Genomic DNA, 1,104,850 nt, shown 5'->3' with positions numbered 1-1,104,850 from the left:
TTGGTGGGAAGGATTTTCATATGACTCTCGTAATTACTGGGAATTTCATAGAAATCGGTTCAGATTTAGATATAGCTCTCATGTATATATATATCGCCCGATTTTCACTCCTAGAACCATTGCAATCGCATTTATTAACCAATTTTCCCAAAACTTTGTAGAACGTGTTGCTCGACGACTTCCACATTATCTGAGAAGTTTGCTCGAAATCGGTTCAGAATTAGATATAGCCCCTATATATATATGTTTGTCAGATTTTGGGCAATTTCCAATAATGTAGTCATTTGCCAACCGTAGTTATTACAGTTTGAACACATTTGCTCACCGAGGTCGATCAAAATTGGTTCAGAACTGGATATAGCTTCCACATTGTACTTATAGGGTAAGTGTAGGGTATTATACAGTCGGCACCGCCCTACTTTTGCCCTTCCCTACTGGTTTTCAGAAAGCTTTCATAAGTTCATTGTTTTTGACTTGTATTCATTCAACAACAGCAACTAATGCTGTTGCTTTACATCCATTCACAGCTTTTGATGATTGCTTCTTGACTTACTTTGTTTGTAATACCGTTACATGTCAAGCAACCGAAATATATGAAACCATTCAAACTATTCGCCAAGTATTCATTGCCTTTTTAGGGAAATACGAAATAAAACAATAGGAAAATATGAAGTAAAAACCAATATTTTAGGGCTAAATATTTTTACTTGAAAACAATTAAAATCGCACCGTGCCTTATCTTGTATACACTCGACCATGGATCGGATTTTTCCAGTTCTATGCTTGCTGTCTCTTTACAGGCAAACAAAGGATAATGCATAAAAATTATTTTGCTATTGGAGCTATATAGGTTATAAACCGATTCGGGCCGTACTTGGATTAGATATTACAGACCATAATAGGTGCCTTTGTGCAAAATTTTAATTAACTCGGATAATAATTGCGCCCTATAGGGACTTAAGAGGTAAATTCAGGAGATCGGTTTATATGGGAGCCATATCAGGTTTCAGACCGATTCGAAGCATACTTTGTACGTATGTTAGAGGTCGTAGAAAAAGTCGCTGTGCAAAACTTCAGCCAAATCGGATAAGAAATACGCCCTCTAGAAGCTTAAGAAATAAAATCGGGAGATCGGTTTATATGGGAGCTATATCAGGTTATGGGCCGATTCAGACCATATTTGGCACATACGTATCATAAAATCATAAAAAGTCATTGTTCAAATTTTCAGCCAAATCGAATTAAAATTGTGTCCTCTATAGGCTCAAAAAGTATAATCGGGAGATGGGTTTATATGGAAGCTATATTAGGTTTTAGACCGATTTGACCCATACTTAGCACATTTGTTGACTGCCATAGAAAATTTCAGTCAAATCATATAAGAATTGCGCTCTCCACATAGAGGCCCAAGAAGTATAATCGGGCGATCGGTTTATATCCGATCTTTATCTAAATATGTACCGACATGACCCATTTGCAATTCCAGCTGACCTAGGGGCCTTCCTTTACTCCTTCTAAAGTTACCGCACTTTCCACAGACAGACAGACGGGCAGACGTATGGATAGAACATGGATAGATCGACTTAAATGGTCATAATGATCAAGATATACATACTTCACAGGTTCGTAGACTTATATTTCGATTGTGCTTCAAACGGAAAACCGTTATTAGTATAACCCCATCCTATGGAGGAGGGTATACAAATATAAATAGTGATATATTTTTCATATTTTTTATTTGAGATAAAAACTCAAACAATTAAATAAAATATTCACATAAAAGCATTGAATGTTACCATCATCCATTAGGTATTGAGAACACTCACACCATTCGCTATATTTTCATTGCTTTTCCGAGTGATAGGTGAGATTACCTGAAGACGTGCAATGCAATGCAGAATTTTTGGCACTTTCCTCCATTATGAATTGTGCTTTTATTGTTGCTGTTGACGTTGTTGCTTTGAAATTATATGTGATGAAGGCAATGTGTAATATTTTGGTGAATAGATTCATACGCAGTAAAAAACGGCATTCAACACGTTCTCTGGCACCAACCATTTAAAATAATTTTGGTATTAAATTTATTGACTCTTGGCGCGTATGTTTACTATTCGATAATAATGCCCACAGTCATACGCCACCTTGGTCACTTATCACTATTCATAGAGATGGGCATCTACCTAAAAAGTACCCAATAACTTCCCACACATTGGTCATTAATCGAGAATTTACCGGGTAAATACCCTATGTGTGGAAATTTATGTGGTATATTAAAACGTTGGAAGTAATAAGTATTTATCGGTCATGTATAGTCGAAATAACCGATGTGTGGAAATTTATGTGGTATATTAAAACATTAGATAGAACCTCTTCAAATATTTCACCTTAAATTTTTGGACAATCTGGGGTTATTATTGGTTGCCCAAAAAGTAATTGCGGATTTTTTAAAAGAAAGTAAAGTAATAAAACTTAGAATGAACTTTAATCAAATATACTTTTTTATACTTTTTTCCTAAAGCAAGCTAAAAGTAACAGCTGATAACTGACAGAAGAAAGAATGCAATTACACAGTCACAAGCTGTGAAAAAATTTGTCAACGCCGACTATATGAAAAATCCGCAATTACTTTTTGGGCAACCCAATATTTATGTTTCTTATTTGTGTTTGTTGGTTTGTTTTTCTCCCTATAATTATGTGAATTACCTTCCGTTAGTTATCACATTTTGCAATTTACATGTAGTAACCATTATCAGTCACTAGTTCATGTCAGTGTGTCAGAATAGCATGGAAAAATTAGTCATTAATTTTTTGAGGTGTTTAGAACTCATGCGGAGCAGATGTGCTTGATTAGTGAATAATTTAGCAGACATTATTGGAGTTATCTAAACCACGAGTTGTGTGTTGTGTGGAAAAAAATCGTATACGAAAACATATCAATAGATATCTGCTCGATTACACACCTCTTTGGTTATATAAACAGGTGTTTTATGGATTATTGTCAAATGGTTTAAATTTATACAAGAAAATTAAAAATGGAGGCATTGCCAAATAAGGCTTGCTGAATTTTTTTGAATGAATATGACAAATATGAGTAATTCAATATTCATTCATTGGTAATTTTCATTGGAAACAAAGTTTACCACCTCATTCCACCACTCATCGCAACCAAGAATACGATTTCCAAATACTTATTGTATTGACTTCACCTTAAGACACGTATTCGTCAAATATAAATACATTCAAATTAATAATGATAAAAAAAAGATTTTAGAGTTTGTTTTTTTGCAAAAAAAAAATTACTTTATTTTGTAGCCGGCCAGATTGTTAACCAAAATATCTCCTGTTAAGTTATCATTTCGAAGCTCTGTAGTAAGATGTTACTGCGAGGGAAGCAAAAAAATAAAATTGCCACAGGAAAAATTTTTCTTGCCCTGATATCGCAACTGTACAAATTCTCTTAACCAAAAGCGGCTGACAGTTGAACCTAACTTCATGCAATGTATGTATGAAGTCAGAAATTGGCTTTAGTGATGAAGATGGCTTTTTATTTATATTTATATTTTTATACCCAACACCACCACTGGTCTACAGCCTATTATAACTTAGTGAATTGGTTTGTAACACCCAGAAGGAAGAGAGATAGACCCATTGATAAACATACCGATCGGCTCAGACTCACTTTCGGATTCGATTTAGCTGTGTCCGTCCGTCTGTGTCTCTGTCCGTCAAACTACAGGAAGCAATTTTCATTCGATTGTCTTCAAATTTAACACATACATACATACTTTTTTTGCGTAGAGACGAAGCATATTTAAATTGGAAAGCAATAAAATTTGGCAGAAAGGATTTTCTCTGGACTCTCGAAGTAATTGGTGAATTTCATAGAAATCGGTTCATAATGAGATATATATGCCATATATGTATATCGACCGACTTTTACTTCTAGAGCCACTGCAAGAGCATTTATTTGCCAATCTTCGATTTCCTCGACGACTGCTACAATATTTAAGATATTTGGTTGAAATCGGTTCAGATTTAGTTATAGCTCCCATATATATATATATTCGTCCGATTTTAAGAAATATTGTAATAAAGAACTTATTTGTAAACCGATTCTATCGAAATTTGGCAGGAAGGATTATTTTATGGCTCTTACTCTGTTCAGATTTAGATATAACTGCCATATATGTATATCGCCCGATTTTTACTTCTAGAGCCACTGCAAGCACATTTATTGACCAATATTGCCAAAAAATTTTACAATGCTTTCCTTGACAACTTCTACAATAAATGAGAAGTTTTGTCGAAAATGGTTCAAATTTGATACGGATAGTTTAATAACACAGTTGAAAACATCCGCCGTGGTACATCAAAATTGGTTTACAATTAGATATATTTCCCACGTTGTACATATAGGGTAGGTATAGAATATTAAACAGTCGGCACAGCTCGACATTTTTCCTTATTCCTTTTTTTAATAATTTTGAAGCAGATTTATATTTTGAAGTCCCAGAAAGAAGTTTTTTGAATGCAAACACTGTGGTACACGCAAACCGGGAAGACCAAAAGCCCGATGGGAAGATCAAGTGGTGGGAGACACCTCGAAACTTGGGTGTCAGAGAACAAATGGTGGAACAAATGTTCTGTCATAGCCAATTAAAATAAGTAAGTAAGCAAAGTCCCAGATTTTTAAACATTCATAACTCAGCGAATAAAATTGAAAATATATTTGGACTCAGTGACTAAATTTGTTTTCACCCCAAGAAAATAATAAGCGTATTTAATATTTTTCCTTTTTTATATGTTGTTTTCCAAACCCCAACCGGGTGGGATTCCTATTTTCTACAGAATATCATAATAGTATAGACATATAATTTGTGCTTGTGTGATGAAGAATATGTTCCCATATAGGAACGTGCTCTAGCTCAGCTCATGCAGAAATTCTCAGTGAGGAAGTTGCTTGGTTTGGGGCATTTTTTTTCTGTAAAGAACCTGCTGGAGGGGAGAAGCTGTTTGCTGACTGCTTCAATTATTCTGCCCTTTATTACAATTGGAATTTTATTAAAAATTTCATAGATTGTGTACATTTGTCTGGAAGCAAACATAGGCTATATAATTTTTAGATATCGGGAGGAGGCGGACCCTCCCCCTAACCCCAAAAATGCCACCCATACCCGAAAGTGGTACGATGGGCACAATAACGGTATCAAATGAAAAGTATTGGAGACCGGAAAACGAATATGGTATTAAAATTTGGGTCCAAGTACCCTCCTTGGGGAAAATTTTTTAAAGACCATGCATGTGATAGTACCTCGCAAATGTCGCCAACATTAAGTGGGGATAAGCACTGATTTGTCTGATGTTCTCGCCAGGATTCGAACGCGCTCAGTGTCATAGGCTACAATGGCACGAATTCGAATTCACTTCGCCCTGAATGCGGAATTCAGGATGAAGTGTCCCCACCCTAAAAAGATATTAGGGAGTTAAAGAAGGCGCAGCGGAGCGGGCCCGGTTCGGCTAGTATAACAATAAAATATGACCAACAGTAAACTGTTCAGTGTGAACATAGGGCATCAATAAGCTCTCTTTACCGCGCTCTATCGTTGGCCAAAGCCTTAGCTTCATTCCACAATATATGGGTTGATTCCAACTCTCTCTTCGTACAGCGGATCCATGTGCTGTTCGGGAGTCCCCTCCCTCGCTGTACTTGCGTGTTCCAGTCTTTCTCGCTATATCATCGCGCGGTTGGTGTAGGATATGACCCAACCAAGTCCATTTTCTCTTCCAGATTTCTACATCGACGGGGAAAATGTTTGTTCTTATATGCAATTCTTTATTTGAAATGCGGGTTGGCCCGAAAATTGGAAGTTTTATCGTAGGCAGCGATTTATCAAAACTTGGAATTTACGGGTAGTCGCATGATCAAGCTCCAAGTTGTTTCGCCATATAATAAAATACATTTTACACTACCGTTGAAGATCCTGACATTTGTATTATGTGCGATGTTACTGCATTTCCAAACTTTGTTGAGTTTAAGAAAGGTGCTTCTAGCCTTGTTGATACCTACGTATGTCTGCCTTTATTCCTCCGTCCTTTGCTTGCTGCCAAGATAGGAGAAATTGTCAACGTCTTCAATGATATGGTCGTTTATAGTGAACGGTGTCAATTTTGATGTTCCTATCGTCATCAATTTCGTCTTTGCGTTGTTTATCTTTAGGCCTACTTTGGCAGTATTTGCATTCATTATTTCCAACTTCGCCTTTATGTGCTCAAAGCTATGCGCAAAGAGGCATATGTCATCCGCGTAGTCGATGTCTCCAAGGAAGTCGTTTATCCCCCAGCGTATGCCATAGGCTGCCTCAGCATTAGCTACTTCTAAAACGGAGTCTAATAAAGTTAAAAACAGCGTAGGCGATAGGATGCATCCCTGCTTCACTCCTTCATCGAACCCGAAAGGTCGGCTCTCTTTTTCATTGGAACGCACTGAAACTCCAGCATTCCTTATTCATTAGCGTGCCCCACATTGAACTTCGCGAAACTGTGTCAAAAGCACACTGGAAGTCGATGAATAAAAGGTAAAGGAGTGTTTTAAGTTCTGCAGACTGTTCATTGATTATGCGCAGGGAGTAAATGTGCTCAGCACCAGAACGTCCTGACCGAAAACCTGCCTGTTCTTTCCTCAAAATGCTGTGAAGTGCAGGCGAAATATGCTGAAGAAGAAGACTTGCCATCACTTTATTGCGTTTAGCAATGTGATCCTCCTCCAGTTCATACACTGGGCGAGGGCACCCTTCTTGGGACTGTGACCATGATTCCCTTTTCTCATTCCGTTGTGACAGTGTTTGTATCCAAGGCCTCTACAACGTGCATTAAAATATTTTTACCTTCGAATGTTATAAAAAAAGCAAAAATTTATGTATTCCGAAAAGGAAAATTTAATGGTGGTTATGTGATTTGCTTGACAGTAAACTTTCATTTTATTCATTGTGTATTATATCATAGAGATTGGTTTGTTATCAAAATTTGTTTAAATATAGGTGTACATGGAAACAAGCTTCAAATCAAACATTTTAATTGATTCGAAAGATTACGAATTCATTTGTGATGGCCATTTGACAACAAATGAACAATTATTTGCAATAATACAATCCCAGTACACATTTTCCAAAATTTGCCATAGCGTTTCTATATATAAGCGTTTTTTGTATCCATTATTCTAGAATGGGGGCAACTGGCCATATCGAGTACTTTTCAGGAAGTCCAATCGAAGGATTCGTTCAGGTAGCGTTTGGAAGTGTAGGTACTTTCGACATAGAGATTAGCTAGATCGACTTCGGCTCCGGAAATGAAATTTCTACTCGACTCCGGGCATTTAAAATGCTACGTTTTTTATACCCATCACTATTGGATGGGGGCATAATGGAGGTATTACAAACGTCATTCCATTTATAACACCGCCAACTTTTGTAAAATTTAATGGATTCTGAAATTTAGATTACTTCCACACATTTAAGTCAATAAGAAATGTTCACACAAAAAAGGTGGTCGTTTGAGATGGTAACACTTCGTGCCAGCCACCCTGTATAATTTGGACATTGCTGCCACATTGGCCGATCTCACTATTTATGGTCTTAGCCCCATAAAATCAGCATTTGCCAACCGATTTCGCTGAAATTTGGTACAATGTGTTTAATTACACACCTACGTGAGCTGTTATATAAGATTCTGGTCTAATAATGAAAATGCAAATATTTATCATAACAAGTAAAAGCGTGCTAAGTTCGGCAGGGCCGAATCTTATATACCCTCCGCCATGGAAAGCATTTGTCGAGTTCTTTTCCCGGCATCTCTTCTTACGCAAAAAAGGATATAAGAAAATATTTGCTCTGCTATTAGAGCGATATCAAGATATGGTCCGGTTTGTACCACAACTAAATTATATGTTGGAGACCTGTGCAAAATGTCAGCCAATTCGAATAAGAATTGCGCCCTTTGGGAGCTCAAGAAGTAAAATAGAGAGATCGATTTATATGGGAGCTGTATCGGGCTATAGACCGATTCAGACCATAATAAACACGTATGTTGATGGTCATGAGAGGATCCGTCGTACAAAATTGCATGCATATCGGATAATAATTGCGACCTCTAGAGGCTCCAGAAGTCAAGACCCAAGATCGGTTTATATGACAGCTATATCAGGTTCTGAACCGATTTGAACCATACTTGGCACAGTTGTGGGATATCATAACAAAACACGTCGTGCAAAATTTCATTCAAATCGGATAAGAATTGCGCACTCTAGAGGCTCAAGGCGTCAAGACCCAAGATCGGTTTATATGTCAGCTATATCAAAACATGGACCGATATGGCTCATTTACAATACCAACCGACCTACACTTATAAGAAGTATTTGTGCAAAATTTCAAGCGGCTCGCTTTATTCCTTCAGAAGTAAGCGTGCTTTCGACAGACAGACGGACGGGCGGATGGTCAGATGGACGGACATGGCTAGATCGACATAAAATGTCGCGACGATCAAGAATATATATACTTTATGGGGTCTCAGACGAATATTTCGAGTAGTTTCAAACAGAATGGTAGAGGGTATAAAAATGGTTTCATTGTTTTTCAAAGTTTTTTCCAGCATAATTTAGTTTTGTCTCGCCAAAAAGGCAATGGTTTGAGCCGATGTGTGAGAGCTCGCATTGTCATGGTGACTAATAATTCGTCTTCTCTTGTTGGTTTTTCGAATTTCTTAGCAGATTTCTGGCAAAACAAACTGTTATTTACCACTTAGAATTGACCATCCTACATTGCTCATGCGGAACAATCGCCACACGACCAATTTTGCCGAAGAAACAGGCAACCATTTGCTCCGAAGTGCTTATTCCATGAACAACATTCGTTGGATTTGGCTCGTCTTCGATTCGTTCCCTGTGACGTTATTATAAACGTCTTTAGAAGCTCCGCTTATTTTTCAACATTTCTTTGCAGCAATTGACACGAGCCTTTTTTAAGCGATTGTCAAATTGTGCGATATCCAACGAGAACAAGTCTTTTTACGACCAGATGTTCATGCAATATCGAATGAATGGCCGTGTCTCTAAACTATAAGTCTAACATTTTTGTGGGAAGCATTTTTAAAATCGATGGAATGTTAAACATAATTTAGGTTCTTTGAAAATTTCGTAGGCGCACGTGACAACGTTGATTTTTGCCACCTGTTTCCTCTGTCCGCGCCATAGTGCGAGTTAATTCCTTGTTTTTGCCAAATTAATTTTTTCAAATCATTGTAAACAACACAAATGATGGTCGTACGTCAAAACCTTCTGAGTACGATTAAGTTAGAAAATGTAAAACTTTCCAAAGGAAATGTCAGATTGCACCTGGCAACAATTAGTATGGCCTGGGCCTGCAACTTATATAACAGCCCTCATACACATTATTCTCGAATATGGTGCAGATCGGACCCATTTATTTCCTAACTCCGCTGAAATTTGCAGCTGCGAGTTGTGTTAGAACCCGTAACATATGTGCCGAGTTTGGAACTGATCAGACCATATTTTGTTATAGGTTCATAAATTGTGCATTTTTCATCTGATTTTGGCGAAATGTAGTTGTTATATATATCTGGTTGAACTTTGTATATACATTAATACAAAGTTCAGCCAGATCGAACTTAACTCCTTTTTATATCCTCCATCATGAGATAGGGGTATACTAATTTCGTCATTCTGTTTGTAACTCCTCAAAGTATTGGTCTGAGACCAAACGAAGTCGATATAGTGAAGTCTTTCCGTTCGTCTATCTGTCTGTCGAAAGCAAGCTAACTTTAGGCGATAAGTTATGAAATTTTGCAAAAACACTTTCAATTAGACAAGTTCGGTTGCGATTGCAAATGGGCCAAATCAGTCCATGTTTAGAAATAGATCCCCTATAAACCGATCACCCGATATAACTTCTTGAGCCTCTAGAAGACGCAATTAATATTCAATTTAGTTGAAATATCTCATTGAAAAAATGTAATAAATGAATTTTGTAAAATGGAAGTTGTAGAGCAAGGGAAAGGTTTTCTTTCTCTTTAAAATCCATGTGTATATGGTCTAACTTGGATACTAACAATATTAGCTGAGAAAAAATGCCAAATTGTGAATTATTTATATTTTTGGATAAAATTCCCATTAAGTTCCAACAACTAGCACAGCTTCACACAGCGACCGTATATACGTTGTTTGAGATCCACGGGTCTCTAGAAAACGAAAATGTTGTAATTGGCTGCAGCCTTTTGCAGCTGCATGTGTAGTATTTGATATAGTGACATAACCTCAATGTGAGAACTAACTTTAGTAATTATTTTAAAACGTTGCAAATGTTATAAATTGTTTTTGTTTCATGGAGTACTCAATAATCTTTTCGTTTTATATACATTCTATAATAATACGATATATTTCATTTCGAGATGTTGATGTTTTTTGGTTCGCTGTAGGTGGAGTTTAACTAATTCGTACTTTATACTTTTTTTTGTAACATTCTGGGATTTTTATATCCGCTTTCATTCCAGATGTATGAAGTTAATGAGTCAGTCAATGACCTCTTTTACATTTATAAAACTCATTTCTAAAATAGGGTCGAATCTGATATTTGCATTTTACTTCTGACCAAATTTACTTACTATCTTCCATTTCTTTTTGAATTGGGACTTTAGTACTAAAAGTTATATTCAGGTCCTAATATCAATTTTTTTTCCGCTAACAACATTTCAATGCAAAATTTAAATCTGTTGCCTGAAAAGCGAAAACAAATAGTACTTTTTGGTACCAAATTGTACTTTTTTGTGTCAAATAGTAGTTTTTGATACCAAATGTCTTGAGTTTATACAAAATCAAGCATTTGGACAAGAAAATGATAATTTCATACCTTTGTAGTACAAATGCGTACAAATCAACATCCTTCTGCCCCTCTCATCCGTTTCAACCTTAATGCAAAGTTTCAAAATTCTTGGTTTAACCGTTTTGTCTAGACATTGTCTATTAGTCCGATCATGCCCAAATTTTAATATTTTTTTTACCTTTGTGCCAATGACCCTTACCAATAAATTTTAAATCAATAGTTCAACTAAAACTATTTTTGGGTATACTAATTTCATTAATTCGTTTGTAACACATCGAAATATTGAACTGAGAGCAAACAAAGTATATATATTCTTTATCGCCTTTGCATTCTAAGTCGATTTAGCTATTTCCGTCCGTCTGTCGTTTATAGTTTGTTCCCACTCCTCTTCCCATTAGCGTAGGTCGATTGGGATTGTAAATGGGCCATATCGGCATTGGCGTAGCCGAGAAGCTTCATAATTTATTGGAGGCTTTTCCATAAGCCTGACATTCTTATAATATACACTCTGGCATAATTCTAAAAGCTCTCACCATATTTACAGTTTCTAAGTAAAACTTTTCCGACCAAAAAAATTGTGAAGATAACCAATGAAATCCCAACCTAGCCGACCAAAATTGAAATAAAACTCAATTCACTCAATATTCTTATATAAAAAAAAAACACCTAATAAATTTACACAACTATGGTTTTATTAATGTAAATAGACAGATACAAATGTATATATGGAAGCTATATCAAAATTATGACAGAGTTCTTCTAATTTCGCTTCTAGGTCTCAAAGCCACCTGTTCAAATTTTTAAGATAATTCGATTGAACATGCGATCAGTACCTTGTTTTCAAAAGTACATGGACGCCGAAATTTGGCACAATGAGTTTGGCTAAGACCTTCGATATTCGTGCCGACTACGATATAGATCGGACTTTATCTTAATGTAATAGCGAGGATATTGACCAATCTCCATACATAAATTCTTAGGTCATAAAAGCAGCTTTTTTAATGCCCGATTTCGAAGAGATTAAACTATGCTTGTTGCTTCGACATCCGCACCGAGTATGGTTTAGATCCGGCCATTTTAAAGTATAGATTACATACAAACCGATGTCCCGATTGAAGGTCTTTCACCCATAAATGGCATATTTATTAACCGATTTTGCTGCAATTAAGTACGGCGAGTTGCGAAAATTAGTCTCCTCTAAATTCTTCCTGAATATGGTGCAGATTTGAATATAGCTGCCATATACACATGTGGACAAAAAAATAGGCGGAAATTTTTTTTTTAATTTTTTTTCCCGATTATCCGATTTTTTTCCGACATTTTGAGCAGTGAATTGTGACGAGTTTTGTCAAAATCTGACAATTTTTCGATATGCACTGGTGGCCAAACCATTTGCAATGTCCGTCTGTCAAAAAGTTTGGAGATTGAAATTTTGCACAGATACTTTAGATTGATCTAGGTCGTTGGAGATTGCAAATGGGGCGATTAGACTTCTTGAGCCCCTGAAAGCCGCAATTTTTGTTCAAGTTGGCTAAAAATTTGCGCATAGTGTTCTGTTACGACTTCCAACAACTGTGTCATGTACGGTTCAAATCGGTCTATAACATGTATATATGGGATCTACATCAGGTAATAGACCGATTTAGACCGTACTTGGCACAGTGTTATATCGGAGCTATATCCAAATCTGAACCGATATGACACATTTGCAATCGCAAACGACCTACATTAATAGTAAGTGTCTGTGCGAAATTTCATGCTGCTAGCTTTATGAGTTTGACCGCTGTCCTGATTTCGACAGACGGACGGACGGACATGGCCAAATCAACTCAAAATGTCGAGACGATCAAAAAATATATACTTATGGGGTTTTAGATAAATATTTCAAGGTGTGACAAACGGAATGACTAGAGGCCTGTGTAGAGTATACTACAAGAGATATCACCATACATCAAGCTTCTTTTGAAAAGTTTTGCAAGCGCTATCAAACAAGGAAACAAATTTAACAAGTAAAAAGACGTTAAATTCGGCCGGGCCGAACTTTGGATACCCACCACCTCGGGTATATATGTAAAACACCTTTCGTCATAAACCTGTGAAAAATGCATAATTTATGCCCCCATAGCCGCTTTATCGAAATATGGTCCTATTTGGACCACATTTGACACGGATATTGAGTGGCCTAATAAGTACACGTAATAGTTCAATTTTGTAGGACAAAATATTGGTCATTTTGGTAGCCATATCCAAATATAGACCGATCTGAACCATATACGACACTGATGTCGAAAAGCCTAATATAAATCACTGTGTCAAATTTCAGTGAAATCGGATTATGAATGCGCCTTTTATGGGGCCAAAACTTTAAATCGAGATATCGGTCTACATGGCAGCTATATCCAAATCAGGACCGATTTGGGCCAAGTTGCAGAGAAATTTCGAAGAGACTAACACAACTCACTGTCTCAAATTTCAGCGTTATCGGATAATAAATGCGTCATTTATGGCCCCAAAACCTAAAACCGAGAGATAGGTCTATATGGCAGCTATATCCAAATCTGAACCGATCAGGGCTAAATTGAAGAAAGACGTCGCAGGGTCCAAGACAACTTACTGTCTTAAATTTCAGCGGTATCGGACAATAAATGCGCCTTTTATAGCCTCAAAAACTAAAACCGAGAGATTGATCTATATGGCAGCAATATCCAAATCTCGACCGATCTGGGCCAAATTGACGAAGAATGTCGAAGGGCCTAACACAACTCACCGTCCCTAATTTCAGCAAAATTGGATAATAAATGTGGCTTTTATGGGCCTAAGACCCTAAATCGGAGGATCGGTCTATATGGCTGCTATATCCAAATCTGGACCGATCCAGGCCAAATTGAAGAAGGATGTCAATGGGCATAACGCAACTCACTGTCCCAAATTTCAGCAAAATCGGATAATAAATGTGGCTTTTATGGGCCTAAGACCCTAAATCGGAGGATCGGTCTATATGGCAGCTATATCCAAATCTAGGCCAAATTGAAGAAGGATTCAAAGGGCCTAACAAAACTCACTGTCCCAAATTTCAGCAAAATCGGATAATAAATGTGGTTTTTATGGGCCTAAGACCCTAAATCGGAGGATCGGTTTATATGGCAGCTATATCCAAATCTGAACCGATCTGGGTCAAATTGATAAATGATGTTGAAGGGCCTAACGCAACTCACTGTCTCAAATTTCAGCACATTCCGATTATAAATGTGGCTTTAATGGGCCTAAGACCCTAAATCGCCCGATCGGTCTATATGGGGGCTATATCAAGATATAATCCGATATAGCCCATCTTCGAACTTAACCTGCTTATGGACAAAAAAAGAATTTAGGGTCTTATCCTAAAAAAACGGATTTGTTGCCCGATTTCGCTGAAACTGTAACTTGTATAAGAGTTCACGGGACCTGAATCAAATATGATCCAGACCAGCCCCCATTTGCATATTATATTGGATTTGATAGTGGAGTTGTTATAAAAGAGAAAGGTTATTTTATCTATGGTGGTGGGTATCCACGTTTTTACAAGTTTTTAGTTTTTTTTAATTTTTGGTTGGGCTGTAGCACCCTCCAGAGAAAATGTCTAGCTATGCCAATCCATATCGGTCCATGTTTTTATATAGCTGCCACATAACCCGATCTCGGATCTTGATTTCTTGAGTTTCTAGAGGGCGCAATTGTGCATAATGACTTCTGCTATGGGCTCCAACATTCAAACCAAGTATGTTTCGAATTGGTTTATAGCCTGATATAGCTCCTATAGCATAGCAATTCTTATCCATTATCCTTTGTTAGCCTATAAAGACATTCCAGGCAAAGAATTTGACAAATGCGATCCATGGTTGGTGGTATATTAGATTTGACCCGGTCGTACTTAGCATGCTTTTACTTTGCTTTACAACCATAGCAGATTTTTTTATGTTTTGGGCGTGATATTGACGTGATACTCATTCAGGCGTCATAGGTATCATGCTAACCTATGCTGTTTAGCGTCATACACTCAGTCGTTTTGTGATAGCTGATACAAAGAAGTGCATGTTAAATCAGCAAATGCTGAATGCGATAAATGGTGTTTCAAGGTAGAAACAATTTTTCTTTCCAAGAAGACCTCTGTTGGTTCGCATTTTATCGCAAAATTGAATACATATTTAATAGATTACAATCAGTTTTTAATTTATAAACATTTTCTATCACACCTGTATGTTATTTTTGTATGACATAACTAAAAATTTGAGCAAAAACTGATTTTTTAACGCGTAAAAATTTTTAAAGTTGTAAGAAAGTTGGTTAAATCATATATTTGTGAAAACAATTTAACTTCGGGTTGCTTTCATTCGACTAACAGCAAAAACAGCAGCTTTCTTGATGTTTTGTCTGAAAAAAAACATGTGCTATTTTGAAAATTGATTTTCATTTGTTAGTTTCGTTTGTATCACACGACATGTAAATGTGGCATGTCATAATACAACTTCATGCCGTGTAATAGAGAATTTAGCAGCACTGATTGCTTTGAGATTGATTGCAATGTTTGACATGTGACTTACGTTAGACTTTTCGACATCCGTGTCCTATATGGTTCAGATCGGTCGATTTTTGGATATAGCTGCCAAAAAAGCCAATATTGAACAGTGGCTTGCATTTATTAGACAATTCAATGTCCGTGCCAAATTTAGTCCAAATCGGACTATATTTGGATATAGCTGCTATGGGTGCATAAATAATGCATTTTTCACCGGATTATGACGCAAGGTAGTTTACATATATACCCGAGATGGTAGATATCCAAAGTTTGTCCCGGCCGAACATAATGCCCTTTTAGTCGTTTTTTTTATCTATGCATGATATTTAATCTTTTAAAATAATAGTGCCTTTTAAACTATTTGCTTTAATGGTGTGCTGTTCATCTTGTCTGGATGGCGCTTGACATTTGAAAGGGATATACTTACTTACTTATATGATGATATTGGGTTTCTATGCATCAAGACGAAATATAGCCAGATTGTCATTTAACCGGATTCGGAGATAGAAAGATTTGGAACTGATAAGGGAGACATCGAGTTTGCATGTAGATACTGAACATGGTTATTTCGGTGACTTCAACTTACCCCAAAAATTTTCTTTTTCGAGTTTACTTTTCAGTATTTAGAGCGCACAATAAACCGTTTACTGGCGTAGGTGTATGACCATAGTGGCATCGGCGGATTAATATCCGCACCTTCTCTTTAACCTAACCTACCCCAAATATCGTAGATCTCGAAAGAGAACGCTATGAGCTATGTGCCTCAACAGTTTTGTCTATTGGTGTAGATACATGTTTGGAGAACATTTTTAATCAGTGCTTGTTTCAGATGAATAGCCTTCGTAAAGTAAGGGGGTATGATTTAGAACCTGGTGGTTGCCTCGATCGTGGATGCTTCTTTATGTAGATGTTTGCCATTTGCAAACCCGAGGATGGATACCATCCGACATTGATTGTTTTAGTTCAGTTGCAGAGAGCTTTGGCAAAAGTTTTTCCAGTAAGATACACGGGATTTAGATTTTATTTTGGCACTATCAACATTGATCTGTTGCGATCGACTTTATCCGGTATTAGCTTGGTCTCTGATTTTGCGAATTTCGTATTTTTATAATGTTCTGAAAGATGCTTTCACAAATTCTGTTAGGCCTAATTCTGAAAGGGGTTCGTAGTGGTCTTCTGGGGCGTATCTGGGACGTTTGCAAAATGTTGTAATTACACCTGTTAAGAATTTTAAGAAATGTAATACTCAATTGAATTATTCCAATTATTCGAGAGTGAGGGCTTATCACAATACTGAGAACACGAGGTGTTATGACGATTATCTTGTCAGTATGAGGTGTTGTCTTTACGATAATCCCAGTAGCTTTTATACGTTTGTGAATTCTTAGAGCAAGGTTCGGGAGTTCCATAGTTGAATGAATCTTGATTCAGGCCCCTGTAGCGAAAAAGTTAGCATGTCCATCTATGAAGCTGAACGCCTGGTTTCAAATCCTGGCGTGAACATCAGAAAAAATTTTCAGCGGTGGTTATCCCTCCTAATGCTGGTGAAATTTATGAGGAACTATGCCATTTGAAAAATTGGTATGGCAGCCATGTAAAAACTTCTCCCCCAAGAGGTTTCGCACTGCGGCACGCCGTTCGGACAAGGCTATAAAAGAGGAATAGGACTAGGAGGCCCCTTATCATTGAGCTTAAACTTGAATCGGACAGCACTCATTGATATGTGAGATGTTTGCCCCTGTTGCTTAATGGAATGTTCATGGGCAAATTTGCATTTGCATGAAGGCCCATGAGTTAAAGGTCAAGTTTTATAATTCCTTTGTATTAAAATGGAAGCAGATGTATTATTGAGAATTATAAAGTTTTGCGAAATTAAGTGCAATCCCAAAGCTGTTTGAACTGCTGGTTTCTCGAGGGATATACGATTTTGTCAGACCAATTGTGTCACCCTACCAACACGGCTTTGTGTTTGCTATGTATATGATGGCTTGTCAAAACTGCTACTAAATCCCAGTGTTTCAAAATTCAAAGAAATCGGATGACAAATATAGACTTTGCAATAATAAAAACGGGACATCATTTTATATCGGAGCTGAAAACAGACTTAACCTGTCTATGGGTCAAAAATGTAACAGTACGAAGTTTCAACTCTATTTCTTTGTTTTTGGAAACAGTAGCGAGGTTACAATAGACAGATCTGACTGACTGTGTGCTTAAAATAAAGCATTTTTACTGCACAAAAAACAATTCGTGCCATCAACTGCCTCAATATGTTACAGATTCGTTCAGTAGTAGTGTATACTTCAAAAGACGGGATTTTATGATAGTTTTCCCCAATTGTTGATTTGCTGCAGAAATTCGTGATACTGCCGACTACCAAACAAGCCTTTAGCCGACCCGAAATTTACACAACTTTTAGATTTGGTTCAAATTTTTACTTACGGCGACAATTCTGTGTTCTCTCCTTCTCAATTTGTAAACATTTACTTTACTTTTATATTTAAGTACTTTCTTCAATGTTTTGTCAGTGTTTGCGATATATGTTCACCGTTCAACTCTTTTCGCGAATCTTAAACATTTCATGCTTTCTTACCAAGATTTTGTTGTCTTCAATGCGTCGGTAAGTTCTGTAAAACCTGCGACATGGAAAATATTTATGGCCTTTTTACGCAAATGGCACGCAAAATTGCGCCGACGCAATCGGTATCTCATCGTCGACGTCCCAAATGTACCGTTAGCAATCGTGTTTGTCAAAGATATGCCGGTGACATGCCGTTTACATTTAGAACTGTCACTCTGAACCTTGATCGCCACCTTGTCGTCCAACGAAGACGTCATACGATCCGCTTAATAAGCTGCTACAATTACTTCATGACCACGCATGTGGGAAACTCGTTTATGAGGTTGCCGGCGCAATAACGCCGCTGCGAGGAATTCGATTTTAATACAAATTCACATTCCTTTAGTAAATGTTCTCATTAAATTTCGAATTTCTCACGTAATTCAATGTAGTCGCCGTCGGACATCCGCTCATTGCCTGCTCTGAGCAAGGGGAGGCGTTACTGCCCAGCACTTGTTTGTTTACATTTGGCATAATGCTGCTCTCGTTGTTTTTGCTTTTTTCGAACTCAATGAACCCAGACGCTCACTACGCTTATCACGTGCTTAATTCGGAGGAAAAAGACATGGAATCGCTAAATTAGAAGCAAACAATTTTAATTAGATTTTGTGGAAAATGTTTATGTTCACGTTAATGACCATTTCGCCGGAATGTGTTTTTGATATACTTTGTTATTTCATTTATATCATAAAACATTTTTTCCTAGTATGCTGAATTTTTAACTATACTTATGGAACAGAAGAATCCTAGTATGTGTTACAAGGTTTTTTCAAAAATCAATATACAAACATTTCAAGTTGAACAAAGGCAAACACCACTTAAGCGTCTTAAATTGTCATTGGGCCCCAGAATGTAAAGGATAGTTCCAGGATAAAGAGAGTAATTTGGAAATAATAGGATACCTGGATGTTGATGTACGAGTAAATGCAATGCAAATTTTGCCCATGAACATTCCGCAAAGTAACAGGGGCGAACTTCTCACATATCAATGAGTGCAGTCCGATTCAAGTTTAAGCTCAACGATAAGGGGCCTCCTTTTTATAGCCGAGTCCGAACAGCGTGCCGCAGTGCGACACCTCCTTGGAGAGAAGTTTTACATGGCATAGTATCTCACAAATGTTGCCAGCATTAGGAGGGGAAAACCACTGCTGAAAATTTTTTTCCTGATGGTCTTGCCAGGATTTGAACCCAGGCGTTCAGCGTCATAGGCGGATATGCTAACCTTTGGCGCTATGTGAAAATTATTGGGTTGCCCAAAAAGTAATTGCGGATTTTTTAAAAGAAAGTAAATGCATTTTTAATAAAGCTTAGAATGAACTTTAATCAAATATACTTTTTTACACTTTTTTTCTAAAGCAAGCTAAAAGTAACAGCTGATAACTGACAGAAGAAAGAATGCAATTACAGAGTCACAAGCTGTGAAAAAATGTGTCAACGCCGACTATATGAAAAATCAATTACTTTTTGGTCAAAGCAATTACTTTTTGGGCAACCCAATACAATTTGTCCACAAATTCCCTCATAGTAATCAGTGCTGCTAAATTATCTATTACGCGGCATGTAGTTGTATTATGACATATAAAATTTCAGCGAAATTGGATAATAAATGCGCCTTTCATGGGGCCAAGACCTTAAATTAAGAGATCGGTCTATATGGCAGCTACGTCCGTTATGGCGCGCATCCAAACTGCGTCAACCCGAAAGGCTTCGGGTTAACCAAGTTTATGGACGGCAGTCCTCTGGCCTTTACCGCCAAATCGTCTGCCCTTTCATTTCCCCTTACTCCGTTATGGCGCGCATCCAAACGATGCGGATTTTGCCATCCTCAGTTAAGGCGTAAATCTCCTTCTTACACTGCAAGACTGTTCGTGACCTTACCGTCCCGGTTGTTATTGCCCTTATGGCAATTTTACTGTCGGTAAAGATGTTCAGACTCGACGTCCTAGCCCCACTTAACACATTCCGTGATTGCCTGGATCTCCACCTGCAGGACCGTATTATGGTCAGGCAGTCCAAAACAGATCTCACTCCCTGGGTTCTCAATGTAAATCCCCAGGCTAACTCTGTCCTCTGGTTTTGATCCATCCATGTAACATGACCTTCCCGTGTGGCAATACTAGGGTTCCGTCAATCCAATACTGTGCCGATGGCAGCAGTGCCTCGCACTCGACTTGAAGGTTCATCTCAGGTATCCGATCGGAAACCTCTTCCCTTCCTTCCAGGTTTCCTATCGTCGCCTCGATTTTACTGCGATGGTATGAGCTGCTCCCATCATCAATCCATTCTCCCACCGCCTTTAGTCTCATAGCTGCAGTGGCTGCCTCACACCTAATTTGTATGTCAATGGGTCGGATATCTAGAATAGTCTCCAGTGCCCTAGTGGGCGTGGTCCTCATCGCTCCGCCTATGCCAAGGCAACATGTTCTCTGAACCTGTTGTAGAACATGTTGTTTTGGCATGGGCGGAGGGATGAGGACCACGCCCACTAGGGCACTGGAGACTATTCTGGATATCCGACCCATTGACATTCAAATCAAGTGTTATTTTGTCTGTCAAAATAATGTATTATATTCAATGCTAAAATTCATTGAGAATTAACTGTTTTACATACAAATTTTGTAGTTTGTTCTTTCTTAGTGTTATTTTTCCCTCCCATCTATTGCACCTGTGCAATTGGTGGATTTGCTCAACATGTAACATATGTATAAAAGAAAGTGGTGATAAAATTCCTTCTTCTTCTTCTTCTTCTTTTTTACCTTTGTTTTAAAAAATATGGAGTTTTAGGTCTTTCACTGCTTGGTACAGTAACGTCAGACAAAATAACAAGTAAAAGCGTGCCAAGTTCGGCAGGGCCGAATCTTATATACCCTCAACCATGCATCGCATATGTCGAGTTCTTTTCCCGGCATCTCTTCTTAGGCAAAGAAGGATATAAGAGAGATTTGCTCTGCTATTAGAGCGATATCAATATATGGTCCGGTTTGGACCACAATTAAATTATATATTGGAGACCTGGGTAAAATGTCAGCCAATTCGAATAAGAATTACGCCCTTTGGGGGCTCAAGAAGTAAAATAGAGAGATCGATTTATATGGGAGCTGTATCGGGCTATAGGCCGATTCAGACCATAATAAACACGTATGTTGATGGTCATGAGAGAATCCGTCGTACTTCAGGCAAATCGGATAATAATTGCGATCTCTAGAGGCTAAAGAAGTCAAGATCCCAGATCTGTTTATATGGCAGCTATATAAGGTTATGAACCATATTTGGCACAGTTGTTGGATATCATAACAAAATACTACGTACAAAATTTCAGTCAAATCGGATAAGAATTGCGCCCTCTAGATGCTGAAGAATCAAGACCCAAGACCCAAGATCGGTTTATATGGCAGCTATATCAAAACATGTACCGATATGGCCCATTTACAATACCAACCGACCTACACTAATAAGAAGTATTTGTGCAAAATTTCAAGCGGCTAGCTTTACTCCTTCGGAAGTTAGCATGCTTTCGACAGACAGACGGACTGACGGACGGACGGACGGACGGACAGACGGACGGACATGGCTAGATCGACATAAAAAGTCGCGACAATTAAGAATATATATACTTTATGGGGTCTTAGACGAATATTTCGAGTAGTTACAAACAGAATGACGAAATTAGTATACCCCCATCATATGGTGGAGGGTATAAAAACTCATGCAATTATCATATTTCTTATCACTCTCTTTTACTGTCGCGACGTTTGTACTTGTCATTGTTTACAAATTTTGTGATTTATTCAAAGACAAAAATATCTGACACTTATATAACCACTATTCATTTGCTGCTTCTCGTCGAGCATCAGCCTGTTCAGTATTTTGGTGGACTTTAAACGTTTTTAGTTCATGTCTCAAATCTATGGCTCGCAAAACTTCATACAATAAAGTCTATTGTTTGTTATAAATGGGTTCTAAAAGCAAGCAGCAGCAGTTTTTCGCACAGCTGATCGTTGGTGTTGTGCCTTCTTCTCTGGGGTAGTAGTTAGGGTTTTATGGTAAACCAGGGCCATGCCCATGCAGAGGTCTCACTCTTTAGGCGCCAGACAAAGATAAGAGAGGGGGTTTTTTACTGAATCGAATACGAAACTGGTAATTTCTGATGAAATTGGTTTGGAAGTCGTGTCTATGCAGGGGGTTTAATCGTTTTATGAAATCAGATAAGACAAAGAGATAACACAGTGCTTGCTTTAATGCCCCTTGATAAGAGAGGGGTAGAAAGAAGAAGTTTAAAGAGAAATGTTTTAAAATACGAACAATAAATTGCTAATGAATGAATGAAAAGTAAACACGTATGTACATAGAAATTGCTCGGTGTGTCAAATTTAAAGGTTTTTTGTTTTAAACTAGGATGAGAAAAGTTTGTCTATGCTGCAGTAACAAACATGCATTTGGTTGACAGAGATCTACCCTTAGCTCAAGAAATTAAATGCGATGCTACCCGGCATTAACCCGAATCTTAGGTAAATACTGGGAACATACCTGTTTTATGGGGAAGGTTCTGTGGGGGAGGTGAAACCGAATACTCTGAAAGACCAAGGAAATAGAAAAGGGACTCCCCTAAACGCAAATGACCCCCATACAAATTAGGAACCATGAATTGCGAATCTGCGCCTGGAATTTCAGAACTCTATAGAGCGGTGCAGCTACCCGGTATTAACGGTATTAACTGGGAACATACCTGTTTTGTGGTGGAGGTTATGTGGGGGAGGTGAAACCGAATACTCTGAAAGACCAAGGAAGTAGGAAAGGGACTCCCCTAAACGCAGATGACCCCCATACGAATTAGGAACCATGAATTGTGAATCTGCGCCTGGAATTTCAGAACTCTACAGAGCGGTGCAGTATATAAACTTGCGGATGCATTCCAAAACTGCAAGGTCGATCGCATAGAGAGAACATGGGAACGCTGCCTCGCACATGACATTCGAATAGTGCAAGGAGACTTTAATGCTAACATAGGAAGGGAGAATATCTTTAGCACAACGGTTGTAAAATTTAGTCTCCACCAGAAAAGTCCGATAACGGGTTGAGACTAATAGACTTTCTAAAAAAACATGGTAATAGGTAGCAACAGATTTCAACACCGTGCTATTTATTTGATTCCGAACGTTCTGACATTGTGCGGAAGCTGGACGTCGAAAAGCTGCAAACGTAACAGGTGAAAACGGCATAATCTACCCGACTGAACCAATTGCATGGTGAAGGCATTTCTTGTTCCGATGATATAATGACGCAATGGATATTCATTGCCCATTCCATTAATCGAAATCAGTACTTGGTTAGCAAACAATTCTCTTAACAAAACCTTGGTAGGACCAAGAGAGTAGAAAAGTTAATGAAGACACGCATGCGGCAAACCGAGCAAAACTACAAGCAGTAGCAAATTGCCAGGCGAAGGGGTGGTATCGGGGGAAACGAAGAGGGGTGAGGAGAGAGAAGAACAGAGGAGATGGGAGAGGACGTGAGTTTGATCGAATTGAGATGTTCAGGAGTCAGAATGAAGTCCGGAAATTCTACTAGTGTACCAAAACGATAGATTAGGTACAGACACATTCCTCAGGAAGAAACAAGGAAATGTGGGATAAGACACAGATAGTGTTTGTAGGATATGGTGACCGCAGAACCAATTTCCGATGATGGTGTTAATGTATACCGCCTACACTGATAGAAAAAAGACATTGTCAAATAATGCACCAATGTAGTCATTATCATACACATACGTTGTTGGCAAATATTGTTAACAAGTGTAGACGATTTTGTGAACACGTGTTGTTGTTTCATGCGCCGATGGTTGATAACATCAACCCTACAAAGATGTTTATGTATACCAGTGATGCGCACACGAACACAATTGAAAAGAACAAACTTTGTTTGTGCGAGTACCATCAAACATCAACTAAATGAAAAAGCTTTGAAGGTAGAGGTAGACGAACGAAGCCACACGCAGTTGTTTAGACTGCCCGTGAGCTTCTAATCGTTTTCCCATGCCCGCGAGCATAGACATTTATATGCGGACGTGAATGCTGCCCATCTATGATGTACACCAATCCTAAGTTCAAATGACTCTTAAAACATTTGTTTAAACAGCACAATCTTGCCTTCATATTGCAAATGCAAATTTGCCCATGAACATTCCATTAAAGAACAGGGCCAAACTTCTCACATATCAATTAGTGCTGTCCGATTTAAGTTCTTTTAAGCTAAATGATAAGGGGCCTCTTTTTTATAGACGAGTCCGAACAGGGTTCTGCAGTGCGACACCTCTTTGTGGAGAAGTTTTTACATGGCTGCCATACCAAATGGTACAGTACCTCCCAAATATCGCCAGGATTAGGAGGGAATAACCACCGCTGAAAATGTTCACGATGTTCTCGTCAGGATTCAAACCGCTCAGCGCTCAGCGTCATAGGTGGACATGCTAAGATTTCGGCATCTTTCTTAGGAAAAATAGCTTCAGATACCTTATTAACATTTGGATTTTTTTTAAGGATACTCTCCTTTCCTAATTTCTGTCAACAAATTTACATTCGAGTTTAAATGATGTGAATTTTCTGGCCACTTTATGTCACATTTTGGGTTGTCCGCAAACCACACTTTTCTTTTTGGTTAGTGTGATTGGGAAAACTATCCTGTTGGAAGACCCAAACCAGCGGCATTTCACAGAAAGTATATGGTAGCACAATTTCTTCAAGCATGATGACATGCTGGGTTGCATCCATGATATTTTTTATCCAATATATTGGTCCAATATCTTGGTATAAAAAACCCCCATACTTTTCAGTTTTTGTTATATAATGCATTTTTTTGTTTATGATGTCTTTTGAACTAGCATCACGTGCCGTTTTCACCAGATAGCAAAAATTTGATCTCATCAGTACAAATTAATTTCTGTCATTTTTCATGGAGCAACTCTACATGAGCTTTAGCAAATTCAATATTCTAGCTATGTGTTTAGCGGAAAGAAGGGGCAACTCTCTTAGACTATACACATTGAAATTGTTGCTCCGCAATAAACGGCGTATAATTTCCACACTTTCTGGTATATTAAAAACTTTCCTTAGTTTCCACACTTTCTGGTATATTAAAAACTTTCCTTAGTTCTCCGGTTAGCATAATGATCTCTCTTCGGATTTTCGAACCAAACGATCCTTTACCAGAAGAATGACAGTTAGTTTTCAGCGACATGATTTCATTTTAAACTTGAACGTAATAGCATTGATAATGATTTTGCTTGCAACAGTCAATTAATTTCCTTATATGCGAATAAGATTTTTCATCAATACCAGGATTTTGATCTATACATTGGTTTTCATCCGTGAGGTGCTTTTCTTGTCCCATTGTAATGTAAAATGGAGATCATTTTATTTGAGTTTAACGGTATCATAACATTTTCCAATTTGTCTATGTATTCAATAAAAATAACGGGATTTTGGAGAGAAACGTCATGTGGTGCTATTATTTTGATTGCGGTAATATTGGTTCCAACATTAAAAATCGATAAGAATATATAAACAAATGTAATATGATGGACAAATTCAAACGGTTTCAAAAGATAATTATCCATCTTCCCTATAATACTGAACGCAATAAGAAATATTTTAATATGTATATTATACATAAGTATGCAATAACCCTAATGGTGCTATTATTTTGACCGGGACTGTATGTATGTGCAATTGGCTGGGTTATGTTGACCAAATGAATGAGGAAGTATCAGCTAAGAAATCTTTTGAAAATAGACTCGATGCTAAACACGGAGGGAGAATACCAAAACGCCGATGGAAAGAACAAGTGGAGAATGACATCTCGAAATTGGATAATGAGGGCAGAACACGGAGTTATTCCTCAGTAGCGACAGCCAGACCGATGGTGGGAATCACACTCTCGTCATTCGCACTGGAAGTCAGAGCACGCTACCAACTCACCTACCGAAGCTTCCAATAAGTTGTGTGAACTGAACATTCTATATTGTGCTGTGCCTAGAGCAAATTCGAAAATCGTGATTCTATTACAAATATAATGAAGAAGAAAACATCTAGTTTGTGTTTTTCAAAATTGGTTATTTCTCATTAGATGTTCCTGAGTAAATTATGACAATATGTTGTTTTTTATACCCTCCACCCATAGGATGGGGGGTATACTAATTTCGTCATTCTGTTTGTAACTATTCGAAATATTCGTCTGAGACCCCATGAAGTATATATATTCTTGATCGTCGCGACATTTTATGTCGATCTAGCCATGTCCGTCCGTCCGTCTGTCTGTCGAAAGCACGCTAACTACCGAAGGAGTAAAGCTAGCCGCTTGAAACTTTGCACAAATACTTCTTATTAGTGTAGGTCGGTTGGTATTGTATATGTGCCATATCGGTCCATGTTTTGATATAGCTGCCATATAAACCGATCTTGGGTCTTGACTTCTTGAGCCTCTTGAGGACGCAATTCTCGTCCGATTTGACTAAAATTTTGCTAGTGATGTTTTGGTACCACTTCCAACAACATTGCAACATTGCATGAAGTGTTTTGTTATGACTTCCAATAACTGTGCTAAGTATGGCTCTAATCGGTACATAACCTGATATAGCTGCCATATAAACCGATCTGGGATCTCGACTTCTTGAGCCCCTACAAGGCGCAATTCTTATCCGAATGAACTAAAATATTACACAATGACTTCTGCAATGTTCAGAATTCATTTATGGTACGAATCGGACTATAACTCGATCTACAATAGCTCCAATAGCATAACACTTCTTATTCAATATTCTTTGTTTGCCTTAAAAGAGATACTGCGCATAGAACTCGACAAATGCGATCCATGGTGGAGGGTATATAAGATTCGGCCCGGCCGAACTTAGCACGCTTTTACTTGTTTTTTCATAAACGTGCTAAATTTTCAGCATTTTTTTTGCTTAGATGTATCGTTGTGCTGTCACAAAGATGCCGCATATATTCTAAAAATGCGACGAGCACACTTCTGCCGGCGATTAACTTCTGTAAACGTGATATTTTAGCAAATTTTATAAATTTGATTTTGAATGGGAATTTTTGTTTTGCCAGTCTATGCCATGTAATTTGTATAGCAATGTATTTGGGGTCGCTGACATTTCCATCTGACATTCGCATTACAATTAAAAATAGATAATCGATATTTTTTTACATTTACGAGCATTTTCACAAAACAAACATTGCCGTTATTACCAACACATCTTGTCAGCTTGTCAGCCATTAGCATTCTTTGCTTTGTTATTAAAAAGGTTTCAACTCAAAGCGAGCCTTGCTTTGATGTTCCTTTGTGTAATGCAACCGAGTAAGAGGTAGAGCAAAATTGAGTTCATGTGAAGTGTAAGCGTAAGGAAAATTTCGAAATAATTCAAAATGTAGAACAAAAGAAAGTATTGACGTATGCATCTTAAAAAAAAATAAAGTCGCAAAATATTTAAATATAAAAGCTGTGGAATTTTTAAACACGAAGGCATGCATATGGGTTTTTATATCGAACCTTTGATCTCTTTTGATATTCAAAACATCCTCACGTGTTAAGATATGAAAAACGTGCTAAGATAACTAGTGTGAAAGTTTACCTGATGGCCATTGTAAGCAAAGCCGTTATCAATAAATCGATATGAAGAAGTATGTACGAGTATGTAGAAGATATGAATGTCAAGGTGGAGTGTTGCAATCTTATATTGCACTATGAAACATATACATAAAGTTGTCACCTTCCGTCGTTTGAGAGAAATGGGCGGTTTTTATACCCTCCACCATAGGATGGGGGTATACTAATTTCGTCATTCTGTTTGTAACTCCTCGAAATATTCGTCTAAGACCCATGAACTAGCCATGTCCGTCCGTCCGTCCGTCTGTCTGTCGAAAGCACGCTAACTTTCGAATGAGTAAAGCTAGCCGCTTGAAATTTTCCACAAATACTCCAACCGACCCACACTAATAGTGTGGGTCGGTTGGGCTGGTAAATGGACCAAATCGGTTCATGTTTTGATATAGCTGCCATATTAACCGATCTGGGGTCTTGACTTCTTGAGTCTCTACAGGAAGCAATTCCTATCCGATTTGGCTGAAATTTTGCATGAGGTGTTTTATTATGACTTCCAACACCTATGCCGCGTATGATTCAAATCGGTGCATAACCTGATATATCTGCCATATAAACCGATCTGGGGTCTTGACTTCTTGAGCCACTAGTGGACGCAATTATTATCCGATTTGGCTGAAATTTTGCATGAGGTGTTTTGTTATAACTTTTAATAACTGTGCTAAGAATAGTTAAAATTGGTCCATAACCTGATATAGTTGCCATATAAACCGATTTGGGGTCTTGACTTCTTGAGCCACTAGTGGACGCAATTATTATCCGATTTGGCTGAAATTTTGCATGAGGTGTTTTGTTATAACTTTTAATAACTGTGCTAAGAATAGTTAAAATTGGTCCATAACCTGATATATCTGCCATATAAACCGATCTGGGGTCTTGACTTCTTGAGCCTCTAGAGGGCGCAATTATTATCCGATTTGGCTGAAAATTTTGCATGAGGTGTTTTGTTATGACTTTCAACAACTATGCTGAGAATAGTTCAGATTGGTCTATAACTTGATATAGCTGCCATATAAACCGATCTGGGACCTTGACTTCTTGAGCCACTAGATGGCGCAATTATTACCCGATTTAGCTGAAATTTTGTACAAAGGTTTCTCTCATGACCTTTAACATACGTGTCGAAACGAAAGCTCCCCTATAAACCGATCTCTCTATTTTACTTCTTCAGCCTCTAAAGTGCGCAATTGTTACTAGATTTGGCTGAAACTTTACACAATGACTTCTACTATGGTCTCCAATATTCAGTTCAATTATGGTCCGAAATGAACCATAACTTGTTCATTATTCTTTGTTTGCCTAAAACTGTGCAAAGAACTCGACAGATTCGATCCATGGTGGAGGGTATATAAGATAAGGCCCGACCGAACTTAGCACGCTTGTACATGTTTAAATAAATATTTTTACTTTTTTTTAGAAAATGCCAAAAAAGAATGGCTTTTAGCCCAGCATGTGTACTTTCACTTTTTTATAAAGATAGCTGCCAAGATCTGCCAAAAAAAATTTTTTCAAAGGTTTTTAATATATTAAAAATGGCTTTATATTAGTTTTTGCCTTACAAAATTTATTTTGAATTTTTTTTTTTTTTTTGAAAATAATAACGTGGTTTAAATATCCCTAAGGAAAATAGAACAGGTCCTACACCAGTCACGGGATAGGTCCTCTGGTGATAGGGACCGGTCCCAGTTCTCATCCCCTTACGTGGAAAAAACCCATCACTTTTATAAGGGTTTGTCGCTCGAGGTGACGATTTGCCACCATTCTAACACCGTAGGATAGGTCCTGCTACAGTTCGAAAAGAATGAGTAAATTTTGCAAGTATTTTTAAGGGAGGTTAAGATATTAAGAATCATAAGTTATAACAATTGAAACTTTTCATTCCCTGTAGGATATGTTCTGTGAAACGTAACTAATTCTCCGGTATAGGACCGGTATATTTTGGGCAGTTGACTACAAAATTCCCGTAGGGATAGTTCCCCTAGTTTGAAAGTTTTGCATAGCTCCCATACACATTGGTTCATAATTTTTTGGGTATAAACCGAATAGTCATACCACAATTTTTCCGGATTTGTCTAGATGTCTGTTTTTTAACTCGTTAAAATATGTTCTTAAAAATTTGACATGTCAGGTAATATTTTGGTATGATCCTTTTATTTCGTCACTTAAATTAACAACTCGTTTAAATCAGAGAAAACGTTTAGCTCTCCCATCACAAGTACATGAGTTCCATAGGGACCGATCCGCCGATTTAAGGTCTTAGGCCCATAAAAGCCACATTTGTTATCCGATTTTGTTGAAATTTGGGACAGCGAGTTGTGTAAGGCGCTTCGATATTTTTCTGCGATTTGGCCCAGATTGATCCAGATTTGGATATAGCTGCCATTTAGGTTTTGGGCCAATAAAAGGCGGATTTATTGTCCGATGCCGCCGAAATTAGGGACAGTGAGTTAAGTTAAGCCCTTTCGATATCCTTCTTCAATTTGGCCCAGATCGGTTCAGATTTGGATATAGCTGCCATATAGACCGATCTCTCGATTTAAATTTTTGGGCCCATAAGAGGCGCATTTATTATTAATTGTGCTGTTCCCTAAAAATTTGTAAATTCGAAATCTACCATGTTCGTCTCTCTCTCGTCGGTGGTGCTTAAGTAAGCATGTCCGCCTATCGTGCTCAAACGCCCGGGTTCAAATCCTGCCGGCGAGAACACTTTAGGAAACATTTTTCACAGGTGGCAACGTTTGTGTGTATTTCTGACAAGTACAACTTCTCAACAAAGAGGTGTCACTTTTCAGTGACAAGCCGTTTGGTCTCGACATGAAACAAGAGGTCCCCTTATCATTAAGCTTAAATTTGAATCGGGCAGGACTCAATTGATAATGTGAGAAGTTAATTTACCCTCTAATTTGTTCCATAATGGGATGTTTGGGAAACACCAAACCATCCCACTGTCTGTTGCATTAAATAGTTGAAATGTTGTCTTACTTCATAGATTTGACACAAGCAGTGGACGATAAAAGTCTACCTTCGACCCAATTTCAGCCATCTGGCGAATCGCTGGATATAATGGAAATTTGTTATGACTTTTTAAACCTACAACCGATAAATAAAAAAAAAAATAAATTTTAAATTTAAATGCATCCTTAATTTTTCTTATATGATGCAGAATTAGATATATGCCGACATTTAAGGTCATACGAGGGTTGCCTTTTATATTTGGGGATTGGACAACCCTTGAGTTGCAATCTGTCAACTGACAGCTCTATCGCAAAGCTCGACATTTTTGAGGTTATGCGTACTCAGAACGTTTTAACAAGCGAGCGCTATTTGTGTTGTTTACCGTAACTTAAGAGATTCATCTCGTCCAAAAATTAAAATTAAATTGTGAACATTTTCGTGCGATTATTTTTTACAACTTTCGATGTGGTTAATCAACAACAGTGCATCGATGAACTTAATTAAAATTTTTGGCGATGAAGCTCCATCAAGGACCGGTGTTTATCGATGGTATGATGAATTCAACCGAGGTCGTAGTTTACTTCAAGACGAATTTCGTGAAGGTCGTCCAAAATCACTTGTTGTTCCAAAAACCATTGATGCTTTGCGCCAACTGATATTGCAAGATCGTCATGTGACCTATCGTGAGAATGAGACAACCTTAGGCATTAGTGGGACCAGCATACTTTTAATATTGAATGAACATTTGACCGTCAAAAAATTTGTACGCGTTGGATCCTATACAATTTGTCAATCGCTCAAAAAAATGCTCATGTCGATTGGTCGAAAGAAATGCTCCAAAAATATGAAATATCTGCATTTTTGAGCATTCGAAACATCGATTTGACGAGACATCCGCCGCATAGTCCTGACTTGGCAATGAATGATTTCTTTTTATTCTCGTATGTAAACAATAAAATGAGAGGTCAACGTTTTGCGACGGTCGATGCATTTAGAATGCATATTTTGGAGATACCACAATCAAAGTGGCAAAAGTTATTGGGTTGCCCAAAAAGTAATTGTCGGTAATATAGCAGTAATATAGTCGGCGTTGAAAAATTTTTTCAACGGCTTGTGACTCTGTAATTGCATTCTTTCTTCTGTCAGTTATCAGCTGGTACTTTTAGCTTGCTTTAGAAAAAAAGTGCGCGAAATTTTGTTTACATTTGTTTGTTTGGCGTCAATTTTAATATGGGTACCACATGTATTGAAAGAAATTCATTTAACAAACCGAATCAACGCTTGTGATATGCACCTTAAACGCAATGAATTCGATCCGTTTTTAAAACGAATCATAACTGGAGATGAAAAATGGATTGTTTACAACAACGTTAGTCGAAGACGATCATGGTCCAAGCATGGTGAACCAGCTCAAACCACTTCAAAGGCTGATATCCACCAAAAGAAGGTTATGCTGTCTGTTTGGTGGGATTGGAAGGGTGTGGTATATTTTGAGCTGCTCCCAAGGAACCAAACGATTATTTCGGGTGTTTACTGTCAACAATTGGACAAATTGAATACAGCCATCAAGGAGAAGCGTCCAGAATTGGTTAATCGTAAAGGTGTCATATTCCACCAGGACAACGCTAGACCGCACAAATCTTTGGTCACTCGTCAAAAACTGAGTGAGCTTGGCTGGGAACTTCTGATGCATCCACCATATAGCCCTGACTTTGCACCATCAGACTACCATTTATTTCGATCTTTGCAGAACTCCTTAAATGGTAAAACTTTCGGCAATGATGAGGCTATAAAATCGCACTTGGTTCAGTTTTTTGCAGATAAAGGCCAGAAGTTCTATGAGCAAGGAATACTAAATTTGCCAGGAAGATGGCAAAAGGTTATCGAACAAAATGGCAATTATATATTTGATTAAAGTTCATTCTAAGTTTTATTAAAAATGCATTTACTTTCTTTTAAAAAATCCGCAATTACTTTTTAGGCAACCCAATATTTGACAATTGGTTCAAAAGTGTATAGATCTTAAGGGGAATATGTTGAAAAACATTAAAGCGATTTTCGATTATTAATATTTGTTTTTGTGTTTTCTAATCCCGAAATATAAAAGGCATCCCTTGTACGTAGATTTTTGTCTCCCACTGTATCATTGTGCTTCACTACTTTTTAATCACATTGTGCATCAAGTCTCAGGGTTTCTTCAGCTTAGAATCGTAAACCCATGAAAGGTGAACATTTTTTGGGGGAATATGTTACTTTGGATCTCATGATGCGAAATTGTTGCTCCATTGAACAATATATGTCTGACATAGTTAAGGATCCAATACAAATATCTTTGGCCTAAATGATTTGCATTTAATTTTGGATCAAATGCGCTTAAATTTGCATTTAGCTTCTTTAAATATAGATTCTTTGCATTGATCAGATTAGACTTAGCCCGAATTGATGGTGGCAGTGGAAGTGAGCAACAAGAAGTATTTTATGGCAAATCTCTGTTCAAACCAAGTTAATTGAACCTGAATGGAGATGTTTCAACAATTCGTGATATGATAATCAAGACAATAATTTTTCCATCAACGAATTTACCTGGCTTCGCGGCATACTCCTCCTCCTAAAGGGGCATCGCAATGTGGTATGAGAGTATGTGATAATAAGTTAACTGTCATTTTACAAGGTTCGTAAAATCTGTTGTGAAAAATTCTGGTTTGCTGACATTACAGCACAGGTAACCTGGACTTTTTATTTTATTGAAAATCATCTTTATTTACTAAGCATTGGGGAAAATCCCAAATCGGTTTTGATCGAATAAATAAGTCTCCTAAATTCATCTACTTTCTGAATAAATAATATGATCACGCAGAGATAAGCATGCCCGTCTATGGGTTCGAAACCTGCCAATTATAAAAGAAAACATTTTCAGCGCCAGACAGACATCCATATGAATCTCATATATAACCAGTAAGGAAAGGCAAAAGTCGGGCGGTGCCAACTTTATAATATCCAACACCCACCCTAGAAATACAAAAGTAGGATAATATCTAATTCTGAACCAATATTGATGGACCTCGGCGGATGTATTCAGATAGGTTATTAAAATTACTGTATCAAATGTCGAGCAAAGAAAATATGTTCCAAACGTAATAACTACGGTTCACAAATGACTGGATGTGGGAGCTACATATAAATCTAAACCGATTTCGACCAAACCTAATGGATATTGTGGAATTCGTCGAGGAAAGCGTTGTACAAAATTTTGCCAAGATTGGTCAATAAATGCGCTTGCAGTGGGTCGAGGAGTGATAACGATTTTATTGCTGTATTACTGCAAATCGGACGAACATATAGATGGGAGCTATATCCAAATCTGAACCGATTTCTATAAAATTCACCAGTGAAATTGAGGGTCTTAAGAAAATCCTTCCTACCCAATTTCAAGAGAATCGGTCAACAAATGACCATTTTATTGCTGTATTACTGCAAATCGGACGAAGATATATATGGGAGCTATATCCAAATCTGAACCGATTTCTATAAAATTCACCAGCAATATTGAGAGTCATAAGGAAACCCTTCTTGCCAAATTTCGAGAGAATCGGTTAACAAATGACTATTTTATTGCATTATTTCAGCAAATCGGACAAACACATATATGGAAGCTATATCCGAATCCGAACCGATTTTTTCCAATTTCAATAGGCTTCGTCTCTAGGCCGAAAAAGATGCCCATACCAAATTTGAAGACGATCGGATGAAAATTGCGACCTTTAGTTTGTATACAAATTAACATGGACAGACGGACAGACAGACGGACATAGCTAAATCAAATAAGAAAGTGAAACATATCTGACATCCAATTGTCGGACCAAGTGTTATGGGGACCACCCCACCCCCAAAACACCCCTAAATCGGACATATTTACTTATCATGGCAATTTGGGACTCAAATGAGAGGTATTTACGAGTAGAATACGAATTTGATTTCCAAATGTGGGACCAAGTTTCTGGAGATGCACCCCTTCCCCTAAACACCCCCCAAACATGACTTATTTACTGACCATGGGAATATGGGGCTAAAATAAAAGCTATTTGAGTAAAATACGAATCTGATATCCAAATGTGGGACCAAGTGTTTGGGGGCCACCCCTTCTCAAGAGCATGTCTCAAAGAGGTCAAATTTACGACCATATCAATATGGGGCTCAAATAAGAGGTCTTTGGGAGTTAAGCACGAATCTGATATCAATATTCGGGAAAAATTTTCTATGGGGCCACCCCACACCCATTACCCCACACAAATAGGAAGTATTTGCTGACCATTGTAATATGGGGCTCAAATAAGAGATATTTTAGAGTAGGACACGAATCTGATATATATTTTCAAGGCCGAGTCACTGAGTGGCCGGTCATGTTTGCCGACTATGGAAATATGGGGCTCAAATGAAAAGTATTTGGGAGTAGGCCACGAATCAGATATCAACATTCGGGACCAACTGTCCATGGGACATCCCAACACCTTACAAGCCCCCAAATAGGACGTAATTTCTCACCAAGACAATTCGGGTTTTCAAGACAGTGGAACTCGATATTGATAGTTTTCGGGGCCCATACCCCAAACCGGACATATTAGGTGACTTTTGCAATAAGGGGCTTAAATAAAAGGTTTTTGAGATTAGAAAACGAATTTGATATCTAATTTCGAGGCCAATGCCTATATGGCGTTCAACTTAACGATATATAGATACATGAGACTAGAACACGTAGCTGATATCTTTTCAGGGCTTAGCGTTTGGGGGGAGCATCCCTCTCCCCAAAACACCCCTAAATCGGGCATATTTACCCACCATGTCAATATAAGGGACATATGAAATTGATACCCACTTTCGGGACCAAAATAAACCACAAACAGCAATTATTTACTCACTATCGCAATATGGGTCTCAAATAAAGGTATTTGGAAGTTGAATATGAAAATCCAACTGTGGGACCATGTATTTGGGGCAGCGCTTTTTCCCCAAAAAAACACTAAAAGGTAAACATTTGCCGACCATGCCATTATGTAGCTCAAATGAAAGGTATTTGAGATTGGAAATTTGATAACTAATTTTGGGGCCAAGTGTTTGGGGAACGCCTCATCCTATATACTCTACTCAAACCAATGGCAATATGGGGATAAATAAATGGTAGTTGAGACAAGAGCACGATGATGATACTTTTCAGGGCCAAGTGTCTAGGGGACCACCTCAAACCCGTAACCACTCCTAAATCGGACATTATCAGAATATCAGGCGGAATTAAAGTCTTTTTAGAATGGCATTGAACCCTCCGAGCGAATTCGTGGTCCAATAAAGATCATATGGAATTCAGATAAAGGCACTTATATTGTTGTATTGTTAGCCCAGCGATATGCATATAATTTCGCAGCATGGCATTTCACTAAAAGCTCTTTTTTTGTGGAAAATAAATGTTCAAAGGATAATTTTGTGCCATATAAAGTAAAAGAAGGCGCTGCGGAGCGGGCTTGGTTCAGGTAGTATTACATATTTATAGAGAGGGCACCGGTTGGACACGGCTTCAAAAATTAGGTATCGTGTCATTGAGCTTGAGCTCATAAAACTTGAATTGGACAGCTTTCATTAACATGATAGAAGTATCCCCGCTGTTCCTCAATGGAATGTACTTGGGCAAATTTAAAGAGTGCGCCTTGGCAAAATATCAAACGTTAGCAATTTATCAAATGGTTTGACTAACCACCGTCACATTTCATTTCACCTATTTGTTGTGTTGACTAAACATATTCGGTGTAGCAATACGTATAAGTTGTCGAGATGCGCATCCAAGCCAACACACATTGGGTATTTATAGGGAATAGCATCAAATACCCAATAATATCAATAATACCACTGCATGCTGTAGAGTGTGCAGTTGCAGGGGCATGGTTGGTTGGTTAGAGGCGGGTGATGCTTTTATGAATGAATATTCTTAGTTGAGCACTTGTACTTGTTTCGCTGCAAGTTTGTGTGAATGTGAACACCCATTTATTGTGTAATTTATTTTATTTGTACAGCTTTTGAGTCCCCCTTGCCGATGCGATCCCCCAGATCGACCACTGATCTTTGTACTAGGTTCGAAAGCAAAAACAAAAGTGATGGCGTCGGAATTTCCCTGAAAACGGCATTTCATAGTCGCGTGCTGGCCTGTGCCGGGGAGTTTTTTCCTCTGCGTATTGTTAAGCGGACGATATGCTTCGATTCTTTGAAATTGAAATCTCAATAAAGCGTCATTGCGCCTCCCATTTGTTTGTTATGATTTAAATTAAAAAAAGGCGTTTATTAGTTAGCAGCGTCCTTATCTCTTGCCTTCGTGTTAAGTGCTGGACGCCAGTCTACTCCACAAAGAAACCAGAAAAAACATCCAACAACTTTTAAAGAAAACAAAAAAGAGACGACAATGCAATGGAATAAAACTGCAAAATGACTTTGTAACACTTATCACGCGGCTTCACTTTACGTGTAATTCCGCGTTGGAAAATTTGCAAAAGTTGACTTTTTTAATAAGTACTGGCGCTGTGTAGTTCTAGCCGGTATCATGATTTCACACTACTCATAATCAGGCGGCCAGACAGTCGGTAAGTCAGTCAGTCAGTCCGTTAAACTTTGCTAGATAACCTAGATTTGCAATGAATGACTGCTTCGTGTAATAGCCATGTGAGTGGAGCATTCAATGGATATCACCCATCATATGGCTGGCCCATTGTTACAATTTTCACTTACAACAGACAGACAAGTGTGAAAGGTTGGTTGTTGGTTTTTTTTTTTTTTAAGTCACAGCTTATTAGTATAGCGTTTATAGCGTTCATATATTCCATTTGGATGAAGGGGGGATTTAAAAATTCTCGTTTGCTTTACATATTTCTTTTAAGGGGAATTCCCTCTTCCGAACACTTAAAAGTAAATGTACTAAACATTTTTTTTTTTGAAATTTATTCAAATAGTGTGATGAACTACACAACCTTAATTGTTTGGCCAAAATCCACTATGATGGGATGAGGGTAAGGTTTTGTATATCCCGTCTTTTTAAAATCCCGGGAAAACTGGAATAACGTTGTTCTCGTTTCCCGGCTTCCCGGGAATTCCCTGGAGTTTTTGTTCTTATTTTCCATAAACACAAAAAAATAAATGGAAGTGAAAAATATTCTAATTTACTTATAAGTGAAAGGTTTTGACCTTAACTCAAATTAACGTAAAGGTTAAGCAGAAAACAGTTCCCATTTCAATGTGCTGCTCAATTTTACAGCCTATACCGACTATAGGCTTAACTGAACTACAAGAAATGTAGGACGTATAATGAAAGAATATTCATAATTGAAGTTGATAATCAATTCTCAGATTTTTTGCTGGCGTCTGGAGTTTGGTTTTGAGTTCACAAGGCTATAACCTCCTTTGGAATATGGGAGTATACTCACTTCATTTCTCTGTTAGTAACATCCGACTTTTGAAACAACACTATATTTCGAATGAATAAAAATATTCGTTCCAAATTTTGCACAAATATTACTTACTAGCTGGGCAGGGCTCACTCCGCTGCGTTTCTTTCACTCCCTTAATTTATTTGAGACCTATACTGGTGCGCTTAGGAAATAAGTCCTGTTTGGGGTGCTGGTACGGCCTTTCAGATATTTTGCCTCAATGTGGATATCATATTGGTGATCTACTCCTAAATACCTTTCATTTGAACCTTATATTGCTATGGTCAGTAAATATGTCCGGTATGGGGGAATTTTTGGGGTTAGGGTCCCATATTCTCATTGTTGGTCTATATCTCCATTTGTCGGGCTTTGGAGGTGGGGCGGCCCCCCTTAATATCCCACCCTAAATAAGGATTCCAAATTACTGTTTTTTTTTTTGTTATTATAAACAAACCAAATTTCGCTTTTATCGCCCCACCCATCTCCGAGATCTGGCGTTTTTGAAAATAGGGTAAGGGGAGGGTCCGCCCATTAAAGTTTGGATGTTAGATCTACTTCATTTATTCTGATATCCACTTTTCTCCGAAAGTGGATATCAGACTCATACTCTACTCCCAAAAATTCCAGTTGAGCTACATATTTCTATAGTCGGTATATATGTGTGGTTCAGGGGGAATTTATGAGATAAGGCATTCCTGAAACACTTGGCCATAAAACAGATATAAGATTAAGCCCGTAGTCAACTCCCTTTTATTTGGTACCCATTTTTTATCGTTGAACATCCATGTCCCAAGTGTGGGGGACCCCCGAACACTGAGGGGAAATTTGTGTACCAAGTTCGTACTCTACTCTTAAATACCTCTCATTTAATACTCATATTGTCCCAATCGGTCATCATGTCCGTTCGGGTTGGTTTTGGGATGGGCGTCACCACAGGTTATTTGATCCCCAAAATTTGATACAAAATTTCGCTTAAAGCGGTGCACCCATCTCCGTGATCTGCCGTTTATGAAAATGGTGGTTAGGGGCAGGGCCCAGCCCCTCCTTCGGATATTAAACAAGTAAAAGCATGCTAAGTTCGGCGTGGCCGAATCTTGGCAGCCCATCACTATGGATTCTGCTAAAAATTTAAACAAAATAAATTTTGCTGAAGGGCATAATTTTATTCTACCTACCAAACTACTGTCAAACCAACAAAAATTTAAGCTTCTTCGAACCGAACAAGGATAGTCGAGCGACCGGTTTATAGGGGAGCTATATCAGGTTCTATACTGATTTGGACCGTACTTGGCACAGTTGTTGGAAGTCGTAACAGAACACCGCATGCAAAACTTCAGTCAAATCGGAAAAAATTGGGGCTTGTAAGGACTCAAGAAATCAAATCGGGAGATCGGTTTATATGGATGCTATATCATGTTGTTGACCGATTTGGATCGTACTTGACACAGTTGTTGGGAGTCATAACAGAACACCATGTGAAACATTTCAGCCAAATCGGGAAATTGCGGCTCGTAAGGGCTCAAGAAGTCACATCGCGATATAATATGAAAATATTCATATTATGTCCGCCTTTTTCAAAATTTTATTTTTCCATATCGGATCATATTTTCTATGCACGTATTCTCGTATATCAATCTATTGTCAGATCTGCACCACATTTGGAAGGGATGGGTGGTGATCTACCAAATCTCACTGTGCCAAATTTCTGCGAAATCAGATTAAAATTCTCAATTTATTGCCTAAAGACTTTAAGTCGGAAGATCGGTCTATATAACGGCTATATATAACAATATTCAGATTTAATGAGATCAGAATGTCATTTTTACATACAAATAATAAGAAATTATCAAAAATGGTTGCAAAGTGATATCAATTACCAAAATATCTGGAAATTATAAATACCCAAAAAAGGTATTTTCTGGGTAAATACCCAATAAATGCATTCGTAATTTACCCGGTTGAAAAAAAAAAAATAGACCGAAATAATAAATTATTAAAGTTTTAGAACCTAAATTAATATATTTTATATATGAATAATCAGAATATACTAATAAATTTATTACATTTATACTGGTGATGCTCATCGTTCTGTTTCTTTGTATCATTTTGACAGTTCAAGTTTTATTGGCAAGAAATATGTCAAAAATAGCCATGAAGTCGTTCGCACATATTTTTGGTGAATGCAATTTTTACAGGTATTCTTATTTTTGGTGGTATTAACAAAAGCAAGCAAATTAAATTTTACCCGTCGGCAGCTTTAATCCGATTACAAATATAAAAGTTATATGCCATGTCAAAAAAAAACTAAATAACACAAAGGAATATTCACTCAGAGTAGTGATGCGATTTGCTTAAGTGCTGGAAAAATACAAATTGTGATTAATTGACACCATTCGTTGACCGGCGTACTTCGGACGTAAATAGAAACTTATTGTTTAGTTTTTAATCCTCTAAAGTAAATTTAGGAAGCATTTTTGAAATTCAGGTGCAACTATTTTACATAAAAAATTTGATCTACAGATGAAAGAAAGCCCAAATGCGGTGTCGTAAGCTTTGAATTCAATGGTTGTGCTTAAATTACTCAATTAAATATATTAGTAGGTAAAATTTGTTCATGATGAAGATCAGAAAATCGAGTTTGTGTATCTCATCCAAGCAAAAAATTTCATTACATCGTTCTATAGGCATCGCTCTTTATTTATTTGAATGCAATCATGTCCTAAAGGCATGCCTTAAGGCACATGAATAAAACATCTTAAAATTCCCTTTAGAAAGTTTATATATAAACATTCAGCAGCTGTGCTTAATATGATCCAGGTTAACCAACAACCTTATATAGTTCCTATATATTGTAGTATATTCCGAACTTCCCATTTGGTTGCATAAGCAGCTTGAGTAAATAATTCTTATCCGATAATTCTTATCCGGTATTGACCTAAAGACAACCTTCTGAGCTGGCTTCTCGAGAAGTATGGTCAAAATGAGTATAAACTCTCCTAAGTGGACATGTATTACTTTCGGCCAATATGGATCTGAAATAAATTGTATTTTGGAGTAAAGCTCAAGTCGCACATCCAAATTTGTAGCCAACTTTCTAGAAGCCTTCCTTACTCAACTATTCGGTATAGATGTACCAATGCAAATTTGCCCAAGAACATTTCGTTAAGTAACAACGGAGATCTTTCCCTAGAATCAACAAGTGCTATCGGATTCATGTTTAACTCAATGATAAGAATCCATCTTTTTTGGCCGCGTCCGACAACATATGGCTGAATTCTTTACCAATGTAGCTAGCGTTAATAAGAGGATAACCACCGCTGAAATTTTCTCTGATGTTCTAGCCAAGTTTTGAACAGAAGCGTTCAGCATAGTAGGAGAACATGCAAACATACCTCTGCGTCACATTGACCTACTGATTTTTCGATTAAGCCATTTAGATCTGCTTGCAATTACTACACTATTTGATATGACTCCACATAAATCAACAACTGGATTCGACTACTTAAGCTCACATAATATCAGTTCACACGAGTACATGCATATAATGTTCAGTTCATAGAATGTTGAGACGCACAGTGGCGTCTTTTCGTTTTTTTGTAACTTCACATGCTGCTTTGAAAAAATAAGTGGATCGGTAGAAAGTATTATTTAGGTCCTCATTTTGCCTCAACCATGATGCTTTAAACGTATTCTGTGATCTTTATTTTTTCAATATCATCAATTCAATAGTCAATATCATCTTTGTACCAATAAAATAGAGACAGTTTAAGATATTTAAAATAGTTCCTAATCTTTTAACGATTTGATTTTAGGAGATTTTCAAAAAAATCTTCTAGAAGTATTTTCATCGTTTGAGTTTCCGTATCCGTACTTGGGGAAGACCACTTTTAGTCCACTTTGTTTAAAAAAATCATGCTGTGTTTGCTTCTTTCTGATATTTTCCTTATCCTTTGTTGATGTATTTTCATCGAAGCTTTCTTACTTTTGTGGTAGGGAATATGCCAATTTTAGCAAGAACTCCATGCACCGTATCCCCGCATGCAAAGGTGACATTCGATATTCGAAGTTTCCATGTTTGTAGAATAGTTCAAATTACCGAAGTTCTTCTGAATCTTTTTTTACAAATTGGACATGGCAATGTTTAGGTTGTACCTGTCAGTTCGTTTACGACTTTTCCGTCAACCATGCTCAGATGGAACTCGTAGCTCATTTTCAGGAAGACTCTATAGCAGCCGTTTTGAAGTATGGTCCATAAGATCCTGCGGACTGGTTTTTGCAGAGACTTCCGTAAATTCCGTATGCAGTGGTCGTGAATCCAATTTGGCTTGCGTAATATGCCTACGTGTGGATAAAATGTCAACCCCGTGATTTTGTAGTCTGTAATCTAACTTTTTGTTTGTATATTTGATAGACAGCTCTTTAGATAATTGCGGCGTGGTCAATTTATTGGTCCCATCCCCATACTCGATTGTGGTCTTCCTTTTGCTTTTCCGGTTGATGTAGTGGTTATCTCTTCTACCAATGTATCCAAGATGGTGTCCTCCTTAAGCCAGTCCTGATAGTTAGCGTTGAATCTTTCACTGTTTCGATTAGATTGATCCATTTTCTGTTTATTTTTATATAATGCAGCTTCGGCAAACATATTTTGCGCGGTTGACTTTTTAAACAGGTCAGCAGTCCTATTTTTGCCGGAGCGGGAGTGGAGTGGGAGCGAAATTTTTTGAAACCCGCCCCGCTTCGACAAAATAAAAATCTTTAAAATACTAATTTTTTGTTTTGGTTTAGAAACTTGTTATTTTGGCGAATTTATATTATTAGACAATAAATTTGTACCAATTTGAAAATGTTTAATCTTAAAGTCAAAACAAGTGAAAACGAGCAAAGTGCGGTAAGGCCGAATCTTGTATACCACAAAGATTGTATATCCACCATTGATTGCATTTGTCAAGATCTTTTTATAGGCAAAAACTAAAAAGGATCAAACAACAAATTCCAGGGATTTTTATACCCACCACCATAGGAAAAAAGGTATATTCATTTAGTCATTCCGTTTGCAAGACATCGAAATACCATGTTTATATAATCTACAAACTATATATAATCTGGATCGTTGTTAAGTCTAAGAGATTTTACGATATCTGTGTGTTTGTCTGTTTTAATCCCTCTACAGCCTTCAAAAATTTAGATATTAAGCTTAAGTTTGGCACAGATTCGTAGTTTGATTTAAGTTCTTGAACGAATAAAATCTGATTATATTTCGATATACCTGCCATATAGACGGATCTTCCGGTGTAGGATTTTAAGCCCATAAAAGCCGCATTTCCTTGAAAATATAAACCTCGACTTGTACTAAGGCCCCGATATCTGAACCGAAAATGGTCCATATCGGGTCATAATTATATAGCTGCTATATAGACCGACCTACCGATTTAATGGCGCGTTTATCATGCGATTTTGTTGAAATTTAGAACAATGACATCCTGTCGACATCGCAAAGAGTTTGGTCCAGATCGAACTTTATTTAGATATAGCTGCCATATAGACCGATCTACCGATTAAGGGCTTTCAACTCATAAAAGTCGAAATTTTTAACAGTGAGTTACACTAGGCCTCTCTTTTTCCGACCTGAACATAGTCCAGATCGGAAAATATTTAGATATAGCTATCTTTTGGACCGATTAGGGTTTTAAGCCCATAAAAGACACTTGCACTAGCTATCCTATTGTCCGAACTAAACATAGTCTAGATAGGACTAAATTTCGATACAGCTGCCACATAGATCGATCAACCGATTTAGGGTCATAAGCCCACAAAAAGCCGTATTTTCCTATTTCGATGAAATTTACAGCCGTGGGTTGGACTAGATTGCCCGTTGTCCGAACCACATTTTGTCCAGATCGGACCATACTTTGATATAGATATGGAACATGTAGTTGCAAAGATCACCCGATGTCGAGTGATCTATTTTTATAGGAGCAATAGACACGGATTCAGACCATACTTGGCATGGATGTTGGAGGTAATAGAAATTCTTATGCAAATTTTCTGTTAAATCAAAGAATAATTGCGCTCTCTAGACGATCACCAAGTAAAATCGGGAGGTCGGATTATGCGGGAGTTGGTAGTCGTGGGAGAAATTATGCAAAATTTCATCCGAATCGGATATGAATTGCGCCCTCTAGGGACTGTAGAAGTACAATCGGGAGATCGGTTTATATGAGGGCTATAAACGGTTATGGACAGATTGAGACTATACCTCACAAAAATGTTGAAGGTCATAAAAGAAACCGGGCGCATATGTATAAGAAGAAAGTTTAAAAATAAATAGTCAATTTAAATGTAACGGAGCGGGAGACGGAGCGGAGCGTGGAGTGAAACGAAAAAAGTTACCCGCTCCAGATCCCTGATTCAGGCCATACTTGATTTAGATGTTAGAGACCATAGTAGAAATCATTGTGCAAATCTGAAAAGTATTGAGCCGCATAGGGGCTCATATATGTAAAATCGGGAGATTGGTTTATATGGGAGTTAAATCAGGTTATGGAACGATTAGGACGATATTTAACACGTACCGTAAAAAAATCACGAAATTTTTTCCATATAAAATTTAATTGAATCAATATTTTTTTATGCCCTCCACCATAGGATGGGGTATACTAATTTTGTCATTCTGTTTATAACTCCTCGAAATATTCGCCCAAGACCCCATAAAGTATATGTATTCTTGATCGTCATGACATTTTAAGTCGAACTAGCCAAGTCCGTCCGTCCGTCCGTCCGTCCATCTGTCTGTCGAAAGCACGTTAGCATTCGAAGGAGTGAAGCTAGCCGCTTGAAATTTTGCACAAATACTTCTTGTTAGTGTAGGTCGGTTGGGATTGTAAATGGGCTATATCGATCCACGTTTTGATATAGCTGCCATATAAACCGATCTGCGATCTTGACTTCTTGAGCCGCTAGAGGGCACAATTCTTATCTGATTTAGCTGAAATTTTGCATGAGGTGTTTATTATGACTTCCAACAACTGTGCTGAGTATGGTTGAAATCAGTCCATAACATGATATAGCTGTCATATAAACCTATCTGGGGTTTTGATTTCCTATCCGATTTGGCTGAAATTTCGCACGACATGTTTTGTTATGACTTCTAAAAACTGTGTTAAGGATAGTTCAAATCAGTCCATAACCTGATATAGCTGCCATATAAACCGATCTGTGGTTTGGAATTCTTGAGCCACTAGAGAACGCAATTTTTATACGATTTGGCTGAAATTTTGCATGAGGTGTTTTGTTATGACTTTCAACAACTGTGCTAAGAATAGTTCAAATCGATCCATAACTTGATATAGTTGGCATATAGACCGATCTGGGGTCTTGACTTCTTGAGCCTCTACAGGGAGCAATTCCTATCCGATTTGGCTGAAATTTTGCACGACGTGTTTTGTTAAGACTTTCAACAACTGTATTAAAATGGTTCAAATCGGTCCATAACCTGATATAGCTGCCATATAAATCGATCTGCGGTCTTGACTTCTAAGCCACTAGAGGTCGCAATTATTATCCGATTTAGCTGAAATTTTGCATGAAATGTTCTGGTTTCTCGGCACGGGATAATGATGAGTATCTCACTATTTGGAACTTTCAGCTCAAACCTATGTGGTGTTTTTCGTTATCACGTAAAGCTTAGCTGGGAGATACCAGAAGCGTCCACAGGTTGCGGATAGTGGAATGCTCCATACGGAGTAGCTGAAACTGCCGTCGCTGATAATCAGCAGTATCAAGTGGAGAGTCTTAATGAGAAGCCGGGTAGCACCGCCTCTTGCTTAAATACCGAATGCCTATGATGCTACATACGACAAGGCGAGATATTGGCGCCTTTAAATAACCAAAGGCCATCATGATCGCGCGGCTATCGGTCGTATAGACTGGAACGAGCTTGACGAGGATGGCCACATTCACATGCAAATGTGGCTACAACAATAACAAAAACATCGGTCGTGATTGAATTTTTTGTTATTTTCATTCGATTAATTTTTTAATTGAATCTGAACTTCTTTTTCGATTGCGATTGTTACTGAAATTTTTTTCATTTTCAATCAAAAAGTTAAGTTAGTTAGTTTTTTTAATTGAATCCTAAAAAATGTTATATATTGGGTTGCCCAAAAAGTAATTGCGGATTTTTTAAAAGTTTTTAGTAAAACTTAGAATGAACTTTAATCAAAAATCCTTTTTACACTTTTTTTTCTAAAGCAAGCTAAAAGTAACAGCTGATAACTGACAGAAGCAAGAATGCAATTACAGAGTCACAAGCTGTGAAAAAGTTTGTCAACGCCGACTATATGAAAAACCCGAAATTACTTTTTGGACATAAATGTGTTTGAATTTTTTTATCTTTTTTAACTAAACAACAACAATTATAAAATAAATTGAAAATTTCAAAAACTTCAATCATTTTTTTAGCTGCCTCAATTAAAAATATATGTGGAAATTTCAAAAATTTTCAGTAACTTTTTTAATCGAGTATGCAATTTTTCTTTTGTTAACTGAATATTTTTTCAATCACCTTTTTCAAAAATTGTGATTGATATTATCATTTTCATGATTGAAGCAAATTCAATTAAAGAATTAATTGGATCAATTAATTAAGTTATTAAAACCGAATTTTCTGTGTATTTAAGGTCATAGTCGTTGTACAAAATTTCAGCCAACTCAGATAAGAATTGCACCCTCCAGAGGCTCAAGAAATATAATCGGTTTATATGGAAACTATATCCGGTTAGGAATTTCAACCAAATTGGAAAAGAATTGAGCCCCCTAGAGGCTCAAACAGACAAGACCCGGTATCGTTTTGTATGGCAGCTATATCGAAACATGGAACGATATAGCCTATTTACAATCTCAACTTCCCTACACAAAAAATAAGTATTCATACGCATTTCAAGCTCATAGCTTCGGAAACCCGTCATTGGTGGAAACCCTGATAGAAACAAAAAATATATATAAACTTATTTTTTGGGGAGTGAATCGTAGAAAATGGGGTTTTCACGGAAACTATACCTTGCATGAAAACGGCAAATTAAATTTGTGATGTTAAACTATTTGAACTGATTTCACCATTACTTTGCTTTGAATAGGAAGGGCATTTTGGAACTTTAAAAAATCGCATTTAATTGGGACCTCGTCTTCCTTGTCACTTTTAACACTTTTCATAACTGGTCGATTCTGCAATTTTTTTTTATTCTGGAGAGAAAACTGGCTTATTACGCTTCGGTTTTGAACATTCTCGTGATTTTGACGCTTTGTATATGCGTGTTCGATGGAATGCAAATTCAAATGTGGTCAACGAAATGACGTTTGTTGTTAATAAATTTATTAAACATTTTGGAACTATATTGATCATTCTTGACTTCCTTTCACATTGAACTCTATCTAAAATAAAACTAAATTAGCCATCAATGCTGACTTCACTTTTCGGATACAATTTTAAGAAAGCCAGCAGTTCAACGTCATGCCAATTAGGTAATTAATGTTGTGGCCGAGATGCGATTCATCCAAGAGAACTGCATGCAAAGTTACCTTGTGATGGCATTAAGTCAATATGAAACTGGCATTTGTAGCACATATAAATGTACATAAATGCATTGACAAACATTGTGCTAATCAATGTGCAATTCGATGACAATTTGTTAATCGTCCCAAGTAATTATCTCAACTAATTAAAATATTTGCTTATGTTCTTAGTTACAGCTTACAACGTAACCATCTGTATTTGCCAAAAGTGCGAAATACGTAAATTGCAAAAATGTGAAAATTTTGTTGGTGGAAAAATCTAACTATTAAATGGAAATTTTTTGACTACGAAACCCTACTACTGATCCAATAGAATCAGGCGGGTTCAAGGGCAGAGCAAGGGCCACACCGAACCAGTGTTAATATTTTGAACAAACTCAAAAAAGTTTTCTACTGCGCTGTTATCAAATAGATTCAATCGAATGCCAGAAAGTGCTATGGAGACAGGCTACGCTCGTACAAAATTTGAATTGGTTTATTTTCTAATAAGTGTACAAACCTTAAAAGAAAACCAATTTCAATGACCAGTTTCATATGTCATGGGGCCGCCCTACCTATAACGTAATGTTAGATTAAAAAGAGTGTTCGGATACTAATCCACCCAATGCCACTACGGACATACGCTTAAGCTAGTAATCGACTTGTTGCGCGCTCTAAATATTAAAAAGTAACCTCGTTAATCAGGAATTCCGTGCGACTTACAAAACTCTAATTGTTGTCCATACCACGCCCCTAAGTTGTTTCATGTCTGGACTTGTGTCCCCAGCTAAGTGCCGGTGTCTGTTAGCCGCGAAAGACTGACGCTTCAACGTCTTGACATATTCCCCACATGCTATCTCCTACCACATCGACTTTGCATTATTGAGCTCGTAGTCCTATGTATCCCGTTGTGATGTACTGACCTCCTTCTTACTTATTTTCAGTAATAGCCACGTCTTCTCACGAATCGAATCACCCCATAGGATTTTTGTCATTCTATTCCACCGTTTCGCATTCGTCGCCCACCCCCTTAACTCGGACTGCGTCGCCTGAAAAGCTTCGGGTAAACCAAGTTTATTGACAGCACTTATCTGGCCTTCACTGCTTAAACGTCAGCTCTTTCATTCGTCCTTACTCAGTTATGGCCCCATACACTAGTGGTGTCAATCTTGCCATCTTCATAGAAGGCACCTATCTCCCTCTTACATTCCAAAACTGTCCGTGACCTTGCCGTCTTGGTTGTTATAGTTCACAATCGACGTTCCCCCCTTAACACCATCTCACCTCACGCATTCCGTGATTATCCAGATCTCCGCCTGCATATTATGGTCAGGCAATCTGTATCAGATCTCCGTCTCTAAATACTTAATGTAGATTCTCAGGCCCACTTTGTTATCTAGCTTTGACCCATACGTGTAGCATGAGCATCCAGATGGCAATATCAGAGATCCATTAATCTAAGACAGTGCCGCTGGAAGCAGTGCCACGCACTCGACCTTAATTGTTGTCTCTGGTAACCGACCGGAAACTCCTTCCATTCATTCCATGTTCACCTCGGTCATACCACGATGGTATGATCTGCTCCTATTCTCTATCAATTCATCCTTCATCTTAAGTCTCTAGCCGCTGTGACTACCTCACACTTTATGTCCATGGGTCGGATATCTAGAATGATCTCCAGTATCCTAGTGGGCGTTTTCCTCATCGCCCACGTTTCGTTGCAGTTTTTCTCCATCGCAGACTAACAAACTACTGAGGCGTAAGTGAGTATTGGTCTTAATTCCCTCCTGTACAGCCAGTATACTATTCTCGAATTCAGGCCCCATATCGAGCCTATGGTCTGCCTACATAGTGCCCCACATCTGTTAGCCTTATCGGTACGCTCCTGAATGTGACACTTCCGATTCAGTATCCTGTCCAGGATCTCTCCTAAGTATTTGACCTTGCCAGATATCGACATCGTTCTATTGAGAAAACGTGGCGCGTCAAATTGTCCCACCCTCGCCTTCCTTGTGAACAGACAGACTTCAATTTTCTGTGGGTTAATATTGAGACCCCTAGGTCTAGCCCAAGACCAAGATCCTTTCGGCATTTTTGCGTAGCTGCTTCGAATCTTATCTCTTGGAAGAATTATAACATCGTCTGCGTAGCAAATGGGTTCAAATCCCTCCTCAGTCAGCATCCGTAATAGGTTATTTATGGTGGTCATCGATAGCAGTGGCGATTAAATGCCACTTTCTCACTAATATTTTTGTCATGGTATCCACAATTGACCCACATGGTTCCTAGCATATGGTTCATCCAGTCTCCAAGGATCCGGTCCACCCGGTATTTGTATGGAGATTGGATCAGTGTGTCGGTCCGCATTTTGTTGAAAGCCCCTCAATGTCAATGAATACCGCCAATGTGTACTTCTTGGCATCGAAGGATTCTACTATTTTATGCACAACCTCGTGCAGTGCCCTGTTTCCACCGACCTTCCCTTGACATAGGCATGATGTTTGTATTTGAGCAGTTCACTGGATGTCCTCTTTATCATGGTATCTACAATACGTTCTATACGAAAAGAAAGAACATAAGGCTTATAGGTCTGTAGGCCTTTGGTGTCGCACAACTTGCTTTACCGGGCTTGGGTATAAATACCACCCTTACCTGCTCCCAGGTCTTCGGAGTATATGCAAGTCCTAGGCATGCTTTGAAAATAGTGGCCAGATGAGGCGCCAGATAGTCTGCCGGAAATATTCCATCAGGCCCGGGTGACTTAAATGGTTGGATGTTCTTTAAGGCTTCCTTTCCCATAAATTCTGTAATGATAAGCCTTCGATCAACCTCATTATTCCAAGATTCCGGTGTCGCCGTGAGTCCCATCGTATCCTGTGTAAAATGCATTTTCATCAAAAGCCTGAATATGTTCTTCGTTGTCTCTACTTTCATTCCCATTTTTTTGAAAGAAATTTTTTCATCTTGGTGGCGTCAATAACGTTTCCCACCTGTTTGGAAAAGCTTCCAAAAGGTGTATGATACAACATCCTCATAAACTTCCGCTTTTTTACTCTGTTAAAAAGTTTGCTGACCTCTTTCCCAGTATTGCGAATCTCTCCGGTCATCCACGGATTTTCTTGGGCTTATTTTCGTTTTCGAAGAGGACAACTGTCTACTAAAGATTCCACTATTGCAGTTTTAATTCTGTTGACGTTGTTGTCAATGTCTTCTATGCTTGGGCATTCAAAATTTTCTTGCCCAAGTCTACTTCTGAGCAGTCTTCGAAATTTTGTCCAGTTGGTTTCGGATTCGGCTCTGGTCGAGCTATTCTAAACTTAATATAGCGAAAGTCCGAGAAGGCGTGCTCCATGGAGACCCTCCAATCCTGAGCATATTGTGATATCTAAAACCTCCTCCCTATTCCTTTTAACAAAGGTAGCAGTGTTACCAATAATAAGTGTTATTTGGTCGTTAGCATTCAAAAATTTTGTGGGCTTGGAACCGCCTATTAATGTTGGTACTACCCCACGAAATGTGATAAGAGTACGCATCGCGCCCTATTAGTACCTCATTTCCAGTCTGCCTTTCTCAGCAGCAGCTCCAACGTGGGTAACGATGTCGGTGGCGGTGTCTCGATGCGACGATGACAACTCTGGGGAAAATATATGATTCAAATTTTTATTACGAATAACGCAAGTTTTCGGCCGAGTACCAGTGTTAGTATGGAATAATTGGTAGTTGATATGGTTCAGTCCAGAAACTTTGTGCTGGGTCGTCCATGGAATTTGAAGACAATATGAATCTAGCACATATTGATTTTCTCCATCAGAGATCGTGATGCCGTCTCGCTCCGGTGGAGGTTTATCAGGTTGACCTCAATCACTGGTGATGGTCTCATCGTCTGCTCTTTGTTCGTTAGGCTGAATTGAGTTTTCTGTCTCTGCACTGGTTGATGTCTTAATATGAGGATCTTTGCCTATCCTAGCATTTCGAATCTTGAGAAAGTCGGTGATGGTTCCACCATCGTGACCCTTTTCTTTAGGCTGTATGTCTCTTGCCACTGCACTGCTTCATGTCTTAATATGAGGATCTTTGCCTATCCTAGTCGTCGCAAGATTGCTTTTAGTATTAGCCAATTTTATAATCCGTTGATGAAGACCGTCGCCTGTGTTAGCTGGGGGATGTCCATCTTTCTCACCAGGTCGAGCTTTGCACCCTGCCACGGAGTGTGGATACTTCCAACATGCTTTTTGACGATACCCTTTATTCAAGTTTAGTATTGTAGCGATAGGTCTATATGCACGTTTTTTGCGTGGTCTATAAGAGGGATGACTATTAATCTTGTATAGCAAATTCGTATTCTTTGCCCAAATACTTTTCAGCTCCCTGACTTCGAAACTCCCGCCCCTAGATCATGACCCTCAAATTTTTTCACAATGTAATTATTTGCCAAGTATTTTGTTATGGATAGAGATGGGCGATGGGTAAATACCCCAAAGGTATTTACCCGGTAAATTGGGTAAATACCTGGGTATTTACCCAAAAGCTGGGTTTTTATAATTTTGCTGATATCTTGGGTATAAAAAAATTTTCCTAAAAATGTTTGATGATTTCGTAATCATTATTTATAAACCTGATCTTCTGAACTCATAAAATCGGATTTTAGTTATATATAGCCGCTATACATACCGGTCTCCAGACTTAAAGTCTTGAGGCAATAAATTGGTAATTTTTCATCCGATTTAGATGAAAGTTGGCACAGTGAGTTCTGGTAGACCTCTTCCCATTTCTGTGAAGTGTGGTTCAGATCGGACTATATTCGAATATAGTTGCCTTTAGACCGACCGCCCGATCTCCCGATATATGGTATTGAGGACATAAAAGATCAATTTTTTACCCGAATTCGATGAAATTTGAAATTCGAAATCGGATGAAAAATTACCAATTTATTGCCTCAAGACTTTAAATCTGGAGATGGACTTTAAGCCTGGAGATCGGTCTATATAGTGGTTATGTATAACAAAAATCCGATTTTATGAGATCAGAAAATCAGGTTTATATAATTATACGAAATAATCAAAAATTGTTTGGAAAATATTTTTATGTTCAAGATATCGGCAAAATTATAAATACCCAAATAAATAACCAAAAAAGGTATTTTTGGGTATTTAAACGGAAGAAACCCATCTCAAGTTATGGAACATAAGAGACCAAGGTGGCGTATGATTATGGGCAAATTTAGAGAATATTACCATACGCACCAATGATCAATAATAAGTAAGAAAGAAATTACTTTTAAACGCTGGTGCTGTAATAGAGGTTTTCGCCAAATCATGGATGTTTCGGCTTCCCTTTTTCCACTGCACCATAACAGTAGACCTATACTAATTTCTGACATACAATATGAGGAACCATAAAATATAGGTAATTTTTGGTTCTTAGCTATATCTTAAAAACGAAAGCTGTTGGAGAAAAACTGTTTCCGGATATGGAAATAGTGTACAAATTTGAGATAGAAAACCAAAAATAGTGGAAACAGTCAGTTTTATTTCATTTTCTCATACAGTTATACCTCACTAATGACTAGTTAGCGCAATTCTATGCAAAACTATTGAAAATTAAGTTTTCTTAAACTAATGCTCAAATCTCACCAATCTTTTTGGGCACCTCAACTTGTGAAATTACAGCTTTTGACCTATTACTACTACTTAATTTCCCATGAACATTCCATTAAGGAACAGGGGATACTTCTCTCATATCAACGAGCGCAATCCGATTAAAGTTTATGCTCAATGTTGAGGGGCATATATTTTAATGATGAGTCCGAAAGGCATGCCGCAAGCGACATCACTTAGTGATGCTTTAAGATGGAAGGATACCTCTTAAATGTTGCCAACATTAGTAAGGGGATAATCACCGCTTTAAGTTTTTCCGATTTTCACAATGGGATTGGAGCTCAGGCGTTCGGCGCCATAAGCGGACACACTAACAACGGTGACCTCTTAACTTATGACCAAAAGATATTTATTAAACCGTTTCCGACAGTAAAATAATTAATATAAGGAGCCTACATTTATCTGGTGATGAGTTGTAATATGATTCTTACAATCCACACTAAATACGAACTACATATGTACATGTTTTGCTTTAATCACAATTTTAGATGATTTTAAGTCCATAGTCCTATTCATAACCCATATATGTGCTATGAAGGCCAAATATGATTGCTGATGTGATATATACTCCGTTTAAAGTTATTGCTAGACAGTTTAGAGCACAGAAGTAAACAAGTAAGAGCGTGCTAAGTTCGGCCGGCCCGAATCTTATATACCCTCCACCAAGGATCGCATTTGTCGAGTTCTATGCGCAGTATCTCCTTTAAGGCAAACAAAGAATATTGAATAAGAAGTGTTATGCTATTGGAGCTAGATCAAGTTATAGTCCGATTCGGACCATAAATAAATTCTGAACATTGCAGAAGTCATTGTGTAATATTTTAGATCATTCGGATAAGAATTGCGCATTGTAGGGGCTCAAGAAAATCGGGAGATAGGTTTATATGGAAGCTGTATCAAGCTATTGATCGATTCAGACCATATTAGACACGTATGTTGAAAGTCGTCAGAGAAGCCGTTGTACAAAATTTCTGCCAAATCGGATGAGAGGATCTAGAGGCTCAACAAGTCGAGATCCCAGATCGGTTTATATGGCAGCTATATCAGGTTATGTACCGATTAGCGCCATACTTAGCACAGTTATTGGAAGTCATAACAGAACACCTCATGCAAAATGTCAGCCAAATCAGATGAGAATTGCGCGCTCTATTGGCTCGGGAAGTCAAGATCCAAGATCGGTTTATATGACAGCTATACCAGATTATAAACCGATTTGAATCATTCTTAACACAGTTGAATCATTCAAAACACTTGGTGTTTTGGTATCACTTCCAAAATCGGACGGGAGTTACGCCCCGACGGGAGTTGCGCCATCTAAAAGCTCAAGAAGTCAAGACCCAAGATCGGTTTATATGGCAGCTATATCAAAACATGGACGATTTGAACCATACATTGCGCTTCTTGAAAGTGATACCAAAACACCACGTGCAAAATTTCAGTAAAATCGGACGAGAATTGCGCCCTCTATAGGCTTAAGAAGTCAAGACCCAAGATCGGTTTATATGGCAGCTATATCAAAACATGGACCGATTTGGCCAATTTACAACCAAACTAATAAAAAGTATTTGTGAAATATTTTAAGCGGCTGGCTTTACTCTTTCGAAAGTTAGCGTGCTTTCGACAGACAGACGGACGGACATTGCTAGGTCGACTTGAAATGACATGATGATCAAGAGAATATATACTTTGTGGGGTCTCAGACGCATATTTCGAGGTGTTACAAACAGAATGACGAAATTGGTATACCCCCATCCTATGGAGGATGGTATAAAAAGGCATTAAGTTTGGCCGGGCCACACTTTGGATATCCACCACCTAGGGTATGTGTATGTATGTATACAACCTTTCCCCATAATCCGGTGAAACATGCATTATTTATGCACCCATAGCAGCTATACCGTAATAGGGTCCGATTTGGACCGAATTCGGCACGGACATTGAGTTGACTAATAAATACAAGTCACTGTTCAATTTCGGTTCAATATTGGTCTTTTTGGCATCTATATCCAAATATAGACCAATCTGAACCATATACGATGTGGATGTCAAAAAGCCTAACATATGTTACTGTGTCAAATTCGATAAAAAATGTGCCTTTTATGGGACCAAGACCTGTAATCAAGAGATCGATCTATATGACAGCTACATGCAAATCTGGACTGACCTGAGCCGTCTTCAACTTGCTGTCCCAAATTTCAGCGAAATCGGACAAAAATGCGCCTTTTATGGGTCCAAGATCATTAAACGAATGATCGGACTTTATGACAGCTATATGCTAATCTGGACCAAATTAAAGTAGGAAGTCGAGTTACACAACTCAGTGTCTAAAATTTCATCAGAATCAGATAATAAATGTGGCTTTTATGTCCTAAGACCTTAATTCAGTAAATCCGTCTATATGGGGACTATATCAAGATATAGCCCGACATAGCCCAACTTCGAACTTAGCCTAAAAAGGAATCTGTGCAAAATTTCAGCTCAGCATCTCTACTTAAAGACTGGAGCGTGATTTCAGCAGACAGACGGACGGACATGTCTAGATCGTCTTAAATTAAAGAATATACATACTTTATAGGGTCGGAAATGGATATTTCGATGTGATGCAAACGGATTGACAAAATGAATATACCCCCATCCTTCGGTGGTGGATATAACAAGTAAAAACGTGCTAAGTTCGGCCGGGCCGAATCTTATATACCCTCCACCATGGATCGCATTTGTCGAGTTCTTTCCTGGCATCTCTTCTTAGGCAAAAAAGGATATAAGAAAAGAGTTGCTCTGCTATTAAAACGATATCAAGATATGGTCCGGTTCGGACCACAATTAAATTATATGTTGGAGACCTGTGTAAAATTTCAGCCAATTCGTATAAGAATTGCGTTCATTGGGGCTCACGAAGTAAAATAGAGAGAACGATTTATATGGGATCTGTATCGGGCTATAGAACGATTCAGACCATTATAAACACGTTTGTTGATGGTCATGAGAGGATCCGTCGTACAAAATTTCTGGCATATGGGATAATAATTGCGACCTCTAGGGGTCAAGAAGTCAAGATCCCAGATCGGTTTATATGGCAGCTATATCAGGTTATGAACCGATTTGAACCTTATTTGACACAGTTGTTGAAAGTAAAAATAAAATACGTCATGCAAAATTTCAGCCAAATCGGATAGGAATTGCGCCATCTAAAAGCTCAAGAAGTCAAATCCCCAGATCAGTTTATATGACAGCTATATCAGGTTATGGACCGATTTCAACCATACTTGGCACAGTTGTTGGATATTATAACGAAATACTTCGTGCAAAATTTCATTATAATCGGATAAGAATTGCGTACTCTAGAGGCTCAAGAAGTCAAGACCCAAGATCGGTTTATATGGCAGCTATATCAGGTTATGGGCCGATTTGAATCATACTTGGCACAGTTGTTGGATATCATAACAAAACACGTCGTGCACAATTTTATTCTGATCGGATAAGAATTGTGCACGCTAGAGGCTCAAGAAGTCAAGACCCAAGATCGGTTTATATGGCAGCTATATCAGGTTATGGACCGATTTGAACTATACTTGGCGCAGTTGTTGGATATCATAACAAAACACGTCGTGCAAAAATTCATTCCAATCGGATAAGAATTGCGCACTCTAGAGGCTCAAGAAGTCAAGACCCAAGATCGGTTTATATGGCAGCTATATCAGGTTATAGACCGATTTGAACCATACTTGGCACAGTTGTTGGATATAATAACAAAACACGACGTGCAAAATTTCATTCTGATCGGGTAAGAATTGCGCACGCTAGAGGCTCAAGAAGTCAAGACCCAAGATCGGTTTATATGGCAGCTATATCAGGTTATGGACCGATTTGAACTATACTTGGCGCAGTTGTTGGATATCATAACAAAACACGTCGTGCAAAAATTCATTCCAATCGGATAAGAATTGCGCACTCTAGAGGCTCAAGAAGTCAAGACCCAAGATCGGTTTATATGGCAGCTATATCAAAACATGGACCGATATGGCCCATTTACAATACCAACCGACCTACACTAATAAGAAGTATTTGTGCAAAATTTCAAGCGGCTAGCTTTACTCCTTCGGAAGTTAGCGTGCTTTCGACAGACAGACGGACGGACGGACGGACGGACGGACGGACGGACAGACGGACGGACATGGCTAGATCGACATAAAATTTCACGACGATCAAGAATATATATACTTTATGGGGTCTCAGATGAATATTTCGAGTAGTTACAAACAGAATGACGAAATTAGTATACCCCCCATCTTATGGTGGAGGGTATAAAAACAGGTAATGCAGTCAGCCCACATTAGGGCGTTCAGAATGGGTCCCATAAAATTATGCAACTGTTGAATTCCGGGACTCTGAGAGATTTTCGCTAAAAAATTTCACTTTTTTACTTGCACCATTGAATTATCGTTTACTCTGAATCAGGTGCTGGCAATGCTCTTTCGGATACGTACTTTGCCAAACGATATTTGACGTAGTTTGAAATTTGGTATGTCCCGCATATCGAAATCATTTCCCCTGAAGGAGCAGTAAGTGAAGTGCGGTGAGCGGAAGAGTCAGTTGTTTGTTTGCTTGCGGTTGAGTAAAGATAACGTGTATTGGGCACTGCCCAAAATAAAGAAATGTGAGTTTCATTCAAACCGCACGTGTTTTATAAGAGAACTATGTATGTATTATTAACGTAAGAATTCATAAAAGTTGAGATGAAATAAATTTGGTTTTCGTTTTTTTTTGTCAAAAATCATAACATTGTTTTTGTAACTTTTATTTACAAAAATAGTTTATTTGAATTGAGGTAGGTTCTCTGGATTTTGTATAACCCTCTTCTTATACTAGCTCTAAATGTATATATTATGCATACAAGTTGCTATGATTTGATATCTACATGATAAGCTGTATCGGCATTCCCGCGAATGCCAATAAAACTTTAGTTATCTTATTCTTGTTAAAAATAAATTTGGGTCTGGCTAACGACAACCAAACTTATACCCTTGAAGTTTTTAGTGAATTTATTTTTGGGAACCAAAAAGAGCAAAATCATATTAAAAGTCCAAATTGCAAGTAAAAGCGGTTTTGCGTAACAATTTTGGGAAACGTTCCTTTGAAATATGAAAACAAATGAAGTTCAAAGCAAACTAGCTCCAAAAAGAAATCTTTAAAGTTGTGCCGTGTAATGAATTATTCAAATATATTGGAGCAGCAGACAATAATCAGAAAGCAACAGAATTTTCAGCATTTATCCTGCAAAAATACAGCTCTGATAGTAGGAAAATTACCTACGAACTGTCAGCTGACTTTGTTCCAACCATCTGAATTCATTCAACGAGTGTACATTTATTCCTTGTACGAACGAAGTGTGATGGGAACAGACAAATAGTAAAGTTTGTTTGTTCATTTTCCATGCTAAGCAAATATACTTTCACTTAAGTACGCTGTGGAAATCTAGACCCCAGAAATTAATTGAATTAATATGCGCTGTAGAAAAAAACTGCTTATAAACGATAAGGGCATGAATGATACCTTTTTTTAGCTTTCGTCAAAACACTTACAATAAAAGAGATGTCCCTCTAGACATAAAGGACCAATTGATTGCTAAGACCACCACTTTTTATGACAAATCTCTCCGTTAAGAGAACTAAATAAATAAACAAATTTACTCTGAGAGCTTAATTCTTTTCACTTCAACCCTTTTGAAATGAAAACTCTTGACAAATAAAGAAGGTGGCCATAGCTGATGTTAGTGACCCCATACCGATAAAATAGAAGTGTCAATTGAAAACATAAGCCGTCCTTGTGTGTAATTGTATTGCAATGCCAATACTAATAAAGAGTATATTCATACTCTTGGTCGTAGTAAAATTCCAGGACAATCTAGCCATATCAGTCAGTCAGTTTGTTGTAATGATGCTATACACAGAAAAAATTGAAAACTAGGTTCAATTAAGAAATTTGTACATTCAAATTTGTATATTCAAATTTGTACATTTAAAACATTTGCTGAAATCGGTCCAATAAAGGAATTTGTATTATTGATAAGGTTAGGTTAAAATGAGGGTGCAGATATTAATACGCCCCATGCCTCTATGGACATACGAGGTAAAGTAGCCTCTAAAAAGGAAATTTTAAGTTAGGAATTCCGTTCTACTTACAAAATCCTTAATTGTTTTCAATTCCACTCCCCTAAGTTGGTTCATGTCTGATATTGTCTCTCCACCTAAGTGCCGGTATCTGTTGGACGCGAAAGCCGGACAATGACAAAGGAAATGCTCCAACGTCTCATCATTTTCCCCGCATGCCCTACACATACTATCACTTACCGCACCGATTTTACATAAGTGAGCTCGTAGTCCGTAGTATCCCGTTATGATACCAATAGCTATACTGACCTCCTTTTTGCTTCCTTTCAGTAATAGCCTCGTCTTCTCACGATCTGAATCCCCCCATAGGATTTTCGCCATTCTACCGACCGTTTCGCTGTTCCACAATGTTGCATGCGCATTCGTCGCCCACTCCCTTAACTCGGACTGCGTCGACCCGAAAAGCTTCGGGTTAACCAAGTTTATTGACGGCAGTCCTCTGGCCTTCACCGCCAAATCGTCTGCCCTTTAATTTTCCCTTACTCCGTTATGGCCCGGCACCCAAACGATGCGGATTTTCCCATCCTCAGAAAAGGCGTTAATCTCCTTCTTGCACTGCAAGACTGTTCGTGACCTTACCGTCCTGGTTGTTATTGCCCTTATGACAATTTTACTGTCGGTAAAGATGTTCAGACTCGACGTCCTCGCGTTAGCACCACACCACATTACACATTCCGTGATCGCCCGGATCTCCATCTGCAGGACCGTATTATGGTCAGGCAGTCCAGAACAGATCTCAGTCCTTGGGTTCTCAATGCAAACCCCCAGGCCCACTTTGTCCCCTAGCTTTGATCCATCCGTGTAACATGATTTTCCATATGGCAATACTAGGGTTAGGTGTATGCCCATAGTGGTATGGGGCGGATTAATACCTGCACCCTCTTTTAAACTTAACCTAACCTAAAGGTCTTAAGCCCATAATTGGCGCATTTATTACCAGATTTCGCTGAAATTTAAAACAGTCAGGTGCCTTCAGACTTCCTACATTCGACCTAAGTATGGTCCGAACTGTCCCCCATTCGACAAAACCAAAACTTACTGTTTCAAATTTCATCGAAATCGGGTAAAAAGTTGCACATTTTATGTCCTTAATACCCTATATCGAGAGATCGGTCTATATGGCAGCTATATCCATATATTGACCGATCTGCACCACAAAATGGTAAGTGAGTTTAGTGAGGTGTTACAAAATAATCGGGGGAATAAGTATAACCTCATTTTAGAATGTAGGGTGCAATTACCGACCTTTCTCAACTATCTGTTAATGAGCTAAAAACATTTGGTACACTTTGATGTATGAGCTCAAAGCCCTCTGGCCCCATGCCCTTTGTTGGCAGAGTAAATGTTTACACTTTAAGGTCAACGTCATTGCTTTGTTTTTGGAGGGTAGCCATGTTTATTATGGCGGTATATTTCGAACAAAAGAATTATTGAGCGATTGATTGGTGTGACCCTTGTTTGTTGTTGTTGTGGGGGGGAATTTAAAAAATTTAATTGTTTTGTTGTTTTCTTCATATACCCAGTACCCAGTGTGTTTATGCAAATAAAAAGACGAAGTAAATTTGGTTGTTTTCATTTTTTATTTACATGTATTTTTTTCTTTAAGGATGATAATGGTTTGTTTTTTTTTTTCTTTTTTTTTAAACAAAAAGGTATTAACAAATTGATTGCCTACGAAAAGCTAACATAACAAATACTTTTTCTTTGTGTAAACAAAAATTATTCTCAATGCGTAAAATCTATTTGCTTCTAACAAATTAATAAAATAATAACAATTTTTTGCTTTTGCGTTTTCTTGCTTTCTTCTTTCTTCTCCACTGAGTGCGAAAATGCGCTTTTTCAATAACATAATTTTCTACTGATTTGTTGCTATTTTTTTGTTTTTTTTTTTTTTTTTGTTTCCATTTCGTATAGGTAGGTAATTTAGCTTAATAACAAAATGTTCTCAGCTTAGATTTAATTAAAATTAAATGTGATTTTCTATTAAGCCTATGACAGCTGCCGGGCCAGCTTACTTCTCTTCTCCGCTTCGCTTTCCGCTGCTGCTGCTGGGGAGACCCATTGATTATTAAAACGAGTCTTTTTTCTTAGCTCGTGATGATGAAATTGTTGTTATAAATCTAATATTTGTTTTCACTATAAATATTGTAATCTAAAGCTGCTTGCAGTTACTGCCTGCTTTCAGACTGTTCCTGGAGAATGTAGACAACCTTGCTGCTGTTGATGTTGCTGCAGTGCGTTGTCTGTTGTTGTTGACGGCATGATGGCTGCTACTCCAGTTTTTTGTTGTATTTCAAAAGTGTTGTCGATATTTTAGTTTTAATGAACACCATAAACGTCGGATTGATCGCCAGTACGCAGATCGTTTTGTACAGTCGTCAAATGGGTCCAAACGTTTTCAGCGCTCACTTGGTTTAATACCTTACTCAAGTAGTGTAGAGGGTACATCCCCCCACTATAAGGGGAGAAATTTCCAAATTGCGTGTGCGGGGGTAGTTCACACATTGGGTAGTTGAATCACTGGATTTTCGCTGGCATCCCAATGGGCTTCACAGAAGTCCACCAGCAATGATTCGGGCTTATTTAAAGTTTCTTCAGTTTGATCGCCAGTCCAGGTCTTTTGTACCAAGCAGCAGGATTCCACATTGGTCTTGCCCAGAATGCGGCTGAGTTTTATGGGGCAATCGACTTTGATCACATAGATGTCGTTCTCATAGCAGAACGCCTCCAGCAAGACTTCATGCATGTGTGTGGCCGAATCGCCGGCTTGTGGCACTGCCATCAAGCAGAAGAGGGAACCTTCGGTGGCCTTTGAGAGCACCTTGATGGCGGCGCTTAGGCCCACAATGACACGGGACTCTGTCTGGGCCTTCATGAGGGCACTCTTAATGGTGCGTCCGATTTTAGAGTAATCCATTGCAATATCCATGGGATTGGTGGGAGTTTGTTGCTGTTGTTGATGATGATAGGATTGAATCTGCATAGCTTCCACAACCATTTTGTTATCTTGGGTGCAAATTATGTGTTGCTCTTCCGTATTAATTTTTGTTGAATTAGCTTCGAGTGTTGATACACTGATAGACACTTTTGGTTTAATTGTTGTAGGTGGTTTTATCTTGCTCTTATTTGCGGCTGTATAGTCTCTGTTGTTTTTTTGCTTTGATTCTTATCTGAGCGCTTTGTTTTTTGTTTCAGTTCTTGTATTGTTATGAAATTCTTTTCGCGCAATTTTTTTTTATTCACTTAGATTTGACCGTTTTTAATGAACGCCTTTGCTTTCCGCTGTTGTTTCAATTTTGATTTGTAATTTCACAATGAATGCCATTCGTTGAAGAGCGCCTGCTTTTATACCCACAGCTCTCTTAGCTCGAACGACTTCCACGGAATTTCACAAGAAATACATGAAGATACGAGGAATGCCCCCATTCTCAGTTAGGCTCTCTTGTACTCTTGCTCTTTTGAATGGAGAGACAATCTCTTATGCTTTGCCCCCTGTCTCTCACAGAGATGTATGGATGTTATGCATGGGCAAACAATATTGGGGGAATTTATTTTCTCTCGCCGGCTATGGGTTTAGCGGTTGGTTGGACGGGCATTTCCATAGAATTCCCCCAACATGGTTAGCCTAAACCATCCAACAGTTTCATAAAAGGTGTGTGAAACAAGGGGGATGAGTGGGCAAGGTAAACGTGGTTTGGTTTGGCGTGAGAAAAATCAACAGCAAACACGAATGTGCTTGGTGGGTAAAAACCCAACTCATTGCCCCACAATCGCTTGCAAGTCGTGTGTGCGTGTGTGTGTCTGGTTTTTTCTCTTTTTTTTTTGCTGGTTACAAAAAAAACTGAAATTTATTCAAAATTTTTTTCTTTAAGAATTTATGGGATTTTGGATTCTTCCCGAGGTGCTGGTAAAGTCCAATTATGAGGATTACTTTTTAGATTTAGATGTGTGTGTATATTAATGGAGCATCCCAAGGGGAATTATTTTTCCATTATTGCGAAATATTCCAGTTATTGCTTTCACGTGATTTTATGCATAGCTAATTTCTTTGATTTTTATTGAAAAGATTTTTTCATCGTTTTGTGGGCTCGTCCAAAGATACAAATCAATTAACCTCTGTTCTCTTAAATATTTTAACCGCCCCTTCGTCTCTCTCATTTACGGGGTATTTTGTTATTTAACGAATGTGGTTATACTCAGTTGTCTCTATCTGCTCAGATAACACCGTTTGAATATTCATTCATTCATTCGACTTCAGTCTCAGAAGAAGAAGAGTGTGAGAGGGGTAAAACGTTATGGACTTTGGAGATTCTTCAAGCATTGTATTGTATTGTATTGTATTGTACGCTGGTCATCCAATAAAGAAAATGATGAGCAGTGCATTGAATGCAAGGTCAGTGAAGTACGATGTACATATGGTTATGTATGTATGTAGGTATCTGCATTTACATACACCGTGTTGGGGCTTTGACCAAGTGTGAAGTATGGTATACCCCTTTCTTTACCGGGATATTAATCTTTGCTCTTTGAGCCAATCTACTAACAATCAGATAGGTTATGCCAACGTTTGCTTATCAATTAACAATGATAACGAAAAGAGCCAAGTTATTTGACCTATTGCGGTAATCGGAAACCTGAAGCTATAGAGTTTTTTTGTTCTATGCTTAATTTTATGGTTGCACAGCTTACGATCAAATGTTAATGGGAAGACATTCTAAAATTTCTTGGTGTTTTTGTAACTCTTTTTCAAAAAGTATTCTTGACTTTTGCGTATACTTAAAGTAATTTTCTAAACACTTTTTCACTCTAATTGAAGCACCACCAACACAAGGGTTTTGAATGCTTCACCGGCTACCATCTGGCGTCGAAAAATGTTGACTTTGCCGTTTTTCGCTAAAGTGGGAAAATAAGAAGTCATTTATTGCCAAATTAGAGCTGTAATGTGGATGACTCATCCGTACAATATGATGTGGTTAAGCGTAAATAAAACAACTCCATGTAGTTTGTCTCCATGTCTGAAGACCGTTCGAAACAAAAAAAAGTGAAAAAAGATGTGTAAGTACATTTGTTTTTATACCCACCACCATAGGATGGGGGTATACTAATCTAGTCATTCCGTTTGTAACACCTAGAAATATTGATCTTGATCGTCTCGAAATTCTGATTCGAACTGGCCATGTCCGTCCGTCCGTCTGTCGAAATCACGATAGTGGTAGAAAGCGTAAAGCTAGCCGCTTGAAATTATGCACAGATACTTTATATTGATGTAGGTCATTAGGGATTGAAAGTGGGCCATATCGGTTCAGATTTGGATATAGCTCCCATATAAACTGATCTCCCAATTTGACTTCTTGAGCCCATGGAAGACACAATTTGTTTCCGATTTGGCTGTTGTGTTATGACTCCCAGCAACAGTGCTAAGTATTGTTCAAATCGACCAAGAACATGATATAGCTCCTATATAAACCGATCTCCCGATTTGACTTGCCTAACAAGCCACGATTTTTTTCCGATTTGGCTGCAATTTTGCATAAAGTGTTCTGTTATGATTCTCAACAACTGCGCCAAGTACGGTTCAATTCGGTTTGTAACTAGATATAGCTCCCACATTTAGCAGAATCCATGGTGGTGGGTTCCCAAGATTTGGCCCGGCCGAACTTAGCACGCTTTTACGTGTTTTTTTTTACACACACAAAGGCAAACGTTAAAAATCGACTCAGATTTAGATAAATTTAAGTCCCATTGGAGTAGCTATAGCTGCCATATAAAACGATTTTGGATTTGACTTCTTGGCCCTCAAGAGGGCGCTACTCCTATCTGATTTGGCTACAATTTTGCGCAAGAATCATCAGATTTGACTTTTTGAGCCTCTAGAACGCGCGGTTTGGCTGAAATATTGCACACAAAGTTTTTTTGTGGCTTCCAACAGCCGTGCCAAGTATGATTCAAATAGGGGATTAACATTATATGGCTTCCATATAAATAAATTTATATTCTTATCCAATTATTTTGTTGAACTTATGCACATTGACTTCTCCTGTGACCTCTAATACACGTCTCCAAGTATGGGCTGAATTCGTCAATAATCTGATATACCTCCTATATAAATCGATCTTCCGTTTGCACTTCCTGAATCTGTCCATAACCTGATAAAGCTCCAATAGCATAGAAATTGCTATCCATTGTTTGCCTATAAAGAGATACCGGGCAAGGAACTCGATAAATACGATCTATGGTGGGGGTATATAAGATTCGGCCCGGCCGAACTTAGCACGCTTTTACTTGTTTTAACTAATTTACACTTATTTTCGTTTAGCTTTACTACACAATAAACAAATTATATTCCACTTCGAAATTTTGATTTTAAAGTGAAAAGTAATGAGGAAAATCTCTTAAGAATATGTGGCCGATATAAATTATTGCATGTTACTCACGAAGCAACGTTTCAAGATTTTAGTGATTGAAAAGCTGCAAAGTTTAAATTAGGGAATTTTAAATTGTTAAATGTTTCGGTTTGTTCATTTCGTGCACCAAGCCTTATGAATATCATTCAGTTAAATAACTCTTTAAATATTGTGTGTACACAAAAAAAATAATAATCGGTATTAATCACGAAACTTATCGATTCAATAAGTTTTTTAATTGAAATTGTTTGAGTATTATAAGGGATTCAGAAAAAACTTGTCAGTCCAGCATAGTTTGCACCTCCACTGTTGTGCAATAAAGAAACTAATTTGGAAGCTTTAAGATTAGAAATATGACATTAAAATCGAGAAAAGCAGACGCGTGAAATAACTATGGGGCCAATATATTGTTGAATAACTATTATTTGCAATATTGTTACCAATTTACTTTACCTACACTTATGACCTATATCGAAACTTTGTGTTTAGTAATCTAGACTTATTTTGGCTTTGAATTTCATTAAAAAACATTTTGAATTTCATTAAAAACGCGCTTACGCAAATTTCTAGATAGTGTCATCAAAATTAATGATCTATAGCGATCAGCTGTGACGAACATTTCTATTGAAACTCATTTATGTGACTTCCAACCAGTTTTTGACATTCCACTCAGAAGCTAATCAATGGACTTTTTAAAATAAAATTTATGGGTTATTCCCCAGCTCTGAAAAAAATCAATTCACGTGAGTTTTAGCTAAAAATATCTGCTGAATTGAGTAATATTTATTTAAAAGCAAGTTGGAACATGCTCAGTTTGGTCGGGCCTTATCTTTTTAATTATCATCATGGATTCTTCATATAAACGTACATAAATGAACTCTGTTTTATTGTGGATTATTTTGATGAAATCTCCATTCATCTCCAAATCCATTCAATAACTTAGTTCAAAGGACGGGTTTACATGGGGAATATATCTATTTATGCTAGTATCAGAATCGTATTTAAGCTTCTAGGGCTTCTAGAAGTAAAATCGAGGCACCGGTTGGTAAGATGGATATATCATGAAACTATCGAGATCGTGTTTCAGGTGGATATTAAATGACTTGTGTGTAGGACAGGAAATTCAACTTCAAATCCAACATTTTGGAAAGGGCAAGAAAGGCAACTCTTGGCCTATACACCCGCAAGAGAGCCATTGGTAAAAGTTGGGGTTTTAGATGTCGTGAGACTAGGAAATACCCTACACATCTCAGGGATACTGGAATCTGTGGGTATGCCTCTAGCGACATGTAAACTACGTTTTCAGGACCAGGCTCGAAGGACAACGAATGATAGATGGTCACAAAGAGGGGGCTGTGAACATTCCTAAACTATGTGGCCTAATCTAGACTTGATTGATAGGTCACTGGCTAATCCGAAAACATGCTGACAGACTGAAGGTTGCCAGCAACGACTTTTTCAGAAGCTGTGAGGACATCGAAGAAGAAGAGAATATAGAACAACTTCTGTGTGTGTGTCCCTCACTAGCAGTCAGATGGAGTTCCACTTTAGGTTCTCATTTCTTTGAGAACCTGTCTGAGTTAGCGGATGTGAATATTCGCAAGTTATTGGGCTTTTTAAAGCGATCTGGATGGTTCAACGGTAGGAACTAGAAGGCATCTTCCTTCTTCTGTTCCTGTGGTATCACAATGGACGAAAACGTCTAAGTGAGTCTGATGGCAGACTGCCACTTAAACCTAACCTAACCATGCCATGCACCAATGGTATCATTATCATACAAAGGATTCGTTGAAAATATAGTCAGCATGCGGGGTTGATTTTGTGAACGAGCGTTATTGCTTCATGCACCGACCCTTATGAATATCATTCTTTCAAAATGTGTGTATGCCAACCATAAGTTTAAATGACTCTAAAAACATTGTTTGTACATAGGCGTTGGGTGCAATTATGAATGGATAAAACACAAGTTCGATTCATAGCAGCACACAAAAACTTTTTGCCATCATCAAGCAAATCTGTTCACTGCTCGTTGACAGAATGTGAACACCTGTGGACGTTTCGTTCATAAAACTGTTATCGATTTATGAACATTTGTGGTTGATCAGCTAAAATCTGTGTGTTTATTCATTTTTATGAACCAATGTGGCCACTTTGTCAACGCCTGAATGTGAAAACTTCTCCCCAAATAGGTGTCGCACTGCGGTACGCCTTTCTGACTGGGCTATAAAGGGTGGAGCCTTATCATTGAGCTTAAACTTAAATCGGACAGCACTCGAGAGAATTTTGCCCCTGTTCTTTAATGGAGTGTTAATGGGCAAATTTGCATTTTATTGCTGACAAGACACCAAATGCATTTGCTTCTAAAATTATTGAAAAAGAAATTGATGAAGTTCAACCGAAGTAGTGTGATTGCGTTATATTGGTCTGAAAAATCACAAACTGCTATTGTTGGCAAATTCAAACACCTCAAAGTGAACAAAATGTTTGGTAGCGTTGCGAAATGCCATGATGGTAAACCAAAAAAAAAAAACAACAACAACCCCTGAAATGGTTCAAATGGCCAAAGATTTAAATATATATCGTGAAAGTATATTGAAAAACAATCTCAAGCTAAAGCATTACAATTTCCTAAGCAAGAAAAGTTTGACTTGAAAGAGCAAAGGAGTTTCTGCGCTTGCACGAACGTGGTGAATTTCCGAACATCGTGTTCTCTGACTAGAAAAATTTCCCAATCGTGCAATAAGTATACTCCTAAAATGATGGTGATTGCTTAACCGAATGTAGGAAAGAGAAGTTGAGCCTACGAACGGCCACCCGAAGTTATCTTTACCAGCTTAAAAATCAAAAGATGGTATGGGCGGCAGTGACTGGCGATAATTGCTCTCCCTCCAATCATTTTCATCAAGCCTAGCGTCAAAGAAACTGCTACTTATTATGGGAAAAACGTTATTGAGCCGTGGGCACGCAAACATTTAGGTCTTAGAGCATTGACGTACTAACAATACTCGACTCCGTCACATAAAGTATGTGTAATCCAAGAATGGATAAAAAATCATGTTCCGCACTTCATTTCGTCTATACAGTGGCAGTCCAATTTCCCAATGCCAATCTCATGGACTTGAGAGACATTTAAGAGAGTAAGTTAAGACCTATAAACTATGGTTTGCGCTGAAGAAAGCCATTGCACATGAATGAGCCAAAATACAGGCAGATTTCATTCGCGAGTTTATAACCCATTTTCACCGATTCAGAGCAATAGTCAAGACGAGGTGTGGTCATATCCAGCAAAAGTGAATGGATTTTGAAATTAAGATTGCTTCCACACATTTTTGTAATTAGAATCAATAAAAAATAGTTTCACTCATAAAAAAAGTAATCGTTTGAATTGGTAACACTTCGTGTCAGTTACCTTATATTCTACGCACCAAATTTCAAACAAAAGTGAGAGTCCTATGGGCTCAAGAATTAAAATCAAACGATTGGTTTATGTGAGAGTTTTATTTTAAATATTAATACGTAAGACAAACATTATTCAGTATTGGAATCTTCAACGACCGACATCAAAAGGAGGCATCGGCGTAAAAACGGCTCTCTTTTTCCATTGGCTATCGTGAATTCAAAGACGGACGGACATGGCTATAACGACTTACATAGATTGTGAAAATGGTTAAGAGTTTCAAGGTGTTACAACGGGAATGACTAGATTAGTCTGTGGAGGTGGATTCAAATTTTGAATCGGTTATTTTGTTTTTATGAAAGTGCTTGGCAAGTGCGTTCATACTCAACAATTCTCTACTAATACCTTCCCTTTGAGTTGCCATGTTGTCATGAATTTTAATCATGATCTATTCCACAATTGTATGTATTCTACTCTCAAATTTCATCCATATCGGAGCCATAGAGACCTGATTGTTCCATATATCTGCTTAGTCGATTTCAGATCGGGGTGGCTGACACCATTCATATTAATGGCAAATATTTTAAGCTTAATTTTTTTAGGTGTATCTATTTTCTTTTGAATATAGTTAATGTTATAATTTAATTTTTGTTGCAATTTAGATGTAAGTCGACATTGCTTATAACTATTCTTGGTATATTAAAACATATGTTATTTGATAAAGCTTGCAGTTTAAAATAGGATAGTCAACAGCATGTATGTCAAGCCTCGTATCAAGAAGGAAAAACAGGCATAACTTTTGATATGAATATTTTTAGTTTACACATTTTATTTCTCTTTCGAGACGAGCTTAATGATCGGATTTTTTCCGGTGGAGAGTAAAGTCAAAAGATACCACAACACCAACCATAGTATGATTTCGTTTCTTGGTTAAGGAATCTCATCGGATATATTTAGGTGTGAAGGCTTCAAGGACCGTTCCTTGGTAGGCTGTACTTATATCGAATTCCTTGGGAGAAAGCTAGATAGATTTTAGATTTTCTGTCCATGCAACTTCCATGACTCCCATAGTAAACACATGTTTCTGTGTCCAGGTTCGAGTCCCGGTCGGACTTCACCGAATGTTATTATACCCACCACCGTAGGATAGGGGATATATTCATTTAGTCATTCCGTTTGCAACATATCGAAATATCAATTTCCGACCCTACAAAGTATATATATTTCGAATCGCTGAAATTTGAAACAGTGAGTTGTTTTGGGCCTCCCGACATTTGACCCAAATATGGTTTATATCAGACTATATTTATATATAGCTGCCATATATACCGATCTGCAGGTAAAGGGTATGAAGCCCATAAAAGCTTTATTTATTACCCGAATTCGCTGACATTTGAAACAGAGGGTTATATTAAGCTTTCTGATATCCGACCTAAATATGGATAAAATCGGACTATATTTAGGTATAGCTGTCATATAGACCGATCTCCAGATAAAGGGTCTAAAGCCCATAAAAGCTTTATTTTTTAACCGATTTCGCTGAAATTTGAAGCATTAAGTAGTTTTGCGCATCCTAACATAGGACCCAAATATCGTTCAGATCGGACTATATTTAGATATAGCTGCCATATAAATAGATTAATCTCCTAATTAGGGGCTTAGGCCCATAAAAGCATTATTTTTTGACCGATTTCGCTGAAATTTGAAACAGTGGGTAGTTTTACGCCTTCTAACATTGAACCCAAATATGCTTCAAATTAAACTATATTAAGATATTTAGGTGTAATATAGACCGATCTGCCCATAAAAGCTTTATTTATTACCCGATCTCGCTAAAATTTGAAACAGTGGGTAGTCTTAGTTCTCTCGACATCCGTCCCAAATATGTTTCGGATCGGACTATATTTAGATATAGCTGCCATACAGACCGATATCCCGATATAGGGTCTGAAGCGAAAAAAAAGCTTTATTTTTTATCTGATTTCGCTGAAATTTGAAACGGGAAGTAGTTTTAGGCCTTCCGCCACCCGCTTCCGACCCAAATATGGTAAAGATCGAACTGTATTTAGATATAGCTGTCATATAGACCGATGTACCGATTAAGGGTCTGAAGGTCATAAAAGCTGTATTAATTACCCGATTTTGTTGAAATTTGAAATACAAAATTTAACAGTGACTTATATTTATTAGCACACTCAATATCCGTGTCGAATTTGGGTGCATAAGTTGTCCAATTTTCACCGGATTGTGCCGAAAGGGATTTGGATACCCACACCCGAAGTTGTGGGTATCCAAAGTTCGGCCCGGCCGAACTTAATGCCTTTTTACTTGTTTTTCAAGTTTTTTTGCCTGTTAAGGCGAAGATCAATCTTAGTTCATAATTCTCATTTTCTCTTTCGAGAAGTGGTTATTGGTCGAAGATTTTATTGCAATGAAAAAATTAAGCCAGAAGATAACACAACACCAACCATTACATGACGCGTTTCGATTCTTGGATTCTAGGCTAGGCTCCTCGACATTCGTACTGAGTGCGGTCAAGGTCGAATTATATTTGGATATAGTTGCCATAGAGACTAATTTCCCGATTTAGGGCCTTGGGCCCATAAAAGGAACTTTTATAACCCGATTTCGCTGAAATTTGGCGCAAGGATCCATGTTATGCTTTCCAATATCCGTTTCCTATATGGTTTCGATCGGTCTATATTTGGATATAGCTGCCATATATGCCGATCTTGCGATTTAAGGTCTTGGGCCTATAAATGAAAAGTGACACCGTGAGATATGTTAGGCCCTACGACATCCGCATTCAATACGGCTCCCATCCATATAGAGCGATCTCCCGTTTTAATACCTTGGGTCTGTAAAATGCGCACCTATTATCCGATTTCGCTGAAATTTGGCATGGTGACCTATGTTTTCGACATCCGAGTCCTATGTGGTTCACAACGGTCTATATTTTGATATATATTGACCAATATTCTGTTTCAACAACTTGAACAGTGAATTGTATTCATTAGACCACTCGACGTCCGTACCAAGTTTGGTTCAAATTGAACCATATTTCAATATAGCTGCAATGGGTTCATGAATGATGCATTTTTATCCGGATTATGATGAAAGGTGGTTAACATATATACCCGAAGTGGTGGATATTAAAAGTTAGGGCCGGCCGAACTTAATGCCTTTTTTTACTTGTTAGTTTTGTTTTGGCAAATATTAGGGTAAAGTTCAAGATTTTGCATAGCTGAAAGGACCCAAGGCTTAATTTGCCATGTTCATACGAATACACCCGCCAATTTTATAAACGCACAAAGTAAAATTCACCTGAAAACATTATTGTCATTTTTTTTTGTAAAAATATCCCTTCAACATATGCAAAATCATATCGATATGCTTTGACAAGATAAGTTAACAAGATACATTTTGCTCTTAAACACACTTGTTTTCGTGGGAATCAGCGTTGTCATCATAATATTTTTCTCGCCATTATTTTGATCATTTGCAGGCGTAGTACCATTTCAAACAAATACATCCCCAAGGAAAACAACAATTTATCCTAAAATCTTTGGAGATCTGCCAATTGGATGACAATTTCGCCGAACTGATGGCAGCCACCGCATCTACTCAAGAAAACTCAGTGACGTTTTTGCGAATGAGAACGTGAATGATGTCCCATTTACGAGACCACAACAAGTGGATATATTCATGTGTATATTCTTTATGGTACAATGGTCATGGACATTGTAGTCAGTCTACCAAGAAACGATAAAAACTATTTTGACGTCAGCATTAAATGTTGTATGATGGTCAAACATTCATAAACGCGTACAATTTAGAACGCTTATGATGTAGTTCTGCGCGTAGTCTACTCCTGGATCTTTGTATAAACATATGTACTATATGTGTATGTATTTGCTATACTACGTAACAACATCCATTCAATCACATTTAGGTACATACACATAGATGCAGATATTTATGTTCTACAAGCAATGGATATTCTATGATGTTCTGGAACTGTTGAGTGGGCGGATTGGCAATGCTTGCCAATTTGGATCTCTACCACGCAACGATTCACACAAATAGTATGACGTGAAAATACTCTACATAAGTCTGCACAGAGAAAAAAAACACAAATGATTCTGTAGGAGATTATCAATGAATTTGAATCTCCATGGGGTATCTTGAGGTTTGTTCTATGTACACATTAGTATAAATCATATATATATACAATACATAAAAATTGCGTGTACTAAATCGGTAAAAAGCCGCTATACCAATATGACGTTGTATGTATTTATACTGAAATTATTCATTGAGATAAAAACGGCGGCTACTTGTTGCTGGAGGGTGGTATGAAAATTCAGTTGTATTTCTAAGAAATTATTTGGTCAATTTTTATACCCACCACCGAAGGATGGGGGTATATTCATTTTGTCATTCCGTTTGCAACACAACGAAATATCCATTTTCGACCCTATAAAGTATATATATTCTTGATCAGGGTAAAAATCTAAGACGATCTATCCATGTCCATCTGTCTATCGGCTGAAATCACACTACAGTCTTTAAAAATAGAGATATTGAGCTGAAATTTTTCACAGATTTCTTTTTGTCTATAAGCAGGTTAAGTACGAAGATGGGCTATATCGGACTATATCTAGATAAACCCCTCAATATAGGCCGATCCGACGATTTAGGTTCTTAAAGCCACATTTATTATCCGATTTTGCTGAAATTTGGGACAGTGAGTTGTGTTAGGGCCTTCGACACCCTTCTTCAATTTGGCCCCGATCGTTCCAGATTTGAATATAGATACCATATAAACCGATTAGCCGATTTAGGGTCGTAGTCTCACAAAAGCCAAATTTTTTATCCGATTTTGCTGAAATTTTATACAGTGGGTTGTATTAGGCCACTCGACATCTTTCTTTAATTTGGTGCAGGTCGGTTCAGATTTGGATATAGCTGCCATGTAGACCTATCCGCCGATTTAAGGTCTTGCGCCCATAAAAGGCGCATTAATTGTCCGATGTCGCCGAAATTCGAGACAGTGAGTTGTGTTAGGACCTTCGTCATCTTTCTTCAATTTAGCCCAGATTTGAATTGAACAATAACTTGTACTTATTAGTATTTGGTCCAAATCGGAACATATAGCTGCTATGAGGGATAAGGTATACATTTTTCATCGAATTTTGACGAAAGGTGGTTTACATATTTACCCGAGGTGGTGAGAATTTAAACCTTGGTGATCTAGTGAATGAGCGATACCAAGTAACGGGTGTGAGTGGCAGTAACTGGACAAAATCTAGGCCATTCTTAGTCCCCCTCCCTTTTTTCTCCTTTGTTGACAGTGACCTCCCCTCAGCGTCGTCTGAGGTATCGGCCTTTAATAGCCGATTAAGATAAACGGAAAATAACATGTACCGCGAAATTTACATTTTGGTTTCAATAAATTATAAAAGCGTTGGATAAAGCGCTGTTATAGTAGCCGGTCCATGTAAAAAATACCTAGCAAAATTCCAACTTTGCCCATGAACATTCCATTAAGAAACAGCGAGGATCTCATATCAATGAGCGCTGTCCGATTCAAATATAAGCTCGATTTATTGCCGTGTTCGAACGGCTTGTCGCAAAGCGACATCACTTTATAGAGAAATGTTGCCAGCACAAGGAGTAGAAACCACCGCTGATATTTTTTTCTAACGTGCCGAGATTTGAACCAGAGTCCAGCGTCGGAGGCAGACATGCTAACCTGAGCTACTGTGGGAATAGAGAAGAATGAGAAGAACGACGGAAGTTAGACGTCAAAAAGCTGCAAACGCAACAGATGGCAACAGCATATTTCCTCGACTGACCCAAATGGTTGATTAAGGTTTTTCCAATAGGAACTTGATAACTTCGAATTTATTTTGTGAACGAACTCTTCTCACAAAATAAATTTCGTCAATAAGCAAAATATGCGTTATTGGTTAGGTGAAAATCCACACGCTCTTCTCGAATCACCACCTCATCCACAAAAATAACAATTGTTACGTTACCGTGAATGGACAACGCTACTGCAACATGCTCTCTGCTTATATTTTTGGCCTGAATTGGAAGATATGGACTTGTACGACATGTGCTTTCAGCAGGATGTGCAAACCCACCACACAATACTTCTTACCATATCGATTGGCCGCCTCGTTCGTGCGATTTGACGCCTCTTGAATATTTTTTTTTCGGGTTAGTCAAGTCATTGGTTTATGCCAACAATCCGAAGGTGTTCGAAGAACTCAGAGCCCATATTGAAAAAGAAATAGCTTACATCTCGGCTGAAATGTGTGGCCGAGTCATCGAAAATTGGGCCCAACGTATTGACAACTTCAAACGAGCCCGCAGTGGCTATTATGAACGAGGTGGCGTTCCATTCATAAATGTTTTGATTGTATTTCAAGCCGATAATAACGGTTTTGAAATATCTCAAATGGTGTGCGTTTTTATACCAACTACCATAGGATGGGGGTATAGTAATCTAGTCATTCCATTTGTAACACCTCGAAATATTCGCCTAAGACCCCATAAAGTATATATATTCTTAATCGACTCGACATTTTTAGTCGATCTAGACATGTCCGTCCGTCTGTCGAAATCACAATAGCGGTCGAACGCGTTGAACTAGCTGCTTGAAATTTTGCACGGGTTCTTAAAATTTTTGTCCGATTTGGCTCCAATTTTGCAGAAAGCGTTCTGACTTTCAATAGCTGTGCTAAGCACGGTAAGGTATTTAAACCGATCTCCCAATATGACTTCTTGAGTCCTTAAAAGTTGCAATTTATGTCCGATTTGGCTGAAGTTTTGCATGTAGTATTCTGTTATGACTTCTAACAACTGTGCCAAGTACGGTCCAAATCAGTCTATAACCTGATATAGTTCCCCTATAAACCGGTCTCTAGATTATCCTTGTTCGGTTTGTAGAAGCTTTAATTTTTGCTGCTTTGACAGAAGTTTGGTATGTAGAATAAAATGATGCCCTTAAACTAAATTTATTTTGTAGGCCATGCGGGGAAGATGCTGAGACGATGGAGCATTTCCTTTGTCATTGCCTGGCTTTCGTGTCTAGCAGATACCGGCATTTAGGTGGGGACACAATACCAGACATGAACCAACTTAGGGGAGTGGTATTGAAAACAATTAAGGATTTTGTTAGTAGCACTGAATTTCTATATTAAAATTTTCCTTTTTAAGAGGTTACTTTATAGTTTTTAGAGCGCAAAATAAGCCGGTTACTGGCTTAGGTGTATGTCCATAGTGGCATGGGGCGTATTAATATCTGCACCCTCTTCTCAAACATACCTAACCTAACCTAAATTTATTTTGTACACATTTTAAGCAGAATCCACCACTTCTCAAAATTCGGCCCGGCCGAACTTGGCATGCTTTTACTATTTTTTTTAGAGTTTATTTAAAACCCCGATAAAAGCACTCCTTGTCCCGATCAAATGCACTTTTTACTCCATCGAAGAAGGCGCCAAATCCATACCCAAAGCCTGCCGCAGGTAATCCATGGCACGACCCGGAGTGCCAAAATGCTACTGTAGCCAAGAATCCAGCATAAATGCGGTCTGGCTAGAAGAACGCATACGCGATGATTGTAACCTCTACATACTTTGCCCCGTACACAAGAAAGGAGACAATGCAACTAACCAATATTACAACAACAACAACAACGTCAGAAGAACAAGTCTATGATCAATCGCATACAAAATACTCTCGAGCGTACTGTGTGAAAGATAACAACTAAAAGCTTGTTAAATTCGGCTATGCCGAATCTTACATACCCTCCACCATGATCGCATTTGTCAAGTTCTTTGGAGGGGTTCTTTTTATACGTAGAAACTAAAAAAGGATAATGTGAGGTAACAACAAGAAATCCCCATGGATTTTTTTGTATGCTTGAACAAGAATTGCGCTCTCTAGAGGCTCAAGAAGTGTATTCAGGAGATGGGTTTATATGGGAGCTACACCAGGTTTTGGAGCGATCGAAACCATACTCGGCACATGTAATAAGGTTCATAGGAAAAGAAGTCGTGAAAATGTTCAGCCCAATCGAATAAGAATTGCACTCTTGCAGAATTGCAAGGCCCAAGAAGCATAATCTTGAAATCGGCTCCCATTGGGAGCTTTATCTAAAAAAGAACCAATTAGGCCCATTTGCAATCCCAACCGACCTACATTAAGAAAAAGTACTTTTACTCCTTAGAAAGTTAACGTGCTTTCGACAGACGGACGATCGAACTGACATGGCTAGATCGACTTAAAATGTCATGACGATCAAGTATTTACGAATATTACGAGGTTTAACAAAAGGAATGATGAGATTAGTATACCCCATCCTATGGTGGAGGGTATAAAAATCTCAAGTCAATGAGATAATTGGGCCCTATCAATGAAGTTTCAGACTTAGTAGGTCCACCATAGCGCAAAGGTTAGCATGAGTATGACGCTCAACGCCTGGGATCGACCATCAGAAAATATTTTTAAGCGATAGTTTCCCCCTCCTAATGGTAGCAACATTTGTGAGGTACTATTCCATATAAAACTTCTCACCAAAGAGGTGTCGCACTGCGCCACGCCGTTCGGTTATAGAACGGAGGCCCCTTATCATTGAACTTAAACTTGAATCGAACTGCACCCATTGATATGTGAGAAGTTTGCCCCGGTTCCTTAGTGGAATGTTCATGAGCAAAATTTGCATTTGCAAGTCCACCATAGACCAAATATTTACTCAGCGCCAAATGCTAAAAGAAGACCCAAGAGAATCAAAGGAGGAAGGGAGTTTCAAGCCATATCAGAGCTTGGTATTCTTTGCAAAATTAATACTCTGCGGAATACCCTGCCACACGTTCACCAATAAAAAAAACGGACTGGGAGAAAGCTTAACGTGGGATCTCTTTAATATGAGATGCAGGTGTGCGAATAGACAGGACACTCTAATGTACATGTATGATACGCCATTGTTATTGGAAAAATCGGCGCTTCTTCCAATATCAATAGATCGCATTAATAATTTTCCCAAACTAAATATTAACTGCGCATTACACAAAATGCGCTCTTTTTTGCCTCTTCAATTAAAGTGGCACTTCATTCTAATGAGGAATTTCACAGGTTATTGCCAAAATAACCAGTCAATACTGGCGTCCGTCTTCGAAACCTGCTTGATCTTGACCAAGAAAGTAAACCGTAATCCGGCCAAGAGTACTTATAGACGTGATAATTAAATGCGCCCAAAAAGGTGCAAAGAGGAAGAATAAGCCTCCATGCTGGAGCTAGAAAGGCAGCACGTGCGGTTTTCGCACCTGCTGCATACATAACTCAACTCAAGCTTGTCAGTCAACAATCATTTCAGCTACATGTGAAATGGCAATTAAACAAAATTCCCCGAATTAAAATATGGTTTCAATGTCTTTATTGTATTTCATATTAAAATGCAAATGCTGTTGCAATATGATACTAAAGTAGGTGTCTTTAAACTCTGGGAAAACGTAGGTCAGCAATTATGGCTTGCAATAGGCTGAGAACACGCATGGGCTTACTCACGTATGTTAAATGTTGCGCACAGTGTTCGTAAAACCACTTAGCTATTGTATATTAAGGCAAAATGTTGAGGCCAGACAACGTACGTATCTACCTTCTATCTATTGTACGAGTATAAAAAACACCTACCCAAAACGGACATGTTTTCCGATTGGGACAATATGGGTATCAAACAAAAAGGTATTTAAGAGTAGAGTACGAATTTGATATAACAATTCGACCTCATGAGTCGGTAGAATACGAAATATATGTAAACATTTAGGGTCAAGTCTCAGGGGGCCGCCTCACCCCAAAAATCACTTCCAAACGGACATTCCCAGGCGGGTCATCCCACCCCAAAATTATGCACCAAATGGATATGTACACCGAATGGGACGAGGTGGGACTCAAACGAAAGGTATATGAGAGTAGAATACGAAAATTATATAAAAATATGGGTCAATTCCCGAGGAGGCGCTTCAGCCCAAAAATTTATGCTCCAAATGGACATGTATACCAAACGTGACAATATGGGATTCTAATGAAAATTATTTGAGAGTGAAATACGAATATATTGGGTTGCCCAAAAAGTAATTGCGGATTTTTTAAAAGAAAGTAAATGCATTTTTAGTAAAACTTAAAATGAACTTTAATCAAATATACTTTTTTACACTTTTTTTCTAAAGCAAGCCAAAAGTAACAGCTGATAACTGACAGAAGAAAGAATGCAATTACAGAGTCACAAGCTGTAAAAAAAATTTGTCAACGCCGACCATATGAAAAATCCGCAATTACTTTTTTGGCAACCCAATACATAATTTTTTAAATTTTGGCTCATGTCAAAAGCTAGTCTCTTAGCCCACGCTCTTCGAGTTAAAAGCGTGGGCTAAGAACGCACATGTAACGCTGTGGTACAGCGAAACGGTCGGTAGGACGACGAAAATCCTATGAGGAGATCCGGATTGTAAGAAGACAAGGCTTTTACTGAAAGAAAGGAAGCAGGCGGTCAGTTAATCTTTAGGTACCATAACGGTACACGTAGGACTGCGAGCTCACTTATGCAGAATCAGTGCGGCAAGTGATAGCATGTGTAGGGCATACGGGGAAGATGATGAGACATTGGACCATTTCCTATGTCATTGGCCGGCCTTTCGCGGCTAACAGATACCGGCACTTAGATGGGAACACAAAACCAGACAACCAGAATTTTGGTAAGTGGTAAAAAAATTAAGCAGCACGGAATTTCTGACTTAAATTTTCTTTTTATAAATTGCTTTTTAGTATGGGCGGATTAATAGCCGCACCCACTTTTCAACCTAACCTAACCAAGATTTCCCCACTATTCCTGATAGATCCGATTGGAACTACGATGTCCCTGATAAAAGAAATAACATATACTTCTATATGGAAGCGGAGATCCTTGCAATTAAAAAAATCATCATATATAATGTCATAGCAACGATTGGCAAAAATATTTTCTCAAACCGCCAGGCAGCAATTAAATCCATGGAGAACGTATTTCCCAATTCAAAAATCTCCCTCAACTATCGTAGATCTCTCAACGAGGTGGCTGGGAATTGTATAGAGGATGAGTTTGCGAGATTGGGAACTACCTTATGTCTCTAGCGACATGCAAGCTAATTCTTTAGAATCATGCCCGAAAGGCAAAAAATGAAAGATGGTCACAAATTGGGGCTTGAAGGGGTCCTAGTCATTGTGTCCGTAATAACAGGTCATTGTCTGATCGGAAACATGCAGAAGCTGTGAGGACTATACTCGTAGAACATCTGCTGTGTTTATGTATCTCGCACTGGCAGTCAGAAGGAGTTCCACTTTAGGTTCTCATTTCTTTCAGAACTTGTCTGATATAACGGATGTGAACATTCGCAAGTTTTTGGGCTTTTAAAAGCGATCTGGATGGAGTTGAGAGTTTGGTTGTCATTGAAACAACATCTTTCAACAATAAAATTGTTGTCCGAATCGGACTATAACTTGATATAGCTCCAATAGCATAACAGTTTTCATTCAATGTTCTATGCTTGCCTAAAAAGAGATATCGCGCATAGAACTTGACAAATGTGATCTTTGGTGGAGGGTATATAAGATTCGGCCCGACCGAACTTAGCACGCTCTGACATGTTTTGAAGCAAACAAACTTGATAATTTCATACAGTAGTTCCCCCGTAACGTATGAAAGAATTTAAAAGTATATTATTATCATTGCAATTTTTCAAATAGGTAGTCGCGGAAAACATGTGTTTTCCACTGTGAACAACGAACATAGAACCAGCCATATGGTTGAAATAGGTCCATAGCATTATATAGCTCCCAAGGCGAAATTATTATCCGATTTGACTGAAATTTTGCCTAGAGTTAGGATCAACTTCCAAAATACACTCTTAGTGTGGTCTTATTCTTTTCATAATTTTATATAGCTTCAATATAAACCGATTGATCGATTTGACTTCTTGACCCTCTAGAGGGCGCAAATAATATCCGATTTGGCTTGAATGTTGAACGTTGTATTTTTATGTCTTCTAACAGCCACAACAGGTACGATTCATAACTTGATAGAGCTTTTATATAAAAAAAAGTCGTTCAAAGGATCTACCATATGCGATCTTTGGTGGAGATTATATAAGATTCGGCCTAGTCAACCTTAACGCCATTTTACATGTTTTTGTTTTATAAATTTGAGTGTGTAAAGTATTTTTTTTTTGTTTGTTTCTCTTTTGAGACGAGTTCAATGATCGGAGATTGCAAATGGAAAACGAAAGCCAAAGATAGCAACATACACCAAAAACTATGGGACACGTTTCGTCTTTGGTTAGAAGACTTTTCAAACATATTAGGTGTGATGGCTTCAAGGGCCGTGCGTTGGTATGTTTGTATTTGAATCGTATTAATTGCGAAAACACATCTATGATACAATTACCACATTAACCACGCTTGCTGTTGCTCCGTGTGCCCAGGTTTGAAGCCTGGCCGGGCTCTGCCGAATTTTTTCATTTTTCAAGGTTTTTTTTGCCTGTTAGGGCGAAGATTGAATCGTATTTTATTTTTAATTTTTAAGTTTAAGTACAGAACTAAATACTGCTTCGAAAAAACACAAAATGTAAATATAAAATCTATTTTGTACACTTCATTCTGGAGCTCATAGCATATTGAAAGCCTATGGTTTCACTTTAGTTTCTGTTACTTTTTGAACATTTCATATGAATAGTTATCTGAATTGTAATGTAGGGATTTCAACTCAATTATTAAGTCTAGATTTGTGTTAATTGTACTCAAACTGGAATATATTTCCTTACATTTCGAAAGAGAAAATTTACCAATTCCCATAAATTGCAAAGCTAATAATAGACTTCTCCATTCTATAGCAACAGAAATGAATGTTTTCATCAAAATTGTGCCATGATAACAAGCAAAAAATTAATGTTACCACTTTATCTGTTCCCTTAGCATGTCAGTCAATATCTTAGTGTCAGTTTTGATAGCATATAAAAGCAAAAGTCTGCGATTGATTGAAATTATTGTTGTAATTGTTGAAAAATTAATGGACAATCCAGGAAGTCGGCTGTTTTGAGCACTGTTCTGCTGTAATTTTTAACGATTTACGGAATTTGTCTGACGAATATGATATCGGATATGTATTTTTTGTATGCAGCTTTAATTACGGAGGCCACCGTAGCGCAGAGGCCAGTATGTCCGCTTATGACGCTGAACGTATGGGTTCGAATCGTGGCAGGAATATCAGAGAAAATTTTAAGCGGTGGTTATCCTCTCCTAATGGGACATTTGTGAGGTACTTTGCCATGTAAAAACTTCTCTCCAAAGAGGTGTCACTTTGCGGCAAGCCGTTCGGACTCTGCTATAAAAAGGAGGTCCCCTATCATTGAGCTTCAAATTGAATTGGACAGCATTCATTGATATATGAGTAGTTTGATCTGTTCCCTAATGGAATGTTCATGGACAAATTTGCATTTACTATATGTTCGATGCGGTTTTCGGTTGTTATAAAACATTTAATTATACTTTAATTTTTATCAAAAACTTTATTCGAAGCACTGTGCAGCATGTTGTTTAGTTCTTTCTAAGAAAATGGAAAAATGCATTTTCACGTTTATAGAAAGTGATAACCATAAAATTTTAAATAAATTTAGTGAAACCATTGTCCAACAAAAATAGCCTCAAAGTTCACTGAACAGCCATTTGTAATTGTTTACCATTGCAACTGGATATAATTAAAACTTTCATTACGAGTGTGTGTGTGTGTGTGTGTGTGTGTATTTATGTTTGAAAGGGGATTGACCAATGTGTTTTTGTAGTTCAACTACTATTTTTAATATCCATGAATAATACAACAGTCACAGAATATCACTGACCTTCCTGCAAAATCCACTTTTGACAAAGAGAATTTGGCGTGATCATGTTTTGTTTCGTTAAGGAATTGGCCATTCAAAAGTTCACTTACCCCTTTCCATGGGCGAATGAGCATATACATATTGCAAATCATTCACAATTTGGAGGTTTCGTGACAGCCATCATTCATCTGTTGAAGAAAATTTGCATTGCTTTCCAATAATGACATAAAGAGTAGGGTGGGTAAATTTTGGCGGTTGTCAAAATCGTAAATACGGTAATTTCTATGAAGTTTTGGCCAGGAGACCAAGGATCTAAAATTAAAAGTCGAGCTTAAGGCGATGGGAGAATGGATAGACAATATTAGCAAGTCACACCATTGCATTATAATCGAGGCGAAGGTAGGAAACCTGGAAGGAATCGAAAAGGTTTCCGATCGGATACATGAGGCGACACTTAAGGTCTAGTGTGAGGCACTGCTGCCAGAGGCACAGTTTTGTATTGGCGCGACTGTTTTTTTACCATCCGAAAGTTCATTCTACATGGATGGTTGAAAACTAGGGGACAGAGTGAGTCTGTGGGTCTACATTGAGAACCCAGGGACTGAGATCTGTTTCTGACCGTCTGGCCATAATACGGCCCTGCAGGCGGAGATCCGGAATTTCGTGGCGGCGCAGTACACCGTGGAACAGCGAAACAGTCGGTAGGACGACGAAAATCTTATGGGGAGATCCAGATCATGAGAATACGAGGCTATTACAGAAAGGATGTATAGTAAGAAGGTGATCAGTATAGTTTTCGGCATTGTAATGGGACACAGGACAATGAGCACACTTATGCAGAAGAGGTGTGGCAAATGATAGCATGTGAGGAAAATGATCAGACTTTGGAGCATTTTTCATGTCACTGCCCGGCTTTCGCGGATAACAGACACCGGCATTTTTATGGGCATAAGCGCAAATAGACCTATGGGCTAAGGACCCCCAGTTTTCGCACCGCTTCCAGAATATTGAAAATTTCATTGTTTTCGATAAAATTTGCTAATTTTATTGGTGTTCGAAGCGATCTAGAGCCCCCATTTCCATCATGACTTATTGTCAAATGTTAATAAAAGTATTATGTGTTTCACTGTTTCAAAAATTAATCGCGAAAAATTTGACTTTCAACGCTAAATGGCAAACAAATGCTACTTTGGATTAAATAAGCAGTTTAGAAACAAGGCCACCTCTCGACAGTCGAAGATTACACTATACAAGATACTGATACTAACCGTGTTGTTATATGGTTTTGAGATATGGGTACTTGTGAAAGCAGATGAGGCAGTGCTTGGAGTATTTAAGGGAAAGATTCTTCGTAAAATATATGGACCAGTTTGCGTTAAGGGAAAATATAGGCGTCGTATGACCCACGAGCTGTATTACGACGATAGTATAGTTACACGTATCAGAATAAAACGGCTTCGTTGGCTACGTCATGTTGACAGAATGCATGAAGAAGCTCCAGCAAAGAAGTCTTTGGGAGGCAAACACGGTGGTACGCGAAAATCGGGAATACCAAAAGCCCGTTGGAAAGATCAAGTGTTGGGAGACACCTCGAAACATGGTGTTAGAGATTTTAGAAGGAGCGCAGTAGATCGAGACGGATCAAATGTTCTGCCATAGCCAATTAAAGTAAGTAAGTAAAGTAAATGCGAACATAGTACCAACGAGAATAACGTGTATGTCGTAGCCAAACTGATCATGAAGGTTTGGTCAAGGTTTGCCGCAAGAAGAGTTTCTTCGTCCTTTTCGTCCCTGTGGAAGACCTCTCATTTCTCCACGACCTCCGTTTTGCTTGCCTTAGATTTTCTTCATGCTCCCCATAATTTTAAGGAGACCGCCGTTTTTGTGAACTGGGGAATATCTCTCTTCCCCACCAAGTCGAGCATTGAGCCCTCCCAGCCAGCGTGGACTCATCCAATGGGTTTCCAATATGAGAGTTAATTCAATTTGAGAAATTCACAAATTTTTCAGTTTATTTACCACCTACTATCAAGAATTCTGATAAAAGTTGTCACAAATAAGTTCAGTTATAAACTGTGGATTGTTTTCAGAAAAGCTTATCAGCATGTAAGGCTCATCTGCAGTTTTTTTATGTGGGGCTATATGGATTTGTACTTATGAACCTATGATGTGGGTGCCCAAGTAATCAGATCTTCGTTCTGGTTTACGTTACAGTTTTGATCAGAATATTCGATACACGATGGTGCAGGGTAAATAAGATTCGACCCGACCGTATTTAAAGAAATGTAACTGTTACTTTGTTACTTTGTTACTTTTTCGATTATTTTTCTTTCAGTTTTGTTATTTTGTTTATTTATTTCTTAATTGCTTTTTGTGTGAATGTGTGCAACCACCAAAATTGTAAATGTTTCGAACAGAAGAAAATTTTTCTTCGTAATGTTGTCTTCCCACCTGGCGCAAAAATGGCAATGGTCCAATTTTGACCATATTGTCATATGGTCAAAATTCACATCGAGAGGTTTGCCAATTCACGTGAAAAAACAAGTGTTCTTCGAAATGCTTTAAGGAAAATTTATTTCCCAATAATTTTGAAATAAATTACACTTCAAAAAATTCTATAGAGAATCGTTATTCACTTTGACCGTTCTGGGTTAGTAACATTTGTATCAAGGGAAAATAAACACAAATACCCATTTGCACATGATATAGAGCAAATGGTGTCATTTATACCACTGTTTTTAGATCCTTTACGATTTAGTTGGGAGTCCAGCCCATCAAACTGCATATTAAGAAACTCGCTGAGAAGATACTTTTTAGATTATCGTAGCTAAATTTATACACGGGATGTAGTCGCTCCATACTTGTGTCCTAAATAGAAATATCGTGGTCGGTGCCAAATATATAATACCCCAAACCTACCCTATAAGTGGAAATTAGGAGCTATATTTAATTCTCAGTCGATGGTGAAGGACCTTGGCAGAGGTTTTCAAATAAGTAATAAACCAATACGTATCAAATTTCGAGCAAATATGTTCAGGTTAGGTTAGGTTGAAAACAGGGTGAAAATATTAATCTGTCCCATGCCACTGTATACATACACCTAAGTAATGGGCTTGTCGTGCGCTCTAAATCTATGTTAGGAATTCCGTGCTACCTACAAAATCTTAATTGTTTTCCAAGCGAGTCCCCAAGGTTGGTTCATGTCTGGTAAAGTATAGACGCGAAAGCCGGGCAATGACAAAGGAAATGATCCAACGGCTCATCATCTTCCCCGCATGCCCTTCACATGCTATCACTTGCCGCACCGATTTCACATAAGTGAGCTCATAGTCCTATGTGTCCCGTTATGATACCAATAGCTATACTGACCTCCTTCTTAATTCCTTTCGGTAAAAGCCTCGACTTCTCACGATCTGGATCCCCCCATAGGATTTTCGCCGTCCTACCGACCGTTTCGCTGTTCCACTGTGTTGCATGCGCATTCGTCGCCCACGTCGCTTACGGCGTAAAATCGCACAACCGAAGCGGCCAATCGACTGGATCATTTCGTGAGAGAATACGTTCTCCAAACTTGGTGTCCAGTAAATTGATTTTGGCATTCGCTCTGTGGCTTGTGATGTCGTCCTATTGGAACCACATGTCCTCTAAGTTCATATCATCCAATTGGGTCCAAAAATATTATATTATTATTATACGGTAGCGATTCCCTTTTACAGTAACGTGCCGGTCATTATCATCACAGAAGAAGTATGGGCCAAGGACGCCGCCAGCCCATTAACCGCACCAAACCATAATTTTTTCGGCATGCAATGATGACTCATGAAGTACATGTGGATTTTGTTTGTTGAGGAGGCCATTCAGCCAGAAATGACTCTCATCCCTAAAGATGATTTTTCTATGAAAACAATGAGGCCACTGACTTCGAATTTCGATAGTAAATTTTAATGATTTCGACTCATTGTTGGCTCTTATATCTTTCCATCATGAAATGGCAAACCTTACTGAAGTGAAATGTAAAAAGAGCGGCAAAAAAATGACGTCATTTGCTGTCCCTATCGGTCTACTTTTGATATTAAGAATTTGGTTACAGACGCAAAATAACTTTACAAATAGGAGCATCTTTAAATGTTTAGTTTTTTAGGTTAGATACTAAGCTACTAAGTTTAAAACAAATAAAAACGTGCTAAGTTCGTTCGTGACTCATCTTGGGAACCCACCACCATGGATTGCGATAAAACTGTACCCTTATTAACTGAGTTTCTATTTGAATTATTTTGTAGTAGTCAAATTGGATATTGATTGAGGCTTCGATGGTCTCAAGAAGTCATATCCGGATATCGGTACTTAGGGGGGCCTTTATCACCATATTGACCGATTTGGTTAAAACTGACGTTGTAAATCATTAGATAGGTTTTAGAGTCAAATTTCAACCAAATCAGGTGACAATTTAGACTTCTAGGGGATCAAGAAGTCAACACCTGGGATTGGTTTATATGGGGGCTATATCTTCTAATGGACTGATTTGGATCATACTTGGTATGGGTGCTGGAAGTCATAACACAAGTCATTTTTCCACATTTCACTCCAATCTGATGACAATTGAAGCTTCTAGGGGCTCAAGAATTCAAATTGGGGATCGTTTTATTTGGGGGCTATATCTGCTTATGCAGCGATTCAGATCATACGTTGTATGGATGCTGGAAGTCGTAACTCAAGTCTTTGTTCCAAAGTTCAGCCATATCGGGTGAAAATAGAGGCTCCTAGGGGCTTAAGAATTCCAATAGGGGGATCGGATTAAATGGGGGCTATATGCAAATCTTAACCGATATGACCCAACGACAGACGGTTAATTCGACGGACGGACGGACGGATATGACTAGATCCACTCTAAATGTTGAGACGATCCAGAATATATATATATTATGGGGTCGCAGATCAATATTTCATGGTGTTGTAAACGGAATGGCTAGATTAGTATTCCCCCATCCGTTGGTGGTGGGTATAAAAAATTGTATTCAAAAAATCATTAATATTTTGTCTTTAGAAAAAATGTATCAAGATTTTTTCTCAAAAAAAAAATGTCAATGAATATTTGTCCTTAAAGAAAATTCATAGAAGTTTTGTTTTTATCGAAAATTTTATTGAAATTTTGTTTTTAGTTTTTTTTTTTTTGTTGAAACTTGGTTATTATAAAAAAATTTTATTTTTATTTTAATTTAAAAAAATTAAAAAAAGAAACAATTTATAATATTACCTTAAAATTTGGTATTTGGAGCAAATGCCAATAAAAGTTTGAATTTAAAATAATATTTCATTGAAATTTTGTTTTTAGAAAAAATTTCATCGAAATTTTGTTTCCAAAAACCATTAAATTGAAATTTTGTCTTTAGAAAAAGTTTCATTGAAATTTTGTTTTTCAGACTGGTACTAAGTTTGGTTTTCGCTATGTTTTTTGCCAATTACTATTTATACCCGCTACAATAGGATGGGGGTAAACTAATTTCATCATTTCATTTGGAACACCTTGAAAAATGCGTCTGTGACCCAATAAAGTATAAATATTCTTGATCGTCATGACATTTTAAGTCGATCTAGCCATGTCCGTCCGTCTGTCGAAAGCTCGCTAACTTTTGAAGGAGTAAAGCTAGTCGCTTGCAAAATTTGCATAAATACTTTTTATTAGCGTAGGTCGGTTGGCATTGCAAATGCGCCATATCGGTGCATGTTTTGATATAGCTGCCATATAAACGGATATTGGGTCTTGAATTCTTTAGCCCCTAGAGGGCACATTCGTATCCGATTTGACTGTAATTTTTCACTGTTCTAAGTATGGTTCAAATCGATTCATCACCTGATAAAGCTGTCATATAAATCGATCTCCCGATTAGAATTCTTGAGTTTCCAGAGAGTGCAATTCGTATCCGATTTGACTGAAATTTTGCATATGTCGTTTTGGTATGATGTGCAACAACTGTACAAAGAATGTTCTAAATGTTGATAACCTGATATAGCTGTCATATAAAATGATCTACCAATTTGAAATTCTGAGCCACCGGAGGGAGCAATTTTAACTTGATTTTTCTGAAATTTTGGAGGTGGTATTTTTCTATAACTTCTAACAGCCATGATAAGTACGGTCCATATCAGTCAATAACTTGATGTGACTCAAATAGATATTTAAAAAGTCATTCAAAGAACTTGACAAATGCCATCCATGGTGGAGGGTGTATAAGATTTGTCCCGGCCGAACTTTACTTGTTTTAGATAATAAATTTTAAAGCAAAAATACTCCCTGTTTTCTTTCAGTAGAAAATTTCCTCATTACTTATGGTAAAATTTGAATAAAATTGATTTTTTCCCTTGTCATTTGTATTGAGCTTCAAAAAGTAATCGCGATAAACATTGTTTTCAACAGTGAACTTAGTAACAGCCTTTGGAAATTTTTTTTTTTTGAAATTTTGTTTTAAGAAAAACTTTGATTAAGAAAAATTTGAAAATATCTTTAGAAACATTTTATTGAAATTTTGAACATTTAACTGAAATTTTAGTTAAAAGAGTTTTAATTTGGTCTTTAAAAAAGATTTCATAGATATATTATTTAAAAAAAAAATTAAAAAATAAAAAAAATTAAAAATTTGCCTGAAGAGAAAATTTTATTGAAATTTTGTCACACAGGAAAAAAAAAAGTAATTTTTTTAGAGAAAACTTTACTTTGTAGTTTTTATTTCAAAGGGTCAAAAGGATATGGGGAGATTAGCCATACATTGGAAATTCGACTCCGAATCCGTAGTCGAGTCAAAATTAAAACAATAATTTCTATACAGAATTCATTCAATAAAAAATTCTTAAAATTGTCACGCTACTAATCCAAACAATTTAATTTCATTTAAATATTATAAGCGTTCTTTCTATTTCCCAATGAATCCGATTCTATTTGCCTATTTTATAGGTCATTAATGCCCGTTATTCTGAAATGAAACTTACGCATTCGAATGACTGACTGACACACACTTTTGCCCGCGAATTAGCGAATTTTCTTGGTAGACAAAAAATATCTCATCTCCATTCTTCTCCCATAACGGCTGTCATCCATTGCTTCTCCAAAATTAACTTATTCATTTTATGGTGAATCTCGGACAGTCTTCTTGTGTTGCTTTTCTACTTAAATATTTTTTTTGTCATCACTTGGCCAAGATGCTGCCAATTTGGCTTGTGTCCAATATCTGTCCACATAACAAATGTAAGTCTGTCAATTAAGGCGATGATGTGACAGATTCACGTGAAACAAGTGTTTAGTGGAACTGAAAATTTTTGAGAAACGTTTCTTCGGTTTATTTACATGCAAATATGCTAGAGGCCATGCGACGAAATGTTTTTATATGATTCTTAAGCCTAAGTACCTCGAAAACATCGTCTAAATAAATCTTTTTAATCGAATTTTTTCTTTGGGTGTAAAGGATTGAAAAAACATCTTGTTTCAAGACCTAAGTGTCCTAAAAAATGATAAATATTGCATCTCCGATCATTGAGTTCGTCTCGAAAGAGAAACACAAAAATACATGCATTGGGAAAAGTACAGCTAATAGACAGGGTTGTCGATCGTTGTTAATGTCGTAATTGTATCATATATGCGTTTTCGCTATTAATACGATTCAAATACAACACACCAACGCATGGCCCTTGAAGCCATCACACCTAATATGGTTGAAAAGTCTTCTAACCAAAGACGAAACACGTCCCATAGTGGTTGGTGTGTGTTGCTATCTTTGGCTTTCCATTTGCATCTCCGACCATTGAGCTCGTCTCGAAGGAGAAACAAACAAGAATTGTAAAATGTAATGATCTTCGCCCTATGAGAATGAGAAATATCCTGGCCACACCAGGGGAGTTAGGGTAAAAGAAGTCCAATTGATGTTTTGGTTTTAAGGAAATCTGCATTCCTTTTTTGTAAAATTGAAGAATTTTATTTGGACCAAGACATGGGAAGACATAACAGAACAAAATTTTAGCCAAATCGGTGAAATTTGAACAATTCTGATGCTCAAAAAGTCAAATCGGTAGGCGGTTTATTTAAGAGCCATATCAGCTTATGGAGTAAGTATTTATGTGAATAAAATGTCAAGTACCTAGCTTTAAGAAATAGAAATTTTGCATGCTTTCAGAGGACAAATGGACCAAAATTTGATTAACCCTACAAAAGTGCTCCGATTTTGATGAAATTGCTTAAGACATATTGGATTCGCATATTTTGACATGTAGACATCCTGTAGTGGCACAGGGTGTCAAAAATATAAAATTTTTAGCATCGTTTACATAACCAATCTTCGCCAAATTCGGTACAGACTATTATCCTAAGTCTCTTAACGTAGCCATTGATTTTGTAGAAATCGATTTAGATTTAGATATAATATACTATATACTCCCGATTTTCACTTTAAAAGCCATAGCAAGCGGATAAACCAACAAATATTCCCGAAATATTGCAGAATGTTTTTTTTGCACCTACCACTATGTGTGCTGAATTTGGTAGAAATTGGTTAAAGCTGTCATACAAATTTCACAAATGGATCCATAACACGCAAGTTTATGAAGCGACATAAAAGCTTTTTGCATCTCTAACAACACCTTTTTGGGGCGGACCCTCCCCCTTACCCTGGTGGTGCGATTTAGGCGAAATTTAGTGTGCACTCATGTAGTACCCTAAAAATAAAAATTTGGTTTCCAAATTTCGGATGGGGTACCTAGGGGGCCCGCCAAACCCTAAAACCTACCAAACATATATATAGACCAATCACGACAATATGGGACTCAAATGAAAGGTATTTAGGATACCTAGGAGGACCACCCCAATACACCTAAATCGGACATATTTACCGACCATCTCAATATGGGACTCAAATGAAAGGTATTTGCGAGTAGATTACGAATCTGATATCCAAATGTGGGACCACGTTTCTGGGGTCCACCCCTTCCCCAAACTGGACTTATTTACTGACCATGGGAATATGGGGCTTAAATAAAAGGTATTTGAATGTAGAATACGAATCTGACATCCAAATATGGGACCAAGTGTTTGGGGGGCCGCCTCTCACCAAAAACATCCCCCAAAGGGGACAAATTTGAGACCATAGCAATATGAAAGGTCTTTGGGAATAAAGCACGAATCTGATATCAATATTCGGGAAAAGTGTCTATGGGGCACCCAAACCCCACAACACCACCCAAATAGGAAGTATTGTATTTGCTGACTATTGCAATATGAAGCTCAAATAAGAGGGTTTTAGAGTAGAACACGAATCCGATATATATTTTCAAGGCCAACTCACTGAGTGGCCGCCCATCCCCCAAAACACCAACCACGCCGGTCATGTTTGCCGACTATGGAAATATGGGGTTCAAATGATAGGTATTTCGGAATAGACCACGTATCTCATATCAACATTCGGGACCAACTGTCTAGGGTACGTCTCACCACCATTACAACTCAAAAATAGGATGTATTTGCTCACCACGACAACTTGGGTCTTGAAGAGAGTGGAACTAAATATTTATAGTTTTTAGGGTCAATACCCCAAATCGGACATATTTGCTGACTTTTGCAATAAGGAGTTTAAATGAGATTAGAAAACGAATTTGATATCCAATTTTGAGGCCAATGGCAATATGTGGTTCAAATAAATGATATATAAATATAAGAGAATAGAGCACGTTGCTGATATATTTTCCGGGCTTGGGGATTTTCCAATCCCCAAAACACCCCAAAATCGGGCATATTTACCGACCATATCAATGTGGAGCTTCAATAAAAGGTATTGGGGGTAGAGCAAAAATTGATACCCACTTTCGGAACCAATTTTCTGGGGGTCTACCCTTTCCCCAAAATACCAAATAGCATGGTATTTCACTAAAAGCTCTTTAATTGTCGAAAATAAATATTCCAAGGAAACTTTTTTGTCTTTTACGTCCATGGCGTGATGGTAAGATATGGTTTAAATGTCTTAAAATGTCAAGATAATCAAGAAAAGTTATACTTTTTTGCATTCAGGGCTGGGGAGTTGAGCGATTCTTACTCTACCTCGACTCCAGGAAGATTGCTCGATTTCGAATCGGAAATTGACTCCGAAAATTTTATTTTTTAAATTGTTTTAATATTAAGACTTAAAAAATTGTTTTTATTTCTTAAGCCAATATGTTTTTATAACAAAACAAAAACATATTTTCTTAATATTTTATGACAATTTAGCCAATAAAAGTGGATTTTAATCACTTTGACATAAAATCGCGCCTGTTTCAAAAGTAGTAGGCTAATCGCCATCAAGTTATTATACCCTACACCACTACTGTAGTACAGGTTATAATAGCATAGTGCATTTGTTTGCAACACCTAGAAGGAAGAGAGATAGACCGATCGGTATACCGATCGATTCAGAATCACTTTCTGATTCAATTTAGCTATGTCCGTCTGTCTGTCCATGTTAATTTGTGTACAAACTACAGGTCGCAGTTTTCATCCGATCGTCTTCAAATTTGATACAGGCTTGTTTTTCGGCCTAGAGACGAAGCCTACTAAAATCGGAAAAATCGGTTCAGATTTAGATATAGCTCCCATATTTATGTTCGTCCTATTTGCAGTAATTGTGCAATAAAATGGTCATTTGTCAACCGATTCTCTTGAAATTTGGCAAGATGACTCTTGACATTACTGGTGAATTTCGAAGAAATCGGTTCAGCCCTTATTTATATCTATCGCCCGATTTTCACTCGTAGAGCTACTGGAAGCTCATTTATTGACCAATCTTCCCAAAACTTTGTACAACGCTTTCCTTGACGATTTTTACAATATGTATAAAGTTTACTCAAAATCGGTTCAGATTTAGATATAGCTCCTACATATATGTTTGTCCGATTTGCAGTAATAATGCAACAAAATGGTCATTTGTATACCGATTCTTTCGAAATTTAGCAGGAAGGATTTTTTTATGACTCTCGACATTACTAGGGAATTTTATAGAAATCGGTTCAGATTTAGATATAGCTCTTTTATCTTTATATCGTCCGATTTTCACTCGTAGAGCCACTGCAAGCTCATTTACTAACCAATCTTCACAAAACATTGTACAACTCTTTCTGCGACGACTTCCATAATATCTGTGAAGTTTGCATGAAATCGGTTCTATGGTGACTGCAAGCTCATTTATTGACCAATCTTCCCAAAATTTTGTACAGCGCTCTCCTCGATGACTACCACAATATCTAAGAAGTTTGCTCGAAATCAGTTCAGATTTAGATATAGCTGCCTTATATGTATTTCGTCCGATTTTCACTTCTAGGATCACTGCAAGCGAATTATTGGCCAATATCGCCAAAATTGTGCTCTTTTCTCAATGCCTACCACAATATCTAAGAAGTTTGGTCAAAATTAGTTAAAATTTAGATATAAATTCTAAGGTGTAGGGTATTTTAAAGTCGGCACCGCCCGACTTTTGCCTTTCCTTACGGGTTTTTAATATAGAATCTATCAAATGCAACAAGAATCTAAAACGATTTCTGGAAATCTTCCTCCAAAGAATTTTGAGAATTTTTTTATGGTTTGAGCTATAAAAAAATAATTTTTTGATGGTTTGAGCTATAAAAAATTACCGACTTTCGACAAGCCAATTTTCCCCCAAAACCTGACCTTAGTTTTATTAGTCCGCTTTACGCTAATTAAAATTTAATAAGAATAACTTTCTGATTCGATTAAACTATGACCGTCTGTTAGTCTGTCTGTTTGTCCGTCTATCGGTCGGTCTCTCTGTCCATGTTGATTTGGTAAGGTTGAAAAGAGGATGGGGATATTAATCCACCCATGTCACTGTGGACATACACCTAAATACTAGAAAAGTAAACTCGAAAAAGGAAATCTAAGTTAGCAATCCTGTGCTACTTACAATATCCTTAATTGATTTCCATGTCAGGCCGCTAAGTTGGTAAATTGTGTACCCACCTAAGTGACGGTATCTGTAAGCCGCAAAAGCCGGGCAATGGTATATGAAATGCTCCACTGCTAACTAGTGTACAAATTAATGTCAGGCATCTATTTTTGCCCAGAGAAGAAGCCTATTGAAGTAGGGAGACACCAGTTCAGGGGCCGAATTACCACATACGTGATCGAGTGCGCTTTCGTATCAAATGAAATTTAGCTCGTATTTAATGGGTGTTATGTCACCTGTATATTAATTTGTATGTCCACATTTTATATATAATGCTTTACTCGTTTCTCGTTTACTCGTTCACGAACGTAGAATAGCATTTCAAGTGCCTCGATATTCTGCGTTCATTTTATAATCTCTGACTCCAAGTTTCAAGGTGTCTCCCACCACTTGATCTTTCCATCGGGCTTTTGTTCGTCCCGGTTTGCGTGCAGCACCGTGTTTGCCTTCAAAACTTTTTTGATGGAGCTTCTTCATCCTTCTGGCAACATGAGCTAGCCAACGCAGCCGTTGTATTTTGATATGCGTAACTATGCTATCGTCGTCATACAGCCCGTGGTTCATACAACGCCTATATTCTCTTAAATCCAAATTTGAATAAAATACTCTACTATAAAAATATCAACATTTTATTTTTTTATTCCAAAAAAATGTGTAGAATATGTCTTTTTTTTGATTAAGATTCCGTTGCAGGATATTGTCCGGATTCAGACCATTGTTTAATTTAAAGAATAGTATAGCAAAAAACATTTAAAAGTCAGCAAAAATTTTTTTTTTGTGATATATGCCAAACGACTGATGTCGATTTTCGCCTTTAACAACCAGAAAAAACATAAATTTATTTCGGTGAGTTGCAAACGGAATGGTGAAAAGTATACAAATCAAAAAAGGCGTCTCACAATTCAATTTGCAACCCTTTACTTTTCGCTTAATCTAGTCTATTCGTTTATTATTCATTTACTTATTTCGATACGTTGAATACGTTTTTAAATTGTTTCCTTGTAACGGGCAAGCTTTTGAAAGCTTTCCCAATACTCACAATCTTCATACAGCATGAAAGAAACTTGCGTTTGCAAATCATAACCAGAAATATGTACAAAAGATAAACAAATAGAATAGTTATAGATGGCGCTTTTAATATTGGTTTTTGCAACATTAATAGCGTTTGTACCTTGATTACAAGAATATATGGACAGACAGACAGATGGACATATATAAATCGATTCTAAGCCGATCGATTTAATTAACTCTTTTTAGCGTTGCTAACAAATGCACAGAATTATATTGTAATAACCTGTACCACAGTGGTGGTCTAGGGTATAAATAGGTTTTTTATGGGCTCAAGACATCTACTTAAATTTGGGAGCTAGATCTACATATTTGTGTCAAATTAAAATTATATATATATGTATGTGTATTGAAGCCCACCGTGGCGCAGAGGTTATCATGTTCGCCTATGACGCCTGGGTGAACATCAGAAAATTTTTCAGCGATACTTTACTAATGCTAGCTACATTTATAAGGTATTCTGCCATGTTAAAACTTCTCTATTAAGGAAGGAGGTCCCTTATCATTGAACTTAAAATTTTAATCGGACTGCACTCATTGATATGAGAAAAGTGTCCCCTGTTCCTCAATGGAATGTTCATGGGAAATTTAGTAGTATATGTATGTTAAAATTTTACCTAAATTTGTCGGTATGTTCTTTCAGTAACTACACAGAAAAATATTAAATCGGTGATCAGGATATTAATTGAATTTTTTAATTGAAACTGTTTCAATCACGAAAACGATAATATCATTAACATTTTTTAAAAAAGATGATGAAAAAAGAAATAAAAAAATCGCATATTCAATTATAATAAAATCATCGAAAATTTTTGAAATTTCCAACTAATATTTTAATTGATTCAATTAAAAAATTATTTAAACATTTTAAATTATCAATTAATGTTTTAATTAATCCAATTAAAAAAATGATTGAAATTTCAGATATATCCAATTAATTTTGTTAATTGATGATTGAATCGAGTGACAAAAAAAAGTTTGTGGTCTAGGCCTTTGTTGTTTAATTAAAAGAGATAACATTTTCAATCGCTCAATCCAATTAATAAGATCATTGAACCAATGAAATTTTTAATTGAAGTTTTAAAAGTTTCAATCAGTATCGCAACTGAAAAAAGTTCAGAATTAATTAAACGAAAGGTTAAATCAATTCATATTTAATTAGAAATGACAAAAATTTTAATCAAAATCTTCATTGAAAAAAATTAAAATTCAAATAGAAATGATTGTATAAATAAATTTTTTTATTCGAAAATTGCTTAAATATCAATCACTACCGTGATTGAAAAAACGGATTTAATTAAAAATTGGTTGATTCAATTAATTTTTTAGTTGAAGAAATTTTTGTGATTTTTTTTTCTATGTACCGAAAATCATAGGTATGTTAACAATCAACAAGTAAAAAGGCGTAAGTTCGGCCGAACTTTGGATATCCACCACCTCGGGTATATATGACAACCACCTTTCGTCAAAATTCGGTGAAAATGCATACCTAATGCCCCATGGCAGCTATATCGAAATATGTTCCGATTTGGACCAAATACTAATCAGTACAAGTCATTGTTCAATTGTGTATAGCAAAATATTGGTCTTTTTAGTAGCTTTATCTAAAAATAAACCGATTTGAACCATATACGACACGGATGTCGAAAAGCCTAACACTCGGATTATGCATGCGCCTTTTATGGGGCCAAGACTTTAAATCGAGATATTGGCCTATATGGCAGTTTTATCCAAATCTGGACCGATTTGGGCCAAGTTGCATTAAAATGTCGAAGAGCCTAACACAACTCACTGTCCCAAATTTCGGCGAAATCGGATAATAAATGTTGCTTTTATGGGCCTAAGACACTAAATCGGCGGATCGGTCTATATGGGGGCCATATCAAGATACAGTCCAATATAGCCCATCTTCGAACTTAACCTGCTTATGGACAAAAAAAGAATCTGTCCAAAGTTTGAAAATGACAAGAACACAGCCAGAGGCCACAATTTGCTAATTTCAATAGAAAACATCTTGCAAATATATTCTTAATCTAATAATCGTCTATATTATTACATTTTATTGATTTGTAAGAAAATGTTACCTGCTGCTAATTATTTATTAAAGCTGAATTCGCAAAATTCTTGCGATTATCGAAAAGGCCTGATGGTGAAAAAGCTCTTGATTTTTTTTTGATGAGTATGACACTGTTATAATGCTAAAGTCGAATACTGTTGTCTGCGAGCTTTTAAAATAACATGACAAAATATATCGTTCTATCGGCTGCTTAGTGCTTTCAAAAGTTTTCAATAAAAGAGGCAACAGGGATGATAAATGAGGTTGGTAAAATGGTATTAAAAACAAATTAAATGTACTAAAGTACTTTTTGTAGCCAAAATATGCCAATTTTTTACTCCACACTATCATAACATCATCTAACTAAAACATAGGCAGTTCAAATTCTACGTGGATGAGCGCCGTCTTTTCAAGTTTTTAGTTTAATGATAAAGTACCTTCTCGTTATAGCCGAGTCTGAACTCGAGATAGCTTCCATGTAGACCGATCTGCTAATTTTACCTCTTAAAGGTGCATATTGTAATAGATTGCTTTTAAACTAGGGATAATGACGCATCGGTCTTTTCTATATCGTTTCCAAATATGGTGCCATTGATCTACATTTCGACGTAGATTTCATGTAGACCGAAAAGATTTTAGCTCTTGGAGGTATATTTTTTCATACGATTTTAATATATTTTAGTTATGAGTAACATTAGCTACTCCTACTGATATTCTAAGAACTTTTAATCTAGGCTCACATTTGGATATAGCCGTCATAAACACCAAATTCTTAATATGCATTATATGTCCACGAAGGGCTCATTTATTCAATTTTGGTGTATATGCTGAGTATGGTTCACAGAAGTTCAAACCAACTCCCTAATTTTGTGTCAGTAAAAGGTTCATAATGTCAAGGCGTAAGATTTCTATACAAAAGAGGAAATACTTTAGGACTAATGCCTATTTTGAGGGTGGCCTTTTATATTTCGGGATTAGAGAACACAAAAACTTATTTTAATCGTCGAAAAACAAATTTTTGTTTTCAAGGCATTTCCCATAAAGATCTATAGACTTTCGAATGAATTTGAACAAATTGTCGAAGCACTTTTGCCTCTATGATTGAGGTATTTCCAAAATATGCATCCCGAACGCATCAACCGCATCTTCAGGTGTCGAAAAACGTTGACCGCTCACTATATTTTTTAGGTACAGGGGTAAGGAGAAGTCATTAGGTGCCAAGTCAGGACTATTCGGCGGATGACTTATCAAATCGATGTTTTGAGTGCTCAGAAATGAAATTGTTTCGTATTTATTGAGCATTTCTTTCGACCAATTGACACGAGCCTTTTTTTGAGCGATTGACAACGCGAACAAATATTTTTGACGGTCAAATGTTCATGCAATAATGAATGTTTGTTCACGATCTTGCAATATTAGTTGGTTGGTACTTGGTACTTTCATTGTTCAAAAAGTATCAAAAAAGTACCAAAGTATCAACATTATCATCCCTGGCCTGCAAACGAAGCACGTAAAACAATAAAGACTGGGAAATGCTCTCCCACTTTGTTATTTATATTGGGTCAATTAACATAGGTATACTTCTATTACATACATTCAGTAGATATCTGAGAAAAGGTTCTATAGTACTTTGTTCGAGTTTCAAAGTAGAAATCATAGTAAGACATAGATCTTGTTCCACTGAATGAAAACATCATGATTTTTGTTTCAAAGAACTTTATAAAAAAAATAGAGCATTGGAAAAATTTAGATTTTCATTGTGAAACCCATAGTTCAGCACTAAATCGTGGTAGGTGCGCAAATCAAGCCTTAAAATATAGTGGTTATCACCTAGGCTAAGCATAAATCTCTACTTTCGAGAAATGGACGGATAGATGTCTCTAAATGACTTTAGAAAAACAATGTACTTGTAAATACATCGAGCCCTAATCATCCCAAACGATTGTGTTTGGACACATCAATCCTTTACTTAAATTCTACATCAATAAAGTAATACTTTATAATTGTTTATTGGGTACAATTTTGGTGTTTCCATTGTCTTCTCACTAAAAGCCTTCTTCGGCGCATTTTAACTTTAGTCCCGTTTTTGCGGTTGCGAATCGATGTAGGTATTTTACTGTATCTAAGATTTAACAACAAGACAAATTTGGTATGGGCCCCATTCTATTGTGAAGGGTATAGAAACGAAAGCTTTTAAAAAAAGAGCGAAACTTGTACTCTAATGTCTTTAAGCTCTTTAAAAAAAACATGTGGTTGCATAGAGAAAAAAAAAAACACTAAAAGATTTCATTTGTTTACAGCTGTTTTGGTAAACTGATGACGAAGAGTTGCCATATACACCAACACATGACCATTTAAGTAATTATTCAATTGAATCAGAACAATTTGTAATTCTAATCGCTTAAGCACTCTTACCTTAAAAGTGAAAGGTTATTTATGTCAGACAATGCAATGTGTTTCGAACATAGTAACGACGCTTGATATTGTTTCTAATCACATGAATGAGAAATTTTGCAACACCAAGCTGTCAATGAACAATATATTGTCTCATCTCTAATCAGTAATGTACACGACTCAGGGGACAACATTATCGCCCGCGCCCCCTAGATTGGAATGTTTATGAGAGTGACATGAATCAAAACACAAATTGATTTAAATGCATTTCTATTTAATACATTGTCTGTTTACAAAAACAAATGATAATACAAAAAAGATTATTTTATTCTACTATATAATTTCGAAATCGGAACTAAAGTTTAATTTTTCTTCAAGGTACAACCAAAGAAATATTCGTGTATCCTGTTTTTTTTAACCAACCATCAGATACATAGATGTGCTATATGAAAAAATTTATTTTTTACTGAATAAAAATAAAACAAACTGAATGCAATATCGACCAACTCAAATTTTGATTCCAAACGTAATCTTATCGCCATCAAACGACATCGTCGTGAGAATCAACCCCGTTTTTCATTATTAAAACAAGGTCGTATGTTATGAATGATATAAAGCGTATAATATCGTTTGGTATTGAAATAATAGCCACAGGTATTGACAGTGTACTCCTTTTTATACCCTCCACCATAGGATGTGGGGTATACTAATTTCGTCAATCCGTTTGCAACACCTCGAAATAGGCGTCTTATCCTATTTGGCTGAACATTTGCACGTGGTGATTTGGTATCACTTCCAACAACTAAGTACGGTTTAAATCGGTCCATAACCTGATATAGCTGTCATAAAAACTGATGTGGGATCTTGAATTCTTGAGCCACTAGAGGGCGCAATTCCTTGCCGATTTGGCTGAAATTTTTCATGAAGTAGTTTATTATGACTTGCTAAATCTGTGCTAAGTATGGTCTAAATCGGTCGATAACCTGATATAGCTGCCATATATTTATACCGATCTTGGATCTTGACTTCTTGAGTCAATAGAGGGCGCAATTTTCATCCGATTTTGCTGAAATTTTGCATGAACTTGTTTGTTATTACTTCCAACATCTGTGCCAAGTATGGTTAAAATCGGTCCATAAACTGATATAGCTGCCATATAAACCGATCTGGGATCTTGACTTCTTAAGCCTCTAAAGACCGCATTTCTTACGGCTACGGCTTCTCCCATGACCTTCAACATACATGTCCAGTATGGTCTTAAACGATCTATAGCCTGATACAGCTCCCATATGAACCGATTTCCCGATTATGCTTCTTGAGCCTCTACAAGGCGCAATTCTTATACGAATGGACTGAAATATTACCCAATGATTACTATGTTCTTCAACATTCAGTTCACTTATGGTCCGAATCGGACTATTTCTTGATATATCTCCAATAGCACAACAATTCTTATCCATTATTCTTTGTATGCCTAAGAAGAGCTACCGCGCAAAGAACTCGACAAATGCGATCCATGGTGAAGGGTACATAAGATTCGGCCCAGCCGGATTTAGCACGCTCTTTCTTGTTTATTAGTATAATGGTTAAAATTCCAGATGTGACAAATACGATGGCTTTTTTAAAACTTTATAAATTTATAAATTTTGAAAAATGTTTGAAACGGTGTGTTATATTATTAATGTGTTATATTACTAACTATTGTAATTCGTTAAAAAAAAATTATCATTTTAAATATTTATTTTCGACAATTTAAGAAAAATCTGTTAGTAAAAACAGCAAAAATGTTTGGTGAAACAGCAAAAAGTCTGCAGAAAATGGGACAGCAGTAATTTGTTGCTAAAACAGTTAACATTTTTTGTTTTCATATTTAAAAAAAGCTCACAAATGTCGTAAATATTTCAAAACATTTTATATTCAATCTTGTTTTTCAATTTTACAAGAATAAAATTCAAAATTTTGTACAATTTGTTAATTTTTGATCGAATAACAATAAAAAACAGCAGACAAAATAACTACTACTATTATCATTACGCTTAAAAAAAAAATAACGCCTAAAATAAGCAATTTTTTTTTTATTATTATATAGTAAATGTCTCAATTCTTGTTTAGAAGTTCGAAAATTCTGAATGAATTTATTCAAATTTTTAATTTAATATCAGCAGACAGTGTTTGCTGATTTCAGCAGACAAATTTTTTTGGGTGTGGTATTTGTATGTCACTTGACTTGGACAATATCAAGATAAATGCATGATGTGAATCTCATATAATCTTAATTGGTCTATAAATTCGCTTAGAGGGTTTAAATTTGGATGTCAGATGTACTCCATTCTTAAAAGACTATATTAGCGCCCGATATTCTCATAGGGATTTTGGGATCATGAAGGGCCTAAGGTGGTGGTTGGTCGGCTTAAGGAGTGGTGTGGACCCCAAGAAATATGGTGCCGAATGTGGGTATCAATTTCGTGCTCTACTCCCAAATATCTTTCATTTGAGCCCTATAGTGTCATAGTCGGTAAATATGTATGTCCGATTTAGGGGTGTTTTGGGGGTGGGGTTGTCCTCCACACTCTTGGTCTCATAATTGGATATCAAATTTTTCTTTTCTCAAATACCTTTCATTTGAGCCCCATATTGCCATGGTCGGTAAACTCTTTGGGCCGTGTGTTGTGGGCGGTTCCCAAATACATGGTCCCACATTTGGATATGATATTCGTATTCTACTCCCAAATACCATTTAGTTGAGCACCATATTGCCATCGCCAGTAATTAAATCTTGTTTGAGGGGGTGTTTTGCGGAAGGGGTGGACATTTTGTGCTCTACTCCCCAATACCTTTCATTTGGGGGTATTTTGTGAAGTGGGTTGGTCTCCCAAACATCTAGTGCTGAAAAATATCGGCACCGTGCGGTTCTTTCAAATATCATTTATATGAACCCCGTACTGGCATTGGTTTTAAGCGGGCTAAATACTTGACCCGAAAATTGGATATCAAAGGGTGTTTCAAGGGAGTGGGCGGCCACAGAGTGACTTGGTCCTGAAAATATAAATCAGAATGGTGTTCTACTCTAAAATAACTTTTATTTGAGCCACATATTGCAATGGTCACAAAATACGTCCTATTTGTAGGTTGTTATGGGTGTGGGGTGACCTCCCAAACAGTTTTGGATGTCAGATTTGTATTCTACTCTTTAATCCCTTTTATTGGATATGGTCAATATATATATATATATATATATATATATATATATATATCCAATTTAGGGGTGTTTTGGGAGCTGGGGAATTACTTGGTCCCACAATTGCATATCAGATTCGTATTCTACTCTTATATATATATATATATATATATATATATATATATATATATATATATATATATATATATATATTTGGTGAGTTTTTGGGAGTGGACGGCTCCCCTAGGCACTCTACCCGAAATTTGGATATCGCATTTTTGTTTTTAGGTTACTATAACAGGGCACCAAAAATTTTACCTCAAACGCATCTCCGCGATTTGGCGTTTCGGAAAATTATGGTATATATGCTTCAAAGAGTGTAGTGGCCACCTCCGATTGTTGCATATTTCGTCGCAATCGGGTAGCTAATGTAGCATTTTGAGCTCGAGATCTTACATCTTGGCTCAGTGCTTAGTTGTTAAACCTAAAACAACAAAAATGTTATAAAAGACAACAGACAATAAAATTTTATTCATTGTAAATGTAGATATGTGGGTACATGGTATATCTCATGGAAGTAGCATTCAACTATGTATAATTAAATATTTATATGTTAGAAAAAATACAACAAAATATTTAATATTTTTTTTCACACTGATATATTGTCACATTTATAAGAATAGATTTCTAAGCTAATATTTTAGTAGCAAACATCCTTTTTTATACTTACCACCATACGATGGGGGTATACTAATCTAGACATTCCTTTTGTAACACCTCGAAATATTGATCTAGGTCCCCATAAAGTATATATATTCTTGATGGTCTCGAAATTCTGATTGGAACTGGCCATGCCCGTCTGTCCGTCTGTCGAAATGACGATAGCGGCAGAACGCGTGGAGCTAGCCGCTTTATGCACAGATACTTTATATTGATGTAGGTCGTTGTGAATTGCTAATGGGCCACATCGGTTCTGATTTGGATAAGGTTCCCATATAAACCTATCTCCCGATTTGACTTCTTGAGCCCCTGGAGGCCGCAATTTTCAGGTTTGATTTGGCTAAAAATTTGCACATAGTGTTCTGTTATGACTCCCAACAACGAAGTCAAGTACGGTTTAAATCGGTCAATAACCTGATATAGATCCCATATAATCCGATCTCCCGATTTGATTTCTTGAGCCCCTGAAAGCCGCAATTTTTATCCGATTTGATTGAAATTTTGTACATGGTGATCTGTTATGACTTCCAACAACTATGCAAAGTACGTTCCAAATCGATCAAAGATTTGACATAGCTCCCATATAAACCGATCTCTCGATTTTACAATACTTCTCGAGCCCCTGGAAGCCTCAATTTTCATCCGATTTGGCTGAAATTTTGCACATAGTATTCTGTTATGACTCACAACAATTTCGCCAAGGTCCAATTCTGTCTATAACTAGATGTAGCTCCCATATTTAAGCAGAATCCATGATGTTGGGTTCTCAAGATTGGGCCCGGCCGAACTTAGCACGCTTTTACTTGTTTTAAAATACTTCATTTAACTCCCTTTTTTTGTTTTGATCAATACGGGGGTTATGTGCCCAATATATATCTTATTATTGGATTCTAATAGGAAACTATGAATGGGAAGGGGAAAAAGGGAGTATTTACCAACTTTTTGTTTTTGTATTGCATAATAGGTGTTGGCTTCTTCAAATGTTCTTACTGTGGAAATTCTTTTGTGCGGCATAGTATATCCAAATATTACCATATCTGGACCACGTCTGGCAAATATATGAAGGGTATAATAAAAGCACTGTACTAAATTTCAGAGAAACCGAATAAAAAATGCGCCTCTTATTGCTTACGACCAGAAATCCGGTGATTGGTCTATATGACAATTATATCCAAACATGGTCCGATCCGGACCATAGTCGCAGCAGCTTTTTGTCCTCATTAACTTGAATCGGGCGATCGGTCTTTATAGCAAGTATTACAAAGTCAGTCTTATACATTAAGAATAACAACTAACAATAATTGTTAGATCATTTCCTATGTCAATGCCAGGCTAACAGACCCCGGCACTTCAATGGGGACACAATACCAGACTTGAACCGACTTTAGGGGGTGATATGCAGAACAATTGGAGTTAATAGTGGCATGGGACGGATTAATATGTGCACCCACTTTTTAACCTAACTTAACCAGCACAATGTTTAAAATTTCCAACATATCAGTGAAATCATTAAATACGTAGCTTTGGGTTAGGACTTCTAATAACTGTGCCAAAAATGGTTCAAATCGACTCATAACCTGATATAGCTGCCATAAAAACCGATCTGAAATCTTGACTTCTTGAACCTCCAGAGGGCATAATTATTATCCAATATGGCTGAAATTTTGTACAACGGCTTCTCCCATGACCTTCAACATACATGTCAAATATGATCCGAATCGGTCTTTAGTCTGATATAGCTCCCATCTCTCTATATTATTATTTTTTGAGCCCCTAACGGGCGAATTGGCTGAAATTTAACACAATGACTTCTGCTACGGTCTTCAACATTAAATTCAATTATGGTCCAAATCGGACCATAAGTTAATATTGCTCCAATATTATACCAATTATTTTTTTTTGTCCTTTTTTTTGCCTTAAAATACAATATATACCGGGAAAAGAACTCGACAAATGTGATCTATGGTGGAGGGTATATAAGATTCGGCCCGGCCGAACTTAGCACGCTTTTACTTGTTTTTTTTTTTTTTTTTTTTTTGTCTAGCCAAACAACTTTGTGTCTGTATATGATGACAAATGTTTGACTCACGCTCACTTATTTTCGCATTACATATGCGAAAATATAATATTCATCAACACAATATAATTTTGATCAATGCACAACTTATACTATTAAATAACCATTTAATTCGTACAACTAAAGACATGGCATGCAATTAACACCTTGTTTAAAAAGTTTTTTCGATCAAATTTAGATTTATATTTTTTCTGTGTATCTACACTTTGGTATTTACCCAATTTACCGGGCATATACATTTTGTGTCTACATTTTCAAGTCGAATGCGTGTTATTATTTTTTAAATTTTCATTTGTGTAAGCGTACCTATAAATGACCCATATTTCAGTGAAAAACATGGCAACTCTTTATATCTTTGTACATAATAAATTTGGCATACAACTGCCACAAGTGTTTTCGAAGACAATGAAGTTCACACAAAACTACGTAATGAGCCAATGAATAATGACATTCTTTTTTTCGAGTTTAGGTATATTTTTCCACTCACCTAAGAGCTAGCAGAAAGGCCAAAATAAGTAAAACAGCAAGTCAGACAATTCGTAAGAAAAGGTAACAAAATGAAATCACAACAGAAACAAACAAAAAACGAAAAGCAAAGCATCCCGACACGAGAAACACTGATACGCACCACGGTGCCAGATTTTTTTTTAGAGAGATCCCCAAAATTCCCCCATAAATCCCCAATTAAAATGGATTTTCTCCTAATAAAGTCTCCAAAAGAAAAAGATTTACTGATTAATGATTTTTTTAAAAAGAATTATGTTTTATGCCCACAACCAAAAGATTGGAGATGTCAAATTGTTAGAAGTCGCAACAAAACACTACATGCATTTCAGCCCAATCAGATAAAAATTTCCGCTTCTAGGGACTCAGAAACCAAGTCGAAAGACGACTTAAAATGGCCCAACATTTCAAGGAGATAGGCTCAATCGTTCCACCAGACGGACGAGGGAACGGATCAAGAATATATATACTTTATAGGGTCGCAGGTAAATACTTCGATGTGTAACAAACGGCATGATATATTGGATGTCGCGCCCTTAGCGAACCTTGAATGGTTGGAAACATTTCCAGCTTTGGTACGATGGTCTCAAGCCTATATCTCCTGAAGGACTAAGACCTATCTATATCATAATCATGTCAAAGTTCCCATCGCGGGAGATGCGTTTCTGCAGTATACACCAGCGTAGGTGAATATGCTTTCTATTAAATCACTAAACTAAACACAAGAAAAATGTTTATACTCAAAAAAATTATGGTGATGGAATTTCTTTTAGAAAATCCCCAATTTTTACTTTTTTCCCACAAAAAATTCCGGTACCCCAAATGAGAAAAATTTTTCACCGATCACGAAAAAAATACTCTGTTTGGGGAAATTTTCCCTAATCTGACAACGTTGATACACACACTCATTCTCTTTCTCTCTCTCTCTGTACAGCAGATACACTGTCAAGCAAACCGGGAACTAAAGCACTCGGCAATTTGAACAGAAACAGAGGGCCGCTTTTGTTAGTTGTGACTGAGAGGTGGTTGTGTTATCATATGTGGCGCGCGCAAAGCTTTACGTTCGTGTCGGGGGAGGGAAATCGGAAATAAACTCTGCTTTTTCAGCAGTTTTCATTCAACAAATGTGCTGGCACTACAGTACACAAATAATTGTGAGAAAATATTTTTCTTCGAGTGTCGTTAAAATCGAATTGTCACAAAAATTAAAACTCGAACACTCGATAGACGGAATTGAGATTATCGATTAAACAAGAACCGCACAACGCACATAACTATATCCGGCCGCCTTCGCTTGTTCGTTTTCACATACACATTTAAACTCTTGGGAAAGTTTGAAATCGTTTCTAGTGTGAGTGCTAAACCGCGACGTGCTTTATATTATAAGTAAATGCAAATCGCTGCAGCAGTTACTGCAAATTTTTATAAAAACTCAAAACGGCATTTTCACAGCATCCTCGTCAGAATGGACTACTTGCAGAGTCTGTACAATCGTATCATGGGCCTTAGTAGCCAGGAGTATGGTTCCTTCAGCTCCAATGACTCGCTGTAAGTTTTGGTTGCAAATATGCCCCAACATCATTTTTGCGTTGGCAAAGCTTTACGCAGCAAATGATGTAATAACAGCACAGCAAAGCAACAAAAGAATCTTTTTTCGGCTTTTGTTTTTTAAATGTTTTTTTTTTGTTTGTTTTGCCTTTCCTTTGTGCGTTTTCCGTTTTTATTTCATTGTGCGTCTGTAACCTTTTTTTAGACCACGCAAAGTTGTTGCCTTTGGTAATGTGCTGCTTGACCAGACAGCCCACTTGGCGGATACACAGCTATTGGAGCGATACAAACTGTCTCTGAATGCCAGAGGTGAATTGGATGTTGCGACCTTAACAAAGGTAACAGATGAGGCTACACTAGACAAGTAAGTGATAATGTGCCCTGAAGTTGCCTTACACGAGTCCAGTAGGATTTACTTCGGTTCTTTGCAGTGATAGTCGTGATCCCCATTTGGGCGGCTCAGCTTTAAACACCGTACGTATTCTCAAACGTTTGGGCACAGAACCAATGTTTTTTGGAGCTGTCGGTGAGGATAAACATTCCGAAACAGTAGAAGACTTGCTGAAGAGAGATGGCGTGGAATGCATGTAAGTAACCAAACCCCCTAAAAGTTTATTGTCGAACTTTAAATAATATTGAATTATATAAAAATGAAAGTGTTGTGCTTTGAATGTTTGTTTGTTTGTATGTTACCTATAAACTCAAAAGAGGCTGAACCGATTTTAATTAAATGTTCACAGATGGTAGAGCTTAACGGCCCAATGGATAAAGTGTAGCTCATTTTTTAATTTCCGAAGGGGGAGCAGACCCTCTACCTTACTATAATTTTCAAAAATGCTAGATCTCGGAGCTGGGTGGACCAATTTAAGCGAAATTTCGTTTGCACGCTTATAGTAATCCAAAAAGAGGAAATTGGTATACAACTTTGGGGTAAAATAATCTGGGGGAACACCCCACCCCAAAACCCACCCAAAGGGACATGTTTACCAATAAGGACAATATGGGTACCAAATGAAAGGTATTAAAAAGTAAAGTACGAGCTTTAGGAAACAATTTGACTCCAAGTTTCGGGGAACCTATTTCACCACCAACAAACGCCCTATTATGACATGTTTTCCGAATGGAGCAATATGCAATAAACTCAAACTTATTTAAAATACCTTTGTTTTTTACCCACGACCATAGGATGGGGGTATACTAATTTCGACATTCCGTTTGAAACATCTAGGAATATTCGTCTAAGACCACATAAAGTATATATATTCTTGGTCGTCATGACATTTTATGTCGATCTACTCTTGTCCGTCCGTCTGCCTGTCGTAAATATGCTTACTTTCGAAGGAGTAAAGCTAGGCACTCGAAATTTTGCACAAATACTTATTAGTGTATGTCAGTTGGGATTGTTAATGGGCCATATGGGCCCATATTTTGATATTGCTGCCATATAAACCGATCTTGGATCTTAACTTCTTGAGCCACTAGAGGGCTCAATTCTTATCCGATTTGGCTGACATTTTGCGTGAGGTGTTTCCTTTTGACTTTCAATAACTTCGCTTATGGTTCAAATCGGTCTATAACCTGATACAGCTAGCATATAAACTGATCTGGGATCTTGACTTCTTGAGCCTCTATTACATCCGATTTGTCTGAAATTTTGCAAAAAGTGTTTTGTTTTGTCAATAAAAAAATATGCCAAGAACGGTCTAAATCGGTTCATAACCTGTTATAGCTCCCATATAAACCGATCTCCCTTTTATAATTTTTAAGCCTCTAGAGGACGCAATTATTATCCGATTTGGCTGAAATTTTGTACAACTCCTTCTCTCATGACCTGCAACATACGCATCAAATATGGTTTGAATCGTTCATAGGCTGATACCGCTTCCATATAAACCTGATCTCCTGATTTTACTTCTTCAGCTCCTAAAGGGAGCAATTTTTATCCGAATTGGCTGAAGTTTTACACAACGACTTCTATTATGGTCTTCAACATTCTTTTCATTTGTGGTCCGCATCGGACCATAACTTGATATGGCTCCAATAGCATTGTAATTTTTATACCCTCCACCATAGGATGGGGGCATACTAATTTCGTCATTATGTTTGTAACTCCTCGAAATATTCGTCTCAGACCCCATGAAGTATATATATTCTTGATCGTCATGACATTTTATGTCGATCTAGCCATGTCCGTCCGTCTGTCTGTCGAAAGCACGCTGACTTTCTTATGGGTGTAGGTCGGTTGGGATTGTAAATGGGGCATATCGGTCCATATCTTGATATAGCTGCCATATAAACCGATCTTGGTCTTGACTTCTTGAGCCAATAGTGGGCGTAATTGTAGTTCGATTTGACCGAAATTTGGCACAATGTGTATTGGTATCACTTCCAACATCTGTGCTAAGTATGGTTGAAATCGGCTCATAACCTGATATAGCTGTCATATAAACCGATCTGGGAAGACCCCAGAAGTTAAGACAACTTCTTGAGCCTCTAGAACGCGCAATTCTTATCCGATTTGGCTGACATTTTGCACGAGATGTTTTGTTATGATTTTCAACAACTGTGCCAAGTATGGATAAAATCGGTGCATAACCTGATATAGCTGTCATATAATCCGATCTGGGGTTTTGACTTCTTAAGCCTTTAGAGAGCGCAAATCCTCTCCGATTTCGCTGAAATTTTGCATGACGTGTTTCGTTATGACTTTCAATAACTGTGCGATTTATGGTTCAAATCGATTCATAACCTGATATAGCTGCCATATAAACCGATCTGGGATCTTGACTTCTTGGGCCTGTATAGGGCGCAATTATTATCTGATTTGGTTGAAATTTGTACAACATGACCTTTAACATACGTGTCAAATATAGTCTGAATCAGTCTATAGCCTAATACAGCTCCCCTATAAAACGATCTCCCTATTTTACTTTTTGAGCCCCTGAAGGGCGCAATTCGATTTGGCTGAAATTTTACACAATGACTTCTACTATGGTCTCCAACATTCATTTCATTGTGGTCCGAATCTGACCATAACTTAATATAGCTCCAATAGCATAGCAATTATTTTCTTTTATCTCTTCCTTTACTTTGTTTGCCTAAAAAGAGACACCGGGAAAAGAACTCGACAAATGCGATCCATGGTGGCTTTTACTTGTTATCCATTATTCTTTGTTTGACTAAAAAGAGATACCAGGCAAATAACTTCACAAATGCGATCCATGGTGGAGGGTATATAAGAACTTAGCACGACTTTACATATTTGTCCTAAGAATAAATTGAAAGATGGGCTATAGATATTAATGTACATAATTTCTTTTTAGGCCGATCTTCAAATTTAATTTCATATTTTCATTTGCTTTCTATGCAATGTTATGCACTATAGCTGGATCGAAGTATTTCTTAGGTTAGGTTAGGTAAGAGTGGCAGTCCTTTATAGACTCACTTAGACAATTTGAAGACCATTGTGATACCACAGTAGCGATGGACCAAGGCTTCTGGCGGGAATCGAATCCACGACCCCTGCACTGGTAATCCAAGCACGCTACCAACTCGGCTACCGGGGCGCCAAGTATTTTTAATATTATAATAATTTTTTCTTATGTGATTGATTAAGATGACAAGAATGTGTGGGAGAGATCCAAATTTCTGAATTCATGTAGTTAGTCGGTCGAATTGTAAGGCTTTAACCATGTCCTTTGGCAACGCTACCAGTATCAGTTAAACGATTTATGGTGCGAAACACAAACATCTTTTTCAATTTGAGTTGTATGATTGTGCCAACTATAGCCGAAGATGTTCAGATTTTTCAGTCAAATATAACACAATCTCACATTACGCTGGAACTCCGTCACGAATAACTTTCTTTTTTGGAAAAAGGATATGATTTTGGTTGCTTGTAAGCAATATAATGCAAATTCAAATTTTGCCCATGAACATTCCACTAAGTGCAGTCCGATTCAAGTTTAAGCTTAATGATAAGGGATTCCTTTTCATAGCCGAGTCCGAACGGCGTGCCGCAGTGTGACACCTCTTTGGAGAGAAGTTTTCAATGTTGCCAGCATTAGGAAGGAAAAACCACCGCTGAAAGTTTTTTCTGATACGGTGGCCTCCTAAACAATATAATAAGCTGTCATAACAAAAAATATGATCTAGCTGTCATTTTTGGTTTCATAGATATAGCACCGTGAACTTGGTTACACTTCGTGTCAGCTACCTTTTAGAGGAACAAAGCTGCCATATAAACTGAATTCTCTGTTCAATTTATCTGTACACAATTATTTCGATAATCAAGCTGTAAAAATCTGGATAATCTCTGAATGATGTTATGTTGTTCATATTTTTTATAGCTAAGTTTCCAATTATTACTCTGACAGCGACTGTATTAGTAAAAATATGCTTAAACCATTTGCTTCCATTTCTATCTTAAACCATATTGCAGGTTTAAATGCCAAACCATATCGCAGCAAATGGAATGGAAAGAAAGATATTTAAGACATTGTCAACTGACAATAAAATTGTCAGTTGTGTGACACACAGTTGGACATTCTTAACGGATTTCGCATTTCTTTTGTTTCGGATATGAGCATCAGCAAATATTTTCATAGGTGTGATATCATTTCAAAGTAGACGTAGCGTAAATTCTAGCAAATTAGCAATTGTTTATATAAGTACGAGTAGTACATTGTTTTGGGCTTGAATTAAGAGATAAAAATTTTCCTAATGAGTTGATAAAAATTAGTCATACACAAACATTTCAATCATACCAACTAAAGTGCAAATTTTTGACGTATGGTGAGGTATTATAAGCTAGAATTCCTCAACTTTGGTTTTAGTCCAAAAAACTTGAAAAGAGTTTTAGATAAGCATTTGTTCGAAATTAAGTAGAAGAATATAAATCAACCAACTCATAAAAAGTGAAGTTGCGATGTCCTCTAATATAAAATGTTATTAAAATGATAAGGAACTTTTTTTATAGCCAAGTCCGAACGGCGTGTCGGAGGCAACACCTCTTTGTGGAGAAGTTTTGTTATGGCTTCCATGCCATTTTCATGTCCATATATCTCACAAATTTCGCCAGCATTAGTTATCCCCTACTACAACTGCCGAAAATGTTTCTGAATTTCTTGGTGGAATTCGAGTTAAGGCGCATCATATGCGTACACGTCAAAATAAGCACTTGATTCGCTTCTTCGAAGATAATCCTTGTTACATCCACCATCATAGGATGGGCGGAATAATTTAGTCATTCCGTTTATAATACATCGAAATATTGATCTACATCCGCATAAAGTAAGTTGTTGTTGTAGTAGGCTCTTATGGGAGAGCAAGCTCGTTCCGGTCCATAGAACCGATCGCCGCTGAAACTTGGTGGCCATTGGTTATTTAAAGACGCCAATAACTCGCCTTGTCATATCGAGCATCATAGGCACTCAGTATTTTAGCAAAAGGCGGTGCCGCCCGGCCTCTCACTGAGACTCTCCACTCGATATCCTGATTGTCTGCGGTCGCAATTGCACTTACTCCGTATACAGAGCATTCCACTATCTGCAACCTGTGGACGCGCCCGGTAGCTGTAAGTAGAGCTTCTCGTGATGACGATGAACGCCATAAAAAACTGAATTAAAGAGTTCGTACAAAATGTTTCCAAAAAAGCTATTGACACTTCATCCGAAAGATGCACAGAAACATGTGTATACCATGGGAGTCTTTAGTTGCATTGACAAAAAATCTATCAATACAACATCCGAGCACATGCTTTGGAAAAGGAACAGCTGGCAGGCAGGGTGACGAAATTGGTTAGTGTCGTATTTATTCCCTACACCACCACTGTGGTACAGGGTATTATAGATTTGTGCATTTGTTTCTAACGCCAAGAAGGAGAAGAGCTAGACCCACCGATAAGTATAAAGATCGGCTTAGAATCACTTCCTGATTCGATTTCACTATGTCCGTCCGTCTGTCTGTTTGTCTGTCCATGTGTTGTTGTAATCAAGGTACAGTCCCATTTTTTGTCAGATTATCACAAAATTTTGCATAAGTCTCTGCAAGGACGAACACTATTGATTTTGAAAAGAAATCGGTTCAGGTTTAGATATAGCTCCCATATATATTTTCCATCCGATGTGCCCTTTAAAAGCTGTAGAATCCACAATTTTGGTCCTGTTTTAAGACTGTAGAAGGCATAATTTGGGTCTGATCTTTTCCAAATTTGACATGAAGTCCTTTTTTTGACGTCCTAGTATGTGTGCAAAATTTTATTAGAATCGGATCAGATTTATATATAGCTCCCATAAATATCTTTCATCCAATATGCCCTTTTAAAACTGTAGTAGCCACAATTTTGGTCCCATACTTGCAGAATTTTGCAGGAGATGTTTTATTTGACGTCGCACTACATGCAAAAAGTTTTATCAAAATCGAACCAGATTTAGGTAAAGTTCACATATATACTTTTTGTGCGTTTCGACTTTTTAGGCTGTAGAAGCCACAATTTTCGTACCATCGCAAGAAAATCGTAGAAGGTTCTATTCGATATTTCAATAGGTTTGCAAAATTAAGGTCGGACTTAATTTGGATATAAGTGCTATATATTAAAAGTATTACGTAGACTCGTTTTATCATAAAGGCGTATTCGCAATGAATTCGATATAACGTACGGATCTTGAAATAGAAAGTATCCGATAAGAAAATATTATGAGGAAATATTATGGTTGGTGTTGTAGTACCTTCGAGCTTTAATTTTCCATCGCAAAAATATTCTTTGATCATTAAGCTCGTCTCCCAAGAGAAATAAACAATTAAGAGCGTGCTAAGTTCGGCCGGGACGAACCTAGGGAACTCGACAACATGAATTTGCAAATATATGGGAGCTATATCCGGTTATAGACCGATTTTGATTCTAAATCGGACGAACATGTATAGGAGAGCTATATCCGAATCTAAACCGAATTCAGAAAGATAAACAGACAGACAGAAGGACGGACAGATAGAAGGACGGTCATAGCTTAATCGAATCAGAAAATATGCTTATTAATAGGTCTTTCTCTGTGTGTCCGCACTAGCAGTTAGAAGGAGTTCCACTTTAGGTTCTCATTTCTTTGAGTACCTGTCTGATTTAACGGATGTGAACATTCACAAGTTACTGGGCTTTTTAAAGCGATCTGAATGGTTCAACGGTAGGAACCAGAAGGCATCTTCCTTCTTCTGTTCCTATGGTATCACAATGGACGAAAACGTCTATAGCTGCCATATAAACCGATCGGGATCTTGACTTCTTGAGCCGCTAGTGGGCACAATTCTTATCCGATTTGGCATGAGATATTTTATTATGACTTCCAACAACTGTACTGAGTTTGGTTGAAATCGGTCCATAACCCGATATAGCTGATATATAAACCGATCTGGGGTCTTGACTTCTTGAGCCACTAGAGGGCGCAATTATCATCCGAGTTGACTGAAATTTTGTACAACGTCTTCTCTCATGACCTTTAACATACGTGTCGAATATGGCATGAATCGGTTTGTAGCCTAATACAGCTCCCCTATAAACCGATCTCGCTATTTTACTTCTTCAGCCCCTAAAGTGCGCAACTCTTACTATTGGGTTGCCCAAAAAGTAATTGCGGATTGTTTTAAAAGAGAGTAAATGCATTATTAATAAAACTTAGAATGAACTTTAATCAAATATCCTTTTTTTACACTTTTTTTCTAAAGCAAGCTAAAAGTAACAGCTGATAACTGACAGAAGAAAGAATGCAATTACAGAGTCACAAGCTGTGAGAAAATTTGTCAAAGCCGACTATATAAAAAATCCGCAATTACTTTTTGGGCAACCAATAGATTTTCTACTATGGTCTCCAATATTCAGTTCAATTATGGTCCGAAATGAACCATAACTTGATATTGTTCCAATAACATAGCAGTTCTTTTCTTTATCCTTTGTTTGCCAAAAAAGAGCTCGACAAATGCGATCCATGGTGGATGGTATATAAGATTTGGCCCGGCCGAACTTAGCACGCTTTTTCTTGTTATCATCTAGCCATTTCCGTCCGTCTGACGAAATCACCATAGCCGTCGAACGAATAAAGATATCCACAGATACTTCTTATTGGTGTAGTTCGTTGGGGATAGAAAGTGTGCCATATCGGTTCAGATTTGAATGGGAGTTATACGACTTGACTTCTTAGGCCCCTAAAAACCACATGGTCAATTCATAGTAGTCATTTAATTGAATTCTTTTAAAAAAAACTTTGCTGATATTAAGGGAACTGTCTTTGTGCCGGATTGTAATTTGAAAAAAAAACTTGGATGACAGATAATCCCAATCAAGTCGTTATTGTTTTTCCAATAAATTTCCACATTTCCACATTATGTAAATATAGCCGCGGAACAAAGTGTTTTTACATGTAGCTGGGCTACCCCCAGATTTAAGATTTATAATCTGCCCTATCACGTTTACAAATATTGAGGGAAACTTATCTGTTTGATGTGGGTGTTTGGATACTTGAATGAAATTGTTATGGTAGCTGACTTGTGAAACAAAGAAAATTAACTGACATCTGTCGCGCAAGCACACTACGTTAAGAATATGTAGAGATAGCTCCGATAAGCTGCCATATAGTTTTAAATTACTACCCGATTAAAAATGCAGGTGAAAAAACCTTTATCTTGATAGAACCGATTGATAATATGTAGAAGTAACGTAGATTCTATACAAAAAGGGTTCCAAACTAGAAAACCAGGGGGCTTTGGGGTGTACTACGAAGAACTAGAGCTGGTCATATCGAGAAGGTTATCCGACCACTGTAGTGTGTATTGAGCGTAGATCCTTGCAATTAAAAAAGAAGTGGAATGGCTAAGAAATAATATCATGCCGACGATTGGCATAAATATCTTCTCAGACAGCCAGACAGTCATTGAATCGCTGGGAAATGTATTTCTGAACTCAAAACCGCGCTCGAAAGCCGCAGATCTCTGAAAATTCACTTGTTTTATGTGTTGGGTCACAAAGATGTCCCAGGGAAACTGAAATCTGTGGGTATGTCTCTAGCGACATGTAAGCTAGGTCTCAGAATTTGTTGAGTTAAGTAGGTCTGTCAGTAGGTCAACGGCTGCGTTGGTTAGGTCATGTTGTCAGAATGGATGAAGAAGCTCCAGCAAAGAAGTCTTTTGAAGGCAAACACGGTGGTACACGCAAACCGGGAAGACCAAAAACCCGATGGAAAGATCAAGTTGTGGGAGACACCTCGAAACTAGGTGTCAGAGATTTTAGAATGAGCGCAGAAGATCAAGGCGCTTGGAACGCTATTCTACGTTCGGCTAGTGGAACAAATATTCTGTCATAGCCAATTAAAGTAAGTAAGTAAGTCTGTAGGTTTTCGGGAGGAGATCAATTTCTTCAGATGCAATAGGTGGCGTTCGTCGTTCTCCAAGGACCAGATTCACCGCATCTGCTAACGTGCCTGCATGAATGTAGTCTTGATCCGCTTGATATGCCGCATGATCTAGAGATTTTCTTTTGTAGCTCTGAATCTGTGGCTCTGGATCCACCTTATGGCTTCTGGTAGGGACCATCCATGATAATTTGGATGGTCCCTGCGATAACAGTCCAGAAGGTATTGCTTAGACAGCATATAGTTGTGTCTTTGCATGGTTAGTATCTTTGTCTTCTAGGGGAGGTGGTCCACGTGAGAACTGAGAAGACAGCCCGTCGCAGTTCGAAGAGCGACATTCTGATAGATATGTATATTCTATTATTCCATAGTATGTCACATAGCTGACGATACTACATAACTTGCCACAGACCGGTTTCTTTGTCAACTGTTGATACCGTGATCGTAGATTAAACATTGCTGAAGATGTCACTCCGCTTTGGGTAGCACCCTGTTTCACTCTACGGGGTTTCGAGTTCTCATCTCTAAATTCCACAAACGACTGGTCACCACACAGATTATTCGTGTCCCAGCATTTCAGGCCTGGCTGGAAGAACGTGTTGGTGATGTCCTTAAGTAGTTTGTGTCGAATGCGTTCGATAATCCAGAGCCACGAGGATCGTGCTATAACATGGCCTGGGCTGATTGAAGTCACGGCAAATGTGTGCGGTGATGGCATGCAAAACAGTTTTTGTGCTATGCAGTCTTTGAAATTAATGCTGATGCTTGGTGAATGGAGTAGTTCCTCAGGCATCTTTGCTATCGGTGAGTGAAGGGAGATCGGTCTGTACGACTTCCATTTGCTGGGATCCTTTTTAAACATTAATAACGGGATCACTCTGCCCATTCCATAGACATCGGGTACTATAAGAGTGTTCAATAACATTGTAGCCACATTTGCATGTAGAGGTGGGGATCTTATGAGTGAGCAAGCTCGTAGGACCGATCGCAGCGGAAACGTTATGGCAAATGTCATTTAAAAGTGGCAATAACACGCCTTGTCATATGGAGCATTATAGGCACTCAGTATTTAAGCAAGAGCTGGTGCCGCCCGACCTCTCATTGAGACTCTCCACTTGATACCTCCAATTGTCCGCTGCAGTTGCAGCTACACCGTTTAGATTATTCCACTATGCGCAACCTGTGGACGCGCCCAGTACCTCACTACTAAGCTTCTCGTGATAACGAAGAACACCACACAGATTAGAGCACAAAGTTCCACCCTGTGTGGTGCTCATAGTTTACCTGTGCCGGGCTCAAACACAGGTTGAGAATTTGTGATGGCTGTCTATCGGCTGGAATACCACGGATACGACGTATAGCCTTTCTCCTAGCCTTATAACCTAAGGTAAATTGTGTTCCAGCCTCATATTCCGCTTATGTACGTTGACTACACTGCTCATTTCCAGATTCAGCTCGCTGATTCTGGGTCTAATGGGGTCAGTGCAATGTATCGCATCACTCTCGTCTGCGAGTACCACTGCCTACGTTGAGCAATTGGGCGTTATTTAGTGCGGGTTGTGAACACTCGAAGATTATGAGGACCTATTAAGACTTGAAGAGGTCTACAGTTTTGCGGTCGCGGGCTGACTCCCAGTTTTTGTCCCCATCATGAAAGGCTATTGTCTGATCAGAAAAAATACTGGCAGACTGAAGGTTCCAAGTAACGACTTCTGCAAGAACTGTGAGGACGTCGAGGAAGAAGGGTCTATAGAACATCTACTGTGTGTGTTTGCCGTTTTAACAGGCAGAAGAAGTTCCACTTAAAGTTTTCATTTCTTTGAGAACTTATCTGATATGACTTCCAACAATTGAGCTAAGTATGGTTCAAATCGGTTCATAATATGATTTAGCTGTCATATAAACCGATCTCCCGATTAAACTAAATTTGCTCTAGAGGGCTCAATTATTATCTGATTTGGCTTAAATTTTGCACATATCGTTTTGGTATGACTTCCAACTACTTCCAAGTATGGTCTAAATCGTTTGATAACCTGGTATAGCTGTCATATAAACTGATCACTCAATTTGAGTTTCTGACCCTCCGGAGGTGGCAATTCTTATCCGATTTGGCTGACATTTTGGAGGTGGTGTTTTACTATGACTTCTAGTCATGACAAGTACGGCCCATATCGATCAATAACTTGATATAACTCATATATATTTGAAAAAGACATTCAAAGAACTTGACAAATACAATCCATGGTGGAGGGTATATAAGATTCGGCCCGGTCAAACTGAGCACGCTTTTACTTGTTTTGGTTAAGGGGAATTGGACAGTCATCTATGAAGTAAAATAAGAATCAATCAGCGATCAAAATTTGAAACAGATTATCATGTCTGTTAGTAAATAGGAAATTAAGTTTAACAAGTAAAAACGTGCTAAGTTCGGCCAGCCGAATCTCTTTTCCCGTCATCTCTTCTTAGGCGAAAAAAAGGATAAAAGAAAAGATATGCTCTGCTATTAGAGCGATATCATGAAAGGGTCCGGTTTGGACCACAATTAAATTATATGTTGGAGACCTGTGTAAAATGTCAGCCAATTCGAATAAAAATTGCGTCCTTTGGGGGCCCAAGAAGTAAAATAGAGAGATGCATTTATATGGGAGCTGCGTCAGGCTATAGACCGATTCAGACTATAACAAACACGTATGTGGATGGTCATGAGAGGATCCGTCGTACAAAATTTCAGGCAAATCGGATAATAATTGCGACCTCAAGAGGCTCAAGAAGTCAAGTCCCCAGATCGGTTTATATGGCAGCTATATCAGGTTATTGACCGATTTGAACCATACTTAGCACAGTTGTTGGAAATCATAGCGAAATACATCGTGCCAAATTTCATTTTAATCGGATAAGAATTGAGCCCTCTAGAGGCTCAAGAAGTTAAGATTTAATATCGGTTTATATGGCACCTATATCAGGTTATTGACCGATTTAAACCATACTTAGCACAGTTGTTGGAAATCTAGCGAAACACATCGTCCAAATTTCATTTTAATCGGATAAGAATTGTGCCCTTTATAGGCTCAAGAAATCAAGACCGAAGATCGGTTTATTTGGCAACTATATCAGGTTATGAACCGATTTGAACCATACTTGACACAGTTGTTGGATGTCATAACAAAAACGTCGTGCGAAGTTTCATTCCAATCGCATAAGAATTGAGCCCTCTAGAGACTCAAGAAATCGAGACCCAAGTTCGGTTTATATGGCAGCTATATCAAAACATGGACCGATATGGTCCATTTGCAATCCCAACCGACCTACACTACTAAGAAGAATTTGTGACAAATTTCAAGCGGCTAGCTTTACTCCTTCGAATGCTAGCGTGCTTTCGACAGACGGACGGACGGACATGGCTAGATCGATATAAAATGTCACGACGATCAAGAATTTATTTACTTTATGGGGTCTCAGACGAATATTTCGAGTAGTTACAAACAGAATGACGAAATTAGTATACCCCCAGCCTATGGTGGAGGTTATACAAACAGCATCTTTTGTTGTTCTTTGGCTTGTTTTCATTGCTAAAACCCTACGAATAAGGAAAAATCTTAAATTTTGAGAAAATTTGTTTTCAGTGTACCACACCATCCCCACGTATAATTTATGCAATAAAATTTACATGGCTTATCAGTTGATGCATGAAGTAACAACAAGCTTCATGGCTTTATTGTTTTGCACTCTGAAGGTGAAAAAGAATAAAAATTAAATGCCGACAAACAACCCACAGCCGAGCATCAACAACAATAACTACTCAACAAACTATTTACTCATAATTGTAGAAATTATAAGAAATAGGTTTACTTTAAGTATATCGTTCTGGTTTTAATACCCTCCACCGTAGGATGGGGGTACACTAATTTCGTCATTCCGTTTGTAACACCTCGAAATATTGATCTAAGACCCCATTAAGTATATATATTCCTGATCGTCATGACATTTTAAGTCGACCTTAGTCCGTCTGTCGAAGGAGTAAAGCTAGCCGCTTGAAATTTTGCACAAATACTTCTTATAAGTGTAGGTCGGTTGGGATTGGTCCATATCGGATCATGTTTTGATATAGCTGCCATATAAACCGATCTTAGATCTTGACTTCTTGAGCCTCTAGAGGGCGCAATTCTTATCCTATTGGGCTAAAATTTTGCATAAAGTGTTTTGTTGTGATTTCCAACAACTGCGCTATTTAGGGTTTAAATCGGTTCATAACCTGATATAGCTGTCATATAAACCGATCTGGGGTCTTGACTTCTTGAGCCTCTAGAGAACGCAATTCTTATTCGATTTGGCTGAATTTTTAAACAACGGCTTCTTCTATGTCCTTCAACATAAGTGTCAGATATGGTCTGAATCGGTCTACAGCTCCTATTAAAACCGACCTCCCAAATTTACTTCTTGAGTACCTAGAGGACTAAGTTCTTATTCGATTTGGCTGAAATTTTTCACAATGACTTCTACTAAGGTCTCCAATATTTAATTCAATTATGGTCGGAATCGCACCATAACTTGATATAGCTCCAATAGCATAGCAATTCTTTTCTTTTATCCTTTGTTTGCCTAAAAACAGATACCGGGAAAAGAACTCGACAAATGCGATCCATGGTGGAGGGTAAATAGGATTCGGTCCGACCGAACTTAGCACGCTTTTACTAGTTATACCCTCCACCATATAAGTCGATCTAGCCATGTCGGTCCGCCTGTCCGTCCATTCGTCTGTCTGTCGAAAGCACTCTAACTTTCGTAGGTGTAAAGCTAGGTGCTTGAAATTTTGCACAAGTACTTTCTATTAGTGTAGGTCAGTTGGGATTGTAAATGGGCCAAATTGGTTCATGTTTTGATATAGCTGCCATATAAACCGATTTAGGATCTTGACTTCTTGAGCCTCTAAAGGGGGCAATTCTTGTCCGATTTGGCTGTAATTGTGCACGGGGTGTTTTGGTATCACTTCCAAGAACTGTGCCAAGTATGGTTCAAATCGGTTCATAACCTGATATAGCTGCTATATAAACCGATTTGGGGTCTTGACTTCTTCAGCTTATAGAGGGCGCATTTCTTATCCGATTTGCACAAGGTATTCTTTTATGACTTCCAAAAACTGTGCGAAGTATGGTTTAAATCGGTTAATCACCTGATATAGCTGTTTTATAAACCGATCATGGGTCTTGACTTCTTCAGCTTTAAGAGGGTGCAATTCTCATCAGATTTGGCAGAAATTTTGTACAACGACTTCTCCCATGACCCTTAACATACGTGTCCAATATGGTCTGATACAGCTCCCATATAAACCAATCTCCCGATTTTGTTGCTTGAGCCCCTACAAGGCGCAATTCTTAACCAAATGGACTGATATATAACACAATGACTTCTACAATGTTCAGTATTCAATTCATTTATGGTCCGAATCGGACTATAACTTGATATAGCTCCAATACCATAACAGTTCTTATTCATTATTCTTTGTAAGGAAGTCGGCAAACGCTTTTCATGGTGTAGGGTACATAAGGTTCGGCCCGGCCGAACTTAGCACGCTCTTACTTGTTTATTATAATCACGACAATGACTTTAATTTTCTACTTAACTGATTTCTCTGTTTGTGTTTATTTTTTCTTTCTAACCCGCACATGAAACCTGCTCTTGACCTTTCATAGTAACTACAGACTACAAAAGGTGCCCGATACACCCACAGGCCGTTGCATTTGCCTAGTACACAAAGATGAATCGGCGTTATATGCCAACATTGGAGCATCATCGAAATTCTCAGAAGACTTTTTGAGACAAATTGAACAGGAGGAGAAGGCGTTCTTCTTGCGCAATGCCGGCAACAAACAGATCTTTTACATCGAGGGCTTCTTTGTGCCCCATCGCGAGGAGGTGCTCACATATGTGGTGCGTAACTACATACGCGGTCGCCGGCGGCTGGCCTTGAATCTCAGTGCAACATATATCGTGAAGAAGAACTACCATCACATTCTCTATCTGGCCAGCAATGCCTTTTTCCTATTTGGCAATAATGATGAATTCGAGACATTCCGTGAATGTTGGGGTGCCAAGAGTATCGACGACATGGCCGTGGAGCTTTTGAAACAGAGCGAGACGCCCAAAATCCTAGTGATGACCCATGGTGGCAAGGGTGTGACGTTGATAACAAATTACCAAGACGAACTGTCGCCACCGGCTGAGGTGACCTTTGAGAATTTCAATGTACCTCGCGTCAATAACATAGTCGATACCACTGGCTGTGGAGATGCTTTTGTGGCTGCTTTCCTTCATGCCTGGCTGGAGAAACGTTCTTTGAGTGAGTGTGTGCGGGTCGCCAGTGATGTTGCTGCCAAAGTGGCCACTCAAGTAGGCTGTAATTTGCCCTGAAATTAAGGCTGTTCATCATGTTGAATGTATACGCGATTCCTGAAGAATTCTTTAAACTATTTTAATTTATTTTTATTATTTTAAAACTATTGCATTCTGCCTTGAAACACACACACAAACTCATGCTTATACTCGTATTATGCATCGTCCCTTGGCGATTCTTATTATTAATCTCAGAGCAATGTTCATTGTTTTAATTTTTTACATGGTTTTATTCGAGCCCAGTAGCAATTATATAAATTTAAAAATAAAAAAAGTTCTTTATATTTTATGAAGAAATTAAAAATTTGTTTAAAATTGGGCACACCACTTTTCAATTGAAATGGTTCCGGCAGTAAGTAATGGAAGCGTATCAATGGAGGCATATCAAAATACAATTGCCATGACTGGGTCATGCTGTCAGTATAATCTTACATGTCCAGCTAAAAGCTGATTTGAATATGAATCTCAAAACACCGAATCAAACACCAATTAGGGAAAGACATTTTTAAACATACTGCCAGGAGGCTATCAAAGAACGCTTGTTCCACCAGCCTAACGTGGAATACATTTAAATGTGCCTCGATATTCTGCACATCTTCTTCAATTTCTAAACCTTATATCGAGATGTTCTTTTCCAATTGGTCTTTCCATCGGAGATTTGGTTGTTGTTGTAGCCACATTTGCATGTGGAGGTAGCGATCCTCGTCCAGCTCATATCGATGAGTAAACTTGTCCCGGTCTGTAGAACCGATCACCGCGGAAAGATGATGGCTATTGATTATTTAAAGGCGCCAATAACTCGCCAGCCGGTGCCGCTCGGCCTCACACTGAGACTCTCAGCATAATATCGATGATAGTCCGCGCACTCAGTATTTAACCAAGAGTCTGTGCCGCTCGGCCTCACACTAAGACTCTCCGCTCAATATCGCGACTGTAATTGAAGCTACTTCGTATACGGAGCATACCACTATCCGTTACCTGTGGACCCACCCGATAGCTCGCAGCTAAGCTTCTCATGACTGCGATGGTCGGACCTCAAGATTCCACCTTGTGTGGCGCTCACAGCTATCCCGGGTTCAGGCAGCAAGTGGAACACGAAGTAAATGGAAGCTTATCAAAATGCGATTGCCTTGGCTAGGTCATGCTGTCAGTGGTAATAGACATGTCCAGTTAAAAACTCATTTGAATATGAACCTGAAAACATCGAAAACAAAAATACCAAGTGGGGAAAGACATTTTTAAATTACTTACTTAGTTAGCAATCACAGAAAGTTTGTTTCTCTAGCCAAACTTGGAATAGATTTCAATGTGCCTCGACTTTCTGCGCACCTTCTTCGTTTTCTGAACCTAACTTCTACACTTGGTCGATCCATCAGAGTTTTGGTCTTCCCCTTATCCGTCTGCCAGGGGATTTATTTTCAAAGGACTTATTACCTGAGGCATCTTCATTCATTTCACTCAATACATTTCGAAATTAGGTGCTTGAAATTCGAGAGGATCAAGGCTCTTGGGAATATTTTCTCAGTTCGGCTAGAACATCCAACGGTTATTTTGATGATATGTTTGAAATAAATGCATGGTGGACATTCGAAAATAATTAAACCAACGTTTATTACTAAGTTTTTCTACGCTGACGATGTTATATTACTTCTATGCGGAAGAGATCCAAATCAGCTATGCAGAAAGGCCAAAAGTATCTTGAAGATGATATACGTATGGGCTATCCTAGGGGCCTTAATGTTAACCCAGAGAAGGCTGAAATCGGTCTGGATCAATATGGCGCAACACGTTTTCTCAACAGAATCGGTATCTGACAACCTCAAATAATTAAGAGTGATCTTGGAGGCCACCGTAGCGCAGAGGTTTGCATGTCCACCTATGACGCTGAACGCCTGGATTCGAATCCTTGCGAGACCATCGGAAAAAATTTTCAGCGGTGGTTTTCCCCTCCTAATGCTGGCAACATTTGTGAGGTACTATGCCATGTAAAAGATCTCTCCAAAGAGGTATCGCACTGCGGCACGCCGTTCGGACTCGGCTATAAAAAGAAGGCCCCTTATCATTGAGCCTAAACTTGAATCGGACTACACTCATTGATATGTGAGAAGTTTGCCCCTGTTCCTTACTGGAATGTTGATGTGAAAATTTGCATTTGATCTTGGACAGGAAACTGAACTAGAAGTGTCACATGCGGGAGCGCATCGAAAAGGTGCACAGATGTTGGACACTACGTGGATAGGCCGTAGGCTCCAAATGGAGCCTGATTCCGATGATAATCTACTGGTTCATCAGGAACATGATTAGACCAGAACTTACTTACGCCTCAGTAGTTTGGTCAACTGCGATGTAGAAAAAGTGCAACATAAGGATGATACAACAGATTCAAAGATCATGTTGTCTTAGCATAGGCGGGGATATGAGGGCGACGCCCACTAGATATATTTTAAATATCCAACCCATATACATACCTATTAAGTGTGAGGCAGCCACCACGGCTATGAGACTTAAGGCGACGGGAGAATGGATAGATAATAGGAGTAGGTCCACCAATGCGGCTTAATCGAGGCGTCGATAGGAAACCTGGAAGGAATGGAAGAGGTTTCAAATACCTAAGATCACACGAGGTCGAGTGCATTGGCATTGCGGCACAGTTTTGGATTGGCGGAACTCTGGTTTTGCCATATGGAATATCATGCTACACAGATGGATCAAAGCTAGAGAACAGAGTGGGTCTGAGGGTCGACATTGAAAACCCAGGGACAGAGATCTGTTTCCAACTACATGACCATAGTACGGTCCCATATTAACCAAGACGGTAACGTCACAAACGGTTTTAGAGTGTAAGAAAGAGATTAATGCCTTCTCTGTGGCAGGGGACGAACGCGTAACAGTTGGTAGGATGACAAAAATTCTATCGGGGAGATCCGAATTGTGATAAGACGAGGTTTTTACTGAAAGGAAGCAAGAAGGAGGTCAGTATAGCATTTGGTATTCTAATGAGGCATAAGACTAGGTTAGTTTAGGACAGGTTGAAAAGAGGGTGCGGATATTAATCAGCCCTATGCCACTATGGACATATACCTAAGCCAGCAAGTGTGCGCTCTAACTACAAAAAGTAATCTCAAAAAAGAAAATCGAAGTCAGGAATTCCTTGTTACAAAATCCTTAATTGTTTTTCATACCACGCCCCTAAGTTGGCTCAAGTCTGGTATTGCGTCCCCATCTAATAACAGATATCTGTTAGCTGCGGAAGCGGGGCAATGGCATAGGAAATGTTCCAAAAACTCATAGCATCCTCATCACATGCTATCACTTGCAGCATAAGTGAGCTCGTAGTCCTACATGTCCGGTTATGATACCGAAATATATACTGACCGCCTGCTTACTTCCTTTTAGCAATAGCGTCGTCTTCTCACAATCTGCATTACCCCACTGGATTTTCGCCGTTTCGCACCGTGTTAAATGCGTGTTCGTAGTCCACGCCCTTAACTCGGACTGCGTTAACCCGAAAGGCTTCGGTTTTATTGACGGCAGTCAACTGGCCATCGCTGCCAATTCGTCTGCTTTTTCACTCTCCATGATTCCGCTATGGCTCAGCTCCCAAACGATGCGGATCATGCCATCCTCAGAGAAGCCGTTAATCTCCTTCTAACACTTCAATATAGTTCGTGACCTTACCGTTCTGGTTGTTAATACGCTGATGGCGAATCGCAAACATCTTCCATTTCTTTCAGATTTCCTATAGTTGCCTCGATTATACCGCAATGGTATGACCTGCTCCTATCCTCTATCCATTCTTCCATCGCCTTAAGTCTTATAGCTGCAGTGGCTACCTGACACTTAATCTGTATGTCTATGGGTCGGATATCTAGAAAAGATTCCAGTGCCCTAGTGGGCGTGGTCTTCATCGCTGCGCCTATGTCAAGATATGTTCTTTGAACCTGTTGTGTGGTCCTAATTATTGAGGCGTAATTAAATATTGGTCTAATCACGCTCGAGCCTACGGCTTTATTGGTACGCTCCTGAATGTGACACTTCCAATTCTGTTTCCTATTCAAGACCACTCCTAAGTATTTGACCTTGTCAGATGTCGAAATCGTTCTATTGGTCCCAGAGATGGCCTGTCAGAAACAGTGACGTATATGACATACATTTCCGACGTATATTACATACGTCGAAAACGTGGTAAACCTAGCCAAAAAACTAGGTTTCTGCCAGAAAAAAAAAAATTCGAACGAAAATATGTCGAATTTTTGATCTGATTAACTAAAAATTTTGGCATAAGTAATTTTTTCCTCCTGGAGACGAACAATATTGAAATTGGAAAAAATCGGTTCAGAATTAGAAAAAGCTACCGTAGGTTTACACGATTTTTACCAATATTGCAATAATGTGGTCATTTGTTAACCGATCTTCACGAATTGTGGCACACGCAAAATCCCTCGCTAAATCCCTCTGGCTGTTGCGAGTTATTGGGTGGTTGCAACATTTTTATTTATTAATTATTTCTTATCCTTTTGCAAAATTATTTGTTTCTCCCGCTTTAATTTGCTTTTGACAACTTGACATTATTGCGAAATTTTTTTACATATAAACTCTTCTATATACAACAAATAAGTGACATAATATTTGTTAAAAATCAAACTATTACACTGAGTTATTAAGGTTTATGACGTTTGCGACTTTTTCTACGTTTTATACAAGTATACGACGTTTTCGACTTTTACAACTTTTTGACAGTCGGAAACCTAAAAAATCGTCTTACGGACCATCTCTGATTGGTCCATTTTCGTCTTCCTCGTGAACAGCAGATTTCAGTCTTCTTCGGATTAACATTGGGACCTCTAGATCTAGCCCAGTCGTATGCTATGTGCAAGACTTTTTCGACCTTCTGCATAGCTTTTTCGGATCCTTACCCTTTAGAAGTCTTAAAACATCGTCTGCGTAGCAGACGGGTTCAAATCCCTCCTCAATCAGAATCCGTAAAAGGTTATTTATGGTGGTCACCCATAGGAGTGGCGATAAATTGCTGCACTGTGGCGTGCCCCGTGCCACCTTCTCCCTTATACATGCGCCATGAGACTCACAATTTATCCATCTATTCTTTAGCATGTGGTAAATCCAGTTTCTAGGACCCGGTCCACCCGGTAGTGGTCTAAGGATTGGATCAGTGTGTTGGTCCGCACATTGTTAAAAGCCCCCTCGATGTCAATGCATACCGCCAATGTGTACATTTAGGCATGGAAGAATTCTTTAATTTTTTGCACAATCTCGTGCAGGGCAGCCTTCACCGATCTTCCCCTGACATAGGCGTGCTCTTTGTCCTTGACCATTTCGCTAGATGTCGTACTCTTTATCATGGTATTCACGATACGTTCCATGGTTTTGAGTAGAAAGGACATAAAGGCTTATAGGTATCTAGGCCTTTTGTGTCGCATAACTTGCTTTTCCGGGATTGGGTACAAATACCATCCTTGCCTCTGCCAGGCTTTCGGAGTACATGCACGCTGTGAATGTGCTATTTTTCGCAGTAACGGTACAGCAAATGATAGCATCATACGTCGCGGTTAACAGACACCGGCTGTTAGTTGTGGATACAATACCAAACATGAACCACCTTAAGGGCGGGATATGGAGAACAATTAAGACTTTTGTAGCACTCAAAAAATTCGAGACTTAAATTTTGTTAAGGTTCGTACAACACGCCGATTTCTAGCGTAGGTTAATAAGTATCACACCTAATTGTACAATAAGTATTTTTACATGGTACATTGCAAGCCTAAAGAACTAGTTTCTAATCTAATAGGTGTCACTTATGGAGCCTATGAAATATTAAACGGAGAACTGTCGAACAGATGGCAGTAACAATAAACAAAAATTAATTTGTGGACTTTAGAATTTTCGATATAAATTTTTTTTTACATACACAGTACGTATGTTAAAAAACGTAAATAAAAAAAATTGCATGATTGAAAATTCAAACTTTGATATGGTACGATAGAGCACTTTTAAATTTGACATTAACTAACGTAAAGAAATTTTTGTTGAACAATGGTTTTAGTTTCGACGAACAATTTAAAAATGAAACTGAAACATTAGTATTTTCAGTTTGGAATGATTGTTGTTATGATATAAATTAATATTCTGATTTTTTACTTCTCATTTTCATTTGAAATATAAGGGTTGGCATACTATTCTGCTTACGGAATAGCCGCTGAAGTTTTTAGTTGTTCCGCGAGCGGAATTTGACAGCAATCAAATGTTTTTTTTTCCATAACGAAACACGTTTCTTTATCTGCACTTATTGTTTTCACTATTTTATATATTTATATTTTATATATTTTTTCTCAAATGAATAATGAAAAACGAACCATTGAAACCAATAAAAAACAAAAATGATACCGGCAAGAGCTTCAAGTGTTGCCATTTTAATGGCTTTTTGCCATTTTCCTCACTATAAACCTACTTTCAGACATTGTTTCGCCGACGATTTTTTATATGAAGTTTGACAGCTTGAAAAGCTAAACAGCTAAAGTGATAGTATCCATGCTATCGATATTTTTGTTATTAGAAACATCAAAAGTTGCTATTATCGATAGTTTGCCAACGCGACTTGTACTTGACATTTATGGATTTATGTCCTCCATTGAACTAAAATGACATACTGCAGCGCCATCTATATGTTATTTTATACATTTATTCCAATCGACATGGAGTAATACTTCCATCTATGTTTCGATGATGCACATTGCTTCCGTGCTTTACATATAGATGTCGTACGACAAATACGTCTAAAAGTTTTCATAGCCTCCAGCCCGATTATTAAGAAATTGAGAAAAAAATGTATTATATACAGTGCTTTATGTTCTCAAGCAATTAGTATCAAAAATTTGCCCATGAACATCCCATTAAGGAACATTGGGAATACTTTTTCTCTAATATAAATGAGTGCTGCCTTTTTATTGCAAATTCCGAACGGTATGCGGCAGTGCCACACTTCTTTGGAGAGAAATTTTTACATGGTTTCTGATGACGCCAGCGGTAAGGCTGAAACTATATTCGCTTTTCGCTATATTTTTGCCGATCTGTTTTTTTTGATAATAGATTTTAAAGCATTACTTATGGTAAAATTTTAATAAAATGTTTATTTTATCATTGTTATTTGTGCAGTGTTTCAAAAAAGGAATCGTTAAAAATGGGTTTCCAACGGTGATAACGAACATTGTACCAGCCATTTGGAGGGGAAACCCTCAGATCAAAGTTTTAAGCTCAATGACAAGGGACTGCTTTTTATTGCCGATTTATAGCAATGTATTCATAGTTATAAATCGGCAATAAAAAGCTCCCAAATAAACCAATCTCCCGATATTATCTCTTAAGCCTATAGAGCGCACAATTCGTATCCGATTCGGCTGAAATTTCGTACAACCTAACTTATGACCTCCAATAACCATAGTAAAGGTCTGCACAAGCATTATTGTAAGAATGTGACAGCATGCCATTGTCCATCGAACATCGAACTCTTCTTTGGTTTTACTTAATTTTTCATACTTATCTTCTAATTTTATATTTTTTTTGGCACAGAACATGTTTTTCAACAATATGGACATGTGACGCTTGCACCTTTGTTTTCACCAATACCATTACAATGACCATGCATCAGATGTTCCACGTAAACGGGCCATTACCCAGTTATCCAGCCAGTAATCAGATGACACGATCATCTAGTTCAGTAGTTAACTTTAAAAGTCAAAATGATCGTACTTCTTGATTGCGAGGAAGAATTTGTGCCACTTAAAAATTCACATGCCACTGATAGATTCGCAAGCCAAGTAGTAGAATTCAGTAGTGTTATAACGAAAACCGTTTAGTTAAAAAGCGATAACAGAAAATTTAACTAATTTGGTTTTCAGTAGCCTCTTTTAACGATAATCGACATCGTTAAAATCACCTGTTTTCGCTAACGAAACAAAATTCGTTAACTAAACGACAGACAATTATTTTGTGCTTACTTTAACGAAATACACGAAGATAATTATTTGAGATGGCTTTAATAACAATAAACGCGCCTTTTATGGGCCCAAAACGTAACATCGAGAGATCGGTCTAAAATGGCAGCTATATCCAAATCTGGAGCAAATTGAAGAAGGATATCGAAGGGCCTAACACAACTCACTGTCCCAAATTTCGGCGACATTGGACAATAAATGCGCCTTTTATGGCCCCAAAACCTAAAACCAAGAGATCGGGTTTTATGACAGCTATATCCAAATCTGGACCGATCTGTGCCATATTGTAGAAGTATGTGAAGTGGCTTAAGCTTAACTCACTGTCTCAAATTTCAGTGACATCGGACAATAAACGCGCCAATCCTTAAATCCAGAAATCGGTCTGTATGGCAGCTATATCCATATCTGGACCGATCTGGGCCAAATTGGAGAAGGATGTCGAAGGGCCTAACACAACTCCCTGTCCAAAATTTCAGCAAAATCGGAGAATATATGTGTGGCTTTTATGGGCCTAAGACCCTAAATCGGGGGATCGGTCTATATGGCGGCTGTATCCAAATCTGGACCGATACGGGCCAAATTAACGGAGGATGCGAAGGGCCTAACGCAACTCACTGTCCCAAATTTCAGCAAAATCAAAAAAAAAAAAAAATATATGGCAGCTATAACCAAATCCGGGCCGATCTGGGACAAATTAAAGAAGAATGTCGAAGGCCCTAACACAAGTCACTGTCCCAAACTTCAGCAAAATCGGATAATAAATCTATCTTTTATGGGCCTAAGACTTAAAATCGAAGGATCAGTCTATATGGCAGCTATATTCAAATCTGGACCGATCTGGGCCAAATTGAAGAAGGACGCCGAAGAGCCTAACACAACTCAGTCTCTTTCAAATTTCAGTGACATCGGACAATAAATACGCCTTTTATGGCCCCAAAACCTAAAACTGAGAGATCGGTCTATATGAAAGCTATAACCAAAATCTGCACCGATCTGTGCCATATTGCAGAAGTATGTGAAGTGGCTTAACTTAACTCACTCTCCCAAATTTCGGCGACATCGGACAATAAATGCGCCTTTTATGGGCCCAAAACCTTACATCGAGATGTCGGTCTATATGGCAACTACAATATATCCAAATCTGAACTGATCTGAGCCAAATTGAAGAAAAATGTTGAAGAGCCTAACACAACTCAGTCTCTATCAAATTTCAGTGACATCGGACAATAAATACGCCTTTTATGGCCCCAAAACCTAAAACTGAGAGATCGGTCTATATGACAGCTATATCCAAAATCTGAACCGATCTGTGCCATATTGCAGAAGTATGTGAAGTGGCTTAACTTAACTTACTGTCCCAAATTTCGGCGACATCGGACAATAAATGCGCCTTTTATGGGCCCAAAACCTTACATCGAGAAGTCGGTCTATATGGCAACTATTGAACTGATTATCTGAACTAATTTGATTTATACCCGCCTCCTTTGGTGGTGGGTATAAAAAATAAATTAAATTAATATATATTAAGACCAATTACGAGAATATTCGAATCAAATGAAAGGTATTTAAGATTAGAAAACTTTTCTGATGTACAATTGTCGGACCAAGTGTTTGGGGGCGCACTGTACCCAAACAGGAAAAATTTACGACCATAGCACATAGACCCATAGGGTCTTAAATGATAGGTCTTTGGGAGTAAAGCACGAATCCGAAATCAATATGCGGAAAAAAGTGTCTATGGGGCCACCCCACCCCCACCACCAACCAAATAGGACATACTTGCTGACAATTGCAATTTTGGGCTCAAATAAGAGGTATTTTAGAGTAGAACACAAATGTGATATTTATTTCAGGGTCAAGACACTAAGTAGCCTTCCAATCCCCCAAACCGGTTTTTAGCGCCCATACCCTGAGCAATAAAGATTATATAGAATTCAGATAGAGGCATTTCTATTGTTATACTCTTAGCCAAGCGATATACATTTACTATTTTCGTAGCATGGCATAAAATATATGTTCAAATGATAACTTTGTTCCATATAAAGTAAAAGACGGCTTAGCGGAGCTGGCCCTGTCCAGCTAGTAGTAAATAAAATTGCAATATGTTTAATGTTAAATGAGAAACTGAAGAGAAGAGCTTCATAAGATTTGATAATACAAGAGAAAACTAGGGTTCTTACCAAACTTACAAATTGTCTGAAATTTTATTGAGAATAATCTTAAGTGAAGATATTTAGGTCTTTAGCATTAGGTGAACACCAGAACGCTATCTGGGTAAAGCATACTCGCATAAAGAGTTACAATGAAAAGAGGCATATTATTTATTTACAAAGAAGTAAAACAACCGCAAAGTAATATCAACAACTCTTAAACCGCAAACGGCGAAAATGGGTTCTGTATAGAATGAAAAACGGGGCTCCAGATCGAAAGAAATACAACGTTTGAATCAGTTCATATCGGTACGTCGAGCAAATATTTTGCTCTCAATAAATAAGTAAAAATAGAAAAATTTTAAAAAATAAAAAAAAAAAATAAAAAAATTGGACGTGTTTCATATACAGCATAACATTAAACAAAAAGTCTGTCGAATTAAGCGTTGAAGTACGTAGTCGTTTATATAATTTGAATATTTTTAATAATCTTGTTTACTAAAAATAAATTCTGAGAAATGCCTCATCAATCTTAGTAGCAAGAGGCGGAAAGAATATAAATAATTCAAACATGAATCAATTCTAGTAGAGTGCATCATCATTTTGTGAGTGTTATATAAAAAACTTTCACTCCCATTACAAATGGGTCTCCTCCACTTGATTCCATCGTTGATCTATCGTATTTGCATAAATCATCCATGGTTTTAAAATCTTCAGCGCGCTTTCCGTGTCTGTTACGAGATTACAATTTTACTTAGGTTATACAGAAGGAAGTTCATAAACCAAATCCATCACTCTGATGTTTTATTCTTTGGTAAATCTTAAAGGTATAAGAGTACCATACCTCCATACATCAAAGAGTCGTTTGGAACTAAAATATACCTTGTAATGGATGCTTCCCGACTGTATAACCATGTGGTCTTTGGCGCATACTCTAAAGACCTAGGACTGAGCAAGTCGACAAGGTTAGCAGATCAGTATTGTGTATCAATGCTATTATGTATGGAACTCGATTTCATCTGCATAGCCACTACGAGCACGCCTGCAGAAGTCCAGACGCTGAACTAAATTTTCAACGGTTTTCAAGCAAAAAAATCCACCGATACTGCTGCAATTTCGCGTTCAATATTCGTACAAAGTTCATCAATCGTCGCAGGCTTGTTGGCGTAGACTCGATGTGGCCCCACAGGAAATAGTCTAACGGCGTCAAATCGCATGACCGGGGCGGCCAACCGACTGAACCATTTCGTGAGATAACACGTTCTCCATATTTGGTTTCCAATAAATTGATTGTGTCATTCGTTGTGTGGCTTGTGGCGCCGTCTTGTATAACCACTTGTTCCATATCATCCAATTGGGACCAAAAATATTGTGTTATCATTGAATGGTAGCGATTCCCAATCTTAAAAACCTGCGGGTCTTGATTATAATGGAAGAAGTACGGCCCAATGACGCCTCCGGCCCATATACCGCACCAAACCGTAATTTTTTCCGGATGCAATGATGACCCATGGATTGCTGTCTGACCAATAACACATATTTTGCTCATTGACGAAGCCATTCAGCCAGAAATGAACCTCATCGCTGAACATGATGGTTTTCAATGAAAACGATGAAGCCAGTGACTCCGAATTTTGGTAGTAAATTTTAATAATATGGCCTCGTTGTTGGCTCCTATATGTTTCCATCATAAAATGCTAACTTTAAGGCCTAAACAGAATGAGAGCGTTGAGGAGCGTCGAGTTATAAAATTTAACTCTGTTAACAAATATCAAAAAAGCAAAAATGTTAACGTTAACGACTAAAAACACTACTTCACGTGTGACAGCATAGAATAACGCTCGTTTTCAAAAGAGCGGAAATGGTCGTTTGCTGTTCCTATCGGTTACTTTTGTAGCGTCCCTACTTAATAACCCTTTATATACAGTGTGCGTCAGGGAAACTTACTTATTTGAAAGGTAAATAAACAAAAGTACTTCAGCTATTGTTTTAGTTCTTTATTTGAGAATACAATATCCCAGTTTTTTCATGTCTTAAAATGACATCGGGTGAATGGCTACTTCCCTTGCGCACACACTGATTAAGGCCACTTTTGAATTTCGGGTCCACTCTGTGCAGCACATCGGGGAGAACGCATAACTGACTCACTCAATCTTTCATTAACTTCTGGAGTTTTGATGGCTCGTTGAAGTCCATTTCTGAGTTTCCACACTCCCGGAATGAGTTAACCCACGACTGAATCCAATTAAAGCCAGGAACGAGTATATGAGGAGGAATTTCAAAGCGAGAGCGGAAGGCACGTTGCTTAGCAACAAGTGCGCGACCGTTAGAAAATATCTCTTGAAGACCCGCTGCTCCCTAGACCAGAGCATCATGACAACTGACTGGAGAGAGAAACAAACTTTAAGACTTTCCCACTGTAGTTCAAAATCGAAAAGGGTACCAAATGGCTAGCGGTGTTACTTTGCAGGTTTAAATGCGTATTTATATGCCAATACAAAACTGCAAACACGTTCTCCTTCATTTACGCCACGTTTACGAAATCATTACCCTCAACAGCCCTAAATGTGAAATTTTATGTGAGACGTGAGAAATATTATGAGCCGTCTATATATTCCCTATTTCAAGACATTTGTGCAAATCTGTTTTACATGCTATGGAACCAAAATTACCATATTGTGTATTATTAACCAACCACCATGGTTGGGGTGTATTAATTATACCCACCACCGAAGGATGGGGGTAAATTCATTTTGTCATTTCGTTTGCAACACATCGAAATATCCATTTCCAAATTTATAAAGTATATATATTCTTGATCGTCGTAAAAATCTAATACGATCTAACCACGTCAGTCCGTTATATTGAGCAGAAACTTTGCACAGACTTGTTTTGTATCCAAAGGCAGGTTAAGTTCGAAGATGGGCAATATCGGACTATATATTGATATAGACCCCATAAAGTCTTAGGCCCATTAAAGCCACATTTACTAGCCGATTTCGGTGAAATTTGAGACAGTGAGTTGTTGTAGACCTCTCGACATCCTTGTTCAATACGGTCCAGATTTGGATATAGACCGATCTCTAGACTTAAGGTCCTGAACCCATAAAAGGCGCATTTACAGTCCGATTTCGCTGAAATTTGGGACAGCAAGCTATTCAACATCCTTGCCTAATTTGGCACAGTTCGGTCTCGATTTAAGGTCTTGGGCCCATAATAGGCGCACTTGTTGTCCGATTTCGCTGAAATTTGGGACAGCAAGCTATTCGACATCTTGTGTTACAGGCACTTTCGTAGTCCCTGCCTTTAAGTCGGACCTCGTCGACCCGAAAGTCTTCGTAGTAACCAAGTTTATTGACGGCAGTCCTCTTGCCTTCACTGCCAAATCGTCTGCTCTTTCATTACCTCTTACCCTCTAAGGCATTGGATCGTGTCTTCTTCAGAGGCTTATAGGGTGTAGGCCTTTGGTGTCGCATAGCTTAATTTTTCGGGCTTGGGTATAAATATCACCCTCGGCTACTGCCAGGCGGATTATTTGCAAGTGCTAGGCACGCTCTAAAAAAAGGGCCAAATGGGGCGCCATATAGTCGACCTCCTTCTAACTTAAATGGTTGGCTTCCTTTACCATGACGTCTACTAACGGTATTATTACCGCTATCGACGTGTTCGTAGAATAGCTTACAGGAGGTACGTTCTGCCGTTTTGATAATCTTGTTATATTCCTTAAGCCGTGCTCTGTTATAAAGTCAGCGGAATTTGTCCCAATGTTGCGAATCTCCCCGGTCATCCAGGGTTTTTCTCGGGCTGATTAAAGCTCAGACATTACTGCCATACAGGAAGTGCGATGGCTCGGGAAGCGCTCCGCAGGAACACAGAATGGTGACGTCCTTGTCTACAGGTTTACTCCGGTGGATGAGAGGCTAGGCACAATCCGTATAAAGGCTAAATTCTTCAACATCAATTATATTTACACCCATGTCCCGACGGAAGACAAGGACGACCAGACCAGGGATATTTTTTACGAGCGCCTAGAAAGATAATATGACCGCTGTGCCGCCAATGATATTAAAATCGTTCTGGAAGACTTTAATGCGAAAATAGGGAAGGTATATATCTTCGGCCCAACAGTTACAAAATTTTATCAAATTAATATGGTAGTTAGCAGTACCCGATTCCAACATCGAAGGATTAACATGACCACATGGCTGTCACCCGATTAAAACACGAAAAATCAAATAGATCATGTTGTGATAAACGGAAGGCACTGAACCAGCGTGTAAGACGTACGATCGATCCATGGGCCAAACATCGATTCGGATCATTACCTTGTTGCAGCAAAGGTTCGCACCCGTCTTAGTGTGGTGAGAAACGTACAATCTGACACTGCACGAAAGCCGGACATTGAAAACTGCAAACACAATAGATAGCAACGGCATACTTCACTAGACTGACCCAACTGCTTGATGGAAGCACTACTTCTCCCGATGATATAACATCGCAGTGACAATTCATTGCCGACTCTATGGAAATGGCGCGAAGTCCATACTTGGGTACAGGAAGCCTTCCCCAAAGAATCCATGATATGACCAAGAGTGTTGAAATGCTACTGAAACCAAGAATGCGGCATACAGAGCGACCCTGCAATCAGTAGCATCGTGCCAGATGAAGGAGAGGTATTGGGAGAAAAGTAGGGAGGAGAAAAGTGTATTTCGCCGAAAGGAAATGAAAATGCATGAGTTTGAGCGAATTAAGATGTACAGGAGTCAGAATGAAGCCCGGATACTATACCAAAGAATTAAACATCAAACTGATGGCTTTGGTGTAGGTACATCCTCCTGCAGAGACAAAGAAGGAAATCTGGTAACTGACACAGATAGCATGCTGAGGATATGGAAATAACATTTTACCCAACTGCTAGTGTCCGGCGATGGCGGCGAAGTGAATACCGCAGAACCAATCCCTGATGATGGTATATAATGTTTACCTCCTAGTCAGAATGAGGGCACAATCTGGCTAGAAGAATGCATACCCGATGATTAGAAACTCAGCATACCATGTCGCGTACACAAGAAAGGAGACAGGACGGAATGTGCCAACTACTGGGGAATAAGTCTCCTCCCCATTGCATACAAGATACTCTCGAGCGTACTGTGGAAATATTACAATCTAAAGTCAAGGAGGTTATTGGGCTGTAGACCAGATATTCGCACTACCCCAAATCCTGGAAAAGACCCGAGAAGGACAAATCAACACCTACCATCTCTTTGTTGATAACAAAGCCGCATTCGTTAGCCCTATACGTTCGAAGGTATTTCAAACCATGTCTGAGTTTGGTGGCCTTGGGGAACCACAAGTTTGAGATAGTCAGTACATTTATCTATCTCGGCACCGCCGTAACCGAAACGAACGACACTTGTTTTTAAATAAAGCGAATAAAGTATGGCTAACAGATGCTACTTTGGATTAAATAGACAGTTTAGAAACAAGGCCACCTCTCAACAGACGAAGATCATACTATACAAGACACTGATACTGCCCTTGTTGTTATATGGTTCAGAGGTATGGGTGAAATCAGATGAGGTAATGCTTGGATTATTTGAGAAAAAGATTCTTTGCAAAAAGTATGGACCAGCTTTCGTTAATGGAGAATATAGGCGTTGTATGAATCACGAGCTGTATGACGATAGCATAGTTACACGTATCAAAATACAGCGGTTGCGTTGGCTAGTTCATGTTGTCAGAATCAGAAGCTCCAGCAAAAAGTCTTTTCAAGGCAATTACGGTGGTACACGCAAACTGAGACGATCCGATGCAAAGATCATGTGGTGGGGAACACCTCGATACTTGGTGTCATAGATTATAGAAGGAGAGCAGAAGATTGAGGCCCTTGGAACGCTATTCTACCATCGCCTATTGGGGCAAATGTTCTGTCATAGCCAAATAAAGTAAAGAATGTAAAATAGGTGATTAAAGCGCGTATCGAAAAACCCCGCTATTGCAGTCGTAATCCAGTTGACATTGTCGTCATTGTTGTCAATGTAAGTTGCACAGGTAACATGTGGTTACCATGGAAGCAATATAGTCGTGTGGAAAACAAGTCCATCAATACAAATGCAAAGACATGCGTTGAAAAGATCATCTGGTGTGAAAGGTGTCAAACTTGGTTTACCTACTTACATCGTAAAGACGTTTTCGCGGTATATTCGATGTAAGTACGACCTACCAATGCATGGCCCTTGAAACCTCCATACCTAATGGGCTAAATTTGTCCCACAGTGGTAGGTGTGTTGTGATCTCTGGATTGCAAAGGAAATCTTCGATTAATAAGCTCTTCTCGAAAAATATTTGAACGATAATTTTAGTTTATATTGAACCACATTTGGATATAGCTGCCTTATAGACCAATCTGCCGGGTCTAACTAACTAACTGCCTAACTGCCGCTTGTATTGCCCGAATTCGCTGAATTGGTGAGTTGAACTAGAGTACGCAATACATCAAGCGAATATGATCCAGAAAGAACGCTATTAAGATATACCTGCCATATTTATATGCCGATTTCCCGATTTAGAGCCTTAGGATCATAAAAGTTGTATTTATTGCATGATTTCGCTGAAATTCGCAACAAAGAGTCTCATTAGAACGCTCGAGATCTACACCGAATATGGTCTATATGGGACCATATTAAAATATAGCTACCATATAGACCGATCTTTCTATCTTAGGGTTTTAAGCCTATAAAATACTAGGGGTTTAAGTCCGTAAGAAGCCCACTCAGTATTTGGTACTGTTAGTTTTATTAAACCTCTCGAAACCCATACAGAGTATGGTTGAGATCGAATAATATTTGGTATAGCTGCCATATATCCCGATATTCCGATTTAAGGCCATGGGCTCAAAATCGTCTCTTGTACTACTCAATATTAACAAATTCAGAGTAATATATAAGTAGTTTTGGTCGCCTCAACATTCTTACACGATATAGACCGATTCACCGGAAAACCTTATCTATTGGATAAAATGCTTACCTTGGTAGTTGGTATTCAATGTTCGGCATGACTTAATTTTATTACAGTACATTTATTAATTTTTTGTATTATTTATTTTGAAGGTACCCTATTTCAAATGAGTTTTTCATGTTCCAGCTTGTCATGTATGAAAACAAACGAAATTTCTGCCATGTAAGTACTACCTTCTCATTAGGGTGGCATGTTCATTCATTTACAATGCATTTTCCACGCTAGAAAAGTATTAGCCTTTGGCAATATGCTGATAAATTACTCGGCCACGTTAGAAGATCCAAAAGTGTTGGACCGTCATAGATTAAGTCTTAACACAAGAGTGGAGATGAACATGGACCGATTCAGCGAAGTAACGTCCGATTTAAATATAAACGAGTAAGTAATTTTTTATGCGAAATAATAAGTCACTAAACCAATTTTTTGAACCTTGAGCAGTTAATTTTTCACAGGTTCTGCAAAAATCTATATGCACTTAGAACGATTTTCTAATCAGACACACAGAAAAACTAAGAATCTCATTTCGGTTAAGAAATGTGTACATTTAAATGAAAGATTCACTCAACTCGGGTCTATATATAACATTTTAATTCAAGCGCGTTGGCAACTCTGTAAACCAAATTATTTGAAAATTGTTCTTTAATTTGAATAAGATTTTATTTTTTTTATGGAATAATCTAATTGATCGTGGACACCGTCTCTGTGAGGATAATGTAGAAGTTATTTATACATAACCTGATAAGGCTCTCATATAAACCGAAATCCCGATTTGATATCTTGAGCCCCCAGAAGCCGCAATTTTTACACGATTGGGCTGAAATTTTGTAAATTGTATTTTGGTACGACTTCCAACTTAGATCTTCCGATACAAAGGTAACATCTATTACCTCTTGTCTGTTACTGGTAATAAAGGTTGGTTTATTCCCTTTATTAAAAGTCGCCAGATTGCAACTTATATTATACTAGCTGACCCGGGCCCGCTCCGCTGCGCCTTCTTTTACTTTATATGGAACAAAAGTTTCCTTGGAATATTTATTTTCGAAGATCTTTTAGTGAAATACCATGCTAACTTGACTAAGAGTTTAACAATATAAGTGCCTTTATCTGAATCCCATATGATCTTTAATGATCTACGAATTTAAGTTTGGATGCAAGGTGTACTCCATTCTTAAAATACTTCATTTCAGCCCGATATTCCCATGATTTCTGATTTAGTGGTGTTTTCGGGGGAGAGGTGGTCCCCCAGATACTTGCCCTGAAAAAATATCAGCATCATGCTCTTCTCTCAAATACCATTTATTTAAACCCCATATTGCCATTGGCTTAAGAGGAGTATACAGGATGAAGCGTCCCCCAAACACATGGACACAAAACAGGTTATCAAATTCGTTTTCTAATCTCAAATACCTTTCATTTGAGCCACATATTGGCATGGTCGAAATTTTTTTTGCTTTGAGGGTGATTTGGGAAAGAGGTGATGCCCTAAATACATGGTCCTACATTTGGATATCAAATTCGTATTCTACTCCCAAATACCTTTATTTGAGCCCCATTTTGTAATGGTCACTAAAAAATTGCTGCTTGTGGGGTATTTTGGGAAAGGGGTAGACCCCCAGATAATTGGTCACGAAAATGGGTGTTAATTCTTGGTCTATACCTCCAATACCTTTCATTTAAGCTCCACATTGACATGGTCGTTAAATATCGCCGATTTAGGGGTGTTTTGGGGATTGGGGTAATCCCCCAAAAAACACTAAGCCCGGAAAATATATCAGCAACGTGCTCTATTCTCATATATCTAAATATCATTTATTTGAACCCCATATTGCCATTGCCCTCAAAATTGGATATCAAATTCTTTTTCTAATCTCACTTAAACTCCTTATTGCAAAAGTCAGCAAATATGTCCGGTTTGGGGTATTGGCCCTAAAAATTATGAATATTTAGTTCCACTCTCTTTAAGACCCAAATTGTCTTGGTGAGCAAATACGTCCTATTTGGGGGTTGTTATGGTGGTGGGACGTCCGCTAGACAGTTGGCACCTAATGTTGATATCATATACGTGGTCTACTACCACGTACCTTTAATTTGAGTCCCATATTTCCATAGTTGGCAAAAATGACGGGCTTGGGGGGTGTTTTTGGGGATGCGCGGACACTCAGTGAGTTGGCCTTCAAAATATATATCGGATCCACTTTAAAAACCCTCTTATTGCAATAGTCAGAAAATACTTACTATTTGGGTGGTGTTCTGGGGGTGGCGTGGCCCCGTAGACACTATTCCCGAATATTGATATCAAAGTCGTGCTTTACTCGCAAATACCTTTCATTTGAGCCCCATATTGCTTTGGTCGTAAATTTGTCCCCTTTGGGGGATGTTTTTTGTGAGAGGCGGCCCCCCAAACACTTGGTCCCATATTTGGATATCAGATTTGAATTCTACACACAAATACCTTTTATTTAAGCTCCATATTCCCATGGTCAGTAAATAAGTCCAGTTTGGGGAGTGTTTTGGACAAGGGGTGGACCCCTAGAAACGTGGTCCCACATTTGGATATGAGATTCGTATTCTACTAGCAAATACCTTTCATTTGAGTCCCATATTGCCATGGTTGGTAAATATGTCCCATTTAGGGGTGTTTTGGGGCTTGGGGTGGTCCCCCTAGAATTTGGTCCGACAATTGGATATCAGATACGTTTTCTGATCCCAAATACCTTTCATTTGGGTCCCATATTGTCGTAATTGGTCAAAATATATGTTTGGTAGGTTTTAGGGTAAGGAAGTAGGTACCCCATCCGAAATTTGGATACCAATTTTTTATTTTTGGGGTACTATATGAGAGCACACAAAATCTCGCTTAAATCGCACCACCCATCTCCGGATGTGGCGTTTCTGAAAATTTGGGTTAGGAGGAGGGTCCGCCCCCCCCTTGAGATATCAAAAAATTTAGTACCCTATTTTCACCACGGGGTCATTATGCACCATCTGTGAAAATTTCAAGAAAATCGGTTCAGTCGTTTCTGAGTCTATAAGGAACACACGAACATACAAACAAACAAACAAACACAAATTGATTTATATATATATATATATATATATATATATATATATATATATATATATATATATATATATATATATATATATATATATATATATATATATATATATATTGTCTTGTCTTGCCGATATCGGCACTTCCCCATACCTGGTGATGTGCATTAGCATCACTTCCTATAATGAAGCTCTTTTTCCCTGCAGAAACAGCTTTAACCAGCAACTTGAGGCATGAAGGTCACATCTCTGAATCCTGTGTCATATATAAGAAAGTCATCCAGTAATGAGACTCATTTATTTCATGGCTGGCTACTACTGAATCTTCAGTGCTAAGCGACGGAAGAAGAAAACTAAGAGGACTACTCTTTGCAAGAATACATGCTTTGTGTCTACCATTCCCCGTACCCTTGAGTGGTTTAAATACAGGAATTCTTAGTCCACACACCATTCCTCCAGACACCCATGGCTCAAATCCTCTTGCCATCAGAAGGATCTTTAGTGCCGGCGAAGCTGCCTTACACTGGTAGAGATTTATCTGCAGAAACCGGACCAAAGACTGGATTCAGAATTTCCAACATTTGCGGTAGCCTCGTCTTTTGAGTCCGCTAGAAGATCATACTCACAAGATTTGTTTGATCTTGTCATGATTGCTTTCAACATCTAGGGGTAGTTAAAACAGCAGTGGAAAACAATATTTCTCAGGCTACGGAACACTTACGGTGTGGACGATGCCTTCTTAGACGCTTCACTAGCTGCTATGTTGAAGTACCTTTTGAGTTTTGTCCTTCTCCGCTGGCGCACACCTTGAGCCCAATCCAACCGGATAACCCAACCACATAGGGCTTGTCGGGTCCCGTTTCGACGCCTTTCTCTTCAGTTTTTATTGTGGCAGGGGGACTACATCCAGACTTTAGAGATGTGGTCGATAGTTCTTCAGACAATTGTTCCGCAAAAACTGCTGAGTTGTTTCCTCATTACCCCACCGCTTTTATAGACCTTCAACTTGTTAAATCCGTAGGACATCCCTGGAAGGAAGGGAAGAGGTTTCCGATCGGATAACTGAGATGAACCTTGAAGGCGAGTGCGAGGCACTGCTGCCATCGGCACAGTCAGTCTTGGATTGACGGAACCCTAGTATTGCCATCTGGAAGATCATGTTATACGGATGGATCAAAGCAAAAGGACAGAATGGGCCTGGGAGTCTACATTGAGAACCCAGGGACTGAGATCTGTTTTAGACTGCCTGACCATAATTCGGTCCTGCAGGCGGAAATCCGAGCGATCACGGAATGCGTGAAGTGGTGTGGTGCTAACGCCATAAATTGCCATAAAGGCAATAACAACCAGGACGGTAAGGTCACGAACAGTCTTGCAGTGTAGGAAGGAGATTAACGTCTTCTCTGAGGATGGCAAAATCCGCTTCGTCTGGGTTCCGGGCCATAACGGAGAAAGGGAAACAGACACGGATCATTAACAGCCTAATGGATAACACTAGCCTTGAGTGACTTAAACGTTCGCTCCACTTAACGGTTTAAACAAGAATTCAAAATCAGTGTTTAGTTTGATATAGCTTACATAAAAACCGATCTACGGAGTTGACATCCTGAGACCTAGCAAATCGCAACTGTAATTCGATTTGGCTGAAATTTTGTACGCAGTGTTCTGTTACGACTTCCAACTGCCTAGCCATATACGGTACAAATCGGTCTATAACCTGATGCAGCTTCTATATAAACATGCCTCCGGAGTAGACATCATGAGCCCCTGGAAATCACAGTTGTCCGATTGGGCTGAAATTTTGCACGTGGTGTTTTGTTATGACTTCCAACCTCCATGATCTAAAACCAAATAAGCCGATCTCCCAATTAGCCTTCACCGGCCCGGAAGAATTAATTACTGCCTGGTTTGACAGAAATGTACCAAATTTCTGTACTTTTAACTAATTGCATTTTGTGTAAACTTGTAACTGAATACATGGTGGTGGGTTCTCAAGATTCGGCTCGGCCTCACTTGGCAGGTTTTTTACTTGTTCGTTCACATCCTGATTTTATGTGCTTCTCGTGACTAGAATCAATACCCAGCGAGATCATCAAAAAAATTTGAGCTAGGGTTGTCATCTCTAGTGTTGGTGACATTTGTGAGGTAATTACCTTAGATGGCCAGCCGTGTAAATTTCTGTGTTTTACACCGTTTGGCCTCTGCAACAAAAAGGAGATCTTTGTCATTGAGCTTAAACTTGTATGACACCACTCATTCATATGAGAAAAGTAACTAACCCTGTTTCTTAATGGAATGTTATTGGACAAGTTTGCATTGGTACACGCTTTCAATATTAAATTTTTCACAGTAAATTAGTTTATTTAAAAATTATTATTACTTAAATTATCATATATTATGGAGCGATAAATCAATAAATACCACTATTCCGTTATTCGATGTTCTTGTTATTATACCCACCACCGAAGGATGGGGGTATATTCATTTTGTCATTCCGTTTGCAACACATCGAAATATCCATTTCCGATCCTATAAAGTATATATATTCTTGATCGGCGTAAAAATCTAAGACGATCTAGACATGTCCGTCCGTCTCTCCGTCTGTCTGTTGAAATCACGCTACAGTCTTCAAAAATAGAGATATTGAGCTGAAACTTTGCACAGATTCTTTTTTTTTGTCCATAAGCAGGTTAAGTTCGAAGATGGGCTATATCGGACTATATCTTCATATAGCCCCCATATAGACCGATCCGCCGATTTTGGGTTTTAGACCAGTAAAAGCCACATTTATTATCCGATTTTGCTGAAATTGGGAACAGTGAGTTGTGTTAGGCCCTTCGACATCTATCGTCAATTTGGCTCAGATCGGTTCAGAATTGGATATAGCTGCGATATAGACCGATCCTCCGATTAAGGGTCTAAGGCCCATAAAAGCGGCATTTATTATCCGATTTTGGTGAAATCTGGGTCAGTGAGTTGTGTTAGGCTCTTCAAAATTCTTCTGCAATTTCACTCAGATCGGTCCAGATTTGGATATAGCTACCATATGGACCGATCTCTCGATTTAATGTTTTGGGCCCATAAAAGGCGAAATTTTTGTCCGATGTTGCCGAAATTTTGGGACGGAGAGTTAAGTTAAGCCCCTTGACATACTTCTGCATTTTGGCACAGATCGATAAAAATTTGCATATAGCTGCCATATAGACCGATATCTCAACCTAAAGGCTTGGCCCCAAAAAAGGCGCATATATAATCCGATTTAACTGAAATTTGAAACATTGAATTATATTAGGCTTTTCGACATCCGTTTCGTATATGGTTCAGATCGATTTATTTAGATACTTAAAAGACCAATATTTTGTTATACACAATTGAACGATGGCTTGTTCTTATTAGTATATGGTCCAAATCGGATCATATTTCGATATAATTGCTATGGGACATAAGGTATGCAATTTTCACCGGATTTTTATGAAAGGCGGTTTACATATATAACCGAGGTGGTGGGTATCCAAAGTTCGGCCCGGCCGAACTTAACGCCTTTTTACTTGTTTTTTTATTTTTTTAATTAATGATCAATTATATAACTTTTTTTCTATAGTGGTCTTAAAGTTGAACTTGGTGGATCAGCTCTGAATACTACACAGTGCCTCAAGCAGTTGGGTACAGAAACTCTCTTTTTTAGCGCCTGTGGCGATGATCAAGAGTCAAAAATCATCAGCGAACTTATGAAGAAAAATGACATGGATCGCAGGTATTTCAAAGACAGTTTGAAAAACTTTTGCTATATGCTTCAATATTTTGTTTCAGTCATTTCAGAGTGGAGACCGTAACGAATGCTCCCACAGGGAAACGCATATCCTTGTGTCACAATGACGCTCGAGCTCTGTACACAAGCAATGGGGCATCGGCGCAATTCTCAGTAAACTTCTTGCGATTCGTTTTAAATGACGAGGATAACTCTGTCTTGAGGCCAGAAAATCGAGTGCAAATATTTTATATTGAAGGATACTTTATTCCGAATCGTGAACCTGTCACCACTTACATTGTGCGAAATTACATAAAAGGGCGGCGTTATTTAGCCCTTAATTTTTGTTCTGAACAAACGGTACGCCAGAACTTTGATCACTTGCTGTTCATGGTTAGCAGTGCTCACTTGGTATTCGGAACTGAAACGGAGTTTGAGGCATTTTGCCAATGTTGGGGAGCATCTAACATAAGGGAGTTGGCCGAAGGTCTGGTCAAGAAGAAAGAGTCTCCCATCATATTTGTCATAAACAAAGGCTGCGAGGGTGTGGAATTGATAAGCAACTATTTTCGAGAAGGCTGTGCCCCCGGCCCATTGACTTTTCAATCATTCCGCATGCCCTATAGCGAGGAGGCTGAAGATTTGAAAGGGACAGGCGATGTGTTTGTCGCCGGTTTCTTGCATGCCTGGTTGCAGAAACGTGAACTGAGTCAATGTGTTCGAATTGGTTGCTTTTATGCCATTAACGGCGTTAAATCGGCATCGAAAAGAAATGTGAATACATTATAAGCTATAAAATCTAAAATGTCTGAATTAGGCTGAATAACAAGAAATTAAAATAATGCCAAAATAAACTAACTCCGAAAATGTTTGTAACCAAATTTTGCAATAGTTGTTATGCATATTCAAGGAAAGATTCTAAATTAAATAGTCACATATAATAAATATAAATATTCTCACTGCAAATAATCGCATTTTAGATGGAACTTTTTGAGAAGTACAGTGGAGTGCAGAAATGAATATATGTTTCAATATCCGTATGTGTTTAGCCAATTAAATATTAACCATTGGGCAAAATCTAATTATATTTTTATTATACCCACCACCGAAGGATGGGGTATATTCATTTTGTCATTCCGTTTGCAACACATCGAAATATCCATTTCCGACCCTATAAAGTATAAATATTCTTGATCAGCGTAAAAATCTAAGACAATCTAGAACTGTCCGTCTGTCTGTTGAAATCACGCTACAGTCTTCAAAAATAGAGATATTGAGCTGAAACTTTGCACAGATTCTTTTTTTTTGTCCATAAGCAGGTTAAGTTCGAAGATGGGCTATATCGGACTATATCTTCATATAGCCCCCATATAGACCGATCCGCCGATTTTGGGTTTTAGACCAGTAAAAGCCACATTTATTATCCGATTTTGCTGAAATTGGGAACAGTGAGTTGTGTTAGGCCCTTCGACATCTATCGTCAATTTGGCTCAGATCGGTTCAGAATTGGATATAGCTGCGATATAGACCGATCCTCCGATTAAGGGTCTAAGGCCCATAAAAGCGGCATTTATTATCCGATTTTGGTGAAATCTGGGTCAGTGAGTTGTGTTAGGCTCTTCAAAATTCTTCTGCAATTTCACTCAGATCGGTCCAGATTTGGATATAGCTACCATATGGACCGATCTCTCGATTTAATGTTTTGGGCCCATAAAAGGCGAAATTTTTGTCCGATGTTGCCGAAATTTTGGGACGGAGAGTTAAGTTAAGCCCCTTGACATACTTCTGCATTTTGGCACAGATCGATAAAAATTTGCATATAGCTGCCATATAGACCGATATCTCAACCTAAAGGCTTGGCCCCAAAAAAGGCGCATATATAATCCGATTTAACTGAAATTTGAAACATTGAATTATATTAGGCTTTTCGACATCCGTTTCGTATATGGTTCAGATCGATTTATTTAGATACTTAAAAGACCAATATTTTGTTATACACAATTGAACGATGGCTTGTTCTTATTAGTATATGGTCCAAATCGGATCATATTTCGATATAATTGCTATGGGACATAAGGTATGCAATTTTCACCGGATTTTGATGAAAGGCGGTTTACATATATAACCGAGGTGGTGGGTATCCAAAGTTCGGCCCGGCCGAACTTAACGCCTTTTTACTTGTTTTTTTATTTTTTTAATTAATGATCAATTATATAACTTTTTTTTCTATAGTGGTCTTAAAGTTGAACTTGGTGGATCAGCTCTGAATACTACACAGTGCCTCAAGCAGTTGGGTACAGAAACTCTCTTTTTTAGCGCCTGTGGCGATGATCAAGAGTCAAAAATCATCAGCGAACTTATGAAGAAAAATGACATGGATCGCAGGTATTTCAAAGACAGTTTGAAAAACTTTTGCTATATGCTTCAATATTTTGTTTCAGTCATTTCAGAGTGGAGACCGTAACGAATGCTCCCACAGGGAAACGCATATCCTTGTGTCACAATGACGCTCGAGCTCTGTACACAAGCAATGGGGCATCGGCGCAATTCTCAGTAAACTTCTTGCGATTCGTTTTAAATGACGAGGATAACTCTGTCTTGAGGCCAGAAAATAGAGTGCAAATATTTTATATTGAAGGATACTTTATTCCGAATCGTGAACCTGTCACCACTTACATTGTGCGAAATTACATAAAAGGGCGGCGTTATTTAGCCCTTAATTTTTGTTCTGAACAAACGGTACGCCAGAACTTTGATCACTTGCTGTTCATGGTTAGCAGTGCTCACTTGGTATTCGGAACTGAAACGGAGTTTGAGGCATTTTGCCAATGTTGGGGAGCATCTAACATAAGGGAGTTGGCCGAAGGTCTGGTCAAGAAGAAAGAGTCTCCCATCATATTTGTCATAAACAAAGGCTGCGAGGGTGTGGAATTGATAAGCAACTATTTTCGAGAAGGCTGTGCCCCCGGCCCATTGACTTTTCAATCATTCCGCATGCCCTATAGCGAGGAGGCTGAAGATTTGAAAGGGACAGGCGATGTGTTTGTCGCCGGTTTCTTGCATGCCTGGTTGCAGAAACGTGAACTGAGCCAATGTGTTCGAATTGGTTGCTTTTATGCCATTAATGGCGTTAAATCGGCATCGAAAAGAAATGTGAATACATTATAAGCTATAAAATCTAAAATGTCTGAATTAGGCTGAATAACAAGAAATTAAAATAATGCCAAAATAAACTAACTCCGAAAATGTTTGTAACCAAATTTTGCAATAGTTGTTATGCATATTCAAGGAAAGATTCTAAATTAAATAGTCACATATATTAAATATAAATATTCTCACTGCAAATAATCGCATTTTAGATGGAACTTTTTGAGAAGTACAGTGGAGTGCAGAAATGAATATATGTTTCAATATCCGTATGTGTTTAGCCAATTAAATATTAACCATTGGGCAAAATCTAATTATATTTTTATTATACCCACCACCGAAGGATGGGGTATATTCATTTTGTCATTCCGTTTGCAACACATCGAAATATCCATTTCCGACCCTATAAAGTATAAATATTCTTGATCAGCGTAAAAATCTAAGACAATCTAGAACTGTCCGTCTGTCTGTTGAAATCACGCTACAGTCCTTAAAAATTGAGATATTGAGCTGAAACTTTGCACAGATTCCTTCTTTGTCCATTAGCAGGTTATTTGGCTCAGATTGGTTCAAATTTGGATATAGCTGCCATATAGACCGATCCTCAGATTTAGGGTCTTAGGCCCATAAAAGCCACATTTATTATCCAATTTTACTGAAATTTGGGACAGTGAATTGTGTTAGGCCCTTCGACATCCTCTTCAATTTGGCTCAGATCGGTTCAGATTAGGATATAGCTGCCATATAGACCGATCCTCAGATTTAGGGTCTTAGGCCTATAAAAGCCACATTTATTGTCCGATTTTGCTGAAATTTAGGACAGGGAGTTGTGTTAGGCCTTTCGACATCCTTCGTCAATTTGGTTCAGATCGGTTCAGATTTGGATATAGCTGTCATATAGACAGATCCTCCGATTTAAAGTTTTGAGCCCATAAAAGCCACATTAATTATCCGATTTTGCTGAAATTTGGGAAAGTAAGTTGTGTTAAACCCTTCGAAATCCTTCGCCAATTTGCCTCAGATCTGTCCAGATTTGGATATAGCTGCCATATAGACCGATCTCGGTTTTAGGTGTTGGGGCCTATAAAAGGCGCATTTATTGTCCGATGTCGCTGAAATTTGAGACAGTGATTTGCTTTAGGCTCTTCGACGTCCTTCTTTAATTTGGCGCAGATCGGTCCAGATTTGGATATAGCTGCCATGTAGGCCGATATCTCGATTTAAATTCTTGGCCCTATAAAGGGCGCGTTTATAATCCGATTTCACTGAAATTTGACACAGTGACTTATGTTAGGCTTTTCGGCATCCGTGTCGTATATAGTTCAGATCGGTTTATTTTTAGATATAGCTACTAAAAAGACCAATATTTTGTTATACACCATTGAACAATGACTTGTACTTGTTAGTATTTGGTCCAAATCGGAACATATTTCGATATAACTGCTATGGGACATAAGGTATGCAATTTTCATCGGATTTTGATGAAAGGTGGTTTACATATATAACCGAGGTGGTGGGTATCCAAAGTTCGGCCCTGCCGAACTTAACGCTTTTTTACTTATTTTTTTTGTTTTTTTTGATATTTTCTCCGAGTTTGGAAAACAATAACTACTTATTAATAAATGAAAAGAAAGCAGCCTGAAAAAATTATTTAAGTAAAAATGCCGCATGTACTCATTTTAGGACGTTTGGTATAATTTTTGAAAATCGTTTTTTATACTTCATTCAGTAAACATTATTTTTTAATGAGTTTCCATTGTAAGATATTGTCTGGCTTTAGACCATTGTTTAATGCTTTCTATCCAAAGAATAGCATAGCAAAATGTATTTAAAAGTCAGCAAAAGTTTGGCGTTGGTGGAAGCATTTGACTGGCTATCCATATTGCGATTTTAGTATCTACGAAGAAATATCATCAGCTGATGATGTCAAATGGATCATGATGCTCTACAAACCATCCCAACTAGAGTAGGTAGTTAAGTACACATCTGAATTTAAAGAGGGATCTTAAAGACGATTTGATTCACAAGCGCTATAGAAAACAAGTAAAATCTTACTTCCCTTATTCAAATCCAACTTATCCAACAATGCAACAAACACAAAAATCTTTTGCAAAACTTTTCTGCTTTTTTAACGATTTGTAAATGTGTAATCACATGTCCTTCATCAATTCCTGAGTTATAATAATTATTTAATTCTTCAGCTTAATTGTTGCCTATTAGCCAAAAAACCTAAAGTGGATTTTTTCGTATATTTCAAACGAACGATTCGCAATTTTACAAAAGATTTTTGGCAGGACCTCCCTTTAATAGCCGAGTCCATATGGCGTGCCGCAGTGCGACACCTATTTGGGGAGAAGTTTTTACATGGCTTCTATGCATGGTATATGTCGCTAGCATGATTCGTATGCAGGCGTTCAACGTCATTGGTGGACATAATAAATTCTGCGCTACTTTGGCCTTCCTTTTTCATTTAAAAGATCTCAGTAATTTTTTTCGATCATGTTTAATTGGAGAAAATTACAAATAGATTTTGGTTAATGGTTGATTTTTGATTTACTAAACAAGTGCGGATATTGAAACATGTACACATTTCTGCTCGCCACTGTATATATAAAAGTCATTACATGTTCTTGAGATAATAAATATTATTTTTGATATCGGAAGAGGGAAGACATCATACCAATTTGAGTTAAATTGCATCTTATAAACTTATAACGTCGAAGAGGCGCTGATGTCGAAGAGCCTAACACAACACACATTACCAAATTTCAGTGAAATCGGTTAATAAGCGCTGCTTTTATGGCCCCAAGAACTGAAATCGGAAGATTTTAGTTCTTGGTTCTTTAGTTCTTGTCCTCTTTAGCTAGAGGACAGCATGAGTATGGGAGTCTACATTGAGGACCCAAGGACTGAGATCTATTCTCGACTGCCTAATCATAATACGGTACAGGCGGAGATCCGACGGGGTCAGCATAGGTTTCGGTATCATAGCGGGACACATAGGTCTATGAGCAAAGTAGGTGCGGAAAGTGATAGCATGTGAAGGGCAACAGTGGAAGATGTGTCTGTTCGCCACGGCTTTCGTGGCTAACGGACACTTATAGTTATAACCACTTATAGGTGGGAACATAATACCAGAATTGAACCAACTTAGGTATGGAAAACAATTAGGAATTTTGTAAGTAGAAAGGAATTCCTGGCTTAGTTTTTCGTTGTCGATGTTACACATTATTTATTTATTAAGCTTATCGAGGGCCCTAACACAATTTATTGTGCTAAATTGCATCGAAATCGGTTAATAAATGCACCTTTTGTGGACCTTAAACCTTAAATCGGAATACATTGCAGCCATATCCAAATCTGAACCAAACTGGACCGTATTGAACAGGAATGTCGAGTGACCTAAGACAACTCACTATCACAGTACCAGTTGACAAAATAGGTAACTACCAAAACCATTAACTTTTTATACCCTCCACCATAGGATGGGGATAAACTAATTTCGTCATTCTGTTTATAACTTCTCGAAATATTCGTCTAAGACCACATAAAGTGTATATGTTCTTGATCATCATGACATTTTAAGTCAATCTAGCCATATCCGTCCGTCTGACTGTCGGAAGCGCGCTAACTTTAGAAGGAGTGAAGCTAGTCGCTTGAAATTTTGCAAAAACATTTCTTGATAGTGTAAATGGGCCATATCTGTCCATGTTTTGATATAGCTGTCATATGAATCGATCTGGGCTCTTGACTTCTTGAACCACTAGATGGGCGTAATTATTATCCGATTCAGCTGAAATTTTGCATGAGGTGTTTTATTATGAGTTCCAACAGCTGGGCTAAGTATGGTTCAAATCGGTCCATAACCTGATATTGCTGTCATATAAACCGATCTGGGGTCTTGACTTCTTGAGCCACTAGAGGGCGCAATTATTATCCGATTTGGCTGAAATTCCAAAATACGTGCCTTCAACATACGTGTCGAATATGGTCTGAATCGGTTTATAGCCTAATACAGCTCCCATATAAACCAATCTCTTCTTCAGCCCCTAAAGGACGCAATTCTTACTAGATTTTACACAATGACTTCTACTATGGTCTCCAATATTCAAATCAATTATAGCCCGAAATTAACCATAATTTGATATAGTTGCAATAACATAGCAATTCTTTTCTTTTATCCTTTTTTTGGCTTAAAGAGATACCGGGAAAAGAGCTCGACAAATGCGATCCATGGTGGAGGGTATATAAGATTCGGCCCGGCCGAACTTAGCACGCTTTTACTTGCTGGCACAAGATTCATTCGCCAAATCTTCGAAATCAGCTGTTTTTATAACCACCATCTAGTTATTCTTTTTGTAACACATCGAAATATTGATCTGGGATTCATAACAATCTATATTCATGATTGTCTTGACATTCTAGTGTAGCCATTTCCTTGTGTGGAAAAGGCGATATAACCTGATATAATCCTTTTTTGATCCTCTAGAAACCGCGACTTTGTGACTTCCAACATCCATGGTAAGTATTGTGCAAATCAGTATATAATCTGATATAGCTCTCATGTGAACCCATCTCCCGATCAGCCTTTCAGAATCAGAAATTTGTACGTAAAGTAAAATTACGCCTTTCAACTTTGTTACGTTTGTGTGAATTTTTAGCAGAATCCATGGTGGTGGGTTTCTAAGATACGGCCCCGCTAAACTTATCACGATTTAACTTGTTATTTAAAGGTAAACAATTTTAAATCAGATATTGTCAGTATATACAAACAAAAAACAGTGAAAAAACCATATAACCTTTGGTTGTGTGGCTTGTCGGCTATATGTCTTCAACGATTTAACTGGGTTATGCACCCTTCGTTTAAGACGACTCGACGACGCGGCCTGCTGAGTATTTATGTAGGTTACAGTGTGCATGTATGCATACACTGTTTACTGTAATTAGCAGGCTTCACTGAGAGTCCTCAAGTGAACCTTAGCACCCAGCAAAACGAATGATTTGATAAGTGGAGCGATTGCTCTCGTATTATTCACATATTTCCATTGAATAACTTAAAATGTATGAGGCTAATTAATAAGAACATGTTTATAATTGTTCTCTTAATTAGTTCAACCTATTATGAAAATATCTTGAAATGATTTCATATGGTCCAAATAAAAGGTTGCTTTTTACTAAGATGCTTTAAGCAGAAATTTTCTCCTTTAGTATAAATCAATGATGAATTGCCACATGAGCTTTGGAATGTTTTGCAATCAATAGCGTAACTTATCCGAATTTAAGACGCTTCCAAATGCTGCAAAGGTAAACAATTGCTATAACATAAGTACTCTACAAGCATTGGGGCTTGTGTACACTAACATCCCGAGGCAGCAGTGATTAGGGATTACAGCATAGCCTCATGAGGTATCTGAGTGGGGTTTGTAGACGTGGGTTTTCCCATGGAGTGCATGAAGTATTGTTTGTCCTCCTTAGCAAATACGAAATGTCAAAGAGGGGTGGAAATAAGAGGATTAAATCCTAATTGATTGATATTCTACAATAGAGTGTTCTTTAAAATGTAATAAGGAAAATATTTTTTTTTTGGTATAGATAATAGCACAGATGATTGAAGTTTGAAAAAGTAAGTTATAATAGTTCCTCCAAAGTTAATGGAGAAAATGGAAGGCACCTTGTTTGATTTACGCGAGTTCTAACAAGTACTATCAATTTTTAATCACAGTATCAATATGTAATCACATTTGGATTACATATTGATACTCTACTATCAGAGACGTTGAATTTTGTGTACCACATTGCTCCAGCCGATTTAAATGTTATTTTGCGGCATTTTTGGGGGTTAGGAACCCCAAGGCTCGACGTTCCAAATAATAAAATCAAATTCAGACACTAGCTTATTCGGCATATGTCCATTTGGTTGAGTTTTTGGGTTTGTCGTTCTCCCAAGTTGCTTGACTTCAATTTTTATACCGTCCATCATAGGATGGGGGTATACTAATCTAATCATTCAGTTTCTAACACCTCGAAATATTCGTCTAAGACCCCATAAAGTATATATATTCTTGATCACCTCGACGTTCTGAATCGCCATGTCCGTCCGCTCGTCTGTCGAAATTACGATAGAGGTCGAACGCATAAAGCTAGCCGCTTAACATTTACTTGCACATATAAAGGGTGATTTTTTTGAGGTTAGGATTTTCATGCATTAGTATTTGACAGATCACGTGGGATTTCAGACATGGTGTCAAAGAGAAAGATGCTCAGTATGCTTTGACATTTCATCATGAATAGACTTACTAACGAGCAACGCTTGCAAATCATTTTCAGTGAATGGGCCCTAGAAAAGTTGGCAGAAAATCCGCTTTTTTATCGACAAATTTTGTTCAGCGATGAGGCTCATTTGTGGTTGAATGGCTACGTAAATAAGCAAAATTGCCGCATTTGGAGTGAAGAGCAACCAGAAGCCGTTCAAGAACTGCCCATGCATCCCGAAAAATGCACTGTTTGGTGTGGTTTGTACGCTGGTGGAATCATTGGACCGTATTTTTTCAAAGATGCTGTTGGACGCAACGTTACGGTGAATGAACACATTTCGAACCGAACACTGATTTTGGTAATAAAATTCAATGATTTGCAAGCGTTGCTCGTTAGTAAGTCTATTCATGATGAAATGTCAAAGCATACTGAGCATCTTTCTCTTTGACACCATGTCTGAAATCCCACGTGATCTGTCAAATACTAATGCATGAAAATCCTAACCTCAAAAAAATCACCCTTTACTTAATATTGATGTCGGTCGTCAAGGATTGCAAATGAGCCACATTGGTTCAGATTTAGATATAGCTCCCATATAAACCGATCTTCCGACTTGACTTCTTGTATGAAGTACGGTCCAAATCGGTCTATATCCTGATATATCCTCTATATAAACCGATCACCCGACTCGACATCTTGAGCCTCTACAAGCAGCAATTTTTGTCCGATTTGCCTGAAATGCGGTGTTCTGCTACGACTTCCAACAACTGTCGAAAATACGGTCCAAATCAATCTATAACCTGATATGTTCTCATGTAAACCGGTCTCTCGATCATTCTTGTTCCATTTCTAGAAGCATTAATGTTTGGTGGTTTCACAGAAGTTTTGTATGTAGAATAAAATTATACTCTTCAACTACAATAAATTTATTTTGTATAAAGGTTTAGCAGAATCCATGGTGGTGGGTTCCCCAGATTCGGCCCGGCCGAACTTAGCATGCTTTTGCTTGTTGTTTCTAACAAACACCTGTTTGTTATACCCTCCACCATAGGATGGGGGTATACTAATTTCGTCATTCTGTTTGTAACTACTAGAAATATTCGTCTGAGATCCCATAAAGTATATATATTCTTGATCGTCGTGACATTTTATGTCAATCTAGCCATGTCCGTCCGTCTGTCTGCCAAAGGGACGCCAACTTTCGAAGGAGTAAAGCTATTGGCTTGAAATTTTGCACAAATATTTTTATTAGTGTAGGTCGGTTGGGATTGGTAATGGACCATATCGGTCCATGTTTTGATATACAGCGGTCAAAAAAAGTATTCATCATTCAATGTTTTTCTTTTAATAAGTCTACAAAAGACAATTGGAATAAAAACATATTAAACTAATGATGCAGTAGTGCTTGTGTGATATATATGTACACAATTTCATTGTTTTTAAAGAAAAAAATAGTATTTATTGGAACAAAAAGGGCCATTTTACAGCTGAACACAAAAAATTAAACAAAAAAAGTATTCATCATTGCAAAAAAACAAAAAAATAAATAACATAATTTAAAAAAATTAATACTTTGTTATTCGACCACCGTGTCTTATAACTTCTTTTAAACGGTTTGACATCGATTGGACTAATTTAGCGGTTATATTTTGGTCTATATTAGTCCATTCCTCCATTATCACCTATTGCATTTGACTCTTGCTCGAAAAATTGCGCGTTCTCAATTTGCGTTCGAGATGTTCCTTAAGATGTTCAATTGGGTTCAAGTCGGGACTTTGAGGAGGAGTTTTAATGACTTTGGGGCAGTCATACAGCATCCACATCTTGGTATTTAAAGCAGAATGTTTGGGGTCATTATCTTGATAATAATGAAAGTTATTACCAAGCCCAAGTTTTACAGCACTATCTTTTAAATTCCTCTTTAAAATGTCAATGTAATACTTATGATCCATTACTCCATTAATAATTTCAAGATTTCCCGCTCCTGAAGCCGCCATACACCCCCAAACCATTAAACCACCTCCACCATGTTTTACAGTAGCAACTGTGTTTCGTTCTTCAAGCTCTGTATTTGGTTTTCTGTACACTATGACCTTTCCATCGCACCCAAAAAGATTAAACTTGCTCTCGTCTGCAAAAATGACTGTTTTCCAAAATGATTCGGGCTGTTTTACATACATTTTTGCGAAGTTTAGCCTTTTCACTCGGTTTATTTTATTTATAAAGGGCTTCTTACGTGCAGTTCTTCCTCTGTAACTATGCCTTTTGAGTGTATTTCGAATTGTTTGTGTAGTAACTTCCTTCCCTAAATATTCCATAGTGTTTTTACGAAGAATGGTCGCATTTGTCTTCGGAGTTTTCTGAACTTGCCGCACTAGCCAACGCACATCTCCAACTGAAAGTGCTTTTGGTCGACCAGATCTTGGTTTATTGTCAACAGTTTTCGTTTCTGTCCACTTTCTGATGATGGATTGTATAGTAGATCGTGGTCTATTTAATATTTCACTGATAGTTTTTTGAGTTAAACCATTCCTGTGGTGTTTTATTATCAAAACTTTTACCTCATCAGAAACCTCGTTTTGCTTACGACCCATTTTGACAAAAACTATATTTTCAATGAAATTAAATATTTGCTGTCAAGGGCAAAGCCTCCTTTACTAAATAAAACATAAAAGGGGGATTCCCAAATAATATTTGAATTTGACTTTGATGATAGCACATCAATGATGAATACTTTTTTTTGTTCTGTTTTTGGTGTTATTATATAAAATTGCATTTTTTGCGCTAATTAAATTTATTTTTTTAATTTATTTTAAAACATATTACGAAAAATAAACTATTGCATAAAACTGCATTATTTGTTTACTTTAAATTTTCTTCAATTACCCAAAATAAGTGAATTTATTATCAATTTTGCTAATGATGAATACTTTTTTTGACCGCTGTAGCTGCCATATAAACCGATCTTGGGTCTCTAGAGGGCGCAATTCTGATCCGATTTGACTGAAATTTTGCACGTCGTGTTTTGCTTTCACTTCTAACAACTGCGCTAAGTATGGTCTAAATCGGTCCATGTTTTGATATAGCTGCCATATAAACCGATCTTGGGTCTTGACTTCTTGAGCCTCTAGAGTGCGCAATTCTTATCCGATTGAAATTCAATTTTGCATGACGTGTTTTGTTATGATTTCAAACAACTATGCCAAGAATGGTTCAAATCGGTTTATAACCTGATATTGCTGCCATATTAACCGATTTTGGGTCTTCATTTTTTGAGCCCCTAGAGTACGCAATTCTTATCCGATTAGAATGAAATTTTGCACGTGTTTTGTTATGATATCCAAAAACTGTGCTAAGTATGGTTCAAATCGGTCAATAACCTGATATAACTGTCAGATAAACCGATCTTGGGTCTTGACTTCTTGAGGGCGCAATTCTTATCCGATTTGAATGAATTTTTGCACGAAGTATTTTGTTATGATATCAAACAACTGTGCCAAGTATGGTTCAAATCGGTTCATAACCTGATATAGCTGCCATACAAATCGAACTGGGATCTTGACTTCTTGAGCCTCTAGAGGTTGCAATTATTATCCGATTTGTCTTAAATTTTGTACGACGTATACTCTCATGACCATCAACATACGTGTTTATTATGGTCTTAATCGGTTTATAGCCTGATACAGCTCCCATATAAATCGTTCTCTCTATTTTACTTCTTGAGCCCCCAAAGATGCTCATAAAAGTAATTATTGGTTGAATAAACGCATCATATTTTGTTGCTAATATTTTGACTTTTTTTGCACTAATCGAAAAATACTGAACCATATGCGACACGGATGTCGAAAAGCCTAACACAACGAACTGTCCCAAATCTCGGCGAAATCGGACAATAATTGGGCCTTTTATGGGGCCAAAACCTTAAATCGAGAGATCGGTCTATATGGTACCTATATTCAAATCTGCACCTATCTGGGCCAAATTGAAGAAGGACATCGAAGAGCCTAACGCAACTCACTGTCTCAAATTTCGACAAAATCAGACAATAAATGCGCCTTTAATGGCCCCAAAACTTTAAATCGAGAGATCGGTCTATATGGCACCTATATTCAAATCTGCACCGATCTGGGCCAAATTGACAAAGGACATCGAAGAACCTAACGCAACTCACTGTCTCAAATTTCGACAAAATCGGACAATAAATGCGCCTTTTATGGCCCCAAAACTTAAAAACAAGAGATCGGTCTATATGCCAGCTATATACAAATCTGAACCGATCTGGGCCAAATTGACGAAGGACGTCGAAGAGCCTACGCAACTCACTGTCTCAAATTTCGACAAAATCGGACAATAAATGCGCCTTCTATGGCCCCAAAACCTAAAACTGAGAGATCGGTCCATATGGCAGCTCTATCCATATCTGGGCCAAATTGACGAAGGATGTCGAAGGGCTTAACACAATCACTGTCCAAAATTTCAGCAAAATCGGATAATAAATGTGGTTTTTATGGGCCTAAGACCCTAAATCGGAGGATCGGTGTATATGGCAGCTATATTCAAATTTGGACCAATCTGGGCCAAACCAACGAAGGGTGTCGAGGGGCCTAACACAACTCACTGTCCCAAATTTCAGCAAAATCGGATAATAAATGTAGCTTTTATTGGCCTAAGACCCTAAATCGGCGCATCGGTCTATATGGGGGCTATATCAAGATATAGTCCGATATAGCCGATCTTCGAACTTAACCTGCTTATGGACAAAAAAAAGAATCTGTGCAAAGTTTTATAAGCTCAATATCTCTATTTTTAAAGACTGTAGCGGGATTTCAACAGACAGACGGACGGATATGTCTAGATCGTCTTAGATTTTCACGCTGATCAAGAATATATATACTTTATAGGGTCGGAAATGGATATTTTTCTTAGCTATTTTTAATATATTTTTTTTCAATAAAATAATTTTCAAAATTGTTTTTATAATGAAAATTACTGTCCAAATTCAACGTCATAAAATTTTATTTTTCAACATTTTATTTCTTTAGAAAATTAAGTGAAATTTTATTTTTATTGTTTATTTGTTTTATATATATATGTATATATATATATATATATATATATATATATATATATATATATATATATATATATATCTCAATGAAATGATGTGCGACCTTTTTCTCAATATATCTTTGATTAGATATGAAAAATTCTCGTAACGAGTTCTGCTTATATCATACTCGTACTAACAAACATAATAAGGTAAAAATTTTAAATATTGGTTCAATAATATATTTGCCATATGTTAGTGATAGATGATACATACGGGTTTAGCGACTCACCACAATGTCGTTTAAATGAATGCAAATATTGACGTTTACATTTACAAATGTCAGTTTTGCCACACAGTCTGACATCGCAGATGCGTGGGATTAATAAAAAGGATATACTCGTACATGTAGAGGTACCACATCTTCATGCATACACAAACAAGTGAACATTATTCAAATGGTCATTATCAGGAGTTGATCTAGGTTGTGGGCGGTAGCCGCATTTTCCAGACAAATACACAAAAATTCCTTTGTTGGCCGTTTTGTATGCAGATATACGAGTTTACACACACGAATACACACACTCATGCGCCTGCATATCTGCTGCATAAATGCATGTGTGTATAACAGTGCTAAATCAAAAGTTCCTTTGGCGATGGGATACCGGCCATTGTCTACATCACTTCAACAAAGGGGAGTACGCCATTCCCCTGTTGCTATCGATTAAATCACGTACAACGTTAAATCTGCTGTTAATTACATGATATTAATTTTCCACAATGCTTGTAGTCTCCGAGAATGCTAACTTTTAATCCTTGGGGTGCCGAAGGAATAGCACATCCTGTACCCGAAATAAGAAGAATGGTTAAAACCAACAACTGTGGCATATGCACTCAGAAAAATAACTTTGCTGATATAAGCCAGCATTGTCTGCTGACTTTTTATCAAAATTTGTTTACTTTTTGCAAAAATAAGTTCATCATTTTTATACCCACCGCCATAGTTGTTCCGTTTGCAGCATCTCGAAATATTGATCGAACACGATGGCCTCCAGTCGTAAGAGAACACTATATGCAAAATTTCAGCTCAATGGGATTGCGGATTTTTGGAACTCAAGAATTCAGGTCGAAGGACCACTTGCAATCCCCAACGACCTACATCAAATAGAAGTTACTGTGCAAGAAGCAGGCGGACGGACATGGCTAGATCGATCAAGAGCATATATACCATTATGCATATACCATTATGCTTATACCATTATGCGGTCGTTGTCTGCTTTGCTAAGCAGACAACGACTGTTGAAGACGTTCGCATAACTATAAAGTTTTTGTTTGTGTTTTGTTTCTCATTTAGGTAAATCATATCTTGAAAATGCAGAAATATCGATGCATAAATAATAAAGAAAAGAGAAAAACCTGAAAGACCTCGAGCTTAAATTAAAAACAACAACATTGAATAAATAAGGTCGAGTTAAAAATAATCAAGATATGATTTAAGAAGCAATTTTTTCTGCTGTCATTTAATTTTGAAATTGTAGAAAATTAAAAAAAATTTACGCTTTGTTCCTTTAAAATTAGGAAAGAACTATAATAAACAGTGTTTTAAAATATTTATGAAGTTTTTGGTCTACAATAAGCTTATTTCAATATGAAAATAGCAAAAAATAATTGCTGCTTTGGCAAAAAATTACTGCTCTGATTCAGCAAATTTTTTGCTATTACAGCAAACAGTTTTGCTGTTTTTACCAACAAATTTCTCTAGGTGCGATTTTAAGACTTACTACATTTGTTTGTAGTTGAAGAGAGATCACCGATGTGTATGGAACCAATTACTGATCTCAATTTATATCTAAATATCTTGAAGTTTGACACAGGCTTTTCGATAAACGTAGGCTTGGTTAGGTTAGGTTTAAATGGCAGTCTGCCATCAGACTCACTCATTCGTTTTCGTCCATTGTGATACCACAGGAACAGAAGAAGGAAGATGCCTTCTAGTTGCTACCGTTGAACCATCCACATCGCTTTCAAAAGCCCAATAACTTGCGAATGTTCACATCCGCTAAATCAGACAGGGTCTCAAAGAAATGGGAAGTGGAACTCTTTCTGACTGCTGATGAGGGTCACACACACAGAAGGTGTTCTATAGTATCTTCTTATTCGATGTATTCACGGCTTCTGCAAAAGTCGTTGCTGGCAACCTTCAGTCTGTCAGCATGTTTTCCGATTAGACAGTGACCTGTCATGACGGACACAATTACTGAGACGTCTGTTCTAGCCAATGACAGCAAAGCAGTAGACCTCTTCAATTCTATATTGGGCCACATTGTTTTGGAATGCTCACAGTCCCCTCTTTGTGACCATCTATCATTCGTTGTCCTTCGGGCCTGGTCCTGAAGACTTAGCTTACAGGTCGCTAAAAGCATACCCCCAGATTCCAGTATCCCTGGAGTCTAGTTCCTAGTCTCGCTAGCTCGTCCGCTGTACAATTCCCTGCGATATCTCTGTGGCTCAGCACCCAAAACAGGCGTTAAGAGAACTGCGACAATCAAAGGCTGTTCTTCTGTACGTTCTCCTGGGATTTAATGGCTGCCTGACTGTCTGAGAAGATATTTATCCCAATCGTCGTAATTAAATTATATCTTAGCCATTCCACCACTTCCTTAATCACAAGGATCTCTGCTTGATACACACTGCAGTGGTCGGGTTACCTTTTTCATATGACCAGTTCTAGATCTTAAGAGTGGACTCCAAAGCCCACCTGGTCGTTTAGTTTGGTACCATCCGTATAGAAGTCTATGTAACTTCTGTTACCAGGGATATCGTAGTTCCAATCGGTTCTGTCAGGTAGGCTTGAGAAATTGGAAAAATTTAACAAAATCATAATTAAATTTTTTTCTAATATTATTCCAAATTATTGTAATGTGCACATGTTGAACAGATCTTGAAATTTGACGCATTAAATTGTTTATAACTCTTAACTTTACTGGTAAATTTAATAAAAAAAAAACTGTTTACTTTTATGTATGCTCCCCGTAAATAGCACTCCCGACTTTAAATTTTTTTCAACTGCATTTGTCATAAAAATTTTCGCAATGTTTTGTCCAAAAATAATATATATATCATATGGTAGGTTTACCAACTCTGTCTCAATATATCTATATGTTGCTACCTCAATGGAGTCATTCGTTATCAATTGCAAGCACAAAATGATGGTGTTTGCTTTTAAGAATTCATGAATTTGCCGTTTATGGTTAGAGTTTCAGGACTCCTTTCATTCAAGGGAATGCTGTGACTAAAGCAGCATTTATTCGAGTGGTCAATAAAGGAAGTAATTAATGTCATCATGCGGTTTATTGGTTTTCAATGAACGTTTGACATTTCACAAAGAGACATTAGCTTAATGTGAATTGTAAACAAAAAATTGTCATGTTAAGTTATAGGATCGAAATATGGACAAACTATATCCTTAAAAACTGGTTAAATAGGGGTTTTTTTTTTAAATGCACAGGCTTATTATAGTAACCACTGAAAATAATCATCATGACATATACCCTGGGGTCATGATGATTATTTTCACGTTTTCTAAAAAATTAATTAAATTTTTATAACCGATTCTATGGAATGAAGCAAGAGGTGTTATCTGGGGCAGACTCAAATGTCTCAACATTTCGAGCCATGATGAAATATTAATTCTTTCAAGCGACTGCCGTGTTTGGCCTTTCAGCACCACATACTGTCGTACCATCTCATTTCGGGTATTGGCATACATGTCTGTTTCGATATAGTTGCCATATAGAACGATTGCTAGACTTCTTGTGATAATTAAAAATCTATTTTTTCTTATCGATGCCAATGAAATTTGCTCACAGAAAAACACCTCCCAAAAAGCCTTGCACAACCGAGAAGATAAAGAAAATGGAGAAAGTTGGGAACCACAACTTTGAGATAGACAGTAACTTTATCTAACTCGGCACCGCCGTAACCGTAACGAATGACACCAGTTTTGAGATAAAGCGAAGAATAATACTGGCAAACAAATGCTACTTTGGACTAAGAAAGCAGTTTAAAAACAAGGCCACCTCTCGACAGACGAAGATTACACTATACAAGACACTTATACTTCCCGTGCTGTTATATGGCTCTGAAGCATGGGTACTTGTACAAGCAGATGAGGTAGTGCTGGGAGTATTTGAGAGAAAGATACTTCTTAATATATATGGACCAGTTTGCGTTAACGGAGAATATAGGCGACGTATGAACCACGAGCTGTATGAGCTGTATGACGACGATAGCATAGTCACACGCGTCAAAATACAACGGCTGCATTGGCTAGGTCATGTTGTCAGAATAGATGAAGAAGCTCCAGCAAAAAAGTCTTTTGAAGGCAAACACGGTGGTACACGCAAACCGGGAAGACCAAAAGCGCGGTGGAAAGATCAAGTTGTGGGAGACACCTCGAAACTTGGTGTCAGAGATTTTAGAATGAGAACAGAAGATCGAGGAGCTTGGAGCGAATGTTCTATCATAGCCAATCAAAGTAAGTAGTAAGTAAGCCAATGAAATTTTTTATAATAAGTCCTACTTATTGTACTTTTCGACATCTAAACCAAATAAGGGTTAAAATGGTCCTAAATTTGAAAAGGCAATAGTATAGATTGTTTTGTCAATTTAATACCTATCACCAGGAATTAATTTTTATACCCACCACCGAAGATGGGGGTATGTTCATTTCGTCATTCCGTTTACAACACATCGAAATATCCATTTCCGACCCTATAAAGTATATATATTCTTGATCAGTGTAAAAATCTACGACGATCTAGCCATGCCCGTCCTTCTGTCTGTTGAAATCACGCTACAGTCTTTAAAAATAGAGATATTGAGCAGAAATTATGCACAGATTCTTTTTTTGTCCATAAGCTGGTTAAGTTGGAAGATGAGCTATATGGGACTATATCTTGATATAGCCCCAATATATATCGATCCGCTAATTTAAGGCCATTGGCCTATTAATGCCACAGTTATTGTCCGATTTTGCTGAAACTTGGGACAGTGAGTTGTGTTTGGTCAACGGATATCCTTCTTCAATTTGGCCCAGATCGATAAAGATTTGGATACAACTGCCATATAGACCGATCTCTTGATTTAGGGATTTGGGCCCATAAAAGACGCATTTATTGTCCGATTTCGCCAAAATGTGGGACAGTGAGTTGTGTTCGGCCCTTCAATATTCTTTTTCAATTTGGCTCAGATCGGTCGAGATTTGGATATAGCTGCCATATAGACCAATCTCTCGTTATTGGGTTTTGGGCCCATAAAAGGCGCTTTTTGTACCCTCCACTATAGGATGGGGGTATACTCATTTCGTCATTCTGTTTGTAACACCTCGAAATATGCGTCTGAAACCCCATAAACTATATATATTCTTGATCGTCATTTCATTCAAAGTCGATCTAGCCATGTCCGTCCGTCTGTTTGTGGAAAGCACGCTAATTTTCGCAGGAGTAAAGCTAGCCTCTTGAAAATTTTCACAAATACTTTTTATTAGTGTAGGTCGGTTGAGATCCATGTTTGATATAGCTACCATATAAACCGATCTTGGATCGTGATTTCTTGAGCCTCTAGAGGGCACACTTCCCGCCCGATTTGACTGAATTTTGCACGTGGTGTTTTGGTATCACTTCCAACAACTGTGTTAAGTATGATCCAAATCGGTCTATAATCTAGTATAGCAGTCATATAAACCGATCTGGGATCTTGACTTCTTGAGCCTCTAGAGGGCGAAATTCTCATCCGATTTGGCACAAATTTTGTACAACGGCTTCTTTCATAACGTTCATCATACGTGTCTAATATGGTCTGAATTGATCAATAGCTTGATACAGCTTCCATATAAACCAATCTCCCGATTTTGCTTCTTGAGCACCTATAAGGCGCAATTCTTATCCGAATGAACTTAAATATTACACAATGACTTCTTCAATGTCCAGCATTCATGTATGGTCCGAATCGGACTTTAACTTGATATAGCTCCAATAGCATAACAGTTCTTATTCAATATTCTTTGTTTGCCTAAAAAGAAATACCGTGCGTAGAACTCGACAAATGCGATCCATGGTGAAGGGTATATAAATTTCTGCCCGCCCGAACTTAGCACGCTCTTACTTGTTTCACATTTTTTGACTACCAAACTGTATAATTTTTAATCGAATAATAAGATGTGGACACTTGACGCAGTAAAATTGTTGTAAATTTTGTCACAAATCGAAATCATGCAATAAAAATTAAAATCGAACCCCAAATGCCTTCGCAAATTTCCAAATTCGAAGCAGATCTCGGTCAAAATTGCACAAAAATGGTTAAAGTCGAATATTTTCGAACCCAGTGTAGATATTGTAGACCTTATGTGGACTTTTTTGTAGAGATTTGGAAAATCAGACCATAAATGAAGATTTGGCAGCCCGAACAATTTTTCGAAATACTGAGCTGACCAACTTTAGGGGCTTGACAAAAAGCGACCGGACAACCTAGGGCCTTGAAATTGCACACAATCTCGTTAACATCTCAGTTCTAACCATTTTTAATTTCGCAGCTGTTGTTTTCAGCGTTTTTATATCCTCCACCAGAGGATGTGGGTGTACTAATTTCGTCATTCCGTTTATAACACATCGAAATATTATTTGTTATAAACGAACCGATTTTCTTGAAATATTCGCAAATGGTGCATAATGATCCCGTGGTGAAAATAGGGTACTACATTTTTTGATATCCGAAAGGGGGCGGATCCTCCCCCTTACCCTAATTTTTGAGAAACGAAAGATCTCGGAGATGGGTGGTGCGATTTAAGCGAAATTTTGTGTGCTCTCATATAGAACCCTAAAAATAAAAATTTGGTATCCAAATTTCGGATTGGGTACCTAAAGAGATGCCCCACCCTAAAACCTACCAAACATATATTAGACCAATCACGACAATATGGGACTAAAATGAAAGGTATTTAGGATAAGAAAACGTATCTGATATCCAATTGTCGGACCAAGTGTTAGGGGGACCACCCCAACCCCAAAAAACCCCTAAATCGGACATATTTACCGACCATGGCAATATGGGACTCAAATGAAAGGTATTTGCGAGTAGAATACGAATCTGATATCCAAATGTGGGAGCACGTTTCTGGGGGTCCACCCCTTCCCCAAAATACCCCCCAAATAGAACTTATTTATTGACCATGGGAATATTGGGCTTAAATAAAAGTTATTTGAGTGTATAATTAGAATCTGATATCCAAATATGCGACCAAGTGTTTGGGGGGCCGCCTCTCCCCAAAAACATCCCCCAAAGGGGACAAATTTACGACCAAAGCCATATGGGGCTCAAATGAAAGGTCTTTGGGAGTAAAGCACGAATTTGATATCAATATTAGGGAAAAGTGTCTACAGGGCCACCCCACCTCCACAACACCACCCAAATAGTAAGTATTTGCTGACTTTCGCAATATGAGGCTCAAATAAGAGGGTTTTTAGAGTTGAATACGAATCCGATATATATTTTCAAGGCCAACTCACTGAGTGGCCACCCATCCCCCAAAACACCCCCAAGCCGGTCATGTTTGCCGACTATGGAAATATGGGGCTCAAATTACAGGTATTTGGGAGTAGACAACGTATCTGATATCAAAATTAGGGACCAACTGTCTAGGGGTCGTCCCACTACCATAACAACCCCCAAATAGGACGTATTTGCTCACCAACACAATTTGGGTCTTAAAGAAAATGGAACTAAATATTTATAGTTTTTAGGGCCAATACCCCAAACTGGACATATTTGCTGACTTTTGCAATAAGGAGTTTAAATAAGATTTGAAAACGAATTTGATATCCAATTTTGAGGCCAATGGCAAAATGGGGTTCAAATAAATGATATATAGATATATGAGAATAGAGCACGTTGCTGATATATTTTCCGGGCTTAGTGTTTGGGGGACCACCCCAATCCCCAAAACACCCCTAAATTGGCCATATTTATCGACCATGTCAAATGGTCGACAAGTATGGGGTAGAGCAAGAATCGATACCCACTTTCGTGACCAATTTTCTGGGGGTCAACCCCTTTCCAAAAATACCCCACAAGCAGCAATTTTTAGTGTCCATCGCAAAATGGGGCTCAAATAAAGGTATTTGGGAGTAGAATATGAATTTGATATCCAAATTTAGGACCATGTATTTAGGGCATCACCCCTTCCCCAAAACACCCTCCAAAGAGTAAAAATTATCCGACCATGCCAATATGTGGCTCACATGAAAGGTATTTGAGATTAGAAAACGAATTTCATAATCTATTTTGGGCCATGTGTTTGGGGGACGCCTCATCGTGTAAACTCCCTTAAACCAATGGCAAGATGGGGTTTAAATAAATGGTTTTTGAAAGAAGAGCATGATGCTGATATTTTTTCAGGGCCAAGTGCCTGGGGGACCACCTCATCCCCGAAAACACCCCTAAATCAGATATCATGAGAGTAGCGGGCTGAAATAAAGTATTTTAAGAATGGAGTACACCTTACATCCAAACTAAAATTCGTATACCAATAAAGATCATATGGGATTCGGACAAAGGCACTTATATTGTTAAATTGTTAGTCAAGCGATATACTATATTCGTAGCATTGTATTTCACTAAAAGCTCTTTTATTGTCGAAAATAAATATTCCAAGGAAATTTTTGTTCCATATAAAGTAAAGGAAGGCGCAGCGGAGCGGGCCCGGGTCAGCTAGTAATTGTATAGAAGCTAGCCGATCCATCCATTGATATACATTCAGTGGTGATTATAAACATTCACTGAGACACATTTACATTTGTATTTTATTTTTTCTTTTAATATCCCCTTCATAATTAAGCAGCAGCAATTTTCAGCAAACAACAGACTATTCAGCAGTACGTCTGCTGTTCTGAAATTGCAGAACTACTGCAGTATTCTGATGCGATTTGTCTGAAATTTAGTATGACTTTTGCTACAACCTTTAAAATGTGTGCCAAATATGTTCTGTATCGGTTTATAATCTGATATAGCTCCCATATAAATCGATTTCCCGATATTACTTCTTGAGCCCCCATAGGGCGCAATACTTATCCGATTTGGAGAAAATTTGCACAATGACTTCTACTATGGCCTCAAACGTCCAAACTAAGTATTGCCCGAATCGGTCCATAACTTGATGTAGTTCCAATAGCTTGGCAATTTTAATCCCTTATCCTTTGTTTGTCTATAAAGAGATGCTGGCATTTTTAGAGGAGGATATAGGCTTTCATAATCACTGAACTATTGTAGATTGTGCTATATCTTATACAGGGTGAGATAAAGAATGTCAACATTGACCACAAGCACTATGGAGAGTAACTCTCCCTCTTTCAATTTGAAGAGTCTGATTTTTCTCTTTTATTGGTTTCTTACTATGTGTGAGAGTTGGTGGTGCATTTGTTACTTTAGGAAGCGAAAATAGCAATACAGCGGAGAATTTTGAAACAACACTATAATTTGATTGAGTTGATTATTTAAAACATAATAAATTTCGGTTCACAATCTATGTAAAACATTTAGGAGTATATTAAAAAAAAATTGATTCCAAATAAATTTTACTTGTTATAATTAAGGCCGTAAATATTTGTAATCTTTACGAGTATTATATTTGCAATAAATCTTAATTTTCCTTATGCTTTTTGAACTTATTTAATTTTCACCCAATTTTTTACCAAAATGAATTTTTTTCGACTGCGGTGCTTTTTTTCATTTAATATAACACTTTTTTTATATTTTAAAATTGTAAACTATTTTAACAATTATGTTTCCCTTAGGGCGATTTTCCAAGTTTTTTCATTCAAATAAAACATTTGTTTTATTGGCATATGGCATCCCTACTGGGGTTTATCTTCCTCCCTTCTGATGCTAAGTTTCTCCATCTCTCGCTTATCACGTCACCAACAACAAATGGTAGGTTTTAGTACATCGACACTTAATTTTTTTTTTTGGTAAAATTGATAGTTTCCATTCCGATCGACTTTCGCCAGCTGGTCTTTTAAAAATACTAGCTGGACAGGGCCCGAACCGCTGCGCCTTCTTTCACTCTCTTATTTCATCTGAGTCCTATACGGTCACGTCAGGAAATAAATCCTGTTTGGGGGTGCTGGTATGGCTTTTCAGATATTTCGCACTAATTGGATATTATATTGGTGCTCTTCTTCCGGAAACCTTTCATTGGAGCCTTATATTCCTATGGTCGATAAATAAGTCCGGTATGGGGGTGTTTTTGAGGGTGAGGCTGATACCCATATATCAGACTCGTGCTCTGGTCTCAAATACCTTTCATTTGAGACCCATATTGCCATTATTGGTTTATATTCCATTTGGCTGACTTTGGAGATGGGGCGACCCCCTAGATATCCCACCCTAAATAAGGATACAAATATCTGTATTTATGTTATTATAAACAAACTAAATTTCGCTTAAATCGCTCCATCTCAAAGATCTAGCGTTTTTAAAAATCGGATAGGGGAGAGTCCGCCCATTAAAGTTTGGATGTTAGATCTACTTAATTTTTTTGAATTTGGTGGTGAGATTCATACTCCACTCCCAAAAACTACATTTGAGCTACATATTGCTATAGTCGGTATATATGTGTTGTTTTAGGGGGAAATTGTAAGCTGAGGTGTCCCTAAAACATATGCCCATAAAACAGATACAGATTTGAGCCCCTTTTTGCCATAATCCATAAATATGTCCAGTTTATGGGGTAAGCAGCCCTGAAAATATCAGCATCGTGCTCTACTCTCAAATTTCTTTTATTTCAGCCCCAATTAGGGAAAGTTAAAGGGGTGACACGACTCCCAAACATTTGGCCCAAAAAATTCGTTTTCTACAATCAAATACCTATTATTTATCACCATAGGCAATTATAACTGTTTGAAGGGAGTTTAGAGACAGACCCTGAAGTAATATCAGCATCGTGCTAGATCATGACTTTGTTTGAGACCCATAATGTCAAGCATTTTGACGTTGGCTATCAAGATATTTAGGGCTACGGGTCTCGTTCAGATTCAAACTAATTAATATTTTTGTATTGGTTATCTGCATTCAAAATCATATTTTAAAGCGACCACTTGGGATACCACATTTTTAAAGATCAACAGATCCTCCTGTGTCCATCCCAATTTGAGAATAAACATTGTACTCTACTTTCAAATACTTCTTATTTCTGTCCAATTCTATCCTGATCGGCCTTCATATAATATTTTAAATTCCTTTTTTTTTTTGGGTAGGATAGGGGGAGGGGGATTGCCCTCTGACACGTCCTTTCATTTGAGTACAATATATTATCGGTCATCCTACATTACAGTTGTATTTATTGGGAGTCGGTCTCCCCGGCACGAAGAAACAAAAGATAATTTATTCGAGTCTTTTATTGCCTCGATCTACTTGTCCTGCGGAACGGCAGGACGTGACCCAGATGCTTGAGTCCTTATACCAACATTAGATTTGAAACCTTTCTTTTAATTGACATATTATCTCGATCGAACCTCATGTCCTATTGTAGGGTATTTAGCGGGTGGGCCGGTCGCAGACTCTGTCTGTATTCAACTCCCAAAAATCTTTTATTCGATACCCATTTTGTGACGTTGGACATTTACGCCGATTTTGGGGTTGGGAAGGTCCCGTAGACACCTTGGACCAAATTCTTATAACATATTTGTACTCTAAATATCTTTCGTTTGATACCCATATTGTCCCAAACGGTAAATAGATCCTGTTGAAGAGTTTTGAGGAGTGGTGAGGCGCCTCAGACACCAAGGAATAAATATTTATATCAGCATTGGACTCTACCTTTAAATAGCTTTCATTTGATTTCCATATTATTCCGATCAGAAAAATTTGTCCTGCTGTGGGTGAAGAGGGCCCTCAGACACCAAAAATAAATTTTTGTGTCAGATTTGTATTCTACTTTTCAATACCTTTTATTGATACCCATATTGCCCAAAGCGATTAAGTGTCCTGTTAGGTGGTGTTTTTGGGAGTGAGGCACCCCCCTACAGGTAGGGTTACATTTTAATGCCTATCATTTGATCCCCATATTGCCACAAAGCGGTGAAAGTGTCCAATTTGGGCTTTTTTGGAGGTAGGGGACCCCCCGAAAATTAATAGTGAAATTTGTACTTTGTTAAATACCTTTCATTTGATACCCATATTATCCCATTCGGTAAACATGTCCGTTCGGGTGGGTTTTGGGATGGGACGTGCCCCCAGGTTATTTGACCCCAGAATTTCATACCTATTTTGTGTTTTTGGGGTACCATAAGGTGGCATACAAAATTTTGCTTAAATCGGTTTACCCGTCTCCAAGGTCTGGCGTTTTTGAAAATTGGGGTAAGGGGGTAATTGGGGTAACTCTACCATCTGTGAAAATTTCATGAAAATCGGTTCAGCCGTTTTTGAGTCTGTACGGAACAGACAAACATACAAACAAGCAAATAAACAAACAAAGCGCAACAATTTCATTTGTATATAATAGATATATGTATGCATTTTCCCAATTATAAAAACATAAATAAAAAAACTTCTAATTTATCTATACGCACTTAGAATTAATATTTTTGTGGTGAAACTAATTTTTTAACGAAAATACAAAACTGAAATAAACTTTTCATTCAAATATCAACTACAATTTTTTAATCACTTAAATGAATAATCCACTGAATAAACAAAATTACCGCTGTCAAAAATATCGGAAGAACGGTTACGTAATTTTTAATAGCACTTTAAAAATTGAATGTCGGTAAATCGGGTAACATTTTTCAACAAACTCGTGTCCTGCTTTCCTACTAATACGCCAGAACTGCTATAAACAAATCACTAAATTTATGTATTCACGAGTGTTTATGTTTCGTCAACACTCGTTTTTTAACACCGCGCATTCATGCTTTGCTGACTGGTTAAACATCGCAACGCATCGCCACCAGTACTAGAAGTGTGTGTTGCTGTTGCATTTGTATTTAAGTAAAAGAATGCATGGTGTTTGAGATTTTACTAGCTGCCACCGACATTTGTAACACCGGAGTACTAAAAAAAGCCACCGTTTACAGTTCTCTGATATAAAACGCCAAGCCCACTTCGTTCTCAAGCTTTGATCCATCCGTGTATCATCTACTTCCAAATGGCGATATCAGAGCTCCGTCAATCCAGGAATGTGTCATTGGCAGCAGCCTATGGTGGACTATCCATGAATTAGGCCCCATTATGAGCTTACGGCCCGTCTACATTGTGCCCAACATCTGTTAGCCTTCTTGGTACGCTCCTGAATGTGATATTTCCAAATCAGTTTCCTGTCCCAGCGAGGAACTGTTCTTCCTCGTGAACAGTTTTCTCAGGGTTCTCTGGGCTTCTGTAGTAACGCCGCAAATATTCGATCAGGTCCGGGTGACTTAAATGCTTGGAAGCTCCTCCAGGCTTCCTTCCCTTACTATAAATTCTGTTATGATAAGCCTTGGATCAACATGCGTGGGTCCCATCGTAACCTTTGAAAAATGCGTTTTCCTCAAAAGCCACAACATGTTCTTAGTTGTCTCTGCTCTCACTCCCATGTCGTCTACTAACGTTTCAGTTTGGACATGCGTTTTTGGGAGAAACTTTTTCCTCTTGGGGGCGTAATTAACGATATCGATCTGATCGCAGAAAACCTTCTAGGATGTGCGTTTTGCCGTTCTGATCATCTTGTTGTATTCCTCGAGGCATGTGTAATTCCACGCTTTTTTACGATGTGCTCTGTTATAAAGTCTGCGGACCTCTTTCCGAATGTTCACTTAGTTAAAATACATAGTGGTGTGTGGTATAGAATTCCATGTCTGCTTTAAGCTACCGTTTACAAAAAAAAAATGCTTGATTCAATCGTTTGAGCAAAAACTAAAGACTTTTTAATAAATAATAACAAGGTATTATTTCCAGACAATGTGGTAAACATTAAATATTTGAAGTATGTACTTTTTGTGTTTGTTTGTTCCCACATCGAGTTCGAACAAAAACGTGTGCCCAACACCAGAAATGATGGATGAGAGGAAACCATCGAGTTTTCTCCTCCGACCACAGTTGTCAGTGTCGGCAAAAATATTTTGTGTTGTAGTTTCCTGCCAATGTGCGGTCGTCGTCCTAGACCAAGCAGGACATATGGACAAACAAATACCGAAAATGAGTATTTGCAGCATCAGCAAATATTATCAATACTCACACCATCGACGATTGTGCAAAGCACGACAAACAAACAGACAAATGGTCAAATGGACATTAATGCCACTTACGGATGCGTTATGCCGCAAAAAAGCACAAAGGCAGACAAACAAGAGTCACACACTGGGCTCAGGACATTCATGCGACTTCGCACTCCCCCTCTAACCCAACGACAATAAATGACATGGCAAAGCACCCTCGCATCCATATGCAGATAGGAACAGAACTTATGAGCGCCATAGAATGGAACCGGTGTGTTTACATGGAACAGCTTAAAATAATATTTTGTGCAAACATTGGCAAAAACAAACCTCCTGCTGCCGGGCAAAGGGTGCCGGCAGGAAAATAAAAACAATCGCCCCAATGAAATGAAAAATTCGCAAAATGCAAAAAAAGCCGAACCGAAGCCATGTGAACGGTAGTAGATGACCACCATAAGAGGCGAATGCTGCATGTGGCGTTTAGTTTTGGTTTCAAAAATGAAATTGAAATGAAAGCAAATAACGTCAGTTCCAGATGACAGGACGTGTATGTTTTGTGGACCTTCCATCCGGTCTAAGTAACAAAAAAACAAGCCAACAACGTACAATAAATCATTCCTTTACTTCCGGACAACATTTATGTTAGAAATATCCTATGTGCTAAGGGGACATTTTATTTCATTCATTTGGGAGCGAATAATTTTGAATTTACGATCACTATTCATTATATGTGAAATGGAATCTGCAAAAACCTTTACATATGACAAAGTATTCAACAAAATCAAGTATTACTAATTGCCGAGGAATATCTTTTACGTACTCTTTAGTTGAATTCTATATATACAATAGTAGTGTTAATAAACACGAATCAATACTCCCACATATAACAACAAGTTAAAAGGCTTTAAGTTCGGTCGGGCAAAACTTTGGATACGCACCACCTCGGGTATATATGTAAACCACCTTCCGTCATAATCCGGTGAAAAATGCATAATTTATACACCCATGAAACTATATCAAATATGGTCCGATTTGGACCATATGTATGGTCATTAAGAGGTCTAATAAATACAAGTCACTGTTCAATTTTGTTGAACATCATATTGGTCTTTTTGGCAGCTATATCCAAATACAGACTGTACTGAATCGTATAGAACACGGATGTCGAAAAGTCTAATATAAGTCATTGTGTTAAATTTCAGCGAAATCTGATAATAAATGCGCCTTTTATGCGGCCAAGACTTTAAATCGAGTGATCGGTCTATATCCAAATCTGGCCCAAATCAAAAAAGGATGTCGAAGGACCTAACACGTCTCACTGTCCCAAATTGCAGCAAAATCGGAAAATTAATGCTTCTTTTACGGCCCCAATACTTTTAATCGAGAAATCGGTCTATAGGGGAGCTATACCCAAATCTGGATCGAGGCCTTAACACAACTTACTGTCCCAAATTTCAGCAAAATCTGACAATGAATGTGGCCTTAATGGGCCTAAAACCTTAAATCGGCGGAGCAGTCTATATGGCGACAATATCAAGACAAAGGGTCTGAAGCCCATAAAAGAATTGTTTCTAATCCGATTTCGCTGAAATTTGAGACAGTAAGTGGTTTTAGGCCTCCCGACATCGGACATTAATATGGTTTAGATCGGACTTTATTTCGCTACAGCTGCCATAGAAACCGATCTCCCGATAAAGGTTCTAAAGCCCATAAAAGCGTTATTTTTTATCCGATTTCGCTGAAATTTGAGTAAGTAAGTAGTTTTAGGCCTCCCGATATCGGACTTGAATATGGTTCAGTTCGGACTATATTTACAAATAGCTGTCATATGGAGCGATCTGCCGATCCGATGTCGAAAGTACGCTATCTTTCGAAGGAGTAAAGCTAGGCACTTAAAATTTTGCATAAATACTTTTTATTAGTGTAGGTCGGTTGGGATTGTAAATGGGCCAAATCAGTCCATGGTTTGATATAGCTGCCATATAAACTGATCTTGGGTCTTGACTTCTTGAGCCTCTAGGGTGCGCACTTTTCGATCGATTTGACTGAAATTGTGCGTGGTGTTTTGGTATTACTTTCAATAACTATGCTAAGTATGGTACAAAACAGTTGGGTCTTGACTTCTTGAGCCACTAGAGGGCGCAAGTCTCATCCAATTAGGCTGAATTTTTAATGGAGATGTTTTGCTATGACTTCCAACAACTGTGCTAAGTATGGCTCAAATCGTTGCATAACCTGATATAGCTGCCATATAAACCGATCTCCCGATTTTGTTTCATGAGCTCCTAAAAGGCGCAATTCTTATCTGAATGAACTGAAATATTACACAATGACTTCCAATACCATAACAGTTATCATACATTATTCTTTGTTTACCTAAAAAGAGATACCGCGCAAAGAACTCGACAAATGCGATCCATGGTGGAGGGTATATAAGATTCGGCTCGGCCGAACTTATCACGCTCTTACTTGTTTATGCTGAGTTTCTTTTCTGGCCAAGCACCCCAAAAGCATGGGGTGTGCGGGTTCACACATGTATACATACCTCCATGCCTCGAGCCGCTTGTTCCAAGATTCGATGCTCGACTACTGCTCTACTATCCTCAACCTGTGGTCGCGCCTAGTAGCCGAAATCGTCCTCACAATGAATACTAAACAAGTTGGCCTGTGTCGGCCGGGAAAATAATGTAAAAAATTATAAAGTTTATTTAGAAAAATTGTATATTCTATTAACTTTTAAGTTTTAAAGTTAGTATGGAATATACAAGTTTTGAGATACTTAACATACAATACTAATTGAGCTTACAACAACATTTATACATACACATTTTCCCATGAAGAATTCATTAAGGAACAGGGGATACTTCTCTCATATGAATGAGTGCAGGCCTATTCAAGTTGAAGTTCAATGAAATGGGGCCTCCATTTTTATACCGAAGAATTCATTAAGGAACAGGGGATACTTCTCTCATATGAATGAGTGCAGGCCTTAGCGACACAACTTGTTAGAGAAGTTATACAAATGTTGCAACCATTTATTAGGGAATAACTACCGCTGAAAAAATATTTTCTGATGTTCACCCCGGATTTGAACCCAGGCGTTCGCCATCATAGACATGTTTACCTCTGCTTCACGGTGGCCTCTTGAATCTAAATTTTGCCAAAAGAAGAAAATGTTTGTTGGCTTAGCAAAAAATTACTGCTGCACCATTTTCAGCAGAATTTTCTGGGCTTTTGGTTGGCGTAATTATTATCCAATTTCGTTATAGACGACTGTGTTGCGACATATACTTTGTGAGGACGCATATTGATATTTCGCGGTGTTACAAACGGAATGACTACACTCAGAGAAAATTGTTAGTAAAAAACAACATTGTTTGATGTCACAACAAAAATTCTGCTGAAAATGGTGCAGCAGTAATTTTTTGCAATGCCAGCAAACATTTTCTACTGCTGGAAAAATGTTGATTAAGGAGGCCTCCATGAAGCAGAGGTAAATATGTCTTTGATGCCGAACGCCCGGGTTCAAATCCAGGGTAAACATCAGAAAATATTTTTGCTTTCAACATTTGTTAAACTTCCATATCTGATGAAGGATATATGTGCCAACTATGTTTAAATCTGGATCGATTTTTTCCAAAAAAATTGCGTTTGTCCTTGGATCATAAAGTAACTTTTTTAAATGGCATTTAAAATTGAAAAATTCCTAATAGTTTCTTCGAATTGTTTAACAATTTTAATTTAAATTCACCATTCCATGTATGCTGATATCAACTTATTTTTGTGGGTTTAGATTAGTACACTCCCATCCTATGGTGGTGGATATTACGGCGAGCCAATGTTTTCATGGACAAAGCGATTATCAATATCGTAGGCACTGACCGATTGTTAGAAAACTTAACGAAGCGACCATTGGTCTTAAACCAAAATATTGGTTGTTGTTGTAGCAATTTGTTGTGTTCAATCTTTGGTCTACTTGATTCTGTTGAGTGTCAAGACCCAGGAACTCTGCGACTAAGATGGGGTGCGTCCACAGGGATCTGGGTCTGAGTCGAGTGGGTCTGGTTGGGCAGTTAAACAGGTGACGTGTATCTTGCGGTCCCTGGTTACAATCGGGACATACATCGTGCACGTCAGCATCCATCCTTGCTCTATTGGAGTTGAGGCGGGTGCATCTGCTGGAACGTAATTGAGCCAGAACTATTCTGATTTGGCGGGGGAGGTCAATTTCTTCAGGTGCAATGTGAGGCGGTCGTTCTCCAAGGACTACATTCACACGGTAGCCATTTATCGCATCTGCTACTGTGTCTGCATGAATGTTGGTTGATATGCCGCTTGATCTAGAGGTTCTCTCTTGTAGCGCTGAATCTCACATTCTAGATCATGTAGATCTACCTTAAGGTTCCTGGCCGGGGGAGATCTATCCACAAGATGGTGATTTGGATGGATGGATAACAGCCCAAATGGTATTGATTAGACACCATATAGTTATGTCTTCGCACTGGTAGGATTTTTGTCTCCTGATAGAGGAGTCAAATGTGACGCCAAGTATTTAATGGTTGGAATCATTTCTCCATCGGCCATCACAGTCAGCTCAGTATTCACCTCACGAATATTTGTAGCGAACAATGTGGCTGAGGATTTGGTGGCAGATATCTTCAGATTTCTTGCAGAGAAATATGAGGCAACTTCGTGAGGTAGTTGTTCAATCTATCGCAGATGTCAACAATGGGTAGGGGGCCTGATGCCATTATAATACAATCGTCTGTATATGATACGATCTCTATGCCGTCTGGAGGGGGTGGCGACGACCATACAGATAATTCACGACCCAGCGTTTCAGGCCTTGCTGGAGCGACGTTTTGGAGATGTCCTCAAATAATTTGGCATAGCTGACAGTGTCGAATGCCATCGATAGGTCCAGTGCCACAATGACCATCCTATCACATGGCCTGGGCTGATTGCAGCCACGGAAAATGTGTGCGGTGATGGCAGGCAAAGCAGTTATTGTGCTATGCAGTCTTCGAAATCCATGTTGATGCTCGGCGAATAGAAATTCTCCTACGAGGCTCGGGAGGAGTAATGCCTCAAGCGTCTTTGTTACTGGTGAGAGAAGGGAGATCGATCTTACTACTCCCCCAAACTCGGTTCCTTACCAGGCTTCAGTAGCGGGATCACTCTGCCCAGTTTCCAGACATCGGGAGCTATAAGAATGTTCAAAGACAGGTTGAGGACAGTAGTAAGGTACTCAACTCCAGGTGAATTCAGATTCTTCAATATCAATGTAGAGATTCCGTCGGGGCCCAACGCCTTTGATGATTTGGCGCCATGGATGACATTCGTAACTTCGCCCACGGTAAATTATGGTGGCTGTCCATCGGCTAGGAGACTACGAATACGGCGAATGGCTCTCCTCCTTGCCCTGTCACTTTCGGGATGCACAATAAATTGGCGGTTGAACAACCTGGCGCATTTCTTCGGATCAGTCACGGTTACTTTCCCAAAAGAGACTGAGGTCCTGTCATTCTGTCTACCGGGTTTCGAGAGTGACTTAACAATTACATTGCTCTAAGTGTTCCAGCCACAAATTTTGCTTATTTTCGTTGACTTCCCACTTTATTTCCCAGATTCACTGCCACTGCCTGTGCCGGAAAATTGGGCCGCACTTGGGGTATTCGACCGGCTGGTAAATGAGCGCAGAAGATCGAGGCGCTTGGAACGCTATTCTATGTTCGGCTAGTGGAACAAATATTCTGTCATAGCCAATTAAAATAAAGTAAGTATAATTGACCCAACTGACTTTTATTTCTAGGGTTGCCCAAAAAGTAATTGCGGATTTTTTAAAAGAAAGCAAATGCATTTTTAATAAAACTTAGAATGAACTTTAATCAAATATATAATTGCCATTTTGTTCGATAACCTTTTGCCATCTTCCTGGCAAATTTAGTATTCCACGCTCATAGATCATCTGGCCTTTATCTGCAAAAACTGAACCAAGTGCGATTTTATAGCCTCATCATTGCCGAAAGTTTTACCATTTAAGGAGTTCTGCAAAGATCGAAATAAATGGTAGTCTAATGGTGCAGGGTCAGGGCTATATGGTGGATGCATCAAAAGTTCCCAGCCAAGCTAACTCAGTTTTTGGCGAGTGACCAAAGATGTGTGCGGTCTAGCGTGTCCTGGTGGAATATGACACCTTTACGATTGACCAATTCTGGTCTCTTCTCCTTGATAGCTGTATTCAATTTGTCCAATTGTTGACAGTAAACATCCGAATTAATCGTTTGGTTCCTTGGAAGCAGCTCAAAATATACCACACCCTTCCAATCCCACCAAACATTCTTTTGGTGGATATCAGCCTTTGAAGTGGTTTCAGCTGGTTCACCATGCTTGGACCATGATCGTTTTCGACTAACGTTGTTGTAAACAATCCATTTTTCATCTCGTTTTAAAAACGGATCGAAGTCATTGCGTTTAAGTTGCATATCACAAGCGTTGATTCGGTTTGTTAAACCGAATCAACGAATAAACATGTGGTACCCAAATATCAAGCTTTTTCACCAGTCCAAGACTTTTTATGTGATAATGAACGGTTGATTTTAGTATATTTAACTTCTCTCCTATCTCACGCTCAGTTACATGACGATCCAATTCGATTAATGCTTTGATTTGGTCATCATCAACTTCATTTGGCCGACTTGAAAAATCAGCAATTACTTTTTGGGCAACCCTGACCTGTCATGACGTACACAATGATTGATACGTCTATTTTAACCAATGACAGCAAAGAAGTATACCTCTTCAAGTCTAGATGAGGCCTCATAGTTTTGGAATACTCACAGCCACCTCTTTGTGACCATCCATCATTCGTTGTCCTACGGGCCTGGTCCTGAAAACTTAGATTACATGTTGCTAGAGGCATACCCATAGATTCCAGTGTCCCTGAAGTGTGTAAGGTAGTTCCTAGTCTCGCAAGCTCGTCTGCCTCAGAATTCCCTGGATATCTCTGTGGCCCGGCACCCAAAACAGGTGAATTTTGAACTGTCCAGCCATCTCGTTGAGAGATCTGCGACAGTCCAGGGCGGTTTTTGTGATCAGAAATACGTTCTCCAGGGATTTAATGGCTGCCTCACTATCTGGTGAGGTGATATTTATGCCAATCGTCGTAATGACATTATATCTTAGCCATTCCACCACTTCCTTAATTGCAAGGATCTCTGCTTGATACACACTGCAGTGGTCGGGTAACCTGTTCGATATGACCATTTCTAGATCTTTAGAGTACACCCCAAAGCCGACCTGGTCTTTTAGTTTGGAATCATCCGTATAGAAGTCTATGTAACTTCTGTTACCAGGGATATCGTAGTTCCAATTGGCTCCTCATTAAAAATGGTCAAAATTAATTTTTTGAAATATTAAACAATTATAGTTGCTTTATGTTGTCAGTTTGTTTGCATAAAATTTTACAAACAATAACCTGTTGATATCATAGAACTATTTAGTCTGAGAGCAAAAAAGAACGCAAATAAAACTAGTAAAAAGGCGTTAAGTTCGGCCGAGCCGAACTTTGGATACCCACCACCTCGGTTAATACGTTAACCACCTTTCATCAAAATCCGGTGAAAATTGCATACCTTATGTCCCATAGCAGGTATATCGAAATATGATCCGATTTGGACGAAATACTAATAAGTACAAGTCATTGTTCAATTGTGTATAGCAAAATATTGGTCTTTTTAGTAGCTATATTTAAAAATAATTCGATCTGAACCATATACGACATGGAAGTCGAAAAGTCACTGTGTCACATTTCAGTTAAATCGGATTACAAATGCGCCTTTTTTGGCGCCAAGACTTTAAATCGAGATATCGGTCTATATGGCAACTATATGCAATCTTGATCGATCTAGACCAAATTGCAGAAATATATGGAGGGGCTTAACTTAACTCTCTGTCCCAATTTTCAGCAACATCGGACAATAAATGTGCCTTCTATGGGCCCAAAACATTAAATCGAGAGATCGGTTTACATGGCACCTATATCCAAATCTGGACAGATCTGAGAGAAATTGAAGAACGATGTCGAAGAGCCTAACACAACTCACTGTCCCAAATTGCGGCGACATTGGACAATAAATAATCTATTTATGACCCCAAAATCTAAAACCGGGAGATCGGTCTATATGGCAGCTATATGCAAATCTGGACCGATCTGTGCCATATTGCAGAAGTATGTCAAGGCGCTTAACTTAATGCACTGTCCCAAATTTCAGCGAGATCGAAAAATAAATGGGGATTTTATGGGCCCAAAACCTTAAATTGAGGTATCGGTCTATAAGGCAGCTATATCCAAATCTGATTCGATCATGGCTAAATTGAAGAAGGATGTCGAAGGGCATAAAGCAACTCACATTCCCTATCGGATAATAAACGTGGCTTTTATGGGCCTAAGACCCTAAATAGGAGGACCTGTCTATATGGCAGCTATATCCAAATTTGGACCAATCTAGGCCAAATTGACGAAGGATGTCGAAGGGCCTAACACAACTCACTGTCTCAAATTTCAGCAATATCGGATAATAATGTGGCTTTTATGGGCCTAAGACCCGAAACCGGAGGATCGGTCTATATGGCAGCTATATCAAGATATAATCCGATATAGCCCATCTTCGAACGTAACCTATTTATGGACAAAAAAAGAATCTGTGCAAAATTTCAGCTCAATATCTCTATTTTTAAAGACTGTAGCGTGATTTCAATAGACAGACGGACAGACGGACGGACATGTCTAGATCGTCTTAGATTTTTACGCTGATTAAGAATATATATACTTAATAGGGTCGGAGATGGATATTTCGATGTGTTGCAAACGGAATGACAAAATGAATATACCCCCATCCTTCGGTGGTGGGTATAAAACTCATCAAAATACTGAAGCTGATTTGCCGAAACTTTCACTATAAAACTAAGATATTGGCAAAGAGAATCACACTTTGAAACATTAGGATCGGCCTATAAATAGTGTACTGGCAATCAGTACAAAATTCAGTGCCGATTTTATGACCAAATGTCACCGCCGAGGGGTTAGTTCCTGTACCCAATACCGACCACAGTTTTCAAAAAAAAAAACAAGTAAGAGCGTGCTAAGTTCGGCCGGGCCGAATCTTATATACCCTCCACCATGGATCGCATTTGTCGAGTTCTTTTCCCGGCATCTCTTCTTAGGCAAAAAAGGATATAAGGATATAAGGATAATAGACAGACGGACAGACGGACGGACATGTCTAGATCGTCTTAGATTTTTACGCTGATTAAGAATATATATACTTAATAGGGTCGGAGATGGATATTTCGATGTGTTGCAAACGGAATGACAAAATGAATATACCCCCATCCTTCGGTGGTGGGTATAAAACTCATCAAAATACTGAAGCTGATTTGCCGAAACTTTCACTATAAAACTAAGATATTGGCAAAGAGAATCACACTTTGAAACATTAGGATCGGCCTATAAATAGTGTACTGGCAATCAGTACAAAATTCAGTGCCGATTTTATGACCAAATGTCACCGCCGAGGGGTTAGTTCCTGTACCCAATACCGACCACAGTTTTCAAAAAAAAAAAAACAAGTAAGAGCGTGCTAAGTTCGGCCGGGCCGAATCTTATATACCCTCCACCATGGATCGCATTTGTCGAGTTCTTTTCCCGGCATCTCTTCTTAGGCAAAAAAGGATATAAGAAAAGATTTGCTCTGCTATTAGAGCGATATCAAGATATGGTCCGGTGTGGACCACAATTAAATTATATGTTGGAGACCTGTGTAAAATGTCAGCCAATTCGAATAAGTATTGCGCCCTTTGGGGGCTCAAGAAGTAAAATAGAGAGATCGATTTATATGGGAGCTGTATCGGTCTATAGAGCGATTCAGACCATAATAAACACTTACGTTGATGGTCATGAGAGGATCCGTCGTACAAAATTTCAGGCAAATCGGATAATAATTGCGACCTCTAGAGGCTCAAGATGTCAAGATCCCAGATCGGTTAATGTGGCAGCTATATCAGGTTATGAACTGATTTGAACCTTATTTGACACAGTTGTTGAAAGTGAGAATAAAATATGTCATGCAAAATTTCAGCCAAATCGGATAGGAATTGCGACCTCTAGAAGCTGAAGAATTCAAGTCCCCAGATCTGTTTATATGACAGCTATATCAGGTTATTGACCGATTTGAACCATACTTTGCGCAGTTGTTGGATATCATAACAAAATACTTCGTGCAAAAATTCATTCAAAACGGATAAGAATTGCGCCCTCTAGAGGCTCAAGAAGTTAAAACCCTAGATTGGTTTATATGACTGCTATATCAGGTTGTGGTCCGATTTGAACCATACTTGACATAGTTGCTGGGTATCATAGCAAAACACGTCGTGCAAAATTTTATTTCAATCGGATAACAATTGCGCACTCTAGAGGCTCAAGAAGTCAAGACCCAAGATCGGTTTATATGGCAGCTATATCAGGTTATGGTCTGATTCGAACCATACTTGCCACAGTTGTAGGGTATCATAACGAAACACGTCGTGCAAAATTTCATTCCAATCGGAAAAGAATTGCGCACTCAAGAGGCTCAAGAAGTCAAGACCAAGGATTGGTTTATATGGCAGCTATATCAAAACATGGACCGATGTGGCCCATTTACAATCCCAACCGACCTACACTAATAAGAAGTATTTGTGCAAAAGTTCAAGCGGCTAGCTTCACTCCTTCGGAAGTTAGCGTGCTTTCGACAGACAGACGGACGGACATGGCTAGATCGACATAAAATGTCGCGACGATCAAGAATATATATACTTTATGGGGTCTCAGACGAATATTTCGAGTAGTTACAAACAGAATGACGAAATTAGTATACCCCCCCATCCTATGGTGGAGGGTATAAAAAGAGGTATCTTTTCCAATTTCACAGTAACGGAGGATTTTTGGCAAATTTTCGATTTTGAAAAAAAAAAAATGAGGGGTGGGCCTCCTGGCTACGTCCCTCGTTCCCATATAAACCGATTGCTCGATTTGACTTCTTGAGCTTCTGGAAAGGGCAAATAGTATCCTATTTGGCTGAAGTTTTAAAATTCGTATTTTGTGATGTATGGTGCAGGGTATATAGGATTCGGTCCGGCCGAACTTAACGCGTTTTCACATATTTTTTCTTAATTTTTGATCGAATGATTTCCAGGGATATATATTCAAGTTTGAGTTGCAGTTTTACTAAAATTGAAAATCAATTAAGCCATATTATCGTATACATATACATACATCCTCTTAACTATGGGCCTTAATTCAAATGTATAGAACCAATATAGAGCCCTTGGCTGAAAATGATTTGCATATTCATACGTTCAGCGTGTGGAGGGACAGACCGTCATCAAGTGTTACTCAAACCAGTAATTCGGTAAAATAGTGCAACATTCAATTAGGGAAATTGCCACTTGCACTAATTGGCCATTTCGTGGTATTACGACACTCATACCGCAAATCATTCGATTTTAAATTATTTTCAATTCTCACACAAACTGCCAGTGATGATTGTTGGGAGGGGATCAATTAGCGTTGGCCGTGGTTGACATCCTCGTCGTTGGCCCAATGGCACTAGAGGCTATTTAAGTGGCGGAATTTTGTCAAGGCAGACACTTGTCATTGTGCTGTTGATTGCCCATTTCGTGTAAAACTTCAAATTTGGCTGTTTCCGTTTCCGCAGTGGTTAATAGCAAAACTTTAAGCACTCTTTTGATTGCAGAGTCGATTGATTCGTTTGTTTGTCTTGTCTTGTAAGCCCCATACTCCACGATGCTCAGGGACAATCCTATGCTGTCGATAAATGTTAAGTTGTGGCAATACTTGGCAGTTGTATTCCCGGGTCGTGGTAACATTTGGCGCCTGTACGCTTTCGTGCTGCCCGTCTGTGTCATGAACGCCATGCAATTTGTGTATTTGTTTCGCATGTGGGGCGACCTGGCACCCTTCATTCTGAACACATTCTTTGCGGCGGCTATATTTGATGCTCTTCTGCGTACGTGCCTTGTCATTCTCAATCGGGATAAATTCGAGGCCTTGATGTTGGAATTGGCCTTGCTTTACAATGAAATCGAAGTGAGTACGAATGCCCAAGAAACGGGAGCACGTGCACTTCTAGTCAATCAATTGAAGGAACAGGGAAATTGCCAAAATATTTACATATTTTTAATGTTTCTCTTTTATTGTTTCTCTGCCCGGCTGGCGGGTTCGATAGCAAAGCAATGATGTCTATGCCAAGCGCAAATTGAAGGAGGCAACGGCAGCTGCCAGGAAGGTATCAATTTTCAATTTAACAGCTTCCTTTTGCGATATCGTTGGAGCTCTGATATATCCTTTGTTGTGCGAGGGAAGAGGTATGTTGTCCTGAAGCTTCCGCCCATTCTTTGCAGTGTTTTGCTGTTATCAATTACAAATAATGATATTTACATGCTAGTGTGTGTGTGTGTTTTTTTTTATTATTTGAGTATGGTTTATTGTTTCGTTTTCTTGTGCAGTGCATCCTTTTGGAGTTGCCTTGCCGGGCGTGGATATGACCGCCTCACCAATCTATGAGATATTCTATGTGTTGCAGTTTTCCACGCCTTTGGCCCTTACCATTATGTATATGCCATTTGTGAGCCTCTTTGCTTCGTTCGCCATGTTTGGAAAGACTGCCCTGATGATACTACAGCACAGACTTCAAAATATATGGCTTGAGGAGGGAGACGAAAACAAATTTGCAGCCTTAAGGCGTTGCATCAAATACTATGATCGATTGACGCGGTAAGAAAGAAAGCATGTAGTGGTACAGGTTAGTGATATCAAGTAAAAGCGTGCTAAGTTCGGCCTGGTCGAATTTTATATACCCTCCACCATGGATCGCATTTGTCGAGCTCTTGCCACGGTATCTCTTTTAAGGCAAACAAAGGATAAAAGAAAATAATTGCAATGTTATTGGAACAATATCAAGTTATGGTTCAATTCCGACCGTAATTGAACTGAATATTGGAGACCATAGTAGAAGTCATTGCGTAAAATTTCAGCCAAATCTAGTAAGAATTGCGCACTTTAGGGGCTGAAGAAGTAAAATAGGGATATCGGTTTATAAGGGAGCTGCATTAGGCTATAAACCGATTCATACCATTTTCGACACGTATGTTAAAGGTCATGAGAGAAGCTGTTGTTCAAAATTTCTGCTAAATTGGATTCTAATAGCGCCCTCTAGTGGCTCAAGAAGTCAAGAGCCCAGATCGGTTTATATGGCAGCTATATCAGGTTATGGACCGATTTGAACTATTCTTAGCACAGTTGTTGAAAGTCATAACAGAAAATTGGGTCACTTTCTTTCATTTCAGTGTATTTATTCAGTGTATGCAAAATGAAACCATTTATTTAAATCAGTACCACTTTGACCACGAGCTTGAAGTTTCAAACAAAATTATCTGGTCTAGGTTGCATTTTTGGCTTGTAGAACATTGGGTAGGTTTTGGTCGCGTTTGGTAGGATTTTTCTTAAACTATGGTAGTAAACAATTTTCTTGAGTGGCAACACTGCTTGTGACACTTATATATGAGGTATTTACATTAATTAATTAGCCATGGAGGCCACCGTGGCTCAGAAGTTAGCATGTCCGTCTATGACACCAAGCGTCTTGGTTCAAATTCCTGCGCGAACATCAGGAAAACTTGTTATGCTGTCAACATTTGTGAGGTATCCTGCCGTGTTAAAACTACTCTACCAAGTGGTGTGGCTGTGCGGCACGCAGTTCGGACTCGCACAAAACCGCAGGCACCTTATCATTGAGATTAAGTATTGAGCATAGTGCACTCATTGATATGAAAGAAATATGCCCTGTCGCTAAATGGAATGTTCATAGGAAATTTAGTAGTTTAGTAATCAGCCATGTAAGCTTCGCTACTTAAGTGGTGTCGCAAGCCGTTCGGAGCGGCCAACAAAAATGGAGACTTTAAACTTGTATTGGACGGAACTAATTGATAGGAGAGAAGTATGCCCGCTGCACCTTAAAGGAAAGCTCATAGGCAAATTTGTAATTAGCGGGCCCGCTCCGCTGCGCCTTCTTTTACTTTATATGGAACAAAAGTTTCCTCGGAATATTTATTTTCGACAATTAAAGAGCTTTTGGTGAAATACCATGCTACGAAAATAGCTTGACTAACAATTCGCTTGACTAACAATTGTCGCTTGACTAACAATTCAATTGTCGCTTGACAACAATTGACTAACAATTCAATTGTCGCTAACAATTGTCGCTTGACTAACAATTCAACAATACAAGTGCCTTTGTCCGAATCCCATATGATCTTTATTGGTCTACGAATTTAAGTTTGGATGTAAGGTGTACTCCATTCTTAAAATAATTTATTTCAGCCCGTTACTCTCATGATATTTGATTTAGGGGTGTTTTCGGTGGTGAGGTGGTCTCCCAGGCACTTGGCCCTGAAAAAATATCAGCATCGTGCTCTTCTTTCAAAAACCTTGATTTAAACCCCATATTGTCATTGGTTTAGGGGAGTTTTCACGATGAGGCATCCCCCAAACACATGGCCCAAAATTGGTTATCATATTCGTTTTCTAATCTTAAATACCACATATTGGCATGATCAAAAATTGTTTACCCTTTGCGGGGTGTTCTGGGGAAAGGGTGATACCCTAAACACATGGTCCTAATTTTGGATGTCAAATTCGTATTCTACTCCCAAATACTTTTATTTGAGCCCCATTTTGCGATGGTCGCTAAAAAATTGCTGCTTGTGGGGTATTTTGGGAAAGAGGTTGACCCCCAGAAAATTGGTCCCGAAGGTGGGTAACAATTCTTGCTCTACCCCCCCAATACCTTTCATTTAATCTCCACATTGACATGGTCGGTAAATATGGCCGATTTAGGGTCGCTTTGGGGATTGGGGTGGTCCCCCAAACACTAAGCCCGGAAAATATATCAGCAACGTGGTCTATTCTCATATATCTATATATCATTTATTTGAACCCCATATTTTGGGAAAGGAGGTGACCCCCAGAAAATTGGTCCCGAAAGTGGGTATCAATTCTTGCTCTACCCCCCAATACCTTTCATTTAAGCTCCACATTGACATGGTCGGTATATATGGCCGATTTAGGGGTGTTTTGGGGATTGGGGTGGTCGCCCAAACACTAAGCCCGGAAAATATATCAGCAACATGCTGTATTCTCATATATCAATATATCATTTATTTGAACCCCATATTGCCATTGCCCTCAAAATTGGATATCAAATTCGTTTTTTAATCTCATTTAAATTCCTTATTGCAAAAGTCAGCAAATATGTCCGGTTTGGGTTATTGACCCTAAAAACTATAAATATTTAGATCCACTCTCTTTACGACCCAAATTGTGTTGGTGAGCAAATACGTCCTATTTGGGGGTTGTTATGGTGGCAAACGTGGTATGGTGGCAAACGTGACCGACTTGGGGGGTGTTTTGAGGGATGAGCGGCCACTCAGTGAGTTGGCCTTGAAAATATATATCGGATTCGTGTTCCACTCTAAATATTGATATCAGATTCGTGATTTGCTCCCAAAGACCTTTCATTTGAGCCCCATGTGGCTATGGTCGTAAATGTGTTCCCTTTGGGGGAGGTTTTTGGGGAGAGGCGGCCCCCAAACACTTGGTCTCATATTTGGATATTAGATTCTAATTCTACACTCAAATACCTTTTATTTAAGAACCATATTCCCATGGTCAGTAGATAAGTCCTGTTTGGGGGGTGGTTTGGGGAAGAGGTGGACCCCCAGAAACGTGGTCTCTCATTTGGATATCAGATTCGTATTCTACTCGCAAATACCTTTCATTTGAGTCCCATATTGCCATGGTCGGTAAATATGTCCGATTTAGGGGTGTTTTGGGGGTTGGGGTGCTCCCCCTAGCACTTGGTCCGACAATTGGATGTCAGAAACGTTTTCTTATCCTAAATACCTTTCATTTGAGTCCCATATTGTCGTGATTGATCTAAATATATGTTTGGAAGGTTTTAGGGTGGGGCGGCCCCCCTAGGCACCCCATCCGAAATTTGGAAACCAAATTTTTATTTTTAGGGTACTATATGAGAGCACACAAAATTTCGCTTAAATCGCACTACCCATCTCCGAGATCTGGCGTTTCTGAAAATTAGGGCAAGGGGGAGGGTCCGCCCCCCATCAGATATCAAAAAATGTAGTACCCTATTTTCACCACGGGATCATTATACACCATCTGTGAAAATGTCAAGAAAATCGGTTCAGCCGTTTCTGAGTCTATAAGGAACACACAAACATACAAACAAACAAATCTACAAACAAACACAATTTGATTTTTATATATAAGATTCACTCATAATAGTGTTTTTTTGACATGGGATAACTGTGGAACTCTGAGCTCCGACTTGTGTGGTGTCTATCGCTATCACGGGAAGCTTAGCTGAAAGCTATCGGGCGCGTCCACAGGTTGCGGATAGTGGAAAGCTTCGATTTTATGCGGAGTAGCTGAAAATACGGCCGCAGGCGGTCAGCGATATCGAGAGGAGAGTCTCAGTGAGGAGTCAGGTGGCACTGGGTCTTAATTAAATACTGAGTGACAATGATACTCCAGATGACAAGGGGAGTTATTGGCGCCTTCAAATAACCAATGACCAACATCAGCATCTGTTCCCTGGTTAAGAGCGGCTGAAGGCAAGTTTTGGATCTTGGAGCAAGCGGCTCGCGACAACGAGGGAAACATGTGCAATGCCACAAAAGCCATGTGGTTGGGGCGCTGGGCCAGTAACCCACCCCCGAAAACTTTATGAAACACTCTGAGAAACAAAGGAATAGTAAAAACGGACCCCCTACATTGACCACCCACGCAAACGAAAAAGCAGACCATGATTTGAGGATCTGCACCTGGAATATCCGCCTTCTCTATAGCGAAGGTGCGGTATACGCGCTGGCGGATGTATTGGAGAAATACAAGGCAGATATTACCGCCTTACAGGAAGTGCGATTGATCGGGAATGGCGTCAAAACAACATCAAACGGTGACGTACTATATTATATCTGCCATAATATGAGAGATGAATTTGGCTGTGGATTTGCGGTTAGTCGGAAACTGAAACACCTTGTCTCAAGCTGTACTCCGGTGGATAAGAGGGCTAGCCAGAATCCCCATAAAAGCCGAATTCTTCAATACCAGCTTTCTTTGTGCCCATGCCCCGACGGAAAACAATGACAAGCAGACCCGAGATATTTTCTACGAGCGACTAGAGAGAAAATGTGACCGCTGACCCGCAAATGATATTAAATTCGATCTGGGAGATTTTAATTCGAAGATAGGGAAGGAAGACATCTTTGGTTCACGAGATAACGTCCGATTATGGGTTGAGGCTAAAAGATTTCGCCGTGGCAAAAAACATGGTAGTAAGCAGCACCAGTTTTCAACATAAAAATATTCACAAACCCACATAGCTGTCACCCAATCAACACACGAGGAACCATATTGATCACATTTTGTTAGATGGAAAGCATTCATCCAACATGTTAGCGTGTGGAGCGAATATAGATTCGGATCATTACTTTGTTGCAGCAAAGGTTCGCACCCGACTTAGTATGGCGAGAACCATACGATCTGACACTGCACGGAAGCTGGATATTGAAAAGCTGCACACGCAACAGATGGCAACGGCATACTCCACTCGACCGACCCAACTGTTTGATAAAAGCACTCCTCCTTTCGATGATATAATGGCGCAGTGGCAATGCATTGCCGACTTCATGGAAAATGCCACGAAATCCGTTCATGGGTACAGGAAGCCTCCTCCAAGAAACCCATGATACGGCCAAGTATGTCGAGCTGCTACTGAAGCCAATAATGCGGCATATAGAGCAATCCTGCAATCAGTAGCAACGCGCCAGAAGAAGGAAAGGTATCGGGGAAAAATGAGAGAGGAGAAACGTCTATTACGTGCAATAAAAAAGGAAATGAAAAGACATGAGTGTGAGCGAATTTAGATGTAAAGGAGTCAGAATGAAGTCCGTAAATTCTACCAAAGAATTAAACATCAAACCGATAGCTTTGGTGCAGGCACGTCCTCCTGCAGAGACAAAGAAGGAAATTTGGTAACTGACAGAGAAAGCATTCTGAGGATATGAAAAGAACATTTTGCCCAACTGCTAGTGTCCGACGATGGCACCGAAGAGGATACGGCAGAATCCATGATGTTGGTATAGAATGTTTACCTCCTAGTCAGAATGAGGTCCATGTAGCAGTGACCTGACTAAAGAACAACAAGGCAGCAGGAGCCGACGGGTTACCAGCTGAACTATTTAAGACCAGAGGCGATACGCTGATAAGGCATATGCATCAACTTATCTGAGCAATCTGGCTAAAAGAACGCATACCCGATGATTGGAACCTCAGCATACTATGTCCCGTACACAAGAAAGGAGACAAGACGGAATGTGCCAACTACAGAGGAACAAGCTCAATGATAGGGGACCTCCCTTTTATAGCCGAGTCCGAACGGCGTGAGATTATACGAGACGCATATTTTAACAGATATGGCACACTTATCACAAGAGAACATATGCTACACGCCAATGCTGACGACATCGACATCATAGGTCGGTCAACGGAAGTAGTAACTGCAACCTTTGAAAGAATTGAAAGAGAATCAGTGAAAATGGGTCTGGCAGTAAATGGAGATGAAACGAAATGGATTGTATCAATTTGCAAAACGCCTTGTACAACCGATCAGATAAAGAAAATGGTAAAATTTGGGAACTACAACTTTGAGATAGTCAGCAACTTTATCTAGCTCGGTACCGCCGTAACCGAAACGTTACGGCGTCAGTTTTGAAATAAAACGACGAATATGGATGGTACAACGGCAGGAACTAGAAGGCATCATCCTTTTTTTGTGCCTGAGGTATCACAATGGACGAAAACGTCGAAGTGAGTGTCATGGCAGACTGCCACTTGAACCTAACCTAACCTTGCGTTAATGGAGAATATTGGCGTCGTATGAACCACGAACTGTATAAGCTGTTTGACGGCGATAGCATAGTTACACGTATCAAAATACAATGGCTGCGTTGGCTACGTCATGTTGTCAGAATGGATGGAGAAGCCCCTGCAAAAAAGTCTTTTGAAGGCAAACACGGTGGTACACACAAACCGGGACGACGAAAAGCCCGATGGAAAGATTAAGTGGTGGGAGACACCTTGAAACCTGATGCCAGGGAATATAAAATAAGCGCAGAAGGTCGAGGCATAGTTACACGTATCAAAATACAATGGCTGCGTTGGCTACGTCATGTTGTCAGAATGGATGGAGAAGCCCCTGCAAAAAAGTCTTTTGAAGGCAAACACGGAGGTACACACAAACCGGGACGACGAAAAGCCCGATGGAAAGATTAAGTGGTGGGAGACACCTTGAAACCTGATGCCAGGGAATATAAAATAAGCGCAGAAGGTCGAGGCGCTTGGAACGCTATTCTGAGTTCGGCTTGTGGAACAAATTTTCTGTCAGTGCTTAATTTATCGCGGTACTTTCCTTAATGTATTTATGTTTTCTTTATTTTGTCAAAAGAGTATATTTTCCACAATTTTTATCAAACCCATCACCGAAAGATGGGGGTATATTCATTTTGTCATTCCGTTGGCAACACATCGAAATATCAATTTTCGACCCTATAAAGTATATATATTCTTGATCAGCGTAAAAATCTGAGACGATATAGCCATGTCCTTCCGTCTGTCTGTAGAAAACACGCTACAGTCTTTAAAAATTGAGATATTGAGCTGCAACTTTGCACACTCTTTTTTTGTCCATAAGCAGGTTATGTTCGAAGATGGGCTATATCGGACTATATCTTGACATAGCTCCCATATAGACCGATCCGCAGATTTAGGGTCTTAAGCCCATAAAAGCCACATTTAATATATTAATATATTTATATTATTATATTAATATATTAATATATTTAATATATTAATATATTGCTGAAATTTGGGACATGAGTTGTGTTAGACCAGTCGATATGTTTATTAAATTTGGCGTAGATCGGTCCAGATTTGGATAGCTGCCATATACACTCATCTCTCGATGTAAAGTCTTGCGCCCATAAAAAGCGCATTTATTGTCCGATTTTTCTAAAATTTGGGACGGTGTGTTATGTTAGTCCCTTCGAAATTTTTTCTTCAATTTCGCGCTGATCGGTCCACATTTGGATAAAGCTAATAATAGACCGATCTTATGATTTAAGGTCTTGCGCCCATAAAAGTCGCATTCATTGTCCAATTTCGCCGAAAGTTGGGACAGTGAGTTGTGTTAAGCTCTTCAACATTCTTCAGATTTGGATATAGCTGCCATATAGACCGATTTCTCGATATAAGGTTTTGGGTCCATAAAGGGCGCATTAATTGTCCGATTTCGCCGATATTTGGGACAGTAATTTATGTTAGGCCCTTCAATATCCGTCTTCAATTTGGCCCAGACCGGTCCAGATTTTGATATAGCTACCATATAGACCGATCTCTCGATTTAAGGTTTTGGGCCCATTAAAGTCACATTTATTGTCGGATTTCTACGAAATTTGGGACAGTGAATTGTGTTAGGCGCTTCGTCAGCCCTCTTCAATTTGGCCTAGATCGATTCAGATTTGGATATAACTGTCATATAAACCGATCTCTCGATGTAAAGTCTTGGCTCCATAAATGACACATTTATAATCCGATTTCGCTGAAATTTGACACAGTGACTTGTGTTAAGCCTTTCGACATCGGTGTCGTATGTGGTTTAGATCGGTGTATATTTGGATATGACTACCAAAAAGACCTATATTTTGTTCTTCAATATTAAAAAATGACTTGTACTTAATAGACCACTCAATATCCGTGTCGAATTTGGTCCAAATCGGACCATATTTCGATAAAGCTGCTATGGGCTCATAAATTATGCATTTTTCACCAGATGTTGACGGAAGGTGGTTCATATATATATACGAGGTGTTGGGCATCCAAAGTTCGGCCCGCCCGAACTTAACGCCTTTTTACTTGTTTGTTTTATATTATGTCCGCTTTTCGGTATTTTATTTCATACCGATTGTGATGATATTGCTCTGCAAAAATATTTGAACAAGAATTGAAATCAATTTTAATTTTCCAAAATCAAATTGATTGGGTCTTATAAGTTGAATGAGTCAATATTTATTACTAGAGCTATAGTTTTGTCTTTTTGAGGAATCTAAATTGGCAATTATCGTCCAAATTATTAAATTTTGAAAGTTTGTTTTCAAAGTATTCTGGTTTTAAGAGATTGTTCCATATTACCTAATTTATTTATGTTTATGCATCATATTGATACAACGTTTTTAAAGACCCCCAGGCCCTTCCTGGATTCACTTTAAGTTAAGTCTTGATGACAATTGTATATTCTTTACCCAAAGGCTTTTCACTTTAGCCTCATACTGTCCCGACTCGTCTGCATGGAGATGAGGCGTCCTCCCTCCGTAACACTTCATTCTGTGAAACACTTCTTAATTCTGCGAAACTTTCAGGAAAATCGATTCAGATAGACAAACATACTCAAAAACGCAACAAACTTCAACATTTTTCCTTTTAGGTATAGGAAGAAGATGTGTCTCCAGTGCGGGGATATTAAGGATATCTGGCTTTCTTTTGCATTGCCATACATTTCAATAATTTGTTTTATATTGTTAAACATTGGCATGTGAAGTACATATGTCTAGTTGGCACTAATCCTTTTTATTATTAATTACAGCTATGTCTACAACTTCAATTCAATGGTAACGTACATTGTGTGTGTTGAATTTCTGCTGTTTGGAGCCATCATATGCTCACTTTTATTTTGCATGAATATTGTAAGTTCATTCTTTTATTGTATTTCACCCAATTATGACGAAATTATAATTATTAGAATTATTTCGGTCTTATGAAAATATTTAGTCCCAACTATATAAACGTATGACATGAGTAAAATGTTCCTTGCTATGGAGTTAGGATATAGAAACGTTATTTAGCCACATACTGAAAAATCAGAAGTTACAGCAATTAGCAAATTATGAATTGCATATATATCGCACATAGATTTATGTTACCCCCTTTTATGACTGCAGGGGCAAATTTTTTAATCAAGTGAGAAAGTTTTGTACTGTTGTTCTATAGTTTGCTTTTTTTCTAGATATTGTAGTAAAACGTATTATCTGGAGTCTCGAATTATATGGGGATAAAATTTCAGCCAAATCGGACAAAGAACAGGTTTATAGGGCCTCAAAAGGGTTTATATTGGGAATATATTTATATTAATTTATAAACCTCTCTGAATGGGAACTGGTGTGTGTATGGAAAGGCATAAAAGTACCTCACAAAATTTCGGCCAAATTGGACAAAAATTGAGGCTACTTGAGGCTTAAGACGTCAATTCCCCAAATTCAAAAAGCAATTAGACCTTAAATTTTCAATCCTTTACAGAAGTAGTCCCTTGTGTAAACAGAAGAAAGGCGGATTTGGATAAATTTTGGCACACATTCTGCTCGTCTGTCTCCTCTAGACCATAAAGGGTAGAGTAACTGCGGAGGACATAGGCATAATGTTCAAGCGGAAGTCCCTGGACGACTCGCTTGCGTCAGCATGTCCTAGAGCCAAACCAAGGGCAACATCTAGTTTCTCTAAGGAAGGGTTGCAGGAGGCGAAAATCCCAAGGGCTACGCGATTGGGACGCCTAAAAGGCTAAGCCACCGTACCAAAAAGGTTAGCATATCCACCTATGACGCTGAAGAATCCTGCGAAAACGGTGGTTGTCCCCTCGTGGTGGTTGCTGGCGACAATTTTAAGGAACTATGCCATGCATAGAATCCATATAAAAACTTCTCCCAAAAGAGGTGTTACACTGCCGGAAACTCTCCAACGGAAAACTTGACGAGAGAAGAGATTGTCAGAGGTAACTTTCATTCCGAAAGCAGGTCAATCTTACCACACGAAGGCGAAAGATTTTCGTCCTATTAGTCTGTCATCCTTTATGCTGAAGACTGTTGAGAGGTTGATAGAAACATATCTTAGGGCAAAGATCCCTGGAGATCGCCTGATGCATATAAAATAGTAAGGAATAAAAGTTGTCTTTATAGTGGGTTCTCTCGCTGTCAAGGAATATACAATGGTAGCATTTCCTGACACTGAAGATGCTTTCAATAATGTGAAATGTGAAGTCAATCATGAATGAGCTGGAGTTTCTAGGCATCAACAGAAGAAAGTTTACTTAGTAAAAGATGCATTTCGGCAGGCTTCATATCTGCAGATCTACAAAAATGGGTCAGCAGAGGAATACCTCAAGGGGGTGTACTGTTCTTCTCTACTTTTGAAAATAGCCATTAACAATATGTTATTGTCTTGGGAGGAAGGAGGTGTAAAAGTGGTCGAGTATGCAGATGACGTGGCTATTGTGGTTTGGGGAAAGTTTCCCAGCACTTTTAGAGATATACTTCTGGAAGCTCTATGTACGTCAGCAAAGTGGGCTACTGAAAGTCGTCTAGGCGTCAACAGCAGATAAAAGTTACCTATCGTATTCTGAGGAGGGAATGCGTTTCCATTTACCGAAAGCACAAAATACCTGGGTATTTCGCTGGACAGGAAATTGAACTGCATATCATACATTTTGGAAAGAGCAATAAAGATTTTCCTATATACCTGTTAGAGAGCCATTGGTAAAAGTTGAAAGCTTAAATTGCGTGTCATGCACTGGGCATATACTGCAGTTTTTCAACCTATAATACTTTATGACGTTGTAATCTGGTGGACGGCGCATCAAAAGTGAACTTACTATTTAATACTCAGCCCGATTCAAAGAATGGATTGTGCATAGACAAATTGCTGCGACCACTGCTTTGAGGCTAAAGGAGGTTTCTCTCTAGTCATGCGGTGGCTACGGATACTGTGTTGTTCTTGATAAAATGACAGATGTTCCAGGCAGTGTGGATTACATGCTATCTGAGCAGCTTTATGATAAAAAATACTGCACCACGGTTCCTAATAGAACCGATTGGAACTATAATATTCCTTTCAATATAAGTTACATAGGGTTTGATACGCAGGGTTCAAACTAGAAGACCAGGTGGAATTTGGAGTGTACTCTGAAGAATGTTACCCGACCACTGCAGTGTGTATCAAGCGGATATTCTCGCAATTAAAGAAGTGGTGGAATGATCGAGATAAAATGTCATGAAAAAATGTCATGAATAAATCTCTGGGAACATAATTCTGGATTCAAAGTCAAAAGGAAATCCAATTAAGGTTGTCATTACGTTGAGAACTTGTCCGATTTGGCGGATGTGAAAATTAGCATGATGTTGGGGTTTTAAAGCAATCTAGATGGTTCAACGTTAGCAACTAGAAGGTTTTTTCCTTCTCCTGTTCCTGTGGCATCATAATGGCCGAAAGCGTCTAATGACCGTTTTCTCATTCTCCGGTTACAAAATATTGTATTGATTTAAGGGAATTTGGTTTTCTGAGTATATGCCTCACGACAAACCTTTACCGACAGATGGTGAGATATTTATCGTCCCGATAAATGCAGCTGTTTTTGTTTACCAATTGCTGCATAATATTCGGTGTGTTCGTCTTCTTATGCAGTAACAATTTTCAAATAAAAATTTGCAGGAGAGTAAAAAAAATCTTCTGGGGAAAAAAACCTCCAGCAGAAATTTGAAACCTCACATTTACAAAATTCTCTGGATGTTTTTCGCTCCCACTCTCTCTCTCTCTCTCTCTTAATGGAAAACGAGCGACTTTCCGTAAAAATTTGTGATGGCAGACTGCCATTTAAACCTAACTTAACCTAACCTTGTCAGAATGCGAACGGAAGTAAAAGGTTGTTTCAAAAAAAAAAAAAAAATTAAATTTTCCACCTTAAAATGACAGGCCATTTTTGGCATTTAGCAATAAATATAATCCTGGTTTTCAATATTGCCCGGATGACTATAAAGAAATGTGACCAACAAAGTTAAAAACATAAATCGTGAAAATGAAAAGGGGCTTTAAGCAAAAATCGTCAAGCGTCAAAAGGCAAAATTTTGGCCAAAAATTTTTCAAATTGATATAAAATAGTCACTTTTGGCAGCCCTGTATCGACAGCAAAATACATATAAAAAACAGGACTAATGTTTAAGACTATTTAATACCAACAAAATACTAACCTATGAACACTAACTAATTTTATAATAGCACATACAATAAAACATGATAAATGGTCACATGGTCACATATTGATATTCTTAAATCTATTCGATGTCTCCTTAAGGAATTACATTCATCTGTTGCAGATTGAAACATTTACACAAATCATATCGATAATCATGTACATATTGACAATGATGTACGTCTTGTTTACGTATTATTGGCATGCCAATGAAATGCTAATGGAGGTAAGTCCTTGTATGACCACATTTCCAAAGGGTGAATTAAATATTTATTAATCGATTTTCTTTCATACTTTCTTTGCCATTACATAGAGCGTGAAAGTATCTGAAGCTGCTTATGCCATTCCTTGGTATTATGGCAATCATGAGTTCCGCAAAACCCTGCTCTTGTTTATAATCAGGACACAGAAGCCTTTGCAGGTAATACCGTTGCCAGCATCGAACCCTTTGTTGTTGGCCAAGAGTAAGTAAATAAGTACTGAGCCTCATAAATAATGAATTATGTTCCAGATTATGGTCGGCAATGTCTATCCCATGACTTTGGCCACATTCCAGTCGTTGCTGAACACCTCGTACACCTACTTTACGATGCTGCGGGGTCTATACAACCAATAAAGTTTAACGCCACTCGTTCATGGCCAGCTGGAGGAAAATAAACGATTTGAAAATTGCACACTCCAGAAGCACCAGCAAATGTAGAAGTCACACTTTCACCATTAACAGGAGTGCGACTTGCAGCACAGCATCAGTATCGGAGACTGCAGCGCCAGCGCCCTATTCCTTCGTTGAGACAAAAAGCTAAAATTGCACAGAGTGAAGAAAACTAATCACAGAGTAACAGAATTCATTAGCTTGAAACAATGAATTAGAGGTTAAGATTGCATGCAGGGAAAGAACGAGAGGGACATGGGAGCTCATTCAGCGAATATGTACTTTCTAAATAGCACTATGAGAATTTTATGAAAGACCCATAAACATTTATCAAAATACATTCAAATTGTTTTTTATTTTCAAACATCAAGCAGGTAAGTCTCTCCACTTTCGCAGTCACTATCATTTGCTGCAATGGATACCATCAATGCCTGGAGATTTGCCAGTCTCCTCTACAAATTACACTTTGATTATGACGGCCACTTAAAGAAATTATGATTCTCAACTTTAGTGTGAAATTAAAAATGCATTAAGAAAGGCTAAGATTTTGTGGAGTTTTTTTCACAATCTGAAAATATGCAAGAGGTAACCGAAGGAAATTATTCGGTACACATTTTTCATGGCATAATAGTTCTATTTGGCGATGTAGGCAAATAAAAGTCCATAAAAAGAATCTCGAGCAAAATATCAAATATCCTTAGGCTATCATATCATCGCGAAAGGTTTATATACTACACTACGCAATTTGCATTTTATGACTAATGACAGTTAATCTCCAAAAACGGACAACAACGGAAATAAAAGATAACAAGTAAAAGCGTGCTAAATTCGGAAGGGTAACTTGAAGCCACGCAGTGGCCATTTTAAACAAATTACAATGAATTACTTATATGAAAGCTGTATAAAGTTATGAACCGATTTAGACTATGCCTGTTGGAAGTCAAAACATAATACTAAATGCAAAGTTTCACCCAAATCGGATAATAATTACGCCCACTAGAGGCTCATGAAATCAAGATTGCGCCCACTAGAGGCTCAAGAAATTGTGCCTCTAGAGAGCCCAATTTTTATCCGGTTTGCCCGAAATTTTTACATGAAGTGTTTTGTTTTCAACAACTATGCTATATATGGTCTAAATCAGCTCATAACCTGATATAGCTTCCTTATAACCCGATCGTCAGATTTGTCTTTTTGAGCCTCATAAAGGCGTGATTACCACCCTATTTCTGTTATGATTTCCAACGACCCTGCCAAGTATGTTATAAATAGGTCCATAACCAGATATATACATATACACCGATCGGCCAATTTGTTTTCTTGAGCTTTTAAAAGGCATAATTTTTATCTGATTTAACTAACTTCCCAAATACACGCTGGCAAATGCAAATTTTGCTCATGAACATTCCACATATTAATGAGTGCTGTCCGATTCAAGTTTAACCTCAATTATAAGGGGCCTCCCTTTTATAGCCGAGTCCGAACGGCATGCAGCAGTGCGACACCTTTTTGGAGAGAAGTTTTACATGACATAGTACCTCACAAATAATGCCAGCATTAGGAGGGGAAAACCACCGCTGAAATTTTTTTTCTGATGGTCTCGCCAGGATTCGAAACCAAGCGTTGAGCGTCATAGGCGGACATGCTAGCCTCTGCGTTACGGTGGCCTCGCTTAGTATGGTCTAAATCGATTCATAACTTACTATAGCTCCGATATAAGCCGGTCGCTCGATTTGGCTGAAGTTTTGAAACTGGATTTTTTTTATAACTTATATTGACCATGATAATTACGGTCCACAACTTGATAGAGCTCTTATACACGGAAGAAATCGATAAAAAAATATCAATTAAAAAATTAATTGATTAAATAATTTTTTAATTAATTATGAATTTTTGTCAATTGCTGTCTTGACTAAAAATTCTGCTATTTAGTGAAACAATTAATCATCAATAAAAATTAATTAAATCATAAATTTTTTTAATTGAGTCGAAAAATGTTTGGATTACAAATTGATATTAGACCCTATACCCTTCCTTTTATAATATCTGTAATGTAGCCCGATTTCAAAATTTAAAAATTTTCAATAATTGAATAATTGAATTAATTACTTCTTTCTAAACGGTGATTGATACTATCATTTTCGTGACTGAAGCTGTTTCAATAAAAAGATTAATTAGCTCAATTAATTTCGTGATTAAAATCGATTTGTTTTCTGTGTATATTTGAAAAGTCATTTAAAGAACCATTCTTATGCGACCCATGGTGGAGGCTATATAAGATTCAGCAATTCGTAAAGTTGCCGGATGGTGCTGTGATCCTTCTACTCCTGCAGTAGGACGTTCGGTAGGAAGCGTGGAGTTACCCGAGGACTATTTTTCAGGTGTACATCACCATTATAAGACCAATGTTGGAGTATGGAGCGCTGGTGTGGTATGTTGGGTAGGTTTTGATAGTGTTGTGATCCACAACGCAGGCGTACCACACCTTGCAAGCGGGCCTGGAACAATTCTTGATATGCAACCTATTATGGTCTATATTGGTAATGCCGCCAAGGTTGCGGTTAGTTTGGTCCTCCTGAAAGAGGTCTGCTACGACTATAGCTCTATTCAGGGTATTATGGATGCAGAATGTTGACTGGTCTCAGACCACCATGCACCATCAACTTTTCTAAAAAGGATCCTAAGGTTCCCCTTTGGGGAAGAAAGGATTGACAGCCGGATGCTGAGTTTGAGGATGATGAGACCCCTGTCTTCACTAATGGCAACAAGTTGAAGTCAGGGACGGGATTGACAATCTTCTCTGAAGCACTCGACTGTCGGACGACCTTTTGGCATTTCAGTCCAAATAGAAGTCCGTGAAAGGGGTTGCTTCCTTAGAAGCTCTGGTTATATATAGGCCTCAAAGTGAACTCACCTTGTGGCTACCTTTCAAAATAAATCTAAACCTAAGTTCAAATCAGACTCATCAAATCTTCTAACCGATGGTCAAGAAAATGAGATTGAAATCTTTTTGTCATCCACGTTTTAAGTTGGAATCTGAAGAATTTGTTGACGCTTCATTGGTCGAAACATTTTCTTTCCTGACTTACCAATTTTTTTTAGGGCACGACATAAATGTCAACTGAATGTTGGTCGCCAAAAGAGATTTCTTTGAATCGGTTCTATCGGATTCTAAATAAGGGCTTTTAGAGTAATCTGGCCAGCTACTATGCCCCGAGCCTAATAAACGGTGTTCTTCTCCTTCCTGGACAATTAATAAAAGAATATGTGTATCTCGAAAATTTGAATTTTACAGGAGAGTGAAAAAATAAATAAAATACCATACAAAACGTTTTGTGCATCAATTTAAAGAAATGTGTACAGCTGATAGCATAAATTAGTCTTTGAAAATTGAAATTAGAGTATTTTAGTTAAATTATGTTTTTTTTTTGTGAAACTGACATTGAATTAAAAAAATTTGTCAAAAGCACTCTTGAAGAAAAAAACAGAGGCATATATTGAAAAAAACTCCTTTTTGTCTAAAGGACTTTTTTAAATCTTTTGAAAAACGGGCAGCCAATTTCATGAATGGATCTTCCTTTGTCCTATGCAGTTTCAAGAAAAGTGGAGATAAACCAGAAATGGTAGATAGACCCTGGCAAGAAAGATACATTTATTAAAAATTTTCTTATGTCGATTTAAGTTGTTTTGTCAAATGTCCTCAGATATATATTTATGAGCCGATTTCTATGAACGGTTTGGTCATAAGAGAATCCTTTATTCTGTTGATAATTGCCAACATTATTGCAGTTTTCGTCGAAATTGGACCAACACATATATGAGCGCTATATCTAACTCTTAACCGATTTCTTCCAATATAAAGAAAAAATCGTTTCTAGGCGAAATTTCAAGTGAATCAAGATTAAGAATGCGGCCTATACCTTGTATACTGAATCGGTCGGTATACTTAGCAATCCATCCCTCTCTTCGAATTCTCTTAGTTTTAATGCCAAGGGTAATAATATTGGTGTACGGTATAAAAGTCTGCTAAATATTTTTTCAGCGTATAAAAAATGCGCATGAGCCTTAGAACATCATAGATTATAGATTGATGCTTTTACGTGATATTAATTGCAATTTCTATAAGTAGTTTTAGCACCAGCAACTTCAGCGAAAGGCTAATAAATCACTATTTTCCTACATCGAATCTATGCCGATAACCGTTTTTTTGTAAAATAGTCGACTCGTTTGCAAATTTATAAGTTCTGGTTTGTTAAAAAACTGACTAATGTTTTGCAGTTGTTGCCAATTATGTAAATTTATTTTACGAAAAAAATATTCTAATCAAATTCTTTATTATAAATTTGCCAACCCTAAGATATAGTAAACGCATGTGGTTCAGGATGAAATGGGTGAAACTTTAACTGGTGAGGTGAAAGTTTATTGTGAACTTTGTGACATAGTGGAAAATTGTACACCCTTTCTTATAAATGATAATTTTTATACCCACCACCGAAGGATGGGGGTATATTCATTTTGTCATTCCGTTTGCAACACATCGAAATATCCATTTCCGGCCCTATAAAGTATATATATTCTTGATCAGCGTAAAAATCTAAGACGATCTAGACATGTTCGTCCGTCTGTCCGTCTGTCTGTTGAAATCACGCTACAGTCTTTAAAAATAGAGATATTGAGCTGAAACTTTGCACAGATTCTTTTTTTGTCCATTAGCAGGTTAAGTCCGAAGATGGGCTATATCGGACTATATCATGAAATAAGGTCCCCTATAGACCGATCGGCCGATTTAGGGTCTTAGGCCCATAAATGCCACATTTATTATCTGATTTTGCTGAAATTTGGGACAGTGAGTTGTGGTAGGCCCTTCGACAACCTTCGTCAATTTAGCCCAGATCGGTTCAGATTTGGATATAGCTGCCATATAGAGCGATCCTCGGATTGAGGGTCTTAGGCCCATAAATGCCACATTTATTATCCGATTTTGCTGAAATTTGGGACAGTGAGTTGTGGTTGGGCCTTCGACAAACTTCGTCAATTTAGACCAGATCGGTCCAGATTTGGATATAGCTGCCATATAGAGCGATCCTCCGATTGAGGGTCTTAGGCCCATAAAAGCCACATTTATTATCCGATTTTGCTGAAATTTGGGACAGTGAGTTGTATTTAGCCCCTAGACATCCTTCGTTAATTTGGCCCAGATCGGTGCAGATTTGGATATAGCTACCGTATAGACCTATTCTCCGATTTAGGGTCTTAGGCCCATAAAAACCACATTTGTTATCCGATTTTGCTGAAATTTAAGACAGGGAGTTGTGTTAGGCTCTTCGACATCCTTCGTCAATTTGGCTCTGATCGGATCAGATTTGGCTATAGCTGTCATGTAGACCGATCTCTCGATTTAAGGTTTTGGGCCCACAAAAGGCGCATTTATCGTCCGATGTTGCCGAAATTTGGGACAGTGAGTCAAGTTAAGTCCCGCGACATACTTCTGCAATATGGCACATAGTGGTCCATAGTTGGATATAGCTGCCATATAGACCGATCTCCCGATTTAAGGTTTTGGGCCCATAAAAGGCGCATTTATTGTCCGATGTCGCCGAAATTTGAGACAGTGAGTCAAGTTAAGCCCCTCGACATACTTCTGTGATATGAACAGAGCGGTCCATATTTGGATATAGCTGCCATATAAACCGATCTCTTGATTTAATGTTTTGGGGCCATAAAAGCCGCATTTATTGTCCGAGTTCGCCAAAAATTTGGGACAGTGAGTTGTGTTAGGCTCTTCGAAATTTTTCTGAAACTTGACCCAAATCGGTCTATATTTGGATATAGCTGCCATATAGACCGATTTTAAGTTTTGGCTCCATAAAAGGCGCATTTTTGACATCCGTGTCGTATATTGTTCCGATCGGTTTATTTTTAGATATAGTTACTTAAAAGACCAATATTTTTTATACACAATTGAACAATGACTTTTAATTATAAATATTCGGAACTTATTTTGATATAGCTGCTATTGGGATAAGGTATGCATTTTTCAGCGGATTTTAACGAACTGTGGTTTACATATATACCCGAGGTGGTGGGTATCCAAAGTTCTGCCCGGCCGAACTTAACGCCTTTTTACTTGTTATTTTTTTCATTAAGGATTATTTAATTGATTTTGGATCTTATGACCGTTGGGCGTTATGACAGGTCGCCAATATTTCGATGTGTCACAAACAGAAAGACGAAATTAGTTTACCCCATTCTATGGTGGAGGTTATAAAAATGTGACGACTATAATGCGAAAACGATTCGCAAAGTGATACTGCGTACTATTCTAAGTGGTACTGCATACTATTCTAAGTGGTACTTCGTTCACGAAATGGATACCCATCAACTCTGCTGTTTGACTCTTAGTGGGATTTCGCTATAAATTAATAGGCATATTATACTTATGGCTTATCCGAGTGAGACAGACTTATTTAAGGTAATTTTAAAATAAAATGTACCTTTTACGCATTGCTCATAGGAAAGATCATACAAAGGTATAATATTAGAATTTCTCTAGTATTTATATGCAATAAATATTATTATTTATAAGTAGTCTGTGCAATACAATTCAATTGTTATAATACGGCTATTGTTGGCTATCTTCCTTGAGGTCATGGTTTAAAAAATCTACCAACATCACATTATTATTCAAAAGAACTTTGAAAAAGATTACTCACAATAGAAAAGAACTCTAGCCATCATCTCGGTACCATTTCTTTGTTTGCATATATGTATTTGCAAAAATATTCAATATTCAATGAGAAGTGTACGAGTACACTTTCACAAACAATACCGAAAGTAAGAATCACAATGTTTGGGCGCGCCGAACTTAAGATACCCACCACAATAGATATCTTATATATAAAAATCAATTGTTTGTTTGTATGTTTGTGTGTTCCTCATAGACTCAGAAACGGGTTAACCGATTTTCTTGAAATTTTCACAGATGGTGCATAATGATCCCGTGGTGAAAATAGGGTACTAAATTTTTTGAGATTCTGAAGGGGGGGCGGACCCTCCCCCTTACCCTAATTTTCAGAAACGCCAGATCTCGGAGATGAGTGGTGCGATTTAAGCGAAATTTTGTGTGCCCTTATATTGTACCCTAGAAATAAAAATTTGGTATCCAAATTTCGGATGGGGTACCTAGGGGGGCCGCCCCACCCTAAAACCTACCAAACATATATTTAGACCAATCACGACAATATGGGACTCAAATGAAAGGTATTTAGGATAAGAAAACGTATCTGATATCCATTTTTCGAACCAAGTGCTAGGGGGACCACCCCAAGCCCCAAAACACTCCTAAATCGGACATATATACCGACCATGGCAATATGGGACTTAAATGAAAGGTATTTGCGAGTAGAATACGAATCTGATATCCAAATGTGGGACCACGTTTCTGGGGGTCCACTCCTTCCCCAAAACACCCCCCAAACAGGACTTATTTACTGACCATGGGAATATTGGGCTTAAATAAAAGGTATTTGAGTGTAGAATACGAATCAGATATCCAAATATGAGACCAGGTGTTTGGGGGGCCGCCTCTCCCCAAAAATCTCCCCCAAAGGGGACACATTTACGACCATAGCCACATGGGGCTCAAATGAAAGGTCTTTGGGAGTAAAGCACAAATCTGATATCAATATTCGGGAAAACTGTCTATGGGGCCAACTCACCCCCACAACACCACCCAAATAGTAAGTATTTTCTGACTTTTGGAATATGAGGCTCAAATAAGACAGTTTTAGAGTGGAACACGAATCCGATATATATTTTCAAGGCCAACTCACTGGGTGGCCGCCCATCCCCCAAAACACCTCCCAAGCCGGTCACGTTTGCTGACTATGGAAATATGGGGCTCAAATTAAAAGCATTTGGGAGTAGACCACGTATCTGATATCAACATTAGGGACCAACTGTCTAGGGGACGTCCCACCACCATAACAACCCCCAAATAGGACGTATTGGCTCACCAAGACAATTTGGGTTGTAAAGAGAGTGGAACTAAATATGTATAGTTTTTAGGGCCAATACCCCAAACCGGACATATTTGCTGACTTTTGCAATAAGGAGTTTAAATGAGATTTGAAAACGAATTTGATATCCAATTTTGAGGACAACGGCAATATGGGGTTCAAATAAATGATATTTAGATATATGAGAATAAAGCACGTTGCTGATATATTTTCCGGGCTTAGTTTTTGGGCGACCACCCCAATCCCCAAAACACCCCTAAATCGGCCATATTTACCGACCATGTCAATGTGGAGCTTAAATGAAAGGTATTGGAAAGTAGAGCAAGAATTGATACCCACTTTCGGGACCAATTTTCTGGGGGTCAACCCCTTTCCCAAAATACCACACAAGCAGCAAGTTTTTAGAGACCATCGCAAAATGGAGCTCAAATAAAGGTATTTGGGAGTAGACTACGAATTTGATATCCAAATGTAGGACGATGTATTTAGGGAATCACCCCTTCCCCAAAACACCCCGCAAAGGGTAACAAATTTTCGACCATGCCAATATGTGGTATTTAAGATTAGAAAACGAATTTTATAAACTATTTTGGGCCATGTGTTTGCTAAAGCCATAATTGTTTATGTATTGGAGGGCATTAATGTACTTATGTAATAAAGTTATATATATTAAAAATAAGACAAAACGTGCAAAATTTCGGGATTGTAGAGGCTCAAGAATTTTTATGAGGTAATAACGTATTGTGTTGTTTGTGTTGGCAGGTATTAGTGTACTTTACATACCAAAAAAATGAGCTACCGTAGCTCAAAGCTCAGAGCTTTGACTCTAAACGCTGGCAACAATGTCAGAAAACAAGTAAAAAAGTGCTAAGTTCGGCCGGATCGACTCTAGGAAATCCACCACTATGGATACTACTAAAATCAACCAAAAAACTAATCGGAAGATCGGTGTACATGGGAGCTATATCAAGTTTAATACTGATTTGGACAACAATATCACCAAATGGGAGAACAACAACTTCGGTTTACACGGGCTCTAGATCTCAAATCGGGAAATCGGTTTATATGGGAACTATATCAAGTGAAATACCGATTTGGACCATACACCACGGATTTGGAAGTTAAGAAATAACACTACATGCTAAATTTTAACCAAATCATATAATAATTACGGCTTCTAGGGTTTACGAAGGGGTCCACAATTTTCAGATTTATGCCACCAAGTTCCGGTTTACGAAATCGCAAAATATATTATTTAGCCGTAAAATCGGTCCCTACTACCTAAAACTGGAGAAAAATACCTTCCTTTACTTCCCTTTGACATATAAACTGCATCCTCTGCGGTAATGTTGATCAAAATATATTTATTGTTGAGTTTGTGCTTGTGTTTACATACATACATACATTTTCGTACAAGTAAATGTGTGGGTATATGTATGTATAACGTTGTGTGTTTTTGATTCGCTTTCTTGTAATTCTGTAACAAAAATGTAAGCTTTGATGCTAAAAATGGAAAGAGGGCCTGAATACACAAATGCTTTGGGGTATGTTCTTGTATCATTGTGGACTTTATTTGGTTGGGAGTGGGATTGATTGTTTGTTCATCATAATGCAAAATATTTGTAATATTCTTAAATATTTCAAATGTCATTGATTGCTTATGACGGGGGTATGACTATTTTCCTTTACTTTAGTTATTGATATACAAGGTTCGTTGAAAATGAAAGGGAATTTTGAATAGTAGTGTCAGTCTCTTGCTGGCATTTTTTAGTCTGCATATTCAGGCAGTAGTATAAGTAGATATTTATTGGAATAAGGTAGAAAACATGGATATACATAAATTCGCAGGATAACTTCGGGGAACTTAAAATTTAATGAATTTTTTAATGAAATTTTTATTTGCAGCTTTACACTCAGAAAAATGGTGCGCATAAAATAAAGTAAAACACTTATTCTAAATATATTAGCAAATTTTAATCTTATTTGGTTAAATTTTGATTAAAAAAAGAAAAAATGCAAATTGTTAGTAAGTTTTAATAAACTGGGAAGTCATTTTACTTAACCAAGTTTCTTCTCAACAAGTCTCAACAAATAATCCTATAGCAAGCAACATTTGTATTTACACAAAATATAAACACGTTAAGTTATGTTGAGTTCAACGCTTCCTATAAACCTATATTCTTCAATTTGAATAAATAGTTTACGAATTTCTCAAAATTGAGTATAATTGATAAAATTTAATTCAATTACAAGTTTTCGCTTACAATTTTATTTAAAATAAACTTAGGTGGACAGATTTTGTGACAGAGATGATTAAATACATTCTTCTCAGCGATAGAAAACATAGCTTTAATACAACTATAAAGCGGCTTTTAAAACTCCCCCTTACCCTAATTCAGAAACGCCGGATCTCGAATATGGGTGGTGCAATTTAAATGAAATTTTGTGTGCCCTCCATTAGTAACCTAAAAACACACGACTGTATAATACCCTACACCTACCCTATAAGTACAATGTGGGAGCTATTACCAATTCTGAACCAATTTTGATGGACCTCGGCGATCAAATATATGTCAAACAGTAATAACTACGGTTGACAAATGACAACATTTTTGCAAATGATCCAAAATCTGACGAACATATATATGGGAGCTATATCTAATTCTGAACCGATTTCAAGCAAACTTCTCAGATAATGAGGTAGTCGTCGGGGAAAGCGTGGGAAGATTGGTCAAATAATGCGCTTGCAGCGGCTCTTGGGGTGAAAATCTGGTGATATACATATATGCTATATCTAAATCTAAGCCTATTTCTATGAAATTTGCCAGTAATATCGAGAGTCATAAGAAAATCCTTCCTGCCGAATGTCGAGATAATCGGTTAACAAAAGACCATTTTATTGCAATATTACTGCAAATTGGACGAACATATATATGGGAGCTATATCTAAAACTGAACCGATTTCGAGCAAACTTCTAAGATACTGTCACAGTCGTCGAAGAAAGTGCTGTACAAAGTTTTGGAAGATTAGTCAATAAATGCGCTTGCTGTGGCTCTAGGAGTAAAAATCGGGCGAGAGCTGTATCTAAATCTGAACCGATTTCCATGAAATTCACCAGTAATGTGAAGAGAAAATCCTTCCTAACAAATTTCAAAAGAATCGGTTAACAAATGACAATGTAATTGCATTATTACTGTAAATCGGACGAATATATACATGGGAGCTATATCCAAATCTGAACCGATTTCTATGAAATTGACCAGTTATGTCAGGAGTCATAAGAAAATCCTTCCTACCAAATTCGAAAATCGGTTAACAAATGACCATTTTATTGCAGTATTACTGCAAATCGAACGAACATATATATGAGACTATATTCAAATCTGAACCAATTTTTTCCAAATTCAAAAGGCTTCGTCCCTAGTCCGAAAAACATGCCCACACCAAATTTGAAGACGATCGGATGAAAATTGCGACCTGTACTTTGTACACAAATTAACATGGTCAGACGGACAGACAGACAGACGGACATAGCTATACTTATCAATGGATCTATCTCTCTTCCTTTTGGGTGTTACAAACTAATTCACTAAGTTATAATACCCTGTACCACAGTAGTGGTGTAGGGTATAAAAATTGGTATCCAAATTTCAGATCGGGTACCTAAGGGGCCCGCCCCACCCCCCAAATCTATCACGCCAATATGGGACTCGAATGAAATGTATTTAAGATAAGAAAACGTAACTGATATCAAATCTGTAGGATTAAGTGTGTGGGGACCAACCCAACCCCGAAAACACCCCAAAATCGGACATAGTTACTGACCATAGCAATATGGGGCTAAAATGAGATGTATTTGAGTGTTGAATATAAATGTAATATACAAGTGTTTGTGGGTTTGCGGGTTTCCCCAAAAACACCCCAAAGATGAAAAATTTGCGACTATAGCAATATGGGACTGAAATGAAAGGTCTTGGGGAGTAGAGCACGAATCTGATATCAATTTTCGGGAAAGTGTTTATGGAGCCACCTCACTCCCATAACATCACTCCAATAGGACGTATTTGCTGACCATGGCAATATGGGGCTCAAATAAGAGGTATTTTAGAGTAGAACCCGAATCTGATATATATTTTCAGGGACAAGCCATGGAGTGGCCGCCCCATCCCCAAAACCGGACTATGGAAATATGAGGCTCAAATGAAAGGTATTTGGGAATAGACCATGAATCTTATATCGACATTCGGGACCAACTGTCTAGGAGACGTCCCACCCCCATTATAACCCCCAAACAGGACGCATTTGCTCACCATGACAATTTGGGTCTTAAAGAGAGTGGAGATCGATATTGTTAGTTTATAGGGCCCATACCCCAAATCGGACATATTTACCGGCTTTTGCAATAAAGGGTTTAAATGAAAGCTATTTGAGATAAGAAATCGAATTTGATATCCAATTTCTAAGCCTATGGCAATGTGTGGCTCAAATAAATGATATTTGAGAGATTTGCACTATGCTGATAATTTCCAGGGCTAAGGGCTTGGTAGTCTCAAATGAAATGTATTGGGGAGTAGAGCGCGAAATTGATTTTCACGAAATTGATACACACTTTTCTAGGGGTCAAACCCCTCCCCAAAATTACAAATTTACCGACCACGACAATATGTGGCTTAAATGAAAGGTCTTTTAGGATTAGAAAACGAATTTCATAACCAATTGTTGGGGCCAAGTGTTTGGAGACGTCTTATCCCATAAAATCCCCTTAAACCAATGGTAATATGGGGTTTACGTAAATGGTATTTAAAAGTAGAGCACGATGATAATATTTTTTCAGGGTTAAGTGTATGGGGAACTACCCCATCCCCCAAAACACTCCTAAATCTGACATATATATTTACCGATCATTGCAATATAAGGTTCACATTAATGGTATTTGGGAGTAGAGCACGAAATTGATACCCATTTTCGGTGACCATGTTTTTGGGTTCCACAGTACATTCTAAACCCATCAACCATCACCCTGGGCGCCTTCCCCCTCCCAAAATGCACATGAGAATATCGGGCTCAAATAAAGTCTTTTAAAATAGAATTTGGTTCCATATAAAGTAAAAGACTGCGCAGCGGAGCGGGTCCGGGTCAGCTAGTCATATATATATTAACTTACTTTACTTTAATTGGATATGACAAAATATTTCTTCCACTAGCCGAACGTAGAATAGTGTTCCAAGTGCCTCGATCTTCTGCGCTCATTCTAAAATCTCTGACTCCAAGTTTCGAGGTGTCTCCCACAACTTGATCTTTCCATCGGGTTTTTGGTCACATAGGAGTATGCAAATAAGAATTTGTATCATTAATAAACCTTTAATGGTTTCTTAAGCATTTTACTTAGGGTTTCTAATATGGATCTATTGTCCTATAAAATGTGAAGTCAAATGTATCTATGGATCTATTGTCCTATAAAATTTGAAATCAAATGTCTTGTGTTATACCCTTAGTTTTTAAGCCGGTGATGATTGCATGACTGACAAGGTTAGGTTAGGTTAGGTTGAAAAGAGGGTGCAGATATTAATCCGCCCCATGTCGCTGTAGACATACACCTAAGCCAGTAATAGGCTCGTTGTGCGCTCTAAAAACTATAAAGTAACCTCTAAAAAGAAAATTTAAAGTTAGGAATTTCGTGCTACTTACAAAATCCTTAATTGTTCTCAATACCACTCCCCTAAGTTGGTTCATGTCTGGTATTGTGTCTCCACCTAAGTGCTGGTATCTGTTAGTCGCGAAAGCCGGGCAATGTCAAAGGAAAGGTCCCAACGTCTCATCATTTTCCCCGCATACCCTACACATACTATCACTTGCCGCACCGATTTTCCATAAGTGAGCTCGTATTCCTATGTGTCCCGTTATGATAACAATAGCTATACTGACCTCCTTTTAGCTTCCTTTGAGTAATAGCCTCGTCTTCTCACGATCTGGTTCCCCCCATAGAATTTTCGCCGTCCTACCGACCGTTTCGCTGTTCCACAATGTTGCATGCGCATTCGTCGCCCAATCCCTTAACTCGGACTCCGTCGACCCGAAAGGCTTCGGCTTAACCAAGTTTATTGGCGGCAGTTCTCTGGCGCCAATAAACGGTTTGGCGGTGAAGCCAAATCGTTTGCCCTCTCATTTCCCCTTACACCGATATGGCCCGGCAACCAAACGATGCGGGTTTTGCCATCCTCAGAGAAGGCGTTAATCTCTTTCTTACACTGCAAGACTGTTCGTGATCTCACCGTCCTGGTTGTTATTGACCTCATGGCAATTTTACTGTTTGTAAAGAGGTTCACACTCGACGTCCTCGCGTTAGCACCACACCACTTCACGCATTCCGTGATTGCCCGGGTCTCCGCCTTCAAGACCGTATTATGGCCAGGCAGTCTAAAACAGATCTCAGTTTTAGACTGCCAATGTAAACCATCAGGCCCACTCTGTCCTCTAGCTTTGATCCATCCGTGTTGTTACATAATCTTCCAGATTGCAATACTAGGGTTCCGTCAATCCAAGACTGTGTCGATGGCAGCAGTGCCTCGCACTCGACTTCAAGGTTCATCTCTGGTATCCGATCGGAAACCTCTTCCCTTTCTTCCAGGTTTTCTATCGTCGCCTCGATTATACCGCGATGGTATGAGCTGCTCCCATACTCAATCCATTCTCCCATCGCTGTAAGTCTCATAGCCGCAGTGGGTGCCTCACACTGTAGAGCCAGTGGACTATCCTAATATTCAGGCCCCATTTCGAGCCTACGGCCCGTCTTCATAGTGCCCAACATCTGTGAGCCTTCTCAGTACGCTCCTAAATTTGACACTTCCAATTCAGTTTCCTGTCCAAGATCACACCTAGGTATTTGACCTTGTCAGATATTGAAATCTTCTTATTGAGGAATCGTGGTGCGTAAAATTGGCCTCTTCCTCGTGAACAGGCATATTTCAGTCTTCTCTGGGTTAACATTGAAACCTCTGGGTCTAGCCCAGTCATATGCCATATGCAAGACTCTTTCGGCCCTTTTGCATAGCTCGTTCGGATGTTTACCCAATAATTGTAAGGGAACCCTCGTTGCAAAACACGAGAAATCTAGATTTGCGACGAGATTTCGGATAGATTTGCGAAACGGGTAAACATGGTATATTTCTAACGGAAATGCAAATTTTGCCCATGAATATTCCACTAAGAAACGGGGGCAAACTTCTCACATATCAATGAGTGCAGTCCGATTCAAGTTTAAGCTCCATGATAAGGGGCCTCCTTTTTATAACCGAGTCCGAACGGGGTGCCGCAGTGCCACACCTCTTTGGAGAAAAGTTTTACATGGCATAGTACCTCACAAATGTTGCCAGCATTAGGAGGGGAAAACCACCGCTGAAAATTTTTTCTGATGGTCTCGCCAGATTCGAACCCAGGGGTTCAGCGTCATAGGCGGATATGCTATCCTCTATGCTTCGGTGGCCTCTACCGTAATTTATGACTACTACTAGTCATAAAGTATCAACAGATACTGCATTAACTAATAATGGACAAAACAAAGCAGAATTAAACTGTTTCGCATATCTGGAACACATTCTCAACATTGCAACTTAATACCGATTTTATAATTCTTATCTGAAATCAACGCTTGTGTCTGATCTAGAAATGTTGCTAGTTGTCGAAGGGTTGAAAGAAAGTTTAAAATTTTTTTTTACATATATATCCAATGAGGAACTACGGAATGTCGCAAACCAATATTTTGAAGTGTTACAAATGGAATGCCTAGATTAGTATAGCCCAATTCTATGGTAGTGGGTATGCAAATTTAATGATGGGAGATCTCTATTTTACTCACGAGATTGTAAAGCATGCCGCTTTTTAAAAATAAACCTTACGTGGTTGAGGGCCTCAAAAATATCGCCTACATAATTGAGAAAAATCATTTGAAAATCTTTTTCGACAGAATTCAAACACATGGATTCAGCGCCATAGACGGAAAGATATATTAACCTTTATGTCACCAAGAGCTCTTAAACGAGCATTAGACTAGGTTAGGTTTATGTGACAGTCTGCCATCACACTCACTTAGAAGTTTTCGTCTATTGTGATACCACAGAAACAGAAGAAGGAACCATCCAGATCGCTTTAAAAAGCCCAATAAAATATGTACCAAAATTATTAACCACCAAAGTATGAAAACTATTCAAAATGGAAGTATAAATTTAAACAAATAAATCTAAGCCCCCATAAGGTGTCTCTTATGACCATTAAATAAGCAGACGTTTAAACTGTTGTGTGCCACAGTAAATGTTATGGCGCCCCTTGCCAGCGCTTTTTAAAGTACTTTGATGTGGCAAGAGATGAGTGGTGGCACAAGTGCCCCAGGATTTAAAGCAACACTTCGTGAAGTTTATATTGGTGTTGCCGTTCTTTCAGCTTCATATTTCCAAACGACTATTAAACCCCCATATATAAACCCCAGCACAGTGGGAAATAAAGCAAACATTAAATGTAAAGATGCAGAAATTAAATTAACATTCACATACTAAAATTGAAAATGAAATTTGTGTTAAAAGATTATTTATTTTCGTCCATTTTGATACCATAGAACCAGGAGAGGAAGATGCCTTCTAGTTCCTACGGTTGACACTTTTGATTGCATTTATAGTTTAATTTTTGGGTCAACATCCATAGTTATAAAACTATCGGTAAAATTGATTTTTTTACATATACAGCTTCCATTTTGTACAACGTTTTCCTCGACGACTGCTACAATATCTACAGAGTTTGGTTGATATCGGTTTACATATATATATTCACAGATATAGCTCCCATATATATGTTCGTACGATTTTGAGAAATATTGAAATAATGAGCTCATTTGTTAACCGATTCTTTAAAAATTTTGGCAGGTAGGATTTTTTTATGACTCTTAATATTGTTGTTGAATATCATAGAAATCGATTCAGATTTAGATATGGCTGCCATATATGTATATCGCAGGAATTTCACTTCTAGAGCGCATTTTTTGACTAATCTAATATCCAAATGTGGGACAACGATTCTGGGGGTCCACCCCCTTCCCCAAAATAGACCCAAACAGAACTTATTTACTGACCATGGAAATATGGAGCTTAAATAAAAGGTATTTGAGCGTAGAATTCGAATCTGATATCCAAATATGGGACCAAGTGTTTGGGGGCCACTTCTCCCCCAAAGGGGACAAATGTACGACCATAGCACTATGAGGCTCAAATGAAAGGTATTTGGGAGTAAAGCACGAATCTGATATCAATATTCGGGAAAAGTGTCTATGGGGCCACGCCACCCCCACAATACCACCCAAATAGGATGTATTTGCTGACAATTGCAATATGAGGCTCAAATAAGAGGGTTTTTAGAGTAGAACACGAATCCGATATATATTTTCGAGGCCAATTCACTGAGTGGCCTCCCATCCCCCAAAACACACCCCAAGTCGATCATGTTTGCCGACTATGGAAACATGTGGCACAAATTAAAGGTATTTGACAGTAGAAATGAGTTTGAAAAAGAATTTGATAACCTATTTTGGGCCATGTGTTTGGGGGACGCCCCATCCTGTAAACTCCCCCTCAAAACCAATGGCAATATGGGGTTGAAATAAATGGTATTTGAAAGAAGAGCACGATGCTGATATGTTTTCAGCGCCAAGTGTCTGGGGGACCACCTCACCCCCGAAAACACCCTCAAATCAGATATCATGAGAGTATCGGGCTGAAATGAAGTATTTTAATAATGGAGTACACCTTACAAATGGAGTACACCTAGACCAATAAAGATCATATGGGATTCAGATAAAGGCACTTATATTGTTATTTTCGTTGCATGGTATTTCACAAAAAGCTCTCTAATTGTCGAAAATAAATATTCCAAGGAAAATTTTGTTCCATATAAAGTAAAAGAAGGAGCAGCGGAGCGGGCCCGGGTCAGTTAGTGGTTTTATAAAACAAGCAATAAGATTATAAAAGGGCGGCCCCATAAGTAGCCGACCTGTGGCAACCTTCATGTGGTTTACGCGTCAAGATGCCACAGTGTTTAGTTCTTCGTTCTATAGAAGCATTCAAAAGTAAACAATTTTAGTGATTTTTTTAATACGGGAACAAACTGGTATGCAATACAATGATTTCATTGAAAATGTCTCAGTTCAATACATGTATTATACATATTTGGAAAGATATTTCAGAGGACTTCAGAAAAATTGCGCAGAAATATTTCCGAACATGAATAATATATTTGGGGTAAAATCGAAAAAAAAATAAAATTTATTTTTTTTTATTGCATGTAACTTGAGAAGCTATGAAATCGGAAAGCATAAGAATATTACCATGATTTTTCACAGTTTATTGATAAAATAGTGTTTTAAATAATAAATTATAATAATAAGAAGTGTACCAATATGTTATAAAAAGTGTTCCAAATGGCCATAATAATGTACGAACTTCGCTATAATGAGCCTTTTTAGTAAATAAACCGTTTATTTTAGATTTTGAAGCGAATAAATACTCGTAGAATTTTGCAACCTTTCTAACGATATAAAAGTCCCGATTTGACATGCTCGATGTGATTGAGTTTCTAGCCGCATGGATCAGCCTCTGGACGCACAAGGGGCTCAAAATGTTGTGTATTTATTGAAAAACACCTCAACAACGACTATATTAAGTTTCATGTTCATATCTTAACTCGTTCAAAAGTTCCATAATTATTTCCAAGATTTTTCGACCTGGCAAAACTGTGCGACGACTGAAATTTCGTGAGTTAACTGAGGACAGATATTTCAAAAAATGCTGTGCATCCCATATTGACAGAAAACTTGATGATGAGAAAGCTGTGCGCAAGATGGGTACCGCATTTGCTCTCAATACAAGAACGAGTAAGGAAAGGCAAAAGTATATAATACACTACACCACCTTGTCTATGTACTTCTTTATTAAATAGAACTTATATCCAAATCCAGGCAGATTTTAATTTTGGATACATATTGAAATATCGAATAGAACTTTGTGAGATTCTTTTACGATAGACACAAATTGTGGATTCCTATAGCCATAAAGGACCATACCGCATTGATGATATACATTGGAGCAATATCTTAATCTGTGCTGATTTGATGACATTTTGCGCACATACTGAGATGTCAAACAGAACATCTCACGCCGAGTATTGTTGAGATAAGACCAAAATTTTGGCTTCAAAAGTCCATATCGAATGAAATATATATGTATATGGTGCTATATCTATATCAGGACCGATTTTAACGAAATGAATTAATGTGAATTGTGCACGTATTGGGTCGTTAGATAAAAAATTTCTTGTTAAGATCGGAATTGTGGCTTCTACAGTTTTAAAAAAGCCATATCGTATCAAAGACATATATGGAAGCTTTATCTGGACCGATTTTGACGAAATTTTGCACACTTATAAGGCCGCCAAATAAAACACCTCATGCTAAATTTTGTAAATAACAAAATAAAATCGTGGTTTCTATGACCTTGAAAGGCCATATCGGATGAAGGATATATATGGGTACTATATCTAAATCAGAATCTGTAGCGTACGTCCTTCCGCGAAAGAAGTGACATGTGCAAAATTTCATGATAAATTCTACCTGTAACTATGTCACAATAATACTTGGAGAGACAGACAGACGGACATAGCGAAATCGGGAAATCAGGAAGCGATTCTAAGCCGATAGGTATACTTATCGATGGGTCTAGCTCTTCTCCTTCTTAGCGTTGCAAAGAAATGCACAATGTTGTAATACCTTGTACCACAGTGGTGGTGTAGGGTATAAAAACAGCGGCGTTCACAAATCCACTTTATCTAAATTTGAAATGATTTCTTCCAATTTAAAAAAAAAACTTCCTGTCTAAGCCGAACGAGTTGGCTGTGTCAAATTTTGGGTAAATCCAACAAAAATTTAATCTGTTGTTTGCACATGAATTAATATGGACAGACGGACAGTTAGACAGACAGAGGGATAGAGCTAAATCGAATCATGGAGTAATTTTGAGTCGATCGGTATACTTATAAATGGGTCCACCACTTCCACTTTTGGGTGTTACAAACAAATGCTTAGTTAGTATACCGACTACTTATGGTAGTCGGGTCGCTAAGAGTCACCTCTTCCATTATAGCCGGACTTGCTTACACATATGACGCGGTAGAGGAGTCTTGAAATTTATATAGTCCATGAAATTTTAAATTAGTGATTTATTTCCTAAGATTGTCGATTGTAATAGGGATAGTCTCTTTTAAAATGAATTTCATTCGATTTTAAATTCAAATTGCTGAATGTATTAAGAAACTAGCGATTGCCACGAATATTCCATTAAGGAACAGGGGCTTACTTCTCACATATCAATAAGTGTTATCCGATTCAAGTCTATGCTCAATGATAAGGGGGCCATATTTCTAAAGCCGATTCGTCACATCTTAGGGTAGAAGTTTTTGACAATAAATAACATTTGAAAATTATCAACATGCACACTTAATGGAATGTTTTTACCTCTCGTTCCGGTTGGCTATATAAAAATTACATACATTATCCAATTAAATCTGTTTGTGGACTAGCATCATAAATTAAAGTAGCTTTAAGTAGATTATGAACAGTTTTTGAATTCTAATTAAATATAATAATTGGTTTTAAAATATTCAATAATGTACTCAGTAATAGTACATGTACAAGTGGTGGTTATTCATTAACTTGAACATTGCGCAACATTCGGCCGAAATATGTTGGTGTTTGTCCACTGTGATTTGCTGCTGTTTACTCTTTAGATATTGGAGTTACTAAAGCATAAAATCAGTGCCAAACATTTTTTGAGGGGCCGCTAAATATTTGAAACGACAACGACTGCTAGTAAAAAACGAACGCTAGTAAAATGGAAACGCTTACACTCACACATTCTTACTTACCTTTGCCCACAAATTCTCCTTCCCAAATTCGCTTTCACTGTAACGAGCATTGACTTTTCCCATAGCTACACCATAGACCTCGACTGTGAAATGGAAATGAAAAGTCCTTTCCATTCGAGAGTATCTGTGCGCTTTAATCTGTGTCTGTGGCTCCAAACTGTGGCTGGGGCTATGTGTGTGTTGGGTGAAAGGAAGTTGGAATTTTTTTGCCTATCCCTGTATTTGCTTGTTAGCCAACGACTCCGAGTGGATAGAAAAGCGGTCGTCGGTGTGTACCTTTAGGGCAGGAAGACATAGAGACATACGTTTCATTTCATTTTATACGAGAACCACTAAAAAGGAAGTTAAATATAAATGAACGAGGTGGTATTGGTGGAACACTTTTTATTCGCCTCTCTTGGATGATGTGGGGCCACAAGGTGAGGTGGTGAGTATGTGTTTGTGTCCTGCTTGAAGCACACGTAGACCCAAACGATATGTATAATCATCATATCACCAAAGCATATCAGTTTATGTTCTGTGAATTGGTGAATTCGTTTTGTGAGTGTGTGTGTGTGTGTTTGCATGCCCGTGTGTGCACGGAATCGTTCTCCTTTTGATACTGCCAGACACGGAAGCATTCCTGGCATGGCACAAGAGTTGTAAAATTTCGTAAACAGGAATTTTACATTTTCATATGATAAGAATCTTTGATTAAACGTTTTAGTCTTATTTTATTTTTCCTTATTCCTCCCGGCGTTTGGGACGACCCATGTTTGTGGATAGACAGATTTAAGAGTGGAAAGCATTACAGGAAATTAATCTTAAACAATTATTTGCCTGTGCCTGCTGTCTCAATTAAGATCCTCCTCCAACAGTTTAAATGCAAATATGGAAATTTTAACGAGTAACAGATACAATTAAAAATGGCTTCATTTCATTACAGCATTTGAGTAAATTGTATTAATTTTGACTACAAACTCATGTATTTCATGTCTTGGAAATGCAACGACTAGTTGCGGTTGTGGAAGACTTTCGTTATTTATTTTAAGGGATTTTGGCAGTATTTTTTCCTGGCCAGTATCAAAAAAATTCATTGGGGAGTTTAAATTATCGTAGACATTTTATGTAGGGTCACAAACTTCGAACTTTGGACATTTTTTGAGACATGACGGATTTTGACCACGAGTTACTTTCCATTAGCGTGGAAACATGCCAAGTTAATCCCACTGCCTAAGAATTCTAAGGAATATAGATCAATTGAGACTTTTTGTTACTTGTCAAAGGTCTTTGAGAAATTGTTGTATTTGCAAATGTCGTCTTTTGTCAACGAGAACTCTTTGTTATATGTGAGACAGTCCGGGTTTCGACCTAACCACAGCTGCGTAACTGCCTTGGCAGAGGTCACTGAGAGGATCAGGGTCAATTTGGAGAATGACAAGGTAAATTTCCTTGTTCTTCTTGACCATTCTAAGGCATTTTACACTATGGATCATTCCTTGTTATGTGCTAAGATGAGACATCTTTACAATTTTTCTTCTACGTCCGTTCGTCTTATTTTGTCGTACCTATCACACCGCACTCAGTCCGTCAGTTATAAGTCTTCTGTATCGTCACCTCTGCTTGTTTTAAAAGGTGTTCCTCAGGGATCATGTCTGGGTCCTCTTCTCTTTTCATTGTACAGTAACGACTTGGCTAGTCAATTGTCTTATTGTGAGGTACATATGTACGCTGACGATGTACAAATATATATCGGCAATCCGAGGGATGAGATTGCTGAAAACATACGTCTGCTTAATCATGATCTGTCAAGAGTCAGCACGTGGGCGAAAGCCAATGGCCTGTGTCTCAACCCTGTAAAGTCCAAGTGTGTTGTTATCAGAAACAGGCTGTCTCGTTTTTCATGTGATGTCGGTATATTCATTAACGACTCTAGATTGGAAATCGTTTCGCTTATTTTCCTGCATAAACTGATCTACACGCAAGCACAATATCTGTATGGATTTATTGATTTCGCCAAATCTATAAGAGATAAAAAAATCATTCCCAAAATTTATCGGAGGCTTGTTTCTGAATGGCATATGTTCATATTCGCTGTACGTCTCTGGAACTCACTTCCTAACGATCTGCAATTACTCAATAACTCGGCAATATTTAAAACCAGGCTTTGGAAACATTTTACTGCATTAAGTTGGTGACTCATTTATTTATTTATTTTTATTCTTATATACTAACCTAAATTTCTTTTTTTTCGGATCAACTAAGTCTATTGCTTCCTCTTCAATTGATAAATTCATTTTTGTTTTTATACCCACCACCGAAGGATGAGGCTAGGTATTCATTCATTCATTCATTTTGTCATTCCGTTTGCAACGCATCGAAATATCCATTTCCGACCCTATGAAGTATATATATTCTGGATCAGCGTAAAAATCTAAGACGATATAGACATGTCCGTCTGTTGAAATCACGCTACAGTCTTTAAAAATAGAGATATTGAGCTGAAATTTGCACAGATTCTTTTTTTGTCCATAAGCAGGTTAAGTTCGAAGATGGGCTATATCGGACTATATCTTGATATAGCCCCCATATAGACCGATCCACCAATTTAGGGTCTTAGGCCCACAAAAGCCACATTAATTATCTGATTTTGCTGAAATTTGGGAAAGTGAGTTGTGTTAGGCCCTTCGACTTCCTTCGTTTATTTGGCCCAGATCGGTTCAGATTTGGATATAGCTGCCATATAGACCGATCCTCCGATTTATGGTGTTAGGCCCATAAAAGCCACATTTATTGAAATTCGGGACAGTGAATTGTGTTAGGCCTTTTGACATACTTCTTCAATATGGCTCATATCGGTTCAGATTTGGATATAGCTGCCATATAGACCGATTTTTTGATTTATGGTTTTGGGCCCATAAAATGCTCATTTATAGTCCGATGTTGCCGAAATGTGGGACAGTGAGTTGCGTTAAGCCCCTTGACACACAGATCGGTCCAGATGTGGATATAGCTGCCATATAAACCGATATCTAGGTTTTAGGTTTTGGTGCCATAAAAGACGCATTTATTGAGACAGTGAGTTTGGTTATGCTCTTCGACGTCCTTCTTCAATTTGGCCCAGATCGGTCCAGATTTGAACATAACTGCCATATAGACCGATCTCTCGATTAAAGGTTTTGGGCCCATAAAAGAGGCATTTATTGTCCGATTTCGCCGAAATTTTGGATAGTGCTTTGTGTTAGGCTCTTTGACATTTTTATGCAACTTATCCCAAATCGGTCCAGATTTGGATATAGCTGCCATGTAGACCGATATCTCGATTTAAAATCTTGACCCCCTAAAAGGCGCATTTATAATCCGATTTCACTGAAATTTGACACAGTGACTTATGTTAGACTTTTCGACATCCGTGTCGTATAGAGTTCAGATCGGTTTATTTTTAGATATAGCTAGTGTACTTAATAGTATTTGGTCTAAATCGGAACATATTTTGATATAACTGATATGGGACATAAGGTATGAAATTTTCACCGATTTTTGATGAAAGGTGGTTAAATATATACCCGAGGTGGTGGGTATCCAAAGTTCGGCTCGGCCAAACTTAACGCCTTTTTATTTGTTTTCTTTTAAATTCAAATCTACAAAGCCACAAATGTTACTTTTTTTTCGTTAGTAAGTTATTCATTCTAAATCTGTGATGTATTGTATAGCTATAGATTCTTAGTTTAAAGTGTTTACTATATACAATTGTTGGAGATATTACCAGTGCTTTAATTATAATAATTTTATATTCTTGTTCTGCGGATGTAAATAAATAAATTACAAATTAAAAAAAAAAAACAGAACGGGAAATGCCTAAAAGATGAACTGTATTCAGAAGAATATGTATGGAACCACCATGATATTTGCTAAGAAATATGAAGTTAGCGTGGTACACAAACTGAGAAAAAAAACAAGTAAAAGCGTGCTAAGTTCAGCCGGGTAGAATCTTATATACCCTCCACCATGGATCGCATTTGTCGAGCTCTTTCCACGGTATCTCTTTTTAGGCAAACAAAAGTAAAAGAAACGAATTGCTATGTTATTGGAACAATATCAAGTTGTGGCTTGATATTGATATTCCAACTGACCTTCACTAATAAAAAATTTTTGTGCAAAATTTCAAGCGGCTAGCTTTACTCCTTCAAAAGTTAGCGTGCTTTCGACAGACAGACGGACGGATGGACATGGCTAGATCGACTTAGATAAGTTATGTCAGGTTTTATTGGCAAACTCTTTTAGACATTTTAGGCCATCCAAACCAAAAGAACGAGTTCAAGTTTCTGAAGCTGTGCCAGCCAATTCACCTTAAATGCCAAACAACTTGAGAATGTTCACATCCGCACAACAGATGTTTAATAGTCTTCTTTTCCCCAATATTGTTATCCGATATGGCTTTCAATAACCGTGCCTGATTTGGCAAGAACTTGGTACGTAAAATACACATACTAAATGCTTTCAACTAAGATGATTTATAGAAATTTTTTGCAGAATCTACTGTGGTGAGCTCCCAAGATTCTTAGTACATTTTAATTTGTTTCTACTGATACTGTAACCGTTGAGTGGAGCGAACGTGCTTTATTTTCGCTCCTGGAAGAAAAAAATTTCCGAATCTCGGAATATGTACCTATTACAAAAACTTTTAAAGCCTTTCAGGGGTAGGCTCAAAATGGACTCAAAGGACCCAACTATAGGTGTGAGTGCCTTGGCACTTGTAGTCGAGGGTAAAGCTCCAAGCGCATATCTAGTCGTCCGGCTTACAAACGTGGAAGAGGCGGATAAGCCAGAACGATGCACCGTTCGTCCCCAGCCTATATGTAAAGGTTGTGTTTCCGACAGAGACAGTGTCAATGAAACAGTTATCGCAGCCGAATCGAGAGATGAGGACAGCAGAATGACGGCAGAGGTGAGCGTTGGCTCTGATACGCTTACAAGAAGACCGAGAAACAAATCCGGGCACGACGAAGGAGACAGAGGATTATGAACCAAAAGCGCAATCAGGCGAAATCGCATAATGCTGAAACGAATAGAACTGACATTCCAAGCACTTCGACGGAAGCTGGGAAGAGAATCAGATCTCCCGAAGAGCATAACTGTAGTAAGACTCTGAAGAAAAAAAAGAGATCCCGGCTTTTAAGTGCTTCGGGAAGACCAGGGCATCCCTCCCGAAATGGAAACTCCAGACATTTCCCTGCGGAGGGAGACACAGTCGGAACAGGAACGAAGCAAGCGCGCACGGCCCCTGAGATTTCTTGGAGGACTGTGACTTCCAAAAGGATGCCACAGCCATGACGGAAGGGGAAGATTGTCGCTGAAAAAGGTAAGGAGCCGCTCTCTTACGCCAGTGACGCAAGGTAACACAACAGAGGCGAGATGACTTATGTAGTCATCGATATCGGCAGTGCATGCAGTAACATTCCATTAGATCATCGGTCCCAAGTGAAGTTTCTGGTAAACGAACGGGTTTTCGATCATTTGTTGAACTCTGAAGGGGGTCCCTCCATACGGACTATGAACTGCGAGTATAGAGGGGACATCCTTAGGCAACATTTTGCGTCAGCGGAATGTATTGATACCGTCAAAAAGATCGTTGGTAGTATCCACACTCCTTGGGGCACAAAGCTCGGCCTTGTGAGAAAGATCGACACCCCCAGCTCACAAGGGCTACGGTCTTCATCAAGGATGAGGAGGGCGAATTCGCTACGGAACGCTTGATGGAAGTCTAAAAGAAGCAAATCCAAGAATTGGCCGTGGAGAAATGGGAGGAGGAAGGAACTCTCCTTGTCGTTGGTATTGATCAAGTCTCCGTGACAAGTTTGGCTAAGACTTAAGGCATGGCGTACTACGGTCCAAGGTCGTCGTTTTCATGATTGGGAATATTAGGATAGGCAAATATTCTCATATTGAGCCATCAGGCGGTGCAGTGGCAGGACACTCAATACCGCCTTATGAACAGGGGGCCGACGACGAGACAATCACCGACTTTTCCAATAATGGAAGGCTAGAATAAGCAAAGATCGTAATATTGAACAGCTCAACGAACAGGGAACCAACGATGAGAACATTACCCACTCCCAAGAAGCTTATTTACTCAAAATTTGGCACAATAGGATAGGCAAAGATCTTCATACTGGAACATGAGGCAGTGCAGAGTCAGAACATTACCCACTCCCAAGAAGATTATTTACTCAAAATTTGGCACACTAGGATAGGCAAAGATCCTCGTACTGGAACCTGAGGCAGTGCAGAGTCAGAAAACTCAATACAGCCTAACGAACAGGGACTGCGAACAGGTCAGAAGCATTCATGACGCCGCCAAGGTGACAAAGTTTGTTTCAAAAACCCATGTCCAAACTGAAGATGAAGGTGGGCTAATTTGACGAACCATGTTTCCTGAATGGAACGATTTCTACAATATAATATTTAGGAGTGATCTTGAACAGAAAATGTGACATTCAGGAGCGTACTGAGGTCACTATGTAGAATGGTCGTAGGCTCGATATGAGGCCTGAATCCGAGGATAGTCCACTGGCTCTGCAGGAGCGTGATTAGACCAATACTTACTTACGCCTCATTAGTTTGGTGGACAGCGATGGAGAAAAAGTGCAACGTTAGGATTATACAACAGGTTCAGAGCACATGTTGATTTGGCATAGGCGTTGTTGTTGTTTGGGCACTGAATATTATTCTAGACATTCAACCCATAGACATTTATATTAAGTGTGAGGCAGCAACTGCGGCTATAAAACTTAAGCCGATGGTGGAATGGATAGAGGATAAGAGCAGGTCATTCCATCGCGCTATAATAGAGGCGAGGATAGGAAATGAAGATGTGACCGATCGGATACCTGAGACGGCATTTGAGGTCGATTGCGAACACTGCCTACTGCGGCACTGTCTTGGTTTGATTGAACTCTGGTATTGTTATCAGCAAGTTCATGCTACGCAAATGGATCACAGCTAGAGGACAAAGTGGGTTTGGGTGTGTACAAGGGACTAAAGTCTGTTTTTGGGGGACTGAGATCTGTTTTCTGTCGGCCCTGTGGGCTGACATCCGGTATATCACGGAATGCGTGAGGTGGTATTGTGTTAACGCAAGGACGTCGAGTGTGAACATCTTTATGGAAAGTAACCTGGCCATCAGGGTATTAATAACCAGGAATGTAAGGTCACTAACATTGTTGGAGTGTAAGAAGGAGATAAATTCCTTGTCTGAGGAGGACACGATCCTCCTCGCTAGGGTGTCAAAGCATAGCGGAGTAAGGTAGAATGAAAGTGCAGACGATTTGGAAGTGAAGGTCAGAGGACTGCCATTAATAATCTTGGTTAAGCCGATGTCTTTCGGGACAACTCGTCCGAGCAAAAGGTGTTGTCGACGAACTCGCACGTACCATTATCGATCAGCGAAACGGCAAACTTCTCTAAAATGGCTCATTTTACAGAAGTATGCACCTCATTTTGGTCATTTGGCCGCTAAAGATATCCCAGACATTTACGTGCATGTAGTTGGCAAGCAATATAAAATTTGACATGGCCGAGGTGACCAAGTTTTAGCCCCATGGATCAGCTCCTGGAACCACTAGGGTCCCGAAATTTTCCATACTTATTGGGAAGCACCTGAGCATTGAAAGGTTTCCTACCATATTCACAAAAAGTTATGGAGGGTTTGTAAAATACTAATAGGCATTTGCACCAAAAACAGTATTCGCAAGCCTTTAATAGCCTATTAGGTATATAAAAAAAGCTTTGTTCAATGAGCATAAGTTATTGGTGTCTCAGACCTTTTTTATCCAAATAATAATCTCACTTAGACTTTTGAAAATGATCTCCTAAGGATATGCAAAAAACTGTATTTTATTCCACTTTACAAATTTTATTAAAAATTTAAAAAAGTTGACGAAAACAATTTCTTTATGCGTCTACGTCATATAAACGAAAGTATTTGGAGCGGACGCGTGTACATATTTTGAAAGTCCCAAATAGTCAAAAGGAAAAATAAACATTTTTTAATTGGTGTCTCCCATTTTTTAAGCACTAGCACTAAAAAGGCATGATGTTACCAAAGCAAAGTAAAGAATGGCACTTTAGTTATTCAGTTGCTATTGTTTTTTATACCCTACACCAATACTGTGGTACAGGGTATTATAATTTAATGAATTTGTTTGTAACACCCAAAAGGAAGGGAGATAGACCCATTGATAAGCATACCGCTCGACTCAGATTCACTTTCTGATTCAGTTAAGCTATGTCCGTCTGTGTGTCTGTCCGCCAGTCTGTCTGTCTGCCTATCCGTCTGTCCATGTTAGGTTAGGTTGAAAAGAGGGTGCAGATATTAATCCGTCCCATGGACTATGGACTTACACCTAAGCCAGTAATCGGCTTGTTGTGCGCTCTAAAAACTGTAAAGTAACCTCTAAAAAGAAAATTTTAAGTTAGGAATTCTGCGCTACTTACAAAATCATTAATTGTTTTCAACGCCACTCCCTAAGATGGTTCATGTTTGATATTGTGTCTCCACCTTAAAACCGGTATCTGTTGGACGCAAATGCCGGGCAATGACAAAGTAAATGCTCCAACGTCTCATTATCTTCCCCGCATGCCCTACAGATGCTATCACTTGCCGCACCGATTTTACATAAGTGAGCTCGTAGTCCTAAGTGTCCCGTATATCTACCGACCGTTTCGTTGCTCCACAATGTTGCATGCGTATTCGTCGCCCACTCCCTTAACTCGGACTGCGTCGACCCGAAAGGCTTCGGTTTAAATAAGTTACTTGATGGCAAACCTCTGGCCTTCACCGCCAAATCGTCTGCCCTTTCATTCCCCTTTACTCCGTTATGGCCCGGCAACCAAACGATGCGGATTGTGCCGTCCTCAGAGAAGGCGTTAATCTCCTTTTTACACTGCAAGACTGTTCGTGGCCTTACCGTCCTGGTTGTTATGGCCCATAGGGCAGTTTTACTATCGGTAAAGATGTTGACACTCGACGTCCTCGCGTTAACACCACACCACTTCACGCATTCCGTGATCGCCCGGATCTCCGCCTGCAGGACCGTATTATGGCCAGGCAGTCTAAAACAGATCTCAGTCCCTGGGTCGTCAATGTAAACCCTCAGGCCCACTCTGTCCTCTAGCTTTGATCCATCCGTGTTGTTACATGATCTTCCAGATTGCAATACTAGGGTTCCCTCATTCCAAGACTATGCCGATGGCAGCAGTGCCTCGCATTCGACTTCAAGGTTCATCTCATATATCCGATCGGATAACTCTTCCCTTCCTTCCAGGTTTCCTATCATCGCCTGGATTATACCGCGATGGTATAAGCTGCTCCCATCCTCAATCCATTCTCCCATCGTCTTAAATCTCATAGACGAAGTGGGTGCCTCACACTTAATCTGTATGTCAATGGGTCGGATATCTAGTCTCCAGTGCCGTAGAGGACACCGTCCTAATCGCTCCGCCTATGCCAATACAACATATTTTCTGAACCTGTTGTAAGGCCCTTATGATGCACGTTCTCTCCATAGCAGTCCACCAAACTACTGAGGCGTAAGTAAGTATTAGTCTAATAACGCTCCTGTAGAGCCAGTGGACTATCCTCGGATTCAGGCCCCATTTCAAGCCTACGGCCTACTACTTAGTGCCTAACATCGGTAAGCCTTCTCAGTACGCTCCTGAATGTGACACTTCCAATTCAGTTTCCTGTCCAAGATTACACCTAAGTGTTTGACCTTGTCAGATATCGAAATCGTCTTATTGAGGAAACGTGGTGCGTTAAATTGGCCCACCTTTGTCTTCCTCGTTAACAGGCATATTTCAGTCCTTTCTGGGTTAACATTAAGACCTCTTTCGGCCCTTCTGAATAGCTCGTTCGGATCCTTACCTCTTAGAAGTATTGTAACATCGTCTGCGTAGTAGACGGGTTCAAATCCCTCCTCAGTTAGCAACCGTAATAGGTCATTTATTGTGGTCACCCATAGGAGTGGCGATAAAATGCCCGCTGTGGCGTGCCCTGTTCCACCTTTCCCTTATATTTATGCCATGGGACACACAATTTATCCACCTGTTCCTTAGCATATGGAACTGGTCTAAGGATTGAATCAGAGTGTCGTTCCTCACATTGTTAAAAGCCCCCTCGATATCAATGCATACCGCCAGTGTGAACGTTTTTGGCATCGAAGAATTCTTTCATTTTTTGCACAACCTCGTGCAGGGCAGTCTCCACCGACTTTCCCTTGACATAGGCATGCTGTTTGTATTTGAGGAGTTCGCTGGATGCCCTACTCTTTATCATGGTGTCCACAATACGTTCTATGGTTTTTAGTAGAAAAGACGTAAGACTTATGGGTTTGTAGGCCTTTGGTGTCGCATAACTTGCCTCGCCGGGCTTGGGTATAAACATCACCCTTGCCTCCTGCCAGGCTTTCGGAGTATATGCAAGCCCTGACACGCTGTGAAAATTTTGGCCAGATGAGGCGCCAGATAGTCTGCCTCTTTCTGCGGTAACCCCGGAAATATTCCATCAGGTCCGGGTGACTTAAATGGTTTGAAGATCCTCAAGGATTCCTTCACCATAAATTCCGTAATTATAAACCTTCGGTCAACGTCATTATTCCAAGATTCCGGTGTCTCCGTGAGTCCCGTCGTAGTCTCTGCTATCAAACCCATGTCGTCTACTAAAGTTTCAGTTTGGACATGGGTTTTTAAGAGAGCCGTGTGTAATACACATCCCAATAAACTTCAGCATTTTAACGACGTGCTTTGTTAAAAAGTCTGCGGACCTCTTTCCCAATATTGCGAATCTCCCCGATAATACAGGGTTTTCCTTGGGCTGATTTCCTTTCCCGAAGAGGACAACTATCTTCGAAGGATCGCACCAGTGCAGTCGTAATCCAGTTGACATCCTCGTCAATCTCTTCTATGCTTGGACAATATAAATTATCTTGCCCAAGTCTTCTTCTGAGTAGCCTTCCGAAATTTTTTAGTTGGTTTCAACTTATTCGGGAAGCTTATCGGATTCGGCTTTTAGGTCGTTAGTATTCGAGAATTCTGCCAGGGCTTGGCCCCGGTTATTAGTGTTCGTACTACCCCTCGAAATATGGTGAGAGTTCGCATCACACCCTATTAGTACCTCGTTTCCTGTCTGTTTTGCTTTCTTCACCAGCCGTTGCAGCTCCGACGTGGGTGGCGGTGTCGGAGAGTCGAAAGGCAGATAAAGTGATGCCAGGATTGCTTCACCGTCTCCCTGTTTCACCACTGTTGCATCCGACGATGACAACACTGGGGAAAAATATATAATTAAAATTTTTATGACACATAACGCAGGTCCTCGGCCGATTACCAGTGTTAGCATAGAATAATTAGTAGTTGACATTGTTCTGTCCAGAAATTTTGTTACGCGTCGTCCATGGCTCCTGAATTAAGGCAATATGAATCTTGCCCTTGCTGATTTTCTCCATCAAAACGTGTGTAGAAGTCTCGCTCCGGTGGAGGTTTATCTGGATTACGTTATTCATTGGTCCTGCAGTAAATGGGCATCTTGGGAGTAGGTGATGATCTCATCGTCTGCTTCCTGTTCTTTAGAATGCATTGACTTTCCTGTCACTACACTGCCTGATGTCATCGTTTTAGGTTCTTGGCCTACTCTAGTCTTTCGACTTTTTATAAAGTCGGTAATGGTTCCATCGTCGGGTCCCTGTTTGTTAAGCTGTATTGGGTTTCCATTCCCTGTACTGCCTGATGTTTTAATACAAGGATTTTTGCCTATCTTATCTTAGCCTTCCAAAGCTTAAATAAATGGGCTTCTTGGGAGTAGGGGATGGTACTATCTTCGACTCCCTGTTCGTTGGGTTGCATTGAGTCTCCTGTCGCTGCGCTGCCTAATGTTTCAATATTAGGATCTTTACCTAAGTCGGTGATGGGGCCGTCGTCGGGTTCCTGTTTGTTAGGCTGTGTTGAGTCTCTCGCCACTGCACTGCCTGATATTTTAGTATTAGGATCATTGCCTCTCCTAGTCCTTCCAATATTAAGAGATGGCGTGATTGTCTCGTTGTCGGCCTCCTGTTTGTTGGGCGGTGTTGAGTCACCTGCCACTGCATAGCCTGATGTCGCAGAATGAAAATTTCTGCCTATCCTAGACTTCCCAATCTTGAAAAAGACAGCTTTGCTCCCGTAGTGCGCCATGCTTTTAGTCTTAGCCAAACTTGTCGCGGAGACTTGATCAATGCCAACCACAAAGAGAGTTCCTTCCTCCTTCTCCTACCTGTGGAAGACCTCCCACTTCTCTGCGACCAAACCTTAGCTTTTCTTGCCCAAGAATCCCAACATGCGTTCCGTCGCAAATTTACTGCCCCATCCCTTGATGAAGACCTTCGCCTGTGTGAGCTGGGGGATATCCATCATTCTCACCAGGTCGAGCTTTGCGCCCTCCTAGGGAGCGTAAATACCTCTCTCCATATTAATTTGTGTACAAAATACAGGTCGCAGTTTTCGACTTAGAAACGAAACCCAATGGAATTGGAAAACAATCGGTTCAGATTTAGTTATAGCTTCCCTTCCATATATATATTCGTCCGGTTTGCTATTATAATGCAATAAAATGGTCATTTATTATCCGATTCTCTCGAAATTTGGCAGGAAGCATTTTCAAATGACACTATTATAATGCAATAAAATGGTCATTTATTATCCGATTCTCTCGAAATTTGGCAGGAAGCATTTTCAAATGACACTCTGGTGAATTTCATAGAAATCTGTTCAGATTTAGATAAAGATCTCATATATATATTGCCCGATTTTCACTCCTGGAGCCACAGCAAGCGCATTTATTGAAAAATTTTCCCAAAACTTTGTACAACGCTTTCCTCAACGAATTCCACTATATCTTTAAAGTTTGCTTGAAATCGGTTCAGATTTAGATATAGTTCCCATGTATATATTTGTCCGATTTTGCGAAATATTCCAATAAAGTGCTCTAAAGTGCTCTCGACAATAATGGTGAATTTAATAGAAATCGGTTCAGATTTAGTTATAGCTCCCATATATATATATATATATATATATATATAATATATATATATATATATATATATATATATATATATATATATATATATATATATATCCATCATTCTCACCAGGTCGAGCTTTGCGCCCTCCTAGGGAGCGTAAATACCTCTCTCCATATTAATTTGTGTACAAAATACAGGTCGCAGTTTTCGACTTAGAAACGAAACCCAATGGAATTGGAAAACAATCGGTTCAGATTTAGTTATAGCTTCCATATATATATTCGTCCGGTTTGCTATTATAATGCAATAAAATGGTCATTTATTATCCGATTCTCTCGAAATTTGGCAGGAAGCATTTTCAAATGACACTATTATAATGCAATAAAATGGTCATTTATTATCCGATTCTCTCGAAATTTGGCAGGAAGCATTTTCAAATGCCACTCTGGTGAATTTCATAGAAATCTGTTCAGATTTAGATAAAGATCTCATATATATATTGCCCGATTTTCACTCCTGGAGCCACAGCAAGCGCATTTATTGAAAAATTTTCCCAAAACTTTGTACAACGCTTTCCTCAACGATTTCCACTATATCTTTAAAGTTTGCTTGAAATCGGTTCAGATTTAGATATAGGTACCATGTATATATTTGTCCGATTTTGCGAAATATTCCAATAAAGTGCTCTAAAGTGCTCTCGACAATAGTGGTGAATTTAATAGAAATCGGTTCAGATTTAGTTATAGCTCCCATATATATATATATATATATATATAAATATATATATATATATATATATATATATATATATATATATATATATATATATATATATATATATATATATATATATATATATATATATATATATATATATATATATATATATATATATATATATATATATATATATATATATATATATATATATATATATATATATATATATATATATATATATATATATATATATATATATATATATATATATATATATATATATATATATATATATATATATATATATATATATATATATATATATATATATATATATATATATATATATATATATATATATATATATATATATATATATGGGAGCTATAACTAAATCTGAACCGATTTCTATTAAATTCACCACTATTGTCGAGAGCACTTTAGAGCACTTTATTGGAATATTTCGCAAAATCGGACAAATATATACATGGGAACTATATCTAAATCTGAACCGATTTCAAGCAAACTTTAAAGATATAGTGGAAATCGTTGAGGAAAGCGTTGTACAAAGTTTTGGGAAAATTTTTCAATAAATGCGCTTGCTGTGGCTCCAGGAGTGAAAATCGGGCAATATATATATGAGATCTTTATCTAAATCTGAACAGATTTCTATGAAATTCACCAGAGTGTCATTTGAAAATGCTTCCTGCCAAATTTCGAGAGAATCGGATAATAAATGACCATTTTATTGCATTATAATAGTGTCATTTGAAAATGCTTCCTGCCAAATTTCGAGAGAATCGGATAATAAATGACCATTTTATTGCATTATAATAGCAAACCGGACGAATATATATATGGAAGCTATAACTAAATCTGAACCGATTGTTTTCCAATTCCATTGGGTTTCGTTTCTAAGTCGAAAACTGCGACCTGTATTTTGTACACAAATTAATATGGAGAGAGGTATTTACGCTCCCTAGGAGGGCGCAAAGCTCGACCTGGTGAGAATGATGGATATCCCCCAGCTCACACAGGCGAAGGTCTTCATCAAGGGATGGGGCAGTAAATTTGCGACGGAACGCATGTTGGGATTCTTGGGCAAGAAAAGCTAAGGTTTGGTCGCAGAGAAGTGGGAGGTCTTCCACAGGTAGGAGAAGGAGGAAGGAACTCTCTTTGTGGTTGGCATTGATCAAGTCTCCGCGACAAGTTTGGCTAAGACTAAAAGCATGGCGCACTACGGGAGCAAAGCTGTCTTTTTCAAGATTGGGAAGTCTAGGATAGGCAGAAATTTTCATTCTGCGACATCAGGCTATGCAGTGGCAGGTGACTCAACACCGCCCAACAAACAGGAGGCCGACAACGAGACAATCACGCCATCTCTTAATATTGGAAGGACTAGGAGAAGCAATGATCCTAATACTAAAATATCAGGCAGTGCAGTGGCGAGAGACTCAACACAGCCTAACAAACAGGAACCCGACGACGGCCCCATCACCGACTTAGGTAAAGATCCTAATATTGAAACATTAGGCAGCGCAGCGACAGGAGACTCAATGCAACCCAACGAACAGGGAGTCGAAGATAGTACCATCCCCTACTCCCAAGAAGCCCATTTATTTAAGCTTTGGAAGGCTAAGATAAGATAGGCAAAAATCCTTGTATTAAAACATCAGGCAGTACAGGGAATGGAAACCCAATACAGCTTAACAAATAGGGACCCGACGATGGAACCATTACCGACTTTATAAAAAGTCGAAAGACTAGAGTAGGCCAAGAACCTAAAACGATGACATCTGGCAGTGTAGTGACAGGAAAGTCAATGCATTCTAAAGAACAGGAAGCAGACGATGAGATCATCACCTACTCCCAAGATGCCCATTTACTGCAGGACCAATGAATAACGTAATCCAGATAAACCTCCACCGGAGCGAGACTTCTACACACGTTTTGATGGAGAAAATCAGCAAGGGCAAGATTCATATTGCCTTAATTCAGGAGCCATGGACGACGCGTAACAAAATTTCTGGACAGAACAATGTCAACTACTAATTATTCTATGCTAACACTGGTAATCGGCCGAGGACCTGCGTTATGTGTCATAAAAATTTTAATTATATATTTTTCCCCAGTGTTGTCATCGTCGGATGCAACAGTGGTGAAACAGGGAGACGGTGAAGCAATCCTGGCATCACTTTATCTGCCTTTCGACTCTCCGACACCGCCACCCACGTCGGAGCTGCAACGGCTGGTGAAGAAAGCAAAACAGACAGGAAACGAGGTACTAATAGGGTGTGATGCGAACTCTCACCATATTTCGAGGGGTAGTACGAACACTAATAACCGGGGCCAAGCCCTGGCAGAATTCTCGAATACTAACGACCTAAAAGCCGAATCCGATAAGCTTCCCGAATAAGTTGAAAACCAACTAAAAAATTTCGGAAGGCTACTCAGAAGAAGACTTGGGCAAGATAATTTATATTGTCCAAGCATAGAAGAGATTGACGAGGATGTCAACTGGATTACGACTGCACTGGTGCGATCCTTCGAAGATAGTTGTCCTCTTCGGGAAAGGAAATCAGCCCAAGGAAAACCCTGTATTATCGGGGAGATTCGCAATATTGGGAAAGAGGTCCGCAGACTTTTTAACAAAGCACGTCGTTAAAATGCTGAAGTTTATTGGGATGTGTATTACACACACCTCTCTTAAAAACCCATGTCCAAACTGAAACTTTAGTAGACGACATGGGTTTGATAGCAGAGACTACGACGGGACTCACGGAGACACCGGAATCTTGGAATAATGACGTTGACCGAAGGTTTATAATTACGGAATTTATGGTGAAGGAATCCTTGAGGATCTTCAAACCATTTAAGTCACCCGGACCTGATGGAATATTTCCGGGGTTACCGCAGAAAGAGGCAGACGATTTCCACAGAAAGAGGCATATATATATATATATATATATCGCTCCCATATATATGTTCGTCAGATTTGGACTAATATTGCACTAAAGTGCCGATTCTCCTAAAATTTGGCAGGAAGGATTTTCTTATGTCTTTTAATATGACTTGGGAATTTCATAGAAATCGGTTCAGATTTATGTATAGCTGCCATATATTTATTTCGCCCGATTTTCACTTCTAGTGTCACTGCAAACGCATTTTTGGCCAATATTGCCAAAATCGGGCACAGCACTTTCTTTGATACCCACCACAATACCTAAGAAGTTTGGTGAAAATCGGTTCAGATTTGATGTGGCTCCCATATATATGTTCGCCAGATTTTGGCTAATTTGCAATAATATTGTCATTTGTCCACCGTATTTATTATAGTTTGAACATATTTGCTCGAAATTTTATACGGACTGTTTCATAACCCATCGAGAACATCCGTCGAGGTCCATCAAAATTTGTTCAGAATTAGATACAGCTCTCACTTTGTAAAGGGTGATTTTTTTGAGGTTAGGATTTTCATGCATTAGTATTTGACAGATCACGTGGGATTTCAGACATGGTGTCAAAGAGAAAGATGCTCAGTATGCTTTGACATTTCATAATGAATAGACTTACTAACGAGCAACGCTTGCAAATCATTGAATTTTATTACCAAAATCAGTGTTCGGTTCGAAATGTGTTCATTCACCGTAACGTTGCGTCCAACAGCATCTTTGAAAAAATACGGTCCAATGATTCCACCAGCGTACAAACCACACCAAACAGTGCATTTTTCGGGATGCATGGGCAGTTCTTGAACGGCTTCTGGTTGCTCTTCACTCCAAATGCGGCAATTTTGCTTATTTACGTAGCCATTCAACCAGAAATGAGCCTCATCGCTGAACAAAATTTGTCGATAAAAAGCGGATTTTCTGCCAACTTTTCTAGGGCCCATTCACTGAAAATGATTTGCAAGCGTTGCTCGTTAGTAAGTCTATTCATGATGAAATGTCAAAGCATACTGAGCATCTTTCTCTTTGACACCATGTCTGAAATCCTACGTGATCTGTCAAATACTAATGCATGAAAATCCTAACCTCAAAAAAATCACCCTTTACCTATAGTGCAGGTGTAGGATACCGACTTTTACCTTTCCTTGCTGGTTTTTGAATGCGAAATGCTATAAGAGGTTTATCGTACAATAATGGTTTAATAACTATTGTGGACTTTAATGCTTCATTAGAATTTTTTTGTGAATACGGCTGTTCGTGTATATATCTCTATCCATTCAAAAGTTACAGAATTATTTTCAAGATTTTTCGTTTTGGCACACTGTGCAAGAGTCTGAAAAGAAGAAGAAACTTTCGATGATGCATTGAGGCCAATATACTTTGCCGCTGTAAAGAACATGAAACTTAGCAGTACCAGATTCCAACCCCGAAGGATTCACATGGTTGTCACCCGATCCAAACATAGTTACTCTATGATGTTATAAATTTGTTGTCACAAATATGGGTTGCCCAAAAAGTAATTGCGGATTTTTCATATAGTCGGCGTTAACAAATTTTTTCACAGCTTGTGACTCTGTAATTGCATTCTTTCTTCTGTCAGTTATCAGCTTTTACTTTTAGCTTGCTTTAGAAAAAAAGTGTAAAAAAGTATATTTGATTAAAGTTCATTCTAAGTTTTATTAAAAATGCATTTACTTTCTTTTAAAAAATCCGCAATTACTTTTTGGGCAACCCAATGCTTTCAGATATTCAAGACATTCATTGTTATACAACAAAATAAAGTTTATGAACGTTAAAACGAAAAGCCATGACGTTTAAAAGGATTAGGATTTGTAATGTTTATTTTTGCCCTCTTCACTCTGGAAAATATTTGAAATATTTTACGATTGCATGTAAAGCTGTTCGGTAATTCCATTCTAAATAAAGATGGAAATTTCCAACTTTTTTCATCGCATAAAATATTTATGTCGCTTTTATTTACTCTCGTTTGGCATTCGCATATTTTACGACTCTGCAAATGATTCGGCACTGCAGGATTCCCTCACTTCAAGTGGTAAAAGGTGAAAATTTCAAAATGGGAATATGAAAAGTTTGTCAGCTTCAAAAAGGCAGGTAAATCTCTGGTCGTGTGTCCTTCTGCCGATGAAAATGTATGGCGGCAAACGAAATGCAAACTGTCAGAGTGACTGTGTCTGTGTCTGTTTGTCTGCGATAATGATGCAAAAAAGATAAATGTTTTTGTAATAAAATTATGCACATACATTTGCCCCAGGATGCCGGTGCTCTCTCACTTGTCGCTGTGAATCTGGGGTACTTTTTGTGTATTTTCGTGTGTGAGTGTTTGGGCGTTTCGGTCTGCCAGGCTGTCTGTCTATTCGAACTTTTATTTGAGTTTGTATATAAATAAAAAAAAAAAAATACTTTCGCTCTACCACCTTTTGCTGTTGATGTGTATGTTTGTGGGGTTTTATAATCTCCCAAGGATGGATTCAGTTTAAATTCCCTCATAATACAATGTGTGCGGCTGCTTTGATGGGGGAAATCTTTTTTGATTGTACGTTCCCTTGTCTTCTTACGATAAAAGTATGTTTTATGACATGTGGCCCATAAAAATTCACAAGGAATATATCATCATCTTAATGGCTTAGATGTGATTTGGGAAATTTTATTTGCAAATCATTTAGGCGTAAATTTCCAAACAGCCTTACTTGTTGATTTGATTTAGTCCCGGCCGTTGTGCCATACGGAAATAAAGTTTAAATATTTAAAGATTGACGAGAATATTGTGGCGGAATTTTATAGCAAGAATTTATTGGATAGATAGAAAGGTAGCTATCTAAAAATAAATCACTCTCATCAACTTTTTCATTTGAATGACTGAATAGCAGGCAATAAAATATGATGGTATCCATTTCAATATAAACGTTATGATCTGTTATTATCTATAGTCATAAAATATGCCACACATAGTGCTGCAACTGAAAGATACGAAAATATTGGTAGAGGGTTAGTTACTAGAACCTTTTGAGAAAAACATTAATTAATATAAGAAATCGGAGTCAAACCATTTCTCGGTACTCGGTTACGAGCGAAAGTATTCTTTCAAAACTTTAGGCATGGGCTTTAGGTAAAAATTTAACTTTTCCAACAAACCAGTTGGCACCATCATCTATTTCAGCAGCTAAGTCTCTAATATTAGGTTAGGTAATAGGTCTCTAATATTAGGTTAGGTAGGGTTTTAGTGGCAGTCTGCCATTAGACTCACTTAGACATGTTAGTCCATTATGATACCACAGGAACAGGACAAGGAATATGCCTTCTAGTTTCGTACGTCGAACCAAACATATCGCTTTAAACAGCCCAACTACTTGCGAATGTTCATATCCACTAAATCAGCCTAGTTCTCAAAGAAATGAGAATTGAAAGTGGAACTCCTTCTGGCTGCTAATGCGGTACACACACACATCATATGTTGTGTAATCTATTCTTCCTCGACGTCCTCACAGCATCGACAAAAGTCGTTGCTGGCAATCTTCAATCTGTCATGACGGACACAATGACTGAGACGTTCATTTTAACCAGCGACAGGAAGCGGTAGACCTATTAACCTAATCTATTGTCACCATCTATCAACCGTTGCCTTTCGGTCCTTATCCTGTCGACTTAGCTTAGATGTCGCAAGAAGCATACCCATAGATTACAGTTCCCGAATGATGTGTAAGGTAGTTCCTAACCTCGCAAGCTCGTCAGCTCTACAATTCCCTGGGATATCTCCGGCCCGGCATTCAGAACAGGTGAATTTTGAAACATCTCGTTGAGAGATCTGCGATAATCGAGATCGGTTTTTTTGTTCAGAAATACGTTCTCCAGGGATTTAATGGCTGTCTGGCTGTCTAAGAAGATATTTATGCCAATCGTCGTAATGACATTAAATCTTAGCCATTCCACCATTTCCCTAATTGCAACGATCTCTGCTTGATAAAAACTGAAGTGGTCGGGTATCCTCTTCGATATGACCAGTTCTAGATCTTTAGAGTACACTCCAAAGCCCACCTGGTCGATTAGTTTGGAACCATCCGCATAGAAGTCTATGTAACTTTTATTACCAGGGATATCGTAGTTCCAATTGGTTCCAACAGGAATAATGGTACATTACTTTTTATCAAAAAGGGGCTCAGGTAGGATGTAATCAACACTGCCTGGAACATCGAAAATTGTATCAAATATAACACAGTGTTCGTCAATGAGAAAGGCTCGCTGTAATTTTCTAGCTACAATGTGATGCACAAACAAGCCATCTTTTGGATCCGGTTAAGTATTAAACAGTAGGTGGACTTTTGAAGTGCCGTCCACCAGATCACAACACCATATAGCATAATAGGTGTGACAACTGCAGTATATTCAGTAGTCAGATGAATGTACCATTATAATTTCTCGACAGCATGTAGCCGACTAGATCGTAAAAGGCTGTTTCAGTGGATTTGCCTTTACATATGCTTGACAGATTCTTCCTTAGTCTAGAGGCCTTAGACGTATCCTCCACGGAGCAGCAGAATTCTACCCAGGATTTGTTCTAGAACTTTCTCAGCCTGCCCCTATATTTTCTTAGCTCAGCCTTATAGATGTCCCAATCGTATGGTGCTCTTGTGGCTTTTGCTCTGTTGAAGAGTGTTCTGCAGTCCTTCCTTACACCAACCAGCTCTGGGGTCCACCATGGCTGTCGCTGTTTGCCCTTTGGCTTGGCACTAAGGCATGCTGACACAAGCCAGTCATTCAGGGCCTTCGTGATCCACTTGAAGACTATGTCTATATCCTCCGTAGTTTCCACTTCTTTTCTGGTGTAGAATGGATAGTGGTGCAGAATTTGTGCCGAAAATTTTCCCAATCCGCCTTTCTTCTGTTTAGCCAAGGCTGTTCTGTTCTCCAAGGCTGAAACTAATACAACGATGTGCCATATATATGGAAGCCAGCCAGCAAAGAGACTTGTTTATTTCAAGGCTGGCTACTTCTAAAATTTCAGTGCTTAGCGACGGAAGAAGAAAAACATTTAGACTACTCCTGCAATGAACACAGGCTCTGTGTCTCTCTTTTCCCGTACCCTTCAGTAGTTTAAATCCCGGAGTTCGTAGTAATTCCTGGATAAGAACCACGTCAAACTTTTAGAGCCGCCGAAGCGGAGAGATTTATCTGTAGAAATCGGATCATGGTCAGGATTCAGAACTTCCACCACTGTTGTGTTTCGTCTTCTGATTCCACCAGGAGTTCACCCTCACATGATTCGTTAGATCTGTGGAACCACTCTCCCCTAGGACACTGGATACTTGGGGTGTGGACGATTCCTCCTTAGATGCTTCACTAGCTGCTGCTGTCGAAGTATTTTCTAAGTTCCGTGCTTCGCCGCTGACGCACACCTTGAGCCCAGTCCAGCTGAGTGACCTACAGACACAGGGTTTGTCGGGTCCCGATTCAATGCCATCCTCTCCTGTCTTGATTGTGGCAGGGGATTTTCAGTATCATGCAATCCACCAGACTTTAGCGATGTTGTCGATAGTTCCTCAGGCAAGTGTTCAGCAAGAACTGCTGAGTCGTTTCCTGATTCCCCAACCTCACCGCTTCCATAAACCTCACCGCTTCCGAGACAGCCGGAGTTTCGTACGAATACTGCATGTCTCCGGTACTATCAGCCTCATCCAATCTATCATTCTTCCAGACGCTGGTTGAAAGATTGGGATCACATTCCCTTAGTCTTCCAAGTATTGCTTCAGGATCTGAGGGAATCCTTGGTATCCAAGCACGTGCCTTTGGTCAAGGAGGATTATCTTCCTTCTTGACTTAATCTAGTGCTGCACCTGACCAGATCTCACCAATATTTTTTAGCGCACAACGATACATTTCTATTGAGCGTTTATCCCAGAAAACAATAAGTCTATATCGGGCCCGATACCAGCCTGCATTGTCACAAACTGGAGGAGACCTAGGAAATTCCGCAAGGACATCGGAGTATACTCATGACAGTCCATTGACTAACTCGCTCCAATTATTCTTAGGTTTGCAGTCCTGGTCTTCTCCCTTGTCGGCAACTGCCATCACCAAACTGTCCCTAGCGACGTTAGCAAAGGTTCTTGGACCCACCTTACCATTGCTCGCCCTAGTTCTTTTAGGCATGGGATGCCTTCCAGGTGACCGCTGCCTTTTGTCTGGCAGCGGTGCAGTTTCCGAATCTAGACGTGTAGTCTTTGGGGTAGCCAGACAATATATTATTGTCTCTGGAAGAAAAAGGCGTAAAAGTGGTCGCGTATGCTGATGACATGGCAATTGCGATTAGGGGAAAGTTTTCCAGCACTCTAAGAGATATATACTTCAGGAAGCTCTACATGCAACAACGAAGAGGGCTACCCAAAGGGGTCTAGGTGTAAATCCGTGCTAGACAGAAGTAGTTATTTTCAGTAGGAGATACAAGTTACCTACAGTGGCACCGGTCTCCTTGGCAGGAGAGAATGTTCCATTTACAGAAAGCGCAAAATTCCTGGGTGTTTTGCTGGACAGGAAATTGAACTTCAATTCCAACATTTTGGAAATGGCAAGTAAGGCAACTCTTGCCTTGTACACCTGCAAGAGAGCCATTGGCAAAAGTGGGGGGTTAAGACCGCGTGTCATTCATTGGTTATATACTTGTCAGACCAATAATGCTACATGGTGTTTTTATCTGGTGGACGGCGCTTCAAAAGTGCACCCACTGTATAATACTCAACCGGAACTAAAGAATGGCTTGTTTGTGCATCACAGTCGCACTGAGGACGTCACCATCTAATGCCCTGAATTAAATGCTATATCCAATGCCTCTGGCATTGTGGTTAGACAAATTGCAGCGACCGCTACCGAGGGTTAAGGGAGCTTCCTCATTGGTTATGTGGCGTCTACGGACACTGTGTAATCCTTGATATAATATCCGATGTTCCAGGCAGTGTGAATTACACCCTACCTGAGCCGCTTTTTGGTAAAAGGTATTGTACCACTATTCCTGATGGAACCGATAGGAACTACGATATCCCTGGTAACAGAAGTTATATAAACTTCTATACGGATGGTTCCAAACTAAACGACCAGGTGGGCTTTGGATCTAGAACAGGTAGCATCGAAAAGGTTACCCGACCACTGCAGTGTGTATCAAGCGGATATCGTTGCAAATAAGGAAATTATGGAATGGCTAAGATATAATATCAGTACGACGATTGGTATTAACATCTTCTCAGACAGCCATTAAATTCCTGGAGAACCTATTTCTGAACACATAAACTGCAGTACATTTCAAAATTCACCTGTTCTGAGTGCCGGGCCACAGAGATATCCCCGGGAATTGTAAAGCGGACGAGCTTGCGAGACTAGGAACTACCCTACACATTACAGAGATACTGAAATTTGTGGGTATGCCTCTAGCGACTAGTAAGCTTAGTTTTCAGGACCAGGCCCGAAGGACAGGTCACTGTCTAATCTGAAAACATGCTGATAGACTAAAATTTGTCAGCAACGACTTTTGCAGAAGCTCTGAGAACATCGAAGAAGAAGAAACTATCGAACACCTTTGGTGTGTGTTCCGCACTCGCTGCCAGAAGGATTTCCACTTGAGGTTCTCATTTCTTTGAGAACCTGTCTGATTTAGCGAATGTGAACATTCGCAAGTTGTTGGGCCTTTAAAAATGGTTCAACAGTAGGAACTGGAAAGCATCTTCCTTCTTCTGTTCCTGTGGTATCACAATGGACGAAGACGTCTAAGTGAGTCTGATGGCAGTCTGCCACTTAAGCCTAACCATTCATAGAAATATAATTACCTTAAGTATTACCTGTGGCTTATAAATAGTGACTTGATCATCAGCTCGAGAATAAATTAGAATGCCACTGGAAAACTACTTACAATTCATAGAATCAACATTCGAATTTCAAAAAGGAAAGAAAAATCAATCACATAAATTCAGCAAATGATGTTTGCTGTCATTAGCAGATTTTTTCTATGAGTGTAGGCCACAAATACTCCGTAAAAATTTTGTGATTTGTCCACACTCGTTTTTGTCAACATATTTGTTAATTTTCCGCTTCAAATTTTTTCCTTTACTTGATTCTCTATTTCAATTCCTAATTGTCTTCCCAATGGTTGGTTTGCGACTTCAAAACCATCTCCATCATCAACAGTATCATCTGTATCATCGCCATCAACATCAGCGGCTGTAAAAATAATGCAAAAAGCACCAGTTCGAATGGAAGAAGAGACTCATACTATTTAGCGAAGCAGCATCATCGTTGTTTTCAGTCTGTGGTATGTTGCCTTTTCTGTAATTATCTGCTTATTATGTTCGTTCGTATCTATGTTTGACGACGACAAATGCTGTATTCTCTTCCAAAGGATGTTTATTTATTTATGCTCGTTTTGGGTCTTCATGTTTGCATTATTTTCTGCCAGCCATTGGGGCTTCGCTCATCTCTTTGGACAATTTCTACATTGGTGTGGGTGCTTTATAACGATATAGTTGTCATTTGAGGTCTGCAGTTAAGCAGCTTAAGTTTCGCAATCGCGTTTCCGTTCCTCCATACTCTTGTAGCTGCAAAACACAGAGCAAAAACACGAAGCGTGCATAGAACGGTCAGTACATTATACACACCGACGCACACAAAACGGAAGTAATTTTAGTTGTTTTTAATGAGTATTTTAATGTTGGAGCGGAGCTTATTTTTTCAAGTTTCTAATTAGTTTCATTTCAATTGCCACTAAGTTTTTTTTTTTTTTTTTTTTTTTTTTTTTTTTTTATTTTTATTTTAATTGCAACTAGCTTTCAATAAGAAGCTAACAAGCAATTTTTTTCAAATTTAACATAATTATCATTGAAAATATGTAAATTTTATATAATCTATCTGAAAATTTATTTTACATTGGAAACAAAAAGAAAATAAATAAGTTTAAAGCTCATGATATTAAGAGATCATAGGGTTTAGTTCTATTCAGTCTACGTCTGGTACTTGGATCATTGAGATTAATGGCTTCTGGATTTACATGAAGGCGTAATCTGGCATCATGTTTCGTTGCTGCAATTGATATTTCCTCTGACACTGTGTTCATGCGGAGGTCTCTATGGAGATCACTGTTGCGAACATACCAAGGGGCGTTAACTATGCTCCTTAGTACTTTATTTTGAAAATTTTGAATCATGTAGATATATTTCTTATGCGTGCAACCCCATAGTTGGATGCCATATAGCCATATTGGTTTTAATTGTTGATTATATAAAAGTAATTTGTTTTGAATGGAAAGTTCAGATTTCCTGCCCATAAGATATTTGAGTTTTGACCATTTAATATTAAGTTCTTCGATTTTCTTCTTGACATGCGCTTTCCAGCGTAATTTCGAATCCAGGGTCATACCAAGATATTTCGCATTGTCCGAATAAGGGATACTGACTCCATTTATATGCACGGGGATGTTCCTGGTAGCTTTATTTGTAAAGTTTACATGAACCGACTTCGAATGGTTCAACTTTATTTGCCAAACAGAGGCCCAACGATTTATTTCATTAAGAGCTTGTTGCAATTTAGTGATTGCTTGCTCCTCTGTATCTGCCACAGCAAGTATAGCAGTATCATCCGCAAAAGTTGCAATGACTGAGTTTGGTGGTTCTGGCAAATCGCTAGTGTATAAAAGATATAGGACGGGACCTAGGATACTTCCTTGAGGCACACCTGTACCAATTTTCTTCATGTCTGAGTAGGAGTCATCCTGTTTAATTCTGAAGAATCTATCCGATAAGAATGATTTTAGAAATTCAACATATATTTCAGGCAACATCCTGCTTAATTTCCTTATAAGCCCGACATGGCATACTTTGTCAAAAGCCTGCGACACATCTAAGAATACAGCAGAACATATTTTTTTATCCTCAAAGCTTTGTTCAATAGTATTAGTTATGCGGTGTATCTGGTCAATAGTTGAATGGGAATTTCTAAAACCAAATTGATGGTCTGGTATGAGATTTTTTTCTGCAATAATGGGGTTTAAACGACTCAAAAACAGTTTTTCTAGCAGTTTGGATAACATTGGTAGTAGAGATATTGGTCTATATGAGGTTACCTCTGTTGTAGGTTTACCTGGTTTAGGTATCATACGGATTTCTGCAATTTTCCAAAAAGTTGGCATTCTTCTTAACTTGAAGCAGGAATTAAATAATTGGGTTATTTTAATGATGCAATTATATGTAAGATTTCTTAGTATTTCAGTATTTATTAAGTCGAAACCTGGACATTTCTTTAGCTGCATACGGCCTATTTCTGCATATACCTCACCAACTGTAACATTCTCGATGCTTTGTTCGAAATTTCCTATACCTTCATTACCATTAGTTGGAACTTCATTGTTATTGGAGAAAACGTTCTCCATGTGTTCTGAAAATATTTGCGCCTTTTCCATATTCGTTTTGGCCCATGATGAGTCATCTTTTCTTATTGGATAATTTCTTGGTACAGGCCTCTTAACTCCTTTTGTTGCTTTCCAAAGTGAATAGTGAATTGCCACTAAGTAGAAACACTTCAATGTTCATAGTTTTTCAGTAGGCACATGACTGTAGATGTACTAATCTGAGAAACAAGGCCATCTAAATTATGTTTTTAACTAGTATACCCCCGGTCCGCCATACCCGGAGGCCACCGTAGCTCTGAGGTTAGCATGGCCGCCTAATGGTGGCAACACTTGTCTGAAACTATGCCATTTGAAACCAGTAAGGAAGGGCAAAAGTCGGGCGGTGCAGACTGTATAATATCCTACACCTACCCTATAAGTACAATGTGGGAGCTATATCCAATTCTGAAGCAATTATGATCGACCTCGGCGAGCAAATATGTTCAAACTGAAATAACTACGGATGACCTATGACAACATTACTGGAAATTGGACAAACACATATATATATATATATATATATATATATATAGGAGCTTTATCTAATTCTGAACCGATTTCGTGCAAACTTCTCAGATAATGTGGAAGTCGTCGAGCAAGGCGTTGTACAAAGTTTTGGGAAAATTGGTTAATAAATGCAATTGCAATGGTTCTAGGAGTGAAGATCGGGCGATATATATAAATGAGAGCTATATCTAAATCTGAACCGATTTCTATGATATTCACCAGTAATGTCGAGAATCATAAGAAAATTCGTCCCGCCAAATTTCGAGGGAATGGGTAACAAGTGACCATTTTATTGCATTATTACTGCAAATGCACATATATATGACGAACATATATATGGGAGCTATATCTAAATCTGAAGCGATTTCCAGCAAATTTCTCATATATTGTGGTAGTCGTTGAGGAAGGCGTTGTACAAGATTTTGAAAAGATTGGTCAATAAATGCGCTTGCAATGGCTCTAGGAGTGAAAATCGGGCTATATATATAAGAGCTATATAAATCTGAACCGATTTCTATGAAATTTATCAGTAATGTCGAGGGTCACAAAAAAATCCCTTCTGTCAAGTTTCGAGAGAATCGGTTAACAAATGACCATTTTATTGCATTATTTTTGCATATCGGACGAACATATATATGGGAGCTATGTCCAAATCTGAACCGATTTCAAGCATACTTTTTAGATATTGTGGTAGTCGTCGAGGAAGGTGTTGTACAAAAATTTGGGAAGATTGGTCAATAAATGCGCTTGCAATGGCTCTACGAGTGAAAATCGGGCTACATACAATATATATCACCGCTAAATCTAAATATGAACCGATTTCTATCAAATTCACCAATAATGTCGATAGCCATAAGGAAATCCTTCCTACCATATTTCGAGAGAATCGGTTAACAAATGACCTTTTTATTGCATTATTACTGCAAATCGGACGAACATATATATGGGAGCTATATCCAAATCTGAACCGATTTTTTCCATTTTCAATAGGTTTCGTCTCTAGGGCGAAAAAGATGCCTGTACCAAATTTGAAGACCATCGAAAGAAAATTGCGACCTGTTGTCTGTACACAAATTAACATGGTCAGACAGACGGACATAGCTAAATCGAATCAGAAAGTGATTCTGGATCGTTCGGTATACTTATCAATTGGTCTATCTCTCTTCCTTTTGGGTGTTACAAACTAATTCACTAAGTTATAATACGCTGTACCACAGTAGTGGACTCGGACTCGGCTATCATTGAGCTTAAACTAGAATCGGACAGCATTCATTGATATGTTAGAAGTTGCACCTGTTCCTTAATGGAATATTTATGGGCAAATTTGCATTTTCCCCCGGGACCGCTTCGCTACAACCCTCATATAACCACTATGGTCGGATTTAAAAATGTTAGCTCCATCTTTATAAAAATTACTCTTTTGTTACAGTTTTGATATTTTTAGTTAATGTACAAATTTAAGACAAATTTTCTAGTACCTCAATAGATTCTTGTTTGAACCTTTGAGTGGAGCGGACGTATTTTTAGTTTGCTCCGCAAGAATTTTCTGTATCTTGTAATAGCTAGTTATTTACGGAGAAATTTTTAAGTCACTCAATGACAGCTACGATAGTTTTATACATTAGGCGGTGGATGATCTGCGTCTGTTTCCAGTGGAGCAGCAGATCTATCGCCCCTGTGTAGGCTTAGAATGGACTCCAAAGAGTCCAACAACAGCTGCGGTAGTGGTATCAGGCCGTAGCATGTTGTCTGCTACTGAAACCTCAACTGGTGAAGCGGCTGCTCCAGGCTCCACTAGCCGACAGACGACTAGTCAGCAGGGGCTTTTGACGAAGACACCTGGTTCGAGTCTAAAGGACAAACTTATTTTATCTTCGCGTACCTTTAATTTGCTTAGGCCATCGGTCTTCTCTGGCCAACCAACACACTCTTTATGAGGTTGGAATAATAAGAGGCGCATCGCTCTCGGGTTTATTGATAGGCTTGGTACGAGTTATCGTAAGACTCTCACCGATAAGGAGACAGATTCCCTTAATTGGGTTCGGAGATTCACTGAACGGCCTGCACCAAAGGCTTCACGGCTAGAATCGGAAGCGGCAACGCAGCCAGCCAAAAAGCTGCGGTCACCTGCGGGACACCTCATGTCCAAAAGAACTAAGGCGAACCATAGTAATATGGGTCCACGGTCCTTTGCTAATGTCGCTAAGGACAGCTTGGTGATGGTAGTTGTCGACAAGGGAGAAAAACAGGACTGAATATCTCGGATCAATTGGAGTGGGACAGTCAATGGACTGTCATCTATAAACTCCGATGTCCTTGCGGAATTACCTGGGCCTTCTCCTGTTTGCGACGATGCAGGTTGGTATCGTGGCCGATACAAGCTAATTGACTTCAGGGATTTCAATTGAGATGTATCGTTGCGCCCTAAATCACACGCTAGGATACTAAGGTATTCCTCAGATCCTAAGTCCATGCATGCGAGATTAAATGACTGCAATCCCAATCTTTCAACCACAGACTGGAAGATTTGTAGATTGGATGAGGCTGATGGCGACCGGAGACATGCAGTATTCGTACTAAACTCCAGCTGTATCGCAGACATCTACTGATGGAATTTTGTGCTACGCATTCAACATGTTGAAGCTGTAGGTCTATAGAAGCGATGGGGTTGGGAAATCAGGAGATGACAGTGTAGTTGCTGCTGAACACTTTTTTGTGGAACTATCGACCACATATCTAAAGTCTGGAGGTTTGCAGGAGACTGGAATTCCTCCTGCCACGATCAGAACAGGAGAGGAGGGCATCGAAACGAGACCCGACAAGCCTTGGTTAGGTGGATCATCCGGTTGGATTGGTCTTAAGGTGTGCGCCAGCGTGGAAGGACAGAACTCAAATATACTTTGACAGCAGCAGATAGTGAAGCATCTAAGGAGGAATCTGTCCTAATTAAGAGTGGTTGCACTGCTTTATCCACTGCCCCTGGATGCGTCCGGAAATTCTTCATGCCAAGATCGAACGAATCTTATGAGAGTGAACTCCTGATGGACTCCGAAGACTAGGCTAACGGAACAGTGGTAGAAATTCTGAATTCTGACTATGGACCTGTTTCTGCAGTTAAATCTCCACCATTGTGAGGCCGCTTTGGCCGCACTAAAGGTCGTTCTGACGGCAAGAAAATTTGACGTGTTTCTTATTCAGGAGCCATGGATGTGTGGAGGAATGGTTCGTGGACTAAGCATTCCTGTACTTAAACCACACAAGGTTACGGGGAATGGAAGATACAGAGCCTGTATTTTTGCAAAAAGTGTCTAAATGTTTTTCTTCTTCCGTCGCTAAGCACTGAAGATTCAGTCGTCGCCAGCCTTAAAACCTTTTTGTTCTCGAGACCTATTACGGTGAAATATATTCAGAGGTCAGAGAATGCATGGACAATGACTAGTGAGGAAACACTAGAGCTACTCGTTGACAAACACTTCCCGGGAAACTATCCAACAAACAACGTGGGTCTAGAAGAGAATTTCAATGGAATCTGTAGATCTAAAAAGATGGGTCAGTAGAGGAACGCCTAAAGGGGTGTACTTTCTTCTCCATTTTTGGAATATAGCCATTAACAATAGATTAAAGTCTCTGGAAGGAAAAGGTGTATAAATGATCGCGTGTACCAATGAGTTGGCTATTGTGGCTAGGGGTAAATTTCACAACACTCTAAGAGATATACTTTAGGAAGCTCTATGTGGGAAAGTGAAATGGGCTACGGAATGTGGTCTGGGTGTAAATATAAGACAGAAATAGTTTTTTTTAGTAGGAGATACAAGTTACCTACTGTGGCACCTGTCTCCTTGGGAAGAGAGAATGTTGCATTTATAGTATAGGACCTGGGTGTTTTACTGGACATGAAATTGAACTCCAACATTTTGGAAATGACAAGAAAGGGAACTCTTGCCTTATACACATGCACGTTATGCACTGGGTATATTCTGCAGTTGTCAGGCCTATAATTATGGCGTGGTGGTCTGATGGTCGGTGCTTCAAAAGTCCACCTACTGTCCAATATTCAGCCTGGTCCAAGGGATAGCTTGTTTGTGCATCACAGCTACAGTTAGGACGACACCATCTAATGCACAAAATTTAGTTCTGCATCTACTGTCTCGGGACATTGTGGATAGACAAATTGCTGCGACCAATGCTGTGAGGCTCAGAGAGCCATTTCTTTGGTCAATGTCCAATGTTCCAAACAGTGTGAATTACACATTGCCTAAGCGGCTAATTGATAAAAAGTACTGTACCACCAATCTTGATAGAATCGATTGGAAATACAATAGCCTTGATAATAGAAAGTAAGTATACTTCCATACGGATGGTTCCAAACTTGACGACCAGTTGGGCTTTGTGATTTGCTCTGAAGAACTAGGACTGGTGGAATCGAGAAGAAGCTGAGATCCTTGCAAATAAAGAAGTTATGGAATGGCTTATATATAATGTCTTAACGACTTGTGAGACTATGAACACATTCCTAGCGAACCGGAATCAATCTAAAACCCGTAAGGAAAGGCAAATTCGGGCGGTGCCGACTATATAAAACTCTACACCACCTAGTGCATGTAGTACTTTTTATATGTAGAACTTATCTCGAAATCTAGTCAGACTTTAATCTGGATACCAATTGAAATAGCATTTTAGAACCTTGTAAGATTTTCCTACCATAGGACAAAATATTTGGATTACCACATCTTTAAAAGGCCATATCGGATAAAATATTATTTGCGTGTTATATCGAAATCTGTGCCAATTTTAATGACACATACTGGGACATGAAATAGAACATCTCACGCCCTATATTGTAGATATGTGACCAAAATTGGGGATTTTACTGTCTTAAAAGTCCATATCGGATGAAATATGCACATTGGAGCTAAATCTAAATTAGGACTGATTTTAATGAAATTTTGCGCACATTGGAACGTCAATTTAAACGTCTCATGCAAAATCGGACGAAAATTGTGGATTCTACAGCCTTAAAAGGCCATATCAGATGAACGATATATATGGGAGCTATATCTAAATCCGAACCGATTTTTATGAAATTTTGCACACATATGAAGACGTGGTTTCTACAGCCTTAAAAGACCAAATCGAATAAATGATATATTGTATATGGGAGCTATATCGAAATCTGAACCGATTTTTATGAAATTTTGCACATACATTGAGACTTCATAAAAACGACTCCACGCCAAATTTGATGAAGATCGTCTGGCTTCAACAGCCTTAATAGTTCACATCGGATGAAAGATATATATGTGAGCTATATCTTAATCTCAACCGATTTTGAGGAAATTCCAGATATGTTAAGACCAGTAACAAAATAATCCTTGCCAAATTTTGTGCAGATCGGTTGAAAATTGTAGTTATTACGGCCATTTAAGTGCAGCTCGGGCGATACATATATATGGGACCTATAAATCTGGACCGATTTTTATGAAATTTTGTACACATATGGAGACGTCAAATAAAACACTCCATGCCAAATTTTGTAAAGATCGGTAAAAAATTGGGGCTTCTCCAGCCTTAAACGGCCATATCGGATGAAAGATATATATGGGAGCTGTATCTAAATCTGAACCGATTTTTATGAAATTTTGCAATCATATGTAGACCTCAAATAAAATACCCAATGCCATATTTTGTAAAGATCGGAAGAAAATTGTGGCTTCTACAGCCTTAAAAAGCCATATCGGATGAAAGATATGTATGGGAGCTATATCTAAATCTGAACCGATCAAAATCAATAGCGTTTGCCCTTGGGCCAAAAAAGTGACATGTGCAAAATTTCGTGAGTATCACACAACAAATACGACCTGCACTTCGATTAGAAGAATACATGGACTCACAGACGGACAGACTGGCATGGCTAAATCGAATCAGAAAGTGATTCTGAGTCGATCGGTATACTTATCAATGGTCTAGATCTTCTCCTTCTTAGCGTTGCAAACAAATGCACAAATATATAATACCCTGTACCACAGTAGTAGTGTAGGGTATACAAAATTGAAGAGGTCTATCGCTTTGCCCCAACTTTAGATCTCATTTCTTTGAGAACTTGTCTGGTTAAGCGTATATGAACAATAGATGTGTACCTGAGGGGTTTTTCACTGGATGATGATTTTTTAAGAGCTATAGGAAAGTTTTTCAAAGATTATTTCATGCACATGTTGACCGTGACTGCGCCTCGAATGATCCATAAGCTTAGTCCAATTTTGACATACACAATAAATAACTAAAGGCGTTAAATCGCATGATCTAGACGACCAATTGACCGGTCCCGAACGTGAAATAAAATGTTCACCGAACACGCCATTGTTACGCGTGCCGTGTGACATGTGGTACCGTCTTGTTGAAACTACTTGTTATGCAAGTCAATCTCTTGCATTTGGGCAAAAAAAATTGGATACCATCTCACGGTAGCGCTCACCATTCACAGTTACGTTACGATTCACATCATCTTTGAAGAAGCACGATCCAAAGATGCCACCAGCCTATAAGCCACACCAATCTGTGACTTTTTCTGAATGCATTGGTAGCTCTTGCAATGCTTCTAGCTGATATTTACTCCACAACGACAATTCTGCTTCTTTACGTACTCATTGAGCGAAAAATTAGAAAAAATTAGCAAAACTAAGCGCGCGATGAACTTTCTTAACAGAGAACGCATTTTGATAATAAAATTCAATAATTTGTAAGCGTTGTTCCTTTGTAAGACCATTCATGATAAAATTAAAGACCAAACGGAAGATGTTTGACAGTGAAACGAAACGCTCGTGAGCTGTTTAAACCAGTGCTGCCAAAAGATAATAGCTAGAAAATTCCCTTTAGAAAACAATAAGTGCAGATAAAAACGTGTTTTGGTAAGGAAACAAAAACATTTGATTGCTGTCATATTTCGCTCGTGAAACAATTAATTAATTAAACGTGATTTTTAAATGAGTCGTAATATCTTGTGGTTCGTGATTTTCTCGTGAGTCGTAATCGGCGTAGTGAATCGTGATTCAAGCTCACGCACGAAGAATTTTAAGTCAATCAGACTTACGTACGATCACGCGATTAGAATTGGATCTCACTCACGAATAACGTGATCCACACGTTACACGACTATTCACGAGTTACGTGCACACCTCTAATGCGAACATTCGTTGTTGGACTTTATAAGCGATCTGGATGGTTCAACGTTAAGGACTATAAGGCATATTCCTTCTGTTACTGTGATATCACGAATGGACGAAAACATCTAAGTGAGTCTGGTGGCAGACTGTCACATAAACAAAACCTATACATTGTGCTCGGCCGATACGGGAAGACTATGAGCACCACACATGCTGGAACTTTGAGCTCCGACTTGTGTGGTGCCAATCGTTATCACGGGAAGCTTAGCTAAAAGCCACCGGACGCGTCCACAGGTTGCGGATGGTGGAAAGCTCCGTTTTTATGCGGAGTAGCTGCAAATGCGGCAGTGGGCAGTCAGCGATTTGCTGACTCCTCTCAGTGAGGAGTCAGGTGGCACTGGCTCTTAATTAAATACTGAGTGCCAATGATACTCGAGATGACAAGGCGAGTTATTGGCGCCTTTAATAACCAATGGCCTTTAAATAACCAATCAGCGTCTGTTTCCAGGTTGGGGGCGGCTGGCGGCGAGCGTCGGATCTTGGAGCAAGCGGCTCGCCACAACGAGGGATACATGCAATCCCACAAAACCCATGCAGTTGGGGCGCTGGGCCAGTAACCCGCACCCGGAAAACATAGAACTACTATGAAAAACAAAGGAATAGTAAAAAATACATTGTGCTCATGTACTTCATGCCAGGACCTTAAATCTTCAATTGGTTTCCTTAGATGTTGCACTTCATCTATCTATGGACATTGTATCAGCATGGGTTAACGATATCCGGTTGTTATAATATTTCGTATTTTGCATTTTGGGATCATAACAGAAAAAATTGAGGATATGCGTTTCATAATCTGCTCCTTTAGAGAAGAATCAAATATAATTGTATAAGTGATTGTTTTGTTTTAATTGAAACAACGGCAGTAGTCTACATTAATTAATTAAAAAATAATAACAATATTCTATAGACCAACTCTCAGATGCACACGAATAGCCACTTCAGCATGAACGCGTACTTAACAGGATTTATGGGAAAACTCATTAAAATAATTTATGTAAAATGATTAAAAGCCACAAATGAAAATCTATTTAAAACGGATGTCACTGGAGCTTACACGCACAAACAAACAAACGCTTTCTCGCATATGCTCACACTTGGCCACACCACAGTATGGGATTCCTGTGTTGCCAGCGCTATTTTAATTTCCGCAGTTTGCTAAACCGCACTCAGACAACGTTTACAAATACATACATGCGACTACTTGCAAGTGGGCGGGATTTTAGGGTAGTTTTGTGGCATTCGCTCACCTTTTGATGGTACCATTAATAAAGTCAAGGTAGCATCAGTGCATATGAATTCAATTATTTCAACACAACCCTTTTCGGCGTCATCACCTTTTCAAGGAGGAATTCGCAACAATGGAAACATCGAACTCTGAGTACCGCCCCTTATGTACATGAGAAGCTAATGTTGCGATTTTCAACGAGTTGTGTTAAAACAGTTAGTGAATATGAAGCATTAATTTCGCGCGGCTCCGAATCCATGGATGGTAAGGTGCAAAATTTCTGATTTGTTTCAGATGCCAGAAATCAAAATGAACAAGCAAATCGTGCTAAGTTCGGCCGGGAATAATCTTTTATACCCTCCACCATGGAACGCATTTGTCAAGATCTTGGAATGATTTTTTCAAATATATATGCGAGTTTGTCCCCGTTCCTTAATGGAATGTTCATGGGCAAAACTTGCATTTGCATATCAAGTTATTGACCGATAGGGACCGTACTTGTCATGGCTCTTAGAAGTCATAGAAAAACACCACCTCCAAAATTTTAGTCAAATCAAATAATAATTGCGCCCTCCAGAGGCTCAGAAAGTCAAATATGGAAATCGGTCTATATAGCAGCTATATCAGGTTATCATCAGATTTGGACCATACTTGGAACAGTTTTTGGCAGTCATACCAAAACGACATATCAATATTTCAACCAAATTGGATTAGAATTGTTCTAGGAGCCCAAGAAGCCAGGTTTGGCCCATTTACAATCCCAACCAACATACACTGATAGGAAGTATGTGTGCAAAACTAGGCACTTAGCTTTACTCCTTCGAAAGTTAGCGTGCTTTCCACAGATGGACAGACCGACGGACATAGCTGGATCGACTTAATATGTCATGACGATCAAGCATATCTATACTTAATGGGGTCTTAGACGCATATTTCGTGGTGTTAAAAACGGAAAGACGAAATTGATATACCTCCTGTGGTGGAACGTATTGTTTACAATCAAACCTTTTTAGGTATGCGAATGAGAATTTCACCGTATAGACCCTGAAGACGGTTACTGTGGTACGTATATAAATATAACTAAGATATATCTGAATGCCAGTCATTATTCTTGCAACGGGAAAACTTATGTCACAGTAGAAAGAGGTGCTGGACAGAGCTCTTGGATGTACGACTTCCTGGGATAAAAAGTGTGGATTGAGCGTAAGAGTCAGGAAGATGGAGTTGGTATTGTTCATACGAAGAACGAGAATTCCCGCGTTAAGGCTTCTCTCTCTGCATGGTACTGGAGCAGTCAGGATTAGCCAAATTCCTTGGGGTGGTTCTGAACAGAAAGTTGAACTACATTCATAGAAAAAAGTTTGCTGAAAATAATAAACACTGTCTGCTGAATATTAGTACAATAGTTAATTTTGCTGCTATTGTAGCAGTAGTGCTGCTTAACTGTGAGCGAGCTCAGCCACATTTCGAAATGTATTCCAATGGATGGATCAGGTAGCTTCTTTACAGTCATATTCCACTAAAAAAAATTGTAAAGAAATCAAAACTAGTAACAGGCAAATATAAACAAGTAAAATTGTGCAAAGTTCGGCCGGGCCGAATCTTATATACCCTCCACCATGGATCGCATTTTTCGAGTTCTTTTCCCGGCATCTCTTCTTGGGCAAAAAAGATACAAGAAAAGATTTGCTCTGCTATTAGAGCGATATCACGATATGTCCGGTTCGGACCACAATTAAATTATTTGTTGGAAACCTGTGTAAAATGTCAGCCAATTCGAATAATTATTGCGCCCTTTGGGGGCTCAAGAAGCAAAATTGAGAGATCGATTTATATGGGGGTTGTATCAAGCTATAGACCGATTCAGACCATAATAAACACATATGTTGATGGTCATGAGAGGATCCGTCGTACAAAATTTCAGGCAAATCGGATAATAATTGCGACCTCTAGAGGCTCAAGAAATCGAGATCCAAGATCGGTTTATATGGCAGATATATCAGGTTATGTACCGATTTGAATCTTATTTGGCACTGTTGTTGGATATCATAACAAAATACTCCGTGCAAAATATTGACCGATAGGGACGGTACTTGTAATGGAAGTCATAGAAAAACACCACCTCCAAAATTTTAGGCAAATTGAATAATAATTGCGCCCGCCAGAGGCTCAGAAAGTCAAATTGGGAAATCGTTTTATATAGCAGATATATCAGGTTATCAATCGATTTAGACCATACTTGGAAAGTTTTTGGCAGTCATACCAAAACGACATCAAAATGTCAACCAAATCGGATAAGAATTGCGCCCTCTAGAGGCTCAAGAAAGGAGCTATATCAAAACATGGACCGATATGGCTCATTTGCAATCTCAACCGACCTCCACTTATAAGAAGTATTTGTGCAAAATTTCAAGCGGCTAGCTTTACTGCTTCGAAAGTTAGCGTGCTTTCGACAGACACACGGATGGACAAGGCTAGATCGACATAAAATGTCACGACGATCAAGAATATATATACTTTATGGGGTCTAAGACGAATATTTCGAGTAGTTACAAACAGAATGACGAAATTAGTATACCTCCATCCTATGGTGGAGGGTATAAAAAAAAGCCGTGTGGCCCATAGATTCATATCTGATGCCATGATTACCACCGCGACTAGGTGCTTGGAGGTATTGCTGGGTGTACAGCCCATCGATCTATACATTAGGGAACAGGCGGAGAGCTGCCGTCGAGACATACTCGTATATTAGATAACGACATGGTGGACCGTCGGACGGATATCCAAGTTAAAAAGGTTATATTTGATAAAATATTGGTGATTAATGCGCCTACTATGGAATAGTGGCAGAAATGAATGATTAGGTACGCTAACATAAATTTATTTACAGCGAAAGTCAGGCGTCACTTAAGGCTATGACTGGTATGGCCTCCAGATCAAAGGTATTGTACCGAAATAGAGATAGTCTACTAGGCTACTAGAGAGCCATTACTTGTCTCAGTGCTTGGTACCAGGGCATAAGCACATAACAGGAAACGAGAAAGCAGATATGCTAGCGGGGCAAGGGGCGAAATTGCCAATTGTGTCGGTAACAGATATCCACCTCTCTCGGGAATCTTCTATATGCTTGAGTTGCGATATGAGGAGAGATGGCCAAATCGCTGGAATGACTCGGTTGGCTGTGAGCAGACTACAACGCTTTGGGATGAACGATCGCAACGTAATGCTTGCGAACTATTGTTTTCGCTGAAGATGCATCTGAGCGGTATAATAGGTATCATTACAGGACACAAAAAGTTGAGTACACATTTAACCCGCATAAGTATGAGAATTGATGATATACATGTGTCATTGGAGTCATAGCACTAGCGTTCCGGAAGATAGCTTTCACTTCCTCTGACATTGCCCAGCTTTATGCCGTAGTAGAAATAGGATGCTTAGATCTTTCTTCTTTCAGGAACTAGAGGAGCAAAGAGGGGTAAGTCCCGTCAGACTCAAGGACTTCATAATGTCGTCCAAACGGTATGAGAAGGTGCGTTGACGATCAGTTTTAAGTATAGGAGATGAAATTCAATGTAAATTCTGCAGCTGAAGGAGAGAGAAGATTGAGGAGTCACAATGGGCTACATAGGGCCTCAACGGATATCAAGACAATGTTTTGTTATTATCCTCTCCAACCTAGTCTATGTCATATACATATGTTCTTAACGTTTTTATACAAGCAATACGCAACTCACTATGCATAAAAAATATGGAAAGAAAGATTTTTATGGCAAGGATTTTATTCGCTGGCTCGAATGACTTCCACTATGATCTCCAACATTCAATTTAGTTATGGTCCGAATTGGAAACTTGATATAGCTTCAATATTATAACAATTCTTTTCTTTGATCTTTTGTTTTGCCTAAAAAGAGATATCGGGAAGAGAACTCGACAAATTCGATCTATGGTGGAGGGTATATAAGATTCGGCCCGGCCGAACTTATTTGTTGAAAATCAATGTGTCTCGTCTGTCATTCTATATACATAAGCATATTTAAGTAATTTATTTGTGGTTTTCTAGTAGCATTAACAAGTAAGAGCGTGCTAAGTTCGGCCGGGCCGAATCTTATATACCCTCCACCATGGATCCCATTTGTCGAGTTCTTTGAGCGGTGTGTCTTTTTACGCAAACAAAGAATAATGAATGATAACTTTTATGTTATTGGAGCTATATCAAGTCATAGTCCGATTCGGACCATTAATGAATTGAATGTTGAACATTGTAGAAGTCATTGTGTAATATTTCAGTTCATTGGGATAACAATTGCGCCTTGTAGGGACTCAAGAAGCAAAATCGGGAGATCGATTTATATGGGAGCTGTGTCAAGCTATACATCGATACATACCATATTGAATACGTATGTTGAAGGTCATGGGAGAAGCCGTTGTACAAAATTTCTGCCAAATCGAATAAGAATTGCGCCCTCCAGCTGCTCAAGAAGTCAAGATTCAAGATCGATTTATATGGCAGCTATACCAGGTTATGAACCGATTTCTATCATACATAGCACAGTGATACCAAAAACACCACGAATAAAATTACAGCCAAATCGGAAGAGAATTGCGCCCCCTAAAAGCTTAAGTAGATTGGTTATTGGCTATGAACCGATTTGAACCATACTTAGCCCAGTTGTTGGAAGTGATACCAAAACACCATGTGCAAAATTTGAGTCAAATCGGATGAGAATTCCGCCCCCTAGAGGCTCAAGAAGTCAAGTTCCAAGATCGGTTTATATTGCAGCTCTATCAAAACATTAACCGATTTGAACCGTACTTAGCACAGCACAGTTCTTGGAAGTCATAACAAAATACTTCATGCAAAATTTAAGCCAAATCTGAAAAGAATTGCGCCCTCTAGCGACTCCAGAAGTCAGGATCCAAGATCGGTATATAGGGCAGCTATATAAAAACATGGACCGATATGGCCCATTTACTATCCCTACCGACCTACACTAATAAGAAGAATTCTTACAAAATTTCAAGCGGATTGTTTTACTTCTTTGAAAGTTTGCGTGCTTTCGACAGGCAGATGGGCGGACGTACGGACGGACATGGCTACATTGACTTAAAATGACGATCAATAATATATATACTTTATGGGGTCTCAGAGGAATATTTCGAAGAATTACAAACAGAATGACGAAATTAGTATACCCCCATCCTATAGTGGAGGGTATAAACAGCACTAGCAACCATTGCTCTTTGCAGCAGATGAATATCCAAAATAGCAGATAAATATCCATTTCAGAAAAGTTTTATTTAAATTATGTTAAGTTACATCAACTAATTGTTATATTTGTTTTGTTATACACACCACCGAAGGATGGGGGTATATTCATTTTGTCATTCCGTTTGCAACACATCGAAATATCCATTTCCGACCTTATAAAGTATATATATTCTTGATCAGCGTAAACGTCTAAGACGATCTAGACATGTCTGTCCGTCTGTCTGTTGAAATCACGCTACAGTGTTTAAAAATAGAGATATTGAGCTGAAACTTTGCACAGACTCTTTTTTTGTCCATAAGCAGGTTAAGTTCGAAGATGGGCAATATCGGACTATATCTTCATATAGCCCCTTATATAGACCGATCCGCCGGTTTAGGGTCTTAGGCCCATAAAAACCACATTTATAATCCGATTTCACTGAAATTTGGGACAGTGAGTTGTGTTAGGCCCTTCGATATCCTTCGTTAATTTGGCCCAGATTCGTTCAGATTTGGATATAGCTCCCATATAGACAGATCCGCCGATTTAGGTTTTTAGGCCCATAAAAGCCACATTTATTATCCGATTTTGCTGAAATTTGGGACAGTGAGTTATGTTAGGCCATACAATATCCTTCGTTGATTTGGCCGAGATTTGGATATAGCTTCCATACCGACCGATCTCTCGGTTTTAGGTTTTGGGGCCATAATAGGCGCATTTATTGCCCGATTTTGCCGAAATTTGAGATAGTGAGATGCGTTAGGCTCTTCGACGTCCTTCGTCAATTTGGCCCAGATCGGTGCAGATTTGAATATATATATATAGACCGATCTCTCGATTTAAGGTTTTGGCCCCATAAAAGGCGCATTTATAGGTCGATTTCACCGAGATTTGGGACAGTTCGTTGTGTTAGGCTCTTCGACATCCGTGTCGCATATTGTTCATCGGTTTATTTTTAGTTATAGCTTCTAGAAAGACGAATATTTTGTTATACACAATTGAACAATGACTTGTACCGGTTAGTATCTGGTCCAAATGGGAACATATGCAATATACACCGGATTTTGATGAAAGGTGGTTTACATATATACCTGAGGTGGTGGGTATCCAGAGTTCGGCCCGGCCGAACTTACGCCTTGTTACTTGTTTTCATTTTAGAAATTCTATGTCCCGTTTGGTATATACAAGTCCTTATTTTAGGTATATATATATATATATATATATATATATATATTATGGACTTGTATATACCAAACGGGACAAAGAGAGCTTAAGGGCCAACTCATGGCCCTGTTTTTTGAGGGCTAAGGAATGATTCTCGCTACAACAGAATATACATTCATTGGAAGGAGGCGACTAGTGTGACAAAGTGCCGAATTTGGTTAGTGCTGTATTCATTTCGTAGGGACATTTCGCAATGACTTCGATATAAGCACAATCATCCAATTTAGAGCCTTTGAAGCCATCACACCAAAAAGGTTTCTGATGATGGCCTCCTTTTGAAGTTGGTTATATATAATTTTTGGCACTTATGTTTTGTAATGGCCATCTAAGTTAGTAGCAAATTTCATTAGCATGTGGCTTGTGCAGTCTTTAAGGGCCCGGTTAACCTTGTTCTAATGATTATATCAGTGTAGCGTCTTCACATTGTAAAAATCCCGTTCGTTGTTAATACAGTGAACATTTAGGGATGGAAAAATTCTCCTATTTTGTGGACGCCAGGTAGTAGTAATAACACCTCAAACATTGTCAATTGCAATAGTATGAACAATTTTGTCAACCTAACTTAATATAATTTAACACAAGGGATTTTTCCTTTGACTCTGAATATAACTGGTAAACTGGCGAACACCTCTTGATTCATTCTGGACTTCCGAAAGGGTCTAGGGCGGATTTCTAGTCGGCGAGACTTCTTTTTGTCTCTACGCTGGCTTTTTAGTTTTTCTTTATTTTTTTTAACGATTTTCGTGTCTTTCTTCTCTCCGATTTTATTATTTCTAGAGCGAACACAATGGACTAGAGGTCCCCGAGTAAATCGCAGTTGCCAGATGCGTCTCCTTTAACCCAATCAAGCCGTTTTCGTCCATAGTGGTACCACAACTAAAGTTCTCAAACGTTTACTGGAAGTTTCTTGTATGACTAACATATTTGCCCTAAGTCGGATTATATAGCTTCGATATAAATGAACAGTCTGATATTCATTAGAATGAAGAAAATGGACTTATATGTCGATATAGCCTCTGATATAGCTTAAAATGATATGCAAACCTCCTATCCCATCGGATATTTTGATTGAGTTCTACTGATAGAACATAGCTTCGATTTCTGATGAAATTTTCATTCGTTTCTGCAATAGATGCAGCTAAGGTTCTCGTAGATTATTTTCTTCTCAATATTTTACATTCTACCCCAGCATCTGCTACTTCCCGATACTTGACCCGTTCAAGCAGCCATCCCAAACTATTCGGATTAAATGTAACTCGTTTGGAGACAACTACATATCTCAACTTTGTTCGTTGAAGGGAACAACAATGGACTCTTTGTGTATCCTTGTTAATTTTATGCAAAACTCATGCAATTTATTCTGGTCGTTTTGTGTGCAACTTTGCTTCAAATTCCATTGGCAAGGGAGCGATTTTTATTGTTGTCGTTTTTCTTGTTAATTCCCTCGTTTTCATTTACGATATTTTCCACTTTTGTGCCCCTGTTCGATGGTGTTCGTGTGGTTGACGCCACATTTACATTTCCGACTAATTTGCATATTTCTCTTGCAGCGTTCATATCGTGCCACTAACAGCCTTTGGCTACTTGTGCTACTACCAATTTAATCGAGGAACCCAAACAATACACCAAACATCTACCCACACATACGCCTGATACAATGAGTCCGCCTTTGTAAAGGTGCCAGGACACCAACAACCAACCAAGTAGGTAGGTGAGACCAAAGAATGCCTGAAGGATACTAAAAGTAATTTATGAACTTTATTTAATGGATGACGTAGAACTTGCCAATTCTTTTCTGCTCTCTTTCTTTGCAGTCGCCTTCGCGCTGTAGGAGAACTAAGGAAAACCTTTTGATTTGATTTTTTGCTTGCGATTTCTTTGGAAATCTTTGGTGAAAAACAAAACTTTGCCAGTTCAATTTAAGTTAAACGGAGTGCGGAAAAAATTGACCATAAAAACCAAAAGCCTACCGGAAGTAACTGCAAACGTGCCCCGCTCCGGATGGAGCATAAAAACTCAGGGCAATATTCAAATGTCGCTTAGCTGCTGTTTTTATTGTCTCTCCCAAAGCAAGTGTTTGCCAGCTACCACATGCTAATTTATGGAAGTTTGTTAACTATTCCCCTTTTGTTGTGGAGTCCTGACGGCTCCTATCTCTTTAAATCATTGGGGTTTGGGGGTCTTTTCAATTATGTTCGCACTGGGGGTTCGTTTCTCATCTAAGTCTTCATTGCACATAGAACGTTGGGAGGACTCTACGATGCCGCTGTCATCGAGAACATCATTGTTCTGCTGCCTATTAACTTGGCGGGCTGAAGGAGAATCGTGTAGCCGAGGCATGAATATTGTTGAAATAAATTTTGTTTATAGTGATCTTCCACTTGACACCTCATAATAGAATATAAAGTATACGCCACTTAAGCCCAACAACATTAACAGCAACAGCCACCAAGCAAACACTTGAAGGTCCTGTTAACACTAACTAGGCAAACACACTGTCAGTGTCTGTCCTCGATGTGGCACAGGTGGTGGCTTCTGCTTTTTGCCTGCCTCTTTAATTGTTTGTTTGCCCTTTGCCTCAGATTTGCAGGCTGCTACGTGTCTGTGCCTATGTGTCTTCATTACATTACGCTCTCAATGGGTTTGGTTGGTTGCTTCTGCTTTGGTATGTGGCGGACTGGACGGACATAAGGCTAGACACACAAACATATTGCTAGACTTTATGACATTATCCTGGATTCCTACAGAGAACTCATCATCATCATCACGTCTACTGGTGTCGCTGTTCTCCTTTGCCTTTGAATGGTAATGAATTCCTTTGAGGACAAAGGCGGAAGGTTGCAGTAAGGTGAGTTTTATAATTAAAAATTTTAAACAAAAGTCATTGATACGAGTGGTTGCCAAGGCTATTGGCATTTTCATGCCCTTTGCAGTCTCAAACAGAATATTCCTCTAACATGATTTGTCAGTTGCTATGGTTAGACAGTATGAACTTGGTTTAGAATGCAATTATAGGCATTGCATGTGCGGCATTGCTAAAATTCAACAACAAATTCCAAAATTTCAAGTTGAGCCCAACTGAAATTTATTTTCAATATCAAAGCCATTTTTAGATCGCAAAATTTGATATAGTCAGGTCAAAGGTTACATGAAAGCTGACACCATGCATTGCCAATTCAAACGACCACATTTTTTTTTGTGTCAATGATGAGTCGAAATATGCGTCTGAGACCCCATAAAATATATATATTCTTGATCGTCAAGTCTTTTTAAGTCGATCTAGCCATGTCCGTCCTATCTATCTGTCGAAAGCACGTTAACTTTCAAAGGAATAAAGGTAGCCGCTTGAAGTTTTGCACAAATACTTTTTATTAGTGTAGGTCGGTTGGGATTGTAAATGGACGAAATCGGTCCATGTTTTGATATAACTGCCATATAAACCGATCTTGGGTGTTGACTTCTTGAGCCTCTAGAGGGCGCAATTCTCATCCGATTTAACTGAAATTTTGCTAGTAGTGTTTTGATATAGCTGCCATATAAACCTATCTTGGGTCTTGACTTCTTGAGCCTCTAGAGGGCGCAATTCTTGTCCGATTTGACTGAAATTTTGCACGTGGAATTAATGTAGAGGGCGCAATTCTCATCCGATTTGGCACAAATTTTGTACAATGGCTTCTCTCATGACCTTCAATATACGTGTCTTATATGGTCTGAATCGATCTATAGCTTGATACAGCTCCCATATAAACCGATCTCCCGATTTTGCTTCTTGAGCCCCTACAAAGCACAATTCTTCTACAATGTTCAGTATTTATTTATGGTCCGAATCGGACTATAACTTGATATAGCTCCAATAGCACAACAGTTCTTATTCAGCATTCTTTGTTTGCCTAAAAAGAGATACTGCGCATAGAATTCGACAAATGCGATCCATGGTGGAGGGTATACAAGATTCGGCCCGGCCGAATTTAGCACGCTCTTACTTGTTATTGATTCAAATGACAAAAATGTGTGGAAGTAATCTAAACTTCATTATCCATTCGCTTTGGTCGATATGACCACCTCTTGTCCTGACTATTGGCTCTGAATCGGTCAAAAATCGGGTAGCCGGTATATTGGCCCAATGTATGGCTTTCCATACAATGGATTTCTTCAGCGTATCCACACTGGCATATTTCTTTTATAGTCCTTACCTAACTCTCTAAAATGGCTCAAATAGAAAAGTTCATTGGATTTACATCTAGTGAATTAGACAGCCGCTGAGTGAATCAAATGAAGTGCGCAACATGATTTTTTAGCCATTCTTGGTTTACATGGGCCATTTCCAGTTTGACAGATATATCAGTGTGAACTTAGTAACAACTCGTATCAGCTACCCTGTAGTTATGGCGATAGATCCACTAATTTGGTAAACAGGTACGATTTTATGGTAAGAGCTTTAAAATTCCTGGTTATATGTGGTAATACGGGGTGCGTCTGAAAAACTAACATATATGTGAGGTCAATAAAACAAAAGTATTTCTGTTGTTTTAATTTTTTTATACCCACCACCGGAGGATTGGTGTATATTCATTCAGTCATTCCTTTTGCAACACATCGAAATATCAATTTCCGACCCTACAAAGTATATATATTTCGGATCTTCATAAAATAAGACGATCTACCGATGTCCGTGTGTCTGTTCGTCTATCCGTCTGTCCGTCTATCCGTCTATCCATCAATCCGTCTGTCCGTCCGTCTGTTGTAATCACTCTACAGCCATCAAAAATTGAGATATTGAGCTGGAATTTTTTGATGCACTCAGGTTAAGTTCTTGAACGGGCCGAATCGGACCATAATTGGATATAGCTGCTATATAGACTGATCTGCCGATAAAGGGTCTAATACATCTGACCCAAATATGGTTCAGATCGGACTATATTTAGATATAGCTGCCGTATAGACCGATCTCCCGACTTGAAGCCCATAAAAGCTTTATTTTTTCACCAATTTCGCTGAAATTTGAAACGGTGAGTTGTTTTGAGCCTCCCAATATCCGAGCTTACTATGGTTGATATCGGATTATATTGTATTTACATATAGCTGCCATATAGACCGATCTGCCGATAGAGGGCCTGATGCCCATAAAAGCTTTATTTTTTATCCGATTTCGCTGAAATTTGAAACAGTGGGTAGTTTTGGGTCTCCCGAAATCCGTCCGAAATATAATTCGGATCGCTGAAATTTGAAGCAGTGGGTAGTTTTGGGTCTCCCGAAATCCGTCCGAAATATAATTCGGATCGGACTATATTTAGATATAGCTGCCATAGAGACCGATCTCCTGATAAAGAGTATGAAGCCCATAAAAGCTTTATTTTTTATCCGATATCGCTTAAATTTGAAACAGTAAATAGTTTTAGGCCACCCGCCATCTGACCCTAATATGGTTAAGATCGGACTGTGTTTAGGTAGACCGATATGCCCATTAAGGGTCTGAAGTTTATAAAAGCTTTATTTATAACCCGATTTTGTTGAAATTTTAAATACAATTTTCAACAGTGACCACTTAATGTCCGAGCCGGATTTGGGTGCATAAGTTATCCAGTTTTCACCAGATTGTGACGAAAGGGGGTTTAAATATATACCCGAGGTGGTGAGTATTCAAAGTTCGGCCCGGCCGCACTTAATGCATTTTTACTTGATTTATTTGAGAATACAGTTTCCCATTTTTTTTCCCGCAGTCTTGAAAATGACATCGGTTAAATGGCGACCCCCATTGCACATACACTGATTAAGTCGATTTTTATAAAATTCGTGTCCACTCTTAACAGCATAAATTGGCATACCTAGGAATTTTTCCTGGGGGTGCTACAGCCAAACTAAACCAAGTAAATAGGCATAAAGTTCAGCCAGGCTGAACTTTGGATACCCACCAGAGAACGGTTTAAATGCAACTTTCATTGGCTATGAATCCATTCCCAAAAATAATACATATTGTCGTCATCCCACATCATCCTCAAACAGGTAAAAGCGTGCTAACTTCGGCCGGGCCGAATCTTGGGAACCCACCACCAGGAATTCTGCAAATAACTTAGTTGAAGCGCATAATTTTATTCTACATACCAAACTTCTGTAAAACCAGCAAAAATTAAATCTTCTACGATCCGAAAAAGGATGATCGAAAGACTTCTTTACATGGGAGCTATAACAGGTTATAGACCGATTTGGCTCAGAAAGTCAAATAACCTTAAATCGAGAGATCGGTCTATATGGCAGCTAAATCCAAATACGTAGCGATCTGGGCCAAACAAAACAAGTATGTCGAGGGATTTAACATAACTTACTGTACCAAATTTTAGCGAAATCGGACAGTAAATGCTCCTTTTATGGGCCCAAGACCCAAAATTAGTATATAGGGCAGCTATACCGAAACCAGAATCGATCTGGGCCGTATTGAACAAGGATGAACACGACTTACCGTCCCAAATTTCAGCGAAATCGGATAATAAATGTGGCTTTTATGGGCCTAAGATCTTGACTCGGCAGATCGGTCTACATGAGGGCTGTATCAAGATATAGTCCAATATAGCCCATCTTCGAACCTAACTTGAAAAAAAGAATCTGTGCAAATTTTTAGCTCAATATCTCTATTTTAAAGGCTGTAGCGTGGTTTCAACATACAGACAGGACGGACATGGCTAGATCGCCTAAGATTCTTACGACGATCAAGAATGTATATACTTTATAGGGTCGGGAATGGATATATCATTGTGTTGCAAACGGAATGACAAAATGAATATACCCCCGTCCGTCGATGGAGGGTTTAAAAAAATGCAAATTTTGCACATGAATATTCCACTAAGGAACAGGGGTTAACTTCTTCCATATTAATGAGTGCAGTCCGATTGATGTTTAAGCTCAATGATAAGGAGCCTACTTTTTATAGCCGAGTCCGAACGGTGTGCCGCAGAGCGACACCTCTTTGGAGAGATGTTTTACATGGCATATTACCTCACAAATGTTGAGGGGAAAATCACCGCTGAGATTTTTTTCTGATGGTCTCGCCAGGATTCGAACCCAGACGTTCAGTCACATAGGCGGACATGCTAACCTCTGGGCTACGGTGGCCTCCAAAAAAACAACAGTAAAAATTTAAAACAAGTAGTTAAATCCCTGTACGAGATGAGTATGAGAATGAAAAGCCAGGCGGCACCGACTGAAATACTCAGTGCTTGTGATATTTGATGTGATAAGGCTAGTTGTCGGCGCCTTTAAATTACCAATGGCCCTAATGCTCCCGTGGCGTTCGGTCCAATGGACTGGAACGGGGAGGATATTTAGAGGTTTAACATAGCACAGTGTACTTAATTTCAACAAAATCGGATGCAAATTCCGTATTTATGGGTGAAAGGCCTTCAATCGGGAAATCGATCTTTATATGGTTTATACCTAAAATGGTCCGCTTAACACAGCTAACTGTGTTAAATTTCAGTGAAATCGAGAAATAAATGCGGCTTTTCTGGGTCTGAGACCTTAAATCAGGAGATCAATGTAAATAGGGGCTACATTAAGACAAATACCGATTTGGTTCATATTCGGCACGGATAATTGGGATCTTAACACAAATTATTGTCTGGGCTTAGGTCTTAAATTAGAAGATCGGTCTTTGTGGGTCTATATTAAGATAGAGTCCGATTTGGGCCATATACGGCACAGATGTCGGGGATCTAACACAAATCATTGTGCCCAATTCCAACGAAATCGGGTAATAAATAGATCTTTTACGAGCCTATGGCGCTAAATCTGGAGATCGGCTTATATGGGGGCTATATCAGGATATAGTTCGATGAAGCCAGAGTTGTACTTAATCTGCCTATGCACAGAAAAATAATAGGTGCAAAGTTCCAGCTCAATATCTTAATTTTTAAAGACTGTAGCGTGCTTTCAGTAGATAGACGGGGGGTCATGGATAGATCGTCCTACGAAGATATTTACGACGACCAAGAATATTCATTAGATTGTCCCATATATTTCGCTTTTGATCCCAATATACAAAATTTTGGCTATCGGTTAACTATAATCCGTTGACATAACGCGTCATGTTTGGATATCAATGAAAGGGGTGAGCTGCTTATAAAATATTGTATATGTTGGAATCTGGAGATTTGTAATAAAGGAAATAAACCGCCCTTTATTACCTGGTACAGGTAAAAGAATCTATGGACAATATCAAGTGAGGAAATACTAGAACTACTCGTTGATACACTTTTCCGGGATATTCTCCAATGGACAACGAGGCGCCAGAAGAGGTTGTCACTAATATGCTTTCATCGGAGGTTGTTGGGGAAATTGTGTCTGAGTCGAAAATCCTTTGCGCGATGAGACGTTTCGACTCCTTATAGTCACCAGGCCCTGTTGATGTACCACCGGTTGAATTACAAGCAGTATCCGAAAGATTGTCTCCTTGGCTTAGGGATATATAGCCTGCGGGTATCAGCATGTTGTACATACGACATGGTATGGGATGGAGAATTAAAGGTCTTTTGCATTCTGAAGTTGAGAAACCTTACGAAGCATCGCGACGCGAAGGCAAAAGATTTTAGTTCTTTTAATCTGTCATCCTTTATCCTGAAGACTCTTGAGAGGTTGATGGAAACATATCTTAGGTGAAAGATCCCTGGAGATCGCCTGTCGCCCTAAAATTATGCATATCGTTAGGGCAAGACCACTAAAACCGCCCTTCACGACCTTGTTGCCTACATGAAGCCACTATGTTCTCCAAATGCATACATATTGGAACCAATATCCACATTCACCATGTCAAGTTTCGTGTAGATATCTTTATCTGTGGAAATGTTATGGAAATATTCCAAAGATTTTTTGATTGTGGGACATGTCGTCCAAACAATTCTTGAAACATGTAATTTTTTTAATTTTTTGCCTCTAAACGAAAATGGGGCAAGTAAGTGCAGCTAAACCCTTTGAATTAAATTAGGGGCCAATCAAAAAGCGTATTTCGAAAATACGGCGAGGGTATATATTTCTTATTTAACATATCAATATATATATCAATAGTGAAAAATGGGTATTTCGTAAATTTTTTACCTAGAGCTCAAAGAAATCCTTATTATTTGTTGTACCCTCCAACGTAGGATGGGGGTGTACTAATTTCGTCAATCTGCTTTGTATGGATGAGAAAAAAGTGAAAAATCGTATAGCAACATTGTAAACTACATACAATTCTAAGAAGTTTCTCCGAAGAGTACATGTATCCAACAAACAAGTAATAGCGTGCTAAGTTCGGCCGGGCCGAATCTTATATACCCTCCACAATGGATTACATTTGTCAAGTTCTTTTCCTGGTATCCCATTTTAGACAAACAAAGTATAAAAGAAATGAATTGCTATGCCATTGTAGCTATATCAAGTTATGGTCCCATTCAAATCATAATTGAATTTTGGAGGCCATAGTAGAAATGTGTGTAAAATTTTAGCCAATTCGGATAAGAATTACGTCCTTTAAGGACTTAAGAAGTAAAATCGGGAGATCGGTTTATAGTGGAGCTGTATCATGCTATAGACCGATTCAGATTAAATTTAACACATATGTTGAAAGTCATGGCAGCAGTCGTTGCACAAAATTTCGGCCAAATCTGGTAATAATTGCGCCCTCTAGTGACTCAAGAAGTCAAGATCTCATATCGGATATTAAAAGCAATAGCACAACACGTGATGCAAAATTTCAGCCAGGTCGGATAATAATTGCGCCCTTTAGTGGCTCAAGAAGTCAAGCTTCAAGATCGGTTTATATGGTTAAGCACCGATTTCAACCATACTCTGCACAGTTTTTGGAAATCATAAAAGAACACCTCGTGCAAAATTTCAGACAAATATGATAAGTATTGTGCCCACTAGTAGCTCAAGAAATCAAGATCCATGAGCGGTTTATATGACAGCTTTATGGACCGATATAGCCTATTTACAATCCCAACCGACCTACACTAATCAGGAGTATTTGTGCGAAATTTCAAGCAACTAGCTTTACTCCTTCGAAAGTGAGAGTGCTTTCGACTAGATCGACTTAAAATTTCACGACGATCCAGAATATATATTCTTTATGGGGCTTAGAGGAATATTTCGAGCAGTTACAAAAAAAAATGTCGAAATTAGTATACCCCCATTCTTTGGCGGAGGGTATAAAAAAAAATCATAATCCGCGCCTCTCGACTTCAAAATGTATTTCCTGTTATTTCGCTATTTGATATTCTTGTATCCAAGGTACAGGTCGCATTTGTAGTTCGATAATCGTAAGCTGAACTCGATGCTACACTCTTATTTCCCCTACCTACGCTACCAATCGTAACCCTATGTTGATACAGCGAAACATCGTTACCTATATTTCGTCATTCTGTGTTGGTACTTGTGTTGGAAGAAATCAAGATCCAAGATCGGTTTATATGACAGCTATATCAGCTTATGGACCGATATAGCCCATTAACAATCCCAACCGACCTACACTAAAAAAAGTATTTGTGCGAAATTTCAAGCGGCTAACTTTACTCCTTCGAAAGTGAGCGGGATTTCGACAGACAGACGGACATGACTAGATCGACTTACAATTATACGACGATTAAGAATATATATTCTTTATGGGGTCTTTGACGAATATTTCGAGGAGTTACAAACAGAAAGACGGAATTAGTATACCCCCATCCTTTGGTGGATGGTATAAAAGAATCGTAATCCGAGCCTCTCGACTTAAAAATGTATTTCCTGTTCTTTCGATATTTGATATACTTGTGGTCAAGGTACGATGCTACACATCTTCGTTTTTATATTTTACTAGCGGACCCGGGCCCGCTTCGCTGCGCCTTCATTTACTTTATATGGAACAAAAGTTTCCTTGGAATATTTATTTTCGACAATTAAAGATCTTTTAGTGAAATACCATGCTATGAAAATAGTATGTCGCTTGACTAACAGTTTAAAAATATAAGTGTCTTTATGTGAATCCCATATGATCTTTATTGGTCTTCGAATTCAAGTTGGGATGAAAGGTGTGCTCCATTCTTAAAATACTTCATTTCAGCCTGATATTTTTATGATGTCTGATTTAGTGGTGTTCGCGAGGGAGAGGTGGTCCCCTAGATTCTTGGACCTGAAAAAATATCAGTATCATGCTCTTGTCTCAAATACCATTTATTTAAACCCCATATTGCCATTGGCTGAAAGAGATTTTACAGGATGAGGCGTCCCCCAAACACATGGCCCCAAAATAGGTTATTAATATCGTTTTCTAATCTCAAATACCTTTCATTTGAGCCACATATTGGCATGGTCGAAATTTTTTCCCTTTAGGGGTGTTTTGGAGAACGGGTGATGCCCTAAATACATGATCCTGCATTTGGATATCAAATTTGTATTCTACTCCCAAATACCTTTATTTGAGTCCAATATTGCAATGGTCAGTAAAAACTCCTTATTGCAAAAGTCAGCAAATATGTCCGGTTTGGGGTATTGGCCCTAATAACTATGAATATTTAGTTCCACTCTCTTTAAGACCCAAATTGCCGTGGTGAGCAAATACGTTCTATTTGGGGGTTGTTATGGTGGTGGGGTGTCCCCTAGACAGTTGGCCCCTAATGTTGATATCAGATACGGGGTCTACTCCCACATACCTTTAATTTGAGCCCCATATTTCTATAGTCGGCAAACATGACCGCCTTGGGGGGTGTTTTGGGGGATGGGCGGCCTCTCAGTGAGTTGGCCTTGAAAATATATATCGGATTCGTGTTCCACTTTAAAAACCCTCTTATTTAAGCCTCATACTGCAATAGTCCGAAAATACATACTTTTTGGGTGGTGTTGTGGGGGTGGGTTGGTCCCATAGAGACTTTTCCAGAATATTGATATCAAATTCGTGCTTTACTGGCAAAGACCTTTCATTTGAGTCCCATATTGTTATGGTCTAAAATTTGTCGCCTTTGGTGAGAGGCGGCCCCCAAACATTTGGTCCCATATTTGGATATCAGATTCGTATTCTGCATTCAAATACCTTTTATTTAAGCCCCATATTCCCATGGTGACTAAATAAGTCCTGTTTGGGGGGTGTTTTGGGAAAGGGGTGGACTCCCGGAAACGTGATCCCACATTTGGATATCAGATTCGTATTCTACTCGAAAATACCTTTCATTTGAGTCCTATATTGCCATGGTCGGTAAATATGTCCGATTTAGGGGTGTTTTAGGGCATGGGGTGGTCCCCCTAGCACTTGATCCGGCAATTGGATATCAGATACGTTTTCTTATCCTAAATACCTTTCATTTGAGTCCCATATTGTCGTGATTGGTCTAAATATATGTTTGGTAGGTTTTAGGGTGGGGCAGCTCCCCTAGGTACCCCATCCGAAATTTGGATAACAAATTTTTATTTTTAGGGTACTATATGAGAGCACACAAGCACAATTTCGCTTAAATCACATCACCCATCTCCGAGATCTGGTGTATCTGAAAAATAGGGTAAAGGGGAGGGTCCGCCCCCCCTTCGGATATCAAAAAATTTAGTGCCCTATTTTCACCATGGGGTCAATATGTACCATCTGTGAAAATTTCAAGAAAATTGGTTCAGCCGTTTCTGAGTCTATAAGGAACACACAAACCTACAAACAAACACAAATTGATTTTTATATATAAGATTTCCCCTATCAACGCTTCTAATTGTAACCGTAAGTTGAGACTGCGAAACCTCGTCAGCTTTATTTTGTCATTCTGTTTTGGTACTTATGAAAAAATTCGAATTTCAACACCCCATTTCTTTTTGCTGATGAATTGATTTTCATCGGGAACAAACTTAAAGGTTGATCTATATCGCCTGTCTTCATGCCTTGTGCACTTGCGTTGTCTCAATATATGTTGAAAAAATATTATTGCAGGATTCCAACATGACTTTCTATCTGCACGGTATAGTAGGCCCTCCATGTTCGCCATTAGTAGTCCCAATTGAGGCCTTTTCTAGAAAGCCTTCGTTACCGCGCACTGAGTTCTCGCATCAGGTCATCAAGTTCACCTTTATACTTCGACTTCGATCCGTATATTTATAATGGCAGGGAGGCGTTTTCTCGCTAGCATGAGTAGCTCAGTCTTTTGCATTGCTGGCAGTAGCCCTTGTAATTCCAAGCAGTATATGGTTCTGATCTTGATCTGCAGTACTTGCTATTATAACAGCGGCATTGTTGTCTTATATCCTTGGCAATGTGTTTCTAAGTGTCCTCAGTATCCCATCGTAGCTGGCGTTCCAGACGATATTTTCGCAGGAAAACTAGGTGTTTTGCCCAAATAAACTTTTTGTATGTATGTAAAAATTGGTTTTCAATTAACTTCAAATGTAAAAGGGCTGGTCTGTTTAAAGCTGGCTGGTCTGATCACCTTGTTAGCCTTAAGGAATATACATAAGTAATTCAAACTTTTATAGCTTTCTTCATTTATTTGAAGTAAAAATAATAAAAATCGTAATTAAAACCGTTTACATTTGAAAGGTGATAGTCTACCTTTCTACTATAATCACAATGCAATCTCTAACTACTGACTAAAATAATATTGTTTTTTAATTATCCACTGTTCCTGTCGTCAACATTTCTACCATCATTATTCTTTCATTTTAAGCTCCTTTCTATCTATCAGGCTTTGTCGACAAAGAGCGTTAATCCTTTATAAAAAGTCAGTCAAAATATACGTTTCACCGAACGATATGCAGCATCCTATACGAACACCGCCAACCATTACCATTACAAGGATTGCTATAATTAAGTTCCCATTTCCATCGTTGGTTGAACGAAAAGGCTGCAAATTTGAAATAAAAGCACAAGTTAAGTACCCAATACAAAGTAAGCTTGGCAATAAAAGAAGTTTATTCGCCACAGGTAAAACAAGTTCATTACGAAGCCAACAACCATGGCGACAATGTCAACAGTTCAAGGTAGACGAAAATTGGGCTGCCCCCATGGCGGACAGGACTGCTTCATCAATTTATCATCATCAAATGGTATGAGAATGTTTTGGAACAATTCTACAAAAACTCATTTGTGTAATTTACTGCGTTGGAATATCATAGATTAGGATATTGAAGAATGTGCTGCAAATGTAAATGACTGCCTTTAAGGAAGGCGTACCCGACTACATCATACCCTAAACGGAAATGGAACGGTTAAGCACTAAATAATCGTTGTATAAGTGATATCGCAATATTCATGAAATCGCAATATTTAGGACGATTGTGATGTATGCTTTTCATTTCTAGTACTCTTTCTAGTGCTACTTCAATTAGTTTCTATATGAAACGAGCTTCATTGGATGGATGTTAAAATACGGCGCATATTAAGAATGAGTGAAAATCTTGATGCAAGAGAAAATGAACAATCAGATGTAAACTGTGATATAAAACAGGCAACCAAAACCAACCATTTCTGTGTACAGATTTTAAGGATTTATAGAAAATTTTTATCGTAAAACTTAAACGGATATCATTTCACTTGCTATGAATAATTTAAACAAATCGGATCAGTTGTTTTACCTCAATGTCGAGGCCATTGGTGAAGGTAGTGGTACAATATAAAATGCTTGCCTTTATGGCATCACACAGTGATTTAAAACCAAAGGAGCATAGAAGTATGGTCCTACATATGGGTTGTTTTTATATGTTTATATTTTTTTGGTTTTTAAGAAATCTTCCACTGAAAGTAGATAATGAAGGATGAGTTAAAATAGAATACATGTGCATCAGTTAAAATTGTGAAATACTTTTAGCCTCTCCTTTAAAAAGTTCTTAAGAACTCCTTTAAAATGGGAAAGCAAATTTGTCCATGGACATTCCATTGAGGAACGTTAGCAAACTTCTCACATATCGATGGGTACAGTTCGATTCAAGTTTAAGCTCAATGATAAGGAAAATCGCATTTATCGCCAAGTCTGAACGGCTTGCCACAAAGCTACACCACATAGTAGAGAAGTCTCTACATTCGTTGGCCCTTTTCCATGGAAATTTGTTAGTAAAACCATCAAAAACAGTTTGCTGTAACCGCAGAAAGTCAGTAATTTTTTGTAAAACAGCAAATGTTAAAAAATTAAAATGTTAAAAAAAGCTCAAAAATATCATAAATATCTCAAAAACATTTATATTGCTCTTATCTTTCAATTTTGCAAGCATAAAAGGTAAAATTTGTTCCAATTTTGTACACTATGGAAATTTTTGATCGAATTTAAATAAAAGCAAACAAAATAACTACTACTTTTGTATATATAGAGGTTTAAATTCCTTCCACCATAGGATGGGTGTATAATTATTTCGTCATTCTCTTTGTAATTTCTCGAAATATTCGTCTAAGACCCCATAAAGTATATATATATATATATATATATATATATATATATATATATATATATTCGATCCATGGTGGATGTTAAACAAAAATTGGTATTTTTTTATTATAGCAAATGCTTCAGTTTTTGTTTAGGAGCTAAACAATTTTTATGGATTTATCGAAAAGTTTAGCATTTTTAATTTATTATCACCAGACAGTTTTTGCTGATATCAGCAGATTAATTTTTCTGGGTGTACGGAAAATACCACACAAGTGTTTGCTAGGATCGGATGACCACCGCAAAAAAAAAATTTTTTTTGGGGTTCTCACTGGTACATGAACCAATGCCTCAGTGTCATGGGCGGTCTTGCTAACCTCTGGGCTACGGTGGCTCATTGTTGTATCTAGTACTAGCTGACCCGGGCCCGCTCCGCTGCGCCTTCTTTTACTTTATATGGAACAAAAGTTTCCTTGGAATATTTATTTTCGACAATTAAAGAGCTTTTAGTGAAATACCATTCTACGAAAATAGTATATCGCTTGACTAACAATTCAACAATATAAGTGCCATTGTGCGAATCCCATATGATCTTTATTAGTCTACGAATTTAAGTTTGGATGTAAGGTGTACTCCATTCTTAAAATACTTTAAATCAGATATCTAATTTAGGGGTGTTTTCAAGGGTGAGGTGGTCCCCCAGGCACTTGGCCGTGAAAAAATATCAGCATCGTGCTCTTCTTTCAAAAACCATTTATTTAAACCCCATTTTGCCATTGGCTTAGGCGAGTTTAAACGATGAGGCGTCCCCCAAACACATGGCCCAAAATAGGTAATCAAATTTGTTTTCTAATCTTAAATACCACATATTGGCATGGTGGAAAATTTACAAATAAATAAGTCCTGTTTGGGGGGTGTATTCTACTGGCAAATACCTTTCATTTGAGTCCCATATTGCCATGATCGGTAAATATGTCCGATTTAGGGGTGTTTTGGGAGTTGGGTGGTGTTGTGGGGGTGGATTTGCCCCATAGACACTTTTCCCGAATATTGATATCAAATTCGTTCTTTACTCCCAAAGACCTTTCATTAGAGCCCCATATTGCTATGGTCGTAAATTTGTCCCCTTTGGGGGATGTTTTTGGTGAGAGGCGGCCCCCCAAACACTTGGTCCCATATTTGGATATCAGATTCGTATTCTACACTTAAATACCTTTTATTTAAGCCCCATATTCCCATGATCAGTAAATAAGTCCTGTTTGGGGGGCGTTTTGGGAAAGGGGTGGACCCCCAAAAACGTGGTCCCACATTTGGATATCAGATTCGTATTCTACTGGCAAATACCTTTCATTTGAGTCCCATATTGCCATGGACGGTAAATATGTCCGATTTAGGTGTGTTTTGGGCTTGGGGTGGTCCCCCTAACACTTGGTCCGACAATTGGATATCAGATACGTTTTCTTATCCTAAATACCTTTCATTTGAGTCCCATATTGTCGTGATTGGTCTAAATATAAGATTGGTAAGTTTTAGGGTGGGGCATCCCCCCTAGGTACCCCATCCGAAATTTTAATACCAAATTTTTATTTTTAGGGTGCTATGTGAGAGCACACAAAATTTCGCATAAATCGCACCACCCATCTCCGAGATCTGGCGATTCTGAAAATTGGGGTAAGGGGGAGGGTCCGCCCCCCTTTCAGATATCAAAAAATGAAGTACCCTATTTTCACCATGGGGTCATTATGCATCATCTGTGAACATTTCAAGAAAATTGATCCAGTCGTTTCTGAGTCTATAAGGAACACCCAAACAAACAAACAAACCTACAAACAAACACAAATTGATTTTTATATATAAGATTTTGATTCTGCTCAGTTGTACTAGTTATTTTCAAAAAAAAAAAAAAAAATAATAATAATATTAATAAATTAGTGTATTTTCCCATTGTAGCGAAATTGAATGCCTTTCAATCACTGTGTTCTAGACTAAATTTCTGTCTCGAGTTTTACTGTCTACTTTGGATTGTGGATGCGGATTAAAACGTATTTGCATATTTTAATTATTTAGATTGTGTTAAGGACCAGAGAGCTGATAATGAACGAGTAGCTGAATAACTTTCCTAACTTTCATTTGTTGCCGGATGCCTGACCGCCAGTGCTGCTTCCTCATTCCCGCCATTGACAAGGCTAGTCTTTCTTTCATTTTTATACCGCCGTGAGAGTGGGTAAACTTTTTGTTGTCGTTTTTTCCAAAGCACGTAATTAAAAACAGGTGCATAGCTACCATTTTCTATTCAATTCTCTCTAAGAAAAATTTATAATACCAAAACCATAGGATACGGGGTATATTCATTTAGTCATTCCGTTTGATCCAATTACGGCCCTGCAAAGTATATATATTTTGGATCGGATAAAATTCTAAGGCGATTTAAGGATGTCCGTGTGACTGTGTGCCTTTAAAAGTTGAGATATTGAGCTGAAATTTGGCACAGATTCGTCTTTTTGCTGCATGTAGGTTAAGTTCTTGAGCGGTCCAAACCGGACCATATTTGGATATAGCTGCCATATAGACCGATCTGCCGATGTAGGGTCTGTAACCCATAAAATCTGATAGAGTGATTTTATAACAGCTATGGGACAGTTTTTCAATAAAAAACACGTAAAATTCAGAAAAATGCATGAAATCTTTATTTGAATCGATAGTACGGTCCATACAGTTTAATTATTTCATGCAAATGTTGACCGTGACTTCGCCGCAAATGGTCCATCCGCTTAGTCCAATTTTGGCATACTCTTTCCAACATTTCTCACGAATAAATGCATCAATGTTGTTCACCATAGATCCAGCTTTACCATAGCCTCACAAAAAATTGTATAAAGGCGTTAAATCGCACGATCTAGGCGGCCAATTGAACTGTCCCGAACATGAAATAAAATGTCATTGTTACGCGTGCTGTGTGGCATGTGGTTCCGTCATATTGAAACCGCATCTCATGCAAGTCAAGCTCTTGCAAAAAAAGTTGTATATCTTCTAACAATAGCTCTCGCCATTCACAGTGACGTTACGATTCTCCTCATCTTTGAAGAAGTACAGTCCCATGGTGCCACCAGCTCATAAACCGCACCAAACTGTCACTACTTCTGGATGCATTTGTAGCTCTTGCAATTCTTTTGGCTGATATTCAATCCAAAATCAACAATTCTGCTCGTCTGCTATGCAGACGATGTTATAAGGGTAAGGATCCGAACCAGCTATGTATTAGGGCCGAAAGTGTCTTGCATATAGCATATGACTAACGGGGAAGACGAAGTTGGGCAAATTTAACGCATCACGTTTTCTCAATGAAACGATTTCGATGTCAACGTCAAATACTTAGGAGTGATCTTGGATAGGAAACTTAATTGGAAGTGTCACATTGAGGAGCGTACTGAGAAGGCTCACAGATGTTGGGCACTATGTAGACGGGCAGTAGGCTCCAAGTGGGGCCTGAATCGTAGGATAGTCCACTGGGTGTACAGAAGCGTAATTAGACCAGTACTTACTTACGCCTTAGTAGTTTGGTGGACTGCTATGGTGAAAAAGTGAAACGTTTGGACCATACAACAAGCTCAAAGCACATGTTGTCCTGGCATAGGACAACATGTCCCGACCTATGCCAGGTGTCCTGGTGACTATTCTAGATATCCGACCCATTGACATACATACTAAATATGAGGCAGCCATTGCGGCTATGAGACTTAAGGTGTTGGGAGAATGAATTGAAGATGGGAGTAGCACATGCCATCGCGGTATAATCGAGGCGACGAGAGGGAACCTGTATGGAATGGAAGAGGTTTTCGATCGGATACCTGTGATGAACCTTGAGGTCGAGTGCGACGCACTGCTGCCATCGGCACAGTATTGGATTGACGGAACCCTACTATTGCCATCTGGAAGATTATGTTACACGGAGGGATCAAAGCTAGAGGGCAGAGTGTGGCTGGGGGTTTGCATTGAGAACCCAGGGACTGAGATCTGTTTTAGACTGCCTGACCATAATACGGTCCTGCAGGCGGAGATCCGGGCGATCACGGAATGCGTGAAGTGGTGTGATGCTAATGCGAGGACGTCGAGTGTGAACATCTTTACCGATAGTAAAATTGTCATAAGGCCAATAACAACCATGACGGTAAGGTCACGAACAGTCTTGCAGTGTAAGATGGAGATTAGCGCCTTCTCTGAGGATGGCAAAATCCGCATATTTGGGTGCCGGGCCATAACGGAGTAAGGGGGAATGAAATGACGGACGATTTGGCATTGAAAGCCAGAGAACTGCCGTCGATAATCTTGGTTAACCCAAAGCACTTCGGATCGACGCAGTCCGATTTAAGGGCGTGGGCGACGAATGCGCATCCAACACTGTGGATCAGCGAAACGATCGGTAGGACGTCGAAAATCCTATTGGGGGGTCCAGATCGTAAGTAGACGAGGCTATTACTGAAAGGAAGTAAGAAGGAGGTCAGTATAGTTCTCGGTATTATAACGGGACACTACGAGTTCACTTATGTAAAATCGGTGTGGCAAGTGATAGCATGTGTAGGGCATGCGGAGAAGATGATGAGACGATGGAGCATTTCCTATGTTATTGCTCGGTTTTCGCGTCTAACAGATACCGGCACTTAGGTGGCGACACTATACCAGACATGAACCATCTTAGGGGAGTGTCATGGAAAATAATTAAGGATTTTGTAAGTAGCACGGAATTCCTAACTTAGATTTTCTTTGTCGAGATTACTTTTTTAGTATTTAGAGCCCACAACAAGCCGATTACTGGCTTAGGTCTTACAAAATGGGCAGGCAAATTTTATTGAAATATTTCAGGCAGCTGAGGCAACTTTAAAGTCTCTTTTTCCTCATTATTGATGTTTCTAGGCCAAATTTAGCCTACTACGTCTTCATTAGAATATTATGCTGACTAAGCTTATATGTTGCTAGAAGTATACACGCATATTACAGTTCCCAGTCTCCCGAGCTAGTTTTATCCACAATTTCCGGAAAAATCTCTGTGGCCTGACACCAAGAATAGGTGAATTTTGAACCACCACGTTAAGAGGTTTACGATAGACGAGGGCGGTTTTAGAATTCCGAAATGCGTTTACCAGACATTAAAAAATGTGCTGGTTGTATGACAAGATATTTATGCAAATCGTCGTTATGACATTATATCTAAACCATTCCACGACATCTTTAATTGCAAGCATCTCCGCATGATATACACTACACAGATCGGGTAACGTTCACGAAATGTCCTTTCGCAGTTCTCCAGAGTACAACCCAAAGGCCGTATGGTTGTTTAGCCTATTACCAGGAATATTTTAGTTCCAATCCCTTCTATCCGGACTAGTGGTCCATAACTTTTTAACGTCCTGTAATGGGTTGAGGCTGATAGATTTCGCCTCGACCAAAAACATGGTAGTTATTAGCACCAGATTTCAACATTAAAAATATTCACAAATCCACATGTCTGTCGCTACATCAAAACACGAGGAATCAAATTGATCACGTTGTGATATTGTAGATGAAACGCATTCATCCAGCGTGTACGATCGATCCGTGGAGCGAATATTGATTTGGATCAATACCTTGTTGCAGCAAAGTTTCGCACCCGTTTGAACATGGCGAGGAAAGTACGATTTGACACTGCACGGAAACTGGACATTGAAAAGCTGCACACGCAACAGATGGCAACGGCATACTCCACTCGACTGACCCAACTGCTTGATGAGAGGACTACATGTTCCGATGATATAATGACGCAGTGGCAAACTATCCATGGAAAATGCCGCGAAATACGTACTTGGGTACCGGAAAGCTCCTTCAAGAAGACAATGGTGCGACCAAGAGTGTCGAGATGCTACTGAAGCCTAGAATGCGGCATAGAGGGCAACGCTGCAATCAGTAGCAAGGCGCCAGATGAGGGAGAGGTATCGGGAGAAAAGGAGAGAACGTCTATTCCGCAGAAAGAAAAAGAAAAAGGAAATGGAGAGACGTGAGTGTAAGCGAATTGAGATGTACAGGAGTCAGAGTGAAGTTTGGAAATTCTACCAAAGAATTAAACATCAAACTGATGGCTTTGGTGCAGGTACATCCTCCTGCAGAGACAAAGAAGGAAATCTGGTAACTAAACATATAACATAACAAAATCCGCATATTTGGGTGCCGGGCCATAACGGAGTAAGGGGGAATGAAATGACGGACGATTTGGCATTGAAAGCCAGAGAACTGCCGTCGATAATCTTGGTTAACCCAAAGCACTTCGGATCGACGCAGTCCGATTTAAGGGCGTGGGCGACGACCGCGCATCCAACACTGTGGATCAGCGAAACGATCGGTAGGACGTCGAAAATCCTATTGGGGGGTCCAGATCGTAAGTAGACGAGGCTATTACTGAAAGGAAGTAAGAAGGAGGTCAGTATAGTTCTCGGTATTATAACGGGACACTACGAGTTCACTTATGTAAAATCGGTGTGGCAAGTGATAGCATGTGTAGGGCATGCGGAGAAGATGATGAGACGATGGAGCATTTCCTATGTTATTGCTCGGTTTTCGCGTCTAACAGATACCGGCACTTAGGTGGCGACACTATACCAGACATGAACCATCTTAGGGGAGTGTCATGGAAAATAATTAAGGATTTTGTAAGTAGCACGGAATTCCTAACTTAGATTTTCTTTGTCGAGATTACTTTTTTAGTATTTAGAGCCCACAACAAGCCGATTACTGGCTTAGGTCTTACAAAATGGGCAGGCAAATTTTATTGAAATATTTCAGGCAGCTGAGGCAACTTTAAAGTCTCTTTTTCCTCATTATTGATGTTTCTAGGCCAAATTTAGCCTACTACGTCTTCATTAGAATATTATGCTGACTAAGCTTATATGTTGCTAGAAGTATACACGCATATTACAGTTCCCAGTCTCCCGAGCTAGTTTTATCCACAATTTCCGGAAAAATCTCTGTGGCCTGACACCAAGAATAGGTGAATTTTGAACCACCACATTAAGAGGTTTACGATAGACGAGGGCGGTTTTAGAATTCCGAAATGCGTTTACCAGACATTAAAAAATGTGCTGGTTGTATGACAAGATATTTATGCAAATCGTCGTTATGACATTATATCTAAACCATTCCACGACATCTTTAATTGCAAGCATCTCCGCATGATATACACTACACAGATCGGGTAACGTTCACGAAATGTCCTTTCGCAGTTCTCCAGAGTACAACCCAAAGGCCGTATGGTTGTTTAGCCTATTACCAGGAATATTTTAGTTCCAATCCCTTCTATCCGGACTAGTGGTCCATAACTTTTTAACGTCCTGTAATGGGTTGAGGCTGATAGATTTCGCCTCGACCAAAAACATGGTAGTTATTAGCACCAGATTTCAACATTAAAAATATTCACAAATCCACATGTCTGTCGCTACATCAAAACACGAGGAATCAAATTGATCACGTTGTGATATTGTAGATGAAACGCATTCATCCAGCGTGTACGATCGATCCGTGGAGCGAATATTGATTTGGATCAATACCTTGTTGCAGCAAAGTTTCGCACCCGTTTGAACATGGCGAGGAAAGTACGATTTGACACTGCACGGAAACTGGACATTGAAAAGCTGCACACGCAACAGATGGCAACGGCATACTCCACTCGACTGACCCAACTGCTTGATGAGAGGACTACATGTTCCGATGATATAATGACGCAGTGGCAAACTATCCATGGAAAATGCCGCGAAATACGTACTTGGGTACCGGAAAGCTCCTTCAAGAAACCAATGGTGCGACCAAGAGTGTCGAGATGCTACTGAAGCCTAGAATGCGGCATAGAGGGCAACGCTGCAATCAGTAGCAAGGCGCCAGATGAGGGAGAGGTATCGGGAGAAAAGGAGAGAACGTCTATTCCGCAGAAAGAAAAAGAAAAAGGAAATGGAGAGACGTGAGTGTAAGCGAATTGAGATGTACAGGAGTCAGAGTGAAGTTTGGAAATTCTACCAAAGAATTAAACATCAAACTGATGGCTTTGGTGCAGGTACATCCTCCTGCAGAGACAAAGAAGGAAATCTGGTAACTAAACATATAACATGCTGAGGATACGAAAAGAACATTTTACCCAACTGCTAGTGTCCGACGTTGGCGGCGAAGAGGATACCACAGAACCTATCCGTGATGATGGTATAGAATGTTTACCCCCTAGTCAGAATGAGTTTAAATAGCAGTGACCCGATTGAAGAACAAAAAGACAGCAGGGCCAACGTGCTACCCGCTGAATTATTCAAGACCGGAGGCGACACGCTGATAAAGTGTATGTATCAGCTTTTCTGTGCAATCTGGATAAAAGAACGCATACCCGATGATTGGAAACTCAGCACACTATGTCCCGTTCACAAGAAAGGAGACAAGACGGAATGTGTCAACTACAGAGGAATAAGTCTCCTCCATATCGTACACAATATATTCTCGAGCGTATTGCGTGACAGATTTAAACCTAAAATCAATGAGAAAATTGGGTCCTATCAATGCGGCTTTAGACCAGGTTAAACCATCCTAAACCAGATATTTACACTGCGCCTAATCCTGGAAAAGACCCGAGATGGACAAATCAACACTTACCATCTCTTCGTTGACTACAAATCCGCTTTCGAAACCCCTTTATGTTCAACGGTATTTCAAGCCATGTCTGAGTTTGGTATCCCTTCGAAATTAATAAGACTCTGCAGGATGACACTTGCTGATATGCGTTCCTCAGTAAGAATAGAAAAGAATCTCTCCGAACCATTCAATACCAAACGAGGTTTCAGACAAGGAGACAGCCTATCGTGTGATCTCTTTAATATCCTGTTGGAGAAGATTATACGAGATGCAAATGTGAATAGATATGGCACAGTAATCACAAGAGAACACATGCTACTCGCCTATGCCGACGACATCGATATCATAGGTCGGTCACCGGAAGTAGTAACTGCAGCCTTTGAAAGAACTGAAAGAGAGTCAGTGAAAATGGGTCTGGCAGTAAATGGAGATAAGACGAAATGGATGGTTTCAACTCCCAAAACGCCATTTACAACCGATCAGATTAAGAAAATGGAGAAAGTTTGAAACCACAACTTTGAAATAGTCGGCAGCACCGTCGTAACCGAAAAGAATCGCATCAGTTTTGAGGTAAACGGAGAATAATACTGGCAAACAGATGCTACTTTGGATTGAGTAGGCAGTTTAGAAACAAGGCCACTTCTGGACAGACAAAGATTACACTATACATGGACACAGATACTACCCGTGTTGATATATGGTTCTGAGGCATGGTACTTTTGAAATCAGATGAGGCAGTTCTTGGAGTATTTAAGACAGAGAGACTCTTCTCATAATATATGGACCAGTTTGCGTTAATGGAGAATATAGCCGTCGTGTGAACCACGTATCAAATAACAACGGCTGCATTGGATAGGTCATGTTGTCAAAATAGATGAAGAAGCTCCCGCAAACCGGGACGACCAAAAGCCCGATGGAGAGATTAAATGGTAGGAGATACCTCGCAATTTGGTTTCAGAGATTATCAAATGAGTTCAGAAGATCGAGGAGCTTGGAACGCTATTTACGTTCGGCTGGTGGAACAAATGTTCTGTCATAGCCAATTAAAGTAAAGCAGGTACTACGCCTTGGCCGGGCACCTAAATGATGCGGATCGTGCCATCCTCATAGAAGGCATTATTCTCCTTCTTACACTCCAATACTGTTCGTTACCTTACCGTCCTGCTTTTTATTGCTCTGGTGGCCAGTTTACTGTCCGTAAAGATGTTTGAACTGGACGTCCTCGCGTTAACACCACACCACCTCACACAATCCGTGATCGTAAGGATATCCCTCTGCAAGACCGTGTTATGATCAGGCAGTCTAAAACAGTTCTCAGTCTCTGGGTTCTCAATGTAGACCCCCAGGCCCACTCTGTCATCCAGCTTTGATCCATCGGTATAGCATGATTTTCCAGATGACAACATCAAGGTTCCGTCAATCCAAAACTGTGGCGCTGGCAGAATTGCCTCGCACTCAAGTGTCGTTTCAAGTGTTTGATCTTTCATTTCTTCCAGGTATCCTATCGTCGCCTCGATTATACCGCTATGGTATGACCTACTCCTATCCTCTATCCATTCTCCCATCGCCTATAGTATCACAGCCGCAATGGCTTTCTCACACTTAATCTATATGTCAATGGGTCGAATAAATAGAATAGTCTCCAGTGACCTAATGGCCGTTGTCCTTATCGATCCGCCTATGTCAAGACAACATGTTCTTAGAACCTTGTGTATAAGCCTTACATTGAAGTTTTTCTTTTTTGGTGCGACAAATTGACTCACCTTCGTCTTCCTCGCGAACAGGCAGATTTCAGTCGTCTCTGGGTCAACATAAAGACCCCTAGGTCTGACCCAGTCGAATGCCATCTGCAAGACCGCTTAAAAGTATTATTTCACCTCACCAGCCGTTGCAGCTCCGACGTGGGTGGCTGTGTCGGAGAGTCGAAAGGCAGATAAAAAGGCATCATGAATTATGCCCTAACTGATTTTCTGCATCAGAGCGTGTGTAGCCTTATCTGGATGACCTCAATCATTGATACTCCATTAAATGGGTGATGGTCTTATCGTCCGCTCTCTGCTCATTAGGCTGCATTGAATTTCCTGTCACTGCACAGCCTGATGTTTCAGTATTAGGTTATTTTCCTATCCTAGTCTTTCGAATCTTTATTAAGTCGGCAATGGTTCCATCATCGGGTTCCTGTCCATTAGGCTCTATTGAAATTCCCGTCCCTGTTCTGCCTGATGTTTCAATATTAGAATTTTTGCCTATCTTTTTCTTCACAATCTTGAGTAAATGGGCTTCTTGGGAGTAAGTGGTAGTCCCATCGTCGGCTCCCTGTTCGTTAGGCTGCATTGAGATTCCTGTCGCTGCTCTGCCTGGCGTTTCAATTTTAGAATCTTTACCTATCCTAGTCTACCGAATATTGAGAAAGTTGGTAATGGTTCCATCATCGGGTCCCTGTTCGTTAGGCTGCATTGAGTCTCTCGTCCCTACACTGCCTGATTTTTTAATATTAGAATCTTTGCTTATCCCAATTTTCTAAATATTGAGACAATCGGTGATGGTCTTGTCGTTGGCCCCTTGTTCGTTCGTTGTCTCAATATGAGGATCATTGCCTATCCTAGTCTTCACAATCTTGAAAAATTCAGCCTTACCCCCGTGGTACGCCATGCCTTCAGTCTAAGTCCAATTCGTCACGGAGACTTTGTCAATGCCCACCACAAGGAGAGTTCTTTCCTTCTTTTTTTCCCTGCCTTGGTCTTCCGAGGTACTTGAAAGCGGGGAGCTCTTTTTCTTCTTCAGCGTTTGAGCAGTGTTATGCTCTTCGGGAGATCTGTTCCTGTTTCCAGCTTCTGTAGATGTGCCTGAAATGTCAGTTCTATCTTCTCAGTCCCCTTTCGATCTTCTTGCGAGCTTAGGAAAGCCCTCGCTCGCTTCTGCTATGTTCCCGCTGTCCTCTTCTCTTGGTTCGGCATCGATGACAGTTTCATTGGTACTGTTGAATCTAAATCGAAAACATCACCTTTACTTAAAGGTGTTGTTTCCTCATATGTTACTCTGACCACTGGCTGTGCACTTAAAGCATTACTCTTTACTACAGGTGCCAAGGTACTCACACTTGTAAGGAGGCGAACAGCATGCTGCGGTCATATGCTACCATGGTAGCTGTATTTTTTTTTTTTTTGCGTAACAGGTAATACCTATTCAGAGATATTTTTCTCTGAGGTGCGAAATGAAAACACGTCCGCACTGCCCCACGGTTACATCTATCTCTAAGAGTGCCGGAAATATACCTTTAACCGCAATATGCACATCCATCTCACAGGAATATACATATCACATGGTCATATAAGCAGAGTATAACTCCGTAAGCCAAGTCAGTTTGTCATTTTATGGGTAGAAATCGACAGTTTTTTCGTCCAAAAGGATACATCCACTCCGACACAATATCCCTTTTAACCCACGACTGTCGCATATCAGTAGCAATTACTCCTGGGACCACTGTATACGGAAGAGAGCTTATCATGAAATGTGTATCCGGTAGTAGTACTATCACTCGACTTTTTCCAAACATTATCTGACTTTTGAATATGCCCCACCGTTATAGGGCTGGGATCTTCCGTAGTCCAGATGCCTCAGATGTAGCCTCCACCGAGCTGTAGAACTCCACTCAGGATTTGTTCTGTGCCATTTTCAGTTCGTCCTTGTTGTTCAGTCGTCTGGTGCCCTTATGGCTTCCGCCCTATTGAAGAGAGAGTTTTCTGCAACCCTTACTTAGACCAACTAGTTCTGGAGTCCATCAATGCGGTCGCTGTTTACCTTTTGGGTTGGTTCTATTCATTCAGGGCGTTTGTTTCCACTTTCTTTTCAGGTCTAAAAGGGATAACCGCGCAGAATGTGTAGCGAAACTTTTTCCACTCCGCCCTTCTTCTGTTTAGCTGAGGGACCACTTCTACAGTATTTCTCCAAGGCTTGAGCTAATAAAACTAAGATCAGAGAAGCTACGGCCATCCAACACTTAATTTCACTGTGCCTCTGAAACATTAACGATAACACTTATATATTAGAAAAGTCTAGTATGATTAGTGAATTAAGGGATAGTATAAAAGTTGCTTACCCAAGATTCCACGTCTGGAGCACAGGTCATTGCCACGCAAAAAGGTTAGGCAGTTCATATGCTGAATCCTGAAAAATCCGCATCTAAGGTAATTTCCTTAGATTTAATAAATGTAGGGAAAGGCATTTTTCCCATGTCCCATACGGATGGAGGGTCCTTCAAAGCATTAGAGCCCTTTATTGAAATTTGTATAACATTTCTGGTTGACGAACCACCTCCTTTTTCGTACCCATTCCATGCCATCCATTAAGGTTTGTACTATGCAAACAGAACATCTAAGTGTCCATAAAGCATAAGTCATTTTTAATGTATTTGTGCAGACAGACATTAATTAAAACCTTGTGTATGCAAATGTCAGTGTTGCGACATGTAAAAGAGCATGCAAATATATGCACAAATATCAATCGTATTTGCTATTTTATAAATAAAACATGCAATGCAAATAAACTTTATTGTCATTTAATAACAAAAATAATCATAAAACTCAAACCCAATGCCTCCTCCCGCCCCAAACAATTCCTCCTAACGAAGTTCCACGGTTAACCTTTAAAGAGAGTACAAAATATGCAGAGGGTATTTGTTAGTCTCGGGACGATTTAATGCCGTACAATGCGAAAGGACATGGAAGGAAAATGCCAATGTCCTGGCATTCACGCAGGTCATTGCTGTATTCCAAAGTTGCATCCGGTTGCACTGGTGGTGGTAATGGTTCGACGATAAGAACGTGCAGAGGAAATTCGAATATAAATTTTATTTTTATCTGATGATTTGTTTGTAAGTTTGTCGATTCGAACAGGGTACGAGTACTTTGTATGATTCCATTGATATTACATTTGGACTTTGTAAATGGCTTTATGATGTGGTATTGGCTCTGTGTGTGCGTAAGCTCCCTCCGGTGAACAGAGAACAATTTTGTATGTTTTTCGGTACGTGGGTGGATTAAGCTTCTCTCAAATATACAAACGCACACACCTACACACATTTATATATGTATGTACGTATATAGGAATAGGGATGACGATTTCCATTTAAGAACTTTTTTTTCCAATGATTTGTTGAAAAGAAAAAGAAAGGGAGATGTTTCCCTTTCTTATTGAAATGATACCGTTGTTCAAGTTAGGGTGATAGCTAGGGTTTTTTTTCCCGGTCTATTACATATGTCGGGAAATCGGGATATATTTTTCAATTCAGGGATTTCCTGGAAATTTCCGCTCCTTAACAATGGCTAATCATATCGACTTAAGAGTGCATGTCATAATAAATTTTCAACAGAGTAAGAAATGTCAAGCAATCCCAATCGTCAAAGTTAGTGGCGTAGTAGAAATAGGAAAAGCAGTTCTTCGATTTGCGATTCGTAAACCCCAACAGTCGGATCTGTCATATGGTCTTTCCAAAACGCATTCCCCTAGAATGGGGTTAAACCGTTTGTAGTATCCCGAAATATTGGTTTGAGCATATATATTCTTGGTCAGCTTGACTTATCATGAAAGCTATGCTCTTGAAATTTCGCACAAATACTTTTTTGATGTAGAGTTAGAATAAGTTAGTTTAAAGGGCCTGTCTTAAAGTCGTTAATCAGACACACATAGACAACTTTTCTCTTATTTGATAATATTGTGACGAAATATCAAAACCTCTGGTAGTGCGCTACCAACTCAGTTACTGGGGTGTTTCTCTCTTTGTAAGTCGAAGGAAAATAATGGGCGGATAAATCGATTTTACATTCTGAGAACCTAAAAGCCTCAATTTTAACCGACTGGCTATTCTTAAAGATCGGTTTATATAGCAGCTATGTTAAAACATGGACCGATATGGCGCAATCCTAATCGACCTACATTAGAAAGAAGCATTTGTGCGAAATTTTAAGCGAAGGATCTTTATTCCTTCGAAATCTAGCGTGCATTCAACAGACGGACGGACATGGCTAAATCGACTTAGAATGTGAAGACGATCAAGACTATATATACATTGATGGGTCTCAGATCAATATATCAATGTGTTACAAATGGAACGACGATATTAGTATATGGTGGAGGGTATAAAAGCCACATTAGCTGTTAACAAAACTGTTGTTATACCCTACACCGTCTCTGTGGTACAGGGTATTATAACTTTGTGCATTTGTTCGCAACGCTAAGAAGGAGAAGAGCTAGACCCACTGATAAGCATATCGATCGGCTTAGAATTACTTCCAGATTCCGTCTGTCCGCTGTTCGTCAGTGTGTCTGTCTGTCTGTCCATGTATTTTTGTGATCAAGATATAGGTTGCATTTGTTGTCCGATTGTCATGAAATTTTGCACAAGTCTCTTCTTTGGTCCAAGGACGAACACTATTGATTTTGAAAAAAATCGGATCAGATTTAGATATATCTCCCATATTTATATGGATTTCACCCGATATGGCCTTCGAAGGCAGTAGTTGGTAAATTTTGCATGAGATGTTTCATTTTACGCCCCAAAACGTGTGCGAAGTCTCATAAAAATCTTTCATTCTATATGGGGCTTCAAGGCTGTAGTAGCCACAATTTTTGTCTGATCTTTACAAAATTTGACACGATAAGCTTTTTTTACATCCAAATACGTATGAACAATTTTATAAAAATCGGTTCAGATTTAGATATAGCTCCCATATATATATAATCCAATATGGCCTTTCAAGGCTGTAGTAGCCACAATGTTGGTCCGATCTTCACAAAACTTAGAACCATATGTTCTGTTTGACGTCCCAATACGTGTAGGAAATTTCATAGAAATTGGTTCAGATTTAGATATAGCTCCTATATACATATTTCAGCCGATATGACCTTTTACAGCTGTTGAAGCTACAATTTTGGTCCTATCTTAACAAAATTTGGCGTGAGATTTTTTTCTGACTTAAATATATGTGCAAAATTTGATTAAAATCGGTTCAAATTTAAATATAGCTTCCATATATATCCTTCGTCCGATATGACCTTTTACCAATTTACCTTGTTGAGTTTTATTTGAAGTCCTAGACATGTGCTTAATTTCATCAAACTCGGTCCAGAATTAGATATAGCTCCCATATATATCTTTCATCCGATATAAGGCTATAATAGCCACAATTTAGGTCCTATCGTAAGAGAATCTTCTAAGATTCTATTCAATATATAAATAGGGATGCAAAATTAAAGTCTGACTAGATTTCAACATAGATTCCATGTATTGAAAGAAATACGTAGGCTCGATTGTGTAGGGAATTATATAGTGGTCTTCGCCCTACTTAAGCCTTTCCCTACTGGGATTTCCTTAACAATGGTTGTGCCAATTGGTTTTAAAAGAGTTATTTTTCCCAGGGATAGGTGGATTGATTTGTGTGAATTTTGTTTGTACTTTAATAATATCGAAGGCCATCGTAGCGCACAGGTTAGCATGTCCACATATGACGCTGAACGCCTGGGTTCGAATCCTGGCTAGAACATCAGAAAACATTTTCAGAGGTGGTTATCCCTTCTCCCAGCTATAAAAAGGAAGACCCATATCATTGCGCTTAAACTTGAATCGGACAGCACTCATTGATATGCAAGAAGCTTTCTCCTGTTCCTTAATGGCGTGTTCATGGGCAATTTTTTTCCTTAATAGTAACACAAAAAACAATAGGGTAGTCAACAAACGTAAATGGAATAAGCGTCTGGAACTTGAATCGCTTACATACTTTAATTGGCTATGACAGAATATTTGTTCCACTAGCCGAACGTTGAATAGCGTTCCAAGCGCCTCGATCTTTTGCGCTCATTCTAAAATCTCTGACACCAAGTTTCGAGGTGTCTCCCACAACTTGATCTTTCCATCGGGCTTTTGGTCTTCCCGGTTTGCGTGTACCACCGTGTTTGCCTTCAAAAGACTTCTTTGCTGGAGCTTCTTCATCCATTCTGACAACATGACCTAGCCAACGCAGCCGTTGTATTTTGAAGTGTGTAACTATGCTATCGTCGTCATACAGCTCGTGGTTCATACGTCGCCTATATTCTCCGTTAACGCAAACTGGTCCATATATTTTACGAAGAATCTTTCTTTCAAATACTCCAAGCACTGCCTTATCTGCTTTCACAAGTACCAATGCTTCAGAACCATATAACAGCACGGGTAGTATCAGTGTCTTGTATACTGTAATCTTCGTCTGTGGCCTTGTTTCTAAACTGCTTACTTAGTCCAAAGTAGCATTTGTTTGCCAGTATTATTCTTCGCTTAATCTCAAAACTGGTGTCATTCGTTTCGGTTACGGCGGTGCCGAGGTAGATAAAGTTACTTGACTGTCTCAAAGTTGTGGTTCTCAACTTTCTCCATTTTCTTTATCTGCTCAGTTGTGCAAGGTTTTTTGGGAGTTGAAACCATCAATTTCGTCTTATCTCCATTTACTGCCAGACCCATTTTCACTGACTCTCTTTCGATTCTTTCAAATTCAGCAGTTACTACTTCCGGTGACCGACCTATGATGTCGAAGTCGTCGGCATAGGCGAGTAGCATGTATTCTCTTGTGATTAGTGTGCCATATCTATTTACATCTGCATCGCGTATAATCTTCTCCAGCAGAATATTAAAGAGATCACACGGTAGGCTGTCTCCTTGTCTGAAACCTCGTTTGGTATTAAATGGTTCGGAGAGATTACTGAGGAACGCGTATCAGCAAGTGTCGTCCTGCAGAGTCTTATTAATTTTGCAGGGATACTCACTTGAAGTTAAGACTCACTTGAAGTTATGTAACTTAGGTACCGATTTAGGCAAGCTGCGAAGTAACTCTCCCTCACTTTCGAAAACATAACTGTGATTGACCCGAAGGTGTGCGTCAGGTTGTTCAACTGTCGATTTGTTGAGAATCCCGATAGGGATAAATTTCGGACGAGGGCTAATCGGTTTATCCAAACCAGAGTTGAGGAGTCGGAGTCCGAGGCGAGCAATTTTGCCTGGAGTCGGTGTCGACAAAATAAACTCGACTCCGACTCCGGAGTGAAAATGCATTCCATTGAATTATTTATAAATAAATTGAATAAAATATAGAAAGACTTCGGGCTTGAATAGCAAACAGCAAAATTAAAAATAAAACAGTCAACATTTCAGGGAAGTTTTCCTTAGAGAAAATTTAATCAATATGTTTTTTTTATAGAAAACTAGCTGACCCGGGCCCGCTCCGCTGCGCCTTTTTTTTAGTTTACATGGAACAAAAGTTTCCTTGGAATATTTATTTTCGACAATTAAAGAGCTTTTAGTGAAATACCATGCTACGAAAATAGTATATCGCTTGGCTAAAAAGTTAAACAATATAAGTGCCTCTATCTGAATTCCATATGATCTTTATTGGTCTACGAATTTAAGTTTGGATGTAAGGTGTACTCCATTCTTAAAATACTTTATTTCAGCCCGATATGCTCAAGTTGTCTGAATTAGGGGTGTTTTCGGGGGTGAGGTTGTCCCCAAGATACTTGGTTCTGAAAAAATATCAGCATCGCGGTCTTCTCTCAAATACCATTTATTAAACCCCATATTGCCATTGGTTTTGAGGGAGAGGATGAGGCGTACCCCAAACACATGACCCCAAAATACGTTATCAAATTCGTTTTCAAATATCAAATACCTTTCATTTGAGCCACATATTGGCATGGTCGACAAATTTTTACCCTTTGGGGTGTGTTTTGGGGAAGGGGCGATGCCCTAAATATATGGTCCTTCATTTGGATATCAAATTCGTATTCTACTCCCAAATAACTTTATTTGAGCCCCATATTGCGATGGTCACTAAAAAATTGCTGCTTGTGGGTCCCAAAAATTGGTCCCGAAAGTGGATTTCAATTCTTGCTCTACCCCCCAATACCATTCATTTAAACTCCTCATTGACATTGTCGGAAAATATGCCCGATTTAGGGGTGTTTTGTGGATTGGGATGGTTCCCAAACACTAAGCCCGGAAAATATGTCAGCAACGTGCTCTATTCTCATATATCTATATATCATTTATTTGAACCCCATATTGCCATTGCCCTCAAAATTGGATATCAAATTCGTTTTCTAATCTCATTTAAACTTATTATTGCAAAAGTCAGCAAATATTTCCGGTTTGGGGTATTGGCCCTAAAAACTATAAATATTTAGCTCCACTCTTTTTAGGACCCTAATTGTGTTGGTGAGAAAATATGTCCTACTTGGGGGTTGTTATGGTGGTGGGACGTCCGCTAGACAGTTGGCCCTTAATGATGATATCAGATACGGGGTCTACTCCCACATACCTTTAATTTGATCCCCATATATCCATAGTCGGCAAAAATTACCGGCTTGGTGGGTGGTTTGGGGGATGGGCGGACACTCAGTGAGTTGGCCTTGAAAGTATATATCGGATTCGTGTTCCACTTTAAAACCCCTCTTATTTGAGCCTCATACTGCAATAGTCAGAAAATACTTACTATTTGGGTGGTGTTGTGGGGGTGGCCAAATAGCCACTTTTCCTAAATATTGATATCAGATTAGTGCTTTACTCCCAAAGACCTTTCATTTGAGCCCCATATTGCTTTGGTCGTAAATTTGTCCCTTTTGGAGCATGGTTTTGGGGAGAGGCGGCCCGTTAAACACTTGGACCCATATTGGGATATTAGATTCGAATTCTACACTAAAACACCTTTTATTTAAACCCAATATTCCCATGGTCAGTAAATAAGTCCTGTTTGGGGGGTGATTTGGGGAAGGGGGCCCCCAGAAACGTGGTCCCACATTTGTATATAGATTCGTATTCTACTCGCAAATACCTTTCATTTGTGTCCCATATTGCCATAGTTGGTAAATATGTCCGATGTAGGGGTGTTTTGGTCGTTTGGGGTGGTCCCCCTAACACTTGGTCCGACAATTGGATACCAGATAAGTTTTCTAACCTTAATTACCTTTCATTTGAGTCCCATATTGTCGTGATTGGGGTAAGTATATGTTTGGTAAGTTTTAGGGTCAGGCGGCCGCCGGGGTCCCCATGCGAAATTTGGATACCAAATTTTTATTTTTAGGGTACTATATGAGAGCACACATAATTTCGTTTAAATCGCACCACTCATCTCCGAGATCTGCCGTTTCTGAAAATAAGGGTAAAGGGGAGGGTCCGCCCCCCCTTCAGATATCAAAAAATGTAGTACCCTATTTTCACCACGGTGTCATTATGCACCATCTGTGAAAACTTCAAGAAAATGGGTTCAGCCGTTTCTGAGTCTATAAGGAACACACAAACATACAAACAAACAACAATATAAGAAGATGTGTTGTAGATAAAGAAATTTTCAATAACTTTTTCACAAAAATGTCATTAAAATTCAACAAAAATAAAAAGTGTAATTAAAATTTTATCAAAAAAAATTTATTGGAATTTTGTGCTTAGAAAAACTTTCCTTTAAATTTTGTCTTAACCACTTGTCAATAAAATTTTGTCTTCAGAAAAAAGTCTCATCTCAATAAAATTTTGTGTTTAGAAAATTTGTTTTTAAAAGAGACTTAATTAAAAAATTCTTTAGAAAAAATTACATCACATTTTTTTTTTAAATAATCAATGAAATTTTACATTTAAAAAAATATCACTAACATTTAATGTTTTAGAAAAAAATATCATTAAAATTTTAAGCTTTAGAAAAAATGTCTTGAAATTTCGTCTTAAAACATTGCAAAGAAGTTTTTTTTTTGCAAAAATTTTATTAAAATGTTGTCCCTTTGTTGAATTTCGATCCTTACATATTTTAGGAGTCACAGCGGAAATAATTGTGCAAAATTAGAAGTGAAAATCAGCGACACAAATAAGTGGGAGCTAATCTGAATCGATTTCTAAGAAATTCAATAGTGATCCGAAGCGTCATAAGAGAAACCTTTGTGACTAATTTCGCGAGAAACGGAAGACAAATAACTATATTATTGCAGTATTAGTTCAAATCGAACGAACATATATATTAAAGCTATATCCAAATCTGAGACGAACTAATACTGAATCTGCAGTATTAGTTCGTCTCTAGACCAAAAAATATACCTGAACAAATTTTTACACAAATTAACTTGGACAAAAAGACAGACAGGCTAAATCAAATCAGAAAGTCATTCTGAGTCAATCGGTATCTATAGGTCTATCTCTCATTCTTGTACCACAGCAGTGGTATGGTATAACAAGTAGAAGAGTGCTAAGTTCGGCTGGGCCTAATCTTATGTACCCTCCACCATGAATCGCATTTGTCGAGTTCTTTTCCCGGTATCTCTTTTTAGGCAAACAAAGGATAAAAGAAATTAATTACTATACTATTGGCGCTACATCAAGTAATGGTCCCATTCGGACCATAATTGAATTGAATATTGGAGACCATAGTAGAACCCATTGTGTAAAATTTCAGCCAATTCGAAAAAGAATTGCGCACTTAAGAGGCTCAAGAAGAAAAATATGGGACGTGTATCAGGCTATAGACCGATTCAGACCATATTTGACACGTATATTGAAGGTCATAGGGGAAGCCGTTGTACCAATTTCAATCCAATCAGATAATACTTCCGCCCTCTAGAGGCTTAAGAAGTCAAGATCCCAGATTGGTTTATATGACTGCTATATCAGGTTATAGACCGATTTGAACCATATTTGGCAAAGTTTAAGGAAGACATAACCAAACACGTCATGCAACATTTCATCCAAATTGGATATTAACTACGCCCTCTAGAGGCTCAAGAAGTCAACACCCAAGATCGGTTTATATGACAGCTATATAAGGTTACGGACCGATTTCAACCAAACTTAGCACATTTATTGGAAAACATAACGGAACACCTCATGCCAAAGTGGGTCAAGAAGTCAAGGCACAAGATCGGTTTATATGGCAGCTATACCGGCCCTATAGGACGGCCCTGGCTAGATCGACTAAAAATTTTGTTTGTTTCTCTTTCGAGACGAGCTCAATGATCGGAGATGCAAATGGAAAAAGAAATCCAAAGATAGCAACACACACCAACCACTATGGGACGCGTTTCGTCTTTAGTTAGAAGATTTTTCAACCATATTGGTTGTGATGACTTCAAGGGCCGTGCGTTGGAATGTTGCATTTGAATCGTTTTAATAGCGATTATCACATTAACCACTCTCGAGAACCCTACCTATTAGCTGTACTTTTTCCCAATGCATGTATTTTTGTGTAACGACAGACATTCTTTCTGTGGCAAATTACACTACTTCCGTACTACACATGATGATTTGTGCATCTGTTGGAAGTTGCAAAAATCATCAACTTTATTGTATGTGTTTGGAAAAAATTTCATTGAAATTCTGTCTCTGAGTGTAGGTGGTTAAATTTTGGATTTTTTTAATGAAAATTTCACTTTTTTGTTTAAAAATTTTAAAAACTTGTATCCGTTTCTGGAATAAGACCAGTTTTCGAACAATTAATATGATCATCATCTGAAGATCATGGCATCAGGCTCTCTACCCATTGTTTATTAAACGCTGCAAGAGATTTTAAAATATCTGCCACCAAATTTTCAGCCACATTTTTTACTACAAACACTGATGAGGTGAATAATGATTTGAATGTGAAAGTCGACGGAGTAACGATTCCGACCATCAAGTGTCCCAAAATACTTGGTGTCACATTTGACTGCTCTTACATATCCTTCTTACATGCCACTGCAATTTACCATAAGGTCAGAAATAGGGACAAAGTCCTCAAGTAGCTTGCCGTCAGCACTTGGAGTGCTGACAAAGAAACCTTGTTGACCACGTACAAACCAATTTACCGGTCTGCGGTATGTTATGTAGAGCCAGTATGATCTCGTCCGCTGTGTAAAACGCAGTGGAATAATTCTCAGATCTGTTAGAATGCCGCTCCTCAATTTTCACGTGCACCTCCATCAGCAGAAAAAGATTCTACCTATGCAGAAACGTAACTACATGCAGGGATCATTCAAATGATCAACTTGTGGATAGGTACCAACCGCCCAGAAGCCTTAAGGTGGATCTACATAATCTAGAGCAAGAGGTTCAGCGCTACAAGAGAAATTTAACCAACAGTCAAGTAGACATGGTAGAAGATGCGGTGAATAGCTATCGGGTGAATGTGGTCATTGGAGAACGACTGCACCTGAAAAAATTTACCTTTTCAGGCAAACCAGAGAAGTACTGGCTCAATGACGATCCGGCAGACGCAGTCGTCTCAACTCCCACGGAGCAAGGATTGATATAGAAGTGCAGGAGGTGTGTCCCAATGTGACCTGGGACCACATGATACAGGTCACCTGTTAAACTGCCCAGCCATACCCACTCGACTCAGACCTAAATCCCTCTGTATGCACCCCACCTTACAAGCAGAGTTCCTAGATCAGAATATTCAACAGAACCAAGCAGACGAAAGATAGAACACAACGTACTGCTACAACAACAAAAAACAAATCAGATATTTAAATTTAGATTCTTAACCTAAGATCCCATACTAAAATCACCCAAACGTCCAGAGAGAACAGTTTGTATTCCAGCAGAAGTTGCTTACTAAAAATCAAAATATGGCAAGTATGAGATCAATAGAACTTCATAGATGGTCCAGTTGAGGGACATCTCAAGAAGGTTTACTGTTTCCATTACATTTGAATATAGCCAGGACCAATTAACGCAGTGATTTGTAATGAATGAATCGCCATGCTGTATGCCAAACACTTGGACATTGACACCTCTATATCATAAAGGCACCAAATATCTCTACAACAAAACCAAGCCGGAAAAGGATATGGTTTGCAATAAAATTTGAAATACGTACGAGTAGCCATGCAACTTTTGTACATCATGTCGTCCTTTTGCCATAATTTCTTCTGTGTACAGGGCTATCAAATGAAATTGATGTCGTTTCTTTTGTAAAATTGTGCAAAATGAAAATTCCACAAAAATGCAAAATATTCTGTTATAGAATCCTTTGTGAATGCATACAGTTGGGCTGATTGCAGTCGCTTTGTGCAGGGCTGTCTTATCGATGCCAGACTAGGAGTTGTCTTATCACGATGGCATCTGCCATGTTGTTTTTATTCTTAGTTATGTAATAAACAGCATTCCGAACGTTCGTTTGGTCCATCTTCACTTGATGCACCCGTCTGATGTGTGGTCCTCCTACTTGCAACAGCCTGATCTAGCATTCGCTTGCACCACTATTTCGTCAAAAATGGTCCAGCATTTTTATCGTGCTTACGCTGTTGATGCATTTCATTTATGCAAAGTCGGCATAGGTTCAGGTTGGCACTGTCATCTATCACTTCCATTGCTCCAATGAATTTATATGGGTTTGCCTTGGGCTTGCCGGCCGGCAAAAGGCAAATCCTTTGTGCCGATGCCTTCGCTTTGAGACAACGTCATTGGCTGCAGGCTTCTAGTCATTGTCGATAGTATGATTAAAGCAACAAATTTAACAAGGCTATAATTACACTGCCGTAGATTTTTATAAAAACATGAAATGAATAATTTCATATATGTATGTACAGATATAGTGATTTGAATATGCAAACGAATACCACAAAGGTCGGGGAAAGATGCCATTCGTAAGCTCAAGAGTTTGCCACTATAAGACTGAGCTAAGAAAATACAAGGGAGAGCTGAAAAAGGCTCAGAACAAATCCTGGGTGGAGTTCAGAAAGCAGGAAACCTAAACCCACAAAGGCGAAAGATTTTCGTCCTATTAGACTATCATCCTTTATGCAGGCGACTCTAGAAAGGCTCATAAAAACCTATATAAGAGCAAAGATCACTGGAGATCGCCTGCCTCGGAAAGAGCATGTGTATATTTAGTAAGGGCTTGTTCACTGAAATATCCTTAAACTAAAACAACGGAAGTTTCTCTCGCTGTGAAGGAATTATTGTACAATGGTAGCACTTCTTGACAATATATATATATACTTTCAATAATGTAAAACCGACATCAATTATGATAAGCTAAAGTTTTTAGACACTAACACTACCGTATCCGACCCATACACATACGGATTAATTGTGAGTCAGCCATTGCGGCTATGAGACTTAAGGAGATGGGAGAATGGAAAGAGGATAGGAGCAGGTCGTACCATAGCGGTATAATCGAGGTGACGATAGGAAACTGGAAGTAATGGAAGAGGTTTCCAATCGGATACTTGAGACGACACTTGAGGTCGAGTGCGAGGCACTGCTGCCAGCGGCACAGTCTTAGATTGACGAAACCTTAGTATTGCCATCTGGAAGATCATGTTACACGGATAGATCAAAGCTAAAGGACAGAGTGGGCCTGGGGGTCCACATTGAGAACCCAGGGACTGAGATCTGTTTTAGACTGCCTCACCATTATACGGTATTTCAGAAGGAGATCCGGGCGATCACGGAATACATGAGGTGGTGTGTTGTTAACGCGAGGATTTCGAGTATTAACATCATTACGGACAGTAAACAGGCCATAAGGGCAATAACAACCAGGACGTTAAGATCACAAACAGTGTTGGAGTGTAAGAAGGAGATTAACGCCTTTTCTGGGGGTGGCACAATTCGCATCGTTTGAGTGCCGGGCCATATCGGAGCAAATGGGATTTAGAAATCAGATGATTTGGCAGTGAAGTTCAAAGAACTGCCGTCAATAATCTTGGGTAACCGGAAGCCTTTCGGGTCAACGCAGGCCGAGTTAAGAGCGTGGACGACGAATGCGCATGCAACCCCGTGGAACAGCGAAACAATTGGTAGGACGGCGAAAATCCTTTCGGGTTATCCGGGTCGTGAAAAGACGAGGCTATTACTGAAAGGAAGTAAGAAGTAAGTAAGAAAGTATCATAATGGTACGCATAGGACTACGAGCTCACTTATGTAAAATCGGTGCGTCAAGTAATACTTAGAGTGCACAACAAGCCGACTACTGGCTTAGGTGTATGTCTATAGTGGCATGGGGCGGATATCCGCACCCTCTTTCAACCTTACCTAACCAAATACCACCGTAAGAAATTTTATTAATAACATACTTGTTGAAAGATGCATTACGGCTGGTTTGGGATCAGTAAACCTAAAAAGATGAGTCAACAAGGTGTACTGTCGTCTCTATTTAGAAATGTAGCCATTAAAAATGTATTTTTGTCTCTGGAAGAAAGAGATGTACAGGTGGTCGCTTTTGCTAATGCCATGGCTATTGCTGTTAGGGGACAATTTCCCAGCACTCTTTGAGATATACTTCAGGAAGTTCTATGTGCGACAGCGATGTGGGCTACTGAAAGTGGTCAAGGATAATTCTGACCAAGTCGGAAGTAGTTATCTTTAGCAGAAGATACAAGTTGTACAGAGTGGAACCTGTCTCCTTGGCAGGAGAGAATTTTCCATTTACTGAAAACTTAAAATACTTGCTGGTGTTTTGCTGGATAGGAAATTTAACTGCATATCCAACATATTGGAAAGGGCAAGAAAGGCAACTCTTGCCTAATACACTTACGTTGGGGGATTTAACCGTGGTCATGAACAGGGTATATACCGCACTTGTCAGACTTCTAATGCTTTATGGTGTTGTAGTCTTGTGATAGTGCTTCAAAAGTCCACCCAAATCAAGAGAAATTAGTCTGCTGATTTCATTGTCTGATGATAATTTAAGAAAATATAAATAAATATAGTGGTAATTTTAGGAGTATATTTTTTGTTTAAAAGCAAAAATACGATTGTATTAGTTATTTTGTCTGCTTTTTTAAGAACGTTGAAGAAAACTGCAAGTTGTAGAAAATTTAAACAAAAATTGTCCACTATATGCCCTGAAATTATAAGAAAATATTAAAAATACAAATTTCTCTAAGTATCTATGAATTTTTTTGGTCATTTCTAACTTTTATCTATCTGAAAACACCAGAAAATGTTTGCAGAAAAAAATTATTGCTGTCCCATTTTCAGCAGACTTTCTTTTGTTACAGCCCACATTTTTGCTATTTTTACTAATAAATTGCTCAAAGTATACTGTTCAATACTCAGCCGCATTCCAAGGATGGATTGTTCGTGCATCACAGCCGCACTGAGAACGACGAAGTGGTTGAGATATTATGTCATAATGATGAATGGGACAAATATCTTCTCAGACAGCTGGAAACCACTGAATATCTGGGGAACATATTTCTAAATTTAAAAATTGCCGTCCACTGTTGCAGATCTCTTAACCAGTTGTCTATACCGTTCAAAATTCACCTGTTCTGAGTGCAGGGTCACAGAGACATAGCTGTGAATTGGAGAGCAGATGAGCTTGTGAGAGTAGGAACTTCCTTACACATACCAGGAGAACTGGTATATGTGGCTGTGTCTCTAGCGACAAGTAAGATAAGTCTTCAGGATCAGGCCCGAAGGGCAATGAATGGCAGATGGTAACAAAGTGTGGGTTGTTAACATTCCAAAATTATATGGCCTAATGTAGGCGAAGAGGTCATCTGCCTTGCTGTAGCTGGCTAGAAGAGACGTCTCGGTCATAGTCATGACAGGTCACTCACTGATTGATTGGAAAACATACTGGCGGTGGAACTTATGTTAAGACGTCGAGGAAGAAGAGATTAAGGAACACCTGCTGTGTTTGAGTCCCGCACTGGCAATTAGAAGGAGTTCCACTTCAGGTTTTCAATTCTATGAGATCTTGACTGATTTAGTGGATGTGAACAGATCGCTACCGATTCAACGGTAGGTACTAGAATGCATCTTCTTTCTCCTGTTCCGGTGGTATCACAATGGACGAAAACACTAAAACGTCCATATGAGTATAATGGCAGACTGACTGACTGCCATCACAAAGCTGTTAGTTTTTACACCTCCCACCATAGGATAGGGGTATACTAATTTCGTTATTATATAAATATAACTCATCGAAATATTGATATGAGAGCCAACAAAGTATATATATTCTTGATCGTCCTAACTTATGATTTAGCCTTGTCTGTCGGAAGCACGCTAACTTTCGAAGGGGTGGTAAAGTTAGGCCTTTGAAAATTTGCGCAAATACTTCTGATTAGTGGATCGCTTAGGTCTATGTTCCCATGTTGCCATGTGAACAAGGCTGCCGGGTTGGCTGAAATTTTGCACGCGGAATCTTGCTAAGACTTCTAACAACTGTACCGGGTATGTTCCATATATTAAGTTGCCCTAACAGTAATTGCGGATTTTTCATATAGTCGGCGTTGATAAATTTTTTCAACGGCTTGTGACTCGGTAATTGCATTCTTTCTTCTGTCAGTTATCAGCTGTTACTTTTATATATATATTTTGGTATATTTTGAGCTGCTTCCAAGGAACCAAACGATTAATTCGGATGTTTACTGTCAACAATTGGACAAATTGAATACAGCCATCAAGGAGAATTGGTCAATCGTAAAGGTGTCATATTCCATCAGGACAACGCTAGACCGCACACATCTTTGGTCACTCGCCAAAAACTGAGTGAGTTTTTATAGCCCTGACTTTGCACCATCAGACTACCATTTATTTCGATCTTTGCAGAACTCCCTAAATGGTAAAACTTTCGGCAATGATGAGGCTATAAAATCGCACTATGTTCAGTTTTTTGCAGATAAAGGCCAGAAGTTCTATGAGCGTGGAATACTAAATTTGCCAGGAAGATGGCAAAAGATTATCGAACAAAATGGCAATTATATATTTGATTAAAGTTCATTCTAAGCTTTATTAAAAATGCATTTACTTTCTTTTAAAAAATCCGCAATTACTTTTTGGGCAACCCAATAGTTCCATTACCTGATATAGCTGCTATATAGACAGATCTTTGAATTTGACATCTTGAGCCTTTAGTGGACGTAATTATTATATGATTTGTTAACATTTTCAACGATGCATAACTTCATATGGCTCTTTTGTATTTGAACAAGAAACAAGTAAAAGCGTTCAGCCGTGTCGAATATGTGGAACCCACAACAATTAATTCTGCAAAAAGTTTGCAAAAAGGATTTGGACCGTACGTGACAAGATTGTTTTAAGTTGTAACAGATAAAAATTGAGGCTTTCAGATCGGTGTATATAGGAGCTATCTCAGGTTATAAACCGACTTGGGCCGTACGTGTCGCGATTGTCATAACAGAATCCCACATGCAAAATCTCAGCGCAATCGTATAGGTAAGGTTAGGCTAGGTTTAAAAGAGGGTGCAGTTATTAATCCGCCCCATGATACTATGGACATACAGCTAAGCCTGTAATCGGCTTTGTGCGTTCCAAAGAATAAACAGTAAGAAAAAGAAACTTTTAAGTAAGGAATTCGGCGGTCTTACAAAATCTTTAATTGTTTTCCATACCACTCCCTTAAGTTGGTTCATGTCCGGTATTATATCCCCACCTAAGGACCTGTGTCTTTTAGACGCGAAAGCCGGTTAATGATATGGGAAATGCTCTAACGTCTCATCGTCTTCCCCACAGGTCATACACATGCTATTACTTGCCGCCTTAATTTTCTATAAGTCAGCTCGTAGTCCATGTGCCCCATTATGATACCAAAAGCTATACTGACCTCCTTCTTATTTTCTTTCAGTAGGTTAGGTTAGGTTGAAAAGAGGTTGCAGATATTAATCCACCCCATGCAACTATGGACATACACCTAAGCCAGTAATCGGCTTTTTGTGCGCCCTTAAAACTTTAAAGTAACTTTTAAAAAGAAAATGTGCTACTTGCAAAATCATTAATTGTTTTCAATACCACTCCCCTAAGTTGGTTCATATCGGGTATTGTGCCCCCCCTAAGTGCCGGTATCTGTTAGACGCGAAAGCCGGGCAATGACAAAGAAAATGCTCGAACGTCACATCATCTTCTCCGCATGCCCTACGCATGCTATCACTTGCCGCACCGTTTTTTCATTAGTGAGCTCGTAGTCCCATGTGTCCCGTTATGATACCAATAGCTGTACCGACCTCCTTCTTTTTTCCTTTCAGTAATAGCCTCGTCTACTCACGATCTGGATTCCCCCATAGGATTTTCGACGTCCTACCGACCGTTTCGCTGTTCCGCAATGTTGCATGCGCATTCGTCGCCCACTCCCTTAACTCGGACTGCGTCGACCCCAAAAGGCTTCGGGTTAACCAAGTTTATTGAGAGCAGTCCTCTGGCCTTCACTGCCAAATCGTCTGCCCTTTCATTTCCCCTTACTCCGTTATGGCCCGTCTCCCAAACGATGCGAGAAAGCGTTAATCACCTTCTTACAATACAAGACTGTTCCTGATCTTACGTCTTGCCCTTAAGACAATTTTACTGTCCGTGAAGATGTTCACACTCGACGTCCTCGCTTAGCACCACACCACTTCCTTCCAGTAATAGCCTCGTCCTCTCACGATTAGGATCATCCCGGGATTTTCACCGTCCTACCGACTGTTTCTATTTTCTACAGTGTAGAATGTCTTAAGTGCGGCTGTGCCGAACTTTGGATACCCATCACCAGGGATATATACATAATCTGATTTGATTATAACTGTTCTACCATATCGATTATTATTATTTCCAAATATGGGTTGGTCTGGATTAATTTTTGATTCAGGTGCAGATAACTCTAATAAAAGTCATAGTTTCAGCCAGATAAATCCGATTTTTTATACCCTCCACCATAGGATGGGGGTATACTAATTTCATCATTCTGTTATAATTCCTCGAAATATTCGTCTAAAACCCCATAAAATATATATATTCTTGATTGTCATGATATTTTAAGTCGATCTAGCCATGTCCGTCCGTCCTTCCGTCTGTCTGTCGAAAGCACGCTAACTTTCGAAGTAGTAAAGCTTGAAATTTTGCACAAATACTTCTTATAAGTGTAGATCGGTTGGGATTGTAAATGGGCTACATCGGTCCACGTTTTGATATAGCTACCATATAAAGCGATCTGGGATCTTGACTTCTTGAGCCTCTAGAGGGCACAATTTTTATCCGATTTGGCTGAAATTTTGCATGAGGTGTTTTATTATGACTTTCAACAACTTAACTGAGTATAGTTCAAATCGGTTTATAACCTGATATAGCTATCATGTAAACCTATCTGGAGTCTTGACTTTTTGAGCGTCTAGAGTGCGCAATTCCTGATTCGTCAATCTGATTTGGCTGTAATTTTGCACTTGGTGTTTTGTTAATGAATATTCTGGGGACTAACTTCCCCAGTTACATCAAAGCGACATAGACAGATCCGCCAGTGCTCCTAACATCACACACCAATTATAGGCAATTCGACTTTCCCGACTGAAGAACTTAGAATTCTCAATTAGTCGGGAAAGTGAGTTTATTTATCTTATCCCTGGTTCAATTTCAAACCACTTGGTTAATCTTCTAGTCTTATTGAACAACTCTAGATCATACTGTACAAAGTCTTATAAGATTGTTTCCTTTATAAAAACCACGTCTCAAGGCTTTGAAATCACAAATGAAATGAGGAAGAGTTTTGTCGCGAAGCATGGCCTAACCACTACTGCCCCATGTTCGTTATCCCCGTTAACAACGACACCATACGGCCTTAAAAGAAATCAAAACAAATTCAATCGGAATACATCAATCAATAATTCAAAGCTCATAATCGGCAGAATAATAGACAATGCCTACAGCTGATAACACTTTTCACCCATCGAATGTTATTAACCCTGTATGGATGTTTTTAATAGTGGTCGAACGTTAAGTTCAAATACTTCATTACTCCTCTGCTGTATAAAGTGTCCACAATCAAAAGGAAACAAGTAATAGCGTGTTAAGTTCGGACGGGCCGAATATCCATGGATTCTGAAAAAAATGTATGCAAAATAAATTTACTTAAAGGACATAGTTTTATTCTACATACCAAACTTCAGTCAAACCAGCAAAACTTAAAGCTTCTAGGAACCGAACAAGGATGATCGAGAGACCGCTTTACATAGGAGCTATATCAGGTTATAGACTGACTTGAATCTTATTTGGCACAATTGTTGGAAGTCGTAACGGAACACTACATCCGAAATTTCAGCCAAATCGGACAAAAATTGAGGCTTGCCATAACTCAAGAAATCAAATCGGGAAATCGGTTTAGATGGGAGCTATATCAGGATACAGACGGATTTGGACTCTACTAACCCAAGTTATTGAAAGTCATAACAAAACATTACATGTGACATATAAGGGCTCAAGAAGTCTAATCGGGGGATCGGTTTATATGGGACCTATATTAGGTTATAGACCAATTTAGACCGTACTTTGAACATATGTTGGAAGTCATAACAGAACACAACATGAAAAATTTCAGCCAACTCGGACTAAAATTGCGGCCTCCAGGGGCTCTAGAAGTCATATTGGGAGATCGGTTTATATGGGAGCTACATCTAAATCTAAAACGATATAGCCCATTTGCAATCCCCAAGGATCTACATTAATGTTAAGTATCTGTGCAAAATTTCAAGCGGCTAGCTCTCCGCGTTGGACCGTTATCGTGGTTTAGACAGACAGACGGATGGACATGGCTGAAGTGACTCAGAATGTCGAGACAATCAAGAATATATATACTTTATGTGGTCCTAGATCAATATTTCGAGGTGGAATGACTAGATTAGTATACCCCCATTCCATGGTGGTGGGTATAAAAAGATGGGAATCAAACAACAAGAACTCTGTGGTCATATATTTCTAACTTTATTTCTACAGTAGGTGTGGACTTGATTCTTGGACTTGGCATGCTAAAAAAATTTCCTCATTTCCAATTTTTTTTCCCCTGTTAGGGCGAAAATCATTAAATTTTGCAATATTTGTTTTTTTATCTTTTCAGACGAGCACAACGATCGGAAATTTTTCTTTGCAATTGGAAAAGGAAAGCCAGAGATCGCAACACGAATTCCGGCCGGGCTCTGCCGAATTTTTTCACTTTCATTGGCAAACAAAAATCATCGTTCGTTGAGCTCGTCTCGGTCGTAAGAGAGTTACGGACCGATTTGGACCGTACTTTACGCAGTTGTTGGAAGTCTTACCAGAATGCAAATGCAAATTTTGGTCATGTACATTCCACTAAGGAACAGGGGCAAACTACTCACATGCTAATGAGTGCAGTCTGATTCAAGTTTAAGCTCAATGATAAGGAGCCTCCTTTTTATAGCCGAGTCCGACACTTCTTTGGAGAGAAGTTCTACATGGCATAGTACCTCACAAATGTAGCCAGCATTAGGAGAGGAAAACCACCGCTGAAAATTTTTTCTGATGGTCTCGTTAGGATTCGAACCCAGGTCTTTTCGCCTCTTCCTATTATAGGAAAAGGGAAGTGCGACACCTCTTTGGAGAGAAGTTCTACATGGCATAGTACATCACAAATATAGCCAGCATTAGGAGCATTTTCTGATTGTCTCGCCAAGATTCGAACCCATGCGTTCAGCGCCATGCTAACCTCTGCGCTATAATAACAGAACACCACATGCAAAATTTCAGCCCGATCGAACAAAAATTGCACCATCCAGGAGGTCGTGAAATCAAATCGGGAGATCGGTATATATGGAATCTATATTAAAATCTGGACCAATATGGCCCATTTGCAATCTCCGATGATGTACATCAATACCAGAAGAGCTAGCCGCTGTGCAAAATTTCAAGCGGCTAGCTGTACGCGTTCTACCGCTATCGTCATTTCGACAGATGGACGGACGTTCATGGCCAGATCGACTCTGAATGTCGAGACGATCAAGAATATATATACTTTATGGAATCCTACATCAATATTTTGAGGATGGAATCACTAGATTAGTATACCCCCATCCTATGGTGGTGGGTATAAAAATTCGGCAGAGATCGACCGGAATTCGGACCTGGGCTCACGGAGAAACAGCGAAAACCATTGTCTAGTATTGTCTACTTTCAAGGGATGCACAGAATCATGTGTATACCATGGGAGTAGTGTAATTTGTGTAGACAAAAAATCTGCCATCACACAACAACACATGCCTTGAGAGAAGTACAGCTTATAGACAGGGTTGTCTAGCATAATTAATGTCGTATTTATATGCGTTTTCGCAATAAATTTGTTACAACATACCAACGTAAGGCCCTTGAAGCCTTCACACCTAACATGGCTGATGAATAATTCTAAACCAAATTACGAAACGCGTCCCATATTGGTTGGAGTGCGTTGCGATCTCTGGGTTTTCTTTCCATCTATCAATCTCCCATAATTGAGATCGTCTCGAATGGGAAACAAACAAAAATTTATAAAACATATATATAGAACTTACCCGATACCCCCTACGTTCTTAATATCGTGTTCATACTAACCCCGTTAATTCAATACATTTACGAGTACTTACTATGAGTCATGTCCCTTTGTCATACTGACTATATTATTATCATTATTTTTTTTCACATTAGCCCCTGATTTATTCCATTTGGGAAGATAAGGAGGAATGCCAATAAATTGGTTTTATGCCTTTGGTTAAGCATCCCAAACAGTGCAGTTATTTTTTACGCTGGTTAACCATAATTGTAAAGTACGTAGTCGCATACACCGGTTGTGAAAAGGGGATTGCTGGTAATCGTGGCTAGAACTGCAGTTTAATTGATTTCATAGATGGTATCGTTCTATGTTCGATAGATGTAATTATAGTCGGAAACTCACCCGTAATTGACAGTTAATAATAAAGGAGTCAAGATGCAAAGTTGAAAAAATTTTATTAGTACCAATAATTGTTATTCTACCCTTTGATTTCAGAAATTTATAACATAAAATTATTTAAAACAATTTTATTATTGTTTTTACATTGTGGAATAATGTTAATGTTTTATTAATATGCATAAGCGGAATGTTATACGATTTTTTATTTTAAATAGAGAGTAACCTACTATTAACAAAATATGTTTAGTAAAATCTAAAACAAGTAAAAGCGTGCCACCATGGATCGCATTAGTCAAGTGCTTTGAATTACTTTTTCAAATATATATGAGTTATATCAATTTATTGACCGATATGAACCATAACTGTCATGCCATAAAAGTCATAGAAAAATATCACCTCCAAAACTTCAAGCATTGAATAATACTTGCGTCCTCAAGAGGCTCGGAAAATAAATTGGGAGATCGGTTTATATGGCAGCTATATTAGGATATGGACTGATTTAGATCATACTCAACACAGTTGTTAGAAGTCATATCAAAACGATATGTGCAAAATTTCAGTCAAATCAGATAAGAATTGCGCCCTCCAGAAGCTTAAGAAGTCTAATCGGGATATCGGTTTATATGGCAGCTATATCAAGATATGTATTGATTTAGACCATACTTGACACAATTTTTGGAAGACATAACAAAACACCTCATGCATAATTTCAGCTAAACCGGTTGAGAACTGCGCGCTCTGTTGGCTCAAAAAGTCAAGATCCAAGATCGGTTTATATGGCAGCTATATTAGGATATGGACTGATTTAGACCATACTTGAAACAGTTTTTGGAAGTCATACCAAAACGATATATGCAAAATTTGAGCCAAATCAGATAAGAATTGCGGTCTCTAGAAGCTCAAGACCCAAGATCGGTTAATATGGCAGCTATATCAAAACATGGACCGATATGGCCCATTTACAATCCCAATCGACCTATACTAAAAATAAGTATTTATGCAAGATTTCAAGCTCCTAGCTTTACTCCCTCAAAGGTTAGCGTGATTTCGACGACGACGGACGTATAAACGGATGGACGTAGCTAGATCAATTTAAAATGTCATGACGATCAAGAATATATATACTTTATGGGGTTTAAGACGAAATTCGATGTGTTACAAACGGAATGACGAAATTAGTATACCCTATAGTGGGGGGTATAAAAAACAATTAAAAGGGTGCTAAGTACGGCCGCGCCGAATATTGATAACTCACCACCATGGATTCTGCTAAAAATTTATGCAAAACAGATTAAGTTGAAGGGCATAATTTCTATCAATCAAATTCTATCAAACCAGTAAAAATTAAAGCTCCTAGGAACCAAACAAGGATGATCGAGAGACCGCTTTACATGGAAGCTATATCAGGTTATAGACTGATTTCAACCATATTTGTCACAGTTGTTGAAAGTCATAACAAAAGACTACGTGCAAAATTTCAGCCAAATTGGACACAAATTGCGGCTTGTAAGTGCTCAAGAAATCAAATCGGGGGATCGGTTTTATGGGAGCTATATCAGGTTAAAAACCGATTTAGAACTTACTTTACACAGTTCTTGGAAGTCAAAACAGAACTCTATATGCTAATTTTCAGCTAAATCGGACAAAAAATGAGGCTTTTCAGTTCTCAAGAAGTCAAATCGGATGATCGTTTTATATAGAAGCTATATCAGGTTATAGACCGAAGTGGACCGCAGTTGGCATAGTTATTGAAAGTTATAACGGAACACTACATTTCAGCCAAATCGGACAAAAATTGCGGCTCCCATGGGCTAAAGAATCAAATCGGGGGATCGGTTTATATGAGAGCTAAATCTAAATGTTAATTATATCGGCTCATTTGCAATATCCAACGATCTACATCAATATTAAGTATCTGTGCAAAATTTCAAGCGGCTAGATTTACGCGTTCGACCGCTATCGTGATTTTGACATACTGAAGGACGGACATGGCTTGATCGACTCAGAAAGTTTAAACGATTAAGAATATTTATACATTATGGGGTCTTAGACGAATATTTCGAGGTGTTACAAACTGAATGACAAGATTAGTAGACCCCCATCCTATGGTAGTGGGGGTATAATTTTGTATAATTCAAAGGAATAAGTATTATTTTACGAAGTTTCTTGAAGTTTTAGCAAACGTGTTTTTTTATACCCACTACCCCCATAGGATAGGGGGTATATTCATTCATTCCGTTTGCATCGAAACATAAATTTCTTACCCTAAAAAGTATATATATTTCGGATCGTCGTAAAGTTTTAAGACGATGTCCGTGTGTCTCTCCCTCCGTCCGTTCGTCTGTTGAAATCACAGCCTTCAAAAATTGAGATATTGAGCTGAAATACGTCTTTTTGATACACTGGTTAAGTTCTTGAACGGGCCAAATCGGACCATACTTGGATAAAGCTGCTATATAGACCGATCTGCCGATAAAGGGTCTGAAGCCCATAAATGCTATATTTTTTATCCGATTAAGCTGAATTTTGAAACAGTGAGTAGCTTTAGGCCTCCCGAAGTCTGACCCAAATTTGGTTCAGATCGGACTATATCTAGATATAGCTGACATATAGACAGATCTGCCGATAAGAGGTCTGAAGCCAATAAAAGCATTATTTAATACCCGGTTACGCTGAAATTTGAAACAGTGAGTAGATTTGGGCCTCCCGACGTCTGACCCAAATTTGGTTCAGATCGGACTATACTTAGATAAAGCTGCCATATAGACTGCTCTGCCTGAATCCCATAAAAACTTTATTATACCCTCCACCATAAGATGGGGGGTATACTAATTTCGTCACTCTGTTTGTAACTACTCGAAATATTGGTCTGAGACCCCATAAAGTATATATATTCTTGATCGTCGTGACATTTTATGTCGATCTAGCCATGTCCGTCCGTCTGTCCGTCCGTCCGTCTGTCTGTCGAAAGCACGCTAACTTCCGAAGGAGTAAAGCTAGCCGCTTGAAATTTTGCACAAATACTTCTTATTAGTGTAGGTCGGTTGGTATTGTAAATGGGCCATATCGGTCCATGTTTTGATATAGCTGTCATATAAACCGATCTTAGGTCTTGACTTCTTGAGCCTCTAGAGGGCGCAATTCTTATCCGATTTGAATGAATTTTGGCACAACGTGTTTTGTTATGATATCCAACAACTGTGCCAAGTATTGTTTACATTGGTTAATAACCTGATATAGCTGTCAAATAAACCGATCTTGGGTCTTGACTTCTTGAGCCTCTAGAGGGCGCAATTCTTATCCGATTTGAATGAATTTTGGCACGATGTGTTTGTCATGATACGCAACATCTGTGCCAAGAATGGTTCAAATCGGTCTATAACCTGATTTAAACCGATCTTGGGTCTTGACTTCTTGAGCCTCTAAAGGGCGCAATTCTCATCCGATTTGAATGAATTTTGGCACAACGTGTTTTGTTATGATATCCAACAACTGTGCCAAGTATTGTTCACATTGGTTAATAACCTAATATAGCTGTCAAATAAACCGATCTTGGGTCTTGACTTCTTGAGCCTCTAGAGGGCGCAATTCTTTTCCGATTTGCCTGAAATTTTGTACGACGGATTCTCTCATGACCCTCAACATACGTATTTATTATGGTCTGAATCGGTCTATAGCCCGATACAGCTCCCGTATAAATCGATCTCTCTATTTTACTTCTTGAGCCCCCAAAGGGCGCAATTCTTATTCGAATTGGCTGACATTTTACACAGGTCTCCAACATATAATTTAATTGTGGTCCGAACCGGACCATATCTAGATATCGCTCTAATAGCAGAGCAAATCTTTTCTTATATCCTGTTTTGCCTAAGAAGAGATGCCGGGAAAAGAACTCGACAAATGCGATCCATGGTGGAGGGTATATAAGATTCGGCCCGGCCGAACTTAGCACGCTTTTACTTGTTTTATTATTTATTTTGAGCCTCCCGCCACCCTTTAGGTCGGACTACATTTAGATATATTGTAATTGCCATACAGACCGTTCCACCGGTTAAGGATCTGAGCCCATAAAAGCTGCATTTATTGCCTGATTAAGCCTCCCGGCATCCAACTTGAATATGTTTCAGATCGTATTATATTTAGTTATAGCTATCATATAGGCCGATATGAGGATTAAGGGTCTGAAGCCCCATAAAAGCTTTAATTATTACCCGATTTCACTAAAATGGTAATCAGTGAGTTGGTTTATGCCTCTCGCCATCTAATCCAGATATTGTAATGATCGGACGATATTTAGATATAGCTGTCATATAAATCGATATGACAATTAAGGGTCGGAAGCCCATAAAAGCTGCATTTATTACCCGATTTCGTTGAAATTTGAAATAGTGATTTATTTTAAGCCTCCCGACATCCGATCCAAATATGAATCCGATCAGACTATACAGATATAGCTGTCATATAGAACGAACTTCTAATCCCATAAAAAGCGAATTTCTTGTCTGATTTTGCTGAAACTGTTACTTGCATATGAATTCTCGGGACCTGAATAAAATATGATCGAGACCAGCCCCTACTTATATTTAACAATGGATATAGTAGTAGAGTTATAATAAAAAAGGATAATTATTATATCCTTGGTGGTGGGTATCCAATGTTCGGCCCGTCCTTGTTTTATTTATTTTAGATAAACCATATTCACCACTTGCATCCAGGATATTTTAGACTTCACGCCTTCATTAGTTTTAATTAAACCTCTATCTATTTTAATAAAAACTTTTGACTTCATCTAAGCAGCCTTCAAAGTTTATTCACTCAATTTACCAGTTTAATGAGCAGTCATAAATTAGTCACACTCACACACTTATTCAAAGAAAAGAAATTTTTCTTGTTAATTATTTCTATCCTTCGCCCCCCTCATAAGGGGCTGTTTCAATGAAACGTCCAAAATAATTATTAGTGCTATTAACACGAACTAAACTAACAGTGAATGGGCATATAAAAGTTTATGTGGAATATGTGCGAATGTCCTCTATTATTGGAGTTGTAATGCATCATAAAAAGGAATCAACCCCAACGCCTGTCACAAAATACCGTTGGATATCAACAGCATAACGAGATACTGAGATGTGATATTGGCCAATATTAATACAGGCCACCACCTTAAGAATACGAATGAGTTTTATAATACGAATGCCCTACACTTCATGGCAGATAATGACAATGTGCTCATACTTGCCACATAAAATATTTGTTCAGAATTGTTCAAAGATCGATTTGGGATGACTTTTTAGCTATTATCTTTTTCGCCACACTGGTTGAAACAGCTCACGCATGTTTCGAGTTTTGTTTCACTGTCAAACATCTTCAGTTTGGTCTATAATTTAACCATGAATCGTCTTACAAACGAACAATGCTTGCAAATTATTGAATTTTATTATCAAAATGCGTGCTACGTTAAGAAAGTTCATCGCACGCTTTTTGTCGATCAACGACGAAGCTCATTTTGGGCTCAATGGGTACTTAAATAAACAGAATTATCGATTTTGGAGTAGAGATCAACCAGATCCATTGCAAAAGCTAGCGATGCATCCAGAAAAAGTCACAGTTTGGTGCGGTTTATGGGCTGGTGGCATCATTGGACCGTACTTCTTCAAAGATGATCCGAATCGAACTGTAACAGTGAATGGTGAGCGCTTTCGTCAGATGATGTCCAACGTTTTTTTAGCGAAAAATGCAAGAGCTGGACTTGCATAACATGTGGCTTCTACAAGACTGTACCATATGTCACACAGCACGCGTACCAATGGACTTATTCAGAGGCGAGCTCGGTGAACATTTTATTTCAGGTTTGGGACCGGTCAATTGGCCGCCTTTAGACTAATTTTTGTGGGGGTATGTTAAAGCTCATGTCTATACAGACAAGCCGGCTCCAATTGACGCATTGGAAGACAACCTTGAATCATTTATTCGTGAGATACCGGCCGAAATGTTGAAAAGAGTATGCCAAAATTAAACTAAGCGGATGGACCATTTGAGGCGCACCCACGGTTAACATTTGCATCAAATAATCTATAACCATACTATAGATTTAAAAAAAGATTTCATGCTTTTTTCTGCATTTTATGTGTATTTTCTTTTTGAAAAACTTTCCTATAGCTCTTAAAAAATCAACCATTACATAAATTCAATTTCAACTAATATCCCGATTTGACTTCATAATCATCTGATTTGAATGCTTTTTTGCATGCACCTACCCAGATATGGTCAAAACGGCCCAAGTCAAAATAGGACTTTGTCTTGTTATGGCTGTCATATAAATTTATCCTTCTTAACCGACTCGGTTTATACCGACAGTTTGGTCGGAATCGGTCCATTACTTTATAAAGCTTTCGAAAAGACGATTTTCCGATTTGAATTCATACGAATTTCCACCTGCAATTTCATCCGTGATAAAAAAAAATTTATGTTGTTTTTTGTTTACCTCCGATACCCTTTTTGACTTCTTGAGGCTCTGAGAAATTTTATCATGACCATATATGATTCGATTTGGCGTGCTTTTTATACCCTCCAACATAGGATGGGGGTATACTAATTTCGTCATTCTGTTTGTAACTCCTCGAAATATTCTTCTCAGACCTCATCTTCTTCTTATATATAAAAAAAAACAATTTATGTTTGTTTGTTTGTGTATTCCTTATAGACTCAGAAACGGCTGAACCGTTTTTTTTTTTTTTTTTTTGAAATTTTCACCCCGTGGTGAAAATAGGGTACTACATTTTTTGATATCTGAAGGGGGGTGCGGACCCTCCCCCTTACCTTAATTTTCAGAAACGACAGATCTCGGAGATGGTGGGTGCGATTTAAGCGAAATTTTGTGAGCTCTCATGTAGCACACCAAAAATAAAAATTTAGTATCCAAATTTCGGATGGGGTACCCAGGGGGGCCGCCCCACCCTAAAACCTACCAAACATACATTTAGACCAATCACGACAATATGGGACTCAAAAGGAAGGTATTTAGGATCACAAAACGTATCTGATATCCAATTGTCGGACCAAGTGCTAGGGGGACCACCCCAAGCCCCATAACACCCCTAAATCGGACATATTTACCGACCATGGCAATATGGGACTCAAATGAAAGGTATTTGCGAGTAGAATACGAATCTGATATCCAAATGTGGGACCACGTTTCTGGGGGTCCACCCCTTTCCCAAAACACCCCCAAACAGGACTTATTTACTGACCATGGGAACATGGGGCTTAAATAAAAGGTATTTAAGTGTAAAATTCGAATGTGATATCCAAATATGGGACCAAGTGTTTGGGGGGCATCCACTCCCTAAAAATATTCACAAGTTTACGACCATGGGAATATGGGGCTTAAATGAAAGGTCCTTCGGAGTAAAGCACGAATCTGATATCAATATTCGGGAAAAGTGTATATGGGGCCACCCCACCCCCACAACACTACCACTAATCCGATATATATTTTCAAGGCCAACTCACTGAGTGGCCGCCCATCCCCGAAAACACCCACCAAGCCGGTCATGTTTGCTGACTATGGAAATATGGGCCTCATATAAAAGGTATTTGGGAGTAGACCACGTATCTGATATCAACATTAGGGGCCAACTGTCTAGGGGACGTCCCACTACCATAACAACCCCCAAGTAGGACATATTTGCACCAAAACAATTTGGGTCTTAAAGAGAGTGGAACTAAATATTCATAGTTTTTAGGGCCAATACCCCAAACCGGACATATTTGTTGACTTTTGCAATAAGGAGTTTAAATGAGATTAGAAAACGAATTTGATATCCAATTTTGAGGGCAATGGCAAATGGGTTCAAATAAATGATATATAGATATATGCTGACTTTTGCAATAAGGAGTTTAAATGAGATTAGAAAACGAATTTGATATCCAATTTTGAAGGCAATGGCAATATGGGGTTCAAATAAACGTTGCTGATATATTTTCCGGGCTTTGTGTTTAGGGCACCACCTCAATCCCCAAAACACCCCTAAATCGGGCATATTTACCAACCATGTCAATGTGGAGCTTTAATGAAAGATATTGGGGGGTAGAGCAAAAAATTTTTTACAACAGCAATTTTTTACTGGCCATCGCAATATGGAGCTCAAATAAAAGTATTTGGGAGTAGAATACGAATTTGATATCCAAATGTAGGACTATGTATTATGGGCATCACCCCTTCCCCAAAACACCCCCCAAAGGGTAAAAATTTTCCGACCATCCCAATATGTGGCTCAAATGAAAGGTATTTGAGATTAGAAAACGAATTTGATAACATGTATTTTGGTCATGTTGGGGGGACGCCTCATCCTGTAAACTCCCCCTACAAACCATTGCAATATGGGATTTAATTAAATGGTATCTGAAAGAGAGCACGATGCTGATATTTTTTCAGCGCCAAGTGTCTGGGGGACCACCTCACCTCCGCAAACACCCCTAAATCAGATATCAAGAAAATATCGGGCTGAGATAAAGTATTTTAAGAATGGAGTACACTCTACACCCAAACTTAAATTCGTAGACCAATAAAGATCATATGGGATTCAGATAAAGGCACTTATATTGCTAAACTGTTAGTCAAGCGATATACTATTTTCGCAGCATGGTATTTCACTAAAAGCTCTTTTATTGTCGAAAATAAATATTTCAAGTAAAATTTTGTTCCATATAAAGTAAAAAAGGCGCAGCGGAGCGGGCCCGGGTCAGCTTATAAAGTATATAAATTCTTTATCGTCATGACATTTTATGTCGATCTAGCCATGTCCGTCAGTCTGTCTGTCGAAGTATGTTAACTCTCGAAGGAGTAAAGCTGGCCGCTTAAAATTTTGCACAAATACTTCTTTTAGGTGTAGGTCGGTTGGGATTGTAAATGGGCCATATTGGTCCATGTTTTGATATAGCTGCCATGTAAACCGGTCTTGTATCTTGAATTCTTGAGCCACTACATTGCGCAAGTTTTATCCGATTTAGCTTATTTTACATGAGGTGTTTTGTTATGATTTCCTACAACTGTGCCAAGTATGGGTAAAATCGGTGCATAACCTAATATAGCTGTCATATAAACCGATCTGGTGTCTTGACTTCTTGAGCCTTTAGAGGGCGCAAATCCTAACCAATTTCGCTGGAATTTTGCATGACGTGTATCGTTATGACTTTTAAGAGCTGTACCATGTATGGTTCAAATCGGTGCATAACCTGATATAGCTGCCATATAAACCGATTTGGGAACTTGATTTTATGAGCCTCTATTATCTGATGTGGGCAAAATTTTGTACAACGACTTCTCGCGTGACCTTCAACATACGTGTCAAATATGGTCTGAACCGGTCTATAACCTAATACAACTCCCCTATAAAAAGATATGCCTATTTTACTTTTTGAGTCCCTAAAGGGCTCTTCCTTTGTTTGCCTTAAAAGAGACACCGGGAAAAAACCTCGAAAAATGCGATCTATGGTGCAGGGTATATAAGATTCGGCCCGACCGAACTTATCACGCTTTCATTTGTTATTTTTGTTTGATTATAAATGTTCTTTTGTGGTTCAGTAGATGGGAACATAAGTCGGCCAAGATCTGTTTTGCCCTGGCTTTCCTCATTTCTATTATAGCCAAAATGAGGAGCAAAAACAGTTACAACCACAGCACATAAGCACATTTAGAAAATTTAATATTTCCTCGCAACTTTAGCACATTTTTACGAGATTCATTTGTGGGTGCGCAACCACATTAAGACGATAACATTGGGCTTGCTTCGTAAATTGTTTTAACCACAACATGGCCAGAATATAAAGCATCCTTAAATAGCTTAAAACGAACTCATATTGAAGTTTTGTGTGTTTATGTGAGGGTTTTTTTTTCCATTAACAGGAGGAGGGGGTACATCATGCAGTAGGTTTTGCTTCAATTCATTTCAAGGCGTCAACTGACAATTTAATATCGAAGTTCAAGCTAGCCAAATAGTATGAATAGAAAATGTCTTTAATGGTGGATTTCGATGGGCTGGATAATCCAATGGCCATTTAAGCCACGGCGACATTTGTGAGGTACAACTAGGGCGATTTTTTAGAGCTTTAGGAAAGTTTTTCGAAAAAACGCACAAAATTCAGAAGAATGCATTAACTATTTATTTAAATCAATGGTACGGTCCATTCAGTTTAATGTTTGAAGATTATTTCATGCAAATGTTAACCGAGACTGCGCCTCAAATGTTCCATCCGCTCAGTTCAGTTTTGGCATACTCTTTCCAACATTACGGCCGGTATCTCACTAATAAATGCTTCAGTGTTGTATTCCAATGCATCAATTGAAACGGGCTTGCCTGTATAGACATGAGCTTTAACATAACCCCACAAAAAATAGTCTAAAGGCGTTAAATCACACAACCCAGACGGCCAAACGTAAAATAAAATGGTCAGCGAACTTCCCTCTTAATAAGTCCATTGTTACGCGTACTGTGTGGCATGTGGCATCGTCTTGTTGAAACCACATTTTAGACAAGTCAATCTCTTCCATTTTGAACAAAAAAAAGTTGGATATCATCTCACGATAGCGCTCACCATTCACAGTTACGTTACGATTCACATCATCTTGAAGAATTATGGTTCAATGGTACCACCAGCCCATAAATCCCATCAAACTGTGTCTTTTTATACCCTCCACCATAGGATGGGGGAATACTAATTTCGTCATTCTGTTTGTAACCACTCGAAATATTCGTCTGAGACCCCATTAGGTATATATATTCTTGATCGTCGCGACATTTTATGTCGATCTAGCCATGTCCGTGCGTCTTTCCGTCCGTCCGTCCGTCTGTCTGTCGACAGCACGCTAACTTCCGAATGATTAAAGCTAGCCGCTTGAAATTTTGCACAAATACTTCTTATTAGTGTAGGTCGGTTGGTATTGTAAATGGGCCATATCGGTCCATGTTTTGATATAGCTGCCATATAAAACGATCTTGAATCTTGACTTCTTGAGCCTCCGACGTGTTTTGTTATGATATCCAACAACTGTGCCAAGTGTGGTTCAAATCGGTCCATAACCTGATATAGCTGTCATATAAACAGATCTGGGGACTTGACTTCTTGAGCTTCTAGAGAGCGCAATTCCTATCCGATTTGGCTGAAATTTTGCATGACGTATCTTATTCTTGCTTTCAACAACTGTGTCAAATAAGGTTCCAATCGGTTCATAACCTGATATAGCTGCCATATAATCCGATCTGGGATCTTGACTTCTTGAGCCTCTAGATTTTGCCTGAAATTTTGTACCACGGATCCTCTCATGACCATTAAGATACGTGTTTATTATGGTCTGAATCGGTCTATAGCACGATACAGCTCCCAAATAAATCGATCTCTCTATTTTACTTCTTGAGCCCCCCAAGGGCGCAATTCTTATTCGAATTGGCTGACATTTTACACAGGTCTCTAACATATAATTAAATTGTGGTCCAAACCGGACCATATCTTGATATCGCTCTAATAGCATAGCAAATTTTTTCTTATATCCTTTTTTGCCTAAAAAGAGATGCCGAAAAAAGAACTCGAAAAATACGATCCATGGTGGAGGGTATATAAGATTCGGCCCGCCCGAACTTAGCACGCTCTTACTTGTTTTAATTAAAAATTCCCTAAATTTCAATTGTGATCGTAATGGGGAAAATCCGGATTCAATTAAAGAACTTATTGATACAATTAATTTTTTAATCGAAAACATTTTTATTTTCAATTAAATTTTTAATTAAAAAAAATTTTCGTAATAATTTTTTCTGTGTATATTTGCATAATTTTTTTTTATATTTATAAATATTCCAATCACTGCCCACGAAATTTGGCCCATATCACTGTTCGACAACTCTTATATTTACTTCAACATTTGGTTCAGATCGGTTCAGATTTAGGTAGTCTTACTTGCCAAAAGAGAACCTCCTAATTATTAAATGATTCAGTTTTAGACGCCATTTGACTTGACATTGAGCTATATACATAAGTTTAATAAAGAAAAATATTTCGATTATAATTGTTTTATTGGCTATAAATATCCGTTCCGAAAAATTTCTAGCAATTTCGATACTTAAAGAAGGGAATATTTTATTTGTTTGTTCATATTTTTTGCAAATTAAATTTTTAGTTTTTGTCAAATTTAAAGTAAATACAAGTACATATGTATTGCAGAACATCTAGATATTAACATGCCATTGGCAAGGAGTTGCTAAAAATACCAAAGGCTTATTCTCCTGGCCATGATAATGAAACTAAGCACCTTTTGGCCAACCACAATAAATGCCAGCTAAAGCCGAAATAATCGTTAAAGTTATTTGCCTGTTTGGTCAATGCAACTACACCCTGAATTGCCTGTCCATGGTGATAATGGTGGTGATGATGGCCATTGTGTCGTATCCGAGCTCTTTATGACCTTCCCCACCAACCGTAGACACCAGCCTATTTAGGAGTACATTGCAAGCAAAGAACAAAGAAGTCAAAGTGCCCGTTGTTTAGGCCCAAGACTGGTTGTGGCCATAGAATTTTTATGGAGAAGATTTCCGTTCGTTTCATATCTGTGAAAAGGACATAAGTATATGCTGCAATACGTGCACAACATTGGCTGGGTGGCAGCCTAAGGATTCCTGCACAACCAGTGCTGTATGGTCAAGTGAAAGTTTGCTGTTTTCGGCGTTTGTGTGTGAGTTTAGCTGGACCAGATAGTGAGAGTGAGTGAGTTTATTTATTGCACTACGAACGCTGTTCTTCCCTTTGTGTCCTGTGTGCAAGCGGTTAGCTGCTGACCAAGACCTGATGGCCATTCACTATCGCTTTATGGTCATTCACAATTGGGGTCGTATTTTATTATGAATTTATGGTATCAAAGGCTTTGTGGCTCTTGGTTTTTGGCTTACATGTGTTGCTGCTGTTTAGTTCATGTCATAAATACTATGGCATCATTCTGAAGTTATAGAATTTAATCTAAGAACAAAATACGTTACCAAAAGATGTGAAACATGTAGCAAATGTTGCACCGAGTCGTAAAATGAAGTAATAAGTTAATTACGACTGGGCTGATGCTATGACTTTTTTAATTAATGCCATATTATTTGAGTTTGTGGGGTTGGCCACTTTATTACAATTGCTTATTATTAATACTCCGAAATTGCGCTTGTTCGATAATTTATATATGTTAACAGGGGTAAGTTAAAGTATTTTTCGAAAAGGGAAGAAATGGCTCATTTGTAGTCACATCATATCTAAAAGTATGAATACAATGGGATTCGTTGACTCACCAATGCCATCGTAGCTTATTTAGCTATAGCAGCAACACAATTTCTCTGTCTCACTGTTTAACACAACTTTTTTTGATGTTTTTGTTCCCCAGAAGGTAGGACGGTTACCTATGACCTAGGATCTATGTCAAAAACTGTTTTGTTCGTATTTCTTATGACTAGGGATCGGAATTCTATGCTAATTCATATTAATTGTCTAAATATAAATGCAATAATATGTGTTTACAAACAAAGGGCTGTAGATTAAAATGCCACTGCTTTGTTTCCGTAAATTTATTTCGTCATTCCGTTTGATCACTTTAAAATATCAATTTCATACCACTAACAGACGTCACACAGTGGTCCAATCGCTGAAAAAAGTAGAAATATGATCAAAACTTTTGATCTGTTAATCTGAGAGGCATAAAATGTTCTAGACATATTTAGAGGATGACGTATGCTTTCAGGAAAATGTGATACAGAATGCCAAAGTTGATCGACTGAACTGATTTGCGTGATTTAAGACTCTGAAATTTAAAAATCCTAGATCGATTTATATGGCAGCTATACCAGGTTATTTGCCGATTTGAGGCATACTAAGCGTAGTTGTTGGTAATCATAACAAAACACCTCATGCAAATTTCAGCCAAATCGGATGAGAATTGCACCCTCCAGCTGCTCAAGAAGATATGATCCAAGATCGGTTTATATGGCAGCTATATCAGGTTATTTACCGATATAGACCATGCTTAGCACAGTTGTTGGAATTAATACCAAAACACCGCGTGCAAAACTTCAGTCAAATCGGATGAGAATTGCGCCCTCTAGAGGCTCAAGAAATCAAAACCCAAGATCGGTTTATATGGCAGCTATACCACATTATGTACCGATTTGCGCCATTCCAAGCACAGTTATTGGAAGTCATAACAAAACACCTCGTGCAAAATTATAGCCAAATCGAAGCGTAGTTGTTGGTAATCATAACAAAACACCTCATGCAAATTTCAGCCAAATCGGATGAGAATTGCACCCTCCAGCTGCTCAAGAAGATATGATCCAAGATCGGTTTATATGGCAGCTATATCAGGTTATGAACCGATTTAGACCATGTTTAGCACAGTTGTTGGAAGTAATACCAAAACACCGCGTGCAAAACTTCAGTCAAATCGGATGAGAATTGCGCCCTCTAGAGGCTCAAAAAGTCAAAACACAAGATCGGTTTATATGGCAGCTATACCACATTATGTACTGATTTGCGCCATTCCAAGCACAGTTGTTGGAAGTCTTAACAAAACACCTCGTGCAAAATTATAGCTAAATCGAAAAAGAATTGCGTCCTCTAAAAGCTGAAGAATCACAACCCATGATCGGTTTATATGGCAGCCATATTAGGTTATGAACCGATTTGAACCATATTTGGCAAAGTTGTTGGACGTGATACTAAAACAGCGTGTGCAAAATTTCAGTCAAGTCGGACGAGAATTGCGTACTCTAGAGGCTCAAGAAGTCAAAACCTAAGATCGGTTTATATGGCAGGTATATGAAAACGTGGACCAATTTGGCCCATTTACTATCCCAACCGACCTACACTAATAAAATGTATTTGTGCAAAATATTAAGCGCCTAGCTTTACTCCTTCGAAAGTTAGCGTGCTTTCGACAAGCAGACGGACGGACGGACAGCACACGGACATGGCTAGGTCGACTTAGAGTGTCATGGCGACCAAGAATACATATACTTTGTGGGGTTTTAGACGCACGTTTCGAGGTGTTACAAACAGAATGACGAAATTAGTATACCCCCATCCTATGGTGGAGGGTATAAAAACAAGCTTAATTAACCATGCCATCGGGTACCATTAACGGAATATGTACAGTTAAACATGAAACTTTTTCTAGGTTTTTCAGTGAATTCCTATTATTTTTATACCCTCCACCATAAGATGGGGGGTATACTAATTTCGTCATTCTGTTTGTAACTACTCGAAATATTCGTCTGAGACCCCATAAAGTATATATTTTCTTGATCGTTGCGACATTTTATGTCGATCTAGCCATGTCCGTCCGTCTGTCCGTCCGTCCGTCCGTCCGTCTGTCTGTCGAAAGCACGCTAACTTCCGAAGGAGTAAAGCTAGCCGCTTGAAATTTTGCACAGGTACTTCTTATTAGTGTAGGTCGGTTGGTATTGTAAATGGGCAACATCGGTCCATGTTTTGATATAGCTGCCATATAAACCGATCTTGGGTCTTGACTTCTTGAGCCTCTAGAGTGCGCAATTCTTATCCGATTGGAATGAAATTTAGCACGACGTGTTTTGTTATGATATCCAACTACTGTGCCAAGTATGGTTCAAATCGGTCCATAACCTGATATAGCTGCCATATAAACCGATCTTGGGTCTTGACTTCTTGAGCCTCTAGCGTGCGCAATTCTTACCCAATCAGATTGAAATTTTGCACGACGTGTTTTGTTATGATACCCAACAACTGTGCCAAGTATGGTTTAAATCGGCCCATAACCTGATTTAGCTGCCATATAAACCGATCTTGGGTCTTGACTTCTTGAGCCTCTAGCGTGCGCAATTCTTATCCGATCAGATTAAAATTTTGTACGACGTGTTTCGTTATGATATCCAAGAACTGTGTCAAGTATGGTTCAAATCGGTCCATAACCTGATATAGCTGCCATATAAATCGATCTTGGGTCTTGACTTCTTGAGCCTCTAGAGTGCGCAATTCTTATCCGATCAGAATGAAATTTTGCACGACGTGTTTTGTTATGATACCCAACAACTGTGCCAAGTATGGTTCAAATCGGCCCATAACCTGATATAGCTGCCATATAAACCGATCTTGGGTCTTGACTTCTTGAGCCTCTAGATGGCACAATTCTTATCCGATTTTAATGAATTTTTGTACGTAGTATTTTGCTTTGATACCCAACAACTGTGCCAAGTATGGTTTAAATCGGTCCATAACCTGATATAGCTGTCATATAAACCGATCTGGGATCTTGACTTCTTGAGCCTCTAGAGGTCGCAATTATTATCCGATTTGCCTGAAATTTTGTACGACGGATTCTCTCATGACCATCAACATACGTGTTTACTATGGTCTAAATCGGTCTATAGCCCGATACAGCTCCCATATAAATCGATCTCTCTATTTTAACTTCTTGAGCCCCCAAAGGGCGCAATTCTTATTCGAATTGGCTGTCATTTTACACAGGTCTCCAACATATAATTTAATGGTGGTCTAAACCGGATCATATCTTGATATCGCTCTAACAGCGGAGCAAATCTTTTCTTATATCATTTTTTGCCTAAGAAGAGATGTCGGGAAAAGAACTCGACAATTGCGCTCCATGGTGGAGGGTATATAAGATTCGGCCCGGCCGAACTTAGCACGCTTTTTTTATATCCTTTTTTGCCTAAGAAGAGATGCTGGGAAAAGAACTCGACAAATACGATCTATGGTGGAGGGTATATAAGATTCGGGCCGGCCGAACTTAGCATGCTTTTACTTGTTTTTTTTAACTACGCACTAAAAATTACACACAAATTTGATGTATATACAAATTGTCTCAATATTATAAACGGTTTGAAAATGACATAGTTTTCAATATAAAAAATGTTTATTCTTTAAAATAAATATAAAAACACCTCGTTTATTTAAGGTCAATACGACGATTTTTATACCCACCACCGAAGGATGGGGGTATATTCATTTTGTCATTCCGTTTGCAACACATCGAAATATCCATTTCCGACCCTATAAAGTATATATATTCTTGATCAACGTAAAAATCTAAGACGATATAGCCATGTCCGTCCGTCTGTCTGTTGAAATCACGCTACAGTCTTTAAAAATAGAAATATTGAGCTGAAATTTTGCACAGATTCTTTTTTTGTCCATAAGCAGGTTAAGTTCGAAGATGGGCTATATCGGACTATATCTTGATATAGCCCCCATATAGACCGATCAGCCGATTTAGGGTCTTAGGCCCATATAAGCCACATTTATTATCCGATTTTGTTGAAATTTGGGACAGTGAGTTGTGTTAGGCCCTTCGACATCCTTTGTCAATTTGGCTCAGATCGGTCCAGATTTGGATATAGCTGCCATATAGACTGATCCTCCGATTTAGGGTCTAAGGCCCATAAAAGCCACATTTATTATCCGATTTTGATGAAATTCGGAGCAGTGAATTGTGTAAGGCCCATCGACATCCTTCGTTAATTTGGCTCAGATCGGTCCAGATTTGGATATAGCTGCCATATAGATCGATCCTCCGATTTATGGTGTAAGGCCCATAATAGCCACATTCATTATACGATTTTGCTGAAATTTGGGACAGTGAGATGTGTTAGGCCCTTTGACATATTTCTTCAATTTGGTCCAGATCGGTTCAAATTTGGATACAGCTGCCATATGGACCGATTTTTTGATTTATGGTTTTGGGCCCATAAAATGCTCATTTATTGCCCGATGTCCCCGAAATTTGGAACAGTGAGTTAAGTTAAGCTCTTTGACATACTTCTGCAATATCGCACAGATCGGTCCAGATTTGGATATAGCTGCCATATAGACCGATATCTAGGTTTTAGGTTTTGGGGCCATAAAAGACGCATTTATTGTCCGATGTCGCTGAAATTTGAGACAGTGAGTTTGGTTAGGCTCTTCGACGCCCTTCTTCAATTTTGCCCAGATCAGTCCAGATTTGAATATAGCTGCCATATAGACCGATCTCTGGATTTAAGGTTTAGGGCCCATAAAAGAGGCATTTATTGTCCGATTTCGCCGAAATTTGGGACAGTGCTTAGTGTTAGGCTCTTCGACATGTTTATGCAACTTGGCCCAAACGGTCCAGATTTGGATATAGCTGCCATGTAGACCGATATCTCGATTTAAAGTTTGGCCCCATAAAAGGCGCATTTATAATCCGATTTCACTGAAATTTGACACAGTGACTTATGTTCGGCTTTTCGACATCCGTGTCGTATATAGTTCAGATCGGTATGAGGTATATGAGTATAAGGTATGAAATTTTCACCGAAATTTGATGAAAGGTGGTTAACATATATGCGCGAGGTGGTGGGTATCCAAAGTTCGGCCCGGCCGAACTTAACGCCTTTTTACTTGTTCTTACTAAATTTAAAAAGTTTCAATCTCGAAAAATCTTCCGCAGTGGGTTTTCTGGTTTTTATTACTTTAAATTAAAGGCTGAAATGTTCCCATCAATTTAATCCTTGTCTCGCCAAATACTAAAAAAAATAAATTTCATGTAGGACTATATCCCTTATGTCCCATTTCGAACATAAATTGCATATGGATAAGACAAGTTAAAACGTGCTTAGTTCGGCCGGTCGAATATTGGAACGTACCACAATGGGTTCTGTTCTACTTACCAATTCTACCAAATTAGCCAAAATTTTAAATTATAAACCGATCTAGACTAAACTTGACATGTGGAAGTCAAGAGAGCGCAACAAGCCGATTGCTGCCTTAGGTGTATGTCCATAGTGGCATGGGGCGCATTAATATCTGCACCCTCTTTTCAACCTTATCTAACCGATTGGAAGACAAAACCTTGCAAAACACTACTTGGAAAATTTCAGTCAAATCGGATAACAATTGCGGTTTCGAGGGGCTCAAAAATCAAATTTTGAGATCGGCTTATATGGGACCTTATCCAAATCTAAACCAATATGATCCCTACTCGACTGACTCAATTGGTTGATGAAAGCATTCCTGTCGCGACGATGTAAAGAGGCGCAGAGGCAACCCATTGCCGATGCCATAGGAAATGACACGAAATCCGTATTTGGGTACCAGAAGCCTTCCCCGAAACCAAGAATGAGGCATACCCTGAAATCATTAGCAGCACGCCAGTTGAAGGAGAGGTATCAGCAGAGAGGAGAATCGTTTATTACGCGTAAAGAAGAAGAGTACACCGCAGAATCAATCCCTGATAATGGTAAAGAATGCTTACCTCCTAGTCAGAACGAGCTCCAAGTAGCAGTGACCCGATTGAAGAACAATAAGGCAGCAGGAGCCATTGAACTATTTAAGACCGGAGGCGACACGCTGATAAGACGTATGCATCAGTTTGCCTGCGCACTCTGGCGAGAAGAACGCATACCCGATATTTGGAACCTCCCGTACACAAGAAAGGAAACAAGACGGAATGTGTCAAATACAGAGGAAAAGTCTCCTCCCCATCGCATACAAGATACTCTCGAGCGTACTGTGTGAAACATTAAAATCTAAAATCGATGACATAATAGGGCCCTATAAAGGCGGCTTTAGACCTGATAAATCCACCCTGGATCAGATATTCGCACTGCGCCCAATCCTGGAAAAGACCCAAGAAGGACAAATCAACACCAACCATCTCTTTGTCGTCTACAAAGCCGCCTTTGATACTCCTTTACGTTCAAAGGTATTTCAAGCCATGTCTGAATTTGGTATCCCTGCAAAACTGATAAGACTCTGCAGGATGACACTTGCTGATACGCGTTCCACAGTAAGAATAGGAAAGAATCTCTCCGAACCATTTAATACCAAACAAGGTTTCAGACTAGGAGACCCTATCGTGTGATCCCTTTAATATCCTGTTGGAGAAGATTATACGTGATACAGATGTGAATAGATATGGCACATAAATCACAAGAGAACACATGCTACTCGTCTATGCCGACGACATCGATATCATAGGTCGGTCACCGGAAGTAGTAACTGTAGCCTTTGAAAGAATCGAAAGAGAGTCAGTGAAAATGGGTCTGTTAGTAAATGGAGATAAGACGAAATGGATGGTTTCAACTCCCAAAAAGCCTTGCACAACCGAGCAGACAAAGAAAATGGAGAAAGTTGGGAACCAAAACTTTGAGACAGTCAGTAACTTTATCTAATTCGGCACCGCCGTAACCGAAACGAATGACACTAGTTTTGAGATTAAACGAAGATTAATACTGGCAAACAGATGCTACTGGACTAAGTAAGCAGTTTAGAAACAAGGCCACCTCTCAACAGACAAAGATTACACTATACCAGACACTGATACTACCCGTGCTGTTATATGGTTCTGAAGCATGGGTACTTGTGAAAGCAGATAAGGCAGTGCTTGGAGTATTTGAAAGAAAGATTCTTCGTAAAATATATGGACCAGTTTGCGTTAACGGAGAATATAGGCGACGTATGAACCACGAGCTGTATGACGACGATAGCATAGTTACACACTTCAAAATACAACGGCTGCGTTGGCTAGGTCATGTTGTCAGAACGGATGAAGAAGTTCCAGCAAAGAAGTCTTTTGAAGGCAAACACGGTGGTACACGCAAACCGGGAAGACCAAAAGCCCGATGGAAAGATCAAATGGTGGGAGATACCTCGATAAGCTGATCTCAGTTGGTAATTCAAACTATTTCAGAGTATAATTGTATTTATTTCGATGTTATGATACACAATTATATTAAAAGCCTTCAATTTTCGCACAACCTCATTATGGTTTTGTATTATTATCTGTTGTCTTCGTTATGCTATAAATAAAACAAACAAGTAAAAGCGTGCTATGTTCGGCCGGGACAAATCTTTTATACCACTGATCGCATTTGTCGAGTTCTTTCCCGGTACCTCTTTTTAGATAATCAACGGATAAAAGAAAATAATTGCTTTGCTAATTGAATTGAATGTTGGAAACTACAGTAGAAGTATATGTGTAAAATTTCAGCCAAATGGAATAAGAGTTGGACCTATTATTGGCTCAAGTAGTAAAACAGGGAGAGCGGTTTACAGGGGAGCTGTATCAGGCTAAATACCGATTCAGACCGTATTTGACACGTATGATGGAGGTCATGGGAGAAGCCGTTGTACAAAATTTCAGCCAAATCGGATAATAATTAGGCCTTCTTGAGGCTCAAGAAGTCCAGCTTCAAGATCGGTTTATATGGCAGCTATATCAGGTTATGGACCGATTTAAACCATACTTGGCGCAGTTATTGGAAATCATAACGAAACACGTCACGCAAAATTTCAGCCAAATCGGATATGAATTACGCCCTCTAGAGGATCAAGAAGTAAAGATTTGAGCCATAATCGGCACAGTTATTGGAATTTGTAACAAAACAGCTCATGCAAAATTTCAGCCAAATCGGATAAGAACTGCGTCCTCTAGTGGCTTAAGAAGTCAAGATCCCAGATCGGTTTATATGGCAGCTATATCAAAACATGGACCGATATAGCCCATTTACAATCCCAACCAACCTACTCTAATAAGAAGTATTTGTTCATAATTTCAAGCGGATAGCTTTACTCCTTAGAAAGTTAGCGTGCTTTCGACAGACAGACGGACGGACATGGATAGATCGACTTAAAATGTCATGACGATCGAGAATACATATACTTTATGGGGTCTTACACGAATATTTCGAGTAGTTACAAACAGAATGACGAAATTAGTATACCGCCATCCTATGGTGGAGGGTATAAAAATGGTTGTTGTTGTTTTTTTGATGGATATGTCTTTATCGCTTAAGTGTTACCAATCAATGTATGTGCCTTAAAAATTCTTGTTTTTGTACCTAGCAGCCATTTGTGTGTTGCTCTAATGATTTTTGTCATACCAGCGTTTTATACCGAAACTTTAAAAATTTTCACTTTCCGAGGTAACCATCCGCACTCGTCCGAGCTGCTAAGAATACTGGCTGCTCTTTGCTCAGTCAAAGCAAAAAGGAAAAAATGTTATGTGTGAGAATGTGTCTATACCAATGAAGAGCATACAATTGCCATTATTTGCTAGCATATGGGTCTGCTTGGGACTATTTTCTTTTGGACGAAAAAAGTAATGTGCAATAGAGTAAGTATTTTTGCCAACCATTGGTCTATACGTTCACATACTCACCCTTTCTCTCTAGTTGGAGCATCACAAGAGAATAATTATTGATCCAGTATACGAATAATCGTTTGCGGCTATGAAAACAATTTTACAACTAAAGAGGTTTTGGTTTTACAACAAAAGGGAGGTCCTTTTACCGTATATGAAGCTGGTAAAGGGTTAACAATAAATATAGTTAGTTACATTCAATAATACTACTATTATAGCTAACGTTACATATTTGAAGCGAAACGCTACAAGATAAAATTAAAAGCCAAACTTCGTGATAAAAGTATTATATTTGTCGTTAAAATTTCTCAAACGTTTTATTTTTTTACCTGTACTGAATAGGCGACTTACTTGGGAGCTTCACATAAAGAACAAGTTCAACCAACTTAAATTTAAAACAAGAAAACTCAACTGGCTCATTGGACCAAAATCAAAGCTTAATCTAAGCAATAAACTCCGACTATCCAAAGCACTCTCAGGCTAAATTGGACTTGTGGAGTACAGTTGTGAGGCACTGCCAGCAACTCAAACGGCGATATTATCTTCATAATTTGTAATCGATTGCTTGAAACGTTCTGTGTGATTGCAGAGCAGGGTTTAAACCGATAATTCTTCGCAAGGGAATTCTTAGATACATTGTTGAGAATACTTTGATTCTGAATCCATGTAAATCCAACTCGAATGAAGTGATAAATAAATGCAGATGTTCTTTGTTATTAAAATTTCTTTTATTTATACTTCTATTTAGGTTAGTACTTAAAGTTATATTCAATAATTTATGTAAACTTTGTTTAAAAATATGCATATTTTTTGGAGTTAAACATTCTAAAATATTCTTCTTTAATATCTACGGTATAATAAGAAAGTGTTGGTGTAGGTATTTGGGATATATCATTTTGTCAGTTTTGTTCGATCATAGATTAGAGTTAATACAAATGGTAAAATTAATACACGACTTTTATAAATATACAAAAAAATATCTTAGGTAATACTATTATAATGTTTTCTTATACTTCAAAGATTTATATAATTAATATGTATTGCTTTGCTTTGCTATGAATATGTTGGATATGAACAGATGCGTAAACTACAATAGCTATGTATTTGTATAGTATATGTGTAGGATTTATTATCATTGTATGGAGGATACATTTAGGAGCTTACTTTGTGTGCAAGGGAAAGTAAATAGTTACATACTTGATAGTAGTAGATACTTATGTAATTATATAAAGATTGTACTTTTCGCTTTGTATTTACTTTTTCATAGTTTCATGTACAAACATGGCATTGTTTGTGGAAATGTGTATTTACAATTTTATATTACTAACAAAAGGAAATGTTAAATTAGCAGTTCATTGCCTAGAAGTGCTTAACAAGTCCTTGACATATTGAAAACTTTGAAAGTATTTTGAATAATACTTCTCGTTGATGAAAGTGCCTACGACTAAAACATATACATATATTACATCCTTCTGGAAGAAAGTTATGTAACATCAATACATATGGTTGGTTTGACGTCAATCGTGTGAAAAAATTAAATGCGATTCTGAACTAGTTAAAAGAACAAGATTATGGTTATATCAACAGATCCTAGTCCCTAGAATCTACTTCGAGAACCCAGGGTGAGAGATCAGTTTCCGACTGCCTGACCATAATACAGCCAGAGATCCGGGCGATCACGGTATGCGTGAGGCGGTATGGTGTTAAGGCAAGGACGTCGAGTGTGAACTTCTTTACGGACTGTAAACTGGCCATCGGGGCAAAAACAACCAGGACTGTAAGTTCATAAACAGTCTTGGAGTATAAGAAAGAAAGGAGTATAACGGCTTCTCTTAAGATGGCACGATCCGCATTATTTAGATGCTGGACCAAGTAAGGTGGAATGAAGAAACAGATGATTAGGCAGTGAAGGCCAGAGGACTGCCGGCACTTAGTTTATCCAAAGCCATTGAGGTCTACGCAGTCTGAGTTAAGGGCGTGGGCAATAAATGTACTGCGGCAAAGCGATACTGTCGGTAGGATGACGAAAATACTATGGGGAAACCCGGATCGTGAGAAGACTAGGCTATTACTGTAGGGAAGTGAAAGTAGGTATGTATAGCTTTCGGTATCATAACGCGACAAATAGGACTACGAGCTCACTTATGCTGAATATGTGTGGCAAGTGATAGCATGTGTGGTGAAGATGATGAGGCGTTGGAGCATTTCCTACGTCATTGCCCGACTTTCGCGGCAAACAAACACCGGGACTTAGGTAGGGACACAATTCCAGACATGAACCGGCTTAGGGGTGGTATGGGAAACAATTAAGAATGTTGTTATTAGCTCGGAATTTCTGAATTAGAATTTCTTTCTCAATGTGACGTTTAAGTACTTAGAGCTTACAACAAGCCGAATACATGCCAAATCTATACATCATATCCCCTTGAGAAATGATTTTGTGTCAGGTAAGCTTTAATCCCTTTTACATGTACGAAAATATGTCCATCTTTGAATTTAACCTGACTATGAACAGTAATATATTAGGGTAAAAACTGATTTGAACTATAGTTAACATAGTTTTTGGAAGTCGTAACAGAAGACTATATCCAAAATTTTAGCCAAATTGGGCAAAAAAAAAAGCGGCTTCCAGGGGCTCAAGACATGGTTAGAGATCGATTTCGACCGTACTTGGCACGATTGTTCGAAGTCACAACAGAACACTACATTCAAAATCCTAGCCAAATTAGACAAAAGTTGCGACTTTCAGTGGCTCAAGTTTTCAAGTTCGGCTAATATCGGAGCTGTTTCTGGTTGTAAACCGATTTCAACCGTAGACCGGAAGTCGTAACGGAGAACTTCGTGCAAAATTTTATCCAAATCGGACAAAATTTGCGGCTTTCAGTGGCTTCGGACGTGAAATAGGGAGATATGTTTATATGGAAGCTATATCAGGTTATAGAACGATTTGAGCGGCTCTTGGCACAAATGTTTGAAGTCGTAACAGAACTCTTAGAACACAATTCCAGTCAAGTCGGAACAATTGCGGCTGGTAGGTGTTCAAGAAGTCAAGTCTAAGGACCACTATATATGTGAGCTGTATCCAAATCTATACCGATATGGCCCTTTTGCAATCTCCAACGATCTTTGTCAATAAGAAATATCTGGGAAAAATTTCAAGCGGATATCTTCATTCATTCGTTTGAATGCTATCGTGATTTCGTCAAATGGACATAAGAAGATCAACTTAGAATGTCAATATGATCAAGAATATACATCATCCTCTATGGGGTCGCAGATCGAGGTATTACAAACGGAATGACTAGATTAGTATACCCCATCCTATGGTCGTAGGTATAATGAAATTAGATCGTCTGGTTCGCATTATTATCTACATGTGTCTACTGTCAACTCATATCACTAAGAGCAAAATTTAACATAATGAACTGGACGATGGGTTCAACAAGCCACTAAAACTACCGAAATATTTTGCCATAAAAAGTATGTGATTTGATGGCGTTAGATTGTTCTTTGTCAACACGCGTTGTACCTCAACAACAGGAACCTAGACCCTTCTTCTAACCCGAATTTTGAGATCTAAGTGATGGATGCATCCTCAATTCCCCCAAATGGAATATGTAACACGATGAGGATAATGTGAGTGTAACATTAGACCGTTCCATCTTATAAGGGCAAACTTTTTCGTGATGATTGGATAAAAAATGCGATCTCTTTCTTAGTTACAAATCATAAAAGGACGGTCTAAAGTCGAGCGAAGCCGACCTTTTGATAACCTACACCACATTGGGTATACAGATTAAGTAGTCGAAACTTAAATTTGCTTAAATTTGAAGAAATTTGTAGAATGGTTATGGAAAAAATCATAGTGCAAAATATTTAGAAGATCGGTTGATAAATGCGTTAGCAATGGCGGTAAAAGTGATAATCGGGAGATAAATTTACATGGGAGCTATACCTAAATCTGAATAGGTTTCTGAGAAATTTACCAGGGATCAGAAAAGTCATAAGAGAAACCTTAGTGACAAATTTTGAGAATATTGGTTACAAAAAATAGCCAAGTTATTGCAATATTAGTTAAAATCGGACGAAAATATATATGCGAACTATATTTAAAGCTTAACAGATTTCAACCAAAATCGGCATACGTAGTTAATATCATAGAAAAATACATTAATCAAATTTAGAGAAAAATCTGGCTATATTTGAATATGAACCGATTTCAATAAAATTCATCAGCAATGTCGGGAACCCTTTGTGCCAAATTTTATATAAATCGGTTAACAAAATACCACGTTATTGCAATACTAGTCCAAATTGGACGAATATATATACGAGATCTATATCCAATTCTGAACCGATTTGGACCAAAATTCGCATGTTATGTTGTGGTCGGAGAAAAAATCGTAGTGCAAAGTTTTGAGATGATCGATAGATAGCGATAGATATATATGAGACCGATTTCTATCAACCTCACCTGTAATGTCGAGATTCATAAGAGACTCCCTTATGCCAAATTTCGTCATAATCGGTTAAGAAATGACGATGCCATTGCAGTATTTGTTCAAATCGGACAAACATATTATATATGGGAGGTATATTCCAATCTGAACCGATTTTTTTCAACTTCATTAGGTTTTGTTTTTAGGCCAAAAAGATGCCCGTTCCAAATTTGAAGACGATAGGATGAAAATTGCGAACTGTACTTTGTACAACACATTAACATGGAAAGACTAAATCGAAACAGAAAACAATTCTGAGTCGATCGGTGTAGTTATCAATGGGTCTAGCTCCTTTCTTCTGGGTGTAACAAACAAGTTTACTAAGTTGTAAGCCATGTACCACAGCAGTAGCGTAAGGTATAAAAAGGACAGACGGTCTATAAGCACAGAAAGGAGTCCAACTACACATTTTATCAGAGCCACAGATGTGGTGCAGGGTACAGTTTGCGATTTTGCGATAAATTCCATACAAAAGTATACTTAGTTTACCAATTTAATGCTAGGATCTAAGATACTCAACTGGATTCCTAAGAAAGCACTAGATCCAAAATTGGACGTCCTGGGGGCACGGGTTATCGTTAAACGATCACCATAATGTTTCGTTTTTGACTTATTGCGATCGTCTCGACTTAGAATGTCGAGACGGTCAATATTTCGAGGTGTTACAAACGGAATGACTAGATTAGTATACCCCCATCCTATGGTGGTTATAAAAATCTTATATATAAAATTCAATTTGTGTTTGTTTGTGTGTTCCGTATAGACTCAAAAACGGCTGAACATAGATGGCGTATGTTGGTCTGGAAGGAAACATAGGCTTTATATTTTTTGATATCGGGAGGGGGCGAACCCTCCCCCTTACCGCAAAAATAAAAGTGGACCAAACGGGACAATATGGGATTCAAATAAAAGATATTCAAGAGTAGAGTACGAATTTCATAATAAAAGTTGGGTTCAAGTACCTGGGGGGTCGCCCCAGCCCCAAAACCCCTTAAAAGAGTTTTTTTTAACTATCATGACAATGTGGGATTCAAATGAAAGACATTCGGGAATAGATTACAAATATGGTCAGGAAGTAGGAACACAACCCAAAATCAAAAGTGGACCGATCGGAACAATATAGGTATCAAATGAAAGGTACTGGAGAGTGAAATGTAAATATGCTATTAAAATTTGAGTCTAAGTACAAATCGGGCCGCCCCAACCTCAAAACTCAAACAGACATATTGGACGTACATTTCAATATGGGGCTCAAATGAAAGGTATTCTGGTTTATTGGTAGATTTTTAATCTGGCATACAAAATCAGATCGAAGTTAAGGGGGTTACGCCACCCCTCAAAGACGCCATTAGACACATTATGACTATATGGTACTTGGCTGAACCAATTTTCTTAAAATTTTCATAGATTGTGTACGTTTGTCTGGAAGGAAACATACCCCAAAAACGCCACCCATTTCCGAAAGTGGGCCGATGGGCACAATAAGGGTATCTATAAAATTTGGCACTGTAAGCATCTAACATAAGGTTACTTAAAAACTTTGTATCGATTTGTTTTTGGTAGCATAGATATATTAAATAAATCGGTTTGGGAAGGACACATTGTCTTAATTTTTTTTTTTTGAAAAAGTAAGAACTGTCAGATGGAATACGACTTTAAGTTCTCATTTCTTTGAGAATCTGTCTGATTTAGCGCAAGTTATTGGGCTTTTTAAAGCGATCTGGATGGTTCAACCGTAGGAAATAGAAGGCATCTTCCTTCTTCCATTCCTGTGGTGTCACAATGGACAAAAACGTCTTAGTGAATCTGATGGCAAACTGCCACTTAAACCTAACCTCAGTACGGGCAAAAATCGGACAAAGCTGACTTCTAAGCATTCTACATCAAGGTTATAAAGGGTGATTTTTTTGAGGTTAGGATTTTCATGCATTAGTATTTGACAGATCACGTGGGATTTCAGACATGGTGTCAAAGAGAAAAATGCTCAGTATGCTTTGACATTTCATCATGAATAGACTTACTAACGAGCAACGCTTGCAAATCATTGAATTTTATTACCAAAATCAGTGTTCGGTTCGAAATGTGTTCATTCACCGTAACGTTGCGTCCAACAGCATCTTTGAAAAAATACGGTCCAATGATTCCACCAGCGTACAAACCACACCAAACAGTGCATTTTTCGGGATGCATGGGCAGTTCTTGAACGGCTTCTGGTTGCTCTTCACTCCAAATGCGGCAATTTTGCTTATTTACGTAGCCATTCAACCAGAAATGAGCCTCATCGCTGAACGGTGAATGAACACATTTCGAACCGAACACTGATTTTGGTAATAAAATTCAATGATTTGCAAGCGTTGCTCGTTAGTAAGTCTATTCATGATGAAATGTCAAAGCATACTGAGCATTTTTCTCTTTGACACCATGTCTGAAATCCCACGTGATCTGTCAAATACTAATGCATGAAAATCCTAACCTCAAAAAAATCACCCTTTATAAGGCAAATTTAAAAAAAAGTGAGTGGAAGAGAATTCAATGGTATATAAGTTTGAGTAGATATTTTCATGAAATGACTGGTATTTTAATGAATATGATATCAGATTTTGAAAATGACCACGAACGTAGCTCATAACAAAAACAAAATTGCAGAGAGTTAAAAAAAGATTTTACTCATAAATTTCTTTGTGTACAAAAATTCCATTAAAGTCGTATGGACAAACGAAATAGTCTCTTGTAATCACTAGAGTAGGCCAAACTTAGTAAAAACCAAATTTGGCCTTAGGCAATGATTAAAATATGCCAATACATATTAGTTTATAGCTTTGCACGCACAGTGACCACTTAATGATGGCCAAGTTGGCCAAATCACCAGTCTGCTTGTCTGATAATTTCTGTTATAAATAATTTGAAAAAGCACAGAGCGAAGAAAGCAACAACAACGCATTTAAAGATAAGCTAAAAAAAGAAACGAATTGACGCCAAAACCAGAGGACCTTAATTAATATGTTGCTGCGTCTAACAGCATAAATTATGGTGGCAGCCGCAACATGAACAATGGCAGTGGCAATAATGATGTTGTTGTGGCTGCCATAGACGAAATTCGAGGCTGCTGCTGCGATTGAGCAGACCAGTTTTAAGTGCTCGCCCATGCGCACGTATGTGCTTGTAAATCACGAAATGAGGCAGTTTTTGTCCTTATCATTGGCATCGGATGGCTTGCGCTTGCGATCGTATGCCAAGGCGTCATTTGGCACATAGCTGACGCGCACACCGCCATAATGACGTCGCTGTGGAAGTTGGTACATCATATAATCTTCCGAACTGGAAGAACTGGACGAGCAGGTCGAACAAACGCTGGACGCATCGTCCGATTCATCATCGCGTTGAGCAGCAGACATGGCTATTTGCGATGAATGATGATGTCGAGTGGGATCTAAAGTTGCTGTCTGCAACAAAGATGGTGGTCCTTGGTACGATGACGACAATGGTTGGGCGGTGGTGTATGTGTCGGCACGAGTTGTTGAGTTGGAACGATGTCCGCTGCCGGAGCGATGAGATTTTCTCCTACGGCGCCTGCGTGAAGAGTGGCCTCCGTGGCTGCCACCATGGCGATGTGTCTCGGTGGCATTGCTGCCGCTGTCATTCGTACGGTTTGTACCCGCACCATTGCCCGAATAGCTGCGAGATCTGGGTAAGGTGTCCGTGGATGCGGGAATACCCTCGAAACGTACACCCTTCGCCTTTTTACTCTCCCCACCACCACCTCCACTCATGGGTGAAGAGGAGGAAGCTCCACTTAGTATGGATACGGGGTGTATGGGAGGGTTTGTTCCTGATTGCCCGGACTGATGGGAGACAATGGAACGTTCACCCGCTGAAGCAGTTGGAGAGCCCATAAGTTCGGGTGGCAGAGCTGTGGAGGCCACCGATAGGTTTGGTGTCGGCAAATCGGGCACTTCCGAAGGTGGAGCAGAGCTCATGCCGTGCGGCTGGCTATGTTGCATTGGCTGCAGAGGCTGAGAATATTCGGGTCCATGCATTGAGCCTCCATATTGCTGACTCATTGTGCCCATGGATGGCTGAGGTAATGGTGGATTCGTTTGTATCGATAACTCGGGCATACTAGAAGTCTTGGTATTCTCAATTTCAGATATCTGATGCAATTGCCTTTGGAGATTATAGCTATTGGCCCCCGTCAGTATGGGTTTGGTGGGCCAAGTCGAATCCAGGTTCAGTGTCATTTCGTTAAAATTATATGGCCCATCGCGTTTGAGCTCCATTGGTTTCGGCATCATATGGGTGAACTCTCCAGGTGACGTCAGCGGTGACATGTTCTGTGATGACGACGAATTGATGCCCCCCGAAAAGTCGGTAAAATCGCCTGCGGTGTGCTCCATGTCTTTCACCACTCCTGCATCGGAATCGGATGTTGGATAACTTTGTTTAGCACCATCCGAAGAGGTCGAGATTGCCACCAACCCTACATTAGACCCCCCTCCACCTCCTACAATATTCACACTGCTGCTGTTGGAAATGCCCGCCGCTATTTGCTGGCTCTGCAGCTGGTACATGGCATTGTTGAAGTTTTGCTGATGCTGCTGCTGTTGCAATGGTGACATTGGCGGCGAACTTGAGGCATGACTTGACGGTATACGCGTCTGAGGTCTTACTCTCTGTGTGGGTGGGGTGGGTGTGGTGTACATACCAGTGCCCGAGCTGTCCGATGGTGTGGGAGGCTCACCTTTGCTGCAGGCTATCGAACAGTAGATGGAACCTCTTCGGGGCAAAAATGCACGTCCCAGCAGTGTACAACGGCATGTGTTGCACGAGAAGCATTCGTCGGTTGCATGCCAATGTTGGCCGTCATGACTCATTTGTCCTTGATCTACACCAATGGCTTCACCGCAAAAATCACAGTACTCGGCAAACATGGCATCGAAGCACAGCAGACAATACGGTTTGCCCTCACGCATAATGTACCTTTGTCCGCCCAATTGTTTGTCGCACTCCTGGCAGGCGAAATGATTCATATGCCAGGCACGTCCTTCTGCTTCGGTGCACTCATCAGCCAGGATAATCTGCAACGAAAGAAAAAGGAGACAATTTTTTATTACTTTGTTACTACTATTTTTAAAAATTCTTCAATAAGTTGCTCTTTTAGGGAGCAGTGCGGGCGGACGACACATGGATGGCAACTATCGATGCCTTTGTAAAAACTGCTGTAAAGCAGTTGCAAAACTTTATCATCACTGCTGGCCATGGAAACACGGTTTCGATTTAAATGGCAAAGAAGATTCAGGAAGAAAGTTTTAAAATTTTCCCAGAAAATTTGACATTAGGGATGTTAAAATATATTATTTTTGATTGAGCCGAACTTTGTGGAATAAACACTTCATAGTCTTGGAAGAAATGTAACACACAGTTTTAGAAAATAATACGTGACAATATGATCTTCGTCCATGCATTCCTATTGACGAGGAACTCGGGCTGTGTGTAAGTCGAGAACTAACGGTCTCAAACTGTTACATTGGGCGTTAAACAGGGATATAAAAAAGCTTAGTATCATAAATACATACTAGACGTTGTTTTGATACTAAACGGGACTAATAAAATATGTGAGGTCAATACAATAAAAGGACGCTTAGTATTAATTTTTATATACACCACCATAGCATGCGGGGTATTCTAATCTAGTCATTCCGTTTTAAATACATGGAACTGTTGATCTGCGATCCCATAAGCTGTATGTATTCTTGATCGACTCGATATTCTGAGTCGACCTAGCCATGTCTGTCCAACCGTCTGTCGAAATCACGTAGTACTGATTCTTCTTATTGATGTAGATCGTTGGGGATTGCATATGGCTATTTTGGTTCAGAGCTCTAACAAACCAGTACTGTTAACTGATTGGGATGAAATTTACACGTTATAGACATAACATGATATAGCTTTAATATAAACTTATCTCCTGATTTTTCGTCTTTAGCCCTGGAAGGCGCAATTTTTGTCCGATTTAGCTAAAAATTTGCACCTAATGTTCTGTTACGACTTCCAACAACTGTGTCAAGCAACCAATAACCTGATATATCTCCCATTTAAACCGATCGCTCGATTATCCATGTTTGGGTCGTAGAAGCCTAAAATTTTGCCTGGTTTGGCAAAATTTGGTATATAGAGTAAAATTGTGTCTTTCAGCTACAATTATTTTTGAGAATGTTCTTCTGCAAGAAGTCACTTTAACACGGCTAGATCGACTCAGAATATCAAGACGACTTTGGGTCGCAGATAGATATTTTAAGATGATACAGCTTGGATAGTTTGTTTGTTTTCCAATTTTGGGATGAAAATTTCATGTAGGTCGGCTGACATAGTAAATAGGACAATTAGGTCCATGTTTAGATAAAGGTCCCATATAAACCGATCTCCCAACTATACTTCTTTAGCCTCTAGGAGGCACAATTCTTATCCGATTTGGCTAAAATCGGCGATGATTTCTGCTTTGCGCTGCGATTTCTACTCCCCTAATATCTATACCAAGTATGGCCCAAATCGGTACATAACCTGATGTAGGTCTCATATAAACCGAACACTTGATTTAACATTTTGAGACATCCAGACATATCCAAAAACATAAAAAACATGTGGATTTTTTTCTACGATTTCCCATAATATCTGTCTATAAAGAAAAAGAAAATGCCAAGAACTTGACAAATGCGATCCATGGTGGATGGTATATAGATTCGGCCTAGCCAAACTTGATACGCCTTTAATTAATGTATTTTATACCTTACTAGCTGGCCCGGTGTACTTCGCTACACCCCTCGTATTCAACTCTCAAATACCTTTCATTACAATCGGATATTGTCTCACCTAATTTTAATTTGGAATTAAAAATATGGGGTACCCTATATTCATCGGGAGGCCAACTCTACCATCTTTGAAAATTTCATAAAAATCGGTTCAGCCATTTTTATACCCACCACCGAGGGATGGGGGTATATTCATTTTGTCATTCCGTTTGCAACACATCGATATATCCATTTCCGACCCTATAAAGTACAATAGATATATTCTTGACCAGCGTAAAAATCTAAGACGATATAACCATGTCCGTCCGTCTGTCGTTGAAATCACGCAAGTGAGTTAAGTTAGGCCCCTCGATATCTTCCCGCAACATGGCACAAATCGGTCCAGATTTGGATATAGCTATCATATAGACCGATCGCTCGATTTAAAGTCTTGGTCCCATAAAAGGCGCATTTATTGTCCGATTTCGCAGAAGTTTGGGACAGTGAGTTGTGTTAGTACCTTCGACATCCTTCTTCAATTTAGCTCAGAGCGGATCCGATTTGGATATAGCTCCCATATAGACCGATCTCTCGATTTAAGGTCTTGGGCCCATAAAAAGCGCATTTATTGTCCGATTTCGCAGAAGTTTGGGACAGTGAGTTGTGTTAGGCTCTTCGATATTTTTGTGCAACTTGGCCCAAATCGATCCAGATTTGAATATAGCTGCCAAATAGACCGATATCTCGATTTAAAGTCTTGGCCCCATAAAAGGCGCATTTATAATCCGATTTCACTAAAATTCGACACAGTGACTTATTGCTTTTCGACATCCGTGTGGTATATGGTTCAGATCGGTTTATTTTTAGATATAGCTGCTAAAAGGATCAATATTTTGTTATTCACAATTGAAGTATGACTTGTATTTTTAGTATTTGGTCCACATCGGAACATATTTCGATATAGATTGCTGGATAGTGGTCGAAAATTTCTACAAAAGTCTACTTGAAGTCTACAATATCTAGTCTTGTTTTGGAGAATATTCAAATTTTATTTTTTTCCAATTTGACCAAGACCTACTTTGAATTTTTCAATTTACGAAGATACGAAAGTATTTCATTGATTAATCTCTATTCGAAAAACTTGCTGAAATACATTAATTTTTTTGGAAAGAGCTCATATTGTCGATGCGGTTCAAATGAAATTTAAATAAAATATGTCGACTTAAACGGGTGCTATGTGTACTTCAAAATAGGTAATTTCTTATTAAAAATTGGAAAACCTCCTAGAGTTCTCAAATTCCAAAGCCCAAATTGTCCCCTAAACCCCGTTCAAATTTTTTTTCCACATAACAATGTTTGTGGGCTCCACAACAAATTTACTACAACACGCCGATTTTGAAATCCTCTTTGTCCAAAAGGGGCACAATTTTTTTTGGAGGGTTTTAAGGACATTTTTGTCTGCAAAACCCAGAAACCCAATTATTGAAATATCTCTTTTCGTTTGTTTTTTCTTTAATTTTTATATAATTTTTTATAGGGTTCACCACCACCGTATAGGGTATCATAAGTTAGTGCGTTTTTTTGTAACATCCAGAAAGATAGACCCATTGATAAGTATACCGATCGACTGAGAATCACTTTCTGATTCGATTAAACTATATCCGTCTGTCCATTTGTCCATGTTAATTTGTGTACAAACTACAGGTTCAAATTTCCATCGGGTCGTCTTCAAATTTGGCACATACGTTTTTTGTGGCGTAGAGACAAAGCCTATTGAAATTAGAGAAGATCACTTCAAATTTGGATATAGCTCCCATATAGTTCTTCTTTATGTCCCAAACAAGTAAAAAGTTTGGCCCGGCCGAACTCAACGGCGGGGCCAAACTTTGGATACCCAACACCTCGGGTATATATATAAACCACCTTTCGTCAAAATCCGATGAAAAATGCATAATTTATGCTCCCATAGCAGCATATGCTATGGGAGCATAATTGTTCAGCTATATCCAAATCTAAACCGACCTAGGCCAAACTGAAGACTACTTATACAACACCCTGTCCCAAATTTCGGCGACTTTTATGGGTCCAAAACCGGTCTATATGTCAGCTATATCCAAATCTGAACCGATCTAGGCCAAATTGAAGAGGGTTATCGAAGGGCTTAACACAACTCCATGTCCCAAATTTAGGCAAAATCGGATAATAAATGCGCTTTTTATGGGTCTACAAGTTTAAATCGAGAGATCGGTTTATATGGCAGCTATATCCAAATCTGAACCGATCTGGGCTAAATTGCAAAAAAAAATGTCGAGGGACCTAACTTAACTCACTGTCCCAAATTTTGTCGACATCGGACAATAAATGCGCCTTTTATGAGCCCAAAACCTTAAATCGAGAGATCGGTCTATATGGCAGATATATCCAAATCTGGACCGATCTGAGCCAAATTGAAAAAAGACGTCAGGGGGTCTAACACAACTCACTGTCCCAATTTTTCGCAAAATCGGTGTCCTAAATTTCGGCAAAATCGGATAATAAAGAATCTTTGGAAAATCTTCAGCTCAATATCTTTATTTTTAAAGACTGTAGCGTGATTTCAACAGTCAGACGGAAGGACATGGTTAGATCGTTTTAGATTTTTAAGCTGATCAATAATATATTTATTGTATAAGGTCGGAAATGGATATTTTGTTACGCTTGTTACTTTTTGGTATATGATTTTCGAAAAAAAAAGAAAAAGCTGTACAAAAGGAAATGTCTACAAAATGCGGCCAGAATTAGAAAAGTCGTTTAAAAATATTTGAGGGTTCCTGGCAGGATTTGAACCCAAGTGTTCAGTGTCATAGATGCAAATTAAATTATGCAAAATAATGGTTGCGAACTTTACCTATTAATGGAATAAACAAGTAAGAGCGTGCTTAGTTCGGCCGGGCCAAATCTTATATACCCTCCACCATGGATCGCATTTGCCGAGTTCTTTGTGCGGTATCTCTTTTAAGGCAAACTAAGAATAATGAATAAGAACTGTTATGCTATTGGGCCTGTCTTAAGTAATAGTCCGATTCGGTCCATAAATTAATTGAATGCTGAACATTTTGGAAGTCATTGTGTAATATTTCAGTCCATTCAGATAAGAATTGCGCCTTGTAGGGGCTCAAGAAGCAAAATCGAGAGATCGGTTTATATGAGAGCTGTATCAAGCTATAGATCGATTCAGATCATATTGGAAACGTATGTTAAAGGTCATAGGTGAAGTCGTTGTATAAAAATCCTCCCAAATTGGATAATAATTGGGCCCTCTAGAGGCTCAAGAAGTCAAAACCCCAGATTGGTTTATATGACAGCTATACCAGTTTATGCACGAATTTGCGCCATACTAAGCAAAGTTGCTGGAAGTCATAACAAAACACTTCATGCAAATTTTCAGCCAAATCGGATAAGAATTGCGCCCTCCAGCTGCTCAAGAAGTCAAGAACCCAGATAGGTTTATATGGCAGCTATACCAGGTTATGAACCGATTTCAATCATACTTAGCGCAGTTGGTAGAAGTGATACCAAAACGTCACGTGCAAAATTACAACCAAATCGGATAAGAATTGCGCCCTCTAAAAGCTGAAGAAGTCAAACGCCCAGATCGGTTTATATGGCAGCTATATCAGGTTATGAACCGATTTGAACCATACTTAGCACAGTTGTTGGAAGTGATTACAAAGCACTACGTGCAAAATTTCAGTCAAATCGGATAAAGAATTGCGCCCTCTAGAGGCTCAAGAAGTCAAGACCCAAGATCGGTTTATATGGCAGCTATATCAAAACATGAACGGATTTGGTCCATTTACCATCCCAACCGCCCTATATTAATAAATAGTGTATGTTCATAATTTCAAGCGCCTAGCTTTACTCCTTCGAACGTTAGCGTGCTTTCGACAGACAGACTGACGGACATGGCTAGATCAACTTAAAATGACATGGCGATCAAAAATATTTATTTCATGGTGTCTTAGACGCATATATCGAGGTGTTAGAAACAGAATGACGAAATTAGTATACCCCATATAACAAAAGTTTATAGCAAATTAACTTTAGCTCGCTTCAAAGTTAAACTAGTTTTCGATGATCATGAACAAATGTTACATTTGGGATTTTATACAATAGCCTCTATATGAAGGGTACCCCATTGTATTACATAGTCAATATTCGATTTGTGAAAATAGTGTGATTTGAAATCGTCTACAGTTTAATGTTCAAATGTGTTTCTGTCTGGCACCAGGTTGTTCACCTGAAACTTTCACAGACACACCTTGCTTTCGAATTCTAATTTAGTTTACATCAAGACGATATTAATAAATCATAAAATTTAGTTGTTGCTTTTTTTCTGCGCTTAATATAAAACTAGACTCACATCCACTTTCAATTATACTACAGATGACAAACTTTTCGCGGACACTTTGGAATTAATGTCAATGAAACTTACCTCATCACAGGCAGAGCAGCGAGGTTTCAAAGTTTCTGCATGATGTCGTCCGCAGTAGAGACGTCCATCCCGATGAAAGTAGATAAGATCGACGAGTAATTCACGGCACACACAACAAATGAAGCAACCCGGATGCCAGGACGCATTTGGACCCAGGCGAGAGGCGAAGACAGCAATGTCACCGGTAGAAATTAAATCATCGCACTGAAATGAGATTTTGAGAGTAGATATTGAATTAGTAAATCATAAAGCACACTCTGTTAGACATAATGGAGTTAAAAGTTATCATTACTTTTGCAACTTTTGGCTAAGTAACAAAAAAAAAAATGTAATGCAAAATTTAAAAAAGAAGGTCGACAAGTCAGAATAACAATGAAAAAAAAGGAGAAAAAGTTCGTTAAAACACACTTGACAATTTTGTGGAAAACTTTTAGCATTTGACCTCCTTCACCGACAACACTTCCAACAAGCATATCATCCGACTGCCTGCTCCTCAGTAACCGTTTTTCTGCACACCGTCTTAGCAATACACCTAACTCGAGTGAAGATAAACTTCGGCGTGGATTGCATTCACAGTTAGCCATTGTTGACTTGTCTACCATGCACTCTCACTACCAGGCACAACAATCTTTCAATTACCCTCCAGTTAGCCCGGGTCAAGTCATGTCTTGAGGTGTTTTTCGTAACTAACAAAGTCAAGTTTAGTTAAGTTTGTTGGCTTCCCTGGCAGGTTGGCTTCTTGTGTCGGATTTTGCCACATTCCTAACGATGTTCTTCTCGTGGATGGCCACTTGAAGTTTGTAGGTGGCCATGTTACAATTCGTTCAAACACATGTCATGGCACACTTGTAACTATTCGCTGACAGTTGTGACTTAAGATGTTCACAACAGGGCTCTTTGGTTGGTAGTTTGGCTGAATACTTTGCCAAATAAGCTAATGGACTGACAAAGGAGGTTAACATTGTTATCTAACACCCATGTCATTAGCTTTAAAATTGTTTGCAATTGCATTGCGTTGCATTTTGCAGACTTCGATGGGGTATTGAAGTGAAGAAGAACATATCCCAAATTCCTACAGAATTGTTAAAAGAAAACAAATAAAACAAAGTTCGGTCGGAACGTATCTTTAATACCCTCCACCATGGATCGCATATATTTCTTTATAGACAAACTGACTGGAAAGGACCCGCTACATTCCGCTTTCCGTCACTCTCTTATTTTATCTGAGCCCTATACTGCCACGGTCAGGAAAAGTCCTGTTTGGGGGTGCTGGTGGTAAAAAAAAAACTGAATTTTGCTTAAATCGCCCCACCCATTTCCGAGATTTGGCGTTTTTGATAATAGGGTAAGGGGAGGGTCCGCCCATTAAAGTTTGGATATTAGATCTACTTCATTCTCTTGGATTTGGTGGTGGATTGGAGCAGCCAAACTATTTGCCTCAAAAGTGGATATCAGATTCATACTCCATTTCCAAAAACCACATTGGAGCTACATATTGCCATAGTCGGTGTATATGTATGTTTAAGAGGAGTTTATGAGGTGAGACGTCCGTGAAATACTTCGCCATGAAACAGATACAGGTTTAAACCCCTTTTCCCACAATCCACAAATATGTTCAGTTTGAGGGTGTATGCGAGGTGGGGCAGCAACCCACGAACTTAGCCCTGAAAAAATATCGGCATCGTGCTCAACTCTTAAATTTCTTTAATTTGAGCCCAAATTGCCATTGGTTTAGGGGAAGTCTATGGTGTGACACGAACCCCAAACATTTGGCCTCAAAATTGGATATCAAATTCGTTTTCTACTATCAAATACCTATTATTTATCGCCATAGTAGGCAAGGGAGGTTTGAAGCAAGTTTAGAGGCTTACTCTAAAGTAATACCAGCATCGTGTCTCCATTGTAATTTGAGGGTAAAAAGTGTACTCTTCTACCAAAGACGTTTAATTGCTGTCCTATTCGATACTGATCGGCCATCATATATTATTCTAATTTCCCTTTTTTGGGGTAGGATAGGGGGATGGGTTTGCCCTCTGGCACGCCCTTTCATTTGAGCACAGTATATTCTCGGTCATCCTACATGACAGTTTGGCGTTGCATTTAATTGGAGGAGAGGGTCGGTCCCCCCGACGCTAAGAACCAAACGACAATTACTATCCTGCGGAACGGTAGAACGTGACCCAGATACTTGAATCGTTATACCAACATTAGATTCGAAATATACTATCACAGACCTTTCTTTAAATTGACATATTATCCCGATCAAACTACACGTCCTATTGAAGGGTATTTATTGGATGGGCCGGTCCCAGACTCTGTCCTAATTGTGCATACCAGATTCGTAGTCAACTCCCAAAGACCTTCCATTCGATACCCATTTGTGACGTTGGACATTAATGCCCGTTTTGGGGGTTTTTGGGGCGGCGGAGGCTCCGTAGACACCTTGGACCAAATTCTTATAACAGATGTGTACCCAGTTTCCAAATATCTTTCGTTGGATTCCCATATTGTCCCAAACGGTAAATATGTTCTGTTGAGGGGTTTTAGGGGATTAGGAGGCCCCACAGACACCAAGGAATACATTTTTATATCAGCATTGAACTCTACCTTTAAATAGCTTTCATTTGATATCCATTTTGTCCCAATCGGTAAATTTGTCCTGCTGGGGTGTTTTGGGGGGTCGGGAGGGCCCTCAGACACCAAAAAATAATTTGTTGTCTACTTTTAAATACCATTCATTTAATACCCATATTGCTCAAAGCGGTTAAAGTGTCCTGTTGGGTGGTGTATTTGAGGGTAGGGGGCTCTCCGACACTTAGATTAACATTTTAAAGTCAAGTTCATACTCTACTCTTAAATACATTTCATTTGATACCCATATTGGCCAAAGAGGTGAAAGCGACCTCTTGGCGTTATTTTGCGGGTGAGGGACCCCTCGCCGAAAATTAAGATTGAAATTTGTACCCCAAATTCGTACTCTTAAATACTTTTCATTTGATACCCATATTGTCAAAATCGGTACACATGTCCGTTCGGTTGGGTTTTGGGATGGAGCGTCCCCAATCGGTTAGAAATTCGTCATTGCCACTTGCCTTATAATTTTAAAAGCTCAACAACTTTTATATGCTTTGCTGTAAGGCCCGAAATCTGTATAAGAATTTATAGCTATCTGCGTAAATATTCTATATATCAATAGCTTAAAATGAAGATATTTATGTCATGGATTACTTTTATTCTCACGTATAATATGGAAAATTATGGATTTTAATATCTGAAGGGTCATGTTGTCGTTTGGGTCATTTTTCTCTGTCTGCATTTGCATGCCATGGAACAACTGTACACATTGCCAACCTACAACTATCTTAACGGGTTCTTGTGCTACTTTGGTTGACTAGGAAATTAACCTTTTTCCACCCACCGTGTAATAAGAAAATTAAAAAAGTAATTTCGTCTTGTAGTGAAGCGGTGGAAAAGTAGGAATGACATACCAAGAGAATGGTGAAGAAAAGCTGAAGTGAAATTAAATCTTAAATCGATAAATACTTACCCCGTCACAGGGACGTGCACTCATCAGCGGCCTGACATTACCACGTCCAAGTGCATCACGTTTACGTTGTGTTGAGAACAGGCGAAGTTCTTTTCGTTCCTCATCCGTCAGCGAGTGACAGTAACGAACCTGAAATGACAATCACCAAAGAAGACAATGAAATAACACAACAAAAACCAGTACAAAAATGATAATGAAAATTTAAGTTAAAACAAAAAGCTTAAGATCCACTTAAGTCGTAATGAATGTGAGTTAATAAACTATAACATCGACTGGACTGAATTGTAATAACCATCAACCATAGAAAGCATTTGTCAATTTGTGCGATATACGAGTACATACATAACAAGTAAGAGCGTGGTTAGTTCGGCCGGGCCGAATCTATTCGCGGTATCTCTTTTTAGGCAAACAAAGAATAATGAATAAAAACTGCTATAGTATTGGAACTATATCAAGTTATAGTCCTATTCGAACTATAAATGAATTTAATGCTGAATATTGTTGAAGTCATTGTGTAATATTTCAGTCCATTCGGATAAGAATTGCGCTTTGTAGGGGCTCAAGAAGTCAAAGCGGGAGATCGGTTAATATGGGAGCTGTATCAAGCTATAGATCGATTCCGACTATATTGGACACGTATGTTGAAGTTCATGGGAGAAGTCGTTGTACAAAATTTCTGCCAAATCGGACGGTCCATGACATGATATAGCTGCCATATAAACCGATCTTGAATCTTGACTGCTTGAGCCACTAGAGGTCGCAAATCTTATCCGATTTGGCTGAAATTTTGTTTTGTTTTGTCTCGCAACAACTGTGCCAAGTACGGTCTCAATCGGTTCATAACCTGATATAACTCCAATGTACTTTTTAGCCTCTAGAGGGCGCAATTCTTCTTCAATTTGGCTAAAATGTTGTACAACGGCTTCAACATACATGTCAAATATGGTCTGAATCGGTCTATAACTGATATTAACTGATCTCCCGCAATTCTTATCCGAACTGACTAAAATTTTACACAATGACTTCTAGTATGGTCTTCAAAATTCAATTCGATTAAGGTTCGAATCAAACTATAATTAGATATAGCTCCAATGGCATAGCAGTTTGTATCCATTATCCTTTGTTTGCCTTAAAAGAGATACCGGGCAAAGAACTCGGGACAAATGCGATCCATGGTGGATGGTATATAGGATTCGGTCTTACTATTTATACCCTCCACCATAGGATGGGGATATACTAATTTTGTCGTTCATTTTGTAACACCTCGTAATATTGGTGTAAGACCCCATAAAGTATATATATTTTTGATCGCCATGACATTTTAAGTTGATCTAGCCCTGTACGTCCGTCCGTCCGTCTTTCAAAAGCACGCTAACTTTCAAAGGAGAAAAGCTAGGCGCTTAACATTTTGCACAAATACTTCTTATAAACGTAGGTAGGTTGGAATTGTAAAAATGTCATATCGGTTCATGTTTTGATATAGATGTCATATAAACCGATTTGGATTTTGATTTCTAGAGCCACTAGAGGGCTCAATTCTCATCGAATTTCGCTGAAATTTTGCACGACGAGGTTTGTTATGACTTCCAACAACTGTGCTAAATAAATATCAAATCGGTCTATAACCTGAAATACCTGACATATAAACCCATCTTGGATTTTGACTTTTTGAGCAACTAGAGGGCTCAATTCTTATCCGATTTGGCAAGAAGTATTTTGGTTTGACCGTCAACAAGGGCGCCAAGTATGGCCCAAATCGGTTCATAACCTAATATAGCTGTCATATAAACCAATTTTGGATCTTGACTTCTTGAACCACTAGGGAGCGCAATTCTTTTATAACGGCATCTCCTATGACCTTCAACGTATGTGTCCAATATGGTCTGAATAGATCTATAGCCTGTTACAGCTCCCATATAAACCGATCTTCCGATTATGCTTCTTGAGCCCCTACATGGCGTAATTCTTATCCGAATGGGTTGAAATATTATACAAGGCCTTCTACTTTGCCCTTCAACATTTAGTACATTTATGGTCCGAACCGGACTATAAATAGATATAGCTCCAATAGCATAACAATTATCATCCATTATAATTTGCTTGCTTAAAAAGAGATACCGTGGATAGAACTCGACAAATGCGATCCATGGTGAAGGGTACATACGATTCGGCCCGGCTGATATTTGTACGCTCTTACTTGTTTTATTTATCAATGGGCTTTAGGGACTCAAGAAGTTGAGTCGAACCAACGTATGAGAAGTCATCGTCTATAATTTCAGCCAAATGGGATAAAAATAACTCCATCTAGGGAATCAAAGGAGCAAATGGGAAGAACGGCTTATATACAGCTATATCTGTGTGACATTTGGCGTGAGTGTTTAAAAGGCGTTAATCGGGAAAAAATAAGGGTTTTAGGGGTTCCAGAAATCAAATCGAGGGATCGGTAAAATGGAGCTCCATTTATATAGACATGAGTATATGCAGTACATATCACATATCAAATTTCAGTCCAGTGCGATAATTCAGACTTCTGGGCCTGAATAAGTCAAATTGAAAAGAAATTTTATATAGGAGCTATGCGTATCCAAATATAAACTGACTTGGCTAATTTTAATCTCCAACGGCCCACACCAATAAGATAAGACTGGGGACAATCGGCTAGCTTTATTCATTCTTACGCTATTGTTACAGAGGCACAAACGGCCCGTCTTTTACGATCGTGGTTATTTGTAAAGCTTACCTTAGGTTGAAAAGAGGGTGCGAATACTAATCCGCCCCATACAACTATGGACATACACCTCAGCCAATGATAGGAAATTCTCCAACGTCTCATCATCTCCCCCCACATGCTATCACTTGTCGCACCGATTTTGCATAAGTGAGCCCGTAGTCCTATGTATCCCGTTATAATACCGAAAGCTATACTGACCTCCTTCTTACTTCGTGTCAGTAATAGCCTCGTCTGCTTACGGTGTGGACCTCCCTATAAAATTTGCGTCGTCATACCGACCGTTTGGCACAGTATTACATGCCCATCCCACTAACTCGGATTGCATTGGGTTAACCCACGGCAGTTCTCTGGCCTTCACTGTCAATTCGTCTGCTCTTTCATTTTCCCTTACTCCGCTAAGGCCTGGCACCTAAACGATGCGGATCGCGCCATTACCAGAGAAGGCGTTAATCTCCTTCTTACACTTCGAGACTGCTTGTGACCATACCGTCCTGGTTGTCTTTGCCCTGATGGCCAGTTTACTGTCCATAAAGATGTTAAAACTCGACGTCCTCGCGTTAACATCACACCACCTCACGCATTTCGTGATTGCCTGGATCTCCGCCTACAGGACCGTATTATGGTCAGGCAGTCCAGGCTCACTCTGTCCTCTAGCTTTGATCCATCTGTATAGCATGATCTTCCAGATGGCCATACCAGAGTTCGGTAAATCCAAGACTGTGACGCTGACAGCAATGGCTCATACCTCGACCTTAAGCTCATAGCCACAGTGGCTGACTAACACTTAAACTGTTTGCCTATGGGTCGGATATGTAGAATAGTTGCCATTGCCTCAGTGGGCGTGGTCCTCATCGCTACGCCAATGCAAAGACAACATGTTCTCTGAACCTGCTGTATTATCCTTACTCTACTCTTTCATCGCAGTCCACCAAACTAATGAGGCGTTAGTAAGTATTGGTCTAATCATGCTCCTGTAGAGCCAGTGGACTATCCTCGTGTTGGCATCGAAGGATTCTTCTATTTTAAGCACAACCTCGTTATGTTTGTATTTGAATCTCCTACCCTTTATCATAGTATAAACAACACATTCCATGGTTTTGAGTAGGAGCATTTAGTGTCGCATAACTTGCCTTGCTGGGCTTGGGTATAAATACCACCCTTGCTTTCGCAATATATGCAAATGCAGATGGGGCGCCAGATAGTCGTCCTCCTACTGTAGTAATGCCGGAAATGTTCCATCAGGTTCGGGTAATTTAAATCGTTGAAAACTCCTTAAGGCTACTTTTGCCATAAATTCTCTAATGATAATCCTTCCATCAACCTTCTTATTCCAAGATTCCGGTGTCACTTCCCACTTTACGCTTCCCAATATTGTCGTCAATCGCTTCTATGCTTGGACAATTTAAATTATGGTGCCCAAATCTTCTTCTGAGTAGTCATCCGAAAGGTGGTGAGAGTTCACACCGCACCCTATTTCATGTCTGTTCATCAGCTGTTGCAGCTTGGTGAGAATTCGTATCGGACCTATTAGTATCTCATTTCCTGTTTGTTTTGCTTTCCTAACCATTCGTTGCAGCTCCGACGTGGGTGATGGTGTCGCAGAGTCGAAGGCAGATAAAGTGATGCCAGGTAAGCTCCACCGTCTCCCTGCCTAATCACTGTTGCATCCGACGTTGACAATTCTGCGGAAATATATAATTTAAATATTTATGCCTAATAAGGCATAGAATAATTGGTAGTTATTAGATGCTAGGTTAGATTAGGTAAGAGGGGCAGTCCGTTACAGACTCACTTAGACAATTTATGGTCCATTGTGATACCACAGTAGCGACAGACCAAGGCTTCTGGTGGGAATCGGACCCACGACCCTTGCACTGGTAATCCAAGTACGCTACCAACTCGGCTACCAGGGCGCCCTATTAGATGCTACCATTGTAAAGATTTGCCATTAGCCAGCTGCACGCTGAGGTGTCGCTCAGCTGCATGCTGTATTGGATTTTCTGCAACTTATCAGCGACTATTTTCATTTTAGTAAGTATTTTCAATCAGACACCCATTCACTGAGTTTCTCTGATTTGCCACCGCATTTAACCATTTTCAACAGAATTCGGCAGATTAGATTATCTTTACCTAAATAAAATAAAAATTTTCTATCTGACTGCTCCACAAGGAAATGTTCAAAGTCTTCAGCACTATATCCCGATAAGAGCTAAACTCCCAAATACATTATTTATCTCAGCAATATTCAATGTGTTGGGAATAAAATATGGCCATTTTAACTCGTCTTCAATGGTATTAATAACAAGCACCAGAAGCTCACTGCAGATGTGCTTGTGGCCAGTAAATGATATGAGGCTTTGGCGTTAGATGTTGTGCCAATAATGCATTTGTTGTTGTTCTGCATGATGTTACTTTGAAGATGAGTTTTGGTTGCGAAATTGGTGGAAGTTAAAGGAGAACCATCTAAACGGTAGCCATCACACCACATGGGCATGTTGCTCGTTTTGGCCACATAGCCTATCTATCACGAGGTTAGATTTAAACATGTCCGAAACCATATGAGTTGTATGCAAATTTTGATCAAGCAACCGTAGGCCAAGAGTAGAGACAGAGTGTGGCAGACAAACAGGAGCATCACTTGTGAAAGCAATACAGCTTGAATTCCAGCAATTGCATCTTTTGGATCCAACACTGTGTGTTCCTCAGAGCATTTGGATTCGTTCGTTCGCAAAGCAAATCCTATGATTTGTTTGGGCGACATCTCTTTGGGTTTTAGTCCTCGCGTCTTTTCTGCAGGTAAAAGTGGAGAGTATGTGCGAAGTCTGTTTCGGAGCTCACAACTGCTGCTATGTTGTGAAATTTTAGACATTTTACACTTACCGAATGGTTTTCTCAATTTCTTTATTTCATTATTATGAGTATCGATATCGCTCTTTCTGCTGCTCTGTGTTACAGTGAAAGGAAAAGTGTACAAATATTTTAAATACTTTTACTCCAATAATCCTAGATAGTAATGAGTCATAAGTTATCACTATATTTCGTTAATCCTTCAGATGTTTTTATTTCTCAAAATATACATGCAATAACGCGATTTTATGGGTCGTTTTTATTAAGAGAGAAATCTAATAGGATACATGTTAGTTCTATTCGCACCTCAAAAGCGATCCACAAAAAACAATAACTTTTCATACCTACCACCATTACATGGGGGTATACTTATCTAGTCATTCCACCTCGAAATATTGATCTATAACTCCATAAAGCATATATATTCTTAATAGTATCGATATTCTGAGTCATGTCCATCTGCCCGTCCGTCGAAATCGATAGTGGTCGAACGCGTAAAACTAGCCGCTTGAAATTTTGCACAGATACTTAATATTGGTGTAGGTTGTTGGGGATTGCAAATTGGCCATATCGATTCGGATATAGCTCCCATAGAAACTGATCTCCCGATTTGACTTCTTGAGCCCCTGGAAGCTGTAACTTATGTTCGATTTGGCTGAAATTTTGCACATAGTGTTCTGTAATGACGTCCAATAACTGTGCCAAGTACGGTCCATCGGCCGAAAACCTCATATAGCACCCATAAAGCACCCGATTTGACTTCTTGAGCCCCTACAAGCCGCAATTTTTGTACGATTTGGCTAAAATTGTGCTCATAGTGTTCTGTTATGACTTTTAACAACTGTGTAGAGTACGGTCCAAATTGTTCAAGAACCTGATACAGCTCCCATATAAACCGATCTCAGAATTTGACTTCTTGAGAAATTTTTCATATAGTGTTGTGTTATGACTGTCAACAACTGTGACAAGTACGCCCCAAATCGGTCTATAACCAGATATAGCTCCCATATTTTAGCAGAATCCATGGTGGTGGGTTCCCAAGATTCGGCCCGGCCGCATTTATCGCGATTTTACTTGTTTACTCTAAACATATCCAGAAGTAGCTACTCTTCCTTTAGAAATGTCATTGTTATTGCTCAATAATTAACTAACTTAAACTTAACCACTCACTGTCCGTGCCGAAATTGAGTGCATAAGTTGTCCAATTTTCCCAGGATTGTGACGAAAGGCGTTTTACATATATACCAGAGGTGGTGGGTATCCAAAGTTCGGCCAGGCCGAACTTAATCCCTTTTTATTTGTTTGTACATTGTACATTGTCTTATTCTATGATTTTAATTATGTGTGCGGATTTTGGATAACATCTATTAAGATTTAGATTTGACTATTTGTTAACCAATCCTCACAAAATATGGCTCTAAGATTTCTCTTATGACTCTTTTGATCACTTGTAGATTTCATAAAAATCTGTTCAGATTTAAATATAGCTCCCATATATATGTATCTCCCAATTTTCGATTGATTTCCTCTATGACTTCCACAATATGTCCCGATTTTGGTCGAAATTGTACATTTCTAATTTATGCTAATTTTAGTTTCGACACTTAGCCTGTCGACTTCCCCCGACTTAAGCCCGTCCATACTTGTTTGCATTTGATATGGTCCTTCGACTTGACTTTTTAGCCCCCGAAAGTCGCAATTGTTATTTGATTTTGCACGTAGTGCTAGTAGTGTTACGACCAAATCGATCTATAACCTAAGTAAGTTGCCATATTAGCCCATATCCCGATGTTACGTCAAAAGCCCCTGGAAAAGAAAAAGTTGCCGACTTTTCAACTTCAAGAACAGTCTGATATGATTGCAGATGAATAACAAATATAAACGTGTTATGTTCCGTCGGGCTGAATCTTAAGAACCCACCACCATAGTTTATACTAAAGATTTACTCAAATGAACTTAGTTGAAGGCCAAATGTGTACCAAACTTCTGCCAAATCAGCACTTGGCACTTGGCACAGTTGTTGCACAGCGTAAAAACATTTCAACCAAATCGAATAATACGAGTAATTGCAGGTTTCAGGAACTTAAGATGTCTAATCGGTTTATATGTTATAAAAAAACACTAGACACTACCCAAATCAAAATAACTTGCTACCCCCAAAATACCTACATCAATGAGAAGTATATGTGCTAAATTTGAAGCGGGTATCTTTATTCGTTCGACTGCTATCGTGCTATCGTGACGGACATGGCTAGACTGACATAGAATGTCAAGATAAACAAGAGTATATATACTTTATATCTCGATGACTTACAATCGAAATGACTAGATTAGTATATACCTATCCTATGCTAGTGCATATACAAAGCGCAAGGAAAAAAGTTTTTAAATCTTAGACAAGCTTGTCCTGATGTTAGTGTAATGCACTGTGCTCGAATCGATTTTTGTGTTACATCAGTTTACGTTTATATTTTGTGCTGTAACGACTCTCGGTAGAACTTTTATACGTTTCCGGAATGAAGTAAAAATCTCTGCTCAATGTTGTTGTTGTAAATGGCAATGGAATTGATAGTGTTGGCATTGTTTCTGCTGCTGCTGTTGGTAGACCCAAAAGCACCATCATGTGTCATTATTGGACATTGAATGCAGAGACTTGCATATCGTTGTGATGTTTATGTTGCCATCTGAGTTCGCTTGAGCTCGACTTGGGCTAGTTTTAACCATTTCGGTTTTGTTCTGGTTTTGCTTGTTAACAACATGGCAATTCCAATCAGTAAAGTTATCTGATATGGGAAATTTTGAATTTATTTTAACGTCTGCCTTTTCGTTTCACTCTAAACTTTAACTTGTTTTGTGACTCGACTAAGCACCCCATACAAAAGTAGGGTTACACAAAATATAAAATGCTCGTTAGTTGTGGGAAAATTCATTAGTTGAAATGTAAGTTGTTGGTCAACAAAAAAAAAAGAACATGGAGGGTTTAAACTTTATGTTATAACGTTGCCAGATTCTGCATTTGTTTCAAAATTCAAGTTAAGTTTATATACTGCTGCTCGCAGTCTAGGTTAAGAGACATACTATATTAAGTTGTATGGAATTCGTATAAATATGAGGAATGTTTGATTTGCCGAGAGCTATTAGTCTAAATCTCATTAATATCACACCAATGTCATTATGGAATACGTTTCGTAGCGCACGTTGCCTGTACCTTTCACAGGGTTTTCTTCTCAAATTAGGATATAGCTGTGTCATGTGAACATATGTATCACTCGATATAACTTAAAAGGCCTTTGTAGCTACAATTTTAATCGGCCTCACGAAGTTTGGAGCGATTGATGTTTTATTTATCTGCACATCTCTGACTTATTTGAAGCAAATTATTTCAGATTTCGATATATCTCCCATTTTACTGTTATCACTACATATTTTATTACCCATCTGAAGACCTCTGCCGAAATTCAAAGTCGGTTTGAGTTTAGATAAAGTTTTTTTGTGTGCGCATCGTACAATTTACTCGTATAGTGTAGGTATAGAATATTTAATAGTCTTCATCGCCTGAATATGCTGCCCTCACTTCTTTGTTCCTTAAAGGTTTGTTCCTCAAAAGTTATAGTTCTTCATTCTCGCTTTCCGTCTTATAGGTATTTCCATTTATTAGCTCGAATTCTTTTGATAGGGTGGCAAAGGGCGTTACCACCTCAAAAACCGTTTTGCACCTCGAAAACCCTTTTGCACTGCAAAACTGGTTTGCGGCTTGCGTATCTAGTTCGAAAATAAAACAGGGCTATAGATCTATACTCCAGTTTCATTAAGATGTGGCAACACGCAAACTTCTGAGAACATAATGGGCACTGTCTGGTTATCATTCGCATTTGCTGCATCAATTTGGCCCTCTTCTATAATAGGTGGGTGTTACGATTACGAATTTAGCAAAGGCAATTCAAGGCTTTAGCTATGACTACTTGTAGCTGGCAGTGTCTACAACAAATTGGAACGAGCTAATCTGCATTTTTATTGTCAAATGATCAACTCGACTTACCGCTCCAAAGTGTTACTTGTGTGTTGTCCATTCGGTTAACAACAATGAGGATATATATCATAACTCTACAATGACTGAATTGATGTGTAAACGGAAAAATACCTTCTTACAATTTGCATTAATTTGCTACTATACTTACTTCGTTATCGTGCGGCGGAAGTTGATGGAGCAACTGGCGCACTCGATATTGTTCTCCAGGACTGTTGACATATGGCACTTTATCATCAGAAATCTGCGAGAAGTACAAACGCACCTGTAACAAAAATAAAAATTTTTGTCATTTATTCAGTGAAAACATTAAATATGTTAAGTTTCACTAGGAGAGTAGGGTAAAATCAGAAAACATAATAAATTTAGGAATACTTTTCATTATTTCTTAAAATAATATTATTTTAGCTGAGTAAATTATTGATGGTTTTTATACCTACCACCGAAGTATGGGGGTATATTCATTTTGTCATTCCATTTGCAACACATGGAAATATTCAATTCCGATACTATAAAGTATATATATTCTTGATCACTGGTAGATTTCATAAAAATTTGTTCAGATTTAGATATTGGAAATTTTGCCCATGAACATTCCACTAAGGAACAGGGGCGAACTTCTCACCCTTCAATGAGTGCAGTCCGATTCAAGTCAAGCTCAATGATAAGAGGCCTCCTTTTTATAGCCGAGTCCGAACGACGTTCCGCAGTGCGACACCTCTTTGGACAGAAGTTTTACATGGCATATTTACCTCATAAATGTTGCCAGCATTAGGAGGGGAAAGCCACCGCTGAAATTTTTTTTTTGATGGTCTCGCCAGGATTCGAACCCAGGCGTTCAGCATCATAGACGGACATGCTAACCTATACGCTGCGCTCCCATACATATATACTCCCACAATATGTCCCGATTTTGGTCGAAATTCTACATTTCTAATTTAAGCAAATTTTAGTTTCGACATACCCTATATGGAGTTGGGTTTCGAAAGGTCGACTTGACTTTTTAACCCCCGATAGCCACAATTGCTATTCAATCTTGTAATAGGTCTAATATATACCGATCTAGCGATTTAACGTCTTAGGCCCACTATTGGCACAATGTGTTGCTTTAGGCTCCTCGTCATTCCTACAAAGTATGGTCAAGATCGGTCTATATTTAGATATAGCTGCCATATAAAGGGATCTCCCGATTTAAGGTCTTTAGCCCATGAAAGGCGCATTTACTGTACGATTTCGCTGAAATTTGGCACAGTGAACTACGTTAGGCTTTTCGATATCCGTACATTATTTGTTTCAGATCGGACTATATTTGGAAATAACAGCCATATATACCGATCTCCTGATTTAAGGTCTTTGACCAATAAAATAAGCAATTACTATCCGATTTCGCTGAAATTTGGCACAGTGACCTATGTTAGGCTTTTCGATATCCGTACACAATATGGTTCACATCGGACTATATTTGGATATAACAGCCATATATACCAATCACCTGATTTAAGGTCTTCGACCCATAAAAAGCGCATTTATTATTCAATTCTGAAATTTGGCACAATGTGTTTCGTTTAGCTCCCAACATTCGTACCGAGTATGGCCAATATTGGAATATAGCTATTGTACATATAAACCAATCTCCCGATTAAAGGTATTGGGCCTATGAAAGGCGCATCTATTGGGTTGCCCAAAAAGTAATTGCGGATTTTTCATATAGTCGGCGTTGACAAATTTTTTCACAGCTTGTGACTCTGTAATTGCATTCTTTCTTCTGTCAGTTATCAGCTGTTACTTTTAGCTTGCTTTAGAAAAAAAGTGTAAAAAAAGTATATTTGATTAAAGTTCATTCTAAGTTTTATTAAAAATGAATTTACTTTATTTTAAAAAATCCGCAATTACTTTTTGGGCAACCCAATATTATCCGATTGCGTTGAAATTTGGCACTGTGGCCTATGTTAGGCTTTCCGAGCAGCCATATGAAGTTTAATCCAAATCATACCCTATTTCGATATAGCTGCAATAGGTAGGTTAGGTTAGGTCTGTCATCAGACTCACTTAGACATTTTCGTCCATGCCTTCTAGTTCCTACCGTTAAACCATCCAGATCGCTTCAAAAAGCCCAACAACAAGCGAATGTTCACACCCGCTTAATCAGACAGGTCATAAAAGGAATGAGAACCTAAAGTGGAATTCCTTCTGACTGCTAATGCAGTACACACACACACAGAAGGTGTTCTATAATCTCTTCTTCTTCGATGTTCTCACAGCTTCTGCAAAAGTCGTTGCAGGCGCTTTCTGTAAATGGAACATTCTCTCTACCCAAGGAGACAGGTTCTACTGTAGGCAACGTGTATCTCCTGCGGAAAAGATCTACTTCTGTCAGGGATTTATACTTAGACCACTTTCGGTAGAGCTTCCTGAAGCATATCTCTAGAGTTTTGGGAAACTTTCCCCTGATTGCAATTGCCAAGTCATCATCATACGCTTTTACACCTTTTTCCTCCAGAGACAATAATATATTATTATTATTATTTATTATTATCAACCCTTTTTATTAGATCCACAAGCCAGCTGCAATGCATTTTTTAGTAAGTAAGTTTTTAATAAACATTCTTACGGTAGAGTTGATGCCTAGAAACTCCAATTACTTCATGATTGGTGTCGGTTTTATATTATTGAAAGTAAATTTAATGTCAAGAAATGCTACAATTGTATATTCCTTGACAGCGAGAGAACCCGCTATATAGCCGACTAGATCGTGAAGGGCTGTTTCGGTAGATTTGTCATTACTATATGCATGCTGCTGCCGCGACAGGCGATCTTCAGGGATCTTTGCCCTAAGATATGTTTCTATCAACCTCTCAAGAGTCGTCAGCAGAAATTATGACAGACTAATAGGACGAAAATCTTTCGCCTTCGTGTGGTAGGGATTTCCTGCCTTCGGAATGAAAATGACCTCCGTGTCTCTCCATCCCACTGATATAAATGACATTCTGATACATGCAGAGAAGTGGAAACTTCTTATAGCCCAAAGTATTCGTCTCAGACACAATTTCCCAAATAACTTCCGACGAATGCATACCAGTGACAACCTCTTCTGGTGCCACGTTTTCCGTTGGAGAATTTCCCTACAAATGTGCATCAACGAGTAGTTCTAGTGTTTCCTCACTAGACATTGTCCATACATTCTCTGACTTCTAAATATACGTCAGATGTATCCTCCACAGAGCTGCAGAATTCTACCCAGGATTTGTTGTGAGCCTTTCTAAGCTCGTCCTTATATTTTCTTAGCTCAACCTTATAGATGTCCCAATCGTATAGTGCTCTTGTGGCTTTTGCTCTGTTGAAGAGTTTTCTGCTGTCCTTCGTTATAACAAACAGCTATGGGGATCACCATTGCGGTCGCTTTTTGCCGCTTGGCTTGGCACTAGGGCATGCTGACACAAGCGAATCATTCAGGGCCTTCGTGATCCGCTTGACCACTATGTCTATATCCTCCGTAGTTTCCACTTCCTTTTCTGGTCTAGAACGGATGGAATTGCAGAATTTGTGCCGGCATTTATCCCAATACACCTTTTTTCTGTTTAGCCGAGGAACCATTACTTCAGTATTTTCTCCAAGCCCTAAACTAATATAAAGATAATCAGAGAAGCTGTGGTCATCCAACACTTCCCAGTCGCATATTCATCCACTTATATCTTCCGATACAAAGGTAATATCTAGTACCTCCTGCTTGTTCCTGGTAGTAAAGGTCGGTTTATCCCCTTTATTACAAATCGCCAGATTGCAACTTATAATATATTCAATAAGCATCTCACCCCTTTCGTTGACATCCGAACTTCCTCATAACTGGAGATGTGCATTAGCATCACTTCCTACAATGAGGCTTTTCTTCCCTAAAGAAACGGCTTCAACCAGCGATTTAAGGTTTGAGGGTGGCATCTCTGAATCGTGTGCCATATATGGGGAAGCCAGCCAGTAATGGGACTTGTTTATTTCAAGGTTGGCTACTACTAAATCTTCAGTTCTTAGCGACGGAAGAAGAAAAACATTAAGACTACTCTTTGCAAGAATTCTCCCATTCCCCGTACCCTTGATTAGTTTTAATCCTGGAATTCTTAGTCCACGAATCACTCCTCCACCTCGTTTCTGAATAAGAACCACATCAAATCCCTCTGCTATCAGGAGGCCCTTAGTGCCGCCGAAGCGTATTCGTTAAGAGTACAGAAAAAATTATGATGGTCGGTGGGTGTCTCAATGATTCAAATTTCTGGAAAAAGTGCGTAAGTTCTGTTGTTGTAGCAGTGTGTTGTACATTGACTTTAACCGTGTTGATTATAACTGTCACTCGTACAGTGACAAGGGATATCTACCAAATGTCGAAAATTCTGGGTAGGAAATAAACCGCGCTATATGGCAGCTGCATACAAATATGGTAAGTTCTGGTCCATACTCAGATGTTGAGGGGTCCATGCAACTCACTGTAACGGCGAAAGTGTGTAGTAAGAGCGTATTTTTGCGCTCAATCGGAAGATCGCCTTATCAAAACTCAACATGGTTGTTCATTGAAACCAGGACAAAAAAATACTTTATCAACTCAAGATATCTTATAGGGAGATCGGTATAAAGGGTCCTATATCATGATATATTCGTATACCATCTTTGAACTTTAGGCTGTAAAGTGATTTCAACAAACAGACAGTCGGACATGTCCAGATCGTCTATGAATAATGACCATCTAGTACTTTGTGGCATCAAAAGTGTATAATTAGATGTATGTTAAATGGAATGCCAAAATGGCCAACACTTTGTTGGTAGGCATGAAAACATATTTGTACTATTTTTTAGCACGATTTTTCTTAAATTTTGGAAAGAAATAATTTTCTTGAGTAAACATTTACCATAATTTCGCTTTTTTCTGTCTCATTCCACCATGCGACAGTCATTCAAACCTTATCCACTGTTCAACTCAAAATATATGTAAGCTTTGATAATTCACAAAAGTATATATTTTTGAAACAGATATCAGTACGACAGGTTGACAATTACTGTCTTCATTTAAAAGTAATTTTCGACATCAAGTAGTAGTTTCAGTTTTCTTTTAAAAACTGAATGGTGTTAAAAGTTGACCTATTCGAGCTAAGCCTAGAAGGTCGCTCGCAAATGCTTGACGCAATATTAGTACAAGGAATTTTATATTTAGTTCTATCTTTTTTCTAACGGATATAAGGCAACAACTCAATTACTTTAATAAATTCGAGACCAGTTCATCTTTGGAGACTGACCTCACTAGCTTTCGCCACAGGCAATGGCACTCCATCCCAATGCGTCAATCATTTTAACTTTTGACAATCCAAACCAATCAATTCAATTAAGCCCTTGGCAATCTTTTCACTTTTAACATATAAAATATTTAAACTGCATTTCGTTTGCTGGACATTCTTTGATGTCCAATTGACATTCCATTTTATACGTTGACAGGACGTGCTGACATGCAAACAATTTAAATTGAAGACAAATTTGTACTTAAATTTTAAATGGAAAGGGTACATACGCTAAACTAACCCCCAAGAATGTTAAAAATTGACACCTTTTGTGGATAGCTCGGAGCAGCCAAATGATCAGTATGTTGTCGGAGAGTGTATATAACTCAGTGCATAGTTTTACGAAACGTATAGGGTTCGAATAAGAAACAATAAAGAATACGCGGGTGATTGCGTTATTAAATTTAACATGTATTTTACACTGGAAACCACCAGTATTGAACCATAAATGTCAAAAGCTTTTGAAATTTCCTTTTCAGCCTGAATCTGTGGTTGTGATTTATATCCCAATATCAGGGAGTGTGGAGGTGCATTCCCAATCCAGTTTCAGGCAGGTTCGGTCTGTGAATTGATATATGTACATAGATTCGGTAATGTGAATGTGCGATTTCCAATACCCTTATTGGTCAAATCTATTTTAAGCATATAAAGAAAGATAAAAGACGGATGGTGCCGACTATATAATTTAGAATATGAAGACCGGTGGAAAATTATAGATAATATGACATTATAAATGCAACTCGTGGAGCTTTGTGGGAATTTGTAACGATATAAATATATGAATTCATTAGAAATTTCGAGAGTCATCAGACTCTTGACCAGTCACAATCTCATGAGGATTGGTTGACAAATAATCAGTGTGATGTACTATGAGAATTGGTTGATGAATGATCAGTGTGATGTACCCCTCTTCTTTTGCTCAAGCGGAAAATTCGCCAAATGACCAGTTTTGCCTAAGACACGAACCATTTTTAGAGCGATTGTCAAATTGTGCGGAATCCAACGAGAACAAACCTTTTTTACGGCAAGGTGTTCATGCCATACGGATGTATGCTGCGGCATGAAATGTCCAAAGATGCCTCCATCTCATGGTATGTCACATAACGATCTCGAATTACAAGGCACGCACTGCATCAATGTTCTCTGGTACAAAGGCCGTTTTTGGACGACCTTCCCGGAATTTGACTTTGAGCGAGCGTCGACCAAGACTGGTTCATCAAAACAGTTTTTCACAGTGCTATAGGATTGTGTTTCATCACCATACAAACATTGCATTTCATCAATGCAGTCCATGCCGTGATAGCCCACGTCGAAAGTTGTGCAAAATAGTCACAAGAAAATATTCACGAGTTAATTCCATTTTTTTGTCAAATTAATTTTTCAAGTCACTGTAAACCACACAAATGATGGTAAAATGTGAAAATGATCTGAGTACGATTATGTTAGAAAATTTCAAACTTTCTAATGGAAATGTCGGATTAGATCTGGCAACACTTAATGTTGCTTAGCCCAAAAACATATGGAGCAAACGGTCGGATAGATGGACAATCTGGGCAATTGTGCGTTGGAAACGAGCCATTTTGCTTCATATCTAAACTTAGCCCACACTGAAATAAAAGTTGGCTCAAAATTTAGACTAAAAATCAATACTTTAAATAAAGATGCTATATTAAAATTTAATTTCTTATTTACTAACGTAGATGACCATCCGTTTCAAGTTTTGACTGTTGATTGATTCCTATTTTAGTTCATAGATAACTTTCCTATTATTATTTTTTTGAAAATTTCTTTTTATAAACAGCATCTTAACCTGATAAAACTAAACATTTGAAGACGCTGCTATTTGTAAGGCTATTTTTCGTCTTTAACTACAGTTCACTGTTGTCTTGTCCCAAGGTCAATTCCCTAACTTTAAATTAAATTTTGACTTTAGTTTTTTAATAACAACAAGCAAATTTAAGGATTAATTAATCTACCATCTTCTTATATATAACAAGTAAAAGCGTGCAAAGTTCGGCCGGGCCGAATCTTATATACCCTCCACCATGGAGCGCATTTGTCGAGTTCTTTTCCCGGCATCTCTTCTTAGGCAAAAAATGATATAAGAAAAGATTTGCTCTGCTATTAGAGCGATATCAACATATGATCCGGTTTAGACCACAATTGAATTATTTGTTGGAGACCTGTGTTAAATGTCAGCCAATTCGAATAAGAATTGCGTCCTTTGGGGGCTCAAGAAGTAAAATAGAGAGATCGATTTATATGGGAGCTGTATCGGGCTATAGACCGATTCAGACCATAATAAACACGTATGTTGATGGCCATGAGAGGATCCGTCGTACAAAATTTCAGGAAAATCGGATAATAATTGCGACCTCTAGAGGCTCAAGAAGTCAAGACCCAAGATCGGTTTATATGGCAGCTATATCAAAACATGGACCGATATGGCCTATTTACAATACCAACCGACCTACACTAATAAAAAGTATTTGTGCAAAATTTTAAGCGGCTAGCTTTACTCCTTCGGAAGTTAGCGTGCTTTCGACAAACAGACGGACGGACGGACAGACGGACGGACATGGCTAGATCGACATAAAATGTCACGACGATCAAGAATATATATACTTTATGGGGTCTCAGACGAATATTTCAAGTAGTTACAAACAGAATGACGAAATTAGTATACCCCCCATCCTATGGTGGAGGGTATAAAAATCAATTTGTGTTTATTTGCCAGTTTGTTTGTGTGTTCCTTATAGACTCAAAAACGGCTGAACCGATTTTCTTGAAATTTTCATATATGGTGCATAATGATCGCGTGGTGAAAATAGGGTACTGCATTTTTTGATATCTGAAGGGGGAGCGGACCCTCCCCCTTACCCTAATTTTCAGAAATGCCAGATCTCAGAGATGGGTGGTGCGATTTAAGCGAAATTTTGTGTGCTCTCTTATAGTAACCTAAAAAAAAATTTAATATCCAAATTTCGGATGGGCTACCGAGAGGGGCTTCCCCACCCTAAAACCTACCAAACATATATTTAGACCAATCACGACAAAACTCAAATGAAAGGTATTTAAGAGTAGAAAATGTATATAATATCCAATTGTCGGACTAAGTGTTTGGGGGACCACCTCAAACCCCAAAACACCCCCAAATGGGACATATTTACCCACCATGGAAAAATAGGACTCAAATGAAAGGTATTTACGAGTAGAATACGAATTTGATATCCAAATGTGGGACCAAGTTTCTGGGCGTTCACCCCTTCCCCAAACATGACTTATGTACTGACCATGGTAATATAGGGCTTAAATAAAAGCTATTTGAGTGTAAAATACGAATCTGATATCCAAATATGGGACCAAGTGTTTGGGGGCCGCCTCTCCTCAGTAATATGCCACAAAGAGGACAAATTTATGACCATATCTATATGGGAGACAAATGAAAGGTCTTTGGGAGTTAAGCACGAATCTGATATCAATATTCGGGAAAAAGTTTCTACGGGGCCACCCCACCCCCATAACACCACACAAATAGGAAGTATTTGCTGACCATTGCACTATGTGGCTCAAATGAGAGTTATTTTAGAGTAGGACACGAATCTGATATATATTTTCAAGGCCGAGTAACTGAGTGGCGCCCTATACCCCAAAACGGTCATGTTTGCCGACCATGGAAATATGGGACTCAAATCAAAAGTATTTGGGAGTAGACCACGAATCAGATATGTCTATTCGGGACCAACTGTCTGGGACGTAATTGCTCACAAAGACAAGGTATTGAGGATAGTGGAACTCGATATTGATAGTTTTTGGGGTTCATACCCCAAACCAAACATATTTGGTGACTTTTGCAATAAGGGGCTTAAATGAAAGTATTTGAGATTAGAAAACGAATTTGATATCTAATTTCAAGGCCAATGCCAATATGGGGTACAAATAAATGATATGTAGATACATGAGACTAGGGCACGTAGCTGATATATTTTCTGGGCTTAGTGTTTGGGGGACCACACCTCTCCCCAAAACACCCCTAAATCGGGCATATTTACCGACCTTGTCAATGTGGGGCTCCTATGAAATTGATACCCACTTTCGGGACCAATTTTCTGGGGGTCTACCCCTTTCCCAAAATAGACCACAAACAGCAGGTTTTTACTCACCATCGCAATATGGGGTTCAAATAAAGGTATTTGGGAGTTGAATACGAAAATCCAACTGTGGGACCTTGGGGCATCGCTCTTTGCCCAAAAAACCTCCAAATGGTAAACATTTGCCGACCATGCCATTATGTGTGCGGAATGAAAGGCATTTGAGATTGGAAAACTAATTTGATAACCAATTTTGTTGCCAAGTGTTTAGGGACGCTTCGTTCTATATAAACCAATCAAACCAATGTCAATATGGGGTTTAAACAAATGGTATTTGAGACAAGAGAGCGATGCTGATATTTTTTCAGTGCCAAGTGTCTAGAGGACCACCTCACCCCTGTAACCACTCCTAAATCGCCCATGCGTTCAGCGAGATATGCAAATATTCGGACCTCTGCCCTACAGGGACCTTTGCTCAGCTAAACCTTGAATTGGATTGCCCCTTTTGATGTGGTAGAAGTATCCCCTAATATTTCTTTATAGAATGTTGGTGGGTAAATTTACAAAGTTTACTTATGCTCTCCAACACACATATATATTAGCCAAGTGATTGCTTCAGAATAACCAGAAATTAACTAAATTCAATAATATACCTAAAATTCGTCATGTAATTTTTTGAAACTTGGAAAGATGCAACTCGGACCCTTTGAAATATGGAATATGTATCTATCTGAAAGGATTTCTTTTAAAACCGAGCCTTCATTAAACAAAACATTTCAGTCGAAATGCGGAATGGAGGCCACCGCAGGTTCACTTATGACGCCAAACGCCTGGGTTTAAATACCGGCACCCTTACCCTGGTGAAATTTGTAAGGTATCCACCCAGCCATGTAAATACTCTTCTAACTCTACATAAAAAAGTAGTCCCATATTATTGAGCTAAAGTAGGATTGAACTTGAGTAGGACTGTTCTCTTTGACATGGAAGAAGTATGCCTTGTTCCTTAAAAGAATGTTCATGAGAAAATATGTATGTATTGTCCTTTAGTGTTCAGCATTAGTCAAGCTTATACGTTTCGATCCATAGATATAAATGATAATGGTATATCTAACATATGAAATTCAATTTGCGTTTGTATGTTTGTTCCGTATAGACTCAAAAACGGCTGAATCGATTACCCTGTGTAGGTTGGAAGGAAACATATGCTATATAATTTTTTGATATCGGGAGGGGGGCGGACCCTCCCCCTTACCCCAAAAGTACTACCCAAAAATAAATGTGGACCGATCGGGACAACATGGGATTTAAATGAAAGGTATTCAAGAGTAGACTACAAATTTCATAATAAAAGTTGGGTCTTAGTACCTGAAGGGCCGCCCCAGCCCCAAAACCCCTTAAAATAGGTTTTTTTGACGATCGTGACAATATGGGACTCGAATGAAAGGTATTCGGGAGTAGATTTCGATTATGGTCAGGAAGTAGGAATAGGCTTAATGATTTACTGATAACGGAAGGGGGCGAACCCTCCACCGTTACCCCAAAAACACCACACAAAATCAAAAGTGGTCCGATAAGGACAATGCGGGTATCAAATGAAAAGTATGCGAGAGTAGATAACGAATCTGGCATACAAATTCATATTGAAGTATAGGGGGTCACCCCACCCCCACATAAGCGCCCAAAATGGGCACATTAGCCAATCACGGATATATGGGACTTGGTTTGTTGTTTCGTATAGACTGAAAAACGGCAGAACCGATTTTCTCGAAATTTTTGAATTTTGTGTATATTGGTCTGGAAAGAAACAGGCTATATTTGGCCAAGGCTTATGCCAAAAACACAACCCAAAATCAAAAGTGGACCGATCGGGACAATAAAGGTATCAAATAAAAGGTATTGGAGAATAGAATACGAATATGTTATTAAAATTTAAGTCTAAGAACCCATCGGACCGCCCCATCCCCAAAACTCCACCAAACAGACATATTGGACGTTCATTTCAATATGGGGACCAAATGAAAGGTATTGGGAGTAGATTTCGAATCTGATCGAAGTATAGGCGGTCACGCCACCCCTCAAAAACGCTATTAGACACATTTTGACTACATGATATTTGGCTGAACCGATTTTCTTAAAATTTTCATAAATTGTGTACGTTTGTCTGGAGGAGGCGAGAGAGAACATTATCCTAAGGAAGAACATAACCACCAGGAACCGATAAGGGGCAAATACTCACACATCAATGAGTGCTTTCCAATTCAAGTTTAAACTTAACGACATGGGACCTTTTTTTATAGCCGAGTTCGAACGGCGTCCCCCAGAGCGACTCCTCTTTGGGGAAAATTTTTTAAATGACCATGCGTGGCATTTTTCCTCGCAAATGCCGCCAACAATAATAGGGCGACACCGCTTTGTCCGATGTTCTCGCCAGGAATCGAACGCGTTCAGAGTCATAGGCTACAATAGCACCAATTCGATATCCGCATTCAAGGCCAAGTGTCCCCACCCTAAAAAGATATTAAAGGGTTAAAGAAGGCTCAGCGGAGCGGGCACGGTTCGGCTTGTTTTAAATAAACAACAATTATTAGTTTATGGTCACTTCCAAAGTAACATTGACATCAGGTTAATCCCCTAATCATGTACTTGTAAATATTTCCCTCGTCAAAATTTAGGAGCATTCTAACTTGTATCCACTATTTTTGGTTACAATTTTTACGCAAAAAATCAATTATATAGATGATCATAAAAAAAACATTTTTATTTTGTATGAAACTCAAAAGCGTTTGCGATGATGGTCTCTGAAATGATTCATTTAAATTTTATTAAATATTTCTGTCCTTTGTGTTGTGTAAAATTAAAAAACAAAAAGGTTTTGGGAAATGTATAAGCGAGCCCTCTTAGGGTTTCAAATAGAAAAACATTGGACAAGGGAGATCCTAAACCATGTTTTACGAGCGTATATCAAACGAATTTGAGTGACATGATGGTGGCAATAAAAGCATGGAAAAACAATGTTGAATCAATCCTAGTTGGAAATGCACGCCAGACAGAGGATATAAAACATAAAGCAAAAAACAATCCACGGCCAGAAAAAAAGAGTTAAAAAACAATAACAAAAACCAAGATTGCAGAAGATTTATTTTGCAGCATTGGACAATTCACGGCAATAATTTATGCCACAATCATTTTTGTTTTGGGTGGTTTGACTGAAACCGAGACGCAAGGACGTACTTTATATGCCAGCCATTTATCGCAAGCCAAAACTCAGCCAGCCATGTTAACTGAACTCCACTAACACACACTCGCAATGACATTGAATGGAGAAGTCCATAGCATTTGATGTTCCCCAGCATGGGCGTGCGTGTGAGCGTAATCTCTTAAAAATAGAAATAAATAAATAACAAAAAACGTTCTTTTCTCGCAGTCCACTTTGTGTTGTGGATACAAATCCTGTAATTGATATTATGATATTTTATTGGTTGTTCCAGTGAATTTATTCTCTTTGAGCCATTCTCCTCATATCATCATGCACTGCAGGAATGTGGTCCACTAAAATGTTCGTATCAAAATCACCTGAATGGTGGTCATTTGTCAAGCATTGGTGATGATGAAAGGATATGTAAAGCCGGATATTAATTTTTTTTTGGTTTGTTTTCAGTTTATTTTTAATTAAAGTTTTAAATTTGCGTATTAGTTCAGCGAAATTGAATAATGATATTCGGCATATAATAATCAATAAACACATACTCTGCATGGACAGATTGTTTATGTGGTGAATGATATTAAAAATGAAAGGTGGAATGTAAGCAGATTTGTATTATATTCTCTCTGCATGTTGAGATATACATATGTATTTATATATAAATTACTACAAAGAATTGCAAGACTGAAAAATATTTGCCCTCACTTCGAGTGAAGCGTGTCGAATTTAATTTAAAGATGCCTAATTGTTGAAAAAAAAAATAATTCCGTTGCATACGAGCAATTGTGAATGATCGCTGTCAATTGGTTAATATCAGCTGAGCCGAGCATTAACAAGTAAAAGCGTGCTAAGTTCGGCCAGGCCGAGTCTTATATACCCTCCACCATGGATCGCATTTGCCGAGTTCTTTTCCCGGCATCTCTTCTTAGGCAAAAATGGATATAAGAAAAGATTTGCTCTGCTATTGAGCGATATGGTCCGGTTTGGACCACAATTAAATTATATGTTGCAGACCTGTGTAAAATGTCAGCCAATTCGAATAAGAATTGCGCCCTTTGGGGGCTCAAGAAGTAAAATAGAGAGATCGATTTATATAGGAGCTGTATCGGGCTATATACCAAATCAGACCATAATAAACACGTATGTTGATGGTCATGAGAGGATCCGTCGCACAAAATTTTAGGCAAATCGGATATTAAATGCGACCTCTAGAGGCTCAAGAAGTCAAGATCCCAGATCGGTTTATATGGCAGCTATATCAGTTTATAAACCGATTTCAACCATATTTGGCACAGTTGTTGGATATCATAACAAAATACTTCGTGCAAAAATTCATTTAAATCGGATTTAGAATTGCGCCCTCTAGAACCTCAAGAAGTCAAGACCCAAGATCGGTTTATATGACAGCTATATCAGGTTATTGACCGATTTGAACCATACTTAGCACAGTTGTTGGATATCATAACAAAACACGCCTTGCAAAATTTCATTCTAATAGGAAAAGAATTGCGCACTTTAGAGGCTCAAGAATTCAAGACCCAAGATCGGTTTATATGGCAGCTATATCAGGTTATGGACCGATTTGAACCATCCTTGGCATAGTTGTTGGATATTATAACAAAACACGTCGTGCAAAATTTCATTCCAATGGGATAAGAATTGCGCATTCTAGAGGCTCAAGAAGTCAATACCCAAGATCGGTTTATTTGGCAGCTATATCAAAACATGGACCGATATGGCCCATTAACAATCCCAACCGACCTACGCTAATAAGAAGTATTTGTGCAAAATTTCAAGCGGCTAGCTTTACTCCTTCGGAAGTAAGAGTGCTTTCGACAGACAGACGGATGGACGGACATAGCTAGATCGACATAAAATGTCGCGACGATCAAGAATATATATTCTTTATGGGGTCTCAGACGAATATTTCTAGTAGTTACAAACAGAATGACGAAATTAGTATACCCCCAATCCTATGGTGGAGGGTATAAAAATAGGGTCGCTTAGGAAAATGGTCCAAAGTTATTCAGTAAATGTCGGTCGAATTTTGGAGGGGTTACTTTGGTTCATATTTAGATACACAAGGTATTTTTTTTATTTAAAGTATTCTTTATTTGCAATCTATTTACAAAGAAATAATAAGCAAAGTTTTATGAATTTATAACAATGACAGAAATATTAAGTTCTATTGAACTTAAAACAAAGATATATTATTCTTTTAACAGAATAAACTCATTTTAGTTTATAATAATATGATAGTTTACATCATTAACTTAAGATATGAGAATAACAAAAATTTAATTATTTTCTAAATGGGAGATCAAGAATATGCAGTCTTTTAAGTCTTTTAGTTTCATCGCTATCATCTAAAAGTGTTATAGCTAATACATTTGGATGGTTGCTGAGTCTACTTAGGTAATTTGTACTGTATTTTCTGATTTCTTCATGTACTGTTGGAATATTAAGATCCTTATGTATATTTAAATTTGTCATAAACCAGGGTGCGTTAACAAGTGATCTAAGTGTTTTTGATTGATATTTCTGCAAGATTTCAATATTTGAATTACTTGCTGTTCCCCAAAGCTGTATTCCAAAGGTCCAGATTGGCTTTAAAATCGTTTTGTAGATCAAAATCTTGTTTTCTAAACTGAGTTTTGAATTCGGTCCAAGCAACCAATATAGTCTTTTAGTTTTTATATTCAACTGTTTCCTTTTGGCTTTTATATGTGTTTGCCAATTTAGGCGTCTATCTATATGTATGCCTAAATACTTGACGCTGTTCGCAGTGGGTATAGCAACACCATTTAGCAGTAGATTAGGACAATCTCCCATCCTTAGGCTATAAGTTACATGAGTAGATTTTTCGGCATTAACTTTTATGTTCCATTTTGTCAACCAATTTTGGATTTCGTAAAGTTCCCTTTGCACTATGTCCGAAGCTTCTGTACGCGATTTACTCGATGCTAAAATAGCAGTGTCATCGGCGTATGTGGCAATTGTTACATGATTGCTAGATGGCATATCAGATGTAAATATTGTGTATAATATTGGCCCCAACACGCTACCTTGTGGTACACCAGACCTTATTGCACCAAAGACGGAATCTTCGTCGTTAATGTTAACATAAAATTTCCTCTCTTGGAGGTATGATTTTAGAAGTAAGTAAAATGGGGCCGGGAGCAATTGTTTCAGCTTATATAAAAGGCCATCATGCCATACACGATCAAATGCCTGTTTTACATCTAAGAAAACTGCAGAGCAATATTCTTTGTTTTCTAGAGTTTCTCTTACTTTTTTAATGATCCTGTGGCATTGTTCAGGAGTGCCATGACTTTGTCGAAATCCGAATTGATGTTCCGGTAGTATTCTAACTGATTCAACTATCGGTTGGAGCCTTGTTTGAAATAACTTTTCAAATAGCTTCGACAGTATAGGCAACAAGCTTATAGGTCGGTATGAGCTTACCTCGTTTTCGGGTTTGTTGGGCTTCAAAATCATTATTATTTTTGCGTATTTCCATTGGGTAGGGAAATATGATAGTCGCAATATTGCATTAAATAATATAGTTATGTAAATTATAGCTCTTTTAGGGAGAGATTTTAATGTTTTTCCATCAATATTGTCGTATCCAGGTGACTTTTTGCGGTTAAGCTTCTTTATCTCATTCTCGACTTCTTTAGAACGAAAAGGCTTTATTGGTTTATACATCTGGCATGCAATATCTAGATACTCGGTGATTGCATCACTGTCAGAACTGGAACAAAAAGAGAAGGGCGTAAAAGTTTCTTCCAAAAAATGTTTAAATGCTTCCGCTTTACTCTTATCCGTTCTACACCAGGTTCCAGACCAATTTTTGATTGGTACGTTCCTCTTTTGTGGTCTTTTAAGGTATTTTGTGGCTACCCACAAATTATGGTCATTGTCACCAGCTGGGTGCAGCTTGCTTAAATAATTTCCCACGGATTCATTCTTTGCATCCTTAATACACCGGTTCAGGTTTCTAACAGAACGATTAAATGTAGTTTTATGGAAAGGTATTCTAGACTTCTGCCATCTTCTTCTCAAACGCCTTTTTTGTCTTATGAGATTTCTTATTTCAGTGGAAATTTTCAGATTAGAAACAAAAGTTGTATGCTCAGGTGTAGCCCTGAATGCAGCCTCGTGTATTAGCCTATTAAATGATTCTATTGACTGGTCTATTTCTTCACCATTCCTTATTTGGGTATTAAGATATAAGTTGGTTTCAATCCATGATTGAAACACCTCGATATCCGAGCTGTTGGTTAACAATTTCGAGTTTTTACTCCTCAATGAAGGTAACGTTTTATAGTTGGCAATGAGTGGGCTGTGATCCGAACTTAGGTCATCAGAACTTTTAATATCAAAAGATGTGCCAGAAATGCCATTATAAACGACAAAGTCGAGTAGATCCGGGGTCTTTCTCGGATCGCTTGGCCAGTATGTTGGGGCTCCAGTTGACAAAGTTGAATAGTTGTTCTTAACAACACACTTATACAGTTCCTTGCCCTTAGGATTAGTCAAACGAGAACCCCACCACGGGTGTTTGGCATTGTAATCTCCTCCGACTATAAATCTGTTGCCCAACTTTCTAAAAAACTTTTCAAAATCTTCGCATTTCAAGCTGAACCGTGGAGGAAAATATATGGCGTATATTTCCACGTCGATGTTGTTGCATTTAATTTTTACACCTGCAGCCTGAAGAAATTTTTCGTGAAGTGGTTCAGAAATTTCGTATTTAATACTACTCCGAATCAAAATGGCAGCACCTCCATGGGCCTTGTCATCTGGGTGATTAGAGCCTATTAGGTCATATCCACGCACTCGAAAAAAGGATCTACTCGTTAAATGAGTTTCAGAAATTAAAAAAATGTCAACATGGTTTAGTTTCAGAAATAATTCGATTTCGTTTAAATGATTGGTAACGCCGTTGGCGTTCCATATGGATATGATTAGATCTAATTGCATAATTTATTCATGATCATTGACATCATGTTGATGAGGGTATTTGTCAACTCAATTTGTTTGTTAAGCATGGCTTCAATCTTTTGCAATAGATTATTTGGACTTGGTTCCACCCCTCTGGTTACCTCTGAGTAGGACATATTTGGCAAATTATTTTGGTTTCGAAAATCATATTGATGGCTGCGAGCGTCAAAGTTTGGTTGCGAACTCCCTTTTTTCTTCACTGCATTCGTTTTTTTTCTCAGCATATTTTGATATACGAGACATCCCTTATAGTTGGCTGTATGGGTTTGTAAACAGTTTACACACCTTGGGGGAACTTCATGAGTTTTAGTACATTCAGTTGTTGAATGACCTAACCCACATTTCACACATCTGAAAGACTTTTTGCAATAAGACTTAGTGTGGCCGAATTCCTGGCAGCGAAAACATTGCACTATGTCGTCAAAATGCTTTGGGGGTTCAATCTGAATTATCGCATTATCAAATGATTTTAAATTATAAATCTCATGGTTATTTGGACTGGGATCCAAATCTACAAAAAACATTGGTAGCGGTAATTTCGTTTGACGGCTGATAATGTTCCTGACACTGCGCACCTGGTGTCCTAAAGAAAGCAACATAGCTTTGATATCAGAGGTCGAAGTTGAATGATGTAGACCCTTGATTACAACTTTATAAGCCCTTTCATTTTTAAGTTGGTACGTATGGAATGCTTTTTTAGAACTTTCCAAAAATTTTATAATTTTTCGATACGAATCTTACTTATTTTAATTATAAAAACAAAAGTACTTCAGATATTATTTTAAATTCATTTGTATTTGAAACTAGCTGAACCGAGCCCGCTCCGCTGCGGCTTCTTTTACTTTATATGGAACAAAATTATCCTTTAAATATTTATTTTCGACAATTAATCAGCTTACCGTTACTACGAAAATAATATATGTATATCACAAAAGCATAACAATATAAATGCCTTTATCTGAATCCCATATGATCTTTTCTGGTCTATAAATTCGTGGGGCGGTCCCCCAAACACTTAGCCCTGAAAATATATCAGCATCGTGCTCTACTCTCAAATATCATTTATTTGAACCCCATATTGCCATTGGCCTCAAAATCGGATATCAAATACGTTTTCTAATCTCAAATACCTTTCATTTAAACCACTTATTGCAAAACTCAGCATATATGTCCGATTTAGGGTATGGGCCCTAAAAACTATCAATGTCGAGATCCAATCCCTTTAAGACCCAAAATTGTCATGGTGAGCAAATACGTCCTATTTGGACGTTGTTATGGGGGTGGGACGTCCCCTAGGCATTTGGTCCCGAATGTTGATATCAGATTCGTGGTCTACTCCCAAATACCTTTCATTTGAGCCCCACATTTCCATAGTTGGCAAACATGACCGGTTCGGGGAGTGTTTTGGGGGATGGGGCGGCCGTTCAATAACTTGGCCCTAAAAATATATATCAGATTCGTGATACTTTTTATTACAGACCCATATTGGAATGGTCAGCAAATACGTCCTATATGGGTGGTGTTATGGGGGTGGGGTGGCCCCATATACACTTTTCCCCGAATATTGATATCAGATTCGTACTTAACTCCCACAGTCCTGTCATTTGAGCCGCATATTGCCAGGATCAGTAAATAAGTCCTGTTTGGGGAGTGTTTTGGGGAAGGGGTGCACCCCAGAAACTTGGTCCCACATTTGGATATCAAATTCGTATTCTACTCACAAATACCTCTCTTGTGAGTCCCATATTGCCAAGGTCGGTAAATATGTCCGATTTAGGGGTGTTTTGGGGGTGGGGTGGTCTCCCAAACACTTAGTCCGATAATTGGATAGCAGATACGTTTTCTACTCTTAAATACCTTTCATATGAGCCCCCTATACATATATTTGGTAGGTTTTGGGGGTAGGGTTGCCACCCTTAGGTACCCATCCGAAATTTGGATACCAAATTTGTATTTTTCGGCTACTTTACGAGAGCACACACAATTTCGCTTAAATCGCACCACCTATCAACGAGATCTGACTTTTCTGAAAATTAGGGTTAGGGGTAGGGTCCGCCCCCCTACAGATATTAAAAAATGTAGTACCCTGTTTTCATCTGTGAAAATTTCAAGAAAATCGGTTCAGCTGTTTTTGAGTCTATAAGGAACACACAAACAAACACAAATTGATTTTTATATATACGATTAGCTTGCCCGGTGTTCTTTACTACACACACCCGAGGCCTTTCGGGTCTATGAAGCCCGAATTAAGGACGTGGGCAGAATGCGCATGTTACCCTGTGGAACAGCGAAAAGGTTAGTAGGACGGCCCATGGGGAGACGCAGATCGTGAGAAGACGAGGCTATTACTGAAAAGAAGTTAGAAGGAGGTCAATATAGCTCTCGGTATCATAACGGCACACATAGGACTAAGAGCTCAATTATGTACAATCGGTGCGGCAAGTGATAGCATGTGTGGGGCATGCGGAGTAGATAATGAGACGTTGGAGCATTTCAATTGTCATTGCTTTCGCGTCTAACATACACCGACACTTAGGTGGGGACTAAATACCAGACATGAACCTACTTAGGGGCGTGACATGGAAAACAGTTAAGTCTTTTGTAAGTAGCACGGAATTCCTAACATAGGTTTTCTTTTTCGAGGTCCATAATAGCATGGGGCAGATTAATATCCGCACCCGCTTTTCAACCTAACCTAACCTACCCTCAATTAACTTTCATTTGAATGCTCTATTATCCCGTTTGTTATACTCGTCTATTTGGGGCATAATTTTTGGGTGGTGCGACTCCCAGTGAATTGACTCAAAATTTTTATGTAATTTTTGTATTCTACTCTTAAATACCTTTGAGCTACATGTCCATTTGGAACATAATTGTAGGGTGGAGCGATCCGCCTGGGAATAGATACCAATATCTTTATATAAGTTTCTTATTCTACTCTCAAGTGCCTTTCGTTTGAATGCCATATTGTCCCAATCATCATACATGTCCATTTGAGGGTGATTTTTGGGGTGGGGCAGCCCCTCTGGGACTAGACCCCAAATATATAAGTTTCCTAGTCTACTTCCAAATATCTTTCACTTGGTTCTCATATTGACCCAATTAGTAAACTCGTATTTTTGGGCGGTTTTGGGTGGGTGGGGCCCTACGACACGTAAGGTCCAATTGTTATATCAAATTCGTACTCTATTCTTAAATATTTTTCATTTGATATCCATTTTGTCCCAATCGGCACACACCTTTTGGATGGGGTTTGACGTAGGGCGTCCCCCACGGTGTTTTGACCCCAAATTTTAATACCAATTCTGTGTTTTTTTAGTTTAAATTTAAATCGATGAACCCATCTCCACCTTCAGTGAAAATTTCATGAAAATCTGTTCAGCCGTTTTTGAGTCTATACGGAACAGACAGACAAACAATCAAGGCTCAACAATTTCATTTTTATACTCTCCACCATAGGATGGTGGTATACTAATTTCGTCATTCCGTTTGTAACACATCAAAAAACTTATTTGTGAGCCAACAAATTATATATATTTTTGATCGTCCGACCGTCTGTCGAAAGCACGCTAACTTTCGAAGGAATTAAGCTAGGCGCTTGAAATTTTGCACGAATGCTTCCGTTAATTGTGAGTCGGTTGGGATATTTAATGCACCCTTTTAATTTTTTTATTCTTCAGCCACGAGTTTTCATGTGTGGGTTATTTTTGTATTCAGTGGTGTATGCGTACATATATTTGGCTCATTTGCACTTCGGTCCGGAAAACATCTGTGTGAAAGAGAACACCACATCATCTTGCTTTTTGTAGAAACAGATGCATACCGTTTATGCTATTACAGAACAATTTTAATTAGTGCAATTAAAAATTTGTTAAACATACGTCTTTTTTACCAATCGCATGTTGTGATTCAATCCATAATAGAATTTCAATGTAAAATAATGTTGAAAGAAAATAATCACTTTTTTAAAATGTTATCATTCTTCAATACCATGATTGGTAAAAGTTAGGTCAATATTTTTTCTGTGCATAAACCATGGATGGCAAATAACCCCATAAAAAGAAATCGTACGGACTCAAATCTAGAGAGAGTGCCGGCCATTGGCAATCGCATCTAAGGGTTGGTATTCTATTCTGCTTTCGAAATAGTCGCGAAATAGTCAAATTCCGCTAGCGGAATTTGACAGTTATGTTTTGTTTTTATTTTCATACCAAAAGATGCTTTTTATCTGCACTTATGATTTTATTATTTTTTTCGCAAATAAATAAAATAACAACAGTTAAAGCGTGCTAAGTTCGGTCGGGCCGAATCTTATATACCCTCCACCATGAATTGCATTTGTCGAGTTCTTTTCCCGGCACCTCTTCTTAGGCAAAAAATGATATAAGAAAAGATTTGCTCTGCTTTTTCATTTTCCCTTACTCCGCTATGGCCCGGCAAATACGAATAATGCGGTAATGATTGTTATTGCCCTAATGGCCAGTTTACTGTTCGCAAATATGTTCACACTCTACGTCCTTGTGTGGGCACCATACCAAATCATGCATTCCATGTTAGCCCAGATCTCCGCCTGCAGGACCATATTATGGTCAGACAGTCGAAAACAGATCTCAGTCTATGTGTTCTCAATGTAGACCCCCACGCCCGCTCTGTCCTCTGGCTTTGATCCATCAGTATCAAAATTCCTTCAATTCAAGTCTGTGCCGCTGGCAACAGTGCCTTACACTCAATCTCAAGTGTCGTCTCTGGTATCCGATCGGAAAACTCTTCCGTTCCGCCCATTTTGACTATCACCACCTCGACTGTGCCGTTTTTTACGTTTCGGTCATTCGGTCATTTCTTGGGCTGATTTTCGGACAACTATCTTCGAAAGACTACATTATTGCAGTCGTTATCCTATTGACATTTCTTCAATGTCTTTTATTCTTGGAGAATTAAAATAATCTTGCCCAAGTCTTCCTCTGAGTAGTCTTCTGAATTTTTTCGAGTTGGTTTTCAACTTATGACGCGAAGCTTATCAGATGCGGAGCTGGCCGAGCTATTCTAAACCTAATGTAGCGATGGTCCGAGAAGAATTGCTAGATGGAGACCCTCAAATCCTGAACCTCATCGATTATATTTTTCCGAACATATTGTCACATCTAAAACCTCATCCCAAATACTATTAACAAAGGTAGCGGTGTTACTAAAATTAAATATTACAAGGTCGTTAGTTTTCAAGAATTCTGTTAGTGCTTGGCCCCGCTTATTAATGTTGGTACTACCCCACGAAATGTGTTGAGAGTTCGCATCGCACCTTATTTCCTGTCTATTTTGCCTTCTTCATCAGCCGTTGCAGCTCCGACGTGGTTGGTGGTGTAGGAAAGTCGAAAGGCAGATAAAGTGATGTCAGGCATGCTCCACCGCCTGCCTGTCTCATCACTGTTGCATACGAAGTTGACAGCTCTGGGGAAAATATAAAATTTTAATTTTTACGACAAATAGCGCACGTCCACGGCCGAATTCCAGTGTTGGCATAGAATAATTGGTAGTTGAAATGGTTCAGTCCAGAAACTTCGTTCTGGGTCGTCCATGGCTCCTAAATTAAAACAATATGAATATTGCAATTGCCGATTTTCCGCTGTGTAGCCATATCTCTCTGGTGGAGGTTTATCTGGATAACCTCAATCATTGGTCCCCCAGTAAATGGGTTTCTTGGGAGTGGGTGATGGTTTCATTGTCGGCTCCCTTTTCGTTAGGCTGTTTTGAGTTTCCTGTCAATGCACTGATGTGGCTGCCAGTGGTTGCTTTACAGTTAATCTATATGTCTAATTTTCGGACATCTATTTAGAATAGTCACCAGTTCCCTAGTGGGCGTAGTTCTTATCGCCCCTCCTATGCCAAGACAACATGTTCTCTAAAACTTTGGACTGTCCTCGGATTCAGGCCCATTTCGAACCTACGGCCACTCTACACACATTGATAAGCAAACTGATCGATTCAGAATCATTTTCGGATTCGATTTACTTATGTCTATCTGTCCATGTTAATTTGTGTACAAAGTACAGATTGCAATTTTCGTCCGATCGTCTTCAAATTTAATATGGCGAACTAAGGCGATAGCCAGCGATGTACTCCGACGACCTTAGGGAAAGGATCATCAAAGAATGGAAATGGGATACAACAAGTCATTGTCGAATAGGTCATTCGACTGAATTTGGCTCAAGGCTAGCGCACAGAAGAATCAAAGGGGAAACTCAGATGGTAGCTTCACAACTGGGGAAGAATCTAAGGAGGAATCGAATCGTGTGGTGGCACTACTTTGACAATCGCTAAGTGTTTAAATCGCGTGTATTGCACTGCTGTATACTGCAGTTGTCGGACCCATAATGCTATATGGTGTGGTGGTAAAGCTGATGGCAGTTCAAAAATCCACCTACTTTCAAGACTGAACAGCACTGTACCAGTGCAGACGACATCATGCGGAAGATTAAAGACTAAACGGCGGTAAAGACCGGGGTGTATTCTAATGAACTCGAACTGGGCATATCGAGAAGATAACCCAATCACAACAATGTGTATCAAGCGGAGATGAAGTGGTGGAGTGGCTAGGATATAAAGCCTTTACGATGGTTGGCATTCATATCTTCTCATACAGGCAATGTAATCTGTGAATATTCTTAAGCCGCATTAAAGCTAGTTCTTCGAGAAGCGTAGTCGATCCTAATGTCGTTGGTTAAAAAAAAAATTGTCTTAGACTGGACTCCAACATAGAAATGTCAACCAATTAAATTTTATTCCGAACCAGCTTTGGAATAGCAATGAAAAATATGACTGCACTCTAATGAACAACCACACACTATCAGATATGAATGAGTTGGGAGAAAGCCTTCTGGCTGTGTTATGAATGAAGGAGACACCTTACTTGATTAGCTACAACATTTGCTATTTGAATTATTTCTTGAAAGCATTTCGTTATCAATTACTTGTTTCAGGTGGGTAATCAATGGTGCAAAAATAGGAATTAACTAACGTATGACGGCGAACATTTTTCCTATTTACTTTAAGCAATGCACCTGTCGAGTATGCGGTTCTAATTTCAAACATGTTTTGCTAAATGCTCCCGTTTTCAGCGCATTATAGACAGACCAATTATTGATATCGTCGAAGACCATTAAAGACTTCTCATGATGGACAAATGAATAATAATTGATTTGGCCAATTGTATAGAGATTTAAACAATGGAGTGTTAAATAGAAAGAGGTCAGATTATTGGTGTCAGGTCAGCAGCAATTACCACACGGAGTGAAATCTGTGTACACTGCTGACAGGCAACTTACCTGATCTGGTCTTAGTCCCGGTGGTACCCAGGTGTATTCCTCTAGAGCACATCCACTATCATCGTCTGAATGGGATTGCCGTTGAATATCCAAATGTTGGCCAACCATAAAGGGAGCATGAACAGCACCCGATGGATGATGCAATAAGGAGGGCGGCGATGGCGATGATATGGCCGGGGATAGCTGATGGTTCTGTTGGTGGTGAGGATGCTGTGGTTGTTGCTGTTGGTGTTGGTGTTGAGGAGGATGCTTCAGCGATGATGAAGAATACTTGGAGATTGATGAGGATGCTGATGCCGCAGGTGAGTATTGCGATTGCTGCTGGTTATGGGGCGATGATGTTGATGGCTGCTGAATTTGTTGATGGTGTGGCTGTAGATGGGGCGGCAGATACTGATGGTGGTGATGATGAGGATGTAGCTGGTGTGGTGGCAAATGAGGTGGCTGTTGTAGCTGCTGCTGTTGTAGGAATTGACGTTGCATGGGCAGCGGAGATGTTGGCAAGCCGGTAGGATTATACAAAGCACCAGCAGATGAACTACTGGGCATTGGCCCTGACGCAGCTTTGGAAGCTGCTCCTCCCGCCGCTGATTGCGATGACGTTGTTGCCACATTGCTGTGCCCTAGATGCCGCAAACTTCCCAGTGGTGGCAAAGGAGGTGGCGGTGTATTTGAACTTGCCGACGTTGAGCCGCCAGCATTCAATGCCGAACTTGGCGAAAAGTGACGCGGTAATGTTGGTATTTTTTGCAAATACGACACCTGTGTCAGCGGCGTTCGACTGATTGGCCTGCAAAGAAGAGACGAAATAAAACAAAACGAAATTACAAAAAAATTCCAACTAAGATTAATGAAGGTCAGATATGAGCATTTTGATTGAGTGCATTAACAATAACTCTCCTATGATGTGCGAGTAAGGCATGAGATACAAACTTCAGCAACTACATATTTCTTTTTCAGACCATAGCAAATTGAAAGTTAATTAAATTGTAATCGATTTCATTTATTCTTGTCTACAGTCTTTATCAACCACAAGGAGATAAAATCCAATATTCTACGGGTTGACTGCTTAATATTGAAATGGTTGGCTTTAGTAGAAAAAGGGGTTTGCTTATCTTCAAGAAAAATATTGCAAAATGGTAATTGAGATTCCAAGAAGATGGATTTACCCTCAACAAGATCAATATTGTCACAATGAAAAATTAGACTTCTTACTATTAGTGGAAGGAAGAGTTATGTTTTTTCCATAATTTCGCTAATCGGGCTCGAACAACCCGGTTCTTCCCAGCAAAAAGGTGTTTTGCATATTCTATTACAAATAGAAGCATCAACAATATGAATATGAATTTGAAATCACACAAAATCAATTGAAAATGCATTTTGATACTCAGAACCATGGATATATGTATATTCTCTTATCAAAACTGCTTCAAAATTGGAATTCCAGACATTAGTTGGGGATATCGATCTATATACAGCTGCATCCGAATATGCAATACCTGGCAAAGAAATCTTTGGTCCCTGCTGTTCCAAATTTCGTCCATTTGGGAAGTTAATAATAAAACTCCAAGCAAAACGTTTCAGATAAATCCGATAAAACAGGCAGATTTTATGAACCCATGCTCTTAAACCGGAAGATCAGCCCATATGACAGCTATATCCAAACATGGTCCGATAAAGATCATATTCACAGTCACAGCTGGTCAAGAATTCGATTAAAATCGATGCTTTAATTAATCGAAATCGGGAAAACCCCCACCTTTTGTTTTAGCTATACTCAACAAGAAAGAGCGTGCTAAGTTCGGCTGGGCCGAATCTTATACATCCTCCACCATGGATTGCATTTGTCGAGTTCATTGCGCGGTATCTCTCTTTAAGGAAACAAAGAATAATGGATAATAGTTATGCTATTGGAGCTATATCAAGTTATGGTTCGATTCGGACCATAAATGAATTGAATGTTGAAGACCATAGTATACGTCATTGGATAATATTTCAGTCTATTTGGATGAAAATTGCGCCATGTAGCTGCTCAAGAAGCATAATGGGGAGATCGGTTTATATGGGAGCCGTAGCAGGCTATACACCATATTGTACACGCTTGTTGTAGGTCATGGGTGAAGCCCTTGTACAGAATTTCAGCCAAATCGGATAAGAATTGCGCCCTCTAAAAGCTTAAGAAGTCAAGATCCCAGATAAGTTTATATGGCGGTTATTGTAGGTTATTTATATATTTGAACCTTACTTAGCACAGTTGTTGGAAGTTATAACAAACCACGTCATGCAAAATTTCAGCCAAATCGGATACGAATTGAGCACTCTAGAGTCTCAAGAAGTCAAGACCACAGGTCGTTTTATATGACAGCTATATCAGGTTACGGACTGATTTTAAACACACTTGTTGTTGAAAAACACAGTTGTTGAAAACCATAACAAAACACCTCATGCGAAATTTCAGCCAAATCGGCTCAAGTGGCTCAAGAAGTCAAGATCCAAGATCAGTTTATATGGCAGTTATATCAAAACATGGACCGATATTACCTATTTACAATCCCAAATGACCTACACTAATAAGAAGTATTTGTGCAAAATTTTGAGCGCATAGCTTTACCCCTTCGAAAGTTTGCGTAATTTCGACAGACGAACAGATGGACATGGCTTGATCGACTAAAAATGTCATGACGATCAAGAATAATTCACGGAATGACGAAATTAGTATGCTCACATCTTATGGTGGAGGGTATAAAAATCGTTGCAGGCACACACTGTGGCATATACCACTCCGATGGAAAGATAATGTAAGAAAAAAAATAGGTGTCAGAAATTGCAGAAGCTTATTAATATAAAAAGTAAAGTAATATTCAAATTTGAGGCCACCGTAGCCAAAGGTTAGCAAGTCCGCCAATGATGCTGAACGCTTGGATTCGAATACTAGCGATTGGCCATCCCCCCTAATGCTTCGATGGCTATCCCCTCCTAATGCTGGTGACACTTGTGGGGTACTATGCCATGTAAAATATTAAATATTTTTTTAATCTTTACATTAACAATCTTTATCTTGTTATCAATTATGAAACGTTAAAGGGTTTCATAATCGAAATCACGAAAGGAGGTGCAAAAGAGTCCAGAGCAACAGCTTTACATCTTATGTGGCTCACTATCAATTAGTGCCATATATCAATATATCATAAGTGGGCATTCTAGAGGCCACCGTAGCGCAGAGGTTATCTTGGTTTGAATAGAAGAATACAAAAGGCGGCATTTGTGAGGTACTATGCCATTTGAAAAAAATAACATAGCAGCCGTGTAAAAACTTCTCCCCAAAGAGGTGTCGCGTTCGCCGTTCGGACTCGGCTATAAAAAGAAGGCTCCTTATCGTTGATCTTTAACTTGTATCGCACAGCACTCATTGATTTGTGAGAAGTTTGCCCCTATTCCCTATTGGAATGTTTATGGGCAAATTTGCATTTTTGCACTCTAGATAAGAAATTTACGTGAACATAAATTATTGCGTAATTAAAAGAGCCGCAACATTTTCCGAAATTTAAACATCTATCCATACAATTTTCTTTGATATCTTTTTCGGTAACATAAAACGAGTTGAAGTTCATTTTATTGAGTATGTAAATGCCCACAGGAATTTGATCAATGGTTAGAAATGTGGGCGCTGTGTAAAAATAAAAATCTAACTTGAATTCCACAAACACACGCACGCATCTATGTTTGTAATCACATCCAGACACAGATGTGAAAAATGTAAGGCGGAGCGAATAAAAAATGCTGAAATTCCCCTTTTTGCCTGACAAATCTCACAAGATTTAAAGAGACGATAAGGTTAAGTTAGGTTATAATGGCGGTATGACACTGATTCACTTAAGCTATGTTCAAACTGGGCAATTATCTGACGCAAATATGTTTCACCAGGTTGATCAAACATTCGGAAATCATATTAATCCATGTGTTCTAGAATAGAATATTGAGAAAAAAACATGAAGTAGAAAACAGCTTAGTTTTTAATATGAAATAAAAAACATCTAAAAAGGATAAAGTGGTCCATCTAAGACTATTCCAAATTGCATTAAAATAGAATAGAAAATATAACTTCTGTTCTGTTTAGAGTTAAACTTGGAGGAGGTCGATATGGGAGCTATATCAAGATACAGTGCAAAATATCCCATCTTTGAATTTCACCTGCCTATGGACGAAAAAGTGTATTTTTCAAGTTTCAGCACGATTGCTTAATTTTTGAGGACGATAGCGTAACTTTAACTGGCAGACAGACGGATGGATGGAAATGGATAGGTCCTCTCATTGTGATATGTGAGTTGATTGTGAATTGGAGGAGAAACAATCGCAAATGCCATGCCATTGTCTCTTAAGGTTGGTACTATGTTCGCTTATCGTTAGCGGAATTTTATTTTAAACAAGTAAAAGCGTGCTATGTTCGGCCACGACGAATCTTATGTACCATCAACCATCAATAGTATTAGAGCTATATCAATTTATGAACCGATGCGGGCCATAGTTTCGCGTACTTTATTGGCTCAAGAAGTCAAGACCCCAGATCGGTTTATGTGGCAGCTATATCAAGTTATGGACCGATTTCAACTGTACTCAGCACAGTTGTTGGAAGTCATAATAAACTACCTCATGCAAAATTTCAGCCAAATCGGATAAGAATTGTGCCCTCTAGTGGCTCAAGAAGTCAAGATCCCATATCGGATTATATGGCAGCTATATCAAAACGTGGGCCGATATAGCCCATTTACAATCCCAACTGACCTACCCTAATAAGAAGTATTTGTTCAAAATTTCAAGCGACTAGCTTTACTCCTTCAAAAGTTAGCGTGCTCTCGACAAACGGACGGACAGACGGACGGACCAATGACGACCAAGAATATATATACTTTAAGTGGTCTTAGACGAATATTTCTAGGAGTTACAAACAGAATGACGAAATTAGTATACCCCCACTTTATGGTGGAGGGTATACAAATTTTAGCCTCATTCGTTAGAACGCTATCGTGATTTCGGATATCTGTAGAACGAACAGACGAATATGGTTAGACTGACTTGAAATGTGCAGACGATTGGGAGAATATACACTTTGTAAGGTCACAGATAAATATTTTGAGCTGTTTCAAACGATATTGCGACTTCGGAGTCGGAGTCGAGCAATTTTCCTGGAGTCGGAGTCGAATCAAAATTGTTCTACTCCACAGCCCTGGTTAGTATACCCCATCCAATGGTGGGTGATATAAAAAGAAAATCATAAATAAAAAATTTTCACAAGAATTGTAGATTTTTAATTAAGGAAATAAGTCTTAAAACACTGGAATCGCTACAACAAAAGTTTGCCATAAAGTGCACCGAAAAGTGAAAACAGTACCAGCCTTTACCCAAAAAAAAAACAACTGTAAACCTTGCTCATATAAGGAAAGTGCTCATTAGAGTTCCCATTTTGGCACTTTTCATAAAATATTCTTTCAACTCCAATATTCTGACATTTGGTGCATTGTGATACCATCCTATCGTAGGAAAACTCAAAATCTTTACTTGGAACCTTTAGCCTATTAGAATGATTTGCAATCATGACGGACACGATGAGTACCACTTCAGTTCTAGCAAATGCAGCAAATCGACAAACCTCTTCAAGTTTTGATTGAGCCACAAGATCATAGATTGTTTTCAGCCTCCAGTTTGGACCAACTGTTATTCGCTACGCTTCAGGTCTTCTCGAAGAATAAGCTTGTATATCGCTATAGGGATACTCACAGATCTATGTTTCCCTTGAAAACTTGTAGCCCCTTGTCTTGCAAATTGGTTTGCTCTGCAATTCCCTGGATCTGATATACGGCACCCAGAACAGGCGAATTTTGAAATTCCTAAATGACTTGGCTAGACCGACTCAGAAGGTGGTTCCGGTCGATCGGTTATATGAAACGAACGTTTTCTTTCAGAAATACAATTTTGAGACATTTTGCTTCACAAGAATGTATTCAAAAGGCAATTCGAATCAGAATTTTTTTGTCCCTCCTTCTGTAATATGTACTTCCGAAAAAAGTATTACAGGGTTTGAAAGGGTTTTCATCTTGCCGCCACTTACAAAAATATTAATTCAAATATTGAATGCTCATCTTATTTTCCAGAGTAAATGTTGGTCTTTTGTCTCATGCTGGGCGATGTTTTTTGCATAGAAACATGCAACCATTATGGGGTCCACCTTAATGCAATTGCAGCCGAAGTGTAAAACATCAAATGTTGGTTACATTGTTGCAATGCTGTCAATATCGTTACAAAAGCAATAGCAAATTTCGTATGCTCATGTGGACAACTGCTCCGTTCTGGTCTAGTCCATCCTGTCTATAATCATAATCAATGGGATGGGATTTTGTTCATTGTCTGTCCGTTTGTCTCCATGTAACATATATGGAGGGAGGTATTTGTGGAGTATTTGGTGATTGGTCATGAGCTAGCTGTGCATGTCGGTTTCGTTTTGCTTTTATTGCCCCATTTTGTTGGCTTGCACAAACAAAGGCGGCGTAATTTTCGAATTTCTAGTTCGCCAAACATTTTGATGTGTCAATATTGTTACAGGCGGTTTCGCTTGTGGTTGAAAAAACAATTAAATGTGGAATTTAGCTTTTTTCACGGCTCGGAATATACAGCACAGCACTGAAAACAACCAACAATGTCCGTGAAATCACAACAGGAATTCAAAAATGCAATGACCACAAATTGAAATTTAACCATTTTAATTGGTTGCAAACTCTGCAGGTGTGGAATGCCATCCGGATTCGTTTTAATAGTATCAGGATAAACTAAATTAGTCGAAATTTAATTTTTCTCAATTGGAAGTGGTTTTTAATTTTTTTTTTTCGGGCCAAAGTTGATATCCCCTTTTTTGGCGTAAGATCGTGGTATGGCTATTGGATTTTGTAAAACTTTTTTTTGGCCTTTTTTCAAAATTTGTTGCATCCTTTCACAGTTAAACCTCGATTATCGGCTTCGCTTGGGACCGAGCTTAGCACGGAAAATCGAAGTTACTAGAGTCTTTTTCAGAAATTTCATTATTTATGCATTTTTAATAATACCATACATAGTTTCTATGATTTGAAAATCTTAATGTACCATTTATAAATATCAGAACATTTACACGCAAAAAAAAAATAGTTCGCCAAGTAAACTTCATTTGTTAAAAACGTTGGACTTTGTTTGCGATGAATCTAAGAATCTAAGTTCGGATGTAAGGTGTACTCCATTCTTAAATTACTTTATTTCAGGCCAATACTCCCATGATATCTGATCGGGGGCAGGTGGTTCCCCAGGTCTTTCAAAACCCGTTTATTTAAACCCCATATTGCCATTGGTTTTGGGGAGTTTACACGATGAGGCGTCCCCAAAACACATGGCCCAAAATTATTCATCAAATCCGTTTTCCAATCTTAAATACCATATATTGGCATGGTCGAAAAAAGTTCACCCTTTGCGGGGGTGTTTTGGGGAAGGGGTGATGCCCTAAATACATGGTCCTAAATTTGGATATCAAATTCGTATTCTACTCCCAAATACCCTATTTGAGCCCCATTTTGCGATGGTCACTAAAAAATAGCTGCTTGTGGGGTATTTTGGGAAAGGGGTAGACCCCCAGAAAATTGGTCCTGAAAGAGGGTATCAATTCTACCCCCCAATACCTTTCATTTAATGTCCATATTGTAAATATGACCGATTTAGGTGTGTTTTGAGGATATATATATATATATATATATATATATATATATATATATATATATATATATATATATATATATATATATATATGAAGAATTTTGTATCCAAATTTGAGGCCAATGCCAATATGGGGTTCAATTATATATATATATATATATATATATATATATATATATATATATATATATATATATATATATATATGAGAACCCCATATTGGCATTGGCCTCAAATTTGGATACAAAATTCTTTTTCAAATCTCATTTAAACTCCTTATTGCAAAAGTCAGCAAATTGTTTTGGTGAGCAAATACGTTCTATTTTGGAGTTGCTATGGTGGTGGGACGACCCCTAGACAGATGGTTCCTAAGTTTGATATTAGATACGTGGTCTACTCCAAAATACCTTTAATTTGAGCCCCATATTTCCATAGTCGGCAAACATGACGGCAACTCAGTGAGTTGGCCTTGAAAATATATATCGGATTCGTGTTCCACTCTAAAAACCCTCTTATTTGAGCCTCATATTGCAAAAGTCAGCAAATACTTACTATTTGGGTGGTGTTGTGGGGGTGGGGTGGCCCCATAAACACCTGGCCCCATAGACACTTTTCCAGAATATTGATATCAGATTTGTGCTTTACTTCCAAACACCTTTCATTTGAGCCCCATGTGGCTATGGTCGTAAATGTGTCCCTTTTGGGGGAGGTTTTTGGGGAGAGGCGGCCCCCCAAATACTTGGTCTCATAGTTGGATATCAGATTCTAATTTTACACTCAAATACCTTTTATTTAAGCCCCATATACCCATGGTCAGTAAATAAGTCCTGTTTGGGGGGTGCTTTGTGGAAGGGGTGGAACCCCAGAAACGTGGTCCCACATTTGGACCTCAAATTTGTATTCTACTCGCAAATACCTTTCATTTGTGTCCCATATTGCCATCGTCGGTAAATATGGCCAATTTAGGGGTGTTTTGGGGGTTGGGGTGGTCCCCCTAGCACTTGGTCCGACAATTGGATATCAGGTACGTCTTTTTATCCTGAATACCTTTCATTTGAGTCCCATATTGTCGTGATTGGTCTAAATATATGATTGGTAGGTTTTAAGGTGGGGCAGTCCCCCTAGGTACCCCATCCGAAATTTGGATACCAAATTTTTCTTTTTAGGGTACTATATAAGAGCACACAAACTTTCGCTTAAATCGCACCACCCATCTCCGAGATCTTGCGTTCCTGAAAATTAGAGTAAGAGGAAGGGTCCGCCCCCTACAGATATCAAAAAATATAATACCCTATTTTCACCACGGGATCATTAAGCACCATCTATGAAAATTTCAAGAAAATCGGTTCAGCCGTTTCTGAGTCTATATGGAACACACAAACATACAAACAAACAAACACAAATTGATTTTTATATATAAGGTACATGTTTTTTGAAGTTTCAACTAGTTTTTACATATTAATTTAACGTCATCTGTTTTATACCCTCCACCATAAGATGGGGGGTATACTAATTTCGTCATTCTGTCTGTAACTACTCGAAATATTCGTCTGAGACCCCATAAAGTATATATATTCTTGATCGTCGCGACATTTTATGTCGATCTAGCTATGTCCGTCCGTCTGTCTGTCGAAAGCACGTTAAGTTCCGAAGGAGTAAAGCTAGCCTCTTGAAATTTTTGCACAAATACTTCTTATTAGTGTAGGTCGGTTGGTATTGTAAACGGTTCAAATCGGTCCAAGTTTTGATATAGCTGCCATATAAACCGATATTGGGTCTTGACTTCTTGAGCCTCTACAATGCGCAATTCTTATCCGATTGGAATGAAATTTTGCACGACGTGTTTTGTTATGATATCCAACAACTGTGTATGGTTCAAATCGGTCCATAACCTGATATAGCTGCCATATAAACCGATCTTGGGTCTTGATTTCTTGAGTCTCTAGAGGTCGCAATTATTATCCGATTTGCCTGAAATTATGTACTACGGATCCTCTCCTGACCATCAACATACGTGTTTATTATGATCTGAATCGGTCTATAGCCCGCTACAGCTCCCATATAAATCAATCTCTCTATTTTACTTCTTGAGCCCCCAAAGGGCGCAATTCTTATTCGAATTGGCTGACATTTTACACAGGTCTCCAACATGTAATAATATAATAATAGCAGAGCAAATCATTTCTTATATCCTTTTTTGCCTAAGAAGAGATGCCGGGAGAAGAACTCGGCAAATGCGATCCATGGTGGAGGGTATGTAAGATTCGGCCCGGCCGAACTTAGCACGCTTTTCCTTGTTTGTTTTAATATTCACTTCCAGAGGCATGTTTGAAAATTGTTTCCTTCTTTTTTTATTTTTTCTCGTAAAGTTTGTTTGCCTACATTTATGTGTTATTTAATCAGTTATAATTTTTCCTGAATTGAAAGAACTACACGTGCTCTTCTTGCCTCTTTTATTTTTGGACTCAAAATAAAAAGGGGGAATCCCACGATTTTACATAAAACAACTAAAAGCGTGCTAAGTTCGGCCGAATCTTATATGCCCTCCACCATGTATCGCATTTGTTGAGTTCTTTTCCCGGTATCTCTTTTTAGGCAAACAAAGGATAAAACAAAAAAAAAAATTCTATGCTATTGGAGCTATATCAAGCTATGGTCCGATTGGGACCATAATTAAATTTAATGTTGGAAACCATAGTAGAAGTCATTGTGTATAATTTCACCCCAATCGAATAAGATTTACGTCCTTTAGGGGCTCAATAAGTAAAATAAGGAGATCGGTTTATAGGGGAGCTGATAACAGGCCGTAAACCGATTCAGTCAAATTAGATAATAATTGCGCCCTCTAGAGGCTCAAGAAGTCACGATCCCAGATCGGTTTATATGGTAGCTATATTAGATTATGGACCGATTTGAACCATGTTTGGCACAGTTGTTGAAAGTCATTGCGAAACACGTCTTGTAAAATTTTATTCCAATCGGATAAGAATTGGGTCCTCTAGAGGCTCAAGAAGTCAAAACCCAAGATCGGTTTACATGGCAGCTATATCAAAACATGAATATAAATAAATATTTACTTCTTTATTTTAAATGGAAATTATCCAAAGTACTATGCAAAAGACATCCCTGATGAAGGGTACATAAGATTCGGCCTAGCAAAACTTAACGTACTTTTACTTGTTTTTATACCCACCACCAAAGGATTAAGGTATATTAATCTGGTCATTCCGTTTGTAACACCTCGAAATATATAGTCTCGATACTCTGAGTCCATCTAGATGTTCTCTTACGACTTCCAACAACTGTGCTAAGTACGTTCCAACTCTATCTATAACCTGATATGGCTCCCACATAATCCAATCTTCCGAATTGACTTCTTGAGCCCCTGGAAGACGCAATTTTTGTCCGATTTGGTTAAAATTTTGCTTGTAGTGTTCTGTTATGACTTTCAACAACTGTACTAAGTACAGTCCAAAACCGGTCTCTCGATTATGATTGTTCGGTTCCTACAAGCTTTAATTTTGCTGGTTTGACTAAAGTTTGGTATGTAAAAAAAAGTATGCCCTTCAACTAAATTTAGATTGCATAAATTTTTAGCAGATTTCATGGTGGTGGGTTCCCAAGATTCGGCCCGGCCAAACTCAATACCTTTTTACTTGTTTTAAATTTTGTGTGCACATTCTATGTAAATATTTCCCCTCCAAGTAAGGCGCATATAAATTTATAATTGCCGTAAATTTTCCATTTACTTATTGACAAAAAAGAAGGAAAGCTTTAAGCACGTGCAAAAAGCCTCTCGAAAAATAGTTTCGTTTATATTGCCCAAAATCTGGAATAAACATTGCCCAGCAGGCTGGCTATTGCCGTTGGTTGGAAGAAAACAAAAAAAAAAAATTATAGACACCACAAAATGCAAAGTTCGATCGTTTGGTATAGACAAGAGTAAAACTACAGGAATTCGCACAGTTAGGGGCAGTCAAATAGCATTCTGACTGTGCTTCCAATAGTATGGCCGTCTAGTTGGCTGGTGGGTAGGCTGTCTCATGATATTGCTTAACTGTCAAAATTCATTGAACTTGCAGCTCCCCTTCGCGCTCTTCATACTCCAGATGGTCTTTATTGGCTAGATTCAACCCAAACTTCAAGCATTCGCAGCAAACTCCAACTAAGCCATGAAATTCGTGTAAATATTTTCATTTTATTTTGATTGTTTGCCGGTTGGATCGGTTGGCTGGCTGGCCAGTCAGAGAACTCTGAACGGATTAGAATAGAAATCGGAAAACGAGTGTAGGAGGTGTTGCATTTCACAGTTGCTCCCACAGTCCACCGGAGACGTTTCCAACTCTTTTAGCTAAGTAATTGTGTCAGACAATTTGACTGTCTCCTAAAGTGTATCTTGGCTCCATTGACTAGTTTTTTTTTTTTTTTGGTATATGTAAATTGTAAGTAAGTCTACATTTGTTGCTGCTTTGGCCACTGCTAACATGCCGGTTACCGGCATATGAAGGCCAAATTGGGGTCCAAAAATGTCCAGTGGTGTGTTGTTATTTATTTTATGGTGTTATTTATTTTATGCTAAATTATATTACAGTTATTTGTTTTGTCCGAGTAAATTATATTGCTTTCGAGGTAATTCTTTGCTTGTATGCCTCCATTTGAAAGCGTTCACATGCGATTGAAGTTGAAGTGAAAATCACACCAAGGGATGCAGTATGAGAATTTGAAGAAGGACAGGTATACTGTTTGTTGCTGCTTAATGATAATACAAATCGAACGGAGATCAAAGTTGTTAGGGGTAATCAAAATATTTCAGTGAAATATTTTGAATAGTCATATAATTCATTTCATCATTTTACCCAAAAAAAAAAAACTTTTTTTAAATTATTTTCGACCAATTTAAACAGGATAGCACGCCGTATAGTCCATGTTTGAAGGAAACTTTGGGCTCTAAACCTCACAACACATGTTTCGAAGAAGCTTCCAGGCTATCCACATATACTATTATATAATAGCACAGCGACAAAATAACCCGTGAAAAATAGGTTGGACAATTTCAACTTCGGCTTTGTGGCTGGGCATACAGGGCCATGGCAAGATATTGACTTGATATTTGGTATAGATCCGCTTTTCTACTGTACACAGGTTCAGTTCTTTAATAGGCAAAATTGGACTATATGTATTTGAATGTAGCTGTCATATAGACCGATCTGCCGATTAAGGGTCTTAAGTCCATTAAAGAAGCATTCATTATCCAATGTCACTGAAATTTAAAACAGTGAGTTATATAAAGACTCCCGATATCCGTCCCGCATATAGTCCAGATCGGACTATATTTACATATAGCTGCCATATTGACCTATCTGCCATACTTGGGTCTTAAGCCCATAAATGCCGCATTTATTACAAGATTTGTCTGAAATTTTGAACAGTGAATTATTTTAAGCTTTCCATCGTCCGGCCATCCGATCCGAATATGGTTCAGATCGAACCATATCTATATGTAGATGCCATATAGATCGATCTGCTAACTAAGGGTCGTAAGCCCATTAAAGCAGTATTTATTATCCGATTTCTCCGAAATTTTAAACAATGAGTTGTATTAAAACCCCCGACATCTGTCCCGCATATGGTCCTGATCGGGCCAGGTAATACAGGAAATAGCTGTCATTTAGACCGATCTGCAGATTTAAGATTTTTGGCCCAAAAGCGCATTTATTAATCAATTTGGCTGAAACTTGGAACAGTGAGATTCCTTGACATGTATGCCAAATATAGAGTAGATCGGACCATATTTAAACATAGCTGCCACCAATATCCTGATATTGGGTCTTATAGGCATAACAGGCGAATTTATTACCCGATTTCTTTGAAATTAAGAACAGTAAGTTCTAGAAAGGGTCCCGATAGCCAAACCGAATATGGTCTAGATGGTACCATGTTTTGATATAGCTACCATATAGACCGATCTGCTGATTAAGGATCTTAAGCCCCTAAAAGAGTATTTATTATACGATTTCTCTGAAATTTGGCACAGTGAGTTGTACTAAAACTCCTGACATCTGTTCCGAATCTGGACCAAATCGGGCCATATTTAGATAAAGCTGGCATATTATCCGATCTGTAGATTAATGGTTTTTATGGTTTTAGACTTCAAGAGCCCCATAAACTACCCAACTTCGATGAAATTTGAAACATTGAGTTTCACAGAGCCATCCGATGTCCGAACCAAATATGAGCAAGGTCGGACTATATTGGGATATAGCCAATTTGCCAATTTAGGGTCTGACGCCCTTAACAAGCGCATTTATTACCCGATATTGGTTTAATTTAGAACAGTGAGTTGCTTCTCGGCAGCTAAACCAAATTGATCCATGTTTGGATATGACTCTAGATATAGTGGAATTATAATAAAATATGATAACCAATTTATCCATGGTGGTGGGTATCCAAAGTCCCGTCGGGCCGAACATAATACGTTTTTACTTGTTTCTTTTAACTTAGCCGTATAGAAGTCCCAGTCCTGCAGCAACCTGTGTTAAGGCAGACAGTTCTGTGGACCTCTATGGCGGTCGTTGTTTGCATTTGGTTTGGCTCGTGTTTGTAATCCGCTTATGATCCACTATAAATATCCTTCCCTCCTTCATTCCATATTTTTCTCAGATCTAAATGGGATAGCAGAGATAGAATGAATACCGAAACTTACCTCAATTTGCCTTCCTATGGATTAGTGGAGGGTCCAATTCTTCATTATTTTTCTATGGCTGATTCCACTGTTACGATGATCAGAGAAGCTGGGGCTAACCGAAGCATTCCAGCCACATATTCTTCCGCTGATATTTTTGGCTTTAAAGGAAAAATTACTTGTTCTTGGATACAAAGGTCGACCTATTTTCATTACAACTTATCTTTAGATTGCAAGAATAGTTCACTCCTCTGTAGCTCTGAAGTTAGCATATCCGCCTATAACGCTGAACGTCTATATTCGAATCCTGGCGAGAACATCAGAAAAATTTACAGCAGTGGTTATCCCCTCTTAATTCTGGTGACATTTGTGAGGTACAATGCCATGTTTTTATGGCCTAGGTGTCGCCCTGCAGCACGGCGTTCGGAATCGGCTATGAAAAGAAGATCCCTTATCATCGAGCTTAAAATTTGATACGGACAGCACTCATAGATATGTGAAAAGTTTACCCCCGGTTTCTTAATGGAATGTTCGCAAATTTGCATTAAGCTCACTCCCCTTATTAACATCTAAACATTCCCATATCTGGTGACATGAATTAGCATCCCTTCATCACAATAATGTTCTTCTTACCTGCAGAAGCAGCTTCTACCAACAACTAAACGGAAACCAGCCACTGTGATTTTTTTTTTTTTAATTTATGGCTACTAAAGGTCGATTTTTAGCTATTGTTTTTCTGGCATCACTGTTTTAAACAGCTCACGCACGTTTTTTGCTTTGTTTCATTGTCAAACATCATCAGTTTGGTTTATAATTTAACCATAAATCTTCTTACAAACGAAATCAAAATGAGTGATCTGTTAAGAAAGTTCATCCAGCGTTTCTTCCATTTTATGGTCACTTTCAGTTTTGGCTCAATGGGTACGTAAATAAGCAGAATTGTCGATTTTGAAGTGAAGATCAGCCAGAAACAAGAGCAAGAGCTACCAATGCATCCAGAAAAAGTCACAGTTTAGTGCGGTTTATGGGCTGGTGACATCATTGGACCGTACTTCTTCAAAGATTATGCGAAACGTAACGTAACGTGAGCGCTACAGTGAGTAGGCTCACCATTCATATCCAACATTTTTTTTGCTCAAAACGCAAGAGCTTGACTTGCATGACATGTTGTTTCAACAAGACGGTGCCACATGCCACACAGCACGCGTAACCATGGACTTATTGAGAGGCGAGTTCGGTGAACGTTTGATTTCACGTTCGAAACTGGTCAATTGGCCACCTAGATCGTGCGATTTAACGCCTTTGGACTATTTTTGTGGGGCTATGTTAAAGCTCATGTCTATACAGACAGGCTCGCTGACATTGACATTTCGCATTAGAAGACCACATTGAATCATTTAATCGTGGCCAGCCGAAATGTTGGAAAGAGTATGCCAAAATTGGACTTACCGGATAAACCATTTAAGGCGAAGTCACGGTCAACATTTCCATGAAATGATTTTCAAACATTAAAGTATATGGGCCTTACCATCGATTCAAGTAAAGATTTCATGCATTTTTCTCAGTTTAATGTGTTTTTTTTTAAACTTTCTTATAGCTCTTAAAAATTTACCCTATATATTCAGTGCTTTGCGACAGATAAATATACACATTTAGAGTACTCTTTGCAAGAATTCAGGGTTTAGCTCACATTCCCAGCATAACTAAATTTTGGAATTATTAGTTTACGAATAACGCCATCATTTACCTATGGTTTCTACATGAGATCAACGGCAACGAACATTTTCAGTGTGGACTATATCTCCTTAGAAGCTTACCCAACTGCTGCTGCCGATGTACCTTCTGAATTCCCTTGTTTAGCGCAAACCTTGAGTCTAATCTAAGCCATGACTTATTCACAAAGGAATTGTCTTCACCTCCTCCTTTATAGAAAGTATGGACGTTTCCCGTTTCCATCAACCCAGCTTAAGCGATGGTGATTAAAGATCCTCAGACAAGTCTTCTGCAACAACTGATGAGTTGTCTTATGAGTCATCAACTACGATGCTTCTAGGACACAACTCTTCAAGACTTGATTACGCTTTCAAGGTAGCCGAAGTTTAGTTCGAATACAGAAAGTCGTCGGTTCCTATCAGTATTATTCAATATAGTCTATGGTTGAAAGAAGTTGATTGCAGATGGTTCATCTGCCAAGTATGGATCCAGGATTTGAAGCGAAGATCCCGAGATCTGAGCACTGTCGCAAAAAACCGACACTGTCAAAATTATGTTTTATTGTCAATAAGAGTCGTCTATCATTAGATATAAATTTCCGCTAAGTAAAAAACATTTCACTTTTCTCATTAGGGGTAACTAGTTAATGATTTCAATAGTTTTTATTTTTTAAAGAATTTTATTTTTAAAACAATTCTTCTCATATCATTTCGTAGCACGTCCTTACAAAAAATAAATAAAATGAAAAGATGTATCAGCGTTTGTGATGGCACAATTAACAATAATTCAAAGAAGTACAACACCTTAAGATTCGGCTATGTTTAAAGAAAGAAAGTTATAGTACGGAATAAGCACAATCTTCCTTCAGTGTAGTTTAAGTTACTAACTTAAACACATGCAGGCATATCCCTGCAAACATTTGAAAGTGCATTTATTTCACCCTCTTTGAATTATAACTTTTTATGTACGTCTGTATGATAGTTTGTAGAGATTTCATGATTTAAAACACCAATAATTGGTTCTACTACGAGCATTTCATTTGTAAGAAATTTATGTTATTTGAGAAAGTTTAATTTCTCTCTCAATTTTCTCAATTCAATTAAGAATCCTACTTCGAGCTGAATTAGCACATCCTGGAGCATTAATTGGAGATGATCAAATTTATAATGTTATTGCTACTGCACATGCGTTTGTTATAATTTACTTTATAGTTATACCAATTATAATTTGAGGATTCGGAAATTGATTAGTTCCTTTAATACTTGGAGTCATTGCTGTACAAAAAAATATAATAATGGACCTAAAATCGACTCTTTCCATCACTGCTGGTCTTGAATCTTGATTGGCGTTAGCAATGACAGATTGAAGTCTAGATCCAAGATATGACTGTACGAGACAACACGCATCAGTACCAAAATTTAGAAAGTTCACTAGCTTAAAACGGAGTCTACCTTGGTCAACTGTGTCACATGCCTTCAAACAATACTTAACACGAAATATCCCTCTTGTTCTTAGTAGCCCTTTAATCGTCAGAAGATTTTTGCAAACCTGTCAAGCAACTGTGCTTGGCCCTGAAACCTGAATTTTACTGAAATCCACTTTCAGGTTACGGCCGACAGACATTCGGTAATCATTTTTATGTGTTTTCATGGGTCAAAAAAAAACAGCTGACACGTTCCTCCACATTAACGGTATATTTACGATAGCATCGCCAGACCTTTAGTTTTTTGTAATCAAGTAAGGCTATGTAGCACAGATTGACAGCATACGCCTCGCAATTATAAAGTTGGCTCTTCAAATTCCAATCGAGGAGAATCATTGCAAAAAAATCTTCGACAATTAATATCGACTTGAAAAATAAATAAATTGAAATAAAAATAGTTTTCGCCCTAGCAGTAAAAAAAAAAAAAAAGATTTTTTCTTTTTATGGCGCTAGTAAACAATTTTGGAGAGGAGAGTCTCAGTGAGGAGTCAGGTGGCACTGGCTCTTAATTAAATACTGAGTTCCAATGATACTCGGCGAGTTATTGACGCCTTAAAATAACCAATGGCCAACATCAGCGTCTGATACCAGGTTAGGGGCGGCTGGAGACGAGCGTCGGATCTTGAAGCAAGCGGCTCGCCACAACGAGGGTTACATGTGCAATCCCACAAAACCCGTCACTACAACACCAAACGGTGACGAACTATACTATAGCTGCCATAACACGAGACATGAATTTGGCTGTGGATTTGTGGTCAGTCGGAGACTGAAAAACCTTGTCTCCAGCTTTACTCCGGTGGTTGAGAGGCTAGCCGCAATCCGCATAAAAGCCAAATTCTTCAACATCAGCCTTATTTGTGCCCATACCCCGACGGAAGGCAAAGACGAGCAGACCAAGTATATTTTTTTCGAACGCCTAGAGACAGAATATGATCGCTGCCCCGCCCATGATATTAAATCGTTCTGGAAGATTTTAATGCAAAGATAGGGAAGGAAGACATTTTTGGTCTAAAAGTCGGAAAGTTTAGCCTTCACGAGATAACGTCTAGTAATGGGTTGAGGCTAATTGTTTTCGCCGCGGCAAAAAACATGGCAGTTAGTAGGACCAGAGAAAAATATTCACAAAGCCGCATGGCTATCACCCGATCAAAACACGAATAACCAAATTGATCCCATTGTGATAGATGGAAGGCATTCATCCAGCGTGTTAGATGTACGATCGATCCGTGGAGCGAATATAGATTTGGATCATTACCTTGTTGCAGCAAAGGTTCGCACCCGTTTGAACATGGCGAGGAAAGTACGAAACTGCAAACACAACAGATGGTAACAGCATATTGCACTTGACGGACCCAACTGCTTGATGAAAGCACTCCTTGTTCCGATGATATAATGGCGCAGTGGGAAATTATTGCCCACTCCATTGAAAATGTCGCGAAATCCGTACTTAGGCACAGGATGCCTCCTCCAAGAAACCCTTGGTACGACCAAGAGTGTCGAGATGCTACTAAAGCCAAGAATGCGGCAAGAGCAACCCTGCAATCAGTAGCAACGTGCCAGATGAAAAAGGGGTATCGGGAAACAAAGAGGAGGAGCAACATCTATTCCGCAGAAAGAAAACGGGCATGGAAAGGCGTGAGTGTGAGCGAATTGAGATGTACAGGAGTCAGAATGAAGTCCGGAATTTCTACCAAAGAATTAAACTTCAAATTGATGGCTTTGGTGCAGGCACATCCTCCTGCAGAGACAAAGAAGGAAATCTGGTAACTGAGACAGATAACATGCCAAGGATGTGGAAAGAACACTTTACCCAACTGCTAGTGTCTGACGTTGGCGGCGAGGAGGATACCGCAGAACCATTCCCTGATGTTGGTATAGAAAATTTACCTCCTAGTCAGAATGAGGTCCAAGTAGCAGTGACCCGACTAAAGAACAACAAGGCAGCAGGAGCCGACGATTTACCCGCTGTACTGTTCAAGACCGGAGGCGACACGCTGATAAGGCATATGCATCAGCTTATCTGCAAAATCTGGCTAGAAGAACGCATACCCGTTGATTGGAACGTCAGCATACTATGTCCCGTACACAAGAAAGGAGCCAAGATGGAATGTATCAACTACAGAGGAATAAGTCTCCTCCCCATTGCATACAAGATACTTTCGTACTTGCGTACTGTGTGAAAGATTAAAACCTAAAGTCAATGAGATAATTGGTCCATATCAAAGCGGCTTGGGTCCTGGTAAATCCACTCTAGACCAGATATTCACACTGCGCCAAATCCTGGAAAAGACCCGAGAAGGACAAATCAACACCTGCCATCTCTTTGTTGACGACAAAGCCGCCTTCGATACTCCTTTACGTTCAAAGGTATTTCGAGCCATGTCTGAGTTTGGTATCCCTTCAAAATGAATAAGACTCTTCAGGATGACACTTGCTGATACGCGTTCCTCCGTAAGAACAGGAAAGAATCGAAAGGGAGTCAGTGAAAATGGGTCTGGCAGTAAATGGAGATAAGACGAAATGGATGGTTTCAACTCCCAAAAAGCCTTGCACAACCGAGCAGATAAAGAAAATGGAGAAAGTTGGGAAGCACAACTTTGAGACAGTCAGTAACTTTATCTACCTCGGCACCGCCATAACCAAATCGAATGACACCAGTTTTGAGATTAAGCGAAGAATAATACTGGCAAACAAATGCTAGTTTGGACTAAGTAAGCAGTTTAGAAACAAGGCCACCTCTCGACAGACGAAGATTACAGTATACAAGACACTGTTACACGCATCAAAATACAACGGCTGCGTTGGCTAGGTCATGCTGTCACAATGGATGAAGAAGCTCCAGCAAAGAAGTCTTTTGAAAGTGGTGGGAGGCACCTCGGAACTTGGTTCAGAGATTTTTTAATGAGCGCAGAAGATCGAGGCGCTTGAAACGCTATTCTTCGTTCGGCTATTAGAACAAGTATTCTGCCATAGCCAATTAAAGTAAGTAAACAATTTTTAAACTTTTCTTATGGTGATTTCGATTGTGAAAAAAAGTGCAGCATTTTTTCGACATGTTGCACTGAGATCGAAATTTTGTGTTCGATTCTCCAAAAAAGTGTAACCCCACCACCGGGTAAATGTTCGTTTGCAATGGTGTTGCCCACTGAAAGTGAAAAAATGCTGCATTTTCTACACCGTGGCTAGGCTAGGATGGAGAATGCCGCACTTTAAATCAGCTGCTATCATCTCATGTGCATGCCACCGTTCAAGCAAATTTTGGTTGAAAAGAAGAAGAAGAAAACAATTTGTAGAATGTTTGGCAAAGTATTAAAAAGAAATACATAAAAAAAGGAAAAAGTAATCGCGTTTTATTTAGCTAACGGCATATTAGATGCATTGCTACATTTTACAGCATTATTTGGTTGAAATTACAATATACGGGCATATTAACATGTTCGATTGAAAATGTAAAAAGTGTAAAACTATGAGAGGGATAAGGCAGCATTCCCAAAATGTTGTCCCGTATAAGTGCAACATTAGTGTAACATTTTTTTTCAGAATCGAAATCACCATTAGTCTCTCGTGGGAATATATCGCCAAGTGGCACATTTCCTTCCGTGTGAGAATACTAATTAGACTAAAAAGCGATATCGCCTGCGTTTGTTTCCCAATCTTCTTTGTATGCCAATTTAGTGACTCGTGCGATAGAAAATGTTTGCAGGGATCCTGTAAAACAACTCGTATGTCTCTACCAAGGTGTGAGCACATTTATGTGGCAACTACAATGTCTAGTTGCAGTTGATGTATGAAATTTTCGCCAAGTGGCACATTTCCTTCCGTGTGAGAATACTAATTAGACTAAAAAGCGATATCGCCTGCGTTTGTTTCCCAATCTTCTTTGTATGCCAATTTAGTGACTCGTGCGATAGAAAATGTTTGCAGGGATCCTGTAAAACAACTCGTATGTCTCTACCAAGGTGTGAGCACATTTATGTGGCAACTACAATGTCTAGTTGCAGTTGATGTATGAAATTTTATTGTTTTACAACTATAAACTAAAGAGAGGATGATAACATATTGTGACGTTATTTTCATTGTTGTCTCTCATCCGTTAGTCCTATCTTACTTATTCCCACTTTGGGAATTTTTTATTAAAATCCAGGGACTCTGTGTTTGTACGAACGGCAATGATTGTCATAAACGATTTTTGAATTGACAATAAAAGAAACATGTTGGACACAGAGCTGAAGTAAAGTTGCAAAACAGACATAAACTTTATTGCGAACATATCTTTGTTGTCGTAGGATACACATCTATCTACCCATGTACCCACCTATGACGGAAAAAAAAACAACACCTACTTTGTCGGGCATATAGCGCTACATTTATTTGTTTGTTTTACTTTGTGTAATAGTTCACTATGAGGCACAGTGTTAAAGGGAGACGCACACAGTTTTTTCTGAATTCATATTTATTTATTGGACAAAGGCTTTGAAAACATTACGCCACCTTGGCGCATAGCTAAGCATACCCGCCAATAACGCTTAACGCCTGCGTTCTAATCCTGGTGATTATCCCCTCCTAGTTCTGACGATATTTGTGAGCTATTAGGTTAGGTTCGTTTCAAGTGGCAGTCTGCCATCAGACTCACGTTTTCGTCCATTCTGATACCACAGGAACAGAAGAAGGAAGATGGTTTCTAGTTCCTACCGTTGAACCATCCAGATCGCTTCAAAAAGCTTGCGAATGTTCACACCCGCCAAATCAGACAGGTTCCCAAAGAAATGAGAATCTAAAGTGGAACTCCTTCTAACTGCTAGTACGATACACACACAGAAGGTGTTCTAAAGTCTCTTCTACTTGGATGTCCCTACAGCTTCTGCAAAAGTCGTTGCTGGCAACCTACAGTATGTCAGCATGTTTCCGATTAAACAGTGACCTGTCGTGACGGACACAATGACTGAGACGTAGATCTCTTCAAGTCAAGATGAGGCCACATAGTTTTGGAATGCTCACAGCCCCCTCTTTGTGGCCATCTATCATTCGTTGCCCTTCGGGCCTGGTCCTGAAAACTTAGTTTATATGTCGCTAGCGGCATATCCACAGATTCCAGTATCCCTGGAATGTGTAAGGTAGTTCCTAGTCTCGCAATCTCGTCCGCTTTACAATTACCTGGGTGAATTTTCAATTGTTCAGCCATCTCGTTGAGAGATCTGCGACACTAGAGGGAGGTTTTCGTGTTCAGAAATACGTTCTCCAAGGATTTAATGACTGCCAGGCTGTCTGAGAAGATATTTGACAATGGCATTATATCTTAGCCATTCCACCACTTCCTCAATTACAAGGATCTCTGCTTGATACACAATTCAGTGGTCGGGTAACCTCTTCGATATGACCAGTTCTAGATCTTTAGAGTAAACCCAAATAATTTGGAACCATCCGTAGTCTATGTAACTTCTGTTACCAGGGATATCGTAGTTCCAATCGGTTCTATCAGGAATAGTGGTATAGTACTTTCTATCAAAAAGCGGCTCAGGTAGGGTGTAATCCACACTGCCTGAAAAATCGGATATTGTATCATGGATAGCACAGTGCCCGTAGCTGCCACATAACCAATAATATTAAGAGATATAAGGATTAATCTCACGGGAGTGGTAGCTGAAATTTGGGTAGCCACAATGTCCAGAGGCATAAGATGTAGCAATAAATTCAGTGCATCAAATGGGGTAGTCCTCAGTGCGGCTATAATGCACAAACAAGCCATCCTTTGGATCCAGTTAAGTATTGAGAAGTAGGTGGATTTTTGAATCGTCGTCCATCAGACCACAACACCATATAGCATTATAGGGCTGACAACTGCAGTATATACCCAATGGGCTAAGTCCCCAACTTTTGCCAATGGCTCTCTTGTGAGCTATTAAGCCATGCACAAATTTTTCGCAACGAGGTGATACGCTCTATGAAAAAGTCCCTTAAAAAAGAGCTTAAATAATAGTACTTAGATCTTACAGAAATCATTGGTATGTCAGAAGTTTGTGTCCTATTCCCAAGTGGAATGTCCGTCGGAAAATTTAAGTTTTGTTTGAAAACATTGAGTCCACATTTATCGGAAATAAAATTAAATTTAATGTTTGGACCGATACCGAAAGTCATGACTACTAAAAACCCGGTACTTTATTGGGCTAGAGAGCAGACTTTGACGATTTTTTAAATGTACAAGTGTTAATTTACAAAATCAATGAATTAATAAGTACGTTAGATTGGCCGGGTCCAATGTTATATGAACTCAACCGTGAAATATTATTGTCAAATTCACCGGAAAATATTTAGCTTAAGAACAAACTTTCCTCTACTCCACAAGCATAAATTTAGCTACCGACATAGCCACTGTGACCACACACATTGCAAATTCTCTTTGAAAAATTCAATTGAAAAGTTTGTGCAAAAAAGGAAACATTTGTGTTTTCCCTCAAAGAAAGAAAAACAGATTAAATTTGTTGGCTCTGTGGAAAGCAAATATCGAAAACATTTCAATTTGACACAACTCTGACAACTTTATTGCTTTCGAAATCGATGAAATTCGAATGATGTTGTACTTATTTGACAAAATTCTCATGCATGCGGAACGTGGCCAAAGTGGTCCATTTTAAGGGGAGTTGTAAGAAAATTTGAAGACTGAAGCTGTATGACTATGAAGAAGGATTTTGACTAATGAAGGACGCTAAAGCTGATAATGATGATAATGCAAGACAAAACAGGAGCAGGAAGAGACTGGAACAATTAGAATACCTGAGGCAACAGATTACTGGCGCAAGTAAAATACTAGAGTAAACATAATACTGGAACAAACGGTAATCCTAATCACGCGTTAAATAGATGTTGAGGGATCCGGAAACTTGTAAACGATAACTAGATGCAGAAGAAACCAGAAACCAAAACAATACCAGTCGGCTGCAAGTTTAATATAGGTGACTAGCCGAACCGGGCCCGCTCCGCTGCGCCTTCTTTAACCATCTAATATCTTTTTATGGTGGGGACACTTCGCCCTGAATGCGAATATCGAATTCGTGTCATTGTAGCCTATGACGCTGATTGGGTTCGAATACTGGCGAGAATATCGGACAAAGCGGTGTCGCCCTATTAATGTTGGCGACATTTGCGAAGAACAATGCCACGCACGGTCATTTAAAAATTTTCCCCAAAGAGGTGTTGCTCTGCGGGACGTCGTTCGGACTATAAAAAAGGTCCCTTATCCTTGAGTTTAAACTTGAATTGGAAAGCACTCATTGATGTGTGAGAATTTGCCCCTTTTCGGTTCGTGGTGGTTATGTTCATCCTTAGGATAATGTCCTCTCTCGCCTCCACCCAATATCTAAAACTTATATAGTCTATGTTTCCTTACAGACAAACGTACACAATTTATGAAAATTTTAAGAAAATCGATTCAGCCAAGTATCATATAGTCATAATGGTTCGATCTGATTTTGTATGCCAGATTCGAAATCTGGAGGAGTTTTGGAACTAAGACTCAAATCTTAATACCATATTCGTATTCTACTCTCCAATGCCTTTCATATGATGGTTTTATTGTCCCGATCGGTTCACTTTTGGCTTTGTGTTGTGTTTCTGGCATAAGGGGGAGGGTCTGTTCCTTTCCGATACCGACAAATGTAGCCTATGTTTCCTTCCTGACCAACCTACACAATATGCGAAAATTTCGAGAAAATCGGTTCTGCCGTTTTTCAGTCTATAAGAAACTAACAATCCGAGTCCCATATATCCATGATTGGCTAATATGCCCATTTTGGGCGTTTTTGTGGGGGTGGGGTGACCCCCTTTACTTCGACATGAATTTGTATGCCAGATTCGTTATCTACTCTCGCATACTTTTCATTTCATACCCATATTATCCTTATTGCACTGCGGCACACCGTTCGGACTCGGCTTTAAAAAGGAAGCCCCATATCATTAAGCTTAAAACTTGAATCGGACTGTAGTCATTGATATGTGAGAAGGCTGCCCCTGTTCCTTAGTGGAATGTTCATGGGCAAAATTTGCATTTGCAGTAATTATATTCTACACTGCTACAGGGTATTATAACTTAGTGTATTCGATCGTTACACTCAAAAGGAAGAACGATAGATAGACCAATTTATAAATATGCAGATTGACTTAGAATCTCTGATTCGGTATAGATGTGTCTGTTTGTTCATGTTAATTTGTGTATAAAGTAAAAGGATCAATTTTATTAATATTTCATCTTGAAATGAAACATATTGAAATTAGAAGAAATCAATTTGGATTATGTTATAGAACCATACCCAATCGCCAATTATTAGCTAATATTGCAATAACTCGATGATTTTCAAACCGATACCCACGAAATTTGGCACAAAATTTCAATTATTCGGATTACTGGTGAATTTCGTAGAAATCGGTTCAAATATATATAGCTCCCATATATATTTCCCAATTTTCAAAATTCACGACCTTCCGAACGCAGCGATGTCATCTACGACTCCCATAATATGTTCAGATTTTGGCCGAACTTCTTTATTTTTAATTTGTCTTGCCGCATGTATTACCGCTGTATATATAAACACAAAAGCATGGTCATCTTTGATGAAATAAAATTATAGTTTGCTTTTGTGTCGTTAGCTAAAACCATATTTCCACTAGAGCCCAAATCCTCTTCATTTGAGATAATCTCCAAAACCCGTTTCCATTACGATTAATGCGGTGACATTTTTGGCAGCGATTTTATTGTGATTCGCATTTTCTATTGAGTTCAGGGTATACATTGCGGTCAGCAATTAAGTTTGTGAAACGATTTTATTAAATTACAACTAAATTTTATAATTTAAACAAGTAAAAGCGTGCTAAGTTCGGCCGGGCCGAATCTTATATACCCTCCACCATGGATCGCATTTGTCGAGTTCTTTTCCCGGCATTTCTTTTTAGGCAAAAAAGGATATAAGAAAAGAGTTGCTCTGCTATTAAAACGATATCAAGATATGGTCCGGTTCGGACCATTGGGGCTCACAAAGTAAAATAGAGAGAACGATTTATCGGCTATAGACCGATTCAGACCATAATAAACACGTTTGTTGATGGTCATGAGAGGATCCATCGTACAAAATTTCAGGCATATCGGATAATAATTGCGACCTCTAGGGGTCAAGAAGTCAAGATCCCAGATCGGTTTATATGGCAGCTATATCAGGTTATGAACCGATTTGAACCTTATTTCACACAGTTGTTGAAAGTAAAAATAAAATACGTCATGCAAAATTTTAGCCAAATCGGATAGGAATTGCGCCCTCTAGAAGCTCAAGAAGTCAAATTCCCAGATCTGTTTATATGACAGCTATATCAGGTTATGGGCCGATTTAAACTATACTTGGTATAGTTGTTGTGTATCATAACAAAACACGTCGTGCAAAATTTCATTCCAATCGGATAAGAATTGCGCACTCTAGAGGCTCAAGAAGTCAAGACCCAAGATCGGTTTATATGGCAGCTATATCAGGTTATAAACCGATTTGAACCATACTTGTCACAGGTGTTGGATATCATAACAAAACACGTCGTGCAAAATTTCATTCTGATCGGACAAGAATTGCGCACGCTAGAGGCTCAAGAAGTCAAGACCCAAGATCGGTTTATATGGCAGCTATATCAGATTATGGACCGATTTGAACTATACTTGGCACAGTTGTTGGATATCATAGCAAAACACGTCGTGCAGAATTTCATTCCGATCGGATAAGAATTGCGCACTCTAGAGGCTCAAGAAGTCAAGACCCAAGATCGGTTTATATGGCAGCTATATCAAAACATGGACCGATATGGCCCATTTACAATACCAACTGACCTACACTAATAAAAAGTATTTGTGCAAAAATTCAAGAGGCTAGCTTAACTCCTTCGGAAGTTAGCGTGCTTTCGACAGACAGACGGACGGACATGGCTAGATCGGCATAAAATGTCGCGACGATCAAGAATATATATACTTTATGTGGTCTCAGACGAATATTTCGAGTAGTTACAAACAGAATGACGAAATTAGTATACCCCCCATCTTATGGTGGAGGGTATAAAATGAAATTGCCACATGTTAACTAACAGTGCTGCCCAAAAATCCCAATAATAACCAGTATTCAATGCAAATGGAGTCTTGCATTTGAAATTGGAAGGAGATTTGCTGCGAATCTCCTCAAATAAGTAGATTTGCTCACATTGAAAATGTATGGGAACCTTCGTTGCAAAACACGAGATTTCCGAAATCTGGTCGCAAATCTAGATTTGCTCCAAGTGTAAACATGGTTTAATATTGAAAGGAGAAAATAGTATATATTTTAAACAGTAGCAATGTGGATGAATGCGTAGAGCATCTGCTTTGAAAACGGAAGACTCTTGGTTCAACTCCTATTCTATCCTGATCGGCCTTCATATATTATTTTTAGATCCTTTTTTGGATAGGATGGTGGTGGGGGATTGCCCTCTGACACATTCATTCATTTGAGTACAATATATTCTCGTCGTCCTACATGACAGTTTAGTGTTGTTTTTATTGGGAGGAGGGTGTCTGTACCCACAACGACCCAATGGACTATTTATTTGAACCCGTTATTGTTGCGATATACATGTCCTATTGAACGTCAGGACGGCTGGACGTGATCCAGATTCTTGAATCCTCTACTGACATAGACCTTTCTTTTAATTCACATATTATCCCATTCGAAATACAAGTCCTATTGAAGGGTATTTAGTGGGTGGACCGATCGCATACTCTGTCCCAAATGTGTGTACTAGATTCGTAGTCAACTCCTAAAGTCCTTTCATTTGATACACATTTTGTGACGTTAGACATTCATGCCCGTTTAAGAGGTTTTTATGGTTGGGGAGGCCCCGTAGATACCTAGGACTAAATTCTTATAACCGATGTGTACTCAACTTCTATACACCATTCAATTGATGTCCATATTATCCCAATCGGTGAATTCGCCCTGCTGGGGAGTTTTAGGGGACGGGGAGACGCCTCACATACCTAGGAATAATTTTTTATATCGGATTCTTACTCTGCTTTTAAATTCCTTTCATTTGATATCCATATTATTGTAATTGGTAAATATGCCCTGCTGGGGGGTTTTGAGGAGTGGGAAGGCCCCTTAGACACCAGGGAATAAATTTTTATGTCAGATTGGTACTCTACTTTTAAATACCATGTCCGTTCAGGTGGGTTTTGGGATGGGACGTCCCACCAGGTTATTTGACCCCAACATTTTATACCAATTTCTTGATTTTGGGGTACCATAAGGTGACATACAAAATTTCGCTTAATTCGGTGCACCTATCTCCGAGATCTGGCGTTTTAGAATTCGGGCATGAATTATTTTTATGATGTTTTCATCTCTGGCTAAACACACTACACGATCCGATTAATTTTGAATTCTAAGCAATATTCTAAAACATTTTTTTATCCAAGCATTCACCTTTGAGGACGAATAAGACATGTGTCCCATATTTTTTTTTTTATAGAAGAAGCAACATTTTTACCTTTTTGGCTATACTTTCCTGAGGACTACTTTAAGAACGAATACGCAAAAAATCTAAACTTTATCGATCGATATCTTAACCTTTCGAGGACGAAGAATTATCCTCAAAAGGTTAAGATATCTCGATTCGGAAGGCATTCAATAAAAATCAAAATTCCATTAAGCAGATGCTTTTAATATCGGCTAAAAGTTCAAACATCCCTTCACACGTTACAACATTTTAACTTGAAATCAGCAAATAGTGTTTTCTGATTACAGCAAACTTATTTTTTGTGTGTATATCATAGTACGAAACTATTCAACTCGTTTACAATAACGAATAGCATACATCAATAAGAAATATATGTGGCAAATTTAATTCTAGTATTTTTTTGACAAATGGAGAGATATGGCTAGATACATTTCGAGTGGAGAACGTAGCTTTTCTAATTACGCAACTCCTAATTCAATGTTCGAAAGACTATTAATGTTGACATTGTTATGACTTCTAATATTTAACCAATTAATGTTGCCAAAGTCAATAATTGGCTCAGAATGCATTTAGTTAGATGCCCACTCGACAAACTAAATATTTGGAATCCAACACCCCAAAGGCAGCAACAAACGTCTTGTTATTTAACACAAAGGGGAGTTTGCGAAATGACAACAATGTCGGTGACAGAAAAGCAGAGTGGATTTCATCCTTTTTTCTTGTGACTTCTAATGTTCCTCTTTTCGTCTTGTTAACAGAAGATTGTAAAAGAATTCATTTGAATGTTGCACGTTCTTCGGCGATAGGACCGAGATACTTCTTTTATAGACGTTTCTGTGGTCATTTCTCTGAACATAGATAAACCCATGTGATATGCCCCCGTACGTGACGGTAGGCCATGTAGCCATGGCCAGTAACTGCCGGTAGCTGCTATTACGACTAACCCAATATTAGTTGCCGTTGTTTACATCTTTGTAACGGCACAAAGGGAAGTTAAATAAAATGCTTCAAGTTTGAAAATTGTACAATATGGAGAATATCATAGCTGTCTATAATGAAATAAATATGAGGGTTTCCACCAGAAATCGTTAAAAAATTGCTATTGATGTTATAAAATGTTGTGAATTTAAGAAAGTCAAATTATTCCTTTTCAAATTTAAATTGATTATATAAATGAGATGGAAAGCTGGTATAGGAGGTTATAGCTTAGTGCGTTTATTTTTAAAAAATGAAAGGAGAAGATCTAGAATCATTGATATGCACTTTAAATGCATAGGTCTGCTCAGGTAATTCCAAACTATAAATTTTCTTAATATTGGGCCATACAATAAGTGGTATTCTTCCGCTTTCAAGCGGTTAAATATGCGTACTTTAACTAGGATAAAAACGCACACTATCATAGATGTATATCTGTATCAAACACATCTAAAAATGTTCTTTAGTCGGGTTACTGCTACGTCCACCTTATTCCTTCAAGACGGTTTGCATTCTATAACATCGTCAGGTGTTAAGCGGTATTCTCATAGCCGACACTATCATATATGAGCAACTGGGAAAAGCACACTATATGTTAGCAGATCTCCTTTTTCATCTCTGCAGGAGGATGTGACAGTACAAAAACCACTGGTTTTATGTTAAACTAGCGGTCCCGGTGCAAAATTGATCAACTCCCAACTCAAATTTTCTTTTTCGAGGTTACTTTTTTTTTAGTATTTATAGCGCACAACAACCCAATTATTGGCTTAGGGGCATGTCCATAGTGGCATGGGGCGGATTAACATCTGCACCCTCTTTTCTACCTAACCTAACCTATAACATAAAAATTAACATTAATTTTCTTAATATTTTATGAGTTCTTAGTAAAGAAAATTGGATATTAATGACTTTGGCATAAAACCACAACTGCTGTCAAAAGAAGTAGGCCTTTTATTTACTAGTAGCAGAGATGAAATGAATTTTTCATCTATAAAAAATTGACGAAATTTGACCGACTGACAAATTATTTAAACTAGTTTCATTCATCTACTTAACGCCAATCGAAATTTTATTAGGATACCTCTTTCCTATCTCGAGTTAGTATTTTTCTAAAACAGCACTATTCTTATGCAATTTCTCTCCCATTCGTCGTTAATGAGGTCAGTCTGCCCATATTCATCCCTCCGTTCAACTAATAGCCGAATTCACGATGGCGTTCGAACGAATGAGGCTAACTACATGAAATTTTTCGTAGATTCTTCTTATTGATTTAGGTAGTTGGCTTTTGCAAATGGGTCATTTGATCCAAATTGATTCGTACTTCGTTTCTGAGAATGGATTTTCAAACTGTTCAAAGATTGAATAATCATGTTTGGATTCAATTAAGGTTAGCTTAGGTTAGGTTGAAAAGAGGGTGCGGATATTAATCCGCCCCATGCAACTATGGTCATACACCTAAGTCAGTAATCGGCTTGTTGTGCACTTCTGAGTTAGAAATTTCGTGCTACTTACAAAATCATTAATTCTTCTCTATACCACTCCCCCAATTTGCTTCATGTCTGTTATTGTGTTTCCACCTAAGTACCGGTGTCTGTTAGTCGCGAAAGTCAGGCAATGGGCGTTAATCTACTTCTTACACTGCAAGACTGTTCTTGACATTACTGTCCTGGTTGTTATTGCACTGATGGCCATTTCACTGTCCGTAAAGATGTTCACACTCGAGTACTCCCGTTAGTACCACACCACCTCACGCATTCCGCGATCGCCCGAATCTCCCCCTGCAAGACCATATTATGGTCAGACGGTCTAAAACAGATCTCAGTCTATGGGTTCTCAATGTAGGACCCCCAGGACCACTCTGTCCTCTAGCTTTTATCCATCCGTGTAACATGATCTTCCCAATTTGGTTCATGTCTGTTATTGTGTCCCCACCTAAGTACCGGTGTCTTTTAGTCGCGAAAGTCAGGCAATGGGCGTTAATCTACTTCTTACACTGCAAGACTGTTCTTGACATTACTGTCCTGGTTGTTATTGCCCTGATGGCCATTTCACTGTCCGTAAAGATGTTCACACTCGACGTCCTCCAGTTAGTACCACACCACCTCACGCATTACGCGATCGTCCGAATCTCCGCCTGCAAGACCATATTATGGTCAGACGGTCTAAAACAGATCTCAGTCTATGGGTTCTCAATGTAGGACCCCCAGCACCACTCTGTCCTCTAGCTTTGATCCATCCGTGTAACATGATCTTCCAGATGACAATACTAGGGTTACGTAAGTCCATGACTGTGCCGCTGGCAGCAGCGTCTCGCACTCGACCGCAAGTGTCGTCTCAGATATCCGATCGGACACCTCTTCTTGATTATACTGCGATGGTATAAGATGCTCGCATCCTCAATCCATTCTCCCGTTGCCTTAAGTCTAATTACCGCAGTGGCTGCCACACATTTAATCTGTACGCCAATAGGTCTAATGTCTAGAATAGTCCGAAGTGCCCTAGTGGGCGTGGTCCTCATCGTTCCGCCTATGCCAAGACAACATGTTATCTGAACCTATTGTATTATCCTAATGTTGCACTTCGTCTCCATACCAGTCCATCAAACTACTGAGGCATAAGTAAGTATTGGTCTAATCACTCTCCTGTCCTTGGATTCTGGTTGCATTTCGAGGCTATGGTCCGTCTACATAGTGCCAAACATCTGTGAGCCTTCTCGGTACGCTCCTGAATGTGGTACTTCAATTAAGTTTCCTCAGTTTCAGATACCGAATTCGTTTTATTGCGGAAACGTGGTGCGTTAAATTGGACCACCTTCGCCTTTCTCGTGAGTGAACAGGCATATTTCAGATTTCTCTGGGTTAACATTGAGACCCCTGGGTCTAGCCAAGTCATATGCCATTTCCAATACCCTTTCGGCCCTTCTGCATAGCTGGTTCGGATCCTTACCCCTAAGATGTGTTATAACTTCGTCTTCGCGTAGCAGACGGGTTCAAGTCCCTCCTCAGACAACATCTGTAATAGGTTATTTATGGTGGTCACCCAAAGGAGTGGCGATCAAATGCCCGCCTGTGGCGTGCTTTGTGCCACTTTCTCCCTTATATTTATATCTTGGGACCCGCAATTTATCCACCTGTTCCTAAGCATATGGATAATCCAGTCTTTAAGGACCCGGTACTGGTCCAAGGATTGGATCAATGTGTCGGTTCGCACATTGTTAAACGACACATTGATACAATCTTTAGACCAGTACCTAGTGGGCCGGGTCCTTAGAGACTGGAAAAACTAATTCAATTTATTATGTCCATTTATCTATCCGTTCGTCTATCTGTCTGTCGATTTGTTTTGAAATTGGAAGATATCGATTCAGATTTGGATATAGCTCTCAGATATGTATATGTTCATCCGAAAGAAATCGGTTCAGATTTAGATACAGCTTACTTGTATGTCGCCCGATTTTTACTTCTACAGTCTATGTAAGAGCACTTATTAACCGACCTTCTCAAAATTTTACACAACTAATTTCTCTATGACTCCGTCTGCCTGGCCCTTAGTGTAGGTCAGTTGGGATTGTAAATGGGCCATAGCTGTCATATAAACCGATATTGGTTATTGATTTCTTGAACCTCTATAGGCGCAATTCTTATGCGATTTGCCGAAAATCTTATATAAAATGTTTGGCTCTGACTTCCAACAACTGTACCAAGTATTGTCCAAATAGGTTAACAATCTGATATAGCTCCGCTATAAACCGATTTCCAGTTTATACTTCTTGAGCCTCTAGAAGGCGTAATTCTTCTCCGATTTTGTTGAAAATTTGTACAGTCGTTTCTCCTATGAACTCCAGATTATAGCTTGAATCGATCCGAACCCGGATATAGCTCCCATATACGCCAACTTCCCGATTTTTTTTTTTGACCCCAATTGAGCGAAATTTTAATGTATTTAGTCCGTTATGTTTACGAATTTACTATTTGTAAGGCTTTTGATGTCACGGAGTGACCCACATGATTGGCTTATGATAAAACGAGCACATTTGCCAGTTAACGTGGCATGTGCATAATTTGCGTGCAACAATGAAATAATGTCTTTGTACGTGTTGTTATGGAAACAATTTGCTTTGAAAATTGAATTGAATCTTCACACCTCGATCTATGTAGGGGAACGGACTAACAACAACCGTACCACTGAGGCGCAAATTGCTCAACAACTTCAGACAAAGGTGGAAAATAGCAGAGCAAAAGAAACAATGCCCACAACAAAGCATCGATCCAATGCCCACACAAACCTGAGTGACCACACCAAGCTAATGCGGATGTAGATGAATATTGTCATCATCTCACGAGTGGCTGTGTCCGCAAAAAAATAAAAAAACAGCCCATTCAAAGCTGCTCTAGACCATAACGCATAGCCGTAAACATTCGCATACGCAAATAACACTTTGTATTGTGGTCCCGCTTTTGTTGGACAAGTGTTCTTTGTAACGCCTGAATTTAATGGTACTGGGTAAGCTAGAATGTATTGCTAGTGTGCGTATGAATGTCTATTGGCTTTTGTTTAGCCAAATGTTTATTCATGCGCTGCTGATCATCGTCTGCCTTATTATTTAACACTTTGAAAAATTCCTTTTTATCTTCATCAGACACTGAAGATATCTTCGCTGTTTCTTTGTAGTCACATCACAAAGATGATATTACATTCATATGTACATCTAAGAAACGTTTTTCTGCGAATATAATAGCAGGGGACTTAACGTCATGTCAGGGTTTGGATGCGATCAAATATATAAGGGTTCGAAATCTGATGAGAACATTACAAACATTTTTCATGAGCAACTTTTACCATATAGAGTATCTGAAACGAAGTATTACCAAGATTGCATTGGTATATCTATCAAATGAAAGAGCAACGGAGTTGCGGCTCCTGCACGAATGTGGTGATTTTCCGAACATCTTGTTCTCTGTTGAAAAAATTTTTCGAAATTGAGGAAACTCCCAAAATTATCGTGTTTACTTTACCGAGATCACGTACGAGAATTTGAGACTACGAACAGCGAACCGAAGAATTCTGCGCCTCAAGTGGTTGTGGGCAGCTATGGTCGCCTTTCCATCGAGCCTGGCGTCAAAGTAAATGCGACTTTTTTTTGGGAAAACATCTTTGGAGCCATGGTCACGAAAATAGATCATGTTGAGATAGATGGAAGGCATTAGAACAGCGTGTTAGATGTACGATCGATCCGAGGGGATAACATCAATTCGATCATAACCTTGTTGTTGCAAATGTTCGCACCCGTCTTAGTGTGTCGAAAAACGTACGATCTGACACTGCAAGGGAGCTGCATATCGGAAAGCTGCAGACACAACAGGTGGCAATGGCATTCTCCACGCGGATGATCCATTTGCTTGAAGAAAGCATTGCCTGTCCCGATAGTATAGCAGCGCAATGCAAACCATTGCCCACTCCACTCATACCCATTGAATGACCAGTAGTGTGAAAGAGCTACAGAAGTGAAGAATGCGGCATACGCGGCACAGTCAGTAGCAACGCGTCAGTTGAAGGGGCGGTATCGAAAGAAAAGGAGAGAGGAGAAACATCTCTTCCGCAAAATAGAATATGGATATGGAAAGACATGAGTGTGAGCGAATCGAAATGTTTAGGAGCCAGAATGAAGTCCGAAAATTTTACCAAAGAATTTAGCATCAAACCGATGGTTTGGAACATGAAGAAGAAGAATTCTGGTAACTGATACAGATAGTGTGCTTAGATATGGAAAGAACATTTTACCCAGCTGCTAGTGTCAAACGTTAGCGGGGAAAAAGATACCGCGGAAGCAATACCTGTTGATGGTATAAAATGTTTCCCTCCCAGTCAAAATAAGGTCCAAGTAGCAGTGACTCGACTGAAGAAGAACAAAGCAGCAGGAGCCAATGGGTTACCGCTGAACTGGGGAACGGGAAAGGGTACAAAAGAGTATATGCCAACTACACAGCAATAAGTTTATATCCGGCCAGAAAATATTATGCGAGATGCAGGTGTGGGTCCGTCACAGGAAAAAAAACAATAGCAGCCTTTGAAATTATCGAAAGAGAATCAACGAACGTGTGTCTCGCAGTTAACGGAGATAAGACCCTGTACACCCGAGCAGATAGAAAAAATGGAGAAAGTCGAGAACTACAATTTTGAGATAGTCAGCAACTTTATCTACCAATGTACCACCGTGAAAGAGACAAATGACATCAGTTATGAAATAAAACGAAGGATAACAAACAAACAAATAGTTCAGGTGCAAAGCTACCTCTCGACAGACGAAAATCAAACAATACAAGACACTGATACTATCCGCGCTGTTGTATAGCTCCGAAGCATGGGTACTTGCAAAAGCAGATGAGTGTTTGAGAGAAAGATCCATCGTAAAACATATAGACCAGTTTGCATTAATGGAGGATATTGGTGTTAAATGAACCACGATAGCACACAGACAAAAAAATTGAAAAACAACAACTTTGGTTGAAAAAACAACTACGGAAGTTGTTAATTTTCCTGCAACAATTTATTTTGAATCTCAACAACCCAAAGTACAAATTTGTTGTTGAAAGTCACTCTTTGCAAACCAACATATAACAACAACAACAATATATCCATAAGCATGACAAAAAACCATCTATCTACCTGACCTGACCTTCGGGTGGTGGCATTTTTATTTTCTTTGTTCGGGTAGCGCTTTGCCCAGTTCGTTTTACAGCAGCTTTTGGGTTTTTCTCTGTCACTCTCTCTACTATTACCCTTAAAAATGTTAATAATTTTGGTGCCGCAGAGTATTGAACTCATGATCTCATGTTTGGCAGTCTTGCACGCATCCTATAGCCTACCGACATCATCTTCTTTACGATGAAATAAATCAATAAGTACTGTTGCACAGTAATAAGTATCTCAATTAATTAAATTAAAAAAAGGTAAAAGCCATTTTACGAAATTCATATTTCTTATGCCGAATTTTATAAAATAAATTTAATGAACAAAAAAACAAAAACAATTTTTTGACCGATCGGGGGATTCGAACCTGTGTTTGCAAGTCATGCACGGCATGGGAATTTTGTGTTCTACATTGTAGTACGCCTATTTTTACAACTACCTCAACTAAAGAATTTGTTGAAAGTCAACAAAATTTCAATAATTTTGTGTGTAAAGCCTCTTGTAGAGACTTACTTACGTACTTCAACAAATAATGTATTCAATGCTAAAATTTGTTGAGAATTTTAAGTTTCACATACAAATTTGGTAGTTGGTTTTTTCTAAGAGATATTTTTTTCTGTGCATGGTTAAACGCTTCAAAATACCACTGTTTCGTCAATCCAGCCGGCAGCCGGTTGTACATAACGGATTGACAAATTCCGATGGTGTGTCCAAACGGAGAAAGATATCTCGAAACATAGTATCAGAGATTATAGAAGGAGCGTTTGAGATCGAGGCGCTTGGAAATCTATTCTGCGTTCGGCTAGAGGAAAAATTGTTTTGTAATGGGAAACTTAAGTAAAGTTAAGAAAGATAAACAAAGGATAAAAGAAAATAATTGCTTTGCTAATTGAATTGAATCTTGGAGACCACAGTAGAAGTATATGTGTAAAATTTCAGCCGAATCGAATAAGAATTGGGCCTTTTAGGGGCTCAAGAAGTAAAATAGGAGATCGATTTATAGGGGAGCTGCATTAGGCAAAAGACCGATTCAGACCATATTTAACACATACGTTTGAGGTCATGGAAGAAGCCATTGCACAAAATTTCAGCCAATCGGATAATAATTAGGCCTTCTTGAGGCTCAAGAAGTCAAAATCCCAGATCGGTTTACATGGCAGCTATATCAGGTTATCAATCTATCATATCAGGTTACCTATCAAATCGGATAGGAATTGCACCCTCCAGAGGCTCAAGAAGTCAAGACCCCAGATCGGTTTATATGACAGCTATATCAGGTTATGGACCGATTTGAACCATACTCAACACAGTTGTTGGAAATCATAACAAAACACCTCATGCAAAATTTCAAGGAGACAAGATCCCAGATCGGTTAATATGGCAGCTTTATCAAAACATGGACCCATATGGCCCATTTACAATCCCAACCTACACTAAAAAGAAGTATTTCTGCAAAATTTCAAGCGGATAGCTTTACTCCTTCGAGTGTTAGCGTGCTTTCGACAGACAGACGGACGGACAGACGAACGGCCATGGCTAGATCGACTTAAAATTTCATGACGATCAAGAATATATATACTTTATAGGATCTTAGACGAAAATTTCGTGGTGTTACAAACAGAATGACGAAATTAGTATAGCCCCCATCCTATGGTGGAGGGTGTAAAAAAATAGGCACTGTCACATAAAGCACGCGCAAGTTTAGAATGCCTAAAAAATCATGGTCCGCTCTTTAGTTCGTCCATACTGTGCCCGTCCAATTTGCCAAATGTGTCGCCGTTGGACTTTTCCATTCGGGCCATTTTAGAGAGCAAGGTAAAGGTCTACATTGACTGGTTTTGCTAATGTCGTTTTGAAAAACATCTCAACCGTTCACACTAATTGCGATGTTTTGGAAATTGCACTTTTCACACTTCATCATAAATGTTATAGTGCATTATTATTTATATTTAGTTGTTCTTGCTTTCTCTTAAAAATATTTGTTTATTTTATAATGTTAATACCCTTTACTATATTTGTCATTCTGTATGTAACTCCTCGAAATATTCGTCCCAGACCCCATAAAGTATATATATACTTGATCGTCATGACATTTTATGTCGATCTAGCCATGTCCGTCCGTCTGTCTGTCGAAAGCACGCCAACTTTCGAAGGAGTAAAGCTAGCCGCTTGAAATTTTGCACAAATACTTCTAATAAGTGTAGGTCGGATGGGATTGAAAATGGTCCATATCGGTCCATGTTTTGATATAGCTGCCATATAAACCGATTTTTCCGATTTGGCTGAAATTTAGCATGCGTTCTTTTTTTTATGATCTTCAACAACTGTGCTAAGTATGGTTCAAATCGGCTCTTAACCTGATATAGCTGCCATATGATGATGTAGCTGTCATATAAACCGATCTGAGGTCTCGACTTATTGACCCTTTAAAGGGCGCAAATCCAATCCTAAAATTTTGCACGACGTGTTTCGTTATGACTTTCAACAACTGTGCAAAGTACGGTTCAAATCGGTCCATAACCTGATATAGCAGCCATGTAAACCGGTATGGGATCTTGACTTCTTGAGACTCTAAAGGGCGCAATTATTATCTGATTTTGGGTACAACGGCTTCTCCCATGACCTTCAACATTCGTGTCAAATACGGTCTGAATCGGTCTATAATCTAATACAGCTCCCTTGTAAAACGATCTTCCGATTTAACTTTTTGAGCCCCTTAAAGGCGAAATCCTTATTCGATTTGGCTGAAATTCTTCACAATGACTTCTACTGTGGTCTCCAAAATTCATTCCATTATGGTTCGAACCGCACCATAACTTGATATAGCTCCAATAGTATAGCAATTCTTTTCTTTTATCCCTTCCTTTCCTTTGTTTGCCTAAAAAGAGACACCGGGAAAAGAACTCGACAAATGCGATCCATGCTGGAGGGTATATAAGATTCGGCCCGGCCGAACTTAACACACTTTTACTTTATTTTTTTTTGGAAAAAGTTCAATTATTTTTTGTTGACATTATTCAGAACTGTGTTTATTAAGCACAATTTAGCCATTTATTTGGACTGACATGCTTGGAAAGACTCGTTTATGTGGGAAATGAATCGTTTTGCCCCAACAAATTGTAGAGGAAAATCGAGTCGTTTTCAGAGCATTTTAAAGGGAAAACGAGTCGTTTGCTCAAAACAGCTTCGGTCTGAACATAGTATAAGGACTAAACAACTAAAAAGACATTAAGTTCGGCGGGGCCGATATTGGTTACCCTCCACATGGTAGGGTGGTTTCGTCATAGTCCGGTAAAAAATTTATCATATAAACCCACGGTATATATGACAATTATGAGCTCCATATCAAAGCATTCAAAATGTGCTTGTCTTTGCGAATATCTTAGTTTTATAGTGAAAGTTTCGGCGAATCAGCTTCAGTGTTTTGATGAAATATTTTCTTTTGCTCTTAAACTAGTTTTTAACATTAAGCAACTGTAATTGTTAAAAATTTAAAAAAAACAAATTTCGACAAATTTATACAAAGAACCATCTACATTCTGTTTAAATGTTGTCGCTAATTTCTTTTTCGAACTTAATTAAAATCGTTCTTAATTTATTGGAGATGAAATAGGAGAAGATGGTAGAACAGGAGAAGAGATTTCTACGTTATTGCCATTGAAAACTTTTTTCTTTCTTTGTATACTAATTGATATCAAATGACCTAGCGAAAAACGTAAGTGTAATATTAACTTGCTTTGATAGATAAAAATCTGCTGACTAATACTATTTTAGTACATTTTCTCACTTGAGGTGGGTATTAAGTTCGTGTTTCACAGTGGAAATGAATAGTTTTTACGATAACTTTTTGTAGATAAACGATTTTGAAGCAAAAAGACTTTCTGATTTCATTTATTAGGGCATTCCCATTATTTATGATAAAATTTTAATAGAAGTGTTATGTTATCAGTGATATTTTTATTGTTTTTCAAAAAAGTAATCGTGAAAAATCTGGTATTTCACTGTGAAACACGAACTTAATACCCACCTTTTTGTAAATATGCAATTTGACTCGCCGAATTTCTTTAAAGACTTTCGTACATAACACATAAAGAAATCATTATTCGTAAAATCTTTTCATTGTAAAAAGATTTTCGTGGAAGAAAATCAAAAAGTATATTTTAAAATGTTTTAAATTATATTTCACTGTGCTCAAACCTACGGTCAAAGCCAACAGAATCAAAAAACTACTACTAGAATTTTCGTTCCTACATGACTATGGGCTCCATATCAATTGCCTTAAATACTGTATTGTGAATTTAGGAATTCCAAGTAAGAAATGACAATGTTTTATTTGAAATAATTATTTTAAAATGTAAATTAATCTGAGTGATCGTTTCGTTGTTTTGAAATTGTCCTCAAATAATTTATAATTAAATTACTAATTATTCATTGGAAAAGTTTTTCAGACTAACAAGCATAATATTTCATTTAAAGACATTTTTTAAGTAATTTTTTCTACAGATAAAAAATCTATTAAAATAATAAAACGAGGATTAAGAGAAAAATTCATATAGAATTATGTCTTAAAAAATTTTCTGTTAAATGTTTGTCATTCGGAGCAATTCGTATAAAAAAAAATTGGCAAGAAAACTTAAAGAAACTTTTAACAACCTTTCGTTTGAAACAATCACAAAAATTTTTTCTTTTGAAAAAATTGCATTACGATTAGGACTTAAAAAAATACCCAAAAATTGAGCTGACTTAGAAAAATGCTAGCCCGAATTAGGAAAGAGTTATTATAATGAAATTTGGATTGGCGTAAAGTGGACGACTGAAACCAGTTACAACAATTTTTCCCTTCATGTTTTGGGAGAGAATTGGCTTGTCGAAAGTCGGCAATATTTTTTATCCCAAAAATCAAACGAAAAAATTTCCCAACATTCTTAGGAGTGAGATTTCTAGAATCCGTTTTAGTGTCTTGTTGCGGTTTCTATATTAAACAATTAAATTTATGGCAAAAATCCTACTTTTTTGGCAGCAGGTGCGATTTTATGCCAAAATCATTAAATCCAGCTTTCTTCGCTAAAAAGGGTTATTTTTTCCAAAAATTTTTAAAATTCAAAGTATTTAAAAAAAATTGCTACGTCATTATAAACCCTCTAAATTATGAATATATAAAATTTCATCTAAATCGGGCAACGGAATCGAGGGTCAGACGTAATGGGTAAAAATTTTCTCTTTAAAAATATTTATTGAAATTTGTCTTAGAAATTTTTTTTTATGAAAATATTGTTTCGGACAGATAACCATAATAAAAAGTCTTTACATATGTTTATGCAAAATGTAGTTTCGCAAAATGCACATTTTTATTGAAATTTGGCTTTAAAAATTAGTCTCGAGGTTCGCTGAAATTTAGTCCGTAAAAAAATTCATTAGAATTTAATCTTTAGAAAATTTTTTTTTTTTAGAAAAAATTTTACTAAAATGTCTTTAAAAAATATTTCGGAGGTGTCCGGCCCCTGCTAAAGTTTTGTTATTAGAATGTTACGTTGAAATTTCGTCTTTAGAAACATTTAATTAAAGTTTTGTTTTTTTTTTTAAATGTCATTACAATTTTGTCCTTAAGAAAAATAATTTTAAGGCGTCCCTGGCCTCAGCAAAATATATGAAATTTATTATAAATATGAAATTTTTTAATTTTAAAAAATATTACTAACATTTTCTGTTAAGAATAATTTTTTTCTTCAGACAAAATCATTTTGAGTGGGCATGGGCCCGAGCACCCGCCCTCCCCACTAAATCCGAACCGATTTCGAGAAAACTTCTCCAACATTGTGGTAGTCGACGAGGAAAGTGTTGTGCAAAATTTTTGCAAGATTGGTCAATAAATGCGCTTGCAGTGGCTCTAGAAGGGAAAATCAGTCGATATAAATATATGGCAGCTATATTTATATCTGAACCGATTTCTATGAAATTCACCAGTAATGTTGAAAATCATAAGAAAATCCCTCCTACCAAATTACAAAGGAATCGATTAACAAATGGGCACTTTATTATGAGTGAAGATCGGGCGATATACATATATGACAGCTATATCTAAATTTTTTTTCTTTCTATGAAATCAATGAATTTCTATGAAATTCACCAGTAATGTCGAGAGTCATAAGAAAATCCTTGCTGCCAAATTTCGAGAGAATCGATTAACAAATGATCACTGTATTGGTATATTTTTCAAAATCGGATGAACATATATATGGAAGCTATATCTAAATCCGAATCGATTTCAAGCGAAATTGTCATGTATTGTGATAGTCGACGTGGAACACATTGTGCAAAATTTTGCGCTAGCTGTGATTCTAGCAGTTAAAATCAGGCAATATATATATGAGAGCTATATCTAAATCTGAACCGATTTCCATGAAGTTCACCAGTAATGTCGAGCGTCAAGAGAAAATTCGTCCTGGAAAATTTCGAGAGAATCGATTAAAATATTTCCATTTTATTGCATTATTACTGCAAATCGGACGAACATATATATGCGAGCTATATCCAAATCTAAACCGACGGATGATTGCTCACTTTCAATGTTAGGGATTGTTTAACTTTAAGATCCGATGTAGATTTTGAATAATTTTCACGAGTTGCTCGATTTGTATCTTTCCATCAAAACAAAATCCATCATACAAAATTGCAGCCAAATCGGATAATAATTGTTTTCTTTAGAAGCTCAAGAAGTCAAGATCTGTACCGAATTGAACCATATTTAACACAGTTGTTAAAAGTCATAACAAAACACATCATCCACATTTTCAGCCAGATCGGTTTATATGGCTTATACCGGGTTATGGGCCGACTTGAACCGTACTTAGCACAGTTGTTGGAAGTCATTCAAAATTTCAGCCAAATCCGATAACAATTGCGTCCTCTAGAGTCTCAAGAAGTTGAAATCCAAGATCGGTTTGTATATCAGGTTATGGACCGATTTCAATCATACTTAGCACAGTTGTTGGAAGTCAGAACGAAACACGTCGTGCAAAATTTCAGCCAAATCCGATAAGAATCGGTTTATATGACAGCTATATCAGGTTATGGTCCGATTTCAACCATACTTAGCACGTACTTAGAATTGCGCCCTATAGTGGCTCAAGAAGTCAAGATCCAAGATCGGTTTATATGGCAGTTATGTCAAAACATGGACCGATATGGTCCATTTACAATCTCAACCGACCTACACTAATAAGAAGTATTTGTGCATAATTTCAAGCGGATAGCTTTACTCCTTCGAAAGTTTGCGTACTTTCGACATACAGACGGACGGACAGACATGGCTAGATCGACTTAAAACATCATGACGATCAATAATATATGTACTTTATGAGGTCTTAGACGAATATTTCAAGGAGGTACGAATAGGATGATGAAATTAGTATACCTCCATTTAAGTTTTTATTGAATATATATTAGAAGAAGTCAAAGACATTACATTGGGCTTCCACCCTTCGAATATCGCGTTTAAATTGAGTTGGAGCAATTTAAAAGAAAGACAGTTTTGTGACGATTTTCGAAAATGTTTGACGATTTTTACTGTTTTTTTTTCTCAACATTGACGATATATTGCGAAAAAAAAGCCTGGCAGCATTGCCTAGAAGGGGCATTTATTATCTGATTTTACTGAAACTGTGCACATTATAACAAATAAGGTCAGAATAGTAACTTAATCTAAAAAACTCCCAAATAATCGTATCACTCGAATTGATTTTTTAAGCTCCAATGTAATGAAATTAATGTGTTATTAGCTGAAATTTGGCAGGATCCATCCATGGTGAGGGTATATGAGATTGGAACTAGCCGAACTTAACGCGCTTTCACTTTTTTCTTAATCGGTTCTGCTTTGGGGCTACAAAAAGATGTTCACTCCACTAAGTGTTCATTGTACGTCAACATCTACTATACAGTGAAGCGTGTCTTAAGATATTAGAATCTTCTACTTTGGATGGTAGATTGTCACCAGTTCGGAATTGGGAACAACCCAGATTTCCTAGTGTAAATTTATATGGCAGAACTGAATTGGGACACATTTGATCGTCAAACTTGAATGTAGAAATTTCGGAAAAGGAGCAAGAAAGTTGAAGATAGGGAAACTATTAGTAAAACTCCTGTGTAAATGGTAAAGTGATTAAAATAACAAATGTAGTTTTAAAATTCCACTTTGGATTGGTTTTTAACGAGATGAACTAGAAGGCATACCGCAAAATCTCATTTTTGTGATATCACTATGGTCCAAAATGTCCAAAGGAGTTTGATTGTGGATTTGCATTACATAGTAATGACCAATTAGATAGTTAATGAAGGATTTAAACATAATCGTACAATTTGATGTTACATGTTTTTTTTGCACTTTACGCAAAATATATATCTTTTGACTTCTCAAAAATGTTAATTTTATATTTTGGATTTGGTTTAACCTTCGTACAACAAATATTGCCTTCAAATGAACGGAGAGAAGGCAAAACGACGATAAAGAGCTTAAAACTATGAACATAGTAAAGAAGCGTTATGAAAAACCCCATCTTCGTACGTCTTCACAACAGTTAAATTGGATTTTAACAATGAGTTAACCAATCAACCCAACTTAGCCATCAATCTCAAACTAACAACCGCAGCTTACCCATGGCTATTAACATTGAAACGAAGTTTATAATTTTTCTGAAATATTGCCTTAAACTAGTTTTAAGCATGCTTTGTTCAGCACACTGTAAGCAAATCTATCAAAATATAATTATACGGAAAAGAGGCGAAGATGTGTCGAGTGGCCCTGAGGCCAAGTTGGGATATATTTTCAGATACATGTCAATCCATTGCCAAGACCAAAAAATAATTCCGAACTCTGATTCTTATAAATAAAACCGTTTTACTGATCACAGGTACAATTGCTTGAATGATTCTCTACGCATGCGTGCCGGCATATTCACGTACATAAATCGTTTTTAATCTGTATTTAAAGTGTTCTCAGCACTTGTGCAGCATTTTCTTTGTTGTGTTCGCTTTTCTAAGCCATCCCCATTTAAGCGAGTCTTTGGCCGGCCTTTATTGCCACCGCCGCTGCCGCCATCTGTCAGGCAATTGTAAAAGAGCCTAGGGTAGGACTTTGAAGTGGTCCCAACATACTTTTTTATGTTTTCATGTACGTGGTAATATGTCAACATTGCCAGTTGACAATTTGACATTTCCAACTTGAAATTCCTAAAACGTTTTGTTTATAATTTATTTGAATAAGCTCTTTGTCCTCCATTACAAAGAAGAGCTTTGCTCCAAGGTATCGGGGAGATTACATCATGCTCTATCGTGGGGTAAGTCAAGTGGTGGCACTATCTCCCATGATTCATGGTTCGTTTTTGGACCAATGGAATGCTTTCCCATCACAATGTGGAAATTAAAGGATTTATGGATGGTTCTGTAATGTTGGTTAAGCCTCTACGCTATACGGGTCACTTCGAGCCAACACATCCCTCCATTGATTGTAAGGCTTCAAACCAGAAACCTTTACTAATTAAAATTTCCTATGTTGGCCATTCTCAATAACCCAAAGTAAAAAGAAGAGAGGCAAAACTCATTTTCTTGAGACGAGGACAGGCATATTTTTACGCCACTAACAAATTGCAAACATTTAAAAATTATTACAAAAAAAGATGGGTGAGTCAGGGAAGCAGCTGCCGCAACCCTACCTAAGCGAACCAACTTAAGCTTAGGGCAGGCACTTAAATGCGATGTTATTTGTCTTGTCTGTGGCTTTTAGATGCAGGCTGGATCCATACATGCATGCATACAGCCGCACTTCCATCAACACATTGACAAGTGGTAATGCTTATGCTAATGACGACTTATGACGGCAGACGACAAATTAAAGGTTCCCTAATGTCCAGCCACAAACATAAACAGGGGACATGGACGGAGCATCGAAAAGTGCATGCAGAACACATTGTGATAGAATCTGAAATTGCACAGTGATATGGAATTTAGAAACAAGGAATTTGATAACTCTGGAATCTAGACTCCTGACCTAACTCGGCGATTTTTGTTTTGTTTTTTTAGATGTGCATATTTGGAAAATTTGCCATATGTGTTGGTATATTAATGAGATTTTTTTGAGCTCATCATGTGTATAATTTGGATTGGTTTAATTAGAATATTCAAATCAGTCGACATTTGTGCCCCACTCGGTTCAGATTTGGATATAGCGCCCTTATATATGTTCGTTGGATTTGGACTAAAATTGCAATTATATTGCCATTTGTAAACCGATTCTCATGAAATTTTGCAGGAGGGATTCTCTTTATAAGTCTTGATATTATTCGTGATTTTCATAGAAATCGGTTCAGATTTAGATATAGCTGCCGTATACATGTTCGTCCGATTTGGACTAGTAATGCAATAATTTGGTCATTTGTTAACCGATTCAAACGAAATTGGCTCAAGGAATTCCATTATGACTCCCGGTATTGCTTTTGAATTTAATAGAAATCGCTTCAGATTTAGATGCAGCGCCCATATATATTTTCGTCCGATTTTGAATAATACTCAATAATTTAGTGATTTGTTAACCCATCTTCACAAAATTTTACAAGAAGGTTTCTCTTATAACTCTTCTGACGACCGATGTAAGTTTGGATGTGGATGTACAAAATTCGTAAAATACTTTATTTCAGCCCGATATTCTCATGATATCTGATTTAGGGGTGTTTTCGGGGGTGCGGTGACCCTGAAAAATATCAGCATCGTGCTCTTCTCTCAAATGCCATTTATTTAAACCCCATATTGCCATTGGTTTTGAGGGGAGTTTACAGGATGAGGCGCCCCAAACACATGGCCCCAAAATTGGTTATCAAATTTGTTTTCTAATTTCAAATACCTTTAATTTGAGTCCCATATTGCCATGGTCGGTAAATATGTCCGATATAGGGGTGTTTAGGGGGTTGGGGTGGTCCTCCTAGTACTTGGTTCGACAATTGGATATCAGATACGTTTTCTTATCCTAAATACCTTTCATTTGATTTCCATATTGTCGTGATAGGTCTAAATATATGTTTGGTAGGTTTTAGGGTGGGGCGGCTCCCTAGGTACCCAATCCGAAATTTGGATACCAAATTTATAAAGTTCTATTTTCAGGGTACTATATGAGAGCACACATAATTTCGCTTAAATCGCACCACTCATCTCCGAGATCTAGCGTTTCTGAAAATTAGGGTAAGGGGTAGGGTCCGCCCCCCTTCAGATATCAAAAAATGTAGTAACCTATTTTCACCACGGGATCATTAAGCACCATCTGTGAAAATTTCAAGAAAATCGGTTCAGCCGTTTCTGAGTCTATAAGGAACACACAAACATACAAACAAACACAAATTGATTTTTATATATAGGATACTGCTGAGTAGATTTTTGCAAAAAGCCCTCCAGTTAGTTAAACATGAAGTCGATTGGTCCCACTGTACGCTAAAGTTTTGGGACAGGGTAGTTATTTTCCCATAATGTATTTTTCCGCAATATAATGTTAGATAATTGTTTCGGGAGCCAGCATTGTTCATGGTGGTACCGTTATTTCTCATTATACTTCAAATGTAATCCGAGAGTATAAATCTGGGTATCTTCTACATCAGTTTCCAACATCAACACATAGTTTGGTGTGAAACTTTGTACTCGTAAAATCCAAAAAATATCTCTGCAGTGTATTAATTTCTTCAAAATAAGAGGATGCCAAAACTTGAGCAGCATACGTTTGAATGGATCTACCAACAACTAACTCAAAAAACAATTTTTTGTTCTTTGTTAAGTATAAACAGATGCCCTTAAACAACTAAAATAATTAATTAAAAAACAACTAAAATCATTAATTCAATTACAAAATTGTTAAGCATCAACTCTTTCCACATTCAAATAAAGTTGTTGAATTTTTCTTGCAGTCATTATTTTCGGTGTAGGCTACCCATTCAACCAATATTTTCCTTTTACTCACAGTTTCTGCAGAAACCTTTAGTGAGATTTCTATTCTATGCCTGCGTTAAGACAAGTGCTCTTTTTGAAATCAGAAACACGTTCTCCAGTGATATAATGATTGCCAGGGTGCCTGAGAAGATATTACTTAGTCCTCCAGTTGAGTCATGTGTTTAGAAGCGTCTACATATCTTCTATTAACAGGGATGTTGTAGCTCCTTTCAGTTCAATAAGGTATAGTTATACAATACTTGTTATCAAATAGATAACACTAATGCTTGATTAAAGACAAAGCTGGCATATCCTAACGGACCTACTGCGAAATACTCTTGTGGAGCATATTAAAAACACATCGTTTACAGCATATATTGCTTAACTTATTAAATTGAAGACATGTTTTCACTATTGAGAAGTAACCAGCCATATTTAGTGGGGAAAAAAACATTCTATTTTTTTATTTCAAAAACATACTAATTTTTTATATGACTATCCCACTGTTAGCTTTAAAACGTGAAAGAAATAAAAGAAGATGAATAAAATGCAATGACCTTGGAAAATATTCAACGCAAGTGTTCCCTTAAAAATGCTTCAGAAGGTGAGTGCAACCAACATTGGCTTTGGAACATGTGGATTTGGTTTCTAAGAATTGCAGCTATGGCTTGAAGAGGTAACAGGTCTCTGTGGCTTCAAAACATACAAATGCAACCGTCAATACTGGTCATATGTCATAAACGTTCAAGTATTTGTGTACTTCTGAACACTTGTTGTGGCCATGACCATGTGAATATTAATTCACGTATAAATAGAAGAAACAACTGGTAAAGCGCTTTACGTGTATGCACATTCGTATTGAAAAAAAAGAAGAATACGCTAATAATAATTCATACTTTGTGCATTATCATCTTCAGATACCACTCTAACGCTTGGGTCATTTGATTTTTATATTTTGTACTTAGCGTTTAATAAGCGCTTGAACAGTTTTCTTTTTGTTTAATTTCAAAAGACATAAGCCAAAATGTCACTTTAAATTCCAAACTTAGTGATGATCTTGATTGGCTTAATGTTCATAATTTGGTTTCATCAAAACCGTACAATCACAAACTAAATTAATTTGCGAATAGGTCTAAAACCTGATACAGCTCCCATCTAAACCGATCTCTCGATCGGCATTAGTGTTTCGTTACGACTTGCAACAATCGTACCAAGTATGGCTGGTTTAAAATTCTGATTTCTGCCTGATTTGTTAGAAATTTGGTATCTAGACATTTTTGGCAGAATCCATGGTGGTGGGTTCCCAAGATTCTGCTCGGCCGAACTTAACACGGTTTTAAATTTTATACCCACCACCGAAGGATGGGGGTATAATCATTTTATCATTCCGTTTGCAACACATCGAAATATCCATTTCCGACCTTTTAAAGTGTATCTACTGTTGATCGTCGTAAAAATCGAAAACGATAGCCATGTCCATCTGTCTGACTGTCTGTCCGACAGACGCACTGTGTCTGTCTGTTGAAATTACGCTACAGTCATTAAAAATAGATATATTGAGCTGAAACTTTGTCCATAGGCAGATTAAGTTTGAAAATGGATTTCCGAGCGATCACGGAATCGACTGTCTGACCGTATTATGGTCAGACAGTCGAAAAGAGATCTCATTAACTGGGTACTCAATGTAGACCCCCCAGGCTCACTCTGTCCCCCAGCTTTGAACCATGGGTGTAACATGATCTTCCAGACGGCAATACTAGGGTTCCGTCAGTCCAAGACTGTGCCGCTGGCAGCGGTGCCTTGCACTCGACCTCAAGTTTCGTCTCAGATATATGATCGGAAACCTCTTCGCTTGTTTTCAGGTTTCCTATTGTCGCCTCGATTATGTCGCGATGATATATATTTGGATATAGCCGATTTCTCCCGATTTAAAGCATGGGTAATCACTCACACGTCTAATTTTTTATATGAGAAAACAAACAGTTTGCAAACGACTTGTGTGATTAGTTCAAATTTTTTGAAAATGACAGCGAGACGCTTTCATATTTCTCAGTGCACAGCGAGTTATATCTCATATCTCACTGTAGCAACGAAGAATTCGATATATAAATACTGTCAAACACTGAATTGTGGTTGTTTTTCAAAATTATCTACTCAACAGCAACTTGTTCGGTTTACTCTATCTTCAGTGTCTCGCTCTACAGTAGTCTTGAAATACAACATCATGTAGGTTCAGCATTCATGAGTTCAGTAAAAACAGTCATCAATGAATGGTTTTGTGTAGGCTTTTGATTCGTGTTCTATATCGTTCAAATCGGTCTATATTTCGATATACCTGTCATATACATATACCGATCTCCCGATTTAAATTCTTAGGCCCATAAAAGGTGAATTTTTTAACCGATGAATGTCGTACAATGAATTGTGTTAGACCTTAACCTAACCTAACCTTCTTGAAAACGGTACGGATCGGACTATAATTACTAAATATAGGTGCTATGGGATCATAAATGATGAATTTTTCACTGTATCATGATGAAAGATTTTTAATATGTATATCCGAGTAGGTGGGTATCCAAAGTTCGACCAGGCTAAACTTAATGCCGTTTTATTAGTTTTAAATTTAAGTTTTTTCCAATTTTTCAGTATTCGCATTCGGTTCACAAATTGAGGATATTTGAAATATGACGTTTTCCCTTGTCTTAACTTACATATAAACAGGGCACAAACTTTAAACCGGTGTTCTACATTTATCGAATATTGTGGAACTCAGTATAATATACTGATCTAGTTTTGAGCAAAATCGGGCAACAAATGCGGCTGTTATTAGTAAAATACCCTCAATCGACAGATTAGTCTATATGGCAGCTATATCTAAATATGGTCGAAGTGGACCATATTCGAGTTGGGAAATGGGGATATAAAGCAACTCACTGTTCTGAGTTTCAGTCGATTCGGGCAATAAATGAAGCTTTTATAAATATATCAAAATAATATGAAAATATGATGGTGGTGAATAATTCAACGAAATCTGCAAGTTTTGTCTGTTGAAAATGGAAAAGCATATATGAATGTTGTTTTAGCGAACATAGGACCGTTGTTTTAACAAATATTTCAGTTTGCTACTTTAACTTACAAAATCTACTGTTCAACTGCAAAATCTGCAAAACTATTGGCACATATTACCGCTGAACTGACAAACTATAGTTGCTGCATTAGCAAACGAATTTGCCTCGTTTGAGACGATACATTGAATGTTGCTGAACTGCTGTTTGCTGAACCATATTTATTATGAATATATTTATAGTTATTTTTACTTAAAGACTCGGCTGCCAAAAATAGGTCTGTTAAATTGAGAAAAACTTGATTCGATCACACCTCATTAATATGAGTGAAGTCTCCCTGTTCGAGGGCAGATTTCCAAAATCATTTTCAAATATAATGCATCACTTAGAGATATGCCACCGAATTAGTGATGAGCATTTGGCAGTTTGCTTATAGACACTTTCTTTAATAATGTTGTCATTTCATCTACTGTTCATTTATTTAAATGTTTTTTTTTCATGATTTCGATTGAATCGAAACAAATCGACCAAGTATACGCATAATATAGAATAACTTTGAAATATCAATAATAAACATTTTCAAGATTTACCAGAGAGCATGAATAAATATCTTCTAGATTGGTGTGTAAGTAACAATTTTCTAAATTGATTATTTTGTTTAATTCCGAATGTTATTCTGCACCCTAACGTCTTCCAATCTTTTGTTAAAGTTCCTGGAGATACGAGAACCTCTGTGGAAGAGCATGAATCGTCTTCGGATTATGATGTAAAGCTAAGGAACAAAACAAGATTACAATGCAATTTAATATGCATATCAGTTGCCACAAAACATAATTTACAATCAATCGACACCGTCCTTGTCTAAACTACGGAGGAGGAGAGGGGCTGGAATGCCGCACTACTGTGCAATTGGTTTTATGCTTCCTGTAAACAACTCATCCATAACTGAGAAAGATATTAACGGTGGCTAAGGATAATGCAGGATGGTGTAATGGAATTCGAAACTTATCAAAATGCTTCCTCGTTCGATTGCACATAGTACCGCCGCAAAGGTTGAGCACTGAATATGCCGGTCGCTTTCCACAGCATGTGCCCATATAGAAATGAAGACAAATGTTAACATAAATGCGTAATGCCATAGCATCGCCATGGCCCATTCACTCTATGAGTCTGTCCTGCTTTGGTTGACGTGGAAACTGGTACTATTTCAATCTTTTTGGAGTCGTTTTGTTTTATTTTCTTTATTTCTCTTGATGCCAGGTTTTATCTTACCTAGCCGACTCTTAGCAGGCGGGGCTGTGGCAGAAGGTGGTTTACTTGTATGTGGTCGGTTCAGATATCGGCCAGCTTGAAATTGTTGAATAATAAATAAGAGTACGTGAAATGAAAATGGAAAGTTAAATTTATGACTTTGTCGAAGATGATGTTGCTGCAAACCGAAGCCATATACACCAACAGCGCCATTGCCGATATAAGCTAGCTCGACAAGGAGTATCTGTGTGTGAATTTCTTCGCATGTTAACTTCGTAGCGAAGGGAGGTGGAAACTATCTTGGAAATACACACGTCCGCTCTATGGCATAGAAATAAAAAAGAAACTTCAAAACTGAAGACATCAACACACAAATAAAATTAGTCATAAAGATTAAACATAACGCAGGACTACATTAAAACAAGTAAAAAGGTATTAAGTTTGGCCGGCCCGAACTTTGGATACCTACCACCGCGGATATATATATTAACCACCTTTCGTCGAATACGCCATATTAGATATATCCAGATATAGTCCGATCTCCACCATATTCAGGAAGGCTATGCAAAGGACTAACACAACTCATTGCACCAAGGACTTAAATCAGGAGATGCGTATACATATGTATCTGAAAGCTTTACCCAAATAAAGACCGATCGGAACCATATTGAAAATGAATGTCGAAGAGCCTAACACAGTCCAGTGTGTCAAATTTCAGCGAAACCGAATAATAAATGTGTTTTATTTTCCCAAGAACTTAAATCGTGAGATCGGTATATAGAGCAGCTGTATAAAAAAACGATCCTAACCAAACTCGGTACGAATGTCGAAGGGCCTAACAGAACTTATTGTGCTGAATTTCAGAGAAATCGGTTAATAAATTCACCTTTTAAAGGCCTAAAACCTTAAATCGGAAGATCGGTATGTTAAACCGGGATATCGAGGGGCCTAATACAACTCGCTATACCAAATTACAGCGAATTCGGCCAAATAATACGGCTGTTTATGGGCCCAAGACCTTAATTGAGAGATCGGTCTTTATGACAGCTATTTCCAAATCTAGACCAATCTATGCCAAATAAAACAAGGATGTTGAGGAGCTTACATAACTTACTGTCCCCAATTTTAATGAAATCGGACAATATACGCGCTTTTCATGGGCCCAATACCTTAAATCGAGAGATCGGTCTATATGAGTCGTTTTCATTCCCAAGGCGAGGAAATCGGGACACTCCCAAGGACTTTAGGCCGATCAGTTTGCCTTGAAGACACTAGATAGACTGTTGGATGCGTACATCAGGGATATTCTTGACCCATCGTTAGCAAGCGGGTGCAAGCATGCCTACACCAAGAATCGTTCAGTTGATAGACGACTTCTCTTGGGCGGTTATTGGGTTATCCCGCTCTTTTAGCTTTTGATTATCAATGGGATTCTCTGGTCCTTCGAGGAGAAGAGAGTGAAAGTGGTCGACGCCGTCATTTTGGCGGTCGCTTCTTCTCTACTTTCACGGATATCCATCGGCACACGCACAGAGGAAGCTGTCGAGATGGGCGAGAGCCAATGGTGGGCAGGAGTTGGGAATTAGCCCAAGTACGGTACACTGGATATAAAATGCTGTGGGGTCGATCCTCACCTATGGCGTTTTTTTGAATTTCGGGCATTCATTGGTTCTGCGGAAGGCCGCTGGCGTTGGGCGACTTCGTGACTTCCCGGGGATGGAGGTTTGGTCTGGGGCGTTCTGCCATTCTTTCTACTATGACGAATGTGCTGACTCGGCATGGGCTGGCATTTTGGGCTGCAAGCTTGTTACAAAAGCTGTTCCTTTTCCATTGCATGGTTTCTTCACATGATACGACGGGACTCACGGAGGCACTGGAATCTGGGAATAATGAGATTGATCGAAGGCTTATCATTACATAATTAATGGTAAAGGAAGTCTTGAGGAGCTTCAAACCATTTAAGTCACCCGGCCTGATGGAATATTTCCCGAGTTACTACAGAAGAAGGTGAACTATCTGGCGCCCCAACAGGCCTGGAGGCAGTTATGTGGCACTAAAGGCCTACAGGCCTATACGCTTTACCTTCATTATTCTCAGCACAATGGAATGCATTGTTGATACCACGATAAAGAGCAGGACATCCAGCGAACTACTCAAATACAAACAGCATGCCTATGTCAAGGGAGATCGGTGAAGACTGCCCTGCACGATATTGTGCATACAATAGAAGAATCCTTCGATGCCAAGACGTACAAACTGGCGATATGCATTGACATCGAGGGGGCTTTTAACAATGTGCCGATCGAGAAGGCTTACGGATATTGGTTAATGGTAAAGGAAGTCTTGAGGAGCTTCAAACCATTTAAGTCACCCGGCCTGATGGAATATTTCCCGAGTTACTACAGAAGAAGGTGAACTATCTGGCGCCCCAACAGGCCTGGAGGCAGTTATGTGGCACTAAAGGCCTACAGGCCTATACGCTTTACCTTCATTATTCTCAGCACAATGGAATGCATTGTTTATACCACGATAAAGAGCAGGACATCCAGCGAACTACTCAAATACAAACAGCATGCCTATGTCAAGGGAGATCGGTGAAGACTGCCCTGCACGATATTGTGCATACAATAGAAGAATCCTTCGATGCCAAGACGTACAAACTGGCGATATGCATTGACATCGAGGGGGCTTTTAACAATGTGCCGATCGAGAAGGCTTACAGATATTGGGCACTATGTAGACGGGCCGTAGGCTCGAAATAGAGCCTGAATCCGAGGATAGTTCACTGGCTCTACAGGAGCGTGATTAGACCAATACTAAGTTATACCTCAGTAGTTTAATGGACTGCGATGAAGAAAAACTGCAACGTAAGGATAATACAATAGGTTCAGAGAACATGTTGTCTAGGCTTAGGCGGAGCAATGAGGACGACGCCCACTAGAGCGCTGGATAGCCATTGCGGCTATGAGACTCAATGCGATGGGAGAATGAATAGAGGCGACGTTCGGAAACCTGGAAGGAATGGAAGAGGTTTCCGATCGGATACCTGAGACGACACTTGAGGTCGAGTGCGAAGCATTGTTGCTAGCGGCACAGTCTTGGACTAACGGAACCCTAGCATTAGCATCTGGAAGATCATGTTACACGGATTGATCACAGCTAGAGGACGGAGTGCGCCTGGGGGTCTACATTGAGAACCCAGGGACTGACTCTTTTAGACTGCCTCACCATAATTCGGTCATGCAGGCGGAAGTCCGGCAATCACGGAATGCGTGAGGTGGTGTTGTGCTAAGACGAGGACGTCGAGTGTGAACATTTTTACGAACAGTCATTTGGCCATAACAACCAGGACGGTGATGTCACAAACGGTCTTGAAGCGTAAGATAGAGATTAACACCTTCTCTGAGAATGGCACGATCTGCATCGTTTGAGTGGCAGACCACAGCGGAGTAAAAGGGAATGAAAAAGCAGCAAAGACCAGAGGACTGCAGTCAACAAACTTGGTTAACTCGAAGCCTTTCGGGACAACAAGGTCCGAGTCAGAGCGTGGGCGCGCATGGAACACTGTGGAATAGAGAAACGGTCAGCAGGACTACGAAAATCCTATGGGGAGATCCGGATTGTGAGAAAACAAGGCTATTACTGAAAGGAAGCAAGCAGGAGGTCAGTAAAGCTTTCGGTATCCTAACAGGACACATAGAACTACCAGCTCACTTATGCAAAATCGGTGCGGCAAGTGATAGCATGTGTACGACATGCGGGTGAGGTGATGTGACGTTGGAGCATTTCCTATGTCATTGCTCGGCTTTCGCAGCTTACAGACACCGGTACTAAGATGGTGACAAAATACCAGACATAAATCTGCTAAGGGCGTGGTATGGAAGGACTCTCGAGATTCTTGTTCAATACGGCTCGGATCGGTACAGATTTGAATATAGGTGAAATATAGACCGATCTCTAGATTTAAGGTCTATAGACCCTAATAGGCGCATTTGTTGTCCGATTTTGCTGACATTTTTTTTGCTTAGACCCTTCGACATCCCTGTTGAATACGGCCTAGATCGGTACAGATTTGGATATAGCTGCTATATATGCCGATCTCCCGATGTAAGTTCTTGGGATCGTAAAACTACGGTTGTTTGTTCGTTCCCATGTTTCTCTACTCGCCCTGGCCGGGCGAGTACATACCAAATTCCGGAATGTTAAGGCTGAATGGGAAACCCAACTCGCTCATCTAAATGTATACTCCGTGGTCGGAGAAAACCCGCCTCCATGATTGTCTCACCCTCATCAAGACAGTAATCATTATGGGGAATTCGCATGTACGCGGACACATTGCCTATCTTACATTAACAGTTTATAACTCCCGTAGTATTACTCAATGACCTCTTAACTATGGTAGGCCAGAGTCTTCTGGCAGTTCGGCATTCATTTACAGATTACCACTTCGTGACAACTTCCACACTGGTCATCCTCTCTACTATTTTCAGGAAGCGATCCTCGTCAAGCTTCATAAGCGAGCAAGCTCCTTCTGGTTTATAGGACCGATTCCCGGGCGAACGTCATGGTCATTGGCTGTTTAAGGGCTCGACTTGTCATAACGAGTAGCACTCAATGTTTAAGTAAGAGCCGGTGCCGACCGGTCTCACTGAGACTCTCCATTCGATATCGTTGATTGTACGCGATTGCAATTGCAGCTATTCCGTATGCGAAGTATACCACCATTCGCAACCTGTGGACGATAGCTCCCAGCTGAGCTTCTCGTGATGACGATGAACATCACACAAATCGGAGCTCATAGTTTCAATCCCTGCGGTGCTTATGGCCATCCCGGCACAACCACTACGTTCGCTTGTTCAACAAATGGCACGTGTGAAAGACCGATGAATCGTTCGTTCGCTCTGATCATATCCCTGAACACCATGGTGTCAGGTATTGCGGAAAATGAGAAGACAAAAGACTTAACCCCAAGAAGCATCAATTTTTAACCGATTGGGCTGAAGTGAAGAAGGTAAGGTTTAAAAAATGGTGCGGATATTAATCAGCCTATGACAGTATGGAATCCTCCGTCAGGGTTCGAATCCTGTTGAGAACATCAAAAAATTTTTGGCGATGGTCATCCCCAAATAATGTTGACGACATTTGTGAGTTACTGTACCATTTGGTAGGGCAGCCATGTAAAAACTAGTCCACGAAGATGTGTCGCACTGCGGCACCCCATTCGGACTCGGCTATAAAAAGGAGGCCTCCTATAATTGAAACATAAATCTGACAGCACTCATTGATAAATGAAATTTTCATGGGCAAATTTGCAAAGTGACCTCGAGAAATCCAGGCCAGGAACTCCGTGCTACTAACAAAATTCCTAATCGTTTTCCATACCAAGCCCCTAAGTTAGTTCTAGTCTGGTGTTATGTCCCCACCTAAGTGCCGATGTCTGTTAGCACTCACTCTAACTATGACTCCAAAATTGGTTCATAGAAATATATTCCCATGATAAATTTTGGGCAAGTCCTAAAAGGAATAAAACCCTAAAGTGGAGTTCTAGCCAAGTTTAGATTGGGCCATATAATCGTGCAGCGATTACAGCTACCAATCCGTTACCAAAAGCATCCGGTGCTCCTTGGGCCTTATCGCGAAGAATTAACAAGTGGTGTCATCACAAAATTACCTCAATCTTCACCAAGTGCTATGTAAGGATGTGCATGTAGACTTACCTGGAAAGATAGGATAATAAAATACTTCAATTAATACAATTTATTAAGATTTAGTTGCTGGCACAAATTAAATAAACGAAAGATTAAAGATTACAAACATGTGGCATGTAGCAGGCGGATTGCGCCGTAGCTGATTAAATCTTTGACGGGCATTTATTTTTATTGAATATAGCCAATGTTAACTATGATAAACAAATGCCTAGAACATTACGTTGTTAGTATGCACATTAGAAATTCAGGAAAACCAGCATTAAGCTAGCTGTTCAATAAATTTATTAACCCCAGCAAACAACTGCGATGCCAACATAATAAAATCACTATTTAAAGTCAATTCTTTAGATCTCGACAAAACCAAGCGGTCAAGCGTTTGCTAGGAAGAGACGCAACTTGCATTGAGCCATAACGAAATCCGCAACGACAGACAACGAAGACATCATGTCTTTAGAGCTGGTAACCACCAACTGGAAGCATTACCTGGTTTTCTATTTTCCACTCCTCGCTATTGAGGCCTCACAGAGTCCATTAACACTTCGGACACCTTAAGAGGCGTTAAGTGTACAAGATTTTCACATGTTTTGGTTAATGCATCGCTAAATCGACATGGTCTTTGCCAGCTTTTGGCTGATTTAATGCAACGCATTAAGCCAACTGCACTATGATTCGCTAATACATTCATACTGCCAATGTGCCTATGAAGTGAGTGATGAAAAAAAGCCAAACGTTTCTCAATACCCGAGTCATGTCAAAGAAAGCTGTCTATCAAAATGCACCTATCTAAAGATCTGCATCATTGGCCACAAGGATAGCAGAACCAGTTGGAATTTCGTGAAAATATTTGCAAGCAATTAAACAAAAATACGATTTAATTACGAATGATTTTATAAGTCAATTAATTAACGAATCCATAGATGTTCAATACTTTTATGGCATTTGGATAAAATGCCTGTAAAGAAGAAGTTGACGTTTTTCAGGAAGAGTGAAAACAATACCACCCAGTTGCAACTGCCTGCCATAAATTACTTATGAAATACATTTAGCTCAAAATAGAAAAAGACATGGAAATAATGAGATATATACAAAAAGAAAACAAAAGCCTTAAGACATAAAACTGGATAAAAAAAAAAAACAAGTAAAAGTGTGCTTAGTTCGACAGGGCCGCATATTTTATACCCACCACCATGAATCGCAGTTGTCAGACAGACGGCTGAATCGACTCAGAATGCCAAGACGATCGAGAATATATATACACATTGTTGGGTCTGATATCAATATTTCGATGTGCTGCAATAGGTGTACCTCCATCCTAAGGTGGAGGTTATAAGAAATAAACGGGAAAAATAAGATAAACGGGCACAATATGCTTATTTTTTTCATTTAATTCCATGAAATGTAAAAGGGTGGAGAGAACTAATGTATCTCTGTGCGACATACGGTTCACTTAGACTTACCAATCGACAAGTGACACCCTAATTTGGTCTCATACTAAAGTTCGCCAAAAATGGAATATTGGAATTTGACTTTGTCAAACTAGTAGCCCTTTATATATGTTATACAAAGCACAGTAGGATGTGGTATAGTATTCTAGTCATTTCGATTGGTATACCTTTAAACATTCATGTGTGTCTCTGAAAAGAATATAAATATCGGATCTGATCGGCTCTAAAGACTTAATATGAGAACTACGTTTATGATCTCCAATACTTTCAACAAGTATGGTTCAGATATATATCGATCGCCCGATCATCGAATATGGCTCAGATGTATACAGATCCCCGTGCCGTACACTTATACCCCTATAAGCCTATTCTCATTCAAGCCGAATTAAAATCTTGGTGTGGATGGTAATTTGTAAATTATGTATATTTTTAACTGAATACATGTTGGTGGGCTCCCAAGGTTCGACCTGGCCAAACCTTAGCGCCTGTTCTTGTTTTAATTTGTAAATATATAACTAGGAATATTTAAGCAAGTTTTAAATTAAGCAGAACTTTTTTCATAGTAGGGACCTGTTCTGCTTTATTAGAAATAGATTACAAGTCCTGACGAAAACTTATTAAAGAAATAAAGACACGCGTCTGCCAATGGTTGTGATATCCATACAATTCATAAAAACAATCTCTTCTACCTAACTCACATTCTCGTGGTCATTAAAGCTCGACTAACGCAAGAAAGAAGAAATCATCCATGGCCAACGATAGGGGCGTATGTGTATGTCATCAAATCTTTGCAGCGTTTCCAATTAAGACAAATTTAAAATGGATGGATATGTGTCTTTGATGAAAACATCTAATGTGGCACAAATTGTATTCGGCAGCGTTGCCACTAAAAAAATGATCCGACCAACATTTTTCAAAAAAACATACCAAATACCCTCCCACCAACCAAAACTGTAAACTAAATCAAAATACACGCAATCTTCTTGTAACATCTTTAACAAAATATAATATTTAAATAATAGAAGAAAGTCAAATCGGGAAATCAGCCTATGTCACATATATCCGAATATGATCAGACTATACTATACACTGGTATCGATATGTCTAATAAAACTCTATATTCCATTCCAGCGAAATCGGGTAAAAATCCACCTTCTAAAGGCTTATGAATTTAAATCGAGAGATTAGTTATATGCCATATATGTATAGGCAAATATGATCCGATCTTGACCATGTATCAAGGTGTTCTAATACAACTCATGTATCAAATATCAACAAAATCGGGTAAAAGTGTTCCTTCTTAGGGTTCAACCTCAAATCAGAAGATCGGTTTATATGACATCTATATTAAATATAGTCCGGTATTGACCATATTCTGTACATCTGGAAGCCTATCACAACTCATTATCCAAAATTACAATAAAACCCTTAATCGGCAAATCAGTTTATATCAAAATATGTTCCAATATATGTACGTTTTGGGCATCAGGGACCATACTGCAACACGTTGATGTAAATTTCAACGTAATCGAATAATAAATGCAAATCCCTTATAATGACTAAACTATACCCCTTAACCTATGGTGGTGGGTATAAAAATACAATTTCACCAAAAACCTACCAGGATCGAAATGGGCCGCCCATTCGATCAAATCATCCATCAATTAGTTCAAAACGGCAACGCTGATTCTCAGCCATATTTCCCACACAAACAACTCACGCAAATGTTTTCCGGAGGACTAAAATAACATGGATACTTATTCTTGTAGTATATCATATAATTATTTATTGAGAATCTTATGTCGCGGAAGCTTTAACAACTCGTATTCTAACAACAAAGTGCAACATATCACATACTATGAATGAGCGATTCTTCGTTTCTATTGTATAACATGGCTCATTGGCGATCACCGGGTTTTTGCAATTACCTGTTCTGGCCAGACATAACATTAAATTTATTTAAAATGGGTGAAGAAAATATGAGGTAGACTACAAAACAGTAGCAATAAAACAAGAGGTAATAAACAATAATAACATGCAGTTCCCTAACTATGCCAAAGGCAAATTCCTTTGCATGACGGACCCAACAGTAGTATAAAAACAATTCAAATCAAACCAAGAGTAGGTTTGTCTGCACAACATGTATGTGTTGCAAAGCGAATTATTAGGTCCACTACAATGGTACGGCGGTAAATAAGTTTTGTTATTCCCTTTACAACACTTCGTTGTATATATATTCGATAACGCACATACTTTCAACAGCTGAAATTTGGTACAGATTTTTTCCATATAGATCAATCCCCTGATTTAAAACCTTGACTACACAGAAGTCGTATTTTTCCTCCAATGTTGATGGGTTGAAAAGTTGAGCTGTATTAGCATCTCCTACATCTGGGAGAAGAACAATGCACATCGGTCTACAATTCCCGTAAAGGCGCTATATACCAATTTGAATTCCTAAGGGCTTTAAGCTTGGCTTTGGTAACTCTATTAATACATTGCCGGTTTGCTGTAAAGAAGTGGATTTTATTTATTTTTTGTTTTTTTATTTATTCAATATCTTCACAACAGGAAAATAATTTTGTGGCTACGGTGCAGGCTAATTTTATCTTACAAAATATCCCGTTAAGAAAAAAATAAATTAATAATTATGAATAAATTAAAACAATTATTACAACAATTTTTTAAAACATAAAAGCAATTTTGTGAAAATTGATTGTAGAACAATAACATTTTATATTAAACAAGTAAAAGCGTGCTAAGTTCGGCCGGGCCGAATCTTACATACCCTCCACCATGGATCGCATTTGTCGAGTTATTTTCCCGACATCTCTTCTTAGGCAAAAAAGGATATAAGAAAAGATTTGCTCTGCTATTAGAGCCATGTCAAGATATGGTCCGGTTTGGACCACAATTATATTACATGTTGGAGAACTGTGTAAAATGTCAGCCAATTCGAATAAGAATTGTGCCCTTTGGGGGCTCAAGAAGAAAAATAGAGAGATCGATTTATATGGGAGCTGTATCGGGCTATAGACCGATTCAGACCATAATAAATGTTGATGGTCATGAAAGGATCCGTCGCACAAAATTTCAGGCAAATCGGATAATAATTGCGACCTCTAGAGGCTCAAGAAGTCAAGATCTCAGATCGGTTTATATGGCGGTTTATATGAACCGATTTGAACCTTATTTGACATAGCTGTTGAAAGTAAGAATAAAATACGTCATGCAAAATTTCAACCAAATCGGATAGGAATTGCGCCCTCTAGAAGCTCAAGAAGTCAAGACCCCAGATCTGTCTATATGCCACCTATATCATGTTATGAACCGATTTGAACCATACTTGGCACAGTTGTTGGATATCATAATAAAACACGTCGTGCAAAAATTCGTTCAAATCGGATAAGAATTGCGCCCTCTAGAGGCTCAAGAAGTCAAGATCCCAGATCGGTTTATATGGCAGCTATATCAGGTTATGAACCGATTTGAAGCAGACTTGGCACAGTAGTTGGGTATCATAACAAAACACGTCGTGCAAAATTTCATTCCAATCGGATAAGAATTGCGCACTCTAGAGGCTCAAGAAGTCAAGACCCAAGATCGGTTTATATGACAGCTATATCAAAACATGGACCGATATGGCCCATTTACAATTCCAACCGACCTACACTAATAAGAAGTATTTGTGCAAAATTTCAAGCGGCTAGCTTTACTCCTTCGGAAGGTAGCGTGCTTTCGACAGACAGACGGACGGACGGATGGACGGACGGACAGACGGACGGACATGGCTAGATCGACATAAAATGTCGCGACGATGAAGAATATATATACTTTATGGGGTCTCAGACGAATATTTCGAGTAGTTACAAACAGAATGACGAAATTAGTATACCCCCCATCCTATTGTGGAGGGTATAAAAATAAAATAAAAGCGCTTTAATATATAAAATACATTTTAAAAGTAAGAGCGTGCTAAGTGTGGCCCGACCGAATCTTATATACCCTCCTCCATGGATCGCATTTGTCGAGTTCTATGCGCGGTATCTCTTTTTAGGCAAACAAAGAATAATGAATAAGAACTGTTATGCTATTGGAGCTATGTCAATTTATTGTCTGATTCGGACCATAAATGACTTGAATGCTGAACATTGCAGAAGTCATTGTCAAGTCATAATATTTCAGTCCATTCGGATAAGAATTGCGCCTTGTAGGGGCTCAAGAAGCAAGGTTTATATGGGAGCTGTATCTATTGATCGATTCACACCATATTGAACATGTATGTTAAAAGTCATGAAGAAGCCGTTGTACAAAATTTCTGCCAAATCGGATGACAGTTTCGCCCTCTAGAGGCTCAAGAATTCAAGATCCCAGATCGGTTTATATGGCAGCTATATCAGGTTATGTAATGATTTTCGCCATACTTAGCACAGTCATTGGAAATCGTAACAAAACACCTCATGCAAAATTTCAGCCAAATCGGATGACAATTGCGCGCTCTATTGGCTCAAGAAGTCAAAATCCAAGATCGGTTTAAATGACAGCTATACCAGATTATGAACCGATTTGAATCATACTTAGCACAGATGTTGGAAGTGGTACCAAATCACCACGTGCAAAATTTCAGTCAAATCGGACGTGAATTGCGCCCTCTAGAGGCTCAAGAAGTCAAGACCCAAGATCGGTTTATATCGCAACTATATCAAAACATGGACCAATTTGGCCCATTTTCATTTCACATTTCAGCTTTAAATTCTCTAGCGACAAAACTTCAGCCAGGGCCAAAATAATTTTTTTAAGGACAGCATTTAAATTAAATTTTTTAATATTGTCATAAAATTTTGCACATATCACTTCTTTGGGCCAAGGATGAACGCTGTTGATTTTCGGATCAGATTTAGATAAGGCACCCACATACATCTTTCATTCGAAATGGCCTTTTAAGGCTGTAGAAGCCACAGTTTTAAGGTTGTAGAAGCCACAGATCATAAACCGCCATTAGGCGGTTTATGATTTGTGCCTGTTTCCAGTGGAGTGGCAGATCTAGAGCTCGGGAGTAGGTTTGAATGAACTCCAAAAACCGAGAAGCTGGGGTGGTGGTATCAGACCGTAGCATGTTGTCTGCTACTGAAACCTCAATCGGTGAAGCGACTGCTCCAGGCTTCACTAGCCGACAGACGACTGGTCAGCATGAGCTTTTGAGGAAGACACCTGGTTCGAGATTTAAGGACAAGGCTGAGCCTAATATATCCTCGCATGCCTATAATTTGCCAAGGCCATCGGCTTTCCCCGGCAAACCAACACGCTCTTTAAGAGGTTGGAATAGTAAAAAGCGCATCGCTCTCAGGTTTATTGAAAGGCTTGGTGCGCATGATCCCAAGACTCTCACTTTAAGGGAGAGAGACTCCATAAATTGAGCTCAGGTATTCATTGCACAGGCTTCCCCAATGATTACGCGTCTAGATTCGGAAACTGCACCGTAGTCATCCAAAAGGCTGAGGTCACCTGAAGGGCATCCCATGCCTAAAAGAACTAGGGCAAACAATAGTAAGTTGGGTTCAAGAATCTCTGCTTATGTTGCTAGGGACAGTTTGGTGTAGACAAGGGAGAAGAACAGAGGTACATACCTAGCAATAATTGGACTGAGTTAGTATACTCTGATGTTCTTGCGGAATTTCCTGGGTCTCCTCCAGTTTGTGACAATGCAGGCTGTTATCGGGGCCGATACAGACAAATTGCCTTCGGGGATCAATGCTCAATATATCGTTGTGCGCTAAATAAGATTGGTGTGATATGGCCAACTGCAGCACTAGATTTAGTCAAGAGGGAAAAAATTCCTTCTCGACCAATCGTGCATGCTTGGATACAAGGATTCCCTTATATTTTGAATCGATACTTGGAAGACTAAGGGATTGTAATCCCAACCTTTCAACCACCGACTGGAAGATTGGTAGATTGAATGAGGCTGATGGTGAGCGGAGACATGCAGTATTCGTATTAAACTCCGGCTGTCTCGCAGCCCTCAACAAGTCTGAAGGGGTTTTTTCCTACGGATTCAACAAGTTGAAACTGAAGGTCTATAGAAGCGGTGGGGTTGGGGAATCATGAGACGACTCAGCAGTTGTTGCTGAACACTTGCCTGAGAAACAATCGACCACATCGTTTAAGCCTGGCAGATTGCTGGAGACTAAAAACCCCTCGCCACAATCGGGACAGGAGGGGATGTCATCGAAACGGGACCCGACAAGCCCTGTGAGGGTGGGTCACCCAGTTGGACTGTCTCAAGATGTGCGCCAGCGGGGAAGCACGTAATTCAAAATGTACTTCAACAGCAATAGCAAGTGACGCATCTAAGGAGGAATCGTCCACACGGCAAGTGTCCGGTGTCCTGATAAAGAGTGGCTCCGCAGCTTTTTCAACTGCCCCTGGATGCTTATGGAAGCTCATCATGACAAGATCTAACGAATCTTGTGAGGATTAACTCCTGGCGGAATCAGAAGACGAGACTAACACAATAGTGGTGTGGAAGTTCTGAATCCTGACTATGATCCGGTTTCCGCAGAGAATTCACCACCACTGTAAAGCCGCTTTGGCGGCTGGAGGTTCTTATCCAGGAACCATGGGTGTGTGAAGGAATAGTTCGTGTACCAAGAATTCCGCGATTTAAACTACTTAAGGGTACGGGAATTCTTGCAAATAGTAGACCAAATGTTTTTTTCTTCCGTCGCTAAGCACTGAAGATTCAGTAGTAGCCGGCCTTGAAATAAACAAGTCTCATTACTGGCTGATTGCCTCGCTTGTGTCAGCATGTCCCAATGCCAACCCAAGAGGCAAACAGCGACCGCCATGGTGTACCCCAGAGCTGGTTGGTCTGAGGAAGGACTGCAGAAAATTGTTCAACAGAGCGAAAGCCACAAGAGCACCACACGATTGGGACATCTATAAAGCGAGCTGCAGCTCCGTGGAGGATACATCTGAGGTCTCTAGGCTAAGGAAGATTTCTCGAGACCTATTAAGGTGGAGTATATTCAGAAGTCAGAGAATGTATGGACAATGTCTTGTGAGGAAACACTAGAATTACTCGTTGATACATCTTTCCCAGGAAATTCTCCAACGGATAAATTGCCACCAGAAGAGGTTGTCAACGGTATGCATTCTTCGAGACATTGGGCGATAAGAAATGTCGAGTCCTTTAAGTCGCCAGACTCTGATGATGTTCCACCGGTTAAATTACAAGCTGTGTCTGATAGACTGGTTCCCTGGCTTAGGGAGGTATACTCTACTTGTATCAGAATGTCATACATACTTTTGGGATGGAGGGAGAAAAAGGCAATATTCATTCCGAAAGCAGGAAAACCATACCACATACTTTGGAATATTGCCATTAACAATATATTATTGTCAATGAAAAAAAAAGGTGTAAAAGTGGCCCCGTATGCTGATGACATGGCTATTGCAGTTAAGGAAAGTTTCCGAGCGCTCTAAGAGACATACTTTAGGAAGCTCTACGTGCAAAAGCGAAGTGGGCTACCGAAAGGGGTCTAGGATAAAATCTATGCAAGACAAAAGTAGTTCTTTTCAGCAGGAGATACAAGTTACCTACAGTGGCACCTGTCTCATTGTGAGGACAGAATGTTCCATTTTCAGAAAGCGCAAAATACCTGGGTGTTTTGTTGGAGTGGAAATTGAACTTAAAATCCAACATTTTGGAAAGGGCATGAAAGGCAACTCTTGCCTTGTACACCTGCAAGAGAGCCATTGGCAAATGTTGGGACTTTAAACCGCGCGTCATGCACTGGGTATATACTGCAGTTTCCAGACCTTTAATGCTATATGGTGTTGTGGTTTGGTGGACTGCTCTTCAAAAGTCCACCCACTGTTCAATAGTCAACCGGATCCAAAGGGTGGCTTGTTTGTGCATCTCAGCCGCACTGACGACGACACCATCTGATGCACTGAATTTAATGATATATCTAATGCATTTGGACGTTGTGGCTAGACAAATTGCAGCAACCAATGCTGTGAGGCTAAGGGAGCTTTCCTTTTTGTCATGTGGATGCAACCGAGACTGCGTTATCGTTGATACAATATTCGATGTTTCAGGCAGTTTGGATTACACCCTGCCTGACCCGCTTTTTGATAAAAAGTACTGTACCACCATTCCTGATAGAAACGATTGCAACTGCGATAACCTCGGTAAAAGAAGTTACATCGACTTCTATACGGATGGTTCCAAACTAAACGGCCAGGTGGGCTTTGGAAAAAGTTACTCGACCACTGCAGTATCAGACGGAGTGGTATAATCTCATAACGACGTTTGGCCTAAATATCTCAGACAGCCAGGCAGCTATGAAATCCCTGGAGAAAGTATTTCTGAACACAAAAACCGCCCTCGACTGTCGCAAATCTCTCAATGAGATGGCTGAACAGTTCAAAATTCACCTGTTCTAGGTGCCGGGCCACAGAGATATTCCAGGGAAGTCAACGAGCTTGAGAGACTAGGAACTACTCTACACATTGCAGGGAAATTGGAATCAGCGAGTATGCCTCTATCGACATGTAAGCTAAGTCTTCAGGATCAATCTCGAAGGGCAAAGAACGATAGTAATCACAAAGGAGTAGTTGCAAGCATTCCAAAATTATGTGGCCTTATCAGACGTGAAAAGGTCTACCGCTTTGCTGTCACTGGTGAGAACAGACGTCTCCGTCATTGTGTCCGTTATGACAGGACATGCTGACAGACTGAAGGTTGCTAGTAACGAGTTTTGCAGAGGATATGAGGACATCGCATCGGAGAAAAATAGACTACAGAACACCTTCTGTGTGTATGTCCCGCACTGGCAGTCAGATGGAGTTCCACTTTAGGTTCTCATTTCTTTGAGGACGTGTCTGATCTGGCATATGTGAACGTTCGCATGTTTTTCGACCTTTTAAAGCGATCTGTATGGTTCAACGGTAGGAACTAGAAGGCATCTTCTTTCTTCAGTTCCTGTGGTATCACAATGGAGGAAAATGTGTAAGTGAGTCTGGTGGCAGACTGGCACTTAAGTCTAACCTAACCATCAGATACGTTCTTTTAAGGCTGTACCGACCACAATTTTGGTCCGATCTTTACAAAATTTAGCATGAAAAAAATGGGGAGGCTACGTATAAAAGAATACATTTTGTTTTTTGGGACAGTCTTATGTACTTGCTTCCTTTGCTTTCCTTTACAAAATTTCCAATTCATACTCGTAAATGTTCTCTCATCCAGTTTTATTTTTTGTCAATTCAATTAAAATAAGCCTTATACATTTCCATAGTCATGGTTTCCTTGGGGAATTAAATTTTTGAGTTGCAGATCGTGTGAAAGCTAAGATTTCACATGAGATAGAAGAAAGTTCAAACGCAGCAAGATGACTTATCTAAACGCTACAACTTTACCATTTAAGATTCTAATCTGTCGAAGCTGATATGTGCAAAGTGGTTCTGGTTTACACAAATATGCACATGGATGTGCTGAAAATGTATGTCACGAAACCCAATGCAACTTTTGTGGCCTGCGTTGGACAGAATTATCATTCATTCCATGATCATTTGAAGTCATTCGTTTAAGATCTTTTAATTAATTTGCAAAACAGAAAATGTTAACAAGCCATTACAATTCTTTGAGTGATGTTTGCGGCGTTTAACAACATTGGTCAGCAACTGTGATTTCTTTCCAACCAATCGAATGTGCGGATAGGAAAGAGACGCTGTGGACGGACACACCTCACAGAACCAGACTAGCAACTACAAATAGAGTTATTAACGAATATTATTCCGAAATCATTTCGCAACAAAAAAGAAACCAAGAAAATGAGAAGAACCAACGCTGACAGGAACAACTGTAATCCTCTTGTGCAACATATCTCATAAATGGGCAGAAAGGTAAGAATTCCAGCAACAACGATAGCAATGCTGAACAGGAATCCATCCAAGATAAACAAAAACAAGTAAAAGGCCTTAAGTTCGACCAGGACGAATCTTATACACACTCCACCATGGATCGCATGTGACAAGTTCTTTCAATGACCTTTTCAAATATAAGAGTTCAAGTAATAGACCGATATGGACCGTATTGTCATGACTTTTAGAAGTCATAACAAATGACCACCTTCACAATTTCAAGCAAATCGAGTAATAATTGCGCCTTCCATAGGCTCAGCAAGTAAAATTGGAAAATCGGTTTATATAGCAGCTATATTTGGTTACGAACCGATTCACATCATAATTGGCACAGTTATTGAAAGTCAAAACAAAACGCTACGTACTTTCTCAAATACTAATTGCAGCCAAATCGTATAAGAATTGTGTCCTCTAGAAGCCCAAAAACCAAATCGGGGTATCGGTTTATATGGCAGCTACATCAAAACATGGGAAGGCCATGCATGTCCGCCTATGACGCTGATCGTCTGGGTACGAATCCTGGCGAGACCATCAGAAAAATGTTCAGCGGTGGTTTTCCACTCCTAATGCTGGAAACATTTGTGAGGTACTATGCCATGTAAAACTTCTCTCCAAACAGGTGTCGCACTGCGGCACGCCGTTCCGACTCGGCTATAAAAAGGTGGCCCCTTATATTTGAGCTTAACCTTGAATCGGAATGCACTCATTGATATGTGATAAGTTTGCCCCTGTTCCTTAGTGGAATGTTCATGGGCAAAATTTACATTTACATCAAAACATGGACCGATTTGACCCATTTACAATCCCAACTGAACTACACTTACATATAAGATGTATACATACAGACGGACGGACGGACATGGCTAGATCGACCTAAAATGTCATGGCGGCCAAAAATACATATACTTTATGGGGTCTTAGACGAATGTTTCGAGGTGTAACAAACGGAATGATGACATTAGTATACCCCCATACTGTGGTGAAGGGTATACAAAATTTCGCAGTTATGAAAAAGGCCTATCACTGTGAGCATCGCCATCAACATCCAATGTAGCAATGGCCAGTAGCCCATAGCGATTGCATAACTTCTGTTCTAATTGCTTTTGACCATTTCCAGTCGCTGTTTTAACACAACACTCGAGATACGTACCTGCTGCCGGTCCCATTGCTATAGTAATCTTTTACAAGACCTACCCATATGGACGGTCAATGGCCCCTTGAAACCGTTGCCAACTTGCCTACTTCAAGAGTGGTTTTTCCAAGATTATTTATAATTGTTCAGAAGACAAAAGTGCTACTAGTGGCATGTCAACACGTTCGACTGCAATTAAAGCAAAATAGATAAACTATTCGCTATGAAACATTTGAATATTCTAACAACTGCACAGCAGTTTCATATTTTAACGAGATATATGGACAATTTTGAAATGGATTTTAAAACTTTCCATAGGGGATGGGAGATGTATACAAACAGAATTTTCTTTGCAATTAAAATCAAAGCTATGTCAATTTAAGGACATGCATTTCAATTCAAGGAAGTATGTTATTATACCCTCCATTATAGGAGGGTGGGTATTTTAATTTTTATACCCTCCACCATAATATGGTGAGCATACTAATTTCGTTATTCCATTTGTAACACGTCGAAATATTGATCTTAGATCCAACAAAGTACATATAAATATTTATGATCGTTTTGAAATTGGAGGTCGATTTGGTCCGGTCCGTCCATCTATCCGTCTATGGAAATCAGGCCAACTTTCGATGGAATAATAGGCGCTTAAAATTGTGCACCAATACTTCCTATTAGTGCGAGTCGGTTGAGATTGTAAATATAGTAGCCATATAATCCGATCCTGGATCTAAACTACTTGAAGCTTCCACAATGCGCAATTCTTATCCGATTTGGCTGACATTTTGCACTAGGTACTTTATATTATAGATGAAGTGTTTTGGTTTGACCATCAAAAACTGTGTCAAGTATGGCCCAAATCGGCTTATTACCTGATATAGCTCCCACATAAACCGATCTCGGATCGTCACTTCTTGAGCCGGGATAGGGCGGAATTATTAACCGATATGGCTGAAGGGTTTGATTTTAATTTTCAACATATGTGCCAAGCATGGTCTAAATCGGTTTACAACCTGATATAACTCTCATATAAACCGATCACCCGATTTTATTTCTTTATTGGCTTAGAGAGGCTTTCAGCCACATGTCGTATATACCTGTGGGATATAACAATATGCATTATATAATGTCATAACGACGACTGGCGTAGATATCTGCTCTGAAAGCCGTTTAATTCCTGGATAACGTATTTCTCAATTCAAATGCCGCCCTCGACTGAAGTAGATCTCTCAACGAGATGGCTGAACCGTTCAAAATTCCACTGAGATAACCCAGGGATTGTAAAGCGAACGAGTTTGTGAGACTTGGAACAACTTCACAAACTCCAGTGGAACTGGAATATGTGGATATGCCTCTAGCGACTTGCAAGCTAAGTCTTCAGGATCAGGCTCGAAGGGTAACGAATAATAGTAGTTACAAAGGAGGGGTCTGCGAACATTCCAAAATTATGTGGCCTAATCTAGGCTTGAATAGGTCTACCGCATTGCTGTTACTGGCTAGAACAGACGTCTCAGTCATTGTGTCCATCATGACAGGATGGAGGATTGCCAGTAACGACTTTTGTTGAAGCTGTGAGGACGTCGAGAAAGAAGAGACTATAGAACATCTGCTATGTGTGTGTCCCGCACTAGCAGCAGCAGTTGTTTGGGTTTTAAAAGCGATCTGGATGGTTCAACGGAAGGAACTTGAAGGCATTTTCCATCTCATGTACCTGTGGTATCACAATGGGCGAAATGTTTAAGTGAGTCTGATGGCAGACTATATACATCTGCATAAGTCCAAAAACATGAAAAAATTCCCACACGGAAGAGAATTTTTTTTTTATTTGCCGAAATATATCTAAGGCAAAGACCCCTGAAGATCTTCAATTTGTGTGGACCAAAGAAAAACACCAAGTGGATATCGAAATCTACGAGGAATACTTAGGTATTTTGGCGAAGAAACTATAGGTCTGAAATCAAAATCGAGGTCATAGTTTTGAACGACAAAATCCGTCCAAAACTTATTCATCGTCTACGCCCAGATGCAACTGCTGAGGGATCTTTGGCTGTCTATTCGTGATTTCATTTCGTATTGTTTATCCCTTTGTCCTTTTGTTTTGATCAAGGTGGAGGGCGCATTTGTTATCCAATCATCACGAAATTTAACATATGTTGCGTTTTAAACTAAAGGAAAACGCTGTGAATTCTAATTGGTGCAGATTTAGATGTAGCTCCAACAAATATATACATATCGCCCGATTTACACATATAAGGACGTAGTGAGCACAATATTCAACCGTTTTGCACGAAATTTGGTATGAGATGCAAATTGGTTAAGATTTGGATATAGCTCTCTTGTAAAGATAGACCTGACGGAGGGACTTTGTCGTTAAAAATCGGAAGCTCTATTTTTATTTTAGACTCATGGTTTCTTAAGAAAATTTTCTTCTGATTCAATTTTTTCAGTTGTCTTGTTGCTTTGTTAATCAAAAATTTTAACCATACTAATGCATTTATACGTGAAAGCAGAGAAATATTCTTTGTTTACTTCATGGACCAGTTTATATTGATGGATAATATAGTCGTTATATGAACTGTATGACGACTTTAGCATAGTTAAATGTATCACAATACAATAGTTGCGTTGGCAAGGACAACTTTGCAAAATGAATGGCGATGAATGATGAGATATATGAACTCCGATTGAAAGATTAAGTGGTGAAATACATCTCGAAACTTGGTGTCAGAGATCAAAGTCCACCTACAGTTCAATACTCAACAGGATCCTGGCTTGCTTGTGCGTTAAAATCGCACTGAGGACAGTATCATCTGGTGCACTGAATTTAATGTTACACCTAATTCCACTAAACATTGTGGCTTGCTGCGGAGCTGCTGAGAGGTTATTCGAGCTTTTTTATATCCTCCACCATAGGACGGGGGGAAACTAATTTCTTCATTCCGTTTGTAACACATCGAAATATTGATCTTAGACCCAACAAAGTATATATACTCCTGAACGTCTTGACATTCGTAGTCGATTTAGCCATGTCCATCCGTCCTTTTGTCGTTGGATTGTAAATGGGCCAAATCGGTCCATGTTTTGATATAGCTACCTTATAAACCGATATTGATATATGATGAGACGTGGCGGCATTTCCTATGTGATTGCCCAGTTTTCACGACCAACAGCCTCTGGTACACCAGTACTACCAGACTTAAACCAACTTAGGGGCGTGTAATGGAAAATCATTAAGGATTTTGTAAGTAGCACGGAATTCCTAACTTCGATTTTTTTTTTTTTTTGAAGGTTACTTTTTTAGTATTTAGAGCGCACAACACGTCCCTCACTGATATGAAAAAGGACTTCCACTTTAGGTTCTTATTCTTTGAGGACCTGTCTGAAAGGCATGAACTAGAAATAATTCGCTTTCTCCTATGGTAACACAATGGACGGAAAAGTCTAATTTATTCGTTACAGACTGTCACTATAACTATGTTTGGTATAAGTGGCAGCCCGCCTCTCCATCTGTCGAAATCACTTTAGGGTTGAACAAATTAATCTATTCGCTTGAAAGTTTGAATACACGCAAAAAAATTAATCATTTGACATAAAGGAAATTTTCGTCAAGTAAACTTCTTTCCCGAAAAACGTTGGACTTTGTTTACGATAACAGAATATATTTTTTGCGATAACTTTTTGCAAGAATTTGTGAAAAATATAATTTTTTTTTACCTTGACACTAACTTTCATTTTTGATACATAGAACATGTTATTCGCCGTTTCAACTAGTTTTTCTTTATTTATAAATTAATTTAACGGAAAATGTTTCAAATGGATTGTGCATATTGAAATGAATGCCAAGTTCAATTAAATGTTGTAAAATAATTCAAACTCAAAATTTTACGCGTTATTAGCAGATATCAGTTTGTTTGAATTTATTTCGATGTTATATTAAAACCCTTCCATTTTCGCTGTATTCGTTAAGCTATAAATAAAACAAAAATAGTTGTTGTTGTTTTCGCACATTTAAATACCTACTGGAATTAATTTCTTTATCGCGTAAATGTTACCAAACAATGTATGTGCCTAAAAAATTCTTGTTGTATTTTCTTGTACCTGGAAGCCATTTGTGTTTTTCACCAATGATTTTTGTCATTGGACAAATAGTCACTTTTCGAGTTTATCATTCGCACTCGTCCTCTGGGTCTGCTTGGGATTATTTTCTTGTGTAAGTACAAAGTAAAGAGCAATAGAGTGAGTATTTTTGCCAACCACTGGTCTATATGCTCATGTACTCACTTTTTCTCTCAGCAGGAGAGACACCAAAGAATAATTATTGGTCCAGCACACTAATAATCGTTTGCGGCTATCGAAGTACTTTAGCTGTTAAAGAGATGGTTGGTTCTACAATAAAAAGAAGTTGGTTTTACAACAAAGGGAAGGTTTTTTAACCGTAGACGCTTTGATAAAGGGCTTACAAAGTAAGTTGCGTTCAATAATACTACGCTATGGCTAACGTTTGATATGTTGAAGCGAAACGTTACACGGTTACAATAAAAGCAAAACTAGGTGATAAAAGTATTTTGTTTGTCGTAAAAATTTAGCAAACTTTTTATTTTTTAGTGTGTAGATACTTCTAATTGACGTATGTCATTGGGAATTTCAAATGGGCCATAGAGGTTCAAAATTTAGAAATAGCTCTCATTTATTATCGTAAGAGCCCCTAGAAGCCTGTACTTTGATCCGATCTAGTTGAAATTTGACATGTGATATATTTGTATGCCTTTATACGGAGATAAAATGCTCACAAATGTCCCCAGTAAGAAAGGGCAAAACCATTAAACTAAGAATCGTTTTCCATTGTTCGTGACATGAGTTGAACTGAGGCGTTCAGCTTCATAACTTAATTGCCACGGTGCACCATCGCTGTAGTCTTCAGTCGTTTATAAAATTCATTAAAAAAATAGATTTTAATTTCAGTTATGAATTTAAGGTTGGCAGAACGAAAAAATTATACAAAAGAGTATACATTAAGAAATGTCATCGATAAATGTTGTATGGAAGCCATCAAAATAACAACAGTCCGAAAGATGAATGATTGTAGGGTGTGGCGGACGTAAAATAAACAACTGAGCATGAGTGTTTAAATAGGTTTAAAGGAAGCTGCCATTGGCGAGTATGCACGGGCTAAAGTCGAGAAAATTCGACCGTTTGATACCCTATGTTTTAGTCAATATATGCTCAAGGTATTCAGGCTACGGCTACGATTGGCTGATAAATCCGCTTGCTATGACCCTTAAATGAAGAAAGTCATGTAGGGAATCCTATGTGCCAAATTTTAATATTAGTAAAACATGGAAATGGAAATTAGTGGATAATGGGAGCTTTTCCTAAATCTGAACCGACTCAACAAGCCCTATACATTAAAAGTCCGCTATGACAAAGTTTAAAATAATCCAAGAAAATGTGTACATTGTAAATAAAAATACATGGAAAGATAGACGAAGGGTCAGTTAGAAATATTTAAATCGAATAAGGAAGTAATTCTATGTCAACGGGTTAAGATAATATTGGGTCATCCCAGCATCCAACCCTGATACCCTACAGCACATTGAGTATGCAAGCTATGTCGTCGAAATTGAAATGGGTTTAAATTTGGAATGAAGAACTCAGACCAAAATCCGAACATATTATGGGAGTCATAGAGGAAATCGGTGTGCACAATTTTGAGAAGATCAGTTGATAAATGCGCCTGCAACGGCCATAAAAGTGAAAATTGGGGGATACCTATATGTGAGAGCTATATCTAAATCAGAGCCGATTACTATGAAACTTAACAGCTATCTTACCGACATTTTGTGAGGATGGGTTAACAAATCACCCAGTTATTGCAGTTTTAGTTAAAATCGGACGAAGGTGTATCTAAATCTGAACCGAAATTAAAAAAAATACTTGTGCTTAATTTGAACACGATGGAAATTGCGGACATAGCTTAATCGTATCGGAAAGCTGCATACTTATGAACAGGTCTATCTTTCCTACTTTGGGTGTTACCAATTAAGGCACTAAGTTAAAATACCTTGTACCACAGCAGTGGTGTAGGGAATGAAAAAGATACATACAAACACTGTAACTCATCAGCTTCGCTTTGAAATGTAAATGCCAACATAGTCAATGAAGCCCATTTAACCTGGTTTGTTTAATTTGTTTCCATAGCAGATTTCATATCAAATTGACAGCTACCACAACATATTGAAATTACAATCAACCGCCACCAGCGACACCGACACCTACGCGAATGCCCATGTCATACATCGTGGGTAAGATTTGAGTCTTGTCACTGTCATTTTGCTTGTTTATCACATGTAATAGAAAGCTCAGATTGAAAATCAGTCACAATTCAGTATATTCGGAAGATGCTTATTGTGGGCTTACACGTGTCTTCGTCCGCGACTCCCCCTTGTGGTCACAATGAGTACTTGCTGAGGCAAACTCTGGATTATTTGTCTAATGTTGGCTGTAGCTGATTGTTGAGTGGCAGCCGCAAGTCAGGGCCTCAGGGATGTACGAGAAGTGCTTTGCGGATTATGATGAATGAATGGTGGTTAGGTTAAGTGTTCACAACCGTTGGATTCAAGATGATTTAGATTCGTGTGAAGTTTCTTACTTAAGTCTTTTATTTCATTTGACAATTGATACACAAAAATCGCTTCGAATTCATATTATCGGATCGATCGATCGTTTTGAGTATCTCAAACACATGAGGAACATGTTTTTTTTCCTATGTATACATACAACTGTTTTGGGCTCTGAGTGTGTTTGTTATGATAGTAATCTGTGAATGTAATTCATAAACATTTTCATTTTCTGCATGTGCTCTCAATTTCGGCTATTACATATTGATATTCACATGTGTGAGGTGAGGCTTAAAGGTGATTGTTAGATGAATGAACCCTATTTCTTGTCCCATACACAAAATGATAAAATATTGACAACCATTTTTGCATGTTGGATGCATAAAATCTGTTCTATTTTACATAAATTCCATTATGTTGTGTATGCAAATGATATGTGGCGGCTATAATGTTTTAAGTAGTTGCCATAAATTATGCTAATGTAAAGGGTGGAACGTGTTTTCCACTAGATTCCGTAACATGCCATAAAGTTGCATAGTTACAGCAAGTTTTTGCAATTCTTCACAAATTCCTTGTACTTCTTTTCAGCTATAATATAAAATGGCAGCTTTTATCTTGTTTTCTTTTTTTGAATGAAGGAAAGTTTAACAGTCTAGACCAGCTATTTGAATGTTTTCATTTATTCAAATTTTTCTCAAAAGAAGTCGATTTGAGGACGACAGAGGGGCATCTAAACTACAAATTCTGCTGGACAATTAAAGGGTTATTTGTTGTTTGTCAATTTGACCTTATTAACGACAATTTATGTTCATATTTGAGATTCTACAAGCATCTCAACACTGAAAATAGTGCTCAAAGTATGTGTATGTTAGGCAACCGGGGCTCAAATAAGGGATCATGGGAGTAGAGAATATAATATCCAGTTAAGGACAAATATTTCAGATTGGAGTATAGCTTGAGCGGGATAATATGGAACCCAAAAGAAACTTCTTAGAGTATAAAATACGTATCTGTTCTTATTATATTATATGAAACCAAGAGAAAGGGCCAAGGGCCAATGCCCAAAAAAACCCACCATGCCCGTTTATGTATGCAGATGAAAGGTCTATGGAAATATGCGAAGCTGGTATCCAAATTTGGACAAGCAAGGCGGAGTCGTACCCCAAAAAGATATATGGGTCTTAAGGTGTATCAGAGAAGGACCCTTGGCCTGATCGCCTGGGCAACAGATTCGAAATATTGAATGGACAATATTTCTTCAAAAAGTAATTTCAAGTATCAATAGATATTTTAAGCATATAGCTTTGTTGGTTTTGACAAAATGACAATGTCAAGGTGGCTACGTGTACTTCAAGGATAACGGCTTTATAAGAACAGAAAAAAATACATTAAGGTGTTCAGTTGGCAACCCATTTAATAGGGCGTGACTTTAAAAGTTTTATAGATAGATTAGTTTGTTACACAAATATACTCAACGGAAATTGTTGTTCAATATAAAGAATAGCTCTAGTGTCCCCAATACAAATATAATATAATGAATTTTTTTGCAATGAAAAAGGCTGGGATAACAGATTCAGGGCAATACATTGGTAGGTCGCACTTATATCAAATATACCGCGAAAACGTATCTGCGATGTAAGCACGATATTATCCAAGTTTGACACGTTTCACGTTACCTGTTCATCTAAGCCGCATGGCCCATTTACAAACCCAACCGACCTACTATAATAGGAATTATTTGTGCAAATAAGAGCGTGCTTATGACAGACTGACGGACTAAAAATTTTCTGGGGATGCTTAGCCCACCCCTCAGAAGCCTTTGGTAGCCTTTTATAAAAATGGCCGCTTAAAAAAAAATAAATATCTTCTTGCCAGAATAAAACATTTACACAAATGGATAATTGTGCCCAAATTTCAATTATCTTGTTTACATTAAATGTAGCATAAAGTGCTTAAATATGTTTCTGGAAAACCCCTCATCATAAATGGAAATGTAGACATTTCAAGCAGTCGGCTTGCTATTTAAAATTGTCACCGTTTTGCTTTGCGGAAAGTGTTTGCTCTCTTTGCTTTGGAAAGTCTCATGACATTCTCAATATGTATTCCAAAGAACATGAAATGAGATTTTTTTTCATACCTTCATGTTCTTCATTCTCGATCTTTTTCCCCGGAAGATCATTGTGCAATGTAATAGGGCGAATACTATCTCTGACAAACCGCAAATTCCAAGTGATGAGTATCCAACGATGGTTAAGTGTAAGCATTCATCAAAAACTCAAGTACTTTTTTTCAACAAAAAATTAGTGGGCAAGAAAAAATGTTCATCACTGTTTAGGTGTAATATTAACCACAATGTGTCTTTAGTTACGTTAGAGGAGCAACAGTTCGGAAATTGTAACCTACTGATACTCTTTGTTGCATAATGCAATAGTATTCTCCACCATACTATGAGTGTCACTCTGTTTTAATACATTTCTTCGATAGTTTGCTGACTTCTAAAAGAATAAATTCTGAAGATGTAATATAAATTTTTATACCCTCCACCATAGGATGGGGGTATACTAATTTCGTCATTCCTTTTGTAACTCTTCGAAATATTGATCTGAGACCTGAGAAAGTATATACATATATTCTTGATCGTCTTGACATTCTTAATCGATTTAGCCATGTCCGTCCATCTGTTGAAAGGACTATCAAAAGTAAAAAAGTGAGCACTATCAAAAAGTAAAGCTAGGCGCTTGAAATTTTGCACAAATACTTCTAATTAGTGCAGGTAGGTTGTTAATGCGCCAAATCAGTCCATGTTTTGGTGTAGCTACCATATAAACTGTTCTCGGATCTTGACTTCTTTAAATGTGTACCCTGAAATTTTGCATGTAGCGATTTGTTATGACTCCAACAACTGTGATAAGTATGGTTCAAATCGGTTCATAATCTGATATAGCTGCCATAGAAACCAATCTCGGTTCTGAAATTTTGCGCGAAGTGTTTTGTTATGACTTTCAACAACTCTGCCAAGTATGGTCTTAATCGGTTCATAAGCTAATATAGCTGCCATATAAGCCGACATGGGACCTTGACTTCTTGAGCCTCTAGAGTGCGCAATTATTATCGGAAATAGCTGCAATTTTACATCAAGTGTTTTGTTTCGTCATCCAACAACTATGCATAGTATGGCCACCCGATTCTTATTCGATTTGGCAGGAATTTTGTTCAATGACTTCCACTATGGTTTTCAACATCCAAACAAAGAAGGGCCTGAATCGGTCCATAACCTGATATAGCTTTTATAGCATGGAAAATTTTATCCTTTGTTTGCCTATAAAGAGATGCCGGGCAAAGAACTTGATAAATACGATCCATGGAGGAGGAAATATAAGATTCAGCCCGGCCGAATTTAGCACGTTTTTACTTGGTTTTATTAATACATAATTCTTCTCCTATGTGTATCAATAAATGTTTATTAGCTGTAATATGATTTTAAGAGTCGGAATTCATAACCGAAATATTTGGTCTGGCGGGTTCGCTAGATCATGGAAAAATAAAACGCTCTTCCTGCTAAGTGGTCCGTATTTTAACGTTCTCTCTTTATATTGAGTTTTTGGGCTTCACTCATAAGAAACTAAACTAATGGCAAACAAGTAAACCGTGCTAAGTTCGGCCGAGCCGAATCTAATATACCCTCCACCATGGATCGCATTTGTCGAGTTCTTTTCCCGGCATATCTTCTTAGGCAAAAAAGGATAAAATACAAGATTTGCGCTGCTATTAGAGCGATATCAAGATATGGTCCGGTTCGGACCACAATTAAATTGTATGTTGGAGACATGTGTAAAATGTCAGCCAGAGAGAGATCGATTTATGTAGAAGCTGTATCAGGCTATAGACCGATTCAGACCATAATAAACACATATGTTGATAGTCATGGCAGGATCCGTCGTACAAAATTTCAGCAAATTGTCATGTAAAATTTTAGCCAAATCGGATAGAAATTGCGCCCTATAGAAGCTTAAGAAGTATGTATGTTGGAGACATGTGTAAAATGTCAGCCAGAGAGAGATCGATTTATGTAGAAGCTGTATCAGGCTATAGACCGATTCAGACCATAATAAACACATATGTTGATAGTCATGGCAGGATCCGTCGTACAAAATTTCAACAAATTGTCATGTAAAATTTTAGCCAAATCGGATAGAAATTGCGCCCTCTAGAAGCTTAAGAAGTCTAGTCCCCAGAACGGTTTATATGACAGCTTTATCAGGTTACGGACCGATTTAAACTATAATGGGCACACTTGTTGGATATCATAACAAAATACTTCGTGCAAAATTTCGTTCAAATCGGATTAGAATTGCGCTCTCTAGTGGCTCAAGAAGTCAAGACCCAAGATCGGTTTATATGGCAGCTATATCAAAACATGGACCGATATGGCCCATTTACAATACCAACCGACCTACACTAATAAGAAGTATTTGTGCAAAATTTTAAGCGGCTAGCTTTACTCCTTCGAAAGTTAGCGTGTTTTAGACTGACAGACGGACAGACAGACAGACGGACAGACATGGCTAGATCGACATAAATTGTCACGACGATCAAAAATATATATACTTTGTGGGGTCTCAGACGAAATATTCGTATGGTGGAGGGTATAAAAATTAAGTGTATAAATTATTCCACCTTGCTAAACATAAAACCTTCAATAGTTATTTTTATACCATACACCTATACTGTGATACAGGGTATTGTACTGTTAAGTATACCGGTTGGCTTAGAAAAAGAGCACCTGATTCGATTGAGTTATGTCCGCCTATCTGTATGTCCATGTATTCTTGTAAACAAGATACAGGTCTCATTTGTTGTCTGATTTTTATAAAAATTTAAATAAGATACTTTTTTGACCAAGGACGGATGCTATTGAGCGGTTTAGATTTAAATATAGGTCACATATACATATATCTAACATCCTATATGAGCTATAATGACTATATTTACCAAAATTCCGCCCAATATGTGCGCAAAATTTCATCAAAATCGATCCAGATTAAGACATAGCTTACATTAAGAATTTTAACCGAAGTGCACTTTTAAGACTGCAGTCATAAAATAAAATCTTGATTCTATTGGATATTTCAATAAGTAAAAAAATTAGTCTAATTGGATTTAGGTATTGGTAAAATGAATTAAAAGAAATGGATAGAACCAATGGTGTAGGGTATAATGTATATAGTCTGATTCGCCCTATTTAAGCCTTTCCTTACTTGTTATTTATGTGTTTTCAGCTTGGTCACTCCAAAGACACACTTCACAAAAGAGCACCAATGCCTTCCAGTGTAATTCAATAACCATAGTATCCACATCCTGTCATTGATATTTTATGTAAAGTTTTAAATGTCCCCAAATGAATGCATGTGGAGATTGAGTGATTACTCCGGATCAAATTTCAATGAAATGATTTTTTTTCACATGATTGCCTAACAGCAGGGAAGATCATCACAAGCACCGTATTTTTCTCAAGGGTAGGTTAATAAATTACCAAAGGTGTTGAAGTTTTGGCCATTTTTTGTTTTGTTTTATTTTAAAAAATTAAATATAAAGAAAATTTTAGGTGTGAGTGAGAATTGATGAGATCAAATGTGTCTGTCGTCACATGCATTCAATTTGAAAGACAAAAAAAATTTCTGCTGCAAGATTTAATGATTTTGATATTGCAAAAAAAATAATTTGTTTAAAGTAGATAAGATAGTAGATGAATTTGGAACTGAACTTGGAATAGCGTCCCAAACGCCTCGATCTTCTGCGCTCGTTCTAAAATCTCTAACACCAAGTTTCGAGATGTCTGATCTTTCCATCGAACTTTTGGTCGTCCCGGTTTGCGGTACCACAGTTATCGCCTTCAAAAGGATTCTGCGCTGGAGCTTCTCATTCATTCTGAAAACATGAGCTAGCCAACGCAACCGTTGTAATTTAATACATTTAACTATTCCAAGGTCGTCATACAGTCCCATCGCTCATCCTTGTGGGTTATGTGGAGTAGCATATGTATCACAAGACGCTTGCCTCAAGATTTGACGCTCGCCTACAGCCATCCCTAACCAGAAGGCAGACGCTGATATCGACCATTGGTTATTAAAAGGCGCAAGTAACTCTCCTTGTCTTTTCGAGTATCATTGGCACTCAGTATTTAAGTAAGAATCAGTGCAACCTGACCCCCCACTGACACTCTTCTCTCGAAATCGCTGAATGCCGGAATTTGCAGTTTCTTTCTACTATCCGAAACCGCTTCCTATGATAATGATGAACATCGCACAAGTCGTAGCTGAAAGTTCCAGCCTGTGGGAATGGAATAGGATGGATCTCATATAATTGGCCCATATTCCAAGGGAGGCCACCATAGCGCAGAGGTTAGAATGTCCGCCTATGACACTGAACGACTGGGTTCGAATCCTGGCGAGACCATCAGAAAAAAATTTTCAGCGGTGGTTTTCCCCTCCTAATGATGGCAACATTTGTGAGGTACTATGCCATATAAAACTTCTCTCCAAAGAGGTGCGGCACGCCGTTCGGACTCGGCTATAAAAAGGAGGCCCCTTATCATTGAGCTTAAATTTGAATCGGAATGTATGTGAGAAGTTTGCTCCTGTTCCTTAGTGGTATGTTTATGGGCAAAATTTGCATATTCCAAAGTACTACGCTTTGGTTACTAAAGGTATGTTCAGAAGTTTCAAAAATTTCAATCACAATCGAAATTGAAAATAAAAGTTCGAAACAATTGACAAAATGATTGAATCAATTAATTTTTTAATTGGAAACGACAAAAACTTCAATCACGCTCTTAATAAGAAAAAGTTCAGATTCAATTAAATTTTTAATTGGAAATATTTTCTTCATATTTTTTCTTGTACAAATTTAAAACATTTTGGTCAAAAATAAAAAAATATAATGGATAAAATATATAATTAATCCGAACGTACCTTAAGCATTTTAATAAGCTCTTAAATCTGCCAGGTTAAACTTATTTAATGGTATTTGCGGTCAGGCATAGATAGTTTTAATACCCTCCACCATAGGATGGGTGGTATACTAATTTCGTCATTCTGTTTGTGACTACTCGAAATATTCGTCTGAGATCCCACAAAGTATATATATTCTTGATCGTCCCGACATTTTATGTCGATCTAGTCATATCCGTCCGTCTGTCTGTCGAAAGCATGCTAACCGAAGGAGTAAGGCTAGCCGCTTGAAATTTTGCACAAATACTTCTTATTAGTGTAGGTCAGTTGGTATTGTAAATGGGCCATATCGGTCCATGTTTTGATATAGCTGCCATATAAACCGATCTTGGGTCTTGATTTCTTGAGCCTCTAGAGTACGCAATTCTTATCCGATTGGAATGAAATTTTGCACGACGTGTTTTGTTATGATACACAACAACTATATCTAGTATGGTTCAAGTCGGACCATAACTTGATATAGCAGCCAAATAAACCGATCTTGGGTCTTGACTTCTTGAGCCTCTAGAGTGCGCAATTATTATCCGATTGGAATGAATTTTTGACAAAGTATTTTGTTATGATATCCAACAACTGTGCCAACTATGGTTCAAATCGGTTCATAACCTGATATAGCTGTCATAGAAACAGATCTGGGGACTTGACTTCTTGGGCTTCCGAAGGGCGCAATTCATATCCGATTTGGCTGAATTTTTGCATGACGTATTTTATTCTTACTTTCAACAAATGTGTCAAATAAGGTTCAAATCGGTTCATAACCTGATATAGCTGCCATATAAGCCGATCTGGGATCTTGACTTTTTGAGTCTCTAGAGGTCGCAATTATTATCCGATTTACCTGAAATGTAATAAGGATCCTCTCATGACCATCAACATACATGTTTATTATGGTCTGAATCGGTCTATAGCCCGATACAGCTCCCATATAAATTGATCTCTCTATTTTACTTCTTGAGCCCCCAAAGGGCGCAATTCTTATTCGAATTGGCTGACATTTTACACAGGTCTCCAACATATAATTTAATTGTGGTCCAAACCGGACCATATCTTGATATCGCTCTAATAGCAGAGCAAATATTTTCTTATATCCTTTTTTGCCTAAAAAGAGATGCCGGGAAAAGAACTCGACAAATGCGATCCATGGTGGAGGGTATATCAGATTCGGCCCGGCCGAACTTAGCACGCTTTTACTTGTTTTTTAATTGGAAACGACAAAAACTTCAATCACGCTCTTCTGCTCAATATTATGCTATGGAAAAGTAATCAAACTCTTTCGTTTTCCCTATAATTGTTTAATGTAATGCATTCATCATAGCATTTTGAGAAATATATCACTGTTTATTTCCTTTTTAGGCTGTATTTTGAGGATTTGTTTACAATTCTATTTGGTTGGTTTCCGCAATTACCTTTCCAAATGGTACGATTACCATAATGATGTATGTTGGATATTAAATAACTTGTACTCACTCTTTATCGTTTGCATCGTCCTTCGGTTGTTTTATGCTGTTCTCATCCTCCTCTTTAAATGTAAAGCTTATGTCATGCGGATCATTTGAGGGTCGAAGTCGACGGGGAAGACTTCGATTTCTCAAGTTCAAATTTAAGAACTCCAAATCACTTTCATTCAGTTTTAAATCATTACTTGTTGTCGTCGATGGGGAGTGGCGATTTGAACGTTTTGGTGGTAAGGCAGGTTTTTCTTCATCAACGGCCATTTCAAGTGACATTGACCCCTGCTCGGGGAAAAGCAATCGCTCCTGTTCGCTTTCAGGGAAAAGGTTGAAATATTTCGATACATTTTCATTGGCCGATGGTGGAACATAGAGATTTTTCTTGCATCGTATTAAATCGCCTAATGAATCGTCATCGATGATGCCCAAGAGGAAAGGGTCATCGAGGAGGGTGTGTTTGGCATTTTGTTTGGTGGGTTCAATAACGATATGGCTATTGTTGCTACTTTGGTCCGATGTCGGTGCTGTTGACTGCTGCTGGCGAGTCCGGTGATTAAGGTTTAAATTTTTTAAGGTATCCAATGTGTCCCCCATGTGCTGCTGGTTGGATGAGGAGGAGGTCTTCCGAGGACTGGTGGCAGTTGTAGTGCTGTTGTTCAAACTTGTATCGTCATTTGTATCGCCACCGCCCTTTCGATGTCCTCTTAAGGAGCGCAAAAGTCGCTTGCTTTTTCTTAGGGTGTTGGTGCCACCACTGTTCCCATTGGAATGGCCTTCAGCATGGGTTTCACATTTTGAGGGAAATAAAGCTGCTGGCGTTCGATGGTGTTCTTTGGTTGATATCGCGGATATTGATGCTGCTGGGCTAGAGCTCTTATGGTTTGTTATCGGCATTGTTGTAATGTTATCGCAGGATACATCTTCAGCATCTTCGTCGTCTAATTGCGTTTCGATAAAATCTATGGCCACCGTATCATACTCTGTCTCCAGTTTGTAGCAGTGGCTGTCATTTTCATTATTTTGGTCATCGATTGGGCCCAAAGATGCCGACTTGGCGGCCGATATGGCCAGTCGTTGTGCCGCTGCTTTGCTGTAAACCTGTCGATAATATTTCTGCTGATCACCGTACAAGAAGCAAACACGCCACCATTGTTTGCAGGCCAGCAAATTGGCGGTACGTGGTACTACAGGCTCAATTGATGATGACATGCTATCCATGTCGCTGCAATTGTTGTTGTTGTCTTTTTTGTTAACGTTCTACTGTATGATTATAATTTTCCCTTTTTGCAAGGATTTCTTCAAATTGCCACTACAGCAGCCCGAAATACAATACAAAAACAAAAAACCGCAACAAAAAACTTGTAATGATACTCAGTGTTCATGTACTTGAAAACGAAAACCCTGTGTGGCAATTATTTAAGCTGTATCCTCTTCTTCGAAGCGATCACTTCTGTGAGTGTGTTTTGTTCTGCTGGGAAAAATGTTGTAATTTTTGTTTCTTCTAAGTGTGTATGGCTGCCGCTTGTCGCGGTTGAGCAGTTCCAAGTCCATAATTAAATTTGGTGTTTAGCATGTCTTTGACATAATCTGTTACATGGACTGTTTAAAAAATATCGGCATTACATGTATACTTTCAACCCTAGAGGAGCAAAAATTGTTTTTCGTTAGAATATATTTTATGTTTTTATAAAATTTCTATTTCATTGTCACTTTGTACACCATGGTCGTTAATTTTCCCGTACAATTAAGAGTCAATCGTTCTTCAAGAACAGTCATTGGCTTCAGTATTTTTGTACATCACTTTTGCAGTCTCTGACCACATTTGGCCACTACTTAACCTAGTTATAGGTTTTCAACATTCATGTTATCATTAGCTCAGCGCCTATTTACGATTGTGCCACCGTGGCCCCACTCTCAAAATAAGGTATATGGAAATATTTTTCCATATGTAGTCAACTTTTTGATCAGTTTATAAAACGGTATACTAACCAACCCAAGTTCTAATCAAATCGGAAGTCTAGCCAGGAAATGCACCAACACACCTGTATCAAAATATGGCTCGATCTGAATCATATCATGATTTCGTGCTCCAATCCCAAATATCTTTCATTTAAACCCCATATTGCCATGGTTGGTAAATATGTATGTCAGATTTAGGTGTGTTTTGGGGGTTGGGGTGGTCTCTCAAACACTGGATATCAGATACGTTGTCTACTCTTAAATACCTTTCATTAGAGCTCCATATTGTCGTGATGGGTCTATATATATATATGGAGGGTTTTAGAGGTTGGGTACCCCATCCGAAATGTAGATACCAAATTTTTGTTTTTAGGTTACTATAAGAGAGCATACAAAATTTCGCTTAAATCTCATCAACCATCTCCGAGATCTGGCGCATCTGAAAATTAGGGTCAAGGGTCCGCCCCCTTCAGATATCCAAAAATGAAGTACGCTTCTTTAACACGTCACCATTCAGCACTATATGAAAAATTTCAAGAAAATCGGTTCAGACGTTTTTGAATCTATAAGGATCACACAAACAAATAAAAAAAACACAAACCGACAAACAAATACAAATTGATTTTTATATATAAGAAGATATTGCTACAATTGTTGTATCCATCACCATGGAATGGGGGTTACTAGTCATTCCGTGTGAAACACTTATATAGTTTATGCAAATGCAAAATGCAAATTTGCCCATGGGGCAAACTTCTCACATATCAATGAGTACAGTCCGATTCAATTTTAAGCTCAATGATAAGGGACCTCCTTTTTAAAGCCGAGTCCGAACAGCGTGCCGCAGAGCGACACTTCTTTGGGGACAAGTTTTTACATGACAAAGTACTTCACAAATGTCGCCAACATTAGGACGGAAAACCACCTCCGAAATTATTTCTGATGTTCTCGCAAGGATTAAAACTTAGGCGTTCAAAGTCATAGGCGGACATGCTTACCTCTGCGCTACAGTATTCCAGAATTCCAATATCCGTGATAAGTATGGTCTTAATCGGTCTATAACCTGAATAACTCCAAAACAAACCGTAATTCCGATTTGAAATTTTGACCGCCTGGAAGCCGCAATTGATTGATGTCGGATTCGGCTGTAATTTTGAACGTTGTTTAGTTAGTATTGTCCAAATTGGTCTAAAACTTGATATACATAGGTTAAATGTGGCTTTTGAAGCAAAAATATATGCTAATTTCTAACATTTTTTACATAGAAAAAAAAAATAAAAATCGGTTTCAATCACGGAAATGATTGTTCCAATTAAGTTTTTGACTGAAACTGCTTCAATCACGAAAATGATAATATTAATCAAAGTTTTATAAATATAATTGAAAAAATTTTCAAATAGAAAAATTCTATATTCCATTAAAAAAGTTATTGAATTTTTTGAAAATTCAAATTCATTTCTATATTTAGTACACAGATGTTTACCTCCTGGAAAATGAACTTGAGGTGCATTGTTTGAGAAAAGGTACGTGGGCATTATAGATTAGTTGTTGTTGTCGTAGCAGTGTGTTGTTTACTGAGGCGGCAGCCCTTGGCTGATGATGGACACCTTCGGGTTAATCCGCCACGTAGAACCGTCTGCCATGGTATTGGTATAGATTTGTCGAAATGTGGGACGTATGGGCTTTTGAAATCTTCTTCAATTAAGCATAATATTTGATTTTTTTAAAGATTCGATTAAAAAAGTATTGAATCAATTAACTTTTTAATTGAAAATGACAAAAATTTGAATTACGACTTTAACTGAAAAAAAATTCAATTACGGCTTTAATTGAAAAAATTCATATTCAATAAAAACAATTATTGAATCAATTAATTTTTTAATTGAAAAAATTAAATGATTGAAATGAAAACCATCAAACTCCTACTCCTATCAATGAATTTGAATTATACAAATTCTATGACCTTCCCCCATTTCGGTCATTGCATAAAATAGAATAAAAGTCCATTTAGTTCCGCCAACTTATGTTGTATACCCACAGTCATTTAGCGTCACTTCAATAAATAGATAATTAAATTTGAGTTGTTCTTACTTTTTAAGTTGACGCCATTTTCCTTTGAATAGTTTTGTTGCTGAATAAGATAATGGGCTTGCGCTACTTCTAGGTTGGTTGTTCAACCCCTCTCTAAACTTCTGGCTAAAACCAAATGGTAGCTTAAGACAAATTTGACCGGTTCTTCTTTGTAAGTCTGTAGGTCTCCATGATAACGGAATTTTGTATATAGCATATAATTTTTTGAACCGCATTCAAAATATTGTGGCTAAAGCCAAAAAGCCTATTTCCCTTCCCAAAAAGCCTAATAACAATGATGATATCTCAAAAGCCTCTCGTGCCAAAATCCCATATGAAGAACTTGCGGCATGCACATTGGCACGAAAGATGCACACTCCGTTTGCAGAGGCAGTAAATATGCTGGTAAGTTGTTGAAAGTCATTTGGTGCAGCATTCTGTGGACCTTCGCATACTCACACGTCATCCAGTGGTAGAACGTAAACTTAAACGCATTCTATTGTTTGGGTAATTGGCGTGTTTTAAAAATATTAATGTTGATTTATGAAAGATTTTTATTCTCTTATTTCTCCTAGATTTTGAGTAGTATTTATATGTGTGATTTTTCTGTTTTTATACCCTCCACCATAGGATGGGGGTTTACTAATTTCGTCATTCTGTTTGTAACTACACGAAATATTCGTCTGAAACCCTATAAAGTAAATATATTCTTGATAGACATGACATTTTAAGTAGATCTAGCCATGTCCGTCCGTCTGTCTGTCCGTCCGTCCGTCTCTCTATAGAAAGCACGCTAATTTTCGAAGGAGTAAAGCTATCCGCTTGAAAATTTGCACAAATACTTCTTATTAGTGTAGGTCGGTTGGGATTGTAAATGGGCCATATCGGTCCATGTTTTGATATAGCTGTCATATAAACCGATCAGGGATCTTGACTTCTTGAGCCACTAGAGGACGCAATTCTTATCCGATTTGGCTGAAATTTTCATTGAAGTGTTTTGTTATGATTTTCAGTAACTGTGTTGAGTATGGTTTAAATCGGTCAATAATCTGATAAAGCTGGCCCAATTCTTATTCGATTTGGCCGAAATTTTACACATTTACTTCTACTGTGGTCTCCAACATTCAATTCAATTAGCAAAGCAATTATTTTCTTTTATCCTTTGTTTATCTAAAAAGAGATACCGGGAAGAACTCGAAAAATGCGAACCATGGTGGAGGGTATATAAGATTCGGCCCGGCTCATCTTCCTTAGCTTAGGGAAGATGAGAAATTTAGGGTGAAAGCCTTAGAAGTTCAAGTATTTTCTTAACATCCTATAAAGCTAAAGAACCAGTCAAATGAAGTCAAAAAGGATTTTAAATTAAAGGAATTTGTGAATAGTTTTTGGTGAAGTCTTTGTGAGTGAGTATGTATATTAGCTATGTAGGGAGCTAATTCCGGAAATATGTCTTACTAGAACCTATAATTACTAATGCATAGTATCGGGTTTGAAAATCAGGACGGAATTATGTGAAACCAGGACAGACAAAAGCATACATACTACTTTCAATGCATGGTACCTATGTTGAAATCTAGTCAGACTATAATTTTGCATATCTATTGAAATATTGAATAGAACCTTGTAAGATTTTCTTACGATAGGACCTAAATTGTGAATATTACAGCCTCTCATCGGATGAAATATATGTATGGTAGCTATATCTAATTCCGAAGTTTGGTGAAATTTAGCACACGTCTAGGACTTCAAATAAAACACCTCACGCTAAATTGTATAAAGATCGAACCAAAATTTGTAGCTTCCATATATAGGAGCTATATCTAAATTTGATCGGATTTTATCTATATCTATTTCTAAATATGATCGGATTTGTTAAGCTCAGACCAAAATTGTGGCTTCAACAGCCTTAAAAGGCCATATCGACTGGAGCTATATGTAAATCTGATTAGATTTTAATGAAATTTTGCACAAGTTTGGAAGTAAAAAAACATATCATGTCAAATTTTGTAAAGATCAGACAAAAATTGTGGCTCATTGAGACGTCAAACAGAACATATCGTGCTAAATTTTGTGAAGACCAAAATTGTGGCTTCAACAGCCTTAAAAGTCCATATCGGCTGAAAGATATATATGGGAGCTTTTTCTAAATCTGATTCGATTTAAATGAAATTGTGCACACTTTTGGACGTAAGAAAAATTGTGTCTACTACAGCCTTGAAACGCCATATCGGATGAAAGATTTATATGGAAGCTATATCTAAATGTGATAATTTCTTCTAAATCAATAGCGTTCATCCTTGGACCAAAGAAGAGACTTATGCAAAGTTTCATGACAACCGGACAACAAATGCGATCACAAGAATACATGGACAGACAGACGGACATAGCTAAATCGAATCAGGAAGTGATTCTAAGCGGATTAATACACTTATCAATGGGTCTAGCTCTTCTCCCTCTTAGCGTTGCAAACAAATGTACAAAGTTATAATATCCTGTATCACAGTGGTGGTGTAGGGTATAAAAAACTCTAATTAATTGTGACCTTAATGAGTTGAAGAAGTCAAAGATGTTCAAAGAAGTCAAACATGTTCCGTCCATAAGGGAGATTATTTCCAGTCTCAGCCTTTTTTTTTGTATCCACCACCGAAGGATGGGATATAATCAATTTGTCATTCCGTTTGCAACACATCGAAATATCCATTTCCGACCCCATAAAGTATATATATTCTTGATCAGCGCAAAAATCTAAGACGATCTAGCATGTCCATCCGTCTGTCTGTTGAAATCACGCTACAGTCTCTAAAAATAGAGATATTGAGCTGATTGATTTTTTTTGTTTTGTCCATAAGCAGATTAAGTTCGAAGATGAGCTATATCGGACTATATCTTGATACAGCCCCCATATAGACCGATCCGCCGATTTGAAGGCCAATTAAAGCCACATTTATTATGAGATTTTGTAGAAATTTGGGACAGTGAGTTGTGTTTGTCCACCCGACATCATTCTTCAATTTGGTCCAGATCGGTCCAGATTTGAATATAGCTGCCATATATACCAATCTATCGATTTAAGGTTTATGGAACATAAAAGGGGCATTTATTGTCCGATTTCACAGAAATTTGGGACAATGAGTTGTGTTAGGCCCTTCGATATCCTTCTTCAATTTGGCTCATATCGGTCCAGATTTGGATATAGCTGCCATATAGACAGATCTCTCGATATAAGGTTTTGGGCCCATAAAAGACACATTTATAATCCGATTTCGCCTAAATTTGACACAGTGACTTATGTTAGGCTTTCCGACATCCGTGTCTCATATGATTCAGATCGGTCTATATTTGGATATGGCTAGCAAAATTGAACAATGACGTGTACTTATTAGACCACTCAATATCCGTTGCTGCTATGGGGTCGTAAATTATGAATTTTTCACCGGATTATGATGAAAGGTAGTTTACATATATACCCGAGGTGGTGGGTATCCAAAGTTCCAAAGTATCAAATTCTGGCGAGAACATTAGAAAATAATTTTCAACTTTCCTCTTCTAATGTTGGCTACATTTGTGAGGTACTATGCCATGCATAGCAGCCACTTCTCCACAAAAACCAATCTAAAAAGGCAAACCAACAAAAATATTTAACCCAGATTTTAATTTGTTTTTAGTCCTAAAATGCATTTTAGTTTTAAAACGAATTGCAAGCAATTTGTTACAAAAAGACAATATAGCGATTCGATTGAGGGGAGAACTATCACAATTCTTTATTGAAATTTACCAACCATGACTAAATCAAAAAATTAATTTTGCATTGCATCGTGTTTTTGTTTAGAATACGTGTTGCATCAAATTGCATTGCCAGCTATATATATCAATTGTGTAGCACAGTGTTCGATAACGAAATGGGTTATTAATTGCGTGCGCGAACAATTGTAAGGGGCTACATCATAGTTTAAACGAATATTGTAATTTTAAGATGGTTCAACGATAATACATATTTAACCTCATAAATTATTTATGATGAATTTGATCTTTAAAGAAGGAGGTTGAACGATTGGTTTATACTGGGATACGAGAGCAGTCCCAAAAGTAGCCGACCTAACAAAGAAAACACAACTCAACATAATCTCCTCTTAGCTCGATACATTTTTCTTGCGGATTTCAAAAGCTTCGATACACTGTTTGTAGTAAGAACTGTCTAGATCCACAAAATGGCCATTAACAACAACTTAGACATATTCAATATTTGCAAATCTTGTTCCGCCGAGCCCATTGAAAGTGGTTCGTAACATTTTCTTGGGACATATGCGGAAGAAAATTTTACTACGTTTATTTCTAATCGACTTTTTAGAAGCTTTCAATGAACTGCCGTTAAATTGTAAGTCAGAAATTTTCTAGGACATTAAGATATTCAGTTTCTCATCGGAAATCTATTTTTCAGTACAAATTGCAAATTAGTGGGTGTTCAAAATGTTCAGACCCATGGATTTTTATATGTCACTAGCCGAACCAGGAGGTATTTTCCCCATTCGTCGAAACAGTTTGGATCCCAAATTTTGATATCATTAATAATCTATTCTCAAATACCGGGTTTTGGTGTGTGGCGTTGCCACAAGACATTTTTGGGTCACTATAAGGGTCCAAACTAATTTCGCATAAAACGTTTGACCCATCTCCGATATATGCCTGCTTTGAAAATTACAATAAGGAGCCTATTAACGTTAACCTTAAGCTAAATGAGTTACAGAGGACAGGCTTCAATTATTTCTACTTTGGCGCAGAAAACGGCTTTTATTATCTCCAAAGATTCAACATGTCCATATGTGTGAGCTATTTGACAAGCTAGGCATTATGAACGATATTTTTGGCAATACCTCTCATTTTACGTTAAGAGTTACTGTGCTCTTTAATAAATCCAAAATGTGTTATTTTTTCTTGTATTTGATCTTGCAACTGTACAAGCAGAGAGCAACAAACAAAACTTAATGCTCACGATTCAATATCAATCGATTACTTCCGTATTTAATGCTCTAGGCATTACTTATTGCATTCGTCTGGTTTCAATTTTCCTCTTCGCCTCTGATGGTGTTTTGGCATTAAACTGGCTGGTTGAGGTCGGGGACTGCTTAAAACTCTTTGAATCGGAGAATCAAAAGAGTTTGGCAGAACATGGGACTGTGTGTCCAGTTGTTGTGGCCGTTTTTTTATTGCATGGCAGATAAAATATGCCACAACAGCAAATGCCTACTAGAACCTCTACTACTTTATCATATCAAGTTTTGTGGTTCATTGTAGTCGTTGGAGTGACTTGTAAATAGGAATATATAATCCACATGACTAGCAGACTTCAAAATTTCATCTTCAGTGTATCAACGAATATATGAGCTAAGCAGCACACTTGAAGAATTGACTGCATTGTGACGTCTGTTTCAGAAAAAGAGAATCGCAAAACCTAGCAAAACTTTTCAATAGAAGTAATGGGCTCTTGGAAGAAACATAGCAGTTTTCCATAAATGCAATTCGGTTTTATAAGCACCAAGAACAAAGAAAAGAACGATTTTAAAAGCATCGAGGAATGGAGAGAGTTGATTTCCCTGTTAAAAGGCATTTGCAAGTTTTAAGAAGAAGAAGTAAGAATGCGTCTCTATGACTTTAAAGATATAAATACTGCGAAAACATTTTAAAAATTAGTTATGGTTACCCCCTTTATATACACGCCACATTTTTGAGGTATTCAGCACATGGAAAACTTCTCTACGAAGTTCGGACTCGGCAATAAAAAGAAGATCCTTTATGCGGGCATCACTCGTTGATATGAAAGATATGTCTTTTATATACCCTTCACCATGGATCGCTTTTGAACGGGCAGCACTCGTCGATGTGAAAGATGTTTCTCTTATACACCCTTCATCATGGATCGCATTTGTCAAGGTCTTTGCACGGTTTCTCTTTATAGGCAGAAACAAAAAAAGGATAGTGGCATAAATAAACATGAAATTCCCATTGATTTCCTATATGGTAGGATAAAGGCCAAAACAGCATGAGCGCGTTGATCTTTGGTTTTGAGCGTCGCGTTGCAAAAATACAACTACGCACACGAATCCCAGAAAAGCAACTCAGAAAAGTTAACAAATTTCAACTTTGACACTAAAAACCGAGCGTCATTCGGTGTTGCCACATTTATAGTAGTGTATTTGGTCGTTAAAGTTAAAAATCATTTAGCTTTTGCGTGATGCTTTTTTAACATTTGTTTACAGAGTTGCATTTTTCAACACGACGGAATCCGGAGATCGGTGTATATGGGAACTATATCTGCACATGGGCCGATTTGGCCCATTTACAATTCACACCGACCAACAATAATAAAAAATTATAAATACAAAATTTCACGTGTCCAGCTTTACTCCTTTGAAAGTTAGCGTGCTTTAAATGAAATAATAAATTTTTATGTACTACAATATGCCGATGAATGTTTGTTGTTATGGGACCTTATCAAGTTTTACCATAAGAAAAATATTTTCCTGGGTATCCCTTTATAATAGTGGATATACATAATTTAAGGATGTAAATTACACCATCGCCAACAATAAAGTGCCAATAGCATAATCAAACTGAATTTTGATTTTTTTTTAGGGCGGCCATACCCATGTCATCGTGCACAAGAAGCCTCTTCACTAATTCAATGGATATGTATCCACATTGAAGCATACATATGTGAATATACTGATAGCCACTTGGTCATAAAATCATTGTCATATCATATGATCGTAATGAGGAATGTGAGGAAGATCTTTCTCGCGGATCTGCATTAGTCGTCACTCAAGCAATACGACCGAAATGGCATTTTTATCTGCTCTACTGCTCACATATTCGCCCAGACATCATCCTCGTACCAACAACATGGTGCCCATGACCATGTCATGATGTCCTTTGTTTGTTCTTTCCGTCCCATTTTTTGAAGTGTTAAAATACATGAAATCCCATCATGATTATGCCTTCATAGAGCCATTTGAGCATATCTCTGAAAACGATTGGAAGCACATGAGAGTAGGTATCAGTTCAACTCTGCTACTGCAGATGCTGCTGCTGCTGCAAAATCAGTAGCAACTGATCACAGAAATTGATCTGGTATTGTTAGAATTGGTAATGCATTTCAAGTTCAATCCTCCAGTTTTGATTTTCGTTCGCTTTTGTTTTGTCTCCCCCTTGGTCCTATGGTCATATTCCATGTAGTTGCCCAACATGTTTTGGCTTGAAAGAATCACATTGTCTTTGGGCTATGATTATCATATTCTCCATACAATTGGGACGGCGAACATGATGTTTAATGGAAATGAAAATGACTTTGTGGCTTTTCTTTGTTTCGAAAGTTTGGTCCCATTGGTATGGTCGATGAGTTGGTTGGTATCTTTTGGGTTTAGTGCTGGGATTTTTAAAATTTTTTTTTCGAAACTTATTTTGATTTCAGTTCACCGTTACCTATTCAATCAAAGCCAATTGATATCACTTTCTTTGAACTGAAAGTGTTTAAGGTGTTTATTTGCTCAACAACAACTCGCTTCTACATTTTTATACAATAATTGAAGTAAGTTTATGGAAAAAATCGAATAATTCCAAATAAAAATATAAGAAAAATGTTTTGTGGAATTTTTATTACAATGGCGAATTAAAATAAAAAATCTCATTGGATGATTTGGTGAAACCTGATCCTTTTATACCCGGCATTTCCCATAGAATACGTATACACATCCGTCGTTGGGTTTGTTACACCTTATAATATTGACCTGCCAAGTTTATATAATCTGGCTTTATATGTCATTATTATGACAGAAGCCAAGCGACTAAAAATATATCTTGAAATTTTCCTCCGATACTTCTTATTGATGTGGGTTGTAGCAAACGTACCATAAGGGTTCACGTTTGAATATAGCTTCCGTACATTTATGTTTTCCAAACCACGACGTCAACATTATAAAGGTCTATAATTATATATAGCCTTGATAAAAATCGATACCCTGGTTTGATATTTTTTCTAAAGAAGCTGGAAACTCCGGGCGTTAATACTACTGTAAGAAAGTTTATTTATAACTTACATTCTAGAAGTTGTATGGGACAATACAGTGATAAGATTCATCTGGATCCAATTATTTTTAATCTGTTTATAAATGATTGTGTTATTAAAAATTCTCGTTCTGTGTTCCTTCTGAGCAAGATTTGTTACAACTCGATCTTGATAACTTTTGTTTGTGGTGTAATGTAAATTTAATGGAACTAAATATCTTGAAATGTAATTTAATGTCTTTCTATAGAACGCAACACTTGTCAAAAAGTTATCATCTTAACGGTCGTGAAATTGATATAGAAGAAACGTTTCTAGATCTTGGCATCCTCTTATATCGTAAATTAAAGTTTAGACAACATATTTCTATGATGGTGAATAAATCTTTTAGTTCTCTTGGATTTGTGAAAAGATGGATTAAAGAATTTGATGATTCTTCATTTACTATGAACTTATATATTTCTGTTGTCCGAAGTACACAATATGGATCTGTTATTTGGGATCCGGTTTACACTATTCACAGAAATAAAATTGAATCAGTACAGAAACAATTTCTATTACTTTACCTTCGTAATCGTGGTTGGAATTATCAAACACTTCCTTCCTATATGTTTAGATTAAATTTAATAAAGCTCCCTACTCTCAGTAGCCGCAGGAAAATGTTGAACATCACTTTCATCTCAAATGTTTTACATGGGAATTTGAAGACAAATTATACTACACTTAAATCCTAGTTAAATATCAATGTTGTTTGTATTTATGTACATTTATATTAGTCTGTAAGGATATACTTATCTATAGACTTAAGAATAATAAAAAAAATAAAAAAATATAGAAGCTGTTCTTTTTAGCAAATTCGACGGTACCTGCTCCTCGGCTAAACGTCACAATCAACATTTTGGAATGGGAAAGGCCACTCTTGCCCTATACCCCTGCATTTGGTACTCTAAAGAGCAGAGGCAGCGTGTACCAACCGGAGATCCTTGCAATAAAAGAAGTGGTGGAATGGATTAGATATAATGGTTGGCATAAATATCTCTCGGGCAGCCAATCTCTAAAGAATGTTTATCTGAATTCGGAATCCGCCCTTGATTGTCACAGATGCAGCAACTGTTTAAACTTCATCTCTTTTGGGTTCCGGTCAACAGAGATATCCCAAAGAATTTTAGAGCGCTTGAGCTGCAAAACTACAAAATTGCAAAGTTCGCCCATGAACATTCCATTAAGGAACAGGAACAAACTTCTCACATATCAATGAGTGCAGTCTGATTCAAGATTAAGCTCAATGATAGGGGCTGCTTTGTATAGCCGAGTCCGAACGGCGTGCCACAGTGCGACACCTCTTTGGAGAGAAGTTTTATATGGCATAGTACCTCATAACTTTTGCCAACATTAGGAGGAGAAAACCACTGCCGAAAATTTTTTTTGATGGTCTCGCCAGAATTCGAACCCGAGCCTTCAGCGTCATAGGCGGACATGCTAACCTCTTCGCTACGATGGCTCCAAAACTACACTCGTGGAAAAAATCTGTTGGAGTGGATGTTGCCGTCAATACATTGCACACATAGTCCAAAAAAAGAGCAACTGTGGGCATTGGTAGATTTAAGAAAGTTTAATTGCTGACATAAAGATCAGTAGATGTTGACATTCCATATGTTTTTATGCCCACCACCATAGGATAAGGGTATACTCATCTAGTCATTCTGTTTGTAACACCTCGAATTTTTCAACTGCGGCCCCACAAAGTATATATATTCTAGTTCGTGTCGACATTCTGAGTCTAACTAGCCTTGTCCGTACGTCTGTCGAAATCGCAATAGCGGTCGAACTCGTAAAGATGGCCGCTTGAAATTTTGCACAGATACTTCCTATTGATGTAGGTCGTTGGGGATTGCAAATGGGCCATATCGGTTCAGATTAAGATATAGCCCCCTTATAAACCGATCCCAGGATTTGACTTTTTGAGCCCCTAGAAACCTCAACTTTCATCCGATAACTTCTTGAGCCTTAGAAGCCCCAAATTTGGTATGACCCGAATCGGTCTATATACAGATATAGCTCCCATATGAACCGATCCGCGGATTTAACTTCTTCAGCCCTTAAGCCCAAACCACTATCATATGACTTTGAACATCAGTGCCAAGTTTTATCCGAATCGGTCAATATGGTGATATAGGCCCCCTAAGTACCGATACCCCGATATGACTTGTTGAGACCAAAATAATTCAAATACAAACTCAGTTAATAAGGGTACATTTTTAGCGGAAGCCATAGTGGTTTGTAACCAAGATTCGGGCCGGCCGAACTTAGCACGCTTTTACTTGTTTTCATCTTATATATATAAATGAATTTGTGTTTGTTTGTCTGTTCCGTATAGACTCAAAAACGGCTGCACCGGCAACCCCATCCCCGTTACACCACCAAAATAGGACAAACTTGCTGACAATTGCAATATGGAGCTCAAATAAGAGGTATTTTAGAGTAGAACACGAATGTGAATTTTATTTTCAGGGTCAGGACACTGAGTAGCCGCCCCATCCCCCAAACCGGTCATGTTTGAAGACTATGGAAATTTGAGGCTCAAATGATAGGTATTTGGAAGTTGACCACGAATCTGATATCAACATTCGGCACCAACTTGCAAAAAACATTTTGCTATTTTGAAAAAAAAAAACCGTTGAGTTTTGAAAACCAAAATCTGTGAACACTCCTGTTGCTCAGCCTGCAGTAGCAGTGAGGACGTCAAGGAAGAGGAAATAGTAGAACATCTGCAGTATGCCTGTCATGCTATGGCAAGAAGAAGTAGTTCTACGTTAGATTCTTATTTCTTTAAGGACTCGTATGAGTTACCGGATGTGAACATTTGCATGACAGAAAGTATTTTTAAAGCGAACTGGTTGGATCTCGCTTTTCCTGCTACTTGGACTAAAAAGTGTAATTTACCAACGTTAATCTCATGTGGGTCTCATTCAGAAATCATCAAATCTATAGTGCTACCAAACTTATTGCCGTAGTTCGTGTTTTAGGTGTCCGTTCATATGAAGTTGCAATTCACATTTTAAAATTAAAAAAATTTATTTCTCCTTTTTTTTGATAGTATTTCACTCAAACTTGAACATTTTTTCAGATGTTCTCTCCAAGATTCGAAACCAGGCGTCATAGGCGGACATACTAACCTACGAACAAAAGCTTCGAAGAATTTCATATGGCAAAATTTAAATTGTTTGCTAGTACGAGTAAACAAAGTTACGAACTATGAAAAATTTATTAAATGTTAGCCATTTAGTTTGGTATAAGTAAAGAATCTTCTTGTTCCCAAATGAACCTATGACCAATACAAAGCTACATTTATCAGAGAATGGGACAAACGTAATTATGAAAAATTTATAACATCAAATTTTTATTGGTAAACAAATGTATAAACTCCACTTGAAAGAATAAACTGGCATAGACTTCAATCACAAAAAATATACAAAATTATATTATATGTTAAAACCAAAATATGCTGCGAATTATTTTTCTATATATGTCGTTCGTGAACGGTTTTATTAAGTTAAAATAATAAATCAATAAACCCCAGATTTGCAGACTTGTTAAAACTTTATCAGACTTAGTTAGGAGCACAAACGGATTTCTCAATGTCACCCTCATAACAATGGCTGTATAACAGCAGCAGAATGTTACAGTGCACAATGTTTCGATAACAACTTTTGACTTTGACAAATCATTTTCTGTTAACTTACAGCAAGCATATTCAAAATATAAGTAACAGATTTTTTTAACCATTTCTTTTGTTTTAGCAAGCTTTCGGTTTATTTGCTGAGTAAATTAGATATAATTTGATTTCCTTTTTACCTCTTGACAAAAAATCGGCCCAACCGAACTCAACCCGCCTGGACTAAGATTATAATATTTAATAATTGAATGCAACAATATAACATTATTGAATGAACACCGGACAGTAGTAATAGAAATAGTTTTGAAAAAAAAAATTAAAAACACAGGAAGAAAAATATTTAAATTTAAAAAAGAAATTAAGGTGAAGTAGAAAATTTTCCAAATGCAAATTTTCCCATGAACATTCCATTAAGGAACTAGGGCAAACTTCTCACATATCAATGAGTGCAGTCCAATTCAATTTTAAGCTCAACGATAAGGGACCTTCTTTTTATAGCCGAGTCCGAACCGCGTGCCGCAGAGCGACACCTCTTTGGGAAGAAGTTATTACGTGGCAAAGTACCTCACAAATGTCGCCAATATTAGGAGGGGATAACCACCACTGAAAAATTTTCTGATGTTCCCGCCAGGATTCGAACCCAGGCGTTCAGCGTCACAGGAGGACATGCTAACCTCTGCACTACGGTGGCCTACCAGTAGAAGTAGAAAATTTGGCATGGTAAAACTGATACATAATTTTCAATCGTTGCAATAAAATCTGAAAAATTTTTGGTTTTTTCTGAAAAATTTTTAATGTCTCACCAAGAAGCCTAATTGGTTTCCACCCAAAAGTAGTAAAATATCGTACCATTGTGCAGCAGCACAATAGTAACGGCCTTAACAAGCTATTGTATAATTTATTATGCAAATCCATGATAATTTTTCATGCTGAGTAGCGTTAGTTTTATTCAACATAAGAATAAACCAAAATTTCACACAAACACATGCGCAAGCTCATAAAATAATGAAAATATCAACAAGATATAACATAAGAGAAGTTTTATACAATTTCTTCTTTTTAACATTTTTTTATAATTCGTATATCATGTTAGAGGCAAGTGCATTGTCTATCATAGATGTAAGCACAAAAGCTGAAGGTATCACACGTTCAGTTTTTGATAAAAGGAGTAAGAATATCGTATCATACACATGTAAAATAAACGTACATGAGTCTTTTGTTCCGAATGGATACATATTAGAAAATAAAAACAAATAAAATTGCGCTATGTTTGATGGAAACGAATTTTGGTTACCCATAGCCAATGATTATGCTAAACATGTTAACACGTGAACTCAGTTTATAGGACCCTTTGAAATCTACAACGATCTACATAAAATAACCAGTATAAATTTAATTTTTCTCTATTGATAAATCGGTCACCTTCTTCTAATATAAAGGGTGATTTTTTTGAGGTTAGGATTTTCATGCATTAGTATTTGACAGATCACGTGGGATTTCAGACATGGTGTCAAAGAGAAAGATGCTCAGTATGCTTTGACATTTCATCATGAATAGACTTACTAACGAGCAACGCTTGCAAATCATTGAATTTTATTACCAAAATCAGTGTTCGGTTCGAAATGTGTTCATTCACCGTAACGTTGCGTCCAACAGCATCTTTGAAAAAATACGGTCCAATGATTCCACCAGCGTACAAACCACACCAAACAGTGCATTTTTCGGGATGCATGGGCAGTTCTTGAACGGCTTCTGGTTGCTCTTCACTCCAAATGCGGCAATTTTGCTTATTTACGTAGCCATTCAACCAGAAATGAGCCTCATCGCTGAACAAAATTTGTCAAAATTTGAACACATTTCGAACCGAACACTGATTTTGGTAATAAAATTCAATGATTTGCAAGCGTTGCTCGTTAGTAAGTCTATTCATGATGAAATGTCAAAGCATACTGAGCATCTTTCTCTTTGACACCATGTCTGAAATCCCACGTGATCTGTCAAATACTAATGCATGAAAATCCTAACCTCAAAAAAAATCACCCTTTATATAAGAACAAACGAAAAGATGCCTCAAAAAGGCTTACATGATATTCCAAAATGTTCACAAAATGTAATGTTTGGCTGTCCGTGGAAAAAAGAAAACTTATTACACCCTATACTACTAATGAAGTATAAGGTATTATAACTTGGTGCATAACCCAGAAGGAAGAGATATATACCAATTAATAAGTATTCCAATCGACTCAGAATAACTTTCTGAATCGATTTAGCTATTCCCGTCTGTCTGTCTGTCCATGTTAAAGTACAGATGGCAAATTACGATCTTGTTCAAATTGAGCACAAATATCTTTTTTTGGCTTCGATTGAAGCCTATTTAAATTGGAAAAAAATCGTTTGAGATTTGGATATAACTCCCATATATATTTTGATTAATTTAGCAATAATGTGGTCATTGACCGACCGATCCTTACGAAGGATTCTTTTATAACTAATGTTCGATTTCATAGAAATCGCTTCAGATTTAGATATAGACTCCGTATATATTTTTTGCGAGGTTTTCGCTTTTAGAGCCTTTGTCAGCGCATTTGTTAACCGATAAATGCGCTTCTGCTATGTGTGCAGACTTTGGTAGATATCTATGGAGATTTAGATATAGTTCCCATACATTTGTTAGGCTTTGATAGTATTTTGATTAATATTCATGTAATTTTTTATCGATCCTCATGAAAATTGGAACATATCATTCTTATAACTATTGTCATTTGAAGTGATTTTTATTAAAATCGGTTCAGACTTCCATATATATGCATTGCCCGATTTACATTTATACAATAGAACCGTAGTTATTAAAATTGTGAGTGGGGAAACCCCTTATTATACCTGCCATGAGACGAGGCATGAATTAAGGTCTGGATTTGTGGTTAGTTGTAGACTGAAATGCCTTATCTCCAGGTTTACTCCGGTGTATAAGGGGATAGCCATAATCCGCATAAAGGCCAAATTCTTCCACAACAGCCTTATTTGCGCCCATGCCCCGACGCAAGACAAGGACAAACAGACCAAGGATATTTTCTAGGAGCGCCTAGAAGGAGAATATGACCGCTGTGCCGCCCATGATAGTAAAATCGTTCTCGGAAATTGTAATGCGAAAATAGGGAAGGAAAATATCTTTGACCCAACAGTCGCAAATCTTAGCCTACACGAATAAACCTCCGATAATGGACTGAGGCTAATAGATTTTGCCGCGACAAAAAACATGGTAGTCAGCAGCACCAGATTCCAACATCGAAGGATTCACACGGCCACATGGCTGTCATTAGATCAAAGCACGGGAAACCAAATTGATCATGGTGTGATAGATGGAAGTCATTCAACCAGCGTGTTTGATGTACGATCGATCCGACGGTGCACATCGGGTCGGATCATTATCTTGTTGCAGCAAAGGTTCGCACACGTCTTAGTGTGGCGAGAAACGTACGATCTGACACTACACGGGAGCTGGACATCGGAAAGCTGCAAACACAGCAGGTGGCAACGGCATGTTGTACTCGGCTGATCCAATTGCTTAAAGAAAGCACTCCGTGTCCAGATAGTATAGTAGCGCGCTCCATTGCCCACTCCATAGAAAGAACCGCAACATCCGTACTTGGGTACCAAAAGCCTCCCTCCTCCTCCAGAAGTTCCAAAAAATTTCTGAAGCCAAGAATGCGGCATACAGGGCAACATTACAGTCTGTAGCAACTCACCAGTCGAAGGAGGGGTATCGGGTGAAGAAGAGAGCGGCGAAACGTCTCTTCCACAGGAAGGAGAGGGAAATGGAAAGACGTGTGTATGGGCGAATCGAGATGTTCAGCATCCAAAATGAAATCCGAAAATTCTACCAAAGAATTAACTATCAAACCGATAGCTTTGGTACAGGCACATCTTCCTGCAGAGACAAAGAAAGAAATCAGGTAACTGATACAGATAGTGTGCTGAGGATATGGAGAGAACATTTTTCCCAGCTGCTGTATCCGATGATAGTGACCATGAGTATACTATCCCTGATGATGGTATAGAATGTGTACAACCAAGTCAAAAGAGGTCCACGTAGCAGTAATTCGGCTGAGAAATAATAAGGCAGCAGGAGCCGATGGATCAGCGGCTGAACTGTTTAAGACCGGAGGCGACGTTACATCAGCTCGTCTGCGAATTCTGACTACAACACACGCACACCCGATGATTGGAAACCAGCATACTATGTCCCGTACACAAAAAAGGCGACATGAATGTATATTCCAACTACAGTGGAATAAGTCTCCTCTCCATTGCATACAATATACTATCAAGCGTACTGTGTGAAAGATGAAAGTTTTAAGTCAACGACATTATTGGGCACTATCAATACAGCTTTAGACTTGGTCAATCCACGATAGACCGGATATTTACCCGAGAAGGACAAATCTCTTCATTGACTACAAAGCCGTCTTCGGCAGCCCTATACGTTCAAAGGTATCCCTGAAAAATGATAAAAATTGCAAGATGAAGCTGGCTGATACACATTTCCAGTAAAAATAGAGAAAAAAACATCAGCGACCCTTTAATAACAAACGCACAGTGGGCCAAATGGCAAAAAAATTGGAAATAAGTCTACAACTTTTTATCTGTTGATTTTAGCCATACAAAATGTTCTAGACATTTGTAGAGGAGGACATAGGCTTTCAGAAAAGTGCTGTTGTTGGTCCATATCTTTAATACAGGGTGAGCTACAGGGTGTCAAAGTTGACCACTTTTGACTTCTCCAAGCTTCTGGGGGCCATAACTTTTGATCTACTCAACCGATTTACATGATTTAGGACTCTAGAGAAAGAGCTTGACAAGATCTAAAAAACTTATGTATAAAGTACCATGCCATCGTGTACTGTTAAGGAGTTATGAATTGTTTAATTTTAAAATATGAAAATTTGGCCTTGGTTTTTTTCAGTGTTTTTTAAATAACTCCGTCAATTTTAAAGCTATAAACTTCATACTTCACACAAATTATGCCAGCATATGTGTGCATAAAATACAAAAGGAATCACGTGAATATCTTTGGCGGTTTAAAAATGGCATCGTTTTCAATATGAGAAATATTTTTTTTGTCAAAAAATTGCAAAATTTTTCAAAAAAGATACTCCCATTTCCTTTAAGTTTTCGCAAACTTTGGCCGTCAAAGCATTATCATTTCTTTCCATTTTCACAAAGTCGAGGTATTAAGAAAAGTTTTAAGTGCTAATTTGGCTAATTTCGATATCAAACAACACCGTTATCTTAAGACCAAAATGGCCAATTTTTTTACTAAACTTCAAAAGTTTCTCACTGGAAAAAAAGTTCCACGGGGATTTTTTCGCTTTTTTTGAACTTAAATGAAAGCTTAAAATGTTCCCAACATTTTAAGGTATGTCTCGCCATATCCTAGCCATAAATGAGATCGTAGCGATCAAAATACTGAAAAAAGTCAATTTTCAAGTAGTGCTATATTCATTGCTAAAAAACAAGTATTACGTCACATTTTATTGCAAAGATGTTAAATAAACTTTTATTTGGTAACACTTCTTCTACAAAACACAAAAAGAATCATGGAAATATCTCTATTCTATTCCATTTTATGGAACCGGCAATAAAAAAGTCAATTTTTCAAAAAAGTCGAATTTCCCAAATTTTGTTTTTGTTGTCCTAATTGCACATGACACACTATAGCCATATTTACGCAACATACCTTATCGTAAAGGAAATTTTCATACCTTTCCAACAATGTATAAAACATTTCTCAACTCGGATTCTATCTACTCTAAAATTCATTTACACTTCATTAAACTCTATATAAAAATGTCTATTTGTGAAATGGAACCTTATATGGGGCCTACACTAAAACATTGATAGATTTGCCCAGGGTTTACAATACAAATGTGTTAGAATAAAAAAAGGTCTCCTGCCAAAGTTTAAAAAAATTGGAATAAAAATATGTGTTTTAGAGCGAAAACACTTCGCATCGGCGTGCGTTTGTATAGTACCTACATCTATTTTTAATGTAAGCTGATGATTTTTGAATAAAAAGTAACCTAGAAATATACCTGCATATATATATATATTTGTGTTAAGATTTGATGCAGACAAATGTTACCTGTTTCGCTATGTCGAATTCCCAGGAAATCCACCGTATCAATGAATGTGAAAAAACCTACCCATAAAAAATTCATTGTCATTTTTTTTAACCAAATTCGAGTCCAGGTAAATAATTATAGAAGAGTAAGTAAAAAGAGGCACTTTGGACCCCTTTTTACGATTGCGTCTGATACCTGAAATGGGTCATTAATTGTGAATATATTGCATAAATATTTGAACAAAATCCAAATTTTCTTCATTATATTTTGTAGAGGCGTAAAGGACATTTATAAGTTATGGAAGTCATACTGAAGTATTCCACTCTTTCGAAAATTGTATGGGACATCAAAAATGATTCCAAATCATACACGGAGTCATTTAAGGAACTTGTTTACACTTTGGACCACATATATGGAATAAGGCTAAATAAAGACGCTTTAGACAAACTTGAAAAATTCTACAAATCATTTGAGAGAAGGTTGCCAGAATGTTCATTCGCAAAAATCAAGTTTTTCAAAATGTATGAGAAGTGGCTGAAATCGGATCTACTTATTGAAATTAAACCGCTGATTCCCGGCCGGCCTAGCAAAGCATACGACGAAGTTACGGAGAAAACCAAAAAGAAAAAACAAGAGGAACTATTGGCGGCACATCCGCCAAATTTAATAAAAGATACGTTCAAAACAGCATTGTTAAAAACACAACCAAAAAATGTTGGACGAATTGTCGATGTTTTACCATTAGCATCTCCGAAAAGGGTAAAGAGAAGAGAAAAGGGTAAAGAGAATTAACACAAATATATATATATATGCAGGTATATTTCTAGGTTACTTTTTATTCAAAAATCATCAGCTTACATTAAAAATAGATGTAGGTACTATACAAACGCACGCCGATGCGAAGTGTTTTCGCTCTAAAACACATATTTTTATTCCAATTTTTTTAAACTTTGGCAGGAGACCTTTTTTTATTCTAACACATTTGTATTGTAAACCCTGGGCAAATCTATCAATGTTTTAGTGTAGGCCCCATATAAGGTTCCATTTCACAAATAGACATTTTTATATAGAGTTTAATGAAGTGTAAATGAATTTTAGAGTAGATAGAATCCGAGTTGAGAAATGTTTTATACATTGTTGGAAAGGTATGAAAATTTCCTTTACGATAAGGTATGTTGCGTAAATATGGCTATAGTGTGTCATGTGCAATTAGGACAACAAAAACAAAATTTGGGAAATTCGACTTTTTTGAAAAATTGACTTTTTTATTGCCGGTTCCATAAAATGGAATAGAATAGAGATATTTCCATGATTCTTTTTGTGTTTTGTAGAAGAAGTGTTACCAAATAAAAGTTTATTTAACATCTTTGCAATAAAATGTGACGTAATACTTGTTTTTTAGCAATGAATATAGCACTACTTGAAAATTGACTTTTTTCAGTATTTTGATCGCTACGATCTCATTTATGGCTAGGATATGGCGAGACATACCTTAAAATGTTGGGAACATTTTAAGCTTTCATTTAAGTTCAAAAAAAGCGAAAAAATCCCCGTGGAACTTTTTTTCCAGTGAGAAACTTTTGAAGTTTAGTAAAAAAATTGGCCATTTTGGTCTTAAGATAACGGTGTTGTTTGATATCGAAATTAGCCAAATTAGCACTTAAAACTTTTCTTAATACCTCGACTTTGTGAAAATGGAAAGAAATGATAATGCTTTGACGGCCAAAGTTTGCGAAAACTTAAAGGAAATGGGAGTATCTTTTTTGAAAAATTTTGCAATTTTTTGACAAAAAAAATATTTTTCATATTGAAAACGATGCCATTTTTAAACCGCCAAAGATATTCACGTGATTCCTTTTGTATTTTATGCACACATATGCTGGCATAATTTGTGTGAAGTATGAAGTTTATAGCTTTAAAATTGACGGAGTTATTTAAAAAACACTGAAAAAAACCAAGGCCAAATTTTCATATTTTAAAATTAAACAATTCATAACTCCTTAACAGTACACGATGGCATGGTACTTTATGCATAAGTTTTTTAGATCTTGTCAAGCTCTTTCTCTAGAGTCCTAAATCATGTAAATCGGTTGAGTAGATCAAAAGTTATGGCCCCCAGAAGCTTGGAGAAGTCAAAAGTGGTCAACTTTGACACCCTGTAGCTCACCCTGTATTAAAGATATGGACCAACAACAGCACTTTTCTGAAAGCCTATGTCCTCCTCTACAAATGTCTAGAACATTTTGTATGGCTAAAATCAACAGATAAAAAGTTGTAGACTTATTTCCAATTTTTTTGCCATTTGGCCCACTGTGAAACGTTGATTCAGACTAGGAGACAGCCTATTATTTGATCTCCTTAATATCCCGCAATGAAGGATTATACGAGATGGAGGTATGAAAAGGCATGGTACACTCACAAAAGAACATATGCTTTTCGCCTATACCGACGATATTGATATTATGGGTCGTTCACCGGAAGTAGCAATTGCAGCCTTTGAAAGAATCGAAAGACAGTCAGCGAAAATGGGTCTGGCAGTAAATGGAGATAAGACGAAGTGGATGGTTTCAACACCCAAAACGCCTTGTGCAACCGAGCTGATAAAGAAAATGGGAAAGTTTGGAACTACAACCTTGAGATAGTCAGAAATTTTATCTACCTCAGCAACCCCGTAACCGAAACAAATGACACCAGTTTTAAAATATAATGAAGGATAATATTGGCTAAAAGATGTTACTTTAGATGGAGCAGGCAGCTGAGGAGCAAAGCCGCCTCTCGACAGACGAAAATTATACTATAAAACACAGTGGTACTATCCGTGCTGTTGTATGGCTCCGAAGCATGGGTACTTGCGAAAACAGATGAGTCAGTACTTGGAGTGTCAGAGATTTTAGAATGAGCGCAGAAGATCGGGTCGCTTGGAACGCTATTCTATGTTTGCCTAGTGGTACAAATATGCAGTCATAGCCAATTTTTGTAAGTTAGTAAGTTATTACAAACTTGTCCACGGATTTGCCCGAAATTTGCGACGGAATCTTTTAGTACCCATCTGAATTCCTTTGCCGAAGTCTAACCAAAGCGGTTCAGAATTAGATATGGAGTACATATAATAACATCACCCAAATAACACTTTAAGCAAACGTGCTGGGTATTAGAAAGTCGGCTCCGCCCGACTTCTTCCCTACCTTACTTGTTTTGATAACTGAATGTGGGCGACCATACAATTTAAAATTGTCAGATCACCAAGATGGGTGTACGGTAAGTTTTTCCGCCTGTAAAGCAGGAATTTCGTTTGCAGCCAAGACATTTATGTCTCCTCAGGAAAATTTTTGTCTTCGATGTCTACGATTTATAATTTTGCACGAGTTTTAAACAATAAAGTACATATGATCCGAAATTAATCTTTTTTTGCAAATAACTTTATTTTATGTAGCATGAAGCGATAATAATATATGTTTTTATTCGTAGTTGTAAGGAAAAATCATCCAATGTTTATAATGTCAACCTGTTACGCAAAGAAAATTTCATTTGAATTGCGAGCCTTTCGGTTTCAAAACCGAAAAAAACTAGTAACAAATATGCCTTGTGAGAACGGGTAGAGATATCTTTTTGAAATTTGGAATGGTTAGACCTGAGTATAATCGACATCGTCTGCAAATGGGCAAATTTTGCATTTGCATATCTCCGAAACCAGTGGAGATGTTATAGACCTCAATGGATTTGGCAGCACGAACAATTTTTCTAAATGCCGAGGTGACCAAATTTAGGAGCCCATTAAGTGGCGCCTGTATAACCTAGGGCCTTGAAATATTGCACACGATCTCGATAATATCTTAGGTCTAACCATTCCAAATTTCAAAGAGATATCTCTACCCGTTCTTACATGGCTTATTTTTTTTACTAGTTTTTTTTCGGTTTTGAAACCTTAAATAGGTCTTGAATAGGATTGAAACCTTATAGTGCTACGAAAACTTATCTTTGACAATTAGAGATGAACCAATCTGAATTTAATTTATTACAATAGTTTGATGTTTACTCTTTTACTCCGTGGGAACGCCACAAAATTTTTTTTGTAATCTTTGTAGCTCCCTATTTTAAGTTGATACTAATACAGAGTTCCAACATTATGACGCAACATTCAATATTGCAGTATAGATAAAAAAAACAAAACACGTTTGCTGCTAAATAAAACTCACTAACCAGCAGGTGTAAAAATTTTAAGTTTCAGACGCCAGATTAAAATTTCAATGGAAGAATCCAATGAAATTGTTAAATTTATGACGCAATTTAGTTAGACAGCCAAGAGTCACACCATTCTACACGAAAGTGAGCACCGAATAATCATCACTTTTATTAACATATGAATTGAAGAGTTTGGAGAATATTTCCCATACCTACATATGTAGCTCTGAAAATAATGTCATCAATGAAAGCCACAGGGCAGACAACTATGCCAAGACTATGCTTGGCCAGCCAACACGTCTAACAAGCAGGTGATAAAGAATTAAATTAATAACCATTGATATGAGAAGTTCCCCTTTATGTTCCCGCTCTATTCGAATGGAATAGCAGTCCAAGATTACACTATCGACAACCTCATGGTGTTTAGAACAGCAGCCCAGGAGCCAACAAATGCTGTGAGTATTTTGTTCGAGCATTAAGATGTTGGAGAATTTTATGAGCTGCAACTCTCACTGGGTACGAGTTAGCTTTAAAGTTCAATGTTTTATGTCTATGAATTCCATTTCCTTTTGCTTCGTCGAATAGAAGGCCAAATAAAAGACGCTCACAAAGCAAACCATACCTAGGATTGTCTGAGAAATACAAAGCCATAATTAATTGCGATTTTCATATGTATGACTCCGTAATGACTATCACCAAGTTGAGGCTGCCATTTCTTTATTAGAGTCTAAATTTCTTTTTAATTGAACTTTAACTTTGTGTAGCACACAAGAAGAAGGCAGCCTGTTCCCTTCATCGGTAAATAGAGGCAAACATAATTATTGCTGTGATATACTTGGAGCTCCGATATTGTTGATGTCTATGTGTAACCGGGTATATAAGAGTTATTCAGTTAGAATATAAACTTTCGGAACCGCGTCAACTTTTTCATTCAAATTAAGCAAACCACTACAAACTTCTAAAGGCTAGATGTAATGACCACTTATGCGTAAATCGGACTACAGTCGAAATCGCATAAGTGTGAAAAATTCCGCTTTGGTGAAACTTGATGGAAAGAACTATTTATTCTTGGTGTTATTCAATGCAGTTGAGTTCACTTCAGTGAAAATCGCTTAACTGAAAATATCGGTAAACTGCAAAACTTTGTACGCACAAGTGGAAAAGTTATTTCTATGGAAACTATCTGGAGTTTTCAAAATTCACTTCATCTATAAAATTCACAAAAAAAACATTATAATATTTTGGTTGTGACTGTCTTTTATTTTCAAAGATTTCTAGTGAGCATTGTTGCTTTTCAACTCAAGTTATTTCCTATATATAACTAGGACGTTGATGTGGGAATTCGCTTGCACTTATACTTATATCGCTTAACTAGAAACTAATGTGTGTGCTGTTGTCAAAACACTTTAACAGGCATAGTGGATCGCGTTTTCATTAACACCTTTGTCAAATTGATCTATGCTCTACATACCCAACGACAATTGAGTACGATGTAGAGCAAGCTTTTAATCTGAAACAGGGCTCAATAGCTCTCCCAGGTTAGAAAGACTTATTTTCCCCTATTCCCATACAAACTAATCATCAATGCTTAGAGCAACAAAACATATCAACATTGCCAAACACTTTTTCTTATGCACTTGAACATTTGTCGAATCTCACCGCAAATGTTGTTTGTGCGTAGGCCACATTGACCTACAGCACAGCGACGGGCCGGTTCTCGTTTGTTTCTCTTTCGAGACAAACTCAATGATCAGAGATTTTTGCAATGGAAAGGAAAGCCAGATATTTACACACATAAACCACTATAGGACGCGTTTCGTCATTAGAATAACTCATCGGCCATATTGATGTAACGGCTTTTGCTGTTGCTCCATGTTATTATACCCTCCACCATAAGATGGGGGGTATACTAATTTCGTCATTCTGTTTGTAACTACCCGAAATATTCGTCTGAGACCCTATAAAGTATATATATTCTTGATCGTCGTGAAATTTTATGTCGATCTAGCCATGTCCGTCCGTCTGTCCGTCCGTCCGTCCGTCCGTCCGTCCGTCCGTCCGTCCGTCCGTCCGTCCGTCCGTCCGTCCGTCCGTCCGTCCGTCTGTCTGTCGAAAGCACGCTAACTTCCGAAGGAGTAAAGCTAGCCGCTTGAAATTTTGCACAAATACTTCTTATTAATGTAGGTCGGTTGGTATTGTAAATGGGCCATATCGGTCCATGTTTTGATATAGCTGCCATATAAACCGATCTTGGGTCTTGACTTCTTGAGCCTCTAGAGTGCACAATTCTTATCCGATTGAAATGAAATTTTGCACGACGTGTTTTGTTATGATATCCAACAACTGTGCCATGTAAGGTTCAAATCGGTCCATAACCTGATATAGCTGCCATATAAACCGATCTTGGGTCTTGACTTCTTGAGCCTCTAGAGTGCGCAATTCTTAACCGATTGGAATGAAATTTTGCACGACGTGTTTTGTTATGATATCCAACAACTGTGCCAAGTATGGTTCAAATCGGTCCATAACCTGATATAGCTGCCATATACACCGACCTGGGGTCTTGACTTCTTGAGCCTCTAGAGTGCGCAATTCCTATCCGATTGGAATGAAATTTTACACGACGTGTTTAGTTATGATATCCAACAACTGTGCCAAGTATGGTTCAAATCAGTCCATAACCTGATATAGCTGCCATTTAAACCGATCTGGGGTCTTGACTTCTTGAGCCTCTAGAGTGCGCAATTTTTATCCGATCAGAATGAAATTTTGCACGACGTGTTTCGTTAAGACATCCAACAACTGTGCCAAGTATGGTTCAAATCGGTCCATAACCTGATATAGCTGTCATATAAACAGATCTGGGGACTTGACTTCTTGAGCTTCTAGAGGGCGCAGTTCCTATCCGATTTGGCTGAAATTTCGCAAGACGTTTTTTATTGTTACTTTCAACAACTATGTCAAATAAAGTACAAGTCGGTTCATAACCTGATATAGCTGCCATATAAACCGATCTGGGATCTTGACTTCTTGAGCCTCTAGAGTGCGCAATTATTATCCGATTTGCCTGAAATTTTGTACGACGGATTCTCTCATGACCATCAACATACGTGTTTGTTATGGTCTGAATCGGTCCATAGCCCGATGCAGCTCCCATATAAATCGATCTCTCTATTTTACTTTTTGAGCTCACAAAGAGCGCAATTCTTATTCGAATTGGCTGACATTTTACACAGGTCCCTAACATATAATTTAATTGTGGTCCAAACCGGACCATATCTTGATATCGCTCTAATAGCAGAGCAAATCTTTTCTTATATCCTGTTTTGCCTAAGAAGAGATGCCGGGAAAAGAACTCGACAAATGCGATCCATGGTGGAGGGTATATAAGATTCGGCCCGGCCGAACTTAGCATGCTTTTTCTTGTTTTATCTTATTTTCAAGTCTTTTTGCCTGTTAAAGCGAATATCGTTTCGTTTGCTTTTAGATAAAATTCTATTGAAATTTCGTCTTTATTAAAATTTTGTCTTAGACAACATTTTTCGATATTTTGTTTTTGGACATTTTTTAATTTTGCACGAATACTTCTTATTAGTGTAGGTCGGTTGGCCAAATCGGTCCACGTTTTGATATAGCCGCCATATAAACCGATCGTAGGTCTTGACTTTTTGAGCTTCTATAGGGCTTATATAAGCACGCTCCTACTTGTTTTTTTTAATTTTGGCTTTAAAAATATTATATTGAAATTTTACCCCTAAAAAAATCAATCCGAGCGCCATCCGGGCCTGTGCCAAATTTTTTCATTACAGAAATTTTCATTGGTCCTCAGAGAAAAATTCATTGAAGTTTTGTTTTCAAAGAAAATTTAGAGAATATGTTATTAAAAACTTGTCTTTATAGAAAATTTTTTCAAATTCTATCTTTAGAAATTAATTTTCTAGGAGGCCAAGGCCTCGTGACTACGTCGGTGATGGGAGCTTTATCCAGATCTGAACAGATAAAGACCTTTTACAGTCCCCAATCGCCTAAATCAATAAGAAGTATCTGAATTTCGAGCAGCTGGCTTTACGCCTTCGACTGCTATCGTATCCACAGATGGAGGGACATGGCTGGATCAATTTAGAATATTAAGTCGATTAATTTTATTAGGTGCTACAAATGGAATGAGTAGATTAGTGATACCCTCATCATGGGTATAACAAATGTTTTGCCCACGAACATTTCATTAACGAAAAGCCGGAAATCTTCTCACATATAGATGAGAGCTGTCCGATTCTAGTTTAAACCCATTGAGTAACTTCTTTTTATAGCCGATTCCGAACGGCGTGCCCCAGGGTAACACCACTTTACATGAGATTTGAACCCAGGCGTATAGCGTCATAGGCGGAAATGCTTAAAACAGGGGCCTTCTAAAATAGATATTACCTCCATATAAACCAAAATAAAGTAAAACCGGATTCTTACTTGAAAAATTTAAACGTCTCTAAAGTTACTTTGTAGCTATTGAGGGTTTGTGTTTCATTTGGTCCAACAGTAAGAAAAACCATCTTTTTACCATTTCCGGCTCGAACGAATGAAACGATAGAAGACAGTTTTCAGTTTTTTTCTTCTCCTCTTTCGATTCAAACCAAACAAAAGAGTTCTTTTTTCGCTGTACAGCAGCAAACACAATGTATCTTTAAGAGTAAGTTGTTACCATAGTCTTCGCCATCAGGAGACACATATCATTTTTTTTGGCTTAGTATTGGCCTACGGATGCACAAACATGCTACGCCATTATTTCCCTATAAAAAGTCAAATACAATAAAATTATGTATAATTCTCGAGCACGCGATCTTGTATCCGAACAATTACATTGCCTCCAACAGTCGACTGAACTAACACAACTCATATCTTAATGGAATGTAGTACCTATGGAGATATTTAGTGCAGTAGCCATATGAGGATTGGTGCTAAAGAGAATACAATGATATATGGCTTTATGAGATTTTGAGTGATGTTATGCGGTTTTCTTTTTCTGGAACTTAAATTTACATTAGAAACGGAAAAAGTTCCGTTTGAGGAGAGGGAAATGAATTTGAAGTATGATGGAAAAGCATCAGTACTCCATGCTTTTTTCAGCAATTACGCTTCATTAGTAAGATACTCTAAGTCAATTTTGAATACTACACGCAAAAAATAAAACATTTGGGAATTTTTACGACAAGCAAAATACTTTTATCGCGAAGTTTTGTTTTTATGGTAACCGTGTAACGATTCGTTTTAACATGTCAAATTTTAGCCATAAACGAAGGTTTATTGAACATAACTAACATTCGTATACAGTAAAAGGTTCTACCTTTTGTTGTAAAACCAAAAACTCTTTAATTGCAAAAGTGTTTCGAAAGCCGCAAACGATTATTCGTGTACTGGGCCAATAATTATTGTCTTGTGTCTCTCCTACTAGAGAGAAAGGGTTAGTATTTGAGAGTAAAGACCAGTGGTTGGCAAAAATACTCACTCTATTGCACATTACTTTGTACGTAAACAAGAAAATAATCCCAAACAGACCCATAGGCTAGCAAATAATTGCAATTGTGGTCTCGTCAGTTTCCTTTTTTGTTTTGACTGAGCAAAGAGCAGTCAGTATATTGAGCAGCTTGGACGAGTACGGATTGTAAACTTGGCAATTCACAATTTTTAAGGTTTCGGTACAAAAATGCCGGCTCCCAGGTACAAGAAAACACAACAAGAATTTCTAAGGCGCATACATTGTTTGGTAACATTATGAGGTAAAGTCATATCCATCACAAAATAGGTATTTAAATGTGCGAAAACAACAACAACCATTTTTTGTTTTATTTAAAGTATTACGAATAGAACAGATTAAAATACAAAATCTTAATGGAGTTGGAAGGCTTCTAATATAATTGTGTATCTTAACATCGAAATAATTTCAAATATACTCAGAAAGAGTTTGAATTATAATTCGTAAAAATATGAGTTTGAATTATGTTACAACATTAAATTGAACTTGGCATCCTTTTCAATATACACAATCCATTTTAAAAATTTATAAACAACTAAGGAAATGCAAAAGTCGGGCTAAGCCGTCAACATAATACCCTACACCCTATAAGTGGTAGTTGGGAGCTTTATCTTACTCTGAACCAAGTAAGTGGACTTTGGTGTAGTTTTTCAGATGGGTTATAAAACAATCCGTATCAAATTGCGAGCCAATGTGTTCAAAATTGTAATAACAACCGCTCTATATGTGCAAATATATATGTTTACGGAAGATATATGTATGGTTATGAGAGCTTAATAAAAATCTGAACCGATTTTGATAAAATTTAAGAAATATATGCATTACCATTAGAGATTTATATATAGTATGCCAATTTTCGTGGCAATCGTTTGACAAATGACCCTATTATTGAAATATGACTCAAAGTCGGAGTTATATCTAAATCTGAACTGATTTCGGCCAAACCCTTTACGTATTGTGGTAGTCGTCGAGAAAGGCGTTGCGCAAAATTTTGGGAAGATTGGTTAATAAATGTTCTTGCAGTAGCTCTAGAAGTGGAAATCGGGCGAAATATATATATGCGAGCTATAACTAAAATTGAAAAAAAATTCTATGAAATTCATCAGTAACATCAAAAGTCATAAGAAAACCGTTCCTGCCAAATTTCGAAAGAATCGGTTGAAAAATGACAAAATTATTGTAATATTAACCAAAATCGGACGAACATATATGTATATGGGAGCTATATCTTAATCTGAACAGATTTCGACTATACTCCCCATTTATTGAGGTAGTCGTGAAGGTAAAAATGCTAATTTTGCCCATGAACATTCCTCTAAGGAATAGGGGCAAACTTCTCACACATGAATAAGTGCAATCCGATTCAAGTTTAAGCGCAATGATAAGGGGCCCTCCTTTTTATAGCAGAGTCCAAACGGAGTGCTGCAGTGCGACACCTCTTTGGAGAAAAGTTTTATATGGCATAGTACCTCACAAATGTTGCCAGCATTAGGAGGGGAAAACCACAGCTGGAAATTTTTTCTGATGGTCTCGCCAGGATTCGAATCCAGGCGTTCAGCGTCATAGGGGCACCTGCTAACCTCTGCGCTACGGTGGCCTCGATAAGGAAAGCGTTATGCAAAATTTTGGAAAGATTAGCTTACAAATGTGCTTGTAGTTGCTCTCGAAGTGAAATCGGAGAGGGCTATATCTAAATCTGAACCGATTTCTTCGAAGTTCACAGTAATGTCGAGAGTCACAAAAAATCAGTTCTGCCAAATTTCGAGTGAATCGGTTTAAAAATGACGTTGTTGCAATATTAGACCAAATCGTACGAACATATATATGGGAGCTATATGAAAATCTGAACCGATTTTTCCAATAACAACAGACTTCGTCTCTAGGCCGAAAAACATGCCTGTACTAAATTTGAAGATGATCGGATGAAAATTGCGACCTGTAGTTTATACACAAATTAATGTACACAGACTAGAGCTGGCAAACAATCGATAGTCGCAACATTCGTTATTTACGATATTTCTAATAATAAATATCGATAGTATCGTTACAACCGCTAATTTCCCGTCACCTATATTTTGAACGAAAACTAAAAGTGAAAATCAGGCGATCGATTTCTATGGAAGCAATATCAATGCACAGACATAATATTGTAAAACCAAATTCGATAAAATCAGTTGGAAGTCATGAGAAAAATAATTGTATGAAATAAATGTAAAAATTTTAGCTTAATCGAATGAAAATTTCGCCCTCTATAGGCGCAATGTAAAATTTTGCCAAAAATTTAACTTTGCCGTTATTATCGATAGGAAAAATATCCATCGATATTCAGACAAAAAATTAAATATTGATAGTGCCATCGATATTTTGCCAGCTCTAGCATAGACGGACATAGCTGAACCGAATCAGAAAGTTATTCTGAGTCGATCGGTATACTTATCAATGGGTCTATCTCTCTTCCTTCTGGGTGTTACACACAAATGCACTATGTTATTGGTTGCCTAAAAAGTAATTGCGGATTTTTTAAAAGAAAGTATTTACAACTGTAGTCTCGGAAAATCAGCGGTATCGAGTTGAGATTCTCAGTGAGAGGCCTGCCAGCACCGACTCTTGCCTAAATACGAGGCATTGGCGCCTTTAAATAACCAATAACTATAACGTACTTGCGGCGCTCGTATGTATCGAAACAAGCTTGATCACCTTGGAGCTTGACGAGGACCACAAACAAACGTAGCGACATTAATAAAAATGAGGTCGCGTATGAGACATTTTCATGCTACGCGGACGGATCAAAGCTAGAAGAGAGAACTCGTCTAGGCGCCTGTATTGAGAAACCATAGACCGAGTTCTGTTTCCTCTTGCTGACCGTAGCAGAAATGCGTCAGGTGGTAAGGTTTTAATGCGAGATTCGAGTGTGAATATCTACTCTGATAGGCCTTAGGGCCATTGCAACCAAGAGGTTAGGGCAATAACTGTCCTCGAGAGTAAGGAGGTAATTTACGCTTTCTCTGAACATAACATTATCGTAATATTTAAAAAAAAATTTACAGACGGCCACCAATAACCTAAGATGGTGTAGTGTCAGCGCAAGAACGTCGAGTTTGTCCAATAGGGAAACAACAAAGATGGTGAAGTCACGCACTGTCTTAGAGTTCTTTCCGTCCCTGAGTATGACAAAATCTTGATCGATTTGGTGCTGGGCCATAGTGGAGTAATTGGGAATAAAAGTGTAGTCGTTTTGAATAATCGAAATTACCAGTTTATTAAGCAAAAGTTGAGAAATGCAATATAATACCCTGTTCCACAGTAGTGGTGTATAAAAAAGAAAAACTAGTTGAACCTCATGAAAGGTATTGTCATGGTTAAAAAACCTTAAATTTGTTATGAATCCTTGCAGGAATTTTTCGTAAAAATCATTTACTCTTATCGTAAAAAAAGGCCAAACGTTTTCAGAAAGAAGTTTACTTGGCAAAGATGTCTTTTTTTACCAACCGAATTATTTTTTGCGTGTAGGTGAAGTAAGGGGTAAAAGGGAAGCCACTCCTTAACTCTTTTGATCAATGTTAAGTCATCAGAAAAACCTCGGCGTCAGTAAAATGGTCTTTTTTGGAATGTTCATCTCTCAATTATGTACTAAAAAAATTAAGAATACTATACTAAGAAAATGACTTGAGTGAATAGTTAAAAACAGACTATCATAACTCAAAACTCAGTAAATATGTCCTCTATGTCTTTATGGAATTCAATATTTCATTGATATTGGATGAAAAATAAACCTTTCAATATGACCCTCTTCATGACCAACTTCTTGAAGTTCTTTTCTATCCGATTCGATGTATATTCGCATATATCGCATACATAATATATGGTAGGTGTACTTTCTTGTTATGCTGTGGTACGTATAAGATGTAACCACTAGATGAAGCAATTTCGGCGTATAGAAATCGGAATCAACTTTTGCAAGATTTGCTCCAACGTAGACGTAGCAAAACCGGAGGTCAACGGCTACATCTGGGAAGTTTTTGTTGGCTTCAGAAAAGGAATGATTATTCATATCTTTATTGTAGCTACAGGATAACTAGAACGTCAAGAAACTATCAACTATTGTGAACCAAATACTTTCTTTCTAAGCAAAAGATCGGTAAAACAACTTATGAAGGCTTAAAAGGAAAGGCTTTTAAGGTTGCTTCCATAATTTAGTTATTTTTATTTCCTTTTTCAAGATTTACAATAAAAAATATATCCTCCACCATGGGTCGCGTTTGTCGAGTTCTTTTCCCGGCATCTATTCTTAGGCAAAAAAGGATATAAGAAAAGATTTGCTCTGCTATGAGAGCGATATCAAGATAGGGTCCGGTTTGGACCACAATTAAATTACATGTTGTAGACCTGTGTAAAATGTCAGCCAATTCGAATAAGAATTGCGCCCTTTGGGGGCTCAAGAAGTAAAATAGAGAGATCGATTTATATGGGAGCTGTATCGGGCTATAAACCGATTCAGATTAAATTTAACTCATATGTTGAAAGTCATGGCAGAAGTCGTTGCACAAAATTTCGGCCAAATCTGGCAATAATTGCGCCCTCTAGTGACTCAAGAAATCAAGATCTCAGATCGGTTTATATGGCAGCTATATCAGGTTATGAACCGTTTTAAACCTTATTTGACACAGTTGTTAAAGAAAAAATAAAAAACGTCGTGCTAAATTTCAGCCAAATCAGATAGGAATTGCGCCCTCTAGAAGCTCAAGAAGTCAAGTCCCCAGATCTGTTTATATATGACAGCAATACCAGGTTATGAACCGATTTGAAACATACTTAGCATAGTTATTGGATATCATTACAAAATACTACGTGCAAAAATTCATTCCAATCGGATAAGAATTGCGCCCTCTAGAGGCGTAAGAAGTCAAGACCCAAGATCGGTTTATATGACAGCTATATAAGGTGATGAACCGATTTGAACCATACTTGGCAAAGTTGTTGGATATCATAACAAAACATGTCGCGCAAAATTTCATTCCAATCGGATAAGAATTGCGCACTCTAGAGGCTCAAGAAGCCAAGACCCAAGATCGGTTTATATGCAGCTTTATCAGGTTATATACCGTTTTGAACCATACTTGGCACAGTTGTTGGATACCATAACAAGACACGTCGTGCAAAATTTCATGCCAATCGGATAAGAATTGCGCACTCTAGAGGCTCAAGAAGTCAAGACCCAAGATCGGTTTATATGGCAGCTATATCAAAACATGGACCGATATGGCCCATTTACAATACCAACTGACCCACACTAATAAGAAGTATTTGTGCAAAATTTCAAGCGGCTAGCTTTACTCCTTCGGAAGTTAGCGTGCTTTCGACAGACAGACGGACGGACGGACAGACGGACGGACATGGCTACATCGACATAAAATGTCACGACGATTAAGAATATATATACTTTATGGGGTCTCAGACGAATATTTCGAGTAGTTACAAACAGAATGACGAAATAAGTATACCCCCCATCCTATGGTGGAGGGTATAAAAATGTGAGTTTACAGAATTACATACCGTACGTTAATCCTAGTACATATTGACTAACTGGCCATAGCGTGTAGCATTAATGTTGTCGATTACCACTTGAATGCGATTTCATTTGAAAAATAATTGAAAAGCTGTAAATCTCAAATTCATTTACGAAATGATAACGAACACGCGCTTTCAGAAACGACCCACTTTCTTTGCATTCTCTTATAATGGCATGGCACCAAAGAATAAAAATTTATAATTTAAATATGAACTATTAGAGCTGAACGCCCCTTTTGCTTATAGCATGGCCTACTGGACGAAGAAACAAGAAAATCTTGCCATGTTCAAATGGATTTGAACAAAAGTTAAAAAAAAATATTTTTTTGACAAATATTGCTTAACACAGTGGTTACGAGGAAAAACTTCTGGCCGCCTGGATTGCCGTACCATCATAGCAGAAACGCTACCATTGATTGATTGTTTGGCCTCCGGCTAAATGCAACCAAACGAAAACAATTGCAGAGCTATGCAACTAGCAAGGTCTTAAAGAAGCTGGCTAAAATATCGGCAAACAAACGACACCATGCAAATCTAGTCTTGGCACATGGCACTGTTCGTGCTCCTCGCAGGAAGGGAATGACGTCGAAAAACTGCTACCGATGCAATTTGTTGTAAATGAGAAACAAAAGGAAACTTTGACTTAAGGAAAACTTCAGCAAAATGTCTGAGATTGAAATGCTGCTATTTGTGCACATAAATATTTTGCTTTACTCCCATGTATCTTCGGGTGGTAAAAGTTTTTCATTTGTTTGTGATTACTTTGATTTGTAAGTGATACTCTGTAGTATCATGCCTGCAGGACATCAGGTCAACTTTTCAGTTTCTATTTTTCACCACAAACAAAGCGTAGTAGTAGTGCAAGAAGATTGCTTTCCATCGCTCACTTGGACATTTAAAGATTTGTTAGGCTGAAATTGTTTTGTAATATGGCCATAATAAAGCAATTAAATCGTCATTTGTAGAATTTAACTGAAGTGATGCCAGCACTACTGTTCACAGTTTCCGATGGAGATGCTGATGTGCATGGCTCAAGGTAATTATAGTTCGCAGACACAAAGAGTCACGCATGCGCAAATACACGTTTCAAAGTTGCCCAATTGCTAAAGACGAAGAAGAATAGAATAGCATAAACCCAATATGGACACAGCAACATTGTTAAGCAACTTTGGAATTCTTCATTAGAAAGTATAGTTTTATGTAATACTCGCGGAATTTATGGGGTCTCAATGTAAATAAGTGCAGTTGAATGTGTAGGAAGAATGGTTTTTCAAAACTAGTCTTAATGAATTCAGTTTCCTCAATTTTTTTCAACCTTACTCCACCACTGTAGTACAGGGTATTATAACTTAGTGCATTTGTTTGTAACACCCAGATGGAAGAGGGATGGACCCATTGATAAGTATACCAATCGACTTAGAATCACTTTCTGTCCGTCACTGTATGTCCGCCTGTTCATGTTTATTTGTGTACAAAATACAGGTCGCAATTTTCGCCCGATATTGACCAATTTTGCCAAATATATAAATATATATTTATATATATATATAAATATATTCGTCCGATTTTGAGAAATGAGTGCTTATTTGTTAACCGATTCTCTCGAAACTTGACAGGAAGGATTTTCTTATGAATCTTAATATTACTTGTAAATTTCATAGAAATCGCTTCAAAGTTAGATATAGTTTCCATATTTTTTGAATTCTAGAGCAGGTGCAAGCGCATTTATTGTCCAATCTTGCCAAAATTTTGCACAAAGTTTTCTCGTCGACTACCACAATATCTAAAAAATCGGTTCAGATTTGGATTTAGCTCCCATATTTATGTTCCTCAGATTTGGATAATTTGCAATTATGTTGTTATTTGTCATGTTGTGGCTTGTTTATATCGGTTCGGATTGGTATATATGGAAGCTATATCAGGTTATAGACCGATTTGGATCGTACTTAGCACGGAAGTGTTGAAAGTCATAAAAGATGTCCATGTGCAAAATTTCAAGCAAATCTGAAAAAAATTGCGGCCCAAGAAGTCAAATCGGGAGATCGTTTTATATGGGAGCTATATCTAAATCTGAACCGATATGGACCATTTGCAATCACCAACGAGCTACATCGATATTTAGTATCTGTGCAAAATTTCAAGGGGCTTACGCGTTCGACCTCGTGATTTCGACTGACGGACGGACATGACTGGATCGACTCAGAACGGCGAGACGATCAAGAAAATATATAGTTTATGGGTTCTTAGACGTATATTTCAAAGTGTTACAAGCGGAATGACTAGATAAGTATACCCCCATCCTATGCAATTGCAAATTTTGCCCGTGAACATTCCACTAAGGAACAGGGGCAAACTTCTCACATATCAATAAGTGCAGTCCGATTCAAGTTTAAGCTCGATGATAAAGGGCCTCTTTTTTATAGCCGAGTCCGAACGGCGTGCCGCAGTGCTACCCCTCTTTGGAAAGAAGTTTTACATGACATAGTACTTCACAAACGTTGCCAACATTAGGTGAGGATAACCACCGCTGAAAAATTTTTTTATGGTCTCGCCTGGATTCGAACTGAAGGCGTTCAGCGTCATAGGCGGACATGCTAATCTCTGCGCTGCGGTGGCCCCATCCTATAGTGGTGGGTATAAAAAACAAACGATTTTCGTTAAAATCTTTTAGAGAATTCAACTACAGAAAAACCAAACAATTGAGTTTCTCTCCTATGGTGGAGGGTATAAAAATTTCTTGAATGAGGTATTGATGTGATATTGATGTTGAATGGAGATGTGTATCTCAGAAGCTGTTGACATTCCATATGATATGCAATACTCACCACCACCACCAAAGAGTAATATACTAAGATCTCGAAATATTGATATGCGACTTCATAAATTGTATATATTCTTGATAGTCAATTTTCATCAGATTTGGCTAAAGGACTTCTGTTTTAACTTGCAACATCCGTGCCGAGCATGGTCGCTCTATAAACTGATATAGCCCTATATATTATCCGATTCATAGTTTTGACTTCTTGAACTTTTAGAGGCCTTAACTTTTATTGGCTCATAAGTGATAATAATCGATATTATAATAATAATTGATACGATAATAATCGATATAAGCAGTAATGAGTTACAAATCCAGTAGCCACGACAGTGTGGCCATTAATAGAGCAATAAAATTAGCGAGAGATGTTTCGCAACCTTTCGAAAAGTAAACCAATGGCCCAATGTCTATGTGTGCAAGGATTTGTTGACCTTTTTTTGATATTCTACAAATTAAGATCTTCTCTTTCAACATAATTTTTCATCGTCATAAACTCGACTTCCTCCAACAAAAAATCGAAATTCCTAATTTGCCCCTAAACACTCCATTGAGGAATAGGTGCAAACTTCTCACATATAAAAAAGTGCTGTTCGATTCAAGTTTTAAGTTCAATAATAAGGGGCCTCTTGTGGTGTGACACCTCCTTGGGAGTAGTTTTTTTTTTTTCATAGCTTCTATGCATGGCATAGGAGGTAAAAGCCACCGATGAAAATTTTTTTCGATGTTGGCGGCGGGATTCGAACCCTGGCGTTTAACGTTATAGGCGGACATGTTAACCTTTGCGCTACGGGGGCCTCCAAAAAATGCCCCAAATAATCAAAACATATGACCGGCCCTAATAGGCAAACATAAAAATAGCATATAATAAGCAGTAAGGAAAGGCAAAAATCGAGCGGAGCCGACTATAAAATACACCACCGCACTACTTTTATTACCTAGAACCTAGGTCGAAATCTAGTCTGACTTTAATTTTGCGTTTAATTTTTGTTGGATTTGACCCACTTCAGCCTTTCAAAGCATATCGGATGAAATATATATATATATATGGGAGTTATATCAAAATCTCGACGAATTTTGATTTGTAAACGCATGGGGACGTCATGCAAAAGATCGGACCAAACTTGTGGCTAATGCAGCCTCAAAGGCCACATCGGACGAAAGAAATATACATATGCGAGCTATATCTAAATTTGAACCGATTTTGATGAAATTTTGCACACGTACTTGGACGTCCTGACGCTAAATCTTGTAAAGATAAAACCACAACTCCGGCTACTCTACTACAGTCTTTAATGGCAATATCGGATAAATGTTATATATGGGAGCTATAACTTAATCTGATTCGTTTTTGTTCAAAACCAATAGCGTTTGTTCTTCGACAACGACTTCAACAATACATGGACAGACAGACGGACATTACTGCATCGATTCAGGAAGTCATTATACTTATCAATGGGTCTAACTAAGTGGTGGTGTAGGGTAAAAAGTAAAAAAAAAAATTTCAATTGTTTTTATACCCACCACCGAAGGATGGGGGTATATTCATTTTGTCATTCCGTTTGCAACACATCGAAATATCCATTTCCGACCCTATAAAGTATATATATTCTTGATCAGCGTAAAAATCTAAGACGATCTAGACATGTCCGTCCGTCTGTCCGTCCGTCTGTCCGTCTGTCTGTTGAAATCACGCTACAGTCTTTAAAAATAGAGATATTGAGCTGAAATTTTGCACAGATTCTTTTTTTGTCCATAAGCAGGTTAAGTTCGAAGATGGGCTATATCGGACTATATCTTGATATAGCTCCCATATAGACCGATCCGCCGATTTAGGGTCTTAGGCCCATAAAAGCCACATTTATTATCCGATTTTGCTGAAATTTGGGACAATGAGTTGTGTTAGGCACTTCAACATCATTCGTCAATTTGGCTCAGATCGGTCCAGATTTGGATATAGCTGCCATATAGACCGATCCTCCGATTTAGGGTCTAAGGCCCATAAAAGCCACATTTATTAACCGATTTTGCTGAAATTTGGGACAGTGAGTTGTGTTAGGCCCTTCGACTTCCTCCGTTAATTTGGCCCAGGTCGGTTCAGATTTGGATATAGCTGCCATATAGACCGATCCTCCGATTTATGGTGTTAGGCCCATAAAAGCCACATTTATTAACCGATTTTGCTAAAATTTGGGACAGTGAGTTGTGTTAGGCACTTCAACATCCTTCGTCAATTTGGCTCAGATCGGTCCAGATTTGGATATAGCTGCCATATAGACCGATCCTCCGATTTAGGGTCTAAGGCCCATAAAAGCCACATTTATTAACCGATTTTGCTGAAATTTGGGACAGTGAGTTGTGTTAGGCCCTTCAACTTCCTCCGTTAATTTGGCCCAGGTCGGTTCAGATTTGGATATAGCTGCCATATAGACCGATCCTCCGATTTATGGTGTTAGGCCCATAAAAGCCACATTTATTAACCGATTTTGCTGAAATTTGGGATAATGAGTTGTGTTAGCCTCTTCGACATCTTTCTTCCACTTGGTCCAGATCGGATCAGATTTGGATATAGCTGCCATATAGACCGATTTCTTGGTTTATGTTTTTGGGCCCATAAAATGTTCATTTATTGTCCGATGTCGCCGAAATTTGGGACAGTGTGTTAGGTTAAGGGCCTTGACATACTTCTGCAATATCGCACAGATCGGTCCAGATTTGGATGTAGCTGCCATATAGACCGATATCTCGATTTAAAGTCTTGGCCTCATAAAAGGCGCATTTATTGTCCAATTTCGCCGAAATTTGGGATAGTGCTTTGTATTAGGCTCTTCGAAATTTTTATGCAACTTGACCCAAATCGGTCCAGATTTGGATATAGCTGCCATGTAGAGCGATATCTCTATTTAAAGTATTCGCCCCATAAAAGGCGCATTTATAATCCGATTTCACTGAAGTTTGACACAGTGTCTTACATTAGGCTTTTTGACATCCGTGTCGTATATAGTTAAGATCGGTTTATTTTTAGATTTAGCTAGTATATTTATTAGTATTTGGTCCAAATCGGAACCTATTTTGATATAACTGATATGGGACATAAGGTATGAAATTTTCACCGAATTTTGATGAAAGGTGGTTTACATATATACACGAGGTGGTGGGTATCCAAAGTTCGGCCCGGCCGAACTTAACGTCTTTTTACTTGTTTTTTTCAATATATTAGCAAATTTTTGTCTTAAAAACAGCAGATTTTGCTAAAAAAAATGAAGAATGAAATGCTTGCTAAAACAGCAGCACTATGTTCGCTGAAACAACAGTCATGTCTGCTTTCTCTTTTTCAGCAAACAAAAACTGTTGTTTTAGCAAACATTTTTGCTATTTTAAACAACAAATTTAGTTGAGTGTACTGTTCTATGGTAGTTATTTGCGTTTCGTTTCTCTGCAATGATTACAATATGAGACAACGTAGTATACGTATACTAGTAATGTTCAAACAAATTAAACATAGACAAGCTTAACATTATCTACCTCCCTTAATATCTTAATTTATAATAATACATTGTATTTTTTTTTTATTATAAACAAGATCGGATAAGTAGTAAAAGATTGACATATACATTTATCAAAGACAATTCCTACACTGTTGAATAAATTTCTTGTTTTTGGAAAAGAAAAACTGTTTAGTGTATCAAACAAGAGGAAACAAGTAAAAGCGTGCTAAGTTCGGCCGGGTCGAATCTAATATTCCCTCCACTATGGATCGCATTGGTCAAGTTCTTTAGCCGATATATCTTTATAGACAAACAAACGATATAATGGATAAGAGTTGCTATGTTATTTCAGCTATACCAAATTATGAACTGATTGGTGTCATACTTGGTTTGGCTGTTGGTGACCAAAGTGGAATTAATTGTGCAAAACTTCAGCCAAATTGGATAAGAATTGATTCCGATATTGGCTCAAGAAATTATATTGGGAGATCTGTTTATATGAGAGCTATATCAGATTATGGACCGATTCAGGTCATATTCAACACTTATGTTAGGTCATACAAGAAGTCGTTGTGGATAATTTCAGCCAAATCGGATAAAAATTGTGTTCTATAGTCTCTTCTTCTTCGATGTCATCACAGCTTCTGCGAAAGTCGTTGCTGGCAACCTTCAGTCCGTCAGCATGTTTTCCGATTAGGCAGTGCCCTGTCATGACGGACACAATGACTGAGACGTCTGTTCTAGCCAATGACAGCAAAGCAGTAGATCTCTTCAAGTCCAGATTAGGTCACATAGTTTTGGAATGCTCACAGCCCCCTCTTTGTCACATTTTTCATTCGTTGTCCTTAGGGCCTGGCCCTGAAAACTTAGCTAACTAGAGGCATACGCACAGATTCCAGTGTTCCTGGAATATGTAGGGTAGTCCCAAGTCTGGCAAGCTCATCCGATTAACAATTCTCTGGTGAATTTTGAACTGTTCAGCTATCTCGTTGAGAGATCTGCGACAGTCGAGGGCTGTTCAACCAAAACACTTCATGCAAAATTTCAGACAAATCGGATAATAATTGCGCGCTCCAGAGGCTCAAAAAGTCATGATCCGAGATTGATTTATGTGGTAGATATATCAGGTTATGAACCGATTTACACCATACTTGACAGAGTTGTTGATGGTCAAACCAAAAACTTCATGCAAAGTTTCCACTAAATAAGCGGTTCAAGTCAAGATCCGATATGGGTTTATATGCAGCTATTCCAAAACATGAACCGATTTGGCCCATTTACAAGCCCAAATCTGCTCTAATAAGAACTATTGTATATACCCAAAATTTCAAGCATCTAGCTTTACTCCTTCGAAAGTTAGCGTGCTTTCGACAGACAGACGGACGGACATGGCTAAATCGACTATGAATGTCAACACGATCAAAAATATATATACTTTGTTGGGTTTCAGATTAATATTTCGATTTGTTACAAAAGGAATGATAAAATTAGTATATTCACCCATCTTATAGTGGAGGGTATGAAAATAGAAGACACTTGTATCGTCGTTTCAAAAGTCTATATCGTTAAATAACCAAAAAAGAAGGGGAAATAATATTTTTCATACCATTTTTATACCCACCACCGAAGGATGGGGGTATATTCATTATGTCATTCCATTTGAAACACATCGAAATATCCATTTCCGACCCTATAAAGTATATATATTCTTGATCAGCGTAAAAATCTAAAACGATCTAGACATGTCCGTCCGTCTGTCTGTTGAAATCACGCTACAGTCTTCAAAAATAGAGATGTTGAGCTGAAACTTTAGACAGATTCTTTTTTTGTCCATAAGCAGGTTGAGTTCATAGATTGGCTAAAGCGGACTATATCTTCATATAGCCCCCATATATACCGATCTGCCGATTTAGGGTCTTAGGCCCATAAAAGGCACATTTATTACCCGATTTTGCTGAAATTTGGGACAGTGAGTTGTTTTAGGCCCTTCGACATCCTTTGTCAATTTGGCCAAGATCGGTTCAGATGTGGATATAGCTGCTATCCCCTTACTATTGCTGGTTACACTTGTAATGTATCCTGTCATATTAAAAGATCTCTAACAAGTGGTGTCGCTATGCGGCACGCCGTTCGGACTCGCATAAAAATGGAGGCCCCTTACCATTGAGCTTAAACTCTAATCGGAATGCACTCATTGATTTAAGAGAAGTATCCCCTGTTCCTTAGTGGAATGGGAAATTTAGTAAGTTAGTTAGTGTTTAAGTTTTTGTATACTTAATATGACTGTTAAGGCAAAAAGAGCACTTTTAAGTTCATATGGAAATTCCACTTCAAATGCAACATTTAAAAAAAAAAACAACTCCCACGCCGTAAACTTGAAAGAGGGCTATTAGTTGTATACTGCAGTTGTCAGTCCTACATTGCTATATGGTGTTGTGGTCCGGTTGGTGGCGTTTTAAAAATCCACCTACTGTTTAATATTCAACCGGATCCTAACGATGACTTGTTTGTTCAGCAGTACTGAGAACGACACCCTCTTGCTGGATAAATTGCTTCACCTAATGCCCTTATCGGTAACAAATTACGATTTCTGCAGTAGCTATAAGGACGTCGAGGAAGAGAGAACTATAGGACATCTCCTGTATGTGCCCTACGGAATCACAATCTCACAATGAATACGACTGCAGTGCTCCTTATTGGAATATTCGTAGACAAATTTAAAAAGTCTAAAGCTTATTTCTTAACTTTAAATAAAATTATTCGTAGAATGAAAATAGCAGAGTTGCTTTATATAAATCGAACCGGGCGCTGCGAATACAGTTAGTGTTTAACGTTTTCTATCCAACTGTGTGACTTTTTATTTGGCATAGTTAAACTGGGATAAAAGCCTGTTGCCAGCAAAAAGAGAAGTAGCACAATTGTTGTACATTGTAATGCAATTTTCAATCTACCTCCGTATAAAACAACAATGGAACACAAATGAGACTGTAAATATGTGTCACATACAACCGCATCTACAGTACAACGTGTTCGGTAAGCAACTTCATATCTTAATCGTTACTTTTCAAATGTGGAAAAGTCACTTAGAGAGAGAGAGAGAGAGAGAGATTGTGTGCAATTTTAAATTAGCCATGACTAGATAAAAATTATTATGAGGAATTAAAGGTGTTCAATGTGCATTTGAAGTCGGCCAGCTGAAATCTTCAGAGGCACAACATTCAAAAATAACTGCAACTGACAGATAGACAACAACGCGACATAATAATCAGTTGCTTAATAATGGAATAATTCCAACTGAGGACAATATCATTAACATCTGAAAAGTTGTTATGATGCAACCACACCATCAAAGTGGCAATGAAATTTCAAGTAGGTTTTTAAAATTCAAATACGGGTCAAACATGAAAGTCCAATTCTTAGTCTATGTATCCGGGCAATTACATACTTTAATGTTAGAGCATACATATCATGAAGGCTGCCTTGTTTCTACACTGAAAAAATCTACTAAAACCATATACGTTAAGTATAGTTTACATAAGGATCCGTGCGGAGATTCTCCCATCGGACGCCTCCACAGATGGTGGATTGGGAAACGCTTATCAGATATGACGGGTACCGCAGAAATAAAATATGAGGGGCGAACCAAAAAATTAGCACAAGCAGGGGGTGTCCCGCTTGCGCGAATAGGAATACATACACCATGGCCGAAATCCGGAACTATGGATCTTCAAGGTGGCTACTACTTAATTTTTCGTGCAATGAAATCCACCGAATAAATGGGGTTGGTCTTTTACTGTCACCGAAAGCAAAGTGAGCTCTTCTATGATGGTAAGATTAAATTCAAAATTCCTCAAAAAATTACCCAATGCGAGGACTTGGCGATGCTAGGAATGATAATTGCGAAAGATTAGTTGATTTCTGCGCAAGAAATCGGCACTAAACTGCCTCATAAAAATATACACATATATACAATACTTGGGAATCACTAGATGGAAACATCCGTAATCAAATCGACACGTACTTATCAGCAAAATCTTTCTGGGTTCGCTAATGGATGTAAAAACTAGACAAAGAGCCGACATCGATAGCGACCACATGCTCTTAATGGCCGCTCGACGTCTACGTCCAGCCGTCGCGAAAAGGACTAAAAAGGACCAGCCAGCGAAAAGGACTAAAAAGGACCAGCCGTCGCGAAAAAGAAAACGGCACAAAGTTCAACCTCTTAAACATAAAAGACCCCGATACAAAACAAAATTAACGGAGAAGCTGCAAAATTATACCCATACATGGGCTCAACCATGGTTAAGCAACGAAACTATAGAGGTAATAAAACACCGCACACATCTACGCAAGTCTACCTCCGACTCGCTGGTCAAACGTCTGGTTTACAGAGATAAGCGAATACATTGGAATACGCTGGCAGAGCAAGTCGAAAATGCATTCGAAACATGCGTGGTGTTTACGAGTCAATAAAACAAATGAGCGACAACAATATAAGGCCAACGGCAATAATAAAAGATGAGGACGGATCGGTAATAACAACACCCGAACAGCAATTAGAGCTATTGCGTGGTTTCATCAGTTCCGAAGGACCAGCAACCAGCAACAGGAGGTAAGCTCTGACCCTCCCAATCCCTCTGTGCGCCTTAACGCACGCAGGGACATATCCACAGCCCACCTACCTGCGAAGAAATTGAAGCCATTCTGGTCTCACTCAAAAACGGTAAATCAACCCGCCCTCACAATATACCTGCTGAACTGTTGCGGTATGGGGCACACCCCATAGCTCAAGCGACCACTCCAATAATCAGAGAGACCTGTCCCCTCGGAATGGAAGAAAGGAATCGTGGCCACAATCCCAAAGAAGGGTGACCTCACCCAGTGTATAAATTGGAGGGGGATTACATTGCTAAGCGCAATACATAAAGTGATGGCAAGTCTTCTTCTGCAGCGTATTTCGCCTGCACTTGACGGCATTTTGAGAAAGAAACAGGCAGGTTTTCGACCAGGACGTTCTTGTGCCGACCACATTAACCCCCTGCGCATAATAATTGAACAGTCTGCAGAACTTAATATACACCTATAGCTTTTATTGGTCGACTTCGAGCGTGCGTTTGACACAGTTTCGAGAACTTCAGTGTGACGCACCCTGTTGAATAAGGGCATCCCCGGGATCGGGATCGAAATGCTAGACTGAAGATAAGGTCTAAAAACAGGTCTTTTAATGCCATCGAGCACCGCTAACGAGGTATGAATTGTTTAATTTTAAAATATGCAAATTTTGACTTGGGTTTATTCATTAAATTTTTCAGCTATAAATTTCACACAAATTGTGATAGTATATGCATGTACAAAATAAAGAAAGAATAATGTCAATACCTTAAGCGGTATAAAAATTGGTTAAATTTTCGATATAAAAAATATTTTTTTGTTACAATTTTGCAAATTTTTTCAAAAAAAGATACTCTCATTTCTTTCAAGTTTTCACACGCTTGGGCCATCAAAGCATTATCATTTCTTTCAATTTTCACAAACTGGAGCTATTAAGAAAAGTTTTATGTGCTTATTTAACTCATTATAATATCAAACTACCCCGTTATCTAAAGACCAATATTGTAAATTTTTTTTTACTAAATTTCAAAAATTTCCTATTTGCAAAAAAGTTCCACGGGGATTTTTTTACTTTTTTGGCTTGAAGCAAAGCTTCAAATGTTCCATATTCAGTCATGGAACATACGTTTTTCATGCCGAGAAAATGTCGCATGCCAAATTTTAGAAAAATTGGAACAAAACTGTGCATTCCAGGGAAAAAATACCAAAAGTCGGTTGTACATTTGTATGGGACCTAAACCTAAAGTTAAACTGATCTGGACCATATTCGCCACAGTTGTAGATGTGTCTGAATGAAATCTCTTTTCCAAATTTCAAATCGGAAAAAATACGATTTTTATAAGCATAAGTTGTTGAATTTGGAGATTGGTATAGCTGCCATGTGGGGAAATCTCCAAATTAAACATCTTTGCTTATAAAATTCCTATTTTTTAATTTAAGAAGTTGTAGACTTATTCTATTTTTTGGTAGGTTAGGTTAGGTCAAAGTGATAGTGTAGTTCCAAACAGATCCACTTAGAGTATTGTATTCCATTGTTGTACCACAATAGCGACAAACCAGGCTCTGGTGGGATTCAACCCACAGCCACTCACTGTTACTACGTCAGTCATGAATCGATTTAAAATTTTTAGGCCAAAGGTGATGGCCGTAATTATAATGCGACCTATATTGTAAGATGTTGTCTTAACTTTAATGACTTGCTCCTTTGGCTCCGTATCATTTAAATTTTCCTCGACAAAGGAAAACTTATGGAATTTTTAGCAATATTTCTTTATGTGCAGCCACCAAGACATTTGACACATATCCAAAAACTGCTTTTTGTTTGCATACAACACATGTTGCGTGAGTTGGACATTATTTATATGCTTTGAAACCAATTACATGTTTCCAAAACGATCCCAATGTCTTATAAACAGACAAGTGACAAACATTAAATGATTGGGAAATGCATTAGTCAGCAAAAGAAATTTCAATGTATTCTCTCTGCCAAGGTGAAAAAAGTGGTTGACATCCTAACACATTAGCTCGTTACGTATGTAATCAAATAACTTGTTCAGCTACACGCATGTCTGGAAGTTTCTTAGATATTAGGCTGAGAAAAGCTTCTGTAGTGAAGCATGGTAATATGGTATCAATTTTTGTGCCTAAATTAATTGTTGAAAATAAAAATGAGATGGTTTAGGAGAAGGGGGCAGAACCGAACGAAATTTGTTCATGCAAGGATATGTATGAGTATTTTATGTACACAAGACCTTTAACCGGGAGATCGGTCTATATGGCAGCTATATCCAAATATGGATGGAACGGGGCCATATTGAACACGGATTTCGAAAAGCTCAACACAGCCCATTGTGCCAAATTTCAGCAACATCGAGTAATAAATGCTGCTTTTTATGGGAGCAAGAACTAAAATCGGGAGATTGGTATAAATGGCAGCTACACCCGGAGAAATTAGTCTGCTGATATCACCAAACACTGTATGCTGATATTATATTAAAAATTATAAACTTTTGGATAAGTATGTATGGACTTATCCAAAACTTTATTAACTTCTAAACAATAAGTGAGACATTTGCTATATGTTAATAAAAACAAGTAGGATGGGCTAAAGTAGGGCGAAGCCGACATTTTGAATATGCAGGGTAAGTCTCGAATTTAAAATTTGCTTAAATTTGATTTTTGAGAAGATCGATTGATAAATGGGTTAGCAAAGGTCTTAAAAGTGAAAATCGGGAGATGCATATATATGGGAGCTATATCTAAAACTGATAAAAATTCTATAAAATTCATCATTCATCAGAAGAAGATCTTTTTACAAATAACTGAATTATTGAGTTTTATTCAAAATCGGACGAAAATATATATGAGAGCTATATCTAAATCTGTGCCTAATTCTATTAAATTCAATAGTAATACCGGGAGTGACCGTGAGAATCGGTTTACAAATAACGATATCTTTGCAATTTTAGCCCAAATCGGACGAACATATATATGGGAGCTATATCTAATCTGAATCGATTTCTATGAAGTACACCAATAATGTCGAAACCCAACAATAAGGGCAAAAATTCGTGAGAATCAGTTTACAAATGATGATATAATTGCAATTTTATTACAAATCGGACAAACATATATATTGGAGCAATATCCAAACCAGAACCGGTTTTTTTCCAATTTCAGAAGCCTTCGTCTCTAGGCCCAAAAAAATGCTTGTGTCAAATTTGAAGGCTATCGAATAAAAATTTCGTCCTGTACTTCGTACACAAATTAGCATGGACAGACGGACAGATAGACAGACAGGCATAGCTTGATCGTTTTAGATTAGATGCTTAGATACACTCATATCATCACTAATATTCTGCAGAATATTAGTAGTTAATTTTGCTGCTGTTGTAGCAGTAGTTCTGCTATTACATCAGTAGTGCTGCAATTTCAGAGCAGCTGGGTTACTGCTGAAAAGTCTGTTGTTTGCTAAAAATGACTGCTGCTTAATTATGAAGGCGGTGTTAAAAGAAAAAATAAAACACAAATGTAAATATGTGTCTCAGTGGATGTTTATAATCGTCACTGAGTGTTTACTTCCATAATGTTTTTATACCCACCACCGAAGGATGGGGGTATGTTCATTTTGTCATTCCGTTTGCAACACATCGAAATATCTATTTCCGACCCTATAAAGTATATACATTCTTGGTCAGCGTAAAAATCTAAGACCATCTAGCCATGTCCGTCCGTCTTTCTGTTGAAACAACGCTACAGTCTTTAAAAATAGAGATATTGAGCTGAAACTTTGCATATATACTTTTTTTGTCCATAAGCAGGCGAAGTTCGAAGATGGGCTATATCGGACTATATCTTGATATAGGCACCATATAGACCGATCCGCCGATTTAGGGTCTTAGGCATATGAAAACCACATTTATTAACCGATTTTGCTCAAATTTAGGACAGTAAGTTGTGTTAGGCCCGTCGAAATCCTTTTCCAATTTGGCCCAGATCTGTCCAGATTTGGATATAGCTGTCATTAGACCGATCCGTCGACTTAGGGTCTTAGGCCCATAAAAGTAGGAACAGGTAGCTTCTTTACAATAATATTCCACAAATTAAAATCATCTCTTCCAACAAAATTTCCAAGGATATTCTAAAAAATGCCCAAGATAATCAAAACAAGTAACAGGCACCCATAAAAAGTAGCAGCAGACTTGTGTATTCAAAATAGTAAAGTTTGTTAGTTGAAATAGCAGTAAGAAATGTTTGCTAACACAGCAGCCCTATGCTGAAACAGCAGTAATGTCTGCTTTCCCATTTACAGCAGATAAAATCTGCTTTTTTAGCAAACATTTTTGCTGTTTTGAATAACAAATTTGGTTGAGTGTAAGAATTGCTTTCTGTAGGTGCTCAAGAATAAATTCGGGAGATCAGTTTATAGAGGACCTACATCACGCAACGTACCGATTGGGGCCATATATATAAATTAGAAGTAATAGCAGAAGTATTTTTGCGAAACTTCAAACATATCAGATAAGAATTGCGCCCTCTAGAGGCTCAAGAAAGAAAAATTAGGATGTCGGTTTATATGGGATCTATATCAGGTTATAGACCGATAGCTTTTGGAGGTCATGCGACAAATCATTGTGTAAGACTCCAACCAAATCGGATAAGAATTGCGCCCTCTGAAGGCTCAAGAAATATTCGGTTTATATTTAAATATAAGCCGATTTGGTCCATTTGCAATCCCAATCGATTTACATTACAAATGTGGCCTTAATCCGAGGATAGTCCGCTCTCTAGGAGCGTGATTAGACCAAAACTTACCCCTCAGTAATTTGGTGGACTTCGGTACTTAGGTGAGGACGCAATACAAGACATGAACCAATTTAGTGGCGTGGTATGGAAAACAATTTGGGATTTTATAAGTTGCACGGAATTGCTGACTTATTTTTTAGCTTACTTTTAGTATTTAAAGCGCACAACAATCCGATTGTTGAATGTTTGAATAGCATTTGCCGGATTAATATCCGCATTTCTTTTCAGAGTGCTAAGTTCGACCGGGCTGACTTATGCGTACATTGCTAAAACTGTATCCTTGTTAACTCAGTTTGTAATTTAATTATTGTGTGCGTATTGATTGAAGATTCTATGGTCCGAGAGTACAGCAATTAATCCACCCCATGCTACTATGGACATACATCTACGCCAGTAATCGTCTTGTTGTGCGCTCTAAAAACTAAAAAGTAACTTTGAAAAAGAACATTTCAATTTAGGAATTCCGTGCTACTTACAAGATCCTTAATTATTTTACAAACCACTCCCCTAAGATGGCTCATGTATGGTATTGTGTTCCCACGTAAGTACCGGTATCTGTTAGCCGCCAAAGCCGGGTAATGACATAGAAAATGCTCCAACGTCTCATCATATTCCCAACAGTCTACACATGCTATCCTTTGCCGCCCCACTTGCCGGATCACCCCATAGGATTTTCATCGTTCGTTCGCCCACGCCTTTAAATAGGACTGCGTCGAACCGAAAGGCTTCGGGTTAACCAAGTATATTGACGGAAGTCCTCTGGCCTTCACTGTCAAATCGTCTGATATTTAATTCCCCTATACTCCGTTATGGCTTCAGTGAAGGCGTTAATCTTTTATGGTAAATTTACTGTCGGTATAGATGTTCACATTCGACGTCCACGCGTTACCACCTCACGAATTCCCTGATTTCCCGAATCTCCGCCTGTAGGATCGTGTTATATTCAGCCAGTGTAAAACAAATCTCAATCCTTGGGTTTTCAATGAAGACACCCAGTTCCTCTCTGTCCTCTAGCTTTGATCCATCAGTGCAACATGATAGTCTCCAGTGCCCTAGCGGGCGTGGTCCTCATCGCTCCGCCTATGCCAAGACAACATGTTTTCTGCCTACTACGTTCAATTGCCGATATTCGTCCAATTATTATAAATATATGGGATCTACATATAAAACTGGGATGGGTTTGAGATGTCAAATAGAACAAATTAAGCAAAATTTTGTAAAGATCTGACCAAAATTTTTACTTCTACAGCCTTAATAGGCCAGATGACAGATATATATGGAAGCTATAGTTAAATCTGGACCGATTGTTTTCAAAATCAATAGCGTTCGCACTTGGACCAAAAAATTGACTTGTCAACATTTTTCAAGAGTCAGACAACAAATGCGACCTGTAGCTTGATTACAAGAATCAGCAAATCAGCAGTATTTTGATGAATGGGTCTAGCTCTTCTCCCTCATAGCGTTGCAAACAAATGCACAAAGTTATAATACCCTGTACCATTGTGGTGGTATAGGGTATAAAAATGGAGTCTGATTTTAGAGTGCCGCCTACCCGCAAAATATCTGTGTTGGTCTATAGACCGATCAATACAATATGGGTATAAAACAAGTAAAAACATGCTAATTTCGGCCAAATCTTAAGTACCCTGCACCATGGATCGCATTTGTCAAGTTTTTTGCCCGATATCTCTTTTTAGGCAAACAACGGACAATGGATAAAAATTGCCATGCTATTGGAGCTACATCAGGTTATGGAACGATTCAGACCATACTTGACTTGGTTGTTGGCGACCATAGTAGAAGTCAGCCAAATTGAATAAGAATTGTGCCCTTAGATGCTTAAGAAGTAAAATCGGGAGATTGGTTTAAATGGGAGCTATAGCTGGTTTTGAACTGATTTTGCCCAAACGTAGCATATTTGTTGGAAGTCTAAAAAAAAACCTCATGCAAAACTTCAGCCAAATCGAATAATAATTGCGCACTCAAGAGACTCAAGAAGTTGACAACCAAGATGTGTTTATATGGCAGATATATTAGCTTATGACCCGATTTGAACCATACTAAGCACAGCTGGAAGTCAAAACAAATTACTTCATAAAAACGTTCAGCTAAACCGGACAAGAAGTGCGCCGTCTCGAAACTCAAGTAGTCAACTTAGAGTGTCAAGTCAAACAAGAATATATACTATGTTGGGTCTCAGATCACCATTTGGATGTGTTACAAACGGATTAGAAGTGAACAAAAAGACTCATCTTAGATCACTGTTGTGCTGTTCTGTTCTGTTCAACTCTAGTTTTAGTTAAATGACTGTTTGGATATATTTTTTTTTTTGTAAATAATTCATCAGTCGAAAATAAAATTTGTGCTACTTTTACAACAAATATTTGTTACATGTTTGTATATCTAACATATGCATATATTTGGCCAAGAATCAAATTACTCTCATATCTACCGTTATTTGTCGTTTGTCTTGAAGGCAAAGTAAATGCTAAATCACATACCCAAATAAAAAAGATAAGTGTTTTCGCGCTAGCATTTACCGTTAAAAAGAAACAAAATGTTTAAAATCCGTTAAGAATTTCTGTAGAAACACACAAAACATTTTCATTTCTAGCTTACTTATGACATGTCATTTGTCTAAACTTTATGTGCTGTTTCCTTTTGACAATTGTTTTGTGACAAACAAAGGGTTTGCCAATTTATCAAATGTATGTGATTTATAGCGAATTTTCGGCCGACAGCTAAGCATAGCTTTGACAAATCTAAGATTTCATAGCTCCATTCAAGGAAATCAACAGAGAGAAAATTGAAACTCAAATATTTTGTTTTCATACTATTATGTGGCCTTAAAAACATTCGTTATTAAGCAAAAGCGTTGATGTTCATGGACACTGTCGTATGTTTTGAGAAAATAATTTGGCATTATTTAATTCAAGCGGGAAGTGTTGACTATAAATTTCAATTAGAGTCATCTAATAAATATGTTGCTCTATAAACTAATATACATTTTTTCTTTAATGATATATTGTGTTAATTCACACCATAAATGAATGTTCCGCAATCATATCTTTACTTTATGTAAGGTTCGTTTCTTAAGTCTTTTGTTTTGTACCAATTGCCCATGTATTTTCCCTTGTACGATATATTACCATGGGGTGTCACATTTTTTCCATGCCTCGATGGTAATTATCACTGAAGTTTGGCCATCTTGAAAGTACGATTTTCTTTTGTTGCCATTGCTAATGTCGATTTTTATGAGGTTTTACATCATAAAAAGTTTCTCATATTTACTACGTTTTTTTGTTTCTTTTTTGTTAAATACCACATAGAAACCCCAATTCTATGTGCCTTTTTTGACCAAATAACTTGGTTATTGACCCACTAAAGGAAAATGAACAATCCACATCGACATAAATGGTAGCCATCTCATTCATTCTCTCACCACAAGCTACGGTTGTGCTGCAAACAATCGGTGTTAGGTTGAAAAGGCTATTTTTTGCCTATTCCAGCTTTGTGGCCGATCATTAAGTTTGAAAGACCGATGTTGAGAAATGGTGATGATGACAAAGAGGCAGTCATATCATTTAAATGCCAAAATGTCTTTAGCTAATGATTTCTTGGTCCATATTGGTGATAGACTCATAATGAGATCAAGAGAAGCCGATAAAAATTCATAGATATGTTCTTGTGGTTTTTGTGTAGGATAAATTATCAAAAATATTATTTCAACATTAGAATCCGAAGATAGGAGAACAATAAAAGCCAGTCAAACAATGAACAGTCATTGACACTAAACCCCCACTTGAATGGAGTTACACTCCAGCTTGATAACATATGAATAGAATTTGTCTGTCTGTTTGTAAAATGTAACAACTAAATAACGACGCAAAAACAAAAGTTAAGGAGCTCACGCAGAAATGTCATAAACTAGTTTTTAGTAGTAAAAATAATGGACATTCTTAAATATTCGATATTTTTGACATGGCAATAAAAGGAAAAACAAATATTTTTTATTTCGTTATTTCTCTTTCGATGATTTTTTTTACAAAAGAAAAGGATTTAAGTGTCACAATTGGCTATATTTTTATTTCAAATTTAGGATTTACGAGTTGAGGGAACACAAAGAATATACATATGGTTATTCTATATCGTCATGAGAGTCTAAGTCGATAAAACCGTATCCGTACGTAAATCTAAACCACGATAGCGTTCAAAAGAATAAACTTATCTACTTGCAATGGCAAAAGAGTAATTTCGGTTCAGTGATGATTCTCCAATTTCACTTCTTCTCTCTTTCACCTAATAGTTTCAGTTGTCAGTCTTTACAGCTGAAATTTGTATGCTTAATATTCGTTTCAGATAGGTTTATAAATAGAAATGACATCTAAAAAACCTATCCCCCGATTGTAGTTTGTTGTGCAAAAAGTTATTTTGCCCGATTTCACTGAAATTTAGTATGTGAAGGACATCACACCAAATCCCGAATCCCAAAGAGGTGCATAAATAGATAAACCGATTTGACTTCTTTTACCACTACTTTTTTTCCAGTTTGACTAAAATGGGTGTGTGATGTACGTTTGTACCCTCCAATACATACACCATATTTTGCTCACATTGGTCCATAAATAGATACAGCCCCCGTAAAAACCGATTCTTAGAATTTATTTTTTGAGGCCCTATATAAAATGCATTTGTGACTTCCAACACCAACACAAAATACCAGCCAGTTAGCTCCATAAGTAGCTATATATGGTATATGGAGGCATGTCCTCTTACCATCAGCATGTCCTCTATCCATCATTGCCGAATTTGATTTCTTCAAACTTAAACTGATGTAAACTGAGTTAATTAATAAATATTTTTGCCAGAATGAATGGTGGTGGGTAACAAAGTTTCGGCCAAGCGTAAGTAAAGCGCACAACAAGCCTATAACTGGCTTAGGTGTATGTCCAATGGACATTGACCATAGTGTCCTTTTTTATATCCTCCACTATAGGGTGGGGGTATACGTAACTCATAGTAAAGGGTGATTTTTTTGAGGTTAGGATTTTCATGCATTAGTATTTGACAGATCGCGTGGGATTTCAGACATGGTGTCAAAGAGAAAGATGCTCAGTATGCTTTGACATTTCATCATGAATAGACTTACTAACGAGCAACGCTTGCAAATCATTGAATTTTATTACCAAAATCAGTGTTCGGTTCGAAATGTGTTCATTCACCGTAACGTTGCGTCCAACAGCATCTTTGAAAAAATACGGTCCAATGATTCCACCAGCGTACAAACCACACCAAACAGTGCATTTTTCGGGATGCATGGGCAGTTCTTGAACGGCTTCTGGTTGCTCTTCACTCCAAATGCGGCAATTTTGCTTATTTACGTAGCCATTCAACCAGAAATGAGCCTCATCGCTGAACAAAATTTGTCAAAATTTGAACACATTTCGAACCGAACACTGATTTTGGTAATAAAATTCAATGATTTGCAAGCGTTGCTCGTTAGTAAGTCTATTCATGATGAAATGTCAAAGCATACTGAGCATCTTTCTCTTTGACACCATGTCTGAAATCCCACGTGATCTGTCAAATACTAATGCATGAAAATCCTAACCTCAAAAAAATCACCCTTTATATATATTGTAACTCATCGAAATAATGATCTGAGATCTAACAAAGTCTATAGATTGTCGATCTTCTTGACTCTCTAAGTCCAATTAGCCATGTCCGTCCGTCTTTCCGAAGAAATGCGCCAGGTTATTCAACGGTCAATTTATTAAGCATCCCGACGTTCCGAGTGACAAGCCTAGGAGGAGAGCCATCCGTCGCATCCTTGGTCTCCGAACCGATGGACACCCATCACAATTTGTCGTGGACGAAGTTACGAATGTCAACCTGTCTTTGAGTATTCTGATAAAACCCGACGGTTGGAAGTTGGGTAGAGTTATCCCGCTACTGAAGCCTGGAAAGGACTCTGATCTCCATTCTTTCACCAGTATCCAAGAAGTATCTTTCCGAGCCTCGTTGGAAAGTTTCCATTCGCATCAACTTGGAGTTCGAAGTCTGCATAGCACAACAACTGTTTTGCATGCATGACATCACCGCACATATTTGCCGTGGCTTAAATTAGCCCAGGCCAATTCCATCCCCTCCATATAGCATTGAGATCGTATCATATGCGGATGATTGTACCGGCCCCACCGTCTGTGATGGGTTCAACGACTGTCTCATGGATTGTTCCGCTTATTTCGCTGCAAGAGTTTTGATGACATCTGCCACAAAATCTTCGTTACCTACACGAATTAGGAGAATGATGAGCTGGATGCGGACTACCATGTGTCCCAAAATACTTGGCGTTATATTCGACAGCTCTTACTCATATTCTCAGCATATGCCATTGTAATGTGCGATAAGGTCAAAAACAGAAACAAGGTCCTCAAGTCACTTGCCGGCTCCACTTGGTGTCCTGACAAAGAAGCCTTGTCAAATATAAATCACTTGAATCGTCGTTTAAAATCAAGTGAATCTAGTGCAAATGGTTTTACATGCAGTGGAATAATATTCAGATCTGTCCGAAAGCAGCTCTTCGAACTGAGACGGCCCTTACATGGACCACACGATACCTTCTATGCTGTTATCGCAACTTCCAAATCATCATCTTGTGGATAGGCATCCACCGTCCAGAAGCCTTAAGATGAATGATCTCGAGCGAGATGATCAGCGCCAAAAGAGAGAACCTCTAGATAAGGCGCCATAAAAAGCGGGTCAAAACAACATTCATGCGTAGCAGATGCGGTGAATGGTGAAATGATTCCCTATCGTGTCCTGGGACAACACGACACACGTCATCTGTTAATTGCCCAGCCAGACCTACTCGACTCACACGCAGATTCCTCCGGACACACCCAACCTTAGGCGCACTATTCCAGGACCTGGATGTTCAGTAGAACCAAGCAGATAAAAGACAGAAAACAACACAACAACGGCAAAAAACTTCAGTCTGCATTCGGAAAAACTTTATTTTTAACGTATTTGAATTTTTGGTACAAGGAGACAAGTTGCAAATTGCCTTGAAATACTTCCTTATTTAGGCATGTTCGTCTATTTGTCTACCTGCATATATTACTATTTACTTAATTTTATTGAAATTTGGCACATGTTTTTTTTTAACTAGGGAAATCGCTTCAGATTTAGATACAGCTCCCATATCTATCTTCGACAGATTGTAAAGCATTTAAAAGGTATTTTGTTTGCCGACAGATAATCTTTAAATGCCATGTCTTACAATAGATATCGGAGATGGACCTATGGAAAAAGTTAAGCTTTTATACTACTTCGATATATGTATGATATATTAATGATGCTGTTGACAGTCTTTCTATCTTTCACATCGTTTTCTGTTACAAAATGTTTTTTATATGTATTTTAAACTTTTATAAGTTAATTTCTTCTTAGCGTTACTTTCCTAACGACAACCAACATCAATGACGTTGTGGTCATTCAATTTAACAACGTAATCAATGGAAAGATTTCACACCTAATAAAGCAAACCATGTCCTACTAAGTCAGATTTGCCAGATCAACTGTAGTTTATGGTCATACATGGGATTTGTAGACTACTTCTGTAGGCAACACAATTAAAGCGATTAATTATTTCATTAAAAAAGACTGAAATGGCATACAAATATTTGCAACTCTCCGAGGAGAAAGTTTATTGACAACTACATCTACAACAGCGGAGCAGTTTATCGGTCGCATAAACTGATACATTTACCCATAAAGGTTAGTTATGACAACAATGTTCGGACTTACACCAATCAACAAAAACCTTCATATTTTTTTGCTAATATTTCCGAAGGTGATGAAGTATAAATGCTTGCATAATTTCTAGCAACGAAACAAAAATGATGCTTTTTAAATAAATAAATAAGTACGCACATATTTCGCAAAAAAAAACAAAAACAATCCTTAAATATATTCACTCTACACTATTGCGACAAGCTTTAATGCCGTTAGTTGAGATCTGGAGCTTGTTTGTGTGGCTGCACAAATGATGCCACACAAAATGCAATTGACACTGCTCTGCTCTTTATGTGGCAAAACGAAAGCAAAAAATTGGTTCATTAAACTAATTCATTGCAAAGTGTAAAAAGTGTGCTGCCAATTGTTCGAAATCACGATCTGTGTGATCCAACATGAATGGTAGCAGGGGATCGAACCGAGTGCGTAACCAAGTGAACCATAAACAATGGCAGAAAATTGTACAGTAGATATGTGCCACACTAATTGCAAACAGCATTCCAATAGACATCGCCGCCACACACAGAGCTAATAGAAGTCATCCACACCTGTGCATGTGCCCAAGCCAAATATGGTGCACGATCCTCCGTCTTATAAGCGATAAAATGGAAATTAAGTTTTATTGGTCAGCGTGTAAGATAGAAAGTTGATAGAAATAATGTTGATTTTCAGATCTAGATTTAGTTGTTTTGTTAAAGACTTCAAGTGTATCATTTCAAAGAAGTATTGTTTGAACTTTAGCCACCCAAAAGTCCTTCTGATGGTGGTAAAAGCAAAGTTTGTTCTCATCCAAAAAACCATTAATGTGTGGATATGTGGTGTGTGGTCAAATGGATTAAACTACTTACACCGATAGAAGAGGGAGCCACCATGGTGCATAGTTTAGCATGCTCGCCTATCGCATCCAAACGCAAGGGTTCAAATCCTGTCGGCGATAACGCCTTCAAAAAATTTTCAGCGGTGGTTATCCTCTCACCAAATGCTGGCAACATTTGTGAGTGTTTCCGCCATGTACAACTTCTCAACAAAAAGGTGTTCGGGAAACACTAAACCACATTAAACCACACTGATGGAAGAATTGATACCAAACATGCTTATTTCGATAACGTTATAGACAGTGAAGCAACGCCGTGTGATAACAGAGCAATACCGCTTGGTATGGATAAAAAGTAATACCATAAGTCTTTCTTACCTTTCTTACCAAACAGGTATTGCTTGTAATACCATACTGTAGTACCAAACGAAGATGGTTTTAATACTACTTTGAGAAGCAATAAATTTATCAAATTTTGTCAATAACAATGAACTTTTTAAAAACCTGGGGTGTCGAAAACTATACAGTGGGTGCTAAGCGCGCCCTCCAAAGGCCTTTCTACGCTTATGATCTTGATCAAACTCGATTCGTTCTATTCAGCAATTGATTCCATATACTTTAATTCCTAGAAGTTGCATATGTATGAGAAGAACAACACACGCTTACGCATTGGCAAAGTGCCTTCTTTTTTCTATCAGTGTATTTATCTATATATCGGTGGCCACCGTAACGCAGAGATTAACATGGTTTTCCCCTCCTAATGCTGGCAACATTTGTGAGGTACTATGCCATGTAAAACTTCTCTCCAAAGAGGTGTCGCACTGCGGCCCGCCGTTCGGACTCGGCTATAAAAAGGAGGCCCCTTATCATTGAGCTTAAACTTGAATCGGACTGCACTCATTGATATGTGAGAAGTTTACCCCTGTTTCTTGGTGGAATGCTCATGGGCAAAATTTGTAAAATTTTTGTATATATCTATCTCAAATCTCTCAAGGACATGGCTGACCAGTTCAACGGGTACCTCATACGAAGTATTACCAGATCAGGCTGATATATCTGTAGCGGCAATCAAATGGCTAAAGATCTGAAAATATTGAAAAACAATCCTAACGCACACGATCTTACACCAAAGCAAAAGAAAAAGACTCAAAAGGTTAAATGCGGAGGACAAAAAGCACTTGTAAATCAAGAATAGCTAAAAAATCATGTTTCGCACTTCATTTCGAGCACACCGTACTCTAACACTTACGTGGAAAATACACGAACCAACCTCTTAGCAGCGGAAAACTCAAAATTCTCTTGGGTGGAGAGACTAAGGGTCATGTTCATCCCAAATAAAGGAAGACCGAAAGAGAAGAATATTTGGCCCATTAGTAGATACATATCTATATTGGAAGATGCAAAGGGTTCGTCTGACTCGACAGTACGAGGGCTGATATATATATATTTCTGACCTTATAATGAACATACCAAACCACCGGAGCGTAGAGGTTAGAATGTCCGACTATGACGCTGAACGCCTGGGTTCAAATCCTGGCGAGAACATCAGGAAAATAAAACTTTCAGCGGTAGTTATCCACTCCTGCTAGACGTGTGGCACGAAGTTCTGACTCGGCTATAATAAAGAGGCCCGTTATCATTGAACTTAAACTCCTGAATCGGACAGCATTCATTGATATGTGAGAAGTTTGGCCCTGTTACTAAATGGAATGGAAATTTGCATATTGAAAATCCAAATATATGAAAAAATGGTTTTCGAAGTATTCTCCAGATTTATGTACTTTTGCTTACGCAAAAACGCGCACTTGCCGAATCAATTTTTCACTCCATTTGAGACATCTCCAAAACATAAATATTGAACGCTTCAACAGCATCTTCTGGCGACGAAAATCGTTGATCGCGCATTTTACGTATAGATGAATGATTCGTCACCTGTGATGATCTTATAAACGATTTTTGAAGCACCGCATTTGTATTTCTTCAACATTTATTTGCACCTGTCGACACGAGCCTTCTTTTTGAGCTATTATCTAATTGTGCGGGATCTCCAACGAGAACAGACCTGTTTGGCTGCCAGATATTCATGCAGTATCGAATATATGCTGGTGGGAGCAATGCCTTAATCACACGGTATGTCACATGAAGGTCTTGCCTGATAAGTTCATGCACGGCATCAATGTTTGCAAATTGTGTAACGATCAGACTGAAATTATAACTTTTTTAATCCGTTAAAGCACGTTTCGTATATAGGTTTGAATCTGTGTAGACCCTCATCGACAAACACACCGAAAGGTGTTAAATTACTAACCATTCTAATGTTGTCGAAATCGAGTGATACCAAACCACTATATAATTTATTAATCAATATTTCACCCTTGAAAACCTCATATGTGGAGATACTTTCCAAAATTTACGTTTAGGCTCATATTTTAAATGGTTGTTCACAGCCCTTACTCAACTCAAGAACATTTTTGTTTAATTGTATGTTGTACGTAGCTGAATTCCACGTGCTTGCTGTAAAAGCCAATTACAAAATTTTCGCACTCTCGCTATCGGTACCATTATTGGAGAGCACACATAGGATATCCTCGATATCGATGCCTTGATAACTACTATGCCTTGCGATAGGAAAGTCATAATCACTTTTCAACTGAAACTAATTTGGTTGGCATGATACGTACTTCTTTCAAAGTGGTATGAAACTCAACTTAAGATACATCAACATAAAAACTAAAGGTATTAAATGGAATAGCTCCAAGTCATTCAAGTTTAAAGATACGATAGTGCACTCTTAATTGTATAGTATGTCAGCCTTCCACATAAATGCAAATGCATGTCCATCCAGTCTGTCGGTGCGACTGCCTAAGCTAGTACATGACTTTGGACAACCGGCTGGCTCCATCCTTTCGAGTAAGTCATTGCCATACAGTGGCAATAAATGTTGAATATTATACAGTTTTTAAATGGTTTTCTAGAAACAGGCAGCAAGGCATGGGGCGGTCAATTTGTATTTGTGTGTGTGTGTGTGTGTGAGTGTAAGTTATGGTCTATTCATAAAAAATCAAGTTTGTTGCCTAAGTCTTTCGTTTATCATATTTGTATACCCTCCATATACTAACTTCGTCATTCCGTTTGTAACACTTCGAAATATTGGTCGTACAACCAATAAAGTACATGATCGCCATGACATTGTAAATCGATCTAGCCATGTCCGGCTGTGGAAAGCACGCTACCATTCGAAGAGTAAAGCTAGGCCCTTGAAATTTTGCACAAATACTTGCAATCAGTGTAGGTCAGTTGGAATCGTAAATTCGCCATATCGGTTCATATTTAGATATAGCTCTTATTATAAACGTTGGTCTTACACCCAATAAAGTACATATATTCTAGATCGATATGACATTTTTAGTTGATCTAGCAATGTCAGGCTGTGGAAAGCACGCTAACATTCGAATGAGTAAAGCTAGGCGCTTGAAGTTGTGTAAATTCGTAAATTGGCCATATCGGTTCATATTTAGATATAGCTTTCATTCTGGGCGGTGTTTAGCGCACTCAAAAATCTTAAAAACTTCGTTGTGTTCGACAAAGTTTAATTTAATTTAATTTTATTACTATTTATAACGGATATAGCTCTCATATAACCCGATCTCCCGATTTTGCTTCTTGAGCTAGAGTCTCAATTCTTATCCGATTAGTCTGAAATTTTACACAACGACTTTTCCTATGTTCTCTAACAGGGCCAAACATGGTCTGATTCAATCCATAACCTGTTAAAGCTCCAATATAAGTCGCGCTCCCGATTTACTTCTTGAGCCGTTAAAGGACGAAATTCTTATCCGATTTTGCACAATGGCATCTAATTTCATCTACAACATCTAAGCCAAGTGTGGCTCTAATAGCATAACGATTCTTATCCTATTTTTCCTGTAAAAAGATACCGGCAAAGAACTTAGCAAATGCGATGCATGGTGGAGGGTATATACGATTCGGCGCGGCCGATCTTAGTACTCTTTTAATTATTTATGCAAAAAAAATTATGGTGGCAAATAAACATTATCAACAATTTTATTACAGCCTCATTGACCACAATAATATTCAATAGATTTATGTGAAGATTTTAAAAATAATCAATCTTCAAACTGCATGGGAGGAAGTGTTTCCACAGTATAATTACAAGACGTAGTTATGAAAAGAAGACAGTATGTTTTGATAGCAATGATCTTTTTAATTATATTTTAGAACAGGTAAAATCCAAAAGGGAGAAATTTCTGAATGTTGGAAACCAAGCTGGTTGGTTTTTACTAGTCAAAATCCAGGCTTATTTTGACCTTCATTCATCTTAAATTTGGACGCAAACCTCCCCGCGGTGTCATCTTGGTAGCTATCTTTGATATCCATTAAAAGTACACAGAAAAAAATAACTCTGAGAAAGAACCAACTACCAAAATTTTATGTGAAACAGTTAATTCTCAACGAATTTGAGCATTGAATATGAAAAACAAAGCACATGTGCTGTGGTGTTTAATGGTTTTTTTGCTACTTATGAATAATATTGTTGTTTTATGTTGGCTTGCACAAAGTGCCTTTCCGCAACAAATTACTTTGCGTCGTTGAGATTCAAAATAAATTGTTGCAGGAAAATTAACAAATATTGTCGTCTTAATTTCGAATAAAGCTTTTGGTTCTCAAATTATTTTTATCGGTTTGGAATGATAAAATGTGTCACGAGTTCACCCGCTGGTAGCCCATCACCAGTGAAACTTGAAGAAATTACTTAGAAAAAAACGTAGAATATTGAAAATAGATCCCCTTTCTTTACGACCCCTGCAAACGTTTTAGGGACAGTGACTTGTATATCTTTACCTGGAATACCCGCACTATTTATAGAGAGGGTGCAGTATACGCACTGGCGACATTCAAGACACGCTCTATATTATAGCTTCTATGATATGAGACATGAATTTAGCTGGGAATTTGTGTGGGTTATCGGAGACTAAAACATCTTGTCTCCAGGTTAAGACTAGCCACAATCCACATAAAAGCCAAATTTTCCAACAAAAGCTTCAATTGTGCCCATGCACCGAAGGAAGATGGAAGGACGGACAGATCATGGATATTTTCACAGGCACCTATAACCGCTGTCCCGCCCCTGATATTAAAATCGTTCATCCTCCAAAGAACCAAAGGTACGACCACGAGTGTCAAGAAGCGATTGAAGCCAAGAATACGACATATAGGTGAACTTTACAGTCAGTAGCAAGGTATCGGGAAAAAAGGAGAAACGTCTATTCCGCAAGAAGAAGAAAGAAATGCAAAGACGAGAGTGTGAGCAAAACGAGATGTTCAGGAGTCAGAATGGAGTCCGACAATTCTACCCAAGAATTAAACATCGAACCGATAGCTTTGGTACAGGCACATCCTCCTGCAGTGACAAAGAAGAAAATCTGGTAAGAGATACATACAGCGTATAAAGGATATAGAAAGAATACTTCCCAGTTGCAGGTGTCCGATGATGGTGGCCTTGAGTATAACACAGAAATGGTCCTTGATGATGGATGGTATAAAGTCTGTACCATCTAGTCAAAAAAGTTCTATGATGCACGTACACGGCTGAAAAACAATAATGCAGCAGGAACCAATTGAATTGTTAAAAAAGGAGGCGACACGCTGATTAGGCGTATAACGCGAACGCATACCCTGCAATTGGAGTTTCAGCATTCCATGTTCCGTTCACAAGAAAAGTTACAAGACAGAATGTGAAAAGTATAGTGGAATAAGTCTCCTCCCCATAGCTTACTAGTTAGTATCGAGCGTACTGTGTGGAAGATTAAAGTCTAAAATCACCGATATTATTATTGCCCTTTCAGTGTGGCTTTAGACCTGGTAAGTCCACCATAGACTAGATATTTACACAGCGCCAAATCCTAGAAAAGACCCGATAAACAAAAATCAACACTAACCATCTTTTCTTCCCTATTCGATCAAAGGTATTTCAAACTATGTCTAAATTTGGTATCCCTGCAAAACTAGTAAAATTTTGCAGAATAACACTTCTCCGAACCGTTCAATACCAAATGTGGTTTTAGACAACCAATCCTGTGATCTCTTTAATATAATGCTGGAGAAGATTATACGAGATGAGGAGTGAGAAGGCATGGCACATTACATACAAAAGAACATGTCATGCTGGCATAGGCCAACAATATCGATCTTATGGGTCGGTCGTGGGAAGAAACACTTACAGCCTTTGAAAGACTTAATGAAAATGAGACTGCCAGCAAATGGAGATAAGACGAGGTGGACGTTATCAATCCCCACAACACCCTGTTCACCCGAGCAGATAAATGGAGAAAGTTGTCAACTACAACTTTGAGATAGTCAGTCAACTTTAAAATTTTTAATTTCTTACCCGCATAACTTTGATTTCAGAACCTGAAGCAGCAAACTTATGGAAAATGTTATAAACAATCTGAACGTTTTTATAAGCCAAAATAGGTGTAAAACTGTGTTCGAAAATCACAAAATACGAGGTTAGCCTTTAAGATTGTTAGACTCCTCCAGAGAAATTTTTCTCCTCAGGTATGTTAGAGGACTACTGCAATAAACATTGCGCAGGAAACGAAAACAAATTAAATCGGGACTTCCGCAGCATCATTCGCATCTTCATTTAATCCTCTTCAAAACGTAGAAAAGAAAATAACAAACATCTACTGAAAGAACAAAAATGTTATGAAGAAAAAAATGTAAATATAGTTGTTTTTTTTTTTAATTTTATTCTAAAGCGAATAACTTTTAATAGGAAAGGCCAATTTGTACAATTTTTTAAGTACTCAAAGAATTTTTTAACCTTTACAGCAATGTAAAAATCAACAATTCAGAAATACCGACGATAACTTGACTAAAAGTTTCAAACAAAAAAAAAAAAAAAAGTCAAAACTCACAAACCTTAAGAGATTTTCTAAACATTTGTAGAATTTAGAATTCCCTTATAAATAAGAATCAAACAGATCGGCCCATAAATGACTGTTTGCCAAGCAATTCAAAATTTGGCATTCTCGAGGTGATCAACTTTCAAGCCCCATGCAAATGGACAAACAATGGCCTCCAAATTGCGCAAAAGTTCAAGAATTATTTCCAAGATTCTTCGATTTAGCAACACTGTGCGCTGTGACGCCAGTTATGAAATAAAACGAAGGATGATATTGGCTAACAGTGGCTACTATGGATTGAGCAAACAGTTCAGGAGCAAAGCCACCTCTTGAAAGACAAAAGTCACACCATACAAACACTGACACCCTTGCCAATATAGGGTTTCGAAGCATGGGTACTTGTGAAAGCAGATGAGGCAATACTTGTTTGAGAGAAAGATCCTTGGTAAAATATATGGACCAGGGGCCGAATTACCGCATACGTGAACGAGTAAAATCATTCGAAATCTCTCTATTGCGAATTATGTATCTTTTAATTTAACGGGAATTTTTCAAATTTAATAATGCGAATATTTAAATCGATCGTTATTTAAGAAAACTTTGATAATAAAATTTATATACAAGTGGTGTAACTCCCATTAAATACAAGTTGAAATTTCATTTGATACGAAAGCGCTCTCGATTACATATGCGGAAATTCCGTCCCAGCTTGCGTTACAGAAGAATATAGGCTTGATTGCACTACGAGCTGTATGACGACGATAGCATAGTTAAACGCATCAAAACAACGGTTGCGTTGGCTAGATCATTTTGTCAGAATAAACCAAGAAGCTCCAGCGAAGAAGTCTTTTAAAGGCGACCATAATAGAACATGCAAAAGGAGAAGACTAAAACTCTGATGGAATGACCAAGTGGAGAAAGACATCTCGAAACTCTGTGCAGAGAGTGGAGAATGAGCGCAGAAGATCGAGGCGCTTGGTTATCTATTCTTTGTTCGGCTAGATGAATAAATTTTCTGCAATGGCCGACATAAGTAAGTATGTATGTAGTATCTACATTCTTAAGGATAGATTGTTATGAGGACGTAATATCCGGCAGATTTCTTCTCAGATTCCGCTCAGAAATAAACATTTTCATGACTACTGCACAATAATTGAAAGAGGCGTGTAGTCATGAAAATTGTTATTTCTAAACAAATCAAACATACTACTAATACAATTGGGTCGGGGTCTTATTACTCTAGTTAGCACTACGAAGCGATGAAAACGCATGTAATTTGGTAATTGTTAGTCAATAGATAGATTGACGTTATTACTGAAATGATGTTTAAATAATCTGCCATACATAACATTCGATGATTTTGCTAAGGAATAGTAACCACATTTCAAAATTTATCTCAAACCAGGTATTCCCTTTGTCTTTTCAACTTTCACAATTTCAATCATTTTAAAAAATGCTTTAAGCCAATTTCTGAACTTATTAACCCCACAACCAAATATTCGCTTATACTCGTTAGCCAAGTCAAAAGTTCAAGAGGTAACCACAACATCAGTAGCAAAAACATTCTGTAATGAATATTTTATGCTAACCAGCAACATAAAAAGGCCAAGCAAAAAGGTTTCATTAAAGCCACAGACGAACAGTTATGAATGGGTAAAGAGAAAGGAGCCAAATCATCATAGTTAGAATTTTAAATTTATATGGGCTCAAAAAATAACTACATACATAAATAAAAAATAGGCGATGATGAAATAAATTATGCCCGATTGCTTCTGAATAAATAAACAAACAGAAATCAATTTTTCAACATACCCAGCCATATCTCGCTGTGATTGATGGTTTTCAATCGAAAAATCATAATGAGCCTCTCAGAGCATCCAAATTGTTGGTAGATTTTTTAAATATAATTTATATTTAATTATCAAAGGCAAAATATTTAACTTCATTTATACATCAATTTTGTACACTATTCAACAACAATTTGGCATACATAAGAAGTTTCATGATTAGAAAAGCAGCAACTCCGACCAACTAATATATGCCAACATTTTAAATAAAAGCTGGAAGAGAAAAAACTGGAAGTCGAAAACTCTCGCAAACGAAATGTCTGAACTCTATACAGAGAAGGCGTAGTGTATTCTCCGTGGAAATTATCGCATTACAAGAAATACAAGTTGTTGTTGTAGTTGTTGTAGCAGTTTATTGTCTACTAATTTTCGTCTGCTTGATTATGTTGAGTGTCAAGACCCAGGAACTGCGCGACTAAGATGGGGTGCGTCCACAGGGATCTGGGTCTGAGTCGAGTGGGTCTGGCCGGGCAGTTAAACAGGTGACGTGTATCGTGCGGTCCCTGGTTACAATCGGGACATACATCTTGCACGTCGGCATCAATCCTAGCTCTGTGGGAATTGAGGCGGCTGCATCTGCCGGAATCATCAATGGGTGGGGGGCCTGATGTCATGATCGTACAATCGTCCGCATATGATACGATCTCTATGCCGTCTGGAGGAGGTGGGATGGAGGATAGGTAGAGGTTAAACAGAGCCGGAGATATCACCCCACCTTGGGGAACTCCCTGTTTCACTCTACGGTGTTTTGACTTCTTATCCCTAAATTCCACAAATGACTGGCGGCCACACAGATAATTCGCGACCCAACGTTTCAGGCCTGGCTGGAGGGACGTGTTGGCGATGTCCTCAAATAATTTGGCATGGCTGACCGTGTCGAATGACTTCGATAGGTCCAGTGCCACGAGTACCGTCCTATCACATGGCCTGGGTTGATTGAAGGCACGGCAAATGTGTGTGGTGATGGCATGCAAAGCTGTTGTTGTGCTGTGCAGTCTCCGAAATCCGTGTTGATGCTCGGCGAATGGAAATTCTCCTACGAGGCTCGGGAGGAGTAATGCCTCAAGCGTCTTAGCCACTGGTGAGAGAAGGGAGATCGGTCTGTACGAATCCCCCAAACTCGGGTCTTTACCAGACTTCAGTAGCGGGATCACTCTGCCCATTTTCCAGACATCGGGAACTATAAGAGTGTACAATGACAGGTTAAGGACAGTGGTAAGGTACTCAACTCCAGGTAAATCCAGATTCTTCAGCATCAATGTAGAGATTCCGTCGGGGCCCAACGCCTTGAAAGATTTGGCGCCACGGATGACATTCGTAACTTCGCCCACGGTAAACTGTGATGGCTGTTCATCGGCTCGGAGACCACGAATACGGCGAATGGCTCTCCTCCTTGCCCTGTCTCTCTCGGGATGCACAATAAATTGACGGTTGAACAACCTAGCGCATCTCTTCGGATCAGTCACGGTTATCTCGCCAAAAGTGACTGAGATCCTGTCGTCCCGTCTACCGGGGTTCGAGAGAGACTTAACAGTGGCCCACAGTTTGCCTGCACCGGTGCCTAAGTTACATTGCTCCAAGTGTTCCAGCCACAAATTCCGCTTATGTTCGTTGACTACCCTGTTTATTTCCAGATTCAGCTCGCTGATTCTGGGGTTAGCGGGGTCCATAGCACGAATCCCATCACGCTCGTCTGCGAGTACCACTGCTTGCGCCGGGAAATTGAGTCGCACTGGCGGTATTCGACCGGCTGGTATAAAGCGAGCGGCTGCTGCGTTGATGATGTCTCGGAATTTCCTCTCGGCCACAAGCACATCAGAGGGGGGTGGCAGTTCATTGAAGCGGCGATTGGATACGTCACTCAGGAGATCAGGGGATGCGATTGAGATGTCTGGCGAGCTGCTGCACCTCCTCGTAATCCTAGTGGGGGCATCCTCATTCACCGTGCAAAACGTGGAGCTATCTATCTGCTCTGCCAAAGCTATGCCACGCTGGTCGTTACCTAGGGGAGAATGCCATGACGAGTGATGTGCATTAAAATCCCCCAGAACCAGACGACTATGGCCAGATAGCAACCCACTTATGTCGGGGTTGTAGGCCTGGCCATTAATTGGGACACAGCTACCAACCGGCGGTATATACATGTTGTTTATCTCTATCTCGGCAGTACCAGACCTGACTGCTACCCCCATGCATTCCATGTAGGGGTCACTAGCGTCAAGCGCAAGCGAGATAGGTCTATACTGCAAGGAATGGTGTATAACGAAGGCCAATCCCCCACCTCCATTCCTTGAGCGATCCTTACGTAGCACATTGTAGCCGTGACAACTGTGCAAGCTGCAGGTGTTGGTCAGCTTTGTCTCCTGGATCGCTGCGACCGATATGCTCTTCCGACTCATAAAATCTACAATCTCATCAATCTTGCCACGCAGTCCGTTGCAGTTTAACTGCAAGAACGATACACTTCCCGGCACTGGCCTGGCAATAGTAGGGCTAGGGTGCTGTCGTTGCATAAATTGCCATACGGGAGAGGTCGGGGGGGGGGTCACATAGTCCGACGACGAGGACGCCTAAGGCGACGACGGCGACGCTTGTGACCCACTGATGGCTATGTTCGCACAGCACCTAGCGACATAGCCAGTATGACTATACTCCCGTAGCGAAGTTAGGCCAGAGCAAGAACGGAAATGTACCCACTCCAAGCACTGGTTACACCTCACCGACACTGACCGATGATGAAGGCGGTTCTGGCAAACGGAACAGAACCAGGGTCCGGGGTTCTTTTCAATCCCGGCACGGACCAGAAGCGTACGGAGAAGGCACTTCGGGATGTGCCTCTCCCATGATGAAAAAAGACTAACAAGTGATTGGGAGAGGCGTCACAACAATACCAAAAACAGACGCATTCCGCATTAAAGCCAAATTAACTTAGCTCAGTCTTATCTATGTCCATTAAGTTGACCACTTTTGGCGGTTATCACAACCATTATCTACAACATAATTTGAAGTTTTGCCCAAGAAGCCGAGGATGTAAAATTGAAATCGTGTTTCCGCATATTAACGACAAATTCGGAAACTTGATATTGATTCAAAAACAAAATTTATAGTCAATATCTGAAAACCTGATTTTGATTTTGGACCAAGTTAAGCCAGGAGCTTGAAATTTTGTACAAGCCGGTTAGGATTGTAAATGGGCCAAACCGGTCCATGTTATTATTGTATATAGCTCCCACATAAATCGATATACCGATTTGACTTCTCTAGAGTACGCAGTTCTTGTCCGATTTTCGTTTTCAGAAAATTGGTATTTTTCATGAACTGTTTCAACTGAATTCCCGGCCGACACGGGATAACTTTGAGCGCCACACTGACTGGAACTTTGAGCTCCGACTTGCGTGGTGTCCACCGTTATCACGGCAAGCTTAGCCGAAAGCTACCGGGCGCATCCACAGTTTTCGGATAGAGTAAAGCTTCGTTTTTATGCGGAGTAGCTGCAAATTCAGGCAGTCAGCGATTTCGAGAGGAAACTCTCAGTGAGGGGTCAGGTGGAACTGGCTCTAAATTAAATACTGAATGCCAATGATACTCCAGATGACAAGGCGAGTTATTGGCGCCTTCAAATAACCAATGGCCGACATCAGCGTATGTTCCCAGGTTAGGGGCGGCTGGAGACGAGCGGCGGATCTTGGCTCGCGACATCGAGTTACCTGCCCCCGGAAAACTATAAGAATCACTTTGAGAAACAAAAGAATAGTAAAAATAGTAACGTTGACGACCTACGCAAACGAAAAAAGGACCATGATTTGCGGATCTGCACCTGGAATGTCCGCACTATACGCGTTGGCGGATATATTGGGGAAGTACAAGGCAGATATTACCGCTTTACAGGAAGTGCGATCGACCGAGAATAGCATCACAACAACACCAAACGGTGACGAGCTATACTATAACTGCCATAACACGAGGCATGAATTTGGCTGTGGATTGGTTAGTCGAAGACTGACACACCTTGTCTCAAGCTTTACTCCGGTTGGATGAGAGGCTAGACACAATCCGTATAAAAGCCAAATTCTTCAGCATCAACCTTATTTGTGCCCATGATATTAAAATCGATTTTGGAGATTTTAATGCGAAGATAAGGAAGGAAAGACATCTTTGGTCCAATAGTCGCAAAATTGTCTTCCACGAGATAACATCCGATAATGGGTTTAGGCTAGTAGATTTGGCCGCGACAAAAAACATGGTAGTTAGCAACACCAGATTTCACCACAAAAATATTCACAAAGCGCTGCCACCCGATCAAAACACGAGGAACCAAATTGATCATGTTGTGATAGATGGAAGGCGTTCACCCAGCGTGTTAGATGTACGATCGATACGTTGCAGCAAAGGTTTTAGCATGGCGAGGAACGATCTGACACTGCATGGAAGCTTGGCATTAAAAAGCTGCAAACACAACAGATGGCAACAGCATACTGCACTTGAAAATGCCGCGAAATACGTACAATGAGTACCGGAAGCCTCACCGAAGAAACCCAAGCTACGACCAAGAGTATCAAGTTGTAACTGTAGCAAAGAATGCGGCATACAAAGCAACACTGCAGTCAGTAGCAACGCCCCAGATGAAGGTGAGGTATCGAGAGAAAGTAGAGAGGAGAAACGTATTTTACGCGGAAAGAAAAAAAGGAATGGAAGGACGTGAGTGTGAGCGTTTTGGGATGTAAAGGAGTCACAATAAAGCCCGGAAATTCTACCAAAGAATAAAACATCTAACCGATGGCTTTGGTGAAGGCACATCCTCCTGCAGAGACATAGAAGAAAATCTGGTAACTGACACAGATAGGGTGCTGAGGATATGGAAAGAACATTTTACTCAACAGCTACAATAGTATCCGACGATGGCAGTGAAGACGATACCGCAGAAACTATATCTGATGATGGTGTGAAATGTTAACCTCCTAGTTAGAATGAGGTCCAAGTAGCAGTGACCTGACTGAAGAACAACAAGGCAACAGAAGCCGACGGTTTACCCGCTGAACTATATAAGACCTATTAAATCCTGGAAAAAAACCCGAGAAAGACAAATCAACACCTACCATCTCTTTGTTATCTGCAAAGCCGCTTTCGATATCTTTGCAAACATAATAAGACTCTGCAGGATGACACTTGCTGATACACGTTCTTGAGTAAGAGTAGGAAATAATCTATCTGAACCATTAATTACCAAACCAGGATTCAGACAAGGATACAGCTTATCGTGTGATCTCTTTAATATCCTGTTGAAAAAAGATTATACGAGATACAGATGTGAATAGATATGGCACACTACTCACAAGAGAACACATGCTACCGCCTATGCCGATGAAATCGATATCTTGGGTCGGTCACCGGAAGTAGTAACTGTAGCTTTTGAAAGAATCGGAAGAAAGTTAGTAAAAGTTGGTCTGGCAGTAAATGGAGATAAAACAAAAAGGATGGTTTCGACTAACAAAACGCCTTGTATATCCGAGCAGATAAAGAAAATGAAGAAAGTTGGGAACCACAACTTTGAGATAGTCAGCAACTTTATCTACCTCGGCAACGCCGTAACCGAAACGAATGACACCAGTTGTGAAATAAAGCGAATAATAATACTGGCAAACAGATGATACTTTGTATTAAGTAAAAGCTCTATTACACGGTATGTAGTTGTTTTATGGCATGTCAAATTTAGCACATATAGAGTTGTGCGTTGTGTAAAACAAACGAAACTAACATCTGAAAATAATTTTTCAAAATAGCACATGTATTGGTTTTCGATTAGAGCGTGAAATCAGCTATTTTTATTGTCAGCCGAATGAAAGCAACCCCAAATTAAATTGTTTTCACAAATTTATAATTTAACCAGCTTTCTCACAACTTTGACAACTTTTACGCATAAATTTTTAGGTTATGTCATACGAAAATAATATTCAGGTGTGATAGCAAAAATGATGAATCGTATGTAAATTGACAATGTTGACAAACATTTTCAATTACATGTGAATAGAAGAGCCGTGTAATAACGCCTTAAGGAGTTTAGAAATAAGGCCACCTCAAGATAGACGAAATCATACTATAGAAGACACTGGTATTACCCGTGTTGTTATTTGGTTCTGAGGCATGGATACTTGTGAAAGCAGACGAGGCAGCGCTTGGAGTGTTTGAGAGAAAGATTCTTCGTAAAATATATGGACCAGTTTGTGTTAATGGAAAATAATGGCGTCGTATGAACCACGAGCTGTATGACGACGCACAGTGGGCCAAATGGCAAAAAAATTGGAAATAAGTCTACAACTTTTTATCTGTTGATTTTAGCCATACAAAATGTTCTAGACATTTGTAGAGGAGGACATAGGCTTTCAGAAAAGTGCTGTTGTTGGTCCATATCTTTAATACAGGGTGAGCTACAGGGTGTCAAAGTTGACCACTTTTGACTTCTCCAAGCTTCTGGGGGCCATAACTTTTGATCTACTCAACCGATTTACATGATTTAGGACTCTAGAGAAAGAGCTTGACAAGATCTAAAAAACTTATGCATAAAGTACCATGCCATCGTGTACTGTTAAGGAGTTATGAATTGTTTAATTTTAAAATATGAAAATTTGGCCTTGGTTTTTTTCAGTGTTTTTTAAATAACTCCGTCAATTTTAAAGCTATAAACTTCATACTTCACACAAATTATGCCAGCATATGTGTGCATAAAATACAAAAGGAATCACGTGAATATCTTTGGCGGTTTAAAAATGGCATCGTTTTCAATATGAAAAATATTTTTTTTGTCAAAAAATTGCAAAATTTTTCAAAAAAGATACTCCCATTTCCTTTAAGTTTTCGCAAACTTTGGCCGTCAAAGCATTATCATTTCTTTCCATTTTCACAAAGTCGAGGTATTAAGAAAAGTTTTAAGTGCTAATTTGGCTAATTTCGATATCAAACAACACCGTTATCTTAAGACCAAAATGGCCAATTTTTTTACTAAACTTCAAAAGTTTCTCACTGGAAAAAAAGTTCCACGGGGATTTTTTCGCTTTTTTTGAACTTAAATGAAAGCTTAAAATGTTCCCAACATTTTAAGGTATGTCTCGCCATATCCTAGCCATAAATGAGATCGTAGCGATCAAAATACTGAAAAAAGTCAATTTTCAAGTAGTGCTATATTCATTGCTAAAAAACAAGTATTACGTCACATTTTATTGCAAAGATGTTAAATAAACTTTTATTTGGTAACACTTCTTCTACAAAACACAAAAAGAATCATGGAAATATCTCTATTCTATTCCATTTTATGGAACCGGCAATAAAAAAGTCAATTTTTCAAAAAAGTCGAATTTCCCAAATTTTGTTTTTGTTGTCCTAATTGCACATGACACTCTATAGCCATATTTACGCAACATACCTTATCGTAAAGGAAATTTTCATACCTTTCCAACAATGTATAAAACATTTCTCAACTCGGATTCTATCTACTCTAAAATTCATTTACACTTCATTAAACTCTATATAAAAATGTCTATTTGTGAAATGGAACCTTATATGGGGCCTACACTAAAACATTGATAGATTTGCCCAGGGTTTACAATACAAATGTGTTAGAATAAAAAAAGGTCTCCTGCCAAAGTTTAAAAAAATTGGAATAAAAATATGTGTTTTAGAGCGAAAACACTTCGCATCGGCGTGCGTTTATATGTATATTAGCTACTCCCAAAATAAAAAAGCATTTTAGTTTTGTATTATTTGATTTTATTCTCTACCAAATAATCTAAGGTATCAAAATTTAAAAGCTCTTTAATTTGAATGGCATCGGGATCGTCCTTATCTATATCGTCACATATTTTTGGTAGCCATTTAGTTCTGATGCTGTATAGTACCGGATCAGACGATAACAATAAATATTGAAGTAAATCATAATTTTGGTTAAATTTGGTGCTCTTTCGGGTATTGAAAAGCCGGAACTGTTTAACATCTCTATTACGGGATTCCTGAGCTTCTTCTGTAAGTTCTCCTAACGGAAGTATGTTGTATTCCACAATTTCCTTGCCATGATGTAAGACTTTATGTACTGTCGGTGTTAAAGCTTTCCACGAATATAAATCAGATAAAATGTTTTTTGTGTCATTACTATAAGCTTCAAATTTGGTTGAATTTATCATCTTTTTGCTATTGATTACAGCCAAAATCACTTTGAATCGTCTTAGCAAGTGTTCATCAAGACCGGTTATTTTAGATGTCGATACGGGGTCCTCAAAAAACCGCCTTGCCGAGTTGCCATCATTTGTGCTTCCGTATCCGTAAAGAGGTTTATCTATTATAAGTCCCTTTTGTTTAAACTCCAACTGGATTCGATTCTTCTCTTCCTGCCTCATTTTGTGAAGATCTTGGTTGTTTCTAGCAGAGACATCGCGGTTTCCAGGGCTAGTCCGATATTTAAGGTCATACGATAAATGCAAACAATACTCCATGAATCGAATTCTACAGTGCAGGGGCGAAATACCGAAATTGAGCGCATTTTCGTTTACTAAATTTTCATCAGACTTGTCCTCGAATTGCCCATTCTTCTTGCCACAAATATTGCATCTCCAATTGGACATAACGCCAGTTAATGCGTTTGCCACCTTTCCATCGATCATAGTGAGTTGTAGTTGAAACGAAACTTTTATATTTCTTCCCAATTGGTTTATAACAATCATGGGTAATGCAGCAATTTCTTCCTTTATTTCGTTCACCAAAGATCGTGTTGTGTTCCGGTCTTCCTTTGTATACTCAAACCGAATTGGGCGACATAAATATTTTGACCCAGGTGTTCTATTTATCCATATATCTTGAAATGCATTTTCTTTCGATGATGAAGATTGGTCCTTGTACAATCTCATTCTCAATGGTACTAATGATGCCATGAAAATTGATGCGAAGTTGGCATCTATTTCTGTTTGTTGCTTATATTCGGAAAATCCAGATGATCCATCACAACCCCATTTGCTGATCAAAACCACTTCGGAATTATTACATGTGTTCAACTGTTCTTCAGTAAAATTAGAAATAATTCTAACAGCTGTATTTTCAACAAGATCAGCAAGTTTCACTCTTGCTTTTAATTCGTCCACGTATATATTTGATGGCACCATTTTCGTCCTGGTGTTGTACAATTTATGTTTTGAGGGTAAACAACCCCATCCTTTTTCACGAAGAGCCTTCCTCATTGTTGAGTATTTGTTTCTTGAGAGGCCTAGGTTCAAAATCAGGGCCAGTGCATCTTCCTCCGTGAATTCTGTAGTCGATTTTGGAGTTGGAATACTTTCTACCATTCTCTTTACCCTTTTCGGAGATGCTAATGGTAAAACATCGACAATTCGTCCAACATTTTTTGGTTGTGTTTTTAACAATGCTGTTTTGAACGTATCTTTTATTAAATTTGGCGGATGTGCCGCCAATAGTTCCTCTTGTTTTTTCTTTTTGGTTTTCTCCGTAACTTCGTCGTATGCTTTGCTAGGCCGGCCGGGAATCAGCGGTTTAATTTCAATAAGTAGATCCGATTTCAGCCACTTCTCATACATTTTGAAAAACTTGATTTTTGCGAATGAACATTCTGGCAACCTTCTCTCAAATGATTTGTAGAATTTTTCAAGTTTGTCTAAAGCGTCTTTATTTAGCCTTATTCCATATATGTGGTCCAAAGTGTAAACAAGTTCCTTAAATGACTCCGTGTATGATTTGGAATCATTTTTGATGTCCCATACAATTTTCGAAAGAGTGGAATACTTCAGTATGACTTCCATAACTTATAAATGTCCTTTACGCCTCTACAAAATATAATGAAGAAAATTTGGATTTTGTTCAAATATTTATGCAATATATTCACAATTAATGACCCATTTCAGGTATCAGACGCAATCGTAAAAAGGGGTCCAAAGTGCCTCTTTTTACTTACTCTTCTATAATTATTTACCTGGACTCGAATTTGGTTAAAAAAAATGACAATGAATTTTTTATGGGTAGGTTTTTTCACATTCATTGATACGGTGGATTTCCTGGGAATTCGACATAGCGAAACAGGTAACATTTGTCTGCATCAAATCTTAACACAAATATATATATATATGCAGGTATATTTCTAGGTTACTTTTTATTCAAAAATCATCAGCTTACATTAAAAATAGATGTAGGTACTATACAAACGCACGCCGATGCGAAGTGTTTTCGCTCTAAAACACATATTTTTATTCCAATTTTTTTAAACTTTGGCAGGAGACCTTTTTTTATTCTAACACATTTGTATTGTAAACCCTGGGCAAATCTATCAATGTTTTAGTGTAGGCCCCATATAAGGTTCCATTTCACAAATAGACATTTTTATATAGAGTTTAATGAAGTGTAAATGAATTTTAGAGTAGATAGAATCCGAGTTGAGAAATGTTTTATACATTGTTGGAAAGGTATGAAAATTTCCTTTACGATAAGGTATGTTGCGTAAATATGGCTATAGTGTGTCATGTGCAATTAGGACAACAAAAACAAAATTTGGGAAATTCGACTTTTTTGAAAAATTGACTTTTTTATTGCCGGTTCCATAAAATGGAATAGAATAGAGATATTTCCATGATTCTTTTTGTGTTTTGTAGAAGAAGTGTTACCAAATAAAAGTTTATTTAACATCTTTGCAATAAAATGTGACGTAATACTTGTTTTTTAGCAATGAATATAGCACTACTTGAAAATTGACTTTTTTCAGTATTTTGATCGCTACGATCTCATTTATGGCTAGGATATGGCGAGACATACCTTAAAATGTTGGGAACATTTTAAGCTTTCATTTAAGTTCAAAAAAAGCGAAAAAATCCCCGTGGAACTTTTTTTCCAGTGAGAAACTTTTGAAGTTTAGTAAAAAAATTGGCCATTTTGGTCTTAAGATAACGGTGTTGTTTGATATCGAAATTAGCCAAATTAGCACTTAAAACTTTTCTTAATACCTCGACTTTGTGAAAATGGAAAGAAATGATAATGCTTTGACGGCCAAAGTTTGCGAAAACTTAAAGGAAATGGGAGTATCTTTTTTGAAAAATTTTGCAATTTTTTGACAAAAAAAATATTTTTCATATTGAAAACGATGCCATTTTTAAACCGCCAAAGATATTCACGTGATTCCTTTTGTATTTTATGCACACATATGCTGGCATAATTTGTGTGAAGTATGAAGTTTATAGCTTTAAAATTGACGGAGTTATTTAAAAAACACTGAAAAAAACCAAGGCCAAATTTTCATATTTTAAAATTAAACAATTCATAACTCCTTAACAGTACACGATGGCATGGTACTTTATGCATAAGTTTTTTAGATCTTGTCAAGCTCTTTCTCTAGAGTCCTAAATCATGTAAATCGGTTGAGTAGATCAAAAGTTATGGCCCCCAGAAGCTTGGAGAAGTCAAAAGTGGTCAACTTTGACACCCTGTAGCTCACCCTGTATTAAAGATATGGACCAACAACAGCACTTTTCTGAAAGCCTATGTCCTCCTCTACAAATGTCTAGAACATTTTGTATGGCTAAAATCAACAGATAAAAAGTTGTAGACTTATTTCCAATTTTTTTGCCATTTGGCCCACTGTGCGACGATAGCATAGTTACACGTAGCAAAAAACTGTGTATGTGTTGGCCAGGGCAAAGTCAATATAAATTTAATCACCAATCAAAATCATTCTTCAAACTAAAAATCGAACCACAAAAGTCTTCTAAAATCGCAAAATATAAAGCCAATCTCTCCAAAGTCAAATATCCTCGAAACCAGTAAAGAAATGAGATTCGTCAACCGCACATTTTTTAAAGGATTTTCGAGCACTATCTAGCAAAAAAATCGAAAATCGTGCCAAGTTAAGTCCAAATCGGCACATAACATGATACATATATGTCCTTTATTTACTATTGGTATATATATTATACACACTAAAAAAATATGACCAATTGTAATGAGTTCAGCGTGAACATTAGGGTGTTGATTTTTTTACAAACTCATATCCCTGTATTCTAGTTTAGATGAGTTTTTTTTTCCAAAATTAGATAAAATATTACTTATAAAGTGATTCGATAGAAAAAAACCTCAAGAACAAAATGATTTTAAAATTGTTATAGCAACATTTTGGGCTATTTTTTAAGTCATTGTAAGCAGTTATATAATTAAACACAAGCTTTAAAGCCACATAAATGAAACATTACATAGGATCATCAAAAACACAAAGAAGAAAAATATTCACGTTGTCATTGGAGAGGATGAATCTTAGTGGGAGGTTATGCTTGTTGCGGAAGAAGTTGTATAAGTCTTACATAACTTTGATCGGATTGGTGGATTGGAGATTCATCTGTTTTCCAGAGGGCCTTCAAGCTTTTGAGAAGTCATTCAGAGCAACAGATAGTTCTTTGAAATCCTTAGAGCAGAACAATTGATCAACCCATGAGTGAGAAATTGCTTCGGTAAAGGTGGATTGGAGATTCATCTGTTTTCCAGAGGGCCTTCAAGCTTTTGGGAAGTCATTCAGAGCAACAGATAGTTCTTTGAAATCCTTAGAGCAGAACAATTGATCAACCCATGAGTGAGAAATTAATGAACAGATTTTACGCAACCTGTTCCAGGTTTCAGGCATCAGAATAATCGCAGAAAAAGGTAGAATGCTACGAGAGTTCCAGCGTGTATTGCTGATATTTGGGATCTACTTTAACTTCACAAAAGGGATCCCACTTCTCTCAGTCAAGTGACGAAAGACACAAGTGAGTTGGAAGATAAACTTCATGTCATCTCTCCAGCCCCCGATTTCTTTAATATCAGTTTTACCATTGCTGAAGACTGTTTGGAATTGGTCATAATTGCTCTTTAAATCCTGCCCAAAGTAATTATAAATTTTATCATGTTTAGTAATTTAGCCCTTGTTGAATCGGCAACAATCATCAGAATTGTTCCCCATAGGTTGAACTCATCTAACACCTTCTCGAGTCCTTCTGCGATTCTGTTCTCAAGGAGTTTGTCGTCAAAGTGCTTGCTCCACTTCTCCGTGCTTATAATAGTAATTTTTCACCCGAGTAGCTTTCTTTTAGATAGTCTTGTGGATTCCTGGCTGACATGGGGTTGGGATTTAAATGCCCTCAGAGGACAACAGCTTTGAGCATTTCATTGCATTTTCTGTTACATATCTATGAAAATGGTGGTATATTCTTTGAGTATTCTTTCTTTTTGGAACCACAGCATACCATTAAAAAGCTCCCCATACCCATTATTGTTGCCTCCATCACGATTTATGGCCTTTAAAATATTATGAGGGTCATCATAGGGCATCAAAACTCTCATTCCATCTAATTCTATGGTTGGCCAAAGCCTTAGATTGATTCCACGTTATATGGGTTGACTCCAATTCTCTTTTCGTACAGCAGATTCCAATTTAAACATTTCTCGCTAAGACCCAACTAAGTCTATCTTCTTTTCCGGATTTCTACATCGTCAGGACTAGTATGTGTTCTAATTTGCTCTCTCTTCTCTTGAAAAAAGGTTGGACCAGAAAACACGAAGTATTTGTCGTAGACAACGATTTATAAAAACTTGGATTTTGCGGATAGTCGCTTGTACTAGGCTCCAAGTTGTACTGCAATATAATAAATTAAATAAGTTTCAGACTTTTGCATTATATGAGATGTCACCGCATCCCTAAGCTTTGTTAAGTTAAAAAGGTCACTTTTGGCCTTGTTGATACGTTCGCGGATGTTTGCTTTCGATCATCCGTCCATAACCTGATATAGCTGCCGTAAAAACAGATCTTCCGATTGGACAACATGAGCTTCTAGAAGGAACTATTACCAACCGATTTGGCTGAAATTTTTAACGTGATATTTTTTATAGCATTTAACAACCATGACAACCACATTCCATATCAGTTCATAACTTGATATAGCTTCTATATATTTGAAAAGATTATTCAAAGAACTTGTCAAATGTTAGCCATGAGATAGGGTGCATAATATTCAGACCGACCGAACTTAACGCGCTTTTATTTGTCTTCATTACTAATTTCTAATTATTAATAACTAGAGCCCGTTATTACAAAATTAACCCATATTCTAGTTCAATTTCAGTAAAAAATAACTCACATTATTTAATGAAACTTTAAAATGTTGTATACTATGTGTTTAAAGTGAAATATATTCATGAACCAGCAGCAGGATGAAAGCATAATTTAAAAAAATCCAGTTTTCCTTAAAGGCATGATTATCGTTAATGACAACAGAAATCATTAATAACGCAAATTTAATACGTTAATATTCGCTGTGAGAACCCCTGCTGTGTCAAGCTGCCATCTAGCTATACAATAATAGCAAATTATTTATGATCCAAAAAAGAATAAGCAACCAAACAAAGACGGACTTTACTGGGAAGCAAGGCCTATTCCAAAATTCAATGAAATTTAAATCAACGATCATTGTATTAGACAAAAGGGCCTTCATGCTTTATACTGTCTCTAACACTCATACGCTTGTCTTTTGTTTCTCGTAAAAATTGACAAAATGGACATCTACTTTATAAGCACAGCGTTTTAAAATCAGACAAATAGCTGGATTTTAATGTACACAACGGTGTTTTCCTCGGCAATGTAAGGCAATATTTTCAGCTATTTAATACCAACACTTATGCGTCAAATCAAACCCTAACAAGGTGGCAACAAAACCACTCAGTTGCGAGGCCAAAACAAAAGACTCAAGACACAAACATTGCGGTGAAATTTTAACTGCAACAGATTGTATGTCATTTGCGGTTTAATCAAAACCTCATTTTTTGCACTATGGAAAAACCCTTCTAACAACCGACAGAGTAATCGAAACCGACAGACACATCACTCTCATAATAATGCCAAGTACAAGTAGTCGAAGACTACACACCCATTTTCGGTATTACACATAATTTATACAATAAATCTATGGAAATTCGGTTTGTTTTGTCAACTGGGACGATAACTCTGCGCTCCCCATTGCTCTGGCTGTCATCGCCCACTTAACAAGAACCGACTGTTTGTTGCACTCAGTGGGCAAAGGAACACTGCAAGAGAGTCAATACTTAGAAAACAATGGATTTCTTTCATGCCCCCACATCCAAGGTGAATATAAAGCGTTAAATAACGATATTACTTGCATTTTGATGCCTATCAAAATCGCATAAGCTAAGCCCACAGAATACAGAATTAAAGAATTTCGTCTGCCAGAAAATCAAAAGACGACATACAATTCACATACACTGGCAATTCAAACAAGTATTTGCGATTGCAACGAAAACGGTGCTCAGGAAAACACAAAGAAAGAAAGTATTTTGATTACATCGAAGAGAATTTTGGGTACACTACAATGGGGGTTTCATTTGACAGGTTCTTCATTGCTTAAATGCAGCCCAACCCTAAAATTTAGGCAGCGTTATACGGGGAATACGAAAATTAAAATTTATATGACATTGTTTGCTTAATGGAAACGTAACTAAAAAACAGTATCACATTCCGATATACAATTCATAGAGGTTTTGTGTTTATCGGTGTTTGACGCTCTAATTTAGTTGATTTTATTGCTTTGTGTATTAATTAATGTTTTTGATGTTTTTATGAATTAAAAATATATATTTTACCCTTAAAAATGAATATATATATGAACAAGAAAAACGCTGAGTTTAACCCCTTTTATTTACCTTTGAGGACGAATGAGACATATATGTCCCACCAGTGCGGAAAGTGTAAGGCGAAAAGTATATCACCAAATCAACGTATGAAGAATGTTTATGATAGAGATAATAATAATAATAATAAAAATTTATCCCCCTAGCCTATCAAATCTTCGAAATAGAGACGTTTTTAATAAATAAAATAAACAAGTAAAACCGTGCTAAGTTCGGCCGGGCCGAATCTTATTACCCTCCACCATGGATCGCATTTGTCGAGTTCTTTTCCCGGCATCTCTTCTTAAGCAAAAAAAGGATATAAGAAAAGATTTACTCTGCTATTAGAGCGATATCAAGACATTGTCCGGTTTGGGCCACAATTAAATTATATGTTGGAGACCTATGTAAAATGTCAGCCAATTCAAATAAGAATTGCGCCCTTTAGGGGCTCAAGAATTAAAATAGAGAGATCGATTTATATGGGAGCTGTATCGGGCTACAGACCGATTCAGACCATAATAAACACGTATGTTGATGGTCATGAGAGAATCCGTCGTACAAAATTTCAGGCAAATCGGATAGGAGTTGCGCCCTCTAGAGGCTCAAGAAGTCAAGATCCCAGATCGGTTTATATGGCAGCTATATCAGGTTATAAACCGATTTGAACCATACCTGGCACAGTTGTTGGATATCATAACAAAATACTACGTGCAAAATTTCATTCCAATAGGATAAGAATTGCGCACTCTAGAGGCTCAAGAAGTCAAGACCCAAAATCGGATTATATGACAGCTATATCAGGTTATAGACCGATTTGAACCATACTTTGCACAGTTGTTGGATATAATATCAAAATAGGTCGTACAAATTTTCATCCCAATCGGATAAGAATTGCGCACTCTAGAGGTTCAAGAAGTCCAGATCCAAGATCGATTTATATGGCAGCTATATCAAAACATGGGCCGATATGGCCCATTTACAATACAAACCGACCTACACTAATAAGAATTTCAAGCGGCTAGCTTTACTCCTTCGGAAGTTAGAGTGCTTTCGACTGACAAACGGACGGACGGACATGGCTAGATCGACATAAAATGCCGCGACGATCAAGAATATATATACTTTGTGGGGTCTCAGTCGAATATTTTGAGTAGTTACAAACAGAATGACGAAATAAGTATACCCCCCATCCTATGGTGGAGGGTATAATAATGCAAATTTTTGTGTATTGCATCTTACCAACACGAAAAGGGGAAATTATATTAAACTAGCCGAACCGCGCCCGCTCCGCTGCGCCTTCTTTAACTCTCTTTTTAGGGAGGGGACACACCGCCCCGAATGCGGATATCGAATTCGTGTCATTGTAGCCTATAACGCTGAACGCGTTCGTATCCTGGCGAGAACATCGGACAAAGCGGTGTTTATTCCCTCTTAACGTTGGCGACATTTGCGAGGTACAATGCCATGCATGGTCATTTAAAAAATTTTCCACACCCCAAAGAGGTGTCGCACTGCGAGACGCCATTCAGACTCGGCTATAAAAAAAGGTCCCTTATCATTGAGTTTAAACTTGAAACGGAATGCACTCATTGGTGGTAATGTTCTTCCGCAGGGTAATGTCCTTATTAGGGGAGGGATGGCACCTCAGACATTTCGACTCAAGTATGGAAATCAAATTCGTGCTGCACTTCGTCTGGGTACTTGGACCCAAATTTTAATACCATATTCGTTTTCTGGTCTCCAATACCTTTCATTCGATACCCCTATTGTGCCCATCGGACCACTTTCGGATATTTGTGGCGTTTTTGTGGTAAGAGGGAGGGTCCGCCTCCACACGATATATAAAAATCATAAAGCCTATGTTTGCTTCCAGACAAACCTACACAATCTATGAAAATTTTAAAAAAATCGATTCAGCCAAGTATCGTATCGTCATAATGGGTCTAATGGCGTTTTTGAGGTGTGGCGTGACCCCCTATACTTCGATCTGATTTTATATGCCAGAAATCGTAATATACTCCCTAATACCTTTCATTTGAGCCCCATATTAAAATGAACGTCCAATATATCTGTTTGGATGGAGTTTTGGGGTTGGGGCGGCCCGATGGGTACTTAGACTCAAATTTTAATACCACATTCGTATTTTACTCTCCAATATCTTTCATTTGATACCTATATTGGCCCGATCGGTCAACTTTTGATTTTGGGTTGTGTTTTTTGCATAAGGGGGAGGGTCCGTCCCCCTTCCGTTACCGAAAAATTATATAGCCTATGTTTCCTTCCAGATCAACCTATACAATATATGAAAATTTCGAGAAAATCGGTTCTGCCGTTTTTCAGTCCATACGGAACAAACAAACCGACTCCCATATTTTCGTGATTGGCTAATGTGCCCATTTTGGGCGTTTTTATGGGGATGAGGTAACCCCCTATACTTCGACATGATTTTGTATGCCAGATTCGTTATCTACTCCCGCATACTTTTCATTTGATACCCATATTGTCCTTATCGGCGGTGTTTTGATTTTGGGTGGTGTTTTTGGGCTAACGGTGGAGGGTCCGCCCCTTCCGTTATCAATAAATTATAAAGCCTATTCCTACTTTCTGACCATATTTGTAATCTACTCCCGAATGCCTTTCATTTGAGTCCTCGCGATATCAAAAAATTATGTGGCCTATGTTTCCTTCCAGACCTACCTGCACAATCTGTGAATATTTCAAGGTAATCGGTTCATCCGTTTTTGAGTCGGAGTACGGAACAAACAAACAACCAAACATACAAACAAACAAGCATGCAAACAAACAAACCAACACAAGTTGAATTTTATATATAAGATGTGTGTGACGGAATATTATACCCCCATTGGTATCGATTAATTGCAAATTTTGAAAAATCCATCTTTTATTTACCTTTAAAGACGTAGATCAGGAAGTGTAAGGTAACATTTTGTAAAATGTTACTGATAGAGGAGGCCGGTATTTTATACCCTAAAAGTCAATTAATAAATGTGGATTTCAGAGCAAAAGTACACATATACGTCCTATTCCTCCTCAAAGGGTTAAAATGTTTTGAGTTGATAATCAATTCGATTGCATTCCCCAGTTTGTTACAAAATGTCTATGCTTTCACTTTACGCACAGCAAGGCATGTTACAAAATCAAGAATAGCACCAACATAACCAACATTTTTTGTAGAAAAGCAAACAAAATAAAAAATATATTAAGTCGTAGGCTTTTTTGTTCACGTCTTTTTGCACAGCGATATGTTCGTATGTGAACATGTTTGTATGTACGTCAGTCTATACAAGTAATGCCGTTCAATGGTGACAATGTGACAAGAAATTTCTATATAATGCAAGATATAAACAACAACAACAGTGGGTTGAAGTCAAAAGTAAAATGTTTATAGATTTTTACTGTTCTAGTCTTCACTTTTATAAATTTCCATTTACTTTACCACTGGTGAGTTTAAGATTTTTATATACAATACACTTATAATTTTTCAATGAAATATCGTCCAGTTGAAACCTTTTATTTAAAAGCCGCAAATTAAAAAAAAATGTCTTTAGTAAAACCAGGAAGTTTGAAAAATCGACTACTTTTTTTGTTACATTTTTCAAAACAAAACAATGTTGATTAAATATTTTGAAACAATCACACAAATTATTTTGCAAAACAATCAAATATTTTCTGTGTTAACTGGTAAATACCCTTTGCTAGATTAAAAAAAAATGCAGATAACTTTGAAACTTGAAGATTCATTGAAGAAATGGAAAGTTTTACAAACAAAATCTGAATTAGTCTTCTATATGTTTTATTAACCAATTTAAGAAGATTGTGGAAAACTATATTTTAAGAAGAAAAAACATTTCTCATTCTCCTTGCAAATTATATGCAATTAAGTTTGGAACTGTGACCCACTGTTTTTGTGTTTAACTTCAGCTTGCAATTGTAGAACTTTAAAAGCCAAAAGCAGAAAACGCACCTTTCAACTTTATTGCACCGCACACGCATGCAGACAGAATAGCATTTTGCTGTCGTTCATGATGATAATAATGATGGTTGTAGTGGCAATGTTGCAATTCCCAAAAATGCCATTGAGTACCAAACTGCAGGAACAAGAAACACAATAATCCGTTTTTATGCACTTTTATGATGGATATCAATGATTGGAGATCCACCGATTATACAACGCAGACAATGATGATGTGATCCGCTCACTGATGGTTAATCCATTATTTTTGTTTTTTTTTTATATTCTTTCCCTTGTGCAAAGGAATTGGAAGTAGCACTGGATTTTCAAGTTGTCAAGGTTTCACATTGCATTACTTTGATGCATTGATGGAATCATACATACATTTTCGAGACATTTTTATTTTTTCAACTTTTTGTTGCAATTCACTCAAACATTTCCTTATAAATAAGAAACCACTTTTTTATTTGCTTCACCCTCTTAAATGTAAACATTATTTTGCGCATGCTTGATCGCCAAACGCCGCTATTTAAATTTTTTTTACATATATTTTATATATATATTTTTTTTTTTATTTTTACATTTTATTTTTAAGTATCGTTTCTCTATCGTCAACCGGCCGAGATTTTTGAGTATATTAAATTATTAAATTTAATAAAATATTGAAAAATGTTTTTTTTTCAAACGAACACACCGAACCAACCGACCGTTAGTTATGCACAAATTAAATTGTAGTCCAAAATACCAAATACCAAAATACAACAAGTTAATCTCCATTCCTCCATTCCACTTTCGTAGAGATCGAGATCGGAATCTCCATTTCTCTCAATTCACTCACTCACTCAGTCAAACTCGGAGTCAATTCACTCAGTAACTCAGAACCAAAGAGCGCTTTTTTATTATAATATTCAATATTGTTTGTTTAGAAATTAGATGGAATGGAGGAATATCTGTCGTCTAGAAAGGGGATGAAGGAATGAGATTAACTTCTTAGTATTTTGCACTACAAATTCCAATTTGTGCGGAATCACGAAATTATGAAATGGAGGAATGGCCGTCTTCTGCGGAAGTGGAATGGAGAATAAGAAGTGTGTGAAGAGAGTGAATTGAGTTTGACTGAGAGTGTTTCATTCCATTTCAATTCACTCAACAGGTGTTATAACCATAGACTATTCGATTGTAATGAATGCGTTTACTCTCAGATTGATCATATCTATACACAACTGAGGCAAAAGCTCTCACCGTCTCCGTTTTTGCATGAGTATTGCGTTTAGTTTTACAATATCCGTTTCATCGTTTTATTTTCGTTCTTTTACTGCCAATGAATGAATGGACGTTTACTTGCAACATGTTGCGAACGAACTTTTTGCTATCGGCAACTTTCGAACTAACTCGTACAGTCTTTCATGAGAAAATAATAAAAAGCGGCATGGATTTTCTTCTTTTGTGGTGGTGGGGAGTTAGTACATCTTATGCTTACAATTATCTTGACCGAGTATTTTGTTTTTGGTAGGCAATTATGTGATGGCGATCATTTGTTATGATCTCTCTTCTTGGGTTGTTTGTGTCTCCACAATAGTTTTACCTTACAGACTTGTTGGCGTACGGTTTTCCATAAAGATTTTAAAGCTGTAATTATGCTCCTTTCGGGCGTTGCTCCAACCACACATTACAAATAGAATAGGTGGTTGAATTCGGGAAACCTCTAATTGATTTCTTTAAGACTGTTGGTTGGAATATTTATAACAATGCTAGGTAAATAATAATGCATGATGGAATTTCACAAAGCCCAAACAAAACAACATTTATTGTTTAAGGAAACTAGTTGAACGATTTCCAATAACATTATATTGTAAACTGCTCATTTAAAACTTTTACATTTCAAATGGCGCTGTATCAGCTTCAGAGACCTTAAAAAACAGCCTTTACACATTAGGGGTATGTTCCCTACACTAATTTTTATACCCACCACCGAAGGACGGGGGTATATTCATTTTGTCATTCCGTTTGCAGCACATCGAAATATCCATTTCGACCCTATAAAGTATATATATTCTTGATCAGCGTAAAAATCTAAGACGATCTAGCCATATCCGCCCGTCCGTCTGTTTGTTGAAATTACGCTACAGTCTTTAAAAATAGAGATATTGAGCTGAAACTTTGCACAGGTTAAGTTTGAAGATGGGCTATATGGGACTATATCTTGATATAGCCCCCATATAGACCGATACGTCGATTTTGGGTCTTAGGCCCATAAAAGCCACATTTATTTTTCGATATCGCCGAAATTTGGGACTGTGAGTAAAGTTAAGCCCCTCGACGTACATCTGAAACTTGGCCCAAATCAGTCCAGATTTGAATATAGCTGTCATATAGACCGATATCTCGATTTAAAGTCTTGACCCCATAAAAGGCATATTTATAATCCGATTTCACTGAAATTTGACACAGTGACTTATGTTAGGCTTGTCGAAATCCGTGTTGTATATGGCTTGTACTTATTAGTATTTGGTCCAAATCAGAACATATTTTTATATAGCTGCTAAGGGCATAAGGTATGCATTTTTCACCGGATTTTGACGAAAGATGGTTTACATTTTTACCCGAGGTGGTGGCCAAGTCCGGCCCGGCCGAACGTAACGCCTTTTTAATTGTTTTCTGTTAACGAAAAATATCGAACACTATCTGCTAAATATTAGTAGTTAATTTTATTGCTGTTGTAGGCAGTAGTAGCAGTAGGACTGATTTTACAGCAGTAGCTCATGCAATTTCAGAGCAGAAAATTCTATTATTTCCTGAAAATGACTGCTGCTTAATTATGAAGGGGATGTTAGAAGAAAACATATGCGAGCCAAAAATCAAGCGGAAACCGAACGTCAATATTTCCTATAAATTTCGTTTAGAACCATAAAAACTGAATAATTTTTATTAATTTATCATCGAATTACACTGTGGAATTTATATTCCTTTCAGAACGATGGTGTCAGCTACAGAAATTGCTCAATCAAACCCTATCACTTTACGACCTCCTCAGTTATTTTTACATGAAAGGGAATAATTGATTGGTATCTCAATCTTTGCATTTGGTTATTTTCATACGACCAAAGCGATTCTCATTCCTTAGAAAAATCGTTTATATCGTTTTCCCATCAATAAATCTCCAATTAGGTCATGGTTAAAGATTTTGGTAATTTTTTGAGCATGGACCATGTTACGGCTCATCCTCACATTGGCATTTTTAAATGAGTAATTAATTACACTTTAATTGAGCCAATGGGATAAGGAAGTCAAACCAAAATGATGCATCATTTTGAATATTTTATTTCTTGCTGCGCCCATAATCAAATCTTTTGCTGTTCGATAAATACATAGCTCTCAAACTGTAATGCTTCCACAACCAAGTAAAGACTAGATGCCAATGGTAATAATGGCTAATTCTTTGTTGCTGTAAGTTTCCTATTTTGTTTTGATATGAGTATAAAAAAACAAATGTGTCATTAATCATTTTTATACCCTACACCACTGCTGTGGTACAGGCTATTATAACTTATGACTCTCGACATTATTTGTAAATTTCATTGAAATCAGTTTAGATTTGGATATATTTCCCATATAAATATATCGCCCTATTTTCACTTCGAGAGCTACTGCAGACGCATTTATTGACCAATCTTCCCAAACAACGCTTTCCTAGATGACTACCACAATAACAATGTTGTCATTTGTCAATCGATTGTCACGGAAATTGGCATACGTACAATAGTTTTCTTATAACTGTTGACATTTTTATTAAATTTTATAAAAATTGGTTCAGCTTCATATTCAACTTCCATATACACTCTTAAAAAAAAAGTTTGCTGAAAATAGCAAACCCTGTCTGCTAAATATCACTATTTAATTTTGCTGCTATTATGATAGTAGTTCTGCTTTTACAGCAATAGTTCTGTAATTTCAGAGCAGCAGGCTGAATGCTAAAAGTCTATTGTTTGCAGAAAATAACTGTTGATTAATTATAAAGGGATGTTAACTTTAGCTGAATGTAAACTTTAAATAATTTTTTTTCTTTGCTCTAAACATTAGTAGAGCAATCAGTCATGTACACATTACAATCCCATGGTAGCCAGTTGTACGCACCGGATTGACCCGATGGAATCCCCATAAGCAAGGGCTGCCGACTCAGTGTGCGTGTTCGTCCTTTTTAAACCCTACACCACTACTGCGGTACAGGGTATTTTTACTTAGTGAATTTCTTTGCAACACTAGAGACGAAGCCTATTGAAATTGGAAAAAAATCGGTTCAGATCTGGATATAGTTCCCATATATATGTTCGCCCGATTTTCAGTAATAATGCAATAAAATGGTCATTTGGTCTCGACATTACTGGTGAATTTCATGTAAATCGGCTCAGATTTAGATATAGCTCTCATATATAAATATATCGCCTGATTTTCACTCCTAGAGCCACCGCAAGCACATTTATTGACCAATCTTGCAGATTTTGAGATTTTGAGAAATATTGCAAAAAAGTTCTCATTTGTCAACCGATTCTGTCGAAATTTTGCAGGAAGGATTTTCTTATGACTCTTAATATCACTGGTTAATTTCATAGAAATCGGCCCAGATTTAGATATATTTAGCTGTCATATATGTATATCGCCAGATTTTCAACCGAAGAGCCACTGCAAGCGCATTGTTTTATCAATCTTGCCAAAATTTTGCACAACGCTTTCCTTGACGACTACCACATTATCTGAGAAGTTTGCTCGAAATCGGTTCCGAATTAGATAAAGCTCCCATATATATGTTCGTCAGATTTGGGGTAATTTGCCATAATGTTGTCAATTGCCAACCGTAGTTTTTACAGTTTGAACATATTTTCTCGCCAAATTCCATCAAAATTGGTTCAGAATTGAATATAGGTCCCACATTGTACTTATAGGGTAGGTGTAGGGTATTATACAGTCAGCACCGCCCGACTTTTGACCTTCCTTACTGGTTTCGTCTTGGAAGAGGCACATACCGGAGTGGCAAGGTTCTGGTCCATTCTGGGATTGAAAAGAACCCCGCACCCTCGTTCTTTTTGGATTGGCAAAACCACCTCCATCATCGGTCGTTGTCGGTGAAGCGTAACCGGTGCATGGAGTGGGTATATTTCCGATCTTGCTCTGGCCTTACGTCACTACGCGTCATAGTCACATTGAATACATTGCAAGGTGCTGTGGGAACATAGACAGCAGTGGGTCACAAGCGTCGTCGTCGTGGTTTTCGTAGTCGGATTATGTGCTGCCCACCCCTCGACCTCTCCCGTGCTGCAATAAACGCAACATCAGCATCCCAGTCCCAATATTGCCAGGCCAGAGCCGAAAAATGTATATTTTTTGCAATTGTATTACAATGTCGATGAATAACAAATTTGGTTGAGTGTTGAGTCACAAGCTGTGAAAAAATTTGTCAACGCCGACTATATGAAAAATCCGCAATTACTTTTTGGGCAACCCAATATTTGATACGAATGCTGTAGCCCATCTGAAAACCTTCGCCGAAGTCCATCAAAATTAGTTCAGAATTAGATATAGCTCCCAATTGGTACTTATAGGGCACGTGTAGGGTATTATATAGTCGGCACCGCCCGACTTCTGTCTTGCCTTATATCAGTAAATGGGCACACTCACACATTTGCATATTATAGAGCGCTTATGTTCTTGTGTTCGTCCACAATAGTGTGTGCGTGTTTGCCCATTGTTGCTTGAAATGCACTTGGCTGCGATCCAAGTTAGGGCTATGTTGATCTGTATATGAGTGTGGAAGAGTGATGTATCATTAAAAGCAAATCTTTGCAAGAAATTCGCGTTCAATTCATTTTTAAACCAAAACTGTAAGTTCTTCTTGCTCAGAGATTAATGTATACGTAGTAAGGCGTTCAAGTTCAAGGCCAGTGTCATTCATTCGAAAGTTGAGCTGTTGCAACAAGTCATAAAATCCATAAATTTCAACTCAATAAAGTTGAGAAGATTATTAATGGCTTTTTCAATGTCAGCTATTAGCGTTGAAATACGATTAAGTCTTGAAATTATTATCAACACTAATGGACGGTATTGTGTCAGTTTGACTGTCAACAAAAATTTTAACAACCAATGAAATTAGAATCATATGGAAATGGAAAGATACGTCAAATGATTGTCAGATATTGTTTTTAAAATTTTATTTCTATCCAAAACGATTTCGTCTATATATCCGTTTGCCACTTGCAATCAAACTACAACCTTTCAAAACAATGGTATTGAGCTGAAATAGTGTACAGATTCTCATTTGGCCTATACGCGGGTTGAGTTCTGGAGCAAACCAAATCGTACTATATTTGGATGTAAGACATTCATCCTATGTAATTGAAAAAATAAATATCAAGATTTGCACTGAAGCTTTGTAGAGATCAATATTTTGTCAATATCCTCCGTCAACAGTAAGGGTTGGGCCACGAAAAATAAGTAACAATGAAATTTTTATTTCTGTTTTGAGACGAGCTTAATGATCGAAAGAGAAATAAAATGCAAATTTGCCCATGAACATTCCACTAAGGAACAGTTGCAAACTTCTCACATATCAATGAGTGCAGTCAGATTCAAGTTTAAGTTCAATGACAAGGGGCCTCCTTTTTATAGCCGAGTCCGAACGGCGTGCCGCAGTGCGACAACTCTTTGGAGAGAAGTTTTTCATGACATAGTACCTCACAAATGTTGCCAGAATTAGGAGGGGAAAACCTCCGTTAAATTTTTTTTTGTTTTTTCTGATTATCTCGCCATGATTTGAACCCAGGCGTTCAGCGTCATAGGCAGACATGCTAACCTCTGCGCTACGATGGCCTCCGAGAAATGAAATGAGAATTATAAAATAAAACAAGTAAAAGCATGCTAAGTTCGGCCGGGCCGAATCTTATATACCCTCCACCATGGATCGCATTTGTCGAGTTCTTTTCCCGGCATCTCTTCTTAGGCAAAACAGGATATAAGAAAAGATTTGCTCTGCTATTAGAGCGATATCAAGATATGGTCCGGTTTGGACCACAATTAAATTATATGTTAGGGACCTGTGTAAAATGTCAGCCAATTCGAATAAGAATTGCGCTCTTTGTGAGCTCAAAAAGTAAAATAGAGAGATCGATTTATATGGGAGCTGCTTCGGGCTATGGACCGATTCAGACCATAACAAACACGTATGTTGATGGTCATGAGAGAATCCGTCGTACAAAATTTCAGGCAAATCGGATAATAATTGCGCACTCTAGAGGCTCAAGAAGTCAAGATCCCAGATCGGTTTATATGGCAGCTATATCAGGTTATGAACCGACTTGTACTTTATTTGACATAGTTGTTGAAAGTAACTATAAAAAACGTCTTGCGAAATTTCAGCCAAATCGGATAGGAACTGCGCCCTCTAGAAGCTCAAGAAGTCAAGTCCCCAGATCTGTTTATATGACAGCTATATCAGGTTATGGACCGATTTGAACCATACTTGGCACAGTTGTTGGATGTCTTAACGAAACACGTCGTGCAAAATTTCATTCTGATCGGATAAAAATTGCGCACTCTAGAGGCTCAAGAAGTCAAGACCCCAGATCGGTTTAAATGGCAGCTATATCAGGTTATGGACTGATTTGAACCATACTTGGCACAGTTGTTGGATATCATAACTAAACACGTCGTGTAAAATTTCATTCCAATCGGATAGGAATTGCGCACTCTAGAGGCTCAAGAAGTCAAGACCCCAGGTCGGTGTATATGGCAGCTATATCAGGTTATGGACCGATTTGAACCATACTTGGCACAGTTGTTGGATATCATAACAAAACACGTCGTGCAAAATTTCATTCCAATCGGTTAAGAATTGCGCACTCTAGAGGCTCAAGAAGTCAAGACCCAAGATCGGTTTATATGGCAGCTATATCAGGTTATGGACCGATTTGAACCTTACTTGGCACAGTTATTGGATATCATAACAAAACACGTCGTGCAAAATTTCATTTCAATCGGATAAGAATTGTGCACTCTAGAGGCTCAAGAAGTCAAGACCCAAGATCGGTTTATATGGCAGCTATATCAAAACATGGACCGATATGGCCCATTTACAATACCAACCGACCTACATTAATAAGAAGTATTTGTGCAAAATTTCAAGCGGCTAGCTTTACTCCTTCGGAAGTTAGCGTGCTTTCGACAGACAGACGGACGGACGGACGGACGGACGGACGGACGGACGGACGGACGGACGGACGGACGGACGGACGGACAGACGGACGGACATGGCTAGATCGACATAAAATTTCACGACGATCAAGAATATATATACTTTATAGGGTCTCAGACGAATATTTCGGGTAGTTACAAACAGAATGACGAAATTAGTATACCCCCCATCTTATGGTGGAGGGTATAAAAATGATCTTCGCCTTAACAGGCAAAATAACGTGAGAAATAAAAAATCGGCGAATCCCGGCCGGTATTCAATCCTAGATACCCGGAGCAACAGCAAGAGCCGTTGCCGTTGTCCTCCTGCCTTTTTAACCAAGAGTTCGAAACACGTCATACTATGGTTAGTGTTGTGGTATGTTTTAGCTTTACTTTTTCATTGCAAAACGTTCTTCGATCCTTGAGCTCGTCTCGATATATAATTAAAATGGGAATTATTAAATAAATTGTGCAATATTTTGGCAAGATTGGTCAATAAATGTGCTCGCAGAGAGCTATATCTAAATCTGAACCAATTTCCATGAAATTCATCAGTTATGTCGAAAGTCGTAAAAAATCCTTCCTGCCAAATTTCGAGAGAATCGGTTAACAAATGACCATTTAATTGCATTGGACAAACATATATATGGGAGCTATATCCAGATCTGAACCGATTTTTTCCAATTTCAATAGGCTTCGTCTCTAGGCCGAAAAACATGCCTGTACCAAATTTGAAGACGATCGGATGAAAACTGAGACCTGTACTTTGTACACAAATTATTATGGACAGACAGACAGACGGACATAGCTAAATCGAATCAGAAAGTGATTCTGAGTCGATCGGTATTCTTATCAATGGGTCCATCTATCTTCTTTTTGGGTGTTACAAACAAATTCACTAAGTTATAATACCCTGTATCACAGTAGTGGTGTTGGGTATAACAAGTATTGTAAAAGCGTGCTTACTTATTTGGCATGCATATTGAGGGCCATAGTAGAAGTCATTGTGCATAATTTCAGACAAATTGAATAAGAATTGCGTCCTTTATAGGCTCAATAAGTATAATCGGGAAATCGCTTAATGATTCGATTTGAACCATACTTGGCATAGTTGTTGGAAGTCAAAACAAAGGATCTCATACAAAATTTCACCGGTACTTATATATAGATGTACATCGATTGCAAAAGAAAAAGACAACACGTCGAGCTTTATTAGTGGCGTACTTATTTCATAAATGCGTTTTCACAAAGAATTCGATAAATGATCCGATTCTGATGAAATTTTGCACACACACTAGGACGTCAAAAAAAGCACTTCGTGCCAATTTTAGTAAAGATCGGACCAAAATTATGCTTTCTACAGCCATAATAGGTCAAATCGGATGAAAGTTATATATGGGAGTTCTTTCTAAATCTGAACCGATTTAGATGAAATTTTGCACACATATTAAAACGTCACACGAAACATCTCATGCTAAATTTGGTAAAGATCGGACCGAAATTGTGGCTCCTTCAGCTTTAAAAGGGCATATCGGATGAAAGATATATATGGGAGTAATACTTAAATCTCGACCGATTTCAATGAAATTTTGCACACATATGGGGACGTCCAAAAACAATAAACACTTTGTGCCAAAATTTTGTAAGGATCGGACCAAAATTGTGGCTTCTACAGCTTTAAAAGGGCACATTGGATGAAAGATATATATGGGAGCTATATCTAAATCTGATCCGCTAATCAATAGCGTTTGTCCCTGGACCAAACAAGAGACTTATGCAAAATATTGTGAAAATCGGACAACAAATGCGACCTGTACCTTGATTACAAGAATACATGGACAGACGAACATAGCTGAATCTAATCAGGAAGTGATTCTTAGCCGATCCGTATATTTATCGATGGGTCTAGCCCTTCTCCCTCTTAGCGTTGCAAACAAATACACAAATCTATCATACCCTATACCACAGTGGTGGTGTAGGGTATAATGATCTTCGCCCCTAACAGGCAAACAAAATGAAAAATATATTTTCTACCATTATCTTGAAAATGTGATCTGAACACCTAATCCTGTAATCGGGTTGTTGTGCGCTCTAAATACTAAAAATTAACCTCAAAAAAGAAAATCTAAGTAAGAAATACCGTGCTACTTACAAAATCTTTAATTGTTTTCCATACCAGACCTCTAAGTAGGTTCAAATGCTCGAACGTCTCCTCATCTTCCCCACATGCCCTACACATGCTATCACTTGCCGCACCGATTCTACATAAGTGAGCTCGTAGTCCTATGTGTCTCGTTATGATATCGAAAGCTATAACGTCCTCCTTCTTACTTTCTTTCCATAATAGCCTCGCTTTCTCACCATCCGGATCTTCCATAGGATTTTCGTCGTCTTACCGACCGTTTCGCTGTTCCACAGGGTTACATCCGCGTAAAGGGATTGGTCGACGATCACGACGACGGCGAGGCTATTAACGAAAAGCAGTAAGAAGGAGGTCAGTATAGCACGTTCGATCTAAGATATCAAAATAATGTATGCTTTTGAGGGGTCATCAATCGGTTTTTGTCTTCTCTAGAAGAATATTTTGAATTTGCCATGAAAGTCGGAATAACAAAACTTGTTCCCTTTGCATTGGTCCAGCTAAAATATTGCATATGAAAATTCGCAGAATAAGCAGAAAAGCATGTAATGGACACAGTTAATCTATTTCAAATAAATGGTTGTTAGTGCAGTTTTTAGTAGGTAATCTTAAGAAAATTCAATCGTGTTCGCAAGACCTTTAACTCCTTTCGCATCTTTTTTCACTTCAAAACAGTTGCCATTTGCATCTCCTGCATCATTCCCATATACGATTTCAAAGTGCACTTGAGCGAGAGTGGAACACTTTTATAGGCCAACGCATATCATATTCAACGACAAACAGACAGAGCAAATGATGTTTTACAATTTCCTGGATGGGAACATGTGCTACACATGTGTAACATTCCTTTAGACATCGTCTCAATGTGTAGCCACACTAGAGCATCTCATCCACAATAGGCCCAGTTCTATACCTTAAAATTTCCTTGCTATAAATAAGCAAGTAAGAGTTTTGCATTTCTTCTCGTCTCACAATGTTGTTCGATAAAATTAACTTGGCCTCTGCACCTCTCTAATAGTTTCGTTATCCGCCGAGATCTCAATGGGCATCATAATTATTGGGTTGCCCAAAAAGTAATTCTCGGTAATATAGTAGTAATATAGTCGGCGTTGACAAATTTTTTCAACGGCTTGTGACTCTGTAATTGCATTCTTTCTTCTGTCAGTTATCAGCTGTTACTTTTAGCCTGCTTTAGAAAAAAAGTGCGCGAAATTTTGTTTACATTTGTTTGTTTGGCGTCAATTTGGGTACCACATGTATTGAAAGAAATTCATTTAACAAACCGAATCAACGCTTGTGATATGCACCTTAAACGCAATGAATTCGATCCGTTTTTAAAGCGAATCATAACTGGAGATGAAAAATGGATTGTTTACAACAACGTTAGTCGAAAACGATCATGGTCCAAGCATGGTGAACTAGCTCAAACCACTTCAAAGGCTGATATCCACTAAAAGAAGGTTATGCTGTCTGTTTGGTGGGATTGGAAGGGTGTGGTATATTTTGAGCTGCTTCCAAGGAACCAAACGAATAATTCGGATATTTACTGTCAACAATTGGATAAATTGAATACAGCCATCAAGGAGAAGCGACCAGAATTGGTCAATCGTAAAGGTGTCATATTCCACCAGGACAACGCTAGACCGCATACATCTTTGGTCACTCGCCAAAAAATGAGTGAGCTTGGCTGGGAACTTTTGATGCATCCACCATATAGCCTTGACCTTCCACCATCAGACTACCATTTATTTCGATCTTTGCAGAACTCCTTAAATGGTAAAACTTTCGGCTATAAAATCGCACTATGTTCAGTTTTTTGCAGATAAAGGCCAGAAGTTCTATGAGCGTGGAATACTAAATTTGCCAGAAAGATGGCAAAAGGTTATCGAACAAAATGGAAATTATATATTTGATTAAAGTTCATTCTAAGTTTTATTAAAAATGCATTTACTTTCTTTTAAAAAATCCGCAATTACTTTTTGGGCAACCCAATAGTTGCAGCATAACACTTGGAATGCAACGGGAGTAAAATGGTCGGTCTTTAAAGCCAGAGGCATCGTAAATGGATGAAATATACATACATTTAAATGTTAGTTGTAGCAGGTTGCATTAGTTTATTCATCAGAAGAACTAGAATGTCCGAGTATTGAATATTAACCAGTTTTGTGTAATATAAGGCTAAAACAATACGTCGCTTGGCATAAAATTAGCGAGTGAAATATCCATCAAACCCAATTAAAATTCAAGTTTAAAAAATTTTTTCCGAATAATTCAATAGAAGGGGATGTTATTTTATTGAGGCGAAAAAAAAAAAACTTTATATATTCTTTTTAATGAATGGGCGGAGATAAAGAACAATTCACACATTTTCAAAACGATTTATCAAATTAGCTATATGTTATTATGCCTATAAAAAGAAGTTAATCTTACCATTGAAAACACGAAACTTTTTTCCTTACCTGTAATAAAAAACAATAAAATTTTCATTAGTAAACAAATATTGGAAATATATTCCTTAAAAAATTTAATTCAAGGAATTTCCAATTTAAATAGCGTATTTTTTATATCCTCCACCATAGGGCGGAGGCATATTTATATCGTCATTCCTTTTGCAACAACTTGATATATTATTTCAAGACCCTATAGAATACTTGAGTCGTTTAAGGTATGTCCGTCCGTCTGTCTGTCAAAAACCACTACCATTCAAATGAGTTATTCTAGCCTCTCGAAATTTTGCACTAATATTAAAATTGTTATCTGATTTATTGGAAAATATGTATATTTTAATATACTACCACATCCGAAAGTAATTCTTATTGTGGTTCAATTCGGTGCGTAACGCGACTAATATAAATTGATCTTCCAATTTAGTTTCTGGAGAGCGGATACCACTGTAGCGCAGAGGTTAGCATCCCCGCCTATGACGCGGAACGTCTGGGTTTGAGAATATCGCACACAATTTTAGCGATTATATGCAGGCAAAAAAAGTTGTGCAGATTATTTTGCCAGGAATGCCGACGGCGATAAAATGCCAACGATTTAAATCGGACATCTGCCTGTCCGATCCGTTGTGGTCTGGCAGTGCAAGACTTTTAACTTTAGTATGGCACAACATACGCATACCATAAGCATGATCTACGAATGCAAATAGAATTTCTGAACTCTTTACAGAATAGGTGCAGTATACACACTGTACGATATATTGGAAAAATACAGGGTCGAAATTACCGACATGAAATGTGTCACAATAATACTGAGGGATGACTGAAGCACTATATTTATTTTACTTTAAATGACAATGACAGAACATTTGTTCGACTAGCCGAACATACAGTGACATTCGCGGCGCCTCTATCTCCTGCGCTCATTCTAAAATATCTGACGCCAAGTTTCGAGGTGTCTCCCACCACTTGATCTTTCCATCGGGCTTTTGGTCTTCCCGGTTTGCATGTACCACCGTGTTTGCCTTCAAAAGACTTCTTTGCTGGAGCTTCTTCATCCATTCTGACAACATGACCTAGCCAACGCGGCCGTTGTATTTTGATACGTGTAACTATGTTATCGTCGTCATACAGATCGTGGTTCAGACGACGCCTATATTCTCTGTTAACGCAAACTGGTCCATATATTTTACGAAGAAAAAGTTGAAACTACCTATTTCGTCTTATCTCCATTGACTGCCAGACTCATTTTCACTGACTCTCATTCGATTCTTTCAAATGCTTCAAATGGTCGTATAATCTTCTCCAGCAGGATATTAAAGATATCACACGATAGGCTGTCCCCTAGTCTGAAACCTCGTTTGATATTGAATGGTTCGGAAAGATTCTTTCCTATTCTTACTGAGGAACGCGTATCAGCAAGTGTCATCCTGCAGAGTCTTATTAATTTTGCAGGGAAACCAAACTCAGACATGTCCTTCTCGGGTCCTTTCCAGAATTTGGTGAATATTTCCAGTGTGAATATCTGGCAGTGTGAATATCTGGTCTAAAGCCACATTGATTTTAGGTTTTAAATTTTCACACAGTACGCTCGAGAGTATCTTGTGTGCGATGGGGAGGAGACTTATTCCTCTGTAGTTGACACAATCCGTCTTGTCTCCTTTCTTGTGTACGGAACATAGTGTGCTGAGTTTCCAATCATCGGGTATGCGTTCTTCTATCCAGATTGCGTAGACAAGCTGATGCATACACCTTATCAGCGCGTCGCCTCCGGTCTTAAATAGCTCAGCGGGTAACCCGTCGGCCCTGCTGTCTTGTTGTTCTTCAGTCGGGTCACTGCAACTTGAACCTCATACTGACTAGGGGTAAACATTTTGTACCATCATCAGAGATAGGTTCTGCGGTATCCTCTTCGCCGCCAACGTCGGAAACTAGCAGTTGGGTAAAATGTTCTTTCCATATCCTAATCATGTTATCTGTGTCAGTTATCAGATTTCCTTCATTGTTTCTGCAGGAGGATGAGCCTACACCAAAGCCATCGGTTTGATGTTTAATTATTTGGTAAAATTTCCGGAATTCACTCTGACTCCGGTTCATCTCAATTGGCTCACACGTCTTTCCATTCCCTTTTTCTTTCTGCGGAATAGACGTTTTTCTCCCGAAACCTCTCCTTCATCAATGATACTCGAGATTACTGAAGCACTATAGCTGACATGATACGAGATATGAATTTTTCTGTGGATTTGCGGTTAGTCGAAGACTGAAATATCTAGTCTCCGGATATAGATTAATTTATGTTAGGTTGAAAAGAGGATGCAAAAAATTATCCGCCTCATGTCGGCTTGTTGTGCTCTCTAAATAGTAAGAAGGAACCTCGAAAATATAGGTCAGGAATTCCGTGCTACTTACAAAATCCTTAGTTGTTTTCCGTACCAAGCCCCTAAGTTGGTTCATGTCTGGTATTGTGCCCCCTCCTAAGTGCAGGTGTCTTTTAGCCGCGAAAGCAAAGGCAATGACAAAGAAATGTTCCAACGTCTCATGATCTTCCACACATGCCCTCCATAAGCTATCACTAGCAGCACCGATTTTGCATAAGTGAGCTTGTAGTCCTATGTGTCCTGTTATAATACCCAACGTTATAATGACCGCCTGCTTACTTCGTTTCAGTATAGCGTTGCCTTTTCATGATCTCCCGATAGGATTTTCGTTGTCCTACCGATCGATTGGCAGTTCCACAGTGTTACATGCGAGTTCGTAGCCCATGCCCTTAACTCGGACTGCGTTGATGCCATCATGCCATCCTCAGAAAAGGCGATAATTTCTTTCTTATACTCCAAGAGTGTTCGTGACCTTACCGGCCTGGTAGTCAGGGCAATAGATGGCAAGTTTACTGTCCGTAAGGCGAAGATCCGGGCGATCACGGAATGCGTGAAGTGGTGTGGTGCTAACGCGAGGACGTCGAGTGTGAACATCTTTACCGACAGTAAAATTGCCATAAGGCCAATAACAACCAGGACGGTAAGGTCACGAACAGTCTTGCAGTGTAAGAAGGAGAACGCCTTCTCTGAGGATGGGAAAATCTTCATCGTTTGGGTGCTGGGCCTTAACGGAGTAAGGAGAAATGAAAGGGCAGACGATTTGGTGGTGAAGGCCAGAGGACTGCCGTCAACACACTTGGTTAACCCGAAGCCTTTCGGGTCGACGCAGTACGAGTTAAGGGAGTGGGCGACGAATGCGCATACAACATTGTGGATCAGCGAAACGGTCGGTAGGACAGCGAAAATCCTATGGGGGGATCCAGATCGTGAGAAGACGAGGCTATTACTGAAAGGAAGCAAGAAGGATGGCAGTAAAGCTATTGGTATCATGACGGGACACATGGGACTACGAGCTCACCTATGTAAAATTGGTGCGGCAAGTGATAGCATGTGTAGGGCATGCGGGAAATGTTGAGACGTTGAAGCATTTCCTTTGTCATTGCCCGGCATTCGCGTCCAACAAATACCGGTACTTAGGTGGAGACACAATATCAGACATGAACCAACTTAGGGGAGTGGCATTGAAAATAATAAGGGAATTTGTAAGTAGCACGAAATTCCTAACTTAAAATTTTCTTTTTAGAGGTTACTTTATAGTTTTTAGAGCGCACAACAAGCCGATTACTGGCTTAGGTGTATGTCCATAGTGGCATGGGGCGGATTAATATCTGCACCCTCTTTTCAACCTTATCTAACCTAACCTACTGTCCTTAAAATGTTTACACTCAACATCCTCCCGTTAACATCACACCACCTTACGCATTTCGTTATCACTCGGATCTCCGTATTATGGTCAGGCAGTCTAAAAGAGATCTCAGTCCCTGGGCTCTCAATGTAGACCCCCAGACCTGTTCCGTTCTCTGAACCTGTTGTTTTATCTTTACGTTGCACTTTTTCGCCATCGCAGTCCAACAAACTACTGAGGTGTAGTAAAGAATTGTTCTAATCCCAACAGCCAGTGGACTATCCTTAGATTCTGGCTCCATTTCGCGCCTACGGCCCGTTTACATAGTGCCCAACACTTGTGAGCCTTCTCGGTACGCTCCTGAATGCGACACTTCGAGTTCAGTTTGCTGTCCAAGATCACTTTTAACTATTTGACCTTGTCAGACATCGAAATCGTTCTATTGAAGAAACGTGGCGCGTGAAATCGGCCCACCTTCATCTTCCTCGTGAACAGGCAGATTTAAGTCTTTTCTGGGTTAAAATTTCTGATTTAATTCGACGGAACATTCACTCATTATATAAATATTTTTACTTTGATGTTCACTGTTTTGTTCAACATACCCGTACATCTTTGAAAAAAATATTTTTTCTATCTGCTTAAATTATTACTTTAAATGTGGATTAAATATTCAACAAAACATTTGCAAATCTCAGCAAGACAAAATACAAACTGTCATTAACGACGACAACTTTATGGTGATTCCATGATAAACTAAACATAACAGGGTGCTGAGAATGGCCACAAACGAAACTTAAAAGTTCTTCTTTATGTCCCAACAAATGGCCAGTTTTATTTCCTTAACTGTGCCAAAAAATAATAATACCAAAGTTTGGGGTTGTTCCGCAGTTTTCCTATCCTCTACGTTTTTCATGTTGCCATCCCTTCGCCCTATGTTCATTCCACTTTATATTGTATCTAAGGCGAAGTCACAGGTGTGTCCCTTTTTACATAAATCCCTGCGTCATGGGCAAAAGAAAGATATCCACATGAAATGTTTTCCAAAATTAGATTTAAGTTTCATTCCACTGGACAAAGAGCAAACTTTGCCAACTTTTGATTGGGACTGTGTGCATTGCCAAACGGCTACGAGGACAGCCCATAGGCTATCACATCAATATTTAAATGGGTCACTTAGGGCACATTAATATGGAGGAAGGGGTTTGTTCAATCTTCCATGGCTGTGATCAATATTATCGTAACGACGAATATAAATGGCCAATATTCACACATGGCCAACCATCCACACATGAATAACATTTGGTAATTAAGATATTTTGGGATTGGCAAGGAAGAGGTGCTGCAGCTTAATGCCGCTATTCGAAGTGTTAATTATGAGTCCCATAAATATATGAAATATTAAAAGATATCACGGAATAACCAAATACTGTTTAGTGTAAAAACTGGGATTTACCACAATGTTTACAGCAAGGAAACCCCGAAATTTTGAACATCAAAGGTGACAGAATAAATTGCTTGAAGAACTCACTTCATATTCCTTTTATATTTCCACAAAATGGCATGGCTCATATTGAATGGTCAAAGTCAAGGTAATGAAACTCAGCAATCGAAATTTCTGTCAAATCGGATTAGAAAAGTACTCTCCAAATCTTGAAGAAAGAGGTCCGCAAACTTTTTAACAGAGCACGTCGTAAAAAAACGGTAGTATATTGGGATTACAAACGGCTCAAGGAGTACAATAAGATTACCAGAGCCTCAAAACGAGCCTCCTGGAAGTTATTCTGCGACCAGGTCGCCGCATTAATGACGCCGCCAAAATGAACAAGTAAAAGCGTGCTAAGTTCGGCCGGGCCGAATCTTATATACCCTCCACCATGGATCGCATTTGTCGAGTTCTTTTCCCGGCATTTCTTTTTAGGCAAAAAAGGATATAAGAAAAGAGTTGATCTGCTATTAAAACGATATCAAGATATGGTCCGGTTCGGACCATTGGGGCTCACAAAGTAAAATAGAGAGAACGATTTATATGGGATCTGTATCGGGCTATAGACCGATTCAGACCATAATAAACACGTTTGTTGATGGTCATGAGAGGATCCATCGTACAAAATTTCAGGCATATCGGATAATAATTGCGACCTCTAGGGGTCAAGAAGTCAAGATCCCAGATCGGTTTATATGGCAGCTATATCAGGTTATGAACCGATTTGAACCTTATTTCACACAGTTGTTGAAAGTAAAAATAAAATACGTCATGCAAAATTTTAGCCAAATCGAATAGGAATTGCGCCCTCTAGAAGCTCAAGAAGTCAAATCCCCAGATCTGTTTATATGACAGCTATATCAGGTTATGGGCCGATTTCAATTATACTTGGCACAGTTATTGGATATCATAACTACTTCGTGCAAAAATTAATTCAAATCGGATAAGAATTGTGCCCTCTAGAGGCTCAAGAAGTCAAGACCCAAGATCGGTTTATATGGCAGCTATATCAGGTTATGGACCGATTTGAACCATACTTGGCACAGTTGTTAGGTATCGAAACAAAACACGTCGTGCGAAATTCCATTCTAATCGGATAAGGATTGCGCCCTCTAGAGGCTCAAGAAGTCAAGACCCAAGATCGGATTATATGGCAGCTATATCAGGTTATGGACCGATTTGAACCATACTTGGCACAGTCGTTGGATATCATAATAAAACACGTCGTGCAAAATATCATTTCGATCGGATAAGAATTGCGCACTCTAGAGGCTCAAGATGTCAAGACCCAAGATCGGTTTATATGGCAGGTATATCAGGTTATAAACCGATTTGAACCATACTTGGCACAGGTGTTGGATATCATAACAAAATACGTCGTGCAAAATTTCATTCTGATCGGACAAGAATTGCGCACGCTAGAGGCTCAAGAAGTCAAGACCCAAGATCGGTTTATATGGCAGCTATATCAGGTTATGGACCGATTTAAACTATACTTAGCACAGTTGTTGGATATCATAGAAAAACACGTCGTGCAAAATTTCATTCCAATCGGAGAAGAATTGCGCACTCTAGAGGTTCAAGAAGTCAAGACCCAAGATCGGTTTATATGGCAGCTATATCAAAACATGGACCGATATGGCCCATTTACAATACCAACCGACCTACACTAATAAAAAGTATTTGTGCAAAATTTCAAGAGGCTAGCTTAACGCCTTCGGAAGTTAGCGTGCTTTCGACAGACAGACGGACGGACGGACGGACAGACGGACGGACATGGCTAGATCGACATAAAATGTCGCGACGATCAAGAATATATATACTTTATGGGGTCTCAGACGAATATTTCGAGTAGTTACAAACAGAATGACGTAATTAGTATACCCCCCATCTTATGGTGGAGGGTATAAAATGTCCAAACTTAATCGTTAATAGACATGGGAGTAAGAGTAGAAACAACGGAGGACATGTTGAGGCGGAATTTTTGGTCAAGGAAGCCTTGGGGAGCTTCAAACCATTTAAGTCACCCGGACCTGATGGAATATTTCCGGCGTTACTGCAAAAAAAAAATACCAGGGTATTTACCCATTTATACCCAAAAGCTGGGTATTTATAATCTTGCAGATGTCTTGGGTATAAAAACATTTTTTAAAAAAATTTTTGATGATTTCGTATTCTTTGACGATATTAAACAAAAAGGTTTAGAGGGGTGCCAAAACGCACTGTTTCAAAAATCATCAAAATCGGATAAAAAATTCTCGTTTTATGGGCTCAATACTCTATTTCGGGAGATTGGTATATACGACAGCAACATCCAAATATGGTCCGATCTGTAACACATTTGACAAGAATGGGTAGGCGTCTACGCACACGATGCCAAATTTCGGGTAATAAATAGATCTCCTACCGGGAGTACGGGTGATCGGTCTAAGAGCAGCATCCAAATATAGTTCGATCTGAACCGCACTTAACAGAAATGAATAGGGGTCTACCAGAACTCACTGTGACAAATTTCATCGAAATCGGATGAAAAATAACCAATTTATTGTCTCAGGACTTTAAGTCTGGAGATCGGTCTATATAACGGCCATATATAACTAAAGTCCGACTTTATAATATCAGAAGGTCAGGTTTCTATACAAAGAATAGGAAATCATCAAAAATTGTTTGGAAAATTTCTTTATACCCAAAATATTTGCAAAATTATAAATACCGAAAAAATGTATTTACCCAATAAATACCCAAGCGTTGGGTATTTACCCGGTAGAAACCCATCTCTAGGCAAGAGTGGTATATACAACCAAGCTCGACAAGGCAAGTTATGCGACATCAAAGGACTACAGACCCATAAGCCTTACGTCCTTTCTACTCAAAACCATGGAACGCATTGTGGATACCATGATATAGAGAAAGTATCCAGAGAACCGCTTACATACAAACAGCATGCCTATGTCAAGAGAAGGTCGGTGGAGACTGCCCTCCATCGAAGAATCCTTCGATGCCAAGACGTACACATTGGCGGTTTGCATTGACATCGATGTGGCGTTTAATAATGTGCGGACCGACACATTGATCTAATCCTTAGACCAGTACCGGGTGGACCGGGTCCTTAGAGACTGAATTAACCATACGCTGAGGAACAGGTGGATAAATTGCGGGTCCCATGACATAAATATAAGGGAGAAAGTGGCACAAGGTACGTCACAGGGGGGAATTTATCGCCACTCCACCACAAATAACCTATTACAGATGCTGACTGAGGAGGAATTTGAATCAGTCTGCTATGCAGACGATATTGTAATGCTTCTTAGGAGTAAGGATCCGAATCGGCTGTGCAGAAGGGCCGAAAGGGTCTTGTATATGGCATATGACTGGGCTAGACCCAGTGGTCTCAGTGCTAACCCAGTGAAGAGAGAAATATGCCTGTTCATGAGGAAAACGAACATGAACCAATTTGACATACCACGTTTCCTCAACAAAACGATTTCGATATCTGACAAGGTCAAATGCTTAGGAGTGATCTTGGATAGGAAACGTAATTGGAAGTGTCTCATTCAGGAACGTACTGAGAAGGCTCTCAGATGTTGGGCACTATATAGAACGGCCGTAGGCTCGAAACGGGGCCTGAATCCGAGGATAGTCCACAGGCTCTACAGGAGTGTGATTAGACCAATACTTTTTTACGCTAGAGTAGATTGGTGGACTGCTATGGGGAAAAGTGCAACGTTAGAACCATACGAAAAGTTCAGAGAACATGTTGTCTTGGCATAGGCGAAGCGATGAGGACCACGCCCACTAGGGCACTGGAGAATATTGTAGATATTCGACCCATTGACATACAGATATCCGACCCATCGCAGAGAGCAGCCACTGCGGCTATGAGACCTAAGGCGATGAAAGAATGAATTGAGGGTGGGAGCAGCTCATGCCATCGCGGTATAATGGAGGCGACGATAGGAAACCTGGAAGGAAAGGAAGAGGTTTCCGATCGGATACCTAAGACGACACTTGAGGTCGAGTGCGAGGCACTGCTATCACCCGCACAGTCATGGACTAACGGAACCCTAGTATTGCCAACTGGAAGATCATGTAACACCAATGGATCAAAGCCAGGCCTGGGGGTCTACGTTGACAACCCAGGAACTGAGATCTGTTTTAGACTGCTTGACCATAATACGTTTCTGCAGGCGGAGATACGAGCGATCACGGAATGAGGTGGTGTGGTACTAACGCGAGGACAACCAGTGTGAACGTCTTTACGGACAGTAAAATTGCCATAAGGGCAATAACAACCAATAACAAGAACAGGAAATGAAATGGCAAACGATTTGGCAGTGAAGGCTAGAGAACTGCCGTCGATAAACTTGGTTAACCCGAAGCCTTTCGGCTTGACGCAGTCCGATTTAAGGGCGTTGGCGATAAACACTGTGAACTGCGAAACAGTCGGTAGGATGGCGATTTCACGTCCTGTTACACCGGAACTTATGTAGGGACAATCTATAAGAGAGATTGGAGAAAGTATGTCTTTCTCTACTTGGTTTTTCCATCGGAGTATTGGTATTTCCCTTTTACGTATTCCATTATCGTCGCCTTCAAAAGACTTCTTAGCTGGAACTTTTTCCTTCATTCTGACAACGTGACCTCCCAAATGTGGAATCATAACTTACACGGTTTAGATTACTTGATGGTTAGAAGAAACGAATACAAAATACACAATTTCAGCAAAACTGGATAAGAATTGCGATCTCTACATGCTCAAGAAGTGAAATATGCAGATCGCTTTAAATGGCAAATAAATCTCAACCAACATAAACCCATTGTGAAGGGAAACAGAGAGGTCATTTTAAGTAGAAGCTTTTATATGGGAGTATAAACCTATTTGGCTCATTTACAATGTCATGTGACCTATGTCAATAAGATGTATTTGAGTGTTCAGCTTTGCTTTTTGAGAACTCGAAAGGGGTTTCCAATTTTTTTTTGTAAAAAATGCCGATATTGTACTCCACAATACAAATTATAACAATCTCATTTAAAACGAATCTACATGAAGTCCTCTTTACAGCATAAAAAGCCAAAATAAAAGCTTTAAGTCAAATGTTCCTTATAGAGACGAAACAATGATTTAATTGTTTTTTTTATCAAAAAATGCCGAAAATTCAATTTTTCACATTTTTGAACAATCAAACCTTAGCATATAATGCGGCAAAAGTAGAGAAATATTTTGTCACCTAGTCAAAAATTTCAAATTGGCTAGGAAATGCCTTCACAAACAACAAATTGTAAAAAATAAAAAAAAAAAAAAATGTTGTTGGTCGAATTCTTGGACAATTTGGAAATTGGACCATAAATGTGCTTTTGGCAGGTGACTAAGGCCCACCAATAAGCCTCCGTGCCATCTAGGCCCTGAAATTCTGCACATAGTCTAGATAACATCATAAAGGCGTATAAAATTTCTTAAAGATATCTCTATTCGTTCCCAAATGGTAGATTTATTATACCCACCACCATAGGATGGGGGTATATTAATTCGTCATTCTGTTTGTAACACCTCGAAATATGCGTCTAAGACCCAATAAAGTATATATATTCTTGATCGTTATGACTTTTTAAGTCGATATAGCCATGTCCGTGACCGTTCCTCTGTCCGTCTGTCTGTCGAAAGCACACTAACTTTCGAAGGAGTAAAGCTACCGCTTAAATTTTTGCACAAATACTTTTTATTAGTGTAGGTCGGTTGGAATTGTAAATGGGCCAAATCGGCCCATGTTTTAATATAGCTGCCATATAAACCGATCTCGGGTCTAGCTGCTGCTGTCGACGTACCTTTTGAGTTCCGTCCTTCCTCGCTGGCGCACACATTGAGCTCAATCCAACCGGATGACACACTCATACAGGGCTTAACCGGTTCCGTTTCGACGCTTTCCCCTCCTGCTTCGATCGTGGCGTTTTCAATCTCCTGCAATCCGCTAGAGTTCAGAGATGTGGATAGTAAGTCCTCAGACAAGTGGTCAGCAATATTATGTGAGTCGTATCCTGTTTCCCCAACCCCACCGCTTCTTTGCACCTTCAGTCCCAACTTGAAAGATATGAATTACAGTCCCGTAGTCTCGCAAGTATGGATTCATGATACAGGGGAATCCTTGGTATCCTTTGGTCGAGAAGAAATATCTTTCTTCTTGGCTTAATCTAGTCCTGATCCAACGATACATTTCAATTAAACGTTGATCCCCGAAATTGCAATTAGTTTGCATCGGCCTCGATACCAGCCTGCATGTCACAAACTGGAGGAGGCCCAGGCAATTCCGCAAGGACGTCGGAGTGTACAGATGACAGTGCATTTACTATCCCACTCCAATTGTTCCTAAGTTCTACTCTGTTGTGGACAATCTGACCTTGGACCCATATTACCATTGCTAGTTTTACTTCTTTCGGGAATGGAATGCCTTCCAGGCGACCAGGCAATTTTTGTGCAAAATTTGAAAAATTGAACACATCTTTCCCCATTTCTTTGAGTTGACAATTTGTTAAAGTTTTTTCTAATGGATTGTCTCCTTGTTATTTTTGCAGTCACTAGCATAAGTATTTTCATCCGCATAAGCTTTAACTTAATTTACGATGTGGTGTCGATCCTTCGATCGAATTGTGATAAAACGATTCCTTAACTGAAACTAAACAACAATTAAAGAAACTGCATAAATTCTGCTGAAAATTGGAAAGCAGTTATTTCTTGATAACAATGTTTTAAAAACTTAAACATAAAATGATGTATTTGTTCATTTTCAAGTTTTTTGCATGGCAATTAGGACCAGGAATTGGGACCTGAGCACACGGAACAACAGTGATAGCCGTTGCCGTCGTCTAGCGTTCGAAGCCATCAATACAACTTCCAACAGATGGACAGTATCTTGTACGTACCATGGAAGTAGTGTAATTTGTGCCACAAAAAAATTTGCCATTTCACAAAAACACATACATTGGGAAAAGTACAGCTAATAGACAGGGTTGTCGAGCGTGGTTAATATGGTATTTGTATCATAGATGCGTTTTCGCAATAAATTAAGTACAAGTACAACATACCAACGTACGACCCTTGAAGCCTTCATACCTAATATGGTTGACGAGTAATTGTAACCAAATTACGAAACGCGTCCCATAGTGGTTGGTGTGTGTTGCGTTCTCTGGCTTTCTTTTTCCACTTGCAAAGAAAATTTCCTATCATTGAGCTCGAAAGAGAAACAAAAACAAAAAGTTATAAATGATATATTTTACAATTGATGCAGTATATTTCTTTATAATTTTTTAGAAATCATATTTATGCCTTTAGACAAGGAATCTACGTCTAAAATCGCTAAAAATGCATATTAATACATAGCAAATGAAACTCAAAAATATTAAACGCTTTCCCTTAAAAGTTAAAAAAAACTTCATTTATAGTCAATAGACAGTATGTGCTGGCATCAGCAAGATTACTTTTCTGGGTGTTCTTAATTCTAGTTGAAATTCGCATTTTCTGACTTGGGCCATATTAATTGGTATGCACCAGATATTTTATCTTTGTACAAAGATTTTTCTTATTCCCAAATATTATTTTTATTTTTATTTATTATATTAACTTCGCATACTTATATTTTATTTCAATTATTGACTAGTGCGTCGCACATCATGTCATTGTTTGGCCGTCTACAGACTATATTAAACTGTTATCCTAAGCATATGCTTTAAAGCATGACAACAAGAAGTGGTGAGTTTCGCATCACAATGTTTTTGTTGCATTGTTTTCGTTGTTAACTGGCTTGCTTCTCTTGTAACGTCAAATTGTAATAGATTAGTAAAAGTGGAACGTGACATTTTGGTTTGTGGATGTACTAAACTGTTTTAAATAATACTCATTAACTACTTGGCATACTTTTAGGACCATTCAAAGTTAAATACATGGAAATTTAAACAAAATTTTTTGTACAAATATTTTTTTAAGTAGATTTTCTAAATTTTCATACACATTATTTTTTTATTCACTATGGTAAAATTATTATATTATATAAAATTATATTTATGTTTCTCCTCTCAAAGGGGAGATTTTTATGAATCTTTGGAATACAGAAAATTATATTAAAATTTAGTTATCTTAGAACATTTTTACCAATTGTAAAATTTTACTTCGATTAAAAAATATTTAAAGCAAACTTTTTATTTGATTTTATTTTTGTTTTATTCTGTTAAATGAAATGTTCATTACTCATTTCCCTTTAATATCACTATTGGACTACACTTTATACCCACCACCTTAGCATGGGGGTATACTAATCTGTTGGAATGCATCAAATGCGCTCCAAGTCAGTCTATAACCTGATAAGCTCCCATGTAAACCGTTCTCTCGATCATCCTTGTTTGGTTCCTGGAAGCTATAATTTTTGCTGGTTTGACAGAAGGTTGTTATGAAGAATAAAATTATGCCATTCAACTTCATTTATTTTGTATAAATTTTTAGCAGAATCCATGGTGGTGGGTACCCAAGATTCGGCCCAGTCGATCTTAGCACGCTTTTACTTTTTACGAATAAGGCTTTCATATGTATGTTTAATGTAGTTTGTCATTATTGTAGTGAATTTTAAAGCATTTCAATGAATTTTTTTATATATGAAGAAATATCCATTTTAAGAGTCTGAGCCTGTCTCTTCTCTCTTTTAAAATGGCTAGGGCTTTGTAAAGGAAAATTACAGTGGAGGAAAAAATAATAAAAATAATCACAATGATGATTAGTGGGCAAAAATTCCACTTAAGTGACAATTCATGTAAGTTAACGACTCAAAGCATTCTTCCAGACAAGCAGAATTCTAGCGAGTTTTGAAGACCTATCGCAATCATGGGACCCAAACCTTATTGAAAACCTCTGGGGCATAAAAAACAAAGATTTAAAACTTTCCATAGGGTTTTTTATTATACCCTCCACCATAAGATGGGGGGTATACTAATTTCGTCATTCTGTTTGTAACTACCCGAAATATTCGTCTGAGACCCTATAAAGTATATATATTCTTGATCGTCGTGAAATTTTATGTCGATCTAGCCATGTCCGTCCGTCTGTCCGTCCGTCTGTCCGTCCGTCCGTCCGTCCGTCCGTCCGTCCGTCCGTCCGTCCGTCCGTCTGTCTGTCGAAAGCACGCTAACTTCCGAAGGAGTAAAGCTAGCCGCTTGAAATTTTGCACAAATACTTCTTATTAATGTAGGTCGGTTGGTATTGTAAATGGGCCATATCGGTCCATGTTTTGATATAGCTGCCATATAAACCGATCTTGGGTCTTGACTTCTTGAGCCTCTAGAGTGCACAATTCTTATCCGATTGAAATGAAATTTTGCACGACGTGTTTTGTTATGATATCCAACAACTGTGCCAAGTAAGGTTCAAATCGGTCCATAACCTGATATAGCTGCCATATAAACCGATCTAGGGTCTTGACTTCTTGAGCCTCTAGAGTGCGCAATTCTTAACCGATTGGAATGAAATTTTGCACGACGTGTTTTGTTATGATATCCAACAACTGTGCCAAGTATGGTTCAAATCGGTCCATAACCTGATATAGCTGCCATATACACCGACCTGGGGTCTTGACTTCTTGAGCCTCTAGAGTGCGCAATTCCTATCCGATTGGAATGAAATTTTACACGACGTGTTTAGTTATGATATCCAACAACTGTGCCAAGTATGGTTCAAATCAGTCCATAACCTGATATAGCTGCCATTTAAACCGATCTTGGGTCTTGACTTCTTGAGCCTCTAGAGTGCGCAATTTTTATCCGATCAGAATGAAATTTTGCACGACGTGTTTCGTTAAGACATCCAACAACTGTGCCAAGTATGGTTCAAATCGGTCCATAACCTGATATAGCTGTCATATAAACAGATCTGGGGACTTGACTTCTTGAGCTTCTCGAGGGCGCAGTTCCTATCCGATTTGGCTGAAATTTCGCAAGACGTTTTTTATTGTTACTTTCAACAACTATGTCAAATAAAGTACAAGTCGGTTCATAACCTGATATAGCTGCCATATAAACCGATCTGGGATCTTGACTTCTTGAGCCTCTAGAGTGCGCAATTATTATCCGATTTGCCTGAAATTTTGTACGACGGATTCTCTCATGACCATCAACATACGTGTTTGTTATGGTCTGAATCGGTCCATAGCCCGATGCAGCTCCCATATAAATCGATCTCTCTATTTTACTTTTTGAGCTCACAAAGAGCGCAATTCTTATTCGAATTGGCTGACATTTTACACAGGTCCCTAACATATAATTTAATTGTGGTCCAAACCGGACCATATCTTGATATCGCTCTAATAGCAGAGCAAATCTTTTCTTATATCCTGTTTTGCCTAAGAAGAGATGCCGGGAAAAGAACTCGACAAATGCGATCCATGGTGGAGGGTATATAAGATTCGGCCCGGCCGAACTTAGCATGCTTTTACTTGTTTTTTTTTTAATTTTTTGCTCACTTTTTTTCTTCTTCTGTTGTATGAACTTTGCGAACCATTTTGAGGTGCTAATGCTTGAATTTACGAAATAAATATTGTAATAAAGCATATGAATGAGTGGTAACCATGTTTTTCTCTCCCCTTAGATTTTAAGCTACAAACAGAATAAGCAATTACAACGTTTTGATAAGTGTCCCCATTATTCTTTCCTAGTGAATTTACCAAAAAAGTTACCATAAAGAGTATTCGTGAATTATATGAAGTTTAATTTCAAATTTAAGTTCACCGCTCAAAGCCCAACATAGTAGAAGTAATCATGTTTCTTACACTTTTTGTGCAATAATATTCCTAATACCTGTTGTTCCTATTATATTTTCCACCACTGTGTATAAAACACACGGTGTGGTTAAAGATAGAAATCCTTCGACATAAGATAATAGCTTAAATACTGAAGAAACAAAAAAAGGTAAATATGGTACAACGCATTCAGAAGGTTAGGTTGAAAAAATGGTGAGGATATTAATCCGCCCCATACCACTATGGACACACCTAAGGCAGACACACCTAAAGTAATAATGTTGTGCGCTCTTAAATATAAAAAGTAACCTCGAAAGAGAAATTTTAAAATAGCGATTCCGTGCTGCTTACAAAATCCTTAATAGTTTTCCATGCCACGATCCTAAGTGGGTTCATTTCTGGTATTGTGTCCCCACCTAAGTACCGGTGTCTGTAAGCCGCAAAAGCTGGCCAATGACATAGGAAATGATGCAACGTCTCATCAATTTCCCCACATGCCATACATATGCTATCACTAGCAGCACCGATTATGAATAAGTGAGCTCGTAGTCCTATGTGCCCCGTTATGACACCAAAAGCTATACAGGCCTCCTTCTTACTTCCTTTCGGTAATAGCCTTGACCTCTCCCAATACGGATCACCCTATGGAACAGTCCTACTGACTTTTACCCTGTTCCACAGTGTTGCATACGCATTCGTCGACCACGCCCTTAACCCGGACTGCGTCGACCCGAAAGGCTTCGGGTTAACCAAGTTTATTGACGGCAGTCCTCTGGCCTTCACTGCCAAATCGTCTGCCTTTTCATTCCCCCTTACTCCGATATGGCCCGGCACCCAAACGACGTCCTCGCGTTAGCACCACACCACCTCACGCATTCTGTAATCGTCCGAATCTCTGCCTGCAGGACCGTATTATGGTCAGCCAGCCTAAAACAGATCTCAGTTCTTGGGTTTTTAATGTAGTCACCCAGTTCTTCTGAGTCCTCTAGCTTTGATCAATCTGTGTATCGTGATCTTCCAGATCTTCCGCTAACGTATGACCTGCTCCCATCCTCAATCCATTCTCCCATCGCCTCAAGTCTCATAGCAGCAGTGACTGCCTCACAATTAATCTGTATGTCAATGGGTCGTACATCTAGAATAGTCTCCAGTGCCCTAGTGGGTGTGGTCTTAATCGCTCCGCCTATGCCAAGACAACATTTTCTCTGAACCTGTTTTATGGTCCTTATGTTGCACTTTTGCGCCATAGCTGTCCACCAAACTACAGAGGCGTAAGAAAGTATTGGTCTAGTCACGCTCCTGTATATCCAGTAGACTATCCCCAATTCTAGACTACGGCCCATCTACATTATGTCCAACATCTGTGAGCCTTCTCAGTACGCTCCTGATTGTGACACTTTCAATTAAGTTTCCTATTCAAGATCACTCCTAAGTATTTGACCTTGTCAGATATCGTAATCGTTTGCTGAGGAATCGCGGCTTTCTTGACCATAAATTACGTTATGGCAAGATTTCGATCAACCTCATTATTCCAAGATTATTTCAGCGTCTCCGTGAGTCCCATCGTATTCTGTGGAAAATGCATTTTCATCAAAAGCCTCAACATGTCTCTTCTCTCACTCCCATGTCGCCTACGTTTCAGTTTGGACATGGGTTTTTCGGAGAAACGTTCTCATCTTGGTGGCGTCATTAACGCTATCGACCTGGTCACAGAAAATCTTCCAGGAGGCACGTTTTGCCGCTCTGGTAATATAATTAGCTGTGTGAAATACACATCCCAATATACTTACGCTTTTTTACGACGTACTATATTATAAAGTCCGCGGACCTCTTTTAAAACCTTGCGAATTTCGCCGGTCATCCAGGGTTTTACTTGGGCTCATTTCCTTTCTCGAAAATGATAATCATCTTCGAAAGACTCCACTAGTGCAGTCGTAATCCTGTTGTCAATGTCTTCTAAATATTGCAAATTTTGCCCATGAACATTCCACTAAGGAACAGGGCCTAACTTCTCACATATCAATGAGTGAAGTCCGATTGAAGTTTAAGCTCAATAATAAGGACCTCCTTTTTATAGCCGGGTCCGAACGGCATGCGCAGTGCTGCTCCTCTTTGGAAAGAAGTTTTACATGATATAGTACCTCACAAATGTTGCCAACATTAGGAGGGGAAACCACCGCTGAAAATTTTTTCTGATGATCTAGCCAGGATTCGAACCCAGGCGTTCAGCTTAATAGGCGGACATGCTAAACTCTGCGCTACGGTGGCCTTCTCAATGTCTTCTATGCTTGGATAATCTAATTATCATGCCTAGTCTTCCGGATTTTGGCCAGTTGGCTTTTAACTTATTACGAAAGTTTATCAGATTTGACGCTGGCTGTGCTATTCTAAACCAAATGTGGTGATGGTCTGTGAAGGAATGCTCGATGGAAATACCTCTAAAATATGAGACGCGACCTAGGAACTAACACACTTTTTAAAATGCTCGTCTCCGTCTCTGTCCCAAGACTAATGGGACGGGATTATTTGATCACACATGAGACGGCGCTTTTCCATTTGGGATGAACGTAACCTTCGTATCAATATCAAGTCGGTGTTGTCGCACGCTATAAACGAGATTGTTTTTGTTGCAAATAAGAAAACGCATACCCTCCAATTGTTTTCCTTTTGATTCCAATAAGTTGAGGGTTTTAAGCTTCCTTAAACGGTGTAAGAATTACTTCACTCCGTCTGATCTTCTTAGCATTTAAACCACTTTCATAAGGCCGAAAATAAAGTACAACTCACATGTATGGGCTGGAGCTTCAAAATCATCCCTGGAGCTCCTGGACCGTGTACAGAGAAGAGCGATGGTGTTGATTGGGGACAGTGGTGTATCCAACTCTATTGCCTCCCTTCATCATCGTCGCAATGTGGTTTGTTTGGCGCTGTTCTATAGGTACTTTCATGCTGTGTGTTCGTCTGATATTCGTCTTCTTTTTCCTGATGTAAGGATGTATGTCAGGGATACTAGACATTCCAGAAATTCACACCCGTTCGTAATTGATTGGCCAGTGGAATAGAGAGAATTCGTATTTTGCCCGAATCGTTCGTATATGGAATCGACTTCCGGCTAATGTTTTTCCCACCCACTTTGATATCCAAAGATTTAAGACAAATGTCAATAAGCACTACATCCTTTTCCCCCCTCCAAATCCAAATTTCCTCTTGCCAACGCAATGTACTCATTAATAGGGGACATCCCTTGCGTGTTGGCTGACAGAAAGAAAAATATATTTTTCATATGATTGCCGCCGCTGGGCTTGCAGTAAGTAGCCAATTCTATATATCTATTTTTATACCCTCCACCATAGCATGGGGGTATACTAATTACGTCACTCTGTTTGTAACTCCTCGAAATATTCGTCTAAGACCCCTTAAAGTATATATATTCTTGGTCGTCATGACGTCGAACTAGCCATGTCCGTCCGTCTGTCTGTCGAAAGCACGGTAACATTCGAAGGAGTAAAGGTAGCAGATTGAAATTTTGCACAAATACTTCCTATTAGTGTAGGTCGGTTGGGATTGTAAATGGGCTATATCGGTCAATGTTTTAATATAGCTGCCATATAAACCGATCTGGGGTCTTGACTTCTTGAGCGTCTAGAGTGCGCAATTCCTATACGATTTGGCTGAAATTTTGCACGACGTGTTTTGTTATGACTTGCAGCAACTGTGTTAAGAATAGTTCAGATCGGTCTAATCTGATATAGCTGCCATATAAACCGATCTGGTTTCTTATCCGATTTGGCTGAAATATTGCATGATGTGTTTTGTTATGACTTCCAACAACTGTATTTAGAATGGTTCAAATTGGCCCATAACCTGATATAGCTGCCATATAAACCGATCTGGGGTCTGGACTTCTTGAGCCACTAGAGGACGTAATTATTATCCGATTTAGCTGAAATTTAGCATGAGGTGTTTTGTTATAACTTTCAAGAACTGTGCTAAGAATAGTTCGAATCGGTCCATAACTTGATATAGCTGCCATATAAACCAATATGGGATCTGACTTCTTGAGCCTCTAAAGGGCGCTAGTATTACTCGATTTGGTTGAAATTTTGTGTAACGGCTTCTCTCATGACCTTTAACATACGTGCCGAATACGGCATGAATCGGTGTACAAACGGAATCTGGAATTATTTTTGCTGTATTTAGTAAAAAGTGTAGTCTACCCACCAAATCGGCAAACTTGGACAAGAACGGAGTCCTTGGGGGATCAAAAATCAAATCGGGGCATTGGTTTATCTAGGGCAAGGTATGCCAACTAAGTGCTTTTCGCAGTAGACTTGATGATTTTTGGGAGACAAGAAACCTAACAAGTAAAAGCGTGCTAAGTTCGGCCGGGCCGAATCTTATATACCCTCCACCATGGATCGCATTTGTCGAGTTCTTTTCCCGGCATCTCTTCTTAGGCAAAAAAAGATATAAGAAAAAATTTGCTCTGCTTTTAGAGCGATATTAAGAAATGATCCGGTTTGGACCACAATTAAATTATATTTATGTTGGAGACCTGTGTAAAATGTCAGCCAATTCGAATAAGAATTGCGCTCCTTGTGGGCACAAGAAGTAAAATAGAGATATCGATTTATATGGGACTGTATCGGGCTATAGACCGATTTAGACCATAATAAACACCTATGTTAATGGTCATGAGAGAATCCGTCGTACAAAATTTCAGGCAAATCGGATAATAATTGCGACCTCTAAAGGCTCAAGAAGTCAAGATCCCAGATCGGTTTATATGGCAGCTAAATCAGGTTATGAACCGACTTGTACTTTATTTGACATAGTTGTTGAAAGTAACAATAAAAAACGTCTTCCGAAATTTCAGCCAAATCGGATAGGAATTGCGCCCTTAAGAAGCTCAATAAGTCAAGTCCCCAGATCTGTTTATATGACAGCTATATCAGGTTATGAACCGATTTGAACCATATTTGGCACAGTTGTTGGATATCATAACAAAATACTACGTGCCAAAATTCATTCAAATTGGATAAGAATTGCGCCCTCTAGAGGCTCAAGAAGTCAAGACCCAAGATCGGTTTATATGACAGCTATATAAGGTTATGGACCGATTTAAACCATACTTCGCACAGTTGTTGGATATCATAACAAAACACGTCGTGCAAAACTTCATTCCAATCGGATAAGAATTGCGCACTCTAGAGGCTCAAGAAGTCAAGACCCCAGATCGGTTTATATGGCAGCTATAGCAGGTTATAAACCGGTTTGAACCATACTTGGCACAGTTGTTGGATATCATAACAAAACACGTAGTGCAAAATTTCATCCCAATCGGATAAGAATTGCGCACTCTAGAGGCTCAAGAAGTCAAGACCCAAGATCGGTTTATATGGCAGCTATATCAAAACATGGACAGATATGGCCCATTTACAATACCAACTGACCTTCACTAATAAGAAGTATTTGTGCAAAATTTCAAGCGGCTAGCTTTACTCCTTCGGAAGTTAGCGTGCTTTCGACAGACAGACGGACGGACGGACATGGCTAGATCGCCATAAAATTTCACGACGATCAAGAATATATATACTTTATAGGGTCTCAGACGAATATTTCAAGTAGTTACAATCAGAATGACGAAATTAGTATACCCCCCATCTTATGGTGGAGGGTATAAAAAGGTACCACCTGACATTTGTATACCCTCCACCATAGAATGGTGATAAATAGCAATGTTTAAGATCAAATTATTGGTTTGTTCCTTTCCCTACATACAAATACACACAAAAGTATATACAAATCGGTTCAAATGTAAATATAGCGTTCACATAATGATGACCCAATTCGCACTTATAACGTAGGTGTAAGGTATTACATAGGCGACATCTCCCGACTGTTTTTCATTTTTCTTTGTTTTGCAAGAATTCTAACCAGATTTTTCGTTACGTCTTCAGAAGCAATGTAACCCATTTGCGTCACTGATAGTGATAAAAATTTGTTCGTGTAACAGCAGCACAAATAACTTGGATTAATAATATCCACAATATTATCTCTCATACGCCATTGATGTCAGTGATAAAACTGCTGTTATTGCAAACAACATTTTGGGGAAGAAAATTTCCTGTTTTGATGAAATTTGACATAATTTCGTCATTATAAATGGTTGACGGGTAAAAACTACCAACCACATGTTTAGCATCTAATGAGCACTTCACTCTGTTGGAACTTGTTATACCCTCCACCATAAGATGGGGGGTATACTAATTTCGTCATTCTGTTTGTAACTACTCGAAATATTCGTCTGAGACACCATAAAGTATATATATTCTTGATCGTCGTGAAATTTTATGTCGATCTAGCCATGTCCGTCCGTCTGTCCGTCCGTCCGTCCGTCCGTCCGTCCGTCCGTCCGTCCGTCCGTCCGTCCGTCCGTCCGTCCGTCCGTCTGTCTGTCGAAAGCACGCTAACTTCCGAAGGAGTAAAGCTAGCCGCTTGAAATTTTGCACAAATACTTCTTATTAGTGTAGGTCGGTTGGTATTGTAAATGGGCCATATCGGTCCATGTTTTGATATAGCTGCCATATAAACCGATCTTGGGTCTTGACTTCTTGAGCCTCTAGAGTGCGCAATTCTTATCCGATTGGAATGAAATTTTGCACGAAGCGTTTTGCTATGATATTCAACAACTGTGCCAAGTATAGTTTAAATCGATCCATAACCTGATATAGCTGCCATATAAACCGATCTTGGGTCTTGACTTCTTGAGCCTCTAGCGTGCGCAATTCTTATCCGATTGGGATGAAATTTTGCACGACGTGTTTTGTTATAATATCCAACAACTGTGCTAAGTATGGTTCAAATCGGTCCATAAGCTTATATAGCTGTCATATAAACCGATCTTGGGTCTTGACTTCTTGAGCCTCTAGAAGGCGCAATTCTTATCCGATTGGAATGAAATTTTGCACGACGTGTTTTGTTATGATATCCAACAACTGTGCCAAGTATGGTTCAAATCGGTCCATAACCTGATATAGCTGCCATATAAACCGATCTTGGGTCTTGACTTCTTGAGCCTCTAGAGTGCGCAATTCTTATCCGATTGGAATGAATTTTGGCACGTAGTATTTTGTTATGATATCCAACAACTGTGCCAAATATGGTTCAAATCGGTTCATAACCTGATATAGCTGTCATATAAACAGATCTGGGGACTTGACTTCTTGAGCTTCTAGAGGGCGTAATTCCTATCCGATTTGGCTGAAATTTCGCAAGACGTTTTTATACCCTCCACCATAAGATGGGGGGTATATTATTATCGGATTTGCCTGAAATTTTGTACGACGGATTCTCTCATGACCATCAACATACGTGTTTATTATGATCAGAATCGGACCAAAGCCCGATACAGCTCCCATATAAATCGATCTCTCTATTTTACTTTTTGAGCTCACAAAGAGCGCAATTCTTATTCGAATTGGCTGACATTTTACACAGGTCTCCAACATATAATTTAATTGTGGTCCAAACAGGACCATATCTTGATATCGCTCTAATAGCAGAGCAAATCTTTTCTTATATCCTGTTTTGCCTAAGAAGAGATGCCGGGAAGAGAACTCGACAAATGCGATCCATGGTGGAGGGTATATAAGATTCGGCCCGGCCGAACTTAGCACGCTTTTACTTGTTTTAATATTGATTCAACATTTTAAATGTCTTTATGTCATGAATTTAGATAGCTGACCATAAATTCGTGATGAAATGCAAAGACAAACACACCATCTGTCTTTCTCTTCCCAGCACATAAAAAATATAATAATTAACGGATATTTCATTCCATCATCATATTTTGTTGAATTTTTGTATAAATTTGACATATACACCTGCGGTGGGCCCAACCCAAATTATTGAGCGAAACCCCAAAACATGTTATTGTATTAGCAGTAAGCAGGGTTGTGATGGAGAAAGGAATTGGACTATCAGCAAGGATGGTTGTGATAGAGAAGGGGGTTAGACTAGTCTCAAATCAAAATATTTTATTTATAATATTTTATTGAGCACATACAGGAACAAAGGCTAACCAAAATGCCGTCTACGAATGAATTGTGTCCTTTAATCACGTCAATTACACATATTAAAATGTTGCCATTTTCCATTTGAATGAACGTCGTTGTAGGACCCGCTGTGTGGGGCTAGGACAGAAGAATGGTGGTATTTGTTGAAATAAAAACTGTTTGTTTTTCTTCCAGAAATTGAAAATTACGACCACTTGTCACACACACCCGCTGCGAATAAGTTGTTGCTGTTTCTCTTTCTTATGTAACTGTGGCTGTAACTGTTTCCAGTTGTAGCTTGAAGTTAATCATATTTTTATACCCTCCACCATAAGATGGGGGTATACTAATTTCGTCATTCTGTTTGTAACTACTCGAAATATTCGTCTGAGACCCCATAAAGTATATATATTCTTGATCGTCGTAACATTTTATGTCGATCTAGCCATGTCCGTCCGTCCGTCTGTCTGTCGAAAGCACGCTAACTTCCGAAGGAGTAAAGCTAGCCGCTTGAAATTTTGCACAAATACTTCTTATTAGTGTAGGTCGGTTGGTATTGTAAATGGGCCATATCGGTCCATGTTTTGATATAGCTGCCATATAAACCGATCTTGGGTCTTGAATTCTTGAGCCTCTAGAGTGTGCAATTCTTATCCGATTAGAATGAAATTTTGCACGACGTGTTTTGTTATGATGTCCAATAACTGTGCCAAGTATGGTTTAAATCGGTCCATAACCTGATATAGCTGCCATATAAACCGATCTTGGGTCTTGACTTCTTGAGCCTCTAGAGTGCGCAATTCTAATCCGATTGGAATGAAATTTTGCACGACGTGTTTTGCTACGATATCCAATAACTGTGCCAAGTATAGTTCAAATCGATCCATAACCTGATATAGCTGCCATATAAACCGATCTTGGGTCTTGATTTCTTGAGCCTCTAGCATGCGCAATTCTTATCCGATCGGAATGAATTTTGGCACGACGTGTTTTGTTATGATGTCCAATAACTGTGCCAAGTATGGTTCAAATCGGTCCATAACCTGATATAGCTGCCATATAAACCGATCTTGGGTCTTGACTTCTTGAGACTCTAGAGTGCGCAATTCTTATCTGATTGAAATGAAATTTTGCACGACGTGTTTTGTTATTATATCCAACAACTGTACTAAGTATGGTTCAAATCGGTCCATAACCTGATATAGCTGCCTTATAAACCAATCTTGGGTCTTGACTTCTTGAGCCTCTAGAGGACGCAATTCTTATCCGATCAGAATGAAATTTTGCACGACGTGTTTTGTTATGATATCCAACAACTGTGCCAAGTATGGTTCAAATCGGTCCATAACCTGATATAGCTGCCATATTAACCGATCTTGGGTCTTGAATTCTTGAGCTTCTAGAGGGCCCAATTCTTATCCGATTTGAATGAATTTTTGCACGAAGTATTTCGTTATGATATCCAACAACTGTGCCAAGTATGGTTCAAATCGGTCCATAACCTGATATAGCTGTCATATAAACAGATCTGGGGATTTGACTTCTTGAGCTTCTAGAGGGCGCAATTCCTATCCGATTTGGCTGAAATTTTGCATGACGTATTTTTTTTTACTTTCAACAACTGTGTCAAATAAGGTTCAAATCGGTTCATAACATGATATAGCTGCTATATAAACCGATCTGGGATCTTGACTTCTTGACCCCTAGAGGTCCCAATTATTATCCGATATGCCTGAAATTTTGTACGATGGATCCTCTCATGACCATCAACAAACGTGTTTATTATGGTCTGAATCGGTCTATAGCCCGATACATATCCCATATAAATCGTTCTCTCTATTTTACTTCGTGAGCCCCAATGGGCGCAATTTTATATGAATTGGCTGAAATTTTTCACAGGTCTCCAACATATAATTTAATTTTGGTCCGAACCGGACCATATCTTGATATCGTTTTATTAGCAGAGCAACTCTTTTCATATATCCTTTTTTGCCTAAGAAGAGATGCCGGGAAAAGAACTCGACAAATGCGATCCATGGTGGAGGGTATATAAGATTCGGCCCGGCCGAACTTAGCACGCTTTTACTTGTTGGTTCTTTGATAGTTCTTCTCATATTTATGGAATTGGAAGAGGAAGTACTCGTACGTAGGTGAGTGGGAAACTCATTAATGGGTATAAGTCGCATACTATTCTAATATGTGGTAAACAGTCTGTTCGTTAATTGAATGTTCAGAGCAAATTTGCATTTGCTTCCTTCACCTTATTTGAATAAGGTGAAGGAAGCCATACAAAGCAATTATTCCATTAGCCCCTGACCCACAATTCTCTTGTCTGATTTTGGTGAAATTTCATATATTCATTATTTACAATAGAGTATTTTTATTGACGTCATTTTTAAGAACAGTTTAAGAAACTTAAAAAAAAAAATTAATTTAAATTAAAATGACTTACTTTTTGGCTCGTTTCACTGTTGACTGCTGTGTGACGAAGAGCAGCACATCGAATGTAACTCCACAATTAAAATCCTGTGAATACGGTTAGACGAAGTCAACCGAAATGCAGCCGAAACCATTGAGTAAGTCATAAAAATACCAAAAGGTCAACTATACGCCACGAAATCAAAAATTTAAATTAAAAAAAAAAATAAAATCTTAATATTCTATGACCATTTAGCCAAAAAAGTTGATTTTCTGACCATAAATGCATTTTTTTAAATATAGAAATTATCAAATGCAAGTCAATAAATCGGTTTCCAGAAAACGAATTTTCAATGTTCACTAGCCAATTTTTCTCCAAAACATTAAAATTTTTTAAAGAAAAACATTTTTATACCCTCCACCATAGGATGGGGGTATACTAATTTTGTCATTCTCTTTGTAACACCTCGAAATATGCGTCTAAGACCCCATAAAGTATATATATTCTTGATCGTCATGACATTTTAAGTCGATCTTGCCATGTCCGCTCGTCTGTCCGTCCGTCCGTCTGTCTGTCGAAAGCACGCTAACTTTCGAAGGAATAAAGCTAGGCGCTTAAAATTTACACAAATATTGTACAATCCTGTGAGATTCCTGTAAGTGGACTGTATGTAAATCGTTGTTGTACTCACAGATTGTAAGTAAAACCCCAACATGAAAATATAAGAAAAAAAAGGCAAAGTGTTTTGCTTCAGGTTATGGTGGTTTTATTGACAGCTTTCTCCTCTTACCGCTTCAGTCTCTGTTTCAAAAGTGAAGTTGCAGCCGTAAAGACTGAAGCCCTTTTTCTTAAATTCAGCAATTTATTCTTATTTTTACTCAAGCCTGGGAACTCTTTATCCGTTTGAGCGAAAGCTCCTTTCATTGAATGGATAAAGAGTTCCCAGCTATTCTTATAAAATGCGGGATTTCTATATTAATTCATATTTAAAAATTTAATGGGAAGCTTATAATAGTATATTATGCATCTATTCATGTTATAATTCAATAAATCAATAAATTCATTTAACGCTGTTAAAACTCGGTTTAACATGCCGGGGCCTCTTGCAATATCGCAACATCAATAAAAACGAGCTCCTGAAATGACCCATCCGAATACTGTGCTCTGAGCTATTGGCATGTGACTCGCTGTCTGGATTAAACCAGCTTTTAGTACCTTGGACATCTCATCATTAGCAATCATTATGTCAATGTTAACAGGGTGATAAAAATGAGGGTCAGCTAAATCTGGAAGTTGGGAGTAAGTATTCTCAAGAATTTTGTCGGAAACTTTTTCTGGAAGTGGAGAATCAAACTTCGTTTTAACGACTCCGTGGATTTGAATTTTCACTGTGCTGTCATGGAAAGATTGAAGGTTTACGGTACAAAATACTTTTCCATTCTTGTTCGTGGTTTGAAGCTGTTGATTTTTGACAAATGACTTCAAAATGACTGTCTGGGTTGCGCCTGAGTTTAACAGAATTCGTGTCTTGTTTGTACCGCCAACACTGATTGCTCGAGCTAATGCAGTTGGCATAAAAACATGCCGTTTAGACCTTCCTCCAAGACGGCGCTTCATCTTTGAATCCTTAATTTCCTTGTTTTGAATGACTTGCGACCCATCATATTTCTGGGAAGGCGTTCGACGTGATGTAGATGAAGGCGAACTTTGGCGAATAGAGGATGGTTTTGAATCCCGTTTTGGCTTCTGGCGATCCACGTGAAGTTTAGTGTGATGGTTTCGGTTACAAACTGCACAGGTGTTCCGAGATCGACACCATTCCCTCGTATGAGAGTCACAGAGGCAATTAAAACAATATCCTTTTTCTTTCGCTGTCTGTACACGCTCTAAAACTTCCATGTTGTTAAATTTTTGGCAAAATCGCAAATGATGTCTCTCCTGACAGACTTTGCACTTTTGGGAGCTATAGAATGTAATAAAAGTTAAGATTTTGTTGATGCAAGAGACTGAATTTAGTGTGAGTTGTTATTGAGTTGGTGTGATTTGTCGTTGTTGACTAATCGGTAAAATGCAAAGTTTGACTAGTGGGCGGGTCATGATCCCGTTTTGAGTACGGACATCCGCCACTCGAACCTTGGAATCATTCCCAGTAAATACCCTAGTCACTCGTCCTAACCTCCATTCCGTTGGAGGTAAGTTATCATCTTTGATAACCACTAAGTCATCCTCCTTTAGGTCCTTCTGTAAGGTCTTCCACTTATATCTCCTTTGTAGCTCGGAAATATATTCATTCTTCCAACGCTTTGCAAAATGAAGTTGTAAAACCTTCAGGCGTTGCCATCGACTAATGAGAGACATATTATCGGAATACTCCTCAGGAACTGCGACTAAAGGGGAACCCTTCAAGAAGTGTCCTGGAGTCAGTGCCACGAGTTCCGAAGGAGTTTCGCTTATCGGGGAAAGGGGTCTAGAATTCAGAATACTTTCAATGCGTATCAGCAGCGTAGAAAATTCCTCATATGTAAACTTCAGATTTCCCGCAACTTTCCTGAGACGGGCCTTCATACTTTTTACCCCAGCTTCCCATAAACCACCCATATGGGGGGCCTGGGGGGGAATAAAATGCCATGAGAAACCATGAATGCTGTATTTCTCCACTAATGCCTTTTCCGCCAATTTTAAAAAGTTTTTATATTCATTTGCAAGTATTCGATTAGCGCCAACGAAGTTGGTGCCGTTGTCCGAAAAGACTTTGACTGGAAATCCTCTCCTACCAACAAAACGATCAAAAGTAGCTAAAAAGGCCTCAGAACTAAGGGATGAACATGCTTCTAGATGTATAGCACGAGTGGAAAGACATACAAATACAACAGCATAACCTTTTTCCAACTTAGCATTTCGCAATTTAGAAGTTTTGATTTCAAACGGCCCTGCAAAATCTACCCCGGTATTCGTAAAAGGAGGTGAATATATACATCTTTCCTGCGGCAAAGCTGCCATAATTTGACTATGAATCCTATGTTTATATATCGTACAGATTTTGCAAGTTCTTATACATTGCCTAATGACATTTCTAAGGCGTATAACATAAAATTCCTGGCGTATGGATCGAAGCATAGTTTGATGTTCTGCATGCATCAGAATTTGATGAGTAAAATCCACCAATAACTTGCATAATTTCGACTTCTCCGGAAGAATGATCGGGTGTTTCTCGTTGAAGCTCAAATCTGAGTTCGACAGCCTTCCATTTACTCGTAAGAGTCCATTTTTGTCTAAGTAGGGATTTAATGTCAAAAGCCTACTTTTTACGTTGATAGTGGAATTCAACATTAAGGAATCGTACTCCCTATGAAAATATGCACGTTGTGAAATAATTATAGCGCGGTATTTCACGAAATTCAGTTCTTCCGAGGTTATTAGTCCGTTAGGAGAAATATAACCAATCTGCCGGCGACAGTTTCTAATAAATCTGAACATATAAGGTATGAAGAAAATCTGTCTAATATATCTTCTTGCTCTGTAAGAGTATGAAAGGCATTAGTTTTCTTTTCCAAAGAATGTTGTGTCAATATCGGCTGTTGTGGCCAGTCAGAAATTTGGCCTTTAAGCCATTTCGGTCCATTCCACCAAAGTTTGTTTTCCTTTAGTTCCGTTGTAGTACATCCTCGAGTTCCTAAATCGGCGGGATTATCTCCGCTATTCACGTGTAACCAATTGGCATTCCCGACGTGATCGAGAATTCTAGAAACTCTATTTGCCACATAAGTCTTCCACTGATAGGGTGGTTTGCTCAACCAAGCCAGGGTGATCGTAGAATCAGACCATAAATAAATATCCCGCTGTTTGAAATTCAGATGTTCACATGTGGACCTTGTGAGACGAGCAAGTAATACTGCCCCACAAAGTTCTAACCTTGGAAGACTAATTGTTTTCAATGGAGCCACTTTGCTTTTTGACACCAAAAGTTGACATGATATTCTATCCTCAGCCTCCACAACACGAATGTACAAGCACGCGCAGTACGCTTTCTCGGACGCGTCGCAAAACCCGTGAATTTGAATAACCTTCTGGGGTCTATATCCAATCCAACGAGGTATTCTAATTTCCGGAATTTTCGAAAAGTTTCCTACAAATGCGAACCATTTCTCTAACGAGTGTGGCTTAACCTTTTCGTCCCAGTCTGTGCCATCAATCCAGAGCTGTTGTAACAGCATTTTTGCTGTTATAATTATAGGGGTTAACCAACCTGCAGGGTCAAACAATTTAGCCACAATTGACAATATGGTTCGTTTAGTAATGGTCTCTTTCAAATTGTTAATGTCGTAGACATTATAGTAAAAAACATCCATCATCGCATTCCACCGGATTCCTAGAGTTTTCGTGTCACTGGAGTCTTCCAGCTTCAAGAAATCTTGGTCCAACAGGTCTTCTGCTGGGACAGTCTGAAGAATGTCGGCGTGATTTGCCGTAATCTTCTTCAATGGAAATCCAGCAGAAGCCAGCAAATCTACTAATTCTGTCAAGTGTCCTTTCGCTTCATTTATCGAATGTCCACCAGACAAAACATCATCAACGTAAATGTCACGTCGCAATATATCGGAAGCAGCTGGATGAGTCTTCCTTCCATCGGTACTCAGTTGCAATAGTGTCCTGATAGCAAGGTATGGAGCACAATTTACCCCAAATGTGACGGTTTTTAGCGCAAAATCCTGTACGGGATCCGTTAATGTCTTCTTAAATATGCACCTTTGATATTGTTGATCACGTTCATCTACCAATATCTGGCGATACATTTTTTGTATGTCGCCGTTGAACACATATTGAAATAATCGCCATCGTAAAATTACGTTCATTAAGTCGTTCTGTAAAGTAGGCCCAGTGTAAAGAACATCGTTTAAAGAGAATCCACTTGTCGTCTTTTTCGACGCATTAAATACTACCCGGAGCTTCGTAGAAGTTCGTTCGGGCTTTACTACCGCATGATGTGGTAAGTAAAATGACATATAAGATTTGCCATTACATAATTCATCAGCTGAAACCGCGGTCATGTGATCTAGTACCAAATACTCTTGGAGAACTCTGTTATATTCTTCTGATAGAGCTGGGGAATTCTTTAATGTCTTCTCCATTCTAAAAAATTGGCCTAAAGCCGTCCTTCTTGACGAACCTAAGGACATTTGCTGGGGAAATTCTTTCTTAAAAGGGAGCCTGACAATATATCGCCCATTATCCTGACGTTGAGTGGTGTCTTTGTAGATTTGTTCACACTCCAAATCCTCTTCGGATTGTTGAATTTCCTCAGGAATTTCTTCACTCTCCCAAAACTTCCTCACTGCATCATTAAGGGAGGTAGTACAATGACTAGCCCAAGCTGCGAACGTAGTAACGCATCTTGAATTTTGTGGGCCACTTATGAACCACCCAAACTCAGATTCCTGTGCCAACAGGTTTTCTGAAATGTTTCTGTGAACCCCAGTTTTCAACACACATGGAAGAATGTCACTGCCAATCAACATATCGATTTTTGCAGTCTTGTAGAAAAATGGATCCGCCAACTCGAGCTGATTCAAACCTGTCCAATCATCTATTTGATGTGTTGCGGATGGCATGAGATGATTCAAGTTAGAAATAACTATTGCCATCGTTTCCAAGACAAAACTCGACCTCCTTGATCTTAACTTCAGGTTGCAAACCCTAGATGAAGTTTCCAGTACTGTACCTCCAAGTCCAGATATCTTCGTAAAAGATTTACTTGTTGGAATTCCCAGTTGACTAACGATCCTGTTAGCGATAAACGTTTCCTGAGAACCTTGGTCTAGGAAAGCTCGAATCGTGAAACGATTACCCAAATGCTCCAAATCAATCAATGCTGTTGGAAGAATCGTTCCGTGGCCAGATTCCGAAAAATTCATTTGTACTTCATCCATCGGAGGGTGGAATGAAGACGGTTCCTCTTCTTCTTGCGTAGCAATATGATAAGAGGAAGGATTTTGAGGCTCATTGCGATCAGGCCGTGAGTGTAACAACGTATGATGAGTCTGGTTACATTCTTGGCACAATTTCTTGATCCTACAATCCGTCACTTTATGTCCGTAAGACAAGCAATTTTCACAGATCTTATGTTGTGCAATAAATTCCCTTTTCTCCGTAAGAGACATGGATATAAATTTCGAACATTGCCGTAGAGCATGGTTCTTTTGACAAACTCGACAAGCCCGAGGCGTTGCATCAGATTTCACCATATAACTCTGAGATTTCTGAGACGTTGTCCCGGTATTTGTTCCTGGTCTTCGGATATCGCTGATTGACTCCAAAAGATCCAGACGATTGGAAAGGAACTCGTTGAGTTGATTCCAAGTAGGCATATCCTTATGGTTCTGTATAGAACCTTCCCAAGCCGACAAGGTTTCTTGTGGTAACTTCGAGGAAACCCAGAAAACCAAAATTGGATCCCAAGCAATAACAGAAATGTTATATGATTTCAAGACAGACAAACAATTGTTGATTGTGTACTGAAGGTTGCGCAAACTCTTACTCTTTTCCGTAGAAACCATTTCAAGATCGAAAATCTTTCTGAGTTGGTGGTTAATGAGGATACGCTTATTCTCATATCGTTCCTTAAGAGCCTTCCACGCCAACTCATAGTTCAAATCCGTAAGAGCAAATCCTTTAACTATCTGATTTGCTTCCCCCCGAGTTTTCGCTCTTAGGTGAAATAGCTTCTGAGCTGGTGACAGTTTTGGATGTCTGCCGTATATGGCAGTAAACATGTCCCTAAAGCTGGGCCATTTCTCATAACCCCCACTAAAAATCTCCGTATCACACGGAGGAACTTTCAGGGAGTATCCCGTATCAACAGTTTGTAAATCCTGCCGAATTTCACTACCATTCGCCTGTGTCTTAATCTGCTTTTGCTTCTCGATGAAAAGCAAATCTAAGATCGATGCCTTACATTCCTTATATGCCTTGCATGTCGTTCCAAATTTAGAGTGTGTTGACACCCTTTCCTCCTCAGTATTAACTGGATTCTCCGAAGTCATCTCGGATTCGTAAATCTGTACCAACTGTCGCCATCTACGTTCCAAATCCTCCAATTCTACTTCCAATCCGGAAATAGTATGATCCTGGAGCGGAATATTTGCAAACGTAGCACAGAATGTGACGACCTGGTCGGAGAAAAATATAAACTTCTTGGAACTCATGTCGAAAAAAGTGGTTGTTCTGTACAAATTTAGACCGTAACAAACCAATTCAATACAATCTCAAATGTAACTCTGCAGTATGTGTACACCCTTGGAACAAGAATACTAAAATCGCCTAAGAAACAAGCGACCACGAGAAAATTTAAATCAAACACGCCTTGGAAGATATCACCTTACTGGCCTTTCACAAGTTTTTTCAGACCGAGTCCCTAGATCACTTTCATCTCAGCAATGTAACTATCAAAATGTAACTTCAGTATCATAAGCTTATATTTTATATAAATTTCGAGTATTTTATCTTCAAGATAGTACTCAAGTAATCTTCATTGACTCAAACGTAATTTGAATGAATAACAAATAAATCTCCAGCACAGAAAGAAAAACCACATTTCCTCTTTCTTCCCTTTGAATTATTGTGGCAATATTATATTTCCAACGCACAAAACAAATTTCTTCCAGAAGGTTTGAAACTTTTAGTTAATTTCTCAAATCCCCCAGCGGTAGAACGAAATGAAAATTTGCTACTTATTTCAACCAACATTCGCTGGTCAGTCTGACTTCGTATTGGCTGTGAAATAAAATAAGATTCACGCAGCAAAACACATATGTGTCACCGTAACCGATCTTCTCAAACCGATAGGGCTTCAGTAATCATAGTTTCAGATATTAAATCCATTGAGCATTGGTAAAATTTATTAATACCAATCAAATTTGGAAACGAAAGTTATTCAAGAACAGAACTCCTAATTCCTCTCTCCTATCCAAATTTTAATCATATAAATAGCATAATGTTGTAAATCTCCAAATATCTCCAAAAAATAAATAAATATAAATTTCAAATATAAACATTCCAGATATATTCTTCAAATTGTCCAAGTAGACTTAAATTTGGTTAAGCAATTCCTATGACAGGATGTTTTAGGGCTCTGTTCCAGAGATTGGTGCTCCGTCAGATGCCCAGAGCAGCTTTTTGGACCTGGTGACTTGTCGACTTCGAATCCTTCAATTGTTATGTGATTTTACTAACAACCGAGATAAATTGATAAGAGAGATAGCCAATTTTCAATATTCCATTAGATTAAATTAAGGTCATACACTCTGTCCACCAGAGTTTAAATAATGTGTCATTAACTTTCTTTTATTTTCTTCTTTGTTTTTTGCAATAATTCCAACTAAACTTTGGCGCTTAATAAAACTAAATCTGCACTGATCAACAAAATAATGTGCAATTTGATATATTTTCTTGCCGGTATTCCGCATGAATTTCTGCGGCACACCCTAATGTGCTGCCTAGTTGGGTTGCTAACAGAGCGAGCAGATTTGATTACCGCTTGATGGTTTTGTCACGGTGCGGCCAGATAGCGTTTCGGTGTACGGCCGAATAATATTTGTTAGTATTGATGAGTATGTAGAAAATAGATATCAACCAATAAGACTCCTTGCAGTCCCTTTTCTCTACTTCACTCAATAATTTTTTTTTTTTTCACGTATAATATCAAATTTAAAACAACATTCGCTCACCTGTGAATGTGGTCGTCTTTGAGGTCGTCGTGTATGTTACTCCATACACAAATTTCAACAAAGGGAGTAGTTAAACTTCGTCATACGAGATGAAACGTTCATTGGGGTCCAGGTTTATTTCATTGTTGAGACATTTTTCTATTATATGCCCTTTATGTCTCCTTATCCATCTATCCTCTGACAATGTAATACAACCGAATTCAGCTAACATTCGGCTGGCCTTAGCCATACCACATTGCTGTAATCGAAATTCATCGATTTAGCCATAACAAAATACGCAGCAATTTATATGAAGAAAACACAAACCAAGCTGTAGTTTCTCTCCTATGCACAAGCCGGTAATGTTGAATTAATCTTCCACTTTAAATAAATAATTAACCGCACAACACACTATCAATTTAATCTTAAATGTATCCAGTTCATAAAATCAAATTTTAAAGAAGTTATTTCCAACCATTCAATACTTTTTCCTTTTCAATTCTTCTGAACTCCTATCACCACACGAAATAACTGCATGTACACAACTGTCCCTTCAAATCAATTTAATAACTTGACTGATGCACTTGACAAACTTCTTCCATATTCTCAATACTGGTTTCTATGATCAATTGGTGGTCCACCTACAACAGGGGGGTGTTGTGGACTATAAACCAAGTGATTTGATCGTCGTGGGAAGAGATGCAGTGCAATTGATAAACGAAGAGAGTTGTTCCAGTGTGTCCAATGATTTGACGATGCTCATGTTCTAAGAGAACCAAATTAAGAGATCTTGTATGCGTAGCCTAGGAGTTTATTCACACCGTTGTGGCTGTCTCTCTCACTCTGATAAGATAGTCTCTGTTCATCCTATCAAAAAACACTTCTATTGCCACGTGTAACCGTGGGGTGAAGTACAGAAAGTTAATAGTGGGTCATCAAAGCAAAGCCGTCGGCCTGCTATTTCAATGCTTTCAAATGTGCTAAACCTATCTCTTTTCCTAAGATCTATCAAAAAAGAGATAGATTTAAGGGAATCCAAATTTAGAGCGAAAGCAAGCATCAATCATATGCAATAAATACTGTATGGCACCATATGGAAATTGTTTCTATTGACCCGAGGAGCATGGTGGTAGAAAAAACAGAGGGCTCAAAAAAATCGATGAAAAAGAGTGTTCAAAACAAATATACAAAACTCTCAATATGTTGGCCCAATACTTGCATCTAAATTAATGTTCTGATTATAACAATTCCTTCTCCCCGACAACAAGCAAAAGAGATCGACGAGGAAAATTGCATATCCCAAATGCAATGAGCTCTTTAATACAAAGTATAACAGATCGCTCTAGCATGGCATGAAATGTATATAACGACGATTGTATGACATAACCACATGTATGCAAATATTTCTTCTAAAGAGGTTAAGATCTGATTTGGGTACGTACATAAGTACTGCAGCTTTTTCTTTCGATAAAGCTTCTTGACTGGGTTTTTGACTTTTAATCGGGTTATCGTATAGCACAAGTAGAATTTTTTTTTTCTTTTTTTTTAAACCATAAACTCCAACTCACACCATTCAAATACTCTTGCATTAATCTTAACTCACCTCTTCTTGTTTGGCATAGCGTTTGCGTAATATAAAATAAAATTTAGAATCTCGTAAAGATTTTCACTTGCAATTCCTTTGAGTATGTCAAGTTCCTCGTAAAGGTTCGAAGGACCATGTACAATCCTGTGAGATTCCTGTAAGTGGACTGTATGTAAATCGTTGTTGTACTCACAGATTGTAAGTAAAACCCCAACATGAAAATATAAGAAAAAAAAGGCAAAGTGTTTTGCTTCAGGTTATGGTGGTTTTATTGACAGCTTTCTCCTCTTACCGCTTCAGTCTCTGTTTCAAAAGTGAAGTTGCAGCCGTAAAGACTGAAGCCCTTTTTCTTAAATTCAGCAATTTATTCTTATTTTTACTCAAGCCTGGGAACTCTTTATCCGTTTGAGCGAAAGCTCCTTTCATTGAATGGATAAAGAGTTCCCAGCTATTCTTATAAAATGCGGGATTTCTATATTAATTCATATTTAAAAATTTAATGGGAAGCTTATAATAGTATATTATGCATCTATTCATGTTATAATTCAATAAATCCATAAATTCATTTAACGCTGTTAAAACTCGGTTTAACAAATATATTTTATTAGTGTAGGCCGGTTGGGATAGTAAATGGGCCACATCGGTCCATGTTTTGGTATAGCTGCCATATAAACCGATCTTGGGTCTTGACTTCTTGAGCTTCTAGGGGACGCAATTCTCATCCGATTTGAACCTGGTATAGCTTCCATATAAACCGATCTTGGATCTTGACTTCTTCAGCTTTTGAGGTCGCAATTCTTATCCGATTTGGCTTGATATTACTTCCAACAACTGTACTAAGTATGGTTTAAATCGGTTCATAATCTAGTATAGTTGCCATATAAACCGATCTTGACTTCTTGAGCCGCAAGAGGGCGCAATTCTCATCAGATTTGGCTGATAAAGTTTTTTGTTATGACTTCCAACAACTGTGCTAAGTATGGCGCAAATCGGTACATAACCTGATATAGCTGTCATATAAACCGATCTGGGATCTTGACTTCTTGAGCCTCTAGAGGGCGCTATTCTCATCCGATTTGGTAGAACTTTTGCACAACTGTTTCTCCCATGACCTTCAACATAAGTGTTCAATATGGTCTGAATCGATCTTTAGCTTGATACAGCTCCCATATAAACCGATCTAACGATTTTGCTTCTTGAGCCCCCATAATTTGCAATTCTTATCCGAATGGACTGAAATATAACACAATGATTTTTAAAATGTTCAGCATTCAATTCATTTATGGTCCGAATGGTACTAAAACTTGATATAGCTCCAATAGCATAACAGTTCTTATTCACTATTCTTTGTTTGCCTTAAAGAGATACTGCGCAAAGAACTCAACAAATGCGATCCATGGGTGAGGGTATATAAGATTCGACCCCGCCGAACTTAGCATTCTCTTACTTGTTTTAATTAGATTCATTCGTCCGCTTTACACCAATCCAACTTACATTGGGATACCTCTTTTCTAACTCGAGCTAGAATTTTTCTAAGACAACTCTAATGTTAGAGTTGAACGCCTGGGTTCGAATTCTGGCGAGAACATCAGGACAAATTTTCAGCGGTTGTTATCCCCTCCTTCGCGGGGTAGTACCAACATACCCTGTCAGAATTATTGAATATTAACGACCTAATAACACTTAATACTGTTAAGTCTATAGATAACAAATACCCCATAGGATTTTCGCCGTCCTACCGACTGTTTCGCTGTTCTACAGTGTTATATGCGTTTGCCGCCCACGCCCTTAAATCGGACTGCGTCGATCCGAAAGGCGTTGGGTTAGTCAAGTTTATCGACGGCTTATCTCTGGCCTTCACTGCGGATTGCGCCATCCTCAGAAAAGGCGTTAATCTTCTTCTTACACTGCAAAACTGTTTGCGATCTTACCGTTCTGGTTGTTATTGCCCTTATGGCCATTTTACTGTCCGTAAAGATGTTCACACTCGACGTCCTCGCGCTAGTACCATACCACCTCACGCATTCAGTGATCGCCCGAGAAAATGGGTAAATAAAACACAGCTAATGTGAACAGGATTACGACTGCAATAATGTGGTCTTTCGAAAATAGTTGTCCTCTTTGAGAAAGGAAATCGAGCCGAGAAATCCCCTGCGTAACTGGGGAAATTTGCAACTTTGGGAAAGAGGTCCGCAGATTTTACAACGGAACACGTCGTAAAAAAGCTGAAGTTTACTGGGATATGCATAACACAGGGCAAAACGTGACCCCTGAAAGCTTTTCTGCGAACAGGTCGATTGCGCTAATGACGCCGCTAATATTAAAAAGTTTCTTTGATAAACTATGTCCAAACTGAAACGTTTATAGACGACATGGGAATGAGAGCAGAGACAAAGGAGGACATGTAGAGGCTTTTGATAAGAACGCATTTTCCACATGATACTACGCACAGTGGGAGAAAATCGAAAAAATCTAGTAAAATATATACCGGAACACAAATGAAGATTTGGCAGCCCGGAGGGAGGCATTTTATCGCCATTCCTATGGGTGACCACCATAAATAACCTATTACGGATGATGCCGCTTGCTACACAGACGATGTTATAATACTATAAGGGGTAAGGATCCGAACCAGCTATGCAGAAGTACAGAGAGGTCCTCGCAGATGGCATACGACTGGGCTAGACCTAGGGATCTCAATGTTAATCCTTAGAAGATTGGAATCTGGACAAAGGAGGACATGTAGAGGCTTTTGATAAGAACGCATTTTCCACATGATACTACGCACAGTGGGAGAAAATCGAAAAAATCTAGTAAAATATATACCGGAACACAAATGAAGATTTGGCAGCCCGGAGGGAGGCATTTTATCGCCATTCCTATGGGTGACCACCATAAATAACCTATTACGGATGATGCCGCTTGCTACACAGACGATGTTATAATACTATAAGGGGTAAGGATCCGAACCAGCTATGCAGAAGTACAGAGAGGTCCTCGCAGATGGCATACGACTGGGCTAGACCTAGGGATCTCAATGTTAATCCTTAGAAGATTGGAATCTGCCTGTCAGGAAAAAGACGAATGTGAGTCAGTTTGACGCACCACGTTCCTCAATAGAACAATTTTGATATCAGACAAGGTCAAATATTTAGGTGTGATCTTGGACAGGCAACTGAATTGAAAGTGTCACATTCAAGAGCTAATGGACCGATCCACGCTCACTAGGAGAACTGGAGACTATTCAAGATATCCGACCTATAGACATACAGATTATGTGTGAGGCAGCCACTTCGTTTTCCATTAAGAGAGAGTGTGCAGGCGAAAAACATTTGGAGAGTTTTGTAAATGAGAAGTTGCAAATTTCTGCTGGAGGTTTTTCCCCAGCAGGAGTTTTTTACCCTACTGCAAATTTTTATTGGCAAATTGTTACGGGATAAGTACGCGGACATAACTATTGTAATATTACGAAGCAATCGGTAAACAAACAACAGCTGCATTTATCGGGATGATAAGTAAATATCCGGCACCCATCTGCCGAATAAGGTTTATCGTTAAGATAAGCATAAATTTAGAATACCAAATTCCTCTAACCAGAAGAATATCGATACGTACTATAAATTGTAACCGGAGAACGAGAAAAGGGCCATAAGAAAATGATAACACATACTTTTATTTGGTTTGCAACTAACCCCATAGTGTAGGGTGCTCACTCCTCCTATTTAATTTTGGTAAATTAAATATGAATTGTGTGGATTATTGTCAAATTAGCACACATAATATTTGTAACTCTTTGTGTTTGTCATAAATTCTTTTAATGTTTTCACCGCGGTTGGCACCAAAGTCAAACAAATCGTCCTCATAGCAGTCATTATAGGTCGGAACTCTGTGTGCCGTCCGATTATGCAAATATAGCGCCATGGCCGTCGTCGCTGTTGTTGTGTTTTATTTGGATTCCAAGTAGATATGGGAATTAATTTACCACCTTGTGGCACGTTACATCGTAATTTTTGTTTCTCATGATTTTCACTCTCAACACAAAGTCGAAAGCTTATGTTCAACATGGCTCATAATTCGTCGCGTATGTTTTGTCTCAAAATGTAATTGTAACAATTTTGGTTGTAGACATTGCCTTCCGATTGATGCCTCTTGTTAAATAACAAATTCATTAGGTCGCAAACAAATTCACAGCTGTGATGACAAGACATGGCTGGAAATGATAAAAATAATTTGGTACACCCAGAGAAATCATTGGTTGGAATTCGATTACAGGTACAAATTGATGATAGGGGTAAATAATTTTTATTTGTCAGAACTCAAGATCGGTAATTTTCCTCGTTCAGTACTTCATTTAATTACGATTCTATTGAAGGCATTAAATGGAGAAGTTCATAATCGATTTATTGATTGTGCCAATCATTTGCACAAAGAAATATGTTTTGCCTCTAGTTGTTGTATCAACTACTTATTATTTGAAAATTCCTAACGGAGCACAAGCAAAGAGGTAGCAGGTATTTATAAGTGCAAAAGTAAATGTCCCGAATGGACATAAATAATTTTACAACGTAAAAGTTTTATAGGTCTGAATTTCGATTCGCGCATATCGTGTTTACAAGGATTCACTGAGCTAAATAGATAAACCTGTTTCGTTCAGATGTTGGTTATTGACAGTGATGTTGGCGCTGTTCATTTTGTTATTATGGTATCAAGATACGTGGAAGCAATATGCAGTTCCTAGCTGGATACTTATCTGTTTATTTTAGGAAATATGTGTGTTTAAAACATGAACTTGCATATTTATATATTGGGATTCTTCAAATAAACAAAAATAAATAAAAAACAAGATAGGGTCCGGCTTGGACCACAATTAAATTATATGTTGGAGACCTGTGTAACATGTCAGCCAATTCGAATAAGAATTGCGCCCTTTGGGGGCTCAAGAAGTAAAATAGAGAGATCGATTTATATGGGAGCTGTATCGGGCCATAGACCGATTCAGACCACAATAAACACGTATGTACGTATACGTATGTATATGATGGTCATGAGATGATCCGTCGTACAAAATTTCAGGCAAATCGGATAATAATAGCGACCTCTAGAGGCTCAAGAAGTCAAGATCCCAGATCGGTTTATATGGCAGCTATATCAGGTTATGAACCGCTTTGAACCTTATTTGACACAGTTGTTGAAAGTAAGAATAAAATACGTCATGCAAAATTTCAGCCAAATCGGATAGGAATTGCGCCCTCTAGAAGCTCAAGAAGTCAAGTCCCCAGATCTGTTTATATGACAGCTATATCAAGTTATGAACCGATTTGAACCATACTTGGCACAGTTGTTGGATATCATAACAAAACACGTCGTGCTAAATTTCATTCCAATCGGATAAGAATTGCGCACTCAGAGGCTCAAGAAATCAAGACCGGTTTATATGGCAGCTATATCAAAACATGGACCGATATGGCCCATTTACAATACCAACCGACCTACACTAATAAGAAGTATTTGTTTAAAATTTCAAGCGGCTAGCTTTACTCCTTCGGAAGTTAGCGTGCTTTCGACAGACAGACGGAGGGACGGACATGGCTAGATCGACATAAAATGTCACGACGATCAAGAATATATATACTGTATGGGGTCTCAGACGAATATTTCGAGTAGTTACAAACAGAATGACGAAATTAGTATACCCCCCATCCTATGGTGGAGGGTATAACAAGTAAAAGCGTGCAAAGTTCGGTCGGGCCGAATCTTATATACCCTCTACCATGGAGCTCATTTGCGCGGTATCTCTGTTTAGTCAAGCACATTTATTGGAAGTCATAACAAAACACCTCATGCAAAATTTCAGCCAAATCGGATGAGAATTGCACGCTCTATAGGCTCAAGAAGTCAAGATCCAAGATCGCTTTATATTACAGCTATACCAGATTATGAACCGATTTGAATGATTCTTGACACAGATGTTGAAAGTGATACCAAAACACTACGTGCAAAATTTCAGTCAAATCGGATGAGAATTATGCCCACTAGAGGCTCAAGAAGTCAAGACCCAAGATCCGTTTATATGGCAGCTATATCAACACATGGACCGATTTGACCCATTTACAATCCCAACTGACCTACACTAATAAGAAGTATTTGTGCAAAATTTCAATCGGCTAGATTTACTCCGTCGAAAGTAAGCGTGCTTTCGACAGACAGACGGGCGCATATGGCTAGATCGACTTAAAATGGCATGACGATCAAGAATATATATACTTTATGGGGCCTCATACGCATATTTCGAGGTGTTACAAACAGAATGTCGAAATTAGTATACCCCTATCCTATGGTGGAGGGTATAAAAATATGCCAAAAGTCTGCTCTTGTAATTTTTCCATACGGTACTATTTTTGGTACCATTAACAAATATAAGGCAATAACCTCATTTAATCATTGGTTTTCGCAACCGAACTGTTTATGAACCTTCGTAGTTTGTAGAATCATAAGAATTCAGTTGGCAAAAGGATTGGTTAGGACAACGAATGTTCTTTCTGTGAAACTTTTGAGTCATTGAGCCTTGAAAACTTTTGGGTCATTTCATGACATATTTGTAGCTATAGACAATTATGTTTCCAGGAAATAGTTCCATATTCAAGTAGTCGTATATTCAAATTAATATAGAACCTTAATCTGAAACGATTTTGATGGTATATGTCAGAGCCATTCATTTTCATCTCATTTTATTCAGATAATAAAATTTGAAGCCACGCGGTATCCCTTTTAAACAAATTACAATGAACTACTCGTTGGTTTAAGCTACTATTGCATTCCGACTGGAGAAGACCACGCACAGTGACCGATGCGATCAATTTAGCGGAGCTATGCCTCTAGCCTGCGCAATTCTTTTTCGATTTGCCTGAACAATGTGACGCCAAGTATTTTAGGACACTTGATGGTCGGAGGAGGATAGGTAGAGGTTTAACAGTGCCGGAGATATCACCCCGCCCTGGGGAACTCCCTGTTCACTTTATGATGCTTCGTCTTCTCATTCCTAAATTCCACAAAATACTGGCGGCCTGGCTGGAGGGACGTGTTGGTGATGTCCTCCAATAGTTTGGCATGGCTGACACGGTCAGCCTTCGATAGGACTGTCCTATCACATAGCCTGGGCTGATTGAAGCCACGGTAAATGTGTGAGGTGATGGCATGCAAAGCAGTTGTTGTGCTATGCAGTCTTCGAAATCCATGCTGATACCTGACAAATGGAAATTCTTCTACGAGGCTCGGGAAGAGTTGTGCCTCAAGCGTCTTGGCTCCTGGTGAGAGAATGGAGATCGGTATGCACGATTCCCCCAAACTCGGGTCCTTTCCAGGCATCAGTAGCGGGATCACGCTGACCATCTTCCAGACATCGGGAACTGAGTGTTCAAAGACAGATTGAGGACAGTTGTAATGTAATCAACTCCTGGTAAATCCAGTTTCTTCAGCATCAGTGTAGAGTTTCCGTCGAGGCCCCACGATTGTGGCAGGATAGTAGCCCACTTATGTCGGGCTTGTAAGCTAGGCCATTAACTGGGTTACAACTACCAACAGGCGGTAGTTGTGACCTAGTGTCTCCATGTTGGAGATACTAGCGCCAGGTGCAGGTGAGATAGCTCTATGCTGCACGGAATGGTGCGTCACGAAGGACAATCCCCCACCTCTATTGCAGCATGAGAGAGGTCGGGGGTTCACATAGTATGACGACGAGGACGCCGAAGGCGACGACGCTTGTAACTTATTGCTGTCTATTTTCGCACAGCACCTTGCAACATATTCATTGGGACTATATTTCAGTAGTGACGTAAGGCGACGTAAGGTCGAAAATGTACCAACTCCATGCACCGATTACACCTCACCGACACCGACCGATGATGGAGACGGATCTGGCAAACCGAACAGAACCAGATCCTTATTTCTTCAATGCGCAGGTTAAGTTTTTGAACAAGCCAAATAGGATCATTTAGGGCCTTAAGCCGATAAAAACCGCACTTATAACCCGATTTCTTAGTAACGATTTTTGCCAAAGCTATGAGTACGTAGAGGAAGAAGAGACTATAGAACATCTGCTGTGTGTGTGGGCTTTTTAAAGCGATTAAAATGGTTCAGCTGTAGGAACTACTCCTGTTCCTGGGGTATCACAGTGAACGAAAACGGTTAAGTGAGTCTGGTGGCAGACAGTCACTTAAACCTAACCTTATCCCTTCCTTGTACCTAAGAGAGTTCATCAATGCTCGATAACGGGCGACTAACGCACAGTCAGATTATGATGTATGCCGATAACATGCAGATTTTTCAAAGTGGCTTCGTGAAATATATAGGTGACTGCATAGATAAACTTAACATGGATCTAATCCCCGTTTATGACTGGGCTGCTGCAATGGTTAACTGTTGAATCCGGGTAAAGCCAAATGTTTTATTATTCAGGAATTTCAAAATTCAATCAGATATTTATATTTACGATCAGAGAATTTATACTGTATCGAGTGCGAAGAGCCTAGGCGTGGTATTTTACAGCTCTTTGAGCTGATCTAATCGTGCCCACTTTATGCCGGGCAAACTAATGTGAAGGTTTGTGCCTTATGGATCACACACTCACTTACTCCCATGAATATCCGATACTAAGTTCGGCCGGGCCGAATCTTATATACCTTCCACCATGGATCGCATTTGTCAAGTTCTTTAAATGACTTTTTTCAAATAGAAAAACACCACCTGCAAAATTTCAGGCAAATCGAGTAATAATTGCGCCCTCCAGAGGTTCACAAATTAAAACTGGGAGATCGGTTTATATGGCAGCTATATCAGAATATATACCGATTAAGACCATACTTGAAAAAGTCTTTGGAAGTCATTCCAAAACGGAATATGCAAAATTTGAACCACATTGGGTACGAATTGCGCCCTCTAAAGGCCCAAGAAGTCGAATCGGGAGATTGGTTTATATGGCGGCTATATCAGTATATGGACTGAGTCAGACCATACTTGACACATTTGTTCGAAGTCAAAATAAAGCACATCGTGCAAAATTTCGGCCAAATCGGATAAGAATTGCGCTCTCTTGAAGCTCAAGATGTCAAGACCCATGATCAGCTTATATGGCAGCTATATCAGGTTATAGACCGATTTTAATCATTCTTAACACGGTTGTTAAAAGTTTCAGCCAAATCGGTAAAGAATTGCTCAAGAAGTCAAGATCCAAGATCGGTTTATATGGCAGCTATATCGAAACATGAACCGATATAGATATAGTCAATTTACAATCCCGACGACCTACACAAATAAGAAGTATTTGTGCAAAATTCCAAGCGCCTAGCTTTACGGACGGACATAGCTAAATCGACTTAAAATGTCATAACGATCAAGAATATATGCACTTTATGGTGTCTTAGACGCATATTTAGAGGTGTTGCAAACGGAATGACGAAATTAGTATCCTATCCTATGGTGGAGGGTATAAAAACATTTAAAAGTCAGAAAAAAATTTATTTTTATTATTTACTAGCTGACCCGGGCCCGCTCCGCTGCGCCTTCTTTTACTTTATATGGAACAAAAGTTTCCTTGGAATATTTATTTTCGACAATTAAAGATCTTTTCGTGAAATACCATGCTGCGAAAATAGTATATCGCTTGACTAACATTTTAACAATACAAGTGCCTTTATCTGAATCCCATATGATCTTTATTGATCTACGTAAGGTGTACTCCATTCTTAAAATACTTCATTTCAACCCGATATTCTCATGATGTCTGATTTAGTGGTGTTTTCGGGGGAGAGGTGGTCCCCCAGATACTTGGCCCTGAAAAAATATCAGCATCGTGCTCTTCTCTCAAATACCAATTATTTAAACCCCATATTGCCATTGGGTTAAGAGGAGTTTATAGGATGAGGCGTCCCCCATACACATGGCCCCAAAATAGGTTATCAAATTCGTTTTCTAATATTGGATATTTTTCGACCACATATTGGCATGGTCGAAAAATTTTTTCCCTTTGGGAGTGTTCTGGGAAAGGGGTGATGCCCTAAATACATGGCAATACATTTGGATATCAAATTCGTATCCTACTCCCAAATACCTTTATTTGAGCCCCATATTGCGATTTTCAGTGAAAAATTGCTGTTTGTATTTTGGGAAAGGGGTAGACCCCTAGAAAATTGGTTCCGAAAATTGGTATCAGTTCTTGCTCTACCCCCCAATACCTTTATGCCCGATTAAGGGTTGTTTTGGGTCCCCCAAATTCTAAGCACTGAAAATATATCAGCAACGTGCTCTATTCTCATATATCTATATATCATTTATTTGAACCCCATATTGCCATTGGTCTCAAAATTGGATATCAAATTCGTTTTTTAATCTCATTTAAACTCCTTATAGCAAAAGTCAGCAAATATGTCCGGTTTGGGGTATTGGCCCTAAAAACTATAAATATTTAGTTCCACTCTCTTTAAGACCCAAATTGTCTTGGTGAGCAAATACGTCCTATTTGAGGGTTGTTATGGTGGTGGGACGTCCGCTAGGCAGTTGGCCCCTAATGTTGATATCAGATACGTGGTCTACTCCCACATACCTTTAATTTGAGCCCCATATTTCCATAATCGGCAAACATGACTGGCTTGGGAGATGTTTTGGGGTATGGGCGGCCACTCAGTGAGTTGGCATTCAAAATATATATCGGATTCGTGTTCCACTTTAAAACCCCTCTTATTTGAGCCTCATATTGCAATAGTCAGAAAATACTTCCTATTTGGGTGGTTGTGGGTGTGGGGTGGCCCCATAGACACTTTTCCCGAACATTGATATCAAATTCGTGCTTTACTCCCAAAGGCCTTTCATTTGAGTCACATATTGCTAAGGTCGTAAATTTTTCCCCTTTGGGGGGTTTTTTTGGTGAGAGGCGGCCCCCCAAACACTTGGTCCCATATTTGGAAATCAGATTCGTATTATGCCTTCAAATACCTTTTATTTAAGCTCCACATTCCCATGGTCAGTAAATAAGTCCTGTTTGGGGGGTGTTTTGGGAAAGGGGTGGATCCCCAGAAACGTGGTCCCACGTTTGGATATCAGATTCGTATTCTACTCGCAAATACCTTTCATTTGAGTTCCATATTACCATGGTCGGTAAATATGTCCGATTTAGGGGTGTTTTGGGGCTTGGGGTGGTCCCCCTAGCACTTGGTCCGACAATTGGATATCAGATACGTTTTCTTATCCTAAATAGCTTTCATTTGAGTCCCATATTGTCGTGATTGGTCTAAATATATGTTTGGTAGGTTTTAGGGTCGGGTGGCCCCCCTAGGTAACCTATCCGAAATTTGGATACCAAATTTTTATTTTTGGGGTACTATATGAAAGCACACAAAATTTCGCTCAAATCGCACCACCAATCTCCGAGATCTGGCGTTTCTGAAAATTTGGGTAAGGGGGAGGGTCCGCCCCCCTTCAAATATTAAAAAAATTTAGTACTCTATTTTCTGCGAAAATTTCAAGAAAATCGGTTCAGCCGTTTCTGAGTCTATAAGGAATACACAACCATACAAACAAACAAAAAAACCTACAAACAAACACAAATTGATTTTTATATATAAGATTGTGCTGAAATTTAGGACAGTGAGTTGTGTTATGCCCCTCGAAATCCTTCTTAAATTTGGCCCAGATTTGGATTTAGCTGCCATATAGACCGATCTCTCGATTTAAGGTCTTGGGTCCATAAAAGGCGCATTTATTGTCCGATTTAGCCAAAATTTGGGACAGTGAGTTAAGTTAAGTCCCTTGACATTCTTTTGCAATATAACACAGATCGGTTCAGATTTGGATGTAGCTGTCATATAGACCGATCTCTCGATTTAAGGATTTGGGCCCATAAAAGGCGCATTTATAGTCCGATGTCGCCGAAATTTTTAACAGTGAGTTATGTTACGCCCTTCGACAATATTCTTCAATTTGACCCAGATCTGATATAGCTGCCATATAGATCGATCTCTCGATTTAAGGCCTTGGGTCCATAAAAGGCGCATTTATTGTCCGATTTAGCCAAAATTTGGGACAGTGAGTTAAGTTAAGCCCCTTGACATTCTTCTGCAATATAACACAGATCGGTTCAGATTTAGATGTAGCTGCCATATAGACCGATCTCTCGATTTAAGGTTATGGGCCCATAAAAGGCGCATTTATTGTCCGATGTCGGCGAAATTTGGGACAGTGAGTTAAGTTAAGCCCCTCGACATACTTTTGCAATGTGACACAGATCGGTTCAGATTTGGATGTAGCTGTCATATAGACCGATCTCTCGATTTAAGGTTTTGGGCCCATAAAAGGCGCATTTATTGTTCGATGTCGCCGAAATTTGAGACAGTGAGTTGTGTTGGGCCCTTCGACATTCTTCTTCAATTTGGCTTAAATCGGTCCAGATTTGGATATAGCTGCCGTATAGACCGATATCTCGATTTAAAGCCTTGGCCCCATAAAAGGCGCATTTATAATCCGATTTCATTGAAATATGACACAGTGACTTTTGTTAGGCTTTTCGACATCCGTGTCGTATATGGTTCAGATCGGTGTATTTTGTGATATAGCTACTAAAAAGACCAATATTTTGTTATACACAATTGAACAATGACTACTTATTAGTATTTGATCCAAATCGGAACATATTTCAATATAGCTGTTATGGGGCATAAGGTACGCATTTTTCACCGGGTTTTGACGAAAGATGGTTTACATATATACCCGAGGTGGTGGGCATCCAAAGTTCGGCCCAGCCGAACTTAACGGCTTTTTACTTGTTTTTATTTAATGAGGTACTGGCAATCTTTTGAGATCAAGGCATTCTACGTTTTCTTTAACTTATCTGTACAGTTTTCATAGTATTTTTAATAATTTTCTTAGTTTTGGGCTAATTTTCACCTTTCTTTGGAACAGTGCTTTCTATGTCCCACTTTTACAGAAATTATTGTTTAAAATTTATTCAAAACAGTTGCAACAGCTTTATTGCTACACTTCTATATTCAGCTTTACTTCTTTTATTTAATTTTGTAACAAATAATTCATACTTCAATTTTTTTTTTGAACAAGGCGACTTAAAGACCGAACGAAAAAACAATCAATGGCATCAAAACAAGAAAATACGAAATATATGCTTAAATAACATAGTATTCTTTTAAAAATAAGGATACAAAGCATAATAGATTGCTGTCAATGCAGCAATATTAAAATGAACTGTATCTGTATTATTTGATGGATAATGGAATGTCGTCATTTGCCCCCCATAGCATACAGACGATCATTCATCATTTTTGAATGCCATGTATACCAGTGTTGTTCATGTTTTTGTCTGCTGTCAGTCTCATAGAAACTACAATTTTAATTTACACAAAATTAGCATCATGTTATGGGCAATTCAATGAGAGCTGTCACTCAAACATGGTAAACCGGAACATCAATTAAAACCGCATCTCATATCCAATCAATAAATAGTTATTAGTAATAAAGAAAATGTGCCATTTCTAGACACAGACTTGTAAATGTGCATTTAAGAATAGGTATGCAGTTTACTACAAATTCATGAAAATATTTACAACTTTTTTTCTACTGCATTATTAGATAAGCAATTGTAAATGTAATCATAATAACCGGGCAATTTACCACAATGTTGAAGGAACGATGTACATCGGCCTACTCAAAATAAGAAAGGCACTGCGAAAAATTGTTGCACAAACGAATAGTTACCAACGAACATACGTTTAAAGGTATTTACCTGTAACGAGAAAAAAAATTACATTATTTTTTAAAAAAGTTGTTGAAATGAAATTTTACATAAAAATAGTAAAATCGCCCCATAAAGGAGAATCTGCAATATAGAAGTATTTATATACCAAGCGCGTAAGCACTAAAAGAATTAATAAAAGTTTAATATGTATGGCACATCTCCACGGTAGGTTATCCGTAATAGCCAATGAAACACACATAGAACAGGTATGGATACAAATTTTTATAAAGACAATTATTTTTTTTAATGTCATTGAATTGTGAATTTTTGCACAACTCGAGACCAAAATACTAATTTGATTTGTCTGAAGGTTTGAATATAAGTCTTTTTTGTGACTAGGATTTGTTTCAAAAATCGGTCCATTACCTGTTATTGGCCGACTATCTTTATGTGGCTCTTTTTCTCATCGCCGTCGAACCAAACTACTGAGGCGTAGGTTTATATCGATTACGCTCCTGTAGACGATTCTCGGACTCAGGCCCAATTTCGAGCCTACGGCCCCCTTGTGGCGTGTCCTGTGCCACTCTTTCCCTTGTCTTTATATCAAGCAACCCACTATTTATTCACCTGTTCCTTAGCATTTGGTTTATCCAGTCTGGAAGGACCCGCATCACCCGCATGATCTTAGGATTGGATCAAGGTGTCGGTCATCACATTATTAAAACACATTCCGCCGCCCGATGTCAATGCATACCGCCAAGGTCTACTACATGGCATTGAATGGTTCTTCTATTTTATGCACAACCTCGTACAGGGCATAGGCATGCTGTTTGTATTTGATCAGTTCGCAGGATGTTCTACTCTTTAGAAAGGACGTTAGGATTATGGGTCTGTAGGTCTTGGGAGTCGCATAACTTGCCTTGCCAGGCTTTGGTATAAATACTATTCTTGCTTCCTGCCAGGCTTTCCGAATATATGCATGTTTCAGGCAGTGCTGACAGGACTTTTTCGTGAGAATCATCAAATTGTTCTTGAAAAATTGTCATTAAATAGGCACACCTTAAAATCGTCTTTTCCGTTTAGATCTCACAATTTTCGTTGGATAAAAGACCTCTGGAAACTCAAACAAGTAAAAAAGCTAAGTTCGGCTGGGCCGAACTTTGGATACCCACCACCTCGGGTATATATGTAAATCACCTCACGCCACAATCCGGTGAAAAATGCATGCCTTATGGCCCATAGCAGCTATGTTTCCATTTGGACCAAATACTTATAAGTACAAGTCATTCTTCACCTGTGTATAACAAAATATAGGTCTTTTAAGTAGCTATATCTAAAAATAAACCGACCTGAACCATATACGACACGGATGTCGAAAAGCCTAACATAAGTCAATGTGCCAAATTTCATTGAAATCGGATTATAAATGCGCCTGGGGCCCAGACTTTAATTCGAGATATCGGTCTATTTGGCAGCTAAAACCAAATCTGGACCGATTTGGGCCAAGTTGCAGAAAGGTGTCGAAGAGCCTAACACAACTCACTGTCCCAAATTTCGGCAAAATCAGACAATAAATGCGCTTTTTATGGCCCCAAAACCTTAAATCGAGAAATCGGTCTATATGACAGCTATATCCAAGTCTAGACCGATCTGAGCCAAATTGAAGAAGAATGTCGAAGAGCCTAGCACAACTCACTGTCCCAAATTTCGCCGACATCGAACAATAAATGCGCCTTTAATGGGCGCAAGACCTTAAATCGAGAGATCGGTCTATATGGCAGCTATATTCAAATCTGGACCGATCTGGACGAAATTGAAGAAGGATGTATATATATATATATATATATATATATATATATATATATATTTAGATATAGTCTTATATAGCCCATCTTCGAACTTAACGTGCTTATAGACAAAAAAAAAAGAATCTGTGCAAAATTTCAGCTCAATATCTCCATTTTTAAGGACTGTAGCATGATTTCAACAGACACACGGACGGACATGGCTATATCGTCTAAGATTTTTACGCTGATCAAGAATATATATATTTTATAGGGTCGGAAATGCATATTTCGATGTGTTACAAACGGAATGACAAAATGAATATACCCCCATCCTTCGGTGGTGGGTATAAAAGTAGGACTCGTTTTGTTTACTATTACTTTCAATAAAACCATAAATATTTCAATATTCAATATAAAGAGACAAAATTTAAATTAAATTTTCTTTGAACACAAATTATCAATGAAATGTATATGGACAAAGTTTTAATGACATTTTCTTTAAAAAACAAAATTTAACTGAAATTTTACTTAAACAAAAAATTTCAACAAGATCTTTACTAAAATTTTATAAGAATTTATCTCAGAATAAAATTTCAGACAAATGTTGAAAAGAGATATACTTTCAGAATGCTAGGGCATTGAAACTCCAAAATTGAAATATTACTGAAATTTCGATTTTTACACATACATTTTTTGATTAATAAACGTAGAACAATTAATAATACATGTTAAAAAATACGGACGTTTTAGGTACAACAAGTAAGAGCGTGTTAAGTTCGGCCGGGCCGAATCTTATGTACCCTCCACCATGCATCGCATTTGTCAAGTTCTATGCGTAGTATCTCTTTTAAACAAACAAGAAATTTGAATAAGAACTGTTATGCTATTAGAGCTATATCAAGTTATAGTCCGATTCAGACCATAAATGAATGTTGAACATTGTAGAAGTGATTGTGGAATATTTCAATTCATTCGGATAAGAATTACTCCTTGTAGGGGCTTAAGAAGCACAATCGGGTGATGAGTTTATACGGGAGTTGTATCAAGCTATTGATCGATTCAGACCATTTAAGACACGTATGTTGAAGGTCACGAGAGAAGTCGTTGTACAAAATTTCTGCCAAATCGGATGAGAATTGCGCCTTCTATAGGCTCAAGAAGTCAAGATCCCAGATCGGTTTATATGGCAGCTATATCAGGTTATGTACCGATTTGCGTCATACTTAGCACAGTTATTAGAAGTCATAACAAAACACCTCATGCAAAATTTCAGCCTAATCGGATTAGAACTGCGCTCTCTATTGGCTCAAGAATTCAGATCCAAGATCTGTTTATATAACAGCTATACCAGATTATGAACCGATTTGAATCATACTTAGCGCAGTTGTTGGAAGTGATACCAAAACACTGACCTACAATAATAAAAAGTATTTGTGCAAAATTTCAAGTGGCTAACTTTACTCCTTCGAAAGTTAGCGAGCTTTCGACAGACGGACGGACGGATAGACGGACGAACATGGCTAGATCGACTTAAAATGACATAACTATCAAGAATATATATACTTCAAGGGGGCTCAGACGCATATTTCGAGGTGTTACAAACAGAATGACGAAATTAGTATACCCCAATCCTGTGGTGGGGGGTAAAATCCAATATACCACTATATTTAGCAAAATACATAACCCTGTTTTCCAAGATTGGTCTGATGACATGAAAAATTAAGTGACCTTCAAAGTCATGAAAAAAAATCGTTAAAACATAAAGGGTTTAAATGTAAAAATCGTCAAGCGTCTTTAAGAATTGTCACGTCTGGTAGCACGCTGAACAAATAGATCTTCCAAATTTTTCATGAACATTAAATCGACGCGGACGGACAGACGCACATGGCTATATCGAAATGACATGACGATCAAGAACATATATACTTTATGGGTTCTTAGGCGCATATTTCAAGGTTTTACAAACAGAATAACGAAATAAGTATACCCCCATGCTATGGTGGAGGGTAAAAAAATCCAGCATTTTATTTTATGCTTTTTCTAGCTGGACAGGGCCCGCTCCGCTGCGCCATCTTTTACTTTATATGGAACAAAATTATTCTTTGAATATTAATATTTGACAATTAAAGAGCTTTTAGTGAAATACCATGCTACGAAAATAGTATGTGTACATAGTTTGAGAAACAGTATAACCATATAAATCCCTTTATCTGAATTCCATATGATCTTTATTCGTCTACGAATTCGCTCGGAGAGTTTATGGTCATTTAAGATTGACTTATTTTAGCTTAGAAGACTTTATTTGATCAGAAACATGGTGCCGAAAGTGGCTATGATTTATATTACCATGGTCAGTAAATTTTTACTATTGGGGGGTGCTTTGGGGAAGGTGCGGTGCCCCAAATACATGTACCCACTTTTTAATATCAGATTCGTATTATACTCCCAAATACCTTCATTTGAGGCCCATATTGCGATGGTCAGTAAATAATTGCTGGTTGTGGGGTGTTTTTGGGGAAAGGAAGAAAATTGGTCCGAAAGTGGGTATCAATTTCGTGCTCTACTTCTCCATACCTTCCATATGAGCTCCACATTGACATCGGTAGATATGTTCGATTTAGGGGTGTTTTGGGGAGTGGGGTGGTCACCCAAACACTTAGCCCTGAAAATATATCAGTACCTTGCTCTACTCTCAAATATCATTTATTTGAACCCCATATTGCCAATGGCCTCAAAATTGGATATCAAATATGTTTGCTAATCTGAAATAGCTTTCCTTTAAATCCCTTATTGTAAAAGTCAGCAAATATATCCGGTTTCGGGTATGGATCCTAAAAACTATAAATATCGAGCTCTACTCTCTTTAAGACTTAAATTGTTGTGGCGAGCAAATACGTCCTATTTGCGGGTGGGATGTCGCAGAGACAGTTGGTCCCGAATATAGTATGACTTTCGTAGTCTACTCCCAATAAACTTTCATTTCGTTTTGGGGGCTGTTTTGAGGGATGGGTCTGCGACTAAGTGACTTGGACTTGAAAATATATATTAGATTCTTCTTATACTGTAAATTTCCTCTTATTTGAGCCCCATATTGCCATCGTCGGTAAATATGTCCGATTTAGGGGTGTTTTTCTTTGGGGTTGGGTGGTCCCCCAAACACTTGGTCCGACAATTGGATATCATTTACGTCTCCTACTCTTAAATACCTTTCATTTGAGTTCCATATTGTCGTGATTGGACTATATATATATTTGGTAGATTTTGCGGGTGGGGCGACCCCCCTAGGTACCCCATCCGAAATTTGGACACCAATTTTTTGATTCTTCGTTACTTTAAGAGAGAACACAAAATTTCGCTTAAATCGCACCACCCATCTCCGAGATCTGGCGTTCTGAAAATCGGGGTAAGGGGGAGGGTCAAGCCCCCCTTCAGATATCAAAAAACGTGGTATTCTATTTTCAGCCGTTTCTGAGCCTATACGCAATAGACAAACAAACAAACACAAATTGATTTTTATATATAAGAAGATTTATTTTTGCCTATTACGGCCGGGCATGTATTTTGATTACTTTAAGTATTTTTTCCAAAGGGAAAAATTATGATTTCAATTTGTGAAATATTACTGAAAAGAAATTATCTGATAAACAGATTCTTGTTACACATAAACATCGCAGCCGTTGGTATATGTTTCGTTAGTTGGCTAACCCCTTCGATCAGTTTTATTTTTCTGATAATGTCATGGCTCCCGGATTTGTAGCTCATTGCTATGGTAATTATATAGATTTTAAATGAAATAAACATGGAATGTAAACATCCACTGAGACACTACTGGTCAAAATCGTAGTCATAAAACTTTGTTAAATCGACCTGTGCCAACATTCATTCTATTTCTGGACTACCTATGCGTGTTTGCAATCAATGCATTGATTGCAAAACGGAAATTTACTGTTAAATAGCAAAGAGAATTTTTTCCCCAGTGTTTGCACCCTGATTCTCGATTACATCAACTGTCTGCAACATTGATTCCATGTTCGTTCGACGATTAGAAAAACCACTTCGATTCGATTTATAATGTGGCTGCTAATGAATATGAAGGGGCAATACATTAGATTTGTAATTGTTAGTTGTTGCTGCATCACTCCTTAAACAACGTTGCCTTCATCATTTACGCGCTTGATTAAAAAATCTCATATGAGTTTTCCATGTTCTTTTTGAAATGTTGCCATTGCATCTTTTTAAAATTTTCTTAGCTTGAAGCAAAATAAAACCACTGAGCTGCTTTCTCATCAGTCATCAAGGATTGCACAAATTTAATGCCTTCAAGCTGACTATGAAAAGTTTTGCAGTTGTTTATGATGAAAGATTGTGTCAAGAAAAACAAAAAAATTACCAGTTAATGAAGATTTATTACCAATGCCAAAGCAAATAGTTTATTGAATAACAAGCAACCAGTCAACAGCTGAAATGTTATTGAACCCAAAAGACTGGATTTGGTTAAAATTTCAAATTTTTTGCTAACGCATTGGTTTTAGTTTTGTTTAGAACTATAAGAAACCATTCCATATGATAAACTTTGTTTTGGGCCTAAATGTAAGAGAGCATTAAGTTCGAACGAAATCGAATTATACATTCCCTTCATCATGGATTGAATTTGTCAAGTTCTGTGAACGATTTTTATAATCTGCGTATGCGGTGTAATTGGTAGTTACATAAAGTTACGTGTGTGCTTCGCTGTATAACTAAAATAGTTCTTTTCGAAAAAGATTTTTCTTTAAATTTTTTGAAGCTGGTGCCTAGATGATAAAGGCATTCAGGATTATGGTCCTATTCAAATTTATTTTAATTGATTTGTTTAGTTTATGTTCTATTTTTAAACTCTTGTCAAAAAGCAATAACGGGGATACAATGTGTTTACTGATCCACTGGTTTTTCTATGAGTCAACTCAAAATTGAGGCAAAAATTATACGATACTACTACTCTGCCGAAGGCCCATAGAACTTTTAGTATTTCTACAAGATTCTAGGTCCGAAATAACAAAGAGACTCTTCTACGAAAGACCTTTTGTTTTAATCCAAGATTGTTGCGATCGATCTATATATCCTGTTGAAAATGCTTTGGGTGCTAGGCGGCTACACAGATACTTTGTTTCCAATATTAAGACACGTACTCTACTTAGAGGCCACAGTAGCGCATAGGTGCGAATCTTGGCGAGAACATCACAAAAATGTTCATAGGTGGTTTTCCTCTCCTAATGCTGGCAACTTTTGTGAGGTACTATGTCATATAAAACTTCCCCCTAAAGAGTGTCGCACTGAAGCAAGCCATTCGTACTCTGCTACAAAAAGGAGGCCCATTATAATTGAGGTTAACTTGAATCAGAAAGCACTAATTGATATGTGAGAAGTTTGCCAATGTTCCTTTTACGGAATTTTCATGGGGAAATTTGCATATTACTCTACTGTGAAAGATCTTTCTTGTCCCAATCGGCCCATTTACCTTTTGGGAATTTTTCGATATCGGGCAGAAAACTTATACCAGATATTTATACCAGGTATAAGTATTCCTTAAGTCCTTTAATTTGCATCGCATTTTGAAACATTGGACATACATGTCCGTTTTGAGAGTTTTTTCTGGGGGCAAATTACTATTCCAGATTCATAGTACATTTTATATTTCCCCAATAGGAAAATGTGTTCTGTGTGTGTGTTTTTTTTTTTTTTTTTTTTTTTTTTTGATAGGAAGTCGTCGAATAGGGTTTCAAATTTAAATATCAGATTCGTACTCTACTCTTCAATACCTTTAATTTGTCACCCATATAGTGCTTATCGCGTTACATATCAATTTGGGCGTTTCGAGGGACACTTCCCCAATCGTTTGACACCGAAATTGTCTACCCATTTCAAGGTTGCAAGAAAATTTACTCAAATCGGTGGACTATTTTCTGAGATAAAACGTTTTAAATAGTGGAATAAGAAGGAGGGTCCACCTCCTTTAAGACATCGACAGCCGAAGTTCCCTATTTTTAATAAGTAGGCAAAAGCGAATGTAGGAAGGTGCTGACAATATAGAACCCTACACCTTCCCTTTAAGTGACCACTATATTTACCCTACATATAGCTACGCACAAACCAATTTGAAACAAAATGTTTGTTAAATTTGATAAATCATTTTATGCGCGACTTTTTCTTTGCGAATCGATTTGAATCTAAGGTTTAATCATATCTTAATTTAAATCTTATTCAATTATATTTTGGCAGGGACAGGATACGAGATTGCAAAACAAGACATTGCCCAAATCTATATGTTCTGAACTATATATATATACAGTATATATGGACTCACATAAGTATTCTATGTTTTTTTTTTTTTTTTTATTTCAAATATATTCGATTTTTTTTTTTAAACCTACATATGAACATTTTTGTTAAATTGTTTTTATCGAGATGCGTAAAAACGTACATAAGGAAGCGCACTTGGTCAAAATAATTGAAAAAATAACTTCATTTTAATATTTCTAAGGATTAATAGAAAACAAGTAAAAAGGGATTAAGTTCGGCCGGGTCGAACTTTGGACACCCGCCACGTCGGGTACATATGTAAATCATCTTTCGTCATAATCCGGTAAAAAAAGCATAATTTATTATAACTTAGTGCATTTGTTTGTAACACCCAGAAGGAAGAGAGATAAACCCATTAATAAGTATACCGATCGACTAGAATCACTTTCTGATTCGATTTATGTATGTCCGTCTGTCCATGTTAATTTGTGTACAAAGTAATGATTCGGAGTGGAGCCCCGATATCTAAATCAAAAACGTTTCATATCGAGCCATAATTAGCTATAGCTGTCATATCTACCAACCTACGGACTTAATGGCGCATTTATCATACTATTTTGCTGAAATTTAGAACAGTGACATCCTGTCGACATCCGCAACCAGTTGCATCCAGATGGAATTTTATTTAGATATAGCTTCCATACAGACCGATCTGCCGATTAAGAGTCTTAAACCCATATGAGCCCCATTTGTTATCCGATTTCGGTGAAATTTTAAACAGTGAGTTGCACTAGGCCTTTTATTGTCCGAACTGAACATAGTCCATATGGGACCAAATTCGAATATAGCTGCCATATAGACCGATCAGCCGATATAGGATCTTAAGCCCAATGAGTTGGACTATATTTCTCGTTGTCCGAACCAAATTTGGTCCAGATTGGATAATACTTGGAGTTGCACTAGGCCACCCGATATCCGAACCGCGTATGGTCCATCTCAGACCATATCTGGAAGAAGCTGCTATATGGACCGATCTGCAGATCTGGAATCTTAAGGCATAAAATCGTCATTTATAACCTGGTTTCCTTGGAGTTTTAAACTGTGTGTTATATAAACTTCTCGGTATCTCAAATATGATCCAAATCGGTCCATACTTGGACATTTACATAGATATTGTAGGTTTATAATAAAATAGGATATTAAATGTATTCATGATGGTGGGTATTCAAAGTCCTGCACGGCCGACCTTAATGCGTTACTTTTTTTTAAATTTGGTTAGAATTGCTTCCGGTATATGCTTAAGAAGTAAAGTCGGATGGTCTGTATATAAAGGAGCAATAGACACGGATTCAGACTATACTTGGAATGAATGTTGGAGGTTATAGGAGAACCCATTATACGAAATTTCAGTCAAATCAAATAGTAATTGCGCCCTCTAGACGCTTAGGAAGTAAAATCGGGAGATCGTAAGTGAAATTATCCAAAATTTTACCTAAATCGGATAAGAATTGCGCTTTCAAGGGGCTTATATGGGAGCTTTAAACGGTTATGGACAGATTGCAACTATACTTCACAAAAATTTTGGAGGTCATAATAGAAACTGGTTTGTAAAATTTCAGCCAAATAGGATAAGAAATGCACCCTCTAGAGGCTCAAGAAATCAGGGGATCGGTTTGCGCAGAGACTTTATAAGTATATAGTCCGATATAGACGGAGATAAAGAATAGATATAATCGGAGTTTTAATATCGCTTGATGCTTTAAATGTTATGACAAAATTTATGCATCACTTCATGTACAAGAAGAAAATTTAAAAATAAATAATTAATTTAAATGTAAAGAAGAGGGAGTGAAGAAAAAATTGCCGGAGCGGAAAACGTTACCCACTCCGGAACCCTGGTACAAAGTACAGGTGGCAATTTTCGTCCGATTGTCTTCAAATTTGGTCTAGGCATGCATTTCAGCCTAGAGACGAAGCCTATTGAAATTGGAAAAAATCGGTTCAGATTTGGATATAGCTCCCAAATATGTGTTCGTCCGATTTGGACTAATATTGCAATAATGTGCTCATTTGTCAACCGATTCTGTCGAAATTTGGCAAGAAGGATTCTCTATGGACTTCTGGGAAGATTGGTCAATAAATGCGCTTGTAATGGCAGTCTAAGAGTGAAAATGGGCAGTCTAAGAGTGAACAATATCTAAGAAGTTTGGACAAAATCGACTCAGATTTAATGTAGCTCCCATATATATGTTCGTCAGATTTTGAGAAACATTGCATTAAAGTTTTTTCCCTCGAAATGTAGCAGTAGGGATTTTCTTATGACTTGCGACATTACTGGTGAATTTCATACAAATCGGTTCAGATTTAGATATAACTGCCATATATATTGGGTTGCCCAAAAAGTAATTGTCGGTAATATAGTAGTAATATAGTCGGCGTTGACAAATTTTTTCAACGGCTTGTGACTCTGTAATTGCTTTCTTTCTTCTGTCAGTTATAAGCTGTTACTTTTAGCTTGCTTTAGAAAAAAAGTGCGCGAAATTTTGTTTACATTTGTTTGTTTGGCGTCAATTTTAATATGGGTACCACATGTATTGAAAGAAATTCATTTAACAAACCGAATCAACGCTTGTGATATGCACCTTAAACGCAATGAATTCGGTCCGTTTTTAAAACGAATCATAACTGGAGATGAAAAATGGATTGTTTACGACAACGTTAGTCGAAAACGATCATGGTCCAAGCATGGTGAACCAGCTCAAACCACTTCAAAGGCTGATATCCACCAAAAGAAGGTTATGCTGTCTGTTTGTTGGGATTGGAAGGGTGTGGTATATTTTGAGCTGCTTCCAAGGAACCAAACGATTAATTCGGATGTTTACAGGTGTCATATTCCACCAGGACAACGCTAGACCGCACACTTTGGTCACTCGCCAAAAACTGAGTGAGCTTGGCTGGGAAATTTTGATGCATCCACCATATAGCCTTGACCTTGCACCATCAGACTACCATTTATTTCGATCTTTGCCGAACTCCTTAAATGGTAAAACTTTCGGCAATGAGGCTATAATATCGCACTTGGTTCAGTTTTTTGCAGATAAAGGCCAGAAGTTCTATGAGCGTGGAATACTAAATTTGCCAGGAAGATGGCAAAAGGTTATCGAACAAATTTGGAATTATATATTTGATTAAAGTTCATTCAAAGTTTTATTAAAAATGCATTTACTTTCTTTTAAAAAATCCGCAATTACCTTTTGGGCAACCCAATATATATATATATATATATATATATATATATATATATATATATATATATATATATATATATATATATATATATATATATATATATATATATATATATATATATATATGGTTTTATTACAACAATCTCTATTTAATAAACTACTCAGGATTGTGTTTATCTAATCGGATCCATCAATTATAGTACTCTTTATAAAATAGCAGCTCAGACGATGTGTAATTCATATTACCTGACATATTAGTCATTGTGTCAAATATAAGATAGTGTTTGTAGTCGATGCTTGTTCTAAAGGAAACTTCGCTTAACCAAAACGTTTAGTGTACCATTAAATTTCTTGAGTCACGTGGTCTATACTGCGGCTGTGATGGAAGGACAGACAATTCTCTGGATCCGGCTGCCTATTAAGTATCTTTATATCAGTTAATATTTCAGATTAAATTTGACAAATGGACGTAAATGGCTAGATCAGGCCAGAATATCAAGACTATACGGGATATAGTATATGTTAACTTGATGGGATCGCAGATGTTGTTACAAACAGGATGGTGCCCTCTCGTAATACATACAATGACCTGCAAAATTTTTTATATTATATCGTCTTTTATAGAATTTTTGGAAACTGAACATTCACATTCGTCAAGGACTGTTTTAAAAATTCTCGAATCGTAGATCAATTAATCCAGTGTTTAACTTCAAATTAATTATTTTGAAGATCTGCGCAAGACGCCTTCTGCAAACCTCTACACCCAAGAAAAAAATCAATCACGGCGTCGTCAAAATTAACCATGGCATGGCCAATAGTAAAAGGACACACATCTATTTAGAATGAACAAATCAGCACAAAACGATGTGCTGATAACTGGTATCGACATGTAAGAATAGCTCTAAGCCCAGTAGTGACCTACGACAATGAGCTTAATTTTATTATACAATTAAAAGTTGCATTAAAAGCCATATCTATAATTTAATCTTTGAATTTAATTCCCCCGCTCTATATTTTTTCATGTCTTTTAAATCGTCCAAGTTGATAAAACTAAGTCTTGATGTACGCGTTTCGCAGCCCGAGTTAAGAAGGCCATAAAAATATATTGACTGAGCATTCGAAATAGAATTCAGATTACATCTGACAGCATAACGTAAAAATCCTATAAAACCACACAGAATATCTTTAAAGAAAGATAATAAAGCAAAAAAAGCACGCAATTGCACTTAGGAATATCTATGAATAAGTATGAGTGTATGTTTGTGAATGTTGCATATAAATATGTAAGTATGCATGTATGTACGATTCATGTAAGTATGCGTATTACTAACCAACGTCACTTGTTTACAACACCATCTGAAATAATGCATTTTCCAAGCGGCAATATTGAAAATGCCAAAAGAGAGTAAAAAAGCAAACGTTCACATCAGAATGTGCAATGAATTCGTTCTTTCATCTAGAAGCTCAGCAACTGAAAATTGCCTTATGAATACCTTCTTGAAAATATTTTTGATGATTGCATTCCTCGTCAGAACTGCCAATGGAGCGCAACATTCGCAGAAAAGAATATTCAGTAAGCCAACCATACATCCATCCTTTTAGTGCGAAGTTGTTGTTTACGCACATAATCAAACCTGTGTGCATGCCGTCACATAGCCGCCACACACTAAAGCGGTGTGCTGCAAAAAAGCGCAACAGTGCAATGAACGAAACAACAACAAAGCATAACAACATGCTCTCGTACACGAGTGACAGTTCTTCTTGTCATAAATGACAACCTACATGTCGACAAGTTATGCTGTACGAACTGCGTTGCATCGTCCAAGTCCCTCTTCGATCAATTGCGCCTTCCTTGCATGTTGCATCGCTGAATGGTTCAAAGTTGCAAAAAAAATCTCAATGCCAATGATAGAACCGAGACTCGCAATGGGTACGGTACGGACATCACCAAAACCAGTATTTTCCGCAAAAGCTAGAAAGTGAAATAATTGAACTTTTAGAAATGGCACTTTAATGGAAAAGTGCATTAATAAGCTGTCTATACCGTTTAAGGGTTAAAAAGCAATTTCTATTAATTTTCTAATAACTACCGATTATGGCTAGAAAGTAGTCAAAGCACCAAAGTTATTGTCCAAATAAAGCAAATGTTCTTCAAGTGGCATTCCTTATGTAAGGTATAGTACCCTCGCTAGCTTAAGAAGCAAGCTAAATAGTAATGAATGTGGATTTAGGTGCCAACAGAAATACGAGTCTTTTGGAAAGTGGCCATTGTTACATAAATATTTTTCTTCTCCAGCATGAGGTATATTAACTTCGTGATTCCGTTCGTAAGACCTTGAAATATCAGGCAAATACCTAATTAAGTAACCATCGTAATTTATTCAGCCGATCTTGTTTGAACCCTTGAATGGATTGGACGTTTAGTAACTTCGCTCCGCAAAAATATTCTGTAAATTATTTTCGGAAAAAAGTAAGTCACTCAAGAATAGCTGCGTTAGTGTTATCCATTAAACGTTTGATGATCTGTGTCTGTTGCCAGTGGAGTGGCAATCTAGAGCACGGGAGTAGGCTTAGAGTGGACTCCAAAGACCCAATAGCTGGTCTATGGCCAGTGGTATCAGGCCATAGCATGTTGTCTTCTTCTGAGACCTCGACTGGTGTAATGGTTGCCCCAGGCTGCACTAGCCGACAGACGACTGGTCAGCAAAGGCTTTTGACGAAGACAACTGGGTCGAGACTTAAGGACAAGGCCGAACCTATTCTTTCTTCGCATCCCTGGTTCAAGTCTTAAAGACTAGGCCGGACCTATTCTATCTTCGCATGTCTATAATTTTCCTAGGCCATCGGCCTTCTCTGGTAAACCAATATGCTCTTTATGAGGTTGGAATATTAAAAGGCGCATCGCTCTAAGGTTTATTGAGATAAGAGGCTTGGTGCGAATTATCCTAAGACTGTAACCGATAAGGAGAGAGGCTACCATAATTTGGCCCGATGATTCGCTGCACAGACTACACCAAAAGCGTCTAGATTCGGAAACGGCACCGCAGTCAGCCAAAAGGCTGCGATCACCTGGAGGTGTACCCCGACGTCCTTGCGGAATTGCCAGGGCCTCCTCGAGTTTGTGACCATGCCGGCTAGTATAGGGGCCGATGAATTCTAATTGCTTTCGGGGATCAACGTTCAATTAAAATGTATAGTTGCGCCTTAAAAAAGATTGGTGAGATCTGGATAGCTCAGTACTGGATTAAGTCAAGAATAAATATATTCTTTCTTGACCAATGATTGACCAAGGATTCTCCAAGATCCTGAATCCATACTTGGGAGACTAAGGGACTGTAATCGCGACCAATGGAAGACTAAGGGACTGTAATCCCTCTTTTCAACCAACGATAAGTTGTGACTGAAGGTGCAAAGAAGCGGTGGGGTTGGGGAAACAAAAGACGACTCAGAAGTTATTTCTGAACACTTGTCAGAGGAATTATTAGCAACATCTCTAAAGTCTGGAGGATTGCAGGAGATTGAAAATTCCACTACAGGAGGAGAAAGCGTCGAAATGGGACCTGATAAGCCCCGTGTGGGGCAAGGAAGGGTGCAACTCCAAAGGTACTTCGGCAGCAGTAGCTTGTGAAGCATATAAGGAGGAATCGTCCACAACGCAAGCCTCCAGTATCATGAGAAACAGTTGTTCCAATGCTTTCTCAACGCACCCTGGATGCGTAAGGAAACTCATCATTACAAGATCGAACTAATCTTGTGAGGATGAACCACTGGCGGACTCAGAAAACGAGGCTAACGCAAGATTGGTGGAAATTCTGAATTCTGACTAAGGCCCGGTTTCTGCATCACCATCATTGCTCAATGTAGTAGATCAATCCAGTTTTTTATGGCCTATGAATGAAAAATATTAAAATGGAAAAGAAAATCGGTTCAGATTAAGATAGAGCTTCCATATATATTTTTCATCCAATGTGAGCTTTAATGGCTGTGGTAGCCACAATTTAAGTCCGAACATTACTAAATTTGGTAAGAGATGTACTATTTGATGTTCCAACACGTCGGTCAAATTTCATCCAAATTAGTTCATATTTAGAAAAAGCTATCATGTACGAGTATATCTTCTCCGATATACATTTTTATGGTTGAAATCGAAGTAATTTTGGCACGATTTACAAATTTCAGCATGAGACATTAGAGGTTAATTGATTAATATGTGCACAAAACGACTTCGGATTTAGACATATATTTTATCTTACATGCACTTTCACAGCTGTATATATACGGTATGTATATGGCGGGCAAAGAAACAGCACGGTCGAACATTATTTTTATACCCTCCACCATAAGATGGGGGGTATACTAATTTCGTCATTCTGTTTGTAACTACCCGAAATATTCGTCTGAGACCCTATAAAGTATATATATTCTTGATCGTCGTGAAATTTTATGTCGATCTAGCCATGTCCGTCCGTCTGTCCGTCCGTCCGTCCGTCCGTCCGTCCGTCCGTCTGTCTGTCGAAAGCACGCTAACTTCCGAAGGAGTAAAGCTAGCCGCTTGAAATTTTGCACAAATACTTCTTATTAATGTAGGTCGGTTGGTATTGTAAATGGGCCATATCGGTCCATGTTTTGATATAGCTGCCATATAAACCGATCTTGGGTCTTGACTTCTTGAGCCTCTAGAGTGCACAATTTTTATCCGATTGAAATGAAATTTTGCACGACGTGTTTTGTTATGATATCCAACAACTGTGCCAAGTAAGGTTCAAATCGGTCCATAACCTGATATAGCTGCCATATAAACCGATCTTGGGTCTTGACTTCTTGAGCCTCTAGAGTGCGCAATTCTTAACCGATTGGAATGAAATTTTGCACGACGTGTTTTGTTATGATATCCAACAACTGTGCCAAGTATGGTTCAAATCGGTCCATAACCTGATATAGCTGCCATATACACCGACCTGGGGTCTTGACTTCTTGAGCCTCTAGAGTGCGCAATTCCTATCCGATTGGAATGAAATTTTACACGACGTGTTTAGTTATGATATCCAACAACTGTGCCAAGTATGGTTCAAATCAGTCCATAACCTGATATAGCTGCCATTTAAACCGATCTGGGGTCTTGACTTCTTGAGCCTCTAGAGTGCGCAATTTTTATCCGATCAGAATGAAATTTTGCACGACGTGTTTCGTTAAGACATCCAACAACTGTGCCAAGTATGGTTCAAATCGGTCCATAACCTGATATAGCTGTCATATAAACAGATCTGGGGACTTGACTTCTTGAGCTTCTAGAGGGCGCAGTTCCTATCCGATTTGGCTGAAATTTCGCAAGACGTTTTTTATTGTTACTTTCAACAACTATGTCAAATAAAGTACAAGTCGGTTCATAACCTGATATAGCTGCCATATAAACCGATCTGGGATCTTGACTTCTTGAGCCTCTAGAGTGCGCAATTATTATCCGATTTGCCTGAAATTTTGTACGACGGATTCTCTCATGACCATCAACATACGTGTTTGTTATGGTCTGAATCGGTCCATAGCCCGATGCAGCTCCCATATAAATCGATCTCTCTATTTTACTTTTTGAGCTCACAAAGAGCGCAATTCTTATTCGAATTGGCTGACATTTTACACAGGTCCCTAACATATAATTTAATTGTGGTCCAAACCGGACCATATCTTGATATCGCTCTAATAGCAGAGCAAATCTTTTCTTATATCCTGTTTTGCCTAAGAAGAGATGCCGGGAAAAGAACTCGACAAATGCGATCCATGGTGGAGGGTATATAAGATTCGGCCCGGCCGAACTTAGCATGCTTTTACTTGTTACTATTCGAAATGCAAAAATAAAAACTAAAATGTTGTAAATTGTAGCAATTATCACGAACACAATGAGTTATTTAACATCTAGAACTACTTATGTTTGAAATATTTCATGGTGGATTTTTTTTCGGATTTTTTAAGTTTTTTAAATTGACAATTTTGTTGCAAAGTGGATACATTTAGGACCAATTTGGGAAAAATAAAAAAAAAAGTCATTCTGAGAGACAATTTTTTAATTTAGCTTATGCAATTGGTCGAGTATGCATTGAGGTCGAGTGCGAGACACTGCTGTCAGAGGCACAGTCTTGGATTGGCGGAACTCTGGTATTGCCATCTGGGAAATCATGCCATACAGATGGATCAAAGCTAGAGGACAGAGTGAGCATGGGGGTGTACATAGAGAACCCAAGGACTGAGATCTATTTTTCCACTGCCTAACAATAATAGGACCCTGCACGCAGAGATCCGGCCGATCACGGAATGCGTGAGGTGGTGTGGTGTTCATGTGAGGGCGACGAATGTGAACATCTTTACGGATAGTAAACTGTGCCCTGATGGCCAGGACAGTATGGTCACGAACAGTCTTGGAGTGTAAGAAGGAGATAAACACCTTTTTGAGACGATGAGCAGACGATTTGGCAGTGGAGGCCAGACGACTGCCATCAATAAACTTGGTTAACCCGAAGCCTTTCAGATTGATGCAGTCCGAGTTAAAGGCGTGGGCGATGAACGCGCACGTAAAACTGTGTAACAGCGAAACAGTCAGTAGGACGGCGAAAATCCTATCGGGAGATTCGCAGCGTGAGAATACGAGACTATTACTGAAAGGAAGTAACAAGGAGGTCGGTATTGCATTTGGTATCATAACGCGACACATAGGACATCGGGCTCACTTACGTAAAATCGGTGCGGCAAGTGATAGGATGTGAAGGGCATGCGGGGAGGATGATAAGACGATGGAGTATTTCCTATGACATTGCTCGGCTTTCGCGGCTAACAGACACCGGAACCTTGGTGGATACACAATATCAGACATGAACCAACTTAGGGCGAGTTATGGAAAACAATTAAGGATTTTGTAAGTAGCACGGAATTCCCAACTTCGATTTCCGTAAGGTTACTTTATAGTATTTAGAACGCACAACAAGCCACATACTGGCCTAGTTGTATGCCTATAATGGATGGGGCAGATTATTGTCCGCACCCTATTTTAAACCTTATGCAATTTTCCGTTTTGTTCACTTTTCATAGAAACTTTGAAAAAGTTTCATTTTGGAGCTTACCCAGATATAGAAGTTATCTCAATCATTGAGCTCGTCTCGAAAGAGAAAAAAAAAAAAACAGAAATTGTAAAATTTAATAATCTTTACCATAAAATGCTAAAACTTTGAAAATGAAAAAAAATTCGGCAGAGCCCGACCGGTATTCGAATCTGGTTGCAGGGAGCAGCAGCAAGAGCCGTTGCTGTTTTCTAACGTTTGAGGCCGTCGATACAACTTCCAACAGACACACAGAACCATGTGTATACCATGGGAGTTGTGTAATTGTGTAGAGAAAATTCATGGAGGATTTCCCAGGAAATGTGTATCAACGAGCAGTTCTAGTGTTTCCTCACTAGACATTATCTATACTTTCTCTGACTTCTGAATCTTCCATATCCTAGAGGCCTCAGATGTATCTCCCACGGAGTTGCATAATTACACCTAGGATTTGTTCTAAATTTTTCTCAGCTCGCCCTTATATTTTCTTAGCTCAGCCTTATAGGTGTCCCAATCGTGTGGTGCTCTTGAGGCTTTCGCTCGTTGTTTTCTGAGGTCGTTGCTTAGACCAGCTCTGGGTCTACATGGGGGTCGCTGTTTGCCCCTTGGCTTGGCACTAGGCATGCTGACACAAGCGAGTCATTCAGGGCCTTGGTGATCCGCTTGACCAGCATGTCCAAATTCTCCGCAGTTGCCACTTCCTTTTTTGGTCTAGAAGGGATAGACGTGCAGAATTTGTGCCGAAATTTATCCCAATCCGCCTTTCTTCTGTTTAGCCTAGGAATCACTTCTGCAGTATCTTCTCTATGGCTGAAACTAATATCGATTATCGGAGAAGTTGTGGTTATCCAACTTCTCTGATCATCCTGCCTGTTCGTGGTAATAAAAATCGGTTTTTTTCCTTTATTAGAAATCGCCGAATTGCAACTTATAATATACTCGATAAGCAGCGCACCCCTTTCGTTGGCATCGGAACTTCCTCATATCTGGTGATGTGCATTAGCATCACTTCCTGCAATGAGGCCTTTCTTCATTGCAGAAGCGGCTTCAACTAGCAACTTAAGGCTTGAAGGCGGAATCTCTGAATCGTGTGTCATATATGGGGAAGCCAGCCAGTAATGAGACTCATTTATTTCAAGGCTGGCTACTACTGAATCTTCAATGCTTAGCGACCAAAAAAGAAAAACATTTAAACTACACTTCTTAAGAATACAGGCTCTATGCCTCCCACCCTATTTACCCTTGAGTAGTTTAAATCCCGGAATTTTTAGTACACGAACCATTCCTCCACACAGCTATGTTTCCTGGATAAGAACCACGTCAAATCCCCCTGCCATCAGCAGGACCTTTAGTGCCGCCGAAGCGAGATTTATCTGCAGAAACTTGACCATAGTTAGGATTCAGCACTTCCATTACTGTTGCGTTAGCATCGTCTTTTAATTCCGTCAGGAGTTCATCCTTACAAGATTCGTTCGATCTTTTTATGATGACCTTTCGTACGCATCCAGGGTCAGTTGAGAATGTAGTGGAACCACTCTTCCTCAGGACGCTGATCACTTGCGGTGTGGACGGTTCCTCCTTAGATGCTTCACAGTTGCAGCTAACTGTCGAAGCACACCTTTGGCCCAGTCCAACCAGATGACCCACCCACACAGGGCTTGTCGGGTCCAGTGTCGATGCCTTCCCCCAGTCTCGATTGTGGCAAGGGGATTTTCAGTATCCTGCAATCCGCCAAACTTTAGCGATGTGGTCGATAGTTCCTCAGGAAAGTGTTCAGCAACAACTGTTGAGTCTTCTCCAGATTCCCCAACCCCACGGCTTCTATATACGTTCAGTTTCAACTTGTTGAATCCGTACGATATAACTCCTTCAGATAGACAGCCGGAGTTTAGTACGAACACTGCATGTCTCCGGTCACCATCAGCCTCATCCAATCTTCCAGTCGGTGGTTGAAAGATTGGGATTACTTTCCCTTAGTGTTCCAAGTATGGATTCAGGATCTGAAACAATCCTTTGTATTTAAAAATGCGCCATTGGTCGAGAAGGAATAACTTCCTTCTTTACTTCACCAATCTTTTTTAGCGCACAACGATACATTTCAATTAAGCGTTGATACCCGAAGGCAATTAGTCTGTATCAGTCCCGATACCAGCCTGCTTCGTCACGAACTGGAGTAGACCCAGGAAATTCCGCAAGGACGTCAAAGTATACTGATGACAGTTCATTGACTATCCCACTCCAATTATTTCGAGGTATGCAACCCTGTTCTTCTCCCTTGTCGACAACTGCCATCATAAAACTGTCCCTAGCGACATTAGTAAAGGTTCTTGGACCCATCTTACTATTGTTCGCCCCAGTTCTTTTAGGCATTGCAAGCCCTTCATGTGACCGGAACTTTTTGGCTGACTACAGTGGCTGGCTGGTACAGTTTCCGAATCTAGCCTATGCAGTAGATCTCCCTATTCGTGAGAGTCTTAGGATCATTAACACGATGCGATGTGCCTATTATTATTCCAACCTCGTAATAATAGGCATGCGAAGAAAAAAAGTTCGGCCTTGTGCTAAAAACTCGAACCAGGTGTCTTCATCAAAAGCCCCTGCTGACAAGTCGTCTGTCGGAAGCAGACAACATGCCACAGTCTGATGCTACCAACCGCAGCTGTTGGGTCCTTGGAGTCCATTCTAAACCTACTCCCGGGCTCTAGATCAGCCGCTCCACTGGTAACAGATGCAGACCAACAACCGTGTAATAGATAACACTATTGTAAATAGCTATCCTTGAGTGACTTACATTTTTTTTTCCAAATGTAATGACCTATTACGAGTTAAAGAAAATTTCTTACGGAGCGAAATAACGAAACATCCTCTCCACTCAACGGTTCAAACAAGAGAACAGACAAAGCTAAATCGAATCAGAAGTTCATTCTGAAATCAGAAACGGATTCAATGGATCTAGCTCACTTTCTTCTGGGTGTTACCAGCAAATGCACAAAGTTATGATACCCTGTACCACAGTAGTGCTGTAGGGTATAATTAAGAAAATTATTCAATCAATAAATATTTAAATTCCATGCATTTTCATTGTAAATTTTTAATTAAAAAGTGTGACAAAACAAAAAAGAAGATATTTTGTCTTATCAACACGATTTCACATCTGGTTAACGCACTGTACCAAATCCTTGAAAAGAGCCAATAAAGAAAAATCGGCACTCACCATCTTCATCGACCACAAAGATGCTTTCGACAGCTAAAGGTGTTTCAAGCCATGTCTGAGTTTGGTACTCCTTAATTGATAGGAATTTGCTTGTTGACACTAGATCTCATTAAAATAGGGAAAGGGTCTCCCCGAGACGTTCAATATCAGGTTTGAATCGAACAAAAAAACGGACGTCGAGAGCAGCAACTATCCCCTTTGAAATGGTCAAAAAGACTAGGTTAAAATGGATAAGTGTAAATGGAGATAAAACAACTTTAACGCTCTGAATGTTTGCAACACCCTGTGAACTCGAACAAACAAAGAAAGTTGTGAAAGTCTTCGATTTAACCCTTCGATACAATTTTATTTAGCTATAGCATCTAAGCTTTTTGACCTACAAATTCAAAACTTTCTGTATTCTATAAATTAATTGTTCCGAATCGATCAAAAGCTGGTTTGGGTCAATTTATTAATTTGGAGCGATTTAACAATGCATTTTCTATTTTAAGTGTGTTAATACACGATGAGTCAAACACTTTTAGTGTTGTATTGCGATTTTAAAATATTTTAAATTTCGAATATCAAAATGCCGTCAATAACACTCAGAGAGTTATAGACTAACTCTTATGCTATATCGGACTACATCTTTCTATAGCACCCTTATAAATATCCTGATAAACCGTCTTGAGCATTTAAAACGCGTTTTTTCCGATTTGGTTAAAACTTGGAACAGTGAGTTGAAATAGACCTCTGGACATCCGTGCTAAATAGCATCCATATCGGACCATATTGGGATATAGCTCCCATATAGACCGATCTCCCGATTTATGCTAATGACAAAGGACGCATTTAGCACATAATTGCGATGAGATTTGGAACAGTTAAATGCAATAGACTCCGCGGCAACCGTGCAAATTATTTTATAGATAGAACTTTATTTGGATATAGCTGCTGTGTAGGCTGTTCTGGAGAATAAAGTTCTTGAGTTGATAAAATACTAATTTTTCAAACAATTTGAACGAAAACTGGTTGATTAGTATATTTATGGTATTGAGTATCCAAAGTTCAACCCGATCGAATTTAATTCACGTTTGAAGAACTTTTCAAATTTCCGATATAAGTTTAATAATTAATGGAGTTATTAGGAAAGTGCTTAAAATAAAAAAAAGGCAAAATTGGGAACATTTTCCATTTTTGTCTGTATTTCGTAAACGGTACACGATGGCGATGTGGAATACGCAGGTTTTCTTTAGATCTTCTTAAGATCTTGCCTTTTGCAAATCACGTAAACCGGTTTATTATTGTAGCTTAAAAGTTATAGACCTCAGAATGTTGGAGAGTGTAATGGTGGTGAAGTGTGACATCGTGTTGCACCCTGTATTATTGAAGAGAGCCACTTACATTAATACATTGAAAAGCTTAGTCCTCCCCTACAAATGTCTAGAACGTTATGTATATCGTAGACGAATAGAATAAAAGTTTTAGCGTTATAACTACTGCGGTCCTTTGGGACCTCATCGCATAGATATGATAATCGAAATGTTCGTGTATCTAAGGGTTAATTGGCACATTGTCACCGCCATAAACGAAACGATCTACGCCAGTTTTTAATAAAACGAAATGAAATAGGCGGTTTGAAACGAATACACTTTTCATCAGATATTACATTATGCAAGACACTGATACTATGTACGAAGAAATCATGTGGAAAGAGACACCCCAAAACTAGGTGCCTGAAAATATGGAAGGAACGACGGAAATCTTGGTGTTTGGAAATCCACACTGAATTCGGCTTAGAAATCAAACCAAAGTTAAAACCAGTAAGGAAAAACAAAGTCGAGCGGAGCCGATTTTATAATACCCTACACCTACCCTATAAATACAAAGTGGGAGCTATATCTAAATCTGAACCAATTTTGTGGACATCGGCGGATGTTGTCCAAATCAAATTTCAAATAAATATGGTCAAACTATAATAAAACGGTAGACAAATGACAACATTATAGCACATTACCAAAAATCTGACGAACATATATATGGGATATCTGACCCGAATTTCACCGAACATCTAACATATTGTGGTAGGCATCGAGGAAAGCGTTGTGCACAATATTCGCAAGATCGGGCGACATACATACATGGCAGCTATATCTAAATCTGCGCCGATTTTTATGAAATTCACAAGTAATATTAAAAGGCATAAGAAAATCCCTCCTGCCAAATTCCGATAGAATCGGTAAATAAATGAGCACTTTATTGCAATATTTGTCAAAATCGAACGAACATATATATGGGAGCTATATCTAAATCTGAACCGATTTCGAGCAAACTTCTAAGATATTGTCGTGGTCGTCGAAAAAGCGTTGTACAAAATTTTGGCAAGATTGTTCAGTAAATGGGCTTGCAGTGGCCAAAGAAGTGAAAATCGGACGATATATATGTAAGAAATCTATATCTAAATCTTTACCGATTTCTATGAATTTTACCAGTAATGTCGAGCGATATAAGAAAATTCTTTCTGATAAATTTCGAGAGAATAGTTTAATAAATAAGCACTTTATTGCAATATTTCTCAAAATCGGACGAACATATATGGGAGCTTTATCTAAATCTGAACCGATTTCGCCTCATAGATATTGTGAAAGTCGTCGAGGAAAGCGTTGTACAAAATTTTGGGAACATTGGTCGATAAATGCGCATGCAGCGACTCTAGGAGTACAAATAGATGTCAGCTATATTTAAATCTGAACCGATTCCTATTAAATTCATCAGTAATATTAAGAGTCTTAAGAAAATCTTTCCAATTTTCGAGAGAATCGGTTAACAAATGACCATTTTATTGCGTTATTACTGCAAATCGGACGAACATATATATGGGAGCTATATCCAAAGCTGAGCCGATTTGTTCCAATTTTTATAAGCTTCATCTTTGATCCGAAAAACATGCCTGTACTAAATTTGAAGACAATCGGGTGAAAATTGCGACCTGTAGTTTGTAAATAAATTAACATGGACAGACAGACGTACCGAGCTTAAGGAATCAGAAAGTGATTCTGAGTCGATCGGTGTTCTATTCAATGGGTCTATCTCTCTTCCTTCTGGGTGTTACAAAGAAATTCACTAAGTTGTACCCTGTACCACAGTAGTGGTGTAAGGTAAAATATTCAAATTGGAATGCAGTAAACATTTTACCACAACGCAACATGTTGACAAGCATTTTTGAGGCTCATAGGACCAACTGCAACATGTTGCCTTGAATAAAGAACAATGTCATACTATTTTCCACTGAATAAATTCCCTTTGGAATAAAGCAACAAAAAAATCATGTTTTGTTGCTGGTAGTTTACCTTATCGAAGTTATAAATGCGTTCACCCAACCCCCAACCGCAACCCTGCCTGTGCATAGGATAAGAAAATAGGATTGATACCTATGCACTGAGAATACCATTCCATGAATTGAAATGAAAATATGTGCAAGGAAATCGGTCTATTTGCTAATGGCGGGCATACGCCGAGCAATAAATCAATTTTCAATGGCGAAAAGGTTATAAAGCAATTTCCAATTGGGATTTCAAATAAATTTGCTCTAAAAAATTTGGGAGCTAAACCACTGCCGAGCAACATTAATCACAATCAAGTGGAAATACATATCCTTTTTTTGTAGCTTGTTGTTGTTAATAGTTTTTGTTTTGCATAACCTTTTACCTCTTCGGTTATTACAATAGAGAATTCATTGTCTCCAGAGTTTCCAGCTGGGTATTGCGAGTAACCCTAGGTGAAACGGATGTGCACAGTTCAATGATTTTAAACAAAACAATTGGAAGACCACGAATCATTTCTATGGAGACAACTGCGTTCAGTGTCTGCCAAGCAAATTGAAACCCTTGCAAGGAATACAGCATAGGATCCCCAAGCAATCGAGTATTTAGAGCATTACATTAGGTTTCTCGATTGCAGAATAATTAAAATGCTGTTGAGGAGATGATGGTTGATGGCTATTGTCGGTTGTACAAACAGTCAGTCAGACATCAGGTTAAATGATATTGTGGACTTTATTGAAATGCGGTTGAATGTTCTCTCCATGCACAACAGCAAAGCCACACAATGCCAACCAGCAAAACGACAAAACCAATGGAAATAAACAAACCTGACAGAATGGCAAGTAGCAATTGGCGTGACTATGAAACCGCACTTCAACAAAAGAACATGAGTTCTAAGCTTCACTGGGATTATGTTACCATAAAAGTCGAGTGATGACAACAACTTCGTCTTCTTATTTGATGAATTTATTATTAAGATTGTGACCGGTTTATTTCATGTGGCCGCAAGGAGAATGACATATAAATTAAGAAAGGACTTAAAAATTCACAGCAACACTGTTCATAGCTGGCATATTTAGATCTTCTCTGAGTGCCTGAAGGACGTTAGACCATCTGAATGCGTTATTCACATGCAGTGTGGCCAAGAGGACAATCGGCCTAGAGTAGTGGCTCCTTTGGCTGATGAAAACAAATTTGAAGTTACTTGCATAATTTTCATTCTGCGACATCAGGCCGTGCCGTGGCAGATGACTCAAAACCGCCCAACAAACAGGGGGCCGACAACGAAACAATCACGGCATCTCTCAATATTGGAAAGACTAGGGAAAGCAATGATCCTAATACTAAAATATCAGGCAGTGCAGTGGCGAAAGACCCAACACAGCCTAACAAACAGCAACCCGACGACGGACCCATCACCGACTTCAAGATTCGGAATACTGGGATAGGTAAAGATCCTAATATTGAAACATTAGGCAGCGCAGCGACAGGAGACTTAATGCAACCCAACGAACAGGGAGCCGATGATGGTACCACCAACTACTCCCAAGAAGCCCATTTACTTAAGATTTGGAAGGCTGAGATGGGTAAAGAAGGGACCCGACGATGGAACCATTACCGACTTTATAAAAAGTCGGAAGACTGGTCTAGGCAAAGAACCTAAGACGATGACATCAGGCAGTGCAGTGACAGGAAAGTCAATGCAGTCTCAAAAACAGGGAGCAGACGATAAGATAATCACCTACTCCCAATATGCCCATTTACTGGAGGACCAATGATTGAGGTAATCCAGATAAACCTCCGCCGGAGCGAGACAGCTACACACGCTCTGATGGAGAAAATCAGCAAGGGCAAGATTCATATTGCCTTAATTCAGGAGCCATGGACGACCCGGAACATAGTTTGTGGACTGAACCATATCAACTACCAATTATTCTATACTAACACTGGTACTCGGCCGAGGACCTGCGTTATTTGTCATAAAAATTTGAATTATATATTTTTCCAAGAGTTGTCAATGTCGGATGCAACAGTGCTGCGACAGGGAGACGGTGAAGCATACCTGGCACCAATTTAACTACCTTTCGACTCTCCGACACCTGATTCCTATTAAATGAGGTACTAATAGGGGCGGTGCGAACTCTCACCACATTTCGTGGGGTAGTACCAACACTAATAAGCGGGACCAAGCCCTGGTAGAGTTCTTGAATACTAACGACCTAATTACACTTAATATTGTAACACCGCTACCTTTGTTAATAGGATTAGGGAGGAGGTATTAGATGTGACGATATCGGAAAATCTAATCAATGAGGTTCAAGATTGGTGGGCCTCCATGGAACACTCTTTCTCTGACCATCGCTACATTAGTTTTAGAATAGCACGGCCAGCGCCGATAAGATTTCGGAATCAGTTAAAAACCAACTGGACAAAATTCGGAAGGCTACTCAGAAGAAGACTTGGGCAAGATAATTTATATAGTCCTAGCATAGAAGACATTGACGGCAGGATTATGATTGTCAATAGGATTATGACTGCACTGGTGGGGTCCTTCGAAGATAGTTGTCCTCTTCGCGAGGGAAATCAGCCTAAGAAAAACCCGGGATGACCGGGGAGATTCGCAATATTGGCAAAGAGGTCCGCAAACTTTTTAATAGAGTACGTCGTAAAAAGGTGAAAGTTTATTGGGATGTGTATTACACACGGCTCAAGGACAACAATGAGATTACCAGAGTGGCAAAACGTGCCTCCTGGAAGCTTTTCTGCGACCAGATCGATAGCGTTAATGACGCCGAGATAAAAAAGTTTCTCCCAAAAACCCATGTCCAAATAGAAACTTTAGTAGAGGACATGTTGAGGCTTTTGATGAAAACCCATTTTTCACAGGATACGAAGGGACTCACGGAGACACCGGCATCTTGGAATAATGACGATGATCGAAGGTTTATAATAACGGAATTTATGGTGAAAGAATCCTTGAGGAGCTTCAAACCATTTAAGTAACCCGGACCTGATGGAATATTTCCGGCGTTACTACAGAAAGAGTCAGACTATCTTTCGCCTCGTCTAGCCAAAATTTTCATAGCAAGCCTAGGACTTTCATATACTCCGAACGCCTGGCAGGAGGCGAGGGTGGTGTTTATTCCCAAGCCCAGCAAGGCAAGTTATGCGACACCAAAGGCCTACAGACCCATAAGCCTTACGTCCTTTCTACTCAAAACCATGGAACATATTGTGGACACCATGATAAAGAGTATGACATCCAGCGAACTGCTCAAATACAAACAGCATGCCTATGTCAAGGGAAGGTCGGTGCCAAAACGTGCACACTGTCGGTATGCATCCTTAGACCAGTACCGGGTGGACCCGGTCTGTAGAGACTGGATAAACCATATGCTAAGGAACAGGTGAGTAAATTGTGTGTCCCATGGCATAAATATAAGGGAGAAAGTGGGACAGGGCATGACACTGGGGGGAATTTTATCGCCACTCCTATGGGTGACCACCATTAATGACTTATTACGGATGATGACTGAGGAGGGATTTGAACCCGTCTGCTACGCAGACGATGTTATAATACTTCTAAGGGGTAAGGATCCGAACGAGCTATGCAGAAGGACCGAATGGGTCTTGCATATGGCATATGACTGGGCTAGACCGAGAGGTCTTAATGTAAACCCAGAGAAGACTGAAATATCCCTGTTCACGAGGAAGACGAAGGTGGGCCAATTGAACCCACTACGTTTCCTCAATAGGACGATTTCGATATCTGACAAGGTCAAATACTTAGGAGTGATCTTGGATAGGAAACTTAATTGGAACCGTCACATTCAGGAGCGTACTGAGAATGCTCACAGATGTTGGCACTATGTAGGCGGTCCGTATGCTCGAATTGGGACCTGAATCCGAATATAGTCCACTGGCTCTACAGAAGCGTGAATTAATCAAAACTTACTTACGCCTCAGTAGGTGGACTGCAATGAAGAAAAAGTGCAACATAAGGACCATACAATAGGTTCAGAGAATATGTTGTCTTGGCATAAGCGGAGCGATGAGGATCACGACCACTAGGGCGTGGGAAACTATTCTATATATCCGACCCATTGACATGTAGATATAATGTGAGGCAGCCACTGCGGCTATAAGACTTAAGGTGATGGGAGAATGGATTGCGTATGGGAGCAGCTCATACCATCGCGAAAGGAAGGGAAGAGGTTTCCGATCGGATACCTAAGATGAACCTTGAAGCCGATTGCGAGGCACTGCTGCCATCGGCACAGTCTTGGATTGACGAAACTCTAGTATTGCCATCTGGAAGATCACGTTACACGGATGGATCAAAGCTAGTGGACAGAGTGGGCCTGGGGATTTACATAGGGAACCCAGGGACTGACATCTGTTTTAGACTGCCTGACCATAATACGGTCTTGCAGGCGAAGATCCAAGCGATCAAGATATGGTGTGAGGTGGTGTGGTGCTTACCTGAGGAAGCCGAGTGTGAACATCTTTACTGACAACAAAATTGCGATAAGGGCAATAATAACCAGGACGGTAAGGTCACGAATAGTCTTGCAGTGTAAGAAGGAGATTAACGCCTTCTCTGAGGATGGCAAAATCCGCATCGTATGGGTGCTTGGCGTTCCGGAAGTAAGAGGGAATGAAAGGGCAGATGATTTGGCGGTGAAGGCCAGAGAACTGCTGTCAATAAACTTGGTTAACCCGAAGCCTCTCGGGTCGACGCAGTCCGAGTTAAAGGCGTGTTCGACGAACGCACATGTAAACTGTGGAACAGCGAAACAGTCAGTAGGACGGCGAAAATCTTATGAGTTGCTCCGGATCGTAAGAGGACGAGGTTATTACTGAAAGGATGTAAGAAGGAGGTCAGTATAGCTATTGGTATCATAACGAGCTTACTTATTCAAAATCGGTGCATCAAGTGATAGCATGTGTAGGCCATGTGGGGAAGATGATGAGACGTTGGAGCATTTCCTATGTCATTGCCCGGTTTTCGCGGCTAAAAGACACCGCTACTTAGGTGAGGACGTAATACCAGATATGAAACAATATGTGGTAGGAAAACAATTAAGGATTTTGTAAGTAGCACGGAATTCCTAACTTAAAATTTTCTTTTTCGAGGTTACTTTTTGTTTTTAGAGCGCACAACAAGCCGATTACTGTCTTAGGTGTATGTCCATAGTGGGATGGAGCGGATTAACATCCGCACCCTCTTTCCAACCTAGCCTAACCTTATCCGTGAGGAATCGCAAAACGAAGAATTGTTTTCCAACATCTACCTCCAACATGCCTTTTAATTTGACGATTTGAGGACCCTTAACGTTCTTCTTACTATGTTTACCATACTTTGCAAAACTTATGCGAAGAAATTCTGTCGGTTAGCGAATTTTCCGATTTTTCCAATCCCGGGCCGGGAAGAGAAAATCCCCTTGTTGAACATATCCTGTTATAACTTACCTTACTTCGGCCGACTTAATAACAGCCTTGGGCGGAGCATCCCAATAATTTGGGGCAGGAGGAACCCATTGGCGTATCATTTGATAGTTCCCTTCCAACAATTCCATGCTTTCAATGACCTCTTCATCTGATTCGTCATTGTTGCCAGCTAAACTGAAGTTGTCATCTGAAGTCAGGTTTGACATTTTTTCGCATCACCGAAAGGTGGGCGCAATTAATGGATTTAGATGTAGTATGCGGTTATACCGGCACAATTTTTCTTGTCAACGACAAATGTTTAGAAATAGAAACTAAAAACACACAATAACAAAATCAAACACAGCAGAGCGGATGCGCACGCATACAAACATGTTACGAATTTCCGGCTTATAAGAAGAACAAGATTCGATCATTATGATGTTGTGGATGAGGATGATGACAACGTTAACGGTAGCACAAAGGCAAAAGGCAGTAGCCTCATCATTAAGATAGCGATGGTGGTTGGCAAACAAAGAACCAAAGATGCGCCAACATTTCTTAAGAACATTCACTTGTGTTACACTATTCTAAGATAACTTTTCAACACAAAAGATGATGATTCACTTCATTCTTTTCGTTGCTGTTTTCTATGGACAATATATATTAAACTTTTTTCCTTGTGATATTTTCAAATTTCACTTAATTTCCTTTGATGGACCACTTTTTTTATTCCTTTCGTGGTATTTTTTGATCGAGTAATTGACAAATCACAAAATCACGAACGAATCAATGTTAAATATTTGTGCTGTCACGTTGCAGTCTCTTTTTCGACATCCAAATAACCGTCCCGCTTACAATGCAATCGAATTGAATCTAATCGCTGAAATTTTCCGACATTTGTTTTGGCTCAAACTTTTCGTTGTCCGTCAGTCAGAGCAGTCACATGAAAAACTCCACGTTTAGTTTTGTTTGTTGTGCTTCGCAGTGTTTTTGTTTTGCTTTTCTCCTCTTCTTTGTCGTCATCTTCGGCTGTGCTATGCTGCAGCATAATACACACACTCCAAGGGTAGCGCATTAAATGTGCCCGTGTGTGTGTGTGTTTGTTGAGAGTGCCTGTTTATGTGGATACTCAGCTTACATCCCTTCGTGTTCACCGTGCCGTGGTTAATGTTGCCACTACTATTGCTTTTGTTGTTGTTGTTGTTATGTTGTCCTTGTCCATGACCGTGGTGAGTGAGAACTTTTTCGGTGATTGAGCGAAAGTGTGTGCAAGCGCTCCCACAGAGTGTCTCTGGAATTTTACAGTTGCCGTTTTTGGTTTGATTTTCTTTGTTGTTTTTTTTAGCTGGCTGGTTTCGTTGTATTCCCTTGTTGGCTCGCCGGCACACCGGTGTTTATGTCTTTTTTTGTGCGTAAATGTATGTGTGTGTTTAGTGCGTGTGTGTATGTCAGTGCTTAAGAGGATGTCGATGTGTCTACGACTGGTTTTTTAATAAACAAAATAAGGGTTCTTTTTCGCAACTTCATGTTCTGCGTCTGATTTTTGTTGAACTTTTGGGGGGAGCCAGTCTCGCTGTGCATATTGTTGAAATTATGTTGTGGTACTCTGTATGTATGAGTGTGGGTCTGCATTTGTCAGGACCTTATGTGGCAAATAAAGAATAGCGTATGTAACGTTCTTTCCTTTGTAAAGTTTTTGATACAATTATAGAGTTTTAAAAGAAACAGTGGTGCACGCAGCTAATTTTTCCCATTTTTCGCGATGGGTATAATATGTTAACAAGAAGAAATCGATTTATGCATGGCATAGGTATGCTGTTTAACGTCAATTAAATTTTTTGCAAAAAGGATTTGATCTAGAAACAAAACTTTGTTGTATGGTAATAGAAGATTTTCAATTAGACGATTTTGATGAAGCAACTAAAACCACGTTATCGTGGATCGTATTTGTTAAGTTTTATGCAGGATTTTTTCATTGAAACTTAACAGAGAAACTTTGAAGATCATAACAGAATTTTTAAAATACTCTGTTGTATTTACTCTGGAGACATGGGTAAATGGAGGCCTGGTTCGTGGAGCAAGAATATCCGGATACAAATTACTTAATGGTGCGGAGCTTTATAGCATATATTCTTTCACGGAGTGGTCTAAATATTTACTTTCTTCCATCGCTAAGCAAAGAAGATGCATAGTGTGATTTTTTAAATTAAATTTAGAAAAATGCATGAAATCTTTATTTGAATGCAAAGAACGGTCCATATAATTTAATGTTTGAAGATTATTTCATGCAAATGTGTACCGTGACTGCGCCTCAAATGGTCCAACCGCTTAGTCTTACTTTTGCGTACTCGTTCCAACACTTTGACCGGTATCTCATGAATAAATGCTTCAATGTTGTCTTTCATTGCGTCAATTGAAGCGGGCTTGCCTGTATAGACATTGAAATAGTCTAAAGGCGGTAAATCACATGATATAGGCGGCCAATTTAACGGTCTCGAACGTGAAATAAAATGTTTACCAAACTCACCTCTCAACAAGTCCATTGTTATGCGTGCTGTGTGGCATGTGGCACCGTCTTGTTAAAACCTCATCTCATGCAAGTCATGCTCTTCCATTTTGGAGAAGAAAAATGTTCGATATCATTTCACGATAGCGCTCACCATTCAAAGTTACTTTAGGATTCCCATCATCTTTGAAGAAGTACGGTCCAATGATGCCACCAGCCCATAAAACGCAACAAACTGTGCTTTTTCTGGATTCTTTGGTAGCAATGGCTGATCTTCACTTCAAAATCGACAATTCTGCTTACTTACGTAGCCCTTGAGCCAAAAATCAGCTTCATTGCTAAAATGGCAGAAGCGCGCGATGAACTTTCTTAACAGAGTACGCGTTTTGATAATAAAATTCAATAATTCGCAAGCGTTGTTCGTTTGTAAGAAGATTCATGGTTAAATTATAAACAAAAACCGAAGATGTTTGACAGTGAAACAAAATAAAAAGATAAAAATTAAAAAATCTCCCTTTACTAGTTGTTGTTGTTGTTGTTGTAGCAGTTTATTGTGTACTATCTTTCGTCTGCTTGATTCTGTTGAGTGTCAAGACCCAGGAACTCCGCGACTAAGATGGGGTGCGTCCACAGGGATCTGGGTCTGAGTCGAGTGGGTCTGGCCGGGCAGTTAAACAGGTGACGTGTATCGTGCGGTCCCTGGTTACAGTCGGGACATACATCTTGCACGTCGGCATCAATCCTAGCTCTGTGGGAATTGAGGCGGCTGCATCTGCCGGAACGTAATTGAGCCAGAATCACTCTGGTTTGCCGGGGGAGGTCGATTTCTTCGGGTGCAATGGGTGGCGGTCGTACTCCAAGGACTACATTCACCCGGTAGCCAGTTAACGCGTCTGCTACCGTGTCTGCATGAATGTTGTTCAGACCCGCTTGATATGCCGCTTGATCTAGAGGTTCTCTCTTGTAGCGCTGGACCTCACGCTCTAGATCATGTAGATCTACCTTAAGGCTTCTGGGCGGTGGGTATCTATCCACAAGATGATGATTTGGATGATTTCTGCGATAACAGCCCAAAAGGTATTGCTTAGACAGCATGTAGTTATGTCTTCGCACTGGTAGGATCTTTGTCTCCTGGTGGAGGTGGTCCACATGAGAACTAAGGAGGCAGCCCGTCGCAGTTCGGAAGGCGGCATTCTGACAGATCTGAATATTATTCCACTGCGTGTCACAAAGCTGACGTGACCACACTGGCGCTGCATAACTTACCACAGACCGGCCAATTGCTTTGTACGTGGTCAACAAGGTTTCTTTGTCTGCACCCCAAGTGCTGCCAGCGAGTGACTTGAGGACCTTATTTCTACTTTTGACTTTATTGCAGATTGCTGTGGCATGTGGGGAGAAAGTGTAGGAGCTGTCAAATGTGACTCCAAGTATTTTGGGACACTTGATGGTCGGAATCAATTCTCCATCGACCATCACAGTCAGCTCAGAATTCACCTCACGCGTATTTGTAGTGAACAGTGTGGCTGAAGATTTGGTGGCGGATATCTTCAGATTTCTTGCAGCGAAATATGAGGCAAGCTCGTTGAGGTAGACGTTCAACCTATCGCAGATGTCATCAATGGGTGGGGGGCCTGATGCCAAGATCGTACAGTCGTCCGCATATGATACGATCTCTATGCCGTCTGGAGGAGGTGGGATGGAGGAAAGGTAGAGGTTAAACAGAGCCGGAGATATCACCCCGCCTTGGGGAACTCCCTGTTTCACTCTACGGTGTTTTGACTTCTTGTCCCTAAATTCCACAAATGACTGGCGGCCACACAGATAATTCGCGACCCAACGTTTAAGGCCTGGCTGGAGGGACGTGTTGGCGATGTCCTCAAATAATTTGGCATGGCTGACCGTGTCGAATGCCTTCGATAGGTCCAATGCCACGAGGACCGTCCTATCACATGGCCTGGGTTGATTGAAGCCACGGCAAATGTGTGTGGTGATGGCATGCAAAGCTGTTGTTGTGCTGTGCAGTCTCCGAAATCCGTGTTGATGCTCGGCGAATGGAAATTCTCCTACGAGGCTCGGGAGGAGTAATGCCTCAAGCGTCTTAGCCACTGGTGAGAGAAGGGAGATCGGTCTGTACGACTCCCCCAAACTCGGGTCTTTACCAGGCTTCAGTAGCGGGATCACTCTGCCCATTTTCCAGACATCGGGAACTATAAGAGTGTTCAATGACAGGTTAAGGACAGTGGTAAGGTACTCAACTCCAGGTAAATCCAGATTCTTCAGCATCAATGTAGAGATTCCGTCGGGGCCCAACGCCTTGGAAGATTTGGCGCCACGGATGACATTCGTAACTTCGCCCACGGTAAATTGTGATGGCTGTTCATCGGCTCGGAGACCACGAATACGGCGAATGGCTCTCCTCCTTGCCCTGTCTCTCTCGGGATGCACGATAAATTGACGGTTGAACAACCTGGCGCATCTCTTCGGATCAGTCACGGTTAACTCGCCAAAAGTGACTGAGGTCCTGTCGTCCCGTCTACCGGGGTTCGAGAGAGACTTAACAGTGGCCCACAATTTGCCTGCACCGGTGCCTAAGTTACATTGCTCCAAGTGTTCCAGCCACAAATTCCGCTTATGTTCGTTGACTACCCTGTTTATTTCCAGATTCAGCTCGCTGATTCTGGGGTTAGCGGGGTCCATAGCACGAATCCCATCACGCTCGTCTGCGAGTACCACTGCTTGCGCCGGGAAATTGGGTCGCACTTGCGGTATTCGACCGGCTGGTATAAAGCGAGCGGCTGCTGCGTTGATGATGTCTCGGAATTTCCTCTCGGCCACAAGCACATCAGAGGGGGGTGGCAGTTCATTGAAGCGGCGATTGGTATACTCTCTGAAGCCAGTCCAATTGGCCTTCTTATAGTTGATGAACGTTCGGCGCTCAGAGGTTATGAAGTCGGGTGGTCGGTCGATGGTGAGGATTATGGGGAGGTGGTCTGACCCCAAAGAGATGACGGCTTGCCATGATACGTCACTCAGGAGATCAGGGGATGCGATTGAGATGTCTGGCGAGCTGCTGCACCTCCTCGTAATCCTAGTGGGGGCATCCTCATTCACCGTGCAAAACGTGGAGCTATCTATCTGCTCTGCCAAAGCTATGCCACGCTGGTCGTTGCCTAGGGGAGAATGCCATGACGAGTGATGTGCATTGAAATCCCCCAGAACCAGACGACTATGGCCAGATAGCAACCCACTTATGTCGGGGCTGTAGGCCTGGCCATTAATCGGGACACAGCTGCCAACCGGCGGTATATACACGTTGTATATCTCTATCTCGGCAGTACCAGACTTGACTGCTACCCCCATACATTCCATGTATGGGTCACTAGCGTCAAGCGCAGGCGAGATAGGTCTATACTGCACGGAATGGTGTATAACGAAGGCCAATCCCCCACCTCCATTCCTTGAGCGATCCTTACGTAGCACATTGTAGCCGTGACAACTGTGCAAGCTGCAGGTGTTAGTCAGCTTTGTCTCCTGGATCGCTGCGACCGATATGCTCTTCCGACTCATAAAATCCACAATCTCATCAATCTTGCCTCGCAGTCCATTGCAGTTTAACTGCAGGAACGATACATTTCCCGACACTGGCCTGGCAATAGTAGGGCTAGGGTGCTGTCTTTGCATAAATTGCCGTACGGGAGAGGTCGGGGGGGTCACATAGTCCGACGACGAGGACGCCGAAGGCGACGACGGCGACGCTTGTGACCCACTGCTGGCTGTGTTCGCACAGCACCTAGCGACATAGCCAGTATGACTATACTCCCGTAGCGAAGTTAGGCCAGAGCAAGAACGGAAATGTACCCACTCCAAGCACCTGTTACACCTCACCGACACTGACCGATGATGAAGGCGGTTCTGGCAAACGGAACAGAACCAGGGTCCGGGGTTCTTTTCAATCCCGGCACGGACCAAAAGCATACGGAGAAGGCACTCCGGGATGTGCCTCTCCCATGACGAAAAAAGACGAACACGTACACTGAGGCGGCAGCCCTTGCCGATGAAGATTCTATCGGGTCAATCCGGTACGTACAACCGGCTGCCATGGGATTGTAGCCAACCTTGAGTAGCCAACCTTGAGCTTAGTAAATCACACTACTGGCTGGCTTCCTCTAAATGGCACGCGATTAAGAGATGTCTAAATGGCGCACGACACAGAGATATATTGGGTTGCCCAAAAAGTAATTGCGGATTTTTTAAAAGAAAGTAAATGCATTTTTAATAAAACTTAGAATGAACTTTAATCAAATATACTTTTTTACACTTTTTTCTAAAGCAAGCTAATAGTAACAGCTGATAAGTGACAGAAGAAAGAATGCAACTACAGAGTCACAAGCTGTGAAAAAATTTGTCAACGCCGACTATATGAAAAATCCGCAATTACTTTTAGGGCAACCCAATATTAAGTTTGACTCTTCCTATTGCACGACCTTTATAAACAGAAAGATGCTGGATATACTTACTAAATGTATGAAGAAGAATATATAACTGGGAAGTTTTGTATGACAAAAAAAAAACTCTGTTCATCTTTATCTTCAGCCTTTGCGAAATTACTGCAAAAGTGCTTCCTCCGACCATTAGACTGACGACAGAGCTGCTTGGTCTAAGGAAGAGTTTCTGGAAGACTCTTCAATAAGGCGAAACCACAAAGACACCAGACTGGGAAATCAATAAAGCTAAGTTAGGAAAATGCAAGTGCGAGCTGAAAAAGGTTCAGTATATATCCTGAATGCAGTTCTTCAGCTCCGTGGAACATACATTCAAAGTCTTTAGACTGTGGAAGATCCTATCCTCAACATTTATAACGGAGATGGACTCAGAAGTACGAGAACTTAAGAGGAAACACTAGATACCATTCGTTGATAAACACTTCACGGGAAACAATCCAACGAACAACGTGTCGAAAAGATAGTTACTGATATATTCGTCAAGGCGTTTTTCCTTCTAAAGGTTGGAAATTCGCTTTTCGTTTTGAAAATAAAATATTTTTCGCAATTACTTTTTGGAATCTAAAACAAATTAATGATTAGTAATGAGGTAATTTCCTACTGAACGAAATTAGAAAGCTCTTTGCTTCAATATCTATTATCTAAAAGTAGTAATTGCAAAAAATATAAATTTTCCACGCGAAAAATCAACATAATACCAGCCTTAAGATGGAATTGGGTTTTTTCAGCAGGGGATACAAGGTACCCACGATGGCAGTCGAGAATATTCCATTAGAAGAAAGCCCAAAATAAATGGGTGTTTTGCTGGACAGAACATTTAGCTTCAAATCCAACCCATTGCAAACACCTGAAAGTGGGTAATTGGCAAAAGTTTGCATTGGCTGTATACTGCATTCGCCAGACCTAAAATGTTTGAAGGTCTGATGGACGGCGCTCGAAATATCGACCTACTGTTCAATATTCACCAGGACGAACAAACAATCCTCCCTTGTTTGTGCCTCACAACCGCATTGAGGATGACACAATCTGATGCACTGATTTTAGTGCGATCTTTATGGCTTTAGCGATTGTGGCTACATTTGTGTAAATTTTCTTTTTGGTACGAAGCTAAAAAGTGTTCCAATTTTGATACAATTTGAAGCAATTGCAGAAGACATATTGTATATTCATATTGCTGCTGAGAAGACGGTCATGATGCTGCTTAAGGGCAGATTGGCTTCTAGCCGATCTCCGCTTGTTAGAGCTAGTCCGGTATCATAAAGATACTCGCCACAGGTTAAGTACCTTGGGATAGTTGTGTCAGAGAGGTTGCGTTTCCTGGCCCACTTGGACCATGTAAAGCAGAGGCTTTCCGTGGTGGCTGTTATGCTTAGACGCATTTTGAGGAGTGACTGGGGTCTGAGCAGGCGTGCTGCACGGACTATATATGTTGTTGCCTGTGCAACTTATGGCGCGCCTGAATGGTATCGGGAAGCCATGACTGTTCATGGACGTGAGAAGGTGACTACTTGTCAGAGGTTAGCTATGATGGCGTGCGCGCCACTGTGCAGGACTGTTTCTTCGGATGCGATGCTGGTTTTGTTGGGTGCTGCACCTCTTGATTTAGAGGTGATCCGCCGCGCCGCCTAACATCCCCATTCGCCTGATCCGGTTCTGGCGAATGGGGATGTTAGGCGGCTTAAGGCATACCTGTTGGAGTGCCTTTATGATAGTTGGAGGACACGTTGGACTGACGGTGACAATGGATGGGTTACTTACCGATTCATTGGGGTCTCAATGTTCGTAGTGGACAGACCCGATTTTGGCTTTGCCCTGAGTCTTGAGTTTTTACTGACACGACATGACTCTCTCAATGCTTTTTTGCATAAGAGGGGCATGGCGTCGACTGCAGGTTGTCCTGCCTGCGGGGGTGTGGTTGAAGATACGGTGCATGTACTGACTGAGTGCGCGTACTATTCGGACCTTATGCGCTATGGGGATTACTTATAGCGCGGGGGTGTAGGATTATAGGAGGGTCCTTTAGACCCTGGGACTATGGCAAGGTTGGCCACCTTTGCCAGGGGGGTTTTTGATAGGAGACGTACTATGACTTAGTGGAGGCAATACTTTTTCAAAAGGTGGTGGGCGTTTTTGCGCTTGACGCTGTTGTTTTTTGAAGGCAGTCGTCGCGTTGTTGCCGCTCCAGATTCTGTTGTTTGTTGTAAGGCCATGTCTGAGTGTGGCTGTGTCCAATGTTGTCCTGCCTTGTGTTTTGTCGTGGGTTGTCTCCCCTGCGTCCTTATGGACTTGAGTGTCCCGTGAGGCTCACTGTGTCCATTGCTGTTGTGTCTAATGTTTTTGTGTTCCTCCCTATGGATTGGTCGCTTTTGGTTAATTTTTTGTTGATTGGATTTGGTATTTTGATTTATAGTAGGCTTAGTGTAGGTTAGGGTTATTCATAGTTAGGCTTAGTTTAGGTTAGGAATATTGATAGGTCTTAGGTTAAGTGATTGGATTATTTTTTTTTTTTGCTTTTTATCAGGTGACCAGTCCGGAACTGTTTGGTGTTCAACTGGTAGTAGTTTCGGCTACGTCTGACCGGAGTCCCTAACCTGGTACCACGGAAGTTGGGGGCCCCTGGGATTTCGATCCCAGCCTGACTATGGTGAGGCCCCAGTGGGGAGTTTGGAGCCAAATCGCGGATAGCTCGATGTGGAGTTACATTCTAACCGGGTGCCGTGACCCATAGGTCGGAAGGAGTTTAAGATAGTACTCCGCCTCTAACCAAGGGGGTGAACACGTCCAAACAACGTGGGATCGTATTGGTACCTACGCATAGTTTTGGCTATGTGTGGGGGCGTTGGTAGACGCATTGTACTCACCCGGCGTTAAGAGCCCTGCAGGATTGAGCCAACACGGCAGGTGCGTGCATGAAACACCGCTGGGACTGTATTTTCATATTTTGGCATACAAACACCCTGTAGTGGTACAGGATGCAATACAGGTTGCCACAAAAGACTACTTTTAGTATGTTTACATTATAGGATTTATAACTTTTGACGTACATCAAAAAACTCATGAAGATGATAAAAAAATAACTCAAAAAATAAATGCCTTATTGTGCATTTTACGCGAGATATTAGCTACATATGTATCGCGTAATTTGAATTAATGTTACTCTGTTATGCATATCTATAAACCAATCTTCACTAAATTTTGCACAGATTATTTTCTTAAAGCTCTTAATATATAGCCATAGAATTATATAGAAATCGGTTCAGACTTAAATATAAATCCCTTATATATGCACGCCCGATTTTCACTTTAAAAGCCATAGCAAGCAGATTAATCAACAAATATTCACGAAATTTTACAAATTCTTTTCTTTAGCATCAACCATTTTGCACTATGCTGAATTTGGTAGCAATCCGTTTAGATTTAAATAAACGTATCAAATAGATGTATGTATACCACCCAAATTTTCGCAATGGAAATATGCTACATAAAAGTTTTTTGTACCTCTAACATCACATGAAATTTCGTTACAATTGGCACAGGTGTAGGTATACCTGCCTCGTACACTTATTGCCTTACATGCATTGATACACTGATTGTGCAGGCATTTATTGACAAATCTTTACAAAAATTGCCGCATAAAAGTCCTTTTAACCTCCACCATAACCCATTTCGATAGCTTTAATTTTTTTACGTATCGGGAGTCATAGCTTTGCATTAAATGACTAATTTTAACAATTTCTAATAATAGTTTCGAGTTCTATGGGCCAAGAAGTAAAATCACAACAGAGACTTAAATGGGAGCTGTACGTAAATATTAACGCATAAGGTTCATACACAATTTTCAACCAACTGCTCTATCAAAAAGGATCTGTGCAAAGTTTTAATTGGATTCCTCTCACTCCTTTCGTGCGATAGTGATTTTATTTAAAGACGGGCGGACACATTTTCAAAGCAAATTTATCAGAAACTCAAAACGCAAAATAGCGAACAATTTCCTTCATATAATTTTGGAATATCGGTGCAAAAAAGGGCTTTGAAAAAATATATTTTTATACTGAAACAAGTTTTTATTTCAAAGGCAATATTTCATAAAAAATAATGTTTTGAATGAGTCCAAACAATATATTTGAATTTCTGAAAAATAATTTGAACTTCTGAAAAATAATTTGCTACACGCAAAAAAATAATTCCTTTCACATATAAGACATTTTCGCCAAGTAAACTTCTTTTCTAAAATATGTTGGATTTTGTTTACGATAAAAGTACATGTTTTTAACGATAAATTCTTGCAAGAATTTGTCAAAAATATAAAGTTTTTTTATATATCCTGATATATAAAATGTTATTCAGGGTTTGAACTAGGTTTTCTTAACATATAAATTAATTTAACGTGATGCTTAACTATATGTACAGTCGAAACCGTAGTCTTTCAAATGGAAACTATCAGGAATTATAAAAACTCACGTCATCAATTAAGTTCGATTTGATATATTGCTTGTGACTGTCTTTTACTTTCAAAGATTTCCTCAATTTTGGTTTTGGCTGAAATTTTGCATGTGATGTTTCGTTATAACTGCCAACAACTGTACTAAGTACGATACAAATCGATCTATAACCTGATATTACCCCCATATATACCGATCTTTCGATTTGACTTCTTAAGCCCTCACAGGCCACAATTTTTGTCCAATTTGGCTCAAATTGTGTTCTGTTATAACGTTCAACAACTGTGCTAGGTACGGTTCAAATCGGTCTTTAACCTGATATAGCTCCCATATAAACCGATCTCCCGATTTGACTTCTTGAGCCCTTACAAGCGGGAATTTTTGTCCGATTCGGGTTAAATTTTGCATGCGGTGTTCTGTTACGACTTCCAACGATTCTGTCAAATCAGTCTATATATAACCTGATATAGCTCCCATGTAAACCGGCCTCTCGAAGCTTTAATTTTTGCTGGCTGGACAGGAGATTGGTGTGTAGAATAAAATTATGCCCTTCAACTAAATTTATTTTTTTATACATTTTTAGCGGAATCCATGGGTGTGGGTGCCCAAGATACGGACCGGCCGAACTAAGCACGCTTTTAATTTCTTTTAATACGCTCCACCTTAAGATGGCGTATACTAATTTCGTCATTCTGTTTGTAACTCCACGAAAAATTCGTCTAAGACCCCATAAAGTTTATATTCTTGATCGTCATGACATTTTCAGTCGATCCAACCATGTCCGTCCGTCTGTCTGTCGAAAGCACGCTAACTTTCAAGCTATCTGCTTGAAATATTGCACAGATACTTCTTATAAGTGTAGATCGGTTGGAATTGTAAATGGGTCATATCGGTTTATGTTTTGATATTGCAAATTGCAAATTTTGCCCATGAACATTCCACTAAGGAACAGGGGCAAACTTCTCACATATCAATGCGTGCAGTCCGATTCAAGTTTTTAAGCTCAATGATAAGGGTCTTCCTTTTTATAGCCGAGTCCGAACGGCGTGCCGCAGTGCGACACCCCTTTGGAGAGAAGTTTTAGATGGCATAGTACCTCACAAATGTTGCCAGCATTAGGAGGGGAAAACCACCGCTGAAAATTTTTTTTGATAGTCTCGCCAGGATTCGAACTCATACGTTCAGCGTCATAGGCGGACATGCTAACCTCTGCGCTACGGTGGCCTCCATAGCTGCTAAATTAATCGATCTTCGATCTTGATCTTAATCTACTGGTGGGCGCGATTCTTACGCGATTTGGCTGAATTGAATTTTGCATAAGGTGATTTGTTATGATTTCCAACAGCTCTACTAAGCATGGTTGAAATCGGTATATGGCCTGATGTATCTGTCATATAAACCAATCTGGGGTCTTGACTTTTTAGCGCTTAGTAGAGCACGCAATTCTTATCCGATTTAACTGAAATTTTGGACGACGTTTTTTGTTGTTTTCTAACAACTGCACTAAGTATGGTTCAAATCGGTCCATAACCTGATATAGCTGCAATATAAGCCGATCTGGGATCTTGACTTCTTGAACCCCTAGAGGACATAGGTTAGGTTGAAAAGAGGGTGCAGATATTAATCCGCCCCATGCAACTATGGACATACACCCAAGCCTGTAATCAGCTTGTTGTGCGCTCTAAACACTATAAAGTAACCCCTAAAAAGAACATTTTAAGTTAGGAATTCCGTGCTACTTATAAAATCCTTAATTGTTTTCAATACCACTCCCCTAAGTTGGTTCATGTCTGATATTGTGTCTCCACCAAAGTACCGGTATCTGTTAGACGCAAAAGCCGGGCAATGACAAAGGAAATGCTCCAACGTCTCATCATCTTCCCCGCATGCCCTACACATGCTATCACTTGCCGCACCGATTTTACATAAGTGAACTCGTAGTCTTATGTGTCCCATTATGATACCAATAGCTAAACTGACCTCCTTCTTGCTTCCTTTCAGTAATAGCCTCGTCTTCTCACGATCTGGATTCCTCCATAGAATTTTCGCTGTCCTACCGACCGTTTCGCTGTTCCACAAAGTCGGACAGCGTCGACACGAAAGGCTTCGGGTTAACCAAGTTTATTGACGGCAGTCCTCTGGCCTTCACCGCAAAAAATCGTCTGCTTTTTCATTTCCGCACATTGTTAAAAGCTCCCTCGATGTCAATGCATACCGCCAGTGTGTACGTTTTGGCATCGAAGGATTCTTCTATTTTATGCACAACCTCGTGCAGGGCAGTCTCCACCGACCTTCCCTTGACATAGGCATGCTGTTGTAACTGAACAGATGACGCTGGATGTCATACTCTTATTCATGGTGTCCACAATACGTTCCATGGTTTTGAGTAGAAAGGACGTAATGCTTATGGGTCTGTAGGCCTTTGGCGTCGCATAACTTGCCTTGGGAATAAACACCACCCTTGCCTCCTGCCAGGCTTTCGGAGTATATGAAAGTCCGAGGCACGCTGTGAAAATTTTGGCCAGACGAGGCGCCAGATAGTCTGCCTCTTTCTGTAGTAACGCCGGAAACATTCGATTAGGTCCGGGTGCCTTAAATGGTTTTAAGCTCCTCAAGGTTTCCTTCATCATAAATTCCGTTATTATGAAACCTTCGATCAACGTCATTATTCCAAGATTCCGGTGTCTCCGTGAGTGCCTTCGTATCCTGTGGAAATGGATTTTCATCAAAAGTCTCAACATGTCTCCCATGTCACTCTCACGTCGTCTACTAAAGTTTCAGTTGGGACATGGTTATTTCAGAGAATTTTTTCATCTTGGCGGCGTTATTAGCGTTATCGACCTGTTCGCAGAAAAGCTTCCAGGAGGCACGTTAATCTTAATTTATTCCTTGAGCCGTGTTTAATACACATCCCAATAAACTTTCGCCTTTTTACGACGTGCTCTATTAAAAAGTCCCAATGGCTTTCATCAAGCCATTAGGTCAGCTGCGTGAAGCATGCGGTTGGTATCTATTGCCTTCCATCTATCAAAACATGGTATATTTGGTTTCTCGTGTATTGAACGGGTGTTAGCCATGTGAGTATGTGAGACCTTCGTTGTTGAAATCTGGTGCTGCTAACTAACATGTCCTTTGTCGTAACAAAATCTATTAGCCTCAATCCATTATCGGAAGATATTTTCCTTCTCTATTTTAGCATTATATTCATCCAGAGAATATCTGTTCTGTTCATCGTAGAGAATATCTGTTCTGCTCGTCCTTGTCTCCCATCGGGACATGGACACAAACATGACTGATGTTGAAGAATTGATTTATATGCGGATTGTGGCTAGCTTCTCAAAGAACGGTGACTCCGTTGATGAAGACAAGATGACTCAGTCTCCGACTAACCTCAAGTCCACAGCTAAGTTTATGGCTGGTATCATGACAGTTATAATAGAGGGCATCTCCTTTTGGGTGTCGTCGTGACGCCTTGCCTAAGCAATCGCATTTATTGTATGATGGTATTGTCGGCTCTGTACCTTTCAAGTTGATGGTTCAGTGCGTATACTGCACCTTCTCTTTAAAGAATCGTGACATTCCAAGTGCACATAAACAGATCATGGTCCTTAATATATTTGCGGGGGCCGTCAATGCTTGGGTAGTCCGTTTTCACTAGTCTTTGTTTCTTCTGAGCAATTGATTAGATTTCCGGGAGCGTATTGGCCCCAGCGCCTCAAACGCATGGTCAAGCAATGTTTTCAATAGTCAAAAAAGCTATTAAGATTATGAGGTGTACCATATCCACTGAGTTTCTTTTGTGTGCCTATCAAATTTGTTCCCATGCTGCACTGTGCTGTGATATCATCATGACCATAACTAAATGAATATTTAAGTGTTGTGCGATCTCTCAACACAAAACTCCAACACTTTGAATAAATTATCTGTGTATTAGTACACCCTGCAAGTTGGCGAAAGTGTACATGTTGAACCCCTGCAGTTGTATTGGTGAGCGCGGATTTTTAATTCACTTACAATACTCGCATTAGCAAACAACAAAGCGGCCGAAAAACGACAAAATTCACCCCTAAGTAAATTTACGGTAATTTAGGCACGTGCTTCGACTATTCGACTCGCACAATGGATAAGAAATGCTAGATTTGCAAATGTGTGCGTGCAGTTCAGGATACAAAGGACGACCACACACACACATACACACACACACATACACACACACGCATATGCTTCTACTTATGTAGATGTCATATTGGATATTGAATTGCACTTTTCATTTTGGTCTCTGTTTATGCTTTAACATCACCTTCTTTTCTGTTTTGTTTCCAATTCGTTCGTAACTGTCCAACATGAAAAGGTTACAGTAGCGCTTGGATATGATATAAGTGGGGAATGAGTAGAGCTGCATTTAAATGAAAAAGGGTGGCTGATTGGATTGGTTATATTGGTGCTTTGTTTGCGTGGAGTTGGGTTGGAAAACATGAAAACAAGAGTTCCTCGTGCGTCAAATGTGGTAGATGAGTCAGAAGATATGTCTGTCCGAGAGCATGCTCTTAGGCATAGTCCTTTATTTAAAAAAAGTCCACCTACCGTTCCTTGCATTGTGTTGCAAGGCAGTTATGGTTTCGTTGCAACGCCCGAGACAATGATCATAAATTTTTATGGCAGTCTCGTGAATATTTATTAGTATTTAGCGTGCTTAGGTGCATGAAGGAAGTGTTTGTTACGTTCAAAGGAGTGTTGCTAACGCCTCCCGGAGGATATAGTTTGTAAAATATTAATCAGGAATATAAACAAACCCCCGGATTTTGATTTCATAAATTATTTTAAACTTTGAAATTTTCTGCATGAATAAATCGCCCTTTTAAAAGTGACCAAAGTACGCAGTTTTAATTCTTCAGTGGAAAAGTAAAAGCTATAAGATCTTTAAAATCCTTGTTTCCAATGACAAGATAACCCATGTTGCCACTGCCGCTACCAATGTGTTTAGATACCTGTTCGGAGGTTATTAGATTAAATTATGCTGACATGCGGTCCCAAATTCGAATTTGTTCAATATAATGTCGTGTGCTTATAAGACGTTTGATTTTTGTATGACTTGTTTAACTTGATGGCGCCAACTGAAGGCTGGAGAAATATTGTAAAAATATCTACCTATGTAAAAAACCAAACCATTGACTTCGAGCTTAAATAAATCCATTAAAAAAGTATCAAAAGAAACATCGAATAGAACTTTTAATATAATGGCAAACCACTATATCTTCTTCTATTAAATATATAAAAATCCAAGCGATGCACTTTGATGTTTTTCAGAATGTTTGTCTGTTTGGTATAGATTCTAAAACGGCTGAACAGATTTTCCCGAGCCTAGAAAGTATATAGCCGTCCGTCTGTCTGTTGAAACCACGCTACAGTTTTTAACATTTAACATGTAAGGAGGGTTAAAGTCTTGCAAAGTGGACTTTTCGATACCCTACACAACATTGGGTATACAGACTAAGTATTTTATGACAACAATATCTATATATATATATATATATTAATAGTCGAACCGGGCCCGCTCCGCTGCGCCTTCTTTAACTCTATAAAATCTTTTTAGGGTGGGGACACATCGCCCCGAATGCGGATATCGAGTTCTTGCCATTGTAGCCTATGACGCTGAACACGTTCGAATCCCGGCGTGAACATCGGAAAAAGCTGTGGTTATCCCCTCTTAATGTTGGCGACATTTGCGAGGTACAATGCCATGCATGGTCATTTAAAAAATGTTCCCCAAAGAGGTGTCGCACTGCGGGATGCCGTTCGGACTCGACTGTTTTTCCTTAGGGTAATGTTCTCATTAGGAGAGGGATGGAACCTCAAACATTTCGACTCAAATTGGATATCAAATTCGTGCTGGACTTCCAAATCTCTATAATTGAAAATAGATATCAAATTCGTTCTTAATTCCCAACGGAAATGAAGTCAGTTCTGGGGGTGCTTTAGGGCGTACCCCAAAACACTTGGCTCCAAAATTGGATATTAAATTCGTTTTCTACTTTCAAATACCTTTTATTTGATTCCTAATATGCCCATATGCCTCCCAAGTAATGGGAGTTCTACTTGGACTTAATGTTTTATGGCATACTTTTAATTTACTGCCTAATACTTTTTATTTGAGTCCCATATTGACATGAACTTCTAAAATATCTGTTTAGAGGTGTTTTGGGGTTGGGTGCTGGATACTTGGACCCAAATTTTAATACCATATTCGTTTTATGGTCTCCAATACCTTTCATTTGATACCCTTATTGTGCCCATTGGACCACTTTCGGATATGGGTGACATTTTTGGGGTAAAGGGGGAGGGTCCGCTTCCTTCCGATATCTAAAAATTATATGGCATATGTTTCCTTCCAGACAAACGTACACAATCTATGAACATTTTAAGAAAATCGGTTCAGCCAAGCGTCATGTAGTCATAATGGGACTAATGGGGTTTTTGAGGGATGGCGTTACCCCCTATACCTGTTTTGATCTGATTTTGTATCCCGGTTTCGAAATCTACTTCCGAAAAGCTTTCATTTGAGCCTCATATTGTAATGAACGTCCAATATGTCTGTTTGGGGGAGTTTTGAGGTTGGGGCGGCCCGATAGGTAATTAGGCTCAAATTTTAATACCATATTCGGATTCTACTCTCCTCTACCTTTTATTTGATATCTATCTTGTCCCGATCGGTCCACTTTTGATTTTGGGTTGTGTTTTTGGCATAAGGGGAAGGGCCCGTTCCCTTTCCGATACCGAAAAATTATATAGCCTATGTTTACTTCCAGACCAACCTACACAATATGCGAAAATTTCGAGAAAATCGGTTCTGCCGTTTTTCAGTCTATACGGAACAAACAAACCGAGTCCCATATATCCCTGATTGGCTTATGTGCCCATTTTGGGCGTTTTTGTGGGGGTTGTGGACCCCTTCCACTTCGACATGAATTTGTAGGCCAGAATCGTTATCTACTCCCGCATACTTTTCATTTGATACCCATATTGTCCTTATCGGTCCACTTTTGATTTTGGGTGGTGTTTTTGGGGTAACGGTGGAGTGTCCGCCCCTTCCGTTATCAATAAATTTTAAAGACTATTCCTACTTCCTGACCATATTTGTAATCTCTTCCCGAATACCTTTCATTTGAGTCCCACATTGTCATGATCGTCAAATAAACTTATTTTAAGGTGTTTAGGGGCTGGGGCGGCCCCCAGGTACTTTAACCCAACTTTTATTATGAACTTCGTACTCTACTCTTGAATACCTTTCATATGAATCCCATATTGTCCCGATCGGTCGACTTTTATTTTTAGGTAGTACTTTTGTAGTAAGGGGGAGGGTCCGCTCCCTCCCGATATCAAAAAATTTTATAGCTTATGTTTCGTTCCAGACCAACATACACAATCTGTGAAAATTTCAAGGTAATCGGTTCAGCCGTTTTTAAGTCTATACGGAACAAACAATCAAACCGACAAACAAATACAAATTGAAGATGGGGATCAGATCAATATTTCGAGGTATTTTAAACGGATTCACTATGTTAGTATAGCCCCATCCTATGATGGTGGGTTTAAAAACTCACTGTCGAAAGTATGATACAATCAGTCGATTTAGTCCTCCACAGAACTGAAGAATACATGTAGGTAATCCAGGCTCGGAAGGAGGTGTTGATCCATTGTTCCGTGTCTTTTTCTCGCATTTACGGGGCAGTGACCCAACATTCGCATAGGTATCGTAGAAGGCGTCCACTCGACAAAGAAGCTCGCACAGTGGCGGTCTCACTGATTCCAAAGCAAAATATGCGGCAATCAGCGATCCATTCCTGGCCAGCTCGTCTGATGGTTCTTTCCTCGCCATACCTTGATGACCTGTGACCCAGAAGAGACTGGCAGCTATTGTCACGGTTCAAAGAAGCTCATTGCATTTTCCAACCAGTTACAACCTCATTCAGCACGACGCCAGAGCCTTCAGCGCCACCTGACTGTCCACGTATATCGTGACGGTCTGATCGGGTCACCGCTCCCGCATCAATATCGTCTCCAGTACCTTCAGGATCAAGAAGACCTCCGACTGAAAGATCCTCCAACCAGGCGGATGTCTTTATGATTCCCCGATTCCAGCCACTGTAGACCTATCCGCATACAGAAATCCCTTTTCGGGAATATGACTTCCAAGCCAAAAATAATCATAGCGTATAGCATGGCGCCACGCGGCACCTCCCTCCCCCCACATAACAGAATAATGCCCAAGTTAGAGGAGCGCTGACTCCCTCAGTCTGTTGGCTATCTTTGTTGCGACACATCCAATATAAAGGTGCAAAGACATTAGATCGAGAATGGCATTCCGCCCCTCTTTTGGGGCACTTCTCCTTGTCACGAGATTAGCACTGCAGTGGTACCCTGTAACTTCTCGATTATCCTGCGAGGGGCAAAATTGTCCAGAGCTTTGTGCAACACCAGACAACCCTAGGTGAGAATTGACCGTAAACAGTGCACCGTCCCCACCCTTAGGTCCTTCCTATCGACTTGCGGTAGGAGTAGAGCGCATTCAGTCCCCTTTTGACCCTTTGCCTCCGAAGAGACCGGTAGCTCCAATCCATCCAGAACAGATCTCTTAAAAATACCCAGCTTACTCTTCCTGGTAAAAAGGACCAGTTCAGTCTTTCTAGGATTTATGCCAAGCACGATGGCCCTCGCCCATCCGAACAGCTCCTTGAACGAGGTCCATAATTGTAAACAGGAAACGGACACCTACCTTAATGAAGATATTGTCTGCGAAGGCAATGACCTTCACCCTCTCCCTCTCGAAAGATCTCAGAATCCCATTGATCACCAAAAGCCAGAAACGAGAAGATAGAACCCTTTGCGGAGTTCCTTTGGTCACAATCTTCCTTATGGAACCCCGAATAATATGTTCTACATATCAAGAATGAAAGATATTGTCAGGGGATTCTGTCAGAAATTCTTGCAAGAATTTAACGAAAAAACATTTACTTTCATCTTGAACATAGTTCAACGTTTTTCACTATAGAAGCTTACTTGTCGAAAATTTTCTTTATGTGCAACAATTATTAATGTTGTGGGAGTGATTTAAGAAATCACTGTGCAACTTTTGGAAGATCGATAGTAAAATTCGTATATCTTAATTTTAAGCGATTTCTGTGAAAAAAAACATCGGTTAACAAATTATCAAGATATTGCAGATAAGTCAGAATCGGACGAAAATATATATATAAGAGCTATAACCGCTATGGTCCGGCACCCAAACGATGTGGATCGTGCCATCGTCAGAGAAAGCAATAATATTCTTCTTACACTCCAAGACTTTTCGTGAACAACGAGGACGGTAGGATCACAATATTAGATCTGAACTAACAAAGGGGCGTGGTATGAAAAACAATTATGATTTTTTAAATAGTAAAGAATTCCTGACTTAGTTTTTCTTTTTATTATTTTACTAGCTGAACCAGGCCTTCTTTTACTTTATATAGAGCAAAATTTTCCTTTGAATATTTATTTTCGACAATTAAAAAGCTTTTAGTGAAATACCATGCTACGAAAATTGTATATCGCTTGATATCAGCAAATACTTCCTATTTGGATGGTGTCGGAGGTGTGGTGGCCCCATAGACACTTTTCCCGAATACTGATATCAGATTCGTGCTTTACTCCCAAAGACCTTTCATTTGAGCCCCATATTGCTATGGTCGTAAATTTGTCCTCTTTGGGGGATGTTTTTAGTAAGAGGCGGCCCCCCAAACACTAGGTTCCATATTTGGATATCAGATTCGTATTCTAAACTCAAATACCTTTTATTTAAGCCCCATATTCCCATGATCAGTAAATAAGTCCTGTTTGGGGGTGTTTTGGGGAAGGGGAGGATCCCCAGAAACTTTGTCCCAAATTTGGATATTAGATTCGTATTTTACTCGTAAATACCTTTCATTTGAGTCCCATATTGCCATGGTCGGTAAATATGTCCGATTTTGGGGTGTTTGGGGGTGGTCCCCCTAACACTTGGTCCGACAATTGTATATCAGATATGTTTTCTTATCCATTTTTTCACCACGGGATCATTATGCACCATCTGTGAAATTTCAAGGAAATCAGTTCAGCCGTTTCTGAGTCTATAAGGAACACACAAACAAACAAACAAACAAGCAAACTGACAAACGAACACAAATTGATTTTTATATTTAAGATAAGAGCGCTCAACAAGCCGATTATTGGCTTAGGTTAATGTCCATACCTAATCTATCCATATCTACATCTGAACCGATTTCGACCAAAGTCGGTGCACATAGTAAAAGTCATAAAAGAAGGTATTGTGTAAAACGTGGAGAAAATCTGTTCAAAAAACTCAAGCAAAGCCTGTAAAAGTGAAAATCGGTTGATACATATATATGGGAGCCATATTTTAATCTAAGCTGACTTCTATGAATTTCAACGGCTGTGCCGAGAGTCGCAAGAGAAGCCTTCTTGCATTATTTCGTGAGAATTGGTTAGTATATAACCACATTGTTTTATTTATTATCTGGTGGCCAGGTAAAAATTGCGCCCTGTACTTTGAAAACAATTAAACATGCAGAGAGTCAGACAAACGAAATAAGCGTAATGGAATTAGAATGTGATCCTAAGTAGATCCATATACTTCCTTTTGGGTGGAAAAGTTGTTGTGGTAGCAGTGTGATGTGCACTATGGCGGCAGCCCTTGCCGATGAAGGACTTCATCGGGTCAATCCGGTATGTACAACGGGCTGCCATGGGATTGAGGTGTTACAAGTAAGTGGGCTTAGTTATAAAAATGAAGATATTGAGCTGAACATATTCCATCTTTATCATCTTCGATAATCTATACGCTATAAGGTCTCATTTACATTTCAAGGTCTAATTGGGGACATAGATGGTCCAATTGGGCCCTATAGTATTTATATAGCCCAATAGCGTTTTAAATGCAAACGTCTAGTAGGAATTTGCAAGAACTTTTGTCTACGTTTCACTCACATCTCCTTTGCAACATGTTGCGCTTTATTCGTAAACATATCTTTACCGTTTTCCTACCATTTATGTTACAATTAAATCATGTTAAAGAACATGTTGCCTGTGTCTGTAAACATACCACTTCTAATCGGAAGCATTCAGTCACATAAAGCCCATTGGAAAAACATTACAATGCAGTCAAAACAAAGGACCTCTGTGTGGCCAAAACAAATCCAAACAACAAACAACCCTTAGGCGCCAAAATGTATGCAATATTTAAGAATATACCTTTTGCGTCAAGTGACTGTGTGGGCCTGTTATTTATCGAGGGTAGTAAGTTGTGGCCAGCATGGGGAAGGCGCAATTTGAAAATTTGTTTGTCTGCTAAATGGCGCCACATTCACATGATGCCCGTTAGCGAATTCATTAAGACGTGTATGTATTCATGGCAATCCAACCACTTTGTCATCACCCATTCCTTTGAAATCAATCTGCGACTGGTTCAACATCACCCTCGAACAATTGTACAATTTTATGTAAAACCACGTGGTTTTCCGTAGATTAAAAAGTTTCAAATGTACGACGATATGAGTTTTGCGTGTTGTTTTCATAAGCAAAGCAAAAGTAGCCGGAAAGTCACCCCATGTTCTGGGAGCAAATACGGGCAAGATGGAAAGAATAACAGAATCAAGTCAACAATAGTAGACAACACAACAAGTAAGCATCCCTGGTATCGACAGGACCAATTAAGCCAATGTTTCATTCAGTCGTTCGCCCATGCATCCAACATAGGGCAGTTCACCCATTTGTCCATTCCTGTTAAAATGTTACACATATTCTGTAAAGAGCCCATTAAGGATATGTATTCGAGAGCTTCCATCAATACAGTCTGGTATGGATTTCAGTTTCCATAGATGAGACAGAAATGTTCCGGAAGTTACGAGTGTGGTTTGGGCGAGTTTTAATCGTTTTCGTATGTAAAACATTAAATAAATTTCCATTTTTTCAGAATGACTTTCACTCGATGCGTTTGTGTTCACTTTGGAATGTTTTGTGTAAGCTGGAGTTTTAGCATAAAATCCACACCACAGGGAACATGAGACTTGTGCTTATGTATATTTCAAAATATCGGTAATCAATGGATGCGATATTTTATGCAGATTAGGATCTGAGTTCAGCTTCCACTTAAGATCTGAGCTTAAAAAGTCAAGTGTTAGGCTTCTAGAATCCTCAATATTCCGAATTGTTTGAATACTCATTAGATAGGTAAATAAATAGGTATAGCGTCTATACACCCCGATCTCCTGAGATAACGCTTTGAGGCCTTACCAGTCTCAATTTTAGTCGTACTTGATTAAAATCTGTTAAGCGATGCATACGCTGAGAAAACTTTGACTTCATTTTAAAGATTCGAGCAAAACATAAACAAACTTTATTTAAAGTTGTTTAATTTTACAACTTTTTATGGAAACGCTTCCTTTGGTTAAAGATATTTTACTTTATGTTAAGGATGTTTTTATTTTAAATGGAAGGTCAATAGATCCTAATCTTTGTGTCATTTTACTAAAGACAAAAATCTAAAATGAAGGTCAAAATATCGTTGAAAGTTGAAAATTCAAAGTTTTCGTTCTTCGCTTTGTTTTCATTGCTAAAACCTTAAGCATCTTAAATTTTCGGTCAATTCTGTTTATTCATGGCCGTAAATTCTACACCAAATATCGCCCAATTATCCTATTTGACTTATTGTGGCCTTGAAGGCCATTAACTAATTTCAGTTACTCAAAGAGTGAAGATATAAATTTATGTGAGATTTACCAAAATCCGAGGTGATGGCTACCCAAGAAACGTGATGGCCTTACTCAGTTCACTGTTACTCCCCCTACTGTACCATGGGAGGTATACTCATTGAGTCATTTCGTTTTCATCACATTGAATCATAACCAAAGCATAAATTATTGTTCATCTGTGAAGTATAATGACAATTTTTCCGACAATCTGTCTATTGTTATTGCAGATGTCTTCTTTGAAAAAAATTTTGTCCCGAATTTAAAGATTTGAGGCAAAGACAATGAACTTAAGATGACCAATTTTCCAAGTTTTTAAGGAAACATTTTCTTTGGTGAACGATTTGTTACTTGATATTAAGGATTTTTCATCGTAAGTGGTTGTTTAATAAAACCTTTGCTCACTGTTATCTTTTAAATTACGATAAAATTGCGGAAAGACAAAGTTGTAGCTTAGTTAAAGACACAGAATAGCCCTACAAATAGGGTCGTCTTTAAATGTTGAATTCATTTAGTAAAAATACTAAGTTTAAGAAAGTATTTTTTCAAAAAAATATTTGGACAGTCATCTGTGAAGTATAATGACAATCAATCAGCTATCGAAATTCGAAACGGATGGTTATGCCAGTTAGTATATATCAACTTTAATGTTAAGACATCATCTTTTTTTTAGGTTTTGTTCTTTGGCTATTAAACATTGCTAAAATCCTTTAAGCAAGGAAAAATCTTAAATTTTCAGCCAACTTTTTTGTTCTGTGTAGGCAAGTAAAATTCATATATAGGCTATATCGTACTATATATTGGTTAGACCTCACATCGAAAGATTCTCTGCTTATAGTTTATAAAAACATATTTTTATCCCATTTCGCAGAAAACATTATTTAACCCCTTGAAATGAGTTCAGAATATAATTCAAATTTTGATACAGCTTCGTTTTAGGTGGATCTACCATTTTAAAGCTTTTTGTCCATTAATATTGTATTTGGAAAAGTTGTTTAAACCCTCAATATTCATGCCGAATATGAATCAGATTGAAATTTATAAATACATATATCTGAGTTATAAATCGGTCTCCCGAATAAATATCATTTATTCATTAAAGGTGAAGAAAAAATCTATGTAATGACAGTAAAAATAACCATGAAATTTATGTTGCCGTTTGAGTTTAAAACCAACTGTTTAAGTTCTGGGATTATGTAATGAAAAATATGACTTTTGGTGAGAAATTTGTGCAATAGTTAGGTTAGGTAAGGTAATAGTGGCAGTCCTTTACAGACTCACTTAGATAATTTTAGGTCCATTGTGATACCACAGTAGCGACAGATCAAGGCTTCTGGCGGGAATCGAACCCACCAGCCCTGCACTGGTAATTCAAGCACGTTACCAACTCGGCTACCGGGCGACCTTTTGCAATAGTTAGGTTAGGTTAAAAAGAAGATGCATATATTAATCACACCTAAGCCCGTAATCAGCTTATTGTGCGCTCAAAATACCAAAAACTAACGTCTAACGTCGACAAAGCAATTCCGTGCTACTAACAAAATCTCTATTTGTTCTTCATTCCACAATTCCAAGTCCGTTAAAGTCTGTTATTGTGTCCCTACCTTTGTCCGTTACATGCGAAATCCGGGCAATGACAAAGGAAATGTTTTAATATCTCATCATATTGCCACACCTATTCTGCTTAAAAGCGCTCATAGTCCTATATGTTCAGTTATAATAGCGAAAGCTATACTGATCTTCTTCTTACTTCCCTTCATTAAAATCCTCATCTTCTCACTATCCGGACCTCCCCATAACGTAACGTCAATTTAAGACTGTGCAGCTGGCAACAGTGCCACGTACTCGACTTCAAGTTTCGTCTAAGATTTCCTATCGGAAGAAGATACGGATATCGAGTCTCACCGAAATTACATTGATAATTTTAATTCATATTTTTGTATTTTTTACTTTTTTTTCGATAGCGTTCACGACGTTTCTTGGAAAATGCATACATAAGACTGAGCGTTGTTTGAGCAAGACGTGAATGGTTTTCAGCTGTTACCTGTATGTGTGTTGCTGACGCCTTTTCGTCGGCGGCACATACAGCTCAGAATGGTGTATAATTCTGCACAGCCCAGGTTAACAGAGGAAAATGCAAATGGTTTGGATTTTTCTTTTTAAATAAGAATTTGTGTGAGTAATAAACCTTGAAAGGTTTCTAATATCATTTTATTTAGAGTTTCTAATATGAATGTACAATGTTACAAAGCGAAGTCATAAATAAACCTTCTATTATGGTATTCTAAGTTTTTAATAGAGTGATGATTGCACGACTGGCAAACAATGTGTTCTACAATCACCTTCATAATTGCATTAAAGCTAGGTTTGGTATTACTGAGAAGTTACAAAATCTAACAACCTAAGTTAACTTTAAACCACATATTAAGTTAAAACTTGTAATTGAATTTAATTTATTCAATAATACTTAGATTTGAGAAATTCTTAAACTAACATAACAACATGTTTATATTGGGAAAATAGAAACGTTGTGACCTATCAAAGGCATTCGACATGTTCAGCCATGCCAAACTATTTAAGAACATTGTAACATCGTCAACACGTCCCTCCAGCCAGGCCTGAAAAGCTGGGTCGCGAATTATCTGTGTGGTGCCAGTCATTTGTGGAATTTAGGGATAAGAAGCCGAAGCACCGTAGAGTGAAACAGGGAGTTCCCTAAGGTGGGATGATATCTCCGGCACTGTACCTATCCTCTATTCCACCCCCTCCAGACGGCATAGAGATCAGGCCCCCCACCCATTGTTGACATCTGCGATAGGTTGAACGTCTACCTCAACGAACTTGCCTCATATTTCGCTGCAAGAAATCTGAAGATATCCGACACCAAATCTTCAGACACACTGTTCACTACAAATAGGGTTAAGGTGAATACTGAGCTGACTGTGATGGTTGATGGAGAAATGATTCCGACCATCAAGTGTCCCAAAATACTTGGCATCCCATTTGACAGCCCTTACACATTCTCCCCACATGCCACAGCAATTTGCGATAAAGTCAAAAGTAGAAACAAGGTCCTCAAGTCACTTGATGGCAGCACTTGGGGTGCAGGCAAAGATACCTTGTTCACAACGTACAAAGCAATTGGCCGGTCTGTGGTAAGTTATTCAGCGCCAGTGTGGTCTCGTCAACTTTGTGACACGAGGTGGAATAATATTCAGATCTGTCAGAATGGCACCCTCCGAACTGCGACGGGCTGTCTCCTCAGTTCTCATGTGGACCACCTCCATCAGGAGACAAAGATCCTACCAGTGCGAAGACATAACTACATGCTGTCTAAGCAATATCTTTTGGGCTGTTGTCCAAATCATCATATTGTGGATAGGTATCCACCGCCCAGAAGCCTTAAGGTAGATATACATGATCTAGAGAGTGAGGTTCAGCGCTACAATAGAGAACCTCTAGATCAAGCGGCATATCAAGCCTAGACAGCAAGGTCTAGACAGCATTCATGCAGACACGGTAGCACATGCGGTAAATGGCTATCGGGTGAATGTAGTCTTTGGAGAACGACCGTCTCTCATTGCACCTAAGAAATTGACCTCCCCCGGTAAACCGGAGTAGTTTTGGTTCAATTACGTTCCGGTAGATGCAGCCGCCTCAACTCCTACAGAGCAAGGATTGATGTCGACATGCAAGATGTATGTCCCGATTGTAACCAGGGAACGCACGATACAAGTCACCTGTTTAACTGCCCAGCCAGACCCACTCGATTCAGACCCAGATCCTTGTGGACGCACCCCATCTTAGTCGCAGAGTTCCTGGGTCTTGACAGAATTTAGCTGTTTCAAGATAGAACACAACAAACTGCTACAGTAACAACAATAACTATGACCTATGAAATTGGATCTCAATCGGTCGATAACCTGCTACAACATTAACTTGTTTGGGAGAAACTTGGTAAAATAACTTCCTAACCCAAGTTCATGACCTTACCGTCCAGGTTGTTATTGGCTTGTTCATGAACAATTTGCCAGTAAGAGACAGATGTGTAAAACTTACTGAAAATTTCCAATTTTTCTTGTTGTAACAAAATTTAACCGAATTAGATTAAAATTTGCTAACTTATTTGGACTAAGTGTTTTACTATATTTTATGCGCCACTATGTCTAGCTCAGTCGTGTGCTATCTTCGAGACCCTTTTTGCATAGCTAACTCGAATATCCCCACGCCTTAGAAATTAGGTAAGAAGACCACCTGCCAGATTTTCGGAGTATATGCAAGTCCTAGGCACGTTGTGAATATAGAATTATGTTGATTTGTATAACATTTTGTTAATAGGTACCAAATTACTTTAGGCATGTTTACCGAGGGAGTCGATATAATGACCACCATATATTTTATTGAAAGAGATTTTAATTTGTGGAATGTTGTTGAAAAGGAATTGCCTGTTCAACAGATTAATTGTACACGTGATATACATCTATTGGTATTCATTTCGAAAGGTGGCTAAACTCGCTGGTCAAGATTATGGTTCTGATTTTGTCCACATATATCTGCCATGTCTGCTTATTTCTAAGTCATATGAGAAAGGAATATGGAATGTAACTATCCACTGAAACAACCATTTCTGCTTGCCAATAGGTCAATTTCTCAGTCATAAAACTTCTTTAATTTGCCTGTGCTAAAATTTATTCCATATTTGGACTACTTTTGTGTTTATGAGTATTACATTTACTGCAGCAACATCATTTGTCCCTTGCTTACTATCCATTGCTCATAGTAAGCACAATAGCATCATATCATTTGTGTGCATTGTAACAACAACGTGTTGTCCCTTGCATTATATCAACTGCTCGTGCACTCAAAAAACTAGAACCTCAATAATGGTTAAATTGAACCAAACTTTCTATGGCGTTAAGAAAATATATGCTCGTTACGAGTTCAATAATTTCATAACATAGTATTAGTTCACTTATAACTTCTCATTATGAAAATATGAACTAACGAGCATTGAAACTGGAAATTAACATTATTTAAAAAAAAAAAAAAGAAATCACTATTTCCGAACTGATTGGGGCATCGAATCTGTTACACATATATCCCCCTCTCAATCGCTCTGCGATTAGGCAAGGTCTCCCATTCTATGGAGGGTTAGGGTAATACTGGCTACAGGAATTTCAACAACATATAAAGCTACATAGATATTACACAACAATTACAGGACAATAAGATGTACAATCTTCCTGGCAACGTCTACAACAAACTAGAGACGAAGGATAGAATTCCTTATTACATGAATAGGATCGGTGAAGGATATACTAGTATACAATTTGTTATATAAATTCCATAAAGACCGAAACGGATTGTTTAATTCGTAATTACATTGGGTTGCCCAAAAAGTAATTGCGGATTTTTTGAAAGAAAGTAAATGAATTTTTAATAAAACTTAGAATGAACTTTAATCAAATGTACTTTTTTTACACTTTTTTTTCTAAAGCAAGCTAAAAGTAACAGCTGATAACTGACAGAAGAAAGAATGCAATTACAGAGTCACAAGCTGTGAAAAAATTTGTCAACGCCGACTATATGAAAAATCCGCAATTACTTTTTGGGCAACCCAATATCTCTCTAAAGGTAGTCTAAGATGTGTGTAATGCCGAGTATTTCAGAGAGGAATATTAAAATTTAATTTGCCAGTTAAGAATTGGGAATCATTCTGGCCACGCAATAAGTTCACAATAAATACGGCCCTAAGCATCAAACGCCTCCTTTCGAGCGTTGGTAAGTCAATAAGTTTCAAGCGGTTCTCGTAGGGGGAAGAAATTCAGAGGAATTCCATGGTAAGCACCTAAGCTCAAAAAGAGGACATTATAGCTGGACTGATTCAATCCTATCTGAGTAGCACTTGCAGAATGGGTTCCAAACCACACAACCGTAATCCAATGTAGGCCGGACTAAGCTTGTAAACAAACGCAATAAGGATAATCAAACTCCTTGGACCCCCGTTTTGTAAAAACCAACAACGAATTTGCCTTATTGATGTAGGAGTCAATGTGGAAATTAAAACGTACTCTACCATATAAAATAATACCAAGATCAGTAAAGGAATCTACGTTATCCAATTTATAAGAATCTATATAATAGTCACCTAGAATAGGACTAACCCTGAAAAGAAACAACTTTATGTACTTCTTAAGATAGAGCGCCATGCCATTAATATTACACTAGTCCACCAGTCAAAAAATAATAATAATCACCTTCATTTTATTTATATTCTCCTTCTAACAACCCCGCCACAAATTGAGCAGCAATTATTTTCAGCAAACAAGTGGCTTTTCAGAAATCTTACTGCTGTTCTTCAAATGCAAACACTTAGCAATAACAGCAGAACTGCTACAATAGCAGCAATATTAACTACTAACAGTCAGCGGACAGTGTTTGCTATTGTCAGCAGATTTTATTTCTGTGGGTGAACATATGCAAAAACATCCAGTTCGAAGTGGTTGTAACCACACTTTCTTCCATTTTTACGCTTTTAAATTAAAATATACATTTGTTTGAGTTTTAAGACAACCACATATTAGCCAACTGCGCACTTCTGGAGACGTGACATATCACAAATCGAACAAATTAAATAACGATCGCCACGTAACGACGATTACCTAACACAAACTACAAGTCAAACGAATCCATACAACAAGAGGGTGATTAGTCCTTGCGTAGCCAACCCCTCTTCATTGAAACTTTTCTTCCACTGAGTATTTTAAATTTCTGCGACTGTCGGTGGTGTTGCTACGCCTTCACAGAAAATAAAATTAGGAAATCTTATTGTGTGCAAATAAACACAAATCTAGTTAGGATAGACTTTCTTTCCTGTTCTGTTTCCTGGTTTATATTTTGGGACGGCCAAATAAACCCGTGCGCAATAATGAAATTCAATGCACTTGAATTTAAACGACATCGTCCCAGACGCACTTCGTTTGGGAATTTTGGGGCGGTTGTTGTTTGGGAAACTGTGTGGTTTTGAGTATTTTCCGAATATTTGATATCCACTCTCAAGGCAAATAGAATTAGGCCGCCCAACAAAAAAAGGGACCAAGCACAAGGGTTCTTGGCATGTATCAACTTTTTGGTGAGCCATAGACTGGAATGCCTTTATCTACCATTGTCATGACAATGGATATGGCGTAGACAAACGGAGATGATAGGCAACGAAGTGAAACGTGTTTGTGTAATTATTTTCATACCATTTGTGATGATTTGTTTTGTGATTGCAAATAAATGGGGAATTGTTTTGCCTAGTGGTGGAAGGTCTTTTTGGGGTTGTTTTCACTCCCACAAAATTTGCACGTGGAAATTAAATGCATCAGCTTGGAAAAGAATTAATTGCGTTGCACATTAAAGAAAGAAAGATCGGGCGATACCTATATTTTGGAGCCAATTTCTATCAACAATGATATCAAACCATATAAAAACTAATAGTTTAGGTAAGGTTTTAGTGGCAGTTTCAATCCATTGTGATCCCACAGGAACAGGAGAAGGGAGATAATTTCTAGTCCGTTTAAAACCCCTAATAACTTGCAAATATTCCCATCAATTTATTCAGACATGTCCCCAAAGAAATAAGAAAACGTGCAACTTTTTCCTCTTGACATTGTAGTGATCTTTTACGAGCCAACAAAAAAAAAAATAATTAAAATTTGTTTTGCTAAACTTTAATCAATGGGTTTTTATCACATAAAATGTCCCGTTTCTCTTGTCCTTAATTTTTTTATGAATTCTTGGCAAAAATCGCGAAGTTGCCCGCAGCGTTTGCCGTTCTGCAGTCAAAAAACTTGGTTATCCCGAAGTCTTTCGGGTCGATTCAGTCCGAGTTAAGGACGTTGGCGAAGCAACCCTGTGGAAGATTCGGCCCGGCAGAACTTAGTACGCTTTTACTTTTTCTTCATTACTGTTCACATTTAAAATCAAAATTTCACAGTGGAACGTAATTTATTTATTGTGTAGAAAGCGAAAATAAGTGTACATGTATATTGATAAAAAAATGTTTGACGAACATTCTGGAGGGGCTATAGATTCTGTGGGGTGGCTAATCCCCCCGACGACCCCCTAGCTACGCCAATGGGCCTTTTCCTATCCTCTATCGATTCTATCCTATCACCTCAAGTCTATCATAGCCGCAGTTGCTGCCTCACACATAATCTATATATCAATGGTTCGTTGCCAATGTTGTACTTATTCCATCGCAGTTTACCAAACAACTGAAGCGTAAGTAAGTGTTGGTCTAATCAAGTTCCTATAGGCCCTATTTTGAGCCTACGGCCCATCTAAATAGTGGCCAACATATATGAACCTTACCGGTACACTCCCGAGTGTTACACTTCCAATTCAGTTTCCTGTCCTAGATCAATCCTAAGATTTGACCTCGTCAGATATTGAAATCGTTCTGTTGAGGAAACGTGGTGCGTCAAATTAGCCTTCGTCTTCTTCGTAAACAGAAAGTAGATGTCAGTCCTATCTGGGCTAACATTGAGACCTCTTAGTCAAGCCCAATCAAATGCCATATCAAAAACACTTTCGACTCTTATGCATAGCTGGCTCAGACAGGTTCAAATTCCTCCTCCTGGTGGAGTGCTCTCCTATGGTGTGCCCGGTGCCACTTTCTCAGTTATATATTATATTGCAGTGCAGTCTCAACCGACCTCTCCTTGACAAAGGCATGCTGTTTGTATTTGAGCAGTTCGCTGAATGTCATACTTTTTATCATGGTATTCACAATACGTTCGATGATTTTAAATAACAATTAAAAAGGCGTTAAGTTCGGCCGGGCCGAACTTTGGATACCCACCACCTCGGGTATATATGTAAACCACCTAAACGTCCAAATCCGATGAAATGCATACCTTATGCCCCATAGCAGCTATATCATAGTATGTTCCGATTTGGACATAATACTAATAAGTACAAGACATTGTTCAATTGTGTATAACAAAATATTTCGACGCGGATGTCGAAAAGGTTAACATAAGTCACTGTGTCAAATTTCAGTGAAATCGGATTATAAATGCGCCTTTTATAGGGCCAATACTTTAAATCGAGATATCGGTCTATATGGCAGCTATATCCAATTCCGGACGGATTTGGCCCAAGTTAAAGAAGAATGTCGAAGGGCCTAACACAACTCACTGTCCCAAATTTCGGCGACATCGGACAGTAAATGCGCTTTTTATGGGTCCAAAACCTTAAATCGAGAGATCGGTCTATACGGCAGTGATATCCAATCTTGACCGATCTGTGACATAAATTGGCCAAATTTTGGCCAATTCGGACAATAAATGCGCCTTTTATGGGCGCAAAACCTTAAATCGAAAGATCGGCCTATATGGCAGCTATATCCAAATCTGAACCGATCTGAGCCAAATTGAAGAACGATGTCGAAGGGCCTAACACAACTCACTGTCCCAAATTTGAGCAAAATCGGATAACAAATGTGGCTTTTATTGGCCTAAAACCCTAAATCGGCGGATCAGTCTATATGGGGGCTATATCGAAATATATTCCGATATAGACCATCTTCGAACTTGACCTGCTTATGGACAAAAAAAGAATCTGTGCAAAGTAGCGTGATTTCAACAGGCAGACAGACGGACATGGCTGTCCGAATTTTACGGTGACCAAAAATATATATAATTTATAGGGTCGGAAATGAATATTTCGATGTGTTGCCAACGGAATGACAAATTGGATATACCCCAATCCTTCGGTGGTGGGTATAAAAAAGACAACTAGCCTTGCCGGGCTTGGGTATAAGCCCCTTTGAGGATTTCGGAGTAAATGCGCGTCCTAGGCACGCTGTGAAAATAGCGGCGAGGGGCGCCATATATTCCGCCTCCTTCTGATTCTTCCAAAAATGGTTTGAAGCTCCTCTAGACTTCCTTTACCATAATTTCTGTAATGGTAAGCCAACCATATTATTCCAAAGATCCGATGTCCCGGTAGCTCCCGTCGTATCCTGTGGAATGTGTTTTTATCAAAAATCTTAATATGTCCTCTGTTGTCTCCGCTCTCATCCTCATGTCGTCTACTTATATTTCAGTTTGGATAAGGTTTTATGAGAGAAACTTTTTCATCTTGGCGGCGTCATTAACACTATCGACCTATCCGCAGAAAAGTTTGCGGGAAGCACAATTTGCCGCTCTGATTATTTTATTGTATTCTGTGAGCTGTGTGTAATTCACAACCCAATAAACTGCAACTTTTTATCTCGTAAAGCCTGTGGACTTCTTTCCAGATTTTTTCTTGGACTGATTTTCTTTCTCAAAGAGGACAATTATCTCCGAAAGAACCCACTACTCAGTCGTTTTCCTTTTAACATTGTCTTCAATATCTTCTATACTGTGACAATTTCTTTGTCGCATTAGGTGCAACATTAAATCCAGTACATTAGGTGGAGTCATCCTCAATGCAGCTGTGACGCACAAAAACCAGCCGTAATTTGAACAAGGTTGAGTATTGAACAGTAGGTAGCTACGAAACCACAACATCATACAGCATTATAGTTCTGTCAGCTGCTTCTACGCTCATTTCAAAATGTTGGATTTGAAGTTAAATTTATTGTCCTAAAAATAATGATATTTTGAGCTTTCTATAAATGGAACATTCTCCACGTGGGTGCCTTGTACCTCCTGCGACATACATGGGTTAAAATCTAGATCATTTTCGGCCTTCCGCTTGGGTGTTGTACGTAGAGCTTCCTGGAGTATGTCTCAATGTGTGCAGACTTCCCCAAAAAAACTTCGATAACTGCGAAAAATACTATTTGCCACTTTGTTTATGTCATTGCAAGTAGGAGGACGGCATATTTAAATTGTCGTTCCTTTTTAACACATCCAAGTATTTATTATCTACCCTATAAACTTGCTCTGTCCTTACTGTGGTATCGCAATAGACTACAATTTATCTTAGTTAGTCTGTAACATATCCTATCCACGAACTCCACCTGCTCAGGACAAATATGTATCTGAGCCAAGTTTCAGCTCGACATTTTTATTCTTGAAGAAGGAACAGATGACAGATAGAAAACAAATAAGAGCGTGCTAAGTTCAGCTGCGCCGAATCTTATATAACCTCCACCATGGATCGCATTTGTCGAGTTCTTTGCGCGGTATATTTTTATAGGCAAACAAAGAATAATGGATAAGAATTGTTATGATATTGCAGCTAAATCAATTGATAGTCCGATTCGGACCATAAATGAATTGAATGTTGAAGACCATAGTAGACGTCATTGGATAATATTTCAGTCCATTTGTATAAGAATTGCGCCTTGTAGCGGCTCAAGAAGCATAATCGGGAGATCGGCTTATATGGAAGCTGTACCAAGCTATTGATCGATTAAGACCATATTGAACAAGTATGTTGAACATGGGAGAAGCCGTTGTACAAAATTTCAGCAAAATCGGATAAGATTTACGCCATCTAGAGTCTTAAGAAGTCAAAATCCCAGATCAGTTTATATAGCAGCTATATCAGGTTATGTACCGATTAGAACCGCATTTATCGTAGTTGTTGGAAGTCATAACAAAATACTTCATGCAAAATTTCAGCCAAATCGCAAAAGAATTGCGCCCTCTAATGTCTCAAGAAGTCAAGATCCCAGATCGGTTTATATGGCAGCTATATCAGGTTATGAACCGATTTGAACCATACTTAACACAGTTGCTGGAAGTGATGCCATTTTTGCACAAAAGTGCAAAATTTCAGCCACATTGGATAAGAATTACTCCATCTAGATACTTAAGAAGTCAAAACCCAAGATCTGTTTATATGACAGGTATATCAAAACATGAATCGATTTGGCCCATTTACATTCCCAATTGACCTACACCAATAAGAAGTATTTGTGCAGAAGCATTTCAAGCATCTAGCTTTACTCCTTCGAAAGTTAGAGTGTTTTCGACAGACGGACGGACGTGGCTAGATCGACATAAAAGGTCATTACGATCAAGAACTTTATGGGGTTTTAGACGCATATTTCGAGGTGTTACAAACGGAGTGACGAAGGTAGTATACCCCCCATCCTATGGTGGAGGGTATAAAGTGAAATTAACAGATTTATTTTCCACAAATTGCACTCTTATTTCAATGTAATTGAGTCGTTCTCCAGATTATACAATCAACATCATTACTATTAAAACGTGTCCTGAGTATCATTCTTCCTTAGGGTCCAAAATGAGAAAAAAATTAACATCCTCTATTTAGGGATATAAAATGCGTTAAAAAAATCAACGCATGATGAGGTTTTTCTTTTAACGGAACTGAAAAAAATTAACAATAACCACCACACACTCTGGTCGAAAGCTAAAACCAACGTGGCAGATTTAAATGATTTAATCACATAGCCATTTGCTGTCGGCAAAGAAATCCATGATTAATATTTCCAGTGCAATTATCGAAAGCTTCACACCGCAAACCCACAAACCAAATAGCAACCGCCAGCCAACCATTGTGGCATGAAAATACAGTGCAACTCAAAGACATGGCAAATAACAGTGTTGAGACCCGTGCTAAACTTTAGCATAATGATACTTGTTCAGTCAAAGATACAAACATCTGCCATGTAATTCCGCTGCGATGTTCCCGAGGAAAATAATTTAAAGCAAGGAGAGAAATCTGGAAGAGGCCACAAAGAAAATGATTGCCGTTGATTGCATTTCTTTAGAAAAAAGAATAGGCACATAAAATATGCACAAATGCTCGATTTATGACCACAGTCGTCGATATCTTAGCCCAGTTCAGCATCTGACTGCCCCTCTGTTTTGTTGCAAAGGCAGTTAGATGCAACAAATGGACCATAGTTGCTAATGCATCTTCGAGTATTAAACTTGACCGCAATTATATTTCAAAAAAATTATTGTTAAAATCGCCCATTGGCCACAGAAGCTCTGATATGACTCCCCAACGAAAGGAGTAGAATAGCGATTTATTTATTTTTAGCTACTATTTATAATATTCAGTGAAGTAGTCCTTATTCGTAAGGTCTTCGCCTGGCAACAAGTTCTTGAGAAAAAGGGATGAAAATGAACGGTAGTACATTATGTTGGTAATGATGATGTTAAAATATTTGTATTATTGAGATTCAACGAAAACAAGAATGCTAAATGTACAGGGTGGCTAATTGAAGTTGCCAGCAAAATACAATTCAAAAATTATTATTCAATATATTTAAAAATCTTTCAGGTCAAGTTCGGACGTATTACGCATTCTAACCCACCACCATGGATACATTTTAAATCGTCTGGTGTGACTAAATGCTTTGAATTTCAGCTAATTTGCATTTTATGGCACTATATCCAACCAGAGCTGCGGAGTCTTGGAGTCGAGCAATTTTATCCGGAGTCGGAGTCGAGAAAATTATCTCGAATCCGGAAAAAATAGTTAAAAAATGTTTCAACAAAATTTTTATTTTAGAATAAAAAAAATAAAATGTTTTTTTTTTATACTAGACTGTTGTACTAAATTTTGCCGTTTTTAAATCCAAGCACGATGTCCCTTTGTTTTTAGTTAAATTATTTATCGATATTTTGTATGTGAAAATCGTATATTGTTTCTCATTTGTATATATCACATCTTGAAAATTTCAGCAGATATTATATTCAGAATTTCAGCAAAATCGGTAAAGAATTACTTCTTCTAGAAGATCAAGATGTATAAGCGGAGCTATATCAGATTGTCAACCGATTCTGACAAAACTCCTTATACAAAATTTTAGCCAAAGCGGATTGATAAAAAATTACGCCATCTAAAAGCTCAAGAAGTCAAAAAAAACAAAAAAAAAAAAATTAAAACAGTGCGTTGTACTAAACTCCTCGTTGTCCTTGGCAATTATGGTCCCATTGGAATATATTTGAATATATGTGCCACATAGACCGATTTGCCGATTTAGGGCCTTTATGATATTTTTGAGCTTTTTTAAAATTTTTTACTACTTGAAAACAACAGAAAATTTATATATATGTAAATAAATTACTGCCTTCCCATTTTCAGCTGATTTTATGTTGTTACAACAAGCATTTTTGCTGTTTATAATAACATTTCTCAAAGTGTAGAAATCAGAATTAAGTTAAGAAATTTTATCAATGAAAAAACGTCAAACCGATGGCTTTGGTAACTGATGCAGATGTCCACGATTTACCCGCTAAACTATTTAAGACAAGATGCGACCCACGGAAAAGGCCTATGCATCGCCTCCTCTGCGCGATCAGGATAGAGGAACGCATACCAGATGATTGGAACCTCAGCATACTACGTCCCGTTCACAACGAAGGAGACAAGACAGGATTTCCCACCTACAAAAAAAAAAGAGTCTCCCCAAACCATTCAATACTAAACGTGGTTTTAGACAGGGCGACACCTTATAGTGTGATCTGTTTAAAATCCTGCTAGAGAAGTTTAAACGACTTGCAGGTGCGAATAGATATGGCTCACTACTCACAATATCATGGTTCGATCACCGGAAGTTGTAACTGCAGCTTTTGAAAGAATCGAAGGAGAATTAGTGAATGTGGGTCTGGCAGTAAATGGAGATAAGACAAAATAGAAGGTATCAACTCGCACAACGTCTTGTACACCCCAGCATATAAAAAAACGGTGAAAATTGGGAACTACAACTTTGAGATAGTCAGCAACTTTATCTTCCTAGGCTCCGCCGTAACCAGAACGAATGACAACAGTTTTGAATAAAAGCGAAGAATAATATTGGCAAACAGATGCTACTTTATCAGAATGAATGAAGAAGTTCCAGCGTAGACGTTTTTAGAAGGCGGTCACGGTGGTGCACGCAAACCCGGACGACCAAAAACCCCATGGTAAGATTAAGTCATCTCGAAGCTTGGTGTCAGAGATTTTGAAAGTGTTTTCTCATAGCCAATTACACAAACGTAAGAAGTGTGGGAAATGGATATTTCGATATGTTGCAAACGGAAGGAGTCGGAGCAAAATAAATGATCGCATGTATAAGTGCGCCTAGTGCGCAAAATGTATGCTATAGTTTTTTTTTTACTATATTATGCAGATTAGAAAGCTATTTCAAATTAAAATCTTAAATGTCTGCGCTTTCTTTTTGGGTCTTAAAATCGTATTGAGATTCCATTGCAGAATATTGTCCGGCTTTATACAATTGTTTAATGATTTCTATTAAATGAATAGCATAGCAAAAAACATTTAGAAGTCAGCAAAAGTGTATTATTGCTAGAAGCAATATACTGTAATGGAATCTCAATAAGATTTTAAGACCAAAAAAACCAAACGCAATGCATACCTCATGCCCCATAGCAGCTGTATCGAACTATGTTCCGCTTTGGACCAAATGTGTATAAGAAAATATTGGTCTTTTAAGTAGCTATAAATGAAAATGATCCGATCTGTACCATATACGACACGGATGTCGAAAAGCCTAATATAAGTCACTGTGTCAAATTTCAGTGAAATCGGATTATAAATTAGCCTTTTATGGAGCCAAGACTTTAAATCGACATATCTATCTATATGGCAGCTATAGCCAAATCTAGACCGATTTGAGCCAAGTAGCAGAAAAATGTCGAAGAGCCTAACACCACTCACAGCCCCAAATTTCGGCAAAATAGGACAAAAAATGAGCTTTTTATGGGCCCATAACCTTAAATCTAGAGATCGGTCTCTATGGCAGCTATATTCAAATCTGGACCGATCTGAGCCAAATTGAAGAAGGATGTCGAAGGTCCTAACACGATTTACTGTCCCAAATTTCGTCGATATCGGACAATAAATGCGCCATTTATGTGCCCATAGGCTTAAATCGAGAGATCAGTCTATATGGCAGCTATATCCAAATCTGGACCGATCTGTGCCATATTTAAGAAATATGTCGAGGGGCTTAACACAACTCACTGTCCCAAATATCGGCTTAATCGGACAATGAATTCGCCTTTTATAGGTCTAAAACCTTAAATCGAGAGATCGTTCTATATGGCAGCTATATCCAAATCTGGACCGATCTGGGCCAAATTTAAGAAGGATGTCGAAGGGCCCAACACAACTCACTATCCCAGATTTCAGCCAAATCGGATAATAAATGTGGCTTTATGGGCCTAAGACCCTAAATCGGTGGATCGGTCTATATGGCAGCTATATCCAAACCGAACCAATCTAAGGCAAATTGAAGGAGGATGTCGAAGAATTTAACACAACTCACTATCTATCGAATTTCATTAAAATCGGATAATAAATGTGGCTTTAATGGGCCTAAGATCCTAAATCGGCGGATAGATCTATAAGGGGGCTATATCAAGATATAATCCGATATAACCCATCTTCGAACTTAACCTGCTTATGCACAAAAAAATAATATATGATAATTTCGATGTGTTGCAAACGGAATGACAAAATGAATATACCCCCATCCTTCGGTGGGTATAATAAATTTGGTATCCAAATTGGCAATCATGGCAATATTTGACTCATATGATAGTAGAAAATCGAATATATTTGCCGACCATGTCAATATGAGAGCAGTAGTAGAGAAATGATTGATAGACCGCCCCACTTATTTACAGACCACAGCGATATAGGGCTAAAATCGAAAGTCTTAGAAAGTGAAGGAAGGAGCAGCGAAGCAAGCTTGGTTCAGCTAGTATGTTAAATGTTTAGTATAGTTGCAATTAGAATTTCAACTGACATATCACTGTCGAAATGTTGCATTTTCAATATTCCCATTGATGAACCCTTTGGCTTGCATTTGTTTTTGTAAACAACATTTGTTTATATATCTTCGAATTACATTTTGCTTCTCAAACTATTCAAACGGACAAACTTCGTTGGCTATGCATGAGAAGTGCATAAAAACTTTGAAGTTCTATCTCGACTAAAGAAATGTATAAACAATCTTCATATAAACAAAGACGGACATACACGTACATATGAACATTTCTAGGGCGAATATAGGAGTGGGAATAGACGGCCAAGTATTGGGTACCATGTGTTGATGCATACACGGAGACTCGCGTGCTTATGTCTGATGATAAACAATGCAGAAGAAACTCTACGCTAAATGGAAACAATAAAAGCCGCACATGTGCGGATATAGATTTCTTCATAGCTGCTTGTGCATCACAGTGCTTTGAATCATGGCACTACAAAACATTTTAAACCAGTAAGTAATGGCAAAGGTCTGCAGGTGCACACTATATGTTATAATAATGTAGGTGTACATTATAAGTGTAAATTGGGCGACATCATAAAACGGACGTTTTATTGAAATCTGAATCGGCTGAGATTTTCATGTGTGTAATAAAACAATCCTTAGTTATATCTCCAATATGAGAGCTATATCGAAATCGATTTTTGGCAATTCAGTTAGAGATGTGCAAATATGTTACAAATCAATTTTCATCAAATTTCATGAAGATTACACAAAAATTGCAGTTACTAAGGCCTTTAAAGTGTAAATAGGAAAAAAACATACAACTCCATACCCAAAAACCTCTTAAAGGGGCATATTGACCGATCGTGAAAATATTAGTCTCTAATTAAAAGTTTTTAGCAGTAGAGTATAATTTGGGCCCAAGTATCTGCACGCAAAAATAAAACGTTTGAAACATTTTTACGAGAAATCAAATACTTTTATGGAGAAGTTTTTCTTTTATTGTAACTATGTAACGTTTTGCTTCAACATATCAAACGTTAGCCATAAGCTTCTAAAAACACTTTAATGGCAAAAGTGTTATGATAGCCACAAATGATTATTCGTTTGCCGGACCAATAATTATTCCCTTGTGTCTCACCTACTTGAGAGAGAGAGAGAGGGTGAGTATTTAAACCAGTGATAGCCAAAATGAAAACAAGACTGAATGCGAGAATTACTCTCTACTTTTTTACACTTCTCCTTCGAGTGAAAATTCATTCATCAGACAAATAGATTAAAGTTTTTTAAAGAAAATATAATATTAAACAAAATTATTAATCTTACCTTTATTACTTAGCGCTTAATCAAAAACAATGCGTATACCCATTGAATTGCATATTAAACCTAGTGTAAAGAAAATTTTAATTTCGGCCACCACTGATTTAAGCGTATAGACCAGTGATGGATAAAAAATGATAGGCGGAGGGCAAACTCGGAAATTGACAATTTTTAAAGTTTCGCCATAGGTACGTCCAATAACAAAAATCATTAATGCAACATGAAAGGTTTTTAATATAATTGTGTATCATAACATCGAAGGAATCCCAAATATCTCCCGGAAGAGATTGAATTACCAACTTAGATCTGCTTATAATTGCTAAACATTTGCGTTAGAATTGTGTTACAACATTAATTGAACTTGGTAGACTTCTCAATATGCACAATTTATTTCAAAATTAACAAGTTCTTTGCCTGGTATTGCTTTATAGGCAAACAGGAGTTAATGGAGATGAAATGCTATGCTATTTGAGCTAAATCAGGTTATTGACTGATTCCGATGATACTTGATTTGGATGAAATTTCAGCCACATCGGATAAAAATTGCTCGCTATAGAGACTCAATAAGTAAAATCGAGAGATCGGTTTATATGGGAACTATACGAGCTAATGGAGCGATTCAGACTATATTTGACAAGTACGTTGAAGGTCATAGGAGAGTTTATTGTTCAAAATTTCAGTCAAATCGGATAAGAATTACGTTCTCCTGAGGCTAAAGAACTATAATAGGGAGATAGGGAGATGTATACTTTATTTAGCATAGATGTTGAAAGTCAAGGCAAAATACTATGTGAAGAATTTTAGCCGAATCGGATAATAATTGCGCCTTCTAGAGGCTCAAGAATATCCGAGATCGGTTTACTTGACAGCTATATCAGGTTATAAACCGATTTGGACCATATCTAACACAGTTGTTGGAAGTCATAACAAAACACCTCATATAAAATTTCAGCCAAATCGGATACGAATTGTGCCGTCTAGAGGCTCAAGAAGTCAAGGTCCAAGATCGGCTTACATAGCAGCTTTATCAAACATAGACTAATATGGCCCATTTACAATCCCAACCGACCTACCCTAACAGCAATTATTTGAGCAAAATTTCAAGCGTCTAGCTTTATTCCTTCAAAAGTTCGCGTGCTTTCGACAGACAGACAGACGGGCGAACGGACACGGGTAAATCGACTTAAAATATCAAGACGGTCAAGAACATATATGCTTTGTTGGGTCTCAGGTCATTATTTCGATGCGTTACAAACGGAATGAAGAAATGAGTATACACCCATCCTATGGTAAGTATAAAAAAATAAACATATACATAAGCATGACGTTAAATCAATTTATTACCAAAGAAAAACCAGTTGAAGCCCCAAACAAAATTTTATATATCAAGAATAAAAGGTATTGTCAGTGTAAAATAAGTAAGAGCGTGCTAGGTTCGGCCAGACCGAATCATATATACCCTCCACCATGGATCGCATTTGTCGAGTTCTATGCGTGGTACCTCTTTTTAGGCAAACAAATAATTTTGAATAAGAACTATTATGTTATTGTAGCTAAAGGGTGATTTTTTTGAGGTTAGGATTTTCATGCATTAGTATTTGACAGATCACGTGGGATTTCAGACATGGTGTCAAAGAGAAAGATGCTCAGTATGCTTTGACATTTCATCATGAATAGACTTACTAACGAGCAACGCTTGCAAATCATTGAATTTTATTACCAAAATCAGTGTTCGGTTCGAAATGTGTTCAAATTTTGACAAATTTTGTTCAGCGATGAGGCTCATTTCTGGTTGAATGGCTACGTAAATAAGCAAAATTGCCGCATTTGGAGTGAAGAGCAACCAGAAGCCGTTCAAGAACTGCCCATGCATCCCGAAAAATGCACTGTTTGGTGTGGTTTGTACGCTGGTGAAATCATTGGACCGTATTTTTTCAAAGATGCTGTTGGACGCAACGTTACGGTGAATGAACACATTTCGAACCGAACACTGATTTTTGTAATAAAATTCAATGATTTGCAAGCGTTGCTCGTTAGTAAGTCTATTCATGATGAAATGTCAAAGCATACTGAGCATCTTTCTCTTTGACACCATGTCTGAAATCCCACGTGATCTGTCAAATACTAATGCATGAAAATCCTAACCTCAAAAAAATCACCCTTTATATTAAGTTATATTCCGATTCGGACCATAAATGAATGCTGAACATTGTATAAGTCATTGTGAAATATTTCAGTTCATTCGGATAAGAATTGCGCGGTTAATATGAGAGCTGTATCAAGCTATTGATCGATTCAGATCATATAGTTTTATGGTTTATATGGCAGCTTTATCAAAACATGGACCGATTTAAACCATACTTCGCGCAGTTGTTGGACGCGACAAACACAAACACCAAAACACTACGTGCAAAATTTCAGTCAAATCGAACGGGAATTGTGCTCTCTAGAGGCTCAAGAAGTCAAGACCCAAGACCGGTTTGTGTGACAGCTATATCAAAACTAAACCGATTTGGCCTATTTACAATCCCAACCGACATACACTAATGAAAAGTATTAGTGCAAAATTTCGAGCTATACTCCTTCGAAAGTTAGCGTGCTTTCGACAGACAGGCGGACGGTCGACTTAAAATGACATGACGATCAAGAATATATATGCTTTAAGGGGTCTCAGACGCATATTTCGAGGTGTTACAAACAAAATGACGAAATTAGTAGCCATGGTGGAGGGTATAAAACGTTGTATTTTTCACAAATTCTTGCAAGAATTTATCACAAAACAGACATGAACTTTTATCGCAAACAAAATCCAACTTTTTTTCAGAAAATAAGTTTAATTGATACCCTATGTTCACACTGAACAATTTCCTATTGGCTGTATTTTATTGTAATACATTTGAATATACTCCAATTGTAAATAAAGGGCATATATATACTAGGATTGCCTTTTATATTTCGGGATTGGATATTACTTTGCAATCTGCCAACTGACAGCTTTATCGTAAAGCGTGGTATTTTTGAGGCAGTACGTACTCAGAACGTTTTGACATACGAGCGCTTTCGGTGTTGTTTCCAGTAACTTAAAAGATTCATCTCACCCAAAAAAATTTTATTAAGTCGTGAACTATTTTCGTGCCATAATTTTTTATAACCTTCGACGAGGATTACTCAACAACAGTGCATCGATGAACCTAATAAAATTTTTGGCAATGAAGCTCCACCAAGGACCAGTATTTATCGATGGTATGGTGAATTCAATCAAGGTCGTAGTTCACTCCAAGACGAATTTCGTGAAGGTCGTCCAAAATCAGTTGATGTTCCAAAAACCATTGATATTGCAAGATCGTCATGTGACCTATCGTGAGATTGAGGCAACCTTAGTCATTAGTGAGACCAGCATACATTCAATATTGCATGAACATTTGACCGTCAAAATAATTTGTTCGCGTTGGATTCCGAACAATTTGTCAATCGCTCAAAAAAAAGGCTCGTGTCGATTGATCGAAAGAAGTGCTCCAAAAAAATACGATTGCGTTGCTTCGAAACACATCTATGACATCGTGACAAGTGATGAATCGTGGATTTATGCATATGAATCCGAAAGTAAACAGCAGTCGACTGTTTGGGTATTTCAAGATTAGCCAAATCCAACAAAAGTTGCTAGCGCACGACACATTTCCCAGCTAATAATCGCCTATTTTCTCGGAAAAATTTACTACTTTTTTTTTTACCGTACGTAAAAAGTAAAATGAGACGTCAACGTTTTTCGACGCCGGAAGAAGCGGTTGATGCGTTCAGAATGCATGTTTTAGAGTTACCTCAATCAGAGTGGCAAAAGTGCTTCGATGGTTCAAACGTAAAAAATTTGGCGAACTTTTTCACTTTTTTCTCAAATCAATTATAACAAATTAACGCAAACAAAAAGTCCAAATTAATTATTTTAGGGGAAAAGTGAAACCCAGAACAAATACGATTGATCGACCATAACATTATAGCAGTCAAATGAATGGTATATGGGAGAAGAGAACGAGTATGACATTAAATATTTGTGCAAGAATCTGGGGTGTGGCCCTCTTTTTAAAACCATTCAAAGAGGTTTCACTTGTGGGAACCAAGTGAAACTTATTTCTTGAAGAGTACGAAATTGACATGCAAATTTGTGCTAAAACCCAGAAGGGAACCAGCAACAAACTTACACAGAATCAGAACTATGTGGATTAGGTTACAATATATAAACGACATTTCAGCTCCATCTATTGGGGAATAGAACAGAGTAGTCAAAGTTGATAATATATTTTCACCATTGTTTTGAAAAGTTGACTTTCTTGCATTATGGTTTAACCTCCCCACAATGGAACTAGATTCAAGAAGAGGGAATCATATGAAGAATTAACAAAAAAAAAAAAAAAAACAAGTAAGAGCGTGACGGGCTGAATCTTATATACCCTCCACCATGGATTGCATTTGTCGAGTTCTATGCGCGGTATCTGTTTTAGGCAAACAAAGAATATTGAGCAAAATTTCTGCCAAATCGGATAAGAATTGCGGCCTCTAGAGGCTCAAGAAGTCAAGATCCCAGATCGGTTTATATGGCAGCTATATCAGGTTATGTACCGATTTGCGCCATACTAAGCACAGTTATTGGAAGTCATAACAAAACACCTCATGCAAAAATTCAGCGAAACCGGATAAAAATTAAGCGGTCTATTGGCTCAAGAAGTCAAGATCCAAGATCGGTTTATATGACAGCTATACCAGATTATAAACTGATTTGAATCACACTTAACACAGTTGTAGACAGTTGTTAAAAGTGATACCAAAACACCACGTGCAAACTTTCAGTCAAATCGGACGGGAATTGCTCCCTCTAGAGGCTCAAGAAGTCAAGACCCAAGATCGGTTTAAATGGCAGCTATATCAAAACATAGACCGATTTGGCCCATTTGCGATCCCAACCAACCTGCACTAATAAAAAGTATTTGTGCAAAATGTCAAGCGTCAAGCTTTACTCCTTTGAAAGTAAGCGTGCTTTCGACAGACAGACGGACGGACATGGCTAGATCGACTTAAAATGACATGACGATCAAGAATATATATACTTTATGGGGTCTCGGAAGCATATTTCGAGGTGTTACAAACAGAATGACTAAATTAGTATACCCCCATCCTATGGTGGAGGATATAAAAATTAAAAGTTAATGTATAAGGGGAACTTCTTTAGAATAAAAGTTTTATAAGCAAAAGGGACCACGGGTAATAACTTCTGTTAGTCTGAAAGTTTTATAAAAAATTTACCGGGAATTTAAATTTACTAGAAACCTTAGTGAATACATAAAAATGTGATTAAAGAATGATAAGAAAATTAAACTTTTTGTGATGTAAAATAAGGCAGAGCGAAGAGGACCGGGCTCAGCTAGTATATATACAAAGAAGCAATATCTAAATCTGAACAGCATTTCATCACAATCTGTACATATTATGGTAGTCTTAGAGGAAAGCGTTGTGCCACATTTTGAATAGATCGGCTGATAAATGCGCCAGCAAAGTATCCAAACGTGCAAATCGAAGTACCTAAAATGCGGCTCGGGCGAGGATGTTTTTAAATTTTTTAGATTACAAGAAGAGTTCTGGATCCAAAAGTCGCAGAGTGTAAACGAAGGATCTTACAAAGCTTTTTTGGAATTAAAAAAATGTTGGTGCTGATATATGCAAATTTTCACATGGATATTCCACTAAGGAACAGGCAGACTTCTCACACATCAATGAGTGCTGTCCGATTCAAGTATAAGCTCAATGTTAATGGACCTACTTTTTATAGCCCAGTCCGAATGGCGTACCACAGGCTGTTATACTCGTACCAAATGGTAGAGTAGCTCAGAAATGTCGCCAGTATTAGCAGGAGAAAACCACCGCTGATAATTTTCTTCTGATGTTTTCGCCAGGATTCGAGCCCTGGCTTTTAGCGTCATAGGCGGACATGCTAGCTTCTGCGCTACGCCTCCATGATATATGTATCCTGATATATGTGCTGATATATGTATCCTTATAAACTAAATGTAACTATTGTTATGATATTTGACATATGTACAGTAGCGTACTGAAAGCACCGTGCACCTTATTTATTGTAGCTTTAAAAAAATATGCATTCTTAAAATCAAAGAATAACAAAAAGAATATGATGAAACTATAAAGAAAAGTTATTCATTGTCCCTGGAAACCTAACCTCATCGCTCCAGTGGCAGTAGTTCCAAAAAATCAACCACTCACAGGCTGCATCAGAAGCACACGACCAAGGCAGCTGTTGTGACGACAGTGAAGAAGTGCCTTGCGATTCAGTAGTATTTCGTTTTGTTCGTTTGCTACAAACATGTGCAACATAGGGTCTGTATTCTTTTTCGAGATGGATACCATGCAATAACAGTAGACTGGGTCACATCCAATTAAAGTTTCTTCAATTGAAATCTTAAAGTTTTATGAGGACTATTTTGCTCTATTGACCTGGAAATCAGACTGGAAATCAAAGTTCTATGTATGTTGTCACTGAGATTTTTGTAGTGTTTCGTAAAAGTAATTGTATATTGGTTTTTCATTGTAAATCACGAACATAATATCGGCCTAAAGAATGGAACAATTTTTGGTATTAGCGCCTTATACAGTGCATGAAATAAATACAGGTTCACTCGAAAACATAAACGAACAAGTAAAAGCGTGCTAAGTTCGGCCGGGCCGAATCTTATATACCCTCCACCATGGATCGCATTTGTCGAGTTCTTTTCCCGGCATCTCTTTTTAGGCAAAAAAATGATATAAGAAATGATTTGCTCTGCTATTAGAGCGATATCAAGATATGGTCCGGTTTGGGCCACAATTAAATTATATGTTGGAGACCTGTGTAAAATGTCAGCCAATTCGAATAAGAATTGCGCCCTTTGTGGCCTCAAGAAGTAAAATAGAGAGATCGATTTATATGGGAGCTGTATCTGGCTATAGACCGATTCAAACCACAATAAACACGTACGTTAATGGTCATGAGAGAATCCGTCGTACAAAATTTCAGGCAAATCGGATAATAATTGCGACCTCTAGAGGCTCAAGAAGTCAAGATCCCAGATCGGTTTATATGGCAGCTATATCAGGTTATGAACCGACTTGTACCTTATTTAACATAGTTGTTAAAAGAAAAGAAAGAAAACGTCTTGCAAAATTTCAGCCAAATCGGATAGGAATTGCGCCCTCTAGAAGCTCAAGAAGTCAAGTCCCCAGATCTGTTTATATGACAGCTATATCAGGTTATGAACCGATTTGTACTTTATTTGACAAAGTTGTTGGATATCATAGCAAAACACGTCGTGCAAAAATTCATTCAAATTGGATAAGAATTGCGCCCTCTAGAGGCTCAAGAAGTCAAGACCAAAGATCGGTTTATATGACAGCTATATCAGGTTATGGACCGATTTGAATCATACTTGGCACAGTTGTTGGATATCATAACAAAACATGTCGTGCAAAATTTCATTCCAAACTGATAAGAATTGCGCACTCTAGAGGCTCAAGAAATCAAGACCTAAGATCGGTTTATATGGCAGCTATATCAGGTTATGGACCGATTTGAACCATTCTTGGCACAGTTGTTGGATATCACAACAAAACACGTCGTGCAAAATTGCATCCCAATCGGATAAGAATTGCGCACTCTAGAGGCTCAAGAAGTCAAGACCCAAGATCGGTTTATATGGCAGCTATATCAAAACATGGACCGATATGGCCCATTATAATAAGTATTTGTGCAAAATTTCAGGCGGCTAGCTTTACTCCTTCGGAAGTTAGCGTGCTTTCGACAGACAGACGGACATGGCTAGATCGACATAAAATTTCACGACGATCAAGAATATATATACTTTATGGGGTCTCAGGCGAATATTGCGAGTAGTTACAATCAGATGACGAAATTAGTATACCCCCCATCCTATGGTGGAGGGTATAAAAAGTACAAATTCAAGAAATTTAATTATTATTTTCCATTATTTATAGATGATTTGGTTATTTACAAAGCCTAAATCTTAAATGTTTACGTTTGTCAATAAAAATATTTAAAATTTATGGAAAGCGGGTGCGAAATAAATACAGATTCAGTTCATTTTGGAGATTGGACATGCAATTTTTATGAATATATCCAAGGAGAAACACATTTATTTTGATTTCTTGATGATCAAAAGATGTAATAATTGGTGAAATATGGATTCTTACCAAAAATTTTTTCTAAGAAACGCCCGAATACCGGAATTGATAGTGGAAACTCTTTATTAGCGGGAGAATAAAAAAATATATAAGCTTTAATATGTCAAAAGACTCTCAAATCAAGCAAGTGCGAAAAAGGGAGATCCTTAAATGTTTTAGACATTTTTATACCCTCCACCATAGGATGGGGGTATACTAATTTCGTCATTCTGTTTGTAACTCCTCGAAATATTCGTCTAAGGCCCCATTAAGTATATATATATTTTTGATCGTCATGACATTTTAAGTCGAACTACCCATGCCCGTCCGTCTGTCTGTCGAAATCACGCTAATTTTCGAAGGAGTAAAGCTAGCCGCTTGTAATTTTGCACAAATACTTCTTATTAGTGTAGGTCGGTTGGGATTGTTAACAGGCTATATCAGTCCACGTTTTGATATAGCTGCCATATAGAAATCTGGGGTCTTGAGGGCACAATTTTTATTTCGCTGAAATTTTGCATGAGGTGTTTTTTATGACTTCCAACAACTGTGTTGAGTATGGTTAAAATCGGTCCATTACCTAATATAGCTGTCATATAAACCTATCTGGGGTCTTGACTTCTTGAGAGTCTAGAGTGCACAATTCCTATCCGATTTGGCTGAAATTTTGTTATGACTTTCAACAACTGTGTTAAGAATAGTTCAAAACGGTCCATAACCTGATACAGCTGCCATATAAACCGATATGGGATCTTGACTTCTTGAGCCTCCAAAGGCGCAAGTATAATCCGATTTGGCTGGAATTTTGTACAAGGGCTTCTCTCATGACCTTAAACATAGCCTAATACAGCTCCCCTAAAAACCCATTTCCCTATTTTACTTCTTCAGCCCCTCAAGTGAGCAATTTTTACTAGATTTGGCTGAAATTTTTGCACAATGACTTCTACTATGGTGTCCAATATTCAGTTCAATTATGGTCCGAAATGAACCATAACTTGAGATTGTTCCAATAACATAGCAATTCTTTTCTTTTACCCTTTGTTTGCCTAAAAAGAGATACCGTGGCAAGAGCTCGACAAATGCGATCCATGGTGGAGGGCTTATAAGATTTGGCCCGGCCGAACCTAGCACGCTTTTACTTGTTTAAATATAGGTTTAGATTGTAGTATAAGTAGGATGCCTGGGTGAACCCCAAAACTTTCACAACGTCAAAAATCGTTAATACAGAAAAATCACACCGAGAAAATATGTTTGCCCGTATAACCTGCCCTGTCACTGCCAGACTAAATAGATAAACAAGTTTTGAATTCTTCGGATCGCTTTCTATACCCTACACCACCACTGTGGTACTGGGTATTATAGATTTGTGCATTTGTTTGCAAAGCTAAGAAGCAGAAGAACTAGACACATCGATAAGTATACGAATCGACTAAGAATCACTTCCTGATTCGATTTAGCTTTGTCCGTCTGCCCATGTATTCTTGTAATCAAGGTACAGGTCGCATTTGTTGTCCGATTTTCACAAAATTTAGCATAAGTCTCCTTCTGATCCAAGGATAAACGCTATTTATTTTGAAAAAAATCGGTCCAGATTTAGATATAGCTCCCATATATATCTTTCATCCAATTTGACCTATGAAGGCTGTAGAAGGCACAATTTTAGTCCGATCTTTACCAAATTTGGCAAAAAGCGCTCTTTGCGAAGTCTAATATGTGTGCAACATTTTGGTCCGATCTTTATCAAATTTGGCACGAAATGCTTTTTGTGACGTCTCAATATGTGTGCAAAATTTCATTAGAATTGGATCAGACTTATATATAGCTCCCATATATATCTTTCATTCGATTTGGTCTTTTTAGTCTGTAAGAGGCAGAATTTTGGTCCGATCTTTATCAAGTTTGACGCGTAGTGTTTTTTTGACGTCTTAGTATGTGTGCAAAATTTCATCAGAATGGGATCAAATTTATATATAGCTCCCATATATATCTTTCATCTGATATGCCCTTTTAAAGCTGTAGTGGCCATAATTTTGGTCCGCTCTTTACGAAATTTGGCATGAGATGCTTTATTTAATGTCTTCATATGTATGCGAAATTTCATAAAAAGGGTTTACATTTACCTCTTTGATATATCTTTAATCCGACTTGAACTTTTTAGGCTGTAGAAGCCACAATTTCAGTTTGATCTCTACAGAATTTAGCACGATACGTTTTATTTAACGTCCATGTACGTGTGTATTTGATTAAAATCGGATCAGATTTAGTTATAACTCCCATATGTATCTTTCAGCAAAATTTTATTAAAATCGGTTCAATTTTATATATAGCTCCCATTTCTATCTCTCATCCGACATGGCTTTTTAAGACTGTGGTTCAATAGTAATGCAAAAAGTCTGAGTGGATTTCATCATAGGTTCCATGAATTGGGAGTAGTACGTATGGTACGGTCATGTAGGGTATAATATAGTCGGCCCTGCCCGACTTTTGCCTTTCCTTACTGGTTTAATTATCAGAAAGTTCCAGTTTAACATACCGCAAAGTGCGAAATTGCTTTGTAACCTTATACACTTTGAAAAGGTTTTACCACACTCAATATGCAAATGTCAAACCAATCAGATATTAATTTCGATCTCTAGGATCTCAAACGAATTAAATCAGATTAGTTAAGATAGTACCTCTTTCAGATTATATACGAACTGTATCAATATAGTGGGATAGGCTATAGTGCACAATCACAACTCACTTAGACAATATATTCCGTCGTTATACTATAGAGAGTAGAGAATAGAGACTAGTTTCTAATGTTTAATCAACTACTATATATATCGTTAATAAGTCTAATAACTAGACTTTCACTTTAGCTGATTCAGACACGTCTTAATGAAATGAAAACATAACGTGGGACTAAATGGACGCGCACACAACAGATGTTACAAAGTTTTCCCTTTCTTTTAAATCCTCCCAGCTTTTTGAGAAATCAATTAGTCTATTAGCTTTTCTATGGTGATTTTAATCAAAATATAACTATTTTTAAAATAAGAGGATCACTGTTCGTACTCTAGTAACTAAGGGATATTCTGCTGTATTCATTGATGGCGAACGACCCACTCTAATAATTTATAACATTCGGACATATGAACCTGCAACAAAGCTGCACGAAACTCAACAAAAGAATAAGAGGAAAAAACTGAAGTGAAAAAGTACTTCAAACAACGGAAATATTAGATGCATCATCAAAATCTCGTACTCGTATATTATATCTAGAATGACTGGAGGGGAAGGAACGGCATCTAAAAGTGGAATGTTTAATGATTTCAACAAATTTCTAATTATATGCGTCTGAGCAAAGAAATGAAAAAAAAAACAAATAGCCATCATATATACAAAGAGTTGCATGTGAACTAAAAAAAAGAAGAAGTCGTTGAAATATGGAAAGAGGGAGCATAAAACCAACCATTTCCTAATTTGTAAGTAAAGAAAAAAATTTATTGCATAAAACATTTTGTTCCAATGATCTTTGGGGTTACAACATCAAAGTTTTCTCACCTTCGAAGAAGCCAAACATCACAACGGTAGCAATGACAACATCAGTAAAATGATGACATGTTGATATTCATCATTTCCTGTTGACTGTTGGTTTTCTTTTGTGTTGTTCATGTGTTGATGTTCTGTGCAAAATACCAAAATGGTTGATTTATTTTTTTTGCTTTAATTTTCTTTGCGTAGGTGCGAAACGTCCTGATTATGATGATTGATGATGATTTAAAAAACTTCTAATTGATAATTAAGATATTCTGATTTTGAAAAATAAAAAAAACGGAAGATCGATCATCATGTCAGCTATACGCATTTAAATATGGTCCGTTATATCAAAATATGATTCGTTATATCAAAATATGATCCGTTATACCACAATATGATCCGATCTTTACTATTTTCGGTACGGATTTCAAAAGACATAGTATAGCTTACTTACTTTTTTTACTTTAATTGGCAATGACAGAATCTTTATTCCACTAGATGAACTCAGAAAAGATCTTCAGGCGCTCTGATCTTCTGCGAGATGCCTTTCTCCAATTGATCTTTCCATCAGTGTTTTGATCTTCCCCTTTTGCGTGTACCACAATGTTTACCTTCACTTCTTCATTCATTCTGACTGCATAACCGAGACATATAGTTCGTGGTTCATACTTTGACAATATTATCCCTCAATACATACTGGCCTACTTCCACAAGTACCCATGCTTCGGAACCATAAAACAACATGGGTAGTATCAGTGTCTTATAAAGTGTAATTTTTGTCTGTCGAGAGGTGGTTTGTTCTTGAACTGATTTCTTAATCTAAAGCAGTATGTGTCAACCAATATTAATGTACTTTTTCTTCAGATGAAAATGCTGAAGTTATTCGATTTGCTTGAGGGTGCACAAGGTGTTCATGGAGTTGATACCATCCACTTTGTGTTATTTTAATTTGCTGGCAGATCCACTTTCACTGATTCCATTTCGATCTTTTCAAAGGCTGCAGTTACAACTACTGGTGTACGACCCATAATATCGATGTCGGCGGTATAGGCGAGGAAAATGTGGTCTCTTGTGCGTTGTGTGTCATACCTATTCACAGCTGTATCTCGTATAATCTTCTCCAGAAGGGTATTAAAGACATTAAACCATAAGCTGTCTCCTCTCTTGAATGGTTCAGAAAGCTTATCCATTATTCTAGTGAGGAACGTGTATCAGCAAGCGTCATTCTGCAGAGTTTCATCAAATTTGTTGGGATACAGAACTCAGACATGGCTTGAAATAGCTTTGAACGTATAGGACTGTCGAAAGCGGCATTGTAGTTCACGGAGAGATGGTAAGTATCACCCATCTTTCTTGGATATTTCAGGATTGAAGCAATTCATTCCTACCCCACTCACACCCGCCCTTGCCGACCGAGGGGCCACCTCCCATTACATATTGATGCATACACCACCATAGTCCGAACTATGAAGGGTTTGTTGAGGGTTAGGGTAATACTGTTTACAGAAATTTCACAGTCAGTTAAAAACTATAGTTAGATCAACATCTAAAGCAACATAGATATTACACAACAATTAAAGGACAATAAGATGAGCAGTCTTCTCTGGCAACTTCTACAATAAACGACAGACGAAGGGAAGAATTCCTCATTACATGAATAAGATCGGTAAAGGATATACTGCTATACAATTTGCTATATACATCACGCAAAGAGCGAAACGGATTGTTTAATTCGTAATTAGATCTCACTAAAGGTAGTCTAAGAGGTATGTAATGCCGAGTATTTCGGAGAGGAATACTAAAATTTAATTGGGAATCAATCTGGCCGCGCAATAATTTCACAATAAATACGCCCCTAAGCGTCAACCGCTTAATGGGCCCAATTATCTCATTGACTTAAGACTTTAATCTTTCGCACAGTATGCACAAGTGTACCTCATATGCGATACCTCAATGGGGAGGAGACTTATTTCTCTGTAGTTGACATATTATATGTTGTATCCTTTCTTGTGTCTCCTTTGTTGTAGCCAAATCGCACAGACGTGCTGATGCATACGTCTTATCAGCGTGTCGCCTCTAGTCTTAAATAGTTCAGCTATCAATCCATTGGCACTAGTTGTCTTGTAGTTACTCAGTCGGGTCACAGCTCATTCTGACGTGGAGGTTACAATTCAATACCATCAACAGGGATCGGTTCTACGGTATGCTTTTCGCCGCCATTGTCGCACATTGGCAACTGTATCAGTTACCAGTTTTCCTTCTTTGTCCCAGTACGATGATGTGCCTGCATCAAAACCTTCGATTTAAGTTCGATTCTTTGGTAACAACTTCATTCTGACTCCTGTACACCTCAATTCAATCGCGCCATCATCAGTGGCGCCAAATCGGAATCTCTACATTGATGTTGAAGAATCTGGATTCACTTGGAGTTGAGTGTCTTACTATTGTCTTCAACCTGTCCTTGAACATTCATATAGTTCCCGATGCCTGTAAAATGGGCAGAGTGGTCCCGCTACTGAAGCCTGTAAAGGATCCGAGTTTGGGGGTGTCGTACAGACCGATCTCCCTTCTCTCACCAGTATCAAAGACGCTTGAGGCATTACTCCTCCCGAGCCTCGTAAGAGATTTTCAATTCGCCGAGCATCAACATGGATTTCGAAGACTGCATAGCATAACAACAGCATTGCATGCCATCACCGCACACATTTGCCGAGGCTTCAATCAGCCCAAGCCATGTGAGAGGACAGTCCTCGTGGCACTGGACCTATTGAAGGCATTCGAATCGGTCAGCCATGCCAAATTATTTGAGGACAGTGCCAACACGTCTTTTCAGCCAGGCTTGAAACGCTGGGAATTATCTGTGTGGTCGCCAGTCATTTGTGGAATTTAGGAATAGGATGTCGAAGCACCGTAGAGTGAAACAGGGAGTTCCCCAAGGTGGGGTGATATCTCCGGCACTGTTTAACCTCTACCCATTCTCCATTCCACCCCCTCCAGACGGCATAGAGATCGTATCATATGCGGACAATTGAACGATCATGACATCAGGTCCCCCACCCATTGTTGACATATGCGATAGGTTGAACGTCTACCTCAACGAACTTCTACCTCATATTTCGCAACAAGAAATCTGACACCAAATCTTAAGCCACATTGTTCACTACTAATACTCCTGAGGTGAATACTAAGCTGACTGTGATGGTCGGTGGAGAAATGATTTCGACCATCAAGTGTCCCAAAATACTTGGCATCACATTTGACAGCTCTTACACATTCTTCCCACATACCCCAGCAATTTGCAATAAAGTCAAAAGTAGAAGCAAGGTCCTCAAGTCACTTGCTGGCAGCACTTGGGGTGCAGATAAAGAAACCTTGTTGACCACGTACAAAGCAATTGGCCGGTCTGTGGTAAGTTAAGCAGCGCCAGTGTGGTCACGTCAACTTTGTGACACGCAGTGGAATAATATTCAGATCTGTCAGAATGCCGCCCTCCGAACTGCGACGGTCTGTCTCCTCAGTTCTCATGTGGACCACCTCCATCAGGAGACAAAGATCCTACCAGTGCGAAGACATAACTACATGCTGTCTAAGCAATACCTTTTGGACTGTTATCGCAGAGACCATCCAAATCATTATCTTGTTGGTAGATATCCATCGCCCAGAAGCCTTAAGGTAGATCTACATGATCTAGAGAATGAGGGTCAGCGTTACAAGAGAGAACCTCTAGATCAAGCAGGTCTAGACAACATTCATGCAGACACGGTAGCACATGAGGTAAATGGCTACCGGATGAATGTAGTCCTTGGAGAACGACCGACTACCATTGCACCTGAAGAAATTGAACTCCCCCGGCAAACTAGAGTACTTCTGGCTCAATTACGTTCCGGGAGATGCAGCAGCCTCATCTCCTACAGAGCAAGGATTGATGCCGACGTGCAAGATGTATATCCCGATTGTTTAACTGCCCAGCCAGACCCACTTGACTCAGATCCAGATCCCTGTGACGCACCTCATCTTAGACGCAGAGTTTCTGGGACTTGACACTCGACAGAATTAAGCAGAGGAAAGATAGAACACAACAAACTGCTACAATAACAACAACAACTAAGACCTATGAAATTCGATCTGACCTTATATATAGCTTAACCTTATATATAGCTTAACCTTATATATAGCTTATGAAAAAACCTTATATATAGCTTATGAAAAAAAAAATTAATTTATAAATTTATTTTGTCGAAGCGGGAGTAGAGAGGTAGGGAACAGTGTAAGTCACACCTGCAACTCATATCGCATCCTAACTCAGTGTACACCTTTGTATAAACTGTATCAAATCGATGTTTTGGTATTTTATAGCAAAATCACAAGAATTATTTCATTTTTATCTCCACATCAAACTTGGGCTAAAATTAGGATACCTGGTGTGAGTTAAAGGAGATGATTTATCAATATTTGAATATTTACCAAGAGTACACGTAAACCTTCGTCCCTGCCTTGCGAGAACAGAGACAAAAAAATTCCTTTTTCGTATCGATAATAACATTTGCCAATGCCTTAGGCCATGCCTTTCTAATGAAACATATTTTCTTGAATAAATAGAAACGAGAAAATCTCTCCAAACAAAGAACCCTCATACAAACACGTTTCTCAAGACTTTACACATAGAGGCCAACAAGGATATTTGGGTAAATACATTTTGTGTACATGAGAATGAAAATTTGTCTGATTCTATTTAAAAACATCCGCATTTAAAATTCATTCGGATTTGTGAGAGTGTGGGTGGGTGGGTGAGTATTTGTATTTCTGTTACTTTATTAGACGAAGATTTTTGCATAACTTATAAGGGCGTATAATTGAATGGTTCGAAGGGATGCCCTCCAACAAGCTTGTATCCTTCTATTTGCAGTAGACTTACGCCAATCCTTTGGGCCATCATCACCCCTGTTGGGTTAACAGCAAGTGTTGTCCTAGGTTGGTTGAACACCTTAAGGGAATGAGCGGGAGGATGTTGTAGGCTTAACCATGGAGGATGTGATGATACAAACAAACATCTACAATGTTTGCAACAACTGAAATTATTCAAAAGTACAAGTATTTCGAGTTCATTTTGAAATGTTCTCATAAATATTCAATTGTTTAATAGAAAAGTTGACAGCACACCAGACCTGCACAGCAACCCTTATGCAAGAGGAAATCTGCCGAAGGACGAAGTTGATTCCAGCTACAGGCAGAAAATTTTTCTGTCTACTAATGTTCCACATTAAATTTTAGCTCGAACATCAAGGAAACTCATTGAAGGGTACTACGGTTATTGAATTATCTTTAAACCGATTTTTAAATTTAGGGTAACACAACATAAGAGCATATTCTGAAAACGATGAGGGCAGTCGTTCGGGCTGAGATTGTGCTGATGTGTAATGATTTTTATTTAATTTATTCGGCATTCACATCAATTGACTTGATTTGATTTCAGGTTATTTGATTTGATATTTAGAGTGAGTTAAATGTGTAAGCATTCATGTTTCGACCCCTTTGTGAAAAGGATTCCAAGAGATATTTTTGAAAATATAATTTGATAAGGTGTATCGATGCAATGACAAGATAAACAAAAACCAAGAAATGTAAGACAATGACAACGAACAAGCAGTTTACGTCATTAATATTCGACTCAGATTTTGGCAAAACCATCTTTTATAACACAAACTGTGTACCATCTGATACAACACGCAAAAAAAGAATTCGTTTGAAATAAAACAAATTTTCGCCAAGTAAAATTCTTTTCTGAAAAAAGTTGGACGTTGTTTACGATTAATATACATGTTTTTATACCCTCCACCATAAGATGGGGGGTATACTAATTTCGTCATTCTGTTTGTAACTACTCGAAATATTCGTCTGAGACCCCATAAAGTATATATATTCTTGATCGTCGTGACATTTTATGTCGATCTAGCCATGTCCGTCCGTCCGTCCGTCCGTCCGTCCGTCCGTCCGTCTGTCTGTCTGTCGAAAGCACGCTAACTTCCGAAGGAGTAAAGCTAGCCGCTTGAAATTTTGCACAAATACTTCTTATTAGTGTAGGTCGGTTGGTATTGTAAATGGGCCATATCGGTCCATGTTTTGATATAGCTGCCATATAAACCGATCTTGGGTCTTGACTTCTTGAGCCTCTAGAGTGCGCAATTCTTATCCGATTCGAATAAAATTTTGTACGGCGTGTTTTTTTATGATATCCAACAACTGTGCCAAGTATGGTTCAAATCGGTCCATAACCTGATATAGCTGCCATATAAACCGATCTTGGGTCTTTACTTCTTGAGCCTCTAGAGGGCGCAATTCTTATCCGATTGAAATGGAATTTCGCACGACGTGTTTTGTTATGATATCCAACAACTGTGCCAAGTATGGTTCAAATCGGTCCATAACCTGATATAGCTGCCATATAAACCGATCTTGGGTCTTGACTTCTTGAGCCTCTAGAGGGCGCAATTCTTATCCGATTGGAATGAAATTTTGCACGACGTGTTTTGTTATCATATCCAACAAATGTGCCAAGTATGGTTCAAATCGGTCCATAACCTGATATAGCTGCCATATAAACCGATCTTGGGTCTTGACTTCTTGAGCCTCTAGAGTGCGCAATTCTTATCCGATTGGAATGAATTTTTGGCACCAAGTATTTCGTTATGATATCCAACAACTGCGCCAAGTATGGTTAAAATCGGTCCATAACCTGATATAGCTGTCATATAAACAGATCTGGGGATTTGACTTCTTGAGCTTCTAGAGGGCGCAATTCCTATCCGATTTGGCTGAAATTTTGCATGACGTATTTTATTTTTACTTTCAACAACTGTGTCAAATAAGGTTCAAATCGGTTCATAACCTGATATAGCTGCCATATAAACCGATCTGGGATCTTGACTTCTTGACCCCTAGAAGTCGCAATTATTATTACCGATATGCCTGAAATTTTGTACGACGGATCCTCTCATGACCATCAACAAACGTGTTTATTATGGTCTGAATCGGTCTATAGCCCGATACAGATCCCATATAAATCGTTCTCTCTATTTTACTTCGTGAGCCCCAATGGGCGCAATTCTTATACGAATTGGCTGAAATTTTACACAGGTCTCCAACATATAATTTAATTGTGGTCCGAACCGGACCATATCTTGATATCGTTTTTATAGCAGAGCAACTCTTTTCTTATATCCTTTTTTGCCTAAGAAGAGATGCCGGGAAAAGAACTCGACAAATGCGATCCATGGTGGAGGGTATATAAGATTCGGCCCGGCCGAACTTAGCACGCTTTTACTTGTTTGCGATATATTCTTCCAAGAATTTGTAAGAAAAAAATAAAGTTTCTTTACCCTGACAATACCTTCCATTTTTATACCCTCCATCATAAGATGGGGGGTATACTTATATCGTCATTCTGTTTGTAACTACTCGAAATATTCGTCTGAGACCCCATAAAGTATATATATTCTTGATCGTCGCGACATTTTATGTCGATCTAGCCATGTCCGTCCGTCCGTCCGTCTGTCTGTCGAAAGCACGCTAACTTCCGAAGGAGTAAAGCTAGTCGCTTGAAATTTTGCACAAATACTTCTTATTAGTGTAGGTCGGTTGGTATTGTAAATGGGCCATATCGGTCCATGTTTTGATATAGCTGCCATATAAACCGATCTTGGGTCTTGACTTCTTGAGCCTCTAGAGTGCGCAATTCTTATCCGATTGGAATGAAATTTTGCACGACGTGTTTTGTTATGATATCTAATAACTATGTCAAGTGTGGTTCAAATCGGTCCATAACCTGATATAGCTGCCATATAAACCGATCTTGGGTCTTGACTTCTTGAGCCTCCAGAGTGCGCAATTCTTATCCGATTGGAATAAAATTTTGCACGACGTGTTTTGTTATGATATCCAAAAACGTTGTCGAGTATAGTTCAAATCGGTCCATAACCTAATATAGCTGTCATATCAACCGATCTTGGGTCTTGACTTCTTGAGCTTCTAGAGTGCGCAATTCTTATCCGATTGGAATGAAATTTTGCACGACGTGTTTTGTTATGATATCCAACAACGTTGCCGAGTATGGTTCAAATCGGTCTATAACCTGATATAGCTGCCATATAAACCGATCTTGGGTCTTGACTTCTTGAGCCTCTAGAGTGCGCAATTCTTAGCCGATTGGAATGAAATTTTGCACGACGTGTTTTGTTATGATATCCAACAACTGTGCTAAGTATAGTACAAATCGGTTCATAACCTGATATAGCTGCCATATAAACCGATCTGGGATCTTGATTTCTTGAGCCTCTAGAGATCGCAATTATTATCCGATTTGCCCGAATCCTCTCATGACCATCGACATACGTGTTTATTATGATCTGAATCGGTCTATAGCCCGATACAGCTCCCATATAAATCGATCTCTCTATTTTACTTCTTGAGCCCCCAAAGGGCGCAATTCTTATTCGAATTGGCTGACATTTTATACAGGTCTCCAACATGTAGTAATATAATAATAACAGAGCAAATCTTTTCTTATATCCTTTATTGCCTAAGGAGAGATGCCGGGAGAAGAACTCGGCAAATGCGATCCATGGTGGAGGGTATGTAAGATTCGGCCCGGCCGAACTTAGCACGCTTTTACTTGTTGATATATAGAACATGTTATTCGGGATTTCAACTAGTTTTTTATACCCTCCACCGTAGAATGGGGGGTATACTAATTTCATCATTCTGTTTGTAACTACTCGAAATATTCGTCTGAGACCCCATAAGGTATATATATTCTTGATCGTCGGGACATTTTATGTCGATCTAGCCATGTCCGTCCGTCTGTCCGTCCGTCTGTCTGTCGAAAGCACGCTAACTTCCAAAGGAGTAAAGCTAGCCGCTTGAAATTTTGCACAAATACTTCTTATTAGTGTAGGTCGGTTGGTATTGTAAGTGGGCCATATCGGTCCATGTTTTGATATAGCTGCCATATAAACCGATCTTGGGTCTTGACTTCTTGAGCCTCTAGAGTGCGCAGTTCTTATCCGATTGGAATGAAATTTTGCACGACGTGTTTTGTTATCATATCCAATAACTGTGCCAAGTGTGGTTCAAATCGGTTCATAAACTGATATAGCTGCCATATAAACCGATCTTGGGTCTTGACTTCTTGAGCCTCTAGAGTGCGCAATTCTTATCCGGTTAGAATGAAATTTTGCACTACGTATTTTGTTATGATATCCAACAACTGTGCCAAGTATGGTTCAAATCGGTTCATAACCTGATATAGCTGCCATATAAACCGATCTGGGACCTTGACTTCTTGAGTCTTTAGAGGTCGCCATTATTATCCGATTTGCCTAAAATTTTGTACGACGGATCCTCTCATGACCATCAACATATTATGGTCTGAATCGGTCTATAGCCCGATACAGCTCCCATATAAATCTATCTCTCTATTTTACTTCTTGAGCCCCCAAACGGCGCAATTCTTATTCGAATTGGTTGACATTTTGCACAGGTTTCAAACATATAATTTAATTGTGGTCTAAACCGGATCATATCTTGATATCGCTCTAATAGCAGAGCAAATCTTTTCTTATATCAGTTTTTGCCTAAGAAGAGATGCCAGGAAAAGAACTCGACAAATGCGCTCCATGGTGGAGGTGGAGATATAAGATTCGGCCCGGCCGAACTTAGCACGCTTTTACTTGTTTATTTATAAATTAATTTAACGCCAAACGTTTAAAACGGATTGTGCGTATTGAAAAGGATGTCAAGTTCAATTTAATGTTGTAACATAATTCAAACGATTTTCGAGAGGACAGTCTCAGTGAGGAGTTAGTTGGCACTGGCTCTTAATTAAATACTGAGTACCAATGATACTCGAGATGACAAGGCTAGTGGCTTCAAATAAACAATGGCCAACATCAGCGTCTGTTCCCAGGTTAGGGGCGGCTGGAGGCGAGCGTCGAAGCGTCTCGCCACAACGAGGGATACAAATGCAATCCCACAAAACCCATGCGGTTGAAGCGCTAGGCGAGTAAACCTCCCCCGGAAAGCAATGAGAACCACTATGAGAAACAAAGGAATAGTTAAAACGGACCCCCCCCCCAACGTTGACGATCCACGCAAACGAAAAAAGGACCATGATTTGCGAATCTGCACCTGGAATATCCGCACTCTTTATAGAAAAAGTGCAGTATACGCGCTGACGGACGTGTTGGAGAAGTACAAGGCAGATATTACCGCATTACAGGAAGTGCGATGGACTGGGAATGGCGTCACTACAACACCAAACGGGTACAAACTATACTATAGCTGCCATAACACGAGGCATGAATTTGGCTGTAGATTTGTGGTTGGTCGGAGACTGACATACAGCATACGGCGGCATACTCCACTCGATTGATCCAACTGCTTGATGAAAGCACTCCTTGTTCCTATAATATAATGGCGCAGTGGCGAACTATTGCCCACTCCATGGAAAATGCCGCGAAATCCGTTCTTGGGTACCGGAAGCCTCCTCCAAGAAACAAAGTGTACGACCAAGAGTGTCGAGAAGCTATTGAAGCCAAGAATGCGGCATATAGAGCAACCCTGCAATCAGTAGTAACGGAGAGAGGAGAAACGTCTATTCCGCAGAAAAAACAAGTAAAAGCGTGCTAAGTTCGGCCGGGCCGAATCTTATATACCCTCCACCATGGATCGCATTTGTCGAGTTCTTTTCCCGGCATCTCTTCTTAGGCAAAAAAGGATATATGAAAAGAGTTGCTCTGCTATTAAAACGATATCAAGATATGGTCCGGTTCGGACCAAAATTAAATTATATGTTGGAGACCTGTGTAAAATTTCAGCCAATTCATATAAAATTGCGCCCATTGGGGCTCACGAAGTAAAATAGAGAGAACGATTTATATGGGATCTGTATCGGGATATAGACCGATTCAGACCATAATAAACACGTTTGTTGGTTTGTTGATGGTCATGAGAGGATCCATCGTACAAAATTTCAGGCATATCGGATAATAATTGCGACCTCTAGGGGTCAAGAAGTCAAGATCCCAGATCGGTTTATATGACAGCTATATCAGGTTATGAACCGATTTGAACCATACTTGGCAAAGTTGTTGGATATCATAACGAAATACTTCGTGCAAAAATTCATTCAAATCGGATAAGAATTGGGCCCTCTAGAAGCTCAAGAATTCAAGACCCAAGATCGGTTAATATGGCAGCTATATCAGGTTATGGACCGATTTGAACCATACTTGGCACAGTTGTTGGATATCATAACAAAACACGTCGTGCAAAATTTCATTCTGATCGGATAAGAATTGCGCACGCTAGAGGGTCAAGAAGTCAAGACCCAAGATCGGTTTATATGGCAGCTATATCAGGTTATGGACCGATTTGAACCATACCTGGCACAGTTGTTGAATATCATAACAAAACACGTCGTGAGAAATTCCATTCCAATCGGATAAGAATTGCGTCCTCTAGAGGCTCAAGAAGTCAAGACCCAAGATTGGTTTATATGGCAGCTATATCAGGTTATGGACCGATTTGAACCATACTTAGTACAGTTGTTGGATATAATAACAAAACACGTCGTGCAAAATTTCATTTCAATCAGATAAGAATTGCGCACTCTAGAGTCTCAAGAAGTCAAGACCCAAGATCGGTTTATATGGCAGCTATATCCGGTTATGGACCGATTTGAACCATACTTGGCACAATTATTGGACATCATAACAAAACACGTCGTGCTAAAATTCATTCCGATCGGATAAGAATTGCGCACGCTAGAGGCTCAAGAAATCAAGACCCAAGATCGGTTTATATGGCAGCTATATCAGGTTATGGATCGATTTGAACTATACTTGGCACAGTTGTTGGATATAATAGCAAAACACGTCGTGCAAAATTTCATTCCAATCGGATAAGAATTGCGCACTCTAGAGGCTCAAGAAGTCAAGACCCAAGATCGGTTTATACGGCAGCTATATCAGGTTAATGACCTATTTAAACTATACTTGGCACAGTTATTGGACATCATAACAAAACACGTCGCGCCAAAATTCATTCCGATCGGATAAGAATTGCGCACGCTAGAGGCTCAAGAAGTCAAGACCCAAGATCGGTTTATATGGCAGCTATATCAGGTTATGGACCGATTTGAACTATACTTGGCACAGTTGTTGGATATCATAGCAAAACACGTCGTGCAAAATTTCATTCCAATCGGATAAGAATTGCGCACTCTAGAGGCTCAAGAATTCAAGACCCAAGATAGGTTTATATGGCAGCTATATCAAAACATGGACCGATATGGCCCATTTTCAATACCAACCGACCTACACTAATAAGAAGTATTTGTGCAAAATTTCAAGCGGCTAGCTTTACTCCTTCGGAAGTTAGCGTGCTTTCGACAGACAGACGGACGGACGGACGGACGGACAGACGGACGGACATGGCTAGATCGACATAAAATGTTACGACGATCAAGAATATATATACTTTATGGGGTCTCAGACGAATATTTCGAGTAGTTACAAACAGAATGACGAAATTAGTATACCCCCCATCTTATGGTGGAGGGTATAAAAAAGAAATGAAAAGACGTGAGTGTGAGCGAATTGAGATGTACAGGAGTCAGAATGACGTCCGGAAATTCTACCAAAGTATTAAACATCAAACCGATGGCTTTGGTGCATGCACATCCTCCTGCAGAGACAAAGAAGGAAATCTAGTAATTGACAGAGATAACATGCTGAGGATATGGAAAAAACATTTTACCCAACTGCTAGTGTCCGACGTTGGCGGCGAAGAGGATACCGCAGAACCAATCCCTGATGATGGTATAGAATTTTTACCTCCTAGTCAGAATGAGGTCCAAGTAGCAGTGCTGACCTATTAAAGACCGGAGGCGACACGCTGATAAGGCGTATGCATCAGCTTATCTGCGCAATCTGGCTAGAAGAATGCATACTCGATGATTGGAACCTCAGCATACTATGTCCCGTACACAAGAAAGGAGACAAGACGGAATGTGCACTACAGAGGAATAAATCTCCTCAACATCGCATACAAGATACTCTCGAGCGTACTGTGTGAAAGATTAAAACCTAAAGTCAATGAGATAATTGGGCCCTATCAATGCGGCTTTAGACCAGGTAAATCCACCCTGGACACACTGCGCCAAATCAAATCAACACCTACCATCTCTTTGTTGACTACAAAGCCGCCTTCGATACTCCTTTATGTTCAAAGATATTTCAAGCCATGTCTGAGTTTGGTATCCCTGCAAAATTAATAAGACTCTGCAGGATGACACTTGCTGATACGAATTCCTCAGTAAGAATAGGAAAGAATATCTCCGAACCATTTAATACCTAATGATGTTTCAGACAAGGAGACAGCTTATCGTGTGATCTCTTTAATATCCTGTTGGAGAAAATTATACGAGATGCAGATGTGAATAGATATGGCACACTAATCACAAGAGAACACATGCTACTCGCCTACGCCGACAACATCGATATCATAGGTCGGTCACCGGAAGTAGTAAATGCAGCGTTTGAAAGAATCGAAAGAGAGTCTGTGAAAATGGGTCTGGCAGTAAATGGAAATAAGAAGAAGTGGATAGTTTCAACCCAAAAAGCCTTGCACAACCGAGCAAATGAAGAAAATGTAGAAAGATGGGAACCACAACTTTGAGACAGTCAGTAACTGTATATACCTCGGCCCGCCTTAACAGAAACAAAGCCACATCTCGACAGACGAAGTCTACACTATACAAGACACTAATACTAATGAGTGCAGAAGATCGAGGCGCTTGGAACGCTATTTTATGTTCGGCTAGTGGAACAAATATTCTGTAATTGCCAATTAAAGTAAAAATAAAAGTAAAGTAACATAATTAAAACTCAAATTTTCTTGTATTTGCAGCCTGTTGTGTGTTTTATCTAATAATTTTTGTTATTGGACATACCAGCACTTTTGTACCGAACAAAAATTATCATCCGCACTTGCCCGGGCTACTCAATACACTGACTGTTATTTTCTCAGTCAAAACAACAAAGGAAAATTTATGTGTGTGTGAACTGTCTATTACAATGACGAGCACTCAATTGCGATTATTTGCAAGCCTATGGGTCTGCTTAGGATTATTTTCTTGTGTACGTACAAAGTAATTTTCAATTTTTGCCAACCACTGATCGATACGGTCAAATAATCAACTTTTCTTTTTAGTAGAGAAATATGTTGGTCCAATACACGAATAATTGTTTGCGGCTATCGAAGCACTTTTGCAATAAAATAGTTTTTGATTTTACAACAAAAGGAAGGTTGTTTACCGTAGACGATGCTACTAATTGGGTCTACAATAAACAAAGTTAGTTACGTTAACGCTTAATTTGTTGAAGCAAGACGTTACACGGTTACAATAAAAGCAAAACTTCGTGGCAAAAGTATTTTGTTTGTCGTAAAAATTTCCCATATATTTTATTTTTTTGCGTGTATTTGATGATTGGTTCAATCTACAAATGCTTGAATAAATAATGGCTAACGATAAGATATTCATAAGAATATTCTTTATGTATACTGTAAAAATTAGTAACGATCGGTTGACAAAATTTGTCACTTCAATCAACATCAGTATCTATGCCAAATTTCAGAAATTGTTGCTAATGTACTGATTAAAAAAACAACGGCGGGTTTCCCCTCCTAATGCTGGAAACATTTGTGAGGTACAACGCAAAATTTGCACAAAAATTGCAATTTTTTTGTAGTGAATATTTATATTCATATATATCAAACTAAACCATGGAAAACTCCGGCACAGGATATTTATGAGCACCACATAGCGTGGAACTTTGGGCTCCGATCTTCGTTGTGTATATTGTTATCAAGAGAAGCTTAGCTTGCGCGTCAACAGGTTGCGGTTACAGTAACTGTTATAGCAGTAGTGAACAATCAGCAGTATCGAGCGGAGAGTCCCAGTTACAGGCAGGGTGGCGCCCGTTCTTGCATAAATTCTGAGTGCCTATGATTCTCGATATGACAAGGCGAGTACCTGACTCCTTTAAATAACCAAATACGTTCCCGAGGCGATTGGTACTTTGGACCTGAACGATGTTACCTATAGGAGCTAGAGTAGGATCGCCACCTCTGCATATTGACATGTGGCTACTAAAACATCACTTAACCACAGCAAAACTTAAACGAAAACGTATGAGAATTGCGGTCCTAGTGCTCCAAGAATTCAAACGGAAGCTATTTCAATTTCTCCCATTAACAATATATTTCTACATCCATCGATAAGAAGTATTTGGAGTAGTTAACTTCACTCATTCAGAACAAAACGCGATTATACAGGCCAAAGAAAATCAAATCGAATTATAATCAAATGACTTCATTTGCAAAGTAACCTGCCATGTTAAAACTTTTGTACCAAGGGGTGTCGTTATGCGGAACGCCATTCGAACATGAATGAAGATGGCCCCTCATCATTGAGCTTAAACTTTAATCGGACAGAACTCATTGATATGAGAGAAGTATCCGTTTCTTAATGGAATATTCATGGGAAATTTAGTATTAGTAATTTTCAAGGTGATAATTATGTTGAAACGTCATATGTGACAGTGAAAAGTGTCATTTTTACAAAGGTGCAATGGCTGATCAATTTACAATGTACAATGTTCAATGTACATATTTAATGATTAATTTTATCAGCACATTATCTTTCGAAACCAGCCAGACATCATTAATACTTTGATAACACATTTTATTCTTGGGTTACATTTCGAATTGCTCGAAACAGTGGTGCCACATTGGGTTTTAAGAATGGATCAAATTTGGATCTTAAGAACTGGAGCATCAGGCAACATTTATATGCAGTTATTTTTAAAAAGTAAATTTCCCAAACCAATTCCTCGATTCCAATAATACCATTTTTGACTGTTACGACTTCCAACAGCTGTGCCATGTACGGTCCAGCCCAGTCTATAACCTGATACAGCTCCCATTTAAACCGGTCTCTCGATTATCCTTGTTCGGTTCCTAGAATCTTTAGTTTTGCTGGTTTGACAGAAGTCTGGTTTGACAGAAGATTCGGCCCTGGACGAACTTAGCACACTTTTACTTGTTGGTGCTCAAGAAGTAGGATCCGGGTATCGGTTTATATAAGGGCTATAGCTACGCGCGCTGCTGAATATATTTCTGTCCTAATAATGAAAATGCAATATTTATCATGAGCATGATTTATACACACTCCTATTGAGACACCTCTAAAACATTGTTATTGAACGCTTCAACAGCATCTTCTGTACACAAAAAAAAAGTTGGCCCAAAATTTAATACTTTTCCCTATTCGTAGGATTTTAGTAATGAAAACGAGCCAATGAATCAAAACTTTAAAATAAAGATGCTATTGTTAAATTAAATTTCCTATTTACTAACGGACATGATCATCCGTTTCAAATGCCCCAACAAATTTTCGAAATTCCACTTTAAGGGGCCTGCCGGAAGGCACACGGATAACCTAGGACCTTGAGACATCGCACATGATCTCGCAAACACCTCAGCTCTAACCATTCCAAAGAGATATATTTACCCGTTCTCACACGGCATATTTTTTATTCGGTGTACCACTCAGAATTGACCCTCCTACGTTACTTAAGAGGAACAATGGGAACACTAGCAGTTTTGCAAAGAAACTGGCATTCAATGCTTCGAAGTGCTTCTTACACGGACAACTTTCGTTGGATTCGGCTCGTCTCATATGAATAGATCCATAAGAGAGTCTGTGAAAATGGGTCTGGCAGTAAATGGAAATAAGAAGAAGTGGATAGTTTCAACCCAAAAAGCCTTGCACAACCGAGCAAATGAAGAAAATGTAGAAAGATGGGAACCACAACTTTGAGACAGTCAGTAACTGTATATACCTCGGCCCGCCTTAACAGAAACAAAGCCACATCTCGACAGACGAAGTCTACACTATACAAGACACTAATACTAATGAGTGCAGAAGATCGAGGCGCTTGGAACGCTATTTTATGTTCGGCTAGTGGAACAAATATTCTGTAATTGCCAATTAAAGTAAAAATAAAAGTAAAGTAACATAATTAAAACTCAAATTTTCTTGTATTTGCAGCCTGTTGTGTGTTTTATCTAATAATTTTTGTTATTGGACATACCAGCACTTTTGTACCGAACAAAAATTATCATCCGCACTTGCCCGGGCTACTCAATACACTGACTGTTATTTTCTCAGTCAAAACAACAAAGGAAAATTTATGTGTGTGTGAACTGTCTATTACAATGACGAGCACTCAATTGCGATTATTTGCAAGCCTATGGGTCTGCTTAGGATTATTTTCTTGTGTACGTACAAAGTAATTTTCAATTTTTGCCAACCACTGATCGATACGGTCAAATAATCAACTTTTCTTTTTAGTAGAGAAATATGTTGGTCCAATACACGAATAATTGTTTGCGGCTATCGAAGCACTTTTGCAATAAAATAGTTTTTGATTTTACAACAAAAGGAAGGTTGTTTACCGTAGACGATGCTACTAATTGGGTCTACAATAAACAAAGTTAGTTACGTTAACGCTTAATTTGTTGAAGCAAGACGTTACACGGTTACAATAAAAGCAAAACTTCGTGGCAAAAGTATTTTGTTTGTCGTAAAAATTTCCCATATATTTTATTTTTTTGCGTGTATTTGATGATTGGTTCAATCTACAAATGCTTGAATAAATAATGGCTAACGATAAGATATTCATAAGAATATTCTTTATGTATACTGTAAAAATTAGTAACGATCGGTTGACAAAATTTGTCACTTCAATCAACATCAGTATCTATGCCAAATTTCAGAAATTGTTGCTAATGTACTGATTAAAAAAACAACGGCGGGTTTCCCCTCCTAATGCTGGAAACATTTGTGAGGTACAACGCAAAATTTGCACAAAAATTGCAATTTTTTTGTAGTGAATATTTATATTCATATATATCAAACTAAACCATGGAAAACTCCGGCACAGGATATTTATGAGCACCACATAGCGTGGAACTTTGGGCTCCGATCTTCGTTGTGTATATTGTTATCAAGAGAAGCTTAGCTTGCGCGTCAACAGGTTGCGGTTACAGTAACTGTTATAGCAGTAGTGAACAATCAGCAGTATCGAGCGGAGAGTCCCAGTTACAGGCAGGGTGGCGCCCGTTCTTGCATAAATTCTGAGTGCCTATGATTCTCGATATGACAAGGCGAGTACCTGACTCCTTTAAATAACCAAATACGTTCCCGAGGCGATTGGTACTTTGGACCTGAACGATGTTACCTATAGGAGCTAGAGTAGGATCGCCACCTCTGCATATTGACATGTGGCTACTAAAACATCACTTAACCACAGCAAAACTTAAACGAAAACGTATGAGAATTGCGGTCCTAGTGCTCCAAGAATTCAAACGGAAGCTATTTCAATTTCTCCCATTAACAATATATTTCTACATCCATCGATAAGAAGTATTTGGAGTAGTTAACTTCACTCATTCAGAACAAAACGCGATTATACAGGCCAAAGAAAATCAAATCGAATTATAATCAAATGACTTCATTTGCAAAGTAACCTGCCATGTTAAAACTTTTGTACCAAGGGGTGTCGTTATGCGGAACGCCATTCGAACATGAATGAAGATGGCCCCTCATCATTGAGCTTAAACTTTAATCGGACAGAACTCATTGATATGAGAGAAGTATCCGTTTCTTAATGGAATATTCATGGGAAATTTAGTATTAGTAATTTTCAAGGTGATAATTATGTTGAAACGTCATATGTGACAGTGAAAAGTGTCATTTTTACAAAGGTGCAATGGCTGATCAATTTACAATGTACAATGTTCAATGTACATATTTAATGATTAATTTTATCAGCACATTATCTTTCGAAACCAGCCAGACATCATTAATACTTTGATAACACATTTTATTCTTGGGTTACATTTCGAATTGCTCGAAACAGTGGTGCCACATTGGGTTTTAAGAATGGATCAAATTTGGATCTTAAGAACTGGAGCATCAGGCAACATTTATATGCAGTTATTTTTAAAAAGTAAATTTCCCAAACCAATTCCTCGATTCCAATAATACCATTTTTGACTGTTACGACTTCCAACAGCTGTGCCATGTACGGTCCAGCCCAGTCTATAACCTGATACAGCTCCCATTTAAACCGGTCTCTCGATTATCCTTGTTCGGTTCCTAGAATCTTTAGTTTTGCTGGTTTGACAGAAGTCTGGTTTGACAGAAGATTCGGCCCTGGACGAACTTAGCACACTTTTACTTGTTGGTGCTCAAGAAGTAGGATCCGGGTATCGGTTTATATAAGGGCTATAGCTACGCGCGCTGCTGAATATATTTCTGTCCTAATAATGAAAATGCAATATTTATCATGAGCATGATTTATACACACTCCTATTGAGACACCTCTAAAACATTGTTATTGAACGCTTCAACAGCATCTTCTGTACACAAAAAAAAAGTTGGCCCAAAATTTAATACTTTTCCCTATTCGTAGGATTTTAGTAATGAAAACGAGCCAATGAATCAAAACTTTAAAATAAAGATGCTATTGTTAAATTAAATTTCCTATTTACTAACGGACATGATCATCCGTTTCAAATGCCCCAACAAATTTTCGAAATTCCACTTTAAGGGGCCTGCCGGAAGGCACACGGATAACCTAGGACCTTGAGACATCGCACATGATCTCGCAAACACCTCAGCTCTAACCATTCCAAAGAGATATATTTACCCGTTCTCACACGGCATATTTTTTATTCGGTGTACCACTCAGAATTGACCCTCCTACGTTACTTAAGAGGAACAATGGGAACACTAGCAGTTTTGCAAAGAAACTGGCATTCAATGCTTCGAAGTGCTTCTTACACGGACAACTTTCGTTGGATTCGGCTCGTCTCATATGAATAGATCCATAATTCGTCACCTGCGACGATCATATAAACGTCTTTTGAAGCACCGCGATAGCATTTCTTATACCCTCCACCATAGGACGGGAGGTATACTAATTTCGTCATTCCGTTTGTAACACCTCCAAATTATCGTCTTAGACCCCATAAAGTATATATATTCTTCATCGTCCGTCTGTCAAAAGCACGCTAAATTTCGAAGGAGTAAAGCTGGGCGCTTGATGTTTCGCACAAATAATTATTATCAGTCGGTTCATGTTTTGATATACCTGCCATATAAACCGATCTGGGATCTTGAATGCTTGAACTACTAGAGGGCGCAATTCTTATCCAATTTGGCTGAAATTTCGCATGAAGTGTTTTGTTATGACTTCCAACTGTGCTAAGTGTGGTTCAAATTGGATCGTAACCTGGTATAGCTGCCATATAAACCAATCTGGGATCTTGATTTCTTGAGCCACTAGAGGACGCCAATTTTCATCCGGTTTGATTGAAATTTGGCATGATGTGTTTTGTAATTACGTCCAGCAACTGTGCTAAGTATGGTTCAAATCGGTCCATAATCTGACATAGCTCCCATATAAACCGATCTTGGGTCTTGACTTCTTCAGCCACTAAATCCACCGCTTTGGCTGAAATTGTACATCAAGTGTTTTGTTATGACTTTGAAAAACTGTGCTTAGTATGGTTTAAATCGGTACATAATCTGATATAGCTGCCACATAAACCGACCTGGGATATTGATTTCTTAAGCCTCTGAGGGCGATATCTGGCTGAAATTTTGTACAGCGGCTTCTTCCATGACCTTCAACATTCGTGTCCAATATGGTCTGAATCGATCTATAGCCTGATTCAGCTCCCGATACAGCTAAACCGATCTCCTGGTAACGCTTCTTGAGCTCCTACAAGGCGCAATTCTTATCCGAATGGACTGAAATATTACCCAATGACTTCTACTATGGTCTTCTACATTTAATTCATTTATGGTCCGAGTCGGACTATAATTTGATATAGCTCAAATAGCATAACAATTCTTATCCATCATTCTTTGTTTGCCTAAAAAGAGATACCGCGCAAAGAACTCGACAAATGCGATCAATGGTGGAGGGTATATAAGATTCGGCCCGGCCGAACTTAGCGTGTGAATCGACACGAACCTTTTTTGAGTGATTTTGCGGGATTTAGCCAGAAGGAACCTTTTTATGGTCAGATGTTGATGCAATATCGAATAAATGCTGGTGGGGAAAAATGTTCGACAATGCCGCTAACTCGCAGTATGGCACATGACAATCTTGCATTGCAAGTTTACGGGCGGCAGCAATGTTCCTTGGTAAAACAGTCGTTTTTGGCTGACCTTCACGGAATTCGTCGTCCATCATCATTGAAGTCATGAAGCCAGTTTTTCACCGAGCTATAGGATAGTACTTCATCGCCATAAAAAGATTTAAGTTCATCATGCACGCTTGTTGTGATTACCACGTCGAAAGTTGTGAAAAATGATTGCACGAAAATGTTCACGAATTAATTCCATTTTTTTCCGAAATGTAGGTCGAACATCAAAATGTTCTGAGTATGATTATGCAAGCAAATTTTAAACTTTTCAATAAAAATTAAAATTGTCAGATTAGGCCTGGCAACACTTAGAGTTGCCTAGGTCAGAAATATATATAGCAGCCCAAGTATCTATTTTTGGTCCCAATTGAGTGATATTTGTAATAGGTGTTTGAGAGCACAAGTGTATTTCTAGTACAAATTTCAGCTTCTCGGGGGTTCAGAAGTCAAATCAGGGGATGATATATATATGGGACTGCATCTATTTTTGAAACTATCTGGACCTATATGCAGACTTTTTGGATGGCAGATCAATATTTTGAGGCATTACAAACTGTATATCTAGATTAATAAACCTCCATTATTTAGTTGTGGGTATGGTAATAGATAATAAGATTTTTCTCCCTGAAAATTCTCCATTCTAGCCTGGAACAATGTAAACTTAATTACATTTCTAACAACTCGAAATATGAATCTGCGATCCCAAAGTGTACATATTCCTATCATCTTGATAATTTCATTATCGATATTACGACGACATATGAATGATGTATTTCTATTGCCGATATGGTATATAGAATTTCTTCGTTTCAAAAACTTACGAAGAGTTCGCTTAAAATACCGTGCCTGTACTTACAACATGCATATGTAAATGTTCATGTCGATGGTTTGCCATTGCTGGCCTACGGATATACACACACATTTACATATAGAGCAATCGAAAAATAATATACCTGAAAAGAGACATAAAATAAAGGGCAATTTAGTTTTTTTGTCTTTAGCAATTAAACGAAATTGAAAGCAATTACAATTCAAAAAATGATCCAATTCTTAGAAATTACCCGAAGAGCCCAGTGTGTGGTGCACTTGAGCCAAGAAAGCAACAATGTGGATGGATGAAGTGGCCGACCGCCATACATGGTCAGGAATACTGGTTTGTGGTCTTTGGTCTTCATACAGCATCGACGTGTTAATGTTTTTGTGAACTTGAAATAAACAATTATGGTCTCATGGCGTGTAAAGAAAAGAGTTTGCTCAAACAAAACAATTCCAAAGAAATAAAACTATATAAAACAAAAACGCTTGTCTGGAGTATAATTAACATTTTAATTGGTTACGCAAAAACTGATAAAAAAAAATTCAAACACTTCAAAGTGACATTCTCTCTCTATGCCAAGGAAGATAATTGTAAATGATGTGCAGAAAAAATGAGTAGGAAGATCTAACAAGCATTTGCCTGAAGTTTGATTAGCCGCAGTTCTATCACTGAATCTCGTTACCCATCTCTTGCGGCAAATCTTTTTTGCCTTACTGAACATTTATTGTGTTGGTATTTGCTATACCAACGTCGAAGGATCTTTATCTAAAGGAGATAGAAAGGGCTTGAATTGGGCGGACAGTTGGAAAGTTGACATTAGTTTTCAAGGATGCAGTAAAGAGCTTTAACTTTTTATACCCTCCACCATAGGATGGGAGTATACTGATTTCGCCATTCTGTTTGTAACTCCTCGAAATATTCGTCTAAAAGTATATATATTCTTGATCGTCATGACATTTTAAGTCGATCTAGCCATGTCCGTCCGTCTGTCTGTCGAAAGCACGCTAACTTTCGTAGGAGTAAAGCTAGCCGCTTGAAATTTTGCACAAATATTTCTTATTGGTGTAGGTCGGTTGGGATTGTAAATGGGCTATATCGGTCCACGTTTTGAGATAGCTGCCATATAACCGATCTGAGATCTTGACTTCTTGAGCCACTAGAGGGCACAGTTATTCTACTTGGCTAAAATTTTGCACGACATTTTTTATTATGACTTTCAACAACTGTGCTGAGTATGGTTCAAATCGGCCCATAACCTGATATAGCTGTCATATAAACCGATCTGGGGTCTTGGCTTCTTGAGCTACTAGAGCGCACAATTATTAGCCGATTTGGCTGAAATTTTGCATGAGGTGTTTTGTTATGACTTTCAACTAACGGGCTAAGTATGGTTTTTATCGGTCCGTATCCTGGTATAGCTGCCATATAAACCAATCTGGGGTCTTGACTTCTTGAGCCACTAGAGGGCGCAGTTATTCTACTTGGCTAAAATTTTGCACGACATTTTTTATTATGACTTTCAACAACTGTGCTAAGTATGGTTCAAATCGGTCCATTACCTGATAGCTGCCATATAAACCGATCTGGGGTCTTGACTTCTTGAGCCCCTAGATTGTCCGATTTAGCTGAAGTTTTGCATGAGGTGTTTTGTTATGTCTTTCGACAACTGTGCTAAGAATAGTTCAAATCGGTCCATAACCTGATATAGCTGTCATATAAACCTATATGAGATCTTGACTTCATGAGCCTCTAAATGGTGCAAGTATTACCCGATATGGCTGGAATTTTGTACAATGGCTTCTCTCATGACCTTTAACATGTGTGTCGAATATTGTATGAATCGGTTTATACCCTAATACAGCTCCCCTATAAATCGATCTCCATATTATTTTTTCTTCAGCTCCTAAATTGAGCCATTCTTACTAGACTTGGCTGAAATTTTACACAATGGCTTCTACTATGGTCTCCAATATTCAATTTAACTATGTTCCGAAATGAACCATAGCTTGTTTTCTTTTATCATATGTTTGCCTAAAAAGTGATACCTGGAAAAGAACTAGACAAATGCGATCCATGGAGGAACCATGCGATCCATGGAGGAACCGATGATTGGAACCTCACCATACTATGTCTGGTACAAATGAAAGGAGACAATACGGAATGTGCCAACTACTGTGGAATAAGTCTCCTCCCCATAGCATATTTTCGAGCGTACTGTGGAAGATTGTAAACTAAAGTCATTGAGATAATTGGGCCAAATCAATGCGGCTTTATACCTGGTAAAACCAGCATAGATTAGATTATCACACCGCACCAAATCCTGGAAAACACCCGAGAAGGACAGCTCAACTCTTACCATATCGTCGTTCATTACAAAGCCGCTTTTGACAGCCCTATACATTCAAAGGTATTTGAAGCCATGTCTTAGTTTGGTATCCCTGCAAATTTAATAAGACTCTGCAGGATAACACTTGTTGATACACATTCCTCATTAAGAATAGAAAAGAGTCTCCCCAAACCATTAAATACTAAAGAGGTCAGAAGTCATAGACAGGACGACAGCTTATCGTGTGATCTCTTTAATATCCTGATTGAGAAGATTACACGATATGCAGATGTTAATAAATATGGCACACTATTCACAAGAGAACTCATGCTACTCGCCGATGACATCGATAGCATGGGTCGGTCACCGGAAGTAGTAACTGCAGCCATTGAATGAATCGAAAGAGAGTCAGTGATAATGGGTCTGATAGTAAATGGGGATAAGACAAAATGGATGTTTTCGTTTCCCAAAACGTCTTGTATATCCGATCAGATGAAGAAAATGAAGATAGTCGGGAAATACAACTATGAGATAGTCAGTAACTTTACCACGGCACCCCCATAACCGAAACCAATGACAACAGCTGTGAAATAAAACTACGAATAATACTGGCAACATATTCTTCCTTCGATTAAGCAAGCAGTTCCGAAACAAGGTCGCCTCCCGACAGCCAATGGTTGCACTATACAAGACACTGATACTACCCGTGTTGTTATATGGTTCTGAGGCATGGGTACTTGTGAAAGCAGACGAGGTAGTACTTGGAGTGTTTGAGAAAAATAATTTTCCTAAAATTTATGAACCAGTTGCATTTATAAAGAGTATGGCCGTCGTATGAACCACGAACTGTATGACGACCAAATGCCCAATTGAAAGACCAAGTGGTGAAAGACATCTCGAAACTTGGTGTCAGAGATGTAAGACGAAGCGCAGAAGATCGAGACTAATGGAACGCTATTCTTAGTTCGGCTAACAGACACCGGTACTTAGGTGGGACACGATACCAGACTTGAACCAACTTAGGGGAGTATGGTATGGAAAATAATTAAGGATTTTGTAAGTAGCACGGAATTCCAAACTTAAAATTTACTTTTCGAGGTTACTTTTTAGTTTTTGGAGCGCAGAACAAGCCGATTACTGGCTTTGGTGTATAACTATGGTGGCATGAGGCAGATTAACATCTGCATGCTGTTTTCAACCTAACCTAGTTTGGCTAAGGACAAATTTTTTGGCTTAGCCAATTAATGTAAAGTAAAGAAATATTTTATTATATTAGGTGGCCACCGTAGCGCAGAGGTTAGCATGTCCGCCTATGACGCTGAACGCCTGAGTTCGAATCCTGGCGAGAACATCATACAAATTTTCAGCGGTGGTTTTCCTCTCCTAATGCTGGCGATATTTGTGAGGTACTGTACCATTTGGTATGGCAGCCATGTAAACACTTCTCCACAAATAGGTGTCGCACTGTGGCACGCCGTTCCGACTCGGCTATAAAAAGGAGGGCCCTTATCATTGAGCTTAAACTTGAATCGGACAGCATTCATTGATATGTAGGAAATTCGCCCCTGTTCCTTAATGGAATGTTTATGGGCAAATTTGCATTGCATTGCATTTGCAAAGAAATATTTTATATTCCTAGGCCACCGTGGCTTAGAGGTTAGCATGTCCGCCAATGGCGACGAACGCATGGGTTCAAACCCGACGTGAACATCAGAGAAATTTTCACCAATGGTTAACATCTTACTAATGTTGGCTACATTTGTGAGGTATCCTGTCATGTTAAAACTACTTTACCAAGTGGTGTGCTATGCGGTATGCCATTCGGATTCGGCATAAAAATAAATGTCCTTAACATTGAGCTTAAACTTTAATGGGACTGCACTCATTTATATGAGAGAAGTATCGCCTGTTCCTTAATGGCATGTTCATGGAAAATTTATTGTAGTTAGAAATATGTATTAAATCTCTCAAATAAAATACTCAAAAGTATCTTGTATGTGATAGAAACATAATATTCTGAGGGTACAATCAATGGGTATGAGTTATTTTACCCAAATCGTGCAGATGAGCCTTTTTGTTCTTCATCCGAAGACCTCATTCTGACTAGGTGGTATACATTCCATACTAGCACCACGGTTAAAAAAATTCTTTTTCCTATCCCTAAGCAAACCATATTTTTATACCCACCACCGAAGGATGGGGTATATTCATTTTGTCATTCCGTTTGCAACACATCGTAATATCCATTTCCGACCCTATAAAGTATATATATTGTTGATCAGCGTAAAAATCTAAGACGATCCAGACATGTCCGTCCGTCTGTCTGTTGAAATCACGCTACAGTCTTCAAAAATAGAGATATTGAGCTGAAATTTTGCACAGAGTCTTTTTTTGTCCATAAGCAGCTTCGTCAATTTGGCTCAGATCGGTCCAGATTTGGATATAGCTGCCATATAGACTGATCCTCCGATTTAAGGTCTTAGGCCCATAAAAGCCACATTTATTATCCGATTTTGCTGAAATTTGGGACAGTGAGTTATGTTAGACTCCTCGCCATCCTTCGTCAATTTGGTCCAGATCGGTACAGATTTGGATGTAGCTGCCATATAAACCGATCCGCCGATTTAGGGTCTAAGGCCTATAAAAGCCACATTTATTATCCGATTTTGCTGAAATTTGGGACAGTGAGTTGTGTTAGGCCCTTCGACATCCTTTATCAATTTGGCTCAGATCGGTATAGATTTGGATATAGCTGTCATATAGACCGATCCTCCTATTTAGGGTCTGAGGCCCATAAAAAGCGCATTTATTGTCCGATGTCGCTGAAATTTGGGACATTGGGTTAGGTTAAACCTCTTGACATAGTTCTGCATTATGGCACAGACCGGTCAAGATTTGGATATAGCTGCCATATAGACCGATCTCTCGGTTTTAGGTTTTGGGGCCAGAAAAAGCGCATTTATTGTCCGATGTCGCCACAATTTGGGACAGTGAGTTGTGTTGGGCCCTTCGACATCCTTTGTCAATTTCCCTCAGGTCGATCAAGATTTGGATATAGCTGCCATATAGACCGATATCTCAATTTAAAGTCTTGGCCCCAAAAAAGACGCATTTATAATCCGATTTAACTGAAATTTGACACATTGACTTATGTGAGGGTTTTCGGCATCCATATTGTATATGGTTCAGATCGGTTTATTTTTAGATATAGCTAAAAGGACCAACATTTTGTTATACATAATAGAACAATGACTTGTACTTATTAGTATTTGGTCCAAATCGGATCATATTTCGATATAACTGGTATGGGATATAAGGAATGCAATTTTCGCTGAATTTTGATGAAAGGTGGTTTAAATATATACCCGAGGTGGTGGGTATCCAAAGTTCGGCCCGGCCGAACTTAACGCCTTTTTACTTGTAAATATCTGTTACCAGAGATCCTTCTTTGTCTCTGCAGGAGGATGTTACTGTACAAAAGCAATCGACTTATTGTTTAATACTTTGGTAGAATTTTTAGAGATCATTGTCACTCCTGAATATCTTGATTTACTCACACTCACGTCTTTTCATTTCTCTCATCTTTCAGTGGTATATATTTTTTCCTCTCCACTTTTCCACGGTAAGAAATAGGTTACCCATAAATACAAGTTGTCACAAAATTTAAGATTCAGTAGGATTTAAGCAATGGAAATGAGCTAATGGACCAAGACTTCAATATAAAGATACTATCCTTAAATTGAATTTCCCATTTACTAACGGACTCGACCATACGTTTCGAATATCGATCGCTGATTGATTCTTATTTCACTATACAGATGATTGTCCAATTATAAGTCTTAGATAAAATCTTTTTTTATACCCTCTACCTTAAAATGGGGGCATACTAATTTCGTTATTCGGTTTGTAACACCTCGAAATATACGTCTGAGACCCCATAAAGTATATATATATGCTTGATCGTCATGTTATTCTAAGTCGATCTAGCCATGTCCGTCCGTCTGTCCATCCGTCCGTCGGTCTGTTGAAGGAGTACAGCTAGCCGCTTGAAATTTTGCACGAATACTTCCTATTAGTGTAGGTCGGTTGGGATTGTAAGTGGGCCAAATTAGTCCATGTTTTGATATAGCTGCGATATAAACCGATAGTGGGTCTTGATTTCTTGAGCGTCTATAGGGGGCAATTCTCGTCCGATTTGGCAGAAATTTTGCACATTTCGTTATGACTTCCAACAACTGTGATCAGTATGATTTAAATCGGTTCATAATATGGCATAGCTGTCATATAAACCGAACTTGGATCTTGACTTCTTGAGCCAATAGAGGGCGCAATTTTATTATGACTTCCAATAACTGTGCTTAGTATGGCGCTACATTACCTGATATATAGCTGCCATATAAACCGATTTGGGATCTTGACTTCTTGGGCCTCTAGAAGGCGCAATTCTCATCCGATTTGGCAGAAATTTTATACAACGGCTTCTTTTAATACCTTCAACATGCGTGTCCAATATGGACTAAATCGATCAATAGCTTGATACAGCTCCCATATAAACCTATCTTCCGATTTTGCTTCTGGAGCCCCTGCAAGGCGCAGTTCTTATCCGAATGAACTGAAATATTACATAATGAGTTCTACAATGTTCAGCATTCATTTATGGTCCGAATCGGACTATAACTTGATACAGCTCCAATAGCGTAACCGTTCTTATTCAATATTCTTTGTTTGCCTAAAAAGAAATACCGCGCATAGAACTCGACAAATGCGATCCATGGTGGAGGGTATATAAGATTCGGCCCGGCCAAACTCAGCACGCTCTTACTTGTTTTAACTCAGCATCGTATTCTGAAAAACTAAACATTTAAAGCCACTCGTATTTCTCATGCCATTTTGGGTCTTTATCTAAGGTACACTGTTTTCTTGCCCCAAAAATCAATTTCCTAATTTGTATACCCACCACCGAAGGATGGGGATAAATTCATTTTTATACCCACCACCGAAGGATGGGGATATATTCATTTTGTCATTCCGCTTGCAACACATCGAAATATCCATTTCCGACCCTATAAAGTATATATATGCTTGATCAGCGTAAAAATCTAAGACGATCTAGACATGTCCGTCCGTCTGTCTGTTGAAATCACGCTACAGTCTTTGAAAATAGAGATATTGAGCTGAAATATGGCGCAGATTCTTTTTTGTCCATAAGCAGGTTAAGTTCGAAGATGAGCTATATCGGACTATATCTTGATATAGCCGATTTAGGGTCTTAGACCCATAAAAGCCACATTTATTCTCCGATTTTGCTAAAATTTGGGACAGTAAGTTGTGTTAGGCCCTTCGACATCCTTCGTCAATTTGGCTCAGATCGGTCCAGATTTGGATATAGCTGGCATATAGACCGATCCTCCGATTTAGGGTCTAAGGCCCATAAAAGCCACATTCATTATCCGATTTTGCTGAAGTTTGGGACAGTGAGTTCTCTTAGGCCCTTCGACATCTTTCTTCGATTTGGCTCAGATCGGTTCAGATTTGGATATAGCTGCCATATAGACCGATTTCTTGATTTAAGGTTATTGGCCCATAAAATGCTCATTTGTTGTCCGATGTCGCCGAAATTCGGGACAGTGAGTTAGGTTAAGCCTCTAGACATACTTCTGCAATATCGCACAGACCGGTCCAGATTTGGATGTAGCGCCATATAAACCGATATCTAGGTTTTAGGTTTTGGGGCATAAAAAACGCATTTATTGTCCGATGTCGCTGAATTTGAGACGGTGAGTTTAGTTAGGCTCTTCGACGTCCTTCTTCAATTTTGCCCAGATCGGTCCAGATTTGAATATAGCTGCCATATAGACTTATCTCTCGATTTAAGGTTTTGGACCCATAAAAGAGGCATTTATTGTCCGATTTCGCCGAAATTTGGGAAAGTGCTTTGTGTTAGGCTCTTCGACATTTTTATGCAACTTGGCCCAAATCGGTCCAGATTTGGATATAGCTGTCAAGTAGACCGATATCTCCATTGAAAGTCTTGGCCCCATAGAAGGCGCATTTATAATCCGATTTCACTGATATTTGACACAGTGACTTATGTGAGGTTTTTCGACATCCGTGTCGTATATGGTTCAGATCGGTTTATTTTTAGATATAGCTACTGTACTTATTAGTATTTGGTCCAAATCGGAACATATTTTGATATAACTGATATGGGACATAAGTTATGAAATTTTCACCGAATTTTGATGAAAGGTGTTTTACATATATACCCGAGGTGGCGGGTATCTAAAGTTCGGCCTGGCCGAACTTAACGCCTTTTTACTTATTAAAGATTTTGACCTTAATTTTAGAGCTTTGTCTTTTATAACAAAACACTAAAAGAAGGATCTATTAACCTCCATTTAAAACAAAAAAAAAAAATGGAATATTGTTTCACGAAAAAAAATGTTTCCTCAAAAAGTCTTCAAAAAATGGATCAACTTATCTTTAGATCGAATCTTTAAATAAGGTCAAACATTTTTTTGTAGGTTCGGTTTAATTGGCAGTCTGCCATCAGACGTTTACGTTCATTGTGATACCACAGCAACTGGAGAAAGAAGATGCCTTCTAGTTCCTACCGTTGAACCAGCCAGATCGCTTGAGAATGTTCACATCCGCTAAATCAGACAAGTTATCAAAGAAATGAGATCCTAAAGCGAAATTCCTTCCGTCTGCCAGTGAGGGACACACACAAAGCAAAACTTCTAACGTTTCTTTTTCCTCGACGCCCTCACAGCTTTTGCAAAAGTCGATACTTACAATCTTCAGTCTGTCAGCATGCTTTCCGATAAGACAGTGGCCTATCGGGACGGACACAATGACTGAGACGCCTATTCTTGCCAGCGATAGCAAAGCTGTATACCTCTCAAGTCTAGTTTAGGCCACATAGTTTCCGAGTGTTCACAACCCCCGCTTTAAGCGGTAAAAAACATTTGTATAAAATTTCAAGCGGATATATTCATTTGTTCAGATGCTATGGTCGTTTCCATAGACGGTGAATCGGACGGACGGACATGATTTTGTTGGGTTGGAAAGAGGGTGCGGGTATTAATCTGAGCAATTCCACTATTGGTAACTTCGAAAAAAAATCTAAGTTGGGAATTCCGTGCTACTTACAAAAATCCTTAATTGTTTTCCATACCACGTCCCCAAGTTGGTTCATGTCTGAAATTGTGCCCGCACCTAAGTGCCGGTGTCTGTTATCCGCGAAAGCCGGGCATTGACATAGGAAATGCTCTCATCATCCTCCCCAAACGCCCTACACGGACTATCATTTGTCGCAATGATTTTGCATAAGTGAGCTCGTAGTGCTATGTGTCCCGTTATGATGCCGAAAGCTATACCGATCTTGTTTTTACTTCCTTTCAGTAATAGCCACGTCTTCTCACGATCCGGATCTCTCCATAGGATTAGACATGATAGGTATTTACAATAATTTCCAAACCGATGGAACCTGATAAAGTTTTACTTATTCTTGGCTTGAAAGAAATTTTTTTATTGATATAGACTTGACAAGCAAATATAGGAAAATATATATATACATACATAGTAAAATTTTATTAATAGAGAGATATTTGTAAAAGTATGTTTACATTGGCTACTAAATCCGGATTTAAGGCCTTTTCGAGATTTAAGTGCCAAATCCTCTGTTTTATTTAAGATTTTACCATACAAAAATTAATCCCATTTTTGGAGGAATTATTTTAAATCCCATATAAACCTGTTTTCATGGTTAAATAATCGATAAAGGTACCAAAGTATGCAACTGTTTTCAAGAATTGTGTATGGATGTGTGTGACATGCACATTCATGTATACGCATGTACGCTTTTGTATGTCACGTAAATCCCCAAAAACGCAGTGTAAACGCACAGAATTTGTTGTTGGGCTTTAGTTAAATACAGATCATAGAAATTTCAATGTAAACGTGCTATAAGAAATTAGCAAACATTTAACACTCCCAACCTTTGTCTTATCCCATTAATAAGTCAATGATCGGTTGTATGTTATATGTCCATAAGATTGCGACTATTTACGACAGATTACGTAGTTGTGCTGTGTCCCCATGGTATTGCTTCGTTTGTTTCATGCAAAGAAGAACTCGTTTATGGATCTGAAACACTTCCTTTCAAATTGCTTATGTTTGTAGATCTGAATGGTGTTTTGCTGTTTTTGGTACTGTCGGTGATGTTGTTGTCGTTTTCTCAAGAATACCTTCTTTAATGTAATTTTAGTAAAATTATAGCATTTTACCGTAAACGACAAAAAGTGCACAAAATTCCCAACCATTTTTTTACCATTTGCTTTTATAGTCAAAGACACAGCATTTTCTCACACGCAATGGTCGAAGAGCCAAGAGTCAAACAGCCGCATCAGAGGGTACGAGCCGAAACGATTGCTCACTGCTTGTAGGCCAGCAAATTTTAAGAACACGCCAATACAAAATGTTCGAGGAAGGCAATGAAAAGATGTCTGGCCGAAAACAAACTTCAGCGGACGGTGCAATTTAGCCATCAATCGCGACTGACAACTTTCCGAAAACGAGCAATTTCTTAAAAGACAGCACGTTACGAAATAAGCATTGATTGAACTGCACTTAGGAGCAAAATCGAATGAATGATGGTCATGTTGGAATAAGCAAAAACAGCAACAATACGATACCAATTAGCCCGACCACAATTTTTTCGATGAACAAATTGTTGCTAATGCATCTTTTCGACCGACAAATAAGGTCATCACACTCAATGATATCGGTTTTAATTTAAAGACTACAAATTTATTACTTCATATCAAGTAAAAATGTGCTTAATTTGGGCGGGCGGAAACTTGGTTAATAACCATCACAGATTATGCAAGAAATTAAAAGCCTATTCGGGTAATGATATTGATATCGCCGTTTGGGTTTATCCAAAATTTCATATTAATTGAACTATCTGGACGGCATTTGGTGTGAGTGCTGCAGGGTATAAATGTACGTCACGTACCAAATTTCAGCCTTCAGGAACTCTTGAAGTGATTGGATAGGTTAAGTATTTAGTGTTTATCTAAATCTACAACTACCTACATGTGTAAATCGGGGGAATTATAAATTTCATAGTGTTTGTCATCGGGCTATAGAAGTGTCATATGGAAAATTTCGTGTTGATTGTATAACAAATGCGATCTCCACCTTAATTACAAAAAAGCGACAGACGTGCAGACGATCGCCACAATATTTCATATTTTGCTTAATGAGATCAAAAGAAAACAAGTACAAGCGTGACGTTCTACCGGGCCAAAACTTATATACCCTCCGCCATGGATCGCATTTGTCGAGTTCTATGCGAGGTATTTCTTTATAGCAAGCAAAGAATATTGAATAAGAACTGTTATGCTATTGGAGCTATATCAAGTTATAGTCCGATTCGAACCATAAATGAATGCTGAACATTGTAGAAATCATTGTGTAATATTTCAGTTCATTCCGATAAGAATTGCGCCTTGTAGGGGCTCAATAAGCAAAATCGGTAGCTGTATCAAGCTATTGATCGATTAGACACATATGTTGAAGGTTATGAGAGCAGCCGGTGTACAAAATTTCCCTCTAGAGGCTCAAGAAGTCAAGATCACAGATTGGTTTATATGGCAACCTTATTAGGTTATGTACTGATTTGAATCATACTTAACACAGTTATTGGAAGTCATAACAAAACATCTCATGCAAAATTTAAGCCAAATCCGATGAGAATTGGCTCAAGAAGTCAAGACCCATGATCGGTTTATATGGCAGCTATATCAGGTTATGAGCCGATTTGAACTATACTTGGCGCAGTTGTTGGATATCATAACAAAACACGTCGTGCAAAATTTCATTCCAATCGGATAAGAATTCCGCCCTCTAGAGGCTCAAGAAATTAAGACCCAAGATCGGTTTATATGGCAGCTATATCAAAACATGGACCGATTTGGCCCATTTACAATCCCAGCCGACCTACTTTAATAAAAAGTATTTGTGCAAAAGCTTTACTCCTTCGAAAGTTAGCGTGCTTTTGACAGACCGAAGGACGGACGGACGGACATGGCTAGATCGACTTAAAATGACATGACGATCAAGAATATATATAATTTATGGGGTCTCAGACGCATATTTCGAGGTGATACTAACAAAATGACGAAATTAGTATACCCCCATCCTATGGTGGAGGGTATAACAAGTACAAGCGTGCCGTGCGGTCTTATATACCCTCCGCCATGGATCGCATTTGTCGAGTTCTATGCGAGGTATTTCTTTATAGCAAGCAAAGAATATTGAATAAGAACTGTTATGCTATTGGAGCTATATCAAGTTATAGTCCGATTCGAACCATAAATGAATGCTGAACATTGTAGAAATCATTGTGTAATATTTCAGTTTATTCCGATAAGAATTGCGCCTTGTAGGGGCTCAAGAAGCAAAATCGGTAGCTGTATCAAGCTATTGATCGATTAGACACATATGTTGAAGGTTGAAGCCGGTGAGCAAAATTGCGCCCTCTAGAGGCTCAAGAAGTCAAGATCACAGATCGGTTTATATGACAATTTTATAAGGTGATGTACTGATTTGAATCATACTTAGCACAGTTATTGGAAGTCATAACAAAACATCTCATGCAAAATTTAAGCCAAATCGGATGAGAATTGGCTCAAGAAGTCAAGACCCATGATCGGTTTATATGACAGCTATATCAAAACATGGACCGATTTGAACCATACTTAGCGCAGTTGTTGGAAGTGATACCAAAACACCTCGTGCAAAATTGAAGTCAAATCGGACGAGAATTCCGCCCTCTAGAGGCTCAAGAAATTAAGACCAAGATCGGTTTATATGGCAGCTATATCAACACATGGACCGATTTGGCCCATTTACAATCCCAGCCGACCTACATTAATAAAAAAGTATTTGTGCAAAAGCTTTACTCCTTCGAAAGTTAGCGTGCTCTTGACAGACCGAAGGACGGACGCACAGACATGGCTAGATCGACTTAAAATGACATGACGATCAAGAATATATATAATTTATGGGGTCTCAGACGCATATTTCGAGGTGATACTAACAAAATGACGAAATTAGTATACCCCCATCCTATGGTGGAAGGTATAACAAGTACAAGCGTGCTGTGCGGTCTTATATACCCTCCGCCATAGTTCGCATTTGTCGAGTTCTTTGCCCGGTATCCCTCGTTAGGCAAACAAATAATAATGGATAGAATTATTATGATATTGGCGCTATATACAACTTTTTAGCGCCTATACTGACTCCTAGCCCGGCTTTCGCGGCTAACAGACACCGGTACTTAGGTGGGGACACGAAACCAGACATGAACCAACTAAGGGGAGTGGTATCAAAAACAATTAGGGATTTTATAAATGGCACGGAATTCCTAACTTTTTAGTTTTTAGAGCACACAACAAGCCGATTACTGGCTTAGGTGTATGGCTATAGTGGCATGGGGCAAATTAATATAGGTACTCTCTTTTGAATTTAACTTAACGTTAACAGTTGGACTGAGTGACGGACATGACTAGATGGGCTTAAAATGCCATGACGGTCAATAATATATATATATATATACTTCATGGGGTCTTAGACGAATATTTCGAGGTAATATAAACGGAATGACGAAAATAGTATACTCCCATCCTATGGTGGGGGGTATAAAAAATGAATGGTAGGTTATATTAGGTTTAAGTGGATGTCTGCCACCAAAGAACCGGAGAGGGAAAACAAGTCAAGCGCCTTAAGTTCGGCCGGTCCGCATCCTATATACCTTCCACCATCGATCGCATTTGACAAGTTTATCGAATGACTTTTTATTCCCACCACCGAAGGATGGGGGTATATTCATTTAGTCATTCCGTTTGCAACACATCGAAATATCCATTTTCGTCCCTATAAAGTATATATATTCTTGATCAGCTTAAAAATCTAAGACGATCTAGAGATGTTCGTCCGTCTGTCTGTTGAAATCACGATTTAGTCTTTAAAAATAGAAATATTGAGCTGAAACTTTGCACAGATTCTTTTATTGTCTATAAGCAGGTTAAGTTCGAAGATGGGCTATATCGGACTATATCTTGATATAGCCACCATAAAGACCGATAGGCCGATATAGAGTCTTAGGCCCATAAAAGCCATATTTTTTATCCGATTTTGCTGAAATTTGGGACAGTGAGTTGTGTTAGGCCCTTTGAAATCCTTCGTCAATTTAGCCCAGATTGGAATATAGTTGCCATTTAGACCGATCCTCCGATTTAGGGTATTGGGCCCATAAAAGCCACATTTATTGTCCGATTTTGCTGAAATTTGGGACAGTGAGTTGTGATAGGCCCTTCTACATCCTTTGTTAATTCCTTTGTAGATCGATCCAGATTTGGATATAGCTCCCATATAGACCGATCCTTCGATTTAAGGTCTAAGGCCCATAAAAGCCACATTTATTGTCCCATTTTGCTGAAATTTGGGACAGCGAGTTGTGTTAGGCCCTTCGATGTCCTTCGCCGATTTGGCTCAGATCGTTCCAGATTTGGATATAGCTGCCATATAGATCGATCCTCCGATTTAAGGTTTTGGGCCCATAAAAGCCACATTTCTTATCCGATTTTGCTGAAATTTGGGACAGTGAGTTATCTTAGGTCTATCGAGACCTTTCTTCATTTTGGCCCTGATCGCTTCTAATTTGGATATCGCTGGCATATAGACCGATCTTTCGATAAAAGGCGTATTTTTTGGCCGATGTCGCCAAAATTAGGACAGTGAGTTAAGTTAAGCCCCTTGACATACTTCTGCAATATGGCACAGATCGGTAAAGATTTCGATATATCAAATATCAAAATATGAACCGATTTACCCATTTACAATCCCAACCGACTTACTCTAAAAAGAAGTATTTGTGCAAATTTTCAAGAACATAGCTTTACTCCTTCAAAAGTTACCGAACTTTCGACAGACAGACGGATGGAAATGGCAAGATCGATTTAGAATGTCATAACGATCAGGAATATATATATTTTTAGACGAATATTTCGACGATTAATAAAGGGAATGTTGAAATTAGTTAAAAGCGTGTTAAGTTCACTTGGGCCGAATTGTATATATCGTCAACCATGGATTGCTTTAGTCAAGTTCTTTGACCAGTATCTATTTATAGGCAAACAAAGGATAATGAATAAAATTGCCATGCTGAAATTTCAAAGACATTGCGCAGAATTTCAGCCAAATCGGATAAGAATTGCGTCTTCCAGAGGCTCAAGAAGTATAATCGGGAGGCCGGTTTATATGGGAGCTATATCATCCTACAAACCTATTTGAACAATACTTGGCATAGTTGTTGGAAATCAAAACAAAATACTTAGTGCTAAATTTCTTTTAAATCGGGTAAGAATTGCTGCCTCTAGCGGCTCAACAGTTATAATCGGAAGATCAGTTTATATGGGAGCTATACCAGGTTATGAACAGATTTAGACCATATTTGGCACGCATGCTGAAGGTCATAGGAGAAGTCGTTGTAATTTAAGCCCAATCGGAGATCAGTTTCTATAAGACCTATATCAGGCTATGGACCGATTGGAATCATACTCTTTTGACTATTGCAGACTATAATAGAAGTCAATGTGCAAAATTTCAGCCAAATCGGATAAGAATTGTGCCCACCAGAGGCTCAAGAAATATAATCGGGAGATCGGATTACATCAAAGCTATATCAGGTTACGAACCCATTCAGACCATACTTAGCATTATTGTTGGAAGTCAATACAAAACACTTCATGGAAAATTTCAGCCATATCTCAAAAGAATTTCGCACTCTAGAGGCTAAAGAAGTCAAGATCCAAGATCGGTTTATATGCCAGCTATATCAGGTTATGAGACCATACTAAGCAGAATTGTTGGAAGTCATAACAAAACACCTCATACAACATTTCAGTCAAGTCGGATAAGAATTGCGCCGTCCAAAGGCTCTGGAAGTCAAGATCAAAGATCGGTTTATATGGCAGCTGTATCGGCACATGGACCGATATGGCCCATTTACTATCCCAACCAACCTACACTAATTGGAAAAATTTGAGCAAAATTTCAACACCGAGCTTTTTTCCTTCGAAAGATAGAGTGATTTCGGCCATGGCTAAATCGGCCATGGCTAAATCGACTAGGAATGTCATGACGATCGAGCAAATACCTATATACTTTGTATGGTCTCAGATCAATATTTCGATGTGTTACAAACGGAATGATGAAATTGGTATTCCCCCATGTTCTGTTGGGGAAGGAAAAACATTCATTTGGACAATTTGAAGCCGTTAAGAGTAGTCAGATTCTAGTTTTGGAAGGATGACACTACTCACAATGGGATAAGGCATTTAAAATGTAAAATGACCTTAAATATGCCTGATTGGGTCCTGTATACTGTTAAAATGCAAATTTGCTTTTGAGCTTTCCATTAAGGAACATTGGGCTTACTTCTCTCATATCAATACTGCTAAAACTTCACATAAAATAGGTCAGTTTCTGTGTGTATTAATAATAAAGTAAATCGACAAATTGGTGAGGCTTCGAAGGGCTCAATAAGTCATTTTGCCATGATAATTAATGGCATTTAACCAAATCGAGCAAAAATTTACGATTGTCGGAAACCACAAAATATATTGACCCTATTAAGTATTTGTATTTCAAGTTATAAGAAGATACAAGCATACAAAAATTCGGACTTTACATGAATCGAAGGATCTGTTTATGTTCAGATATGAAAAACTATTGGCCATTCATAATGGCCAAAGATCTACAACTTTAAAAAAGTATATATGCAGAGTGGCAAGCTGATAGCTTTATTCGCCCATCTAATATAATATGCTCTTGTCTGATTTTCAAATGATTGAACAGAAATCGCACCCGAAACTATTTCCCGATTTAAATTCATGTACATAACAAAATCATTGATATTTTACTTTTTTTATACGATGGGGGAACACTTATCTAGTCATTCCGTTCGACTAGACTTCTTGAAATATTGGTATGCAATCCCATAAAATATATATATGTTTATATTCTTGATATTCTAAGTCGCTATACATATATATGTACGCCCGCCCATCTGTTGAAATTACCATCACGATAGCGGTCGAACGAATAAAGACATATCCACTTGCACAGATATATCCACTTGCAATTAGGTCCTTCGATTGGACTTCTTGCGCTCCTAGAAGCCTCCATTTCTGTTATTTTATGCATTGCAATACCTAAACCTAATCACGCCCTGGTAAGTTTATGAATGGATATTTCCTTGGTTCCTGGTATTGACTTCCTGAGCCCCTAGAAGTCTAAATTTTTATATTGTAGTTCTGAAATTATTTATGTGAGGATTATGCTATAGGTTCATAAATAGATAGAACATTTCTTAGAAACCGATGCCGGTTCCCTATACGCCTCAATTTTTATCCTTGTACCACCGGATCAACTGAATTTACCATGTCTTTGGCAGTAACGAATTACGTTCTTTTTTGGTAAAATTTAATAACTTCTCTAACATCATTGCACAACAGATAGATGAAATGTATCGGATTTGTCGTTATTTCAATAGATATATGAATATCCAGATAAACTCTCAATCGTGCTGTACGTCGGTAAGAAATTCAATGTTGCTAATCAAATCACATTTCACATCTTATACAACTGCAATTAGGCAAGATCAAATGGATTTCCATCACGCATTGCTAGTCTGTTTTGATCAATTTATTTCGTAACGGACAACATTTCCAGATTCTTACTCTTACAAATTGATTTTTAATTTTAATGATAAATGCTCTTTTAAGCAACGTTTGTAGAAATGTTGCAAATAATTTACCGTGATGTTTGTTTGCAAACTCCAGACGAGAAGAGTGGCTGCAGGCCTAATCTGTGGACATCAGCAAAATACTATCCCGTTGGTAGCTTTTGGTTGTTGCTAGAAAAGAATGTGGGCATGTTTTGGGAGTAGTGAACATCTAAAACAAGTTCCAACTCTGAAGGTGACATCAAGATTAATGGCTTAGACTTATTCTGGTTCTAATAAATTGTGGCGGACAAAGAAATGCACTCCGAAGTGTACCATAATGTAACTTTTCCATTCCAAAGGCATTGGTTAAGGTGGACCGGCCGATTGATAACATTCTGATGGATTTATACATTGTTATGCTATGCGAGGAAGTAAGAGTGGGCCTTTTAACTGGTTTGTGGCATTAAGTTGCATGAACAAAAGTTGCATGCAGCAAAGTTGCATAATTTCAACGTCACTTAATTGATCGTCAGTTGCCAATCATTGGCAAAAGTGCGACAGTCCCAGACAGGTGTTCAGATATATTGACTAAGTAAATGGTAGACTGCAGAGGTTTAGGAAAATATTTTAGCACCCATCACCGTGAATGGGCTTCTGTCCATAGACCACTTCATTATAACAAAACTACAAACATAGCATAACAGAACCTTTCAATGAAATCCCATTGGTAACCAGGCTGCCAATTAAAGTTTCAATTAATGCTAGAACTGTCTTTCAACCATTTTCTCCGCTTAGTGTTGGTCAACCATTTTCAGCTGAAGGAGGAAATGCAATTTCTTGTGCACAGCATCCCGAGCTTACAATGCGTTGTCTTCGAAACACCGCCTTACCTGTAATGCAGTAACATACATGCATTAGTACTGCACGTGAGAACAAAATTCTATGTTGTGAATGCGTAAAGTTAATGGCGCATTAGCACCAAGCCTTTTGTAATGCAGCATCGCCAAACCAAACTTTCAATGACCATTTTTTTGCGGAGTACTCGTATTTGATCTTCGTACATGTTAAATTATCTTTGGGGAGCAAAACAATGCAATTAGTGAAGATTTATTTCCAAATCTAGAGTCTTTTAATTGGATTGAATAAAATATCTGAACTCAAATATGGGAAATTGTAAAATCCGTTTAACGGACAGCTTAGCATAAAGCCTACATGTCCTTAACTGCAAACGTAGTAACTCTTAACCTCCGACTATGCCACAATTGCCAACTCTTTGTTTCCTAGGGAATATTAATATTTAGAAATAATTAAAATAATTAGACAATTTTTGTCTCAGCTCATTACATTGGTGATTGACTGGATAATTCCTCGAAGTATACCGCTGATGAAGGGACGGAATCCCAGACACTGCAGTCCGGTTAACCTTCCGACCAAATTTTTGATTTAAAACCAAATGGTGATTTTATTGACAAATAAAATCACACATGGTTGTCAACTAATAAATAAGCCGGACCACCATTGGTTTGGAAGTTACCCCTGTGGTGAATGCCAGCCAAAAATAACTGATGTTGAACGCATCGACAACAAAACGAACAATGAAATGATTTCTTACGTCATCTGTGAAAGTAAAATTATTCAGTATACATGTAAACAAGCAAAATACCAGTTTGTCAATTCCAATCACCCTTTTTTAATAATGCAGTTTTTTTCGAACACACTCAACACCTATCGGCCGAGTAAAATTTTGTCGCTAGAGAGCGATTTGCAGGATTTGCGAATTAGTCCAGCCTTACGCAAATACACTGGAGTTCACCATAAGAGAACTAAGCTAATTGTAAGCAATTCAACCTTAGTAATTATGAAAGATAAAACAATAGGTACCCCTTACTAATCGCGATCTAAGACAAATTCTATGAAGTTTTTTCCCAAGATACCATGGGTCTAAAGTCAAAATCGAGTTTCCGCTTTATAATGACAAAATTCGATTCTTGGTCCTATATCCTATTGATCCCCCCTAATGGACAATCTCTAGTGGGGAAACACAAGAACTACTCGAGGATACGTATTCACTGTGAAACTCCAACAAACAACGTGGCCCCGAAAAACGTTGTCACTGAACTGGGTTCGTCGGGTTCGTTGATTTGCTGGCCACCGTTGCGGAGATGTAAGCATGTCCGCCTATAACGCCGTCGAACTACAATCTGTGTTCGGCTGACCGGCTCCCTATTTTAGGGAGAAGCACTCTGCTGAAATCAGCATGACATCTATACCTGTGAATTGGACAGACACAAAGCTTGTTTTCATTCAAAATGCAGAAAGACAGCCCGACACTAGGGATCCCAAGTTGGAACCAAAAGTCTACTTTTAGACTTTTATTAAATTGGCAAAAGTCGACTTTTCGACTTTTTTGTAAAAAGTTGACATGTGCAAAAAATAGACAATACTATTTTTGTCCAAAATTTTCTAAATAAGTCCTTTTTCCTACAAGTTCTTTTTTCCTACAAGTTCTTTTTTCCTACAAGTTCTTTTTTCCTACAAGTTCTAGTAAACTTTTGCCATCAAGGTATAATAACTTGTTTGTATTTTCATAAATAGCAGGTATTTGGAAAAGGTTTTAAAAGCGAAATGGGCAAATTTTTTTTTATCAAAAACTTCGTAAAGCCTATTCAAGTTTCCACATTCCCGCATATATTTCTCCCTTTTTATACCCTACACCACCACTGTCGTACAGGGTGTTATAGATTTGTGCATTTGTTTGCCACTCTAAGAAGGAGAAACCCTTTGATAAGTATACCGATCGACTCAGAATCACTTTCTGATTCGATTTAGCCACGTCCGTCTGTGAGTCCATGTATTCTTGTAATCAAAGTGCAGGTCGTAATTTTGTCCGATTGTCACAAAATTTTGCACATTTGCACTTTTTTGGTCCAAGGTTAAACGCTACTGATTTTGAAACAAATCGGTTCCGATTTAGATGTAGCTCACATATATATCTTTTATCCGACATGGCTTTTTAAGGCTGTAGAAGCCACAATTTTCGTCCGATCTTTACAAAATTTGGCATGGGGTGCCATATTTGGCGTCTCCATATGTGTGCAAAATTTCATAAAAATCGCTCTAGATTTAGATATAGCTCCCGTATATATCTTTTATCCGATATGGACTTTTAAGGCTGTAGAAGACACAGTTTTAGTCCGATCATTAAAATATTTTTCGCGAGGTATTTTATTTGACGTCCTAATATGTGTGGAAAATTTCATGAAAATCGGTCCAGATTTAGATATAGCTCCCATATGTATGTTTCATCTGATATGGCCGTTTAAGGCTGTAGCCACAATTTTTTAACGATCTTTACAAAATGTGGCATTTAAATTTAATTAATAAATTTAATCAGATTCGATTCAGATTTAGATACAGCTCACATATATATGTATCATCATAATCGGTTCAGATTAAAATATAGCTCCCATATATATCTTTCATCCGATTTGAACTATTAAGGCTGTAGAAGTCACAATTTTAGTCCGATCTTCACCAAATTTGGCGTGGAGTCGTTTTTGTGAAGTATGTGCAAAATTTAATCAAAATCGGATAAGATTTAGATGTAGCTGCCATATAAATTTTGCCACAATTTTGGTCCGATTTTGCATGAGACGTTTAAATTGACGTTCCAATACGTGCGCAAAATTTCATTAAAATCGGTCCTAATTTAGATATACCTCCATTGTGTATATTTCATCCGATATGGATTTTTAAGGCAGTAAAATCCTCAATTTTGGTCACATCTCTACAATATAGGGCGTGAGATGTTCTATATCATGTCACAGTATGTGTCATTAAAGTTGGCACAGGTTTCGATATAACGCCCATATAATCTTTTATCCGATATGGCCTTTAAAAGATGTGGAAATCCACTTTTGTCCTATGGTAGGAAAATCTTACAAGGTTCTAAATTGCTATTTCAATTGGTATCCAAATTAAAGTCTGACTATATTTCAAGATAAGTTCTACATATAAAAAGTGCTAAATACACTAGGTGGTGTAGGGTATTATATAGTCGGCACCGCCCGACTTTTGCCTTTCCTTACTGTTTTGTATTTGAATTACAGCTTGAAATGATCTATCCAAGCCGACTTCCAACTAGTGTTTTTCTGAATGTTAAAACCCAAGTAGAACATCACATTTTATTGCACTATTAGTAACGAACTTTTATTCTCTATCATTTCCTCTAAAGGGTGATCTTTAAGAGCTATAGCAAAGTTTAAAAAATCACATACAATTCAGAAAAATACATGAAATCTTTATCTGAATCGATATAATTTATTGTTTGAAGATTATTTCATACAAATGTGCACCGTGACAGCGCCTCGAATGGTCCATCCGCTTAGTTCAATTTTAGCATACTCTTTCCAATATTTATGCTGGTATCTCACGAATAAATGCTTTAATGTTATCTTCCAATACGTCAATTTAAGCGGGCTTGTCTGAATAGACATGAACTTTAACATAGCCCTACAAAAAATAGTCCAAAGGCGTTACATCCCATATACTATTCGGCCAATTGACCGGTCCCGAACGTGGAATAAAATGTTCATCGAACTCGCTTCTCAAAAATTCCATTGTTACGTGTGCTGTGTAGCTTTTGGCGGCACCGTCTTGTTGAAACCAAATATCATGCAAGTCAAGGTTTTGGATTGTGGGCAAAAAAAATTGGTTATCATCTCACGGTAGCGCTTCGCAGTTACGTTACGATTCGCATAATCTTTGAAGAAGTACGATCCAATGATGCCACCAAAACATAAACCGCACCAAACTGTGACTTTTTCTTGATACATTGGTAGATCTTTCAGTGCTTTTGGCTGATCTTTACTCCACAATCGACAATTCTGCTTATTTATTGAGCCAAAAATGAGCTTCGTCGTAAAATGAAAGAATCGCGCGATGAACTTTCTTGACAGAGCACACATTTTGATAATAAAATTCAATAATTTGCAAGCGTTGTTCGTTTGTTAGACGATTTGTAGTTAAATTGTTGACGAAACTGAAGCTGTTTGACAGTAAAACAAAAAACGGAACGTACGTTAGCTGTTAAATCCACAGTTGCCAAAAAGATAATAGCTTAAAAGTCATCCTTTATGAAACTCCTATCTCTTTTCTGTCCTAGAACATTTTTCAAAAATGTCCGTTTTTTCCAACCCACCCGTTTTCCCACCATTAAACACGAACAAATACCCCTACGCCAAATCGAAGTGACCTAACCGTCTATCCCAAATCGGAGTGGCTAAGTGGGAGTAACCTTATATGAGAGCTACAAAAAAGTCTTAGTCGATTCGTCCATGGATTAAAATATACTTTCGCCAGGCCGAGAAAAGTCGCTTGCCAAATTTTAAACACATTGGAACAAAAATGGGGTTTTTAGAGAAAAAATACAGAAAATTGGGAGTACATTAGTATGGGACCTACACCTAAAGTTGGACGATAATGTCCACGCACGCGTCTCTTACTTGGAAAAACGAACTGATGAATTCACTATAACACAATCTGAACTCCAAAAACAATTTCTGAGGCAAGAAAATGCACATTTGGCTTGTGAAATTTTATTGAATGGAGTACCATTTCAGAGAGTTGAAAATTTAATTGACGTGTTCAGCAACATTTGCAAATCAATGAACATAGATCAACTCACGGCCTGCAGAACAGAAATAACACTAAACAACGAATTGTATTTCGCCGGATGGAGTAATCCTTATTAAGTTTATGGCGCCATACAACAAAAAATTCTTCCTAAAATCTATAAAAAGCTTTAAGAAAGGAATAACAACAAATTATTATTGTGTGATATTGGGTTTAATTCCAATTCCCAGTATTATATCAATAAAAACATATCAAACACAAACTACCCAATTTGGCAAGGTGCAATTCAATTAAAAAAAAAGGTCTATTAATGGAAGCTTATACTGTCCGTGGCCTTGTATATATCAAACGCCTCTATTGCGGTGATTTAATACGTGTTTTTCATCTCAGTCCTTGATGAATATAGAAGATGCAATGGATTTACAATCCTAACTTTATAGCTTGTTTATTATTTATTCTTCTACCACATAACCATATAAACGCATTTTTAATCATATTTTAAATAAGATTTTCATTGTGTATCACTTTAATGTTGTTTTAAACACTTATAGCCTTTTTAAATTCAATCTTGCCATCAATAAATGAAATTCTATATGTAATTGCGCTGCGGATGCCATATTCCTAAATTTTTTTGACATTGATATATGTAATGTTAATACAATCTCCAAAGACATAACAAAAAACTTGGTTCGAATACTGGCTAGGCAAAGAAATGGTTTAAAGCCATGCCACATAAATTCTCAATGTCTGGTAAAGAAGATTGATGAATTTAAACATATTTTTGAAGGATCAGGCATTGATATTATATGACTCTCGCAAACATGGCTTAGTCCTTCCATAGCTGACAGTCTCGTCAACTTAAATGGATATAGTGTATTCAGATCTGACAGGGAAAGTCGCGGAGCTGGTGTTGTCATTTATGTCAGAAGAAACCTGAAAGCTAGAATTCGTTGAAAGTCTGAAATAGGGAAGCAGATAGAATACGTGTTTGTTGAACTATATTCAAATCGTGAGAAAGTTCTAGTTGGTAGTATCTACCGTCCGAATAATACTATTGACTTGTACTGGAGTCCGTAACACTGGGTTATACTGATGTTATAATCGCTGGGGACTTTAACTTAACGTTTCCTCAATAAGACGATTTCGATATCTGACAAGGTCAAATACTTAGGTGTGATCTTGGACATGAAACTGAATTGAAAGTATCAAATTAAGGAGCGTACTGAGAAGGCTTACAGATGTTGGGCACTATGTAGACGTAGGATCGAAATGGGGCCTTAATCCGAGTATAGTTCACTGGCTCTACAGGAGCGTGAATAGACTAATACTTACTTACGTCTCAGTAGTTTGGTGGACTGCTGTGGAGAAAAGTGGAACATAAGGACCATACAATAGGTTTAGGGAACATGTTGTCTTGGCATAGGCGGAGCGATGAGAACCACACCCACTAGGGCACTGGAGGCTATTCTAGATATCCGACCCATTTACATACAGATTAAGTGTGAGGCAGCCACTGCTGCTATGAGAATTAAGGCGATGGGAGAATGGATTGTGGATAGGAGGAGCTCATACCGTCGCGGAAGGAAGGGAAGAGGTTTCCGATCGGATACCTAAGATGAACCTTGAAGTCGAGTGCGAGGCACTCCTGCCATCGGCACAGTCTTGGATTGACGGAACCCTAGTATTGCCATCTGGAAGATCATGTTACACGGATGGATCAAAGCTAGAGGACAGAATAGGCCTGGAGGTTTATATTGAGAACCCAGGGACCGAGATCTGTTTTAGACTGCCTGACCATAATACGGTCCTGCAGGCGAATATCCCGGCGATCACGAAATGCGTGAATTGGTGTGGTGCTAACACAAAGACGTCGAGTGTGAACATCTTTACCGACAGTAAAATTGCCACAAGGGCAACAACAACCAGGACGGTAAGGTCACGAACAGTTTTTCAGCGTAAGAAGAAGATTAACGCCTTCTCTGAGAATGGCAAATTCCGCATCGTTTGGGTACCGCGCCATAACGGGAAATGAAAGGGTAGACGATTTGGCGGCGAAGGGCAGAGGACTGCCGTCAATAAACTTGGTTAACCCGAAGCATTTCGGGTCGACGCAGTCCGAGTTAAGGGAGTGGCAACGAATGTGCCTGCAACATTGTGGAACAGCGAAACGATCGCTAGGACGGCGAAAATCCTATGGGGGATCCAGATCGTGAGAAGACGAGGGTATTACTGAAAGGAAGTAAGAAGGAGGTCAGTATAGCTATTGGTATCATAACGGGACACATAAGACTACTAGCTCACTTATGTAAAATCGGTGTGGCAAGTGATACCATGTGTAGGGCATACGGGAAGATGATGAGACGTTGGAGCATTTCTTTCTTCGTTGCCCGGCTTTTGCGTCTAACAGATACCGACACAATACCAGACATAACCAACTTAGGGGAGTGGTATTGAAAACTATCAAGAATTTTGTAAGTGCCACGGAAATTCTAAATTAAAATTTTCTTTTTATACCCTCCACCATATGGTGGGAGTGTACTAATTTCGTCATTCTGTTTGCAACTCCTCGAAATATTCGTCTCACACCCCATAAAGTATATATATTCTTGATCGTCATGACATATTATGTTGATCTAGCCATGTCCGTCCGTCCGTCCGTCTATCTGTCGAAAGCACGCGAACTTTCGATGGAACAAAGTTAGCCGCTTGAAACTTTGCACAAATACAATACTTCTCATAGGTTTAGGTCACTTGGGATTGTAAATGGGCCATATCGGTCCATGATTTGATTAGCTGTCTTATAAACCGATCTTGGATCTGGACTTCTTGAGTCACTAGAGTACGCAATACTTATCCGATTTGGCTGAAATTTTGCATGACGTGTTTTGTTATGATCTTCAACAACTGTGCCAAGTATAGGTGAAATCGGTGCATAACATGATATAGCTGTCATATAAACCGATATGTGGTCTTGACTTCTTAGGCCTTTAGAGGACGCAATGCTTTTCCGATTTGGCTGAAATTTTGCATGACGTGTTTTGTTATGATTTTCAACAACTGCAAAGTATGGTTCAAATCGGTTCAAGACCTGATATAACTGCCATATAAACCGATCTGGGATCTTGACTTCTTGAGCCTCTATAGGGCGCAATTATCATCTGATTTGGATGAAATTTGTACAACATGACCTTCAACATACATGTCTAATATGGTCTGAATCGGTCTATAGCCTAATACAGCTTCCATATAAAACGATCTCCCTATTTCACAATTTGAGCCCCTAAAGGGCGCAATTCTTATTCGATTTGACTAAATTTTACACAATGACTTCTATTATGGTCTCCAACATTCATTCCATTATGGTCCGAATCTGACCATAACTTGATATAGCTCCAATAGCATAGCAATTATTTTCTTTTATCCTTTCCTTTACTTTGTTTGTCTAAAAAGAGAAACCGGGAATCGACGAATGCGATCCATGGTGGAGGGTATATAAGATTCTGCACGGCTGAACTTAGCACGCTCTTACTTGTTTCTTCTGTCATCCCTCATGCTAAAGATGGATACATGTCTTTTTGCAAAGATTTCTAGAGATTGCATGTCTCGACGACAGCATGCATATAAAGGGAAATTTCTTAACTATTATCTTTTTGGCAACACTGTTTTAAACAGTTCACGCACGTTTCGTGTTTTGTTTCACTGTCAAACATCTTCAGTTTGGTCTATAATTTAACCATAAAACGTCTTACAATCGAAAAACAATTGAGCGACGAAGATCAATTTTGGCTCAATGGGTACATAAATAAGCAGAATTGTCGATTTTGGAGTGAAGCTCAGCCAGAAGCATTGCAAGAGCTACCAATGCATCCAGAAAAAGTCACAGTTTGGTACGTTTGAATCGTCCTTTTTCAAAGATGGCGCAAATCGTAACGTAACTGTGAATGGTGAGTGCTATCGTGAGATGATATCCAACTTTTTTTTTGCCCAAAATGCAAGAGCTTGACTTGCATGACACGTGGTTTCAACAAGACGGTGTCAAATACCACACAGCACGGGTAACAATTGACCTATTGAGAGGCGAGTTCGGTGAAAATATTATTTCACGTTCGGGACCAGTCGATTAGCTGCCTAGATCGTGCGACTTAACGCCTTTAGACTCGTGAGATGCCGGCCGAAATGTTGAAAAAAGTATTCCAAAATTGGACTAAGCGGGTTTGAGACGCTGTCACGGTCAACATTTGCATGAAATAATCTCCAAACATTAAATTATATGGACAGTACTATCGATTCAAATAAAGATTCCATGCATTTCTCTGAATTTCATGTGTTTTTTTTCCTTCCAATAGCTCTTAAAAAAACAATCACCCTTTATATGACTCGACTTTTACAAATTTTTGACTGTCGAAACCCTAAAAAACCGACATAAATAGAACCTAACATTACCTCTCCATTTTTCCTTAGCTCACTTTTATGCTTGGAATGCATTCATTTGTCTCTGGTACATACGGGTATATCCAAAACACAAGTAATACTCCTCAATTTTTCTTAGTCAAATGATAAAAGTATTCCTAAATTTGATTAGAATTTGATATCCAGGATGAGAACAACTGCAGTATTTCCGAATTCATGTTAAAATTTCACGCCATACCCAAGAACAACAAACTCAACCACTGGGGGTTGTTCCCTCGAGGAGGTGATGTTTTCTGCGCACATTTACTGTTGCTTTGGATTATCTCATTCAAAAGTGTAAGCAAAAATCATTTTGGATAAAGCAACATTCATACAATACTCATAAAAGGAAAGACTTATAATTGCCATAACATTGAGGAATGAAAGAATCATGGTTAAAACAACTGAAATACAAATTAAAAATTCAATTCCAAGGTTATCATTACGTATCAGCTCATGAAGCATTCAAATAAAGTTTATAATGAAGAAATGAAAAAGAAAACTGACGATGTTAGCAAATATATTCGTATACCCTCTATCTGGAATGAGAGTATTTCAATTTAGTTATTCCGTATGTAACGTCTTGAAATTTTGAATTAAGACTCACAGAGTATATAAATTTTTGATTGCTATGACACTTTATGTCTACCTAGCCCGGTCCGACTGACCTTCGGAGTAGATTTATTGTCCAGACGCTATGGTGAGTTCCACATACGCCAAACAACCCACATTGTGACGATGATGAAGTGAGGTAATAGAGTTGCATACCCCACTATCCCCAATCAACGCCATCGCTCTCCTCTTTACACGGTCCAGTAGCTCCAGGTATGATTTTGAAGACATGTGAGTTGTACTCCATTTTCGGTCTTATGAAAATGGTGTAGATGTTAAAAAGATCAGACGGAGTGAAGTAATTCTTACACCGTTTAAGGAAGCCTAAACACTTGAATGCCTCTTTCGACACTTGTTTAGCCCAAAGAACATCAATTTGTATTTTCATGCCCAGAACATCAAGAGCTTCTGATTGCTCAACATCTACACCATTGTATTTTGTATTTGTATTTGTATTTGTATTTTATTATGATAAAACCCATACAAAAGACAATGTCTTATATAAAGCATGGGTTAGTAAATTGATAAATACAATGAGTTCAACAAGTTTTCATTTAAATAGAACAATAATTGGTACAAAATATTTAACAATTTAAGCAAAGTTACTGATACAATATTTAAGTTAAAAAAAGGTTTAAACAAAATAAAAAAAGAAGAAAAAGAAACTTTAAAGAAAATTTAACAATTTAATCATAGTTACTAATAAAATAAATTAAAAAATAGTTATAAAAAAAACAAAACAAATAATTAATTAAAATGATTATAAATCAAAGATTTGAACTGTCGTTCATTACTTATAATTTGAATACTATTGGGAAGATTATTCCAGAGACGTATAGCATTAACAAAGAACTGTTGTTCAGATACACGATATTGATGACGTATTTGTATTACTTGTTTACCTTTTGTAGAGTTGGCAAAACGCAATACAGAAGCCAGATATGACGGTTCATTGGTATAAATTATCTTGTGGATCATTTGCAACAAGCGTATCTTTAGGAACGAGTTAAAAGAGACACCATATACTTGTCTGGCAAAGTCAGATACCCGGTCTCTTCTACGCAAACCAAAAATGTATCTAACGACACACAGTGGGCCAAATGGCAAAAAAATTGGAAATAAGTCTACAACTTTTTATCTGTTGATTTTAGCCATACAAAATGTTCTAGACATTTGTAGAGGAGGACATAGGCTTTCAGAAAAGTGCTGTTGTTGGTCCATATCTTTAATACAGGGTGAGCTACAGGGTGTGAAAGTTGACCACTTTTGACTTCTCCAAGCTTCTGGGGGCCATAACTTTTGATCTACTCAACCGATTTACATGATTTAGGACTCTAGAGAAAGAGCTTGACAAGATCTAAAAAACTTATGCATAAAGTACCATGCCATCGTGTACTGTTAAGGAGTTATGAATTGTTTAATTTTAAAATATGAAAATTTGGCCTTGGTTTTTTTCAGTGTTTTTTAAATAACTCCGTCAATTTTAAAGCTATAAACTTCATACTTCACACAAATTATGCCAGCATATGTGTGCATAAAATACAAAAGGAATCACGTGAATATCTTTGGCGGTTTAAAAATGGCATCGTTTTCAATATGAAAAATATTTTTTTTGTCAAAAAATTGCAAAATTTTTCAAAAAAGATACTCCCATTTCCTTTAAGTTTTCGCAAACTTTGGCCGTCAAAGCATTATCATTTCTTTCCATTTTCACAAAGTCGAGGTATTAAGAAAAGTTTTAAGTGCTAATTTGGCTAATTTCGATATCAAACAACACCGTTATCTTAAGACCAAAATGGCCAATTTTTTTACTAAACTTCAAAAGTTTCTCACTGGAAAAAAAGTTCCACGGGGATTTTTTCGCTTTTTTTGAACTTAAATGAAAGCTTAAAATGTTCCCAACATTTTAAGGTATGTCTCGCCATATCCTAGCCATAAATGAGATCGTAGCGATCAAAATACTGAAAAAAGTCAATTTTCAAGTAGTGCTATATTCATTGCTAAAAAACAAGTATTACGTCACATTTTATTGCAAAGATGTTAAATAAACTTTTATTTGGTAACACTTCTTCTACAAAACACAAAAAGAATCATGGAAATATCTCTATTCTATTCCATTTTATGGAACCGGCAATAAAAAAGTCAATTTTTCAAAAAAGTCGAATTTCCCAAATTTTGTTTTTGTTGTCCTAATTGCACATGACACACTATAGCCATATTTACGCAACATACCTTATCGTAAAGGAAATTTTCATACCTTTCCAACAATGTATAAAACATTTCTCAACTCGGATTCTATCTACTCTAAAATTCATTTACACTTCATTAAACTCTATATAAAAATGTCTATTTGTGAAATGGAACCTTATATGGGGCCTACACTAAAACATTGATAGATTTGCCCAGGGTTTACAATACAAATGTGTTAGAATAAAAAAAGGTCTCCTGCCAAAGTTTAAAAAAATTGGAATAAAAATATGTGTTTTAGAGCGAAAACACTTCGCATCGGCGTGCGTTTATATGTATATTAGCTACTCCCAAAATAAAAAAGCATTTTAGTTTTGTATTATTTGATTTTATTCTCTACCAAATAATCTAAGGTATCAAAATTTAAAAGCTCTTTAATTTGAATGGCATCGGGATCGTCCTTATCTATATCGTCACATATTTTTGGTAGCCATTTAGTTCTGATGCTGTATAGTACCGGATCAGACGATAACAATAAATATTGAAGTAAATCATAATTTTGGTTAAATTTGGTGCTCTTTCGGGTATTGAAAAGCCGGAACTGTTTAACATCTCTATTACGGGATTCCTGAGCTTCTTCTGTAAGTTCTCCTAACGGAAGTATGTTGTATTCCACAATTTCCTTGCCATGATGTAAGACTTTATGTACTGTCGGTGTTAAAGCTTTCCACGAATATAAATCAGATAAAATGTTTTTTGTGTCATTACTATAAGCTTCAAATTTGGTTGAATTTATCATCTTTTTGCTATTGATTACAGCCAAAATCACTTTGAATCGTCTTAGCAAGTGTTCATCAAGACCGGTTATTTTAGATGTCGATACGGGGTCCTCAAAAAACCGCCTTGCCGAGTTGCCATCATTTGTGCTTCCGTATCCGTAAAGAGGTTTATCTATTATAAGTCCCTTTTGTTTAAACTCCAACTGGATTCGATTCTTCTCTTCCTGCCTCATTTTGTGAAGATCTTGGTTGTTTCTAGCAGAGACATCGCGGTTTCCAGGGCTAGTCCGATATTTAAGGTCATACGATAAATGCAAACAATACTCCATGAATCGAATTCTACAGTGCAGGGGCGAAATACCGAAATTGAGCGCATTTTCGTTTACTAAATTTTCATCAGACTTGTCCTCGAATTGCCCATTCTTCTTGCCACAAATATTGCATCTCCAATTGGACATAACGCCAGTTAATGCGTTTGCCACCTTTCCATCGATCATAGTGAGTTGTAGTTGAAACGAAACTTTTATATTTCTTCCCAATTGGTTTATAACAATCATGGGTAATGCAGCAATTTCTTCCTTTATTTCGTTCACCAAAGATCGTGTTGTGTTCCGGTCTTCCTTTGTATACTCAAACCGAATTGGGCGACATAAATATTTTGACCCAGGTGTTCTATTTATCCATATATCTTGAAATGCATTTTCTTTCGATGATGAAGATTGGTCCTTGTACAATCTCATTCTCAATGGTACTAATGATGCCATGAAAATTGATGCGAAGTTGGCATCTATTTCTGTTTGTTGCTTATATTCGGAAAATCCAGATGATCCATCACAACCCCATTTGCTGATCAAAACCACTTCGGAATTATTACATGTGTTCAACTGTTCTTCAGTAAAATTAGAAATAATTCTAACAGCTGTATTTTCAACAAGATCAGCAAGTTTCACTCTTGCTTTTAATTCGTCCACGTATATATTTGATGGCACCATTTTCGTCCTGGTGTTGTACAATTTATGTTTTGAGGGTAAACAACCCCATCCTTTTTCACGAAGAGCCTTCCTCATTGTTGAGTATTTGTTTCTTGAGAGGCCTAGGTTCAAAATCAGGGCCAGTGCATCTTCCTCCGTGAATTCTGTAGTCGATTTTGGAGTTGGAATACTTTCTACCATTCTCTTTACCCTTTTCGGAGATGCTAATGGTAAAACATCGACAATTCGTCCAACATTTTTTGGTTGTGTTTTTAACAATGCTGTTTTGAACGTATCTTTTATTAAATTTGGCGGATGTGCCGCCAATAGTTCCTCTTGTTTTTTCTTTTTGGTTTTCTCCGTAACTTCGTCGTATGCTTTGCTAGGCCGGCCGGGAATCAGCGGTTTAATTTCAATAAGTAGATCCGATTTCAGCCACTTCTCATACATTTTGAAAAACTTGATTTTTGCGAATGAACATTCTGGCAACCTTCTCTCAAATGATTTGTAGAATTTTTCAAGTTTGTCTAAAGCGTCTTTATTTAGCCTTATTCCATATATGTGGTCCAAAGTGTAAACAAGTTCCTTAAATGACTCCGTGTATGATTTGGAATCATTTTTGATGTCCCATACAATTTTCGAAAGAGTGGAATACTTCAGTATGACTTCCATAACTTATAAATGTCCTTTACGCCTCTACAAAATATAATGAAGAAAATTTGGATTTTGTTCAAATATTTATGCAATATATTCACAATTAATGACCCATTTCAGGTATCAGACGCAATCGTAAAAAGGGGTCCAAAGTGCCTCTTTTTACTTACTCTTCTATAATTATTTACCTGGACTCGAATTTGGTTAAAAAAAATGACAATGAATTTTTTATGGGTAGGTTTTTTCACATTCATTGATACGGTGGATTTCCTGGGAATTCGACATAGCGAAACAGGTAACATTTGTCTGCATCAAATCTTAACACAAATATATATATATATGCAGGTATATTTCTAGGTTACTTTTTATTCAAAAATCATCAGCTTACATTAAAAATAGATGTAGGTACTATACAAACGCACGCCGATGCGAAGTGTTTTCGCTCTAAAACACATATTTTTATTCCAATTTGTTTAAACTTTGGCAGGAGACCTTTTTTTATTCTAACACATTTGTATTGTAAACCCTGGGCAAATCTATCAATGTTTTAGTGTAGGCCCCATATAAGGTTCCATTTCACAAATAGACATTTTTATATAGAGTTTAATGAAGTGTAAATGAATTTTAGAGTAGATAGAATCCGAGTTGAGAAATGTTTTATACATTGTTGGAAAGGTATGAAAATTTCCTTTACGATAAGGTATGTTGCGTAAATATGGCTATAGTGTGTCATGTGCAATTAGGACAACAAAAACAAAATTTGGGAAATTCGACTTTTTTGAAAAATTGACTTTTTTATTGCCGGTTCCATAAAATGGAATAGAATAGAGATATTTCCATGATTCTTTTTGTGTTTTGTAGAAGAAGTGTTACCAAATAAAAGTTTATTTAACATCTTTGCAATAAAATGTGACGTAATACTTGTTTTTTAGCAATGAATATAGCACTACTTGAAAATTGACTTTTTTCAGTATTTTGATCGCTACGATCTCATTTATGGCTAGGATATGGCGAGACATACCTTAAAATGTTGGGAACATTTTAAGCTTTCATTTAAGTTCAAAAAAAGCGAAAAAATCCCCGTGGAACTTTTTTTCCAGTGAGAAACTTTTGAAGTTTAGTAAAAAAATTGGCCATTTTGGTCTTAAGATAACGGTGTTGTTTGATATCGAAATTAGCCAAATTAGCACTTAAAACTTTTCTTAATACCTCGACTTTGTGAAAATGGAAAGAAATGATAATGCTTTGACGGCCAAAGTTTGCGAAAACTTAAAGGAAATGGGAGTATCTTTTTTGAAAAATTTTGCAATTTTTTGACAAAAAAAATATTTTTCATATTGAAAACGATGCCATTTTTAAACCGCCAAAGATATTCACGTGATTCCTTTTGTATTTTATGCACACATATGCTGGCATAATTTGTGTGAAGTATGAAGTTTATAGCTTTAAAATTGACGGAGTTATTTAAAAAACACTGAAAAAAACCAAGGCCAAATTTTCATATTTTAAAATTAAACAATTCATAACTCCTTAACAGTACACGATGGCATGGTACTTTATGCATAAGTTTTTTAGATCTTGTCAAGCTCTTTCTCTAGAGTCCTAAATCATGTAAATCGGTTGAGTAGATCAAAAGTTATGGCCCCCAGAAGCTTGGAGAAGTCAAAAGTGGTCAACTTTCACACCCTGTAGCTCACCCTGTATTAAAGATATGGACCAACAACAGCACTTTTCTGAAAGCCTATGTCCTCCTCTACAAATGTCTAGAACATTTTGTATGGCTAAAATCAACAGATAAAAAGTTGTAGACTTATTTCCAATTTTTTTGCCATTTGGCCCACTGTGCGACATCGTTAAAGGCCACGTGCAGTTTATTCCTATGAGTTACATCACAACTGTAAAAAACCTCGCAAGAGTATAATAGTTTCGGCAGAATAAATGTCCTAGCCAAAAGCATTCTTATTGACAAAGCATTCTTGTCGACTCATATATAAGTTTCGTAAAACGCCGTAGGTCCTGCCCACTGTCATACTGACATGATTCTTCCATGAAAGTCTATCATCAAACTCCAAACCAAGGTTTCTTGCAGATGAAACAATCTCAATTGGGGCTCCAGCAATTGCCACATCAAGATTGGGCGGCATTGTCACCCGATTCCTACCAATTACAAGGCACTTTGACTTTATTGGATTTAAAAGTAGTCCGTTAGCGTTTGCCCATGTGTTTATCCTATTCAAGTCATTATTTAGTCGAAGTACGCCATCGATCAGCCTCTCCGGCGAGGAGCTCATATACAGCTGTACGTCGTCGGCATACATATGAATACCACAGTTGCGCAACTGTCCAGGAAGGTCATTGCTATATAAGGAAAAAAGGAGTGGGCCCAATACAGACCCCTGTGGAACACCTCTTGAGACTGGAAGATAACTAGAACAGCGGCTATCAACACATACCGATTGGCTTCTATTCGTAAGATAGGAATATATAAGATCCGTTGTTCTTTCAGAAAATTTAAATAAATGTTTCAGTTTAAGGCAAAGTATATTGGGATCAACGGAATCAAATGCTTCCGAATGATCTAAAAGAACAAGAAAGGCAACTTTATCGCTGTCAATATCACTCCTTACATCTTCAACTACTTTCAAAAGTGCAGTAGTGCAACTGTGCTTTGGCCGGAAACCAGATTGAAAATCTGTTAGCAGCGAATTATTCGCAATATATTCAGATATTTTCCGGTTGACTAGAGTCTCAAATATCTTAGAGACGAATGGAAGTATTGCTATTGGCCTAAATTCCTGGTTATTCTTTGGTATTGGGACTATCCTTGCCCGTTTCCATGACTGTGGATAGCAACTCCTTAAAATAATATTGTTAAAAAGATGGCACATATACGGAAGAATAAAGGGTAGAATTATCCTAAAAAATCTTGGGTCAATACCATCACAACCAATGGCATTAGACTTAATTGATTCTACAGCGCTAACGATATCGCTTTGTTCAAAACGCTCAAGATCAAAACGTAGGTCTGGTGAGGTGTTGTTACTACTATGGTTTACGTTACTAAATTCACTGTCGTAGAAATGTACGTTTGGCTCAGGATAGGCAAAGATGATCGTAATGGGTCAGCGAATCGTTTGTGTGACAACAAGCAGCACTGAGCCTTCCGTGCATTAAAATCTACTCGATTCATTCGACCCGACTCAGAAATGGCCAGCAAATCCTGGCAGAGTGTATTATCCATAACCCGCCTCTTGTCCTCAATCTCTCGAAGACTCGGCCTATGGTCGAATGAGTACTGTCATCCGCAAATGAATAGATCGTATTCGATGTCTGACCCAACAGATCTTTGGTGAAAATTAGAAAAAGAGAAGGAGAAAGAACAAAGCCCTGGGGTACACCTGCGGTCAATTTGTACTCATTGGATGAGAACCCATCTATAACGACTCGAATAGTGCAATCTCTGAGAAAGCTCGAAATAAATCGAACGAAGCCAATACCGACACCTACAGCAACACTTTTTAGTATCTGCCTACTCGTACAAAGGAATTTGATAAAAGCGATCTATGGTGAAGGGTATATAAAATTCGACCCGGTCAAATTTACTTTAACTTGTTTATACACACAAATGTTACAGCCTCCACTAGCACGAGTGCCACAATCGCCACTCCATCATAGATGCCTGCTTGGCCCTCTGCCAGCTAAGCTGTTCGCAAACACTCAGTACGGGGGTTTGTCTCAATTGCCTATGGTTAAACCTGTGCCCATACCTGGATATGAAAGAAGAAAAAAAAAAATACGCTAAAATACATCAGAAAACAAATCCATAAGTCATGCTCAAGTGCTGAGCTGATTTGCCGTTAAATAAAGAGTTTTAATGGTAAGTTTTTTTGTGAGTTTGTGTTGAATATTTCGTCATTTTGGATTTTTGATTTAGATTACCCGGCAGTTGGCTGCTGGTCGTGCTCGCATTCAAACTTACGACGAAAATTGCTCAAGCGAGTGGCAGCCATCAGAAGCCCACGCTTTCACGATGTATGTGCAGACAAGGGTACTCACAGACTTACAGCCGCTTCTGAATAGCATTCAAAGTGGACATTTTGGGAATTGATGTCGTTTTATTTACATTGGAAACTGTAAGTCCAAATATTTATACCAATAACTCGCTTAATCTACGCATGGCCAACGCATATTGGCTCTTGAGGTCATTTTAGCTGTCAACTATTCGAAAGGCTTAAACCACAATGCAAGGCAAGGTCTTACATATAATTGCAATTTTCAGATATTAAATGTTCAATTAGTAAAGTCATTTAGCTTCATGTAACTGCTTTTAAGGCTAAGTTAATTTTTTATAGCCACCACCATGGGGTATACATATCTAAAATGTCTAGTCAATTCCGTTTGTAAAACCTCAAAATATAGAGTCCTTTCTCCGTCTTTTAGTTGACAGTAGTCGAACGAATAAAGATATCCGCTTGAAAATTTTTAAAAATACTTGGCATTGATGTAGGTCGTTGGGGATTACAAATTGAGCATATTGGTTCAGATTTGGATACAGTCCCAATATTTAAGTTCTTGAGACCCCATAGCCTAATTTTTCATCGGTTAGGGCTGAAATTTTGCACAGAGTATTTTTTTAGGACTTACAACATCCGTGGTAAGTATGGTCCGAACCGGCCTTTAACCTGATATAGCTCCCATATAACCCGATATCCCAATTTTATCCTTTAGCCCCCGGAAGCCGCAGTTGCTATCCGTTTTGGCTGAAATTTTGAACATAGTATTCCCTAACGACTTCCAATAATCATGTGAAGTCGGTTCAAATCGGTTTATAACCTGATGTAGCTCTCATGCAAACAGATCTCAAGATTTGAAATTTTGCACGTAGTGGTTTAGTTTGACACCTACAATCAGATTCGGCAGCAAAAAATTAGCACGCAAACTATAGGTTAGGTTAGGTTCAAAAGAGGGTGCGGATATTAGTCCACACGAGGCAAAAAATTATCACGAAATGTATAGGTTAGGTTCAAAAGAGGGTGCTGTTATTAATCCGCCCCATGCCACTATGGACATACACCTAAGCCAGTAATCGGCTTGATGTGCGCTCTTAAAATGAAAGTCAGAAATTCCATGCTGCTTACAAAATCCCTAATTACTCCCTAATTATGTCTGGTATTGTGTCCCCACCTAAGTGTCGGTGTGTGTTAGCCGCGAAAGTCGGGCAATGAAAAAAATATGCCGTGTGAGAACGGGTGAAGACATATCTTTCAAACTGCCTCTTGGCAGTCCTCTAAAATTAATCACCTCGGCATTTCCAAAAATTGTTCGGGCTGCCAAATCTTCATATGTGGTCTGATTCTGAAAATTCTTTTTTTGTTAGATAATGGCTTAAAAAATTAAAAAAAAAAATTTTGCCCAATTTTTTTTACAAAAATCCCCAAATTGCACGTTTCGGGTAAAGATTGTTTAATAGTCGGCATTTTTTAAGAAATTAGTTGTGAAGGCTTCAAATATTGTTAGATGTAACAAGTAAAGTTCGGCCGGGCCGAATCTTATAATTGCTATGATATTGGAGCTATATAAACATATGGTCCGATGGGCCGGACCATAAATAAACTGAATGTAGAAGTCGTTGTGTACAATTTCAGCCAATTCGTATAAAAATTGCTCCCTTTTGAGGCTCAAGAAGTAAAATAGAGATATCGGAGAAAAGTCGTTGTACAAAATTTCAGCCAAATCGGATAAAAATTGCGACTTCTAGAGGCTCCAGAAGTCAAGTCCCCAGATCGGTTTATATGACAGCTACATCAGGTTATGGACCCATTTGAACCATACTTGGCACAGTTGTTGCATATCATAAAAAACACGTCGCGCAATCTTTCCAATCGGATAAGAATTGCGCCCTCTAGAGGCTCAAGAAGACCCAAGATCGGTTTATATGGCAGCTATATCAAAACATGGACCGATATGGCCCATTTACAATACCAGCCGACCTACACTAATTAGAAGTATTTATGCAAAATTTCAAGCGGCAAGCTTTACTCCTTCGAAAGTTTGCGTGCTTTCGACAGACAGACGGATGGACGGACGGACAGACGGGCGGACATGGCTAGATTGACATAAAATGTCACGACGATCAAGAATATATATGCTCTATGGGGTCTCAGACGCATATTTCGAGTAGTTACAAACAGAATGACGAAATTTGTATACCCCCATCCTATGGTGGATGGTATACAAATTAACTAAATCATGCCGATTTTGCACACAATCTCGCTAACACCTCAGCACTGACCATTTAAAATTTCAAAGTAGTATATTGACCCGTTCTCATACGGCATATTTATACCCTACACCCCCACTGTAGTACAGAGTATTATAGATTTGTGCATTTGTTTGCAATGCTGAGAAGGAGAAGAGTTAGACCCTTCGATAAGTATACGAATCGGCTTAGAATCACTTCCTGATTCGAATTAGTTAAGTCCGTCTGTCTGTCTGTCCATGTATTCTTGTAATCAAGGTACAGGTCGCATTTGTTTTCCGATTTTCACAAAATCTTCCATAAGTGTATTTTTTGGTCCAATGACGAATGCCATTGATTGATTGAAATCGGTCCAGATTTAGATATAGCTCCCATATATATCTTTCATCCGATGTTCCCTTTAAAGCTGTAGAAGCCACAACTTTGGTCCGATCCTTACAAAATTTGGCACGAAGTGTTTTTTTAACGACCCAAAATGTTTGCAAAATTTTATTGAAATCAGTCCAGATTTAGATATAGGTCCCATAAATATTTTTCATCCAAAATGGCCTTTTAAGGCTGTGAAGCCACAATTTTGGTCCGATCTCTACAAAATTTGGCATGAGATGGTTTAATTGACATCCCAATACGCGTGCAAAATTTCATCAAAATCGATTTAGATAAAACTCCCATATATATCTTTTATGCGTTTCGACTTTTAAGGCTGTAGAAGGCACAATTTTCTTACCATCGTACGAAAATCGTACGTAATCGTTCTATGCGATATTTCCATAAGTATGCGAAATTAAAGTCTGACTAAATTTGTATATAAGTGCTATCTATTAAAAGTATTACGTATACTCGGTGGAGAAGGGTATTATATAGTCGGCACCGACCGACTTTTGCCTTTCCTTACTAGTTTTTATATACATTAGTTTTAAGAAATCACGAGGATCGGGAAGTTAAATCAGGGGATCGGTTATATAGGGGCTATATCTATTTATGGAACTATCTAAGCAGTATTCGGTGTTGGTGTTGGATGGTATAAACGTCCTTCATATGTTAAATTTCATCCGAATTGGCAAAAAATTAAGGTTTATTGGGGCTCAAGAACTCAAGTCGAGGAACACTTTAAGTGGGAACTATATCCAAAGCTGAACCGATATGGCCTTTTTGCAATCCCCAATTACCTAAATGAAAACGAAGTATGCATGCAAAATTCGAGAGCATATCTTTACTTGTTCGACCGTTACCACGATTTCGACAGACGGACATGGCTAGATCGATGAAATCGAGAAAAAGTCAATACGATCAAAAATATATGTATATATATACTTTGTGGGGCCGCAGATCAATAAATCGAGGTTTTACAAAAGGAATAAGGTTAAGTATACCACCATGTCTTAATGCTGGGTGCAAAAAATCGCATTTTCTGTCAAAAAAAGAAACACAAAGTTGTCTGTTCGAAATCGAGTGCAAATCTTTTTTTTAAACATTTAGGCTGTTGGTAGATGCGAATAAGAGTTCATTAAGTAGTTTTAGACTTTCTCCATTTAGGGAGCAAAGTAATTTAGGCCACATAAAAGTTGTCTCTAAATATTCATTTAAATTACTGTCAGCATCTGGTCGCAGTCAATTGTGCATTTTTGGTAGGAAAAAATTGGTTGACTGTAACCTTTCTTGATTTGAACATGAATGCTGATTTGTCTGCAAATGTTTGACCAGCCAACAGACAAATCCCGTCAAACCGGTGACAATTGCAATTAAGGCAGCAATGGGCAACTTTTGCACAGCCATGGCAACGGCCATGGCTGATTACCAATTTGGAAAAGTCATAAATACTGAAGCGAGAGACGCAATTTGCCAAAAAAAAAGACGACAACGAGAGAAAAACAATCTCCAAGCAATTAAGTAGTGCCCATTGATCGTTTGGATTAACTTATCTAGTAGTGCTGCGCAATGCAAGCTACCATTGGCAACAACATTAACATCAACTTCGCAAGGCAATGGACACTTCACTTGAAATGAAGTATCCCCAGAGTGCAGTGGTCATTAAGTCGAAATACAACGCCTTGAAAATAAAGCTGACAGTTGCACTTAAAGCCGACTGCCACGACACAACGCAGCCAGAATGAATGACGACTTCGTCTTTAGCGGCGTATTGCAACAGCCGCGCAGCTGTATTTGTCTGACAAAAGAAGGCAGTTGCAAGATCAGTCACTTAGATTATAATTCGAGAATGAACCGCAAAACCAACAAAATCAGCATCACTCCCATCTTGCCACGGCTACTGGTAGCAGAGATAGCGCTTGCAAAGATCCACCCAAATACAACGTCGAGTGGCTTCGGGAGTTCCTGTGTATGTGGAGCATACAAAAGTAAACGGCAGACAATTACTTTTGACATTTAGCTGCAAACATGTTTTCATAGAACAACATGGAAACGGATTTAAGGCTAGCAGGGATTAAACTGAAATAACTGTATTAACTTTTAAGAGATTTTACCAGCATCGCTCGTTTTTTGTATGTTGCGACAAACTCAGACGCCATCGCCAACAATGCCGCATTGACTGGCACCAACAAATATTGCAAATTCGATTGTTATGGGCAAATAATAAGAGCAGGCTTCGGCCTAGAATCATGAGCAATAATCCAACACAACAGTGGAATAGTTTGGGAAGAATTTGGATATTTACAGCTGTAACAGAATTCGGATGTTTACAGATATATATGAACGAATTTAAATCGGTCGGAATCGACTTAAGCAATTGTGAGGCTATGCCAAATTGTATGGATGTGTAGATAGCAGGGATAGCAGTCAGTACTTTTTTTCGGGTGGGGTAAAGATACCTAATTTTTTTTATTGACAGAAGTTTATTACCTTCGTAGGAGAACCGATTAAATCTTATAAAACTTCCTACATTCAAAAGTCGTTGAACCATGCCAAACATTACGTTGTTGACTAAATTAATTCATGTTCAAATAGATTCTTGCTTTCTTTTGAGTCGAATTGTCTTTAACGTTCCTATCAAACCTACCAGATATTTTGATCTTTTGAAAAATTCTTATTATAGAACCAACTATGCCAATAATGATCCTTTTCGGCACCTATGAAATCAATTTAATCAACTAAAAGCTATAATAGATCTATCTGAGAATCGTGAAAGTTTAAAAAGGAAAATTATATAATTTTTAAATTCTAAGGTTAATACATTTGTAAATATATTGTTATTAGTCTGTAAGGATATATATTATCTATAGACTTAAATAAAAATAAAAAAAAAGAAAATTGTGGTCGATACTGGGTTTACGAACTCACCCATCGACGATGGCATTTAGTCATAAAGTCAGAGCAAAATCTTGTAATGTTTGCTAACACACTATTTGTAGACCGATTCTAATCTTTCCAATCTTTTTATACCCTCCACCATAAGATGGGGGGTATACTAATTTCGTCATTCTGTTTGTAACTACTCGAAATATTCGTCTGAGACCCCATAAAGTATATATATTCTTGATCGTCGTGAAATTTTGTGTCGATATAGCCATGTCCGTCCGTCTGTCCGTCCGTCCGTCCGTCTGTCCGTCCGTCTGTCTGTCGAAAGCACGCTAACTTCCGAAGGAGTAAAGCTAGCCGCTTGAAATTTTGCACAAATGCTTCTTATTAGTGTAGGTCGGTTGGTATTGTAAATGGGCCATATCGGTCCATGTTTTGATATAGCTGCCATATAAACCGATCTTGGGTCTTGAATTCTTGAGCCTCTAGAGTGCGCATTTCTTATCCGATTGGAATGAAATTTTGCACAACGTGTTTTGTTATGATATCCAACAACTGTGCCAAGTATAGTTCAAATCGATCCATAACCTGATATAGCTGCCATATAAACCGATCTTGGGTCTTGACTTCTTGAGCCTCTAGCGTGCGCAATTCTTATCCGATCTGAATGAAATTTTGAACGACATGTTTTGTTATGATATCCAACAACTGTGCCAAGTATGGTTCAAATCGGTCCATAACCTGATATAGCTGCCATATAAACCGATCTTGGGTCTTGACTTCTTGAGCCTCTAGAGTGCGCAATTCTTATCCGATTGAAATGAAATTTTGCACGACGTGTTTTGTTATTATATCCAACAACTGTGCCATGTATGGTTCAAATCGGTCTATAACCTGATATAGCTGCCATATAAACCGATCTTGGGTCTTGAATTCTTGAGCCTCTAGAGGGCGCAATTCTTATCCGAATGGAATGGATTTTGCACGACGTGTTTTGTTATGATACCCAACAACTGTGCCAAGTATGGTTGAAATCGGTTCATAACTTGATATAGCTGCCATATAAACCGATCTTGGGTCTTGACTTCTTGAGCCTCTAGAGGGCACAATTCTTATCCGATTTGAATGAATTTTTGCACCAAGTATTTCGTTATGATATCCAACAACTGTGCCAAGTATGGTTGAAATCGGTTTATAACCTGATATAGCTGTCATATAAACAGATCTGGGGATTTGACATCTTGAGCTTCTAGAGGGCGCAATTCCTATCCGATTTGGCTGAAATTTTGCATGACGTATTTTATTTTTACTTTCAACAACTGTGTCAAATAAGGTTCAAATCGGTTCATAACCTGATATAGCTGCCATATAAACCGATCTGGGATCTTGACTTCTTGACCCCTAGAAGTCGCAATTATTATCCGATATGCCTGAAATTTTGTACGACGGATCCTCTCATGACCATCAACAAACGTGTTTATTATGGTCTGAATCGGTCTATAGCCCGATACAGATCCCATATAAATCGTTCTCTCTATTTTATTTCGTGAGCCCCAATGGGCGCAATTCTTATACGAATTGGCTGAAATTTTACACAGGTCTCCATCATATAATTTAATTGTGGTCCGAACCGGACCATATCTTGATATCGTTTTAATAACAGAGCAACTCTTTTCTTATATCCTTTTTTGCCTAAAAAGATATACCGGGAAAAGAACTCGACAAATGCGATCCATGGTGGAGGGTATATAAGATTCGGCCCGGCCGAACTTAGCACGCTTTTACTTGTTTTTTTTATTTACGTTTTAAATTTCATTTGCCCAAAATGCCCACTAATTGAATGTCCTAGCTGCAAACGTAAAAAAATCTTTCCCATTTTAACACATTTTCTTACTTAGGTTAGGTTAGTTTTAAGTGGCAGTCTGCAATCAGATCCATTTAGACGTTTTCGTCCATTGTGATCCCACAGAAACAGACGAAGAAAGATGTCTTCTAGTTCCTACCGTTGAACCGTCCAGATCGCTTTAAAAAGCCCAATAACTTGCGAATGTTCACATCTGCTAAATCAAACAGGTTCTCAAAGAAATGACAACCTAAAGTGGAACTCCTTCCTACGGCTAGTGCGGGACACACACACAGAAGGTGTTCTATAGTCTCTTCTTCTTCGATGTCCACACAGCTTCTGGAAAAGTCGCTGCTGGCAACCTTCAGTCTGTCAGCATGTTTTCCGAATAGACAGTGACCTGTCATGACGGACACAATGACTGAGACGTCTGTTCTAGCCAATGACAGCAAAGCAGTAGACCTCTTCAAGTCTAGATTAGGCCACATAGTTTTGGAATGCTCACAGCCCCTCTTTGTGACCATCTGTCATTCGTTGTCCTTCGGGCCTGTTCCTGAAAACTTAGATTGCATGTCGCTAGAGGCATACCCACAGATTCCAGTATCCCTGGAATGTTTAAGGTTTCTAGTCTCGCAAGCTCGTCTTCTTTAGAATTCCCCGGGATTTTCTTACTTAGAGAGTTTGGAATTTTACTCGCCGAACTTCCTTATGGTTTTTCATACAAACACATAAGAAAATCATTATTCCCAATATCTTTTCACTGAAATAAGATTTTGTTGGAAAAAAAATGAAAAATTCAAAAAGTAAATTGTGAACGATTTTTAACAAATATTTCACCGTGCCCAAACCTACTTGATTTTCACTTATAGATTTCCACCCTTAATCACTATGAGCTTCGAATCAATTGCCATAAATGCTGTTTTGTGAATTATGGATCTCTCAGAAAAAAACCCAAATGGTTTCATTTGAATTTATTATTTTAAAATTTAAATTAGCAGGGTGTTCATTTCATTGCTGATGTAATCAGTAAATTAGTTTATAAGTAAATGTTACAAATTAATGTTTGGAAACAGTAATTATTATTAACTAAAGTTTTTCAAATAAACAAGCGAAATATTTCTTTTTAGTTAAAATAACAAAACTAGAAAATTCATTTAGAATTATGTCTAAAAGAAATTTTTGTTAAATGTTTGTCTTTGGAACAATTTTTACTGATAAATTTGTTAGGAAAAGTTAGAAGATCAATAAACCGGCTTTTTCCTAAAACCGGTTTTCGAACTATTCTAACAATGAGCTCTTTTTAATAGCCGGTTTCTGTCTTTAAGATTAACAAGTAAAAGCGTGCTAAGTTCGGCCGGGCCGAATTTTATATACCCTCCACCATGGATCGCATTTGTCGAGTTCTTTTCCCGGCATCTCTTCTTAGGCAAAATAGGATATAAGAAAAGAGTTGCTCTGCTATTAAAACGATATCAAGATATGGTCCGGTTCGGACCACAATTAAATTATATGTTGGAGACCTGTGTAAAATTTCAGCCAATTCGTATAAGAATTGCGCCCATTGGGGCTCACGAAGTAAAATAGAGAGAACGATTTATATGGGATCTGTATCGGGCTATAGACCGATTCAGACCATAATAAACACGTTTGTTGATGGTTATGAGAGGATCCGTCGTACAAAATTTCAGGCATATCGGATAATAATTGCGACCTCTAGGGGTCAAGAAGTCAAGATCCCAGATCGGTTTATATGGCAGCTATATCAGGTTATCAACCGATTAGAACCTTATTTGACACAGTTGTTGAAAGTAAAAATAAAATACGTCATGCAAAATTTCAGCCAAATCGGATAGGAATTGCGCCCTCTAGAAGCTCAAGATGTCAAATCCCCAGATCTGTTTATATGACAGCTATATCAGGTTATGGACCGATTTGAACCATACTTGGCACAGTTGTTGGATATCATAACGAAATACTTGGTGCAAAAATTCATTCAAATCGGATAAGAATTGTGCCCTCTAGAGGCTCAAGAAGTCAAGACCCAAGATCGGTTTATATGGCAGCTATATCAGGTTATGGACCGATTTGAACCATACTTGGCACAGTTGTTGGATACAATAACGAAACACGTCGTGCAAAATTTCATTTCAATCGGATAAGAATTGCGCACTCTAGAGGATCAAGAAGTCAAGACCCAAGATCGGTTTATATGGCAGCTACATCAGGTTATGGACCGACTTAAACCATACTTGGCACAGTTGTTGGATATAATAACAAAACACGTCGTGCAAAATTTCATTCTGATCGGATAAGAATTGCGCACACTAGAGGCTCAAGAAGTCAAGACCCAAGATCGGTTTATATGGCAGCTATATCAGGTTATGAGCCGATTTGAACTATACTTGGCGCAGTTGTTGGATATCATAACAAAACACGTCGTGCAAAATTTCATTCCAATCGGATAAGAATTGCGCATTCTAGAGGCTCAAGAAGTCAAGACCCAAGATCGGTTTATATGGCAGCTATATCAAAACATGGACCGATATGGCCCATTTACAATACCAACCGACCTACACTAATAAGAAGTATTTGTGCAAAATTTCAAGCGGCTAGCTTTACTCCTTCGGAAGTTAGCGTGCTTTCGACAGACAGACGGACGGACGGACGGACAGACGGACGGACAGACGGACGGACATGGCTAGATCGACATAAAATGTTACGACGATCAAGAATATATATACTTTATGGGGTCTCAGACGAATATTTCGAGTAGTTACAAACAGAATGACGAAATTAGTATACCCCCCATCTTATGGTGGAGGGTATAAAAACAAGTAAAAAGGCGTTAAGTTCGGCCGGGCCGAACTTTGGATACCCACCACCTCGGGTATATATGTAAACCACCTTTCATCAAAATCCGGTGAAAGTTGCATACCTTATGTCCCATAGCAGTTATATCGAAATATAATCCGATTTGGACCAAATACTAATAAGTACAAGTCATTGTTAAATTGTGTTTAACAAAATATTGGTCTTTTTAGTAGCTATATCTAAAAATAAACCGATCTGAGCCATATACAACATGAGTCCCAAAAAACCTTATATAAGTCAATGTGTCAAATTTTAGTTAAATTGGATTATAAATTTTTGGGGCCAAGACTTTAAATCGAAAGATCGCTCTATATGGCAGCTATATTCAAATCTGGACCGATCTCAGAATTGAAGAAGGATGTCGAAGGGCCTAACACAACTCACTGTCCCAAATTTCGGCGACATCGGACAATAAATGCGCTTTTTATGGCCCCAAAATCTAAAACCAAGAGATCGGTCTATATGGCAGCTATATCCAAATCTGGACCGATCTGAGCCAAATTGACAAAGAATGTCGAAGGGCCTAACACAACTTACTGTCCCAAATTTCGACATCAGACAATTAATGCGCCTTTTATGGGCCTAGGACCCTAAATCGGAGGATCGCTCTATATGGCAACTATATCTAAATCTGAAATTGACGAAGGATGTCGAAGAACCTAACACAACTCACTGTACCAAATTTCAACAAAATCGGATAATAAATGTGGCGTTTATGGGCCTAAGATCCTAAATCGGAGGATCGGTCTATATGGCAGCTATATCTAAATCTGGACCGATCAAGGCCAAATTGACGAAGGATGTCGAAGGACCTAACACAATTCACTGTCCCAGATTTCAGCAAAATCGGATAGTAAATGTGGCTTTTATTTGCCTAAAGCCCTAAATCGGCGGATCGGTCTATATGGGAGCTATATCAAGAGTTCGAACAAAAAAAGAATCTGTGCAAAGTTTCAGCTCAATATCTCTATTTTTGAAGACTGTAGCGTGATTTCAACAGACAGACGGACAGACGGAAGGACATGTCTAGATCGTCTTAGATTTTTACGCTGATCAAGAATATATATACTTTGTAGGGTCGGAAATGGATATTTCGATGTGTTGCAAACGAAATAGCAAAATAAATATACCCCCATCCTCCGGTGGCGGGTATGAAAATCCGGTTAAACTCGTTATAATTTTATAAAGAGAACCCTTTTATCATTTTATAACTTAACCTTAAGATGAAGTCAAAATTCGTCCAGCATATCCCCTTTCTGACATAACATTGATTTAGCGGTCGAGTTCTCAAAATTTTAATGAAATGTTTTCTAAAAAAAATCATGTCGATAAAATTTTACTGAAGAAAATAGTATAAAGTATTATAGTATAAAGTATAAAATTTTCTTTTTAGACATAAAAATTAATACTTAAAAATTTTTATACCCTCCACCATAAGATGGGGGGTATACTAATTTCGTCATTCTGTTTGTAACTACTCAAAATATTCGTCTGAGACCCCACAAAGTATATATATTCTTGATCGTCGTGACATTTTATGTCGATCTAGCCATGTCCGTCCGTCCGTCCGTCCGTCCGTCTGTCTGTCGAAAGCACGCTAACTTCCGAAGGAGTAAAGCTAGCCGCTTGAAATTTTGCACAAATACTTCTTATTAGTGTAGGTCGGTTGGTATTGTAAATGGGCCATATCGGTCCATGTTTTGATATAGCTGCCATATAAACCTATCTTGGGTCTTGACTTCTTGAGCCTCTAGAGTGCGCAATTCTTATCCGATTGGAATGAAATTTTGCACGACGTGTTTTGTTATGATATCCAACAACTGCGCCAAGTATAGTTCAAATCGGCTCATAACCTGATATAGCTGCCATATAAACCGATCATGGGTCTTGACTTCTTGAGCCTCTAGTGTGCGCAATTCTTATCCGATCAGAGTGAAATTTTGCACGACGTGTTTTGTTATTATATCCAACAACTGTGCCAAGTATGGTTCAAATCGGACCATAACCTGATGTAGCTGCCATATAAACCGATCTTGGGTCTTGACTTCTTGATCCTCTAGAGTGCGCAATTCTTATCCGATTGAAATGAAATTTTGCACGACGTGTTTCGTTATTATATCCAACAACTGTGCCAAGTATGGTTCAAATCGGTCCATAACCTGATATAGCTGCCATATAAACCGATCTTGGGTCTTGACTTCTTGAGCCTCTAGAGGGCACAATTCTTATCCGATTTGAATGAATTTTTGCACGAAGTATTTCGTTATTATATCCAACAACTGTGCCAAGTATGGTTCAAATCGGTCCATAACCTGATATAGCTGTCATATAAACAGATCTGGGGATTTGACTTCTTGAGCTTTTAGAGGGCGCAATTCCTATCCGATTTGGCTGAAATTTTGCATGACGTATTTTATTTTTACTTTCAACAACTGTGTCAAATAAGGTTCTAATCGGTTAATAACCTGATATAGCTGCCATATAAACCGATCTGGGATCTTGACTTCTTGACCCCTAGAGGTCGCAATTATTATCCGATATGCCTGAAATTTTGTACGACGGATCCTCTCATAACCATCAACAAACGTGTTTATTATGGTCTGAATCGGTCTATAGCCCGATACAGATCCCATATAAATCGTTCTCTCTATTTTACTTCGTGAGCCCCAATGGGCGCAATTCTTATACGAATTGGCTGAAATTTTACACAGGTCTCCAACATATAATTTAATTGTGGTCCGAACCGGACCATATCTTGATATCGTTTTAATAGCAGATCAACTCTTTTCTTATATCCTTTTTTGCCTAAGAAGAGATGCCGGGAAAATAACTCGACAAATGCGATCCATGGTGGAGGGTATATAAGATTCGGCCCGGCCGAACTTAGCACGCTTTTACTTGTTATTTCTTTCAAGTTCTTTAAATGAAGTTTTCAATATATATACATATGAGCTACACCAAGTTAATCACGGACATGGACCGTACTTGTCATGACTGTTAGAAGTCATAGAAAAATACCACCCCCAAAATTTCAGGCAATTCGCGTAAAAATTGCGCCCCCCAGTGGTTCAGAGTATCAAATTGGGAAATCGGTTCATAACGGCAGCTATATCAGGTTATCAACCGATTAGGACCATACTTGGCACATATGTTGGAAGTGATACCAAAACAGCACGTGCAAAATTTCAACCAAATCTGATAAGAAGCTCAAGAAATCAAGACCCAAGATCGTTTTATATGCCAGCTATATCAAAACATCTACCGATTGGACTCATTTACAATCCTAACCAACCTACAATAACAACATATATTTGTGCAAAATTTCAAGCGTCTAGATTTACACCTTCGAAAGTTAGCGTGCTATCGACAGACAGTTACAAAGTGTTGCGAACGGAATGACGAAAATAGTACACCCCCATCCTATATAAAAATTATTAAACTTTTATTAAATTTTCTCTAAATACAAAAAAATTCTATACAATATTTTTTATTGACAAAATGTTGATGGGATTTTCCCTCAAAACAGAATTTCGATATATTTATTGAATATATTTCGTCTAAAGGCAAATCCCAAATCCTAAAAGGATAATTGTGACAAAATACGGTAAGAAATGAACCATTTATAAGAAATCTGTTTATAAACAAGTAAGAGCGTGCTAAGTTCGGCCGGGCCGAATCTTATATACCCTCCACCATGGATCGCATTTGTCGAGTTCTATGAGCGGTATCTCTTTTTAGGCAAACAAAGAGTATTGAATAAGAACTGTTAAGCTATTGGACCTATATCAAGTTATAGTCCGATTCGGGCAATTAATGAATGCTGAACATTGTAGAAGTCATTGTGTAATATTTCAGTTCATTCGGATAGGAATTGCGCCCTGCAGGGGCTCAAGAAGCAAAATCGGGAGATAGAAGATGGGAGCAGTATCAAGCTATTGATCGATTCAGACCATATTAGACACGTGTGTTGAAGGGAAGAGAGTGAAGCCGTTATACAAAATTTCTGCCAAATCGGATGAGAATTGGGCACTCTAGAGGCCCAAGAAGTCAAGTTCTCAGATCGGTTTATATGGCAGCTATATAAGGTTATGTACCAATTTACGTCATACTTAGCACAGTTATTGGAAAATTTCAGTCAAATCGGATGAGAATTGCGCCCTCTATTGACTCAAGAAGTCAAGATCCAAGATCGGTTTATATGGCAGCTATATCAAAACATGGACCGATGTAAACCATACTCAGCGTAGTAGTTGGAAGTGATACCAAAATATTACGTGCAAAATTTCAATAACATCGGAAACGAATTGTTCCCTCTAGAGGTTCAAAAAGTCAAGACTCAATATAGGTTTATATGGCAGCTATATCAAAACATGAAGCGATTTGGCCCATTTACAATACCAACCAACCTACACTAATAGAAAGTATTTGTGCAAAATTTCACGCGGCTAGCTTTACTCCTTCGAAAGTTAGCGTGCTTTCGACAGACAGACGGACGGACGGACATGGATAGATCGGCTTAAAATGACATGACGATCAAGAATATATATACTTTATGGGGTCTTAGACGTATATTTCGAGGTGTTACAAACAGAATGACGAAATTAGTATACCCCCCATCCTATGGTGGAGGGTATAAAAATGATCGATTTTTGGAGAAAAATATATTAAAATTTTCTCTACAAATAAATTATATTTTAAATTTTCCATTGAAATTTATGACCTTATTCTTAAAATTGTATAAAGTCTTAAAAAAGGTTTATTCGACAAACGAGATATGTAAAATAAACCTATCACAAATCTGTTTTAAGTTCTCTGAATAAGGCCGTTTGTCTTTAGAAAAAATGTCCATAAAATGTTGTCTTTAGAAAAAATGTCTTGAAGTTTTATTTTTACGTAGAAAAATGTAATTTATTGTATTAGAATTGTGTCCTGATAAGACCAGTGGGTTTTGCTATTGCTAAATTGAAAAAAAAAACATAAAAGGGATTTTAAAAAAGTTTAGGCAAAATGTGATGTTGCAAAATGCATTGAGCATACAAAATTTTATTAAAATTTTGGCATTAAAAAGTAAATTCAGGAAGGGACTAAAACTAGGCAAAGGTTAACTTTAAAGAAAATTTCACTGAGTTTTTGTCTTTAAAAAAAATTAATTGCAATTAAGTATTAAGAAGAAATTCAATTGAAATTTTATTTTCAGAAAAAACTGTATAATGAAATTTTGTCTTTAAAAAACTTATTTAGAGGGGGGTCCGGCCCTTGCGGAAGTTTTGTCGTAAGATGATATTATGAGGAAATTTTGTCTTAGAAAAAATGTCATTAAAATTAGCTTAGCTCGGCATCAGCAATCATTCGGGTTTTTGGTGTTAATAAAATCTTGGTACAGTAAAATCATTAATCCAAAGAACAATGCCCAAGTATTTAATTGCTTTTATTGCAAGTTTACTAAACAATTGTTTTTAAGCAAGTCATGGGTAATTTTCAATAAATCTTGATTATTTAAAATAACTTGGCCTGTTTTTGCTCAGGCAGAAATGTCAAAAATTTGTATAGTGAAAAAGTTACCGTTTGGCATAGCAAAATGTAAATTTTTTCTCTCCAGTGTAAAAAAAACTACGTCATTTATACATTTCACCATAGAAGATTGCTATCGATTGGCACACCCTCATAGAAGGAATTTCATCACAATTTGGTCCTTAAAAACATAATTTTGAGGCGGCCCCGGCTTGAGCTAATGTTTGAGATTATTCAATGCTATAATTATAAAATTTTGTCATTAAAGAAAAGTTTGCTGAAATTTGTGTTTGGAATGAATTTATTAATTATTTGTATACCCTCCACCATAGGATAGGGGTATACTAATTTCGTCATTCTGTTTGTAACACCTCGAAATATGCGTCTGAGACCCCGTAAAGTATATATATTCTTGATCGTCATGTCATTTTAAGTCGATTTAGCCATGTCCTTCCGTCTGTCTGTCGAAAGCACGCAAAGTTTCGAAGGAGTAAAGCAAGCCGCTTGAAATTTTGCACATATACTTTTTATTAGTGTAGGTCGGTTGGGATTTTAAATGGGCCAAATTGGTCCATGTTTTGATATAGCTGCCATATAAACCGATCTTGGGTCTTGATTTCTTGAGCCTCTGGAGCGCGCAATTCTCATCCGATTTGACTGAAATTTTGCACGTAGTGTGTTGGTGTCACGTCCAACAACTGCGTTAAGTATGATTTACATCGGTTCATAATCTGGTATAGTTGTAATATAAACCGATATTGGATCTTGATTTCTTGAGCCAATAAAGCGCGCAATTCTCATCCGATTTGGCAATTTTGGAAATTTTGCATAAGATATTTTGTTATGACTTTCAACAACTGTGCTAAATATGGCGCAAATCGGTGCATAACCTGATATAGCAGCCATATAAATCGATCTGAGATCTTGACTTCTTAAGCCTCTAGAGGGCGCAATTCTCATCTGATTTGGCAGAAATTTTGTACAACGGCTTCTCTCATTACTTTCAACATACATGTCTAATGACAATGACTTCTACAATGTTCAGCATTCATTTAGGGTACTTGATATAGCTCCAATACCAGGATTCATGGTAGCCTCCACTGGATTCCTATTGTAATTATTTGTATATAAATGCTGCAAATGGCCAAATTAGATAAAAGCTTTAGGTTAATAAGTAGCGATGAATTTTAAACACCTTAATGAGTTGAGTTATACAATACGAATTTGACAGCTATTTCGAAAAACGGGCGGGTAAAGAAATGTCTTATAGAACTATAGAAAGGTCTATGCCACTATGGACATACACCTAGTCTCATAGAAATCTGTTAATAAAGACAACACAAATGTTTGCTCTAACAGCAGAAATTTGCTGAAAATGGCACATCAGTAGTTTTTTGCAAAGGCAGCAAATGTTTTTAAATGGTAAAAAGTAATCGAAAAGCTCATAAATGTCATAAATATTTCAAAAATGTTAATAATGCAACATAACTTTCAATTTTACAAGCATATAACTTTTTTTTTAATATTCTACAATTTGCTAATATTTGAACGAATTTAAATATCGTCAGACAAAATAATTGCTATTGTTCAATTAAAGCTTTTAAACAAAAATTTAACACATAAATTTAGCAATTTTTTCAAATTAGTATATAACAAACGGCAGACTATAAAGGGTTTCCAAATTTTGCACTCAATCTCGATAACAACTGAGCTCTTACCATTTCAAATTTCAAAGGGTTAGCTCTATCCGTTCTCTAATGGCTGATTTTTTTTTTAAATTTTTTTGTTTTTCAATTCTATCCCACGTCGCAACTATTTTGCACAATTGAGCTCGTAGTCATATGTGTACCGTTATGATACCGAAAGTCATACTGACCTCCTTCTTAGTCCCTTCCAGTAATAGCCTCGTCTTCCCATAGGGTTTTCATTGTCCTCCCGATTGTTTCGCCGTTCTACACCCTTATCTCGCCTCGATAGCCTCCGGATTAACCCAGTTATTGACTGCAGGCCCCTGGCCTTCACGGCTAAATCGTCTGCCCTTTCAACCACTATCAAACAATGCGGATCGTGCCATCCTCGGAGAAGTCGTTAATCTCCTCCTTACACTCCAAGACTGTTCGTGACCTGACCGTCCTGGTTTTTAGTGCTCTTATGACCAGCTTACCGACCGTAGAGATGTTTACATTCGACGTCCTCGCTTTAACATCACACGACCTCTCGTATTCCGTGATTGCCTGGATCTCCGCTTGCAGGACTGTACTATGGTCAGGCAGTCTAAAACAGATATCAGTCCCTGGATTCTCAATGTAAACCCCCAGGCCCACCCTGTTCTCTAGCTTTCATCCATCTGTCTATCATTATCTTTCAGATGGCAACCAGGGTTCCGCCGCTGGCAGCAGTGCATCTCACTCGACCGCAAATGTCGTATCGGAAACCTCTTCCGTTACTTCTAGGTTTCCTATCGTCGCCTCTATTATATCACGATAGTATCAGCTGCTCCTATTCTCAATCCATTCTCCCTTCGCCTTAAGTCTCATAGCCGCAATGGCTGCCTCGCACTTAATCTGTATGTCTATGGTCGGATATCTAGAATAGTCTTCAGTGCCCTAGCGGTCGTGATCCTCATCACCCCGCCTATATCAAGACAGCACGTTCTCTAAATCTATTGTATTATTCTAGCTTTGCCCTTTTTTCCATCGCAGTTAACCAAACTACCGAAGCGTAAATTAGTATGGATGTAATCACGATTCTGTATAGCCCGTGGACTATCGCGGATTCAGGCCCCATTTTAAGCATACGGCCCGTTTACATAGCTCCTAACGACTGTTAGCCGGAATGGAACACTTCTAGTTCAGTTTCTTGCTCAATATCACTCTCAAGTATTCACCTTGTCAAATATCGAAATTATTCTGTTGGGGAAACGTGCGTCAAATTAGCTTACTTTCGTCTTCCTCGTGAACAGGCAGATTTCAGTCTACTTTGGCTTAACATTCAGACACCTAGTTCTGGCCCAGTCTTATGCCATCTCCAAGAACTTTCGGCCTTTCTACACAGCTGATTCGGATCATTATCCCTTGAAAGTAGTATCAGAAGGTCTTAAATCCCTCCTCAGTCAGTATTCGTAATAGGTTATTTATGGTGGTTACCCATAGGAGTGGCACCCCTGTGGCGTGCCCTGTGTTACTTTCTTCCTTATAATTACATATGTCATGGGACCCATAATTTACCCACCTGTTGCTTAGCATATGGTTTATTCAAACTCTAAGGACCAGTTTCAGACTGCACTGGCCGAAAGATTGGATCAGTGTGTTGTTTCTACCTATTGTTAAAAGCTCCTCGATGTCAATGCATACCTTCAATGCTTACGTCGAGAGACTGCCCTTCACGAGGCTGTGCTGTCTATACCTACCTTCCCTTGATATAGGCATGCTGTTTGTATTTGAGCAGTCCGTTGGATGTCCTACTATTTATCATGTTATCCAATGAATGTTCCATTTATAACCATAAAATATGTAACTGTATTCAAAGATTGTTCCAAGTAGCACGAAATTCGGGTAAAACATAACATTTTTTGAGGAGGATTTTACTAAAAGAAGGTGTTAAATTAAATCGTCACATCTTGGTCTATGCACAGTTTTAAATTAATGGTAAACAAGAAGATTTGTGTGAATGAATGTCCGCTTGATAGCTTTTAGGAGGGTGGCCCTCAGATAATTGACTACAAACTTTAGTTCTATAATGTGCCAAACGATTGGCTCGGAAATTGGATTAGTGTAAGAAAGGTAAAAATATGTGATGTTTTTATTGTATTTTACTCCAGTATTTAAATTCTTTATAGCCGAGTTGATAGTGTACTCGGATAACCAGTGCGGCGGTTGTGGGTACGATTCCCACCAGAGGCCTTGTCTGTCGCTACTGCGACATTAAAATGGACTAAAATTTCTAATTGAGTACAGTATAGTAAAGTACATTCTTTATAGAGCTTAGAGGATTATGACATTGTCCAACCCACTGTTCGGACTGTTTACTCTGCAAGGTGGTGCTGAAACATAGAATATGCTTCAAGTAAGTACCGCACCTATTTGCGGCCAAGTGTGAGTGGAGCACGAGAAATGTTTGTTTCTTTGTTTCAGACCTGCTTATAATGGCTATGATCGGCCGATCATATTGTTTGGCATTTTTTTTTTTTGTGTGTTGTTTTCTTGTTTGGCTGTACGTGGACTGTTTTTATTTAAGTGAATGTGCTTGGTGGTGGGCCTAGTTGTTGCTATTTGGAAGCATAAATTAAACAACGACCACAACATGTTCCTACAACTATCATCACAATAGCAACAAAGCCGAAAACAGGCCTCTTGGCTTCGGGCAATCTAACAAGCTTAGACACTTTTCATAATACGATCGCCTAGGTTGCTTTGTAGTTGATGTCGCACAGCTATTATAATCATCGATGAAATGGAGTCCTGGTGCTGGTGTTTTCATGTTGACCGATTGAGTGATGTTTTCACCTTTATTCGAAAATACCAGAAACATTTTGACAACGCATTAATATTTTCCGACGTTATGGAGCGAAGTATAATCGTTATGTCCAAATAAGATAACCACCATTTTAAAGATAAACTAGAACAGTTTTAAATTAATTATCCATAGGCAAAAAGTCTTAAACTTCTGTTCAAGAAGACGAGGCTATTACTGAAAGGAAGTAAGAAGGAGGTCAGTATAGCTATTGGTATCATAACCGGACCAATAGGACTACGAGCTCCCTTATGTAAAATCGGTGCGGCAAGTGATAGCATGTGAAGGGCATGCGGGGAAGATGATGAGACGTTGGAGCATGTCCTTTGTTATTGCCCGGATTTCGCGTCTAACAGATATCGGCACTTAGGTGGAGACCCAATACCAGACATGAATCAACTTAGGGGAGTGGTATTGAAAAAAATTAAAGATTTTTTAAGTAGCACGGAATTCCTAACTTAATTTTTTTTAGAGGTTACTTTATAGTTTTTAGAGCGCACAAAAAGCCGATTACTGGCTTAGGTGTATATTCATAGTGGCGGATATATTTGTACCCTCTTTTCAATCTAACCTAACCTAACCTCTGTTCAAGAAAGAAATCCAGTTAATGCATTTCGATACAGCACCACTGTGAGGCGTTTGACCGAGAGACATTGCTTTGCCTAGAAGTTCAACAAGTCTAATGTATGTATGATTTTTCTAGCCAAGGGTTTATGGACATGGTAACCCTCCTTCCAAAGGGACATTTAGACCGATCGGGACAATATGGCCGCAAATACTCAGAAGAGCAGTCCCTTATCCCAGAAAAAAACACAAAACGGGCAAGTACACCGATAAAAACGATGGCTGTCAAACTGCTCTAATATAACTAAATCCTCCAAATATCACCGAAATCGGGAATATAAATTAGGTTTTAATGGGCCTAAAACCTAAAATCGGTCTATATGGCAGTAATACTGAAATATGGTTTGATTTGGCCTTTCCCCTGCTTATAAAATATAGGGCCAATCGAAAACTTGATTTTTAAAGCCAGGTTTACAACAACCGTTGTACATAGCATTAAATATTCTTCGCAACCAAAATAAAGTGCGTAACCGACAAATTTATTCCAATAAAACTTAACTTTCTTGACACTGGATTAGAAAACTTCAGAGTGCTCAAAAAAAAAATAGCGGTTATTCGTCATGCGGATGGAGTTGATCGGCCTTATGGGATTTCAACATATAAATAAATAACAATAATCCAAAATGTAAAGCTACTGGCAAAAATGTTTATTTTCACTTACAGGAGACATACGGCCATGTAGACAAGAGTTCAACACGTCTGTGTTTGTGCTGTTGACTTAATGTTTGTTTGGCCCAAACTCATTTCTTTGCCAGTTCTATTATTCTTGCCGTGATTGGGACTGGGCTATTTTTTTTTAAAGAAAAAAAGTAAAAAAGCAAGGCGGCGGTCTAACAAAGTTGAGACGAAGTTTACATACCCTACTGGACAGAGTAGAGTAAAAAAATAACTTTATCTTTTGGAAATACGAAGAGGGAATCGCAACGAGTATAATAGTAGTTACAAAATGTTGATACCATGATGGTGCAACAAAGTGTTGAAGGTATTCCCCAAAACACCCCCTAATTGAACTTATTTTCCGACCCATATGGGACTCAACTGAAAGGTTAAGGGAGTAAAAAACTAATTTTAAATCTATTTTCAGGGCAATGTGTTGGGGTGGCCACCCCAGCCCCAAAACACCTTCCAAACCTTGCGTATTTACCGACCACGACAATAACAGGCTCATCCCCATCCCCGTCCCATCCCCGTCCCATCCCCGTCCCATCCCCGTCCCATCCCCAATAAAGCACTCCCCATTGTCCTAATTTTCTACATCGCACAGTGGGAGAAAATCGAAAAAAAACTAATAAAAAATATGCTGTGTGAGAAAGGGTAGATGTAGAAATTTTAAATTGTTAGACCTAGGGTTGGGGTGTTAGCGAGTTCGTTTGCAGTCTTTCAAGGACCCAGGTGGTCCGGGCGCCTCTTTTTTGCTGGGTAGTGATCAAAAGTCCCTACAAAAAAAGTTCGCTTGAGGAACACATTATCTCCACTGGTTTTGGAGGCATTCAATTTTTTATATTTTTTCTTGCAATTTTAACTTCTGCTTTGTTTGTATTTTGCAATTTACGAAGGCTTTTGTGAATCCAAATCATGTTTTTTTATGCATGATTTGGATTCGTGACAAAATTTACAACAACTTTGCCGCAACAACGGTCCACACCTGATTATTCAGTTAAAAGTAATACAGCTTGAAAGTCAAAAATGTGAAAAAATGTATTTTTGCCAGCATTAGGGGGGATAACCACCGCTGAAAAATTCCATGATATTATTGCCAGGATTCGAATCCAGTCGTTCAGCATCATAGGTGGACATGCTTGACTCTGCGCTACGGTGGCCTCCAACTAAAAAAAATTGGTATTCATTGTACAAGTGGGCTGCCTAGGGCCCCATCCGCAAAACCTGCTAAATGGATACACGAACCAATCATGAAAGTATGTGACTCAAATGAAAGGTTTTTGCGAATAAGAAACGAATCGAACTGATTGATACTCACTTTCAGTACAAAGTCTCTGGAGGGGACATATTTACCCACCTGGCAATATAGGACTCAAAATAAGGTATTTGGGAGTAGAGCATGCATTCAAAATCCACATTCAGGGCGAAATGTCCCCTCCCCAATACTTCCCCTATACAGGACATATTTACTGACCATGACACTAAAAGGCTCAATTTAAAAGCACAAGAGAGTTGAAGAAGGCGCAGCGGAGCCAGTCCGTTTCGCCTTTTTATAAATAAAACGAGATTTTAAAGAGATTAGTTCAAACAACAGATTTTGTTAATTTAAATAGCAGAGAACAAAGTTTGCTTAAACAATAGTCATATGTTTGCTAACACAGCAGACTTGTCTGTTTTCCTATTGGCAGCAGACCTTTTTGTTATTTTGAATAACAAATTTCATTAAGCGTATATAAAGTCTGCAATTACTTTAAACGAGTCTCAGATTGTGATTTTGAAGGTGTCATATACAAATTAGTGCCATATAAAAATCGTCCGCATTGTGCACTTCACTTTTCTGACGCAATTATTTTGCAAAGGAAAATGTTTTTAATTAAAAATGTTTAATTGTTTTCCTCCAGTTAACTATGAATTCTGTATCTCCAAATTACTTCACAAAAAATATATTTTGACACAATAGGTACACTGTAGGGTACCAACATTTTAAAAAAGGTCCGCATGGCCAAAGAAAGAGATTATGTGAGTAATCAAGCTCAATGCGTTGCATAAATAAAACTGGTTTAATGACTTAAAGCCGCCGTCGGTGCTGCCACAACACAACCTCAACCAAATCCAAATCATTTCAAGCGCACTGGCTTCGTTTGTCCATTGGTTTGAATAGACTTTGAATACCAGAAATTGCATAGCACGAGTCAGCACAGCAAATAGACGGCAAACATAATCAAACCGTGTCCAATCGAAGCCGTTTGCAAATAGCCAATGTGTGCTTCTATGTTGGTCGAAGTAAAATAATGCATTAACAATGGTTTTAACATAAACAAAATGCAAAACTACCCCATTTCCCCAAAGGAAAATCGAAGCAGCGACTGATTTCGCAGCAGTGTATCTTGTACTTCAATGTGGCGGATGATACTTTTGAAATATTTAGCCCAAACGCCTGCTATGCATTGTCTAAATTACCCTTACGATAATAAATGAAAGAGAATTTCATGAGAGTCACTGCATCAATGACCTGACAAAACTATGTTAGTTTTCCTAGTCAACATTTGTAAGGAGCGTTCTGTCCTCACGTAGGTCATACATAAATTGACTTTTTTGTTGTCATCCGGCATTACCTGAAATTTGGATTAAAAAATGACACATTTTTCAAATGTGCTGGGCAGATCGAAAATAATGGAAAAATTCCACTTTTAGAAAACTGGACTACTATAATGTTTCAGCTTAAGTTAGGTTATTTTTGTTATATTATTAAACGGCCAAGGGTTTTATAAAGACGATTTTCTGGTACATATTACGACAAAACGGATGAATGGATTATAATGAAATTGGCATCAATCGAAAGATATTTTTCCCGAGAAGCGACGAATGTATATAAAAACAAGTAAAAGCGTGCTAAGTTCGGCCGGGCCGAATCTTATATACCCTCCACCATGGATCGCATTTGTCGAGTTCTTTTCCCGGCATCTCTTCTTAGGCAAAAAAGGATATAAGAAAAGAGTTGCTCTGCTATTAAAACGATATCAAGATATGGTCCGGTTCGGACCACAATTAAATTATATGTTGGAGACCTGTGTAAAATTTCAGCCAATTCGTATAAGAATTGCGCCCATTGGGGCTCACGAAGTAAAATAGAGAGAACGATTTATATGGGATCTGTATCGGGCTATAGACCGATTCAGACCATAATAAACACGTTTGTTGATGGTCATGAGAGGGTCCATCGTACAAAATTTCAGGCATATCGGATAATAATTGCGACCTCTAGGGGTCAAGAAGTCAAGATCCCAGATCGGTTTATATGGCAGCTATATCTGGTTATGAACCGATTTGAACCTTATTTGACACAGTTGTTGAAAGTAAAAATGAAATACGTCATGCAAAATTTCAGCCAAATCGGATAGGAATTGCGCCCTCTAGAAGCTCAAGAAGTCAAATCCCCAGATCTGTTTATATGACAGCTATATCAGGTTATGAACCAATTTGAACCTTATTTGACACAGTTGTTGGATATCATAACAAAACACGTCGTGCAAAATTTCATTCTGATCGGATAAGAATTGCGCACGCTAGAGGCTCAAGAAGTCAAGACCCAAGATCGGTTTATATGGCAGCTATATTAGCTTATGGACCGATTTGAACCATACTTGGCACATTTGTTGGATATAATAGCAAAAAAACGTGGTGCAAAATTTCATTTCAATCGGATAAGAATTGCGCACTCTAGAGGCTCAAGAAGTCAAGACCCAAAATCGGTTTATATGACAGCTATATTAGGTTATGGACCGATTTGAACCATACTTGGCACATTTGTTGGATATAATAATAAAAAAAACGTGGTGCAAAATTTCATTTCAATCGGATAAGAATTGCGCACCCTAGAGGCTCAAGAAGTCAAGACCCAAGATCGGTTTATATGGCAGCTATATCAGGTTATAGACCGATTTGAACCATACTTGGCACAGTTGTTGGATATCATAACAAAACACGTCGTGCAAAATTTCATTCTGATCGGATAAGAATTGCGCACGCTAGAGGCTCAAGAAGTCAAGACCCAAGATCGGTTTATATGGCAGCTATATCAGGTTATGGACCGATTTAAACTATACTTGGCACATTTGTTGGATATCATAACAAAACACGTCGTGCAAAATTTCATTCCAATCGGATAAGAATTGCGCACTCTAGAGGCTCAAGAAGTCAAGACCCAAGATCGGTTTATATGGCAGCTATATCAAAACATGGGCCGATATGGCCCATTTACAATACCAACCGACCTACACTAATAAGAAGTATTTGTGCAAAATTTCAAGCGGCTAGCTTTACTCCTTCGGAAGTTAGCGTGTTTTCGACAGATGGACGGACGGACGGACGGACAGACGGACGGACATGGCTAGATCGACATAAAATTTCACGACGATCAAGAATATATATACTTTATGGGGTCTCAGACGAATATTTCGAGTAGTTACAATCAGAATGACGAAATTAGTATACCCCCCATCTTATGGTGGAGGGTATAATAATTTTCCTCAAAGAAAAGCGATTAAAATTAATTAATTTATTATAAAAGAAGAAGAAGCTAAAACACAGCAAATTATCGAAACTTTTTATTTATGGATTTATTGTCACACAACATGATAATAATCTAATAATTAGAGTGTAGATTTACTATTATATGATACATCCGCCTTAAGTAGGTTCACAATAAATAAACTACATAGGTTACAATAAATAAAATGTTGAAGAAAATAGTGTTAAACAAGTAAAAGCGTGCCAAGTTTGGCCGGGCCGAATCTTATATACCCTCCACCATGGATCGCATTTGTCGAGTCCTTTCCCGGGATCTCTTCTTAGGCAAAAAAGGATATAAGAAAAGATTTGCTCTGCTATTAAACCGATATCAAGATATGGCCCGGTTCGGACCATATCTTGATATCGGAGACCTGTGTAAAATGTCAGCCAATTCGAATGAGAATTGCGCCCTTTGGGGGTCAAGAAGTAAAATAGAGAGATCGATTTATATGGGAGCTGCATCGGGATATAGACCGATTCAGACCATAATAAATACGTATGTTGAAGGTCATGAGAGGATCCGTCGTACAAAATTTCGGGCAAATCGGATAATAATTGCGACCTCTAGAGGCTCAAGAAGTCAAGATCCCAGATCGGTTTATATGGCAGCTATATCAGGTTATGAACCGAATTAAACCATACCTGGCACAGTTTGTTGGATATCATAACAAAATACTTCGTGCAAAATTTCATTTCAATCGGATAAGAATTGCGCACTCTAGACGCTCAAGAAGTCAAGACCCAAGATCGGTTTATATGACAGCTATATCAGGTTATGGACTGATTTGATACTTTGATACATACTTGGCACAGTTGTTGGATATCATAACAAAACACGTCGTGCAAAATTTCATTCCAATCGCATAAGAATTGCGCACTCTAGAGGCTCAAGAAGTCAAGACCCAAGATCGGTCTATACGGCAGCTATATCAGGTTTGCACCATACTTGGCATAGTTGTTGGATATCATAACAAAACACGTCATGCAGAATTTCATTCCAATCGCATAAAATTGGAAGTCAAGACCCAAGATCGGTTTATATGGGAGCTATATCAGGTTATGAATCGATTTGAACCATACTTGGCACAGTTGTTGGATACCATAGCAAAACACATGGTGCAAAAATTCATTCTAATTATATATGGCAGCTATATCAAAACATGGACCGATATGGCCCATTTACAATACCAACCGACCTACACTAATAAGAAGTATTTGTGCAAAATTTCAAGCGGCTAGCTTTATTCCTTCGGAAGTTAGCGTGCTTTCGACAAACAAACGGACGGACGGACATGGCAAGATCGACATAAAATGTCGCGACGATCAAGAATGTATATACTTTATGCGGTCTCAGATGAATATTTCGAGTAGTTACAAACAGAATGACAAAATTAGTATACCCCCCATCCTATGGTGTAGGGTATAAAAAAACAGCCGTATGTTATTGTTAATTTAACAAAAGAACAGATTAATTTATGATTTTAAACAAGTAAGAACGTGCTTAGTTCGGCCGAGCCGAATCTTATATACCCTCCACCATGGATCCCATTTGTCGAATTCTATGCGCGGTATCTCTTTTTGGACAAAAGAAACAAAGAATATTGAATACGAACTGTTGTGGTATTGGAGCTATATCAAGTTATATCAGTCTGCTACGCAGACGGGCTCAAATCCCTCTTCAGTCATAATAGGTTATTTACGGTGGTCGTCTGTAGGAGTGGTAATAAAATGCGCCCCTATGGCGTGCCCTGTGCCAATTTATCCCTTATATTTATCCACCTTTTTCTTGGCATATGGTTTATCCAGTTTCTAAGGGCCGATCCACCCGGTTCTTGTCTTGACCGGATCAGTTTTTCGGTCCGCACATTGTTAAAAGCCCCCTCGATGTCAATGCACGCCTTCCCTTGACACAAGCATGCTGTTTGAATTTGAGCAGTTCGCTGGATGTACTATTTCATATCATGTTGTCCACAATACGTTCAAAGGTTTTGAGTAAAACGGACCTAAGGCTTATATGTCTGTAGGCATTTGGTGTCGCTTAACTTGCTTCAAAAACCCTCAGCTAAAATTTTGTAATTTTAATGGTTCGTGTAAAGGTAACTTAAGATTTGTTTTTATACCCACCACCGAAGGATGGGGGTACATCAATTTTTTTTTAATTCCGTTTGCAACACATCGAAATATCCATTTACGACCCCATAAAGAATATATATTCTTAACCAGCGTAAAAATCTAAGACCGTCTGTATGTTGAAATCACGCTACAGTGTTTAAAAATAGAAATTTGAGCAGAAAATTTGCACAGATTCTTTTTTTTTGTCCATAAGCAGGTTAAGTTCGAAGATGGGCTATATCGGACTATACCTTGACATAGCCCCCATATAGACCGATCCGCCGATTTGGGGTCTTAGGCTCATAAAAGCCACATTTATAATCCAATTTTGCTGAAATTTGGGACTGTGAGTTATGTTAGGCCAGTCGATATCCTTCTTTAATTTGGCCCAGATCGGTCCACATTTGGATATAGCTGCCATATAGACCGTTCTCTCGATTTAAGGTCTTGGGCCAATAAAAGGCGCATTTATTGTCCGATTGTGCCGAAATTTTGGACAGTGAGTTGTGTTAGGCCCTTTTACATCATTTCTCAATTTGCAGATGGTTTACATATATACCCGAGGTGGTGGGTATCCTTTTTACTTGTTATACCTTTAAGATTATTTTTTTAGGATTTTTCACATTCCGCCCTATTGCCATAGAGTTTTTTGTGTGTTTTCTCATGAGCTCCACCGTGAGTTTTATTCCCACCAGAGTTTAAAGTCTATCTTGACTGTTACATCACAAAGAATATCTTCCTTTAACTTGATGTTCAAAATCTTCGTTAGAGTTAAAGGATTAAGGGAACTTCCGCAACAATAGCTCATTTACAATAACTTTACCGACAGGTATTCTTTACAAGTTCGTTGTAAAATTTCTCCCTATGAGGAAACTTTCAACTCATTTCGTGTCAGATTTGCAAACGGGAACATGAAAGTCGGTTAAGATAAGATATTTATATATTTTTTCTCTTTACGACAAACACGATAGTGATCTTAATGAGCTGACTAAGCATTCTAAGTAGGTTCTAGCATTTTAACGCTGATTTTCGCTGTCAAACATATCGACAGCGATGTGAAACAGCTTTCGCATGGCATTATCAGTTATGTGAAAATAATGATCCTTTTGCCAGCTTACAGAAATTAACAGTTTACTTAGATTTTCGCACGTTTTTTGTGTTGCAACAGAACACCGCAAAAGGCAACAGTCACAGCATCTAAATCCGAATCCGAATCTAAGATGGTACACAATTACATGGAGCAACATAGCGCTGCATGGGACAGATTCGATGGTTTGGTTGGCGGCAGCCACCTAGAACAACAGACGAACTGTGTTGTTTGCACATTTTGTATTCGCGGCTTCTGCTCTGACGCCCCTTGTAGAACGTCTTCCCTTGAAATCCAGGCGACTTGTTTAATTTATTTATAGCCAACAAAGAAAAACAACTCCAAAACAAAACCTTTCATTAGAGAGGAATTCACGTGCAACGAAGCGGCCGCTGCCACAGCCAAATAATAATGATGAATTGAGGGGATTACAATAATTACTCGCCAAACCAAACAAAGCATGGGACAGGGCAGAAAACAAGCAGATCACAGCTCCTCCGTGGTAATGCAGTAAATAAAGCCCTTACATCGAGCACACCAAACGAGATACAGCGCGATACAGATATGGATACTTTGCTTTCTTTTACGATACAGAAGTGCATGGGCGCAATGAACATGTGCAACACTGTGTGCCATTTGTTTCCTGCTAGAGCCAGGCTTGGTGACTGAGGGCTTCAAACATCTGAGTTTAGCAGCATAAGACCAGCCCAGTTTACATTCGAAGAGTGGGCAACGCGTGCTATTAGACATGCAGAGTTAGTAGATTGATGTCTCGATGTCGAAACGGAGGGATGGATAGATGCATAGCTGGTTAAGTAGACGGTAAATAGAAATGTCTATTCTTTGCACACAATGCATCTGCAGCTGAACTGACTGAGATGCTATTCACCAAGGCAGTGCGTTTTACATTCTGGGTTCATAGTTAAAACTCCACTTCAAAATGAAATTAAATATTTAGACTGAATCACAACCAAGGTATCTGCTTATTAAAGATGAAATCTACCTTAACTTAAATTTAAACATATCTAAATTGTCCGTCTTTTGCTCGTCCCAGATCTCAGAAATGAGTACAGCGAGTATGGCAACCCAAAAAAAATCATATGTTTAATCATCAGATCAAACAACCTGTGGCGAACCCTGCCCCTTACCCCAAGTTTGAAAAAAGGCGGGCGGTGCCGACTTTATAATACCAAAGTACAAAATTTTGGCAAGATTGGTAACTAATGCGCTTGCAGTGGCCATAAAAGTGAAAATCGGGCGATATATATATATGGCAGATATATGTAAATCTTAACCGATTTCTATGAAATTCACCAGTAATATCGACAGAAAATCCTTCATGCCAACTTTCGAGAGAATCGGTTAACAAATTACCATTTTATTACATTATAACATTAAATCGGACAAACATATATATGGAAGCTATATCTTAATCTGAACCGATTTTTTCCAATTTCAATAGGCTTCATCTCTAGGCTGAAAAACACCCCTGTAACAAATTTTGAAGACGATCAGATGAAAATTGCGATCTGTAGTTTATACACAAATTAACATGGACAGACAGACAGGCGGACACAGCTAAATCGAATCGAAAAGTGATTCTGAGTCGATTGGTATGTTTATCAATTGGTATACCTCTATTCCTTTTGGTGTTACAAACAAATGCACACAGACGACATGACAATGTATTCGAGAAGAAGTAATTGTACGTTCACAATATGTCCAATTACAGTATAAAAACCAGTAAGGAAAGGCAAAAGTCGGGCGGTGCCGACTATATAATACCCTACACCACCTAGTGCCTGTAGTACTTTTTATATGTAGAACTCATCTCGAAATCAAGTCAGACTTAAATTTGGATACAAATTGAAATAGCAATTTAGAACCTTGTAAGATTTTCCTATCATAGGACAAAAGATTTGGATTTCCACATATTTAAAAGGCCATATCCGATAAGAGAATATATGGGAGTTATATCGAAACCTGTGTCATTAAGATGTGACCAAAATTGTGGTTTTTACTGTCATAAAAGACCATATCGGATTAAATATACACATTGAAGCTATATCTAAATTAGCACTGATTTTAATGAAATTTTGTTCACGTATTGGAATGTTAATTTAAACGTCTCATATAAAATCGGGCGAAAATTGTGGATGCTTCAGCCTTAAAAGGCCATATCGGATGAACGATATATATGGTAGCTATATCTAAATCTTAACCGATTTTTATGAAATTTTGCACACATATGAAGAAGTGAAATAAATCACCTCATGCAAAATTTTGTAAAGATCGGACCAAAAGTGTGGCTTCTACAACCTTAAAAAGCCAAATCGGATGAAAGATATATATGGGAGCTATATCTAAAACAAAACAGTCCTTGCCAAATTTTGTGCAGATCGGTTGAAAATTGTAGCTACTACGGCCATTTAAGTGCAAATCGGGCGATACATATATATGGGAGCTATATCTAAATCTGGATCGATTTTTATGAAATTTTGCACACATATGGAGACGTCAAATGAAACACCTCATACCCAATGCCAAATTTTGTGAAGATCGGACGAAAATTGTGGCTTCTACGGCCTTAAAAAACCATATCGTATGAAAGATATATATGGGAGCTATATCTAAATCTGAACCCATTTTTTTCAAAATCAATAGCGTTTGTCCTTGGGCCAAAAAGTGACATGTGCAAAATTTCGTGACAATCGGTCAACAAATACGACCTGCACTTTGATTACAAGAATACATGGACTCACAGACGGACGTCCGTCCGACGGACAGACGGACATGGCTAAATAGAATCAGAAAGTGATTCTGAATCGATCGGTATACTTATCAATGGGTCTAGCTCTTCTCCTTCTTAGCGTTGCAAACAAATGCACAAATCTATAATACCCTGTACCACAGTGGTGGTGCAGGGTATAATAAGTTGAAAACGTCCTTTGGTTACGTAATTATAGAACTATGCTCTATAGAAGACCTACGAAAATAACGAAAGTTAAACGCCAGACAACGAACATATTATCACGGGAAAAAAAACAAAAATATGTTTTCGTAAGATCGATGTCATATTAAAATTTTTTAAATTTAGATTTTTTGTTACTCTGTTAAGCTCCAAGCATATATATTGTACGGAAAAATGTTATAAATTAAGGTATTTGTTAATAAAACAAAATTATATTTATATTGGGTTGCCCAAAAAGTAATTGCGGATATTTTAAAAGAAAGTAAATGCATTTTTAATAAAACTTAGAATGAACTTTAATCAAATAAAATTTTTTACACTTTTTTTCTAAAGCAAGCTAAAAGTAACAGCTGATAACTGACAGAAGAAAGAATGCAATTACAGAGTCACAAGTTGTGAAAAAATTTGTCAACGCCGACTAAATAAAAAATCCGCAATTACTTTTTGGGCAACCCTAATATTTTGTGAAATTTAAATAGCATTTTCAAGGTGAGTCGATTTTTATGCAAGCTCCTTATTCCAGCTACAGTTGAATTATTTTCCAGCAAGGAAATTTCGGCATAAAAGTTTTAAATTGTTTTTCCATCAGTTTTAACACAATTTTAGTGCACATTTTGTCAGTCTGAAAAAATAATGGATAACTCTTCAATGATGACACTTTCGAAGACTTGCTGGCTGTGACTGGTCTTAATCATCGATATTTTTACGTAAAAATTACTCAAGATACACTTCTAAAATCAATTAAGAGCTCGTACAAGGAAATTTATTACAAGTTCGCCACTATCCAACTCACCTAAGGACCCAAAGATCTCTTACATAAATACTTGTACGAAGCGCTAAAATCAATCGGAAAAGATTTATCTGTCCGTAATTATGTGCTAAACATAATCTAGCGGTGCAACTAATATGAACCATAAATTAGTTGCTTTTGTTTTGCACACGTCAAAATGCACCAATGCTGAACAAAATCTAATTGATAAAAAATTAGGCGTTTTAAAGCCCAATATTTTATATAGTTTTTAAAGCTTATAGTATGTCAAGTAAAGTGAATATAAAATTTTGTATGCACACGCAAAGAAGAAAAACGTTTGGGACTTTTTTACAACCAAAATACTTTTATAACGAAGATTTCCTTTAATTGTAACCATTTTACGTTGCATTTGAACATATCAAACTGTAGCCATAAATATAGCATTATTGAACGTAACCTAATTTGTTTATTGTAAACCATTTTACAGCTTCGCCTAAGATAAAAGGACCTTTTTTGTTGTAAAACCAAAATTCTTCAATTGCAAAAGAGTTTCGATAGCCGCAAACGATTATTCGTGTACTGGACCAATATATATTCTCTTGTGCATCTCCTTCTAGAGAGAAAGGTTGAGTATTTGAGCGTGTAGACCAGTTGTTGGCAAAAATAATCACACTACCGCACGTATACAAGAAAATAATACCAAGCAGGCCCATGGGATTGCGAACAATTGCAATTGTGCTAGGCAAAGTGCAGTAGGTATGTTGAGCTGCTCGGTATGGTGCGGATGTTAAACTCGGAAAATGACAGTATATGTAGTTTCTCCTTAGGTTGGGTTAGGTTGAAAACGGGTGCATATATTAATCCACTCCGTGCTAATATGGAATACACTACAGCCAGTAATTATCTTGTTGTGCGCTCTAAGAACTGAAAAGTAACTTCGGAAAATAAAATTTTAAGTTAGGAATTCCGCGCTACTTACAAAATCCGTAATTGTTTTCCATACCACTCCCCTATGTTGGTTCACGTCTGGTATCGCGTCCCCACCTAAGTACCGGTGTCTTTTAGCCGCGAAAGCTTCACATTCCTTACACATGCTGTCACTTAATACAAATTTTGCCCATGAACATCCCACTACGGAACAGGGGCAAACTTCTCACATATCAATGAGTGCAGTCCGATTCACGTTTAAGCTCAATGATAAGGGACCTTCTTTTTATAGCCGAGTCCGAACGGCGTGCCGCAGTGCGACACCTCTTTGGAGAGAAGTTTTACATGACATAGTACCTCACAAATGTTGCCAGCATTAGGAGGGGAAAACCACCGCTGAAAATTTTTCCGATGGTCTCACCAGGATTCGAACCCAGGCGTTCAGCGCCATAGGCGGACATGCTAACCTCTGCGCTACGATGGCCCCCAATCTATCTATGCTATCACTTGCCGCACCGATTTTGTATAAGTGAGCTCGTAGTCCAATGTGCCCCGTTATGATACCAGTATGTATACTGACCTCCTTCTAACTTCCTTTCAGTAATAGCCTCGTCCTCTCACAATCCGGATCACCTCACAAGATTTTCGCCGTCCTACCGACTGTTTCGCTGTTCCACAGTGTTACGTCGTTTGTCGCCCACGCCCTTACATCGGACTGCGTCGTCACGAAAGGCTTAACCAAGTTTATCAACGTCAGTTTTCTGGACTTCACTGCCTAGTCGTCTGCCATTTCATTCCCCCTTACTCCGTATTGGCCCGGTACCCAAACGATGCAGATTGTGCCATCCTCATAGAAGGCGTTAGTCTCCTTCTTACACTGCAAGACTGTTCGTGACCTCAAGTGTCGTCTCAGGTATTTCAAAGGCACATACATTGTTTGTTTATATTTATGCGATAAAGAAATATCCATCACAAGGTAGGTATTTGAATGTTCAAAAACAACCACTGTCATAGGTAATTTTTTGTTTTATTTATGGAAAAACAAAGACATCAAATCAAAAAACAAGACAATGATGGAGTTGTGCGAAAATGGAATGTTTTTAATATAATTGTGTATCATAATATAGAAATAATTCTAAATAAACTTATAATTGGTAAAATATTAAGTTTGAATTATGTTACAACACTTAATTGATCTAGGCATCATTTTCAATATGCACGATCTATTTTAAAATAAAGAAGAATAAACATAAGCACGACGTTAACTTAATATATAAATAAAGAAACGAAAATAAGAACTAGTTGAAACCCCAAGAGAAAATAACTTTATATTTGTTACAAACTCTTGCAAGAATTCATCGCAAAACAATATTTTGGGACTTTGGGGACTTTGGCGACCTATATCAATGAAACGGCTAAATCTATGTCATACATCAAATTAAAAGCCATTCTCTTTATAACATTTTATGTTAAATAACAAAGAACGTATGTAGTACTGAATTCGAGTCAGTCTGTCGTTTTTTGTAAATAATAATTCTCCAATCATCACGAACATTTGATCATATCACTTTGTAAGCCCAAAAACAAATGTTACCAACTTTGGGAAAAATCGTTTCGGATGTATATATATAATTTGCTCGATATACACTTAAAAGGGCGTAGTTACAATATTTTGGACGGATATGCAAATTCGCCAATTTTTATTTAAATTGGTTCAGATTTGGGCTTAATAAAGCAACGCAAATAAGCGGGGAAGCACTTGATAAAAATGTAGCAACATTAAAATACCTTGAATAGGGTTTACCACGAACTAAGAGCGGAAAATTAAAAAAAGGTAAAACATATATTAATAAAAGTTTTAAGACTACTTTTCTATATTGTAAGGATATGTTTAATATTTCTCTCTTGCTATGTCACTAGAACGATATCATCGCTGTATGAACCAATCAAGCAAACATATGGCGAAAAATGAGAATGTTTTTCTCGAAACAGCTGAAACGCATCGACAAAATGAATACCAGATTGGATGAGAAATGAGTGGTCAGTTACCATTATGATTTATCTAAATTGCATGTTAGCTGTTTCTCTTGTTCTAAAGACGCTGCTGTTGCATTAGCCCAAACGCCAAAAAGAAATAACCGTGCAAACGTTCATAGTACTGAAATGGCATGACTGTTCCATATGGCGTTGCAGCTCTGCAAGCCACGTCTAAAATCATACTATTGGCTTTACCCATTGAACTCTGCTATAAACTGCCTTTGCAGAGACGTCTTTATGCAACTTGGGTAAAAAACAACATGCTAAGCAAAAAAAAAATTATTTTCATACCACGCATGCGAACATTCAATCCTTTCAATCCATGACATTGAACCTGAATCTTGTTAGACTTTTGCAAATTTCGTTATAAATCTTGTGAATACTATAAAAACTATTTGTCAGTTTTATTGCACAAGCTCTGCATTATTCAAATCAATCGTCAGTAATCATACTTTACAGATTTAACCAAAAAAGTTTTTAATAAATGTTAAGTAAGATGAAAAAATTACAATTTTAATATTTTGCTAAGATGAAAAAACACCAAAATTTCATCGCTCTTTTGTTATTATGCTATGACAATACCTTAATAATAAATATATGTGTTATTGTTCGTTTTTAATATCAAAATATTCCAATTCAAGTAATTCTCTATAGTCCTTCACGTTATCTTATATAGGATATTTCTTCAATGAGAATTTGCCAGAAATTATGAGCAGTCATTCACGGCTATCGGCTATAGACCTGGTAAATCCACCCTTGACCAGATATTCACACTGCGCCAAATCCTAGAATAGACCCGAAAAGGACAAATCAACACCTACCATCTCTATCGTGTGATCTCTTTAATATCCTGCTGGAGAAGATTATACGAGATGCAGATGTGAATATATATGACACACTAATCACAAGAGAACACATGCTACTCGCCTATACCGACGACATCGACATCATAAGTCTGCAGCCTTTTATGGAATCGAAGAGAGTCAGTAAAAATAGGTTTGGCAGTAAATGGAGATGAGATGAAATGGATGTTTTTAACTCCCAAAACGCCTTGCACTACATCGCGGATAAAGAACATGGATAAAGTTCCGAACCACAACATTGGGATAGTCAGCAACTTTATCTTCCTCGGTACCTCCTTAACCGAAACGAATGATACCAGTTTGAGATTAAGCGAAGAATAAAACTGGCAAACAAATGCCACTTTTTTCTAAGTAAGCAGTTTAGAAACAAGCCCACCTCTCGCCAGACGAAGACTACACTTTACAAGACACTAATACTACCCGTGCTGTTATATGGTTCTGAGGCATGGGTACTTGTGAAAGCAGATGAGGCAGTGCTTGGAGTATTTGAGAGAAAGATTCTTCGTTAAATATATACACCAGTTTGCATTAATGAAGATTTTAGGCGTCGTATAAATCACGAGCTGTATGACGACGATAGCATAGTAACACGTATCAAAATACAACGGCTGCGTTGGCTAGGTCATGTTGTCAGAATGGTTGAAAAAGCTCCAACAAAGAAGTCTTTTAAAGGCAAACACGGTGGTACACGCAAACCCGAAAGACCAAAAGCCCGATGGAAAGGTGGGAGACACCACCAAACTTGGTGTCAGAGATTCTAGAATGAGCGTAGAAGATTGAGGCGCTTGGAACGCCATTCTAAAGGGTGATTTTTTTGAGGTTAGGATTTTCATGCATTAGTATTTGACAGATCACGTGGGATTTCAGACATGGTGTCAAAGAGAAAGATGCTCAGTATGCTTTGACATTTCATCATGAATAGACTTACTAACGAGCAACGCTGGCAAATCATTGAATTTTATTACCAAAATCAGTGTTCGGTTCGAAATGTGTTCATTCACCGTAACGTTGCGTCCAACAGCATCTTTGAAAAAATACGGTCCAATGATTCCACCAGCGTACAAACCACACCAAACAGTGCATTTTTCGGGATGCATGGGCAGTTCTTGAACGGCTTCTGGTTGCTCTTCACTCCAAATGCGGCAATTTTGTTATTTACGTAGCCATTCAACCAGAAATGAGCCTCATCGCTGAACAAAATTTGTCAAAATTTCGAACCGAACACTGATTTTGGTAATAAAATTCAATGATTTGCAAGCGTTGCTCGTTAGTAAGTCTATTCATGATGAAATGTCAAAGCATACTGAGCATCTTTCTCTTTGACACCATGTCTGAAATCCCACGTGATCTGTCAAATACTAATGCATGAAAATCCTAACCTCAAAAAAATCACCCTTTACATTCGTCTAGTGGAACAAATGTTCTGTCATAGCCAATAAAAGTAAGTAGTTCACTGATATCAGTATTAGCATCATGTTACCTGCAATAAAAAAAATATAATTTTTTATTTAGAAAAAAGAAAACGGGATATAGTGTCAATTCAAATATATTAAACAAATAAAAAATAAAAAAGCATTATATACATCAAATAAATTCAAATATAAGTCAAACGTCCACTGCTTGAATGCTTGGTCCCATTTGGACAGTATTTGTCGTAATTGTCAACTCAATCTCTCTTCTTCAAATACATTGAATTGGGAGTTCGATCTATATGGGGCTATATCCATAAGCGTAAAAATTACGTTTTTTTCGACAAAATTTGCTTATTTTATAGCATTCCAAAGGCCATCGAAGAAACTCAACGGCTGCTTGAGTGACATTTGTGTCTCGATTGTCTGAAGCTAGGCACTTTCTTTTCTTCATTTTGTACATTTTGGGGGGATTGTTTTACATATTCCCAAGTTATTTTTTTTTTAGTCACATTACTTTTAATAGTAAAAAAAAGGTTTTAATTTTTTTAAGGGCATACTTTTACAAAAGATTGCTTAAGGGTAATGGCATATAATGATCGTTCTTAATATCAAAATATTTATTACAAACTAAACGATTTGGCTGCTTCAAAAATACTATAATTACGAGCGTTTTTGTTCTTCAACAAATAAGACTAAATCTTCCAAATCCATAACATAGAAGTTGGATATGAAGCGATGCTTTTTTGCTCTATTAAAATGTTGCCTATTACCAAAAGATTTGATTTTCGTGCAACTATAATTTCCAATAGCCCAATCATTGCGATGCCGACCATGCTGATGATAATTTTTCCACATTGAAGGGGGAAAGCTTTGTTGGCCAACAATTCCTGTGAGGAAGGTGGAACATCTGCATACGACTGGTCCACCTTAGCGAATTGTTCGCTGTGTATGAGTATGCCACAATCTATGCGTAGATGGGTTAGACAACGCAACGCCGCACTGTGGGATAGAATCGAAAAAACTGGTAAAAAACTTGCCATTGAGAACAGGTAGAGATATCTTAAAGCTGAGAAGTTAACGAGATCATATGGAAAGTCTAAGATCCCAGGTTGTGCGGGCGCCTCTTGAAAGGCTCCTAAAATTGACTACTTCGGCATTTCGAAATCTTGTTCTGGCTGCCAAATCTTTATACATATGTGGCCCGAATTCCAAAATCCTTTGCTTGATATATAAATGTCTATTCCTGTCTCGGGGTTTCGACTTTAAAAATTTTGGGGTTTCGACTTTAAAAATGTTGTTTTTAAAATTTTTTGATTTACGAAGGCATTTACGGTTCGATTTTTATAATTTATTTTGAAGCATTATTCGGATTGCTGATCAAATTAATATCGACTTTGCCACTAAGAGAGTCCGAATACGATTATCCAATTAAAAATTTAAACAGTTTGGAAGTCAAAAATGTAAAAAAACAGACTTTTTGGGTCAAAAAATTATTTTAATTGTTTAGTCTCTATTGGAAAAAATTGCTTACATTTTGCATATGATCTCGTTAACACATTAGCTCTTACCATTTCAATTCAAATTTCAAAGTGATGTCAATACCCGTTCTCAAACTGCAGATTATTAACTAGCTTTTTTCCAATCTATCCCACAGTGCGCCGCTAGAAAATGCTGCACCAACCATTGGTTGTGATTTCGGGCGATATTTTATTTCAACTACATGGTTACATTTTGGGTGAAGTCGATTTTGAAGTCTTCTTTACCCGCGTTTCTGCTTTTGCTTATGTGCAAATAATAGTCTTATGCCGCCTTGCTAAAAGACAATAGCAAATAACAACATTCTATGCCGCTAGAGCATAAGAAATGGAAGGCATTTTAAGCTTTTGCCACAGAATAATGCCACATTATACAAAATTACATTTGGTAAAAAAAAAGAAATATAAAAATTATAGCTGCCCAAGGCATATATTTTATAAGGATCATAGCTTTGTGTCATATTTTTATACCCACCACCATAAGATAGGGGGTGTATTCATTTAGTCATTCCGTTTGCAACACATCGAAATAACAATTTCCGACTCTACAAAGTATATATATTTCGGATCGTCGTAAAATTCTAAGACGATTTAACGATGTCCGTCTATCCGCCTATCCGTCCGTCTGTTGTAATCACTCTTCAGCCTTCAAAAATTGAGATATTGAGCTGAAATTTGGTACAGATACATCTTTTTAATTCACGCTGGTTAAGTTATTGAACGGATCAAATCGGACCATATTTGAGAATAGCTGCTATATGGACCGATCTGCCGGTAAAGGGTCTAATGCCCATAAATGCTTTATTTTTTATCCGATTTCATTGAAATTTGATTAGGTCTACCGACATCTGACCCAAATATGTTTCAGATCAGACTATATTTAGATATAGCTACCATATAGACCGATCTGCCGGTTAAGGGTCTAACGCCCATAAAAGCTGCATTTATTTCCCGATTTCGCTGAAATTTGAAAAAGGGGGGCTGGGGGTCGTTGGTGACAGCAGCTGGATTTGGTGGAGTCCAAGAGAGATGGTGGAGTGCACAATTGTCACCAATACCCGGAGGGAATTTGTGGACTGTATTTTGTTGTTTTGTATAGATGACAGAACACCCAACTTACGTTGCAGGTATGGAATGTATGTGGATATTATAATTCCTCAGTATATGAGAAGGTAGAAGTTGGCGCCAAAGAAAAGAACAAAGTGGGGAATTTCGTTGGAGTTCAAATGTCTTTTATGGGAAATAATTGGATGCTCACCGTTGGGGATACAAGTAAAAAGTGAAGTAGTTTTGGTTCTATGGCTCACCAAGAAATCTATGACAGATATTTAGATAAAATTCATAAATACAAATAATTCACAATAGGGTTAGTTCAAAGCTACAAAAGATTAATTCTTTATTTCCATTGATTTTAAAACTAGAGTTTAGATAGGTGAGCCATAGAACTAAGAGTCAGTTATATTCAAATTCAAAATAGTTAAGTCTAAACATTGAGTTTAGACATGCTGCCGGGCAACAAAAAGTTATTTTGGTGTCAACAAAGCACGGAAGCCAAGGCCCGAATTGCCTCAGACAGAATCTTCTGGTTTGCCGCTGCTACATTATTGTCTGGTGTCGTTTGACCCGTGTTGCTGTTATTGTAGGCTGCTCTGCGAAGACTGCCAGTCGTTTTGTGCTTGGTGGTTTTCCCATTAGATTGATTCGGTTTGCGATTGATGTAGTTAGGATGCAGTAAAGTATTGTGGGGCCTGGCACAAATACGGCACATGTTTCTGGATCTGCAGTCCCGAAATCTATGGCTTCGTGCCAAGCAATTCGCACAGTAGGTTTCACGTAGGACGAAAATGTTCCTTTGTTTTGGGCTCATACTTAAAAATGTAGGGCAAACTTTAAGTGCATGGAATCTATCGCATAGTTTGCACCTGTAGACATTTGGGGAACGTGACCGACGTGTAAGGGATGATCTGAAATGGTGTATGTGAAATTAATGATAGAATGTTGTGGGTTTGTTAGTATGATATGTTGTCGCTGTGATTCAAAGGGTTAGATTTTGTTATTGGGGTTCGTTGGAGGTATCCGAAAGGGGTAAGTAGCACAATTTGGATATGGGTCTATTAATAATTCCAGCCTCTGTACGCACATCGGCTATACGGACATTCGCATCAGGTCCAGGATACGTTTTTACAATTCTTCCTAAACGCCATTCATGAGGTGGAAGCAAATCGTCGATTACAACAACTAAATCGTTAATATTCAAATTTGGGCTTTGTCTTTGCCATTTATAGCGCTTGTGCATTGTCTTCAAATAATCTTCTTTCCATCTAAGAGCAAATTGATGGTGAAGAGCCTTTAATTTCAACCATTTATTCACCAGAGATAATTTGGGAGAAGTGGGCTCTGGAAATGCGAGTAAAGGAGCGCCTTTAAGAAAGTGACCCGGTGTCAGGGCAGTAAGATCCGATGGGTCCTCTGTTATTGCGGAGATGGGGCGAGAGTTTAAAACTCCTTCGATTCGAGCAAGAAGGGTTGTAAATTGCTCGAAGGTGAATCTATGGGCGCCTGCTAATTTCCTAAAATGGGTCTTAAAACTCTTGACGGCTGCCTCCCAAAGGCCACCCATATGAGGAGCATGAGGTGGGATAAACTTCCACTCAAACCCATGGATTGCATACTTTTGGGATATATTACTGGAAGCCGAATTGAGAAAGTGTGAGAACTCTCTTAGCAAAGCTCTGCTAGCCCCAACGAAGTTGCGACCATTATCTGAATATACTCTACATGGGAGCCCTCGCCTCCCTACAAATCTGGCAAATGCAGCTTCAAAGGCTGCAGCCGATAAATCAGAGCAGGCTTCGAGGTGAATGGCCTTTGTGCTGAAACATACAAACACACATACATAGCCTTTTATGATGGGTGCTCTCCTTAGGGTGGAACTCTTGAGTTCGAAAGGGCCGGCAAAATCAGTCCCGATGACATGAAACGGTGGCGATAGTGTGCAACGATCTGGGGGTAAGGGTGACATTATTTGGGAGCTTGGCCTGTGCCTGTAAATAGTGCAGGTTTTGCATTTGTGTATAATACCTTTGATCCTAGGTTTTAAACGTGAAATATAATATTCGGTTTGTACAAACCTGCACATTTGGTTACATTCAGCATGTGCTAGGAAGATATGCAAATGAGATAAATATAGACGGCTAAAATCGGAGTTTCCAGGCAGTATGATTGGATATCTTTCTTTATATGGCAAAAAGGAATAAGTAAGACGACCGTTCACTCGCAATATTTTGTCTGTGTCCAAAAATGGGTTTAAAGAAAGCAATGTGCTCTTACTAGATATAGGTTGTGAGTTCAAAAGAGCATCAAACTCACTGGGGTATGCCTGTTTCTGAGTGAGAAAGATTAAACGTCTTTTGGTCATTTCTATTTCGCTTTGGGAAAGTTCGATTTTACTAAACGTGTGAGAGTTTCTTAAGTTGGGACTGGTGTTATAGAAAAATCGAAAAATATAGGAAATAACCCTTAATGCTCGCGCATACGAAGAAAACCTGGAGAGGATGTCGTTTTCTTCAGTTGACGTAACATGGACCTTAATGACTTGTTTCGACAAGTCGGGAATTATCGGGTTTCTGCTAGGCCAAGTTGATTCGGGATTAGTCAACCATGATGGACCCTTCCACCAGAGATTGTTGCCCATGAGATCGGAGGGCTTGCAACCTCGAGTACCAAGATCGGCTGGATTGTCATGAGTTGACACATACCTCCACTTCGCGCCATGGGTGAGTTCATGGATCTGGGAGGTGCGATTTGCAACATAGGGCTCCCATGACCATGGAGGTTTGGACAACCACCCGAGAACAATTGCTGCATCTGTCCAAAGTGTAACGGAGGCAATGTCCCTTTTAACAATGTTCAATACGAACTTTATTAGCAATGCCAGCAGAAGAGCTCCGTTAAGTTCTAGTCTGGGCAAGGAAACATGTTTGAGTGGGGCTACTTTACTCTTGGCAACGAATAAGTTCGAAAAAACAGTAAATGTGTTTGTCTGACACCGAAGATAAACACATGCACAATACGCACCTTTAGAGGCGTCACAAAAGCCATGAATCTCGAGTGTGTCATTGGGAGCGTATTGAATCCATCGTGGTATCTCCACTGCATTAAGGCCTATTAAATCAGATTGTAAATTATTCCAAGTATGAAGAGACTCAGGGGATATTTGGTCATCCCAGCCTGAATTCTCTAGCCAAAGCTGCTGCATAAGCATTTTTGCTCTGATAATAATTGGGGTGATCCAACCGGCGGGATCGAACAACCTCGCAATACAAGACAGCACTTGGCGTTTCGATATTTGCACGTGAACTTCAGTCTGAGTAGTGGAATAGGAAAATTTATCAGTTAAAGCATTCCATTTGATACCTAAAGTTTTTGTAGAACTAGATTCGCAGAGCTTAAGCAAGTCTAGATCATATAGGTCATCACGAGGGAGTCCTTCGAGTAGCTTTGGATCGTTCGCTGTGATTTTCTTTAGTGGAAATCCAGCCGATTTTAGAACTGAAATTAGTTTTCTTCTTGAGTCGACAGCTTCTTCGATTGAAAAACCACCAAAAAGAATGTCGTCAACATACGTTTCATTGCGTAAAATGTTAGCGACTTGAGGGAACTCCTTTTCGGAGTCTGCGGCGAGTTGCAGCAAGGTGCGAATTGCCAGAAAGGGGGCACAATTTATGCCAAAAGTTACTGTGTTTAATTGGTAGTCTTTTATTGGGCCTGTAGGGTCAATCTGAAAGAGAATTCTCTGGTAGGGTCTATCATCGGGATGTACCTTTATTTGTCGATACATTTTTTGTATATCTCCACTATAAACGAATCTGTATCTTCTCCAATTGAGAACGGTTGCTATTAGATCTGTTTGTAGAGTGGGTCCAGAGTGGAGGACATCATTAAGCGAAAACCCAGAGTTAGTTTTGCGGGATGCATTGAATACGACCCTAACCTTTGTCGTCTTGTGGTCAGGGCGCACTACTGCATGGTGAGGGAGGTAAAATGAGTAATATTTACCTTCAGAGTAAATCTCTTCGGAAGCAGTTTCTTCCATATGATTCATAGAGACATATTCGTTAAGAACCGTATTATACTGTTCCTGTAACTCGGGATCTTTAGACAGACTTCGATCCATTCTAGTATATTGGCCAAGCGCAAGGAATCTTGAGGAGCCAAGGCTTATGTCTTGTGGAAATTCTTCCTTAAAGGGGAGCCTTACAACATATCGCCCATCTGCATCGCGAGTTGTTGTTTTTGAGTAAAATTCCTCACAATATCTGGCTGATGGTGGTACCCGGACACTAGAAGGAACTTCCTCCAATTCCCAAAATTTCTTGAGGATCTCACTAAGATCATCTCTTTCGCGGGGGACTACCTTAGTAGTGAATGAGCTAATAGTTTCTACGGTCACAGGACCACTTAGGACCCATCCGAAAATAGTGTTATACGCAGAAGCTATTCCACAAATATTCTTCTTGATTCCATCTAGATTGATGAAACGCTCGCAGTCATTACCAAGAATGAGATCAATATTTGAGGACTTATTAAAGTTCGGATCCGCTAGTTCAAGTTCTTGAAGTTCTGGGGTGAGAGGGAACTCAAACGACACAGATGGTAGCTTCTTTGTGACTTTGGGCAAAACAATAGCGGTCAAATTGCACCTTATATTATGCCTTTTTGAATAAATGACAATATCGCACTCTTTGTCCGCCCTCTGAGTAGAGGCACCAATACCGCCAATTTCGAAAAGAGATCTGCGATAAGGGATACGTAAAAGGTTTCTGATTTTCTCGGAAAGGAAAGTTCTTTGAGAACCAGAGTCAATCAGAGCTCTGACTGTAAACAATTCGCCCTGATTCTCAATCTGTACCAACGCGGTACGAAGAAGAATTGTCTCATTGTTGTGAGAAAAATTAGCCTGGGTTTGTGAAAAGTTCTTAGGCGAAGTTGAAGGCGCTGAATTATCAGTTGTAAATTTTGGGATACTTTCAGATGTATTTCTGATCTCACCAAAAGTTCTCGTGTTGGAAAATTTTCCTTCGGGCTTAGGATTGGTCGTTTGATCTAAATGAAGTAGGGTATGATGAGACTTTCTACATGAAAGGCAAGTATTCTTACTCTTACATTTATTCTTCATGTGATTATTAGAGAGACAATTGTTGCAGATTTTGTTTTTAAACACAAAATCTATTCGTTCCTGGGCTGAGAATTCGCGGAACTTGGGACAGATTCGAATGCTATGATCCTTCTTGCACAACAGGCAAAAAGAATTGAGTTTTTCTTGAGATGCATAAGTCTGAATTTCTTTCGGCTCATGGGATGATTTCCATTCTGGGAAGCTATGGCGTTCTTTTGCCGACTTGAAGCTCGATATTCTCTCGACCACTTCAAAACGATTTATTAGAAACTCATCCATTTGGGACCAACTTGGGAGTTCACGGTGGGATTTTAGGGACTGTTCCCATTGGGAGATTGTTTCCTCTGGTAGCTTGGTAGATATTAGGTATATCAAAAGGGGATCCCAGCTATCAACTTTAACATCTAACGACCTTAAAGTACAGAGACAATCATTTACTGTAGAGTGAACTTCTTGTAGGGACTCGCTATTCTCTGTACGTGCAACAGGAATACTAAAAAGTATTTTAAGTTGGTTGTCTACTAGTACTCTTTTGTTTTCATAACGTGACTTTAGGGCATTCCAAGCGAGATTGAAGTTCTCGTCACACAATGAGTACCTTTTTACAATAGCTCCTGCACAACCCTTTGTTTTGTTTCTCAAATGGTAGAGCTTCTGAGCTAGGGTGAGTTTGGGGTGACTCACATAAACGGCCGTGAACATATCACGGAAGGATGGCCATTCTTCATAGCTTCCCTTGAATACCTCGGTATCGCATGGAGGTACTTTTATGTAAATATTCGAGTTATCTGAAATCTGGGTATTGACCGGATTTTGAGCCGGAAGGCTATATCTTGCGCTATGTCGAGGGTTAGATCCCTCAGATATTCTGAGAATGTCCATTATCTGGGACCGAGTTTCGTAATACGCCTCAGAACAAACGTTAAAATTGATCTTGGCATTCGCCTTAAAATCCTTCGTATTAGATGATTCGGGAGACAGAATCAGTGTTTCGTAGGCCACTTGCAGTTTTTTCCATCTATTCTCCAAATCGTCTAATTTTACTTCGAGAAGGGAGTCTGTTTGGTCAGTTATATCAGTTTTCTCGAATGACTGACAAAAGCTGACCAAATGATCGCATTCAAAAAGAAATTTCTCGTGAATTGGGGAAGGTTTTACCATTCCGCTGCCAGCAGCGGCAGAAGAACTGCGCGCATCTGTTGGCTCTGTCATATCTTGGCCTATGAGAAAAAGACTTAAAAAACTAAGTCCAGTCTTTATTTAAGAGAACTTTGTGAACTCTTACAAATGAAATTCTGTCTTGTATTTCAGACAATAAATCTCGTTCTGAAGTAAAATAAACAGAGAATTTCTCAAGCCTAAGTGAAATTGAATTCGACGTTAAATCCCCAAATGCCCAGAGTCGGACTTCCTCAGTTGGAAGGCCACGGACAATTTTCAGTATCAAAATATACGAAATTGAAAGTCTCAGGCAATTGACACAACAGTTAGGTTATGATTTGATCCATATGACCTTACCGATAGCTAGTTATCTATCGCTTTCGGTGCTATACCTCAGTTGAAAGGAAATAGCTTGCGGTTACTTGTAAACCGGAGAATCTTATAATTACTATACCTCAGTTAGCAAAGTATAGCTTGGGGTTAGAAAAGACCCCTATAGTTCGTTCAATGTAGCGTTGTCTATGCTTCCTTCGTCGGAAGCGAAAAGATGTGAGCAATAAATAAAAAGTATACCACAATAGAAGTCTTGAAGACGTTAGGTTAGAACATAAATTTCATAGATTCCCCTATCATCAAAGGATTCTTAGCATTGCAATCTGTTTTGCAGTCAAATGAGTCTAAGAAAATTTTGGGCACCAATTTTCTCAAATAAAATTTGTGGTAATTTTAAATTTCAATTTATTTAAATAAATAATATGTGTAAAAACAATGTTTCAATAAATGCGAGTATGCTTATAGAAAGTTGCTAAAAGTCTTGTATAGAGAATTTTGGGTTAGGTAGTGTAATTAGATTTATAAGTTTTCTGTTTTAAAAGATTCTAGATTTTTAATTCGACAAAATGTTGGTAATAAAGATTTGAAGTTAGTACTGTGGTGAAATTTTCAAAAAATTTTGAGTGTATAAAGTATCACAGTTTAAGATTTTTGTCCTCTTCAAATTTCCATTTCGTTTTTCAATAAGGCTGCTGCTTTTTTATTTGGTAGTTAAATATATTTCCTCTCTGATAGTTAGTACCTCAAACATATAATCCAAGTGAATTTATTATTTCCTTTACAATACCGTAGTCGGAACACTGTGCGAGTATAAGAGTCGTCATTTGACGTTTATATGGGAGAGAGGCACTTTCGTTGTGATTGTTCGTTTGTTTTGTTTTCACCACAGTTGCGGACAAATTTAAAATTTTGTAGTAAGGGTTTGTTAAAAATTTCTATGAGGTTAATTCATAATTTACCTTTTGTACTTGCATGCCAGCCGATAAAAATATAATGCTTGTTTTTTTTTTTTTGTAATTTTTTAGTTATTTCTTTTTTTATTTTTGAAACCGAAAACCGATCTTATCCGTTTATAGACCAAACTGGTTGTCTATTTTGTTTTGTTTTGTTTTTTTTTTTTTTTTTTTTTTTTTTTTTTTTTTTTTTAGATTCAAAAAAAATTATATTGCCACAATTGTATAGAGATAATTTTCGAAATAATATCACGATTTTTTTTTTTTTTTTTTTTATAACCGAAATATCTGATTTTTTGTTTTGATTTAATCGCATTAAACCTGCTTCACTTTCTTTATTAATTGCAATGGGATTTGCTTTGCTTTTTACCTTCTCCTTTAGTTTTGTATTCTGCTTAATTGTTTCATTTTATCACATATGACTTTGAAGAGAAAGAAATTGATCATAAGAATAATGTAATGACAACTGGAATAGAAAATAGGGTAATGGCATATGACGTAATGAAATGGTGTGATGACAAACGATGAGATAATAAATATTGAGATGGCAAATGATATGATGGCAACTGATGAGATGGGAAATGGTGAGATGGCAAAATGTAATGAAAGAAGCCGAAAGGTGAAACGAAATGGGAATGGAATATGAAATTTTGAAGATGGCGCAAAACTCATCCATATATATTTATATGTATATATGTAAATATGTAACCAAACTCATGGCCTTGATTTACAATGTACATTTTAATATACATATAGATATACATATTATAACGGATTTTTATGTAATCATAATTTATACACGTTTTGGTTGAAAATATTACGGTTTTTATGATTTTGTTGCAACTTTTTTCGATTTTAAAATTTTTCCACTGAATTTTTAACTTTTTTTTTTTTACAATTTGCTTCAATTTTCTAAGCCGTTCTCTAATGCAATTTGTCACCTTTTTTATGGGGTTGTTGCTATTCTTTTAAGCGATTTTTTAGTGCAATTTAAAAAAATTTTTTTGCTTGGTTTGTTGAAAATTTTTAGCCAATTTCTAATTTATTTTAACCCCTTTTTCAAGAGAGACACGAATTTTTTACAATATTTGGTTCATATATTTTTTTTTACGTCTTCTGGCTTTACTTTGTAGTTTTTGGCCTTTTTTTTTTGTTAAGCTAACAATAGAATTTTCCTTCTCACGTTTAAAAATTTGGCCTTCTTTGAACTTGCGAACGAATTTTACAAACAAAATGTGGACTTTGAGAAATTTCCAGTCTACAAGTTTTTTCCGAACTTTTATAAAACTGTGATAATGAAAAATTGTATGTTAAATTTATGCGGCTTTCGGGTTTCCTTTTTTGTCGAACGAAAAACATGCGCTTTTAGTATTTTTATTACCGGCATTACACAATAACTGGTTTAGGTTAGTTAGATCTTGTTTCGATTACCTTCTGTTTTCTCCATTTTTGTTTGGTGATGATTTTCGCTGTTCTGCATGCTCTCTTCTCGAGCTTACCATGTTGGAGGATCGATGGACCATGCAAAAAGGGGGGCTGGGGGTCGTTGGTGACAGCAGCTGGATTTGGTGGAGTCCAAGAGAGATGGTGGAGTGCACAATTGTCACCAATACCCGGAGGGAATTTGTGGACTGTATTTTGTTGTTTTGTATAGATGACAGAACACCCAACTTACGTTGCAGGTATGGAATGTATGTGGATATTATAATTCCTCAGTATATGAGAAGGTAGAAGTTGGCGCCAAAGAAAAGAACAAAGTGGGGAATTTCGTTGGAGTTCAAATGTCTTTTATGGGAAATAATTGGATGCTCACCGTTGGGGATACAAGTAAAAAGTGAAGTAGTTTTGGTTCTATGGCTCACCAAGAAATCTATGACAGATATTTAGATAAAATTCATAAATACAAATAATTCACAATAGGGTTAGTTCAAAGCTACAAAAGATTAATTCTTTATTTCCATTGATTTTAAAACTAGAGTTTAGATAGGTGAGCCATAGAACTAAGAGTCAGTTATATTCAAATTCAAAATAGTTAAGTCTAAACATTGAGTTTAGACATGAGTTATTTTAAGTCTCCCGACATCGGACACAAATATGGTTCAGATCGCACTATATTTAGATATAGCTGTCATATAGACCGATCTCCCGATAAAGGGTCTGAAGCCTATAAAAGCTTATTTTTTATCCGATACCGCTGAAATTTGAAACAGTGTGTAGCCTCCTAACATCCGATGAAAATATGACTTAGATCCAACTATATTTGGATATAGCCACCATATAGACCGATCTCCCGATAAAGGGTCTGAAGCCTATAAAACCTTTATTTTTTACTCGATTTCGTTGAACTTCGAAAGAGTGAGTTATTTAAAGCCCCCCCAACATTATACCCCATAGTGGTTTAGATAGGACTATATTTAGATATAGCTGCCATACAGACCGATCTGCCGGTTAAGGGTCTAATGCCCATAAATGCTTTATTTTTTATCCGATATCATTGAAATTTGATTCGGTCTACCGACATCTGACCCAAATATGTTTCAGATCAGACTATATTTAGATATAGCTGCCATATAGACCGATCTCCCGATAAAGGGTCTGAAGCCTATAGAAGCTTATTTTTTATCCGATACCGCTGAAATTTGAAACAGTGTGTAGCCTCCCAACATCCGATGAAAATATGGCTTAGATCCAACTATATTTGGATATAGCCGCCATATAGACCGATCTCCCGATAAAGGGTCTGAAGCCTATAAAACCTTTATTTTTTACCCGATTTCGTTAAACTTTGAAAGAGTGAGTTATTTTAAGCCCCCCGACATTATACCCCATAGTGGTTTAGATAGATATTTAGATATAGCTGCCATACAGACCGATCTGCCGGTAAAGGGTCTGAAGTCCATAAAAGCTGCATTTATTACCCAATTTCCCAGAAATTTGAATCAGTGAGTTATTTTAAACCCGCCCAAATATGGTAAAGATCGGACTGTATTTAGATATAACTGTCATATAGACCGATATGCCGATTAAGGGGTCTGAAGCTTATAAAAGCTTTATTTATTAACCGATTTCATCGAAATTTGCAATAGATCGTTGTTTTAAGCCTTCCGACATCCGACCCATGAGTCAGATCAGACTATATAGATATAGCTGTCATATAGACCAATCGTTCAATTTAGGGTCTTAATCCCATAAAAAAACAGATTTATGGTCTGAAAATGTGACTCGTACATGAGTTCTCGGGACCTGAATAAAATATGATCGAGACCAGCCTCTACAACTATATACTATAGTAGTGGAGTTATAATAAAATTAATGGTTTGCTATATCCTTGTTTATTTAATTTGGTCCAGATTTGGTTACAGGTGCCATATAGAACGATATCTCCATTTTTTATCTTGGCTCTATAAAAAGCGCATTTATTATCCGATTTCGTTGAAATTTGGTGCAGTGACTTATGTTAGGCTTTCCGATATCCGTGTCCTATATGGTTCAGATCGGTTTATATTTGAATATAGCTGCCAAAAAGACCAACCTTTTGGTCTACAAAAATGAACAGTGACTTATATTTATTAGACCACTCAATGTCCGTGCCGAATTTGAGTGCATAAGTTATCCAGTTTTCACCGGGTTGTGGCGAAAGGGGGTTTACATATATATCCTAGGTGGTGGGTATCCAAAGTTCGGCCAGGCCGAAATTAATGCCTTTTTACTTGTTATTCTATATTCCCATTTTATTTTATATTCTCTTTTTTATTAATTTCGTTACGAAAAGAATCAAACAAAAATCGAATAATTTGCCTAATGTGGAAATTCCTGCAAGCAGAAGGAGCTTGTAAATACGAAAGTGCGCTTGCATTTATTTTCAATGAACACCAGAGTTTGAATCTAGGTGACATGACTTCTTGAGTCTGGTATATTTATATGACAGCTAAACCGAAATATAGACCGATCTGAACCATACAGAACAGGAATGCCGAGGAGCTTAACATAGCCCACTGTGTGAAATTTCAGCGAAATCGATTGATAAACGTGATGTTATTGTCACAAGAATTTAAATAGGGAGATTGGTACATATGGCGCCTATATCCAAATATAGCCCGATCTTGACCATACTCGGAACAATTGTCGAGGGTCCTAATGCAACTTATTGTGCCTAATTTTAGCAAAATCGGTTAATAAATTCAACTTTAATGGGTCTAAAACTATAAATCGGGGGATCGGTGAGTATGGCATCAAGATCTAGGCCGTACTAAACAGAGATCTCTAGGAGCCTAACACAATTCCCTTTTCTGCGAAATCGGACAATAAATGCGACTATGATGGGTCCAAGGCCTTAAATCGATAGATCCAAACCTGGACAGATAAGGGCCATATTAAACAAGAACAAAATAGCTTACTGTCCCAAATTTCAGCGAAATCGGACTATAAAAGTGTCTTTTATCAATATGGCAGATATATCTAAATCTTGATCGGTCTTGGTTGTATTTTAAAAGATGTTAAGAGGCCTAACACAACTCACCGCCCCAAATTTCAGCGAAATCGATTAATAAATGTAGATTTAATGGGCCGAAGACCTTAAATCGGCCTTTATGGAGGCTATATTAAGATATAGTCTGATATAACCCATTTTCGAACTTAACCTGCGTATGGACAAAAAAAAGTCTGTACTAAGTTTCAGCTCAATACCTCTTAAAGATTAGCATGATTTCAACAGACTGGCGTACAGACGGATGGACGGACATGGCTGGATCGTCTTGGGGTTTTACCACAATCAAGAATATATAGTTAATTTTAGGGTCGGAAATGGATTTTTCGATGTGTTCCATACCCACATCCTTCGGTGCTGGGTATAAAAATTAGGAATTTTGTGAGCACTACGGAATTCCTCACTTAGATTTTCTTTCCGAGGTTACTTTTTAGTATTTAGAGCGCACAAGATGCCGATTGCTCGTTTTGGCGTATGTCCATAGTAGCATTGGGCGAATTAATATCTTCAACCTAACCTGACCTAGCTATTTTATACTTTCCGCCATAGGATGGAGATATACCAATGCAGCCATTGCGTTTAAAACACCACAAAGAATGATTCACGTTCCTTTACAGTATATATATACTTGATCGTCATGACATTTAAAGCCGTTTTGGCAATGTCCGCCCGACCTTCCGAACTGAACTTCTAAACGAATAAGAAATTCGCAGGCAATTTTGCACAGATACTCCCTGTCGATGCGGGTCTAAATCGGACCATCTAGAGATATGTGTAGCTTCGTTAAAAACCATTCTCTCGATTTGAATCCTTGGGCCCATACAAAGCGCAATTCTCATCTGATTTAATTGTAATTTTGCACAATAACTTATCCTATGATTTCCAATATAGCCTAGCATAGATCCCATATAAACCACTCTCCCTTTGTACTTCTTGAGGCTCTAGAGAGCGCAATTCTAATCAAATTTGGATGATATTTTGCACAATAACTTAGCAGTTGACTTACAAACAACGGAATGACAAAATGAATATACCCCCATCCTTCGGTGGTGGGTATAAAAAAATAAACCTGTTGTTTAACATATTTAGCATGTTTAGCATGAACGCTATTATTTTCCAACATGGAATGGCGCTCTTTAGAGTCACCTGAAGTAAAATCAGCTTATCTGGGAGATATATCAGGATATAACCGATTCAGACCATACTTGGCACGTATGTTGAAGGTTAAGGGAGAAGCCGTTATACAAAGTTGGACAAGAATTGCGGCCTCTTAAGGCTTAAGAAGTATGATCGGAAGATCGGCTTATATGGGCGCTATATCAGGTTATAAACCGATTTGGACCATACTTGGCACAGTTGTGGCGAGTCAAAACAAAACAACTCATGCAAAATATCAGCCAAATCGGATTAGAAGAATTGCGCAATCTAGAGGCTTAACAAATCCATGATCCAAGATCGGTTTATGTGGCAGCTATATCAAAACATGGACCGATATGGCCCATTTACAATCCCAACCGATCTACACTAATGAGAAATATTTGTGTAAGATTTCAAGCACCTAGCTTTACTACGTCGAATGTAAGCATACTTTCGACAGACAGACGGACGGACATGGCTAGATCTACTACTAATGTGTGTATGACTGACATGACCTTTTGTATCTAAATTTAAAGAAAAAAGGTTATAGAAAGTATACATTCAGTGGTGATTATAAACATCCACTGAGACACACATTTACATAGGTGTTCTATTTTTTCTTCTAATTAAGCAGCAGTCATTTTCAGCAAACAACAGACTTTTCAACAGTTAGCCTGTTACTCTGAAATTGCAGTACTACTGTTTTAATAGCAACAAAATTTATTACTAATTTTCAGCAGACAGTGTTTGCTATTTTCAGCAATCTTTTTTCTATGAGTGTTCTTTATGGGTCTTAGACGAATATTTAGATGTGTTACAAACGGAATGACGGAATTCAAGGAAATCTACCAAGTACGAGTTCTGGACGAATTTATAAATCATATCAAAGTAGCGAAATTTGTTAAGGAAGCACTGCGGAAAGAATTGATAGTCTCTTGTATTGACATTTCATATTTTGGAAAAGTTCGACTGTTTCAGTCCTAAATTTGCCACTATTCCGATCAATGGATTTAGACGGTTAAGCATTTTTAATATACCATTTAAGTCAATGGTTTTCTTGATGTTGCCCACGGCTCAGCAATAAAGTTGTCTCACCCGAACAGCTGATATCAGCCGGCAGAGTTTGGCGGTCAAAGTCAAACCGTTGTTATTGTTCTATTTGTTGTTTTGTTCTTTCACGCGTATATCCTGCACACAAATCAACTTCATTTCTGTCATATAATTTGTACGTAATTGTAAAAACAAGTAAAAGCGTGCTAAGTTCGGCCGGGCCGCATCTTATATATCCTCCACCATGGATCGCATTTGTGGAGTTATTTTCCCGGTATCTCTTTTTAGGCAAACATATGAAAAAAGGAAATAATTGCTATGATATTGGAGCTATAATATCAAGTTATCGTCCGATTCGGACCATAACTGAACTGAATTTGGAGACCGTAGTAGAAGTCGATATGTAAAATTTCAGCCAATTCGCATAAAAATTGCTCTCTTTAGGGCTCAAGAAGTAAAAAAAGGGAGATGGGTTTATAAAGGTGCTGTATCAGGCTGTAGACCGATTCAGACCATAATTGACACATATATTAAAGGTCATGAGGGAAGTCGTGTACAAAATATCAGCCAAATCCGATAATAATTGCGACCTCTAGAGGATCAAGAAGTCAAGATCTAAGATCGGTTTATATGGCAGCTACATATGTCAGGTAATGAACCAATTAAAACCATATTTGACACAGTTGTTAGAAGTTGTAACAAAACACTTCTGGCAAAATTTCAGTCAAATCAGATAAGAATTGCTCTCCCTAGTGGCTCAAGAAGTCAAAATTCAAGTTCGGTTTATATGGGAGCTGTATCAGGTTATGAACCAATTTGTACCATACTCAGCATAGTTGAAATTATAACAAAACATCTCATGCAAAATTTCAGCCAAATCGGATAAGAATTACGCCCTGTAGTGACTCAAGAAGTCAAGATCCAAGATCGGTTTATATGGCAGCTATATCAAAACATGGACCGATATGGCCTATTTAGTATCCCAACCGACCTACACCAATAAAAAGTTTTCTAGCTAAATTTTAAACGGCTAGCTTTACTCCTTCGAAAGTCAGCGTGCTTTCGACAGACAGACGGACGGACTTGGCTAGATCGACTTAAAATAACATGACGATCAAGAATATATATACTTTATGGAGCCTCAGAGGAATATTTCGAGGAGTTACAAACAGAATGACGAAATTAGTATACCCCCATCCTACGGTGGAGGGTATAATAAGACAACCTTTAATAATTGAGCCTGGTTCAAAGAGCCATTAATGCCGCCTTTCTTAATTTTGACTACATGGTCGGAGCTTGGATATTACGAGTATCAGGTTATTGTGTTATATAATTCTTGTGTTATTTTAAACTATTATTCAAAGTTCCATTTGCAACTATGCCACACATAAAATCTTGCCGATCAATCATGGATTTTTTCATTGTATTTGAATATATGTATGTTTTTGCTAGGATCCATTCTAGTTTGACTCCAACGAAAATTTACACGAGTATGAATGAATGAAATATGTTACACATGCGTCAATTAATCCGCATCCATTGAAAGCGTGCCTAAACTGGTCTGTAGCAGCAGTTATGTAGATTCATTATTCTTCGTTAGGAATCGTTCATTTGCGGATATCATTTCGAAGGAAATTATTGCAGCAAAACAAATTGTGTGCAGCATTAATGCCACTGAATATGTACAGTGGTCAATCATCCGTGAATAAAGGGTGATTTTTTTGAGGTTAGGATTTTCATGCATTAGTATTTGACAGATCACGTGGGATTTCAGACATGGTGTCAAAGAGAAAGATGCTCAGTATGCTTTGACATTTCATCATGAATAGACTTACTAACGAGCAACGCTTGCAAATCATTGAATTTTATTACCAAAATCAGTGTTCGGTTCGAAATGTTTTCATTCACCGTAACGTTGCGTCCAACAGCATCTTTGAAAAAATACGGTCCAATGATTCCACCAGCGTACAAACCACACCAAACAGTGCATTTTTCGGGATGCATGGGCAGTTCTTGAACGGCTTCTGGTTGCTCTTCACTCCAAATGCGGCAATTTTGCTTATTTACGTAGCCATTCAACCAGAAATGAGCCTCATCGCTGAACGGTGAATGAACACATTTCGAACCGAACACTGATTTTGGTAATAAAATTCAATTATTTGCAAGCGTTGCTCGTTAGTAAGTCTATTCATGATGAAATGTCAAAGCATACTGAGCATCTTTCTCTTTGACACCATGTCTGAAATCCCACGTGATCTGTCAAATACTAATGCATGAAAATCCTAACCTCAAAAAAATCACCCTTTACAATTATTTGCTCAAACTTTCGACGTAAAGGTTGATTTTTTTGAGGTTAGGATTTTCATGCATTAGTATTTGACAGATCACGTGGGATTTCAGACATGGTGTCAAAGAGAAAGATGCTCAGTATGCTTTGACATTTCATCATGAATAGACTTACTAACGAGCAACGCTTGCAAATCATTGAATTTTATTACCAAAATCAGTGTTCGGTTCGAAATGTGTTCATTCACCGTAACGTTGCGTCCAACAGCATCTTTGAAAAAATACGGTCCAATGATTCCACCAGCGTACAAACCACACCAAACAGTGCATTTTTCGGGATGCATGGGCAGTTCTTGAACGGCTTCTGGTTGCTCTTCACTCCAAATGCGCAAATTTTGCTTATTTACGTAGCCATTCAACCAGAATGAGCCTCATCGCTGAACAAAATTTGTCAAAATTTGAACACATTTCGAACCGAACACTGATTTTGGTAATAAAATTCAATGATTTGCAAGCATTGCTCGTTAGTAAGTCTATTCATGATGAAATGTCAAAGCATACTGAGCATCTTTCTCTTTGACACCATGTCTGAAATCCCACGTGATCTGTCAAATACTAATGCATGAAAATCCTAACCTCAAAAAAATCACCCTTTATTATCAACATGAATGTGCACAATTAAAGCTGGAAAATGGTTTGCTAAATCACAAACAGCCATTCTCGTTCTAGAGATGTTATATAGAGTAAAGGTGTTTTATTTTCCAGTTTTGTGCTTTGCGTATATGTTAGTTGGTCGCTATTCGTTGGAAATAAACGTAAATGATGAAAATAAGCTACATGAATTGGCGATTCTGTTTACACCATAAAGTGGTTGGAGCTATGGTTGCTCATCCTCTGTTGCATATCTTCATCTGCAAATTTAATAATATGACTTGACAAATATGCGTCTATCGTACATGAAGATGTAACAAATCAATACATAGCGATTGCTTTTGAGGAAAACGTGTCTGTTTTGGGCAGGTAGTCCTAATTTATGTAGGTGGTGTCGAATATAATATGAACCACGTCCTCTATATTAATGAATTGTTCAAAGAATTGTAGTTCGACTGCCTCAATTTTTGTATAATTCTGCATATTTATTGTTGCAGTAATATAATAACTTACCATAGGTAAAAGATTTTAATACTTATTAAAAACTTTTTTTCTGCTTTTGATTGAAGCAATATTTAATGATGAAGCGCCAATCTTTGTACGAGTATGTAGCCTTTGTCACTACTGTAACACTGTGTATTTTAATTAACTATTACTGATTTGAAAATATAAAATATAAAAATATACTATCCAAACAGGTAGGCTTTGATTTTGTATTTTTTCGTCTGTCTTTCGAAGGAGTAAAGCTAGCCGCTTGAAATTTTGCACAAATACTTGTTATTAGTGTAGGTCAGTTGGGATAATAAATGAGCCATATCGGTTTATGTTTTAATATATCTGCCATAAAAACCGTTATTGGATCTTGATTTCTTGAGTCACTAGAGGGCGTTATTCTTATTTGATTTGCCTGAAATATTGCACATGGTGTTTTGTTATGACCCTCAACAATTGTGATAAGTATGGTTTAAATCGGTCCATAACCTCACATGGTCTCATATAACTTCATATATCTTCTTACATATAACAAGTAAAAGCATGCTAAGTTCGGCAGGGCCGAATCTTTTATACCCTCCACCATGGAACCCATTTGTCGAGTTCTTTTCCCGGCATCTCTTCTTAGGCAAGAAAGGATATAAGAAAAGATTTGCTCCGCTATTGGAGCGATCGAGTTCTTTTTCCGGCATCTCTTCTTAGCCACAAAAGGATATAAGAAAAGATTTGCTTTGCTATTACAGCGATATCAAGATATGCTCCGGTTCGGACCACAGTCATATTATATGTTGGAGACTTGTGTAAAATGTCAGCCAATCCAAATAAGAATTGCGCCAATATGTAAAATAGAGAGATCGATTTATATGGGAGCTGTATCGGGCTATATACAGATTCAGACCATAATAAACACGTATGTTGATGGTCATGAGAGGATCCATCGTACAAAATTTCAGGTAAATCGGATAAACATTCTAGAGGCTCAAGAAGTCAAGATCCCAGATCGGTTTATACGGCAGCTATATCAGGTTATAAACCGATTTGAACCTTATTTGACACAGTTGTTGAGAGTAAGAATAAAATACGTCATGCAAAATTTCAGCCAAGTCGGATAAGAATTGCGCCCTCTAGAGGCTCAAGAAATCAAGTCCCCAGATCTGTTTATATGACAGCTATATCAGGTTATGAACAGATTTGAACCATACTTGGCATAGTTGTTGGATATCATAACAAAATACCACGTGCAAAATTTCATTCCAATCGGATAAGAATTGCGCCCTCTAGAAGCTCAAGAAGTCAAGACCCAAAATCGGTTTATATGACAGCTATATCACGTTATGGACCGATTTGAACCATACTTGGTACAGTTGTTGGATATCATAACTAAATACTTCGTTCAAAATTTCATTTCAATCGGATAAGAATTGCGCGCTATAGAGGCTCAAGAAGTCAAGACCCAAGATCGATTTATATGGTATCTATATAAGGTTTTGGACCCATTTGAACCATACTTTGCACAGTTGTTGGATATCATAACAAAACACGTCGTGCAAGATTTCATTCCAATCGGATAAGAATTGCGTACACTAGAGGCTCAAGAAGTCAAGACCCAAGATCGGTTTATATGGCTGCTATATCAGACATGGACCGATATGGCCCATTTACAATACCAACTGACCTACACTATTAGTAAGTATTTGTGCAAAATTTCAAGCAGCTAGCTTTACTCCTTCGGAAGTTAGCGTGCTTTCGACAGACAGACGGATATGGCTAGATCGGTATAAAATGTCGCGACGATCAAGAAGATATATACTTTATGGGGTCTCAGACGAATATTTCGAGTAGTTACAAACAGAATGACGAAATTAGTATACCCCGCATTCCATGGTGGAGGGTATACAAATAAATTTGTGTTTGTTTGTCTGTTCCGTATAGACTCCAAAACGGCTGAACCGATTTTTTTGAAATTTTCACAGAAGTTGCATAATGGTCCCGTGGTGAAAATAGGGCACTAATTTTTTGATTTTTGAAGGGGGGCGGACCCCCCCCTTGCCTTAATTTTCAGAAACGCCAGATTTCGGAGATGGGTAGTGCGATTTAAGCGAAATTTTGTGTGAATTCTTATAGTAATCTAAAAACAAAAATTTGGTATCCAAATTCCGGGTACCTAGGGGGACGAACCACCCCCAAAACTCACCAAATTTACATAAAAACCAATCACTACAATATGGGACTTAAATGAAAGGTATTTAAGATTTGAAAACATATTGGGTTGCCTAAAAAGTAATTGCGGATTTTTTAAAAGAAAGTAAATGCATTTTTAATAAAACTTAGAATGAACTTTAATCAAATATATAATAGCCATTTTGTTCGATAATCTTTTTCCATCTTCCTGGCAAATTTAGTATTCCACGCTCATAGAACTTCTGGCCTTTTTCTGCAAAAAACTGAACCAAGTGCGATTTTATAGCCTCATCATTGCCGAAAGTTTTACCATTTAACGAGTTCTGCAAAGATCGAAATAAATGGTAGTCTGATGGTGCAAGGTCAGGGCAATATGGTGGATGCATCAAAAGTTCCCAGCCAAGCTCACTCAGTTTTTGGCGAGTGACCAAAGATGTGTGTGGTCTAGCGTTGTCCTGGTGGAATATGACACCTTTACGATTGACCAATTCTGGTCGCTTCTCCTTGATGGCTGTATTCAATTTGTCCAATTGTTGACAGTAAAAATCCGAATTAATAGTTTGGTTCCTTGGAAGCAGCTCAAAATATACCACACCCTTCCAATCCCACCAAACAGACAGCATAACCTTCTTTTGGTGGATATCAGCCTTTGAAGTGGTTTGAACTGGTTCATCATGCTTGGACCATGATCGTTTTCGACTAACGTTGTTGTAAACAATCCATTTTTCATCTCCAGTTATGATTCGTTTTAAAAACGGATCGAATTCATTGCGTTTAAGGTGCATATCACAAGCGTTGATTCGGTTTGTTAAATGAATTTCTTTCAATACATGTGGTGCCCAAATTAAAATTGACGCCAAACAAACAAATGTAAACATAATTTCGCGCACTTTTTTCTAAAGCAAGCTAAAAGTAACAGCTGATAACTGACAGAAGAAAGAATGCAATTACAGAGTCACAAGCCGTTGACAAAATTTGTCAACGCCGACTACATTACTACTATATTACCGACAATTACTTTTTGGGCAACCCAATATCTGATATCCAATTGTCGGACCAATTGGGGTGGTCCCCCAACCCCCAAAACACCCCTTAATCGGACATATTTACCGGCTATGGCAATTTCGAACTCAAATGAAAGGTATTTGAGTGTAAAATATGAAACTGATATCCAAATGTGGAACCAAGTTTCTAGGGGTCCACCCCTTCACCAAAACACCCACCAAGGAAGGACTTATTTATTGACCATCGGAAAATGGGGCTCAAATAAAAGGTATTTAAGTGTAGAATGCGAATACGATATCCAAATGTGGGACCAAGTGTTTTGGTGGGCCGCCCGTCTCCAAAACCACCCCCCAAAGAGAACAAATATACGACCATAGGAATATGGGGCTAAAATGAAAGACTTTGGGAGTAAAGCACGAATCTTATATCGGGAAAAGTGTTTATGGCGCATTAACGGCGTATTTGCTGACCATTATAATATGGGCAGGAAGAGGTATTTTAGATTGGAACAGGAATCTGATATATATATTATCAGGGCCAAGTCACTGAGTGGCCGTCCATCTCCCCAAAACACCTCCCAAACCGGACATTTTTGCAGACAATGAAAGGTATTTGGTAGCAGACCACGAATCTGATGTCAACATTCCGGACAAATTGTCCATAGGACGACCCACCCTCCTAGCACCTCCAAATAGGACGTATTTGCTCACCATGACAATTTGGGCCTTAAAGAGAGTTGAGATCAATATTGATAGCTTTTAGGGCCCATACCTCAAACCGGCTTTTGCAATAAGGTGTTTAAGAAAGGTATTTGAGATTAGCAGACAAATTTGATACCAAATTTTGAGGCCAATGGCAATATGAGGTTCAAATAATTGTTATATCAGAGTAGAGCACGATGCTGATATATTTTAAGGGCTAAGTGTTGGGGGGACCACTCCATTCCCCAAAACACCCCTAAATTGGACATAATTACCGACCATGTCAATGTGTGGCTCATATGATAGATATTGGGGAGTAGAGCACGAAATTGACACCCACTTTCGGGACCAATTTTCCCCACAAACAGCAATTATTTATTGATCATCGCAATATGGGGCTGAAATAAAGGTATTTGGGAGTCAAGTACGAATCTGATATCCAAATGTGGGACCATATATTTGGCGCGGAGCCCCTTCCCCAAAACACCCTTCAATATGTGGCTTAAATGAAAGGTATTTGAGATTAGAAAACGAATTTGATAACCAATTTTGGAGCCAAGTGTTTGGGGGACGCCTCATCCAAAAAACTGCCTTTAAAGCAATGGCAATATGGGGTTTAAATAAATGGTATTTAAAAGTAGAGCACGATGCTTATATTTTTTTCAGGGCTAATTGTGTGGGGGACCACCTCACCCCCGAAAACACGCCTAATTTGGACATACATATTTACCGATCATGGCAATATGGGGCTCAAATGAGTGGTATTTGGGAGTAGAGCACGAAATTCATACCCATTTTCGGGAGTCCACACTGGGGGTCCACACTATCCCCTAAAACCACCAACCACCACCCAGGAGCCTTTCCACTTCCAAAATCCCCATGGGACTATCGTGCTCAAATAAAGTCTTTTAAGAGTGGAGTACATCTAACATCCGAACTTAAATGAACCTAAAACATTCGAGCGAATTCGTAGACCAAAAAATATAATATGGGATTCAGATAAAGGCATTTATTTTGTAATGCTATTAGTCAAGCGATATACATAATCTATTTTTCGTGGCATGTTATGTTACTAAATGCTCTTTAATTGTCGAAAAGGATAGTTTTGTACCATATAAAGTAAAAGAAGGCACAGCGGAGCCGGCCAGGGTCAGCTAGTAACTTTATATAAACCGATCGGATCTTGAGTTCTTGATCCTCTAGGGCGCGACATTATTATTCAATTTGGGTGATTTTTTTTAGTCTCGCAACTAAGCTCCCATATAAACCGATCTCCCGATTGTACTTCTTAAGCCTCTAGAGGGCGCAATCGCAATTCTCATCCGATTTGGCTGAAATTTGGTACAACAGTTTCTTCCATGACCTTTAACGTAAGTGTAAAATATGGTATGATTCGGTCTATAGCCTGATACAGCTCCCATATAAATCGATCTCCCGATCAAGAAGTATTTCTTAAGCCTCTATAGGGCGCAAATCTTATCCGAATTGGTTGAAAGTTTACAGAATTACTTCTACTCTGGTCTTCAACATTTAATTCATTTATGATGCTAATCGGACCATAACCTTATATATCTCCAACAGCTTAGCAATTCTTATCTATTCTTTGTTTCTCTAAAAAGGGATACCGGGCAAAGTATTCGACAAATGCGATCCAAGGTGAAGGTATATTATTGTAGATTCGTTTTAGATTCGGTTTTTAGTATATATCTTATATATAAAAATCGATTTGTGTTTGTTTGTTTGTATGTTTGTGTGTTCCTTATAGACTCAGAAACGGCTGAACAGATGGTGCATAATGACCCCGTGGTGAAAATAGGGTACTACATTTTTTGATATCTGAAGGGGGGGGCGGACCCTCCCCCTTACCCTAATTTTCAGAAACGCCAGATCTCGGAGATGGTTGGTGCGATTTAAGCGAAATTTTGTGTGCTCTCATATAATATCCGAAAAATAAAAATTTGGTATCCAAATTTCGGATGGGGTACCTAGGGGGGCTGCCCTACCCTAAAACCTACCAAACATAAATTTAGACCAATCACGACAATATGGGACTCAAATGAAAGGTATTAAGGATAAGGAAACGTATCTGATACCCAATTATCGGACCAAGTGCTAGGGAGACCACCCCAAGCCCCAAAACACCCATAAATCGGACATATTTACCGACCATGGCAATATGGGACTCAAATGAAAGGTATTTGCGAGTAGAATACTAATCTGATATCCAAATGTGGGACCACGTTTCTGGGGGTCCGCCCCTTCCCCCAAACACCCCCCAAACTGGACTTATTTGCTGACCATGGGAATATGGGGCTTAAATACAATAAATGGTATTTTAATGTAGAATACGAATCTGATATCAAAATATGGGACCAAGTGTTTGGGGAGCCGCCTCTCACCAAAAACATCCCCCAAAGGGAACAAATTTACGACCATAGCCATATGGGGCTCAAATGAAAGGTCTTTAGGAGTAAAGCACGAATATGATATCAATATAGGGGAAAAGTGTCTATGGGATCACCCCACCCCCACAACACCACCCATATAGGAAATATTTGCTGACTATTGGAATATGACGCTCAAATAAGAGAGTTTTTAGAGAATCCGATATATATTTTCAAGGCCATCTCACTGAGTGGTCGCCTATCCCCCAAAACACCCCCCAAGCCGGTCATGTTTGCCGACTATGGAAATATGGGGCTCAAATAAAAGGCATTTGCGAGTAGACCACGTATCTGATATCAAAAAAGTGGAACTAAATGTTTATAGTTTTTAGGGTCAATATACCAAACCGGACATATTTGCTGACTTTTGCAATAAGGAGTTTAAATGAGATTAGAAAACGAATTTAATATCCAATTTTGAGGCCAATGGCAATATGGGGTTCAAATAAATGATATATAGTTATATGAGAATAGGGCACATTGCTGGTATATTTTCCGGGCTTAGTGTTTGTGGGACCACTCCAATCCCCAAAGCAATCGGGCATATTTCCAGGCCATGTCAATGTGGAGCTTAAATGAAAGGTATTGGGGGATAGAGCAAGAATTGATACCCACTTTTGGGACCAATTTTCTGGGGATCTACCCCTTTTCCAAAATACCCCACAAACAGCAATTTTTTACTGACCATCGCAATATGGGGCTCAAATAAAGCTACTTGGGAGAAGAATACGAATTTGATATCAAAATCTAGGAACATGTATTTAGGGCATCACCCCTTTCAACAAAACACCCCTAAAGGAAAAAATTTTTCAACCATGCCAATATGTGGCTCAAATTAAAGGTATTTGAGATTGGAAAACGAATTTGACAACCTGTTTCAGGGCCATGTGTTTGGTATTTGAGAGAAGAGCACGATGCTGATATTTTTCAGGGCCAAGTATCTGGGGGACCACCGCTCCCCCGAAAACACCACTAAATCAGACATCATGAGAATATCGGGCTGAAATGAAGTATTTCAAGAATGGAGTACACCTTACATCCAATCTTAAACTCGTAGACCAATAAAGATCATATGGGATTCAGATAAAGGCACTTATATTGTTAAACTGTTAGTCAAGTTAGCATGGTATTTCACTAAAAGATCTTTAATTGTCGAAAATAAATATTCCAAGGAAGCTTTTGATCGATATAAAGTAAAAGAAGGCGCAGCGAAGCGCCGAGAAGGTGGGTATCCAAAGAATCGAAATATGGTTAGCTTCATGGGAATTCGAACTCAAGTCATATTGACAGATAATTTAAAAATTTTCCTCAAAACAAATGGGACTAAAAGTGCTATGAATTTTCTTCGAGTTAGAAAATTAGAAAAGAGTTACAAAAGTACTCATTTGAAAATAAACTTGTGAAAAACCTACCAAATTCCGTCCCAACCGACTAAAATTCTTAACTTAATCAAAATACACGAAATCTTATAAAATTTGTTATTAATTAACAACATATTATGTAATATAAAACAAGTAAAAATATATAAAGTTCGACCGGGATGAACTTTCGATATGGATGATGAACAACCTCCATTATATATTAACAACATTTCATTTCAACAACATTAGTATAAAGTATGATCTGTTCTAGACCCAACTCGCCTCAATTCACCGTATCGATCTCCCGATTTACGGTCTTATTGTGTTCACTACCGTAAATCGGGAGATCGATATTTATGGCAGTTATAATCACATATGATCTAATCTGCGCGATATTAGCGGAAAATATGTACGGGAGCAGAGGAATCCTGCCATGTTAAAGCTTCTCTACCAAGTGGTGTCACTATGCGGCACGTCGTTCGGACTTGACATAAAAAGATGGCCCCTTATCAGCTTAGAGCTTAAACTTTAATCGGACTGCTTGATATGAGAGATGTATCCCATGTTTCATAGTCGAACGTACATAGGGAATTAAGTAGTAGTAAATTGGGGATTAACATAGCGCACTGTAACAAATTTCAGCAAAATCGATTAACAATAAGCCAGTTACGGGAGAAAGACCTGCAACCGGAGTTCGGTATATATGGGGGAAAACTCCAAAAATGGCCGATCCAAGCCGTATTTGCAAGGACGTCAAAAGGCAAAACACAGCTTTCTGTATCAAATTTCAGAGATCGGGCTATAAATTCGATTGCTATGGACCTTAGGGCAATCTATATGAGAAATTAAATTGTAATCCAATCTAGACCATAACCCACGTATTGGGGACCTAACACAACTTACTGTGCCAAATTTTAACTCAATATGTCAATTTTTGAAGGCTGTAGCATGATTACAACAGACGGAGATATAGAATGAATGAAATGGATATTTGATGTGTTGTAAACAGAACGACTAAATTTAATATACCCTCTATCTTATGGCGGTGTATATAAAAATGCAATTTCGCTAAAAATCTACCAAAATCGAAATGGGCAGCCCATCCTACCAAACCCTTAAAATTTAAACTACAATAAATCCTACCAATTTTGGTAACAAAAAGCCCAAAACGGTACAAAACATGTACGGCCTTTTTCACAAAACTATTTTTTATGGGTTTAAAATGTCTTTTAACTATTACACTTTTTTGGCTTAATAAACTGATTTTAAAATTTCGTATTCACAAACACTTAATAACAGTCAAATAACTTTTAAATGTTTTTCGAATTTTTTTGATGTTTTATCTCTTAAGCCTAGTACTGACTTCAAGTTTTCGCCCGAACAGTTGTCAAAAAGCACTTTAAAAAAAACTTGTGTAAAATGACTACGAAATATTTTTAAAATAAGCTGTACTAAGTTCTTTTTACAATTATCTGTTTACAAAATTTGTTAGTTTAAATTTATTTAGAAATGTTGTTTTTCAATTTTTTGAAGAGATATTGGGTATGTGAAAGACACTACACCCGACCAAAAGTCTATGTGACTCCCTAATCCCTACGAATTCAATAAAAACCTCTGCTCTAGTGCCCCCATTAATGTTGGACAAATCCGTGTATATAGAGGGACAAGAGAAGTTCGAGGAGCCCCCAGCCCAAAGCTTCCTCTCCGAGAAGACAAATTCCAAGTTGCCATCTACGAAAGATCAGTTTGGCAATGCCTATGTCATGTAGTCGCCCCACGAAGCCATCGGCCTACCGCAGAACAAACGAATGCCCGAAATACGAAGAGCGCGAGTTCCTGATTCTCTCGGTCAGAAGGCTTATATACTCCAAAATCCTGGCAGGAAGCAAGGGTGGTATTTATACCCAAGCCCGGCAAGGCAAGTTATGCGACATCAAAGGCTTACAGGCCTATAAGCCTTACGTCCTTTCTACTCAAAACCACGGAACGTATTGTGGACCCCATGATAAAGAGTAGGACATCCAGCGAAGGTCGGTGGAGATTGCCCTGCATAAAATAGAAGAATCCTTCGATGCCAAAACGTACACCCTGGCGGTATGCATTAACATCGAGGGGGCGTTTAACAATCTGCGGACCACATTTATTAATAACTTACTTACTAAAAGATGCATTACGGTAGGTTTGGTATCTGTGGATCTAAAATCAAGGGTACGCAGAGGAATACCTCTACTTTGGAACATAGCCATTAACAATATATTATTGTCAATGCTGTAAAAGTGGCCGAGTATGCTGATGACGTGACAAATGTGGTTAGGGGAAATTGGTGTAAGCGCAAATCCGTGCAAGACAGAAATAGATATTTTCAGCAGGAGATACAAATTACTTACAGTGGTATATGTTACCTTGGGAGGAGAGAATGTACCATTTACTGAAAGCGCTAAATATCTGGTTGTTTGGCTAGACAGTAAATTTAACTTCAATTCCAACATATTGGAAAAGGCAAGAAAGTCAACTCTTGCCCTATATACCTGCAAGAGGGCTATAGGCAAAAGTTGGGGATTTAAACCGCGTGCCATGCGCTGGATATATACAGCAGTTGTCAGACCTATAATTTTGTATGGTATTGTGGCCTGTTGGACGCCCGCTTCATTGCCTTTGGACATCGTGGCTATACAAATTTCTGCGACCACTGCTGTAAAGGTAAGGGAACTTCTTTGGCCATGCGGTGCCTACGAACACTGTACTATTCTTGATACAAAGCCCGATTTCCCAGGCATTATGGATTACACACTGCCTGAGCCGCTTATTGATAAAAAATACAGTATTCTATTCCTGAAATAATCTATTGGAACTACAATATCCCTGGTAATAAAAGTAGCATAGACTTCTACACGGATGGCTTTGGGTGACAACAATGACGGATGTCAACATAGAACTGTTTTTTTACCAAAACAACACTTTACACGCCAAATCAAAAAGTTTAATTACAATTAAACAAATTAGCAATACTGTTGCAAACATTGTGAGATTTCACAAAATTTAATTGATGTTAAGCAACATTTTCCGCACAATCGAAGTCAGTACTAGACTTTAATCATAGAAAGTCAATCTATGCAAGTAATAGAAAGTCAATCTACGCAAGTAATTCCCTAATCGTATTCCTATTTATACCCTTACCTTGGACTGTCTTGAGAGGCTCCGCAATAACCAAGTTTATTAATATCCTCTGATTCTTGCAGTCAAGACGTCGACCTCTTCCTTCCCCTCTTGATCTTACAGCAAAGACGTCTACCCTTTCACGACTACCCATTTCAGCACAAAATCGATGTGGACTTTTTTATACTAAGGGAAGGCAGGAACTCAAAGACAGTGCGTGAATCCACTTTCATGGTTGTTTTTTCTCTATTCGACAACTGTCCATAAAAACTTTCAAACTTGACGTTCTTGCATTGGTGCTGATTTGTAAGATTTTTTAAAATATTATGATAGTCTCATGTTCAGAGAAGGCATCAATAGGCTCACCACACTATAGGACTGTTCTTGGTCCTACCTCCTTGGTTGTTATTGCCCTGAGGGCCGTTTACTATCCGATAAGATGTTCACACTCGACAATCTCATAATAAAGCCGTATCACCTGAACCATTCCTGCCATGGCCAGCAAGAGGATACAGAACTCGGTCTCTGGTTTCTCAATATAGGCATCTAGACCAGATTATTACGATAGTTTCATGTTCAGAGAAGGCATCAATAGGCTCACCACACTATAGGACTGTTCTTGGTCCTACTGCCTTGGTTGTTATTGCCCTGAGGGCCGTTTACTATCCGATAAGATGTTCACACTCGACAATCTCGTAATAAAGCCGTATCACCTGAACCATTCCTGCCATGGCCAGCAAGAGGATACAGAACTCGGTCTCTGGTTTCTCAATATAGGCATCTAGACCAGTTCTCTCTTCTAAGTTTGATGATTAGACTTCCGTCAATCCGTTAACAAAAGAATGTGACGCTAGAAAAAAATGTCTCTCACTCGACTTCATTTTTTTGTTCTTATCACTACATTTGTTTATGGTCCTCGTCAAGCTCGAGTTTCATACAGATTTCCAACTTGTGTAGTGCTCCCATGTCGGGCTGAATAAATTAATTAGTTCTTATTACCTCGCCTATGCCAAGACAACACGTTGTCTAAACCTTTGTAGTCTTCCTGCTCGAGAGATGTCGACATCATTATTATATCCTCCATCATCATTATACCCTCCACTACACTCGACTAAGACCTATAATGCAAATATATTCTTAGTCGCTGTGATATTTAAGTCGATCTATCCATATCCGTCTGTCTGTCGAAAGCACGCTAACTTTCGAAGGAGTAAAGTTGGGCGCTTGAAATTTTGCACAAATACTTCTTATTTGTGTAGGTCAGTTTGGATTTCAAATGGGCCAAATTGGTCCATGTTTTGATATGGCTGCCATATAAACCGATCCTGAATCTTGACTTCTTGAGCTCCTAGAAGGCGCAATTCTAATTCGATTTGGCGCATGTTTTTTATCGGTCTAAATCGGTTCATAACCTGATATAGGTACCATATAAACCAATCTTCCAATTTGACTTACTGAGCCACTAGAGGGCGCAATTATTACTTGATTTGCCAGAAATTTTGAAGGTGATATTTTTCTATTATAAATAGTTAATGACTTGATATATTGTAACTCATATATATTTGAGTATATATATATATATGAGTATATTTGAAAAAGTCAATCAAAGAACTTGACAAATGCAACCCATGGTGGGGGGTATATAAGATTCGACCCGGCCAACCTTAGCACACTTTTACTTGTTTTATTTATAGCATCACGAGGCAAAGTGAGAGCATGGTTAAAATTGGCTATTGAGCTGAAATTTGGAACTTTACTTTAATTGGCTATGACAGAATATTTGTTCCACTAGCCGAACGTAGAATAGCGTTCCAAGCGCCTCGATCTTCTGCGCTCATTCTAAAATCTCGGACACCAAGTTTCGAGGTGTCTCCCACAACTTGATCACGCTTAAATAGCGTGAATATTAATAGAAAAAAGCCATGGTGGTGAATTTCCAAGATTTGGCACGGCCGAATTTAGTGCTATTTAACTTGTTTCATATTCATTCATAAAGGTTTATGCTCATAGAACTGAGAAATGAAATTTTATTATGTTGCTAAACAAGGGTATGGGCGGCCCGGTAGCCGAGTTGGTAGCGCGCTTGGATTACCAGTGCAGAGGTCGTGGGTTCGATTCCCGCCAGAATCCTTGGTCTGTCGCTACTGTGCTATCACAACCGACTTAAAATTGTCTAAGTGAGTCTGTACTTATCTAACCTAAACAAGGGTAAGCCCAATAATAAAATTTTCAAATTTACAATTGGTTTATTAGAGAAAACTTTGCTATGAAATAGGTTGTTTATGATCTTGAATATTCCTATATGTCCCATTATGAAAGCGAATGCTACACTAATCTGCTCCTTACTCTCTTTCAGTAAAAGCTTGTCCTCTCACTATCCGGATTCCATAGCATTTTCGTCGTCCTAACGACCGTTTCGCCGTTCCACAGCGTTCGTCACCAACGCTCTTAACTCGGACCGCGTCAATTCGAATGGCTTCGGGTTCAAATCTCACCTTAGTCAGCATCCGTAATTGGTCATTTATGGTGGTCACTAATAGGAGTGGCGACAATAGGCCCCCCCTGCGGCGTGCCTTAAGCCACCTTCTCCCTTATATATATATCATGGGATCCACAATTTATCCACCTGTTCCATAGAATATGGTTTATCTCGACTCTTAAAACCCGGTCAATCCGATACTGGTGGAAGGATTGGATCAGTATGTCGGTCCGAAGGACCGAAGGATTCTTCTTTTTTATGCAGAACCTCATGCAGGGCAGTTTAGACCGACCATTCGTTGATATAAGCATTTTGTGTGTATTTGAGCAGTTCGCTGGTTGTTCTACTTTTTAACATGGTAACAATAATACGTCCCATAGTTTAGAGTAGAAAGGGCGTACGGCATTTAGGTCTGTAGGCGTTTGAGGTGCATAACTCGCCTTGCAGGGCTTGGGCATAAATACCACCCTTGCCTATTGCCAGGCTTTCGGAGTATATGCAAGTCCTAGCCACTTTGTGAAAATTGTGACCAAATGTGGCGCCAGAGATTTTGTCTCCTTCTGTAGTAATGTCGGAAAGATTCCGTCAGGTCCGAGTAACTTAAATAGTTCTTTTACCATAAGTTCTGTAATGATAAGCCTTCGATCAACCTCATTATTCCAAGATTCCGGTGTCTCTGTGAGTCCCGTCGAATACTGTGGAAAATGCGTTTTCATCAAAATCCTCAACTTGTCCTCCGTTGTCTCCTTCTGTCATGTCGTCTACTAACGTTTCAGTTTGGACATGAGTTTCTGGGAGAAACTGTTTCATCTTGGCATCGTTATTACCGCTATAGACCTGATCGCAGAGAAGCTTTCAAACAAAATTAGTATGTTTTCGTTTTCCTATTCTTAAATAGAAGACAAAATGTTTCCAACCATGTTTAGATCCCCTACTGCGCAAAAAAATCAACAACTTGCACAATTAATATCAACAAAACCTTTGCACAGAGTGCGAAATAAATAAATGCATAAAACGATTTCCATAACAGCACATTATTATGTCACAACGTGTATTCAAATCACAGATAACTGTTACTTAGTTTTCATATCGCTGGGAGCAGGGCCAGTCTAGCAGTTTCCATTCCATCAGCCCTCTTCCAGCGCTCAGCCTATTTGTTAATCAATTCCTTCTACCCAATATCGATTGCTAAAGCCTAAACATGCATTTAATTAAAATAAATTGTCAAACATTAAGCAGCGAGTGTAAATATTATGATATGAAATAATATGCAGTGCATTTTTGATTTATTGCTGCAATTATTGCTGGCCGCAGTATGGAAGGCCATACGGAATGCAAGTGGATAAGTAATTCAAAATGAACGAGTAATGCGAAGTGGCGAACAAAAAGAAAACAAACAAGTAAAAGCGTGCTAAGTTCGGCCGGGCCGAATCTTATGTATCCTCCGCCATGGATCGCATTTGTCAAGTTTTTTGCTCGATTTGTCTCAATAGTCAGATGGACAATAGAATAGATAAGAATTGCTTTCTGTAGTCGCTCAATAAGTCAAATCGAGAAATAGATTGTATGGGAGCTGAGTCAGGTTATAAACCGATTCTGGCCATGTTTGGCACGAATGATGGAGGTACTAATAGACGTCATTTTGCAGTCATACAGCCGAATTAAATACGGATTGCGCACTCTAGAGGCTCAAAAAATACTCTCGGGAGATCAGTTTATATGGGAGCTATATCAGCTTATAGACCGACTCAGACCATACTCGACTCGAATGTTGAAGTTTTTAACCTCCATTGTGCAAAATTTCAGCCGAATAGGACAAAAATTGCACTCTCTAAAAGCTCAAGAAGTACATTCGGGAGATCGGTTTATATATGAGCTATATCAGCTTAAAGACCGATTCCGAGCATGCTTGGCACGAATGTTGGAGTTCATAGTATTAGTCATTGTGCACAATTTCTGTCGGGTAAGAATTGCATACTCTAAGAGCCTAAAAAATACATGCTGGAGATCAGTTTGTATGAGAGCTATATCAGGGTTTGGACCGATTCGGACCATATTTAATACATCTTGTAAAAGATCCAGAAAAAGTATAAGTGCACAATTTCATCCAAATCTAATTAGAATTGTTCTCTCTAGAAGATTGGTTTATATGGGAGCTATATCTAAACGCCACCGTGGCGCAGATGTTAGCATGTTCGCCTACGATGCTAAACGCCTAGGCTCGAATCCTGACACCAACATCAGAAAATAAATCCTGAGTGCTTTTTACCCCCATCCCAATAATGGCGATAACTGTGAGGTACAATGCCATGTAATAACTTCTCCCCAAGAAGATATCGCTCTGTGGCAAACCATTCAGTCTCGACTATAAAAAGTAGGCCCCTTATCAATGAGCTTAAACTTGATGGAACGTGGACCAATTTGGCCCATTTATAATACCAAGATAGCTTTAATCTTTAGAAAGTTCGCTTGTTTTTTAACAGATGGACGGGTGGACAGAAATGGCTTGATCGACTTCAAATGTCTTGACGATCAAGAATATATATACTTTGTTGGGTCTCAGATGGATATTTCGAGGTGCTACAAACGGAATAAAGAAATTAGTTTATCCTCATGCTATCGTGGAGGCTATAAAAGCACTGTGAATGATCGGCCACTGAAACTGAAAGAGAACACAACAAATCTAGCAAGGAAAGTTAAAAGTCGGGCGGTTCCGACTTTATAATACCCTACACGTACCCTATAGGTACAAAATGGGAGCTATATCTAATTCTAAAACAATTTTGATGGATCTCGGGGATGTTTTCAAATGGGTTATTATTAACAATCCGTGTCAAATTTCGAGCAAACTGTAATAAATACCGTTGACAAATGAGAACATAATTTTAACTAGCCAAAATCTGATGAACATATATATATAGGAGCTACATCTAAATCTGAACCGATTTTGACCAAACTACGCTAATGACACCGTAATTCTTGTGGAAAACAAAAATCTTATGGAAGCCAAGTCAATTATGCAGAATGAGCTCAATATTCTCAGCAAATGGTGCCATGATAACGGCCTAATAATTAACGCCAACAAAACAAAAGAAATGCACATCAGGCCTAGACACTTACCAAAATCCAATTTAAAAATTATCTTTCATAATTTTGATTGTCTTTATCGATCCTGTACCCTCAGAGCTGATCAGACACTGAACGACCAATGTGAAATAACCATAGAGTTTGTTGAAACATATAAATATCTAGATGTACATTTAGATCGGAATTAGTTAGTAATTGCTCGCCGTACTTTGTTCTAAGGCAGGCATATTTCTCTTTGGTGGAGTCTCAACTGAGACATGGCATGACATATTTACCACGTAGTGCACCGTAAACAGCTGAGTAAAATATTTTCTCTTGAAGTGGACTATCTGTCACCGAATTTTGGTTGTGTGTGTGTCTAATAGTTAAGAACCATACACACAAACAACGAAAAATGACACGAACTAGTAACATTCACAAAATCAAAATTGCACTATTCACAGATAGTGCACTCAATATTTTGTTGTTGGGCAACTGCCACTACCTGGAAATGAATATATCTTGAAATATCTGGGCAAAATTTCAAGCAGCTAGCATTACGCGTTCGACCTCTATCGTGACTTCGACAGACGGACGGACATGGCTAGATCGATTCAGAACGACAAGGCGATCAAGAATATATATAATTTATGTGATATTAGACAAATATTTCGAGGTGTTACAAACGGAATGATAGATTAGTATACCCCCTTCCTATAGCGGTTGGTATAAAAAATTATAAAATACAAGAAGACAGAATAGAAACGACAACGTGTAATTTAATGCATTTTTGCTGTCCACAACGCCTTTCATGGAAGAAATACAGCCAAGAAGTTGGTTGGTTTCTTCACATCATTGTCGTACAATCACGCGCTCACAAAAACACATACACACACACGTGGACATTCCGTCATCAACAATGTTCTCAAAGTAAAGTATGCGCCTGTGTAACACCACCAGTTAACAGCCGTATTACCGTCACCATGGCAGACCACTTCGGACAGTGAGCGCACCTCCTTGTTCCACTGTAGCTGTCTACCATTCTCGTATGTAATTTAAATTGAAGCACTTTAGCAAAAGTGTTGTTACGTTAATTATGCGTAAATATTGGCTTCATTGTGTTAAATACAGGAACGACCACTGCAAAATTTCATCTGTCTGTCCACAGTCTGTTGTTCACTCAGTCATTCGTTGCATGCAGTACTGCTCGATTCGATTTCGTTTGATTGCTGGAAAGTCGCCAATCTTTTTTATACCCACCACCATAGGATATGGGTATATTCATTTAGCCATTCCGTTTGCAACACATCGAAATGTTCATTTCCGACCCTAAAAAGTATATATATTTCTGATCGTCTTATAATTCTAAGACGATTTAACAATGTACGTGTTTCCGTCAGTTGTAATCAGGCTATAGTCTTTAAAAAATGAGATATTTAGTTGAAATTTTGAACAGATTCGTGTTTCTTCCATACTCAAGTTAAGTTCTCGAATGGGCCAAATCAGACTATATTTTGATATAGCTGCTAAATAGACCGTTCTGGCGATATAGAACTAAAAGCCCGTAAAGGCCTTATTTTTTTTGCCCGATTTCGATGAAATTTGAAATAGGAAACTGTACTAGAGGCCCCGATATTCCAATCAAAAATGGCCCATATCGGACCAAATTTACATATAGCTGACATATAGAGCGATATGCCTGTTTAGGGTCTTAAGCCCGTAACAGGCGCATTTATTACCCGATTTCGATGAAACTTAAAACATTGAGTTGTTTTAAGCCTCCCGATATGCGACTCAAATATGGTTTAGATCGGACTATATTTAGATATAGCTGTCATATAGACCTATCTCTTGGTTAAGGTCTTAAACCCATAAAAGACTCAATTATTATCCGTTTTCGTTAAAATTTAAAATAGTGAGTTGGTTAAAGACTTCCGATATCCGACTCAAATATGGATCGGTCTATATTCAGATATAGCTGACATATAGAGCGATCTGTCAATTAAGGGTCTTGAGCCCATTAAAGCTGTATTTTTAGCCAGATTTCGCTTAAAATGTGTGATTTGCTTAAAAACTTCCGTTATCACACCCAAATATGGTCCAGATCGGACAATATTTAGACCGATCTGCGGATTGAGGGTCTAAAGTCCATAAAAGCCGCAATTATTATTCGATTTCCCTTTCATTTGAAATAGTGAGTTGAATAAATCCTCCCCATATCCGAATCAAAAACGGTCCAGATCAGCTTTTAGTCAGATATAGCTTCTATATAGACCGATCTGCCTATTAAGGGTCTTAAGCCCATAAAAACTGCATTTATTACCCGATTTTGACACATTGAGTTGTATGAAGCCACCAGTCTACCGACCATATGGTCCAAATCAGACTCTATTTATATATAGCTGTCATATAGACCGATCTTCAATTTAAGGTCTTAATCCCACAAAAAGCGGATTTGTTGTCGAGACCTGAATCAAATATGATCCAAACAGCTCCCAATTTCATATTACTATAGATATGGTAGTGGAGTTGTTCTAAAAGAAGGTGGTAAAGTTATCCATGGTGATGGGTATCCAAAGTTCGGCACGGCCGAACTTAACACGTTTTTAGTTGTGAAAATCCCTTACAATCATCAGATTTTGTTCTGCATTGCCTAGCCTACGTAAATGTTGTTGGCAACATGTTGACAAGTTTGTCAGGATGTATGAACGAGTATATTCGCTAAGTTTATATTTCGAAAATAATAATGCTTTTGAAAGCAAATTTTTCTGTAATGAATATTGTTTAAATCAACTTTAGAAAAATGCAGCACAGTTTTTAACAAAAATTCAGTTTGTTGTAAAAATATTAATCTTTTAAAATAAATGGTTTTACTTGTAGGGGTTTTTATTTCAATTATTATTATTTGCTTGGGATTTTGTAGTGAAAATGGTTTAGGCGTAAATCCGTCTAAAACGGTAGTTGTTCTTTTCACCAGGAAATAAGAGTTACACACAGTGATACCCGTCTCCTTGGGAGGAGAGCAAAATACCTGGGTACTTGCTGGACAGAAAATTTAACTTCAAATCAAACATTTTGGAAAAGGCAATCTTGCCCTACACCTGCAAGAAGCAGGAATTAAGAGCTACACACAGCGATACATATATCCTTGGGTAGAGAGCAAAATACATGGGTACTGGACAGGAAATTCAACTTCAAATCAAACATTTTGGAAAAGGCAAGAAAGGAAAATCTTGTCCTACACCTGCAGAGAGTCTTGACAAAAATTGGAGGTTTAAACCGCAGGTCATGTACTAGGCGTAGAATTCAGTTGTCATACCTGTAAAGCTGTTTGGTATTGTGGTCTGGTGGACGGCGCTTCAAAAGTCCCCCTAATGTTCCATTCTCAGCCATATCCAAAGGATGCCTTGATTGTGCATCATAGCTGCACTGACGAACTGAATTAAATGGTACGTCTAATACCTCTGAACATTGGGGCTAGACAAATTGCTGCAACAACTGTTGTGAGACTAGGGGAGCTTTCTGATGTCTGATGTTTCAGCCAGTGTAGTTTACACATTGCCTGAGCCGCTTATTAATAAAAAGTACTGTACGCTATTCCGGATAAAACCGATTGGAACTACAATATCCCTGGTAATAGAAGTTGCATAGACTTCTATACGGAGGGTTCCAAACCAGACCACCTGGTGGGATTTGGGGTGTACTCTGAAAAGCTTTAAATGGTCATATCGAGAAGATTACCAGCCCACTGTACATTGTATCAAGCGGAAATACTTGCAATTAAAGAATTAGTGGAATGGCTATGATATAATATCATAACAACGAACACTCCAAATTATCTGAACTTGAAAAGTTCTACCGCTTTGCAGTCGCTGACTAGGAGAGACGTCTCAGTCACTGTGCCCGTTATGACAAAACATTAATTTTATCGGAAAACATACTGACAGACTCTAGGTTGCAAGTAACGTTTTTAGCAGAAACTATGACGACGTCGAGGAAGAAGAGACAATAGAGAAGAGACTATGTGTGCGTGTCCCGCACTGGCAGTCAGAAGGATTTCTGATTTTGAGAACTTGTCTGATATGAACATTCGCAAGTTGTTGGGCTTTCTTAGCGATCTGGATCGTACAACGGTAGGAACTAAAAGGCATTTTCCTTCTCCTGTTCCTGTGGTATCACAATGGACTATCACATAAACCTTACCTAACCTAACCATGTAGTGAAAATGCATGTATAAATATAGGAATTTTCGACAAATATTTTAAAATATGGATGAATTGAACTGAAACAGTAATAATTAATCCAGCGTACATATAATATATATAAAATCTTTCACCTTTAACATACTTTTCGACTATTAAACGCCTTTTGTGAGTACGATAAAATTGCATGTCTATTCATATGCAATACAAATTTACACTAGAAAAATACTAGAAAGACCAACAGGTCTGTATAGCCGATATTTAAAATTCATTCGAAATTTTCTTAGAAGAATTTTTTTTGTTCAAAAATTAGTGTTATCTTAACGTTTAACTCATTCTTTTACTTAAATTTTTTTAAGTAGATGACTATGTGGTATACGTAGATTGACTTATCGGTCATTTTGACCCCTTGTATAAAATTGTTACACTGTTCGCAAAATTTTATCAAAATACTCCCTGAGCCCTCAGATAGTTGGATATAAATTTAATTGTCATATTCGTAATCTACTCCAAAGTAACTTTCATTTGAAACCCATATAGACATGAATGGCTTATTTTCCCATTTGGGAGTATTTGGGGGTGGGACGCTCCCCATTACTAGGACTTCATTTTTAATGTCATATTTGTAATCTACCCCCGAATACCTATAATTTGAGTTCCATATTGACATGATCGTATAATAGGCCTTTTTGGAGAGTTTTGAGGTCGGGAAGGCCAACCAGGCACATGGACTCTACTTAGGCTTGCCAGATCCTCCAAGCATGAAGTCGGGAAACTCTATATTATAATTCGGGATTAGTCGGAATTAATCAAAAACGCAAGACCTAAGTCACAATCCAATTTTTATTAAAAAAAAATTATACCGATCGGTCCATTTTTGATTTTGAGTGGCGTTTTGATGGTAAGAGGGATGATCTACCTCCTTTCTGATATGAAAAAAATTAAATAGTTTATTTCTCCTTCCATAGTAACCTACACAATCTTCGAAACTATTAAGGAAATTTGTTCAGCAATTTTTAGTCTATACGATACAAACAAATTTATAAACCCACAAACAAACAAAAATTTATTTTTATAATATTATTATATTTATAATATATACATCTATATTTTTTTAACCGAAATATGTTAAGAAGCATAGTTTCTAAAAAGAAATTGTTTCAATCCTAAAATTTTCCAGCTAAAAATCAAAAATCAATCAGTTTGACCGGTTTGGTTCAAAAAAACTTGGTCTTTCTAGTGTTAGTGTTTTATGTATCTGTTGTATTTGTTGCAAAATATAAGTTATGAGTTGTTATTTTGTTTTCGCATGTATAAATACCTACTTAGAGATGGCTATTTCTATACCGCACAAAACATTATCAAACAATGCATACGAACGGGTTCTTACCATTATTGCCTGTTAGGTGACTGACCATAACTCAATCAAAAACAAGTAAAAGCGTGCTAAGTTCGGCCGGGCAGAATCTTATATACCCTTCACCATTTATCGCATTCGTCGTGTTATTTTCCCGGTATCATTTTTTAGGCAAACAAAAGGATACAATAAAATAATTGAATGTTGGAGACCATAGTAGAAGTCGATGTGTAAAATATCAGTCAATTCGAATAAAGGGCGACATCTTTAGGGGCCCAAGAAATAAAATAGGGAGATCGCTTTGTATAGTTGATCTATCAGGATATGGACCGATTCAGACACGTATTTTGAAGGTTATGGGAGAAGCCGTTGTACAAAATTTCAACCAGATCGGATAATAATTGCACCCTCTAGAGGCTCGAGAAATCAAGATCCCAGATTGGTTATATGACAGCTATATCAGGTTATGAATCGATTTGAACCATACTAAGAACAGTTGTTGGAAATCATAATGAAATACATTATTGCAAATCGGATAGGAATTGCGCCCTCTAAAGGCTCAAGAAGGCAAAACCCCAGATCGGTTCTTATGACACCAATATCAGGTTATAGACCGCTTTCAACCATACTTTGCACAGTTGTTGGAAATTATAACAAAACACCTCATGCGAAAATTCAGCCAAAACGGATGAGAATTGCGCCCTCTAGTCGCTCAAAAAGTCAAGATCCAAGTTCAGTTTTTATGGCATCTATATCAAAACATGGACCGGTATGGCCCATTTACAATCCCAAACAACCTACACCAAAAAGAAGCATTTTGTGCGAAATATCAAGCGGCTAGCTTTACTCCTTCGGAAGTTAGCGTGCTTTCGACAGACAGACGGACGGACGGACATTGCTAGATCGTCTTAAAATGTCTTGACGATCAAGAATATATATAGTTTATGGGGTCTTTGACGTATATTTCGAGATGTTACAAACTGAATGACGAAATTAGTATACCTCCATCCTATGGTGGAGGGTTTAAAAAAAAGTAGTCTTTTGAGCGTACCCCACTCCACGTTCACGCAATCACTCTCTTTATCAAGTGAGAGACACATAAGAGATAACCAAAGTAAGCGCGTAACAATGCATTTTTGTTGTTAACGAAACAAAGATATTCCAAACATATATGAGTGTGGATTTGTGTAGTAATAATACTCGTACTATATGAAAGGGCAGCATTGCAGATTTCCCTGCCCTATGCATATATTTACAGTACTCGGAATACTTTAATTCTTAAGACAAAATATTTATCTTCTACTCTAATGTATTTATAGGTGTGATTAATTTGAACGCTGTGACTCATTGTTTAGCATGTCCACCTGTAACGCTAAATGCCTGGGTAAAATTACTGGCGAAAACATCACGAGAACGCCCCGGTAGCTGTGTGGGTTGGTTGGTTGGTTGTTGTTTCCACCATAGGTTTTAGTTTGTATGTAGCTACTGTGATAGATTCAGACTGCAACTATAATCTTATCTAATCCTATATCCTTTTAAAAATGCGGGCAACATTTGGTTCAGATACGTCTTTTTGATGCACGCTGGTTAAGTTCTTGAACGGGGCAAATCGGACCATATTTGGATATAGATGATATAAAGACCGATTTTCCGATAAAGGGTCTAATGCCCATAAAAAGTTTATTTATTGCCCAATTTTGCCGAAATTTGAAACAGTTGGTTATTTTAAGCCTCCAGACATCTGACCTAAGTATGTTTCAGATCGGACTATATTTAGATATAGCTGCCATGTAGACCGATTTCCCGATAAAGAGTCTGAAGCCCATAAAAGCTTTATTTTTTAACCGATTTCGCTGAAATGTGAAACAGTGAGTAGTTTCAGGCCTATCAACTTCGAACCTAAATATGGTTCAGATCGGACTATATTTAGATATAGCTGCCATGTAGACCGATCTGTGGATATAGGGTCTGAAGCCCATAAAAGCTTTATTTAGCTCATAAAAAATTTATTTGTTATCGGATTTTGTTGAAATTTGAGTTCGGCCCGGTCGAACTCAATGCCTTTTTACTTGTTTTATTGTCATTCGAGTGAAAACAAACCCCAAAAAATAAATTGTTTTCACAAATCTATGATTTAACCACCTTTCTCACAACTTTACCAATTTTAACGCATCACAAAAATCAGGTTTCCTCGCATTTTTAGCTTTGTCATATGAAAATAACATACAGATGTGATTTTGACAAACATTTGAAATAACCATACCGTGTAATAGCGGCCTTACGTATTCGTGAACTCTTCTACCTTTCTGTGTATAGGTTAGGTGAGGCTAGGTTGAAAAGAGAGTGCGGATTCTAGTCCGCCCTCTACCCACGCCACATACACCTAAGAAGGTAATCGGGTTGTTCACAAAATCCTCTATCGTTTTCCACTCTATGCTCCTAAGCTGGTTCATATCTGGTAACGTATCCGCATTCAAGTGCCGGAGTCTCTTAGCTGCGAAAGTTAGGCATTGGCATAGGGAATGTTCCAACGTCTCATCATTTTACCCTACACACGCTGTCATTTGCCACACCCATTCTGTATAAGTGCGCTGGAAGTCGTATGTAACCCGCAATGACATCGAAAGCCATAGTAATCACCTCCCTGCTTCCTCTCAGTAATTGCTTCGTCTGCTCACAAAACCAATTCGTCATACTATTGGGTTACCCAAAAAGTAATTGCGGATTTTTTAAAAGAAAGTAAATGCATTTTTAATAAGACTTAGAATGATCTTTAATCAAATATACTTTTTATACCCTCCACCATAAGATGGGGGGTATACTAATTTCGTCATTCTGTTTGTAACTACTCGAAATATTCGTCTGAGACCCCATAAAGTATATATATTCTTGATCGTCGCGACATTTTATGTCGATCTAACCATGTCCGTCCGTCTGTCCGTCCGTCCGTCCGTTCGTCCGTCCGTCTGTCTGTCGAAAGCACGCTAACTTCCGAAGGAGTAAAGCTAGCCGCTCGAAATTTTGCACAAATACTTCTTGTTAGTGTAGGTCGGTTGGTATTGTAAATGGGCCATATCGGTCCATGTTTTGATATAGCTGCCATATAAACCGATCTTGGGTCTTGACTTCTTGAGCCTCTAGAGTGCGCAATTCTTACCCGTTTGGAATGAAATTTTGCACGACTAGTTTTGTTATGATATCCAACAACTGTGCCAAGTATGGTTTAAATCGGTCCATAACCTGATATAGCTGCCATATAAACCGACCTTTGGTCTTGACTTCTTGAGCCTCTAGAGTGCGCAATTCTTATCCGCTTGGATTGAAATTTTGCTCGACGTGTTTTGTTATGATATCCAACAACTGAGCCAAGTATTGTTCAAATCGGTCCATAAACTGATATAGCTGCCATATAAACCGATCTTGGGTCTTGACTTCTTGAGCCTCTAGAGTGCGCAATTCTTATCCGATTGGAATGAAATTTTGCTCGAAGTGTTTTGTTATGATATCCAATAACTGTGCGAAGTATGGTTCAAATCGGTCCATTACCTGATATAGCTGTCATATAAACGGATCTTGGGTCTTGAATTCTTGAGCTTCTAGAGTGCGCAATTCTTATCCGATGTGGATGCATTTTTGCACGAAGTGTTTTGTTATGATATCAAACAACTGTGCCAAGTGTGGTTCAAATCGGTTCATAACCTGATATAGCTGTCATATAAACAGATCTGGGGACTTGACTTCTTGAGCTTCTAGAGGGCGCAATTCCTATCCGATTTGGTTGAAAATTTCCATGAAGTATTTTATTCTTACTTTCAACAACTGTGTCAAATAAGGTTTAAATCGGTTCATAACCTGATATAGCTGCCATATAAACCGATCTGGGATCTTTACTTCTTGACCCTCTAGAGGTCGCAATTATTATCCGATTTGCCTGAATTTTTGTACGAGGGATTTCTCATGACCATGAACATACGTGTTTATTACAGTCTAAATCGGTCTATAGCCCGATACAGCTCCCATATAAATCGATCTCTCTATTTTACTTCTTGAGCCCCCAAAGGGCGCAATTCTTATTCGAATTGGCTGAAATTTTATACCGGACCGTATCTTGATATAGCAAATCTTTTCTTATATCCTTTTTTGCCTAAGAAGAGATGCCGGGAGAAGAACTCGACAAATGCGATCTATGGTGGAGGGCATGTAAGATTCGGCCCGGCCGAACTTAGCACGCTTTTACTTGTTTTACAATTTTTTTCTAAAGCAAGCTAAAAGTAACAGCTGATAACTGACAGAAGAAAGAATGTAATTACAGAGTCACAAGCTGTGAAAAAATTTGTCAACGCCGACTATATGAAAAATCCGCAATTACTTTTTGGGCAACCCAATATTTTCAACGTTTTACCAACTATTCCTTAGAGCTGCAGGAGCGTTCGTTGCCCACGCCCTTAAAGCTGCATTCATTATCCGATATCGTTGAAATTTTAAATAACTAGTTGTTTTAATCCTTCCGACATCCGACCCATATATAAATCAGAGCAGACTATTAGATATAGCTGCCATATAGACCGAACTGCGGATATGGGTTCTGAAGCCCATAAAAGCTTTATATATTACCTGATTTCGTAAGTTGTTTTAAGCTTCCTGACATTCGATTCAGATATGGTTCCGATCGGACTACATTTAGATATAGCTGTCATATAGACCGATATGCCGATTAAGGGTCTGAAGCCCATTCAAGCTTATTACTCGAAATCGTTGAAATTTTAAATAGTGAGTTGTTTTAAGCCTTCCGTCATCCGATAAAGCTATCATATAGACAGGTTCTCCAATTTAGGGTATTTATCCCATAAAAAGCGCTTTATTGCCTGATTTTGCTGAAACTGCTACTTGTATATGAGTTCTCGGGATCTAAACAAAATATGATCGAGACCAGCCCCTATTTAGATATAACTATGGAAATAGTAGTGGAGTTATAATAAAATAGGATGATTATTATGTCCTTGGTGGTGAGTATCAAAAGTTCGACACGGCCGAACTTTACACGTTTTTGCTTGTTTTCGATATTTTCAGTTAGATTGTTAGCATATCTCTGCTAAGCTGATCACAGCGCAGCTAAGTAAATGGGTTTGTGTCTCTGTTAGGCGTAAATGCCCTTCTTACACTCCTGTTCAAGACTATGCCGTTCTTATTTTTATAACACCACACCACCTCACGCGTTTCGTGATCGTCCGTCTCCGCCCGCAGGACCGTATTATGGTCAGGCAGTCGAAAACTAATCTCATTTTCTATATCCTCAGAGTAGACCCCAAACCCATTCTGCCCTCTTGCTTTGATAGATTTGTGACGCATGGACTTCCAGAATACAATATCAAAGACTGTGCAGTTGGCAGCAGTGCATCGCGCTCGACCTTAAGTGCCGTCTCATTGCATTTCATCCTGGCTTTCTATCATCACCTGGATTATACTGGTATGACTTACTCATATCCTCTATCCATTCTCCCATCACTTGTAGTCTCATAGTCGCAGTGGCTGCCTCATACTTAATACCAAATGGGGATGACAGAACTAGTTCAGCAGAGCAGTTTTAATATGGGCTAAAAGAAGATGCAAATTTGCAAATTTTGCCCATGAACATTCCATTAAGGAACAGGGGCAAACTTCTCACATATCAATGAGTGCAGTCCGATTCAAGTTTAAGCTCAATGATAAGGGGTCTCCTTTTTATAGCCGAGTTTCTAATGGTCTCGCCAGGATTCGAACCCAGGCGTTCAGCGTCATAGGCGGACATGCTAACCTCTGCGCTACAGGGGCCTCCCCGGTGAAGCGTCCCCATATTTTGCGTTTAATCGAGATATATCAGACATAGTTGGACGATTTAAACGAGTTGTTTACCATAATATTGTAGATTCAACAAGTAAAGCTTGCTAAGTTCTGCCGGGCCGATTCTTGGGAACCCACCACCATGATTCTGACGAGACGATCAAGAATATATATACTTCATGGGGTCTTAGACAAAAAGTTCGAGGTGTTTTAAACGAAATGACTAGATTAGTATACGGCCATTCTATATAAAAACACAAATCACATTTTGGAAGTCATAACAGAACAGCAAAATTTCAGCCAAATCGGACAAATATTGAGGCTTGTAAGGCCCTAAGAAGCCTTTTCGGGAAATCGGTTTATATGGGAGCTGTATCAGGTCATAGACCGATTTGGACCGTACTAGACACGAATTTTGGAAGTCATAAGAAAACACCACATGCTCAATTTCAGCCAAATCGGGAAAAATTGCCTCTTGTAAGGGCTCAAGAAGTCAAATCGGGACATAGGTTTACATGGGAGCTATATCCAAATCTGAACCGATATGATCCATTTGCAATCTCCAACGACCTACATCAATATTAAATATTTGTGCAAAATTTCATGCGGCTAGCTTTACGCGTACGACCGCAATCGTGATTAAGACAGACGGACGGACGGACAGGACTAGATCGAATCAGAATGTCGAGGAGATCCAGAATATATATACTTTATGGGGTCGCAGATCAACATTTCGAGGTGTAACAAACGGAATGACTAGATTAGTATATCCCCATCCTATGGTGGTGGGTATAAAAAAAAAATAATTAATAAAATAAATAAAATTAAAATGAACCAACTTGGTCCATAATGATCTTGTAGAAGTGTTCAAAGCATTTCCGCAGGATCTTATTTCCCTAACGTCAGTGCCATAACGTTACACTTTGTACACTTTGCGTGACTTCCGGCACATTCGACTTCTATGTCTAATGTCATACCTTTATAAGTGGTCACTGAAAACAACCACAGCCTACTCGTACTTGCAGTTAGTTAACAGTCGTTTTTATACCCACCACCGAAGGATGGGGGTATATTCATTTTGTCATTCCGTTTGCAACACATCGAAATATCCATTTCCGACCCTATAAAGTATATATATTCTTGATCAGCGTGAAAATCTAAGACGATCTAGACATGTCCGTCCGTCTGTCCGTCTGTCCGTCTGTCTGTTAAAATCACGCTACAGCCTTTAAAAATAGAGATATTGAGCTGAAATTTTGCACAGATTCTTTTTTTGTCCATAAGCAGGTTAAGTTCGAAGATGGGCTATATCGGACTATATCTTGATATAGCCCCCATATAGACCGATCCGCCGATTTGGGGTCTTAGGCCCATAAAAGCCACATTTATTATCCGATTTTGCTGAAATTTGGGACGGTGAGTTGTGTTAGGCCCCTCGACATCTTTCGTCAATTTGGCTCAGATCGGTCCAGATTTGGATATAGCTGCCATATAGACCGATCCTCAGATTTAGGGTCTTAGGCCCATAAAAGCCACATTTTATAACCGATTTGAATGAAAATTGACACAGTGAGTTGTGTTAGGCCCTTCAACATTCTTCGTCAATTTGGCCCAGATCGGTCCAGATTTGGATATAGCTGCCATATAGACCGATCCTCCAATTTATGGTCTTAGGCCCATAAAAGCCACATTTATAATCCGATTTCGCTGAAATTTGGGACAGTAAGTTGCGTTGAGCCCTTCGATATCCTTCGTCAATTTGGCTCAGATCGGTGTAAATTTGGATATAGCTGCCATATACACCGATCCTCCGATTTATGGTCTTAGGCCCATAAAAGCCACATTTATTATCCGATTTTGCTAAAATTGCGGAGAGTGAGTTGCGTTGAGTCCTTTGACATCCTTCGTCAATTTGGCCCAGATCGGTCCAGATTTGGATATAGCTGCCATATAGACCGATCCTCCAATTTATGGTCTTAGGCCCATAAAAGCCACATTTATAATCCGATTTCGCTGAAATTTGGGACAGTAAGTTGCGTTGAGCCCTTCGATATCCTTCGTCAATTTGGCTCAGATCGGTGCAAATTTGGATATAGCTGCCATATACACCGATCCTCCGATTTATGGTCTTAGGCCCATAAAAGCCACATTTATTATCCGATTTTGCTAAAATTGCGGAGAGTGAGTTGCGTTGAGTCCTTTGACATCCTTCGTCAATTTGGCCCAGATCGGTCCAAATTTGGATATAGCTGCCATATAGACCGATCCTCCAATTTATGGTCTTAGGCCCATAAAAGCCACATTTATAATCCGATTTCGCTGAAATTTGGGACAGTAAGTTGCGTTGAGCCCTTCGATATCCTTCGTCAATTTGGCTCAGATCGGTGCAAATTTGGATATAGCTGCCATATACACCGATCCTCCGATTTATGGTCTTAGGCCCATAAAAGCCACATTTATTATCCGATTTTGCTGAAATTTGGGACAGTGAGTTGCGTTGAGCCCTTCAACATCCTTCGTCAATTTGGCACAGATCGGTCCAAATTTGGATATAGCTGCCATATAGACCGATCCTCCGATTTATCGTCTTAGGCCCATAAAAGCCACATTTATTATCCGATTTTGCTGAAATTTAGGACAGTGAGTTGCCTTAGGCCCTTCGACATCTTTCTTCTATTTGGCCCTGATCGGTTCAGATTTTTATATAGCTGCCATATAGACCGATCTCTCGATTTAAGGTTTTGGGCCCATAAAAAGCGCATTTATTGTCCGATGTCGCCGAAATTTGGGACAATGACTTGTGTTGGGCCCTTCGATATTTGTCTTCAATTTGGATCAGATCGGTCCAGATTTGGATATAGCTGCCATATAGACCGATCTCTCGGTTGAACAATGACTTGTACTTATAAGCATTTGGTCTAAATCGGATGATATCTATAGAGCTGCTATGTGGCATAAGGTATGCATTTTTCACTGGATTTTGACGAAATGTGGTTCACATATATACCCGAGGTGGTGGGTATCCAAAGTTCGGCCCGGCCGAACTTAACGCCTTCTTACTTGTTTGCATTTTGATTGGTTTTGTATCGTATGCATAAAACGATTTTCAAAATTAATTATTGACATCTGCATTATTTTAGTTATGAGACCCCAAGTGAGATTTTCTACGCTACCGCGCAAGAAAATAGTCGATGCAAACTCAACATTTCCAAGGGGTCCCTTTAATTGGAAAATAAATGCTATAGGCAACATAAGCCTTTGGTTGCCACCACATGCAATTGGCTCTTGGTTGATATAGTTTTTAATTGAAAATTTCCATCATCCTTGCCAACAGAAATATCTATATCACATGCTCAACGGCAATGATTACCTCGACGGCATTCATTGTTTACTTCAATTGAGATCAATAAAATGTTCAATGTGTTTCACAAACATGTGTACATTTGTATGTGATCTGTATGTTAATGCATTTTTTTATTTGTATTAAACAAAAAACCAACTACAGTCGACTTCATACCCAACTAATGCATCCAACTGAAGGAATCGTACTCACAAACATATCAACGCGAAACTCAAGTACAATACACAAGAATATTGTACAAACTCATGTACATAAGCAATCTGAAATTCAAGAAACCCCGCCAAGTTTATGGACTGCCACAAAATCTGTATGTGCAAAAGCAAAATTTTACGAGCGGCTCAGTTATTATGCTACATTTTTTTATACCCACCACCATAGGATGGGGGTATAATAATCTAGTCATTCCATTTGTAACACCTCGAAATATTGATCGTCTCGACATCCTGATTCGATCCAGCCATGTCCGTCCGTCCATCAGTCGAAATCATGATAGCGGTCGAATGCATAAAGTTAGCCGCTTGAAATTTTGCACATGGGATATATCGGTTCAGATTTGGATATAGCTCCCATATAAATCAATCTCCCGATTTGATTTCTTGAGGCCTTACAAGATGAAATTATTGTCCGATTTGGCTGAAAATTTGCATGTGATGTTCCGTTATGACATCCACCAACTGTACTAAGTACAGTACAAATCGGTCGATAGCCTGATATAGCCACCATATAAACCGATCTCCCAATTCGACTTCTTGAGCCCCTGGGAGCCACAATTTTCTTCCGATTTGCCTAGAATTTTGCACACAGTGTTCTGTTACGATTTCCAACAACTGCACCTAGTACGGTCCAAATCGGTTCATGGCCAGATATATCTTCCATATATTAGCAGAATCTATGGTGGAAGGTTTCCAAGATTCGGCCCAGCCGAACTTAGCACGCTTTTACTTATTTTTATACCATCCACCATAGGATGGGGGTATACTAATTTCGTCATTTTGTTTGTAACTCCTCGAAATATTCGTCTAAGACCCCATAAATCACATATATTCTTGTTAAGTCAATACAGCCATGTCTGTCCGTCCGTCCGTCTGTCTGTATGTCTGTCGAAATCACGCTAACTTTCGAAGAAGTAAAGCTTGCCGCTTGAAATTTTGCAAAAATTCTTCTCATAAGTGTAGGTCGGTTGGGATTGTAAATGGGCCAAATCGGTCCATGTTTTGATATAGCTGCCATATAAACCGATCTTGGGTCTTAACTTCTTGAGCCTCTAGAGGGCGCAATTCTCGTCCGATTTGACTGAAATTTTGCTCGTGGTGTTTTGGTATCACATCTAACAATTGCACTAAGTATGGTTTAAATCAGTTCACGTTTTGATATAGCTGCCATATATGATCTTGAGTCTTGACTTATTGAGCCTCTAGAAGGCGCAATTCTCGTTCGATTTGATTGAAATTTTCCACGTAATGTTTTGGTATCAGTTCCAACAACCGTCTTAAAAATGATTCAAATCGGTCCATAATCTGGTATAGCTGTGAAAAAAACCGATCTTGGATCTTGACTTCTTGAGCCAATAGAGCGCGAAATTCTTATCCGATTTAGCTGAAATTTTTCATAAGGTGTTTTGTGATAACTTTCAATAACTGTGCTAAGTATGGCGCAAAGCGGTACATAACCTAATATAGCTGCAATATAAGCCGATCAGGGATATTGATTTTTTGAGCCTCTAGAGGACCCAATTCTCATCCGATTTGGCAGAAATTTTGTACAACGGATTTTCTCATGACCTTACATATACGTGTCCATTATGGTCTGAATCGATCAATAGCTTGATACATGAATGAATTGAAATATTACACAATGACTTCTACAATGTTCAGCATTCATTTATGGTCCGAATCGGAATATAACTTGATATAGCTCCAATAGCAAGCATAACAGTTCTTATTCAATATTCTTTGTTTGCCTAAAAAGAGATACCGCGCATAGAACTCGACAAATGTGATCCATGGTGTAGGGTATATAAGATTCGGCCCGGCCGAACTTAACACGCTCTTACTTGTTGTTTCTGTTGTCATTATTTATATATTTACAGCTCGAAGTATCACTTGGCAATAGAAGATTTATTCGAAATAGAATAAATAGTAAAAATCGAAGCGAACTGCCACCGTAATGAGTAACTTCATAAATTCTTGTCGGTTTCGATTTTCCGAAATATTGTAATATGACTTCATATATACGACGATGACTTGATGTATATCGTAGAACCATTTAGAGGGATTTTTGTGAAGTGCAATTTTTCAGCACGAAATCATACCAGCTACGTTTCGATTGGGCTATGGAACAATTTCAGGAGCATGATCTTGGGGTGGTAATTTTTGAAGGGTATGACAGTACTAGTTCAGCAGAGCCTATTTTATATGGGATATGTGTTTAATCCGACACATATTAGCCATGGATGGACCGATTTATGCAACTTTGTACCGTAATAGATCAAAAAATCACAAATCACACTTAAATGTGGGGTCAAATACATAGGGGGAACATATCAAATGCCACAAAAACAAAGCCAGCCTCTTCTAAAACTCAAAAAAAGGAAACTACGTAATGAAAATTAGAATATCTCTGAAACCTGAAGAGATATTGTGGATTTCGATTAGATTTTTTGGTAGTGTTATTTCTGTTTTTCAGATACTATTATGGAAAAACCCACCAAATTTACGGTTGTACAGTTTTATTGACAGGTTTAGCATAGTCGACCGATCATAATCAGTGCCTACGTCAGGTTAGGATAGTGTGGTGGTAGGTACCCAAGCACTTGGCCCTAATATTTAAAGTAGGATTCGTATTCTTCATATAAGTGCCCCCAATATGGTCCCCTATTGTTATGATTGAACTATATATACGAAACTCCCGAAACTGAAAATCAGTTTTTTACTCTACTCATAATTACCATCGGTCTGTCACTATTACTATCGGTCTGTATTACAGTTTTAAGGGTGTTTTGAAATGAGGACATGGCGAGAACATAAGAAATGTTTTCAACAAACTTTCTTATTGGAAATTAATTGGGGAGATAAAGATTAAAAAAAAAAATAATAATAATAAAACAAGTAAAGGCGTGCAAAGTTCGGCCGGGCCAAATCTTATACATCATCCACCATGGATCGCATTTGTCGAGTTCTTTTCCCGGCATCTCTTCTTAGGCAAAACAAGAAGTAAAATAGAAAGATCGATTTATATTGTAGCTGTATCAGGCTACAGACCGATTCAGACCATAATAAACACATATGTTGATGGTCATGAGAGGATCCGTCGTACACAATTTCAGGCAAATCGGATAAAAATTGCGCCTTCTAGAGGCTCAAGAAGTCAAGCCCCAAGATCGGTTTATATGGCAGCTATATCAGGTTATCAACCGATTTGTACTATACTTGGAACAGTTGTTGGATATCACAATAAAACACGTCGTGCAAAATTTCATTCCAATCGGATATGAATTGCGTCCCCTAGAGGCTCAAGAAGTCAAGACCCAAGATCGGTTTATATGGCAGCTATATCAGGTTATTGACCGATTTGGACCTAATTTAGCAAAGTTGTTGGAAGTCACAGCAAAACACGTTGTGCAAAATTTCATTTCAATTGGATAAGGATTGCGCCCCCTAGAGGCTCAAGAAGTCAAGACCCAAGATCGGTTTATATGGCAGCTATGTCAAAACATAGACCGATGTAGCCCATTTACAATCCCAACCGACCTACACTAATAAGAAGCATTTTTTCAAAATTTCAAGCGGCTAGCTTTAATTTTGAGTTTTGGTATATTTGTACTATAAGTTTTCGAACGTACTAAATGTCGTAAATGTTCAATACTGCTTTTAGTTTAAGAACAGTTAATGGTGGACGAAAACTCATTATGAAAATTACACTACTCCGCTACTAAAAAGGAATTAATTATTTAAAAAATTCTTAACACTGAAACACTACCTTTAAGCGAAACCCCTAAATTCAGAACGTTGAAATTGAGCGCTCCCTTTTAGTGTTAAAGAGTAGAATGGGACAAGTGTTCAGAAATTTGTACTACAAGATTTTGGTATCAAATATCTTGGACAATATTTGAATTATAATTTTCTAAGTATTGGTAAATAATTTATGTCGTAATAAATGAAAATATGCTTTTTATACCTTCCACCCCATAAAGTATGCAAATATATTATCGTCATGTTATATTAAGTCGATTAAGCCATGTCTGTCCGTCCGTCCGTTCGTCTGTCTGTCGAAAGCACGCTAACTTTCGAAGGAGTAAAGCTAGTCGCTTGAAATTTTGCACAAATACTTCTTATTAGTGTAGGTCGGTTGGGATTGTAAATGGGCCAAATCGATTCATGTTTTGATATAGCTGACATATAAACCGATCTTGGGTCTTGACTTCTTGAGCCAAAAGAGAGCGCAATTTTTATCCGATTTGGCTGAAATTAGCATGAGGTGTTTTGTAATGACTTCCAATAACTGTGCTAGTATGGCGCAAGTCGGTACATAACCTGATATAGCTGCCATATAAACCGATCTGGGATCTTGACTTCTTGAGCCTCTAGAGGGCGTTTGTACAACGACTTCTCTCACGACCATCAACATACGTGTCTAATATGGTCTGAATCGGTCCATAGCTAGATACAGCTCACATATAAACCAATCTCCCGATTTTACTTCTTGATCCCCTACAAGGCGCAATTCTTATCCGAATGAACTGAAATATTACACATTGAATTCTACAATGTTCGGCATTCATTTATGGTCCGAATCGGACTATAACTTGATATAGCTCCAATAGCATAACACTTCTTATTCATTATTCTTTGTTTGCCTAAAAAGAGATACCGCGCATAGAACTCGACAAATGCGATCCATGGTGGAGGGTATAGAAGATTCGGCCCGGCCAAACTCTTACTTGTTCTCTTCTCTTCTTTTCTCTTTTTTTTAAATGTTTTTGCTGTGCTATTCTTTAAATAAAAATCATTAAATTAAAAATATGAAAAAAAAAGTATTTTTTTGAATTCAGGTTGTATGTGTTCGCTTAATATCGATGGGACGGCATTAAGTATATTTAAGGACGTTTCGTACACTTATAGTATGACATTTTCGCTTTATTTATAACCTTCACCTCAACATTGATACTCATCTAATATCCAAGGAACCAGCAGATGTTTCGTCTGGGTATAGATGATAAATTAGTTAAGAATGTGATAAATTATTTGCTTTGTTTTTAAAAACCGGAAGATCTATTTTGTGTCTTGAACGAAAATTCGTCGTAGATTACGATTAAGACTACCAGTAAGTGTGCTTTTTTGTTTGATCCATACACTGGAAAAAAATTGTCCTAATTTTAAAGATTTTAGTCAAGGATCACTGACATAATTTTAAGATGCTCAATTTTCCGATTGTTTAACCCTTTCACTACCGAATTAAAAGAAGCAATGATAAAATTATTTTCTATTAGTAACTAGTTAATTGAAGAACAAAGACGCACAAAAAAAAGTTTTTTTTTTCTCGAAAAAATTTAATAGTTGGAATGTCTGTAGTAAAATGTTCTCTTGAGCGGGCATTGGTAGTCAATGGAGTCAATTGAACGAAAACTTACCAATTAGCGAATTTCGAGAGAATAAAGAAATTGGCTTAAAATTTTGCACAGATATTTCCTTTTGATGTAGGTCGTTGAGGATTGAAAATGGCCTATATCGGTTCATATTTGGATGTAGCTCCTATATATAACCATGAACTGATTCGACTGATTAGAGGGCGCTATTTTTATTATTATATCGCTGAAATTTTGCAATTTGACTGCTTTTATAACTTTAAACTTACATGCAAAGTTTGGTGCAATTCTTTTTATACCCCGATATAGCTTCCAACCGATTTAAACTTTTGAGCCCCTCGAGGGCGCAATTTTTATCTGATTTGAATGAAATTTTCTACAATGACTTCTGTTATGTCTTTTAAATACAAGATAAATTGGGTTACATCAGTATCTAACGGTCTAACAACCTAGTTAAGCAAAAACAATGATTTGACAACCGTTAACAACCGATGCCCACTTCAAAGGATATGACTATTTCGGAATACATTAGACTTTAAGTACTATGTTATGTAAAAACTTCTCCCCAAACAGGTTTTGCACTGCGGCATGCCATTCGGACTTGGCTATATATACATTGAGCTCAAAACTTGCATCGGACTGCACTCACTGATGTGCGAAAAGTTTGCCACTGTTCCTTAATGGAATGTTCATGGGCAAACTTGCAATTTGCATAAAAAGATCCTCTGATTGGGCTTCTTGAAGCTGCAACTGCGGCGCTATTATGCTAAAATTTCGCACGAGGTGCACTAATACTATTAAAAATCGCTTCACAAATGTCTTCGCAAATCACAAAATACGAGGCCACTATCGGTAAAAGATCAAAAACAAATAAGTTTTTTAGTCGAATATCTCCACAACAGTTGCAGATATTTGACACAAAAAGCATGTGTTTTAGAGGGCTTGAGAAGCACTTTCCATCAAATAAAGAAATTTTAAAAATCGAATCACAAATAAACATTTCGCAGCGAAAACAAATATTGGTCGGGGAAGACTTGATTAGACGGCCTACAAATGGGGCTCAGACAATCAAGGGCCCTGTAATATTGCATATCGTCTAAAAACAACCTCTGCACTATACATTCAAATTTCAAAAATATATCTCATTTCATTCAAAATTTGGTGATCATGATTTGTCCAGAATGTAAAGAAAAAAGTCGAGGCGTCCAAATTGGATAAACATTTTTCCCATTTTCTAAAATACTTCATATATTAAATGGGATGGTTCGGTCGGGTTGAATCTTATATACCCTACCCTTCACCATTCATCCAAAACGGAGTAAAATTACAAACTCAAGAAATCTGTGCTAGACTTCGGTATTTATAGTAGAAGTCGTTACCTAACCATGACCCGATCTGGTCCATCATACCCACATAAAAAGAAGTATTCTGTTGTATACAGTCGCACAGTGGAAGAAAATCGAAAAGAAACCTACTTAAAAAATATGCAGTGCGAGGACGGGTTGAGATATGAGATATGAGGACCACGGAGGTGACCAAATTTAGGGGCCCACCAAAAGGTACCCGCAAAACTAAGGAGCTTGAAATTGAGATCTAACAAATCTAAATTTCAAATTTCTCTTCCCGTTCTCACACGGCATATTTTTTACTAGTGTTTTTTCGATTTTCTCCTACTGTGAGTTGTATAGGCATCGCTTAATCAGTTCTAAATGCTACAGTGGATACAGAAATAACGTACATTAAATACAAATAGAAAAATAATTGAGGCGTTATTAACAAAATAACTTACAGCGGCATAAAATAATGTTGTTTTAAAACAATATGATCGACACATAAAATTCAGAAAAGTGCGTGAATTCTTTCCTTGAATCGATAGTACGGTCCTTATAATTTAATGTTTGAGGATTATTTCACGCACATGTTGACCGTGACTACGCCTCAAATGGTCCATCCGATTTGTCCAATTTCGGCATGCTCTTTTCAACATTCGGTCGATATCTCACTAATAAATGTTTCAATGTTGTCTTCTAGTGCGTCAATTGCTTGTCTGTATGAGACATTGGCTCTAACATAGCCCCGCAAAAAATATTCTAAAGGCGTTAATCGCAAAATCTAGGCGGCCAATTGACCGGTCTCGAACGTGAAATAAAATGTTCACCGAACTCGCCTCTCAATAATTTGATTGTTACGCGTCTGTGTGGCATGTGGCAGCGTTTTGTTTTAATCATATGCCATGCAAGTCAAGCTCTTGCATTTTGGGTAAACAAAGTTGGATATCATCTTTGCAGAAGTACGATCCAATGATGCCACCAGCGCACAAACCGCACCAAACTGTGACTTGTTTTGGATGCTTTGGTAGCTCTTGCAATGCCTCTGGCTGATCTTCACTCCAAAATCGACAATTTCACTTATTTACGTACCCATTGAGCCAAAAATGAGCTTCGTCGCTCAATGGCAGAAGCTCGGGATGAACTTTCCTAACAGAGCACTCATTTTGATAATAAAAACCAATAATTTGCAAGCCATGTATTTGACAGTGAAACAAGAAAAAAAGAAAAAAAGAAAAAAGAAGAATACAGAGAATACTGTATTATATCAAAAGTGAGTTAGTTTCCCTTGCAATGAATAATAGAGTTCGGATTTGTATGCAAAATCAAAATGTCATCTATTTTTGTGTAAATCCTCTTATACATTGATATATATAAATAGGCTTTTCGAAGTTCCCAAGTCATTGTGGGTACACAAAATAAGTTTTTGTTGAAAAATACCATCGCATTTTCCAAATAATAGATCGCAATATTTCGATTTTGCATAGAAATATGGACTCTAGTGATATCACATTAAATAATCGTGCAGCTCGCTCAGTCCGAGCGTCATTGAATTAATTCCCAGTTTCTAGGGGAATTCCTCTAAGCATATTGATACACACACTTAAGAGAGCAATTGAATGAATCAACTTCTAGCTCGCATTGCAAATCCCGGTATTTCTCTCGAAATAAGAGAACAAAAAACCAGAAAGAGTCGTTCGAGTGTAACGTTTGTTTTATAAAATCTGAATATTGAATGATTTCTTAATCAGTAAGCGTTTTAAGCTACAGCTACACTCAGGTTTAAGTCGCGCCGCGGAATAAAACAGCACAACAACAACAACCGAGTTAAATAAGAACAAATAAAAACAGCAAAAATCCCAAAGAATTTGACAACAAATTCTTTTAACTTTAACAGAAATGTGGAAAATTTGTAAGAAAGCAATACAAAAAAAAAAAAAAAAGAGTAACAAATGAAACAACTGTCTGCAAAGAAAACGCGGCGGATTACAAAAATAATAATTGTGTGAACTCCTTTGTTTATTTTAGTTATACTCGCTGCCACATGGACCCATTTAGTTTGTGCTCAATGCAATTTCCAAGATTGTAATAGGGGCCAGCCATTGCCAATGCCCAACGGACAGCAACAGAAAAGCCCAATTATGGATTATTATAACACAAATAGACCCAATACTCTGGCTAGTGAAACGCATACCGCTCAGAGTGTCCATCCCAATGCTCCTCCATCCCAAATATATTTTCCGAACGATAGCTACAATGTGCGCGTACCTTCAGAGGTGTTTGATGCCAGATTGTTTGGCCTGCTGTCGGGAGCATTGCAGGATCGAAATTTCTGCATTTCCCCCGTCTCAATGCAAATTCTATTGACTTTCCTATCAACCGTATCCGAGGGCAAACTGTTTGACGAACTATCGCGTCTCTTGAATCTAGCAAATGGCGGCCATACGCAAGTGGCCCAAATCTATCGAATGCTAACCCAAGTTCCACGCAACAATGACAATGTGAGCAATACCCTCATTCTGGCCAACAAACTGTTCTATGACTGGCGCTTTGGTGAAACTCAGCCCAATTTTAATAATTATGCCCATGCAAACTTTGCCACCGAAGTGAATTCTATGGACTTTGTCAATTCGTTAGCAGCAGCTAACATCATTAATCATTGGGTAGCCACAAAGACTCGCAATTTAATTAAAAACGTAGTCTTCCCCAACTATCTGAGTCCGGATACCACAGCCCTGCTTATAAACTCACTGTATTTCAAAAGTGAATGGCAAACTAAATTTGGAACTTACGACACCGATTTTCATCCATTCCATCTTAACAACCAGCAACAGGTGCAAGTAGAGATGATGTACAACGAAGATATCTTCCGCTATGGGGAATTCGAGCAATTGGGCGCCAGTGTTTTGGAGTTGCCCTACAAACTGGAAGATTTCAGTATGTTGATCATTTTACCCAATGACATCGAGGGTTTGGCAGCGCTGGAGAAGCGTTTATCGACCATAACAATAAAGCTCATAGCGCATCGACTGGAACGACGGGAAGTTCAAGTAAAGTTGCCAAAGTTTTCTATAGAATTTGATGTGGACATGGTGCAGCCTTTGCAACACGTAAGTTTAGTATTTCATCAATGTGTAAATTCCTTTCAATATACAAAGTTCTACGTCCAAAAAATACGATCAAAAATGTATCGACTCGGACTGACTTTTACGTTGTAGAAATCGAACATGATAAACATTTTGTTTCAAATGAGAACCGTATCAAAAATATTTCTCTGTTCATAGAGCAGCAGCGTATAGCTTAAAACTACACAAAACCGTCCGTCCGTCCGTCTGTCCGAAAGCACGTTAACTTTCGAAAGAGTAAAACTAGCCGTTTGAAATTTTGCACAAATACTTCTTATTAGTATAGGTCGGTTGGGATTGTCAATGGGCCATATCGGTCCATGTTTTGATAAAGCTGCCATATAAACCGATCTTGGGTCTTTAATTCTTGAGTATCTATAGTGCGCAATTCTTATCCGATTGGAATGAAATTAAGCACGACGTGTTTTGTTATGATATCTAATAACTGTGCCAAGTATGGTTCAAATCGGTCCATAACCTGATATAGTAGCCATATAAACCGATCTTGGGTCTTGACTTCTTTAGCCTCTAGAGGTGGCAATTCCTATCCGAATTGTCTGAATTTTTGCACGACGTGTTTTGTCATAACTTCCAACAACTGTGCTATGTATGGTTCGAATCGTTCCATAACCTGATATAGCTGCTATATAAGCCGATATTGAATCTTGACTTCTTAAGCCACTAGAGGACGCAATTCTTATCCGATTTGGCTGAAATTGTGCATGAGGTGTTGTGTTATGATTTCCAACAACTGCGCCAAGTACGGGTGAAATCGATCCATAACCTGATATAGCTGTCATATAAACCGGTCTGAGGTCTTGATTTCTCGACCCATTAGAGGGCGCAAATTCTATCCGATTTCTCTAAAATTTTGAACAATGTGTTTCGTTATGACTTTCAGCAACTTTGCATAGTTTGGTTCAAACCGTCCATAACCTGTTATAGCTGCCATATAAACCGATCTAGGATCTTGACTTCTTGAGTATCTATAGGGCTCAATTTTTATTTGATTTGTGTGAAAGTTTGTACAACGGCTTCTCCCATTACCTTCAACATACGTGTCAAATATGGTTTGAATCGGTCTATAACCTTATACAGCTCCCCTATAAAACGATCTCGCTATTTTACTTTGGAGCCCCTAAAGGGCTAAATCTTTATTCGATTTGGCTGAAATTTTACACAACGACTTCTCCTTATTCCTTCCTTTCATTTGTTTGCCTAAAAAGAGACTCCGGGAAAAGAACTCGACAAATTCGATCCATGGTGGAGGGCCGGCCGAACTTAGCCCGCTTTTAGTTTTTTTTTTTTTTTTTTTTGATTTTTTGAATAATTACCGACTATCGACAAGCCATCTTTTCCCAAAAGCATGACCTTATATGATAGGAAAATTTGTATACCCTACACCACCACTGTGGTACAGGGTATTAAAAGTTTGTGCGTTTGTTTGCAACAAAGGAGAAGAGCGAGACCTATTAAGTATACCGACCAACTAAGAATCACTTTCTGATTCGATTTTGACCGTGATTCTGTCTGTCCGTATGTGAGTCCATGTATTCTTGTAATTAAAGTGCACGTCGTATGTGTTGTCCAATCATCGCGAAATTTTGTACATATCACTTTTTTGGCCCAAGGACGGACGCTATTGTTAAAAATCGGTTAAGATTTAGGTATAGCTCCAATATATATGTATCGCCCGATTTGCACTTAAATCGTCGTAGTAACTACAATTTTCAACAGATCTGCACAAGCTTTTGCACGGATTGTTTTGCCACTAATCTTAGCATATCTGCAAAATTTCATTAACATCGGTTCAGACTTAGAGATAGCTGCCATATATATGTATCGCCCGATTTGCACTTAAATGGCCGTAGTAGCTACAATGTCCAACCGATCTGCACAAAATTTGGCACGGATAGTTTTGTTACTGATACTAACATAACTGCAAGATTTCATCAAAATCGGTTCTGATTTGGATATATATATATGTATCGCCTGATTTGCACTTATATGGCCGTAGTTACAACAAATTTCGACCGATCTGCACAATATTTGGCACGGATTGTTTTTTAACTGATCTAGCATATCTGCGAGATTTCATCAAAATCGTTTCAAATTTGGAGGTAGTACCCATACATATTTATCGCCGGATTTGCAGTTATATGGCCGTAGTAACAACAATTTTGAAACGATCTGTTTGAAAGTCGGTTCAGATTTAGATATAGCTCTCATATACATTTGTATTTATATATTGCCCGAATTTTTAATTGTAGGGCAGGTGTAGTCTATTATTTAGTCGGCTCCGTTCGACTTTTACCTTTCCTTACTGATTTTAAACTAATTTCATTCTTCCACTTTACATTAATACAAATTTCATTTTATTATCTCCTTCTTAACTCAAGCTAAAATTTTTCTAAGAAAGTTCTATTCTTGAGATTTTTCTACCCATTTGTCGAGATGGGTTAAAGCCGTCCATCCGTTCAAGAGATAACTGAAATCACGATAGCGTTCGAACGAATGAGGCTATCCGCATAAAAATTGTCATTGATACTCCCTACTGATGTAGATAGTTGGCCGTTGGAAATGGGTCATTTGGTTCTGATAGATTTTAGTGTATAACACTAAACAATTTTAAAACACTTAAAAATAGCTTCGTACTGCGTTTCTATATTCCAAAAATGGACGCAATTTTTATTATTTTTATACCCGACCCACTACTGTGGTACAAGGAAGAGAGATAGACCCATTAACAAGCATACCGATCTGCTCAGAATCACTTTCTGAATTGATTTAGCTATGTCCGTCTGTCTCTCTGTCTGTCGGTCTTTCTGTCCATGTTAATTTGTGTACAAATATATTCCAGGCATCTTTTTTGGCCTAGAGAAGTAGCCTTTTGAAATTGGAGGAAATCGGTTCAGATTTGGAAAAGCTTCCATATGTGTTCATCCGATTTGAACTAATACTGGAATAATGTCGTCATTTGTCAATCGATCCTCTCGAATTTTAGCACGTGATTTGTCTTATGACTCTTCTGATCACTAGTGAGTTTTAAAGAAATCGGTTCAGATTTAGATATAGTTCCCATGTATATTTCGATATTCACTACTAAAGCCTTTCGACTGCATTTGACCGATCGATCCAAAATTTTGCTCAAGTATTTCCCTTAAGACTCCTAAAATATGTACGAATTTTAGTCGAAATTAAAATAGAGACAAGATTTTAATAAAATTTTTCAAAAAAACAAAATTTGAATGTAATTTTTTAAGACAGAATTTAATTGAAATTTTTTCTACGCTGAAAATTTTAATGAATTTTTTTCAAAAGCATAAAATTTTAATGAAATTTTTTCTAAAACATAAAATTTTAATGACTCTTTTTCCAAACGCAAAGTTTCCATGAATTTTTTTAAACAAAATTTTTATTCAGTTTTTTCTAAATAATTTTTAATAAAATATTTTTATTAACAATTTTTCTAAGCACAAAGTTTCAAGGACATTAAAGTTAAGATAATTCTTCATAGAAATTTTTAAGGGCAACATTTTATAGATGTTTCTCTTATGTTTCTAATGAAAAGTTTGCCCTTACACATGATTCTAATAAAAATTTTTTGAGTCGGTTCAAACCTGATATTATGTGCCCACCTATGTGCCGGTGCCTGTTAGACGCGAAAAGCAGACAATGATATAGGAAATGCTAAAACGTGTCATAATCTTCCCCACAAGCCCTAAACACGCTATAACTTCTGCAAAAGGGCGCAGGTATGCCTATGTGTCCCGTTATGGACCGAAAACGATACATATCAACTTCTAACTTCCTTTCAGTAATAGTCTCGTCTTCTTCGATCCAAATGATTTTCGCCGCCCTTCCGACAATTTCAGTGCTCCCTAGCGTTAAGTGGGTGTTCGTCGCCCACGCTCACCGCGCGGCGCCGAAAGGCTTTGGACAAGCTACGTTTATTGGCGGTAGTAATATGGCTTTCACAGCCAAATGATTGGCATTTTTATTCCCCTTTACATAGCTACGGCACCCAAACAATGTAGATCGTACCATCCTCAGACAAGGCGTTAATCTTGTTCTTACACTCCAAGACTGTTCGTGACCTTACCGTCCTGGTTGTTACAGCCCTGATGGCCTGTTAACTGCCCGTAAAGATGTTCCCACTCTGCGTTCTCGCGGTAACATTATACCACATCACACATTTCGTGACCACCTGGATCTTCACCTGCAGGACCATATTATGGTCAGGAAGGCGGAAACAGATCTCTGGATCCTCAATGTAGATCCCCGGGCCCATTCTGTCCTCTGGCTTAGATACATTTGTTGTGGCTTCCACTCGACCTCAAGTGCCGTCTCAGGAATGATATCGGAAAGCTATTTCATTCCTTATAGGTTTCCTATCGTCGTCTCAATTATTTAGCGATGGTGTGATCTGCTCCTATCTTCTATCCATTCTCCCATCTTTTAAGTCTCATAGCCGCAGTGAGTGCTTCGCACTTAATCCGAATGCTTCGGTGTCGAATATCTAGAATGTGACACTGTCAATTCAGTTTCCTGTCCGAGATCACTCCTAACTATTTGACCTTATCCCCATTTAAGAGACCTGTAAAAAAGTATCACAAATTTTGAATTTTCGCTAAATGAAAAAAAAAAAAATGAAATTCGCGGACACATTCTATGATAGGTGAGACATTTTTTGGTTTCATTAAAATGTGAACTGTTATGGATACAGGTTACACCTACTGAAGTGGCTACCATACAAATTTTGTCGCAATTTTGAGCGCGGCGAAATTTCTACTTTCCAACCCTTGTGAAATATGTAAGATCTAAATCGAACAATTATTACAATTTCTTCCGATCTAGCCATGTCCGTCTATCGTTCAAAAGCACGTTAACGATTGAATGAGTAAAACCAGCCAGTCGAAATGTCTCCTAATATGTGTAGGACCGTTGGGCTGAATCGATAGATGTTTAGATATAGCTCCCATATAAACCAATACCTAGATTTGACTTCTTGAACCAAAAAGACTTCTGAAACGACTTCCAATATCCATGTCAAGTATTGACAAAATCGGTCGGTCTACAACCTCATATAGATCCCATATAAACCGAATTCCAGATTGGACTTCTTTAACCCTCACAAGGCGCAATTCTTGTCCGACTTATGACTTCATTTATCCATGCTCAATATTGTCGAAATCGGGTTAAAGCCGCTCGTTCGATTTCACATCTTGACCAGGTACAGCAATCATTTGTTTTTATAAAAATCCCTGTGGTCTTCTTCTAATGCTTTCCAAATATACATATTACGGGTCTTCTTATAAATATAAATCACTAGCCCAACCGGGCCCGCTTCGCTGCGCCTTCTTTAACTCTATAATATCTTTTTAGGGTGGGGACACTTCGCTCCTAATGCGGATATCGAATTCATGCCATTGTAGCCTATGACGTTGAACACCATCCTGGCGAGAACATCGGACAAATCGATGTTTATCCCCTCTTAATGATGGCGACATTTGCGAGGTACAAAGCCATGCATGGTCATTTAAAAAATTGTTCCCAAAGAGGTGTCGCACTGCAGGACGCCGTTCGGACTCGGTTATATAAAAAGGTTCCTTATCATTGAGTTTAAACTTAAATCGGAAAGCACTCATTGATGTGTGAGAATTTGTCCCTTCTCAGTTCCTGGTGGTAATGTTCTTCCTTAGGGAATTGTTCCCATTAGGGGAGTAGTATTCGTAATCTACTCCCCAATAGCTTTAATTTGATTTCCATGTAGCCTTGGTCGGCCAATATGCCCATTTGGGGGTGGGCGACTCCCCATTACTTAGAATGTTTTATGCCATATTTGAAATCTACTGCTTAATACAATACTTTTCATTTGAGTCCCATATTGACATGATCTTCGAATATATCTGTTTAGAGGAGTTTTGGAGTTGGGGGGACCAGCTGGGTACTTGGGCTCAAATTTTAATACCATATTCGTTTTCTGGTCTCCAATACCCTTCATTTGATACCCTTGTTGTGCCCATCGGACCACTTTCGGATATGGCGTTTTTGGCGTATGATCCGATTTTGCTGAAATTTGACACAGTGACTTATGTTAGGCTTTTCGACATCCGTGTCGTATATGGTTCAGTTCGGTCCATACTTGGATATAGCTACCAAAAAGACCAATGTTTTGTTCTTCAAAATTAAACAATGACTTGTAATTATTAGACCACTCAATTTCAGTGTCGAATTTGGTCCAAATCGAACCATATTTCGATATACCTGCTATGGGGGCATAAATTATGCATTTCTCACCAGATTATGACGAAAGGTGGTTTATATATATACCCGTGGTGGTGGGTATCCAAAGTTCAGCCCGGCCGCACATAACGCCTTTTTACTTGTTTCTTCTGGTCTTTATACAATTTCGCCAGCAACATTCAACCAGTATACGGTCTTGCGGTTTGATCTTGTTTTCATCTTGGGCATTGCTCCTTTACGCGAGCTCGTAATTACTGCCATAGTATCCTCGACAAAATGTCTAGTATCTCGATAGACTTGATCTTCTCCCAAGCATTTGTAAATCTCGTCAATGTTGTGTCATCAAATCTCGTAATGTTGTGTCATCGTCTGGTGGATTCGAAAATATTATCTGGTGGTGAGTTGTCATCTGTCATCGGACAGAACGAGATATATTGATAGTCACTTCCTATATATGTTTCCAAAACATTCAATTCTCTTGTCTTGTGAATAATAGTCTCTAAGACAAAGGCAACATCCAATATAGGACCATTGAAACCTGGCGGTGGAATGTCGGCGTGACACCGATATTCCTTTTTCTTGGGTCCGTAAATTGCATTCCCCACGCAGCCGCGCTCGATTTTAATTCTTTTTTAATCTATTATTACTACTAAATTCCCCATGAACAGTCCACTAAGGAACAGGGGATACTTCTCCCATATAAAGGGGCCTCCTTTTTTATGGCAAGTCCGAACGGCGTGCCGCATAGCGACACCAATTGGTAGAGAAGTTTTAACATGGCAGGATACCTCACAAAAGTAGCCAGCATTGGTAAAGGGATAACCACGCTGAGAAAAATTTTCTGATTTTTGCGCCGGGATTTTAACCCAGGCGCTCGACGAACATGCTAACCTCTGCGCCACGGTGGCCTCCAATCAATTATCAACTATTTTAATTTCTAAACAATGTTTGCAGTCTAAAAATATATCTTAAAAATGTTCAAATTTCTCCTTTTCCATTTTAGATGGGCTTATACTCGTTATTTAACAATGACTCTCGCATCAATATATTCAAAGACCAGACTCAGCGACCTTTAGTGGTGAATTCGATAAAGCATAAAACCTATATAAATGTAAATGAGATTGGCACCGAAGCTGCTGCTGCCACTGGTAAGATTTATATATACAAATTATAAGATAGTTAAGAAAATTTCCGCTTTTTTGAAGCCAACTATTATTTAAATAACGAATTCTTCCTTTATTTTTAGTTGCCAAGATAACACCTTTATCAATACCTCTCCAGGTGAAGAGTTTTATTGCAGATCATCCCTTCATATTTGTAATACGCAATTCAAATGCTGTTTATTTCATGGGACATGTTGTAAAATTTTAACAATATAAATATAAAGGCAACAAATACAATAAAAAAGAAACTTAGTTATAAATAAAAAATTAACCATTGTTTGGCTTAATTATTTTTCTTGTGGATTCACAAAAAATGTGAACTAAGCGAGAAGTGAGAAAGTTTTAAAAGTTTACGTGATGAATTTGAAGCACTAAAAAAGAGATGTCCATAATGAAAATATATGTGAAATACTCTCTTTAAAATTTTTAATTCTTTCATAAAATAATAAATTGTAAATACTGTTTTACATCTTCCAAGCGTTTAATCAACAAAAATTATTGTTTTAAAATAAAAACATTCATTGCTGTCTCAACACGACGGAAACAAATAGCGAATACGAATACGTGCGGTTTCCCATCAACGCTACCGTAAAGGGCTGACTATCGCTGCAGTAAACGGGTTTTCATTATCTTATAAACTATTCAGTATCTTAAATGCTAGAAATGGAGGAAGTAAATTGCAGTTGTTGTTGTTGCAGTGTTGTACACTGAGGCGGCAGCCATTGACGATAAAGGAATCCATCGGGTCAATCCAGTACGCACAACCGGCCGCCATGGGATTGGGATCGCAAATAAATTGTCATCTGCTGATATGGGCTAGCACTAAGTTCATTCGCACGAAAACTGTCTGTTAATTGATTGCGAAATATGCCGGATTCTAATGGAGGCCACCGTGGAGCAGAGTTAAGCTACTTCGCCTATGAAGCCGAGCGCCAAGCTTTAAATCCCGGCGTGAACATCAGAAAAATGTTCACCGGTGATTATCCCCTTACTAATGCTGCTCACATTTATAAGGTATCCTGCCATGTTAAAATATATCTGCCAAGTGGTGTCGCTATGCGATACGCCGTTCGGACTCGTTATAAAAAAGGACGCCCCTTATCATTGAGCTTAATCTTAAGTCGGACTGCAGTCATTGATACGAAAGAAGTATCCTTTGTTCCTTGGTGGAATGTTCATGGGATATTTAGTTAGTACTATTCAATTACATATTGTAGCATAAAACAAGTAAAAGCGTGCTAAATTCATAAGAATGGATTTTCTATTGGATATATACCAGGTTATGAACGTATTTGGACCATACTTTGTTTGTATATTGGAGACCATAGAACAAGCTTCTGTGCAAAATTTCATCCAAATTGGATAAGAATTGCGTCCTGTAGGGGCTCAAGAAGTAAAATCGGAATCGATTCCGACCATATTTGTCGTAATTGCGGCCAGTAGAGGCTCAAGAAGTCAAGATCCAAGATCGGTTTATATGGCAGCCATATCAAAAGCTCATTTACAATCCCAGCTGACCTACATTTATAGGAAGCATTCGTGTAAAATTTCAAGCGCCTAACTTAATTTATTCGAAAGTAAGCGTGCTTTCGAAAGACGGACGGGAATGACTAAATCGGCTTAAAATGTCAAGACGACCAAGAATATGTATACTTTGTAGGGTCTCAGAACAATATCTCGATGTGTTACAAACGGAATGGCGAAAATAGTATTCCCTCATCCGTCACCATTGTTATACCCTACACCACCACTGTGGTAAAGGGTATTATAAGTTTGTGCATTTGTTTGCAACGCTAAGAAGGAGAAGAGACCCATTGATAAGAATTCTAATCGACTCAGAATCAGTTTCTGATTCGATTCAGCCATGTCCGTCTGTCCGTCCGTCCGTCTGTGAGTCCATGTGTTCTTGTAATCTAGGCACAGGTCGTATTTGTTATCCAATCATCACGAACTTTTGCACATATCACTTTTTTGGTCCATGGACGGACGCTATTGGTTAAACGCTTTTTGTAAAAATCGGTTCTGATTTAGATATACAGGGTGGCTGATGAAAGCCGCTACCAAAAAAAAATGTAATAACTTTTTTTCTATTTAATAATAATAATTTAATAATTAATTTAATTAATTAATTAATTAATTTAATTAATAATAATTTAATAATTAATTTAATAATTTAATTTAACATGAATAAAAGAAAAATGTATTCCATACACCGAAAAAAAAATGTAGCAATATTCATCATTGTAGCAATATTCATCAGCCACCCTGTAGCTCCCATATATATGTGTCGACCGATTTGCCCTTAAATGGCCGTAGAGCTACAATTTTCAACCGATCTGCACAAAATTTGACACGGAATGTTTTGCTTTTGATTTTGTAGGGTAGGTGTAGGGTATTATATAGTCGGCTCCGCCCGACTTTTGCCTTTCCTTACTGGTTTTATAATGCGTCATGAAAGGATTTAAAGATAAATCATATTGAATTTTCAGGCCGGAACCAAAAATACAAAATGAAATTTTGTTAATATTAATATAAAATTTGAAAGACATTTTTTTCCCCTAAAGGCAAAATGCTGCTCAGGTCGTCGCATTCCCGAAATTATTTTTTTTTAAAGAAAGATTTTTATTAGTTTCAATAACATCTTTTCAAACAAAAACATTTTTTAAAAATTTTTTCTATAGATAGTTTACAATAAATATTGCTTGACCCTCGATTCCCTTGTCCAATTTGGATGAAATTTTATGTATTCATAATTTGGAGCATTTATATTGACGTATACATTTTTCTAAAAATAATTTTATTTAAAGAAAATTAAAAAATTTAGGGAAGAAATTGGATTAAAGCAATTAATTAATTTTTTATACCCTCCACCATAGGGTGGGGGTATACTAATTTCGTCATTCTGTTTGTAACACCACGAAATATGCGTCAGAGACCCCATAAAGTATATATATTCTTTGTAAGTTGATCTAGCCATGTCCGTCCGTCTGTCTGTCGGAATCATGCTAACTTTCGAAGAAGTAAAGCTAGCCACTTGAAATTTTGTAAATGGGCCAAATCGGTCCATGATATAGGGATTATAAATGGGCCAAATCGGTCCATGATATAGCTGCCATATAAACCCATCTTGTTTCTTGACTTCTTGAGCCTCTAAAGGGCGCAATTCTCGTCCGATTTGGCTAAAATTTTGCGCGAAGTGTTTTATTATAACTTTCAACGACTTTGCTAAGTATGGTTCAAATCGGTTCATAATCTGGTATAGCTGTCATATAAACCGGACTTGGACCTTGACTTCTTGAGCAAATAGAGCCCGCAATTCTCATCCGATTTGGCTGAAATTTTGCATGAGTTGTTTTTTATGACTGAATAATATTTCAATAACTGTGCTTAGTATGGCGCAAATCGTTACATAACCTGAAATAGCTGCCATATAAACCGATCTGGGATCTTGACTTCTTGAGCCTCTAGAGGGCGCAATTCTCATCCGATTTAGCAGAAATTTTCTGAATTGATCAATAGCTTGATACAGCTCCCATATAAACCGATCTCCCGATCTTGCTTCTTGAGCCCATACAAGGCGCAATTCGTATCCGAATGAACTTAAATATTACCCAATGACTTCTACAATGTTCAGCATTCATTTATGGTTCAAATCGGACTATAACTTGATATAGCAAAACAGTTCTAATTCAATATTCTTTGTTTGCCAAAAAGAGATACCGCGTAAGAACTCGACAAATGCGATCCATGGTTGAGGGTATATAAGATTCGGCCCGGCCGAACTTGTCACGCTCTTACTTGTTTATTTCATGTGCCGAAAAAAATTTAGTGGGCATGGAAAGAAAATAGTTTTCAACTGTAATTACGTATAAGCTCTCCGTATCTCTAATTTCTAGTTCTACCACCTTTTCTTACTTTATCACCAATAAATTAGGAAAAACTTTAGCCATATACGGCAATAGTTGAATGCAACTTTTACCGGACATCTTTTCCATCAAAAACTGATCTTCGATCGATTTTGATAGAGTTTGCAGGATAAATTAGCGGCACCATTTAAGAAGAACGTAGATGGCCCGTCGTAAAAATCAGTTAAAAAAATTTTTAAAATTTATAGTTGCTTAATTTTTGAAATTGTTTGCGTAAAATTTTATGGAAATAAAAGTCATTTAAAACCACCACAAATAATAACCTGTTGAAGTCATAAAATTAGTTTACGAGCAAATTGAAATGAGCGCAAAAAAATTCATCGATGTATTCAAGTTTATTTGCCAAAACTATCACTATGAAACTAAGAAATTCGCAAAGACAACCACATTTTGAAGTCTTTGAAAGATTAGGAGCGTCCTATAAATAGTGTGTTGGAAAGCAGTACAAAATTCAACACTGACTTTAAACAAATATCACCGCCGATGAGCCAGTTGCAGCACCCAGTAGCGACCACAATTTTCAAAAAAAATTTTAATATCTGTACCCATTTCGCGGTAAAAAAAGAATTTTGGCAATTTTCGATTTTTAGAAAAAGTGGGGTGGCCCCACCCCCCCAAAATAAAATCCTGGCTACGTCCCAGGCTCCCATATATATCACTCATCCGATATGAACTTTTATAGATGTAGTAGTCATAGTTTTGGTCCAATCTTTACAAAATTTTGAATGAGATGTTTGACGTCCCAATATGTGAGCAAAATATTATCAAAATCGGTTCAGATTAAGATATGGCTCCCATATATATCTTTCATCCGATATGGACTTTTAAGGCTGTATAAGCCACAATCAGGACCCGATCTTTAAAACGTTAAGCATGAGTTGTTTTATTTTACGTCCCGATATGTGTGTATAATTTTATGAAAATCGGTCCAGATTTAGAAATAGCTCCTATATATATATCTATATTTTGGACGCAACAGAAGCAGCATGAATCAAAAGCTGGGTATTGTGTCAGTGTTCCGACGACACTTTCGAAGCAATCTCTCTTTTGTCGCTCACTTTCCTCGCTATAACCAACATATGGATGACGTCTTTTCCTACAACATCGCTATCTATTAGTTTAATGACGGTCTCAATAGACAACCATTTTCATTTATTTTGTTGGTAATGGCTATTACCAACATACCATGTTCGTTTTTCACCATTGATTTAAAATTTTACTCTAAGTAATGGGGGAATATCCTACTGAATGGAATCAGCACTTTTTTTTGCTTTAAAATCTATTAAAAAAATCTTAAAAAAATTTAATAGGCTAAAAATATCGCGAAAAGTGAATATAGTACCAGCCTCAACTCTTAAAAAGATGTTGCACAAATGGTCAAATGGCTTACCTTACTTCAAACGCCATATGTATAATTGTGTCAATTACTTTAAATTTAATTTGCAAATTTATAACACTAAATTAACTGTATTGTTCTCATTGGATATTGGCATTGTATGATAATGAAGTACAAAGCGAAAAATATTTGTTTTTTTTTTTTGTCAGACAACATTCCCTGCACGCGCGTTTTTTAGTAGCTTTCGAAATAACAAAACCACAGCCGCAGACCACAATTTGCTAAATTCAGAAAAAACGCCTGCAAAGGCACAAAAGCATTTGTATGAATAGAATAAAAGCTAAAATAAGTTTTAAATCTTATAATCTTCTATTATATAAACATTAAAGTGTTGCGCTTTGTCTCATTGCTGACTTTTGTCTTATTTGCTGGTTGGCTTCACCAAATATGCCACACGATTCAGAGATGACGCCTTCAAACCTTAAGTTGTTGGTTGCAGCCGCTTCTGCGGGGAAGAATAACCTCATTGTAGGAAGTGATGATAATGCACCTCACCAGATATGGGGAAGTTCGGATGTCAATGAAAGCAGTGAGCTGCTTATCGAATGTATTATAAGTTGCAATCTGTCGATTTGTAATAAAGGGACTTTATTACCAGGAACAGGCAGGAGGTATTAGATATTACCTTTGTATCGGAGAAGTTTGGATGACCACAGCTTCTCTGATCATCGTTATATTAGTTTCAACCTTGGAGAAAATACTGCAGAAGTGGTCCCTCCGCTAAAGAGAAGAAAGGCAGATTGGGATAAATTTCGGCACAAATTCTGGACGTCTATTCCTTCTAGACCCGAAAAGAAAGGGGAAACTGTGGAGGATATAGGCATAATGACCAAGCGGATCACGAAGGCCCTCAATGTCTCCCATGTGTCAGCATGTCCTAGTGCAAAGCCAAGGGACAAACAGCGATCGACATGATGGACCTCAGAGCTGGTTGGTCTAAGGAAGGACATCGGAAAACTCTTCAACAGAGCGAAAGCCCCAAGAGCACCACACGATTGGAACATCTACATGGCTGAGATAAGAAAATATAAGGGCGAGCTGATTTGGGCTCAGAATAAATCCTGGATAGAATACTGCAGCTACGTGGAGGATACATCTGAGGCCTCTAGGCTAATGAAGATTCTGTCCTCGAGACTTTTTATGGAGGGGTAAATGGATGGACAATGTCTAGTGAGGAGGAAATTGTATAGACAATGTCTAGTAAGGAAACACTAGAACTACTCGTTGATACACATTTCCCGGGATATTCTCCAACGGACAACGTGGCGCCAGAAGAGGTTGTCACTGATATGCATTCGTCGGTGGCCATTAGGGAAATTGTGTCTGAGCCGAAAATCCTTTGGGCGATAAGAAGTTTCGACTCCTTTAAGCCGCCAGGCCCTGATTATGTATCACCGGTTGAATTACAAGCTGTGTCTTAGACTGGCTCCCTGGCCTAGGAGATATACTCTGCTTGCATCAGAATGTCATATATACCTGTGGGATGGAGGGATACTAACGTCATTTCATTCAAATCCACTGAAATAGCCCTTCACGACCTAGTCGAATACATAGAGCGTTCTATCGCTGTCAAGGAATATGCAACGGTAGCATTTCTTGACATTGAATGTGCTTTCAATAATGTAAAACCGACGTCAATCATGAAGAAGTTGGAGTTTCTAGGCATCAATTCTACCGTAAGAAAGTTTATTTATAACTTACATACTAAAAGACGAATTACGGCAGGCTTGGGATCTGGGGATCTAAAAAGATGGGTCAGCAGAGGAACTCCTCAAGGAGGTGTACTGTCTCCACTACTTTAGAATATAGCCATTAACAATATATTATTGTCTCTGGAAAAAAAAGGTGTAAAATTGTTCGGGTATGCAGATCACGTGGCAATTGCTATTAGGGAAAAGTTTCCCAGCACTCTAAGAGATATACTTCAGGAAGCTCTAGGTGCGACAACAATTTGTTCTCGACAAAAGTAGTTCTTTTCAGCAGTAGATACAAGTTACCTACAGTGACACCTGTCTCCTTGGGAGGAGAAAATGATTGTTTTGCTGGACAGGAAATTGAACTTCAAATCCAACATTTTGGAAAGGGCAAGAATGGCAACTCTTGCCCTATACACCTGCAAGACAGCCATTGTCAAAAGTTGTATATACAGTATATACAGCAGTTGTCAGACATATAACGCTATATGTTGTTGTGGTCTGGTGGACGGCGCTTCAAAAGTCCACCTACTATTCAATAGTCAACCGGATCCAAAGGATGGCTTGTTTATGCATCACAGCCACACTGAGGACTACACCATCTGATGCACTGAATTTAATGCTACATCTAATGCCTCTGGACATTGTGGCTAGACAAATTGCTGCGACCACTGCCGTGTCTATAAGGGAGCTTCTTTTTGGTCATGTAACGGTTACAGACACTGTATTATTCTTGATACAATGTCCAATGTTGTAGTCAGTGTGATAGATAGTGATAAATAAGTACTGTACCACTGTTCCTGATAGGACCGATTGGAACTATGATATCTCTGGTAATAGAAGTTACATAGACTTCTATACGGATGGTTCTAAACTAAACGACCAGGCTTTGGGTGTACTCTAAAGATCTAGAACTGATCAGGGTGTATCAAGCGGAGATCCTTGCAATTAAAGAAGTGGTGGAAGTGTCAACGACGATGGGCATAAATATCTTCTCAAACAGCCAGGCAGCCACTAAATCCCTGGAGAACGTATTTCTGAACACAAAAACTTCCCTCGACTGTCGCAGATCTCTCAACGAAATGACTGAACATTTCAAAATTTTACCTGTTCTGGGAGTCGGACCACATAGATATCTCAGGGAATTGTAAAGAGGACGAGCTTGCGAGACTAGAAACTTCCATACACATTCCCGGGAAACTAGAATCTGTGGTCATACCCACAGATTCTAGTTTCCCGGGCGACATGTAAGCTAAGCTTTCACGACCAGGCCCGAAGGACAAGGAATGATAGATGGTCACAAAGATGGGGCTGTGAGTATTCCAAAACTATGTTGTCTTATCTATACTTGAAGATGTCTACCGCTTTGCTGTCACTGGTTAGAACAGACATCTCAGTCATTGTGTGTCTCATGACATGTTAATCGGAAAACATGCTGACAGACTGAAGGTTGATAATAACGACTTTCGATGAAGAAGAGACTGCAGAACACCTTCTCTGTGTGTGTCCCGCACTGGCGGTCAGAAGAAGTTTTCCACTTTAGGTTCTTATTTCTTTGAGAACCTGTCTGATTTAGCGGATGTGAACATTCAGTCAGGATCATATTTTCCACCACTGTTGCGCCAGTCACTGCTGAGATCGCCACGAGTTCATGTTCACAAGGTTCGTTCGATCTCGTCTAGATGAGTTTTCTTACGCATCCAGGGGCAGTTGAGAAAGCAGTGGAAGCTCTACATCTAGTTTGCTAGATACTTGGGTCGTGGACGAACTATATCGGTAGAATAGAACTCCGTCAGACTTATTAAGTTCTGTGAGGTAGTCGGAGTGTAGGACGAATACGGTATGTCTCCAATTGTCATCAGTATGTTCCAATCTATTTATTATTTTAGACCCTTAAACTCCCAAGTAAGGATTTAGGATCTAAAGAACTACTTGGTATCCATGTTTGCTTCATTGAGAAGGGTTATTCTAATTTTTGACTGAATTTAGCGCTGCGCTTATATAGATCTCTCCAATCCCATTTAGGGCGGAAAGAAACATTTCAATTGAACATTGAAAGCTATAAGTATGAATCGTTTCCGAAAGCTATAAGTATGAATCGCCCATAGTCCTGCATCGGACTATGGGCGAAATGGCCGATTTAGCGCCGCAAAACTAGATTAAGCTACAATAAAAAACAAAACAAAAAAAATTGAATTTTTTGTGTTTTTGGTTTTTCTTGAAATATGCAATATTTTTGCATTATTAAAAAGTATTTTTAAACCCACTGCCGTAGGATGGAGGTATACTAATCGAATCTTTCCGTTTGCATTACCTCGAAATATTGCTCTGTGTCCTATAAAATGTATATATGCTTGATATTCTAAGTCGATCTAACCAGATATCACGATAGAGGGTGAACGAATAATGCTAGCCAGATCCCCGATATTGGTAGTCATGACAAAAAACATCATGAAAAATTTCAGCCAAATTGGATAAGAATTACGCCCTCCCGCGGCTGAGGAAATAAAGATCCAAGATATGTTTATATAGCAGCTGCACCAGGTTATGAACCAATTTGAATCATACTTAGCACAGTTGTTGGAAGTGATACCAAACACCACGGGCAAAATAACAGCCAAATCGGAAAAGAATTGCGCCTTCTAAAAGCTGAAGAAGTCAAGACCCAGGATGGGGTTATATGTCAGCTATATCAGGTTATGAACAGATTTGAACCATACTTAGCACTGTTATTGGAAGTGATACCAAAACACCACGTGTAAAATTTCACTCAAATCGATCTAACCAGATATCACGATAGAGGATTAACGAATACAGCTAGCCAGATCCCAGATCGGTTTATATGGCAGCTATATCAGGTTACATACCGATTTGTGCCATAGATAGCAAAGTTATTGGAAGTCGTAACAAAACACCTCATGCAAAATTTCAGCCAAATCGGATGAGAATTGGGCTCTCTATAGGCTCAAGAAGTCAAGACCCAAGATCGGTTTATATGACAGCTATACCAGGTTATAAACACAGTTGTTGGAAGTGATACGAAAACACGACGTGCAAAATTTCAGTAAAATCGGACGATAATTGCGCCCTCTAGAGGCTCAAGAAGTCTAGACCCAAGATCGGTTTATATGGCAGCTATATCAAAACGTGGGCATATTTGAACCATACTTAGCGCAGTTGTTGGAAGCGATATCAAAACACCACGTGCAAAATAACAGCCAAATCGGAAAAGAATTGCGCCTTCTAAAAGCAGAAGAAGTCAAGACCCAAGATTGGTTTACATGGCAACTATATGAATTTTATTATCAAAATGCGTGCTCTGTTAAGAAAGTTCATCGCGTTAAAAATATGTTCAGCGATGAAGCTCATTTTTGGCTCAATAGGTACGTAAATAAGCAGAACTGTCGATTTTGGAGTGAAGATCAGCCAGAAGCATTGCGAGAGCTACCAATATGTCCAGAAAAAGTCACAGTTATGGGCTGGTGGCATCATTGGACTGTACTTCTTCAAAGATGATGCTATTCGTAACGTAACTGTGAATGGTGAGCGCTATCGTGAGATGTTATCCAATTTTTATACCCTCCACCATAGGATAGGGGGTATACTAATTTGGTCATTCTGTTTGTAACTACTCGAAATATTCGTCTGAGACCCCATAAAGTATATATATTCTTGATCGTCGCGACATCTTATGTCGATCTAGCCATGTTCATCCGTCTGTCCGTCCGTCCTTCTGTCTGTCGAAAGCACGCTAACTTCCGAAAGACTATAGCTAGCCGCTTGAAATTTTGCAAAAATACTTTTAATTAGTGTAGGTCGGTTGGTATTGTAAAAGGGCCATATCGGTCCAAGGTTTGATATAGCTGCCATGTAAACCGATCTTGGGGCTTGACTTTTTGAGCCGCACAGGTCTCCAACATATAATATAATTGTGGTCCAAACCGGACCATATCTTGATATCGCTCTAATAACAGAGCAAATCTTTTCTTATATCCATTTTCGTCTAAGAAGAAATGCCGGGAAAAGAACTCGATAAATGTGATCCATGGTGGAGGGTATATAAGTTTCGGCCCGACCGAACTTAGCACGCTTTTATTTGTTTTTATTATTTTTTTTTTTTTTTGCCCAAAATACAAACGATTGACTTGCATTGTATGTGGTTTCAACAACACGGTGCCACATGCCACACAGCACGCGTAACAATGGACTTATTGAAAGACGAGTTGGGTGAACATAATATATCACGTTCGGGACCAGTCAATGGGCCCCCTAGGTTGAGCGAATTAAGGCCTTTAGACTTTTATTGAGAGGCTATGTTAAAGTTCATGTTTATAAAGACAGCTCCCCTCAATTGATGTATTGGAAGACAACATTGAAGCAAATATTCGTGAGATACCTCCCAAAATGTTGGAAAGAGTATGCCAAAATTGGACTAAGCGGATGGACCATTTGAGGATAAATAGCGGTCAATATTTGTTTGAAATAATCTTCAAATATTAAATTATATGGAACGTACTATCGATTCAAATACATATTTCATGAATTTTTCTGAATTTTATGTGTTTTTGTTTTTTGAAAAACTTTTCTATAGCTCCTAAAAAATCACCCTTTATATAAGCGTGACGTTAAAGTAATTTTATAAATATAGAAAAACTAGTTGAAACGACAAATAACATGTTTTATATATCAATAATGAAAAGTACTGTCAGGGGAAAAAACCTTATTATGTCTTAAGTTCTTGCAAGAATTTATAGCAGAACAAGTAAAAGTGCGTTAAATTCGTCCGGGCCTCCCCCATAGATAACAATTGTCAAATTCTTTGCCCGGTATCTTTCTATGGGCAAACAAAAACGTATGCATAAGAACAGCTATGCTATTAGGGCTACATCAGATTATGGACATATTCGGGATAAACATGATTTGGATGATGGAGACTATAGAAGTCATTGTGTAAAATTTCAGGGTTGCGCTATAGAGGGTCAAGAAGTATAATCGGGAGATCGGTTAATATGGGATCTATAACAGTTTTTGAACTGATTTGGACCATTTTTGAAGCGTAGGTTGAAGGTAACAATAGAAGTCATTGTGCTAAGTTTCAAATCGGATTGCGCCCTCCAGAGGTTCAAGAAATTAAATCGGAAGATCGGTTTATATGGGAGCAATATCAGTTTATGGACCACTGTTGTTGGAAGTCATAACAAAACGCTGCTTGTAAAACTTCAGCCAAATCGGATAAACAAACATGGGCCAATTTGCCCATTTACAATCCCAACTGACCTACACTAATAAGAAGTATTGGTGAAAATTTTCAAGCTTCTAGCTTTAATCCTTCGAAAGTTAGAGTGCTCTCGACAGACAAACAGACGACGTGGCTAAATCGATGTAGAACATCAAGACGATTAAGAACATATATAATTTGTTGGGGTCGCAGATCAATATTTCGATGAGTTACGAGTCGCCAGTCGTCTAATGGAGCCTGGCGCAACCGCCGTAATTCACATATTAAATTTTAACACAATCGAAAAAAATGTAAAGCATGAAATTGCAGGTATCAAGAAATGTAAATAAAATTTTTTTAAATTTGAATAAAAATTTTAATTTTAATTATGAGAGGAGTCAAACATGGCATCACTCAAACTCATCTGACACATTTTCTCAAAACAGTTCGAACCGAGCTAACATACGAGAGAATAAAAGCAAGTTCAACCGTTCACTGTTGATTTCCAACAAATTAGTATTGATTTGCACATAATAATAAAACTGTTGTTATGTTGACTGACACCTACTATGACAGATCGTTCAACTGTTCTCGTCGTTTGTAACACACATCAACTCTGAGTTGTTTATTGCTGCTAATTTTTCGTTGAATTCCCACTTAAACCGCTATAGGCTGGTCTAGTAAATAATCTAGGGCATATTGAATTCGGTCTGACTAAACTTTGGCCACAGTTGACCGATATTGAATACTATTCCAATTTGTTTACATTTGAGTGACTCGGAGACAATGTGATAATGAATGATTTCCATATGAGTAGAATGAGAAAATCAAATATTTCTGTTTATATACACTTCGAGAAACGTACATATGAGTTGATAGCGCATGCATGTTTTGATTTTATATTCTATTAAAACAGTAAATCAATTGCATCATATCAAATAATTACCTCTAGGTAATGATTTTTTTGAGGTTGGTAAGGGCATGTCTCCTAACAAACCAATTGGAATTGGAATGATTTTGGATTGATTGGTAAAAAGCATCATAAAAGGATTTAAATTCAGTTTTCCAAATATGTTAAGTTATGCTATGTGGTCGCCTGCATCCGACTCCCTTCGAATTTTCGATCCATTGTGGTACCATAGGGAGGCCACCGTAACACAGAGTTTAGCATGTTCGGATTTGAATCGTGGCGAGAACATCATAAAAAGTTCAGCTGTGGTTATCCCCTTCTAATGTTAGTGACATTCGTGAGGTGGGAAGACATAACTACATGCTGTCTATGCAATACCTTTTGGGCTGTTATCACAGAGACCATCCAAATCATCATCTTCAACCGCCCAGAAGCCTTAAGGTAGATCTACATTATCTAGAGGGTGAGGTTGAGCACTACAAGAGAGAATCTCTAGATCAAGCGGGTGTAGACATCATTCATGCAGACAGATGCGGTGAAAAACTACCGGTTGAATGTAGTCCTTGGAGAACAACCGCCGCTTATTGCACCTGAAGAAATTGAGATCCCCCGGCAATCCGGAGTAGTTCTGGCTCAATTACGTTCCAACAGATGCAGGCGCTTCAACTCCTACATAGCAAGGATTGATGCCGACGTGCAAGACGAATGTCCCGATTGTGACCAGGGACCACATGTTACCTGTTTAACTGCCCAGCCAGACCCACTCGACTCAGACCCAGATTCCTCTGGACGCAGCCCATTTTAGTCGAAGAGGTCCTGGATCTTGCCACTCAACAGAATCAAGCAGACGAAACATAGAACACAACAAACTGCTACAACAACAACTGTACCATCTGGTATGACAGCCATGCAAAAACTTGGCTATATTTGCCGTTAAGACTTGGCTATAAAAAGAAGCCCTTTATCTTTGAGCTTAAACTTGAATCGGACAGCAATCAGTGATATGTGAGAAGTATGCCCCTGTTCTTTAATGGAATGTTCATGGACAAATTTGCTTTTCCATTTGTGAAACTCAGCGTTGAACCCGCCAAATTGTTATAGAAAAAACCTTATATCTTGCGAATATTCACATCAGCTTATTCAGATAAATCTTTGAAGAAATAAAAACCTAGAGTATAACTGTTTCTGCTTGCCTGCGCAGCAATAATTTCATTTTCCTTTTCGTCCTCACACAAATCCTGTGGTTTAGAGCGGAAGATTCATCTGAAGATGAATTGATTGCATTGTGGCACCGATCTCTGTCTGTAAGGCCATTCAAATATACATTTTATCGATATCATCAATGTATCAGCATTTTTACAGTGTACTCCTCATGAAATCTCACTCGGATTTTCCCGCAAAGTACGAGATGGCCCAGAAATGAGCACAATTTCTTTGACTAAAAATTAAACAAATCACTTGCTAACATTTAGTTCTAATTTAAACGTAGAAGAGTAAGCTGGCATAGGCGCTAAATAACATACTGGACGTTCGCGCACAATCAACAAAATGAAGTGGCATTTTTGTAAGCGATTTCTACTCGGCCTTATCACTAATCTGAAGGTGATAATTATATAAGCACTTAAAAATTTTCTTCAAATATAGCTGTATTGGCCGCCATTGTTATTGTGAGTGTGGTGGAAGCTGGTACATCGACCAGCGATGTGGCCCAAAATATCGATCGTAATATTTTTGCTTCTGATTTCTACAATTCTGTGGCCAGCGAAAAATTAGCCGACAATGTGGTCGTCTCACCGGCAGCTGTGCAAATTTCCATGGCTTTGGCATTTTATGGTGCCAAAGGTAAGACTGCCACTGAAATGCAAACTGGCTTGAGATTGGGTTCCGCCGATCCTGAAATGGTAGTGCGTCGCTTCGGCGATTTCCAACAGACCTTTGCTCGAGACAATAATGTTCGTTTGGCCAACAACATTTATATCAACGAGAATCTTGAATTCAAGCAAAAGTTCAAAGACGTTGCCCAACGCAATTTCGATTCGAACATTGAAAAAGCCGACTTTCATCCACCCTACAATAAGAGGACAGCCGAACGCATCAATAAGGCCATGGAAACCAAAACTGCTGGCAAAGTCACAAACATCTTGGACCACAATCTGCTGCAGGACCTCACCGAGGGTGTTATTGTCAATGGCATTAGCTTCAGTGCCCCTTGGCAGAAGGCCTTCCGTACTGATAAAACTTCACGGCGATCCTTCTCAACCGGCGGTCGGCAGTCATTCCAAGTTGACACCATGTGGACTTTAAACAATTTCAAGTATGGCGAATTTAGGAGTTTGGACGCCACGGCGGTTGAAATGCCCTACCAGAATAATGACTTTTCTATGGTTGTTATTTTGCCCAACCGCAAGGATGGTTTGCGTGACTTGGTGCAGACATTGAAGGGTAAGAATTTGGTTGCTCTCCTCGACGAAGGCCTCAGCTCACAGAAGGTGGAAATTTACTTGCCCAAGTTCAGCATATCATTCAATACTAACCTGCAGGAGCCTTTCAAAAAGGTAAAAGGCGAGTGGCATTGGGACTCCACAACAAATCATTCGGCTCATTCATAAAGATTTTTTTGTACAGTAATAAATTTTAACCCTTTTCACAGCTGGGTGTCACTACCATGTTTACACGCGAGGGCGACTTTGGCAACATGTACCGCATGTTCGTTAGCCACTACATCAACAGTGCCAATCACAAGGCCTATGTAGAGGTTGCTGAAGCTGGCACAGAGCAACCATTGGAATCTGGCGGTGAGTAACTCTGGCCATATGCAAGCCACAAGCATGGCTCAAAAATTAGTTCACCGTGAAAGAACATCAAAACTAAATTCCATATCCCTCTGCCATCTCCCTACAGGTCTGAAGAATCTCTTTTCACGTACCAAGAAATTGGATGCCGATCATCCGTTTGTCTTCTGTGTCAAACACAAAGATTCGATCATATTTATGGGTCATGTCGCCAATTATGCCTATGTATGATTTTGTTGCGATTTATATTAGAATAAAAATTATAATCTCAAGTGAATGGCTATAGCGATAAATAAAATCATATGTAATTACCCAAAGTCTAATCGTTATACGTTGTTAATTGTGAAACAAACAAATTATTCGAATGGATCTTAGATGACAATCAAAGGGAGATTCACATGAATTTATATGTGCTCATCCATCCCGCTTATCAGTACAAGTCGTAAACACCACAAATGTGACATCTTTACTAAAACAACAAACGAGATTAGAAAAGAAATACTGGCATAGCAAATCTTTGCTTAAATGAAATCCTCTTTGCTCTTCATTAGAAATCAGTGCAGTATAAATTGAATAAACAAAACAAACATTAGTAAATGTTGTTAATTTAAGAATATATTCAGTCTGGAGCTAGCAACCACAATCACAAGAATATTTATGAAGAGAACTTTATTTCTCTTCAATGTCTTTTCAAATGGGAAAAAAGACTTGGCGTTTTTAATTCGCACTGAACTTCTCTCTATGGTCCATTATTTCAAATGGTTTAAAGTTTTAATATGTTCAAAAACCCATTTTTGAGTATCTTTCACTTATTGTACCCTCCACCATAAGCTGGGGATAAACTAATTCCGTCATTCCGTTTGTAACAAAAATAATCGTCAAAGACCCCATAAAGTATATATATTCTTGATCGTGATGACATTTTAAGTCGATCTAGGCATGTCCGTCCGTCTGTCGAAAGCACGCTAACCTTAGAAAGAGTAAAGACGGGAGCTTGAAACTTTGCACAAATACTTCTTACTAGAGAAGGTCAGTTGGAACTGTTAATGGGTCATATGTTTTGATATAGCTGTCATATCAACCGATCTTGGATCTTGAATTCTTGAGCTTCTAGAGGGCGCAATTCTTATCCGATTTGGCTGAAATTTAGAGTGCCGTGTTTTGTTATGACATCCAATAACTGTGCCAAATATGGTCTATATCTATCCATAAGCTGATATAGCTGCCATATAAACCGATACTGGATCTTGACTTCTTAATTTCGTCATTCTGTTTGTAACTACTCGAAATATTCGTCTGAGACCCCATAAAGTATATATATTCTTGATCGTCGTGACATTTTATGTCGATCTAGCCATGTCCGTCCGTCCGTCCGCCTTTATGTCGAAAGCACGCTAACCTTCGAAGGAGTAAAGCTAGCCGCTTGAAATTTTGCACAAATACTTCTTATTAGTGCAGGTCGGTTGGGATTGTAAATGGGCCATATCGGTCCATGTTTTGATATAGCCGCCATATAAACCGATCTTGGGTCTTGACTTCTTGAGCCTCTAGAGTGCGCAATCTTATCCGATTGGAACGAAATTTTGCACGACGTGTTTTGTTATGATATCCAATAACTGTGCCAAGTATGGTTCAACAACTGTGCCAAATAAGGTTAAAATCGGTTCATAAGCCGATATAGTTGCCATATAAACCGATCTGAGAAGGCTTCTTGAGCCTTTAGAGGTCGCAATTATTATCCGATTTAGCTGAAATTTTTTACGACGAATCCTCTCATGACCAAACGTGTTTATTATGGTCCGAATCGGTTTATAGCCTGATACAGCTTCCATATAAATCGATCTCTCTATTTTACTTCTTGAGCCCCCAAAGGGCGCAATTCTCATTCGAATGGGCTGATATTTTACACAAGTCTCCAACATATAATTTAATTGTGGTCCAAACCGGACCATATCTTGATATCGCTCTAATAGCAGAGCAAATCTTTTCTTACATCCTTTTTTTGCCTAAGAAGAAATGCCGGGAAAAGAATTCGACAAATGCGATCCATTTTGGAGGGTATATAAGATTCGGCCCGGCCGAACCTAGCACGCTTTTACTTGTTTGGATCTGTATTTGTTTTAAAATGAGTCATAGATGGAGAGAGGAGAATTTTATAATTAATTTTTATTTTAAACATTTTCTTAGGGATATCTTATTTGAAATAAGAGAAAAATACATGAAAATTTTGTGTTTAGAGAAAGTGTCTTTGTTTTTTATCTTCAGGGAACATTTTATTAAAAATTTTGTTCTAAGAGAAAATTTCTTTGAAATATTATCTTAAGAGAAAATTATGTCTTTAGAGCATCGCCCGGTAGCCTAGTTAGTATCATGCTCTGATTTCAGTGCAGGAGTCGTGGGTTCGAATCCCATCAGAGGCCTGGTCTGTCGCTAATATGGAACGGCGTGCCACATACCGACACCACTTGGTAGAGAAGTTTTAACATTACATTAGTAAGGGGATAACATCCGTTGAAAATTGTTATGATGTTCACGCCGGCACAATGAACTAAAATTCACTATTGAGAAATTTTAGTTAAAATCTTTTTTTTTTGCAGAATATTTGATTAAAACTTTGATTTTAAACAAGATGTCACTTAAATTTTGACTTAATCTAAATTTTATTTATATTAGGCTTTAGAGAAGATTATATTGGAGTTTTGTTTCTAAAGATTTATACATAAAAGTTCCATGTTTTGGGATTAAATTGTATGCAATGATTTTATGAAGTTTTTTCAGGAAAAGTTTGATTTGATTTTTTTTGTTTCTCTTTCGAGACGAGCTCAATGATCGGAGTCTTTTCTTTGCAAATGGAAAAGGAAAGTTGGAATTCGCAACACACACCAGCCACAATAGGACCCGTTTCGTAATCTGCTTTAGAATTACTCATCAGCCATATTAGGTGTGAGGGTTTCAAGGGCCGTACGTTGGTATGTTATTCTTATACCGAATTTATTGCAAAAATACCTCTTTAATTTAAATTTTTACATTAACCACGCTCGACAACCCGGTCTATTAGCTGTACTTTTCCCAATGCATGTGTTTTTGTAACAGGGAAGATTTTTTGTCTCCACAAATTACACTACTCCCATGGTATACACATGATTCTGTGAATCTGTTGGAAGTTGTATTGATGGCTGCGAACGCTAGACAACGGAAACGGCTCTCGCTGTTGCTCCGTGTGCCCGTGTTCGAATCCCGGCCGGGCTCTTCCGATTTTTTTCATTTTCAAATTTCTTGGCTGTTCGAGTAAAGATCATTAAATTTTACAAATTTTGTTTGTTCCTCTTTCGAGACGAGCTCATATGTCGGAGATTTTTCTTAGGCGATTTTCTTCTTTTAATTGGTTTGAAGTTTTTCAACAAAAACACCTGGCAGCACTGCTGTCTCTCGACCATAAAATGCATCAAAAATAAACACGAGATGAGTCGTCCAATTAAGATGTAATGAATGCATCAACATATTCGAATAAAAATCTTTTTTATAGAAGCAATGGAGATAGAACATCTGTTGTGTGCCTGTTCTGCACTGGTAAACAGAAGAAGTTTCACCCAATGTTCCTATTTCTTTGAGGACTTGTTTAAGTTTGCAGATGTGAGAATTGGAGAGTTATTGGGCTTTCTAAAACGATATATAAGGCGTGCTCTTTTTTATACCCTCCACCATAGGATGGGGTTATATTAATTTCGTCATTCTGTTTGTACCTCCTCGAAATATTCATCTAAGACACCATATAGTATATATATTCTTGATGGTCATGACATTTTAAGTCGATCTAGCCATGTCCGTCCGTCTGTCTTTCGAAAGCACGCTAACTTTCGAAGGAGGAGCCGCTTGAAATTTTGCACAAATACTTCTTATTAGTGTAGGTCGGTTGGGATTGGGATTTGCACGAGGTATTTTGTTATGACTTTCAATAGCTGTGCTAAGTATGTTTCAAATATGTCCATAACCTGGTGTAGCTGCTAAATAGATCGATCTGGAGTCTTGATTTCCCGAGACTCTCTTCAGGGAGCAATTCCTACCCGATTTGGCTGAAATTTTACATGACTTGTTTTGATATGACTTCGAATAACTGTGTTAATAATGGTTCAAATCGGCTTATAACCTGATATAGCTGCCATAAAAACCGATCTGCGACCCTGAATTCTTGCACCTCTAAAGGGCGCAGTTACTATCCGATTTGGCTGAAATTTTGTAGACCATGACCATGACCTTCAACATACGTCTAGAATATGGTTTATCGGTTAATAGCGAATCGGTTTATAGCCTAACACAGCTCCCCTATAAACCTATCTCCCTATTTTACTTCTTCCGCCCCTAAAGGGCGCAATTCTTACGAGATTTGGCTGAAATTGTACACAATGACTTCAAATATGATCTCCAATATTCAATTCAATTATGGTCCGAAATGAATCATAACTTGATATAGTTTCAATAACATAGCAATTCATTTCTTTTATCCTTTGTTTACCTAATAAGATATACCATGAAAAGAGCTCGACAAATGCGATTCATGGTGGAGGATATATAAGATTCGGCCTGGACGAACATAGCACGCCGTTACTTGTTTCTTCCTTTCTGTGGTACCACAATGGACAAAAATGTCTCATTGAGTCTTATTGTAGACTGCCACTTTAACCTATGGTCTTTATAAGGTGAAAACATGAACTTATTTTTTTTTTTGCTAAGTCGGTAAATGGCTTCTAACGTTTTTCTATTCATTCCTCTTACACCACTGTGCCTTGATACCCAAAATAATGCGAGTCCTTTCAAATGTAGCGTAAGCGTGAACTACACTTTTCCAATCCAGAACAGTCTTTAACTTTACCGCCTAGGATTTTATTAATCTAATAGGCATTCACAACTGCAGATTTCTTAATAGCACCATAAAATTTAACGCATTAAGTGAACGGTCAGAACTTCGTTTGCTAGACGGAGTGGTGTTGCGGCAGGATATTCACTCTTTCATATGGTGACCAATAAGTATGATCCTTCAACACACGCTTTTTGTAGTACCAAGTTCTTTATTGCTGCGCTACAAAAAGACCTTTAAGATCATAGTTTCAACTGAGATGACATATCTTTTTGACAAACCCTACGGATAAATTTGGTGGAACCAAACGAAATCGCTATCTAGAAAACCAGTCAAATGCTATTGCAAAACAAACACATATATTCTGCCTAACTTTAAGGAAAGGGCATTTCAAGTTAGTTTCATTGATAGAAAAATATAGAATATTATACAATACTAGGATAATGGCATACTTTAAGAGATTTAAGTAAAATCATGACTTTCGCAAAAAATAATTAGTATGAAAGAAAAATTAAAAAACGATTTTAAAAATAAAACTATAGGCTAAAGACTAATTATAGTTTATAAAAAATAGATATCCTTCAGGATAACCACATTTTTAGACGATCGTATTGAGAATATGAACACTTATCAGCAAATTTGCTAAATATATTATAGTTTAACTTTAATAAAGGGGTGTATTGTTCTTCCATTTGTAATATAAACAGATACTTCAAGACAGAACGAATTTAGCGATCAAAACGTGTGGAAATTTAAAATTTTTAAAAATCAAAGTAAAGGGTGATCATCCTAAACCCAGTTCGCACTTTAATAAAATTTGTTTGCAATAGATCAATTATTTATAAGCCAGCAATACTGTCTAGCGCAAAAAACAGAACCAGCAGTATTAGTAATTGTAATTTAAGGTGGTCATAAGAATAAACAAAATTCTTATGGTCAGATTGTTTGATATTCGTTTCATTAGTTTTATCGTTTTATTGAAGAGTTTTTCCATAGTTCAATTGAAACTGGCAACTTCTTTGTCAAAGTAACAGATCAGTAATCTGAGGAATGTCATCATGGCGCAATGCATTTTCATTAGCGAACTAATTCGAACCAGTTTTCAATAAATAATAGTTAACTTTGATTTCTTGCAATCAACGCTTTTCACATTCTTAAATTATGCAAAATCCAATAAATTTTATTATGCATATGTAATCGTGCAACAAATTGAGAGTGAACTTGTGTAGGTCGTGTACAACTTGTTAATAAGATAAAGCATGGGATTTTAATAAAATTGTCAATTGCATTTAGGTGTAAATAGGAGGGTACAAGTGTTCGTAGAACATGCAAGCCGGAACATTTTCAGAAGCAAAGAATACTACTTAACTTTATATGAGACATAATTTTATGACTTTTTTGGAAACGTGTCCTAAACCTATAAAAACGATATACTTAAAATGAATACTTTTTTTCCAATAAACCCGTCTAATTTGTTATTAAGCACTATTTCGAATGTCGTCAAAAGTTTGTGAGATCGTTCTACGCCTTTTAAAAGAAATGGTTCAATACATATGATACAAAGATGTACTGAAAAGTATGTTCATAAACTAAACTGTGAGTGTATCCATTTCCGACTATTCAGTCATGTCCCTTCGTCTGGCTGTTGTAATCTTCAAAGAAAGTTTCATCTCAAATCTTTCCACAGGCAGGTTAGGTTCGTTGACGAACTATATTGGACTACATCATAATATATACCCCTTATTGACCGATCACATAATGAGAAATCTTCTGTGGTATTGTCTGCATGTCCGTCTGTTTTTCCATGTTAATTTATGTACAAAGTACAGATCGCAATCATCTCATCGTCTTCAAATATGAGACAGACATCTTTTTTATAACCTCCACCATAGGATGAGGGTATACTAATTTCGTCATTCTGTTTGTAACACCTCGAAATATGCATCCAAGACCCCATAAAGTACATATATTCTTGATCGTCATGTCATTTTAAGTCGAACTAGCCATGTCCGTCTGTCTGTCGAAACCACGCTAACTTTCGAAGGAGTAAAGCTAGGCGCTTAAAATTTTGCACAACTACTTATTATTAGTGTAGATCGGTTGGGATTGAACATCGGCCAAATAGGTCCATGTTTTGATAAAGCTGCCATATAAACCGATCTTGGGTCTTGACTTCTTGAGCCTCTAAAGGGCCCAATTCTCATCCGATTTGACTGAAATTTTGCACGTGGTGTTTTGGTATCACTTCCAACAACTGCGCTAAGTATGGTAAAATCGGTCCATGTTTTGATATAGCTGCCATATAAACCGCTCTTGGGTCCTATCTTCTTGAGCCTCTAGAGGGCGCAATTCTCGTCCGATTTGACTGACTTTTTGCACGTAGTGTTTTGGTATCACTTCCAACAACTGTGTATGATTCAAATCGGTTCATAACCTGATATAGCTGCCATATAAACCGATATTGGGTCTTGAGTTCTTGAGACTCTAGAGACCTTTCCGATTTCCACTTCAAACAACTGCGCTAAGTACGATTCAAATCGGTTCATAACCTGGTATAGCTGTCATGTAAACCGATCTTGCATCTTGACTTCTTGAGCCAATAGAGCGCGCAGTTCTCATCCAATTTGCACGAGTTGTTTTATTGTGACTTCCAATAACCAGTATGACGCAGAGCGGTACATAACCTGATATAGCTGCCATATAAACCGATCTGGGATTTCGACTTCTTGAGCCTCTAGAGGGCGTAATTCTCATCCGATTTGGAAGAAATTTTGTACAACGGCTTCTCTCGTGACCTTCAACATACGTGTCTAATATGGGCTGAATTGATCAATACAGCTCCCATATAAACCGATCTTCCGATTTTGCTTCTTGAGCCCCTACAAGGCGCAATTCTTATCCGAAAGAACTGAAATATTACACAATGACTTCAACAATGTTCAGCATTCATTTATAGTCCGAATCGGACTATAACTTGATATAGCCCCAATAGCATCACAGTTCTTATTCATTCTTTGTTTGCCTAAAAAGAGATACCGCGCATAGAATTCGACAAATGCGATCCATTTTGGAGGGTATATAAAATTCGGCCCGGCCGAACTTAGCACGCTCTCACTTGTTTGAGCTAGAGGCGAAGCCTATTGAAATTGATTTGGAAATTGCTCCCATAGGTATGTTCGTCCGATTTGGACTAACATTGAAAATTATAGAAATCGGTTCAGATTTAGATATAGCTCCCATATATATGCATCACCCAATTTTTACTCCTAGAGCCTTGGACAGCGTATTTCATAACAGCTTTTCTCAAAATTTTACACAATATCTTTTTTATGACTTTTAATAAAGCTCTTAAATATATTTTTGTCCTATCTCGACAAATACTGCAATTGATCATTTGTAACACGATCCTCACAACATTTGGCACCTTATCAAAATTTTGCACATAGCTTCTCCTACCAAAATATATACGGATATTCGGAACCGGTTCCGATTTAAAAATAGCTTCTATATGCAATATTGCTGATTTGTTAATCGATCATGACGAAATTTGGCAAGATGGTTTCTCTTATGACTCTTAAGATCACTGGTGAGTTTCAAAGAAAATTGCAATTTTCACTTTTAAGTCCTTTGCAACGATTTATCAACGATTTTCATAATAATTTGTACAGCGATTTTCTCTATGGCTCCCCACAATATGTGCGAATTTTGGACTAAATTCTTCACATAAAATTTAAGCAAATTTTAATTTCAACGCCTAAGTCTTCGTAACCAATATGATGAAGGATATTAAACGGTCGTCTTTGCCAGTCCTTCCTTCTTGTTCTTACTATTTAAATTTGGAGCATGGAAATTGAAATTTATAACTTGACATATCTTTATATATACTGACCTAGCAAATATATTGGGACGCCCTTGGGTAAGCATTTGAAAAGGACGAGATTCAGTGCAAGTGGGTCTGACATTAGAGATAAGACAAAGTGGATGGCATCAACTTCAACTAGGCACACTCGAGCAGACAATAAAATGGAGAAAGTTGATTCTTAGACTCTGGAGAGAAATAAGCTTCGTAAAATATATGGGCCACGTGCTGTATGATAACTTGATTCCGGATTTTTATAAAAAATCGAAATTTAGCAATCAATTATTTGGAATATGCGTTCGCATTTTGCATATATGCCTGCAGAATCGAAGTTCTGAAGCCATTATATGATCAGAGAATGTGTTTCCTTGGCATTGGCGAGGAGATGGAAACCAATTAATTCATTTAAAACATCACGGGAGCACCAAACGGTTTGGAATTCTGTGCTCCGATTTGTTTAATTTACAACTGTAGTCTCAGAAAATCAGCGGTATCGAGTGGAGATTCTCAGTGAGAGGCCTGCCAACACCGACTCTTGCCTAAATACTAACTGCCTATGACACTCGATATGTCAAGGCGAGGTATTGGCGCCTTTAAATAACCAATAACTATAACGTACTTGCGGCGCTCGTATGTATCGGAACAAGCTTGATCACCTTGGAGATTGACGAGGACCACAAACAAACGTAGCGACATTAATAAAAATGAGGTCGCGTGTGCGACATTTTCATGCTACGCGGACGGATCAAAGATAGAAAAGAGAACTCGTCTAGGCGCCTGTATTGAGAAACGATAGACCGAGTTCTGTTTGCACTAGCTGATCCTAGCAGAAATGCGTCAGGTGGTACGGTTTTAATGCGAGATACGAGTGCAAATATCTTCTCGGATAGTAAACGGCACTTAGGGCCATAACAACCAAAACGCTAGGGCCAAAAATATTCCTATAGACTAAGGAGGTAATTTATGCCTTCTCTGAACATGACATTATCGTAATATTTAAAAAACAAGTAAAAGCGTGCTAAGTTCGGCCGGGCCGAATCTTATATACCCTCCACCATGGATCGCATTTGTCGAGTTCTTTTCCCGGCATCTCTTCTTAGGCAAAAAATGATATAAGAAAAGATTTGCTCTGCTATTAGAGCGAAATCAAGATATGATCCGGTTTAGACCACAATTAAATTATATGTTTGAGACCTGTGTAAAATGTCAGCCAATTCGAATTAGATTTGCACCCTTTGGGGGCTCAAGAAGTAAAATAGAGAGAACGATTTATATGGGATCTGTATCGGGCTATAGACCGATTCAGAACATAATAAACACGTTTGTTGATGGTCATGAGAGGATACGTCGTACAAAATTTCAGGCATATCGGATAATAATTGCGACCTCTAGGGGTCAAGAAGTCAAGATCCCAGATCGGTTTATATGGCAGCTATATCAGGTTATGAACCGACTTGTACTTTATTTGAAATAGTTGTTGAAAGTAACAATAAAAAACGTCTTGCGAAAATTCAGCCAAATCGGATAGAAATTGCGCCCTCTAGAAGCTCAAGAAGTCAAGTCCCCAGATCTGTTTATAGGACAGCTATATAAGGTTATGGACCGATTTGAACCATACTTGGCACAGTTGTTGGATATCGTAACAAAACACGTCGTGCAAAATTTCATTCCAATCGGATAAGAATTGCGCACTCTAGAGGCTCTAGAAGTCAAGACCCCAGATCGGTTTATATGGCAGCTATATCAGGTTATGAACCGACTTGTACTTTATTTGACATAGTTGTTGAAAGTAACAATAAAAAACGTCTTGCGAAATTTCAGCCAAATCGGATAGGAATTGCGCCCTCTAAAAGCTTAAGAAGTCAAGTCCCCAGATCTGTTTATATGACAGCTATATCAGGTTATGAACCGATTATAACCATATTTGGCATAGTTGTTGGATATCATAACAAAATACTACGTGCCAAAATTCATTCAAATTGGATAAGAATTGCGCCCTCTAGAGGCTAAAGAAGTCAAGACCCAAGATCGGTTTATATGACAGCTATATAAGGTTATGGACCGATTTGAACCATACTTGGCACAGTTGTTGGATATCGTAACAAAACACGTCGTGCAAAATTTCATTCCAATCGGATAAGAATTGCGCACTCTAGAGGCTCTAGAAGTCAAGACCCAAGATCGGTTTATATGGCAGCTATATCAGGTTATGAACCGACTTGTACTTTATTTGACATATGTAGTTGTTGAAAGTAACAATAAAAAACGTCTTGCGAAATTTCAGCCAAATCGGATAGGAATTGCGCCCTCTAAAAGCTTAAGAAGTCAAGTCCCCAGATCTGTTTATATGACAGCTATATCAGGTTATGAACCGATTATAACCATATTTGGCATAGTTGTTGGATATCATAACAAAAAACTACGTGCCAAAATTCATTCAAATTGGATAAGAATTGCGCCCTCTAGATGCTCAAGAAGTCAAGACCCCAGATCGGTTTATATGGCAGCTATATCAGGTTATGAACCGATTTGAACCATACTTGGCACAGTTGTTGGATATCACAACAAAACACGTCGTGCAAAATTTCATTCCAATCGGATAGGAATTGCACACTCTAGAGGCTCAAGAAGTCAAGACCCAAGATCGGTTTATATGGCAGCTATATCAAAACATGGACCGATATGGCCCATTTACAATACCAACCGACCTACACTAATAAGAAGTATTTGTGCAAAATTTCAAGCTTCTAGCTTTACTCCTTCGGAAGTTTGCGTGCTTTCGACGGACGGACATATCTAGATCGACATAAAATTTCACGACGATCAAGAATATATATACTATATGGGGTCTCAGACGAATATTTCGAGTAGTTACAATCAGAATGACGAAATTAGTATACCCCCCATCCTATGGTGGAGGGTATAAAAATCTTACAGGCGGCCACCAATAACATGAGATGGTGTAGTGTCAGCGCAAGAACGTCGAGGGTGAACATTTTTATGGACAGTTAATTCAAAAAATTTTAAATCAGCATCAATAGTTTGAACAAAAATAATGTCTTTTCTGTTTTTATTAACAACTTGTCATTGTCCGAATGATCGAAATTGCCAGTTTATTAAGCAAAAAGTAAGTTATAGTTAAAAGAGATTTTAAACCCATTATAATTTTTTTGTGAATAAAGGCGTTAAATTTTATTAAAAATTATTTACGAAATACTACCGTAATTGGAAAATAATGGACGTCAAAATTAAAAGCGTGGTGAATTTCCGTACATCGTCTCCTCTGGTTAGAAAAGATTTCCAATTAAGCAATTCGTAAGTTGCCAAAATGACCGTGTTTAATTTGCCGAGAGCATATACAATAATTTGAGCCAAGGAACAAGAACTGGCAAACATCAATGACACTTCCGATAGTTAAATTTTTGTTCCAATATCGATAGTTTCCAGAAACCCATGGTACGACCAAGAGTATCGAGATGCTACTGAAGCCAAGAAAGCAGCATATAGAGCAACCCTGCAATCAGTAGCAACGCGCTAGATGAAGAAAAGAAAAGAGGAGAAACGTCTATTCAGCAAAAAGAAAAAGGAAATGGAAAGACGTGAGTGTGAGAGTATTGAGATATACAGGAGTCTGAATGAAGTCCGAAAATTCTAACAAAGAAATAAACATCAAACTGATGGCTTTGGTGCAGGCACATCCTCCTGCGGAGACAAAGAAGGTAATCTGATAACTGACACAGATAACATGCTGAGGATATGGAAAAAACATTTTACCCAACTTCTAGTGTCCGACGTTGGCGGCGAAGAGGATACCGCAGAACCAACCCCTGATGATGGCATAGAATGTTTACCTCCTAGTTAGAATGCGGTTCAAGTAGCAATGACCCGACTAAAGAATAACAAGGCAGCAGGAGCCGACGGGTTACACGCTGAACTATTTAAGACCGGAGGCGACACGCTGATAAGGCGTATGCATCAGCTTATCTACACAATCTGGCTAGAAGAACGCATACCCGATGACTGGAACCTCAACGTACTATGCCTGGAACCTCAACGTACTACAAAGGAATAAGTCTCCTCCCCATTACATACAAAATACTCTCGAGCGTACTGTGTGAAAGATTAAAACCTAGAGTCAATGAGATAATTGGGCCCCATCAATGCGGCTTTAGACCTGGTAAATCCACCCTGGTCCAGATATTCACACTGCGCCAAATCCTGGAAAAGACCCGAGAAGCACAAATCAACACTTACTATCTCTTTTTTGACTACAAAACCGCCTTCGATCCTTTACGTTTAAAGGTATTTCAAGCCATGTCTGAGTTTGGTATCCCTGCAAAATTAATAAGACTCTGCAGGATGACACTTGCTGATACGCGTTCCTCAGTAAGAATATGAATGAATCTCTCCATCCATTTAATACCAAACCAGGTTTCAGACAAGGAGACAGCCTATCGTGTGATCTCTTTAATATCCTGTTGGAGAAGATTATACGAGATGCAGATGTGAATAGATACGGCACACTAATCACAAGAGAACACATGCTACTCGCCTATGCCGACGACATCGATATCATAGCTCGGTCACCGGAAGTAGTAACTGCAGCCTTTGAAAAAATCGAAAGAGAGTCAGTGAAAATGGGTCTAGCAGTAAATGGAGGCAAGACGAAATGGATGGTTTCAACTCCCAAAAAGCCTTGCACAACCGAGCAGATAAAGAAAATGGAGAAAGTTGGAACCCACAACTTTGAGACAGTCAGTAACTTTATCTACCTCGGCACTGCCGTAACCGAAACGAATGACACAAGTTTTGAGATTAAGCGAAGAATAATACTGACAAACAGATGCTACTTTGGACTAAGTAAGCAGTTTAGAAACAAGGCCACCTCTCGATAGACGAAGATTACGCTATACAAGACACTGATACTACCCGTGCTGTTATGTGGTTCTGCTGCATGGGTACTTGTGAAAGCAGATGAGGCAGTGCTTGGAGTTTTTGAGAGAAAGATTCTTCGTAAAATATATGGACCAGTTTGCGTTAACGGAGAATATAGGCGACGTATGAACCACGAGCTGTATGACGACGATAGCATAGTTACATACATCAAAATACAACTTCTGCTCCAGCAAAGGAGTCTTTTCAAGGCAAACACGGTGGTACACGCAAACCGGGAAGTCAAACCCCGATGGAAAGAACAAATGGTGAGAGACACCTCGAAACTTGGTGTCAGTGATTTTAAAATGAGCGTAGGAGAACGAGGCGCTTGGAACGCTATTCTACGTTCGGCTAGTGGAACAAATATTCTGTCATAGCCAATTAAAGCAAGGTAAGTATCGATAGTTTCTTACACTATGGGTAAATTTAATATTATGTTGTAAAGTTGCCATTTTTGATAGGAAATTATTGGATAAACCAAAAATTGCTTAAAAATTGAGACAAATTTACGTTCTAATAATAATCATTACATCACCTGTTTTAGGTGTGGGAAATTCCAACTTTGGTTATAGTACCTCAGACCAAACTTTGTTAGGCGCTTTTAATATAACCATGATAGAAGACGAGTCAACCAATCTCTCAAATAAAGCTCGAGTATAGCTGATTGGCTGATGTACAGGTAACGAGGTAAGTATTCAAATCTCGGCCCGATCGAACTTAGGCCTTTTTACGTTTTATTTAAGAAAATATTTATATTTCATAATATAATCGAAACTATCGAATAAAGCAAATATCGATAGTTGTCTGCTATACTATGAACGGCCACCCTATGTAATTTTCCATCTCAAGTGATAGAGATGCAGTTGTGACCGCCGATGGTCGCTTTCCAATCGTTTTTATCGAGGCTGGCATAGAAGTAAATGCAACTTATTATCGGGAAAACATTTTGGAAACTGCTTTGGAGAAGTGGGCTCGTAAACATTTCGGTCGTAGACCATGGATGTACTAACAAATCTAGGCACTGTCTCAAAAAGCATGTCAAAGCCAATAATGGTTAAGAAATCATGTTCCACACATCATTTCGTCCACATGCCGATCCAATGGACTTTGAGTTACTAATAAATTATCTCATTATAGGTAACCCACTATTTTTATATCCACCACTATAGGGTAGGAGTATGCTAATCTTGTCATTCCGTTTGTGATAAAAGTATATATGTTCTTAATCATCTCGGCTATCTGAGTCGATCTAGCCCTGTCCGTCCGTCCGTCTGTCGAAATCACGGTAGCGGTCGAACGAGTAAACTAGCCGCTTGGAATTTTGCACAGATACTTAATATTGATGTAAGTCGTTTGGACAGATACCTCCCATATAAACCGTTCTCCAGATTTGACTTTTTAAGCCCCTGGAAGGCGCAATTTTCGTCTGATTTGACAAATTGGTCTATAACCTGATATAGCTGCCTTATAAAACGATGTTACGCTGAACGCCTGGGTTCGAATCCTGGCGAAAACATCATGACAATTTTCAGCGGTGGTTATCCCCTCCTAATGCTGGCGACATTTGGGAGGTACTGTACCATTTGGTATGATAGCCATGTAAAAACATCTCCACAAAGGGGTGTCGATGCGACACGCCGTTTGACTCGGCTATTAAAAGTTTGTTTGTTTGTCGGTTTGTTTGTTTGTTCCGTATAGACTCGTAAACGGCTGAACCCATTACCTTGAAATTTTCGCAGATTGTTTAGGTTGGTCTGGAAGGAAACATAGGCTATAAAATTTGTTGATATCGGGAGGGGGGGGCGGACACTCCCCCTTACCTCAAAAGTACTACCCAAAAATAAAAATGAACCGATCGGGACAATATGGCATTCAAATGAAAGGTATTAAGGAGTAGAGTACGAATTTCATAATAAAAGTTGGGTCCAAGCTTCAAAACCCCTTAAAATAGGTTTAATAGTCGATCATGACAATATGGGACTCAAATGAAAGGTATTAGAGAGTAGATAATGAATATGACATTAAAGTTTGCTTTCAGTTTAGGTGGCGCTTTTCCTCCTAAAGATACATAAAATGACAATATGGGACTCAAATGAAAGGTATTTGAGAGTTAAAAACGAATTTGATGTCCAATTTTGGAGCCAAGTGTTTTGGGTTACGCCCTAAAGAACCCCCTAAACGGAACTTCATTTCCGTTGGGAATAAACAACGAATTTAATATCTATTTTCAGTGCAAAGTGCCGATGGCCGTCCCAGCCCCAAAACACCCTCCAAACGGTTCATATTTACCGGCCATGGCAATATGGAGCTCAAATTAAAGAGATTTGGAAGTGCAGCACGAATTTGATAACGGAGTCCACCGTAGCGCAGAGGTTTGCATGTCCGCCTATGACGCTGAACGCCTGTGTTCGAATCCTGGCGAGACCAACAGAAGAATTTTCAGCGGTAGTTTTTCCCTCCTAATGCTGGCAACATTTATGAGGTACTATGCCATGTAAAACGTCTCTCCAAAGAGGTGTCGCACTGCGGCACGCCGTTCGGACTCGGCCCCTTATCATTGAGCTTAAACTTGAATCGGACTGCACTCATTGATATTTGAGAAGTTTGCCCCTGTTCCTTAGTGGAGTGTTCATGGGCAAAATTTGCAATTTGCATATCAAAACCTGAACCGATGCGGCCCATTTACAATCCCAACCGACCTACACTAATAAGAAGTATTTGTGCAAAATTTCAAGCGGCTACCTCTACTCCTTCAAAAGTTAGCGTGCTTTCGACAGACGGACGGACATGGCTAGTTCGACGCATATTTCGAGGTGTTACAAACAGAATGACGAAATTAGTATACCCCCATCCTATGGTGGAGGGTATAAAAAAACGTGTTTTGGTATGGAAATGAAAACATATGATAGCTGTCAAATTCCGCTCGCGGAAGAATTACAAATTTTAGCGGCTATTCCGAAAGCAGAATAGAATACCAACTCTAAGTGTATAACCTGATATAGCTCTTATATAAACCTGTGTCACGATTGTCCTTGTTCGGTTCGTAGAAGCTTTAATTTTTGCTGGTTTGACAGAAGTTTGGTATATAGAATAAAATTATGCCCTTCAACTAAATGTAGTTTGTAAACATTTTTAGCAGAATCCCTAGATTCGACCCGGCCCGGAAATTAGCACGCTCTTACTTTTTAATCTTAGGTATTCCAACGATTAATAAGATTTTGATTACTAGTATTTCAGTGGGTAATGACATGCGCTTAGTTAGTTTTTGATGTTTGGAGGAAAGGGCACGCGATGTTTCGTCAGTTCACAAAAAAGCTGAGAGGTTGATTTTCGCACCAAGTTCGATTATAAAATAACAACTATGTTATTTGCTCTCTGCGAAGTGCCTATAGTCTAGGTCTTTCAACAGGATACGAGAACTCGTCATAATACCAAACACACACACACAAAAAAAGTGTTTAACAGAGAATTCAACCAGAGTTATGCTGTACTGGCCACAGCATTATAAAATTTGATTAAGAATTCCAAAAATGTAAACAATTTTGTAACGTCTTAGATAGCAATGCTTTAATTGTAGATACCTACCTTTCTAATTCCGGTCCATTGGCATTGTTGAAATTATCCATAGTGTTGGGCATTTACGTTGTTTTACAGTGGTACTATAATAATTTGCCGGATGCACACTTTGTATACACAAAACAATACAAATTTGCCAATATTTTGTTAAGAGAAATGGACTATTTAATTTTTTTGTTACGTTGGTTACACTAACTATGTTTAGGTAAATTCTGTTTTCTATAGTAAATACGTTTACGTTTACTGCCTTATGAAATTTTTCTTGAATCTCTTTAATTTTTATGGATTTTTTTATAGCATAGGTATATTCCTCATTAGCTCCATTTTTATTGAGGATTTATTTCATTTAATTGCATTGGAGCTTTTAAGACAAATCTTGTTTGTATGATCTCTTCTTTTTCATAATTCTTTTGCCATTTCATTTCATTTATTTCTTCATTTGGCTATTCTTTGTTGATTTATTAATATTAATATAGTTTTTTTTTAAATTTATTTCGAGTTGTTTTCAATTTTATTACTTCCCGGATTGGTTTGGACACACTTCACTTGAACGGATGATGATGTTGGTGTAGTCATGTTGATGCTGCTGTGGGTTTGGATTATGATGGTGTTTCAACGCTTTTGTCGATTTAATGATCGATCTTTAATTATGATAGGCAACTGATTTGGCCACTCTTAAGCACTAGATAACTTGTTTGGACCCTTATTTATGGCCCCTCGATGCTATCCGATGGCATATTTTTTATGGGTTTCGTGATGAAGAACCGTTTAATATTCCACATTAAATGAGCATTTAAACATTTTATTTGGTTTTACGTTTTCGTTATAGCACTTTCGTGGAATGATTTTTTTTTTTTGTTATCAATTCCTTCATTGGGCTCGTCCCAAACGGTTCTGGTAATGAGCGAAATATTTCTTTATTTAATGCACTTTGTTGGCCATTTGGCCAATTTGAAGGAGAACACACATACAAATTTCAGCGAATAAAAGGAGACTAACGACCTCATCACGGGACACATTCACTCTCGAAAAGAAGGGAAAAAGGATGACAACGTCTAAGGAACGTTGGTAAAACTTGAGGCTTAAATTGCACAAATAGCTATGCCACTGCCCCAAGAACAGAAAATAGATAACTGACAACAAAAACAACTACCACAACAATAACAACAACTAAACATCGACGACGATGGCTGACAGAAACGGGTAATGCAAAGCAAAAAAAAAAAACCTTCAAAGTATTCGGTTTGTGATGCCGCAATTGCCACTGTTGGCCGGTCGTTTGGCTTGTTTAACAGACGAATTGACGGACGGTCGGATGGCCGAACGGTCGGTTGCACTTTTTCGCGTATATCTATCTATAAGTGGGTTTGTTTAGTTGTCGGGCTTTCGTTATGTTCGCGTAGTACTCGTACTTGTGTTGTAAGACACTTTAATGAAGCTCGGCTGCTGCTTATTAAGCAGTCTAGAAGGACTTTGGCTATCTTGACTTGGCTTGTCGTCTTGGCCACAACACTCAGATGCAAACACTCAAACACACGCGTTTGTACACTGAGGCAACAGAAAATGGAAAAACTGCACAGCCGTTGCAAGCAGCGGTCTATATTTACAGAGTCACGCAAACTCTTGGTAGTTTTTCCAAATTTATTTCGCTTTTCACAAAGCAAGGAACCACTGTCTCCATGGACCCCAAAATGGGCCCATCGTAATTTTCATACATCTGCACATGCATCACGGCAAGGCTTTTGCGATATTCGCCAACAACATGCACTTTAACGGTTAAGATGCCTTTTCATTATTTCCTTTATTTTCTTTTTTGCCAATTTTTCTCACAGAACTTTTTTGGTAGTTATGATAGCACTTTTTATATCAACAATCCATCGCTAGATGGATGTTGCAAACTCGCGTTGGTCTTGACTGCACTCGGAAACAAGGAATCTTTGTAGTAAACTAAAAACTTACTTCACCAACGACCGAGGTAAACGTACAAATTCGAAAAATTGCTCACACACAAAACACCGTTTTTATCCGTCTATCCGTCGTCGTTTTTGTTTTGGTATCTCAAGAAGTGAACTAAAGACTGACAACAGCAACTCGGAAAGCAACAAATGCTGCTCAGGCAATCTGTTGCTTCCACAGATCTGCCCAACGTTGGCAGCAATAGCAGAGCAACAATAGCAGAACAGCACCGCCATACCCAAACATAAACAAACCGATGCGAAACGGGTGAACCAGCCAGTCTCCGCAACATCATCTCTTTACTCTTACTTGTGAACGGAGAGTTTGGAAATTCTCGTATCAAAATAAAAGATTACTCTTAAAATGCTCGCACTCTCTTTGCATCTTAAAGATAAGACTACAACAAAACTGGTATGAAAATACTGGTTCTTACAATACCTAAGTATTTAAACACTTAGAAAAAAGTGATTCACAGAATTAATTAAAACACTTATTCCAATTAAGTAAAGCAAAAAAGGCATTTATTGTCCGATTTCGCCGAAATTTGGGACAGTGCTTTGTGTTAGGCTCTTCGATGCAATTTGGCCCAAATCGGTCTAGATTTGGATATAGCTGCCATGTAGACCGATATCTCGATTTAAAGTCTTGGCCCCATAAAAGGCGCATTTATAGTCCGATTTCACTGAAATTTGACACAGTGACTTGTGTTCGTCTTTTCGACATCCGTGTCGTATATAGTTCAGATCGGTACGAGGTATATGAGTATAAGGTATGAAATTTTCACCGAATTTTGATGAAAGGTGGTTACATATATACCCGAGGTGGTGGGTATCCGAAGTTCGGCCCGGCCGAACTTAAAGCCTTTTTACTTGCTTACAGCAAGTAAAGCAAGCTAAAAGTAACAGCTGATAACTGACAGAAGAAAGAATGCAATTACAGAGTCACAAGCTGTGACAAAATTTGTCAACGCCGACTATATGAAAAATCCGCAATTACTTTTTGGGCAACCCAATATATTCTTGATCTGCGTAGAAATCTAAGACGATCTAGCCATGTCCATCCGTCTGTCTGTTGAAATCACGCTACAGTCTTTAAAAATAGATATATTGAGCTGAAACTTTGCACAGATTTGTTTTTTCTCCATAAGCAGGTTAAGTTCGAATATGGGCTATATCGGACTATATCTTGTTATAGACCGATCCGCCGATTTAGGGTCTTAGGCCCATAAAAGCCATATTTATTTGATTTTGCTGAAATATGGAACAGTGAGTTGTGTTAGGCCCTTCAACATCTTTCTTCAAGTTGGCCCAGATCTGTCCAGATTTGAATATAGCTGTCATATAGACCGATATCTCGATTTTAGGTTTTGGGCCCATTAAAAGTGCATTTATTGTCCGATGTCGCCGAAATTTGGGACAGTGGGTTGTGTTTGGTCCTTCGACATCCTTCTTCAATTTGACCCAGATCGGTCCAGATTTGAATATAGCTGCCATGAAGACTGATCTCTCGATTTTAGGTTTTGGGGCCATAAAAGGCCCATTTATAAACCGATTTCACTGAATTTCCCACAGTGACTTATGTTAGTCTTTTCGACATCCGTGTGATATATGCTTCAGATCGGTTTGTTTTTAGATATAGCTACTAAAAGGGTCAATATTTTGTTATACACAATTGAACAATGACTTGTACTTATTAGCATTTGGTCCAAATCGGAAAATGTTTCGATATAGCTGCTATGGGGCATAAGGTATGCACTTTTCACCCGATTTTGACGAAAGGTGGTTTATATATATACCCGAGGTGGTGGGTATCCAAAGTTCGGCCCGGCTGAACTTAACGCATTTTTAGTTGTTTAAGCACATTTATTTACATAAAATATTAAAAAGGATGGTTAATGTATTTTCAACAAATATGTCATTTTTTTGTTTTTCACATATGTTCGTTTTTATAGCATTCATGCAATTATCTCTCGATTGAAATCTTAAATTTTGAAAATAAATCGGAAGTTTGGTTGCAACATGAAATTATAGTGGAGAATTCATATTAACAAAGCAATATCGGCTAGTTTATACTTTGTATTGTCGACAAATTTTTAACTGTGCTGCGAAAAAAATTTCAGTTATGTGGCAATTTGTTGTATATATGTTTGGGGAAAAGGACGTTTCGTAGCAGTATTGTTATCAGCAATTACTTGAACTTATGTTGTACAAGTGCAGGTGGGTATCATTTCACAGTTGAGAGGTTGTGTCGAGATTCTTAAAAAACTGTTTATACCGACTACAACTCAATGATTCATCGTCTCGTAGAATATGCCACGTATTTTTAAAATCCTTCGGCAATTCTTTTCCGCTATCTTTAAATAATTAATACAATAAAATAAGTTAAGATTAACGATACATTTGGTTTAGGTAATCGCCTAATATTAGTCAAAGATATGAAATATGGAGCGAAAATCGGATAAAGTACCTTTTACGGTTTTTATTGCATTAGGGTTAAAAGGGGTAAATGGATATCAGTTTATACCAAATAATGTCAATAAAAAGAAAATTTAATAAAAATAGATAAAAAAGATTCAATGTAAATTGATAAAAAGAATAAAATGCTTAATGCCGCCGTAAGCAGACTGCCAAACATAAATAAAATTGTTTATTTTTCAATAAATAATTTAAATTGCTATACCAGAGGCAACATTAATTTTCGTGAAATTAAGTGAACCAATTTGTTAAGATAGTTTCGAAATATTTGAAAACAAAAATAAAAAAGACCTTTTACATATCTATTCTGCTGCATTTAAAAAATTGTATTTCAGTTCTGATCGCGAAAATGATCGGATATGGATATTTTTAATGAAAGTGCAAGTGAATAGTTGGAAAAATAGTTTATCACTTGTTCAATTCGAATTGATAAGAGTAAACGGAATTTACATAAAAAGTTTCCGTTAAATTCCATAAGTAATGACTTTCTTCCTATTCTAATATATTTTTTTTTTTTCTTTTATCCAAGAACAGAATTCAGATGTATTTGCAGCAACAACAGAATACATTTAAATCGAATAGAAATGTCTAAAGTGCTATAATTTTAACTGAACCATGGGGTCACTTTTTTAGTGCATGTGGGGAATAGAGTTGCCATAAACGGCGCCATTTTCAATTAAAATTCGTTGCCTAGTCAGTCGATGTATGTTCGAGAGGCGTACAATTACATAGAAAATGCAAGTAATAAAAAACGCGTGGAGTTCAACCGGCGGAAAGCTGGGGACCCATCCTTTTACAATTTCATTGCGATTTCACAATTTATATGTAGATTCTTTTTTTTTTTTTTGAGAAGTTCAGCTAAATCGTATAAAAAAGAGTGGTAGACACATACACCCTTAGAAAAAGTCAACGTCGGCGTTGTCAAATAGACGCCATTGGTTTATAAAAGTGAATCAATATGCAGTTGTTATCAGATAACCACAAATGTTCATAAGTCAACAACAGTTTTTTGTGAACATTTTGACAACATATAGAGTACAGTTTTTATACACACTACGATAGCATGAGGGTATACCTATCTAGTCATTCCGTTTGTAACATCTCGAAATAATTATCTTACTTTACTTACTTTAATTGGCTATGACAGAATATTTGTTCCACTAGCCGAACGTAAAATAGCGTTCAAAGCGCCACGATCTTTTGCGCTCATTCCAAAATCTCTGACACTAAGTTTCGAGGTGTTTCTCACCACTTGATCTTTTCATCGGGCTTTTGGTCTTCCCGGTTTGCGTGTACCACCGTTTTTGCCTTCAAGAGACTTCTTTGCTGGAGCTTCTCCATACATTCTGACAACATGAACTAGCCAACGCAGCCGTTGTATTTTGATGCGTGTAACTATGCTATCATCTTCATATAGCTCGTAATTCATACGACGCCTATATTCTCTATTAACGCAAACTGGTCCATATATTTTACGAAAAAACTTTCTCTCAAATACTCCAAGCACTGCCTCATCTGCTTTTATAAGTACCCGTGCTTCAGAACCATATAACAACACGGGTAGTATCAGTGTCTTGTATAGTATAACTAGCTGAACCGGGCCCGCTCCGCTGCGCCTTCTTTTATTTTATATGGAACAAAAGCTTCCTTGGAATATTTATTTTCGACAATTAAAGATCTTTTAGTGAAATACCATGCTAACTTGTCTAACAGTTTAACAATATAAGTGCCTTTATTTGAATCCCATATGATCTTTATTCTTCTATGAATTTAAGTTTGGATGTAAGGTGTACTCCATTCTTGAAATACTTTATTTCAGCCCGATATTCTCATGATGTCTGATCAGCATGGTGCTCTTCACACAAATACCATTTATTTAATCCCCACATTGCCATTGGCTTAAGAGGAGTTTACAGGATGAGGCGTCTCCCAAACACATGGCCCTAAAATAGGTTATCAAATTCATTTTCTAATCTCAAATACCTTTCATTTGAGCCACATATTGGCATGGTTGAAATTTTTTTTCCTTTGGGGGTGTTTTGGGAAAGGGGTTAATCCCTATACACATGGTCCTACATTTGAATATCAAATTCGAATTCTACTCCCAAATACCTTTATTTGAGCCCCATATTGCGATGGTCACCAAAAAATTGCTGTTTGTGGGGTATCTTGGGAAAGGGGATACCCCCAGAAAATTGGCCCCAAAATGGGTATCAATTTTTGGTCTACCCCCAATACCTTTCATTTAAGCCCCACATTGTCATGGTCGGTAAATATGCCCGATTTGGGGTGTTTTGGGGAGTGGGGTGGTCCCCCAAATTCTAAGCCCTGAAAATATATCAGCAACGTGCTCTATTCTCATATATCCATATATCATTTATTAAAACCCCATATTGCCATTGTCCTCAAAATTGGATATCAAATTCGTTTTCTAATCTCATTTAAACTCCTTATTGCAAAAGTCAGGAAATATGTCCGGTTTGGGGTATTGGCCCTAAAAACTATGAATATTTAGTTCCACTCTCTTTAAGACCCAAATTGTCTTGGTGAGCAAATACGTCCTATTTGTGGGTTGTTATGGTGGTGGGACGTCCCCTAGATAGTTTGTCCGTAATGTTGATGTCAGATACGTGGTCTACTCGCAAGTACCTTTTATTTGAGCCCCATATTTCCATAGGGGGGTGTTTTGGGGGATGGGCGGCCACTCAGTGAGTTGGCCTTGAAAATATATATCCGATTCGAGTTCTACTCTAAAAACCCTCTTATTTGAGCGTCATATTCCAATAGTCAGAAAATATTTCCTATTTGGGTGGTGTTGTGGGGGTGGGCGGTCCCATAGACACTATTTCCGAATATTGATGTCCGATTCGTGCTTTACTCCCAAAGACCTTTCATTTGAGCCCCATATGGCTATGGTTGTAAATTTGTCCCCTTTGGGGGATGTTTTTGGTGAGAGGCGGCCCCCCAAAAATTCTATCCCATATTTGGATATCAGATTCATATTCTACATTTAAATACCTTTTACTTAAGCCCCATATTCCCATGGTCAGTAAATAAGTCCAGTTTTGGGGGGTGTTTTGCTGAAGGGGTGGACCCCCAGAAACGTGGTCATACATTTGGAAATTTGATTCGTATTCTACTCGCAAATACCTTTCATTTGAGTCCCATATTGCCATGGTCGGTAAATATATCCGATTTAGGGGTGTTTTGGGGCTTGGTGTGGTCCCCCTAGCACTTGGTCCGACAATTGGATATCAGATACGTTTTCTTATCCTAAATACCTTTCATTTGAGTCCCACATTGTCATGATTGGTCTAAATATATGTTTGGTAGGTTTCAGGGTGGGGCAGACCCCCTAGGTACCCCATCCGAAATTTGGATACCAAATTTTTATTTTTAGGGTACTATATGAGAGCACACAAAATTTCCCTTAAATCGCACCACCCATCTCCGAGATATGGCGTTTCTGAAAATTAGGGTAAGGGGGAGGGTCCGCCCCCCTTTCAGATATCAAAAAATGTTGTAGCCTATTTTCACCACGGGGTCATTATGCACCATCTGTGAAAATTTCAAGAAAATCGGTTCAGCCGTTTCTGAGTCTATAAGGAACACACAAACATACAAACAAACAAACACAAATTGATTTTTGTATATAAGATTTTCGTTTATCGAGAAGTGGCCTTGTTTCTAAACTGTTTACTTATTATTATTATTCTTCGCTTAATCTCAAAACTGGTATCATTCGTTTCGGTTACGGCGGTGCCGAGGTAGATAAGTTACTGACTGTCTCAAAGTTGTGGTTTCCAGTTTTCTCCATTTCCTTTAACTGCTTGGTTGTGCAAGGCTTTTTAGAAGTTGAAACCATCCATTTCGTTTTGTCTTCATTTACTGCCAGACCCATTTTCAATGACTCTCTTTCAATTCTTTCAAAGGCTGCAGTTAATACTTCCGGTGACCGACCTATGATATCGATGTCGTAATCATAGGCGAGTAGCATGTGTACTCTTGTGATTGGTGTGTCATATCTATTCACATCTGCATCTCGTATAATCTTCTCCAACAGGATATTAAAGAGATCACACGATAGGCTGTGATCTGCATCTCGTATAATCTTCTCCAACAGGATATTAAAGAGATCACACGATAGGCTGTCTCCTTGTCTTAAACCTCGTTTGGTATTAAATGGATGGAGAGATTCTTTCCTATTCTTACTGAGGAACTTGTATCAGCAAGTGTCATCCTGCAGAGTCTAATTAATTTTGTAGGGATACCAAACTCCGACATGGCTTGAAATACCTTTGAACGTAAAGGAGTATCGAAGGCGCCTTTGTAGTCAACAAGAGATGGTAGGTGTTGATTTGTCCTTCTCGGGTCTTTTCCAGGATTTGGCGCAGTGTGCATATCTGGTCCAGGGTGGATTTACCAGTTCTAAAGCCGCATTGATAGGGCCCAATTAACTAATTGACCTTAGGTTTTAATCTATCAAACATTACGCACGGAAGTATCTTGTATGCGGTGGGGAGGAGACTTATTCCTCTGTTGGCACATTCCGTCTTGTCTCCTTTCTTGTGTACGGGACATAGTATGCTGAGGTTCCAATCATCGGGTATGCACTCTTCTAGCCAGATTGTGTAGATAAGCTGATGCATACGCCATATCAGTGTGTCGCCTCCGGTCTTAAATAGTTCAACGGGTAACCCGTCGGCTCCTGCTGTCTTGTTGCTCTTTAGTCGGGTCACTGCTGCTTGGACCTCATTTTGACGAGGAGATAAACATTAAGATCATCAGGGAATGGTTATCGAAATATTAATCTAAGACCCCATAAAGTATGCATATTCTCGATCGTCTCGATATTCTGAATCGATCTAACCATGTCCATCCGTCCGTCTGTCGAAATCATGATAGCGGTAGAACGCGTAAAGCTAGCCGCTTGAAATTTTGCACATATACTTCCTGTTGACATAGGTCGTTAAGGTTTGCAAATGAACCATATGGGTTATGATTTGGATATAGCTACCGTATTAACCAATCTCCTGATGTGACGCCTTAAACCCCTGGAAGCCGCAAATTTGTCCGATTTAGCTAACATTTTGCGCGCGGTGTTCTGCTACGACTTCCAACCACTGTGCCAAGTACGGTCCAGCTCAATCTATAACCTGATATAGCTCCCATATAAACCGGCCTCTGGATTAACCTTGCTCGGTTCCTAGAAGCTTTAATTTTTGCTGGTTTGACAGAAGTTAGGTATGTAGAATAAAATTATGCCTTTCAACTCAATTTAGTTTGCACATTTTTAGCAGTATCCATGGTGATTGGTTCCCAAGATTCGGCCCGGCCGAACTTAGCACGATTTTACTTGTTCTTCTGTCTTGAGGTTACCCTTACGAAAGAAACAAAAGAAAACATCAGTTCGCACTTTTTTCTGAGAACGAAAGTTCATGTACTATAATTTAGAGTTTGCGATAGTACCTTACAATATTGCTAGCTTGAGGGTGGTTTACCACCGCTGGAAAATTTTTCTCGCCAGGATTCGAACCCGGTTCGGCATGGTATACGCTATGTATTATATAGTTGAACAGAAAATGTCATCAATTTATACAAAAAAAAAAAAAATCCAAATTATTTATATCATTTTACTGAGTTGGCAACCCTTTCAGTGTACGACAATGCATGCAAAAATCCCAGTATTTATTATTATTAGTTAATTTGGTTTTTTGCGTACAATATTCCCACTTTGGGAACAAGTTTTTTTTTCAAGCAAACTTAAGGCAGTATGCACACAAGTATCTAAAGTCGCAAACCAGCGGCTGGTATCATGACTCATCTGGCCTTGCATATGAAAGTGTTCAGCAGACGCAAGGCCCCTTAAGTCTTCACTCTTGAGTTATAGGATGAATAAGTCATTCTACGCAGATTTGTTTAAATAAAGGTTTTCATAGAATGTTTCCTTGTTATGCGCTCCACCATAGGATGGGTGTATACGAATTTCCTCATTTCTTTTGTAATACATCCGAATATTGATCTGAGGCCAAACAGAGTATAAATATTCTTGATCGTCTTGATATTCTAAGTCGATTTAGCCAAGTCTTAACTTTCGAAGTAGTAAAGCTAAGCTCTTGAAATTTTGCACAAATAATTTCTATTAGTGTAGATAGGTTGAGATTTAAAATGGGCCGTATCTGTTCATGTTTTTTTATTGCAGCCATATAAACCGATCATCGATCTTGACTTCTTGAGCCTCTAGATGGCGCTATTCTTATTCGTTTGGGCTGATATTAAGTATTAGTTGTTTTATTATAACTTCCAGGAAATGTGCCAAGTATAGTCGGTTCTAAGCCAGATTTAACTGCTATATAAACCGATTTCAGATCCTAACTTCTTGAGCCTCTAGAGGGCGCAATTCTTATCTGATTTGGTTACAATTTTATGCAACGACTTCTCCTACAACATACGTTCCAAATATGGCCGGAATTCATACATATCTTGATATAGCTCTCATATAAACCGTTCTCCCGATTTTATTTCCAGAACCCCCATAAGGTGCAAGTTTAATCCGATTTATCTGAACTTTAGCACATATATAATATTAGCAGAACCGTGCCCGCTCCGCAGCGCCTTCTTTTGTTTTGTATGTAACAAAAGAAGGCACGATTAAAGAGCTAATAGTGAAATACCATTCTACGAAAGTGGTATATGTATGTCACTTTACTTAGAGTATAAAAACATAAATATCTTTATTTGAGTCTCATATGATCTTTATTGGTCTATCAATTCGCTCAGAGGATTAAGGGTCATCTATGTTTGGATGTTAGATGTACTCCATTAAAAAAAACAAATTTTTGGATACAAAATTTTTGGCTTTATGTTACTAAAAGGGAGCACACAAAATTTCGCTTAAATCGCAAAACCCATCTCCGTGATTTGGCTCTTCTAAAAATTAGGGTAAGGTTTTTACAACACGAGATCATTTTGCACCATCTCTGAAAATTTTAAGAAAATCAAATTAGCCGTTTTTGAGTCTCTACGGAACAGACAAACAAACACAAATTAATCTTTTTACCAACCACCACAAGATGGGGTCATACTAATCTAGTCATTCCATTTGTAACAACTCGAAATATTCGTCTAAGACCCCTGTTTGTCGAAGTCGAACGCATGCGTTCGTTCGGCCTGCATAAACTGATTTTGGTTTGTGTATCTAATTTTAAACGAAGAATTTAACGAACGACAAGCGACAAAAATGGGTTCACGTATATCGTACAGATTGTTAAAAATGCAAAGCAAATGTCAGAAACAGTCACTTGATAATTTGCTTTCGAGCGAAATTTTTTTAGCAAAAATGCAAAGCAAACAAGTAAGAGCGTGCTAAGTTCGGCCGGGCCGAATCTTATATACCCTCCACCATGGATCGAATTTGTCGAGTTCTTTGCGCGGTATCTCTTTTTAAGCAAACAAAGAATAATGAATAATAACTTTTATGCTATTGGAGCTATATCAAGTTGTAGTCCGATTCGGACCATTAATCAATTGAATGCTAAACATTGTAAAAGTCGTTGCGTAATATTTCAGTCCATTCGGATAAGAATTGCGCCTTGTAGGGGCTCAAGTAAAAAAATCCGGAGATTGGTATATATGGGAGCCGTATCAAGCTATAGATCGAATCAAACCGCATTGGACACGTATATGGGAGGAGCCGGGTTACAAAATTTCTGCCAAGTAGGGTGAGAATTGCGCCCTCTAGAGGCTCAAGAAGTCAAGATCCCATATAGTTATATATGGCAGCTATATCATGATATGTACCGATTTGCGCCATACTCGGCATAGTTGTTGAATCATAACAAAACACCCCGTGCAAAATTTCAGCCAAATCGGATAAGAATTGCGCCCTCCAGCGGCTCAAGAAGTCAAGATCCATGATCATTTTATATGGCAGCTATACCAGATTATGAACCGCTTTAAATCATACTTAGCACAGTTGTTGAAAGTAATACCAAAACACAACGTGCAAAATTACAGCCAAATCGGATAAGAATTGCGCCCTCTAAAAGCTGAAGAAGTCAAGTCAAGTAATCGATGGGGTTCAGGATTGGATGGTCCCCATGGAGCACTCCTTCTCGGAACTTCGCTACATTTAAAATTGGATCGGCCAGCGCGGAATCCGATAAGCTTCCGGAATAGGGCGAAAACGAACTGGAAAAATTCAAAATACTACTCTGATGAAGATTTGGGCAAGATACTTCGAATTGTCCAAGCATAGAAGACATTGACATCTATGTTCACAGGACTACCACTGGAATATTGGGATCTTTAGAGAAAGGAAACGTTTAATTTACTTTAATTGGCTATGACGCAACATTTGTCCCATTAGCCAAACTTAGAAAAGCGTTCCAAGCGCCTCGATCTTCTGCGCTCCTATTAAAACTTTGACACCATGTTTCGATATTTGTTTCGCCACTTAGTCTTTCCATTGGGCTTCCATCCCGGATGACGCGGGATAACTATGAGCACCACACATGCTGGAACTTTGAGCTCCGACTTGTGTGGTGTTCATCGTTATCATGAGAATCGTAGCTGCAAGCTACAAACACTTTTACAGGTTGCAGATAGTGAAAGTTTTGTATTTATGCGGAGCAGATGAAAACGTGGCCGCGGGCAGTCAGCGATTTCGAGAGGAGAGTCTCAGTGAGGGGTCTGGTGGCACTGGCTCCTGCTTAAATACTGAGTGCCAATGATACTCGAAATGACAAGGTTGGTGACTTTAAATAACCAATGACAAACATCAGAGTCTGTTCACAGGTTAGGAGCGTCGCTGCGCTATTAACCCGCCCCCGGAAAATTATAAGGATCACTCTGCGTAACAAATGAGAAGTTACAAGTAAAAGGATGCTTAGTTCAGCCGGGTCAAATCTTGGGAGTCCACCACCATGGATTCTGCAAAAAAATTAATCAAAATAATTTTAGATGGAGGGCATTATTATACATACATATACCAACTTCTGTCAAACCAGCAAAAATTAAAGCTTCTGGAACGGAACAAGGATAATCGAGAGAACGGTTTATATGGGAGCTATATCCGGTTATAGACTGATTTGGAGCGTATTAAAAACAGTTGTTGTAAGTCGTAACAGAACACCGCCTGCAAAATTTCAGCTAAATCGGACAAAAATTGCGGCTTGTAAGGACTCAAGAAGTCAAATCGAGAGATCGTTTTATGTGGGAGCTATATCAGGTAATAGACCGATTTGCATCCCATTTGGCACAGTTGTTGGAAGTTATAACAGAACGCTTCGTGAAAATTTTCAGCCAAATCGGATAGAAATTCGGCTCAAAAAGTCAAATCGGGAGATCGGTTTATATGGGAGATATATCTAAATCTGAACCGATATTACCCATTTGCAATCCCCAACGACCCACATCAATATTAGGTACATGTGCAAAATTTCAAGCGGCATTACACGTTCGACCGCTATCGTGATTTCGACAGACAGACGGATATTTCAAGGTGTTACAAACGGAATGACTGGATTAGTATAGCGCCAACCTATGGTGGTGGATATAAAAATAGACTTCCCTAACGAGAAAGGAAATCAGCCCAAGTAAAATCGATCCGCAACATTGTGAAAGAGGTTCACAGACTTTACAACAGTCAGAATAAAGCGGCACTTTATTAGAATATGTACAACATACCTCTCAAGGAATACAATAAGATGATCAGAGTGGTAAAACATGTCTCCTGAAAGTTTTTCCGCGAACAGGTCGATAGAGTTAATGACGCCGCTTTGATGAAAAAGTTTCTCTCAAAAACCCATGTCCAAACTGAAGCGATAGTAGACGACATGGGTGTGACAACAGATATAACGGAGGACATGTTGAGGCTTTTGATAAAAACGAATTTTCCACATAATACGACGGGACTTGCGGAGACACTTGAATCTGGGAATAACGAGATTGACCGAAAGTTTATCATTACAGAAAAGCCTTGAAGAGCTTCAAACAACCCGAATCTGATGAAATATTTCCGGCATTTCTACAGAAGGACGTGGGTTATCTGGCCCCCCCATCTGGTCTGTTTTTTCACGGCATGTCTAGGACTTACATGTACTCCGAAAGCCTGGCAGGAGGCAAGGGTGTTATTTATACCTAAGTCGGCGAGGCAAGTTATGCGAAACCTACAGGGCTATAAGCCTTACGTCCTTTCTACTCAACACCATGAAACGCATTGCTTAAATACAAACAGCATGCCTTTGTCAAGAGAAGGTCGGTGGAGACAGACCTTCACGAGGTTGTGCATAAAATAGAAGAATCCTTCGATGCCAAGACGTACACACTGACGATACGCATTGACATCCAGGGGGCTTTTAACAATGTGCGGCCCGACGCAGAGATCTAATCCTTAAACCAGTTTCGGGTGGACCAGGTCCTTAGAGAGTCATATGCTAAGGAAGAGGTGGATAAATTGTGGGTACCATGACATGACGATAAGAGAGAAAGTGGTACAGGGCAAGCCATATGGGGCATTTTATCGGAATTCCTATTGGTGACCGCCATAAATAACCTACTGAGGAGTCCACTGGCTCCACATACTTATGCCTCAGCAGTTTGATGGACTGCAATGGAAAAAAATGCAATGTAAGGATGATACAACAGGTTCAGAGAACATGTTGATTTGACATGGTCGTTCTAGACATGGGCACTGGTGACTATTCTACAATAGATATCCGACCCGACTATATTGCGGTATAGTCGAAGCGAAGATAGGAAACCTAGAAGGGTTGGAAGAAGTTACCGATCGGATACCTGAGACGACACTTTTGTTCGAGTGCGAGGCACTGCTGCCAGCGCACTGTCTTGGACAGACGGAACTTTAGTATTGTCATCTGGAAGATCATGCTACACGGATCAATCAAAGCTAGAGGACAGAGTGAGCCTGTGGTCTATATTTAGAACCCAAGAACTGAGATCTGTTTCCGATTGCCTGACCATTATACCGTCCTGCAGACGGAGATCCGGACGATTACGGTATGAGTGAGGTGTTGTGGTGTTATTGCGAGGACGTCGGATGCTGACGGTAAACTGGCCATCAGGGCTGTAACAACCTGGACTATAAGGTCACGAAAAGACTTGGAGTGTAAGAAAGACGATGGTACGATCCGCATTATTTGGCTGCCGGTCCGTAGTGGAGTAAGGGGGACAAAAGAGCAGACGATTTGGCAGTGAAGTCCAGAAGACTGCCGGCAATAAACTTGGTTAATCCGAAGCATTTGGGGGTAACGCAGTGGAAGTTAATGGGTGTGGACGACATAAACACATGTTACACCGTGGAGCAGCGAATCGGTAGGTAGGACGACGACAGTCCTATGAGGAGATCCGAATCGTTCGAATACGAGGCTATTGCTGAAGCGAAATAGAAAGGATATTGGTATGGCTTTCTGCATCATAACGGGACACGCGGGACGACGAACGAACTTTTGCAGAGTAGTATTGATATGGAAAACAATTAAGGATTTTGTAAGTAGCACGGAATTCCTAACTTATATTTTCTTTTCGACGTTAGTTTTTGGGTTTAGAGCGCACAACAAGCCAATTACTGGCTTAAATGTATGTCCATAGTGACATGGGTGCGATTAGTATCCGCACCCTCTTTTCAACCTAACCTTACCTTTTTGTATTTAGAGCGAACGGCAACATGTCCATAGTAGCATGGTTCGGAGTAACATTCGCGTCCTCTTTCAACATATCCTAATCTTACTTATATGAATAATAATATTTTAAAACGTGCTAAGTTCGGCCGGGCCGAATTTTATATACCCTCCACCATTGATCGCACTTTTCGAGTTATTTTCCCGGTATCTCTTTTTAGGCAAACAAAAGATAAAAGAAAAGAATTACTATGCTATTGGAGCTATATCAAGTTATGGTCAGAGTCGGACCATAATTGAATTGAACGTTGAAGGCCATAGTAGATAGAAGTCACTGTGTAAAATGTCTGCCTTTGTGTAACAATTCCGCTATATTTGACACGTATGTGGAAGATCATGGGAGAAACTGTTGTGCAAAATTTCAGCAAAACCGAATAATAAATCTCTCTCTAGTGGCTCAAGATTCAAGATCGGTTTATAAGGCAGCTATATTAGGTTATGGGCTATATTAGGTATTGGAAGTCGTAACAAAATCGCTTTATCAAAACATGAACCGATTTGGCCCATTTACTTCCCAACCGACCTACGGTAATACGAATTATTTGGCAAAATTTCAAACAGCTTGCTTTACTCCTTCGAAAGTTAGAGTGCCTTGGGCAGGCAGACGGACGGACATGGCTAGATCTACTTAAAATGTCGTGACGATGAAGAATATATATTCTTTATACGGTCTAAGACGAAAATGTCGATACCCCCATCTAATTGTGGAGGTTGGTTGATTGTTTGTTGTTGGTTTTATTGTTTCCATAAGGCCTTAGCGATAAACTCTTACATTCCGCTACTGGAACACAGCACTTGCTTTACTCATACTGCTTTGATGGCTTGTCCAACAAAGCAGTACATGTACATACGTCGCTATAAATCAACACTGTGCAGCACTGAATGTATTGATGTCTGTCAATTTACTTCAGTTTCAATTTAATTGTTTGTTAAGCACAATGTCTACTACAGTTCTACCGCCTTTACCTTATAAACTGTAGTTTTCGTTAGTGAGCCCAAGACTCTTAGACTACACAAAATTTTTCATGCACGTTTGAATCCGCCAAAGTCGTACCCACCTTAGGTTTATTTTTTAAGCATAATACGGACGCTGTTTATTGACGAAGACAAAGTTTGCTCTGCATATCAGAAAACGTGTGGAAGAGGAGACAGATGTCGTCGGTATAGTCGATATCTTCTAGTGTCCGAAGAGTAGTATTAAAAAACTCTATAACACAAACGACATATCACTCATATTCCTTAATGGAATGGTCGTGGGTTAATTTTTTCAAATTTACATCTCCGTTTTAATATGCACGAAAACTGGGTTTAAAAAATGCAAGAGTTTTATCTGTTTACTTTTACTTTAATTGGCTTTGACAGAAATTTGTTCGAACGGAGAATAACGTTCCAAGCGCCTCAATCTTCTGCGCTCACTTTATAATCTGCGACAACAAGTTTCGAGGTGTCTCCCACCACTTGATCTTTCCATCGGGCTTTTGGTCTTCCCGGTTTGCTTGTCCTATCATGTTTGCCTTCAAGAGATTTCTTTGCTGGAAGTTCTTCATCCATTTTGACAATATGACCTAGCCAACGCAACCGTCGTATTTTGATAGGTGTAACTATGCTATCGTCGTCATACAGCTCATACAGCTCGTGGTTCATACGACGCCTATACTCTCCATTAACGCAAACTGATCCATATATTTCACGAAGAAGCTTTCTCTCAAACGCTCTTACCACTGCCTCTTGAGTATGCAGTATGCTTGCAGTATGCTTTCAAAAGTACCCATTCCTCAGAACCATATAACAACACGGGTAGTATTGGTGGCTTGTACAGTATAATTTTCGTGTGCGGAGAAGTGGCCTTAATTATAAACTGCTTACTTAATCCAAAGAAGCATCGCTTTATTTCAAAACTGGTATCTTCGTTTCGGTTACGGCGGTGCCGAGTTAGAAAAGTTGTGGTCCCCAACTTTCTTTCTGGAGTTGAAACGATCCATTTCGACTTAGGGCCCATTTATCTCATAGACTTTAGGTTTTAATCTTTCACACAGTACGCTCGAGTGTACCTTGTGTGCGATGGGGAGGAGACTTATTCCTCTGCGTTCTTCTAGCCAGATTGCGCAGACCAGCTGACGCATACTCCCTATCAGAATGTCACTTCCGGTCTCAAATAGTTCAGCGGGTAACCCGTCGGCTACTGCTGCTTTGTTGTTCTTTAGTCGAGTCACTGCTACTTGGACCTCATTCTGACTAGGAGAAAAACAATCTATACCATCATCATTGGTTCTTCGGTATCCTCTTCGCCGCAATCGTCGGACACTAGCAGTTGAGTAAAATGTTCTTTCCATGTCTTCAGCATGCTATCTGTGTCAGTTACCAGATTTCTTTCTTTGTCGCTGCAGGATGATGTGCCTGCGCCGAAGTCATCGGTTTGATGTTTAATTCTTTGGTAGAACTTCCGGACTTCATTTTGACTCCTGTACGTCTCAATTCGCTCACACTCACGTCTTTCCATGTCCTTTTTATATCCACCACCGAAGGATGGGGATACATTCATTTTGTTATTCCTTTTGCAAAAACATCGAAATATCCATTTCCGACCCTATAAAATATATATATTCTTGATCAGCGTAAAAATCTCAGACGATCCAGTCATGTTCGTCCGTCTGTCTGTTGAAATCACGCTACAGTGTTTAAAAATAGAGATACTGGGCTGAAACTTTGCACAGATTCTTTTTTTGACCATAAGCAGGTTAATTTCGAAGATGGTCAATATCTTGATATAGCCCCCATTTAGACAGATCCGCCGATTTAGGGTCTTAGGCCCATAAAAGCCCATTTATTATCCGATTTTGCTGAAACTTGGGACAGTGAGTTGTGTTCTGCCCTTCGATATTCTTTTTCAATTTGGTCCAGAACGGTCACGATTTGAATACAGCTGTCTTATAGACCGATCCGCCGATTTAGAGTCTTAGGCCCATAAAAGCCACATTTATTATCCGATTTTGCTGAAATTTGGGAAAGTGCGTTGTGTTAGGCCACTAGACATCTTTCTTTAATATCGCTCAGATCGGTTCAGATTTGGATATAGCTGCCACATAGACCGATCTCTCTATTTAAGCTCTTGCGCCCATAAAAGGCCCATTTATTGTCCGATTTTGCCAAAATTTGGAACAGTGAGTTGTGTTAGGCGTTTCGACATTCTTCTTTTTCAATTTGGCCAAGATCGGTCCAAATTTGGATATAGCTGCTATATAGACCGATCTCTCGATAAGGCTTTTGGCCGATAGAAAGGGCGCATTTATTGTCCGATGTCCGATAAGACAGTGAGTAAAGTTAGGCCCCTCGACATACTTCTGCAATATGACACAGATCGGATCAGATTTGGATATGGCTGCCATATAGACCGATCTCTCGATTTAAGGGTTTGGGGCCATAAAAGGCGCATTTATTGTCCGATTTCGAAAGGTGGCTTACATATATACCAGAGGTGGCGGGTGTCCAGAGTTCGGCCCGGCCGAACTTAACGCCTTTTTACTTGTTCTTTCTACTGAATAGACGTTTCCCCGCTCTCTTTTTCTCCCGATACCTATCCTAAATCTGGCGCTTTGCTACTGATTGATGGCAAAGCGGTCGTACCATGGGTTTCTTTGGGCAGGCTTGATTTGACACCATTCCCAGTCGATCGCGCTTCCTGTAAAGTGGTAATATATGCATTTTACTTCTCCAATACATCCGCCAGCGCGTATACTGCATCCACGCAAACGAAAAAGGCCCACGATTTGCGGAATGTCCAATAGTGCGGACATTCTAGGTGCAGATCCGCAAATCATGGTTTCTCATAGTGTTTCTCATAGTGATTCTCATAGTTTTCCGGGGGCGGGCCAGCGCCCAGCGCCCCAACCGCATGAGTTTTGCAGGATCGCACATGTATCCCTCGTTGTCGCGAACCGCTTGCTCCAAGATCCGATGCTCGGCTCCAGCCGCCCCTAACCTGGGAACAGAAGCTGATGTTGGCCATTGGTTATTTGAAGGTGCCAATAACTCACCTTGTCATCTCGAGTATCATTGGCACTCAGTATTTAGTTAAGAGCCAGTGCCACTTGACTTCTCACTAAGACTCTCCTCTCGAAAATCGCTGACTGAACGCGGCCGCATTTGCAGATTCCGCATAAAAACGGAGCTTTCCACTATCCGCAACCTGTGGATGCGCCCGGGAGCTTTCAGCGAAGCTTCCCATGATAAAAATGGACACCACTCAAATCGGAGCTTTTAAAGTGAGTTTCTTTTTTATACCCTCCACTATAGGATGGGGGTATTCTAATTTCGTCATTCTGTTTGCCACGCACACAGTAAGGCTAGGCGAATGAAATGTTGCACAAATACTTTTTATTAGTGAAGATCGGTTGGGATTGTAAATGGGCCAAATCGGTATAAGTTTTGATATAGCTACCATATAAACCGATCTGGGGTCTTGACTTCTTGAGCCTCTAGAGGCAGCAATTCTCGCCCGATTTCATTGAAATTTTGCACGAGGTGTTGTGTTATGACTTCCAACAACAATGCTAAGTATGGCGCAAATCGTACATAACCTGACATATTTGCCACATAAACCGATCTGCGATCTTGACTTCTTGAACCTCTAGAGCCCCTAGAGGGCGCAATTCTCATTCGATTGGGCAGAAATTTGTACAACGGCTTCTCTCATGACTTTCAACATACATGTCCAATATGGTCTGGATCGATCTACAGCTTATTCTTTGTTTGCCTAAAAAGAGATATCGCGCAAAGAACTCGACAAATGCTATCCATAGTGGAGGGTATATAAGATTCGGCCCGGCCGAACTTAGCACGCTCTTACTAGTTTTTAGTTACGACTAGCGACAGCAAAATTTTCTTCCCAAATTGCAGAAAAACTCAGTACGGTATAAACCAGGATCTTTGTTTCTGATCTGCTCACCTGAAGGAGGTAGATTAAAAGAGAGAGAAGGAGACCTTTTTACAAGACCCCTTTTGTTATGGTGCAGCAGGTGCAAGTATTTTGAATTCTTACGATTTCTTTCTTATATTTGTTTACATTCCTCTCCATTCTTCTTTTCGTGTTGATGATTTGTGCTTTCATTGTTCTCGGCGGTTTTTTATTGTTTTCGTATGCATTCACTTTTTTAGGTCAAGACGCATGTAAAATGCTAAGAAGCCCAAAAGTAATCCAAAATTTTTATAGTGTGTTAATGCCCAAACGTGCACTGCCACACTTGCATGTGCTATGTACCTGTCCGTCTGGAAATTCGTTCCTCTGTATCCATGATGAAAGTGTGCAGTCATCCACTTTTAAGTGGGTTCACTAATACAAAAGGTTTACACTTGGATACTTAAACAAAACGTATTCAGCTTGTTTGGACATTTCGAACATTTAAACATGAAAAATTGGCAACGGGAGTAAGGGGGTATGGACGTTGTTTATTCAGTTGTTACGGCCATAAAGGAGTTATCTTATTAAATGCACTTAGTTATGGTATTTGGAACTGTGCGATCGCCAAATATGTAACAAATTGTGGACAGCAGTCGAATCACGTCCATGGGAGCCACTGCAACAGCAAAGCAGATAATTGTGGAAATTTGTAACAATTGGATGCCATAACGATAACTAATGACAAGTTAATATGGTTTAATTATGAGTCCATATGGGAAAGCCTTGTACGAGTGTCTAAATCGTTTCTTCATATTTTTCTGTTTGGTTTCACTGCGAGGTGGTGGTCTTCATTCATATTTGGCAGTGAAGGCGATTATGCGATAACGTTGTACAGCAACATTGTTTATTCATGTAAGGCTCAGGGAAACGCTTCTATATTTGGTTTCTAAGATATTATCAACGCTGGAGTGGAATGGAATGGTTACATTCCAATATAGAAAAGCTGCGAAAACAGTACTAATTTAAGACATCCAAGATTTAATCAATCCCTGACTATAAAGTGTCAAAATTCGTTTGCCATCAACACTAGATGAAATTAAGCTAAGGAGTTTGTTAGTTAATAACGCTTCATGAATGTTGCCACAACTCGAAATTTCCCTGCTAGAACAGTTATTGAAATCTGATTTCTCACAACAAATTTATAACTTTTAAAAATAATCGCATTTTTATACCCTATATCTCTATTGTGGTACATGGTATTATAACTTTGTGCATATGTTTGGGTCATAAGACAACATCACTTTATTATTATACCCTCCCCCATAGAATGGGGGTAAACCAAATTTGTCATTCTGTTTGTAACACCTCGAAATATGCGTCTAAGACCCCATGAAGTATATATATTCTTGATCGTCGTGACATTTTAAGTCGAAATAGCTATTTCCGTCCGTCTGTCTGTCGAAAGCATGCTAACTTTTGAATGAGTAGAGCTGGCCGCTTGAAATTTTGAACAAATACTTCTTATTAGTGTTTGTCGATTGGGATTGTAAATGGGCCAAATCGGCCCATGTTTTGATATAGCTGCCATACAAACCGATCTTGGTTCTTGACGTCCGATTTGACTGAAATTTTGCAAATAGTGTTTTGATACCACTTCCAACAACTGTTCGGTGTATGGTCCTAATCGGTCCATAACCTGGTATATCTGCCATATAAACCGATCTAGGGTCTTGACTTCTTGAACCTCTAGAGGGCGCAATTCTCATCCGATTGGGCACAAATTTTGTGCAACGGCTTCTCCCATGGCCTTCAACATGCGTGTGCAACATACAGCTTCCATATAAACCGATCTTCCGATTTCGCTTCTTGAGCCCCGAATCGGGCTATAACTTGTTCGATTTAGCTTTGTCCGTGTGTCTGCAGACAGATGCCTGTCCATTCATGTTAATTTGTGTACAAAGTACGTATCGCAATTTTCATCCGGTGATCTTCAAATTGGGCACTAACATCTTTTTTGGCCAAGCGGGTCTGTTTTGGACTAATATTGCAATAATGTTATCATTAGTTAACCGGTTGTCACAAAATTTGGCACAAAGCATTCTCCTCTTAATAGTACCGTAAATATGTTAATATTTTACCCGATTTTCACTTCTAGAGATTTTGAAGTATATATATTCTAGATCGTTCTACAAAGTATACATATACAAGATTGTCGGACTATATATTGGTGTATGGTCGTGAACCTATAAAAGGTGATGTCGCTGCAATTTGGAACAGTGAGTTGCACAAGTCCCCTTTGTATGCAAGTGCGAATTTGCCCATAAAAATTAACTAAGGAACAGGGCAAAATTTCTCACTATCCATGATTACTGTTCGATTCAAAATTTGATCCATATATAACCTTATTTAGTAAAAGCTGACCTGTAAGCCGATTTACTGCTTTAGCCCATAACATCGAAATTTGGAACATAGAGTTGCACTAGGCAACCCGATATCCGAACTAAATGATATTTATAACGTACCATATTTAGATATAGCTGCTATATAGATTAATCTGCCAATTTTGAGTCTTAATGCTATAACAGACCCATTTACTACCCAGCTTCGCTGGAATTTGGCACCATAAGGAACAGATGCCACACAGAACCATCTCCCAATTTGGGTCTTAAGCTCACAAAAGATGAATTATTGATCCCGTTTTATATCAAAGAGTCATAGTACACCCCGAGACACAATTGGAGATGTAATAGACCCCTTGAAATTTGTGCCAAGTATGATAGAGTTCTTACTATATTTGAATATAGCTTCCATAGGGATAGATCGCCCGATTTAAGGTCATGGGCACATGAAATCCTAATTTTTACTCGATATCGACAAAATTTTGTGAGTAGTTTTGAACCCCTCGACATCCTTGCTCGATTCAATTTTTATCGGACTATACTTGAGTGTAGCTCTATATACACCGATACCCGAAAAAAAACTTGGTTTCAAAACTATATAAGATGTACATTAGACTGACCCACGTTATAAAGAAGACAAATTTGATTGCAAATAGGAAAACGCATACCCCAAGTTTTATTCCTTTTGATTCCAGTGAACAAAAGAGGCAATATTATGGCGGTCGGTTAACGATAACCCTTTCCGATACGACGTCCAAAGTTATATGTAGTACTTTCTAAGGCATCCAGTTGAAAATGTTAGGTCCTAGACTGATATTCGCAAACAAAGTTTACATGCAGGACTGCGGAATCGATTTCGATTTTTTTAATTTTTTTCTTAAATTTTTTTTTTTAAATTTTTTAACATTTTCAAAATCAATTAAAAAATTATTTTTATTTCCTTAGCCAATTTATTACGAAACCAACTAAAAGCGTGCTTAGTTCGGCCGGAGCCGAATCTTATATACCCTCCACCATGGTTCGCATTTGTCGAGTTCTTTTCCCGGCCTCTCTTCTTAGGCAAAAAAAGGATAAAAGAAAAGATTTTCTCTGCTATTAGAGCGATATCAAGATATGGTCCAGTTCGGACCACAATTAAATTACAATATATGTTGAAAACCTGTGTAAAATGTCAGCCAATACGAATAAGAACTGCACACTTTGGGGGCTCAAGAAGGAAAATATAGACATCGATTTATATGGAAGCTGTATCAGGCTATAGACCGATTCAGACCATAATAAACACATATGTTGATGGTCATGAGAGGATCCGTCGTACAAAATTTCAGGTAAATGGATAATAATTGCGACCTCTAGAGCCTCAAGAAGTCAAGATCCCAGATCGGTTTATATGGCCGCTATATCAGGTTATGAACCACACTGTTCACTACAAATACGCGTGAGGTGAATTCTGAGCTGACTGTGATGGTCGATGGAGAATTGATTCCGACCATCAAGTGTCCCAAAATACTTGGCGTCACATTTGACAGCTCCTACACTTTCTCCCCACATGCCACAGCAATCTGCAATAAAGTCAAAAGTAGAAACAAGGTCCTCAAGTCACTCGCTGGCAGCACTTGGGGTGCAGACAAAGAAACCTTGTTGACCACGTACAAAGCAATTGGCCGGTCTGTGGTAAGTTATGCAGCGCCAGTGTGGTCACGTCAGCTTTGTGACACGCAGTGGAATAATATTCAGATCTGTCAGAATGCCGCCCTCCGAACTGCGACGGGCTGCCTCCTTAGTTCTCATGTGGACCACCTCCACCAGGAGACAAAGATCCTACCAGTGCGAAGACATAACTACATGCTGTCTAAGCAATACCTTTTGGGCTGTTATCGCAGAAATCATCCAAATCATCATCTTGTGGATAGATACCCACCGCCCAGAAGCCTTAAGGTAGATCTACATGATCTAGAGCGTGAGGTCCAGCGCTACAAGAGAGAACCTCTAGATCAAGCGGCATATCAAGCGGGTCTGAACAACATTCATGCAGACACGGTAGCAGACGCGTTAACTGGCTACCGGGTGAATGTAGTCCTTGGAGTACGACCGCCACCCATTGCACCCGAAGAAATCGACCTCCCCCGGCAAACCAGAGTGATTCTGGCTCAATTACGTTCCGGCAGATGCAGCCGCATCAATTCCCACAGAGCTAGGATTGATGCCGACGTGCAAGATGTATGTCCCGACTGTAACCAGGGACCGCACGATACACGTCACCTGTTTAACTGCCCGGCCAGACCCACTCGACTCAGACCCAGATCCCTGTGGACGCACCCCATCTTAGTCGCGGAGTTCCTGGGTCTTGACACTCAACAGAATCAAGCAGACGAAAGATAGTACACAATAAACTGCTACAACAACAACAACAACAACATGAACCGATATAAACCTTATTTCGCACAGTTGTTAAAAGTCATAATAAATTATTTCAACCAAATCTGATAGGAATTGCGCCCTCTAGAAACTCAAGAAGTCAAGTCCCCAGATCGGTTTATATGACAGCTATGTCAGGTTATGGACCGATTTGAACCATACTTGGATATCATAACAAAATACTATGTGCAAAATTTCATTCAAATCGGATCAAGAAGGCGAGATTCGGAATCGGTTTATATGGCAGCTATATCAATTTATTGACCGATTTGAACCTTACTTAACACAGTTGTTTGAAGTCATAGGACCACACGTCGTGCAAATTTTCATTTCATTTTCATTCATTGCGCCCTCTATAGGCTCAAGAAGTCAAGACCCAAGATCGGTTTAAATGGCAGCAATATCAGACCAATTTGAACCATACTTGGCACAGTTATTGGATATCATAACCAAATACGTCGCGTAAAATTTCATTCCAGTCGGATAAGAATTGCGTCCTCTAGAGGCTCAAAAAGTCAAGACCCAAAATCGGTTTATATGGCAGCTATATCAAAACATGGACCGATATGGCCCATTTACAATCCCAACCGACCTACACTAATAAAAAGTGTTTGTGCAGAATTTCAAGCGGCTAGCTTTACTCCTTCGAAAGTTAACGTGTTTTCGACAGACAGACAGACGGACGGATGGACATGGCTAGATCGACATTAAATGTCACGACGATCAAAAATATATATACTTTATGGGGTCTCAGGTGAATATTTCGAGTAGTTACAAACAGAATGACGGGTATAAAAATAATGTTCTTAATATTTTATCAACATTTTGCGATGAAAAGTGGATTTTAATGACTTTGTGACTTGACTTTGACATTAAAACTACACCTGCTGTCAAAAGTAGTAGTCTTTCGCCATTAATTTATTTTTAGGTATAGAAACTATCAAATGCAACAGGACTCTAAAATTGGTTTCAGAAATCCCGCTCCCAAGAAATTTTGAGAAAATTTTTGCTTTGATCTTTTGAGCTTTGAAAAATTGCTGATTTTTGACAAGCCCTCACATGACGGAAAATGATTTTATACCCACCACCTAAGGATAGGGGTATATTCATTTTGTCGCTCCGTTTGCAACACATTGAATTATCCATTTCCGACCCTATAAAGTATATATATTCTTGATCGTAGTTCGTAGTTCGTCTGTCTGTTGAAATCACGCTACAGTCATTCAAAATAGAGATATTGAGCTGAAACTTTGCACATCTGTTTTTTTTTTTGTTCATTGGCAGGTTAAGTTCGAAGATGGGCTATATCGGACTATGTCTTCATAAATCCCCCATATAGACTGCTCCGCGGATTTAAGGTCTTTGGCCCATAAAAGTCACATTTATTATCCGATTTCACTGAAATTTGAGACAGTGAATTGTGTTAGGCCACTCAATATTCTTCTTTGGTTTGCCTCAGATGGGTCCAGATTTGGATATAGCTGCCATATAGTCCGATCTCTCGATTTAAGTTCTTGAGCCAGAAGAGGGGCATTTATTATCCGATTTTGCTGCAATTTGACACAGTGACTTATTTTAGGGTTTTCGACAACCCGTTTCCTGCATAGTTCAGATCGATCTATACTTGCATATAGCTGCCAAAAGGGCCAATATTGAATCAAAATTGAGCAGTGACTAGTATTTATGAGACCATTCAATATCTATGCCGAATTTGGTCCAAATCGGACCATATTTTGATATAGTTGCTATGGGTGCATGAATAATGGATTTTCACCAGAATATGACGATAGGTGGTTTACATATGTACCCAAGGTGGTGAGTATACAATGATTGTTTTAAGTAGACTCAGTCATCCACTGTACGCAAATCCAAATTTTATCAGGATACTTGTTTCCTAATCCAAGCCAAAATTTTTCTATGACCGTTATACTCTTGGGTATATTTCTACCTTTCGTCTCTAATGGGTTAATTTAGTCTACCCATATTCGTCCGCCCTTTCAACACATGGCCGAAATCATGCTATCGTTGGAACGAATGAGTCTATCCGCATACAATTTTTCACAGATTCATCTTATCGATTTAGGTCGTTGGCTGTTGCAAATCGATCATTTCGTATGGATTTCGAGTATGGACTTCAAACTGTTCGAAAATTGAGCTTATACAAAAAATCGGTTGCTTGCTTTTCATATTTGTGTACCCTACACCACTACTGTGGTACAGGAAAGAGAGATACAGCTATTAACAAGGATACCTATCGACACAGAATCACTTTGTGATTCGATTTAGCTATGTCCATTTGTCTTTTTGCTTTGTAATTTGAAGAAATCGGTTCAGATTTGAATATAGCTCCCACATATTTTCGTCCGATATGGACTTATATTGCTATAATATTATCATCTGTCAACCGATACTCACGAAGGCTTCTCTTATGACTCTTCTGACCACTCGTGTCTTTCATAGAAATCGGTTCAGCTCCCATGTATATCTGTCGCCCGATTTTCACTTCTAGAGCCTTTGCAAAAGCATTTTAGTGCAATTTTTCTTAAGACAAAATTTCAATGAACATTTTTTTAGAGCATAAAATTTTTTCCAAACACAAAATTTTAATGAAGTTTTTTAACAAAATTGTAATGCAAGTTTTTTAAAGAACTTCTTATTTATTATTTTTTAAAGACGCATATTTGATAAAAAAAAATCAGCGCTAACTTTCAAGGACATTTTTGAAGAGAATATTTCAAGGAAATTTTCAAAGAAACAACATTTTATTCATATTTTTCTTAAAATTTTTTAAAGACAAAATTTCAATGCAGTCTTTGGACACAATTTTTATAAAACTTTATATTTTTTTTTAATATTAATAACATTTTTGTGATAAACCTTTTTGGAAAGATTTAGATATAGCTCCCATATATGTATACATTCATCCAATATAAACCAAATTTGGTACGCAATTTTTTTTTACTCCTCTGAAAGCTTGTTCTAAATTTCAGCAACAGCGGTTCAGTTTTGAATACACGTGTATTTAACCGTTTTTGAGTCTATAGATAGCATACAAACAAACGAATTGCAACACTTTTAGTTTTATATATAAGGAGTTTATTAATATCGTTTATTTGATACATTTTAAAGTGATTGTCCATTCAAGTTCTTATACTACGTGTGTGCACGGCTAAGGTATTGGAATACCCAACTACTTTAATGTAAACTTTGTAGTCCCTTCTCCTTTGCTTTGTCTCTGTTCAAAACTTAACTATGTGACCAGCAAAGTAGACAGCGGTCTTGTCACGTATTATAAAAGCGAATGGATGATCGGCCACAAATGTCTTTGGATCCAAAGGCAATGACATCTGAACACCAACTGCCACTGTTCGGAGCAGGAACACGAAAGAAATGGAAAAAAGGGAAAAACACAAGGATGGGAAGAAGATTAATAACTACTCGCCAGTTTGAGGAAAGATAGAAGCAGCCAGCACAAGCCAATGGGCCACTGGCGACTTACCACTTGCAGCAGCAGCTTCACATCCAATCTCATTGACGTCTATGAAAGCTTTGTGCTGCACCTTTGAGATGCGCATGGAGCCAGCACGATTGTGAAACATGCTGCTGAAGTCAGCCGCATTCGAGAACATGGTATTGATGCCGAGCTACAAAAAAGATTACAAGAACAAAAAAAGTAATAATTAAGGAATATTCTGTCCATATGGAAGATAGGACAGAAGCTATTTACTTTTTGCAGCGAAGGCCTAAGATCCGTATCAAACTCAAATCCAAATTTGGGCAAGTACACACTGACGCTCTTCCATTCCCAGAGACGTTCGAGATCCTTGAAATCGATACCATTTAGTTTCTGTTCCAATTCATAGAGACCATCTCGCTTGTTGGGCAGAATAAACCACATGGTGAGGTCCATGTTTTCGAAGAATAGCTCAATAGCCTTGGCATCCAAATGGGGATAGTCAGCGTAGTAGTACCAGTTGTCAGCAAACATAGTGGGCACTTTGATAGACTCATGATTGTTCAACCAAAATGCACGATCCGTCGTTTCATCATCCATAAATGGACGAGCCCACTTTGCCTTGAAGTAGATGGCATTTATGAGGGCAACATTTACATCGGGTTCAATGGAATCAACGACTCGATCAATTTTTCCATTCGATTTCTTTTCCATCCAGTGATTGATGATGTCCACAGCATAGGTCTCATTTGAAAAGTCCAAGACCTCGGCGTCTGAGTCGAAATAATCCTGAGCTATTTTACGAAATTCGGGGGAAATTTCAAACTTCCTATTGGCATAGATCTTATTAGCGATTTCCAGTATGGTCTTCTTTTTAATGAAGGAATGCAACAATTTGTGATAACCGTGGGCCAAACCACCTTTACTCTCATGTGCAGTAGCATGAAGACTCTTTTGCAACTCCTCCGCAGTGTTTCCTGCGGCGGCATAGTAGAGGAGGCCTAATGCTGTCTGCACTGCTACTGGCGAAATGATTACATTTTCATTCTGATTTTGGCTCACCACCGTTTGGAAAAGTTCGGTAGCAAAAAGATTTCGCTCTTTTACAGTATTGCCCCCAGACAGAGCAAAGGCCACACATAACACCATTAATTCTATGAAAATTTGTTTTTGATTCAATAATTAAATTCAAATTTTAATAACCTTGCAACTCACTTATAAACCGATTCATTTCTTAACAAGTTTAATTTGGAAGTATACTTTCTTCCGTCTGCACTCAAGTATTTTTTGTTTTTCTCGTCAAGTCGCACAGGTAACAACTGAAGACCAGAACAATGGACACGTTCATTTATACCTTGGCTTACTGGTCTATCTGTTAGTGGTGAACTCTTCCAAGAACTTTTTAACAATCCCAGCAGGAATTGTCTTTAAGGTGATGCAACAAGATGCCCTAAAGTCGAGAGAGTGGTGGATAATTCGATTTTATACGACTTTGAAAAAGTAGGCTATATTACACCCACCCTTTGTAACGATCGGATTCAAATTGTGGCTTCTAAAGCCTTAAAAGGCCATATCGAATAAAAGATATCTATGGGAGCTATTTCTAAATCTGGACGGATCTTGTTCAAAATCAATAGCGTTCGTCCTTGGACCAAAAAAGTGTTTTGTGTAAAATTTTATGACAATCGGACAACAAATGCGACCTGTAACCTTTTAAAGCATTAGCCTAAGACAAGCCGAATGCAACTCTGCAAACCCATGTCAATTTGTAACTTTAAAGCCTAAAAACACTATTTAATGTATGGCAACACAGAATCCCGCTAAATTTCAGTCGTCAAATGTCGCTATGACAGAACATTTGTCCCATTAGCGTTTCAAGTTTCTCGATCTTCTGCGCTCCTTCCATAATCTCTGACACCAAGTTTCGAGGGGTCTCTCATCACTTGATCTTTCCATCGGGCTCTTGGCCGTCTCGGTTTGCGTGTACTACCGTGATCGCCTTCAAAAGACTTTTCGCTGGAGCTTCTTCATTCATTCTGACAACATTACCTAGTCAACCGTTGTATTTTGATACTTTTAAATATATGTCGTCATACAGCTCGTGGTTCATACGACGCGTATACTCTTCATTAACGCAAACTAGTCCATTTATGTTACGTAAAATCTTTCTCTCAAACACTCCAAGCACTGCCTCGTATGCTCTCACTAGTACCCATGCCTCGGAAGCATATAACAACACAGGTAGTATCAGCGTCTTGTATAGTGCGATCTTCGTCTGTCAAGAGATGGCCTTGTTTATAAATTGCTTACTCAATCCAAAGTAGCATCTGTTCGCCAGTATTATTCTTCGCTTCGAAGCCGAGGTAGATAAAGGTGCTGGTATCAACAAGGCATTTTGGAAGTTGATGCCATCCATTTCGTTTTATCTCCATTAACTGCTAGTCCCATTTTCACTGATTACCCTTTCCGTTCTTTCAAAGGCTGCAGTTATTATCTTCGGTGACCGACTCATGATATCGATGTCATCGATATAGTCTTGTGAGTGGTGTGCCATATCTATTCACACCTGTATCTGATATAATCTTCTCCTGCAGGATATTCAGGAGATCACATGATAAGCTGTCTCCTAGTCTGAAACCTCGTTTGGTATTGAATGGTTCGGAAAGATTCTTTCCTATTTTACTACAGAACGTGTATCAGCAAATGCCTTTATCCAGAGTCTTATTTCTTTGCTCTGTTATTGGGGATTTTGTTGGCAGAGTTGCATTTTTCAACGCTCCTCAACGGTGTTAAATCAAATTTTGCAGTGATTTGGGCCATATTTGGCAAGGATGTTGGAAGTCAAAATAATATATAACTTTCAGCCAAATAGTAAAAGAAATTCTCCTCTCTGTTATCTCATCCCTACCCTCCCCTCTGTTCTCAAAAAATAAAATCGGAAAACTAATCCGGTATTTAGGCTTTATCAGATTATCGACCTAGTTGGACCATACCATACTTCGCATGGGTGGCGAAACTCATAACAGAAATCAAAAACTCACATCTAAAGATTCGTTTATAAAAAAGACATATCTTACTGCTTACTGGGCGCAATTCTAAACTGAATTTAAGGTGGACTTCCATTATGACCCTCAATTATATCTCTTGGAACTTGACCATCATGAACTAAGGTGGAGGTTATTTAAACAAGATAGGAACAGCAGCAATAGGGCATAACTGATTATATAATACACTACAGCACTACGAAGCCTTTCGGGTTGACGCAGTCCGAGATAAAGAAAGTGGGATCCAGATCGTGAAAAGACGAGGCTATTACTGAAAGGAAGCAAGAAGGAGGTCAGTATAGCCATTGGTATCATAACGGGACACATAGGACTACGAGCTCATTTATGTAAAATCGGTGCGGCAAGTATAAGCATATGTAGAGCATGCGTGGAAGATGCGGGGAAGATGATGAGACGTTGGAGCATTTCCTTTGTCATTTCCCGACTTTCGCGTCTAACAGATACCGGCACTTGGGTGGAGAGACAATACCAGACATGAACCAAATAAGGGGACTGGTATAAAAACCAATTTAGGATTTTGTAAGTAGCACGGAATTCCCAACTTAAATTTTCTTTTTAGAGGTTACTTTATAGTTTTTAGAGCACACAACAAGCCGATTACTGGCTTAGGTGTGTGTCTATAGTGGCATGGGGCGGATTAATATCTGCACCCTCTTTTTGACCTAACCTAATAAAAAGATCTGTTCAGCCAAATCGGATAACCATTGCGTAGTCCAGGGGCTCAAGATGTCAAATTAAAAGAGGTTACTAAACGATTTGCACCATACTTACAACAGATGTTGGAAATAATAACTAAGTACTACATATAAAATTTTTGCCCAAATCGGACAATAATTGCAACTTCTGGGTGTCTACGAAGTCAAGTCCAAGAACCATTTTTTATGGGGGCTATATCTAAATCTGGACCAGTATGGCCCATCTGCAATCTTCAGTGACTTACATTAATAAAATGTATCTGTGCAAAATTTCAAGTGGATATCTTTAGTCTATAAACCAAAAGAAGGATGAACAGACACAGCTTAATGGATTATAGAAGCAATTCTTAGACTATTGGTATACTTAAGAAAATGGAAGGTTCATTTATTTTGCCAATATATTTCAATCTGAAAGTCAACGAAGTATTGATCTGAGACTCCATAAAATTTATGTTTCTATACCATCCAACATAGGATTGGGGTATACTAATTTCGTTATTCTGTTTGTAACACCTCGAAAATGCGTCTGAGTCCCCATAAACTACATATATTTTTAATCGTCATGGCATTTTAAGTCGATCTGGCCATGTCCATTCGTTCGTCTGTCTGTCGAAAGCACGCTAACTTTCGAAGGAGTAAAGCTAGCAGCTTGAAATTTTGCACAAATACTTTTTATTAGTGTAGGTCGGTTGGGATTGTATATGGGCCAAATCTGTCCATGTTTTGATATAGCTGCCATATAAATCGATCTTGGGTCTTGACTTCCTGAGCCTCTGGAGGGCGCAATTCTCGTTCGATTTGACTGAAATTTTGCATGAGGTGTTTTCTTATGACTTTCAATAACTGTGCTAAGTATGGTACAAACGGTACATAACCTGATATAGCCGCCATTGAACCGATCTAGGATCTTGAGTTCTTTAGCCTCTAGAGGGAGCAATTCTCATCCGATTTGGAAGGAATTTTTTTTCTCTCATGACCTTCAACATACGTGTCTAATATGGTGTGAATCGATCTATAGCTTGAGCTCCCATATAAACCGATCTCCCGATTTTGTTTCTTGAGCCCCTATAAGGCGCAATTCTTATCTGGATGGACTGAAATATTACATTATGACTTCTACAATGTTTAGCATTCAATTCATTTATGATCCGAATCGGACTATAACTTGATACAGCTCCAATAGCATAACAGTTCTTATTCAATATTCTTTGTTTGCCTAAAAAGAGATACTGCGCATTGAACTCGACAAATGCGATCCATGCTGGAGGGTATATAAGATTCGGCCCGCCCGAACTTAGCAAGCTCTTACTTGTTTTTTATCATATTGACATTATAAGTCGCTTAAATCATGGCCGCCCGATTCTCTGTTGATTTGGAACTTCTTAAATCTGCCGAATCTTATTAATATTATTTGAGGCATTACACCGTTTATTCGGTTACGGATATACAAACTTCAGCCCGTCCCGATTTAATGTCGTTATAATTTATATATCTTGACATTAATTAAATCATTTCTCTCATAACTTTGTCTCAATATACTTTTCCTCAAGGGTTATTTATCTTTACACACATGCATGCATACAAATATAAGTGTCGTCTTATGCAGCCACAAACACTTGCTATATGGGAATGCATATGGCCAGATGCTTCTTCACCTATACGTTTACCCCGTACCATGTAACTATTCCACAGTGCTCATCAAATGCATATCATTCTCTTTTAACTCGCCCTGCATTCACTCACGAGTTAATATTCTCGTCTCGTTATTGGATAAACACAAGATCTCTCCAGAACTCTTTGGTGATTTCTTTGCTTCTCTTTGCCTTAAAATATTTCACACTGCTCAGGAGCAGTGCCCTTGTGAAAAACATCGCTTGGCAAAGTAAGTCAATTATTATTTACTTCAGGTTTGTAGGAGTACAATAGTTTCATTCAATGTTGCAGTTCTGAGAAAATTTATTCTACAGTTACGACAACATAGTGTAATTTTCGTGGACTGAGCATTTATTCAATATGGTCGCTCATTTTGGTTTTTATCACTTTAAGAGAAAATATAGCTAAGTAAGAACAAAACAAAAGAAAACATTCTTTGGATTAAAGTCCGAACTGACTTACGTAGAACTAAACGGATCCTTTGTAGGATGCATGGTTTGGTAAGGAACCCAAATTGAATCTCCAATGAATTGGAACGAAATGGGCAAGCCAAAGGGTTTTGTTAATACAGGAATAGAGAGTGGAGGGAAGAAACGTGATTAATATATTAACTATGTCGATGAAGATTCTACCTTAAGTTATTAAATTAACTTCTTTGGCGGCCATATACAGGGTGGCTGATGAATATTGCTACAATGATGAATATTGCTACATTTTTTTTTCGGTGTATGGAATACATTTTTCTTTTATTCATGTTAAATTAAATTATTAAATTAATTATTAAATTATTATTAATTAAATTAATTAATTAATTAATTAAATTAATTATTAAATTATTATTATTAAATAGAAAAAAAGTTATTACATTTTTTTTTGGTAGCGGCTTTCATCAGCCACCCTGTATGTATGGGTGTCAAGAAGTTCAATCGTTGTATAGAGGGCTATCAGTTTATGGATCAAATCGGACAATTTTTGGCATGCAGCAACTAGAACACAAAGTACAAGTTTTGAACCAAATTCTTCTAAATGCTCAAATGTTGAATCTGTTTTGATGGAATCTGTTTCAGGTTATAGAGCGATTCTGGCTCTCGATATAAATATTAAAAGATATAAAAATTTAGTGAAAATTATCAGCAAAATTGGAAGGGAATTATAAATTAATATTTTTTCTTTATACGGAAAGATTGTCAAATATATTTTTTTATAACCTCCACCATCGGATGAGGGAGTATTAATTTCATCATTCTGTTTGTAACTACACGAAACATTCGTCTGAGACCCTATAAAGTATATATATTCTTGATCGTCGTAACATTTTATGTTCATCTAGCCATGTCCGTCCGTCCGTCTGTCTGTCGAAAGCACGCTAACTTTCGAAGGAGTAAAGCTAGGCACTTGAAATTTTGCACAAATACTTCTTATTAGTGTAGGTCGGTTGGGATTGCAAATGGACCATATCGGTCTACGTTTTGATATAGCTGCCATATAAACCGATCTTGGGTCTTGACTTCTTGTGTCTCTAGAGGGCGCAATTCTGGTCCGATTTGACTGAAATTTTGTACGTGGGGTTTTTATATCATTTCCAACAACTGCGCTAGGTATGGTTTAAATTCGTCCATGTTTTAATATAGCTGCCATATAAACCGATCTTGGGTCTTGACTTCTTGAGCCTGTAGAGTGCGCAATTCTAATCAGAATGGAAATTTTGCATGACTTGTTTTGTTATAATATCCAACAACTGTGCCAAGTATGGTCCAAATCGGTCCATAACCTGATATAGCTGCCATATGAACCGATCTGGGATCTTGACTTCTTGAGCCTCTAGAAGTCGCAATTATTATCCGATTTGCCTGACCATCAACATACGTATTTATTGTGGTCTGAATCGGTCTATAGCCTGATACAGCTCCCATAAAAATCGATCTCTCTATTTTACTTCTTGATCCCCCAAAGGGCTCAATTCATATTCGAATTGGCTGACATTTTACACAGGTCTACAACATATAATTTATTTGTGGTCCAAACTGCACCATATCTTGATATCGCTCCAATAGCAGGGCAAATCTTTTCTTATATCCTTTTTGCCTAAGAAGACATGCCGGGAAAAGAACTAGACAAATGCGATCCATGGTGGAGGGTATATAAGATTCGGCCCGGCCGAACTTAGCACGCTTTTACTTGTTTTTGTTTAATTGAAGGAGTGATTTCGAAATGAGTAAAAAAATCACATAAAATTTCTATTTATGGAAGCTCCTATTTATAAGACATATCTCTTTTTTATATTAAAGGTACATACAATGTTGTCCTTTTACAAACTCAATTTTATAACTTGGGCATGGGAAATTCGTGCGTAAATTTTGTTGTTTAAGATCAGAAATATGGTTTTGTAGACATTTTGTCTGCTGCTATTTGATTCCATTAAAAACATTTTTTACGAAGTTGTATTCAGAAAATCTTTTAATTTAAAAGATAAGATGTAATACACAAATTTACATTTAGAACCTATAACCAACTTTTTTAAAACAGCAGAAATTTTTGCTGTTTAGCAAAAATTACTGCTGTCCCATTTTCGCCGAATTTAAATAATTGTCTAAGTGAGTCTGTAAAGGACTGCCACTCTTACTTAACCTAACCTAAAAATCAAACAAAAAATAATTTAAATTATTAGTATTAATGGGAAAAATGTGAAAAGCTCTTTTCTGAAGTCGTAAACTTGCTTATGGGTTGAATGTTCGAAGGAAGGTTGTTCCAGAGACGTATTGTAGCAATGTAGATTTGTATCTCCGTGTTTGGGCAGTTTTTTCTGGTTGGTATAATTTTGAATCGTGTAAATTTTAAAATGACCGAAGAGATATCTAGGTTATTTTGTTTAGACAGCTAAATTATACTTCAAACATTAAGAAAGTTTTAAAAGGATAGATTAGAAACTTAAAGTGCAAATTGTGCAATATTTTCATGACGTTTTTTATTTAAGATATATCTGGTAATATCATTGAAAGCAACAGCAAGTCTGCGATTATCTTCAATATCCGACTTTAAGAAAACATCCCATCCATATAGGAAAGTGAGAATTAGATATGATTTTCCCAGAAGCAAACGTATTTAAAATGAAATACAGAGGTGGACTACACATAGTTTATTCAGCATTTCATACACTTTGCCAAGAGTTTTACCAATGTTAAAAATCCATATTAAATTGCAGTTAAAATCTAAACTGAATTCACAAGCAGCTTCAACACGTGGTATTGAAGTGTTATTAAGATGTGCAATTAAACTACTCTGGACAGTTGAGTTAGGTCAGGTTGAAAAGAGGGTACGGGTATTAATCCGCCCAGTAATCGGCTTGTTGTGCGCTAGGAATTCTGTGCTACTTATAAAATTCTTTCCATACCACGCCCCTAAGTTGGCTCATGTCTGGTATTGTGCCCCCACCTAAATACCGGTGTCTGTTAACCGATAAAGCCTGGTAATGACGAAGGAAATGCTCCAACGTCTCATCATCTTCCCAACATGACCTACACATTCTATCAATTGCCGGACCGATTTTCATAAGTGAGCTTGCAATCCGATGTGTCCCGTTATGATACCGAAAGCTATACAGACATCCTTCTTATTTCCTTTCAGTAATAACCTCGTCTTCTTCCGATCCGGATCACCCCATGGGATTTTTTCGTCCTACCGACCTTTTCGCAAGCTTATATGCGCATTCGTCGCCACCGCCCTTAACTCGAACTGCGTCGACCCGAAAGGCTTAAAGTTAACCAAGTTTATGGACGGCATTCCTCTGCTCCCTACATGTTATGGCCCGGCACTCAAACGATGCGGATCGTGCATTCCTCAGAGAAGGTGCTAATCTCTTTCTTACACTCTAAAACTGTTTGTAATCTCACCGTCCTGGTTGTTATTGCCATTATGACCAGTTAACTATCGGTAAAGATGTTCATACTCGTCTTCCTTGCTACCCACACCACCTAACACATTCTGTGATTGCACGGATCTCTTCCTGTAGGATCGTATTATGGCCAGGTAGTCGAAAACAGATCTCAGTCCCTGGGTTCTCAATGTAGACCCCCAGGCCCACTCTGTCCTCTAGCTTTGATCCGTCTCTATAGCATGATCTCCCATATGACAATACTAGGGTTCAGTCAATCTAAGACTATGCCGCTGGCAGCAGTGCCTCACTCTTGACCTCAAGTATCGTCTCAGGTATCCGATCGGAAACCTCTTCCATTCCTTCCAGGTTTCCTATCGTCTCCTCGATTATACCGCGATGGTATGAGCTGCCCCTAATATATCTATTCTACCGTCGCCTTAAGTCTCATAGCCGCAGTGGCTGCCTCACACTTAATCTGTATGTCAATGGGTCGGTTATCTAGTATAGTCTCCAGTGCCCTAGTGGGCTTTATCCTCATCGCTTCGGCAATGCCAAGACAACATGTTCTCTGGACCTGTTTTATAGTCCTTACGTTGCACTTTTCGGCATGGCAGTCCACCAAATTACTGAGGCTCAAGTAAGTATTGGTCTAATCACGCACCCATAAATCCAGAGAACTTTCTTCGGATGCAGGCCCCATTTCAAACCTACGGCCGTTCTGCATTGTGCCCAACACCTGTGAGCCTTCTCGGTACTCTTATGAATGTGACATTTTCAATTAAGTTTCCTGCCCAAGATCACTCCTAAGTATTTGACCTAGCCAAATATTGAAAACTTTCTATTGAGGAAACGTGGTGCGTCAAAGTGTCGCATTGACTGAAATCTTCTTCTTCACGAGAAAGACGAAGGTTCCCTTTCGGAACTTCTACATAGCTGGTTCGCAGACGGGTTCAAATCCCTCCTTAGTCAGCATCCGTAATAGGTCATTTATAGTGGTCACCCATAGGAGTGGCGATAAAATGCCCCCTGTAGCGTGCCTTGTGCCACTTCTCTCCTATATTCATGTCATGAGACACACAATTAATCCATTTATTCCTTATCATATGGTTTATCCAGGTCCCACAGGTCCCGGTCCACTCAGTACTGGTCTAAGGATTGCATCAGTATGACGGTCCAAAATTGTTAAAAGCACCCTCGATGTCAATACATGCCGCCAATGTGTACGCAGCCTCCACCGATCTTCCCTTGACAAAGGCATGCTGTTTGTATTTGAGCAGTTCGCTGGATGTCCCACTTTTTATCATGGTATCATGTCGCATAACTTGCTTTGCCGGGCTTGGGTATAAACTCCACCCTTGCCTCCTGCCAGGCTTTAGGAGCATATGCATGTTCTAGGCACGCTATAAAAATAGAGGCCAGATAGGTGGCCATATAGTTCGCCTCCTTCTGAAGTAACTCGTAGTCCTATGTGTCCCGTTATGATACCAAAAGCTATACTGACCTCCTTCTTACTTCAAAAACTGACCCCCACTGTTTCAGATCTCCTAACGAAATGTCCACACGGAGTTGTAGAAGAGAGTAGAAGAGCTTGCGAGACTTGGAACTTCCTTACACATTGCTGGTGAACTGGAATCTGTGGGTATGCCTCTGGCGACATGCAACTGCTGTCGCTAGCTATAAAAGACGTCTCAATCATTGTATCCGTCATGACAGGGCACTGCCTGATCAGAAAACATTCTGACGGACTGAAGGTTGCCAGTAACGACGTCTGCAGAAGCTGTAGCATCGAGGAAGAAGTAGAGCTGGCAAACTGTCGATAGTCGCAACATTCGATAGTTTTAATAATAAATATCGATAGTATCGATATTATCGTTAATTTCCCATCACCTATATTTCAAACGAAAATAAGAAGTAAAAATCAGGAAGAAGCAATATCAATGCACAGACCAAATAAAACCCAGGTCTATAAAGTCAGTTGGAAGTCATGAGAGAAATCATTGTACAAAATGTTAGCCTAATCGGATGAAAATTGCGCCATCTATGTATCTTAAAGAATACATTCAGTGTAGAATTGCTTATTTTTGCAAAAAATTTAACTTTTGCGATAGTATCCATCGGAATCGATCAATCATACTCAGTCAAAAAAATAAATATCGATAGTATCATCGATATTATGCCAGCTCTAGGATAAAGAGACTATAGAACATCTGCTGTGTGCGTGTACCTTACCTCTTTGAGAACTTGTCTGATGTAGCAGATGTGAACATTATCAAGTTGTTGGTCTTTTTAGGGCGATCTGGATGGTTAACGGTAGGAACTAGAAGGTATCTTCCTTCTCCTGTTCCTGTGGTATTACAGTAATGAAAAAAGCCTTCTAAAGCTGCCATTAGACGATAAGGCATGTCATATGTAATTAAAAAAAGAACTCTGAAATTTGTGCACCTCGTACGAAAAATTTAATATGACAAATAGATTTTGGAATAAATATGCACCTTTTTCGATTAAATTATGCTTTTATTTCATCGAACATAAAAAGTACAATACATATGAAAATACATGTCGAGTAGAGCGCGATCTATTCGTATTCGACGTAAAAAGGATAAGTCTTATGAATACAGAAAGGGATAGCTCATATGACATGTCTTTTCGTCTATAGCCAGCCTAAATTCGGCCGGCCCGAATTATTTATACTCTCCACCATGAATGGCATTTGTCAAGTTTTTTGCCTGGTATCTGTTTAAAGGCAAACAGAGGATAATTGATAAGAACTGCTTAGCTATTGGAGCTATATCAGGTTATGAACCTTTTGGGTCAAACTAGGTTTGGATGTCGGACACCATAGTATCTGACATTGTACAAAATTTCAACCGAATCGTATAAGAATTGCGCCTATAGGGGCTCACGAAGTAAAATCGGGAGATTGGTTTATATAGGAGCTATATTATGTTATTGACCGATCCAGATCATACAAAAAGGCACTATGTAAAACTTCAGCCTAATCAGATAGGAATTAGGCGATCAGTTCATATGGGAGCTATGTCAGGTTTTGGACTCATTCGGAGCATACTTGACGTATGTTTCAGATCATAGAAAAAGTCACTGTGAAAGATTTCAGGATCTATAGGGTTTTGTAAGTAGCACTGAATTCCTAACTTAAAATTTTCTTTTTAGAGGTTACTTATAGTTTTTAGAGCGCACAACAAGCCGATTACTGGCTTAGGTGTATGTCCACAGTTCGTTCAGCGTGTTTCGTAGATTCGGGTCACTACCTTCTTTCAGTGAGAAAAGTGCGGTCTGACACTGCACAGAAGCTGGAAATTGAAAAACTGTAAACACAGCAGGTGGCAACGGCATACTTCAATCGACTGACCTAACTGTTAGATGAAGCATTCCTTGTCCCCATGGAAAATGCCGCAAAATCCGTACTTGGATATCAGATGCCTCCTCAAAGTAACCCATGGTACGACCTAGTACGAAATACTACTGACGCCAAGAATGCGGCAAATACTGATTCCAACCCTCGAATCAGTTGCAACGCGTCAGATAAAGAAAGATGTAAATGTGAGCGAATCGAGATGCAGAGGAGTCAAAATGAAGTCCAGAAATTTTACCAAAGAATCATCAAAAAGATGGCTTTGGTGCAGGCACATCCTTCTGCAGAGACAAAAAACGAAATCTGTGCAATTGATAAAGATAGCGTGTTGAGGATATGGAAATAACATTTTATCCAGCTGCTAGTGTCAAACGTTAGAGCGGAAGAATATATATTGAATGTCAGAATGAGGTCCAAGTGGAACACCAAGGCAACAGGAGCCGAAGGGTTGCCCGCTGAACAATTTAAGACTGGAGGCGACACGCTGATAAGGCATATCCATAAGCTTGTCTGCGCGACCGGGCTAGAAGAACGTATGCCCTATGATTGAAACCTGAGTATACTATGTCCCGTACATACATAAGTATGGAGACAAGACGGAATATGCCAACTACAAAGGAATAAGTCTCCTCCCCATCGCAAACAATATGCCCTCGAGCGTACTGTATGTGAGTTTAAAACCTAAATTCAATGAGATAATTGGGGCCTATCAATGCGGATTTAGACCTGGTAAATCCTCCTTAGACCAGAAATTCACACTGCAATTCTCTTCGTTGACTACAAAGCCGCTATCGACAGTCCTATATATGCAAAGGTATTTCAAGCTATGTCTGAGTTTGGTATCCGTGCAAAATTAATAAGACTTTGCAGGATGATACTGCTGATATGCTTTCCTCAGTAGGAATAGGAAAAATCTCTCAGAACCAAACGAGATTTCAGACAAGGAGAGAGCTTATCGTGTGGAGTCTTTTGTATCCTGCTGGGGAGGACTTTTGAAATAAAGCGAATAATAATATTGGCAAACAGATGATACTGTGGATTAAGCACTTTAGAAACAAGGCCAGCTCTCGACAGACGAAGATTAAACTAAACAAGACACTGTTAATACCTGCGTTGTTATATGGTTCCGAGGCATGGGTAATTGTCAAAGAAGATGATGGAGTGTTTGAGAGAAAGATTCTTCGTCAAATGTATGCACCAGTTTGATGGAGAATATCGGCGTCGTTTGAACCACGTAATGTATGAGATGTATGACGACATTAGCAGAGGTGATCGCTGCGGAACACGCAAACCGGGACAACCAAAACTCCGATGGAAAGATCATGTGGTGAAAGACATCTCGAAACTTGGTGTCAGAGATTGGAGAAGGGGCGCAGTTGATCGAGGCTCTTGAAATCTATTCTTAGTTAGACTAATGGGATAAATATTCTGTCCAAGCCAGTTAAAGTAAAGTAAAGTGTTAATCCGTTGCCCCGTTGTCTAGCGTTCGAAGCCATCAATACAACTTCCAACAGATGCACAAAATCATGTGTAGTATGGAAGAAGTGTAATTTGCCACAGAAAGAATGTGTGCCATTACACAAAAACATATGCATTGGGAAAAAGTACAGCTAATAGACAGGGTTGTCGAGCGTGGTAAATGTGGTAATTGTATCATAGATGCGTTAACGCTATTAACACGATTCAAATTCAACATACCAACGCACGGCCCTTGAAGCCATCACACCTAATATGGGTAAAGTGTTCATTTTGAACAGAAATCCAGTAGGAAATCCCACATTTGTACCAAATCTTAGCACATTTTTACTTGTTATATTGAATTGTGTTTTTTTTTTTCTAATTTCTGACCATCCAATTTGTCATATTGTTGTTTCTCTCAGTGTAATTTCAAATGAAAGTGAACTTATTATTCCTAAATGAAAAAAAGTTTTGTTGTCAAGGCCACATACATAAATATCCATGTACCCATACATATTACGTATGTCACTGAACTGAAAATGATTCCTCACGCCCCCTCTTCAATCAGCAGAAATACTTGTAGTTTAAGAAATGCCGCATAAACAATCATTCAAACATATACATTGTGTGTCAATTAGGAGGGAATTCACTTCATTTTATTAGAGGAAACGCACAAAGTCAACCAGCCAGCAGTCAGCTGTTGTCTCCGCGTGTCATGCACTGCGCTACGCGGAGCAGGGAACGGCGACGTTGCAGGGAATTCAAATAAATATGAGCGGCCCATATGCTCAGTACTACTTAGAAGTAAATGAATGCGAAATGGGGGTTTCTATGGCATCGTCACTGAAACAAACTTTCAGTCGATTTCAGCTGGAAATCATCGAGGGTGTGTGGCTCTTGTGTGTTTGCGGATTGTAGTGCGGCGTAGAGCATCCGTCCGGGCACGAAAAAATTATCATAAATCAGGAAAAATGCCAAATTTTTCAAAACTTGCACAACTGAGAGGTAAACAAAAACCCAATACAAGTGAAAAATTTTCCGTTTTTTTGCACTTTTTTGCAATTGTACACGTTGCATAACTCAATGATTTCTGCGAGTTAATTTGTCTAACAATTTTTCCGATTACATTGCTACGCCAGGTTTTGAGATTAATCTCTTGAAGGGGTCAGTGCGCCGCTACTCCTCCTCGCCCGCAAATGCTCAGTTTCGTGAAATAATATCGGATCAAATCAAATCTATCAAGGAAGCGGGGACTTTTAAATCGGAACGTGTAATCACCTCTTCGCAAAGCACCCAGATTACAGTGGAAGGCAGCAATAAACAAATTTTGAATTTCTGCGCTAATAACTACTTGGGCTTGGCTGTAAGTACTCATAAATGTCGAGGGATCATTTAGTTTTCATAAAAAATCTATTACTACTCTCAGATCTTATCTCGTTTGTTTTAGTGCGTTTTATAATCTGTTGCATTTTCTTCTCTTTTCTTTGCATCATTAGAACAACCCCGAAGTGGTCAACTATTCGAAAGATGTGTTGGCAAATTATGGCGCCGGTTTGAGTTCGGTGCGTTTCATTTGCGGAACACAAGATATCCACAAGAAGTTGGAGAATAAAATCGCTCAATTCCATGGCCGCGAAGACACCATACTCTATGCTTCATGTTTCGATGCTAATGCTGGTCTCTTCGAAGCTATTATGACCCCTGAAGATGCCGTGTTCTCTGATGAACTCAACCATGCATCCATAATTGATGGCATTCGCTTGTGTAAAGCGCATAAGAACCGCTACAAGCATCGCGATTTAAATGGTGAGTATGGCATTTTGTCTGATGTAGCCTAAAGTACAAAACAGCATAACAGCAACATTATGTAATGTCAAATATAAACAGTACTTAGTTTTGGCGGACTCAAAATGTGTGGAGGTAATCTGAATTTGTGCTATAATCTAAATTTGTAAAAGTATACTTCTGAGGAGTTAGGGTCCGAATCAGCTATGTAGAAAGGCCAAAATGGATTTGGAGCTGACATACGACTGGGCTAGACCTAGGGGTCTCAAAGAGAAGAATAAAATCTGCCTGATCACGAGGTGAACAAAGGTGGGCCAATATGGCGCACCACAGTTCCTCACCAGAACGATTTCGATATCTGACAAGGTCAAATACTTAGGTGTGATCTTGGACGGAAAACTGAAGTAGAATTGTCAAATTGACCAATAATTACTAGCGCTTCAGTAGTTTGGTGTACTGCGATGTAGACAGCGTGCAACGTACGCGTAGTACAACAGGTTCATAAGCGGGGCGGTTAGGACAACGCCCACTACAAACTATTCTATTTATCTGACTCACATATATACAGTTTAAATGTGAGGCAGCCACTGCGGCTATGAGACTTAAGGCGATCGGAGAATGGATAGAGGATAAGAACAGGTCACATTACCTGGTAGGAAGCCTGGAAGAAATGGAAGAGGGTTCCGATCGAATACTTGAGACGACATTTTAGGTCAAGCGCAAGACACTGCACATTATTATATAGACGGAACCCTTGAATTGTCATCTGTAAGATCATGATATACGGATGGATCAAAGCTAGAGGACAAAGTGGGCCTGGGGTCTACATTCATAACCCCGGGACTGAGATCTCTTTTCGACTTCCTGACCATTATACGGTCCTTCAGGCAGGGATCCGGTCGATTACGGTATTAGTGAGGTGTAGTTGTGTTAACGGACTCTGTCTGTCATCCAAAGCACGCTAATTAACGAGTTAAGCTGCACGAGAACGTAGGAGTTAAGCTGGAGCCTCAAAAATTTTGCCGAAATACTTTTTATTAGTGCAAGTCCGATTGCAAACCCGGATGTAGATCGCATATAAGCCGATCCCCGACTTGGCTTCTTGCGCATTTTGGGTGGCGCAATATTGATCCGATTTCGCCTACAGTTTTCATGTAGAATTCTGATATGACACTTAAAATCTATACCCAGTTTGATTTGATTCGGTACTTAACCCGCTAAGTTCCCATATAACCGGTTTGCCATTTTCGTCTTGATTTCTGTTAAAAAACTCAATGCGATTTATACGGGCCGGCCAAACTAAACGCAATTTTATTTGTGCTTCTTCATTTTGCTGTAATGTACAATAAAACATGTTTCTGTGTCACCCGATTGGGTATAGATAAACGACGCACACAAATTCTTTGCTAAGGGTGGGTATTCTATTCTGCTTTCGGAATAGCCGCTGAAACATTTAATTGTTTCGCGAGCTATATTTGATAGCAATCATATGCTTTTGTTTCCATACCAAAACACGTTTCTTTATCTGCACTTACTGTTTTCTCTATTTTATATACTTTTTCTCAAATAAATAAAGAAAAACGAACCACTGAAACAAATAAAACAAACAGAAATGATGTCGGCAATAGTTTCAAGTGTTGCCACTATAATAGTTTTTGGCGATTTTCCTCAATATAAGCAGAGTACTACTTTTCCGCCTATTTTTACCCAACGTTTCGCTGACGTTTGTTTTATACGAAGTTTGACAGCATTCCGCCAGAAAAGTTGAACAGAATACTCGGCTGGAGTTTGACAGCATTCCACTTGAAAAGCTGAACAGATTACTCGGCTTAAGGCGAAGGTTAATATCCGCCCCCGTTATCAGCCTAACCATACCCTAATTTCAGAATCCATTCACACAGAATTTGTGTGCGCGTGTGTATACGTGCGCGTAAATGAGCAGAGAATTTGCAATAAAAAAGATAACAAAAAGAATGCAAACAAAAATCTGACATCTTAATACCGTCAAACCTGGCCGGCTGTTAACAGCCGTTCGCGTGCGACCACCTTATTAAATCCGCCTTGGGTGTACACGTGCTTTATTATGTGGTACCGAGTCTTGTTTGTACGTCCATGGTCTACTATTGGCTCCAAAACGGATTCCAAATGATTTTCCGATTGACAGAAAGTTCGACTAAAACGATTGGAGAGCACCTGCGTAAAGTTACCAACGATAACTCGCAAGATGGCAGTAATACAGGATGACACAAACACAAAAAACTCAGCATGTACGTAAATTATCAATCATTTTTAGCTATTGCCGCCAAAATATTAAGCAGTGAATAAACTGATTCCATTCCGGACAACGTTAAAAGTGCGCATACCAAAAAAAGGGAAGATCAGTACTATTATTTTGATATACCACACTTACACCAGAACCGTTTTTCGTAGAACAAACCTTCCAGATTTCTGTTTCGAAACTCGGGGAAGGACACTAAATCCATATAAAATATTATGCAGTGAAAAAACTAATTAAATTCTGAAGGACGTAAATGGACTTCGTTCAAAAAAGGGCGAATTCAAAACCTTTAATATGGTATGCCTCACTTAACCAAAAACTCTTTTTCGAAGAACAAACCATCCAGATTTCTGTTTCGAAACTGGGGGCAGGACACAAAATCCACTATGGAAGCCATAAATGGAGTTCGTTCAAAAAAGTGCATATACCAAATTAAAGCAAAGATCAATACCTTTAACTTGGTGTACAACACTTAGCCCAGAACTGTTTTTCGTTAAACAATCCTTCCAGATTTTCATTTTGAAACTGGATGGCAGGACACAAAATCCAGTCTAGAAGTCATAAATGGATTTCGTTCAAAAAAATGCGTATATCGAATTAAAGGGACGATCAGCACCTTTAATATGGTGTACCACACATATCCCAAAACTGTTTTTAGTAAAATAATCCTTCAAGATTTCTTCTTAGAAACTGGAGGGCAGGACACTAAATCCAGTCTGGAAGCCATAAATGGACTTCGTTCAAAAAGTACATACACCAAATTAATGGGGAGATCAATACCTTAAATATAGTATACTGCACTTACTCCAGAACTGTTTTTCGTAGAACAAAACATTCAGATTTCTATTCTGAAACTGAAGGGCATTACACAAAATTCTGCTTGAATGCCATAAATGGACTTCGTTCAAAAAAGCGCGGACACCGAATTCAAGAGGCGGTCAACACCTCTATCTTGGTGTACCACACATATCCCAAAACTGTTTTTCGCAAAACAATCCATCCAGATTTCTGCTTAGAAACTGAAGGGCAGGACACAAAATTCAGCCTGGAAGCCGTAAATGGACTTCATTCCAAAATGCGCGGATACCAAATTAAACCTTCGGTTAACACCTTTATCTTGGTGTACCACACATATCCCAGAACTGTTTTTCATAGAACAATCCTTCTAGATTTCTATTTTAAAACTGGAGTGCAGGAGACAAAATCCACTCTGGAAGTCGTAAATGGACTTCGTTCAAAAAAGTGTGTATACCAAATTAAAGGGGAGATCAGTAGCTTCAATATGGTGTACTGCACATATCCCAAAACTGTTTCGTAGAACAATCTTTCCGGATTTTTATTTAGAAATTGGAGGGCAGCACAGATACGGTTGATGGTAACATTGATGATAATTACACAGCTTGACATAATATTTTAACAAATTTCTGCTTTAAGCCCAGTACTCAGCTCTAGTCAAATTTTCGCTCGAAAACTCATGGTGACAAAAAAGATTCACTTGTTTGACCAATGTGCCACACTTGTTTGTTTGTTTTTGCAAAAAACGTGAAAACATTTATTCAATGAAGTCGAAATAAATCTCCAATGCGTACAATGTGTACCCGCCGTTTTTCATTCCAAACTGAAATATCGTTTCATTATAAATTTACGGATGATCACAAGTTAAGGGTGGTACTATTTTCGCTTTAAGCGTTTTTTTTTTATTTTATGATTAGCATTTTTAGATAATAAATTTTGAAGCAAAAGAACTTGCTGATTTCGTTCAGAAGGACATTTCTTCATTACTTATGAAAAATATTTTATAAAAGTTTTATGTTAACATTGAGATTTTTTGAAAAAGTAACCTAAAAAACGTGTATTTTTCCGGTGAAAAACAAACATAGTTCCAGCCTTTATTTAACATGTTATGTTGTATATTTCATGCCATAAAAATTAAAAAATAATTCATTGAATTTAAATTTAAACAATATTGGCTTAGTATATATAGCAATTATATTGCACGGAAAAAATTTATTTGTTAGTTTTGGCAAAATGTCGATCAGCTTGATGGCTATATGGCGATTTGACCATATGGTTTTAATGTTGTTGTACAAATGTGACAACGTTTAAAATAAATTTAAAAATTAGTAATGTGTGTTCGTGTACAGAAAATGTGCGCACATGAGTAGAGAATATATGAGAAAATATATGGGAAAAAAATTAACCAAGAAAAGAGAATGCGAACAAAAATCTGCCATCTAAATATTGTCAAATCTGGCCGGCTGTTAACATCTGTTTCTCTTAAAGAAAAAGGATTTAGCAATTCATATTAAATAACCAACATAAAATATAATGTATCAAAGCAATAAAAATATATTTGCTATATATACTAAGCTTAAGGTTGGTTCTACGAAGCATAGTTCTAGGATATGTGTGGTATATTAAATTAAAGGTATTGATCCCCCCTTTAATGCGCACTTTTTGAACGAAATTCACTTATGGCCTCCAGAGTGGATCTAGTGTCCTGCCCCCCAGTATCGAAACAGAAATCTGAAAGGTTTGTTCTACGAAAAGCAGTTATGTGGTAAGTGTGATATACAAAATTAAAGGTATTGATATCTGCTTTAATTTGGTGAATGCACTTTATCATCAAATGTTTGTGTGGCAGATTGGTCAAACGAATGTATCGTTTTGGTCAACATGTGTTTGCGAACGAAAGTTTGACTATACCTGCGTAATGGGCTTAAAGTGGAAATTTGTTTAAAATATCATGTCACCCTGTTGATGTTACCATCAACTATATCTGTGCTGCCCTCCAGTTTCTAAATAAAAATCCGAAAGATTGTTCTACGAAAAACAATTCTGGGAAATGTGTGGTATGCCAAATTAAAGGTATTGATGTCTGCTTTACTTTGGTACTTGCACCTTTTTGAACGAAGTCCATTTATGACTTCCAGAGTGGATTTAGTATCCTGCCTCCCAGTTTCGAAACAGAAATCTGGGAGGTTTGTTCTACGGAAAACATTTTTGGGGTTAGTTTGGTATACCAAATTAAAGGTACTGATCTACCCATTAATTTGGTATGCTCACTTTTTTGAGCGATGCCCATTTACGTTCTCCAGAATGGAATTTGTTTATTCACAGGTTAATATTCTGACGACAGTAGCTAAAAACGCTTGATAATTTCCGTACATGCTGAATTTTCAGCGTAAGCAGCAGAGAGAAAAAGCACGGGGCACCATAACTTCCGATGAAGATTTACTTCGGGTGGCCGTTCGTAGCCCAAATTCTTATAATTCATGCCGTGGGTTAAGAAATCACGATCATTGTGGGAGTTTACGTATTGCTCAATTGAGAATTTTTTCTCGTCTGAGAACACGATGTTCGGCAACTAATTCTGACTTTTTCTTGCTTTGATCATGTGTAAGATTGTGTGTCTTTTGGAATTTATAAAGCTTTTATTTGAGCTTGTTTTTATCTAAACGTCATATCCATTAACGGGATATTTGCAGATCTTTAGCCATTTGATTGACACTACGCCATTGAATCCATTGAATTCGAGCTTTCACTCGCCGAACCATTTCAGGTGTTGTTGCATATTTTTTTAAACACCACCGTTTGGCAACGCTACCAGTACCATTACAGCGATTAATGATGCGATACACAAACGTTTTGCGGTGTTTGAATATTTGTATTTCCATATCCTCTTAATAGGGGATTTTGGGATAGTTGCCCTCTTCGTATTCAACTTTCGAATACATTTTATTTTGTATTTCTGAGGTCTTTGGGACGGTCGCACAAATATTTGTACTTCACTCCCGGACACCTCTTATTAGAGTTCCACATTGTCCCAATAGATGTACTTTTCCGTTTGGGAAGTTTTTTGGTGGTGGAGCGGCTCCATACGCTTGTTCCCACAATTGGACTCTTCTTATACGGGATGACTGAAAATTAGCAGGTAGAATTATTTAATGAGCCTCAATATTCATGCTAAGAAAGGGCAAAATCGGCCTATGTAGTTGTTGTTGTAGCCATTTTTTCATGTGGTGGTGGCCATACTCGTCAAGCTCCAATATCAGCAGTTTTGGAAGAGCCGGTGCCGCCCGGCCTCTCACTGAGACTCTCCGCTCGATACCGCTGATTATCTGCAACTGTCATTACAACTACTCCGTATGGAGCATTCCACTAGCATCCTGTGGACGCAGTTAAGCTTCTCGTGACAGCCATAAAACCACACATATCAGTCCTCAATGTTCCAGCCTGTGTGGGGCTCACAGCTATCCCTACCTGGAAAATCGGCTTATGACTAGATATGGCTTCTTGAGCATCTAGAGGGCGCCTTTATTATCTGATTCGGCTGAAATTTTGCAGTGACTTCCAATAACCGTGCTACGCACCCCCTTATAAGCAGATAACCTTACTTGACTTCCTGAAACCCTAGAGGACGTTATCGTAATCTTATTTGGCTTTAATACTACACATAGTGATTTGTTATGACTTCCAATATTCGTGACCAAAATATCCCCCGCCTAACCGTCTACGAAAAAACAATGTTCTAAGAACTTGACGAAGGCGATTAATTAATTTTTTTTTTAAACCCACTACTGAGTCAATGTAGCCATGCCCATCCGATTGAACGCTTAAGCTAGCCGCTCGAAATTTGGCATAGATACTTCTTATTGATGTAGGCTGGGGATTTCAAAGGGGTCATATCGGTTTAGATTTGGATAAAGCTTCTGTTTAAAGCGGTCCTTCGACTGGATTTCTTGAGTCCCTAGAAGAGGCAATTGTTATCCGATTGAGATTAAATTTTCCAGGAAGTGTGTCTAACACACTTGTCGACGTCTAACACTACCAAATAGAGTCCAAAGCGATCTATAACCTGATATATATAGCTCGCATATAATCTCCCGATTTGATGTTTTCAGCTTCTGGAAGCCACTTTTGTTTGGCCTTTTTTGGGTGAAATTTTGCTTAAAGTATTCTGTTACGTATTCCAATATCCATGGTTAGTATTTATTGTCCATTGTTGTTTTAGCTCCCTATAAAACCGATCCTCCGATTACCCTTTATGGGAATCTTAAATTTTTGGATGGATTAACAGAAATTTGGTTCGTAAAATAGAATTATGCCCTATATGTAAGTTAATGTTGTGTAAACTTTTAGCAGTATCCATGGTGGTGGGTCCCCAAATTGGATCCCGCCAAAGTAAATACCTTTCTAATTTTTTTATTATTTTTTTTTTTCATTCCGCAGATTTGGAAAATCAACTGAAATCTTCAACTGCTCGAATGAAGCTCATTGTTACCGATGGTGTTTTCTCCATGGACGGTAACATTGCACCTCTTAAACAAATTGTTGCCTTGGCCAAAAAATACAATGCCCTTACATTCATTGATGAATGTCATGCCACAGGATTTTTAGGAAAAACTGGACGCGGTACTGAGGAATACTGTGACGTGATGGGCAGTGTTGATATTATTAATTCAACATTGGGCAAGGCCTTGGGCGGAGCCGCTGGTGGTTACACAACAGGACCAAAGGAGCTGATAACCTTTTTGAGACAAAAATCTCGTCCCTATCTATTTTCAAATACTTTGCCACCAGCCGTTGTTGCCACTGGCACCAAGGTACTGGATATGCTCCTAACATCCAGTGAACTAACGGAAAAAGTTCAAACTAACACCAAACATTTCCGAGAAGCCATGACCAAAGCTGGTTTCACAATTTCCGGTGAGAACCATCCCATTTGCCCTGTGATGTTGGGCGATGCCCGTTTGGCTTCAACTTTCGCTGATGAAATGTTGAGTAAGTCTATTCGAAAAACCTTGTCTAAAAAAGATCCATTAAATAGAGATTTTGTAATTTCAGAAAGAGGAATTTATGTAATTGGCTTCAGTTATCCTGTGGTTCCTAAAGGCAAGGCTCGCATTCGTGTACAGATTTCAGCAGCTCACAGTAAGGCAGATATAGATCATGCCATTTCTGCCTTCATTGAAGTCGGAAAATCCCTTAAAGTTGTTCAGTAAATTGTGAAATCAGTTTCCAATTTTTATTGCAGATGTTCATCAATTAAGTTTAAGTTCTATTGCATTTATGTTATGTAAAACGAAAGAAAGCGAATAAAATGTTTTTGATTCTTTTAAATGTGACGTTTTGCTCATAGTTTCACACAAAAATCTTAATCACCCCCAGACCGCAAATTACAGTTTTTTGTTTTCTAAAGGTGAGGAGGTGATTTGATGTCCTAGTAATCCAATAAATGGTTCGGAGAAGTCATCGGGTGAGAAATACATGCTTATGTTCAGCCAAATAGGAAACATGTATCCTAGTCAGTAGAGCAAACCCCTAAAACGGGGTGGCATCCTCACTGAAGATTCGTCAGCCATACATTCATTGATAATTCTTTTTAAAGCAGTGCTATATTTTATACTTTACTAGTTGACCCGGGCCCGCTCCGCTGCGCCTTCTTTTACTTTATATGGAATTTGTTCCAGTTTTCTTGGAATATTTATTTTCGATAATTAAAAAGCTTTTAGTGAAATACCATGCTACGAAAATAGTATATCGCTTGACTAACAGTTTAACAATATATTGTAAGTGCCTTTATCCATTCTTAAAATACTTTATTTCAGCCCGATATTCTCGTGATATCTGATTTAGGTGTGTTTTCGGGGGTGAGGTGGTCCCCCAGACACTTGGCACTGAAAAAATATCAGCATCGTGCTCTTCTTTCAAATACTATCTATACAAACCCCTATTGCCATTTGTTTAAGGGAGGTTACACGACGAGGCGTCCCACAAACACATGGCCCCAAAATTGGTTATCAAATTCGTTTTCTAATCTCAAATACCTTTCATTTGAGCCACATATTGGCATGGTCAAAAAGTTTTTATTCTTTGGGGGTGTTTTGGGGAAGGGGTGATACCTAAAATACATGGTCCTACATTTGGATATCAAATTCGTATTCTACTCCCAAATACCTTTTTTCAGCCCCATATTGCGATGGTCAGTAAAAAATTGCTGTTTGTGGGGTATTTTGGGAACGGGGTAGACCCCCAGAAAATTGGTCCCGAAAGTGGGTATCAATTCTTGTTCTACCCCCCAATACCTTTCATTTAAGCTCCACATTAACACAACCGCTAATATGCCCGATTTAGGGGTGTTTTGGGAATTGGGATGGTCCCCCAAACACTAAGTCCGGAAGATATATCAGCAACGTGCTCTATTTTCATATATCTATACATCATTTATTTGAACCCTATATTGCCATTGGCCTCAAAATTGGATATCAAATTGGTTTCTAATCTCATTTAAACTCCTTATTGCAAAAGTCAGCAAACATGTCCGGTTTGGGGTATTGGCACTAACAACTATAAATATTTAGTTCCACTCTCTTTAAAGCCCAAATTATCCTGGTGAATAAATACGTCCTATTTGGGGGTTGTTATGGTGGTGGGACGTCTCCTAGACAGTTGGTCCCTAATGTTGATATCAGATACGTGGTCTACTCCCAAATACCTTTAATTTGAGCCCGATATTTCCATTTGGGGGATGGGCGGCCACTAAGTGAGTTGGCCTTGAAAATATATATCGGATTCGTTTTCTACTCTAAAAACCATCTTATTTGAGCCTCATATATCAATAGGGATGGCCCCATAGACACTTTTCCCGAATATTGACATAAGATTCGTGCTTTACTCCCAAAGACCTTCCATTTGAACCCCATATTGCTATGGTCATAAATGTGTCCCCTTTGGGAGATGTTTTCGGGGAGAGGCGGCCCCCAAATACTTGGTCCCATATTTAGATATCAGATTCGAATTCTTAGTATAGAATTCGAATACCTTTATTTAAAACCTTTTATTTAAGCCCCATATTCCCATGGTCAGTAAATAACTTCTGTCTGGGGGGGTGATTTGGGGGAGGGGTGGATCCCAGAAACGTAATTCCACTCTACTCGCAAATACCTCTCATTTGAGTCCCATGTTGCCACGGTCGGTAAATATGGCCGATTTAGGGGTGTTTTGGGGGTTGGGGTGGTCCCCCACACTTGGTCCGACAATTAGATATCAGATACGTTTTCTTATCCTAAATACCATTCATTTGAGGCCCATATTGTCGTGATTGGTCGAAATATATGTTTGGTGGGTTTTAGGATGGGGCGGCCCCACTAGGTACCCCATCCGAAATTTGGATACCAAATTTTTATTTGTAGGATACTATATGAGAGCACACAAAATTTCGCTTAAATCGTACCACCCATCTCCGGGATCTGGCATTTCTGAAAATTACGGTAAAGGGGTGGGTCTGCCCCCCTTCAGATATAAAAAAATTTAGTACCCTATTTTCACCACGGGACCATTATGCACCATCTGTGAAATTTTCAAGAAAATCGGTTCGGCCGTTTCTGAGCCTATAAGGAACACACAAACAAACACAAATTGATTTTTATATAAGAAGATATTCAGCTTTAGAATCTATGGTATTTCTGGGATTCTTGGTATAGAATGGGCAACACAATTTGATAACCTGAAATGAACAATGACATCCATTTTGATGTCACCTATTAAAATTTTTTGGAGGAGGTTTCTACTCCCTGGGAATCCAAAACAAGTAAATTATAATTTGAAAGTGGATTAAATCAGGTGATACACTTATATGGAGGCAATATCAAAATGTGAACCTCTATTATAAATTTGTTGTAAGGAAAGTTATAACCTACTGAGAACCAAGAAATTTCTCCCTAATCAATTGGAATACGAACTCCAGACAGTGACTCTAAAAGATCGAATATGCAATTTTATGAGAAAAAATCCTGTATGTTCTAAAAAAAGTTGTACTTGATATTAATTAAGTTTTTAATCGATTTTTAAAGAAGGACCGCGTTATTACATGTATAGCGAAAAACGTTTTATTTTATTAAGGAAAGGAAATAATACAATCAGGTTAAGCAGACCACGCCTGTTTCTGTACAAATGTAACGAAGAAAATCCGTATGTCTGTTTGATTTCAATGGACATAATGCACGTTCCCATTGTCTTGAAACACTATTATTTTGTTATTAAGATGTATTTGTTTTCATTCGACGTTTAAGATAAGCATTGAATTCAATCTAGAAAGTGATACAAACAAAAACTACAAAGCACCACAAAACTAAAAAGAAACAAAAAACTTGACATCTTGCCACAGTAGTTATTTGGTTGCAACATTCGGGACACAGTGATGTAAGTAAATAAAATAAATTTTATTAGAAGAACACAAACCCGTTGTTTGGAAACACATCATATTTTGTCCCGTGAACAAGAATGAAGACAATACGGAATGTGCCAACTACAGAGGAATAAGTCTCCTTCCCATCGCATTGAAGATACTCTCGAGCGTACTGTGTGAAAGATTAAATCCTAAAGTCAATAAGATAATTGGGCCCTATCAATGTGGCTTTAGACCCGGTAAATCCAACATGGATCAGAAATTTACACTCCTCCAAATCCTGGAAAGACCAGAGAAATACAAATCAACACCTATCCTCTCTTTATTGAATACAAAGCCGCTTTCGATAGCCCTATATATTCAAAGGTATTTCAACCATGTCTGAATTTGGTATCCCTGCAAAATTAATAAGACTTCGCAGGATGTCTCTTCCTGATACACGTTCCTCAGTAAGAATAGGAAAGAATCATTTCGAACCATTCAATACCAAACGAGGTTTCAGACAAGGAGAAAGCCTATCGTGTGATGTCTTTAATATCCTGCTGGAGAGGATTACACGTGAATAGATATGGCGCACTAATCACAAGAGGACACTAGCTACTCGCCTATGCCAACGACATCGACATCATAGGACGGTCACCGAAAGTAGTAACTGCAGCCTTTGAATGAATGGAAATGGAATCAGAGAAAATGGGTCTGGCAGAAAATGGAGATAAATCGGAAAACGCTCTGTACAACCGATCAGAAAAAAGTAATGGAGAAAGTTTGGAACCACAACTTTGAGATAGTAAGCACCTCGGCACCGCTGTAAACGAAAAGAATAACACCAATTTTGAAATAAAGCGAAGAATAATACTGGCAAACAGATGCTACTTTGGATTAAGTAAACAGTTTAGAATCAAGGTCACTTCTCGACAGACGAAGACCACACTATACAAGACACTGATACTACCCGTGTTGTTATATGGTTCCGAGACATGGGTACTTCTGAAAGTAGACTGTGCTTGTGGTGTTTGAGAGAAATATTCTTCGTAAAATTTATGGACCAGTTTGCATTAATGGAGAGTATCGGCGTAGTATGAACCACGAATTGTATAAACTGTATAACGATGTTGGCATAGTTAAACGTATCAAAATACAACGGTTGCGTTGACTAGTTCATGTTGTCCGAATGAATGAAGAAGCTCCAGCGAAGAAGTCTTTTGAAGGCGATCACAATGGTACACTCAAACCGAGACGGCCAAGAGCCCGATGGAAAGATCAAGTGGTGACAGACACCCGAAACTTGGTGTCAGAGATTAAAGTGGGAGCCCAGAAGATCAAGGCGCTTGGAATGCTATTCTACGTTCGACTAAGGGGACGAATGTTCTGTCACAACCAATTATAGTAAAGTAAATATCTTGTGTCTCTTCCATTTGGAAGATAGTGTAAATTATTTCTTTTTTTGTTTTTTTCTTATTATTGATGTATTGGGTTGCCTAAAAAGTAATTGCGGATTTTTTAAAAGAAAGTACAACAAATGCATTTTTAATAAAACTTAGAATGAACTTTAATCAAATATATAATTGCCATTTTGTTTGATAACCTTTTGCCATCTTCCTGGCAAATTTAGTATTCCACGCTCATAGAACTTCTGGCCTTTATCTGCAAAGAACTGAACCAAGTGCGATTTTATAGCCTCATCATTGCCGAAAGTTTTACCATTTAACGAGTTCTGCAAAGATCGAAATAAATGGTAGTCTGATGGTGCAAGTTCAGGGCTATATGGTGGATGCATCAAAAGTTCCCAGCCAAGCTCACTCAGTTTTTGGCGAGTGACCAAAGATGTGTGCGGTCTAGCGTTGTCCTGGTGGAATATGACACCTTTACGATTGACCAATTCTGGTCGCTTTTCCTTGATGGCTGTATTCAATTTGTCCAATTGTTAATCGTTTGGTTCATTGGAAGCAGCTCAAAATATACCACACCCTTCCAATCCCACCAAACAGACAGCATAACCTTCTTTTGGTGGATATCAGCCTTTGAAGTGGTTTGAGCTGGTTCACCATGCTTGGACCATGATCGTTTTCGACTAACTTTGTTGTAAACAATCCATTTTTCATCTCCTGGTATGATTCGTTTTGAAAACGGATCGAATTCATTGCTTTTAAGGTGCTTATCACAAGCGTTGATTCGGTTTGTTAAATGAATTTCTTTCAAAACATGTGGTACCCATATTAAAATTGACGCCAAACAAACAAATGTAAACAAAATTTCGCGCACTTTTTTCTAAAGTAAGCTAGAAAAAAAGACAGAAGAAAGAATGCAATTACAGAGTCACAAGCCGTTGATAAAATTTGTCAACGCCGACTATATTACTACTATTGTATATTACCAACAATTACTTTCTGGGCAACCCAATACTACGAAGGTTTTATTGTTACCGACTAACGTTACGCTTAAAAATATCAACCGTTAGCCATAAACGTAGCATTGTTGAAGCCGTTTAGCATCTTCGCCTGCGGTAAATGTACCTTTCTTTTGTAAAAATATCAAAATCTTTTTAATTGCAAAAGTGCTTTGATAGCCGCAAACGATTATTCATGTACTTATACAACAACATAACACATCATTGTTTCTTTTTGACTGATCAAAAAGTATGTTTGGCAGCTCGTTCGAGTGCATGGATGGTAAACTCGGAAAGTGTAAAATTTTAATAATTCACCTTAAATCTACCTACTTTGTTTGATAACATTCAATCGATAAAGAAATATCCACCCAAAGTAGGTATTTAAATGTGTGAAAACAACAATTTACATAAGTAATTGTTTTTTTTTTTTTTATTTATTTAAGTCTATACATAATAAATACCCTTACAGACTAATAACATTATATTTACAAATGTATTAACCTAAGAATTTAAAAATAATATAATTTTCCTTTTTAAACTTTCTCGATTCTCAGATAGATCTATAATATCTTTCAATTGATTAAATTGATAACATAGGTGGCGAAAAGGATCATTATTGGCATAGTTGGTTTTATAATAAGAAATATCTGGTAGGTCTGATAGGAACGTTAAAGAAAATTCGACTCAAAAGAAAGCAGGAATCTATTTGGCCATGAATTAATTTAGTCAAAAACGTAATGTTTAGCATGGTTCTACGACTTTTTAATTTTAATTATAGCATAACGTATACAGCAGATCATAATAAAAAACCACAATGGACTTATGCGAAAAAGGAAGGCCTTTAATATAATTGTGTATAATAATATCGAAATAAATCCAAATAAACTCTCAAATGAGTTTGAATTACCTACTGAAATCTGTTTATAACGTGTGAAATATTGAACTTCAATTATATTACAATATTAAATTGAGATGGGCATCATTTTCAATGAGGAGAATTTATATTAAAATTAAAAGAAAATTCCAATTTATAATTTAAGAACGACTAGCTAAAATCCTAAATAACATCACTAACCTAACCTAACCTTATCGTAAAAAAGTCCACAGTGCCTCAAATACAACACAATGATCCTGTGGTCCTCCTCCAACATACTAGTTGGAGTATGAATTTGATTTCAACGCTGTAGCACAAGCAGAAGTTTATAGCAGTATTTTATCTGTAACGTGTTACTCTGTCGGCCATGATGATATTAACGCTAATATAATCAAACATACTTAAATATATTTCATATATTTTTAAAACTCTTATTAAGATCAGTACCTACCCAGTTGCATGGAAAAGTCACTCCAATATCCAAAAGAAATGGCGAATATATACCATTTGCTAAACTACCGTATATTTAGAAAGTTTCAGAAAGTCCTACATATTCAAATTGAAAATTATATGTCTAAAAACTATCTTTTAACTTCATGAAAATCTGAGTTTAGATCAAACCACAGTTGCCTCACTGCCCTCACTGATGTTATTCAGACAATACGTGCAGGCCTTGATAATAACGAGATTGTTTTCCGATTCTTTTTGACCCCTCAAAAGCGTTTGACTGTGTTCATCTCTCAATACTATGCACCAAACTGAGAAATAACTTGAATTTTCTGCCACTGTAACACGGCCCATATCATCATATTTAACGCGTCGATCCCAATATTCCTCCGATGAAGTTCATAAATCATTTTTACTGCCACTACAATGGGGGTCCCAAAGGGCTCTACTCTTGGACCTCTCCTCTACTGATCTTACCAGATCAGATCAAATTTGCCAACGTTCAAATGTATGCCGACGACGTGCAGTTATATTTATCGTGTCGGTTGAGCTCTATTTAATCCAGTGTGTCGAATATTAATGCAGATCTTTCCAGAATTTAGATGTGAGCTACCAAAACGGTTTGATACTATGGTTTGCAATTATGAAAGGCCTTGGAACAACACCAATTGAAATAGTTGATAAAGTGAAGAATCTTGGTCATATTCAATAAGCATTTCACCTGGTCAAATCATATAACATCCACTTGCGGCAAAGTGTATTACATACTTCGAAATCTCAGGGTTACTCAATATTTTACAACTTCGAAAGTTCGTATACTTCTTGTTAAGGGCTATTTTCAGCCGACCCTTATGTATACTCCAGAAATCTTCACGGGCTGCAAATCAGCTGACAAAAAAATTGGAGACTTCGTTTAAAAACGCAATACGCTTTGTATATAGACTGAAAACATTTTGACAGAGCATCCTACTTCGTCTTAAAAGTACTAAAAATGTCACTTGAAAAGTGCTTAACAAATAAGTCTGTGCCACTTTTACAAAAAATAATTCAGACACATAAGCCAACACACTTACACAATATACTGAGTTTTGCCAGATCTTCATGAGGAAGGAACATAACACAGATATCGCACCGTCGAAGAACTTTGGAGACACACTTTTTTATACGTAACATCCGTCTCTGAAATCAGCTCCTCAATGATTTGCAGATCATAAGCAATACCTATAGATTCAATAATAAAATCTTTGGACCTATAAAGCTATATGGTGTTGTGGTTTTGTGGACGGCGCTTCAAAAGTCCACCTAGAGCTCAATACTTAGCCGGATCCAAAGGATGGGTTGTTTGTGCATCAAAGCCGCACTGAGGACGACGACATTTGATGCACTGAATTTAATGATACATCTTATGCCTCTGGACATTGTGGCTACCCAAATTGCAGCGACCACAGCCGTGAGGTTAAGGGATCTCATTGGTCATATGGCGGCTACGGACACTGTTATCCTTGATACAGTATCAAGATCTAGAACTGGTCGTATCGAAAAGGTTACCCGACCACTGCAGTGTGTATCAAGCGGAGATCCTTGCAATTAAGGAAGTGGTGGAATGGCTAAGATATAATGTCATTACGGCGATTGGCATAAATATCTTTTCAGACAGCCAGGTAGCCATTAAATCCCGGGAGAACGTATTTCTTAACACGAAAACCGTCCTCGACTGTCGCAGATTTCTCAACGAGATGGCTGAACAGTTAAAAATTCACCTGTTCTGGTTGCCGGACCACGGAGATAACCCAGGGAATTGTAAAGCGAACGAGCTTGCGAGACTAGGAACTACCCTACACATTACAGGGATACTGCAATCTGTGGGTATGCCTGTAGCGACATGAAAGCTAATTTTTCAGGACCAGGCCCGAAGGACAACGAATGATAATCCTTGTGTCTTTCATGACAGGTCACTGTCTAATCAGAAAACATGCTGACAGACTGAAGCTTGCCAGCAACGACTTTTTCGGAAGGTCTGAGGACATCGAAGAAGAAGAGACTATAGAACACCTTCTATGTGGGTGTCCTGCACTAGCAGTCAGAAGCAGTTCCACTTTAGGTTCTCATTTCTTTGAGAACCTGTCTGATTTAGCGGATGTGAACCTTCGCAAGTTATTGGGCTCTTTAAAGCGATCAGTATGGTTCAACGGTAGGAACTAGAAAGCATCTTCCTTCTTCTCTTCCTGTGATATCACAATGGCAAAAACGTCAAAGTGAGTCTGCCACTTAAACTTAACCTTACCAATTCTAGGTTTTAATCTCTCACACAGTACGCTCGTAAGTATCTTGTATGCGATAGGTAGGAGACTTATTTCTCTGTAGTTGGCACATTTCGTCTTGTCTCCTGTCTTGTGTACGGGACATAGTATGCTGATGCTCCAATCATCGGGTATGTGTTTTTCTAGCCAGATCGCGCAAACAAGCTGATGCATACGCATTTTAAGCAAGTCGCCTCCGGTGTTAAATAGTTCAGCGACCAACTCGTGTTCTTCTTTAGTCGGGTCACTACTACATGGACCTCATTTTGACTAGGAGGTAAACATTCTATAGCATCATCAGGGATTGGTTTTGTGGTATCCTCTTCGCCGCCATCGTCAGACACTAGCAGTTGGGTAAAACGTTCTTTTCATATCCTCAGCACGCTATCTGTGTTAGTTACCAGATTTCCTTCTTTGTCTCTTAGGAGTGCAGGCGATGTGCCTGATGTTTAATTCTTTGGTAGAATTTCCGGACTTCATTCTTACTCCTGTACATCTCAATTCGTTCACACTCACGTCTTTCCATTTCCTTTTTAATTTTGCGGAATAGACGTTTCTCCTCTCTCTTTTTATCCCGATACCTCTGCTTCATCTTGCGCATTGCTACTGATTGCAGGGTTACTCTTTATGCCGCATTCTTGGCTTTAGTAGCACCTCGACACTCTTGGTCGTACCATGGGTTTCTTGGGGGAGGCTGCCGGTACTCAAGTACGGATTTCGCGGCATTTTCCATGGACTGGGCAATGGTTTGCCAGTGTGCCATTAGATCATCGGAATAAGGATTGCTATCATCAAGAAGTTGTGTCAGTCTAGTGGAGTATTGCCATCTGCAGAATCAGACAAAATTTTCAGCTTGTAAGGGCTCAAAAAGTCAAATCATGCGACCGGTTTATATGGGAGCTATGTCTAAATCTGAACCGATATGGCCCATTGCAATCCCCTACGACCTACATTAATACTAAGTATCTGTGCAAAATTTCAAGCGGCTAGCTTTACGCGTTCGACCGCTATCGTGATTTCGACAGACGGACGGACGGACAAAATTTTGCACATGGTGATATTTTGTGACTTCCAACAACTGTGTCAAGTATGGTCCAAATCGGTCTATAACCTGATATAGCTCCCATATAAACCGACCTACCAATACGACTTCGTCAGCCGCTCGAAACTGCAATTTTTGCCCGATTTGGCTGAAGTTTTGGATTTAGTATTCTGTTATGACTTTCAATATTAGTAGTAAGTATAGTCCAAATCGGTCTGTAACCTGGTATAGCTCCCATATAAACCAATCTGCCGATTTGACTTTTTATACCCACCACCGAAGGATGGGGGTATATTCATTTTGTCATTCCGTTTGCAACACATCGAAATATCCATTTCCGACCCTATAAAGTATATATATTCTTGATCAGCGTGAAAATCTAAGACGATCTAGACATGTCCGTCCGTCTGTCCGTCTGTCCGTCTGTCTGTTGAAATCACGCTACAGTCTTTAAAAATTGAGATATTTAGCTGAAATTTTGCACAGATTCTTTTTTTGTCCATAAGCAGGTTAAGTTCGAAGATGGGCTATATCGGACTATATCTTGATATAGCCCCCATATAGACCGATCCGCCGATTTAGCGTCTTAGGCCCATAAAAGCCACATTTATTAACCGATTTTGCTGAAATTTGGGACAGTGAGTTGTGTTAGGCCCTTCGACATTTTTCGTCAATTTGGCTCAGATCGGTCCAAATTTGGATATAGCTGCCATATAGACCGATCCTCAGATTTAGGGTCTTAGGCCCATAAAAGCCACATTTTATATCCGATTTGGATGAAATTTGGCACAGTGAGTTGTGTTGAGCCCTTCGGCATCCTTCGTCAATTTGGCCCAGATCGGTTCAGATTTGGATATAGCTGCCATATAGGCCGATCTTCCGATTTATGGTCTTAGGCCCATAAAAGCCACATTTATTATCCGATTTTGCTGAAATTTGGGACAGTGAGTTGCGTTGAGCCTTTCGACATACTTCGTCAATTTGGTCCAGATCGGTCCAAATTTGGATATAGCTGCCATATAGACCGATCCTCCGATTTATGGTCTTAGGCCCATAAAAGCCACATTTTTTATCCGATTTTGCTGAAATTTGGGACAGTGAGTTGCGTTGAGCCCTTCGACATCCCTCGTCAATTTGGCCCAGATCGGTCTAAATTTGGCTATAGCTGCCATATAGACCGATCCTCCGATTTATGGTCTTACGCCCATAAAAGCCACATTTATTATCCGATTTTGCTGAAATTTGGGACAGTGATTTGCCTTAGGCCCTTCGATATCTTTCTCCTATTTGGCCCTGATCGGTTCAGATTTGGATATAGCTGCCATATAGACCGATCTCTCGATTTAAGGTTTTGGGCTCATAAAAAGCGCATTTATTGTCCGATGTCGCCGAAATTTGGGACAATGACTTGTGTTGGGCCCTTCGATATTTGTCTTCAATTTGGCTCAGATCGGTCCAGATTTGGATATAGCTGCCATATAGACCGATCTCTCGGTTGAACAATGACTTGTAGTTATAAGCATTTGGTCTAAATCGGATGATATCTATAAAGCTGCTATGGGGCTTAAGGTATGCATTTTTCACTGGATTTTGACGAAATGTGGTTCACATATATACCCGAGGTGGTGGGTATCCAAAGTTCGGCCCGGCCGAACTTAACGCCTTCTTACTTGTTAGTCCTTAGCTTTGCGCATTCGACCGCTATCGTGATTTCGACAGACGGACGTACGGACAAAATTTTGCACATGGTGACATGTTGTGACTTCCAACAACTGTGTCAAGTATGGTCCAAATCGGTCTATAACCTGATATAGCTCCCATATAAGCCGACCTTCCGATATGACTTCTTGAGCCCCTCGAAACCGCAATTTTTGCCCGATTTGGCTGAAGTTTTGCATTAAGTATTCTGTTATGACTTTCAATATTAGTACTAAGTATAGTCCAAATCGGTCTATAACCTGGTATAGCTCCCATATAATCCGATCCGCCGATTTGACTTCTTAGTCCTTACAATTTTTGTCTGATTTGGCTGATATAGCTCCCATATATACCGGTCTCTAGATTATCCTTGTTCGGTTCCTAGAAGCTTTGATTTTTGATGGTTTGAAAGAACTTCGTCATTCAATTAAATTTAGTTTGTATACATTTTAAGCAGAATCCATGGTTGTGGGTTCTTAAGATTCAGGCCGGCCGAACTTAGCACGCTTATACTTATTGCTATCTCTTATGTTTCGCCCATTTGGCGGAGAATGTGAACTCTCTAGCGCAGAGTTGTTCGTAACATTTTTGGGCCGTGTGCGGATGTAAACTCTGAAAGACTTAATCGATTCGTTTTGTTGGATGTTTAGACATTATTTTAACAACAAAAACAAAATTTATGCAACACTTCGATATTAAATTATTTTTATTTTTCCCAACCCAATGTGCATTAGTTACCAAGTGGTGATGTTTAGCTGCTGATCGATCGATGTTGCCTTTGACAGATGGATTTGCATACTAGTAGATCGTCTGTCGTCGTAAACATCGTTTAAGTTTGGCAGTTTGCAGGTACGCCATCACATCCGCAGTCAGCTTCATCAGTAAAAAGAAGCTGTTGAACATATCCCTTGGTGCATGCTCTTCGATTTTGGAAGTGGAAGTGAGTGGATGCAGAAAAAAAATGTCGCCCAAAAGTTTCTGCATAGAAGAAAACGTCATACCAACAAATCTTTTGATTGCGATTCCCAGTTCTTCAATGAAAGAATGAAAAGAAATTTGCATTTCCATGCATTTGAAATAAATTTTAACCGAAACTGACTCAAAAGAAATGTTAATTTTTCAAAGGCACAACACAATACTAGTATGCTACCAACAGCGAAAACAAATCAATGAAATAGTTGTAAAACTTGTGTCTTGTAAAACAATCGAAGGTTAATATGCTTATTTACATGCATGGAAACTAGGGTGTACTGTTGATAATATTGGGTTACCCCAAAAATAAACGGTAATATAGTCGGCGTTGACAAATTTTTTCAACGGCTTATGACTCTGTAATTGCATTTTTTCTTCTGTCAGTTATCAGCTGTTACTTTTTTAAAAGTGCGCGAAATTTTGTTTACATTTGTTTGCTTGGCGTCAATTTTAATATGGGTACCACATGTATTGAAAGAAATTCATTTAACAAACCGAATCAACGCTTGTGATATGCACCTTAAACGCAATGAATTCGATCCGTTTTCAAAACGAATCATAACTGGAGATGAAAAATGGATTGTTTACAACAACGTTAGTCGAAAACGATCATGGTCCTAGCATGGTGAACCAGCTCAAACCACTTCAAAGGCTGATATCCACCAAAAGAAGGTTATGCTGTCTGTTTGGTGGGATTGGAAGGGTGTGGTATATTTTGAGCTGCTTCCAAGGAACCAAACGATTAATTCGGATGTTTACTGTCAACAATTGGACAAATTGAATACAGCCATCAAGCGACCAGAATTGGTCAATCGTAAAGGTGTCATATTCCACCAGGACAACGCCAGACCGCACACATCTTTGGTCACTCGCCAAAAACTGAGTGAGCTTGGCTGGAAACTTTTGATGCATCCACCATATAGCCCTGACCTTGCACCATCAGACCACCATTTATTTCGATCTTTGCAGAACTCCTTAAATGGTAAAACTTTCGGCAATGATGAGGCTATAATATCGCACTTGCTTCAGTTTTTTGCAGATAAAGGCCAGAAGCTCTATGAGCGTGGAATACTAAATTTGCCAGGAAGATGGCAAAAGGTTATGAACAAAATGGCAATTATATATTTGATTAAAGTTCATTCTAAGTTTTATTAAAAATGCATTTACTTTCTTTTAAAAAATCCGCAATTACTTTTTAGGCAACCCAATATGAATACCTATTTAAAGTACAACTTAGATGTTATGTTACGTTTTTATCTTCCAACTTACATGCACTTGAGAATTATAGCAGTGCTAGTTTTCTATCTCACGTCCACAGTCTTGGAATAGGTTTAGAAAATAAAACTAACGAGCGGAAAATGGGTAAAAATTATTCACAAACCCAACAGGCATATAAAGATATAACCCAACGACATAACGCATCGCTTTAATGGCGATTGTGTCATGTCTATACCAGGCAAATTGCTCGACTCCGACACCGGACACTTAAAAATGCAATGTCTTATACCCACCACTAAAGAATGGGGGTGAGCTGCTTTAACCTAGGCAATATGACTATCAAATGAAAGGTATTAGCGAGTATATTACGAATATGTAAAAACAAAAAATAAAAATTGGACCAGGAAAGGACCTACGGGATCTTGAGGATTTTGGATCGCTTTAGGATGAGGAGGAGGGAGATGATGATAATTTTGTGGGTGTTAATGGAGCCCAAATTAAATATACTTCCAACGACAACAAAAGGGAGCACGTCCCTTCCGAGGGTCATTTTGGGTCGCTAGGGGATTGAAAGGCTTTTGCCATTGAAACAGACTTCAGAATCTCATTCCTGTGTTTAGAACTAGGGGGTGCACACTATAAAGTGCATTTTTCCCAAATCCCGTTATTTCGTAGCTGAACCGGACCCGACTTGTTGCATTCTCCTTTACATTATATCGAACAAAATTATCCTTTAAATATTAATTTTCGATAACTAAAGAGCTTCTAATGAAATAGGAGGGTTGCTCTTTATATTTCGGGATTTAAGTATCGAAAATTGCTTTATTGTTTTTCAAAACATTCCCCATTAACATCTATATTTCCGCGATTCACCACCTGTCACGATGTTATAGACATGTTTCGAAGCACCGCGATCGTATTTTTGGATAATGTTTTCTACCAATCGATACGAGCCTTTTTTGAGCGATTGACAAATTGTGTGGGATCCAAAGCGAACAAAAGCGCTAGTATGTTAAAACGTTCTGAGTACATATAATCTCAAAAATGTCAAGCAAGCGTTCCCCAAACATTTGGCCCCAATTTTGGATGTCAAATTCGTTTTCTAATCTCAAATACCTTTTATTTGAGCCTCATATTGCCATGGCCAGTAAATAATTCCAGTTTGTGGGGTGTCTTTCATTTGAGCTTAACATTGGATTTAGGGATGTTTTGAGGGTGGGGTGGTCCCTAAACACTTTGCACTGAAAAAATATCCGCATCATGATCTACTCTCATACATCATATATTTGAACCCCATATTGCCATTGGCCCTAAAATTGGATACCAAATTCGTTTTCAAATCTCAAATACCTTTCATTTGAGTCCCCTATTGCAAATGTCAGCAAATATGTCCGGTTTGGGGGGTGAGCCCCAAAAACTAACAACATCGAACTGCACTCTCTTTGAGCCATAAATTGTCATGGTGCGCAAATACGTCCTATTTAGGGGTTCTTATGGGGGTTGGACGTCCCGTAGACTGTTGGTCCGGAATGTTCATATCAGATTCGTCCCAAATAACTTTTATTTGAGCCCCATATTTCTATAGGCTGCAAACACGGTTTGACGTGTTTTGGGGGAAATATATATCAGATTCCTCTTCTACTCTAAGAAACCTTTTATTTCAGACCCATATTGCAATGGACCACAAATACGTCCTATTTGGGGGGTGTTAGGTGGGGTAAGATGGACCCATGGATACTTTTCCCCAAAATTGATATCAGATTCGTAATCTCATAGACCTTTCAATTGAGCCCCATATTGTTATGGTAGTAAATTTTACCTCTTTTGGGGGTGGGACCAAACACTTTAGTTATCAGGTTCGTATTCAACACTAAAATTCCTTTTATTTGACCCCAAAGGCCCCCCCACGGCCAGAAAATAAGTCCTGTTTGGGAAAGGGCTGGACCCATAGAAACTTGTTTCCGAAAGTGGGTATCAATTTCGTTCTCTACTCTCAAATACCTTTCATTTGTGCCCCATATCGCCATTGTCGGTAAATATGTCCGATAGAAGGGTGTCCCAAACACTAGGTCCCACTATTGGATATCGGTTAAGTTTTCTTTAATACTTTCATTTGAGTCCCCTATTGTCGTGAGTGGTCCATACATATATTTGGTGGGCTATAGGGGTGGGTCGACCCCCTACGCCGCACCCGAAATGTGGATACCAAAATTTTACAATCAAATCATAGACAAAAATCAATCAAAAATAGACAAATTTAAAAAAAAAAAAAATATTTAAAAAAAAGTTATTAAAGACAAAATTTTTCTAAAGGGAACTTTCTAATAAAAACTTTTCTACAGACAAAATTTCGATCCAATTTTGTCTAAACAATAAAATGTTGATCAAATTTTCGCTAAAGAATAAAATGTGTATCAAATTTTCCATAAAGACAAACTTTCAACGAATTTTTTTCCAAAAACTAAATTTTATTTTAATATAATGTTGAAATCACGCTAGAGTCTTTAAAAATAGAGATATTGAGCTGAAATTTTGCACAGATTCTTTTTGTTGTCCATAAGCAGGTTTAGTTTGAAGATGGGCTATATCGGACTACATCTTAATATAGCCCCCATATAGACCGATCCGCCGATTTAGGATTTTATTACCATAAAAAGCGCATTTATTGTCCGATTTTGCTGAAATTTGGGACAGTGAGTTGTATTAAGCTCTTCGACATTTTTCTGCAACTTGGCCCAAATCGATCTAGATTTGGATATAGCTGCCATATAGACCGATATCTCGATTTAAAGTCTTGACCCCATAAAAGGCGCATTTATAATCCGATTTCACTGAAATTTGACAAAGTGACTTATGATAGGCTTTTCGACATCCGAGTTGTGTATGGTTCAGATCGGTTTTTTTTTAGATATAGCTATGACTAATAATAACTTGTGCTTATAAGTATTTGGTCGAAATCGGAACATATTTCGATATAGCTGCTATGGGGCATTTTTCACCGGATTTTGAAGAAATGTGGTTTACATATATACCCGAGGTGGTGGGTATTCAAAGTTCGGCCCGGCCGAGCTTAACGCCTTTTTACTTGTTTATTAGTGGTATTGTAAAGGGTAAATTTTTAAGAGCTATAGGAAATTAACAAAAAGCAAGTAAAAGCGTGCTAAGTTCGGTCGGGCCGAATCTTATATACCCTCCACCATGGATCGTATTTGTCGAGTTCTTTTCCCGGCATCTCTTCTTAGGCAAAAAAGGATATAAGAAGAGATATTAAAACGATATCAAGATATGGTCCGGTTCGGACCACAATTAAATTATATGTTGGAGACCTGTGTAAAATTTCAGCCAATTCGTATAAGAATTGCGCCCATTGGGGCTCAAGAAGTAAAATAGAGAGAACGATTTATATGGGATCTGTATCGGGCTATAGATTGATTCAGACCATAATAAACACGTCTGTTGATGGTAATGAGAGGATCCGTCGTACAAAATTTCAGGCATATCGGATAATAATTGCGACCTCTAGGGGTCAAGAAGTCAAGATCCCAGATCGGTTTATATGGCAGCTATATCAGGTATCTCACGAATAAATGTTTCAATGTCGTCTTCCAATGCATCAATTGAAACGGGTTATAGGCATGACCCTTAATATAGCGCCACAAAAAATAGTGTAAAGGCGTTAAATTGCACGATTTAGGGGTCCAATTGACCGGTCCCGTACGTGAAATAAAATGTTCACATAAGTTCATGGTACCGCGTGCTGTGTAGCATGTGGCACCGTCTTATTGAAACCACATGTCATGCAAACTAATTCCTTTCATTTTGGACAAAAAAAGTTGATTATCATCTCACGATAGAGCTCACCATTCACAGTTACGTTACGATTCAAATCATCTTTGAAGAAGTATGTTCCAATGATGTCACCAGCCCATAAACCGCACCAAATTGTATTTTTTTCTGGATGCATTGGAAGCTCTTTCTATGTTTCTGCCTGATATTTACTCAAAATTCAACATTTATGCTTATTTATAAAAGCGCGCGATAAACTTACTTAACAGAGCACGCATTTTGACAATAAAATGCAATAATTAGCAAGCGTTGTTCGTTTGTAAGGCGATGCAAAAAGATAATAGCTAAAAAATCACCCTTTATTTGTGATCCGTTTTTAATATCCTACACCACTGCTGTGATACAGGGTACTCTAATTTGGGTCAGGTGGAAAAGAGGGTTCGGATATTAATCCGCCCCATGCCGCTATGGACATACAACTAAGCCAATTATTGGCTTGTTGTGCGCTCTTAATACTAAAAAGTAATTTCGAAAAAGAGAATCAAAGTCAGGAATTCAGTGCTACTTACAAAATTCCTTTTTGTTTTGCATACCACTCTCCTAAGTTCGTTCATGTCTAGTATAGTGTTCCCACCTAAGTGCCGGTGTTTGTTAGCCACGAAAGCCGGTCAATGACATAGGAAATGCTCGAACGTCTTATCATCCTCCCCACATGCCCTACACATGCTATCACTTGCCAATGTGTGCTGTAATGATACCGAAAGCTATACCGACCTCCCTCTTACTTCCTTTCAGTGATAGCTTCGTCTTTTAACGAACCAGATCTCCCCATAGGATTTTTGTCGTCCTACCGACCGTTTCGGTGTTAACTACAACTCTCCTCTATCCATTCTCCCACCGTTTTAAGTCTCATTGCCGCTGTGACTGCTTCGCACTTAACATTTATGTCTATTGATAGGATATCTAGAATAGTTTCCAGTGCCCTAATGGGCGTCGTACTCATCACTCCGTCTATGCCAAGACAACATGTTATCTGAACCTGTGGTATTATCCTAACGTTGCAGTTTTTCTCCATCGCTGTCCATAAAAATCTTGAGGTTTTCAATTCAGTTTTCTGTCCAAGATCACTCCTAAGTATTTGCTCTTCTCAGATTGAGGAAATGGGCTGCTTCAAATTTTTCCACCTTCGTCTACCCTGTGAACTGGCACATTTCAGTCTTCTCTGAGTTAACATTGAGACGCCTGTGCCTAGTCCAGTCGTATGCCATCTGCAAGACTCTTTCGGCTCTTCTGTATAGCTGAATCGGTTTCTTACCCCTCAGAAGAATTATGTCTTTATCATGGTAACCACAATACGTTTCATGGTTTTAAGTAAAAAGGACGTACGGCTTATGGGTCTGTAGGTCGTTGGTGTCGCATAACATGCATTTGGTATAAATACCATCCTTTTCCTACTGCCACTCTACTAGTTGCCAGATGGGGCGCCAAATATAGGAACGGAAATTTATTTCTGGAGAGAAGAAATGTTCAATTTTTTGCCTCTTAAGATCATTATTTTATAATTCTCATTTTATTTCTCTTTCGAGACAAACTTAATGATTGCAACACCAACCACAGTATGACGCATTTCGATTCTTGGTGGAAATCTCATCGGATACATTTAGGTGTATGTTGTAAATGTTGTTAAATAAATAATAAATAAATAAAAAGAAATCAGAGATCAAGCTAAAGTCCAAGTCCATGGCCAAATAATTCTTCAGCAGGGTTGAACAGACTAGGCATCAAAAAAAAAAAAACAAGTAAAAAGGCCGGGCCGAACTTTGGATACCCACCACCTCGGGTATATATGTAAACCACCTTTCATCAAAATTCGGTGAAAATTTCATACCTTATGTCCCATATCAGTTATATCAAAATAGGTTCCGATTTGGATCAAATACTAATAAGTATAATAGCTATGTCTAAAAATAAACCGATCTGAACTATATACGACATGGATGTCGAAAATCCTAATGTAAGACACTGTGTCAAACTTTAGTGAAATCGGATTATAAATGCGCCTTTTATGGGGCCAAGACTTTAAATCGAGATATCGCTCTACATGGCAGCTATATCCAAATCTGGACCGATTTAGGTCAAGTTGCATAAAAATGTCGAAGAGCCTAATACAAAGCATTGTCCCAAATTTCGGCGAAATCGGACAATAAATTTGCCTTTTATGGGGCAAAGACTTTAAATCGGGATATCGGTCTATATAACAGCTACATCCAAATCTGGACCGATATGTGCGATATTGCAGAAGTATGTCAAGGGCCTTAACCTTATTCACTGTCCCAAATTTCGGCGACATCGGACAATAAATGATCATTTTATGGGCCCAAAACCATAAATCAAGAAATCGGTCTATATGGCAGCCATATCCAAATCTTATCCGATTTGGACCAAATTGAAGAAAGATATCGAGGGGGCTAACACAACTCATTGTCCCAAATTTCAGCAAAATCGGATAATAAATGTGGGTTTTATGGGCCTAACACCATAAATCGGAGGATCGGTCTATATGGCAGCTATATCCACATCTGGACCGATCTGAGCCAAATTGACGGAGGATGTAGATGGGCTTTACACAATTCACAGTCCCGAATTTCATCAAAATCCGATGATAAATGTGGCTTTTGAGGGTCTAAGACCATAAATCGGAGGATCGGTCTATATGGCAGCTATATCCAAATCTGAACCGATCTGGGCCAAATTAACGGAGGAAGTCGAAAGGCCTAACATAACTCACTGTCCAAAATTTCAGCGAAATCGGATAATAAATGTGGCTTTTATGGGTCTTAGACCCTAAATCGGAGGATCGGTCTATATGGCAGCTATGTCCAAATCTGGACCGATCTGAGCCAAATTGACGAAAAATGTCGAAGGGCCTAACACAACTCACTGTCCCAAATTTCAGCAAAATCGGTTAATAAATGTGGCTTTTATGGGCCTAAGACGCTAAATCGGCGGATCGGTCTATATGGGGGCTATATCAAGATATAGTCCGATATAGCCCATCTTCGAACTTAACTTAACCTGCTTAAGGACAAAAAAGAATCTGTGCAAAATTTCAGCTCAATATCTCTACATGTCTAGATCGTCTTAGATTTTTACGCTGATCAAGAATATATATGCTTTATAGGGTCGGAAATGAATATTTCGATGTGTTGCAAACGGAATGACAAAATGAATGTACCCCCATCCTTCGGTGGTGGGTATAAAAAACATGAGTGTAGTATATTCCGAAATACCCATGGACATCGGTAACTAACGGTTATAAAATCATTGCTGTCGCTTAACTAGGTTATTATACCATTAAAACCGATTTAGACCAAACTTGGTATGTATGTTGAAAGTCATAACGCTCAAAGTTTCAGTCCAATCGAATAAAAATTAGGACCCAAGGAGCTGAAGAAGTCATATCGGTTGATCGGTATAAATGGGAGCTATATCGGGTTTTATAAAGGACTAGCTGACCCGGGCTCGCTCCACTGCGCCTTCTTCTACTTTATATGGAACAAAAGTTTCCTTGGAATTTTTATTTTCGACAATTAAAGAGCTTTTAGTGAAATACCATGCTACGAAAATAGTATATCGCTTGACTAACAGTTTAACAATATAAATGCCTTTATCTGAATCGCATATAATCTTTATTGGTCTACGAATTTAAGTTTGGATGTTAGGTGTACTCCATTCTTAAAATACTTCGTTTCAGCCCGATATTCTCATGATATCTGATTTAGGGGTGTTTTCGGGGTGAGGTGGTTCCTCAGACACTTGGCCCTGGAAAAATATCAGCATCGTGCTCTTCTTTCAAATACCATGTATTTAAACCCCATATTGTCATTGGTTTAAGGGAGATTACACGATGAGGCGTCCCCCGAACACATGGCCCCAAAATAGGTTATCAAATTCGTTTTCTAATCTCAAATGCCTTTCATTTAAGCCACATATTGGCACACAAATTTTTAACCTTTGGGGGTGTTTTGGGGAAGGGGTGATGCCTTATATACATGGTCCTACATTTGGATATCAAATTCGTATTCTACTCCCAAATACCTTTATTTAAGCCCCATATTGCGATGGTCAGTAAAAAATTGCTCTTTCTGGGGTATTTTGGGAAAGGGGTAGACCCCCAGAAAATTGGTCCCGAAAGTGGGTATCAATCCTTGGTCTACCCCACAATTCCTTTCATTTAAGCCCAGCATTAACATGATCGGTAGGTTAGGTTTGGTTGAAAAGAGGGTGCAGATAGTAATCCGCCCCATGATACTATGGGCATACACCTAAGCCAGTAATCGGCTTGTTGTACGCTCTAAAAACTATAAAGTAACCTCTAAAAAGTAACCTTATAAAATCCTTAATTGTTTTCAATACCACTCCCCTAAGTTGGTACAGGTCTGATATTGTGTCTTCACCTAAGTACCGGTATCTGTTGGACGCAAAAGCCGGGCAATGACAAAGGAAATGCTCCAACGTCTCATCATCTTCCCCGCATGCCCTACACATGCTATCACTTGCGGCACCGATTTTATATAAGTGAGCTCGTAGTCCTATGTCTCCCGTTATGATACCAATAGCTATACTGACCTCCTTCTTGCTTCCTTTCAGTAATAGCCTCGTCTTCTCACGACTTGGATCCCCCATAGGATTTTCGCCGTCCTACCGACCGTTTCGCTGTTCCGCAATATTGCATGCGTATTCGTCGCCCACTCCCCTAACTCAGACTGCGTCGAGCCGAAGGGCTTCGGGTTAAGTTTATTGACGGCAGTCCTCTGGTCTTCACCGCGAAATCGTCTGCCTTTTCATTTCCCCTTATTCCGTTTTGGACCAGCACCCAAACGATGCGGATTTTGCCATCCTCAGAGAAGGCGTTAGTCGGTAAATATGCCCGATTTAGGAGTGTTTTGGGGATTGGGGGGTTCCCCCAAACATTAAGCCCGGAAAATATATCAACAACGTGCTCTAATATCTTATATCTATATATAATTTATTTGAACCCCAAATTGCCATTGGCCTCAAAATTGTTTATCAAATTTGTTCTCTAATCTCATTTAAACTCCTTATTGCAAAAGTCAGCAAATATGTTCGGTTAGGGGTATTGGCCCTAAAAACTAAAAATATTTAGTTCCACTCTCTTTAAGACCCAAATTGTCTTGGTGAGAAAATACGTCCTATTTGGCGGTTTTTATGGTGTTGGGACGTCCCCTAGACAGTAGGTCCCTAATATTGATATCAGATACGTGGTCTACTCCCAAATACCTTTAATATGAGTCCCAGATTTCCATAGTCGGCAAACATGACCGGCTTGGAGAAAGTTTTAGGGGATGGGCGGCCACGCAGTGAGTTGGCATTGAAAATATATATCGGATTCGTGTTCTACTCTAAAAACCCTCTTATTTGAGCTTCATATTGCAATAGTCAGCATATACTTCCTATCTGGGTGTGGTTGTGGGGGTGGGGTGGCCACAATAGACACTTTCCCAAATATAGATATCAGATTCGTGCTTTACTCGCAAAGACCTTTCATTTGAGCCCCATAGTGATATGGTCGTACATTTATCCCCTTTGGGGATGTTTTTGGGGGAGAAGTGGCACCCAAACACTTGAGCTTAAATAAAAGCTATTTACTTGTAGAATTCGAATCTGATATACAAATATGGGTATATCAGATTCGAATTCTGCAAGTAAATAGCTTTTATTTAAGTCTTTTATTCCTATGTTCAGTAAATAAGTCCTGTTTGGGGAAGGGGTGGGCCCCAGAAACGTGGTCCCACAATTGGGCATTAGATTCGTATTTTACTCGCAAATACCTTTCATTTGAGTCCCATATTGCCATGGTCGGTAAATAAGTCCAAATTAGCGGTGTTTTGGGGGTTGGGGTGGTTCCCTTAGCACTTGGTCCGACAATTGGATATCAGATACGTTTTCTTATCCTAAATTCCTTTCATTTGAGTCCAATATTGTCGCGATTGGTCTAAATATATGTTTGGTAGGTTTTAGGATGGGGCGGCCCACCTAGGTACCCCATCCGAAATTTGGATACCAAATTTTTATTTTTTGGGTACTATATAGGAGCACACAAAATTTCGCTTTCTGAAAATTATGGTATATAATTCTAAGTGCTAAAGAAATAATATCGGTTGATCGATATATGATATTATAGCAATATTAAACGATATAGCATATTTTCAATCCGTACGACCTTTGATGTAGGTCGTATATGTGCAAAATTTTAATCCAATTAATTTATTTTAGGATTCATTCATTGGTAATTTTCCGTTTCATTGACCCATTGACTACCCATGTACTCTCAGGAGGACTATTTACTACAGACAACCCAACTAACATACTAAATATTCTCGAAAATAGCATTTTTGTAATTCTAAGCAGTATAAATAACTAGTTGCGAAGAGAAAATAATTTTATCATAGCTACTTTAAATTAAGTCTAAATTCCTGAAGTAATTTAATTTTAAAAGTGTTTTTTTCGTACGTATGTTTTTTTATACCTTAAGGAGATTTATATGACTCCTAAAGGTATGCTTCGTATCTTATTATATCGACTATTCAAAATTGTTTGTTAAAATATTTAAATTTTAGCTAATTTTTGTTCACGAGTTATGTGTGTGCGTAAATTTACACGTAAGCCTTTAACTTTAGATCCTATACTCTACTACATGTCAAAAGGACCCTATACTGTCATTGTATGAAAAACTGAAAGCTGCATAGCGAAAATGTTTTCAAAATATTTTATGTCTGCAAGCATCAATCATTAACTTGTTTTGTGGTGAAACTCAAGGGAAACCCCAGCACATACAAAGACATATTGAGAAAAATGACAACACCAATTTTCCAGTAGACAACTACAAACAAAAACCGATGGCGTTGAGGGTGATTTCATTGTTTGAACCGCAAAGCATACAGTTTGCATATCATCTACAGCCGCACTAGGACCGGATCCAAGCAACGCCTGCAACAGAACACTGGCGAAGAGCTACAGTAAAGCGCAAATATTTTTATTTAGAATTGTAATGTCCCTTAGGATTGTATTGAAACGAAAATTAACAACGCAGCCTTAATATGATCAAAACAGTCAACAAAAACCATAGAAAATTTGTAGTTTTATACAGTTTTATGTAGCTGCTAATAATACGTTTACGGTATGATGATGGAAGAATCGTACTCTACTCCCAACAAACTTTCATTCGAGACCCATATTGTCTGCCCTAGCACCCTGAGTCCTAAATGTAATATTATATCCATTATAGTTTCATATTGTCATTATGGCAGACAAGTGTTTTGTTGGTGTTGCTGGAAGCTTTGGCTCTCTCAGAAAGTTGGCAAAATGTTTGGATGTCCAGCGGTCTGATGTTTATAATTTGAGTCCTATTGGTCCACACGTCGTTTTATAAGGTTTGGGACTTGGCTGCAATTTTGGTTTAAAGAGTCGGTACTATATATGGGACTAGTTTGAGTGCCATATTTTCCTGACCCGTTTACATGAGGGTTTTTTTTTTGGGGACGTCTTTATAAAACAAGTCAAAACTATACTTTTATTAAAAAGTTTTATTTTCGTTTGCGCTCTTTTATTTTAATATTTAAAATCATTTCGTGATTATTCATACGTCGTCTAGATCGAGATCATATTCAATGATTTCTATTCAAAGTATAGAATAGCAAAGAACATAAAAAAGTTGGCCAAGTGTGTGTTAATATACAATACAAATCACTTCGACTGGCCTGGGGATACGCCATTTATCTTCATCAACAGCTTTGTCAAAAATTAATGTTGGTCTTGGGTCAGAGGCGCAAGATAAGGCAGGGTTTGGTGATATTCGTACATTAAGGTACAAAAATGTACCAAAAAGTTCGAAAATGGAGACTATTTGCCCGGGGCGATAAGATAAGGCTAGGAGAATGTTCTTTGGCTCAAATTAAAGAGCGTCTCGAAAAATAAGGTTTGGTTAAAAAAATTTTGGAAAATCGTACCGGAAGTGGGTGAAATAGCACGTTTAGTGCCGAAATTGGTACTTTTTGATTCCTTTTTTGTGAATAGAGATAGAATTTTGCATTTTGTTATTTAGGTACACTAAAGCAACCTAAATTTGGACATTTATGTACTAAAAAGTACGAAATAAGTGATTTTTGCATAGGGCGAATGGAAAGAGCTAAAAATTTAAAATTTGACTTGAAAGACATCTGTTGGGAAATAATGAAAGTGAAAAGGAAATATTGAAAAATAGTACTGGTAACGTAAGAAGACATGCGTTTAGTACAGCAATTGGCACCATTTGGTACTTTCTTTAAAAATGGAGTTAGAGGTCTGAAATTTGGCATGTAGGTACAACGAGGAATTATATGATGGGTGACTAAATATTTGTTTCCACAATTCGTACATTTTGGTACCATTTGATAGAGATCTGAACTTTGGTATAAAGGTACAATTAGGAAATAAATGATGGGTAACTATATAATTTACTCACAATTCGTACATTTTAGTACTAAAATTGGTCATTTTTCAGCCAAATCGGACAAATAGTGCGGCTTCTAAGGGCTCAAGAAGTCAAATCCGGGGATTGGTTTATGTAGTGGCTATATCTATTTATAGACCGATAAGATCATAGTTGGCACGTATGTTGAAATTGGTAGCACAAGTCTTTGTTCCAAATTTCAGCCAAATCGGATTAAAATTGAGGCTTCTAAGGGCTCAAGAAGTCGAATCCGGGGTATAGCTTATATGGGGGCTATATCCAAATCTGAACCTATATGACCCATTTGCAATCCCCAATGACCTACATCAATAAAAAGTATCCGTGCAAAATTTCAATTGGCTAGCTTTACGCGTTCGATGGCTATGTCGATTTCGACAGACGGGCGGACGGACGGACTAGGTTGGATGGACTGAGAATGTCTAAACGATCCAGAATACATATACCTTATGGGGTCGCAGATTCGTTGACTTTGGTACTAATACGTACAAAATGGTACCTTCTTTTCAAACTGAGCTACAGCTCTGATATTCGGTATACAGGTACATCTTTGTAGGATGTAACGGATCAGTAGAAGTTTTTTTTTTTTAATTTGTATATTTAAGATCTAAATAGTACAAAATGCTACTTTATTTATGGATTAAGAAAAGGATCTCAAAATTGGGATACAGTTACACCATGATAACATATATCGGCCGACTAGAGGTTTTTTATTTAATTTATTTTAATGAGTTCCTTTTCCAACAGAATTCTCTATATCTATATATATATAATATCTCTAAGAAAACAAATCAAGATATTTGTAGAAATCCTAATCTTCAAACATTTCCCATATATATATGTATGTCGATTTTAATTGTAAAAGGAAAAATCGATCCGGTTTATTTAACTTTGCTCTTTGAACAAATGCGAAATGATCTCATGAAAATTTGGAATGAAATTAGCCCCGATAGGTCCTAAATGTCCAAAAAATGCAGAAAAACGGCACCATTCATGTTTTTATGCCTTCAATTAAAACGAATAATCGATTCATTTTCGAAATTATTTGATAACATGTTTGTTTAAAAATATTTCAATTACAAATGATCGATGATTTAAAAGTTCACGAATATTAGTTAATAGAATATATACCCTATTGACTACCCTAATGTTATGCTCCGCATTTTTAGCTTTAACTGTTTATATTCCCACTATCTCTTTACAAATGTACTTCCCGTCATACATTTTTACATTTGAATGGAATGCACACATTTTCAAGTTCTCATTTACACTTTGGGAATTTCGACACCACAAAGACACACTGATGACGTGGATGTCTGATTGGTGGGACAATCTCTATGTACTTGTAGCATTGAAGATGATGACAATGATGGTGCTCCACTGTTTCCCATCGCCTCCAAACTTTTTATTTATTCAGGAAACATAATAAGCTCATTTCTGAATAGAAATGCAAACAGCTTCGTCAAATGATAAAAGGGCAAAACTGGCGTACTACTTCTTTGTGGCTGCGAATATTTACGACTACAGAACATACCTGATGGAAGTTGGCAACGCCGTCGCCTTAGAGTTTGGTTTTCTCTGCAACGCCTAATTGTATGCACTTGACTTTGTTTCGTTATACCAACAGTATAGCTGGAAGAGGGTTATGTTTAGTTTGTTACCCTGTGTTACGCTAATGCACCTGTTCTAATTATAACACTTTTCTTAATTATGTATTGAAAAAATAAATGAATGTATAAAACTTAAAGTTCGGCGGGAGGAAATCTCCTGTTCCTCCAACCAGTAGGCTGGCCTCAATTTTGGTAGGTTTTTCAAATATAATATTGCCAAGTAAACTACTGAAGGTAAGAGTTATAACCAATGAGTAAATAAAATCATTTTTTTTAAAATCAAAGTACAACCTTGATCTCGATCTTGCAGTTTCAATCAAAGTCCTCTGATATAATCATTATTAGCCTTTTATGAACTTAAGCAGTTAGTTCGTAAGATCGGTGTAAATCTTATATATAAAAATTAATTTGTATTTGTTTGTAGGTTTGTTTGTATGTTTGTTTGTTCTTTATAGACTCAGAAACGGCTGAACCGATTTTCTTGCAATTTTCACAGATGGTGCATAATGACCCCGAGGTGAATATAGGGTACTAAATTTTTCGACATCTGATTTTCAGAAACGCCAGATTTCGGAAATGGGTGGTGCGATTTATATAGTATATAGTACCCCAAAAATAAAAATTTGGTATCCAAATTTCAGATGGGGTACCTAGGGGGTCTGCCCCACCATAAAACCTACCAAACATATATTTAGACCAATCACGACAATATGGGACTCAAATGTAAGGTATTTAGGATAAGAAAACGTATCTGATATCCAATTATCGGACCAAGTGTTAGGGGGACCATCCGAAGCCCCAAAACACCCCTAAATCGGACATATTTACCGACCATGGCAATAGGGGACTCAAGTGAAAGGTATTTACAAGTAGAATACGAATCTGATATCCAAATGTGGGACCACGTTTCTGGGGGTCCACCTCTTCCCCAAAACACCCCCCAAACAGGACTTATTTACTGACCATAGGAATATGGGGCTTAAATAAAAGGTATTTGAGTGTAGAATACGAATCTGATATCCAAATATGGGACCAAGTATTTGGGGGGCCGCCTCTCCTCAAAAACATCCCCCAAAGGGTACAAAATTACGAACATAACAATATGGGGCTCAAATGAAAGGTCTTTGGGAGTAAAGCACAAATCTGATATCAATATTCTGGGAAAGTGTCTATGGGGCCACCTCACCTCCACAACACCACCCAAATAGGAAGTATTTGCTGACTATTAAAATATGAGGCTCAAATAAGAGGGTTTTTAAAGTGTTACACAAATCCGATATACATTTTCAAGGTCATGTCACTGAGTGGCCACCTATCCCCCAATACACCCCCCAAGCCGGTAATGTTTGCCTACTATGGATATATGGGGCTCAAATTAAAGGTATGTGGCAGTAGACCACGTATCTGATATCAACATTAGGGACCAACTGTCCAGGGGACGTCCAACCACCATAACAACCCCTAAATAGGACGTATTTGCTCACCAAGACAATTTGGGTCTTAAAGGGAGTGGAACTAAAGATTCATAGTTTTTAGGACCAATACCCCAAACCGGACATATTTGCTGACTTTTGCAATAAGGAGTTAAAATGAGATTAGTAAACCAATTTGATATCCAATTTTGAGGGCAATGGCAATATGGGGTTCAAATAAATGATATATAGATATATGAGAATAGAGCACGTTGCTGATATATTTTAAAGGCTTAGTGTTTGGGGGACCACCCCATTCGCCAAATCACCTCTAAATCGGGCATATTTACCAACCATGTCAATGTGGAGCTTAAATGAAAGGTATTAGGGGGTAGAGTAAGAATTGATACCCATTTTCGGGACCAATTTTCTGTGTGTCTACCCCTTTCCCAAACTACCCCATAAACAGCAATTTTTTAATGACCATCGCAATTTGGGGCCAGATAAAGGTATTTGGGAGTGGAATACGAATTTGATATCCAAATGAGGACCATGTATTTAGGGCATCACCCGTTTCCAAAAACACCCCCAAAGGGAAAAAATATTTCGACCAAGGCTCAAATGAAAGGTATTTGAGATTAGAAAACAAAATTTAATAACCTATTTTGGGGCCATGTGTTTGGGGGACGCCTCATCCTGTACACTCCTCTTAAGCCAATGGCAATATGGGGTTTAAATAATTGGTATTTGAGAGAAGAGCACGATGCTGATATTTTTTCAGGGCCAAGTATCTGGGGGACCATCTCTCCCCCGAAAACACCACTAAATCAGAAATCATGAGAATATCGGGCTGAAATGAAGTATTTCAAGAATGGAGTATACCTTATATCCAAACTTAAATTCGTAGACCAATAAAGACCATATGGGATTCAGATAGAGACACTTATATTGTTAAACTCTTAGTCAAGTTAAAATGGTATTTCACTAGAAGATCTTCGAAAATAAATATTCCAAGGAAACTTTTGTTCTATATAAAGTAAAAGAAGGCCCAGCGGAGCGGTCCCGGGTCAGCTAGTACATCTTTAAAAAATGTATTAAATTATGTACGGGACTAGACTTCATTACTAGCATATGTCGAAAAGTGGGATGGGGAAAAAATAAATTGGAAATTAGTCTGCCATTTTTGTACGGATGAATATATCCTCATGAAATTTTACATGGTTATAGTTGTTAACCAGTTGGTGTGCAGGGCCCTAAAAAGCTGGAATCTCATTGGTGGGCCTTCAAAGTTGTTCACCAAGGCCCAACAAAATTTTGTTTGGATTGCCAAAAGCGCATTTAAATCCGATTTTCAAAATTTCTATTTGCTGGAATGTTGAAACATTCCGCGGAGTCGAGCAATTTTGCTTGGCGTCGTAGTCGAAAAAATTATCTAGAATTCGACTCCGGACAAAGTAAATTGGGAAAAATTCAACTTTTATGTGGAAAAGAATTCATATAGGTAGATGGATATATATGATTTCAAGGAACAAGCGGACGGGTTGGGCTATGAAAATTACGACGATCTATATAGTAAAGTATATATATATATATATATATATATATATATATATATATATATTGAGCCTCTAGAGTGCGCAATTCTTATCCGATTGGAATGAAAGTTTGCACGGCGTATTTCGTTATTATATCCAACAACTGTGCCAAGTATGTTTCAAATCGGTTCATAACCTGATATAGCTGCCATATAAACCGATCTGGGGTCTTGACTTCTTGAGCCTCTAGAGTGCGCAATTCTTACCCGATTGGAATGACATTTTGCACGACGTGTTTTGTTATGATATCCAACAACTGTGCCAAGTATGGTTCAAATCGGTCCATAACCTTATATAGCTGTTATATAAACCGATCTTGGGTCTTGACTTCTTGAGCCTCTAGAGGGCGCAATTCTTATCCAATTTGAATGAATTTTGGCACGTAGTATTTTGTTATGATATCCAACAACTGTGCCAAGTATGGTTCAAATCGGTTCATAACCTGATATAGCTGTCATATAAACAGATCTGGGGACTTGTCTTCTTGAGCTTCTAAAGGGCGCAATTCCTATCCGATTTTTTTCGGCTGAAATTTCGCAAGACGTTTTTTATTGTTACTTTCAACAACTATGTCAAATAAATTTCAAGTCGGTTCATAACCTGATATAGCTGCCATATAAACCGATCTGGGCTCTTGACTTCTTGAGCCTCTAGAGGTCACAATTATTATCCGATTTGCCTGAAATTTTGTATGACGGATTCTCTCATGACCATTAACATACGTGTTTTTTATGGTCTGAATCGGTCTATAGCCTGATACAGCTCCCATATAAATCGATCTCTCTATTTTACTTCTTGAGACCACAAAGAGCGCAATTCTTATTCGAATTGGCTGACAGGTCTCCAACATAAATATAATTTAATTGTGGTCCAAACCGGACCATATCTTAATATCGCTCTAATAGCAGAGCAAATCCTTTCTTATAGCCTTTTTTTTGCCTAACAAGAGATGCCGGGAAAGGAACTCGACAAATGCGATCCATGGTGGAGGGTATATAAGATTCGGCCCGGCCGAACTTAGCACGCTTTTACTTGTTTTTCTTAGAATTTTTCAGCGCCAATTAGCAAAAAAAAAAAAGAATTTTGGAAGTTGGACCACAAATGATGATTTGGCAGCCCGAACAATTTTTCTTAATTCCGAGGTGACCAACTTAAGGGTCTTGCGGCAAAACGCTTACACTACGTAGGGCCTTGACCATTTCAAAATTGAAATAGTTATCTCTATCTGTTTTCATAGGGCATGTTTTCTACTAGTTTTTTTTTTCGATTTTATCCCGCTGTATGTTGCCTCGATCGGTCTATATGTTCGTTCAAGGTTTTTGTGGAGGGGCGAGTCCCATGCGAATTGGCTTGACGATATTTGTAACCTTCACAGAAAATGTACTAAAAAATTCCGATTTGGAAACTATCTCCGCCCAAAATGGGTATTATGCGTTTCTCTTTAGAAAGTTTCGAGCAGATTTTATTTTTGGTCTTTAAAATTCAAATAGTTTTCTCTATCCGATCTCACATGGCATAATTCCTACTAGTTTTTTTCGGTTCTATCCCACTGTATGTTGCCTCGATCGGTGTATATGTGCGTTTGGGATTATTGTGGTTAGCTTGAAATTTTAATATGTTTTATTTTCCACTCCCAAATACCGTTAATTTGAGTCCAACATTGTTAAAATCGATCCCCTTTTAATTTTGGTGGTTATTTTTAGGGTAAGGGAAAGGCTCCGACCCGCTTTCGATATCAAAAATGTATATAGCCTATTATTCCTTCCAGACCATTTTACACAATCTGTGGAAATTTCAAGAACATCGGTTTGGTCGTTTTCGAGTTTCGAACAAACAGACAAGGAAACACACTATGACTTTTATATACAGAGCGATTCTGCTTTCTATGATATAGTTACAATGAGCCCAAAAAAATCTACCCGCGTAAAAAGTAGATGTCGTGGCACTAAAATAGCCGAATTCATTACAGCGCTCTGTTTTAATGGCGGCGAGTACACGAACTATTCCAATATTAAATGTGAGTGACTTTGGCGACACTGCGGCAATATTCTGAACTACCACCCTGAGGTGGTAACATTGAAACAACAGGGTTGATTTTGTAGGTTGCTGTTTTACACGATATCATTCTGGCAACACGATGAGCAAAAATAAAATTAAAAAACCACTTATTTTTTATAGAAAACAAGAGTATATATGAAAAATAAGTGTTATTTTAATGATAAAAATTATGGAGAATCTAGAAAAAGTCATAAAATCGTAAAGCAAAAAGTGTCCCCAATGTATCGGTGTCCTCAAAACATCCATAATATAGACGGAAATTTTGGGGACAGTCCCCAAAGTATACAAATGTCCTCGAAACATACATTATACAGAAAAATTGTCCCGAAAGTATCCGTTTTACATACATATATATATATATATATATATATATATATATATATATATATATATATATATATATATATATATATATATATATATATATATATATATATATATATATATATATATATATAAATATATTTCGTTGAAATTTTGTCTTTATCGAAAACTTAATAATTTTTTTTAGAGCACATTCCATTTCAAATTTCATCTTATAAGAAAATTTCGTTGAAATGATTTCTTTAGCAAAATGGTTTTCGTTAGATGTAATCTCCTTACTAAATCAATATTGTCGCAGAAACTGATAAAAGGATTTGCTGGTCGACTTTTGACTCATTTAAGCTTTATTGATAATATTTTAAAAAGGGGTCACTACAAACAAAAAAAAATAAACGTTTTTTTATAAATCTCAAAAACTTAAACTTGGTTTTAGAAATAGCTCGATTTTAGGAAAACCCCGCTTTATTGATCACCCTCATCCCAAGACATTGGAAAACTCCAAAATATTATGTGCCATATGAGGAGGGCCTTACCCTGTAAATTTTAACAAAATAATGAACCGAAGTACGCTTGTCTTTCGGAAATAATAAAAGCCTCAAGTAATGAACTGTTTAGCAGTCGGGTCGTAGTCCAATAGAGAATTCGTGGCGCAATATCGAAAATTGGATGGCCACTGCAAAATCCAAAGGGACTGGGGAAAAATCCGAAGGAAAGATACAAGAATACAGTAGATTAACTGGAACGTCTTTGTGAAGAAGTTTTCGCAGCCAAAGTTGTCTAAATTATAATCTTCTTATATATAAAAATCAATTTGTGTTTGTTTGTAGGTTTGTTTGTTTGTGTGTTCCTTATAGACTCAGAAACGGCTGAACCGATATATTCGACGTTCATGTCAAAATGGGCCTCACATGAAAAGTATTCGACAGTAGATTACAAATATGGTATAAAAAATTAGGTCCAAATAATGGGAGATCGTCCCATCCCCAAGTACCCCCCAATGGGCATATTCGCCGACCATGTCTATATGGGACTTAAATGAAAGGCACTTGGGAGTAGATTATGACATTAAAATTTGGGTACAAGTCTAGCTGGCGATTTTCTTTCCAAAAATACGTCAAATAGGCTGATTGACCCATTATGACAATATGGGACTCAAATGAAAGGTATTTAAGAGTAGATAACGAATATATCCAATTTTGGAGCCAAGTGTTTGGGAGTACACCCTAAAGCGCCCCCTAAGCTTAATTTCCGATAGTGGCAATATGGAGCTCAAATCAACATAATCAACAGATTGGGAGTAAACAACGAATTTGATATATATTTTAAGGGCAAGGTGCCGGTGGCCGCCCAGCCCCAAAACACCCTCCAAACGTTTCATATTTACTGACCATGGCAATATGGGGCTCACATTAAATGGATTTCAGAGTACAGCACGCATTTGATATCCATATATGAGTCGAAATGTCTGAGTGCCATCGCTCCCCTAAAAATCACTTCTCATTACCCTAATTTTCAAAACCACCAGATCTCGGAGATTGGTAATGGGATTGGTTCGAATTTTTTTTTTGCACTCTCACAGTCAAAACAAAACATGGTTTCTATTGTTGGGGTCGGGTGCCTCGGGGGCCATACAAAACGCGCCAAATGGATATATAGACCAATCACGACAATATAGAGCTCAAACGAAAGGTGCTTGAGAGATAAAACGAGGGCGGGTGGACTCTCCCCTTTACCCTAATTTTCAGAAACACCAGATCTCGAAATGGGTGGTGCGATTTAAGCGAAATTTTGTGTGCTCTCATATAGTACCCTAAAAACCTACCAAACATATATTTAGACCAATCACTACAATATGGGACTCAAATCAAAGGTATTTAGGTTAAGAAAACGCATCTGATATCCAGTTGTCGGGCCAAGTGTTAGGGGGACCACCCCAAGCCCCAAAACACCCCTAAATCGGACATATTTATCGACCACGGCAATATGGGAATCAAATGAAAGGTATTTACGAGTAGAATACGAATCTAATAATATCCAAATGTGGGACCACGTTTTTGGGGGTCCACCCCTTCCCATAAAAAAAACAACCCCCAAAGAGGACTTATTTACTGACCATTGGATTATGGGGCTTAAATAAATGGTATTTGAGTGCAGAATTTGAATCTGATATCCAAATATGGGACCAAGTGTTTGGGGAGCCGCTTCACCCCAAAAACATCCCCCAAAGGGGACAAATTTACGACCGTAGCAATATGGGGCTCAAATAAAAGCTCTTTGGGAGTAAAGCACGAATCTGATATCAATATTCTGGGAAAGTGTCTATGGCCCCCCCCCCACCACCACAACACTTCCCAAGTAGGAAATAGTTGCTGACTATTGCAATATGAGGCTCAAATAAGAGGGGTTTTGGAGTAGAACACGAATACGATATCTATTTTCAATGCCAACTCACTGAGCGGCCGCCCATCCCCCAAAACACCCCGCAAGCCGGTCATGCTTGCCGACTATGGAAATATGGGGCTCAAATTAAAGGTATTTGGGAGTAGACCACGTATCTGATATCAACATTAGGGACCATCTGTCTAGGGGACGTCCTACCACCATAACCCCTAAATAGGATGTATTTGCTCACCAAGGCAATTTCGGTCTTAAAGAGAGTGGAACTAAATATTTAAAGTTTTTAGGGCCTATACCCCAACCGGACATATTTGCTGACTTTTGCAATAAGGAGTTTAAATGAGATAAGAAAACGAATATCCAAGTTTGAGGCCAATGGCAATATGGGGTTCAAATTAGTGATATATAGTTATATGAGAATAGAGCACGTTGCTGATATATTTTCCGGGATTAGTGTTTGGGGGACCACCTCAATCCCCAAAATCGGGCTTATTTACCGACCATGTCAATATGGAGCTTAAATGAAAGTTATTGGGGGTAGAGCAAGAATTGATACCCACTTTCGGGAGCAATTTTCTGGGGGTCTTCCCCTTTACCAAAATACCTCACAAACAGCAATTTTTTACTGACCATCGCAATATGGGGCTCAAATAAAGGTATTTGGGAGTAGAACACGAATTTGATATTCAAATGTAGGACCATGTATTGTGCATCACCCCCTCCCCAAAACACCCCCAAAGAGTAACCATGCCAATATGTGGCTCTAATGAAAGGTATTTGAGATTAGAAAACGAATTTGATAACCTATTTTGGGGCCATGTATTTTGGGGACGCCTCATCGTGTAAACTCCCCTCAAAACCAATGGCAATATGGGGTTTAAATAAATGGTATTTGAAAAAAGAGCACGATGGTGTTATTTTTTCAGGGCCAAGTGTCTGGGGACCACCTCACCACCAAAAAACACCCCTAAATCAGAGAAAACATGAGAATATCGGGTTGAAATAAAGTATTTTAAAAATGGATTGCACCTTACATCCAAACCTAAATTCGTAGACCAATAAATATCATTTGGGGTATTTTCGTAGCATGGTATTTCATTACAAGCTCTTTAATTGTCGAAAATAAATATTGCAAGGAAAATTTTGTTCCATATAAAGTAAAAGAAGGCGCAGCGGAGCGGGCCCGGGTCAGCTAGTCATTTATAAAGACTAGCGCATTTTTAAACAATAAAAATATTTTAGGACACTATTGCAAACACGTAAAACGTTTTCCTTTTTTAAACTGTCATATAAGTGCTTTCAAAGAAAAATATAATTTTTTTCAGTTAAAATATTTTATAATTCTGCGCTCCCTTTTTTTGGCCACTCGTGTCGTGTATATGGGAGCTGAATCTGTATTAAAGCATTTTCTTCCAATGACTGTGAAAATTTGAAATTTGTACACAAGTGAACATGGGCAGATATACAGACGGACGGACAGATGGCCACAGCTGTATCACAGTAGTGATATTGGGTATCAAAATTGATTATTTTTAAATAGTCCTTAAATATGATGAATAAACTGTAAAACGTATAGTCCTTCGAATAAATTCACAAAGTTGAAAAAACTAAAGCATAATACCTATCATGAAACAGGTTTTTTTTTCTCTATCCATTGCCTTGCTTACAGCCAGATTCATAAATTGTGTCTATGTACAAAAAAATATGAATACTTTGCTTCACGGGTATGTCCTTTGACTGACATTCATTTGCTATTCCCAAGGCATAGCGATGAGTTTTAGTTTGTGTTTTTGCCATACGTTGTGTTTCATGTCTTTGGTGCGTAACCTATCAACGTCACAAACTCCCCTATATGCAAAATAATGAGAATTCGTAGAAAATGAACCAATGAGGTTTCTTCTCGTTACAGTATGAAATATGTTTATGTGCCGTTACATTTCATTAGAGAAAGACACGTACGTATCCTTATACCGTGCTTTGCCTTCAAATTTCAATTTTATGCTTTTTAAAGCATTTCAATGGCTGGAATATTTTCAGCAAGAATTTGGGTAAAAACTGCAAAATTTTCTTTAATTTCGTGAAAAATTAACTCTTATACATTACAATACGATCGTTGTATTGTTACTGAAATATACGAATATATCTTCGGAAAAAATATATTTCAAAGCTTCACTTTTTATAATCTTTGAGCAATTTTATTCCCTTTATCGATTCAGTTCATATTATAAGTACTGCCCGCATAGTTGGTGCATAGGCCATGAAACTAGCGTAAAGAGCGTTACTGTTACAATTAGCGAAATTTGCACCTGGAATAATGACGTTGATCGATTGTTTTTAATTACGGAATTTATGGTGAATTAATTCTTCAGGGGCTTTAAACCATTTAAGTCACCTGGACCTGATGGAATATTTCCGGCGTTATCACAGAAAGAGGCAGACAATCTGGCGCCTTGTCTGGCCAAAATTTTCACAGCGTGGCTGGGACTTGCGTATACTCTGAAAGCCTGAGAGGAGGCAAGGATGGTGACTATACCGAAGCCCGGCAAATCAAGTTATGCGACACCAAAGACCTACAGACCCATAAGCCTTACGTCCTTTCTACTCAAAACCATGGAACGTATTGTGGAACACCATGATAAAGAGTAGGACATCCAGCGAACTGCTCAAATACAAACAGCATGTCTATGTGAAGGGAAGGTCGGTGGAGACTGCATAAAGAGACTGAGGTTATACATAAAATAGAAGAATCCTTCGATGCCAAAACGTACACACTGGCGGTATGCATTGACATCAAGGGGGCTTTCAACAATGTGCGACACACTGATCCTATCCTTACACCAGTACCGGGGGGACCCGGTCCTTAGAGACTGGATAAATCATATGCTAAGGAACAGGTGGATAAATTGTGTGTATCATGGCACAAATATATCGGAGAAAGTGGCACAGGGCACGCCAAAGGGGGGCATCCTATGGGTGACCACCATGAATGACCAATTAGGGATGCTGACTGAGAAGGGATTTGAACCCGTCTGCTACGCAGACGATGTTAGAATACTTCTAAGGGGTAAGAATCCGAATGAGCTATGCAGAAGGGCCGAAAGGGTCTTGCATATGGCATATGACTGGGCTAGACCCAGAGGTCTCAGTGTTAACCCAGTGAAGACTAAAATATGCCTGTTCACGAGGAAGACGAAGGTGGGCCAATATAAGGCATCACGGTCTTAATAATACGATTTCGATATCTGACAAGGTCAAATACTTAGGTGTGATCTTGGACAGGAAACTGAGAAGGCTCACAGATGTTGTGCACTATGTAGACGGGCCGTAGGCTCGGAATGGGACCTGAATCCGAGGATAGTCCACTGACTTTACAGGAGCGTGATAAGACCAATACTTACTTACACCCCAGTAATTTGGTGGACTGCTATGGAGAAAAAGTGCAACATAAGGACCATACAACAGGTTTAGGGAACATGTTGTCTTGGCATAGGCGGAGCGATGAGGACTACGCCCACTAGGGCACTGGAGACTATTCTAGATATCCGACCCATTGACATACAGATTAAGTATGAGGCAGCCACTGCGGTTATGAGACTTAAGGTGGGAGAATGGATTGAGGATGGGAGCAGCTCATACCATCGCGGTATAATCGAGGTGACGACAGGAAACCTGGGAGGAAGGGAAGAGGTTTCCGATTGGATACCTGAGATGAATCTTGAAATCGAGTGCGAGGCACTGCTGCCTTCGGCACAGTCTTGGATTGACGGAACCCTAGTACTGCCATCTGGAAGATCATGTTACACGGATGGATCAAAACTAGAGGACAGAGTGGGCCTGGGGGTTTACATTGAGAACCCAGGGACTGAGATCTGTTGAGATCTGCAGGGGGAGATCGGGGCTATCACGGAATGCGTTAAGTGGTGTGGTGCTAACGCGAGGACGTCGAGTGTGAACATTTTTACCGACAGTAAAATTACCATAAGGGCAATAACTACCAGGACGGTAAGGTCACGAACAGTCTTGCAGTGTAAAAAGGAGATTAACGCATTCTCCTAGGATGGCAAAATCCGCATCGCTTGGGTGCCGGGCCTTAATGGAGTAAGGGGAAATGAAAGGACATACGATTTGCCGGTGAAGGCCAGAGGACTGCCGTCAATAAACTTGGTTAACCCGAAGCCTTTCGGGTCGACGCAGACCGAGTTAAGGGAGTGGGCGACGAATGCGCATGCAAACATTGTGGAACTTCGAAACGGTCGGTAGGACGGCGAAAAACCTATGGGGGGATCCAGTTCTTGAAAAGACTGGGCTATTACTGAAAGGAAGCAAGAAGGAGGTCAGTATAGCTATTTGTAGCATAACGTACACATAGGACTACGAGCTCACTTATGTAAAATCGGCGCGGCAAGTGATTATGAGACGTGTGAAGCAATTCCTTTGTCATTGCCCGGCTCTCGCGTCCAACAGACACCGGTACTTAGGTGGAGACACAATATCAGACATGAACCAACTTAGGGGAGTGTTATTGAAAACAATTAAGGATTTTGTAAGTAGCACGGAATTCTTAACTTAATTTTTTTTAAGAGGTTACTTTATAGTTTTTAGAGCGCACAACAAGCCGATAACTGGCTTAGGTGTATGTCCATAGTGGCATGGGGCGGATTAATATCTGCACCCTCTTTTCAACCTAACCTACCCTAACCATAACGATACGTAATTAATTTTCTTTCATCTGATACTTATTTGTCCAACACCAATTCCGTAACGCTCTAAAAAGTCATTGCTAAATTTGAACGGGCGCTAGACTTAAATTTGATATTTCGCTCCACAAGAATATTCTTAAGCCAACTGCGGTGGCAGTATAAGGCCGTAGCATGTTGTCCGCTACTGAGACCTCGATTGCGCCAGGGTACACTAGACGACAAACGGCTGGTCTGCAAGAACTTTTGACGAAGACATCAGGTTCGTGTCTTGAGGACATGACAGAACCTATTTCATTTTCGCATGCCTTTTTTTTCTCTGAGAAGAGAATACGCATTTTGTGGGTTCTAAATTATAAAAGGCTTATCGATCTCAAGTTTATTGAGAGCCTTGGTGCGAATGATCCTACAACTCTTACCAATTAGAACAGGGGATCTCTTAATTGGGCTCGGAAATTCGTTGCACAGGCTACCAAAGGCGGTCACTTGGAGGGCATCCCATGATCACAAGAACTAAGGCGCACCATAGTATATGGTGCAAAGAACCTTTGCTAATGTCACTAAGGACATATTGATGATGGTAGTTGTCAACAAGGGTGAAGAAAGGGCCGCATACCTAGAAACAATTGAATTGTGGCAGCCAATGGACTACCATTTGTATACTCATACGTCTTTGCAGAACTGCCAAGGCCTCCTTCAGCTTGTGGCGATGCAGGCTGATATCGGAGCCGATAAAAACTAATAGCCAGGCTCAGCACTGGCGGATTGCAGGAGTCTGATAATCCCCATTGCTCGATCAAAGAGGGGAAGGCGTCGAGACAGGACCCGAAAACTGAAGAGCATATCGACAAATGGTTCAAGCAGATCACGAAAGCCCTTAATAACTTGCTTATGTCAGTATGTCCTAGAGCCAAATTTAGGGGCAAATAGCGACCGCCACTGTGGAACCCAGAACTGATTGGTCTAAGGAAGGGTTGCAGAAAACTCTTCAACAGGCCGAAAACCAAAAGGTCACAAGCTGTGCTATTTTCTTCTTTCGGCCGAGCCGAAAAAGGCGCAGAACAAATCCTGGATGAAATGCTCCAGCACCATGTGTGATAAATTTGAGGCGTCTACACTAGATTAAGTTGAAAAAAAGTGTGCGGATATTAATCCGCCCATGCCACTATAGACATACACCTAAGCCAGTAATCAGCTTTTTGTGCGCTCAAAAAACTAAGAAGTAATGTCGAAAAAGAAAATTTTAAGTTTGAAGTTCTCTGCTGCTTACAAAATCCTTAATTGTTTTTCATACCACTCGCCTAAGTTGGTTCATGTCTTGTATTGTGTTCCCTAAGTATCGGTGTCTTTTAGCCGCGAAAACCAGGCAATAATATAGGAAATGCTCCAATGTCTCATCATCTTTCCCGCATGCCCTACACATGCTATCACTTGCCGCACCGATTTTGCATAAGTGAGCTCGAAGTTCTATGTGTCCCGCCATGACATCAAAAGCTATACTGACCTCCTTCTTACTTGCTTTCAGTAAAAGCCTCGTCCTCTCACGATAGGGATCACCCCAAAGGATTTTCGCTGTCCTACCGACCGTTTCGCTGTTACATGTTCGTCGCCCTCGCACTTAGCTCGGACTGCGTCGACCCGAAAGGCTTCGGGTTAATCAAGTCTATTGACGGCAGTCCTCTTGCCTTCACTGCCAAATTGTCCGCCCTTTCATTCCCCTTACTCCGTTATGGTCCGGCACTGAAACGATAAGGATTGTGGCATTCTCAGAGAAGGCGTAAATCTCCTTCTTACACTGCAAGACTGTTTGTGACCTCACCGTCCTAGTGGTTATTGCCTGTATGGCCAGTTTACTGTCCGTAAAGATGTTCACACTCGTCGTCCTCGCGTTAGCACCACACCACCTCTCCATTCACCACCCCGCATTCCTTGATCGCCGGTATCGCCAGTAGGACCGTATTATGGTCAGGCAGTCTAAAAAAGATCTCAGTCCCTGGGTGAACAGTATTTTAGAGTAAGTAGAAGATTTTCGTCTTCTCTGAGGATGACATCAACCGCACCGTTTGGGTGCTGGGCCAAAGCGGAAGGCAAGGAAAGACGAATGTGTCGTCCACACCCTCTTTTTTATATAAGTGTATAATATGGTACACATGGGCGCTTTTTTCATTAAATCTCCCATATGAGCCGAGCTATGTATATCACCTTTTTAGCACATGGCAAGACAAACAGCGACAAATGATATTTACCAATACAGGAACCGTCCATATTTCAATCGTAATTTAAAAACGCTCAACATTTATTTACTAAAAATCATATTCCGTAATGGTTTCAACTTCAAAGAATATCCCCACGACGTAAAAATATATACTCTTTCAAACCTTAGCTAATTCATGGGTACACCTCACTCCCTTGATCACCCCCACCAAAACATACAAAAGGCAAATGAGATCCTGTGCCGCATGCATGTTATGATGCTCTGCATTTTGTTATACAATGTTTGAGTCCCAAATGCGATGACAATGAAAATATAATAGATGATGTTTGACGACATGCGGAAAGAGTAATGGCATCTTAAGAAATTTCACGTTCCCATTGAAACTGTTACCACCCCCTCACAGAAATAGACGTGGCAACTGTCACTTTCATATGCATTGCGACGCAGACTTTGCCGTCATGCCGAGATGACAGTAACAAACATTTATTTTGAATATTTTCGCTTAAAGAAAGTGAATGATTACCATCTTCTCTTACACTGAAAAAGGTTTTAGGTTTAGTAGTGTTTGTTAATAAGCTTACAAAAACAATGCATTTTATTGCACTTTTTGCATCAATCTACACTTCTTTTTTTCAATGTTTGCTATCAATTGTACTCCAAAGTTGTCTACTCTGACATTATGAACTTCATATAAAGGGTATTTTGGTTAAAAGTACAGTCATGCAAAAGACGGATAAAAAATTCAGACCCAACAAGTAAAATTGTGTTAAGTTCGGCCGGCCGAACTTTGGATACCCAAGTTCCAAATCGGATCATACCCAATATGATCCAATTTGGACCAAATTCGACCTATCTGAACCATATATGACACAGATGTCGAAAAGCCTAACATAAATCACAGTGCCAAATTTCGGGGAAATCGGATTATAAATTTGACTGTAGCGTGATTTCAACAGACAGACGGACGAACGTGTCTAGATTGTCTTAGATTATTATGCTGATCAAGAATGTCGGAAATGGATATTTCGATGTGTTGTAAACGGAATGTCAAAATTTATATACCCCCATCCTTCGGTGGTGAGTATAAAAAGGACAAAGGCAATTCCTTCAAAGCGACAGGCCTTTACGTTCAGCTTGACCAGTGTACTTCGAATATTCCGATAAGGAACAGGGACAAACTTCTTACATATCAGTGGGTGCTGTCCGATTTAGGTTTAAGCTCAATGATAAGGGGCCTTCTTTTTATAGCCACATCCGAATGGCGTGCCACAAAGCGACTTCTCTTTGTGGAGAAGATTTACATACCTGTCATGCCAAATGGTACAGTAACTCCTAAATGTCGCCATTATTGGGAGGGGATAATCATTGCTGAAGATTTATTCTACTGTTACCACCAGGTAACTTCGGTTTATAGGGAAGTATCAAGCTAAAGACCGATTCAGACCATATTTGACACGAATGTTGGAGGTCATGGAAGAAACCGTTGTACAAAATTTCAGCCAAATCGGATGATAATTAGGACTTTTTGAGGCTCAAGATGTCAAAATCCCAGATCGGTTTATATGGCAGCTATATCAGGTTAAAGACCGATTTGAACCACATTTGGCACAGTCGTTGGAAGTCGGAATCGGATAGGATTTACGCCCTCTAGTGGGTAAAGAAGTCTGTATTCAAGATCGGTTTATGGCAGCTATATCAGATTATGGACCGACTTGAACCATACTTGTCACAGTTATTGGAAGTCATAACGAAACACGCCATGCTAAATTTCAGCCAATTCGGATAGAAATGCGCCCTCTAGAGGCTCAAGAAGTCAAGACACCAGATCGTTTATATGACAGCTATATCAAAACATGGACCGATATGATCCATTTATAGTACAATCCCAACCGACCTACACTAATATGGAGTATTTGTGCAAAATTTTTAAGCGGATAGCTTCAATCCTTCGAAAGTTAGACAGAAGGACGGACATGGCTATATCGACATAAAATGTCATGACGATCAAGAAGATATATATATTATGGGGTCTTAGACGAATATTTCGAGGAGTTACAAACAGAATGACGAAATTTGTATACCCCCATCCTATGGTGGAGGGTATAAAGACACTTCTTTTAATATTATAAAGTCGGTGCACAAAGTGTTGTGGCTTTCAGAGAGTTTCCTTTTGTATTTCGAGATAAGAGAACACAAAAATAAATATTAATCATTGAAAATCGCTTCATTGTTTTTCAGAATATTCTCCACTAAGATCTATACACTCTTGCATGCGTTTGAACCAGTTGTTGAAGCACTTTTGCTACTCTGATTGAGGTATCTCCAAAACATGCATTCTGAACGCATCAACCGCTTCTTCAGGTATCGTAAAACGTTGATCGCTCATTTAATTTTTTACGTACGGGAATTAAAAGAAGTTATTCGGTGCCAAGTCGGGACTATACGGCGGATGACTCATCAAATTGAGGTTTTGAGTGCTCAAAAATGCATTTGTTTTACATGGCATAGTACCTCACAAATGTTGCCAGCATTAGGAGGGGAAAATTTTTTCTGATGGTCTCGCCAGGATTCGAGCCCAGGCGTTCAGCGTCACAGGCGGACATGCTAACCTCTGCGCCTCCAAACAAATGTATTAAGTTGTAATACCCTGTACTACAGAAGTGGTGTAGGGTACAACTAAAATAACATTTGATTTTTTAAGAGCTATAGGTAAATTAAAAAAAAAAAATTTAAAAACTATAAAATGCATGACATTTTCATTTGAATCAATAGTACGCTCCATATAACTTAATGTTGAAGATAATATCATATAAATGTTGACCGTGACTGCGGTATCCCACGATTAAATGTTTCAATGTTGTCTTAAACTGCGTCAATTGAAACGGACTTGTCTGTATAGACATGAGCTTTAACATAGCCCCACAAAAAATAGTCTAAAAGCGGCCAAATGACAGGTCACCAACGTGAAATAAAATGATTGCCGAACTCGTCGCTCAATAAGTCCATTGTTACGCGTGCTGTGCGGCATGTGGCACCGTATTGTTGAAACCAAATGTCATGTAAGTCAGGTTCTTGTATTTTGGCAAAAAAAAAAAGTTGGATATTATCTCACGGTAGCGGTCAACATTCACAGTTACGTTGCGATTCGCATCATCTTTGGAGAAGTACGGTCCAATGATGCCACCAGCCCATAAACCGCACTAAACTGTGACTTTTTCCGGATGCATTGGTAGCTCTTGCAATGCTTCTGGCTGATCTTCACTCCAAAATCGATAATTCTGCCTATTTACGTACTCATTGGGCCAAAATTAACTTCGTCGTAAAAGGAACTTTCTTAAAAGAGCATGCATTTTGATAATAAAATTCTATAATTTGCAAACGTTGTTTGTTTGTAAGACAATAAAATTATGGACCAAACTGAAGATGTTCGACAGTGAAACAAAACACGAAACCTACGTGAGCTGTTTGAACCAGTGTTGCCAAACAAATAATAGCTAAAAAAATCACCCTTTACCTTCCTTTTGGGGCCCTGAACATCCTTATAGGCCTACATAACCGTTTGGGTGCTGTTTTGGGTGGAGCGTTGCCTCATCTTGCATTACCTCAAATATTTTTAACAAAAGCCTATTATGAAAATTCGAATAATGGATATGAACATTTTTTATAGCCTATTTTCACTTAAGAACAGAATGAGCTGAACTTCTTATAAATTTCCCCTATATTTTTTCTTTCTGTGCAAAATTTAATAAACAGTCGAAGTAGACGCTTATGCGTCAGCATAACATTCGAATGTGATGAAACAATTTGTCATTTGTTGCCAACACACAAAAAGGAGTGGGTGAGTGGTTGGTTGGAGCATCACAAAAGACTGAAAACGGGTTCCTGAAGAAATCTATCCAAATATATTTATCATCATCATCTTCTCTGTTCGCGTCAAACCAAACAACACTTCAGCATCTTTACCAAAGTCTTTGTCTGGTTGACACCAGAGTAACACAATGCCAAGTTGGGATCATGTGCTGAAACCAGACGTCCTATTAAGGTGCACATATGGTTGGTTGCGTTCTATGATTATTGTCATAATACTTTGTAGCACACAACATTTGTATCCTTTTGGAACAAGAGTAAATTATCTACTTGCATCCTTTGTGTTGTCGTCGCTGTGTACGCACATACACGCCTCCGAAATCCATTTCATAGTTTTTTGCTGGCATTTATGTCAGTCCTTAAATTAAAGTCGGATTTTAAATTTTCGCCACAAAACGAGGTTTTTTTCGTTGGATTGAATGCGACCGTAATCTGCATGTTCTCGCATCCATTAAAATGGTTGAAATGGATAACTTGTACACCTCGGGCCGACATTGTGTTGTGGCTTTAGGAAACCGGAAATACGGTTTTAAAGCTTAACACAAATGAAAAAGCCAACGACCAAGAGTATAGGAAACCTACCGAAACTGCAAAAATTTCCATATTTTACAACAAAAACGACAACGAAAAATGTCATGTTTTTTGAACAGAATACAATCGACCATGTTTTAATACAGCATTCATGCAAGGACATACATACACACAGCCATACCACATTACTGGTAGACACAAATTTTTCCATTCAACTTCCTTTGGCCCTATTTGTTGCTTCTTTACAGTAGGAAGCAAAATTGGCTAACTATACTGGGACAGAAAAACTTCGCTGTAAGGGTGCTCAAGTAGTTCACAGAACAAAAAATAAACTTTATGTCATGAGAAAATACAAAGATTCAAATGAAAAGAAAAGCCCCCCGGTATTTAGCCTCCAGAGAGAGCTGCAGCTCCACTCCATCAAGAACAATTTTAAAAGTTTCGTTTAAAGTCAAAACAAGTGAAAACGTGCTAATTCGGACGAGTCGTATTTGTCAAGTTCTTTCCACGGTTTCTTTTAATAGGCAGAAACTAAAGAGGATCAAGCAACAAACTCCACAGATCTTTAATATCTTGCACCACAACTGTGGTACAGGGTATTATAGCCTAGTGCATTTGTTTGTAACACCCAGAATGATGGGGGATAGCGACAGTGATTTTATATCCGACTCTCACAACAAGTACGGATTTTAGTTGAAATTCGTTAATTAAAACAAGTAAGAGCGTGCTAAGTTCGGCCGGGTCGAATCTTATATACCCTCCACCATGGATCGCATTTGTTGAGTTCTATGTGCGGTATCTCTTTTTAGGCAAACAAACAATATTGAATAAGCTTATAGTCCGATTCGGACCATAAATGAATGCTGAACATTGTAGAAGTCATTGTGTAAAATTTCAGTTCATTCGGATAAGAATTGTGCCTTGTATGAGAATTGCGCCCTCTAGAGGCTCAAGACGTCAAGATCCCAGATAGGTTCATATGGCAGCTATATTAGGTTATGTACTGATTTGCGCCATACTTAGCACAGTTATTGAAAGTCATAACAAAACACCTCATTGCGGAATTTCAGCCAAATCGGATGAGAATTGCGCCCTCCAGCGGCGCAAGATGTCAAGATCCAAGATCGGTTTATATGGCAGCTAAACCAGTTATAAACCGATTTAAATCATACTTAACACAGTTGTTGGAAGTGATATCGAAACACTACGTGCAAAATTTCAGTGAAATCGGACCAAAATTGCGCCTTCTTGAGGTTCAAGAAGTCAAGACCCAAGACCGGTTTATATGGCAGCTATATAAAAACATGAACCGATTTGACCCATTTACAATACCAACCGACCTACACTAATAAAAAGTATTTGTGCAAAATTTCAAGCGGCTAGCTTTACTCCTTCGAAAGTTAGCGTGCTTTCGACAGACAGACGGACGGATGGACGGACAGACGGACGGACATGGCTAGATCGACTTAAAATGATATGACGAGGTGTTACAAACAAAGTGACGAAATAAGTATACCCCCATTCTATGGTGGAGGGTATAAAAATCGACTTGGCCTGCATCCCTGGAGGCCACAGCAGCGCAAAGGTTAGCATGTCCGCCTTTGACGCGGAACGCCTGGGTTCGAATCCTGGTGAAAACATCATAATAATTTTCCGCTATGGTCATCCCCTCCTAATGATGTAAGGTATAGTACCATTTGGAATGGCAGCCATGTAAAAACTTCTCTGCGGCACGCCGTTCGGACTCGGCTATAAAAAGGAGGTCCCTTATCATTGAACATAAACTTGAATGGGACAGCACTCATTGATATGTGAGAAGTTTTCCCCTGTTCCATAATGGAATGTTAATGGACAAATTTGCATTTCTGCCTGCTTACCTACTGTGGTGCAGGGAATCAAAAGGTCGGCTTGTCTGTAAATTTGATTTGGAATTAAAATCGGATGATCGATTTATTTGGGAGCAATAACAGGTTTGGCACACCATATTTGGCATGGATGTTGAAGGTCATAGGAGATATCAAAACACAACATTTCAACCAAATCGGATGAGAATTGCGCTCACTAGAGCCTAAGGAAGTAAAGTAGGAGAATTGGATTATATGGTTAAAATTTCCACCCTCTAGGACTCAAGGAGTCAAATCGTGAGTTAATACGGGTGCTAATCTAAATATGAACCGATTTATCCCATTTATAATCCCTAACGGCTTATAACGATGTATTAGTGCAGATCGGCTAAAGATGTCATGACGATATATTTCGAGTGTTGTAAACGAAATGGCCAGATTAGTATACCCTCATTCGATTGTAGCCAGTTAAAAAAAAATAGCATGCTATGTTCAGCCCGAACCTTACATTCCCTCCACCATGACTCACATTTGTCAAGTTTTCTTCAGGATTTATCTTAACAGGCTATAAACAGATAAGAATTGCTTCTCGTATTTGCTCAATAAATCAAGTCGAGAAATTGGTTATATGAGAGCTATGTCAAGCTATGAGCCGATACGTGCCAGCAGTGGTTGATGTCATAATAAAAGTCTTGTGTAAAATTTCAGACAAACCGGGTACGCGGGTTTCGCACTATAGAGGCTCTAGAAGACGATTTGGGAAATCGGTGTTATGGGGGCTGTATTAAGTTATGGACCGATTCAAATTAAACTTGTCACGAATGTTGGAGGTCATAGTGAAACACATTGTGCAAAATTTGAGCCAAATCGAATAAGAATTGCGATATCTAAGGGCAAAAGAAATCATATCGATGGATCGGTTTATATGTACCCTATATCCAAATCTGTACCGGTATGGTTCATTTTCATCCCCAACGACCTACTTCATATCACTATTTCGACATGTTTCAAACGACCTAATCCCATAGTGTACCCTAATCCCATAGTGTAAGGTATAATTAAACACCTTTTGTGAGCTTGAGACGGTAAATCGCGAGATTGGTATATATGGGGACTATATAAAGATAAAGTCCGATATAGAAGGCGATCAGAATGCACATAATAGGAGTTAAATATTGCTAGATGTTGCAAACGTACTGAAAAAACCAGCAAGGAAAGGCAAAAGTGGGCGGTGCCGACTGTATAATACGCTACACCTACCCAATACGTACAAAGTGGGAGCTATATAGTTTTGAAACAATTTTGATGAACCTCTGCGGATGTTTTCAGATGGGTTATTAAACAATCCTATCAAATATAGGATTGCAGTGGCTCTAAAAGTGAAAATCGGGCGATATACACATATGGCAGCTATAGCTAAATCTGAACCGATTACTATGAAACTCACCGGTAATGTCGAAAGCCAAAAGAACATCCTTTCTGCCAAACTTCGAGAGAATCGGTTAACATATGACCATTTTATTGCATTACTACTGCAAATCGGACGAACATATATAAGGGTGTTATATCCAAATCTGGACTAATTTTTCCAATTTCAATAGGCTTCATCTCTACGATAAAAAATGTATGTGCCACAGCTGCAGAGGATCGGATGAAAATTGCGACCTGTATTTTGTACACAAATTAACATGAATAGACATACATACATACGTACTTAGCTAAATCGAATTGGAAAGTGATTCTGAGTCGATCGGTATACTTATCAATGGGCCTATCTCTCTTCCTTCTGGATGTTACAAACAAATGCACTAAGTTATAATACCCTGTACCACAGTAGTGGTGTGGGGTATAATTAATATACCATTTGTTCTTTGACCGTGTGTATAAGAACAAGTAAAAGCGTGCTAAGTTCGGCCGGCGTGATGGTCATGAGAGAATCCGACGTACAAAATTTCAGGCAAATCGGATAAGAATTGCGACTTTTAGAGGATCAAGAAATCAAGATCCCAGATCGGTTTAAATGGCAGCTATATCAGGTTATGAACCGATTTGAACTTTATGTGAACAGTTGTTGAAAGTAAGAATAAAATACATCATGCAAAATTTTAGCCAAATCGGATAGGAATTGCGCCCTCTAGAAGCTCAAGAAGTCAAGTCCCTAGATCTGGTTATATGACAGCTATATCATGTTATGAACTGATTTGGACCATACTTGGCAGAGTTGTTGGACATCATAACAAAATACTTCGTGCAAAAATTCAATCAAATCGGATAAGAATTGCGCCCTCTAGAGACTCAAGGTTATCAGGTTATGAACCGATTTGAACCATACTTGGCACAGTTGTTGGATATCGTAACAAAACACGTCGTGCAAAATTTAATTGCAATCGGATAAGAATTGCGCACTCTAGAGGCTCAAGAAGTCAAGACCCAAGATCGGTTTATATGGCAGCTATATCAGGTTATGAACCGATTTGAACCATACTTGGCACAGTTGTTAGATATCATAAAAAAACTCGTCGTGCAAAATTTCATTCCAATCGGATAAGAATTGCGCAATCTAGAGGCTCAAGAAGTCAGGACCCGAGATCGGTTTATATGGCAGCTATATCAAAACGTGGACCGATATGGCCCATTTACAATACCAACCAACCTACGCTAATAAGAAGTATTTATGCAAAATTTCAAGCGGCTAGCTTTACTCCTTCGGAAGTTAGCGTGCTTTCGACAGACAGACAGACGGACGGATGGACGGTCGGACAGACGGACGGACATGGCTAGATCGTCATAAAATGTCACGACGATCAAGAATATTTATACTTTATGGGGTCTCAGACGAATATTTCTAGTAGTTACAAACAGAATGACGAAATAAGTATACCCCCCATCCTATGGTGAAGGGTATAAAAATGAAAAACAAGTAAGAGCGTGCTAAGTTCGGCCTGGTCGAATCTTATATACCCTCCACCATGGAATCTTCTGTCGAGTTCTTTGCGCAGTATCTTTTTTTAGGCAAACAAAGAATTATGAATAAGGACGGAGGAGGAGCTATATCAAGTTATAGACCGATTCGGGGCTCAGGAAGCAAAATCGGAAGATCGGTTTACATGGGAGCTGCATAAAACTATAGATCGATTCTAACCATATTACACACGTATGTTGAAGGCCATGGGAGGAGCTCTTGTACAAATTTTGTGCCAAATCGGATGAGAATTGCGCTCTCTAGGGGCTCAAGAAGTCAAGATCCCTGATCGGTTTATATGGCATCTATATCAGGTTATGAAGCGATTTAAACCAAACTTCGCACAGTTATACGAATATCAAAAATCTATGTGCAAAATTTCAGCCAAATCGAATAAGAATTGCGTCTTCCAAAAGCTCAAGAAGTCAGGACCCAAGATCGGTTTATATGGCAGCTATATCAGGTTATGGACCGATCTGAATCATACTTAGCACAGTTGCTGGAAGTGATTAAAACACTATGTGCAAAATTTCAGTCAAATCGCACGGGAATTGCGCCCTCTAGATGCTCAAGAAGTCAAGACGCCAGATTGGTTTATATGGCAGCTATATCAAAACATGGGCCGATTTGGCCCATTGACAATCCCACCCGACCTACACTAATAAGAAGTATTTTGTGTAAAATTTCAAGCGCCTAGCTTTAGTCCTTTGAAAGATGGCGTGCTTTCGACAGACAGACGGAGGGACATGGCTAGATCGATTTAAAATGACATGACGATCAAGGATATATATACTTTATGGGGTCTCAGGCGCATATTTCGAGGTGTTACAAACAGAATGACGAAATTATTATACCCCCATACTATGGTGGAGGTTATAATAAAAGCCTATTTAAATGTTAAGGAGCGTGAAGTGTTGAAAAAGAAAATTGCCCGGACCGTAGTGTGAGCGGAGCGAAAAATATTTTGTCGACGCGGAAGCGGAGCGAAGCTGAGCCGAAGAGAGGTTCCCGCTTCGAATTCCTGCTTCATACATTATCGAATGTATGCTGGGGGAAAAAATGCCCAGGATGCTTCTATCTCGCCGTATTTTACAAGAGTTCAGGAGTTCAGTGTCAAAGAGCGGACATGCTAACCTCTGAGTCCGAAGTCTAATGTTCAAATCCGCTAATTTAGACAAAGATGAGAACCTAAAGTGGTCTCCTTCTGCTTCTCGGCCTCGCCATTCTGTCATGACGAACACAATGAAAGAGATTTTGGGACCATCTTTCCTCCGTTGATCCTCAGACCCTACCCCGAAGAAGCTTACATGTCATCAGTTCTAGTTTTGTAAGCATATTTGCTCTGGCCAGGCAACCATTATTTTTTACCTTTCAGTCATATAGTTGAGAGATCTGTGACAGTGCTGAGCGCTTTCAAAATTCAGAAATTATTTTTCAGGGATTAAATGGAGGTCTGGATAGAAAGATATAAAATATATTGAATTGCATTTTGGGTACCAATTTTTGACTAGTTTCAAAAGAAATAATGTAAGTGTGCATATGAGAAGAATTGAATGAAATTATCTGCATGCAAATGGCAATCAGCCACGTAACTAACGACATTTTGTTAGAGTTATACTTTCCAGTGTAGTTAAATAGCTTCAGTCGCAGTAAATATGGCTTTGCTCTAACAAATATATGAACAAACCCTACAAGCATATGAATAATTGTCCTCATACAAGAAAATGATTTCTTTCATTTTTCAATTTAATAACATTTAAGTGGTGTAATTTTTTCCACTCCAGCTCTCGGCGTATAATGACTGGAAGAGAGAGGACAATTAATTTTATTGCATGGCGAGCAAACAAAAGCATGGAGCAGCCCAGCAGCAGCACGTGACATCCGCTTTCGCTAATGGCCCTTTTATGCCACAGGACAATGAAACATTTCTCTGTACTTTCTGGGTCGGTGGTTATTAAAATTTTATGTTTTTTTCTTTACTTTATTTTTTACAATAAAACGCAAAAGTGCCAGAATAAAATGAGGACTATTTCTATACACGATTGTTTTTGAAGTCCCTGCACTGATGTTGAAATCTATTTGTGTCAAATATTTTCCAAATACTAAAAGTAAACGAAAAAGAGTGTTTGCTATAAAGTTCTATATGGTTTTAACACTCTTATTTTAGGGGTCTTTACGATACTTTGAAAACCTTTTAATGCCGAGTAGAGTGTCAACTATACGTAAAGCTTGTAACACTTTTAGCACATAAGCTTCGGCTGAAGACTTCTCAATTTCACCATTGGAATTATTTAGTCGAACATGCCACAAATTCTGTATACCCATAACTATTTATCTCCAGCGAATATGATGTTGATGTCAGAAGGTGAATCTATGTATACTTAAACGTTTGTGTTCTCATAATGGGTTGCAAGTTGGTACGTACAGTACATTTATTACGATCAACACCCACACATTCTTGGGTGACCTGGGTAATATTGGTCTTCCTTCATCTCAAATGTGGATAGAAACCTCACCGCGGTATCAACTGGGTAGCTATCTTATCTGCCACGAGTTTACCGTGGATAGATAAATGATTGGTTTGAGCGTCGGGGTAGTAGCCCATCACCCAGAAAAATTAAAGAAAAAAAACAAGTAAAAAGGTGTTAAGTTCGGCCGGGTCGAACTTTGGATACCCACCACCTCGGGTACATATGTAAACCACCTTTTAACAAAATCCGGTGAAAATTGCATACCTTATGTCCCATAGCAGTTATATCGAAATATGTTCCGATTTGGACCAAATACTAAGATCTGCACCATATACGACACAGATATCGAAAAGCCTAATATAAGTCACTGTGTCAAATTTCAGTGATATCGGATTATAAATGCGCCTTTTATGGGGCCAAGACTTTAAATCGAGATATCGGTCTACTTGGCAGCTATATCCAAATCAGGACCGCTTTGAAGAGCCTAACACAACGATCTGTCCCAAATTTTGGCGACATCGGACAACAAATGCGCCTTTTACGGGCCCAAAACCTTAAATCGAGTGATCGATCTAGATGCAAGCTATATTCAAATCTGGATCGATCTGGGCCAAATCGACGAAGGATGTCGAAGGGCCTAACGCAACTCACTGTCCCAATTTCAGCTAAATCGGGTAATAAATGTGGCTTTTATGAGCCCAAGATCCTAAATCGGAGGATCGGTCTACATGGTAGCTTTATCCAAATCTGGACCGATCTGGGCCAAATTGAAGAAAAATGTCGAAGGGCCTGACACAACTCACTGTCCCAAATTTCAGCAAAATCGAATAGAAACTGTGGCTTTTATGGGCCTAAGACCCTAAATCGGAGGATCGGTCTATATGGCAGCTATATCAAGATATAGTCCGATATAGCCCATCTTCGAACTTAACCTGAAAAAACAAAAAAAGAATCTGTGCAAAATTTCAACTCAATATCTCTATTTTTAAAGACTGTAGCGTGATTTCAACAGACAGACGGACATGTCTAGATCGTCTTAGATTTTTACGCTGATCAAGAATATATATACATTATAGGGTCGGAAATGGATATTTCGATGTGTTGCAAACGGAATGACAAAATGAATATACCCCCATCCATCGGCGGTGGGTATAAAAACGAAAAATATTGTAAACGGATCATCCCCATGTTGACGACCCCCATAAACATTTAAGCGAACATGCTTATCTACATCTGGAATGGCCAAACTATTTAACGAGAGGGTGTAGTATACGTACTGGCGGATATATTCTGATGAAGTACAGGACAAGTATTACCGCTATACCGGAAGCACGACGGCTCGGGGATCCACAACTATACCGAGAGGCAACGCCCACAAAAACACTGAGAGGTGACGCCCAATATTATGAAACGAGGCATGAATTTGAATAAAAGCATTGCTATTGTGTGCGGGTCGATTAATTCGGTAATCTTTAAGGTTGGCAACGACGAAGAATATTACTCTGCAGTTGGCCGTTTCTTAATTTTTTCTATCTTTAATTTTCTTTTTTGTGTTTTTTGTGTATTTCAATTCTGTATTTTGTTGATCGATGACAAGGGCAAAACGGTGATTTGTTTGTTTCCTAATTTCAGTCATTTCTATCTGAATTCTTAGTGGTGAGAAAATTTCGCATTCCTAGGCCTTGCTTAAATACTTCACTTTAGAGTTCAATCGGTCTTCTTGGTTTACCAACCTGGTACAGATAACACCTTCAAAGCAAGGAAAATGTTTATACCATCCACCATAGGTTTGGGGTATACTTATTTCGTCATTCTGTTTGTAACTACTCGAAATATTTGTCTGAGACCCCATAAACTATATATATTCTTGATCGTCGAAATTTTATGTCGATCTAGCCTTATCCGTCTGTCTGTCCGTCCGTCTGTTCGTCCGTCCGTCTGTCTGTCGAAAGCGCGCTTACTTCCGAAGGAGTAAATCTAGCCGCTTGAAATTTTGCACAAATACTTTTTATCAGTATAGGTCGGTTGGGATTGTAAATGGGCCATATCGGTCCATGTTTTGATATAGCTGCCATATAAACCGATCTTGGGTCTTGACTTCTTGAGCCTCAAGAGGGCGCAATTCTATTCCGATAGGAATGAAATTTTTCGACGTGTTTTGTTATGATATGCAACATTTGTGCCAAGTATAGTTCAAATCGGTCCATAACCTGATATAGCTGCCATATAAACCGATTTTGAATCTTGACTTCTTGAGCCACTAGAGGACGCAATTCTTATCCGATTTGAATGAAATTTTGCACGAAGTATTTTGATATGATATCCAACATCTGTGCCAAGTATGGTTTAAATCGGTTCATAACCTCATATAGCTGTGATATAAACCTATCTGGGGACTTGACTTCTTGAGCTTCTAGAAAGCGCAATTCCTATCCGATTTGGCTGATTGAATTTTGCATGACATATTTTATTATGAAGTCCAACAGTCAGGATTCACTGAATAAGGTTAAGCCAAGCGATCAGCCGATATACTTTTTTTTAATATTTGGCAGTACTTGGCATTGAGGATGTCAACTTGTTCTCTTTTTACATTCATTCTTTGTTTACGTTTTCTCCTATATGATGACATTTTCAATCGTCAGATTTGACATCCTTAATGATGTTTATGGGGCCTATCCACTTTGTGTTTTGCATGTGACCTAACCTTCTATTAGTGAATCCTGTCCAACAGTTGTGCTAAATATAGTTTTAATTGGTTCATAACCTGATATAGCTGCCATATAAACCGATCTGGGATCTTGATTTCTGGAGCCTCTAGAGATCGCAATTATAATCCGATTTGGCTGAAATTTTGTACAACGACTTCTCTCATGACCTTCAACATACGTGTCAATTATGGTCTGAATCGGTCTATAGCCTGATACAGCTCCCATATAAACCGATCTCCTTATTTCACTTTTGGAGCTCCTAAAGGGCGCAATCTTTATTCGAATTGACTGAAATTTTACACAACGATCTACATTTAGTTTGATTATGGTCCGGACCATCGGACTATAAGTTGATATAGCTCCAATATCATAGCTATTTTTTTCTTTTATCATATGTTTGCCTAAAAAGAGATACCGGAAAAAAAACTATACAGATGGGATCCATGGTGGAGGGTATATATGACTCGACCCGGCCGAACTTAGCACGGTTTTACTTGTTTTTTTTTTTAATCAATTGTGCGATTTTGGAAAGTTTCCTCACTTAAAAATTTTCTGAGCGAAAGTGTCGGCTTAAGTGATAGTTTTTATACCCTCCACCATAAGATGGGGGGTATACTAATTTCGTCATTCTGATTGTAACTACTCGAAATATTCGTCTGAGACCCTAAAAAGTATATATATTCTTGATCGTCGTGAAATTTTATGTCGATCTAGCCATGTCCGTCCGTCTGTCCGTCCGTCCGTCCGTCCGTCTGTCCGTCCGTCCGTCTGTCTGTCGAAACACGCTAACTTCCGAAGGAGTAAAGCTAGTCGCTTGAAATTTTGCACAAATACTTCTTATTAGTGTAGGTCGGTTGGTATTGTAAATGGGCCATATCGGTCCATGTTTTGATATAGCTGCCATATAAACCGATCTTGGGTCTTGACTTCTTGAGCCTCTAGAGTGCGCAATACTTATTCGATTGGAATAAAATTTTGCACGACGTGTTTTGCTATGATATCCAACAACTGTGCCAAGTATGGTTCAAATCGGTCCATAACCTGATATAGCTGCCATATAAACCGATCTTGGGTCTTGACTTCTTGAGCCTCTAGCGTGCGCAATTCTTACCCTATCAGAATGAAATTTTAAATTTTGCACGACGTGTTTTGTTATGATATCCAACAACTGTGCCAAGTATGGTTTAAATCGGACCATAACCTGATATAGCTGCCATATAAACCGATCTTGGGTCTTGACTTCTTGAGATCTAGAAGGCACAATTCTTATCCGATTTGAATGAATTTTTGCACGAAGTATTTCGTTATGATATCAAACAACTGTGCCAAGTATGGTTCAAATTGGTTCATAACCTGATATAGCTGCCATATAAACCGATCTGGGGTCTTGACTTCTTGAGCCTCTAGAGGGCGCAATTCTTATCCGATTGGAATGGAATTTCGCACGACGTGTTTTGTTATGATACCCAACAACTGTGCCAAGTATGGTTTAAATCGGATCATAACCTGATATAGCTGCCATATAAACCGATCTTGGGTCTTGACTTTTTGAGCCTCTAGAGGGCACAATTCTTATCCGATTTGAATGGATTTTTGCACGAAGTATTTCGTTATAATATCCAACAACTGTGCCAAGTATGGTTCAAATTGGTTCATAACCTGATATAGCTGTCATATAAACAGATCTGGGGATTTGACTTCTTGAGCTTCTAGAGGGCGCAATTCCTATCCGATTTGGCTGAAATTTTGCATGACGTATTTCATTTTTACTTTCAACAACTGTGTCAAATAATTTTTAAATCGGTTCATAACCTGATATAGCTGCCATATAAACCGATCTGGGATCTTGACTTCTTGACCCCTAGAGGTCGCAATTATTATCCGATATGCCTGAAATTTTGTACGACGGATCCTCTCATGACCATCAACAGACGTGTTTATTATGGTCTGAATCGGTCTATAGCCCGATACAGATCCCATATAAATCGTTCTCTCTATTTTACTTCTTGAGCCCCAATGGGCGCAATTCTTATACGAATTGGCTGAAATTTTACACAGGTCTCCAACATATAATTTAATTGTGGTCCGAACCGGACCATATCTTGATACCGTTTTAATATCTCTTCTTATATCCTTTTTGCCTTAGAAGAGATGCCGGGAAAAGAACTCGACATATACGATCCATGGTGGAGGGTATATAAGATTCGGCCCGGCCGAACTTAGCACGCTTTTACTTGTTTTAACTACCATTGTACTAACAATTTAATGCCCGACTTGCGAGGATTCCTTTTTTTACTAGGTAAGAATTTATGGTTGAAAAGTCTTCTAACCAAAGACGAAACGCGTCTCATAGTGGTTGATGTGTGTTGCTACCTTTGGCTTTCCTTTTCCATTTGCATCTTCGATCATTCAGCTCGTCTCGAAAGAGAAACAAACAAGAATTTTCTAACTTTCCGTTTGGGAAGTGAGATACCAATAATTTTTTTTCTTACGACATAGATTTTACGAAAATTACCTCATTTGCGGGAGAACACTTTAAAATCCGTAAATGAGGAACCTATTTAAATTCCCGAATCGGAAAACTGCATAAGTTGGAATCTATAAAAATCTTTATAATTTTTCCCGATCCCAGGAAAGCATAAGTTAATTCCAATATTGCTCTGAAGTGTGAAAGTTGGGAAATATTATCAGTAAGCTGCAAATCGCATACGCATATTCTTTGTTTTGATTGTGTGCCAGATCAACATTGGGAATAGTCAAGAAGCAGAAGTTATCCTCCCAATCTCAGTACCGTGTCTACACCACCAATCAAGAAGTCGTCCAAAATACGCCTAAGGCATATACTCTGCAGTAGGAGAACCAGCAGCATGTCCGACGTTAGCTTAGAGTGCTAATGCCCACGCGGATCAGCGAAATCATATCTAAGGACAGACAGACTGATCAACGGGCAGACGGACATAGGTAAATCGAATAAGGAATTGATTCTAAGCCGATCGGTAAACTTTTCAATGGGTCTAGCTCTTCTCCTGCTAAGCGTTGCAAACAAATGCACAAAGTTATAATACTCTTAAAACTGAAATGTCAAGGAAAGCATGAAATAATATAAATTTTAAAACTATAAATTGGAAGAATTATACGCAATAAGAAATTAGAAGAAAAAAATTATTTATTTTACAGAAATGTCAACACTTTTTTACAAAAACAAACATATTTCATATACACTATCAAGCGACAATTTCATGATACCAATTATTAATTACAAAACCTCCAAATTTTGTTAACTCTCTTTAGCCATATTTGGTTGAAGTTTCTGTAGTTGTTGCTAAAAATTAATATTTTCCAGATGAGTTATCGTCGTAACTTACCAATTTTCCAAATATTTCCCCAATTTTGTTTTGGAATTGTATTTAACTTCTACTAGTTAAATTTGGATTTTGTATCGTTAAGTTAATATACAACTAGCTGACCTGGGCCCGCACCGCTGCGCCTTCTTTTACTTCATATGGAATAAAATTTTCCTTGGAATATTTTTTTCGACAATTAAAGAGCTTTTAGTGAAATACCATGCTACGAAAATATTGGGTTGCCCAAAAAGTAATTGCGGATTTTTCATATAGTCGGCGTTGACAATTTTTTTCACAGCTTGTGACTCTGTAATTGCATTCTTTCTTCTGTCAGTTATCAGCTGTTACTTTTAGCTTGCTTTAGAAAAAAAGTGTAAAAAAAGTACATTTGATTAAATTTCATTCTAAGTTTTACTAAAAATGCATTTACTTTCTTTTAAAAAAATTCGCAATTACTTTTTGGGCAACCTAGTATATCGCTTGACTAACAGTTTAACAATATAAGTGCCTTTATCTGAATCCCATATGATCTTTATTGGTCCACGAATTTAAGTTTGGATGTAAGGTGTACTCAATTCTTAAAATACTTCATTTCAGTCCGATATTCTCATGATGTCTGATTTAGGGGTGTTTTCGGGGGAGAGGTGGTCCCCCAGATACTTGGCACTGAAGAAATATCAGCATCGTGCTCTTCTTTCAAATACCATTTATTAAAATCCCATATTGCCATTGGTTTAGGGAAGTTTACACGATGAGGCGTCCCCAAACACATGGCCCCAAAATAGGTTATTAAATTCGTTTTCTAATCTCAAATACCTTTCATTTGAGCCACATTTTTTTACCTTGAGGGGTGTTTTGGGGAAGGGGTGATGCCCTAAATACATGGTTCTAAATTTGGATATCAAATTCGTATTCTACTCCCAAATACCTTTATTTGAGCCCCATTTTGCGATGGTCAGTAAAAAATTGCTGTTTGTAGGATATTTTTGGAAAGGTGTAGACCCCAAAAAATTGGACCTGAAAGTGGGTATCAATTCTTGCACTACCCCCAAATACCTTTCATTTAAGCTCCAGATTGGTGTGGTCCTCCTAACACTTGGTCCGAAAATTGGATATCAGATACGTTTTCTTATCCTAAATACCTTTCATTTGAGTCTCATATTGTCGTGATTGGTCTAAATATATGTTTGGTAGATTTAAGGGTAAGACAGCCCTCCTATGGTACCCCATCCGAAAATTGGATACCAAATTTTTATTTTTAGGGTACTATATGAGAGCACACACAATTTCGCTTAAATCGCATCACCCATCTCCGATATCTGGCGTTTCTGAAAATTAGGGTAAGTTGACGGGTCCGCCACCCCTTCAGATATCAAAAAATGTAGTACCTAATATTAGCGATATAATCCGTCTCTAATACCTTGGTAGGGATAAGGGTTAATAAGCTAGGGGTTCCACAACATCAGGAATTCCATTCAGACAATTTTCCGATTATCTAGTAATCGGAAAGTTGTCCGATTATCTAGTAATCTGCTCGCTAGCGATCAAAGGCTCCCTGTCTATCCAGTTCTCTTAGATTTGTTTTACATCTTTATTTCATCATTTCTTCAATCCACTGTTCGACATGTGGTTTATGCTTCTTTGTGATGATGAACTTGATTTCCTTGATGTTTCCTTGGACCATAGAAATTGAGGATCATGGTTAAACATTAAAATTTTTTTTGGCAAAATTGTACATCAATTTACACCTTCACAAATAACGCTATAGAAGTAACGTTTTTTTCTCGGTTTAAGCTTTCTTTGGATACCAAATTTTCCAAAAGAGATATATAGCGCAGAGGTTAGTATGTCCGCCTATGACGCTGGACGCCTGGGTTCGCATACTAGTGGGAACATCAGAAAAAATTTTCAGCGGTGGTTATCCCCACCTAATGATGGCGACATTTGCGAAGTACCATGCCATATTAAAACTTTTCCCCAAAGAGATGTCGCATCGCGACAAGCCGTTCGGACTCAGCTATAAAAAGAAGGCCCCTATCATTAAGCTTACAATTTGAATCGGGCAGCACTCAGTCAGAAAGTGTGAAAAGTGTGCCCCCGTTCCGTAGTGGAATGTTCATGGGCAAATTTGCAATACATTAATTTAAGATTTTTGTTTAAATTTTACGCATGCCTTGTTTATGTCTCGGCTAAAACGTACTCCCTGTTCCGATAGTATAGCATTGCGATGGCAAACCAATCCGTGAAAAGAGCCACAACATCCATATTTTGGTTCCAAAAGCATATCCCAAGGAACCTATAGTACGGCCAGGAGTATCAAAAAGCTGCTGAAGCCAAGAATGCGGTATACAGGACAACTTAATGGTCAGTAGCACCGCGCCAGGCGAAGTAGAGTTGTCGGGAGAAAATGAGAGAGGAGAGACGTCTATTTCGCAATAAGAAGAAGGTGGAAATGGAAAAAAGTGAGTGTGAGCGATTCGAGATGTTCAGGACTCAGAATGAAGTATGAAAATTTTACCAAAGAATTAAACATCAAACCTATGCCTTTTACACAGGCATATCTTCCTGCCGAGACAAAGAAGGAAATCTGGTAACAGAAACAGAAAGTGTGCTGAGGATATGGAAAGAAAACTTTTCCCAGCTGATGGTATCCGATGAAAGTGGCCATAGGTATACCTCAGAATCAATCCCTGAGTGGTACAGAATGTGTACCACATATTCAGAACGAGATACACGTAGCAGTATCTCTGCTCAAAAATAATAAGGCAGTAAGAGATAATAGGTTGCCGGCTGAACAAGACAGAATGTGCCAACCACAGAGGAATAAGTCTCCTCCTCATCGCATACAATATACTATCAAGTGTGAAAGATTAAACCTTTGTAGAAAAGTTTTTCCGAAAATTGCTCAGAATTCAAAAAAAAAAAACGGATCATTTGCTCCGTTCAGACTTTGATAATTGAAAACATCATAAAAAGAGATGCACTTTTTAGGCGTCTTGTTTTCACTATTTGTTTAAATCTGTTATTTAAGTGGCAGTGGTAGATAACAAGGAAAATGTGTTTAGTTCCGCTGGGTCGATGGATTGTGCCAACAATGTGCACAATCTGACATATTTGAAGTAGCTGGAGAAGTAAAATCAAGTGAACGACTTACTGTTTAGGGACTATATAAATTTTTGGACCTATCTGGGGTGCATGTGCTAGAAGGCATTATTTTGTTTGGAAACTCACCTTACCACCTTGTTGGAATCTTAAGGGGAAATTAACGTTTTGGTATTTCGCTCCGCAAGAATATTCTGTTACTCGTTATAGGTAGTTATGTTCGTTAGTGTTATCCACTAGGCGGTTGATGATCTGTGTCTGTTTTCAGTGGAGCGGCAGAACTAGAGAACGGGAGTAGCCTTAGAATGGACTCCAAACACCCAACAGCTGCGGTGGTGGTATCAGGCCAAAGCATGTTATCTACTACTGAGACCTCGACTGGTTTGCGGCTACTCTAGGCTCCACTTGCCGACAAACGATTGACTAGCAAGGACTTTTGACGAAGACATCCGGTTCTAGTTTTAAGGATAAGGCCGAACCTATTTAGACTTCGCATGCCTTTAATTTGCCTAATCCATCGGCCTTCTCAGACAAACCAATACGCTCTTTAAGAGCTTGAATCAATAAAAGGCATATCGCTCTCAAGTTTACTCAGAAGCTTAGTCCGGATGATCCTAAAAATCTCACCGAAAACAACATAGACTCCCTTAATTGGGCTCGGAGATTCGCTGCACAGGCTACCCCAAAGCCTATACGTTTAGATTCGGCAACAGCTCCGCAGTCACCTTGAGGGCATCCCATGCCCAAAAGATCTAAGACGAACAATAGTAATATGGCTCCAAGAACCTTTGCTAATGTCATCTTGGTGATGGAAGTTGTCGACAAGGGAGAAGAGTAGGGTTCCATCCCTACACTGAAAAAAAGTTGGACCAACATTTAAGATTTTTTCTTATTCGTAGGATTTAAGCAAAGGAAACTAGTCAAAGAACCAAAATTTTTAAATAATGCTTTTTTTAAATGTAATTTTGATCGCATAGTAATTTATAGCTTATTTCAAAGATGACTGTCGAACAAACATTTTTCGAAACCCCTTTTTTAAACTTTGCTTATTAACCTAAACAAGTAAAAGCGAGGAATGTTCTGCAGGGCCGAATCTTGGGAACCCACCATCATGGGTTCTACTAAAAATTTATATAAAATAATTTTAGTTGAAGGGCATAAATTTATTCTACATACCAAACTTTTTCGAACCAGCAAAAATTATGGATGATCGAGAGATAGGTTTATATGTGAGATATTGTATATCAGGTTATAGACCGATTCGGACCGTACTTAACACAGTTGTTGGAAGTCATAACGGAACACCAAGAGCAAAATTTTAGCCAAATCAGACAAAAATTGCAAATTGTAAAGGCTCAAGAAGTTAAATGGGGAGATCGGTTTATATGGGTGCTATATAAGGTTATAGACCGGTTTAGATCGTATTTGTTGGAAGTCTTAAAAGATCACTATATGCAAAATTTAAGCTAAATCGGTCAAAAAATGCGGCTTCCAGGGGGTCAAGAAGTCAATTTGGGAGATCGGTTTATATGGGAGCTATATCTAAATCTTAACAGATTTCGCCCATTTGCAATCCCCGACGAAATTTCATGCGACTAGCTCTACGTGATCGACTGCTATCGTGATTTGGACAGACGGACGGACATAGCTAGATCGACTCAGAACGTCAAGACGATCAATAATAAATATACTTTATGGGGTTTTAGCCGAAAATTTCGAAATTACTAGATTGGAGGATATAAAAAATGAAACATATCAATACGCTCCTAGTTGTAAGGCCATTTTTCATCTACGGTTCTTTTTTATTTTCACAAATGGTCAGTTTCCTTACTTTCAACAATATTTTGTCCGTCAGTTGAGATTTTTGGCCTTGATAACAAACTTCAAAGTTAATTAATTATTTACCTACCATTTAGAAGAAAAAACTTTAATGTGAGGGAAAATATTTTTCAGAAGTAAGGTTAGGTTTAAATGGCAGCCTGAATCAGACTCCATTAGACGTTTTCGTCCACTGGAACAGAAGAAGGAAGATGCCTTCTAGTTTCTACCGTTGAACCATCCAGATCGCTTTAAAAAGCCCAACATCTTGCGAATGTTCACATCCGCTAAATCAGAAAGGTTCTCAAAAAAATGAGAACCTAAAGTGGAACTCATTTTGATTGCCAGTGCGGAACACACACAGAAGGTGTTATATAGTCTCTTCTTATTCAATAACGTCGTAAAGACATTATATCATAGCCATTCCACAACTATCTTAATTGCAAAGATCTCCGCTTGATACACACTGCAGTGGTCGGGTAACCTTTTCGATATGACCAGTTCTAGATCTTCAGAGTACACCCCAAAACCCACCTGGTCGTCTTGTTTGGAACCATCCATATAGAAGTCTATGTAACTTCTATTACCAGGGATATCGTAGTTCCAATCGGTTCTATCAGGAATAGTGGTACAGTAGGTAGGCTGCTCAGGTAGGCTGAAATTCAAATTGCCTGGAACATCGGACGTTGTATCAAGGAAAACACAGTGTCCGTAGCCGTCACATGACCAAAGAGAAAGCTCCCTTAGCCTTACAGCAGTGGTCGCAGCAATTTGTCTTTCCACATTGTCCAGAGGCATTAGATGTCCCTATAAATTAAGGGCATCAGATGTTGTCGTCCTCAGTGCGGCTGTGATGCACAAACAAGCTTTCCTTTGGATCAGGTTGAGTATTGAACAGTAGGTGGACTTTTGAAGCGCCGTCCACCAGACCACAACACCATAAAGCATTATAGGTCTGACAACTCCCTTGCAGGTGTATAGGGCAAGAGTTGCCTTTTTGCCCTTTCCAAAATGTTAGATTTGAAGTTCAATTTCCTGTACAGCAAGACGCCCAGGTATTTTGAGCTTTCTGTAAATGAAACATTCTCTCCTCCCAGGGAGACAGGTGCCACTGTAGGCAATTTGTATCTTCTGCTGAAAAGAGCTACTTCTATTTTGCCCGAATTCACGCTTAGGCCACTTTCGGTACCCCACTTCGCTGTTACATATCTCTTAGAGTATATCTCTTAGAGTGCTGAGAAACTTTCCCCTAACCGCAATTGCCATGTCATCAGCATAAACAACCACTTTTACAACTTTTTCTTACAGAGACAATAAAATATTGTTAATGGCTATATTCCAAAGTAGAGGAGACATTACGCTTTATTGAGGTGGTCTGCTAATCCGTCTTTTTAGATCCACAGATCCCAAACCTGCCGTAATGCATCTTTTAGTAAGTAAGTTATTAATAAACCTTTTTACGGTAGAGTTGATGCCTATAAACTCCAACTCATGATTGACGTGGGGTTTGCATTATTAAAACCACCTTCGATGTCAGGAAGCGCTATCATTGTATATACTTTGACAGCGAGAGAACCCTCTATGTAGCCGACTAGGGCGTTAAGGGCTGTTTCAGTGGATTTGCCTTTACTATATGCATGCTGCTGCCGCGACAGGCGATCTCCAGGGATCTTTGCCCTAAGATATGATTCTATTAACCTCTCAAGAGTCTTCAGCATAAAGGATGACAGATAAATAGGACGGAAATCTTTCGCAGTGTGGTAAAGTTTTCCTGCTTTCGGAATGAAAATGACCTTCGTGTCCCTCCATCCCATAGGTATATATGGCAATCTGATACAAGCAGAATATATCTCCCTATGCCAAGGAACCAGTCTATCATACAAATTTGCAAATTTTGTAAATTTTGCAAATTTTTGCCAATGAACATGCCACTAAGGAACAGGTGCAAACTTCTCACATATCAATGAGTGCAGTCCGATTCAAGTTTAAGCTCAATTAAAAGGGAGCCGAGTCCGAACGGCGTGCCGCATTGCGACACCTCTTTGGAGAGAAGTTTTTCATGGCATAGTACCTCACAAATGTTGCCAGTATTAGGAGGGGAAAACCACCGTTGGAAATTTTTTTCTGATGATATCGCCAGGATTCGAACCCAGGCGCTCAGCGTCATAGACGAACAAGTTTAAGCTCAATTAAAAGGGAGCCGAGTCCGAACGGCGTGCCGCATTGCGACACCTCTTTGGAGAGAAGTTTTTCATGGTATAGTACCTCACAAATGTTGCCAGTATTAGGAGGGGAAAACCACCGTTGGACATTTTTTTCTGATGATCTCGCCAGGATCCGAACCCAGGCGCTCAGCGTCATAGACGAATCTCTGCGCTACAGTGACATCCAGTCTGTCAGACACAGCTTGTAATTCAACCGGTGAATCATCATCATGGCATGGCGGCTTAAAGGAGTCGAAATACTTACCGCCCGAAAGATTTTCGGCTCAGACAAAACTTCTCTTATAACCTCTGGGTCGGTCAAACCTATTATGGGTCGGTCACCGGCGGAAGCAATTGCAGTCTTTGAACATATAGGAAAAAATTAACGAAAGCGGGTTTGGCAGCAAATGTAGATAAGACACTCTAGATTGTATTAACTCCCACAATGTTCTGTGAGGTGAGCAAAGCCATCTCTCGACAGACGGAAATCACACTATACAAAACAATTATACTACTGGTGCTGTTGTATGGCTCCGAAGCGTGGGTATTTGAGCGAAAGCAGATGAGGTGGTACTTGGAGTGCTGTTGCTATCAAAGTTGCATCTCCGCCTTAGTATAGTAAAGCGAATCAGAATACAAACCAAACCTCCGATGGAAAGACCAACTGGGGAAAGACATCGTGAAACTAAAAGATTTGAGGAGGAGCTTAGAAGATCGAGGCCCTTGGAAATCTATTATACTTTACCCCTAAAGTAAAGTAAAGGTCGTTTCTTTAATAAATCCGATTGGAATAATATGTATAATGCAATTTCTTTGAACTTGTACCTATAAATACAGTATAGATAGTTCCCAAATATTGGATTTGAAAGAACAAAATATTTTATTTTGAAATGTTCCCATCATTAGTTGACCATGGAACATCAATAACATATAAGGGGTAAAAAAAGCTAAATTTTTATTCCTTTTCCAATTAGCTTCAATTATTTTCCAAAAAGAATAGCTTTTTTGAGCGGCGTAATATCTCATAGGGCTTTCTACTTTCATACTGACTCGATTTAAGTTTAATATACATTTTGCAGCTTCTCCTTACTCACTCCTAAAAACAAACACTTTTATTTCATGTTTTCCCTTTTGTAAAACTGTGATATTCGAGCAAAGCGTGTGTTTTGTTGGACAAAAGTTTCAGGCGAAAGAATTCAAATATGTTAAGCATACAACTTTGCGATTAAAATTAATGTATTTTTGATAAATTGGATGGCGGTATAGAAACAGATAGAAACTTTGTTCAAGATTCAATCGACGCTTGGAAGCGAAATAGCAAAGATAAGAGAGAAAAGAATTTTCGGAGGGACCAAGTTTGTTTCCTCAAGCAATTGTACGCGTGTTAGACATCATTATCAAAAATCATTGATTTGTTATTTGTGGGGATTTTTTTTGTTGGAGCTGCTGTAACTCGAATTTTTTTTTTTTTGGGGGGGGGGGGATGTTGTTCTCCCCTACTTCGTATTTGCACAATGTACAAAGTCGCTCTAAATCTTGACAAAATCTTAAAAAAAATAAAAACTTTTCAGCAAAAACATGAAAGAGCCTTTCCAATCACCCACACACAGAGTCTTAATACATCAGACAGAGCCAAAGTAAGGGAGATGGAGTTTTCAACAATGTCCTCGTTGGGGGTGAAAGTAGCTTATTATGTTCTTAGGTTTGTTTTTATTTCCTTTAAATTTTATGTTTTTTTCAAGGCAAAGACAAAGCCAAAGAAGGGAAAAGAAAAACATTTTTGCCAAATCACCGACACACATCCAGATTTCCCTCTCCCCTAAAGGCAACAACTTACATTGTTGTTTTGGGGTGAATGGAGTGGTGGAGTTAAAGTTGTAGTGAATAAAGTGAAAAGTGGATGTTTTTGTTTTCATCACTTTCTCCAAAAAATTCAACAAACTCTCTAATCCAAATGCTAAGCTGAAAACTCTATCATCATACCAATTGAAAAATTGTCAAAAACGTGAAGGAAACTAATTTCTTGATAAACAACAAATTTAATGTTAACCCGAACGGCTCACAATAACAATGGTAAAATTCAAATTTGCCCATTAACATTCCATTTTAATAACCGGGTCCGAACGGCGTGCTGCAGTGTTACATCTCTTTGGAGAGAAGTTTTTGCCTGGATGCTATACCATGTAAACATGGCATTGTAATACCTCGTAAATGTCGCCAGCATTAGGAGGGGATAACCACCGCTGACAATTTTTGTTCTAATGTTCTCGTCAGAATTCGAACCTAAGCGTTCAGCGTCATGGGCGGACATGCTAACCTCTGTGCTACGGCGGCCTGGCCTCCGATTCAACGGGACAACCATATAAATGATCTTCAGATTGCTTTATATAGCAAATTATTTGAAAACTTAACTAATTTAAGATATTACAGCCAAAATCTCTTTTTGTGTATAACAAACACTTTTTCGGTGGGAATTGTTGCAAATCAAAAGTGGACGCCCCGAATACTTTTAGAAATTTCACGAAATGCAAAACTTACTAAAATTCGTTTTATACCCTCCACAATATGATGGGGATCCTAATATATTTATTTCGCTTATAACACCTGAAAATTTTGGTGTATTACGCCATGAAGTCTATTTATTATTGATTGCCATGACATTTAAAGTCTATCTACATATATCGGTCCGCCCTCCACCATGGATCACATTTGTCAAGTTCTTTGCCCGATATCTCTTTGTAGGCAAACAATGGATAAAAATTCCTCTGTTATTGGGTCTATATCGAGTTATGCAAACGGGAGAGATGTTTATAGGAGAGCTATATCAGGCTAGAATCGATTTTGACCATACATGGTACAAATATTGTAAATCAAAACAAAACACATTGTGCCCGTAGCCAGGGTAGGGAGTACTCGGACGATCCCCCCTAAATTGCAATGAAAACATTTCAATGAAATTTTCTGTAGACAAAATTTTAAAACATTTTTAGTACGATTTCAATGAAATACTCGTATTGCATAATTGATTTTTCTAAAAGAGAAATTTCAATAAATGTATGTTATTAAACGGCCAAGTGTTTTATATAGGCAATTTTGTTGTATATATTACGGCAAAATGGCTGAATGGATTTTAATAAAATAAATAGATATTTTTCCAAAGAAGCGACGAATGTATATGAAAACTAATTTTCCTTATAGAAAAACCATGAAAATGAGGATTAAGTTCTCCATTTCCTAAACAAAGAACTCCTCGTCAGTTAAAAAAATAAAAGAGTAAGAGTGTCACTATATAGGTGAGGGTGTTGTGGGGGTGTGATATCCGTGGCCCTACTTGGCATATAGGTCAGCCAATTCCTCAAAGGTCGGCTTTGGCGTGCGAGGCATTTGCATTTTTGTTATTGCCTCGAAAAACATACAAACAAATGTTTTTCGAGGCTACACAACAATACGAGGCTATACAACAATAAAATCCTCTACTGTAATTTATAAAACTCTTTGTCTTGTTGTGCAGGAATTACAGATAAATAAATTCAGGTAATATGCAGCAGGTGGGTTTTATTAAAGCGAGTTTATGGTACATATTACAGCCAAACCGTTGAATTCATTGAAATGAAATAAATCGAAAGAAATTTTTCCTGAGATGTGCAGAATATATATGAATATTAATTTTCTGAAAAGAAAATCCATGAAAATAAGGAATTCATTTTCAATAAAAGAAGAAGAAGCGGAACACAGCAATTTTTTTTGCTTTTTACTTAACCATCCATTATTTATGTGAAGGCAAAGCCATTAATAAATGGTGAGAGTGCGAGAGCTGATTGATATGTGCGGGAGAAAGAGTATGCTTAAAGAGGTCACTATTGGGGTGCGGGTGTGTGTGGTATGATTCGTGTGGCCCTACTCTGGCATTAAGGTCAGCCAGTATCTTAAACTGCGGCTATGTACAATGACGTTTGCGGCTTAATATATTGGCAACGATTAAATACAACTTTGGCAACACACTTATTTAAACATTCAAGTAAACATTAAAAGAAGTCAGAGTAACTAATTGTGTGGCCACACTATGCACCTAATGAATGAAATAGTTGGCGGAGAGTTAAAACAAATAATCACCCTCTTCCCAACCCAACCTAACCTAAAACAAGTAAGGGAAAACGGGTGCAGTATTTTTGTTACATTTTGTGATGGGTCCCAAATGTTGTAAGGTTCTCAAGCAAAAGTGTGCTAAGTTCGGCCGGGCTGAATCTTATATACTCTCCACCATAGATCGCATTTGTCAATTTCTCTTCCCCGTATCTCTTTCTAGGCAAACAAACGATAAAAGAAATTAATTTCTATACTATTGGAGCTATATCAAGTTATGGTCCGATTTGGACTATAATTGAATTGAATGTTGGAGACCATAGTAGAAGTCATTGAGTGAAATTTTAGCCAAATCGAACAAGAATTGCGTTTTTAGGGGTTCAAGAAGTAATATAGGTAGATCAGTTTATAGGAGTGCTGTATCAGGCTATAGACCGATTCAGACCGTATTCTATATGTCTTTAAGCCAATTTAAGCCAAATCGGATAATAAAAGCGCCCTCTAGAGGCTCAAGAAGTTATATCAGGTTATGGACCGATTTGACCCATACTTAGCACAGTTGTTGGAAACCATAACAAATCACTTATTGCGAAATTCAAGCGTAAACGGAAAAGAATTGCGCCCTCTAGTAGCTCAAGAAGTCAAGATCCAAGATCGGTTTATATGGCAGCTATATCAGGTTATGAACCGATTTGAACCATACTTTTACAGTTGTTGAAAGTGATACCAAAACACTTCGTCCAAAACTTCAGCCTAAAAAGCCCCAAGGGACATGTAGGCTTACTATGACTATATGGACTCAAATTCAAGGTATTAAGAATAGAGTAGAAGTTTGATATCGAAGTTTTGGGTCAACAATTTCAAAGGCGGCTTAAGCTTCTCTAAAGGACATGTTGTTAATTTAACAAAATCTGGGTCTAAATGAAAGGTGTTTTAGGAGTATAGAAGGAGAATAAGAACGTAACATTTAAACATTTAACAAGTGGCTGAGAATCCGCCTTATAGCTAAGTTAACATGTAGCCCAATAATGGCAATATAATATTCAAATGAAGGGTATATGGCAGTAATGTAAAAAGTTTTACTTTAATATGAATTATTTTAATTACAACGGCAATGAATTGACACATTTTTAAGAACTCTGAAAAATATTTTTAAAACCCCGAAATGATCACCCTGATTAATTTCCATTTTAAAATAATTATATTCATCTGTTTTTTTTCAGGCAATTGATGCAGAGCTCATAGTGATTAAGGGTCGAAATCTATCAGCCGGTAGGCAACAGCGATGATTCTCGTTGATTTGGTCACAGTGAAATTTTCTTAAAATGTGTTAAAAATTTACTTTTTGAATTTTTGATTGTTTTCCAAGAAAATCTTTTTACAGTTTTTTGAAAAGTTTTTTGACAAGTCAAATTCCATGTTTACAATAAATTCCAAGCTCCCTAAAGTCTAGTACTGACTATATTCGCACCGAAAATGCCAATTAAATAATTGCTAAATCCGACGAACTATATTCTTTGCCAGAACACAAACAAAAGTCAAACAACAACACACAACAAAGACAACATCATTGAAACAGAGTTGATTGGCGCCCATTTCGTGAGCATTTAATTACAAAATGCAAATTTTGCCCATGAACATTCCACTAAGGAACAGGGGCTAACTTCTCATATATCAATGAGTGCAGTCCGATTTAAGTTTAAGCTCAATGAGAGGGGACCTCCTTTTTTTATAGCCGAGTCCGAACGGCGTGCCCCAGTGCGACACCTCTTTGGAGAGAAGTTTTACATGGCATAGTACCTCACAAATGTTGCCAGCATTAGGAGGGGAAAACCACCGCTGAAAATTTTTTCTGATGGTCTCGCCAGGATTCGAACCCAGGCGTTCAGCGTCATAGGCGGACATGCTAACTTCTGCGCTACGGTGGCCTCCATTTAATTATTTACATTGACAATTAATTTACGCGAAATTAGTATTGGCGCAGCGACATGTCGCTCCAATTTTGCTTATAGAACTCAGAACTCGGGCCAGAGCATATTTTCTTATGAGAAAACTTCAGCCGGCCCATCTCAAAATAATTATTTTAAGACAAAATTTATTCATAATTAAATCTTTTAAAAAATTTATTAAATTTTTTCTAAAGACTACTTTTTAATGTTTTTTTTTTTAAGACTAACTTTTAGCTAAAATCTCTTTAAAGAAAACCTAACTTCGAGATTATTTTTTAAAACCAAAATTAAAATTTTGCATAAACATTTTTAAAGTCTTCTTTTTATGCCTATCTGTCTCAAACAAATTTTTTTATAGACAAATTTCAATAAATATTTTTAAAGACAGAATTTTAATCGATTGCGCCTGACCCTCTATTCCGTTGTTTGATTTAGATTGAATTTTATCTCTGTATATTAAGAGACCGTGATTGACTGATTGGCTGACTGAATGATTGACTGATCAACGCCCAGCACAAACTGCTAAAGCTAGAGCCATGAAATTTGGTGTGTGGTGGGTCGTGGGCGGGCGATATGTCGAGGTTTTGTGGTATTCGTCCGATTTGGCTGAAATTTTGCATGTAGTGTTCCGTTATGCCATCCAACACATGTGCCAAGTACGGTTCAAATCGGTCTATAACCTCATACAGCTCCCATATAAACCGATCTCCCGTATTGATTTCTTGACCCCTTAAAAGCCGCAATTTTTATCCGATTTGGCTGAAATTTTGCATAGGGTGTTCTGCTATGACTTCCAACAACTGTGCCCAATACGGTCTAAATCGGTCTATAACCTGATATAGCTCCCATGTAAATCGGTCTCTCGTTCATCCATATTCGGTACCTAATAGCTTTAATTTTTGCTGGTTTGACAAGAGTTTGGTAAGTAAAATAACATAATGCCCCTTAACTAAATTTATTATGTATACATTTTTAGCAGAATATATGGTGGTGGTGTCCCAAGATTTGGCCATGTCGTACTTAGCACGCTTTTACTCGTTTTAATTTTGACATCAGTATTTTTTTTTTTTTTTAATTTTGTCATTGAAAAAAGTTTTTCTTTTTCTTTTGAGTATTTTTCACTAAAATTTAATCTGAAGGAAGGTATAATGTTCGCTTTTCGCGACTTTTTTTAGATAATAGTTTTTAAAGAAAAAACTCACTGATTCCATACAGTATAACATTCTGTCTATACTTATGGTAAACTTTTAATAAAATTTTAATCTTATTAAAATTTGTATAGTGTTTCAAAATAAGAATCGCTATAAACATGGGTTTTCAACGGTGAAAATCGAAAATTTCATTAAAATGTCGTCTTTAAAAAATGAATTCGAGGTAGTCCGTGCATTGGCCAAATTATGTCTTTAGAGTATTATTTACTGAAATTTTGCCTATAGAAAAAATTTCTTTAAAATTTTGTGGAAATAATTGTAGATATAATTTCATTGAAATTTTGGCTTTAGAGAATTTTTTTTTTCATTCCGTGTCGAAAAACATTTCTTAAAATTTTGTGTACGCAATTAATTTCATTACTTTCTGGTCTTTAGAAAATTTAGTTAAAATTTTGTCTTTAAAAAAAGTTTAAAAAAAGTATTAAGAAAAACATTTACTAAAGTTGTGTGTACATAATTTTTTTCTGTATTTTTGCCTTAAAAGAGTGGAATTCTTTGTAATTTGAGAGAAAATTGCATTTCAATCCTATTTCTAGGAACTTTTGTCATAAAAAATTTCTGAGATGTCAAAAATTTCGTTAGAAAAATTTCTTTGAAGTTTCGTCTTTAAAAAAATTTAGGTTCCTAATGGGGGCTATATCAATATATTGTTCAATGTAGACAATATTCTATATGGATAGCGAGAGTCCAAGAAGAACTCACTATGAAAAATTACAGCGAAATCGATAAAATCGGATAAGAATTGCGCCCTCTATTGGGTCAAGAAGTAAATATCCAAGATCGGTTTATATGGCAGCTATATCAAAACATGGACCGATTTAGCCCATTTACAATACCAACCGACCTACACTAAAAAAAGTATTTGTGCAAAATTTCAAGCGGCTAGCTTTACTCCTTCGAAAGTTAACGTGCTTTCGACAGAAAGACGGACGGACAGACATGGCTAGATCGACCTAAAATGTCATGTCGATCAAGAATATATATACTTTATGTTGTCTTAGACGCATATTTCGAGGAGTTACAAACAGAATGACGAAATTAGTGTGCCCCCATCCTATGGTGGAGGGTATAAAAATCAATTTGTGTTTGTAGGTTTGTTTGTTTGTGTGTTCCTAATAGACTCAGAAACGGCTGAACCGATTTTCTTGTAATGTTCACAGATGGTACATAATGATCCCGTGGTGAAAGTAGGGTACTACATTTTTTGATATCTGAAGGGGGGGAGCGGACCCTCCCCTTTACCCTAATTTGCAGAAACGCTAGATTTCGGAGATGGGTGGTGGGATTTAAGTGAAATTTGGGGTGCTCTCATATAGTATCCTAAAATAAAAATTTGGTATCAAAAACCTACCAAACATATATTTAGACCAATCACAACAATGTGGAATAAAAGGTATTTAGGATACGATAACGTATCTGATATCCAATTGTCGGACCAAGTGTTAGGGTAACCACCCTAACCCCAAAACACCTCTAAATCAGACATATTTACCGACCATGGCAATATGGGACTCAAATGAAAGGTATTTGGGAGTAGAATACGAATCCTACATCCAAATGTGGGACCACTTTTCAGGGAGTCCACCTCTTCCCCAAAATTCCCCCCAAACAGGACTTATTTACTGACCATGGGAATATGGGGCTTTAATAAAAGGTATTTGAGTGTAAAATTAGAATCTGATATCCAAATATGGGACCAAGTATTTGGGGGGGGCCGCCTCTCCCCAAAAACATCCCCCAAAGGGGATAAATTTACCACTATAGCAATATGGGGCTCAAATGAAAGTCTTTGGGAGTAAAGCACAAATTTGATATCAATATTCGGCAAAAGTGTCTATGGGGCCACACCACCCCCACAACACCACCCAAATGGTAAGTATTTTCTGACTATTGCAATATGAGGCTCAAATAAGTGAGTTTTTTGAGTGGAACACGAATCCGACATATATTTTCAAGGCCAACTCACTGAGTGGCCGCCCATTCCCCAAAACACCACCCAAGCTGGTCATGTTTGCCGACTATGGAAATATGGGGCTCAAATTAAGGGCCTGTGGGAGTAAACCACGTATCTGATATAAATATTAGGGGCCAACTATCTAGCGAACGTCCCACCACCATAACAACCCCCATATAGGACATATTTGCTCACCAAGACAATGTGGGTCTTAAAGAGAGTGGAACTAAATATTCATAGTTTTTAGGGCCAATACCCCAAACTGGACATATTTGCTGACTTTTGCAATAAGGAGTTAAAATGTGATTAGAAATCGAATTTGATATCCAATTTTGAGGCCAATGGCAATATGGGGTTCAAATGAATGATATATAGATATATGAGAATAGAGCACGTTGCTGATATATCCCATATATTTCCAGGCTTAGTGTGTGGGGGAGCACCCCAATCCCCAAAACACTCCTATATCGGGCATATTTATCGACCATGTTAATGTGGAGCTTAAATGAAAGGTATTGGGGGGTAGAGCAAGAATTGATACCCACTTTCAGGACCAATTTTCTGATGGTATACCCCTTTCCCAAAATACCCCACAAACAGCAATTTTTTACTAACCATCGCATTATGGGGCTCAAATAAGGGTATTTAGAAGTAGAATACGAATTTGATATCCAAATGTAGGACCATGTATTTAGGGCATCACCCCTTCCCCAAAACACCCCCCCCCCCAAAGGGGTAAACATTTTTTGACCAAGCCAATATGTGGCTATTTAATATTAGAGAACTAATTTGATAACCTATTTTGGGGTCATGTGTTTGCGGGACGCCTCATCGTGTAAACTCCCCTAAACCAATGGAAATATGGGGTTTAAATAAATGGTATTTGAAAGAAGACAACGATGCTGATATTTTTTCATGGCCAATTGTCTGGGGGACCACCTCACCCCCCAAAAACACCCCTAAATCAGATATCATGAGATATCGGGCTGAAATAAAGTATTTTAAGAATGGAGTACACTTGACATCCAAACTTAAATTCGTAGACCAATAAAGATCATATGGGATTCAGATAAAGGCAATTATATTGTTAAACTGTTAGTCAAATTAGCATGGTATTTCACTAAAAGATCTTTGATTGTTGAAAATAAACATTCAAATGAGACTTTTGTTTCATATGAAGTAAAAGAAGGCGCAGCGGAGCGGAGCCCGGGTCAGCTAGTAGGAAATATATTAGCGAACAAATAGATTGGCTTTCAATATCTGATCAAAAGTTTGTCATAAGGGAAAAGAGTAATGATATTAAATTAATTAAAAACAAAATTGCGACAAATTTAAGCATCATGTGATTCAAGTTGGGGACTTCGATTTGTAAAAGGGCTTCATCCAAATAGGAACCGATATGAATCAACTCTTCAATGTTCTATGTTTCTACATACTGGAGTATAGTATTTGAATCTCAATTCACAATACCAAGCGATGTAGACCCAATGGATCTATTTTGCACGTATGTGTATCCATTACACACATGAATTCGAGTTTTCTTAGGTCGTTAACGCTTGCGAGAAGCAGCATTAAAGCAAAACTCTGACACGTTATTATTTGGTATATGGGAGGCTGGACTGCTCACCTTCAATCCAAAGCTTGTTAAACATAAAACATTTTAAATTTCATTTCGTTAAAGATGTTCATTTAGAGATAACGGGCAATCCTCCCACCCTCTTCCATTAACTGACCAAACAACTGGGTATGGGTATGAGGCAAAACAAACGAAATAAGCTTTTATTTCAAATTAACTCGAAGACAGAAACCGCAGTTCATTGGTCAGAGCAGCCAGTAAGTACATTTAGAACTTTTGCCCAAAATTGATTTAAATTACAGATTACACGCATTTTCACAGTAAATCAACATTTCCATTAGCCAGAATTTTTTTCTTTCCTTTGTCGGCAAACCTTCATTTAGAAGTGTGCGAATGTTTGTGTCCGCTCTGAATTTCAGCACAGCACACCCAAGTAGAAGAATGTCTCAGGCCATTTGGAAGGTATTAGAACACAATGCGCGTATAAGCCATCTCATTTCAGTCCCTTCCGCTGCGGGAATCCGCACCATTGGCTTATGTTTATGTTCATGTTTAGGGCTCATTATGTTTTAATTAACTGACCACAACTAACAAAGGCTGAATTGTTGTTGGCCAGAATAGTGCGTCGGGTAAAAGTCCCCAAGTCCATTTAATGATTTTCTAGCGCAAAAAACGGGCACTATTTCTCCATTGGCGGAGTTTAGTGGCAATTTCTAAAGTGGTTTGTTTGACTTACTAGCCAAGTGCTAAGCTGAGAAGGGCATTGTTAGTTTTAAAGCCACTTACTTGCAAGTGCGTGAGCTTCATTCCGGCGGCATGTGGTTAAATGGTCTTTTGGGCTTCATCAATTATACTCAGTGGCGCATAATTATGCCATTATTGTTATCTAAACGTGAGTTTTATTTATACATTTCATCCGGATACCCCGAAAAGTGCAAATTAAAGTGTGTTAAGTAGACTTTCTATCACAAATCCATTTCGCAACACCTCTCCCTAGCTAAGTTGTATGCATAAAAGAGATATTTTAGGTATAAAGGTTGATGTTTCGTCATAAAGCCTTTTGTGAAAACCCATTCAAGTGATAACGCACTGAGGACACCCTGGGTATCCTCATTCCTAGGTGACAACACATAAACACTATCTTAATGTTAACCACATACTCAATATCCGGTCGAAGACTAAATGTTAGCAATGTGTTTCCCTGTGCAGAAAAAAATATTGAAGGTATTGAAATTCATCTCAAGCACAACCCTTTTTTTTAATTTTGAAAGTGAATTCTAGAGATTACAAGGGTGATATATATCAAGTAAAAAGGCATTAAGTTCGGCCGAGCCGAACTTTGGGTACCCACCACCTCGGGTATATATGTAAATCCCCCTTTCGTCACAGTCCGATGAAAATTGGATAACACTGCACCCAAATTCGGTACGGACATTGAGTGGTCTTATAAATATAAATCACTGTTGAATTTTGTATATGAAATTTCAACAAGTAAAAAGGCGTTAAGTTCGCGCCGGGCCGAACTTTGGATACCCACCACCTCGGGTATATATGTAAACCACCTTTCATCAAAATTGGGTGAAAATTGCATACCTTATGTTCCATAGCAGTTATATCGAAATATGATCCGATTTGGACCAAATACTAATAGATAGTGTACAACAATTTCATTGTTCAATTGTGTACAACAAAAATATTGGTCTTTTTAGAAGCTATATCTAAAAATAAACCAATCTGAACCATATACAACATGGATGTCGAAAAGCCTAACATAAGTCAATGTGTCAAATTTCAGTTTAATCCGATTATAAATGCGCCTTTTTGGCGCATCGATCTAGACCAAATTACAGATATATTTGAAGGGGCTTAACTTAACATTCTGCCCCAAATTTCGGCAACATTGGAGAATAAATGCGCCTTTTATGGGCCCAAAACATTAAATCGAGAGATCGGTCTATATGGCAGCTATATCCAAATCTGAACCGATCAGAGCCAAAATGACGAAGGATGGCCTAACACAACTCACTGTCCCAAATTGCGGCGACATCGGACAATAAATGCGCTTTTTATGGCCCCAAAACCTAAAACAGAGAGATCGGTCTATATAACAGGGGCTTAACTTAACTCACTGTCCCAAATTTCGGCGACATCGGACAATAAATGCGCCTTTTATGGGCCTAAGACCCTAAATTGGAGGATCGGTCTATATATCAGCTATATCCACATCTGGACCGATCTGGGCCAAATTGAAGAAAGATATCAAAGGACCTAACACAACTCACTGTCCCAAATTTCAGCAAAATCGGATAATAAATGAGGCTTTTATGGGCCTAAGACCCTAAATCGGACGATCGGTCTATATGGCAGCTATATTTTTATCTGGACCGATCTGAGCCAAATTGACGGAGGATGTCGAAGGGCCTAACACAACTCACTGTCCCAAATTTCAGCAAAATCGGATAATAAATGTGCCTTTTATGGGCCTAAGACCCTAAATCGGCGGATCGGTCTATATGGCAGCTATATCCAAATCTGAACCGATCTGTGCCAAATTGACGAAGGATGTCGAAGGGCCTAACGCAACTCACTGCCTCAAATTTCAGCAAAATCGGATAACAAATGTGGCTTTTATTGACCTAAGACCCTAAATATATGGGGGCTATATCAAGATATAATCCGATATAGTCCATCTTCGCACTTAACCTGCTTATGTACAAAAAAAGAATCTGTGCAAAATTTCAGCTCAATATCTCTATTTTTAAAGACTGTAGCGTGATTTCAACAGACAGACGGACGGACATGTCTAGATCGTCTTAGATTTTTACGCTGATGAAGAATATATATACTTTATAGGGTCGGAAATGGATATTTCGATGTGTTGCAAACGGAATGACAAAATGAATATACCCCCTTCGGTGGTGGGTATAACAAAATCGGGTAATAAATAAAGCTGTCATGAGCTTCAGACCCTTAACCGGCATATCGGTCTATATGGCAGCTATATCAAATTACAGTCCTATACATACCATATTTGGGTTGGATGGCGGGTGGCCTAATTTCAGTGAAATTGGATAAAAAAGATAATGCTTTTATGGGCTTCAGACCCTTTATCGGGAGATCGGCCTATATGGCAGCTATATCTAAATATAGTCCGATACAAACCATATTTGGGGCGGATATCGGGAGACCTAGAACTACCCACTGTTTCAAATTTCAGCGAAAATGGGTAATATATAGGCCTTTTATGGGCTTCAGACCCATTATCGGCAGATCGGTCCATATGGAGCTATATCTAAATATAGTCCGATCTGAGCTATATCTAAATATAGTCCGATCTGAAATATATTTGGGTCCTATGTTGGGAGGTGTAAAACTACGCACTGTTTCCAATTTCAGCGAAATCGGTTAAGAAATAGACGAACACGCGGATAGAAGGACAGGCGAACAGACGGATAGACGGACAGGCGAACAGACGGAGAGACGGACAGACGGACATTGTTAAATCGTCTTAAAATTTTACGACGATCTTAAATATATATACTTTGAAGGGTCGGAAATTGATATTTCGGTGGTGAATGCGTATAAAAATAGGAGATGTATATGTATGTCGGAATTGGGACCTGCGTTTAATGTAAAAAAACTGGACATCATATTTCATTGAAAAAACTCGTTCACCAAAAGAAAACATGTATAGCATTGGAATTGATAGTGAATTAACCCCAATATTTTGTGAAAACATTAACCAATATTATGGATGATGTAAAGCGTTTATCCGTACTCATTCAGTTTTTACAAAAAAATGCCTTAATTCACTAAACGTACCAACGATCTCAATTTTTCTACCAGTGTTACTTTATATTTTCTTGAGCACATTATTCTGCAAAGAAATCATGTAAAAATGTATGTAGTTGAAAGCTTTGCCTGCAGAAGTTAGATAAGTCAATTTAAGATAATTAAACCAAATATCTTGTGCTTTACGCTGTATTGTTCTATGCACACTCTGAAAATGTTCTATGCACACATTTCTAAATCTTTCACGTTTTGGACCAATGTGCTGCATAATTTAAGACGGCTATGAAGGTGCTAGCAGATGGCATGTATTTAACTCAATAACAGTGAATCGATGAATTTAATTGAATTTTTGGCGATGAAGCTCTATCATCGTAGTTCACTTCAAGATGAATTTCGTGAACGTCGTCCGAAATCAGTTGTTGTTCGAAAAACCATTGATGCTGTGAGCTAATTGATATTGCAAGATTGTAATGTGACCTATCGTGAGATTGAGACAAACTAAGCATACATTTTATGCACATTTGACCATCAAAAAAATTTGTTCGCGTTGGATCCCCAATAATTTATCAATCGCTCAAAAAAAGGCTCGTGTCAATTGGTCGAAAGAAATGCTCCAAAAATACCTCTAGTGGAGCAAGAAGACCCCAGATCGGTTTATATGACAGCTATATCAGGTTATGGACCGATTTGAACCATTCTTAAAACAGTTGTTGGAAGTGATAACAAAACACGTCATGCAATATTTCAGCCAAATCGGAAAGGAGTTGCTCCCTGTAGAGGCTCAAGAAATCAAGACCCCAGATCAGTTTATATGGCAGCAATATCAGGTTATGGATCGATTTGAACTATTCTTAGCACAGTTGTTGAAAGTCATAACAAAACACCACATGCAAAATTTCAGTCAAATCGGATAATAATTTCGTCCTTTAGTGGCTCAAGAAGTCAAGACCATAGATCGGTTTATATGGCAGCAATATCAGGTTATGGACCGATTTGAACTATTCTTAGCACAGTTGTTGAAAGTTATAACAAAACACCTCATGCAAAATTTCAGCTTAATCGAATAATAATTGCGCCCTCTAGTGGCTCATAAAGTCAAGACCCCAGATCGGTTTATATGGCAGCTATATCAGGTTATGGACCGATTTAAAATATCCTTAACACAGTTGTTGGAAGTAATAATAAAACACGTCGTGCAAACCGATTTCAACCATACTCAGCACAGTTGTTGGAAGTCATAATAAAACATCTCATGCAAAATTTCAGCCAAATCGGATAAGAATTATGCCCTGTAGCGTCTAAAGAAGTCAAGATCCCAGATCGGTTTATATGGCAGCTTAATTAAAACGTGGACCGATATAGCCCATTTACAATCCCAACCGACCTAAACTATTAAGAAGTATTTGTGCAAAATTTCAAGCGGCTAGCTTTACTCTTCGAAAGTTAGCGCGCTTAGCGACAGACAGACGGACGGACATGGCTAGTTCGATTTAAAATGTCATGACGATCAAGAATATATGTACTTTATGGGGTCTTAAACGAATATTTCGAGGAGTTACAAACAGAATGACGAAATTAGTATACCCCCATCCTATGGTGGATGGTATAATAAAGCGATTTTCGATGTTTAATATTTGTTTTTTTGTTCCCTAATCCGAAATATAATCCTATATGTCCCTATATGATACCTAAATGTTTACTGATCTTCTCCTTACTTCCTTTCGGTAATAGTCTCGCCTTCTTACAATCGGGGTTCCTCCATAGGATTTTCGTCGTCCTACCAACCATTTTGCTGCTCTACAGTGCTTAAAGTGCGTTCATAGCCCACGCCCTTAACTGGGACTGGGTTGACCCAAAAGGCTTCGGGTTAACCGACTTTATTGACGACAGTACTCTAGCCTTCACTGCCAAATCATCTGCTTTTTCATTCCCCCTTACTCCACTATGGCTAAACGAATGCAGATCGTGTCATCCTTGGAAATGGCTCTTCAAGACTCTGTAAGACCTTTGCACACTGGTTGTTATTGCCCTGATTGCCAGCTTGCTGTCCGTAAAGATGTTCACACTCGACGTTCTCGCGTCGAGTGTGACGCATTCCGTTATCGCCCGGATCTCTGCCTGCAGGACCGTATTATGGTCAGGCAGTCTAAAACAGATCTCAGTCCCTGGGTTTTCAATGTAGACCCCCAGGCCCACTCTGTTCTCTAGCTTTGATCCATCTATGTAGCATAATTTTCCGGCAGCAATAACAGGGTTCTGTCAATCCAAGAATGTGCCGCTGGCAGCAGTGCCTTTCACTCGACCACAAGTGTCATCTCAGGTATCCGATCGGAAACCTCTTCCATCCCTTCCAAGTTTCCTATCGTCGCCTCGATTATACCGCGATAGAATGAGCTGCTCCCATCCTCAATCCATTCTCCCATCGCCTTAAGTCTCATAGCCGCAGTGGTTGCATCACATTAACTCTCCAGTACCTATGCCAAGACAACATGTTCTCTGAACATGTTGTATGGTCGTAACATTGCACTTTTTCTCCATAGCAGTTCACTAAACAACTGAGGCGTAAGTAAGTATTGGTCTAATCACGCTCCTGTAGGACCACTCTACTATCCTCGGATTCAAACCCTATTCCTAGTCTACGGCCCATCTACATAGTGGTTGTTGTTGATGTTGTTGTAGTAGTGCGTAGTATTCTATCTTTTGTCTGCTTGAATCTGTTAAGTATCCAGATCCAGGAACACTGCGACTAAGATAAGGTGCGTTCAGAGGGATCCGGGTGTGAGACGAGTGCGTCTAGCTGGACAGTTTATCAATGGACGTGTGTCATGTAGTCCCTGGTCAAAATCAGGACATACATCCTGCACGTGGAATGGAGGATAGGTAGAGGTTAAACAGTGGTGGAGATATTACCCGTCCTTGGGGAACTCCTTTCACTCTATGGTGTTTCGATTTCTTGTCCTCAAATGACTGGCGACCACATATATAATTGGCAGCCCAGGGTTTCAGGCCTGGCTAGACCGACGTATTACTGATGTCCTCAAATAGTTAGGCATAGCAGACCGTGTCGAATGCCTTCGAAAGTTCAGTCTACATAGTACTCAACATCTGTGAGACATCTTCGATTGCTCCTGTATGTGGCAATTCCAATTCAGTTTCCTATCCAAGACCACTATTTGCCACATATCGAAATCGTTCTATTAAGGAAATGTGGTGCGTCAAATTGGCCCACATTCGTCTTCCCAGTGAAAAGACAGATTCAGTTTTCTCTGGGTTAGCATTGAGAAACTAGGTCTATCCCAGTCGTGCGCCATCTGGAAGACCCTTTCGTCCATTCTGCGTCACTCATCGCTCTGCATCCGTAATGGGTCATATATGGTGTTCACCCATAGGAGTGGCGAAAAAATGCCCCCTGTGGCGTGCCTTGTGCCACTTTCTCCCTTACATTTATGCAATGGGACACACAATTTATCCACCTGTTCCTTAGCATATAGTTTATTCAGTCTCTAAGGACCCGGTCCACCCAGTACTGGTCTAAGGATTGCATCAGTGTATCGGTCCGCACATTGTTAAAAGCCCCCTCGATATCAATGCATACCGCCAATGTGTACGTTTTGGCATCGAAGGATTCTTCTAATCTCCACCGACTTTCCCTTGAGATAGGCATGCTGTTTTTATTTGAGCAGTTCGTTGGATTTCTTACTCTTTGTCTTTGTGTTCACAAAACGTTCCATGAATTTGAGTAGTAAGGACGAAAGGCTTATAGGTCTGTAGGCCTTTGATGTCGCATAAATTGCCTTTCTGGGCCTGGGGTGTAAATGCCACCCTTGCCTCCTGCCAGGCTTTCGGAGAACATGCCAGTTCTATGCACGCTGTGAAAATATTGGTCAGGTGGACGCCAGAAAGTCTGCCTCCTCCTGTAGTAACGCCGGAAATATTCCATCAGGTCCGGGTGACTTAAATGGTTTGAAGCTCCTCAAATATATCTTCACCATTAATTCTGTAATGATAAGCCTTCGTTCAACATCACTATTCCAAGATTCCAGTGTCTCCGTGAGTCCCATCGTATCCTGTGGAAAATACGTTGTTTCTGCTCTCACTCCCATGTCACCATAAAATAATTATAACTGAAAAATATTATTTTTATACCCTACGCCTCTATGGTGCTACAAAGTATTATAACTTAGAGAATTTTTTTGCAAACCCCAAGAGGAAGGGAGATAGACCAAATGATAAGTATAGCGATCGACTCAGAATCACTTTCTGATTCGATTTAGCTATGTCCGTCTGTATGTCTTTCTGTCTGTCCAGTTAATTTGTGTACAAAGTACAGGTGGCAATTTTCATCCGATCGTCTTCAAATCTTGCACAAACACTTTCTTGGGCCTAGAGACGAAGCTTATTAAAATTGGAAAGAATTAGTTTAGATTTGGATATAGCTCCCATATATATATTCGTCCGATTTGGACTAAAATTGCAATAATGTCGTTGCAATAATCGTCAATGAATTGAAAACCGAAATTTTGTACTAATTATTCTCTTATAAGTCGTGACATTATGGGTGAATTTCATCGGGAAATCGGGCCAGATTTAGATGTGGCTCCCACATGTTCGTCCGGTTTGGACTAAAATTGCAATTATATCATCATTTGAAAACCGAAATTTTGCACAAATAATTCTTTTATAAGTCTCGACATTACCGGTGAGAGATCGGTCCAGATTTAGATATAGCACCCATATATAAGTTCATCCGATTTGAATTAAAATTGCAATTATATCGTTATTTGTAAACCGATACTCACGAAATTTTGCACGAGCGATTCTCTTATAAGTCTCGACATAATTAGAAATCGGTTCAGATTTAGATATAACTCCTATACACATGTTCGTCCGATTTGACTAAAATTGCAATACTATCGTCATTTCTAAACCGGTATTCACGAAATATTGCACGAGTGATTCTCTTATAAGTCTCGACATTATTAGAAATCGGTTGAGATTTAGAAATAGTTCCCATATTGCAATAATTTGGTCTTTTATTAACCGATTTACACGAAAATTGGCACAAAGGATTCGCTTAGGACTCCCGGTATTGCTGTTGAATTTAATAGAAATCGGTTCAAATTCCGATTTTGAATAATACTCAATAATTTTGCAATTTGTTAATAGATCTTTACAAAATTTGTCACTAACTCTTCTTATGACTAATGAATTTCGTAGAAATTAGTTCAGTTTTAGATATAGCTTCCATGTATATGCATCTCCCGATTTTCACTTTTAGGCATTTGCAAACCCATTCCCATTCAAACGATCTTTTCAAAAAATCAAATTTAAGCAAATTTTAAATTCGACGACTTAGCCTGCATATCCAATGTGTTGTAGGGTATAAAAAAGATCGGCTTCGCCCGACTTTAGCCCATCCTTACTTGTTTTTTTATAATTCTAAATTTCTGTCAGATTTTTCTAACCTTCAAGCATAAATTTATAAATCATATATATATTTTTTTAAAATTCATTTTTATGCCAAGTGCATATAACATGCTACCGGGCAGAATATCTTACAAAGCCCTATGCATAAAATTTGCTGAGAGACATCAAGTTTCCTTAGGTTTGTAAAGGCGACGAAACGAAATGTGCATATCTTTTGTTCGTGGTACTTGCTGCTATTTACAAGCAGTAAAATCGTCAAGAAGAAATAAATCTTTTTGATATACACCACAAATTCTGTAGTATTTGCTCTCCTCCTTTACACTAATGCTCATGTGGCAATGCATATAGCATGTGATTGCTTGAACAATTTAACCTTTCCCCACTAAGCCCTCGTCCCTTTTTCACCAACAGGAGGAAACAAAATGAATCGAAAAGCTTTTAACGAATCCATTAAAAAGTATTTCATTTTTCTACATTTAAATCCCTGTGAAGCCTACTTAAGCAGCGCCGCAACCTTTTATTTAGTCATTTGTTTTATTTTCACATCTCATGCAAGTTTCAAGTGTTCACGTTTTGAAAACGGGGGATGCCAACATTTTATAAAGAACTGTCAAACATAAGCATACGAATTTTTAGGTTTGGATCTTCAGAACATTAGCTAATGGTCGTTTAGGTATGGCAAACATACATCTATGTATGTACATACATGGTCGGGGTACAATGGCTATTTTATAAACAATCGATTTTGCGGTGATATTTTCGAACATAGATTAGGTAAGGTTTGAGTGACAGTCTGCCATCAGATTCACTTTGACGTTTACGTCCATTGTAACCACCGAGATCGCTTTTAAAAGCCCAACCGCTTGCGAGTTTCAATGCAAATTAGCCCATTACCATTCCATTAAGTTCCTCAAAGATGTCGCCAGCATTAGGAGAGGAATACCAACGCTGAACAATTTTTCTGATGGTCTCTCCAAGATTCGAACACAGGCATTCAACGTCACAGTCGGACATACTGAACTCTGTGCAACGGTGGCCTCCAAGCTTGGGAATGTTCACATCCGCTAAATCAGACAGGTTCTTAAAGAAATGAGAACCTAAAGTGGAACTCCTTCTGAGTGGCAGTGCGGGACACACACTAGTAGATACTCTATAGTCTCTTCTTCTTCGACGTACTCACAGCTTCCGCAAATCGTTGCAGACAATATTCTTTCTATCAGCATGTCGTCCCGTCCGGTCACACAGTGACCTCTCACGGCCGACACTATGACTGAGATATCTGCGGCTGACCTCTTCAAGTCTAGAATAGGCCACATAATTTTGGAATGCTCACAACCCTAATTTGTGACCATCTATCAATTGTTGCCCTTCGGGCCTGATCCTGAAAAATAACCTTACATGGCACTAGAGGCATACGCACAGAATCCAGTTCCCCTTGAATGTGAAATGTACTTCCTAGTCTCTCAAGCTCGTCCACTCTACAATGCCCTGGGATATCTCTGTGGCCTGGCACAAATAACAGGTCAATTTTAAACTGTTCAGCCATATCATTGAGAGATATGCGATAATCAAGGGCGGCCTTTAAAGTCAGAAATACGCTTTCCAAAGATTTAATGCTGTCTGAGAAATAATGATACAGTACTTTTTATCAAAAAGCGGCTAAGGCAATTTGTAATTTACACTGCCTTATACACCGGGCATTGAATCAAGGATTCAACAGTGTTCGTAGCAGCCTCATAATCCCAGCTTCACAGCATAGGTAGCAGCAATTTGTCTAGGCATTAGGTTTAATTAAAATCAGTGCATCAGCTGGCGTAGTCCTCAGTGCGGCTATGATGCACAAACAAGCTATCCTTTGGATCCGGCTAAGTATCTAACAGCAGGAGGAGTTTTAAAGCCTCATCCACCAAACCATTACACCATATAGGTTTAAACACTGCAATATATACACAGTGCATGTATCTCCTGCTGAAGAGAGCTACTTCTGTCTTTCACGGATTTACACCTAGACCATTTTGTTGTTGCACTCGAAGAAACTGTCCTTTAATCGAAATTGACACGTCATCAGTATCAGCTACAACTTTTACGCCCTTTTCTTCCAGGAGCAATAACATATTGTTAATGGCTATATTCTACAGTAGAGGAAACTGTACACCCCCTTGAGGTGTTCCTTTGCTGACCCATATTATATTAATAAACTTTCCTTCATGATTGACGTCGGTTTTACATTATTAAAAGTAGTTTCAATATAAAGAAATACTACCGTTGTATATTCCTTGACAGAGAGAGAGAGAGCCCTCAATATAAGCGACTAAGTCGTGAAGTGTTGTTTCAGTGAATTTGCCCTACTATATGTATTCTGTTGCCGAGAAGAAATGTTTCTATCAACCTCTCGAGAGTCTTCAACATAAATAATAAAAATATTTCTTCTTTCTGTATGAAGGTTTTCCTACTTTTGGAAAAAATTACCCCAGTGCCCCTCCATCTCAGCGAGAAACCAACCTATCGGACACGGCTTGTAATTCAACCGGTGATACATCATCAGGGCCTGGCGCTTTAAAGGAGTCTAAATTTTTTCATGCCTCAAAGGATTATTGACTCATACACAATTTTCCCAACAACCTCCGACGAATGCATATCAGTGTCGATCTCTTCTGGCGCCACATTATCCGCTGGAAAGTTGCCTGGGAAATGTGTATCAACGAACAGTTCTAGTTTTTCCTCACTAGACATTTTCCATACATTCTCTGAGTTGTGAATATATCCTACAGAAATAGGATCTTCATCAGCCTAGAGACCTCAGATGTATCCTCCACGGAACTGCAGAATTCCACCCAGGATTTGTTCTGAGGCTTTCTGAACTCGCCCTTGTAGTTTATTTGTGTGGAGCCGTTGTGGCTTTCGCCCTGTTGAAGAGTTTTCTGCAGCTTTTCCTTAGAACAACCAGTTCTGGGGTCCACCACGGCCGTTGCTCTTTATCCTTTAGCTTGGCACTAGCATATGCGGACACAAGCGAGTTATTCTAGGCCTTCGTAATCCGCTTGACCATTATGTCTACTATATCACGCGCAATTTCCCCTTCCTTTTTAGATCTAGAAGGTATAGTAGTGCAGAATGTGTGCCGAAATACACGACGGTAAAATACCTCAGCAACAAAATGCTGAAAATTTGACACTATGAAATGGTCACTATAATGCGCTTTATCAATCTTTTCTAAGCGCATAATTTAGTAAATTGCAGAAGAAATTAGGTCTTTTAAAATCTTAAACTCATAGAAATATTGTGAAACGGTTTGATATGTCGTCTGCAGATTGAATCTGAAATCAGACTCGCAGCTATTTGTCTACCCACAATGTCTAGAGGAAAAAGGGTAAGCATTAAATTCAGTGCATTAGTTTGTATCGTCCACAGTGCGGATGGATCAGGTTAAATGTTGAACATAAGGTGGATTTTGAAAGAGTCGTCCACCAGCCACAACACCATATACCTGACACGGTTTAAACCTCTATCTTTTGGAAAAATTCTCTGCTAACCCATCTTTTCTTTTGATGCTTAAAACTGCGCACTATTCCAAATTTCAGCGAAATCGGATAAAAAATAAAGATTTTATGGGTTTCAGACCTTTTATCGGCAGATCGGTCTTTATAGCAGCTATATCTAAATATAGTACGATCTGCTCCATATTTGGGTCAGGGAGGCTCAAAATAACCCATTGTTCTAAATTTCAGCGTAATCGGGTAATAAATAAAGCTTTTATGGGCTTCAGAGCCATTACCGGGAGATCGGTCTATATGGCATCTATATCTAAATATGGACCGATCTAATCCATACTTAGGTGAGATGTCGGGAGGCTTAAAATAACGCACTGTTGCAAATTTTATCGAAATCGGGTAATAAATAAAGTTTTAATGGTCTTCAGGCCCTTTATCGGGAGATCGGTCTATATGGTAGCTATATCTAAATAGAGTCCGATCTGATCCATATTTAGGTCAGTTGTCGGGAAACCTTTAACTACCCACTGTTTCGAATTTCAGCAAAATCGGATGAAAAATAAAGTTTTTATGGGAATTAGACCCTTTATCGAAAAATCGGTATATATAGCAGCTATATCCAAATATGGTCCGATTTGGCCCGTTCAAGAACTTAGCCAGCGTGCATCAAAAAGACGTATCTGTACCAAATTTCAGCTCAATATCTCAATTGATGAAGGCTCTAGAGTGATAACAACAGGCGGACAGACACACGGACATCGTTAAATCGTCTTAGAATTTTACGACGATCCGAAATATACATACTTTGCAAACGGAATGGCTAAATGAATATACCCCCTATCCTACGGTGGTGAGTATAACAAGTAAAAGCGTGCTAAGTTCGGTCGGGCCAAATCTTGGGAACCCACCACCATGGATTCTGCTAAAATTGTATACAATCTAAATTAAGTTGAATGGCATAATTTTATTCTATATACCACACTTCTGTCAAACCTGCAAAATTAAAACTTCTAGGAACCGAATCGGGAGATCGGTTTTTATGGGATATCAGGTTATAGACCGATTCAAACCTTACTTAGCATAGTTGTTGAAAATCATAACAGAACACTATGTTAAAAATTTCAGCCAAATCGGATAAAAAATGCGGTTTTCAGGGGCTCAAGAAGTCAAATCGGGGGATCGGTTTATATGGGTGCTATATCCAAATCTGAACCAATATGGCCCATTTGCAAGCCCCTGCTTTAATTTGGCCTAGATTGGTCCAGACTTGGATATAGCTTCCATATAGACCGATCTCTCGATTTAAGGTCTTGCGTCCATAAAAGGCGCATTAATTGTCCGATTATTCCAAAACTAGTTAAATGAGTTGTGTTAGGCCCTTCGATATCCTTCTTCAATTTGGCCCAGATCGACATACTTCAGCGATATGGCACAAATCGTTCCAGATTTGGATATAGCAGCCATATAGACCGACCTCTCGATTTAATGTTATGAGCCCATAAAAAGCACATTTATTGTCCGATGTCCCCGAAATTTGGAACAGTGAGTTAATTTAATTAATTTAGCCCCCCCCGACATCCTTCTTCAATTTGGCCCAGATCGTATCAGATTTGGATATAGCTACCATATTGACCGATCTCTCGATTTAAGGTTTTGGGTCCATAAAAGGCGATGTCGCCAAAATTTGGGACAGTGACTTGTGTTAGGCTCTTCAACATTTTTCTGCAACTTGGTCCAAATCAGTTCAGATTTGGATATAGCTGCCATATAAACCGATATCTCGATTTAAAGTCTTGGCCCCATAAAAGGCATATTTGTAATCCGATTTCACTGAAATTTGACACAGTGACTAATGTAAGGCTTTTCGACATCCGTGTCGTATATGGTTCAGATCGGTTTATTTTTAGATAGCTTCGTAGATATAGCTTAGTATTTGGTCCAAAACGGAACATATTTCGATATAGTTGCAACGGGGCATAAGATATGCATTTTTCACTGGATTTTGACGAAAAATGGTTTACGTATATACCCGAGGTGGTGGGTACTCAAAGTTCGGCCCGGCCGAACTGAACGCCTTATTACTCTGACAATACAAACCATATTTTTCTGATATGCACGCATAAGTGCTGCGCGAGGTAAATAACTCCACCTTAAGTTTTCGAACCACTCCTCCACATGCCCATGGTTCTTGGATGAGAAAGACGGCAAATCGGCTGCCATCAGAAGGATCTTTAATGCCGCCGAAGCGGCCTACAATGGTGCAGATTTATCTGCAAAAACCAGACAATAGTCAAGGTTCCGACTTGCTAACACTGTTGCGTAAGCTTCGTCGTTTGAGTCCGCCAGGCGTTCATCCTGCAAGACACGTTCGATCTTGTCAAGGCGATGTCCTTCCGGGGGCAGTTGAGAAAGCAGTGGATCTACTCTTCCTCAGGGCGCTGGACGCTTCAGCGATTGAAATGCTTTCCGAGTGCAGTCCTTCTCACATAGGATTAAATTTCAACAAATCCGATAATAAATGTGGCTTTTATGGGCCTAAGACCCTAAAACGGCCGATCGGTCTATATGGGGGCTATATCAAGATATAGTCCGATATAGCCCATCTTCGAATTTAACCTGCTTATGGACAAAATAAAGAACCTGTGCAAAATTTCAGCTCAATATCTCTATTTTTAAAGACTGTAGCGTGATTTCAACATACAGCCGGACAGACGGAAGGACATGTCTAGATGGTCTTAGATTTTTACGATCTAGATCAAGAATATGTATACTTTATAGGTTCGGAAATGGATATTTCGATATGTTGCAAACGGAATGACAAAATTAATATACCCCTATCCTTCGGTGGGGTTATCGACTAATATAAAAAATTTGAATGGTATCATTTGTCTCCATTTTACGATGATTTAGCCCCTACTTATGTGAAATTTCATTCAATTGGGATAAGAATTTTTTACTTTGATGCATTTGCCCAATTTACAAATCAAATCGACATACATATATCAGAAATATTATTAAAAAAAATCTCAAAAAACATCCCGTTATGTTTTAATAGACATATAAACCGATTAAGTGGTCAATCAACAACCTCGTTCGATCTTGTTCGATTAATTATTGAACCTGAATTTTCAAACAAACGACTAATCGAATTATTTAAAAGTACAAATAAATGTTAAATGCAAATTTGCCCATGAACATTCCACTGAGGAGCAGGGGCAAACTTCTCATACATCAATGAGTGCTGTCTGATTTATGTGTAAGCTCAATGATAAAGGGCTCCTTTTTATAGCCGAGTCCGAACGGCGTGTCCCGGTGCGACACCTCTTTTGGACGAAGTTTTTAAATGGCATAGTAACCCACAAATGTTGCCAGCATTAGGATTCAAGGTTTTAGCTCAAAGTTGAGGAGCCTCCTTTTTATAGCCGAGTCCGAACGGCATTCAGCAGTGCGACAATTCATTGTCTTCTTCTGCATATTCTGGCGTAACTCCTACAAACATCGCCCAATCTGAGTTCAAATAACGAAAAAAATTCGATGGAAGGTACATAAGATTAGGCATGTCCGAATTATCGGACATGGCGAATACTTATTATCGAATAAAATTGTGTAGCGAAAGTTGGCGTGTCCAAAAACAATTCTTTTCACATGCTGGAGTTGTGCCACGAATAGATGATGGACACGCTAACTTTTCTGCCAACATTTCACTTTGTTACAAATTTCCAAATAGTTTTGCTATCTTTGAATAACATCGTTAGCTTTCCTCAACGACTAGTAGCTTATTGCATATTTAAAGATTTATGAGGCGTTCATTTCAGTGAATGCTAAACAATGTTAAAGATTTATATTTGTAATGTGTTTAATTAAAATTTTATAATTTATTGTAATTGGTGTAGAAAATAAACATTTGGCTGTCATCGCCCGCAAATTGATTGCTTTGGCTGGAAACTGTAAAATCGTTAGATGGGAATTCCACTTTTGATTTTATTTCAAAAAATCCATGCAAAGGCGAAACGACGAGGACTTTGCATCTTCGACGACACAAGCCACCAACATCATCGTCTTTAGTTTCGAGGCAGTAACAACGCCTAAATTGGACTGTCAAACTTTGTCAATTTATTGGTTTTGCTTAACACAACCAACAATCAAATGAATCGAAACGACCAAACTTTTCACAGTCATCCCAGCCCCCATGAACATACCCCTCGACGTTTTGCCAACGGTTTTCCACGCATGGAAATCGCGTCTTCAAAAATAAACGCTTTAAGTACTTTTAGATGTGCTTTAACCGCCATAAATTGGTTGTTACATGCTACAGTATACAGTGATTAGATGTCTAAACAAGTCAAATACTTTTTAACTTCAGTTGTTGCTGTTAGAGAAAATGATAAAAATACTTATAACTTCAAAAAATGTCTTAAATTGAGCAAAGTTTAATAAATATCATAAGCTATGCTTTGAATTGTTTTGCTCCTAGAAACTTAAATTTTTGCCCAATTTGGTATTACCAAATGTCATGGTCAAGTAAGGTTAGGTTCAAGTCTCCCATCAGACTCGCATAGAAGTTTTCGTTTATTGTGCTACCACAGCAACAGAAGAAGGAAGATGGCGTCGAGTTCCTACCGTTTAATTATCAAGATCACTTTAAAAAGCCCAACAACTTGTGAATGTTTACATCGCCTAAATCAGACAAACTCTCAAAGAAATGAGAACCGGGACACCCACACAGCAGATCGTCTGTTCTTCTTCAACGTCCTCACAATATGTTTTCCGATCAGACAGTGACCTGTCATGACGGACACAATAACTGATACGTCTGTTCTAGCCAACGACAGCAGAGCGATTGAAAACTTGTCATATTTAACGGATGTGAACATTCGCGAGTTGTTGGGCGTTGTAAAGCGATATGGGTGGTTCAGCGGTAGGACCTAGATGTCATCTTCCTTCTCCTGTTTCTGCAATATGGAGAAAAACGTCTAAATGAGTCTGAGACTGCCATTTAACTCTTACCAAACCTAATGCATAGCTAAATATGAATCGATTTCTACAATATGAAATTTTCCAGTAATATCGAGAGTTATAAGAAAAGCCTTTCTGCCAAATTTCGAGAGAATCGGTTAACAAATGACCATTTTATTGCATTATTACTGCAAATCGGACAAACATATGGAAGCTATATCCAAATCTGAACCGATTTTTTCCAATTTCAATAGGCTCCGTCTCTAGGCCGAAAAACATGCCCATACCAAATTGTACTTTGTACACAAATTAACATGGACAGACGGACATAGCCAAATTGAATCTGAAAGTGATTCTTATTCGATCGGTATACTTATCAATGGTTCTATCTCTCTTTCTTATGGTCGTTACAAACAAATGCACTTAGTTATAATACCCTGTACCACAGTAGTGGTGCAGGGTATAATATAATTGAAGTAAAGCACTTTATATATCACATTGATAACAGTTTTTATACCCTACGCCACTACTGTGGTACAGGGTATTATAACTTAGTGCATTTGTGAGTGAGAGATAGACCCATTGATAAGTATACCGATCGAATCAAAATCACTTTCTGATTCGATTTAGCCATGTCCGTCTGTCTGTCCGTCTGTCTGTCTGTCCGTCTGTCTGTTCGTCTGCCCATATTAATTTGTATACTTCCCGCAATTTTCATCCGATCCTCTCAGAATTTGGCAAAAGCATTTTCTGGGGCCTTGAGACGAAGCCTATTGAAATTGGAAAAAATTTAGATTTGGATATAGCTCCCATATATAGACGATTTAGACCAAAATTGCAATTATATCGTCATTTGTAAACCGATTCGCACGAAATTTTGCACGATTGATCCACTTATAAGTCTCGACATTATTGGGGAATTTCATGGCATTCGATTCAGTTTTAGATAAGGCTCCCATATATATGCATTTACCGAATTTTATACCCTCCACCATAGGATGGGGGTATACTAATTTCGTCATTCTGTTTGTAACACCTCGAAATATGCTTCCAAGGCACAATAAAGTATACATATTCTTGATCGTCATGCTATTTTAAGTTGATCTAGCCATGTCCATCCGTCTGTCCATCTGTCTGTCGAAAGCACGCAAACTTTCGAAGGAGTAAAGCTAGCCACTTGAAATTTTACACAAATACGTTTTATTTGTGTAGGCCGATTGGTATTGTAAATGGGCCAAATCAGTCCATGTTTTGATATAGCTGCCATATCAACCGATCTGGGGTCTTGACTTCTTGAGCCTCCAGAAGGCGCAATTCTTATTCGATTTTATTGAAATTTTGCACGTAGTGTTTTGGTATCACTTCCAACAACTACGCTATGTATGGTTTTCATCGATAAACCGATCTTGGGTCTTGACTTCTTTAGCCTCTAGAGGGCACAATCGTCGTCCGATTTTATTGCAATTTTGCACGTAATGCTTTGGTAGCACTTCCAACTACTACGCTAAGTAAGGTTTAAACAGGTCCATGTTTTGATATAGCGTTCATATAAACTGATCTTGGGTCTTGTAATGGAACTTCAAAAACTCTAGGCAACTTTGCCTAACAAGGTCCTCATTAGATGTCAAAATATGAGGGGAATTTTAGTTGCCGATGGTAGGGTGTTTTTACCATAATGGTTTTGGTGAACCTGGACTGCGGGAGCCATTGAAAACTAGCTTCAGTCGGGATTGTGGGGGGGTTCTCGTCCATTCTCACACAAAACCGTCTCTGACAGAAAATTATTGTAGACTCCCTTTTTCTACTAAACCGGGCTATTTCAACAAAATGTATGTAAGGAAACAAACAAATTAACCCCATCTTTAGAAATTGAAACCTCCATTCGATATTTCCAGATCTCAGGTGTTTCGAGATCTGCTCATCTTGACCCTCCCTTACCTATTGTCCTGGTCGAGCTTCATTTCAGGACCCCTTATACAACCTACCCCTTATCACACATTACCACATTTATATGAAAACGAGACTCGTTCTTTAGCAATTCATATTAGAATGTATACATAGCAATTTATTCATCCCATAAAAATTATTTAACTCAAAAAACAAAAAAAATCTGATTAGAAAAATTAAAACTAGTCAAATTTAATAACCAATATGGATTCTAATTGGAAAATTCATTTCTATAAACCTAACAAAATACTTAGCAAAATTTATGAAATAGGCAAATTTTAAACATATATTAATAATATTTTTCTTTAAGGCACATATATATAGTAAATTTTTCTTTAAATAAATTCTTGGCAAATTGAATTAATTTATCATGGCAACCCTACTCATCGCTTTTTAAAATAGCTCTTTGAATCGGAACTAAATTACGGAAACATCAAACACTTGATTCGTTTTTGTTTTTACTTTTGTTTCATATCAAACAAATTGTCCCTTGGGTTTTTTTTTTCCATTGCTCTTTGGAAGGTCTAACAAAAAACACTAATAGCAACAAAATTCATTGATCTTTGTTTGTACTCACCGCTGCATCCAAGATTCGTTGAAGGCCTTCAGGAATGTTCGATGTATGAGGTGATAATTAAGTTGTAGGCGTATTAATGAGGTTTGAGTTTGATGCTACAACTTCATGACCGCGTGCTAATGATGATCAAAAACCAGTTGGTGTGCTTGAAGATCATTCCCATGCATATTTGTAATTATTTTCTTGTGGCTATTTGTAAGCGTTTTGACTTTGACAGAAAGCTGAATGTATTAGGGGTAGGCAAAAATTTATAACATGCCTAATCAAATGTTTGATATTTTCTAAATTTTCCTATAAAAAATTTTGGACTTTAGAATTATGATAGCATAAAAAAAATATATAAAAAAAATAAATTTAATTTATAAAATTATACTTAGGCTTAAGATTATATTTTCGTTTCATTCTTTTGATGTTGAATCCTCTCATACAGTGCCGCTTTCAAAACAAGGGGAATTGATTGGCTGCCACTTGAAATGCCTTTTTTTTTTTTAAAAACCAATGCTGCTGATAGGGTCGTTTGTTAAGGAATTGTCTTAGACTTTTTGGTGTATTTTTTTTTTCTATGATGTACAAACTCCTGCTTCACTTTAAATGGCTCTTGTTATTCATATGAAAATTGATGGCTCGGTCTTCTTTCCAATGCACAAGAAATATATGTTGTCCCCACTCCTCTCCACCTCGCCAAGTATAGGCTGTGGGAAGGGTGGTCTACTAAGATATCTTCTATACTATCGTGAGGAGTGGGAGACAAGTGTGATTTTGCAATAAATGTATAGGCAAGCTTATGATGTCTGGTGATGTTATTAAATAACAAAATTTGCCTTCGTTTAGTGGACACAAAACACTGAGCACGTTTCCAGGCAGATTGGCGTGTAATTTAACCGAAGTTTTGTCTGATTCTTTGATTAATTCAGACACCGTTAAAAAAATGTGTATATAAAAAAATACACTGCAGGTTTTGGCAAAGTAATGTACGTTTTGGCACAGTAATAAACTTCTGATTCGACTGTACGCCTTGAGGTGATGAAACAAAAGGAAGTATAAATCTGCAAGCTCATTGATCGAAGCCTATTGGTTGCAGATTCCAAATAGAAGAGAGGGAGAATTTATTTGCACGCAGCTGATAATAGCCTGCAATCGATTGTTGGTAATCCGATAGGCCTATATAAACAAAAGCAGAAAAAAGGATTGCCACCGTGTGTTCTGCCGACTTTTCAATATTTTTTTAACTAAAATTAGGCAACTTCTATTTAAGATTTAGCAGAAGAGGAAATATTCTGATAAGAAAACTATTTCCAAACAGAATTTCATAGCAAATTAGATCGGACAATTAAATTTAAGTAATGATGGGAAAAAAGGAAATTTTAAAAGGCAAAAGAAGTCTTGGAAATATCAATGAAATTACAAAACAAAAAGGAAATTAAAATCCTCAAAGAGAAAATAAGAAATTCTCGGCCAATCAAAATAAGAAAAAAAAAATTGGAAAATTAACTGAAACTCGAACAACAACAAAAAAAACCTCATTACAAACCAAGTAATATTATCCTCACAGGATGAAATATAATTTGGAGGGTAAACACTAAGGACGAATGTCCTTTGCGTGGAATGTACCAAGGACCTTCCCGTCCATATCCTCTAAAACATAATAATGCCTACCGAGCTTCTCCTTAATCCTTGCCTTAATAAAAAGGGGAGACAGCTTAGCGTTGAAATTCTTTTCGGCACTACTTTGTGCAAAATTTCGCCTAAAAACTTCCTGACCTATTTCAAATGAAATTGGACGAGCTCTTAGATCATACGTACGCTGGTTGCGGTCATAGGCTTCGGAAATATGCTTTCGGATAGCACTTCGGAGCAGTTTCAACTGATCATCTCTGGACAAAACATTCAATGGTTCGTCTATCATGCCAAGGTTTCGAAGTAGCCCGTATGAGGAACCATGAGTGATCATGTCGATACCAAAGAGGGCATGATAAGGGGAGTATTTAATAGCCTGATGGATGGAGTTCCTGAGAGCGCAGCTTATAACGCTCAAGTTCTCATCCCAAAGCCGTTGGTCATCTTTCAAGAAAGATCGAATCCCCGCAATTATCGAGCGGTTTACGCGTTCCGACGCATTGGACTGCGGGGAGTATACAGCAGTATAGACATGGTTCACACCAAAAGATGTTAAAAAGGCATTGAATTCATTGGATCTAAATTGTGAACCATTATCGCTGACCAACACCTCAGGTACTCCAAACACATGGAATATCTGTCTCATCAAAAAGTCCTGTATAGGAGCAGAGGTAAACATCTTCATAGGGAATAACCAGTGGAATTTCGAAAAGTGGTCAAGGACAATCAGAATTCCTATATTTCCACTTTTACTACGCGGGTATGGACCCAAAAGATCCACGTACAAGCGTTGAAATGGTCGCAGGGAAGAAGTCTGCTTGCCCATTAAAGGTGTCATCATCTGATTCGGGGCCTTAGTAGTCTTACAGATCTCGCACTGCCGAATAAATTCCCTTACGTCCCTAACCAAGCCGGGCCAGTAGAAATTTCTCCTAATCAACTCTAGTGTCTTCTGTATACCCCCATGGCAAGCCGTAGGAGAACTATGAAAACGAGAAATAAGACCTGGTCTCAGTCCTGTCGGAACCCATAACTTCCAGGCATTCTCCTCTTGTTCCCTGTCCCCAGTATAGTGTTCGGTTCTGATATATACGTACTGATCTATAACCCTAAGATCTGGATACTTGGACTCATTACCCAATATCCTATCCTTAACGCCTTGGTAATCTGAGTCGAAAAAACTGGGGGAATTAAGGTCAATTTCCGGCTCAGAAAACATAATACCAGACACATCATCACAAGGAATTCGTGACAAAGCGTCTGGCACAACGTTTTCTTTCCCTTTTCTGTGGCTGAAAGTAAACTTGTAGCCCTGGAGCTTGAATACCCATCGAGCAAGCCTTCCGGTCAAATCGCGCTGCTTCATGAGCCACAGTAAACTCGAATGATCTGTTACGACCTCGAATTCCTGAAGCTCAACGTAGCAGCGAAATTTCTTTATCGCCTCCACCGCGGCTAAGCACTCTCGCTCGGTCACGCTGTAATTCCGCTGTGCGGAATTAAGCTTCTTCGACATATAAGCTATGGGTTTTTCCTCGCCACTATCATCCAATTGTACTAACACCGCTCCGATTCCAAAATCGCTTGCATCACAGTGGATGTAAAACTTTTTCGAAAAGTCGGGGTTGGTTAAAATAGGAGCAGTCGTCAAGTGAACCTTAATATCTCGAAAAGCCTTGTCAGCTTCTGGAGTCCACACGAACCTTTTCTTCGTAGACAGAAGCTCCGTAATTGAAAAGACCTTCGAGGAAAAATTCTCGATGAATCGACGGTACCATCCAGATAAGCCGAGAAAGCCGCGCACCTGTCTCAGATTCCTGGGTACTGGCCATGAGAGAATAGACTCAATCTTATCTGGGTCAGTTCTTAGACCACCATGTCCTATCAAAAATCCAAGGTATTTGACCTCCGTAACACAAAAATTACTTTTTGTAACATTAATGGTCAAGTTCGCACGTCTGAATTCCTCGGATATCCTCACTAAAACTGACAAGTGTGAAGCAAAGTCCTCTGAAACAATGATAAGGTCGTCTAGGTAACCAAATACACAATTTCGCAGGTCTGAAGGTATCAATTCGTTCATTAATCGGCACATTGTTTGCGGGGCATTACACAGTCCGAATGGCATAACCACAAACTGGTACAGTGGTCTGCCAGGGACAGTGAATGCCGTTAGAGGTTTTGCCTCATCGGCTAGGCCGATCTGCCAAAACGCATCTTTTAAATCCAGCTTTGATATTAGATTTGCCTTGGGCAAGCGCGAAAAAATTCCCTCTATGCTTGGTAGCGGATACGCGTCTTTCTTTGTGACGGCATTTAATTTCCTGGCATCAAGGCACAGGCGGACTTTGTTTGGTTTTACAACCAATCTCATGGGAGAACTCCATGAAGAGGTAGATGGTTCAATAACTCCTAAAGCCAACATTCGATCGATCTCTTTGTACATCAGTTCCTCCACAGCTGGAGAAACTGGATAAAACCTTTGCTTGACGGGCTTTGCATTGCCAACGTCAATCTCGTGCTTAATTAAGCTGGTTTTCCCCAACCCTTGTTTTTCAAAATTTGGAAATAAAGTTTTAACAGCTTCTAATTGCTGAAGTTGGACTGGAGTAAGCGGAAATTGTTGGAAGGGTGAATCATTTGATTCTTTTTTAATAGAAATATCATCCGACAATTCGGACTTAAATGCGGACAAATTGGACAGGACAACGGACATATTTTTATGCTCGGACGAACCGGACAGAATAATTGACTCGAAAATGTCAGGGGCAAGATTAAATTTCTTCCAGAAATCTAATCCTAATATCAAACGCTGATTCAATGAAGGGACGATTAATATCTTCAGACGATGTAATTTGTTTCTAAATGAAACGTCGACATCCAAATAACCTAGTACCTTCTGGCGGGCTCCATCGGCTGTCTTCACAAAGGACCTCAGGTCACAAAATTGATGATATCGAGAAAAATCGGCCAGTGCTAAATCAGAACCTATACAGGTTACATTTGCACCGGTATCTAACAAACCAAGCTCAACAAAATCCAAAAATTCAACTTTAGCGTATAGTCTCTGGTCCTGTGGATCATTGACTATGCTCGAAATTCTATATTTGGACGAAAATCGTCTCTGCCTGTGAAAACGACGAAGCCGAATGGTAGACCTCTTCGGTTTTCGAATTGGTTGTGAATAAGCAGAATCTACATTAAAAATTAAATCCCTTCTGGCTAAATAATCCGCCCATCTTTGATGGTATGGTCTGAGAGGACGTACGGGGAAGATCTGGTGGCCGTCATCTCCGGGTATAATTCTTTTAAGAACAGTCACTTTTGGTGGCGAATTATCTGAAAAGGTCAAATCAGGTTGGTGCCCTGGCACATCATCCCCAAGAGGATTCATTACTAGTTTTTTGGAACATGTGGAGGGTTAGAGATTTTCGGGACGAAAAGCTTTCTCGTACTGCATTTAACACAACTGGGTTTGTAGGTATTCCTAGCCCCGCAGCCGTAGCAGAAAACGGTCCTCTCCTTAATGCAGTCCTCCCAAAAGTGTCCTGCCTCTTGGCAGTTCCAACATTTATGCGAAGATGAGGGGTTTACTATAGCATCAACATCAAAACCACTCTCCGATTCCAAATCGGCAACAGGATCATTCAACAACTCAATTTCCGCCACATTTCTACGAGGGTATTGAATGTTTGCAGCCTTGTTCGCCAGTTGACGTCGGCAACCCTCATCATTTAACAAATTCTCACGCATTTGGATTAATTTTCGCAGATGTGCGATCGAAAATATGGGCACATACAACAATTCGTGTCTGATCTCTGGACGCAAATTCCTCTTAACGATCTCAATCAGTTCAGTCTCTGGGATAGGTGTACTCAATCGATCTAAAATCGATGAAACGGAATCATAGAATGACTCAAAGTTCTCCCCGAGCCTCTGCTTTCTATTCCTAAGCTCCTCGCGAATATCCGAATCGGATTTGAAATCCTTGTACTGGTAGCGGATAGCGGCACAGAAATCCTCCCAAACAACGGAGGGAACCTGCTTGCGGTAACGCCAGAACCATTCCCGCGCCTTACCGGTCAAAAGCACATTGAGATGTTTACATACAATAGTGTAATCCTCATCGAAATTGTCAGCAGTGAGCAGTTTAACCCTATATAAAAACTCCTCTACGTCAAGTCCTTGAGCAGAACCGTCGAACTGAAGGTTCCAATTCTTAATAATGGAAGCAATTCTATCGGTCCCAAGAGAAAAATTCGTCATTGGAGATAAATTCCTTAAATGTCCTTGAGCCTCTGTATCATTCCGGGGATGTGTATATTGATTTGGGACGGAAGGCAGGGTCGTATTGGGATGAACAGTGTTTGAATTCGGATTCATATTGAGATTTTGTAGTATTCTAGTCAAGCTAGACTCAATCATGTGACTCAACCTAGCATAGTCTACCATATCATTCATAATACCTGTACGTCGTGGCGTATTTCGACTAGGAAGACTATGGGTACCCTGGTTATTGCCCAAATTAGCCCTAGAGGCAGTATTATTCTCCCCCTGACCGTTCAAAATATCCGCCATATCTGGTAATTGTAACTGATTCGTGTCCGGAGTAAGATTCTTACTTGAGCTCCTCGTGTTATACTGCTTCGCAAAAGCACCGCGACCCCTACCACGGGAACTAGTAGTTTCCGACCTCGAAGTCTGAAGAGGCATTGTAGAAGGGTCTGCCGAATCATTATGAATGGTTCGGGGATCTTGAGACGGGAGATTCAAAGGACGAAAATCCGATAACTCACATGGACGTTTGCATATGGGACATTCCATCGAATTAGATGGAGTCTTTTCCATACAGCTCCGATGAAACGCATGTTCACATTGTGAAATAAAAATGCAGTCTTGGCTTTCAAACAGACCTTCTTTACATATTAGACAAATAGAGTCATTAGTCCCAGAAGCGGAAGGCGGAGGTGACCTTAACAACGACATTTCTCTTTCCCAATTTTCTAATAAACTTACTCAAAATTGTAAGATCTTAACGAATACTATTCGAGATGTTCGTATAGTATTCCTGTATTAAAAAAAAAAATAAAATTGTGATAATAAAACAATAAATCTGTTTTACGTTTTCATATAATGTGGATGTGGATAAGGGAATATTTTATAGTTTGTATTTTTATTAAATTTTATTTAACTTATTAGTCATTTTTTTTGTTAACTAATTTTTTTTTTAATTTTAGTTTATCTATTTTTAATTATTTCCGTGTCTAAATTTATTTTATGATGTTTATTTTTATATGCTTTTTAACAATTTATTCACTTTTGCTTTAATTTCTATTTTCAAAATTTCATTTGAAATAGAGGAATAATCGAATGGAGACGTGGTAAAAAAACAAAACATGGCTATTGCTGTGCCAGAAAAGGTAATTTGGTTACACAAACTAATGGCAAACCGGAACAAATTTCTTCTCTTATAACTCCCACACATTTATTGGACATTTACTTGCAAACAGCTAGAAAATGTTTTCCAAATAAATGTATGGTTCCGATAACTCAGCCCGAAGTTAATATAAGTCAAAAATTTTCTAGCACAAATAAAAAACAAGGTACGCAGGAGAAGTCTGAATATAAATGCCTAAAATGGGAAAGTCATTAAAGAAACCGCACGGTCAACTTACTCGAACCTGAAGTCCTCAAGTGGTTGAAAGTCCAGATTAGTCCTAGAAATGTATTCCCACATCAAACACTAAACCATTCTTCACTATATACCTTATCCTTTTGGAAGTCTAAATATTGGTTTAGGGCGCAAAATAGCATAAAAATGCATCGATCCGCCCCACGTTGGGCGCCATTTCTATAATGGAACTTCAAAAACTCTAGGCAACTTTGCCTAACAAGGTCCTCATTAGATGTCAAAATATGAGGGGAATTTTAGTTGCCGATGGTAGGGTGTTTTTACCATAATGGTTTTGGTGAACCTGGACTGCGGGAGCCATTGAAAACTAGCTTCAGTCGGGATTGTGGGGGGGTTCTCGTCCATTCTCACACAAAACCGTCTCTGACAGAAAATTATTGTAGACTCCCTTTTTCTACTAAACCGGGCTATTTCAACAAAATGTATGTAAGGAAACAAACAAATTAACCCCATCTTTAGAAATTGAAACCTCCATTCGATATTTCCAGATCTCAGGTGTTTCGAGATCTGCTCATCTTGACCCTCCCTTACCTATTGTCCTGGTCGAGCTTCATTTCAGGACCCCTTATACAACCTACCCCTTATCACACATTACCACATTTATATGAAAACGAGACTCGTTCTTTAGCAATTCATATTAGAATGTATACATAGCAATTTATTCATCCCATAAAAATTATTTAACTCAAAAAACAAAAAAAATCTGATTAGAAAAATTAAAACTAGTCAAATTTAATAACCAATATGGATTCTAATTGGAAAATTCATTTCTATAAACCTAACAAAATACTTAGCAAAATTTATGAAATAGGCAAATTTTAAACATATATTAATAATATTTTTCTTTAAGGCACATATATATAGTAAATTTTTCTTTAAATAAATTCTTGGCAAATTGAATTAATTTATCATGGCAACCCTACTCATCGCTTTTTAAAATAGCTCTTTGAATCGGAACTAAATTACGGAAACATCAAACACTTGATTCGTTTTTGTTTTTACTTTTGTTTCATATCAAACAAATTGTCCCTTGGGTTTTTTTTTTCCATTGCTCTTTGGAAGGTCTAACAAAAAACACTAATAGCAACAAAATTCATTGATCTTTGTTTGTACTCACCGCTGCATCCAAGATTCGTTGAAGGCCTTCAGGAATGTTCGATGTATGAGGTGATAATTAAGTTGTAGGCGTATTAATGAGGTTTGAGTTTGATGCTACAACTTCATGACCGCGTGCTAATGATGATCAAAAACCAGTTGGTGTGCTTGAAGATCATTCCCATGCATATTTGTAATTATTTTCTTGTGGCTATTTGTAAGCGTTTTGACTTTGACAGAAAGCTGAATGTATTAGGGGTAGGCAAAAATTTATAACATGCCTAATCAAATGTTTGATATTTTCTAAATTTTCCTATAAAAAATTTTGGACTTTAGAATTATGATAGCATAAAAAAAATATATAAAAAAAATAAATTTAATTTATAAAATTATACTTAGGCTTAAGATTATATTTTCGTTTCATTCTTTTGATGTTGAATCCTCTCATACAGTGCCGCTTTCAAAACAAGGGGAATTGATTGGCTGCCACTTGAAATGCCTTTTTTTTTTTTAAAAACCAATGCTGCTGATAGGGTCGTTTGTTAAGGAATTGTCTTAGACTTTTTGGTGTATTTTTTTTTTCTATGATGTACAAACTCCTGCTTCACTTTAAATGGCTCTTGTTATTCATATGAAAATTGATGGCTCGGTCTTCTTTCCAATGCACAAGAAATATATGTTGTCCCCACTCCTCTCCACCTCGCCAAGTATAGGCTGTGGGAAGGGTGGTCTACTAAGATATCTTCTATACTATCGTGAGGAGTGGGAGACAAGTGTGATTTTGCAATAAATGTATAGGCAAGCTTATGATGTCTGGTGATGTTATTAAATAACAAAATTTGCCTTCGTTTAGTGGACACAAAACACTGAGCACGTTTCCAGGCAGATTGGCGTGTAATTTAACCGAAGTTTTGTCTGATTCTTTGATTAATTCAGACACCGTTAAAAAAATGTGTATATAAAAAAATACACTGCAGGTTTTGGCAAAGTAATGTACGTTTTGGCACAGTAATAAACTTCTGATTCGACTGTACGCCTTGAGGTGATGAAACAAAAGGAAGTATAAATCTGCAAGCTCATTGATCGAAGCCTATTGGTTGCAGATTCCAAATAGAAGAGAGGGAGAATTTATTTGCACGCAGCTGATAATAGCCTGCAATCGATTGTTGGTAATCCGATAGGCCTATATAAACAAAAGCAGAAAAAAGGATTGCCACCGTGTGTTCTGCCGACTTTTCAATATTTTTTTAACTAAAATTAGGCAACTTCTATTTAAGATTTAGCAGAAGAGGAAATATTCTGATAAGAAAACTATTTCCAAACAGAATTTCATAGCAAATTAGATCGGACAATTAAATTTAAGTAATGATGGGAAAAAAGGAAATTTTAAAAGGCAAAAGAAGTCTTGGAAATATCAATGAAATTACAAAACAAAAAGGAAATTAAAATCCTCAAAGAGAAAATAAGAAATTCTCGGCCAATCAAAATAAGAAAAAAAAAATTGGAAAATTAACTGAAACTCGAACAACAACAAAAAAAACCTCATTACAGTCTTGACTTCTTGAGCCTCTAGAGGGCGAAATTCTCGTCCGATTTAACTGAAATTTTCCACGAAGGGTTTTGGTAGTACTTCCAACAACTACGCTAAGTATGGTTTTAATAGGTCCATGTTTTGATATAGCTGCCATATAAACCGATCTTGGATCTTGACTTCTTGAGCCTCTAGAGGGCGCAATTCTTATCCGATTTAACTGATATTTGGCACGTAGTGTTTTGGTGTCACTTCCAACAACTATGCTAAGTATGATTTAAATCGGTTCATAATCTGGTATAGCTGTCATATAAACCGATCTTGGATCTTGACTTATTGAGCCAATAAAGCGCGCAATTCTCATCAGATTTGGCTGAAATTTTGCATCCAGTATTTTGTTATGACTTCTAATAACTGTGCTAAGTACGGCGTAAGTCGGTATAGAACCTGATATAGCTGTCATATAAACCATTTATGGTCTGAATCGGACTTTAACTTGATATAGCTCCAATAGCAATAAGAACTGTTTTATTCAACATTCTATGTTTGTCTAAGAAGAGATACCGCGCATAGAATTCGACAAATGCGACCATTGGTGGAGGGTATATAATATTCGGCCCGGCCGAACTTAGCACGCTCTTACTTGTAACTTTTAAGGCCTTTGCTTACTCATTTTTTAATCGATCTTCTCAAAAATTTGCACAGCGACTCTATGGCTCCTACAATATGTATGGATTTTGATCGATATTCTATATATCAAATTTAAGTAAATTTTATATTCAACGACTTAGCCTGCATATCCAAAGTGGTGTAAGGTATCAAAAGGTCGCCTTCGCCCCTCCTTATTTGTAAATGACAACGATATGTCTTTGACTCAATAAAATTTTAATGCACGAGGACGCAAATTGTAGAATTCTGAATGGCGACAAATTCAATATGCAGAGTCAGATCAAGCTATATTTGGATATAGCTATCATATTGGCCAATATCCCATTTTATGATCTAGGACAGCGACGACGTCCCTGGCGAGTTTGGTCCAGATTGGACGGACCATACTTCGTATACCAGCGAAGGTTTTTTAAAGGGTGTATTTTTCACCGAACTTAACTTAATGAGGTCAATATGTACATACGAGGTGGTGGGTATCCAAAGTTCGGCATTTGATATTTTTTCGCGAGTCTAAAATAATTTTTACAGTTGTTTACCACTGTGCAGACATATCCACCGTAGATTGAGTGGTTACAACGAGTTTTTAACAACGAGACAAAAAAAAAAACACTAAAATGGGAAAAATACTCTTTTGAGCAAACATTCTGGGAAAGCACTGGTAGCAATGAAAAAAGTGTAATAATGTACATATGAAGTCAGTCTGGAACACATTAAGTTGTTGCCTTTGGATATAGAGTAGGATTTCGGAAAGCCGATTTGAAATGTTCTATTATAACTCTGCCATAAAGGGGTGTATGGATGGCTTTTGGTTTTGGCAGTTGGCACGGAAATACATAGGAACAAATGGTTGCACAATAATGCTAATGCTCGCCATAGGATCTCTTTTCGCCAAAGTACGTCGAGCATTGTAAGAGCTGTTTTGCCGGCAACGGAAATAGTTTTGATTTTAATGGCGGCAATTTGCGCGAGAACAAGTGCTAATGTGTGAGATCCTCCTCTACACACTTTGGTTTGTTTCCATTTGAATAGAAGTCTTAGCGGATTTACTTTGTTGTCGTCGAATAGGCCGTTGTCGATGTTCCATTTCAAAGGGAAGCAATTAAAACATTTCCCATTGTTCGCGATTGCCCCCATCACGGGCCAAAGGCAATGGGAGAATGTTAAACCATAACATTTTAGGTATGTGTTTGTCCGTGATTCCATTTGAAGTTGAAATCAATTACTGGGAAAAATAGAACCGTTTGATCCATGAACCCAAAGTAATATAATTTTGTTATGTTCTCTGTTTGGCGAAGGATAAAAGAAAATAATTTCTATGCTATTGGAGCAATATCAAATGTTGGAGACCATAGCAGAAGTCATTGTATAAAATTTCAGCCAAATCGAATAAGAATTGCGTCCTATAGAAACTCAAAAAGGAAAATAAGGAAATCGTTTTATAGGGGAGCTGTATTAGGCTTTAGACCGATTCAGACCATGTTTGACACGTATATTGAAGGTCACGTTGTACAAATTTCACCCAAATCAGATAATAATTGCGCCCAATAGAGGCTCAAGAATTCAAGATCCCAGATCGGTTTATATGGCAGCTATATCAAAACATGGACCGGTATGGCCCATTTACTGGTATGGTGACCTACACCTTAGGAAGTATTTTTACAAAATTTAAAGCGGCTAGCTTTATTCCTTCGAAAGTTATCGTGCTTTCGACAGACAGACGGACGGTTATGCTTAGACCGACATAAAATGTTATGACGATCAAGAATATGTATACTGAGACGAATATTTCGAGGAGTAACAAACAGAATGACGAAATTAGTACACTCCCATCTTATGGTGAGGGTATAAAAATCAAAGAAAAAATTTTCTCAAATTTCTTACGGGTGAGATTTGTTGTCATTTGGAAATATTTTTTCTTAAATTTATTAAAATTTTTATTTTAGAAAAATAAATTAGGTCGGATGTTTGGAGGTCTTAACCTACTCATTGTTTCAATTTTCATTGAAATCGGGTAATAGATAAAGCTTTTATGGGCTTCAGACCCCTTTTCGGCAGATCGGTGTACATGGTAGCTATATCTAAATATAGTCTGATCTGAACCATATTTGGGTCCTGTGTTGGGAGGCGTGAAACTACTCGCTGTTTCAAATTTTAGTGAAATCGGTTAAAAAATAAAGCTTTATGTGCTTTAGATTCTTCATTGGCAGATCGGTCTATATGACAGCTATATATATATATATAGTCCGATCTGTTCCATATTTAAGTCGGATGTTAGGAGGCTTAAAAATGCGTTCTATTCTAAATTTCAGCAAAATCGAGTAATAAAAAAAAGCTTTTATGGCCTTCAGACCCTTTATCGGGAGATCGGTCTATATGACAGCTATATCCAAATATAGTCCGATCTAAACCATATTTACGTCCGATGTTGGTAGGCTGAAAGTAACCCACTGTTGCAAATTTTAGCGAAATCGGATAATTAATAAAGCTTTTATGGGTTTCAGACCCGTTATCGGGAGATCGGACTATATCTAAATATAGTCCGATCAGAACCATATTTGAGACAGTTATCGGGAAGCCTTAAACTACTTACTGTTTTAATTTTCAGTAAAATCGGATGAAAAATAAAGTTTTAATGGGCATTAGACCCTTTATCGGAAAATCGGTCTATATAGCAGCTACATCCAAATATGGTCCGATTTGGACCGTTAAAGAACTTAACGAGCGTGCATCAAAAAGACGAATCTGTATCAAATTTCAGCTCAATATCTCAATTGATGAAGGCTCTATAGTGATTACAACAGACGGACGGGCAGATACACGGACATCGTTAAATCGTCTTAGAATTTTACAACGATCCAAAATATATATACTTTGTAGGGTCGGAAATTGATATTTCGATGTGTTGCGAACAGAATGAATAAATAAATATACCCCCAAAACAAATTTTATTAAAATTTTGTTTTTATTTCTTGCGTTAGTCGAGCTTAAATGACCACGAGAATGTGTGTTAGAAAGAAGAGCTTGTTATTATGAATTGAAGAAAATAAATTGCCAGCTTTCAGACAATCGGGCATACATATCACAACCACTGGCGTTTCACGGCTGGTGACCCTTATCAGTGCCTAGTGTATCATATCCGCCGTTTGACTGGCCCACAGTTGTCCAATTTTGCATTAATGCTTATATGAAATCTACGAACGTGGACATATTAACTGCCAATCATATGTGAGTCAGTTTTATGAGCAACATCTTCTTAAACAATTCCAATTTTTATCTTCACTAGCATCGCCAGCCAATTTTGTTTTTCGTAAGAATTTCAACACAATTTTGTCCTTGAGTAAAATAAATTTGGGCGGCTCTGGCCTGCGCTAAATTTTGTCTTTACAAAATATTATATATATGAAATTTAGTCATTGAACAAGATTTTATTGAAATTTTTCGTTTAAAATATTTTTTTTAGACCACTTACCCCCTAACCTAAGGAATAGGTGTAAAAACATTGTTTAATGATTTTTAATTCAATAAAAAGATTTTGCGGAGTCGAAACAAATTTCAACTTTGGAGTCTTGCTATAATTGCTTGACTCCGTAGCCTTGGCCGTATACCGAGTTATCTGTCCGTCCACCCTTTTGGGCGTCTGTTAGTTATATACAGGCCTTAGAAATTTATATATTGCCCATGAAAGGGGCATTTGTTGCCCGATTTTGCTTTCTGATGCGTAACGAATATGGTCCAGATCGGACAGTATTTGGATTTAGCTGCCATATAGATCGATCTCCCGATTTGAGCGGTTTAGTGCATTAAAAGATACTATTGCATATCTAGATTCCTTTGTTTGATACGATGGAGTGAAAGGCATCCAAGGTGGAGGGTAACTAATGTTCAGCACAGCACAGCAGCATTATGCGTTTTTTGTCTGTCTGTTTTGTAATTATTTTTTATTTAAAAAAACTAAATTGATTAGTTTTCAATTATTTTAGAAACAAAAAAACATATGGCTTGGCCTTATACAATAAAGCAACGCTTAGTATTCAATGAAAATATTTCCCTCAATTTAGCTAAATTGAAAACATATGTTCCGTCTTTCAAATTGAATCTCTGCAAAACATGAGTGCAAATAAACATTCTATTTCCCAGACATATTAAATGATATCACGTACTTCCAATATCCTGAAGTAGACACACATGACAGACGGTGCGAGTAAACTTTCGAAAAAAGAGAACCTCAAGGAAAGAAAATCTAGTGAAAGACTTCAAAGAAAGCGGAAGAAAATGTGAGTATAAACATCTCGGCTTTCTGGCATCACGAATGCGGAAGTTTTCGCCAACTTTCCTCATTGCCTCCTCATTGCATAGCTCACAGCAAGCGAAAGTCCCTAGAGATAGTTCATCATCCTTATTGTTATGGTCCATCATCATTCTCATCCCAATGCCATTTCGGTACTCATGGCCATAATGAACACACGGTAGTAACGCCATCCTTTCAAATGTTTCGATGAATGGCTACCAAGCTAAAGACAATTTCCGCAAGTTTCTACCTTTCGCATGTACTTGCTGTGTTGGAGTTCGTGTTTGCTTCGATGGTTGTATTTCCTGGAGGATACCAGATTCATCCTCACCAAATCACAACCACAAACATTTCGTTTATTTTACTGCATTCTGCCTAATAAAATATTTAGTTGCTACCATTGACATGTTCGTCCTGTGTCGGTTCTCCTGCTGCTTGGTAAAGTGGTGCTGATTGTCATCCTTTCAGCCTTGTTCCGTGTATCCTTTTCAGCATTAGCATCAACGTGTCCGGAATTTATCGTTGAATAGAAATCCTTCACAAGTTTTTATCCTGGCGACTGGCAAAGTCGCCTGACAGCGACAGAGCTGAATGAATAATGCAAGGATGTTTTGTGCGTCTGAATGGCAAATGGCTATAAAGCATGTCAATATATATCGTTTAGGTCGGTGCCACCACATCAACACTTCGGTAGAGTCCTTGTCCTATCCTTTTCGGGATATGTTTGCAGGCGGGTGAGCATGTGTCTCTAGTGTGAGTGACAGTGTAAACATTAATAATTTAGGGAGATGCCGGAAGAGTTTCCATTCATTTGGAAAATTTGTGTGTTTGACAATGATTTGGGGTGGTTTTCAACAGCAGGCGAAAAATAAACAAATTCATCTCATCTGAATTGGAAGCCCTACTAATTACCAAAAATCTGAATACAAATTTCATTACTATTATATTTCATGCTTATGACGACTCAAGGAACCAAATATTGGAGTCGACAAACTATATTCGAGCGATTGCCAAGTTGCTAATAAACAGAATGTTAACAATTAATAGAGTGAACAAAAGTGTAGGTACAAACTTTAAAACCACAGCAAAACCAAACTCTTGTTTTCGTGAAAGTGCTGCGCTTTATTTGTTTATTTGTCTGTTCCGTATAGACACAATAACGGCTTTAACAGTTTTCACAAAACCTTCACGTAATGTAGAGTTTGTCCTTCGATTAAAAAAGCGGAGGCCACTGTAGCGCAGAGGTTAGCATGTCCGCCTATGACGCTGAACGCCTGGGTTCGAATCCTGGCAGGAACATCAGAAAATTTTTCAGCGGTCGTTATCCTCTCCTGATGCTGGCGACATTTGTGAGGTACTTTGCCATGTAAAAACTTCTCCCTAAAGAGGTGTCGCTCTGTGGCACGCCGTTCGGCCTCGGCTACAAAAAAGAGATCCCTTATCGTTGAGCTTAAATTGATTCAGACAGCACTCATTGATTTGTGAGAAGTTTGCCCAAGTTCCTTAATGGGATGTTCATGGGCGAAATTTGCATTTTATTTGTGGTGGCTCTAGAAGTAAAAATCGTGCGATATACATGTATGTGGCAGCTATATCTAAATCTGGACCGATTTCAATGAAATTCAACATTAATATTGAGAGTCACAAGAAAATTTTTCCTGCCAAATTTCTAGAGAATCGGTTAACAAATGAGCACTTCATTGCAAAATTTCTCAAAATGGGACGAACATATATATGGTAGCTATATCCATATCTGAATCGATTTCGTGCATATTCTTAGGCATTGTGGCAGTCGTCGAGAAAAGCGTTGCACAAACATTGGGAAGATGGGAGTGAAGACCGGGTGATATATACTTTGGAAGGAGTAAAGCTAGTCGCTTGAAATTTTACACAAATAGGGTAGGTCGGTTGAGATTATAAATGGGCTATATCGGTCCATGTTTTGATATAGCTGCCATATAAACCGATCTAGGATCTTGACTTCTTGCGCATCAAGAGGGCGCAATTCATATCAGATTTGGCTGAAATGTTGCTCGACGTGGTGTTAAATTATGACTTCCAATAACTGTGCCAAGCATGGTTCTAATCGGTCCATAACCTGATATAGCTGCCATATAAACCGATCTTTGATCTTGACTTCTTGAGCCACTGGAGGGCGCAATTCTTATCCGATTTCGCTAAAATTTTTTTCAAATATATTTCAAATCGATCCATGACCTGATATAGCTGCCATTTAAACCGATCTGGGATCTTGAATTCTTGAGCCTCCAGAGGGCGTAATTATTATCCAATTTGGCTTCAACGTACGTGTCAAATATGGTCCGAATCGCTCTATAGCCTGATACAGCTCCCATATCAACCGATCTCTATATTTTATTTCTTGAGCCCCTAAAGGCCGCAATTCTTACTCGAATTGGCTTAAATTTTACACAATGACTTCTACTATGGTCTCCAACACTCAATTCAATTATGGTCCGAATCAGACTATAACTTGATATAGCTCCAATATTAAATAAATTCGTTTCTTTTATCCTTTGTTTGCCTAAAAAGGAATATCGGAGAAAGAACTTGACAAATGCGATCTATAGTGGAGGGAATATTAAATTCGGCCCAGCCGAATTTAGTGCGCTTTTACTTGTTCCAATTTCAAAGGGCTTGTCTCTAAGCCGCAAAAGATGCCTTTACCAAATTTTAAGACTATCGTACGAAAATTGCCACCTGTACTTTGTACACCAATTACCATGAACATATTCATATTCTGAAATTTCGTTGGTTTTTGTTGTTTTATATGGTCAAAAATTGATTTATATGATACAAATTGCAATATATATTGTTACCACAACCATGGTAACGACAAATATAATAAGCTAAAAGCTGACCATATAAAATCATATCATTTCTCTGCTTGAATTAAGCGAGTATTTGTTTTCAGCATTATGGTAACCAAACAACCCAAAATTGGTAAAAAAAATCTTTTGGGATAATTTAAACTGGGGCACGCCCTATTCACAAAACCTTTTAAAGGGACATGCCGGGCAATTAGACCGATTGTTACAATATGGCAATTAAATGTAAGGTTTCTAGAAATAAAATACAAATCTGATAAACATGTGGCCCACGTATCTAGGGGACTACCCCCTATCCTCGAAACCAATTGGAACAATATGGGTTTCAAAACAAATGTATTAAGAAGTACCTAGAGTACGATTCTACCAAATATGTCAGGGATGAAGTGTCTAAGGGCTGAATTACTTACATATCGGTTATTAATTTCGAACCAATTGTTTGGGGCCGCTGTCCAAAAAACTTCCAACTAGACATGTAGGCCGATTGGGACAAAATAGAACGCAAAAGTAAATTCATTTGGAGTAGAATACATTAGAAATTCATATTTGGGTTTAGATATTTTGGTGAGCACCCATCCTCCAAAAACAATATAAACGATAATTTAAGCCTAGGGAACCGTTTTCGGGTGTAGCGAAGCATGCTGGGGCAGCCAGTCTTAAGGTTGGTACGAGAGTGATCCTAAAAGTTGTCGAGTTGACATACAGATGGCGGTAGTAATATGAACAAAATTATTTTCGCGAAAATAATTCGCGGGTGTAGCGAAGCATGCTGGGGCAGCCAGTCTTAAAGTTGGTACGAGAGTGGCCCTAAAAGTTGTCGAGTTAACATACAGATGGCGGTAGTAACATGAACAAAATTATTTTCGCGAAAAGCGGCAACTTTCCAAAACATATGTTTTCACTTTCAAGCCACGGTGTTTGGTTTCTTTAATAATGGATTTTAAGTATGTATGTATGGAACAATTGGTGACCGATATGAAGTACAAACCTAGCTCTGTTCTACTTTGGGGAGTCTATGCCTTCGTTTACAATCAAAAAATATTGTGTGGCTGTGGCTGAGCTGCCATGGCGGACATCGTATGGTTATAAATCTGCAAAATTGAATTATTTGACAGCAATTTTCGTCCGATCTTTACTAAATTTGGCATTGGGTATTTTATTTTAGGTCAACATATGTGTGAAAAATTTCATAAAAATCGGTCCAGATTTTGATATAGCTCCCATATATATCTTTCATCCGATATGAACTTTTAAGGCTGTAGAACCCACAGTTTTAGTCCGATCTTTAAAATATTTTGCATGATGTGTTTTATTTGACGCCCTAATATGTGTGGGAAATTTCATGAAAATAGGTCCAGATTTAGATATAGCTCCCATATATATCTTTCATCCGATGGCATGGGGTGCATTATTTGACGTCTTCATATGTGTACAAAATTTCATATATATCGGTCTAGATTTAGATATAGCTCCCATATATATGTATCGCCCGACATGATCTTAAATGGCCGTAGTAGCTAAAATGTTTAACCTACCTGCACAGCCTGTTTTGTTACTGATCTTAACATATCTGAAAAATTTCATCAAAGTCGGTTCTGATTTAGATATAGCTCCCATATATATCATTCATCCGATTTGAACTATTAAGGTTGCAGAAGGCACAATTTTGGTCCGATCTTCACCAAATTTGGCGTGGAGTAGTTTTTGTGAAATCTCAACGTACAATATGTCCAAAATTTGTTTAAAATCGGATCAGATTTAGATATAGCTTCCATATATATCTTTCATGCGATATGGACTTTTAAGGCTGTAGAAGCCACAGTTTTAGTCCGATCTTTAAAATATTTTGCGCGAGGTGTTACATTTAACGTCCTAATATGTGTGCAAAATTTCATAAAAATCGGTTCAGATTTAGATATAACTCCCATATAAATTTTTCATCCAATTTATTCTTTTAAGACTGTAGAAGCCACAATTTTGGTGCGATCTTTACAAAATTTTGCATGAGGTGCTTATTTGACTTATTCATATGTGTGCAAAATTTAATAAAAATCGGTTCAGATTAAGATATAGCTCCGTTACATATCTTTCATTCGATATGGGTTTTTAAAGCAATAAAAGCCACAATTTTCGTCCGATCTTTACAAAATTTAGCATGGGGTGTTTTATTTTACATCCTCATAAATCGTAAAAGTCATAAAAATCGGTTAAGATTTAGATATAGCTCCCATATATATCGTTCATCCGATGGGGCCTTTTAAGGTTGCAGAATCCACAATATTCGTTCGATTTTCCATGAGACGTTTAAATTGACATTACAGTACGTGTCCAAAATTTCATTAAAATCTGTCCTAATTTTTATATAGCTCCAGTGTGTATATTTCATCCGGTATGGACTTTTAAGGTAGTAAATCCACAATTTTGATCATATCTCTACAATATAGCGCGTGAGATCTTCTATTTAATGTCCCAGTATGTGTCAATAAAATTGGCACAGGTTTCGATATAACTCCCATATAATCGTTTATCCGTTATGGCCTTTTAAAGATGTGGAAATCCAAATTTTTTGTCCTATGGTAGGAAAATCTTACAAGGTTCTTAATTGCTATTTCAATTGGAATCCAAATTAAAGTCTGACTAGATTTCGAGTTAAGTATCATTAGGGTGTTATATAGTCGGCACCGCCCGACTTTTGCCTTTCCTTACTGTTGTTTTTTTTTAAATAGTGTTTTAAATTTTTCTGTAAAATTTTCATTACAATTCGTAATTCAAGTAATGAAGCATATAACTGTTAGTAGTAAAGGACCACCAATATCAATTTTTTATAATTCGGAGAATTTTGTGAACTTTCCAATGGTGTAATCCGATTTCCAGTCTGTTAAGAAATAGTCCTCCAATTTCAAAAAGACCGACGATACCTTGACTAAAGTCTTAAAAATTTATCCAATCTAATATCTTGTAAATCGTTAGAGATATTCCAGTGGCGAAGGCGTGTTTTTTGTTGATAACGAGCTCTATCTCTTGCAAAAAGAATCATGGAGATCGACCTATAAATACTAATTAGACATTACTTCAAAATGTGAAATGTTCGAGTTGACCAGCATTCATACCCATACACTCGTTTTCCATACAATTCTAGAACCATGGTTTTTCAAATTTTTTGCCTCTGAACGAATTATGTTAAAGGGCAAGTGAATTATGTTAAAGCGCAAGTAAAAATCATGCTTTGAAAATATGGTGGTGTAAATTATAAATTTTTGTTTTCCATTAAAGTTGAAAAATAGCGAAAGTTGGGTATTGTTTAAATTGCGATTCGACGAAGTCATTTTTATTTTTATACTCTCCACCACAGGATGGGGGTATACTAATTTCGTCATTCTGTTTGCAACTCCTCGAAATATTCGTCTAAGGCCCCATAGAGTATATATATTCTTGATCGACATGAAATTTTTGTCGATCTAGCCATGTCCATCCGTCTGTCTGTCGAAAGCACGCTAACTTTCGAAGGAGTAAAGCTAGACGCTTGAAATTTTGCACAAATACTTTTTATTAGTGTAGGTCGGTTGGGATTGTAAATGGGCTATATCGGTCCATGTTCGATCGCGCCGAAATTTGGGATAATGCTTTGTTTCAGGCCCCCCGACATCCTAGATCAATACGACCAGATTGGTCTAGACTTGGATATACATAGCTGCCATACACATATACCAATTTACCTATTTAAGCTTTTGGGCCCATAACAGGTGAATTTATTAACTGATTTCGCTGAAAATTAATACAATGAATTTTGTTAGACCTCCAATATTTGCACGGAGTATTGTCATGATATCTGATTTTGCTGTCCGTGTTCAAAACGGCCTACATTAGGATATACTACTACTACTGAATTACTCATGATCATTCTAATAAGGAACTGGGGATACTCCTCCCGTATTAATGAGTGCAGTCCGATTAAAGTTTAAGCTCAATGATAAGGGCCTTCTTCTTTATATCGAGTCCGAAGGACGAGCCGAATAGCTATAGCATTTGGTAGAAAAGTTTTAACACGGCAGAACACCTCACAAATGTAGCCAGCACTAGAAGGGGATAACCACAGCTGAAAAATTTTCTAATGTTCACGCCGGCATTTGAACCCAGGTGTTCGGCGTCACAAGCAGACATGCTGATCTCTGAGCCACGGTGGCCTGCCATATATAAATACTTATCTCTTGATTGAGGTTCTTAGACCCATAAAAGGTACATTTTTTGACGATTTCTGTGAAATTTAGGGGAGATTTAATGAGGATGGTGGATATCGGACTATATTTAGATAAACTTGTTTGTAGCTGACATATAGACCAATATTCTGTTTTACCATCTTAAACAGAAAATTGTATTAGACTCCTCGTTGGCCTGGACGAACTTAATGCCTTTTTACTTGTTTTATTTCCGAACTAAAAATAAGTAAGGACGGGCTAAAGTCGAGCGACGCCGACCTTTTGATAAACCACATTGGATATGCAGACTAAGTCGTCGAAACTAAAATTTGCTTGAATTTAATATGTAGAATTTCGATCAAAGTCTGAATATATTGTTGGAGCCATAGAGTTGGGTTGATAAATGGGTTAGCAAAGGCCTTAAAAGTTAAAAAAGGGAGATGGATATATATGGAAGCTTTATCTAAAACTGAATAATTGTATATGAAATTCATCAGTCATCAGAAGAGTTATAAGAGAAACTTTCGTGCCAAATTTTGTGAAGATCGGTTAACAAATTACTAAATTAGTGTGTATTATTCAAAATCGGACAAAAATATATACGGGAAATATATCTAAATCTGAACCGATCTATATTAAATTCAATAGCTATACCGGGAATTCGTGTGAATCGGTTAACAAATGACCAAATTATTGCAAGCTAATCCAAATCGGACGAACATATATATGGGAGCTATATCTAAATCTGAGCGGATTTCTATGAAAACATTCGATAATGTCGAGACTTATAAGAGAACCCCTGGTGCAAAATTTCATGAGAATCTGATTGCAAATGACGAAATAATCGCATTTTTAGTTTAAATCGGAGGAACTTATTTATGGGAGCTATATCTAAATCTGAACCGATTCATTCTATTTTCAATAGGCTTCGTCTCTAGGCCCGAGAAAATGCTTGTGCCAAATTTCAAGATGATCGGATGAAAATTGCGAGCTGTACTTTGCGCACCAATTAACATGAACGGACGGACAGACAGACGGACATAGCTAAATTGAATCAGAAAGTGATTCTAAGTCGATCGGTATATTCATCCTTAGGTCTATCTCTCTTCCTTTTGGGTGTTACAAACAAATTCACTAAGTTATAACACCCTGTACCACATTAATGGTGTAGGGTATAAAAAGACTCGGCGGAAGAAGATTTGCCAGAAATGAATAGGTGGAAATTGCGTTTGTGGAGTCAGACAATTCTGTTTACGAACAGGGTATCGAAGCTATTGAAAATCGCTGAAAGTGAGATTATATTGCGAAATATAGAAAATTTTTCCCAATTTTTTTGTTTGTTTGCAAGTGAAAACGGTTTTTGCTGAAAAATAACTTCATATACGAACCCCAGTGCCTGACCAGTCCCAACAAGAAATATATGAATTTTTGGTAGGACTATCAATAAAGTGTCTTTATTACACATGAAAATAAATGAAATTTTCGACCAAACCCCTAAACGAAGAAACGCAAACGGCCTGCTCTTTACACTAGGTTAGGTAACGTTGAAAAGAGGGAGCGGATATAAAACCGCCCCAATCACTACACTAAATAGGCATAGAAATAATTTAATTGCTATATACGTATACCTGCCTGCTAATTCTGATTTGATTTAGTACCTAATTTAATGCCTAATGCATTTTGAGATTTGAAGCCTACATGAACCTAACATATATGATGTATAGTCTACAGTTTACATTATTGAGACTTGTTCTTTAGAACAATGGGACATTTTTTTGAAAAAAATGGACCTTTATATGGTTAGAAAAAATTTATATTTGTATATAATTTGGTAATACTATGTATCTCGTGACTAGAAGCATTCACAGTTTTGTGGACTGCTCGCTATTGTCGATGAGAGTCCTTTTGTAGGAATGAAGAGCAAATTTATAAAATTAACTTAAATGCAATCGAAAACGTTAATGGCATATACTTTGATAGACATTGACAGCTATTGTACTGCGTTTGAGTAATGATGAAATTCCATTTAAAATTTATAAAAGAAGTCTATTTAACCCCCGTAAAATTAAAAGCTTCACAAAAAGAAACGGAAACGCTTTTCCACTTTATCAAACTTTCGCCAGTTCGTTTGGCAAATTCTTGTATACATGCATGTATACATCTACATTTGGATTTTTCCAATACACTCTCGCAAAGTAAATATGGCAACATTGAATGTAGAAACGTACCATTTCAGCAATCACGAATACAGTATCCAAATGCTTTATAAGTATTCTTTCACATACATAAGATCTGTTCGCGTACTTTTTTTAATAAACATTTGCATGAGTGTTAGCCATTGCTCTCTTTCGTTGCTTATTTCAATTAAACAGCTGATTTTCATAAAACAAAAACTTTTATCATCACTCATTGATATGTGAGAACATTGCCGCCTGTTACTTAATTTTGGGCGGATTTGCATCTGATTGTGGACCTTTCTGGTCGGTATTTTCTGTGTGTGTTTTAGCAAGGTACTTCAATTAAATAAAATCGAAGGCTTAATTGGGAGTTATACCCAATAAGGAACCACTTTGGCACATTTGCAATTCCCAACGACACATTTTGCAAAGAATATGTTCATTATTTTAAGGGGATAGCTCTATTTGATCTGACGCAATCGCGATTCCGACCAAAGCACATTGGGCCAAACGAAAAAAAAATGGAATATGACTACAATTCTTTATCTGTTGATCTTAGCTTACAAAATGTTCTTAACATTTGAGGAGGACATCGGCTTTCAAGAATGTGCTGCTGTAGGTTCATATCTTTAATACAGGATGTCAAAGTTGACCACTTTTCACATCTCAAAATTTCTGGGGGCCATCACTTTCGATCTTCTCAATCGATATGCATGATTTTGGACTCTTGAGTAAGATCTAGACGAGATCTAAAATCTGATGGTGTGCCATTAGGTATGAACTGTTTAATTTTAAAATATCAAAATTTTGTCTTTGTTTTTTCAGTGTTTTCTTAAAAACCCCGTCAATTTTAAGTTATGTGATTCAGTTTCACGGCGGTCTTTTTACATTTTTTAAGCTGGAATTAAGGCTTTAAATGCTCCCAGAAACGTAAGGTAATTACTTTACTTTAATTGGCTACGACAGAATATTTGTTCCAATAGCCGAACGTAGAATAGCGTTCCAAGCGCCTCGATCTTCTGCGCTCCTTCTAAAATCTCTGACACCAAGTTTCGAGGTGTCTCCCACAACTTGATCTTTCCATCGGGCTTTTGGTCTTCCCGGTTTGCATGTACCACCGTGTTTGCCTTCAAAAGACTTCTTTGCTGGAGCTTCTTCATCCATTCTGACAACATAAGCTAGCCAACGCAGCCGTTGTATTTTGATGCGTGTAACTATGCTATCGTCGTCATACAGCTCATACAGCTTGTGGTTCATACGTCGCCTATATTCTCCGTTAACGCAAACTGGTCCATATATTTTACGAAGAATCTTTCTCTCAAATAATCCAAGCACTGCCTCATCTGCTTTCACAAGTACCCATGCTTCAGAACCATATAACAGCACGGGTAGTATCAGCGTCTTGTATAGTGTAATCTTCGTCTGTCGAGAGGTGGCCTTGTACCTAAACTGCTTACTTAGTACAAAGTAGCATCTGTTTGCCAGTATTATTCTTCGCTTAATCTCAAAACTGGTGTCATTCGTTTCGGTTACGGCGGTGCGAGGTAGATAAAGTTACTGACTGTCTCAAAGTTGTGGTTCCCAACTTTCTCCATTTTCTTTATCTGCTCGGAAGTGCAAGGCTTTTGGGATCTGAAACCAACCATTTCGTCTTATCTCTATTAACAGCCAGACCCATTTTCAATGACTCTCTTTCGATTCTTTCAAAGGCTGCAGTTACTACTTCCGGTGACCGACCTATGATATCGATATCGTCGGCATAGGCAAGTAGCATGTGCTCTCTTGTGATTAGTGTGCCATATCTATTCACATCTGCATCTCGTATAATCTTCTCCAGCAGGATGCTAAAGAGATCACACGATAGGCTGTCTCCTTGTCTGAAACCTCGTTTAGTATTAAATGGTTCGGAGAGATTCCTTCCTATTCTTACTGAGGAACGCGTATCAGCAAGCGTCATCCTGCAGAATCTTATTAATTTTGAAGGGATACCAAACTCAGACATGGCTTGAAATAACTTTGAACGTAAAGGAGTATCGAAGGCGGCTTTGTAGTCAACGAAGAGATGTCCTTCTCGGGTCTTTTCCAGGATTTGGCGCAGTGTGAATATCTGGTCTAGGGTGGATTTACCAGGTCTAAAGCCGATATGATAGGGCTAGGGCCCAATTATCTCACTGACCTTAGGTTTCAATCTTTCACACAGTACGCTCGAGAGTATCCTGTATGCGATAGGGAGGAGACTTATTCCTTTATAGTTGGCAAATTCCGTCTTGTCTCCTTTCTTGTGTACGGGACATAGTATATCTCGTTATATTTTGGTCATAAATAAGGTCATGGCAGCCAAAGTTCTAAAAAGGAAATTTTCAAGTGGAGCTATTTTCACTATTAGAACTTCGTCACATTTTATTTCACATTGCTGTTACCATTTTACATGAGAACCTCCCGCCATATTTGAGTTAAATAACTTATTTTAAGTGCAATTTTAATTCCTCTCCAACGATGTATAAAACATTCCCAAACTCCGATTCTATCTACTGTAAATTCCATTTGTACTTCTCCAAACTCGGTGTAAATATTTCTCTTTTGAAATGTACCCTTAAATGGGAGCTTTATCAAAATATCGATCGATTCGTTCATGGAAATGAATGGAAAATGGAGTTCTGACATATATTTTTGTTTTTGGTTAATTCCAATAGAAAATACTTCCAAAAGGAGAGAAACAACAGTTTTTATCAAAAATTATAGCAAATTATCAGTCAGAAGAAGGTTGAATTTGAATAGTTACAAATATAAAATTTCAGCTAAAACGGACAAAAATTGCAGTTTGTAGGGGCTCAAGAAGAGAAATCAGGAGATCGGTTTATGTGGAAGATATATCAGGTTATAGACTGATTTGGACCGTGTTTAACGCAATTGTTGGAAGTCATAGCAGAACACCCCATGAAAAACTTCAGCCAAATCGGGTCAAAAATTCTGGCTTATAAGAGCTCAAGAAGTTAAATCGGGAGATCGGTTTATATGGAAGCTATATAAGGTTACTGATTCTAACTGATTTGGACCTTACTTAGGACAGTTGTTGGAAGTCATAACACTACGTGCAAAATTTAAACCACATCGGACAAAAATTGCGGCTTGTAAGGAATCAAGAAACCATATCGGGAGATCGGTTTATAAGGAAGCTATATGTAAATCTCAACCGATATGGCCAATTTGCAATCCGGAACGACCTGCATCAAGATTAAGTATCTGTGCAAATTTTCATGCGTCTAGCCTTATGCGTTCGGTCACTATCGTGATTTTGCAGACGGACGGACAAACATGGCTAGATCTACTCAGAACGTCGAGACGGTCAAGAATACATATACTTAATGGAGTCTTAGACGAATATTTCGAGGTGTTACAAACGGAATGAATAGATTAGTATACCCCCATCCTATCGTGGTAGGTATAACAAGTAAGCTAGCAAAGAGCGCTAAGTTCGGCCGGGCCGAATCTTATATACCCTCCACCATGGATCGCATTTGTCGAGTTCTTTTCCCGGCATGTCTTCTTAGGCAAAAAAGGATATAAGAAAAGATTTGCTCTGCTATTAGAGCGATATCAAGATATCGTCCGGGTTGGACCACAATTAAATTATATGTTGGAGACCTGTGTAAAATGTCCGCCAATTCGAAAAAGAATTGCGCCCTTTAGGGGCTCAAGAAGTAAAATGGAGAGATCGATTTATATGGGAGCTGTATCGGGCTATAGACCATAATAAACACGTATGTTGATGGTCATGAGAGGGTCCGTCGTACAAAATTTCAGGCAAATCGAATAATAATAATGGCGACTTCTGGAGGCTCAAGAAGTCAAGATCCCAGATCGGTTTATATGGCAGCTATATCAGGTTATGAACCTATTTGACACAGTTGTTGAAAGTAAGAATAAAATATGTCATGCAAAATTTCAACCAAATCGGATAGGAATTGCGCCCTCTAGAAGCTCGAGAAGTCAAGTCCCCAGATCTCATTATATGAAAGCTATATCAGTATATCATAACAAAATACTTCGTGCAATAATTCATTCAAATCGGATAGGAATTGCGCCCTCTAGAGGTTCAAGAAGTCAAGACCAAAGATCGGTTTATATGACAGCTTTATCAGGTTATGGACCGATTTGAACCATAATTGGCGCAGTTGTTGGATATCATAGCAAAACACGTCGTGCAAAATTCCATTTCAAACGGAGAAAAATTGCGCCCTCTAGAGGCTCAAAAAGTCAAGACCCAAGATCGGTTTATATGGCAGCTATATCAAAACATGGACCGATATGGCCCATTTACAATACCAACCGACCTACATCAATATTAAGTATCTGTGCAAAATTGCATGCGTCTCGCCTTATGCGTTCGGTCACTATCGTGATTTTGACAGACGGACGGACGGACATGGCTAGATCGACTCAGAACATCGAGACGGTCAAGAATATATATACTTTATTAATAATGACGAAATTAGTATACCCCCATCGAGGGTATAAAAACGAGTACTAATAGTCCAAAATGCCCCAATACCCCCACTTGTGCCTGCAGTGATTGCGAAAATACACCCACCTAACATAATATCATGTATACTTAATTTTATCCATTCAAAAATTAATATATTATTAATTTACTTGTAAATTTCCAACAAAAAAAATGCCGTTAGATCATATTGGAACTAAATGTTGAAGACTATAATAGAAGTCATTGTATAAAATTTCAGCCAAATCGAATAAGAATTACCCCTGTTAGGGGCTCAATAATAAAATAGGGAGATCGATTTATAGGGGAGTTGCATCAGGCTATATACCGTTTCAAACCATATTTGACACGTGGCTCAAGAAGTCAAGATTCAAGATCGGTTTCTATAGCAGCTTTATCAGGTTATAGATCGATTTGAACTATACTTAGCACAGTTGTTGGAAGTCACAGCGAAACACGTCATGCTAAATTTCTGACAAATCAAATAATAATTGCGCCCTCTAGTGGCTCAAGAAGTCAAGATCCAAGATCGGAATATATGTTTGCTATCTCAGATTATAGACCGATTTTAACCATACCTAGTACAAGTGTTGGAAATCATAACGGAACACTTCGAGCAAACTTTCAGCCAAATCGGATAAGAATTGCGCCCTCTAGTGGCTCAAGAAGTCAAGATCCAAGATCGGTTTATTTGGCAGCTATATTAAAACTAGGACCGATATAAACCATTTACAATCTCAACCGACCTACACTATTAAGAAGTAGTTGTGGAAAATTTCAAGCGCCTAGCTTTACTCATTCGAAAGTTAGCTTGCTTTCGATAGACAGATGGACGGACGGGCATGGCTAGATCGATTTAAAATGTCATGACGATCAATAATATATATACTTTATGGGGTCTTAGACGAATATTTCGAGGAGTTACAATATATGACCTCAAATATCGGACTAGGTTAGGTTAGGTTGAAAAGAGGGTGCAGATATTAATCTGCTCCATAAATATCGGACTATATATGGAAACCGCGATGTCTCTTCTAGAAACAACCAAGATCTCTACAAGATGAGGCGGAAAGAGAAGAATCGAATCCAATTGGGGTTTGAACAATAGATAAACCTCTTTACGGAAGTGGTGGCACAAATAATGGAAACTTGCTTAGACGGTTCAAAGTGATTTTGGCTGTAATCAATAGCAAGAAGATGATACATTCACCCAAATTTGAAGCATATTGTAATGACGCAAAAAACATTTTAATTTATTTATACTCCTGTAAAGCTTTAATACGGACATCACTGCGAGGAAATTGTGGAGTACAACATACTTCCATTGAGAGAGCTTGCAGAAGAAGCTCAGGAATTTCGAAAAAGAGACGTTAAACCGTTCCGCCATTTCAATACCCTATAAAACTGATATGATTCAGTACTCATTATTATCATCTGATCCGGTACAGTACTTGAAAATTTACTTTTTTAGAATTTTGGCTGGCACGACCTCATTTATAGCTAGAATACGCAGAGACATTAAATTGTTGGGAACATTTCAAGCTTAATAATTATTAAAATAAACGTAGAACTTCATTGGCAGTGTGAAACTTTTGAAACTTAGTAAAAAAATTGGCCATATTGGTCTTAAGACCACAGAGTGGTTCTGTATTGAAATGAGTCAAATTAATATTTTAAACTTTTGTTAGTACCTACGCTTTATGAAAATGGAAATGGAAGTGATAATGCTTTGATGATCAAAGTTTACGAAACCTTGAAGTAAAGTATCTTTTTGGAAATGTTGAAAAATTTGGTTTAAATGGGAGCTGTATCAAGCTATTGATCGATTCAGGTCATATTAGTCATATGTCAGCTATATCAGGTTATGTACCGACTTGCGCCATACTTAGCAAAGTTATTGGAAGTCATAACAAAACACTACGTGCAAAATTTCAGTCAAATCGGACGAGAATCGATCAAGAATATAAATACTTTATGGGGTCTCAGACCCATATTTCGAGGTGTTACAAACAGAATGACGAAATTAGTATACCCCCATCCTATGGTGGAGGGTATAACAAAAAAGTATTTCTCATATTGAAAACTATGCTATTTTTAAACCGCTGAAGCTAAGACATAATTTTTATTTTTTGCATACAAATACTGGCTCAATTTGTGTGAAATTTTAAATATATAGCTTAAAAATTGGCAGAGTTTTAAAGAAAATACTGAAAAAAATGAACGCGGAATTTTGGTATTTTAATATTAGACAATTCATACCCCGTTAACGCTATACGATGGCATGGTACATTATCCAGGGTTTATTAGATCTCTTTTTCCAGAATCCTAAATCCAGAAAATCGTTTGAGTAGATCGAAAGTTTTGGCTCTTAGAAGATGGGATTGAAAAATGTTCAACTTTGACACACTGTATCTCACACTGAAATTAAGATATGAACCTACAGCAGCACTTTCCTGAAAGCCACCTCCCTCCCTCCCTATGTCTAGAACATTTTATACTACTTAGATCAACACATAAAAAGCCGTAGACTTATATCCAATGTTATTGCAATGTGCGACGTGCGGAGGGAGAGACATACCAGGTCTGATCAAATAATAGCCGTTATTTTATTTTTTTCAAAAGGTATTTATATATTCAACAATAACTATCTTGTTCCCTTCAAACTAATCCCCTTAGATTTTTTCTTTAATTTTTTTCCGTCTTTTTCAATCCTCGAAACACTTTTGAAACGCGGTTTTTGATTACACAAGACTACTTTTTCTTTGATCCATTTTTTCGAATATTAAAAAATTGTAGAGAAAATCAAGCACGCTTAGCCTTCTCATCTGTCAAAAAACACAAACGCGAATATCGAAGAGCCTTACACTGTTCACTGTGTCAAATTTCAGCGAAATCGTGCAATAAACGTGATTTTATTGTCTCAAGAGCTTAAATCGTGTGATCGGTGGTACTATGCCATTTGTGAGGTACTATGTCATGTAAAACATCTCTCCAAAGAGGTGTCGCACTGCACGCCGTTCGGACTCGGCTATAAAAGGCTTATCATTGCGTTTAAACTTGAATCGGACTGCACTCATTGATATGTGAGAAGTTTGCCCCTGTTCCTTAGTGGAATGTTCATGGGCAAAATTTGCATTTGCAGTTATTACAGTTCGAACATATTTGCTCGCCGAGGTCCAACAAAATTAGTTCAGAATTGAACATAGCTCCCACATTATACATATAGGGTAGATGTAGGGTATTATGCAGTCGGCACCGCCCGACTTTTGTTCTTCCTTAATGGTTAACGACTCTAGGTGTGATTTCAACAGACAGGCGGACGGATCGTGTTAGATTTTTACGACGATCACGAATATATATACTTAACAGGGTCGGAAATTGATATTTCGATGTGTTGCAAACAGAATGAAAAAAAGGGTATACCCAATCCTTCGGTGGTGGGTAAAAAAAAAGCCAAAATCGAACATGCGTAACTCATGAAATTTGGTCAGTTAGATCGGCTTTGTGAAAATGACCGGAAAAATACTTAATGTAACCATTGATGGATATTTTGAGATGCTACAAACAGAATGACGACATAATTATTCCCCAAATATGGCTGATTGGCAAAACAAACGACTTTCTGGACCGGGCCTGCTCCGCTGCGCCTTCTTTTACTTTATATGGAACAAAATTTTCCTTGGAATATTTATTTTCGACAATTAACGACCTTATTTTCGACAAAGCATATCGCTTGACAAACAGTTTAACAATATAAGTGCCTTAATTTTGGATATAGGTGCACTCCATTCTTAAAATACTTTATTTCAGCCCGATATTCTCATGATGTCTGATTTAGGGATGTTTTCGGGGGTGAGGTGGTACCCAGACACTAGGCTCCGAAAAATATCAGCATCGTCATCCAAACACACGATCCCATAACTGGTTATCAAATTCATTTTCTAATCTCAATTGCCATTCATTTGAGCCACATATTGGCATGATCGAAAAATGTATACCCTTTTAGGGGTGTTTTGGGGAAAGGGTGATGCCTTACACACATGGTCCAACATTTGGATATCAAATTCGTATTTTACTCCCAAATACCTTTATTTAAGCCCCATATTGCGATGGTCAGTAAAAAATTGCTGTTTGTGGGGTATTTTGGGAAAAGGGTAGATCACCAGAAAATTGGTCCCGAAAGTGGGTATCAATTCTTGCTCTACCCCCCGAATCCTTTCATTAAAGATCCATATTGACATGGACGGTAAATATGCCCAATTTAGGGTGTTTTGGGGAGTGGGGTGGTTCCCTAATCGCTAAGTCCAGACGTGCTCTATTCTCATATCTTTGAACCCCATATTGCCATTAGCCTCAAAATTGGATATCAAATTCGTTTTCTAATCTTAAATACCATTCACCCAAGCCCCTTATTGAAAAAGCCAGCGAATTTGTCCGATTTGGGGTATGGGCTCTAAAAACTATGAATATCGAGCTCCAATGTCTTAAAGACCCAAATTGTCTTGATGAGCAAATACGTCCTACTTGGGGGTTGTTATGGTGGTGGGACGTCCCCTAGACAGTTGGTCCGGAATGTTGATGTCAGATTCATGGTCTACTCCCAACTACCTTTCATTTGAGCTCCATTTTTTCATAGTCGGCAAAAATGACCAGTTTGGGGGGTGTTTTAGGGGATGGGGCGGACACTCAGTGACTTGGCTTTGAAAATATATATCAGATTCGTGTTAGGTACCCCATCCGAAATTTGGATACCAAATTTTTGTTTGTAGGTTCCTATAAGGCGTTTCTGAAAATTAGGGTAAAGGGGAGAGTCCGCTCCCCCCTTCAGATATCAAAAAATGTAGTACCCTATTTTCACCACTGGATCATTATGCACCATCAGTGAAATTTTCAAGAAAATTAGTTCAGCCTTTTCTGAGTCTATAAGGAACACACAAACAAACACAAATTGATTTTTATGTGTAAGATACTGATACATTGGAATGGGTGAGAATTTCCAGAATTGAATAATATTTGCCTAATTCACAGCAAACGAAAAATAAAGGGAAATCCAAATCACTACTTAAACGTCATCGCTTAATTTGTAACACTCAAAATATAGGCCTAGGATGTATAAGTATATAAAATATCAGAAAATTATTGTCATGATCATATTGCGCCTTGCAATTGGTGAAAGGGGATTATGATAAATATTTCTTTCGCTGATACTGTACTATTCTGCAGTGTACTCTTACAGTAGCAGATAACTCCTATGGAAAGAAAATGGGCAATTTCTCACACTTTGCTTTCGAATCTTTTTCGACTCTGCAATTTTTATGTAACAAAATATAAAGTAAATTTCATTTTATAGCCTCGTCTTGCTCTGTCTTTGTGCACACGAATCTATCGATGAAAGTTGACGGAGCGCTTGCGAATTTTTGGGTGAATTTTTATGACATTTTAAGTAGTCGTAAAATGGAACACTTGATGGGACATTAATCGACGTTTATTCACTCATTGCCAGCGAGTAAGAAGGAATGGAATCGGACGCCATCTGGTATGCGGCAAGTGGCCTGGGACACAAGTAATAAATCCATATGTGTGAAAGTGTTGAAGGATTTCGTTGGCGCAGTGCAATACCAAGATCCTTTTGCCATTTCATCAGTCTGCGGCATATGGCAGGAGTTGGATTTTCAATCAGTTCAGTTTTTGGAAACATTCATAAAAAAAGTTTTATGCTTGTGTGTACTTAGGAAAATCGCTTGCTCCACTGCATGCCTGCCCGCCTGCCTGCCAGTCGGGCTGACAAAAAAGGGATAGTTCGTTAAAAGTTTCCATGGCGTGTTATTTCAACAATATGTTCCCTCACTGTGGGATATCTTAGGCTTAAATACATAATTGGAAATCCTAATGAGAAGTTTGAATTAAGGGCACCAAATGTGACACAAACCATTTAGTTTATGATCGGGTCCGTTTTTGGGTTACATAAAGGGTTTGCCATAAAAGAGGATATGAGGGATTTGCCTACTGCGTGTAGTTGACAGATTAACACTGTAATGCCACATAGCAAAATTTCGAAACTAAAATCGTACGGTTACATCAAACGAACCATTCTCAGATTTGCTGTTGAAGAAGTATGCAAAACATTATATTAACAACCCTGATTGGGTGGAATCGACTCTGCAATCACAGCATTATTCAAACTGTCTCTGTTCCAATGTATTTGTTGTTTTATTCTTTTTTTTTAAGAATATCAAGGAATTATCAGTCTCCAGTTGGAGTCCTGAGCTAAGAGATGGAGATGGACTACACTGATAGAAAAAAGGCTGTACCAGTGCCTGCTGGTATTATTCGCATTATTGGCAAACATCTTATATATAAAATTATAATTGTGTTTGTTTGTTCCGTATAGACTCAAAAACGGCTGAATCGATGTTCTTGAAATTTTCACAGATTGTGTAGGTTGGTCTGAAAGGAAACATAGGCTATGTAATTTTTATACCCTACTCCACTACTGTGGTACAGGGTATTATAACTTAGTGACACCCAAAAGGACGAGAGATAGACCCATTGATAAGTAAAGCGATCGACTCAGAATCACTTTTTAATTCAATTTGGCTATGTCCGTCTGTCTGTCTGTCCGTTTGTCCATGTTAATTTGTGTACAAAGTACAGGTCGCAGTTTTCATCCGATCGTCTTCAAATTTGGTACAGGCATGTTTTTCGGCGTAGAGACGAAGCCTATTGGGAAAAATCGGTTCAGATTTGGATATAGCTCCCATATATATTTTCGTCCAATTTTCAGTAATATTGCAATAAAATGGTCTTTTTTAAACCGATTCTCTCAAAACTTTGCAGGAAGGATTTTCTCTTGACTCTCGACATTACTGGTGAATTTCATGGAAATCGCTTCAGATTTAGATATAGCTCTCATATATAAATATCGCCCGAGTTTACCTTCTGGAGTCACAGCAAGCGCATTTATTGACCCATCTTGCCAAACCTTCGCAAAACGCTTTGCTCGACGACTGTCACAGTATCTGAGAAGTTTGCTCGAAATCGGTTCAGATTTATATATGTTCATCCGATTTTGAGAAGTATTGCTAGAAAGTGCTTAGTTTTTAACGGATTCTTTCGAAATTTTGCAGGAAGGATTTTTTTACGAGACTCGATATTACTGGCGAATTCCAAAGAAATCGGCCCAGATTTAGATATAGCTGTCATATATGTATATCGCCAGATTTTCATCCCAAGAGCTACTGCAAGCCCATATAAACCGATCTTGGGCCTTGACTTCTTGAGCCTCTACATGGCGCAATTCTCGTCCGATTTGATTTGAAATTTTGCACTTAGTGTTTTGATGTCACTTCCAACAACTGTGCCAAGTATGGTTCAAATCGGTCCATAACCTGATATAGCTGCCATATAAACCGATCTTGGGTCTTGACTTCTTAACCTTTTAGAAGACGGAATTATTATCCGATTTGACTGAAATTTTCCACATAGTGTCTTGATATCACTTCCAACAACTGTGCCAAGTATGGTTCAAATCGGTCCATAACCTGATATAGCTGCCATATAAACCGATCTTGGGTCTTAACTTCTTTAGCTTTTAGAAGGCGCAATTCCTATCCGATTTGGCTGTAATTTTGCACGTGGTGTTTTGGTATCATTTCCAACATTTATGCAAAGTATCGTCCAAATCGGTTCATACCGATCTGGGATCTTGAGTTCTTGAACTTCTAGAGAGCGCAATTCTCATCCGACTTGGCAAACATTTTGTACAACGGTTTCTCCCATGGCCTCCAACATACGTGTGCAATATGGTCTCAATCGATTTATAGCTTGACACAGCTCCCATATAAACCGATCTCCCGATTTTGCTTCTTGAGCCCCGAATCGGACTATAACATGTTATAGCTCCTCTTCCGTCCATATTCATTATTCTTTGTTAGCCTAAAAAGAGATACTGCGCAAAGAACTCGACAGATGCGATCCATGGTAGAGGGTATATAAGATTCGGCCCGGCCGAACTTAGCACGCTCTTACTTGTTTGATATTGGAAAAGGGATCAAATGAAAGGTATTTGGGAGTAGATTACGACGGGAAGGTACAATAGCCTATATAATTTGTTGATATCGGAATATGGTTCAATTAAGAATCGGCACCATATGTGTGGGGACAACAATCACAAAATATATTGTAATGTCCT

General features: G+C 38.4%; 10 protein-coding genes and 3 long non-coding RNA genes across 15 annotated transcripts; 7 read left to right on the top strand and 6 right to left on the bottom strand.

Annotated features, from left to right (window-relative positions):
• Positions 1-61,107: 61,107 nt before the first annotated feature.
• Positions 61,108-62,672, bottom strand: LOC106085235 (growth arrest and DNA damage-inducible protein GADD45 alpha). Its single transcript, XM_013249366.2, has one exon. It carries the CDS (start codon positions 62,511-62,513, stop codon positions 62,013-62,015), a length of 501 nt encoding a protein of 166 aa, XP_013104820.1. The 5' UTR covers positions 62,514-62,672; the 3' UTR covers positions 61,108-62,012.
• A 45,530-nt stretch (positions 62,673-108,202) lies between these two features.
• On the top strand, positions 108,203-124,807 carry LOC106085228 (uncharacterized). Its single transcript, XM_013249356.2, has 4 exons — positions 108,203-108,752; positions 108,958-109,116; positions 109,184-109,339; positions 123,838-124,807. The coding sequence occupies exons 1-4, from the start codon at positions 108,595-108,597 to the stop codon at positions 124,553-124,555; spliced, it is 1,191 nt and encodes a 396-aa protein (XP_013104810.2). The 5' UTR covers positions 108,203-108,594; the 3' UTR covers positions 124,556-124,807.
• A 10,214-nt stretch (positions 124,808-135,021) lies between these two features.
• LOC106085232 (uncharacterized) lies at positions 135,022-151,683 on the top strand. The gene is made up of 7 exons (XM_059369818.1): positions 135,022-135,147; positions 141,806-141,875; positions 141,939-142,091; positions 148,369-148,521; positions 148,578-149,177; positions 150,748-150,900; positions 150,957-151,683. The coding sequence occupies exons 2-7, from the start codon at positions 141,820-141,822 to the stop codon at positions 151,681-151,683; spliced, it is 1,842 nt and encodes a 613-aa protein (XP_059225801.1). The 5' UTR covers positions 135,022-135,147; positions 141,806-141,819.
• Positions 151,684-188,936: 37,253 nt separating this feature from the next.
• Positions 188,937-203,441, top strand: LOC106085231 (odorant receptor 43a). The gene is made up of 7 exons (XM_013249361.2): positions 188,937-189,358; positions 189,498-189,636; positions 189,778-190,045; positions 199,050-199,149; positions 202,603-202,704; positions 202,792-202,899; positions 202,990-203,441. Exons 1-7 carry the CDS (start codon positions 189,056-189,058, stop codon positions 203,092-203,094), a joined length of 1,125 nt encoding a protein of 374 aa, XP_013104815.2. The 5' UTR covers positions 188,937-189,055; the 3' UTR covers positions 203,095-203,441.
• A 142,023-nt stretch (positions 203,442-345,464) lies between these two features.
• LOC106085256 (protein prickle) lies at positions 345,465-916,701 on the bottom strand. Of its 3 annotated transcripts, XM_013249410.2 has the most exons (7): positions 568,581-569,042; positions 478,658-480,280; positions 392,293-393,082; positions 367,507-367,620; positions 357,751-357,879; positions 354,204-354,407; positions 345,465-348,019 (listed from the first exon to the last, which is right to left on the bottom strand). In XM_013249410.2, the coding sequence occupies exons 2-7, from the start codon at positions 479,857-479,859 to the stop codon at positions 346,112-346,114; spliced, it is 4,347 nt and encodes a 1,448-aa protein (XP_013104864.2). In that variant the 5' UTR covers positions 479,860-480,280; positions 568,581-569,042; the 3' UTR covers positions 345,465-346,111. The 3 variants fall into 3 exon arrangements, with proteins under 3 accessions (XP_013104864.2, XP_013104866.2, XP_059226540.1); XM_013249412.2 differs by lacking the exons at positions 478,658-480,280; positions 568,581-569,042 and adding an exon at positions 916,011-916,701; XM_059370557.1 differs by lacking the exon at positions 478,658-480,280.
• LOC106085260 (uncharacterized) lies at positions 444,621-445,648 on the top strand. Its single transcript, XR_001220915.2, has 3 exons — positions 444,621-444,725; positions 444,811-445,299; positions 445,361-445,648. It is a non-coding gene; the product is annotated as an uncharacterized LOC106085260 (long non-coding RNA).
• LOC106085259 (uncharacterized) lies at positions 595,151-597,140 on the bottom strand. The gene is made up of 2 exons (XR_001220914.2): positions 597,072-597,140; positions 595,151-595,468 (listed from the first exon to the last, which is right to left on the bottom strand). It is a non-coding gene; the product is annotated as an uncharacterized LOC106085259 (long non-coding RNA).
• Positions 608,595-617,149, bottom strand: LOC131998183 (uncharacterized). The gene is made up of 2 exons (XM_059370558.1): positions 616,547-617,149; positions 608,595-609,786 (listed from the first exon to the last, which is right to left on the bottom strand). The coding sequence occupies exon 2, from the start codon at positions 609,720-609,722 to the stop codon at positions 608,943-608,945; it is 780 nt and encodes a 259-aa protein (XP_059226541.1). The 5' UTR covers positions 609,723-609,786; positions 616,547-617,149; the 3' UTR covers positions 608,595-608,942.
• LOC106085257 (serine protease inhibitor 42Dd) lies at positions 874,041-883,111 on the top strand. Its single transcript, XM_013249413.2, has 4 exons — positions 874,041-874,218; positions 874,335-875,416; positions 882,681-882,825; positions 882,924-883,111. Exons 1-4 carry the CDS (start codon positions 874,206-874,208, stop codon positions 883,046-883,048), a joined length of 1,365 nt encoding a protein of 454 aa, XP_013104867.2. The 5' UTR covers positions 874,041-874,205; the 3' UTR covers positions 883,049-883,111.
• Positions 897,439-899,099, top strand: LOC106085258 (serine protease inhibitor 42Dd). Its single transcript, XM_013249414.2, has 4 exons — positions 897,439-897,548; positions 897,629-898,539; positions 898,635-898,779; positions 898,886-899,099. Exons 1-4 carry the CDS (start codon positions 897,533-897,535, stop codon positions 899,005-899,007), a joined length of 1,194 nt encoding a protein of 397 aa, XP_013104868.2. The 5' UTR covers positions 897,439-897,532; the 3' UTR covers positions 899,008-899,099.
• A 28,312-nt stretch (positions 916,702-945,013) lies between the features above and the next one.
• LOC106085255 (serine protease inhibitor 42Dd) lies at positions 945,014-946,602 on the bottom strand. The gene is made up of 4 exons (XM_013249409.2): positions 946,514-946,602; positions 945,572-946,452; positions 945,344-945,488; positions 945,014-945,208 (listed from the first exon to the last, which is right to left on the bottom strand). The coding sequence occupies exons 1-4, from the start codon at positions 946,527-946,529 to the stop codon at positions 945,084-945,086; spliced, it is 1,167 nt and encodes a 388-aa protein (XP_013104863.1). The 5' UTR covers positions 946,530-946,602; the 3' UTR covers positions 945,014-945,083.
• Positions 946,603-960,264: 13,662 nt separating this feature from the next.
• On the top strand, positions 960,265-969,602 carry LOC106085254 (2-amino-3-ketobutyrate coenzyme A ligase, mitochondrial). The gene is made up of 5 exons (XM_059370166.1): positions 960,265-960,421; positions 960,556-960,779; positions 960,913-961,222; positions 968,712-969,263; positions 969,327-969,602. Exons 1-5 carry the CDS (start codon positions 960,388-960,390, stop codon positions 969,482-969,484), a joined length of 1,278 nt encoding a protein of 425 aa, XP_059226149.1. The 5' UTR covers positions 960,265-960,387; the 3' UTR covers positions 969,485-969,602.
• A 60,162-nt stretch (positions 969,603-1,029,764) lies between these two features.
• On the bottom strand, positions 1,029,765-1,030,081 carry LOC131997660 (uncharacterized). The gene is made up of 2 exons (XR_009398328.1): positions 1,029,982-1,030,081; positions 1,029,765-1,029,926 (listed from the first exon to the last, which is right to left on the bottom strand). It is a non-coding gene; the product is annotated as an uncharacterized LOC131997660 (long non-coding RNA).
• Between the last annotated feature and the right edge of the window lie 74,769 nt (positions 1,030,082-1,104,850).

Source organism: Stomoxys calcitrans, chromosome 5, assembly GCF_963082655.1.
Source record: "Stomoxys calcitrans chromosome 5, idStoCalc2.1, whole genome shotgun sequence".
Classification (NCBI taxonomy): Eukaryota; Metazoa; Arthropoda; class Insecta; order Diptera; family Muscidae; genus Stomoxys; species Stomoxys calcitrans.
Note: the sequence above shows the minus strand (reverse complement) of the source record. Positions and strands in the feature narration are given on the sequence as shown.

Excerpts from the sequence above, each read along its gene's own strand:
- LOC106085257 (XM_013249413.2), top strand. Across the intron at positions 875,417-882,680 it reads TGGTGCAGCCTTTGCAACAC|ATGGGCTTATACTCGTTATT; the intron begins GTAAGTTTAGTA and ends TTTCCATTTTAG. Across the intron at positions 882,826-882,923 it reads CGAAGCTGCTGCTGCCACTG|TTGCCAAGATAACACCTTTA; the intron begins GTAAGATTTATA and ends CTTTATTTTTAG.
- LOC106085254 (XM_059370166.1), top strand. The coding sequence starts at position 960,388 with ATGCCAAATTTTTCAAAACTTGCACAACTGAGAG. Across the intron at positions 960,422-960,555 it reads AAAACTTGCACAACTGAGAG|GTTTTGAGATTAATCTCTTG; the intron begins GTAAACAAAAAC and ends TTGCTACGCCAG. Across the intron at positions 961,223-968,711 it reads CAAGCATCGCGATTTAAATG|ATTTGGAAAATCAACTGAAA; the intron begins GTGAGTATGGCA and ends TTCATTCCGCAG.
- LOC106085256 (XM_013249410.2), bottom strand. The coding sequence starts at position 479,859 with ATGGATAGCATGTCATCATCAATTGAGCCTGTAGTACCACGTACCGCC. Across the intron at positions 393,083-478,657 it reads GACGATGCAAACGATAAAGA|GCCAATCAGTCGAACGCCGC; the intron begins GTGAGTACAAGT and ends TCTTCTTTGCAG. Across the intron at positions 348,020-354,203 it reads GCTGCTCTGCCTGTGATGAG|ATTATCCTGGCTGATGAGTG; the intron begins GTAAGTTTCATT and ends CTTTCGTTGCAG.
- LOC106085228 (XM_013249356.2), top strand. The coding sequence starts at position 108,595 with ATGCAAATCGCTGCAGCAGTTACTGCAAATTTTTATAAAAACTCAAAA. Across the intron at positions 108,753-108,957 it reads TTCAGCTCCAATGACTCGCT|ACCACGCAAAGTTGTTGCCT; the intron begins GTAAGTTTTGGT and ends ACCTTTTTTTAG. Across the intron at positions 109,340-123,837 it reads AGAGATGGCGTGGAATGCAT|TAACTACAGACTACAAAAGG; the intron begins GTAAGTAACCAA and ends GACCTTTCATAG.
- LOC106085258 (XM_013249414.2), top strand. Across the intron at positions 898,540-898,634 it reads TGCAGGAGCCTTTCAAAAAG|CTGGGTGTCACTACCATGTT; the intron begins GTAAAAGGCGAG and ends CCCTTTTCACAG. Across the intron at positions 898,780-898,885 it reads GCAACCATTGGAATCTGGCG|GTCTGAAGAATCTCTTTTCA; the intron begins GTGAGTAACTCT and ends ATCTCCCTACAG.
- LOC106085232 (XM_059369818.1), top strand. The coding sequence starts at position 141,820 with ATGAGTTTTTCATGTTCCAGCTTGTCATGTATGAAAACAAACGAAATT. Across the intron at positions 149,178-150,747 it reads TTGAAAGGGACAGGCGATGT|TGGTCTTAAAGTTGAACTTG; the intron begins GTTTGTCGCCGG and ends TTTTTTCTATAG. Across the intron at positions 150,901-150,956 it reads AAAAATGACATGGATCGCAG|TCATTTCAGAGTGGAGACCG; the intron begins GTATTTCAAAGA and ends ATTTTGTTTCAG.
- LOC106085255 (XM_013249409.2), bottom strand. Across the intron at positions 945,489-945,571 it reads TTAGGCCTTCGCTGCAAAAA|CTCGGCATCAATACCATGTT; the intron begins GTAAATAGCTTC and ends TCTTTTTTGTAG. Across the intron at positions 945,209-945,343 it reads TGAAGCTGCTGCTGCAAGTG|TGGCAGTTGGTGTTCAGATG; the intron begins GTAAGTCGCCAG and ends TGCTCCGAACAG.
- LOC106085235 (XM_013249366.2), bottom strand. The coding sequence starts at position 62,513 with ATGGTTGTGGAAGCTATGCAGATTCAATCCTATCATCATCAACAACAG.
- LOC106085231 (XM_013249361.2), top strand. The coding sequence starts at position 189,056 with ATGCTCAGGGACAATCCTATGCTGTCGATAAATGTTAAGTTGTGGCAA. Across the intron at positions 190,046-199,049 it reads TACTATGATCGATTGACGCG|CTATGTCTACAACTTCAATT; the intron begins GTAAGAAAGAAA and ends TATTAATTACAG. Across the intron at positions 199,150-202,602 it reads TTTTATTTTGCATGAATATT|ATTGAAACATTTACACAAAT; the intron begins GTAAGTTCATTC and ends CATCTGTTGCAG.
- LOC131998183 (XM_059370558.1), bottom strand. The coding sequence starts at position 609,722 with ATGGAAGTTTTAGAGCGTGTACAGACAGCGAAAGAAAAAGGATATTGT.